Raw genomic sequence first — 1,125,757 nt, forward strand, 5'->3', positions numbered from 1 at the left:
TGGTCGATTTGCCTGTTTGCTGCTCAAAAAACTCGATTTCACGGGAGTCGAACTTGGATCTTTTGTTTGAATCAAGATGAATATATTCAAAGCTAAGGAATACAGCGCTTCAGCCAGTATCCCCAGACCTCTAGCTGTTGCCATCTTGGAGTAAAAATGGAAGGGGGACAGCCAACCTTCGTATATAAGATTAACAAGGGACAAAAGAAACTTTCTCTGGTTAATATAACGAGGCAGAACTACGAAAATTAGAATGCCACTGCAGCTAGAATAGTTTTATTTCTGATATAACTTTGTTTTCTTATTCTAGCTAAGCCTACATTTTATTAAAATGTCGACTGGAACGACGTAGACAGTGATGGTCATGCGTAACTCGTGCAGCCGCACCAGACCTATCCTTTTCATGAGACCTTATTGCAGTCAAATTATGGATGGATTTATTCTTATTAATTTAAAATGGAATAGAACCAAATTTTAATATATTCTATTATTTCTTTATCATCATTTAGTGTTCATTACTCATTAGAAATCAAATCCAAATTATTATATTACGGTTACCCATAATTTCTTACATATACCAATTTATTTATTATGTCTGTAAATTGCGTGTGTTCTCTGGTCGATTTGCCTGTGTTGCTGGACGGAAAAACCCCAGTTTCTTGGGGGGAACCTTGCAATCTACGCCTGAGATCGACTAACTCAGCCACGGAGTGAAAAATGCCCATTCATCAGAAATGAGTAGTTTACTATTATAAAACTGGTTAATTGGTAAATTTTATTATTCTATTTGTACAGCAGGTTAAGTAAATAGTATCACCGCCTCATAAAATTGCACTACTTAAGAAGTTTTTACTTTTGAAACAAGTTTCAAAGAAGTTTCCTCTAAGAAGTTTTTAATTTTGAAAATCTTGATGTCTTGAAAAGCTCTTACTATATGAGTTTATCGTATGGAAACTCAAACAATTTTCTCTATACAACGATCACTTTAGAAAGAACAACAAAAAATCATCGAAGATGGGTAAGGGAGTCATTAAATTGATTATAGTCTATGATCTTAATTTTGAATAAGAAACTTCCGGCTAAGACGCCCTCTTTTCAAACTTGACAACCTTAACGAAACATGAAGCATTTTGAAAAAAAAAACCGCTGTTAATACCTCACGTAAATGACAATAGATAGAACACTTTTTGATTACGTCATGTATATTGAGGAAGAATGCCACCTACCAACTTATTACTTTCCTGTGTGTATTGCTGGATCAGCTAAATGGACACCAAATGAGACTCTTCCCCTCCCACCTGTGACGATCGGAGCGTTTTGTCTGTTTCCTCGAATTTTTTGGTGTCTCTCATGTTTACACGCCCTTTGTGACTCTCATGTCGTCAGGTGTGCGCGCGCTTAACAACATAGCCTTGTGGTCATAGGCGGTCGTTTATTTAAAGGGTAGTTCGATCCTACATGAAACGTTTGTTCTCATTTTAACAGAGTCGGAACCATGACCCACTGTAAATGGTTAGACACTGTGATGGTGGTAGGGGTCCTCGCTCTCCACTTGTTGTACGTGTTTCCTTTCGCCGAAGCAGGTAAGTCATGCTCGTGTCACCGAATGACTGTGATTTTGAATATAAGAAACTTGCCAGTTGATATTTTTTCATCAATAAACTATGGTAGAGAACCTCAGAATGAATCTTACTCCTTAATAGGATATTAGATTTTATATAATCTTTTGTGAATCAGAAAGTTGCTAGGCCAATTCTGTCACAACTGTATCTCAATTAGAATATTTATTTGTTTGATTTGTGAAGTTTAGGTTTCATCTTTTTTTTTTTTAAACAGATATGCATAGGCATATAAACAAGTTGCCCTAATCTTAAAAAACCTCATCAAAAATCATTCATAGAATAATCATAGATAAACATCAATTATAAGTATTTCCTTTTCCTGCAGAATTTAAGTAAACCGATGCTTCGATCCCCTTACTGCTGACATATTTTTGTTGATTATTAGCTATTATAAGCTATATTATTTTCAGGGACTTATTACCTCTGTATAAGTTAGCAATTATTTCATTAACACTTGGATATCATGATGTGCCTATTCAAAGACAAAAGCGATAGTTCAATTCCATTTCTGACAGAAATTTAATATTCTGCTTGATCCATACATTGCCTGGCCACTTTATTACAGCCATAGAACTACGTATCCTTAGATAATCTATGAAAAAATATGTAAATCGAAGAGGTTATATGGTGTGTAACGTGTGCAAGAAAAAAGAAAGTCCTATAAAGTGAATAGTGTCCAAATCAGTTCATTAAAAATCAGGAATGGACATGATCTCGAATATTTCCGAAGAGGTTTGATTGCCGGTGCAGTCGAAGGATAACTGCACTTGTTGGGTGCTCAAAGACCAGTATCATTCATGTCTTTAACGAATGAAAAAACTCCCAGAAAATATTCGCTAACAGACGCAACTGCTTACAAAATATAAGGTGACGACGTGAGGTGCTCGATGTCTGCAACTAATTGTAATGATCATCAAACGACGGGACGATTAACCTCTGCTTTTAATGTTGGATTATCCCAGGCATCAGTTACCTACGCCGTGTGGAGAACTTTATAAAGAATGCGCGAGAAGCTTAATAAGACCTTCACGGAAGCAACTCATCTCAAACACCACAGATCTAGGATGCACTACTCGAGTACAATTGTCTGATTAAGGTTACCCGAGAACAACCTCATCCACCCATGTGTGTTATATTCATAAACTGCGTATGTTCTCTGATAGGTTTGCCTGCTTTGCTGGACGAAAAACTTGAGTTTTCGGGAGAAAAATTATGTATCATCGCCTGATACCGACTAACTCAGCTACAGAGTGAAGAAAGTCCATAAAAGTTCCCCGCATCATTAACGAGATTCGAAACCAGGCCTTTAACACCCGATATGGGGAGGATAGTGATCTAACCACCGCGCTACATGCAAGGATGCAAGGACAAGCACTACGGGTGTAGAAGACCATAAGCAACTCATCTCAAACACAATTGTTCTCCGACACCTACCGATAAATACGGCTTCTATGATGTCAGAAATGCAAGGGATGAATGCCGGAGGACTGAAGGCAAGTCAGGTGGTCCAGGAGTTTGATTTATGCTTTTCAGCACCGATCACCGATGGAAGAGTACACATATGGAGGAAATTACACGTCACTGGAACCATTTGGTTGTGTACTTATAGTAAGTATACAGGCTGCTTGGGGATGTTTAACGGTCTAGGATATGTTTTTGAGGGTCATACCCTTGGTCCTCTGATTCATCCACTGAGGGCTACCATAGGACACATCTGAGCATCGTTCGAAAACTGAACGACCCAGCTTCCATATCTCAACCCATCGAGCATCAGTGGGACGAACTAGAAAGACACATTCATCAGCAAAATCCGATGCCAACAGCAGCCAGGAATTGAAAACAGCTTTGTACAGGATGATAAATTTTCCTCGTGTCCTGACCCTATACAACTTTATATAACGACAATCTAAAGCACGACAATCTAAAGCACGCTCCTCGTTTCAGGAGGGCCAAATGTGAAAAAAAAAAAAAAAAAAGCCACGAGTTATGCACTGCTTGTTTCTTAATGCTTGTTTTGTACTCAATTGTAAAACAAATGTCACTTCTGTTTATGTCTTGTACCACTTATTCCTATTTATTTGTTTACGACACAATTAGTAAGCGTTCTCTTTTCTTTTTTTTTTATTATTATCAGCTGTAAAATGTGCTCTTACCCTTATTCCATGCAATTAAATCAGGTCCTAATTAAAGTAGCCAAATAGTATATAATTTATAAAGACTTTTTTCCAGTTTTCAGGAGACATCACTTAGTCAGATTACACGTAAACCCTTAAGAAATATAATCGAAGCATTATACAAAATGCCCTAATCCACTTAAAGTGATTTATTTTTAAAATTGATTGACATTCATATTTATAACTGCTAAACAATTGGTTGTGAAATTAGGACTGAGCAATCTGTCAAACTTTTCTCCACGTTGAGAAAACTCCACAAATGCGACTAAATTTGGCAATTAAAAATTTGTTTACTTTTTTTTTTTTTAGGAGAAAAGGAACGAGCTAAACTTGGTTCTCTACCAGGTGGGAAAAGTCTTTATTTTGCACTTCACAGTATTTTTGAAGTCACCTTAGCATGATTTTTCCGTTTTCTTGAAATCTTTATCCCCGTTTATCATCTGATCTTATACTTAATTTGATGTTTGCACTTTTTACACAGCCTTTGTCATTTTTGCAAGCGTTACTATGTGAATTTACGAAAGATTTAACAACTATCTTTAGACTTTATTTTATTAATGCATTCTATGTTTTGTTGTTTTGCATTTCTTTTGAAATTCACTTTTAGTGAAGAAACATATTGTATTTTATTTCCAAAAATATACCATTCCATCAACACGCTTAGGTAACAAGGAGTATGAGCAGCGTCTGTAAATGAGGACTTATTTAGTGTTGTATGTGCTAATAGTGTATTTTATCACTAGATTAATCCTGAAAAGTCCCTCGTGGTGGTATAGTGGTTTCGAACGCAGATCTCGTTTAGAGAAGTCCGGATTCTAGTCCCGTAGACGAGTGGAGGAATTTCTAAAGTCCTCATCAATTGAGGATGTAGTTAGTCGATTTCAGGTGGAGGGAGTAAGATTGTTGCTATTATTGAGTTTCAGGAGCATTAGCGACAAACGCCATATTGCTCTATATATATACTGTCTGTAAATTGTGTGATTTTTCTGTGGTCGATTTTCTGTTTACTGGACGAAAAACCTGCGTTTCCAGGAGAAAAAACCATGCTACCATTGCCTCAGACCGATTAACTCAGCCACGTTGTGAAAAATGACCATAAAAATTCCTCTCGTTATCGACGGGACTAGAACCCGAATCTTTTCCACCCGGTTTGAGGAGGATGGCGATTCTACCAACTATGCTACCCACGAGGGCGAGGGAGTAGGAGTTTTGCCGTTGAATTATTTCAGGTTTTTCAGCCCACGAAACGTGCAAATCGACCGTGAACACACACACTTGTACAGACAGGAACTATAAACCCAATTAGTTGTCTTGAAGTGGTTTTGGGGGTTGAAGGTCATTATAAGGGTCGTTTCACCTACTCTAGGATTATCTTTATTATCTTAACACCTTAACCGCCGTAATGTGGAATAAAAAATGCAATCATGGAATCACCAACGTTTTTTTGTTATTATGATGCACGCTCCTCGTTTCAGGAGGGCCAAATGTGAAAAAAAAAAAAAAAAAGCCACGAGTTATGCACTGCTTGTTTCTTAATGCTTGTTTTGTACTCAATTGTAAAACAAATGTCACTTCTGTTTATGTCTTGTACCACTTATTCCTATTTATTTGTTTACGACACAATTAGTAAGCGTTCTCTTTTCTTTTTTTTTTATTATTATCAGCTGTAAAATGTGCTCTTACCCTTATTCCATGCAATTTTTAAACACTGTATAATACTAAAAAAAATATATATAATACAAGGTGTCCACAAACCTCATTTGCGAAACTAAAATGTTATTGTGTGAATAAGGTATATGATAAAACCTGAAACTACGTCCAGGTGGTGATAGAGCATATCTTCAAGTTTTAATTGGAGGTGTTCCATGTGGTCACCTTTAGTTACTCTGCAGATGTTGCACCTATATCCAAGTCTTCCCATATTCGGCGTGTGCTTTGTCAATTCTGATTCTTTGACATTAAAAAATAAGGGAAGAAATATAGAGGAATTATGGAATGGCTTTTCAACGATAGAATTAAGTAGGGATTAACACAGAGTGGGAAGGTGTGGAAAACAATAGGCTGAGAGTACGCCAAAGACTGGTTTGGAAACGTCTCGACATGCTGTCAGCAGTTTGAGAAAAGAAAATTTGTAATCCTTGTTCTTACTCATTGTGCACGTAAACAAGAACCCAGTAAAGGGTTTTTAACGTGATGCTCATTTATTAAAATATTTATCATGGTGTATAGTGTTAGAATGGTTCATTTCGTGATGTGTATATGTGTATTAGTCGACAAAGCAACTAACGCTGTGAAGTATACTGTCTATAAATTGCATGGAAGATTTACCTCTTTGTTGGACGAAAAACTCGAGTTCTTAGAGAAAATACCATGATTCTCTCTCTCTCTGTCTCTCTCTCTCCTGAGACCGACTAACTTAGCCCCATGCGAAAGATTCCCATAAAAATTCATAGCGTTATCGACAAGACTCGAGCCCAGGCGTTTCCACCTGGTATATAGAAGACCGTAATTATATCAGTTCGGTACTCGCAAGGGTTCATTTCTCGATGGATATCACCAGAGAAGAAAACATCTCATTTAAAGACATGATTAAAGCCAAATACTTTGCCTTGTGACCCTTCGTAGCTCCACACTCAGGTTCTCTATAACTCGCTGGAAATGAGGTAACCCGTCGCCTCAAGATGAGACAGATCCTGTTAGTCAGTATTGTATGATTAAATGGTGGTTTATTCGGCTCAGTGGTCATCGTGATCATCTCTGAAGTTCCTTTTCTTCAGCACAATTGTCGACTTGGGATTATTTAGTTATTGAGTACTACCAGAACGCACAGACATTTTTTTTCGTGTGAATCAAATTCCGGACTATCCACTAACACTTTATAAGTCACAATATTTGAATATTTCATAGTCACGCACAGTTTCTTGCAGTGAGCATGATGTTCTGTGACTTTCGTCAGGACAGTTTATATTGAAATGAAAGGTACAAATGTTGCCTTGATACTGAATATCTGAATATTTTCTGTCTTATGAGAGTGATATAACAGATTTGATATCAAACTTGAAAGTTGAAACTCTGCAGAGAAGATGTGGTAAGGATGCAGCAGCTGACCACATTTCAGCTCCACATAAGATAGAAGAAAGAAGGTACGTTGTTATGCAGTAAAAGATGATAACTGGGTCGGATAGATTTAGAAGTTGTCTTATTACCCGAACAGGCAGAGTTTTTAGAAAATCTAGGTGAGAATGAAAGTTTAAAGCAGTTTAGTATCAAAGTGAATTCCAAGATCTCTAGAAAGAGAAATATGGATAAACTTACCTGGATCAGTTTGCACATCCAAAAGATTAAATTAATTAACTGAATTATTTTGCCCTGCCTCTTTCGGCTAAGTAGAGAAAGCGTAGATTTTTATGCCACTAGCGTAATCGAGCCATGAGTAATTCTTCTATGAGCAGATGGGGAGCAATTAAGACGAAGAAGAAAGAACTGAAAGAGTGCCACTGCGGAATTTACTGCTCGCTTTATTAAAAAGGAGAAAAAAAAATCCTTTCGACTGCAATAGGAGGGGTTCTGTGAGTAAGGATACCTGTATTAAAAAGAACGGATTATCTCTTAAGCCTTAAAACTGTTTCAGAAGTAAAAGAAGCATTTGGGTAAACCGCATCAAATGTGGTTCACCCATGATAAGTCGATATAAACCAGTTCAAGTGGCCTTTGCGGTTTATACGTCACACATACCTTTTAATGGTTAGTGGTGGTGGAGGCGCCCTTTCTTCCCACAGTCAATCTGGGAGAAAGACGAGACTGAATTTATTAAGCAAGAATAGGCGGAAGGGATCTTTGGAATGGTACAAGCGTCACGGAGAAATGACGATAAGCCTCCCATCTTTCAAGCATTTGAAGTTAGGAGGCCTTAAGAATAGGAATGATGGAGCAATCGCGACAGAATAGAGGGAAAATTTTCGATTTAAACGTCTGTTAAACAGCGAGAATAAAATATAAATGCTAGCCAACTTCATGACAAAGTTTTGATAAGAGATCAGGCCCGAAAACATCAGAGAGTCTAAAATCGGCTTCGAACAATCTCCCTACAATCGGTGCTCTGGGCGAACCACACAACTGGTGCCATCTCCTTCCAGTTCCAATACTGCTTTACTTTATCACAGTGGTTGTGCTGTGGTAAAGTAAAGCAGTATTAAGAGAAGGCTGTGCGAACGTCGCTATGTAGATTACAGTTATCGTCATTAGAAGCTTTGTTTTAGCATAAAGCATAAAGTTTTAGCATAGAGTAAAGGTAGCATATATTTCGTTATTCCACCAAAATTTGGAGTTGGACAACTCGTGAGAGAGAGAGAGAGAGAGAGAGAGAGAGAGAGAGAGAGAGAGAGAGAGAGAGAGAGAGAGAGAGAGAGAATGTTATTGTAGCTAGTCTGCGATTTTAAGTGTATCATTAGTTGAAATATGTCTGAATAGCTGTTAAGGAACCATAAATGTTTACATTTTGTAATTTGCACTTCTACTGAAATGGTTGTGCATGAAACATTGAGAGCTCTGCAACAGTAGTGCTCTTGCACCGCACCTGCTCGCTGCATGATCATTCATCGAAATAGTGCATTGTCACTTTACTTTAATAATGACCAAAAAGCACAACATTTGCTAATACTTGACTTTCCCAGCAACAGTAGCCGAACCGTGCCTACACTCCTCAGACTATAGCATGGTGGACTGGTATAAGAAGAACGTAGTGAAAGATCGAGACGGTCCTCATCTCGGAAGGTCCGACAGTTCGTATCCCCGCACTCGTACTTCTCTGTTATTAAACAGTAAGAACCACTAGAATAAACTTAGAATGGCATCCATTGATAGATATATAAAATTATAAGTATATAATATCCAAACTTTAAAATTCAGCCTCACCAATATCTATGAACGCATGGAATCTACAGAAGAAAAGTAAAAGGCTGTCTTATATGAGGGGTGATCATTTAATTCGCGGACTGGTTCAAGACTTTACCTTAATTGTCATCATCTTCTGTGGATTTCTCCTACTCAAAATACTCTCCCTTGAACTTTACACACTTTCGCCACCGTCATATCCAAGCATTAAATGCTTCTTGCAAGCCATTTTTCGAAAGACTGCGAAAAGCTTCCGTTGTGGCTCTGCGAGCATCGTTTGTCAGAAGCGAAACGCTTGCCTTTCAGAGCTTTCTTCAGACGTGGAAACAGAAAGAAATCACACGGGGCTAAGTCTGATGAATAAGGTGGATGTGGCAGAACCTCGGCACTTATGGCAGTGATCACTGCCTGCAAAATATTAGCCGTATGGGGCCCGGCATTGTCTTGATGGAGAAACAACTTCATATCTGAAAGTTTCGGTCACCATACGCAGTCCTACCAAGACACTCATTACCATACGCTTCATTCATCTCTTTAACTGTTTCCGATGCATTTAAGCCCCGTCTGACACAATAACAAATCACATATCGCTGTTCAATCTGTATGTCCGGCATGATACTTGCTTCAAAACGATCGTCAGTGACACGCGACTGAAAAAAAACTCTCTTCATGCAACACTAGCTCGACAAGTACAGGCATGTTCATACAGTCTGCTCAGTAGCGATCGGAAGAGCGCCTCTAACGGCAGTTATGGAAATTTCGCGCGATAAACATAAAATCTTTCACCAGTTTGCGAAATAAATGACCACCCCCTCGTATACATCGCACTTTCTCAATACTAAAGGAGTATATATTTATGTTTCTAACATATTTCTTCTGTATGGTGCCACGCATTCAGATATATTTGAATGATGAAGAAATTTTTGATGTGACTATTATGGATTCATTTAATTATATAGTTTTGTTTCTCCTCCTCTTCCTTCTTCTTAATCTTATTATTATTCCTTAAAACCAGAATCTCTACTGACTGCGAGCAAAAAACTCACTTTGTTGGTTGTTGCAGGGGTTTAGGGGCAACAGCGACTAAGGTCATATTGTTCCTTATATATATTGTCTGTAAATTGCGTGTGTTCTGTAGTCGATTTGCTATTTGCAGGACGAAAATCCTGAGTTTCTGCGAGAAAAAATCATGCTACCCTCGTCTCAGCCGCGTTGTGAAAAATACCAATAAAAATTCTCTAGGTTAATGACGGGATTCGAACTCAGGTTTTTTTTAACACCCGATGTGGAGAGGACAGTGATCATACCAATTGAGTGCCGCCTTTTCGAATATTTAAATATTCAATACAGAGAATTTATTGAATTAAATTATTAAATTATTGAATTATTAAATTGAATACGAATATTTAAATATTCAATACAGTTAATTGTGGAATAGTTTTAAGATTTCCTTTAAATGTAAATAAAGACGATGCTGAATATGAGTATAATATTTTCTCTTTACATTTAATCTTATTTTCTCTTTGCATTTAATTTAATTTGGCATCCAGATATCAAATGATGAACTGCATTACATTCCATTATTAAATTACTCTCTTTACAGTCGGTCCCACGTTGAACTTCAAACGGACGTCCACAAACCTCCTTTACAAAATTTACAAATTGTGTGAAAAGGATGCATGATACAAACCTGAAACCACTCCACCGTAATAGAGGATATCATCAAGTTTTTATTCACCGACTGGAAAATGTGCGCACTACAGTACATGGAAGTATAATCGCAAAACTGTTACTATAGTGGAATTTACCAATAAAATTTCATCCATTCTTTTTTCATCGATGGACAGCGTCTGTATGAGCTGTAACTTGAATGGGTTCGTCCTCACTTCATCCTGGCGATGTAACATTTCACATTGTTGGCCTAGACAAGTTAAGCTCATGACTGGCATGTGATATGGATTTCCCTACGCTTCGCGTAAAACTTCCTAAAACCAGCTCTACTGAATCCTCACTGACTTTTTTTTGGCCGGCACCTCGGCTGGAATGATTGAATTTTCAGCATTGCAAAACTGTGGATGTACGTTGTGGCTTCATTTTAAACTGTGTTTGATACGTATGCCAATGGTAGCAGAATGCAGCTCGTTGAAACGAAGTATGCAGTGTGCCTTCGCGGGGTTAGTAAATTCGGTCATGATTACAGTTTTGAGATTATGCTGCCACCTACTATAAGACTCACATTTTCCGGTTGGTAAAAAACTAGAAGTTATCCTCTATCACTTGGAAGTAGTTTCAATTTTTCATTATATACCCTATTCACATAATGTTTTCGTTCTGTAAAGGAGGTTTGTGGACATGCTAAAATGTTACTGAAATGATCCCTTCTCTTTAAATAAGAGAAGAGAAAGCGAAAGTACTTCTTGATGAAATTTAAAATGACTCCGAAAATAAAGTCAGAATATATATCAAACTCCGGAAGTCAGGCAGTTGTAAAAACTATTCTGTTTATACTCCGATACAATCACATAAGCTAGAGGATTTACAACTAATCAATTTTGACAAGAATACATTCTTGTCCTATTTGACAGTCACGTGAGATGACTAGAACCATGACTCGAAACGTTTTGTTTATACTCGGGCACTGCCTTCAGAAAAGTTTACAGCTAATCATTTTAACATTGAATGCAATTGTTAATCGCATTTATTAGACACGTCGGCTTGAACAACGGTCAGCTGAAACGCGTATAAACAGCCCTTTTTTTCTTGACCACTCGGCTACGGCGTGCAAAAATAAAGTATCGGTTCCACCTTAGTTACAACACTGCACCACTCATGTACACTGAAAGGACAGAATTCATAGGATACCTGGTTCCTGGGCAACTTGAAGCTGTCACCCCTCTTGCTAGTGAACGAACCCACCGCTTGGGAGGTATATAGGCACGCTGCATCACTGCATTGACCTAGAAAGTTATTCGATGTCAGTATGGATAAACGTCGTGAGTTAACCGACTTTGAAAGAGGGATAATAGTGGGTGCCCGACGCTTGGGTCACTCTGTCACGGAGGTGATAGAGTGTAAAGTAAAGTGTGTTAGATGTCTAACGGCACCAGGGGTTTCCCCATCTCTGCGTTCTTTACTCTGTTCGTGAAGCACAGTACTCTGTGGAGGCCAGAGATTTAAAAGTGTGTAGGACATGGTTACGTTGTGTAGTGTTATGTTCTGTTGTTTCTCTGACCATTTAGCCTTTGGACCCCTAGTGGAACCCACCGTTGCCCACACTTAGCCACGAGGAAGCAGGTCAGGTACACCCAGTAGATAGATTATTTTGGTACTCTGGCAGGCCGTGCCACCGCCACCTAGTTTCCGAAGATTTTAGTGGCAAGAGCCTTAAAAAAAAAAAAAAAAAAAACAGGGAGTGAACGCTGGAAGTCAGAAGAGGCTGAAATGGAATTTAAGCAAAGGCGAGATTAAATTTCTGGCTTTGACTAAATTATGCAACATTAAAATTGAGGCGTCCTCGGTCAGTTTAGTTAGAGGAATCGCGGAGGTGGTACATAAATTGCACTATTCTCGTTCGACAGTATCAAGCGTATATCGGGAACATGCCATTTCCGAAATAACATTTCATCGTGGACAGCGCTGTGAGCGGAGAAAGGTGGTGGATGAACGTGGCCGTCGATGACTGTCTCGCATTGTTTCAGCCAACCGGAGAGAGACAGTGGCCAAATCACCGCCGGCTTCAACGAGGGAGGCGCCAGAAACGTCTCCACCAAGACTATCAGGCGATCATTAGCCGCAATAGGTTATGGGAGCAGCCGACTCACCAGAGTCCCATTGCTAACACCACGACACAGAATTCTATGTCCCAACTGGGCGAAAAAATATCGGCTCTGAACCTTGGATGATTGGAAACAGGTCTCCTGGTCCGACGAGTCCCATTTCCAGTTATTTCGAGCGGACGAGAGGGTGAATATCTGGCGGAAACTGCGTGAAGCTGTGAACCCTCCGTCATGTCAACAAAGAACTGTTCAGGCAGGTGGACGATCAGTAATAGTCTCGGGCGTGTTCAACTGGCACATGTTGGGACCTCTGGTACGTCTAGATCTATACTTGAACGGTCCAGGTTACGTGTCCATCCTTGCATCAGACCATCTGCATCCCTTCATGGTCTCCGTGCACTCACATGGCAATGGACTCTTCCAGCAGAACAATGCGCCTCCCCACAGAGCCGTGGTGACTAGAACATGGTTCAAAGAGCATTCAGCAGATTTTACCACCATGGAATGGCCTCCCCGTTCACCGGACATGAACCTTGTGGAGCATCTTTGGGATACTGTGGAAAGGTCCGTTCGAACTTTGGATCCTCCACCCAGGACTGCGACAGAATTATGGACAGCAGTGCAGAAAGCGTGGATGGAAATACCTGTGGAACGCTTTCGTGAACCAATTTACTCAATGCCTCCCCGTGTGACTGCCCTTCTCCGGGCGAAAGGTGGGCCTACCCGTTACTAGGTAGGTATCTCATGATGATTTCTGTCCACTCAATGTACAATTTAAAGCCATTCGGACGCATCTAATTAGATTCTGTCTTTCCGTTCAATGCAATACATGTACAGACGTTCGGAACTTATGAGTATTGGCAGGATGGTGATCATGCTGTTGGAATCGCCAGAGTTAGTAGCCACAGGCCTTAATTGTGTCAAGGTAATATTTGAGTTACAGTATCCTTGGATGATCACCAGGAAGCTCTCTCTCTCTCTCTCTCTCTCTCTCTCTCTCTCTCTCTCTCTCTCTCTCTCTCTCTCTCTCACACACACACACACACACACACAACGTGCCTTGAAACTGTTGTGGCCGTTCAAGAAAAAGGGGAAAATCTATGAGAGTTGATCCATGGTTTGTTTTCACACCTCATCTCACAGGCTGTCTTCGTACAGATTTTGTTTAGACACAGAAATCTGTGTTTCCATAACGTAGTTGAGTTATTTTTCCTTTTTTATCGTTTTTGTGCCAAAGAAGTTAAAATCACGAAGCATCAGCATATTATGTCTATTGACGGATGTATTCTAAGGTTTGCTTTCTTGTTTTTCTGAATAAAAAACCGAAGTCCCAAGAATAAAAATTGTAAACTTCTTAGCTAAGATATCAAAAAAAAAAATAAATAAATAAATAAACCAGACAAAGTTCCTTTTCTAGACAATATTTAAACCATAGGTTTTTTTCACAGAGTATGAAAGTACAGTGATCGTAACAGCTGTTTGCTAAAAGGACAGTTGATTGGTCTCGGGAATGTATTGAAAACAATTTCCATCTAGAAACTAGAGATTTCTATCAATATATTGATTGCTTAGTTATTCATGGTAATGATAAATAATCATTTTAACTGAAGAATAAAGATTCAGTTTTGAAACAATCTAGACACGTTCTCATGTCTTGGACAAAAAAAAAAAAAAAAAAAAATTGGACTAAACACGTTCCTATAATCTTTAAGGAAGGCACGCCGACTGAAGTTAAAGGAACGGGATCCTTGAACCCTTTTTAGAAATTCCATAAACCACGAATTAATTTTTCATGGATGATAATGCTCTTCCATGTAGGATTCAGCTGGTCAACGAATTGGGTTAAAAGTGAGAATTTCTTCGAACAGAGGTCCAGTTAGGTCACTGGACCTCAATCAGATCAAGCAGAACTGTAGCTAGTTGTATGGCTACATCCGAGAACTGTCCACGCGCTAAAATTTACTCTTGTACAAGGGTTTGTTTCTATAAAGCTTTATCATCAACCTTGTGAATAGAATAAGAAATGAAACAACTCTCGTTTCGAGAGTTGTTTCATTTCAGGGATGACTGTACAGTACTTCTTATTAAACTCTTGAATTATGTAGGACTGGCCCTCAGTTTTGAAGGATTGTCCCTCGATTATAAATAATGAAAATGCGGACTTTTTTTTTTTTTAAACTTAATAACCGAGCCTTCTAATAACACTCTTCCACAAAATATTTCAGAGAATTCTATTGAATGTTTTCTTGATATCTCAGGTTTTATTGTTGTAACTTAACTTTTGGACACCAGTACAGACACTGAGAAATGCCTGATTCTAAACTATGCCTGTCATAGGCTGATTCATCTTTTAGTTTCTATTTAAGTGAATATATTTTAAACATTTGAATACTATTTTTAATGAATTTGAACTACATGGTCCAATGGTATAGATGGATATTTATTTCCATTATGGAGTAAAACTGCTTTCAAACTGACCTTGGATGAATCAATGAAGAGCCCCCTTGCTAGGAGATGTGCTCCCAGATGTAACTTTTTCATTAATTCCTGGACATTTTTACAATAAACCAAAGCACCATCCATTGTGTAATAGATCGTTATGTTAGATTGCCTCTTCCTATAGAAAAACGCCTTGACACCCTTTTCAAGAAGACTCCCATGCTGAAGCCGTGATCCTAGTAATTGAGACTTGATTTTGGAGAGGTCCAAATCTCTGACCAATTCGTTCAATTCTTCCTGAGTGATTAGATGCGGCTTTGCAGTATCAAGAGTTGAAAAGTCTGTATCTCTATCTGCTTCTTCTGGAAACTCCTTTTCTGATCTTGAATCAGAGTAAAGTATATGTTTCTGGTAGCTTTGGCACTGGCATTGTATCATTGTAAGTAACCGGCCTTAGAGCAGAAAGTACGTTGGGATACTCAACTTTATGCTTAGATTTTCCAGAGAAACAGAAATATTGGTCATGCAAAAGTAACAATCGTTTATGTGATCTCGAGGTTCCCTCCATATCAGCGGAACAGCAAAAGACATCGATTTATTACTACCTCTAAGCTAGCCAGTTAATTTCCTTGAACATGAGCTACAGTAAACCTTTAGAACCCGTTACTTTATCTTGATCTCGACCTTACATCCAAAATAGAGTTCATAGTCTTTTTTGATAAGTTGTTACAGTGCTTCCCTCTGTGATTTTAATACCACTTCTCCGCAAATGTAGCAAAAGCTGTCACTCTTATTTCCACAAGAACGCGACATATTTCATGTACGGTTGAGATACGCGTACATAAGAATATAATTAAAAATTGGAGATTTTTATTTCAAATTTAAACGCAGTTCACGATTTACACTTAAACACACAACACTTGTTTACGAACATTAATTCACTAGAACGCTTGTTCCCTTTATTCACCAGTCGCTCTCTGAAACACATACACTTTTTGAAATACGAAAATGCTTGCTTGGTGCCGAACACACTCGTATATACACCGGTAGAGAAGTTTCTAGAAGGCTCACAATGTTTCTAAAGAGCCCTATCGAAAGTTCTAGAACTTTCCATAAACATTACGACCCTTCTTCAGCATGTAACAATATTCTATAATAATAATATTATTATTCTTTAATATTCTTCAAACTCACATTTGGGAAGTGTCTCTCTCGAAACTCTGTAACCCCTGGAGCCTTGAACACAAAGAGGGAGTATTGCAAAGGTGTCTTCCTGGCAAAATCCAACCAATCGTGTTCCAGATGTTCAAGTAATCATGCTTAGATGAACACGGATGAAGGAATGCCTTTATTTTCCTCCCATTGGCTCTGTGGACTGTGATCTTGTATTGCAGGCTGGAGTGCAGATTTGGATGGCATGTAGATCTGGTGAGACTACAAGTTGGCCTACTTCAGCACCTAGAATTCTAAACCCTATAGTTTCTTGAGGTTGGTGGGAGGTGCGGCATACCAAATTTCCACGGCATAGGAGAGTACACTACCAAAAATATATTCTGTAGCAAAGACTGGCGAAACAAAACTAAAATATATCAGCCATGTGTTGATGTTGTAACTAGTCTGCTATCTGTTTTAAGGGTGTTAAAGGGTGCATGGTGTAGGGTATATTAAAAGGTGTATGCGAGTGACGTAAAGCTGATCAATGACTTAAAACATACACGAACTGATGACTTGGCAAAGTTTATATTTGACTGCACAGTAGTCCGTATAAATGTATTTTTTCCAGAATTCTTTAGGTCCACCCAGCAAGTGTTACCATGTTTCTTCCGTTCCGCAGTTGTAAAACCTTACATTTAGTAGTTTTAAACATTAGATGCTATTTTCAGCCATATTTGAACTGGTTCAACTTACTTTGAAGGAACATCGCTTGTATCTAGTTACTTACCATTCTCTTCAACCTTGAAATCATCACCAGCACATTTATACATGTATTTATCCATGTAAAAGCGTATTTCTTTCCATGTATTCTATCATCGATGTCATTAATAAAATCTAGAAACAATTGGGGTGGAGCAGCGCTCATCCCTGAAGGATTCACTAGCTACGATACTCCGATATAAAAAATGGAAGGAGCTTGAGACTACTGGATTTTTACTGGTAATCCTAGCTCCTTCCACTTTACACAATAACCTCTGGTCGAGGCACTTCATCGAATGCTTTACTAAGATCTAGACATATAATGTCATTCATGCTTGTTACTTATAGTATTAGCGAAGCCTGTTCAGTTTTAGCTTTGTTGTAATTAAAGCTAAAACATATGCAGCGCTCTGGGCTACAAAACTGGAGTTAATTGGTATTAGAAACCCAGATCTTGTTAAAAAGTATATCTTGAAATGTATACTTCCCAACCCTCTGTATGCTTCACAGATTTGATCCTCTGCCCCACCAAGCAACCTGAAATCTTTCCTTATTATTCAATACTGGCTCCTGAGATGGCTGAACAGGATCTCGAATCACCCATTTACTATCTCTAGAGCCATCCTACTTTCCAGTCTCAGTATTCCTCCCTGGAAACAGACAATCAACACAAGAAACATTTTCGCATTAGCCCAACTGCTAACAGGAAGATTACACACTTCCAGTATCGACGGCTTGTTTCACTCTCGTCGAGAAGCCACCAGAATTGCTGAAACAAGACATCCTCTTCAAAGCAACTTAAAAAACCTGGACAGCCTAAGTCGCTTTTTTCCAGCAAACACAATAGAAGTCTTCAATCAACTAAGAATTGAACTGGAAAAGCTCTGTAACGAAAAAGCCTACAGATTGCAAGTCTTCGCTGACTCCTATCGTCTCCTGTAACTGTAGTGCACAGCCACGGCTCAAAAACTGCATTTAATTTTGATCCCTTTTAAATATATATTCTTGGTATTCTAGATGCCAACCTAAGATGTTAAAATTTTAAATATTCTATAATGTTCAAAGATACCCAAAAAATGTAAATATTCTATTATAAAATCATAATTGCTCATGTATTCCAAAATTCTGTATTCAACCTTTCAGGGTGAACTTCCCTTGGACTTCGTAACCTTTTGCTCATGGGTCTGCTTCACACTTTAGAATGTAGCTCTCACCCTTCTAGCCAATGGCTGTCTCAGGGGTGTCTCTTCAACAGAGAAATAAATTGATAATAATAATAATAATAATAATAATAATAATAATAATAATAATAATAATAAAATGGTCAGTAAAATAATTTCTTTTCCTTAGAAGCATTTCTTCTCTAAATTTTAATTTATATTCTGTTAATATTACCAACTTACCAACCAAACGCTTCTCTTCACAATTTCAACCAGTTTCCAAAGCATCTATCGTATAATTATATTTTCTTTTTGTTTAGGCTTGTGCCAACAGTATGGACATTCATGCCTAGGAGGTAAGCATTTATGTGCAAATATCTGTATGTAAAGCTTTGTAAGTATTTTTACTTGAAAATATTCCCGTAAAATACTCCCTTACTAATATTCATTATTAAGCTTTACCTGTTTATTAACTATGATTTAAGCTACCAATAAGCTCAGTCTCATGAAATTAAAATCACAAAATCTCTTTCTGAAGAAGAGCGACAATTACTTTAACCTAATACCTGCGTGCAGTCACATCAGAGTACGAGGTATGGCTATTAAATAAGGATACTGCGCGCAAAGCCACTACACACCAAGCGCCACCTGTGAAACAGGGGCACAGCAGTTAGCGTTGTACCTTTTCCTAGTTGTCACGTTCCAGCACACTCAATCGCTTTGCAGCGAGACAGGTTTTCATTACCTTCTGTTTTCGCAGTTTGCCCGAAAAATTACAGACACATTGATCGAACAATGAATCATCTTCAAATATTAACAAAACTAAAGGAAACACCAACTGAAAGTTGTGAGTTGTTACGTAAATTTTATGGGGAGGATACTACGTAAAGAGCTCGCGTGTTTGAATAGCATAAAAGATTTTTGTAAGAGAGAGAGAGAGAGAGAGAGAGAGAGAGAGAGAGAGAGAGAGAGAAAGTGGAAGACAATGAACGACCAGGCCGTCCGATATCCACGAAAACAGATGAAAATGTAGACCGGATAAGGACATTGATCAGAAGTGATCGTCGTTTAAGCATTATAATGATTGCGTCAGAACTAATGGACAAAGAAACAGTTAGACAACTTTTAACTGAAAATTTAAGCATGAGAAAAGTGTACCAAAAATTTTGAATGAAGACAAAGAATGAGAACATTCTGAGTTTGTGAAGATGTTTCGAAAAAAATTTGAAGACGATCCAGACTTTCTAAGTAATGTAATTACGCTAAATGGACAGAAATCATGGGATACCTACCTAGTAATAGGTAGGCCCGCCTTTCGCCAGGATAAGGGCAGTCACACGGCGAGGCATTGAGTCCACTAGTTCACGAAAGCGTTCCACAGGTATTTCCATCCGCGCTTGCTGCACCGCTGTCCGTAATTCCCGTCGCATTCCTGGGTGGAGGATCCAAAGCTTGAACTGACCTTTCCACAGCATCCCAAAGGTGCTCCGCAGGGTTCATGTCCGCTGAAAATGCTCTTCGAACCATGTTCTAGGTACCACGGGTCTGTGGGGAGGTGCATTGGCCTGCTGGAAGAGTCCATTACCCTGTGAGTGCACGATGATCATGAAGGGAAGCAGATGGTCTGCAAGGATGGACATGTAACCTGGACCGTTCAGAGATGCGTCTAGACGTACCAGAGGTCCCAACGTGTGCCAGTTGAAAACGCCCCAGACCATTACCGACCGTCCACCTACTTGCACAGATTCTTGACATGACGTGTGCTTAGCTTCGTGCGGTTTCCGCCAGATACCCACTCTTCCGTCCCCTCGAAATAGCCGGAAATGGGACTCATTGGTCCAGGAGACCGGTCTCCAATCATCCAAGGTTCAGTGACGGAGTTCTTTCGCCCAGTTGAGGCGTAGAAACCTGTTTCGGGGTGTTAGCAATGGGACTCTGGTGGGTCGGCTGCTCCCATAACCTACTGCGACTAATGAACGTCTGATAGTCTTGATAGAGACGTTTCTGGCATCTCCCTCATCGAAGTCGGCGATGATTTGTGCCATTGTCGCTTTCCGGTTGGCCGAAACAATGCTAGAGAGACGTCGACGGTCACTTTCATCAACTACCTTTCTCCGCCCACATCGCTGTCCACGATGAGATATTCTTACGGAAATGGCGTATTCCCGATACACTCTTGTTACTCTCGTACGGGGATAGTGCAATTCTGTTGTACCTCCACGATAGAGTAACCAATGCGTAAGGCACCCACTATCATCCCTCTTTCAAAGACAGTTAACTCAAGACTTTTATCCATACTTACATCGAATTACCGTATACTCAGTGCAATGATGGAGTGTACCTGACAAGCGATGGGTTTGTCCACTAGAGGGGAAAGGTGACAGCGTCACGTTGCCCTGAAACCAGGTATCCTATGAATTCTGTACTTTCAGTGTACTTGTGATGAACGTTTGCTGTTCCAGTACTACTATTGTCTGTGCCGGTAGCACAGTGGTAACGTCACCGTCCTCCACACACCGGGTGGAAAAGGCCCTGGTTCGAATCCCGTCGATGACGTAAGGAACTTTGTGGGCTTTTTTCACTTCGTGGCTGAGTTAGTCGGTCTCAGGCGTAGATAGCAAGATTTTCTTCCCCAGAACTGGGGTTTTTTCGTCCAGCAAAACATGCAAATCGACCAGAGAACATGCGCAATTTACAGTCATAATACATATATGGGTATATGAAAGAGATCACTTCGTGGCTGAGTCAGTCGGCCAAAGCGGAGCAGCTGAAACGGAAACAGGCGAACTTACGATATCCAGAAAAGAGGACGAGTGCAAAAGGTTCTAGCAGAATTAGAGGGAATGAATCCCATAAAGACCCACGAAGCAGAAATCCAATAGAATCCTGAGACAAGTCACAAAATTCAAATTTATCAAATTATTATATTAGGGTCACCTATAATTCATTACATAAACCCAAATTTATGTCTGCAAATTGTGTGTTCTCTGGTTGATTTTCCTGCTTTTCTGGACGAAACCTCTCCCCCCAGTTTCTGGGGGAGAAACCTTATACTATCTACGCATTGAGACTGACTAATTCAGCAATGGAGTGAACAAAAGCCCACTAAAGTTCCTTGCTTCATCGACGTGAATCGAATCCCTGGTCTTTTCTATCCGGTTTGGGGAGAACGCTGACGATACCACTATGCTGTCCCCGCAGACAGAGAGAGCTCAGAGGAAAACAAACAATCGGATTTTCAGTTAAAACCAGATAGCCTTCTAGAGAAGCAGTGGACAAGAGGAGAAGAAGGGTATCGGGCCACTCGACCAGAAGACAAAGAAGGAGCTCTGGGGAAACCTATAGAGCAGTGAAATTAGACATAATGCCTGGGCCCTCAGAATAGACCTTAGAATGTATATAAAAAACAAGGACACGCAAGATATGGCAGAATGACAGATTCATGAGGAAAAAGTACAACAGGCAATCAAAAGTCCCAGAACTGGTGAGCCCCAGCAATAGACAACATACTCAACTATTGCCAGGATAGTTCAGCAGAAGCACACAAGCACTAAGCGGAGGAGTTCACCCGGATGATAAGGCATCCCGAGACGATTCAAGAGTGACTCAAGGAGTCACATACCTAAAGGCTAAAGCCAAAGATATCAAAAACCGGGGAAGTACAGGTCGATCGCCTGTCTCTCAACAATGTACGTACAAGATCCCGACCACATTCATAGCCTACAAGATATAGGACCACTTAGAGAGCCAGAACATCATGGCTGAACAACAGAAGGGATGAAAGTAGATGAACAAATGATGCAAGGAGCAATTTACCATCGCTACGGCAGTTATGGAGCAAGCCTATATCGACTATTGCAAGTCGACTCCATGCCATATGGCAGAGCAGCTGAATATCTACGAAGTCAACCCGACAGTGATACTTGCTAGAAGCAACCATGACGAAATGGAGGAACACTGTCTCAAGGTCGGGAACATCACAACCAAAAGGATCCTCATCAGGAGAATAATCTTCCAGGGAGATTCCCTGAGAGCATTGTGGTTCTGTTTAGCACTCAATCCGTTATTTACCATGCTTAATACCAGCAAGTAGATATACCCTTAAAGAAGAGAGGAAGAACTTGTACACCATCTCCCACCTGATATACGTGGACATCAAGCTCTACGCAGAATCTGAGAAGCAACTTCAACAGATTCTTCGAATCATGAAGAGTTCCGTACTGTCATCAGGGTGGAATTCGAACTAGAAAAATGCATATCTCACAAATTGAATCAGGAAAAACCGCCCTCAGAATCTGGTAACAGAAGGTTTTTCTAACGAAACTAAGAGGCGAAGACTAGTAAACAAAACTAAAACTCAAACTATTATATTAGGGCCACCCATAATTTCTTATATATGTCCATATATATATTATGTCTATAAAATGCATGTATTCTTTGGTCGATTTGCCTGCTTTTCTGGAGGAAAAATCACCAGTTTATGGGGTAAAAACCTTTCTATCTAAGCCTGAGACCGATAACTCAGCCACGAAGTGAAAAAAAGCCCATTAAATTTACTCGCATCATCGACAGGATTCAGACCCGGGCCTTTTCCACCCGGTGTGCAGATGACGGTAAGATACGACTGTGCTACCCACGCAGACAGACCAGTAAACAGATTGAAGCCATGGGAGGAAAAACTACAAGTATCTGAAGATAATGAGTATATCTAGATACTTGTAATTCTACAAATATCTAGAAGACAAGGAGATCAAGACCCGCCTGACCAAGAAATACCATCAGGGACTCGGAAGCCTGCTAAAAGTAAAGCTAAATGTAGGGAACACAATCGAAGCCATAAACACCTACACAGTTCCAGAACTAACTGACTCCTTCGGGATCATAGGTGACTGACCATAACCCCGAAAAAACGTTAGTTCAATTCCGCCACAGTTATTTGTGATGTTATTCAAACCTCTGCAAATGGCCAGAAATTAGTGTAGTTCTATGTTTGCGTATCCCCAAAAGAAGGAGGAAGGGAGTTTAGCAGCCCTGATCGAGCAACAGAACAAAGCGATTAAAAACCCGAAGAATTACTTCCAGAAAAGTACCCCACAAATCTACCAAGCATAAAAAAGATAGACAAACGGTACATCAACTCAACATGAATAATGAGACTCCAGACAAAATCAAATTATTATATTAGGGCCACCTATTATTTCTAATATATACCCATATATGTATTTTGTCTGTAAATTGCATGTGTTCTCTGGTCGATTTTCCTGTTTGCTGGACGAAAAAAACCCAGTTTCTGGGGAAAAACCTTGCTATTTACGCCTGAGAAAGACTAACTCAAAGAGGTTTTTTCTTGTGCTAGATTGATTGCAGCAGGGGGAGAGAGAGAGAGAGAGAGAGAGAGAGAGAGAGAGAGAGAGAGAGAGAGAGAGAGAGATGATATCGATTACAAGCTTCTGATGCTGCTCGGGATTCAAAGAGAGGATATCAGAAGGGCTATGATCCATGATTGATGACTGGAGAGAGGAGGTGAACAGCTCCCAATTGGCTTTACTGATGGCATAGAGGTTTGTGGGCGCCCGTTATTTATATATTTTTTAAATTTTATTTAATTATTATTTCTTTATCTTTATATTTAAAATATTTGTTGTTGTTGACTTCCACCCTACTGAAGTCATCACGGGCCGACACAAATCACAACTCATACTGCAATTCTCAGAAAATTCCAAATTCTAGGGTATGCAAAGTGGTGAGTTAGCAGAGCATTAACGACGACACAAAATTTACATAAATAACAAACTTTTAATGAACATTATATAACCACATTTACATAAATAACAAAATTTCCTTTAATGAGACTTATATAAAACAAACTACATATATGCATACCAATTTAATTTTTTTGAATTTTCATATATAGATATATGATACACTACAATCCACTATCTCACGCTCATCATCAACTGTTCTCAAGAAAGTGGCTTCTCTTCCTTTGCAAGTTTACACACATCACTTTAGATGACACATCAGTTGTTTCTTACTTACTCTAAATCACCAATGCCTATCAAATTATCTATCTACCAAAATCACCAATCAAATCTCCTATCAATTCAATTACTATTTCATCACTTACCTCAGTAGTACTTATTTCAAATCATTTCTTTCTATGAAATCACCTATATTCAACCCATAATCAAAACAATTTACTATTTCATCACCTTACATCAGTAAACTCACTGCAGATCACTTATTTCTATCTTAGTTACTCCCTTTTCTAAGACAGGGAAAGGTTTCCCTTTTCTCTCAAGGTCTCTGTATAAAAATAATTTTCTTTCTTCCCCTCACATATTGACTCATTACCTAGAATCTTATATGTTATGTTATCATCTGTTAACACATTGTCTAGAATAATAATACAGTGTAGGTTATCACATTCTCATCCTACTACGCCTTTGATTTATTTTTTATTATTAATTCCCTTACATCATTTTTTTTTCTTTCTTCTTTACCCCTTTAGTACCCTTAACATCATTTCATGGTCATTAACTTTATTTATAATCTAACTCAACTTTAGTAACTAAATTGTACATTACAAAAAAGGCATTCCGGTTCCTCCGTGGCAGACAGGTTGCTTGCATCAGTTTCAAATATTTCTGGCGGTCTATTTCTTCTTCGGGGGCTCGTGGACTGGACACTCCTCTCACGTAGACTTCTCTACTCATATCTGCATGCCTGGCTCACGGTCGTCAGGACCGTCTGCACGGGTAGCACAGTGGTATCGTCACCGTCCTCCCCACACTGGATGAAAAAGGCCCGGGTTCGAATCTCGTCGGTGACGCGAGGAACTTTAATGGACTTTTTTCACTCCGTGGCTGATTTAGTCGGTCTCAGGCGTAGATAGCTAGGTTTTTGCCCCAGAAAACTGGGGCTTTTCGTCCAGCAAACAGACAAATCGACCATAGAACACACGCAATTAACAGACATAAGACACAGCACGACAGATGAATTTAATTATTCGGGTGGCCTATAATAGTTTTTTTTTTTTTTTTTTTTTGTCGTCGGCACCGGATCAAGAAAGTATGTGCGGCTTGCTACGCGAGTTACTCTTCAGAATTACTACATGTGATTACATTACTAAGGTCGCCGATCTACCCATTGATGGCGAACTCCTATTGACGTCCTGGAGTGCTCATTCCATGCGGACCGGGCCTAAACACAAGTGCAGCTTCCTACGCAAGTCACTCTTCAAAATTGCAGCATGCGATATCGTTGTTAGACACGCCGATCAACCAACGACTGGTCTCTCTCTCTCTCTCTCTCTCTCTCTCTCTCTCTCTCTCTGTTCTACATAGATTCCTTTCCACACATCTGCATACCTGGCTCATTCTCGACGGGACCGGGTCCAGACGCTCTCTTAGTTTCTTACACATTCTTGACTTCGGAAAGACATTATGGGGGATTTCGTTGCTAGACATGCCGATCACACGACGACTGGACTCTCTCTCTCTCTCTCTTTCTCTCTCTCTCTTCCACGTTTACCTTAACCTTAAACTTTAAATGCACATGTTTACCACTCTTCCATGCTTCCAAAAAAAAAACATCATCGCTTTCAGTCCGCACGTACTCGCGTTCTTTCCGCCTCACTACACCTTTCTCTCTCTTTTTTTTTTTTTAATGTGTAAGAGCACATCCAAGATCACCTCCCATGATCCTTTGAGCGATCTCTCTGGTGAATCATAAACGGAAAAACGTTTAATGATTCGCCTCCTGATGGAAATATACAACCGCTTCAGTAATACAGACGGATACTGTAACACCTGCATTACATGCGCTTCAACTGGTAATCCGTTGCGATAGACGGAACTATTGTGCACACAGCCCTCAAGATATCCATTTCTCTGGTTACCAAAAGGTTTCTGCCACGTGTGGCAATAGTAAGCCCCGAATAATAAACCCCGAATCCAAAATCCGAAATCCAAATTCTGAATCCGAACCAAAGTCCCGAATCATAAACGTTTTTCCGCAACCAGCTGGTTTGTGCCAACTCTCCAAGATCAGTGCCCTCAAGATATTCATTTCTCTGGTTACCAAAAGGTTCTTCCACGGGTGGCAATAGTAAGGCCAAAGCCACTTAAGTGGTATGCCCCAAATCATAAACTTTTTTTCCGAACCAGCTGTTTCATGCCAGCTCTGAACACATCCAAGAGCAACTCTCATGATTCTTTGCGCGATCTCCTCAATCAATTTAGGTTTTCTTTGTTATGAAACGGAAATTACGCAATTTTACGTCATTTCGGATTCGCAAAATAGTGACAAATTGATTTTACTACCGTTGGAAATTTAGTAGGTGCTGCCAAAGATGTTTACAGATCAAAAACGCTGTCCCCGCCTGAGACCGATTAACTCAGCCACGTTGTGAAAAAGCCATAAAATTCCTCCTATCATCGACAGGATTTGAATTCAGGCCTTTTCCAGCCGGTGCGGGAGGACTACAATTTTACCAACTGTGCTACCCAAAAGGGCATGTAAGACAGAAAGATAGTCACTTGACCAACAGTAATAAATAATAATAGTTAGCGGACACAACCAACCTTCCCGTGCATTTGCTACGAGTACTCGCAATCACAGGGAGGAAAAAATCCCGTGAAGGAGAAAAGGTTATATAAGAAGAATAATTATAATAAATGGCTTAATATTATTAATTGCTGTATATGGAATTATCTAATAAATACTAGTATTATAAATTATTCTCTGTTATAAATCACTTTCTAAAGTTGAGAAACTATTGAACAATGAGAGAGTATAATTATCATATGACAATTGTATTTAAATTAATTGATTACAGTACTGTTTCTAGGTCCGTGTTTAAATTTGCAAACATTTAATATTACATGCTTGTTAATTTAAATTTACACACATATTTAAATTTACAAGCCTGTTAATTTAAAAATGTGTCCTTTTATTGCCAAAAGATTATTATTACAAAAGCACACTTTGGTTCCCTCGAGGCTTGCTGCCTGACTGTTCATCACGCAGTCTGTTTATTTGAATGGCTCTGTCCAAATATTATTATTACTGTTGCTACTCTTATATTATTTCTCCCTGATTGAGGGAATCCACTCCGTGATGGGTACTGCTACCACGTACACAGGGTGGTTGTAATGTCTGGTGTTACTGTTGGTCGAGAAACTCTCTGACTATCCTACAGGTGTTCAAGATTGCGACTTTCTGGAGTTCCTTGTAGGTGTCCTCTGGAAGACCTATTGCTGCATGGCTGCTATGTAGAGTCTTTGGCACCATATAGGTGGTTGACACGGTGATCGGGATGGTCGTTACTTCTTGCATATGCCACATCTTCTTGATCTCATGTCTCAGGTTCGTGTACTTCCTAGTTTTTTCCTCATGGGTTTTCTGAATATTGATAGTGTTAGGCACCGCTATGTCAATCAGGCAGGTAGTCTTTTCCATCTTGTCCACAAGGGTTATGTCCGGTCTGTTATGTGGATGGTCTTGTCCGTTATTATTGCGACGTCCCAGTACAGCTTGTCAGTTGGGGTCTCTAGTACTGCCTGGGATTCGTACTTGTAGTATGGTACACTTTCTTTGTTCAACTGGTAATTCCTCACAAGTTTCTGATGTATTATCCTGGCTACGTAGTCGTGTCTATGAGCGTACTCAGTCTGGGTGATCACCTTGCACCCTACAGTGATGTGTTGTATTGTTTCTGAGGCCAGGTGGCATCAACGACAAGTGTAATCTGTCATTTCGGGCTCTTTTGCGATGTATTTTTCTATAATTCCTGGTGTTGATTACCTGGTCTTGGATGGCCAGCATGAATCCTTCAGTCGCGGGAAAGAGCGTCCCGCTTGTGAGCCATGCATTGTAAGCAATGTTATCGATGTGACCTTGATGGATGTCATTGTAGTGTCTTCTCTGCCCATCTTTCTATCTTCGTTTGTGCCTCCTGGTTGGGGGGACTCGTTACTTAGGTTGAGTGGGGGTATACGTCTTGTCTATCTTCCTTAAGGCCTGCTGGAGTGCTCCTGTGTGTTTCTGAAAGTAATCCTTCAGGTTAACTATCGCTGTCTTCTGTTGTTCAAAGAGGCCTATCAGGGCCCTTCCTCCTTCTTTCCAGGCAATTTTCAGCCTCTCCACGGCAGATTTCGGGTGCTGTTTGCGGCTTTTGGTTATCATTGTCCTTGTCTTTCTCATGATAACCTCCAGCTCGGTGTTAGTCAAACCTACGATCCCGAAGGGGTATGTTAGCACTGGGACTGCATAGGTGTTTATGGCTTTAACTGTGTTCCCTTCGTTCTGCTTTGCTTTCAGCAGACTTCTGAGTATCTGATGGTATTTTCCGGTCAGGCAGACATAATTTCCTTGTGCTGTAACTGCTGAGCTTGCATCATCCACAAGTATTTCTAGGCTTCTCCCTCTGCCATGTCTTCGATCTCTTTACCAGGCTGCAGCTGGTAGTTTCGGTTGACTAATTTTCCCTGGTGCAATCCGTGGGTCTTTCATTTGTCTAGACCAATGACTCGAATGAGTATGAACAATTGTACAGAGAAATAGAGTGGGCTAGTAAATCGGAATGTCTTATAATGGGGGATTTCAACTTCCCAGATATTGACTGGAACTTGTGGGTTGGGTACTCACACACTAGTCAGACATTTGTGGATTTATTGGATGCTTGTTTTCTGCAGCAGCATGTTCGACAGGCAACCAGAGAAAGTAATACACTTGATCTGGTTATCAGCAGTGATCATTCATGTATTAGGAATTTGCAGATAAAAGAACCACTAGGTGGCAGTGATCACAGTGTACTGACTTGGGATTTACTTAAAGATTTAATTACCAGCAGGGGTAAAGGAAAGGGTTTTTGCTTCCGTAAAGGCGAGTACAGTGGTCTCCGACAGTTTTTAAATTCTGTACAGTGGAATCAACTGACGATGTTACCAACAGTAAATTCTAAGTGGGAAGCATTCAAGGAATTAATCGTGGATGCTACTAAAAGTTTCATACCTATTAAGAAATATTGTTCAAGGTATAGGCCTAAATGATTGTCAAATGAACTAATGAGACTCGTAACAGAGAAGAAAAATGCATGGGATGCATACAAATTAACACGTGACACAGAAGACTATGATAGCTACAAGTTGATCCGTAACCAAGTTACAAAGGAGGTTAGGCAGGCGAAGGCAGATTACGAGAAATCCTTGGCAAAAGATGCTAAGAAAAACAGCAAGGATTTCTTTACTTATATAAACTCTAAAAGGAAGGGGATGAATCTGATTCGTCCACTTGACATCGATGGTTCAACTGTTGATGATCCTGCTCAGATAGCAAACAAACTGAATGAGTATTTACATCTACATTCACACGTGAGGAATTATTAAGGTTTGAAAATGGCAGAAGGTTATCGAATTGTAGCAGGGTGCTTAATGATTTTGTAATAACTGAGAGCAAAATGGAAGAGAAACTGTTGAAGTTACACGTAAGAAAAGCACCTGGGGTGGATGGGATCTATCCAGTTACATTAAAGGAGGCGGCAAAGCAACTAAGCAAACCCTTAGCCATAATTATGAGAGCATCCTTGGACTCAGTGGAGGTTCCCACGGACTGGAGATGTGCAAATGTATCCCCAATTCACAAAGGAGGATCGAAGGGTGACACGAGTAATTACAGACCAGCTAGTTTAACTTCTGTTCCGGGTAAAATAATGGAGTCGCTGGTTAAAGATGCATTGCAGGATCATCTAGACAAGAACTGCAGCAATAATTCAGACACAGCATGGGTTTGTTAACGGAAAGTCTTGTCTGACAAATTTGATAGGATATTATGATGTGGTTACAAAGGAACTGGATGCAAAAAATAATTTTGATATCATATATTTGGATTTCAGGAAAGCTTTTGACACTGTTGCGCATGGAAGACTATTGTACAAATTGGAGCAGAATGGTATTAAGGGTAAGTTGCTACAATGGATAAAAGGATGGTTAAGTGGAAGAAGACAGAGGGTGGTAATCAATGGGTGCTGCTCTTCTTGGACTAATGTTATTAGTGGAGTCCCACAGGGTTCGGTGTTGGGTCCACTGTTGTTTTGTATATTTATCAATGATATTGATGAAGGTATATCAGGCTATGGTCGAAGTTTGCAGATGATACAAAGGTTGGCAGGGTTGTTAATAACAGTAATGGCAGTGTGCTACTGCAACAGGATCTAGATAATTTGGGCAGATGGGCTAAGAAGTGGCAACTGAAGTTTAACCTTGACAAATACAAAGTACTGCATATGGGTAGAAGTAACCCCAGAGAAACGTACCAACTGTGTGGTACTACACTTAAGGTGGTAGAAAATGAAAAAGACCTGGGAGTAATTGTGCAGGGAGATATGAAGTTTTCTGAGCAATGCAGACAGGCTGCCAGGGCAGGTCATGGGATTTTGTCAATGATATATAGGAATTTTGCTAGCAGGGAAAAGGAGGTGATTATCCCTCTGTATAAGGCAATGGTCAGGCCACGCCTTGAGTACTGCATACAGGTCTGGAGGCTCATTTTAGGAAGGATGTAGATTTACTTGAGCGTGTACAGAGAAGGGCAACAAGATTGGTGAGGGGAATGAAGGGATCCTCTTACCAAGAGAGGCTTAAGTTCTGCAAATTGCAGTGGCTGGAGACTAGGTACCTGCGCGGTGATCTGATTGAGGTGTGTAAGGCCTTGAATGGGTTCAGCACGCTGAATTCTGATGGGATCCTTCCACTTGTTCAGATTACGAACCTAAGGGGGCATAAATTCAAATTAAGAAAAGACAGATGTAGATTAGATGTGCGGAAATTTGCCTTTAGCCAGCGGGTGATTAATTGCTGGAACAAACTTCCATCTGTCGTTGTGGAAGTTGATAGGTTGAATAAATTTAAGGAGGAACTGGACAGGCATTTGGAGGGAATGGTGTGATTTTTTTTTTTTTTTTTTTTTTTGGCTGATGCTGCATAAGCTCATACATTTGCTTTCTTGCATCACATGCCACTACTACAACTACTACTACTACTACTACCAAATTACATCCTAATACCATTGCTGAATTCTTCGGTGATCTGGAGTAGTTGCTGGAGGTGCTTCTCGGTTCCCGGGTAGAGGTTGATGTCGTCCATGTACATCAGGTGGGAGAGGGTGTACTGGTTCTTGCTTTCTTCAATGAGGTTATATCCGTACTTGCCACTGTTGAGCATGGTAGATAGCGGGTTAAGTGCCAGACAGAACCACAATGGGCTCAGGGCATCACCCTGAAAGATTCCGCTCCTGATGGGGATTGGCCTGGTTGTGATGTTATTGTTATTATTATTGTTGGTATTAGGTATATGGTGCGAGAGAGAGAGAGAGAGAGAGAGAGAGAGAGAGAGAGAGAGAGAGAGAGAGAGAGAGAGAGAGAGAGAGAGAGAGAGAGAGAACAATGATGCAGCTCAGGACACTGGGTGTGCCAAGCCCATACTCACCAGATGTGAGCCCCTAGGGTTAATATCTAAATATATTTTAGTATAAAAGGAAAAGTACTTTAGATATTTGAACTCAAACTGAGACAGAAATTATTCACTAGTTAAAAAGCATTTTCTAATTATTACTTTCTCTTTTTCTTAGGTCATGGTAAACGCAGTAAAAGTGACGATAGCCATCAGCAAGAATGGGTAAATTCAATTCCAGAAAAACCTCTAAACAATCCATTACCTTATCTTTATAAGAATCAAGAACGGCTTGATCCTGTTTTAGAGTATGTACATTATCCGCTGTATCAAGACCAGAGTTATAGAGATCTTTCTGGAAGTAGAGCAGCGCAAAGAGGAATGAATGGAAAGGATTACCAGACACTCCTAAATTTAATTTTAACTAATGATTATGAACAGAAAAAGTGACAACTTTTGGAAACAGATCAAGATCAACCATTAAATCTATTGCCAATATTTCTATTATTATTTTGTTGGTGTATGGAATAAACTGTTAATATTTCATTTAATAAATGTTATATGTTTAATCACTCTTTCCTTGTCGTTTTCATTAATTTTATTGAATAACTGTTACTCGTTTAATATCTGTTTTCTTATCGTAACTGAAGAATTCTCATTTGATCCAGAGATAGTAATTATCCAAAAAGCACAGTAAAATTATAAAATCTTAACAGTATCTCAAATATGGTATCATTTTGGCATGCTCTTGTGGTAGAGAAATTCAATTTCGGTATTTGGTAAGAGTTTTTCCTCTGAACATTCACTTGAATAGTGTATGAACGTAATGCTGTAAAATTAATAACGAAATTATTTATAGATTTCGCAACAGTATCTAGAAAACTTACATAGGCCATTATGCCTTACTAATAAAACATTTTTCAGTAAAGGGATACTAATAAAACATTTTCAGTAAAGGGATACTAATAAAACATTTTCAGTAAAGGGATACTAATAAAACATTTTCAGTAAAGTGAAAATTAGTTTTTTTTTGTTAGTTGTTGGTGCATCGGCTTCTTTGGCAATAATTCACCTCCCAAGGTTTTTAGCATTAGCATTAGCATTAGTAGAGTTTCTTGCTTTCTTGCATATGATGCAAGAAAGCAAGAAAGCAAGTTTATGCAGCATCAGCCAAAAAAAAAAAAAAAAAAACACGCTCCCATTTCACCCCTCCGTTTGTTCCAAATACCTGTCCAGCTCAGTCTTAAATTTATTTAGGCTATCAACTTCCACAACAAAGAATGGAAGTCTGTTCACCAACCAACTACCCGCTGGCTAAAGGCAAACTTGCGCACATCTATCCAACATCTATCTTTCCTCAATTTGAATTGATGCCCTCTCAGGTGATTATTCTGAGCAAGAGGAAGAATCCCATCAGCGTTGAGCATGCTCAAACTATTCAAGGCCTAAAAATTAAGCCTTTCTTCATAAGAGCAACCCTTTGTTCCATTCACTAATCTTGTTACCCATCTCTGTACTCGTTCCAACAGCTCTACATCCTTCTTAAAATGAAGCCTCCAGACATGTATACAGTACTCAAGGTGTGGCCTGACCATTGCCTTATACAAGGGGATAATCACCTCCTTGTCCCTGCTAGAAAAATTCCTGTATACCATTGACAAGACACCATGAGCTACTCTTGCAGCCCGTCTGCACTGATCAGAAAACTTCATATCTGCCTGTACAATTTCCCCCAGGTCCTTTTCACTCTCTACCTGTCAGTGTAGTACCACAGAGTTGATACGTCACTCTGGGATTACTGTTTCCCATATGTAGTACTTTACATTTGTCAATGTTAAACTTCATTTGCCACCTCTCAGCCCATCTGCTCAACTTTTCTAGATTCTGTTGCAACAGTGTATTGTCATTAGTGTCCTTAACAATCCTGCCAACTTTCGTATCGCCTGCAAACTTGGACATTACGCTTGATACACCATCATTAATAATTATACATACAACAATGGACCCAACACTGAAATCTGAGGGAGTATACTAATAACATTAGTCCACGATGAGCAGTGTCCATTGATTACCACTCTCTGTCTTCTCCCACTCAACCATTCCTTTATCCATAACAGCAATTTGCCTCCAATGCCACAGTGCTCCAATTTGTGCAGCAGTCTTCCATGTGCAACAGTATCAAAAGCCTTTCTACGATCCAAATATATAATATCAAAGTTATTCCCTGCATCCAGTTCCTTTGTGACCACATCATAGTATCCAATCAAATTGGCCATGAAAGATTTTCCCTTAACAAAACCATGCTGTGTCCGAACTATAATTGAAGTCTTGTCTAGATGACCCTGCAGTGCTTCTTTGACCAGTGCCTCCATTAATTTCCCTAGAACAGAAGTTAAACTCACAGATCTATAATTACTTGTGTCGCCCTTTGATCCTCCCTTGTAAATTGGAGTCACATTTACGCATCTCCAGTCCATGGGTACCTCCGCTGAGTCCAAAGAAGCTCTCGTAATTATGGCTAAGGGTTTGCTTACTTCCTTCGCTGCCTCCTTTAATATAACTGGATAGATCCCGTCCACCCCAGGTGCCTATTTTATGTTTATCTTCATCAATTTCTCCTCCACTTTACTCTCAGTTACTACAAAATCTAGCTCACTGCCAGTGTTTACCTCACCTCTGGCATTCCCCTCCCTGAATAACTCATCATGGGTGAATGTAGATGCAAAATACTCACTTAGTTTGTTAGCCATCTGAGTAGGATCATCAACAGTTGAACCATCAATATCCAGTGTACCAATCTGATTCATCCGTTTCCTTCTAGAGTTTACATTGGTAAAGAACTCTTTGTTGTCTTCTTTGCATCCTTTGCCAAGTATTTCTCATAATCTTCCTTTTCCTCCTTAATCTCCTTTGTGACTTGGTTACAGAACAGCTTATATCTATCATAGACTTCCATGTCACCCATTAATTTGAATGGGTGACATGTACTTTACTCTAATGTACCGGTAAGTTTTCGTTTTTTTCCGTTTTAATTTCTGGAGGGTATCATACGGAAGTGTTCTACGCACTATATTGAGGTAAACTCTTCTTATTATTTTTACAAGTGTTATAATATTAAGGTTAGGTTACGAAAATTGGCTTAAGGAGATGCAATTCAGAAATTCACTACCAAATAAACTAGACTTTTACAGTTGCAGAGCAGATGTTAAGTGTAGCTTAACAGCTACACTTAACATCTGCTCTGCAACTTCTATACAGTCTCGTATTTAATCATCTTCTCAATCCACCTATCTAATCTTCCTAGATCTTGTTGCATTATGTATCCTGGTTACTATCATTAACCATCCTGCCAACCTTTGACCATTTGCAAACTTAGACATTAAGCCTGATATTCCTTCATCAATAATTATTGAAAATAACAATGGGCCCAGCATTGAATCCCGGGCTCTGTGAATAACATTAGTCCACGAAGAGCAGTGTTCAATAATAGCCACTCTGCTTTATTTAAGTTTAGCTTCAGTAATTTTTCTTTTACTTTCCTCTCAGTTATCAGAAAATCATTGACCTCCCACTTAGAATTTAATTTGATACACTTTTGGCATCTCCATCCGTAAAGAATTCTTTGCGTGCAAATATAGATGAAAAATATTGATTCAGTTTGTCAGCAGCCTAAGGAGGTTCATCAACGTATAAACCATTCATATTTAGCAGACCAATAAGATTCATACCCTTCCTTCTAGTGTTTACATACATAAAAGAAGTCTTTGCCAGAGATGTCTATCAATGTGTCTTAGGTTGTCTGACCTCTTTGTCACTTGATTGCAGAGTACTTCATACGTCAGCAGTGCGTAGCACACGCTTCTTGATTAGACCGGGGTTCGAGCCCGTCACCACCAAATACGGAGGATGCGGAAAGGTCAGGGAATGACCACCGCATATCCCGGAGCAATATGGCCTTAGTTGCTAATGCTCCTAAAAACCAAATAACAAACAAACAAACAAACAAACTTCATACGTAGCCCTTGTGGGTAGCATAGTTGGTAGGATTGCCATCTGCCCCACACCTGGTGGGATAGACCTGAGTTCAAGTCCCGTCAATGATGGGAAGAATTTTTATCGGCCTTTTTCACAATGTGGCTGAGTTAGTCGATCTCAGGAGAGGGTAGAATGGTTTTTTCTCCCGAAAATTGGGTTTTTAATCCAGCAAACAGAAAATCTACCTCAGAACACTCGCAATTTACAGACAATATGGCCTTAGTTGTTGATACTCCTAAAACCCTATAACAAAACTCAACTATTATCTTAGGGTCATCCGGTAAGTTATTACATATACCCTTGTGTATTTTGTGTGTGTGTGTGTTCTCTGGTCGATTTGCGTTTTGCTGGACGAAAAACCTCACTTTCTGGGTTAAATCTTGCTATCTATGCCTGAGACAAACTCAGCCACAGAGTGAAAAAAAAAAAAAAGTCTATAAAAGTTCCTAGCGACATCAAAGGGATTCAAATTCCTCGCTTTATTGATGGGATTCGAACTGGAGTATTTTCCACCTGGTGTGGAGAGGAGAGTGCCTATACCAATAAATATACTAATTAAATAAATAAATTTTCATTTATTGCAACTACAGCAAGCCCATCACAACACTAGGCTAGGGGCAGAAATTCAGTACAAAGGAGACAAATATATATATATAAAAAAATACATAGGATATTTTATATATACATTAACAACAAATATGAATTATAATGATCAAAAATATATATTGCAGAACATCACATTTGGCTCTCGGATTAGTTACTGGGTTGCAGGCAGGCAGTTGTTTGTATTTCTCATAATTTGTTTGGAAATGAGACTCCTGTAGGTTTCAGAGTTGAGCAACCTCTTACAATCAATGTTGTGATAATTTATGAGGTGAAGGGATGCATTGAGGAACATCCTGTCCATTTGTTTTAGTCTGGAGAGTTTGGATTTGAATTGTTGTTGGTTTCTTGAGTTTTCTCTGTTGGTGGGAGCTATTATGTTGGCTAGGTTTGGTGAATTGGTTGCAGAAGTAATTAACTTTGCAAGAAGCATGACTCCAGACTCGTTGATCATCTGTAGCAGAGGCTTTGTTTTTAAGTTTTTATAAAGCTGTTGCCTGGATATTGTACGGGGAAAACGAAGTTTATTGTTCAGCCATCTAAGAACCCAATACTCTAGGGCAAGGAATTTTTTGACAGTAACTTGAGGAGCGCTAGCCCAGATTTTGGAGGCATAAGACAGAATGGGAAAAATGCATCTCTGAACATGGTTTATGACTGTTTTTCTATCTTGAATCGCCGCTGTTTTTTGCTTGATCAGCCATTTTGATTTTTGAATTTTTTTGACAACATATACATAGTGAGAATTAAATGAAAGATTTTTTGTCAAAAACAACTGCTGTCTTTGTGAGCATATACGTTGGGAATTGAAACATTTGCAATTTTAATTTCTATGTGGTTTTTGTTGTTTCTGTAAGGAATAAGTCATTTGAGCAGATTTGTTTGTATTTATAGTCAGATTGAGATTCTTCAGATACTTGATGATTCCACACATCTGTAAATTTGCATCATGGCTAACCTTGGAAATGTCATTACAGGATTTAGAAATAATAAACACCTTTAAATAATTGGCATAAGCCAGCAGATTTGGATTTTCTTGTAGAAGTGGTTGTAGAGATGCTGAAAATATAACACTGGAGAGAGAACACCTCCTTGAGGAATGCCTGTTGTGGTGTGAAACGTCAACAATTGATCCCCACTGAATAAAATTAAAAATTGTATGGACCACTGCAGTTACCTTTATGAAAGGAAAAACCCTTCTTTTGATCTTAAGAGTAGTTACATCTTTAAGTAAATCCCACATGAATACAATGTGATCGCTGCCACCTAGTGGTTCTTTTATCTGTAGATTCTAAACGCATGAAGAGTCACTGCTGATAATCAGATCAAGAGTAATTCGTTCTCACATCATCTCTAATGTTGGCATTGAAAATAGTTATCCAATATATCCACAAGTCTTGCTACTGTGTAAGTTACCAACCCACTAGTTGCAGTCAAGGTCTGGAAAGTTAAAAATCTTCCGTTATAAGACTTTCTGGTTTAGTGGTCACTCTGTCTTTTTATCTGAATTGTTACTTGTTATTCTCATCACTGTCATTATGCTCCAAAACATTCCCGCTCATTTTTGTTTCCCAGTGCTTGTCACACCAAACTGTCTCTACATTGCAATTGTCTCCTGCCATGTCTCCAATATCTTTACAATGTCTGCATTTCATGAAAGTAGTTAAAATTCATGAAATATATTTTCTGTGCTCCTAGCATTAGTGTGCATGCAATATACATACACCCTTCTTCCTAGTTCCTAGGTTGCTGGATTTTCCAATAGCAGAGCAATAATCACTCAGACCGCTACATTTGACTGATGACATCCCCACGAAATGCAACATCTTTTTTTGGGTTTCTATGTTCTGTACACTGTTGTTATCCTTAATTGTTTGCAAATGTGTGATTACATTACATATCCTCACCACTTAAAATTGAAATATCATGCCTACATATTGTACACAATCAAAAGTGTACCTTTTTCAAATTTTAAAATACTGTATATGGAAAGCCTTGCGTTTATGTTTTCTGAAATTTTATGCTTTGTTTCTTTGGTATCTTAGTGATAGACATTGTTTTGCACCACACAAGTCTGATGAAATATGACACACCTATTATTGTACATTTCTATTTTTACATACCTATTATTGTACTATTATTCGACATATCTATTTGCAACATAGACTACCCAATGAAGAAATAAGCAAAAATTCATAAAATTTAAAAAAAAAAAATTTAAGTTTTATTTTTTATGAAAATAAAAAGATGGAGAAAAAAAAAGAGTTTTATTCAAAAGGATGGTGGTCCCTTGTCACCAAATATATTACAATGGTGAGATGGAGAAGGGTTAAATCGAGTAAAAAAGGATTCTCTGTCATAATCTGGTGAGATGGTAACTATGCACATACGCAATTATAATAGGCATATTACTTTAATTCTATTTGTATTTTCTTTCACAAAAGCGGCTTCACAATGTGATAACAATTCTAATTTGTTTGATAAACAGGATGGTTATAATTAAACTGCATCACTTCATCTGGCTGTAGGTGGAAACCTTTAATAACAGAAAGATGAAACTTGGAATAGACATTATCAACTGCTTGCATAAATGAAGAGTCTCAGCAAAAAATATTAGTTCCAGAAACTGCCACCATGGAATAATTATTGACATGTGAAACTGGAAGAGTAGTTTGGATGACCTAATGGGTAGGAAGATTGAGATGTTTGGCCTTTGTGGCGATCCATTATATGTTAGAAGTGCACTAGTAGTAGTAGTAATTGTAAAGGATGCAAGAAAGCAAACTTATATAGTATCAGCAAAAAAAAAAAAAAAAAAAAAAAAAAGCACAGTTTACCATCTGTAATTTTCAAGAATTTGCAGATAAAGGAACCATTAGGTGGCAGTGATCACAGAGTGCTGATGTGGGATTTACTCAAAGAGGTAACTACCATCATGGGTAAAGGAAAGGGTTTTTGCTTTCGTAAAGGTGACTACAGTGGTCTGCGAGTTTTTAAAATCTATATAGTGGGACCAACTGACGATGTTATCAACAGCAAATTCTAAATGGGAAGCATTCAAAGGATTAATCTTGGAAGCTACTAGGCTTTTTATTGTTATTATTAACCATATGGTTCAAGGAAGCCTGAGGCTTATGCTGCACTAGCCAAAAAAAAATTTTCTGAGTTACCCTGAGAAAGACAGAAGTAGAAGGAAATCACCAAAAAGAGAAGAATGATGATATCCAGCTCAGAGCCCAGGGAGTGCCAAGCTCATACTCACCAGATGTGAACCCCTGATTTTCATGCCAACTAAGAAATATTTTTCAAGTTTTAGGCCTAAATGGATGTCAGATGAACTAATGAGACATGTGGCAGAGAAGAAAAATGCACAGGATACATATAAATTAACAGGTGACACAGAAGCCACTGGTATGTAATCAAGTCATAAAGGAGGTTAGGCAGGCAAAAGCAGATTATGAGAAATCTTTGGCAAAGGATGCAAAGAAAAACAGCAAAGAGTTCTTTACTTATGTAAACATAAGAAGGAAAGGGATAACTTAGATTGGTCCACTTGATATCGATGGTTCAGCTGTTGATGATACTGCTCAGGTAGCTAACAAATTGAATGAGTATTTTGCATCTACATTTACACATGAGGAGTTATTCAGGGTAGGGAATGCCAGAGGTGTATTAAACTCTGGCAGGGAGCTAAATAATTTTGTAATAACTGAGAGCAAAGTAAAGCAGAAATTATGTTAAAAATAAACATAAGAAATGCACCTGGGGTGGATGGGATCTATCCAGGTATATTAAAGGAGGCAGCAAAGTAAGTAAGCAAACCCTTAGCCATAATTATGAGAGCTTCCTTGGACATGGGGAACGTATCCATGGAGAGATGTCCAAATGTGACCCCAATTCATAAAGGAGGATCAAAGGGTGACACAAGTAATTACAGACCTGTTAGTTTAACTTCTGTCCTGGGGAAATTAATGGAGGCACTGGTTTAAGAAGCACTGCAAGATCATCTAGACAAGACTTCAGTTATAATTCAGACACAGCATGGGTATGTTAAGGGAAAGTCTTGTCTGACCAATTTCATTGGATATTATCATGTGGTCACAAAGGAACTAGATGCAAAGAATAATTTTGATATCATATACCTGGATCTTAGTCTTTTGATTCTGTTGTACATGAAAACTGCTGTACAAATTGGAGTGGTGTGACATTGGAGGCAAATTGCTGCTATGGATAAAGGGATGGTTGTGTGGGAGAAGACAGAGAGTGGTAATCAATGGTCACTGCTCTTCATGGACTAATGTTATTAGTCGAGTCCCCCAGGGTTCACTGTTGGGTCCATTGTTGTTTGCTGTATTTATTGATGATTGAATATTAGGCTTAATATCTAAGTTTGCAGATGACATGAAGATTGGCAGGGTTGTCAATGGCAGTACGCTACTGCAACAGACTCTAGAAAAGTAGAGCAGATGGGCTGAGAAGTGGCCACTGAAGTTTAACATTGACAAATGTAACGTACGGCCTATGGGTAGCAGTAACCCCAGAGTAACATATCAACTGTGTGTACTACACTCAGGGTGGTAGAGAACAGAAAGTACCTTGGGGGTAAATGTGTAGTCAGATATGAAGTTTTCTGAGCAATGCAGACAGTCTGCAAGGGTAGCTCATTGTGTCTTGTCAATGATATACAGGAATTTTTCTAGTAGGGAAGAGGATGTGATTATCTCCTTGTATAAGGGTTACCTTGGGTACAGGCACTCTCCGACTTATGTAATATTCGACTTACGGAAAATTGACTTTTTACGTAAGTTTTTGCTGGTTGCTTCAAACTTAAAAAAAATCATGGAAACGTATTTTGCATTCGTAAGAACAGATGGAGGTGTCGTGAAAATATCGTATGTGAACCCAATAACAGATTGTTTTTTTTTGTTGGTAATTCGTTCCAAGACCTCGAAGTTGTTGAAATTTTTGCTATATAACTAAGCTATTTATCTCTCTAAAAGGTCATTTTTATAATGAAAACTGTGCTACACTCTTCTTGTTATAATATGTTCCGCTATAAGCATAAATTTTGAATGCCTTTGTGGGAGGTCCCTACCATAAAACAATAAAAACAATTTGTACTTTCTGGTTAATTGTGCTTTTCTCTTAGTGCATCTAATTATAAATGGGTAGTATTTATAATACTACCCATTTACTACCCAATAATAGGGATTATTGCATTTGCATACTACCCAATAATAGGGATTATTGCAAATGCAATAATCCCTATAACTGGAATTGTGTGGATTTTTACGTTATGGTGAAATGTGTTTCCCCTTCACTGAAATCTTCAATCATATAAAAAACATAAATCTTCTCTTCATTCCTATTTACATATTACAATGTTGAAGGGAAAGCGACCAATGGAAAGTGCAAGTGGTGGCAGTGCTAGGAAACCAAACAAAATTGACTAAGAAATGAAGATGAAAATTGGATGAAAGATGAAGCAGGACAAATTTTTTCCATCTATTGCACAGAAATTAGGTCTCACTGCTTCAACAGTGAATGCTGTTGAAGCAGTGAGTTGAATCAACTTCAACAGGCAATCAATGGACTGCTCATCGTGGACTAATGTTATTAGTGGAGTCCCTCAGAGTTCAGTGTTGGGTCCATTGTTGTTTTCTGTATATATAATTATTAACGCTGGTGTATCAAGCTTAATGTCCAAGTTTGCAGACGATACAAAGGTTGGCAGGGTTGTTAAGGATACTACCAATGCTATGCTGCTGCAACAGGATCTGGAAAGGTTGAGCAGATGGGCTGAGAGGTGGCAAATGAAGTTTAATATTGACAAATGTAAAGTACTACATATGGGAAACAGCAACGTATCAACTCTGTGGTACTACACTGACAGTGGTAGAGAATGAAAAGGACCTGGGGGTAATTGTGCAGGCAGATATGAAGTTCTCTGAGCAGTGCAGACAGGCAGCAAGAGTAGCTCATGGTGTCTTATCAATGATATACAGGAATTTTTCTAGTGATAAGCAGTGATAAGAAGGTGATTATTCCCTTGTATAAGGCAATGGTCAGGCCACACCTTGAGTACTGTATACAGGTCTGGAGGCCTCATTTCAAGAAGGATGTAGAGCTGCTGTAACGAGTACAGAGTAGGGCAACAAGATTAGTGAATGGAACAACGGGTTGCTCTTATGAAGAAAGACTTAAGTTTTGCAAATTACAGTGTCTCGAGACTATGCACTGGCGAGGTGATCTGATAGGGGTGTATAAAGCCTTGAATGGTTTGAGCATGCTCAATGCTGATGGGATTCTGCCTCTTGCTCAGAATAATCACCTGAGAGGGCATAAATTCAAATTGAGAAAAGACAGATGTGCGGAAATTTGCCTTTAGCCAGCGGGTAGTTGATTGGTGGAACAGACTTCGATCTCTTGTTGTGGAAGTTGATAGCCTAAATAAATTTAAGGCTCAGCTATTTCAAATGAACGGAGGGGTGAAGTGGAAGTTTTTTTTTTTTTTTTTGGCTGATGCTGCATAACCTTGCTTTCTTGCATCATATGCCTCTACTAATGCTATTTTAAAAGACAGTGAGCATATAAAAGAACATGTTAAAGGATCAATGCATTTAAGATCAACAGTGATCACAAAATAGCATTCAGGTGCTATATCGAAGATGGAAAATCTATTAATAATGTGGATATAAAATCAGATTCAGAAGCGAGTGCTTCTGAATCTGATTTTATCTAATGACCATTCAAGCAAGAGCAACAGGTATTTGTGAAGATATTAAGGATAAGTACAGTGAACCCCAAGCCAAGTTTGTGGCAAGCAATGGGTGGTTTAATAGCTTCAAGCATCGCACTAGTTTCCACATTAAAATGCAGTGAAGTCGCCAGTGATGATTTTGCAGCTGGAGAGAAATTTTGTGATGTGTTGGGAAAAAAAAAACATAAATCTCCACAGCAATCAACTTCTGCAGTGGCGTACTTATCAGCTGGAGAGTTATTTTGGCAATGATGCTCGAAAGGTAAAACTTACTGATGTTATTCCTATCTCCTCTCTCTTTTTGTAAACTTTTGTAATTTTTCCTGTGCATGAGATAAAAAAATTGAACAATTCTATTACATGTTCGTCGAACATTTCTTTTTTGCTTCAATCAAATTCAGTGCGTGTAGTTGCGAGTGCTGCATAAGCACTTAGGGAAATTCCAAATTACATAAAATTCGACTTACGTAGTGTTCGACGGAACGCTACCCTTACGTAAGTTGGAGAGTGGCTATATTGTATACAGGTCTGGAGGCCACATTTTAGGAAGGATGTAGGACTGCTGGAATGAGTACAGAGAAGGGCAACAAGATTAGTGAATGGCACAAAGGGTTGCTCTAACGAAGAAAGGCTTAAATTTTGCAAATTACAGTGTCTGGAGACTAGGCACCTGTGAGATGATCTGATTGAAGTGTATAAGGCCTTGAATGGTTTGAGCATGCTCAATGCTGATGGGATTCTTTCTCTTGCCCAGATTAATTGCCTTGAAGGGACATAAATTAAAATTGAGGAAAGACAGTTGTAGAATCAATGTGCGGAAATTTGCCTTTAGCCATCGGGTGGTTGATTGCTGGAAAAAACTTCTATTTTTCGTTGTAGAAGTTGACAGCTTAAATAAATTCAATGCAGAACTAGACAAACATTTGGAGTGAATGGATGGGTGAAATGGGAAGGGGTTTTTTTTTTTTTTTTTTTTTTTGGTCGATGCTGTATGAGCTTGCTTTCTTTTCATCATATGCCTCTGCTAATGCTGATTTGCTTAGTTCTCCCTTGAATTTATCCAATCCATCTTCTTCCACAACAGATGAAAGCCTGTTCCAACAATCGACCACCCGCTGGCTGAAGGCAAACTTCTGCGCATCTATCCTTCCTCAACTTAAATTCATGTCCACTTGTGTGTATGGTCTCAGCAAGTGGAAGAATACCATTAACATTCAGCCTACTCATTTCATTCAAGACCTCAAACACCTCAATCAAATATCACTGCAGGTGCCTAGTCTCGAGACACTGCAATTTGCAGAACTGAAGCCTTTCTAGGTAAGAGCACCACTGTTCCCTTCACCAATCTGGTTTCCCATCTCTGCACGCCGGTTCCAGCATATCTACATGCTTCATAAAGTGAGGTCTCCAGACATGTATACAGTACTCAAGATGAGGCCTAACCATGGCTTTATAGAAAGGGATAATCACCTCCTTATCCTTGCTAGCAAAGTTTCTGAATATAATTGACAAAACCCCATGAGCTGTCCTGGCAGCATGTCTGCACCATTTAGAGAATTTCACATCTGACTGCACAATTACTCCCAGGTCTTTTTAATTCTCTACTATCCTGAGTATAGTATCACACAGTTGATAAGTTACTCTGGGGTTACTGTTACCCATGTGCAGCACCTTGCATTTGTCAATGTTAAACTTCAATGCCATTTCTCAGCACATCTGTCCAACTTTCCTAGATCTTGTTGGAGTAGCTCACTCTGACGACTGTCTTTAACACCGTCAACCTTTATATCATCTGCAAACTTACACATTAGCATTAGTAGGTAGAGGCACATGATGCAAGAAAGCAAGCTTATATAGCATCGACCAAAAAAAAAAAAAGAAAACCATTCCCATTTTGCTGATTCATTCATTCCAAATGTTTGTCTAGTTCTACCTTGAATTTATTTAAGCTATCAATTTCCACAACAGATGGAAGTTTGTTCAAGCAATAAACTACCTGCTGGCTAAAGGTAAATTTCCGCACATTTATTCTACAACTGTCTTTATTCAGTTTGAATCTATGCCCCCTCACATTTGTAATCTGAGCAAGAGGAGGAATCCCATCAGCATAGAGCCTTTATACACCTCAATAAGATTGCCTCGCAGGTGCCTAGTCTCCAGAAGCTGCAACTTGCTGAACTTAAGCCTTTCTTCTTAAGAGCACTCCTTTCTCTTCAACAGTCTTGCTGCCCTTCTCTGTACTCGTTCTAGCAACTCTACATTGTTGCTAAAATGAGACTTCCAGACCTTTACGCAGTACCGAAATTGCTTCATACAAGGGGATAATCACCTGACCATTGCTTCATACAAGGGGATAATCACCTCTTTATCCCTACTTGAAAAATTCCTGTATATCATTGACAAGAACCCATGTCTTACTCTGGCAGCCTGTCTGCACTGCTCAGAAAACCTCATATCTGACTGTACAATTAACCCTAGGTCTCTTTTATTCTCCACTACCCTGAGTGTAACACCACATAGTTGGTACATTTCTCAGGGGTTACTGCTACCCATATGCAGTACTTTGCATTTGTCACTGTGAAACTTCAGTTGCACGTCTCAGCCCATCTACCCAACTTTTCCAGATACTGTTGCAGCAGCATACTATTATTACTGTTATTAACAACCCTGCCAATCTTTGTATCATCTGCAAACTTTGACATTAAGCTTGATATACCTTCATCAATATTATTGATAAATATACAAAACAGCAATGGGCCCAACACCAAACCTTGAGGGATATATTAATAACATTAGTGCACGTAGAGCAGTATCCATTGATCACCATTCTTTTCCCATTCAACCATCATTTTAACCATTGTAGCAACTTGCCTTTAATGCCATACTGCTCCAATTCGTACAGTAGTTCCATGTGCAACAGGAACTACTGTACAAAAGCTTTCCCGAAATCCAAGTATATGATATCAAAATTATTTTTTACATACAGTTCCTTTGTGACTACATCATAGTATCCAATGAAATTAGACAGACAAGATTTTCCTTGACAAACCCATGCTGTGTCTGAATTATTACTTCTGTCTTGTCTAGATGATTCTGCAATGTTTCTTTAATCAGTGACTCCATTATTTTCCTTGGAACAGAAGTCAAACTAACAGGTCTGTAATTACTCGTGTCACCCTTTATGAATTGGAGATACATTTGCACATTTCCAGTCCAAGGATGCTCTCATAATTATGGCCAAAGGTTTGTTTACTTCCTTTAATATAATTTGATAGATACCATCCACCCCAGATGCCTTTCTTATGTTTAACTTCAACAATACAAAATCATTTAATTCCCTGGTAGAGTTGGATAAACATCTAGCCCTCTCCTCCTTGAATAACTTCTCATGTGTGAGTGTTGATGCAAAATACTCATTTAGTTTGGCAGCTATCTGAGAATGATCATCTACAGTAAAACCATTGATATCAAGTGGACCAATCTGATTCATCCCTTTCCTACATGCCTTCATCAGTATCATTAATAAATACAGAAAACAACAATGGGCTTAGCATCGAGAACTGGGGACCTACATTAACATTAGTCCACAACGAGCAGTGTTCACTGATAACCACTCTTGGTCTTCTCTAACTCAGTCATCCCTTTATCCAAAGCAGTAACTTGCCCTCAATGCTACACTACACCAGTTTGTCGTGTCACCCTTTGTGAATTGGAGATACGTTTGCACATTTCCAGTCATTGGCAACTTCCCCTGAATCCAAGGATGCTCTCATAATTATGGCTAAGGGTTTGCTTACTTCCTTTAATATAATTGGATAGATCCCATCCACCGCAGATGCTTTTCTTATGTGCAACAGTATCAAAAGCCATCCCGAAATCCAAGTATATGAAGACAAAATTATTTTTTGCATTTAGTTCCTTGGTTAATGCATACAGTAACCTATCAGATTGGTTAGACAGGACTGCATCCATGAAAAATCCATGCTGATTTGCATGCAGAACCATTTGCCTGTCCAAATGGTTCAGAATTACTTCTTTAACTAGCGATTCCATTATTTTCCCTGGAACTATTAGGCTAGCAGGTCTGTAGTTACTCATATTGCCTTTTGATATTGCTTTATGAATTGGGGCTATATTTGCACATCTCCAGTCCATAGGGAACTCCCTTGAATCCAAGGATGCTCTCATAATTATGGCTAAGAGTTTGCTTACCTCCTTTGCTGCCTCCCTTAATATAACTGGATAGATTCCATCTGCCCCAGGTGCCTTTTCTGTCCATCCTCGGCAATTTCTCCTCCACTTTCCTTTCAGTTATCACAAAGTCAAGTACCTCCTCATTAGAGTTTCATGAACTTGTGTCATCCTGTTTAATTCCGTGTCATTCCCATGCTGCTTCCTTTAATATAACAGGATAGATCCCATCCACCCCAGGTGCCTTTCTTGTGTTTATCTTCAACAATTTCTCCTCCATTTTACTCTCAGTTATTACAAGATTATCTAGCTTACTGGCAGAGTTGAATACGCCTCTGGCATTCCCCTTGCTGAATAACATCTCATGTGTGAATGTCGATGCAAAATATTCATTTAGTTTGTTAGCTACCTGAGCAGGATCATCAACAGCTGAACCATCAATATCAAGTGGACCAATCTAAGTTATCCTTTTCCTTCTTATGTTTACATAAGTAAAGAACTCTTTGCTGTTGTAAAGAATTCCTCATGTGTGAATCTAGATGCACAATACCTATTCAAATTGTTTGCAACCTGAGCAAGGCATCAATTGTTAACCAATAGACATCAAGTGGCTCAAAGTGATTCAAACCAATCCTTCTATTGTTAATATAAGCATAAAAATCTTTGCTGTTTTTTTTTTTTTTGTATTCTTTGCCAGTCTTCTCATAATCTGCCTTAGCTTGCCTGACCTCCTTTGTGACTTGATTTCAGACTAATTTATATCTACCATAGGCTTCACTTGATAATTTATGCAACCCATGCACTTTTCTTCTCTATACCACGTGTCTCTGACATCCATTTAGTTCTAAGCCTTGAACATTATTTTTTTCTTTTTAAGAAAAGAGCTTCTTTGATTATTTCTCATTTAGAATTTGTTGTTGGCAACATAAGTTGGTTCTAGTGCACACAATTTAAGAACTGGATGCAAAGAAAAACAGCAAGGAGTTCTTTACTTATGTAAACCCTAGAAGGAAGGGGATGAATCAGATTGGTCCACTTGATATCGATGGTTCAACTGTTGATGATCCTGCTCAGGTAGCTAACAAACTAAATGAATATTTTGCATCGACATTCACACATGAGGAGTTATTCAGCGAGGGGAATGCCAGAGGTGTATTCAACTCTGGCAGTAAGCTAGATAATCTTGTAATAACTGAGAGTAAAGTGGAGGAGAAATTGTTGAAGATAAACACAAGAAAGGCACCTGGGGTGAATGGGATCTATCCAGTTATATTAAAAGAGGCAGCAAAGGAAGTAAGCAAACCCTTAGCCATAATTATGAGAGCTTCCTTGGACTCAGAGGAGGTACCCATAGACTGGAGATGTGCAAATGTGACCCCAATTCACAAAGGAGGATCATCAAAGGCTGACACAAGTAATTATAGACCTGTGAGTTTAACTTCTGTTCCAGGAAAATTAATGGAGGCACTGGTTAAAGAAGCACTGCAGGATCATCTAGACAAGACTTCAGTTATAGCTCGGACACAGCATGGTTTTCTTAAGGGGAAGTCTTGAATGACCAATTTGATTGGATACTATGATGTAGTCACAAAGGAATTGGATGCAGAGAATAACTTTGATATTATATATTTGGATCTTAGAAAGGCTTTTGATACTGTTGCACATGAAAGACAGCTGCACAAATTGGAGTAGTGTGGCATTGGAGGCAAATTGCTGCTATGGATAAAGGGGTGGTTGAGGGGGAGAAGACATAGAGTGGTAATCAATAGACACTGCTCATCGTGGACTAATGTTATTAGTGGAGTCCTCCAGGGTTCATTGTTGGGTCCATTATTGTTTTCTGTATTTATAAATAATATTGATGATGGTATATCAAGCTTAATGTCCAAGTTTGCAGATGATACAAAGGTTGGCAGGCTATGCTTGCTGCAACAGGATCTGGAAAGGTTGAGCAGATGGGCTGAGAGGTGGCAAATGAAGTTTAACATTGACAAATGTAAAGTACTACATACGGGAAACAGCAACCCCAGAGCAACGTATCAACTCTGTGGTACTACACTGACAGTGATAGAGAATGAAAAGGACCTGGGGGTAATTGTGCAGGCAGATATGAAGTTCTCTGAGCAGTGCAGACGGGTGGCAAGAGTAGCTCATGGTGTCTTATCAATGATATACAGGAATTTTTCTAGCAAGGATAAGGAGGTGATTATTCCCTTGTATAAGGCAATGGTTAGGCCACACCTTGAGTACTGTATACAGGTCTGGAGGCCTCATTTCAAGAAGGATGTAGTGCTGCTGGAAAGAGTACAGAGAAGGGCAACAAGATTAGTGAATGGAACAGTGTTGCTCTTACGAAGGCGGCTTAATGTTTTGCAAATTACAGTGTCTGGAGACTAGGCACCGGCGAGGTGATCTGATAGAGGTGTATAAAGCTTTGAATGGTTTGAGCATGCTCAATGCTGATGGGATTCTGCCTCTTGCTCAGAATAATCACCTGAGAGGGCATAAATTCAAATTGAGGAAAGACAGATGTAGGATAGATGTGTGGAAATTTGCCTTTAGCCAGTGGGTGGTTGGTTGGTGGAACAGATTTCCATCCCTTGTTGTGGAAGTTGATAGCCTAAATAAATTTAAGGCTCAGCCGGACAGGTATTTCGAACGAACAGAGGGGTGAAGCGGAAGTTTTTTTTTTTTTTTTGGCTGATGCTGCATAAGCTTGCATCATATGCCTTTACTAATGCTGAACCTCTGTAGTCACCCTTACAAAAGAAAAAGCCTTTCTCTTTACCTTTGACAGTAGTTATGCCTTTAATGGTGGTTGCTGAAAATTCTTAATGCATGAAGAATCACTGCTGATAACCAGATCAAGAGTATAGCTTCCTCTTCTGACATGCTATTGTAGAAAACAGTCATCCAAAAAAATCCACAAAAGTCTTGCTTTTGTGGATTTTTTTGGATGCCCAACTGACAAATTCCAGTCAACATCTGGAAAGTTTAAATCCTGCATTATGAGATATTCTGATTTGATGGCCCACTCTTTTTCCATGTATAGCTGTTTTTGGTATACTCATCAGAGTCTTTTAGGCCTATAACACACACACTCCTACTCTCAATTTTGTTTTCCTAGTGCTTATATCGCACCTCCTAACTGACTCAACACTGCCCCTATCACCCAAGTCAACTGAATGCACTGCCTTAGATTTAATATTCTTCTTAACTAAGAGAATAACCCCCCTTCCACCTCTCCTGTCTGTTCATCCTGTATGTATTGTACTCCCCATACTCAAATTCAGCATTACTAATGTCTGAGTGACACCATGTCTCCACTATTCCTACAATGTCTACATTTGATGACTTAATCAGTACTTGAAATTCATAAAATTTATTTACAATGCTCCTAACATTAGTGTACATGCAAATATACAAGCACATGTTCTTAATCTTAGTTACCCTAGCACAGCCCATTTATTCATTTCTCCCATGATGACCAATAGGAGGGCTTAAAATCCCAGACACCTTGCTTTCCAGACTGCTGCATGTATGGCAGTAACACCAATTATCTGTACACTTTATTACTGTTAATATGATTTATATAGTCTATTAGCATGTAAAGGTCATATTATGCTGTTTGTATTATGTGTGTACAAGTGGATGTTCATGGGCTGATTTGCACAGCTAAAAATTATGAAATAACTGAGGAAAAGTTTACTTCCTCTATCTAGTCAGTTACCTAAAGCCTTGATTGGAGAGATTTTTAAGCATTCCTCCAGTCTCTGACAGGATTCAAACCCAGACCTCTCTAAACAAGTGACAAAACCATTATACTGTCATTGTACACTTCCATCCTAGCCAGGAACTGAAAAGTAAAATCCAACATTTGTTGGGAACACTTGCAGCCAGTTGATGTGCAATGTGCACTGGTGTATTACTTTGCTAGACATTGCAGATAGTTGAATATGAAAGGCATTAGCATTAGTAGAAGCATTTGATGCAAGAAAGCAAGCTTATGCAGCATCAGCCAAAAAAAAAAATAAAGTAAAATAAATAAATAAAAAATAACCACTTCCACTTCACCCCTTTGTTCGTTAGAAATACCTGTCCAGCTGAGCCTTAAACTTATTTAGGCTATCAACTTCCACGACAAGGTATGGAAGTCTGTTCCACCTACCAACCACCCACTGGCTAAAGGCAAATTTCCGCACATCTATCCTACATCTGTCTTTCCTCAATTTGAATTTATGCCCTCTCAGGTGATTATTCTGAGCAAGAGGAAGAATCCCATCAGCACAGAGCATGCTCAAACCATTCGCAAAACTTAAGCCTTTCTTCGTAAGGGCACCCCTTTGTTCCATTCACTAATCTTGTTGCCCTTCTCTGTACTCGTTCCAGCAGCTCTACATCCTTCTTGAAATGAGGCCTCCAGGCCTGTATACAGTACTCTAGGTGTGGCCTGACCATTGCCTTATACAAGGAAATAATCACCTCCTTATCCCTGCTAGAAAAATTCCTATATATCATTGACAATACACCATGAGCTACTCTTGCAGCCCGTCTGCACTGCTCAGAGAACTTCATATCTGCCTGCACAACCACCCCCAGGTCCCTTTCATTCTCTACCACTGTCAGTGTAGTACCACAGAGTTGATACGTTGCTCTGGGGTTGCTGTTTCCCATATGTAGTACATTACATTTGTCAATGTTAAACTTCATTTGCCACCTCTCAGCCCATCTGCTCAACCTTTCCAGATCCTGTTGCAGCAGCATAGTGTCAGTAGTGTCCTTGACAACCCTGCCAACCTTCGTATCGTCTGCAAACTTGGACATTAAGCTTGATATACCATCATCAATATCATTTATAAATACAGAAAACAATAAAGGACCCAATACTGAACCCTGAGGGACTCCACTAATAACATTAGTCCATGATGAGCAGTGTCCATTGATTACCACTCTCTGTCTTCTCCCCCTCAACCACCCCTTTATACATAGCAGCAATTTGCCTCCAATGCCACACTGCTCCAATTTGTGCAGCAGTCTTCCATGTGCAACAGTATCAAAAGCCTTTCTAAGATCCAAGTATATAATATCAAAGTTATTCCCTGCATCCAGTTCTTTTGTGACTGCATCATAGTATCCAATCAAATTGGTCAGGCAAGACTTCCCCTTAACAAAACCATGCTGTGTCTGAGCTATAATTGAAATCTTGTCTAGATGATCCTGCAGTGCTTCTTTAACCAGTGCCTCCATTAATTTTCCGGGAACAGAAGTTAAACTCACAGGTCTATAATTACTTGTGTCAGCCTTTGATCCTCCCTTGTGAATTGGGTCACATTTGCACATCTCCAGTCCATGGGTACCTCCCCTGAGTCCAAGGAAGCTGTCATAATTATGGCTAAGGGTTTGCTTACTTCCTTTGCTGCCTCCTTTAATATAACTGGATAGATCCCATCCACCTCCAGGTGCCTTTCTTGTGTTTATCTTCAACAATTTCTCCTCCAGTTTAGTCTCAGTTATTACAAAATTCTCTAGCTTACTGCTAGAGTTGAATACACCTCTGGCATTCCCCTCTCTGAATAACTCCTCATGTGTGAATGTCGATGCAAAATATTCATTTAGTTTGTTAGCTACCTGAGCAGGGTCATCAACAGTTGACCCATCGATATCAAGTGGACGAATCTGATTCATCCCCTTCCTTCTAGAGTTTACATAAGTAAAGAACTCTTTGCTGTTTTTCTTCGCATACCTTGCCAAGGATCTCTCGTAATCTGCCTTCGTCTGCCTAACCTCCTTTGTAACTTGGTTACAGATCAACTTGTATCTATCATAGGCTTCTGTGTCACATGTTAATTTGTATGTATCCCATGCATTTTTCTTCTCTGCCATATGCCTCATTAGTTCATCTGACATCCATTTAGGCTTAAACCTTGAACAATATTTCTTAGTTGGTATGTAAAGCCTAGTAGCCTCCAAGATAAGTTCTTTGAATGCTTTCCATTTTGAATTTGCTGTTGGTAACATCATCAGTTGATCCCACTGTATAGAATTTGAATACTGTCTCAGTCCATCGTAGTCGCCTTTACGAAAGCAATACCCCTTCCCTTTACCCCTAATGGTAGTTACCTCTTTGAGTAACTCCCACTTCAGAACACTGTGATCACTGCCACCTAGTGGTTCCTGTATCTGCAGATTCTTAATGCATGAAGAATCACTACTGATAATCAAATCAAGAGTATTACTCCCTCTAGTTGCCTCCCAAACATGCTGATGTAGAAAACAATCATCCAATTAATCCACAAAAGCCTTGCTAGTGTGTGAATGACCAGCCCCCAAATTCCAGTCAATATCTGGGAAATTAAAATCCCCCATTATAAGACTCTCTGATTTACTGGCCCACTCTATTTTTCTGTACAGTTTCTTATTATACTCATCAGAGTCATTAGACCTATAGCACACTCCTACTCTCAATTTTGATCTCCCAATGCTTATGGCACACCAAACTGACTCGACACTGCACTGTCCAGCGATGTCGACTGGCTTCACTTCCTTGGATTTTATGTGTTTCTTAACTAATAGCATAACCCCTCCTCCCTTCCTATGCTTTCTGTAGACATTGTACTCCCCAAATTCCAGTTCTGCATTCCTTATATCTGTGTGACACCACAGATATAAGGAATGCAATATCTGCCTTTGATGTTTTGAGCAATACCTCAAATTCATCAAATTTATTTACTAAACTCCTAGCATTGGTGTACACGCAAGTATACATGCACCTGCTCTTCCTCTTAGCCAACCTAACACAACCCATGTGTTTACTTGTACCCCCATGATTCCCAGCAGTCTCTGAAATATCCTGCATCTTATTTTCCAGGCTGCTGCTGCTCATTCCAATAGAAGCAGTGCAAGAATCACTTTCTCCTCTGCCAGTGGCTACTGTTAATCTATTAGTCCTTGTATCACCCCAATCTAGCAGTTTTCCGACCCACCTAACACTGCCTCCATAGCATCAGCAAACATTCTTGCACCCTTTCTATTTAAGTGTATCCCATCCCTGTAGAAGCAGTCTCTCCTGTTAACAAGTACAGACCAGGCTGAAAAAATTCTACCCCTTGAGGCATGCACAATCTTTCCAGGGACAAATTGATCGACAGGGCTCTCATCATATACTCCCTCCTATCATGTCTGGGCAGAATTGCAGACACTTTCAAATTCAACCCTAATTCACGGCTTTTTTTTTCACCAGTGACCTGTACTTGTTAAGTAATTCCACCGGTCTCCTATTCTTAATATCATTAGTGCCAACGTGTACAACTATATCCCTTTTGTGCCCTTAAAAGATGATATCCGCTCTACGTCATCAACCTTTGTCCCTGGCAGACATACTCTTGTCCTGTTCCACCTATCCTTTTTACAAAGCATGTTTCCCTGACAATAGAGTCACCAAAACTACTAGTTCCTTTGGGACCAGCACATTCTGCCTTGGGGGTTGCCACTGTGTTGCGCGATGACCAAGTGCAAGCTCTGGCATTGGTGTGGGCAGCTGAGAGCTTGATGGGCCCCTCACTTGTAATCCTTCGAGGGCTCAGTTCTTTTCTTGGTCATTATGATAGGAAGTCTCATCAACAATGTCCTCTGCCAGGACAAACAGAAAAATTGTCCATCTTTTTAATCTTTTGTTTTATGTTGTTTAATCCATTTTGTGACAGATCTCTACTTCTTTATCTTTCCTTTTGTTAACATTTGTGATATGCATCCAAGGAGTTGCTAATTTTGTTATTTAAAGCTTAACCAGCAGAGCACAAAACCTCACTACAATGACAGTATAATGGTTTTGTCACTTGTTTGGAGAGGTCTGGGTTTGAATCCTGTCAGAGACTGGAGGAATGCTTAAAACAAGTCTACATATTCTTATAGCTCATCCAGATATATCAGAGCATAACTTTATGGTGGAACTTTATGGAGCTTCTCTTTTTATACAGTTGGGTGCAGTCCTTTCTGCACCCAACTGTTTTTGTAAAAGCCCCAGCTTTCTCGTACCACAATTTATACTACTGTCCACTATAAATTTTAGGTCTGTGCATTTTCTGCACAGACCTAAAATTTATAAAATTAGCTGCTTTTCCTTTGGAAGCCTTCAGGGTGAAGTACTTTAATTATAATCACCCTATACTATATACTGTTTATTTTCTGCTGTTATACTGAAATTAATTTATTGCACAGCCAAGTTTTGATTTTCTTATTTTTAATCTTTAGAATCTAGTTTCAAACTCGTGTGCACACACAAGAATTGGTTTGTAACAGTACATTCAGTATCCAGAACAATAGCTATATTTTAGTTTGAATCTTTTTGAAGTCTTTAAAAATATTACAAGTGATGTGACAATAAAAGAATCCCTATACTGCAGGGATTCTTTTGTCACCAATGCTGGCTTCTCAGAACAGAAATATGGAATTGCTGGGCAACCATTAAAACATAAAATCTGTGTCTTTTCTTGAAATTGCTTATTGTGGCAAAGTACATGTGATATGTATGTGGTGAATTACTGTAGTCATGCAGTAATTAATTCTGAATCAAATTTTATGTGATCAGTATAGATAAAAAATTTGTTTCTTCTTTGGAAGGAATGCTACATAAATTCTATATTTTTCATCAGATCAAATCAAAAACCTCAAATGAAAGGAGATAACCTAGAGAAGTAAACTTCCTTCAGAATCTCAAAAAAATTCAATACTTTGAAATCAACAAATTTAAAAAAGGCAGCTGAAACAAAAGCATCAAATTTAGCAATATCCATTCAACGTAAGTTGGATGGCTTAGTAGCAAACTTAGTGATCATTATTTGCACTACTGGGTTCAAAGCCAACTATGATTTCTTTTTTGTTTCTAATTTAATTTTCATAAAAAATCAAAGTGACAAATCAATGTAAAAATTTATTTTTCAAAAATATATGCTTAATCAAGAAAAATTTTTTCATCAAGTATTTCATTGTCAATGATTTTATGGTGTTTTCAATTTTCTTTAAAATTACACTCTTTTAATCATCTATTATCTTCAAAAATTCTTATTTTTCCATTATCAATATCTAAATTTTTATTTTGGTTACTGAGCAACCACAATTAGTGATTACTCACTGGCTAGGCTCTTTATTAGCCTCATATATCTACAGGTACTCTTAGTACTCTTTTTTTAAAAGAGAATGTACCTTTTTTGGTTATTTCTGTTGGTTGATTTTGTGCCAAGGCAAATAAGGATGTGAGAAATCAGTGTATATTCTATGGTTAATTTGCAAGAACGAAGGACATGAATTTCGAGGATGGAAGCCATGCAACTCTTGCCTGAGACCAACTAACTCAAACAAAGTGTGAAAAAGGCCATAAAAATTGTTTTGGCCAACACAGGAGTTGAGACAATGCCATCAATACATGGGGTGGATGGATGACAATAGAAACTTCTGTGAAATATTCTACAAACTTCCTGAAATGTTTTCCTCTCTTTCCAGTAACTAGGATATACCAGGATGCATGAAAATTTGCAATAAACTGCTAAACTTTATAAAATTAAATGCATGCCAAATGTATAGGGTCAGCAAGAAAATATACAATAATTCTGCATGCTTATATTTTTTGATGTATCGGACAGGTTTTGGTAAGTCTGGCATCATTAAACATGTAAAATATAGAAGTTTATTCAAGGGAAAAAAGATATTCAATACATGCATCCAAGACATTTGCAGACATCAACATCAGTTATTTCTGTATGCATCAGTTATCATCAGTTATTCTTGTATGCAGTAATCTCCCTAGAAAATAGTCACAGGGATTTGGATCTGGGTTATGATTGCCAAGTTCATCCAATCTCATATTGTTCAGGCATCCTCACAGATATCTTTCCATAAACAATACATTTTTCAATGTCTATCACAGAACCAATCAAACTTCTTTATAAATGTCATTTGTCAATCTTTCTGGAACTTTTATACAATAAAATTTTGCTTTAAATTCACACTATGCTGTAAAAAATCATCAATATGGGCAGTCCAAACTGTTCCATGTATGTTGGGAAAGATTACTCCACAAGCTGTTTTGAATTTGTGATAATGTGGTTTGTTGGTTGGTTGCTTTGGGTTTTATTGGCACATCAGCAACTAAGACTATAATGTACCAAAACCTGATCGATTTGTGATGTGATATTGGATATACATGCAGCTTCCTTATAACCTTACTCAGGGCAATGCATAGCTCTCTATAAATGACTGATATATTGACAAATGCAAAGTACTGCATATGGGTAGCAGTAACCTCAAAGAAATATTCCAACCGGGTGGTGTTACACTCAAGGTAGTGGAGAATGAAAGAGACCTGGGGGTAATTGTGCAGTCATATATGAAGTTTTCTGAGCAGTGCAGACAGACTGCCAGAGTAAGTCATGAGGTATTGTCAATGATATACAGGAATTTTGCAAGCAGGGATAAGGAAGTGATTATTCCCTTGCATAAGGCAATGGTCAGGCCATACCTTGAGTACTGCATACAGGTCTGGAAGCCTCATTTTAGGAAGGATGTAGAGTTGCTAGAACGAGTACAGATAAGGGCAACAAGGTTAGTGAGGGAAACGAAGGGATCCTCTTATTAAGAAAACCTTAAGTTCTGCAAATTTCAGCATCTGGAGACTAGGCACGTGCAAATTGATCTGATTGAGGTGTAACAGGCCTTGAATGGATTGAGCAGGCTCAGTGCTGATGGGATTCTTCCTCTTCCTCTTGCTCAGATTACAAACCTGAGGGGGCATAGATTCAAACTGAGGAAAGACAGTTGTAGAATAGATGTGCAGAAGTTTTCCTTTAGCCAGGTAGTTGATTGCTGGAACAAAATTCCATCTGTGGTGGAAGTTGATCGCTTAAAAAAATTCAAGGCAGAACTAGACAAAAATTTGGAATGAATGGATAAGTAAAATCGGAAGGTTTTTTTTTTTGGCCAATTCTGTATAAACTAGCTTTCTTGCATCATGTGCCTCTACTAATGCTAATATTGACAGATATTTGTATGGCCACAGTGTTTTCGGTAGATAAAATGCATGTACTATTCATTGTACAGTTTTTTGAACATGTTCCATAAGAGATATCAGCCAATATCTCTTATGAACCCCATGGGCTCAGATCTGGTGAGTATGGGCTTTGCACACCCAGGGTCCTGAGCTGGATATCATTATTATTCTGTTTCTTGATGATTCCTTTCTACTTCTGACTCGTGTTTCTCTCTCTCTCTCTCTCGGGGAAATTCAGAAATTTTTTTTTGGTGAAGCATAAGCCTCAGGCTTCCTTGCACTATATGGCTAATAATAATAATAATGATATTGGCTAACATCTCCAATGGTTCACTGAATAACATCCATCACAGTGGATTTCTGGAGATTCAGATGAGTAAGATCTGTATGTATAGAAATATTTCACAAAACTGCACTGAAAGCCTATATATTTTGATCCACAAGCCAAGCCATATTAGCTTCTACTGTATTGTTGCTGCACAGGTAGAATCACATGTGCACAAGGAGACATCTGGTATAATGTTTTTGGAGGAGCGTCCAAACACATTTAGTCATACAGTATATATAGTCACAAAGTCCCTGTTATATGAAATAATTTTTTTAGAGACAGTTTGGTGCATGCAACTTCACGATCTTCCATTCCTATTATCAGGTAAGTTTTGCTAAGAATATATCACTAATATATTGCACAACTAGATAAAATTGCAGCCAAAATGAACTGGGTGGCTGACTCCAGATGTGCTCAGTTGATTACAAATTAAAAAAAAACAAAAAAAAAACTGAAGTGAGTAATTCTATTAACAAGAAAAAGATATTCCTTATTAATGAATGCCAAACTTAAGTAATTAGAATGTTAATGTGTTCTGTTAATAATGACAATTTAAAGTAGACTCAAATCAAATGAAAACAAAACTGGTTATTTTTAATACTGTACAAATAACACTTCATACATATTCAGGCTTGCAAACTTAAATCTATATATCCTAAAATAACCATTAGGTTTTCTTTATCTTAATCTCTTCTTGCTCAGCAAAAACATTTCCTAACATGACTAGTTCAGATATTACTTTGGCAATCATTTTCTTTCAATTTGTTCTTTGCTCTCCCTCTGTCCCTACCTTTCCCAAGATATATAAATCAAAACATCTATTTTTCACTGTTCTTTGTTTTTCATTCAACATCCAGAATATTTTTATCTATGGATAGATTCTCTTTTAACAAAGCAATAAACTCCTTAGATGACTGTATTGTAAAATTTAAAAAGATAAAAATAATTCAACAGTACTGCTGGAACAAAACAGGAATATAACTAAAACCATATACAGACACTAGTTCAATGTGAATGAACAGCAATTATTGTTTTAATTATATCAAATATCATAAAATTTAATCTTGTCTGCATTCTAAATTTATTTTGTGTAATTGTATCTCAACTACATGAAAATTGCTACTAAAAATGATGTATAGGTATGCTGTTATTTCTTTTAAATATTTTAAAATTTTAAAAGTTATTAAAGAACATTTCAGTGCAAAAATGCATTATTAAATAAGACAATGAAATACATAAAAAAGAATCATCTTTTAATTATTTTACAGCTTCTGGGATTTAAAAAAAAATCAAAGCATTTCATTAATAATGTTCTTCATAACTTCCATGCTATAAAGGATCTTGGAATGTCTAAGCATTCTACAAAAATTTAAAATAAGTTACTGTGCATTTTCACAGATATGAACTTCACTTTTGGGGAAAAGTGAGGGGAGGAGGAAGAGGATGACATTTTCAGGTGATCATGAGTACAGTGTACTGTTCATAACATTTCTCAATACTGCATACTGAGAAATACCATATTTTCTCTAAGGTTTTATGCACAAAGATAATAAATTTAAAACCTCAATTTATTGATGAATTCTGCACTGCTAACACAGTGCAAAGAGATACACAAATACACATTTTATCTGTAATAACACGATTTTTAATTTAACCTCTAATGGCAAAATAAAGTTTTAATTACAAGAAAAAGGTCACATAAAGTACATATCTTCTATATAAAACAAGGAGATAAGCAAAGCACTTTTAATGGAATCAGCGATTACTACAGAAAATAATACAAAGGAGTCCATTTCAAAGTGATTTTTGAACTATGTATATGTAAACATAATTGTATATTTCTATATTCTTAACAGGGAACTATTTAACAGAAGTGAACCACTTGAAACATACTTTATGACAATTAAAAATATGTACAAAATAAATCTGTCATCACAATGTAAATCATTTACATTAAAAAAAAAAAAAATTATTTTTTCTTTCAATAAAGGTTACAGTTTCAAGTGGATCACTACACTTGAAGACAGAGACATTCTAGTATTCACAGGAGCACCTAACTGAGACAATTATTCAATTTAAATCCATCACTCGGTATTTATAAAACCTGGTAGCAGGTCTTGTCCAGAAAAAAGCCTTAGAGTCTAAAAGTGTAGAAATATTGCATGAATTGAGGAAAAATGACAATCTACAATGAACACACTGGCCCTTTCTAGTAAACAACATGTGAATATGGTCATTACGACTTGACTTGAGACCACTATAGTAGCTATGAAGTAACAAGCCACTGCATATAAATACAAATTACTTTAGTCACAAAGTCTGAGCTTCTCTGCTCATTTTTGCACAAAAAATTAAGCAAAAACTGCTATTATAAGACAATACATTTGTACAAGTAAAAAACAAAGCAAACAATCACAAAAACATGTCTGACAGGATGGACAGCATATGTCTAGTTGCTGCCACATAAGGCCCTTTTATTTCTCCACAGAGAATGTCTAAGAGATTAATCAGAGGCACTTCCTCTGTCAATGTCATCTTCTTCATTCATTAAGTGAGAGAACTTATTTGCTGAAGTGTAAACCTAAAAAAATGTAAAAGGTAAGCTTGAAATTACAAAAAAAAAAAAAAAAAAACAACAATAGCACAATTCTAAAAGATTAACGTATATTGAAAAATATATATCAAAAGCTTTTTTCCAAAATGTACAGTTTAAAATAGAACAATACAGTGTTTATAAAACCAAAAGAATTGTTATATACTGATGAAATGAGAATAGCAGTAGGTATTACAATAATAAAATGAACTGTGGATGTCTGTAAATCTTTAATGCAGGGCGGCTCCTGAATACAAGTCCATCTCTGCTAATAAAATGAACTTTTATTTATTTCACTGATATTTCAAGAATAATTGTATATTTGCATGCATTTTTATTTAGAGCTACATGCACCTGGACTTAGAATACCAAAAACTGATCAGCAGTTTCCATTAAGAATTTGTGATAAAATAAAGAATAAGGAAGATTTTACTGGACGCATGTTTTTCAGGAATTTTTTGATTTTTCTGGAATGATGAGGATCTGGGAATCAGAAAATTCAATATTGTAATCACTCATCATGAAACAGACTATACAAATGTATAGCTAACCGTCAAAATTGACTGTATAGTATGGTCTGTTTCATGACAAGTTGATTGGTTCATTCTTTGTAGAGTAGATTGAATTCCACGAGTTAGCTGGATGTGCCAGAGTTTGTATATATTCCACGAGTTAGCTGGATGTGCCAGAGCTGTAGTTCATCAGATCGTAGATCTAATGAACTACAGCCAGAAACCATTTTTATCCAAAAAGATGGTGCATCACCACCTCAAAGGGTTTTGTGTGTGTGCTTCACTCAACCACATATTCCCAAGCAAGAGATAACCCACTAATTATCATGCTTTTGGGAAGCAAAACTTTTTGAGTTTCTGTACACAATGGACCAATATCACAATTATTTAATTAGTGATTTTTATTTTGCAATATCAGTTGAATAAACTGATGTAATTTTGTGAAAAACACTTTATTTAATAGTATAAATAATGAAGTTAATGAAGTAAAAACTAAGCTGAGTAACTGTGCTCTCTATGTTTTTTACACAACTTTCTACTGTATACAGAAAAATTTTCATGATACAATCTAACAAGTTTTCACCAATTATTCTGATTTCTCATGGAATCTTCTTTATCTATGATATTTGGCAAAATTGGGATATCTCATCACGATCTCATCAACATCTCATATAGAAACAATTTTTCAGGGTTTTCAAGAATAAAAATTAAACATTTTCTAGAAATTTAGGCCACTGAAAGATTGGTTAAACCTCTTTATCTTACGATAAAAAAGGCAGTACTCGGTTTTAAAGGGAAGATAACTGGACTGAACCTTCCCCCCCCACCCCAACTACTGGAGATGTGGCAATCCCATTGAGCAAGCCAAAAAAACGAGAATGAAATGATGTGGTCACAACTCTTGTTTTATAGGCATGAATAATTTGCATAATGTGTGGTTCTGTAAGGTGGTAGATCAATTTCTACTGAATACTTGGAATTTGCATGCCTGGATGCCTATTATATCAAATAGTCACATTTGGAAACACTGGTAACAATAAAATATTCATGAAAAACATTTTGTTCTGTTAATTTTGTCAAGCAGTGTATTTGAAAGACTTTTTTGTGAAAAATAAAACAAGGTTTATTTCCAAAATCCTGTCTTATTTTCCACAAAAAACAGGGCTGCTGCAATTATACTCATCTTCAATGACAATTCAGATTTGTCCTAAATACAGGGTTTCCTTTCATTTATTCCCCCCCCCACATCATATTTCTTCTAAATAACTATTCACTTTGTGCGAATCTCAAATCCATCCTATCATGGAATTCCCACATCTGGGGTAGTGTCCCCAAAACTTCTCCCTGGCTTCTAGATTCTAATCAAAAGATTGCATCCAGGTTAATTAATGACCCATCTTTTACCCTTGAGTCTTTGCACTCTGTCCAATAGATATTTGGTTTTTTGCTGCATGCCTTTTCTATAGATACTTCTGTGGATACTGTTCTTCTGAATTGGCATCTGTAATTCCCCCATTCTCTTTCAAACCAATCTGAATCCCGCAAGCAGTCAGTATCCATTCGCTGTCTAACTCCAAACTCACAGAACCAACTTTCCCCCTAAAAAATATGTACTTTTGCAAAATTACAATCTACAGAAATTCAAGTATAACTCACGTCAACAAGTATCTTCTGTCTTATCGGCCTTCAATCCATGCACAGTGCTATGTGCTATAGGTTCTTATAATTTTTATGTTTGAGATTTTTCATAAAAAGAAATCGAAAAACAAACAAACTTTAAATTGTGGTTGCCAAATATATCAGTTGCGTCAGACCAACACTCTAGCCTATTTATCTTTTATTTCAGAGCCTGAGCTACAATATGAAGCAAATGTAAGTGCAATATTTGTATTATGAAATTTCACCTTTCAACTGGCAAGCAACTGGTTTCAAAATATAGTAAACTCTTTAAATCTGACACCTGTAAAATAACTTCTGGATTGGGAAGTTTTAGAGGAGGAACTCAATCACATCTGCAAACATTTATGATGACTATCTTGCCATATCATTTGTTTTTTTATGGGCAACAGGATTTAAACTGCATGGATAATACAATGGCCTTAATTCCCAAAGCAGAACAAACTCATTAGCATTAGTAGAGGCATATGATGCAAGAAAGAAAACTTATTCAGTATCAGACAAAAAAAAAAAAAGAACACGCACTGCCATTTCACCCTTCCGTTCGTTCGAAATACCTGTCCAGCTGAGCTTTAAATTTATTTAGGCTATCAACTTCCACAACAAGGGATGGAAGTCTGTTCCACCAACCAACTAGCTGATGGCTAAAGGCAAATTTCCGCACATCTATCGTACATCTGTCTTTCCTCAATCTGAATTTATGCCCTCTCAGGTGATTATTATGAGGAAGAGGAAGAATCCCATCGGCATTGAGCATGCTCAAACCATTCAAGGCTTTATACACCTCTAACAAATCACCTTGCCAGTGCCTAGTCTCCAGACACTGTAATTTGCAAACCTTAAGCCTTTCTTCATAAGAGCAACCATTTGTTCCATTCACTAATCTTGTTGCCCTTCTCTCTGTACTCGTTCCAGCAGCTCTACATCCTTCAAGGTGCTCAAGAGCTCAAGGTGTGGCCTGACCATTGCCCTATACAAGGGAATAATCACCTCCTTATTCCTGCTAGAAAAATTCCTGTATATAATTGACAAGACACCATGAGCTACCCTTGCAGCCTGTCTGCACTGTTCACAGAACTTCATATCTGCCTGCACAATTACCACCAGGTCCTTTTCATTCTCTACCACTGTCAGTGTAGTACCACACAGTTGGTACATTTACTTCTGGGGTTACTTCTACCCATATGCAGTACTTTGCATTTGTCAAGGTTAAACTTCATTTGCCACTTCTTAGCCCATCTGCCCAAATTATCTAGATCCTGTTGCAGTAGCACACTGCAACAATTTCTCCTCCAATTTATTCTCAGTTATTACAAGATTATCTAGTTTACTGCCAGAGTTGAATACACCTCTGGCATTCCCCTTGCTGAATAACTCCTCATGTGTGAATGTCGATGCAAAATATTCATTTAGTTTGTTAGCTACCTGAGCAGGATCATCAACACTTGACCCCTCAATATCAAGTGGACCAATCTGATTCATCCCCTTCCTTCTAGAGTTTACATACGTAAAGAACTCTTTGCTGTTTTTCTTTGCATCCCTTGCCAAGGATTTCTCGTAATCTGTCTTCGCCTGCCTAACCTCCTTTGTAACTTGGTTGCATATCAACTTGTATCTATCATAGGCTTCTGTGTCACATGTTAATTTATACGTATCCCATGCATTTTTCTTCTCTGCCATATGCCTCATTAGTTCATCTGACATCCATTTAGGCCTAAACCTGGAACAATATTTCTTTGTTGGCATGTAAAGCCATTAAAAATTGGTAACATCATCAGTTGGTCCCACTGTATACAATTTAAATACTGTCTCAGACCATCATAGTCGCCTTTATGAAAGCAACCTTTACCCCTGATGGTACTTACCTCTTTGAGTAAATCCCACTCAGCACACTGTGATCACTGCCCCCTAGTGGTTCCTTTATCTGCAGATTCTTAATGTATGAAGAATCACTACTGATAATCAGATCAAGAGTATTACTCCCTCTAGTTGCCTCCCGAACATGCTGATGTAGAAAACAATCATCCAATAAATCCACAAAAGCCTTGCTAGTGTGTGAGTGACCAACGCACAAATTCCAGTCAATATCTGGGAAAGAAATATCCTGCATCTATTTTTCCAGGCTGCTGCTCATTCCAGTAGAAGCAGTGAAGAATCACTTTCACCTCTGCCAGTGGCTACTGTTAATCTATTAGTCCTTGTATCCTCCCAAGCTAGCAGTTTTCCGACCCACCTAACACTGCCTCGATAGCATCAGCAAATATTCTTGCACCAGTTATAATGACTATCTTGTCATTTCATTTGTTTTTTATGGGCAACAGGATTTAAACTACATGGATAATACAATGGCCTTAATTCCCAAAGCAGAACAAACTCATTGCAAAGGAACGTTTGTACTGTTGTGTGAATTAAGACCATTGCATTATCTGTGCATTCCAGTTGGCCCGAAATATACATTAAAAGACAAGACAATCACAAAGGCATTTACAGAGAAAGAAATATTACTTTTTTTTTTTGCATGAATTCTTTAAAGACAAATGCAATTGTTCATATGGGTTCTGCATTGCCATCTTAATATTACTGGATTATAAAACAATTTTTTTTTTTTTTTCCAGATCTTCCATAATCCGCGGAAGATCTGCTGTGGCAGAACATTTTTGGGAGGAGCACCATCAAATCTCCCCAGAGGAAGCTGTTATCGTGAACTGGGCACATAGATTTTGGGACCGCAAGTGGCTTGAGAGCTTGCTGATTTGTTCCTCTGAGAACAATACCATTAATAGAGACAGGGGAATCCACATTCATCCCCTCTTTGAGGCAGTGGTTCTTGGATGGGATGAGCGGTTCAGCCTGGCACGCTCCCGAGCCATTTCCGGATCCAGTGCACATGGGGAGCGCGCTGCCCATGCTCCTGTGGAACCACGTGCTGAGAACCATGAGCCTGCTGATATTTAAGGATGTGCCATACGATAAGTCTCACTGTTGAAAAAGGAGGCGGAAGCCTCTGAAAGCTATGGTATTTTAGCACTTTTATCATCCTGTGTTTCATCTACATTGTTTTATTTTAAATAATTCTTTGTAGTTTAAATTCATATTATACTGTACAGTCAGTTTTTATTGGAATTTTTTTTATTTTATTTTATTTACAACATTATTTTAATAAACATAACACTATTTATAACATCGGTTGGTGTATTGTGCAAATTATTATGAATATGAATATTCCCAACCCTAGAGGCCTATTTGAAAAAAAAAAAAAAAAAAAAAAAAACTATAGTGGTCTCAGGGTTTTTAAATTATATACAGTGGGATGAACTGATGATATTAAAAACAGTGAATTCTAAATGAGAAACCTTCAAGGAATCTTGGAAGCTACTAGGTTTTTCATACCTATATTAAAGTTATATCCAGTTATATTAAAGGAGGCGGCAAAGGAAGTAAGGAAATCCTTAGCCATAATTATGAGAGCTTCCCTGGACTCAGGAGAGGTACCCATGGACTGGAGATGTGCAAATGTGACCCCAATCGACAAAGGAAGATCAAAGGGAGACACAGGTAATTACAGACCTGTTAGTTTAACTTCTGTTCCAGGGAAATTAATGGAGGCACTGGTTAAAGAAGCATTGCAGGATCATCTAGACAAGTCTTCAGTTATACAGCACTTGGACACAGCATGGGTTTGTTAAGGGGAAGTCTTGTCTGACTAATTTGACTGGATACTATGATGTAGTCACAAAAGAACTGGATGCAAAGAATAACTTTGATATATATTTGGATCTTAGAAAGGCTTTTGATACTGTTGCACACTGCTGAACAAATTGGAGCAATGTGGCATTGGAGGCAAATTGCTGCTATCGATAAAGGAATGGTTGGGTGGGAGAAGACAGAGAATGGTAATCAATGGACACTGCTCTTCGAGAACTAATGTTATTAGTGAAATCCTTCAGAGTTCAGTGTTGGGTCCATTGTTGTTTTCTGTATTTATAAATGATATTGATGATGGTAAATCAGGCTTAATGTCCAAGTTTGCAGACGATACGAAGGTTGGCAGGGTTGTTAATGACACTAATGACAGTACACTGCAAAAAGAAAAGTTTTAGAAAAGTTGAGCAGGTGGAAAATGAAGTTTAACTTTGCCAAATGTAGAGTACTACATATGGGAAGCAATAATCCCTGAGTAACGTATCAACTCTGTGGTACCACACTGACAGTGGTAGAGAATGAAAAGGACCTGGGGGTATTTGTGCAGGCATATATGAAGTTTTCTGAGCAGTGCAGACGGTCTGCAAGAGTAGCTCATGGTGTCTTATCAATGATATACAGGAATTTTTCTAGCAGGGATAAGGAGGTGATTATCTTCTTGTATAAGGCAATGGTCAGGCCACACCTTGAGTACTGTATACAGGTCTGCAGGCTTCATTTTAAGAAGGATGTAGAGCTGTTTGAACTACTACAGAGGGGGGCAACAAGATTAGCGAATGGAACAAAGGGTTGCTCTTATGAAGAAAGGCTTAAGTTTTGCAAATTACAGTGTCTTGAGACTAGGCAGCTGTGAGGTGATCTGATTGAGGGTATAAAGCCTTGAATAGTTTGAGCATGCTCAATGCTGATTCTAGGATAGACGGTTCTAGGATAGATGTGCAGAAGTTTGCCTTTAGCTAGCGGGTGGTTGATTGCTGGAACAAACTTCCATCTGTCGTTGTAGAATTTGATTGCTTAAATAGATTCAAGGCAGAACTTGATAAACATTTGGAGCGAGTGGATGGGTGAAATAAGGGTTTTTTTTTTTTTTTGGCTGATGCTATATAAGCTTCCTTTCTTGCATCATGTGCCGCCTTGCTTATGCTAATGCTAACTAAGAAATACTGTTCAAGATTTAGGCCTAAATAGATGTCAGATGAACTAATGAAGCTCGTGGCAGAGAAGAAAAATGTATGAGATGCATATAAATTAACAGGAAACACAAAAGCCTATGGCATATATAAGCTAGTCTGTAATCAAGTCACAAAGGAGGTTAGACAAGCGAAGGCTGATTACGAGGAATCCTTGGCAAAGGATGCAAAGAAAAATAGCAAAGAGTGCTTTACGTAAGTAAACTCTAGAAGGAAGGAGATGAATCAGATTGGTCTACTTGATGTTGGTGGTTCGACTGTTGACGATCCTGCTCAGATAGCTGACAAACTGAATGAGTATTTTGCATCTAATTCACACATGAGGAATTCTGTATGGAGGGAAGGACAGAAGTTTACTAAACTCTAACAGGGAGCTAAATAATTTTATAATAATGGAGAGCAAAGTGGAGGAGAAATTGTTGAAGTTAAACATAAAAAAGGCAGGGCAGATGGAATCTATCCAGTTATATTGAAGGAAGCAGCGAGAGATGTAAGCAAATCCTTAGTCTTAATTATGAGAGCATCCTTAGATTTAGGGGAGGTCCCCATGACCGAGAGATGTGCAAATGTATCCCCAATTCACAAAGGGCGATGGGGGTTCAAAGGTGACACAAATAACTATAGACTGTTAGTTTAACTTCTGTTCCGAGGAAAATAATGGAGTCAATCAATGGTTAAAGAAGTGATGCAGGATCACCTAGACAAGACTGCAATAATAGTTCAGACACAGCATGGGTTTGTTAAGGGAAGGTCTTGTCTGACCAAGTTGATCGGATACTACTATGTGGTCACAAAGGAACTGGATGCAAAAAATAATTTCGATATCATATACTTGGATTTCAGGAAAGCTTTTGATACTATTACTAAAGGGATGGTTGAGTGGGAGATGGCATAGAGTGGTAATAAATGGACACTGCTCTATGTGGACTAATGTTATTAGTGGAGTTGCTCAGTGTTCAGTGCTGGGGCCATTGTTGTTTTGTGTATTTATTAATGATATTGATGAAGGTATATCAGGCTGAATGTCCAAGTTTGATGTGATACAAAGGTTGACAGGGTTGTGAATGATAGTAAAGACAGTATGCTATTGCAACAGGATTTAGAAAAAAGTTAGTTAGATGGGCTGAGAAGTGGCAACTGAAGTTTAATATTAACAAATGCAAAGTACTGCTTATGTGTAGCGGTAACCCAAGAGAAAATTACCAACTGTGCATTAATACACTCAGGGTATTAGAGAATGAAAAAGACCCGGGGGTAATTGTGCAGTCAGATTTGAAGTTTCCTGAGCAGTGCAGACAGGCTGCCATAGCATATCATGGAGGTGATTAATTGTTTGTTTGTTATTTGGTTTTTAGGAGCATTAGCAACTAAGGCCATATTACTCCGGGTATGTGCGGTGGTCATTTCCTGACCTTTCCGCATATCCTCCTTATTTGGTTGTCACGGGCTTGAACCCTGGTCTAATCAAGAAGTGTGTGCTACGCACTGCTGCTCCTGCCCACCTGGCTACGGAGGTGCCAGGAGGTGATTATACCTTTGTATAAGGCAGGCCAGACCTCGAGTACTGTGTACAGGTCTGGAGGCTTCATTTTAGGAAGGATGTAGAGTTGCTAGAACGAGTACAGAGAAGGGCAACAAGTTTGGTGAAAGGAACAAAGGGGTGTGTGCTTATGAAGAAAGGCTTAAGTTCTGCAAGTTGCAGCATCTGGAGACTAGGCACCTGCAAGGTGATCTGCTTGATGTATACAAGGCTTTGATTAATTTGAGCAGGATCAATGATAGGATACTTCTGCTTGCTCTGTTTAAGAACCTGAGGGGGCATAGATTCAAACTGAGGAAAGAGAGTTGTAGAACAGATGTGCGGAAGTTTTCCTTTAGCCAGCAGGTATTTGATTGTTGGAACAGACTTCGATCTGTTGTTGTGGAAGTTGATAGCTTAAATAAATCTAAGGCTGAACTAGATAAACATTTGGAGAGACCGGATGGGGGAAATAAGGTTTTTTTTTCTTTTGGCTGATGCTTTATAAGCTTGCTTGCTTTCTTGCATTATATGCCTCAACTAATGGTAATCATACAGAGATTGTTATTTGGTTTATGGAGCATTAGCAACTAAGGTCATATTGCTCCGGAATATACAGTGATCATTCCCTGACCTTTCCGCATCCTCCATATTTGGGTAATAGGCTCGAACCCCAGTCTAATCAAGAAGTGCACCACCAAATATACAGTATTATACAGTAACGTTAGAAGTATCGTCAATAAAATGAGCGAATTCGAACTGCTGGTTAAAACAAGTAACATGGACATAACAGGGCTTACAGAGATGTGGTGCCACCCTGAAATTGGGGATGATGAGTTTCAGTACGGCTTGTATAATGTATTTAGGAAGGATAGAGTAGATAGAAGGGATGGTGGGGTAATGCTTCTTATCAGAAGCAGCCTGAGTGCGACGATAGCTTTCCCGGATTCAGACATTTCACATGCTAGTATAGAGTCTGTATGGTGTGAGATAGTTGGAAACAAAGGTATAATGCGAGTAGGAGTAATCTACAGACCAGTTGATTGTGAAGATTATGACAAAAGCCTCTCTACATGCAAATGGAATGGGCAAGTAAGCGTCAATGCCTTATTATGGGTGATTTCAATTTGCCTCTAATTGATTGGAGTAAATGGGAAGGAAACTCGACATGGGGAACAAAATTTTTAAATCAACTCGATGCCTGTTATTTGTATCAACATGTCAGGGAAAGTACTACAGAAAAGAATATCCTAGACCTCATCATCACACATGAATCAGATGACATAACAGGGCTGACAGTAGAGGAACCAGTAGCAGGAAGTGACCACGGAGTTCTACGGTGGATGATGACGAGAGAGGTAGCAGAAGTAAAAGGCAAAGGAATGGGTTTTAATTTCAGAAAAGGAAATTACGATGCCTTAAGGTACTACATGGCCTCTATTAACTGGGTAGATATAGCGCTGAGAATGAATACAATTAGCATTAGCATTAGCAGAGGCATTTGATGCAAGAAAGCAAGCTTATACAGCATTAGCAAAAAAAAAAAAAAAAAAAAAAACCACTTCCACTTCACCCCTCTGTTCGTTCAAAATACCTGTCCAGCTGAGCCTTAAACTTATTTAGGCTATCAACCTCCACCACAAGGGATGGAAGTCTGTTCCACCAACCAACCACCCACTGGCTAAAGGCAAATTTCCGCACGTCTATCCTACATCTGTCTTTCCTCAATTTGAATTTATGCCCTCTCAGGTGATTTTTCTGAGCTAGAGGAAGAATCCCATCAGCATTGAGCATGCTTAAACCATTCAAGGCTTTATACACCTCTATCAGATCACCTCGCTGGTGCCTAGTCTCCAGACACTGTAATTTGCAAAACTTAAGCCTTTCTTCGTAAGAGCACCCCTTTCACTTTCTTGTTGCCCTTCTCTGTACTCGTTCCAGCAGCTCTACATCCTTCTTGAAATGAGGCCTCCAGACCTGTATACAGTACTCTAGGTGTGGCCTGACCATCGCCTTATACAATGGAATAATCACCTCCTTATCCCCGCTGGAAAAATTCCTGTATATCATTGACAATACTCCATGAGCTACTCTTGCAGCCCGTCTGCACTGCTCAGAGAACTTCATATCTGCCTGCACAACCACCCCCAAGTCCCTTTCATTCTCTACCACTGTCAGTGTTGTACCACAGAGTTGATACGTTGCTCTGGGGTTGCTGTTTCCCATGTGTAGTACTTTACATTTGTCAATGTTAAACTTCATTTGCCACCTCTCAGCCCATCTGCTCAACCTTTCCAGATCCTGTTGCAGCAGCATAGTGTCAGTAGTGTCCTTGACAACCCTGCCAACCTTTGTATCGTCTGCAAACTTGGACATTAAGCCCGATATACCATCATCAATATCATTTATAAATACAGAAAACAATAATGGACCCAACACTGAGCCCTGAGGGACTCCACTAATAACATCAGTCCACGATGAGCAGTGTCCATTGATTACCACTCTCTGTCTTCTCCCCCTCAACCACCTCTTTATCCATAGCAGCAATTTGCCTCCAATGTCACACTGCTCCAATTTGTGTAGCAGTCTTCCATGTGCAACAGTATCAAAAGCCTTTCTAAGATCCAAGTATATAATATCAAAGTTATTCCCTGCATCCAGTTCTTTTGTGACTGCATCATAGTATCCAATCAAGTTGGTCAGGCAAGACTTCCCCTTAACAAAACCATGCTGTGTCTGAGCTATAACTGAAGTCTTGTCTAAATGATCCTGCAGTGCTTCTTTAACCAGTGCCTCCATTAATTTTCCTGGAACAGAAGTTAAGCTCACAGGTCTATAATTACTTGTGTCAGCCTTTGATCCTCCTTTGTGAATTGGCACATTTGCACATTTCCAGTCTATGGGTACCTCCCCCGAGTCCAAGGAAGCTCTCATAATTATGGCTAAGGGTTTGCTTACTTCCTTTGCTGCCTCCTTTAATATAACTGGATAGATCCCATCCACCCCGGGTGCCTTTCTTGTGTTTATCTTCAACAGTTTCTCCTCCACTTTACTCCCAGTTATTTCAAGATTCTGTAGCTTACTGCTAGAGTTGAATACACCTCTGGCATTCCCCTCTCTGAATAACTCCTCATGTGTGAATGTCGATGCAAAATATTCATTTAGTTTGTTAGCTACCTGAGCAGGATCATCAACACTTGACCCCTCAATATCAAGTGGACCAATCTGATTCATCCCCTTCCTTCTAGAGTTTACATAAGTAAAGAACTCTTTGCTGTTTTTCTTTGCATCCCTTGCCAAGGATTTCTCGTAATCTGCCTTCGCCTGCTTAACCTCCTTTGTAACTTGGTTGCATATCAACTTGTATCTATCATAGGCTTCTGTGTCATGTGTTAATTTGTATGTATCCCATGCATTTTCATCTCTGCCATATGCCTCATTAGTTCATCTGACATCCATTTTGGCCTAAACCTTGAACAATATTTCTTAGTTGGTATGTAAAGCCTAGTAGCTTCCAAGATAAGTTCTTTGAATGCTTCCCATTTTGAATTTGCTGTTGGTAACATCATCAGTTGGTCCCATGTATAGAATTTAAATACTGTCTCAGTCCATCGTAGTCGATGTGTCAATTGAACTGTGGTACGCTTTTAAAACATTAATAACAGATGCCTTGAATGCGTATATACCATTAAAAAAATACTCCTCGAGAAGGGTTCCAAGTTGGATGAATAGTGAAGTTGCCATATTACTTGAGCAGAAAAAGGTGGCATGGAAAGGTTACAGAGCAATAAAAAGTACTGAAGCCTATAACAGCTACAAGGTGATGCATAATAGAGCCACAGAAAAGGTTCGACAGGCAAAGGCAGTTTATGAGAAATCACTAGCAAACAGAGCAAAGAGGGGGGATAAAGAATTCTTCACATATATAAATGCCAAGAAGAGCAGGACAAACCAGATCGGACCTTTACGTAAGGGAAAGGGTATAGTAATAAATACACCAGCTGCCGTTGCAGATGAACTCAACAGTTATTTTGCATCGATATTTACAAATGAAAAGCCTTTTGTGGCAATGGGAAATTTTGGGAGCGAAGTTAAAAAATATGTAATTAATGATATTGAAATTTCGCAAGATTATTTAATGAAAAAACTTTTGAGCCTACAGACCAGTAAGGCTCCTGGAGTTGATGGAATATATCCTATAATCTTAAGAGAGGCGGCAAGCGAGTGCATTGAACCATTGCGGCTAATTATGCGAGCATCACTAGACTCTGGGGAGATTCCCTTGGATTGGAAAAGTGCAAATGTATCTCCCATACATAAGGGTGGCTCTAAAAGTGAAGTTGGAAATTATCAACCTGTCAGTCTAACTTCAGTAGTAGGGAAAATCATGGAGGCAATGATCAAGGGTGGAATTCAGGATCATTTGGATCAAACTGAAATTCTCAAGGATACTCAGCATGGTTTTGTAAAGGGAAAATCATGTTTAACAAATCTGGTTCGCTATTTCGAAAGGGTCACTCATGAGCTGGATTTAGGGAATAATTTCGACATTGTTTATTTAGATTTCAGCAAAGCTTTTGACTCAGTCCCACATGAGCGGTTGCTTTATAAGCTGGAACAGGTTGGAATCACTGGGAAAATCCTTAGATGGATAGAAGGATGGCTTCAGGGCAGGAGGCAGAGGGTTGTGATAAATGGCTATTCCTCAGATTGGGTTGATGTAAGAAGTGGGGTTCCCCAAGGATCAGTATTAGGACCACTGTTGTTTTTAATTTTCATAAACAACATTGATGAAGGGATAGAGGGCGTGATGTCTAAATTTGCAGTTGACGTTAAAATTGGTAGAGTAGTTAATGATCACTGTCAAGCTGAGCTTCTTCAGAGAGACCTAGATAGACTTCAAGAATGGTCAGAAAAATGGCAGCTGTGCTTTAATCCAACAAAGTGTAAGGTATTACAACTGGGAAACAGTAATCCCAAAAAAACTTATTCACTTGGTGGAGTTCAACTAAACCCAGTACTGGAGGAAAGGGACTTGGGTGTTACGACACTGTCAGACATGAAATTCTCTGAGCATTGTAAACAGGTTGCAAGGAAGGCCCATGGTGTCCTATCGATGATCTCTCAAACTTTTGCAAGTAGAGATAGGGACGTGATAATCCCATTATATAAGGCTTATGTTAGACCACACTTGGAATACTGTGTTCAAGTATGGAGACCGCACCTAAAGAAAGACATCGAGCTTCTTGAAAGGGTGCAAAGAAGGGTAACTCGCCTGGTGAGATCGGCAAAAGGGCGTCCTTATGAAGAAAGACTTCGAATATGTGGGTTGCAGAGTTTGGAAACTAGACACCTTAGAGGAGATTTGATTGAGGTGTTTAAGGCTCTGAGAGGCATCAGTAAAATGAATGAGGACAAAATTTTCAAGATTATAAATGATGCTAGAACTAGGGGACATAAATTCAAGTTACGGGGGGAAATGTTTAGATTGGACTGCAGGAAGTTTTATTTTAGCCAGCGAGTTATAAATTACTGGAATAAGTTGCCTTCATGAGTGGTAAAGGCCGACAGTTTGGGGAAATTCAAAGGTCATCTGGATAGTACTTTCGGGTAAGGGAAGCGCATAGGATGATAGGTTTAATTTCCTTTTTATTTATATTTTATTTTATTTATATATATATTTTTATTTTTTTTATTTATTTATTAATTATTATTATTTAGTTATTTATTTTATTTATTTATTTATTTTTTGTTTTTATCATTGTTTTGTTCGGATTTTTTTTTTTTTTTTTTGGCTGGTGCAGCATAAGCCACAGGCTTTCTTGCACCATGTGGCCGTTACTAATACTAATACTAAATATGGAGGATGCAGAAAGGTCAGGGAATGATCACCGCATATTCTGGAGCAATATGGCCTTAGTTGCTAATGCTCCTAAAATCCCAAATAACAAACAAACATACAATCAAGAAGCATGTGATATGCACTGCGGCTCCTGTCCACCTGGCTACAGAGGCACCAATATATAATACAGAGACAGACCTGTATTATTAATAATCTACAAAACAAATTGCTACGTTTACGAAGATTAAAAAAATCTCTGTTTGTTGCACAATTTTACTGAGATCTAAAGAACAGCTAAAAATTACATGGTCTTTACTTTGAATCAGACTGTTACACAAACATAAACAAGACTGTAACAACAAACACAAGTAACTTTCAGAATTAGCAAACATTTGACTCTGTTCCTTAAGAGGGGTTACTGTATAAGCTTGAACAGGTTGGGATTACTAGTAAGATTCGAAGATGGATTGCTCGGTGGCTGCAGGGCAGAAAGCAGAGGTTTGTGATTAATGGATATTCTTCAGATTGGTGTAATGTCAGGAGTGGGTCCCTCAAGGATTGGTTCTCGGACCACTGTTATTTTTCATTTTTATAAAAGACATTGAAGAAGAGATTGGTGCAATGTCAAATTTTGCAGATGACGTAGAGATTGGCAGTTATTAATAATCAGTGCTAAGCAGCACTACTTCAGGATGACTTGAACAGACTTCAAAGATGGTCAGAGAAGTGGCAGCTATGTTGTAATGCTGCTATATGCAAGGTCATACACTTGGGGAATAGCAACCCACAAACAAATTATACACTTTGTGGGGTTGAATTAAAAACAGTGGAGGATGAGAAAAGGCATCTGGATGTTGAAATACAGGCAGCCAAGAAAGCCTAAAGTGTTCTATCAAAGATTTATCAAACATTATCCTGCAGAGATAGCGAGGTCATAACCCCATTGTATAAGACAATTATAAGACCGCATTTGGAATACTGTATTCAAGTATGGAAACCTCATCTGAAAAAAGATATTGAGCAGTTGGCAGGACGACTGTATGAGAAAAGACTCCAATTATGTGCGCTATAGTGCTTGGCAATCAGGCACCTCAGAGGTGACTTGATTGAGATTTATAAGGTTCTGAGAGGGATTAGTAAAATGAACGAAGATAGAATAATCAATGTTATCAAGAATTCCAGAATTAGAGGTCATAAATTCATATTACAGGATATAGGTTTAGATTAGATAGTAGGAAGTTTTCTTTTAGTCAGTGAGTCATTGATTGTTGAAACAAGTTGCCCTCGCAGGTAGTTGCAGCTGACAGCTGAATAAATTCAGCTGTCAGCTTATGTGTGTGAGAAGGGAAGCATATAATTTGCATTGTCTTATCTACTTTTTTTTTGCCAGTGCAACAAAAGCCTGTGGCTTCCTTGCATTATACGCCGATTACTATTACTATAAGCATTAGTAGCTGCATATCATGCAAGAAAGCATGCTTATAGAGCATCAGCCAAAAAAAGAAGAGAAAAAATCCCCGTCCCATTTCACTGATCCATTCTTTTTTTTTTTTTTTTTTATGAAAACCCCAAGCATGAGAGGTATTAGAACCTATAGTACTTAGCACCGCGCTTGGGTTGGAGGTTGAGAAGATGAAAGAAGATATTTGTTGACATTAGACTTGAACTTCTGTAGACTGTAATTATCAGGAAATATGTATGAAGGAAGGTTGTTCCAGAAAATGGCAGCTGAATGAATAAACGAGGAAGATGAAAAGTTGGTTCTGTGAGTTTGAAGTTGGACAGTAAATGGATATTGCCTGGTGGCGGCTTGTGTTCAGACTGTTTTGAAAGAGAGAGAGGGAATTATAGAAGCCAATTCAGAAGAACAATGCCCATGGAAGTATCTGTAGAAAAGGCATGCAGCAGAAACCAGTACATCTATGAGATAGTGAGTGAGGAAACTAGGAGTAATTAATTAACCGAACTGCCCTCTTCTGAATGGAATCTTGAAGCCCGACAGAGATTTTCGCGGCACTGCCCCAGATGTGGGAACAATATTCCTTGGGAGGGCAGATTTGCGATTTGTACAGAGTGAACAGCTGTTTGGAAGAAAGGTAACGCTGAGAGTGAAAGAGAAAAGCAAGTTTTTTAGATGCAGAGGAGGCACTATTTGTAATGTGCTTGTGCCAAAAGAGATTAGAAGTCAGGGTAATCGCCGAAAGAGATAAATCATTTTGACTAGAAATTGGAGTGTCACTAAAGATAAACATAGGAGCAGAAGAATCCTTTTTGCGAGATAAGACAAGACTGAGATTTGGAAGGATTGACATCAACTAAGTTTTCTTTGCCCCACTAGAGAATTACCTAGAGATCAGCATTTAAGGAATTGGTAGTGGATATTCGAGAAGTTGAAGCTGATTGAGCAGGGCAAGATTTCTCAAAATTGAAAGTGGAATGCAATGTGCTATCATCGGTAAAACTATGGATAGGATTTCCAGTCAATGGAAGAATGTCATTAATACAGAAGAGGAAAAGAGTGGGGTAAAAGAACTGAACCTTGGGGGACACCAGCATTAGTGGAAAAGTTAGAAGACAGAGAGTCATCTGCCTCAGTGAGTGATCAGAGAGAAAACTGGATAACCAATTACAAAAAACAGTTGGCAAACCATTAGATGGAAGTTTGTTTAGGAGACCTTTATGACAAACATGATCGAAAGCCTTTGAGATGTCAAGAGCAACTGCTTGTGTTTCCCCGAACTTTTCCATTGAATTTGTCCAGAAATGGGTAACTTAAGCCAAAATATCACCAGTGGATCAACACTGACGGAATCTGTACTGGTGATCATTGATCAGATGGAAGGTTTCTAGGTAGTTTAAGAGTTGGCGGTTAATTGATTTTTCCATTACTTTAGAAAGAGTAGAAGTAATTGCAATGGGACGATAATTGGATGGGAGGGATTTGTCACCCTTTTTAGGAACTGGCTGGATATGAGCAAATTTCCAAGCTGAAGGAAAAACACCTTTGGAATAAGAAAGTGAAAAAAGGCAGCAAAGAACAAGATAAGTTCAGGAGCACAGGTTTTGAGAACATGTGGAGAAATACCATCAGGACCTTGAGCTTTCTTAGCATCAAGAATTGTCAAAATCCTTCTGACATCCTTTTGATGGAAGACTGTCAAAATTTTGTTACAAATGTTTGTATAGTTCTGCCTTTAATTTATTTAAGCTATCAACTTCCACAACAACAGATGGACGTTTGTTCCAGCAATCAACTACCCACTTGCTAAAGATAAATTTCTGCACATCTATTCTACAACTGTCTTTCCTCAGTTTGAATCTATGCCCCCTCAGGTTTGTAATCTGAGCAAGAGGAAGAGGAAGAATCCCATCAGCACTGAGCCTGCTCAATCCATTCAAGGCCTGTTACACCTCAATCAGATCACTTCGATGTGCCTAGTCTCCAGATGCTGAAATTTGCAGAACTTAAGGTTTACTTAGTAAGAGGATCCTTTCGTTTCCCTCACCAACCTTGTTGTTGCCCTTCTCTGTACTCATTCTAGCAAGTCTACATCATTCCTAATAAAATGAGGCTTCCAGACTATTGCCTTATACAAGGGAATAATCACTTCCTTATCCCTGCTTGCAAAATTCCTGTATATCATTGACAATACCTCATGACCTACTCTAGCAGTCTGTCTGCACTGCTCAGAAAACTTCATATCTGACTGCACAATTACCCCCAGGTTTTTTCATTCTCTACCACCCTGAGTGTAGTACCGCACAGTTCGTACATTTCTCTAGGGTGACTTTTACCCATATGGAATACTTTGCATTTGTCAATGTTAAACTTTAGTTGCCTCTTCTCAGGGCATCTGCCCAGCTTTTGTAGATCCTGTTGCAGTAACATACTGTCATTAACAACCCTGCCAACCTTTGTATCATCACAACCTTTGACATTAAGCTGGATATAACTTCTTCAAGATCATTGATAAATATACAAAACAACAATGGGCCCAACATCAAACCCTGAGGGATACCACTAATAACATTAGTCCACGTAGAGCAGTATTCATTGATCATCATTTTCTGTCTTCTCCCACTCAACAATCCTTTTATCCATTGTAGCAACTTGCCCTTAATGCCATACTGCTCCAATTCAAGTATATGATATCAAAATTATTTTTTGCATCAAGTTCCTTTGTGAAAACGTCCTAGTATCCAATCAAATTGGTCATACAAGACTTCCCCTTAATAAACCCATGCTGTGTTTGAATTATTATTGCTGTCTTGTCTAGATGATACTGAAACCAGTCACTCCATTATTTTCCCTGGAACAGAAGTTCAACTAACAGGTCTATAATTACTTGTGTCAGCCTTTGATTCCCCCCCCCCATTGTGAATTGGAGATACATTTGCACATCTTCAGTCTGTGGGGACTTCCCCTGAATCCAAGGGTGCTGTCATAATTATGGTTAAGGGTTTGCTTACTTCCTTTGCCACCTACTTTAATATAACTGGCTAGATCCCATCTACCCCAGGTGCCTTTCTGATGTTTAACTTCAACAATTTCTTCTCCACTTTGCTCTCAGTTATTAGAAAATCATTTAACTCCCTGTTAGTTTGATATACATCTGGCCCTCTCCTTGAATAACTCCTCATGTGTGAATGTAGATGCAAAATACTCATTTAGTTTGGCAGCTATCAGAGAGTGATCATCTACAGTCAAACCACTGATATCAAGTGGACCAATCTGAATCATCCCCTTCCGTTTAGAGTTTATAAGAGTAAAGAAGTCTTTGCTGTTTTTCTTTGCATCGTTTGCCAAAGATGCCTCATAATCTGTCTTCGCTTGCCTAACCTCCTTTGTGACTTGACTACAGACTATCTTGTATCTAACATAGGTTTATGCGTTGCCTTTTCTTTTCTGCCACGAGTCTCATTAGTTTATCTGACATCCATTTGGAAGCCTAAAACTAGAACAGTATTTCTTAGTTGGAACAAAAAGCCTAGTAGCTTCCAAAATTACTTCCTTGAATACTTCCGAATTTAGAATTTGCTTTTGGTGACATCATCAGTTGGTCCCATTGTATAGAGCTTAAAAATTCTGAAACCACTGCAGTCACCTTAAGAAAGCAAAAACCCTTCCCTTTACCCCTGATGATAGTTACATCTTTAAGAGTAAATCCCACATCAGTACACTGTGATCACTGCCACCTTTATCTGTAAATTCTTAATGCATCAATAATCACCACTGATAATCAGATCAATAGTGTTACTTCCTCTTGTTGCTTCTCTAACATGCTGCTGTAGAAAACAATCATCCAATAAATCCACAAAAGCCTTGCCAGTGTGCGAGTTACCAACCCACAAGTTCGAGCCTTTATCTGCAAAGTTAAAATCCCTCATTATAACACACACTGATTTACTGGCACACTCTATTGCTCGGTATAATTGTTCATTGTACTTATCAGAGTCATTAGGCCTATAACAAACTCCTACTCTCATTTTTGCTTTCCCAGTGCTTATGTCACACCAAATTGACTCAGCACTGCACTGACTATCTATGTCAACTGGATGCACTTCCTTAGATTTATCCTTTCTGTACACACTGTATTCCCCAAATTCCAATTCTGATCCTTATATCTGTGTGACACCACATCTTTGATATCCCAACAATATCTGCCTTGGATGGCTTAACCAGCATTTCAAATTCATCATATTTATTTAGTATACTCCTAGCATTAGTGTACATGCACCACTTCTTAATCTTAGTTACTCTAACACAGTCCATGTATTGTCTTGTTTCATGACTCCCAGCAGTTCTTGAAATCACCAGAAACTTGCTTTCCGGGCTACTGCTCATTCCAATAGAAGCAGTGCAAGAATCATTTCCACCTCTGCGGCCACTGTTAATCTACACTGATCAGCCAAAACATTATGACCACCTACCTAATATGATGTTGGTATTCCATGTGCAGCCAAAACAGCTTGTATGGGGAGGCAAGGACCCTACAAGATTTCTAAATGTGCCTTGTGGTATCAACACGTAACAAGAAGATCCTTTAACTTCTGCAAGGTCCGTGGTTGAGCCACCGCAGATTGGAGTTGCTGTTCCAACAGAAATCACAGATGCTCGATGGGATTGATGTCTGCGGAATTTAGAGGCCAGTGCAATACCTGAAGTCTTCCTCATTTTCTGCGAACCAGTCTGGAACAATCCGGGTGGTGTGGCATGGCGCATTATCCTGCTGAAAGACGGCACCGCCAGAGGGGAAGACCATTGTCATGAAAGGTTGCACCTCATCAGCAATGATGTTTAGGTAGGTCGTAGATGTCAGAGTTCCCAGCACATGGATGACTGGACTCAGGGTATCCCAGCAGCACATCGCCCAAAGCATGACACCGCCACAACCAGCTTGTTTTCGTCCCACGGTGCATCCAGGCACCATCACTTCTCCAGGTAAACGATACACACATACCCTGCCGTCCTGGTGCAACAGGGAACATGATTCATCAGACCAGACGACCTTCTTCCAATCACTCAAGGTCCAGTTTCAATGCTTGTGTGCCTATTGTAGGTGCTGTTGCCAGTGAACTGTGGTTAGGATGGGCACTCGGAGTGGCCAGCGGCTACGCAGCCCCATTTTCAGCAGGGTTTGATGTACTGTGTGTTGTGACACATTACTTCTGTTGCCAGCATTCCAATTACCGGCGAGTTACACCATAGTTGCCCTTCCGTTTCCACGTACCATCCGGGAGAGCCTTCACTCACCTCGTGCATCGATGAGCTGTGGTCATCCAACACCTCACCAGCGGTTTGTGCGTTTTCCCTCCTCGGACCACATTCAGTAGGTTCTAACCATGGCTGACCATGAGCACTCCACCAGCTGTGCCGTTTCGGATATGCTCTTACCCAGTTGTCTGACCATTACAATTTGGCCATTGTCAAACCACTTAAGTCTGCTGCCTTTCCTATCTGAAGAACAAGAGTAACACTGATTAACAGAGCTCGGCAACAGGTGTTTTTTATACCATGTCCCAACCCACGCACGTGTTGTAGTTCTCCTGCAATTGCTTTGATTTGCATAACGACTCGCTGGTCACAATGTTTTGGCTCATCAGTGTATTAGTCTATGAATCCTCCCAAGAACTCCTGTAGAAGCAATCTCTCCTGCTAACAAGCACACACACATCACACTGAGAAAAATTCTACCCCGTCAGCCTTCCCCAATCTCTCCAGAGCCGAACTGATTGACAAGGCTCTCATCATATACTCCTTCCTATCATGTCTAGGCAGGATTGCAGACACCACCTCAAATTTAACCCTAAGTTGCAACTTTTTTTCAACACTGACCTGTACTTGCTAAGTAAATCAGCAGATCTCCTACATTTAATTTCATTAGTGCCAACATGTTCAACGATATCACTTTTTGTGCCTTTAAAAGATATCTGCTCTACAATGTCATCAACTTTTGCCCTTGGTAGACATGTGGGCCAAGCACATTCTGCCCTGAAGATTGCTGCTGTGTTGCCTGGTGCACAAGAGTGAGCTCTTGAGTTGGGCAGCTGAGAGCTTGATGGACCCCCCCATTTTAAACTTCCTTCGAGGGCATCTACCAGACTCTTCAAACTCTCAAAGATACCCATTAGAATGCTGAGGTGGCACCTAATTTCTTCACATTCCTGCACCTAGCACACACAAAGACATCCTTTATGGCTAGATCATATCCTGTTCGAGAAAGATCTGCAAACGTCACATTTTGCACATTTTTTTTATTAATTATTATATTAAAAATTTTTTTAAACAAATTCTGTTCTTAATGAAATATTAAAATAATTAAAGAGCTGATTCAACACATAATGGAAACTTGAAAAAGCTGAAAATAACACAAGGCCTGTATAACCAGAGGAGGTTGAAACAATTGCAAACAATAATATCTTACTGGAGGTTTTGGCTCTTCATATGTTGGCATGCGAGGTGGTCTTTCTTTGGGATTATCAAACACTGGATTTTGACTGTTTCTTGACCTATTTCCTCCACTAGATCTTTCTACACGATGTACCTCGGTATTGTTCATGTGCTTCTTATTCTGGCATCTATCTACAGAATTATCTCTTGTATTTACACTAGTTCCATTGTTGCCATCTGAAATTTAATACACACATTATATACTTATATATGTTTTTTTTTTTTTTCTTTTTTGTTCATTTCGTTTAATCTTTATAAAGTAAATTAGTTGGTTAATGTTAACTATAGCAATGTAATTTAGTAGCAAATTATAAAATGGCATAACAACAGATTCGCTATTACATTGATATTGAGATTTGGACACACACTTTTCTGTAGATGTTTCTAAGAGTATTATTCTTCAGAATTTGTATCTGTATTTTCACCTCTTTCTTCCAAACCAGTCCAACTACAGTCACAAAACTAACTTTGCCACTTTCTCCTTATATGCTATAATACCATATATTACTGACCATCACCAGTTTCAATTGTTATTGCAAATAACACTCAAATATATAATTAATAATTATATTCTGAATGACATCCTACTTTTATTCTTTGAAACAACTTTCCTTTGTATGCATTTCCAAAAAGTACAATCTACACACATCATAATACAGTATGATACCAATAGGTTCCAATACCTTTCATATGAGAGGCCGAAATAAATAAATAAAGAAAAAACTCTATAGGAGCTTGCAGGAGATGAACTGGTCAACAGGCCTATATCCATATGATGAACAAAAAAAAAAAAAAAAATAATAATAATAAAAAAAATAATAAATAAATAAACAAACCTTGAAAATAAAAGAGATTAAGAGATTAATCTTTATTAATGTTTTATAAATTAGTACTAAATAAATAAAATATTGTAGATCCTAAACTGTCAGTTGTTGATAAAAAATTCTAACAGCACTTTTCCAAAAATTTAAACAACAACAAAATTTCTGAAGGGCTTATTATTCCCAAAGCACTGTTCTTTTTTTTTTTTTTTGGCAGTTGTAAATTGTACATAACCATAGAGAACTCTGTAGTTTCCCAATGTTTATCAAACTGTTGCTATGATATGATTGAACTGTTCATTGATAATCAAAAAATGATGCATATAACTTTTTGAAAGCTCCTACTAAGGAGACTTGTTTAATTATCTAAAAATTACTGACTTTTGTTATATATTTTTTAAAATTAGTAGTGCACTTGTTATACAAAGCTTATCTGATAGAGTTGGTTATTTTTTTCTTTACTTGATTTCCAAATTGGATAAAAAAAAAAACAAAAGTTGTAGTCTGCCATCGTTTACCATACTGATATAAGAACAAATATAAACACTGTTATAGTATCAGTATAAGAATGATATAGTATTAGTACTAAATAAATAAATACTGCATTAAATACTGTACAAATTAGACAGAAGGTAATATATATATATATATATATATATACACACATACACACACATACCAGTAGTGGCAAATTATCTAAGAAATCAAGCTTAAAAAAGTATCACCCAAAAGAAAAAACTTCCCACACTGCCTGTCCATTCTCTCTAATAGTTTGTCTAGTCCTTCCTTGAATTTATTCAAACTATTTATTTCAGTGACCGTAGATGGAAGTTTGTTACAACAATCAACCAGCAGCTGGCTGATGACTAACTTCTGCACATCTATCCTGCAATATCCTTCCTCAATTTGAATTTATGCCCTCATGTGTGTGTGTGTAGTCTGAGCAAAACTGAGAAAGCTCAATGCCATCATGAGCACTGAGCTTGCTCATCCCATTCAAAACACTCAAAAACCTCAATAAGAACACACAGGAAGTGCCTAGTCTCCAGATGCTACAGTCGATCAATTCGGCCCTGGAAGGACTGTGCAAGGCTCAAGGGGTGGAATTTTTTTCAGCCTGGCCTGTACTTGTTAACAGGAGAGACTGCTTCTACAGGGCTGGGATACACTTAAATAGAAAGGGTGCAAGAATATTTGCTGATGCTATTGAGGCAGTGTTAGATGAGTCGGTAAACTGATAGCTTGGGAGGATACAAGGACTAATAGATTAACAGTAGCCACTGGCAGAGGTGAAAGTTATTCTTGCACTGCTTCTATTGGAATGAGCAGCAGCCTGGAAAACAAAATGCAGGGTTTTTGGTTTGTTTTTTTTTTTTTTTTTTTTTAGGAGCATCAGCAACTAAGGCCATATTGCTCCGGGGATATGCGGTGGTCATTCCCTGACCTTTCCGCATCCTGTATATTTGGTGGTCATGGGCTCGAACCCCCGGTGTAATCAAGAAGAGTGCGCTACACACTGCTGCTCCTGCCTACCTGGCAAGATGCAGGGTATTTCAGAGACTGCTGGGAGTCATTGTGGTACAAGTAAACACATGGGTTGTGTTAGGGTAGCTAAGAATAGGAACAGGTGCATGTATACTTGCGTATACATGCACCTGTTTGCTAGCAGTTTGGTAAATAAATACAATGCTAGCAGTTTGGTAAATAAATTTGATGAATTTGAGGTATTGCTCAAAACATCAAATGTAGATATATTGTTGGGATATCAGAGACGTGGTGCCACACACACATATAAGGAATGCAGTACCGGAATTTGGGGAGTACAGTGTGTACAGAAAAGACAGACAGGCTAAGAAGGGTTATGCTATTAGTTAAGAAACACATAAAATCCAAGGAAATGAAGCCAGTTGACATCGATAGACAGTGCAGTGTCGAGTCAGTTTAGTGTGACATAAGCATTGGGAGATCAAAATTGAGAGTAGGAGTGTGTTATAGGCCTAATGACTTTGATGAGTATAATAAGAAACTGTACAGGAAAACAGAGTGGGCGAGTAAATTAGAGAGTCATATAATGGGGGATTTTAATTTCCGAGACATTGACTGGAATTTATGGGTTGGTCACTCACACACTAGCAAGGCCTTTGTGGATTTATTGGATGATTGTTTTCTTCATCAGCATGTTCGGGGGGCAACTAGAGGGAGTAATACTCTTGATCTGATTATCAGTAGTGATTATTCATGCATTAAGAATCTGCAGATAAAGAAACCACTAGGTGGCAGTGATTACAGTGTGCTGAAGTGGGATTTACTCAAAAAGGTAACTACCATCAGGGGTAAAGGGAAGGGTTTTTTCTTTTGTAAAGTTCACTACCTAGGTCTGAGACAGAATTTAAATTCTATACAGTGGAACCAACTGATGATATTACCAACTGCAAATTCAAAATGAGAAGCATTCAAAGAATTAATCTTGGAAGCTACTAGGTTTTACATACCAACTAAGAAATATTGTTCCAGGTTTAGGCCTAAATGGGTGTTAGATGAACTAATGAGACATATGGCAGAGAAGAAAAATGCATGGGATACATAAAAATTAATGGGTGACATAGAAGCTTGTGATAGATATAAGCTGGTCTGTAACCAAGTCATAAAGGAGATTAGGCAGGCAAAGGCAGATTATGAGAAATCTTTGGCAAAGGATGCAAAGAAAAATAGCAAAGAGTTCTTTACCTATGTAAACTCTAGAAGGAAAGGGATGAATCAGATTGGCACACTGGATATTGATAGTTCAACTGTTAATGATCCTCCTCAAGTGGCTAACAAATTAAATGAGTATTTTGCATCTACATTCACACATGAGGAGTTATTTAGGGAGGGGGAATGCCAGAGGAGAATTTAACTCTGGCAGTGAGCTAGATGATTTTGTACTAACTGAGAGGAAAGTGAAGGAGAAATTGTTGAAGATAAACATAAAAAAGGCACCCGGGGTAGACAGGATCTATCCAGTTATATTAAAGGAGGCAGCAAAGGAAGTAAGCAAACCCTTAGACTCCAATTCACAAAGGAGGATCAAAGGGAGACAAGTAATTATAGACCTGTTAGTTTTAACTTCTGTTCCAGGAAAATTAATGGAGGCAACAGTTAAAGACGCACTGCAGGATCATCTAGACAAGACTTCAGTTATAGCTCGGAACAGCATGGTTTTGTTAAGGCTGAGTCTTGCCTGACCAATCTGATTGGATGCTATGATGTGGTGTAACAAAGGAACTGGATGCAGGGAATAACTTTGATATCATATATTTGGATCTTAGAAAGGCTTTTGATACTGTTGCACATGGAAGACTGCTGAACAAATTGGAGCAGTGTGGCATTGGAGGCAAATTGCTGCTATTGATAAAGGGATGGTTGAGTGGGAGAAGACAGAGAGTGGGAATCAAAGGTCACTGCTCATTGCGGACTAATGTTATTAGTGGAGTCCTGCAGGGTTCAGTGTTAGGTCCATTGTTGTTTCTGTATTTATAAATGATATTGACGATGGTATATCCAGCTTAATGTCCAAGTTTGCAGACGATACAAAGGTTGGCAGGGTTGTTAAGGGCACTAATGACAGTAATTCAACAGGACCTAGAAATGACTGCAACAGGATCTAGAAAAGTTGAGCAGATGGTCTGAGAAGTGGCAAATGAAGTTTAACATTGACAAATGTAAAGTACTACATATGGGAAGCAGTTACTCCAGAGTAATGTATTAACTGTGTGGTACTACACTGACAGTGGTAGAGAACGAAAAGGACCTGGGGGTTACTGTGCAGGCAGACATGAGGTTATCTGAGCAGTGCAGAAGGTCCGCAAGAGTAGCTCATGGTGTCTTGAGCTACTCTTGCGGACTGAAGGAATTTTTCTAGCAGGGATAAGAAGGTGATTATCCCTTTGTATAAGGCAATGGTCAGGCCACACCTTGAGTACTGTATACAGGTCTGGAGGCCTCATCTTAAGAAGGATGTAGAGCGGTTGAAACGAGTACAGAGAAGCTTAGTGAATGGAACAAAGGGTTGCTCTTACGAAGAAAGGCTTAAGTTTTGCAAATTACAGTGTCTGGAGACTAGGCACCTGTGAGGCGATCTGATTGAGGTGTATAAAGCCTTGAATGGTTTTAGCATGCTCAATGCTGATGGGATTCTTCCTCTTGCTCAGAATAATCACCTGAGAGGGCATAAATTCAAATTGAGGAAAGAGAGATGTGCAGAAGTTTGCCTTTAGCCAGCAGGTAGTTGGTTGGTGGAACAGACTTCCATCCTTGGTTGTGGAAGTTGATAGTCTAAATAAATTTAAAGATAGGTTGGACAGGTATTTGGAACGAACGGAGGCGTGAAATAGGAGCTTTTTTTTTTTTTTTTTATTTCTTTTGGCTGATGCTGCATAAGTTTGCTTTCTTACATCATGTGCCTCTATTAATGCTGATGCTAATTTTTTTCTTTACTTGGTTTTCGAAATTGTTTAAAAAAACAAAAGTTTCATCTGCCATCGATTACCATACTGATATAAGAACAACTATAACCAACACTGTGATAGTATCAGTATAAGAATGGTATAGTATTAGTACTAAATAAATAAATACTGTACAAAATAGACAGAAGGTCATATATACAGGGTGATTCACTACCAGTGCGACAAACTTGCAGGAGGCATAGGAGGCACAAAGACAAATCGGAATCACATAGCATTGCAGGGTCCGAAATGCCTTTGTCACGCGGTAGAGGACGTTGAATGGGAGGTCGCGTGAACAGCGATCCTGCTGGAAGTCAGCATTTGTGAACCGGTTCCCGAGGCAGTAGGATGGACGCATATTCAAACATTGAACTGGCCGACATGCACCTCGCGTATGGAGCTGCGGACTGTAATGGCGTGCTGCTCTGCACTTGTACCAGGAACGTTTCACGCACAGGCGTGCTCCTCATTATACGATTTTCGCACGTGTGCACAGGTTACGTGAGACTGGTTGTTTCACAAGAAGTACCATGAATTGAGAGCGAACGACGAGGATGCCAGACAATGAGAATGTCCTACGTCTTGCAGAAGGCAATCCGAGTACGAGTACTCGAGCGATAGGCCAACGATTGGGTATTTCCCAATCCACTGTATGGGGGATACTGTCAACAAACCAAATGAGTTCATACCATCTGCAACGCGTCAAATCATTGGAGCCTGTGGATTATCCACTCCGGAGGACTTTTGCTACTTGGTTTCTTCAACAGAAACAGTTCGCAAATGCTGACTTCCAGCGGGATCGCTGTTCACGTCCTCTACCGCATGATGAAGGCATTTCGGACCCTGCAATGCTATGTGATTCCGATTTGTCTTTGTGCCCCCTACACCTCCTGCAAGTTTGTCGCACTGGTAGTGAATCACCTGTATATATATATATATATATATACACACACACACACACATACCGGTAGTGGCAAATTATGTAAAAATCAAGCTTAAGAAGTATCACCCAAAAGAAAAAACTTCCCACACTGCCTGTCCATTCTCTCTAATAGTTTGTCTAGTCCTTCCTTGAATTTATTCAAACTATTTATTTCAGTGACAGCAGATGGAAGTTTGTTACAACAATCAACCACCAGCTGGCTGATGACTAACTTTTGCACATCTATCCTGCAACTATCCTTCCTCAATTTGAATTTATGCCCTCACGTGTGTAGCCTGAGCAAACCCGAAAAAGCTCAATGCCATCATGAGCACTGAGTTTGCTCATGCCATTCAAAAGACTCAAAAACCTCAATCAGAACACACAGGGAGTGCCTAGTCTCCAGATACTACAATTTGAAGACTGAAGGATTCTTGGTAAGACTACCCTTTTGTTTCCTTCACGAATCTCGTCATTTTCTATACTCTTCCAAGCAGATCCACATATTTCCTAAAATAAGCATCCAGATCTGTATGCAATACTCAAAATGCAGCCCAACCCCTGACACATTCACCTCCTTATCCATTCTTGCAAACTTCCTGTATATCATTGACTAAATCTCACATTGCATGTGTGCACTGCATATCTGACTGCATGATTACTCTTAAGTCTTTTTTTTCATTTTCCACTACCCTGAATGTACTACCACACAGTTGGTATGTTGATCTGGAATTACTGCTATCTATATTCAGTACCTTTAAACTATGCAATTATAGTTTAACATTTGTTAATGTTAAACTATAACTGCCATTTCACAGTCCAGCTATCTAATTTTTCTAGACCTCGTTGCAGCAAAATACCTTGATTACTGTCACTAATCTCTCTCTCTTTCTCAACCTAAAACATCATTATCCTCTGCACATATTGCCAATGTTGGCATTTGTGGGCACAAACAAGAACTCCTGAGATGTATGCAAGTTACTTTGACTCATGTCATCAGAGAAGTGCATATCTATATTGCTCTCTCCATCCCTCCTATCTAGTAGTTTCCTAGAACCCTCAAAGAATTCTTAATGTTAATGGCAAAGAACCTTACACCATCATTATTCAAATATATTTGGTGTCTACAAAACAGGTTTCCTTCTACCTACGATTGTGGCCCACATACTGACAAAAATTTCACTCCAAAGGTGTTGAGTTAATCCCAAGGCTTTCAAGAACATAGTCCCTCCTATTGTATCTGAGTTTAATATCATTAGTCCCCAGATGATTATTAATGCTCTCTTTACTCTACACACCACAGCTATTTAAAAGCTGAGATTCTGTTAGCTATCACTTGTTGCTCATAACAGATACACCCAGGTTGTAGCCACACCTATCCTAAAAAAAAAAAAAAAAAATGCATGAAGACTCACTGCTGATAACCAAATCAAGAGTATTGCTTGCTCATGTTGCTGCTGTAGAAAACAGTCATCCAAGGAATCTATAAACGTTTTGCTAGTGTGTCAGTAACAACCCCACAAATTCTAGTCAACATCTGGAAATTTAAAATCCCCCATTAAAAAGACATTCTGATTTACTTGCCCACTCAATTTCTCTGTACAGCTGTTTGGTATACTCATCACAATCATTAGGCCTACAACACACTGCTACTCAATTTTGTTTTCCCAGTGCTTATATCACATCATGCTGACTCAACATTCACCCACTGGTCACCCATGTTGATTGGATGCACTGCCTTAGATTTAATATGCTTCTTAACTAAGAGCTTAATCTCTAAACCCCTCCTGTCCTGTCTGTTCTTACTTTATACACTGTACTCCCTATATACAAATTCAGCATCACTTATGTTTGAGCGACAACCGTGTCCCAGGGGCTCACAGCTGGTGAGTATGGGATTGGCACACCCAGGGTCCTGAGCTGGATATCATCATTTTTCTTTTTCTTGGTGATTTCCTTCTCTCTCAGGGTAACTCAGAATTTTTTTTTTTTTTTTTTGCCTGATGCAGCAAAAGCCTCAGACTTCCTTGCACCATAAGGCTGCTAATGATAATGATGATGATAATGATGTCTCCGTTATTCCTATAATGTCTGCATTTGATGACTTAATCAGTCATCAAATGCAGACATTATAGGTATAGTGGAGACATGGTTTCACTCAGATACATCAAATTTATTTACAATGCTCCTAGCATTAGTGTACATGTGCATGTTCTTACTCTTAGTTACACCCTTACACAGCACATGTATTGACTGATTCCATGATGACACAGCAGGGGCTGAAATCCCCAACACCTTGCTTTTCCGACTGCTGGATTTTTTCCAATAGAAGCAGTGCAAGAATCACCTCTGCCTGTGATTCTAGTTATGCTATTAGTCTATATATTTCCCCACATATCACTGCCTTGATAGCATTAGCAAATATTCTTACACCCCTTATAAATAGTCTCTCCTGTTTATAAGGGATGCAAGCACAGATCACACTGAGAAAAAATTCTACCCTATGAGCCTTACACATTCTTTCCAGGGCCGAACTGATTGACAATGCTCTCAATATGAACTGCTTCCTATCATGTCTGGGCAGAATTGCAGACACTTTACTAGGTATATTATTTAATGGGTATAAAGAAACATATACATATAACATTCAGGATATAAATAACATAATATACCTTATCAAATATCAACACGACTGTAACATATGCTATTTGGATCAAACAAAACTGCAAATACTAGAGCTTATTATCACAGAAATAGCGATCAACACAACTTAGCCAACATGCACAGTCACATAACCATAACACTCAAATAAATTCAGCAATAAGCATAATGAAATTAAATTCAAACCACAAACAATTATTATAAGAAGCTTTGGCCATCGAATCGTTCCATCTAAACTTCCGAAATGTGATTCTTAATATGAAATTACCAGCAACTTTTCTCCAATATGGCATTTAACACACATTAAATTTCCAACATGTGCTTTAGTTTTGCATCCTGGGAGTTAAGGAATTAAGTTTCATCTATAAAAACAAATACAACTTACTCTTCCTGACATAACCAACTGACTATGTTTTACGAAATTCTTTTGTTAAGACTGTTGGTTACTTGAATCATACTAAAATTTATTTTATTTAATTCTGCTCAATTACATTAATTATTAGTATTTGAATACTGAAAATACTTTTGTTCCAGGACCTTTACTGTTAAACATAAAGATGAGGAAGCCCCATAGGAATACAGCCACTCCCTGACTTATGTAAGGGTTGCATTCTGCAGAATGCTACATAAGTCGAATTTTATGTAAGTCGTAATTTCCCTAAAGGCTTATGCAGTACTCGCAACTATGCATGCTGAATTTGATTGAAGCAAAAATGAAATGTTTGACAAACATGAAAATAGCATTATTTATTAAATTTTTTTATCTCGTGCAGAAAAAATTTCAGAAGTGTACAAAATTACAAAAGTGTGTAATTACAAAAATTTTACTTGAACATTGAAACGAGCGCAATGCTTCATCATATTAAACCATCCACTGCTTGCCATGAACTTGTCAAGGGGTTCACTAGGGTTTGTACTTATTCTTAATATCTTAATTAAATAAATCTTGCTTTAGCTTGAATGGCCATTAGACTCAAGGACACTTATTTCTGAATCTGATTTTCCATCCATATTATTAATAGCTTTTCCATCTTCTGAATGTTGTTTTGTGATCACTGTTGGTCTTAAATGCATTGATCCCAGTGACGTGTTATCCTATAGGCAAAAAAGACACCTGCCTATAGGTGTCTTTTGGCCTTCCCTGATGGGGGGGGAAATCACTGTTTCAAAAACTCAATGCTATTTTTTACTAATATTTTTAAGTGATTTCTATCTGAAACTGAACTTTCTACCTGACAAGGTCAATGAACTTTACTTGAAGATTAATTTGAAAATTAATAAATTTTTTTCAAAAATGGTTTTACTGATTTCAATAAAATTTTATATTTAGTTCTTATGTCATATAATTTGTTTGTTTTGTTGTCACAATAAAATGAAATTGAAAATGTTCTTTATTAGTTTTTTTCTTTAGATGTGGCTCCCAAAGCCCATTTTGCCTTGGACCCTATGAAGGTATAACTTGTCACTGGTTGATCCATGTTCTTTTATACATGCACTGTCCTTTAAAATAGTATTCACTGTTGAAGCAGCAACACATAATTCCCATACAATAGATAAACTTTGTCCTGTGTCTTACTTAATCATTTTCATCTTCATTTCTATATCAATTTTGTTTCGTTTCCTAGCACTGCCACCATTTATACTTTCCGATTGTTGTTTTCCCCTTCGTCATTGTAATAAGTAAATGAGAATGAAGAGATTTTGAAAATTTATTTGTTTTTTATATGATTGAAGATTTCAGTGAAGGGGAAACACATTTCACCATAATAACATAAAAACCCACACAATTCCAGTTATCTGTATTATCGCAAATGCAAAGGAACATATTATAACGATGAAAGTGTAATGCATTCACTGACCAGACCGTGTACACCTTCCTCTCAGCCAATAGTAGCATTTGTAAACATGCTGGCCATGCGTTTTCTTTTTGCATCCTTTAGTTAAAAGACATTTTTAGGTTGTGCTTATTTGACATAAATTTATATAAAACTAATACAATTTCCATTATAAAAACTACCTTTCAAAGAAGTTAAATAGCTTAGTTATATTGCAAAATTTTCAACTTCTGAGGTCTTGGAATGAATTACCAAAAGAAAAAAAACAATGTGTTATTGGGTTTCCATTACAATACCGGTCAAAATCTTAATACTGGTATTTCGGTATTTTTAATTTATGAAACCGGGATACCTGTATTCCAAAAACAAACGTTTTTCTCAATAAATTTTAATGACAATTAGGTGCAATAAAGTAAGGAAAAAAACAAATACCGTAATTACTTGAATTCATGTTTTAAATAAACTTTTATTGCAATAATAAATATTCTGAAAAAAATCATTAAAATTCTAAGAACAAAAAAATACATATTGTTACTGCAAAGTTTAGTTATGTTTAAGCATCCACACTACCTGTCTGAATAAAGTGAGCTCTGAAGAAACATAAGCAATCAATAGTATGATCGCTTAAAATGGATCTAATTTTGGTACATACAGTATTTGATTAGCGGCAAAAAATGCCCTTTCAGATTCTATTCTGGTACTGAGATAATCGTAAACGATCTCAGTCCATATTTTCTAGGCTTTGAACTTTTTTAGAAAAAATAGTTAAAAGTATTTCATTAATTTCCGACTCAAGTTCATCTTTTAAAATCTCATTGGAGTCAGGAAATTTCTTATTTTGGAAATAATTTGCGGAACACTGATGTTCTGTTCCATTGGGCTTCCATTGTTGAATTATGTTCACAATTTTCTGAAGGAGAAAGATTTTATTAAGCGAAGCATAATTTTCACTATGGTATCTTTACTGAGACTGGGAGAATACAAAGAGTGGAGATAAAGAATAAAGAAGAGAGCAAAGAGTGCAGTTAAGGAATTCTTCACATATATAAATGCAAAGAACAGAAGGACAAACCAAATTGGACCCTTAAGTAATAGACGTGGGACAGTATTAGATACCATAGCTGAAGTTGCAGATGAACTCAACAGTTATTTTGCATCGATATTTACATAAAAAATAAAAGTCTGTGTCAATGAGATATTATGAAGTGAAGTTGAAAAAATGTAATTAATGATGCTGAAATTTCAAATGATTATTTAATCAGAAAACTTTCTCACCTACAGGCAAGTAAGGCTCCTGTGGTTGATGGCATATACCCTATAATCTTAAAGGAGGCGGCAAGTGAGTACATTGAACTATTAAAGCTAGTTATGACAGCATCACTGGACAGGAGAGATTCCGTTGTATTGGTGTAAAATGGAACATAAAGGTAGTTCTAGGAGTATACCGACCGGCCAGTCTAACTTTAGTAGTAGGGAAAATCATGGAGGCAATGATCAAGGGTGGAATTTGGGATCATTTAGATGGAAATGGAATTCTGTAGGATATACAGCATGGTTTTGTAAAGGAAAAATCATGTTCAACAAATCTGGTTAGCCATTTTGACAGGTCACTCGTGAGCTTGATTTAGGGAATAATTTCGACATTGTTTATTTGGATTTCAGCAAAGCATTTGACTCTGTCCCACATGAGTAGTTACTTTATACGCTGGAGCATGCTGGAATCATAGGGAAAATCCTTAGATGGATAGCACGATGGCTTGAGGGCACCAGGCAGAGGGTTGTGATAAAATGTTATTCCTCAGATTGGGTTAATGTAAGAAGTGGGGTTCCCCAAGGATCAGTATTGGGACCACTGTTGTTTTTGATTATCTTAAATGACATCTATGAAAGGATGGAGTGCGTGAGGTTTAAACTTGCAGATGATGTAAAGGTCAGTAGAGTAGTTAATGATCACTGCCAAGCAGAGCTTCTTCAGAGTGACCTAGATAGACTTCCAGGATGATCAGAAAAGTGGGCAGCTATGCTTCAATTCAGCAAAATGCAAGGTCTTACGCCTGGGGAACAGCAACCCCAAAATAACTTATACACTTAGTGGAGTTGAACTAAAGTCAGCGGCGCCTCCGTAGCCAGGCGGGAAGGAGCAACAGTGCGTAGCACACGCTTCTTGATTAGACCAGGGTTCGAGCCCGTCACCACCAAATACGGAGGATGCGGAAAGGTCAGGGAACGACCACCGCATATTCCTGGAGAAATATGGCCTTAGTTGCTAATGCTCCTAAAAACCAAACAACAACAACAACTCAAGTCTGTAGTGGAGGAACGGAAATTGGGAGTTAAATGATTTTCTAATAACTGAGAGCAAAGTGGACGAGAAATTGTTGAAGTTAAATATAAGGAAGGCACCTGGGTTGGACGGGATCTATCCAGTTATATTACAGGAAGCAGCAAAGGAAGTAAGCAAACCCTTAGCCATAATTATGAGAGCTTCCTTGGACTCAGGGGAGATTCCCATGGACTGCAGGTGTGTAAATGTATCACTAATTCACAAAGAGGTTCAAAAGGTGACACAAGAAACTATAGACCTGTTAGTTTAACTTATGTTCCAGGGAAAATAATGGAGTCACTGGTTAAAGAAGCATTGAAGGATCATCTAGACAAGACTACAGTAATAGTTAAGACACAGCTTGGATTTGTTAAAGGGAGGTCTTATCTAACCATTTTTATTGGATACTATGATGTGGTCACAAGGGAACTGAATGTAAAAAATAATTTTATTATTATAATTTTAATGTCAGCAGTCTGTGTACTTATAGTTGGATTTCAGGAATGCTTTTGATACTGTTGCACATGGAAGACTGCTGTACAAATTGGATAGGAATGGCATTAAGTGTAAGTTGCTACAATGTATAAAGGGATGGTTGAGTGGGAGACGACAGAGAGTGGTAATTAATGGACACTGCTCTTCGTGGACAAACGTTATTAGTGGAGTTCCCCAGGGTTTGGTGCTGGACCCATTGTTGTTTTGTGTATTCATCACTGATATTGATGAAGATATATAAGGATTAATGTCCAAGTTTGCAGATGATAAAAAGGTTGGTAGGGTTGTTAAAGACAGTTACGACAGTATGCTACTCCAACTGGATCTAGAAAAGCTGAGGAAATGAGCTGAGAAGTGGCAACTGAAGTTTAACATTGACAAATGCCAAGTACTACATATGAGTAGCAATAACCCAAGAGAAACATACCAACTGTGTGGTACTACACTCAGGGAAGTGGAAAGCAAAAAAACCTGGAGGTAATTGTGCAGTCAAATATGAAGTTTGCTGAGCAGTGCAGACTGGCTGCCAGGGCAGGTCATGGAGTCTTGTCAATGATATATAAGAATTTTGCCAGCAGGGACAGGAAGGTGATTATGCCGCTGTACAAGGCAATGGTCAGGCCACACCTAGAGTATTGTGTACATATCTGGAGGCTTCATTTTAGGAAGGATGTAGAGTTGCTAGGACGAGTACAAAGAAGAGCATCAAGATTAGTGAGGGGAACAAAGGGGGGGTGCTCTTACAAAGAAAGTCTTAAATTCTGTAAATTGCAGTGCCTGGAGAGTAGGCACCTACTCTCCAGGTGATTGAGTTTTATAAGGCTTGAATGGGTTGAGAAGGCTGAATGCTGATGGGATTCTTCCTGTTGCTCAGATTAAGAACCTGACGGGGCATAGATTCAAACTGAGGAAAGACAGTTGTAGAATGGATGTGCGGAAATTTTCCTTTAGCCAGGTGGTTGATTGGTAGAACAGACTTCCATCTTTTTTTGTGGAAGTTGATAGCCTAAATAAATTTAAGTCTGACCTGGACAAGCATTTGGAACGAATGGAGGGGTGAAATGGGAGGGTTTTTTTTTTCCCCTTTTGGCTGTTGCTGCATTTGCTTGCTTTCTGCATCACATGCCTCTACTAATGGTAATGCTAATATCATTAAACACTCGTGTGTGTGTGTGTGTGTGTGTGTGTGTGTGTGTGTGTGTGTGTGTGTGTGTGTGTGTGTGTGTGTGTGTGTGTGTGTGTGTGTTCTTTAACCAGGGTGGCTCCCAGGCATAAGCCCAACTCCACCTTGAAAACTTTTGAATGTGTAGTCTTTACAAAGCAGCCCGGTAAAAGTATGTTGAATTATTTATTTTATTTATTGTTTGTTTGTTTGGTTTTTAGGAGCATTAGCAACTAAAGCAGGCCTGGAAAAGTATGTTGAATTAACTGGGTTTGGTTTTACTGTAGCGCAATTCACACATGAAATTCTGCACCAAAAACTTACGCAAAAAGTCAAATTTACATAAGTCGGGTGTTTATGTAAATCGAGGAGTGGCTGTATACAGCATTAATGTGTGTAAAAAAGCAAAAATTATTAATTAATGCTATGTACAAAGACAATGATGAAACAACAGCATTAAAAGATAACAGTTTATTAAAAAATACATCTAATATAAACAATATGTGCTTGAGATAATCCTACCTTTTAGTACGAACATCATATTTTTTCTTGTCTTCTCAATACTTTACGTTGGAAATATGTTTCTACCGCTGTATATATGGTTAGAAGTATAATTTTTACTTGCCATGTACTAACTTAATTAACCAGTGGTGCAAACCACAAAATGCAAACAACTGCCTTCACTGACTTGTAAATACAGCGGAGCACAACAGTGTGTGCATTTCTGAACATTTGGAAATTTTTCCGTTGTACAGGTTTGAAATGAGAATTATAATACAAACAGATAAAATTTCAAGATATATTGTTTAATTTAATTTTCTTTATCATTCAAAAATAAATTATTTTTAATAAGTTACAGCAGGGGTTTCTGACCTTTAGAACTTGGGTATTAATACTGAATAAATTTTTACTTTTTTACTGAATAAATAAATTTTTTTAAAGTTTATTGTGAAAAGGACATTATATGCTTGTTCATCTAGATACAGATTAGAAGTAGTATGTATTAGCATTAGTAGAGGCATATGATGAAAGAAAGCAAGCTTATACAGCATCAGCCAAAAAAAAAAAAAAAAAAAAACCCAATTTCACACATCCATTTCGTCTAAAAGTTTGTCCAGTTCCTCCTTGAATTTATTTAAGCTGTGAACTTTCACAATGGCAGATGGAAGTTTGTTCCAGCAATCAAATACCTGCTGGCTAAAGGCAAATTTTTGTACATCTATTCTACAACTGTCTTTTCTCAATTTGAATTTATGTCCCTTCAGGTTTACAATCTGAGCAAGAAGAATCTCATTAGCACTGAGCCTGCCCAACCCGTTCAAGGCCTTATACCCCTCAATCAGATCACCTTGCAGGTACCTTGTCAATTATATGACAAGCATATAATGTCAATAGTAGATGCTGCAAATTGCAGAACTTTGGCCTTTCTTCATAAGAGGACCCCTTCGTTGCCCTCACCATCTTGTTGGTTTCTCTGTACTCATTCTAAAAACTCTACATCCGTCTTAAAATGAAGCCTCAGACCTATGCACAGTACTCAAAGCACTGCCTGACCATAGCCTTATACAAAGTAATCACCTCCTTATCTCTACTAGCAAAATTCCTGTACAGGCAACCCCCGTATAACATGGTACATCTACAACACGGTTTCGCTCCAAATTCAAATCCCGTCGATGAAGGGAGGAATTTTTATGGGACTTTTTCACAACATGGCTGAGTTAGTCGGGCTCCGGCAAGGAAAGCATGGTTTTTTCTCCCAGAAACTCAGGTTTTCATCCAACAAAACAGAAAATCGACCTCAGGACACATGCAATTTATAGAAAATACACATTGATAAATTGTGGCAATCCTCGCATAACAGGGTATTTTTGAACTTTTGTGTGGGGAAAACCCTGCTATTATGTTGGATGTAATTTTTCAACGTTTCGACTCTTTTTGAATTCCCCACTATTGACTTGCTAATCAAAAAAAAAAAAAAAAATTATTGAGAAATCCATGTATTTTATTTTGTTGGGAAATCCCTGTGTTAATTTCTGTGCTATTGAACTTGTGGAAAAATCTAGATTTCAAAGTTTTATTACTATTGGATAGCACACTAGGCCATCCAAAAGATTTAGTCATCCAAATGTTGAAGTTATGTTCCTACCACCACAGTACAACTGTTGTGGTAGGAACTCAGCCGTTAGATCAAGGCATTAAATCCAACTTTAAAACTCATTCCATCAGAAAATCGTTACAATGGATTTTGGAAAAAATTGATTCTGAATCTATTGAAGTAATGGAGCCATGGAAACATTTCTCAATTGTGGACTGTATCAGAATCATAGCTTTATCACTGAAAGAAGTAAAATCGTCAACGTTAAATGTGTGTGGAAAAATGTAAGGCCAGAGTAAGTTCATTCACAAAACATGATCGAACGGGCAGAAAATGGAATCGGTGCAATAGTAGAAATTGCTATGTTGGTAGGAGGGGAAGGTTTTGATGATATGACTACTGAAGCCCTCATGGGTAGCATATCTTATAGAATTGCCTTCCACCCCACACTGGCTGGAAAAGACCCAAATTCAAATCCCGTCGATGAAGGGAGGAATTTTTATGGGACTTTTTCACAACATGGCTGAGTTAGTCGGGCTCCGGCAAGGGAAGCATGGTTTTTTCTTGAAGAAACTCAGGTATTTCATCCAACAAAACAGAAAATCAACCTCAGGACACATGCAATTTATAGAAAATACACACAGAGTAACATGGCCTTAGTCACCGATGCTCCTAAAAAAAAAAAAAAAAAAAAAAAAAGACATGATTACTGAAGACGTTCAAGAATTACTGGTAGAAAAAGAAGCTGGCATAAAGGATTTGGTGAAAATGGCATCAGATGTAAAATCAAAGCAATACAGATGATGATATCGCAGATGAAAATCCTAAACTTCCAAATTTTACACTAAAAAGTATGGGAAGGCATAAAGTTAGCACAGCAATTAGAATTTTACTTTTTGAATGCAGATTCTTGAATGAAAGGAGCTCAAATTTCAAAAGGGAGTTTTAAAAATGCTTAGTAACATACGATGAAATTCACAAAGATTTATCAAGCAAAAGCAAACATACCAGATTAATGATTTTTTAAAGAGAGCAGAAGATACACGAAATCTAAAATGGTGTATTTTTGTTAGTTTTGTTAATATTTTGTTAAAGAAATAGCATATTTTTGTTAGCTTTTGGAAGTAACCCCCTTTTTGTACCTTTTCTTAGTTTGTATAACAGTTTCGCACAACACGACATTTTTACAGGAACCTAATAACTGTGTTATACGAGGATTACCTGTATATCATTGACAAGACCCCATGACCTGCTCTGGCAGGCTGTCTACGCTGTTCAGGAAACTTCAAATCTAACTGCACAATTACCACCAGGTCTTTTTCATTCTCTACCACCCCGAGTATAGTATCACACAGTTGGCGCATTACTCGGGGGTTACTTCTACCCATATAAAGCTTTTGCATTTGTTAATGTTAAACTTCAGGTGCCACTTCTAAGCCCATTTCCCCAACATTTCTAGATCCTGTTGCAGTATCATACTGTCAATAACTGTCATTAGCAACCCTGCCAACCTTTGTATCATCTACAAACTTGGATATTAAGTCTCATATACCTTCATCAATATCACTGATAAACATAAAAAACAACAATGGTCCCAACACCGAAAACTGGAGGGAATCCACTAATAACCATAGTCCATGAAGAGAAGAGTTCACTGATTACCACCCTCTGTCTTCTCCCACTCAACCACCCTTTTATCCATTGTAGCAACTTACCCTTAATACCATATTACTCCAACATCCAGCATCAAAAGCTTTCCTGAAATCAAAGTATACAATATCAAAATTATTTTCTGCCTCCAGTTCCCTTGTGACCACATAGTATCCAATCAAATTGGTCAAGTAAGTCTTCCCTTTAAAAAACCCATGCTGTGTCTGACTAATTACCGCAATGTTATCTAGATGATCCTGCAATGCTTCCTTAACAGGCGCCTTCGTAGCCAGGTGGGCAGAAGCAGCAGTGCGTAGCATACGCTTCTTGATTAAACTGGGGTTTGAGCCCGTGACCACCAAATACGGAGGATGTGGAAAGGTCAGGGAATGACCACCGCATATCCCCGGAGCAATATGGCCTTAGCAGCTAATGCTCCTAAAAAAAACAAAAAACAAATAACAATAACAACAACAGCTTCCTTAACCAGTGAATCCATTATTTTCCCTGGAACAGAAGATAAACTAACAGGTCTGTAATTACTCATGTCACCCTTTGATCGTCCTTTATGAATTGTAGATACATTTGTGAATCTCTAGTATGTGGAGATCTTTTTCCTGAGTCCAAGGATGCTCTCATAATTATGGCTAAGGGTTTACTTACTTCCTTTGCTGTCTCCTTTAATATAACTGGATAGATCTCATCCACACCAGGTGCCTTTCTTATGTTTAACTTCAACAATTTCTCCTCCAGTTTGCTCTCAGTTATTACAAAATTATTAAGCTCCCTGTTAGAATTTAATAAGCTTCTGTCCTCCACTTCCCTACAGAATTCCTCATGTATGAATGTAGATGCAAAATACTCGTTCATTTTCTCATCTATCTGAGCAGGATCATAAACAGTTGAACTATTAATATCAACTGGACCAACCTGATTCATCCCCTTCTATCTAGAGTTTATATAAGTAAAGAAGTCTTTTCTGTTTTTCTTTGCATCCTTTGCCAAAGATTTTTCTTTAATTGCCTTCACTTGCCTAACTTCCTGTATAACTTGATTACAGACTAGCTTATATCTACCATTGACTTCTGCATCACCTGATAATTTATATGCATAAAAAGCATTTTTCTTCTCTTCCATGAGTCCCATTAGGTCATCTGACATTCATTAACACCAAAACCGTGATAAGTATTTCTTAGTTGGTATAGAAAGCCTAGTAGCTTCCAAGATTAATTCCTTGAATGCTTCCCATTTAGAATTTGCTGTTGGCAACATCATCAGTTGGTCCCACATTATAGAATTTAAAAACAGAAGTGAGAGAAACATAATTTAAACCATGTGTAATTAAAACTAATTACCTTTAACTGTGCTAAACTTAAAGTTCTACAATACATAAACTATCCACCAAGCCTAAACATTGGGAAATCAAGAATTTTCACTAAATCCAAATTTTGATTAACAGATTATAATAGAATCCATTAAATAAATTAAATAATTTAAGTTTCAAGAGATTGAAACTTAAATTATTTAATTTATAATTTCAATTTGTGTAAGAAAAAGTTACACATATTGAAAGAATAGCAGAATGTGTCTAAGGCCTTTTCCAAACAATCCTCTTGCCTCACATGAATAAAATAAAATAATAGAATAACAGTTTAAGCAAATAAAATAAATAACATAATAAAGATAAAAATGAAAATCGAGATGAATTATAAAATAAAAATAGAAATAAAAAATAATAAAAGTAAATAAAACTAAAAAAAAAAAAAAAAATGAAATAAAGTAAAATTCTTAGCATTAGCATTAGTAGAAGCATATGATGCAAGAAAGCAAGCTTAGGCAGCATCAGCCAAAAACCCCTCCCATTTCACCCCTCCATTTGCTCAAAATGCCTGTCCAGCTCAGCCTTAAATTTATTTAGGCTTTCAACTTGCACAACAAAAGATGGAAGTCTGTTCCACTAATCAATTACCCGCTGGATAAAGGCAAATTTCCACATACCTATTCTACAACAGTCTCTCCTCAATTTGAATCTGTGCCCTCTCAGGTTCTTAATCTGAGCAAGAGGAAGAATCGCATCAGCATTCAGCTTGCTCAACCCATCAAGGCCTTATACACTTCAATCAGATAACCTTGCAGGTGCCTACTACTCTCCAGGCATTGCAATTTGTAGAACTTAAGAATTTCTTGGTAAGAGCACTGCTTTGTTCCCATTACCAATCTTGTTGCCCTTCTTTGTACTTGTTCTAGCAACTCTACATCCTTCCTAAAATGAGGCTTCCAGACCTGTACGCAGTACTCTAGGTGTGGCCTGACCATTGCCTTATATAATGGGATAATCACCTCCCTGTCCCTTCTAGCACAATTCCTATACATCATTGACAAGACTCCATGACCTGCCCTGGAAACTCATCTGCACTGCTCAGCAAATTTCATATTTGACTGCACAATTGCTACAGGGCTTTTTCACTTTCCACTTCCCTGAGTGTAGTACCACACAGTTGATACGTTTCTCTTTGGTTATTGCTACATATATGCAGTACTTTGCATTTGTCAATGTTAAACTTCAGATGCCACTTCTCACCCATTTGCCCAACTAATCTAGATCCAGTTGGAGCAGCATACTGTCTTTACTGTCATTAACAATCCTGTCAACCTTTGTATCATCTGCAAACTTGGACATTAAACCTGCTATACCTTCATCAATATCACTGATAAATATACAAAGCAACAATGGGGCCCAACACTGAACCCTGGGGAACTCCACTAACATTAGTCCACGATGAGCAGTGTCCATTGATTACCTCTCTCTCTCTCTCTCTCTGTCGTCTCTCACTCAACCATTCCTTTATCCATTGTAGGCAACTTACCCTTAATGTCATACCTCTCCGACTTGTGCAGCAGTCTTCCATGTGCAACAGTAGCTTTCCTGAGCGTTCCTGAAATCCAAGTATATGATTTCGAAAGTATTTTTGGCTTTCAGTTCCTTAGTGACCACATCATAGTATCCAATAAAAATGGTTAGACAAGACCTCCCTTTAACAAATCCATGCTGTTTCTTATTAACTGTTTCTTATATCATAAACAACAGCATCTAGACAAGATGATCCTGTAATGCTTCTTTAACCAGTTATTCCATTATTTATCCCAGAACACAAGTTAAACTAACAGGTCTACAGTTACTTGTGTCACCTTTTGAACCCCCCCTTTGTGAATTGGTGATACATTTGCACACCTCCAGTCCATGGGGACCTCCCCTGAGTCCAAGGAAGCTCTCATAATTATGGCTAAGGGTTTGCTTACTTCCTTTGCTACCCCCTTTAATATAACTGGATAGATCCCGTCCACCCCAGTTGCAATTTTTATGTTTAACTTCAACAATTTCTCCTCCACTTTGCTCTCAATTATTACAAAATCACTTAGCTCCCTGTTAGAGTTTGATAAACATCTGGCACTCCCCTTATTGAATAACTCCTCATGTGTGAATATAGATGCAAAATACTCATTCAGTTTATCAGCTACCTTTGCATGATCATCAATAATCAACCCATCTATGTCAAGTGGTCCAATCTGATTCATCCCTTTTCTTCTCGTGTTTACAGAAGTAAAAAACTCTTTACTGTCTTTCTTTGCATCCTTTGCCAAAGATTTCTCAAATCTGCCTTCGCCTGCCTAACCTCCTTCGGGACTGGATTACAGACTAGTTTATATCTGCCATAGGCTTCTGTGTCACCTGATACTTTACATGCATCCCATACATTTTTCTTTTCTGCCACGAGCCTCATTAGTTCACTGACCTCCATTTAGGCCTAAACCTTCAACAGTATTGCTTAGTTGGAATGAAAAGCCTAGTAGTCTCCAGAATTAAGTCCCTGAATGCTTCCCATTTAGAATTCAACGTTGGAAACATCATCAGTTGATCTCACTGTAACGAATTTAAAAACTGTTTGAAATCCCTGTAGTCACCTTTACGAAAGCCAAAGCCCTTCCCTTTAGCCCTGATGGTAGTTACATCTTTAAGTAATAACTCTATTAGTACATTGTGATCACTGTCACCCAGTGGTTCCTTTATCTGCAAATTCTTAATGCATGAATAATCACTGCTGATAATCAGAACAAAAGTATTACTCCCTCTGGTTTCCTCTCAAACATGTTGCTGTAGAAAACAGTCATCCAATAGTTTGTACCAGCAATCAACCACCCACTGGCCTTTAGCCAGCGTGTGGTTGATTGCTGGAACAAACTTCCATCTGTTGTAGATGGTGATAGCTTAAATAGATTCAAGGCAGAACTTGACAAACATTTGGAGCGAGGGGATGGGTGAAATAAGGGTTTTTTTTTGGCTGATGCTATATAAGCTTGCTTTCTTGCATCATGTGCCCATGCTAATGCTAATAAATCCATAAAAGTCTTGCTAGTGCGCGAGTGACCAATCCACAAATTCCTGTCAATATCTGGAAAGTTAAAATTCCCCATTATAAGACATTCTGATTTACTGGCCCATTCTATTTCTCTGCACAACTGCTCATTATACTCATCAGATTCATTAGGCCTATAATACACACCTAATCTCATTTTTCCTTTCCCAGTGCTTATGTCACACCAAACAGACTGAACATTGCATTGTCCCCCAACATCAATTCGATGCACTTCCTTTGATTTTGTGTGTTTCTTAACTAACAGCATAACCCCCCCTCCCTCTCTTCCTGTCCTGTCTATCCTTTCTGTACTCCCCAAATTCCAGTACTCCCCAAATTCCAGTTCTGCACTGCTTATATCTGTGTGACCACTTCTGTGATATCTCAACAATATCTGCCTTTGATGTCTTGATTAGCACTTCAAGCTCATCAAATTTATTAACTATACTCCTAGCACATTAATGTACATGCAAGTATACATGCACCTGTTTCTGCTCTTAGTTACCCCAACACAGCCTGTGTATTTATTTGTTCCACTATGACCTGGAAATCTCCATTGCCCTACTTTCCATGCTGCTGCTGCTGCTGCTCATTCCAATAGAAGCAGTGCAAGAATCACTTTTGCCTCTGCCTGTGGCCACTGTTAACCTTTTATTCTAGCAGTTTTCCGACCCACCTAACACCTCTATAGCATCAGCAAATATTCTTGCACCTTTTCTATTTAAGTGTACCCCATCCCTGTAGAAGCAGTCTCTCCTGTCAACAAGCACAGACCAAGGCTGAAAATAATTCTACCCCTTGAGCCTTTCACAATCTCTCCAGGGCCGAATTATTCAACAAGGCTCTCACCAAATACTCCCTCCTATCGTGTCTGGGCAGAATTGTAGACACTTTCATATTCAACCCTAAATTGCAACTTTTTTTCAACATTGACCTGTACTTGTTGGGTAAATCTGGAGACCTCTTACTCTTAATGTCATTAGTTCCAACATGTACAACAATATCACCTTTTGTGCCCTTAAAAGATGATATCTGCTCTACAACGTCATCAACATTTGCCCCTGGGAGACACACCCCGGTCCTGTTCCACCTAATCTTTTTGCATAGTATATTCCCCATCTCCCTGACAACAGAGTCACCAACAATAACTAGTTCCTTTGGGACCAGTGCATTCTGCCTTGGAGATTGCCTCTGTGTTGCCTGATGCACAGGAGTGAGCTCTGATGGGCTGGGCAGCTCCCAGCTTGAGAGGTTGCTCATCAATTTCTTCGAGGGCATTTACCCTACACCTCAAGCTCTCATAAATGCCCATCAGAACTCTGAGTTGGCACCTAATTTCTGGACAGTCTAGACACCTAACAAACACAAAGGCATCCTCCTTGGCTAGATCATAGTCGGCAAACATTTCGCACATTTTTTGAGAATGTGATGTGTTGGAGAATCGAACCCCTTTGTTTCTCCCTCGAGTCACAGCACTCTTGCTAGTCTGTGATCTTTGCTTCGCAGCTCTAGTCTGGGTCATGATTTCCATTTAAATACAATTATCATAAACAACAGCACATAGAATCTTTTCAAGAAGCCACAAGAAGGTTATGTTTTCTGGGCAAAGTATTTCTGTGGCCAGACAATTCAGTTTTATGGATTAATGGGAATTTAGCATATATTAATTTCAATAAAATTATATTATATTAGTAAACTTTTATATTTTGTTAAAGTTCAATGAAAAATGGACAAGACTACTATCTGAATAAGCCACATGCAAGCAAAAAATCAAGAGGATTACTTACTATTTTCGGATTGTCCACATACATGAAAAAAAAAAAAAAAAAAAAAAAAGACATCATAATGAAATAAATATTGCTCATACCAACAAAACACAGTGAAAATATGTAAAGTTTATTAAAAATTAATTAAGTACATGGACGCTGAAGATAAAATAAAATATAAAATAAATAAGCTGTGTACAAATTAAAAGCGAAATTACATACAGCCAATAAAAGTGATAAAGCATGCACAAAAATAAAAGCGATAAAACAAGCATACAGAAGCTTTCAAGGTAATGAGACTCTTTATCAACTTAAAAAAGATACATGATAACAAGTCCTTCTATTATGTAGAGGTACAGTCTTGTGCATGTGTTAACAACAACAGGCATGGATTGTGTGCAGCAAAAAGAAGGGTAAGGGGGAAAGGGAAGGGAAATAATGAAATACTCAACCGTCAGACTTCACGGATATGGTGCAGTGTATGATGGCCCATTTGTTAACTCACCATCTCTCATCATGATGTAAAATAACGGCCTCCATAATAGGATGTATGTGGGTCTTGACATTGCACTTAATGGTGGAACATGGCATGGCTATATGGAGGGATTCCATATAGCTGTGAAAGATTGAGAAAATCATGGGCATAGTGTAATATTTAAACACTGAGTTTCAGATTGTAATTGAAATGCTACTCACACCAATAATGCTCCGCTATTCACTGGGCTGATTTTGCAGACTAGGCCATCGCGGAGCATTATTGGTGTCAGCAACATTTCAATTACAAACCGCAACCAATGTTGAAATATTAGACCATGCAATGATTCTCTCTATCTTTCCTGGTTGGAATTATAGCTGTGGTGGGTCCTACCATTAATCGCAATGCTGGGACCCATATACATCCTATTATTGAGGACATTATTTTGCATCATGATTAGATATGGCAGGTTAACAACAAGGTTTTGTAATAACTGTGAGCAAAGTGGAGGTTGTTGAAGTTAAACATAAGGAAGGCACTTGGGGTGGATGGGATCTATCCAGTTATATTAAAGGAGGCAGCAAAGGAATTAAGCAAACCCTTAGCCATAATTATGAAAGCTTCCTTGGACTCAGGGAAGGTCCCCATGGACTGGAGGTGTGCAAATGTATCCCCAATTCACACAGGGGGATTCACAAAAGGTGACACAAGTAACTACAGACCTGTTAGTTTAACCTGTGTTCTGGGGAAAATAATGGGGTCTCATTAAAGAAGCATTGCAGGATCATCTAGATAAGACTGTACTAGTAGTTAAGACACAGCATGGATTTGTTAAAGGGAGGTCTTGTCTGACCAATCTGATTGGATACTATGACGTGGTTGACTATGATGATTTTTTTTTTTTTTGTAATTAGTTCCAAGTCCTTGGAAGTTGAAACTTTCGCTATATTACTAAGCTATTTATATCTCTAAAATGTCATATTTATAATGGAAATTGCACTACTCTTTCATCACTACCATATGTTCCGTTATAAGAATCAATTTTGAAAGCCTTTGTGATATTTTTCTAAAACACATTTCTGGAGGTCACTACCATAAAACAATTTGCAGTTTATTGGGCTTTTCTGTTAGCGCAATTGATTAAAAACGGGAAGTAAACCAAATCTTATTGCATTTGTGATCATACCGATAACTGCAATTGTGTGGGTTTTTACGCTATTAGGGTGAAATGTGTTCCCCTTTACTGAAATCTTCAATCATATAAAAAACAAATTTTCAGAAACTTTTCTTTGTTCCTATTTAAATATTACAATGATGGAGGGAAAGAGACCAACGAAAAGTGCAAGTGGTGGTAGTGCCAGGAAACGAAACAAATTTTATTTAGAAATGAAGATGAAATGATTAACAAGTACGAAGCAGGACAAAGTTTGTCATCTATTGCACGGAATTAGGTCTTGCTACTTCAACAGTGAATACTATTTTAAGGGACAGTGCGTGTTTAAAAGAACATGTTAAAGGATCAACGCATTTAAGATCAATAGTGATCACAAAACAGTGTTCAGGTGCTATATCGAAGATGGAACAGTTGTTAATAATATGGATGGAAAATCAGATTCAGAAGCGGGTGCCCCTGAGTCTAATGGCTATTTCAAGCAAAAGCAACAAGTATTTATAAAGATATTAAGGATAAGTACGGTGAACCCCAACCAAAGTTGGTGGAAAGTAACGGGTGGTTTAACAGGTTCAAGCATTGCACTGGTTTCCACAACATTAAAGTATGCGGTGAAGTCACCCGTGCCAATTCTGCAGCTGCAGAGAAATTTTGTGACATGTTGGAAAAAATTATTGATGAAGACGCTATTCAACGCAGCAAATTTTTGACATTGACAAGACTGCTCTGTATTGAAAAAAAAAAATGCCGAATCGAACATACTTTGTCAGGTTTCAATGTGTCAAAAGATAGGGGCATGCTCTTGCTTGGGGCTAATGCACCGGAAGATTACAGATTAAAACCACTGCTTGTGTACCATTCAGGAAATCCTCATTCATTTAAGGGCATCAATATAGCCTCCTTGCCTTTCCGATTGAACCAGAGAGCATGGATAACAATGTCTCTCTTTGAGGATTGGTTTAAATGCTGCTTCATTCCCAAGGTTGAAAAATATTGTAGACGACGTTCCTTTCAAGATTTTGCTTCTATTAGATAATGCTCCTGGACAACTGACACATCTAGATGATTTCAACTTGAACGGATGATTTCGACTTCACCCATCCAATCTATGGGTCAGGGTGTTATTTCGAATTTAAAAGCATACTATTTACACACAAGTTGCTCAGGCACTGTCTGCAGTAGACAATGAGAAAAACTTTACGTTAAGAGACTTTTAGAAATCTTACAATATTTACCACACCATCTTAATAACATTAATAAGGCGTGGGCGGAAATCACTAAATGTTATTTAAATAGCGCGTGGAAGAAAATATGCCCACGGCACGTAAAAGGCTTCGAAGGATTTAAAAAACACGAATCATATGAATAGGTTACAGATAAGATTGTAAAGGTTGCAGAGCTACTTCAGTTGCAGGTTGATGGCAAAGATGTGGAGGAGTTAACAGAGGAAGAAGAGAAGGAATTATGTAACGAACTTATTGACTTGTAGGCAGCGAAGAAGAAAATGCTGACGAAGCTCAAGATGAACCAAATGAGGAGCCGAGACGCTTCATCACCAGAGAGATGGCAATGGCATTTCGTGAATTGCATCAGCAATGGCGAGGTTTGAGAAGATTAAAAGTTAACAGAGGGGCGAATGACATGCTTGCTTGCTTGCTATAAAGAAATTATGATGAAAAGAAAAAAAGCCAACGTCCAGTCACCCATTAATATGTTCTTTCATAAGGTTGAGCGGTCGACCCATTCTAAATTTCTACAGCCCTTAACCTCCGCGGCGCCACTGTAGCCAGGAGCAGCAGTGCGTAGCACATGCTTCTTGATTAGACCTGGGTTCGAGCTCGTGAGCCACCAAATAGGGAGGATGCGGAAAGGTCAGGGAATGATCACTGCATATCCCCAGAGCAATATGGCCTTAGTTGCTAATGCTCCTAAAAACCAAATAACAACAAAAACAACTCAACTTCCGCAGTGGTTTACTTATCAGCTGAAGATGTCGATTCTGGCAATGATGCTCAAGAGGCAAAACTTACTGATGTTATGACTATCTCCTCTTTTATTTTGTAATTTTATAATTTTGAAAGTTGTTAAATTGCATGCTTTTTTAATTTTTTCTGCACATGATATAAAAAATTGAATAAATACAATAAATAACTCTATTTACATGTTCGTCGAAATTTCATTTTTTATTCAATCAATTCAGTGAGCACAGCTGCAAGTGCTGCACAAACATGGGGGAAATTCCGACTTAAGTAGTGTTCCGCGGAATGCAACCCTTACGTAAATCGGGGAGTTCCTGTACTTGGATTTCAGGAAAGCTTTTGATATGGCTGCACACGGAAGACTGCTGTACAAATTGGAAACGTTGAGTGGGAGACGACAAAGAGTGGTAATCAATGGATACTGCTCTACGTGGACTAATGTTATTAGTGAGTTCCAAAGGGTTCGGTGCTGAACCCATTGTTGTTTTGTGTATTCAACAATGATATTGATGAAGGTATAGCATGCTTAATGTCCACGTTTGTAGATGATACAAAGGTTAGCAGAGTTGTTAAGGACAGTAAAGACAGTATGCTATTGCAACTGGATCTAGATAAGTTGGGGAAATGGGCTGAGAAGTGGCAACTGAAGTTTAACATTGACAAATGCAAAGTACTGCATATGGGTAGCAGCAAACCAAGAGAAACGTACTAATTCGGTGGTACTACACTTAGGGAAATGGAGAGTGAAAAAGACCTGCGGGTAATTGTGCAGTCAGATATGAAGTTCGCTGAGCAGTGCAGATGGGATCCAGAGCAGGTCATGGAATCTTTTCAATGATAAAAAAATGAATTTTTCAAGCAAGGACAAGGAGGTGATTATCCTGCTGTACAAGGCAATGGTCACGCCACACCTTGAACACTGTGTACAGGTCTGGAGGCCTCATTTTAGGAAGGATTTAGAGTTGCTTGATATGAGTACAAAGAAGGGCAACAAAATTGGTGAGAGGAACAAAGGGATGCTCATATCAAAATAGGCTTAAGTTCTGCAAATTACAGTGCCTGGAGACTAGGCACATGCAAGGTGATCTGATTGAGGTGTATAAGGAATTGAATGGGTTGTGCAAGCTCAATGCTGATGGGATTCTTCCTCTTGCTCAGATTAAGAACCTAAGGGGGGGGCATAGATTGAAATTGAGGAAAGAAAGTTGTAGAATAGATGTGCAAAAATTTGAATTTAGCCAGTGATAGTTGATTGCTGGAACAGACTTCTGAGCTGGACAAGATATTTGGAGTGAATAGATGGGTGAAATGTGAGGTTTTTTTTTTCTTTTGGCTGATGCTGCATAAGCTTGCTTTCTTGCATCGTATGTCTCAACTAATGCTAAAGATCAGCTTATGCTACACCATTCCTGCAAAATCTGGCACTGAGCATTTCATTGTTTCCGTTCCCTTCCCTCTTTCCCTTCTTTATGCTGTTCATGATTCACAATCGTTAATGCATGTGCAAGACTTCTATTGTGTATCTGTTTAAGATGATAAAGAGGCTCAGAGCCTTCAAAGCTTCTTTTGCTTGTTTTATCGCTTTTATTATTTATTCACTGTATGTAATTTCGGTTTTAATTTGTGCACAGCGTATTTATTTTATATTTTATTTTATCTATCAGCACTCTGTGTACTTAATTTATTTTTAATAAACTTTACTTATTTTGACTGTATTTTGTCGATTGAAGTAATATTTATTTCATTACGACTATTCCTGATGCTTAAGACCTCTTCTCTAATCAGGCAGATCACGTTAGTGTCGACTGTTGTGTATGATAAGTTACGGGTGCCCACCCTGAATTTTGGTAATTGGTCTAGTCAATTAATTTTGATAAAAGGTACGAGACCGAATTAGATGTATAACCCATATACAAATATATGTATGATTTTATATACATAGCTAAAAAAAAATCACAACAACAATAATGAATGCAAAACAATGTTTGTGGACAATGAGGGGAAAAAACCCTTTGAAATTTGAAAATAAAGATATTGTTTTTGGAGGTTTTCAATTCATGCTAGTAGAAAGATCAATGTGATCAACTTGCTTTGTGCCAAAGCAAGTATATATAACAAACACATTGGCGTAACTGCAGACTTTGGAGTAGTCAGTTAATTAACTGTATAATACTGGAAATAAATGTTTAAATTATATTATCAAGTTTGATTTTGTTACCACTGATGGTGTTAATTCTGCATAAACTGCTTTTAACATAAAATTCAATAAGATTTTGATGAAAAATTTGAACAAATTTTGAATTGTTGTTTGCTGATTTATGATCAAGTTTTCTTAATGTGTGGATTTTTTGGGTAATACTGGAATCCCAGTAATTTAATTTAATTTAAAAAGTTTAATTTTAAATTTAAAACTAATAATTTAATTGACTATTACACACACTGGTGAGCACACGCTTCTTGATTAAACCGGGGTTTGAGCCCATCACCACCAAATACGAAGGATGCGGAAAGGTCAGGGAATGACCACTGCATATCCCCGGAGCAATATGGCCTTAGTTGCTAATGCTCCTAAAAAAAAACAAACAAATAATAACTGGTGTTCAAAGAAAGTGCATCACCACTTAAAATTGTAATTGTCTCCAAATAACGTAAGTATATGGCAATATTTCTTACAGATTGCATCAGATAAGATTGGCACGCGTAGGCGATGATGTAATATTGCATCAGCTGTTAGTTTCAGCTATATAAGCACGCTCTGCAATAGTTGCAGTCATTCCTTGTTTGTGTCAGGATGGCGAGTTATGTGCAATTGACGCTATGAAGAAAAAGTGCTATTGTTGCTTTACGCGAGGAAGGATGTTCTTATACAGTGTCTTGTAATCAAATTTCTTCATACAGTGTCTTGTAATCAGTCGACAGTGAGTAGATTTCTTACCAAACTCAAGAATACTGGTTCTGCTCATAGAAAAAAAAGAACCAGACGCAAACAAGTCCTTACACCAAAACAGGACCGCATTTTGAAATGCTTATGTCTTAAAAACCGTAATGCTTCTTTGTCTGAGTTGAAAAGAGAATTGGAAAAACATACAGGAGTGGTAGAAAGTGCAGTAGCAGTCAGAAGACTCCTCTTCAAAAATGGACTTGTAGCCCATAGTCCTAAGAAGAAGCCCCTCCTCAAACAAAAAATGAAAAAGGCCCGATTAATTTGGTGTAAGGAGCATGTCAAATGGACCCCGGAGCAGTGGAAGTCAGTTATTTTCTCAGATGAGAAGAAATTCAATCTGCATGGCTCCGATGGGAGACAAACGATTCGCCGTAGATGTGGTGAAGAATACCATCCAGACTGTATGATGTCTACAGAGAAATTCCCTACCAGCCAAATGATATGGGGGGTGCATTTCGTATTGCGGAGTAGTTCACCTGCAGTTTATAAAACGTTCTGTAAATTCCTATGGATACTTGGCTATACTGGAAGGCAAATTGCTGCCAACCATTAGAAACCATTTCAATCTGCTAAGTAACTGCATTTTTCAGGACCACTCTGCTCCTTGTCATCGGGCAAAAAGTGTAAGTAGGCACTTCTGTAGTTACTTTAGCTTCATTTCTGCATTAGAGGTTGAACAGTAATGTGTTTACATTTGTTACAGCTGAAAAAACGGTTGGAAGAACGGTCCATTATAACAGTTAGTTGGCCAGAAAACAGCCCAGACCTGAATCCTATAGAGAACTATTGGCATCGTGTGAAATCTGCACTTGCCAGAAAGACTCCAAAGAACCTTCGTGAACTTCAGGAAGCCATAATTTGTGTTTGGTACCACAACTATCAGCTGATTATCTTCAGAAATTGATCTTGTCAATGCCTCGACGGTGTGCTGCTGTCATCACGGCCAGAGGTGGTTCAACTAAATATTAGTTTGCGCCTGGTGAACTTTTCATTTTGTTTTCAATTTAAAATGATAAACTGAAGCAAATTGAGGGCTTCTGATAACATTTCAGCCATAATTGTCATATTTACCAAAACTGTTGTAAAAAGGTTGCAAATGCTCATTTTGGAATAGTTTAAGAGCACCTGTCAAATATTACTTAGCTCTGCTGTAACTATTAGTAAATATCTTTTGTTTATATTTCTGTTTGTGATGCTAGTCATCAATGTAACATACCATCGTGAAAAATGGTTAGAAATTTGAAATTCCTAGGTGATGCACTTTTTTTGAACACCAGTGTGTGTATATCTTATTTTAATTTAGCTTTTATATATATATATATATATATATATATATATATATATATATATATATACAGTGGAACTTCTTTATTACAAACTTCTATTTAATGAATTTCTCTATATTACGAATTTTTTCCCAAAACAGTGCACCTTTAAACGAAATTACATGTAAAATTAACTCCATATAGCAAAGTATTAGTCTCTCTATAAGGAATTTTTAAAAAAAATTAGTAAAAGCATTTTTGAAGATTTTCAAGCATTTACTGCTAAACAGCTGCTCAAATATATGGCCCCCTTCCCTCCGAATTGCGCATTAGCATCTGGAATTAATCATCCTTTTAGTGAATACTTGTGGCCATAGACACCCATAGGAGGGTCTTGGTTTCATTTCTGTTACAGTTATAAAACCAAATGGGTTTTCTTAAAAGTGGTCATAAACTTTACAATAAATAGGGTAGATTTGTAAATTGATGTTGGCTAAGAGGAAAACGAAATTTGCTGCAGTAAACCTTTAGCGTGCTGCGGCTGCAATACATAGAATGCTACCTCTTAATGAGGTAAACTCCTCTTATTATTTTACAAATATTAATATCAACGTAGAATGTACTGAGCATTACAGCTCTGATTCATACAATAGAATGCTACCATAGTTGGATTTTAGTAACGCCTACTGAGTGACATTCGCTTCTCACCTCAACCGTACCATGTGACCTTCCTGTCGATCATTATATTATATGTCCATTCTCATCTAACTGGACTTCCAGTAGATAGTTTTCATGAATTTTTATTATTTTTCTTAATTTCGTTCTTTTAGAACAATTTGTCATCAATCACATAGGTTATGCTGTATGGTTTTTTTTCCCTGAAAAGTAACATACAGCATACATTAACCATAAATTTTCTTTTTGTATATATGAATGAAAGCAGAATAAAAGAAATTCACAAAGTCGTATATTTCTTCAAAGTGATTGATAGGAAAGGTCACGTGATACTGTTGAATTGGCAAGCGAATGTCAGTGAGTAGGTGGTACTAACAATTCACTATATGGCCAGCGCAGCGAAGTTTGCTGTGTATGTATCAGCAAGAGCTGCAGTAGAGTAATTTTTACAGTTGCGGAAACAATGTCGAAGAGAAAGTGTTTAAGTATTAATGATAAAGTAAAGATTCTTCATGATATTGACCAGGGTTTTAAGAAAAAAGATGTTGTGGAGAAATATGGCATACATGCAAGCAGCTTATCTACGATTTTAAAAAATCGAGAGTCAATTTTAAATGCAATTGAAGGAGGAGCAGACAAGAAGTGAATTAAGTTGTGTATATACGAAGACGTTGATAAAGCTGTTCTAAAATGGATACAAATGATACATGAAAAGAATATTTTCAAGAAAAGAAAAAAGAAAAAAAAAAAGAAAATTTATTTTTTTTTTATTTTTTATTTTTTTTTGGCTGGTGCAGCATAAGCCATAGGCTTTCTTGCACCATGCGGCCGTTACTAATACTAATACTAATACTAATATACCAATATCGGATCCAATAATTAAACAACAAGCCCTGAAATTTGCACAGTCCCTTGGACATACACAATTTAATGCGAGCACTGGGTGGCTAAATAAATTTAAGAAGCACCACAGAATTGTTGAAAAGGTTATTTGTGGAGAAATTGTTAATGTAAGTGAAGAAGATTGCAACAGTTGGAGAAACAATACATTAAAGAAGATTTTGGAAGAATATGAACCTAAGGATGTTTTTAGTGCTGACGAAATGGGTTTATTCTTTAAATGTTTACCGAATAGAACACTTGCTTTTAAGGATGATAAATGCTTTGGCAGAAAACAAAGCAAAGAAAGAATCACTGTTAGTTGGAGCAAATATGACAGGAAGTGAAAAATTAAGACTTTTAGTCATTGGAAAATCAAAAAAACTCAAGATGTTTTAGAGGCACAAAATCTTTGGAAGTTGTCTACACCTTTAATAAAAAAGCATAGATGACAAGTGAAGACTGGATATTAAAGATATCTAGATGACTTTGAAGACTGGATATTAAAACTAAACAAGCGTATAACAAAAGAAAAAAGGAAAATCGTGTTGTTAACTGACAACTGTCCGGCACATCCTTCCAGTATTTCTGCCAAACTTAAAAGTATGAAGTTGTTTTTACTGCCAAACGTGACGTCAAAAATCCAGCCAATGGACCAAGGCATTATTAAAAATTTTAAATTTCATTATCGAAAGAGAATAATAATGAAGATTGTCAATGTGTTATCAGAAAATAGAAACTTGGGGGTTACAATTAACCTTTGAGATTGCATCTTTGAATTGGCAAAAGTTTGGACAAACAAAGTCACTGAATACACTATTCAAAATTGTTTTTCAAAAGTGGGATTTGCATTGAATACAGAAGTCGAACAACTACTGGATGAACAAGATGAATTGCCCCTTTCACAACTGAAAAACTTTTGGACATTATTAGAATCGTCTGGAAACATCGAAAATGAAATAACACTGGATAGTTATGTTTATGTAGATCAAGATCTGACTACAACAGAACATCCAAATGAAGATGAAATACTGCTGAACAGTGTTAGACACAACCATGATCACGAAGAAATTAATGATGATGCTGAAGGTGCACCAGAACAACCCGTAGAAAAGCCAACTCGTGAAAAATGATTCATGCTTTTAAAATGGTTCGTATAGGTCTACAGTTTTGTGAAAATGTTCCTGATAATGTTTTAAATGCTCTGAATAAATGTGAGGTTTTCTTTGAGAATCAGACATTTTTTAATTGTACTGTGCAAACGAAAATTACAGATTTTTAAAATTTTAATTTGTGATACTTATCGGCGAAAATTGTGTAAACGTAATCTAAATAAGTGTTTTTGAAATAAAATACATTAAAAATAAATGTAGATTCATTTTCATTTTCTAATTAAATAACAATTTCTAATAAAAAAGTTATTCTGTGTACAACAAAATTTCTCTATAACGAATTTTTTTGCTGGATTTATCGAATTTTATATATATTTATATATATATATATATATACAGGCAGGCCTCGTATAACACAAGTTCAATTAATGCGATTTTCAGTTAATGCTATTTGAAAAATTATACCACTTTTCACTTTAGACGATGCAAATTTCCAGTTAACGCGATCTTTTTTTTTTTTTTTAATGTGATAGTTGAAAAAGATTTGAATCGCATATTAAGCTTACCGCGAGTCGTACGGTCAATAAACAAACGTTTGCCTGCTGCCTGCCTCAGTGTGTTCCATCAACCATCGGAAGAAGACGTGTTACTTGTTTGTCTCCTGCTAATAAAGTCAATGCACACTTGCATAAAAATTCAAATTTTTAAATGAGCTAGATGAAAATGTTACCGCGAAGGATATAACGGTAAAAGAATTAGATGAAATCTTTCATATCGCAGAGAACCTCAAACAAAAGGTTTGAGATTTTCTGCGATATTTATTTTGCCAGGGCCCAGAGAAGATTGTTGTCGGCTATCGGAAATTGAATGATGAAAAGAGAAAGTCAACACTATTCAAATATTTCCGCAACAGTCATTTCTTCATTGTGTATTTTATGTCAAAGGTTCCCAAACTTTCTCGGTTCACGGCGTCCTTAGTGTCTCAGTAATTTTTTCAAGGCACACCCAGACCAAAAGAAATACCTAACAGTTCCGTTTAGTAGTTAGGTCCAAACAACTTAATAAGAAATGCTGAAACTGTGAACTACCTTGAGCTAGTAGTTCGTGCGGTGTCCGGCAGATGTCGAGTATCGCTGTGGTTCCCTCGAAAATTTAAAATATTCCACGGCACGCAGTTTGGGAACCGCTGTTTTATGCAATAAACATTTAATTCCATAATTATTTTCATTATCTTTTACAGTTAAAAAGTTATTTAAAAGGTATTTTTAAAATTCTTTATGGACATTCCAGAAGGTCAAGGACCAATTATAATTTTCCCTATTGATTGTTATATTCGAATAATGCGTTTCCATTTTGTGCGATGTGCTCGCGGGACGCGTTAATCGAGGCCAGCCTGTATATGTGTATATATATATATATATATATGAAGTTATGTAGAAGAATGAGGAATAGAAATAGAAAAAGAGTATCAGAACAGATTAATGTCATCAAATTAATGATTGAACATTATACCAGTCTGTATGTAACCTTATTTTTTAAATATAATATCAACTAGATAAATTGGAGAATTTAGAATATAAGTATTAGGGGGAAAACTATACCCATTAGGTCAAAGGGCGAAGTATTTAGGTAACCTAAGTTGGACTTCTTTGTTGTACTCTAGAAACAAACACATAGAATATAATAAAATAAAATAAAATAGTAAAATTAAAATAATGATGTAGCTAATTATATATATATGGATACATTGTTATATTCGAATAATGCGTTTCCATTTTGTGCGATGTGCTCGCGGGACGCGTTAATCGAGGCCAGCCTGTATATGTGTGTATATATATATATATATATGAAGTTATGTAGAAGAATGAGGAATAGAAATAGAAAAAGAGTATCAGAACAGATTAATGTCATCAAATTAATGATTGAACATTATACCAGTCTGTATGTAACCTTATTTTTTAAATATAATATCAACTAGATAAATTGGAGAATTTAGAATATAAGTATTAGGGGGAAAACTATACCCATTAGGTCAAAGGGCGAAGTATTTAGGTAATCTAAGTTGGACTTCTTTGTTGTACTCTAGAAACAAACACATAGAATATAATAAAATAAAATAAAATAGTAAAATTAAAATAATGATGTAGCTAATTATATATATATGGATACATTGAATGGAACGTTAACGAGGGCCAGCTCCACTCAATATATCCTATCAATAATTAGCTGAGGCTATCTATTTTCTCTACAACAGTTTGTCATTTGCCAGTTTTTCTATGTTCAAATATACTGAAGATTTACTGCGAATATATTATCAATTTAGTTTAATTTACATTAAATTTAGCAGAAAACTGGCAGAATAACCGCTAGCCCGACAGACAGCAGTGAAAATTAATAATATGTAATGGAAGTGAATCAATAATGAATGTGAGTATCAACTATTTATTTATGTAGTGCAAAGGAAAGGCTTATGCCTAAAATTAAGGCAAATAGAAAGCGGAATAAGGATAGTAATTGACCTCAAATCTATTACTACACATTCATTATTGATTCACTTCCATTATATATTATTAATTTTCACTGCTATCTGTCAAGCTAGTGGTTATTCTGCCAGTTTTCTGCTAAATTTAATGTAAATTAAAGTAATTAAACTAAATTGATAATATATTCGCAGTAAATTCTCAGTATATTTGAACATAGAAAAACTGGCAAATGGCAAACAGAAACAGATAGCCTCAGCTAATTATTGAAGTGGAGCTGGCACTCGTTAATGTTCCATTCGATGTACCCATATATCTATAGTTAGGAACATCGTCATTTTAATTTTACTATTTTTTTTTATTATGTTGTGTTTATTTAGAGGGCACAACAAAGAAGTCCAACTTAGGTTACCTAAATACTTTGCCCTTTGACCTAATGGGTATAGTTTTCACCCCTAATACTTATATTCTAAATTCTACAATTTATCCAGTTGGTATTATATTTAAAAAAATAAGGTTGTAACCTGTGCGGACGTAGCTTATTGCTGCTCCTGGAACAGAGAAGTTTTTTCTGATTTATTTTCTGTTTTATTAGCTTAAATTGGCATATTAACTTATTTTCTAGAGTAGCTTTATATTCCTAGTTATGATACTTAGTTTAAAGTTTAACTTAGATAGAGATTTTGTAGGTATTACTTAGTATCAGTAAGGGTATCAAATCCACGTGTTACAAGGTGCAGCTCCATTGAACGAGAAGTTTGTTTTTTTTTAACCATATTTAGCCTATTTATTAACCAATTGTTATATCAAATTATTTTCTGTTAAGTAGCTAGTCAGGATCCTTAGTTTATTCTGAATTGAGACAGCGAAATTTGGAAGTTAATCGATACTTAAGTGTCGGTAGATTTACCGTTCGAAAATTGCCGCCATTGTTACGCAATACAAAATATCTCGAACTAGATAGCATATGCTTAGTACAGTATAGTACATAATATAATATTGTCAATTAAATTGTACTTTTAACTATATACATATAATGACTTAGATTACGTAACAAATAATTAATACTTAACTTGATACGGAAGTTATATAAAGTGATTTCGTAGATAACACTCGATACTGAAACATAAATATAGCGTTATAACTGTGTTGGGATACAAGTTTAGGGTTTTAATTTTCTACTGAAATTGAAATTTTATTCAAATTAAATCGAAATCATGACTCAGACCAGTGCAGCAAAGCAAAAGGCTCAAGCTAATGGGAGTGCTGTGGCTCAGAGGGAGAACTGAGGGGGGCAGTTGCCCTCTGAATCATAGCCTTTTAAAATGCACTATTTGCTTGATGTTTGTGGATGAGCAGTCAGGTACGAGACATGATACTGCCATGGGGGATGTCTTTGTATGTGCGCGATGCAAGGAGTGTAAGGAAATCAGGCGACAACTCAGCGAGAGCTTGAAGGACAGGGTGGATGCCCTTGAAGGATTAAAAGTGAGGGGCCCTTCAAGCTCTCAGCTGCCCACACCAACGCCAGAGCTTGAACTCGGGCTTCACGCAACACAGCGGCAACCCCCAAGGCAGAATGCACTAGCCCAAAGGAACTAGTAGTTGTTGGTGACTCTATTGTCAGGAAAACGGGAAACATGCTTTGTAAAAAGGATAGGTGGAACAGGACCAGGGTATGTCTGCCAGGGGCAAAGGTTGATGACGTAGAGCGGATATAATCTTTTAAGGGCACAAAAGGTGATATAGTTCTACACGTTGGCACTAATGATATTAAGAGTAGGAGACCGGCGGAATTACTTAGCAAGTACAGGTCACTGTTGAAAAACAGCCGTGAATTAGGGTTGAATTTGAAAGTGTCTGCAATTCTGTCCAGACACGATAGGAGGGAGTATATGACGAGAGCCCTGTCGATCAATTCAGCGCTGGAAAGACTGTGCAAGGCTCAAGGGGTAGAATTTTTTTTCAGCCTGGTCTCTACTTGTTAACAGGAGAGACTGCTTCTACAGGATGGGACACACTTAAACAGAAAGGGTGCAAGAATGTTTGCTGATGCTATCGAGGCAGTGTTAGGTGGGTCGGAAAACTGCTAGATTGGGGGGATACAAGGAATAATAGATTAACAGTAGCCACTGGCAGAGGTGAAAGTGATTCTTGCACTGCTTCTACTGGAATGAGCAGCAGCTTGGAAAATAAGATGCAGGATATTTCAGAGACTGCTGGGAGTCATTGTGGTACAAGTAAACACATGGGTTGTGTTAGGGTAGCTAAGAAAAAGAACAGGTGCATGTATACTTGCGTGTACACCAATGCTAGGAGTTTAGTAAATAAATTTGATGAATTTGCAAGATTGCTCAAAACGCCAAAGGCAGATATTGTGGGGATTTCAGAGACGTGGTGTCACACAGATATAAGGAAGGCAGAACTGGAATTTGGGAAGTACAATGTCTGCAGAAAGGATAGACAGGATAGGAAGGGAGGAGGGGTTATGCTATTAGTTAAGAAATACATAAAATCCAAGGAAGTGAAGCCAGTTGACATCGCTGGACAGTGCAGTGTCGAGTCAGTTTGGTGTGACATAAGCATTGGGAGATCAAAATTGAGAGTAGGAGTGTGCTATAGGTCTAATGACTCTGATGAGTATAATAAGAAACTGTACAGAAAAATAGAGTGGGCCAGTAAATCAGAGAGTCTTATAACGGGGGATTTTAATTTCCCATATATTGACTGGAATTTGGGGGCTGGTCACTCACACACTAGCAAGGCTTTTGTGGATTAATTGGATGATTGTTTTAGCATTAGCATTAGCATTAGTAGAGGCATTTGATGCAAGAAAGCAAGCTTATGCAGCATCAGCCAAAAAAAAAAAAAAAAAACCCACTTCCACGTCACCCCTCTGTTCGTTCAAAATACCTGTCCAGCTGAGCCTTAAACTTATTTAGGCTATCAACCTCCACCACAAGGGATGGCAGTCTGTTCCACCAACCAACCACCCGCTGGCTAAAGGCAAATTTCCGCACGTCTATCCTACATCTGTCTTTCCTCAATTTGAATTTATGCCCTCTCAGGTGATTTTTCTGAGCTAGAGGAAGAATCCCATCAGCATTGAGCATGCTTAAACCATTCAAGGCTTTATACACCTCTATCAGATCACCTCGCTGGTGCCTAGTCTCCAGACACTGTAATTTGCAAAACTTAAGCCTTTCTTCGTAAGAGCACCCCTTTGTTCCATTCACTAATCTTGTTGCCCTTCTCTGTACTCGTTCCAGCAGCTCTACATCCTTCTTGAAATGAGGCCTCCAGACCTGTATACAGTACTCTAGGTGTGGCCTGACCATTGCCTTATACAATGGAATAATCACCTCCTTATCCCTGCTGGAAAAATTCCTGTATATCATTGACAATACTCCATGAGCTACTCTTGCAGCCCGTCTGCACTGCTCAGAGAACTTCATATCTGCCTGCACAATCACCCCCAAGTCCCTTTCATTCTCTACCACTGTCAGTGTAGTACCACAGAGTTGATACATTGCTCTGGGATTGCTGTTTCCCATGTGTAGTACTTTACATTTGTCAATGTTAAACTTCATTTGCCACCTCTCAGCCCATCTGCTCAACCTTTCCAGATCCTGTTGCAGCAGCATAGTGTCAGTAGTGTCCTTGACAACCCTGCCAACCTTTGTATCATCTGCAAACTTGGACATTAAGCTTGATATACCATCATCAATATCATTTATAAATACAGAAAACAATAGTGGACCCAACACTGAGCCCTGAGGGACTCCACTAATAACATTAGTCCACGATGAGCAGTGTCCATTGATTACCACTCTCTGTCTTCTCCCCCTCAACCACCCCTTTATCCATAGCAGCAATTTGCCTCCAATGTCACACTGCTCCAATTTGTGTAGCAGTCTTCCATGTGCAACAGTATCAAAAGCCTTTCTAAGATCCAAGTATATAATATCAAAGTTATTCCCTGCATCCAGGTCTTTTGTGACTGCATCATAGTATCCAATCAAGTTGGTCAGGCAAGACTTCCCCTTAACAAAACCATGCTGTGTCTGAGCTATAACTGAAGTCTTGTCTAAATGATCCTGCAGTGCTTCTTTAACCAGTGCCTCCATTAATTTTCCTGGAACAGAAGTTAAGCTCACAGGTCTATAATTACTTGTGTCAGCCTTTGATCCTCCTTTGTGAATTGGGGTCACATTTGCACATTTCCAGTCTATGGGTACCTCCCCTGAGTCCAAGGAAGCTCTCATAATTATGGCTAAGGGTTTGCTTACTTCCTTTGCTGCCTCCTTTAATATAACTGGATAGATCCCATCCACCCCGGGTGCCTTTCTTGTGTTTATCTTCAACAGTTTCTCCTCCACTTTACTCTCAGTTATTTCAAGATTCTGTAGCTTACTGCTAGAGTTGAATACACCTCTGGCATTCCCCTTGCTGAATAACTCCTCATGTGTGAATGTCGATGCAAAATATTCATTTAGTTTGTTAGCCACCTGAGCAGGATCATCAACAGTTGACCCATCAATATCAAGTGGACCAATCTGATTCATCCCCTTCCTTCTAGAGTTTACATAAGTAAAGAACTCTTTGCTGTTTTTGTTTGCATCCCTTGCCAAGGATTTCTCGTAATCTGCCTTCGCCTGCCTAACCTCCTTTGTAACTTGGTTGCATATCAACTTGTATCTATCATAGGCTTCTGTGTCATGTGTTAATTTGTAAGTATCCCATGCATTTTTCTTCTCTGCCATATGCCTCATTAGTTCATCTGACATCCATTTTGGCCTAAACCTTGAACAATATTTCTTAGTTGGTATGTAAAGCCTAGTAGCTTCCAAGATAAGTTCTTTGAATGCTTCCCATTTTGAATTTGCTGTTGGTAACATCATCAGTTGGTCCCACTGTATAGAATTTAAATACTGTCTCAGTCCATCGTAGTCGCCTTTACGGAAGCAATAACCCTTCCCTTTACCCCTAATGGTAGTTACCTCTTTCAGTAACTCCCACTTCAGCACACTGTGATCACTGCCACCTAGTGGTTCATTTATCTGCAGATTCTTAATGCATGAAGAATCACTGCTGATAATCAAATCAAGAGTATTACTCCCTCTAGTTGCCTCCCGAACATGCTGATGTAGAAAACAATCATCCAATAAATCCACAAAAGCCCTGCTAGTGTGTGAGTAACCAGCCCCCAAATTCCAGTCAATACAGTTTTCTACATCAGCATGTTCGGGAGGCAACTAGAGGGAGCAATACTCTTGATTTGACTATCAGTAGTAATTCTTCATGCATTAAGAATCTGCAGATATAGGAACCACTAGGTGGCAGTGATCACAGTGTGCTGAAGTGGGATTTACTCAAGGAGGTAACTACCATCAGGGGTAAAGGGAAGGGTTATTGCTTTCGTAAATGCGACTATGATGGTCTGAGACAGTATTTAAATTCTATACAGTGGGACCAACTGATGATGTTACCAACAGCAAACTCAAAATGGGAACCATTCAAAGAACTTATCTTAGAAGCTACTAGGTTTTACATACTAAGTAAGAAATATGGTTCAAAGTTTAGGCCTAAATGGATGTCAGATGAACTAAAGAGACATATGGCAGAGAAGTAAAATGCACGGGATACATATAAATTAACATGTGACACAGAAGCCTATGATAGATACAAGCTGGTCTGCAACCAAGTTACAAAGTAGGTTAGGCAGGAGAAGGCAGATTACAAGAAATTTTTGGCAAGGGATGCAAAGAAGAACAGCAAGGAGTTCTTTACTTATGTAAACTCTAGAAGGAAGGGGATGAATCAGATTGGTCCACTTGATATCGAAGGTTCAACTGTTCATGATCCTGCTCAGATAGCTAACAAACTAAATCAATATTTTGCATCTACATTCACAAATGAGGAGTTATTCAGGAAGGGGAATGCCATAGATGAAGTAAACACTGGCAGTGAGCTAGATGATCTTGTAATAATTGAGAGTAAAGTGGAGGAGAAATTGTTGAAGATAAATACAAGAAAGGCACTTGGGGTGGATGGGATCTATCCAATTATATTAAAGGAGGCAGCAAAGGAATTAATAATCCGTTAGCCATAATTATGAGAGCTTCCTTGGACTCGGGGGAGGTACCCACAGACTGGAGAAGTGCAAATGTAACCCCAATTCATAAAGGAGGATCAAAGGCTGACACAAGTAATTATAGACCTGTGAGTTTAACTTCTGTTCCAGGAAAATTAATGGAAGCACTGGTTAAAGAAGCACCGCAGGATCATCTTGACAAGAATTCAGTTATAGCTCAGACACAGCATGGTTTTGTTAAGGGAAAGTCTTGCCTGACCAATTTGATTGGATACTATGATGTAGTCACAAAAGAATTGGATGCAGGGAATAACTTTGATATTATATATTTGGATCTTTGAAAGGCTTTTGATACTGTTGCTCATGGAAGACTGCAACACAAATTGGAGCAGTGTAGCATTGGTGGCAAATTGTTGCTATGGATAAAGGGATGGTTTAGTGGCAGAAGACAGTGAGCGGTAATTAATGGACACTGCTCATCATGGACTAATGTTATTAGTGGAGTCCCTCAGGGTTCAGTGTTGGGTCCATTGTTGTTTTCTGTATTTATAAATAATATTGATCATGGTATATCAAGCTTAATGTCCAAGTTTGCAGACGATACAAAGGTTGGCAGTTTTGTTAAGGACGCTACTGACGCTATGCTGCTGCAACAGGATCTGGAAAGGTTGAGCCGATGGGCTGAGAGGTGGCAAATGAAGTTTAACATTGACAAATGTAAAGTACTACATATGGGAAACAGCAACCCCAGTGCAGCATATCAACTCTGTGGTACTACACTGACAGTGGTAGAGAATGAAAAGGACCTGGGGGTAATTGTGCAGGCAGATATGAAATTCTCTGAGCAGTGCAGATGGGGTGCAAGAGTAGCTCATGGTGTCTTATCAATGATATACAGGAATTTTTCTATCAGAAATAGGGAGGTGATTATTCCCTTGTATAAGGCAATGGTCAGGCCGCACCTTGAGTACTGTATAAAGGTCTGGAGGCCTCATTTCAAGAAGGATGTAGAGCTGCTGGAACGATTACAGAAAAGGGCAACAAGGTTAGTGACCGGAATGAAGGGTTGCTCTTACGAAGAAAGGCTTAAGTTTTGCAAATTACAGTGTCTGGAGACTAAGCTTGTTTTTGTTTTGGTTTTATTGGCGCATTAGCTACTAAGGCTATAATGCGCCCTGGAGACTAAGCACCGGCGAGGTAATCTGATAGAGGTGTATAAAGCCTTGAATGGTTTGAGCATGCTCAATGCTGATGGGATACTGCCTCTTGCTCATAATAATCACCTGAGAGGGCATAAATTCAAATTGAGGAAAGACAGATGTAGGATAGATGTGCAGAAATTTGCCTTTAGCCAGCGGGTAGTTGGTTGGTGGAACAAACTTCCATCCCTTGTTGTGGAAGTTGATAGCCTAAATAAATTTAAGGCTCAGCTGGACAGGTATTTCGAATGAACGTAGGGGTGAAGTGGAAGGGTTTTTTTTTTTTTTTTTTTCCGCTGATGCTGCATAAGCTTACTTTCTTGCATCATATGCCTCTACTAATGCTAATATTTATATAAAATTAAGTGAGAATAATGATTGAAAAAATGATTAAAAAAATAAATAAATAAAAATGCCAGCAGTATGGCAGGATTGAAGAGCGAAAATTGTAAAATTATACATAACGATCAAACCAACAGGGAGAGAAGCGAATAAAATTATTGCAGCAGAAAATCTCGAAGATAGGTTAGAAATCTAAATACAAAGATAATAAAATATAATCAATTAATTAATTAATTTATTTTTTAATTTATTTTAATTAAATAATTAATTTATTTTTTTATTTTTTAGTCATTTTTTTAATCATTATTCTCACTTAATTTTATATCTCAAAGGTCATATAGAGGAAAATGCTTTTTGCTGCCTCAGATGTATGCTTTATCCTCCCCCTTTTTTACGTAAGATTCAGTTTTCTATTATTTCAAACATTATTCAAATATAAATATATATATATATATATATATATATATATGATAATTAAAATAAATCTGATATTTAAAATAAAATAAAAAACATCAGCCAGTAGTAAGGCAAAAATGTAGAGCGAAACGAAACGTAAAATAATAATAGTGCTATTATAATAATAAAAATAATTGCCGTACTACTGGCTGATGTTTTTTATTTTATTTTAAATATCAGATTTATTTTAATTATCAGATATAATTAGGCTTCATGTGGAGGATGTGCATTTGCTGCCTCTAATGATAGCTTCATATTTATATTTATTTATTTTTATTACTTTTGCCTAACTTTTACATTTTATATATATATATATATAACCTTATTGCCTCCCTAAAATCCACTCATGCACACCATCTCAATGGTAAGCCCCGTTACATCACTTAGGTGACAACGAACATGTAGAGTGGTTCTCTTCAAGACGTCTGGTCAATGTGAAGAGACAAAGACCAAACCCTCCAGCACATGACAGCATGACGAAACAAATGGCCCTCAGTCCCCAGTGCCTTTCACTCACCCTCTTAAGGCAGCGAAAAGATCAGAGTGGAAGCACAGGGTGCTAAGAATCTCTGGTACGACTGGGCTGCCATGCATGGAAATTGAACTTGGCCTGTTCCAATGTAAGATCACTCATCGGTGAAGACAGGATATTAGAGCTGGAAAAGGAATTAGAAAATGTAAATTGGAATATCAGCGGTTTGGCTGAAACAACAAGAAGAAATGAATCACTTATAAGTTTATCAAGTGGAAATCTGCTGTACACCAATGGAAACAGTGAAAGGAACGAAGGTGGAGTTGGCTTTCTGGTCCATAAAAATATAAAAAAAAACAACATTTTGGAATTCAAAAGTACATCACCAAGGGTGTCAACAAGACTACTACTCAGGATTTCTAAGAGGTACAAGCTAAAGGTTATAATGATTTATACACCAACATTGAGGCATGATGATGAAGAGGCTGAAGAAATGTACACCAAAATTGAGTCTTCTAGATGAGCAGAAAACCCACTACACTATCATTATGGGGGGCTTCAAATAGCAGAAGACTACTATAGAGAATTATACAAGGAGCGAAGGAATGATGCCAGCAGTGGGGAAGATGGATCACAAATTAATAACACATACGGCATACCCGATATCCTTCCTGATGAGATAGAACATGCATTGAAGAAAATGAAAAATCAGAAAGCCCTGGGGAAAGATGAAGTTACTGTAGAGTAACTTCAAGAGTTAAAATTGGGAAGCAGAAACATGACACAAAAACTGGCCAGACTCTTCACAAAATGCATTAGAAAAGATGTGATGCCTAAGGAGTGGAATAATGCATCTTGTTATCCCACATCTACAAGTTCTTCACAAGGGTCATTACTAACAGATTAGAAAGAATACTTGATTAGAATCAAGTATTCTTTCTAATCAACAGAATCAACCGAAAGAGCAAGCTGGCTTTAGGACAGGATTCTCAACTATGGATCACCTTCGGGTAATATCACAGCTAATGGAGAAAGCAAATGAATATAAAACACTATTATGTCTGGCATTTGCGGATTATGAAAAGGCATTTGACTCCATACAGCATAAGGCAATGTTTTGGGCACTTGAAAGACAAGGCATAGATACCCCATATATTATGATTTTGAAGAAAATATATGAGAATGCTACCTCTTTTATTAGACTAGACAAAGGCAGTAGCAAATTTAAAATTGAGAAAGGAGTTCGACAAGGAGACACAATATCTCCAAAGTTCTTTACTGCTGCCACTGAGGAAGCTTTCAGAAGATTTGACTGGTCGCAGAAAGGAGTCAATGTGAATGGAGAGTACCTAAACCAAAAGTAATGATGAACAAGTATGCCACAGAAAGGGATATAATGATTGAAACAGTAATTGAAAAGGTGGAGTCATATACTTATCTGGAACAAGTCATTAGCTGTAAGAATGATAAATGGCTGGAAAAGAGAAGAATAAATTTTGGATGGATAGCATTCAGGAAATATAGTCGCATACTGAGGAGCAATATCCCGATTTGTCTGAAACTTAAAATAATGAACCAATGTATACTCCCCATCATGACTTATGGAAGTGACAATTGGGCACTCATCAAAAGAATGGAAGAGAAGTTGAGAACTACACAGCAAAGAATGAATGAATTATATTGGGAATTAGACTGTTAGTTAAGAAGAGAAACACATAGATTAGGCAGCAAACTCAAGTAAATGACATTCTTATCAAAACTAAAGAACTAAAATGGTCTTGGGCAGGACACAGCTCGAAGACGTGATGACAGTTGTTGTTGTTGTTTGTTTGGTTTTTCGGAACATTAGCAACTAAGGCCATATTGATCTGGGATATGCGGTGGTCATTCCCTCACCTTTCTGCATCCTCCGTATTTGGTGGTGACAGGCTCGAACCCTGGTCTAATTAAGAAGCATGTGCTACGCACTGCTGCTCCTTCCCACCTGGCTACGGTGGCGCCCCACACACACACACACACGCACACATGATGACAGATGGACTAAGAAAATAACAGAATGGTACCCAAGAGAAGCTAGAATAAAACCTGGAAGACAACGACGGAGATGGACAGATGAAATTCATGAGTTTGTGGGTAGTAAATGGATGGTCATTGCACAAAACAGAAGGAACTGGAAAGGCCTTCAACCTGCAGTGGATTGAAAATGGCTTATCATAATGATGATATATATAAAAGAGAACATTTCAGTTATTTTAATATCAATATAATGACTTCTAACATATTCATCATCATCATCATCAGCCAATTTCAATCCACTGTAGGATGAAGGACTCTAGCAACTTTTCTGTTCTTTCTGTTTTGTGCAATGGCCATCCATTTACTGCCCATGGACTCTTGAATTTCATCTGTCCATCTGTATTGTTGTCTTCCAGGTTTTCTTTTAGCTCCTCTTCATGACCATTCTATTATTTTCTTAGTTCATTTGTTATCATGTCTTTGACCTGCCCAAGTCCATTTCAGTTCTTTAGTTTTGATAAGAATGTCTTTTACTTGAGTTTGTTGCCCAGTCCATATGTTTCTCTTCTTATTCAATAGTCTCATTCCTAATATAATTCATTCCATTCCTCACTGTGTAGTTTTCAGCTTCTTTTCCATTCCATTAGTGAGTGTCCAAGTTTCACTTCCATAAGTAGTGGTGGGGAGTATACAATGGTTCGTTATTTTACGTTTCAGACAAATATTGCTCCTCAGTATGTGACTATATTTCCTAAATGCTATCCATCCAAAATTTTCTTCTCTTGACTTCCAGCAATTTATCATTATTACAGCTTATGACTTGTCCAAGATAAGTATATGAATCTGCCTTTTTAATTTCTGCTCCTTTAATGATTATATCCCTTCCTGTGGAATACTTGTTCATCAATAATTTTGTCTTAACCATATTCATCTTTAGTCCTAAATCCTTACTAACTCTGTATAACTTATTAAGATTTTCCTTTAATTCTTCGGAATCATGTCTTATGATAAAAAAAAAAAATAATTCTGCACTGTTTGTCTCGGTTAGGGGTCAGCGACATAGATGAAATGCTTGTCATTCCTGCATGTTGATATGCCCAGCCAAATTTTTAAAAGCTAGCTGGCCAGGCCTGATGTTCTTGGTTTTTTCTTTTGGTGTTTCCTTCACCAAACATCAATCGTATTTAGTAGTCACGGGCTTGAACCTCGGTCCACTCAAAGAGCACGTGCCACTGCACCCTCGCTCCTGCAGCACTTGGCTGTGTAATGACTTATGATGACAATGTCATCTGCATATCGTAAATGGGTTAGGTAGTCTTCATTCGCATTGACTCCTTTCTGTGACCAATCCAATCTTCTGAAAGCTTCATTGAGGGCAGCAGTAAACAAATTTTGAGATATTGTCTCCTTGTTGAACTCATTTCTGAATTTTAAATTTGCTATTGTCTTTGTCGAGTTTAATAAAGGAGGTAGCATTCTCATATATTTTCATCAAAATCATAATGTATGGGATGTCTATGCCTTGTCTTTCCAGTGCCCGAAACATTGCTGTATGGAGTCAAAAGCCTTTTCATAATCCACAAAACGCCAGGCATAATGGTGTTTTATATTCATTTGCTTTCTCCATTAGCTGTGATATTATGTGAAGGTGATCCATAGTTGAAAATCCTGCCCTAAAGCCAGCTTGCTCTTTCGGTTGATTCTCATCAAGTATTCTTTCTAATCTGTTAGTAATGACCCTTGTGAACAACTTGTAGATGTGGGAAAACAAGTTCATTGGTCTATAATTTCCAATTTCTGATTTATTTCCTTTCTTATACAGCAAAATTATGATTGCATTGTTCCACTGCTTAGGTGTCACACCTTTCCTAGTGTATTTTGAGAAGAATCCTGCCAGTTTCTGTGTCGTGTCTCTTCCTCCTAATATGACAACTCTACAGTAACTTCATTTTCGCCTGGGGCTTTTTGAAATGCTTATTCTACCTCATCAGGAAGGATATCGGGTATGTCGTATGTTTTGCTAATTTGAGATCCATCTTCTCCACTTCTGGCATCATTTGTTTGTTTCGGGATTTATTGGGCGCATCGGCAACTATGGCCATAGTGCGCCACCTGGCATCATTCCCTTGCTGCTTATATACTACTTTATAGTAGTCTTCTGCTATTTGAATTTTGTCTTCTCTGACATTTATAAGTACACTATCACTATTCTTCAGATTCGGTATCGTTTGTCTTTCTGTATTACTACTCATGACTGCTGATTTATGTCCTTTTGTTTTCCCTTTATGCTTGTTCTACTTTTCTTGTTTTGAATCTTCTTATGTCCTTTCTGAGTCTCTTTCTAATAGCTTTGTATAACTCAGTATACCTAATTTTGTCCCTTGTCCTTATCTTGCTCTCCATTTGTTGTGTTCGGTTCACCACGACAAGTGTTTCTTTACTAATTTTTTCTTCTTTGGATTTCTTTTTACCTATAAATTTCTTTGGCTTTCTCACTTTCAGAAAGTTGTTGTATTCCTCATCGATATTTTGGTCCTGAAAGGTCTGCAGAAGCTCAAACATGCTCTTAAGTTCCAGCACACACTGCTTTATCTCCTCTTCTGTATTATTTACTCGAGTCAGTTTTTTCTTTTCTTTTCTTACATCTATATCAAGAGTGCATATTACCATTCTGTGACAACTTCCAACATTTACCTTGTTCAGAACAGTAACATTGTTCACAATATATCTTCTGTTATTGAAGATGAACTGAATTTCATTAGTTGTTAATCCCTTTGGGCTTTTCCATGTCCACTTTCTGTTTATCCTTTTCTTGAAAAATTGTTCATTACTGACATTCCTGAAGATTCTCTAAATTCCACAAGCCTTTCACCTCTTTCATTTCTTTCACCAATTCCAAAGTTTCCTATAATTTCTATTTCTGTGCTGTTTTGTCTCTTTGCAACTTAAGCATTGAATCTCTCCCCCCCCCATAATGAGTTTTCTGTTCTTCAAGGAGTCCCTAAATTTCAGTATATTTTTTCAACTTCTTCATCATCCTAGCTCAACGTTTGTGTATATATCATTAGTACCTTTAGTTTGTACCTCTTAGTTTGTACCTGGGTCTTGACACCCTTGGTGATGTACTTTTGAATTCCAAAATGTTGTTTGTAATATTTTTATGGACCAGAAAGCCAACTTCACCTTCACTCTTTTCACTGTTTCCATTGGTGTACAGCAGATTTCCACTTTATAAACTTATAAGTGATTCATTTCTTCTTCTTGTTTTAGCCAAACCAATGATATTCCAATTCACATTTTCGAATTGCTTTTCCAGCTATAATATCTTATTTTCACCGATGAGCGATCTTACATTGTAACATATTAATTAGCTGTAAATTAATAATATTTGTTAATAAAATATATTAAAATAATTTATTATTTAATATACAGAAATGCTAGCATTAGTAGAGCATATGATGCAAGAAAGCAAGCTTATATAGAATCATAATCAAAAAAAAAAAAAATCAATCCTGATCTTCTTACCCATCCAGATGTTCAATTTATTTAAGTTGCTGACCTACACTACAACAGATTTAAGTTTGTTCCCACTACCAACCAACAGCTGGCTAAAGGTGAATTTCCACACATCTATTCTACAATTGTCTTGCCTCAATTTGAATTTATGCCCACTCAGGCAATTAATCTGAGCAAGAGGAAGAATCCAATTAGATCAACTCGCAGGTGCCTAGTCTCCAGGAGCTGCAATTTGCAAAACTTAAGCCTTTCTTGGCAACATCAAACCTTTGTTCCACTCACCAATCTCATTGCCCTTCTCTGTACTTGTTCAGTTCCAGCAGCTCTACATATTTCCTAAAATGAGGCCTCCAGCCCTGTATACAGTACTCAAGGTGTAGCCTGACCATTGCCTTATACAAGGGGACAATCACCCCCTTATCCCTGCTACCAAAATTCTTTTATCTCATTGACAAGACACCATGAGCTACTCTAGCAGCCTTTTTTCACAGTTCAGAAAACTTTATATCTGACTGCACAATTACCACCAGGTCCTTTTCGTTCTCCACTATCCTGAGTGTAGTACCACACAGTTGGTACATTACCCATCTGCAGTACTTTACATTTGTCAATGTTAAACTTCAGTTTCCACTGCTCAACTTTTCAAGATCCTGTTCCAGTAGCATACTATCGTTACTGTCATTAACAACCCTAACACAACCCTGCCAACATTTGTATCATCTGAAAACTTTGACATAAAGCTGGATATACCTTCATCAATATCATTGATAAATATACAAAACAACAATGGGCCCACCACCAAACCCTGAAGGACACTACTAATAACATTAGTCCACGTAGTGCAGTATCCATTGATCACCACTCTCTGTCTTCTCCCACTCAACCAACCTTTTATCCATTGTAGCAACTTGCTCAATGCCACACTACTCCAATTTATACAGTAGTCTTCCATGTGCCCCACTATCAGAAGCTTTCCTAAAATCCAAGTACATGATTCCAAAATTATTCTTTGCATCCAATTCCTTTATGAACACATCATAGTATACAATCAGATTTGTCAAACAAGATTTCCCATTAATAAACATATGCTGTGTCTGAGCTATAATTGCAGTCTTGTCTAGATGATCTTGCATCATTTCCTTAACTAGTGACTCCATTATTTTCCCTGGAAAAGAAGTTAGACTAACAGGTCTGTAATTACCCGTGTCATCCTTTGATTCTCCTTTATGAAGTGGGGACACAATTGCAAATCTCCAGTCCACGGGCACCTCCCCTATGTCCAAGGAAGCTTTCATAATTATGACTAAGGGTTTGCTGCCTCCTTTAATATAACTTGATAGATCCCTTCCACCCAAAGTGCCTTCCTCACGTTTAACTTCAACAATTTCTCCTTCACTTTGCTCTCAGTTATTACAAAATCACTTAGCTCCCTGTTAGAGTTTGATAAACACCTAGCCCTCACCTCCTTGAATAACTCCTCATGTGTGAATGCAGATACAAAATACTCATGTAGTTTGGCAGCTATCTGAGAATAATCTACAGTCAAACCATATCAATGGTTTGACTGAAGATGACCTTGGATTCAGGGGAGGTACCCATAGACTGGAGATGTGCAAATGTGACCCCAATTCACAAAGGAGGATCAAAGGCTGACACAATTAATTATAGACCTGTGAGTTTAACTTCTGTTCCAGGAAAATTAATGGAGGCACTGGTTAAAGAAGCACTGCAGGATCATCTAGACAAGACTTCAGTTACAGCTCGGACACAGCATGGTTTTGTTAAGGGGAAGTCTTGCCTGACCAATCTGATTGGATACTATGATGCAGTCACAAAAGAACTGGATGCAGGGAATAACTTTGATATTATATAGTTGGATCTTAGAAAGGCTTTTGATACTGTTGCAGATGGAAGACTGCTGCACAAATTGGAGCAGTGTGGCATTGGAGGCAAAGTACAGGTCACTGATGAAAAAAAGCCGTGAATTAGGGTTGAAATTGAAAGTGTCTGCAATTCTGCCCAGACACGATAGGAGGGAGTATATGATGAGAGCCCTGTCAATCAATTCGGCCCTGGAAAGATTGTGCAGGGCTCAAGGGGTAGAATTTTTTTCAGCCTGGTCTGTACTTGTTAACAGGAGAGCCTGCTTCTACAGGGATGGGATACACTTAAATAGAAAGGGTGCAAGAATGTTTGCTGATGCTATCGAGGCAATGTTAGGTGGGTCGGAAAACTGCTAGATTGGGGGGATACAAGGACTAATAGATTAACAGTAGCCACTGGCAGAGGTGAAAGTGATTCTTGCACTGCTTTTATTGGAATGAGCCGCAGCCTGGAAAATAAGATGCAGGATATTTCAGAGACTGCTGGGAATCATTGGGGTACAAGTAAACACATGGGTTGTGTTAGGGTAGCTAAGAAAAAGAACAGGTGCATGTATACTTGTGTGTACACCAATGCTAGGAGTTTAGTAAATAAATTTGATGAATTTGAGGTATTGCTCAAAACATCAAAGGCAGATATTGTGGGGATTTCAGAGACGTGGTGTCACACAGATATAAGAAATGCAGAACTGGAATTTGGGGAGTACAATGTCTACAGAAAGGATAGACAGGATAGGAAGGGAGGAGGGGTTATGCTATTAGTTAAAAAACACATAAAATCCAAGGAAGTGAAGCCAGTCGACATCGCTGGACAGTGCAGTGTCGAGTCAGTTTGGTGTGACATAAGCATTGGGAGATCAAAATTGAGAGTAGGAGTGTGCTATAGGCCTAATGACTCTGATGAGTATAATAAGAAACTGTTCGGAGAAATAGAGTGGGCCAGTAAATCAGAGAGTCTTATAATGGGGGATTTTAATTTCCCAGATATTGACTGGAATTTGGGGGCTGGTCACTCACACAGAAGCAAGGCTTTTGTGGATTTATTGGATGATTGTTTTCTACATCAGCATGTTCGGGAGGCAACTAGAGGGAGTAATACTCTTGATTTGATTATCAGTAGTGATTCTTCATGCATTAAGAATCTGCAGATAAATGAACCACTTGGTGGCAGTGATCACAGTGTGCTGAAGTGGGAGTTACTCAAAGAGGTAACTACCATTAGGGGTAAAGGGAAGGGGTATTGCTTTCGTAAAGGCGACTACAATGGACTGAGACAGTATTTAAATTCTATACAGTGGGATCAACTGATGATATTGCCAACAGCAAATTCAAAATGGGAAGCATTCAAAGAACTTATCGTGGAAGCTACTAGGCTTTACATACCAACTAAGAAATATTGTTCAAGGTTTAGGCCTAAATGGTTGTCAGATAAACTAATGAGGCATATGGCAGAGAAGAAAAATGCATGGGATACATACAAATTAACACGTGACACGGACACCTATGATAGATACAAGTTGATCTGTAACCAAGTTACAAAGGAGGTTAGGCAGGCGAAGGCAGATTACGAGAGATCCTTGGCAAGGGATGCGAAGAAAAACAGCAAAGAGTTCTTTACTTATGTAAACTCTAGAAGGAAGGGGATGAATCAGATTGGTCCACTTGAGATCGATGGGTCAACTGTTGATGACCCTGCTCGGGTAGCTAACAAACTAAATGAATATTTTGCATCGACATTCACACATGAGGAGTTATTCAGCGAGGGGAATGCCAGAGGTGTATTCAACTCTAGCAGTAAGCTAGAGAATCTTGTAATAACTGAGAGCAAAGTGGAGGAGAAATTGTTGAAGATAAACACAAGAAAGGCACCTGGGGTGGATGGGATCTATCCAGTTATATTAAAGGAGGCAGCAAAGGAGGTAAGCAAACCCTTAGCCATAATTATGAGAGCTTCCTTGGACTCAGGGGAGGTACCCATTGACTGGAGATGTGCAAATGTGACCCCAATTCACAAAGGGGGATCAAAGGCTGACACAAGTAATTATAGACCTGTGAGTTTAACTTCTGTTCCCGGAAAATTAATGGAGGCACTGGTGAAAGAAGCACTGCAGGATCATCTAGACAAGACTTCAGTTATAGCTAGGACACAGCATGGTTTTGTTAAGGGGAAGTCTTGCCTGACCAATTTGATTGGATACTATGATGCAGTCACAAAAGAACTGGATGCAGGGAATAACTTTGATATTATATACTTGGATCTTAGAAAGGCTTTTGATACTGTTGCACATGGAAGACTGCTGCACAAATTGGAGCAGTGTGGCATTGGAGGCAAGTTGCTGCTATGGATAAAGGGGTGGTTGAGGGGGAGAAGACAGAGAGTGGTAATCAATGGACACTGCTCATCGTGGACTAATGTTATTAGTGGAGTCCCTCAGGGTTCAGTATTGGGGCCTTTATTGTTTTCTGTATTTATAAATGATATTGATGATGGTATATCAGGCTTAATGTCCAAGTTTGCAGACGATACGAAGGTTGGCAGGGTTGTCAAGGACACTACTGACACTATGCTGCTGCAACAGGATTTGGAAAGGTTGAGCAGATGGGCTTCGAGGTGGCAAATGAAGTTTAACATTGACAAATGTAAAGTACTACATATGGGAAACAGCAACCCCAGAGCAACGTATCAACTCTGTGGTACTACACTGACAGTGGTAGAGAATGAAAGGAACCTGGGGGTGGTGGTGCAGGCAGATATGAAGTTCTCTGAGCAGTGCAGACGAGCTGCAAGAGTAGCTCATGGTGTATTGTCAATGATATATAGGAATTTTTCTAGCAGGGATAAGGAGGTGATTATTCCCTTGTATAAGGCAATGGTCAGGCCACACCTAGAGTACTGTATACAGGCCTGGAGGCCTCATTTCAGGAAGGATGTAGAGCTGCTGGAACGAGTACAGAGAAGGGCAACTAGATTGGTGAATGGGACAAAGGGGTTCTCTTACGAAGAAAGGCTTAAGTTTTGCAAATTACAGTGTCTGGAAACTAGGCACCAGCGGGGTGATCTGATAGAGGTGTACAAAGCCTTGAATGGTTTGAGCATGGTCAATGCTGATGGGATTCTTCCTCTAGCTCAGAAAAATCACCTGAGAGGGCATAAATTCAAATTGAGGAAAGACAGATGTAGGATAGATGTGCGGAAATTTGCCTTTAGCCAGCGGGTGGTTGGTGGGTGGAACAGACTTCCATCCCTTGTCGTGGAAGTTGATAGCCTAAATAAGTTTAAGGCTCAGCTGGACAGGTATTTCGAACGAACAGAGGGGTGAAGTGGAAGTGGTTATTTTTATTTATTTATGTTACTTTTTTTTTTTTTTTTTTTTTTTTTTTTTTGGCTGATGCTGCATAAGCTTGCTTTCTTGCATCAAATGCCTCTACTAATGCTAATGCTAATGCTAATGCTATGGATAAAGGGGTGGTTGAAGGGGAGAAGACAGTGAGTGGTAATCAATGGACACTGCTCATCATGGACTAATGTTATTAGTGGAGTCCCTCAAGGTTCAGTGTTGGGTCCATTATTGTTTTCTGTATTTATAAATAATATTGATGATGGTATATCAAGCTTAACAGTAGTAGTAGTAGTAGTGGCATGTGATGCAAGAAAGCAAATGTATGAGCTTATGCAGCATCAGCCAAAAAAAAAAAATCACACCATTCTCTCCAAATCCCTGTCCAGTTCCTCCTTACATTTATTCAACCTATCAACTTTATGCCCCCATAGGTTCGTAAACTCAACAAGTGGAAGGATCGCATCAGAATTCAGCGTGCTCAACCTATTCAAGGCCTTATACACCTCAATCAGATCACCGTGCAGGTGCCTAGTCTCCAGCCACTGCAATTTGCAGAACTTAAGCCTCTCTTGGTAAGAGGATTCCTTCATTCCCCTCACAAATCTTGTTGCCCTTCTCTGTACACGCTCAAGCAAATCGACATCCTTCCTAAAATGAGGCCTCGAGACCTGTAAGCAGTACTCAAGGCGTGGCCTGACCATTGCCTTATACAGAGGGGCAATCACCTCCTTTTCCCTGCTAGCAAAATTCCTATATATCATTGACAAAATTCCATGACCTGCTCTGGCAGCCTGTCTGCATTGGTCAGAAAACCTCATATCTGACTGCACAATTACTCCCAGGTCTTTTTCGTTTTCTACCACTTTAAGTGTAGTACCGCACAGTTGGTACTTTTCCTCTCGGCTTACTTCTACCCATATGCCGCTTTGCATTTGTCAAGGTTAAGCTTCAGTTGCCACTTCTTATCCTATCTGCTTAAATTATCTAGATCCTGTTGCAGTAGCACACTGCCATTACTGTCATTAACAACCATGCCAACCTTTGTATCATCTGCAAACTTCGACACTAAGCCTGATATACCTTCATCAATATCATTGATAAATATACAAAACAACAGTGGACCCAAAACCGAACCCTGTGGGACTCCACTAATAACATTAGTCCACGAAGAGCAGCACCCATTGATTACTACCCTCTGTCTTCTCTCACTTAAACATCCTTTTATCCACTGTAGCAACTTACCCTTAATACCATTCTGCTCCAATTTGTACAATAGTCTTCCATGCACAACAGTGTCAAAAGCTTTCCTGAAATCCAAATATATGATATCAAAATTATTTTTTGCATCAAGTTCCTTTGTAACCACATCATAATAACCAATCAAATATGTCACACAAGACTTTCCCTTAACAAACCCATGCTGTGTCTGAATTATTGCTGCAGTCTTGTCCAGATGATCCTGCAATGCATCTTTAACTAGTGACTCCATTATTTTACCCGGAACAGAAGTTAAACTAACTGGTCTGTAATTACTCGTGTCACCCTTCGATCCCCCTTTGTGAATTGGGGATACATTTGCACATCTCCAGTCCGTGGGAACCTCCCCTTAGTCCAAGGATGCTCTCATAATTATGGCTAAGGGTTTGCATAGTTGCTTTGCCGCCTCCTTTAATATAACTGGATAGATCCCATTCACCCCAGGTGCTTTTCTTATGTTTAACTTCAACAATTTCTCCTCCACTTTGCTCTCAGTTATTACAAAATCCTTAAGTACCCTGCTATAATTTGATAACCTTCTGTCATTTTCAAACCTTAATAATTCCTCATGTGTGAATGTAGATGCAAAATACTCATTCAGTTTGTTTGCTATCTGAGCAGGATCATCAACAGTCGAACTATTGATGTCAAGAGGACCAATCAGATTCATCATCTTCCCTTTAGAGTTTATATAAGTAAAGAAATCCTTGCTGTTTTTCTTAGCATCTTTTGCCAAGGATTTCTGCCTGACCTCCTTTGTGACTTAATTGCAGACTAGCTTATGTCTGCCACAGGCTTCTGTGTCAACTGATAATTTACATGCATTTTTCTTCTCTGCCATGAGCCGCACTAATTCATCTGATATCCATTTAGGCCTAAACCCTGAACAGTATTTCCTAATTGGTATGAAAAGCCTAGTATTCTTCAAGATTAAGTTCCCGAAGGGTTCACATTTAGAATTCACCGTTGGTAACATCATCAGTTGATCCCACTGTACAGAATTTATAAACTCTCTGAGACCACTGTAGTCACCTTTACGAAAGCAAAAACTCCCTTACTCCTAATGGTAGTTACATCTTTAAGTAAATTCCACATCAATACACTTTGATTACTGCCACCTAGTGGTACCTCTGCCCTGAAGGTTGCTGCTGTGTTGCCTGATGATCAAGTACATGCTCTAGCATTGATCTGGGCAGTTGAGAGCATTGATCTGGACTCTAGCATTGATCTGGGCAGTAATTTAAGTCCTTCGAGGGCATCTACCATGTTCTTTAAGCCCTCATAAAGGCCCATAACAATGCCAAGTTGGTGCCTAACTTCTTAACACTGCTTACATCGAGCATACACAAAGACACCCACCTTGGTAACATCATGTCTCATCCCAGAAAGGGATGAGACATGGTAGATGCCCTCCTTCGAGGGCATCTACCATGTTCTTTAAGCCCTCATAAAGGCCCATAACAATGCCAAGTTGGTGCCTAACTTCTTAACACTGCTTACATCGAGCATACACAAAGACACCCACCTTGGTAACATCATGTCTCATCCCAGAAAAACAGCAAACATTTCACAAGTTGCACATTTCTGTAGGCTGCAATGCATTTTAGAGAATTGCCCACTTTGGTTCTCCCCTGATCCACAACACTTCTGCCACTTTGTGCATCTTGCTTTGCTGCTCTAGTCTGGGGCATGATTTCTGTTAAAATATGGTTTAATTAAATAACAATGAAAATTAACAAGGTAACTTTGGTTCTCCCCTGATCTCCCCTGATAACTAAATTTAATTGATTAATGTTCTATACTATACTTGACTATAGAATACTATACTAAGCTAATGCAGTAATACGTATTCCACTTTATAGTTTTGCATCATATCTTAGCTATCAAATTCAAGATATATGTTGTCTTTGTTAAGACGATATGTAATCTGTAACTTTCTGTACAGTACAATTAAGTTTATTCAAAACTTAATTTAATGTGATTTCATTAGTATTTTCTTATGATATACACACGTTTCTTGTTTCAACAAATATTTTTGTAACAGACAAAAGGCTATTCAGTATTTCCATATGTACTACTTTGCAGCAGTATATAACCCACTAGTAATATGTACAGTTTGGGAAATGTCGAATTAAAAAAATTAAAAAATTAAAAAATTAAATTTAATTGTGATATAGCTTTTGTTAATAAACAGCAAACTTCTTTTTTTTAAATTTATGTAATTGCTAACAGACAGTTAAATTAGTAAACGCAGAATAAGATTCAGCTATTCATAAAGCTTTCTACTTTGACAACTATTGTTTATATCACCTCACCTGTCAAAAAGTTTAATTATAATCAGTAGTTAAAACTATTTAAGGGTTACCTCGCCACTGTCCTCCAGAAGGATGGTTTTCTCTGGGATTCCAATTTTCTCGATCACTGCCAGTACTACTGGTACTGTTTCGTCGTTGCCTTATCCTTGGTAGAGTATTATACTGTCGACTATCTGTGGGCAACTACCAGAAAGTAAGAGAGGAAAATGACCACTGAAATTGGAATTCTCCATTACTGAAAGTAAGTATAAAATAACTCAAAATTGACATAAAAAATGCATTTCCAGTATCAATAACACATTTTTAACAAGTATTATTTTACATCACGTCTTTTATATACTATGTTCATATATAAAAATTATTTGTAGAAGTTCAACCTCCAAAATTTCTGTACTCATAAAGAAGAAAAATATTAACACCTTACCTGTCTCGGTGCTGGTGGCCTTCCTGAAGGTACCGAGTCATCTTCTGAAAAGCTATCTCTAAAGGATGCAGCAGGACCTGATTCTGATGATCTTCTAGACCGACTGCTAAGTCCTGAACCTGTACTGTATCTCCGTGACTTAGGTTCTTCACTCCTAAATAAAAATATTTTTTAATAACTGTCTAATTTTTTATTTTTTTACTGGAAAAATCAGTACTTAAATTTAAATGCATAACATTAAGTATCTCAATAATTCAGAACATAATTACAACTTTGATCAGAAGACAGAGGCATGTTGGTAGCTATGTTTGAAAAGATCCTCTTCCAGGGAAACCAGAGTCTCCAATGTTTTGAAAACTAAATTAATAAATCTGATTTGTCATCTATGATGAGCATAAGTGCAGTGGACTCTTTTTTTTGCAAAAAATAAGATAAGCCTGCATTTTAGGACTGAAGTTACTAAGTTTTCTTTGCTCCAATGTAGAATTACTTGGCATTTAAGAAAATGGTAGTGGATATCTGAGAAGTTCAGGATGTTTATGCAGGGCAATGTTTCTCAAACTGGAAGGTAGAATGTAGTGTGCTTTCATTATCAAAACTATGGCTAGCATTTCCAGTCAGTAGAAGAAGGTCATTAATATACAAGAGAGGGAGAAAGAATTGAATATCAGCATCTGTTGAGAAGTCAGAAGACATTGAGCCATCTACCATCACTTGCAGTGAGCACTCAGAAAAAAAACTGGATATCCAATTGCAAAAAGCAGTCAGCAATCTATAAGACGAGAGCATTTTTAGAAAATTTTTATGCCACACATGATCAAATGACTTAGAAATGTCAAGAGCGACTGCCTGAGTTTTACCAAACCTTGCCATAAAATATCTCTAGTGGATCAGATCTGGTGGATATCACGAGTGGATTGAATCCATACTGGTGATCATTGATCGGATGAAAAATTTAGAGATAATTTAAGAGTTAGTGGTTGATAGATTTGTCACCCCATTGTACTTACCTGTATTCTTTTTGAAGTAATGGAGAAATCTATCAACCACTAACTCTTAAATTATCTCTAAATTTTTCATCCGATCAATGATCGGATGAAAAATATGCCTCATCCAGCCGGTTTTTCCAACCTTTTAAGGAACTGGCTGGATGAGGCATATTTCCAAACAGATGGAAAAACAACAGCAAAATAAGAGAGTATAAAAAGGCAAAAGGAACAGAAGGAAGCTCAGGAACACAGGTTTTGAACAGTGGAGAAATGTCATCAGGATCTGGAGTTATCTTTGCATCCAGATTTTTCATAATTCTTATAAAATCCTTCTGGCAGAAGACCATGGGAGGCACTGAGTGGATATTGGCTAAGGTAGGAGATAGTTTAGTAAGATAGCATATAAAAGAGTTAGAATATAAGTAGAATTCCAGTAAGTAAGCTTTGTCTGTAGCTGAGGATGCGATAAAAATATCAAATTGTAAGAGAGAGGTGGGAGTACAGAGAGACAGAAGTCACAATGGATAACTCTGGCAAGAAACAAGAATGCTCAGCTACTATTTTGACAATAAGAAAGTTCCTACTCTTAGGTTCAAAATCAAGCTTAGATTGATTAATAACTGTTTTATAATTGTGAGCTTTAGTATAGGCAGAAAATGAAGCTGAACATTTGGATATAAGTCAATTGCAATATGCCGTGTTCATATCTTGAACAGCCTTGGCATGTCTATCGGAAAACCAAGGTTTAGAGAGTGACAGGGTTTAAGGGTGGAATGCAGAATAAAGGATTTCTTCCCTACAGAATATTTAAAACAGCAAGCCAAAGAAAAGAAGAACAGCAGTCACATAGAACTTCTCGTTTTGTATTTTTACAATGCCGAATGACATGAGGTCAAGAATGGCCACAAGAGAAAGGCCTGTTAGAGAAGAGACTATTGGCAAGTTGTGACTTGAGATGACAAGGGCATCAATAATATTGTTCATGTGTTTTGAAGGTTGTTAGTGAAAAAAAGATCAAGGGTATTGGGTGTGTGGTTAGGACTGTCTAGTATTCTCATAAATAAATGAACTGGCTGTAGGTTGGTAAATGCAAAAGCTTCAGCATCTTGAACAGCTGGGCCAGTTTAATAGAAATCAACTGGAGTATTAGCCAGATTTAGTAGAGAACATTAAAATCACCAAGGAAAATTACTTCACTATCAGAAAAGTTAGACTGGAGAAAGTTGAAAAAGAATGTTTCAAAGAAGGGGAAGTCAAAGAGTTCCAAGTGATTAGTGGAGTTCAGAAAGCAATGGAGGCAACAGATGAAATTTATAGTAGTGGCTGAGACAACTGATGCATGGGAATCTCTCATAAAGAGTAACTGAGGTTTGGCAGATTGTAGATGAAAATGTATTTCACTGAGATTGAAACTGAGACATGTTTTTTGTGAAACGAATGAGGCAGTTCTTTTCTGGAAAGCAAAGCATGAGGGATTAGAAGTACTGCTGGGGATTTTTTTTTTTTTTTTTTTTATGAAAACCCCAAACACGAAAGGTATCAAAACCTATAGTACTTAGTACCGTGCATGGGTTGAAGGAGAAATATGGGGGGGGGGGAATACCGGAAACTTTGCTCTAGAGACTAAACATGGGTTTCACCACTTCAAGCCTCCAATAAGCAAAGTGGTGGTATTTCACCGGTCGATGAAAGTCATCTACCACCTGTATTCTCATGGGACAAGCAAATATATGGGTTGTTAGGGTTACCAAGAATAAAAACAGGCACATGCATATACATGCAAGTATACTAATGATGCAAGTATAGTAAATAAATTTGATTGAGTTGAAGTATTAGTTAAAGCAGCAAATGAAGAGATATCAAAAACATTGTTCCAATGTGACACAGTGGATGCAAAATTTGAATATGATAAGAACAAGGTACAGAAAGTGCAGACAAGATTTTGGGGTGGGAGTCATGCTCTTTATTAAGAAGCACATAGAATCTAAGACACTGCGCCTGGCTGACATAGACGGTCAGCATAATGCTGAATCAGTGAGTGGCAAGCATCGGGGAAAACAAAACTAAGATAAGGAGATGTTATTGACCAAATGACTGTGATGAGTATAATTAACAGCTGTACAAACAATTAGAGCAAGCAAATATATCAGAATGCTTTATAATGGGGGATTTTAACCCTGCAGGTATTGTGGGTTGATCATTTACACAGTAACATTTGATGTTGTAGAGCAGATATCATCTTTTAAGGGCACAAAAGGTGATATAGTTGTACACGTTGGCACTAATGATATTAAGAGTAGGAGACCGGCGGAATTACTTAACAAGTACAGGTCACTGTTGAAAAAAAGCCGTGAATTAGGGTTGAATTTGAAAGTATCTGTAATTCTGCCCAGACACGATAGGAGGGAGTATATGATGAGAGCCATGTCGATCAATTCGGCCCTGGAAAGATTGTGCAAGGCTCAAGGGGTAGAATTTTTTTTCAGCCTGGTCTGTACTTGAGCTTGTCACAGACATTCTCTCAGATAGGCCAGACAAGATGTACTTGCTACCTGGGAGTCTAAAACGCTGATGGAACTGATATTCGGGTGACACTCAAGTCAAGTAGACCCAATTTCGGTGAAGTGCGGACGGTCTGTAACAACCAAATACTCTGCTTGCACCTTCACGATGGTGGGACTGTCAGTAATCCTGGGTATAACCTCCATGCACAAGTACATGGTTGGTGACCACGTGAATGCTACCCCTCTATGTTACCAGGCAGTACTAGGTGGTAGATGACCCTCATCAATCAGTGAAATACCACCATTCTGCTTATTGGAGGCTTGAAGGGGTGGAACCCATGTTTAGTCTCTAGAGCTAAGTTCCGGTCAACCCTTCCCTATGTCTTCCATCATGCAGTATGATTGATGACTTTTGAGGTTATGATGAACGTCGTGGAGTGATCCAATATTCCTTACATTTCGAGGGCACAGCTCTAAAACGGCGATCGCAGGCCAGCCGCTAGCTAGTACACCGGACTGAACCTATTGGTAACTCTCTAGGAGGCTTCCGGATCAGCTAGTGTATAATCTTGCTATCTCTACTCTGCCAGATATTGACTGGAGGAAGTCCGAGTAGTGTGTATGCGGGGAGCATTGTCAAGGCCACATTATGTCAAGGATCTGGGTATATTCTTACCACATGTATGCCATATCCAAAAATTTCATTACTTCATACAGCATGTCCCACCCACTTTTTCTTACTATTGAATACACCATGAATTGTCAAACTAACAGAGCAAGCTTATCTGCGAAAAGATCTAAACCTCCGAAGCACTTCCTAATTCATTTCACAAATATACGTGGTCTCAATTCTAATCTTAACGATGTCCATTTCCACTTGCAGTCTGCCGAACCCCATGTACTTTTTCTGACAGAATCTCAGTTATCGGTTGATTCAACTACTGCTCATCACAGATGCCCAAATTATTTGTTGTATGATTCCTTTCGCCTCAAAGGTGGTACTTGTGCATATGTCCATTCTGATATTCCCTGTCAGAGACTTGGCAATTTGGAAACTCCTCTCTTTGATCTTCTCTGGCTTAAAATCTCTTTACCTCATTGTGCCAAATTCATCTGTTGTCTCCACCGTTCTCCCAACTCCACTAATCACTTGAGGTCTTTGACTTCCTCTCTTTGCAACTTGACTTTCTCCAGTCCAACTTTCCTAACAGTGAGGTAATTTTCCTTGGTGATTTTAATGTTCACAACTCCAGCTGGCTTCCGTTTTCTAGTCACACAGACACAGTAGGTCGAGATCCTGAGGCTTTTGCAATTACTAATGACCTAGCACAGATTGTTCATTTACCTACAAGAATACCGGATAATCCTAATCATACAGCCAATACGCTTGATCTTTTTCTCACAAACAACCCTTCTAAGTACACGGTCGAAGTGAGAGGTCCTTTAGGCACTTCAGATCACAACTTGGTGATTGTCTCTCTTCTACAATGGAACCTTTATCTCATGGCTATTCCCAACCTCGTGTTGATTGGCATAACAAGAATGCAAAATGGGATGACCTGTGAGACTTCTTTTCTTCTTTTCCTTGGTCGGATTACTGTTTCAAAACTTCTGATGTCAACGTTTGCTCAGATCGTGTAAGTGAAATCATTCTTGCAGGAATGGAATCCTTTATCCCACACTCCACTTTAAAATCTCGTCCTTTATCTAAACCTTGGTTTTCCAATAAATGTGCTAAGGCTGTTCAAGATAAGAATGTTGCATATCGTAATTGGCTTGTTTCTAATTCTTCAGATTCATTTTCTGCCTACACCAAAGCTCGCAACAATTGTAAAGCAGTTATTAATCAGTCCAAACTAGAGTTTGAACAGGCTAAGAGTAGAAAACTTGCTTCTTGCCCCAATGGTAGCTGAGCATTCTGGTCTCTTGCCAAAGCTATTGGCCGCAACTTTTGCCTATCTCTGCTCCCACCTCTGTCCAAACCAGATGGTTCTGTTGTCACTTCAGCCAAAAATAAAGCTGACCTGCTAGCATCCCATTTTTCTTCCAGCTCATGTATTAATGATCTTGGTAAAACACCTCCCACCATTCCCAACACACTCCATTCAATGCCCCCTGTGGTCTTCCGTCAAAAGGATATCAGAAGGATTTTGATGAATCTTGATGCTAAGAAAGCTCCAGGTCCTGATGGTATTTCTCCAATTGTTCTCAAAACCTGTGCTCCTGAACTTACTCCTATTTTTTGCCAGATTTTTTCACTTTCTTATTCCAAAGGTGTTTTTCCTTCTGCTTGGAAATTTGCTCATATCCAGCCAGTTCCTAAAAAGGGTGACAAATCCCTCCCATCCAATTATCGTCCCTTTGAAATTACTTCTACTCTTTCTAAAGTAATGGAGAAATCAGTTAACCGCCAACTCTTAAACTACCTAGAAACCTTACGTGTGATCAATGATCGCCAGTATGGATTCCGTCACTGTCGATCCACTTGTGATATTCTGGCTTATGTTACCCATTTATGGACAAATTCAATGGAAAGATTCGGTGAAACACAAGTAGTTGCTCTTGACATCTCAAAGGCTTTTGATCGTGTTTGGCACAAAGATCATCTAAACAAGCTTCCATCTTATGGTTTGCCAACTGATTTTAGTAATTGGTTATCCATTGATAACCAATTACTAAAACTAGTAATTGGTTATCCATTGATAACCAAACTGCTTCTATTGAAATGAGCAGCAGCTTGGAAAATAAGATGCAGGATATTTCAGAGACTGTTGGGAGTCACTGGGGTACAAGTAAACACATGGGTTGTGTTAGGGTAGCTAAGAAAAAGACCGGGTGCATGTATACTTGCGTGTACACCAATGCTAGGAGTTTGGTAAATAAAATTGATGGATTTCAGGTATTGCTCAAAGCATCAAAGACGGATATTGTTGAGATATCAGAGACATGGTGTCACACAGATATAAGTAATGCAGAACTGGAATTTCGGGAGTACAATGTCTACAGAAAGGATAGACAGGATAGGAAGGGAGGAGGGGTTATGCTATTAGTTAAGAAACATAAAATCCAAGGAAGTGAAGCCAGTTGACATTGCTGGACAGTGCAGTGTTGAGTCAGTTTGGTGTGACATAAGCATTGGGAGATCAAAATTGAGAGTAGGAGTGTGCTATAGGCCTAATGACTCTGATGAGTATAATAAGAAACTGTACAGGGAAATAGAGTGGGCCAGTAAATCAGAGGGTCTTATAATGGGGGATTTTAATTTCCCAGATATTGACTGGAATTTGAGGGCTGGTCACTCACACACTAGCAAGGCTTTTGTGGATTAATTGGATGACTGTTTTCTACATCAGCATGTTTGGGAGGCAACTAGAGGGAGTAATACTCTTGATTTGATTATCAGTAGTGATTCTTCATGCATTAACAGGAGAGACTACTTCTACAGGGATGGGATACACTTAAACAGAAAGGGTGCAAGAATATATGCTATCGAGACAGAGTTTGGTGGGTCGGAAAACTGCTAGCTTGGGGGGGGGATACATGGACCAATAGATTAACAGTAGCCACTGGCAGAGGTGAAAGTGATTCTTGCACTGCTTCTATTGGAATGAGCAGCAGCCTGGAAAAACAAGATGAAGGTTATTTTAGAGACTGCTGGGAGTCATTGCGGTACAAGTAAACACATGGGTTGTGTTAGGGTAGCTAAGAATAGGAACAGGTGCATGTATACTTGCGTATACACCAATGCTAGGAGTTTGGTAAATAAATTTGATGAATTTGAGGTATTGCTCAAAACATCAAATGTAGATATATTGTTAACTCCGCCATGGACAGTCCCAAGCCCGGCTGCGAAAGGAGGAGGAGGGTGGTCATCCTGCCGAAATGACCAGAACCGGGAAACCGGGGAAACTAGGCAAGAAACCGCATGAAATTCGGAACAAGCTCTTACAACAATGTTACTGCATCCGGGGTAGCCGATGCGCCAGCACTGGGGACCCAGGGTGCTGGTGTGAAGTGGACCACTGGCCACAGAACAAGCTCTTATAACAATGTTACCGCATCCGGGGTAGCCGATGCGCCAGCACTGGGGACCCGGGGTGCTGGTGTGAAGTGGACCACTGGCCACAGAACAAGCTCTTACAGCAATGTTACCGCATCCGGGGTAGCCGATGCGCCAGCACTGGGGACCCAGGTTACTGGTGTAAAGTGGACCACCGGCCATAGCAATAAGCTTACTACGCCAAAAAGGGCAGTTAACATTGGCGAATGGAATGTTCGAATGGGGCACCATGTTGGACAAAAGGAAATCATTGCCCAAGAACTACTTAGGTGCAAGGTATCAATCGCGGCATTATCCGAATTAAGGCTCACCGGGTCTGGAACAATGATCATCCAACCACCAGCACCTAACGAAGCGGTTATGCTATTCTACTCTGGTGGTGAGAAACGAGAAGCAGGAGTGGGCTTTATGGTCGATATTCAGGCCACCAGTAGTGTGATCGCTTTCCAACCAATATTGGACTGCCTGGCAGTCCTTACTGTCAAGGGCACCATCAAGACCCATATTATCTCCGCCTATGCACCAACTGAGACTAGCCTGGACCCGACCAAGAATGACTTCTACAACCAGCTCCAATATACGCTGGATTCAATTCCACAGACAGAAGTGATCATCCTCGCAGGGGACTTTAATGCCCACATTGGCGTGGACAGATCTGGTTGGGAAACAACAATGGGCAAGTTTGGCCATGGGAAGATCAATGACAATGGACTACGTTTGTTGTCCTTTGCCGCATCTAACAACCTGATCATCGGAAACAGTCAGTTCCAGCACCCTCAAAAACATCAACTTACATGGCGAAATCCATCTGGCAAGGACTCAGCAATCCTGGACTACATTCTGATCAACGCCCGATTTCGCTCATCACTCATGGATGTTCGTGCCATGAGGGGACCTGATTGCGGATCTGATCACTACCTCATCCAGGCTAAGGTGCAGCTCAAATTACGGCATGCAAAAAGGTCATCTCGGTCAGCCAAGCTGGACTGGAGGCAGCTAATGAATACTGCCAACAAAGGGACATATCAGATCGCCCTATCCAACCGCTTCGAGACGCTAGCCGTGCCCGAGGATATAAATGAAGAAGAAAAGCAGATCCCTGATGCCATCCTGGAATGTGCCAACCCCTATGTCCACCTGCCCGACGTCGAACGCAACCATGGATATCAGACGAGTGCCTCGATCTCGTGGACAAACGGAAGCAGGCAAAGTTGGTCGACTTTGAACGGTACCGGCAGCTAAACCGAGAAGTCCGACAGAGGATGACAGCGGAAAGAGAAGCATACTGGAATCAAGTGATAGACGATCTTGAAGTGGCGGCATCCAAGAACGAGTACTGCACTCTCTATCGCACCCTCAGATGTCTGAGTGGAAAGACCAAATTGACTAGTGACAACGTCAAGAATGCTGATGGGACCTTCGTGCGATCACCGTCCAAATGCTTGCAACGGTGGAGTGAATTCTTCAAAGCATTGTATAATCACGACCCACCTCAGGGACCGCCAGAAGCCGCACTATCGATTGATCCCCTGAAGTCTCCATGGTCGATGTTGAGCCTACAGTAGAAGAAGTGAAAGCAGCCATACAATCCCTAAAGAATGGCAGGGCACCAGGAGTGGCCCAAGTCACCACAGAAGCGATTAAAGCTGGGGGAGATGTACTGCTTCGCTGACTACACTCACTGCTCAAAACCATCTGGTGCACTGAACAAATTCCGCTAACATGGAGGAAAGCCATTATTGTACCTATCCACAAGAAAGGTGATAACCGGGATTACAAGAATTACCGTGGCATCAGCCTCCTTTCCATCATCGGAAAGGTCTTTATGAAGATCATCCAGTCAAGGCAGCAAAAACATCGCGAGCAAACCAGTCGAGAAGAACAGGCGGGATTTAGACCCGGGCGAGGATGCTGTGATCAAATCTTTGCCATCCGTCAGCTGATGGAGGAGAGGATCCGGTGTGGACAGTGAACCGTCATTGTTTTCATTGACTTTAAGTCTGCTTTCGACTGTGTCCATCGGCCTGCCTTATGGAAACTACTAGAGGTCGAACATGTACCTCGAAAAGTCATCACACTCCTCCAAACTGCATACAATGGTTTAACCAGCCAGGTGCGCATCCAGAACGATTTATCTGAGGAATTTACCATCCAAACTGGAGTCTGCCAAGGGGATGTAGCCTCCCCGTTGCTTTTCAACGTTGTGGCCGATGTCATTATGAGGCAAGCATTCAGAAACAGATGGGGCATACAATATGACAAGGATCACTATGTGACTGACCTGATGTTTGCCGATGATAGTGCTATCTTTGCTGGTAACGACTCTGAAGCCACGGACATCCTCTACGACATTGCCCGCATTGCCTGGCCATACTGTTTGAAGATCAATGCTGATAAGACAAAGGCCCTGACAACAGATGGGTTGCAAGCCACCATCTATCTCGAAGGCGTCCAGATCGAGCAAGTGCAGGACTTTAAATACCTTGGGTCGCTGGTCCAGGAGAAGAAAGTTGCATCCACCATGGAAATCCACAGCAGAATTGGAGAGGCGGCCACTGCGTTCGCCTCGCTCAAATGGTGTCTGTGGAAGAGGACCAACATTTCCTCAAAGACTAAAATCCGACTCTTCCGGACTTTGATCCTGCCCATTCTCCTTTACGGATCAGAAACATGGATTTGTCTCAAGCTAGATTTAAACAAACTTGAGGTATTCAAAATGCGATGCCTGCGGCAGATTTTGGGCATCTCACTTCGTGACCGCATCACTAATGATACCATCTGCGCCAGATGCCAACAGCAACCAACCATTGCCAACCAAATCCAGAAGCGAAGGCTTAGATGGTTTGGCCACGTATGTAGAATGGGCACGAACAGAATACCATCCACACTCCTTTGGAGACAACGACCCATCCAATGGAGCATCCAACGGACCGCGCCTAGGAAAATGTGGGCCAAGCAAGTGGAAAATGACTTGAAGAGCCGACGTCTCGACCTTAACCAGGCCAGGACTGACGCCATGGATCGTAAAGTATGGAAGAACATCACAGAGCAAGTCCGAAACCCTGCAGCACCTACAGCATCATACTGGTTGCGTGGCCAACCACCTCCCCCAGCTGCCAGCTAAGGACCAAGAAGAAGAAGAGATATATTGTTGGGATATCAGAGACATGGTGCCACACAGATATAAGGAATGCAGAACCGGAATTTGGGAAGTACAGTGTCTACAGAAAAGACAGACAGGCTAGGAAGGGAGGAGGGGTTATGCTGTTAGTTAAGAAACACACAAAATCCAAGGAAGTGAAGCCAGTCAATATCGCCGGACAGTGCAGTGTCGAGTCAGTTTGGTGTGACATAAGATTTGGGAGATCAAAATTGAGAGTAGGAGTGTGCTATAAGCCTAATGACTCTGATAAGTATAATAAGAAACTGTACAGGGAAATAGAGGGGGTCAGTAAATCAGAGAGTCTTATAATGGGTGATTTTAATTTCCCAGATATAGATTGAAATTTGTGGGTTGGTGACACACACTAGCAAGGCTTTTGGGGATTTATTGGATGATTGTTTTTCTACATCAGCATGTTCGGGAGGCAACAGAAGGGAGTAATGCTCGTAATCTGATTATCAGTAGTGATTCTTCATGCATTAAGAATCTGCAGATAAAAGAACAACTAGGTGGCAGTGATCAGAGTGTGCTGAAGTGGGATTTACTCAAAGAGGTAACTACCATCACGGGTAAAGGGAAGAGTTTTTGCTTTCGTAAGGGTGACTACGATGGTCTGAGACAGTATTTAAATTCTATACAGTGGGACCAACTGATGATGTTACCAACAGCAAATTCAAAATGGGAAGCATTCAAAGAACTTATCTTAGAAGTTACTAGGTTTTACAAACCAACTAAGAAATATGGTTCAAAGTTTAAGTCTAAATGGATGTCAGATGAACTAAAGACATATGGCAGAAAAGAAAAATGTACGGGATACATATAAATTAACATGTGACACAAAAGCCTATGATAGATATAAGCTGGTCTGCAACCAAGTTAAAAAGGAGGTTAGGCAGGCGAAGGCAGATTATGAGAAATCTTTGGCAAAGGATGCAAAGAAAAACAGCAAAGAGTTCTCTACTTGTGTAAACTCTAGCAGGAAAGGGATGAATCAGATTGGTCCACTTGATATCGATGATTCAACTGTTGATGATCCTGCTCAGGTAGCTAACAAACTAAATGAATATTTTGCATCGACATTCACACATGAGGAGTGATTCAGCGAGGGGAATGCCAGAGGTGTATTCAACTCTCGCAGTAAGCCAGATAATATTGTAATAACTGAGTAAAATGGAGGAGAAATTGTTGAAGATAAACACAAGAAAGGCACCTGGGGTGGATGGGATCTATCAAGTTATATTAAAGGAGGCAGCAAAGGAAGTAAGCAAACCCTTACCCATAATTATGAGAGCTTCCTTGGACTCAGGGGAGGTACCCATAGACTGGAGATGTGCAAATGTGATCCCAATTGACAAAGGAGGATCAAAGGGCGATACAAGTAATTATCGGTTTGCACTCCGGTTTAGCAAAGGCGACTACGGTGGTCTGAGACAGTATTTAAATTCTATATGTTGGGACCAACTGATGATGTTACCAACAGCAAATTAAAAATGGGAGGCATTCAAAGAATTTATCTTGGAAGCTAGTAGGCTTTACATACCAACTAAGAAATATTGTTCAAGGTTTATTAGGCCTAAATGGATGTCAGATGAATTAATGAGACATATGGAAGAGGAGAAAAATACATGGGTTACATATAAATTAATGGGTGACATGGAAGCCTATTCAGCAGAATGGTTGAAGGGGTAGAAGACAGAGAGTGGTAATCAACGGACACTGCTCATCGTGGACTAATGCTATTAGTGGAGTCCCGCAGCGTGTTCAGTGTTGGGTCCATTGTTGTTTTCTGTATTTATAAATGATATTGATGATATATCAAGCTTAATGTCCAAGTTTGCAGAAGACACAAAGGTTGGCAGGGTTATTAAGGACACTACTGACAGTACGCTGCTGCAACAGGATCTAGAAAAGTTGAGCAGATGAGCTGAAAGGTGGCAAGTGAAGTTTAACATTGACAAATGTAAAGTACTACATATGGGAAACAGTAACCCCAGAGTAACGAATCAACTATGTGGTACTACACTGACAGGGGTAGAGAACAAAAAGGACCTGGGGTTAATTTTGCAGGCAGATATGAAGTTTTCTGAGCAGTGCAGATGGTGTGCAAGAGTACCTCATGGTGTCTTGTCAATGATATACAGGAATTTTTCCATGGGCACTGTTCTGAAATGGCATCTGTATCTCCCCTACCCACTCTCTTCCAAACTAGTCCAAACATGTAGCCACAACTTTTCTTCTTCCTCATTTATCCCTTCAATCTTTTTTTTTTTTTTTGGAACAAACTTCCTTCAAATTACAGTTTTACAAAAATTCAAGTTGAGTGTCTACAGTTAATAGAAGTAACACAAGTAACCAGTTTTTTCCAACCTTCAACCCATGCATAGTAATAAGTACTATAGATTCTAATACCTTTCATGTTTAGGGTTTTCATAAAAAAAAAACTGAGGGTTGACTGAGCTTTCCTCTAAATCTAAATAATCTTCAGAACTTGCATCATCTTTCTGGAAATTTAAAATCTTTCAAAACTTGATTCCACAGAGAACAGCATTCCATTATTTGTCCATTACGTACTTTCTTTCTCAATGAAATTATTACTCTTATTAAATGAAAAATCACTTCTTTTAAGGTACAACAGCTGGTCCAAAACTAATGCTTCCAAATTTTTTATCCAGTCATGTAATGTTACATACAAAATGTAATGATGTCAGGTGGAAATTTAAACATTACCACCTGCAAGTCTCACCACTATGCACCAGTGAAAATAGATGGTGATGTTGATGTACATATGCAGCAGCAGTGGATTACTGAGTTCCCAAACACAGAGAATGTCATATCCACTGAGATTCAATAATTTTGAAAGATGTTTATGGAGGCATGGCATTTGATGTGCAGTGAGTTAGGTGTGTCAGTGATGTACCAATCACTGTTGATGAACACACCAAGGCAGAAAACAAGGAGCTAAAACCTAAGGAAATGTGAGAGCAGGAATATACTTTAATTATTGAAAACAATTCTGGACAATTTCAGATACAGGATATGTACCAGGTAGGTTCTATGAAGCCAAATTGCAAGGGGTAGAGAGTGTAGGATTGTGCCAATCAGTGGCAATTTTCTTATAGCATCATAACTGAAGATGAGATCTGGGTATACCATTATGAGCCAGAGTCAAGACAGTTTTTGGAGTGGTGACACAAGGATTCACTGATACAGGAGAAATTCAAGGCCCAGACATTTGCTGAAAAAAATTGTATGTTCCATTTTTTGGGGACAAAAGAGGAGTTACCTTTGTGGATTTTCTGGAATGGTGACACATACATATACACAATTAGTTTTTCTTGCTATGTGAAGACGTGGAAGAAGCTGAAGACAAATGCAAGAATGAGGTCAGAGAAAAAAGGAAATTTTTCCTTCAGCGCAACAGTGGCAAATCCCATACCGGCATCTGAAGATTACTACAGATCTTGACTGGTCTTTTTTGCTACATCTCCTACACAGTCCTGACATTTTTTCATCAGAACACCCTGTGATGATGATGATGATGCTGCCACTGAAGAAGTCAAGAAATAGCTTTTTTGGAGGCACTGAAAGCAACTTTTATGAGAGGGGAATCCAGACTATAGCTCAGAGTGAAGAAAACGTAGGTGCCTAAATACCTGAATTTTAAATTGGCATATCTGTGGTATCAAAGAAAAAAATTCTGAGGCATTAGTTTCAGTGACTGTCATACTGTAGATTACTTGCCACAGTTAGCACATATGACAAATTTTAAAATAAAATTTTAAACTAAAACAAATTTTAAAATAAAAAAAAATTATAAATCATCAATGGTAGTTTTATATGATATTCATAAGTGCACACTCCAATCCACTAAGAATTCTAATAAAATACTAGCATTAAAAATTCCTCAGCACTCCTGTACTCTATTCAATGAATAGAGTACAGGGGTGCTGAGGAATACTGAGGGTACTTATGCATCATCCACAGTAGGGCTTGCATAAAACGGAGAAATTTCAAAACAGAGTTTAACCGAAGTTTACTCTTAAAACCGGTTTTAAAACTGATTTTCTTAGACTTAGGGAAAATAATTAAAAGCTTATAACACAGGTATTTATTTTATTTTGGGTAGATTGTACAAATGGTAATCAAATCTTTTAAACAAAATCTATCACTTCTTATAGTAAAAAAAATAAAATGCTCCAAAAAAGTAACCAGCTTGAGATTATACAAAATTACAAATTGTATTGAAATCCTTTGAATAAAAACTATCTTCTCACATAGTAAACAAAAAAATAATAAGCCATATAATAATAATAATAAATAAATAAAAATAATGTGAAAAATAAACAGCTTGGGGAAATTACTTTACTATTTATTGCTCAGCTTTTTTCTGAAAATGATCCTTTAAAAACGCAGTATATTAAGCATTTTTCCTGATAGACTTGACCTTCTTTTTGTGTTAAAGAGACCAGTGATAGAAAACACTCTCTCAGATTGGACACTTGTTGGTTTAATGGTCAGCAGTGCTCTATAAACTTTCTCCAGCTTTTCACTTCTACTGCTAGTTGCCTCCAAAATTTTAAATTCTTTTCTGATTTCCAATTCACTCGGATATTTTGAAGGCTCTTCAGTTAATCTCTTTATTACACTATCATACTCTCGCATGAGTGTATCTCCAACCTCGGAACTAGATGAGTCTTTGTTTTCTTCTAAAAGAACAGTTCGTTTATTTTCAGTTTCTTCATTCAACGCTAAGACTCCTTCGGAATGTTTTGCAAATAATCTCTGATAAATCTCTTCAGCATGCTTTTTCAAAACTTGCTTACTTGGAAAATCAAAAGTTCTTGAACCTGAATCTTCTTTCCTAAACATCAATTTGGCAATTTTGTCTTGCATTGTAACGCTGCAAAAGGCTTTGGTGAAACTTTAAAGCAAATGGGTTTTCTGCTGTATCAAGCTTAGCAAGCAGAAATTCTATTGAAGACTCTGCTTTAAGTAAGTCTGTATCTTCCGAGGTTATAGCCTTCAGAATAATTTCAACTGGTCGCAGAAAAGTTTCACATAGCAATTCAAGTGTTTTCCAGTCATTGTCAGACACAGCTTCAGTTGACAGTACTGCACATAGAGCATTTGGAATGCAATTTTTCAATTTCAAAAATCTCTCAATCATATAGAATGTGCTATCCCATCTAGTCTTGCAATCTAATATAAGTTTATATTCTTTCCCATTAAATTTTGCTTTAACAAAATTTTGTAATATGTCATTTTTGGTAGGCGATTTTCGAAAAAGCTTGCAAATTTTTCTGACTTTGTTAATAGTTTGTGCAATATTGGCCATTGGATTGAAGAAATAAATGAGCTCATCGGTAAAGTCGGTTTGATAAAGCATGCCTTGCTGTCTTTCTTCAACTTCTTCATCATCACTACTTTCTTCATTATTTTCATTTTCTTCATTGTCTTTGGGAGACTCAGAGACTGTGGCACCATAATTGATTGATTTTTCATAAAGTACATCTATAACTGACAGATGCATACAGTGGGCTATACATTGTTGATGATTAGGCGTAATTTGCTTGCAAAACCTAATCATCATTGCTGCTCCATCGGTGGTGCAGGCAACAATATCCTCATCCAAGTTCAAACCAAATTCCTTCAAGTGTCCATTCACAGTTTGCTCAGTTCTTCTGCTATCAAGTGAACCATTAATCTCAATAAGACCTAACAACCAATGATTGTCTTTTGAATGCACATTTATATTCATATACCTTTTATTTTGTATAGACATATATTCATCTAGAGTCAGTGAATACCGTGCACCCAAAACCAATGAATTTTTGAAATGCTGAATGAGTTCTTCTTTCTTAGTTTTATAATAATTCAGAACCATATTTTTAATTTCATTCACTGAGGCTGGTGGTAATTTATCGTATTTATTTCTCTGAAGGTGACAGCTTGATTGTATAAACTCACTCTTGGCAATTGAATTAAAAGCAAATCCATCTAAAACAGCTAATTTTGAGATCTCTTCTTCCATAGATTTTTTAACGATAAAGTTTTCTAACGTTCTTACCATTTTTAAGGGAGGTTCACTGTTATCTTGTTTAATGTCAATCTGATGAATTTTCTTTAAATGCAACATCAAAGATGATGTAGATCCTGCAGACGACTTCATTATTTTCTGACATTTCGAACATTGTGCTTCATCTTTGCTTTTTCGAGCAAAATAATTCCATACTTAATATGTCTAAGATTTCATCTTAGACATATTAAGAGTAATAAATATTAATTAGTAGGAATTTATATCACCGACAATTTTAAATAAAAATATTGAATATAACAAAGGCACAATGCTATGCATTACTCCCGCAAGCACTGAATGAAAAGTCCAAACGAGGCAAGTTTCAAAATTTTCACGAAAGAAAATTTTAATTTATTTACTTGCAATTTTTTTTCCCCAATTAAATCTATTGTATTTTCAAAATTACATAAAAGCTAAATTTGGTGAAGCTGCTTTTTGGAGAACATTTGATCGCAAATTTAATAGGAATAAAAAAACAAAAAACTTTCTACGATTGAAATTTGATGCAATATTCAGCGAATCTGTTTCTAGTGGTTAACCATCAATAAGGCACATTCCATAACTTGCCTGGCGAACAAGATAGATGGAACGGAGAAATGTTGAGCATTTTCTTTTACGCTATCGCTCCGACTCACTCAGTCGTAAATGAGTACACCTGCATCGTGCCAGGATACAGGTAGGAAGATAAAAGGTACCCCTCCTAGATTTGGGCCACTTGCCCATGAGATTCGTACCTAAACATAAAATAAAATAAAATAAAAAGCATGTTTAAAACATAAAGCAGTTGAACGATCCAGACAAACGAACAAACAAAAGAAAATGTGCGTAACAAAAAACTATATTCGAGGGCTAACTAAGAAAATATTCGAATCTGGTTTTAGAAGCTCAGTTTCGGTTTTAACAACTCAATATGAAAACTGATTTAACCGGTTTTATAAAACCGGTTTGCAAGCCCTAGTCCATGGTCAGTGTGCTAACAAGCCAATTTTCACTTATTTTTATAAATGGCAGCATTATGCATTTTTTTTAGGATTTTCTTTAGTGTTTTTTGTTGAAGGGATGGTATTATTTGTGTGGAGAATTATTGAAGAGGCAATGATAAATCTTTTCCTTAATGTAATATAAGAAGGGTACTTTGAGATGGATGGTGACTGGAGCAGTCTGTCATGAAATGTATTGTATCTTAGTTTCCAAATCATTTTGTCCTCGATTAGATACTTAATTCAGAGAACTGCTTTTCATTTATGATCTAATTTCCAGTGAAATAAAATTAAAAACATAGCTGAACAACAACAAAAATAACTGCCCGCAAAGCAAAGAATAGTAACCTTGTGATAGTGCCACGATTAGCCATTATTATGAGACAAAGGTAGCATATCAAAATGAAATGTAAAAACTGAAATTAAATCAGAATAAGTACCTTTCTCTTTGGTCTTTCATTTGCAATTCTTCTCTCTCTCTTTCCTTAGCTAACCTCTCTTCAATTTCTCTTTCTCTAGCTGCTGTATCTACAGGTTTAGCACCACCAAATATTGCAGATGATGATGGAGTATTTGCAGATGTATTTTTAAAATCTAGAGGCACTGTTCTGGGTTTCAGCTGAAGCCTTGGTCGCTCTTTAGGAGTATCTAGTAAGAGATGTATCTCTTAACAGAAACAATTTAACAAATCTGTTAGTACTATAAAAGTAGAACAAGGACTGCTTAATAAAATATTAAAGTTGTAGGACATACAAAAGAAAACATTACAAAGTAAACAATTGATTTCAATAAAAAAATAAACCATAAAATATAATTATTATATTTAATATATCATGCTAATAATAGACATTATTAGTATGATATACGCTGTCATTATCAGAATTTTCCAAGGTATAAGAACAGGCAGAAAACTTTCCATAGTAATTTTTATATTACATAGTACAGAGAACAGAGTACAAAAAAATGGCATATGCAGCTCTGTACCTTTGAAAGTTCTCTGCTTGTAACATTTATAAAAATTTACATAAAATTTAATTTCAGAAAATGGTCAGTGATCCGCTGCGAGGGCATTGGATGTTCAAGATATTGTCATAAAAATATGCTTTATTAATTTTACTACATTTTCAAAGCAATTCTATTTGTGTCAATTACTATATAAAATGATTACAGTGACAGCAAAAAATCAGTCGAATGTACTGTTAAATATTTTCTCAACTTTGAAACTTGCAATGTCAGTGTTAACCACAGAATTTTTAATGTCATTGGTCATCTACCTGCAACTAACCCTACTGTATTTATCATGGAAGAACTTTAAGGTTTGTCCAACTTCTAACCATAAATAGACCAAGCAAAAATGAGAGTAGGAGTGTGCTATAGGCTTAATGAATATGATGAGTACAATGAACAACTGCACAGAGAAATAGAGTAGGCCAGTATATCAGAATAACTTATAATTAGAGATTTTAACTTTCCAGATATTGATCAGAACTTGTGGGCTGGTCACTTATAGACTAACAAGACTTTTGTGGATTTATTGGATGACTGTTTCCTACAGAAGCATGTTAGAAAGGCAACAAGATGGAGTAATATAATTGATCTGGTTATCAGCAGTGATTATTCATGCAGTAAAAATCTGTAGATAAAAGAACCACCACGAGGAAGTGATTGTAGTGAAATGATTTGTGATTTACTTAAAGATGTAACTACCATTAAGAGTAAAGGGAAGGGTTTTTGCTTTCATAAAGGTGACTGCAGTGGTCTCAGACAGTTTTAAATTCTATGAAGTAGGACCAAGTGATGCTGTACCCATCACTTGATGATGATCCTGCTGAGATTACTGATAAACTGAATGAGTATTTTACATCTACATTCACACATGAGGAATTCTTTAGGGAAGGGGATACCAGAAGTTTATCAAACTCTTAACAGACAGCTAAATGACTTAATAATAACTGAGAGGAAAGTGGAAAAGAAACTGTTGAAGTTAAACATAAGAAATCCACCTGGTGGATGAGATCTATCCAGTTATATTAAGGGAGGCAGCTAAGAAAGTAAGAAAACTCTTAGCCATATAATTTTGAGAGCATCTGTGAATTCAGAATAGGTCCCTATGGAATGGAGATTTGCAAATGTATCTCCAATTCACAAAGGGGTATCAAAGGTTGACATGAGTAGTTACAGAACTGTTAGTTCAACTTCTGCACTAGGAAAAATAATGGAGTTACTGGTAAAAGAAGTAATGTAGGATCATCTAGACAAGGTAGCATTAGCATTAGCATTAGTAGAGGCATTTGATGCAAGAAAGCAAGCTTATGCAGCATCAGCCAAAAAAAAAAAAAAAAAAAACCCACTTCCACTTCACCCCTCTGTTCGTTCAAAATACCTGTCCAGCTGAGCCTTAAACTTATTTAGGCTATCAACCTCCACCACAAGGGATGGCAGTCTGTTCCACCAACCAACCACCCGCTGGCTAAAGGCAAATTTCCGCACGTCTATCCTACATCTGTCTTTCCTCAATTTGAATTTATGCCCTCTCAGGTGATTTTTCTGAGCTAGAGGAAGAATCCCATCAGCATTGAGCATGCTTAAACCATTCAAGGCTTTATACACCTCTATCAGATCACCTCGCTGGTGCCTAGTCTCCAGACACTGTAATTTGCAAAACTTAAGCCTTTCTTCGTAAGAGCACCCCCCTTTGTTCCATTCACTAATCTTGTTGCCCTTCTCTGTACTCGTTCCAGCAGCTCTACATCCTTCTTGAAATGAGGCCTCCAGACCTGTATACAGTACTCTAGGTGTGGCCTGACCATTGCCTTATACAATGGAATAATCACCTCCTTATCTCTGCTGGAAAAATTCCTGTATATCATTGACAATACTCCATGAGCTACTCTTGCAGCCCGTCTGCACTGCTCAGAGAACTTCATATCTGCCTGCACAATCACCCCCAAGTCCCATTCATTCTCTACCACTGTCAGTGTAGTACCACAGAGTTGATACGTTGCTCTGGGGTTGCTGTTTCCCATGTGTAGTACTTTACATTTGTCAATGTTAAACTTCATTTGCCACCTCTCAGCCCATCTGCTCAACCTTTCCAGATCCTGTTGCAGCAGCATAGTGTCAGTAGTGTCCTTGACAACCCTGCCAACCTTTGTATCATCTGCAAACTTGGACATTAAGCTTGATATACCATCATCAATATCATTTATAAATACAGAAAACAACAATGGACCCAACACTGAGCCCTGAGGGACTCCACTAATAACATCAGTCCACGATGAGCAGTGTCCATTGATTACCACTCTCTGTCTTCTCCCCCTCAACCACCCCTTTATCCATAGCAGCAATTTGCCTCCAATGTCACACTGCTCCAATTTGTGTAGCAGTCTTCCATGTGCAACAGTATCAAAAGCCTTTCTAAGATCCAAGTATATAATATCAAAGTTATTCCCTGCATCCAGCTCTTTTGTGACTGCATCATAGTATCCAATCAAGTTGGTCAGGCAAGACTTCCCCTTAACAAAACCATGCTGTGTCTGAGCTATAACTGAAGTCTTGTCTAAATGATCCTGCAGTGCTTCTTTAACCAGTGCCTCCATTAATTTTCCTGGAACAGAGGTTAAGCTCACAGGTCTATAATTACTTGTTTCAGCCTTTGATCCTCCTTTGTGAATTGGGGTCACATTTGCACATTTCCAGTCCATGGGTACCTCCCCTGAGTCCAAGGAAGCTCTCATAACTATGGCTAAGGGTTTGCTTACTTCCTTTGCTGCCTCCTTTAATATAACTGGATAGATCCCATCCACCCCGGGTGCCTTTCTTGTGTTTATCTTCAACAGTTTCTCCTCCACTTTACTCCCAGTTATTTCAAGATTTTGTAGCTTACTGCTAGAGTTGAATACACCTCTGGCATTCCCCTTGCTGAATAACTCCTCATGTGTGAATGTCGATGCAAAATATTCATTTAGTTTGTTAGCTACCTGAGCAGGATCATCAACAGTTGACCCATCAATATCAAGTGGACCAATCTGATTCATCCCCTTCCTTCTAGAGTTTACATAAGTAAAGAACTCTTTGCTGTTTTTCTTTGCATCCCTTGCCAAGGATTTCTCGTAATCTGCCTTCGCCTGCCTAACCTCCTTTGTAACTTGGTTGCATATCAACTTGTATCTATCATAGGCTTCTGTGTCATGTGTTAATTTGTAAGTATCCCATGCATTTTTCTTCTCTGCCATATGCCTCATTAGTTCATCTGACATCCATTTTGGCCTAAACCTTGAACAATATTTCTTAGTTGGTATGTAAAGCCTAGTAGCTTCCAAGATAAGTTCTTTGAATGCTTCCCATTTTGAATTTGCTGTTGGTAACATCATCAGTTGGTCCCACTGTAGCAATTATACTTCAGACACAACATGGGTTCGTTAAGGGGAAATCTTGTCTGGCCAATTTGACGGGGTACTACGATGTGGTCACAAAGGAACCGGATGCAAAAAATAATTCTGATATCATACACTTGGATATTTCAGCAAGGTTTTTGATATTGTTGCACATAAAATAGTGCTGTACAAATTGGAGCAGTGTGACAATAAGGGCAAGTTGCTAGTATGGATAAAGGGTTGAGTGGGAAAAAACATAGCATGGTAATCAATGGACATTGCTTTTTGTGGACTAATGTTATTAGTGGAGAAATGGCAACTGAAGTTTAACATTGACAAATGCAAAGAGCTGCATATGGGTAGCAGTAACCCCAGACTAAAGCACCACTTACATTGATGGAAAAGGAAAAAGACCTGTGGATAATTGTGCTGTTAGATATGAAGTTTTCTGAGCAATGCAGACAGGCTGCCAGGACAGCTCATGAGATTTTGTCAATGATATAGAGGAATTTTGATAGTGGGTATAAGGAGGTGATTATCCCATTGTATAAGGAAATGGTCACACATCTTGAGTACTGTATACAGATCTGGAGGCCTCATTTTAGGAAGGATGTAGAGCTGCCGGAACAAGTGCAGAAAAGGGCAATGAGATTGGTGAGTTTAATAAAGGGATGCTCTTATGAAGAAAGGCTTCAGTTCTGTAAATGACAGCATCTGGAGACTACACACCTGTGAGGTGATCTAATTGAGGTGTTTATAGCTTAGAATGGACTGAGCAAGCTCAATGTTGATGGGATTCTTCCTCTTGCTCAGAGTACATGAGGGCAGAAATTCAAATTGAGGAAGGACGGTAGCAGAATAGATGTGCGGAAGTTTGCCATCAGCAAGTGGGTGGTTGATTGTTGGAATAAACTTCCATCTGTTGTTGTGGAAGTCAGTTTAAATAAATTCAACAATTATATAAACTAATGGAGGGAATGAATATGTGAAATGGGAAGTGTTGGTTTTTTTTCCTTTTTTTTGTATATCTCCCAAGTGTCATTCAATTTCATAATCAATAGCTTCTCAAAGTGTTCTGGTCAGATAATAAAAGATGAGATCCCTATTTAAATTAATCTTGGTAATGCCAAATAACAAAGAATACAAACAATAAGCTTGCAGTGAAAAATGATGCAGTGGATGGGAGGTAGGAAGTACAAAAACTATTTCATTCAGAGCTGGTATTGACCAATATCTATTCAAGAAGCAGCCAAGTTCTTGTTTCATCTATATTATCATAATGCATTAAGTAACAATAAAATGGGCCTTTTAGACAACTGGCCTATTGTATTTATGAATGTTTGCAATATCAAAAACTTGGCTTAATGATAAGCAGTTAATATCTTATAATTTCCAAGCACTATTCTTGCAATTATCATCTGAAACCTTGAACTATGAAAAGGTGTAGAGTAGGTCTCCTTCAGACAAAGAATTCTCGCTACAACAATCTATCAATTGAAGTTAATTTTCCCTCTATTCTGATGTCAATACTAGCCATACAACTGTTAGAGTTACCGTCATCTACTGGCAACTAGTCCCACTGTACTTATCATAAGAGAACTTGGATAGCATGAGAGTGCAAGCAGACCACGTTTCATGTTCAAGCCTACATGACTGTTGAATATGGTTATATGATTGTATTCATTGTCAAAATGGTAAACTTCTCTGATATAGTGGTCGCGTTGGAGTATACACAAGATTATTTAATTTTTTCAGTATATTAATAATGAAAAAAATAATTTTCTTCAGATATTTTAGTATCTTGAAGATTAATATTCCCCAATTTAGGTTCATAGCTCCCTGGTCTGCTATATGCTTATATGTTATAATTCTGATACATGTATAAGCATATTAAAAACCACATTCAATAATTGATTAATATAAGGGTACAATGGTTTTTGTGTCTAAAGCTTCCATAGCTGAGTGGTCAAGGCAAATATGCATGCGCACGCACGCACACTTTGAGTGATTGTGATTGAAGTCTGCATGACTGGCAAATATGGTGTTGTTTCTGGTATTCTCTATCTTGAACTCTTCTGACTGTGTGGTTCTCCTGGAGTAAAAACAGAAAATTTATTTATTTATTTATCAATGTATTACCATTTTAATCCAAGAGCAGTCCCAAACCTACCTGGATAAGAACATATATACTTATTACAGTGTGTAATAATAATCTTAAAAGAGGTTGTGTATGAGTTACAGTTGTCTATGTTAAACTGGGTAAAACTATCTTACCCTTTTACACAATTTATACAATTTTCAACACTCTTGATTCCATCTTATTCAAGTTTCGGGGCTAGAAAGTCCTTTCAAAACAAATGTTACTTTGAACCTTATTCCCCCAGACACAAACAATTTATCTCTATACATTTTGGTTAAAGTTAAGAACATATATTTAGTTAAGTTTTCTAAAGTTAACTTTATTCTTAAGTTCATTATAGTAACTGATATAAAATAATTTCTCTTCTAAATTTCCTGTGCTCTCTGTGAGTTTCTCTATTCATATTTGATGGGACCCCTAGTTCACGAAAAGTTGTGGTGTACATGAAAACAAAGCAAAATACTTACTTGAGTTTCTTCTTATGATCAGTCCTATGCACCAAGTTCCCTCCTTTACTTCCCCCTAAGAATGTCTCCCCTTGCTATTTGATGGTTGTTATGGTTCCTCATTCATTAAGCCAGGGGTCCCCAAACTATGGCCCGAAAAATAATTTTATCCGGCCTGCGGATATTTCAATTAGATCGTGAAATTACAGATTATTTTAACATTCGTCGGTTGATTATTAGTGTTGACGCCTCTGTGTTGTCAGCTTAGTGTTGTTACATATTAATTCTGTTATTTCCACTCAAAGATTTTCTTTAAAACATCGTTAAAATAATCCATTAATCTTTACCCTGTCATTAAATAGCAATAGGCATTAGAGACAGTAATTAAGGATTTCCTAATACCTTGCAAGCCTGCACACCAACCCTGATGTATGGATGTATAAGTATGGGAGCAACGGTCACTCCTGGCTTCTACCATACAAGAACCCCTGGTACCAGGATAAAAACATGACATATCCTATTGGTTAATGGAGCTAATCCCTCTACTATAAATTAACTGCTGGCAGCCTGTATGCACATAAAGTTTCTGGTAGCATTGGCAAGAGGAGGCTGTCGATAGGTATGAATTTAATCTCTTTGTATTACCTTATATTTCCTGTTTTCTATTGTAACAGCAATTCAAAACTTAATACTTTAGAATCATAATTTGCAAATTGTAATATTGGTAATTGCAATTGTATTACTGGTAATTGTAACTATAATATCCTAAAATATTCATTCCTTTCTGTTCTCTCCACAGCATGGTCTGATGATCAAGTTTATTAGGCAAACAGCCTAATAAAAGGAAAACTTTTGGATATAGGTTCAGTCATGTCAACTGTAATATCAACAGTAAATTTTAATTGCAAGACTGGTCTGAATCATCGGCAATTCAAAAATTTTCTTGAAACTATTGAGGTTGAATACGGTGATTTGCTGCGTTACGCTGAAGTACAATGGTTCAGTCACAGTAACTTGTTGAAGTGATTTTTTGAACTTAGGATTGAAATATCTCTATTTATGAATGAAAAATTGAAACCTTTTCCAGAATTATCAGATCTCAAATGATTGTGGAACCTTGCTTTTTTAACAGATATATGTGAACACCTGAATTTTCTTAATATGAAACTACAAGGATAAGACAAACTTGTCAATGACTCGTATTATAATGTCAAAACATTTGAAACAAAACTGGAGTTATTTAAAAGTCAACTACTTCGGAATAATTTTTCACATTTTCCACGTTGCGATAATTTATCTAAAAATATGCCTGGTTGTAACTTTTTCTACTGTAAATTTTGTTTAAAACATTAGTTTGTTGCAGTAAAATTTTGGGGATAAATTTTCTGATTTTAAAAATAATTCAAAGGTGTTTGAACTTTTTCAAAATCCGTTTGACATAACTCTCAATGATGCTGGTTAGAATTTACAATTAGAGTTGGTAGATCTTCAATCTAATGATGCACTGAAGACAATATTTAAAAATGACAATCTAATTTAATTTTATTCAACATTATCTGAGTCAGATTAAACAAAAAATTAAAAATTTTACAACAAAGGTTATATCAAAAATGAAATATGTAAAATATAAAATACGATCACGTCTAACTGACCCATATTTACATGACTTTTTAAGAATTGGAACTAGTACTTTATACTTTAAAACCTGATATTACGAAACTTAGCTGCACTGACATTCATCATATTGATTATAATTTTGTTGTATTACTAACTATATTTTTGTGATTAGTACAATAAATAAATAATAATTAATTTTGTTGTACTGCTGAGTGCATTTTTGTGATTAGTACAATAAAAAGCAATAATTAAATTTTGATATAAACAAACTGGTATTATTCATCGCATTGATTATAATTTTGTTGTATTACTGACTGCATTTTTGTGATTAGTACAATAAAAAACAATAATTAAATTTTGATATAAACAAACTGGTATATTTTATATTACATATCCATCGATTTGTTTTTGAATCTGTAGCTATAGGTAGATATAAAATTGTTACTCTGCATAACATTAAAGTTCTGCAGAGAACATAGTTTTCAGTAATTAGGAATTTTCTCCAGCCCCCAAATATTCCAAAAATTCATATGTGGCCCACTTCTCTAAAAGTTTGGGGACCTCTGCATTAAGCTATTCTGCTATGGTAGCCAGTACATTGGTTCTTCCAAGCTCCTTTGCAATATACATTCCCGTGGAACCCATTATTCCAGTCTGTTAATTTAAACTATTATAAATGGCTAAATTTAATATTATAATGGAAACAGTTCTGCATAACCAGTGTTCAGGTGAAGTGTCACAGAATTCTGTTTGGTCTTTATGATGCTAACTCTTAGTATAGTCAGATATGGTAGAGCTGCTTTAGCACTACTCATTCTAGACTAGGTATTTCCTAACCAAATTGCCTTATAACCATATAAGATACCATCAAAATTACCATTTCTAAACAACTCTGTTATACAACTCAACATAAATTTACTCTTGGCCAGATTTGCAACTACACGTGTTAGTGGCTTGCATCCCTTCTCACAAAAAATCCCCTAACTGATTTTTGTTTTAGGGCTATAGCCCCTTATTTGAAGAACAACAATATTAGAAAATTATATCTATGTACCCACTCCTTTAATTAAGAGGCCTTCTTTTCTTCATCATATAGATACTGGTTAGTATTATAGCGACTCTTTTACTGGAACTTTTTTATCATTCCTATATGGTAATTGCTATATTTTTGTGTATGCATGTTTGGACAAAAGCTACCATATCACTAATATCTTTGATATTAATTACCTTAGGTTCAAGTAGTGGTAGTAGTAGTAATGGAGGCATGTGATGCAAGAAAGCAAGTGTGTGACCTTATGTAGCATCAGCCAAAAAAAAAAAAAAAAAACAATTTCACATATCCATTTCCTCTAAATGTTTGTTCAGTTCATCCTTAAATTTATTTAAGCTATCAACTTCCACGACAGCAGGAAGTTTGTTCCAGCAATTAACCACCCACTGGCTAAAGGCAAATTTATGCACATCTATTCTACAGCTGTATTTCCTCAATTTGAATTTATGCCCCCACAGGTTCGTAATCTGAGCAAGCGGTAGAATCCAATCAGAATTCTGCATGCTCAACCCATTCAATGCCTTATACATCTCAAATAGATCACCTCAGAGGTGTCTAGTCTCCAGCTGCTGCAATTTGTAGAACTTAAGAAGCATTTCTTGGTAAGAGGACCCCTTCATTCCCCTCACCAATTTTGTTGCCCTTCTCTGTACATGCTCATGCAATTCTACATCCTTCCTAAAATGAGACAAGACGTGGCTTGACCACTGCCTTATACAAAGGTATAATCACCTCCTTTTCGAACTAGCAAAATTTCTGTATATCACTGACAATACTCCATGAGCTGCTCTGGAAGCCTGTCTGCACTGCTGAGAAAACTTTAAATCTGACTGCACAATTACTCCCAGGTCTTTTTCATTTTCTACCACACTAAGTGTAGTACCACACAGTTGGTATGTTTATCTGGGGTTACTTCTACCCATATACAGTACTTTGCATTTGTCAAGGCGTCTCTGTAGACAGGTGGGCAGGAGCGGCAGTGTGGAGCACGTGCTTCTTGATTAGACCGGGGTTCGAGCCTGTGACCACCAAATACGGAGGATGCAGAAAGGTCAGGGAATGACCACCGCATATCCCCGGAGCAATATGGCCTTAGTTGCTAATGCTCCTAAAAAAAAACCCAACAACAACATTTGTCAATGTTAAACTTCGGTTGCCACTTCTCAGCCCATCTGCCAAAATTTTCTAGATCTTGTTGCAGTAACACACTGCCATTACTGTCAATAACAACCCTGCCAACTTTTGTATCATCTGCAAACTTCAACATTAAGCCCAAAATACATTCATCAATATCATTGATAAATATACAAAACAACAGTGGGTTCAACACTGAACCCTGAAGGACTCCATTAACAACATTAGTCCACGAAGAGCAGCATCCATTGAAATTGTAGTAACTTGCCCTTAATACCATACTGCTCCAATTTGTACAGTAGTCTTCCATGCACAATAGTGTCAAAAGCTTTCCTGAAATCCAAGTATATAATATCAAATTTATTTTTTGCATCCAGTTCATTTTGTAACCACATCATAGTATCCAATCAAATTTGATAGACGAAACTTTCCCTTAACAAACCCATGCTGTGTCTGAATTATTACTGCAACCTTGCCTAGATGATCCTGCACTGCATATTTAACCAGTGACTCCATTATTTTCCCCGGAACAGAAGTTAAACTAACTGGTCTGTAATTACTCATGTCACCTCGAATCCCCTTTTGTGAACTGCAGATACATTTGCACATCTCCAGTCCTTGGGGACTTCCCCTGAGTCCAAGGATGCTCTCATAATTATGGCTAAGGGTTTCCTTACTTCCTTTGTAGCCTCCTTTAATATAATTGGATAGATCCCATCCACCCCAGGTGCCTTTCTTATGTTTAACCTCAACAATTTCTCCTCCTCTTTGCTCTCAGTCATTCAAAATCATTAAGCACTTTATTACAGTTTGATAAACTTCTGGCATTTTCTTTCCTCGATAACTCCTCATGTGTAGCTGTAGTTGCAAAATATTCATTCAGATTATCAGCTATCTGAGCAGGATCATTAATATTCAAACCATCGATATCAAGTGAACCAATCTGATTCATCCCCTTCCTTCTAGAGTTTATATAAATAAGGAAGTCCTTGATGATTTTCTTAGCATCCTTTGCCAAAGATGCCTCGTAATCTGCATTTGCTTGCCTAACCTCCTTTGTGACTTGATTACAGACTAGCTTATATCTGCCATAGGCTTCTGTGTCACCTGATAATTTCTATGCATCCCATGCATTTTTCTTCTCTGCCAAGAGTCTCATTTGTTCATCTGACATCCATTTAGCATTAGCAAATGCACATGATGCAAGAAAGCAAACTTATATAGCATCAGCCAAAAAAAAAAAAAAAAAAAAAATTCTTATTTCACCCATCCAGTCAAATGTTTGTCACGTTTTGCCTTGAATCTATTTAAGTAATCAACTTCTATGACATATGGAAATTTGTTCCAGCAATCAACCACCCGCTCGCTAAAGGCAAACTTCCACACATTTATCCTACAACCATCTTTCCTCAATTTGAATTTGTGCTCTCTTAGGTGATTATTCTGAGCAAGAGGAAGAATCCCAACAGTATTGAGCTTGCTCAAACCATTCAAGGTTTTATACACCTCTATCAGATCACCTCGCAGGTGCCTAGTCTCCAGACACTGTCATTTGCAAAACTTGAGCAATTCTTCGTAAGAGCAACCCTTTGTTCTATTCACTAATCTTGTTGCCCTTCTCTGTACTCATTCCAAATACTCTACATTCTTCTTAAAATGAGGCCTCCAGACCTGTATACAGTAATCAAGATGTGGTCTGACCACTGACTTATACAAGGGGATAATCACCTCCTTAGCCCTGCTAGAAAAATTCCTGTACATCATTGGGAAGACACCATGAGCTACTCTTTCAGACCGTCTGCACTGCTCACGTAACTTCATATCTGTCTGCACAATTACCCCCAGGTGTTTTTCATTCTCTAACTGTCAGTGTGGTACCACAGAGTTGATACGTTACTCTGGGATTACTGCTTCTCATATGTAGTACTTTACATTTGTCAATGTTAAACTTCATTTGCCACCTCTCAGCCCATCAGCTCAACTTTTCTAGATCCTACTGCAGCAGTGTACTGTCATTAGTGTCATTAACAACCATGCCAACCTTCGTATCGTCTGCAAACTTTGACATTAAGACTGATATACCACCATCAATATCATTTATAAATACAGAAAACAATAATGGACCCAACACTGCACTCTGAGGGACTCCACTAATAACATTAGTCCATTAGCAGTGTCCACTGATTACCACTCTCTGTCTTCTCCCATTCAACCATCCCTTTATCCATAGCAGTAATTTGCCTACAATGCCACACTGCTCCAATTTGTACAGCAGTCTTCCATGTGCAACAGTATCATAGGCTTTTCTAAGATCCAAATATATGATATCAAAGTTATTCTTTGCATCCAGTTCCTTTGTGACTACATCATAGTATCCAATCAAATTAGTCAGACAAGACTTCCCCTTAACAAAACCATGCTGTGTCCGTACTGTAACTGAAGTCTTGTCTAGATGATCCTGCAATGCTTCTTTAACCAGTGCCTCCATTAATTTCCCTAGAACAGAAGTTAAACTAACAGGTCTGTAATCACCTGTGTCCCGCTTTGATCCTATCCTTTAATATAACTGAATATATTCCATCCACCCCAGGTGCCTTTCTTGTGTTTATCTTCAACAATTTCTCCTCCACTTTATTCTCAGTTATTACAAGATTATCTAGCTTACTGCCAGAGCTGAATACACCTCTGGCATTCCCCTCCCTGAATAACTGCTCAAGTGTGAATGTTGATGCAGAATATTCATTTAGTTTGTTAGCTACTTGAGCAGGATCATCAACAGTTGAACCATCGATACCAAGTGGATCAATCTGATTCATCCCCTTCCTTCTAGAGTTTACATAAGTAAAGAGCTCTTTGCTGTTTTTCTTTACACCCTTTGCCTTGCTTTAACTTGGTTACAGACCAGCTTATATCTATCATAGGCTTCTGTGTCACAAGTCTAATTAGTTCATCTGACATCCATTTAAGCCTAAATCTTGACCAATATTTCTTTGTTGGTATGAAAAGCCTAATAGCCTCCAAGATTAATTCTTTGAATGCCTACCATTTTGAATTTGCTGTTGGTAACATCATCAGTTGGTTCCACCGTATAAAATTTAAATAATGTCTCAGACCACTGTAGTCTCCTTTATGAAAGCAAAAACCCTTCCCTTTACCCGTGATGGTAGTTACCTCTTTTAGTAAATCCCACTTCAGCACACTGTGATCACTGCCCCCTAGTGGTTCCTTTATCTGCAGATTCTTGATGGATGAAGAATCATTACTGATAATCAGATCAAGAGTATTACTCCTTCTAGTTGCCTCCCGAACATGCTGCTGTAGAAAACAATCATCCAACAAATCCACAAAAGCCTTGCTAGTGTGTGAGTAACCAACCTACAAATTCCAGTTAATATCTGGGAAATTAAAATCCCCCATTATAAGACACTCTAATTTAGTGACCCACTCTATTTCTCTGCACAATTGCTCTTTATACTCGTCAGATTCATTTAGGCCTAAACCTTGAACAATATTTCTTAATAGGTAAGAAAATTCTAGTAGCTTCCACAATTAGTTCCTTGAATGCTTCCCATTTAGAGTTTGCTGTTGGTAACATCATTAGTTGGTCCCACTGAACAGAATTTAAAAACTGTCTGAGACCACTATAGTCATCTTTACGGAAACAAAACCTCTACCCTTTACCCCTGATGGTAATTTTATATCTTTTATTAAATTCCAAATCGATACACTGTGATCAGTGCCACCTAGTGGTTCCTTTATCTGCAAATTCTTTATATACGAATAATCACTGGAGATAACCAGATGAAGAGTATCATCCTCTCTGGTTGCCTCTCGAACATGCTGCTGCAGAAAACAATCATCCAACAAATTCGCAAAAGTCTTGCTAGTGTGCGAGTGACCAACTCATAAATTCCAGTCAATATCTGGAAAGTTAAAATTCCCCATTATAACAGAATCTGATTTACTGGCCCATTATATTTTTCTGTACAATTTTTCATTGTACTCCTATAACACTCCTACTGTCATATTTGCATTCCCAGTGCTTATGTCACACTGAACTGACTCAACATTGCACGGTCCATCTATGTCGATTGGATGCACTTCCTTAGATTTTATGCTTTTCTTAATTAACAGCATAACCCCTCCTCCCTTCCTATCCTGGCCATCCTTTCTGTACACATTGTACTCCCCAAATTCCAATTCTGCACTGCTTATATCTGTGTGACACCATGTCTCTGATAGCCCAACAATATCTGCCTTTGATGTCTATTCTATAGCTAATGGAAAAAGAAATGTACTGAGGTGCTCTGATTCACAGCCCTCTTTTTTCTCTATATTTAGTTACTTGCTAAATTTTATTTTTGTTTATTTGAAGTGAAGATTACAATAACCAACATATTTTAAACTAATTTTCTGTACCTCCTCAGTTCACATTACTCTGGTATTTACTTTAGTACAATTTTTGTTTGTGCGTTTTTTTTTTTTTTTTTTTGTTTTCCCTATCTTGAGCTTTAAAATATATCATATTTTTTAATTTATAGCACAAAAAGGAACAGATGGTGACTTACAAGTCTACTTCAAAAGAAAATAATATAAAAACAGATACCCAACTCTTCCTACATTCTAACCCTCTCCTGGAAGAAAGAGGAGCAAGGCGACATATCGGTGTAAGAAAAATAGCACTAGACAGAGATATTCTTCTTCTCTGTCCAGAATAAGGGAGTATGCCAACCATACCAAATTGGACTACATGAAAACACAGCACACTGTTCTACATCTGAAAAAGCCAATTCTAACCTAAAATTTGCTGAAACTCTGTAGAAAACAAAACAAGAAGGAGAAAATATGTTAAACTTTTCCTCGTCTGATCAACGTCAAATAGTATAAAATGAAAGAAAGGGAAATTAAGCATTGCTCCCCACTGGCTAGCTCTGTTTTTTAATTCTACCATAAGGTACTTCATCTGCCCTTCCCCTAATTCTTTCCATCCCTCTCCCACAATAAATTTGACTGGGCAGAGCTTTATTTATTTATTTATTTTTTTTTTTCATTTACTTAGCTTCATTTTTTTTTTTTTTTTTTTTTTTTCATCACAGGGAATTTACTTTATTTTATTTTTTCTTATTTTTTTTTATTTATTTATTTCATATATTTTCTTTTTCACCACGGGGAATATATTTTGTTTTTATTTAATTTTTATTTATTATTTTTTATTTTATTTATTTATTTTTTTCCCCTCTGTGGAGTGGGCCCCCAGAGAAATCTGGCCCACCTTTTGGCAACATCAGGTGGTTCAGAGTCTCGTATCGAGACAGTACGTGCTCCATTGGGACTGGCCCACCTTCCCGTGGTGTGGACGAGTACCCAAAATCATCTGTTCAGGTGACTGATGCTTCTGGGTAGCCAAGAGGCCAGAACAGAACAACAGAACACACACATAATACATACAAACCGACGTCACACACATCTGGCCCATTTGTAATGACACTGTTCTTCACAGAGATACGAGGCGGAGTTGAACTCACGTTCTAGGAGCCGCCCTTTACAAAAACACATGTCCAACATGGGCAGAGCTTGTGCTCTCAGCATGGCCCATAATTAGCAACCAAAATAGGATATATATATATATATATATATATACAATGGGGAAGCCACCACTTCAGAGAGTATGTGGTATCACCAAATGTTTTAAGTGATGCCGCTTAGGCCACACTACATATACACATGCTCAGGCCATTTCTACCTGTGGCCATGGTGCCAAACAAGGGCACGACTTTAACTCCCGCCCAAATAAGTCCCCAGAGCCTGTCTGCGCCAATGTTAGGCCTGGCGGATTCAGCATAATCACTCGATCAGGGACAGTAAGTGTTCTGTCTATCTGAACTTTAAGAGCATACAACAAACCGCAACCGATTATGGGGATGTTGCCTAAACAGTTCAACGACAGAGTTAAAATTTTTCCAAGTAAATAAGCAGAGGGCTTGTGTAGTTGCGGAACAGATAAGAATAAAGGTGGATGAGGAGAAATGTGACATGATAATGTTGCAAAAACCCTATACCCATAACAAAAAGGTAAGGGGGATAACAAACAACAAAATGCCATCTTGGTGTGAAATCCGAACGTCACCGTCATGAGGATAGACCACCTCTGTACAGCCTGGGCTGCGTGTGTGCATCTGATCATCCCGTTCACGGAGCTCTACACCATTTCACTTTACTGCAGACCAGGAGACAACATTATGCCAGCAACTAGATACCTCCGAACAGCCCAGGTGGAACTCTAAAAACCCGAAGATTGTAATTTGTGCTGACCTAAACTGCCACTCTCAGTTATAGCACAGCAGCATGGATGACTGTTATGGGATTCATAATGGCTGATGTGTGTAGGCCACCATTGATGTTACCCTCGCCACTAGAACCCTAGCTGGCAACCTACTTGATTGGAAGTTCGAGAGGTGTGGACAACCTCTGACCACAGGGTGATTACCTTTCAGATGAGACACTCCATTTCGCACACCCCAATCCAAAGACAGTTCCTACACAGCTATCAATAAAGCAGTGCATATGCTATTAATAAAGCAGACTGGGCGCTATTCTGTGAAGTGCTGGTGGCCCACTCAAGCAGACTTCAACTGGAAAACCCAAGTCAGATAGGACCTGATCAGCATCAACGCGAAATCACAAACCTGATCACAGCCGCAAGTAACACAGCAATTAGGAAGAAGAACCCTATGCTAGGTGCTGTCCCTTGCCCGAAGTTGCAGGCACTTAGATGTAAGGTCAATCATAAAAGGAAGACATTCCAGCGGGCCCAAAGGACCTGCCCCGAGGCGGAGGTTGAGGTGCTCCGGCAACAATATAGACAAATGTGAAACGAATACACTGCTCTCATTTGGAAGAGAAAGAAGAAATCTTGGGAGGAACTTGTTTTCACAACAGGTAATATGGATCCCTGGGGCTCCAGCAACAATATAGACAAGTGTGAAATGAATACACTGCTCTTATTCGGAAGAGAAAGAAGAAATCTTGGGAGGACCTTGTTTTCACGACAGGCAATGTGGATCCCTTGGGGGGGGGATCTACAAAGTGACTACCAACAAACTCTGCAGGGGTGAACTAATCCCAACAACAAAATTAGCAGACAGCACAATGACAACCTGCGAAAGCACAATAAATAATATCCTCGACTCTCATTTCAAGCAGATGCCCACCCAGCTCCAAGTTCAGCTCTGCCATGAAAATGAAGCATACTCAACTCAACAGACTGAACCTCCCTTCATTCTGGAAGAAGTGACTTGCAACTGCCAAGATTAGTAATCACAAGATGACTGGACTTACTAGAGCCCGAAATAATAAAGAAGTGGTAGAATACATCCCAGATCACATACTACAACTGTTTAACACTGCCTACATACTGGCTGCTTCCCATCTGCCTGGATAGAAGCCAATTACGCCTCATTCTGAAAAAGCCGAACATGCCACAGTCCCAGCCAAACTCATATAGGACCATAGCACTTCTCTCAGTTTTTAGTAAACTTTTTGAGCACCTACTGCATAACAGGATAGTTTTTTTTTTTTTTAATGGAAACCCCAAACACGAAAGGTATCAAAACCTATAGTACTTAGTACCGTGCATGGGTTGAAAGAGAAGTATGGGGGGGAATGCCGGAAACTTTGCTCTAGAGACTAAACATGGGTTTCACCACTTCAAGCCTCCAATAAAAAAAAAAAAAAAGTAAAGTGCAGCCATTATCAACCCACTGCAGGATGGACGCCTCCTCAACAATTCATGTTGAGGGAAATGGACCATAATCTGCCACGCTGGTCCAGTGCGGGTTGGCAGATCGACCGTATTCAGCAGTCAGGGGCTTGAACCCCGGTCTACTCAAAGAGCGTGTGCTACTGCACTCCCGCTCCTGCCCACTCGGCTATGGAGGCCATCAAGCCTCCAATAAGCTGCCCACTATAACAATGCAGGTCTACAATCACCAATCCAATATGGATTTAAAGAGGGCTCCTCCACTGTGGATGCATTGGAAAGCATCTGCAGCTAGATCCCTAGCTGGCTACCTACTTGATTGGAAAGTTCAAGAGGTGTGGACAACCTCTGACCACAAGGTGATTACCTTTGTGATGAGAAACTCCATTCCGCACAGCTCTGTCAAGCCAACGAGGACTACCATACCCCCTCGGGTGTAGGAGCCTTTCATGCACCTTGAACTTCAAACAGCTGTAAGCAAAGTAAGAAACAGGAAAACCCCAGGAATAGATATGGTGGAGCCAGAAATGGTAAAGAAAGTGGCCGAATACACCCCTGACCTGCTCTTGGACCTGTATAATCACTGCCTCCATTCTGGCAAGTTGCCAGCATTAAATTAATACTGAAGAATCCCTTAAAGCAACCACATATACCAGAATCCTACTGCCCCATAGCACTTCTCTCCATCCTCAGCAAAATACTAGAACAACTACTAAGACAGAGGATTGAAGCACACTATATCGCTGCACATCTATCAGCAAACAACCAATTCGGCTTTAAGCTGGGAAGATCCACTCTTGATGCACTGGAACACATCCTGAACATGGCAGAGAACAGCGACCAAAAATATTTCCTCGTAATTTTGGTTGACTTTGCGGGGGCGTTTGATGCTGTATGGTGGCTGAGCGTCCTTGCAAGACTAAGAGTGGCCCAATTGCCGATAAACCTCTATGACTGTCTACAAAGCTACTTAAGCAACAGAAGGATCATGGTACAGGCCCCCTACTGTAAGGTTGAGCGCCAAGTACACCGGGGTTGCCCACAGGTCTTTGTACTTGGTCCCCTCTTATGGAATTATGTGCTCGACGAGTTTCTATGCATGGATCTTGGGGGCATGCAGTCATTAGCGTATGCCGATGACCTCTCCCTGGCCCCTGACTCCAGAGCGCAGCTGGAAATCCTAGCAAACAGAACACTTGGGACACTTCGGGACTGGTCTGAAGGACACCCTCTGACCATTTCATCAACAAAGATTCAATCCATTCTTCTCAAGGGCTATCTCACTCTGACCAGACCCCCGCAGATCAGAATATATGGCAGAACAATCAAACTAGTCACGGAACTTAAATACTTGGATGTTATCCTAGACAGAAACCGGTCATTTACACCTCACCTAAAATATATCCAGACAAGAATGCCATGCTTGCCAGAGTAACATGCCAGGACTGGGGGCTGAAGAGGTGCACTCTTGTGCTCCTCTACAAGACGGCCATCATCATTACAGCAGTCCCATTCGCTGATAACTTATTAGAAGGTCTACAGATTGGAGACGCTTCACCATTTTGGAAGATCCAACAACCGATTCTAAACATTTCTGTATTAGAAAAGGCGACAGCTTGCCAACAGGTCGTGTGGATAGGGAATGGATTATGAGATATGCTGGCATATCTGTAGTTTGTTTTTCTGTCTGTAGTCTCTTTGGACAATTCAAGTCATGCTCTGAATCAGAGTTCACATCTAGAGCCCGTGGGTTCTAGCAAAGTGCATCGCTGCTCCTTTTAGCCCTGGAAGAGGGAATTCCTTCTCCCAGGTTACCGCCACCGCCACGTGGAGGCAGGAGCGGTGCCAACCAGTGACCAAGCGATCAGCAGAAGAGGAGAGCAGTATGTTGCTAGCAGTGACGTTGCTCAGCGAGGGAAGCAGTAACATTGCGAGCGGCGGAAGGATTATTAAAGCACTAGTACTCGCCCTAGGAAAATCGCTAGAAAATCGCACTAGAAAGATCGCTTGGCACTCGGGGCCTAGAAAACATAGCAAGCAGGGCTCTTGTCACCCTTCAGGAATTGGCTGGACATAACTACCTACAGACCTCATCTGCATAAACAAACTCTCTACTACTGAAAGGGATGCTCCATCCCACAAGACCATCACAAATCAAGATACAGAACAGGACTATCTGACTGTCCTGTTCTGTATCTTGTCCTGTTCTGTTTCTATCCAATATAATGCTGACAAAACTTAAATACGTCGGCATTATATTGGATAGAAATCACTTCACTCTGCATCTGACCTACCTTACAAAGAAAATTCACAACTATGCTGCACTAGTAAATAAAATTTCACGAAGAGATTGAGGCCTGAAAAAGCATGTCCTCTCTCTTTACTATGGAGCTGTCTTTGTACCCATTATCAGCTATGGATCTGGGGTCTGGCTTCACAAAGCTATTACGGCTGTAAACAGGTGGAAACTAGAAACAATGTAACATGCCATCCTTCTTACCATTACAACCACCTGTTGCACTGTTAGCACACATGCTCTGCAGGTGCTGGATGGTGCACTTCTGATGGACTTGGAGGTTGTCAGACGTGGGCTGCTCTACAGCAGTCTTTCCAAGGAGAGATCCACCACATGCCTTGGATTCACAGCTGATCCTGCCAACAATACAAAGGCAGAGAAAAAGTGGCTGATACAACAATTAATGCAAACTTTTCAACACTTAATGATATTTCCTTTAGTAGAATTAGTCCATCTTGACTTGACAGAATTAGCTTATCAAGATAAGCTAATTCTACCAAAGGAAATACCACTAAAAAATTCAGCCCTGAAATTTCCAAAACCTACCCAGAGTCACCTTCTGTGGTCCTCCCCTGGCCTGTATGTCTCATTCCTACTTACTGGCCACAGATAAATCAGAGGAAAATTGGAAGCACTGGGTATCACTGATCACCCCCGTGCTGTTGCAGCTCCCCTGAAAACTGGGACCATTTTATGTACAATTGTGAAATCTATGAGGATATAAGATGCACTCCTCTCACAAGGATACACTATCTTTAAAAAAACCTTGAGAACCAAGTACTGGAAAACAAAGAAGACTATATTGTTGTCATCCACTTCGTCCAGGACCTGTTGGAGAAACGGAAAATCCTGTCTAAGACATAAACTTTTAACAATCAGGCAATCACTGGATCTAAAAATCTAAACATCACTTGGACAGGACTTTTGCAGTGCTCCAGAAACTGTGGAGCACCTGATCTTTGACTGTGTATCTTACGAAGACCTTAGATATAGGTTACAAATGTATATAACCGGAGTGATATGTTTAATTTTCTTGAAAATAGAGAAAATTACATGGCATTAGCAGAGTTTGCTGATAAATTATTCAGCAGAAGGAAGCATATTATACATGGTGATCTCAATGACCATGGTTTATTTTACTGGATGTCTTTGTTAATTGTGTTCTGTAAGTATTGTAATTTCTGGAAATGATGACTACTTGATTATAAGTATTTAATGAAATTACGTTGATAAAATGTGAAAATCATGGAAATGTTTATTGTGCAAATATTAATACTGTCAGTTTTTGGATTCAAGATTGGAATCCTTGATAGGATTTTACTGCTTGTGATCGGCTGATAAAGGCATGTTTAAGTTGGGAACTGAATTTTGACCTGCTTGTAAATAGGTTAAACAACAGATTTCATCTAGTGATGGTTCCTGACTGGGACTGGATGAAATGAAACAGGACCAGGGTATGTCTGGCAGGGGCAAAGGTTGATGACGTTGTAGAGCAGATATCATCTTTTAAGGGCACAAAAGGTGATATAGTTGTACACATTGGCACTAATGATATTAAGAGTAGGAGACCAACAGAATTACTTAACAAGTACAGGTCACTGTTGAAAAAAAGCCATGAATTAGGGTTGAATTTGAAAGTGTCTGCAATTCTGCCCAGACATGATAGGAGGGAGTATATGATGAGAGGCTTGTCGATCAATTCGGCCCTGGAAAGATTGTGCAAGGCTCAAGGGGTAGAAATTTTTTCAGCCTGGTCTGTACTTGTTAACAGAAGGGACTGCTTCTACAGGGATGGGATACACTTAAATAGGGTGCAAGAATATTTGCTGATGCTATTGAGGCAGTGTTGAGTCAGAAAACTGTTAGCTTGGGGGGGCGGGGATACAAGGACTAATAGATTAACAGTAGCCACTGGCAGAGGTGAAAATAATTCTTGCACTGCTTCTATTGGAATGAGCAGCAGCCTGGAAAACAAGATGCAGGATATTTCAGAGACCTGCTGGGAGTCATTGCGGTACAAGTAAGCACATGGGTTGTGTTAGGGTAGCTTAGAAAAAGAACAGGTGCATGTATACTTGCGTTTACACCAATGCTAGGAGTTTGGTAAATAAATTTGATGGATTTGAGGTATTGCGCAAAGCATCAAAGGCGGATATTGTTGGGATATCAGAGACGTGGTGTCACACAGATATAAGGAATGCAGAATTGGAATTTGGGGAGTACAGCGTCTACAGAAAGGATAGACAGGATAGGAAGGGAGGAGGGGTTATGCTATTAGTCAAGAAACACATAAAATCCAAGGAAGTGAAGCCAGTCAATATCGCCGGACAGTGCAGTGTCCAATCAGTTTGGTGTGACATAAGCACTGGGAGATCAAAATTGAGAGTAGGAGTGTGCTATAGGCCTAATAACTCTGATGAGTATAATAAGGAACTGTACAGGGAAATAGAGTGGGCCAGTAAATCAGAGAGTCTTATAATGAGGGATTTTAATTTCACAGATATTGACTGGAATTTGTGGGTTGGTCAGTCACACACTAGCAAGGCTTTTGTGGATTTATTGGATGATTGTTTTCTACATCAGCATGTTCGGGAGGCAACTAGAGGGAGTAATACTCTTGATTTGATTATCAGTAGTGATTCTTCATGCACTAAGAATCTGCAGATAGAGGAACCACTAGGTGGGGGTGATCACAGTGTGCTGAAGTGGGATTTACTCAAGGAGGTAACTACTATCAGGGGTAAAGGGAAGGGTTATTGCTTTCGTAAAGGCGACTACGATGGACTAAGACAGTATTTAAATTCTATACAGTGGGACCAACTGATGATGTTACCAACAGCAAATTCAAAATGGAAAGCATTCAAAGAACTTATCTTGGAAGCTACTAGGCTTTACATACCAACTAAGAAATACTGTTCAAGGTTTAGGCCTAAATGGATGTCAGATAAACTAATGAGACATATGGCAGAGAAGAAAAATGCATGGGATACATATAAATTAACATGTGACACAGAAGCCTATGATAGATATAAGCTGATCTGTAACCAAGTTACAAAGGAGGTTAGGCAGGCGAAAGCAGATTACGAGAAATCTTTGGCAAGGAATGCAAAGAAAAACAGCAAAGAGTTCTTTACTTATGTAAACTCTAGAAGGAAGGGGATGAATCAGATTGGTCCACTCAATATCGATGGTTCAACTGTTGATGATCCTGCTCAGGTAAACAAACTAAATGAATATTTTGCATCGACATTCACACATGAGGAGTTATTCAGTGAGGGGAATGCCAGAGGTGTATTCAACTCTGGAAGTAAGCTAGAGAATCTTGTAATAACTGAGAGTAAAGTGGAGGAGAAATTTTTGAAGATAAACACAAGAAAGGCACATGGGGTGGATGGGATCTATCCAGTTATATTAAAGGAGGCAGCAAAGGAAGTAAGCAAACCCTTAGCCATAATTATGAGAGCTTCCTTGACTCCGGGGAGTTATCCGTATACTGAAGATGTACAAATGTGATCCCAATTCACAAAAGAGGATCAAAGGCTGACAGAAGTAATTATAGACTTGTGAGTTTAACTTCTGTTCCAGGAAAATTAATGGAGTCACTGCAGGATCATCTAGACAAGACTTCAGTTATAGCTCGGACACAGCATGGTTTTGTTCAGGGGAAGCCTTGCCTGACCAATTTGATTCGATACTATGATGCAATCACAAAAGAACTGGATGCAGGGAATAACTTTGATATTATATACTTGGATCTTAGGAAGGCTTTTGATACTGTTGCACAAATGGGAGTAGTGTGGCATTGGAGGCAAATTGCTGCTATGGATAAAGGGGTGGATAAGGGGAAGAAGACAGAGAGTGGAAATCAATGGACACTGCTCATCGTGGACTAATGTTATTAGTGGAGTCCCTCAGGGTTCAGTGTTGGGTCCATTGTTGTTTTCTGTATTTATAAATAATATTGATGATGGTATATCAAGCTTAATGTCCAAGTTTGCAGTGATACAAAGGTTGGCGGGGTTGTTAAGGACACTACTGATGCTATGCTGCTGCTGCAACAGGATCTGGAAAGGTTGAGCAGATGGGCTGAGAGGTGGCAAATGAAGTTTAAAATTGACAAATGAAAAGTACTACATATGGGAAACAGCAACCCCAGAGCAACATATCAATTCTGTGGTACTACACTGACAGTGGTAGAGAATGAAAAGGACCTGGGGGTAATTGTGCAAGCAGATATGAAGTTCTCTGGGCAATGCAGAAGGGCTGCAAGAGTAGCTCTTGGTGTCTTATCAATGATATACAGGAATTTTTCTAGCAGGGATAAGGAGGTGCTTATTCCCTTGTATAAGGCAATGATCAGTCCACACCTTGAGTACTGTATACAGATCTGGAGACCTCATTTCAAGAAGGATGTAGAGTTGCTGGAACGAGTACAGAGAAGGGCAACAAGATTTGTGAATGGAACAAAGAGTTGCTCTTATGAAGAAAGGCTCAAGTTTTGCAAATTACAGTGTCTGGAGACTAGGTGCCGGCGAGGTTATCTGATAGAGGTGGATAAAGCCTTGAATGGTTTGAGCATGCTCAATGCTCATGGGATTCTGCGTCTTGCTCAGAATAATCACCTGAGAGGGCATAAATTCAAATTGAGGAAAGACGGATGCAGGATAGATGTGCGGAAATTTGCCTTTAGCCAGCGGGTAGTTGGTTGGTGGAAGAGACTTCCATCCCTTGTTGTTGAAGTTGACAGCCTAAATAAAGTTAAGGCTCAGCTGGACAGGTATTTCGAAAGAATGCAGGGGAGAAATGGAAGTGAAGTGGAAATTTTTTTTTTTTTTTTTTTGTGTGTGTGTTTTTTTTTTTTTTTTCCCTGAAGCTGCATAAGCTTGCTTTCTTGCATCATATGCCTCTACTAATGCTAATGCTAAATTCATTGAACTTCTGTCTTTATTTAACTGTCAGGGATTCCTAAACCTTGAACAGTATTTCGTAGTTGCAATGAAAAACCTAGTAGCATCCCGAATTAAGTTCCTGAAGGCTTCCCATTTAGAATTCAATGTTGGTAACTTCATCAGCTGATCCCACTGCCCAGAATTCAAAAACTGTCTGAGACCCCTGTAGTCACCTTTACGAAAGCAAAAGCCCTTCCTTTAGCCTTGATTGTAGTTACATTTTTAAGTAATTCCCACATCAGTATATTGTGATCACTGTCACCCAGTGGTTCCTTTACCTGCAAATTCTTAATGCATAAATAATCACTGCTGATAATGAGATCAAGAGTATTACTCCCTCTGGTTGCCTCTCGAACATGTTGCTGTAGAAAACAGTCATCCAATAAATCCACAAAAGTCTTGCTAGTGTGCGAGTAACCAACCCACAAGTTCCAGTCAATATCTGGAAAGTTAAAATCCCCCATTACAAGACATTCTGATTTACTGGCACACACTATTTCTCTGCACAATTGCTCATTATATTCATCAGATTCATTAGGCCTATAACACACACCCACTCTCATTTTTCCTTTCCCAGTGCTTATGTCACACCAAACAGACTCAACATTGCATTGTCAACCAACATCAAATGGATGCACTTCCTTAGATTTTATGTGTTTCTTAACTAACAGCATAACCCCTCCTCTCTTCCTGTACACATTGTACTCCCCAAATTCCAATTCAGCACTGCTTATGTCTGCGTGACACCACATCTCTGATATCCCAACAATATCTGCCTTTGATGTCTTGACTAGCACTTCAAGCTCATCAAATTTATTAACTATACTCCTAGCATTGGTGTACATGCAAGTATACATGCACCTGTTTCTACTCTTAGTTACCCTAACACAGACTATGTATTTTTTTGTTCCACTATGATTCCCAGCAGTTCTGGAAATCTCCATTATCTTGCTTTCCAGGCTGCTGCTCATTGTAATAGAAGCAGTGCAAGAATCACTTTTTGCCTCTGCCTGCAGCCACTGTTAACCTTTTAGTCTGTGTATCACCCCAAGCTAGCAGTTTTCCCATCCAACTAACACTGCCTCGACAGCATCAGCAAATATTCTTGCACTCTTTCTATTTAAGTGTATCCCATCCCTGCAGAAGCAGCCTCTCCTGTCAACTAGCACAGATCAGGCTGAAAAAAATTCTATCCCTTGAGCCTTGCACAATCTCTCCAGGGCTGAATTGATAGACAAGGCTCTCATCATATACTCCCTCCTATCGTGTCTGGGCAGAACTGCAGACACTTTCACATTCAACCCTAACTTGTGACTTTTTTTGTTCAACATTGACCTATACTTGTTGAATAAACTGCATATCTCTTACTCTTAATGTCATTAGTTTCAACGTGTACAACAATATCACCTTTTGTGCCCTTAAATTTAATTGAGGACCATGGAAAAAGTTGACAACAGAGGAGCTCCATGAATTAAAGCAGATGGGCAGAATGACAGTGTTGATGAGGAACACGAGGATGATGACCACGTAGCAACACGTCAAGAAATTAATCACGTTTGCTGGGTGGGACATTGTGAAGATGATAAAAAACCTAGATATTGAAACCTTTGAATTAATGACCTAGAAATTTGAAGATCAGGTGTTAAGTTATTTCAAGAAACTTCAGAGCAAGCACCAAAAGCAAACCACTTTGGACAGTTTTTATACCAAAAGAAGCAAGAGGCAGCAATCAGAAAGAACACCAGATCCTGAAGGTTGTTCTGACGGTAAAAGATTCTCTTCCAATTCCATTACCACACCACCACTGAAACACTTTTTCCAGTGTAAGTTAAATGAAAATTACCATTCTTGTTTTTTTAATGTTTATAATTATCAATTATCATTTTAAACAACACTATGGGGGGATAAGTAAAAATGTGCACCATCAGCAATTTTTATCTTTATTCTTTTTTTTTAAATTTGTATTGTGTTCTAATGTTTATTCCAGTGTATAAGATGCACCACAATTTTAGGCTACTTTTTTTAAATAAAAGGTGCATGGTATACACTGGAAAATATGGTATTCAGTATTCTGTATAAAACTAATACAATTTCCATTATAAAAATCACCTTTTAGAGAGACAGACAGCTTAGTTATATAGTGAAAATTTCAACTTCTGAGGACTTGGAACGAATTACCAAAAAACACTGTGTTATTGGGTTCACATTATGATATTTTCATGATACAATGGTGTCTCTGGAACAAATTAATATCATAAAGCAGAGGTTCACTGTATATACTATAAGATGTCCATTTCGTTATTGGTGAACTGGCTGGATTGGAACTGTTACTGTAGGTCAGATCTTGTGTTTTTTCATAGTCCTGGCTGTTATTCAGGTATTGGTCATACAATTACTGTCTCTATGATTTGTTGAATTATTTACTGGCAAGAGCTGATTTGTGTGTTTCTCCTAAAAGATTATTAATTATTAGTTGTCTAACAAACTAATCTATTGAACTGAGCCTGTTTATCATTTTAACACACACACACACACACACACACACACACACACACACACACACACACACACACACACACACTTGCACCTTGTCTGAATATTGGAAGTTTTGACTGTTGAGGGTTGAACTTCCCATAGTGTTTTGGGCCTCTGGTTTGGTGACCCAATACTTATGTTGTTAGTGCTTGGCAGGATAATCTCCCGAAATCTTATTGACTGTTATTGGTGATTGGCTGGCTCTTGATTAGCTGTAAAATGTATATGTGTTCTGGAAGTTATAGTGGTCTCCCTCTGAATTCAGAGGGAATTCATATGTTGTCTACACAGTGATATGTCATTGTTTATTTGTCACAGTGATTTGTGGTCGTATTATTAAGGTATATATTGTTTTCTGAATATTTATTTATAAACAGTTAAATAATTGTAAATAACCAATTTTTCTGTCCCTTACCAATTGTTTGGGCCAATGTGTTATGTAAATGGAAGACCTTTTGGAAATTTGCTCACTTGCTTTTAGTGGAGAGACTTTAAATTGTCCTTGTTTCTTCTCCTGAGTTCGGAGGGGGTTGGAATGATTTTAGTTGTGGAAATGTATTCTAATTTTGTTTTATTGTTTCTCACTGAACTTGTGGGTGGGTGTTGCTAACTCTATGAAAGTATTGAATTGTAATGGGCTTAAGATTTGACTTACCTTTTGTCTAGACATGATTTTTTTTTGTTTCCTGTTTTCCCAATGTTAGGATTCAGGAAATAGAACTGGGTAGTTAATATCATCCCACTTGTGTTATATTTTGGTATTGGTATGGGTGTTTAAGGGCACAAAAAGGCAGCTTTTGTGCCCTTTTGTGAACTCAAAATGTGCCAGTTTTTATATTGTCATTCTATAATTATATAATAATTTGGTTCAATTTGGCATCAGATCGATTGATATAAGCATATTTGTTTAAGGAAGGTATACAATTCAACTAGGCTAGCATTGTTTGCAATGATGTGGGTAAGTGATAGAGATTCTTGCAATCCTGACTGAGAGTGGAAAGTATTTTTTCTAAAAAGGTAAAAGTGCATACATTCTAAAAGTATATGTTTGCCTGTAAGTGGTGATGTACAATGCATACATTGTCTTGTGTTGTGGGAAGGTCTAAAGCTAGAACCAATGTACATTTGTTGTTATTGTTTATGGTTGACTGATATTTAGTCTTAAGTTTAGAATAAGTATCTGTTCACTAGTCTTTCTTAAATCTGTTATACCTTCTTACTCTACATTACTCGTTCTTCTAGGGGATGTCTTTTTCTTCTTCCTCTACTTTCCATCTCTATTCCTTCTTACCCCCTGCTCCCATACTTCTCATTCTATTACCCATTTCCTTTTTATAAAATACCTGAATACTTTATATTTTTTACTTTCTCTTCTTTCTTCTATTTCAGGGGATGTCTATTTCTTCTTCCCCTTATCTTCCAATTCTCATACTTCTCATTCTTATTTCCACTTCCTTTCCCTAAACATTGTGGGGCTCTCAGGCTTGCCTGATAGTCCCAGTAAGAGTAGTAGTAGTGGCATGTGATGCAAGAAAGCAAGTGTATGAGCTTATGCAGCATCAGCCAAAAAAAAAAAAAAAAATCACACCATTGCCTCCAAATGCCTGTCCAGTTCCTCCTTAAATTTATTCAACCTATCAACTTCCACAACGACAGATGGAAGTTTGTTCCAGCAATTAACCACCCACTGGCTAAAGGCAAATTTCCACACATCTATTCTACATCTGTCTTTTCTTAATTTGAATTTATGCCCCCTTAGGTTCGTAAACTCAACAAGTGGAAGGATCCCATCAGAATTCAGCGTGCTCAACCCATTCAAGGCCTTATAGACCTCAATCAGATCACCGCGCAGGTACCTAGTCTCCAGCCACGGCAATTTGCAGAACTTAAGCCTCTCTTGGTAAGAGGATCCCTTCATTCCCCTCACCAATCTTGTTGCCCTTCTTTGTACATGCTCAAGTAAATCTACACCCTTCCTAAAATGAGGCCTCCAGACCTGTACGCAGTACTGAAGGCGTGGCCTGACCACTGCCTTATACAGAGGGATAATCACCTCCTTTTCCCTGCTAGCAAAATTCCTATATATCATTGACAAAACCCAATGACCTGCCCTGGCAGCCTGTCTGCATTGCTCAGAAAACTTCATATCTGACTGCACAATTACTCCCAGGTCTTTTTCATTTTCTACCACCTTAAGTGTAGTACCACACAGTTGGTACGTTTCACTGGGGTTACTTCTACCCATATGCAGTACTTTGCATTTGTCATTACTGTCATTAACAGCCCTGCCAACCTTTGTATCATCTGCAAACTTCGACATTAAGCCTGATATACCTTCATCAATATCATTGATAAATATACAAAACAACAGTGGCCCTAACACCGAACCCTGTGGGACTCCACTAATAACATTAGTCCATGAAGAGCAGCACCCATTGATTACCACCCTCTGTCTTCTCCCACTTAACCATCCTTTTATCCATTGTAGCAACTTACCCTTAATACCATTCTGCTCCAATTTGTACCAATAGTTTCAGTTTCAAGAGTTTCAGTTAAAAAGCAGTCCCTGGTGCTTCTCCTCATGGCCAAGGTTGGGAGTCAGGGGGCAGAGAACCAGATGTTTCCTGCCTCTGGCTGTGAAGTTGCCAGGTGCTAGCACTCAACATAACAACACACATTCTTACACACACTACATACATACACTTGCCGGCCTGGCAAGTGTATGTATGTAGTATTATTCTCCTTATCTTCTATCCAACTTTCCCTTCCCTTCTAATTCTCATTCTTATCTCCACTTCCTTTCCCTAAACATCTTGGGGCTCTCAAGCTTGCCTGACAGTCCCAGTAAGAGTTTCAGTTAAAATGAAATCCCTGGTGCGTCTCCTTGTGGCCAAGGCTGGGAGTCAGGGGGCAGGGAACCAGATGTCCCCTGCCCCTGGCTGTGAAGTTGCCAGGTGCTAGCACTCAACATAACAACACACATACACTTGCCAGCCTGGCCTTTTCAGATGCTACTGTGGCATATAAGGGAAATCCTAGAGACTGCAATTAAAACAAACACACCTTGACCTTGCCCCCAGTACTATTAATCATAAGTTGACTACGCTGGGAATCATCAATAACCTCTACTATATATGTGGAAAAATTGAAGATTGGTACCATTGCCTTTATAACTGCCCAATTTATGATGATCTTCGAGGAATACTATACACCGGACTCCAACACATACCTCAAGGACAGGAACACCTGTTCACTGTTGATGAACAATACTACAAATTACTAATGGAGTATGCACAGAACCTCTTTGCTAGGCACAGGACTCTACAACCAACTCAAGTTAGGGATACAAATCCATGAGGGGCTTGACCAAATCGGAAATACAATCTCTACTTGACCTTTTTACCAACATCGACTTCCTAACCATGGAACATCCAAGGTAGGATTACCTGCTAACCCAGTCATATGGTTGGGTAGGTTCCAGTGGTCTATACCACTCCACTGCCAAATGTCGGTCACACTCAGCACTCTCGCTGAGTGGCTTTTTTATCCTTCCTGAGGTTATCTCCCTCCCTCTTTTTGCCTGGTGGGGCAAACACTCCACTGTCAACTTAAGGGATGCCTTCCCCTACATCCCTCTACCCTTATTTCCTCCCCCCTGCCTTCTTCCATACATCCTGTACTACCGCACTCTACCTTTTTTTTTTTTATTGGTCTCCATTCTGGAAGCTCAAGCAACCTTGATGGAGACCAGCCAGAGAATAATGGGTAGCCTGGCTACCTCCCAGTGGCCCTGCGACCAAATGCCAGGACACACAACATTATACTACACTTTACAGTATACTATACTGTATTTCTTCACAGTGTACATATGGTGCAGACATGGGAAACCACAGGTGGCACCTAACACTATACACACCATATGTCCAGTACCTCTAGGGGCCGCTTTACTCAATAAATGGAAAAAAAAAAAAAAAAAAAAAAAGGAGAGAAAAAAAAAAAAGCCTCCTGTACCTTATTTTTCAAGACACACTAGCCCCGCAATATTTCTACTTTTTCTGTATCTGGGTAGGCTTCTCAGCCCACGGAGATCCAACTCTTCAGTTCCTCCCTACCTCTCTCTGCCAGAGGATGCCTTCTCTCCTCGCCTTCTTACCCACTGTAACTCCCACTCTTTTACTATCACCCTCACTCACACTTTTTTTTTTTTTTTTTTACTTTGTCTCTGTCCAGGAAGCTCAGGCAACCCTTGCAGAGACCAGCAAGAGAAAACGGACTGCCAGGCTCACCTCCCAGTGGTAGTGGCGGGCAACGTAGAGTCCCACTAGGGGCCCTGTGGCCAAGTAACCATAAACACAACTCTAGCATAAACCACACTACACTCAATTCTGACTTTTACACAGCACTTATGGTACAGATGTGGGAAACCACCAGTGGTGCCTTACCCCAAACACTATATCTCCAGTACTGTTCATGCAAAACAAATGCCTGCTCACCAGCACTTAATGGAAAAATTGATCCTAATAGTCAGAAGGTCACAGAGGATAATATCACCTTAATTAAAGCAGCCAGGAAGCAGCACACAAGACGTAATTACTCTTTATCCTTGCCATTGGTATACTCAGTATGCAGTCAACTTTAATAACAGACATTCTCTGCTAATACTTGATTCATTTTACTATATTTTTGTGTTAAGTTTTTTACTTTAATATATAATTTACAGTTTATTTGTTTTGTGTTATTTATTAATTTTAGTTATCTCTTATTAAAAATTTCTTTTCAAGAAATGCACATCTTCCTTCATAATTATTAAAGCCTGCAATACTATGACTTTTGAAAAGCATATTAGACTAAAAGTTATATTCAACTGCACAGATTAATAAAATTTTGAAAATTTTTGTTTTGAGAAAGTTTAAGTTAGAGGTGAATAATGCTGTTGTACAAATAACTAACTCTAATTTATTCATATGTATCTACAAATTTTTTTTTGCTGTTTTAAACTACTGACTGAAAATGAATAAGATATTTGATCCAGTGGAGCTGGAACCTTCACCTGATATATGGGAGTAATAAAATCATAGCACATATTATTTCTGTCTGATGAGGTTATGACTGCTTTCAATTTTGCCTTGCAATTTAGTAGTACACTATTAAATTTGGAAAAACTTAATATGTTAACGCTATGGCACGGGCCAATAAATACACTATACTTGTATAACCAAAAGTATTTGGTTAACACACACACACACAGGTAAATGCAAAATGTGCCTTTAATTCAAAAGCCTAAAAGATAACAAGTCCATCTTCGGCTTGTATGACAGCCAGGGGTGAATTGGGCTGCTGGGACAACGGGAAAAATCCCAGTGGGTCAGTGACATTAAATATCACAACCAAAATGGAGTTTTACATTAAATTAACTTCATAACAGACAACTCTTTTTTGACGATATTATTATGCTGTTCATATATATTAATACTCTGTGCCAATTGTGAACAGAATATAGCCCACCATTTGGTCATGACCATTCATTCTTTTTGATGCATTTTTGCTTAGGTGGGGGTAAAACATCACCGTTCTTTTCCCAATTAACAAACTCAACTTGTTTGTTTTCAGACTCCTTGGGATGATCATCTTCTAAGAATTTAACAGGAACCTTTGATTCTTCTTAATGCACCTATTTCCCCATTAGCACTCTCCCTCAATTCAGATGTAGTCATTATATGAGAGATATGGTTGAAAGTTTTAATGAAAGAGCTATGAGCATGACTAATGGTTTGCTTCCAGAGAGTGTAAACACTCTCTGTAATTTCTGATATTTCATCAGAAATTCAGTTTCTCTTATGAGATTCTGGACTCTTTGGTCGAGAATGAGACATAAGAAGCCAGTGTTCAGTGTGAGTTTTCGAATAGTTTGGATGTGTTGAAAATTTTCTAATCTATCTCCTTTCTTTGATGTAGAGTTGTGTTCTCAGTGGAAAGAATTCTTTTAGCATTAGCATTAGTAGAGGCATATGATGCAAGAAAGCAAGCTTATGCAGCATCAGCCAAAAAAAAAAAAAAAAAACACTCCCATTTCACCCCTCAATTCACTCCAAATATCTGTCAGCTCAGCTTTAAATTTATTTAGGCTATCAACTTCCACAACAAAAGATGGAAGCGGGTTCCACCAATCAACTAAAGGCAAACATCCGCACATCTATCCTACAACTGTCTTTCCACAATTTGAATTTATGCTCTCTCAGGTGATTATTCTGAGCAAGAGAAAGAATCCCATCAGCATTGAGCATGCTCAAACCATTCAAGGCTTTATACACCTCAATCAGATCACCTCGCAGGTGCCTAGTCTCCAGACACTGTAATCTGCAAAACTTAAGCCTTTCTTCGTAAGAGCAACCCTGCGTTCCATTCACTAATCTTCTTACTCTTCTCTGTACTCGTTCCAACAGCTCTACATCCTTCTTAAAATGAGACCTCCAGACTTGTATACAGTACTCAAGGTGTGGCCCGAACACACCTTGAGTACTGTGGCTTTATACAAGGGGATAATCACCTCCTTATCCCTGCTAGAAAAATTCCTGTATATCATTGACAAAACACCATTAGCTACTCTTGCAGACCGTCTGCACTGCTCAGAAACCTTCATATCTGTCTGCGCAATTACCCCCAGGTCCTTTTCATTCTCTACCACTGTCAGTGTAGTACCACAGAGTTGATACGTTACTTTGGGGTTATTGCTTCCCATATGTAATACTTTACATTTGTCAATGTTAAACTTCATTTGCCACCTCTCAGCCCATCTGCTCAACTTTTCTAGATTCTGTTGCAGCAGCGTACTGTCATTAGTGTCCTTAATGGGCACCCTCATATGATCTGCAAACTTGGACATTAAGCCTGATATACCATCATCAATATCATTTATAAATACAGAAAACAATGGACCCAACACTGAACCCTGAGGGACTCCACTAATAACATTAGTCCCCAAAGAGCAGTATCCATTGATTACCACTCTCTGTTTGCTCCAACTCAACCGTCCCTTTATCCATAGCAGCAATTTGCTTCCAATGCCACACTGCTCAAATTTGTGCAGGAGTCTTCCAAGTGCAACAGTATCAAAAGCCTTTCTAAGATCCAAATATAGCGGAACGTCTCTATTACGAACTTCTATTTAACGAATTTCTCTATATTACAAATTTTTTTGCAAAACATTGCACCTTGATATGAAATTACAAGGGGATATAGCGAAGTGTTAGTCTCTCTCTATAACGAATTTTTAAAAAAATTAGTAAAAGCATTTTTGAAGATTTTCAAGCATTTACTGCTAAAAAAAAAAAAAAGTAAAGTGCAGCCATTAACAAACCACTGCAGGATGGAAGCCTCCTCAACAATTCACGTTGAGGGAAATGGACCATAATCTGCCACACTGGTCCAGTGCGGATTGGCAGATCGGCCGTATTCAGCTGTCAGGGGCTTGAACCCCGGTCTACTCAAAGAGCGTGTGCTACTGCACTCCCGCTCCTGACCACTCGGCTACGGAGGCCGGTTTTACTGCTAAACAGCCGCTCAAATATACTGCCTCCTTCCTTCTGAAATTGTGCATTAGCATCTGGAATTAAACTATCATCCTTTTAGTGAACACATGTGGCCACTGACACCCGTAGGAGGGTCTTTGTTTCATTTTTGAAAAACCAAATGGGTTTTCTTAAAAGTGGTTGTAAACTTTACAATAAATAGGGTAGATTTAGATTGTTTGTATAGCTTAGCTTAATTTTCTAGTTATTACATTACAGCACATAAGGACTCCTTAAAAAATCAATAGGGTAGATTTGTAAATTGATGTTGGCTAAGGAAGAAAATGAAATTTGCTGCAGCGGCAATACATAGAATGCTACCATAGTGGGTTTTTAGTAACGCCTACTGTGTGACATTCGCTTCTCACCTGAACTGTACCATGTGACTTTCCTGTCAGTCATTATATGATATGTCCGTTCTCATCTAACTGGACTCCCAATAGATGGTTTTCATGATTTTTTTTTTTTTTTTTTTTTAAATTTCGTTCATCATCAATCACATAGGCTATATGCTCTTGTATTTTTTTTATCTAAAAAGTAACATACACAATACATTAATCATAAATTTTCTTTCGTGTACATATGAATGAAAGTGGAATAAAATAAATTCACAAAGTCGTATATTTCTTCAAAGTGATTGATAGGAAAGGTCACGTGATACTGTTGAATTGGCAAACGAACATCATTGAGTAGGCGGTACTAACAATCCACTATATGACCAGTGCAGTGAAGTTTGCGGTGTATGTATCGGCAAGAGCTGCAGTAATTGCAGAAAGAACGTTAAAGAGAAAGTGTTTAAGTATTAATGATAAAGCAAAGATTGTTATGATACTGACCAGGGTTTTAAGAAAAAAGATGTTGCGGAGAAATATGGCATACGATATTTCTGCAAACAGTTTATCTACGATTTTAAAAAAATCGAGAATAAATTTTAAATGCAATTGAAGGAGGAGCAGACAAGAAGCGAATTAAGTTGTGTATATACGAAGATGTTTATAAAGCTGTTCTAAAATGGGTGCAAATGATACGTGAAAAGAATATACCAATATTGGGCCTAATAATTAAGCAACAAGCTCTGAAATTGGCACAAACCTTGGACATACAGAATTTAATGCGAGCACTGGGTGGCTAGATAAATTTAAGAAGCGCCACAGAATTGTGAAAAAGGTTATTTGTATAGAAAGTGTTAATGTAAGCGAAAAGGATTGCAACAGCTGGAGGAACAATACCTTGAAGATTTTGGAAGAATATGAATCTAAGGATGTTTTTAATGCTGATGAAATGGGTTTATTCTTTAAATGTTTACCGAATAGAACACTTGCTTTTAAGGATGATAAATGTTTTGGCGGAAAACAAAGCAAAGAAAGAATCACTGTGCTAGTTGGAGCAAATATGACAGGAAGTGAAAAATTAAGATTTTTAGTCATCGGAATATCAAAAAACACAAGATGTTTTAGAGGCACAAAATCTTTGGAAGTTGACTACACCTTTAATAAAAAAAGCATGGAAGACAAGTGATATTTTTGAAGAATGGATATTAAAACTAGACAAGCGTATAACAAAAGAAAAAAGGAAAATCGTGTTAGTAACTGACAGTTAGTATTAGTATTTCTGCCAAACTTAAAAGTGCAAAGTTGTTGTTTTTACCACCAAACGAAACGTCAAAACTCCAGCCAATGGACCAAGGCATTATTAAAAATTTTAAATTTCATTACCGAAAGAGAACAATAATGAAGATTGTCAATCGAAACTTGGGGTTACAATTAACGTTAGAGATTGCATCTCTGAACTGGCAAAAGTTTGGACAAAACGATATCACCAAAAACACTGTTCAAAATTGTTTTTTGAAAGCGGGATTTGCATTGAATACAGAAGTCGAACAACTACTGGACGAACAAGATGAATTGCCCCTTTCCCAACTGAAAAACTTTTCGACATTATTAGAATTGTCAGGAAACATCGAAAATGAAATAACACTGGATAGTTATGTTTATGTTGATCAAGATCTGACTACAACAGAACATCCAAATGAAGATGAAATACTGCTGAACAGTGTTAGACATGACCATGATCACGAAGAAATTAACGATGATGCTGAAGACGCATCAGAACAACCCATAGAAAAGCCAACTCGTGAAGAAATGATTAACGCTTTTAAAACGGTTCGTATGGGATTCCAGTTTTGTGAAAATGTTCCTGATAATGTTTTTAATGCTCTGAACAAATGTGAAGTTTTCTTTGAGAATCAGACATTTTTTAATTGTACTGTGCAAACGAAAATTAGTTCATTTTAATTTGTGATACTTACCGGCGAAAATTCTGTAAACGTAATTTAAATAAGTGTTTTTGAAATAAAATACATTAAAAATAAATGTAGATTCATTTTCATTTTCTAATTAGATAAAAATTTCTAATAAAAAAGATATTGCATGTATAAAAAATTTTTTCGCTGGATTTATCGAATTCATCATAGGGAAGTTTGACTGTATATGATATCAAAGTTATTCACTGCATCCAATTGCTTTGTGGCCACATCATAGTATCCAATCAAATTGGTCGCACAAGACTTGCCCTAACCAAACCATGCTGTGTCCGAACTATAACTGAAGTCTTGTCTAGATGATCCAGCAGTGCTTCTTTAACCAGTGCCTCCATTAATTTCCCAGGAACAGAAGTTAAACTAACAGGTTTATAATTATTTATGTCGACCTTTGATCCTTCTTTGTGAATTGGGGTCACATTTGCACATATCCAGCCCATGGGTATACCTCCCCAGAGTCCAAAGATGCTCTCATAATTATGGCTAAGGGTTTGCTTACTTCCTTTGTTGCCTATTTTAATATAACTGGATAGAACCTATCCACCCCAGGGGCCGTTTCTATGTTTATCTTCAACAATTTCTCCTCCACTTTCCTCTCAGTTATTACAAAATCATTTAGCTCACTGTCAGAGTTTAACTCACCTCTGGCATTCCCTTCTCTGAATAACTACTCATCTGTGAATGTAGATGAAAAATACTCATTTAGTTTATTAGCCACCCGAGCAGGATCATCAACAGTTGAACCATCAATATCAAGTGGACCAATCTGATTCATCCCTTTCCTTCTAGAGTTTACATTGGTAAAGAACTCTTTTCTGTTTTTCTTTGCATCCTTTGCCAAGGATTTCTGATAATCTGCCTTTGCCTGCCTAATCTCCTTTGTGACTTGTTACAGACCGGCTTATATATATCATAGGTTTCCATGTCACCCTTTAATTTATATGTATCCCATGCATTTTTTCTTCTCTGCCACACGTCCCATTAGTTCATCTGACATTCATTCAGGCCTAAACCTTGAACAATATTTCTTATTTGGTATGTAAAGCCTAGTAGCTTCCAAGAATGCCTCCCATTTTGAATTTGCTATTGGTAATATCATCAGTTGGTCCATATAGAATTTAAATACTGACTCAGATGACCGTAGTTGCCTTTACAAAAGCAACAACTCTTCCCTTTACCCTTGATGGTAGCTACCTCTTGGAGTAAATCCCACTTCAGCACACTGTGATCACTGCCACCTAGTGGTTCCTTTATCTGAAGATTCTTATTGCATGAAGAATCACTACTAATAATCAGATCAAGAGTATTACTCCCTCTAGTTGCTTCCCGAACATATTGATGTAGAAAACAATCATCCAATAAATCCACAAAAACCTTGCTAGTGTGTGAGTGACCAACCCACAAATTCCAGTCAATATCCGGGAAATTAAAATTTCTCAGATTTACTGGCCCCTCTATTTCCCTGTACAGTTTCTTATTATACTCATTAGGCCTATAACACACTCCTACTCTCAATTTTGATTTCACAGTGCTTATGTCACACCAAACTGTTTCTTAACTAATAGTGTAACCCCTCCTCCCTTCATATCCTGTTTAACCTTCCTGTACACTCTGTACTCCCCAAATTCCAGTTCTGCATTCCTTATATCTGTGTGACACCATGTCTCTGATATCCCAACATCTGCCTTTGATGTTTTGAGCAATACCTCAAATTTATCAAATTTATTTATCAAACTCCTAGCATTTCTGTATACACAAGTATACATGCACCTGTTCCTATTCTTAGCTACCCTAACACAACCCATGTGTTTACTTGTACCGCAACGACTCCCGGCAGTCTCTGAAATACCCTGCATCTTGTTTTCCAGGCTGCTGCTCATTCCAATAGAAGCAGTGCAGAAATCACTTTCACCTCTGCCAGTGGCTACTGTTAATCTACTAGTCTACCCCAAGCTAGCAGTTTTCCGACCCACCTAATACTGCCTCGATAGCATCAGCAAATATTCTTGCACCCTTTCTATTTAAGTGTATCCCATCCCTGTAGAAGCTGTCTCTCCTGTTAACAAGCACAGACCAGGCTAAGAAAAATTCTACCCCTTGAGCCTTGCACAATCTTTCCAGGGTCGAATTGATCAACAAGGCTCTCATCATATACTCCCTCCTATCGTGTCTGGGTAGAATTACAGACACTTTTAAATTCAACCCTAATTCACGGCTTTTTTTTCAACAGTGACTTGTACTTGTTAAGTAATTCCACCGGTCTCCTACTCTTAATATCATTAGTGGCAACGTGTACAACAATACTACCTTTTGTGACCTTAAAAGATATCTGCTCTACAACATCATCAACCTCTGCCCCTGGCAGACATCCCCGGGGGCTCACATCTGGTGAGTATGGGCTTGGCAAACCCAGGGTCCTGAGCTGGATATCATCATTCTTCTCTTTCTTGGTGATTCCTTTGTACTTCTCTCTCTCTCTCTCTCTCTCTCTCTCTCTTCTTTCTTTCTCAGGGGGTAACTCGGGATTTTTTTTTTTTTTTTTTTTTGGCTGGTGCAGTATAAGCCTCAAGCTTCCTTGTACCATATGGCTAATAATAATAATAATAATAATAATACCCTGGTCCTGTTCCACCTATCCTTTTTACACACCATGTTTCCTGTTTCCCTGACAATAGAGTCACCGACAACTATTAGTTCCTGTGGGACCAGTGCATTCTGCCTTGGGGGTTGCCACTGTGTTGTGTGATGATCAAGTGCAAGCTCTGGCATTGATGTGGGCAGCTGAGAGCTTGATGGGCCCCTCAATTTAGATCCTTTCAGGGCATCCATCCTGTCCTTCAAGCTCTCATATAGGCCCATAACAATGCTGAGTTTTCGCCTGATTTCCTCACACTCCTTACATCGTGCACACAGAAAGACATTCCCCTTGGCAATATCATGTGCTGAACCTGATTGCTCCAAAACATCAAAGAAGCAGTGCATTTTAAAAGACTGTGATTCAGAGGGGCAACTACCCCCTATTCTTCTGGCCATCTTTAACAATTTTTTTCAGGAAGGGGTTGTACCCGAAGGCTTTTTAAATGCCTATACTAATTTCATTCCGAAGCATGGACGGGATTTAACGAAAAGTGCTAACTGGAAACCTTTAACGTTGGCTAATTGTGACTACAAAATATTTGCAAAGATTTTGACAACTAAGCTAAAACGCGACGTAACCCAGGTAGTTAGAAGCACACAGTGCTACCGTATACCGGGGAGGCGGATAGAATATAACCTTTGCTATTAAAAGATATATTAGAATATCGGAAAAGAAAGAGTTACAATTTAGCGTTAGTGGCAATCGACCTAGAAAAGGCTTTCGATAGAATCGACCACGACTACCCTTTCTCTATAATTAAAGATACGAACATAGGATCTAAGTTGTTTACAGTCCTGAGAAATCTATATACACGTAGTAGCACACGACTTTTGATAAATGGAGAAATTTCAAAAAACATTAAAATTGATAGGGGAGTAAAACAAGGATGTGCACTTAGTCCTTTATTATTTACGTTAGCATTAGAACCACTACTGGGAAGAATAGACAGAACTGAGGCCATTCAGCGGATACCGCTGCCAAAGCCGGCAGAGCAGTGTAAATGTATAGTGTATGCGGATGATGTTACCGCCACTCTCACTACAAGTTATACTGTGGAAGAATTTATGTCAGTGGTTACTTCTTTTGGTAAGAAGTCGGGGTTAAACATAAACGAAGACAAGACTAGGATCAAACTGCTAGGGGAATGGGTACATCGGCCTTTACCACAACGAGAAGTGAAGTCGGATAAATCGATCCAAATATTGGGAGTTCCGTTTAGAGAGAGTCCCATGCTACCCGTAGGAGGGCTCACCACTAAAATACGGGAAAGTTTAAAAGAGTGGGAAGTGGGACAATTTTCTTTTGAGAACAAATCCATTATTGTCAGAACCGTAATCTTCCTATGATCTTATGCACGGTGTTTATAACAGGAATCACAGCTAGGACAATGAGATGATTTTACGTTCCAACATTTCAGTTTCTATGGGGAGGAAAATGGCAAGAGATAGCGCAGAAATTTTTATTTTTACCGTGGGAAGATGGGGGAATAAGTATTCCAAAAATTAATTTGAGGTGTAGCTGTAAGAGACTGCTGGATGTGGCTAATATGGTGCAATCTAACCATTTAGTAGCGGTACTGATAAAATATTTTATGGGATTTAATACAGCCTTAATTAAAGGCGGCAATTATCTAGGGCCAAAAGCAATTCCTATATATTAAAAAAAAATTCGGGATATGTGCACGCAGTTAAGGGAGAAAGATACAGATCCTTTAAGGGTGGTTTAAAACGACTCTATTTGACACCGTTTAACTCATAAAATCCAGAAAAGCCAAATTTAGGAAACCATAATGCGCAATTGTTTTTTAAAAATCTAAAAATTGGCAGAAATTGCCCATCGTGTATTGATTTTTTGTGGAGGGTTGGTTACGGAAATATACCAGTGAATGATATTACGTATAGATTTAGTCAGACAGGCAACAGATTATGCGAATTTTGTACCGAAATTGAAACAGTGTACCATTTATTTTATTACTGTCGATTCGTGCAGGAAGTTTGGAAAAGAATTTGTAGATTTTTGAGGATAAAACAGTTCACACTAGAGGAGGTAATTTACTTGCAATTCGATCATCCCTTGGGCAAGAAAAAAATGTTCACGATATTTTTAATTACAGAGGCAAAATAACATGTGTGGAAGCTTTGAAAACGGAAAAGGTTTGGGACCTTTAGGGGATATCTTTGGGACTTGAAACAAACAATGTCTGCTTCCATGCAAAGGTTTTTACAATTGGAAAAATGGTGTTTAGGGTCTGATAAGTTTCTGAAAAGGTGGGGAGAGCCACCTCTTCTGTGCAGTTTGGTTGGAGATGAGGTTCATCTTAAGTACTGGTTTTAGTTATATGGAGAAGAGAAAAAAAAACACGCATGTGTTTTTTTTCGTTTATTGCAAAATTCAGTTTTCTTGATAAAAATGTAGATCTCTTAGGCTCTCATCAAAACAGTTCCATGATATAGGTTTAAATTTTATAACTCATTTGTTTGGTTTAATAGACCTGGTCCAATGGATTATTTTTCACATTAAATTCACAAATAGCTTTGAAATGATCGTCTGAATTAAGATTTTTCATGATTTAGGTTTGGATTTTATAATTCATTTGTTTGATTTAATAGATCTGGTCCAATGGTTTTTTTTCACATTAAATTCACAATAGCCTTGAAACATGTCTGGGTGGTGGTGGTACTCATTGAGAATAAGTAACAATAGTCTTCTCTATTAGTGAAGTGTTACTTATTCGAGGTAGTGCAATATCATGGCAACTCGTCGTGAAGGCAGAGCACAATATGAGAAAGAGCAAATGATGCCTACAACAACTACTTTGTAGTTTCTTAAGAGTTGCCTATGGTGTGTATCTACACACCGATATTAAATTAGTTAAAAAAGTACAATTTAATTGCCAATGAAGTTTAACAAGATTAATAAATTTTACTGATTAATTGATAAATTATATACTATACTATACTATACTAAGCTAACATTATCTAGTACGTGATATAGCGTATCGTATAACAAGTTACGAATGGTAAATCTACGGACACTAAGTATTAATTAACTTCCAAAATCTCGCTATATAAATTCAGAATACTTCAAATAGACCTCTGGGGTTGGGTATATTCATACTATGATTTTTTAGTGTTTCTCACCAACCATTGAAGTAAAAAACGAAAGACGAAAAACCAAATTCTTAAAATTTTAATATTTACAATAAATTTATTTACAAACAAAACAAAATACCATATTACTGAAGATAGCAATTTTAAAATAAGACAACTGTGATATCCAGTAAATATACAAGGTGATAATACAAATACCGAATTTAAAATACAATAAAATATACTAGGTTAAAAGCGCTAAAATACTAACTGAAGCTTTCAAAGGCTTCTGCCTTCTTTCTCAACAGTGTACTTCTATTCTGCGGTGCATCATTAAATACTAGCAGGTTCGCGGTACGTCTCACGTAAACGTATACTGTTCCCGTCGGAACCGGAAGTGGCTCGGGAGCGTTTCAGGCAAAAACGTTCATCCCCTCCAAGGATTACCGCCTCAAAGAGGGGATGAATGCGTGTGCCCCTATCTCTATTTATATTATTCTCAATAGAACTAATTCGTAAGCTCTCGAGCCACTTGCGGTCCCAAAATCTATGCGCCCGATCAGTGATGACAGCTTCGTCTGGGGAGATTTGATGTTGCTTCTCCCGGAAATGTTCAGCTACAGCGGATTTACCATAGTCTGCATTTCTTATCGCATTTGTGTGCTCCCCCAGACGATCTTTGAGACGCCGTTTTGTTTCTCCCACATTTATTGTAAATATTAAAATTTTAAGAATTTGGTTTTTCGTCTTTCGTTTTTTACTTCAATGGTTGGTGAGAAACACTAAAAAATCATAGTATAAATTCAGAATAAACCAAGGAACTTGACTAGGTCTCTAACTATTTATACGAAATAATTTAATATAACAATTAAGTCAATAAAGCAGCTAAATATAGCTAAAAACTTTCCGTTCGCCGGAGCTGCAAGACTTGTAAAACACGTGGATTGGATACCCTTACCGATACTAAGTAATAACCTACAAATCTGTATCGAAGCTAAAAAATTAAATTAAGTATCGTAACCAGGAATTTAAAGCTATTCTAGAAAATAAGTTAATATGCCAATTTCAGTTAATAAAACAGAAAAAATTGTAAAAAAACTTCTATATTTGTCGGAGCCATAAAAATTTTGTGCGTGGATGTCTGAAAAGTCTCTTAGTAGAGCAGTGAAGCGAGTATGAAATGTGTTTGTCATTTCTACTCTAGTCCACTACAGTGATTTAATTCGTGGTCGTTTACCTCAGTGCAAAGTTTCCTTTAACTGCACCAAGTAAGTATCATTGTAATAGTGTTTGTAAAAGTAAGTAACAGTGTCAAGTAAGTATTGTTTTTTATTTAAATCTACATTTTTTTTTTTTTTTTTTTTTTTTTGGCTGATGCTACATAAGTTTGCTTTCTTGTATCACCCGCCTCTACTACTACTACTGCTATTTCATTAATTTAGACTTGGCAAACAATATACGTTTTTCCTGAGAAATTTTGTAAACTGATTTTTATAATAAATTTTGGTCAATGTACAGTATAAAACTATTTTTACAATAGATTCAACTTAAATCATTATTCTATTTTGTCATGTGCCTAATTTCTAATTATCGACATTGGTTTATGTAAATTACTTAACAAAAGGGACATTTATTCTCTCATTAGTGATCATATAGTAAAATTTGAATGAATCTCTTAGTTACATTGAAACATATTTCGGTGGTTTTACTTCAATATCCCCTTAGTCGAAATCTATTCAAATGTTCAATTATTTAACAATATATATTTAATGAAATATTTCGAAGTGTCTAATTTCTCCTGAAATACATATATGAAACTTTTAATAGAAAAATAATTACTTGAATGTTTACCCTTTGTAGATGGAAAAAAGACATAAAAGGAGAAGCAGAAAAAATATGTAAAAAGAGAAAGAAACTATTTCTCTCAGAAGAAAAAAAAGTGCTTAAGCTGACTGACATATTTAAATATAATGCTGTTGGATAGTCTGTGTTGGAACATCATCCAACAAATTGTGAAGTCAAGTCATAATTTTTTCTGAAAGCTCTTGTTTGCATGACTGTTCTGTAGTACAGGAATTGAAACATGATAATGAGGTCACATATGAGGAGAATGAATACCAGTCTGACAAGACAGACCAAACCTGTGGTTTCTGAATTGTTATTGTTTGTTATTTTTAGGGGCATTAGCAACTAAGGCCATATTGCTCCCAGAATATGCGGTGGTCATTCCCTGACCTTTCTGCATCCTCCGTATTTGGTGGTGATGGGCTCGAACCCCGATCTAATCAAGAAGCGTGTGTTACACACTGCTGCTCCTTCCCACCTGGCTACGGAGGCACCTGTGGTTTCTGAAAGAGAAATCAATAGAATAATTGAAAGTGATGCGCATCTATTTTCAAGGCGAGGGGTAAATAAGAGAGCATTTTTCTTCTTTCAATTACATCCAAGGCAATCACATAATGATGATTCTCTGCTGTTTTCACCAAAAACTGTATTAGGAGAAAGAATGGTTCCCATCGTTGTTGGTTATCTTAAAGTAAATCAAATAATGCACTCTACTAAAAGGCTTGCCTTGCATATAGTGAAGGACATGAAAGCAATTCTTTTACACTTAGTATGATATTTGGTTTATTTGGTTTTTAGGAGCATTAGCAACTAACGGCATATTGCTCCGGGGATATGTGGTGGTCATTCCCTGACCTTTCTGCATCCTCCATATTTGGTGGTCACGGGCTTGAACCCCGGTCTAATCAAGAAGCGTGTGCTATGCACTGCTGCTCCTGTCCACCCGGCTACGGAGGCAACCCCTTAGTATGAAAAACAGGAGGCAGATGAACTAAGGTATTAATGAACATGAATACAGCAAGCACCACAAGTATTGTGCAGAAGCCCATATTCTTACCATAAATCATAAGGGCATTGAACAACTACTACTTACAAATCAAAATCTTATGAGAAGAGAAGAAATCAAGAATAATAAACAGATGATGAGTTTCAGAGAAAGTTGTACAATACAAGCTGCCTATACACTTGATAATTCATTGATAGGCCATGGGAACTTTCTTATTTTACTAAGAAAATATGATCTATTATTATGCAGCCATTTAGAGAAAGTAGTTAAAAAACATCAGATGAAACTAAAATTACTGTAACTTAGAGTGAGAACGGATACAAAAATAGATTTTGACAAGTTTAATAATGGGAAATATACATATATTAGATTAGATACATACAAACAAAAAGCTTTTGATTGTTTTGTCAACCTTCCTCAGTTAAACTGACAGTTAACTAACTTGTGCCTGGACACACTTTAGCTCTTTAAATGAGAGGTGCACCGAAATTGTTAAAGTCAAGGCAGATCTCACGAGGTGTGGCTATCCCATCAATACCCTTGACAGGTGTGACCTACAGACACATGGCCACGTAACGACCAACAGAAACATCCAAGGTAATGACTCAGCCGCAAGCGCCTTTATCCCATACTACCCAAACCTATCACAACAGGTTTGTAGAGTCTTAAAATCACACGGGATAAAATGCGTACAACTCCCAGGCAGAAAATTACGATCCCTCATCTCTAAGGTAAAAACATCTGTCCCCACCTTACTAAATAGCGGATTGGTCTACCACATCTCTTTCCGTGACTGCACTAGCTGCTACATCGGGGAAACTGGGAGATGGCTCGAAAACGCCTTTCCAAATACAAAAGAGCAATTAGTTTAGCAAATGTGGAGCACTCAGCTATTGCCGAACACGTTTGGGCAACCCACCACGACATTGACCCACATAGCGATGTCGTGATTGTGGATAAATCCCGCCACTATCGCCGATGCGCCTGGATGGAATCGTTGAGCATCAAATGCCCCAATACCTCAGTCAACAGGAACAGTGGATTTCAAGTCCACCCTATCATCGAAACAGCAATCCTGACTATTGACAAACGCTGGCAACGTCTGCACGCATTACAGCCACAGGCTTCAACAACCAACAGTTAATCATGCACTTCATGTACAAGATTGGCAGTACACGCCCTCATGCTCCATTCTTAACTGTCAGTTAACTGAGGAAGGTTGACAAAACCACCGAAAGCTTTTTGTTTGTATGTATCTAATCTAATATATGTATATTTCCCATTATTAAACTTGTCAAAATCTATTTTTGTATCCATTTTCACTCTGCGTTACAGTAATTTTAGTTTCATAATGAATCCAGAGCGCACAGGCCTCTTTAATCATAATGTCAGGTGGCACATAAGTCTGGAAGTAAAGGTCATGATAGTTCTTTAACACTGATATCCAAAACGATGGTGAGCAATATTATAATTTATATTTCTTTGTTAATAACGAAGGTTATATATAGTTGATGAAGGCTGGTATGTTTTCAGTATGACTGGACACAGCACAGGATATATCAGTGAAAGGCAGATGTTCAGTTGTAATTCAGTATGTGGATAGTAAAGGCATTCAAAAGAGACTTCTAGCACTTGTGAATTGTACTGACTGTACAGAAAAGGGTTTATATGAACTTCTGAAAAAAGTGCTAAATGATAATAACCTAGATCTCAAAAACAAATAAATGTATTTCCAATGCAACAGATGGAGTAGCAAATATGCAAGGTATTTACAAAGGGGTTTCAACCTTTCAGCTGTGGGTCGCCAGAACAAATTCATGTCTGATGTTACAGTAATATATTAAATCTTGTAATTATCGATGCCACTCCAGCCACCTTATACTCTTCTCTTCTCTTTGTTGAATGGAACTGAAGTTTTTTTTTTGGGAGTTCTTAAAAGAACAAATGTGTGGTATAAGACAAGCAGTCAAAATTGTCTGCACCGCTTACAAACTATTGGTGATACATGTTGGTGGGCAAAAGATATCTCACAAACTAAAATATTTGGCTCTTGTGGAAATCCACAGAGTTCCCTATATGTAGATGTAATTCTCTACCACAATACTATTGCAGAAGCAGAAAATTTTTCTACTGAAATACAATCAAAAGATACGTCTTACAAGTTTTCTGTTTATACTGCAGCACGACAACCAAATCAGTAGAGTTTACAATAAATCGTCAATAGAAATATTTTATCATATTTAGCAGTCACGGGGTTGAACCCCGTCCACTCAAGGAACGCGTGCTATGCACTCTCGCTCCTGACCACTCAGGAGCGAGAGTGCATAGCATAGTGCATAGTAAAAGCTAGGCTACGTCAGGCCTAGCTTTTACTAAAATGTGAAACTGCAATGACAGCAATCATATATAATCAGATTTTTTCTCTAACAACTCCTTTATCTGCAGACTGTTGGTGTAAATAGATATGCTTAAAGCTCATCAGTTGATGGTGGATACTCGAGATTAACAGGTTAAAACTAAATGGAACTGTAAAGAGGTTTAAAAAAATGTAGATTTCAATGACTAGGTCACAGATGAACTTGAAAAAGAAGATAATGGAAGAGAAGCAGAATTCCTGTAGCAAACACAAGTGATGTCATGATTTCTAATGTTTATCAAGAATTTGAGTATCTGGGTATAATATAATATTAGATGGAACTATTGAAAACTTAAAGTCAAGATTTGAGTGGAAACACGCTTTATATAGGGAGCTGGATTTTCTGTCTCCTGCACAGTTTGGAGAAGTACAGATATACTTATCTCAACCTGCAATGTAGAAGCTAACTAACGTTATTTCTAAATTTGACGGCAATTTTAACTTTAGCAATCGAAAACTGAACTTGTGAGTTTTGAAAATAACTGGGATAGGCTTAAACATACACCAGCTGAGGAGTATACCCTGTATATGAATTTTCAAGACTCTGTTAGTAAGACAGATCTCAGAGTGAAGGCAAATTAGAACAAGATGACCAGAAATGTATCTGTGAGACCAGAAACGTTTCCACAAGTGTGCAGTTTGTGTGCATTTCACATTGAACAAATATTCAGCGAGACATACAAGAACACTAAGTTAGCATATAAACACTTGTTAACACTCTCTATTATTCAGGTGGCTTGTAAAAGAAGCTTTTCAAGTTTAAAATTCATCAAGAATAGGTTAAGAAGCAATTTAAATTCATACTATTTAGAGGCATTTGTTCTGATGTCAGTTGAAAAAGATATTCTCCATGATATAGACCATGACACTATCATTGATGATGTGTCAAAAAAAATTCCTAACTACAGAAAAATTTGTATTATCATTAATTTTCATTTATAATTATACATATATCTTGTATTTTTTTTTTTTTTTACTTATAAGTTTATCTTCAATGTGCCAATTATTGTGGAAGTATAAATAAATGTTTAAAAAGTTCAAATTTGTAACTTTTAAGCTTATGTACTTTCAAAAAAATATTTTTGGTTCATATTTTTAACTACCTATAAGAAGTATGCAATGTTTTACACATAGCATCATTGTGTTTATATTCTAATGACATTTTTAACCTTTGTTTTAGTATGCTAATTTTACAGGAAGTGCATAAAATGCACTTCCTGCAAAATTAACTATAGTATACTTTATTTATGATAAAAGTTTTTCTTTTAATCAAAGACAGCATTATTTGTATTATTTTGCAAAACATTATATTGGAATATTGATTCATGTAATTTCATTTTTCAACTTTTATTTATTTACAATTTTTAAATAAAGTTTTGGATTGTATATAAAATTGCATTCGAATGTAACTTAATGTACCACTTATGGATATTTGTCTGGTCAGTTTTATGCTCCTAATCCTCCCCTGATGACAGCTTCAACCTTCCTGGACATACTTTCTATCAGTTTCTGGTAGACACTGGCCAGAATTTTTCTGAACTCTTGCTGTAAAGCAGCTATCATGGCCAGTTTGAAGAAGACTGTTTTGGCTGCATTCTAATCTGGAACTTCATTCCCCAAGTGTTTAAAGGGATTAAGATTTTGGCTCTCAGCAATCTAGTCCAACTTTTTTGCTGTCACTGTTCACAAGTTTTCTGAAGTTTCACATTCGTATAAGGGCATTCCATCTAAGTTTATTACATCATCTTGGCAACTTTGGAATGGTGTGGAGGAGATAATTCAAAAGTTGGCCTTTGCTTTGGAGGAACAGAAGAAATTTTTCAACGACTTCGCTGCCAAAGACGTTGAGACGACTTCAAAGCTTAAGGAGGAGATTGCTTCTTTGCAGGTTGCAGCTACAGATAATATTTATTTGAAGGAACTATTAACATCAAAGGATTTCCAAATCACAGAACTTCGTACAAAACTTGCAACTGTGGAAGACTTCTTGACTAAATTTGAGGATGTTTCTGCCAGCTTGCTGGCTAAAGATAACCAATTGAAGGATATCCAAATAAAATTGGATACGCTGACGCAGCAATTGGATGAAATCTCCAAACCCTTGTCTGTTTCCTCAGACCCCTCGACAGCATCCACGTTTGCTACAGTAACTACTACTAATTTAAGACCTCAAACTGGTCCAGCTCTAGCCCCTCCACCTTCGGGTGCTCAATCGAAACACGTTCTCTTCGTCAAAGCTGGCGTAAACAGTACGGTAACGTCAAGCGAAGATGTAAAACAACTCCTTTCTTCGGATTTTAAGCAAGAGTTAAAGAAGGTTAAGATTAAATCAGTGCGAAAGCTAAGGGAGAAAGGGATAGTAATAGAGACTGCTACTGAGAATGATCTCCGTACTTTGGAGAATTGTGGTAAATTTGCGGACTGCGATCTTCACATAGAACATCCTAAGAAGTTAAACCCAACCTTGGTAGTTTTTGACATCCCTGGGGATTCCTCAGATGAGGACTTTTTGGATGACTTGTTTGAGAAAAATCTCTGTAATAAAATTGATAAAAAGGATTTTGAAACAAATACTAAAGTAAGATTCAGGTTTGGCTCGAAAAATAAAAATACTTGTCATTTAGTTTTCGAGGTTTCCCCGAAAATGAGACACTGCTTATTGAGTTCGGATTGTAGAGTTTTCTTGGGCTGGACAGCCCACAGTGTAAAGGACTTTACCATTGTTTCGCGCTGTTTTCGTTGTTTAGGATATGGTCATTCCGCAAAAACTTGTCAACAAACTGCTAATGTATGTGGTCACTGCGGTGATCAAGGTCACCAATTTGACAATTGTACTAAGAAAGACTCCCCCCCTTGCTGCGTTAACTGTAAGGTGAGGAGAAAGGATAGTAAACACTCTTATAGGGATCTTAGCTGCCCGGAATTTATTCGAGCACAGGAGCTGATTCGCTCAAAAACTAATTTTCAATAGAATCCTCCATTCTTCTTTTAGTCCTTCGCTAAAAGTTATACAACTCAATTGTCAGAGGTCAGCTTCGGTTACTAATGACTTAGCAAAAATTGCAATTGATAAAAAGATTTCGTTTATGGGTTTACAAGAATTATATTCAGTAAAGGGTTTGGTTAAAGGCTTTCCTTTTTCGTTTCGAATAGTCTCTTCTTATATACAGCATATTGGTACTGGGGGGAATGCCAGGGCTATGGTTTGGGCAGCCCTGGTGGTGGCTGACCCCTCATTGGTTGTTACTAAAATTAATACCTTGTGTTCTAATTTTGCTGCCTGCGCCTGCATAGAGGGTCCGTTTGAAAAGTTTTATGCTATATCATTGTACATGCGTTGTTCACAAGGTGTACAGCCAATTGAGCCTTTTTTAATCTATCTGGACCACGTATTATCGCATTTAGCTGGTGAAAAACTACTAATTATGACAGATTCTAATTCTTCTTCGTCGCTCTGGTCTTCTTTTCCTCCAAATCTTAAGGGTGAGTTGTTTGAGGAGTTAATTTTTTCTAAAGGTTTAACGGTTTGGAACATTCCGTATTCACCTCCAACTTTTGTTTCTGCTTCCGGACAGTCCAGTGTTGATGTAACTCTTACCAACAGAGCCTTTGGCAGTAACATTCATTCTTGGTCGGTTCAGCCCACGTGGTCCGGTAGTGACCATAATGCCATTGTATTCCACATTAAATTTAACGTTTCCTTGGGCCCTTCCAGACACACAGCTGATTTTCCCAGATATAGAACAGTTAATATAGATTGGTCACTTTTTGATGCAAAATTTTTGGATACTTTTACTCCTACCTGTATTGCTTTTCTGAATTCTCTGGACACTAATTCCCATCTTGAAGAATTTATGAAGTTATTCTCTTTTGTTTGTGACTCTACATTGCAGAAATGTTCTCGTTCCCCTTCTTCCGTCCCTTGGTGGACGTCTGAGCTCTCGAACCTGAGAAAAGCTTTTAGCTCTGCAAGGCGAAAATTTCAAAGGGCTAAGCGTTCACACAGACCCCAGGCGGAAATACAGACTTTTTACGAACAGTATAAAACATCAAGGAGAACTTATTTCAATACTATATATAAATGTAAGAGAAAAGCTTGGGATGATCTAATTTCAAAAAACTTAAATTCTGACCCTTGGGGTTTTGTGTTCAAACTGGTTACTGAGAAGATTCACCCTGGTCTGATCCATTCTTCAATCCTAAAACCAGATCTCACGGAAACTCTTTCTTGGAAGGAATCCATCACTCTCATTTTACAAGAAATAATAAAGGATGATATCACCGTTCCTGAGAGTCCTTTGCAGACTTCCTTAAGATTGAATCATCTTTGTTACTCTGCTTCAAGTGTTGAGGAACCTTTTTCCATTTTTGAAATCGACAACTCCATCAGTTCACTTAATTCGGGCAAATGTCCCGGTCTGGACTTGATGGAGGTGTCCATACTGAAGCGAATCTGGAAGCTTTGCCCGACTTGCATTAGTGACTTATTGAATTCTTGTTTGGCTGGTGGTTGTTTTCCTGATTCTTGGAAGGTAGCAAATTTGAAAATATTATTAAAACATCAAGACAAACCGGCAAATATGGTTACTTCATATAGGCCTATTGCTTTACTTCCTGCTTTAAGCAAAGTACTAGAAAAATTAATCTCACTTCGTTTTCAGATTTATTATAACAATCATTCTCTTTCGGCATGTAATCAATTTGGCTTTCGGAAAGGGTACTCAACGGTGGATGCCATTAATGCCACCCTTGATTTGACAGCTGCCTCTAATAGCAAATATGTCCTTGGTCTCTTTGTAGACTTCGAGGGGGCCTTTGACACCTTATGGTGGCAAAGTGTCCTCGCGAGGTTTCGGGAGGCCGAGGTTTCCATTCCTTTATACAGGTTAATATCAAGTTATTTCTCAAACCGTAACATTGTTGTCTCCTCTGGCTTTGAAGTTGTAAAGAGACAGGTTACTCGTGGCTGCCCCCAGGGCTCTGTTCTGGGACCAATTTGTTGGTCCGTTGTTCTGGATGGGTGGCTCACTCAAAATCTACCATATACACATAAAGTTGCTTACGCCGATGATTTGGTCGTTCTCATCCTTGGTAATTCCAGGTTGGAATTGGAGGAACGTGCCAATGAGGCACTCCTTGATCTTGACTGCTGGTGCCAACTGCATAAGCTCGAGGTCTCAGTCTCAAAGACAAAGCAGATGCTGTTGAAGGGGCGGCTAGCTGTTAACAGACCACCAACCGTAAAACTTAATGATAATTCTATTGGCCTTGTAACTTCTTTCAAATATTTAGGAGTCATGCTGGATAATAAGCTAAATTTCGTCCAGCATGCGAAATACTTGCTAAAGAAAATTAAAATCCTCACTGGCAAAATACTTCATATAGCAAGATGTACTTCTGGTTTAAAATCCAGTGTGCTTCGAACATATTACAGATGCATCTTTATCCCGATTATTGTCTATGCTGCTGGTGCTTGGGGCCGTAAATGTACTACAACTATGGTTGCAAAGTATCTTATACAAGCGCAACGTTTTTTCCTTTTAGCAACATCACGTGCTTGCAGAACCATTTCTACCCCAGCCCTGTTAGTTTTAACTGGGAAATTACCAATTCAATATGAGGTTATTCAAAATTTTCTTATGTTCCATAAAAGTCGAGGTATTCTTGTCCAATTGAACCAGTATTCTAACAATTTGGATCTTACCTATAAGGAGGAATGTAAAAGGTTGACAGCACTCTTTAAAGATTCCTGGCAACAGGATTGGAATCTTAATACAAAAGGAAGAGTAACTTATAGTTTTAAACCTACAGTAGAAATTTTTACTAGGGATAACTTTCCCTGGTTTACGCCAGGTCTATATCTCACCTTTCTTCTTTCTGGGCACGGTAGCATTAATTTTAAGCTTTTTCATTTCGGTCTTGCTAACTCTCCAAACTGTTTGTGTGGTGAATTGGAAACAGTTCCACACATAATATTAGACTGTCCTTTATATGTTGATTTACGGCTTCCTTTTCAATTAATAACAAACGTGTTTGATGTTTCTGAGTTTCCTCTTTTGGTTTCCTCTTTGGAATTGTTTGGGGCTTTTTCAACTTTTGCGGATAAGGTTTTCAAACGTCGGAAAATCTTAATGTCAGATAGTTCTTAGATAACATCGACACCATTAGGAATCTAACTCTTGTGTTTTAGGTATAATAATGCACAGTTTTTGTTTTGCCCTGGTTAGGGTGGAGTCTTTCTTCTTGTACTTCTGTTGTAAATGAGATGTCTTAGCTCGTAGTTAAATGTAAATATGTAACAAAGTTTTAACTCTTCTAGAACTTTTGTATTATATTGTAACTTACAGTTATTACCTGGTTTTGTTTTTGGGTTTTTGAGTCTGTTCTGTGTTTGTTTTCTAGTTTTGTATATATGTATATCTCTTCTCAGAAATTGAGATTTTGTAAATTTCAGCCCCATTCGGGCTGGTGGTTGATTCATTAAGTTAAATGGTAAATGTAATTATTTACTTAAGTGTTGTTCCAATAGTTGCTGAATTTTGTTGTAATAAGTTAATTGGTGTTATTGAATCAAATTTAACTTAACTGTAGTTGAATATACTTACTTATTTTTGCTTTCAATTGGAAGATTTTATATAACAAAATATAAATAATATTTTGTAATAGTAAGAGTTTTAAAGCAATATTTGTTGAAATGTTTTTAATTATTTGCCACTAGTGTTGAGGAAATTCTTTTTTCCTCTTCTGTTTCCTTTTCTAACCTATTTCTTCCGTTTCTTTCTTCTAACTATTTTCCTACTAAGTCCTTCCCATTTATTCTTGATGTTTTGCATCAGTATGAAGTATAGTTGTTCCTGGCTGCCTCCACGTGGCTAGGGACGGGAGTCTGGGGGTAGAAGGAAATTGCTTCTGCCCCCAGACTGCGAAATGCCAGGAGCCGGCACACAACATACAACAGAACACACACTTACACACAGTAACGGGTTCAAACATTTTATTAGTTGTTCTTTCCTTGAAAAGTTTTTTTTTTTTTTTTTTTTTTTTTTCTGCCGGCTCAGCGATATGCTTTTAGAGTACACTGCGGTGTATAGGGGAAACCCTGGATCCCGCCTAACAAACACAAATACTTGAATACTTGTCACTGTTCACAAACTGGTCCTGTAAGAATTACCTGTAGGACATGGAGCAATGTCATGCTGTTATTTACAAGATATTAGCATTAGTTGAGGCATACGATGCAAGAAAGCAAGCTTATGCAGCATCAGCCAAAGGAAAAAAAAAAAAAAAACATCCCATTTCAAACATTTATTCACTGCAAATGCTTGTCCTATATGATATAGCTGTACAACATGGAGAAATGTCATGCTGTTATTTACAGGATATTAGCATTAGTTGAGGCATACGATGCAAGAAAGCAAGCTTACGCAGCATCATCAAAGAAAAAGAAAAAAAAAAGTTCAGCCATTTATTTAAGCTATCAACATAACAAGAGATAGAAGTTTGTACCAGCAATCAACACCTGCTGGCTAAAGGCAAATTTCCACACATCTGTTCTTTTTTTTTTTTTGTTTAATTGTTGGAGCATCCGCTTCTGTGGCCATAATGCACCACCCAAAGTTTTTGCATTTACTCTGATCCAAGTCTGAGGCAGGATTCGAACCCACGACCTTTGGATTGCCAGGCAGGCACTTTACCCAACCTGGCTAGCCCAGTTGGTGACATCTATTCTACAACTGTCTTTCCTCAATTTGAATCTATGCCCCCCCCTCAGGTTCTTAATCTCAGCTAGAGGAAGAATCCCATCAGCATTGGGCTTGCTCAACCAGTTCAAGGCCTTATACACCTCAATCAGATCACCTTGCAAGTGATTGGTCTCCAGGCGCTACAATTTGCAGATGCTCAGCCTATCTTGGTACGAACACCCCCTTTGTTCCCCTCACCAATCTTGTTGCCCTTCTTTGCACTTATTCTAGAAACTCTACATCCTTCCTAAAATGTGGCCTCCAGACCTGTACACAGTATTCAAGGTGTGGCCTGACCAATGATATATAGGAATTTTGCTAGCAAAATTCCTATATATCATTGATATTTAGTAATATATCAATTCCCAGTGCTTATGTAACACCACACTGACTCAACATTGCACTGTCCACCAATGTCAATTGGATGCACTTCCTTAGATTTTGTGTGTTTCGTAACTAACAGTATAACCCCTGCTCCCTTACTGTCCTGTCTTGTCTATCCTTTCTGTACACATTGTAGTCCCCAAATTCCAATTCCACACTGCTTATATCTGTATGACACCACGTCTCTGATATCCCAACAATATCCACCTTTGATGTCTTGACCAGCACTTCAAACTCATCAAATTTATTAACTATACTTCTAGCAGTGGTGTACATGCAAATATACATGCACTTGTTCCTACTCTTAGTTAACCTACACAGCCCATGTATTTACTTTCCACTATGACTCCTAGCAGTCCGGGAAATCTCCAGCACCTTGCTTTCCAGTCTGCTGCTCATTCTAATAGAAGCAGTGCAAGAATTATTTTTGCCTCTGCCTGTGGCCACTATTAATCTTTAGTCTGTGTATCCCCCCCCCCCAAGCTAGCATTTTTCCAACCCACCTAATGCTGCCTCAATATCATCAGTAAATATTCTTCCACCCTTTCTATTTAAGTGTACCCCATATGTATCTATTATCTGTAGTACAGTCACAGCGTATGTAGTGCATAATTCTCCACAACATCCAAGTAGTCTATGGACTGTGGTTTCAGGCTGCACCACTTACAACAGACCAAATCTTAACCAGTGGCAACAACCTCATAACATTAAACCAGCAGTTCCCAACTTTTTTGACTCGTAAACCCCTAAGCCTATATTTACTGAAATCGTATAACAGTACAGTCAGTCCTCGTATAACATGAGTTTATATTACACGAATTCGATCATGCACGATTTATAAATAGGGGACCGATATCTTATTTAACACGAACCGAATTCGCTTATGCACGATTCGCCTTGGTGTTTACAAGAAATGGCAGTCGAACGCGGAATCACCCCAACTGAACGCGACACGATAGGAATGAAGAAAAGATTCTGAAAATGTATTTGTTTTTTCTATCTGTGAAGGGGAAACACATTTCACCATAATAATTTAAAAACCAACACAATTCCAGCTATCGGTATAATCACAAATGCAATTATATCGAGTTTACTACCAGTTTATAACAGATTCCACTAGCAGAAACGCAACTGGAAATTGTTTTTATTGTTTTATGGTAGTAATCCCTAGAAATGTTCTTTAGTAAAATGTGAGGTGTTAATAGTGTATCTCTGCCTTTACGGTGTTGTTTATTCAGTGGCTACACGCGTGCAGCTTTGTTTATGTGTATCAAGCGTGCCTCCTCATTTTGTAATTATGCTTTATTCCCTAAAAATGAGTAAAATACTTAAAAGGATGGTTAAGTGGGAGAAGACAGAGGGTGGTAATCAATGGGTGCTGCTCTTCTTGGACTAATGTTATTAGTGGAGTCCCACAGGGTTCGGTGTTAGGTCCACTGTTGTTTTGTATATTTATCAATGATATTGATGAAGGTATATCAGGCTTAATGTCGAAGTTTGCAGATGATACAAAGGTTGGCAGGGTTGTTAATGACAGTAATGGCAGTGTGCTACTGCAACAGGATCTAGATAATTTGGGCAGATGGACTAAGAAGTGGCAACTGAAGTTTAACCTTGACAAATGCAAAGTACTGCATATGGGTAGAAGTAACCCCAGAGAAACGTACCAACTGTGTGGTACTACACTTAAGGTGGTAGAAAATGAAAAAGACCTGGGAGTAATTGTGCAGTCAGATATGAAGTTCTCTGAGCAATGTAGACAGGCTGCCAGGGCAGGTCATGGGGTTTTGTCAATGATATATAGGAATTTTGCTAGCAGGGAAAAGGAGGTGATTATCCCTCTGTATAAGGCAATGGTCAGGCCACGCCTTGAGTACTGCGTACAGGTCTGGAGGCCTCATTTTAGGAAGGATGTAGATTTACTTGAGCGTGTACAGAGAAGGGCAACAAGATTGGTGAGGGGAATGAAGGGATCCTCTTACCAAGAGAGGCTTAAGTTCTGCAAATTGCAGTGGCTGGAGACTAGGCACCTGCGCGGTGATCTGATTGAGGTATATAAGGCCTTGAATGGGTTGAGCATGCTGAATTCTGATGGGATCCTTCCACTTGTTCAGATTACGAACCTAAGGGGGCATAAATTCAAATTAAGAAAAGACAGATGTAGAACAGATGTGCGGAAATTTGCCTTTAGCCAGCGGGTGGTTAATTGCTGGAACAAACTTCCATCTGTCGTTGTGGAAGTTGATAGGTTGAATAAATTTAAGGAGGAACTGGACAGGCATTTGGAGGGAATGGTGTGATTTTTTTTTTTTTTTTTTGGCTGATGCTGCATAAGCTCATACATTTGCTTTCTTGCATCACATGCCACTACTACTACTACTAGGTGTGAAAAGGAAGCGTCCTGGTGAAGACACTGCAGATTTAGAGAGAAAAACAAAAGCAATATCGATAAACAGAGGCGGACTGGATCAAAAATTCTTACCCGGGAAAATTTATAGTGGCCTCATACTATGGTTTATGGCCAAAATCACACCAGCCTCTGGCCCACCGGGGTTTCCCCGGTAAGGCTTATGGCCAGTCCACCTCTGTCGGTAGAGAAAAAATATGAAATTGTGAAACGCTTTGAGTGAAATGAAAGACCATGTGATATTGCACGTGCTACAGACCTAAATGAGGCAACACCGAGAATTACAAAGAATGCAGAGAAAATAAAAACAACTTTCATAGCAGGAACAACTCAAAGTGTAATTAAAATCCATTAGATTAAGACACAAAGAATTGGAAGAGATGGAACGGCTGTTATCTGTTTGGATAGAAAATCAAACAAAAAACAAGTTTGCTTATGATAGAAGCAAAAGCAGTAGCAATATTTTATTACGTAATAGTCGTAATAAAATACAAAAGTATTTTATTACGATTATTTATTGTGTTTGGTTACAAATGTGTATTCAATCTTGGGTGGTCGGCACCTAACCCTATTTTTCCCATAGAGCGTGTTGTTTATATTGCACGATTTTGCATTGCACGAGGGTTTCTAGGAACACAACTATCGTGCTATACGAGGTCTGACTGTACTGATTTTTTATTATAAAATATTCCGAGTTCTACGTTTTTATAAGTGATATTGCGTAATAATAAAAATTATTAAGTATTATTTATTTGTAAAGCAGTTATTAATCAGTACAAACTAGATTTTGAACAGGCTAAGAGTAGAAAACTTGTTTCTTGTCCAAATGGTAGCAGAGCATTCTTGTCTCTTTCAAGCTGTTGGAGGCAATTTTTGCCCATCTCTGTTCCCACCTCTGTCAAAACTAGATGGTTCTGTTGCCGCATTAGCCAAAGACAAGAATGAAAATAGCATCCTATTTTGATTCCAAAAATCAAAATAACATCCTATTTTGATTCCAACTCATGTATTGATAATCTTGGTAAATCACCTAAAACTGTTCCCAGTAACACTCCATTCAATGAATCCTGTGGTTTTCCGTCAAAAGTATGTTGATCATTTTAATGAATCTGATGCTACGAAAGCTCCAGATTCTGATGGTATTTCTCTACTTGTTCTCAAAATCTGTGTCCCTGAACTTACTCCTGTTTTGTGTCGTTCGTCTTGTTTCACTTTCTTATTTCAAAGGTGTTTTTCCTTCTGCTTGGAAATTTGCTCATATCCAGCCAGTCCCTAAAAACGGTGACAAATCCCTTCCATCCAATTATCATCCTATTGCGATTACTTCTATTCTTTCCAAAGTAATGAAAAAATCAGTTAACTACCAACTCTTAAAACAATATTCCATGAATCTTTCATCTGATCAACAATTGCCAGCATGGATTCCACCAGTGGCATTCCACTGGTGATATTCTGGCTTACATTATCCACCTATGGACAAATTCAATGGAAAAGTTTGGTGAAACTCAAGCCATTGCTCTTGCCATTTCAGGAGATTTTGATCTTGTTTGACATAGAGGTCTTCTAAATAAGCTTCCATCTTATGGTTTGCCAACTGTTCTTTGTAATTGGGTATCCAGTTTTCTCTCTGACCGCTCACTGTGAGTGACGGTAGACAGCTCCCTGTCTTCTAACTTCTCCATCAATGCTGGTGTTCCCCAAGGTTCAGTTCTTTCCCCAACTCTTTTCCTCTTGTATATTAATTGCCTTCTTCCATTGACCGGAAATTCTATCCATAGTTTTGCTGATGATAGCACATTGTTTTGAACCTTCCAGTTTGAGAAACCCTGCCCTGCTCAAACAGTTTAACTTCTCGAATATCCACTACCAATTCCTTAAATCAGGATCTCCACGTAATTCTTCAGTGGGGCAAAGAAAACTTAATTTCAATCCTTCTAAAAGTCAGCACTGTCTTATATCTTGCAAAAAAGATTCTTCTGTTCCTATGCTTATCTTCTATGACACTCTGATTTCTAGGCAAGATCTTGGGATTACTCTGACTTCTCATTCCTCTTGCCATAAAACACATTACAAATATTGCTTTCTCTGCATCTAAAAAACTGGGTTTTCTCTTTCGCTCTCGGCATTACTTTTCATCCAAACAATTGTTCACTCTGTATAAATCACAAACCTGCCCTACCATGGAATATTGTCCCCACATCTGGGGCGGTGCCCCCAAAATCTCTCTCAGGCTTCTAGATTCCATTCAAAAGAGGGCAGTTAGGTTAATTAATGTCTCATCTGTAACAGAGTCTCTCCACTCTGTATCACAGACGTTCTGTTTCTGTTGCATGCCTTTTCTATAGTTACTTGCATGGACATTGTTCTTTTGAATTGGCTTCTATAATTCCCGCTCTCTCTTTCAAAGCAGTCCAAACACGTGCCGCAACCAGTCAACATCCTTTTACTGTCGAAGTTCAATTCCACAGAACCAACTTTTCTTCTTCCTCATTTATTCATTCAACTTCTGTTTTCTAGAACAACCTTCCTTCATATGTATTTCCTGAAAATTATAATCTGCAGAAGTTCAAGTCTAATGTCAACAAGTATCTTCTTTCATCTTTTCAACCTATGCACGGTGCTAAGTATTATAGGTTCTACAAAAAAAAAAGTACCTATAATAACAATGATCCTTAAGAATGGAAAACATTTATTTAAAAAAGGTTGTTTAGGCATGGGTAATGCACTTCCATCGTTTCTACTACCCAGGTAGTATGCATACATCGTTTGATTATATCTCATATTGTGAATACCTTCACAATGAGTTGCTGAGGTATTGCATTACTTTGAATAAGTAACTTCACCAGTGGATAAGAGTAAAGTTACTTATTCTCGGTGGATACCTCCACCCAGATGGCACCGTTTCGAAGCTTGTTGGCTTACTCATTGGTGTTGGCTTACTCATCGGTGGGTGGTTGTTGTTGTTATTTAGGAGCATTAGCAACTAAGGCCATATTGCTCCGGGATATGCGGTGGTCATTCCCTGAATGACCTTTCCGCATACTCCGTATTTGGTGGTGACGGGCTCGAACCCCGGTCTAATCAAGAAGCGTGTGCTACGCACTGCTGCTCCTTCCCACCTGGCTACGGAGGCGCCTCGGTGGGTGGGCAGGTACCCCTTTGTTACAATAGTCACAACCCAGTTATGAAGTATAACTCCACAACATGAGAGATGCTTGATGGTTTGCATGGTTTAATATAAAAATATTTCTTGACTAAATATCTAAGAATATGAAAAAAAGTTGTTTATGTATGGGTAATACACTTCCATCATTTCTACTACCCAGGTAGTATGCATGCATCTTTTGATTATATCTCGCATCACCTATGCATAAACAACCTTTTTCATACTCTTAGACATTTAGTCAAGAAATAATTTTAGATATTTATTTAACGTGATATACTGTAAGATAGTAAAGTGATTATACGGAATTGTGGGAGATGTGGTTTCTTTCTTTGGCAATTTACTTTTTATTTAATTTTATTTTACTTTATTGTTTATTATTAGTTATATTTTGTAGTTTACAATAATATACCTATGTAAAGCTAAGCAGACACCATTACAGAATTTTTAGTGCGAACACCCGGTTGGGAACCGCTGGATTAAATCAACCTTCACCAAGCTTCATGGTGGAATCAAAACATTCTGACAGGGAGCACTCTCTGGGTAATCTCTACACCCAAACATGTCCAATGGAACAAAAAACAGTGTGTAGTGAGATTCTTCACTACTCAGCAGTTCTTGCTGAATTACAAGTATGTTGGGAATGGCACCACTTCATATGCTGTTTCACACCGGTGACTGTGATATTGGGCTTATGCACAGTTCCCTACACATGGTTAATGTACTAATGGGAACAAATATAGTGTCTACTGCTTCAGCTGCAATATCCAATTTATGGATAACTCATGAGATATGTATATATGGGGGGGGGAGAGAGAGAGAGAGAGAGAGAGAGAGAGAGAGAGAGAGAGAGAGAGAGAGAGAGAGAAATAACACTTGCTGGATTTCTATTGGCCCAATTTTAATGAAATTTGGAAGGACTAACAAATCGTTTTAAAAGAGCCAAATATAAAATTTTATAAAAGTCCATCCAAAAAGAGCTGTTAAATACAGATAGATAAATAAATAATAACTGGGAGATTTCTATTGGTAAATTTAAATGATATACGGGATGGATCAATAAGTAATGTCTCTAAGAGAGCTAAATATAAAATTTCATGAAAACTCATCCATTGGGAGTCAAGTTATTAGTTGCATACAGAGAGACAGGTAGGCAAAAACTTAATAATTGCCAGATTTCTAATGGTCTGATATTAATGAAACTGGGATGGCTCAACAAACTTTTCTAAAAGAGCCAAGTATAAATTTTATAAAAATGCACCCATTAGACTATACTATACATATATGCTAAAGTGCCTAAAAAAACAAGAGGTTGATACCTAATCATTCAATTATTACCCATGGAATTAAGGAGTTCAGAAAAATTCTATTTAAGAAAACTAATCTACTATGGATGATAACTAAAACACATTTCTACCTCATATTCCTAGAAGGGGAACTCCTCTAGGCAATGCTTTTCCAAAATATCAGGCAGTGTCCAAATCCCATTAACCAATCTGGAGAGATGTAGAAATTATTCTGATATTTGACTTTACGATTTTATTATTTTTATATTTGAAATTTCTGATGTTCATCTGAGGTTACTGTACAGGGTGGTATGAAAGGCTTGTTACCCCCACCTCCCTCAAAAGTACAAGACCATAACATGAATATAATAGGATAAGAGTCACCAATTAGTTTTCATCAAAATCAATAGTAGGAAAAAAATTGTAACATCATGCCAGGATCTCTTACTGGCATGCATAAAATTAATAAAACATCAAATAAATATTATAATAAGATATTTTTATCTCCTTTTATTGATTATTACAGAATATTTAGAAAGTAAAAAGTAAAGTGCAGCCATTATCAACCCACTGCAGGATGGAAGCCTCCTCAACAATTCATGCTGAGGGAAATGGACTGCCACGATGGTCCAGTGCGGGTTGGCAGATCGACTGTATTCAGCAGTCAGGGGCTTGAACCCCTGTCTACTCAAAGAGCGCGTGCTACTGCACTCCTGCACCTGACCATTGCAAATGTACCCATTAATGAAAAAAAATCAACAAATTTTTTTATATATTTCAAAATTATCATATCTATTGCCTGACTATGTTAGAATGGTATGATTAGTTCAAGAAGCATGTATCTCTTGCCATTTGCTAATAATTGCTTGTTAGATACAATGTTCTCTAATTAACCATATGTATATGTAATCCATTGCCAGTATTATCTCATACCCTGCTATGTAATTAGCACCTTCCTGGCACATTGCCATCCCAGGGTTAGGCGCCTCCGTAGCCAGGTGGGAAGGAGCAGCAGTGCGTAGCACATGCTTCTTGATTAGACCGGAGTTCGAGCCCATCACTACCAAATACGGAGGATGTGGAAAGGTCAGGGAATGACCACTGCATATCCCGGAGCAATATCGCCTTAGTTGCTAATGCTCCTAAAAACCAAATAACAAACAAACAAACATCCCAGGGTTTTTTTCTTTTGTGAAATAAATAGATGATAATAATAATAATAATATATGCACAGCTAGGCTGCAAAACTGGGCAACAGTATAAGTTACACTGTTCCCTCCAACAGTCATTCTTTAAATTACTAAGTTACATTATAAAATAAAATTACGTACTGTATTTTCCAGACCATAAGATACACTTTGTATTTTGTCTAAAATTCACCTAGTATGCATACAGTTTTTTTTTTTAAGATCGAACTGTATATTGCAGTTATGGTCAACCCTGCTGCACACATGCATGCACAGCTCTTATTAGTGGCACACACCTACTGATGTGAAAAAAAATAATAAAATAAAATAAATAATGCAAAAAGTCAGAAATTAATACAGAGTTTAAATTCCATTTTTATTGAATTATAACCCAGACTTTTCACTAAAATCTGGGTTATAATTTTTTCCCCAAATATTATAACCCATTTTTTGATGTGGCATGAACCTACAAATTCATGTTTACCCATTTTAGCACACTAATTTTTAATGCATATAAGCTATTTAGTGAGCTCCTCATGACACTGCTTCTTTAAGGATAAGCAATGTCATGAGGAGCATTTAATAAGTATTTATTAACTTAACCAATAACCTATACTAAGCTTATTTTATAAATTTAAAACTGTTTAATCAAAAATTATAAATGCTTCTAAATGCAGTAATTCCTTTACATAGTTAACAAAAACATTTGGTGGTGCAGTTCAGTAGTAAGGGAGGGGGCACTGATTCAACTAACTTATGGACATTCTCTCAAGTGATATGCAACACTTTCAACGTATGTAAAGGTTGGTCATCTCTGGTTACTGCTTAGCATATCCAATGAGATCTTACATGTCTCACTAGAACTTGTGCTTTATTTCCCTCCCAAAAAAAAAAAAAAAAAAAAAAAGGAACTTACATGTGCAACAATAACAAAGTGATCAGTCCAAATTGCCAGTATTAATAATCATTTGATTGACCTTTCCCAGAATATTAGAGAATTTGTTATTCCTTTCTATAAATCAATGAGCTACCAGTGGTGGTGATGGGGGGGGGGAAAGAGCTAACTCTTTAGTAACTTATGTTTCTGTGTTTAGTGCAGCATGTGATAATTTTAATTTATTATAAATTTAAATTTATAATTCTGATGATATCTGTAAAAGAATAAGAGAAATTTACCTCAATATGGTATGTAGAACACTTCCGTATGACACTCCAGAAATTAAAACAAATATAAAATTAATGCAAAATGATTACAGTAATAAATTAAAAATTAATTTAAAATTAATTTTCAAAGTTTAATGTAAATTTTGCAAAAATGACTTTTTTCCCTACTCCAAAGTAGGAAGGAAAGTTGTTTTTGCAAAATTTATGTTAAACTTTTTAAATTTTTACTGTAATCATTTTGCGTTAATTTTATATTTGTTTTACTTTCTGGAGAGTGTCATACAGAAGTGTTCTATGTACCATATTGAGATAAATTTCTCTTATTCTTCTACAAATATTGAAATACAATTTAGAACGTATTGAGCATTGTAGCTGTGTTTTATACTATCAAGTTCTGATGAGAGAATGCACATGTATTATACAAGGATCATACATCATGTTTTTCACATTTCATGTGTACAATAGAGTGCAGTTAACATTATTTATTTATTTATGAATTTGTATTTCAAATATATGCAATAAAATACATTTTCCAAAATTCTCCTAAAATCTGGGAGCATCATAAGGTCTGGAAAATATGCTATTGTCTATTTTTTAAATGCCACACATTAGGGGAATTTGCAAAAATGCAAAACTAAAATACTTACTTATGTACAAATTACTAGATTAGGTTCAGATCATGCACAGTCCACAAAAATCATTTGCAGTCCGCATGTAGACCACAACCTGTCAATTGGTGATCCTTGATAATGTAGGATCTAATATATCACGCAGAAAGGATCAAGATGTGCTTATAAGTGCTTTCTAAAAATAGTCATGCACGGAGCCTCTTCAAGAATCCAGAAGGTCAGTGTGACTTGGGCTTATGGGTTTATGATTTTTTTTGGTGCATTAGCAACACAGGCTATTATGTATCAAGACAACATTATAGAATGATAAAAACTGAAATATGTTAAGGGCTTTAGCCTCAGGCTGAGAGAGATTGACATTAGAATGTTAAAAATAAATTCTGGTAATCTTTGAAAGAGGTAACCTTGTCAAAAGGTTATATAAGTAAAAGGCAGTATATGAATTAAAAAATATTACTCAATATTTTATATAGGTGTATATAAATTAATATGTCGTAAAAATTTAAAAACAGATGACATGCTGTCATTGTCGGACAAAATCTGACTGAGTATATAAGGTTCAGGTCAGATGGTTAAAAGTGTGTAAAATGAATATTGTCAAAATCTGTAGAGTCAATTAAAATATGTCTAATAGATAAGAATCAAGAATCCACAACACACCTAGGATGTGTAATTGGCCCTCACCAAAAAAGAATGTGTCAAATGACTGTGTCCTGTGCAGAGCTGAGCAAGACGACTTTCTCTTTATGATTGCTGTGCTGATAGGGATTTATGGAATTCTGGGGAATAAATATATTTGTCAGAATTTCATAAATTTTGAGGAATTGACAAGTTTTATGTGTTGTAATTTATTTGTTGTCTGTCCATTCCACAAATTCTACCACTGGAATGAATCTTCTTGTCTATCATTTGCCTGCAGTCTATAATAAACGGTACTGACAGGCCATGGTGATTAGTAAGAATTAGTAAGCCAAATCATTTCCTCTAATCCAAATGTGGATAGGAATCCAGCAGATATCAAAATTATATTTACAGAGGAACATAATTTCTCTCTGTGAACATAACTTCTGCTGAACCCAAGACAGGACTGGAAGAGAACTGTATCGCCATGATAATAAAGCCTATAATACACTCAAGAAATTGGAATATATATAATAAACTGTTGGTATTGCCAAGATCTGATGTGATCCAATGATAACTATAGTCTGCAGCTCTGTAGTGTATATGCTGCATTCAGGGAGAATCTACTTCTAGGTGGTAGATGACTCTCATCAACCGGTGCAATACCACAACTTTGCTTATTGCAGGCTTGAAGTGGTGGAACCCATGTTTAGTTTCTAGAGCTAAGTTCCGGTCAACCCTTCCCTATCTCTTCCATCATGCAGTATGATTGATGACTTTTGAGGTTATGGTGAACATCGTGGCGAGATCCAATATTCCTTACATTTCGAGGGTACAGCTCTAAAACGGTGTTCGCAGGCTGGCCGCTAGTTAGTCCAACGGACCGAACATATTGGTAACTCTCTAGGAAGCTTCCGGATCAGCTAGTGTATAATCTTGCTACCTCTACTCTGCTAGATAGTGACTGGAGGGAGTCCGAGTAGTGTGTATGTGGGGAGCATTGTCAAGGCCACGTTATGTCAAGGATCTGGGTATATTCTTACCATGTGTACACGATATCCAACAATTTCATTACTTCATACAGCATGTCCCACCCACTTTTTCTTACTATTGAATACACCATGAATTGTCAAACTAACAGAGCAAGCTTATCTGCGAAAAGATCTAAACCTCCGAAGCACTTCCTAATTCATTTCACAAATATACGTGGTCTCAATTCTAATCTTAACGATGTCCATTTCCACTTGCAGTCTGCCGAACCCCATGTACTTTTTCTGACAGAATCTCAGTTATCGGTTGATTCAACTACTGCTCATCTCAGATGTCCAAATGATTTGCTGTATGATTCCTTTTGCCTCAAAGGTGATACTTATGCATATGTCTGTTCTGATATTCCCTGTCAGAGACTTGGCAATTTGGAATCTACTCTCTTTGATCTTCTCTGGCTTAAAATCTCTCTACCTCATTGTGTAAAATTCATCTTTTGTCTCTACTGTTCTCCCAACTCCACCAATCACTTGGAACTTTTTGACTTCCTCTCTTTGCAACTTGACTTTCTCCAGTCCAACTTTCCTAAAAGTGAGGTAATTTTCCTTGGTGATTTTAATGTTCACAACTCCAGCTGGCTTCCATTTTCTAGTTACACCGACCCAGCTGATCAAGATGCTGAGGCTTTTGCAATTACTAATGACCGTGCACAGATTGTTCATTTATCTACAAGAATACCGGACAATCCTAATCATACAGCCAACACGCTTGATCTTTTTCTCACAAACAACCCTTCTAGGTACACAGTCGAAGTGAGAGATCCTGTAGGCACTTCAGATCACAACTTGGTGATTGTCTCTTTTCTAATGGAGCCTATATCTCATAGTTATTCCCAACCTCATGTTGTTTGGTATTACAAGAATGCAAAATGGGATGACCTGCGAGATTTCTTTTCTTCTTTTCCTTAGTCGGATTATTGTTCCAAAACTTCTGATGTCAATGTTTGCTCAGATCGTGTCAGTGAAATTATTCTTGCAGGAATGGAATCCTTTATCCCACACTCCACTTTAAAATCTCGTCCTTTATCTAAACCTTGGTTTTCCAATAAATGTGCTAAGGCTGTTCAAGAGAAGAATACTGCATATCGTAATTAGCTTGTTTCTAATTCTTCGGTTTCATTTTCTGCCTACACCAAAGCTCGCAACAATTGTAAAGCAGTTATTAATGAGTCCAAACTAGAGTTTGAACAGGCTAAGAGTAGAAAACTTGATTCTTGCCCTAATGGTAGCTGAGCATTCTGGTCTCTTGCTAAAGCTATTGGCCGCAACTTTTGTCCATCTCTGCTCCCACCTATGTCCAAACTAGATGGTTCTGTTGTCACTTCAGCCAAGGATAAAGCTGACCTGCTAGCATCCCATTTTTCTTCCAACTCATGTATTAATGATCTTGGTAAAACACCTCCCACCATTAACAACACTCTCCATTCAATGCCTCCTGTGGTCTTCCGTCAAAAGGATGTCAGAAAGATTTTGACGAATCTTGATGCTAAGAAAGCTGCAGGTCCCAATGGTATTTCTCCACTGTTCTCAAAACCTGTGTTCCTGAACTTACTCCTATTCTTTGTCGCCTTTTTTCACTTACTTATTCCAAAGATGTTTTTCCTTTTGCTTGGAAATTTGCCCATATCCAGCCAGTTCCTAAAAAGGGTGACAAATCCCTCCCATCCAATTATCATCCCATTGAAATTACTTCTACTCTTTCTAAAGTAATGGAGAAATCAATTAACCGCCAACTCTTAAACTACCTAGAAACCTTCCGTCTGATCAACGATCGTGGATATGGATTCCGTCAATGTCAATCCACTGGTGATGTTCTGGCTTACGTTACCCATTTATGTACTAATTCAATGGAAAGGTTCAGTGAAACACAAGTAGTTGCTCTTGACATCCCAAAGGCTTTCGATTGTGTTTGGCATAAAGGTCTTCTAAACAAGCTTCCATCTTATGGTTTGCCAACTGTTTTTAGTAATTGGTTATCCAGTTTTCTCTCTGATTGCTCACTGAGGGTGATGGTAGATGGCTCTCTGTCTTCTAACTTCTCCACTGATGCCGGTGTCCCCCAAGGTTCAGTTCTTTCCCCCACTCTTTTCCTCTTGTATATTAATGACCTTCTTCCATTGACTGGAAATCCTATCCATAGTTTTGCCGATGATAGCACATTGCATTCCACTTTCCATTTTGAGAAACCTTGTCCTGTTCAATCAGCTTCAACTTCTCGAAAATCTGCTACCAATTCCTTAAATGCGGATCTTCAGGTAATTCTCCAGTGGGGCAAAGACAACTTAGTTGATTTCAACCCTTCTAAAACTCAGTCTTGTCTTATATCTCGCAAAAAGGATTCTTCTGCTCCTATGATTATCTTTAGTGACGCTCCGATTTCCAGGCAAAATGATATATCTCTTTTGGGAATTATCTTGACTTCTAATCTCTCTCTCTTGGCACAAGCACATTACAAATATTGCTTCCTCTGCATCTAAAAAACTTGGGTTTCTCTTTCGCTCTCGGCATTACTTTTCTTCCAAACAGCTGCTCACTCTGTATAAATTGCAAATCTGCCCTGCCATGGAATATTATTCCCACGTCTGGGGGTGGTGCCCCCAAAACCTCTCTCAGGCTTCTTGATTCCATTCAGAAGAGGGCAGTTAGGTTAATTAATGATTCATCTCTAACAGAGTCTCTACACTTGCTGTCTCATAGACGTACTGTTTCTGCTGCATGCCTCTTCTATAGATACTTTCATGGGCACTGATCTTCTGAATTGGCTTCTATAATTCCTGCTCTCTCTTTCAAAACAGTCCGAACACGTGCCGCCACCAGCCAACATCCATTTACTGTCCAACTTCAAACTCACAGAACCAACTTTTCATCGTCCTCGTTTTGTTTGTTTTGTTATTTGATTTTTAGGAGCATTAGCAACTTGGGCCATATTGCTCTTTCAATATGTGGTGGTCATTCCCTGACCTTTCCGCATCCTCTGTATTTGGTGGTCACGGGCTCGAACCCCGGTCTAATCAAGAAGCGTGTGCTACGCACTGCTGCTCCTTCCCACCTGGCTACGGAGGTGCCCTCTTCCTCGTTTATTCATTCAACTGCCGTTTTCTGGAACAATCTTCCTTCATAAGTATTTCCTGAAAATTACACTCTACAGAAGTTCAAGTCCAATGCCAACAAATATCTTCTTTTGTCTTCTCAACCTCCAGCCCAAGCATGGTACTAAGTGCTATAGGTTCTAATACCTCTCGTGTTTGGGGTTTACATAAAAAAAAAAAAAAAAACTTGGATAGAATAGTGTCTGGAAAGACATAAGTAGATTCTACACGATTCAACCTTCAAACCATCTATATAAACTGGCAAGAAGTCAGAATTTTCAGCTTGGTGTGCTTAATAGAGCTTCACGCAGACAGATGATGGAGCATCAGACTTTCCCCAGTTCTCAAGGGGAAAAAGTCCCATGCTGGAATGTTAGCATGCCAGTGCTAAGGTCGAAGTGTTTGCCTTGGTGTTTGGGCAACCTTGTCTACCATGATATGCAAATCTTGGAGCAGCTCTTGGACACGGATACCAAAAGGACGACTGGCAGTCTGAAGGGGCATTGTACGAATTTTCTCATCATGGCTGAGATGTCACCTCCTGATTTTTATTAAAAACTTTTTTAAATCTAATTGGTCTTTCCAAATTCTAAGGATGTCCATGTAGGATGGTCTAGCAGGGATTTCATTTTTAAAGCATACATTAAAGACAACTGTTTTAGTCAAAGCAATAACAGTGGTTTATTTGCTTCTACATATCGCCTCTGGCTATGAGGTATTCAAAATGCTCCAGTAGCAATTCTAGGGTCCAGCCATCGAAGTACACTATTTTTGGCCAATGTGTATACCTGGGACTCGTAATCTAGTTTATATTGCACAAGTACATGGTATATGCATAGTAAGGTGCATGAATCAGCACTCCAAGATGTAGAGGAGAGAGCACAGAGAATATTCAAGCCTCTCATGCATTTTGTATGGAGTTGACAAATGTGCTCAAGAAAGGACAACTTTTTATCAAATATGATTTCCAAGAATTTGGTGTGTACCATTACAGGAATTGCATTTTCTCTGAGTCTCAATTCATGTTCAGGATGAAGATTACACTTATGACAAAAATGTATGCAAATGGCCTTTTGCAGCAAGAACCTGAATACATTATCCAATGCCAGGAGTTAAGGTGATCAATGGCTTGTTACAGTTGTCTTTCAATAACCCTCATGTTACATGACTAAGAAAATATGCTAAATTCAAAACACAGAGGGCACTATTTATAGTTGGAGGAAGTTGTTCTGTAATGGAATTTACGTTGATGGTGAAAAACATAACACTTGAAACTGTTTCTTGTGGTACGCCCTCCTCTTGGTAAAATGGAAGAGAGGGGTTTCCTCCACGAACTTGGAAAGACCAATTAGATAAAGCTTTAAATAAAAATCAGGAGGTGACCTCTAAAACTGAGGCGATATAGGTCTTTTAAAATACCAAATCCTCGAGTTGTATCATATGCTTTTTCCATGTCAAAGAACACTGACACCAGATGTTCTCATTTTAGAAAAGCATCCTGGATGTCTCCAGTCTAATTAAATGGTCCAGAGTGGAGTTGTTTCTTCAGAAGCTGCACTGCACTTTGGAGAGAAGGTCATTTGATTATAAGTACCATATAAGATAAGCATTGACCATTCTCTTCAGGATTTTGCACAAAAGCTAGTCAGAGTGATAGGTTGATAGTTGGCAGGAATTCTAGGATCCCTTCTTGGCTCAGCAAAAGCAAGAACGGTTGCCTTGTGCCAGGCATCCAGAAACTGCTCTTGAATAAATGTTCTGTTATACAAAAAGAGCAATTGATCCATAGATTTTAAGAAAGATACTTAATCATTTCATAATGGATGCTAACTGGTCCAACAGCACTTGCCTTAGAGAGGGCTAGAACTCTTTTTAGCTCCTGCATAATGAACAGCCTGTTGTAGGATAAAGACCTTTTGATGTGAAATTATGTGCTAGTTTTTCACTTTTATGTTTCGATACCAGAAACTCTGTGGAATAAGACGATATCACAGAGTGTTATAAAATGTTTCCTCAAAGGCATTAACTACTGCAGTTGGCTCTGCAATTGTGCATCCATTATACTCTAGGATTGATGAAGGGTGAGATGCATATTTTCCCTTCATTTTTGGATTTTATCCCACACTGCCTTAGTACTGGTGGACAGGATAATAGATTATGTGAAATGGACTCATGATTCCTTTTGACTCTGACAGCAAATGTAGCATGCTTTGGCTTGTGCATGTTTCAAAGTTATTAGATCGCCCGTGGTAGGATATCATTGAAATATCCCCCAAGTTTTGTTTCGAGTCTTTTCTGCTGATGGGAATTCTGCATTCAACCATGGTTTGGTAGATGTTTTTGGAATGGCAATTGCAGCTGCATGAACAATATTTTCTGTGATATAGGTCACAGCATCATTGATAGGCTCCTGACTGACTGTGGCAATGTCAAACTCTGCCAGATGTTGAAAGGCATTCTGGTCAGACTGATCAATCTTCCACCGCAGTAACCTAAAAGACACAGTCTCCCACTAATTAGAGCAGTTATCACAGGGAGGTGATTACTTCCATAGGCGTTCTCCTCCACCTCCCAAATAAGTGAAGGGAAGCAGATAGAAAGATCAATGGCAGAAAATGTACAGGTAGACATGAGGAAGAAGGTGTTGGTTCCCACATTTAGAAGGGAGAGATTACTGTGACTGAGCATATGCTCTATGACATGTTTCCTTCCACTAATATCAGCATTACTCCACAGGGTGTTATATCCATTGAAATCCTTGAAAAGTAGAACAAGGAATGGCAGCTGGACAATGAGATCATTAACAACATGGCTGGTAATGAAAACCTTATGATAAAGCAAATTTCTACAGCTTCTTTTTTTTTTTTTTTTTTAGTTGGTGCATCGGCTTCTGTGGCCATAATGCACCTCCCAAAGTTTTTGCATTTTTACTCTGATGCAAGCCTGAGGTGGGATTCGAACCCACAACCTTTGGGTTGCCAGGCAGGCACTTTACGCTACAGCTTCTATGTTGGCAGAAAGCAGCACGGGTTGAAATGGGGCCTGGTTGCCCAAAAGGATAGCAAATCCTCCATGGGAAGGTCCATCCCCAGTTCTCTCCTTACATATGATATGTAAGGAGAGAACTGGGGATGGACCGGGGAGAACTTTCCATCAACAAATGCGGTACAAAACGGGAACAAATTTTTCTCTTACTCAGATCTTCTTTTAGAATTTCTTGACAGATTCCTTATTGCTACTGATTATCTCAGCAAGCAACCTCGTTGAAATTGATCTGTCTTCAGTCATAATTTTTCTAACCTTTGTAACAATCTCTGGTGTTGAAACAGAGATCAGTCAGCCAGGTTGGGGATCATCCTCTAACAACTCATGTCCTTTACGAAAATGAGAAAACCATTCAAACCTCTTGGTCGAGACAAACATTCATCAGAATAAACTTTTTTAAATCATCAAAAGTTTCCATAGCACTTTTTCCCAATTTACAATAAAATTTGCTAACTGCTCTTTGCTCCATTTTCGATTTTCTGATGACATGCACAAAACTACTATTACTCTTTCCATCATAAATCATGAACTACTGACCAGACAAGTTTCAACTTGTGCTCGCTGGAAAGAGCACACTCTAGCAGATCTAATCATGTACTATTTTGGCCCCTTACATTAATACTAAACGCAGAGTGCACGCAGTCTCATTATTTAATTGGTGCACTGTTATGAAGGTAGTAGTAGTAATCGTGGCACGTGATGAAAGAAAGCAAGTGTATGAGTTTATGCAGCATTAGCCAAAAAAAAAAAAAAATCACACCATTCCCTCCAAATGCCTGTCCAGTTCCTCCTTAAATTTATTTAACCTATCAACTTCCACAACGACAGATGGAAGTTTGTTCCAACAATTAACCGCTTGCTGGCTAAAGGCAAATTTCCGCACATCTATTCTACATCTGTCTTTTCTTCATTTGAATTTATGCCTCCTTAGGTTCGTAATCTGAACAAGTGGAAGGATCCCATCAGAATTCAGCATGCTCAACCCATTCAAGGCCTTATACACCTCAATCAGATCACCGTGCAAGTGCCTAGTCTCCAGTCACTGTAATTTGTAGAACTTAAGCCTCTCTTGTTGAGAAGGGCAACAATCTTGTTGCCCTTCTCTGTACACACTCAAGCAAATCCAAATCTACATCCTTCCTAAAATGAGGCCTCCAGACCTGTACGCAGTACTCAAGGCGTGGCCTGACCATTGCCTTATACAGAGGGATCATCACCTCCTTTTCCCTGCTAGCAAAATTCCTATATATCATTGACAAAACCCCATAACCTGCCCTGGCAGCCTGTCTGCACTGATCAGAAAACTTCATATCTGACTACATAATTACTCCCAGGTCTTTTTCATTTTCTACCACCTTAAGTGTAGTACCACACAGTTGGTACTACACTTAATACTACTATTTATTGATTGGAGATTTTCCACTATTTATTAGGTTTCTTAATTAGGTTTATTTATTAATGTTTACCATTATTTATTGATTAGATATGTTTTCTGGCCTCTTGATAAGAGATGTTCAGCTCTGTTTTTAAGTTTTTGAATTTAATTTTCTTCCTTTCACCACTGGCATGCTTGAGAGTATGCAGGATGGGCTCATTGGAAATTTATACAAATTGCCTTAAAAGCCAGGCATCCCTTGCTCTCATGGTCTTTAACACCACATCGAGCACAAGCAGGGGAGCCAGGCTGTTTGAGAGTGGCCATACTTTTGGCATTTAAAACACCCCAGTGGGTTCCAAATATAAATCTACACTAAGCAGTTTAAGTAGCCTGCCTTGATGGAATTTGGAAGCCATGGAGTGTTGAATGTTAGGTTGAGAACTTAGGTAGGAATGAAATTCCCATCCTTTTGACAACTATCATACCTTGACTTTTTAATTCAGAGCAGATCTCTTCTTCAGAGATATAAAGAAGATTCCACTCTGATATGACATCATGTGAACAGTTCAGAGTTTTATGAGGGATTACGATGAAAGGCATTTCCCCTATCAATGTGGCTTTTAGAAATTGCTATGGATGGTTTGGACTTGCAGCCTCAACTAGAATGTCTCCAGCACGACCCCACTGACAGATTTTGGAGATCCTGCCAACTCTACTAATCCTTCTTTGATGAAGAAGGGATCTTCTCAATTGCCTGCTTTCTGGTGGAATGGAAAATGAGGAAAAGTGGTGTCACTGATGGTGGTCTGTCCTCAGTTCTGGGTCTTTTTGAATTGGTGTTATTGGTCTTCTGATAAGTTAGGGAAGGGCCTTGTTGGGGGCCCGGAAGAAGAAGAAGAGGGATTTAAATTACTCATGGGAGTAAAATAAATATTTCTGATGCCCCAAGTACCTCACCCAACATGGAGCCCTATGAGGGCTCCATGTTGGGTGAGGTACTTGGGTACTTGCTCGTTCACAAGTGGTACTTGCTAGTTCACTTGAGGTACTTGCTAGTTCACAAGTGGACATCCACTTGTGAACTAGCAAGTACTGCATACACAAATGGGATGCAAAGTTGGCTTAGAGCATTATACCCACTTTCCAATAAGTATTGACCCCATCCTGGGATCTATTGGAATGCAGTTGACCCTAACAGTAAGAACTACCGAACTGATACTAGTTAAGCCAGTATGGTGAATTTCCACGGGAAATTCAGAAAGGGGGATCTTAGTGCATAGCTGCATACACTGGATTCCAATGATGTAACCCTGGAACCAAGGTATTGCCCCATTGGATACCAGTGATGCTAATCTGGAAGGTCAGCAGCATCACTGGGAGGTCCCATCACCAGGTGCCCACATTTAGGGGTTAGTGTACCAACCATCACCCTAACATTGACCCTAACAGTAAGAACTACCCAACTGATACTAGTCAAGCCAGTATGGGGGCCTCCCATCCTAACAGTCCAGCAAATTTACAGTAATAAATGCTGATGCAATATCTAAATACACAAGATCCATCTGACTTTTACATATGAATACTAATATTACATGAAAAATTTTTTCCATAATAATCATTTTCCATCTCTATGGACATTTCAGAGTTTCATCTCATTTTTTCTCATGCTGTCAGCTCAGAAAATTTGAGCTGACAGCATAACAAAAAATGTCTGTTATAAACCCTTTCAGACTCCATCTTCTAGAAGGTGCAGATCAGTTAGGCCTCTAATCTTTCAGATTAATAGGGATTAAAATTCTTTTACACTGGAAAAAATTTGTATACGTTCTAAATTGCCTGGTGATATACAGGACACTTATATGTTCAACACACATTATATGCTACCTTGATTTATAAGAGGTTGTTTTCATTACAATCATCCAAATTTTAGCATTATATATATGTATACAGGGTGTCTCAAAAATATTGGTACAAACGTTTAAGGGAGGTAGGTAACACCTAAAGGAATGTGAAGCTACTGCTTTCCCAAGATCATCCTGCATGTGTGGCTTTTGCACAATGGTTTCTCCAAGAAAGTGTTCAAGACTTGAATTTTCCAGCCTATGTTTTGTTTACAGATGAGGCTTATTTCACTCGGGAAGGCTTATTCAATCAGAACAATGCTCATGTGTCGGCTCATGACAACCCACACAGTGTGCACCCCCATGTGACACAACATCGCTTCGCAATAAATGTGTGGGCAGGTATGGTCGGTGAGTGCTTAGTCGGCTCATACCTGTTACCATCCCACATGAACTACACTAAATATCGGATCTTTCTTGAACAAGTTCTACCAGGGTTACTTGACGATGTTCCAGCAAATGTGAGACGCAACATTTTGTTTCAACATGACGGGGCGCCTGCCCATTATGGTCATGTGTGTTCATGACCATTTGAACAAGCGTTTTGGGCGTCGATGGATTGGCCGTGGTAGACCCATTGCCTGGCCCCCACGCTCACCTGATTTATCGAGCCTTGATTTCTTTCTGTGGGGGGCCCTCAAATCTATTGTGTATGAACTGCCTGTGGAGACGGAAATGGATCTCATGGCGAGACTTGTCTGCACTGATGCTACTGTCAAAGAAACTCCAGGTGTGTTTGACCGTGTCTGTCAATGCATGCTGCGTCGGTGTCACGCATGCATCGCGTCTCATGGTGGAATCTTCGAGCATCTGTTGTAACATCATGAAATGCACCCATCTCGTACTCCTTTGTTAATATTATGTCAAATAAATGTTTGCCACTAATTACTGTCTTGTGTCATTTCTGCTTCTTGCACCTCTGCTACTACTTTCCTGTGACATTTCCGGTTATGGGTTCCTATGCAATTCATATTCCTTTAGATGTTACCTACCTCCCCTAAACGTTTGTACCAATATTTTTGAGACACCCTGTATAAATACATATATATAATGCTGCTATACTTTTTATATATACAGGCAACTCTTGATTAATGAACAATCACTATAATGAATGTCACAATTCATTTAAAATTTCTTAAGGTTGCCAATAGATAGCGTTCCTTATAAAACGATATACCAAACGTTTAGTGAACATAATTGTAAGATTTAAATAAATAAACTTTTAAAAAATGTATTCATTACAATAATTATCAGAAAATTATTATATGATAATTATACTGAACTGTTCTTGGTTAATAAAACTAATCTAGCCAGTAAAAAAAAGTTTGCATGTCACACCGCGTAGAATGTTTTCTCTTGGGAGAAAATGGCTGCAGCTTTTAAATCAATTTCTGAGGAGTTGGCAATCTTTGAAGAAGAAGATGCAAATATGGAAAGAATTGCAAAAGTAAAAAGAGGCATTTTCAGTGAGACTGCATGCTACAGTGAAATTTTTGAAGAAAAAAAGGAAACTACCTGTGCAATCTTCTATAAAAACATATTTTAATAAAGTGGAAACCCAGCTGATTCTTCATTATCAGACACCCTTCCATCTACCTCATCTGAACCTAGTGTCACTTATATGGAAAATATTGAACTCTGATGAAGATATTGACGAGTCAAAGTTGAATACAGTACATATGTATGCATAGTACATATATTACACTAGTACTGTACTCATTTTCTTTATTTCTATTTTGCAACTCTATGTTCTTAATTAAAATTAATAAGTAAGATATCTTGTTTTTTCATTCTTTTCTTATTTTATTTTATGTTATGTATTAATGCTTTAAAATGGCTGCTAACGTACACAATACGTATCGTAAACACTCAGGAATGCAAGATACACATAACGAATGGAATGGAACTCGTTCGTAAATCGAGAGTTGCCGGTATAATATAAAAAGCAGAGCTGCATAGTGAAAATAGTAATATATTTAAAATTATTATTATTATTATTATTATTACTAGCCATATAGTGCAAGGAAGCCGAGGCTTATGCTGCACCAGCTAAAAAAAAAATTTCCAAGTTACCCAGAGAGAGAGAGAGAGAGAGAGAGAGAGAGAGAGAGAGAGAGAGAGAGAGAGAGAGAGAGAGAGAGAGAGAGAGACAGAGAGAGACAGAGAGAGAGAGAGAGAGAGAGAGTAGAAGGGAATCACCAAGAAGAGAAGAATGATGGTATCCAGCTCAGGACCCTGGGTGTGCCAAGCCCATACTCACCAGATGTGAGCCCCTGGGGTTGAATGAATGAGGAATTTGTCATATCACAATATGACAAATAATAAGTTTTGGAAAAAAACACAAAAAAGAAAAATTAAAAATTAATAGAATTTCATGATAATATTTACCAATATCCTGCCATCTTCTCTTAAAACTCCATCTTTAAAGTTTTTATGTCCATGAGCAATACAGTACTGCAAATATATTTAGTGTCTGATATACTTTTTAGAGATTATTCCACTGTGTTGCGTTTTGATGATTATTTAGTTTATTTATCAGATCATTTTTATTGGCATCTTCTTATGTGATGATAGAAGAATTGTGTTACCACAAATTACTCCTACCATCACTTTCTATTTTCTCCAGTCAACACTTTCAACTTTTTTCACTTTACCTTATATCCACCTCCCTTATGTTACCTAGATACCAGGATTGTTCTCTGCATACACACACACATGCACGCACACTCTCATTTCTAACCTTCAAAATCTCACTCACCATAGCCTCTGTTCCAATAATAATCCTTAGGATTCCTTCTTCTAGATATATCATCAAGAATATACAGTATCGTACTACAATATGCTCCTCAACTATGAATAGTAACAAGAATAATGCAAATAAGAACATATCCAATAAAAAGAAATAAATTTCGTTACATGCTTAACAATGCACAATTTTTTACCTCTTTCTGGAGGATCTCTGTCATCTTTCTTTTCATACAAATCCCTTCTTTCATAGTTATTTCTTCTATCATAATTGTCTCTCTTATCATAGCCAATCTTTTCTCGTTCTTCCCTCCATTTGTCAAAACCATCCTTAAATCCACTCCCGAAATCCCTTCTTCCCCCTCCTGCTCTACCTCCTCGTTCATAACCTAATCAAATTTTTTATTATGTAAATTACTCAATATTATTTGTATATTTTTAAACAATTAAGTTTCCAGAGAATTTTAATCACAAAAGTAATTAAAAGTAGAACTATGATTTATATGATAAAAAAGGTCTACAAATTTAAATTTGTTTAATAAGGCTTCTGTTACAATATGTTACTTCCTTAAGTTTACTATGCTGATTTTAGAATCAAACTACTTTTTACAAAATTATCAAATATCAAAGATTAAAAATTTCATAGCTAAAACAGTGTGAAAATTCTTAACTGAGAAATCACAAAGGAACTATATGAGAGTAATTGCATTTTAATGTATATAATATATATCTATAATGTACTTTAATGTATATGCTATAAAAGCACGGAAATCTTGCAAAGAATAAATTTCAAGAAAAAAAAAAAAAAAGCCTTATTTAACAAAACCTTATGGTATATTAATACAATACTGTATAAAGTAGTTAATTAAAATAAGCATCTATTCTTCAAGACTATTGTGGAAAACACACACAGACACAGGCAAATGCACATATAAATTATACCACAAAACTAATGCAGCAAATTAAAAAAATAAAGATAGGCAACCCAAAAGTATACTGTTTCTATAAGGAACATCAGCACTTGTGAATTTCAAAAGAATCATATTTTATTTGATGACAGCTAACTAACAAAATGTCATCAGATATCCCTATATAATTCAGATGCAAATAAAAAATAACAAACTAACTAAACTAAAAAATAACATTGGGGCATCGCCGCCATCCCCTGTATTTAAAAAAACACACGTAAAAAACCAAGTGCAAAAAAAAAAAAAAAAAACCACCAATGTGCTAACAGATGAGGTGTCACCATTTGTGTTATATTTGCCTTCCACTTTATGCTGCTGCTGCGATATTAAGATTCACCATTGACTGCCAATATTGCTACAGAAGGTAGGTACTCTTCATTTCATGTTTAATTATGATATAAAATGGTTTCTTATATTGACTGATTATTTATAATTATTTATTTATAGCTCAAGGGAAATCTGCTAATGCCATTATCAATGGAACATCTCATATTATGAATTCCTTCACAAAAGTTTGTCTAATTCATTATACTTGAAATAAGCATTAATTCTCAAGTAAGAATAAGCCACTATTGTTACTTATTCTCAGTTCGAATACTACTACCTAGACGTGCTTAGGGTACTTATCTGTTTACTGATGAGGATACAGTAAACAGGTAAGCACCCTAAGTGTAAGAGCTAATAGCACAGTTGTGGCTTGGCTCCACAATATGAATGATGCAAAAAACAGTACTTCCATAAAGTTTTAGAACACAAGGCTATGAGAATATAAGCATAGCTATAAAAATATATGCATATGAAGTTAATTTGCTTATATTTTTATAGCTATAGCTAGAAAAGTTATAGTTACAATATAGTTATAATGAAATTATAGTTATGATTGCATTGTCAGCTCTTCACAACAAGTTGCCCTACTCATTACACTCTGGACAAGCAATGCTTCCCAAGTAGAAAGGACTACTGTTGCTCATTATCAATTTCAGTGTGACTACTGAGATGATACCATTTCAGCAATCACCGTCTACTTTTTGGTGGGCAGGTAAATACCCTAAGTATATGAACTAATAATACAGTTGTAAATGACTTGACTCCACAACATGAGAGATGACCAAGGGTGTATTATATTCAGATTCTGTACAGTTATAGAGCACATAGTATAAGTAGTTATAGCTGTAGTTATATAGATAACATTTCACTGAAAGAAACTGACATGTTTAACATTGTGTAAGAAACAAGACTAATACATGAATATAATAAAATCATGATTCCACTGATATAATGCATTATAAATGAAGCAAAGAAGAGTAACTTTCATCCATGTTGCTTGATCCTAATTATGCCATGGTATAATAATGACCATTTCGATAAAAACTTAACTGTAAAAAAAAAAAAAAAAAAAATACAAATTAACCATTATATAAATCAAGGCAAATAAAAATTTAAGTGATAGTCAGTTTTCTTTCTTTCTTTTTTTTTTTTTTTTCTCAGTAGAATTTTTTGTATAACATCAGTGTGGTTGGCATTACAGAAATGCCATGGACAATGTTCTTGTTTATACTCCGGTACGATCACCAGGTTAGTGGAGTATATAACAAATCAATCAATACAAACATTAACCGTATTTAGCAGCCAGGGGCTTGAACCCCGGTTGACTCAAAGAGCATATGCTACTGCACTCATGCTCCTGACATTCATCTAATCTATTTAGCATGCTTTTTTTTTTTTTTTTTTAACAGACACCACATCATAATTCCTAGTTTTTTTTGTTTTTTTTAATTAAAATTTTTATTTATGTATTCTTCCAATTTAACTTTACATTAGCAAGGATTTTCTCTGCACAGTTTGATAAACTCTTTAATAAATACTTTGGACATGTTATAGCAATGCACAAAACTAGAGACAAAGCTTAATCTGCAAACAGCTGTAGTTTGCTTTCATAATAACAATATACACTGATGAGCCAAAACATTGTGATGCGAGTCATCAGCAGGTGAACTACGGCACACACTGAAAATGGGGCTGTGTAGCTGCAGGCCGAGTGCTCATGCTAACCATGGTTCACTAGCAACAGAGACTACAATGGGCACACGAGCATCGAAACTGGACCTCGAGCGACTGGAAGAAGTGTGTATGGTCTGACGAATCACGTTTCCTGTTGCACCATGTGGACAGCCGGGTATGTGTGCATTGTTTACTTGGGGAAGTGATGGCACCTGGATGCACTGTGGGATGAAAACAAACCTGTGGTGGCAATGTCATGCTTTGGGCGATGTTCTGCTGGAATACCCTGGGTCCAGTCATCCATGTGCCAGGCACTCTGACATCTGCCACCTACCTAAACATCATTGCTGACCAGGTACACCCTTTCATGGCAATGGTCTACCCCTCTGGTGGTGCTGTCTTTCAGCAGGATAATGTGTCATGCCACACCGCCTGGACTGTTCGAGATTGGTTCGCAGAACATGAGGAAGACTTCCAAGTACTGTCCTGGCCTCCAAATTCCCCAGACATCAATCCCATTGAGCATCTGTAGTTTATTTTGGAACAGCAACTCCGATTTGTGGCGTCTCAACCATGGACCTCACAGGAGTTAAATGATCTGCAGATTTCTGGCACCAGATACCACACGACACATTTAGAAATCTTGTAGCATCCATGCCTTGCTGGGTATGAGCTGCACGTGGAGGACCAACATCATATTAGGTAGGTGGTCATAATGTTTTGGCTCATCGGTGTAGGTTATTACTTTTTGACAGATTAGGAAATAGTCTCACCATTAATTAAACTAATCCAAATCAGACAGATACTGAAAATGAATACACCATGGAAAATAACAGCCAGTGAATTGTTTAATACCCTTCAGACTGCTATTAGATGTGCTAATGCAGGAAGAACTGAATGTAAACAAATTATATTTTTGAAGAAATCACAGAATCTTGCAGAAGAAAAAGAATATTTTTCAAACAGGAAAAAAAAAAAAAAAAAAAAGTAATTATTTTAAAGCTGCACAAGTGTGTACAGTGTAATGTGTAAAGCATAAATGCAAATCAATGTAACTTGCATTTTATACTGTAAATAAAGTGCATTTAAAACTGATTATCTAAAAAAATCTAACTATCCGAAATACCCATGTTCTCAACTATTTTGAATATATGAGATTTCTACTGTACTACCATGCATTTCTTCAGCACCATCTGCAACCGACATTTGTTACCTGCAGAGACATTTGTTAAACACTTTGCCCATTGATTTATGTGAGAAATGCACTTGGATGGATGTAATGTTTGTGTATTTTTTGGGAGTGGGAGAGAAATGTACTGGTCACAGATAATCAGCAGCAGAATATGTTTTTGGAATAATCTTTTTTTTGGGGGGGGGGTAAATAAAAACACAACACGAGTTGCTGTGGCTTATCCTTATCTATATAATGAAAGAACCTCTTTGGGAGTTGGCATGTTGTAAACAGACAAGGAAATCTTACATGCCATAGACAAATTTCTTGCAAATACCAATAAACTATTCTGCAAATGGAATTTCCTGATTTCCAGGGTATGGAAAAAAGGTTATGTAGATGGGACTCGTTATATTGAAAGTATGATCGCATTCCTTCAATATAATGTTGCTTTGCAGTCTGCACCTCAATGTTTCTTACCAATCTAGTTACCCCATTTGAACTATCTCTAGAAATTGTTTTTTTTTTTTAAGTTGCAGCTTCTATAACTATATAATATTCTTCCAAGTGCTATCTTACTACTTATTTCCATGGGAACCATTCTTCTAAATTATATCTCTGATTTCATGTCTTTCCTCCAAATGTGCATCAACTAGTCGACACCCATTCATAGTTCAACTAAAACTAAGCAAATAGTTTTGTCCCTTCTTTTTCTCCTGTTCTTTGGAATAACCTTCCTATGTATGTATTTAATTAAAATTTCAATCAATTACAAGTCCAATATCAATAAGTTTCTTCTCTGTTCTCAACCTTAAACCAACACAAAGTACTAGAGTAGTGCCGGTTCTAATACCTTTCATGTTTGGAGTAAACCTAATAAAAATAATAATAAAAATTGCAAATTTTGATAAATCATTCACAGGACGGCATGTTTACCACGTGCAATGCAAACACTACCTGTTTACATTGCATGATAAAGTTCATGTTCTGAACCACATTTAGCTCTCTGTCCCCCCCCCCCCCCCCACCAAGCCTATAAGGTTACTCCTGGGCTTGTCTCCAGATGCAAGATCTCATTCAGAAGTATTAAAACTTAGTTGCCATATCTGTAAAAATGTTAAAATTTTTTGAAGCAACATAGACTAGTTCTGGTCATTAACCGCTCTCCTTACCTATAAATAATCAGCAAACTCTGACAGCTTCCCTTGCAATCCATCATCAATATCATTAATCCTTTCACAAGTGAGTTTCCTGAACATGGGTGGGCTCCCTGTAGTCAGTTTCCAATAGGAGTGAGCTCTGTAGAGCGTTTCTTCATGAAATTTTTGTTTTGTAAAAATTAAAACTTTGTACGTAAATGCATTAAAATATTAATTACTCCTTATTTTTTACTTTACCTACCATTAGCGTAAAATTATTGTCAAAATCAAACCACAAATTAAAAAAAAATCATAAAAAATCGTATAAAAAATAAACTCATTATTAGTTTTTTTAAAGCAATAATATCCTCTATATTTCTTTATGTATCACTTAATCTGGACCTGAATTACAGAGAAGGGTTTCAATTTTGGCTTTTGAAGATTTGAATTGTATTTCGACAAGGGTAGTAACTCCATCTTGCTGAAAAATCAAATTTTCCTTGTGAAGTCTTCAATAAGTTGAGGCAATCTTGAGCATATCAAAGTAAATACAATAGACCGTCCATTATCCAGAATAACTGATGTCAGACCTCTTCCAGATAATCAAACAGGAAAATTCTCCAGATAATTTTTCCAGTAAGATTAAATTTATTTAATCTTACTGGATTAAATAACTTATTTAATTTAATCTAAGGTAAGATTAAATACATTTAATCTTACCTTTAAATTAAATTAAATAAGATTAATTAAATTTTAAAAAAATATAAACCAATCTCGGAAAACAGAAACATCCATCCAGGCATTTTTATGAATTTTATACAAAACAGGAAAATTAGAAAGATTTTTATATACTCTCAGTTTTTTCGATTTACTGATAATGAGCATGGACAATCTGTGCATCCCAGTGGCATTTGTACACAGCAATTGTAACTCGCTCTTTTCTCATCTTAAAACTTGGTGCAGGCATTTCTCTTTTAGTGGCTAGAGTTTTCCTCAGTAATGCTTTCTATAATAAGCTTGTCTCATTAACACTATAAATGTTTTCTTTCTCATAATTTGCTATAACTTAAAAAAACTTACTTTTCAAAGAACACCGCTGCCCATTTGTCTGCAGAAAGTTTCTCACCTTGAATATCTAGTTCATGTATACTGTGTCTCAGTTTCAAGTTTTTCAGCCAAACTGTGCTTGCCTTAAAATCTTTATTACCTATTAATTTTTGATTAAAATCCAATGCTTTTTCACACAAAATTGGGCTAGACACTGGTTCACCTAAACTTTGCTCTGAAGAAAACAAAAAAATAAAGTGAGTGCACTCTCTAAAGTGGCATTTTCAGGTTTCAACTTTTTCCTGCTAAATCCTCCTTCACTATCCGTAATCTACACAAATTCTGTTATAGCATTGGAATTTTTCGTAATGTCGTAAATTGTTGAAGACCCCCATTAAACTCTTTGGACAGATTTGCTAAATTTTCACCATTTCTAATTCTATTAAAAATTTCCATTTTCTGTTGCATTGTTAAAATGATGCATTTTCTTTTGTTCACATTTTACCGTTAAAAACTGAGTAAAATAATAAATCGCACAGTTTCGGGCTGATATTATCCTTACTGAATCTGGGGCTAAACTAATCTGAAATTCACTCATGGTTTCCAAGAAAATCCAGTAGTCTCTGTGATATTTTTCTAAAGCACGTTTCGGAAGGTTACATAGAATTCTAGAGGTCACAACCATAAAATAATAAAAACAATTTGCAGTTTTCAGTTTATTGGGCTTTTTTGTTTGTATAATCTGTTATAAACAGGTAGTAAACTCGATTTTCGCTTATTATAATCAAAATTCAATTTGCAAACATGACCACTATAACAAGAGCTTACTGTAGTACTGTTAATAAAAAAACAGAAGAAAGATCAGCCTTTCAAATTATTCTGGATAACTGACATTCTATCATAACATATCATAACTGACTTCCGGATAGTTGACGTTCTACTGTAATTCTGTTTACTTTTTTTTTCAATAAAGAAAAACAGGACTGTAAATCTGGCTAATCTGACATAACTATACAAAGACATTACAGGCACTAACTTATTTAATAAATAATAATAAAGTAGTAAATTCTCTGTAAGATGTAAGGAACATTACGTTTCAAAAATCAGTAATTTAGCTATGACTGGCAATTTTGAAAATAGTTACTTAATTCCATCCTCAGAGTAACTGGAAGAAATTCAGGGATGTAACTTGCTTTTATATTGTTATCATAATTAGAGTAACATCGCAGGTCCATCCAAGAAATATGATACAGAACACCAAGAATTCAGTATAAAAATAAAGCATGTTTTTAGAAATGTAAAAAAAACACTATGTTAGACGGAGAGAATAAAAAGTATAAAATGCGAAACATCAGACTTAAGATGGATGCTGTTGTTGTTATTTGGTTTTTTAGGAGCATTAGCAACTTAGGCCATATTGCTCCGGGGATATGCGGTGGTCATTCCCTGACCTTTCTGCATCCTCCGTATTTGGTGGTCATGGGCTCGAACCCCGGTCTAATTAAGAAGCGTGTGCTACGCACTGCTGCTCCTGTCCACCTGGCTACGGAGGTGCCGACTTGAGATGGAACTCTGGCATGAAACTGAAAAGAAACAACAGTGCTGGAAAACATTCAACATTCCATTTTGAGAGATAAATCACTAGTAGTTACTGCAGAAAGCCAACTTGTGCTAAGGGAAGGACAAATGGTATCAAAAAAACTGTAAAAATATGTAGTTTAGCTGATTTATCCCTTCCCAAATGGAATGCTGTATGTTTCTCAGCATCACTGTTCCCTTTGAATTTAATGTCATCACAGGTGCAGCCGAAATCTAATGTCATGCAGTTTGTACTTTTGTTAACCTCTTTTTAACAGAGCATTTTTTATATGTCTCTGAAAACATACTTGCTTATATTGAATTTTTGGCATTGTGTGTCGTAGTGTTTCTTGGGTGGAACTGTGATATCACTCTAATTAAGGTAAGAACATAATGTCACAATGCATCCTTATTTCCAAAATTGGGGAGTCCCTATATTCATATGCATCAATTAACCAGAAACAAATTCCAATAAAACAGAGAAATAAACCACAGAATAATGAAAAAAAGAGAAAACCCATCCCAACCTTATAATAACTCCTATTTGCAAGATCCTCCTCCTATTTCTTTCTTACACAAGTTTATTCATATATATATACTCCACATCCCCCCTCTTCTATCTTTCTTATACACCAATTATTCTATACTTTCTATAATTATTCTACACACACACACAATCCCATATTTAATTACCTCTGTCATATGAGTCATAATTTCTTTCTCCATATGTCCTCTCAGAACCACGATCTCTATCTCTATCACCAAAGCCTCGATCCCAGTCTCGATCACTGCTGTAACTTCTTTCTCCACGATCAAATCGTTCACTGTTATATCCTCTATCATTACGATTATATCTATCCCTCCCATAATTATCTCTGCTATAACCTGAATCTCTGTCATAATTTCGTCCCTGCCTATATGGTTCTCGGTCTGAGTAACCTCTATTCTGCTGACTTCCATCTGAAAGCCAAACAATAACCAAATAACATACATATGAATGTAGCCAAATTATCAATTAAATGCATTTATGTATTCAAAATTTCCTCTCATTCAGAAAAAAATATAAGAAAGAAATTACATTAATACAGTTTATCCAAAATATCGATAAGTAGAGAGTAAAATCTGGATACTACCTGTTATTTGGCAGATAGTTATGAATAAGAGTTCAGTTTCTATGATCACCCTCTTGTGAAATATAATAAAAATATTAGCTATCTGTTCATGCAACCAGCATATAAAAAAACCAAACCAGATATGTTGTGCTAATCTTATAACATAAACTGCATATTTATAGATTAGAAAAAAGTGAATGTCATAATGCACTTATGAAAGAGCATGATTTTGGCTTTTCAACAGTTTATGACATAAAAGCACAATCAGGATAACAAAGCAGTGGGAGTAGTAGTATTTTAAAAAATCAAGCCAAAGTACAGCATATACAATGGTGCTATTAAGAAGTTTAACTTAACACTTTTTGTATATAATGTAGGTATCCTTTCCCCAACCTCCACAGATGTTGGATAACTGGGTTTATACTGCATTTATGGGAAGGATTATTTGTCAGATATATTAATTATATTAAAATTGTTATCTAAGAGCACAGCCAATATCAATAATGCAAAAGCAACCGATCATGAAATATGAAATTGTATGCTTTCAACATAGAAACAGAGCACGGATGAAAATTTTTGTATATGTGGGACATATAGTAAGCATGATGGGCATCCTACAAAAATAAATGTTGTATATATTGGTAAATAAGTCAACTTCTATTGCTTGCTTTGAAAATTCATCTGAATCATATATTGCAGTATAAAGTTGATCCCCTTGTCCATTTTTTACAATTATATTTTGCATCTCGCATAGTGGTGTATAACAGTAACATCTGTATTAAGAACCACTGTTTACTTTTAGTTCAATTATCTCTGCTCTTTCTTTTAAAAGTTTATATTGTAATATTTTATTACTTTGCAAAGTCAACTATAAAGAAAGCTGTAAGTGAATAGAGTATTTCCTTACGTAGAAAGTGACAAAATCAAAATCGGGCACAGTGATGTGGTATCACTCTTACTGATGCCACATGTGTACAGGGAAAGCTCAGATTATGAAACCACATCATTCAATGTTGCTTGTTTAATGCTATACTAAAAACTGGTTCCTCTAAACAAAATACTTCAATATGGAAGTGCAACTGACGAAAGAAATCGACAATCCCAAAAGATTCCATTTTGAGTAAGCAAAAAACCAAATCCTAAAATATAACTCCCAATGAATTCTATGAATGTACTCTTGGGTTTTATGAGGTGAGAAACAACGTAGAATTGGTATTAACTTGTGCTTTTCTAACCCTAAATATGTGCCTTTAATTCAAAATGGATTTTATACTCAGCACATAAGCTGATCTTAAAAAATTGGTGATTTTTTTAGGGCTTCAATGGTGATGTCTATAAAAATAATAACTGTTGATTTGAAACAGGAGAAAAAGTCAATGATTAATACAAAATAGCATGGTCAATTCTTTAGGTGGGAACTGTGATGTACTCGAGTGCACTTTATCTGTGCATTTACATTTCCAATATATTAGAAGATGAAATGCAAAAGGCATAATTCCTTATGGGTTTAGGTAATAAACTATATAATATCGGCGTAGACACACCAGAGTTTACCCATAAATTTGAATTCCGAATGTAGTGTAAAAGGCATCGTTTTAATTGTATCTCATATTGTGGGTGCCTTCACAACGTGATAGCTGATATTGCATTTGGCATCTCTCATATTGTGGAAATAACTTCAGTGGTCCTACCACAAATATTGTGGATGGTCCACCTACGGTCTTCATGGATCGCTGTCCGAACTTTTGCAACATTTCCCAGGGTAGTGATCAATAACGGATGCCCAGGGCGACATCGTCATCAACCAACATTCGACTGTTTTTAAAATGGTTAAACAAGTAGTACGTATGTGTCTAGCTTAAAACATTGTCACCAAAAGCTTGTTTCAACTTCTTATAGATTTCTGCTGCTGTATCTAGTAAGTAAGTAGGTATGTTTTAGGATAGGGGGGGGGGTTCCAAGAATGTTAGTTCAACTTTGCCTTGTTTCACAAATAAATAAAATCTATTTAACAATAATGCTATTAGCATTAGCATTAGTAGAGGCATACAATGCAAGAAAGCAAGCTTATACAGCATCAGCAAAAAAAAAAAAAAAAAAAAAAAAACCCCTTCCTATTTCATCCATCCATTCGCTCCAAATGTTTGTCTAGTTCTGCCTTGAATTAATTTAAGCTGTCAACTACAACGACAGATGAAAGTTTGTTCCAGCAATCAACCACAAGCTGGCTAAAGGCAAATTTCTGCACATCTGTTCTACAATTGTCTTTCCTCAATTTGAATTTGTGTTGCTTCAGGTGATTAATATGAACAAGAGGAACAATCCCATCAGCATTGAGCTTGCACAAACCATTCAATGCCTTATCCTTATACACCTTAATCAGATCACCTCTTAGGTGCCTGGTCACCAGACACTGTAATTTGCAAATCTTAAGCCTTTCTTCGTAAGAGCAACCCTTTGTTTCATTCACTAATCTTGTTGCCCTTCGCTGTACTCGTTCTAGCAGCACTACATACCTCCTAAAATGAGGCCTCCAGACCTGTATACAGTACTCAAGGTTTAAATATAAGATTGATATCATACCTTTATTGTAGGAAATCTTGACACGACGATATTTTAATTACGGTTTTAATTCAATATAGTTTTAACACATTTTGACAATTGTCTTCTCTTTCTGGTCTACCAATGATAATGGGTTTAGTTTGGGGGTAAGTGGACGTACGTCGGCTGCGCTTGGCTCTTCCTTGGTGGCAGCTGGCAGACTATGTGAATTGAAGACAAGTTTAGTTTTTTTATATCATATCATATCATATCATATCATATCATATCATATCATATCATATCATATCATTCAACAATCCTTCGATAGGGATATGTTTGTGGTCTTAAAGATTTTAATACTTAATGATTTTATATTACATTAATTGGATTAGTTTGATGTGAGCGTCGGGTCAAGATTTCCTACAATAAAGGTGTGATATCAATCTTATATTTAAACAAGAATACTTAAAGTAGGAAAAACTGAGCTTCATTGCTCTTACATTTTGAAAGTACTCAAGGTGTTGCCTGACCATTGTCTTATACAAGGAGATAATCACCTCCTTATCCCTGCTAGAAAAATTCCTGTATATCATTGACAAGGAGCCACGAGCTACACTTGCAGACTGTCTGCACTGCTCAGAAAACTTCATATCTAACTGCACAATTATTCCCAGGTCCTTTTCATTCTCTACCACCTCGAGTATAGTATCACACAGTTGATATGTTACTCTGGGGTTACTGCTACCCATATGCAGTACTTTACATTTTTCAATGTTAAACTTCAGTTGCCACCTCTCAGCCCATCTGCTCAACGTTTCTAGATCCTCTTGCAGTAGCATACTGTCATTAACAACCCTGCCAACCTTCGTACTGTCTGAAAACTTAGACATTAATCCTGATATACATTCATCAATATCATTATTAATTCTGATATACCTTCATCAATATCATTAGTAAATACAGAAAACAACAATGGACCCAACACTGAACCCTGGGGGACTCTACTAATAACATTAGTCCACGAAGAGCAGTGTCCATCGATGATATTGATGAACACTGCTAAATGCCATAACATTTAGCAGTAACAATGACATAGTTATCAGCAGCAAATACTTAATCCCCAAAACAGAGGATAAAATTACAAAGTACTATTAACTAAACATTTTAAAGTTAACTTTAAAAAAAAAAAAGTTGTAACAACAAATTTAAATTTAACATTATTTACAACTTCATCAAAATTTACAAGTAGATACAAATAGATATATGACTACTAACAAAATGAGTGCTGAAATCAAAGCTACGTTTGATTTCAACAGTGTATCTAACTTTTATACAAATTTGAATACATAGTATCAATTGTACAATCACAAATGCCTACATCCTTTATATATCTAACTAGGCAGCTGAATTGAGTGCACAGGTACAAATGGTAAGATAAAATCATGAAATATATAGTTATTTACAAGAGGTAAAATCCACTTAAAGCTTATGATACAAAGTAACTTTATTACACCTCATTGCCCATACCAGTGTCATTTGTGTTGACCAAAAAATCACGCCTACCCTGGAAAACGTTCCCGGAAAAAATCTGCACTGACTGATAAGAGCCGGCATCCTGAATGAGTAGATATTCAAAACTGTTCGATGATGATCTGTTTATTGAGGATCTTAATTCCTCCCTAAAGTCGTCATACAAAGGACAATGATACAATATGTGCTTCCAGCTCTTGCTTTCTCCACAGCTACATAAGTCCACTCTAGAAAGTCTGAACTGAAAAAGTTTCTGGTTCAAGGATCAATGCCCTGTTATGATGTAAGACGAGTAGATGTCAAGAGAAAATCAACAATTCTGCTTCTTATTAATAAGAAAAGAAACCTCAGGAACAAATGTTCTTGTCACCAGCCCAGCTGTAGCAGTAGTATCACAATGGGTCTGCCAAATGTTCACACATTCATTCCAACAATAAGATCGTTCTTTTTAAATAACATTTGTAAATTTAACGTTATGCCCAAAAAAAGTTAGTAGGTATTCTCTTTTTGACACGGTAACAAAGACCCCTGTAAGCCACATAAAGATCTAGAGGCATTTGGCCAGCTATAACATGCAGAGCCACCGTAGAAACAGTTCTGCACATTCTCAACATAGATAATAGCATAATTCTCTGAAGGGAGACAAGTTTCTTCTGTAACTGAATAATTCTTATCCTATGAAACCATGCACTAGTTGCATAAGTTACCATAGGGAGAAAGACTGCATTATAATAGAGTTGCAAAGTTTTCCTTGAAAATTCCCAGTCAGTGTGTGTGTGTGTGTGTGTGTGTGTGTGTGTGTGTGTGTGTTACTCTCATCAAAGCTCCAGAAAACCTCCGATTTTTATCATTAAGTTTGTGACATGTGGAAGAAAAGAAAGATTACTGTCAATGATGACATCCAGAAGCTTAGTCTGAGCGACCAATGGAAGTCGGATGATCTTTACTTTTACTAACAGCAGTCTGTTAACGTTCAGCTTCGCTCCAAAAATCATCGTATTAGATTTTGTAGCACTAATCTTAAGTTTATTCTCTACCGTCCAATCAAAAAGTTCGGCCAGGAAAATATTAGCTTTTGATTCAAGTACCAAACAAGTATTTCCCGGAATAAGAATTGTTAGGTCATCAGTGTATGCAATAATTTTTACATTTTCAAATGGTCTTAAAATCCACTAATGCAATATATAGTTCCACTAATGCAATTGAGGACCTAATATAGAGCCTTGAGGGCAACCATGACAAAACCTTCCTTGTACTTGATTATAACTTGATTTTATAAAAATAGCTCGATTTGTAAAGTAACTTCTAAATAGAAGAAATAACTGCCTGGAGCAGCCAGTAAGTCTTAATCGATCAAGGGCACCCTCCCACCAAAGGGAGTCAAATGCTCCCTCGAAATCAACAAAGAAAGCAAGAGTATACTTACTGGATGAATTTGCAATGTTATAGAAAAAATCTACCAAAGCACCCTCAGCAGACTGTCCATGAGAGAATACATACTGAAGGAGAATGAAGAGACATTAGTGTCTCCAACAACTTTCCAAAGTTTGGCAATAGAGCAACTGGTTTAAATGAACAAGGATCAGAAGCAGGCTTATTCGGTTTAGGGATGAGTTTAACTAAAGCCGTTTTCCAGCAAGAAGGAAAAAGACCCTCCAGAAGACATCTGTACATTAAATGCAAAATCATTACAGGTTTAATTTAGCCATACGGATGATGAAGATGTTTTCAATTTGATCCAGGAAAGGCCATTTTTTCATGTTAATTTCCTTGAGAACTGAGAAAAGTTCAGATTCAGTAAAAAGATCAGTTACAGAAGCAGAGACATATACTGAGTTAGCATGGTGAATTCTTTTATGAATTTCAAAATCCTGGGATAAATCGTCATCTTGAAAAAGATTGTTTAATATAACATTTACTGTTTTTGCCCAGGAGGATTTTTTCACTAAGTTTTCTGTTACCGTTCCAAAGATTTCTGATGAAAAAGACTTTGTTTCTAGAGATCTTGTATAAAAGCGCCATGCATCAACATTTCCAGTTCCCTGAACAAAATCAATCCAGGTATTTCTTTTACAAGTTGCAATTTCTTTAACATAATGCCTTCTTATATCTCTAAATTGAGAATAAATTCAGAGGACCACCAAGGCCACATTCTTGTTGTTACACATTTTTTCAGGGAAACTTTATACGATGCTTTACATATCGCCTTCTGAATAATGTCAGCCAAAACAGAGGCATTTATATGAAGAGGTAAAGAACTCTGATGAGGAAAGTCAGCATTAATAGAGAAGTCAAATACAGGCCAATCAACATTTTTTATCGAGAAGAGGATGAAATCTGGTTGTAATGAAGTAGCTCTGGACTTGTACTGTTGAGAAATCGTAATGGATATTGCACAATGGTCACTTAACATATAAGAAGGCTGGAGAGATCTGCTAGAACAGGAGTTGGCAAAACTTGAATTTATCAGGGAGATATCAATATTTGTTTCACCTGAATGACTAGAAAAGGTGAAATAAGGTTGTGGTCTGTTTAAAATACTAAGGTTTTTACTTATATTAAAATCCCCAAGCAGATGACCCCAAGAGTCTGAAGAACTGTACCACATAGGTGATTTAGCATTGACATCAGAACAAATAAAAACATCTTCTGCACTTATAACATTTAATGCATGTTCCAAATAATTCAGTGAGTCCTCAAAGTCACTAAATAGTGGGAAGTACAAGGATATTAGAAAGAAGCTCAGTGACTTAAAAGTAATAATTAATAAGTGCAAACAAAGTATTTATAGCTCCGGATATAGAGAAGTTTTTTTTAACTTTTGCTGTTTTATTGATTTAAATTGGCATATTAATTTATTTTCTATTTTCTAGAGTAGCTTTATATTCCTAGTTACGATACTTAGTTTAATTTTTAACTTCGATAGAGATTTTGTAAGTTATTACTTAGTATCGGTGTATCCAATCGACATGTTTTACAAGGAAAACATGTGGATTGTACATCTTTTATAAGTAAAGCATTTCTTTACTTATATAAACTCTAAAAGGAAGGGGATGAATCTGACTGGTCCACTTGACCTCGATGGTTCGACTATTGATGATCCTGCTCAGATACTAAACAAACTGAATGAGTATTTTGCATCTACATTCACAAATGAGGAATTATTAAGGTTTGAAAATGGCAGAAGGTTATGAAATTGTAGCAGGATACTTAATGATTTTGTAATAACTGAGAGCAGAGTGGAGGAGAAATTGTTGAAGTTAAACATAAGAAAAGCACCTGGGGTGGATGGGATCTATCCAGTTATATTAAAGGAGGCAGAAAAAGCAACTAAGCAAACCCTTAGCCATAATTATGAGAGCATCCTTGGACTGAGGGGAGGTTCCCACGGACTGGAGATGTGCAAATGTATCCCCAATTCATAACGGGGGATCGAAGGGTGACAAGAGTAATTACAGACCAGTTAGTTTAACTTCTGTTCTGGGTAAAATAATGGAGTCACTGGTTAAAGATGCATTGCAGGATCATCTAGACAAGACTGCAGCAATAATTCAAACACAGCATGGGTTCTTTAAGGGAGAGCCTTGTCTGACAAATTTGATAGGATATTAAGACGTGGTTACAAAGGAACTGGATGCAAAAAATAATTTTGATATCATATATTTGGATTTCAGGAAAGCTTTTGACACTGTTGCGCATGGAAGACTATTGTACAAACTGGAGCAGAATGGTATTAAGGGTAAGTTGCTACAATGGATAAAAAGATGGTTAAGTGGGAGAAGACAGAAGGTGGTAATCAATAGGTGCTGCTCTTCGTGGACTAATCTTATTAGTGGAGTCCCACAGGGTTCGGTGTTGGGTCCACTGTTGTTTTGTATATTTATCAATGATATTGATGAAGGTATATCAGGCTTAATGTCGAAGTTTGCAGATGATACAAAGATTGGCAGCGTTGTTAATGACAGTAATGGCAGTGTGCTACTGCAACAGGATCTAGATAATTTGGGCAGATGGGCTAAGAAGTGCAAACTGAAGTTTAACCTTGACAAATGCAAAGTACTGCATATGGGTAGAAGTAAGCCGAGAGAAAAGTACCAACTGTGGGGTACTACACTTAAGGTGGTAGAAAATGAAAAAGACCTGGGAGTAATTGTGCAGTCAGATATGAAGTTTTCTGAGTAATGCAGACAGGCTGCCAGGGCAGGTCATGGGGTTTTGTCAATGATATATAGGAATTTTGCTAGCAGGGAAAAGGAGGTGATTGTCCCTCTGTATAAGGCAATGGTCAGGCCACGCCTTGAGTACTGTGCACAGGTCTGGAAGCCTCATTTTAGGAAGGATGTAGATTTACTTGAGCGTGTACAGAGAAGGGCAACAAGATTGCTGTGAGGGGAATGAAGGGATCTTCTTACCAAGAGAGGCTTCAGTTCTGCAAATTGCAGTAGCTGGAGACTAGGAACCTGCGCCATGATCTGATTGAGGTGTAAAAGGCCTTGAATGGGTTGAGCATGCTGAATTCTGATGGGATCCTTCCACTTGTTCAGATTACGAACTTAAGGGGGCATAAATCCAAATCAAGAAAGGACAGATGTAGAATAGATGTGCGGAAATTTGTCTTTATCCAGCGGGTGGTTAATTGCTGGAACAACTTCCATCTGTCATTGTGCAAGTTGATAGGTTTAATAAATTTAAGGAGGAACTGGACAGGCATTTGGAGGGAATGGTGTAATTTTTTTTTTTTGGCTGATGCTGCATAAGCTCATACACTTGCTTTCTTGCATCACATGCCACTACTACTACTACTACTACAAGTTTTGCAGCTCCACCGAATGCTAGGTTTTAGCTGTATTAGCCGCTTTATTGACTTAATTGTTGTATTAAATTATTTTTTATAAGAGTTTAGAGACCTAGTCAAGATCCTTGGTTTATTCTGAATTTAAAAAGTGAGATTTTGGAAGTTAATTAATATTTAGTGTCCATAGATTTACCATTCTTAACTTGCCGACATTGTTAAACAATACAACTTTACATCTTGTACTAGATAGCATTAGCTTAATATAGTATATAGTATCATTGATTAATCAGTAAAATTTATTAATCTTGTTAAGCTTCATTATCAATTAAATTGTACTTTTTTAACTAAATAACGACTTACATTTTACAAACGTAACATTATTCATTAATTAACTTGATACGGAGGTTATATAAAGAAACACGGAGATACAAGCACCAGGTGGTAGATGACTTTCATCAACCTGTGAAATACCACCACTCTGCTTATTGGAGGCTTGAAGTGGTGGAACCCTTCAAGTGAGGGGCCCATCAAGCTCTCAGCTGCCCACACCAATGCCAGAGCTTGCACTTGGTCATCGCGCAACACAGCGGCAACCCCCAAGGCAGAATGCGCTGGTCCCAAAGGAACTAGTAGTTGTTGGTGACTCTATTGTCAGGGAAACGGGAAACATGTTTTGTAAAAAGGATAAGTGGAACAGGACCAGGGTATGTCTGCCAGGGGCAAAGGTTGATGACGTTGTAGAGCGGATATCATCTTTTAAGGGCACAAAAGATGATATAGTTGTACACGTTGGCACTAATGATATTAAGAGTAGGAGACCGGCGGAATTACTTAACAAGTACAGGTCACTGATGAAAAAAGCCGTGAATTAGGGTTGAATTTGAAATTGTCTGCAATTCTGCCCAGACACGATAGGAGGGAGTATATGATGAGAGCACTGTCGATCAATTCGGCCCTGGAAAGATTCTGCAGAGCTCAAGAGGTAGAATTTTTTTCAGCCTGGTCTGTACTTGTTAACAGGAGAGACTGCTTCTACAGGGATGGGATATCTGAAAGGAGAAAGTAAAATGATCGAGGGCAAAAATTTTCAGTCATAAATGATTCCAAAATGAGGGAATCAGTGGAGAGAGGTTTATACTGGATTATAGGAAGCTATCTTTTACGTTGTTAATTACTAAAATAAGTTGTCTCCAGAGGTGGCGGATTTGAGAGCTTTGGAAAATTCAAAGGCCAGCTGAAAAGTACCTTTTTTTTTTTTTTTGTTGGTGAAGAAAAAGCTGGAGTTTCTGAGCACCAAATGGTTAATACTAAAAAAAACAAACAGTGTTTATAAATATAAGAGGTAAACTAATATTTACACCTGTAAATATGCAATACAAATATAAAAAGGTGTTTCATATATGAAACACTTACATGAGCCATTTCTTTGTCGGTCATCCCGTGAGAATGGCTCTTCTCTGGGTGCCGCCCTCCAGTCACCTGCTGTTCTATCAATCCTCTCATCTCTGCGGTCTCTGTCATTATCTGTAGTAAAAAATACTGATATTATACATATGAATGTGTAACAACATACATATTAAGATCTTTATCTCATACCTTAATTGTGAAGTGTAACTATAAAATAATGAGACAAAATTTGACTGCAGTTTATAGAAGCAGAGAAGAAGCAGGTCAGCCAGTCTAAAGTTAACAACTATGGTGATGTGAAAATAACTGTCTTTTATTTAAAGCTAGGGATTAAAGAAAAAAAAATTCATATTGAAGAATTAATATTAAATTCTGTGTGTAGATAAACAAGTTTATGAGTTAACATTTACGAGAAATTTATGGAATAGTATTAGCAGAGGTAAATGATGTAAAAAAAGCAAGCTTATACAGCATGAGTCAAAAAAAAAAAAAAAAACCTTCTCATTTCAATTATTCATTCCCTCCAATAGTTTGTCTAGTTCATTGAATTTATTTAAGCTATCAATCTTCCACATCAGATAAAAGTTTATCTGATGTAGAGGACTAAAGGCAAACCTCCTCATATCTATTCTGCAACCATCATTCCTCAATTTGGATTTGTGCCACCTCATCTGTGTAAACTGAGCAAGAGGAAGAATTCCATCAGCACTGAACTTATATCCATTCAAAGCCTAGAACACCTCAATCAGATCACTACACAGGTGCCTAGTCTCCAGGCACTGCAATTTGCAGAATGGAAGCCTTTTTTGGTAACAGCAACCCTTTGTTCCACTCACTAATCTCATTGCCCTTCTCTGTACTCATTCCAGCAGCTCCACATCCTTCCTAAAATGAGGCCTTCTGACCTGTATGCATTACTCAAGATGTGGCCTGACCACTGCCTTATACAGTGAGATAATCATAAATGTCATCTGCCATTTCTCAGCCCATCTGCCTAACTTTTCCAGATCCTCTTAAAGTGGCATACTGTCATTACAGTCATTAACCACCCTGCCAAACCTTGAATCATCTGCAAACTTCGACATTAAGCATAATATGCCTTCATCAATATCATCGATAAATATAGAAAACAACAATGGGCCCAACACTGAATCCTGAGAGACTCCACTATTAACATTAGTCCACAAAGAACAATGTCCACTGTCTTCTACCACTCAACCATCTCTTTATCCATAGAAGCAATTTGCCCTTAATACCATACTGCTCCAATTTTAACAGCAGTCTTTTATGTGCAACAGTATCAAAAATTTATTTTATGTAACTCCATTATTTTCCTCAGAACAGAAGTTAAACTAAGACTTCTGTAATTACTTGTCTCTCTCTCTCTCTTTAATCCCCATTTGTCAATTGGCAATACATTCGCAAATCTCCAGACCATGGGAACCTCCCCTGATGCCAAGGATGCTCTCATTATTATAGCTAAGAGTTTGCTTACTTCCTTTGCTGCCACCCTTAATATAACTGAATAGATCTCATCCACCCCCAGGTACTTTTCTTATGTTCAACTTCGATAATTTTACTTCCACTTTCCTCTCAGTTATTACAAAATCATTTAGTTCCCTGTTCAAGTTTGATAAACTTCTGGCATCCCCTTACCTCAGTGGTTTTCAACCATTTTTTAATAATGGCACCGCTAAGTAATTTATTTTATTTTGGGAAACCCTTACTCAATTTTCTGCCCGTTAGATCCGATTCTTTCCCTGTGTGTTTGTGTACATATATATATATATATGTTATATGATAATTATTACAATAATATAATTATAAAAATTACATTTCATAATACAAATTATATATATACAGTATATAATAATTTTATTCTTTATATAGAGGTAATAAGTAAACATCAATTATAGATCACCACAAAATTAAAAAGATACTGTACACCTTTTTATAATGAAATAAACATAAATTTAAAAAAAGATAACTTTAAGTAACTTAAACCCAAATTACGTGGCACCCCTGGAATGTTGTTCACTCTAAGGTGCCACGGCACCCTGGTTGAAAACCAATGCCTTACCTAAAGGATTCCTAATGTGTGAATGTAGAAGAATGCTGAAAAACTGAATGAACAATACTAATTCAGTTTTTCAGTAACCCGAGCAGGATTATCGACAGAAAATCAGCGATATTGAGTGGACCAATTTGAATCATCCCCTTCCTTTCTTCTAGTGTTAAATAGGTAAGAAGTCTTTGCTGTTTTTCTATGCATCCTTTGCCAAAGATTTCTCATAACCTGCCTTTACTTGCCTGACATCCTTTTTTAGTTGATTATAGGCTAGTTTATATCTACCACGGGCTGCTGTGATGCATGATAATTTATATGCATACAATGTATGTAAATTCATTGGACTTTCAACGGACAATTAAATTCATTCAACAGACTTCGTGAGTTCATCCGTACTTCATGTCTTGAGCAGAATTTCAAATTCATCAAATTTATTTACTATACTACTGGAGTTGGTAGACATGCAAGTATACATGCACCTGTCTTAGTTAGCCTGACACAGACCATGTATTTACTTGTTTAATGATAACTTACAAACCAGCTACAACAAATAGTTTCCTCTTCATAGGTTTGACACTAAGTTAACTGTTCTCTCTATTTCATGATGACTGCTTATAACAAGCAATGACAGATTATGAGAAATCTTGACAAAGGATGCAAAGACTTCTTTACTTATATAAACTCCAGAAGGAAGGGAATGAATCAGGTTGGTCCACTTGATATTGATGGTTTGACTGTTGATGATCCTGTTCAGACAGCTGATAAACTGAATAAGTATTTTGCATTTATATTCACACATGAGGAGTTATTTAGGGAGGGGAATGCCAAAAGTTTATTAAACTCTAACAAGGAGCGAAATGATTTTGTAATTAATGAGAGAAAAGTGGAAGAAAAATTGTTGAAGTTAAACATAAGAAAGGCACCAGGAGTGGATGGCATCTATCCAGTAATATTAAAGGAGGTGGCAAAGGAAGCAAATCCTTTGCCACCTTCTTTAATGAGAGCTCCTTGGACTCATGGGAGGATACCACAGACTGGAGATGTGCAAATGAATCCCAAATTCACAAAGGGAGATGAAAGGGTGACAAGAGTAATTACAGACCTGTTAGTTTAACTTCCATTCAAGGGGAAAATAATGGAGTCATTGGTTAAAGAAGCATTGCAGGATCATCTAGACCAGTGATCTCCAAACATTTTTGGTCATGCACCCTTATTTTACTAAAAACGACTGCAGAATAAAAAATTAAATATATAAGTTTAATATATATATATATATAATTTTTTTTTTATATAAATCATTTACATGGATTATATCTAAAATGAGATTTATAAAATCAAATATAATTTTGAAATATCACAAATAGAAAAATGAACTTGAACGTTTATGATCGATGGCATGATCAAATAAAGCTGCATATTGAAGTATTAAAAAAAACATTTATAATCTTTATTTTCAATTACTTTTCAAAAAACTAAAGTTTTCATAATTAATAAATATTCATTTATTGCGGATTATTTCGAACAAGCCACTTTGAAGAACACTGATCTAGACAAAATTGCAGTAATAATTCACACACAGCATGGGTTTGTTAAGGGTAAGTCTTGTCTGACAAATTTGATTGGATACTATGATGTGGTCACAAAACAACTGGATGCAACAAATAATTTTTATATCATATCTTGATATCATATACACCAGCTGCCGTTGCAGATGAACTCAACAGTTATTTTGCATCGATATTTACAGAAAAAAATCTTTTGTGGCAATGGGAAATTGTGGGAATGAAGTTGAAAAATATGTAATTAATGATATTGAAATTTTGCAAGATTATTTAATGAAAAAACTTTCGAGCCTACAGACCAGTAAGGCTCCTGGAGTTGATGGAATATACCCTATAATCTTAAGGGAGGAAGCAAGTGAGTGCATTGAACTATTGAGGCTAATTATGCGAGCATTACTAGACTCTGGGGAAATTCTCTTGGATTGGAAAAGTGCCAATGTATCTCCCATACATAAGGGTGGATCTAAGAGTGAAGTGGGAAATTATCGACCTGTCAGTCTGACTTCAGTGGTAGGGAAAATCATGGAGGCTTGTTTGTTTGTTTGTTATTTGGTTTTTAGGAGCATTAGCAACTAAGGCCATATTGCTCCAAGATATGCGGTGGTCATTTCCTGACCTTTCTGCATCCTCCCTATTTGGTGGTGATGGGCTCGAACCCCGGTCTAATCAAGAAGCGTGTGCTACGCACTGCTGCTCCTGCCCACCTGGCTACGGAGGCGCCAATCATGGAGGCAATGATCAAGGGTGGAATGCAGGATCATTTGGATAGAATTGAAATTCTCAAGGATACTCAGCATGGTTTTGTAAAGGGAAAATCATTTTTAACAAATCTGGTTCGCTATTTTGAAAGGGTCACTCACGAGCTGGATTTAGGGAATAATTTCGACATTGTTTATTTAGATTTCAGCAAAGTTTTTGCCTCAGTTCCACATGAGTGGTTGCTTTATAAGATGGAACAGGTTGGAATCATTGGGAAAATCCTTAGATGGATTGTGGGATGGCTTCAGGGCAGGAGGCAGAGGGTTGTGATAAATGGCTATTCCTCAGATCGTGTTGATGTAAGAAGTGGGATTCCCCAAGGATCAGCATTAGGACCACTGTTGTTTTTAATTTTCATAAACGACATTGATGAACGGATAGAGGGTGTGATGTCTAAATTTGCAGATGATGTTAAAATTGGTAGAGTAGTTAATGATCACTGTCAAGGTGAGCTTCTTCCGAGAGACCTGGATAGAGTTCAGGAATGGTCAGAAAAATGGCAGCTATGCTTTAATCTAACAAAGTGTAAGGTATTACACCTGGGAAACAGTAATCCCAAAATAACTTATTCACTTGTTGGAGTTCAACTAAACCCAGTACTGGAGGAAAGGGACTTGGGTGTTACAATATGGTCAGACATGAAATTTTCTGAGCATTGTAAACAGGTTGCAAGGAAGGCCCATGATGTCCTATCGATGATCTATCATACTTTTGAAAGTAGAGATAGGGACGCGATAATTCCATTATATAAGGCTTTTGTTAGACCACACTTGGAATACAGTGTTCAAGTATGGAGACCACACCTAAAGAAAGACATCGAGCTTCTTGAAAGGGTGCAAAGACGGGTAACTCGCTTGGTGAGATCAGCAAAAGGGCGTCCTTACAAAGAAAGACTTCGAATATGTGGGTTGCAGAGTTTGGAAACTAGACACCTTAGAGGAGATTTGATTGAGGTGTTTAAGGCTCTGAGAGGCATCAGTAAAATGAATGAGGACGAAATTTTCAAGATTGTAAATGATGCTAGAACTAGGGGACATAAATTCAAGTTACGGGGGGGGAAATGTTTAGATTGGACTGCAGGAAGCTTTATTTTAGCCAGTGAGTTATAAATTACTGGAATAAGTTGCCTACTTGGGTGGTAGAGGCTGACAGTTTGGGGAAATTCAAAGGTCATCTGGATAGTACCTTCGGGTGAGGGAAGATGATAGGTTTAATTTCCTTTTCTTTTATTAATTATTATTATTTATTTATTTATTGATTTATTCTATTTATTTTTTTTTATCATTGTTTTATTTGTGTTTTTTTTTTTTTTTTGGCTGGTGCAGCATAAGCCATAGGCTTTCTTGCACCATGCGGCCATTACTAATACTAATACTTAGATTCCAGGAAAGCTTTTGACACTGTTGCATATGAAAGACTGCTGTACAAATTGGAGTAGTATGGCATTATGGGAAAGTTGCTACAATGGATAAAGGGATGGTTGAATGGCAGGAGACTAAGAGAGAGAGAGAGGATAGACACTTATCTTCATGGACTAATGTTATTAGTGGAATCACAGGGTTCGGTGTTAGGCCTATTGTTGTTTTGTATATTTATGAATGATATTGATGCAAGTATATCAGGCTTAATGTCCAAGTTTGCAGATGATACAAAGGTTGGTAGGATTGTTAATGACAGTATGCTATTGCAACAGGATCTACAAAAGTTGGGTAGATCGGCTGAGAAGTGGCAACTGGAGTGTATCACTGACAAATGCAAAGTACTGCATATGAGTAATGGTAAGTAACCCCAGAGAAATGTACTAACTCTGTGGTACTACACTCAGAATGGTAAAGAATGTTTCTTGTTTGTTTTTTGGTTTTAAGGAGCATTAGCAGCTAAGACCATATTGCTCCAGGGGGATATGCGGTGGTCATTCCCTAACCTTTCTGCATCCTCCGTATTTGGTGGGCACAGGCTCGAACCCCGGTCTAATCAAGAAGCGTGTGATATGCTCTGCTGCTCCTGCCCACCTGGCTACGGAGGCGTCTGGTAGAGAATGAAAAAGACCTGTGAGTAATTGTGCAGTCAGATATGAAGTTTTCTCAGCAGTGAAGACAGGCTGCCAGAGCAGATCATGGGATCTTGTATATCATTGACTAATATATAAGTAATAAACCAATATATAAGGCAATGGCCATGTCAAGCCTTAAGTACTGCATACAGGTCTGCAGGCATAATTGTAGGAAGCATGTAGAAAGCTGGAAAGAGTACAGAGAAGGGTAACAAGTTTGGTGAGGGGAACGAAGGGATTCTCCTACCAAGAAAGGCTTAAGTGCTGCAAATTGTAGCATTTGGAGACTAGGCACCTGTGATGTGATCTGATTGAGGTGTACAAGGCCTTGAATGGTTTCAGCAGGCTCAATACTGATGGGATTTTTCCTCCTTCACAGATTACGAAACTGAGGCATAAATTAAATTGGGGAAAGACAATTGTAGAACAGATGTGCAGAAATTTGCCTTTAGCCAGCAGGTAGTTGACTGCTGGAATAAATTTCCATCTGTTGTGGAAGTTGATAGTTTAAATTCAAGGAAGAACTGGACAAACTTTAGAGTAAAAGGATGGGTGAAATGGGATTTTTTTTTTGACTGATGCTGTATAAGCTTGCTTTGTTGCATCATATGCCTATATTAATGCTAATGCATTCAAGGCTCCTCTTTTTCAAATAGAAGCAATGCCAGAATCACTTTCATCTCTGCCTGCAGCTCCTGTTAATCTAATAGTCTGAGTATCCCTCTCAAGGTAGCAGTTTTCTGATATAAAACTGCTATCAAGAAATATTCTTGCACCCTTTCTATTAAGTGCATATTATCTCTGTAGAAGCAGTCTCTCCTGTTAATAAGCAGAGACCATGTTGAGAAAATTCTACCCCATGAGTCTTGCACAATCTCTCCAGGGCTGAACTGATTGACAAGGCTCTCATCAAATACTCCCTCCTGTCATGTTCGGGCAGAATTGCAATACTGTACTTTTAAATTTAAATCTACCTTACGATTTTAAAGAAACACTTAGAGAAATATTTATTTAACTATATTTATTAACTATATATATTTATTAACTAAACAAATATTAACTAGATAAAGAAATATTAAAAGAAGGCAAGAACGATATCCACAATGCAAAAATAAATTGGACAGTCATCCACAAGGCCAATTAAAATGTTAAAAATATCAGAGGTTTGATTACAACAAAGACTAGAAAAGAAGGGGAAACATATATGGTATTGTCACTAGTGATGGGCATAATCAAATCAATCAATATATCATTTTATAATATTCATTCAATTATGGAAAATCATTCAATTTCTTTTATTATGACAAATCTTTTCATTATACTCATATAATCCAACTGATTAGTAGTCATAGTTGGGATGTGATACACTTAAATAGATGGGGTGCAAGAGCGTTTGCTGGTGCTATCAAGGCAGCATTAGGTGGGTCGGAAAACTGCTAGCTTGGGGGGAATTCACAGACTAAAAGGTTAAAGAAGCTGCAGGCATAGGTGAAAGTGATTCTTGCATTGCTTCTATTAGAATGAGCAGAGGCCTGGTGGGCAGTGTGCTGGGGGGTTTGAGAGACTGGTGGGAGGCATCATGAAACAAATAAATACATGGGCTATATTAGAGTAACAAAAAATAATAATAGGTGCATGTATACTTGCATGTACACCAATGCTAGAAGTACAGTAAATAAATTTGATGAATTTGAAGCGTTGGTCAAGACATCAAAGGCAGATATTGTTGGGATATCAGAGACGTTGGGTCACAGATATTAGGAATGCAGAATTGCAATTTGGGGAATACAATGTAAAGAGAAAGGATAAAGCACAGGATAGGAAGGGAGGAGGGGTTATGCTGTTAAGAAAAACATAAAATCTAAGGAAGTGCATCCAGTTGACATTGACGGTCACTGCAATGTTGAGTCAGTTTGGTGTGATATAAGCACTGGGAAAGCAAAAATGAGAGGAGGAGTGGGTTATAGGCCTAATGACTCTGATGAATACAATGAACAATTATACAGAGAAACAGAGTGGGCCAGTAAATCAAATCAGAGTGTGTTATAATGGGGGATTTTAACTTCCCAGATATAGGCTGGAACTTGTGAGTTGGTCACTCGCAAACTAGCAAGGCTTTTGTGGATTTATTGGATGATTGTTTTTCTATAGCAGCAGCAGCATGTAAGAGAGGCAACAAGAGGGAGTAACACCCTTGATCTGATCATCAGCAGTGATTATTCATGTATTAAGAATTTACAGATAAAGGAACCACATAAAGTCGGCAGTTATCACAGTGTATTGATGTGGGATTTACTTCATCAGGGGTAAAGGGAGGGGATTTTGCTTTTGTAAAGGTCACTGCAGTGGTCACACAGATTTTTTAAGTTATATACAGTGGGACCAACTGATGATGTTACCAACAGCAAATTCTAAATGGGAAGCATTCAAGGAAATAATTTTGGAAGCTACTAGGATTTTTGTTCCTACTAAGAAATACTGTTCTAGGTTTAGGCCCAAATGGATGTCAGAAGAACTAATGAGACTCGTAACAGAGAAGAAAAATACATGGGATGCACATAAATTGTCAGGCGACACAGAAGCCTATGGAAGATACAAGATAGTTTGTAAACAAGTCACAAACAATTTTAGGCAAGCAAAGGCAGATTATGAGAAATCTTGGCAAAGGATGCAAAGAAAAACAGCAAAGACTTCTTTACTAATATAAACTCTAAAAGGAAAGGGACAAATCAGATTGGTCCACTTGATATCAATGGTTTGACTATAGATTATCATTATTAGATAGCTGCCAAACTAAATGAGTATTTTGCATTTACATTCACAAGAGGATTCATTCAAGGAGAGGGCCAGATGTTTATCAAACTCTAACAGGGAGTTGAATGATTTTGTAATAATTGAGAGCAAAGTGGAGGAGAAATTGTTGAAGTTAAATATAAGAAAGTAGGCACTTGTGATGAAAATTCAACATCATACTCACCTGATGTTGAGAGACTCACTCAAGGAGTTCAGCAGCAAAAGTCACATTGATTCATACCTAATTGGATGTTTGTTATGTTTTTTCAGTATTAAAAAATAACATTTCAAAAAATAAATAAATATATATATTTTTAATAAAACACCTTCCCACTCTGTTGCATTTCTTAAAAACTTTCCCCCCCCTCCTCCTCTCAGCTTGAGCTGATGTGCAGTTCTTCGAATTATTATTATTTTTTTTTAATTAGATCAAAAATGCCTCTTCCCTCAAAAAAGGTTACTGACCCCTGCAGTATGGTATTAAGGGTAAGTTACTACAATGGATAAAAGGGTGGTTGAATGGGAGGAGACAGAGAGTGGTAATCAATGGATGCCACTCTTCGTGGACTAATGTTATTAGTGGAGCTCCCCCAGGATTCGGTGTTGGGCTCACTGTTGTTTTGTATATTTTTCAATGATATCGATGAAAGGTATATCAGGTTTAATGTCGAAATCTGCAGATGATATAAAGGTTGGCCGGGTTAGTAATAACAGTAATGGCAGTGCACAACTGCAGCTGGATCTAGAAAAGTTAGGCAGCTAGGCTGAGAAGTGGCAACTGCAGTTTAACATGGACAAATACAAAATACAGCATATAGGTAGCAAGGACCCCAGAGAAAGCACCAGCTATGTGGTACTACACTTAGGGTGCTAGAAAATGAAAAAGACCTTGGAGTAATTGTGCAGTCAGATATGAAGTTTTCTGAGTAATGCAGATAGGCTGCGCCAGAGCAGGTCATGGGGTGTTGTCAATGATATACAGGAATTTTGTTAGTAGGGAAAAGGAAATGATTATTCCTTTGTATAAGACAAAGGTTAGGCCACACCTTGAGTACTGCATAAAGGTCTGGAGGCCTCATTTTAGGAAGAACGTAGAGTTGTTAGAACCAGTACAGAGAAGGGCAACAAGATTGCTGAGAGGAACAAAGGGGTGTACCTACGAAGAAAGGCTTAAGTTCTGCAAGTTGCAGCATTGGCATTAGTAGAAGCATACAATGCAAGAAAGCAAGTTAATGCAGCATCAGCCAAAAAAAAAAACAAAAAAAAAACACACACACATCTTCCCATTTTAGCCCTCCATTCGTTCCAAATGCCAGTCCAGCTCAGCCTTAAATTCATTTAGGTTATCAATTTCCACAACAAAAGATGGAAGTCTGTTCCACCAATCAACTACCTGCTGGCTAAAGGCAAATTTCCGCACATCTATTCTACAAGTACTGCGCACAGGTCTGGAGGCCTCATTTTAGGAAGGATGTAGAGTTAATTGAGTGTGTAGAGGGAAGAGAAACAAGAAGGGGTCCTCTTACTAAGAAAGGCTTAAGTTCTTAAGTACTAAAGGCATGGCCTGATCATTGCCTTATACAAAGGGATAATCACCTCTTTTTCCCTACTAGCAAAATTCCTGTATATCATTGACAAGACCCCATTCACCTGCTCTGGCAGCCTGTCTGCTTTGCTCAGAAAATTTCGATTCTGACTGCACAATTACCCTCAGGTCTTTTTCATTCTCTACTACACTGAGTGTAGTGCCACACACAGTTGGTATGTTTTTCTGGGCTTACCTCTACCCATATGCAGTACTTTACATTTGTTAATGTTAAACTTCAGTTGCCACGTCTCAGCCCAACTTTACTAGATCCTATTGTACTATCATACTGTCATTAACAGCCCTGTCAACCTTTGCAACATCTGCAAACCTGGACATTAAGTCAAATATACCTGCATCAATATCACTGATAAATATAGAAAACAACTGGCCCAATACCGAAAACTGGGGGACTCCATTAATAACGTTAGTTCAGGAAGAGCAGTGTCAATTGATTACCACTCTCTGTCTTCTGCAACCCAACCAACTTTTATCCACAATAGCAACTTGCTCTTAATGCCATACTGCTCCAATTTGTACAGTAGTCTTCCATGTGCAACAGTAATAAAAGCATTCCTGAAATCCAAGTATATGATATCAAAATTATTTTTTGCATACAGTTCCGTTTTGACCACATCATAGGATCCAATCAAATTGGTGAAACAAGACTTCCCTTTAGCAAACCCATGTTGTGTCTGACTAATTACTGCAGTCTTGTCTAAATGATCCTGCAATGCTTCCCTAACCATTGTCTCCATTATTTTCCCCATAACAGAAGCTAAACTAACAGGTCTGTAATTACTGTTTTCACCCATTGATCTCTCTCTTTGTGGATTTGGGATACACTTGCACATCTTCAGTCCGTGGGCACCTCCCCTGAGTACAAAGATGCTCTCATAATTATGGCTAAGGGTTTGTTTACTTCCTTTGCCGCCTCATTTAATATAACTGGATAGATCTCGTCCATCCCGGGTGCCTTTCTTATGTTTAACTTCAACAATTTCTCCTCCACTTTGCTCTCATAAAATCATTTAGTTCTCTGTTGCAGTTAAATAAGCTGCTGTCCTCTACCTCCCTATAGAATTCCTCACGTGTGAATTTAGATGCAAAATACTCATTCAGTTTGTCAGTTGTCTGAGCAGCATCATTAACAGTCCAACCACAGATATTAAGTGGACTAACATGATTCATCCCATTCCTTCTAAGTTTATTTGAGTAAAGAAGTCTTTGCTCTTTTTTTTTTTGCATCCCTTGGAAAAAAATTTCTCTAACCTGCTTAATCTCATTTATGATTTGATTACAGACTAGCTTATATCTACCATAGGCTTCTGTGTCACCTGATAATTTATATGTATTCAATGCATTTTTCTTCTTTGCCAAGTCTCATTCTGTGATCAATTCAATTCGGAAATGAAATGAATTGATAAAAAAAAAAAAAAAAAATATATATATATATATATATATATATAGTCAAGAATAATGATATAGAGAAGCTATATGATATGGGAGGAAAATTAAGTTTGAAATTAGATAAGTCTGAATTACAATAACATAACTTATGGATCAGGGACACTGCTATAACAAAACGTACCCTACAGTCATAATGTGTAGATGTATATATAAAATATTTTAAGTATAAAATATTGTAGGTAGAACATGTTAATGAGCTTTATGTATAAAATTAAAACTGATGAACATACAGTATACCCTGGGAGCAATATATGTTGTGAAATAAAGGGGGGGGGGAAATTAACAGGAAAATAAAACGATAGGATTTGCACAGATTGAAACTACCAAATAAATTTTTTCAAAATTTTTCAAAAAATTTTTTCAAAATTTATTTGGTATTGTATACTGTATATTCGTCAGTTTTAATTTTATACATAAAGCTCGTTAACATGTTCTACCTACAATATTTTATACTTAAAATATTTTATATATACATATATATATATATATATAATTCTCTCCCTTGTCTAGAGATCTTCCCAATGATTGTTAGTATTTGTTACTCTTCAAGGTATCTTTTAATCACATAAATTTTTCATTTTACTCTGTGCATATCACATATAATATTACTAACAAAATACATATATATAACAGTGGTCAACACCATTAGTTTTCTCACATTCTGTGGTGTATATATATAAAATTCAGAAGAATGGTGCCCATGGAAGTATCTGTAGAAAAGGCATGCAGCAGAAACAGTACATCTATGAGACAGCGAGAGGAGGGACTCTGTTAGAGATAAGTCATTAATTAACCTAACTGCACTCTTCTGAATGGATTCTAGAAGCCTGAGAGAGGTTTTGGGGGTGCCACCCCCCCCAGACGTTGCAACAATATTCCATGGCAGGGTGGATTTGCGATTTGTACAGAGTGAACAGCTGTTTGGAAGAAAAGTAATGTCAAGAGCAAAACAGAAAACCAAGTTTTTTTAGATGCAGAGGAAGCAATATTTGTAAAATGAGCTTGTGCCAAGAGAGATTAGTAGTCAGAGTAATCTGCAAAAGAGATATATTATCTTGCTTAGAAATCGGAGTGTCATCAAAGATAAGCATAGGAGCAGAAGAATCCTTTTTCCCGAGATAAAAGGCAAGACTGGGTTTTAGAAGGATTGAGATCAACTAAGTTGTCTTTGCCCCACTGGAGAATTACCTGGAGATCGGCATTTAAGGAAATGGTAGCACATATTCGAGGAGTTGAAGCTGTTTGAACAGGGCAAGGTTTCTTGAACTGGATAGTGGAATGCAATGTGCTATCATCGGCAAAACTATGGATAGGATTTCCAGTCAATGGAAGAAGGTCATTAATATACAGGAGGAAAAGAGTGGGAGAAAGATCTGAACGTTGGAGTACACCAGAATTAGTGGAGAAGTTAGAAGACAGACAGCCATCTACCATCACCCTCAGTGATCGATCAGAGAGAAAACTGAATAACCAATTACAAAAAACAGTTGGCAAACCATAAGATGGTGGTTGTTGTTGTTGTTGTTGTTATTTGGTTTTTAGGAGCATTAGTAACTAAGGCCATATTGCTCCGGGAATATGTGGTGGTCATTCCCTTGACCTTTCCGCATCTTCCGTATTTGGTGGTGATGGGCTTGAACCCCGGTCTAATCAAGAATCATGTGCTATGCACTGCTGCTGCTCCTTCCCACCTGGCTACGGAGGCGCCGCCATAAGATGGAAGCTTGTTTAAAAGACCATTATGCCAAACACGATTGAGAGCCTTTGAGATGTCAAGAGCAACTGCTTGTGTTTCACCAAACTTTTCTATTGAATTCATCCGTAAATGGGTAACATAAGCCAAAATATCACCAATGGATCGACACTGGCGAAATCCATACTCGCGATCATTGATCAGACGGAAGGTGTCTAGGTAGTTTAAGAGTTGGCAGTTAATTGATTTCTCCATTTCTTTAGAAAGAGTAGAAGTAATTGCAATGGGACGATAACTGAATGGGATGGGTGTCACCATTTTTAGGAACTGGTTGGATATGGGCAAATTTCCAAGCAGAAGGAAAAACACCTTTGGAATAAGAAAGTGAAAAAAGGCTGCAGATAATAGGAGTAAGTTCAGGAGCAGAGGTTTTGAGAAAAAGTGGCAAAATACCATCAGGACCTGGAGCTTTCTTAGCATCAAGATTTGTCAAAATCCTTCTGACATCCTTTTGAAGGAAGACCACGGGAGGCATTGAATGGAGTGTGTTGGGAAGGGTGGGAAGTGTTTTACCAAGATCATTAATACATGAGTTGGAAGAAAAATGGGATGCTGGCACGTCAGCTTTATCCTTGGCTGAAGTGACAACAGAACCACCTGGGTTTTACAGAGTTGAGCAAAAGTTGCGGCCAATAGCTTTGGCATGAGAACAGAATGCTCGGTTACCATTGGGACAAGAAGCAGGTTTTCTACTCTTAGCGTGTTCAAAATCTTGTTTGGACTGATTAATAACTGCTTTACAATTATTAATTGTAAAGCTTTGATGTAGGCAAAAAATGAAACTGAAGAAATATGATACAAGCCAATTACGATATACAACATTCTTCTCTTGAACAGCCTTAGTACATTTATTGGAAAACCAAGGTTTAGATAAAGGATGAGATTTTAAGGTGAAGTGTGGAATAAAGGATTCCATTCCTACAAGAATAATTTCACTGACACGATCTGAGCAAACGTTGACATCAGGAGTTTTGAAACAGTAGTGCAACCAAGGAAAAGAAGAAAATAAATCTCGCAGGTCATCCCATTTTGCATTCTTGTAATGTTTGTTAGAAAAAGGTCAAGTGTGTTGGCTGTATGGTTAGGATTGTCCGGTATTCTGGTAGGTAAATGACCAATCTGTGCAAGGTCATTAGTAATTGCAAAAGCCTCAGCATCTTGACCAGCTCTGTCAGTGTGACTAGAAAACGGAAGCCAGCTGGAGTTCTGAATATTAAAATTACCTCACTGTTAGGAAAGTTGGACTGGAGAAAGTCAAGTTGCAAAGGGAGGAAGTCAAAAAGTTCCAAGTGATTAGTGGAGTTGGGAGAACAGTAGAGACAAAATATGAATTTTACCCAATGAGGTAGAGAGATTTTAAGCCAGAGAAGATCAAAGAGAGTAGATCCAAATTGCCAAGTCTCTGACGGAATATCAGAACAGACATATGCACAAGTACCACCTTTGAGGCAAAAGGAATCATACAGCAAATAATTTGTGCATCTGAGATGAGCAGTAGTTGAATCAACCAATAACTGAGATTCTGTCAGAAAAAGTACATGGGGTTCGGCAGACTGCAAGTGGAAATGGACATCGTTAAGATTAGAATTGAGACCAGGAAAATTGTGAAATGAATTAGGAAGTGCTTCGGAGGTTTAGATCTTTTCGCAGATAAGCTTGCTCTATTAGTTTGACAATTCATGGTGTATTCAATAGTAAGAAAAAGTGGGTGGGACATGCTGTATGAAGTAATGAAATTTTTGGATATGGTGTACATATGGTAAGAATATACCCAGATCCTTGACATAACGTGGCCTCGACAATGGCCCCCACATGCACACTACTCCGACTCCCTCCAGTCACTATCTGGCAGAGTAGAGGTTATACTCTAGCTGATCCGGAAGATTCCTAGAGAGTTACCAATAGGTTCGGTCCGGTGTACTAACTAGTGACCGGCCTGCGAACACCATTTTAGAGCTGTAACCTCGAAATGTAAGGAAGATTGGATTTCGATATGATGTCCATCATAACCTCAAAAGTCATTAGTCTTACTGCATGATGAAAGAGATGGGGAAGGGTTGACTGGAACTTAGCTCTGGAGACTAAAAATGTGTTTCACCACTTCAAGCCTCCAATAAGCAAAGTGATGGTATTGCGCTAGTTAATGAGAGTCATCTACCACCTTATAACAATACAGAGGAGCAGCATTCATGTGGTGTGGGCACCACACCTCGACTCCTGCTTACATGGGTTCACACCTGGGTGGTCACCCACAGTGTGCTTGTGCATGGGAGTTATACCCAGGAGTACTAACGGTCCTACCATCATGAAGGTGCAAGCAGAGGATTTAGCTCTCACAGAGGTTGTGCAAGAAGGATAGGTAGAACAGGACCAGGGTATGTGTGCCAGGGGTCAAAATCAGAAGATTTTCTAGAGCAGATATCATTTATAAGGGCAAAAAAGGTGATATTCTTGTACATAATGATATTAAGAGTAGATCTGAAGACATACTTAATATGTACAGCAAAACGGTGGAAAAAAGTCGCAAGTTACAATCGAATTTGGAAGGTCAGGAATACTTGGAAGCCAATCAAGATGGACAATATCATCAATGCATTCCTTGAGCTACTCGAACACAACGCGGGAGGATTCTATTTCTGTCTGAGGAAAAACACAATATGGAAGGATTCACATGATCTCCTAAGAACTGCCAGCAGACCTCCTCCACCATCTGCCCTGACAGTAGGCTGCAAGAGTAGCTCATTGTGTCTTATCAATGATATACAAGAATTTTGCTAGCAGGGTAAGGAGGCGATTATTCCATTTCATAAGGTCAGGCCACACCTTGAGTACTGTATACAGGTCTGGAGGCCTCATTTTAGGATGGATGTAAAGCTGCTGGAACGAGTACAGAGAAGGGCAATGAGATTTTTGAATGGAACAAAGGGTTGCTGTTACCAAGAAAGGCTTAAGCTCTGCAAATTGCAGTGTCTGCAGACTCGGCACCTGCCAAATTATCTGACTGATGTGTATAAGGTCTTGAATAGTTTTGAGCAGGCTCAATGCTGATGGAATTCTTCCTCTTGCTCAGATTAGTCACCTGAGGAAACATAAATTCAAATTGAGGAAAGACAGTTGTAGAACAGATGTGCGGAAATTTGTCTTTAACCATCGGATGGTTGATTGTTGGAAAAAACTTACATCTGCCAGAGTGGAGGTCAGCAACTTAAATAAGTTTTAGTGAATGGATGGGTGAAATGAGTTTTTTTTTTTTTTTTTTTTGCTGATGCTATATAAGCTTGCTTTCTTGCATCATATGCCTCTATTAATGCAAATGCTAATTACAGTGGGCACCAAGCATGATGGGTCCATGGACTTGTGTTGCTTGTGCCTCACATGAAGGCATCTATCAGCATGTTACACCAAGTATTTAGACTTATCTGACCAACACACTTGTTTTCAGTCCTCCAGTGTCCAAACAGCATGCTGTTGACACATCTGTTGTTGATGATGATTAACAGTAAGGAGAGGGTGTCTCTTGAGTCGTCTGCTGTGGAACGCCATATGCCTGAGTTTGAAGTGCATCATCATTCAGGGTATTGTTCTTGCATTCCCCATATTGTATTGTGATGTTAACTGTCGCATAGTGACCTGCTGTTCAGCCCATATGTGTTGTAACCTTCACTCACCACAAACATCCATCTTGTGCAATCTTTTACAGATCTGTTGGTGTGAGGTGGTTTTTTTTTTTTTTTTTTTATGAGAACCCCAAACACGAGAGGTATTAGAACCTATAGTACTTAGTACCGTGCTTGGGTTGGAGGTTGAGAAGACGAAAGAAGATATTTGTTGACATTGGACTTGAACTTCTGTAGATTGTAATTTTCAGGAAATACGTATGAAGGAAGGTTGTTCCAGAAAACGGCAGTTGAATGAATAAATGAGGAAGATGAAAAGTTGGTTCTGTGGGTTTGAAGTTGGACAGTAAATGGATGTTGGCTGGTGGCGGCACGTGTTCGGACTGTTTTAAAAGAGAGAGCGGGAATTATAGAAGCCAATTCAGAAGAACAGTGCCCATCGAAGTATCTGTAGAAGAGGCATGCAGCAGAAACAGTACGTCTATGAGAAAGCGAGTGGAGAGACTCTGTTAGAGATGAATCATTGATTAACCTAACTGCCCTCTTCTGAATGGAATCAAGAAGCCTGAGAGAGGTTTTGGGGGCACCACCCCAGATGTGGGAACAATATTCCATGGCAGGGTGGATTTGCGATTTATACAGAGTGAGCAGCTGTTTGGAAGAAAAGTAACGCCTAGAGCAAAAGAGAAAACCAAGTTTTTTAGATGCAGAGGAAGCAATATTTGTAATGTGCTTGTGCCAAGAGAGATTAAAAGTCAGGGTAATCCCCAAAAGAGATATATCATTTTGCCTAGAAATCGGAGTGTCACTAAAGATAAGCATAGGAGCAGAAGGAGCAGGTTTGACCCATTCTACTCCATTCTTTGTACACCTTAACCACAGTGGGCCATGAGCAACCAAGAAGAAGTTCCGTTTTCTATACAGAAGCGCCCAATGCACAAGCTCCCACAACCACGCCCTTTTGAAACTGCATGATATCTTTACTACCTCTCATAACTGCTATTTCATCACTTCGACTTGCATGACCCTGAAGAAAATTACAAAATTACCACTGCTGAAGCATATGAAGCTGTTTAGCTTTTTTATACTGCGAGCTATGTGGCACAGTCCATTATGGATGGGGTGGTCACAATTCACTGTGTGTGTGTGTGTGTGTGTGTGTAGTGATCACTGAGTGTGGTTGTATATGTATATATATAGTAAATAAAGAATAATTGTTTTAAGTGCTAATTAATATCGGGGAGGGATGTGCCTGTATGAGAAAGAGGGTTTGGTTGGTTGGTTTTTTTTTTTTAGGAGCATTAGCAGCTAAGGCCATATTGCTTCCGGAATATATGGTGGTCATTCCCTCGACCTTTCCACATCCTCCGTATTTGGTGGTGACGGGTTCGAACCCCAGTCTAATCAAGAAGCGTGTGCTACACACTGTGGCTACGGGGGCACCCACCTGGCTACGGGGCGCCACGAAAAAGAAGATAACATAGCTTATGGATCAGTGACACTACAGCCATAATGTGTATATATATATATATATATATATATATATATATAAAGTATATTGTATGTAGAAGATTTTGATTTAAACCTATTGAATATACGGTATACCCTGTGAGAAATATATGGTATGAAAAAGAAATAGACAGGAAATTAAAATAAGGATAAGAAGCGAAAAGGCGACCAAAATAAGATAACATTGCGGTGTCTTTCACAATCTCAGTGTCATCATCAGAGGTCATCTACGAAATTATGAAAAAGACAGCAATGTTCTTGATTCTGTTTCCGACATGTTCTGTATGCTGTGTTGCACGTGAGCGGTTGCCATGTGTTGAGAAAGAAATATTAAAATTTTTTTAAATTTTGCAGTAAGAGTCTAATAGATTGTGCCAATAAAAGTGGTTATGTTACGTGGTGCATATAGATCATGGGATGACCTTACAGAAGCAAGTGAAAAGAATCGAAAAAATTGAAAAAAACTAAAGTAATGAATATCGGAATAGGCAGGAAGAAAGGGACTTACCGTTACTATGTAAAACTGACCAAATGACCAAGATGGCGGAAACAGAAGCAAGAACACTGCTGTCTTTTTCATAATTCTGGTGGATGACCTCTGATGATAACACTGAGATTGTGAAAGACACCGCAATGTTATCTTATTTTGGTCTCTTTTCACTTCTTATCTTTATTTTAATTTTCTGTCTATTTATTCTTCTTTTTCATACCATATATCGCTCACAGTGTATACCATATAATCAATAGGTTTAAATCAAAATCTTCTACATACAATATACTTTATATATATATATATATATATGTATATATATATACACGCTAGTGTTCAAAGAAAGTGCATCATCCCTTAAAATTGTAATTGTCGTCCAAATAACATGTATATGGAAATATTTTTTACAGATTGCATCAGATAAGACTGACACGCGTAGGTGATGACATAATATTGCATAATATTACTTTCAGCTATATAAGCAAATGCTGCAAGAGTTGCAGGCATACCTTGTTTGTGTCAGGATGGCGGGTTACATGCAGTTGATGCCACGAAGAAAGAGTGCTATTGCTGCTTTATGTGAGGAAGGATGTTCTTCCCGTCATATTGCTTATAGAGTGTCTTGTAATCAGTTGACAGTGAGTAGATTTCTTTCCAAACTCAATACTGGTTCTGCTGATACGAAAAAAGGAACCGGACACAAACGACTTCATTACACCAAAACAGAATTGCATTTTGAAGCACTTATGCCTTAAAAACCGCAAAGCTTCTTCGTCTCAGCTGAAAAGAGAATGGGAAGAATGTACAGGAGTGGTAGCAACTGCAATAACAGACAGCAGACGCTTCTTCAAAAATGGACTTGCACCCTTCATCCTAAGAAGAAGCCACTCCTCACACAAAAGATTAGCATTAGCATTAGTAGAGGCATATGATGCAAGAAAGCAAGTTTATGCAGCATCAGCCAAAAAAAAAAAAAAAAAAAAAAAAAAACACTTCCGTTTCACCCCTCCGTTCGTTCAAAATACCTGTCCAGCTGAGCCTTAAATTTATTTAGGCTATCAACTTCCACAACAAGGGATGGAAGTCTGTGCCACCAACCAACTACCTGCTGGCTAAAGGCAAATTTCCGCACATCTATCCTATATCTGTCTTTTCTCAATCAGAATTTATGCCTTCTCAGGTGATATTTTGAGCAAGAGGAAGAATCCCATTGGCATTGAGCATGTTCAAACCATTCAAGGCTTTATACACCTCTATCAGATCACCCCGCCGGTGCCCAGTCTCCAGACACTGTAATTTACAAAACTTAAGCCTTTCTTCATAAGAGCAACCCTTTGTTCCATTCACTAATCTTGTTCCCCTTCTCTGTACTCGTTCCAGCAGCTCTACATCCTTCTTGAAATGAGGCCTCCAGACCTGTATACAGTACTCAAGGTGTAGACCTGTATACATTACTCAAGGTGCCATGCTAGAAAAATTTCTGTATATCATTGACAAGACACCATGAGCTACTCTTGCAGACTGTCTGCACTGCTCAGAGAACTTCATATCTACCTGCACAATTACCCCCAGTTCCTTTTCATTCTCTACTATTGTCAGTGTAGTACCACAGAATTGATATGTTGCCCTGGGGTTGCTGTTTCCCATATGTAGTACTTTACATTTGTCAATGTTAAACTTCATTTGCCATCTCTCGGCCCATCTGCTCAACCTTTCCAGATCCAGTTGCAGCAGCATAGCGTCAGTAGTATCCTTAACAACCCTGCCAACCTTTGTATTGTCTGCAAACTTGGACATTAAGCTTGATATACCATCATCAATATCATTTATAAATACAGAAAACAATAATGGACCCAACACTGAACCCTGAGGGACTCCACTAATAACATTAGTCCATGATGAGCAGTGTCCATTGATTACCACTTACTGTCTTCTCCCCCCTCAACCATCCCTTTATCCACAGCAGCAATTTGCCTCCACTGCACCAATTTGTGCAGCAGTCTTCCATGTGCAACAGTATCACAAGCCTTTCTAAGATCCAAATATATAATATCAAAGTTATTCCCTGCGTCCAGTTCTTTTTGTGACCGCATCACAGTATCCAATCAAACTGGTCGGGCAAGACTTTCCCTTAACAAAACCAGGCTGTGTCCGAGCTATAACTGAAGTCTTGTCAAGATGATCCTGCAGTGCTTCTTTAACGAGTGCTTCCATTAATTTTCCTGGAACAGAAGTTAAACTCACAAGTCTATAATTACTTGTGTCAGCCTTTGATCCTCCTTTGTGAATTGGGATCACATTTGCATATCTCAAGTCTATGGGTACACCACTAAGTCCAAAGAAGCTCACATAATTATGGTTAATGGTTTGCTTACTTCCTTTTCTGCCTCCTTTAATATACCTGGATAGATCCCATCCACCCCAGGTGCCTTTTTTATGTTTATCCTCAACAATTTCTCCTCTACTTTCCTCTCGTAATTACAAAATCATCTAGCTCACTGCCATAGTTTACTTCACTTCTGGCATTCCCCTTCCTGAATAACTCCTCATGTGTGAATGCAGATGCAAAATACTCGTTTAGTTTGTTAGCCACCTGAGCAGGATCCACAACTGTTGAACCATCAATATCCACTGGACCAATCTGATTCATCCCTTTCTTTCTAGAGTTTACATAGGTAAAGAACTTTTTTCTGTTTTTTTTTTGCATCCTTTGCCTGCTTAATTTCCTTTGTTACTTGGTTACAGACCAGCTTATATCTATCATATGCTTCCGTGTCACCCGTTAATTTATTTATATGTATCCCATGCATTTTGCTTCTCTGCCTTATGTCTCATCAGTTCATCTGACATCCAATTAGGCCTAAACTTTGAACAATATTTCTCAAGATAAGTAGCTTCCAAGATAAGTTCTTTGAATGCTTCCCATTTTGAATTTGCTGTTGGTAACATCTTTAGTTGGTCCCAGTGTATAGAATTTAAATACTGTCTCAGACCATCGTAGTCGCCTTTACGGAAGCAATAACCCTTCCCTTTACCCCTGATGGTAGTTACCTCTTTGAGTAAATTCCACTTCAGCACACTGTGATCACTCCCACCTAGTGGTTCATTTATCTGCAGATTCTTAATGCATGAAGAATCACTACTGGTAATCAGATCAAGATGTTTTCATCTTGATATGATTATCAGCGGATCATCATCAGCCATTTTCAATCCACTGCAGGATGAAGGCCTCTCCAGCAACTTTCCAGTTCCTTCTGTTTTGAGCACTGGCCATCCATTTACTACTCAAAGACTCATGAATTTCATCTATCCATCTCCGCCTTTGTCTTCCAGGTTTTCTTCTAGCTCCTCTTGGGTACCATTCTGTTATTTTCTTAGTCCATCTGTCATCATGTCTTCGAGCTATGTGTCCTGCCCAAGACCATTTTAGTTCTTTAGTTTTGATAAGAATGTCCTTTACTTGTGTTTGCTGCCTAATCCATGTGTTTCTCTTCTTATCTAACAGTCTGATTCCCAATATAATTCGTTCCATTCTTCGCTGTGTAGTTCTTAGCTTCTCTTCCATTCTTTTGGTGAGTGCCCAAGTTTCACTTCCATAAGTCATGGTAGGGAGTATACATTGGTTCATTATTTTACGTTTCAGACAAACTGGGATATTGCTCTTCAGTATGTGACTATATTTCCTGAATGCTATCCATCCAAAATTTATTCTTCTCTTGACTTCCAGCCATTTATCATTATTACAGCTAATAACTTATCCCAGATAAGTATATGACTCCACCTTTTCAATTACTGCTCCTTTAATCATTATTTCCCTTTCCGTGGCATACTTGTTCATCATTACTTTTGTTTTAGCCATATTCATCTTTAGTCCAAAATCCTTACTAACTGTGCATAATTGATTAAGATTTTCCTCTAATTCTTTGGGATCGTGGCTTATGACCACAATGTCATCTGCAAATCGTAAATGGTTTAGGTACTCTCCATTCACATTGACTCCTTTCTGCGACCAATCTAATCTTCTGAAAGCTTCCTCAAGGCCAGCAGTAAACAGCTTCGGAGATATTGTGTCTCCTTGTCGAACTCCTTTCTCGATTTTAAATTTGCTACTGTCTTTGTCTAGTCTAATAAAGGATGTAGCACTCTCATATATTTTCTTCAAAATCATAATATATGGAGTATCTATGCCTTGTCTTTCCAGTGCCCGAAACATTGCCTTATGCTGTATGGAGTCAAATGCCTTTTCATAATCCACAAATGCCAGGCATAATGGTGTTTTATATTCATTTGTTTTCTCCATTAGCTGTGATATTACGTGAAGGTGATCCATAGTTGAGAATCCTGTCCTAAAGCCAGCTTGCTCTTTCGGTTGATTCTCATCAAGTATTCTTTCTAATCTGTTAGTAATGACCCTTGTGAACAACTTGTAGATATGGGATAACAAGCTGATTGGTCTATAATTTCCAATTTCTGATTTATCTCCTTTCTTATGCAGCAAAACTATGATTGCATTATTCCACTGCTTAGGCATCGCACCTTTTCTAATGCACTTTGTGAAGAGCCTTGCCAGTTTTTGTGTTATGTCTCTTCCTCCCAATTTTAACAACTCTACAGTAACTTCATCTTCCCCCGGGGCTTTCTGATTCTTCATTTTCTTCAATGCATGTTCTACCTCATCAGGAAGAATATTGGGTATGTCGTATGTGTTGTTACTTTGCAATCCATCTTCCCCACTGCTGGTATCATTCCCTCACTCCTTGTATAATTCTCTATAGTAGTCTTCTGCTATTTGAATTATGCCTTCTCTGCTGTTTATGAGTACACCATCGCTATTCTTCAGTTTCAGCATCATTTGTCTTTCTGTATTACTGCTCATGGCTGCTGATTTAAATCCTTTGTTTTCCCTTAATGCTTGTTCTACTTTTCTTGTGTTAAATCTTCTTATGTCCTCTCTGAGTCTCTTTCTAATGGCTTTGCATAACTCAGTATACTCAATTTTCTCCCTGTCAGTGTTTTTCTTGCTCTTCATTTGTCGTCTTTGGTTCATCACGACAAGTGTTTCTTGACTAATTTTTTCTTCTTTGGATTTCTGTTTCCCTGTAGGTTTCTTGGGCTTTATCACTTTCAGAAAGTTGTAATATTCCTCGTCGATATCTTGGTCCTGAGCAGTCTGCAGAAGCTCAAACTTGTTCTTAAGTTCCAGTACATACTGCTTTTACTCCTCCTCTGTTATTTCAAAGACCTTTGTATTATTTACTCGAGTCAGTTTTTTCCTTTCCTTTCCTACATCTATATCAAGTGTACATCTTACCATTCTGTGATCACTTCCAACATTTACCTTATTCAGGATGGTAACATCATTCACAATATATCTTCTGTTAGTGAGGATGAAGTCGATTTCATTAGTTGTTAATCCATTTGGACTCTTCCATGTCCACTTTCTGTTCACCCTTTTCTTGAAAAAAGTGTTCATTACTGACAGTCCTTGAGATTCTGCAAATTCCACAAGTCTTTCACCTTTTTTATTTCTTTCACCAATTCCAAAATTTCCTATAGGTCCTCTTTCTGCGCTGCTTTGCCTTTTTCCAACCTTAGCATTGAAGTCCCCCATAATAATAGTGTAGTGGGTTTTCTGCTCATCTAGAAGACTCTCAATTTCAATGTACATTTCTTCAACCTCTTCATCATCATGGCTCGATGTTGGTGCATAAATCATTATAATCTTTAGCTTGTACAGCAAGAAATCTTGAATATTAGCCTTGTATCAGGGGATACAAGGACTAATAGATTAACAGTAGCCACTGGCAGAGGTGAAAGTGATCCTTGCACTGCTTCTATTGGAATGAGCAGAAGCCTGAAAAAGAAGATGCAGAATATTTCAGAGACTGCTGGGAGTCATTGCGGTTACTTTTTTTTTTTTTTTTTTTTTTTGATTTGGTAGTTGTTGGCGCATCGGCTTCTGTGGCCATATTGCACCTCCCAAGGTTTTTTGCAGTACTTTGATCCAAGCCCGAGGCGGGAATCGAACCCGCGACCTTTGGGTTGCCGGGCAGGTACTTTACCCACTCGGCTAGCCCGGTCGGCATTTGCGGTTACAAGTTGTTTGTTTGTTGTTTTGGGTTTTTTTTGGAGCATTAGCAACTAAGGCCTTATTGCTCCGGGATATGTGGTAGTCATTACCTGACCTTTCCACATCCTCCGTATTTGGTGGTGACGGGCTAGAACCCCGGTCTAATCAAGAAGCGTGTACTACGCACTGCTGCTCCTTCCCACCTGGCTACGGAGGCGCTCGGTACAAGTAAACACTTTGATTGTGTTAGGGTAGCTAAGAATAGAAACAGGTGCATGTATACTTGCGTATACACCAATGCTAGGAGTTTGGTAAATAAATTTGATGAATTTGCAAGATTGCTCAAAACGCCAAAGGCAGATATTGTTAGGATATCAGAGACGTGGTGTCACACAGATATAAGGAATGCAGAACTGGAATTTGGGGAGTACAACGTCTACAGAAAGAATAGACAGGATAGGAAGGGAGGAAGGGTTATGCTTTTAGTTAAGAAACACATAAAATTCAAGGAAGTGAAGCCAGTCAACATCGCTGGACAGTGCAGTGTCGAGTCAGTTTGGTGTGACAAACATTGGGAGATCAAAATTGAGATGAGGAGTGTGCTATAGGCCTAATGACTCTGATGAGTATAATAAAAAACTGTACAGGGAAATAGAGTGGGCCAGTAAATCAGAGTCTTATAATGGTGGATTTTAATTTCCCAGATATTGACTGGAATTTAGGGGCTGGTCACTCACACACTAGCAAGGCTTTTGTGGATTTATTGGATGATTGTTTTCTACATCAGCATGTTTGGGAGGCAACTAGAGGGAGTAATACTCTTGATCTGATTATCAGTAGTGATTCTTCATGCATTAAGAATCTGCAGATACAGGAACCACTAGGTGGCAGTGATCACAGTGTGCTGAAGTGGGATTTACTCAAGGAGGTAACTACCATCAGGGGTAAAGGGAAGGGTTATTGCTTTCGTAAAGGCGACTACGATGGTCTGAGAGAGTATTTAAGTTCTATACAGTGGGACCAACTGATGATGTTACCAACAGCAAACTCAAAATGGGAAGCATTCAAAGAACTTATCTTGGAAGCTACTAGGCTTTACACACCAAGTAAGAAATATTGTTCAAGGTTTAGGCCAAAATGGATGTCAGATGTACTAATGAGACATATGGCAGAGAATAAAAATGCATGGGATACATATAAATTAACACGTGACACAGAAGCCTATGATAGATACAAGTTGATCTGTAACTAAGTTACAAAGAATGTTAGGCAGGCGAAGGCAGATTACGAGAAATCTTTGTCAAGGGATGCAAAGAAAAACAGCAAAGAGTCCTTTACGTATGTAAACTCTAGAAGGAAGGGGATGAATCAGATTGGTCCACTTGATATCGATGGTTCAACGGTTGATGATCCTGCTCAGGTAGCTAACAAACTAAATGAATATTTTGCATCGACATTCACACATGAGGATTTATTCAGCGAGGGAATGCCATAAGTGTATTCAACTCTGGCAGTAAGCTAGATAATCTTGTAATAACTGAGAGTAAAATGGAGGAGATATTGTTGAAGATAAACACATGAAAGACACCTGGGGTGGATAGTTGGTTTTTGTTTTTTTTTTTTGTTTTTTAGGAGCATTAGCAACTAAGGCCATATTGCTCTAGGGATATGCGGTGGTCATTCCCTGACCTTTCCACATCCTCCGTATTTGGTGGTCACTGGCTCGAACCCTAGTCTAATTAAGAAGCCTGTGCTCTGCACTGCTGCTCCTGCCCACCTGGCTACGGAGGCACCTTGGGGTGGATGGGATCTATCCAGTTATATTAAAGGAGGCATCCAAGGAAGTAAGCAAACCCTTAGCCATAATTATGAGGGCTTCCCTGGCTCAGGGGAGGTACCCATAGACTGGAGATGTGCAAATGTGACCACAATTCACAAAGAAGGATCAAAGGCTGACACAAGTAATTATAGACCTGTGAGTTTAACTTCTGTGCCCGGAAAATTAATGGAGGCACTGGTGAAAGAAGCACTGCAGGATCATCTAGACAAGACTTCAGTAATAGCTCGGACACAGCATGGTTTGGTTAAGGGGAAGTCTTGCCTCACCAATTTGATTGGTTACTATGATGCAGTCACAACAGAACTGGATGCAGGAAATAACTTTGATATTATATATTTGGATCTTAGAAATGCTTTTGACACTGTTGCACATGGAAGACTGCTGGAGAAATTGGAGCAGTTTGGCATTGGAGGCAAATTGCTGCTATGGGTAAAGGGGTGGTTGAGTGGGAGAAGACAGAGAGTGGTAATCAATGGACACTGCTCATCGTGGACTAATGTTATTAGTGGAGTCCCTCAGGATTCAGTGTTGGGTCCATTATTGTTTTCTGTATTTATAAATAATACTGATGGCGGTATATCAAGCTTAATGTCCAAGTTTGCATATGATACAAAGGTTGGCAGTGTTGTTAAGGACACTACTGACGCTATGCTGCTGGAATAGGATCTGGAAAGGTTGAGCAGATGGGCTGAGAGGTGGCAAATGAAGTTTAACATTGACAAATATAAAGTACTACATATGGGAAACAGCAACCCCTGTGGTACTACACTGACAGTGGTAGAGAATGAAAAGGACCTGGGGGTAAATGTGCAGGCAGATATGAAGTTCTCTGAGCAGTGCAAACGGGCTGCAAAAGTAGCTCATGGTGTCTTGTCAATGATATACAGGAATTTTTCTAGCAGGGATAAGGAGGTGATTATTCCCTTGTATAAGGTAATGGTCAGACCACACCCTGAGTGCTGTATACAGGTCTGGAGGCCTCATTTCAAGAAGGATGTAGAGCTGCTGGAACGAGTACAGAGAAGGGCAACAAGATTAGTGAATGGAACAAAGGGTTGCTCTTATGAAGAAAGGCTTAAGTTTTGAAATTACAGTGTCTGGAGACTAGTCACCGGCGAGTGATAGAGGTATATAAAGCCTTGAATGGTTTGAGCATGCTCAATGCCGATGGGATACTTCCTCTTGCTCAGAATAATCACTTGAGAAGGCATAAATTCTGATTGAGAAAAGACAGATATAGGATAGATATGTGGAAATTTGCCTTTAGCCAGCAGGTAGTTGGTTGGTGGAACAGACTTCCATCCCTTGTTGTGGAAATTGATAGCCTAAATAAATTTAAGGCTCAGCTGGTCAGGTATTTCGAACAAACGGAGGGGTGAAGTGGAAAGTTTTTTTTTTTTTTTTTTTGGCTGATGCTGCATAAACTTGCTTTCTTGCATCATATGCCTTTACTAATGCTAATGCTAAAAAAGGCCCGATTAATTTGGTGTAAGGAGCATGTCAAATGGGCTCCGGAGCAGTGGAAGTCAGTTATTTTCTCAGATTAGAAGAAATTCAACCTGCATGGCTCTGATGGAAGACAAACGATTTGATGTAGACATGGTAATGAATACCATCCAGATTGTATGGTATCTACAGTGAAATTCCCTACCAGCCAAATGATATGGGGATGCATTTCATATCACAGACTAGGTCACCTGCAGTTTATAAAAGGTTCCATAAATGACAATGGATACCTGGCTATATTGGAAGGAAAATTGCTGCCAACCATTAGAGTTCATTTCAACCTGCCAAATAACTACATCTTTCAGGACAACTCTACTCCTTGTCATCAGGCGGAAAGCGTAAGTTGTCACTTCTGCTATTAGTGGAGTAGTTTCTTTAGCTTCATTTCTGCATTAGAAGTTAGACAGTAATGTGTTTATATTTGTTACAGGTGAAAAAATGGTTAGAATAATGGTCGATTACAGCTCCTAGCTGGCCAGGAAACAGCTCGGACCTGCATGCTATAGAGAACTGTTGGCATCGTGTGGAATCTGCAGTTGCCAGAAAGAAACCAAAGACCCTTTGTGAACTTCAGGAAGCCATACCTCGTGTTTGGAGCAATGAACTATCAGTTGATTATCTTCAGAAATTGACCTTGTCAATGCATCAACGGTGTGATGCTGTCATCAGGGCCAGAGGCAGTACAACTAAATATTAGTTGTGATCTGGTGAACTTTTCATTTTGTTTTCCATTTAAAATGATAAACTGTAGCAAACTGAGAGCTTCTGATAACATTTCAGCCATAATTGTCATGTTTACCAAAACTGTTGTATAAAGGTTTCAAATGCTCATTTTGGAATATTTTGAGAGCACCTGTCAAATATTACTTAGCTTTTCCTTAACTATTAATAAATATCTTTTGTTTATATTTTTATTTGTGATGCTAGTCATTAAAGTAACATACCATCCTGAAAAAGGGTTAAAAATGCGAAATTCTTAGGTGATGCACTGTTTTGGAACACCAGTTTGTTTATTTATATATATATATATAGTAAGAAAAAAATTTCTATTTCTACTACATGTGACCTTTGAGTTCAATGCATGCTGTCCATTTTAAGGGAAAAGAGGCAATACCTGAAAAAAAAAAGTCTGTTCTGGTCAAAAAAAGTAAAACATGTTAACTTCTTGGGATGGTCATCACTTGAAAACTGATGTCATGCAAGTATTTCTTCAGATTTTTTCTGAAGAGGAAATAATCACAGGGGGACTAGGTCAGGACTGTAGTGCATGTGGTTTAATTCATTGACTCTGTAATCTCTCGGGCAATTTCTTTATGGGATGTGTATGGGAGCACTGTCAGGAAGAAGCAGGATACCTTGTGTCAATTTTCCTCTTTTCTATTCCTTTATGGACTCTCTTAACTTTATGAGAGCAGCAGTACAGGCCTATCCAGTAATTGTTTTCTTATATGATTTAACAAAAGAATTCCTTTCATGTTTCAAAAAAGTGGTCACCATGATAGAATCCTGTTTTGTTTCTGAATCCAAGTTTCATCACCAATTATAATTATTGAAAGAAATCCTGGATCTGCACCATACACATTCAAAATTTCCTTACAAATTTGAACCCTGCACAGGTTCTAATGAGCTGTGAGCAGTGGCACCCAGCAAAAACTGACCTTTGACATGACAAGCATTCATGGAGGATGGTCAGCACTGACCACTCAGAAATATTACCTTCTCTAGTAGTCACAGACACTTTAATACATCTATCCTCAATAGCTAGAGCTTCAATTTATTGGCACATTTCTGGAATTGTCACTTCTGTTGGTCACCCCAAGCAGGGGTTATCTTCTGTGAATTCTCAACTCCATTTAAACTGCTTAGACCAAAATTAACTGGCATTGAGAAGGGACAGCATCATTAGATACAGATATCATGCAGTCGTGAATATTTTTTGTTACATTCTCTTCTTTTGTCAAAAATTTGATGATGGCTTGACTGAAATTTTGGGAAAACCATGTTTTCCTCTAGGTTGGATACTTTAAATCTCTTTTGTTCTTCTGTATTGAGGCAACCCACACAAATAAGATGCAAACATTTATGAGAGTATGATAAAACTGGCATGTTAATCACTCAACCAAGGCCAGCTTGGTCCAGTGTTTATTGTGGTTGGCAACTAGTAAGGAAGTTTTGGGTTCAAGCTCATATGCTACCACAAAAAATTAACAGCCAGTTGTGACTATGATGCTAAAAATCCAGATGCCATTAATAATTCAATATTTATGCAGTCATGCTGAATTTATAAACACCTCATGTCTTGCCCATGTAGAAAATAAAGAGAATTTTATTTATTTAATTACATCATGCATAATCATAATCAAGATAGATAACTTATTGAATGTTAATGCTCTATGTGTGATTGGATATCTTGAGCATCTTGTAAATGGCGCCTCTGTAGCCAGGTGGGAAGGAGCAGCAGCAGTGCTTAGCACACGCTTCTTGATTAGACCAGGGTTCGAGCCCGTCACCACCAATTACGGAAGATGGGAAAGGTCAAGGGAATGACCACCGCTTATTCCCGGAGTAATATGGCCTTAGTTGCTAATGCTCCTAAAACCAAATAACAAACAAACAAACAAGCATCTTGTAAAATTTCAACTGGAAGGAAGGGAGAGAAAAAGAAAGTGATATTTAAGTAATATTAAAATTTCAAAGTACATTATGTCAAAGTACACTATTACATAAGCAATGTAAGTAGTAGTACTGACATTGCACTATTATTACAAGTTATAGTGTCCTCTACTTAACACAAGACGGCTAATTAAAAACCTAATAGTTGATGAAAAAAAATTGCCCCAATAATATTAAACCGTGATAAGTAAAACTATTCATTTTTGAATAATATAAAATATTCTGCTTATACACAGCATGACCAATGAGTCAAAGAAGTTTATTGTTATTATTGACAATGAATACAATTATCAACCATATTTAGCTGTCACATAAGACTTGAACCATAGTCCACTCAGATGTACGTGCACTACTGCACTCTTATGCTTGACCATCCAGCTATGTGTAGAGAAGAAAAAAAAAAAAAAAAAAAAAAAAAATGGTGAAGGGAGAAGTAATATAGCTATAATTTAGCTATAGTCCATCGGGTTTGGGTAGAAGAAAGACAAAGAAATATTTTTATTTTTCTATTACTTTTTATTTTTTTTATTCTCTTATCATTATTTATCATTATTTTGCATCAACAAGTTACTTAATTTTTATGTGTATATTTATATCCAAATTAAATCAAATGTATATCAAAAACTAGGGAGCATTCCCAAAATCCTTGTATACAGCATGAGTAAGCTCTCTCTCTCTCTTGATTTTTTGCCTACATGAAGCTTCTCTGAATATAGTAACAATTTTTTTAATTCATGATACTGTCATTCAATTCAGTTGCACAGAAAATATTTAATATTTTCTGTGCAATTTAAGAATAAACAGGTAACCAAAAGAGGCAAATCATATTGTCTGGGCCATCAAAATACTTTGTTCTTCCATAAACCACTGGAATTCTATGGCTTCTTTAAAAGATGGTATGTGCAATGCTTTATATTTATTTTAGTCTATATAAATGGATATTATCACACACACACACACACACACACACACACACACACACACACACACACACACACACACACACACACACACACACACACACACACACACAGCATTCACAACTGCATGCATTAATACAAATAAATACATGCAAAATTCCTTTATTAACAAGTATTGGATGAGTAAAAGGGAAAGGTTTTTTTTTTTTTTTTTTTTTTTTTGTGGCTGATGCTGTATAAGATTACTTTCTTGTATCATGTCTCTACTAATGCTATTCCAATCATTATCATATATGTAAACTGCAAAATGGTTTTAGATCCCACATTCTTTAAATCCCACTGTGCAAGGCTCAAGGGATAGAATTTTTTTCAGCCTGGTCTGTACTTGTTAACAGGAGAGACTGCTTCTACAGGGAGGGGATACACTTAAATAGAAAGGGTGCAAGAATATTTGCTGATGCTATCGAGGCAGTGTTAGGTGTGTCAGAAAATTGCTAGCTTGGGGGGATACAAGGACTAATTGATTGACAGTAGCCACTGGCAGAGGTGAAAGTGATTCTTGCACTGCTTCTATTGGAATGAGCAGCAGCCTGGAAAACAAGATGCAGAATATTTCAGAGACTGCTAGGAGTCATTGCGGTACAAGTAAACATTTAGACCAAATACCTTTAGACCAAGTATACATGCACCTGTTCCTATTCTTATTGATTTCAATATCAATAAGAATAGGAACAGGTGCATGTATACTTGCGTGTACACCAATGCTAGAAGTTTGGCAAATAAATTTGATAAATTTGAGGTACTGCTCAAAGCATCAAAGGCGGATATTGTTGGGATATCAGAGACGTGGTGTCACACAGATATAAGGAATGCAGAACTGGAATTAGGGGAGTACAATATCTACAGAAAGGATAGAAAGGGAGGAGGGGTTATGCTATTAGTTAAGAAACACATAAAATCCAAGGAAGTGAAGCCAGTCGACACCGCTGGACAGTGCAGTGTCGAATCAGCTTGGTGTGACATAAGCACTGGGAGATCAAAATTGAGAATAGGAGTGTGCTATAGGCCCAATGACTCTGATGAGTATAATAAGAAACTGTATAGGGAAATACAGTGGGCCAGTAAATCAGAGAGTCTTGTAATGACAGATTTTAATTTCCCAGATATTGATTGGAATTTGTGGGTTGGTCACTCACACACTAGTAAGGCTTTTGTGGATTTATTGGATGATTGTTTTCTACATCAGCATGTTCGGGAGGCAACTAGAGGGAGTAATACTCTTGATCTGATTATCAGTAGTGATTCTTCATGCAATAAGAATCTGGGGATAAAGGAATCACTAGGTGGCAGTAATCACTGTGCTGAAGTGGGATTTACTCAAAGCGGTAACTACCATCAGGGGTAAAGGGAAGGGTTTTTGCTTTCGTAAAGGCGACTACGATGGTCTGAGACAGTATTTAAATTCTATACAGTGGGACCAACTGATGATGTTACCAACAGCAAATTCAAAATGGGAAGCATTCAAAGAACTTATCAAGGAAGCTACTAGGCTTTACATACTAAGTAAGAAATATGGTTCAAAGTTTAGGCCTAAATGGATGTCAGATGAACTAAAGAGACATATGGCAGAGAAGAAAAATGCACGGGATACATATAAATTAACAGGTGACACAGAAGCCTATGACAGATACAAGCTGGTCTGCAACCAAGTTATAAAGTAGGTTAGGCAGGAGAAGGCAGATTACAAGAAATTTTTGGCAAGGGATGCAAAGAAGAACAGCAAAGAGTTCTTTACTTATGTAAACTCTAGAAGGAAGGGGATGAATCAGATTGGTCCACTTGATATCGATGGGTCAACTGTCACTGATGGTGGTGGTGTATCCTCAGTCCTGGCTCTTTTTGCAGAGGTGTTATCTGCGTCATCATCTCGAATAGGTTGGGGCCTTGTTGGGGGCCCAGAAGAATTTGAATTTATAATACTCATAGGAGTAAAATAAAAATTTCGGATGCCCTAAGTACCTCACCCACCACGGAGCCCTACGAGGGGACGCCCACCCGTGAACTAGCAGGTTACGCAGTACCTGCTAGTTCACGGGTGGGATGCCAAGTTAGCTTAGAGGCACCATACCCATGTTTCCAATAAGCCTTGATCCCGTCCCAGGACCAAAGGGAGGGAGACTTATTGGAACGCAGTTGACCCTAGCAGTAAGAACAACCCGCCGATTGATCCCTGTCGAGCCGGTCCGGGACCACCCGTCTTGTCGAAGCAGGGGCCAAAGTGGTGTATTAAGGCTGGGCCCCTCAACCACCAGGATCTCCCTTTCCGAATTCCACGGGTCGCGGCGCACGGCTGCACACGCCGGATTCCAAAGATGTAACCCTGGAACCAAGGTATGGGCGTTAGATCCCAGTGATGCTAACCTGGAATTCCAGCAGAGTCACTGGGAGGTCCCCCTCACCACGTACAGGTGCTCACGTCGAGGAGCTGGCGAGGTGATCTGATAGAGGTGTATAAAGCCTTGAATGGTTTGAGCATGCTCAATGCCAATGGGATTCTTCCTCTTGCTCAGAATAATCATCTGAGAGGGCATAAATTCAGATTGAGGAAAGACAGAAGTAGGATAGATGTGCAGAAATTTGGCTTTAGCCAGCAGGTAGTTGGTTGGTGGAACAGACTTCCATCACTTGTTGTGGAAGTTGATAGCATAAATAAAATTAAGGCTCAGCTGGACAGGTATTTCGAATGAACGGAGGGGTGAAATGAAATGGAAGTGTTTTTTTTTTTTTTTTTTTTTGACTAATGCTGCATAAGCTTGCTTTCTTGCATCATATGCCTCTACTAATGCTAATGCTATTCAGTATACAGTGTCACAAATTAGCCATAACACATAGTACAGTCAAGAAATTCCTGGGCTGGCTGTGAAGTATGTTCAATAAAAGCAGCATCATTTACTATTTTGAAATGACCCAGCATCTACACATACAAAGTTCACATCATTCAACACATTATGTTTCTCCGTGTATTTAACAGTTGTCACCTCAAAAAAAACAAAAAAAAACAAGGCAGATGAGATCAAAGTGCTTATTGTATCATGATTTCTCTGAGAAATAATGATACAGAAACCCGAGAGAGTGAAAAATGTCAAATTTGGAAAATTGTGCAAATATCAACTTTTTCCAATGCTCGGGGACACTTTTGAAACACTGGAAGTGATGTGTCAGGTTTACAGAGAGGATTCTCCATCTTATACCACCATGTTTGGATGGCATCAGATAATAAAGAGGAAAGAGGCAAGTTTAGTAAAGAATGACTGTGCTGGAAGACATTAAATAGCTAGTACATCTGAAAAAACTGAAATATCAGGATAACTTGTACATCAGAACCTCTTTGTGGCTGCTGATAAATTTGCAGAAACTTTAAACATTTCACATGGAAGTTGTCAAATTTTAAGTGATGATTTGCACACGCATCAGGTTGCTAGAATATGATGCCTTGAATGCTTACTGAAGATCAATGCAATAAGAGCATGAAAATTTGCACTTATTGCATTGATCATAATATGCTTATATCATAATGGCATATGATAATGACCCATTGTTTCCAGTGTCTTTCACGATCCTGAATAAGACATTGTGTTTGTGTTTTGCCTATGACCCACAAAGTGTGAATCATCAACTTGAATATCATCATCTTTGCCACAATGAAAGAAAAAAAAAAAAAAAAAAAACAATTGGCAAGCTAGGTTGAAAGGGAAAGTGATATTAGAAGTGCTTTTTTAACCATCATGATACTGTGCATTATAAATTCATTTCTAAAGATGCCACTGTGAACAAGAAATGATACTTAGTGGTAGTGGAAAGCAATTCAGCAAGAGTGTCGAAATGGGGAACAGTGAATGACTGGAAGTCATTGCAAAAAAAAAAAAAAAAACACCAGCATGTTGCTCATTTCTCAAGCAACAAGGGCAAGCAAAACACAATTCTTGTGACAGCATCCCCACCCCAATTTACATTGCTTTTTTTAAAAATTTTCCCAAATATGAAATGTTTATGATCTGTCACTTCTGTAGCAAAGAAGAGGTTACTGATGTAATGAAGATGCTCTACACACTACACCAGTAAATTTGATGAATTTGAAGTACTGGTCAAGCCACCAATTCTATTAAGACAGCAAAGGAGGTAAGCAAACTCTTAGCCATAATATGAGCATATCTGGATTCGGGAGAGGTTCCTGTGGACTGGAGATGAGCAAATATATCCCCAGTCCACAAAGGGGAATCAAAGCATGATGATGAGGAAGTACTGACCTGTTAGCTTACATTCTGTTGTAGGGAAAATGATGAGTCACTGGTTAAAGAAGTAATACAGGACCATCTAGAGTGCAGTTATACTTCAGTCAAGGCTTCATTTTCACAGCAATTTGTTAAGGGGAGATCTTGTCTGACCAATTTGATTGGATACTATGATGCAGTCACAAAAGAACTGGATGCAAAATATAATTTTGATATATATACTTGGATTTCAGGAAAGCTTTTGATACTGTTGCACATTAAAGACTGCTGTACAAATTGGAGTAGTGGGGCATTAAGGGAAAGTTATTGCTATGGATAAAGGGATGATTGAATGGGAGAAGACAGAAAGTGGTTATCAATGGACACTGCTCTTCATGGACTAATGTTATTAGGAGAGTCCACAGGGGTTGTTGCTGGGTCCATTGTTGTTTTCTGAATTTATTAATGATGATGAGGTTATATCAGACTTATGTCAGCAGATGATACAAAGGTTAGCAGGGTGGTTAAAAAAAAATGACAGTAATGAAGGTAGTTGCTGCAACAGGACCTAGAAAAATTAGGCACATGGGCTGAGAAATGGCAATTTGACTTTTACAAATGCAAGGTACTATATGGGTAGCAGTCATCCCAGAGTAATGTGCCAATTGTGTGGTTTGTTTGTTTGTTTGTTTTAGAGTTTTATGGCGCATTAGCATCTAAGGCTATAATGCGCCAAGTCAAGCCAACTGTGTGGTACTCATTATAGTGGGATATGTAAAGGACCTGGGGGTAATTGTGGAGCCACACATGAAGTTCTCTGAACAGTGCAAACAGGCTGCCAGGACAGCATCATGGGTTTTTCTTAATGATATACAAGAATTTCACTAGCCAGGATAAGGAAGTGATTATCCCATTGTATAAGGCAAAGGTCAGGCTACATCTTGAGTACGGCATACAGGTCTGGAGACCTCATTTTAGGAAAGATGTAGATCTACTGGAACAGGTACAGAGAAGGGAGAGATTGGTGAAGGGAACAAAGGGGTGCTCTTACCAAGAAAGGCTTCATTTCTGCAAATTGCAGTGTCTGGAGACTAGGCACCTGCAAGGTGATCTGACTGAGGTGTTTAAGGACTTAATGGCTTGAGCAAACTCAATGCTGATGGAATTTTTCCAAAACTTCTAACAGAAATTGTAACAAAGTGGCAAAGGTGCATTACTGTTAAGCAGAGTACTTCTAGAGCAGCTATATCTAGGTTTAGTTATCTTTATTACACAAGTACAGAAACGTTGCTGTTGTACTGTATAAATGATTTCTTGCATCATACTAATGAAGAGTATTTATCAGAAATGGTGCATTTTTTTTTTTTTTTTTTTTTGTTTATCTAACATAAATATCTTATTAAACTTTAATTATGAAATGAAGCAGAGAATGAAGCACACAATAAAAATGTTATAAGAATATACCAGTTTTTATATAACACTTAGAACTTTTAGTTTTCTTTTAAGTAAAGGAAATTATCTTACCATGTTCCCCTGCTAAACTAACTTTGATTGTTCTATTTTTCAGAGTCTGAAATTTAAAAAAATCCAATTCGATCAATATATTAATTAGCAAATATACAAAGAAACAGATTAACAAACTTCAAAAGATGCTTTTGTTTTGTCTAAACAACTTATTCAATGTCAAAGAGCAGAGAATCCTCGATTAACAAAAGAAGAAAAATATGCGATGATTATAAAAAAAAGTGCTCCCCCAGATAGAATACAGTTAGTTCTGCTATAACATAGTTCCTAAAAATCTCCGCATTATGGTATTTCATGAATTAAAAACAACAGGCCTTATGGAAAAAATAGGGATAGGGGCAGAGCAGTAAAAAAAAAAAAATGTTCAGTCTGATAAGTAAAACAAAAAAACAAAAAAAAAAAAACACAATAAAATTGCTAAAATCGGTTTAAACGTCTTAAATTTCTAATAGATATATAAATATTACAGTAAACATAACACCTTCCATGGACACTGTTCTTCTGAATTGGCTTCTATAATTCCCGCTCTCTCTTTCAGAACAGACCGAACACGTGCCGCCACCAGCCAACATCCATTTACTGTCCAACTTCAAACTCACAGAACCAACTTTTCATCTTCCTCATTTATTCATTCAACTGCCGTTTTCTGGAACAACCTTCCTTCATACGTATTTCCTGAAAATTACAATCTACAGAAGTTCAAGTTCAATGTCAACAAATATCTTCTTTCGTCTTCTCAATCTCCAACCCAAGCACGGTACTAAGTACTATAGGTTCTAAAACCTCTCGTGTTTGGGGTTCACATAAAAAAAAAAAAAAAAAACCTTACCTTGACAAGATATGAAGTTTGTTTGTTTTAAGTGGGTGTGGTGAAGGGCTGAATTTATTAATGATGAGTTGGTGAGTTATAGCAAAGAGGTAGAAGGAGGGTTATCATTCTTAGGACGAAATGTTGTTATAGTTAAAATAGCTATCTAGCTTTTCCTGCCTCCTTCTTTCATACAGGAGCTGCCTTTATGGTTCCAAATGGAACTGAATGTCACCAAGCACTATCCTACTACATTCAGCATTACAATCATTATCTTCAATCCACTGTAAGTGCTTTCCAATTCCACCTAAAGCAGCTGTAACTCTGCTGTTTTAAGTTCTCGTGAGGCAGCCTGCTGGACTTCATTATCATTCTCATCTTGACTTTTCACTTGACTGGCTGCAACAAGTTGTTGCAAGCCTTCAGTAGATAGATCCCCATTGTGAGACTCTAGGAGCTCTTCTACATCTTCATTTTCTACTTCCTCGAAATCAACTTCTTTTGCAAGAGCAACACAACCTGCTCTGATTTGTTTTAGTTGCTCTGAAGGTTCAAAGCCTTCAAAATTGCGAATTAAATGAGGGATAAGTTTCCGCCAAACACGATTCATGCAGTCTTTTTTATCATCATTCCAGACTTCTACAATCATATCAATGGCAACTTTGATGTTAAATCTTTTCCAAAATTCTATAACAGTTTGTGCCTTGTCACCTTCAGTAGCAGCAATTAACATCTTGAATGTTCACATTAAATTGTAAGCCTTAAATGCTGCTATCACACCCTGGTCAAGGTGCTGTAGTAGAGAGGTTGTGTTCAGAGGTAAAAAGATGAATTTGATATTCGGAGAGAGTTCAGCAACTGTCTGAGGATGGATTGGTGCGTTATCAAGAATTATTAGAATTTTAAAAAAAACCTAAGTTCTTCTTGCAATAATTTTTGAAAGCATCATGGTAAGCTTCAACAAAAATATCAGTGAATATTTCCCCAGTCATCCAACCTTTCTTGCTAGACCACAGGCGGAGTACTGGGTTTAGTTGAACTCCACCAAGTGAATAAATTATTTTGGGATTACTGTTTTCCAGGTGTAATACCTTACACTTTGTTGGATTAAAGCATAGCTTCCATTTTTCTGACCATTCCTGAAGTCTCTCTAGGTTTCTCTGAAGAAACTCAGCTTGACAGTGATCATTAACTACTCTACCAATTTTAACGTCATCTGCAAATTTAGACATCACGCCCTCTATCCGTTCATCGATGTTGTTTATGAAAATTAAAAACAACGGTGGTCTAATACTGATCCTTGGGGAACCCCACTTCTTACATCAACCCAATCTGAAGAATAGCCATTTATCACAACCCTATGCCTCCTGCCCTGAAGCCTTCCTGATAGCCATCTAAGGATTTTCCCAGTGATTCCTGTTCCAGCTTATAAAGCAACCACTCATGTGGGACTGAGTCAAAAGCTTTGCTGAAATCTAAATAAACAATGTTGAAATTATTCCCTAAATCCAGCTCATGAGTGACCCTTTCAAAATAGCAAACCAGATTTGTTAAATATGATTTTCCCTTTACAAAACCATGCTGAGTATCCTTGAGAATTTCAATTCTATCCAAATGATCCTGAATTTTACCCTTGATCATTGCCTCCATGATTTTCCCTACCACCGAAGTCAGACTGACAGGTCGATAATTTCCCACTTCACTCTAAGAACCACCCTTATGTATGGGAGATCCATCGGCACTTTTCCAATCCAATGGAATCTCCCCAGATTCAAGTGATGCTCACATAATTAGCCTCAATGGTTCAATGCACTCACTTGCGGGCGCCTCCGTAGCCAGATGGGAAGGAGCAGGAGTGCATAGCACACGCTTCTTGATTAGACCGGGGTTCGAGCCTGTCACCATCAAATACGGAGGATGCGGAAAGGTCAAGGGAATGACCACCGCATATTCCCGGAGCAATATGGCCTTAGTTGCTAATGCTCCAAAATAACAAACTAACTTTGAACTTTGAACTTTGAGCACTCACTTGCCGCCTCCCTTAAGATTATAGGGTATATTCCATCAACTCCAGGAGCCTTACTGGCCTGTAGACTCGAAAGTTTTTTTAATTAAATAATCTTGTGAAATTTCAATATCATTAATTACATATTTTTCAACTTCGCTCCCAGAATTTCCCATTGCCATAAAAGGTTTTTTATCTGTAAATATCGATGCAAAATAACTGTTAAGTTCATCTGCAACGGCAGCTGGTGTATTTAATATCATCCTCTTTCCCTTACATAAAGGTCCGATCTGGTTTGTCCTGCTCTTCTTAGCGTTTATATATGTGAAGAATTCCTTACCCCCCCTTTGCTCTGTTTGCTAGCAATTTCTCATAAACTGCCTTTGCCTGGCTAACCTTTTCTGTGGCTCTATTACAGATAATCTTGTAGCTGTTATAGGCTTCAGTACTTTTTATTGCTCTGTAACTTTTCCATGCTACCTTTTTCTGCTCAAGTAATGTGGCAACTTCACTGTTCATCCAACTTGGAACCCTCCTCGCGGAATATTTTTTAATGGTAAATACGCATTCAAGGCATTCATACTACTCAGTTAATAGAGGCCATGTAGCACCTTAAGGAATCATAATTTCCTTTTCTGAAATTATAAACCATTCCTTTGCCTTTTACTACTGCTACCTCTCTCTACATCATCAACCGTAGAACTCCGTGATCACTTCCTGCTACTGGTTCCTCTACTCTCAGCCCTGTTATGTCATCTGATTCATGGGTGATGATGAGGTCTAGGATATTCTTTTCTCTAGTACTTTCCCTGACATGCTGATACAAATAATAGTCATCTAGTTGATTTAAAAATTTTGTCCCCCATGTTGAGTTTCCTTCCCATTTTCTCCAATCAATTAGAGGCAAATTGAGATCACCCATAATAAGACATTGATGCTTACTTGCCTCCATTTGCATGTAGAAACTTTCGTCATAATCTTCACAATCACCTGGTCTGTAGATTACTCCTACTCGCATTATACCTTTGTTTCCAACTATCTCACACCATACAGATTCTATACTAGCACGTGAAGAATCCGGGAAAGCTATCATCGCACACAGGCTGCTTTTTACCCCACCACCCCTTCTATCTGCCCTATCCTTCCTAAATACATTATACAAGCCATACTGAAACTCATCATCTCCTATTTCCGGGTGGCACCACGTTTCCGTAAGCCCTATTATGTCCGCATTACTTGTTTTAACCAGCAGTTCAAATTCGCTCATTTTATTGACGACACTTCTAAAATTACTATATAAACAATTAAGACTTACTGTTCTTGTATATTTAACAACCCTTGAAGTTTTTTAGGCTCTCTTTCCTGGCATTAGCTACCCGTTCACTTGAAACGTTTCTGCCCCCAGAACATCTAGATAATATGTCCAGTTGGGGAAACAGATAAGAACTCTTGAGGTATGTGCAAGAATTACTTTGACCAATATTATCAGATAAACACGTCAGTATTACCCACATTCCCCCCCTAACTAGCAGTTTCCCTGAACCTTTAAGGTATCCTCAATAATACTGGCAAAAACGTTTGCACCACCTTTGTTTAAGTGTATCCCGTCTCTACAAAACAAATTCCTTCTACTTACAAGTGTGGGCCAAGCTGACAGAAATTTCCCCCCAAAAACCTTGCAGAGTCCTTCAAGTCTTGAGTTAATCCACAAGGCTTTTAACATATAATCCTTCCTATCGTGTCTGGGCAGAATTGCAGATTGCACATTGTGGCCTAGCTCGTGGCATTTCCCCAGCATGGTCCTGTATTTTTTTCAACAAATCATCAGATCGTTTACGTTTAATGTCATTAGTCCCCACATGAATAATAATATTCTCTTTACCTCCCTTAAAATCTGACAATCTCTTGGTGACATCATTAATAGTTGTTCCTGGCAGACATACCCTGGTTCTACTCCACCTATCCTTATTACAAAAAATATTCCCCCTTTCCCTGGCAATAGAGTCTCCTAATAAAACAAAGTCCTTTTGAATCAGAGTAGTTTGCACTTGGTTTTTCTATTTTGAGGCTCGAATCGGGAGTGCATCACTTGGTAGATTGCTGGAGTCTTGAGTCCCTGACGAGTTCCCAGATGCATTATTCTCGAGAACAAGCACCCGTTTTTTTCAGTGACTCAAATTGTTCCATCAGTGCACCAAATTGTAATTTAAGATCAGTGCATTCCTTACATCGATCACAAAGAAAAGTATCCCCAGGTGAGCTATGATTAGTCACCAGGTCGACCTTGGAAAACATTCCACAGATTCTGCAACGGATTAAATCATGACTCACATGTAAATCGCCTTCGGCTATTTCCGTGTGAGTCACGATACCCTGTGATGTGTTTAAGGCAAATCTCGTAATTACCATTATAAAATTAGCTAAATATCAATGAAAATTAACTTTAAAATATTTAAAAGCAATAATCAACAGTAATCCAATCCACTAAACTGAACAGCCCTGCCTAAGCGGGTCCGCTCACCTCAAATGCAAACACTTGAATTTTCAGAGCTGTGCAGACAGGCTACCAGAACAGCTAATGAGGTATTGTCAATGATATACAGGAACTGTGCTAGTAGTGATAAGGAGGTTATTATCCCTTTGTATAAGGCAATGGCCAGGCCAGGCCACACCTTGAGCAATGCATATAAGTCTGGACGTCTCATTTTAGGAAGGATGTAGAGCTGTTGGAATGGGTACAGAGAAGGATAATGAGAAAATTGGGAGTGTAACAAATGGTTACCCTTACCAAGAAAGGCAAAATGAAGTGTGTGGAGACCAGGCACCTGCGAAGTGATCTGAGTGAGGTGTTTAAGGCTTTAAATGGTTTGTGTAAGTTCAATTCTAATGGAATTCTTCCTCTTGCTCAGAGTATGTACTTGAGGGGATGGGCATAAATTCAAATTGAGGAAAGTTGCAGAATAGATGTGCAGAAATTTGCCTTTAGTCAGAGAGTGGTTTATTGCTGGAATAAACTTCCATCTGTTGTTGTGAAAGTTGATAGCTTAAATAAATTCAAGGAAGAACTGGACAACCCTTTGGAGTGGATGGAGAGGTGAATGGGAAGTGGATTTTTCCTTTATTTTTTTTTTTATTTTATTTTTTTGCTGATGCAGTATAAGCTTGCTTTCTTGCATCAAATGCCACTATTTGTGCTAATGAGGTGTGAATGATACATGCAATTCAAAGATGGACGCAATAGTATTTGGGATAATGCGACATGTAAGAGACCTTGCATATTAACAAATAAATAATATAAATAAATGACAGATAAACTATGTAAAACACTTCATTATAAGTAATTAACATAAGAATTTGTTAAATTTTGAAAGCTGAAAAATTACGCTAAGAAACTTAAAAACATCCATTTTGATCTCTTCCCTGGGATTTCAGTAAGATTTCAATAAGAAATGACACCACAGCCTCTCAAGTTGGAATATATGATAGCCAAGCCATCGTATATGACATTTTAAACAATAAACAATCATGTAACTTCTTTTTCTCAAGTTTATAATAGCAGATATGATGGAAACTAGGGTTGAACTTGTTAAATTTGTTGTGAACATAGTTCACAATTTCACTGTTAATTTTAGGACCAAATGATAAAATATCACTCACCTGAATTAGAAGTGTCCCATGTCTCTCAAGAAGGAAAAAAAATTGGATTCACAGGTCTAAAGGTAAAGTTATGTAAAAATTATTTTTTTACTATAGAGGTATAATTCATTATGAATTTATAACAGGAGATCACAGTGTTAGTAAGACTATGTACTTAGAAATCATTAAGTGCTTGAGAGACACAATTAGAAGGGATCTGATTTATGAGCAAGGAAAAATGCAAAACTACTGCATGACCCTGCTTATCATAAAACAATAATTTCTGAATACTTTTCCAAACACTCTGTAACTAGTTTATACCAGATGAACTGATCCTTGCACCACATGATTTTATATTTTTTTCGAAGTAAAGAAATCGCTAAAGGGACAATTATTTTCTGCTCAAGTCAAAAGTATGGTGGCTATAACAGATATATTCAAGGAAGACTTCAAAGAAGCTTTTTTGTAATTATATAACAAATAGAAAAAATGTGCAAATAGTAAAGGTCATTATTTTGAAAAATGCAATATTTAAATGTCTGTAAATATTATATTTGCTTTTCAACACAACCTTTTAAGGCAGCCTTAGAAAAATCAACAAATAAGTCAATCATAAATATTATAAGTTTCAATGACAACTCATTAAAGATAAAACGGATCAAATGTCTTAAAGTATCATATAATTTTATAATTATATAGTACATTGGTGCAATGCAATGGTTCTGAAATCAAAATTTTATGATTTACCTCATTATCTAATGATAATGCTTCTATTAGAGACTGTCTATCTTCAAATTCAGCATAGCCAAAACCTCTAATTCGTCCTCTTTCTCCACCTTCTCGTGGAAGACGTACATTGGATACCTGCAACACAAGTTGTTCCTCAAATGAAACAATGATATTCAAATGGCAGTCTATTAAAAGAGTAATTAAGAGTATCCACAATAATATTTGGTGTGTCTTTTTGAAGTTAACAAAAGAAAAGAGGTTAAGATAAATATTCACACAAAATTAATCCAAAACAAAATGAAAGTAACATAATGCACTGTAAAAAGAATAGAAAAATAACCCATGACACAAGCCAAAAATGCTGAGAAGAATTTAAGAGGTCTGAGACAGTAAAGGATGTGCAAAGTAAACCATACAGAAAGCACTAAAAGAGAGAACAAAATGGTAGGAACTGTAAGAAGGAAAGAAGTGAAATTTTCAGTTAAATTAAAACTATTTATTATTATTGTTATAATTATATATTATACAAAAACTACTGTATATATCAAACAAAGCAAAATGATTTCAAGCAAAGATTCTGAAATGATCAACTGAGGTAAAAGTTTAAATAAAACAAAATTACTGATCTGTTTGTGAACAAGCTCAGATGAGTATTTCTTAATAAGCATTCAAGTCAGCAAACATGCTTGCATAGAACTGGATATGATGTTGCTAATTCTTTCATGTCCAACAGGAATTAGAGACAGAGAGAGAGAAGCTGAATATTAGTTTCTCCTCAATGATATTGTTCTGGAAAAATCTTAAGTGACATTATTTTTTCTATACGTGTAACAAATGGAGGCATAAATATTGAAGACTAATGGATAATTGTGTCTTGTAGAACTGTACTATTCTTAAACAGACAAAATTAGAGTTTACTTGTTTCTAAGTGTGTAGTCCAATTACTACAAAATAAATTCCAAATAACCAGTTAATCGTGCCCTAAATTTTATAATGTTTTGGAACCTCTTTGAGCTGCATCATCTAGAGAGAGAGAGAGAGAGAGAGAGAGAGAGAGAGAGGGAGGGAGGGAGGGAGGGAGGGAGGGAGAGAGAGAGAGAGAGAGAGGGAGGGAGGGAGGGAGAGATAAAATAAGTTTTAAAAAGCCAAATTGTTCCAGACATCCCCTGCTTAAGGAATGCCTATATCAAACTGGGGCTATAAAAACAGAGTTCTATGTGAAACTGTGTTAAGTGGGGGAGATTTGACCATAGGAATGTATATAATTTTAAATGGTTGGCCTGACTAGTTTTCTGGTCCACATGGGCCAGATTTTAAGGCAGCATTTCTCTATATAACAATAATAAATGTACCAGAAATATTAAAACCTTTAAATATAAACTTTAAATATAAATTTTTAAGAAAGTGCAAGAAAACTTACCTTAAAATTATGGAATTTTATATACTGTAATTACATTATTTACAACAGCAGCTTTCAATACTTTTAACTTTCAGATCCCTCAGTGAAATGTGGGGCAAGAGCTAGAATATAGTCAGGAATTACTAGAATTGGAGCCTTCTGACAAATTTACTTTCAAATCATCATAAAAACTGTCTTCTCTTGGATTATCTTAGAATTTAAGGGCATTTTATGCTGTGTACTGTCCTCTATACACAAATTTATCAATCTATTCATTCAATTATGATTGAATGTCTAGATGAATTTAATTTCAGTGCCCTTTCATTTTCACTGCTACCCTGTTGCATTCCAAGCGTTTTTCCTTATTCTTCATTATGGTTTTTATGGTGGACCCCAGTAAAACGAACATTTTGTATAGGTCAGTCTGGTGCTCTTTTGAATGGTCTTTTTAGAATGCCCAATTTAGTTTATAACAACAAGTTTTTCTGATGACTTTTAACCTTCTTCACATTATTAGCACTTGCTGGCTCACTCAATTGATTTGAGGCCAAAAAAAAAGAAAAAAAAGAGAAGTTGAAATTACCTGCACAGCAAACAAAAATCAATTAGCAGACACAAAATGCTCATAAACAAAGCAAACCAGAAGTTATTGTAAAACAAAACTAAACTCAACTCAACTGAATACAGCATTGCATCGTGTAGCTAACTATGCAGTGCGCAGCTAAACAACTCACTGTCAAGAATACAAAGTTCTTAAAGAGTTTTATAAACACTTCAATAAACTTCAGTTAATTAGAACTCCTGAGAAGGGATGTCCTTTCTCATAATATCCAGGTGGAAGAATGTATGAAGTCTATACAAGAAATGGTACACACGATAACTTTGATAAATTTTTTCCTTATTGCACAAAATTGGCACAAAACAAAACCACCCTTTGGGAAAATAAGAGCAGACACGTTCAAAGTTTCTCCTTGTCATAAATTGGAAGTGCTCTGCATCATTTCCAGTTTGGTTGGCAATCCAGCCATTTTTCCATTAATTACAGTATCAGTTAAAAGTCAGTTTTTAAAAGCAAAATCAATGAACACACCTTTGAAAGCATGCACTAAGGCTTCACTTTTCCGATGAACTATGAATTACAGTTGTCTGGAAAACTGGATTAAAGAACATTAAAAAGTTCTCAGGCACCCAAACATCATCTAATGGGTAACTCTTCTCAACAGGAGACTACATCCCCACTTATGATCAGAATAATGTGGATTAATGCAGATGATTAGAACTTAATGATTTTCCCAGAGCACTGCATTAGCCCATTCCATTAGAAAATACTAGGATGACCCCTGCCTTCTAAAGCATGCATTTAGAGTGAATAGCACTGTTCCAGGAGAGTACACCTCTTGGGGAAGAGTATAAAAAAAATATATAGAGCACTATAGTCAGGGATAACTGTACTTATTGTCAGTTGAGTGCCACCTCAAAGACAAACTTTTTCAGATATGATTGTCTCAACATCCCTACCTATCAATGAGGAAACAACCATCTCTGAAATGGTACCATGTGGGTGGCAGAATTCAACTAAGAACTTTACAAATGGTTGTAGGATTGTATATACTGCTGCCTATACATTTTTTGGACTATACATTTTTTGATGTGTGGTATTGCAACACTCACTAAAGCCAGGCTGAGTAAAAGCACAAAGTGTGCCACCTATTTGTAATCATTCTAGTCAGCTTGCTCAAGATTCCACCTTGGTGTTCCAAGGATAACAAGGCTTCAATAAGTTGCACATCACTGGGAAAGCAATTACCTCCCAAGAAGGTGTCACTTAAGTGAAGAGCTGTGTTACACTTTTTAAACAATGGAAGAAAACAGAGAAATCAGTGGCAGTAATCCAGCATGCACTCCATTATCTGACTACATTCTTCAAACTAGCCCTTTGGCAAGTTTATAGGTTACTGAAATGCTTGTTGTTTTGGTTGCCAATGCCTTTTAGTTCCTGATGAAATGGGGGACCTAACAAATGATATCCCTCTTTTTCCCACCATATTTTAGTATATTTTAATTTTATTCAATCTTTTGGAATTTTAGTTCACAAATCCAAAACACAAAACAGACAAGGTTGTTTGAGAAATCTGTGTGTAGTTCTGTATGATTCCAAAAAGAATTTTTTTCTATTTCAATAAAGAGCAGTGTTACTGAATAGACTAAAATCCACGTATAACTGTTCTCTTCGCTCACTCTCCTGAAACAGTCACACAATGCATTCTCACTTTTACAAATCAAAGTAGGTAATTTATGGCCTACTTTGATCTGTGAGCATAAATTGCCATGGAATATGTGAGCTGTGGGTCTTGGATTACCAAGCTTAGTCATTCCTACTATGAAAAGTTAATATTATTACTGAACAGGAGTGAAAAATCAAGATATATCCATGTGGCTCTGATATAAATTTTGTTATGAAAGTTTTCTAAACATTTTGAAAAAAATAACTACTGTCATCATGAACATTATATTTCAGTGAGAAACTTCTAACTGTGCCCACTTTACATTTGACTAAACAGATTATATAGAAAAAAAGAAAGATACAGCCATTTAATGTCAAGTAAATATTTAAAAAAAGGACAATGTTCAAAAGTTAAATTCAGGCGTGCGTGCATGCGAATTTAGTTATAATATCTATTAGTGATCCCTAATGTCATTGTTGTTATCAAATATTAAATGATCAATGTATATATTTTAATGCAAATGTGAAAAATACATTTCAATTCCATATTTAACATCTATACATCAGAATAATCCCAGCTAATATTACAGTGAAATGAGGAGAGCTGATACTGGTTAGTAATATCCAACTGAAATGCAGAAATTATGATTATTTTGAAATTTTATCTTATTTTTAGCTTATTTAGTATACACAGATTTGTATTACATTGTCATTATATATGTGTGTGTTTGATAGTGATTTTCTTTTTTTTTTTTTCCCCTTTGCTTTCCTTTATTACTTTCTTCATTACTTACTTAATGTTTATTTCTACATATATTTTATTTTTGAAGTGAAACGTCCTTGGGAACAACTCAACCAAGCAAATCTGATTGGTCACGAAGAATATGATGCAGACGTGATGTCACCTTCAGCTTCCATCAGTGGCAAATTATTGTAACTTGTATTGTTGCAATCATACTTCCCACAGCTGCCATTTGATTGTAGATGCTATCATTTGATTGCAGCCATTCAAATGGCTACAATCAAATGGATAATTACACCACTGGCCTGGATTTCACTAACCTCTTCCAAGCCAAGGATGTTTCACATAAAACCCTCTACTGCACGCACCACTTTTTTATACTGCTCAAGTAAAACCACATAAAAAATTAGGATATTGTAAGTTTCCATTAGAAATATTTCAGGACTTCAAAAGCTTTTTTTAATTCCTTTCAATTTATCTGATAATGATGAGAAAGATACTGAATCCTAATTTATCATCTTAAATAAACATTTTTTTTTAATAAGTTACAAAAATAATACAGAGCTTACCTTTAACTTTCGGAAGAATCTAATAATATCATCTTCAGCAACATCATATGGTAAATTACCCAGGAATGCAGTATATGGAGGTTTGATTGGAACTTTGCTAAGGTCGATGGCTGGCCCACGAACTGCTTTCGGAGCAGTAGGTAGTACAATTTTCTCATCTTTCTTATAATCAGAAGTGTATCTTTCTGCAAGAGAAAAAATTACACAATAAATGGGTGTAATGATCTGCCATTAAATTAGATCATTCAGCATTAATTTTTATAGTGAACCAGTCAAAAATTCACCTAGCATTTTTTAATCCCTTGACCGACTTTCCTTATTTAATTTTTAATTTCTTGACTGACTTTTAATCCCTTGACAGACCTACTCCAAACAGCATTCTTCTAGGGTAAGAATAACATAGTCAATGAATGGATGATAATAATATATACACCAGTGTTTAAAGAAAGTGCATCACCTAGGAATTTCACATTTCTAACCCTTTTTTGTAATAGTATGTTACATTAATGACCAGCATCACAAATAGAAATATAAACAAAAGATATTCATTAATAGTTAAGGCAAAGCTAAGTAATTAGCATTAGCATTAGTAGAGGCATATGATGCAAGAAAGAAAGCTTAGGCAGCATCAAACAAAAAAAAAAAAAAAAACACACTTCCACTTCACACCTCCGTTCGTTCAAAATACCTGTTCAGCTGAGCCGTAACAACTTCCACAACTAGGGATGGAAGTCTGTTCCACCAACCAATTACATGCTGGCTAAAGGCAAATTTCCGCACATCTATCCTACATTTGTCTTTCCTCAATTTGGATTTATGCCCTCTCAGGTGATTATTCTGAGCAAGAGAAAGAATCCCATCAGCATTGAGCATGTCAAAACATTGAAAGCTTTATACACCTCTATCAGATCGCCTCGCCAGTGCCTGGTCTCCAGACACTATAATTTGCAAAACTTAATCCTTTCTTCGTAAGAGCAACCCTTTGTTCCATTCATGAATCTTGTTGCCCTTCACTGTACTCGTTCCAGCAGCTCTACATCCTTCTTGAAATGAGGCCTCCGGACCTGTATACAGTACTCAAGGTGTGGCGTGACCATTGCCTTATACAAGGGAATAATCACCTCCTTATCCCTGCTAAAAAAATTTCTGTATATAATTGACAAGACACCATGAGCTACTCTTGCAGCCCGTCTGCACTGCTCAAAGAACTTCATATCTGCCTGCACAATTATCCCCAGGTAATTTTCATTCTCTACCACTGTCAGTATAGTACCACAGAGTTGATATGTTGCTCTGGGGTTGCTGTTTCCCATATGTAGTACTTAACATTTGTCAATGTTAAACTTCATTTGCCACCTCTCAGCCCATCTGCTCAACCTTTCCAGATCCTGTTGAAGCAGCATAACATCAGTAGTGTCCTTAACAACCCTGCCAACCTTTGTATCATCTGCAAACTTGGACATTAAGCTTGATATACCATCATCAATATTATTTATAAATACAGAAAACAATAATGGACCCAACACTGAACCTTGAGGGACTCCACTTATAACATTAGTCCACAATGAGCAGTGTTGTCCACTGATCACCACTCTCTGCTTCTCCCCCTCAACCAACCCTTTATCCATAGCAGCAATTTGCCTCCAATGCCACACTGCTCCAATTTGTGCAGCAGTCTTCCATGTGCAACAACATCAAAAGCCTTTCTAAGATACAAGTGTATAATATCAAAGTTATTCCCTGCATCCAGTTCTTTAGTGACTGCATCATTGTATCCAATCAAATTGGTCAGGCAAGACTTCCCCTTAACAAAACCACGCTATGTTCAAGCTATAACTGAAGTCTTGTCTAGATGATCCTGCAGTGCTTCTTTAACCAGTGCCTCCATTAATTTTCCCGGAACAGAAGTTAAACCCACAGGTTTATAATTACTTCTGTCAGCCTTTGATCCTCTTTGTGAATTGGGGTCACATTTGCACATCTCCAGTCTATGGGTACCTCCCCTGAGTCCAAGGAAGCTCTCATAATTATGGCTAAGGGTTTGCTTACTTCCTTTGCTGCCTCCTTTAATATAACTGGATAGATCCCATCCACCCCAGGTGCCTTTCTTGTGTTTATCTTCAACAATTTCTCCTCCACTTCACTCTCAGTTATTACAAGGTTATCTAGCTTACTGCCAGAGTTGAATACACCTCTGGCATTCCCCTTGCTGAATAACTCCTCATGTGTGAATTTCGATGCAAAATATTCATTCAGCTTGTTAGCTACCTGAGCAGGATCATCAACAGTTGACCCATCGATATCAAGTGGACCAATCTGATTCATCCCCTTCCTTCTAGAGTTTACATAAGTAAAGAACTCTTTGCTGTTTTTCTTTGCATCCCTTGCCAAAGATTTCTCGTAATCTGCCTTCGCCTGCCTAACCTCCTTTGTAACTTGGTTACAGATCAACTTGTATCTATCATAGGCTTCTGTGTCACATGTTAATTTGTATGTATCCCATGCATTTTTCTTCTTTGCCATATGTCTCATTAGTTCATCTGAAATCCACTTAGGCCTAAACCTTCAACAATATTTCTTAGTTGGTATGTAAAGCCTAGTAGCTTCCAAGATAAGTTCTTTGAATGCTTCCCATTTTGAATTTGCTGTTGGTAACATCATCAGTGGGTCCCACTGTATAGAATTTAAATACTGTCTCAGACAATCGTAATCCCCTTTACGAAAGCAATAACCCTTCTCTTTACCCCTGATGGTAGTTACCTCTTTGAATAAATCCCAATTTAGCACACTGTGATCACTGCCACCTAGTAGTTCCTTTATCTGCAGATTCTTAATGCATGAAGAATCACTACTGATAATCAAATCAAGAGTATTACTCCCTCTTGTTTCCTCCCGAACATGCTGATGTAGAAAACGATGATCCAATAAATACACAAAAGCCTTGCTAGTGTGTGAGTGACCAACCCACAAATTCCAATCAATATCTGGGAAATTAAAATCCCCCATTACAAGACTCTCTGATTTACTGGCCCATTGTATTTCCCTCTACAGTTTCTTATTATACTCATCAGAGTCATTAGGCCTAAAGCACACTCCTACTCTCAATTTTGATCTCCCAATGCTTATGTCACACCAAACTGATTCGACACTGTACTGTCCAGCGATGTCGACTGGCTTCACTTCCTTGGATTTTATGTGTTTCTTAACTAATAGCATAACCCCTCCTCCCTTCCTATCTAGTCTATCCTTTCTGTACACATTGTACTCCCCAAATTCCAGTTCTGCATTCCTTATATCTGTGTGACACCACGTCTCTGAAATCGCCACAATATTTGCCTTTGATGTTTTGAGCAATACCTCAAATTCATCAAATTTATTTACTAAACTCCTAGTATTGGTGCACACGCAAGTATACATGCACCTGTTCTTTTTCTTAGCTACCCTAACACAACCCATGTGTTATCTTGTACCGCAATGACTCCCAGCAGTCTCTGAAATATCCTGCATCTTGTTTTCCAGGCTTCTGCTCATTCCAATAGAAGCAGTGTAAGAATTACTTTCACCTCTGCCAGTGACTACTGTTAATATATTAGTCCTTGTATCCCTCGAAGATAGCAGTTTTGCGACCCACCTAACACTGCCTCAAGAGCATCAGCAAATATTCTTGCACCCCTTCTATTTAAGTATATCCCATCCCTGTAGAAGCAGTCTCTCCTGTTAACAAGTACAGACCAGGCTGAAAAAAATTCTACCCCTTGAGCCTTGCACAATCTGTCCAGGGCCAAATTGATCAACAAGGCTCTCATCATATACTCCCTCCAATCGTGTCTGGGCAGAATTGCAGACACTTTCAAATTCAACCCTAATTCACGGCTTTTTTTCAACAGTGACCTGTACTTGTTAAGTAATTCCGCCGGTCTCCTACTCTTAATATCATTAGTGCAAACGTGTACAACTATATCATCTTTTGTGCCCTTAAAAGATGATATCCGCTCTACAACGTCATCAACCTTTGCCCCTGGCAGACATAACCTGGTACTGTTCCACCTATTCTTTTTACAAAGCATGTTCTCCGTTTCCCTGAGAATAGTCACCAACAACTACTAGTTCCTTTGGGATCAGCGCATTCTGCATTGGGGGTTGCCGCTGTGTTGTGTGATGGCCAAGTGTAAGCTCTGGCATTGATGTGGGCATCTGAGAGTTTGATGGACCCCTCAATTTAGATCCTTCGAGGGCATACACACTGTCCTTCAAGCTCTCATATAGGCCCATAACAAAGCTGAGTTATCGCCTGATTCCGTTACACTCCTTGCATCACGCACGCACACACACAAAGACATACCCCATGGCAATATCATGTCCCATTTCCGATTGGTCCAAAAACATCATGCAAGCAGTGCATTTTAAAAGGCTGTGATTCAGAGGGCAACCGACCCCCCCCTCCAGTTCTCTGAGCCATGGCACTCCCATTAGCTTGAGCCTTTTGCTTTGCTGCTCTGGTCTGAGTCATGATTTCGATTTAATTTCAATAAAATTAATATTTGACATGTGCTCTCAGAATATTCCAAAATGAGCATTTGAAACCTTTATACAACAGTTTAGGTAAACACATCAATTATGGCTGAAATGTTATCAGAAACCCTCAATTTGCTTCAGTTTATCATTTTAAAACAAAATGAAAAGTTCATCAGGTGCAAACTAATATTTAGTTGAACTGCCTCTGGCCCTGATGACAGTAGCACAACATCGAGGCATTGACAAGATCAATTTCTGAATGTAATCAACTGAAAGTTCATTGTTCCAAACACGAGGTATGGCTTCCTGAAGTTCACAAAGGGTCTTTGGTTTCTTTCTGGCAACTGCAAATTCCACACGATGCCAACAGTTCTCTACATGATTCAGATCCGGGCACTTTCCTTGCCAGCAAACAGTTGTAATGGACAGTTCTTCGAACTGTCCATTACAACTGTAGTTACGTTAGTAGTTACTTCTGTAGTTACTTTAGCATCATTTCTGCATTAGAAATGCAGAAATGATGCTAAAGTAACTACAGAAGTGCTTACTTACACCTTTAACTCGATGACAAACAATTACAATTTTAAGGAGTAATGCACTTTCTTTGAACTATCATAAATCTTGAAATAAAATGCCCTAATGATAAAATGAAAGGTGAATATATACTATAATACATGAGGGGGCTTGAAGTGGAATTTCATAGGTAACAAGGTAACTCTTCTGATATCCAACAAATGTTTACTGTGCTGTTTAGCTGAAAATATGCCTTATTTGAATATTTAAGCTTTCTATTTCCCTCCAACAAGGACCTTTTTTTGTGGATCTGCTATTGTTAGTTGTGCACTTTTCTATGGATTTCATTGCACTACACTCGGTTGAACACAAAAACAGTTCACTGCAGAATGAAGAGCTGGCACATAAAGTGCTCCCCCAGTAACTGCTGTTTTCAGTACTATTTTCTCCAATAGGAACCTCCAAATCTGCTTGCTCTCCTCTAGCACAGAAGAGAGCTACCAGTTATTAGCTCTCCTGCAAAATGATAGAAAGTGTGTTAGATAACACTTGCAATTATTTTGCACAATTCAGTGAAAGAGGCCCACCTCATTCTTTTCTAGCAGCAATATTCAAGTACAGATATGACATTACTACTGTGATTGTAGTGATTTAATCATCAGAATATTAACTGTTACACAACTAGCTTCATCAGGTTATTCCAAAAAAAAAATTGTATGAACTTATCTGTCAATGTGTCCAACAAACTGTCTACTCATTAAAACTGTCCCTGCCAAAACAGAACATCAAAGAAAAATATTTTACTTTATTTTTATGACAAAATACAAATTTTGTCATAAAAATTTCTTATGCAAAGTTTGAGATTAACTTTTACAGTTATTGTTGTTCCCAACTGCACCAGATTTTCACTTGGCAATTGCGATGTACTTAATATTGTTATCCTATTATTTTTACAAGGCTTATATATGCAAGCAAACTAGACTTGCAATGGATGAATTGTTCAAAAAAAGTTCATGGTCATCATTAGCATTAAACTATTAGTGTATACAGTTGAAGATTGCTTTTTAATGGCAATATAGTCCTAGAAATCTATCATAAAGCAGAGGAAGCTGTATTCTCTATCCTGTTATTTAAGCCTGAGGCCATTTTCAGGTGCATTCTATGTTTGTTTTAACCTCTCCCACAAGTGTTATGATTTTGAAGGCTGTCTTTAGTTCCCATAATTGCATGGATTAAGTCATATGCAACCTTATATTTTTTTAAGCATGCAAAATATATATGAAGCATGAGAATTTTTTCCGATTTCACTAATTTTATATACTCAGCACATGTGAGAGTATATGTGTGGGTGCACATGCACCAAGTATGTTATGTCATGTTTAGAACAGACTAGTTCAAAAGTACAGTTTCTAAAATAGTCCTTATTTTATTTCCAGGGAAAAAATGCAGCAATTGGTTAATTTTTAAACAAACAATTAATGAGAAACAGCTACTAAAACCCACAGTATGAGTTGAAAAACATTATTTAGTAACTGACTAGTTTAACCAAGGCCAAAGTAAAAATTTTCTTTTTTTTTTACTTATATCAATTCTGCTGAAGCTGTCTCTAGCTATAATGATGTTCAGTCCCCTCCCACTATAATTTTCAGTCACATGGTGTGTTAAGTGGCCAGAAGAAGATTGAAATTTTTGGTGTACCTTACAATCTTAAGACCATTACTCTATGTAAAAATGAATGTGGCAGATTGTAACTACAGATCTTGTTGTGTTGTTGATCTGAAAATAATTTTAAATTTTCACGATAATATTAAATCATATACATTTACATGCACATAAGTAAATTTTAAAGTCATATCTTAAATATTATTATTTTAGGTTTTAAAAAAAGTCATGCCCACTAAAACTAATAATTTCAGATAACTGTGCAATAATGAAATATCATTTTTGAATGAACTATCTAGGAAGAAAATCCACAAGGATGTCATTGAGACATTACTCAATGACCGAAACGAAGCAGCCACATGCTTGCTTAAGGCTCGGAGTATGTCTTCCATCCTTGTTTAACTTACTGAACAAATGTAGATCAAGCAAACAATAAAAAAAAAATGATTTTATAAATATGATTTTAGATATAATGCTTTCCATGTAAATGATTCATAAATTTAAAAAAATATTAAACTTATATATTTAATTTTTTATTCCAGGTTGCACGCTAGTTCTTTTAAGTAAAATAAGGGTGCACGGTCTCCAAAAAAGTTTGGAGACCACTGGATTATACAACACAAAGGAACTAGGTTGGTGAATTTAAGGGGGGGGGGGGGGTCACAGAGCCACCAAGCAACTAGGTTGGTGAATTCAAAAGGGGGGGGGGGTCACAGAGCCACCAAGGATGAATGCAAGCCTGGAACACCCATTGCTGTGTTAAGCAGAAAACAGCAACATGTTTTTGGAAGACTGTTAGATTGGATCGGGTTATGATATATAGCAAAGACACTGAAAATAACCCGTGAACGAGTACATCACACTCTCCACAAAGAAACAAGCATGAAAAAAATTTCAGCAAACAGATGTCAAAAGAACCGAATGGACACAGAACATGGAGACAATGAATTGTGCAAATACAATTTTTGCAATATTTGCCCGGGATTCAAACAAGCTTGTCAATGAATGAGTAGTCTGTGGAGTAGCATCATGAAGATTTCCATCTTCATTAGAAGATGGAGATCCTTTTGCCCATCAATTATAAGGAATGAGTTTTTTGGAATAAAGGGATAGTATAATAATAGTATTTACCATATAGTGAAAGGAAGCCGCAGGCCTTTGTTGCTACACTAGGAAAAAAAAAAAAAAAATGAAGTAGATAAGAAAATACAAATTACACGCTTCCCTCCTGACACAGATAACTATGAAATTAACTTTGAATTTATTCAAACTGTCATCCTCGACTATCTGTGAGGGCAACTTGTTCCAGCAATCAACAACTCGCTGACTAAAAGAAAACTTCCTACAATCTAATCCAAACCTCAACCCCTATAATTTGAATTTATAACCCCTAGTTCTGGAATTAGCATTAGTAGAGGCATTTGATACAAGAAAGCAAGCTTATGCAGCATCAGCCAAAAAAAAAAAATAAATAAAATAAAATAAAATAAAATAAATAAATGAAAAATAACCACTTCCACTTTACCCCTCCGTTCGTTCGAAATACCTGTCCAGCTGAGCCTTAAACTTATTTAGGCTGTCAACTTCCACGACAAGGGATGGAAGTCTGTTCCACCAACCAACCACTCGCTGGCTAAACGCAAATTTCCGCACGTCTATCCTACATCTGTCTTTCCTCAATTTGAATTTATGCCCTCTCAGGTGATTATTCTGAGCAAGAGGAAGAATCCCATTAGCATTGAGCATGCTCAAACCATTCAAGGCTTTATACACCTCTATCAGATCACCTTGCTGGTGCCTAGTCTCCAGACACTGTAATTTGCAAAACTGAAGCCTTTCTTCATAAGAGCACCCCTTTGTTCCATTCACTAATCTTGTTGCCCTTCTCTGTACTCGTTCCAGCAGCTCTACATCCTTCTTGAAATGAGGCCTCCAGACCTGTATACAGTACTCTAAGTGTGGTCAGACCATTGCCTTATACAAGGGAATAATCACCTCCTTATCCCTGCTAGAAAAATTCCTCTTTATCATTGACAATACACCATGAGCTACTCTTGCAGCCCATCTGCACTGCTCAGAGAACTTCATATCTGCCTGCATAACCACCCCCGGGTCCCTTTCATTCTCTATCACTGTCAGTGTAGTACCACAGAATTGATACGTTGCTCTGGGGTCGCTGTTTCCCATATGTAGTACTTTACATTTGTCAATGTTAAACTTCATTTGCCACCTCTCAGCCCATCTGCTCAACCTTTCCAGATCCTGTTGCAGCAGCATAGTGTCAGTAATGTCCTTGACAACCCTGCAACCTTCGTATCGTCTGCAAACTTGGACATTAAGCTTGATATACCATCATCAATATCATTTATAAATACAGAAAACAATAATGGACCCAATACTGAACCCTGAGGAACTCCACTAATAACATTAGTCCACAATGAGCAGTGTCCATTGATTACCACTCTCTGTCTTCTCCCCCTCAACCACCCCTTTATCCACATCAGCAATTTGCCTCCAATGCCACACTGCTCCAATTTGTGCAGCAGTCTTCCAATTCTTTATAACAGTGAGAATTCCACCTTCATTCATTTTACTAACCTCTCAGAGCCTTATAAACTTCAATCGGGTTATCTCTGAGTGGCGAGTTGCCAAGCTCTGCAGCCCACATAATCATAGTCTTTCCTCATACGGTCAGTCATCCTTCCACAAATTTCACCATTCAAGTTGCCCATCTTTGGACCCTTTCAAGAAGCTCAATGTTTTTTTTTCAGATGAGGTCTCCATAATTGAACACAGTATTCCAAATCTGGTCTTATAATTGCCTTAGACAGTGGGATTATGAACTTCCCAGCTCTACAGGATAACATTCGATAAATCATCAATAGGACACCATGGGCTTTTATGGCTGCCTGTTCACTGTCCATAAAACTTCATATTTGCCTGTATTGTAACTCCCAGATCCCTTTCCTCCTCCACTGTTTTTAATTCAATCCCACCAAGTGCATAATTTATTTGTGGGTTGCTATTCCCCAAGTATAAGACCATGCATTTAATAGTATTAAAATGTAGCTGCCATTTCTCTGACCATCCCTGAAGTCCGTTCAAGTCATTCTGAAAGAGTGTTTCTTGGCACTGATCATTAACAACTCTGCCAATCTTTACAGCATCTGCAAATTTTGACATCGTGCCTTCTGTCCCTTCATTGATGTCATTTATGAAAATGAGAAACAATAGTAGTCCAAGGACCAATCCTTGAGGGACCCGAATCCTGACATTACACCAATCTGAAGAATATCCATTAATCCTACCCCTCTGCCTTCTGCCCTGCAGCCACCCAACAATCCATCTTAGAATCTTACCAGTAATCCCAACCTGTTCAAGCTTATACAGTAACCTCTTATAAGGGACTGAGTCAAATGCATTGCTAAAATCCAAATAAACTATGTTGAAATTGTTCCCTAAATCCAGCTCATGTAACTGTGTCAAAATAGCCTACTAAGTTAGTTAAAAAAGAATTTTTCTTAACAAAGCCATGTTGCATCTAAATGTCCCTGGACTGCACTTTTAATCACTGCCTCTAAGATTTTTCCTAACACTGAAGTAAGACAAACCAGTTTGTAGTTACCAATTTCACTCTTAGAACCACTTTTATGCATTGGTGATACACTGGCACTTCTTCAATCTAAAGGAATATTACCTGAGTCTAAAGATGTTCTCATAATTAACCTCAATGGTTCAATATACTCCCTTGTGCTCTCCCTCAAAACTACAGGGTATATGCCATCAACTCTGGGAGCCTTACTTGCTTTTATGCTCAGAAGTTTTTCTAATAAACAATCATCTGTAATTACGAAATCACTAATTTCATATGGCTCAGTCTTAACTGCACAAATTCTTCTAAGCACGAAGGGTCTTTTGTCAGAAAAAACCAATGTGAAGCACCTATTCAATTCATCGCAATGTCAGCTGGGTTATCTAAGATTTTCCTACATATTATGCACAAGGGTACGATTTGATTAGCTTTCTTCTTCATTGTATTCATATACATGGAAAATTCCTTGTCCACATTCTTTGCTCTCTTAGTGAATACTTTCCCATATGCAACCTTGGCTTTCCTGATCTTATTTATGGTACTCTTACAGATCAACTTCTACCTATTATAGCCTTCAGTATTTTTCATCACTCTGTCCAATGTTATCTTTTTCTGCTCTATCTGACCAGCCGGCTCTGCAGTCATCCATTTTGGCATCCAAAGCCTGCAATATTTTCTTAAAGGTATGTATGCATTGCTTGCTTGCTCATTCCATCTTCTGCATGTAAAGACTCTCATAATATTCTTCACAATCTTCTGGTATGTTGATTACTTCTACTCTCATTGTTGCTTTGTTTCCAATTAACTCACATCACACAGATTCTATGCAAGCAGACGTAACATTAGCATGGGCACGTGATGCAAGAAAGCAAGCTTATATAGCATCAGCCAAAAAAAAAAAAAAAACACTTCTGATTTCACCCATCCACTCGCTCCAAATGTTTGTCCAAATGTAACTTCAGACTCAGAAAAAGATATTTTTGCGCTCAGGCTGTTTTTGATAAAACGCATGATCCCTCCATCCCTTCTCTCTTCCTTATCTTTGCTAAATACATTATACGTATCAAAGTGAAACTCGTCATCATCAATTTTGGGTGGCACCATGTATCTGTTAGCCTTATTATATCAGCATTAGTTGTTCTAATCTAACAAAGAGTTCAAATTCAGCCATTTTATTGACAACACTGTAGACACAGTAATATCAGGAGTAATCTTCTATATTTACTACCCCTGACACACCCCTTGAAGTTATTTATTTATGTTTCTATCCCAAGCTTCAACTTTCCCCTCATTTGAAACATTGATATCTCAGAACATCTTATCAACATCGGCTGTTGTGGCAACAAATAAGAATTCATGAGGTGAGTGAAGGCATTACTTTGACCCTTATCATCAAATAAACACAGATATAAATTACCCTTCTCCCTCCCACTGGTTAAAGAAGCAATGCAGGATCATCTAGATAAGACTGCAGTTATAGTTCAGACAGCATGCATTTGTTAAGGGGAAGTCTTGTCTGACAAAAGGCAACGAGATTGATGAGTTGTTGTTTGTTGTTGTTTGGTTTTCATGAGCATTAGCAACTAAGGCCATATTGCTCCGGGAATATGCGGTGGTCATTCCCTGACCTTTCCGCATCCTCCGTGTTTGGTGGTGACGGGCTCGAACCTTGGTCTAATCAAGATGTGTGTGCTACGCATTGCTGCTCCTTCCCACCTGGCTACATAGGCGCCTCAGATTGATGAGTAAAACAAAGGGTTGCTGTTACCAAGAAAGGCTTAAGTTCTGCAAATTGCAGTGTCTGGATACTAGGCACCTGTGAGGCGATCTTATTGAATGGTTTGAGCAAGCTCAATGCAGATGGGATTCTTCCTCTTGCTCAGATTACGAAACTGGGGCACAAATTCAAATTGGGGAAAGACGTAAAATAGATGTGCAGAAATTTAGGCCTTTAGCCAGCAGATAGTCGATTGCTGGAACAAACTTCCATCTGAGGAAGCTGAGAGCTTAGCTTAAATAAATTCAAAGAGGAACTGAACAAACTTTTAGAGGGAATGAATGTATGAAATTTTTTTTTTTTTTTTTTTTTTGGCTGATGTTACATAAGCTTGCTTTCCTGCATTAGATGCCTCTACTACATACACATTCTGACCTAACTCACAGCATTTTTTCAGCATAGTCCTATATTTACCCAACAGATGGTCAAATTGTACATTTAATATTGTTATTCCTCACTTGAACAATAATTCTCACTTTACCTGTCATAAAATCTGTTGGTAACATCATCAATTATTGTTCCTGGCAAACACACACTGGTTTACCAGGAACAATTTGGATCACCTATCATTATTACAAAAAATGTTACCCATTTCCTTGACAATAGAGTTTCCCAATTAAACTAGATCACTTTCGACCAGAGCAGTCAGCACTTGACTATTCTTTTCTGGGACCCGAATTGGGGGTGCATCACTGGTCAGGTCAGGAGATACCTGGGTACCTAACGAGCTCCCAGTTACAATTATTTCTAGGCCAAGCACTCGTTCTTCAGTGACTCAAATTCTCGTGATGCACCAAGTTATAATTTGAGATGGGTACGCTTCTTACATCAGTTGTAAAGAAAAGAATCACCAGATGAGCTAGGTCTCTCTACTAGACCAGCCTTAGAATACATGCCACAGGCTATACAAATGCCAAAGCTGCAATTCACACTGGAAATGCCCACAGGCATTTCCGTTTGAGTCCCTAGACTTTGTATTGTAAGTGGATCTTGTAGCAACCAAAATTTAAGTAAAATTTGAACTTTAGAAAGATTATGAAATTTAAATTTACAATATATTACAGATTTATGTTAACAAAATATTGCAGAAATTAAACTGTTGACAAACTTAATTCACTGAAGGAGTTAAATTTAAGCTACCGAATGAAATTTACGAAATTCCTACCAAAATATCAATAACAAATCATGATTCGATTGTCTGCATGATTTGCATGCAGACAATCGAATCAGTTGCCTGAGTTATGAACTATTGTTACACCCACTCTATCCTCTAGTATGGACCTCTCTGGATTACTATATGTTTGCTGTTGTTATTTGTTATTTGGTTTTTTGGAGCATTAGCAACTAAGACCATATTGCTCTGGGGATATGCAGTGGTCATTTCCTGACCTTTCCACATCCTCCGTATTTGGTGGTCACGGGCTCAAACCCCAGTCTGATCAAGAAGCGTGTGCTACACACTGCTGCTCCTGCCCACCTGGCTACAGAGGCGCCATATATATGTTTGCTGCACTGAAAAAGCACTTACAAGAGCAACACTTTGGAGCAAATAATGATGTTATCCATGTGATTTAGGAATAGTTAGAGGATAAAGACAGTGGGTTCCGCATAAGGGGTTTAGAAAAGATGACGGACTGTTGCATCAACTGTGTAGCCTTTGGAAGTCATCAAAGTTAAGTAAAAGTTTATCAATTTCCAGATTACTTCATACTTTATATGAAGTAATCTAAGTCCTCTAAAAATTTTTCAATACTCTTTTGTACTGTGGATATGCAGACATACTATGTATGCACAGTATAATGTTTTTTATTTTTTATTTTTTTTGTAAAATTGGTGTTGCTACTACAATATTTTATTTTATTGTTAAACCTAGTACAGAAAACATTTTTCCTGATATTCATCATACATGGTACATTACCCTCCTTACAGTTGATCTCATCATGAATTTGTTTAGATAGGATAAAGATGAAATCAGAATCATATAAATCTAGATATTTGTAATTTGATCCACTGGAGAAAAAAACAAAAGAAACTACCACATATATGACTGCATGCACAAGGTCTTTTCTCATATCAGAAACTTTTGGGCCATAGTTTTTTTTACAGAATTTCACAATCAAGCAAATACTGCTCTAGTGCCCAGCCTTGAACCCATGTTGTTTAACTTTAGCCAAAATTCTGTTATATTTTTAGTTCATATCCATTAAAATTCATATTTCAAGAATATAGAATATCAACAGAATATTAGCTCACTACAACAATCTTAAATTCAACTTTAGCAATGCATGACTGTTCAAGTTCAATGATGGTGACATTAACTGCTAGGTTCACAACTGCTTTTGCAGATATAGGTAGTACAGAATTTTCCAAAATGACGCATAGGAAATGGCTATGAAAGTTCTAAACACTATAAACCATGAGAAGTAATCCAAACACTATAAACATGAGCAGTAATCCCCACACAAAGATAATAACAGAATTTCCTTTTTCTTTTTCCTGATTTCACTAAATCAGAGAAAAGAAAGAATTGCTCAGTATTTTCATTTGGTAGAGTTGTTAAAAACATTTTAATGGCTTTTTTTTTTTTTTTTTCACCAATGGTGCATATTACCAAAACTATGAGTAACATATATCCTAACCATCAACATCTTCATTTTCCATAACATCAGCCCAATCAGAACAGCGAACAACAGCAAACCCTGAAGGTGCATCTTGGTCTTCTCCTAGGAATGTATTTAGATCTAAAGTCTTTCCTTTTACTTTACGCTTACTTTTTCCTATGAAAAAGAGAAAAATTAAAATTATATATATATATATATATATAAAACCTTAAAACCTACAACTATACAAGCAAACCTACCATACTTTAAACCTATTCAAGCTTCAATTTTTAATTTACTTCCATTAAATATGCAAATGCAAGGAAAGTGCAAAAAAATTTTAAACTTAATTATACAATTTCTTGTTAGCATTAATTATCATGTTTTCTTTTCTTTGATTTTTGCATTAAAAAGCAAACTCAAAACAAGTAAAATATAAATAAATTACTTCCAAGTTATCATGTCATTACAAAATAAGCTCATTCTCTTTTCTTCATAGTTGACATGTTGTTGTTATTTGGTTTTTAGGAGCATTAGCAACTATGGCCATATTGCTCCGGGATATGCGGTGGTCATTCCCTGACCTTTCCGCATCCTCCGTATTTGGTGGTGACGGGCTCGAACCCCGGTCTAATCAAGAAGCGTGTGCTACGCACTGCTGCTCCTTCCCACCTGGCTACGGAGGCGCCCATAGTTGACATTTCCATCTAACTACAACCCAACAACTGGCACCTTTTTCTTTATCATCAGTCCTTTTTGGTCTACTACAGGACCACAAGATTTCTTCCATATAGCGAAGATACTGGTCATAGGCCATATAACATCATGCTGACTAAAAGGGCTTAGAACTGTAGTGTATGGCTGTACAAGTGTGTTTGCAAGTCATGTTACGTTTTCTACTATTTGAGCTCAGCTAACTCAGTCCTGATTGAAGAGGTTTTTAGAAATCCTCAGTTGATGGTATCTGAACCCAGACTGCTCAAAACAAGTGACAAGTTGCAAAAACACTATTACTATCATGAAGGACAACAATCAGAGGAATAGTTTTTAATTATGGATACTGAACAGACACATAGCAGATGTACATACAGGGTGACTTTTTATTCATCGTACTATTTATTTTCTTTGCAGTTTTGCAAGCTTCAAATTTCTCATACCAACAACATCATTACTCTGTAAAGAAAGACTTGGAGATACAGCTGGCAACAGTGAATACTCTCCAGTTGATATCCCAGAGTTCCTGGATAAAATTTTTGACAATACGATGCTAACTAGCCTGAGATGTATGGCAAAGAAATGGCGTGGCCTATAATGTCACCTGATTTAAACTTGTGATTTTTATCTCTATGGTTATCTCACAGGCAGAGTGTTTCAGAAGAATCCACAAACTATTCCTGTGCTAAATTAACCGAAGATGACATTTTATCTGCGTCACAAAAAAGTTTCAGTATATTCTTCACAACTTCCGACTCTTACAGCAACACTTTATTGATAAACAGGGAGAACACACTAAACATGTTGTGATATGAATTTCCCAACACTGCTAAATATATTTCAAGTGTTAATTTCTGTTTCTAAACAATATTTTATGTTCTTCATATGAATAAATGGGTATGATGAAAAAAAAAAAACCATGCTGTATGTGTGCATATGTACATGGATGGTGATTTACACTTGCATAAGCACTGAAGTTATCAAAAAGTGACATCTTTAGTGATCTTTCAGTGGCAAGCAGCAAAAGAAGAAGAATTAGCTAGCTTAGCTGATTCTTCTCCTGAATCATAAGGTCTTATGATGCATTTTAAATGTATTTTTTAAATCTTAAAATGTATTTTTTTTCTTTCTTCTAATAAATGTTCCATAACTGTAGAATATACTGTTCTATTCATTTAAAAATAAAAGATGTAGTGACAATATCTTAATGTTCCATTCAGTTTCAACGGTGATGTTGATATATTGCAAAACCTGAAATTCACACACTTCACTTTTCACTAGTCAAAGTTTGTACAATCAAAGGATTGCAGGGTGGGGAGTAAGAAATATTACCGAGGTATAGAATTAAATTTAATTACTCACTTTAGTTAAAATTTGGGTTTTCGTCTGGGTGTCACGACAATTTAATCTACTTTTATTAAATGGTGTATTTGCTATTATTACTGCTACTCACACACACGTGAGAGTAGGCTTAAAACAGTAATCTTACACTAAACTGCTAACTTGGCTATTTCAGGAAAAGGAAAATGAAACAGTAATGAGGAAAGAAAGCATTCATATTATATCCTAAAACTAGAAAATTATGACACACTTCTACAGGAGGTTAAAGATGTAAAAAGGCTGCTGAAAAGAAAACTTTTTTTTGTGGTATAAACAATAAAATGGATTGATTACTGAGTCCATAAACTCGATTCTACAAGTGCAAGCAATGAAGTTCATTACTACTTGCCTGTTGATTATATTTTCGATGTAATGGAATCATCGCATCCTGAGTTGGTCCTGAGGGGAGTCATGACAGATCAAAGATAGAAACTGCAAGAAAATAAGCCAATATAACAAAAGAAATGATTAAGCCATTCTTCAATGTGTGAGATGTGGAAAATTAAGAAAACAAAGAAAAGAAGAAAAGAGGATTAGTTTCAAGACCCATTTTACCTTCAGAAACAGCCAACTTCCAAGTTGACTTCACTGACATGCAGATATAAAGCATGGAAAAAAACAAGTATATATGCAGTGAAATAAATTTAAGACGAGCCTATTTAAAATTCTGCATTTCTATTTAAAAGTATTTCCCACCTAAGAAGTTCAATTTGGTCATTATATAACCAACATTTTCACTCACATAATACAGTAAACTTCCATGTAATGAAACTGAAGGTCTCAATTTTGCACCTTCTTCTGGCTGTTCTTCACAGAGCAGTTTTTCAAGATTCCACTCACTGAAAAGGCTTTTATCTGTTCAGTTTTTGCAACACAACAAATCTTCTGTTTGCCTATTACATGACAAGGCTGATATCAGCATACAGTAAACAGATCATATAATTCAAATTAAAGCCTTTAATATACATAGCACTGATACTTTTAAGAATTGGATAATAAATTGGTATTTTACTACCATTTATTACACATGAAACATGGAATGAATGAACAATAATTTAAGAAAAAATTACAAATTGAAATACCTGCTAAAACTTTGTTGCCATTCTATTATACATTTAATGCACCCAAAATGAAGATAAGAACCAAAGAGTAACATAGAGTAGAACATGATTAATTTAATGAGAAAATATTTCATACCAACTGCAAACACAAAACAAGAAATAGTATAAATGAAAAGTAATACTGGAAAGGCAAGCTGAATTTTCTACTGATACTAAGGTCTCCCCACCTCTTGCTCACATTCACTCACAAATGCATAGTTATACTTTTTGATACAAATGCACAGTCACAAATACTTTAAAAATGATCTGAGGATTATTTGTAAAGTATTTTTTTTTATTGTTCTCCACTGGAATTATTTCATTTCATTTGTTATTACTTCTACTTTCATAAACAGCTTTTGGTTGTTTAAAAAACAGCCAAGTTTGGGATATGTCTGATGTTGAGTAAAACCTTTAGGAGTATCTATTCCCTCTTCACTTCTTTTCTGGATGGTTTAGATGATTCATTTTCCTATTTACAGGGGAAATGAGAGAGGACCAACCTTTACAGGTTTGTTCTATTCAATTTTCTTCAGCCATTTTTGTCTGACTAGTACATAACTCACTCTCTGCTGTGACAGGCTTTAAATCTCATGTTTGAAACCTACAGCTGTGTTGCAGCTATTTTTGATAGCCTTCAACTTCAAAAGAAACATCACAAATAGCACTGTCTTGATCTTCTGGAGAAAATGGATTATATACACACATACGTGGAAACCACACACGAAATGAATTAGAACCTACAGTATTTAGTACTGTGCATGGAATGAAGACTGAAAAGTCATAAGATTTTTGAAGGATGGTTGTTTCAGAAAACAGAAGCAGAAGGAATAAATAAAGAAGGGAAAAAGTTGGCTCTGTGAATTTGAAGTTGGGCAGTAAATGGATGCTGACTAGTTGTGGCATGTGTTCAAGCTGTGTTGGAAGAGAGTAGGGGAATTACAGATTCCAATTCAGAAGAATGATACCCACCAAAGTATCTACAGAAAAGGCATGCAGTAGAATGGAACATTTATGAGACACAGAGTGGAGAGATTCAAGAGTAAGAAACAGGTTATTAATTAATCAGACTGCCACCTTTTGAATGAAGTCTAGAAGACTGAAAGAGGTTTTTGGGGAACCCACCACAGGTAGGGCAGATTTGAGATTTGAAAAGTGTGAGTAGTTATTCAAAAGAAATGTAATGGTAAGAATGAAAAAAAGAAAACCTAATTTTTTTTTGATCCAGAGGAGGAAATATTTGTGATGTGCTTATGCTAAGAGAGAGAGAGAGAGAGAGAGAGAGAGATTAGCATCTCTAGTAGAAATACGTTACCTTGTCTAGAAATCTGAGTGTCACTGAATGAGCATAGGAGCAGCAGACTTTTTTTGTGAAAAAAAGATTTCTCAATTTGTATATCATCGATACATCAATAATTTCTCAATTGATGTATTGAAGTAGAGAAGATTTCATCAAATGAGTATTGTGTACAAAAGTTGCAGCCAATCACTTTGGCAGGAGAGCACAATGCTCAAATATAATTTGGACAAGCAGCAAGTTTTCTACATAGCCTGTTCAAAACTGAGTTTGGACTGATTGATAACTGTTTTAAGCTTCAGAGCATACAGAAAAGGTAGTCGAGGATTATTTGGATAAAAACCAAATGCAATGTGCTATATTTTAACGCATTGCATTTGAGATAAAGCACATTCGTCACTGTATCACATTGACGAGAATATAGCACATTCGTCACTGTATCACATTTACTGGAAAACCAAGATTTAGAAAGTGAACGGGCATTTTACGGAGGAATGTGGAATCAAGGATTTCATCCTAATAAAAATAAATTTCCTGCCATGATCTGAGCAAACATTGGGATTGAAAGATTTAAAACAGCAATCCAACCAAGGAAAAAAAGAACAGAAATCTAGCATATCATCCCGTTTCACATTCTGGTAATGCCAATTTACACAAGTCTGAGAATGGCTGTGTGTGTGTGTGTGTGTGTGTGTGTGTGTGTGTGTGTGTGTGTGTGTGTGTGTGTGTGTGTGTGTGTGTGTGTGTGAGATAGAGTGAGAGTGAGAAAGAGAGAATTCACTGAAGAAGAAACCATCACCAAGTTGTGCTTAGAAAACCCCTAATACAGATAATGTACTTTGAAGGATTGTTTGTGAGAAAAACAAGAGTTTTTTAAGAATAAGAGTTGGGTGTGTGGTTAGGATTGTCTGATATTCTGGTAGGTAAATGGACGGGCTGTGCAATATCACTATAATTGCAAAAGCATCAGGACATCTACCATCAAGGAGTGTAACTACAAAACTGATTCCAATTGGAGCAGCAAACATTAAAATCAAAAAGGAAATCACTTCATTTAATTGAAATCATTTCACTTTTAGGAAAATTAAAGTCGAGAAAGTTCAGTTTGAAAAAAAAAAAAAAAAAAAAAAAAAAACTTGTCAAAGAGTTTCGATTAGTAGATTCAAAGAATGATAGAGGCAACAGATGAATTTAGCATTAGTAGATGCATATGATGCAAGAAAGCAAGCTTATACAGCATCAGCACCCCCCCCCCCAAATCCCTTTCCATTTTAGCCTTGTGCAGGCGAAGTTTTTACGGCTCATGAGTTAACATTTAAGTTAACAAAACAGAAAAAATGGGCCTTTGCAGGCCCATTTTTTCTGTTTTGTTAACTTATTTTCTAGAGTAGCTTTATATTCCTAGTTACGAAACTTAGTTTAAATTTCAAATTTGATAGAGATTTTGTAGATTATTACTTAGTATCGGTAAGGGTATCCAATCCACGTGTTTTACAAATTTTGCAGAGCTGACAAATGGGAAGTTTTTGAGCTATATTTAGCTGCTTTATTGACTAATTGTTACATTAAACTATTTTCTATAAGTAGCTTATAGATCTAGTCAAGATCCTTGGTTTATTCTGAATTGAGACAGCGAGATTTTGGAAGTTAATTTATACTTAAGTGTCCGTAGATTTACTGTTCGTAACTTGCCGCCATTGTTATATGACAACATTATATCCCGAACGAGATGGTGTTAGCTTACTATAGTATAGTATATAATATTATCAATTAATCAGTAAAATTTATTAATCTTGTTGAACTTCATTGAAAATTAAATTGTACTTTTTAACTAAATACATATAACGACTTAGATTTTACAAACTTAATATAAGGGCTCACATCTGGTGAGTATGGGCTTGGCACACCCAGGGTCCTGAGCTGGATATCATCATTCTTCTCTTTCTTGGTGATTCCCTTTTACTTCTCTCTCTCTCTCTCTCTCTCAGGGTATCTAGGGATTTTTTTTTTTTTTTTGGCTGTTGCAGCATAAGCCTCAGGCTTCCTTGCACCACATAGCTAATAATAATAATAATACATAACTTGACACGGAAGTTATATAAAGAAACTCGAAGATAATACTTGATACTGAAAAAATATATATAGATATATAGTATTACAACTGCGTTGGGATACAAGTTTAGGGTTATAATTTTGTACTGTAATTGAAATTTTATTGAAATTGAATCGAATTCATGACTCAGACCAGAGCAGCAAAGCAAAAGGCTCAAGCTAAATGGAGTGCTGTGGCTCAGGGTAGAACTGAGGGGGGGGGGGAGTTGCCCTCTGAATCACAGCCTTTTAAAATGCACTTCTTGCTTGATGTTTGTGGAGCAATAATGTATGGGACATGATATTGCCAGGGGGGGGGGATGTCTTTGTGTGTGCATGATGTAACAAATGTGAGGAAATGAGGCGACAACTCAGCATTGTTATGGGCCTATATGAGGGCTTGAAGGATCTAAATTGAGGGGCTCATCAAGCTCTCAGCTGCCCACATCAATGCCGGACCTTGCACTTGATCATCGTGCAACACAGCAGTAACTCCCAGGGCAGAATGCGCTGATCCCACAGGAACTAGTAGTTGTTGGTGACTCTATTGTCAGGGAACATGCTATGTAAAAAGGATAGGTGGAACAGGACCAGGGTATGTCTGCCATCATGACGTTGCAGAGCGAATATCATCTTTTAAGGGCATAAAAGGTGATATTGTTGAACACGTTGGCACTAATGATATTAAGAGTAGGAGACCGGCAGAATTACTGAACAAGTACAGGTCACTGTTGAAAAATAGCCGTGAATTAGGGTTGAATTTGAAAGAGTCTGAAATTCTGCTGGACTTTGCTACCAGGACTTTGCTGGTATTTATCCTCCAGAACTTACTCTGGAGAGAACTAATAACAATGACTATTCAGCTAATTACTTAGACCTGGACATTAATATCAACGGCCCTCAAACTGCAATTAACATATATAATAAAAGAGATGCTTTTAACTTCAATGTTGTCAGTTTCACACATTGACGCTCCTACATTTCAAAAAAAGGGCACTCAAATATAATACTTTCCCAATGCATCAGAACTGCCACTATTTGTAACAACAACATTCTCCTTTTAGACAATATTAAATTACTCCATAATAAACTGCTCAGTAACAGTTTCCCTTCAGCCTTCCTTTACCATCATTTTAGGAAAGCATTGAATATCATGAAATTTAAAAAACTTATTGATAACAATATTGATATTAACAATGTAATTGCTGGTTGATATCTTCTTTTTAAATTCAGGCATGTACATAATGTATAATCATATATCCCCTAGCCTCTGTCATATCTCACGGTACAGAAAGCCAGTGCCCAAGGATTGGCTAACTACAGGGGTATTATGTTTTGTTTGTCTCGTATTGCTAACCGTTTTGTCATCTTTATTTTTATTGTTCTTTTTAGACATTTTTCTGTCTCATATTTATAATAGCAATACATCACTGACTTAAACACAAGGCATATGGCCAGTCCTATTCCAAGATAATACTAATTGCGTAACCCTTACCTACTTTAGGTAAGGGTTACGCAATCCCAGCCTGGCTGAGCACCACTACATTCCTCTTATTCCAATTACTTTTTGCTGTTCTTATCACTACATTTTATATCTCGTGTGAAATTAGGCTGGACAAAAGCAATATTCGAGATACTATTTTTCTGCTATCACTTCTTTTTTATTCTACGACAAAGTTTAGAATTTTTCAAAGCTACTTTGTTAGTCTAGTTTACTCCCCTTTGCAGGCCCATTTGCCTCATTTGTTTAATTACCTACTCCCCCGTCACACATGTATGCTTCACTTTGACCAATTCACACCTTCTTCCCCCTATACTCGGGGTTACTTTAGCTGTTATAAATTCTCTGGGAACTATCGGCTTACTTCTTTGGTCTCTGTTACAGCCCTGTTATGTTCACTTCACTCAGTTCGACAGTAAGTTGTCATATCCTGACTATTTTCTTTCATTCTGATATTTCGGTTCCTTTGTTAAAATTCAGGTAGGGCTGTTTGCTATTCATTAATTTTTTCTTTAACTGGCATCAATTGGTTTTAATTTTAGCTTAATTTTGCATTTTATTTATTTCTTTTAGAATTCTTTGGTTTTGGTTGTTTTTTATTTCTTTTTCTTTTTGGTCTCTGTCATAATCTGATTTTATTTTTTCAGGCACTTTTAATTTTTTTTCATTGTAGCTACGCCTGTCAGGTCAGCACTCCTATCCATACACTTATCTAATCTATTTGCCTATATTTCATTATGGTTGCTGGGCATTTCTGCTATTACCAGCAGTGTTCCAGATCCATAATCCATTATTATATATTATTATTATTTTTTTGTTCTTTTTAGATGTTCTGTTTTATCACTACAACCTATTATTATTATTAATTATATACTATATATATACATTCAGTACACCAACAAATTTCATAGTGGAATTTGCTGGTGTACTGAATAGTGGAAACAGAAAGCATAAGATGTTTCTGGGAATGTGTTGCGGCCTCCATCCTGCAATGGATGATTGACAATGGCTGAAGATGATGATGATTATCATATATATATATATATATATACAGGTAACCCTCAAATAACACGGTATTTAGGATTCTATAAAATCTTGAGCTGTGCGAAATTGTACGGGACTAAGAACTAGTACAAAAATGGGGGTTATGTTCCAAAAGCTAACAAAAATACGCCATTTTTTTTATAACTATCGAAAACTTAATTTTTATTAAAAACAGTAGTAACTGAACAAATGCCTTACAAACTGTGATACATATATGTCAGATAATGTATATTCGATTGATTTTTTTCCTCTTCATCATTGCTAAGCACAACCAAACGAGAACATTTTCTCTGCTGCAGAATATCTCCACCTTCTGAACTTTATTCTGCAGCATCTAGATTTTGTGTATTTTCGAGAAGAAGATACACAAAATCTAGATGTGTTTAAAAAATGTCTTTAAAAAATCAGTAATCTGGATTTGTTTGCTTTAGTATTAGTATTAGTAACGGCTGCATGGTGCAAGAAAGCCTATGGCTTATGCTGCACCAGCCAAAAAAAATAAATAAATAAAATAAATAACTAAATAATAATAATTAATAAATAAAAAAATATATATATATAAATAAAATAAAATATAAATAAAAAGGAAATTAAACCTATCATCCTATGCGCTTCCCTTACCCGAAAGTACTATCCAGATGACCTTTGAATTTCCCCAAACTGTTGGCCTCTACCACCCATGAAGGTAACTTATTCCAGTAATTTATAACTCACTGGCTAAAATAAAGCTTCCTGCAGTCCAATCTAAACATTTCCCCCCCCGTAACTTGAATTTATGTCCCCTAGTTCTAGCATCATTTATAATCTTGAAAATTTCGTCCTCATTCATTTTACTGATGCCTCTCAATGTCGTTTATGAAAATTAAAAACAACAGTGGTCCTAATACTGATCCTTGGGGAACCCGACTTCTTACATCAACCCATCCATCACAACCCTCTGCCTCCTGCCCTGAAGCCATCCTTCTATCCATCTAAGGATTTTCCCAGTGATTCCAACCTGTTCCAGCTTATAAAGCAACCGCTCATGTGGGACTGAGTCAAAAGCTTTGCTGAAATCTAAATAAACAATGTCGAAATTATTCCCTAAATCCAGCTCGTGAGTGACCCTTTCGAAATAGCGAACCAAATTTGTTAAACATGATTTTCCTTTTACAAAACCATGCTGAGTATCCTTGAGAATTTCAATTCGATCCAAATGATCTTGAATTCCACCCTTGATCATTGCCTCCATGATTTTCCCTACTACTGAAGTCAGGCTGACAGGTCGATAATTTCCAACTTCACTTTTAGAGCCACCCTTATGTATGGGAGATACATTTGCACTTTTCCAATCCAAGGGAATCTCCCCAGAGTCTAGTGATGCTCGCATAATTAGCCTCAATGGTTCAATGCACTCGCTTGCCGCCTCTCTTAAGATTATAGGGTATATTCCATCAACTCCAGGAGCCTTACTGGTCTGTAGGCTCGAAAGTTTTTTCATTAAATAATCTTGCGAGATTTTAATATCATTAATTACATATTTTTTAACTTCGCTCCCACAATTTCCCATTGTCACAAAAGGCTTTTCATTTGTAAATATCAATGCAAAATAACTGTTGAGTTCATCTGCAACGGCAGCTGGTGTATTTATTACTATCCCCTTTCCCTTACGTAAAGGTCCGATCTGGTTTGTCCTGCTCTTCTTGGCATTTATATATGTGAAGAATTCTTTATCCCCCCTCTTTGCTCTGTTTGCTAGTGATTTCTCATAAACTGCCTTTGCCTGTCGAACCTTTTCTGTGGCTCTATTACTGATCACCTTGTAGCTGTTATAGGCTTCAGTACTTTTTATTGCTCTGTAACCTTTCCATGCCACCTTTTTCTGCTCAAGTAATGTGGCAACTTCACTATTCATCCAACTTGGAACCCTTCTCGTGGAGTATTTTTTTAATGGTATATACGCATTCAAGGCATCTGTGATTAATGTTTTAAAAGCGTACCACAGTTCAATTGTATTCATTCTCAGCGCAATATCTACCCAGTTAATAGAGGCCATGTAGTACCTTAAGGCATCGTAACTTCCTTTTCTGAAATTAAAACCCAAAACCTTTTGGGTTTTAATTTCAGAAAAGGAAATTACGATTCTGAAATTTAATTTCAGAAAAGGAAATTGAAATTAAAACCTTTTGCTTGATGGATCTTTGTAAATTTCATGGTATGGAGCTAAACGTTTTTGAAGCTCTCTTTTGAACTTTGTGCTCTTTTCAGTCGATCTGCATTCAAAAAATAAGATTATTATTGCTCAGCTAAGCTCAAAAAGCATATGGAAAGGCATATGGAGATATGCCTTTCCATATGCTTTTTAGTGTAAAATTTGGAACTTCAGAATTTTTATCTGCTCTATCATCCTCTGAATTTATTGCGCCATTTAAATTTAAACTTTCTTTTTGCAACGTATGATACCTTTTTCCCTTTTTTAAGACAATCCAAAATTTATATCTTTGATTCAAGAGAAATAAAATTTCTTTTGAGCGGTGCTTTTTCACTTTCCTTAGGCATAATTTAGGGCTGAATTTATTCACAACAAAGAAATTATTCCAATACGGTTCTTAAGGACGAAGTTTAGTAATACATATCGGAAAAAATTTATAAAAGATCAAATAAAAACCAAAATAGCTTTACAAAAACCTTGAAAGTCATGAACTACAAGCTTCGAAGTAAATTTTTTATGACCTCAAACAAGTGCAAGTTCAATAGCACAGAACGTAGCATGGAGATTTCCCAATAATTTTTTTTGCATAACAACTAGCGAGTCAACAGTGGGGATTCACAAAAAAGAATGGAAATGTTGAAAAATTACATTCAACATAACAGCTGGGGTCCCCAGCACAAAAGCTCAAAAATGTCACGTGAGGGTTACCGCAATTCTCCAACCATGTTAGAGCGAAATCATGTTATATAAGTACTGTGCCGTGATTGCCGCAATTTATCAGTCATGTTAGAGTGAAACCATGCTATAGAAGTACTGTGTTATACGGGGATTGCCAGTATAATGTATATGTATGGTTTATTTTATTTATTATTATTACTATTAGCCATATGGTGCAAGGAAGTCTGAGGCTTATGCTGCACTAGCCAAAAAAAAATATATTCTGAATTACCCAGAGAGAGAGAGAGAGAAGTAGAAGGGAATCACCAAGAAATCATTATTATTATTAATAGCCATATGATGCAAGGAAGCCTGAGGCTTATGCTGCACCAGGAAAAAAAAAAGTTCCCGAGTTACCGTGAGAGAGAGAGAGAGAGAGAGAGAGAGAGAGAGAGAGAGAGAGAGAGAGCCAAAAGTGAAGGGAATCACCAAGAAAGAGAAGAATGATGATATCCAGCTCAGGGACCCTGGGTGTGCCAAGCCCATACTCACCAGATGTGAGCCCCCGGGGTTGAATAGAATAATGATGATATCCAGCTCAGGACCCTGGATGTGTCAAGCCCATACTCATAAGATGTAAGCCTCTGGGGTTATAATGTATATATACAGTATATATATATATATATATATGATCTGACTATTATTGGCCTCGTGGTCCTCCGCCATGATGGGGCATAACGGTCATTCTATTTTATTTTAGTTTATTTTTGATAATAGAGAGCTATTAAGTGCTTGATAATTCCTATATTCCACATGGATCCATATACATACTCAGTTGGTATATAAAGCTACTATGCTTTAAATACCAACCATGAGTTGCTATTCAAGGTTTAGACCTAAATGGATGTCAGATGACACGACGAGACTAATTGCAGAGAAGAAAATGCATGGCATGCTCATTAATTATCTGGAGATACAGACACCTACAGTAGGTATAAACTAGTCTACAATCAAGTCACAAAGCAAGACAGGCAAACTAAGACAGATTATGAGCAGCTCTGGTAAAGAATTCAAAGACTTTTTTTATTTATGTACACATTAGAAGGAAATGGATGAATCACATTGGTCTGCTAGACATGAATGGCCTAACAGCTGATTGTCCTGTTCAGGGTGAATACAAACTAAAAGATTCAATTTTGCATGTAATTTACACGAGGAATTTTTTAGGGTGGGATATGCCAGAAGTACGAGGTGCTACCCAAATGTTCCTGAAATTTGAATGTTGTGCAAAAACTACGCCTAGAATGGACTTGTGGCACTAGGTAACACTGTATGCATCCTTTGTGAATCAGTGTGCCACATGGTGTTGAGCTTGATAGAGTCACTGAATATTTATGCACAGTTCTTTGGCGGTGTGTTTCGTGTAATTTGCGATTGGTGTGATGGGAGAGAGCAATGCTTGCATCAAGTTTTGTTCCTTCTTAACAATACAGAAGGAAAAACCCATAAGAAGTTGAAACAAGCTTTTGGTGATGATGCTTAAGGCCAGACGCAGACCTGCTACTGGTTTAACCATTTTAAAAATGGTTGAATGTCGGTTGATGACGATGATCGCTCTGGGTGCCAACATCATCGAGCACCACCCTGGAAAATGTTGCAAAAGTTCAGGGACGATCCACGACATTTGTGGCATTGTAGGAATATTGCACAGCACATGTCAGCAGATTTTGTCAGACGACACGACAAACATGAGAAGTTGAACATGAGAAGGATTACGGCCAAGTTCGTGCCACAGTTACTGAGTGAAGATCAAAAGCAGCATCAGACATAAGTTAGCAGAGATCTTCAAGAACAGGCCTGGAGTGATCAAATTCTTTTCTATGGTTGTCACTGGTGACAAGAGACCGATCATCCCAGTGAAAGAGCCCACCTTTATCCCCACCAAAGAAAGTCCGACAAGTGAGGAGCAATGTGAAGTCCACGCTAATCTGTTTTTTGGACACTGATGGGATTATCCAAAAGGAATTCGTCCCTTCTGGCCAGACCGTCAACCCAAAGTTCTACTGCGACATCCTGAGGCGGTTAGGGAAGCTGTCAGGAGGAAACGTTCAGAGAAGTGGCACACAAAGAACTAGGTCCTTCATCATGACAACGTGCTGGTCCACACATCTCTCGCTGTGGTGCAGTTTTTGGCATCCAACAACATGACAATCATCCCCTATCCCTCTTATTAGCCAGACTTAGCCCCCTGTGACTTCTTCCTCTTCCCAAGAATGAAAATCAAGCTGAATGGTCAATAATTTGACAGCATAGAGGATATCCAAACTGAATCGCAGGCAGTGCTGAACACTATGATGAAGGACTTTCAGGATGCATTCAAATCATAAGAGAAGCTCTGAGATCAGTGTTTACGCTCTCAAGGGAACTACTTCGATGGAGACGGTGGCAAATAAGATCCAGTGTGAGTCTAATTTATTTTATAAATACATTTTGGGAACTTTTGGGTAGCACCTGATATGTTAAATTACAGTGAGCTGATCTTGTTATAACTGACAATAAAGTGGAGTAGAAATTGCTGAAGCTAAATATAAATAAGTATTCAATTAGTATTTATAAATTAGTATTAAGTATTAAATAAGTATTCAATTAGTATTTATAAATAAATATAAATACTAATTGAATAAATCCCATGATGAATGGGATTTATTCAATTAGTATTAGTACTAGATGTGGCAAATGACGCAAGAAACTAAGTTTATAACAACATTAGCAAAAAAAAAACATATACCTTTCCAATGCTACCTGTCTGTCATCTTTAATAGTTTGTCCAGTTCTTCCTTGAATCTATTCAAACTATCCAATTTGCCAACAATAGATGGAAGTTTATTTGTAAAATCTTGCTGAAGGAAAATTTCTGCACATGTATCCTGCAGCCATCCTACCTCAAATTTGAATTTATGCCCTTTCATGCGTGTAGTCTGAGCAAGAGGAAAAATGCCATAGCAAGTGAGTTTACAAAATCAAACCCTTAATCAAACAAGTGAGTTTACAAAATCAAACCCTTCAAACCCTTAAGCACCTCAATCAGATCTCCTTGCAGGTGCCTGCCTAGTTGCCAGATGTTACAATTTTTGAGATCGGATTGAGGTGTTTAATAATAATTACACTGAGAAAGGCAGCAAAAAGAAATAAAAAAAACCTTTAGCCATAATTGTGACAACACCCTTGGATTCAATCTCCATGAATTGGAGATATGCAAAGGTATTTTCCATTCACAAAGGGTGACATAAGATTACAGATCTGTTAAGTTGATTTCAATTCCCAAGAATATATTGGAGTTACTGGTTAAAGAACTAATACAGGACCATCTACAAAAGAATGTGGTAAAATGGCAATACTGCATGGATTTGTTATGGGACAATCTTGTCTGATCAAACTGATTAGCTACTATGATGCAGTAACAAAAGAACTGGATGTAAAAAATAATTTTGTTATCATATACTTAGAGTTTAGAAAATATTTTGATACTGTTGAAGATGAAAAACTGCTGCACAAATTAGAGCAGGGTGGCATTAGGCACAAGTCGGTGCTATGGATAAAGGGATGGTTGCACGAGTGGTTATCAATGGGCACTGATCTTCTTGAACCAATGATATTAATGGAGTTCCTCAGGATTCTGTGATGGACCCATCGCTGCTTCAATATTTATTAACGATACTGATGGCAGCACATCAGGCTGTGTCTAAGTTTGTAGACATTGATGATGCAAAGATTGGCAGGATGGTTAATGACAGTAATCGGAATATATTACTGTAATAACAAGATCTAGTAGTAGGCAGATAGGCTTAGAAGTGGCAAATGAAATTTAACATTAACAAATGCAATGTATTACCCATATAGGTAGCAGTAATCCAAGAATAACATAGCAACTGTGTGGTACAACCCTGAGGATATTGGAGAATGAAAAAGACCTGGTGGTAATTCTGCAGTCAGGCAAGGCACGAAGTTTTCTGAACAGTGCAAATAGCCAGGGCAGTTCACGGAGTTTTGTCAATGACATACAGGAGTTTTGCAACAGAGATGGGGAAGTGGTTATCCTGTTGTATAAGACAATGGTTAGGCCACATCTTGAGTACTGTGAACAAGTCTGGAAGCCGCATTTTTGGAAAACTTTTAACGTATACAGAGAAGGGAAATGAGATTAGTGGGGAGAACAAAAGGATATTCTTACCAGGAAAGGATTCAGTTTTGCAAACTGCTGTTGCTGGAAACTAGGCACCTGCAAGGAGATGTGATTGTGACATTTAAGGGACTGAGTAAGGTAAATGCTAATGGCATTCTTCATCTTGCTCAGACAACACACATGAGGGACGTAGATGTAAACTCAGGAAGGATGGTTGTTGAACAAATGCAGTGAAATTGATTTCGGCCATTGAGCAGTTGATTGTTGGAACAACTTCCATCTGGTCCTATGGAAGTGGGTAGTTTTAATAAATTTAAGGAATAATTAGACAATTATTAGCAGTCAGACAGGTGATGTAGGATTTTTTTTTTATTTTTGGCTGATGCTTTATAAGATTGCTTTCTTGCATCATGCATTACTACCAACAGTAATACGTATATATATATTAAATATTTTTATACACAAACGAGAAATGTGCACATACACAATTCTAAAATTTTACATGCTTAGAGGTTTTACAAATTGTAAAATGGAAGAGACGAACATTTTTATGTTTACATTTTAATGTTTGTAACTTTTTTTCCCCCTATAGAAATATGTATATATACAGGGTGTCTTAAAAATATTGGTACAAACGTTTAGGAGAGGTAGGTAACATCTAAAGGAATGTGAATCGCATAGGAACCCATAACCGGAAACGTCACGGGAAAGTAGTAGCAGAGGCACAAGAAGCAGAAATGACACAAGACAGTAATTAGTGGCAAACATTTATTTGCCATAATATTAACAATGGAGTACGAGATGGATGCATTTCATGATGTTACAACAGATGCTCAAAGGTTCCACAATGAGATGCAATGCATGCGTGACACCGACGCAGCATGGATTGGCAGACACGGTTGAACACACCTGGAGTTTCTTTGACAGTAGCAGCAGCGCAGATGAGTCTCGCCACGAGATCCATTTCCGTCTCCACAGGTGATTCATACCCGATAGATTTGAGGGGGCCAGCCAACGGGTCCATCGATGCCCAAAACGCCTCTTCAAATGGTCACGAACACACCTTCCATAATAGGCAGGTGCCCCGTCATGTTGAAACCAAATGTTGCATCTCACATTTGCTGGAACATCGTCAAGTAACCCTGGTAAAACTTGTTCAAGAAAGATCCGATATTTAGCGAAGTTCATGCAGGATGGTAACAGGTATGGGCCGACTAAGCAGTCACCGCCCATACCTGCCCACACATTTATTGCGAAGCGATGTTGTGCCGCATGGGGGCGCACACAGTGTGGGCTGTCGTGAGCCCACACATGAGCATTGTGCTGATTGAATAAGCCTTCCTGAGTGAAATAAGTGTCATCCATGAACAAAACATAGGCTGGAAAATTCAAGTCTTGAACACTTTCTTGGAGAAACCACTATACAAAAGCCATACATTCAGGATGATCTGGGGGGGCAGTAACTGAACCCTTTGGAGATGAAAGGGGTGTAAGGAATCGTCATGCCAGACATGCTGTACACAGCAACAAAACACTCCTAAGGCAGAGGCAACAGCATGTGTGCTGGTAGTAGGATTATTCTGGACAGCATTCTACACACTTTTTTCCATGGCGGGAGTTCGCGTCGAACGTGGTCTACCTGCACTACTCCTGTTACTTCTAAATTACCCATAATTGCAAACGTGCAAACAAATGGTGGTCCAGTACATGTCTGTCTGGGAACCGTTTTCCATAAATTCGTTGTGCGGCTCGTCCATTGCCCTCTGCTAATCCATACACTAGGTGCATGTCTGCCAGCTCACAGTTCGTATATCGATGCATGCTCTTCGTGCGGCAACTACTGCTTGAATGAGTAAACCAGAAATTTTCTCTCTCACAAACTGATGAAGAGCGCCGTCTACCGACTTATAGTGACGTTTCCGGTTATGGGTTCCTATGCGATTCACATTCCTTTAGATGTTACCTACCTCCCCTAAACGTTTGTATCAATATTTTTGAGACACCCTGTAGAGGGGTTTCAACTAGGGGGCAACTAGTGAGTTTATCTTGGTTATCTTAAGGTTTATATTTGTTGTCTGGACCTTTTTTTGATATTTGGGCTGAAATTCTTCAATTTGTTATGAAAACTGAACTAAGTATTACCAATTATATTTTATGGTTTCTAAATTAAAATTCTTCTTACTCAACTGCTTTGTTCTTAATGATAAATTATTTCCCATCCTCAGTTTAGCCCATAAACATCATTGCTATCCTTCTGAAATTACTATAAACCAATTTTATTTGAAGAAAATCAAAAAACAAACACAAATATTGCACATTATTATTATTAGCTATATGGTGCAAGGAAGCCTGAGGCTTATGCTGCACCAGCCAAAAAAAAAAAAAAAAAAACCAGGTTTACCCTAAGAGAGGGAGGGAGTCAAAAGTAGAAGGGAATCACCAAGAAAGAGAAAAATGATGATATCCAGCTGAGGACCCTGGGTGTTCCAAGCCCATACTCACCAGATCTGAGCCCCAGTGTTTGCCATTGTTTTGGTTTTCAGATGATACAACCATCACATTATTATTACTTTTCATTTCTTCATATGCTCTCTTCGTGGAACTACATCGATAAAGACTAATTTGAAGACAGGTAACAACTTTCCCATTAAGTAAAAAGCAGTTTGTTATGCAAAATTTTAATTTACAAAACCGTAAATTCTAAATGATTAAACAGCATAATTTTAACATCAAATTAAAAAATTTCAGCCCAAATATAATAAAAAAAAAAGGTCTGAACAAAAAAACTGCCTTAATCTAAAAATAAGTTGTTGAAAAAAAGCCGTGATTTGGGGTTGAATTTGAAAGTGTCTGCAATTCTGCCCAGACATGATAGGAGGGAGTATATGATGAGAGCCCTGTCAATCAATTCGGCCCTGGAAAGATTGTGCAAGGCTCAAGGGGTAGAATTTTTTTTCAGCCTGGTCTGTACTTGTTAACAGGAGAGACTGCTTCTACAGGGATGGGATACACTTAAATAGAAAGGGTGCAAGAATGTTTGCTGATGCTATCGAGGCAGTGTTAGGTGGGTCGGAAAACTCCTAGATTGGGGGGATACAAGGACTAATAGATAAACAGTAGCCACTGGCAGAGGTGAAAGTGATTCTTGCACTGCTTCTATTGGAATGAGCAGCAAACTGGAAAATAAGATGCAGGATATTTCAGAGACTGCTGGGAATCATTGGGGTACAAGTAAACACATGGGTTGTGTTTGGGTAGCTAAGAAAAAGAACAGGTGATGTATACTTGCGTGTACACCAATGCTAGGAGTTTAGTAAATAAATTTGATGAATTTGAGGTATTGCTCAAAACATCAAAGGCAGATACTGTTGGGATTTCAGAGACGTGGTGTCACACAGATATAAGGAATGCAGAACTGGAATTTGGGGAGTACAATGTCTACAGAAAGCATAGACAGGATAGAAAGGGAGGAGGGGTTATGCTATTAGTTAAGAAACACATAAAATCCAAGGAAGTGAAGCCAGTCGACATCGCTGGACAGTGCAGTGTCGAGTCAGTTTGGTGTGACATAAGCATTGGGAGATCAAAATTGAGAGTAGGAGTGTGCTATAGGCCTAATGACTCTGATGAGTATAATAAGAAACTGTATAGGGAAATAGAGTGGGCCAGTAAATCAGAGAGTCTTATAATGGGGGATTTTAATTTCTCAGATATTGACTGGAATCTGGGGGCCTGTCACTCACACACTAGCAAGGCTTTTGTGGTTTTATTGGATGATTGTTTTCTACATCAGCATGTTCGGGAGGCAACTAGAGGGAGTAATACTCTTGATTTGATTATCAGCAGTGATTCTTCATGCATTAAGAATCTGCAGATAAATGAACCACTAGGTGGCAGTATCACAGTGTGCTGAAGTGGGATTTACTCAAAGAGGTAACTACCATTAAAGGTAAGGGTTATTCCTTTCGTAAAGGTGACTACGATGGACTGAGACAGTATTTAAATTCTATACAGTGGGACCAACTGATGATGTTACCAACAGCAAATTCAAAATGGGAAGAATTCAAAGAACTTATGGAAGCTACTAGGCTTTACATACCAACTAAGAAATAGTGTTCAAGGTTTAGGCCTAAATGGATGTCAGATGATCTAATGAGACATATGGCAGAGAAGAAAAATGCATGGGATACATACAAATTAACACGTGACACAGAAGCCTATGATCAACTTGTATCTATCATAACCACATCTGGAACCAGGTTACAAAGGAGGTTAGGCAGGCGAAGGCAGATTACGAGATATCTTTGGCAAGGGATGCAAAGAAAAACAGCAAAGAGTTCTTTACTTATGTAAACTCTAGAAGGAAGGGGATGAATCAGATTGGTCCACTTGATATCGATGGGTCAACTGTTGATGATCCTTCTCAGGTAGCTAACAAACTAAATGAATATTTTGCATCGACATTCACACATGAGGAGTTATTCAGCGAGAGGAATGCCAGAGGTGTATTCAACTCTGGTAGTAAGCTAGAGAATCTTGTAATAACTGAGAGTAAAGTGGAGGAGAAATTGTTGAAGATAAACACAAGAAAGGCACCTGGGGTGGATGGGATCTATCCAGTTATATTAACGGAGGCAGCAAAGGAAGTAAGCAAACCCTTAGCCATAATTATGAGAGCTTCCTTGGACTCAGGGGAGGTACCCATGGACTAGACATGTGCAAATGTGACCCCAATTCACAAATGAGGATCAAAGGGTGACACAAGTAATTACAGACCTATGAGTTTAACTTCTGTGCCCAGAAAATTAATGGAGGCACTGGTTAAAGAAGCACTGCAGGCTCATCTAGACAAGACTTCAGTTATAGCTCGGACACAGCATGGTTTTGTTAAGGGGAAGTGTCTTGCCTGACCAATTTTATTGGATACTATGATGCAGTCACAAAAGAACTGAATGCAGGGAATAACTTTGATATTATATACTTGGATCTTAGAAAGGCTTTTGATACTGTTGCACATGGAAGACTGCTGCACAAATTGGAGTAGTGTGGCATTGGAGGCAAATTGCTGCTATGGATAAAGGGGTGGTTGAGGGGGAAAAGAGAGAGTGCGGTAATCAATGGACACTGCTCATCGTGGACTAATGTTATTAGTGGAGTCCCTCAGGGTTCAGTATTGGGTCCATTATTGTTTTCTGTATTTATAAATGATATTGATCATCGTATATCAAGCTTAATGTCCAAGTTTGCAGACGATACGAAGGTTGGCAGGGTTGTCATGGATACTACTGACACTATGCTGCTGCAACAGGATCTGGAAAGGTTGAGCAGATGGGCTGAGAGGTGGCAAATGAAGTTTAACATTGACAAATGTAAAGTACTACATATGGGAAACAGCAACCCCAGAGCAACGTATCAACTCTGTGGTACTATACTGACAGTTGTAGAGAATGAAAATTACCTGGGGATAATTGTGCAGGCAGATATGAAGTTCTTTGAGCAGTGCAGACGGGCTGCAAGAGTAGCTCATGGTGTATTGTCAATGATACATAGGAGTTTTTATAGCAGGGATAAGGAGGTGATTATTCCCTTGTATAAGGCAATGGTCAGACCACACCTAGAGTACTGTATACAGGCCTGGAGGCCTCATTTCAAGAAGGATGTAGAGCTGCTGGAACGAGTACAGAGAAGGGCAAGAAGATTAGTGAATGGAACACAGGGGTGCTCTTATGAAGAAAGGCTTAAGTTTTGCAAATTACAGTGTCTGGAGACTAGGCACCAGCGAGGTGCTCTGGTAGAGGTGTATAAAGCCTTGAATGGTTTGAGCATGCTCAATGCTGATGGGATTCTTCCGCTAGCTCAGAATAATCACCTGAGAGGGCATAAATTCAAATTGAGGAAAGACAGATGTAGGATAGACGTGCGGAAATTTACCTTTAGCCAGCGGGTGGTTGTTTGGTGGAACAGACTTCCATCCCTTGTCGTGGAAATTGATAGCCTAAATAAGTTTAAGGCTCAGCTGGACAGGTATTTCGAACGAACAGAGGGGTGAAGTGGAAGTGGTTATTTTTTATTTATTTATTTTATTTTATTTATTTATTTTTTTTTGGCTGATGCTGCATAAGCTTGCTTTCTTGCATCAAATGCCTCTACTAATGCTAATGCTAAGTGAAACATACCCCAGTGCCTTTTAACTGAAAAATCCTGTATTTAGATGCCATCAGTTTCAGTTGTTCAGTGAACAAAATTTCAAAATGAAAAATAAATATATAAACTGAGGAATGTCTAAGGGTTGGTTAAATCTCTCTTTATGAGACTTCACCAAATTCACGAAAATATATATATATATTATTTTTTTTTTTGGAACAATGCTTACTGTGAGTTGTAGTGTGACTACTAAACAAAAAAAATTTCAAGGTGTTTATACCATACCACACATACAATTACATTTAGCAAAGTAGAAAACGTGTCAGTCATTAATCTGGAACCAAAAATGTGCACAAACATTCTTTTAGCATTAGCAGAGGTATATGATTCAAGAAAGCAAGCTTATGCAGCATCTTCCAAAAAAAAAAAAAACAAACAAAAAAAAAAAAAAAAAAAACACTTCCATTTCAACCCTCCGTTTGTTCGAAATACCTGTCCAGCTGAGCCTTAAATTTATTTAGACTATCAACTTCCACAACAAAGGATGGAAGTCTGTTCCACCAACCAACTACCTGCTGGCTAAAGGCGAACTTCTGTACATCTATCCTACATCTGTCTTTCCTCAATTTGACAGATGTAGGATAGCTGTGCGGAAGTTCGCCTTTAGCCAGCAGGTAGTTTTGGTGGAACAGACTTCCAGACAGCATTTTTCAGGTGCAGTGCAAACATTTATGTGGTAACCATCAAGTAGGTGCATCAAAAGAGATTTCATCAGCAGGTGCAATAGTGTACAAAGTTTACAATTCATTATGGGAGAAAGGGGAAGGCAAGGAATAGTTAAAAATTGCACACTTTGCAATGTCATCCATTATTTTGACAAAATACGAGTTACAATTATGAAAAAATATGGTATTTTTAATTGCAACAGTTCAACAGAACACTAATGATGACGGATCCATTTCATGGATCAGACATTTTTGCACAAACAGGCATACCAGTGTATATTACAAACCATTTAATGCATATATTTGAAAAAAATAATAAAGCAATTGTAAATAAGAGATAATTTGTGTTCCTTCATTATTTTGATATTTTTAAAATTTTCTCATGAGTACCGTCTTGAGTTACAACACAAGCATTGATGCAGACAGAAAGTGAAAACAATAATGAAGGAATATTAAAATCCATGTGGTAATTCCTTTAATAGAAATTTTTCTCATAAAGAAAAAACTTGCACTAAGACACTTTCTAGAACACCCTACACAGTTTAACTATTACCACTAATTGTAACTATGACATTTGCTAATGCTCTATAAAATCATTTAGTGGCCTATAAAAGCAATCATTTAAAATCGTTTAGTTTTTATAGAATGAGAACTTATATAAGAACTTATACAGCAATATTAAAGCCTTCTGAAGCTTTTTTTTCTGAAAAATCATTTGCACACCACTTATCTCAGGACTTCAGAATACAGCAAATACCATATTTTCCAGCCCATTAAATAAGGCCAACTTTTCTGCTAAATCTTTTCTAAGGCTTTTTATCAAATCCTAATCAAAATTGTCTTTGTTTGTAAATTTGAAATGAAAAAACAAGATACTCTCATCTTACTCACTATGAGGTAAACACAGTTATTCACAACATAAATGCTGTTGGAACGAGTACAGAGAAGGGCAACAAGATTAGTGAACAGAACAAAGGGTTACTCTTAAGAAGAAAGGCTTAAGTTTTGCAAATTACAGTGTCTGGAGACTAGGAACCTGCGAGGTGATCTGATTGAGGTGTATAAAGCCTTGAATGGTTTGAGCATGCTCAATGCTGATGGGATTCTTCCTCTTGCTCAGAATAATTGCCTAAGAGGGCATAAATTCAAATTGAGGAAAGACGGTTGTAGGATAGATGTGCAGAAGTTTGCCTTTAGCCAGCGGGTGGTTGATTGCTGGAACAAACTTCAATTTGTCGTTGTAGAAGTTGATGGCTTAAATAGATTCAAGGCAGAACTTGACAAACATTTGGAGCGAGGGGATGGGTGAAATAAGGGGTATTTTTTTTTTTTTTTGGATGATGCTATATAAGCTTGCTTTCTTGCATCATGTGCCTTTGCTAATGCTAATGCTAAAAAACAACACAGCCTGTTTCAGCTTTTGTCTCCATGATATACCCTCCACCTCTCAAAACCTGTCTCACTGAACTAGTGCTTAAAAACAAAGGCAGCTGTTCTCATTAAAAAAAAATATTGTTCAATCCCTATGACAAATTACATACCCAATGGCTTTGAAACTAATATTTAATCATCTTAATGAAAACGAAAGTGCATTTCGTTTTCAAAATATATTACTACCACACCCTTTTGGCATCTCTCATATTGTGGATATAACTTTGCAACTGTTATGGCTATTACCTGGGTACCTGCCCGCCCACTGATGATGAAGCCCAATAGCTTCGAAACGATCGTGTGGGTGGTGGTACCACTGAAAATAAATAACAATAGTCCTCTCACTAGAAAAGCGTTATTTATTCGAAGTAATGCAATAGCAGCTATCTCGTTGTGAAGGCAACCACAATATGAGATACAATTAAAACGATGCCCTCTACATAGAAGTTGTAGCTCATACGTAGCTCAAGTTTATGGGTTAACTATGGTGTATTTACACCGATACTATATAGTTAATTATCAAAACCCATAAGGATTATGCCTAGTGCATTTCGTTTTCAAAATGGAAGATTACTGTACAAATTGGAGCAGAATGGCATTAAGGGTAAGTTGCTACAATGGATAAAAGGATGGTTGAGTGGGAGAAGACAGAGGGTGGTAATCAATGGATGTTGCTCTTCGTGGACTAATGTTATTAGTGGAGTTCCACAGGGTTCGGTGTTGGGCCCACTGTTGTTTTGTATATTTATCAATGATATTGATGAAGGTATCTCAGGCTTAGTGTCGAAGTTTGCAGATGATATAAAGGTTGGCAGGGTTGTTAATGACAGTAACGGCAGTGTGCTACTGCAACGGCATTTAGATAATTTGGGCAGATGGACTAAGAAGTGACAAATGAAGTTTAACCTTGACAAATGCAAAGTACTGTATATGGGTAGAAGCAACTCCAGAGACAAGTACGAACTGTGTGGTACTACACTTAAGGTGGTAGAAAATGAAAAAGACCTGGGAGTAATTGTGCAGTCAGATATGAAGTTTTCTGAGCAGGTCATGGGGTTTTGTCAATGATATATAGGAATTTTGCTAGCAGGAAAAAGGAGGTGATTGTCCCTCTGTATAAGGCAATGGTCAGGCCATGCCTTGAGTACTGCGTACAGGTCTGGAGGCCTCATTTTAGGAAGGATGTAGATTTGCTTGAGCATGTACAGAGAAGGGCAACAAGATTGGTGAGGGGAATGAAGGGATCCTCTTACCAAGAGAGGATTATGTTCTGCAAATTGCAGTGGCTGGAGACTAGGCACCTGCACAGTGATCTGATTGAGGTGTATAAGGCCTTGAATGGGTTGAGCACCCTGAATTCTGATGGGATCCTTCCACTTGTTCAGATTACGAACCTAAGGGGACATAAATTCAAATTAAGAAAAGACAGATGTAGAATAGATGTGTGGAAATTTGCCTTTAGCCAGCGGGTGGTTAATTGCTGGAACAAACTTCCATCTGTCGTTGTGGAAGTTGATAGGTTGAATAAATTTAAGGAGGAACTGGACAGGCATTTGGAGGGAATGGTGTGATTTTTTTTTTTTTTTTTGGCTGATGCTGCATAAGCTCCATACACTTGCTTCCTTGCATCACATGCCACTACTACTACTAATAGCAGCTCTGCCATAAATTTTAGCTTTATGAAATTCTCGGCGAATTATTTTACAAGAAGCTGGATTGCTGAGACTTACAATAATTTTTGTGGCAGTAGTTTTATGTCTTCTAGTGCTAAAATCATTTTCAGTGTCTGCTTTGATTTTCTGATACAATGTCCTGCCAGATTTTGTTTTTCCATTCTTGGTGAATTTAATTAATGGTTAACAGAGCAGCAATGGCTCGATATGTTCTACGTTATAAGTAAATTAGTTTAGAAATAGAAGATTTATCCCTATGATGTCTTGTAGAACACTTCAGTGCTCATACTCTCCATAGTTGAATAATTATACAAATAGATGATACGTATTCCGCTCCCTCGTATACAAGATCAGCGATCCAATGCACCCCAGAATCGATGTATTTTAGGGTCGGGCTTGGGGTCCACGAGTCTCCGATTCTGGGGTGCATTGGATCACTGATCTTGTCTACGAGGGAGCGGAATACATGTAATCTATTTGTATAATTATTCAATTACAAAGATTATCAGCATTGACTTGGTCTACAGGACATCATAGAGGTAATCTTCCATTTCTAAAATAATTCCTGGTGAATGCAGAAATCAGTTTTTGACATAGTTGCTCTAGATACATTAAATAAATCAGCAGTTTTAGTTAATGTCCCTGCTAAACGTGCATCAACAATTTGACCTCTTTGGAATTCGGGCAGGTCGGTCATTTTATTCATGTACCTTTTTATAACACCTCTAAATTTCTTTCCTTCATAGCATCGCTGCAAGAAACAAAGAAACAAAAAGAAAAAAAAAATCATTGCTGCATGTCAGGCATAAATATGTCATACAGCCATTACAAATACTATTACTTTTACATCAGGTGTTTTCATTATTTTATCCCCCCCAATGGTGTAGTAGTAAAACAGTGTCAATAAAAACTGCTTCTCTGATAGTTGTCATAAAATAAGAATTCATATAAATAAACCTAGCAAAAATAGAAAAAAACATACTAGTTCAGAAAAACAGAGCTAAACAAATAAATTCCTCAAAAAAGTTAAACAAAACTAAAGAAACATTTAATGACATAAAATACCAATTTTATTCGGTTTTCACATTTGTGATCCAACGATAACTTAATTTAGAATTTAAAGTACAAAAAGAAGCACTTTCTGCAAAAATATTGTTTTTTAAAAAGAATTCATTCAATACAAAATTCATTGTTATGATTAATGTTATTCAGAAATGAATTCTGAATAACATTAAAATATATATCCATAAATAGCAATACAAGTGGTCCCACAGAATCCGACAGACCCAAGAATCAAATTGCATAATAATGACAAACAAATGCTTTGCTGGCTGTAGCAGTTTGTTTGATTTTTAGGAACATTAGCAACTAAGACCATATTGCTCCGGGAAATGCGGTGGTCATTCCCTGACCTTTCCGCATCTTCCGTATTTGGTGGTGACGGTCTAATCAAGAAGCGTGTGCACGCACTGCTGCTCCTTCCCACCTGGCTACGGAGGAGCCAAGGCTGTAGCAGCACTGCACATTATTTGACAGACTAAAAGTAGGGATAAAGGTATAAAAATAATGGAAATTGCAGCTTAATGCCACATGTGAGAAAAAAATAATTTAAGTTTTTGTTGTGTCCTAGTTTTTTTGGACCTGGGTGAACACTAAAAGGTTAAGACATCATGTATTACAGGAAATTGGTGGTGCTTCCCCAGTGTCCAAAGCGCCTCTTCCAAAGAAGTAGTAGCTCACTTTCATTGCATCCCAAATACCTCACCATTGATCAGATGCCTTTGAAAATGTATCTTTTAGGATCTATCACATCAAATATTCACAAAGAGACCAGATTACAACATTAGGCAATAGAAAAGGGTCCATAGTCACATGTCTAACACTGCTGAACCAAAAAAATCTTAAATCACTGTTGTGATATAACGATTTTATAATTTTAATTCTACTTTGTTCCTATAGCTATACAGTGGCCATTCCAGGTCGTTCCAGTGGCCATTCCAAACAGTACTGATCTTTTCCTCACTAACAATCCTACAAATTATATATGTAATGTATAACTGGTCCTCTAGGTAACCCCAGGTCACAACTTAATGACAGTTTCTTCTTCAATGGAGTCTTTATCCCATGGGCTCTCCCATCTTGTGCCATTTGGCATTGAAATAGTGCAAAATGGTATCACCTGAGTGATTTTTATTCCTCTTAGACTATTGTTTTTAATCTTCTCATCCTAATATTTACACAGATCATGTCTGTTTGTTTGTTTTAGAGTTTTATGGTGCATTAGCATCTAAGGCTATAATGCGCCATCATGTCTGTGATACTATTTTTGTAGGGATGATATCCTTCATTCTTCCTGTATTCATTTCCTTTACAGAATTTTCCAATAAATGTGCTTTCTTTTTAAAGATAAGAATATAGGATATTGCAATTGGCTTTTATCTAAATATCCATCTTCATATTCTGTCTAAGCCAAAACTCACAACAGTTATAACAAGGACATTAGCATTAGTAGAGGCATATGATGCAAGAAAGCAAGCTTATGCAGCATCAGCCAAAAAAGAAAACAAAATCAAAAATAAAAACTGAATGTTTGATTGGGCTAAGAATAGGAAACTTGTTTCTTGTCCAAACAGTAATTGAGGCATCTGGTCTCTGTTCAAAGCTACTTCTGTCTCTCCAAATATTCACCTCTGATAAAACTTAATGGTTCTGTTGTACCCTCAGCTAAAGATATTATTACTGTTATCTTTAGATAAGGTTATTAGAATCCTACTTTTCCTTTGATTCTTGCATTGATGACCATGTTAAATCACCTCCAACTCTACTAAACACCATTCAATACCTCTTATGGTTTTCTAACACAAGGACATTAGCATTCCGAATATTGATGCCAAGGCATTTCCAGGTCCTGATGGCATATCTTTACTTGTTTTTAATACCTGTGCTACAGAGTTTGCTTGTGATTTGTGTTGCCTTTTCATACTCTCTTATTAACAGTATTATTTCTCCCTTCTGCATGGAAAGTTACTCATATCCAGGCAGCTCCTAAAAAGGATGACAATTACAGGATCATAATTATCCCCTCCCTTCCAGTTACAGTCTCATAGTATTTAGCTCTTCTCTTTCTAAGTAATGGAAAAATCATCCATTAACTGCAAACTCTTGAAACCTTCAATCTGATCAATGATCACCCATGTGGATTCTGTCAATTTCAATCCAATGGTAATATCTTGGTTCATGATGGAAAAAGCTTATGGTTTATTGCTCATTTCCAAGGCTTTTGATTGTGATTGGTATAAAGATCTTCTAAATAAGCTTCTATCTTGCTTTCTGCAGAAAGAAAATCATTAAGATGGGGTGTGTGTGTCTCTCTCTCTCTCTCTCTGCCTTCTAATCTCTCAACTAATGTTGGTATTTTCCACATTACAGTTCTTTCTTCAACTGTTATCCTCTTGGACATTAATGATCTTCTTCTACTGACTAGAAATCCTATCCGTATGATTTGGCTAATAATAATACACTACATTCCACTTTTAAATTTTAGAAACCTTGCTGTGCACAAACAGTTTCAGCTTTTCAAATACCCTCTATCAACTTCAATGCCAATCTGCAGATTGGCATTGAAGTTGATAGAGGCAAAGAAAATTTAGTTAATTGCAATCTTTCAAAAACTCAGTTCTGTTTTATTTCTCAGAAAAAAAGTCTGTTGCACCCATCATCATATTTGATACTCAGATGTCTAGAAAAGATAACTTACTGTACTGGCACCACACTGACTTCTAATCTCTCTTGGCATAAATACATTACAAATGGTTGCTTCTTGACACCAAAAAAAAAAGAAAAAAGGTGGATTTCATTTTTCATTCCCACATTACTTTTCCTCTAGACAGATACTGTATAAATCTGAAATCTATCCTACTATGGAATATTGTTCCTATATCTGAGTTGGTGCTTCCAAAACTTCTCTCTAGCTTCTAGACTCTTATCAAAGAGCAGTCAGGTTAATTAACAGCCTCTCTTGCACTTTCTCTCTTTCCACTCTGTCATCAGATGTTCAGTTTCTGCTGCATGCCTTTTCTATAATATTTCCATGGACACTGTTCTTCTGAATTTACATTTGTAATTTCATTTCTCTCTTTGAATTCTTGATATTTTCCTCAACTAGTCAACATCCATGTAGTATATGATTCCCATATGATTTAAAACTCAGAAAACCAACTTTTCCTCTTTCTCATTTATATCTTCTATAGAAAAGATAAATGAGGCTAAATTCCAATAGATTGATTTAGGAGCCTGTTCCAAATCTATTGTGTGGAAAGTTACAATGACTGGCAGTGTTCTCCCCAGAAAATTTTTCCAGCTGGATGGCATTATGAAGTAGCTGGGTGGGGAAGTATAATACTTCGCATAGTATGTTCGAATTAATATTGATCGAGATCAGCGAGTAGTATCATACGGTACCACAAGAATTGTTTAAATTTTAGCCAGGCGGTCAGTTAAATTCACAGGGCAGTGTGCCCATTTGATAGGTCCTGGGGAGAACACTGGCTGGGAATTACTATGTTTGAAATAAACCCAGTGAATGTATAATTCTGGCTGTACTGAATCAACAGTGGAGTTTCTGTTTAGTCACTAGGATTGAGGATGCACAGCAAGCAAAAGAATCATGAGAACACATTTGGTAAATGGTATTAATGGTTACTACTACAAAATACTTTAAATGACACTTCTATGCCTGTTATCAGGAACCACTTTCAGGAAACAGATAAATTTATTTTCAAACATGACTGTCTTGTCACATTACAGATAACATAAGTACATTATCAAATCATTTCATGTAGTTTTCAGCAAGTTAATAGTTAACACTAAATTGTTTTATATTTAGGTGAAATTTTTCATGTGAGGCTCTTGTATTTGATGTTTAACATGGCCTGAAATTAGCCTGGATTTAAACTTTAACTAAAGACTACTCATTTGTAAGATGAGTGTGATTTTTTTAAAATAAAAGGTACATTTGAAGGTACTAAGAAGATTTTAACTTCAAATGACATCAGACTATGCCATTTACAATAATTTGTGGTGTAACACAAGTTATATGACGGACCGCGAAAGCGGGGCCTATCGATCCTTTTGATTTTAAGAATTTTAAGAGATATTTCCATGGGCACTGTTCTTCTGAATTGGCTTCTATAAATTGCCTCTCTTTCTCTCTCTCTTCCAAACCAGTCTGAACGTGTGTGCTGCAACCAGTCAATATTCTTATACTGTCCAATCTCAGCTCACAGAACCAACTTTTGTTCTTCCTCATTTATCCCTTCAACTTCCGTTTTCTGGAATAACGTCCCTTTATTTCCTGAAAATTGAAATCTACGGAAACTCAAGTCTAATGTCAACAAGTATCTTCTTAGCCTTCAACCCATGCATGTTACTAATTACTATAGCTTCTACTATCTTTCATGTTTGAGGTTTTCATTAAAACAAAAAAAAAAAACTGTTAATCAAAGATTAAAAATCTGAAATTTTTTTACCTTCCTAAATATAGTAAAATTTTATTGAAATAGATTCTGAAGTGATTTTATGGTTTTCATACAGAAACTGCATATGAGAACCTGTCAAGTTACTTGTACTGTCATAACTTCCCATATCGCCTATCCATTTTTTCCCTTGAATTTATTCAAGATATCCACTTCCACAACACCAGAAAGAAGTTTATCCCAACAATCAACTATTCAGTGGCCAAAAACAAATTTCCACACATTTGTCCTGAAAACATTCTTCCTCAATTTGAATTTATGCCTCCCCTCATGTGTAGTTTCAGCAAGAGGGAGGATTCTATTGGCATTCAGTTTACGTAATCCCATCAAAGCCATAAGCACCTCAATCAGATCTTGCAGATGGATGCCTAGTCTTCAGATGCTGCAATTTTCAAAAATAAAGCCTTTCCTCGATAAAGTACCCTTTTGTTCACCTCTAATCTTGTTGCTGTTCTCTGTACCCATTCCACACACTTTATTCGATATCCTCTCCAATTCTTCTGTGGGAAGGAAGATATCTAGTATCATATTCCCCACAATAGGAGCTGAATTGATGTTTGACTTGAATTCCTGGAAATTGTAACTTTCAGAAAATATGAAGGAAGGTGGTTGCAACAAATGGAAGCAGAAGTGAAAAGTGAGGAAGAGAGAGAAGAGTTATTTCAGTCAGTTAGAGTTAAACTGCGAGTGGCTGTTGACTAGTTGAGTCAAGCATTCATATGAACAGTGCCAGTAGAAATATCTACAAAAAAGCATATAGCTTTTTTCATGCAGTCTTTGTGTTCTTTTTATACTATGGAATTTATGAAATTTTCAGATATTAGCATTAGCAAAGGCACATGATGCAAGAAAGAAAGCTTATATAGCTTCAGCCAAAAAAACCACCCATATTTCACCTAAAGGCAAATTTCTGCACATCTATCCTACAACCGTCTTTCCTCAATTTCAATTTATGCCTTCTCAGGTGATTATTCTGAGCAAGAGGAAGAATCCCATCAGCATTCAGCATGCTCAAACCATTCAAGGCTTTATACATCTCAATCAGATCACCTCGCAGGTGCCTAGTCTCCAGACACTAATTTGCAAAACTTAAGCCGTTCTTTGTAAGAGCAACCCTTTGTTCCATTCACTAATCTTGTTGCCCTTCTCTGTACTCATTACGACAGCTCTACATCCTTCTTAAAATGATGCCTCTAGACCTGTACACAGTACTCAAGGTGTGGCCTGACCATTGCTTTATACAAGGGGATAATCACCTCTTTATCCCTGCTAGAAAAATTCCTGTATATCATTGACAAGACACCATGACCTACTCTTGCAGACCATCTCCACTGCTCAGAAAACTTCATATCTGCCTGCAAAATTACCCCCACGTCTTTTTCATTCTCTACCACTGTCAGTGTAATACCAAAGAGTTGATATGTTACTCTGGAATTACTGCTTCCCATATGTAGTACTTTACATTTGTCAATGTAAAACTTCATTTGCCACCTCTCAGCCCATCTGCTCAACTTTTTTAGAACCTGTTGCAGCAGTGTTGTACTGTCATTAATGTCATTAACAACCCTGCCAACCTTCGTATCGTCTGCAAACTTGGACATTAAACCTGATATACCATCATCATTATCATTTATAAATACAGAAAACAACAATGGACCCACACTGAACCCTGAGGGACTCCACTAATAACATTAGTCCACGAAGAGCAGTGTCCATTGATTACCACTCTCTTTGTCTACTCCCACCATCCTTTTATCCATAGCAGCAATTTGCCTCCAATGCCATCTGCTCCAATTTGAACAGCAGTCTTCCATGTGCAACAGTATCAAAGGCTTTTGATACTCAAATATGATATCTTTGATATCATATTTGATATATATGATATCAAAGTTATTCTTTGCATCCAATTCCTTTGTGACTACATCATAGTATCCAATAAAATTGGTCAGACAAGATTTTCCCTTAACAAACGCATGCTGTGTCCGAGCTATAACTGAAGTCTTGTCTAGATGATCCTGCAATGCTTCTTTAACCAGTGCCTCCTTTAATTTCCCTGGAACAGAAGTTAAACTAACAGGTTTGTAATTACCTGTCTCCCTTTGATCCTCCTTTGTGGATTGGGATCACATTTGCATATATCTCCAGTCCATGGATACCTCCCATGAGTTCAGGGAAGCTCTCATAATTATGGCTAAGGGTTTGCTTACTTCCTTTGCTGCCTCCTTTAATGTAACTGAATAGATTCCATCCACCCCAGGTGACTTTCTTAGGTTTATCTTTAACAATTTCTCCTCCATTTTACTCTTAGTTATTACAAGATTATCTAGCTTACTGCCAGAGTTGAATACACCACTGGCTCCCTGAATCCTCATTCTGGCACCCCTCCCTAAATAACTCCTCATGTGTGAATGTCGATGCAAAATATTCATTCAGTTTGTTAGCTACCTGAGCAGGATCAACAACAGTTGAAACATCGATATCAAGTGGACCAATCTGATTCATCCCTTTCCTTCTAGATTTTACATAAGTAAAGAACTCTTTGCTTGTTTTTCTTTGCATCATTTGCCAAAGATTTCTCGTAATCTGCCTTCGCCTGCCTAACCTCCTTTGTAACTTGGTTACAGACCAGCTTATATCTATCATAGGCTTCTGTGTCACATGTAATTTATATGATCCCATGCATTTTTCTTCTCTGTCACATGTCTAATTAGTTCATTTGACATCCATTTAGGCCTAAATCTTAAACAATATTTCTTTGTTGGTGTGAAAAGTCTAGGGGCTTCCAAGATTAATTCTTTGAATGCTTTCCATTTTGAATTTGCTGTTGGTAACATCATCAGTTGGTTCCACCGTATAGAATTTACGGTTCCTTTATCTGCAGATTCTTGATGCATGAAGAATCACTACTGATAATCAGATCAAGAGAATTACTCCCTCTAGTTGCCTCCCAAACATGCTGCTGTACAAAACAATCATCCAAGAAATCCACAAAAGCCTTGCCAATGTATGAGTGACCAATACACAAATTCCAGTCAATATCTGAGAAATTAAAATCCCCCATTATAAGACACTCTAATTTACTGGCCCACTCTATTTCTTTGCACAATTGCTCATTATACTTATTCATTAGGCCTATAACACACATCTACTCTTATTTTTCCTTTCCCAGTGCTTATGCCACACCAAACAGACTCAACATTGCATTGTCCACCAACATCAATTGGATGCATCTCCTTAGATTTTATGTGTTTCTTAACTAACAGCATAACCCCTTCTGTCCTGTCTATCCTTTCTGTACACATTGTACTCCCCAAATTCCAGTTCTGCACTTCTTATGTCTGTGTGACACCATGTCTCTGATATCCCAACAATATCTGCCTTTGACGTTTTGACTAGCACTTCAAGCTCATTGAATTTATTAACTATACTCCTGGCATTGGTGTACATGTAAGTATACATGCACCTTTTCTTAGTTACCCTAATACTGCCCAGATATTTGCTACCTGTTTCACTATGACTCCCAGCAGTCCTGGAATTCCCACTGCCTTGCTTTCCAGGCTGCTGCTCAATTGCATTTCAATAGAAGTAGTGCAAGGATCACTTTTACCTTTGTCAGCGGCTACTGTTAATCTATTAGTCCATGTATCCCCCCAAGCTGGCAGTTTTCCGACCCACCTAACTCTGTCTCGATAGCATCGGCAAATATTCTTGCACCCTTTCTAATTAAGTGTATCCCATGCCTGTAGAAGCAGTCTCTCCTGTTAACAAGCACAGACCAGGCTGAGAAAAATTCTACCCCTTGAGACTTGCACAATCTCTCCAGGGCCGAATTGATTGACAAGGCTCTCATCATATACTCCCTCCTATTGTGTCTGGGCAGAATTGCACACTTTCAAATTCAACCCTAACTCGAGGCTTTTATTCAGCATTGTCTTGTACTTGTTAAGTAATTCTGCCGGTCTCCTACTCTTAATATCGTTAGTGCCAACGTGTACAACAATATCACCCTTTGTGCCCTTAAAGGATGATATCTGCCCTACAACATCATCAACCTTTCCCCCCTGCAGACATACCCTGGTCCTTTTCCATCTATCCTTTTTGCACAATATGTTCCCCATATGACAGCACATGGCAAGAGGCTGCCAGATCCTAAAAATAATTGACAGTGTCTACACATGCATTACTGACTGACTCCCTCTGGTCACAGTAGAGGGAGCAAGATTATTATACACTAGCTGATTTTGATGCTTCCTAGAAATTGAAAAGCAATGTGTTTCAACAATTTTTGGTCCACAGAACACTTCTGTAAACTGAATTTTTTTGCAGAACCCTGATATCGACTAAGGCATATTAAGTTTAATGTCAAATTTTGCTGATGATACAAAAGTTGGCAGGGTGGTTAATAACATAAATCACAGCACTACTACTGCAACAAGAAATTCTTATAGGCTAAGAAGTAGCAATTGTGAAGTTTAACACTCGTAAATGTCAGATACTGCACTTGGTAGCAGTAATCCCACAATAACATACTAATTGGGTGATACCACATTTTGAGTGGTGGTGATGGGCAAAAAAAAACCTAGAGTTAATTGTACAGTCCAACCTGAAGTTCTCTGACAGTGCAGACAGGCTGCTAGGCCAGCTCATGGAAGTCTCTCAATGGTATACAAGGATTTTTCAGGAAGGAACAAGGAAATGATTATCTGGTTGCATAACGATATGGCCAGATCTCATCCTGAATACTGCATATAAGTCTGGGCACTTCATTTTAGGAAGGAAGTGAATGTTGGAAAGAGTGGAAAGAAGAGCAATATTAGTTAGAGACACAAAAGCATACTCTTACCATGAAAGACACTTGAGTTTTTTGTAAATTGCAGCATTTGGAAATTAGGCACCTGCAAGGAGACCTAATTGAAATGTTTATAATGTTTTAAATTGGATTGAATAAACTAAATGCTGATGGTATCTTTACTCTTTTCTGAACAACACACATAAGGGGCCATATATTTAAATTGAAAAAGGTTGGTTGTAGGAAAGATGTGTTTTCATCCAGAGAGTGATTGTTGGAATAAACTTCCATTTGGTGTTATGGAAGTGAGTAGGTTTTAATAAATCTAAGAAAGGATTTAGACAAATTATTTGAAGAGATGGGCAAATGATTTAGTTGTTTATTTTTTTTTTTGACTGATGCTATATAAGCTTACATCATTTGCTACTACTAATACATTTAAAAAATTAGGTTAACCAATTTCCAGTATGCATCCATTACTGCTCAAGAAGTGCTGCTTAAGTCCCACCTTGTGTCTACCCATAACATTGAAAAGCCAGGAGGTGTAATTTGTGCAGTAGTGTTTAAAAAACTCAAGAAGTTTTTTAAACACTACTTCACAAATTACACCTCCTGGCTTTTCAATGTTATGGGAAGACGCATACTATAAATGCATTACCTAACAACTTGTTTTCCTTTCTTCACCATGTTATCAAACCCTTACTTTACTTCTATTTCTGCTCCCACAACTCCTTATTTCCATTAGTGAATTTTTTTTTTTTAATCCTCTGCATCTACCCGATTTATCCTGAACCTCTTACCTTTTATTATTTAATTTTTCAATGTTTCTTTTAAACTCTTCATAACTACTACCTTTGCCCTACTACAATCCCTCATTTATATTTTTCAACTTTGAGTTTTCATTTTTTTGTTTTTGCTAACCACACAGTGAAAACTATTGCTACACTGTTCTGTGATTTTTCCATTCAGTTTGTCACCAAACTGAATGCATCTAAATTTTTATTAATTTACGTTCACACACGAAGAATTCTTCAGGGAAGGGGATGCCAGAAGTTAATCAAATTCTAATAGAGATCTATTAGAATAAATAAATAGAGCAATATGTCAAAAAAATGCAAGAATTTGTTTACATCTACTGAATTTGCTAACATTTAAAAGTACACAAGTTGCACTTTTAAACTACTTTCAAAAATGCATTTGTAAAGTCATCTGTATCATTAATTTAGTCCTTTGTTTATACAATAACTAAAATTCTATGCTCTAGAGCAGTGCTTGTCAATAATTTTTGATCAGTGATCTGATCAAAAATTATATACCTTCCTTCTAGCGTTTTTACTTAGAAAAAAGAAGGAAGAGGATGAATCATTGATCCACTAGATATCAATGATTTAACTGCTGATGATCCTGCACAGGTTGCTGAAAAACTGAATGCATCTAAATTTTGAATCTACATTCATACATGTGGAATTCTATAGGGAAGGGGATGCCAGAAGTTTATTGAATTCTAATTGAATTCTGCAATTCTGCCCAGACACGATAGGAGGGAGTATATGATGAGAGCCTTGTCGATCAATTCGGCCCTGGAAAGATTGTGCAAGGCTCAAGAGGTAGAATTTTTTTCAGCCTGGACTGTACTTGTTAACAGGAGAGATTGCTTCTACAGGGATGGGATACACTTAAATAGAAAGGGTGCAAGAATATTTGCTGATGCTATCGAGGCAGTGTTAGGTGGGTCGGAAAACTGCTAGCTTGGGGGGAGACAAAGACCAATAGATTGACAGTAGCCACTGGCAGAGGTGAAAGAGATTCTTGCACTGCTTCTATTAGAATGAGCAGAAGCCTGAAAAACAAGATGCATGGTATTTCAGAGACTGCTGGGAGCCACTGCGATACAAGTAAACACATGGGTTGTGTTAGGGTAGCTAAGAATAGAAACAGGTGCAGGTATACTTGCGTGTACACCAATGCTAGGAGTTTAGTAAATAAATTTGATGAATTTGAGGTATTGCTCAAAACATCGAAGGCAGATATTGTTGGGATATCAGAGACGTGGTGTCACACAGATATAAGGGATGCAGAACTGCAATTTGGGGAGTACAACGTCTACAGAAAGGATAGACAGGATAGGAAGGGAGGAAGGGTTATGTTATTAGTTAAGAAACACATAAAAACCAAGGAAGTGAAGCCAGTCGACATCGCTGGACAGTGCAGTGTGGAGTCAGTTTGGTGTGACATAAACATTGGGAGATCAAAATTGAGAGTAGGAGTGTGCTATAGGCCTAATGACTCTGATGAGTATAATAAGGAACTGTACAGGGAAATAGAGTGGGCCAGTAAATCAGAGTGTCTTATGATGGGAGATTTTAATTTCCCAGATATTGACTGGAATTTGGGGGCTGGTTACTCACACACTAGCAGGACTTTTGTGGATTTATTGGATGATTGTTTTCTACATCAGCATGTTCGGGAGGCAACTAGAGGGAGTAATACTCTTGATTTGATTATCAGCAGTGATTCTTCATGCATTAAGAATCTGCAGATAAATGAACCACTAGGTGGCAGTGATCACAGTGTGCTGAAGTGGGATTTACTCAAAGAGGTAACTACCATTAGGGGTAAAGGGAAGGGTTATTGCTTCCGTAAAGGCGACTACGATGGACTGAGACAGTATTTAAATTGTATACAGTGGGACCAACTGATGATGTTACCAACAGCAAATTCAAAATGGGAAGTATTCAAAGAACTTATCTTGGAAGCTACTAGGCTTTACATACCAACTAAGAAATATTGTTCAAGGTTTAGGCCAAAATGGATGTCAGATGAACTAATGAGGCATATGGCAGAGAAGAAAAATGCATGGGATACATACAAATTAACACATGACACAGAAGCCTATGATAGATACAAGTTGATATGCAACCAAGTTACAAAGGAGGTTAGGCAGGCGAAGGCAGATTACGAGAAATCCTTGGCAAGGGATGCAAAGAAAAACAGCAAAGAGTTCTTTACTTATGTAAACTCTAGAAGGAAGGGGATGAATCAGATTGGTCCACTTGATATTGATGGGTCAACTGTTGATGATCCTGCTCAGGTAGCTAACAAACTAAATGAATATTTTGCATCGACATTCACACATGAGGAGTTATTCAGCGAGGGGAATGCCAGAGGTGTATTCAACTCTAGCAGTAAGCTACAGAATCTTGAAATAACTGGGAGTAAAGTGGAGGAGAAACTGTTGAAGATAAACAAAAGAAAGGCACCCGGGGTAGATGGGATCTATCCAGTTATATTAAAGGAGGCAGCAAAGGAAGTAAGCAAACCCTTAGCCATAATTATGAGAGCTTCCTTGGACTCAGGGGAGGTACCCATAGACTAGAATTGTGCAAATGTGACCCCAATTCACAAAGGAGGATCAAAGACTGACACAAGTAATTATAGACCTGTGAGCTTAACTTCTGTTCCAGGAAAATTAATGGAGGCACTGGTTAAAGAAGCACTGCAGGATCATTTAGACAAGACTTCAGTTATAGCTCAGACACAGCATGGTTTTGTTAAGGGGAAGTCTTGCCTGACCAACTTGACTGGATACTATGATGCAGTCACAAAAGAACTGGATGCAGGGAATAACTTTGATATTATATACTTGGATCTTAGAAAGGCTTTTGATACTGTTGCACATGGAAGACTGCTACACAAATTGGAGCAGTGTGACATTGGAGGCAAATTGCTGCTATGGATAAAGGGGTGGTTGAGGGGGAGAAGACAGAGAGTGGTAATCAATGGACACTGCTTATCGTGGACTGATGTTATTAGTGGAGTCCCTCAGGGTTCAGTGTTGGGTCCATTATTGTTTTCTGTATTTATAAATGATATTGATGATGGTATATCGGGCTTAATGTCCAAGTTTGCAGACGATACAAAGGTTGGCAGGGTTGTCAAGGACACTACTGACACTATGCTGCTGCAACAGGATCTGGAAAGGTTGAGCAGATGGGCTGAGAGGTGGCAAATGAAGTTTAACATTGATAAATGTAAAGTACTACACATGGGAAACAGCAACCCCAACGCAACGTATCAACTCTGTGGTACTACACTGACAGTGGTAGAGAATGAAAGGGACTTGGGGGTGGTTGTGCAGGCAGATATGAAGTTCTCTGAGCAGTGCAGACGGACTGCAAGAGTAGCTCATGGAGTATTGTCAATGATATACAGGAATTTTTCCAGCAGGGATAAGGAGGTGATTATTCCATTGTATAAGGCGATGGTCAGGCCACACCTAGAGTACTGTATACAGGTCTGGAGACCTCATTTCAAGAAGGATGTAGAGCTGCTGGAACGAGTACAGAGAAGGGCAACAAGATTAGTGAATGGAACAAAGGGGTGCTCTTACGAAGAAAGGCTTAAGTTTTGCAAATTACAGTGTCTGGAGACTAGGCACCAGCAAGGTGATCTGATAGAGGTGTATAAAGCCTTGAATGGTTTAAGCATGCTCAATGCTGATGGGATTCTTCCTCTAGCTCAGAAAAATCACCTGAGAGGGCATAAATTCAAATTGAGGAAAGACAGATGTAGGATAGACGTGCGGAAATTTGCCTTTAGCCAGCGGGTGGTTGGTTGGTGGAACAGACTTCCATCCCTTGTGGTGGAGGTTGATAGCCTAAATAAGTTTAAGGCTCAGCTGGACAGGTATTTTGAACGAACAGAGGGGTGAAGTGGAAGTGGGTTTTTTTTTTTTTTTTGGCTGATGCTGCATAAGCTTGCTTTCTTGCATCAAATGCCTCTACTAATGCTAATGCTAATAGGGATCTAAATGATTTTGGTTAACTAAAGAGAAAGTGGAAAAGAAACTGGTGAAAAAGACCTGCAGATAATTGCACAGTCAGATATGTGTGAAGTTCTCTGAGCAATGCACACACAGGGTGCTCACTGGGTTTTGTCAATAATATACAGGAATTTTTCCAGCAGGGAATAAGGAGATGAATATCTCATTGTATAAGGCAATGGTTAGGCTGCATCTTGAGTATTGCACACACAGGTCTAAAGGTCTCATTTTAGGAAGGATATAGATCTGCTGGAATGGGTGTAGAGAAGGACAAGAAGATTGGTGAAGGGAACAAAATTGTGGTCTTACCAAGAAAGGCTTCCGTTCTGAAAACTACAGTATTCGGACACTAGACACTTGTGAGGTGATCTGACTGAGGTGTTTAAGGCTTCTAATAGATTGAGCAAGCTCAATGCTGATGGCATTCTTCCTCTTGCTCAGACTACACAAGTGAGGCAGCATAAATTCAAGTTGAGGAAGGATGGTTGTGGGGTAGATGTCAGACATTTGCCTTCAGCTAGCAGGTGGTTGATTGTTGTAACAAACTTCCATCTGTTGTTGTGGAAGTAGGTAGTTTGAATAAATTCAATGAACTACACAAATTATCGGAGGGGATGGACAGGTGATGTGGGAATTTTTTTTTTTTTGAAAGATGCTTTATAAGCTTGTTTTTTTTGCATCATTTGCCACTACTAATACTAAAGACTCAATTTAAATAATAACAGGATATAAAACAAGTCATGGAGCCAATTTACAAATTCTGAATGCATTGAACAATGCAATCTGAAATGTTTATCAGCATCAGCCATTTTCAATCCACTGGAGGATGAAGGTCTCTCCAGCAACTTTCCAGTTCCTTCTGTTTTGTGCAATGGCCATCCATTTACTACCCACACTCTTGAATTTCATCTGTCCATCTCCGTTGTTGTCTTCCAGGTTTTTTTCTAGCTCTTCTTGGGTACCATTCTGTTATTTTCTTAGTCCATCTGTTTTAATGTCTTCAAGCTGTGTCCTGCCCAAGTCCATTTCAGTTCTTTAGTCTTGATAAGAATGTCCTTTATTTGTGTTTGCTGCTTATTCACGTGTTTCTCTTCTTATCTAACAGTCTGCTTCTGAATATAATTTGTATATTGTAATTATGATATATTCATATATCCTAATATAATTAAGTTCATTGTATCAAACACTAAGTCATGAGATCTACCAATATTTTACTTTTTTTTTTTGTGTTATCACTATAGCTGAAACTCTATGATATAGAGATGTAATCACAGTTTAGAAAAATAAACGATTTGTAATGGGCTGTCACTTCTATATTATTTTATTAACATATATCAAAATTTTTCTCTGGCTCTCAGTGATTCTATCCAAATGTCAACAAGTAAAATTTAATACTGACACTAGTAAAAAGGCCTGGTCTTAGCTGATATGAATGTCATTCTATTAAAATTGGCACATTTTGCTTTCCTTAAGTACTATTACTATCTTATATTCCGTTACTTTTTCCTTCTTTCTTGTTCATATCTTATTTTGAATGAATATGCTAGACGTGATATTTGCATTATTGTTATCACATGATTCTATATTCTATCTTTGTAACCATACTTTATTTGTATTTATTCTGATATGTATTTTCTACTTTTTATGTTTTTATTTGCTTTATCTGAAGTGAAAGATATTCTATTTCCCTAGTGGCATACCATCATGAGCCCTGTGAAATGTAATATACTTATTTTATATACTTTTCTCATTTTTTTTTCTTTTCTAATCCCCCCCCCCAACCTCCCTAAAGTATAGGGTCCTAGTGCAATGCAACTGAATGACAGGATAATATGCCATAGCAATTGCAAGAAATTTATTTATTTATTTAATGTGCTGTCTACATCTCTAGATCCTGAATTATATATGGCTAGTTCTGTTCAATTCTGTGGAAATGATCAAAACTCATACGACTGTATAGATCAAAACTCATACGACTGTATATAGTTTATGGCTATATATTACACAAAACTATATAAGCTGTTTTAAACTCTCCAATTTGATAACTATAGAGTTCATATAATGAACTAATTTTCTGGGCAAACGAATCAATTCCTTAATGTGAAAATAGTTTAGAGGAATAGTTTAATGCTGTATCTCTGTTAACCATATTTCCATTTGTCTAACCGGGGCCCTTTTTTGGGAGTGGATGCCGTCTTCAACTAAACCACTATTTTTTGTTCTTTTTATTTAGTTATATCTGCTCATCAGGAAAAGGTGTCAACTTCAAACTAAGTGGGCACCAACTAAGCCATGCATCATTTATGCTGGTTTATCTTATTTATTTATTTACTTTTTCAAAAACATTATTTTGATCAACAATAACAAGCAAATTATATCTCTGATACCTTTTAAAAAGGTATGACAACTTTGCCAAACATGCTAGATGTTTATTCCCAACTCTTATACAAGAAAATAGTCTCCTTTAAATATTACCTAAAAACTTTATTTATTATCAGCTGGGCTAATTATTTAAAATATGTGTTAATAAATTTACCACTGGATAAATATATTCTTATAAACCTTTAAGGCCCTCTAAATTCTTCGCACTCTTCTTAATGTAAAATGGTATGTTTCGTCATTAAATGGATTTTTTCTATTTTAAAATATCAAGGACTGATTTAGGCATATGTATATGTTAAACGTAGTTATAATGAAAGCGATATATAAACCTAAATTAGTTTTATAAGAAGGAACCTGACATCCCACCTTACCTGAAGACGCCATCTTGAAGCAGACGCAATTATCAAAAATGACATAAATAATAAAAAAAAAGTGACTGTGATATAAAGTTTTGATAGTAAGTGTCTTATTGAATTAACATCTGTTTTGTTCGTAAGTTAGGCGAATCTCTGAATACCTGCTGTGTATCTTATTATTTTTTTTTCACCTTAATGCTTTCTGTAATTCAAAGTCATAACACACCAACACTTCTCTTACAGATTCAACCATATTGTAAGACTCTATCGCTAGATGGCACTACTTTAAAACGTATTGCTGTGATCATGGGTAGTTTATAGGTAGGATCTGTGGTATAGTCCTTTTCTGCGTAAACTAGTCTGCAGTAAAATTAAAATTAACGATATTTAGGAAGCAAACAGCAATGGATATGGAGGAAGATATTTGTGATGACAATGAAAATATAGGTTTAGGCTGTGCTCTTGATTTGTTTCGAGAGCATGAGGAAGTTTTAAATATTATTAATCGTTTAAAAGAAGTATACGATAATCAAACAGTGGCAGAAGATAGCTACGAGCGATTCATTTATATTCTTTCCCAGTATCAAGAGCAGCCTCATCTGCTTGATTCTCATTTAATCATTCTTTTGGAAAGTCTTCTCTCAATTGCCAGAGATGTTAGTACACCAGATAAATTACGACATGTGGCGTTTAAATTTCTTTGGGTTATCACCAAAGTGAGACATTACAAAATCATTGTAAGACATTTACCTCACGAAGTAAGTACACGTTTGTGGCAATATGTTTTTTTTTTCTTAATTTTCTTTTCTTTTGGTGAAATACTAAGCTACGTTTAAATTCGATAGCATTAATTATGATAAAAACTTTATTTCATTAACCACTTCCAAAACGCTTAATGAGAAGAAACAATTCATAGTTGTACATACATAAAAAGTTAGCAAAATCATGATTTAATCTTGCACAAAATGTAATTTAGTATAAAAAAGAAATGCATTTTTAAAATTTATGATCTTAAAAATGCATTGCAGGTGCCTAGTCTCGAGACACTGTAATTTGCAAAACTTAGGCCTTTCTTCGTAAGAGCACCCCCTTTATTCCATTCACTAATCTTGTTGTCCTTCTCTGTACTCTCTCTCTCCAACAACTCCTCATCCTTCTTAAAATGAGGCCTCCAGACCTGTATACAGTACTCAATGTGTGTGTCCTCACCATTGCCTTATAGAAGGGGATAATCTGCTAGAAAAATTCCTGTAAATCATTGACAATACACCATGAACTACTCTACTGCACTATATGTGCCAAGGGTCCTGAGCTGGATATCATCATTCTTATCTTGGTGATTCCCTTCTACTTCTGTCTCTTGCTCTCTCCTCTCTCTCTCTTAGGGCACCTAAGAAATTTTTTTTGATTGGTGCAACATAAGCTTCAGGCTTCCTTGCACTATATGACTAATAATAAATGTTGGAAGACAGCAAGTTTATAAAGCATCAAAAAAAAGAAAAAACTTGCCATGTCATCTGTCCATCCACTCCAATAAATATCAACTTCCATAACAACAGAAGTTTGTTCCAACAGTCACCCAACTGCTGGCTGAAGGCAAATTTTCGCACATCTATCCTGCAACCATCCTCCCCCAGTTTAAATTTATGCCCCCTCATGTGTAGCAAGAGGAATGATGCCCTCAGCACTGAGCTTGCTCAATCTATTTGAACCCTTAAACACCCTAATAAGATCAGCTTGCAGGTGCCTAGTCTCCAGATGCTTCAAATTCAGAACTGAAGCCTCTGCCTTTCTTGGTGAGACCACCCTTTCTTCCTTTCACTGTTCTCTGCACCATCCCAACAGATTCACATTCCACCTCAAATGAGGCCTTCAGGCCTGTATACAGTACTCAGAATGCAGCCTAACCATTTCCTTGTACAATGGGATAATCACCTTATCCTTGCTATCAAAATTCCTGTATATCATTGGCAAAACCCCATGAGCTGCCCTGACAGCCTGTCTGCACAATTATCTGCAGATCCTTTTCATTTTCCACTACTGCGTGTGTGTAGTAGAAAATGAAATACAAATCTCAGACTAACATACCACAAATGTGATACATTATTCCGAGGTTACTGCCTGCTACCCATTCCTTGCATTTTTAAATGTTAAATTTCAACTGCCATTTCTGAGTCCATATGTCTAATTTTTCTACAATGTTGCAGTAGCTTTTTTTTGATTACTGTCATTAACTTCACAAAGGGGGAGCGAAGGGTGACACGAGTAATTACAGACCAGTTAGTTTAACTTCTGTTCCGGGCAAAATAATGGAGTCGCTGGTTAAAGATGCATTGCAGGATCATCTAAACAAGACTGCAGCAATAATTCAGACACAGCATGGGTTTGTTAAGGGAAAGTCTTGTCTGACAAATTTGATAGGATATTATGATGTGGTTACAAAGGAACTGGATGCAAAAAATAATTTTGATATCATATATTTTGATTTCAGGAAAGCTTTTGACACTGTTGCGCATGGAAGACTATTGTACAAATTGGAGCAGAATGGTATTAAGGGTAAGTTGCTACAATGGATAAAAGGATGGTTAAGTGGGAGAAGACAGAGGGTGGTAATCAATGGGTGCTGCTCTTCGTGGACTAATGTTATTAGTGGAGTCCCACAGGGTTCGGTGTTGGGTCCACTGTTGTTTTGTATATTTATCAATGATATTGATGAAGGTATATCAGGCTTAGTGTCGAAGTTTGCAGATGATACAAAGGTTGGCAGGGTTGTTAATGACAGTAATGGCAGTGTGCTACTGCAACAGGATCTAGATAATTTGGGCAGATGGACTAAGAAGTGGCAACTGAAGTTTAACCTTGACAAATGCAAAGTACTGCATATGGGTAGAAGTAACCCCAGAGAAACGTGCCAACTGTGTGGTACTACACTTAAGGTGGTAGAAAATGAAAAAGACCTGGGAGTAATTGTGCAGTCAGATATGAAGTTTTCTGAGCAATGCAGACAGGCTGCCAGGGCAGGTCATGGGGTTTTGTCAATGATATATAGGAATTTTGCTAGCAGGGAAAAGGAGGTGATTATCCCTCTGTATAAGGCAATGCTCAGGCCACGCCTTGAGTACTGCGTACAGGTCTGGAGGCCTCATTTTAGAAAGGATGTAGATTTACTTGAGCGTGTACAGAGAAGGGCAACAAGATTGGTGAGGAGAATGAAGGGATCCTCTCATCAAGAGAGGCTTAAGTTCTGCAAATTGCAGTGGCTGGAGACTAGGCACCTGCGCGGTGATCTGATTGAGGTGTATAAGGCCTTAATGGGTTCAGCAAGCTGAATTCTGATGGGATCCTTCCACTTGTTCAGATTACAAACCTAAGGGGGCATAAATTCAGATTAAGAAAGGACAGATGTAGAATAGATGTGCGGAAATTTTCCTTTAGCCAGCGGGTAGTTAATTGCTGGAACAAACTTCCATCTGTCGTTGTGGAAGTTGATAGGTTGAATAAATTTAAGGAGGAACTGGACAGGCATTTGGAGGGAATGGTGTGATTTTTTTTTTTTTTTTTTTGGCTGATGCTGCATAAGCTCATACATTTGCTTTCTTGCATCACATGCCACTACTACTACTACTTGTCCACCTCCGTATCCAAACTTAGACATTAAGCCTGATATATCTTCATCAATATCATTAATAAATATTGAAAACAACAGGGGTGCCAGCACTGAACCAAAGGGGAATCCACTAATAACATTAGTCCATGAAGAGTAATCTCCTTTAATAACATTCTCTGCCTTCTCTTACTCAATCATTCCTTAATTCCACAATGCTCTAATTTATATAGCAGTCTTTTATGTGCAACAGGACTAAATGCTTTCCCTCAAGTCCAATATATGATATCAAAATTATTTTTTGCATCCATTTTGTTAATGCATCACAGTATCCAATCAAATTAGTCAGAGATGATTTCCAATTATTGAATCAGTCCATAGGGAACCTCCTTTGAATCAAATGATACTCTCATAATTATAGCTAAGGGTTTGGTTTTCTCCTTTGCTGTCTTCCTTAACATAATTGGATTGCTCCATAATCGCAGCTGCCTTTTTAGGCACATTTGCATATATATGTAATAAGCACGTATTGTCTTCAATACATTCATTCGTCTGTTCACAACCCAAGGAGATACACGGTCAACAGATTTTCATGAAATTTTGTATTCGAGCTTGTTAAAAAATATTTTTTGAACCGAACCACATATTTAACCCCAGGGGCTCACATCTGGTGAGTATGGGCTTGGCACACCTAGGGTTCTGAGCAGGATATCATCATTCTTTTTCTTGGTGATTCCTTTCTACTTCTGACTCTTTCTCTCTCTCTCTCTCTCAGGGTAACTCTGAAATTTTTTTGACTGGTGCATCATAAGCCTCAGGCTTCCTTGCACCATATGGCTAATAATATCATTAAAATATGGCAAATTGAAATCTAGCCATTATTATTTCTTTTTTCCATTACAGTTTGTGTGGAAATAAGATATTCATTGATTAAATGTGGGTTTTATGCGGTATTGTTAGTTTTAGACAGTCTGTGCATGCTTCATGTGTATTGTTTTGCAACACTCGTGAACATGATATCGATTTTGAAAAGATACATAAATACAGACTGAACATAAACGTGTAGAGTTTATTAACTGTTCTATAAAGTTATAATCTTAGTAATTAATTGATAAGGACAGAACGTATTTACTTTTCATTTCTATTAATCACTGAAAATTAAAAAATTATTTAATTTAAGAAAAAAAATCTGTATCTGAAATATAATGCACTACATATATTAACTATCTTGTTTATATTTAGCTTCAATAATTTGAGTAAGAACAGGTGCATGTATACTTGTATGTACACCAATTCTAGGAGTATAGTAAATAAATTTGTTGAATTTGAGGGGCTGGTCAAGACATTAAAGGTGGATAACGTTGTCATATATCATAGACCTGTCACACAAATAAAAGGCATAAAATTTGGGGAGTACAATGTGTTCAAAGAGGATAGACAGGACAGGATAGGAAGAGTGGAGGGGTATGCTCTTAGTTAAGAAACATAAAATCTAAGACATTTGCATCTAATGCATCAGGTTGACATGGTTAGACAGTGCAATGTTGAGTCAGTTTGGTATGACATAACCACTGGAAAAGCAACAACGAGAGTAGGAGTGTGCACTATAGGCATAATGACTCTGATGAGTATATTGAACAACTGTACAGAGAAATAGAGTGGGCAAGTAAATCAGATTGTCTTATAATGAGGAATTTTAACTTCCCAGATATTGACTGGAACTTATGGGTTGGTCACTTGCACACTTACAAGACTTTTTGCAGATTTATTGGATGATTATTTTCTACAACAGCAGCATGTTTGAGAGGAAAACAGAGGGACTAATATTCTTGATCTGATTATCAGCAGTGATTATCCATGCATTAAGAATTAGCAGATAAAGAGACCACTTGTTGGCAGTGATCACAGTATACCATTGTGGGATTTACTTAAAGATGTAACTACCATCATATGTAAAGGGAATGGTTTTTGCTTTAATAAAGGTGACTACAGTGGTCTCAGACAGTTTTTAAATTCTGTACAATGGGATCAACTGATGATGTTACCAGCGGTGAATTCTGAATTGGAAGCCTTCAAGAACTTAACCTTAAACTTAAGTATGAAAAGCCTAGTAGCTTTTCATACTTAACCTTGGATGCATATAAGTTATCAAGCGACACAAGCCTACAGCAGATATAAGCTAGTCTGTAATCAAGTCACAATGGAGGTTAGGCAGGCGATTACGAGAAATCTTTTGGGACCAACTGATGATGTAAATGGGAAGCATTCAAGGAAATAATGTTGAAAGCTACTAGGCTTTTCATACCAACTTAGAGATACTGTTCATAGTTTAGTCCTAAATGGATGTCAGATGAACTAATGAGACTGGTGGCAGAGAAGAAAAATTCATGGAATGCATATAAACTATCAGGTGACACAGAAGCCTATTGTATATTTAAGCTAGTCTGTAATCAAGTCACAAAGGAGATTGGGCAAGAGAAGGCAGATTGTGAGAAATCTTTGGCAAAGGATGCAAAGAAAAACAGCAAAAACTTTGTTACTTATGTCAACTCTAGAAGAAAGGGATGAATCAGATTGGTCTACTTGATATAGTGATGATCCTGCTCAGGTTGCTGAAAAACTGAATGCGTATTTTGCATCTACATTCATACATGAACAATTCTTAGGGAAGTGGAGGCCAGCAGATTATCAACCTCTAACAGGGAGCTAAATGATTTTGTAATAACTCAGAGCAAAGTGGAGGTGAAATTGTTGAAGTTAAACATAAGGAAAGCACCTAGGGTGAATAGAATCTATCCAGTTATATTAAAGGAGGTGGCAAAGGAAGTAAACAAACCCTTAGCCATAATTAAGAGAACATCCCTGGATTCAGGGGAGGTTCCCACAGACTGGAGATGTGCAAACGTATTATCAATTCACAAAGGAGGATCAAAGGGTGACATAAGTAATTACAGATCTGTTAGTTTAACTTCTGTTCTGATGAAAATAAAGGAGTCGCTTGTTAAAGAAACATTGCAGAATCACCTAGACAAGACTGCAGTTATAGTTCAGATGGGGCATGGGTTTGTTAAGGAGAAATCTTGCCTGACTAATTTGATTGGATCCAATGAAATGGTCACAAAGGAGCTGGGTGCAAAAAATAATTTGATATCATATTCTTGGATTTCCAGAAAGCTTTTGATACTATTGCACATGGAAGACTGCTGTACAAATTGGAGCAGTATGGCATTAAGGGCAGGTTGCTGCTATAGATAAAAGTATGGTTAAGTGGGAAAAGACAGAGAGTGATAATCAATGGACTCTGCTCTTAATGGAATATTGTTATTAGTAGTGTCCGCCTGGGTTCACTCATTGTTGTTTTGTGTATTTATAAATGATATTGATGAAGTTATACCAGGCTTAATGTCCAAGTTTGCAGATGATACAAAGGTTGGCAGGGTTGTTTATGGCAATAAAGATAGTATGCTACTGCAACAGGATCTAGAAAAGTTAGGCAGATGGCTGAGAAGTGGCAACTTAACATTGACAAATGCAAAGTACTAGATATGTGTATCAGTAACCCAAGAGAAACATACCAACTGTGTGGTACTACACTCGGGAAGGTGGTGAATGAAAAAGATCTGGGGGGTAATTGTGCATTCAGATATGAAGTTCTTTGAACAGTGCAGGCGGGCTGCCAGAGCAGGTCATGGAGTTTTGTTAATTATATATAGGAATTTTGCTAGCAGAGACAAGGTGGTGATTATCCCTTTGTATAAGGCAGTGGTCAGGCCATACCTTGGATACTGCATACAGGTCTGGTGGCCTAATTTTAGGAAGGATGTAGAGTTGCTAGAACAAGTACAGAGTAAGGCAACAAGACTGGTGAGAGGAACAAAGGGGTGTTCTTACGAAGAAAGGCTTAAGTTCTGCAAGTTGCTGCATCTGGAGACTAGGCACCTGTGATGTCATCTGATTGAGGTGTAAGAGGCCTTCAACTGTTTGAGCAGGTTCAGTGCTGACGAGATACTTCCATTTGCTTAGGTTAAGAACCTGAGGGAGCATAGATTCAAACGGAGGAAAGACAGTTGTAGAAAAGATGTGCGGAAGTTTGCCTTTAGCCAGTGGATAGTTGATTACTGGAACAGACTTCCATCTGTTGTGGAAGTTGATAGCTTAAATAAATTCAAGGCTGAAGTAGTCAAACATTTGGAGTGACCAGATGGGTGAAATGGGAAGGTTTTTTTTTTTTTTTTGGCTGATGCTGTCTAAGCTTGCTTTCTTGCATCCTATGCCTCAACTAATGCTAATGTGCTTTAGCTGCCTAACCTCCTTTTTTGACGAATTAACAAGGATGGCTTCCGTATCACCTGATAATTTGTGCATCCCATGAATTTTTCCTCTCTGTCCTTGAGACTTATTACTATATCTGATATCCATTTAGGTCTGAACCTTGAACAGTATTTACTAGTCTGTATGAAAAGCCTAGTAGCTTTTTGCAATTACTTCTCTGAATGTCGTGCTTAGAAAAGTTGCCATTGTTAATATCATCAGTTGGTCCCACTGTAAAGATTTTAATAACTGTCTTAGGCCACTGTAGTCACCTTTACAAAAGAAATCCCTTCCCTTTACTCTTGATGGTAGTTACATCTTTTAAGTAAATCCCACATCAATACACTGCGATGACTGCCACCTAATGGTTCTTTTATTTGCAGGTTCTTAATGTATGAAGAATCACTGCCAATAATCAGATCAATAATATTGCTTACTCTTGTTGCTTCTTCTTCTGGCCCCTCCGTAGCCAGGTGGGAAGGAGCAGCAGTGCGTAGCACACGCTTCTTGATTAGACCGGGGTTCGAGCCCATCACCACCACCAAATATGGAGGATACGGAAAGGTCAGGGAATGACCACCGCATATTCCCGGAGGAATATGGCCTTAGTTGCTAATGCTCCTAAAAACCAAATAACAAAAACAACTTGTTGCTTCTCTAACATGTTGCGGTAAAAAAAAGTCAACTAATAAATCCACATAAATCAATCTTATTGGTAGGTGAGTATCCAGCCTACAAGTTTCAATATCTGGAAAGCTAAAATCCCCATTATAAGACATTCTGATTTTCTGGACTACTCTGTCTGTGTAACAGTTGTTCATTATAGTCATGATGGTCGTTAGGCTTATCACGCACCCCTTCTCTCATTTTTTTGTTTTCCCAGTGCTTATGTCACACCAAACTGACTCAACATTGCACTGGCCACTCTATTGGATGTACTGCCTTAGATTTTTTGCTTCTTACGAGCATAACCCTTCCCCCTCTCTTGTCCTTTCTGTTTACATTGTACACCCCATATTCAAATTCTGCATGTCTTATGTCTTTTTTTTTTTTACTCCTGAACAGCCGAAGCCTTACAGAGGAGGAATATAACAGTAGCAATACAGTAATAATTCTATTTACCAGTCAGTATGCAATGTCAAATCTCAATATACAAGGTCAATACAGGGTGTTTCAAAAATATTGGTACAAATGTTTAGGGGAAGTAGGTAACATCTAACGGAATATGAATCGCATAGGAACCCATAACCGGAAATGTCACCGTAAGTTGGTATACGGTGTTGTTTGCGAGAGGTAAAATTTCTGGTTTACTCATTCAAGCAGTAGTAGCCGCACGAAGAGCATGCATCAATATATGAACTGTGAGCTGGCAGACATGCACCTAGTGTATGGACGAGTTGCTCAACGAATTTATGGAGAACGTGCCCCAGACAGACATGTACTGGACCACCGTTTGTTTGCATGTGTGCATCAAAATTTGTGCAATTATGGGTCATTTAGAGGTAACAGGAGTAGTGCGGGCAGACCACATTCGGCGCGAACTCCCACCATGCAAGAAAGTGTGTTGAATGCCATCCAGAATAATCCTACTACCAGCACACATGCCGTTGCCTCTGCCTTAGGAGTGTCTCGTTGCAGTATACAGCGTGTCTGGCACGACGATTCCTTACATCCCTTTCATCTCCAAAGGTTCAGTTACTGCTCTCCCAAGACCATCCTGCACGTGTGGCTTTTGCACAGTGGTTTCTCCAAGAAAGTGTTCAACAAGACTGGAATTTTCCGTTTTGTTCACGGATGAGGCTTATTTCACTCGGGAAGGCTTATTCAATCAGCGCAATGCTCATGTGTGGGCACACGACAACCCACATGGTGTGCACCCCCATGCAGCACAACATTGCTTCACAATAAATGTGTGGGCAGGTATGGTCGGTGACTGCTTAGTCGGCCCATACCTGTTACCATCCCGCATGAACTCCGCTAAATATCGGATCTTTCTTGAACAAGTTCTACCAGAGTTACTTGACGATGTTCCAGCAAATGTGAGATGCAACATTTGGTTTCAACATGACGGGGCACCTGTCCATTATGGAAGGTGTGTTCGTGACCATTTGAACAGGTTTTGGGCGTCAATGGATTGGCCGTGGTGGACCCGTTGCCTGGCCCCCACACTCACCTGATTTATCGAGCTTTGATTTCTTTCTGTGGGGGACCCTCAAATCTATCGTGTATGAATCGCCTGTGGAGACAGAAAGGGATCTCGTGGCGAGACTCATCTGCGCCGCTGCTGCTACTGTCAAAGAAACTCCAGGTGTGTTCGACCATGTCTGCCAATCCATGCTGTGTCAGTGTCATGCATGCATCACATCTCATGGTGGAACCTTTGGGCATCTGTTGTAACATTATGAAATGCATTCATCTCGTACTCCATTGTTAATATTATGTCAAATAAATGTTTGCCACTAATTACTGTCTTGTGTCATTTCTGCTTCTTGTGCTTCTGCTACTACTTTCCTGTGATGTTTCCGGTTATGGGTTCCTATGCGATTCATATTCCTTTAGCTGTTACATACCTCCCCTAAAACGTTTGTACCAATATTTTTGAGACACCCTGTATACAGCATATACTATGGAATATCTTATGTTACAGGCGATTTGCATTTAAGCAAAGCTGAGTGACAGAGATTTTTGTATTTCTAAACATCTTTGATATTATATTTTCTTGTTTGCTCACAATGAATAGTTATTGATTGAATTGTATTATTATTATTATTATAGTTATCCATTTTTTTTTGTATTTCTTATTATTATATTTATTATTTTCTTTGTTTATTGAAATATTTATAGTTAGTATATACCTATTTTTTGTTTTATTTTTACTATTATTATTAAATTAATCATTTATTCTCATTTTCTAAATCCTCGATTGTAGAACCGTTGCAACTCTTTTTTTGATATTGATGTCTTCAGCGAGAATGTCAATGTTGGATTCGTTTAGCAATTTTGCAGTTCTATTGAAATAGTGGAATTTAAGTTGATCAGTTCTGAATGGCTCTAATGCCAGCAGATTGTGTCTTCTCAAGGCTCTTGGAGGACAGCTAAAATTGATGAGGTAGAGCAGCTCGGGAGCATCCAGCTTTCCAGCCACCAGAGGAATCAGGAACTTGCAGTCTGCCACAGCCCTTCTTTGAGAGAGTGGTACCATCCGAAGTGAATGCACCATTCATAATAAGATTTTGTGTTCAATTCAAACCTCCACTTGTACACTAGGAAACTGACTATGGATTTCTGAATATGTTCCAGTTGTTTTATAAGAATTTTTGTGTGAGGATTCCAGATCTGTGAGGCATATTCTAGAATTGGGGTAACTATCATTATGCAAGCTGTTTTTATGAGCTGTATTTTGGTAAAGTCAAAGCAGATTCTTTTAAGCAGTCCAAGGGATTTGGAGGCCTTTGCTGTAGTCTTATTTACATGTATGTTGAAGTTTCCCTTGGCAGAAAACCATACCCCCAAATCTGAAACCTCTTGCACTCTCATTATCTCTTGATTATTGATTTTATAGGGATAATTAATCTTGTGTTTTTTGTGATAGTCTGCAGTAGAGATGGTGCAGCATTTGTCTAAGTTTAGTTCTAGGGCATTGTTTGTAATCCATCGTGTGATGGTGTCTAATCCATTTTCCAGTATTTCGCAGTCTTGTGTTGATTTGATGGTTTTGTATATTTTCAAGTCATCTGCATATGCGAGCACTTTGATGTCTACCTGTTGCATACAATCTTGTATGTCATTAATATATATTGCAAAAAATAGTGGTCCAAGAGGAGAACCCTGTGGGACTCCTCTTTGTATAGGAAAAGTGGAGGAGTAACTTCCTTCAAAAAGAACTCTGCTTTTCCTGTTGTAGAAAAAGTTTAACATAAGTGATAAGGCATTACTTGATATACCTATGTGCTTTAATTTGAGGCACAGCAAGGTTTTTTGTAGGTCCAGATATAAAATATCTATCTGATTGTTATTATCAAGGCTATCTTTGATGTCATGTTGTATGGAGAGTAGGTTGGTCACTGTTGACCTGCCCATAAGGAAGCCATGATGAATGTGGCTGAATTTGCTTTTCATAAAGCAGCAGAGCTGAGAGTATAAGATGTTCTCAATGACCTTGCTTAGGGGGTTAGCTTTGTGTATGGGTCGAAAGGAGGCAGGGCTGTCTTTTGCACCACTTTTTAAAAAGTGGGGTAATGGTGGTTTCCTTTAATCTTGCAGGGAGTGATCACTTTTTGAAAATGGAATTTATCTGATGTAGAAGTTGTTGTTGCAGGACAACAAAAGCAGTGTTTCCAGAGGGCCATGGGAAGATTGTTAGTGTTTGTGTCACAGCTTAATTTGAATTTATTGAGGGTATTCAATATCTGAGTGACACAAAGTCTCTGATATCCCTGCAATGTTTGCATTTGATGACTTGACCAACAATTTAAATTCATCAAATTTATTTATCATGCTCCTACCATTAGGGTTCATTTATGTATACATGCACCTGTTCTTATTCTTAGTTATCCTGAAATAGTTTGTATTGGAATAGATATTGTGCTTACAGGTCTGTAATTACTATGCCCTCTGATCCCTCCTCCCTGTGAATAAGAAAGACATTTGTATATTCTTAATCTGTAGAGATATATCCTCTATCCAAAGTTGCTCTTGTGATTAAGATAAAAGGTTGCTTTCCCATTATTCTGCTTCTTGTAATGTAATTGGAGTGGATTGATTCCTTGACCTTCCTCATTACTTTTAACTTCAACAATTTCCTTCCATTTTCTTCAGTTTACTCAAAGTCATTTACATTCAAGTTATAGCTTAGCATTAGCATTAGTAGAGGCATATGATGCAAGAAAGCAAGCTTATGCAGCATCAGCCAAAAAAAAAAAAAACCCGCTCCCATTTCACCTCTCCGTTTGTTCCAAATACCTGTCCAGCTCAGCCTTAAATTTATTTAGGCTATCAGCTTCCACAACAAAGGATGGAAGTCTGTTCCATCAACCAACTACCCGCTGGCTAAAGGCAAACTTCCGCACATCTATCCTACATCTGTCTTTCCTCAATTTGAATTTATGCCCTCTCAGGTGATTATTCTGAGCAAGAGGAAGAATCCCATCAGCATTGAGGGGACTTAGTGCACTTCTACAGTGGTGTACAAAAAAACTGCATCACTTGTGAATTTTGCAAATAATGGGTTGCGGAAACGTTCGAAATGCATTTGTTAGATGGGTTATATATCTCTGTGTATGAAATCCAATAAAAAGACTCAACCTGATATACCTAACTGCCATAAATATTTTCCCAAAGGGTAAAATATGTAGTTAATGGAAATATGAGAAATCATGTAAATTGCAATCATGACAACCAAACATACATTTTATTGCATTTATGTGTACAAACTGAAATGACAAGTTAACATAATATTATTGTGTACTGTAAATCAGTAAAACAAGTCCTCAATATTTTGTTGTTCCTCCTCGAGCTGCAATTACAGCCTTGCAACGATCTGGCATGGAGTTAATTAACTTCTGGATATACGGTTGCCCAATTTTGTGGTACAATGATCTTGTCGATCTTACTTCTGAGCAATTTTAGTCAACATTATGTACCAGCAATTTTCAATAGTATTCAAATATGGCAACTACAAAAAATCCCACTTGATCATGAAATAATCATGTTTGTAAACAATTTCTACAAAATACAAGAGCAATAGTAAAATTCAACAACTTTAAAATAGAGAAAGGAGTCAGGCAGGAATGCCCTTTATCTCCATACCTATTTAATATCTACCTAGAAGAACTAATGAAATTAATTGAAGAAAAAAGAGGCACAATATAAACGACATAAAATATGCAGATGATATTGTGATTTTAACAGAAACCAAAGAACAACTAAAAGAAATATTAACAAACATCGATAAAGGAAGCAACAATTATGGAATTAATATAAATAAAACCAAAGTAATGCAAATTGGAAAAAACATAGAAGACATAAACATAAATATCCAAATCAACAAATAGAACAAGTACAAAAATTTGTATACCTGGTCTCTCTAATAACCAGAAACCTAAGTAATATTGACCAAATTAATCACAGACTGAACATCAGATGGACAAACATGAACAAACTCAAAAACATATGGAAGAGCAATAAAATTTCAAATAGTCCAAAAATTAAACTATATAAAACTGTCATCATACCCACAGCAACTTATGGATCAGAGAATTGGAGAATAAATAAGAAAGAAAGGCAAAAAATAATGTCATCTGAAATGAGATGTCTAAGGAAAATCAATAAAACAAATTGGAGAGAACATAAAATTAATGAACAAGTAAGGATAGATCTAAATTTTGAATGCAGAATAATAGAGCAGATCTACAAAAAACAACTTCAGTGGTTTGGACATGTGAACTGGATGAAACAACACAGGCTGCCTAATGGAGTATTGACAGAAAGTATTGGAGATAAGAGACCACCAGGAAGACCTGGTGGTCTCATAAGCGTGTATCAACAAATGATGCAAGATTCAAGAGATCAACAACAATGGAGGACGATATCTAAATAGGGATTCAACCCATGCTGTTGTTTGTTTGTTTGTTATTTGGTTTTTAGGAGCATTAGCAACTAAGGCCATATTGCTCCGGGGATATGTGGTGGTCATTCCCTGACCTTTCCGCATCCTCAGTATTTGGTGGTCACAGGCTCGAACCCTGGTCTAATCAAGCAGCGTGTGCTACGCACTGCTGCTCCTGCCCACCTGGCTACGGAGGCACCCTCAACCCGTGCCAAACAGAAGAGTAGAATGATGATTCAAATGTGGACTGTTGCTGGGCCAGTCCAACACTGTAATGCCAGCATCATTTCTGAGGTATGACTGCACCTTAAGGAGAAAAACAAGGGAAAACATTGGTATAAGTCTGTTTTAAGCCTTGTGAGACCAGAAGGCAAACTCATCATTAAATCAAAATAGCATAAAACTAACCAATTTTGTGGCAAAGTGCTGAGTCCTGCTGAAAATGCAGTTTTGGACATCTGTGTGGTGATCCCTAATAACGGGTTTCAGGCACTCCTCCAAGATAGCAGTGCAGGTTTCTGCATTCACCGTTCTGTTGATAAACTTAATTTGCCCCATCCCTTTGCTTGTTAGGCATCTCCAGACCATCTGAGTCGCCTCCGTAGCCAGGTGGGAAGGAGCAGCAGTGCGTAGCACACATTTCTTGATTAGACCGGGGTTCGAGCCCATCACCACCAAATACGGAGGATGCGGAAAGGTCAGGGAATGACCACCGCATATCCCGGAACAATATGGCCTTAGTTGCTAATGCTCCTAAAAACCAAATAACACACAAACAACAACAGACCATCTGACCGGCAGGGAACTTTACAGTCTGTGTTATGCAGTGAGGATAGTATGCCTCCGATTTTCGTCTTCTGACCTATCGCTACCCATCCGAGCCTTTCAGGTTGAATTTCAATTTGTCAGAAAAGATGACAGTGTCCTATTGCTCTTTTGTCCCTGAAACATGAGTTTTAGCCAAAGCAAGTCACTTCTTCCTTGTTTGTTGGGTCATCAAAGGCTTCTTCTTGAGCCATCTTTGGATAGTTTGTGCACTTTTTTCAACACCAGAGGCCATCTCAAAGTTCAGTTTTAGATCAGGACACTAACATGGTGATTATGAAGGCATAGCCGTTTCAAATATCAGTCTTGGGAAGCTGTAATCACTCTCTTACGGCCTGATTCAGGTCTTCTCTTCACATCACCAGTTTCATGCTTTAATTTCAGCACCTGGGATACTAGCCTATTTTTATCAGCAATAGCACGCATAGAAAGCCCTTCCTGGGACAGAGCAACAGATACACTTTTTTTCTTGATGTCAACTGAACATATGGAGCAATATTTACCCCTCTTCAAAACAGGGTACTAATGAGCGTGTACATCCTTCCAATGCCGTATTTATAGAAAAGGCCGATGCAGCACCTTGCAATTACTATCAGATGCAATAGAAGCGTTATCTGATACAATGCCTTTGCTTTGTGACAAAAAAAATGACTGTAATCAAACATTATCTTATACGTTTCACTACAAATGTTACTTTTTTTTTAAGGTGATGCAGTTTTTGTCTGCCACAGCAGTTCCCTAAAAACTTCACTCATTAACATAGATGCAAAATATTTATTCAATTTTTATCTGTAATCTGAACAGGATCATTAATAGTAATGTCATTCATAACTAGTGGGCAAGTGTGGTTCATCTCTTTCATTACAGTATATTAACATACGCAAAGCATTGTTTACTACTTTCAATTTTTAGCCAAACATTTCTTAAACAAGCTAAGCTACCTTAGCTTGTTTAACTGCCCATTAGTGACTTATTGCAAACTAGTTTTTGGTATTTGTATTGCCTGGGAATTTATATTAGAATAGAACGTAATATAAGCTCATATTGGATACTCAAAAAAAAAAAAACCTTGGTTATTTAGCATTAGCATTAGCAAAGGCATGTGATGCAAGAAAGCAAGTTTATATAAAATCACCAAAAAAAAAACACACACACACCCTTCTTATTTCACCCATTCTTTCACTCCAAATGTTTGTCTAGTGCTTGAATCTATTTAAGCTATCAACTTCTACAACAACAGATAGAAGTTTGTTCCAGCAATCAACCACCTGCTGGTTAAAGGCAAACTTTCACACATCTATTCTACAATCGTACCATGGGTACCTCCCCTGAGTCCAAGGAAGCTCTCATAATTATGGCTAACGGTTTGCTTACTTCCTTTGCTGCCTCCTTTAATATAACTGGGTAGATTCCATCCACCCCAGATGCCTTCAACAATTTCTCCTCCACTTTATTCTCAGTTATTACAAGATTATCTAGCTTACTGCCAGAGTTTAATACACCTCTGGCATTTCCCTCCCTGAATAATTCCTCCCATGTGAATGTGGATGCAAAATATTCATTTAGTTTGTTAGCTACCTGAGCAGGATCATGAACAGTTGAACCATCGATATCCAGTGGACCTATATGATTACAAGTGATTACAGTTATTACAAGATTATCTAGCTTACTGCCAGAGTTTAATACACCTATGGCATTTCCCTCCCTGAATAACTCCTCCCGTGTGAATGTAGATGCAAAATATTCATTTAGTTTGTTAGCTACCTGAGCAGGATCATCAACAGTTGAACCATCGATATCCAGTGGACCTATCTGATTCTTCCCTTTCCTTATAGAGTTTAAGCACAGAGTTTAAGCACAAGAACTCTGTGCTGTTTTTCTTTGCATCCTTTGCCAAAGATTTCTCGTAATCTGCCTTTGCCTGCCTAACCTCCTTTTTGACTTGGTTACAGACCAGCTTATATCTATCATAGGCTTCTGTGTCACCTGTAAATTTATATGTATCCCATGCATTTTCTTCTCTGCCACATGTCTGATTAGTTCATCTGACATCCATTTAGGCTTAGATCTTGATCAATATTTCTTAGTTGGTATGAAAAGTCTAGTAGTTTCCAAGATTAATTCTTTGAATGCTTCCCATTTTGAATCTGCTGTTGGTCCCACTGTATAAAATTTAAATACTGTCTCAGACCACCGTAGTCACCTTTACAAAAACAAAAACCCTTCCCTCTACCTCTGATAATAGTTGCCTCTTTGAGTAAATCCCACTTCAGCACACTGTGATCACTGCCACCTAGTGGTTCCTTTATCTGCAGATTCTTAATGTATGAAGAATCACTACTGATAATCAGATCAAGAGTATTACTCTCTCTAGTTGCCTCCAGAACATGCTGCTGTAGAAAAACAATCTTCCAATAAATCCACAAAAGCCTGGCTAGTGTGTGATGTGAGTGACCAACCCACAAATTCCTGTCAATATCTGCGAAATTTCCCCCCCATTATAATATACTCTGATTTACTGGTCCACTCTATTTCTCTGTACAGTTGTTTATTATACTCATCAGAGTCATTAGGCCTATAACACACTTCTCTTAATTTTGCCTTCCCAGTGCTTATGTCCCACCAAACTGACTCAACACTGCACTGTCCAGGCATGTCGACTGGCTGTACTTCCTTGGATTTTGTGTTTCTTAACCAATAGGAAAACCCCTCCTCCCTTCCTATCCTGTCTATTCTTCCTGTACACATTGTACTCCCCTAATTCCAGTTCTGCATCCTTATATCTGTGTGACACCACATCTCTGTTATCCCAACAATATCTGCCTTTGAAATTTTGACCAACACCTCAAATTCATCAAATTTATTTACCAAACTCCTAGCATTGGTGTACACACAAGTATACATGCACCTGTTTCTGTTCTTAGCTACCCTAACACAGCCCATGTATTGCAATTGTTAACTCATTGTTTTAGATATATGCTGAGGTTTTCTAGTTATAAAATACGACATCCTAATGTATATTATTAATGTATATAAAATAAGTATATTATTTTGTATTTAACCTGTAAATAATATTTTATTCATCTTTATTTTATAAAAATATTGAGGACATATATCTCAAGTAGGATCCTTTTTAGTATGAACTCCTACACAGATTGTACAGTTCTCCAAACTGACTTTTTAGAGAACTAAGTTCTTCTATAAGATGCAGCTGAAGACTTCCTCTTTGTATTATCATATTTTTTTAGTAGAAAAGTGAATAATTAAATTATTTTTACTTACTGTATCCACAGAGAATCTTAATTCTGTTTCTGTGTATCTATCTTAGTATTATGAGCAGTTTTCTATTATATTTTAATATAATATAAAAAATAGAAGAAAATACTTCTTTTACAACTAATTCAAATACTTTGCCATTCAAGGTTTTCATACCAAATTAATTATTTTTTTTTTTTAACGCTCAAGCTTTTGGTCTAATCTGTTTATATAGCATGCTTATATTTTTTACCATTCATGTTTTTACTTATCAGTTGTAGCATTTTGTAAATGCCTTTGTGTCTAGTACAGTGGTTATGAGTGCTGTTTTTCCATGCTTTCTGGAAGAGACTGGTTCAAATCCTTTTGAGAAGGGAATAAGTGTGTAGTCTTTTTTTCAACCATTATTTAGTTAGCCTTGGCTATTGGTTTCAAAGTGTTTTACCAAGTAGCTCAGGTTTTTCATTGAAAAACATATAAATGAATAGTGAAATACATGAAATTAATGACACAACACATTGACACTTCATGGCCATACACAAACATTAAAGTGAACATTAGCTTATGTTTTCACATGCATAAGCAATGTGTTCAAAAATATATATATGTTGCTTAATTAATAACACTGGCTAACATGATATTTACCTGCACTATTAGCCATTTGCAGTCAATTTTTATGTGCAGATTTCAAAAATAATTCTTAAAAAGTTTCACATCATGTCAACTTCTACATGTACAGAATTTTCTGTTTACTCATAATACATACATCTTACTTCAATTTAGGGAATTAAATATAATACTGATCTATTGTATTATGCTCAAATAATAATGTCTATATGTGCTTATAGTGGTAGTAATATTGTCAATGTTGTCTGTCTGCTTTGTATCTCTCTCTCTCTCATTCATTCATTCATTCAGTAGCAGAAAGACCTTGTAGTGTGAGTTGTGTATAGTTTATTTTATTAATAACAAGATACACAAGTAACCATTAACAGTGTATCTGAGAGCAGAACAATAAGTAGAGCTGATAACAATAATAATAAATCTAACAGTAAGATAAACCATTGATATTATCTGCATATCTAGTACATATTGTTTGTTATTTCTTATTTTGCTTAGCATTGTATTGTTAAAATGTTTAAGCAGAAGCTAAGGAAGTATCTGAATCACCCTTCCAATTTCTCCTACATGTGTGAAAGGTTTACAACAGAAACTCAGAGGAAGAAAATCTACAGTATTAATAAATGGGCATATTCTTTGTACTTTGGTTTCAAGACTGCTGGTGATTAGGACAAAACTTTGGCTCTGCATACATGCTGTATTATCTGCACCACAAATCTGAGGATGGATATGGCTAACAGGAAATTACAATAAGCCTTTTGCTGCCCCTGTGCTGTGGCAAGAACTGCACAGCCCCATTGACCATTGCTATTTCTGCATGACAGAAATATCACAGATGGCCAGAAAAAGCAAGTATAGCATCAAATATCCTAGCATAATAAGCCCAATAAGGCTTATTGCACATAACAGATCTGCCAAAATCGTGGGATAAAGGAAGCAATGATGAATATAACAAAGATTCTTGTGTTGGAGACTTTGCTGGACCATCTGCTTCAACAGATTTGGACTACATAAGAAAATTATAACATACTGCACTTAATCGAGCAAAAGGAATTGAATGACTTAGTTTGTGATTTAAAGTTGTGTAAAAGAACAAGCAGAACTCCTTCGTTCTTGGTTACAACAGTGAAAGTTACCTGAAGCAGGAATTAAAATTGCAGTATATCAAAAATGTCACAAAGTGTTTTCACAATATTTCATTTTGGAAGACGGTAGGTTTTTCTCTAAACATATTAGTGATCTGAATGAATAGGGCATTACATTAATCACAGAAATCCTAATGAATGGCATATATTTATTGATGATTAAAAATTAAGTTTAAAAGGAGTTTTGCTGCACAATTGGAAATGCATTCCCATCAGTTTCTCTACTTCATGCTGCTATTGTCTTGAAAGAAACAGGAAAGTACTCCTAAGATCCTGAGTGCAGTAAGGTATGGTTTTGCTTGGAATGTCTGTGCTGATATTAAGAATTGGGATTACAGATTAGTGTACAGGAAGATTTCACAAAATACTATTGTTTTATACATTTTTGGGAGTGAATGTACAACAGAAAAACATTATATTGTGTGTAGCAGTAGGAAAAGAGGGAGGAATTTTTACCAGTGAGATTTAATATAAAATATTATCCATTGGTTGAACCAAAAAAGGTTCTTCTACCTTTGCATATGAAGCTTGTATTAATGAGCAATTTTATTAAGGACCTAGATAAACAAGAAAATGGATTCCTAAGGGCAGTATTTCCCAATTAATAAGGTGCAAAACTGAAAGAAGAATTTTTACTATGTTTCAAATAAAGAAATTTCTCAAAGATGATGCATTTAAAACAAAGCTACAGGATATTGAGGCGCCTCCGTACCAGGTGGGCAGGAGCAGCAGTGCGTAACACACGCTTCTTGATTAGACCGGGGTTCGAGCCCATGACCACCTAATACGGAGGATGCGGAAAGGTCGGAATGACCACCGCATATCCCCAGAGCAATATGGCCTTAGTTGCTAATGCTCCTAAATAACAAAACAAACAAACAAACAAACAAACAGGATATTGAACTGGCAGCTTGATAATCATTTAAACAAATTGTGATTGAATTTCTTGGAAGATTGAAAGAAGATAATTATGAATCTCAGGAGGAATCAAATTTACTGAAAATTTTATAAAGATATGGGCCTGCGAATTCTTTTGAAAATTGAAGTCTGAAAATTCTTTTTCTTCATTCCTATCTCAGTTATTTTTCTCAAAATTTGGGAGTTGCAAGTGAATTACCCTTAATGCCAACTTGCCCTTAATGCCATACTGCTCCAATTTGTACAGTAGTCTTTCATGTGCAACAGTATCAAAAGCTTTCCTGAAATCCAAGTATATCATATCAAAATTATTTTTTGCATCCACAACTGTGATGTGGTTCCTTCGTGACAACATCATAATATCCAATCAAATTGGTCACACAAGACTTCCCCTTATCAAATTCATGCTGCTGAATTATTACTGCTCTTTTTTTTTTTTTACCTTGTTTAGATGATCCTGCAATGCTTCGTTAAACAGTGACTCCATCATTTTCCCTGGAACAGAATTAAAACTAACAGGTCTGTAATTAGTTGTGCCAACCTTTGATTCTCCTTTGTGAATTGGAGATTTTTGCACCATCTCCAGTCTGTGGGGACTTCCCCTGAGTCCAAGAATGCTCTCATAATTATGGCTAAAGGGTTGCTTACTTCCTTTGCCACCTTCTTTAATATAACTGGATAGATCTCATCCACCCCAGATGCCTTTCTTATTTTTAACTTCAACAATTTCTCTTCCACTTTGCTCTCAGTTATTACAAAATCATTTATCTCCCTATTAGGCGCCTCCGTAGCCAGGTGGGCAGGAGCTGCAGTGCATAGCACACGCTTCTTGATTAGACTGGGGCTCGAGCCTGTGACCACCAAATACGGTGGATATGGAAAGGTCAGGAAATGACCACCGCATATCCCCAGAGCAATATGGCCTTAGTTGCTAATGCTCCTAAAAACCAAATAACTCCCTGTTAGAGTTTAATAAACATCTGGCCCTCTCCTCCTTGAATAACTCCTCATATTTGAATGTAGATGCAAAATACACATTTCGTTTGGCAGTTATCTGAGAATCATTATCTACAACCAAACCATTGATATTAAGTGAACAAATCTGATTCATCCCTTTCCTTTTAGAGTTTATATAACTAAAGACGTCTTTGTTGTTTTTCTTTGCATCCATTGCCAAAGATTTCTCATCTGCCTTTGCTTGCCTAACCTCCTTTGTGACTTGATTACAGACTAGCTTATATATCATAAGCTTCTGAGTTGCCTGATCATTTATATGCATCCCATGCATTTTTCTTCTCAGCCACAAGTCTAATTAGTTCATCTGACATCCATTTGGGCCTAAACCTAGAACAGAATTTCTTAGTTAAAACAAAAAGCCTAGTAGCTTCCAAGATTACTTCCTTGAATGCTTCCCATTTAGAATTATTTTCTGTTGGTAACATCATCAGTTGGTCCCACTGTATAGAACTTGAAAAATCTCTGAGACCACTGTTGTCACCTGTACAAAAGCCCTTCCCTTTACCCCTGATGGTAGTTACATCTTTGAGTAAATCCCACATCCGTACACTGTAATCACTGCTACCTAGTGTTGCTTTATCTGTAAATTCTTAATGCATGAATAATCACTGCTGATAATCAGATCAAGAGTGTTACTCCCTGTTGGTGCCTCTCCAATATGCTCCTGTGGAAAACAATCATCCAATTAATCCACAGAAGCCTTGCTAGTGTGCATGTGACTAACCCACAAGTTCCAGTCAGTATCTGGGAAGTTAAAATCCCCCATTATAAGACACTCTGATTTTCTGGCCCACTCTATTTCTCTGTATAATTGTTCATTGTACTCATCAGAGTTATTAGGCCTATAACAAACTACCTACTAACAAACTTCCTAATGCTTATGTCACACCAAACTGACTAAACATTGCACTGTCCATCTATATCAACTGGATGCACTTCTTTAGATTTTGTGTTTCTTAACTAAAAGCATAATCCCTCCTCCCCTTCCTATCCTGTCTATCCTTTCTGTACACATTGTACTCCCCAAATTCCAATTCTGCATTCCTATATGCATGTGATACCACGTCTCTGATATCCCAACAATATACACCTTTGGTGTCTTGACCAGCACTTCAAATTCATCAAATTTATTTACTATGCTCCTAGTATTGGTGTACATGCACTTGTATTGGTGTACATGCACTTGTATTGGTGTACATGCCATCAAGTTTTGCTATGCCATCATAATTAGCTATATCGTTAGCTAAATACAAAGACATATGCCCAAAAAGTGAAATATTTATTTATTTTGATTTATAATACTTATTTATTATGATTAAAACCCTACTATTCTTCTGTGCTATGATATTCCCACCAAAAACACCAATATGATAGCAGTACGAATAGTGAGTTGTAACATAAAGTCACTAGCTAAATTTAAAAAATATGCTAATGAATGCTACTAAGCCTATTTAATCTATTTGTAAAACACAAATTAATATATTAACTAATCAAAAGTATGATAAAATACTAAAGATATATGCTCAAAAGCTGATTAAACCTTCAAAATACATATTTATTACAATCTAAACCCTAATATTCTTCTGTGCTGATGATATTCCTGCCAAAACACCGGCATTGATAGTGGTATGAGTAGTGAGTTGTAACTTATAAATTCACTAGCTATATTTAAAAAATAAGCTAACACTACTAAGCCTATTTAATATATTTGTAAAAATACAAATTAATACGTTAACTAATCAAAAATACAATAAAATTTCAAGGAAAGCTTATCCATTTGCACCAGCTACAGAAGTCTACATTTTATTAACCCCCCCTTTAGCCCAAAAAATACTCAGTGTACTTGAAATATATCCAAAATATGTTTGAGTCATTGAATGTACTGAGTGAAGGGTTTGTAGCTGTCCCATTAAATTCACTAGACTAACTTTATTTATCATGGTCAATATAGTGCTTCTTTAATTAAAAAAAATAATAATAAATAATAATTCATAACACCACTCTGGTGCATTCCACTGGAAGACAGATTATATTAAAAGTTTCTTGGATTCTGATTTCTAAACGTTTACAAGTATGCAAAAGTTCCAGTTAATAGTAACATGAAGCAGATGATTCCTAAAGATTTTCATTTGCAGCCATCATCATTGGGGCATATACCTTAATAGCTATGGGTATCACCTAGGTAAATAAGTTTCATGTACATTTTCATCATTGCATGCTTTTCATTTCAACAGCCCTTACAGTTTAAAGTAGTGATGGCATAATCATATCATTTGTAATCAATTATTTCAATAATTAAATAATTATTATAACAGATTATGAAATAAAAAGCAAGAGTAAAAAAAAAAATAAATAAATGCTAGAGTATAGAATTGAACTAATGTTAACAAAACTAAAGCTAAAGCTTGGCATTAGTCAGTCCTCGTATAACATGATAGTTATGTTCCTAGAAACCTTCATGCAATGCAAAATCATGCAATGAAAACAACAGGCCCTATGGGGAAAATAGGGTTATAGGGTTGCCGACCACCCAAGATTGGACACACATTTGTAACCAAAACATTACCAAACACAATAAATAATCGTAATAAAACGCTTACACAGTTGAAAATGTAAAATTAATAATTTAATCATTTAAATTTAGATTCTTACCTTAAAAATAAATGAAGACAGCTTGAGGGAAAGGGCTTGAGAAAGGGTTGAAGCACCGGAATTATGGGGAAAGTGGCGGCAGGTTATCATCATTATCGGAACTGGGAGGTGGAGGAGATGCCGATGAGGACTTTGGACGAAATGTGGTCACGCCAGAACTACAGGGCTGTGGCTCATTTTCTGTCTCTTTCTTGGGTGTTTTCATAAAAAAAGACATCTAGTTTCTGTTGTTTCGCAGTCTTCCTTCTTTCACAAAGCAGCTGCTTATATGGCTCCAAAGTAGATTGAATTGTATTGAATGCAGAAAGAAGCAGAAGTGCTCTTCTGCTTCTTTCTGCATTATAATCGCTATCTTTCAGCCATTGCATACTTCTCTCAAATGAATTTAAAACTGAAGATAACTCTGAAGTAGAAAGCTGTTTTATGGTGGCGTTCAGGCATTCAACTTCATTGTCTTCCTCATCTTCCACCTGCCCTCCAACAACAAGTTGTTGCAGTTCTTCAGTTGAAAGTTCTTCATGAGACTGAAGCAACCCTTTTAAATCTTCTTCCTCCAATTCCTCAAAGCCAACCTGCTTTGCGAGGGCAACACAATGTGCTTTTAATTTAGGAAGCTTGTTTACAGGATCAAAGCCTTTAAAATTACATATAAAATCTGGTAAAAGAGGCCGCCAAACACCATGTAAGCATTCTTTTGTCACTTCCAAGCCTCCACAATTATGTAAATTGCATTCTTTATGTTGAATCATTTCCAGAAGTCTTTAACTGTTGGTGCATTTTTACCCTCTGTTTCTGCTATCAGCATCTTGTGTAATAGTGTTTAAAAGCAGCAATTACTCCTTGGTCAAGTGGCTGGATAAGAGATGTTGTGTTTGGTGGTAAAAACAGGATTTTAATGTTTGGTGACAGTTCAGCAAAGGTTGGAAGGTAACTTGGTGCATTGTCCAGAATAATTAAAATCTTAAAATCCAAATTTTTCTTTTTGCAGTAGCTTCGAAACACATCCTCAAACACATGTAGTAGAAGGTCAGTGAAGATCTGTCCTGTCATCCACCCTCTTCTGCTGTTCCTAAAGTAAACACCCAGGGTAGTCCTTACGATCCCTTTTAACGCTCGTGGATTGGCTGCATGATAAACAACAACAGGCTTCAGTTTCAAGTCGCCACTTGTATTTGCTCCTAACATAACGGTCAGTCTATCCTTAGCAGCCTTGAAGCCTGGAGCTCGTGCTTCCTCTCTTGAGATATATGTGCATGATGGCATTTTTTTCCAATACAGTCTGGTTTCATCAAAGTTGAAAATTTGCTGCAGTCTATAGCCCTCTTCCTCAATTAGGTTTTTCATTATCGGCAGAAATGCCTTTGCTGCTGCTTCATCTGCACTCGCAGCTTTACCTGATAATTTTACATTGTGGAAAGCGTGATGTTTCCTGAAATTATTGAACCAGCCACTGCTGGCAGTAAAGGGAGGCACTTCTTGAGGGTTTTCAGCTTTATTTCTGAGGTCTTCAAATATTGCCAATGCCTTTGCTTTTATCATGAGCAAACTTATTCCTGATCTCTTCTTTGTTTGATCTTCCATCCAAACAGATAAAAGACATTCCATCTCTTCCAATTCTTTGTGTCTTGATCTAATTGATTTTGTTACACTTTGTGTTGTTCCTGCTATGAAAGTTGCTTTTATTTTTTTCTGAATTCTTTCTAATTGTTCTCAGCATTCCCTCATTTAGGCCTGTATCACATACAATATCGCATGTTTCATTCTGCTCAAAGCTCTTCACAATTTCATATTTTTCTTCTATCGATATTGCTTTTCTTTTTCTCTCTGAAGTATTTTCACCAGAATGCTTCCTTTTCACACTTTTTTCAAGTATTTTACTCATTTTTCTTGAGAATAGAGCACAAGTATAAAAAGAACAAAAATGAGGAGGCAAGTTTGATATACATAAACGCACAGCGAACAAGTAGCAACTGAATAAACGATGCAGTGCCCGTGTAGAAACTGAATAAACAGTGCAGTAAAGGCAGAAACACCATTTTCACATATTACATGCTTACGTTTTACTAAAGCACATTTCTGGAGGTCACTACCATAAAAAATAAAAACAATTTGCAGTTTCTGGTTTATTTGGGGTTCCTGCTAGTGGAGTTTCTGTAGGTTTTTACGTTATTATGTGAAATGTGTTTTCCCTTCCACGAACTCATAAAAACAAAAAAAAAAATTTCAGAATCTTCTCTTCATTCCTACTGTGTTGTGTTCAGTTGGGGTGATTATGCCGCGTTCGGCTACCATTTCTTGTAAACACAGAGACGAATCATGCATAAGCAAATTACATTTGTGTTATATGCGACATTGTTCTCCTATTTATAAATCTTGTATGATCGAATTTGTGTAGCGTAAATGTGTTATACGAGGACTGACTGTACCTCATACTACATGTTCATTCTCACTCTTCCCCCCCCACACACACTCACTCACTCAGTGAAAACTGAATTACGACCACCCCACCTGTAATGAATTGTGCCCCATAACTCACTGTATAAAATGCTGATCAATTTGTACACTAGAGCAGCGGCAATTTGCATCAGGTTGTGCAAGTCAAAGTAGCAGTTATGGGATGTAGTAAAGATATCAAAGTTGTTTGTAAAGGGTATGATTGTGGAAGCTCATGCATTGGGTATTTCCATATCAGAAATGGCACATCTTGTCAGTTTCTGATAGTCCACTGTGGTTAAGATTTACAAACAAATGGTGTTGAACAGATCAAACCAACTCCGTTCAACAGAACTGTATAGAATTATGTGTATGTTCATGGTGAAAAAAAGGTGCATCACGTTAGAGGCTCAACGGCAGGTCAGTGTGTAGCAGTTGACATCACAATACAACATGGAAAAATGCAAGAACAATATCCCAAATGATGATGATGTGCAGCACACTCAGATGTATGGGGGATTCCACGGCAGATGACCCAAAAGATGCTCTCTCTCTCTCTCTCTCTCTCTCTCTCTCTCTCTCTCTCTCTCTCTCTCTCTCTCTCTCTCTCTCTCTCTCTCTCTCTCTCTCTCTCTCTCCTCACTGCTGATCATTATTGCCTGGTGCACAATGTCCAGGTAGGGGGTGGTTGCTTATTATTATGGTTGCCAGCCTGTTTTGCTGATAAGAGCTAGGACTCCTGGTGCATAGAGACCAACATTTCACTGGTGAGGTCTACCAGTAGCTCTTAGGAAGTAATGTGCACCCTGCCACATTGCATTTTTTCCAGACAGAAGCAAGATTTTCCATGATGATGATGCACTGTCATTGGGCTTGCACTATGCACAGATAGTTCGAGGAACACGGTGAAGTTATCACCCATCTTATTTGTTGTCCAAATTTTCCTGACCTCAATCTCTTGGAACAGAAAGTGAGACATATGTACACACCATCATCACCCACTGTGGAAAGCCTTGCAGGCAGCATGGCTGCAGATCTCTACAGATGTCTTCAGACATCTAGTGGAGTCATTGCCTAGGTGAATAACAGCTGTTATTTGTGTGAATAGTGGTGCAACATGGTATTAGGTAGGTGGTCATAATTCAGTGATCACTCACTGTGTGTGCACATGCATATATCTCTTCATTTATCAGAAATCAATAATGAGCAATATTAGATTATGCCGATTACTATTTTAAGGATTTGTGAGATTTGTTTGTATATTCTCTAAAAATTAATTGTATTCTAAAATACTTCTTACTGCCACTTGAATGTTATTAAGATGTTTTCTGCTTAATGCTAGGTGGCAGATCTTGAACCAGTTCTGACTTTACTAAATCAACAGGATCCCAAAGATCCAGAAACTTGGGAAAGCAGATACATGTTGTTGCTGTGGTTATCAATTGTAGTGATGATTCCTTTCCACATGACCAGACTTGATAACACAATTGATAATAGTGAACCAAAAAGGAAGCCTATAATGGAAAGGTGAGAATCCGTGTATAAGAATAATTTATTGTAAGGACTGTCATGTTGAGTTGTGAGTGTTAGAACTTCAAGATTCCAATCCCAACCTTTTTTTTTTTCTTTTATAAAGTAAAAAAAAGTTGTTAGTTGTATTACCTCAGGGGCTCAATGTTTGTACAAATCTGGAGTTCCTAGCTGAATTGAGTCTCTCTCTTTCTTCCAAGACATCGAAAGCTATCATAGCCTCTTTTTGAGGTCTGATCAAAAAATTTGGGAACTGATTCTGTATCTTGAAATCGCAGTAGGTTGCAACTTGTCACAACACATTCGTTGACCCATCTAGATATACAGGTGACCCCCCCACCGAGTGCGGGGGTTACATTCCGACCAACTTCTCCTCATAGTGATTCTGTGTTCGGCAGGGTATTGTTGTTATGGAAAAACCAGGGTTAGGTTCTGAAACTCAATGCCCCTGTTAATTTTTGTACTCCTAAAAAAGTCTGGATCTTCCTGCATAATCTTCTCCTTCAGGAACTTGGCTGCTTTTAGAATCTCTGGTATACCCTTGTTTGTTAGTTCAGGTTTCTTCTGCTCTTTCTTTTCTTCTTCTTCACAAACATCTTTATTGGAGTCCAGTAGTTCTTCTAACTCCTCATTTTTTAATTCCTCCTGATGGGAATGAATATGTTCTGAAATTTCTTCCTGCCCTATATCAATAAATCCCTCAACTCCAATAATGTTTGAAAGTTTTTTTAATAATTTTCTCAACTTCTGTCTGAATAATATTGAGGTCTTGTGAGTCACTTCCTGTTTCAGGGAGTTCTTCCACCAGTTCTTCATTTCAGTCCATGACTGTTAGATTATTTCAATACCTGTTAGTATTGCAAATTCAGCCCAACATTGGCACGCATTTTTATCTGGAAATTTTTCAATTTTATCAATAAGATTTTCCAAGCTTCTCCTCATATAATAAGATTTAAAAGTCGAAATGATCCCTTGGTTCAGGAGCTGTAAAATTGGCATTGTGTTCAAAGGAAGAAACACAAATTTTACATTTAGATTACAATCAAGAAGTGACACTGGGTGACAGAGCATTTTCTAAGATAAGGAGCACCTTGAATGATAAATTCTTATTTTTCAAATATCCTTCAACTTCAGGTACGAAACAATGCTCTATACCAGTGGTTCCCAAATGCTCTAAACCTGCAGTTCTATCTCACTAGGTATCCAAAATGCTAGCATTTGAGAAGATATTGTCACACAGTGACAATATTATCTCAAATTATTCCTTGAAGTGGATGAATGTGATTGTTGGTTTTTATCAAGATGCTACTAACATGTCACACATCTGCTGAAACCATGTCCTTTCTGTGAGAGCTCTTTAGTGAATGTCATATTTCCAGGAGGCTACGGCTCCTATTGTGATCTCCAGATTTTTCCTTCTAGGGGTGTTTAATAGGAATGGTCTGTGAGAATAACTTAACTTAACTTAAACTTAAATATAATAACTTAAACACACTGGATGAGCTGAAGACCTACGTTACAACAGTGATTGAAGATTCCCAGGTAGGGCTCTCACAAACCTTCCAGTGCTCTGTTCAAACCTGCAGAAACTCTCAACTTTCAAGCGGCACTTTCCCAACATCATAATCGGCGCACTGAGCTCAGCCGACATTGATTTTGATCTGTGGTCCAGTGATTTGGCATACAGGGAAAAAAAGAGAAAATCCATATTCACGTGCAGTCACCATTCCTGTAACTGGCATTTAAACTAAAACTGACTCCAAGATGTCTGGCAATTATCAAGAACTCAAAGCTCTTTAAGCTAATCTTATGTTGGAGAAGTGATATATTCGCTATGATTCATGTATTCTCTGAATGTTTTATGTATTTTATTGTTACTGAATGGCTGCAGTTTTTCTATTGCAATTTTCTATGTTTTATCAGCTCGTATGTAAATATAATTATTGTCTCCAATTAGATTGTTATATTCTTCTGAATGCCTGTAACGGGAATCGTATACTTGTAAAAAAATTTTGTGAATAAAGAATTTTATTATTATTATTATTATTATATTAGTCTTCTAATGCTGTGCAAGATGGCTTCAAACATAGGAAAAAAAAATAGTTGCATGCATTCACAAAAAATATGGCCATTTTCGATATAAGTGGTAATCACATTGAAATTATTTGTTGTTAATAAAATAAAGTAGGTTTTCCTGTGACTGCTTATGTGTACTTATGTTGTTGGTGTTACTTCAAAAATAAAGCTCTTTGATCTGGTTTGCATGACTTTTCAGTTACCCTTGATCCATTAATAAAAGGTAAAGCATTAGTATATATACTGCAAGCAGAATTAAAAAAAATAAATAAATAAAACTTTCCCCAGAAATAAAAAAGAAAGTTTGGTACTTAATCAGATTCCACATGGCCATTTTTTGTTATGATTTGGGATTCCATTACTCTTTGGTTAATTTTGGCACTATTTATACTGTATGAAGTTTAGTCAGCAGTCACTGTGGGTCATGATTAGACTTTGGATTATATGCAAATGCATATTATGGCCATTGTAGTCATGTAAATGCATATAACAAAATGCATTCAGCTTCAGCACATGTAAATACATATAACAAAAATATTATAAGCAGTACTTTATCATTTTTTTAAATATTGATCTCAGAAGTACATGGCAAGTCACTGTATTGCAATTAAGTTAATGTGGGATAATATTTCACTGAGTGTGGGAAAGTTTCTCAAAGCAGCATGGGAAATGTTTTTATGCTATTTTACTATTCATTTTCATGCTGTCGACTATATCAGATGAAACGTTTTTGTTAAACATAGCAAAAATTAAAGCTCTCACAAATTTTATATGGAAATTTCCACGGCATCACTTTTAACCAAGCCATATACTTCAAAAGAAGATAAAGTTGATTTTTCAAAGGATTTGTGGCTCACCTTAGTAATCAGCAATACCCCTTTCAATAAGTTAAACAATCAAGTCTTCCAGCAATTTCTTTTGAAAAAAATATTGTATAAATCAAAATATATTCCAGACAAAGCTACCTTGAGAAAGGATTATGGATACGTAACCTTAACATTAACCTTAATGGTTACCTTAATGTTATTTATGATGACATTATTCATGAAATTCTTCAAGATATTAGAGAAAATTCATTTGGATGTCTGTTAATGAAACGACAGATGTTTGTGGCTGTTATTTTGCACATTTTATATGTGGAAAATTAGATTAGCATTAGTATTAGCATTAGTAGAGGCATTTGATGCAAGAAAGCAAGCTTATGCAGCATCAGCCAAAAAAAAAAAAAAAAAAAAACCCACTTCCACTTCACCCCTCTGTTCGTTCAAAATACCTGTCCAGCTGAGCCTTAAACTTATTTAGGCTATCAACCTCCACCACAAGGGATGGAAGTCTGTTCCACCAACCAACCACCCGCTGGCTAAAGGCAAATTTCCGCACGTCTATCCTACATCTGTCTTTCCTCAATTTGAATTTATGCCCTCTCAGGTGATTTTTCTGAGCTAGAGGAAGAATCCCATCAGCATTGAGCATGCTTAAACCATTCAAGGCTTTATACACCTCTATCAGATCACCTTGCTGGTGCCTAGTCTCCAGACACTGTAATTTGCAAAACTTAAGCCTTTCTTCGTAAGAGCACCCCTTTGTTCCATTCACTAATCTTGTTGCCCTTCTCTGTACTCGTTCCAGCAGCTCTACATCCTTCTTGAAATGAGGCCTCCAGACCTGTATACAGTACTCTAGGTGTGGCCTACCATCGCCTTATACAATGGAATAATCACCTCCTTATCCCTACTAGAAAAATTCCTGTATATCATTGACAGTACTCCATGAGCTACTCTTGCAGCCCGTCTGCACTGCTCAGAGAACTTCATATCTGCCTGCACAACCACCCCCAAGTCCCTTTCATTCTCTACCACTGTCAGTGTAGTACCACAGAGTTGATACGTTGCTCTGGGGTTGCTGTTTCCCATGTGTAGTACTTTACATTTATCAATGTTAAACTTCATTTGCCACCTCTCAGCCCATCTGCTCAACCTTTCCAGATCCTGTTGCAGCAGCATAGTGTCAGTAGTGTCCTTGACAACCCTGCCAACCTTTGTATCGTCTGCAAACTTGGACATTAAGCCCGATATACCATCATCAATATCATTTATAAATACAGAAAACAATAATGGACCCAACACTGAGCCCTGAGGGACTCCACTAATAACATCAGTCCACGATGAGCAGTGTCCATTGATTACCACTCTCTGTCTTCTCCCCCTCAACCACCCCTTTATCCATAGCAGCAATTTGCCTCCAATGTCACACTGCTCCAATTTGTGTAGCAGTCTTCCATGTGCAACAGTATCAAAAGCCTTTCTAAGATCCAAGTATATAATATCAAAGTTATTCCCTGCATCCAGTTCTTTTGTGACTGCATCATAGTATCCAATCAAGTTGGTCAGGCAAGACTTCCCCTTAACAAAACCATGCTGTGTCTGAGCTATAACTGAAGTCTTGTCTAAATGATCCTGCAATGCTTCTTTAACCAGTGCCTCCATTAATTTTCCTGGAACAGAAGTTAAGCTCACAGGTCTATAATTACTTGTGTCAGCCTTTGATCCTCCTTTGTGAATTGGGGTCACATTTGCACATTTCCAGTCTATGGGTACCTCCCCTGAGTCCAAGGAAGCTCTCATAATTATGGCTAAGGGTTTGCTTACTTCCTTTGCTGCCTCCTTTAATATAACTGGATAGATCCCATCTACCCCGGGTGCCTTTCTTGTGTTTATCTTCAACAGTTTCTCCTCCACTTTACTCCCAGTTATTTCAAGATTCTGTAGCTTACTGCTAGAGTTGAATACACCTCTGGCATTCCCCTCGCTGAATAACTCCTCATGTGTGAATGTCGATGCAAAATATTCATTTAGTTTGTTAGCTACCTGAGCAGGATCATCAACACTTGACCCATCAATATCAAGTGGACCAATCTGATTCATCCCCTTCCTTCTAGAGTTTACATAAGTAAAGAACTCTTTGCTGTTTTTCTTTGCATCCCTTGCCAAGGATTTCTCGTAATCTGCCTTCGCCTGCCTAACCTCCTTTGTAACTTGGTTGCATATCAACTTGTATCTATCATAGGCTTCTGTGTCATGTGTTAATTTGTATGTATCCCATGCATTTTTCTTCTCTGCCATATGCCTCATTAGTTCATCTGACATCCATTTTGGCCTAAACCTTGAACAATATTTCTTAGTTGGTATGTAAAGCCTAGTAGCTTCCAAGATAAGTTCTTTGAATGCTTCCCATTTTGAATTTGCTGTTGGTAACATCATCAGTTGGTCCCACTGTATAGAATTTAAATACTGTCTCAGTCCATCGTAGTCGCCTTTACGGAAGCAATAACCCTTCCCTTTACCCCTAATGGTAGTTACCTCTTTGAGTAAATCCCACTTCAGCACACTGTGATCACTGCCACCTAGTGGTTCATTTATCTGCAGATTCTTAATGCATGAAGAATCACTGCTGATAATCAAATCAAGAGTATTACTCCCTCTAGTTGCCTCCCGAACATGCTGATGTAGAAAACAATCATCCAATAAATCCACAAAAGTCCTGCTAGTGTGTGAGTAACCAGCCCCCAAATTCCAGTCAATATCTGGGAAATTAAAATCTTCCATCATAAGACACTCTGATTTACTGGCCCACTCTATTTCCCTGTACAGTTCCTTATTATACTCATCAGAGTCATTAGGCCTATAGCACACTCCTACTCTCAATTTTGATCTCCCAATGTTTATGTCACACCAAACTGATTCCACACTGCACTGTCCAGCGATGTCGACTGGCTTCACTTCCTTGGTTTTTATGTGTTTCTTAACTAATAACATAACCCCTCCTCCCTTCCTATCCTGTCTATCCTTTCTGTAGACGTTGTACTCCCCAAATTGCAGTTCTGCATCCCTTATATCTGTGTGACACCACGTCTCTGATATCCCAACAATATCTGCCTTCGGTGTTTTGAGCAATACCTCAAATTCATCAAATTTATTTACTAAACTCCTAGCATTGGTGTGCACGCAAGTATACCTGCACCTGTTTCTATTCTTAGCTACCCTAACACAACCCATGTGTTTACTTGTACCGCAATGGCTCCCAGCAGTCTCTGAAATACCATGCATCTTGTTTTTCAGGCTTCTGCTCATTCTAATAGAAGCAGTGCAAGAATCTCTTTCACCTCTGCCAGTGGCTACTGTCAATCTATTGGTCTTTGTCTCCCCCCAAGCTAGCAGTTTTCCGACCCACCTAACACTGCCTCGATAGCATCAGCAAATATTCTTGCACCCTTTCTATTTAAGTGTAGAACCATTGCTTCCATATTTACTTGCTTGTAAGACCCTCGAAAAGGTGAATTACTCTACAATAGCACGATTTTTAATGATGCTTTGCAGTTATCGTGGCTAGAATCTACCCATATCGAAAGAGTGCATTTTTGTTAGTAATGCTCGATCTCATCCATGTTACTTTTGTAGCTCTTTTTTTTTTTTTTTTATGTGAACCCCAAACACGAGAGGCATTAGAACCTATAGTACTTAGTACCGTGCTTGGGTTGGAGACTGAGAAGACGAAAGAAGATATTTGTTGATATTGGACTTGAACTTCTGTAGATTGTAATTTTCAGGAAATACGTATGAAGGAAGGTTGTTCCAGAAAACGGCAGTTGAATGAATAAATGAGGAAGATGAAAAGTTGGTTCTGTGGGTTTGAAGTTGGACAGTAAATGGATGTTGGCTGGTGGCGGCACGTGTTCGGACTGTTTTGAAAGAGAGAGTGGGAATTATAGAAGCTAATTCAGAAGAACAGTGCCCATGGAAGTATCTGTAGAAGAGGCATGCAGCAGAAACAGTGCGTCTATGAGACAGCGAGTGGAGAGACTCTGTTAGAGATGAATCATTAATTAACCTAACTGCCCTCTTCTGAATGGAATCAAGAAGCCTGAGAGAGGTTTTGGGGGCACCACCCCAGATGTGGGAACAATATTCCATGGCAGGGCGGATTTGCGATTTATACAGAGTGAGCAGCTGTTTGGAAGAAAAGTAACAGTGAGAGTGAAAGAGAAAACCAAGTTTTTTAGATGCAGAGGAAGCAATATTTGTACCAAGAGAGATTAGAAGTCAGGGTAATCCCCAAAAGAGATATATCCTTTTGCCTAGAAATTGGAGTGTCACTAAAGATAAGCATAGGAGCAGAAGAATCCTTTTTGCGAGATATAAGACAAGACTGAGTTTTAGAAGGGTTGAAATCAACTAAGTTGTCTTTTCCCCACTGGAGAATTACCTGAAGATCGGCATTTAAGGAATTGGTAGCAGATTTTTGAGAAGTTGAAGCTGATTGAGCAGGACAAGGTTTCTCAAAATGGAAAGTTGAATGCAATGTGCTATCATCGGCAAAACTATGGATAGGATTTCCAGTCAATGGAAGAAGGTCATTGATATACAAGAGGAAAAGAGTGGGGGAAAGAACTGAACCTTGGGGGACACCGGCATTAGTGGAGAAGTTAGAAGACAGAGAGCCATCAACCATCACCCTCAGTGAGCGATCAGAGAGAAAACTGGATAATCAATTACTAAAAACAGTTCGCAAACCATAAGATGGAAGCTTGTTTAGAAGACCTTTATGCCAAACACGATCAAAAGCCTTTGAGATGTCAAGAGCAACTACTTGTGTTTCACCGAACCTTTCCAATGAATTAGTCCATAAATGGGTAACATAAGCCAGAATATCACCAGTGGATCGACACTGACGGAATCCATGCTGGTGATCGTTGATCAGACGGAAGGTTTCTAGATAGTTTAAGAGTTGGCGGTTAATTGATTTCTCCATTACTTTAGAAAGAGTAGAAGTAATTGCAATGGGACGATAATTGGATGGGAGGGATTTGTCACCCTTTTTAGGAACTGGCTGGATATGAGCAAATTTCCAAGCAGAAGGAAAAACACCTTTAGAATAAGAAAGTGAAAAAAAGCGGCAAAGAATAGGAGTAAGTTTAGGAGCACAGGTTTTGAGAACAGGTGGAGAAATACCATCAGGACCTGGAGCTTTCTTAGCATCGAGATTCATCAAAATCCTTCTGATATCCTTTTGACGGAAGATCACAGGAGGCATTGAATGGAGTGTGTTGGGAATGGTGGGAGGTGTTTTACCAAGATCATTAATACATGAGCTGGAAGAAAAATGGGATGCTAACAGGTCAGCTTTATCCTTGGCTGAAGTGACAACAGAACCATCTGGTTTGGACAGAGGTAGGAGCAGAAATGGGCAAAAGTTGCGGCCAATAGCTTTGGCAAGAGACCAGAATGCTCGGCTACCATTAGGGCAAGAAGCAAGTTTTCTACTCTTAGCCTGTTCAAACTTTAGTTTGGACTGATCAATAACTGCTCTATAATTGTTGCGAGCTTTGGTGTAGGCAGAAAATGAAACTGAAGAATTAGAAACAAGCCAATTACGATATGCAACATTCTTCTCTTGGACAGCCTTAGCACATTTATTGGAAAACCAAGGTTTAGATAAAGGACGAGATTTTAAAGTGGAGTGTGGGATAAAGGATTCCATTCCTGCAAGAATAATTTCACTGACACGATCTGAGCAAACGTTGACATCAGAAATTTTGAAACAGTAATCCGACCAAGGAAAAGAAGAAAAGAAGTCTCGCAGGTCATCCCATTTTGCATTCTTGTAATGCCAAACAACACGAGGTTGGGAATAGACATGAGATAAAGGTTCCATTGGAGAATAGACATGAGATAAAGGTTCCATTGGAGAATAGACATGAGATAAAGGTTCCATTGGAGAAGAGACAATCACCAAGTTGTGATCTGAAGTGCCTAAAGGAGCTCTCACTTTGACCGTGTACTTAGAAGGGTTGTTTGTGAGAAAAAGATCAAGCGTATTGGCTGTATGATTAGGATTGTCCGGTATTCTTGTAGGTAAAAGAACAATCTGTGCTAGGTCATTAGTAATTGCAAAAGCCTCAGCATCTCGACCTGCTGGGTCGGTGTGACTAGAAAACGGAAGCCAGCTGGGGTTGTGAACATTAAAATCACCAAGGAAAATTACCTCACTGTTAGGAGAGTTGGACTGGAGAAAGTCAAGTTGCAACGAGAGGAAGTCAAAGAGCTCTAAGTGATTAATCGAGTTGGGAGAACGGTAGAGACAACAGATGAATTTGACACAATGAGGTAGAGAGATTTTAAGCCAGAGAAGATCAAAGAGAGGAGATTCCAAATTGCCAAGTCTCTGACAGGGAATATCAGAACAGACATATGCACAAGTACCAGCTTTGAGGCGAAAGGAATCATACAGCGAATAATTTGGGCATCTGAGATGAACAGTAGTTGAATCAACCGATAACTGAGATTCTGTCAGTAAAAGTACATGAGGTTTGGCAGACTGCAAGTGGAAATGGACATCGTTGAGATTAGAATTGAGACCGCGTATATTTGTGAAATGAATTAGGAAGTCCTTGGGAGGTTTAGATCTTTTCGCAGATAAGCTTGCTCTATTAGTTTGACAATTCATGGTGTATTCAATAGTAAGAAAAAGTGGGTGGGACATGCTGTATGAAGTAATGAAATTTTTGGATATGGCGTACACATGGTAAGAATATACCCAGATCCTTGACATAACGTGGCCTCGACAATGCTCCCCGCATACACACTACTCGGACTCCCTCCAGTCACTATCTGGCAGAGTAGAGGTAGCAAGATTATACACTAGCTGATCCGGAAGCCTCCTAGAGAGTTACTAATAGGTCCGGTCAGGTGTACTAACTAGCGGCCGGCCTGCGAAAACCGTTTTAGAGCTGTACCCTCGAAATGTAAGGAATATTGGATCTCGTCACGACGTTCATCATAACCTCAAAAGTCATCAATCATACTGCATGATGGAAGAGATGGGGAAGGGTTGACCGGAACTTAGCTCTAGAGACTAAACATGGATTCCACCACTTCAAGCCTCGAATAAGCAAAGTGGTGGTATTTCACCGGTTGATGAGAGTCATCTTCCACCTAGTACTGCCTGGTAACATAGAGGGGCGGCGTTCCTCCATGTGTTGTGGGCGCCACACCTCGATCCCTGCTTACGTTGGTTCACACCTGGGTGGTCACCCACCATATACTTGTGCATGGGGGTTATACCCAGGATTACTAACAGTCCCACCATCGTGAAGGTGCAAGCAGAGGATTTGGCTGTCACAGACCGTCTGGACTTCGCCGAAATTGGGTCCACTTGACTTGAGTGTCACCCGAATATCAGTTCCATCAGCATTTTAGACTCCCAGGTAGCAAGTACAGCTTGTCTGGCATATCTGAGAGAATGTCTGTGACAACCTAAAGCCCATGCTTAATTGGTAGTGCAAATAACAATATTTGAAATTGTTAGGTTGGTAGAGCCAGTTGGGGAGAACTTTGGTGAGATTAACAAACTTATTTCTTCTTTTAAAAAAATTTTTTTTGTCAAAATTGCTCTCAAGTATTCTCCCTACTTTTCTTCTCTCACCTGATCATATTCTCACAAGATGGGGAACATGGTTATAAGTGGCATCGTTTTATGCTAAAAATTTTGATTCTGTAAAAGAATTTCTTGATACCTTGGGTACTGCACATTCATTCACTATTGTTAGTGCTAGGGCAATGCTTTCTGATTGTTTGGCTAGAAAACATTTATTGTTCATCCAGACTCATTTCAGCTGGTTACCTAGTTGTATAACCAAACTTGAAATGTGGGGACTTGCTTTGAGCAGTACAATTGGAGGGATGGAAAAAGTTGAATTGCAAATTTTAACTGTGCTTCTGATTCTGACGAGAAGAAATAAGAACATACAATAATGTTTTAGAAAAAAACTCAGGATTTCACATTTCAAGAGAGGCTTTAAAAGCTCACATTTCTAAATACTCCCTACAAGTAGAAAGGTTATTCTCTGCATACAAAATGATCTTAGATCAGTGGCATGCAAAATTATTTCACTCATGACTTCCTTTATTAAATATAAAAGTGAACCCCCCCAATGTAAACCCTGAAGTGGGATGACCAGATTTTTAAAAAACAAAAATGGCGTTTTATAAATTATATATATATAGCAGAATTTTTTTTTTCGAGTACTGAGAAAGGAATAAAAAATTTATTTTTTTTAAGTTATACATTAAAATAATTGTTTAATATTTTAACTGAATACAGTAAAAACAACAAATCAAATTCTTATTCTTCAATTAAAATTACAAAACAATTAATGAGAAGGATGAACCTGAATACCTGATAATATTTGGTCCATGTTTGGCTCAATATTTGAAATTGTTAATCTCATGTCATCTTCTGGATCAAGTCTGGAATGCTGTTTTGTTTTTATAGCTGTTAATTTTGAGAAATAAACCTCACATAAATATGTAGACCTGAAAGATAGCAATGTTTGTATCGCATTTTTGATAATTCTGGATACTTATTTCAAAGAGAAAGCCAAAATTTTTCACAAGTATTGCAGTCTTGAAACGAGCATGTAATTCTTCATCATCCGACAGGTTGAAAAGTTCTTTTGCTCAATGATAATTTCGGGACATGAAGAAACTTCAAAAGCAAGGGGATCACGAATCCAATACAACTATTTTTCTAGAAATATATTAAATCATTTGGAAAATTCTTAATATGCATTGTTAGGTGGGTGGCAATGATATGTCTAAATTGTAAAATGTCAATAGTGTAACAAAATCAGAAAAGCATGGGAACATTTCTGTGTTATTATGCTGAAGTTCACTTTTTCAAAGCTTAAGCTTCTTTTTGAAAGCTTCTATTTTTATTTGTTCCCTTTCCTTGAAGACTTAAATTTAAATCATTAAGTTTTTCAAATATATCAATAAGGTAGCTAAGTTTTCCAAGCCATTTTTGTTTGTAAACAAAGCAAGGTTCTGATTTATAAGACTGGAGAACTGCAAATGTATCCCCAATTCACAAAGGGGGATCGAAGGGTGACATGAGTAATTACAGACCATTTAAACTTCTGTTCCAGGTAAAATCATGGAGTCACTAGTTAAAGATGCATTGCAGGATCATCTAGACAAGACTGCAGCAGTAATTCAGATACAGCATGGGTTTGTTAAGGGGAAGTATTGTCTGACAAATTTGATTGGATATTATGATGCTGTTACAAAGGAACTAGATGCAAAAAATAATTTTGATATCATATACTTGAATTTCAGGAAAGCTTTTGACACTGTTGCACATGAAAGACTATTGTAAAAATTGGAGCAGAATGGTATTAAGGTTAAGTTGCTACAATGGATAAAAGGATGGTTAAGTGCGAGAAGACAGAGGGTGGTAATCAATGAGCACTGCTCTTCGTGGACTAATGTTATTAGTGGAGTCCCACAGGGCTCAGTGTTGGGTCTACTGTTGTTTTGTATATTTATCAATGATATTGATGAAGGTATATCAGGCTTAGTGTCGAAGTTTGCAGATGATACAAATATTGGCAGGGTTGTTAATGATAGTAATAGTGGTAGTGTGCTACTGCAACAGGATCTAGAAAATTTGGGAAGATGGGCTGAGAAGTGGCAACTGAAGTTTAACATTGACAAATGCAAAGTACTGCATATGGGTAGAAGTAACCCCAAAGGAATGTACCAACTGTGATACTACACTTCGGGTGGTAGAAAATGAAAAAGACCTGGGAGTAATTGTGCAGTCAGATATGAAGTTTTCTGAACAATGCAGACAGGCTGCAAGAGCGGGTCATGGGGTTTTGTCAATGATATATAGGAATTTTGCTAGCAGGGAAAAGGAGGTGATTGTCCCTCTGTGTAAGGCAATGGTCAGGCCTCACCTTGAGTACTGCGTACAGGTCTGGAGGCCTCGTTTTAGGAAGTTTGTAGATTTTCTTAAGCATGTACAACAAGATTGGTGAGGGGAATGAAGGGATCCTCTTACCAAGAGGTTTAAGTTCTGCAAATTGCGATGGCTGGAGACTAGGCACCTGCACGGTGATCTGATTGAGTTATATAAGGCCTTCAATGGGTTGAGCACCCAGAATTCTGATGGGATTCTTCCACTTGTTCAGATTATGAACCTAGGGGCCATAAATTCAAATTGAGGAAAGACAGCTGTAGAATAGATGTGTGGAAATTTCCCTTTAGCCAGTGGGTGGTTAATTGTTGGAACAAACTTCCATCTCATTGTGGAAGTTGATAGGTTAAATAAATTTAAGGAGGAACTGGGCAAACATTTAGAGGGGAATGGTTGTGTGGATTTTTTTTTTTTTTTGGCTGATGCTATATAAGCTCTTACAATTGCTTTCTTGCATCACATGCCACAATTACTATTTAGAGGGAATGGATGTGTGAATTTTTTTTTTTTTTTTTTGGCTGATAAGCTCATACGATTGCTTTCTTGCATCACATGTCACAATTACTATTACTATATCTGATAAAAACAATAATACTTCATGTTTGAGGTCAAAAAGATGTCGCAACACTTTACCACTGGACAACCACTCGAATTCATATATAAAAGAAGAGTTTCATAAGCAGATCCCATTTCATTACAATGTATAGTGAAAAGTCTGTTATTTAAGCTTCTACTTTCAATAAAGTTGCTCACACTGCATCTTTCAAAACTTTGTGAAATCAGTTTGCATTTCCTTCTCTACTAATGCATCTCTCTGTATAATGCAATGATTCAAAACTATATTTGGACCAATTTCCTTTACTTTGCCTTTTAAACCTTATTTTATCCTGTTAATGAAGCTGCACCATCAGTACAAATCGCAACATAGTTCTTCCACATCAAATTATTTGTTTGAAAGAAAATATTTATAACATTAAAAATCTTCTGGCCCATCGTCCTTCCTTCCAAAGCTTTGCAAAATAGAAAATCCTCCAAAATATCTCCCTCGTAGCAGGATCTGACATATACAATAAGTTTAGCATAGTGGAAATATCTGTGGATTCATCTAACTGTACAGTATTGCAAAAATTAGACTTTCTCTCAATCGATTTAATAAACTGAATTTTATGTTGCCCGCAATAACTGTAATACGCCACGAGACTGTCTCTCTGGATAGAGGAATGGTTTTTAAATCTTTGCTGTACTTTTCTCGATGCATCATTGAAATCATTTTTATTGCAGCAGGGAGAACAAGAGATTCTAGAATCTAGCAATCCTAGAGATTCAAGAGATTCTGAATCTAGCAATAGTATGCGATTTCAAATTTTTTCTTATTAAATACAAATCTTCTAATGATGCTCTTAAAGCTTTACAAGGAACTGCCGTATGTTTCTTCATGGGAGATTTCTGACCTTGTGTGGCGTTGGTGTGACTTTTGAAAAAGGATTCAATTTTTATTGTATTAGCTGTTTTATTAGCCTGCCTGGCAACCTAAAGATTGTGGGTTCGAATCCCTCCTCGGGCTTGGATCAGAGTAAATGCAAAAGCTTTGGGAGGTGCATTATGGCCACAGAAGCCGATGTGCAAACAACTAACAGAAAAAAAAAATAAAAAAATAGCTCTGGATGTTTCTTATGCAAGTGTCTTTTTAATTTAACAGGTTTCATGCTTTCGTTAGCCAGTTTTTCATAGCATATTATGCACACAGGACGTTTCTCATCATCAACAATGCTAAGTGAAGCTGCACTTCATATAAATTCCTCTTAATATGGAATATGATGGCTGTCTACCAGAAATTGATGGTTGCACTACACTTGAAATAATGTTAGGGTCCAAATTTTCATATGATGCAATATTTCTTACCTTATTAGTTTCTTAAATACCTGTAGCAATATTATTGTCATCACTCCTCGGCCTTTTTGTTCTGATTACCCAGTTGTCCACGGTAAAATATATATATTTTTTTCTTCTTAAAAACAACGATAATAATAATACGTGCAATAGAAAAGGCAGCAGAAGAATGAAAAATGCATCCAATTTGATATGAAAGCACCGATAAAGCGTTCCTACCCACTCATTGATGAGGGGCCAAATAGCACTGAAATAGCTGTGGGGTTGATGGTACCCACTGAGAATAAGTAACAGTAGTCTTCTCTACTGGAGAAGCATTACTTATTCAAAGTATAATGAGATAGACAACTCTTGAAGGAATTCACAATATGAGATGTTGTGTAATGATGATATTGCACTAACTTATATGACAGTAAACTGTTCTCGCAGTCTGAGGCTTTTAGTCCTAAATCCAGTATGTATCAAACTACACCCCACTTAGCATCTTTCATATTGTGAAATTAATTCACAGCATTAGGTTATCGGCTGTTATACCATTGGGATACCTATCCACTCATTGATGAGGTAGCAAATAGCCCTGAAACAGTGATGGTACCTACTGAGAATAAGTAACAATACTTTTTTCTACTGGGATAGCATTCCTTATTTGAGGTATAATGAAATAGGCAACTCGTAAAGGTTGTTGTTTTTGTAGGGGTTTGATGGCGCATAAGCTGCTTTGGCTATAATGCGCCACTCTTAAAGGATTTCACAGTATGAGATGTTATGTAATGATGAATGACGCTATGCAACTTAGCGGTTTACTATGTAAATAGTGCTATTGCACTAACTTATATGACACTTCTCACAGTCTGATGCTTTTTAAAATTCTTTATGTACAAAGCTTATTTATTAAATGCAATTTTATATTTTTTAATGAAGAATTTTTGAAAAAGTATTTTTATTTTTCTTATTTTCAATGAAACAAAACTTGTTAATTCTGTTTGGAAAAAAGAAACATTATAAACATGAAACTACAGCCTCTTTCATTTTCATATGTGTAAAACCATAATAAGCACAGCCATCAGAAATTATTTATTTTATTATTTTTTTTTTTTTTTTTGTTGTTGTGGCTGTATGAATTTTAATTGTGCTAAACAGATTTTTGTTGCAGTTATATTCATTAAAATGAAAAATTTTTGTATAAAAATACATAGTAAATTGGCAGAGAATGGGAAGTGATAAGTGATTTCGTTATAGTGAATATTTAATTAAATCTGGTGTTTGTTACACTGCCATTTTACCATATATGACAAACTGACAGAATAGAGAATTCGTATACTTAGGTCCTCTGTGACAATGTAATGGATTCACCACTTTTTGATCTTGTAGAGATCTGTGTTCATATTTTGTTAGAGATTGGATGAATTCTTATAGGGTTCTTCAGTCTGGGCTGTCTATAACTAAGTTAGTCTATAACTCAGTCCCCATAGGTTAGGCGCCTCCGTAGCCAGGTGGTAAGGAGCAGTAGTGCGTAGCACACGCTTCTTGATTAGACCGGGGTTCGAGCCCGTCACCACCAAATACGGAGGATGCGGAAAGGTCAGGAATGACCACCGCATATCCCTGAGCATGGGGATATATCGTGGGCACTGCAAAATGGAGTCAAGAGAAAAAAAAGGTGAGCTTGCCATTTGCTATTCCCATGGTGTGGCATGAGCCAGTAAGCCATGCCGAATGTTACTTTTGTGTATGTGATGTTAAAAAGGTTTAAAATATGGCTTTAGTTGCTAATGCTCCTGAAAACCAAATAACAAAATAACCCCATGGGTTATTTTAAGTTCATCTCACATAACATGCAAATATGCCTCTGAATTCATACTTGTAAGACATAATATATACAATAAAGACTGTAGGAACTGGCATTATATAAATCATATCATATAAATGGCAAACTATGACCAAAGTAGTTAATATATTAAAAAAAAAACGCAAAAAACAAGAATGGATTTGCACTTATTTACTTTACATGTGATGCTCCATAGTAGCAACAGATTACACTGGTTTACAGTGTATCTGGGGTTTGAGTAAAAGTATGTGGCAGTTATTTATGCATGTTTACTGATTACTAAACCGAAGTCTGTTTGTTTCTATCACGTAATGAATTGTGAAAAATCTTTAACAAATATTACCTAGGTATTATACGCAAATGTGTGCATAACTATAGTTTCTGCAATGGTCTACAAGTTTTATACCCCTATATTTGTAATCAGTATCAAATATTTGCCTCAAATACTGTGCATGTTTAACCTGTAATGCAGATTGTGCATGTTTAACCTGTAATCACACACACACACACACACATTGCAAGGTCATACTGCAAGGTAGCTGACCTTGACCCAGGGAGGTAGACAGCCTTCCCCCCCCACCTCGCTCTTCCGGCCCATCTGTGATTCCCAGAATTTTATTTTCTGAGTGGAGTCTGTGAGACTCCTGTGTGTAGTTACGGGTTAAACTTGTTTGAGCATGCACTCACTTGTTTGTACAGTCCACTCAACCATAGAGCCTATATAAGTGGCACATCCCTTATGTGGTCACAGTACTCCTGTAGAAACTGTCATGCGCTCTCATTGTGTGTTAGTTTTCTTTTAGTATGGCAACCAGAAAGTGTATAAACAGTCCCGACATATTTTGTTACATATGTGGTTGTTTTGTTCCTGTAAAGCAGAGGCGAAATATTACCGATTTTTTTAAAAAAATCGTATTATGCATACTTTGACATAAAACTAGGCAATCAGGATAAATCGTGGGCACCGCAAAATGGAGTCAAGGAAAAAAAAAAGGTGAGCTTGCCATTTGCTATTCCTATGGTGTGGCATGAGCCAGTAAGCCATGCCGAATGTTACTTTTATGTATGTGACGTTAAAAAGGTTTCAATTCAAAAAATAAAAAGGACATGAAATATCCAGATATACCGTCAGCCATAAGACCGGTTCTGCATGGACCTGATCTGCCTGTAAAACCTCCACCAGAAACTTTGGAGTGCACATCATCTTCCACCGAAGCAGAAGCTAAAGAGGTTAGTGAAGAGGAATGTTATCAACCAGAAAATATTTTAACGCCACAGCAATTCATGCAAGTCGAACTGAACAATTTAGTAAGGGACTTAGGTCTTCCGAAGTATGCGCTGAAATTCTGGGATCCAGACTTCAAGCAAAGAACTTACTTGCTCCAGGTACATCATTTTCCTGGTACAGAAATTGTGAAAAGGAGTTTGTGGTATTTTTCACAAGAAGGTCCTCTCGTATATTGCAGTGATATCGCTGGTTTAATAAGTGTCTTAGGAGCTCCATCATATGTTCCTAGTGAATGAAGACTATTTATAAGACTAGTTTAAAAGGTGTTCTCTTGTATAATGGAGGTAGTACACATCTGTGCACCAAATATGGAGGATGCAGAAAGGTCAGGGAATGACCACCGCATATCCCCGGAGCAATATGGCCTTGGTTGCTAATGCTCCTAAAAACCAAATAACAAACAACAAACACATCTGTGCCAGTTGCTCATTCAGTCTACTTAAAAGAAACTTATGACAATCTAAAGTTTCTTCTGGAGAAAATTAAATATCAAGATCACGAATGACAACTATGTGGAGACTTAAAAAGTGTTGTGTGTTGTTGGGGCAACAGGGTGGGTACACTAAAATGCAATGCTTTATTTGTGAATGGGATAGCAGAGCTAAAGCGCTGCATGGGACAAAGAAGCAATGGCCTTGGAGGCAAATCTTACACCAGAGTCAAAAAATATTGTGCACGAAAGTTTGGTGAAGCCAGATAAAATACTTTTACCTCCACTGCATATCAAGTTAGGTATAATGAAGCAATTTGTTAAAGCATTGAATAAGGATGGCAACTGCTTTAAGTATCTTTGCAGTAAATGTCCTGGTTTATCTGATGGAAAACTTGTATGTTCATTGGTCCCCAAATTAGAAAATTGGTTTTAGATAGTCAGTTTGAAACAACTATGACTGACGTTGAAAGGGAAGCGTGGATTGCTTTTAAAAGTGTAATGGAAATCATAAATCACAGGATTATGAGAAAATTGTACAAAATATGCTCGAAAAGCTTTGCAATTTAGGTTGCAATATGAGCATAAAAATTCACTTTTTTGCATGGCCATCTTGATTTTTTCCACAAAAACCTTGCACAGATAAGCGAAGAACAAGGGGAGAGATTCCATCAGGACATAAAGGAAATGGAGCAGAGGTACCAGGGAAGGTGGAATACAAGCATGATGGCTGACTACTGCTGGTGTTTAAAAAGAGAGAAACCTGGGGCTGTACATAAAAGAAAAACAATTAAACGTTCTTTTCAAACAGAGACAAAGGTCTGATTAATGAAAGTTTCAGAATTTTGATTAATACTTGTTAGTATTTATGTATTTTTTGATATGTGAAAATGCAATCCTATCAATCTGTCATTACTAAATACAATAAAGTTGTATATTTTTGTAAAAAACAATACTTTTTTTATTTCTTAAATTGTGATGTATCTGGATTTAATAGAAAAAAATCTTAAGTCATTTGAAATCACAGCAACATATTTCAGCAGTAGGACCTATTGAAATTCAAACCCCCAGTGAACAAATTTAAATTTGCAAACTAGTGTTATTAGTGGAAATTTGGGACTGATATTGAAAACTATTATAAAATATTAATTGCATTGTAGTAAAACAAGATAAATAGAAGTGTTGCAAATAAAGGACTGACTACATATACAGTTTTCTATTGCTGGAGGAAAATAAAATTGTCTCAAACATAATAAAGGCACATTTTACATTGAAAAATCATTAATACTTCTTTCATTTTTAAGAATATTTTAAATATTTAATACTTAGTACTATTTAAATGCTTGTAAGCAAGATACAGAATTAAAACGAAAATTAAAAATTATTAAATATGGCTTTTTTTTAACTCCAGTGCCATTGGTAAGTTTTTTTTTACCAGTGCAACTGGAGTAAGAGTTTAAGTTTATTGGATAGTTTTTTTTTTTTTTTTTAATAATGTGACATAATAGATATTAAACTTCATTTTTCATATTATTACTAGCTATTACAACTTACTTTGTCTTACTTTACGAATCTAATATTCTTTTATAGAATTATGGATGTAATCAAGCTATATCTAACAGTAATTGATAAAGCAAGAGATGCTGCAGCTGTATTGGCATCTCGTTTTGTCACCCGCCCAGATGCCAAGTCTTCCTATTTGCCTGAGTTTCTAGACTGGTCATTAAAGGTATGACATATAATTTGCTGTCTTTGAATATGTGAACTTCTTATTAAAAATCATACATGTCAAGGGTTTAGGCCAGTAATGGCCTGTTCCATTTCAGTAGTCAAGAAGTTAAGGATATTTTCTCTCAACATGTTTAATCCATTTTATCTAAAGTCCTTAATTTTTTATGACTGGTTCTACTTTCAGTTCTATCAAAATTTTGTTGTTCTTTATTTCTAGCACTGTATTGTTTGCTGTTCTCCTCATAATATCATTTCATTTCTGGAGATGGTAATCTTTCTGTTTTTATATATATTTAGAGTATATATTTAGCAAATGTACTTTAAAACTAGCATGCAGCTGTTCTCTCTATGACCATTTGTTCCCCATTATTCACATAGGTTTGGGATGCTAAAATGTGAATCAGTAAATAATATTATGATCAATAAACATTCAAATTTAATTTTAGTTTTCTTAATCAGCATTTAAATTTACAGAATAGAAAATATTTTCATTTACAAGAATAGTTTTCATATTTAAATTGCTACTGATGGTCACTGCAAACTAAAATTGCTCACTTCAGGATAACAAGTATATGTTACTTAGAAATAGTATTCTTAAGGTAAATCATTTTAATAATGAAATATCCTCTTAAATAATGTGTGTAACCATTACTGAGCATCTTTAGCATGCAAAATTAGTGAAATCAAAAATACAGAAAAGTGAAATATCTCTTTGAATGATGCTGGTAATCTTGGCTACTATTTCCCCTTTACATTTCAGCTAGTATTAACAATGGCCACATGGTGCAAGGAAGCCTATGGCACCAGCCAAAAAAAAAAAAAAAAAAAAAACATAATAAATAAAATAATGATAATAAGAAGAAAAAAAAAATTAATAAGAGAAAAGGAAATAGACAATGTATGTGTTTCCCTCCTCCCATATGTAAATATCCAGCTGACCGTTGAATTTCCCCAAACTGTCAGCCTCTACCATCCTGCTAATGCAGACATGTCATCACGGTTGCGAAGTTTATTCCACAATATGAGAGATGCCAAATGGTGAAGATAATGATAATATTTTGAAGACTAAATGCACAAAGCATAATATGGTTGTCAGATGAACTAATGAGACATATGGCAGGGAAAAAAAATGCATGGGATACATACAAATTAATGGGTGACATGGAAGCCTATGATATAAGTTGGTCTGTAAGGAAGTCACAAAGGAGATTAGGCAGGCAAAGGCAGATTATGAGAAATCCTTGGCAAAGGACGCAAAGAAAAACAGAAAAGAGTTCTTTACCTATTTAAACTCAAGAAGGAAAGGGAAGAATCAGATTGGTCCACTGGATGTTGATGGTTCAACAGTTGAGGATCCAGCTCAGGTGGCTAACAATCTAAACGAGTATTTTGCATCTACATTCACACATGAGGAGTTATTCAGGAAGGGGAATGTCGTAGGTGAAGTAAACATTGGCAGTGAGCTAGATTATTTTCTAATAACTGAGAGGAAAGTGGAGGAGAAATTGATGAGGATAAACATAAAAAAGGCACCCGGGGTGGATGGGATCTATCCAGTTATATTAAAGGAGGCAGCAAAGGAAGTAAGCAAATCCCTAGCCATAATTATGAGAGCTTCTTTGGACTCAGGGGAGGTACCCATGGACTGGAGATGTGCAAATGTAACCCCAATTCACAAAGGAGGATCAAAGGCTGACACAAGTAATTATAGACCTGTTAGTTTAACTTCGGTTCCAGGAAAATTAATGGAGGCACTGGTTAAAGAAGCACTGCAGGATCATCTGGACAAGAATTCAGTTATAGCTCAGACACAGCATGGTTTTGTTAAGGGCAGGTCTTGTCTGACCAATTTGATTGGATACTATAATGTAGTCACAAAAGAACTGGATGCAGGGAATAACTTTGATATTATATATTTGGATCTTAGAAAGGCTTTTGATACTGTTGCGCATGGAAGACTGCTGCACAAATTGGAGAAGTGTGGCATTGGAGGATAATTGCTGCTATGGATAAAGGGATGGTTGAGTGGCAGAAGACAGAGAGTGGTAATCAATGGACACTGCTCAACGTGAACTAATGTTATTAGTGGAGTTCCTCAGGGTTCAGTGTTGGGTCCATTGTTGTTTTCTGTATTTATAAATGATATTGATGATGGTGTATCAGGCTTAATGTCCAAGTTTGCAGACGATACCAAGGTTGGCAGGGTTGTTAAGGACACTACTGATACTATGCTGCTGCAACAGGATCTGGAAAGGTTGAGCAGATGGGCTGAGAGGTGGCAAATGAAGTTTAACATTGACAAATGTAAAGTACTACATATGGGAAACAGTAACCCCAGATCAACGTATCAACTCTGTGGTACTACGCTGACAGTGGTAGAGAATGAAAAGGACCTGGGGGTAATTGTGCAGGCAGATATGAAGTTCTCTGAGCAGTGCAGACGAGCTGCAAGAGTAGCTCATGGTGTCTTGTCAATGATATACAGGAATTTTTCTAGCAGGGACAGGGATGTGATTATTCCCTTGTATAAGGCATTGGTCAGGCACACCTTGAGTACTGTATACAGGTCTGGAGGCCTCATTTCAAGAAGGATGTAGAGCTGCTGGAACGAGTACAGAGAAGGGCAACAAGATTAGTGAATGGAACAAAGGGTTGCTCTTACGAAGAAAGGCTTAAATTTTGCAAATTACAGAGCCTGGAGACTAGGCATCGGCGAGGTGATCTGATAGAAGTGTATAAGGCTTTGAATGGCTTGAGCATGCTCAATGCCGATGGGATTCTTCCTCTTGCTCAGAATAATCACCTCAGAGGGCATAAATTCAAATTGAGGAAGGACGGATTCGGATAGATGTGTGGAAATTTGCCTTTAGCCAGCGGGCAGTTGGTTTGTGGAATAGACTCCCATCGCTTGTTGTTGAAGTTGATAGCCTAAACAAATTTAAGGCTCAGCTGGACAGGTATTTCGAACGAACGGAGGGGTGAAATGGGAGTAGTGGTTTTTTTTTTTTTTGGCTGATGCTGAATAAGCTTGCTTTCTTGCATCATATGCCTCTACTAATGCTAATGCTAATGTTATGGGTGAAATTAACTATATAATATCAGTGTAAATACACCATAATTTACCCATAAATTTAACTACCTAATTTAGTAGTGTAATGGCATCGTTTTATTTTATCTCATATCGTGGCTACCTTCACAATGAGATAACAGGTATTGCACTCTTTCAAATAAATAATGCTTCTCTAGTAGAGGAGACTACTGTTATTTATTTTCAGTGGTCTGGGTGGTGGTGCCCGCTGAGAATAAATAACACTAGTCTCGCTGAGAATAAATAACAGTATTCGAAGTAGTGCAATACCTGTTATCTCATTGTGAAGGTAGCCACAATATGAGATAAAATCAAACGATGCCATTACACTACTTATGTAGTTAAATTTATAGTAAACTATGGTGTATTTACACCAATATTATATAGTCATATTGATAGGTGGAACAGGACCAGGGTATGTCTGCCAGGGGCAAAGGTTGATGACGTTGTAGAGCGAATATCATCTTTTAAGGGCACAAAAGGTGATATAGTTGTACACGTTGGCACTAATAATATTAAGAGTAGGAGACCGGCAGAATTACTTAACAAGTACAGGTCACTGTTGAACAAAAGCCGAGAATTAGGGTTGAATTTGAAAGTGTCTGCAATTCTGCCCAGACACGATAGGAGGGAGTATATGATGAGAGCCTTGTCGATCAATTCGGTCCTGGAAAGATTGTGCAAGGCTCAAGGGGTAGAATTTTTTTCAGCCTGGACTGTACTTGTTAACAGGAGAGATTGCTTCTACAGGGATGGGATACACTTAAATAGAAAGGGTGCAAGAATATTTGCTGATGCTATCGAGGCAGTGTTAGGTGGGTCGGAAAACTGCTAGCTTGGGGGGAGACAAAGACCAATAGATTGACAGTAGCCACTGGCAGAGGTGAAAGAGATTCTTGCACTGCTTCTATTAGAATGAGCAGAAGCCTGAAAAACAAGATGCATGGTATTTCAGAGACTGCTGGGAGCCATTGCGGTACAAGTAAACACATGGGTTGTGTTAGGGTAGCTAAGAATAGAAACAGGTGCAGGTATATTTGCGTGTACACCAATGCTAGGAGTTTAGTAAATAAATTTGATGAATTTGAGGAATTGCTCAAAACATCGAAGGCAGATATTGTTGGGATATCAGAGACGTGGTGTCACACAGATATAAGGGATGCGGAACTGCAATTTGGAGAGTACAACATCTACAGAAAGGATAGACAGGATAGGAAGGGGGGGAGGTGTTATGCTATTAGTTAAGAAACACATAAAAACCAAGGAAGTGAAGCCAGTCGACATCGCTGGACAGTGCAGTGTGGAGTCAGTTTGGTGTGACATAAACATTGGGAGATCAAAATTGAGAGTAGGAGTGTGCTATAGGCCTAATGACTCTGATGAGTATAATAAGGAACTGTACAGGGAAATAGAGTGGGCCAGTAAATCAGAGTGTCTTATAATGGGAGATTTTAATTTCCCAGATATTGACTGGATTTTGGGGGCTGGTTACTCACACACTAGCAGGGCTTTTGTGGATTTATTGGATGATTGTTTTCTACATCAGCATGTTCGGGAGGCAACTAGAGGGAGTAATACTCTTGATTTGATTATCAGCAGTGATTCTTCATGCATTAAGAATCTGCAGATAAATGAACCACTAGGTGGCAGTGATCACAGTGTGCTGAAGTGGGATTTACTCAAAGAGGTAACTACCATTAGGGGTAAAGGGAAGGGTTATTGCTTCCGTAAAGGCGACTACGATGGACTGAGACAGTATTTAAATTCTATACAGTGGGACCAACTGATGATGTTACCAACAGCAAATTCAAAATGGGAAGCATTCAAAGAACTTATCTTGGAAGCTACTAGGCTTTACATACCAACTAAGAAATATTGTTCAAGGTTTAGGCCAAAATGGATGTCAGATGAACTAATGAGGCATATGGCAGAGAAGAAAAATGCATGGGATACATACAAATTAACACATGACACAGAAGCCTATGATAGATACAAGTTGATATGCAACAAGTTACAAAGGAGGTTAGGCAGGCGAAGGCAGATTACGAGAAATCCTTGGCAAGGGATGCAAAGAAAAACAGCAAAGAGTTCTTTACTTATGTAAACTCTAGAAGGAAGGGGATGAATCAGATTGGTCCACTTGATATTGATGGGTCAAGTGTTGATGATCCTGCTCAGGTAGCTAACAAACTAAATGAATATTTTGCATCGACATTCACACATGAGGAGTTATTCAGCGAGGGGAATGCCAGAGGTGTATTCAACTCTAGCAGTAAGCTTCAGAATCTTGAAATAACTGGGAGTAAAGTGGAGGAGAAACTGTTGAAGATAAACACAAGAAAGGCACCCGGGGTGGATGGGATCTATCCAGTTATATTAAAGGAGGCAGCAAAGGAAGTAAGCAAACCCTTAGCCATAATTATGAGAGCTTCCTTGGACTCAGGGGAGGTACCCATAAACTGGAAATGTGCAAATGTGACCCCAATTCACAACGGAGGATCAAAGGCTGACACAAGTAATTATAGACCTGTGAGCTTAACTTCTGTTCCAGGAAAATTAATGGAGGCACTGGTTAAAGAAGCACTGCAGGATCATTTAGACAAGACTTCAGTTATAGCTCAGACACAGCATGGTTTTGTTAAGGGGAAGTCTTGCCTGACCAACTTGATTGGATACTATGATGCAGTCACAAAAGAACTGGATGCAGGGAATAACTTTGATATTATATACTTGGATCTTAGAAAGGCTTTTGATACTGTTGCACATGGAAGACTGCTACACAAATTGGAGCAGTGTGACATTGGAGGCAAATTGCTGCTATGGATAAAGGGGTGGTTGAGGGGGAGAAGACAGAGAGTGGTAATCAATGGACACTGCTCATCGTGGACTGATGTTATTAGTGGAGTCCCTCAGGGCTCAGTGTTGGGTCCATTATTGTTTTCTGTATTTATAAATGATATTGATGATGGTATATCGGGCTTAATGTCCAAGTTTGCAGACGATACAAAGGTTGGCAGGGTTGTCAAGGACACTACTGACACTATGCTGCTGCAACAGGATCTGGAAAGGTTGAGCAGATGGGCTGAGAGGTGGCAAATGAAGTTTAACATTGACAAATGTAAAGTACTACACATGGGAAACAGCAACCCCAGAGCAACATATCAACTCTGTGGTACAACACTGACAGTGGTAGAGAATGAAAGGGACTTGGGGGTGGTTGTGCAGGCAGATATGAAGTTCTCTGAGCAGTGCAGACGGGCTGCAAGAGTAGCTCATGGAGTATTGTCAATGATATACAGGAATTTTTCCAGCAGGGATAAGGAGGTGATTATTCCATTGTATAAGGCGATGGTCAGGCCACACCTAGAGTACTGTATACAGGTCTGGAGGCCTCATTTCAAGAAGGATGTAGAGCTGCTGGAACGAGTACAGAGAAGGGCAACAAAATTAGTGAATTGAACAAAGGGGTGCTCTTATGAAGAAATGCTTAAGTTTTGCAAATTACAGTGTCTGGAGACTAGGCACCAGCGAGGTGATCTGATAGAGGTGTATAAAGCCTTGAATGGTTTAAGCATGCTCAATGCTGATGGGATTCTTCCTCTAGCTCAGAAAAATCACCTGAGAGGGCATAAATTCAAATTGAGGAAAGACGGATGTAGGATAGACGTGCAGAAATTTGCCTTTAGCCAGCGGGTGGTTGGTTGGTGGAACAGACTTCCATCCCTTGTGGTGGAGGTTGATAGCCTAAATAAGGTTAAGGCTCAGCTGGACAGGTATTTTGAACGAACAGAGGGGTGAAGTGGAAGTGGTTTTTTTTTTTTTTTTTTTTTTTTGGCTGATGCTGCATAAGCTTGCTTTCTTGCATCAAATGCCTCTACTAATGCTAAATGCTAATGCTAGTCAAAAAGGTATACTTTTGTATACCTTCTAGTCAAAATTGGAAGAGTAGGGATAGATGCTATTTTTCAGCTCAAGTCATGATTAGGAGCATCTGTCATTATTGTTCCACTTCATCTTATTTTTATTTGTTTGGCTTTTGTATACCAGATACCAGGATGCTCTCATAATTATGTCTTTGCTACCTCTGTTAATATAATTGTATAGATTCCATCCACCCCAGTTGCCTTTGTTATGTTTAACTTTCAAGAATTTCTCTTCTACTTTCCTCTCAGTTATTACAAAATCATTTAGCTCTCTGTTAGAGTTTGTTAAACTTCTGGCCGCCACTTCCCTAAAGAATTCATCATGTGTGAATGTAAATGCAGAATACTCATTCAGTTTGTCAGCAACCTGAGCTGAATCATCAACAGTCAAATCATCAGTATCAAGTAGTGGACCAATTTGATTCATCCCCTTTGCTTGCCTAATCTCCTTTGTGAATTGATTACAGACTAGCTTATATCTACCATAGACTTCTGTGTGTATTTTTCTTCTCTGCCATGAGCCTCATTGGCTCCATCCAACATCCATTTTGGCCTGTACCTTGAAGAGTATTTCTCAGTTGGTACTAAAAGCCTAGTATCTGCTATGTTTAATTCCTTGAATGCTTCCCATTTAGAATTTGCTGATGGTAACATCCTCAATTGGTTCCCCTGTAAAGAATTTAAAAACTGACTGAGCCCACTGTAGTCACATTTATGAAATCAGAAACCAGTGAACTGATCCCATATCAATTCACTGTGATCACTGCCACCTGGTGGTTCTTTTCTCTGCAGATTTGTAATGCATGAATAATAAGCTGATAATCAGATCAAGAGTATTACTCCATCTTGTTGCCTCTCTAACGTCCTGCCATAGAAAACGGCCATTAAATAAATTCACAAAAGTCTTGCTAGTGTGAGAGTGACCAATCTACAAGTTCCAGTCAATATCTGGAAAGTTAAAATCTCCATTATAAGAAATTCTGATTTACTAGCCCACTCTTACAACGGCCTCCGTAGCCGAGTAGGCAGGAGCGGGAGTGCAGTAGCACACGCTCTTTGAGTAGACCGGGGTTCAAGCCCCTGACTGCTGAATACGGTCGATCTGCCAACCCGCACTGGACCAGCGTGGCAGATTATGGTCCATTTCCCTCAGCATGAATTGTTGAGGAGGCTTCCACCCTGCAGTGGGTTGATAATGGCTGCACTTTACTTTTTTACTTTCTTACAGTCATTTGTTGTAGTTATCAGAGTGATTAGGCCTATAAAACACCCCTACTCTCATTTTTGCTTTCCCAGTGCTTATGTCACACCAAACTGATTCAAGCACTGCCCACCCATGTCAATTGGAAGCACTGCCTTATATTTTATGTGCTTTTTAACTAAGAGCATATCCCCTCCTATCCTTTCAGTGCTGTTCAGATTGGGCTAGGGATAGAAGTGGGATCTCTCACAAATTGGTGCTGGGTCTCCTGTTGTATTTGATTTTCTCAAATGACACAGGATACAGGCTAAAAAATGATACAGGTAGTACAATGTGTAATACACATTGTTACTACCCATATTGAAATTATGCATCCCTTATATCTCAGTGACACCGCATCTTTGATACCCCAACAATGTCCGATTTAATGTCTTGACCAGCAAATGCTACATTGATTGTACATCTACATTCTACTTCAGATTATACAGTGGGATTGTGATCTCCTTATCTCTACAAGTAAATGTTTGATAAATTACTGATAGGACCACCTTTCTTTCTGTACCCTTTTTTTTTTAATTCAGTCCTGCCAATTGTATTTTGGGGTTATTTCCCAAATGCCTTGCATTATGCTGCATTAAAACATAGTGCCGGACAAAAAAAACTGCATCACTTGTGAATTTTAAAAATAATCTGTTTTGTGCTGCATTGTGTTTTGCAGAAATGTTCAAAATGTATTTGTTAGATGGGATATATATCTCTGTGAACGAAATCCGATAAAAGACTCCACCTGATATATACCTAATTGCCATAAATATCTTCCCAAAGGGTAAAATGTGTAATTAATGGAAATATGAGAATCGTGCAAATGGCAATCATGACAACCAAACATACATTTTATTGCATTTATGTGTACAAACTGAAATGGCAAGTTAATGTAATAGTATTATGTACTGTAAATCAGCAAAATAAGTCCTCAATATTTTGTTGTTCCTCCTCGAGCTGCAGTTACAGCCTTGCAAACATCTGGCAAGTTAATCAACTTCTGGAAATACGGTTGCCCAAATTTGTGGCACCACACTCTTAGAGTGCTCTCCTGTAGCTGAATCTTACTTGTTGCCTTCTTCTGAGCAATTTTAGACGACAATCTGTACTGTTGCCAGGCCAGTCCAACACTGTAATGCCAGCATTTCTGAGGTATGATTGCACCTTAAGGGAGAAAAACAAGGGAAAACATTGGTATAAGTATGTTTTAAGCCTTGTGAGACAAGAAATCAAACTCATGATTAAATCTGAACAGCATAAAACCTACCAATTTTTCTGTGTGGTGATCCCTAATGACGGGTTTCAGGCACTACTCCAGCAGTGTAGGTTTCTGCATTCGCCGTTCCATTAATAAACTTAATTCGCCCCACCCCTTTGCTTGTCATGCATCCCCAGACTATCTGACTGGCAAGGAACTTTACAGTCGGTGGTATGCAGTGAGGATGTTATGCCTCCGATTTTCATCTTCTGACATATCGCTTCCCCATCCGAGCCATATAGGTTGAATTTCTATTTGTCAGAAAAGATGATGTTGTCCCATTGCCCTTTTGTTCATGAAACGTGTGTTTTTGCCCAAGCAAGTCACTTCTTTCTCATTTGTTGGGTCAACAAAGGCTTCTTCTTGGGCCGATAGGCATGCAGACCACATTCCAAAAGCTGTCTTCGGATAGTTTCTGCACTTGTTTCAACACCAGAGGCCATCTCAAAGTTCAATTTTAGATCAGGAGCACTAGCATGGTGATTATGAAGGCATAGCCATTTCAAATATCGATCTTGGGAATGCATAGTCATTCTCTTACGGCCTGATCCAGGTCTTCCCTTCACATCACCAATTTCATGCTTTAATTTCAGCACCCAGGATACTGTTGACTGGTGGCTGCCTATTTTATAAGCCATAGCATGCGTAGAAAGCCCTTCCTGAAATAGAGCAATAGCTACACTTTTTTTTCTTGGTGTCAACTGAACATATGGAGCCATGCTTACCCCTCTGCAAAACAGGATACTAACGAGCGTGTATACCCTTCCAATGCTGTATTTATAGAAATGGCTGATGCAATAGAAGCATTATCTGATACAATACCTTTGCTTTGCGACAAACAAAATGACTGTAATCAAACAATATCTTATATTTTTCACTACAAATGTTACTTTTTTTAAGGTGATGCAGTTTTTTTGTCTGAAGAGTAACCATTAATCAGGCTTCTGCTTCCTGTCCTTTTGGGATTTTTTTTTTTTTTTGTGTAGTCACTACTCACCCACGATAAATTTAGGATTTTCATCTAGGAAACTGGTACAGCATCCATAGAATATACACATTCTTTACAAACACTATGCCAATTTTCCATAGCTTTGGTTGCCTTATAAAAACTGAGAGAGAGTCTTGATTGTAACTGGTTAAAAGGTGAAATAGTGTTGCAAAGGCCAAGGGTTTACTGCTTGTCCTCTAAACACTTACAAGTTATTTAAGACTTAAATTTTTAAAATGTTATTAGAACTAATTGCGTGGGTAACTTTAATTTGGTAGGGTATCTTGTTATTGCTGGAAGAATGAGGTTGATCTTTATTTTATTATTTTTTAAAAATAATTTTATTTGTTATTATTTTTTGATTTATATTTTAACTCAAGTATTTTGCTTATTTCTGTATTTAATTTTTTTTAACTCAGTGTATTGTGGGTTCAGTTTAATTTTTATGGTTTTTAAATAAATTACATACATCTATTTTATTCTGAACATCATTATTTTATAATAGGTGTATGCATATTTAACTTTAATATTGTATTGTCTAATTTTGTTGTCTGGTTAGCAGCTGTTTATATGGCTGTTAGTAATTAATAAATAAATTATTATGAAAATTATATTTAATTTTAACATGGTTTAGTATTATTGACCATAAATGTCTATTCATAACTATGTCATATTTTTAATATTGATTATGCAAATCTCTCTCTTGATTCACATAAATTACAAGAGGTTTTTCTTTTATTGAAATAACTAGAAAGAAATAAAATGACAAAACACTTTATACATTGTATTATTTTCATTTTATTAAAATTGGTGTTTCATTAAAGTATATATATAGGTAACTTAGAAATATATAACTTATAGGCTCTATGGACCCCTGCATTTAAAAGGATCCAACATAGGCTGCCTAGTGCTTTTCTTTTTTTTCTTTTGCAAAATTTCTTTATAGTGCTGAAGTGTGCAGTTTCAACCTGTTTTCAGAGTGCTCGTGAAAAATTATTGTTGTGCTCCTTTTAGCATTAGCATTAGTAGAGGCATATGATGCAAGAAAGCAAGCTTATTCAGCATCAGCCAAAAAAAAAAAAAAAAAAAAACCCACTCCCATTTCACCCCTCCGTTCGTTCGAAATTCCTGTCCAGTTGAGCTTTAAATTTGTTTAGGCTATCAACTTCAACAACAAGTGATGGAAGTCGGTTCCACCAACCAACCACCCGCTGGCCAAAGGCAAATTTCCGTACATCTATCCGACATCCGTCCTTCCTCAATTTGAATTTATGCCCTCTGAGGTGATTATTCTGAGCAAGATGAAGAATCCCATTGGCATTGAGCATGCTCAAACCATTCAAAGCCTTATACACCTCTATCAGATCACCTCGCCGGTGCCTAGTCTCCAGACTCTGTAATTTGCAAAACTTAAGCCTTTCTTCGTAAGAGCAACCCTTTGTTCCATTTCCTAATCTTGTTGCCCTTCTCTGTACCCGTTCCAGCAGCTCTACATCCTTCTTGAAATGAGGCCTCCAGACCTGTATACAGTACTCAAGATGTGGCCTAACCATTGCCTTATACAAGGGAATAATCACCTCCTTATCCCTGCTAGAAAAATTCCTGTATATCATTGACAAGACACCATGAGCTACTCTTGCAGCTCGTCTGCACTGCTCAGAGAACTTCATATCTGCCTGCACAATTACCCCCAGGTCCTTTTCATTCTCCACCACTGTCAGTGTAGTACCGCAGAGTTGATACGTTGCTCTGGGGTTACTGTATCCCATATGTAGTACTTTACATTTGTCAATGTTAAACTTCATTTGCCACCTCTCAGCCCATCTGTTCAACCTTTCCAGATCCTGTTGCAGCAGCATAGCGTCAGTAGTGTCCTTAACGACCCTGCCAACCTTTGTATCATCTGCAAACTTGGACATTAAACTTGATATCCCATCATCAATATCATTCATAAACACCGAAAACAACAACGGACCCAACACTGAACCTTGAGGAACTCCACTAATAACATTAGTCCACGTTGAGCAGTGTCCATTGATTACCACTCTCTGTCTTCTGCCACTCAACCATCCCCTTATCCATAGCAGCAATTTGCCTCCAATGCCACACTGCTCCAATTTGTGCAGCAGTCTTCCATGTGCAACAGTATCGAAAGCCTTTCAAAGATCCAAATATATAATATCAAAGTTATTCCCTGCATCCAGTTCTTTTGTGACTTCATCATAGTATCCAATCAAATTGGTCAGGCAAGACCTGCCCTTAACAAAACCATGCTGCGTCTGAGCTATAACGGAATTCTTGTCTAGATGATCCTGCAGTGCTTCTTTAACCAGTGCCTCCATTAATTTACCTGGAACAGAAGTTAAACTAACAGGTCTATAATTACTTGTGTCAGCCTTTGATCCTCCTTTTGGGGTTACATTTGCACATCTCCAGTCTATGGGTACCTCCCCTGAGTCCAAAGAAGCTCTCATAATTATGGCTAGGGGTTTGCATACTTCCTTTGCTGCCTCCTTTAATATAACTGGATAGATCCCATCCACCCCAGGTGCCTTTTTTATGTTTATCCTCAACAATCTCTCCTCCACTTTCCTCTCAGTTATTACAAAATCATCCAGCTCACTGCCAATGTTTACTTTACCTACATCATTCTCCTTCCTGAATAACTCCTCATGCGTGAATGTAGATGCAAAATACTCGTTTAGATTGTTAGCCACCTGAGCAGGATCCTCAACTGTTGAACCATCAATATCCAGTGGACCAATCTGATTCATCCCTTTCCTTCTCAAGTTCAAGTATGTAAAGAACTCTTTTCTGTTTTTCTTTGCATCCTTTGCCAATGATTTTTCGTAGTCTGCCTTAACATTAGCATTATTAGCATTAGTAGAGGCATTTGATGCAAGAAAGCAAGCTTATGCAGCATCAGCCAAAAAAAAAAAAAAAAAAAGTAACATAAATAAATAAAAATAACCACTTCCACTTCACCCCTCTGTTCGTTCGAAATACCTGTCCAGCTGAGCCTTAAACTTATTTAGGCTATCAACTTCCACGACAAGGGATGGAAGTCTGTTCCACCCACCAACCACCCGCTGGCTAAAGGCAAATTTCCGCACATCTATCCTACATCTGTCTTTCCTCAATTTGAATTTATGCCCTCTCAGGTGATTTTTCTGAGCTAGAGGAAGAATCCCATCAGCATTGAGCATGCTCAAACCATTCAAGGCTTTGTACACCTCTATCAGATCACCCCGCTGGTGCCTAGTTTCCAGACACTGTAATTTGCAAAACTTAAGCCTTTCTTCGTAAGAGAACCCCTTTGTCCCATTCACCAATCTAGTTGCCCTTCTCTGTACTCGTTCCAGCAGCTCTACATCCTTCCTGAAATGAGGCCTCCAGGCCTGTATACAGTACTCTAGGTGTGGCCTGACCATTGCCTTATACAAGGGAATAATCACCTCCTTATCCCTGCTAGAAAAATTCCTATATATCATTGACAATACACCATGAGCTACTCTTGCAGCTCGTCTGCACTGCTCAGAGAACTTCATATCTGCCTGCACCACCACCCCCAGGTCCCTTTCATTCTCTACCACTGTCAGTGTAGTACCACAGAGTTGATACGTTGCTCTGGGGTTGCTGTTTCCCATATGTAGTACTTTACATTTGTCAATGTTAAACTTCATTTGCCACCTCGAAGCCCATCTGCTCAACCTTTCCAAATCCTGTTGCAGCAGCATAGTGTCAGTAGTGTCCTTGACAACCCTGCCAACCTTCGTATCGTCTGCAAACTTGGACCTTAAGCCTGATATACCATCATCAATATCATTTATAAATACAGAAAACAATAAAGGCCCCAATACTGAACCCTGAGGGACTCCACTAATAAAGATTAGGAGATTAGGCAGGCCTTTGCCTGCCTAATCTCCTTTGTGACTTGGTTACAGACCAACTTATATCTATCATAGGCTTCCATGTCACCCATTAATTTGTATGTATCCCATGCATTTTTCTTCTCTGCCACGTGTCTCATTAGTTCATCTGACAACCATTTAGGCCTAAACCTTGAACAATATTTCTTAGTTGGTATGTAAAGACTGGTAGCCTCCAAGATTAGTTCCTTGAATGCTTCCCATTTTGAGTTTGCTGTTGGTAACATCATCAGTTGGTCCCACTGCACAGAATTTAGATACTGTCTCAGACCATCATAGTCTCCTTTACGAAAACAAAAACCCTTCCCTTTACCTCTGATGGTAGTTACCTCCTTGAGTAAATCCCACTTCAACACACTGTGATCACTGCCACCTAGTGGTTCATTTATCTGCAGGTTCTTAATGCGTGAAGAATCACTACTGATAATCAGATCAAGAGTATTGCTCCCTCTTGTTGCCTCACGAACATGCTGATGTAGAAAACAGTCATCCAATAAATCCACAAAAGCCTTGCTAGTGTGTGAGTGACCAACCCACAAATTCCAGTCAATATCTGGGAAATTAAAATCCCCCATTATAAGACTCTCTGATTTACTGGCCCACTCTATTTCCCTGTACAATATCTTATTATACTCATCAGAGTCATTAGGCCTATAACACACTCCTACTCTGAATTTTGATTTCCCTATGCTTATGTCACACCAAACTGACTCGACACTGCCCTGTCCATCGATGTCGACTGGCTTCACTTCCTTGGACTTTATGTGTTTCTTAATTAATAGCATAACCCCTCCTCCCCTCCTGTCCTGTCTATCCTTTCTATACACATTGTATTCCCCAAATTCCAGTTCCGCATTACTTATATCTGTGTGACACCACGTCTCTGATATCCCAACAATATCTGCCTTTGATGTTTTGAGCAATACCTCAAATTCATCAAATTTATTTACCAAACTCCCAGCATTGGTGTACACGCAGGTATACATGCACCTGTTTCTATTCTTAGCTACCCTAACACAACCCATGTGTTTACTTGTACCGCGATGACTACCAGCAGTCTCTGAAATATCCTGCATCTTGTTTTTCAGACTTCTGCTCATTTCAATAGAAGCAGTGCAAGAATCTCTTTCACCTCTGCCAGTGGCTACTGTCAATCTATTGGTCTTTGTCTCCCCCCAAGCTAGCAGTTTTCCGACCCACCTAACACTGCCTCGACAGCATCAGCAAAAATTCTTGCACCCTTTCTATTTAAGTGTATCCCATCCCTGTAGAAGCAATCTCTCCTGTTAACAAGTACAGTCCAGGCTGAAAAAAATTCTACCCCTTGAGCCTTGCACAATCCCTCCAGGGCCGAATTGATCGACGAGGCTCTCATCATATACTCCCTCCTATCGTGTCTGAGGGAGTATATGATGAGAGCCTTGTCGATCAATTCAACATGTCGATCCTTCAACAAATTCATGTAAGATTGTGTAGTGAAAGTGCCTCATTAAAATGACTGATAGCTAAAATCCTCATGCACACAGATTCAGATTTTCTCAAATGCAACCTATAATTCTAACTCCTGCAGTTCATTGTTGGTAAGGGACTCACCATGGAAGGTAGCAACTCCTCTACTTTCATCCACACTAACTCCTTTAATTCTTGATATAGTTGTCATTTAGTGGTGTCTTTATTTGCATTGGGCAGCTTACCTTCAAAATCAGGAAATCCTGTATGATTGCTGGTGCAGTTACTACCAAACACCGTTCATATAAGATGGAGAGACCTCATTCCAGGCCTCATCAATGTTATGGATTGCTTTCATTATATGAAAATTTTTTCACCAGTCTCACATGATTTTCTATCCCGACCATTGTCACTACACATACAAAACTATGTATGTGCAGTAATTTTCCAATGGCTTCGTGGTACACAAACTTGACAGTGACAAAGAGGTGCTAATGATGAATCTGCACATAACAAGTGTACATACTTTAATTAAAGAATTTTGCCTTTTAATTTTTTTTTGAAATATAAACCATAAAAATTCACATGGGCTGGGGATGTGCTAAGCAGGTTTTTGGTTTGTTTTTTTTTTTTTTTTTTTTTTTAACGAGCATTAGCAACTGAGGCCATATTGCTCTGGGGATATGCGGTGCTCATTCCCTGACCTTTCCGCATCCTCCATATTTGGTGGTCATGGGTTCGAACCCCAGTCTAATCAAGAAGCGTGTGCTACGCACCGCGGCTCCTGCCCACCTGGCTACGGAGGCTAAGCAGGGTTACCTGTATTAACCCAGCACACGTCAATGAATCGAGAAGACTATTTTCTGCTAATTAATATTAAAACTATTTTCTGCAAATTAAAAATTAATTAATATTAATATTTTCTGTAAATTAATATTAATTATCTAATTATTTCTTTGGTATGAAGATCCTTCATACATCTGGGATTTTTTTTTTTTTTTTTCCTCTTTTTTTTTTTTAAGTTGTGTAAGGTATCTGTAATTCTTGAATGAAATTTTAGTTCTGTCAGAAATTTTAAACTACGATGATCTCAATTGCTATGTCTACCATCCAAGAAAAACAAAAAAGGTCCTAACATTATAGTCACAACTTTTAACTTCGACCATCCCTGAAGTCTATCTAGGTCACTCTAAAGCTTCTTCAGAGTGACCTAGATAGACATCAGGGATGGTCAAAAAAATGGCAGCTATGCTTTAATCCAGCTAAGTGTAAGGTATTACACCTGGAGAACAGTAACCCCAAAATAACTTATACACTTAGTGGAGTTGAACTAAAGCCAGTAGTGGAGGAAAGGGACTTGGGTATTGCGATACAGTCAGACATGACGTTCTCCAAGCATTGTAGACTGGTTGCAAGGAAGGCCTGTGGTGTCCTATCGATGATTTATTGAACAGTTGCTAGTAGAGATAAGGATGTCATAATCCTGTTGTATAAGTCTATTGTTAGACCACACTTGGAATACTGTGTTCAAGTATGAAGACTGCACCTAAAGAAAGACATTGTTCTTGAAAGGGTCCAAAGACAGGTAACTCCCCTGCTGAGATCAGCAAAAGGGCATCCATATGAGGAAAGACTTTGAATATGTGGGTTGCAGAGCTTGGAAACTAGGCACCTTAGAGGAGACTTGATTGAGGTGTTTAAGGCTCTGAGAGGCATAAGTAAAATGAATGAGGACAAAATTTGCATGGTTATAAATGGTTATAAATGATTCTAGAACTAGGAGCCATAATTTCAAGTTATGGGGGAAGATGTTTAGACTGCATTGCAAGAAGTTTTATTTTAGCCAGCAAGATATAAATTTCTGAATAAGTTATCTACATGAGCGATATAGGCTGGCAGTTTGGAGAAATTCAAAGATCAGCTGGATAATTACCTACGGAGGAGGTCAATGCATAGATTTTCTATTTCCGTTTCTCTTATTAATTATTTTTAAAAATTTTCTTCCCATTATTATTACAGTGGATTCTGGTTAATCGGGGTAGCCATTTATTTGGGGCAAATCTTAAAAAACAGAACGCAATCGAGAAAACAGCCAGAGTTTACTTCTCTTAATTGGAACAACATGCCGTTTAATCGGGGCAGGAGACTGCAGTGCTGGAGACAATCTCCATTGCTGCGGTCTGCCTACGATTGTCTCTGACCGTACCACTTGGTTTCGGTTGGATTTCTGGAGGTCACAACCATAAAACAGTTAGCAGTCACCTGTTTATTGGGTTTTTCTGTTAGTAGCATCTATCATAAATGGATAGTAAACTCGATCTTATTGAATTTGCGATAATACCGACAACTGGAATTCTGTGGGTTATTATGGTGAAATGTGTTTACACTTCCACGAAATCTTCAATCATATAAAAAAAATTACTTTTCAGAATCTTCTCTTCATTGCTATTTTTAAAGCTTCGTAACTTACTTTGTTCTCACTTGCACATATTGTGTTGCAATTTGTGTGTGTCGTGTTCTTTGTTATTGATTGCTTATCTTTTTACTGCTTTAAATTTTAACCCCCACCCATAGATGTCAGTGAACAGAAATGTCAACTAGTTAGTATGCCCATATTACAGTACATATTTATTATTCTGATTCGCTGTTTAATAGAATTAAAATTCAATTCACAAACATGATCACAATGACCGGCGCTTACTACACATCGTACAGTGAACAGTACTTTACTATGGTGAGTCCATCGTAATGTCATTTGATTGTACAGTGGACCAATTGTAAAGCAGGGGTCCATAGTATTTTTAACTATTTACGTGAAACTTCGGATAATTGGGGCAGCCGCTTAATCAGGCCAAAATGCACTAGTGCCCACCAAATACGGAGGATGCGGAAAGGTCAGGGAATGACCACAGCATATCCCCAGAGTAATATGGCCTTTGTTGCTAATGCTGATAAAAAAAAAAAAACCAAAAAAACCAAATCTTTCTGTTCAACCATTATCTAGTATAATTAATTTATGCGCAAATTTTATTTATAGTTTATATAAATAAATTTAGGACAATATATGTAAATCATATCACAGTATGTATATATTTTGTTTTATTTCAGATGTTAGTAACAAGTGATCCTAATGAAACATCTGGACTTAATGTACAGTCAGGAATGCTTAGTGCCCTAGCTTTAATCTTTAAAAATGGTAAGAGAGAAGATGTAAAGGATTTTGGTAAACCAGTCTTGCAAAAGATTGTGGAGTGTGGTTTTGAGAACAGCAAAAGCATAGTAGTACGCAAAATGTCACTGAAGCTCATTCATAGAATTGGTGAGATATTTTCCTTTGTTTTTAAATGTAAAATCAGCAAAAACAGTATTTGCTGATTTTTTGCAACAAATACATCTGGTAATAGCCAAACAGAATTATTTCCTACTTTTGGGCTTAATTTAAAGATACCATGTAAAATTTGAATATAATTTTTCCTAAAGATGTTGTCCAAGAATTTGATAAGCTTCTTGTTCTTTACCGTCATGTGGTGCTCCAACTGAGATTAATATTTGTATTAGCAACATGATGCAAGGAAGCAACACTTATATAGCACCAGAAAAAAAAAAAAAGAAGAAGAAAAAATAAGAAATTCATGTACCCTTTCCTTCCAATAATTTGTCTAAACTTTCCTTAAATTTGTTCAAAACTACTCACCTCCACAACACTAGGTGAAACTTTATTCCAACATCTGATTATTCTTTAGCTGAATGCAAATTTTTGCACATTTATTCTGCAACCATCCTTTTTTCAGTTTAAATTTACAGTGGTACCTTGGTTTGCGAGCATAATTCGTTCCGGAAACGTGCTCGTAATCCAAAGCACTCGTATATCAAAGCGAATTTCCCCATAAGAAATAATGGAAACCCAGATGATTTGTTCCAAAACTCAAAAATATTCATATACTGTAAAAATGATTAATACAAAATACATACCTTTTTATATTTTTAATATTTAAATTTAATATACATAAAGCAATCGAATTTATTAATTATTGGGTAGGACGACTTTCACTGTCTCTAACGGAATCACTGCTATCTGTTGATTTTTTCTTTTTGTGCGACTTTAACAAGGAATCTTTCCAATGACACTTGCTTTTGCCTCCTTTTGAGGATTTCACGGAAATCAGATTCATCGCTCGCACTATTACAAAACGAGGAGGCACGCTTGATACACATAAACAAAGCTGCACGCGTGTAGCTCGGTGGGCCGGAGGCCGGTGTGATTTTGGCCATAAACCGTAGTATGAGGCCACTATAAATTTTCCCGGGTAAGAATTTTTGACCCAGTCCGCCTCTGTTTATCGATATTGCTTTTTTTTTTTTTTTTCTCTCTCTGAATCTGCAGTGTCTTCGCCAGGATGCTTCCTTTTCACACCTTTTAATTATTTTACTCATTTTTAGGGAATAAAGCACAATTACAAAACGAGGAGGCATGCTTGATACACATAAACAAAGCTGTGCGCGTGTAGCAACTGAATAAACAACACCGTAAAGGCAGAGACAACTCTATTAACACCTCACATTTTACTAAAGCACATTTCTAGGGGTTACTACCATAAAACAATAAAAACAATTTCCAGTTGCGTTTCTGCGAGTGAATCTGTTATAAACTGGTAGTAAACTCGATCTAATTGCTTTTGCGATTATACCGATAGCTGGAATTGTGTTGGTTTTTACGTTATTATGGTGAAATGTGTTTCCCCTTCACTGATATAAAAAACCATAAATACATTTTCAAAATCTTCTCTTCATTCCTATCGGGTTGCGTTCGGTTGGGGTGATTCTGCGTTCGACTGCCATTTCTTGTAAACACAAAGGCTAATTGTGCATAAGCGAATTCGGTTTGTGTTATATAAGATATCGTTCCCCTATTTATAAATCGTGTATGATCGAATTCGTGTAGCGTAAACACGTGTTATACGAGGACTGACTGTACAGTACTCGTATTGCAAGACCTCGCTCGTTTATCAAGTTAAAATTTATTAAAAATTTTTGCTCGTCTTGCAAAACACTCGCATACCAAGTTACTCGTAATCCAAGGTACCACTGTATATCCCTTTGTATATATGTATGTATGTCATCTGAGGAAGAGCAAAGAGACTATCAGTATTTATTTCACTTAATCCTGTTAATTAAATCCATGTATACTCTAAATAGGTTACTATGCAGATTTCTTGTTTCCAGAGATTGCAGTTTATGGAATCCCTGTCTTGATAACAATATCCTTTTGCATCCCCAAAAGAATATTCTTGTTGCTCTTCTCTGTACCCTTTCAAACAGATCCACATTCTTCTTAAAAGTGAGGTTTCCAAACCTGCATTCAGTATTCCACATGGAGCCTAATCATTCCTTATACAATAGCATGATCACCTGTTTGTCCCTGCTGGAAAAAGTCCCACTATTTTGCACTGCTCACAGAATTTCATAGTCTACAATTACCCTAGATCTTTTTCATACTCCACTACCTTGAGTTTGGTACCATCCATTCTCCATTACCTCGAGGTAATAGAGTATGGATGATACTTATTATTATGTTATTCTGGGATTACTGCTACCAAAATGCAGTATCTTCCATTTATCACTGTTAAATCTCGATGTCATTTTACAACCCATCTTCTTAATTAATTTAGATTCTTTTGAAGTAGAATATCCTGATTACTTCATTAACCACCGTGCCCACCTTTGTATCATTTGCAAACTTAGACATTAAAGTTGAAATACCTACATCAATATCAGTAAATACTAAAAATAGTAAGGGACCCAACAGTGACTTCTGTGGAATCCCACTTATCACATTAACTCATGAAGAGCAGGGGCCATTTATTACCACCCTCTGTCCTACCACTGAACCATCCTTTTATCCATAGTATCAACTTGCCCATAATACACCGTGTGCACGTTTTCCTAAACCGGATAGGAATATATCATAAAATATAGTTATTTCATATTCACCATTAGAAAGACACAATTATCCTTCTAGCCCACTTGCTGTACAGGGGGTGAACCTTGTGTTAATAAACTGATAGTAAATAAAAATAAAAAAAATATGGCCCTAGCAGCCTATGTGTAATTAAACACAACAACAACCATGTGCATGCACGGGCGCGCGCGCGCGCGCCACACACACACACACACACACACACACACACACTCTTCCAATTTATACAACAGTCATACTTGTGGTATAGTATCAAAGGCTTTACTGAAATCTAAGTATGGGATGCCAAAATTCTTTGTTTCCAGTTCCTTTATGACAATAACATTATAACTAATCAGATTGGCGAGGCATGAACTCCATTTAAGAAATTCATGCTGCAATTGCTTTATAGTTTATTTAAATGCAATTTGTTTATTACCTAACTTGTTATTTATAATGTTAATCACATGCGAGGTGCTACCGAAAAGTTCCCAAAATCTAATTATAAAATAAATTAGACTCACCCCCGGGTCCTATTTGCCACCATCATTCGAAGTAGTCCCCTTGAGAGCGTGACTGATCCCAGTGCTTCTCCAGTGATTTGAATGCCTCCTGAAAGTTCTTCATCATAGTGTTCAGCACTGCCTGCGATTCGGTTTGGATATTCTCTATGCTGTCAAATCTTCAACCCTTCAGCTTGATTTTCATTCATGGGAAGAGAACTGCACCACAGCGAGAGATGTGTGGGCCGGCGCGTTGTCACGATGAAGGACCCAGTTCTTTGTGTGCCACTTTTCTGGACGGTTCCTCCTGATGCCTTCCCTTAACTGCCCCAGGTTGTCACAATAGAACTTTGCATTGATGGTCTGGTCGGGAGGGATGAATTCCTTATGGATAATCCCATCAATGTCCAAAAAACAGATCACATTACTCCTCACTTGTCTGGCGCCTCCGTAGCCAGGTGGGAAGGAGCAGCAGTGCGTAGCACACGCTTCTTGATTAGACCGGGGTTCGAGCCCGTCACCATCAAATACAGAGGATGCGGAAAGGTCAAGGAATGACCACCGCATTTCCCTGAGCAATATGGCCTTAGTTGCTAATGCTCCTAAAAAAAATAAAAAAAAAACCAAACCTCACTTGTCAGGATTTCTTTGGTCGGGGCGAAGATGGGCTCTTCCACTGGGATAATTGTTGCTTGGTTTCTGGGTCACACCCATATACCAACTCTCATCACCGGTGATGACTGTAGATAGGAAGTTTTGATCACTCCTGGCCCCTTCTTGAAGATCTCTACTAACTTCCATGCAATGCTGCTTTTGGCCTTCACTCAGTAACCATGGCACGAACTTTGCTGCAATTCTTCTTGTTTTCAACTCATCTGACAAAATCCATTGACACGTGCCATATGATAGTCCTGCAATGCCACAGATGTCATGGATGGTCCGCTTGTGGTCTTTACGGATCACTGCCTAAACCTTTGCGATATTTTCCAGGGTGGTTCTCGATGATGGACGCCCAGAGGAATCATCATCATCATCATCATAAACCGACAGTCGACCGTTTTTAAAACAGTTAAACCAGTAGTAGGTCTGTGACTGGCATAAGCATTGACACCAAAAGCTTGTTTCAGCTTCTTATAGGTTTCTGCTGCTGTATTGTTAAGAAGGAAACAAAGGTTTTGTTTCCTTCTTAATGTTGCTCTCTCACACATCAGCCAATGCAACAATCGCAAACTACACAAAACACACCGCTAAAGAACCGTGCATAAATTCAGTAACTTTATACAGGCTGATGGCACGCTAATTCAATTCAGAAAGGATGCATGCAGTGTTACCTAGCGCCACAAGTCCATACTTTGCTGAAGTCTCAGCTCATTCAGCTTATATTCCATCATTCCAAAGAATTAAAAACACTGCAGAACAGTGTTCTATTAACTTTCAAACTGCTTTTCTACATACTAGATCATTTCAAGTTCGCTACCAACATGACCTTTCTGCAACTTTCATTCAGGAAGAAGGTGTTCCACAGGGATCAGGGAGTGCCACTCTTTTTGCTCTTAAAATAGATTCCATCACTAAACAACTTCCAAATACTGTAGAGACGTATCTTTATGCAGATGACCTTTCCATCTCCTGTCATTCCCAAAACATGAGATCTGTTGAACAACAGCTGCAGATATCACTAAATAAAATACAGCAATGGGCCAGCATCAGTGGCTATTGATGCTGGCCCATTCGCAGCAGAAAACAGTTGCTATCCATTTTTGTAGACAGTGCAAGTTTCATCCGGATTCTGAACTTCAAATGTCTAATATCTCTATCCCAGTCACTAATAACATCAGATTTCTCGGATTAGTTATGGACAACAAGCTAAATTTCTTAGAGCATATTAAAAAAGTACGTACTGCCTGTCTAAATACTTAGAGCACTATCTGCCCTGACATGGGGTGCAGATCGTATCTCCCTACTTCGATTATACAGGGCATTAATCAGATCCCATCTTGATTATGGAGTTCCCATCTATGATTCTGCCAGAATGAGTGAATTACATTGCCTTGATCCAGTTCAACACAGTGCATTGAGGATTGCACTTGGTGTATTCATCGCCAGCACATAGCCTTTACATTGATGCTCATGAGCCCCCACTATCTTTATATAGGAAATCACTATTGCTAAAGTATGCTGTCAAGATACAAAGTTGTGCCTTGCACCCTATTCAGTCATACCTTTTCAATCCACCATTTAGAAACCCTCTACAGAAATAAACCTAGCATAGTAAAACCAGCTGGGCTGCACGTTCTTGAACTGATGCAGGTTTGGAATGCTTCCATCCATTCCGTACAACAGGTAGCAACTTGTACCTCAACCACGATGGGTTCCATCTCCTATATCGACCTGTGACACTTACCTCTGTCAATGGGGAAAGAATATTTTAAAGGCATCAAATGTCAGACAACTTCATGCAGCTCACATTCAATAACCCTGTTCCAGCATCAGACTATACACAAATCATTCATGATTCATGCCTATCAGAATGGACAACAATCTGGCACTCTCAAACTAATAATAAACTTTTTCAGTTTAAACAGGATCTGAAAATTTGGCGCTCCAATGTCCGTATATCAAGACAAGAAGTAGTCCTTTCAAGGGCAGGAATAGGTTATACTCATCTAACCCACCTTTATTTACCCACAGGAAACAATCCACCACAGTGTCCATATTGTTCTATAAATCTGACTGTTAAACACATTCTCATTGACTGCCCCTACTATAGACAAGACAGAACTTCAACCCTGATATCACTGGTAAATCTTGATAAACCAATAACTTTAGAGAATCTCATTGGTGACAAGGCAAATATTTCCGAATTTTTCAAGCACCTCAAGCAAACTTGAGGTACTTGAAAAACCAATTTTTCAAGTACCTCAAAAATCAGAAATTTTTAATAATTTCTGATTTTACAGAAATTTCTCATATCCTTATATTATGAATGAATAGGCGCATTATAGCAACAGCAGCTTATGTGCCGTCAAACCCCCATAACAACAACAACAACAACGAGTCCATACTAGATGTAGTTCCCGCGCAACATTCAAATTTTGGGAACATTTGGGTAGCACTTCGTATACACTTATGCATTTTTTAAACTGAAAAATTTTAGATATAAAAGTTATTTTAGATATAAAAGGTAACGTTTCTGCATTTACTTAAACTAAATTATAAACAGTGAAAAAATCCATATATTTACACTTTTCACTAATAGCATTTTGACTAGTAACACTTGTTAACATAAAGAGAACAAGAACATTATTTATAACTTATTGCTCTTAAAAAATTTGAAGATTTCAAAAAAATTCCTTTTTTATAAATAATTATCTTATAAATTTAATACAGAACTCTAAGGTAGATTTTTTTATTTTCAAAAAAAAAAAAAAAAAACAGATTTATAATAGTTTTATTTAATTAATTGTTTTATCAGGTTTAAGCTTTTTGAGAATTAAAATAGCTCCTTGGAGATACAGCAGAGGAAGTCGCTCATTAGCAGCTAATTTGGATGGTTCTAATTTTGGTCAACCTGAACAAGAAATTGAGGATGAAGAGTATGATATTCCAGATGAAACAGAAGATGTTATCGAACATCTTTTAGTTGGTTTGCGAGATAAAAATACAGTCATTAGGTGTGTAAACTTTCATTCTTTTAATGCTTTAAATCACGTGCCATATTTGTGTAATTTGTATGGAAGTGCATTCAAGTTACAAGGCTTCCTAATTTATTCAATTAGAAACAATAAACAGTCAGCGTTCTCTAAGAGGGAAGCTTATTTCGAAGACCTTTATGCCAAACATGATCAAAAGGGTTTGAAATGTCAAGCTCAACTACTTGAGTTTCAGCAAACATTTCCATTGAATTTGTCCATATATGGTAATATTTAAGCCTAAATATTACAGTGGATCGTCACTGATGGAATCCGTATTGGTGATCATTGATCAGATGTAAGGTTTCAAGATAGTTTAGGAGTTGGCTGTTAATGGATTTATCCATTACTGTAGAAAAACTATAAGTAAGGACAATGGGACGACACTTGGATGGGAGGGATATGAGCAAATTTCCAAGTACAGTCGGTCCTCGTATAGCACGATAGTTGTGTTCCTAGAAATCCTCGTGCAATGCAAAATCGTGCAATAAAAACAAGCCTTATGGGAAAAATAGGGTTAGGTGCCGACCACCCAAGATCAAACACACTTTTGTAACCAAAACATTACCAAACACAATAAGTTATCATAATAAAATACTTACATATTTTATTACTACTATTACGTAATAAAATATCACTAATGCTTTTGCTTCTATTGTAAGCAAGCTTGTTTTTTGTTTGATTTTCTATTGAAACAGATGACAGCCATTCCATCTCTTCCAATTCTTTGTGTCTTAATCTAATGGATTTTAATTACACTTTGAGTTGTTCCTGCTATAAAAGTTGTTTTTATTTTATCTGCATTCTTTGTAATTCTCGGCGTTGCCTCATTTTGGCCTGTAGCACGTGCAATATCACATGTTCTTTCATTTTGCTCAAAGCGTTTCACAATTTCATATTTTTTTCTCTATCGACAGAGGCGGACTGGCCATAAGCCTTACCGGGGAAACTCCGGTGGGCCGGAGGCCAGTGTGATTTTGGCCATAAACCATAGTATGAGGACACTACAAATTTTCCCAGGTAAGAATTTTTGGCCCAGTCTGCCTCTGTTTATCGATATTGCTTTTCTTTTTCTCTCTGAATCTGCAGTGTCTTCACCAGGACGCTTCCTTTTCACACCTTTTAAGTATTTTACTTATTTTTTGGGAATAAAGCACAATTACAAAATGAGTAATTGTGCTTTATTCCTTGATACACATAAACAAAGCTGCGCGCGTGTAGCAACTGAATAAACAACACCGTAAAGGCAGAGATACAGTATTAACACCTCACATTTTACTAAAGCACATTTCTGGGGGTTACTACCATAAAACAAAAACAATTTCCAGTTGCGTTTCTGCTAATGGAATCTGTTATAAACTGGTAGTAAACTCGATCTAATTGCATTTGCGATAATACCGATAGCTGGAATTGTGTGGGTTTTTACCTTATTATGGTGAAATGTGTTTCCCCTTCACTGATATAAAAAAAACATAAATACATTTTCAGAATCTTCTCTTCATTCCTATCGTTTTGCATTCAGTTGGGGCGATTCCGTGTTCGACTGCCATTTCTTGTAAACACAAAGGCGAATCGTGCATAAGCGAATTCGGTTCATGTTATACACGATATTGTTCCCCTATTTATAAATTATGTATGATCAAATTCGTGTAGTGTAAACACGTGTTATACGAGGACTGACTGGAGAAGGAAAAAAAAAATCAATGAAATAAGAAAGTATAAACAGGCAACACAGAACAGAATTATGCTCAGGAAAACTGTTTTTGAAAACAAGTGGAGAAATACCATCAGTAACTGGAGTTTTCTTGGCATCAAGATTATTTAAAATTTTTCAGATATTTTCTGATGTCCTTTTGATGGAAGACTATAGGATTCATTGAGTACTGTGTACTGGGATTTGTGGGAGATGGTTTACCCAGATGATAAATTCAAGAGTTAGAAGAAAAGTAGAATGCTAGGCAGGTCAGCTTTATCTCTAGCTTAGGTGGAGGTAGAACCATCAGGTTTTAACAGAGGGAATACAGATGGACAAAAGTTTTGGCAAGAGACCAGAATGCATGACCACTGTTTAGACAAGAAGCAAGTTTAATACTCTTAGCCTGTTCATATCTATTTTGGACTGATTAATAAATACTTTACAATCGTTGTGAGCTTTGGTGTAGACAGGAAATGAACATTTCTAAAAGAATAAGAGAAGTTTACCTTAATATGATGTGTAGAACACTTCTGTATGATTCTCCAGAAATTAAAATGGATAAAACATTAAAGCAAAATAATTAAAATAAATTGAAAATAGTTAAAAAATCAATTGAACACAATTAAAAAACACAGGAAACACGTGATCACAGGAATGAATTTTCATTCCTGTGATGATCATTACATACAGTCGAAAAGCATTGTCAGCTTCAGGAAGGAAAATCATTTTTCATATTTTGTTAAAACTTTCTGTAATTAATTTTTTATTTGTGTTCAATTAATTTTTCAATTGTTTTCAGTTTATTTTAATTATTTTGCATTAATGTTTTATTCATTTTAATTTCTGGAGAGTGTCATATGGAAGTGTTCTACGTATCATATTGAGATAAACTTCTCTTAATTCTTTTACAAATATTGAAATCAACGTAGAACATATTGAGCATCATAGCTCTGGTTTGTACCATCAAACAGAAAATGAACTTAGTTTTGGTTACAAGCCAGTTGCTATTTGCAAAATTCTTATCATAAAACATTCTTAGCACATTTATTGGGAACCCAAAGATTAGATATAGGATGAGGTTTAAAGGTGAAGTGTGGAATAAAGGATTTCATTCCAGCAAGAATAATTTTACTGACATGATCTGAGCAAACATTGACATCAGAAGATTTAAAACAGTAATCGAACCATGTAAAAAAAGAATAAAAATCTTGTAGATCATCCTATTTTGCATTCTTGTAATGCCAAACAATATGAGGCTGATAGTGGCCAGAGAGAACACACTCCTTCGGATTGGAGAAGAACCCATCACAAAGGTGTGAACTGAGGTACCTAGAGGACCACTCACCTCAACTGTGTACTTGGAAGAATGGTTCATAAGAAAAAGTTGAAGAGTGTTGTCTGTTGTTAGGTTATCTTGTTTTCTGATAGGTGAATGAACAATCTGTACAAGGTCATTAATAATAGCAAAATACTCAGCATCTCAACCAGCCAGGTCCATATGATTAGCAAACTGAAGCCAGCAACATTAAAATCGCCAAAGAAAATTACCTCACTGTTAAGAAAGTTGAGTTAAAGAAAGTCTAGTTTCAAATATAGGAAGTCAAAGAGTTCCAAGTGATTAGTGGAATTGGGAGATCGATAGAGGCAACAGATGAATTTGACAGAATGGGGTGGAGAGATTTGAAGCCAGAGTTCGAAAATAGGAGATTCCAAATTACCGAGTCTCTGACAGGAAATATCAGAGCAGACATATGCACAGGTACTACCTTCAAAGAATTGTACAGTGAATAATTAGGACAAACTGATATGAGCAGTGGTTTAATCAACTGATAATTGTAATTCTGCCAAAAAAAGTAAGTGTGACTTAGCAGACTAAGTGGAAATAGACATAATTGAGATTGGAACTGAGACCACATATTTTGTGAAAGGAACGAAGAAGTTTTTGGGAAGGAAGTTTGTTGCATTGGTTTGACCATCCGTGATGTTTTCAGTAATAAATAAAAGATGGTGGACATTTATGAAGTAATGAAATTTTTGGATATGGCATGCACACATCATGAATATACCTGCTTCTTGACAAAATGCAGCCTCAACTATGTCCCTCCCACTACACACTCCTGATTCCCTCTAGTCATTAAGACTTACCAGCAAGATCAGTCTGGTGGATCTCTACTGGCCCACCTGCAAACATCATATTAGAGCTGTAACCTTGAAATGTAAGGAAGATTGGATCTTGCCATGATGCCTGTCATAACCTCAAAAGACCTATCATGTGCAAGATGGAAGGTTGCTGGAGCTTTGATCTGGAAAGCAAGCATGTGTTTCACCACTTCAAGCCTCCAATAAGCAAAGTGGTGGTATTGCACCGGTTGAGAAGACTCAGCTACCACCTAGTAATGCTGGGTAACGCTGAGGAGTGGCTTTCTTCTGTGTGGTGTAGATGCACCTCAACTCCTGCTTACGTTGAGTTGTCACTTCCAGTTTACTAGGTGTCTTTGGGGTTGTACACAGGGTTACTAACTGTCCCAGTCCCACAATTGTGAAAGTGCAAGCAGAGGATTTGGTTGTCGTAGAACGACCAGACTTCACCAAAATTCAGTCACATGTGTGACTGAATTATGTATCTCCTTTACTTATCATCATAAGTGAAGTATCACCTTTACTTATTATCATCTGAATATCAGTCCTATCTGTTTTGTTGTTATTTGTTATTTGGTTTTTAGGAGCATTAGCAACTAAGACCATATTGCTCTGGGGATATGCGGTGGTCATTCCCTGACCTTTCCGCATCCTCCGTATTTGGTAGTCATGGGCTCGAACCCCGCCTGGCTACGGAGGTGCCCTGTCTGTTTTAGACTCCTAGATAGCAAGCCCTAACCTGTCATACATGCAGGAATGTCTGTGACAAACCTCATGGACCAGTGTGTTAAGGATTAAATATTCTTTTCTTTTTTAAGGCTATAATTATGTCATTAATTTAGACACTTGTCAACATTATTAATTGGCAAGTTATCTTCAAATGTGAACCTAGTTATGAATTACCTGAACATACAGTAGAAACAAGTTTACACATACAGTATGTTCCCTGTGTGAATATATGATTATATTTGAACAGTATTTTTTTTCAAAATTATGTCAAATTTCAGTTTCATTATCATAATTTATAATATTTTTGTACTCATAATTATTATGACTACTCGATTGTATAATCTGTTAATGAAAGAATTAATACATTAATTACTGGTATTTGGGTTGCAGAAATTTTCAGTTACTTTGTATATGTATTGAGATTCATTGATTGGTTTGTATATAATGGATACAGTTGTTATTGTTTCACTTTACCTTTCACAAGCAGTACTATTACAGATTCAGTTAAAGGTTTATTTTTTATGATGCATTTCTTTTAATTTTTGACTTTGGCATGCGTTAATTATTTGCATTTGTCTATCGGGCTGGTTCTTTATATACCATACTAAGTTCAAATGCAACTCCCAAATTAATGCTTTATTATTTATTGTTTATTATTTATTGGTATATAAAGAACAAACAGTAATTATTTATTCTTTTATGTATACTACCACCCTATATAAACTCTTGGCAATGCTCTAAGGTGACATTAATTGGTATAAATTGCAATTTTTTATTGCATGCACTCACACACTCACGCATGTCTGGCCTACCTGAAAGAAATCTTGTATCCTAGCAACTAACAGAATATTCACTCTAGATTAGGTATTTCCATGTCCCAACATTTCAGTTGTTAATCTTCTCACAATTGAGCTAGATTTATTTTTGTGTAACAAAAATTAGTCAAAGAAATTAGCAATATTATGTTTTGTCCTTAGTTATACAGTGCCAAAAAAAATAAATAAATAAAGAAGAGTTGGTGGTGGTATGTACCAAAAATGGTCCTCATATATACTTTTTGATGGAGATGATATACAGTAATACCCCGAAGTTACGCGATAGGTGGGTCCGACGAAAATCGCGTAAGTCGAATTCGCGTAAGTCGGGGTACAACTTTGCATATAAATACATATAAATTTTGCTTAATTGGGACCAAGGACTAACAAAAACACTAGTTTAGAAGAAAAATATTAATAAAATTGCAGTTCTTTATACATATTAATACAAAATATGTATTAAAAAAACAAATGACTTATTAAAAAGTTATTTCGATGTCGATGGCTTCATAAAATCTAACAAATTCGTCTGACGACACAGCGCGTTCTTTTTTTCACGCAGAATTTCTTAGTAGCAAGCTAATAATTTTTTTATTCCTTGCTTTGTAGCTATAACGCGTTCTTCGTTGGAGTCTATGTTTTCTAAAATTTTTAAGCCCTTTACAATTGAGCCCTTTTCAATTTTCAACCTGTCAAGTTTGCAATTGTCATGTGCTTTTCGCCGTTGCTTCATTTAGGCCTGTCATATCACATGGTCTTTCATTTCGCTCAAAGCGTTTCACAATTTCATATTTTTTCTCTATCGACAGAGGCGGACTGGCCATAAGCCTTACCGGGGAAACCCCGGTGGGCCAGTGTGATTTTGGCCATAAACCATAGTGTGAGGCCACTATAAATTTTCCCGGGTAAGAATTTTTGATCCAGTCCGCCTCTGTTTATCGATAATTGCTTTTCTTTTTCTCTCTGAATCTGCAGTGTCTTCACCAGGACACTTCCTTTTCACACCTTTTAATTAAGTATTTTACTCATTTTTAAGGAATAAAGCACAATTACACAACGAGGAGGCACGCTTGATACGCATAAACAAAGCTGCGCGCATGTAGCAACTGAATAAACAACACCATAAAGGCAGAGATACACTATTAACACCTCACATTTCTAGGGGTTACTACCATAAAACAATAAAAATCCAGTTGCGTTTCTGCTAGTGAAATCTGTTATAAACTGGTAGTAAACTCGATCTAATTGCATTTGCGATTATACCGATAGCTGGAATTGTGTTGGTTTTTACGTTATTATGGTGAAATGTGTTTCCCCTTCACTGATATAAAAAACAGAAAAGCAGCAAAGTTGAATTTTGTTCATCTTTCGCTCTCAATCTCCGCCGTCGCACCGCATATCGATAACATATGAAAAACGACCTTGAAGATAGTGGGCGGCAGCGTTGCCAAACGAAAAAATCAAGAACCGCGTAACTCCGAGTTCGCGTAAGTCGGGGTAGCGTAAGTCGGGGTATTACTGTATTTATATTGCAGATAGTAATCATGATATGTGTATAATTCATGGTAAGCAGCTTGATGGAGCAGATGATATTACTGCCTCCAAAGGAGCCTAATTTTTGGATCTTTTTGGCATCCAGGATGATTCTGTAGGCATGCTATGAACTTAGCTGGTATATTAGTGAAGACAGCCTCTGCAGTATTCCTCATGTGGAATTGGAAAGGACAAATGTGCAACTGCAGCACAAGCCCAGCCAAGGACCATTGATGTCTTATGCAAATTGCCATTACAAATAAGCAAGCTATGGCAGATGTTCTGACCTTAGAGAAAACCAAAAAATTCAAATTTATTCAAATGGGCTTTCTTTTTTTTCTAAGATGACATTTGTAACCAACTGAAGGTACATATTGCTGAAATGTTTTATCAAAAGTGGATTTACATGTTTTACAATTGGTCTAATTGAAGTCCATATACAAGTCAAAGTGAAAGGCACAGGAGAGTTCATTCTATTTAGAAGCACCACATAAGGAAGATCTCAAGATGGGTGAAAAGGGATTTACTGAACTTGAAAGAATGGAAGAGGGCAGCATGGGACAATTTAATGGTGGGAGACTCAGATTTGTATAATGATTGTAACTTGATTTGTAACAAAACCACAGATGGTGGTTGAGTAAGTGAAATCTGAGTATGAATTATGAAACTAGTCAATACTAGTCAAGACAGAAAAATCTGAGAACATGGAGTTTTATTTTTACATACTTTGAAGAGGGGAAGGAGTAAACCAGTTAGGACATTTGCATAATAGAAATAGGCCAATCATAGATAATCCAGCCAATGTGGCTAGTGAACTCAGTAGACATTTGTGTTGATGTTCAGATTGCAAAGTCCCTTTTTCGCTGGGGAATATTGTATTAGCATACTTTAGCTCTTCAAGATAAGTGATAGTGATATAATTGAAAAGGGCCTAACAGAAAAACTACTGAATAAATACCAATGGTATTTATTCAGTCGTGTTGAAGGAAACTGAATGAATGCATCTGATAGAGGGCGCTGACTCTCTTTAGAAAATACAGCTGCGAGTTACAGGCTCCGAAAAAAACGATAAGTGTTTGCTTTTTATTTACATAATTGTTATTTTATATTGTACTTAATACGTAGTCTTATAGTTATAATTACGCTGGTTATTTTTATTTTAATTTATATAAACAGTTTTTGTAGATATACATAATACTTTATAAAACCGTTATTTCGTTCGAATATTACAGGCATTGTTTTTGTATATAGTGATAGGGAATTCAAATTTTTAATTGAGGTAGCTAGGTAGCTCTAACGTATAATTATAGAAACAGTAATACGCTTCACTGTTTCTATTAGATAGCGTAGTATTGACATTTAATTAATTTAATTTATTGATCTTATTAATTTAAAATAACATGCCCCAAACTAGAGCAGCAAAGCAACGGGCACAAAGTGGCAGGAGTGCTGTGACTCGGGGGAGAACTGAGGGGGGCGATTCTCCAACGCATCACAGCCTAAAAAAATGTGCAGCTTGTGAAATGTTTGCCGAACTGTCTGGAACGGAACATGATATTGCCATGGGGGATGTCTTTGTCTGTGCGCGATGTAGTAAGGAAATCAGGCGACAACTCAGTGTTGTTATGGGCCTATATGAGAGTTTGAAGGACAGGGTGGATGCCCTCGAAAGATCTAAATTGGGGGGCCCATCAGGCTCTCAGCTGCCCACATCAACACCAGAGCTTGCACTTGGTCATCACGCAACACAGCGGCAACCCCCTAGGCAGAATGCGCTGGTCCCACAGGAACTAGTAGTTGTTGGTGACTCTATTGTCAGGGAAACGGGAAACATGCTTTGTAAAAAGGATAGGTGGAACAGGACCAGGGTATGTCTGCCAGGGACAAAGGTTGATGACGTAGAGCAGATATCATCTTTTAGGGGCACAAAAGGTGATATAGTTGTACACGTTGGCACTAATGATATTAAGAGTAGGAGACCGGCAGAATTACTTAACAAGTACAGATCACTGATGAAAAAAAGTCGTGAATTAGGGTTGAATTTGAAAGTGTCTGCAATTCTGCCCAGACACGATAGGAGGGAGTATATGATGAGAGCCTTGTCGATCAATTCGGCCCTGGAAAGATTGTGCAAGGCTTAAGGGATAGAATTTTTTTCAGCCTGGACTGTACTTGTTAACAGGAGAGACTGCTTCTACAGGGATGGGATACACTTAAATAGAAAGGGTGCAAGAATATTTGCTGATGCTATCGAGGCAGTGTTAGGTGGGTCGGAAAGCTTGGGGGGATACAAGGACTAATAGTTTAACAGTAGCCGTAGGCAGAGGTGAAGGTGATTCTTGCACAACTTCTATTAGAATAAGTAGCGACCTGGAGCGAGGGGTGTTGTGGATTTCAGGGACGGATGGCAGTCATCGTGAAACAGGTGGGTATATGGGATGTGTTAGAGTAACTAAGAATAAGAATAGGTGCATGTATACCAATGCTAGAAGTATAGTAAATAAATTTAATGAATTTGAAGTGTTGGTCAAGACATCAAAGGCGGATATTGTTGGGATATCGGAGACGTGGTGCCACTCAGATATAAGGAATGCCGAACTGGAATTTGGAGAGTACAATGTGTAGAGAAAGGATAGACAGGATAGGAAGGGAGGAGGTGTTATGCTGTTAATAAAGAAAAACATAAAATCAAAAGAAGTGCATCCAGTTGATATAGATGAACAGTGGACTGTTGAGTCAGTTTGGTGTGACATAAGCACTGTGAAAGGAAAAATAAGAGTAGGAGTGTGTTATAGGCCTAATGACTTGAACGAGTACAATGAACAATTGTACAGAGAAATAGAGTGGGCTAGTAAATCGGAATGTCTTATAATGGGGGATTTTAACTTCCCAGATATTGACTGGAACTTGTGGGTTGGGCACTCACACACTAGTCAGACTTTTGTGGATTTATTGGATGATTGTTTTCTGCAGCAGCATGTTCGAGAGGCAACCAGAGAAAGTAATACTCTTGATCTGGTTATCAGCAGTGATCATTCATGTATTAGGAATTTGCAGATAAAAGAACCACTAGGTGGCAGTGATCACAGTGTACTGACGTGGGATTTACTTAAAGATTTAATTACCATCAGGGATAAAGGAAAGGGTTTTCTTGCTTCCGTAAAGGCGAGTACAGTGGGATCAACTGTCGATGTTACCAACAGTAAATTCTAAGTGGGAAGCATTCAAGGAATTAATCGTGGAAGCTACTAAAAGTTTCATACCTATTAAGAAATATTGTTCAAGGTTTAGGCCTAAATTGTTGTCAAATGAACTAATGAGACTCGTAACAGAGAAGAAAAATGCATGGGATGCATATAAATTATCAAGCGACTCAGAAGCCTGTGGCAGATATAAGTTAATCTGTAATCAGGTCACAAAGAAGGTTCGGCAGGCGAAGGCAGATTACAAGAAATCCTTGGCAAGAGATGCTAAGAAAAACAGCAAGGATTTCTTTACTTATATAAACTCTAAAAGAAAGGGGATGAATCTGATTGGTTCACTTGACATCGATGGTTCGACTGTTGATGATCCTGCTCAGATAGCAAACAAACTGAATGAGTATTTTGCATCTACATTCACACGTGAGGAATTATTAAGGTTTGAAAATGGCAGAAGGTTATCAAATTGTAGCAAGATACTTAATGATTTTGTAATAACTGAGAGCAAAGTGGAAGAGAAATTGTTGAAGTTAAACGTAAGGAAAGCACCTGGGGTGGATGGGATCTATCCAGTTATATTAAAGGAGGTGGCAAAGCAACTAAGCAAACCCTTAGCCATAATTATGAGAGCATCCTTGGACTCAGGGGAGGTTTCCACGGACTGGAGATGTGCAAATGTATCCCCAATTCACAAAGGGGGATCGAAGGGTGACACGAGTAATTACAGACCAGTTAGTTTAACTTCTGTTCCGGGTAAAATAATGGAGTCGCTGGTTAAGGATGCATTGCAGGATCATCTAGACAGGACTGCAGCAATAATTCAGACATAGCATGGGTTTGTTAAGGGAAAGTCTTGTCTGACAAATTTGATAGGATATTATGATGTGGTTACAAAGGAACTGGATGCAAAAAATAATTTTGATATCATATATTTGGATTTCAGGAAAGCTTTTGACACTGTTGCGCATGGAAGACTATTGTACAAATTGGAGCAGAATGGTATTAAGGGTAAGTTGCTACAATGGATAAAAGGATGGTTAAGTGCGAGAAGACAGAGGGTGGTAATCAATGGGTGCTGCTCTTCTTGGACTAATGTTATTAGTGGAGTCCCACAGGGTTCGGTGTTAGGTCCACTGTTGTTTTGTATATTTATCAATGATATTGATGAAGGTATATCGGGCTTAATGTTGAAGTTTGCAGATGATACAAAGGTTGGCAGGGTTGTTAATGACAGTAATGGCAGTGTGCTACTGCAACAGGATCTAGATAATTTGGGCAGATGGGCTAAGAAGTGGCAACTGAAGTTTAACCTTGACAAATGCAAAGTACTGCATATGGGTAGAAGTAACCCCAGAGAAACGTACCAACTGTGTGGTACTACACTTAAGGTGGTAGAAAATGAAAAAGACCTGGGAGTAATTGTGCAGTCAGATATGAAGTTTTCTGAGCAATGCAGACAGGCTGCCAGGGCAGGTCATGAGGTTTTGTCAATGATATATAGGAATTTTGCTAGCAGGGAAAAGGAGGTTGATTATCCCTCTGTATAAGGCAATGGTCAGGCCACGCCTTGAGTACTGCGTACAGGTCTGGAGGCCTCATTTTAGGAAGGATGTAGATTTACTTCAGCGTGTACAGAGAAGGGCAACAAGATTGTTGAGGGGAATGAAGGGATCCTCTTATCAAGAGAGGCTTAAGTTCTGTAAATTGCAGTGGCTGGAGACTAGGCACCTGCGCGGTGATCTGATTGAGGTGTATAAGGCCTTGAATGAGTTCAGCACGCTGAATTCTGATGGGATCCTTCCACTTGTTCAGATTACGAACCTAAGGGGGCATAAATTCAAATTACGAAAGGACAGATATAGAATAGATGTGCGGAAATTTGCCTTTAGCCAACGGGTGGTTAATTGCTGGAACAAACTTCCATCTGTCGTTGTGAAAGTTGATAGGTTGAATAAATTTAAGGAGGAACTGGACAGGCATTTGGAGGGAATGGTGTGATTTTTTTTTTTTTTTTTTGGCTGATGCTGCATAAGCTCATGCATTTTGCTTTCTTGCATCAAGTGCCACTACTACTACTACTACTACCATTAGGGTTAAACATTGGGTCATTGTTGGACTTGAGAGATTCTCTTGAATTGGAGAAAGGCAAATGTCTCACCACAGAGAGGTAACAAAGGATAAGATCCTCACTGTAAATATCAGTTTGACCTCAGTGGCAGTGAGAAGTCCACAGAGTTTACGATGAAGAGTGCATTACAGAGATATGTAATGCACTCTTCGGTGGCTCGCGAGAGGTATGATATCTTAAATAGATCACAACATGGCTTTAGGAATATTTGCTTGATTAATCTGCTAAACTGCTGTGATGTAGTCACATGAGAATTGGATGCAATACTAGATTTTATTGCTGCATTATATACCAGATGTTTGTAAAATAAAACATTTAAGTATGTTCTACATAGGATGTTGTTGTACACGCTGGAGCATATGGAGATTATGGAAAAGAAAAGATTAAGGGGTGGTGATGGATATAACAGAGGATTGTTAGAAATGACTACCAGAGTGGATTAGTTGGGTCCCCTCAAGGTTTGGTGGCACTTTTGTTTCTAATTTTCTTGATTGGTATCTTGATAGAATAGATCAAAGAAGGTTGGGAGGGTTGTTCAAGAGGCATGGCAAGCATTAGCTTCTGCAGAATGATTTGAAAAGGCTGTGTGAATAAAAAGGTATGTAGTTGAAATGTTTGCTTTAGCATGCACATTTTCATATAACAGTCAAGGATAGGTTCCACAAATGCTATAAAATGTCAATACTTATCCCATTTTTGGACTTACTTTCATCAGTACTTATGTCATGATTAGTAAATAACATATTAATGCTTGGTTTGTTAAATAAAAATTTATTTAAATAACACATACACGAGCAGTATTGTTTAATTTTTTTATGGCTAATTTTTCTTTCAGAGGAAGTGAAGGGGAAGGAGACTACTTGGATTGGGCTGATTTTTTAAAGAATGTATGTAAGGGCATTTACCTAGCTTGCACTCTCTCTCACTTTTTTATTTTAAAATCTGTAACCAGTCATCAGTTTTGTCAATTATATATAGGAATTTTGTTAGCAGAGACAAGGAGGTGATTATACCTTTGTATAAGGCAATGATCAGGCCAACCTTGAGTACTGTGTACCGGTCTGGAGGCCCCATTTTAGGAAGGATGTAGAGTTGCTAGAATGAGTACGGAGAAGGGCAACAAGATTTGTGAGAGGAACAAAGGGGTTCTCTTACAAGGAGAGACTTGAATTCTGTAATTTGCAGCATCTGGAGACTAGGCACCTGCGAGGTGATCTGATTGAGGTGTACAAGGCCTTGAATGGTTTGAGCAGGCTCAATGCTGATGGAATACTTCCACTTGCTGAGATTAAGAACCCGAGGAGGCATAGAGTCAAATTGAGGAAAGACAGTTGTAGAACAGATGTGCGGAAGTTTGCCTTTAGCCAGGGGGTAGTTGATTGCTGGAACAGACTTTCATGTGTTGTTGTGGAAGTTAATAGCTTAAATAAATTTAAGGCTAAACTAGACAAACATTATTTAGACTGACTGGATGGGTGAAATGGGAAGGGTTTTTTTTTTTTTTTTTTTTTTGGCTGATGTCAAAAAACTTGCAGATGATACATTTTTGTAAATGTTAGAAACTTAATTTTTATTAAAAATAGTAATAACTGAATAAACATCTTCAAACAGTGATACATATGTGTCAGATAATGTACGTCATTTAATTTTCTTTCTTTCTTTCTTTTCATTGCTGCTAAGCACAATCAAACAAGAACATTTTCTTTGTTGCAGAATATCTTTGCCTTCTGAACTCTCTTCTGCAGCATCTAAATTTTGTGTATCTTCCGCTCTCTTTAAAAAATCACTAATCCAGATTTGTTTGCTTTTGCTTGATAAATCTTTATAAATTTCATGGAATGCAGCTAAGCGTTTTTGAAGCTCCCTTTTGTACTTTGTGCTCCTTTCAGTTGAAGACTCTGCATTCAAAATATAAGATTCTAATTGCATGGCTACGTTTATGCTTTCCCTTATGTTTTTTAGCGTAAAATTTGGAACTTCAGAATTTTCATCTGCGCTATCAGCCTCTGAATTGATTTGGTTCATCCAATGCCATTTCCACCAGATTTGCTTTTCCAGCCTCTTTTTCTACCAGTAATTTGTGAATGTTTTTCGGTAGTCATATCGTCAAAACCTTCCCCTCCTACCCACTTAGCAAGTTCTACTATCACAACAATTCTGTTTTCTGCTGGTTCAACCATATTTTCTGAATGAACTGACTCTGGGCATACATTTTTCCAACACACATTTAATGTTGACTGTTTTACTTCTTTGAGCAATAAAGCTATGGTTCTGTTACAGTCTACAGTTGAAAAATGTTTCCATGCCTCGATCACTTCAATAGATTTGGAATCAAATTTTTCAAAAATCCATTGTAACAATTTTCTGAGGTAATGAGTTTTAAAGGTAGATATAATGCCTTGAACGGCGTCCATAGCCGAGTGGTCAGGAGTGGGAGTGCAGTAGCACACATTCTTTGAGTAAACCAGGGTTCAAGCCCCTGTCTGCTGAATACGGTCGATCTGCCAACCCGCACTGGACCAGCGTGGCAGATTATGGTCCATTTCCCTCAGCATGAATTGTTGAGGAGGCTTCCATCCTGCAGTGGGTTGATAATGGCTGCACTTTACTTTTATAATGCCTTGATCTAATGACTGAATTAAAGAAGTTGTATTAGGTGGTAGGAACATTACATCAATGTTTGAATGACTTAATCTTTTGGATGGCCTGGCACATTATACAATAGTAATAAAACTTTGAAATCCCGATTTTTCCACTTTAAATAGTTTTCTACAGCTGGCACAAAACAATTTAGACTATACCAATATCCTAAATATTGGTATATTCTAAACATATTCTAGCATAGGTTTTATCATGTAATCTCCAGATGCTTTACTGCACATAAGTAACATTACATGATCTTTTGATGCCGTAAAACTTGGTGCAGTTTTCTCTTTTTTTAAAATAAACATTCTGGTGGCCATTTTTTTCTACCAAAGACTTTTTCCACCATCAGCTTTGAAAACTTAATGTGATGTGTATCTGTGCTCTTCAATAATTTTTTGAAATTCCTCTGCATTCTTCTCGGCAGCTTTATTATCAGCCAATGCACTTTCCACTTGAATTCTTATGTAATGAGAAGCTGTTTTTAAATCACGCAAGCCAACCTTTTCTGGCAACAAACTCTGGGTTAACAGAAGATTCTCAATTTTCTTTTAAATGGTTATAAGTTTTTAGTGCCTTTTGATTAACTACATAGCCGTCTAATGGGATCCATATTTTTACTGTTATTGTCAATCCAAATACTGAGTGCTTTTTCCATTTTCTCAATTATTGGCACTCTGCAGGGGTGAGCTGTCTTATTTGCAGAAATGAAGGATCCTTCAGCAACAACAGTTATTTTCTGTTCATTTTTCTTTATGGTTGGGATTGTTGCTTCATTGAAATTTAAACTTTTTGTGTGATACCTTCCCCCCTTTTTTGAGATGATCCAAAATTTTTATCTTTGATTCTAGAGAAATAGTTTCTTTTGAGCGGTGCTTTTTTACTTTCCTTAGGCATAATTTAGGACTGGAATTTAATTTACAACAAAGAAATTATTCCAATATAGTTCTTAAGAACAAAGTTTAGTAATACATACTCAGAAAAATGTATAAACAATGAAATAAAAACTAAAATAACCTTACAAAAACCTTAAAACTCACAAACTGCACACTTTGAAGTCAATTTTTTATGATCTCAAACAAGCTTAAGTTCAGTAGCACAGAACTTAACACTGGGCTTTCCCAACAAAATAAAATACTGGAATTTCCCAATAATTTTTTTTGCATAACACAACTAGCAAATCAACAGCGGGAAATTCGCAAAAAAGAATGGAACCGTTGAAAAATTACATCTAACATAATAGTAGAGTTCCCCTCACACACCACCAAATATGGAGGATGCAGAAAGATCAGGGAATGACCACCGCATATCCCGGAGCAATATGGCCTTAGTTGCTAATGCTCCTAAAAACCAAATAACAAACAAAACCCCCCACACACACAACAACTCAAAAATACTGTGTTATATGAGGTTTGCAGCAATTCTCTAACCGTGCTATATAAGTACCGTGTTGTGTGAGGATTGCTGTAATTTATCAATCGTGTTAGAGCGAAACTGTGTATTAGAAGTACCGTGTTATGTGGGATTGCCTGTATTTTAGTTTCAGACTTGGCATGTCATTCATGGCCTAGACTTGTCCATGCACTGCAAAAAATCAAACCAAACCAAATCAAATGAAGAAATTGCAGCATGTGACAGTGTTTACTGTAGGGTAATAAAAGGTTATGGCAATGGTTCTGAGTTCTTTCAAATGAAGAGTATGTGCCTGATGGCACCATAGTGGTAGTTATCTCAAGTCACTGAACAGTGAAAAATATATGCAGGACTTGGTGGCTCACAGTAATTCACTAGTCTTCTCCACTGCAGGGTAATAAAACTTGATAATAACTTATGCACTTGCTACTGGAGAAGAGGGTAACCTAGTGATGGATCTTGAGTTACTAATTAACCTCTGTACAGAAGTTACTGTTTGTGTTTAAGCCCTAATAATGCCAAGTGACTTTTAATACTTTTACGAAACTTTGACCTTAACTTGTCTGGAGATGCATGTGGCTGAAATCTAAACACCGTACCCTACAATAAAAAATGATTGATGACCATTTCAGATGAAAGAATTTCTTATGAAATGGGCGTAAAATTATCATGCAGTGTAGGGAGGTGATCAGGAAGGTGCAAAATGAATACCTTTGTTTCATTATACAAGTCAGTGATGAGACTGCATTCAGATTATTTCATTTGGGTTTGGAGGCTGCATCTATTGAGGTCCTTGAAGGTGTTCAAAAGACAAGTGAGTCATCAGATGAGAATAGGAACTAATGTTTGTATGTGTATATGAGGAGAGACAATGAAGATATGAATTACTGAGCTTGGAAACTAGACATCATGAGGCAGGAGGACAAAGTGAACAATGGTGGAGAGTCCACACTGAAATGGGATGCAAAAACCATGAGGCATAAATGTTGGAGGTAAAAAAGGTTGTTTGATCAACAAACAACTGTTTTGATAATTGTAATAAATAAAATAAACTGCTTCCCTCAGTAGTTGAGAGTGACAATCTGGTGAAATTTAAGAGGCAGTGGGAAGAGTATGACAAGTAAATTAGGCTGTATAGACTCTTTTTTTTTTAAATTGATGTAGCAAAAGTTGGTTTCCCTTGCATTTTTTTGGCCTCTAGTAATACTGGTCTTCCTTGCACATAAAAATGTTTATCATTTGACTTTTTTACTAATCGTATTGATTTGAAAAATTAGTACTAATATTTTAATTACTGTTAGTCACTAATTATTTACTTAATGGTGCAATAGATGTAGGACAGATTCCTGTTTGAGAATCAAAAACCTTGCTGAATTTTCTGGTTAATAAATAGTTTATTTACTGTGATACATATTTAAAATGTAATTATTGAAAAAATTTAAAACCTGCTGATATATTATTTGAAGCATAAAATTACATGAGTATGGTATTCCTCTAATAACTTATTATGTAATAGTTTTACAGATAGGGTCAGAGTTTGTAACTGTCTTGATAGATATCATGATATTAATATAGATTTTTTTTATTATTATTATTGTTAAATCCTGAATTGCAGATGGTCAGCTGCCAAAGGTATAGGAAGAATAACTGGAAGATTACCAAAGGAACTTGCTGATGAAGTTGTTACCTCTGTACTTCAACTATTTAGTTTTCGTGAAATTGATTGGGCATGGCATGGAGGATGTTTGGCTTTAGCAGAATTTGGTATGGCATGTAAACTTCAGTATTCCAAAGTGTTCAGTATTTTGCAAAATTGTAACAAAGCAAACAAAGCCTTTTTTTTTTTTTTTTTTTTTTCGCTTATTTTTATTTAAAATATTGATGCTTACAGAAATAGTTTTGGCATTAACTAGCTTCAGTATCATAAATGTTCTTTTGATAAGTGATTAGTTGCATCATTAAAAAGGAAACTGTCATTTTCATATAATATACAAAAAGAGTTGCTCAATCATATAAGTCTGTATAACGAATTATTAATTATACCATTAACACATTCGCTGTCAGAATGTAGCATCAAAACTGCAATTTTTGTGTCTTAATATAAATATGCCTCCATTCAATTGCACCCAGTAAGTGAGCACTATAAAAAGAAAGGCACATGAAATGAACAACTGAGTGATCAGCACAATAATTGAGAGTAACACACACTAATTGAATCGTGGGCTATTGCAGTGGTTTTCAACCTTTTTTTAATAACGGCACCCCTAAGTAATTTATTTTATTTTGCAGCACCCCTACTCAATTTTCTGTCTGTTTGATCCGATTCTCTCTTTGTGTGTGTGTAATATTAAAAAATATATATGTTATATGATATTTATTACAATAATATAATTATAAAAATTACATTTCATAATACAAATTATGTATATAATTTTATTCTTTATATAGAAGTACTAAGTAAACGTCAATTATAGATCACCACAAAATTAAAAAGATACTGTATACCATTTTATAATGAAATAAACATATAAATTAAAAAATAATAATGAATTTAAGTAACTTGAACCCAAATTACGTGGCACCCCTGGAATGTTGTTGCGGCACTCTAAGGTGCCATGGCACCCCGGTTGAAAACCACTGGGCTATTGTATTACAGATGGAATTTTACTTAGCATCAGTTTCACTGTCTGGAGAGTGCTATAAAAGCTTGTATACTGGTCACAGTTTCATATGTACTTTGCTTTTGTTGAAGGTATTTTATTTAGTTTAGTATTTTCCACAAGAAGAAAAGGTAAAAATTTTTGAAGATTATGCTTGATGAATTTTAATTCTTTAGTGTGTGAAAAACAAAACATCATCCTTATGTATATGTCTACTATTAAAATTGTGTAAAAAAGTGTTTTCCCATAAAATTTTACCCTACAGTGTTGTTTTAATGGATCCACAGTCTGGGATATTAGGACTGAAAAGGAACGGGGATCGGCAGTATTTTGAAGCTGATAACATTGAATCAGCTCTTTATAATGTGCATCTGATACTGAAATAGGATTCTATTCAAGTGATGCAGATTCTGAATCTTGTTGAAATGCATCTGTTGATGTTAGAATGCTACAAACAACAGATGCTGGCATTACTTGGAGTGATGATCCTTCACAGATGAAATGTGTTTATTAAAAAGCATTCCCCTACTTGTTCTACACCCTCCCCCCCCACAGGACACAAATATATGCAGCAGCAGATGTGTTAATCCAGATTAATCTGCCATATAAATTTAGTTACTTGTATTATGCATTTTAATTCATTTTATTGCAGTAAATCCTTTATTTAATTAACCTCAATTTAATAGACTGTGGAATTAACAGGAAAAAAAAAAAATCGACTAGCACTAGAGTTTATTTTAAGTTTGCTCAAGAGACAGGGAAAACCAGGAACTCCTGAGTCATGGCAGCCAGCAGAAAGTGTCCAAATCTGTTTATGGATATACTTGCTATCATATCATTGAGTGCTCATTTTTGCCACACCCCCCCCCTCATTTTTTTTACATATATATTACTATAAATATAAGAGCAGCTATGGCTCAATATATCCTCTTCTTTGGTAATATTTGAAAATTACAAAAGAGTTACCTCAATATTTCTTCATAGGATAACTTCTATCTTCAGTCGGGCCTGGAGAGTTGAACTCTCCAGGCCCAATTAAATTGATTTTAAACTTCTTTTAAAATTATTAAATGCATTCAACACTCTCAGAACATGAATTATGCAATGCCCCGGGATCATAGTCGAAAGCTCCAACTCAACCCTAGATTCATCAAACCCTCCATGAGTGATGGAGGGAAGGACAGAATGATTTTTAAATATGAAATAAAAGGGTAGTCCCAAAATTTTGAGAGGGTGGTGCCAAAATTCACTAAAGTTAATCTCAAGCAGAGAATTCCTGGTATAAACAGGCTAGCATATGCCACTTCACACAAAATAATAAAGCTAGTGCTAGAATCATGGATATCAGTAAAACAGAAATACTTCAGACAATTACAACAACTTCGAGACAAAATTAAAAGATAACCAACACAGAAACTTCATTTCGTATTGAAAAATCATTCCGTCCTTTCCTCCACTCCCTTAGAAATTCATGACCTGGTATATAGTATCACAGGTGGGGATTGTGATTCCTCTTATGTGGGATCGACAAGGTTTCTTTTCGACACGTGTCTAAAACAACATGCTGCGTCTGTTAGAGCATTACAAGCCATGGCGTCAGAATTGTCTTTCCATACCATAAATGAGAATCACTTTCCTGTTCAATAAGGCTGAGATTTTAAACATACAACACAATTACACAAAATTACTAATTGTGGAAACCTTAGAAATGAGACTATATAATAACTTGATCAAATATGACATCTGTTTCTTATTTTAGATTCATGGACTTTTACACGCATGCATACTAACGAGGAATCTCCTATAAATATCGTGAGGAATGCACGTCGCGCATTTGCATTCCAACCTGTGAACACGATGGAAGTCAAATAGCTTGGTCCCCTTAAGGAAGGAAAGTTTCATAATTTATTGTCATTGTCGCGGTTTTATTTAGTGGATTTTATTTTTATGATTCATTTTATCAACATCTATTTTTAAGTATCTAACTTAATGTTTTCAGTCACTCATGGAGGGTTTGATGAATCTATGATCCAAGAGTGTCAGATCATTCATGTTCTGAGAGTGTTGAACACATTTAATAATTTTAAAGAAGTTTTTATGCATTTTTAAACCATTCTTAAATCATTTTAATCTGGCCTGGAGATTAGAAGTTATCCTATGAAGAAATATTGAGGTAACTCTTTTGTAATTTTCAAATATTATATATATATATAGATGGGTATTCAATGTAACCCATTAAAGGTAATGTTTAAAGAGTTACATATGAAAAGAGTTCATTGAAGACAGGATTAATAAATCAGGTATGACAAATGCACCTAAAAGTGCAAATCATCGTTAAAGGATGCAAGAGTATATGTAAGTTATATTAATATATTGAATTAAGTATGCATAAATGGATGTGAAAGTTACACAACGTGCCAGTAACTAGAAGGGTGAGGAAAGTAGAAAAAGAAGTATAGTAGATCTATGAAAGGTGAAAGAATGTTAATGTCCTAGAGGTTATGATGAATTAAGAAAATTATGGGCTGAATTGTCAAGCCAATATAAAGTGGGGGAACTGTAAAGTAAAAGTAATACATCAAAATACTAATAAAATAATAAAATGGTGTAGCTGTCATTAGATATTGGGGGGGGAAACATTTTTAGTAAATGGTCTAATATAGGTAATGCAAAAATGCTTGATCTGATGTCAGCTGAAATAAATATTGATACATGATCAGGTATTTCATCAGGGGACTACACCTGACTATATATCAGGAACTGCATTTCTATATTTGTCCATAGTAGTAGAAGAAAAGTGAAAGGCCAAAAAAAGCAACGAAAATGAAGTTAGCACTTTCTAATGCAGTATGGACAAGGTAGTCCAAATGCAGTGTAATTTATATAGGTAAAAATAAGTATCGAGTTGGGATAAAAATGGTTAATATCAATATGTTTAATATAAATGTATAGAATTTAGTGTAGGTTTTAATTTTGTGTAGATAGGAAATCAATGTATTTTAAAAAATAATTTAGAACAAGCAAATGGTATAAGGATGGGGTATTAATTGAGGATGGGGAAGGGAAAAAGGAGTATTTTAAATAAATAAAGATGAAAAATAGCAATAGAAGTAGGATAGTAGGAACGTTCACGTCACCCTTGTATTACACTAATAGTTTAACGAACGGGAAGAACTTTAGAATTAGACAGCAGAAAGATAAAAAGCATAAAAAAAGTTATTAAATAACACTGGGGTTGTGAAGCCCAACCTTATAGTAAGTGCTCTGCCATTTGTAAGCATTAGTATAAAAGGGAGCTAATAGCAAATGCTTGTATTGAAAGGAAAAATATGTTTGTTGAAACATGCCGAGAAATGAATCTAAAATGAAACCAAAAGTATGATAAGACAGTGAAAGTGTACGATACCTGGAGTATAGTGTCATGGCCGTCATTTAGCGCAGCCACGATTTCTCGAGCTCCTGAATTTCGAATTATTTAATGTGTGTAAAGTGATTTCTTCCACTGGAAAAGTGTGCCAGCTGAAAGAACTAAGCAAGCGGATTACGTCGGTGAGAAAATTCTGTTATTAGCAGAGTTATCTTGTAAGAACTCTCTCGTTATCTGCCTAATCTCATTAGGCTTAGCATTTCTGCTGGCCGCGTTCTAACATGTTTTGCTGTAGTTACATGCGCATTGTCGATAATTAGGCTTAGCTGTTCACTACTGTATTTCTCTTTGGAAATAAGAATCCGGGGTTTGAAGGATATTGGCTCGTTCCCACTGGGAGTTTGCTTCTTAGTTTGAACATTAAGTATGAACTGTTTTTAGTGTCTGCAGAGTTTTCATGACAACCCTGCTAAGAAAATAGGAAGTTGGACAGTTTTAGTGTGTTTAATTTAATTAGAATCGAAGCGGTGAATATACCACCGTGGCCCCGTAACCACGCTGCTGTGTATTTTTAGTACTCTATCTTTAATTAAAAATTTGTGTGTTTAGTTGTCAAAGTATGATAAATTTTTGTATGGCCGTTCTCAGAATTTAATGAGCTCTTGGATGAACATGTTGTTTCTGCAATGAAGTTAAAAGGTAACTTTTTAAATATATTTTATAATTTTAATGCTGGCTACACCAAGTTTTAACGTACATGATGTATACTTATAAGCTTATACAAAGCAATAACTAAGGCCTTGAACAGAGTCGTTTGGTACCTACTCCAAGGTCGTTTTGGCAAAGTTAACTCCCTCAGAGACTTGAACCATAATCATAATTGTAAGTAGACGATTGTTTCCCTGCCTCAACAAATTTGACTGCCACATATAACAACATTAAAGCTATAGAAACTCGGAGACCAGGCCTTGTGTGATTGTCACGCAGAAATCGGCTTAGAAAAGCAACGAAAACTGAACTCAGCGTGTTTTGAGTTTTCTCGGGGAAAAAAGCTTTTTTTCATAACCGAGGATGAGGAGAAAAGAGACATGCCTGATCTGCAAGAATCAGGTAAAAAATACGCTTTCCTGTATAAGCTGCAAAATGGAATATTGTCTCAAATGTGCCTCAGTGGCGCATAGAACATTTAAGAAAATGAAGCAAAAAAAAAATGAATGGATTTGTGCTGGCTGTACTGCAACAGAGATAAACCGAACCAGGAAAATATCTGATAAAAAACGAAAAGAAGCGCGCTCTAAGATTATTGATGAATTATCAGATGATGAAGTCTCTTTTGAGAATTCAGAGATAAAAACCCTTGGATCCAAATTCACTCTACAAGATACCAATTGTACAGACACTCTACAGTTAATTAATCAAATTTGTTCAGAGCAAAACTCGTCAATAAATCGAAGCAACACAAATCATCATGACTTGAAATCCCATATAGATGAGTTACAAATCAGACTAGATACGGTCATTACCAACCAGGACCATTTAAAACAGCAAATCCGCATGATATTAACAACTCAACAAGAACTCAAAATGAGTTCTGAAAAAGAAAAACAACGGAAAAAAAAGCTCAGCGAACAAGTTACCACGATCTAGAATATGATGCGCACGTCAAGGAACAACCATGCTTCATTTTGCAATATGCATGGAATGGAACTTAAATCAAAAGGGGTAGACACAGTCAAGAGCAGACCATCTGAATATAACAACATGAATGAAAATTCTGATGTGAATAACATGGTCAGTATACAACTTTTGTCGCGAGATGTTCCATCTGATGTAATTTCAAAGAATCGTAATACCGCTAAATCGATCCTCCCTGCGGATACCCTCAATAACTGTCATAACGAAGCACCCAAGTTAATCAGTTGCAAAACGCCGGGGTGTATCAGGGGTGAGATAAGTTTTTCGTCGCAAAGCTTGTTGTAACCGCCGTGCAGCAATGACAAATTAACTGTTTCTCAGGCCCGGAGCAATAATAATGCAATAATCCAAACCGATATCTCTTTGCCAGGAACAGTGTCAACGGCCGCACTGTCCATACAGTACAACCCAAGGCCAGAAATCCAGAACGAGTCAATAAGTAAGTTTGTAGCAGATGAGTTGCAAAGAAATTTCATACCTGTGTTAATAGATAAACTGATGTCTGCTCTAAATGATCTGTATACCAATATGCAAATCAAAACCGGATGTTTAAAAATTCATAAGTTTTCCAAACAAAATGAACCAGCTAACAGAATCAATACTCAAATCACCGCCCAATCCGCAGAGAAAGATATTTTGACCTCACACAGTCCCGCCGAATTGGAATGTTGCCCAAATACTCAGGGAGACAATCACCTTTCAGAGGAACCTCAATTCCCTAATGTAGCAAGCAGCGAAGTCCCGGTCATGAATTTGTGTCAAGCAGCTGAACAGAGGTGCGATCCACAAGTGGAAGCCCACCAAATTAGCATCCTACTTCCAAAATTGATCTCAGTTTTACCATCTGTGCTGCTGCCTGAAAGCACCCATTGCTCATCAGTCATGAACAAACAATCTTGGGCAAAAATCGCAGCTACCCGTTCTATTTCATCTCAATTAACAGCTAATCAGAACCCTCATTTCCCCAGGACACCCTTTCAAATTAAGAGCCATCCTGCCAATATCAAGGAAAAATGTCAGATTAGGATTGGTACCTCCACGTCCTCTATTCTGAAATCGATGAGCATGCCTTCCACCTCCCAGCACAGAAGTCTTTTTATTTCCCGACTGGGGCCACTGACAACTGCTGAGGAAATTGAGGCTGCAATGAGTAAAGAACTGCATACCAAAGTATCTGCAAATTTACTCAAGAAAATGCAAAATTACTCGTCCTTTAGAGGTTTGCGAAATTCGGGCGTTCAGATCTGTTGCATCCACATCTGTATGGCCAGTTGGCACTTTAATCAGGCCTTTTTATGAACCGAAATACCCAAAACCATCCACTTCAACTTCATCTTATGAGCAAAACCGAAAGATGACACAGCTCCCCCCCTGCATGACTAACAAATTGTGAAACTACACTAGTGTCTCTCGACTGTCGAAAACCACTGCACCACATGTCCAGCTCCAATCACTTTCTTGCCCCAGCTACTGCTTATAAACATACCGATATGACACCACATAACCCTGCTTTTCAATCACTGTCAATCAACAGGATAAATTCCACAAAGCCTAATCTGTTGAGGTGTTCAAAACAATCTACAAATAGATCAGCACTTATAAAAATTCCCTTTCAACTCACCCTTCGAATTTTCTACCAAAATGTCCGGAGTCTCCGAAATAAGCTTGAAACCCTCGAACAACTCTTGTTGTCCAACAGCATGGATGTAATTTGTTTATCAGAAACATGGCTTGAACCTGACCAGGAGTCAATAGCCTATGCTCCGGCCGCTGGATTTTCATCGTTCTTCACGTCAAGATCTCAATCTAGAGGCGGCGGTGTTGCCATCTTCGTCAAAGATTCCAACTTGAAATTTGTGCACGTCACATCTAGCAACTCCTTATTTTATGAAGCAATACTCGTGACTGTGAAGTTTAATGCCTGTTTAATCGATTTATCGGCAATCTACATACCCCCAGCTCCAGATATTGCAGCAGTTGACGATGCTACCGGCTGGATAATGAGTAAGTTACACCCTTCTGCTACGCACATACTCTGCGGCGATTTTAATCTTCCATCCCACCTGAGCCCTCTCTTTCAACGACTAATGAACAATCTTTCTCCATGAAAGTTGACGATTATCAATGAGGAGCCAACGAGAGGCACCAATCGCCTTGACTTGATTCTATGTTCTGGAATTTGCAGAGTCGACATTCCACCAGAAACGTCCTTCAATTCAGATCACAACCCAATTGCATTACTTCTTGTTCTGCCTATGCCCAACTTCAATTGCCATAATACTGTTGAAAAGAAAATCATATTCTCTCCGAATTTTCTGGATCTAAAAAAGTGCCTCGAGGCAGCGCAGTCTATTCCATGGCATGTGCTTGATGGATGTGACCCAATCCTCGCAGTTGATCTAATCACTAGATGGATAAATACAGTCACCCTCTATGCGTCAGCTAAAACCGTGCACATTTCTCCAAGAACTAGAGCTTGGTGGACCAAAGATCTAGCGTGCAGTTTCCACAACAAACAGTACCTTCACAGGCAGTGGAAAATCTCTGGCACAACCCAAGATCGAATCCTATACTCCAGAGCAAGAGCTATGTTCAACAGGCTCAAGGCATCAGCATTAAAGAGATACACTGATGCTACCTTGTCTAAAGGAAAAGCGCCATACTCATCAAGACACAGTCGCATTAATTCAAATCTTGATCTAGATAACTGGATGGACTACATTTCAAGATTCAAAACCAATTCCGCCTCTGCTGAAATTCCTCTCCAAAACTCCCAATTTGCTCCTACTGATGACCTTTCCATAATTTCCATCACAAGACAGCAACTGATATATGCTATTAACTCCCTGCGACCATCTAGTACCGCAGGCCGTGATAAGATACCTCATTTCATAATTAAATGCCTTAGCCCCTATATCCTAGATGCATTACTCTCAATCTACAACTCTATTCTTTCCACACGAGTTTTCCCTACTCAGTGGAATGAATACTCTGTGAGACCACTGCCTAAGGTCAAAGCACCAACAAGCCTAAAAGATTTCAGACCAATCTCAACTTCTTCCACCCTCCTGAAACTTCTAGAAAAGGTGCTCCTTCCAGCATTAAACAAACAGCTGATGCCACAGAAGCCGAAACAGTACCATTTCGCAGTCGAAAATAGATCCACCATAACAAACCTCATGGCCACACAGACATCAATTCTTCAAGCCTTCGAAACTAAATCTGAATTAGCTATAGTGTACGCTGACATTGAAGCTGCTTTTGACAGCCTAGACGTCACAGCCCTTCTCAGACTTCTACAATTCTTCTTCAGGATTAATGGAGACCTACTAGCTTTCCTCACCGCCTTATTGAAGAATAGAAGTGTCCACCTCACTTTGAAGAAAACCTACTTTACAAGAAAAATTAATGCAGGAGTCCCACAAGGTGGTGTCCTGTCTGGCCTTCTCTTCTCAGCGATTCTGATTCCTTTCATGAGTCCTCGTGATGATGCTCTAATATATGCCGACGATATAAAGTTTCTTACCTTAATTCCACCATCTGCAAACCCAATGGCAATTATATCTTCCATCACAGAGAACTTGACCACTCTTTCAACTTACTTGAAGATGTTTGGATTAAACCTTAACCCGTCAAAATCTGCAATAATGACTTACTCATTAAAACAGCAACCAACAATAATTCAACCTTCAGTTTTAGGTACTCTAATTCCAGTGGTTACCTGCCATAAAGATCTCGGGGTCTATTTTGATCCGAAGCTGAAATTTAATGATCACACAGAATACCTCCGGAAGCGTTTTAACACCCTACGCTGGAAAGCGAAACAACACTTACTTCATTCCAACGATGCCGCTACCACTACCAGATATCTTCAAGCCACTGTTTATCCGGCTATTTTATACGCTGCTGAAATTTGGGCATCTGCGTCGCCTTCACTTCAAAAACCCGGTGTTCTCGTGTGAATACTGGACCCTGAAATGGGCCACAAATAAGCATCGCCGACCCCCTCAATTGAGAACAACTGACATGGCTGAGCAGCCAAATGTACCCAGGCTCCCGAGGTTAATTGACAGCAGGCGTTTAATGACTTCAGTAAAAATGTACACAGGAGTAATAAACGCCCCAAACATCTGGGATTTCTGTCAGTGGCACAATCCTACGCCATCCTTGAGGTCAGAGCCCACACTAATCCTCAAATACAACCGGTTGAAACTCTGTAGTCGGTTCCTACCTGCCCAAGCACTCCCCAAAATTCAGGCACTGCTCCGTCTTGGAGTCGACCTTCAGAAATTAGCTACCGACTACAAATACCGTCACATGCTCCTCGAGTGGATTCCATCTGTGGAACTGGGATAATTTCCTCCATATGACGTTTAGTCCTCATTTTTCATTATTATAATTTACATGTTTGTAACTCAATTTCCATGTAATGGTATTTTTTTCCTTTTTGCCAATTAATTTCATTTATAATGTAAAACTCCTGGCCATGTCGCCGTGTTGAGTATTTCTAGTACATGTCCTGTACTTATTAGCAATAAAGAATTTATTTATTTCAAGAAATGTGAAGCAAAAATAAGCTGGTTGGAAAAAATACACTTCTTTTTCTACTTTCCTAATCCTTCTAGTTACTGGCACTTTGTGTAACTTTCACATCCATTTATGCCTACTTAATTCAATATATTAATATAACTTATATATACAGGGTGATTCACTACCAGTGCGACAAACTTGCAGGAGGTATAGGGGGCACAAAGACGAATCGGAATCACATAGCATTGCAGGGTTTGAAATGCCTTCATCATGCGGTAGAGGACGTTGAACGGGAGGTTGTGTGAACAGCGATCCCGCTGGAAGTCAGCATTTGCGAATCAGTTCCTGAGGCAGTAGGATGGACGAGTATTCAAACGTTGAACTGGCCGATATGCACCTCGCGTATGGAGCTGCAGACTGTAATGGGCACGCCGCTCTGCGCTTGTACCCAGGAACGTTTCCCGCACAGGCATGCTCCTCATCATACGATTTTCGCACGTGTGCACAGAAGGTTACGGGAGACTGGTTGTTTCACGAGAGGTACCATGAATCAAGAGCGAATGATGAGGACACCAGACAATGAGGAGAATGTCCTACGTCTTGCAGAAGGCATGGCAAGACAGAAGAGCGAAAATAGTCAAAATTAAACATAACGATCAAACCAACAGGGTGGGAAGAGAAGAGTAACAAGAGAAAATATTGCAGCAGAAACTCTCCAAGATAATTTAGAACATCTAAATGCAAAGATAATAAAATAATAATCAATTAAATTTTGAATGCCAATTAAATAAAAATTTAACGGCACTCCCCCCCCCCCTGACGGGCACGAAGTCCAAATTTATGTGATATATCACCAATAGAGATGTAAACCAACTGCAATAAAATAAAATAAAACAAAAGTAAACCAAAAACATACTGACCATTATGCCCCATCTCAACAGAGGACCACAAGGCCAATAATGGTCAGAGAATTGCTGCATTTCGATCACTAGACAAATCACCGCAAAGGCGAGTCAATCAAAAGATCAGTCCACCACCTGATCCCCCAGATCGAACCGTCAGTGCAGAGAACTTAATAGCGGTGATCCTGATACAGTGAAAATTAAAAATAGGACAGATACACGCACTCCAATGCAAAGCCACACCACTGAAAAAAGTAATCTTAACCAGATTATATAGACAAATAATGAACTATGGATGGCAGCATTAGCAAATCCTCCCACTACTGTCGTGATATAATTATACATATATTTGAAAACTGAATTTTTCATAATAAAAAATAAAATGGTAAAGCAAACATCAGAAGCAGCAAAAAGCATATTCCTCTACATGATGCTTGAAATATAAAAATAAATTAGAATGAGGATTAAAAAATAAAAATGATGCCAGCAGCGTGGCAAGACAGAAGAACGAAAATAGTCAAATGTGACCACAATTCACAAAGAAGGATCAAAGGGTGACTAAGAACCTGAGGGGGCACAGTTTAAAATTGAGGAAAGATAGTTGTAGAATAGATGTGTGGAAATTTGCCTTTAGCCAACAGGTAGTTGATTGGTGGAACAGGCTTCCATCTTTTGTTGTGGAAGCTAATAGCCTAAATAAATTTAAGGCTGAGCTGGACAGGCATTTGGAACGAACAGAGGGACGAAATGGAACGTTTTTTTTTTTTTTTTGGCTGATGCTGCATAAGCTTCCTTTCTTGCATCGTATACCTCTGCTAATGCTAATAACGTTCAAACCAACAGGGAGGGAAAAGAAGGGTAACAAGAGTAGAAATTTTTTTTTATTGCCATTAAAAATTTAATTGGTTATTATTTTGTTATCTTTGCATTTAATTGATTATTATTTTATTATCTTTGCATTTAATTGATTATTATTTTATTATCTCTGCATTTAGAGTTCTAAATTGTCTTGGAGAGTTTCTGCTGCGATATATTTACTCTTGTTACCCTTCTCTTCCCTCCCTGTTTGATCGTTATGTTTAATTTTGACTATTTTCGCTCTTCTGTCTTGCCATGCTGCTGGCATCATTTTTATTTTTTAATCCTCATTCTAATTTATTTTTATATTATATATATATATATATATATATATATATATATATATATATAGTAGTAATATAAAACTTTAAAGCAGCAAAATAAGCAGAACAAGGAAAATAACAAAAGTTATTGTATGTCTAATGCTCCAAAACGCGCAGTGCAGCAGTAAAGGAAGCAAAAGGATATAAATAATGTGTGGTTTGTAAAATAAATAGTGTCTGTGAAAATGGAAATGAAAAGTACACATGGTGCCTGAACTAAGAGAAGTTTAAGGGATAGTCGAAAGTGGAAGAGTGAAGTAGTGGTAAAACAGGTGAAAGAATTTGGAAAACCTAGTACAAAAATGAACTGGGACTGAGGAAGCAAGCAATATACAAAATATACACAAAAATTTGTACAAAAAATAAAAATAATAAATAAAGAAATAAGTAAAAAGCACTGTATTCAGATATGGGAGGGCAATTCGACCTCTTGCTAAAATTGCCTTCCCCAATCTGAATACAGTGTTATTTATTATTTTTATTTTTTGTACAAATTTTTGTGCATATTTTGTATATTGCCTGCTTCCTCAGTCCCAGTTCATTTTTGTACTAGGTTTTTCAAATTCTTTCACCTGTTTTACCACTACTTCACTTCCACTTTCGATTATCCCTTAAACTTCTCTTAGTTCAGGCACCGCGTGTACTTTTCATATCCATTTTCACAGACACTTTATTTATTTTACAAACCACACATTTTATATATATATATATATATATATATATATATATATATATATATATTAAATCTTCACAGCCCTAAGAAAACTGGTGAAAAGAGATGGCACGTATATCTGAGTATGAACAGAAATTGAAACCGAGAAGTTAGGTGTGTGTGTGTGTGTGTGTGTGTGTGTGTGTGTGTGTGTGTGTGTGTGTGTGTGTGTGTGTGTGTTTCCTGCATCTACAGGAATATGGCATGGAAAAAAACTATCAGATATTATAAAAAGGCAAGGTGAACTTAACGAGTCTCACTCTGGATATTTGTCAGTATCTGAATTTTGGCTTCTTGTCTTTGATTCTGAATAAAAGTTTTTCCAGCACCACTGTACAGTCACGATAAAATATCTTCTACTAACTATACTGCTTATTAAATTAACAGAAGATGTAGAAAATGCGGTGTAACTTGTGCAGCTTGCAATGAAGTGAGACAAAATTTGGTATGGGGGTGTAACATATAATAATGATGAAATGGGGAGACAGCAAAAAACTTCGGACAGGTATAAGGGACATTTATAGGGGTTGTATAAGGATTTCCAAAAAGGTCACATTGCAGAAGTTGATACAAGATGCTTGCTTGAAAATATAATCACATAACATCAGTACAGCATATAATTCCCTCCAAAGGATAAACAGAGGTGTATTAAAATATGGTAGTGAGTTAAGTGATTTTTTAATAACTGAGAGCAAAGTAGAGGAGAAATTGTTGAAGATAAACATAAAAAAAAGAACCTGAGATGGATGGGTCTATCCAGTTATATTAAAGGAGGCAGCAAAGGAAGTAAGCAAACCCTTAGCCATAATTATGAGAGCTTCCGTGTACTGGAGAAGTGCAAATGTGACTACAATTTACAAAGAAGGATCAAAGGGTGACACAAGTAATTACAGACCAGTTAGTTTAACTTCTGTTCCAGGGAAATTAATGGAGGCACTGGTTAAAGAAGCACTGCAGGATCATCTAGACAACACTTTGGTTGTAGTTTGGACACAGAATGGGTTTGTTAAGGGGAAGTCTTGTCTGAGAAATTTGATTATGATGTGGTCACAAAGGAGCTGGATGCAAATTACTGCACTGGATAAAGGGATGGCTGAGTGGGAGATGGCAAAAATTGGTAATAAATGGACACTGCTCTATGTGGATTAATGTTATTAGCGGAGTCCCCCAGGGTTCGGTGCTCCACCCATTGTTGTTCTGTGCATTTATGATATCGATAAAGGTATATCAGTCTTAATGTCCAAGTTTGCAGATGATACAAAGGTTGGCAGGGATTTTAATGACAGTAAAGACAGTATTATACTGAAACAGGATCTAGAAAAGTTAGGCAGATAGGCCGAGAAGTGGCAACTGAAGTTTAACATGCACAAATGCAAAGTACTCTTTATGGGTAGCAGTAACCCAAGAAAAACGTACCAACAGTGTGGTGCTACATGCAGGGAGGTGGAGAATGAAAACGTCCTGAGGATAATTGTGCAGTCAGATATGAAGTTCTCTGAGCAGTTTGTTGTTTGTTTGTTTTGTTGGTTTTTAGGAGCATTAGCAACTAAGGCCATATTGTTCCGGGATATGCGGTGGTCATTCCTTGACCTTTCCGCATCCTCCGTATTTGGTGGTGACGGGCTCGAACCCCGGTCTAATCAAGAAGCGTGTGCTGCGCTCTGCTGCTCCTTCCCACCTGGCTACGGAGGCGCCTCTCTGAGCAGTGCAGACAAGCTGCCAGAGCAGGTCATGGAGTTTTGTCAGTGATATACAGAAATATTATTTGCTAGCAGAGACAAGGAGGTGATTATCCCTTTGTAGGTCAGGCCACACCTAAGTATTGTACACAGGTCTCGAGGTCTCATTTTAGGAAGGATGTAGAGTTGCGGGAACAAATACAGAGAAGTGCAACAAGACTGGTGAGAGGAACAAAGAGGTGTGTGCTTACGAAGAAAGACTTAAGTTCTTCAAGTTGCAGCATCTGGAGACTAGGCACCTGTGATGTGATCTGATCGAGGTGTATAAGGCCTTGAATGGTTTTGATTAGGCTCAATGCTGACGGGATACTTCCATTTGCTCAGATTAAGAACCTGAGGGGTCATAGATTCAAATTGAGGAAAGACAGTTGTAGAATAGATATTCGGATGTTTGCATTTAGCCAGCAGGTAGTTGATTGCTGGAACAGACTTTCATCTGGTGAAAGTTGATAGCTTAAATAAATTTAAGGCTGAACTAGATAAACATTTGGCATGGCCGGATGGGTGAAATGGAAAGGGTTTTTTTTTTTTTTTGGCTGATGCTGTATAAGCTTGCTTTCTTGCATCGCATGCCTCAACTAATGCTAATACTAATATTTAAAAGAAGGGTTAACATTTGTCCACTACTTTGATATGCTGAATAGAAATTACTTAAAAAATTAAACTAGTTTTATGTTGTGGTGGCCAACATAGTATTAGCATTAGCAAGGGCACATGATGCAAGAAAGCAAGCTTATATAGCATCTGCCAAAAAAAAAACCCCACCCTTATTTCACCCATCCCCTCGCTCCAAATGTTTGTCAAGTTCTGCCTTGAATCTATTTAAGCTATCAACTTCTACAATGACAGATGGAAGTTTATTCCAGCAATCAACCACCCACTGGCTAGTATATAAAACAACCTATGATTTATGTGAAAGTGCATGTTTTTTAAATTGACAGTATTCCTTTGCATGCATCTAAAGTTGATTATGAACTTTTTAATTATGTTGTTATCTCTGTTATTTCTGTTATTTGCCATTTAATGTTGACACAAACCATAATGGATCTAGATATCTGAAACATGTAATGTATTGGGAACCCGCAGCTATAAATAGAACAGTTTGTACTGATTAAGCTGTTCTTTCGAATACACTGAAAATTCTCTGATTATTGAACTGAACTTTGATGTCTTTAATGAAGTGTTTCTTTCAGGATCTTGAGCCTGGTTCTCAACCTGTGGGTCGTGACCCCCAAGGGGGTTGCAGAGTGTTTCCTGGGGGTGGGGGTTGTCTCCAGTCATACGCCACAGTTACTTTTAGTTGCAATTATTTTTATAGGAAATTTCACCATGAAGGTTTTCAATACTTCTTTATTTCAATATGGCATATGACTGCACTGCATTATTCTACTAGTGGTTGTAACACTGATTTTTGATAAATGAAAAGAAGTGACTTAAGGTCCACCACAGCGGATACTTAAAAAATATTAAAAGCCTGCCATGTTCATACATATTAAACATTTTATATTATTTTAATTATTTGCTATGGTGGACCTTTAAATTTTTTTCAGATTTCTGCTGCGGTGGACCTTGATTCACTCCCTAAAAATAAAATATACAAATGCAATGTTATCATTAGAATAAAATTCAATGTTACAAATAGTAACATTAAATTTTACATTGGACCGTCAAATAAAGGTGAGTTGCTCTCTTAACGCAATTGAAGATCACCCCATATGTTTTGCTGAAGCTGCCATGTTTGCAATGATGTAATTCAATAATGTCCGGGATGGGCCGTCTAATGTATAGTGTGTTTGTGTCTAATGGCACCAGTGGTTTCTCATATCTCCACGTAATATATGTTGTCACATGAAAGAATACACTATTGAGGCCAGAGATTTAAAAGTATAATGTTGTACTTTTAAAAGTAGGTATAATGTTGTACTGGTTGTTCATCTGGCCATTTAGTCGTTGGGACCCTAGATTGCTATATAGCATTTGTCAGTGGAGCTGCCAGTGTTCCTAGTCCTGCTGGAGTTCCGGGTTAGCTACTGCTTGCACTTTCTAAAATCTAAAGAGCATCAGTAGGTCGTCATCAGTCCGTGCTGTCAGTGCTGAATCCATACCCATGGAGAAAAAAACATAAAAGACTATCTAAAATTTAGTTTTACCACCTTGATCAGCAATGGCATAGAGAAGCCACTATGTGTTTTGTTCAATGTCGTTCTCAGTGCTGAATCTATAAAACCTTCAAAATTGAAACGTCACTTAGAGACAAAGAATTCAGAACATACTAAAAAGGATTTGGAGTTCTTTCGACACCATTAAACTGGTCTCAGACGTCAGAGACTTGATCCTACAGGAAGGTTTCAGCAGCAGTGCAAGCATCGTATGAAGTCGCATTGTAAATTGCCAAACAAAAAAAAAACAAAAACCTTACATGGTTGGAGACATGGTCATCAAACCCTGCATGTTGACGATGGTGAAGTTAATTCTTGGGGAAGCCAGCGAGATGAAGATGCAACAAATATCTCTTCCAATAACACTATTCAGAGGTGCATTTCAGATATGTCTGTAGATGTGAAAGAGCTAGTTTTGAATGAAATCAAAGCTTCTCCGTTGTTTTATTTTCAAGTTGATGAATCAACAGACATAAGTTCATGTTCCCAGTTGCTTGTCTTCATGAAATATATTCATTCAGATGACATTAAAGAAGAGTTCCAGTTTTGTCGTGCACTTGAAACTATTACAAAAGGTGAAGATATTATGGAGAAGACAAATACTTTTTTTGAAACTGGAAGACTACAGTGGAAAATCATCTGTGGGGTTTGTACAGATGGAGCACCAGCTATTCTATGGTCAAAGTCGGGCTTTCAGGCAAAAGTGAAAGAACTTGCTCCCCAACAAAGGGCATTCACTTCATGATTCACCAATATGCCCTTCCCAGTAAGACTCTTCCAGCTCCTTTGCAAGAGGTACTTGATTCTCTGATCAAAATTGTGAATTACATCAAATCTGAAGCCCTCAACACCCATCTGTTTAAAGAACTATGTAAAGACATGAATTCTGATCGTGTGGTTCTTCTTTTCTACACTGCTGTACGCTGGTTGTCAAAAGGAAACGTTGTCAATTGTGTCTTTGAGTTGAAAAATGAAATCAAGTTGTTCCTGGAAGTGTAAAGGAAACATGACCTTGTGGCTTACTTTAATGATGAAGCTTGGAAGAAAAGAGTTACTTACTTAGCAGACATTTTAGACCAGCTAAATATGCTGAACCTGAAACTTCAGGAAGGGAAACACACATTATCCAATTTCAAGACAATCTTCAGGCATTTGTATCCAAGCTGTAAAACTGGCATCAGAAAGTAAATCTTGGAAACATTGCCATGTTTGAAAAACTGCAGTGTGGTAGAGGAATCTGAAGGTGAACTGGATGAGAATCTGAAGGAGGAGGTTACTGAACACCTTGAATCCCTTGAAAAGGAATTTCAGTGGTACTTCCCTGAGCTTACAGAAGAAGCTGCTGCACTGGTACAAAACCCATTCTCTGCTTCCCTGAATGTAGCCAGCATTCCCAATGAAGTACAGGATGAATTCTTGGATCTGCGGAACGATTCCTCAGCATTGCTGACGCGATTCTGGTGTGCTATGTATCAGTCATATCCAAATGTCACCATTCTTGTCTTTCAAGTTTTACTTCCATTTGCCTCTGCAAGAGTGTATTTTCAACGCATCTTCATATCAAAACAAAGGCAAGAAACAGACAGACAATGTTAAGGATGACATGAGGTTGGCTATAACAAACACTCAGCTTCAAATTTTGAAGCTGGTTGCCCAAATTACTTGGCTATTATAAAAGGGGGTCGTGACTTGAAAAAGGTTGGGGAAACACTGATCTTGAGCATACCTCACTGTAGTGCTTACTGAATGCACCTGTCAAATGATTCATAATAATTGGTCGGGTTGATCACAAAGGAGGGCTCAACATTTGCATTAAGACATGCAGAGGTACCCAATTGCACTTATTGATAAATATAATGTATCTACATATTTGAAAAATCTAAAAAAATAATAATATTCCAATTTTGACTAAAATCTCTAAGAAAAGAACACTTTCAGGAAAACTATAAAAGGCATTTGTGTACTGATTTTAGGGAGGAATAAGAGAAAGAAAATAGGAAAGAGAAAAAGTACCACCTTTAGGGATGCAGATGGAAATAGGTTTTTATTACGTTTGGAAATGTCAATTTGCTTGAGCATGTACAGAGAAGGGCAACAAGATTGGTGAGGGGAATGAAGGGATCCTCTTACCAAGAGAGGCTTAAGTTCTGCAAATTGCAATGGCTGGAGACTAGGCACCTGCACGGTGATCTGATTGAGGTGTATAAGGCCTTGAATGGGTTGAGCATGCTGAATTCTGATGGGATCCTTCCACTTGTTTAGGTAGATTACGAACCTAAGGGGGCATAAATACAAATTAAGAAAAGACAGATGTAGAATAGATGTGCAGAAATTTGCCTTTAGCCAGTGGGTGGTTAATTGCTGGAACAAACTTCCATCTGTTGTGGAAATTGATAGGTTGAATAAATTTAAGGAAGAACTGGACAGGCATTTGGAGGGAATGGTGTGTGTTTTTTTTTTTTTTTTGGCTGATACTGCATAAGCTCATACACTTGCTTTCTTGCATCACATGCCACTACTACTACAACTACTACAAATGTTAATCCTCACATTATGTTACACTTCAGCCATGTTAGTAGTCAGCAATAATTTAATAAGACCAAAAGGCAACTTTTTTGTTTTCTTTTTTTTTTTTTTTCATAAACCAGAAACACCTGTTTCTGTGCAACTGCCATATTGCCCATTTATTCCTCGAATTAGGGCATTGCAATAAACACTATCTATTGCTTCAGTTACGATATGCAATATATGAAAAAACAAAATAAGAATTACTGGATTTCGATTGGTTTAGTTCTTATGAAATTTTGGATAGATTGACAAAACATTCTAAAAGAACCAAACAAAAACTTTCATGAAAATCCATCCATTAGGAGTCAAGTTATTACATGTGGATGCGTGTCCAAAGAAATAATAATTTCCAGATTTCTGTTAGTTTGGATGTCTCACCAAACACCAAATATTTCTAGGTAGTGTGCACTATGACCAAAAGTAATCACTGCCAAGTAATCCCAAACAAGTCTTTTTTTATGAAAGCATTAATCTCTAATGTTGTACCAGCACTGCAAGAGAGAGAGAGAGAGAGAGAGAGAGAGAGAGATACTGAAGTGATCAGTTTGTGAGAAACACTCTAAAGCAACCAAGTCGGAGACATTTGTAGTAGTTGTAGTAGTAGTGGCATGTGATGCAAGAAAGCAAGTGTATGAGCTTATGCAGGATCAGCCAAAAAAAAAAAAAAAACACACACACACCATTCCCTCCAAATGCCTGTCCAGTTCTTCCTTAAATTTATTCAACCTATCAACTTCCACAACGACAGATGGAAGTTTGTTCCAGCAATTAACCATCCACTGGCTAAAGGCAAATTTCTGCACATCTATTCTACATCTGTCTTTTCTTAATTTGTATTTATGCCCCCTTAGGTTCGTAATCTACCTAAAGAAGTGGAAGGATCCCATCAGAATTCAGCATGCTCAACCCATTCAAGGCCTTATACACCTCAATCAGATCACCGTGCAGGTGCCTAGTCTCCAGCCATTCCAATTTGCAGAACTTAAGCCTCTCTTGGTAAGAGGATCCCTTCATTCCCCTCACCAATCTTGTTGCCCTTCTCTGTACACGCTCAAGCAAATTGACATCCTTCCTAAAATGAGGCCTCCAGACCTGTACGTAGTACTCAAGGCATGGCCTGACCATTGCCTTATGCAGAGAGAGAGACAATCACCTCCTTTTCCCTGCTAGCAAAATTCCTATATATCATTGACAACACCCCATGACCTGCCCTGGCAGCCTGTCTGCATTGCTCAGAAAACGTCATATCTGGCTGCACAATTACTCCCAGGTCTTTTTCATTTTTTACCACCTTAAGTGTAGTGCCACACAGTTGGTACATTCCTTTGGAGTTACTTCTACCCATATGCAGTACTTTGCATTTGTCAAGGTTAAATTTCAGTTGCCACTTCTTAGCCCATCTGCCCAAATTATCTAGATCCTGTTGCAGTAGCACACTGCCATTACTGTCATTAACAACCCTGCCAACCTTTGTATCATCTGCAAACATCGACACTAAGCCTGATATACCTTCATCAATATCATTGATAAATATACAAAACAACAGTGGACCCAACACCGAACCCTGTGGGACTCCACCAATAACATTAGTCCACGAAGAGCAGCGCCCATTGATTACCACCCTCTGTCTTCTCCCACTTAACCATCCTTTTATCCATTGTAGCAACTTACCCTTAATACCATTCTGCTCCAATTTGTACAATAGTCTTCCATGCGCAACAGTGTCAAAAGCTTTCATGAAATCCAAATATATGATATCAAAATTATTTTTTGCATCCAGTTCCTTTGTAACCACATCATTGTGTTGCATACTTGGTTTTCTTTCATAATGTACACTACCTTATACCACAATAGAGTGTGCATGTACGTTCTAAAAACATTTTCATGACAGTTTAATGGTTAGCCTGTCTTCTAAACTTCACATCAAGAGATTACTGACTTGGACTGTCTGAAACCATTCATCTATTGTGGTGGATCCATTGCAGTTCCAGAGTTTCAAATTAGGAACACAGTACCTGCTACATGGGTTCACATAATATTTTAATGCATTAAGATATTAAATATCAGGGTTTGCTGATGTCATTGATCCTCTTTCTAATAACTTTTAGCCACACTGAAGTTGTTAGGTTCCACTGTTCCACATGTCCAACTAGGTGTTAATACAAATAACTTTAATACGAGTGGGACAAAGACTAGGAAATACAAGAATACATAAACTGGATGGTTACAACCCTTTTGCTTGAAGGCAAACTGCAGGTTACAACTGATTTTATAAATAATTTATAATCAAAAACTAAATGCATCTAGGATAATATCATAAGAACTTGAAATTATCTATTCAATATCGGTATCTATGGTGTATTTACACGGATATTAAATATATAAATAATTTAGAACTAAATAAATGCACACAGACCATAGTAAGAGGTGTAACAGTGGCAGTAATGACTGTTTGTGGTTAGTTTTCCTCTATTTAGTTTTAAAGAATTTAAAGATTTGTTATACCTGCATTTGGGTTTCAGCAAGGATGGACTCTGTGTCGCTCTCATGTTTTCTCGTATTCACATTTGCTGTACTGGAGTCACTGGCCAATCATTGTAACTTTGCCAGAATTGCTGTTTTCTCCATTCTTCATCCCACTAGGGCTCCAATTACTTCTTTTAACTTTGTGTTGGATGAATAAAATAGCCAGGAGTAACATTAGCATTAGCAGAGGCATATGATGCAAGAAAGCAAGCATGTACAGCATCAGCCAAAAAAAAAAAAAAAAAAAAAAAAAAAAAAACCCCACTTCCACTTCACCCCTCCGTTTGTTCGAAATACCTATCCAGCTGAGCTTTAAATTTATTTAGGCTATCAACTTCCACGACAAGGGAGGGAAGTCTGTTCCACCAACCAACTATTCGCTGGCTAAAGGTAAATTTCCGCACGTCTATCCTACATCTGTCTTTCCTCAATTTGAATTTATGCCCTCTCAGGTGATTATTCTGAGCAAGAGGAAGAATCCCACCAGCATTGAGCATGTTCAAACCATTCAAGGCTTTATACACCTCTATCAGATCACCTCGCTGGTGCCTAGTCTCCAGACACTGTAATTTGCAAAACTTAAGCCTTTCTTCATAAGAGTAACCCTTTGTTCCATTCGCTAATCTTGTTACCCTTCTCTGTACTCGTTCCAGCAGCTCTACATCCATCTTGAAATGAGGCCTCCAGACCTGTATACAGTACTCAAGGTGTGGCCTGACCATTGCCTTATACAAGGGCATAATCACCTCCTTATCCTTCCTAGAAAAATTCCTGTATATCATTGACAAGACACCATGAGCTACTCTTGCAGCCCATCTGCATTGCTCAGCTTCATATCTGCCTGCTCAATTACCCCCAGGTCCTTTTCATTCTCTACCACTGTCAGTATAGTACCACAGAATTGATACGTTGCTCTGGGGTTGCTGTTTCCCATATGTAGTACTTTACATTTGTCAATGTTAAACTTCATTTGCCACCTCTCAGCCCATCTGCTCAAACTTTCCAGATCCTGTTGCAGCAGCAGCATAGTGTCAGTAGTGTCCTTGACAACCCTGCCAACCTTTGTATTGTCTGCAAACTTGGATATTAAGCTTGATATACCATCATCAATAACATTTATAAATACAGAAAACAATAATGGACCCAACACTGAACCCTGAGGAACTCTACTAATAACATTAGTCCACGATGAGCAGTGTCCATTGATTACCACTCTGTCTTCTTCCCCTCAACCACCCCTTTACCCATAGCAGCAATTTGCCTCCAGTGCACCAATTTGTGCAGCAGTCTTCCATGTGCAACAGTATCAAAAGCCTTTCTAAGATCCAAGTATATAATATCAGAGTTATTCCCTGTATCCAGTTCTTTTGTAACTGCATCATAGTATCCAATCAAATTGGTCAGGCAAGACTACCCCTTAACAAAACCATGCCGTGTCTAAGCTGTAACTGAAATCTTGTCTAGATGATCTTGCAGTGCTTCTTTAACCAGTGCCTAAATTAATTTTCGTGGAACAGAAGTTAAACTCACAGTTCTATAATTACTTGTATCAGCCTTTGATCCTCTTTGTGAATTGAGGTCACATTTGCACATCTCCAGTCTGTGGGTATTTCCCCTGAGTCCAAGGAAGCTGTCATAATTATGGCTAAGGTTTTGCTTACTTCCTTTCTGCCTCCTTTAATATAACTGGATAGATCATATCCACCTCCAGGTGCCTTTCTTGTGTTTATCTTCAACAAGTACAGGTCACTGTTGAAAAAAAGCCGTGAATTAGGGTTGAACTTGAAAGTGTCTGCAATTCTGCCCAGACACGATAGGAGGGAGTATATGATGAGAGCCTTGTCGATCAATTCGGCCCTGGAGGGATTGTGCAAGGCTCAAGGGGTAGAATTTTTTTCAGCCTGGACTGTACTTGTTAACAGGAGAGATTGCTTCTACAGGGATGGGATACACTTAAATAGAAAGGGTGCAAGAATTTTTGCTGATGCTGTCGAGGCAGTGTTAGGTGGGTCGGAAAACTGCTAGTTGGGGGGGATACAAGGACTAATAGATTAACAGTAGCCAGTGGCAGAGGTGGAAGTGATTCTTGCACTGCTTCTATTGAAATGAGCAGAAGTCTGAAAAACAGGGTGCAGGATATTTCAGAGACTGCTGGTAGTCATTGCGGTAAAAGTAAACACATGGGTTGTGTTAGGGTAGCTAAGAATAGAAACAGGTGCATGTATACCTGCGTGTACACCAATGCTAGGAGTTTGGTAAATAAATTTGATGAATTTGAGGTATTGCTCAAAACATCAAAGGCAGATATTGTTGGGATATCAGAGACGTGGTGTCACACAGATATAAGTAATGCGGAACTGGAATTTGGGGAATACAATGTGTATAGAAAGGATAGACAGGACAGGAGGGGAGGAGGGGTTATGCTATTAATTAAGAAACACATAAAGTCCAAGGAAGTGAAGCCAGTCGACATCGATGGACAGGGCAGCGTCGAGTCAGTTTGGTGTGACATAAGCATAGGGAAATCAAAATTGAGAGTAGGAATGTGCTATAGGCCTAATGACTCTGATGAGTATAATAAGATATTGTACAGGGAAATAGAGTGGGCCAGTAAATCAGAGAGTCTTATAATGGGGGACTTTAATTTCCCAGATATTGACTGGAATTTGTGGGTTGGTCACTCGCACACTAGCAAGGCTTTTGTGGATTTATTGGATGATTGTTTTCTACATCAGCATGTTCGTGAGGCAACAAGAGGGAGCAATACTCTTGATCTGATTATCAGTAGTGATTCCTCATGCATTAAGAACCTGCAGATAAATGAACCACTAGGTGGCAGTGATCACAGTGTGTTGAAGTGGGATTTACTCAAGGAGGTAACTACCATCAGAGGTAAAGGGAAGGGTTTTTGTTTTCGTAAAGGCGACTATGATGGTCTGAGACAGTATTTAAATTCTATACAGTGGGACCAACTGATGATGTTACCAACAGCAAACTCAAAATGGGAAGCATTCAAGGAACTAATCTTGGAGGCTACCAGGCTTTACATACCAACTAAGAAATATTGTTCAAGGTTTAGGCCTAAATGGTTGTCAGATGAACTAATGAGACATGTGGCAGAGAAGAAAAATGCATGGGATACATACAAATTAATGGGTGACATGGAAGCCTATGATAGATATAAGTTGGTCTGTAACCAAGTCACAAAGGAGATTAGGCAGGCAAAGGCAGACTATGAAAAATCCTTGGCAAAGGATGCAAAGAGAAACAGAAAAGAGTTCTTTACATACTTGAACTCGAAAAGGAAAGGGATGAATCAGATTGGTCCACTGGATATTGATGGTTCAACAGTTGAGGATCCTGCTCAGGTGGCTAACAATCTAAACGAGTATTTTGCATCTACATTCACGCATGAGGAGTTATTCAGGAAGGAGAATGATATAGGTAAAGTAAACATTGGCAGTGAGCTGGATGATTTTGTAATAACTGAGAGGAAAGTGGAGGAGAGATTGTTGGGGATAAACATAAAAAAGGCACCTGGGGTGGATGGGATCTATCCAGTTATATTAAAGGAGGCAGCAAAGGAAGTAAGCAAACCCTTAGCCATAATTATGAGAGCTTCCTTGAACTCAGGGGAGGTACCTATGGACTGGAGATGTGCAAATGTGACCCCAATTCACAAAGGAGGTTCAAAGGCTGACACAAGTAATTATAGACCTGTTAGTTTAACTTCTGTTCCAGGTAAATTAATGGAGGCACTGGTTAAAGAAGCACTGCAGGATCATCTAGACAAGAATTCAGTTATAGCTCAGACGCAGCATGGTTTTGTTAAGGGCAGGTCTTGCCTGACCAATTTGATTGGATACTATGATGTAGTCACAAAAGAACTGGATGCAGGGAATAACTTTGATATTATATATTTGGATCTTAGAAAGGCTTTTGATACTGTTGCACATGGAAGACTGCTGCACAAATTGGAGCAGTGTGGCATTGGAGGCAAATTGCTGCTATGGATAAGGGGATGGTTGAGTGGCAGAAGACAGAGAGTGGTAATCAATGGACACTGCTCAACGTGGACTAATGTTATTAGTGGAGTTCCTCAAGGTTCAGTGTTGGGTCCGTTGTTGTTTTCGGTGTTTATGAATGATATTGATGATGGGATATCAAGTTTAATGTCCAAGTTTGCAGATGATACAAAGGTTGGCAGGGTCGTTAAGGACAATACTGACGCTATGCTGCTGCAACAGGATCTGGACAGGTTGAACAGATGGGCTGAGAGGTGGCAAATGAGGTTTAACATCGACAAATGTAAAGTGCTGCATATGGGAAACAGTAACCCCAGAGCAACGTATCAACTCTGCGGTACTACGCTGACAGTGGTGGAGAATGAAAAGGACCTGGGGGTAATTGTGCAGGCAGATATGAAGTTCTCTGAGCAGTGCAGACGAGCTGCAAGAGTAGCTCATGGTGTCTTGTCAATGATATACAGGAATTTTTCTAGCAGGGATAAGGAGGTGATTATTCCCTTGTATAAGGCAATGGTAAGGCCACATCTTGAGTACTGTATACAGGTCTGGAGGCCTCATTTCAAGAAGGATGTAGAGCTGCTGGAACGGGTACAGAGAAGGGCAACAGGATTAGTAAATGGAGCAAAGGGTTGCTCTTACGAAGAAAGGCTTAAGTTTTGCAAATTACAGAGTCTGGAGACTAGGCACCGGCGAGGTGATCTGATAGAGGTGTATAAGGCTTTGAATGGTTTGAGCATGCTCAATGCCAATGGGATTCTTCATCTTTCTCAGAATAATCACCTCAGAGGGCATAAATTCAAATTGAGGAAGGACGGATGTCGGATAGATGTGCGGAAATTTGCCTTTGGCCAGCGGGTGGTTGGTTGGTGGAACCGACTTCCATCACTGGTTGTTGAAGTTGATAGCCTAAACAAATTTAAAGCTCAACTGGACAGGTATTTCGAACGAACGGAGGGGTGAAATGGGAGTGGGTTTTTTTTTTTTTTTGTTTTTTTTGGCTGATACTGAATAAGCTTGCTTTCTTGCATCATATGCCTCTGCTAATGCTAATGCTAATACTTTCTTCTCCACTTTACTCTCAGTTATTACAAGATTCTCTAGCTTACTGCCAGAGTTGGATACACCGCTAGCATTCCCCTTGCTGAATAACTCCTCATGTGTGAATGTCGATGCAAAATATTCATTTGGTTTGTTAGCTACCTGAGCAGGATCATCAACAGTTGACCCATCAATATCAAGTGGACCAATCTGATTCATCCCCTTCCTTCTAGAGTTTACATAAATAAAGAACTCTTTGCTGTTTTTCTGTGCATCCCTTGCAAAAGATTTCTCGTAATCTGCCTTTGCCTGCCTTAATTTCCTTTGTAACTTGGTTACAGATCAACTTGTATCTATCATAGGCTTCTGTGTCACGTGTTAATTTGTATGTATCCCATGCATTTTTCTTCTCTGTCATATATCTCATTAGTTCATCTGACATCCATTTAGGCCTAAACCTTGAACAATATTTCTTAGTTGGTATGTAAAGCCTAGTAGCTTCCAAGATTAATTCTTTGAATGCTTCCCATTTTGAATTTGCTGTTGGTAACATCTTCAGTTAGTCCCACTGTATAGAATTTAAATACTGTCTCAGACCATCGTAGTCGCCTTTACGAAAGCAATAACCCTTCCCTTTACCCCTGATGATAGTTACCTCTTTGAGTAAATTCCACTTCAGCACACTGTGATCTCTGCCACCTAGTGGTTCCTTTATCTGCAGATTCTTAATGCATGAAGAATCACTACTTATAATCAGATCAAGAGTATTACTCCCTCTAGTTGCGTCCCGAACATGCTGATGTAGAAAACAATCATCCAATAAATCCACAAAAGCCTTTGCTAGTGTGTGAGTGACCAGACCACAAATTCCAGTCAATATCTGGTAAATTAAAATCCCCCATTATAAGACTCTTTGAAGTACTGGCCCACTCTATTTCCCTGTACAGTTTCTTATTATACTCATCAGAGTCATTGGGCCTATAGCACACTCCTACTCTCAATTTTGATCTCCTAATACTTATGTCACACCAAACTGACTTGACACTGCACTGTCCAGTGATATCGACTTGCTTCACTTCCTTGGATTTTATGTGTTTCTTAACTAATAGCATAACCACTAATCCCTGTCTATCCTTTCTGTAGATGTTGTACCCCCTAAATTCCAGTTCTACATCCCTTATATCTGTGTGACACCACGTCTCTGATATCCCAATAACAACCCGCCTTTGATGCTTTGAGCAATACCTCAAATTCATCAAATTTATTTACCAAACTCCTAGTATTGGTGTACACGCAAGTATACATGCACCTGTTCTTTTTCTTAGCTACCCTAACACAACCCATGTGTTTACTTGTACCGCAATGACTCCCAGCAGTCTCTGAAATATCCTGCATCTTGTTTTTCCGGCTTCTGCTCATTCCAGTAGAAGCAGTGCAAGAATCACTTTCTCCTCTGCCAGTGGCTACTGTTAATCTATTAGTCTTTGTATCCCCCCGAAGCTAGCAGTTTTCCGACCCACCTAACACTGCCTTGATAGCATCAGCAAATATTCTTGCACCCTTTCTACTTAAGTGTATCCTATCCCTGTAAAAGCAGTCTCTCCTGTTAACAAGTACAGTTCAGGCTGAAAAAAAATCTACCCTTAGCCTTGCACAATCTTTCCAGGGCCAAATTGATTGACAAGGCTCTCATCATATACCCCCTCCTATCGTGTATGGGCAGAATTGCAGACACTTTCAAATTCAGCCCTTTGGCTAATGCTTATGCAGCATCAGCCAAAAAAAAAAACGTTCATTTAACCCTTCCATTCGTTCCACGTTCCTGTCCATCTCAGCCTTAAATTTATTTAGGATATCATCTTCCAGAACAAAGGATGGACGTCTGTTCCACCAACCAACCACACGCTGGCTAAAGGCAAACTTCCGCACATCTATCCTGCATCTGTCTTTCCTCAATTTGAATTTATACTTTCTCAAATGAATATTCTGAGCAAGAGGAAGAATTCTATCAGCATTGAGCATGCTCAAACCATTCAAGGCTTTATACACCTCAATCAAATCACCTCGCAGGTGCCTAGTTTCCAGACACGATAATTCGCAAAATTTAAGCCTTTCTTCGTAAGAGCAAACCTTTGTGCCATTCACTAATCGTGTTGCCCTTCTCTGTACCCGTACCAACAGCTCTACATCCTTCTTAAAACGAGGCCTCCAGACCTGTATACAGTACTCAACGTGCGGCCTGACTATTGCCTTATATAAGGGGATAATCACCTCCTTATCCCTGCTAAAAAAATTCCTATATATCATTGACAAGACACTGTGAGCTACTCTTGCAGACCGTCTGCACTGCTCAGAAAACTTCATATCTACCTGCACAATTACCCCCAGGTCCTTTTTGTTCTCTACCACTGTCAGTGTAGTACCAGAGTGTTGATACGTCACTCTGGGGTTGCTGCTTCCCATATGAAGTACGATATATTTGTCAATGTTAAACTTCATTTGCCACCGCTCAGCCAATCTGCTGAACTTTTCTAGATCCTGTCGCAGCAGCATATGTCATTAGTGTCCTTAACAACCCTGCCAACCTTAGTATCGTCTGCAAACTTGGACATTAAGATTGATATACCATCATCAATATCATTTATAAATACAGAAAACAACAATGGACCCAATATGGAAACCTGACGGACTCCACTAATAACATTAGTCCACAATGAGCGGTGTCCATTGATTACCACTCTGTCTTCTCCCACTCAACCATCCCTTTATCCATAGCAGTAATTTGCCTCCAGTGCTACACTGCTTCAATTTCTGCAGCAGTCTTCCATGTGCAACTGTATCAAAAGCCTTTCTATGATCCAAATATATGGTATCAAAGTTATTCCCTGCATCCAGTTCCTTTGTGACCACATCATGGTATCCAGTCAAATTGGTCAGGCAAGACATTCCCTTAACAAAACCATGCTATGTCCGAGCTATAACTGAAATCTAGATGATTGTGTAGTGTTTCTTTAACCAGTGCCTCCATCAATTTTCCTCAAACAGAAGTTAAACTAACAGGTCTATAATTACTTGTGTTGCCCTTTGATCCTCCTTTGTGAATTGGGGTCACATTTGCACATCTCCAGTCCACGAGTACTTCCCCTGAGTCCAAAGAAGCTCTCATTATTATGGCTAAAGGTTTGCTTACTTCCTTTGCTGCCTCTAATTTAACTGGTTAGATCCCGTCCACCCCGGTTGCCTTTTTTATCTTCAACAATTTCTCCCCCACTTTCCTCTCAGTTATTACAAAATCATCCAGCTCATTGCCAGAGTTAAACTCACCTCTGGCATTCCCCTCCTTGAATAACTCCTCATGGGTGAATCTAGATGCAAAATACTCATTTAGTTTGTTAGCCACCTGAGCAGGATCATCAACAGTTGAACCATCAATATCCAGTGGACCAATCAGATTAATCCCTTTCCTTCTAGAGTTTACATATGTAAAGAACTCTTTGTTTTTCTTTGCATCCTTTGCCAAGGATTTCTCATAATCTGCCTTGGCTTGCCTAATCTCCTTTGTGACTTGGTTACAGACCAGCTTATATCTATCATAGGCTTCCACATCACCCATTAATTTATATGTATCCCATGCATTTTTCTTCTCTGCCACATATCTCATTAGTTCATCTGACATCCATCTAGGCTTAAACCTTGAACAATATTTCTTAGTTGGTATATAAAACCTAGTAGCTTCCAAGATAAATTCTTTGAATGCTTCCCATTTTGAATTTGCTGTTGGTAACATCATCAGTTGGTCCCACCATATAGAATTTAAATACTGTCTCAGACCAAATTCCAGTTCTGCATTCCTTATAACTGGGTGACACCACATCCGTGGATGAGGGCTGATGATCCTCCTATGTGCGAGTCCTGTGGCACAATTTTATCAATTAGACACATTTTAGGAATATCCGTTTTACCTCTTTTAATCATCTGACTGAGCCTTATACACTCAGTCAGATTTTATCCAACAATGACAATGTGTCTGCTTTTTTTTAGCTATTTTAAATCAATAAAGGTTTTTACTTCTATTTAAAATTTACATGTTATTGTTATTTCTTTATTGATTTATCTTTTCTACATTTTATACCTTCATATCTTATATCTTTTTTTACATTTTATATTTTATATCTTGACATGGTGACCTAAGTAATTAGGTCAGCAAAATTTAAATTTTTATATATCACCTGGTTTCGGCGCATTATAGCCTTAATTGCTAATGCGCCAATCAAACCCAACAATATCTGCCTTTGATGTTCTGAGCAATACCTCAAATTCATCAAATTTATTTACCAAACTCCTAGCATTGGTGTACATGCAAGTATACATGCACCTTTTCCTATTCTTAGCTACCTTAACACAACCCATGTGTTTACTTGTACCGCAATGACTCCCAACAGTCTCTGGAATACCCTGCATCTTGTTTTCCAGGCTGCTGCTCATTCCAATAGAAGCAGTGTAAGAATCACTTTCACCTCTGCCAGTAGCTATGTTAATCTGTTAGTCCTTGTATCCCCCCAAGCTAGCAGTTTTCTAACCCACCTAACATATTTTCTATTGACCTTGATAATATGGTTACTTGGAGGGTTGATGATTTCACTTACCAAAACGTTGATATCATATGAAACTCTATTGTTCCATTCATTCATTGTGATAATGAGAATCTGTATTATAATAATTCTCAAAACAAGTATGGAGGATGCGGAAAGGTCAGGGAATGACCACTGCACCGGAGCAATATGGCCTTAGTTGCTAATGCTCCTAAAAAAAAAAACAATTAAAAATAACAAATCAAAACAAGTTTTTGTATCCATACATATTTAATGTATTGACAGCCTTCAGCCATTAAGAACTTATATCATTTAAAGAGTTCTGTTTGTTTTTGTTTTCTTTATCCATTTTTAAAGACTATGGTGACATTGAAAAGTATATTTATAGGAGTTCAGGACTAATAGTCATACATCCTATATAATATTTATTATATTGGATGTATGGCAACTCCTTCACAATTCCTGTGTTTCTTCTGGCCATACCATTTTGAATGGAAGCACAGAATTTTTCTTTCCTTGGACAAATAGTTTATAGACACAGTGTAATGCATCATTGCCTTAGTTACCTCAAACTTACTGTTAAAAAACAAACCTAATATGTTGCAGTAATTGTCATCATGCATAGTTTTCTGTCAGTAGTACAGTTCAATGTTTTGGAGAAGTAGGGAACTTCTGGTTGTTCATGATGAAGGCATGAGTAAGTTCTAAAACACTTCGAGGTAGCAAGAAAATCCATTTGTATCTTGATCTTTAGGAGAAGGGGAATAAGAAGTCTATTGATTTTTTTAACATTTAATCTGATTTTTCTGCTGTCGAGATGCTGTCATGGTTGCAGCAAAAACTAAGTGGTTTGCATTTATGTGTGGAACTGTGATATCCAGTTTTCATTTTACCTTAAGTTTTGGTATCAGGTAAGTCATTCAGAAATTGTATGGAAGTTGTCTTCAACAAAGTAAATATACTATTGTCTTTAAATATTGCCATTTTTTTTTTGCATCATTCATATTGCCCTTTTCATTCCAGAAATGAAAAAAAATTTGTAACCAGTTTTGATTCATTAGGAAGAAGAGGACTGATTCTTCCTCAGCACTTTGATAAGGTGGTACCTGTTGTTCTTAGAGCTCTGGTTTATGATGAGCCAAGGGGTACTTTCTCAGTTGGGGCTCATATCCGAGATGCTGCATGCTACGTGTGTTGGTCTTTTGCAAGGGCATATGATCCACAGGTGATGAAACCATATGTAAATGTTATTGCTAGTGCTCTTGTAATCACTGCAGTGTTTGATAGGTTTGTATCCTATTTTAAGTTCTTTATTAATTCATCTGATGATGTAATGTAAGGAAATCTCTTTGCTTATTGACTACTCACTGCAGTTTAGATGTAAAAATATGCAGGTATTAAAAAAAATCCATTGCCAGAAAAATATATTTATAGTTTAATGCTTTTTTTTTTTTTCCTTCTCGCTTTTTCCCATTATATATGGGGGTCAGTGTTTTATTGTTTTAGCATGCAATTTTTATGGCTGGATGCCCTTCCTGATGCCAACCCTCACCCTTTATCTGGGCTGGGGATATGCGGTGGTCATTCCGTGACCTTCCGTATCCTCCGTATTTGGTGGTTACGGGCTTGAACCCCAGTCTAATCAAGAAGCGTGTGCTACGCACTACTGCTCCTGCCCACCTGGCTATGGAGGCGCCTTATAGTTTAATACTAACTAACAGTATTTACATTATAGTTTAATACTAACTAACAGTATTTACATTATATGTTTGAACTTCATTTCTTTAAGTTTGTTTGCAAGAAATTTTCCTGAAGTTTCATTGCTAATTTTTATGATTTGTTTTTCTGGGGCCTGTTTTATTTAAGAGCTGAAGAATAAAATTTAATTCTTTTTGTTATTGCTATTCTACAGATAGTTCTACAAATTGTGTCATTTCAAACTACACATAATTTGCAGGGATAAAATTTGTGTGCCTTTTTGGCATTCATTGAAGAGATCTTTTAACTAACTACTGCCTCTTGAGAAAGTTTTTGTACATATTAATGTGTGTTTCAGATATCTGAATAAAACAGCTGAAACATTTGCTGCTCCTGTGTATGTTCTAGGATGTACGAAGTGAAGCTTCTTGCACGTTGTTCAGCCAGACTTCAATATCCTTCACCCTTAGCCAAACATGTAGTGTAGAAATCAGTCCCACTACTTTGTTACATTGTTCTTGCCTGACAAAAAAAAAAAAAAAGAAGTTGAATCTATGAGAAACTTTTGTCCACCTTTCAGTTAGAGTATGTAATTTATGTTTATAGAACTTTTTGATCATCTCTATAGCTCCAACCTTTCCTCCTGGCAACTGCCATTTGTCTGATTCTCTTAAAAACAACAGTGTGATGCCAAGTGTTTTTATGATAATACAAAAATGATGTCAATGGTTATTATGACAACATTCTGGTGGTAGCTGTTGGCAGAGCAGTAGCTTTAGAAAAGTGGTTATAATTACTGACATCTTTCCTGCATTAGGTTTCGAGAATTTGATAAAGCAAGGAACAAATACATAAATATTTTGGGAAATTATGTTGAAAATAAATGTATATTCAGGTATATCTCCTGTTTCTTTGTGTGTGTGAAAATCAATTCATGATAGCTAATCCAACAAAACTATATAAGATTTCACAACAAACTAAACTTAACATCAAGGTCCAGTGCTGTCACTGCATCTTCCTATATAATGTATGGGTAATATACACAGATCACTGATTATTATAAAATTTTTATATGGCATCGAACTTTTGTAGTACCACACATATACTCCTTAATATTAATATACACACTGAGTGAACAGAAATCATGGGATACCCACCTAGTAACAGGTAGGCCCACCTTTTGCCCAGATAAGGGCAGTCACATGCCAAGGCATTGAGTCCACTAGTTCACAAAAGCATTCCACAGGTAAATATTTCCTTCCATGCTTGCTGCACCATTGTCCATAATTCCTGGGTGGAGGATTCAAAGCTCATACAAACCTTCCAACTGTGGTAAAATCTGTGGAATGGTCTTTAAACCATTTTATAGTCACCATGGCTCTGTGGAGAGGCACGTTGTCCTGTTGGAAGAGTCCATTGCCCTGTAGGTGCACGATGATCATGAAGGGATGCAGATGGTCTGCAAGTAACCTGGACCATTCAGAGATGTGTCTGGACATGCCAGAGGTCTCAACGTGTGCCAGTTGAACACTCCCCAGACCATTATCGACCATCCACCTGCCTGAACAGTTCCTTGTTGACAAGTGTACAGCTTTGTGTGGTTTCCACCAGATACACACCTGATTGAAATAACTGTAAGTGGGACTCATCGGACCAGGAGACCCATTTCGCACCACTGTCACTCTCCGGTTGGCTGAAACAATGTGAGACAGATGTCAATGGCTACATTGATCCACCACCTTTCTCTGCCCACTACACTGTCCACGATGAGATGTTATTCTGGAAATAGCGTATTCCCAATAAACTCTTGATACTGTCAAATGGGGATAGTGCAATTTCTGTACCACCTCCGATAGAGTGACCTATGCATCGGGCACCCACTATCATCCCTCTTTCAAAGTTGATTAACTCATGACGTTTATCCGTACTGACATTGAATTACCGTCCACACGAATACAGATACCTATATACCTGCCAAGTGGTGGGTTCGTCCACTAACGAGAGGGATGACAGCATCGCGTTTCCCAGGAACCAGGTATCCCACGAATTCTGTCCTTTCATTGTACTCTTTAATGCTATTAACTAAAATGCACTTATCTTCCACATATATTTATCCACCTCCATATACTACTCATATTAGTCTAGGAATGATGTAGATAATATATACAAATTGTATTACCATTAAATGGTTAAATGGCAGTTTGAACACAATTATACATATATTGCTATTAAATTATTGTAGTTAAAATTTTTGATATTTATCCATTTTAAAACCCTTCCCTATCTCTTCCATCATGCAGTATGATTAATGACTTTTGAGGTTATGATGAACGTCGTGGCGAGATCCAATATTCCTTACATTTTGAGGGTACAGCTCTAAAACAGTTTTCGCAGGCCGGCCGCTAGTTAGTACACCGGACCGGACCTATTGGTAACTCTCTAGGAGGCTTCCGGATCAGCTAGTGTATAATCTTGCTACCTCTACTCTGCCAGATAGTGACTGGAGAGAGTCCGAGTAGTATGTATGTGGGGAGCATTGTCGAGGCCACGTTATGTCAAGGATCTGGGTATATTCTTACCACATGTACGCCATATCCAAAAATTTCATTACTTCATACAGCATGTCCCACCCACTTTTTCTTACTATTGAATACACCATGAATTGTCAAACTAATAGAGCAAGCTTATCTGCGAAAAGATCTAAACCTCCCAAGGACTTCCTAATTCATTTCACAAATATACGTGGTCTCAATTCTAATCTCAACGATGTCCATTTCCACTTGCAGTGTGCCAAACCTCATCTACTTTTTCTGACAGAATCTCAGTTATCGGTTGATTCAACTACTACTCATCTCAGATACCCAAATTATTCGCTGTATGATTCCTTTCGCCTCAAAGGTGGTACTTGTGCATATGTCCGTTCTGATATTCCCTGTCAGAGACTTGGTAATTTGGAATCTCCTCTCTTTGATCTTCTCTGGCTTAAAATCTCTCTACCTCATTGTGTCAAATTCATCTGTTGTCTCTACCGTTCTCCCAACTCGACTAATCACTTGGAGCTCTTTCACTTCCTCTCGTTGCAACTTGACTTTCTCCAGTCCAACTCTCCTAACAGTGAGGTCATTTTCTTGGTGATTTTAATGTTCACAACCCCAGCTGGCTTCCGTTTTCTAGTCACACCGACCCAGCAGGTCGAGATGCTGAGGCTTTTGCAATTACTAATGACCTAGCACAGATTGTTCATTTACCTACAAGAATACCGGACAATCCTAATCATACAGCCAATATGCTTGATCTTTTTCTCACAAACAACCCTTCTAAGTACACGGTCGAAGTGAGAGCTCCTTTAGGCACTTCAGATCACAACTTGGTGATTGTCTCTTCTCCAATGGAACCTTTATCTCATGGCTATTCCCAACCTCGTGTTGTTTGGCATTACAAGAATGCAAAATGGGATGACCTGCGAGACTTCTTTTCTTCTTTTCCTTGGTCGGATTACTGTTTCAAAAGTTCTGATGTCAACGTTTGCTCAGATCGTGTCAGTGAAAATATTCTTGCAGGAATGGATTCCTTTATCCCACACTCCACTTTAAAATCTCGTCCTTTATCTAAACCTTGGTTTTCCAATAAATGTGCTAAGGCTGTCGAAGAGAAGAATGTTGCATATCGTAATTGGCTTGTTTCTAATTCTTCAGTTTCATTTTCTGCCTACACAAAAGCTCGCAACAATTGTAAAGCAGTTATTAATCAGTCCAAACTAAAGTTTGAACAGGCTAAGAGTAAAAAACTTGCTTCTTGCCCTAATGGTAGCCGAGCATTCTGGTCTCTTGCCAAAGCTATTGGCCGCAACTTTTGCACATCTCTGCTCCCACCTCTGTCCAAATCAAATGGTTCTGTTGTCACTTCAGCCAAGGATAAAGCTGACCTGCTAGCATCCCATTTTTCTTCCAGCTCATGTATTAATGATCTTGGTAAAACTCCTCCCACCATTCCCAACACACTCCATTCAATGCCTCCTGTGGTCTTCCGTCAAAAGGATATCAGAAGGATTTTGATGAATCTCGATGCTAAGAAAGCTCCAGGTCCTGATGGTATTTCTCCACTTGTTCTCAAAACCTGTGCTCCTGAACTTACTCCTATTCTTTGCTGCCTTTTTTTCACTTTCTTATTCTAAAGGTGTTTTTCCTTCTGCTTGGAAATTTGCTCATATCCAGCCAGTTCCTAAAAAGGGTGACAAATCCCTCCCATCCAATTATCGTCCCATTGCAATTACTTCTACTCTTTCTAAAGTAATGGAGAAATCAATTAACCGCCAACTCTTAATCTCCGCCAACTTGTGATCGTTGATCAGACGGAAACCTTCCGTCTGATCAACGATCACCAGCATGGATTCCGTCAGTGTCGATCCACTGGTGATATTCTGGCTTATGTTACCCATTTATGGACTAATTCATTGGAAAGGTTCGGTGAAACACAAGTAGTTGCTCTTGACATCTCAAAGGCTTTTGATCGTGTTTGGCATAAAGGTCTTCTAAACAAGCTTCCATCTTATGGTTTGCGAACTGTTTTTAGTAATTGATTATCCAGTTTTCTCTCTGATCGCTCACTGAGGGTGATGGTTGATGGCTCTCTGTCTTCTAACTTCTCCACTAATGCCGGTGTCCCCCAAGGTTCAGTTCTTTCCCCCACTCTTTTCCTCTTGTATATCAATGACCTTCTTCCATTGACTGGAAATCCTATCCATAGTTTTGCCGATGATAGCACATTGCATTCAACTTTCCATTTTGAGAAATCTTGTCCTGCTCAATCAGCTTTAACTTCTCGAAAATCTGCTACCAATTCCTTAAATGCCGATCTTCAGTTAATTCTCCAGTGGGGCAAAGACAACTTAGTTGATTTCAACCCTTCTAAAACTCAGTCTTGTCTTATATCTCGCAAAAAGGATTCTTCTGCTCCTATGCTTATCTTTAGTGACACTCCAATTTCTAGGCAAAAGGATATATCTCTTTTGGGGATTACCCTGACTTCTAATCTCTCTTGGCACAAGCACATTACAAATATTGCTTCCTCTGCATCTAAAAAACTTGGTTTTCTCTTTCGCTCTCGGTATTACTTTTCTTCCAAACAGCTGCTCACTCTGTATAAATCGCTAATCCGCCCTGCCATGGAATATTGTTCCCACATCTGGGGTGGTGCCCCCAAAACCTCTCTCAGGCTTCTTGATTCCATTCAGAAGAGGGCAGTTAGGTTAATTAATGATTCATCTCTAACAGAGTCTCTCCACTCGCTGTCTCATAGACGCACTGTTTCTGCTGCATGCCTCTTCTACAGATACTTCCATGGGCACTGTTCTTCTGAATTAGCTTCTATAATTCCCGCTCTCTCTCTTTCAAAACAGTCCGAACACGTGCCGCCACCAGCCAGCATCCATTTACTGTCCAACTTCCAACCCACAGAACCAACTTTTCATCTTCCTCATTTATTCATTCAACTGCCGTTTTCTGGAACAACCTTCCTTCATATGTATTTCCTGAAAATTACAATCTACAGATGTTCAAGTCCAATGTCAACAAATATCTTCTTTCGTCTTCTCAGTCTCCAACCCAAGCACGGTACTAAGTACTATAGGTTCTAATACCTCTCGTGTTTGGGGTTCACATAAAAAAAAAAAAAAAAAAAAAAATTGAGTTACAGGTATATTTATTATATACAAAATAGTATATTTTAATTAAGTGGCTATAAACTTCAGAAAAATACACTAACTATGACCACCTACCTAATACCATATCTGGCCACTGTTTGCACAGATAACAGCCACTATTTGCGTAGGCATTTACTTCACTAGATGTCTGGAAATATCCATAGGAATCTGCCGTGCTGCCTGCAAGTCTTTCCACAGTGTCGGAGTGGATGATGGTTGCATGTCCATACATCTCATTTCCTGTTCCAAAACATCCCACAGGTGTTCAATTGGATTGAGGTCAGGTGAATTTGGAGGCCAGTCAAGAAGGGTGATATCTTCACTGTGTTCCTTGAGTCACTTGTGCACAGAGTCAGGGCCAATGATCCAGCTCATTATTGTCTTGGAAGAAGATCCCATTTTTGCCCAGGAAAAAATGCAACATGGCAGGGTGCACATGGTCTCCTAAGAGCTACTGATAGACCTTACTAGTAAAACTCTGGTCCATACACACCAGGGGTACTAGTTCGCCAGAAAAATATGTTCCATATTCAGCAACCACCGCCACCTTCCTGGATAGTGGGCACCATGGACATTGAGTCTGTGGACTTGTGTTGCTTGCACTACACATGAAGGCATCTGTTGGTGTATTACACCAAGTATTTGAACTCAACTCACCAGCACATTCATTCCCAGTTCTCCAGTGTCCAGCCAGCATGTTATTGACACCACAGCATTCACAGTTTACAATAATCAGTGGTGAGGAGTAAATGTCTCTTGGGTCATTTGCCATGGAACCCTATACATCTGAATGTGCAGTGCATCATCATTTGGGATATTGTTCTTGCAGTCCCCATGTTGTATTGCATTGTTCAGCCCGTACAGTGCGCTGCACCCTTTACTTACCATGAAAATCCATCTTGTGTATTCCTTTACAATTCTGTCAGCAGGAAATAGTTTGGCCCATTCGACACCCTTTGTACACCTTAACCGCATTGAGCTGTGAGCTGTCAAGACATGCCATGGAAGCATGTCTTGACAGCTGACAGCTCAGCCCAGTGCGTGAGCTCCACAATCATGCCCTTTGGAAACTCCGTGATAGCTTTGCTACTTTCCATAATTGCCACTTTATCACTTTGACTTGCACGACCAGCTGCAAATTACCACTGCTCTAGTGTAGGAAGCCCTTCAACTTTTTTATACTGCAAGATATGCAGCATAGTCCATTAGAGATGGAGTGGTCATAATTCAGCGATCACTGAGTGTATTTTGCCCCAAAGCATCATAGGCCTTATAGTGGTATACCTGCAGCTAAGAATTTGCTATTGTTCTAGTAATACAGCTTTCTCAGTGATGACCAACCTTATTAAAAGAACTGCATTGATTTTCTGTGCCTGCTCTTTGGAAACTAAATTTTTTTCATGGCTTATCTTTCCTTAAGATCTGATATTTTCTGTTCCAAATTTCAGCTTATTGAAAATAATTATTTTCTGTCTGCAAGTCTCTAAATATTATGTATTTAATTATAGTTATCCTTAAATAGTAACACTAGTTGTAATTTATCTATTAGATTTTGAAGAAAATTATCTACTGTTTGGATGAATCAAGTTTAACATCCCCCCATTTCTTTAAAGGGAAGTACCATGTCGCCGAGCAGCCTCTGCTGCATTTCAGGAGAACGTTGGAAGACAAGGAACTTTTCCTCATGGTATTGACATTGTGACAACTGCAGATTATTTTGCTGTCGGAAACAGACAAAATGCATTTCTCAATATTAGGTTAGTCCAGTTTTAAATAACATCATAATTTTATTTTAAAATTACTTCTGTTGATCTGCCTTTGTTACTGTTAACTTCACAGGTCAAAAATAATAAATTATTCTGTATTTATTTGGATCATTCATACAATTCTTTAATAAGGTTTATTGGGTTTGTAAATGAAAGATTCATTTTTATGTTTTTGCTAAAAACAAACTGAAGTACAAAAGTTTTTTTTTTTTTTTTTACTAGATAAGCCAATTCTTATGTTGTAAATATTTTAGAGTGCGTGTGTGAAAAAACTATTTCCATATGTCTATTTGTTACTAAAAATGTCAGCCATAGTTACCTCATCCTTAATTATTTGAATATGGTCCATGAAAAAAAAAATTGGAATGTTGCTGATAATTTCTTTCTGCAAGTCTCTAAATATTATGTATTTTATTATAGTTATCCTTAAATAGTAACACTAGTTGTAATTTATCTATTAGATTTTGAAGAAAATTATCTAATGTTTGGATGAATCAAGTTTAACATCCCCCCAGCAAAGTAGAATTTTCATATTAAATTTCATAGCTAAATAATATCTTGAGCCTCTACATTTGCTATTATATATTTAGAAACGGTTGCCTCCTGGACTATTTCTTAACTGTAAGCAGTGGTGAGCTATAGGGCGGTTCGCGAGAGCCCATTGTTATTTTTTTGAGAATTTGCGATGATTGTTTATTTTACAAATTATATCCTGAATGCAATTATTGAGTATCCAGAGCGGAAACTATGGTGGGGCGAGCGGGGCTCCATTCCCGGCATTTTAATGGCATGATCGATCAGTTATGTATTTTAAAATTCTTCATTTTTGATTTAATTACAGTTGGACCTCTGTTTAACGAACTTCTTTATAGCAAATTTTTTTGATTCACCTTGGTACTCGTAATTACATTTAAAATAGTTTTCATTGAAAGAAGAAAATTTCCATGTAACGAATGGATTAGGAAAGACTACTGTGTATGCATTGTTCTCACCTCTGGCCTTTATGCAATTTAGGTAATTAGAAAGTGCAAATTAAGGGTGAAAGGGATTACCATTTCACAATGTTAGTGGTGTCCGTAAAACCTATGCAGTCACATACCGAGAAGTCGCAGTAGTCAATATGCTTTCCACAGCCAGTCAGAGGATTAAGAAGATTCTCGACACGCATTATAGCTCTGGTCAACCTGTGCTGTGGTTCCCCTTTACTCCGACAAACGGGCATATGTTTTTTGGAGAAGTGAGTGATCCATGCCTTCCAGTAAATTTCTCCTGTCTATGTTTAATGGTCACAGTAGCTGAATATCCATGTGATTCCAACATTTTGCACCGTATTCAAAGAACTAGTGAGAGTAGCAAAGCAGAGGGGGGAGGGGGATCGAGGCAACTAAGATATTATATAAACTTTACGAAGATGAAATGTTGGCAGATTTTGAAACTTTGTCGAGCCTTTCACTGTGTAGAAAATGTTCTAAAATATAATGGCATATGAGCAATAATTTTAAAAAAAACTATCACCAATCTCCAAAAAACTAGTGCAAATTAAGGATGATTGTTAAAGAACTTGGTGTGAAAACTGTAAAGATCGGTCGTCTGTTCAGGCCACGATGAGCAGCTTGTAGCTTGCAGATGGCAATGGTGGGTTGGAGGAATTATCCCGCTTTGTACAAACATTTTGAATCAGAAGTGAAATATTCTGGATTATTAAATCAACTTTTAAATTTGGAATTTCTAATGATTGACATTCTGCAGGAGCTCTCTTACCTTTCAGAAGCTTTACAGAATTACAATGGCAAAAGCATATAAATTAATTATTACAACTATCAATGCTATTGCTAATTTAAAAAATTCCGAAGGAAATTATGAAGATAAAATTGAGAACATGTTGAAGTGGAAAGAATTTGAAGGAATCAAAATCGAAAGTAAAAAAATTACCTCGTGACAAGTTATTAAATGCATTGTTTTATCCTTAAAGGATAAGTTATTAATGCAACAGAGTGATTTTAAACATATGCTACCTGAAATTGTGAAATGTGAAAGAACTTTTGTCTCGGAGGCAAGACGGTGAAAACTGAATAAGAAATTTAAGTTTTCTGATAAAATATGAAATAAAGATTAATGATTTTAGAGATTTTTTTCGATGACAGTTTATCTTTAAAATCGAGTGAAATTACCTTTTCAATTAATAAAGCCAGAAAATATATTTGAAACCATTGCGATTAGCAGTGCTGAAGCTGAATGAGCTTTCAGCATAATGAATAATATTGTGACAATTAAACACCTTGCAGATTATGATGACATCTGAATGGAAAACCATTGCTTCAATTTGATCCGGATCGTTACATCAAATCATTCCTCTGTAATCATTGCTCAGCTATTGAGCAAACCAGAAGATCAACAACAAATATTAATAAAGTACATTCTATATGGAAATTTTTAGAATAAACTTTTCTTGAATATTTGTGAAATAATTTTTTTTAATGTAATTGTGATTTTTTTGTGTACTTTTTTTTGAAAGTTTATTTTTTAAGTAATATTTGTTTTTATATTGTGGAATGCTCTGTGATAGTTTTTATATTATTTTTGATATGGGAAATATTTCATGTTATTTTTTATTCGCAATATTAAAATTTTATCATGAAATAAATGTATCCATCATATTTCTCTAGTTGTTAAAAAATATATGAATAAAAAAGTTGCACGTGTGGCAAGCACACACAGTAGATGGTTTATGCGAAACATCCTTCATGTTTCTTTTAGGTATTTTGATTTGTATTTATCGATTACGAAATAAAAGAGCTTTTTTATTGTAAACATTTTGTTGATCATTCACAGATTTTCATAATTTCTGGAAGACAAGATACAATGGATTTATGATAACTAAAGTAAGAGATGTATACTTGCAAGTGGAACATATCTCTGTAAAATTAAATATCTCTGTAAAATAGCACTGATTGATGTACCAAATTTTGTAGTTGAAGCAACATACGCAGCTGTTAGGGGATCCTAACAATGGAATGTAACAAAAATGCGAGACGAAAAAAGAAATTGTTGACAAATATTTGTCCTGTTGCAATGATGACCAGGTTTTAAAGGTTTTTTTTTTTTTTTTTTTTTAGATAGACCTAGGGACGTTTTACACATTCACTTATACACATGGTTAAGGGGTAATAAGCCGCATCTGTCTACCCCCCCTAAATCCGGCCCTGACTCGAGATATCATACTGGTCATGAAAAATGCGTCATGCACTCTAATCACACTACTAGTAGTGCAAGCGTGGGAAGCACCTCTAGTGGAAGCCGCAGATTGCGTCACTTCCGTGACCAATCAAATTTACTCGGTAGAAATTCAGAAAAATTGTGAGCCTATTGTTAAAATATTCACAGCTTCTGTGAATATTTTAACAATAGGCTCGTCACTTACAGCCACTGATTGTAAGTATGTAAATTAAACGTTGAATTGATATAAAAATTAAACGTTGAATTGATTAATTATTGCACTTAAATTGAAGCACAGTTAACTATTGCATTAAATGTACGTTGAGTACATTATGGTCAGATTAACTATTTCACTTAAATCAAAACAAGTCATGTTACAATGAACAGGATTTTTATAGTATCATTAGCTTCTTATCTACAAGCTTTACAGAACCACGTCTGTGACGTCATGACACTTTCTTATCACCAATTTTAAACACACACACCAACCGTTTATGACTGATTGAATAGTGAAATAAAAATAAATAAAATGATAGAAAAGACTGTAAAATAATATTTGCAAAAAACTTTTAATTATTTACAAAAAACTAAACTATAACAAAAGTAAAAAAGTTAAAATGCATTAAAATATAAATATAAAAGCGATAAAAAAGACGATAAAAACACTACTAGAGCTTTCGGAGGTGTCTTCCTCCTTCCTCAGTAATAGTGAGACTTAAACGACACATCCTTAAATACCAGGTTCATAAACGGTTGGTGTGTGTGTTTAAAATTGGTGGTATGAATAATCCCAACCTCAGAGGCCTTATTGCAGAGACACTTTCTTAGATGACAAAGATGCATGGGGGACATAAATTTAAATTAGAAATGGATGATTGAAGCACATATGTTGGAAATTTACTTTCAACTAAATTGTTGGAATAAACTACTTTTACCTGATGTTGTGTAAGTGGGTAGTGTTTGGACAAATATTACAAGGGACGGGCAAATGAAGCAGCAACCTTTTTTTTTTTTCGTTTGTTTTTTTTTTTAATATGAACGTTATGGTATTTGATGACTGCTCATCATACTAAAGAAATAATTTGGGCTGCTGTTTTTGGTACAGCAGGAGACATCACTGCTTATTATTATGTCTTGAAGGAAGAATGCTTTGTTATGTTCTAACAAGATATTCTTCTTTTAATTTTAGAGATAGCTATATACAAAGATTAAACAGGTAGCTGTATGCAAAGAAAACTATATATTTTTATGAGTGATTCAAATAAATTTGAAAGTCTTGAATTGAAGTGATTTGAAATGCAGCGATTTTCAAATTACTGTGTATTATTTTGAAATCAATGCTTACCATGGTAAATTTTCTTTAATGAATCAGTCATTTTTAAGAACTCAAAGTGAAGCACTGTAACAGATGCATTACCATTACAATATGCAGGATATGAGTACACTCAACACTAGCATTTATACTTTGCAGATATTATGTATATAACATTTAAACATGTACCTACATAATAGTATACTCATATCCTCAAATAAGAAACATGAAACCTCTACAACTTTCTTTTCTGTTTATATTATTAGGAAGATTTCTACAAAATTATTACTTTCATAGATATTAAATGGTTTACTATTAAAGAGCTTGGAAAGCATTAGATTTAATAATAAATCTAATCATTTTTTTTTTAGTACCAAATAAACTCATGACTATGTATTTAGAAAATCATGATATTTTCTAGATAGCAAAAACATACAGTACAGATATTTCAAGTTATGCACTTTTGCATATACACAAATTTGTGTCTTTCAGAACATTTTTTAGAATTCATAGTGCGTTTCAATTTATTGCAAATTTGTAATTGATTTGCAACTAGGATGTTTTATAGCATTGGTATCCGCATAAAAATTAGCATTAGCAAGGGCACATGATGCAAGAAAGCAAGCTTATATAGCATCAGTCAAAAAAAAAAACACACACTCACCCTTCTCATTTCACCCATCCAGTCGCTTCAAATGTTTGTCTAGTTCTGCCTTGAATCCGTTTAGCTATCAACTTCTACAATGACAGATGGAAGTTTGTTCCAGCAATCAACCACCCACTTACTAAAGGCAAACTTCCACACATCTATCTTACAACTGTCTTTTCTCAATTTGAATTTATTCCCTCTCAGGCTATCATTAGCATTAATAGAGGCATACGATGCAAGAAAGGAAGCTTATGCAGCATCAGCCAGAAAAAAAAAAAAACCTCCCGTTTCATCACTCCATTCGTTCCAAATGCTTGTCCAGTTCAGTCTTAAATTTTTTTAGGCTATTAACTTACACAACAAAACATGGAAGCCTGTTCCATCAATCAACTACCTGCTGGCTAAAGGCAAATTTTCGCACATATATTCTACAACTATCTTTCCTCAGTTTGAAACTGTGCCCCCTCAGGTTCTTAGTCTGAGCAAGAGGAAGAATCCCATCAACATTCAGCTTGCTCAACCCATTCAAGGTCTTATACACCTCAATCAGATCACCTCGCAGGTGTTCCAATTTGCAGAGCTTAAGCCTTTCTTGGTAAGAGCATCCCTATGTTCCCCTCACCAATCTTGTTGCCCTTCTTTGTACTCGTTCTAGCAACTCTACATCCTTCCTAAAATGAAGCCTCCAGACCTTATTCTGAGCAAGAGGAAAAATCCCATCAGCATTGAGCAAGCTCAAACCATTTAAAGCTTTGTCTAGAGACTAGGCATCTGCAAGGTGCCTAGTCTCCAGACACTGTAACTTGCAAAACTCAAGCCTTTCTTCGTAAGAGCAACCCTTTGTTCCATTCACTAATCTTGTTGCCCTTTTCTGTAAAATGAGGCCTCCAGACCTTATACAAGGAAATAATCACCTCCTTATCCCTGCTAGAAAAATTCCTGTATATCATTGACAAGACAATATGAGCTACTCTTGCAGACAATCTGCACTGCTCAAAAAACTTCATATCTGCCTACACAATTACCCCCAGGTTCTTTTCACTCTCTACCACTGTCAGTGTGGTACCACACAGTTGATACGTTACCCTGGGATTACTGCTTACCCTATGCAGTACTTTACATTTGTCAATGTTAACTTTCAGTTGTCACCTCTCAGCCCATCTGCTCAACTTTTCTAGATCCTGTAGCAGCAATGTACAGTCATTAGTGTCACCCTGGTGACCATCATCAATATGATTAATGAATACAGAAAACAATGGACCCAACACTGAACCCTGGGGGACTCCACTAATAACATTAGTCCACGAAGAGCAATGTCCATTGATTACCACTCTGTCTTCTCCCGCTCAACCATCCCTTTATCCATAGCAGCAGTCTTCCATGTGCAACAGTATCAAAAGCCTTTCTAAGATCCAAATATATGATATCAAAATTATTCTTCGCATCCTGTTCCTTTGTGATTACATCATAGTATCCAATCAAATTGGTCAGACAAGACTTCCCCTTAATAAACCCATGCTGTGTCAAAACTATAACTGAAGTCTTGTCTAGATGATCCTGCAATGCTCTTTTAACCAGTGTCTCCATTAATTTCCCTGAAACGGATGTTAAACTAACAGGTCAGTAATTACCTGTCTCCCTTTGATCCTTCTTTGTGGATTAGTGTCACATTTGCACATCTCAAGTCCAGAGGTACCTCCACTGAGTCCAAGAAAGCTCTCATAATTATGGCTAAGATTTTGCTTACTTCCTTTGCTGCCTCCTTTAATATGACTGGATAGATTCCATCCACCCCAGGTACCTTATGTTTATCTTCAACAATTTCTCCTGCACTTTACTCTCAGTTATTACAAGGTTATCTAGCTTGATATGCCAGAGTTTAATACACCTCTGCCATTCCCCTCCCTGATAACTCCTCATGTGTGAATGTAGATGCAAAATATTCATTTAGTTTGTTAGCTACTTGAGCAGGATCATCAACAGTTGAACCATCAATATCAAGTGGACCAATCCGATTCATCCCCTACCTTCTAGAATTTACATAAGTAAAGAACTCTTTGCTGTTTTTCTTTGCATCCTTTGCCAAATATTTCTTGTAATCCGCCTTTGCCTGCCTAACCTCTTTTGTGACTTGGTTACAGATCAGCTTATGTCTGTCACAGGCTTCAGTGTCACCTGTTAATTTATATGTATCCCATGCATTTTTATTCTCTGCCACATGTCTAATTAGTTCCTCTGACATCCATTTAGGCCTAAATCTTGAACAATATTTCTTATTGGTATGAAAAGTCTAGTAGCTTCCAAGATTAATTCTTTGAATGCTTCCCATTTTGAATTTGCTGTTGGTAACATCATCAGTTGATCCCACCGTATAGAATTTAAATACTGTCTCGGACCACCGTAGTCACCTTTACAAAAGCAAAAACCCTTCCCTTTTCCCCCAGATGGTAGTTACCTCTTTGAGTTAATTCCCACTTCAGCACACTGTGATCACTGCCACCTAGTGGTTCCTTTATCTGCAGATTCTTAATGCATGAAGAATCACTACTGATAATCAGATCAAGAGTATTATTCCCTCTAGTTGCCTCCCAAAAATGCTGCTTAGAAAACAATCATCCAATAAATCCACAAAAGCAAGGCTTTTGTGGATTTATTGGATGATTGTTTTTGGATGATTGGATTTATTGGATAATTGTTTTCTACAGCAACCCACAAATACCAGTCAATATCTTGAAAATTAAAATCCTCCTTTATAAGACACTCTGATTTACTAGTCCACTCTTTCTCTGCACAATTGCTCATTCTACTCATCAGATTAATTAGGCCTATAACACATCCCTCCTCTCATTTTTCCTTTCCCAGTGCTTATGTCACACCAAACAGACTGAATATTGCATTGTCCCCCAACATCAATTGGATCCACTTAGATTTTATGTGTTTCTTAACTAACAGCATAACTCCTCCTCCATTCCTGTCCTGTCTATCTTTTCTTTATACATTGTTCTCCCCAAATTCCAATTCTGCACTGCTTATTGTCTGTGTGACACCATGTCTCTGATATCCCAACAATATCTGCCCTTGATGTCTTAACCAGCACTTCAAGCTCATTAAATTTATTAACTACATTGCTAGCATTGGTGTATATGCAAGTATACATGCACCTGTTTCTGCTCTTAGTTACCCTAATTTAGCCCATGTATTTACTTGTTCCACTATGACTCCCAGCAGTCCTGGGCGTCATAGGAAAATGATGCAAAGCTAATGTGGTATCTGCCAGTTAAAAAATAAATAAATATAATAAATATGAAATAAAATGCCTCCTAAGTTTTATAATTTATTTACCTATTCCAAATTTATCTAATCTATTGTTAAATCTACAGAAGTTGTCTGTTTCTACTAATATAAGATAACCTGTTTCAGTACTTGGTTACTCTTTGATTAAAGGCAAGTTTTCTTATATCCAGTCTACAATTATCTTTCCTTTATTTGAATAAATGTTCATTGTTTATATTTCCCTATAAAGGCAAAACATAGCTGATCATTAAGTTTCTCAACCTTTTAAGGCCTTAAACACCTCATTCAGATCCTTGTGCAGATATTTAGTTTCCAAATTTTATATTTTGCAAAACTGGAGTCTCTTCCTGTAAAATGTATCTTTACTCTTCAACTATTCATGTGGAAATAAAGATATTTTGTGCCCTCCTTTATAATCTGTCAAGAAAACTGATAAGTTTCTTGAAATATGTGGAGTAGATTAATTATCCCTTTAGCTCCATGGGCAAAATTTCTTTTTGTGTCATTGACATTATCCTATATGCTGGCCTAGCAGCCATACTGTCAAGAGACTATTAGATACAGGTCTTTTTTTATGGTCAACAGAGATGATTGTGCCTTTCCTCCACCAGTTTTTAATTTAACTTTTTTTTTTGTCATTGAAAGTGCAGCAGCAACAAAGTCCAGAGACAAACAGATTGTGTCTCCAGGTGAAACACTTTAATTGATGGCCAGAGAGTTGTTCAAGGACTATCTCCTCTTAGCTGCCAAGCATGCTGGCTGTCTTAGAGTGAGGGAGGCTCTGATGTCAGAACTGGATGCCTGTAGTAGTTTGCCAATTTGCTTGTTTTTTTTTTAATGGCTTTTTAGTGACTAAACTCCAGGCTTTAATTATTACTCACTTTAATAAAGAATGGTATGTACATAATAGATATTAATGATTTTCTGTGTAATTGAAATCACATTCTGATTAGAAATGCTAAAAATTCTATTATTATGATCCAGACCACAACCCAGCTTTATTACATTATTTTTTATGAGAATATAATTTCCAGGATATGCATTTTTGTATTATGTCACAATTTCTAGAAATGCATTGATCACATAACTTGAAGAACTAATTTCATAATTATGAAATCAAATTTTTGACATTTTACTATTTATTTTTTAGTGTGTATATTGCACAGTTTCCAGAATATACTCTTCCACTAATAGACCATCTAGTTGACCTGAAAGTTAACCACTGGGATGTAGTTATTCGAGAGTTGGCAGCTAAAGCATTGCATAACCTTACACCTACTGATCCCGATTATGTGATCAAAACTGTCCTTCCACGACTTATTCCTTTAACTACAGGAATAGATTTATATACAAGACATGGCTCAATTATTGCAGTGGCTGAGGTGATTTATGCATTATCTCTTCTGGGAGTCAAAGAAGGAAAAAAGATTGAAGATTTCCTTGGTGAGTTTAAATTATAAACCATAATAATACAAGAAAATTGTACTTGTAAATGAAAAAAATCACTGTTTATTTACCATTTTAAATGTAAATGGTATAAATATATATAGCAATACTGATATTATTTTTAGTGGTATGTGTTACTATTGTTTCATTGTCAAGTGCATATTAGATACATTTAACAAGACATTTGAATTTTAATTACCATTCTTCTTAACCTGTCAACTTGTAAATGGTTTTAAGTTAGAAAAAAAATTTTTAACAAGATGAAGATAAACGAAAAACAAAGTATAAACAAAAAAAATAAAAAATAAACAAAAAAAGTAAAAAGATAAACATAAAGTATAAACATAGAAATACAATTTCTATGTTTATCCTCCTCAGCCTCCCCAGCCACATCTGTGCAGCACTATTCTTGTTTTCTAAACATTTCTTGAACAGCAGTGGAAGTCCTTGGGAAATGCTGCCTTAAATTACTGTTTTGTGTTCTTCTAAATGTCTGCTAAGTCCTCAAATCGTTTTCCTTCAAGATGGATTTTAATTTTTGGAAACAGAAAAGAGTCGAATGGCACCAGATCTTGCAAATAAGGCAGGTGCTCCAATGTTGTGATCTTGGTTTTCATTAAAAAAAAAACTCTCTCGCTGCGACAGAGGAATGATATGGCACATTATCATGGTGCAAAAACCATTTGTCTAGCCATAAATTGGGCAGTATCTTTAAAATTTTTTCAAAACGTCTTCAGGACACGCATAACCATTTGCATGCACACTTTTCTCAAGTTCATCTCCTGTTAATCACTGAATCCAAAAAGTCGGGAGTTTCATGGTTTTTTCCAAATATGCACTACAAGTTTCCACATATTTCTGCTTCTGATTGTTTATCAGGACACAACCCTTTGCATGCACGCTTTTCTCATGCCCAACCACTCTGTCAAAATTATTGTTACTGTTTTATGTAACTGTTCTGTGATCAGTCAAATGCTCATCTGATAGTGTATTAGTATTAGTAACGGCCGTATGGTGCAAGAAAGCCTATGGCTTATGCTGCACCAGCCAGAAAAAAAAAAAAAAAAAAATCCGAACAAAACAATGATAAAAACAAAAATTAAATAAATAAATAATAATAATAATTAATAAATAAATAAAAATAATAAAATGAAATTAAAAATTAAATAAAAAGGAAATTAATCCTATCATCCTATGCGCTTCCCTTACCCGAAAGTACTATCCAGATGACCTTTGAATTTCCCCAAACTGTCGGCCTCTACTACCCATGAAGGCAACTTATTCCAGTAATTTATAACTCGCTGGCTAAAATAAAACTTCCTGCAGTCCAATCTAAACATTTCCCCCCCGTAACTTGAATTTATGTCCCCTAGTTCTAGCATCATTTATAATCTTGAAAATTTTGTCCTCATTCATTTTACTGATGCCTCTCAGAGCCTTAAACACCTCAATCAAATCTCCTCTAAGGTGTCTAGTTTCCAAACTCTGCAACCCACATATTCGAAGTCTTTCTTCATAAGGACGCCCTTTTGCCGATCTCACCAGGCGAGTTACCCTTCTTTGCACCCTTTCAAGAAGCTCGATGTCTTTCTTTAGGTGCGGTCTCCATACTTGAACACAGTATTCCAAGTGTGGTCTAACATAGGCCTTATATAATGGGATTATCACGTCCCTATCTCTACTTGCAAAAGTTCGATAGATCATCGATAGGACACCATGGGCCTTCCTTGCAACCTGTTTACAATGCTCAGAGAATTTCATGTCTGACCGTATCGTAACACCCAAGTCCCTTTCCTCCAGTACTGGGTTTAGTTGAACTCCACCAAGTGAATAAGTTATTTTGGGATTACTGTTTCCCAGGTGTAATACCTTACACTTTGTTGGATTAAAGCACAGCTGCCATTTTCCTGACCATTCTTGAAGTCTATCTAGGTCTCTCTGAAGAAGCTCAGCTGCAGTGATCATTAACTACTCTACCAATTTTAACATCATCTACAAATTTAGACATCACGCCCTCTATCCCTTCATCAATGTCGTTTATGAAAATTAAAAACAACAGTGGTCCTAATACTGATCCTTGGGGAACCCCACTTCTTACATCAACCCAATCTGAGGAATAGCCATTTATCACAACCCTCTGCCTCCTGCCCTGAAGCCATCCTTCTATCCATCTAAGGATTTTCCCAGTGATTCCAACCTGTTCCAGCTTATAAAGCAACCGCTCATGTGGGACTGAGTCAAAAGCTTTGCTGAAATCTAAATAAACAATGTCGAAATTATTCCCTAAATCCAGCTCGTGAGTGACCCTTTCGAAATAGCGAACCAGATTTGTTAAACATGATTTTCCCTTTACAAAACCATGCTGAGTATCCTTGAGAATTTCAATTCGATCCAAATGATCCTGAATTCCACCCTTGATCAATGCCTCCATGATTTTCCCTACTACTGAAGTCAGACTGACAGGTCGATAATTTCCCACTTCACTTTTAGAGCCACCCTTATGTATGGGAGATACATTTGCACTTTTCCAATCCAAGGGAATCTCCCCAGAGTCTAGTGATGCTCGCATAACCAGCCTCAGTGGTTCAATGCACTCGCTTGCCGCCTCTCTCAAGATTATAGGGTATATTCCATCAACTCCAGGAGCCTTACTAGTCTGTAGGCTTGAAAATTTTTTCATTAAATAATCTTGCGAAATTTCAATATCATTAATTACATATTTTTTAACTTCGCTCCCACAATTTCCCTTTGCCACAAAAGGCTTTTCATTTGTAAATATCGATGCAAAATAACTGTTGAGTTCATCTGCAACGGCAGCTGGTGTATTTATTACTATCCCCTTTCCCTTACGTAAAGGTCCGATCTGGTTTGTCCTGCTCTTCTTGGCATTTATATATGTGAAGAATTCTTTATCCCCCCTCTTTGCTCTGTTTGCTAGTGATTTCTCATAAACTGCCCTTGCCTGTCGAACCTTTTCTGTGGCTCTATTACACATCACCTTGTAGCTGTTATAGGCTTCAGTACTTTTTATTGCTCTGTAACGTTTCCATGCCACCTTTTTTTGCTCAAGTAATGCGGCAACTTCACTATTCATCCAACTTGGAACCCTTCTCGTGGAGTATTTTTTTAATGGTATATACGCATTCAAAGCATCTGTGATTAATGTTTTAAAAGCGTACCACAGTTCAATTGTATTCATTCTCTGCGCGATATCTACCCAGTTAATAGAGGCCATCTAGTACCTTAAGGCATCGTAATTTCCTTTTCTGAAATTAAAACCCATTCCTTTGCCTTTTACTTCTGCTACCTCTCTCGTCATCATCCACCGTAGAACTCCGTGATCACTTCCTGCTACTGGTTCCTCTACTGTCAGCCCTGTTATGTCATCTGATTCATGTGTGATGATGAGGTCTAGGATATTCTTTTCTCTAGTACTTTCCCTGACATGTTGATACAAATAACAGTCATCTAGTTGATTTAAAAATTTTGTTCCCCATGTCGAGTTTCCTTCCCATTTACTCCAATCAATTAGAGGCAAATTGAAATCACCCATAATAAGGCATTGACGCTTACTTGCCCATTCCATTTGCATGTAGAGGCTTTTGTCATAGTCTTCACAATCACCTGGTCTATAGATTACTCCTACTCGCATTGTACCTTTGTTTCCAACTATCTCACACCATACAGACTCTATACTAGCATGTGAAACGTCTGAATCCGGGAAAGCTATCGTCGCACTCAGGCTGCTTCTGATAAGAAGCATTACCCCACCACCTCTTCTATCTACTCTATCCTTCCTAAATACATTATACAAGCTGTACTGAAACTCATCATCCCCAATTTCCGGGTGGCACCACGTCTCTGTAAGCCCTATTATGTCCGCGTTACTTGTTTTAACCAGCAGTTCGAATTCGCTCATTTTATTGACGACACTTCTAACGTTACTGTATAAACAATTAAGATTTACTGTTCTTGTATATTTAACAACCCTAACACAACCCTTGAAGTTTTTTAGGCTCTCTTCCCTGATATTAACTACCTGCTCACGTGAAACGTCTTTGCCCCCAGAACATCTAGATAATACGTCCAGTTGGGGTAACAGATAAGAACTCTTAAGGTATGTGCAAGAGTTACATTGACCAATATTATCAGATAAACGCGTGTCAGTATTACCCACATCCCCCCTAACTAGCAGTTTCCCTGAGCCTTTAAGGTATCCTCAATAATACTGGCAAAAACTTTTGCACCACCTTTGTTTAAGTGTATCCCGTCTCTACAAAACAAATTCCTTCTACCTACAAGTGTGGGCATGCTGATAGAAATTTACCCCCTAAAGCCTTGCAGATTCCTTCAAGTCTTGAGTTAATCCACAAGGCTCTTAACATATAATCCCTCCTATCGTGTCTGGGCAGAATTGCAGACACATAGACATTATGGCCTAGCTCGCGACATTTCCTCAGCATGGTCCTGTATTTTTCCAACAAATCGTCAGATCGTGTACGTTTAATATCGTTTGTCCCCACATGAATAATAATATTTTCTTTACCCCCTTTAAAATCTGACAGTCTGTTGGTGACATCATCAATAGTTGCTCCTGGCAGACATACCCTGGTTCTGCTCCACCTATCTTTATTACAAAAAATATTCCCCGTTTCCCTGACAATGGAGTCTCCTAATAAAACAATGTCCTTTCTAACCAGGGTAGTTTGCACTTGGTTTTTCTGTTTTGAGGCTCGAATCGGGTGTGCATCACTTGGTAGATTGCTGGAGTTTTGAGTCCCTGACGAGCTCCCAGAAGCATTATTTTCGAGGGCAAGCACTCGTTTTTTCAGGGACTCAAATTGTTCCATCAGTGCACCAAATTGTAATTTAAGATCGGTGCACTCCTTACATCGATCACAAAGAAAAGAATCCCCAGGTGAGGTAGGATTAGTCACCAGGTCGACCTTGGAAAACATTCCACAGGTTCCACAACGGATTAAATCATGACTCACCCGTAAATCGCCATCTGCTATTTCCGTGTGACTCACGATACCCTGTGACGTGTTTAAGGCAGATCTCGTAACAACCATTATAAAATTAAATAAATATCAATGAAAGTAACTTTAAAAAATTATATCTATAATATTATTAAAATCAAACAGTTACAGGAAAACCTATAACAAAATAATCCAACAATATTTAAATAAATCAAATATTTAAAAGCACTATCCAAAAGTAAACCACTTAACTGAGGAGCCCTGTCTAAGCGCGTCCGCTCACCTCGAATGCCAACGTACATGGAGTGTTGGTACATGATCTCGAATTTTTTCAACATTCTCATCTGTCATTCGAGTTGATGATCTTCCCATCCCTCTCTGAACCATTTGTGCCATTCATATACATGTGGTTGACTCATGGTTTCATCACTGTACACTTTCTGTAATATCTCCAATGTTTCTGCACCATTTTTACAGTTTTTCCACTAAAAATTTAATAACAATTCTTTGCTCTAAAAAATTATGATCATTCAAATTTCCACCAAAGGATTAAAACACTGATTCACTTCAAGAGGCAGAGTTCAATCAAAACTTAGCCGATTGCAATAAAACAAAAACTGATCTGTATAGGAAAAAACAAGCTACAGCATGATATGAATGTTGTTGACATGTGCAGTAGTAAGGCTTTGGTAAGCAGCAATTCTCATTTCATTTTAGCTACACCTTGTATTATGCAAGGAAGCAAAGCAAGCTTATTAAAAAAAAAAAAAAACCTTGCCATATCACCTGTTCATTCCCTTAAATAATTTATCTAGTTCTTCTTTGAATTTATTCAAATTACCCACTTCCATAACAATGGATGGGACAATCAGTCATCCTTCCTCAGTTTGAATTTTATGACCCCCTCATGTATGTAGTCTGATCAGAGGGAGAATGCCATCAGCATTGAGCTTGCTTAATCCATTTAAACACCTCAATCAGATCACCTTGCAGGTGCCTAGTCTCCATCTGTACACATTTTTGAAGCCCTATTTGAAAATACTATGAATAATTTCACAATAATTTCATTCACTCATCAACTAGTTATATTCGCATCATTAGGATGTAAATATAATAATTATAATAATAATGGTGATATGAGATTATATATATATGAAATGAATACACCGATGAGCCAAAACATTATGACCAGTGAGTCGTTATGCAAATCTAAGCAACTGCAAGTGAACTACGGTGCATGCGTGGATCAGGGCATGGTATAAAAAACACCTGATACTGAACTCCGTTAATCAGTGCTACTCTTGTTCTTCAGGTGGGAAAGGCAGCGGACTTAAATGAGTTTGACAAAGGCCATATTGTAATGGCCAGACGACTGGGACAGAGCATATCTGAAATGGCACAGCTGGTGGGATGCCCACAGTCAGCCGTGGATAGTACCTACTGAAAGTGGTCCGAGGAGGGGGAACCCATGAACCGTCGGCAAGGTGTTGGATCATTGATGCTCGAGGTGAGCGAAGGCTCTCCCAGATGGTGCCTGGCCTTCAAATTCCCCAGACATCAATCCCATCGAGCATCTGTAGTTTGTTTCAGAACAGCAACTCCGACCTGTGGCATCTCAACCTTACAGGAGTTAAAGGATCTGCTGGTTATGTATTTGTACCAGATACCACAAGACACATTTAGAAATCTTGTAGCATCCATGCCTCGCCTGGTACGAGCTGTTTTTGCTGCACATGGAGGACCAACATCATATTAGGTAGGTGGTCACAATGTTTTGCCTCATCGGTGTATATTGGGTTAAAAAGTGGCAACGGAGAGATTAAAAATAAAGATGATATGACAAATGCACCTGAACGCACAAAGCAGCAGCAAAGGATACAAAGGTTTATGTGTGCCAGGTGCAGTTAATAGGTCTGTTTAAAGGAGTGTTTCCATTTACAATGGGTTTCCTCAGCCTTCAAGTTATTTTTTGGCAGGAATTTTTTCTTGCCATAAAGTGCAGTTCAAGATGTCTTGGTCAGTTAAACCTCAGGCTGTCATGCACTCCTGTACTCCATCCATCCATGTCCTCCTAGGTCTTCCTCTTCTCCTTCTTCCAGGATAGCCTTTGGATATCAGGTTTCTTGCATCCGCTTTATATGTCCATACCCATGTTAAATGCTTTTCTTTGATAGTGTCAATACTATTCTTTTTCACTTCCATTTTCTCTCTTATGTCTTCGTTTCATTTTCTGTCTCTTCTAGAAGTTCTTGCTGAGCATCTCCAAAAATCCATTTCTGTGTAGAGCAATTTGTTTTTTCCTCGCCTGTTCAACATCCAGGTTTCCGCTCCATACAATCGAAGACTTTGTACAATCGTTTTAAATATAAGTTTATTTGTTTTATTTAGAATATTTCTGCTCATTAGAACAGAATATAACATTCCGATAACCTTTCTGCCACCTGAAATTCTCTTATTGATCTCTGCTTGGGATGATCCATCACTTTGTAAGATTGATCCCAAATATTTGAATTTATCGACTTGTCTTACTAAAATTGATTTTTAGACCCCATCGTTTATATTCCTCAAACAATTTACGACATGCATAGGCCGCATCTTCTAAGTCTTGTACTATCACCACCTGATTGTCTGCAAAAAGTAAATTGTGAATATAGATGTTCTTATTGATTGGCAATCCCGTTTTATTGCATTTTTTTGACCAGGATCTTAGGCAGATGTCGATATAAATTTTAAAAGGTGCTGGTGACATGCAACAGCTTTGTAAGAAGCGTTTTGAAGTGTGGAATTCAGATGACAAAGCTGATCCCACTTTAATTCTGCTCCAGTTATTCCTGTAAATTGTCTTAATAGTGTTAATCAATTGTCCACCAATATTTGCCTCTTTCAGAGCTTCCCATAAGAATTCTTGAAGCACTGTCATATGCCTTTTGAAGGTCAATGAAAATTCTAAAGATTTCTTTTTCTTTCTATTGGCATTTTTTAAGGATCTGTCGTACTGTTGAGATATGTCTATATGTTACCTTGCTGAAAAACCACTTTGTTCTTCTGATGCCTCGAATGGCATTTTTAAAGATTCATTTTCCAAGAATCTTTAACAGTGGGTTCAGGATGCATATTCCTCTGTAATTTGAACAGCTTTTCCAATTGCCCTTCTTATAAATTGATGTAATATGCCCTGTTGTCATTTCTTTCGGTATTTCTTCTCCTCTCAGTATACCATTTAACAGTTTTTGTATAAAAACAGCCATTCCTCTTCCTCCGTGTTTCAGAAGTTCCATACAGACTCTTCCAGGTCCAGGTGATTTGCCATTTCTTCCCTCCTTTAGTAAGAGTTCCACTTCCCTAACAGAAGTTTTCAAGCCTGAGTCTTCCACACAAAAATCCTCCATCATCTTGAACTCTTCCCGGTCCTCTTTTAAAATTCCTTCATAGTACTTCGTCCAATCTTTCAAAGGTATTAATTGCAAACCAGCGTTGTTTATTCAGTTTTCTCAAGTCGTTACGCACCTTCCATGATTCCGCTTATCGCTTGAAGCCCAATTTGCTACTAATAGTATTAATTGAGGCATATTATGCGAGAAACCAACTTATGCAGCATCAGCCAGGAAAAAAAAAAAAAAAAAACCTCCTATAGCACCCCTCCATTCTTTCCAAATACCTGTCCAGCTCAGCCTTAAATTTATTTAGGCTATCAACTTCCACAACAAAGAATGGAAGTCTGTTCCACAAATCAACTACCTGTTGGCTAAAGGCAAACTGCCGCACATCTATCCTACAAATGTCTTTCCTCAATTTGAATTTATGCCCTCTCAGATGATTATTCTGAGCACAAGGAAGAATCCTATCAGCATTGAGCATGCTTAAACAATTCAAAGCTTTATACACCTCAATCAGATCACCTCATAGGTGCCTAGTCCTCAGACACTGTAATTTCCAAAACTTAAGCCTTTGTAAGAGCAACCCTTTGTTCCATTCACTAATCTTGTTGCCCTTCTCTGTACTCGTTCCAGCAGCTCTACATCCATCTTGAAATGAGGCCTCCAGACCTGTATACAGTACTCAAGGTGTGGCCTGACCATTGCCTTATACAAGGGGATAATCGCCTCCTTATCCCTGCTAGAAAAATTCCTGTATAACATTGACAAGACTCTTGGAGACCGTCTGCACTGCTCAGAAAACTTCATATCTGCCTGCAGAATTACCCCAGGTACTTTTCATTCTCTACACTGTCAGTGTAGTACCACAGAGTTGATATGTTACTCTGGGATTACTGCTTCCCATATGTAGTACTTTATATTTGTCAATGTTAAACTTCATTTGCCACCTCTCAGCCCATCTGCTCAACTTTTCTAGATCCTGTTGCAGCAGTGTACTGTCATTAATGTCATTAACAACCCTGCAAACCTTTGTATCGTCTGCAAACTTGGACATTAAGCCTGATATACCATCATCAGTGTCATTTATAAATACAGAAAACAACAATGCACCAACACTGAACCCTGAGGGACTCCACTAATAATATTAGTCCACGATGAGCAGTGTCCATTGATTACCACTCTCTGTCTTCCCCCACTCAACCATCCCTTTATCCATAGCAGCAATTTGCCTCCAGTGCTACACTGCACCAATTTGTGCAGCAGTCTTCCATGTGCAACAGTATCAAAGGTTTTTTCATATCCAAATATATGATATCAGAGTTATTCTTTGCATTCAGTTCCTTTGTGACTATATCATAGTATCCAATCAAATTAGTCAGGCAAGACTTTCCCTTAACAAACCCATGCTGTGGCTGAGCTATAATTGAAGTCTTGTCTAGATGATCCTGCAATGCTTCTTTAACCAGTGCCTCCATTAATTTCCCTGGAACAGAAGTTAAACTAACAGGTCTGTAATTATCTGTGTCTCCCTTTGATCCTCCTTTGTGGATTGGGGTCACATTTGCACATCTCCAGTCCATGGGTACCTCCCCTGAGTCCAGCGAAGCTCTCATAATTATGGCTAAGGATTTGCTTACTTCCTTTGCCGCCTAATTTAATATAACTGGATAGATTCCATCCACCCCAGGTTGCCTTTCTTGTGTTTATCTTCAACAATTTATCCTCCACTTTACTCTCAGTTATTACAAGATTATCTAGCTTACTGCCAGAGTTGAATACATATCTGGCATTCCCCTCCCTGAATAACTCCTCATGTGTGAATGTCGATGCAAAATATTCATTTAGTTTGTTAGCTACCTAAGCAGGATCATCAACAATTGAACCATCGATATCAAATGGACCAATCTGATTCATCCCCTTCCTTCTAGAGTTTACATAAGTAAAGAACTCTTTGCTGTTTTTCTTTGCATTCTTTGCTAAAGATTTCTCATAATCTGCCTTTGCCTGCCTAACCGCCTTTGTAACTTATTTACAGACCAGCTTATATCTATGTCACAGACCGGCTTCTGTGTCACATGTTAATTTATATGTATCCCATGCATTTTTCGTCTCTGTCACATGTCTAATTAGTTCATCTGACAACCATTTAGGCCTAAATGTTGAACAATATTTCTTTGTCGGTATGAAAAGCCTAGTGGCTTCTAAGATTAATTCTTTGAATGCTTCCCATTTTGAATTTGCTGTTGGTAACATCAGTTGATTCCACTGTATTGAATTTAAATACTGTCTCGGACCACCGTAGTCACCTTTACGAAAGCAAAAACCCTTCCCTTTACCCTTGATGGTAGTTACCACTTTGAGTAAATCCCTCTTCAGCACACTGTGATCACTGCCACCTAGTGGTTCCTTTATCTGCAGATTCTTGATGCATGAAGAATCACTACTGATAATCAGATCAAGAGTATTACTCCCTCTAGTTGCCTCCCAAACATGCCGCTGTAGAAAACAATCATCCAATAAATTCACAAAAGCCTTGCTAGTGTGTGAGTGACCGACCCACAAATTCCAGTCAATCTCTGGGAAATTAAAATCCCACATTATAAGACACTCTGATTTACTGGCCCACTCTGTTTCTCTGCACAATTGCTCATTATACTCATCAGATTCATCAGGCGTATAAAACACACCTAGTCTCATTTTTCCTTTCCCAGTGCTTATGTTCCACCAAACAGACTCGACACTGCACTGTCCAGCGATGTCGATTGGCTTCACTTCCTTGGATTTTATGTGTTTCTTAACTAACAGCATAACCTCTCCTCCCTTCCTGTCCTGTCTATCCTTTCTGTACACATTGTACTCCCCAAATTACTGTTCTGCACTTCTTATGTCTATGTGACACCTTGTCTCTGATATCCCAACAATATCTGCCTTTGATGTCTTGACTAGCACTTCAAGCTCATCGAATTTATTAACTATACTCTTAGCATTGGTGTACATGGAAGTATACATGCACCTGTTTCTACTCTTAGTTACCCTAGATAATTTGGGCAGATGGGCTAAGAAGTGGCAACTGAAGTTTAACCTTGACAAATGCAAAGTACTGCATATGGGTAGAAGTAACCCCAGAGAAACGTACCAACTGTGTGGTACTACACTTAATGTGGTAGAAAATGAAAAAGACCTGGGAGTAATTGTGCAGTCAGATATGAAGTTTTCTGAGCAGTGCAGACAGGCTGCCATGGCAGGTTATGGGGTTTTGTCAATGATATATAGGAATTTTGCTAGCAGGGAGAAGGAGGTGATTGTCCCTCTGTATAAGGCAATGGTCAGGCCACGCCTTGAGTACTACATACAGGTCTGGAGGCCTCATTTTAGGAAGGATGTAGATTTACTTGAGCATGTACAGAGAAGGGCAACAAGATTGGTGAGGGGAATGAAGGGATCCTCTTACCAAGAGAGGCTTAAGTTCTGCAAATTGCAGTGGCTGGAGACTAAGCACCTGCGCGGTGATCTGATTGAGGGGTACAAGGCCTTGAATGGGTTGAGCATGTTGAATTCTGATGGGATCCTTCCACTTGTTCAGATTACGAACCTGAGGGGCCATAAATTCAAATTAAGAAAAGACAGATGTAGAATAGATGTGTGGAAATTTGCCTTTAGCCAGCGGGTGGTTAATTGCTGGAACAAACTTCCATCTGTCATGGAAGTTGACAGGTTCAATAAATTTAAGGAGGAACTGGACAGCCATTTGGAGGGAATGGTGTGTTTTTTTTTTTTTTTTTTTTTTTTTTTAGCTGATGCTGCATAAGCTCATACACTTGCTTTCTTGCATCACATGCCACCACTACTACTACTACCCTAACACAGCCCATGTATTTACTTGTTCCATTATGACTTCCAGCAGTCCAGGAATTTCCATTGCCTTACTTTCCAGGCTGCTGCTCAATTGCATTTAAATAGAAGTAGTGCAAGGATCACTTTTACCTCTGCTAGCGACTACTGTTAGTCTATTAGTCTTTGTATCCCCCCCCAAGCTAGCAGTTTTCTGACCCACCTAACTCTGCCTCGATAGCTTCAGCAAATATTCTTGCACCCTTTCTATTTAAGTGTATCCCATCCCTGTAGAAGCAGTCTCTCCTGTTAACAAGCACAGACCAGGCTGAGAAAAATTCTACCCCTTGAGCCTTGCACAATCTCTCCAGGGCCAAATTGATTGACAAGGCTTTCATCATATATTCCCTCCTATCGTGTCTGGGCAGATTTGCAGACACTTCAAATTCAACCCTAACTCACAGCTTTTTTTTTCAGCATTGTCTTATACTTGTTAAGTAATTCTGCCGGTCTCCTACTCTTAATATCATTAGTGCGAACGTGTACAACAATATCACCCTTTGGCCCTTAATGGATGATATCTGCCCTACAACCTCATTAACCTTTGCCCCTGGGAGACATACCCTGATCCTGTTCCATCTATCCTTTTTGCACAATATGTTCCCCGTTTCCCTGACAATAGAGGTGCCTCCGTAGCCAGGTGGGAAGGAGCAGCAGTGCGTAGCACACGCTTCTTGATTAGACAGGGGTTCAAGCCCGTCAATACCAAATACGGAGGACGTGGGAAGGTCAGGGAATGACCACCACACCGGAGCAATATGGCCTTAGTTGCTAATGCTCCTAAAAAAAAACCCAACATCCCTGACAATAGAGTCACCTACAACAACTAGTTCATTTGGGAATCACGCATTCTGCCTTGGGGGTTGCTGCTGTGCTGCGTAATATTCAAGTGCAAGCTCTGGCATTGATGTGGGCAGCTGAGAGCTTGATGGGCCACTCAATTTAAATCCTTTGAGGGCATTCACCCTGTCCTTCAAGCTCTCATATAAGCCCATAACAATGCCGAGATGGTGCCTCATTTCCTTGCACTCCTTACATCTTGCACACACAAAGACATTCCACATCACAATATCATGTCCCTGTCCTGATTGATCCACAAACATCAAACAAGCAGTGTATTTCGATAGACTTTAATTCAGAGGACAACTGTCCCCCTTAGTTCTTCCCTGAGCCACAGCACTTCTGCTAGTTTGAGCATTTTGCTTTGCTGTTCTGGTCTGGGTCATGATTTCTATTCAAGTTCAATAAAATTCCAATACAAAATATAACCCTAAATCTATATCCCAATGCAGTTATAACACTATATATATATATATATATGTATTTCAGTATCGAATATTATAATATAATATAATAATATTATAAGTTACGTTATATGACTTTCTTATCCCCAGTCAACTTATATGTATTAATTTATGATGTTACGTTTATAATAACTAGGTAGCTATATTTATTTAGTTAAAAAAGTACAATTCGATTTACAGTGAAATTTAATAAGATTAATAAATTTTACTGATTAATTGATACTACTGTACTTGCTATCTAGTTTTCCGTTAAACCTTACGCTAGCACACGTATCTTATAACAATGGCAGCAAGTTACGAATGGTTAATCTACAAACACGAGGTATTATTTACTTTCCAAATCATGCTATCTAAATTCAGAATAAACCACGGAGCTTCACTAGGTCTATAAGCTACTTATAGAAAATAATTTAATCTTACAATTAAGTCAATAAAGTGGCTAAGTATAATTAAAAACTTTTCGTTTGTGGGAGCTGCAAAACCTGTCCACACTTGGATTTGATACCCTTAACGATGCCAAGTAATAACCTAAAAAACTATCTAAATTCAATTTAAACTAAAGTATTGTTACTAGGAATATAAAGCAACTCTAAAAATTAAATTAATATTCCAATTTAAGTCAGTAAAAAAGAAAAACTTCTCAATTTGCTGCAGCCGTTAAAACTTCGCCTGTTCACATGTACTCTCGCACCCACTCTTGCCCTTTGCATCCTTTGCCAAAGATTTCTCATAATCAGCCCTTGCCTGCCTAATCTCCTTTGTGACTTGGTTACAGACCAGCTTATATCTATCATAGGCTTACATTTCACCCATTAATTTATATGTATCCCATGCATTTTTCTTCTCTGCCATAAGTCTCATTAGTTCAGCTGACATCCACTTAGGCCTAAATGTTGAACAATATTTCTTAGTTGGTATGTAAAGCCTAGTAGCTCCCAAGATAAATTCTTTGAATGCTTCCCATTTTGAATTTGCTGTTGGTAACATCATCAGTTGGTCCCACCATATAGAATTTAAATACTGTCTCAGACCATCGTAGTCGCCTTTACGAAAGCAATAACCCTTCCCTTTACCCCTAATGGTAGTTACCTCTTTGAGTAAATCCCACTTCAGCACACTGTGATTACTGCCACCTAGCGGTTCCTTTATCTGCAGATTCTTAATGCATGATGAATCGCTGCTAATAATCAGATCAAGAGTATTGCTCCCTCTAGTTGCCTCCCGAACATGCTGATTTAGAAAACAATCATCTAATAAATCCACAAAAGCCTTGCTAGTGTGTGAGTGACCAACCCACAACTTCCAGTCAATATCTGGGAAATTAAAATCCCCCATTATAAGACTCTCTGATTTACTGGCCCACTCTATTTCCCTGTACAGTGTTTTATTATACTCATCAGAGTCATTAGGCCTATAGCACACTCCTACTCTCAATTTTGATCTCCCAATGCTTATGTCACACCAGACTGACTCGACACTGCACTGTCCAGCAATGTCGACTGGCTTCACTTCCTTGGATTTTGTGTGTTTCTTAACTAATAGCATAACCCCTCCTCCCTTCCTGTCTGTCCTTCCTGTACACATTGTACTCCCCCAATTCCAGTTCTGCATTCCTTATATCTGTGTGACACCACATCTCTGATATCCCAATAATATCTGCCTTTGATGTTTTGAGCAATACCTCAAATTTATTTACCGAACTCCTAGCATTAGTGTACATACAAGTATACATGCACCTGTTCCTATTCTTAGCTACCCTAACACAACCCATGTGTTCACTTGTACCACAATGACTCCCAGCAGTCTCTGAAAAACCCCGAATCTTGTTTTCCAGGCTGGTGCTCATTCCAATAGAAGCAGTGCAAGAATCACTTTCACCTCTGCCAGTGGCTACTGTTAATCTATTAGTCGTATCCCCCCAACCTAGCAGTTTTCTGACTCACCTAACACTGCCTCGATAGCATCAGCAAATATTCTTGCACCCTTTCTATTTAAGTGTATCCCATCCCTGTAGAAGCAGTCTCTCCTGTTAACAAGTACAGACCAGGCTGAAAAAAATCTACCCCTTGAGCCTTGTACAATCTTTCCAGGGCCGAATTGATCGACAAGGCTCTCATCATATACTCCCTCCTATCTTATCTGGGCAGAATTGCAGACACTTTCAAATTCAACCCTAATTCATTGCTTACTTAACAAGTACAGTGACCTGTACTTGTTAAGTAATTCCGACGGTCTCCTACTCTTAATATCATTAGTGCCAACGTGTACAACAATATTATCTTTTGATATAGTCATGCACTTCCTTTCCCATTCTTCTTCTTTTGCTTCTATTACCAACAGATTGGCTATTTTCTTCTTTTCAACATAAATGTTCCTATTTGCATCATTCCCTTTCACCCAGCCATTTATGATATGCAAGTTTCTTTTCCTCTACAGCAGCTCTTACTTTCTTTGTAATCCAAGTCTTTTTTGGTTCTTGTCTCTTCTTTTTGCGTAGGATTTCATGAGCTATTATTTTTACAATATTTTTTAAATATATGTTAATTTCTTCAGTATTACCTTTTATTTCTGTGTTAATTACAGCATCCAATCTCTGGGTGAAGTTGTTTGAGAATATAATTTCCAAGATATGCATTTTTGTATTATGTGACAATGTCTAGAAATGCATTGATCACATAACTTGAAAAGATACTTTTTATTTATTTTTGAAGAACTAATTTCATAATTATGAAATCAAATTTTTACATTTTACTATTTCTTTTTTATTGTGTATATTTGCTGTCATCTTGAAGTAGTTCAACTTTAAATTGATCCACTTGTAGCATTTCTCCTTCCCTGCATAGTTGGTTGACTGCTCTAATTTTCTTATTCCAGTTCCACCTTGGTGCTGTTTTAACAAGAAAATGGTCAGATCCACATCGGCTCCTCTTTAAACTACTCTATAATACGTATGTCCCTGAATGTTTTGAATTAATGTAATCTATAACTGATCTAATTTGTCTTGTCTCCTGTGACCAAATATATTTATGGATATCCTTGTGTTGAAAAAATGTGTTGTTTATTCTCAAGTCGAACTGTTCACAAAGATTGAATAGTCTATCTCCATTGTTGTTCCTGTCTTTCTCCGAATCTTCCAATAACTTTGCTATTTTGTTCAGTTCCTACTCTTGCATTGAAATCACCCCTTAAAAATATCTCTTTGTTCTTAGGGATTTTTTCTATTAGTTCTCTCAGATCCTCCCAAAATTCATCCTTCTAGGTATCAGCGGTGTCATTAGTCGGGGCATATATTCCCAAAAATTATCTTCTATAAGTAGATTATAGACCTAGGCAGGATCCTTAGTTTAGTCTAAATTGAGATAGCGAGATTTCGAAGCTAATCAATACTTACGAGTCCGTAGAAATACCGTTCGTGAATTCCCGCCATTTTTACACGATAGCATAAGCTTAGTGTAGTATACTGCATAATATAATATTGTCAATTAATCAGTAAATCTATTAATCTTGATAAACTTTATTGTCAATTAAATTGTATTTTTAACTCTATAAATATATATAACAACTTAATCGTAACAAATAATTAATACATAACTATAGTGGTACACGTGATACGGAAGTTGTATAAAGGGAACACTAGATACCGAAAAAAAAAAAAAATATATATATATATATATATATATATATATATATATAACATAACTGTTTTGGGATATAACTTAAGGATTTAATTTTTGTTTTAAATTTTATTGAATTAAATTGGAATCATGACTCTGACCAGAGCAGCAAAGCAAAAGGCTCAAGCTAATGGGAGTGCTGTGGTTCAGGGGAGAACTGAGGGGGGCAGTTGCCCTCTGAATCACAGTCTATTAAAATGCACTGTTTGCTTGATGTTTGCGGAGCAGTCGGGTACGGGACATGATACTGCCAAGGGGGATGTCTTTGTGTGTGCACGATGTAAGGAGTGCAAGGAAATCAGGCGACAACTCAGCGTTGTTATGGGCCTTTATGAGACCTTGAAGGACAGGGTGGATGCCCTCGAAGGAAATAAATTGAGGGGCCCATCAAGCTCTCAGCTGCCCACATCAACGCCAGAGCTTGCACTTGGTCATCAGGCAACACAGGGGCAGCCCCCTAGGCAGAATGCGCCTGTCCCACAGGAACTAGTAGTTATTGGTGACTCTATTGTCAGGGAAACGGGGAACATACTTTGTAAAAAGGATAGGTGGAATAGGACCAGGGTATGTCTGCCAGGGGCAAAGGTTGATGACGTTGTAGAGCGGATATCATCTTTTAAGGGCACAAAGGGTGATATAGTTGTACACGTTGGCACTAATGATATTAAGAGTAGGAGACCGGCGGAATTACTTAGCAAGTACAGGTCACTGTTGAAAAAAAGCCGTGAATTAGGGTTGAACTTGAAAGTGTCTGCAATTCTGCCCAGACACGATAGGAGGGAGTATATGATGAGAGCCTTGTCGATCAATTCGGCCCTGGAGGGATTGTGCAAGGCTCAAGGGGTAGAATTTTTTTCAGCCTGGACTGTACTTGTTAACAGGAGAGATTGCTTCTACAGGGATGGGATACACTTAAATAGAAAGGGTGCAAGAATTTTTGCTGATGCTGTCGGGGCAGTGTTAGGTGGGTCGGAAAACTGCTAGTTGGGGGGGATACAAGGACTAATAGATTAACAGTAGCCACTGGCAGAGGTGGAAGTGATTCTTGCACTGCTTCTATTCAAATGAGCAGAAGTCTGAAAAACAAGATGCAGGATATTTCAGAGACTGCTGGGAGTCATTGCGTTACAAGTAAACACATGGGTTGTGTTAGGGTAGCTAAGAATAGAAACAGGTGCATGTATACCTGTGTGTACACCAATGCTAGGAGTTTGGTAAATAAATTTGATGAATTTGAGGTATTGCTCAAAACATCAAAGGCAGATATTGTTGGGATATCAGAGACGTGGTGTCACACAGATATAAGTAATGCGGAACTGGAATTTGGGGAATACAATGTATATAGAAAGGATAGACAGGACAGGAGGGGAGGAGGGGTTATGCTATTAATTAAGAAACACATAAAGTCAAAGGAAGTGAAGCCAGTTGACATCGATGGACAGGGCAGTGTCGAGTCAGTTTGGTGTGACATAAGCATAGGGAAATCAAAATTGAGAGTAGGAGTGTGCTATAGGCCTAATGACTCTGATGAGTATAATAATATATTGTACAGGGAAATAGAGTGGGCCAGTAAATCAGAGAGTCTTATAATGGGGGATTTTAATTTCCCACATATTGACTGGAATTTGTGGGTTGGTCACTCGCACACTAGCAAGGCTTTTGTGGATTTATTGGATGATTGTTTTCTACATCAGCATGTTCGTGAGGCAACAAGAGGGAGCAATACTCTTGATCTGATTATCAGTAGTGATTCTTCATGCATTAAGAACCTGCAGATAAATGAACCACTAGGTGGCAGTGATCACAGTGTGTTGAAGTGGGATTTACTCAAGGAGGTAACTACCATCAGAGGTAAAGGGAAGGGTTTTTGTTTTCGTAAAGGCGACTATGATGGTCTGAGACAGTATTTAAATTCTATACAGTGGGACCAACTGATGATGTTACCAACAGCAAACTCAAAATGGGAAGCATTCAAGGAACTAATCTTGGTGGCTACCAGGCTTTACATACCAACTAAGAAATATTGTTCAAGGTTTAGGCCTAAATGGTTGTCAGATGAACTAATGAGACATGTGGCAGAGAAGAAAAATGCATGGGATACATACAAATTAATGGGTGACATGGAAGCCTATGATAGATATAAGTTGGTCTGTAACCAAGTCACAAAGGAGATTAGGCAGGCAAAGGCAGACTACGAAAAATCCTTGGCAAAGGATGCAAAGAAAAACAGAAAGGAGTTCTTTACATACTTGAACTCGAGAAGGAAAGGGATGAATCAGATTGGTCCACTGGATATTGATGGTTCAACAGTTGAGGATCCTGCTCAGGTGGCTAACAATCTAAACGAGTATTTTGCATCTACATTCACGCATGAGGAGTTATTCAGGAAGGAGAATGATGTAGGTAAAGTAAACATTGGCAGTGAGCTGGATGATTTTGTAATAACTGAGAGGAAAGTGGAGGAGAGATTGTTGAGGATAAACATAAAAAAGGCACCTGGGGTGGATGGGATCTATCCAGTTATATTAAAGGAGGCAGCAAAGGAAGTATGCAAACCCCTAGCCATAATTATGAGAGCTTCTTTGGACTCAGGGAAGGTACCCATAGACTGGAGATGTGCAAATGTAACCCCAATTCACAAAGGAGGATCAAAGGCTAACACAAGTAATTATAGACCTGTTAGTTTAACTTCTGTTCCAGGTAAATTAATGGAGGCACTGGTTAAAGAAGCACTGCAGGATCATCTAGACAAGAATTCAGTTATAGCTCAGACGCAGCATGGTTTTGTTAAGGGCAGGTCTTGCCTGACCAATTTGATTGGATACTATGATGTAGTCACAAAAGAACTGGATGCAGGGAATAACTTTGATATTATATATTTGGATCTTAGAAAGGCTTTTGATACTGTTGCACATGGAAGACTGCTGCACAAATTGGAGCAGTGTGGCATTGGAGGCAAATTGCTGCTATGGATAAGGGGATGGTTGAGTGGCAGAAGACAGAGAGTGGTAATCAATGGACACTGCTCAACGTGGACTAATGTTATTAGTGGAGTTCCTCAAGGTTCAGTGTTGGGTCCATTGTTGTTTTCGGTGTTTATGAATGATATTGATGATGGGATATCAAGTTTAATGTCTAAGTTTGCAGATGATACAAAGGTTGGCAGGGTCGTTAAGGACACTACTGACGCTATGCTGCTGCAACAGGATCTGGAAAGGTTGAACAGATGGGCTGAGAGGTGGCAAATGAAGTTTAACATTGACAAATGTAAAGTACTACATATGGGTAACAGTAACCCCAGAGCAATGTATCAACTCTGCGGTACTACACTGACGGTGGTGGAGAATGAAAAGGACCTGGGGGTAATTGTGCAGGCAGATATGAAGTTCTCTGAGCAGTGCAGACGAGCTGCAAGAGTAGCTCATGGTGTCTTGTCAATGATATACAGGAATTTTTCTAGCAGGGATAAGGAGGTGATTATTCCCTTGTATAAGGCAATGGTTAGGCCACATCTTGAGTACTGTATACAGGTCTGGAGGCCTCATTTCAAGAAGGATGTAGAGCTGCTGGAACGGGTACAGAGAAGGGCAACAAGATTAGTAAATGGAACAAAGGGTTGCTCTTACGAAGAAAGGCTTAAGTTTTGCAAATTACAGAGTCTGGAGACTAGGCACCGGCGAGGTGATCTGATAGAGGTGTATAAGGCTTTGAATGGTTTGAGCATGCTCAATGCCAATGGGATTCTTCATCTTTCTCAGAATAATCACCTCAGAGGGCATAAATTCAAATTGAGGAAGGACGGATGTCGGATAGATGTGCGGAAATTTGCCTTTGGCCAGCGGGTGGTTGGTTGGTGGAACCGACTTCCATCACTTGTTGTTGAAGTTGATAGCCTAAACAAATTTAAAGCTCAACTGGACAGGTATTTCGAACGAACGGAGGGGTGAAATGGGAGAGGGTTTTTTTTTTTTTTTTTTTGGCTGATGCTGAATAAGCTTGCTTTCTTGCATCATATGCCTCTACTAATGCTAATGCTAATGCTAAAATACATATTTCTCTCCCAGTGAGATCATTCTTCCATTAATAAATTGCCAGTTTTTGATGTTATGTCTCAATTTCTTTTTAACAGCAATAGAAACTCCTGCTCTTACTCTTTTACTCTTATTGAAAACACTCCAAAAACCGTAGTATTCTCCCATTATTTCCTCTCCACATCCCTTTTTCTTTGTCTCCAATAACACAACAATGTCTAAATTGAATTTTTGCAGTTCATCTGGAAGAAAGTTTCTTTTAGTTGAAAGTCCTTCAATATTCCAGCATCCCAAAATCATTGTCCTTTTTCGTTTGCCAAGTCATTTCCAAAAGTGCCATCCGTTTTCATTTCCACTTTTAGGTCATTTAGCATTTGTGTATTTTTTACACTGAATGAGGAGAGCTAGCCCGTTGCAGCAACCCCCAACTTGGAGGACCAGGGTATCTCTCTTAGTTTTGCCCCTACCCTTTGATCTGTCCCACCACCACAACAAATTGGAGAATACCATCGGGGGAGCTGTAGCATCTGAAAAGGCAAAAGGCCAATGCTGGCAAGTGTGTGTATGTTGGTGTGTGAGTATGTGTTTTGTTTTGTTGAGTTCCGGCACCTGGCAACTTTGCAGGCAGGGGACACCAGGTTATCTGTCCCCCCTGACTTCCAACCTTGGTCACGAGTAGCCGTGCCAGGGTCCACAATCCACCTGAGACACTTATTGAGAGCTCTGAATTTTCAAGTAAAGGAAAACAGGAATAGTATGGGAAATGGTAAGGTAGGAAAGTGGATAGAAAGCAAGGGGATGAAAGGAAGAGGCATCCCCAAAAAGAAGAAAATAGAAGTAGAGATACAAAAAAATTTAAAGAAAAGGAGAGGGAAGATAGCAAGAGAAGTAGGGGGAATGGTTAGGGAGGAAAGGAATAGAAGTAGGGGAAGAAGAGGGAGATATCCCCTGAAAAATAAGTGAGAAGATTATAACAGCTAATTGAGTATAGAGAAAGAAATATAGTGGAGATAATCAGCAAATAAATAATATTTTCCATCTGCAAGATTAGCAGCATGTGGAAAGAAATAAAAAAAGTTACGCTCATAAGAAGGAGATCAGGAAACAAACTAAACCCAAATCTCAAATAACAATTCAGTTGAAAATGGTAGCAGTTAAACAAAACCCATTTATAAGAAGTTAAAAGTTGCCATAAAGATTTAAATCAATCAATCAAAAAAAATATAAAAAAAATAGACAGCCAGAAAACGGGTCACTGTTACTGGCTTAACAAACAAACAGAACTAAGTCTAGTAAAACACTGTGCATTTTAAAACTCCTGCTCAAAATTACCTAATGGGGAAGAGGCAAACAGTATGACAGTAGAGGGTAAAGGTGACCCGACACCAGAACCCGCAAGCAGAACGTTAATATTAAAATTAAAACAAGATCAATTAAACCTTCAAAATGTGAAGATGATAAATGGGAGCATCTTCTCACATTTGAGATGCCAAAATATTTGCATTTTCTCACAGTAAAAAAAAAAAAAAAAAAAAAAACGTTATTACAAAATAAACAAGTCACTAAATACGTGCACTTGATTAAAAGAACCAAGTGTAAATTTATTGCCCTTGAAAACAACTCTGTTAACAATTCACTACAAAAACATCCTGCAACCAATCAAACAAAAATCCCTTTTAAAGCTGTGCATTTACAATATGTTTTCACCTACGAAACACTTGGCAAAGTCTGAGAAAAAACAAAGTTCTCTTTTGAGACTACAAAACTTGAGAAGTCACTAATACTATAGACATTTATTGTGATTTGTAGTTTATTTCTCAAATCTAGATAGTAGTTATAGTCTAAGTTAATATGCTCCACTGTCTCACTGTTCCACTCAGACAGGGGGGGGGGGATAAACCAAATTTATGCAGTTTTGAGTTGATATTCCCATGGCCAGTTAGCAAAAATAGTACATTAAGTCCCAAACCGAGCCAATTACTTTGTCTATCATGTACAGATTCATTTGGAAGAAAACTATTAAGTTACTCTGCCCAATGGAGAATTATTCCATTGTGTTTGCCAGTCCCTCAGAAATTCCAATTTCAATCTTGCTACATCATCCTTTTCCAACAAGTCAAAATTTATGTTATAATTATCCAAGTTTGCTGGAAGTTGTTTTCTTCAGTAATACAGCAAAAATGTAGAATAACTTCATAATACCCTGGGAGTCGTCCGTTAAGGACCTGCAGGGCAACTAATAGAAACAGTTCTAAAGGTCCTGGAAATTGCTAGTAGAAAGAAATTTTGAGATTGAGACAAGTATTTCCTTAAGTTTACATTACCTACTCTGTAGCCCCAATCACCTGCCGTATGTAGATAGTAAGTAAAAGATAACTTACTATCTATAATAACTCCTAAGTATTTATAAATTCTTTCTTGTTTAATACTTTGGTTATTGAGTTTTATAACTATAGGTCTCTTTACACTTAAATTTCCCTTTAAGAGGACTTGTTTGGTCTTTGCAACCGAAATTACAAGCTTGTTCACAACACACCAGTCGTTTATGTCTTCTAAGATGGTATTCGATTTCTGTTCCAATTCAGATATAGAGTTACCAGGAATCAGAAGGTCCAGGTTGTCTGCATAAGCAATTTATATACATCTGCATGATTAAAAGCTAGCCACCCATCAAGAACCACATTCCAACAGATTGGACCTAGTACTGATCCTTGAGGGCAGCCACAGGCTACATGTCTCATAACCGAGCGTGAGCCCAAATAGGCAACAAGGTACCTATTATTGAAGTAATCAATAATTAACCAACCTGTAAAGAGGAGCAGAAACTGCAGTTTCTGCCCCTTTGCCTCTCTGGTGGCAAAGGGGTGTCAAAGGCCCCTTTGAAGTCCACAAAGAGGCCTAGGACATATCTGTAATTTAAGGAGAGTTTACTATGTTCATAACCAAACTTATTGCATCTGCAGTGCACCTGCCCTTTTTAAAACCAAACTGTGACGAAACAAACAAGTCTTTGGAGGCATGGTAATCTTTGAATCTCACTGCAATGAGTTTTTCCAGCACCTTCCCTAATGCAAGGAGAAATGTGATAGGTCTGTATGATGTAGTCTTGTTTGCTGGTGTGCCCAGAATTTTTAATAGAATTTTTAAGTTGGCATGCTTGCAAGAGTGTGGGAAGCAGCCAGCTTTAATACATGAGTTCATTAACATGATAATTAGTGGCTGTTTGAGATGCCAGACCCTCTTGAGAACTGATATCTCAAACAAGTCCAGCCCAGGGCATTTACCATCCCTAAGAGAAGCCACAGCATCGTGCACTTCTATCTGCATGAAAGGCTCTTTGCTAGCCAGGCCTGAATAAGTCAAATGCTCCATGCGCAGGTTGGTTTGAAGCATACCCTCAGGAGACGGGAAATCCTGTTGGAGGCCTAGGACATATCTGTAATTTAAGGAGAGTTTACTGTGTTCATAACCAAACTTATTGCATCTGCAGTGCACCTGCCCTTTTTAAAACCAAACTGTGACGAAACAAACAAGTCTTTGGAGGCATGGTAATCTTTGAATCTCACTGCAATGAGTTTTTCCAGCACCTTCCCTAATGCAAGGAGAAATGTGATAGGTCTGTATGATGTAGTCTTGTTTGCTGGTGTGCCCAGAATTTTTAATAGAATTTTTAAGTTGGCATGCTTGCAAGAGTGTGGGAAGCAGCCAGCTTTAATACATGAGTTCATTAACATGATAATTAGTGGCTGTTTGAGATGCCAGACCCTCTTGAGAACTGATATCTCAAACAAGTCCAGCCCAGGGCATTTACCATCCCTAAGAGAAGCCACAGCATCGTGCACTTCTATCTGCATGAAAGGCTCTTTGCTAGCCAGGCCTGAATAAGTCAAATGCTCCATGCGCAGGTTGGTTTGAAGCATACCCTCAGGAGACGGGAAATCCTGTTGGAGGATCTCGTCCAAAATGGCATTAATAGTTTCCTTCCAGGACAGTCTCCGGGAAGTTGTTTTTCAAAACTGAGGTATAAGTTTCTGCTGGGTGTAGCTTTTCAGTGATTACCTTATATGGTAAACATTTATATGGTTTTCCATTGTTTTCTTTACCATTCTATCTCACGCAAGACACTTTTCTTTTTGAATTGAGTTAAAATATCTTCTCCTGGCAGCTTTGTATAGTTCTGCAAGCCGAGCAGTCTCCTCTTCATTTCTATTGTTTCTTTGGAAATGCTGAAAGTCTCTTCTAGCCGATTTGAGTTCAGTTCTCAACTCTGTTAGCTGTGTGGTCCACAATGGGATTGTATTTAGTCTCCTTTTCTTCTTAGCAAAGCTGGCATTACAGCCCCAGTTGCTTCCTCCACCTGCTACTTGACATAAAAATCAACAAGGTCAACAATGAATTGTTCAGTTACAACTGACCTAAGTTCCTGATCAAATTTGGTCCAGTTTTCATCTTTTATCTTGGAAAGTTGTGGACATTTCTAGTATATAGAGAATCAGAGCCAAGCAGTATGTCAAAAGTGATTGCATTGTGGTCATTACATGACCATGATGTGTGTACTTTCTAATTTTGAATATTTCTACCAAAAGAACTATTGGTCAGAGTCAAATCTGTAAAAGATTATCCAGTAGAACTAACAAAAGTAGGAGAATGTACCTGAGTATTCCAAATAGTTAAATCTTTAGTATAGATAAATTCTTCAAGTAGCTCCCCCTTACTGTTTGAACACAGACTATTCCAAAGGGGAGAGGCTGCATTTTCATCAGTAAGAATGGCGCCTCTGTAGCCAGGTGGGCAGGAGCAGCAGTGCGTAGCACACACTTCTTGGTTAGACTGGGGTTTGAGCCCGTGACCACCAAATACGGAGGATGCGGAAAAGTCAGGGAATGACCACCGTATATCCCCGGAGCAATATGGCTTTAGTTGCTAATGCTCCTAAAAATCAAAATAACAAACAATCAGTAAGAATAATAACTGGTTTACCTACCAATCTGATTAATAAAATTTTCTGAGTAGTTTAAATAAGGTTCTATTGGTTGATTATCCTTAATATACAAAGAAACAAAAAATATTTGACCGAACAAACCTTCCAAGCTGGCACAAACAGCAAATTTTGAACACAAACTATTTATTTTAGTTACGCAAGGATCTGCTATGACCAAGGCTGCCCAGACCCTAGCCACACACCATTCCCATCAGAACCTGCAGTCTCAGTTTCTGACTATTATTTTGCAATTAAAAGGCAAGCCCTTGAGGGCCCCTTTATATGAATATGGTTCCTGCAGACCCAGGATTTTAATTTTTTGATCTGTTATTATTTATTCATGACTGCGAGAGCTCTGTGGCAATTAAGCTGAAGAACCCTTAGACCTGCACTAAACCTATTTTCCGTTTGATGTGTACTATTCATAATTGGTTCTGGATTTTATTTGATCCTGGGCTCTGAGGTATTCGGGACTTGTTGAGTCCCTGTATGAATGATTGGATTTGCATTTCCTTAGCTTACAGTTTGGGCACTTTACTGGGGAGCTCTTGTTTGGACAATCCTGGTATTGGTGTCCCTGGGCACCGCAGTGCCCACACATATTTTCTGTCTGTCTGCAGTTCCTTGATGATTAGCCGTATTCGAAGCATCTGATATCTACCACAAAATCTTTAACCCTGTTCACAGACTATCCTATATACATTTTATTGTTCGACTGAATTAGGACCTTCCTAACTAGGCCAGGCACCTCAATGACCCAACCCTTGTTTTTTTGGCATTTATCTTAAATCTTACCTTAATTTTATCTTTTAACTCTTCTGTTGAAAAACTATGTTCAATCAAGTTTTTGTGTAGAAGGTCATGTATAAATTCATCTTCGGTAATTTCTTTGTTTGTAGTGGGATTCAATTTGCCTGGTATCATTTTTTTTAAGAGAGTCAACATCCGATTTATTTATTTGCCATTTAAATCAATATGCCTCTATCTCTCACTTTGCTAACTGATTTGGCCTCTGTTTGTTTAAATTCAGTCTTAAACTGTTTCGTTATTTCCTTTTTAACTTATTCACTTGTCTTTAATTCTGACTTTTCGCCAGCTCCAACTATTACAGTGTGCTTGGGTTGCAAAGATGAAAAACCAGTGACTTGTTTGCCCATACCCTTGGCAGCCACACTAGCATAGGTGACTGACGGAGCAACAACAGGCGAAGTTTGATTTTCTAGCGAAAATTTAAGTCTTTCATTCTGCGAACTTAACTCTAAAACTAATCTTTCTAGAGAATTAAAAATTTTGATAGCCTCTGTTATCATTGTGGGGGTGGCCTTTTCATCCCCTTTTAATATATCTAACAATTTGTTCCTTAACGCAAACATAAAATCAGTGGTTATGGTTTCAACCTTATGAGCAGAACCAGAATGGTTCAGCTCATTCTGAACTGGATTTGAAGGTGGGTTTAAAGCTGGAAAATGTTCCCGTATATCCAGTAACTTTACAAAAGGTTCCAATTCTTTTAATCCTGCCTCCAAGACCTCAGGAGACTGAGGTCTTGAAGGTGGTAGAGAAGCCTGAGGAATCACCATCAGGAAACAATATTAATTAGAGAAAGCTGAACTGCGTGGACAAAAACCAGAAATCTGAAACTCAACTATCCAGGTTCCAAGGAGCATTGAGGAGTTCAGCACAGAGGTCAACCTGAAATCATAGGTGCATAGAAGTTCACTTCAAAACACTGTCTGGTCAACTGGATGAAAAGTTGATCACCAGCCCAGAGAACAGGTCTATGTGGGTAGTGACAGCTTAAAAACACTGTATACTCACTACCAGCATGGTGGGCAAGAAATTATATAACAAAAACATTATAATAATATCGTTAAAGATCATGTTAACAAAGTTAAAAACATATTTTCAAAAGTAATTTAATCACAACTTTGAGAATTTTTAATTCTGTCCAATTAAGCCAGGGGTGCTGTAAAAATTCTGAAAAATAAATAAATTAATTTTCTATCTACATAGTTAATTTCAGAAATTTACAACCAATAGAAATCTGGGAAAATCAGTTTGACTATGAAGTTAAAGTTAGCCAAAAAGTGCTCAAAACATATTTGGACAAAACACTAAATATGAAAAATATCCATAACAACCTTAAAATATCAGGTCAGCGAGGACCCCAGCCCTCCCAAGATAAAAATACACAACTTTCCACAATATTAGGATCAGATATGCAGAAATAAACATATATCAAAGCGACATAAAGCGACACCAATACATTTGATATATAGTAGACATTAGTAACATACGAGTGTAGACATTAGTAACATACGATATTACCATAATGGCAGCCCCCGGTTATGTGTATCTACCATAATTAAAATCTAACCTCCAATCAGAACACAGCTTGCTTCAAATAGTAAGATCCAAAACAGTAATTTCACCTATTACTTTTCACTACCTATATTTATGCAGTTAATGTCATCACGTCAAGATGGCAGCTTCTGTAAGCCACCTTCCCTCCAAAATGTCACACAGTTACTGCTATGATACCCTAGAATAGAGGGAGACAAGATGGCAGACCAAACATAGAGAAAACATTATGCTTAGCAAGAGCCAACAGTGTCAACAAAATAACTTCTGTTTACCAAATGGTGGACAAAAGAATATAAAAATATTACCCCTTCCACCAGTAGCCATCCTGCTGCCCAAAACAAGTCTCCAAACAAATGTCCAACCCAGTTAATGGGAAAGGACAAAGAATCTGGATAAAAGTGACAAGCTGAGAGTTAAAAAGCAACGGGCAACATAGGCAGCCATTATGCCATCGCTAACGTTTAGAAGGTAAATGGCCACAGCCAAAAAGAAATCAGTTTTTATCTTCATGGTTAACACACATATTTTCAAGCAGGGGGATATACAAAAGACACTAAAACCAAAGTAAAATCCATGAGCTAAATTCCGCTACACAATAAGCACTTGATAGTTCCACATCTCTAAGATAAGGATAGCAGAAAAAGGAAGTATTGAAAAAGAGAAATGTGATTATCAGTAGTGATTCTTCATGCATTAAGAATATGCAGATAAAGGAACCACTAGGTGGCAATGATCACAGTGTGCTGAAGTGGGATTTACTCAAAGAGGTAACTACCATCAGGGGTAAAGGAAAGGGTTTTTGCTTCCATAAAGGTGAGTGGTCTCAGACAGTTTTTAAATTCTGTACAGTGGGATCAACTGGATGATGTTACCAACGTTGAATTCTAAATGTGAAGCTTTCAGGGACTTAATTTTGGAGGCTACTAGGCTTTTCATTCCAACTGAGAAATACTGTTCAAGGTTTAGACCTAAATGGATGTTAGATGAACTAATGAGGCTCGTGGCAGAGAAGAGAAATGTATGGGATGCATATAAAGTATCAGCTGACACAGAAGCCTATGGCAGTGTACCTGCCATAGGCTTCTGTTTCACCTGATATAGTGAACCTGCTTTCCTAAATAGCATTATTACTGGGGACAAGAGTTGGTACTTCTTTGTCTTAGTTTTGGTATGTTCCTGAAACTAAAAGACAAAGTGCAGAATGGTGATCACAAAGTTTGCCAAAACCAAAAAAAAGTTCATTTCTAGAAATTATATATCAAACCATACTTATTGCATTCTTCAATCACAAAGGGATAATCTGTAAGGAATTCATTCTAGAAGGTACAGACTAAGTAATTGCTGGTAAAATTTTTACCACCAATTACTGCTTAGAGATATTGAAATATTTTTTGATGAGAATCAAGTGCATGTGGCCACATTTGACCACATGCACTTGATTCTCACAGAGCAATCAGTGTGCAAACATTTCTGGCTCACAAGCAGGTTGTAGTGCTCAACCACCCTCCTTAACTAACTTAGCTCTAGCAGACTTTTTTTCTGTTTCCTAAGTTGAAATTGAGATTGAAAGGACTGATTTGATAGTGTTTATGACATTGAGAAGAATGTGGCAGTACGACTAAATACCATCACAGCAGACAAGAATTTAAACACTGTAAGCAGTGTATTCAGTCCCATGACTATAAATGCTGTAATAACATTAAGGGAGACAAGTAAGAAAATAATTCCATTGTCTATGTTTTTCCTTATTTGAATTCAGTCTCATTATTTTTTTGCTGCACTGTACATGTACAAAACTATATATGTGTGCGCCTCTAATCAACCATGATGAATTGGGACACATCTGATTTGGGTAATTATACCCTTCAGTTTATTTATTAAAACAAGTACCTGCATATGGATCTTAGTTGCTGTATATGCATTAGTCTTCCACTGCTACAGTAAACATCTTACATATAGTTGAATGTATCTCCTTTTACTAATTCAGACAATTACATAAATACCATTCAGATTACATATCAAATTTCAAATACTTACTCTTTAAGTTTTATGATATTGTTAAATTATATGAACACCATTTGCATATATATCACATTTTGATTTTAGACGAAGCCATTCTTCAGGGAATCAGGAGTATTGTGCCACTTCTGAATGAGAAGCAGCTATTTAAGGGCATTGGAGGATTATTAATGAAGATGGCAGTCTGTTGGCTAATAGAGAAAGCATCATTAGCTATACTACCATTTCATGAGGATAAAGAAATCATAGGTAATGAAATATAAATATCTTTTTATTTTTGATTATATGTACAAAACTATATATGTGTGCCTTTAATCATCCATACATTCCTTTCCTCATTAATAATAAAACAAAATTTTAGTCATTCTAGTATAAAAATTTTGTGGTAGTTTTAGTATCAGCCATCAGTTCATAGGTTTATAATTTTAATATAATTTTCATTAAGTATGAATCAAATGTATAAATTTTTTCTTAGCTGCAAGTTAAAAATTTTGTAACAGTATTATGCTTCATATGCTTTAATGAATTTTTTAAAGTATATGAAGCATTTACTGTATTAAGGTTAGTATGAATCAGATTTATTCTCCCAGAATAAAAATGTTATACAGGTGACCCCTGCTTAACGCTGATAATTCGTTCCAGAAAAACAGAGCACTAAGTGAATCCACGCTAAGCGAGCGCCGCATTCCCACAAGGTAACATATGTATTTGGGAGTTGCGGTCGGTGTCATAGGATATTTCCTAATCAATAACAAACGGTAGTGAAAAGATGCACAAATGTTGGTCAAAATATTTAATATTTAAATATTTGAACATATAAAATATTCTGCATTACATACATATATAATTATGTGGTAACTACTTAAATATCAAAATTAAACTTAAAATTCCAATTAAAATCATGAATTAAATTGATTTTAATTGATTTAATTTAATTGATGAAAATGAAAAATGTGTCGATTTTGGGTTGAACTTTGGCCCTCTTCCAAATAAACTAAAAGGGGTATTAATTTTAAACCTCCTGCAGCGTTACCACCCAATAATAAAGTCACCCGATCCTTCGCTGCTTTGAAACCTGGCATGTTTTTTTCTTCTTTCAATATGAAACTTCTTTTAGGCATTCGTTTCCACAAAAGTCCTGCTTCATCTATGTTAAAAACTTGTTGAGAAGTATAACGCATAATTTCCCTCTTAAATAATTTTAACAAGTTCTTTTTTGAAAGTTTCGGCTCCTTCATCTGCACTTGCAGCTTCTCCCTGGATTTTAAATCTATTCAACCAGCCCTTACCAGTTTTAAATGGATCCACATTTTTTTTTTTTTTTTAGGTGAGTTTTCTTCAGATCATCATATTGGCTAGTCTCTCTCTTTCTCTTTTATAATATTTAACTTAACTGAATTTTGCATTGGATATTATCTTCAATAAAATTAGTTAAAGTCTTTCCATTTCAATCCTAATAGTCGGCTAGCCCTAGTTGCTTGAAGTGGAACAGCTATCTTTCCTGCTGCTAAAATTAATTCTTTATTTTTTTATAATTGTTCTTACAGTTAAACTTGCAAGACCTAAATTATGGAACACATCCGCTTGTCGTTGACCGGAATTGATTTGCTTCAAAACGTCTAATTTAATTTTCAAATTCAGTATTTTTCTTACATTTATAGCCTTCGTACTGTGCCATTATTAACTCTTCGAAAATGCAACTGCATTGGTTGCATTAATTATGATACAATGTTCAAGTAAACTGTCCGTTACGCACGATGTCTAATACTGTACTGAGTGATGATTAGTCTTTGGATAAATGCATATAACGCAAATATTACAAGCAATATACTTGATAATTTATTAAAATGTTGATCTCGGAACTACGTAAAAAGTCACTGTAATGCAATTAAATTAGCATGCGAGAAAATTTCACTGAGCGTGGGAAAATTTCTCAAGTCAGCCTGGGAAACATTTTAATGCTGTTTTGCAATTCATTTTCAAGCTATCGACTCCATCAAATGAAACGATTTCGTTAAATATGCCAAAAGTGCAATCTGCAAAAGAGCATTATAGTCAGATACGGGTTATAATATAAGAACAGCGTTATAGCAAATCAGCGTAAAGCGAACTGCGTTATAACGGGGGCCTGCTGTACTGAACTCCGTGACTTTTTTCTTTCTCAATTTTATAATTTTCACTTTTCTTATGTATTCAGTAATATGATTAAATTTCATGGTGATACCTATTTAAGTTTCAGTCATATGTCTAATTCTTCATAAATATACAATATGTATATCAGTTTATTATAGCACCACTCTTAGTTAATTACTAAATAAATGCCTACATCTTCAATTGGTGTGTGTTATTTTATAATTTAAAGTGGTTGCATGTTCAAAAAACACATAACAGATGCTGATTAAGATGTGTGATTATTGCTTCTATACATTTTAAATAAAATTAGATAGATTCCATTAGTTCCTGGTGCCTTGTTCTTTTAGTTGTAATAGCATTAGCATTAGTAGAGGCATTTGATGCAAGAAAGCAAGCTTATGCAGCATCAGCCAAAAAAAACAATAAATAAATAAATAAAAAATAACCACTTCCACTTCACCCCTCTGTTCGTTCGAAATACCTGTCCAGCTGAGCCTTAAACTTATTAAGGCTAGCTATCAACTTCCACGACAAGGGATGGAAGTGTGTTCCACCAACCAACCACCCGCTGGCTAAAGGCAAATTTCCTCTCGCCTATCCTACATCTGTCTTTCCTCAATTTGAATTTATGCCCTCTCAGGTGATTATTCTGAGCAAGAGGAAGAATCCCATCAGCATTGAACATGCTCAAACCATTCAAGGCTTTATACACCTCTATCAGATCACCTCGCTGGTGCCTAGTCTCCAGAAACTAGTCTCCTAGTTTCCTAATCCAAATTTGCAAAACTTAAGCCTTTCTTTGTAAGAGCACCCCTTTGTTCCATTCACTAATCTTGTTGCCCTTCTCTGTACTTGTTCCAGCATCTATATATCCTTCTTGAAATGAGGCCTCCAGACCGGTATACAGTACTCTAGGTGTGGCCTGACCATTGCCTTATACAAGGGAATAATCACCTCCTTATCCCTGCTAGAAAAATTCCTATTTAACATCGACAATACACCATGAGCTACTCTTGCAGCCCGTCTTCACTGCTCAGAAAACTTCATATCTGCCTGCACAACCACCCCCAGGTCCCTTTCATTCTCTACCACTGTCAGTGTAGTACCACAGAGTTGATACATTGCTCTGGGGTTGCTGTTTCCCATATGCAGTATTTTATATTTGTCAATGTTAAACTTCATTTGCCACCTCTCAGCCCATCTTCTCAACCTTTCCAGGATCCTGTAGCAGTAGCATAGTGTCAGTAGTGCCCTTGACAACCCTGCCAACCTTCGTACGTATCGTCTGCAAACTTGGACATTAAGCTTGATATACCATCATCAATATCATTTATAAATACAGAAAACAATAATGGACCCAATACTGAACCCTGAGGGACTCCACTAATAACATTAGTCCACAATGAGCAGTGTCCATTGATTACCACTCTCTGTCTTCTCCGCCTCAACCACCCCTTTATCCATAGCAGCAATTTGCCTCCAATGCCACACTGCTCCAATTTGTGCAGCAGTCTTCCATGTGCAACAGTATCAAAAGCCTTTCTAAGATCCAAGTATATAATATCAAAGTTATTCCCTGCATCCAGTTCTTTTGTGACTGCATCATAGTATCCAATCAAATTGGTCAGGCAAGACTTCCCCTTAACAAAACCATGCTGTGTCTGAGCTATAACTGAAGTCTTGTCTAGATGATCCTTCAGTGCTTCTTTAACCAGTGCCTCCATTAATTTTCCGGGAACAGAATTTAAACTAACAGGTCTATAAGTACTTGTGTCGCCCTTTGATCCTCCTTTGTGAATTGGGGTCACATTTGCACATCTCCAGTCCATGGGTACTTCCGTTGAGTCCAAGGAAGCTCTCATAATTATGGCTAAGGGTTTGTTTACTTCCTTTGCTGCCTCCTTTAATATAACTGGATAGATCCCATCCACCCCAGGTGCCTTTCTTGTATTTATCTTCAGCAATTTCTCCTCCACTTTACTCTCAGTTATTACAAGATTCTCTAGCTTACTGCCAGAGTTGAATACACCTCTGGAATTCCCCTCGCTGAATAACTCCTCATGTGTGAATGTCGATGCAAAATGTTCATTTAGTTTGTTAGCTACCTGAGCACGATCATCAACAGTTGACCCATTTGTATCAAGTGGACCAATCTGATTCATCCCCTTCTTTCTAGAGTTTACATAAGTAAAGAACTCTTTGCTGTTTTTCTTTGCATCCCTTGCCAAAGATTTCTCGTAATCTGCCTTCGCCTGCCTAACCTCCTTTGTAACTTGGTTACAGATCAACTTGTGTCTATCATAGGCTTCTGTGTCACATGTTAATTTGTATGTATCCCATGCATTTTTCTTCTCTGCATATGTCTAATTAGTTCATCTGACATCCACTTAGGCCTAAACCTTGAACAATATTTCTAGATGGTATGTAAAGCCTAGTAGCTTCAGATGGTATGTAAAGCCTAGTAGCCTAGTAGCTAGTAGCCTTACTCGGGAAACCCCACTGGGGTTTCCCGAGTAAGGCTTACGGCCAGTCCGCCTCTGTCGATAGAGAAAAAATATGAAATTGTGAAACGCTTTGAGCGAAATGAAAGACCATGTGATATTGCACGTGCTACAGGCCTAAATGAGGCAACGCCGAGAATTAGAAAGAACGCAGAGAAAATAAAAACACCTTTCATAGCAGGAACAACTCAAAGTTTAATTAAAACCCATTAGATTAAGCAAAGAATTGGAAGAGATGGAACGGCTGTCATCTGTTTGGATAGAAAATCAAACAAAAAACAAGTTTGCTTACAATAAAAGCAAAAGCATTAGCAATATTTTATTACGTAATAGTCGTAATAAAATACTTACGTATTTTATTACAATTATTTATTGTGTTTGGTAATGTTTTGGTTACAAATGTGTGTTCAATCTTGGGTGGTCGGCACATAACCATATTTTTCCCATAGAGCTTGTTGTTTATATTGCACGAGGGTTTCTTGGAACACAACTATCGTGCTATACGAGGACTGACTGTACTTATATGTATTTTTTCCTATGGTTTCAACTGCTGGTTCCTTAGACTATACTTTACCTCACATTCTTTGTCTATATAATTTATTATCTACATTCCTTCTAGTTGCTGGGTTCTTTCTACTATTAATGTAGTAACCTAGAGCTATAATCCTTTGCATATCTCAATTTAAAACTCCCCCACTACTTTTGATAAGATTGTATGTACATATGCCTTCTTAAATCCTTCGTCATATTTCTTACTAAAGGAAAGAAATTGCCTAATCAAATTTATTGATATTTTTTAATAAGTTTAGTAAGTTATCGGTGATATGTAACATTTCACTCTGAACATTCTGCATGGTTTATGCAGCATAGGCTAAAACACCTGATGGCCAGTTTATTAACTAGCAACAAACAATGAAATTGTAAGCACAGATTTACAGCATTATTTTAAAAATTTCTAATTTAATGTGAAGCTGTAGTTAGTTTTTTTGTTGTTTTTTTTTTTTTTTTGTGAAAAAACTGGAGAAGTACTATGTTAGGATGGTGAGCAGGTGAAGGGGTCAAAAACATTTAAGTCTCCCTCATAAATCTGAAAACTGACAGCTAATACATGGAAAATCTTTTGTATCTCTTATGGAATCCACAAAAAAAAGGCGGCAAACCATCTTTGTTTGTGGATCATATACAAAATGCTGTGATTCATCACCTTTTATTGTTGAATCAACACCTTGAATGAACTCTTCATATGTTTCATGTTTGAGCAGCTTTATCAATCTTTCAAATACCGAGGAACCTGCCACAGATCTTCTGTTTTCCTAAATCTTCTATCAGAATTGCACAAATTGTTTCTCTGTTAATGTTAAGTTGCTCTTTCATCATTTGAAGAGTAATTTAATGATCAGACACCATTGAACATGCTTGCCTTTTCAGCCACCTCTGCTTTAAAGTGTATGTCGTTGAACCTACAGATTACAGACCTGGGGGGGGCATAAATTCAAATTGAGGAAAGACAGTTGTAGAACAGATGTGCGGAAATTTGCCTTTAGCCAGCTGGTAGTTGATTGCTGGAACAAATCTGTTGTTGTGGAAGTTGATAGTTTAAATAAATTCAAGGAGGAACTGGGACAAACGTTTAGAGGGAATTGGTGTGTGAAATTGGCTTTTTTTTTTTTTTTTTTTTGGTTGATGGTACACAAGCTCATGTGCTTGCTTTCTTGCATCATATGCCTCTACTACTACTACATCCACATCACTCTCATCTTCCAGATTATCAGAGCCATCCCAAAATCTTGCAAATCAATGAAAAACAGGCAAGCAAAATGAATAGTACATCACTACCAATTCATAGATTTCAGTCCCTTTCCCCAAACTTGAAACAAAATTTAATGTTTGCACTTGGTTCTATCACTTTATCTAATGACAGTGTCTTAAACAGTAATAGTCCTAGCTTTGAGTTACAACATTAAAATGACCTTGTAGAGGAAAGCAGTCACATACATAATAGGTCATGCTTTGACATATGTGCAGTGGACTCAAATCTCAAACTTAATTGCCATTCCTCGTATAAATAACTGGATCACTTGACTGAAGAATGCTCTGAAGACAGCACCTGTTATTGATAACAGAGGACATAACAGAGCACATTCAGCTATTGTGGTATTTAACAATGTTAAAGAGTAGAAATATGTATGTCATCATATTTATTCATTATGAAAAGATTTATTTTAAAAAATTCTGACAGGTATGATTTCATTGCCATACCTGGATGGGAGAAGGGAGATACAGGCAAGTGCCAAACTACAAAAAGGGATGGAGAATCCATTACACCCAATGTTCAAACAACAACCTTCTGTTGAAACACTTAAATCAAAAAATATGAATTTCTCACAACAGCAAAAATTGCTTACTACACCATCCTTGGCCCACACTGCCAGATGGAAAACTAGAAGTGAACAAACTCCAGATTGGATGACCCCACAAGAAAAATTACCCCTGGACATCATATGAAAAGTTTGGCAATCACTCAACTGCTTAGAACTGGCGTGGCTAGATCCAGTAACAATTTGAAGAAATGGGGTGTCCAACCTCAAATTTCAACTCTGTGAATGTGGAGCTGAACAAACAACAAAACATCTCATCAGCTGCCCCCTTGCTCCTACAACTTGCAACGGGTTTGATCTCATGGAGGCAACAGAGGACACTATTAAAGTGGCCCACTTCTGGGCAGAAATAGCGTAAAGAAGTATATCCAGACATTTTATTTTATGTGTTGCTATATATGTTTATGCTATTTAGCTTTTCGTTTATTGGATTCTTTTTTTTTTGTTTTGTTTGCTTTGCTTTGATTATACACCGAACAACAAATTTTGGGTTATATCTTGTTACGGGCATGAAAATACAGCCACTCCCCGACTTACATAAGGGCTGCATTCCCTGGAATGCTACACAAGTCGAAATTTCTCTAAATGCTTATGCAGCACTCACAACTATGCGTGCTGAATTTTATTGAAGCAAAAAATAAATGTTCGATGAACATGTAAATAGAATTATTCATTAAATTTTTTTATCTCATGCGCAGGAAAAATTACAAAAGTGTACAAAATTACAAAAATTTCAAAATTATAAAATTACAAAAAGAGAGGAGACAGGAATAACGTCAGCAAGTTTTAGCTTTCGACTATCGTTGCCAGATTTAACTCTCCAGCTGATAAGCACACTGATGCAGAAGTTGAGGGCTGTGGAGATTTCGAAGGGGTTTTTTTTTCCCAACACATCACAAAATTTCTCTGCAGCTTCAGAATTGGCACTGGCGACTTCACTGCATACCTCAATGTTTTGGAAACCAGTGTGATGCTTGAACCTATTAAACCACCCGTTGCTTGCCACAAACTTGGCTTGGGGTTTGTGTACTTATCCTTAATATCTTCATAAATACTTCTTGCTTTTGCTTGAATGGCCATTGGACTCAGAGGCACTAGCTTCTGAATCTGTTTTTCCATCCATATTATTAATAGCTTTTCCATCTTCGATATAACACCTGAATGCTGTTTTGTGATCACTGTTGATCCTAAATGCGTTGATCCTTTGGTATGTTCTTTTATATGTGCACTGTCCCTTAAAATAGTATTCACTGTTGAAGCAGCGAGACCTAATTCCGTGCAGTAGATGACAAACTTTGTCCTGCTTCGTACTTAATCATTTTCATCTTCATTTCTAAATCAATTTTGTTTCATTTCCTAGCACTGCCAGCACTTGCACTTTCCATTGGTCCCTTTCCCTTCACCATCCTAATAATTAATAGGAATGAAGAGAAGGTTCTGAAAATTTATTTATGTTTTTATTATGATTGAAGATTTCAGTGAAGCAGAACTCATTTCATCATAATACCATAATGTAAAAACTCAAAGAATTCCAGTTATCAGTATTATTGCAAATGTAATAAGATCGAGTTTACTACCCATTTATAATACAGGTGACCCCCGCTTAACGCTGATAATTTGTTCCGGAAAAACAGAGCGTTCAGTGAATCCACACTAAGCGAGCACCGCATTCCCATAAGGTAACATATGTATTTGTGAGTTGCGGTCGGTGCCATAGGATATTTCCTAATCATTAATAAATGGTAGTGAAAAGATGCACAAATGTTGGTCAAAATATTTAATATTCAAATATTTGTACATATAAAATATTCTGCATTACATACGTATACAATTATGTGGTAACTACTTACTTATCAAAATTTAACTTAAAATTCCAATTAAAATAATGAATTTAATTGATTTAATTTAATTTATGAATTTAATCATGAAAAATCTGTCGATTTTCGGTTGAACTTTGTCCCTCTTCTAAATAAACTAAAAGGGGTATTAATTTTAAATCCCCCGCAGCATTACCACCCAACAATAAAGTCAACCGATCCTTCACCGCTTTGAAACCTGGCATGTTTTTTTTCTTCTTTCAATATGAAACTTCTTTTAGGTATTCGTTTCCACAAAAGTCCTGCTTCATCTATGTTAAAAACTTGTTGAGAAGTATAACACACAATACCCCTCTTCAATAATTTTAACAAGTTCTTTTTTTTGAAAGTTTCGGCTCCTTGATCTGCACTAGTGGCTTCTCCCTGGATTTTAAATCTATTCAACCAGTCCTTACTAGTTTTAAATGGTTCCAATTTTTTTTAGGTGAGTTTTCTGCAGATCAACATATAGGCTAATCTCTCTCTCTTTTTTATTATTTATAATATTTAACTTAACTGAATTCTGCACTGGATATTATCTTCAATAAAATTAGTTAGTCTTTCGATTTCAATCCTAATAGCCGGCCTAGCCCTAGTTGCTTGCAGTGGAACAGCTATCTTTCCCGCTGCTAAAATTAATTCTTTATTTTTTTTATAATTGTTCTTACAGTTAAACTTGCAAGTCCTAAATTATGGCACACATCCGCTTGTCTTTGACCAGAATCGATTCGCCTCAAAACGTCTAATTTAATTTTCAAATTCAGTCTTTTTCTTACATTTATAGTCTTTGTACTACGCCCAGACATTGTTGCTCTTTCATTCTTATCGGCCATTATTAACTCTTCGAAAATGTAACTGCGTTGGTTGCATTAATTATGATACAATGTTCAAGTAAACTGTCCGTTACTCATGATGTCTAATACGGTACTGAGTGATGACTAGACTTCGGATAAATGCATATATTACAAGCAATATACTGGATCATTTTTTAAAATGTTGATCTCAGAACTGCAATTAAATTAGCGCGTGAGAGAATTTCACTGAGCGTGGGAATATTTCTCAAGTCGGCGTGGGAAACGTTTTAACCGTATTTTTATATTCATTTTCAAGCTACAACTCCATCAAATGCAACAATTTCGTTAAATATGCCAAAAATGCAATCTGTAAAAGAGCGTTATAGTGATATTGTGACAGCGTTATAGTCAGATACTGGTTTTAATATAAGAACAACGTTATAGCGAATCAGCGTAAAGCGAACCGCGTTATAACGGGAGCCTGCTGTATTGTGCTAACAGAAAAGCCCAATAAACCGGAAAGTGCAAATTGTTTTGATTGTTTTATGGTAGTAACCTACAGGAATATGTTTTAGAAATATATCACGAAGGCATTCAAAATTGATTCTTATAATGAAACATATGATAACGATGAAAGTGTAGTGCAATTTCCATTATAAAAATGACCGTTTAGAGAGATAAATAGCTTGGTTATATAGCGAAATTTTCAACATCCGAGGTCTTGGAATGAATTACCAAAAAACAACAATGTGTTATTGGGTTCACATTGTGATATTTTCTGGATACCTTCATTTATTCCTATGGGATGCAAAATATGTTTCCACAATTTTTTAAATTTTGCACCAGCCAGCAAAAACTTATGTAAAGTTGAATTTCCATAAGTCAAGTATTACATAAGCCAGGGAGTGCCTGTAGTTTACTTTTATTTTATAGATTTTGGGGTGCTAAACATGGAAATAGTGCTTAAAATGGCAGATTAGCTCTTGTTTTTGAAAAAAAAATTTTATATTAATACAAGGTATTTTTTATTTATATGGTAAGATGTAGCTACGAACACACCTGTATCAAACACCTTTTCGACTTTTTGCGTTTTTTGTAAGAAGTAATGTGATCTTCCACAAGCTACCTGTAGTTGCCAGCTTTATTATTTCCTAGAAAACCAGCTGTAACATTTCGAAAGGCTTCCCACACTGATTTCTTGCTATCACTATGGATACATTTGAACTGTTTGTCTTTGAAAAGTTGCCTTATTTGTGGACCAATGAAAATGCCTGCCTTAATCTTCTCTGTACTAAGTCTTGGAAATTTCTCTTGCAAGTATGTGAATGCAGGACTATGCACTTCCAAAGCCTTCATTTAATTTTTCACGAACCCAAGTTTGATGTGGAGTGGTGGAAGCAAAACTTTATTTGGTTCTACTATAGGTTCAAATGCTATGTTCTTCATTCCTGTTGTTAATGATTTTCATTGAGGCCAACTCCTCTTCTCGTAGTGCATATCCTTGGCACAACTATCCCACTCGCAGGGAAAGCAACAATACTTAGTGTAACTCTTTTGTAGTACAGTCAGTCCTCGTATAACACGTGTTTACATTACACAAATTCGATCCTACACGATTTATAAATAGGGGAACGATATCTTATATAACACGAACCGAATTCGCTTATGCACGATTCGCCTTTGTGTTTACAAGAAATGGCAGTCGAACGCAGAATCACCCCAACCGAACGCAACACGATAAGAATGAAGAGAAGATTCTGAAAATGTATTTGTTTTTTATATCAGTGAAGGGGAAACACATTTCACCATAATAACGTAAAAACCAACACAATTCCAGCTATCGGTATAATTGCAAATGCAATTAGATCGAGTTTACTACCAATTTATAACAGATTCCACTAGCAGAAAGGCAACTGGAAATTGTTTTTATTGTTTTATGGTAGTAACCCCCAGAAATGTGCTTTAGTAAAATGTGAGGTGTTAATAGTGTATCTCTGCCTTTACGGTATTGTTTATTTAGTTGCTACATGCGCACAGCTTTGTTTATGTGTATCAAGCGTGCCTCCTCATTTTGTAATTGTGCTTTATTCCCTAAAAATGAGTAAAATACTAAAAGGTGTGAAAAGGAAGCATCCTGGTGAAGACACTGCAGATTCAGAGAGAAAAAGAAAAGCAATATCGATAAACAGAGGCGGACTGGGTCAAAAATTCTTACCCGGGAAAATTTATAGTGGCCTTATACTATAGTTTATGGCCAAAATCACACTGGCCTCTGGCCCACCGGGGTTTCCCCGGTAAGGCTTTTGGCCAGTCCGCCTCTGTCGATAGAGAAAAAATATGAAATTGTGAAACGCTTTGAGCGAAATGAAAGACCATGTGATATTGCACATGCTACAGACCTAAATGAGGCAACGCCGAGAATTACAAAGAATGCAGAGAAAATAAAAACAACTTTCATAGCACGAACAACTATCATTAGATTAAGACACAAGAATTGGAAGAGATGGAACGGCTGTCATCTGTTCGGATAGAAAATCAAACAAAAAACAAGTTTGCTTACGATAGAAGCAAAAGCATTAGCAATATTTTATTACGTAATAGTCGTAATAAAATACGTAAGTATTTTATTATGATTATTTATTGTGTTTGGTAATGTTTTGGTTACAAATGTGTGTTCAGTCTTGGGTGGTCGGCACCTAACCCTATTTTTCCCATAGGGCCTGTTGTTCGTATTGCACGATTTTGCATTGCACGAGTATTTCTAGGAACACAACTATCGTGCTATATGAGGACTGACTGTACTAATAAAATGATGATTACCTTTAAATCACAACATACTTCTGATAGTGTTACACCTAAGAGGATGTTTGTACATGTTTTTATTTTTTTGTGGATGGCCTGTTTGTTTGTTATTTGGTTTTTAGGAGCATTAGCAAGGCCATATTGCTCCTTGTGGATGGCATGCACAAGAGGTATTGAAGGCAGCATATTTCCATTGTGTAATAACACAACCTTGAGGCTAACCTTAGAAGCATCTATAAATAGTCGTCATTCTTTGGGAACGTGCCTCATGTTCATTGCTGTCATTAGACCATCAACATCCTCCTTACAAACAATGATTTCACCTTCTGTTTGATAGAATTTCTCATAGTCTTTATTTCGAGTATGAAATGTTGTCACTTTCATAAAATGATCTAGAAGGTTCCATCGTTGTAGCATCGAGACCAAAAGGCCTTATTCTTCAGCAGTTCGAGATCCCTAATGAAGTAATTAAGTTCACTTTCTGTGATCTTACGTGGTTCAGAAGGATAAAGGTTTAGACAAAATGGTGGATCCCTTGACGTAGACAGCTGTGAACATCAAGTTGATGTTCATCAGTATCTTCATCTGAGTGTACAGAAAAATGGTCAGATGGTTCAGGAATAGGTAGTACTTCAGCCGTTAGACACAGGAAGAAATGCAGATGATATATTTCGGTTCGTCACTGTCCACTTTTTCTTCATTGTCATCCCTTTTCTAATAGGAGGCACCATACAGAAGTAACAGTCTGTAACATGATTTGTTGGCTTCCTCCATATCATGGGCACTGCAAAAGGCATAAAATATCCCTTTTGATTCACTCACTCATTGAGTTTTGATGAACAGGTATTGTAGCATATGTGTGGAGCCCAGTTCCTGTCCTGGTCACCTATTTTACACCCAAAGTACAAGAGTTGGCCTTTTTTTGTGGCTCGAGTTAAGTAATGCTTTCTTGAAGCTAACGTGACTTCTTCACATACATAACAGAAGTCATCCAGACTATTAACACAATTACGGGGCATATTAATCTTACCATGACACAAATACTGCACAAAAAGTAGGAATCTCACTGAGAACAAATCACTGAATACCTAGCTGTACTCGAGGATTAATGCAACAGAGGTGAAGAGGCATTTGAGGTGACAACTTATCACTTGATGCAGAGAGAGATGACAGTTGCCGATTACGTGATAAGAGCATGGTGGTACTGAAACTGTGGTGTTGCCATGTGTTTTGCCAAGAGCTGTAGTTGATAATACAGAGTAACTCACTAATATGAGACCCCAACTGTATCAAAAACAAGAGCCAATCGACAAATTTTAATACGAATTTCATGTTCAGCAGCATAAAATTAGTCAAGATTGGGTATTTTCGTTTTCAAAAAATTTGTGTGTATGTTACCTAATATTTGAATGTTTCTATATTTTCTTCCTTGTATCTTCTGACATAAAATAAAAAAATTGCCATACCTCTTTCAACATGTCGGATGACTTCTGCCCATTTTGCCAGTCCAGAAAAAAAAATAATAATAATAAAAGTCTCAATATCCCATGTCAAAAATGAAAAGTACTTCAAGTAGGAAATATAAATACTTTACAGTAACATAAAAATTCACAGAACTGAAAACATGACTAAAAAGTTGTGCTAAATTGCTCAATTTTGGGGTGCACTTTTAACTTTTTACCACTTCAGCACTTTTTGCCAAAAACTGATCATATTAATAGAATTCCCCCACACACAAGAGGCACTGATCATGTAATATGATAGCCAAATTCATTTAAAACTTGGTTTTGAGGTTTTATGACATCTGTTATAAATATTAATTAATTAGGCATGACATCCTGTCATGCCCAGTTAATCAATAACTCAGACAAAATACAAAGTGCCAGTGATTAAAAGCAGCTAAATTATGTTAATTTACTTTTCATTTCCTGACCTTCTCTAGATAATCTATCATAACCACATTTATCATCATTTATGTTGCACATAGAAATAATAATAAAAATAGATATCTAGCTTAAGTAACTGTCTAGAAACTAATCCTGATTTATTTATTTTATTTTATTTTATTGAATCTGTGCTGTTAGTATATAGTATGATGTAGCTTCATTACTTTTCCTACCAGAACAGTGGCAAAATGTGTTAGATATGTGTCTACGCCATGTAGAAGAAAACATGCGAGCAGCAGCTGTTACTGCACTCTTCCCTTTCTGTCTGCAGTATTATCCAGAAGAGGATCCTCATCATTCAGATGTATTAAATAAGTTCTTAATGCAACTTCAAAGTAGTCAACAAGAAATATGTTGTGGTTATGCTTTGGCTATAGGTGAATATTATAAAAGTTTTTATTTATAATATATATGCATTGGAAACAAAACGTCAGGATAAATCAACCAATATCAGCTATAGTCCTATTAAACAGTTTTCTTTAGTAGTTCCCTCTCATTTTAAGGATGCATATAAGACAGTGTCAACAATTTGGGTTTTGTCATTTATACAGATTGATTCAGGTGGAATAGTAAATATTTTGGGAGGTTATAGTATCGATTTTGCTGAGTAAAAAACTTCGTTCAAACATTTCAATGGATACGGAGATACAGCTGTTTGAAACTGGCGTGCACAAAGCCATTATGAGGGGCATTAAAGAACGATAAATGACTTGTTTATATTTATTTACTTTTTGAATAATACAGTGCAATTTGCAACTCTTTTGAAAAAAATGGAAAAATCAATGCAATTTGCAACTCTTGTGGTAATATGATGTGTTGTTTTTCTGAGGTTGTCGTGGCATTCCTTTATGAAAGCAGTATCCAAAATGCGAGCGAGCAATTTGTCTCTTGTATTCACCTTCTCTTTGTATACTGTGCTTTTCATCCATCCCACAAACAATAATCTAATGGAGGTCTGGAGACCTTGCTGGCCAATGAACAGGACCATCACAGCCGATCCATCGTTCAGGGAAAGTTCGATTTAGATATTGTATCACCAGACGGGTATAATGTGCAGGAGCTCTGTCATGCTGAAAGTACATACCAATCCTTGTAGCCAAGAGAACATCCTGCAATAGTAGTGGAAATTCGTTTTGCAGAAATTCTAGGTAAATGGGCCCTGTAAGACGATTTTGTAACATAACAAGCCCAATCAATGATTGTCGATGATACTACACCACACATTTACAGAGAAGTGATGTTGAAAATTTTTTTCTACAGTGGCATATGGATTTTTGTCTGGTCCTATCAGAGTTACAGGTGTTGTTCATACTGTCACGGGTGAAAGTAGCTTCATTGCTGCACAGTATTAATGGAATTAATCACCGATTAGCATTTACCCACCAACAAAATTTCAATCGCTGGGCATAGTCTCCTGGTTGAAGGTGTTGCATCTGCTGTATGTGAAATGGATACGAGCCGTGCTCATGTATTGTTCGCGAAATTGTAGAACACCAATACGCGTAGAAATTCTTTGTGTGCTAATAGTAGGACTACATTCTACCGACTGAAGAATGTGTTCTATTTCATCCACATTTTGTTCATTTGCACATTTAGAAGAAATATGAGTGCTGGAACTGTACCATTCTCACACAGTTCTGAGTGTACAATAAATATTTACTGTACACTCAGATGAAGATACTGATGAACATCGAGTTGATGTTCATCAACCATCTATATCAAGGGATTCACCATTTTGTCAAAGCTCTTGAATCTGCTATTCTGCAGTTAGGAAACCATCAAAGGTATTCTCTACAAGCAGCAGTAGACAAACACCATATCAGCATATTCAGCATGTGTGAAGATGTGAGGCATTCTTAACAAAACTTCTAACACCAAACAGCATCAGGTTATAACTGCTTCTTGGTCGCATCTGATTCAGGGAACCGTGCACGTCAGTTTCAAATAGCTGTATCTCTGTATCCATTGAGAATTGGAAAGAAAGAATCTTTATTTGTCCTACCAAATATAAATATAGTAGTACATTAGTAAGAGACAAATTCCCTTTGGGGAAGAAAATGCCAGTGGATTAACATAAAATGAAATATAAAAGAATAGCTAAAATATAACAGACACATATTTATATGAACGTTTTTACTCAGAATAATTGATACTGTAACCTCCCAAAATATGTACTATTCCTCCTGAATCACCCTGTATATTTGTGCATCACATCACATACATAAATAAGGTATATTTTCTTGGGTTTTTTTTTTTTTTCCCCCGAGTTGTCCTGACTTTGTTTCATCTTGTATAATAATATTGCACTTTATTAGAAAAAATAAAAAACTTAGAAACTTTAACATCTTTTTTTATAAGAATCGTACTAATATTTTCTTTAGAATAGGACAAAGTCCTATTCGAAGGGCCTCTAAAATTGCAATGCAATTACCAGATGTTGTCTTGGTATACACTAAGAATAAACATCTCTCTTCTTTTAAGACATGCTAATTATTCAAGGGCTAAGCATAAAAAAATGAAAAGAAACCACGAAATCGTAATATTCTTTCAGTGTATTTGCTTCCTTAGCTTACCCTAAAAATCTCTGAAGTTGGCTAAGGCAACATACGATGAATTCATTACTGTGTGAGTGATTAGTTCCTCTAGCATATGTATCCCACATGACAGCCTTTCATCAGTAAGTTGATGGTATTTCTGGCATGATTATAAAATTTAGTGGTGACAGTTGAAAATATATAATAATAATTTAAAAAAAAGATTATTATTAAAAAAATATATATATCTTATTATTTATAAGAACAATGCAATGACATCAATGAACCTTAACAGTAGTCAATTTGCTGTTATATTTTGTATAGTTCTCTTATTTTGACCATTGTAATTTTATCTTTCATTATTGAGTACCATTCTTGTGAAACATTATTTGGTAGTAAAATTCACTCTACACAATATAAGAGAAAGCTCAGCTGATATTACTGCATGCCACTGCTATAAGTCGTATCAGTAGGATGCCCTGTGATGAATTCTATCAGCTATCTCTCTAAAAGCCAAAACCAAGCTACCTATTAGTTGAACAGAAGTTGTCATACTGAAGGGCCTCTCAGGCTGTGATAATTTTGAGAATTACTCCCAAATTAGTATTTTAATGATACTAAGAAAATTACAGATAGGCTTTGCCCAGTATAGCTAAGTGGTCAACATAGGAGTGCAGTATCACACATTTGAGTTGATTGTGGTTTAAACTTATATGACCCCCAAATACAGTTAGCCATTGTATTTTTGTCAAAAAAAATTATTAGTTTTATAAACTTCTCTGATCTCTGCGGTTATGCTGGAGTATAAAACTGAATTATAGAATTTGCAATGTGTCAGCTGTTTTAGCCAAATGTGGAAGAGCCTATATCAATCTCTCCAGGTCTACATGGAGGGTGCTTAAAAGGCATAAATTTCATTATTACAAATTGTTTAGTTTTGAAGGCAGATATCATTATACAGAATTATACATAAATACAGAATCCATTTGCTCCAATGATGAAGTGTTCTTATTTGAATTGAACTGTTTTCAGGTACAATTACTGGTACTTACTGCAGTAATACGCCTCCCCACTGGCTGTAAGATGCTCATTGTAAAACCAATCTACATTATGTATATTGTATGGAGGTCATTCATGTGCAGATTATTTCAGATTCTTATTCCTTTTATGAATGTATTATAATAGTGATGTGTCTGTCTAATAGGCATAAGGTCTCGTGGAAAATTAAATCAATAAAATGAATGCCTCAATAATTAAACAAAGATGACAGATATTCAGGTCCAACAAGACAGCACACCTTTCATTTAATCTGTTTTGGCATAGACTAGTTCAATAGCAACATCATGCACAGTACATAAAACATCAGTGGTGCTGTTTGTTGGCTTCTGAAGCCTCGATTTATCACTCCATGATTTCTTTCTATGGGGATATTTGAAATCAGTTTTGTACCAAAATGGACTTCGAATAACCAATCAGCCAATTGAAAGATAGTAATAGAGGCACGTGATGCAAGAAAGCAAGCATATGAAATTATGTAGCATCAGCCAAAAAAAAAAAAAAATCACACAACCATTCCCTCAAAAAGTTTGTCCAGTTCCTCCTTGAATTTATTTAAGCTATCAACTTCCACAACGACAGATGGAAGTTTGTTCCAGCAATTAACCACCTGCTGGCTAAAAGCAAATTTCTGCACATCTATTCTACAACTGTCTTTAATCAATTTGAATTTATGCCCCCTTAGGTTCGTAATCTGAGCAAGTGGAAGAATCCTATTAGAATTCGGCGTGCTCAACCCATTCAAGGCCTTATATACTTCAATCAGACCACCATACAGGTGCCTAGTCTCCAGCCATTGCAATTTGCAGAACTTAAACCTCTCTTGGTAAGAGGATCCCTCCATTCCACTCACCAATCTTGTTGCCCTTCTCTGTACATGCTCAAGCAAATCTACACCATTCCTAAAATAAGGCCTCCAGACCTGTACGCACTACTCAAGACGTGGCCTGACCATTGCCTTATACAGAGGGATAATCACCTCCTTTTTTCTGCCAGCAAAATTCCTGTTATCATTGACAAAACCCCATGACCTGCTCTTGCAGCCTGTCTGCATTGCTCAGAAAATTTAATTACTCCCAGGTCTTTTTCATTTTCTACCATCCTAAGTGTAGTACCACACAGTTGGTACGTTCCTCTGGGGTTACTTCAACTCATATGCAGTACTTTTTATTTGTCAATGTTACATTTCAGTTACCACTTCTCAGCCCATCTGCCTAAATTTTCTAGATCCTGCTGTAGTAGCACACTGCCATTACTGTCATTAACAACCCTGCCAACCTTTGTATCATCTGCAAACTTCGACACTAAGCCTGATATACCTTCATCAATATCATTGATAAATATACAAAACAACAGGCCCAACACCGAACCCTGTGGCACTCCACTAATAACAGTAGTCCACGAAGAGCAGTGTCCATTGATTACCACTCTGTCTTCTCCCATTCAACCACCCTTTTATCCATTATAGCAACTTACTCTTGTTACCCTTAATACCATTCTGCTCCAATTTGTACAGCAGTCTTTCATGCACAACAGTGTCAAAAGCTTTCCTGAAATCCAAGTATATGATATCAAAATTATTTTTTGGATCCAGTTCCTTTGTAACCACATCATAGTATCCAATCAAATTTGTCAGACAAGATTTTCTCTTAACAAACCCATGCTGTGTCTAAATTATTGCTGCAGTCTTGTCTAGATGATCCTGTAATGCATCTTTGACCAGTGACTCCATTATTTTCCCGGAATGGAAGTTAAACTAACTAATTACTCGTGTCACCTTTCGATCCCCCTTTGTGAATTGGGGATGCATTTGCATATCTCCAGTTCATGGGGACTTCCCCTGAGTTCAAGGATGCTCTAATAATTATGGCTAAGGGTTTGCTTAGTTCTTTTGCCACCTCCTTTAATATAACTGGATAGATCCTATCCACACCAGGTGCCTTTCTTATGTTTAACTTCAACAATTTCGCCTCCACTTTGCTCTAGTTATTACAAAGTCATTAAGCATCCTGTTAAAATTTGATAAACTTCTGGCATTTTCCTTCCTTAATAACTCCTCATATGTGTGTGAATGTAGATACAAAATACTCATTCAGTTTGTCTGCATCTGAGCAGGATCATCAACAGTTGAACCATCGATATGAAGTGGACCAATCTGATTCATCCCCTTCCTTTTAGAGTTTATATACGTAAAGAAATCCTTGCTGTTTTTCTTAGCATCTCTTGCCAAAGATTTCTCGTAATCTGCCTTCGCTTGCCTAACCTCCTTTGTAACTTGGTTACAGACCAGCTTATATCTATCATAGGCTTCTGTGTCACATGTTAATTCATATGCATCCCATGCATTTTTCTTCTCTACCACGAGTGTCATTAGTTCATTTGACAACCATTTAGGCCTTGAACAATATTTCTTAATAGGTATGAAAATTTAGTAGCTTCCATTATTAATTCCTTGAATGCTTCCCACTTAGAATTTGCTTTTGGTAACATCATCAGTTGGTCTCACTGTACAGAATTTAAAAACTGTGTGAGACCACTGTAGTCACCTTTATGGAAGCAAAAATCCTTTCCTTTTCCCCTGATGGTAATTATATCTTTAAGTAAATCCCACATCAGTACACTGTGATCACTGCCACCTAGTGGTTCCTTTGTCTGCAACTTCTTAATACACGAATTATCACTGCTGATAACCAGATCAAGAGTATTGCCCTCTTTGGTTGCCTCTCGAACATGCCGCTGCAGAAAACAGTCATCCAATATATCCACAAAAGTCTTGCTAGTGTGTGAGTGACCAACCCACAAGTTCCAGTCAATATCTGGGAAGTTAAAATCCCCCATTATAAGACATTCTGATTTACTTGCCCACTCTATTTCTCTGTACTTATTCATTGTACTTATTCGGGTCATTAGGCCTATAACACACTCCTACTCTTATTTTTGCTTTCTCAGTGCTTATGTCACACCAAACTGACTCAACATTCCTCTGTCCATCTATGTCAACTGTATGTACTTCCTTCCTGAATGCTCTGTCCATATATGTCAGCTGGATGCCCTGGGTGCCAAGCAATTTCAGTGAGTTCCTCAAAGTTTTATCTCTAAAGAGCTTTTCAGTGAATAGATTCTATTTTGTTACTGGCTTCTTTAATTATATATTTGAGGAGCTCTTTTGAACTGCAAGAAGTAGACAGAGGCCCAGAAAGGGAAAATCCATCTTTCTGTTTCTTTTTCTAACAATACTAAACTAATTTGCTAATTAACTAACTCAGCCATTTGGTCATCTTGTGGCAATGCTTCTGCTTCTCCATGTTGGGGGGGGGGGTGTAAACCTTGTTGATCAAGCTTATCTCTAGAGCCAAAAGGAGCAAACCATGGACTGTGACAACCTTCCAAGGACTTAAGACTGCCAGGATTTAAGACTGCAAATCCATCTTCCATAGATTTGCATCAACCTGATGTCCTAACCAACCCAAAGCGACTGAAGACAGATGCTCCCTGAGTAGAACATCCAAGTTTCTTGATTCTGCTTTGTTTAATAAACCAGTCCATAGGCAATATATCACTGTTCCTCATACACAGAAATGTCTTGAAACATAGCTGATTCCATGAAATGGTGCTCAGACTTAAATCTAGCGACCTGCTGGTTGAAACCACTGGCCACGAACACTCTTGAGTCTCTTCTCAAACTTACCTCATTTGGAGGAATTCCAGTTAAGGTGCCTCCACATGCCACTCAGTGCCATTACACTCAATACCTCATACAATGTAATTAGGAATGGGACCTAAAGAATGTCTCAGAGATGAAAATTTTCCAGGAACTAGAACAGAAGGTCACATAGAAGGTGGGCCAGAGACCATTGGGAATACACCTTGATCTGCTCACTGTTGACCAGTGCGACTTGTAGCTATCCGACCACCTGTCCGATGTACGGAGGTATGCTGGACAGTTGGTCAGATAGGTTTTACTAGGTACCACTAAATTATAGAAAGGTAATCCCTTTAGCTCTTTTAATTCACTCAACAGCACTAATTGCCTGAAGGCCAGAAATGCGAACAGTGCATACAGAGTTAATTCTCTCCTAATCTGTTCGCTATATGAAAATTTTCTTGCTCAATGGAAACTACTTTAAATGTAACTTCCAAGGGGAATTCAAAATAATTAAACAAAGGTCCGACTGAGCAATTTAGAATTATAAAAATGGTTATACAGTTTTATATAGAAAATATCTTAACAATAAACAGTGAAAAATGTAAATTTAGTTAAATAATTTTAAGCTTATTTGAATAGTAGATAAACAGGTAAAAAAAATTTACGGAATATTACAAATTTCGAAGTGCACTGCATACAAATGTCACACGTCACTGTTAATATAGGTACCGGTACGCCGTACCATTGCGTACGATCACAAAAAAAACACTGGTTATAATCAAATGGTGGGAGAAAAAAGGTGAGACACCATTGCACCTGTCTCAGGATAAACAACCAAAGGAATGCAGTCAGGTCTCAGTAAGTAGTATGTTTAGGAAGAAAATTAGATATCACTAACATTTTAAAATTTGCTGTATAATTCTTAAATTCTATTATTGTTTTGATAATACTACTTAATCCATCTGAAATAATTATCAGACCTTGTATATTTTAGTAACACAAATTTATTTGTGTCACAACAGTGGCAATTATTTTTATTTAATTTTAATATAGAAAATTTTCTTAGAATCAGTTCAGAAGCTGAAAAGTATTAGCAGTTTACAAAATTAAGAGCACTATATGAGGAATTTTCAAAAATATGCTGGTCAATCAGTCATGTTAGACTTCATTTCTCTTAACAAAAGTATTTTGAGTAAATAAACTATGAACAGACACAATTTGGCCTCAGTAGCTCTTGTATCATTAGGCCCAATACCAACAACAATTGTTATACCACATTAAAGGAATTGTTGCAACTGCAACAAGTAATGCGTAAGGGATGATGTCGGTGATCTTTATTTGAGTGAAAATTAAAAATGAAGTTATCAAATAAAATTAAAAATATTAAAGAGCATACACTCACCTTGGCAAGCACAGAAGCATGATCTCTGGCCTAAAGAATGTGCAACTGTTGCCAGAAACAAACATAAAAATGTCCCACTGCACCAATTCCAATGGGCAAATTCAGACCCACACTTGAGAGAGAGAAAACAGGAATGTTTAGGGAATTGCAGTGACCACTTCAGTGAAGCATTAGCCCTGTGGAAATTCTCACATTTGCATTTTCTCTCATGGCCTGCTAATAGCAAAAGAACCATGGATTCCCCATGAGTGTGATTTGAGACACACAGAAATTATTATTTTAGTTTTTTTTTATGAAAACACCAAACACAAAAGGTATTAGAACCTATGGTACATAGTACCATGCATGGACTAAGGGTTGAGAAGATGGAAGAAGATATTTGATGACATTAGACTTCAATCTCTGTAGATTGTAATTTTCAGGAAATACATAGGAAGGAAGATTGTTTCAGAAAACAGAAGTTGAATTAATAAATTAAAAAGAAGAAAAATTGGCCAGTAAAAGGATGTTGACTGGTTGTGGCACGTGTTCGGACTGCTATGGAAGAGAGAGTGGGAATTATAGCAGCCACGTCAGAAGAACATCACCCATGAAAGTATCTAAAAAAAAGCATGCAACAGAAGCAGAACATCTATGAGACAGAGAATGGATAGATTCTGTTAGAGAGAAATCATTAACTGTGAGAGAGGTTTGGGAGCACCACCACAGATTTGGGAACAATATTCTATGGTGGGGGGGGGGGATTTGCATAGAATGAACAGCTGTTTGGAAGGAAAGTAATGCCAAGAGTGAAAGAGAAAACCTATTTTTTATTGAGGCAAAACATTATGACCCCTACCTAATATGATGTTAGTCCTCCACGTGCAGCCAAAACAGCTTGTACCTGGCGAGGCATGGAAAGCCTCGCCAGGTACAAGCTGTTTCCCATTCTGAATGTGGCTTGTGGTATCTGGTACCAACACGTAACCAGCAGATCCTTTAACTCCTGTCAGGTCTGTGGTTGCAGATTGGAGTTTGCTGTTCCAACACAAACCACAGATGCTCGATGGGGTTGATGTCTAGGGAATTTGGAGGACAGGGCAATACCTGGAAGTCTTCCTCGTGTTCCCCGAACCAATCTCGAACAATCTAGGCAGTGTGGCGAGGCACATTATCCAGCTGAAAGACGGCACCACTAGAGGGGAAGGCCATTGCCATGAAAGGGTGTACCTGGTCAGCAATGATGTTTAGGTGGGTGGTAGACGTCAAAATTCCCAGCACATGGATGACTGCACCCAGAGTATCCCATTGTCAAACTCGCTTCTCAAGTCCGCTGCCTTTCATCTGAAGAACAAGCGTAACACTGATTAACCGAGCTCAGTATCAGTGTTTTTTATACCGTGTCCCGACCCGTGCATGCGCTGTAGTTCACCTGCAGCTGCTTCGATTTGCATAATGACTCACTGGTCATAATGTTTTGGCTCATCGGTGTATGATCTTGCCTAGAAATCAGTGTAATCACAGATAAGCATGGGAGCAGAAGAATCTTTTTTGCAAGATATAAGACAGGACTAAGTTTTGGAAGGATTGAAAGTGACTAAGTTATCTTTATCCCACTGAAGAATTACCTGGAGATCAGCATATAAGGAATTGGGATTGGGTATTCAAGAAGTTGGAGCTGTTTGTGCAGGGCAAGGTTTCTTAAACTGGAAGGTGGAATGCAATATGCTATCATCAGCAAAACTATGGATAGGATTTCTGGTCAGTGGAAAAAGGTCATTAATATACAAGAGGAAAAGAGTGGGAGAAAGAACTGAACCATGGGGAATAATTGCAGTTAGCAGTCAGAGAGAAAACTGGATACCCAATTACAAAAAAACAGTTGTCATACCATCAGATGGAGCTTATTCAGAAGACCTGTATGCCAAATACGATCAAACACGTTTGAAATTGCAAGAGTAACTGCTTGAATTTCACCAAACCCTTTCCATTGAATTTTACCATAGACAGGTAGCATAAGCCAGAATATCAGCAGTGGATCGTCACTGATTGAATCCATACTGGTGATTGTTCATCAGATGGAATGTTTGTAGATCGCACTAGCCATCATGATTTTTACCTGCAAGAACTTAAATGTTGTTTTTAACCAATTTTTATGCATAATTTCGAAAATCACAATGATAGTTTCACATCACATCACAGTTATTAAAGATAGAGGGAGTAACGTTTTACCAAAATGGTAAAATGTTACTCCCTCTAGTTACTAGATTATACAAAATTGATATTTTACCAAAATATCAATTTTGCATAATCTAGCCGGTGATGTATGACATACTGATTTATTTTAACAGATATAAGCTAATTCTCTTAATTTTAGCAATGTATTCTGGTGTTGGTTTTCCTGTGATAAACATAATCAGACTTCTACTTATGGTTCTTAGGTTCAAAATCTGATGCAGCAATTTTCAATTTGAAGAGAGCACACTTAGTGTTTTCGATATGGATTTTTGTAGGCAGTGCCAGGGTTTTCCGAGTATTAACTGATCGTGACATGTTATCAGAGTTGTAAATCTATTCTTCAAACATATAATAGAACATATAATATTTTTTACACTTGTATTACAAACTTGAATTATACGTATATATCCCTTTATTTTTACATTAAACATTGGTACATCTTTTGATGTAGATGTGATAGAGACTTTGTTCTGGTGATGTTTGGAATCAGCATGTTTATTTCTCCCAGAATCACATAGTTTCATTGTTGGAGGTATGAAAAAAAAACAATTTTTTTGTTGGCTAGTGTACTTTGAGAGTTGGCAGTTAATTGATTTCTCCATTACTTTAGAAAGAGTAGGAGTAAGTGCAATGGGACGATAATGGGATTGGAGGGATTTGTCACTTTTTTGGAACTGCCTGGATATAAGCCAAGTTCCAAGCAGAAGGAAGAACACTTTTGGAATATGAAAGTGAAAAAAGATGACACAGAAGAGGAGTAAGTTTGGGAGCACAGGTTTTGAGAACAAGTGAAGAAATACCAACAGCACCTGGAGCTTGCTTAGCATCAAGATTGTTCAAAATCCTTCTGACATTCTTTTGATGGAAGACTGCAGGAGGCATTGAATGGAGACTACTGGGAATGGTAGGAGGTGGTTTACCAAAATCATCAATACATGAGTTGGAAGAAAGTAGGATGCTAGCAGATCAGTTTTATCTTTGACTGAAGTGGCAATAGAACCATCTGGTTTTGACATAGGTGGGAATAGAGATGAACTAAAGTTGCAGCCAGTAGCATTGGCAAGAGACCAGAATACTTGACTACCATTTGGACAAGAAGCAAGTTTTCCACTCTTAACCTGTTTGATATCTAGTTTGGACTGATTAATAACTGCTTTACAATTGTTGGAAGCCTTGGTGTAGGCAGAAAATGAACCTGGAGATTTGGATACAAGCCATTTGTGGCATGCAACATTCTTCTCTTGAACAGCCTTAGCACATTTATTGAAAAACCAAGGTTTAGATAAGGGACGAGATTTTAAGGTGGAGTGTGGAATAAAGGATTCCATTCCTGCAAGAATAATTTCACTGACACGATCTGAGCAAACGTTAACATCAGAAAATTTGAAACAGTAATCTGACCAAGGAAAAAAAGAAAAATCTTGCAGATCATCCTATCTATTTTGTATTCTTGTAATGCCAAACAACGCGAAGTTGAAAATGACCATGAGAGAAAGGATCCATTGGAGAAGAGACCATCACCAATGGATCCTTTTTCTCATGGAATTCACATGTGTGTTTAGAATTGTCTGGTTTTGAATGAACAATATACGCAAGTAAGTGCAAAAGCCTCAGCATCTTGACCAGCTGGGTCCATGTGACTAGAAAATGGAAGCCAGCTGGAGTTGTGAACATTACCTCGCTGTTAGGAAAGCTGGACTGGAGAAGGTAAATTTTAAAAGAGAGGAAATCAAAGAATTCCAAGTGATTAGTAGATTTAGGAGAATGATAGAGACAACAGATGTATTGACAGAATGTGGTAGAGAAACTTTAAGCCAGAGAAGGTCGAAAAGCAGCCATTCCAAATTACTTCTCTGACATGGAATATTGGAGCTGACATGTGCACAAGTGCCACCTTTGGAGCAAATGGAATCATACAGTAAATAATTAGGACAACTGAGATGAGCCGTGGTTGAATCAACTGATAACTGGATTTCTCTTAGAAAAAGTATGTGGGATTTGGCATACTGTATGAGGAAATGGACATTATTGAGATTGGAACTGAGACCACAAAAAAATTGTGAAATGAATGAGGAAGTGTTTGTGAGTTTAGATCTTTTTGCAGATAAGTTTGTTCTATTAGTTTGACTATTCATAATGTATTTAGTAGTAAGAAAAGGTGAGGGAGGACATTTTGTATGAAGTAATGAAATTTTTGAATATGGTATACACATGGCAAGAATGTATCTAGCTCCTTGACATAATTTGGTTTTGACAGTGCCCCTCCCATGCACACACTACTCAGACTCCTTCCAGTCACTATTTGACAGATTATAGTCAGCAAGGTTATACACTAGCAGATCTGGAAGCCTCCTAAAGAGTTGCCAATAGATTTGGTCTGATGGACTATCTAGCAACTGGCCTGCAAACACCCTTTTGGAGCTGTGCTCTCAAAATGTAAGGAAGATTGGATCGTGCCATGATGTTCACCTTAACCTGTAAAGACATCGATCATACTGCATGATGGAAGAGATGGGGGTTACTGGAGCTCTGGAGATTAACCATGGATTCCACAACTTCAAGCCTCCAATAAGCAAAATTGTGGTATTGCACTGGTTGATATGAGTCATTTTCCACATAGTATTACCTGGTAATATAGAAGGTCAGCTTCCTCTGTGTGGTGTGGTTACCACACCTCACCTCCTGCTTACATTAGCTCGCACTTGGATGGTCACCTCCAGTATGCTAGATGCTGTATTTCAGAACTTGCAGATGGGTTTATACCCAGGGTTACTAAGTCCCACCATCATAAAGGGGCAGTTAATTAATTGTCTCAAATATGATTAACCTGATATAACTATCAGTTATTCCTTTGTGCTGTGAAATATTTTCCAGGAAGCAACTCGTAAAAAAAGTTGCTTCCTAAATATTTAGCTAACTATATTTAAGGACTTTCTTTCTGTTGTGTCTGTCATGATTGCTCACATAGGGGCACCCATGGTTCTTTTTCTATTAGCAGCCATGACAAGTGTGAGTGCTTTGTGAATTTCCACAAGGCAAGTGCCACCTTGGAAAAATGATTATTGTGGTTCTAAACTTTCCTGTGTTTTTTTTCTTAAGTAGGGGTCTGTATTTGCCCATTGGGTTTTGTGGAGTGGGCGGAGGAGGAGAATTTCTTGCTTGCTTAAATGCCAGATACTTCAATTGCTTCACTCTTTAAGCAGGTAACCATACCTCTCTGCTTACAAGGACAGGTTTTGGTCCTTGCTTATCTGTTCAATACTTTTAATTTTTGCTCAGTTGACGGTGGCAGGTTGCAATTTTTCACCATTACTTGTTGCAGTTTGCAACAGTTCCTTTAACATAAATAGTGTTTAATTTTGTAAATCATTATTTGATCACACCATGTTTAATTTACATTTTTCTGAAAACGTATCTCATGCATACCTCTTGTTTATATAACTGGTTTCAGAGATTGTATACAAATAATATCTGTTATTATTTTTTAAGGCTCTCTTCCCAGTTACATTTTTGCTGGACACCTGACACATACCCTTCAAGCACTTGAAAAAAGGGCACAACTTACTGACCAGTTTGCAGCCTGGGCTGAAGTACGTAGAGATGCAATTAAAGCATTGACGAGTGTTTGCAGTACCGTTGGTATAACATGTGAAAATAATCCAGATACTGCAATTTGCAAGGTTAATTTACAGCACCTTTATGATTGTTTCTTAACAGCACTCGATGATTATACACTTGACAGTAGAGGCGATGTTGGTTCCATTGTACGAGAAGCTGCTATGATAGCGCTAAAGGTAGGACCATTTCTGTAATTGCATAATCTTATATAATATATTATGCAAGAGGTATATAAGTTGGTTACTGTAAACATCTTATTTAAAAAAACACCCATTTTTATAACAGAAAGCATTTATGGTAGAATACGTTCATTCAAACTAAGAGCAGTAACCCATTGGGGACTGTACAAGTAGATTTCCACCCTAATGATTTTTTTGCATGATTAATATGAAAAATATACTTTTACTTTTCTAATTGTCTGCTGAGACTCTCTGTACTCTCAAAAATAATTTTGAGATATTCATTCAACCATAGTCACATTTGTTTAACTGCATTGACAGTGCAGCAAATGTGATCAAATATTATATTTTGACTTCTTGAACTTCTTCAAGAGATGATATTATTATTTTGTGTAATGGAGTTTTTTTTATGAAAATCCCAAACACAAAAAAGTACTACAGGTATCAAACCTATAGTACTTTGTACCATGCATGGGTTGAAGGAGTGGGGGTGAGGGAGGGGGGTGCCAGAAACTTTGCTCTGGAGACTAAACATAGGTTTCACCATTTGAAGCTTCCAATAAGTAAAGTGGTGATATTATTATTATTAGCCATATGGTGCAAGGAAGCCTGAGGCTTATGCTGCACCAGCCAAAAAAAAAAAAAAAAAATTCACGAGTTACCCTGAGAGTGAGTGAGTGAGAGAGAGAGAGAGAGAGAGAGAGAGAATCAGAAGTAGAAAGGAATCACCAAGAAAGAAGAATGATGATATCCAGCTCAGGGCCCTGGGTGTGCCAAGCCCATACTCATCAGATGTGAGCTCCTGTATTGCACAGGTTGTGAGAGTCATCCACCACCTAGTATTAGTATCAGTCTAATTTAAACTCTGTAGCTGGACTTTGATAAGAATCGAAGTGATCAAAATTAGAATTTTCATAAGCAAAAATATGTGTGCATGGGCAATTCTGAAATTGAGTTTTTAACAATTTTATCAACTTTTAAATGGAAATACCTAATAATTAATGTTTAACTTAGCAGGTAGTTCAAGCTGACAGTTTGAAGAAATTTGTGTAGGTAACTGGATAGTTACCTACACAAAGAGGAAGTAGTATAATTTATATTTTCTTTTCTCTCTCTCTCTCTCTCTCTCTCTCTCTCTCTCTCTCTCTCTCTCTCTCTCTCTGTTGGCTGGTGCAGCAAAAGCCTGCTGTTTCCTTGCACTGTATGGCTAATACTAATGACAATAATAATCCTTTATTTGCAAATATTATTAGTTACATAAAATATATAGTTTATATACTAAAAGAATATTTGTGCCAAGGAAAGGAAGGGTTGGGTTTACATGAATGAAAAACCCCTGCTAAAAATATTATGCAAGTTTTTAATTTTGTTATTATTGCATAACACTAAAAAAAAAAACTGCATAGTGGAACTGTAACATATGTACAGCACTTTTAAAATTAAGTTTCATTAGCTGTATGCATTAAAGGTCCAACAAATAATTAAATATGCCATTATGCTGTGTGGTTACTGCACATGTTGATGCTTTTCATGGTTTCTCAGAGCATGTACCTTGAAAAATAAACCAAATAAAATGGGGATGATGCTAGAACTAAAATAAAAAAAATAGCCAAAAATATTAAAAGGATAGAGGGAAGTGAGAAAAATAGAAAAATGCTAAAAGGACAGATGGAGGGGAGAAATGAAACTGAAGAAATCTCTTGGCTGTTTAAAGACAAAAATAATCTGAAATTGCAAAAAACAACATTTTTGAGAGTCTTTAAGTTCTCTGCCCTCAGACAGGTTCAGGGCTCCATTGATGATATGCTTCTCTATCTTGTGCTTTCCTTTTAATTCCTGCATAATTTCCTCATCCCATCCAGTCCACCATTCCAATTCTCCTTCTCTCAACAGCTCTCTTCCCACATATCTTCCCCTCAATCACTTTCCTCAACATGCTTTCTCTTCTCAATACATGTCCTATAAAATTCTTTTCTCTTCTTCTTAGTTCTTTTACTAATATTCTCTCTTCTCTTACTTTCCTCATTACTCACTCTGTCCACCCATTTCACCCTTTCCATTTTCCTCCACACCCCTACATTTCGAAAGCTTTTAGCCATCTAATCTTCTCTCTTCCCAGTGTCCGTCTTTGAGCCATATAGTACCACAGTCCATATTAATGTTTTCACCATTTGCTTTCTTAATTCCTTCTTGAAATTTCTTCTCAATAGTTCTTTTCTATTACTAAATACCTCTTTGCCCATTGCAATTCTTGTTTTTATTTCCTGAATGCTTTTTCCATTTTCTGTCATGTATCTGTCCGCTTGTTTCAATATTATGCCATCTAATGTTACATTGATTCTTCTTCCTGGCCACTTTTAAATTAACATTATCTTGGTTTTCTTGTTGTTAATCTTGATATTGTACTCCTTTACTTTGCTATTCAAGATATCCAAGGAACTCTGTAATTCTTACTCATTATTAGTACTCAATACCTGGTCATCTGCAAATCTTATCTTTATCTTCTCCCTTCCTACTTTTACACCTTCTTTTGGCTCTTCTTTGTACTCTTTCATCAATGTTTCTGTATATAAACTAAATAGTAAAAGGACATGGAACTCTTTGCCTTACACCCCTACCAAAGTCTACTTCTGATTCTCTCCATGAATCTGAACCACAGCTGTCTGTACCATGTAAAGTTCCTAAATTAGTTTTAGGTCTCTTTTGTCTAAGCCAATCTTACCTAGGACTTCCAACGGCTTAACCCAATTCACTCTGTCAAACGCCTTTTCAAGATGAACAAATCAGATTGCCAGATCTATTCCTGTTTCCATTCTTCTTTCTGCTAATGTTCTTAATATTCCTGTTGCCTCTGTAGTTCCACCTCCTTCTCTGAACCCGAACTGATCTTCTACAAATTCACAATCCTTTGCTTTTGCTTTAATTCATTCTGAGAGAATTTTTAGTAATATTTTTGAGGGGTGGAAAATTAAACTGATTGTCCTATAATCTGTACAACTTATTGCATTCTTCCTCTTTTCTAATGGGATAATTATGGATTTTAGAAAGTCTTTGGGCAAGTTTCCATATTCATAGATTTTCCTGCAAATCTTGAACAATTCTTTCTTTGCCTCTTCAAGTCCTTTTATAATTTCTGCTATATCATCCAGTCCAACTGCCTTCCCTCTTTTTAATGAGGCCACTGCCTTTTCAAATTCTTCTCTGATTAATTTTGGTCCTAAGGTCTTCATCATTTGCTGTCACAGGCCAGACTTTTGGTTTATTTGTTTTATCATGTAGCTCTTCTGTATATTTCTCCCATCTTCTCCTTGTGTGTTCTTTGTCATATAGAATTTTTCCATTCTTGTCTTTTATCTTTCTGCTAGTCTTATTCTCCTGTTTGTTAAGCTCTTGACTTTTTCATACATTAGATCACTTCTACCTCTTCTTGCCATTTCCTCTAATTCTCTGCAGTGTTCTTCCCACCATTTTTCTCTTGCTTCATCTGTTGCCCTTCTAAGTTCATTTTTCATACTCCTATATTTAATCTTTGCCTCTTCTGAATTTTAGTGCTTCCATTTTCTTCTTTTCTCCATTTTGTCTCATTTCTTCTGTGATCCATGGTTTCCATAACCTTTTCTGATCTACTATACCTAATTTTCATTCTGCTACTACAATCTTTTTAAACCTTTCTTATCTCTTCTCCACTTCTTCTATTCCTCTCCATCCATTATCTCCCTGTCAGTTGCCTCTCTGAAATCTCCTGCTAGTGTGGTCTTTAGTACATTTAAATTCAATTTCCTTTTTTTCTTGAAACTCTTATTCTCTTGAGCATATAATCTTCATTTTTATTGCTACCAATTTGTGGTCAGAATCAGCATACTTCGCAGCATTCCTATACCTTTTGTTGACTAAAATATAGTTGATTTGGTACCTGCTATGAAGAAGAAGAATGTCAACATCCCATGGTCTTCTCCAAGTGTATCTTATTTTCTTCTCTTTAAACCATGTGTTTGATGTAAACATCTCTCTTCTTTTGCAAAATTATAACGTTTTCTTGCCCCTCTCATTCCTTGTCCCGAGTCCACAGTCCCCAACCTCATCTCCTTCCCTTTCTTTACTGAAGACAGCTTTCCAATCTCCCATCACAATGATCATCATATGTCACTCCCTGGTTCTTCTTCCATTATTTCCTCTGCCAGTTCATATACCTCATCTACTTCATTCTCAGTATTGCTGCTTGTTTGTAAATATACTTGCATAATCAATAAATCTATTGGCTTAGCCTTTAATCTTACAGCTATCATTCTGTCACCGACTTGCAACACTTTCTTGAAGCTTTCTGTGCATTTTTATCTAGAATTATAACTACTTGCTGCTGTCATTCCCTCCTTTGTATATTACCCTTATCTTCACTTATGAAGTTCTCATCTTTCCATCTAGTCTCTGCTACCTAATATATTCCACCTGTTTTTCTTCATTTCTCTCTTCATATTTTCAAGTTTCCCTTTCCTTGACATTGTTCTTACATTCCATTGTTCTTACATTGTTCTTACATTATTACAAGGATTTCTCTGGTTTACAACCTGAGAAGCCTCGTTTCTTCTCCTGCCGAAAACGACACTCATAGCTTCTGCCTGCTGAGTCCTGTTTCTACTAATATTTGATTCAGACATCATGAAGCTACTAGAGATAGATGTATAAGGTTGTTTCCTGTTGCCTTCCTTGCCAGCAATGGGGTTGGGTGCACCAGCTGTTTCTCAGACTTCTTATCCTCTGCCTGTCACTTTTCCATTCCACCATTGTCACTTCTGTGATCTTCCGCTGGTCAGGAAGAATTCTGTTGCTGTCCCAACATCCATCTTTTTGAGATTATTCATGTCTTTTTAGGTGACAGATTTCTCTTTAATTTCATCACTCCTCCATCAAGCCTACTAAGTATATTTTCATAAACATATGAAGCTTATTACTTATTTACACAATGAAAGTTACATTTGATATGTATCGCTGTGTATTTTACAATTCTACTTCAGCAGTTTCTGTTAATGAATGACTGGCACATTTGTGTGTACAAATGTGCCAATCATTCACGTGCCAGTGCAACTTAGCCTTCATAGGCTAAATACAGATATAAACTGAAGGGGAGAAACATGCCCAAAAAGACAAGACAGAAGCAAGTGCACTGCATATCGTGTTATAATATTAGTAACCTTGAAAAACCCTAATGTATGGGGAATGGTAGGTATAAAATAAAAATTTGAATTAAATATTGGTATTAACAGCACCCAAGCATGCACTCATAACCATCTGTGCATTATTTTGTCAGAATTGTGTGTTCATGGGCTGGTGTGTGTGTGTTAAGGATTTTGAGGCATTAGTTACATATGATGCAAAACAGCAAGCTTATACAGCATCAGCCAAAAAAAAACCTTCCCATTTTACCCATCCAGTCACTCCAAATGTTTGTCTAGTTCAGCCTTAAATTTATTTAAGCAAAAAACTTCCACAACAATAGGTGGAAGTCTGTTCCAGCAATACTCTACCCGCTTGCTAAAGGCAAACTTTCACACCTCTGTTCTACAACTCTCTTTCCTCAATTTGAATCTATGACCCCTCAAGTTCTTAATCTGAGCAAGCGGAAATATCCCCCATCAACATTGAGCCTGCTCAAACCATTCAAGGCCTTATACACCTCAAACAGATCACATTGCAGGTGCCTAGTCTCCAGATGCTGCAACTTGCAGAACTTAAGCCTTTCTTCATAAGCACACCCCTTTGTTCCTTTCACTGGTCTTGTTGCCCTTCTCTGTACTTGTTCTAGCAACTCTACATCCTTCCTAAAATTAGGATAATCACCTCTCTGTCTCTGCTAGCAAAATTCCTATATATCATTGACAAGACTCCATGACCTGCCTTGGCATCCCATCTGCACTGCTCAGCAAACTTCATATTTAACTGCACAATTACCCCCAGGTATTTTTCACTTTCCACTTCCCTGAGTGTAGTACCACACAGTTGGTACATTTCTCTTGGGTTGCTGCATCTATATGCAGTACTTTGCATTTGTCTATGTTAAACATCAGTTGCCACTTCTCAGCCCATCTGCCTAACTTTTCTAGATCCTGTTTCAGTAGCATACTGTCTTTACTGTCATTAACAATCTTTGTATCCCTGCCAACCTTTGTATCATTTGCAAACTTGGACATTAAGCCTGATATACCTTCGTCGATATCATTGATAAATACACAAAATAACAATAGGCCCAGCACTAAACTGTGGGGACTCCACCAATAACATTAGTCTACGTAGAACAGTGTCCATTAATTACCACTCTCTGCTGTCTCCCACTCAACCATCCCTTTCTTCCATTGCAGCAACTTGCCCTTGATGCCATACTGCTCCAATTTGTACAGCAATCTTCCATGTTCAACAGTATTAAAAGCTTTCCTGAAATCCAAGTATGTGATACCAAAATTATTTTTTGCATCCAGTTCCTTTGGGACCACATTGCAGTATCCAATCATACTACCTTGCTTAACAGGAATGAAGGCTATCAAACACAGAAGATTAAATATATAAACCAGTGATCTAAAAAGATAATGAAGACATTAGAAAGTAGTGTTAGTCAATTATTGTGTGCATGTGTGGTTAACGCAAAAGAAAACTGATTTTCTTTTACAATCCACAATAACTTATTATGGCACCCCAACCCATGAACTCTCCAGATATATTTCCAAACTTATCTCTTATTAGTAATATCTGTTATATAATCCAAAGCAGTACTGAATTTATTTAATATAATTGAAGGCTTTATTATTTACAAAGATGGTATAGTGTCATATGAAGTGGTCTCTCCCAGTCACATTTATTCCTATGGCACACACTACTGAATGCGTTTAGAGATTTAGTAAGCAAGGATGCCATGCCAAGTGTAAGAATACCTTCACCATTAACTCATTTATGTGCCCAAATACTTTGATCTATATTTTTCATGAGTGAGCTCTGGTAAATATGTAATGGTAATAGTAATGGAGGCATGTGATGCAAGAAAGCAAGTGTATGAGCTTATGTAGTATCAGCCAATAAAAAAAAAAAAAAATGCACACAACCATTCCTTCTAAAAGTTAGTCCAGTTCCTCCTTGAATTTATTTAAGCTATCAACTTCCACAACGGCAGTTAGAAGTTTGCTCCAGCAATTAACCACCCACTGGCTAAAGGCAAATTTCTGCACATCTATTCTACAACTGTCTTTCCTCAATTTGAAATTTATGTCCCCTTAGGTTTGTAATCTTAACAAGCGGAAGAATCCCATCAGAATTCAGCGTGCTGAACCCATTCAAGGCCTCATACACCTCAATCAGATCACTTTGCAGGTGCTTGGTCTTCAGCCACTGCAATTTGCAGAATGTGTGTAGATTGTCTTGAAGATCACTTCAATGTGTCCATTAGTGCATGAATTGTCTTGAAAATTTTCCAGTACATGTTTCATATCTCCTCTGTATTTCCATCTAATTGTTGATTTATGATTACTTATAGATGGAAGCACAAAATCATACCTGTTAACATCAGTCATGCAATTTTGGATTACAAAAGTTAAAACTGAAGAAATCTCTGTAATTATTTCACAAGTTGATAAAAACTAAATAAAGTTATACTCAGATGTAAAGGATATTATTTATATACAGAATTTTTTGACAATTTGCTGAGCTGAGCCTCTGCTTTTGGAAAATAACTACCCCAATCCCAAACATGGAAAACGTGTCCATGAAAGGGTTAATGATCCTTCAACTTTTACACAAGTTTTTTTTTTTTTTTTTTTTGTTTTGTTTTGTTTTTTTGTGCAATTACAGCATACCACTATAGGTGCCCCTGTCAGTTTCATTATGGCTAGCATAATGATGAAGATCCTGGTGACCAACATTTTTCAGGTTCTGGAGATTCAAACTCTGCACTCAAACCAGTACTCAAGTTGTGGCTTGTCCTTTTCCTTATCCAAGGGGACAATCACCTCCTTATCCCTGCTACCAAAATATCCTGTTTATCATTGACATGACACTTTGAGCTACTCTTGCAGCCTGTCTGCACTGCTCAGAATATCTGGATGCACAATTACTCCCAGATCCTTTTCATTCTCCACTACCCTGAGTGTAGTACCACCCAGTTGATATGTTACTCTAGGGTTACTGCTACCCATTTGCTATATTGATGACTTATTTGCCCTGTCCTTACTCCTTGGGAATCGTAGCTGTTGCTCCTACAGTCTCAGTAGTCTGAGTTTTTACAGTCTACTATTTGATATGGCAACTACAAAAATTCAGTCTACAAGAAACCTGATTGTGTTGGTCACTTTGCTAACCATGGCTCCACATATGCTCCTGAACACTTGAATGATACTGCTAATGCCCTATTTTAGGTTGAAGCTGGTATCATTCTGACTCTTAGACAGATAGCATACACTTGGGAAATAAACAATAAAATAAAATAAAAATGCAGGTATCTAAATCCAGTGAGTATGAAAGATGAAGGGACACAGTGAGAGACTACGTCAAGGAGCTTACTCAAACCATTCAAAGCCTTATACACCTCAATTAGATCACTTCGCAGGTACCTAGCCTCCAATTTATGCTGCAATTTGCAGAACTTTAGTCTTTCTTGGTAAAAGCATCCTTTGTTCCACTCACCAATCACGTTGCCCTTCTCTCTGCTTGTTCCAGCAGCTCTACATCCTTCCTAAAATCTCCGGGCCTGTATGCAGTACTCAAGTTGTGGCTTGTCCTTTTCCTTATCCAAGGGGACAATCACCTCCTTATCCCTGCTACCAAAATATCCTGTTTATCATTGACATGACACTTTGAGCTACTCTTGCAGCCTGTCTGCACTGCTCAGAATATCTGGCTGCACAATTACTCCCAGATCCTTTTCATTCTCCACTACCCTGAGTGTAGTACCACCCAGTTGATATCTTACTCTGGGGTTACTGCTACCCATTTGCAATCAATGTTAAACTTCGGTTGCCACCTCTCAGCCTATCTGCTCAACTTTTCCAGATCCTCTTGCAGTAGCTTACTGTCATTAACAACCATGCCAACCTTCAACCTTCGTATCGTCTGCACTCTTAAACATTAACTCTGATATACCTTCATCAATATCATTGATAAATACTGAAAACAGCAATGGGCCCAGCACTGAACCCTGACAGAATTCATTGATAACCACTCTGTCTTCTCCCACTCAGCAGTCTTCCATATGAAACAGCATCAAAGGCTTTCCTGAAATCCAAGTACAGTTGGTCATCGACTTACGACCGACTTCTGTTCTGACCGACTTCCTGACTGACAGGTCCTAAGTCGATCTGGTCGTATGTCGGCCATATATTTATTAACAGTATTTTTTAACCTTTCTAATCTTTTTATCATCTTTATAATTTATTTTTATAATCTTTTAAATTTTTATCATCTTTAATTTTTCATTTTAAATACAGTAATGTTTTCATCTTTTATTTAGCAATACTGTACATACCTTCGTTTCTACGCCTAGGCCAATTAAAATGTTCTCTACATTTTAATTGGTTTATTATTCATACTGTTTATAAAAAAACAAAACTACAATCTATAATTATATTGTGCATAATGTGAAAAATAATACTGTACATAATGTACTGTTAACACAAAAATACAATCTAAAATTAATATAAAAATTAATACAAATGAAATTTACAAAATCAATTTTTAATCTTTGCTTGTGCTGGGTTGTGCATCGTCAGGGTCATGTTCTTGGGTTGAGGTAGGAGTTGTTTATTTATAAGAGACATTATGCAAAGCAAATCTTTTTTAAAAATGCTTAAACCACCCAGTACTAGCCTGAAAATCTTCTGCGTAATCGTCTCCGGCGCATGATTTTAAACTCTGAAACAAACTTCTAGCCTTTGCTTGCACTGTGTGAAGACTCATGGTTGTATTTTTTTGTATTAAATCTTCCATCCACACAAACAACAATGTCTCCATTTCATGGATGGGTTCCTGTTGTTGTTTGTTAAAATTGTAGACTTAATAGGTGCAGAACCTTTCACAGCTTCCCGAATTCTTTCTTTGTCCTTAAGTATCGTCGATACCGTGGAATGTGATAACGTCAAGTCACGTGCTATCGTATTCACTTTCTTTTCGCCTTCATACTGCTGGATAATTTTCATTTTACACTCTAAATCAATAGTTTTCCTTGACTTCTTAGCTGGCGTATGTGTAGATGAAGGCATTTTCCTTTTACTAAACATTTTATGCGTATTTCAGTAGAATTTTAATTAATACACCACACACAACAGATGCTTGAAAGCGACTGGGTGTATGTGAGAGAGAGCGACTGATGTATGTGCCTGGTGCTGTCCTCAGGCCTCCCGTCATCGATGTGCCTCCTCACCTGGGTTATGGGTGTCCTCAGTAGTGACTTCCTGATTTATTATTAATTAATTTATTATTATAATTTTTTTTTTGTGGTCGTAAGTGCGGCCGGTCGAAAGTCGCATAGGTCGTAAGTCGACGACGAAGTGTATATGATATCAAAATTATTTTTTGCATCCAGTTCCTTTGTGACCATGTCATAGTATCCAATCAAATTTATCAGACAAGACTTCCCCTTAACAAACCCATGCTGTTTCTGAACTATAACTGCAGTCTTGTCTAGATGATCCTGCATCGCTTCCTTAATCAGTGACCCCATCCTGGAACAGAAGTTAGACTAAGTCTGTAATTAATCTGGTCACCCTTTGATCCCCTTTTTGAATTGGGCACACATTTGCACATCTCCAATCCATGGGGATCTCTGCTAAGACCATGGAAGTTTTCATAATTATGGCTAAGGGTTTGCTGCTTCCTTTAATATAACTGGATAAATCCCATCCACCCCAGGTGTCTTTCTTATGTTCAATTTCAACAATTTCTCCTGCACTTTACTCTGTTATTACAAAATCATTTAGCTCCCTGCCAGAGTTTCATAAGCTTCTGGCCTTTTGTGTAAATGCAAATGCAAAATACTCATTTAGTTTGTCAGCTAGCTCAGCAGGTTCAACAATCGAACCGTCAATGTCAAGTGGATCAGTCTGATTCATTCCCTTTCTTCTAGAGTTTACATAAGAAGTGTTTACTATTTTTCTTTGCATTGTTTGCCAACGATTTCTCATAATCTGCCTTTGCTTCCCTAATGTTCTTTGTGACTTGATTACAGACTATCTTATATCTACCATAGGCATCTGTGTCTCCTGTTAATTTATATGCATCCCATTCATTTTTCTTCTCTGCCACGAGTCTAATTAGGTCATCTGAAATCCATTTAGGACTAAACCTTGAACATTATTTCTTAGTTGGTATGAAAAACCTAGTAGTTTCCAAGATAAATTCCTTGAATGCTTCCCTATTTAGCTGGACTTGGCACATCATGGACTTAGTCACCCATGTGCCAGGAAAACCAAAACCAAACCAAATATCTTTCGACTTGACCAAAAAAACTTCCCATTTAGAATTTGCTGTTGGTAACATCATCAGTTGGTCCTTCTGTATAAAATTTAAAAAATCTCTGAGACCACTAGTCAACTTTACGAAAGCAAAACTCTTCCCTTTACCATTGATGGTAGTTACTTCTTTAAGTAAATCCCACATCAGACACTTTGTGGTCACTGCCACTTAGTGGCTCCTTTATCTGCAGATTCTTAATGCATGAAGAATCGCTGCTGATAATCAGATCAAGTGTATTGCTCCTTCTCGTTGACTCTCGAACATGCTGCTGTTGACAACAATCATTCAGTAAATCCACAAAAGTCTTGCTATTGGTTGTGACCAACCCATAAGTTCCTGTCTATATCTTGGAGGTTAAAATCCTCCATTCTAAGACTGTGTGATTTATTGGCCCACTCCTCTATTTCCCTGTACAGTTGTTCATTCTACTCATCAGAGTCATTAGGCCTATAACACACTCCTACTCTCAACTTGGTTTTCCCAGTGATTATGTCACCCCAAAGTGACTCATCACTGCACTGTCTACCCATGTCAACTGGATCTACTTCCTTAGATTTTATGTGTTTCTTAACTCGCAGCATCACCCCTCCTCCCCTTCTATCCTGTATATCCTTTCTGTACACATTGTACTCCTCAAATTCCAATTCTGCATTCCTTATCTCTGTGTGGCGCCATGTCTCTGATATCCCAACAACATCAGCCTTTGATGTCTTCACCGGCACCTCAAATGCATCAAATTTATATTATATACTATACTCCTAGCATTGGTGTACATAAAACTATACTTGTGCCTATTCTTATTCTTTGTTACCCTAACATTTAGCTCTCCATTAGAGGAGAGCCCACTTAAGTGTGCAAATAATTATTTTTTTTTATTATATAACAATTAATTATTATTATGCAAATTATATTTTATTTTTTATCTATATAATATTGTTGACTATCAAAAAAAAAAAAAAAAATTGGCAAGAAATATTCAAAAATTGTGCATTTCTGCTAACATTGTAACTTTTAGGTGAAAATCTTTATCTTTACAGGTTATATCCATTTTGCTATCATCTTTTTTATATCAGAAGTCAGCAATGATTAAGCACTTGAGTATTTGCACTGAAATATTGTAGATTAATTTAAAGATTTGTAAGAAAGAATATCCGAAATGTCTCTTCATAATTGTGGCATCTTCTCACATATGTAAATAAGTTATTAAAAAATAGCCTTTAAAATTCATTATACACTAATAAGTAGTACATCTTTCTATATTGATAGTTTTAAATTAAAACTTACATCTTAATAAATTGTATGTTTAATAACATACAGAATTTTTTTTTTTTTTTTTTATGACAATCCCAAACAAAAGGTAATAGAACTTATAGTTCTTAGTACTCTGCATAGGTTGAAAGTTGAGAAGACAGAAGAATATACTTGTTAACATTAGACTTGATTTATGTAGATTGTAATTTTCTGGAAGTACATGGAGACAGAAAACAGAAGAAAAGTTCATTCTTTGAGTTCGAAGTTGGACAGCAAGTGGATGTTGACTGATTACAGCACATTTGAACTGGTTTGAAAAAGAGAGGGGGGGAGAATTACAGAAGCCAATTCAGAAGAATAGTGCACATGGAAGAAGTACCTGTAAAAAAAAAGATGATTAAAATATGATCAAAAGCCTTAGAAATGTCAAGAGCAACTGCTTGAGTTTCACCAAACTTTTCCATGGGATTTGTCCATAGATGGGTAACATAAGCCATCTTCAGTGGATCAACACTGATGTAATCCATATTAGCAACCAGATCAGATTAAAGGTTTCAAGATATTTTAGGAGTTTGAGAGTAAACTGTTTCTCCAATACTTTGGAATGAATAAGAGGTAAGTACAATGGGGCAATAAGGATAGGAGGGATTTCTCACCCTTTTTTGAGGAACTGCTGTACCGTAGTGCCATTTAGTTCATTTAATAAGACATGGTTATTGTATTTCACCTAGAAAAAACAGACCTGCTCCCTTGTCCCAACAGCCAATAGAATTTTGTCATTAGATCACGTTTTCCCATCCTTCCTTCAGGCTTATTAATCAGCCTTAATATCCATCTCACATTATTCTACTTCGATTAAAAATATAAGAATAAATTATAAAACTTATTCTCTCTTCATGGCTTCTATAGTGTTGTAGTATCGTGATTATAGGTAGTTATTGATAGTTCATAGAATGTCTGTACACTGGTAAATGCAATTTTGCTATATATTAATCAGATCAAATTGTATACATGCATTTATTTTGGGAATGATTGTTAATATTATTTGATCATGTGAACCTCTCTGGCCTCAGCTGACAAGTTAGGTATGCGTGGAGTGCATGCACTGCCATTGTAATATTTTTTTGTACCAATAAATGGACTATTTATTTATATACAGGGTGTCTGAAAAGTCTGGAACCAATGGTAAAAATATGTTTTTTCTTTACAGGTGAAAAATGGCATTAACAATGGATGAAAGGGTGGAGATAGTCCTTCTTTAGTGGTCGTCAGTGATGGACCTAGAGGGAAGTGGCAGATAGGTTTAATGCTACACATCCTGAAAGGAATCCAAGAGCACACAGTGCAGTTGGGAAACTGGTGAAGAAATTTAAAGAGACTGGATCTGTTGCTGACTAGCCTCGATGTGGTCACCCTTCTGTAAGTGAAGACACTCAAATTGGAGTAATTGCTGAGTTTCATGCCAGCCCACAGAAATCCGTCAGATGGACCAGTGCTGAAACGAAGTGGCCAAGAGCGCACGGTGCATGACATTCTGAAAAAAGAAAAGTTTCATCTGTACAAACTTTGATTCAATGACATGTTTCCTCATTGATGGATTGGGAAGGGAGGACCAGTAGAGTGGGCACCATTATCACCTGACCTTAACCTGCTAGACTTTGCATTTTGGGGATTCCTGAAGGCACAGGTGTATGCTGTAAAAATCCAAATCATTATCTTAGGGAGAGGCTTGTGCTGCTGTCGGTCCGAGAAGAATCTAAACAAACGTGGTACACTGGCTGAGAAAATGCATGGAGAGTCAAAGTGGACATGTTGAACACATATTGTAAATGAGAATAAGCATATGTAGTGTAAATTGGTCCCATTGGTTGCAGGCTTTTTGGACACCCTGTTGAATATGACACGGTCATTTTCCATTTTTTTTTTATTTAATCTTCTTTCCATATAAATTTCTCTTGCAATGAATTATTAAATATTTTGGGGTACCATGATAGCATATTTTTTAATCTCTTGATTTCAACATTCAAGATCTAGTAATTTTCTAATCTTCATATTTTGATATAATATTGAAGCCTAATCAGTTCTTCAGTCTGTATATGTATGTACAGTATGTGCATGACAATGATGAAGATATCAATTTTGTTTTTCAGAAAGACATTTGCGAAATATTTATTAAAATAGATTTTGATTATAATAGTCACACTCTTCATTGTTAAAACTTCACATATTTTATTATACTTTTTTCACAATAAAAATTAAAATTAATTGTTAAATGTTATGTAATCAATTTCTGATATAATTTACAGGAAGTAACTCAGTTGGTAGTAAAGAAGGATTTGGAATTGATTTCTCCAGTAGTGGTACAAAGGATTTTTTGTGCTCTTCTTCAGCAATGTTTGGAGAAAATCGACCGAACCAGACTTGTAGCAGGAAATGCATTTGCAAGCCTATTACATAAGTATAGTTTATTTTTCTAACTAATAATTTTTTATAAGACCTACAACTTTATTAGGACCTTCCCGGTAGTAAAGTGCATCTGACCATTCAGAATGAAGGACGCTACAGAGAAAAATTCAGTTCATACAGTGATATTAAATACTATTTTATTTATCATACTGACAACTGCTAATAGTAGAAATATGAATATCATAAATAATTCAACAGTATAGTTTGGTGCATGTCTAGTCATCACTTCACTTGCTAAAGTAATACTATTTATTTTTAATTAAAGATTATCATGTAAAAGTGCAGAAGCAATTTCAGCTCTTCAGATGTATGTATAATATTTTTAGAGGATGGTGTTAATAAAAAAATGGGCTGAGTTAAACTCTTTTTCATTAACACTAGTATTTTTGCATCGGATGGTATTTTGAAGCATGATAGGGTATCTAAAATTGTTTGTTCATTCTCACTATTATTTGCAATACTGCAGAATGTTAGTATATTTTCAGTCTTGTCTATTATGTGTATCAGATTTTTAATACAAATTTCCTGAAAAATGTGAAATGAAGGCTACTGCTTCCTTAAAGTGTTTCACATGATGAGCAGTTACAGGACATGGGAGATATATGGACTAATAGATTAACAGTAGGAGCTGGCAGAGGTGAAACTGCTTCTATTGAAATGCAATTGAGCAACAGCCTGGAAAGCAAGGCAATGACGATTTCCAGGACTACTGGGATTCATAGTGGAACAAGTAAACACATGGGCTGTGTTAGGGTAACTGAGAGTAGAAACAGGTGCATGTATACTTGCACGTACACCAATGCTAGGAGTATAGTTAATAAATTTGATGAGCTTTAAGTGCTAGTCAAGACGTCAAAGGCAGACATTGTTGGGATACCAGAGACTTGGTGTCACACAGATATAAGCAGTGCAGAATTGGAATCTGGGGAGTAAAATGTGTACAGAAAGGATAGACAGGAAGGGAGGAGGGGTTATGTTGTTAGTTAAGAAACACAAAATCTAAGGAAGTGCATCCAGTTGATGTTGGTGGACAGTGAAATGTCTGTTTGGGGTGACATAAGCACTGGGAAAGGAAAAATGAGAGTAGGTGTGTGTTATAGGCCTAATGAATTTGATGAGTATAATGAGCAATTGTGCAGAGAAATAGAGTGGGCCAGTAAATCAGAGTATCTTATAATGGAGAATTTTAATTTCCCTTAGATTGACTGGAATTTGTGGGTTGGTTACTCACACTAGCAAGGTTTTTGTAGATTTATTGGATGATTGTTTTCTACTGCAGCATGTTCAGGAGGCAACTAGAGGGAGTAATACTCTTGATCTGATTATCAGTAGTGATTCTTCATGTATTAAGAATCTGCAGATAAAGGAACCACTTCAGCACACAGTGATCACAGTGTGCTGAAGTGGGATTTACTCAAAGAGGTAACTACCATTAGGGGTAAAGGGAAGGATTTTTGCTTTCGTAAAGGTGACTATGGTGGTCAGAGACAGTATTTAAATTCTATACAGTGGGACCAACTGATGATGTAACCAACAGCAAATTCAAAATGGGAAACATTCAAAGAATTAATCTTGGAAGCTACCAGTCTTTTCATACCAACTAAGAAATATTGTTCAAGATTTAGGCCTAAATGGATGTCAGATGAACTAATTAGACATGTGGCAGAGAAGAAAAATGCATTGGATACATATAAATTAACAGGTGACACAGAAGCCTATGATAGATATAAGCTGATTTGTAACCAAGTCACAAAGGAGTACCCATCCACGGTTCACCAGCGACAGCAGCTATAATGGGCATACCAGCATCAAATCTGAACCTTGAGTGATTGGAAGAAGGTTATCTGGTCCAATGAATCATGTTTACCGTTGAACCATGTGGATGGCCGGGTACGTGTGTGTCATTTACCTGTGTCCAGGGAAGTGATTGTGTCTGGATGCACTGTGGAACGAAAACGAGCCAGTGCCAGCAGTGTCATGATTTGGACAATGTTCTGCTAGGATACCGTGGGTACAGTCATCCATGTGCCAGGCACTTTGACATCTACCACCTACTTAAACATCATTGCTGACCAAGTACACCCTTTCATGGCAACGGTCTTCCCCTCTGGCATGGTGGTACCTTCTTTCAGCAGGATAATGTGCCATGCCACACCACCCGGTTTGTGCGAGACTTGTTCCCAGAACATGAGAAAGACTTCCAGGCATTGCCCTGGCCTCCAAATTCCCCAGACATCAATTCCATCGAGCATCTGTGGTTTGTGTTGGAATAGCAACTCCGATCTACGGTGTCTCAATCACGGACCTTACAGGAGTTAAAGGATCTGCTGGTTACGTCTTGGAACCAGATACCACAAGACACATTTAGAAATCTTGTAGCATCCATGCTTCACCAAGTATGAGCTGTTTCGGCTGCACGGAGATGACCAGCATCATATTAAGTAGGTGGTTATAGTGTTTTGGCTCATCAGTGTATATTAACATTAGTTATTAGTTGAGGCATGTGATGCAAGAAAGCAAGCTTATACAGCATCAGGCAAAAAAAACATAAAAGGAAAAAAAACCTTCCCATTTCGCCCAACCGGTCACTCCAAATGTTTGTCTAGTTCAGCCTTAAATTTATTTAAGCTATCAGCTTTCACAACAAATGGAAGTCTGTTCCAGCAATCAACTACCCGCTGGCTAAAGGCTTTTGTCATTTTTGTCACCTGAGGGGGCATAGATTCAGTTTGAAAATATGCCTCCTCAGGTGCTTAATCTGAGCAAGCAGAAGTATCCCATAAGCATTGATCCTGCTCAAACCATTCAAAGCCTTGTACACCTCAATCAGATCACCTCGCAGATGCCTAGCATCCAGATGCTGCAACTTGCAGAACTTAAGCCTTTTTTGTAAGCACACCCCTTTGTTCCTCTCACCAATCTTGTTGCCCTTCTCTGTACTCATTCTAGCAACTCTGCATCCTTCCTAAAATGAGTCCTCCAGATCTGTATACAGTACTCAAGGTGTGGCCTGACCATTACCTTATACAAAGGGATGATCACCTCCTTGTCTCTGCTAGCAAAATTCCTATATATCGTTGACAAAACTCCGTGACCTGCTCTGGCAGCCCGTCTGCACTGGTCAGAGAACTTCATATCTGACTGCACAATTACCCCCAGGTCTCTTTCATTCTCCACCTCTCTGAGTGTAGTACCACATAGTTGGTATGTTTCTCTTGGGTTACTGCTACCCATGTGGAGTACTTTGCATTTGTCCACGTTAAACTTGAGTTGCCACTTCTCAGCCCATCTGCCTGACTTTTCTAGATCCTGTTTCGGTAAAATATTGTCTTTACTGTCATTAAAATCCCTGCCAACCTTTGTATCATCTGCAAACTTGGTCATTAAGCCTGATATACCTTCATCGATATTTTTGATAAATACACAAAACAACAATGGGTCCAGCACCGAACCCTGGGGGCCTCCACTAATAACATTAATCCATGTAGAGCAGTTTCCATTTATTACCACTCTGCCATCTCCCACTCAACCATCCCTTTATCCATTGCAATAACTTACCCTTGATGCCATACCGCTACAATTTGCATAGCAGTCTTCCATGTGCAAAAGCTTTCCTGAAATCCAAGTACAGGTAGCCCTCGTTTTGCACTGGTCCCATTTGCGCAAATTCCCAATAGTGCCAATCACTAACCACAGCACCATTTTTATTTTTATTTTTTTTTTTTTTTATTTTTTTTTGCAAATTTGTTTGCAATTTTTTTTTATAAATTGAAAGTTTAAAATCGTCAGACAAAATTTATCGGCATCATAGTGTGCTATGTATCATGCACTGTTCACGTGATTTAGGACAATCTGAGCCAATCAACAATTAGCGCATTCGTATCAGAGATGTGAGAAAGATTCCCACCCTCAAAGTAACCACTCGTGGATGCAGGTAGTAAAGGTCCATGCGGTGAAGCATTCAGTTGGTTGTAAATAATGTTGTTTACGCTATTTACATGTGTTGTAAATTTATTAAGCTAACATTATTTTATTAATTGTGCTATTAATAAATTAAATAATAATAATAATAGTGATAGCTGTGTGCAGTTTTTTCCAAAATATGTTATAAATTTTTAATTTAATAGAATTTATCACGACATGTCTGGTAAAAGTAGTTAATTGAATTCTAGTGCAATATTCAGAGGATAAAATCTGATGAAAGCCACCCTAATGTGTGTAGGGCTATGAATATGCCTCCGTCGACTATTACTACAACTGTGAAGAATGCTATTAAAATAAAACAATCGATGCAAAGTAGTAGGTAAAATTTTTGGTGCCTGAAACCTAACCCTATGATTTCTGATTGATTCCATTATATAAAGGGTTCCATTTGCACCATCCCCCCCCCCAGGTAACCCGTCTAACCCTGATGTAAATCAAGGGCTACCTGTATATGATATCAAAATTATTTTTTGCATTGCCTTCCTTTGTGACCACATCATAGTATCCAATCACATTGATCAGACAAGGCTTCCGCTTAACAAAACCATGCTGTGTCTGAGCTATTACTGCTGTCTTGTCTAGGTGATCCTGTATCACCTGTTTAAACAGTGACTCCATTATTTTTCCCGGAACGGAAGTTAAACTAACAGGTCTATAATTATTTGTGTCACCCTTTGAATCCCCCCCCACTTGTGAATTGGGGATACATTTGCAAATCTCCAGCCCATGGGGACCTCCCCTGACTCTAAAGATGCTCTCATAATTATGGCTAAGGGTTTGTTAACTTCCCTTGCTGGTGCACTATGGTCGTAGTTGCCGATGCGCCCAATAAATCTCGAAACAAACAAACTTCCCTTGCTGCCTCCTTTATTATAACTAGATAGGTTACATCTGCCCCAGGTGCCTTTTTTATGTTTAACTTCAACAACAATTTCTCCTCCCCTTTGCTCTCAGTTATTACAAAATCATTTAGTTCCCTGTTAGAGTTTGATGAACTTCTGGCATTCCCCTCTTTGAATAACTTCTCGTATGTGAATGTAGATGCAAAATACTCATTCAGTTTGTCAGCTATCTGAGCAGGATCATCAACAGTCAAACCACAAACATCAAGTGGACCAATATGATTCGTCCGCTTCCTTCTAGAGTTTACATAAGTAAAGAAGTCTTTGTTGTTTTTCTTTGCATCCTTTGCCAAGGATTTCTTTTAATCAGCCTTTGTGACTTGATTACAGACTAGCTTATATCTGCCATAAGCTTCTATGTCACCTGATAATTTATATGCATCCCATGCATTTTTATTCTCTGCCGCAAGCCTCATTAGTTCATCTTACCTCCATTAGGTCTGAATCTTGAACAGTATTTCTTAGTTAGCATGAAAAGCCTAGTAGCTTCCAAGATTAATTCCTTGAAGGTTTGCCATTTAGAATTCCCTGGTTTTAACATCATCAGTTGAACCCACTATATAGAATTCAAAAACTGTCTGAGATTACTGTAGTCACCTTTATGAAAACGAAAACCCTTCCTTTTACCCTTGATGGTAGCTCCATCGTTTAAGTAAATCCCACATCAGTACACTGTGATCACTGTCACCTAGTGGTTCATTTATCTGCAGATTCTTAAATCATGAATTATCACTGCTGATAATCAGATCAAGATTATTACTTCCTGCGGTTGCCCCTCGAACATATTGCTCTAGATAACAATCCTCCAATAAATTCACAAAAAAATCTTGCTAGCATGCAAGTGACCAACCCACAAGTTTCAGTCAATATCTGGAAACTAAAATCACCCATTACAAGACATTGGGATTTAATGGGCCACTCTTATTTCTCTGCACAACTGTTCATTGTACTCATCTGAGTCATTAGGCCTATAACATACTCCTACTCCCATTTTCCCTTTCCCACAGTTTTTATGTCACACCAAACACTCAACATTGCACTGCCCACCTGTGTCAACTGGATGCACTTCCTTAGATTTTGTTTCCTAACTAACAGCACAACTAACTCCCTCCTCCTTCCCACCCTGTCTGTCCTTTCTGTGCACATTTTACTCCCCAAATTCCAATTCTGCACTGCTTATATCTGTGTGACACCATGTCTCTGATATCCAAGCAGTATCTACCTTTGATGTCTTGATCTGCACTTCAAATTCATCAAGTTTATTTACTATACTTCTAGCATTAGTATACATGCACTTGTTCTCACTCTTAATTACCCTTTTTTTTTTTTTTTTTTTTATGTGAACCCCGAACACGAGAGGTATTAGAACCTATAGTACTTAGTACCGTGCTTGGGTTTGAGGTTAAGAAGACGAAAGAAGATATTTGTTGACATTGGACTTGAACTTCTGTAGATTGTAATTTTCAGGAAATACGTATGAAGGAAGGTTGTTCCAGAAAACGGCAGTTGAATGAATAAATGAGGAAGCTGAAAAGGTGGTTCTGTGGGTTTAAAGTTGGACAATAAATGGATGTTGGCTAGTGGCGGCACGAGTTCGGACTGTTTTGAAAGAGAGAGCAGGAATTATAGAAGCCAATTCAGAAGCACAGTGCCCATGGAAGTATCTGTAGAAGAGGCATGCAGCAGAAACACTGCGTCTATGAGAAAGCGAGTGGAGAGATTCTGAGAGAGATGAATCATTAATTAACCTAACTGCCCTCTTCTGGATGGAATCAAGAAGCCTGAGAGAGGTTTTGGGGGCACCTCCCCAGATGTGGGAACAATATTCCATGGCAGGGCGGATTTGCGATTTATACAGAGTGAGCAGCTGTTTGGAAGAAAAGTAACAGTGAGAGCGAAAGAGAAAACCAAGTTTTTTAGATGCAGAGGAAGCAATATTTGTAATGTGCTTGTGCCAAGAGAGATTAGAAGTCAGGGTAATCCCCAAAAGAGATATATCATTTTGCCTAGAAATCAGAGTATCACTAAAGATAAGCATAGGAGCAGGAGAATCCTTTTTGCGAGATATAAGACAAGACTGAGTTTTAGAAGGGTTGAAATCAACTAAGTTGTCTTTGCCCCACTGGAGAATTACCTGAAGATCGGCATTTAAGGAATTGGTAGCACATTTCCGAGAAGTTGAAGCTGATTGAGCAGGACAAGGTTTCTCAAAATGGAAAGTTGAATGCAATGTGCTATCATCGGCAAAACTATGGATAGGATTTCCAGTCAATGGAAGAAGGTCATTGATATACAAGAGGAAAAGAGTGGGTGAAAGAACTGAACCTTGGGGAACACCGGCATTAGTGGAGAAGTTAGAAGACAGAGAGCCATCTACCATCACCCTCAGTGAGCGATCAGAGAGAAAACTGGATAACCAATTACTAAAAACAGTTGGCAAACCATAAGATGGAAGCTTGTTTAGAAGACCTTTATGCTAAACACGATCAAAAGCCTTTGAGATGTCAAGAGCAACTACTTGTGTTTCACCGAACCTTTCCATTGAATTAGTCCATAAATGGGTAACATAAGCCAGAATATCTCCAGTGGATCGACACTGACGGAATCCATACTGGTGATCGTTGATCAGACGGAAGGTTTCTAGGTAGTTTAAGAGTTGGCGGTTAATTGATTTCTCCATTACGTTAGAAAGAGTAGAAGTAATTGCAGTGGGATGATAATTGGATGGGATGGGATTTGTCACCCTTTTTAGGAAATGGCTGGATATGAGCAAATTTCCAAGCAGAAGGAAAAACACCTTTGGAATAAGAAAGTGAAAAAAGGCGGCAAAGAATAGGAGTAAGTTCAGGAGCACAGGTTTTGAGAACAAGTGGAGAAATACCATCAGGACCTGGAGCTTTCTTAGCATCAAGATTCATCAAAATCCTTCTGATATCCTTTTGACGAAAGACCACCGGAGGCATTGAATGGAGCGTGTTGGGAATGGTGGGAGGTGTTTTACCAAGATCATTAATACATGAGCTGGAAGAAAAATGGGATGCTAGCAGGTCAGCTTTATCCTTGGCTGAAGTGGCAACAGAACCATCTGGTTTGGACAGAGGTGGGAGCAAAGATGGGCAAAAGTTGCGGCCAATAGCTTTGGCAAGAGACCAGAATGCTCGGCTACCATTAGGGCAAGAAGCAAGTTTTCTACTCTTAGCCTGTTCAAACTCTAGTTTGGACTGATTAATAACTGCTTTACAACTGTTGCGAGCTTTGGTGTAGGCAGAAAATGAAACTGAAGAATTAGAAACAAGCCAATTACGGTATGCAACATTCTTCTCTTGGACAGCCTTAGCACATTTATTGGAAAACCAAGGTTTAGATAAAGGACGAGATTTTAAAGTGGAGTGTGGGATAAGGGATTCCATTCCTGCAAGAATAATTTCACTGACACGATCTGAGCAAACGTTGACATCAGAAGTTTTGAAACAGTAATCCGACCAAGGAAAAGAAGAAAAGAAGTCAGGCAGGTCATCCCATTTTGCATTCTTGTAATGCCAAACAACACGTGGTTGGGAATAGCCATGAGATAAAGGTTCCATTGGAGAAGAGACAATCACCAAGTTGTGATCTGAAGTGCCTAAAGGACCTCTCACTTCGACCGTGTACTTAGAAGGGTTGTTTGTGAGAAAAAGATCAAGCGTATTGGCTGTATGATTAGGATTGTCCGGTATTCTTGTAGGTAAATGAACAATCTGTGCTAGTTCATTAGTAATTGCAAAAGCCTAAGCATCTCGACCTGCTGGGTCGGTGTGACTAGAAAACGGAAGCCAGCTGGAGTTGTGAACGTTAAAATCACCAAGGAAAATTACTTCACTGCTAGGAAAGTTGGACTGGAGAAAGTCAAGTTGCAAAGAGAGGAAGTCAAAGAGCTCCAAGTCATTAGTGGAGTTGGGAGAACGGTAGAGACAACAGATGAATTTGACACAATGAGGTAGAGAGATTTTAAGCCAGAGGAGATTCCAAATTGCCAAGTCTCTGACAGGGAACATCAGAACGGACATATGCACAAGTGCCACTTGTGCATATGTCCGTTTGAGGCGAAAGGAATCATACAGCGAATAATTTGGGCATCTGAGATGAGCAGTAGATGAATCAACTGATAACTGAGATTCTGTCAGAAAAAGTACATGGGGTTTGGCAGACTGCAAGTGGAAATGGACATCGTTGAGATTAGAATTGAGACCACGTATATTTGTGAAATGAATTAGGAAGTCCTTGGGAGGTTTAGATCTTTTCGCAGATAAGCTTGCTCTATTAGTTTGACAATTCATGGTGTATTCAATAGTAAGAAAAAGTAGGTGGGACATGCTGTATGAAGTAATGAAATTTTTGGATATGGCGTATCCAAAAATAGTGGTAAGAATATACCCAGATCCTTGACATAACGTGGCCTCGACAATGCTCCCCGCATACACTACTCGGACTCCCTCCAGTCACTATCTGGCAGAGTAGAGGTAGCAAGATTATACACTAGCTGATCCGGAAGCTTCCTAGAGAGTTACCAATAGGTTCAGTCCAGTGTACTAACTAGCGGCCGGCCTGCGAACACCGTTTTGGAGCTGTACCCTCGAAATGTAAGGAATATTGGATCTCTTCCACGACGTTCATCATAACCTCAAAAGTCATCAAGCATACTGCATGATGGAAGAGATAGGGAAGGGTTGAGCGGAACTTAGCTCTAGAGACTAAACATGGGTTCCACCACTTCAAGCCTCGAATAAGCAAAGTGGTGGTATTTCACCGGTTGATGAGAGTCATCTACCACCTAGTACTGCCTGGTAATATAGAGGGGTGGCATTCCTCCATGTGGTGTGGGCGCCACACCTCTACCCCTTCTTATGTTGGTTCACACCTGGGTGGTCACCCACCATGTACTTGTGCATGGAGGTTATACCCAGGATTACTAACAGTCCCACCATCGTGAAGGTGCAAGCAGAGGATTTGGCTGTCACAGACCGTCCGGACTTCGCCGAAATTGGGTCCACTTGACTTGAGTGTCACCCGAATATCAGTTCCATCAGCGTTTTAGACTCCCATGTAGCAAGTACAGCTTGTCTGGCATATCTTTGAGAATGTCTGTGACAACCTCAAGAACCCTAAGACAACCCATGTATTTACTTTTTCCATGATGCCTCCCAGCAGCTCTTGAAGTCCCCAGCAACTTGCTCTCTAGGCTTACAATAGAGGCAGTGCAAGAATCACTTTCGCTTCTGCCTGCGGCTACCATTAATCTTTTAGTCTGTGAAGCCCCCAAAAATTGCAGTTTTCCGACCCACCTAACACTGTCTCAATAATATTAGCAAATATTCTTACACCCTTTCTATTTAAGTGTATCCCATCCCTGTAGAAGTAGTCTCTCCTGTTAGCAAGGCCAGACCATGTGGAAAAAATTCTATCCCATGAGCCTTGCACAGTCTCTCCAGGGCCGAATTGATTGACAAGGCTCTCATCATATACTCACTCCTATCATGTCTGAGCAGAATTGCAGACACTTTCAAGTTTAACCCTAACCTGTGACTTTTTTCCAGCATTGACCTATACTTGTTAGGTAAATCTGCAGATCTCTTACTCTTAAGGTCATTAGTGCCAATGTGTACAATAATATCACCTTTTGTGCCCTTAAAAGATGATATCTGCCCTACAATATCATCAACTTTTGCCACTGGCAGACATAATCCATATTCACTGCTTACCTGGTCAAATGAACCTAGTTTCAAAGAAGAAGACCAGTATCTCTTTGTTTATGGATCACATTAGAAACACCATGACTCATCACCTGTTATGATCAAATTGAGCAAGAAAGGATCATCATTATCAGCTCAAATGAGCTCTTCACATGCTTCAAGTCTGAACAGTTTTTGTTCATTCGTCAAATAGTCCACAATAATTCTAGCAGAGATCTTCTATGGTTAAAAAGGCCTATGTGCTCCGGTTTCATATTAATAAAATAAAATTACGGCTTTTTCAGAGCGAATTGTAACAGGTTTAATAAATATACATAGAAACATACAAAGCTTTCGGTTGGTTAGACAACCTTCTTCAGTTGAAACAAAACATAAAATGACAGTTAGAATGGAGGCATGTACTGCCAATCTGGTACGTGAAGCGCGTGGCTAATTGTTTGAGGTTGAAGCCTGCGGCTGTGACGTATGTGGACATGGCCAGCGCTTGTCAATGGACAGGACTATTGCTTCGGTGATAGGGTGGACTTGACAACCACTGTTCCTGTTCCACACCGCGATGTCGTGATTGTAGATAAGTCCCACCATTATCTGCGCCGCGCCTGGTTGGAATCGTTAAACATCAAATGCTCCAGTACCTCAATGAATAGGAACAGTGGTTGTCACGTCCACCCTATCACCGAAGCAATAGTCCTGTCCATTGACAAGCGCTGGCCACGTCCACATACGTCACAGCCACAAGCTTCAACCTCAAACAATTAGCCACGTGCTTCACGTACCAGATTGGCAGTACACGTCTCCATTCTAACTGTCATTTTATGTTTTGTTTCAACTGAAGAAGGTTGTCTAACCAACCGAAAGCTTTGTATGTTTCTATGTATATCTATTAAACCTGTTACAATTCGCTCTGAGAAAGCCGTAATTTTATTTTACTAGAGGTCTTCTGTTTGTCCAACTTCTATCAGAATTGCACAGGTTGTTTTTCTGTTAATGTGAAATTGTTCTTCCATCATTCAAAAAGTCATTCAGTGATAAAAAGCAATTAATGTGCAAACTTTCTTTTTCAGCCATTTCTAGGGTTCAAAGCATTGTTTAATGTCTGTAGTGCCTGTTGTTTTCCAAATTTTGTGGCCTAATTGAAATCTTGCAAATTGGAAACACATGAGTGTGACAGAACATCAACACTTGTTTTAACAATTCATAATTTCAGTTCTGTGTTTCAGTTGCACTTTTTCCCAGTTTGAAACAAAACAACAACACTTCAGGCCACGCCTTGAATGGTGTGTGGAGGGAATGGTGTGATTTTTTTTTTTGGCTGATGCTGCAAAAGCTCATACATTTGCTTTCTTGCATCACATGCCACTACTACTACTACTTTAAGTGGCACAATAGCCATAACTATAACTACTGTGTGCAAATGCCCTTATGGAGGGAAGCAGTTATGTAGGTTAGCTGTCATCCATTGCATCATGGTCCTACATGCAGTGCTCAGTCCTGGAACTTGATTGCCAAACCTTGTAAATTCCTAAACATGTTATAACAAATTATTCAAAAATAACAAAATTTACTTTGCAGAATGTGATTTAGAGAGAGAGAGAGAGGGAGGGGGGTTGAGATATGTCATAGGGACAAAATTATTTCTTTAATTGTGGTACTTTTTTTATATTTAAAAAAAAAAAAAAAAAAAAACACCTTTTTGTAAAATTTCACTTTTTTTTCTTTGTAATTATAGTCAGCCAAAAATTCCTTACATTCCCCACCATCAAGAATTGAAAGAAGTCTTTACAGAAGACATTTGTCAGAATCTTAACTGGAAGTCTGCTGGAGACACTTTCCCTTTGTTTGTGAAACTATTGTTCCTTCCTACATATAAATACAACTTGCTTCTAGGTCTTACTGTTAGTGTTGGTGGCCTAACAGAATCTCTGGTAAGTTTGCATATATTGATTATTACTTTCGTGTCAAAGATTCAATAAAAAAGGTAATAACCCAATTGATAAAATACAAAGGACATCTGAATAAATAATGTTTAAAGTTTTTTTTTTTTATTAACTTTTGATAATATACTAGCCAGTTTTTGATACTGATTTTCATGAATAAAAATCTAATTAAGGAATAATTTCTGAATTAGATTCACAAACATGGATTAATCATTATAGCCCAGAAATGATTTAGAGATATATTGATAAAGCTTGTACTGTACAGAAATCACTAGTTGGGAATAGAAAGCTCAGCATGAAAGCATATAGATTTTTTGGTAATATTTTGATAATTTCTTTAAGTAACCTTAGTTTAATGACTTGGCGTTATAGTGAAAAAAAAAAAAAAAAACATATACACACACACACCGATGAGCCAAAACATTATGACCAGTGAGTCATTATGCAAATCGAAGCAACTGAAGGTGAACTACGACACCTGCGGAGGTCAGGACATGATATAAAAAACACCTGGTACTGAGCTCCATTAATCAGTGTTACTCTTGTTCTTCAGATGGGAAAGGCAGCAGACTTAAGTTAGTTTGACAAAACCCAAATTGTAATGGCCAGACGACTGGGTCAGAGCATATCCGAAATGGCATGCTGGGATGCCCACAGTCCGCTGTGGATAGTACCTACCAAAAGTGGTCCGAGGAGGGGGAACTCACGAACCACCGGCGAGGTGTTGGACGACCACAGCTCATCGATGCTTGAAGTGCGTAAAGGCTCTCCCGGATGTTACGTGGTAACAGAAGGGTGACTGTGGCGCAACTCGCCAGAAATTGGAATGCTGCTGACAGCAGTAATGTGTTAAAACACACACAATATATCGAACCCTGCTGAAAATGGGGCTGCGTAGCCACAGGCCGCTCCGAGTGCCCATGCTAACCACTGTTCACCAGTGACAGTGCCTACAATGGGCACACAAGCATCAAAATTGGACCTTGAGTGATTGGAAGAAGGTCGTCTGGTCCGATAAATCATGATTCCTGTTGCACCATGTGGACGACCAGGTACATGTGCATAGTTTACCTGGGGAAGTGATGGCTCCTGGATGCACTGTGGGACGAAAACAAACCGGTGGTGGCAGTGTCATGTGTTGGGCAATGTTCTGCTGGGATACCCTGGGTCCAGTCATCCATGAGTGGGCACTCTGACATCTACCACCTACCTGAACATCATTGCTGACTGCTACACCTTTTCATGGCAACGGTCTTCCCCTCTGGCACTGCTGCCTTTCAGCAGGATAATGCACCATGCCACACTGCCCAGATTGTTCGAGACTGGTTCGCGAAACATGAGGAAGACTTCCAGGTATTACTCTGGCCTCCAAATTCCCGAGACATCAATCTCATTGAGCATCTGTGGTTTGTGTTGGAACAGCAACTCCAATCTGTGTCGTCTCAACCACAGACATTACAGGAGTTAAAGGATCTGCTGGTTATGTGTTGGTACCAGATACAACAAGACACATTTAGAAATCTTGTAGCATGCATGCTTTACCAGGTACAAGCTGTTTTGGCTGCATGTGGAGAACCAACATCATATTAGGTAGGTGGTCATAATGTTTTGGATTATCGGTGTATATGCACATTTGATACTTTGTTTTCAGTAGGTTCCTATATATCTTTCTTGTTCCATTACTTAACACAACAACAACACGTTAAGCAGCACAATAGCCATAACACTACTGAGTGCAAATACTCTTACGAATGGAAGCAGTTACAATTAACTTTCATGCATTGCGTCATGGGTTTTAAAAGAGCATGCTAATAAAACTGTTGTATCCTTTTTAAGTAACTTGTTCTTATATCCTTATTCACATAACAATAATTTAATGGATTTTATCCATTCATTTATTTATTTGGAAAGTTTCACTTCAAAATAGCTAAAATTGTAGATCAGCATATAAAATGGAGAACTATGCAGCGATGCTAAACTGCTCTTATCTCTAGGGAAATAAACTTCTAACGTTTTATACACACTACAATAAATATTTTAATAACTGAGCATCACATTACAAACCCTATACTAGGTTCTTGTTCACATACATAATAAGTAAGAAAATGGGGTACAAATTTGCTTTCTCTCAAACTGCCAATATCATGCCATAAGCGATGTCTCTAATTGACTGTCTGGCATATTCTCAAAGCTTGTACACAAAACTACATTGCTCTTTACTTAGCCTTACTGTTGAGAAGCCCATTTCATAGTTTCCCCTATGTTTTACCCTCTTTTTTTTCTGTTTAAAGTAACTTGCCTTTAAACAGAAATAAGGAACATGATCCAGAAGAAAATATCTCACTTAAAGATGTGATTTGATTAAATGCTCTTATATGGTTGTACACTAGGTTGTAGATCACTCTCATCAACTAGTGCAATACCACCACTTTGCTTAGTGGAGGCTTGAAGTGTTGGAACCCATGTTTTGTCTCCAGAGCTAAGTTCCGGTCAACCCTTCCCCATCTCTTCCATCATGCAGTCATACTGCATGTGGAAGAGATGCAGTCATACTGCATGATGACTTTTGAGGTTATGATGAACATCATGGCGAGATTCAATCTTCCTTACATTTCAAGGGTACAGCTCTAAAACTGTGTTCGCAGGCCGGCCGCTAGTTAATACACCAGACCGAACCTATTGGTAACTCTTTAGGAGGCTTCCAAATCAGCTAGTGTATAATCTTGCTGCCTCTACTCTGCCAGATAGTGACTGGAGAGAGTCTGAGTAGTGTGTATGCAGGAGGCATTGTCGAGGCCATGTTATGTCAAGGATCCGGATATATTCTTACCATGTGTACGCCATATCCAAAAATTTCATTACTTCATGCAGCATGTCCCCTCCCCACTTTTTCTTACTATTGACTACACCATGAATTTTCAGACTAATAGAGTAAGCTTATCTGCGAAAAGAACTAAACCTCCCAAACACTTTGTAGTTTATTTCACAAATATACTTGGTCCCAATTCAAATCTCAACAATGTCCATTTCCACTTGCAGTCTGCCAAACCCAAATTATTCACTGTATATATGATTCCTTTCGCCTCAAAGGTGGTACTTGTGCATATGTCCATTCCAATATTCCCTGTCTTGGTAATTTGGAATTTCAAAATGAGATAACCTGCGAGATTTCTTTTTCTTGGTTGACATCAGAATATTACTGTTTCAAATATTCTGATGTCAACGTTTGCCCAGATCGTGTCAGTGAAATTATTCTTGTAGGAATGGAATCCTTTATTCCACACTCCACTTCAAAATCTCGTCCTTTATGTAAACCTTGGTTTTCCAATAAATGTGCTAAGGCTGTTCAAGAGAAGAACGTTGTATATCGTAATTGGCTTTTTTCCAATTCTTCAGTTTCATTTTCTGCCTACACCAAAGCTCGCAACAATTGTAAAGCCGTTATTAATCAGTCCAAACTAGATTTTGAACAGACTAAGAGTAGAAAACTTGCTTCTTGCCCTAATGGCAGCCAAGCATTCTAGTCTTCCCAAAGCTATTGGCTGCAACTTTTGCCCATCTCTGCTCCCACTTCTGTCAAAACAGATGTTTCTGTTGTCACTTCAGCCAAGGATAAAGCTGATCTGCTAGCATCCCAATTTTCTTCCAACTCATGTATTAATGATCTTGATAAAACACCTCCCACCATTCCCAACACGCTCCATTCAATGCTTCCTGTGGTCTTCCATCAAAAGGATGTCAGAAGGATTTTGACGAATTTTGATGCTAAGAAAGCATCCAAGTCCTGATGGTATTTCTCCACTTGTTCTCAAAACCTGTGCTCCTGAACTTACTCCTGTTCTTTGCCGCCTTTTTTTGCTTTCTTATTCCAAAGGTGTTTTTCCTTCTGCTTGGAAATTTGCTCATATCCAGCCATTTCCTAAAAAGGGTGACAAATCCCTCCCATCCAGTTATCGACCCATTGCAGTTACTTCTACTCTTTCTAGAGTGATGGAGAAATCAATTAACTGCTGACTTCTCTACCTAGAATCCTTCCGTCCAATCAACAATCTCCAGTATGGATTTCATCAGTTTTGATCCACTGGTGGTATTCTGGCTTATGTTACCCATTTATGGACAAATTCAATGGAAAAGTTTGAAACACAAGCAGTTGCTCTTGACATGTTTGGCATAAAGGTCTTCTAAACAAGCTTCCATCTTATGGTTTGTCAACTGTTTTTTGTAATTGGTTATCCAGTTTTCTCTCTGATCGCTCACTAATGGTGATGGTAGATGGCTTTCTGTCTGCTAACTTCTCCACTAATTCTGGTGTCCCCCAAGGTTCAGTTCTTTCCTCCCACTCTTTTCCTCTTGTATATTAATGACTTCCTTCCATTGACTGGAAATCCTATCCATAATTTTGCCAATGATAGCACATTGCATTCCAGTTTCGATTTGAGAAACCTTGCTCTGGTCAATCAGCTTAAATTTCTCGAATATCCGCTACCAATTCCTTAAGTGCCGATCTCCAGATAATTCTCCAGTGGGGCAAAGACAACTTAGTTGATTTCAATCCTTCTAAAACTTGCAAAAAGGATTCTTCTGCTCCTGTGCTTATCTTTGGTGACACTCTGATTTCTAGACAAAATGCTATATCTCTTTTGGGATTACCCTGACTTCTAATCTCTCTTGGAACAAGCACATTACAAATATTGCTTCCTCTTCATCTAAAGAACTTGGTTTTCTCTTTCGCTCTCGATGTTACTTTTCTTCCAAACAGCTGTTCACACTGTACAAATCGCAAATCTGCCCTACCATGGAATATTGTTCCCACATATGCCCCAAAACCTCTCTCAGGCTTCTTGATTCCATTCAGAAGAGGGCAGTTAGGTTAATTAAAATGACTCATCTCTAACAGAGTTTCTCCACTCGCTGTCTCATAGACGTACTGTTTCTGCTGCATACCTTTTCTACAGATACTTCCACGGGCACTGTTCTTCTGAATTGGCTTCTGTAATTCCCGCTCTCTCTTTCAAAACAGTCTGAATATGTGCTGCCACTAGCCAACATCCATTTACTGTCCAACGTCAAACTCACAGAACCAAATTTTCATCTTCCTCATTTATTCACACAACTGCCATTTTCTGGAACAAGCTTCCTTCGTATGTATTTTCTGAAAATTGCAGTCTACATAAGTTCAAGTCTAATGTCAACAAATAACTTCTTTCCTCTTCTGAACCTCCAACCCAAACATGGTACTAAGTACTGTAGGTTCTAATACCTCTTTTGTTTGGTTTTTTTCATAAAAAAAAAAAAAAAAAAAAACAACACTATGCAGTTTTCTTTTGTAAATTGTAACTGTTTTTTATTAATATGAAATTGTAACTATATTTTTCTGCAATGTTACATTAAAATATACAATTGTCTATTGATTTAATCTTTCCTTTGGTTTGACAAAACAAGATAAGCATAAAGGAGAACATGAAATAAAAAACAATGAAAGATAGTATGAAAATATAAACTTTTTAACTACAAAATCTGGTAATCAAATAAAAAAATACAAGATATTGACTGTTCTTATGTCACTTCATTCTGTACTTGATCAATATGCATTTAACAAACTTGATATAGGAAGTCTCTAATGTTCTGAATTATTTTATTTTAACATAATGTTTTTAAATTTCAAATTCTAATTTTTAAAAATTTTTACTTCTCTCCCTTTGTCAATAATTATTGTAACGAAAAAAATCTAAGCAAGACTTTCCATTGACTTCTGACAATGCACTTTCCCATCCTCGTGATTTTGTATACCTAAATGGTAACACAGTTATTTTCATACTAATGGATTATCTCTTTGTTGCAACCAGTGTGCCAAAAGGCTATCTGCAACATTGAAAATGTATCAGATAGCCTTTTGTTATCTCTGATATACTATGTGACTACCGATCACCTAGAAAAATTTCACTTGAGCCCATCATTCTGAAAACAAAATCACTTCCCTTTATCATTGGCAATAGTTATTTCTCTGAACAAATTGCACAATCGTATGCTTGATTCTTTGGTTGATTGGGGATTTATTTTGGTGCATCAGCATCTATGACCATAGTGCACCTCGTATGCTTGAAAAGCACATTCTATAGTTTCCTATATTCATCCCCTTATTTCTATTTAATGCCAGCGGCCTCACATTAAACAGAAATAAGGAAGGTAATCTGGAAGGAAACTTGTCATTTAGGGACTTGATTAAATTCTTTTATATGGTTGTACATTGTTAAGCTAGGTTCGCTCTTGCATGGTGGTTGCTTTACGTGAAGATTCGTAATATGTAACAAATCACTGCTGATAATCAGATCAAGGATTTTGCTCTCTTTTGTTGCCTCTCTAACATTAGCAATAGCACTAGTTGAAGCATATGATGCTTATTCAACATTGGCCAAAAAAAAAAACCCTTCCCATTTCACCCATCTGATAATTCCAAATGTTTGTCTAGTTCAGTCTTAAATTTATTTAAGCTATCAACTTCCACAACAGCAGATGGAAGTCTGTTCCAGCAAAAAACCACCCACTGGCTAAAGGCAAACTTCTGCACATCTATTCTGCAACTGTCTTTCCTCAATTTGAATTGATGCCCCCTCAGGTTCTTAATCTGAGCCAAGCAGAAACATCCCCATCAGCATTGAGTCTACTCAAACCATTCAGAACCTTATACACCATCAGATCACCTCGCAGGTGCCTAGTCTCCAGATGCTGCAACTTGTAGAACATAAGCCTGTCTTGGTAAGAGCACCCCTTTGTTCCTCTCATCAATCTTGTTGCTCTTCTCTGTACTCATTCTAGCAATTCTACATCCTTCCTAAAATGAGGCTTTCAGACCTGTATGCAGTACTCAAGGTGTGGCTTGACCATTGCCTTATACAAAGGGATAATCACCTCCTTGTCTCTGCTAGCAAAATTCCTGTATATCATTGACAAAACTCCATGACCTACTCTGGCAGCCTGTCTATACTGCTCAGGGAACTTCATATCCGACTGCACAGTTACCCCCAAGTCTTTTTCATTCTCCACCTCCCTGAGTGTAGTACCACACAGTTGGTATGTTTCTCTTGTGTTACTGCGACCCATATGCAGTACTTTGCATTTGTCAATGTTAAACTTCAGTTGCCACTTTTCAGTCCATCTGCCTAACTTTTCTAGATCCTGTTGCAATAGCATACTGTCTTTACTGTCATTAAAAATCTTGCCAACCTTGGTATCATTTGCAAACTTAGACATTAAACCTGATATACCTTCATCGATTTCATTAATAAATGCACAAAACAACAATGGGCCCTGCACCAAACCCTGGGGGACTCTACTGATAACATTAGTCCATGTAGAGCAGTGTCCATTTATTACCACTCTCTGCTGCCTTCCACTCAACCATCCCTTAATTCATTGCAGCAACTTGCCCTTAATGTCATACTGCTCCAATTTGTACAACAGTCTTCCATGTTCAACAGTATCAAAAGCTTTCCTGATATCAAAATTATTTTTTGCATCCAGTTCCGTTGTGACCACATCATAGTATCCATTCAAATTGGTCAGACAAGATTTCCCTTTAACAAACCCATGCTGTGTCTGAACTATTACTGCAGTCTTGTCTATGTGATCCTGAATCACTTTTTAATCAGTGACTCCATTATTTTCCCCAGAACAGAAGTTAAACTAACAGGTCTATAATTATTTGTGTCACACTTTGAATCCCCTTTGTGAAATGGGAATACATTTGTACATCTCCAGTCCATGGGGACCTACCATGAATCTAAGGATGCTCTCATAATTATGGCTGTGGGTTTGCTTACTTCCCACTCTGCCTCCTTCAGTATAACTGGATAGGTTCCATCCACCCCGGGTGCCTTTTTTATGGTTAACTTCAACAATTTCTCCTTCACTTTACTCTCTGTTATTACAAAATCGTTTAGCTCTCTGTTAGAGTTCAGTAAACTTCTGTACTCCTCGTCCTTACAGAATTCCTCATGTGTGAATGCAGATGCAAAATTGCCATTCAGTTTGTCAGCTATCTAAGCAGGATCATCAACAGTTTGAACACAAACATCAAGTGGACTAATCTGATTCATCCCCTTCCTTCTAGAGTTTACATATGTAAAGAAGTCTTTGTTGTTTTTCTTTGCATCCTTTGCCAAGGATTTCTCTTAATTAGCCTTCGCTTTCCTAACCTCTTTTGTGACTTGATTACAGACTAGCTTTTACCTGCCATAGGCTTCTGTTTCACCTGATAATTTATATGTATCCCACACATTTTTCTTCTGTGCCAGGAGCCTCATTAGTTCATCTGACATCCATTAGGTCTAAATCTTGAACAGCATTTCTTAGTTGGTATGAAAAGTTTTCCCTGAATATGTATTTCTTAGTTGGTATGAAAGGTTTTCCCTGGATATGGGAAAAGCATACCAAAAGAACCTCGCGAGGTACAGAAATGATGAAGGAAAAAACACCAACACAAACAGAAACAAAACGGTACAGAGGGACTTTATTCAAAATTGGCAACATAGCACTGGCTGCCATGATACAGATGCATCACTGCCAAAAAGGAACAAAGGGAAGAGGTGGTCCTCAGGCAGAGATATGGCCACCCCTAATGTCAATAGTAGTTGTAGTAGTTGCATGTGATGCAAGAAAGCAAATGTATGAGCTTATGCAGCATCACCAAAAAAAAAAAAAAAAAAAAAAATTACAAAACAATCCCCTGTAAATGTTTGTCCAGTTCCTCCATAAATTTATTTAACCTATCAACTTCCACAACGACAGATGGAAGTTTGTTCCAGCAATTAACCACCCGCTGACTAAAGGCAAATTTCCGCACCTCTATTCTACCTCTGTCATTCCTCAATTTGAATTTATGCCCCCTTAGGTTCATAATCTCAACAAGTGGAAGAATCCCATCAGAATTCAGTGTGCTCAACCCATTCAAGGCCTTATACACCTCAATCAGATCACCTCGCAGGTGCCTAGTCTCCAGCTGCTGCAATTACAGAACTTAAGCCTCACCTGCTAAGAGGATCTCTTCATTCCCCTCACCAATCTTGTTGCCCTTCTCTGTACATGTTCAAGCAAATCTACATCCTTCCTAAAATGAGGCCTCCAGACCTGCACGACTCAAGGTGTGGCCTGATAAGTTCTTGCGGTAACATCATCTATTCCTCTGTTAGCACCATCTTCAGCTGGTGAACATTTTCTGGTGGGTGTAGACGTGCCGCTAGGCATCTCCCCAGAGTGTCACATATGTGTTCAGTGGGATTTAGAGCAGAGAACAGGCAGGCCAATCCATACAAACAATGTCCTCACTTTCCAAAAGCATATCACTGCTGCAGTGCAATGGGATGTGGCGTTATCATCCATAAACACGAACTCAGTGGCACCTCGGAACAGGCGCACATGAGGAAGGATTACCTCAGTATAGTAGCGTGCACCGGTTACAGTACCGCCTTCCAGTGTCTGGAGTTGCGCACATCCATTCAAGATAATGCCTCCCTAGACAAGAACACCTCGCCGCCATATCGATCCCTTTCAGTGATGTTTGCGTGGTGATACCGTGTGCCATCCTCTCGCCAGATTACCTGACTTCCAGAATTGCTGCTGAGACTGAATCTACTCTTAAGTAAAGATTTTGTGGTTGTAACTTTTAGAAATAGCGTTGGTTCTTAAGTTTTGCACACCAGTGTAGCTTCCAAGATTAATTCCTTGAAGGCTTCCCATTTAGAATTCCCTGTTTTTAACATCATCAGTTGAACCCACTATATAGAATTTAAAAACTGTCTGAGACCACTGTAGTCACCTTTACGAAAACAAAAACCCTTCCATACAAACAATGTCCTCACCTTCCTAAAGCATATCACAGCTGCAGTGCTGTGATATGCTTTTGGAAGTATTAAGTAGTATTAAGTAAATCCCACATCAGTACATGGCAATCACTGTCACCTAGTGGTTCCTTTATCTGCAAATTCTTAATGCATGAATAATCACTGCTGGTAATCAGATCAAGATTATTACCGGTTGCCCCTCAAACATGTTGCTGTAGATAACAATCCTCCATTAAATTCACAAAAAAATCTTGCTAGCATGACCAACCCACAAGTTCCAGTCAATATCTGGAAAGTTAAAATCAATCCACCATTACAAGATATTCTGGTTTACTGGCCCACTATTATTTCTCTGCACAATTGTTTGTTGTCTCACCAGAGTCATTAGGCTATAATACACTCCTACTCTCATTTTCTCTTTCCCAGTGTTTATGTTACACCAAACTGACTCAGCATTGCGCTGTCCACCCATGTCAACTGGATGCACTTCCTTAGATTTTGTGTGTTTCTTGACTAACAGCATAACCCCTCCTCCCTTCATTGGTATAGAAATCAGACATCTAATAAATCCAGAAATATTCTGCTACCAAATGAGCTGCCAATCCAGAAGTTCTAATCGGTGCCTGAAAATTCTCTATATTTTTGTTCTGATTTTGTTTCATTGGAGTAACTCGGTATTACATTGGCAACCTGTAATCTACAGCTTGTACTGTTTTAGAATCTGTTTGCTTTAACCCAACAGTATTATGGCTCCCTTTTATAATACAAGAGGTTATGGTGTTGCCTGAGAGGGGTTGAATTTTAAACTTAAGTTTTAAGAAAAGTATTTAGTACTTTGAATTTGGCTTATATTATACTAAAGCTTGATTTTTTTATCAATAGATTGCAATACTTAATAAGTTTATTATTTGTTATTGCTGGCAAATGCTGTGCTTTTTTGCCACTAGAAATACTCATTAGTTTTAATGAAACAAAGTTTAATTATGCTTAGTTCGAAAAATATGGTGGTGATACTATTAATCACTGCCATATTTAAATTTATAAAGATGTTTATTGCACAAAAGTTTTTCACTATTCCATCACTACAATTTAATCCGAAAACACCTTGAAATTAAAATTTTTCAAACAAAATAATTAAATTATTATTATTTATTCCCGTCTTTAACTAAAATATGAACTTGAAATAATTAAATTACATCATCCATCCTATTCTTTTAAATGGTTCCTGTGACATTTACTGCATTAAAATTAGTTATTATTCGTACAATATTTGTATAATAATAAATGGAAGATCCAGTTTATTGTAATAATTGAAACATAAAACTGAAAATATGTAACTTATCATTGTGACAAAAGAATGTATTCCACTAAGGATGAACTGTATATGGCCAGCCATATAGATTAAAAATTAAAATAAAGAGTATGATGGCCTCAGAGAGAGAGAGAGAATTAGTTTATACAAGGTGAACAGTAACTTAAATTAATGCTGCAAATACAAGAGACTAAAGACACTGATAGGAAGGTATACAAAGTAACAACTGCTAATCCCCACCAGTGAGTCACCAGCAATAAATATTTTTCCACTGGCCCCGTGAGGGGGACAGGATGCTACTTCTGGTTTAAGCAGCATGTAGATTAGCACAAAAGCGTATACCTTTCCAAAAGAGATAGGAAAGGTATACTGTTGGTTAAAACTAAGAACATGACTCCTTGTCCCTCTCCTCCCACTTTTGTCCTTTCTGTGCACATTGTACTCACTGTTTTCAAATTCTGCATTCCCACTATATTATATTGCTATAGCCAATACAGGTGGTGCCTCGCAATTCGGCATACCACTATTCGACAGTCAGATTTCGCGGGCCAGCGAAAACGCTACATGATATTGCACGATAGAATTCTTTGCTGGACTAAGTAACTGTGTTTAACGTTACTAAATAGCACTAAATAGTGACGGCTGCTTCATACATTTTAACCAATGGTATTAAAGAGCGAGAGTAACATTTAACCAGTGATAGATAAAGCGGGAATAGATCCCTCAATCGTTCAGCTACGTTAGCCGCCCTCAAAGATAGCTACAGGTATGCCGTCAGTTCTTCCTCAGTTATGAGACAACATTATCTTGTTAATAATCGTAGTCTGAGTTCACGTTTGCTCTAGTTGTTTGTGCTAATTTATAATTCTGCATTTCTCATAAAGTAAAAAATTTTGTGCTTTGGCAGTTATTTATTTTTTGAGTGAAATTTGATAATGGGTCCAAAGAGAAGTGAACAGTGGAATAATTCAGGAAAGAAACACACTTGGTTGAGCATAGAAAAGAAGAAAAATTATAGAAAAAGTGCAGAAAGGTAGAACAATTACAAATGTAGCTCAAGAGTATGGTGTCCCTAGGTCAACCGTGGCAACTTTTTGGCAACAAAGAGACAAGATTATAGATGCTAGGGTGTTCGCTGGAGCAATGAAAATTTCTGACAGAAACAGATCTTTAATCAATGAAGAAATGGAAAAGCTGCTTCTTACCTGGATTAGAGAAAGACAGATGAAAGGAGATCCAGTAACTCGGCCAATGATCTGTGAGAAGGCTAGGTTAATTTTTGAAGAATTGCAGAAGAAAATTTCAGGACGTATCTCAGATCAAACTGATGAATTCAAGGCAAATCGTGGGTGGTTTCACAGATTCAAAGGTAGAACAGGTATCCATAGTGTTCTCAGACACTGGGAAGCAGCTAGTGCAGATAAAAAGGCTGCAGAAGAGTTGGTGAAAAAATTTGAAGATTTAATCATGAAGGAAGGCTACTTACCGCAGCAAATTTTTAACGGGGATGAAACTGAGTTATTTTGGAAGCGCTTACCAAATCGAACATACATCACGCAAGAAGAAGTGACGCTCCCAGGACATAAGCCTATGAAAGATAGGCTTACCTTGTTATTGGCAGCAAATGCAAGCGGAGACTTTAAAGTAAAGCCACTTCTCGTTTACCACTCTAAAAATCCTCGCTGCTTTGGGAAGAAAATCATCAAGTCCAAACTGCCAGTGATGTGGAGATCCAATGCAAAAGCCTAGGTAGACCAGAAAGTCTTCAAAGATTGTATTTTTGAGGAGTTTGCCCCGAGCATAAAAAAATTCCTCATTGACAACAATTTACCTTTGAAAGCACTGCTGATTCTTGACAATGCTAGTGCCCACCCCCAAGACTTGGCAAACATTCTTGAAATTGACTTTGATTTCATCAAAGTCCAGTTTTTGCCTCCAAACACCACATCACTGATCCAACCCATGGATCAAGAAGTAATTGCCTGTTTTAAAAAACTTTACACCAAGGCTTTGTTTTCACAGCTTTTTGAAGTGACTCATTCTTCTGATAAGACACTGAAGGAGTTCTGGAAGACTGAGTTCAATACAGTATTCTTCACTCCATTTCCTTTATTAAAACTGCCTGGGAGGGAGTGACACAGAGGACCCTTCGTGCATCATGGAAGAAACTCGTTTCTTCCTTTTTTCTGGATGACAACAATGCAGTCCAAGCCGCTGAAGAATCAGAAGCAGCTGCGGCCATGCGAGAAGTTGATGAGGCTGATGTGGAAGAGCTTGTGGAGGATCACGATGACGAACCAACCGTGGAAGAACTCAAAACACTCAGCGAACAGGAAGCAAAAGAGAGAGAAAAGGAAATTTCACTTGAAGAAGAAGAAGAAGACAGGGAAAAAGGCCAACAGCTGCCATTAAAGAAATTTTATTCCATTGGGAGAAGGTGCAGTCTGCTTGTTTAAAATGGCACCCCAACACTGCTGTTGTAACTAGAATGACAGACTTGTTTAACAACACTACTATGCATCACTTCAAGGCTATCTTGAAAAAGAGGGAGAGACACTCCACCCTTGATCAATTCCTCATCCCCATTCAAGCCAAGAGGAGAAGAGAAAGGGTAGAACAAGATAAATAAAACATCCTTCCAACATCTAAGGCTCAATGAAATGTATGTACTCATTATGTATTTTTTAATTTCGTTTATTATATGGTAGAATATAGTAAAGTCAATAATACTGTGTATTTCTCTCCAACAACGAATTAATCAATTTTCCATAAACTTATATGGAAAATATTGACCCGCAATTCGACTCTAATTCGGCGACGGATTATAGTCAAATTGCGAGGCACCACTGTACTTCATATTCATTAAATTTATTTACTATGTATGGTATATAAGCAAATGTGTGCTTGTTTTATGTTTTTAGTAATTCTTACACAGTCTTACACCAGTAACAGGCCTTGTGATCCCCTCCCACCGTGCTTTCCAGGTCACCAGAATTAATACAAATATCAGTTCCATTTTTGCTTAATGCTGTCTAAATGGTGTCAGCAAATCTTCTTATGCTCCTTCTGTTCAAGCGTAAACTGACTGGATAAAAAATATAACTTCTTTTAACAACAGGCACTGATCAGGCTAGGAAGTTTTTTATCTCATGAGCTTTGCACAGTCTCTCCAGGGCTCATTTGATTAACAAGGCTCATCATGGATTCTCTCAAATAATGCCTTAACAAAATTCCAAAACTTTCAAATTCAGGCCTAACCCACAGCTTTTTCTCAAGAATCACCTCATAATTGTTATGTAAATTAGCATTAGCAGAGGTATAAATGCAAGAAAGCAAGCTTATACAGCATCAGCCAAAAAAAAAAAAAAAAATCCCATTTCACACATTCATTTGCTCTAACAGTTTGTCCACAATTTTATTTAAGCTTTCAACTTCCACAACAGTGGAAGTTTGTTCCAGCAATCAACTACCCACTGGCTAAAGGCAAATTTCCACACATCTATTCTACAACTGTCTATTCTCAATTTGTCTCCTCAGGTTTATAATCTGGGCAAGAGGAAGTATCCCATCAGCATTGAGCCTGCTCAAACCATTCAAGGCCTTATACACCTCAGTCAGATCACCTCGCAGGTGCCTAGTCTCCAGATTCTGCAATTTGCAGAACTTAAGCCTTTCTTGGTAAGAAGATCCCTTCATTCCCCTCACCAATCTTGTTGCCCTTCTCAGTGCTCATTCTAGTAACTCTACATCTTTCCTAAAATGAGGCCTCCAGACCTGTACACAGTACTCAAGGCACAGCCTGACCTTTGCTTTATACAAAGGGAGAATCACCTCATCCCTACTAGCAAAATTCCTGTAAACTTCATTTCTGACTGCACAATTACACCCAGGTCTTTTTCATTCTCTACCACCCTGAGTGTAGTTGGTACATTTCTCTGAGGTTACTTCTACTCATATGCAGTACTTTGCATATGTCAATGTTAAACTTCAGTTGCCACTTCTCAGCCCATCTGCCCAGAATTTCTAGATCTTTTGTAGTAGCATTCTGTCATTACTGCCATTAAAAACCCTGCCATTCTTTGTATCATCTGCTGACTTCGACATTAAGCGTGATATACCTTTATCAATATCATTGATAAATATACAAAACAACAATGGACCCAATGCCGAACCATGGGTGACTCCACTAATTCTCAGATTTCCTATGCTTAACATCATTAGTATTGGCATGTAAAACCATCTTACCTTTTGTGCCCTTAAAATATAATTGTATAATACAGTATCACTAGCTTTTGTTCCTGGAATATGTACTGTGGTTGAATTCCACCAACTCTTATTAATTAAATATTCCCTATTTATCTGACAATAGTTGCCAAGAAGACTCAGCATCTTCCGCTCTTAACAATCATGGCAATCCACCAGTTAAAAATGGTATGCTCTAGCCCCCAATTTGCTTGATGGTCACCTTGTATTTCATGAGCACCCTGATTTTTTTCTCTTAAGGGCAGTGACAAATTTGTGCATGAAACTGTTAAATTTTCACTTTATTTTCTCACTCTCTCTGTACCTCTCACACAAAAAGGCATCTACTTTAGCATTCATGCCACCTACAATACAAGCAGTAGAGCCTTGATTTATAGAAGTGCCAATGCCTTTAGCAATCTTCCCCTTTCACATGTTAACGCATCTTCTCTGCCAAGACTATGTTCTTTGCCACGCTTGGGATAATTTCATTAAAAAATTAGACGTGCAGGTCTACTCAGTACTGCACTACTACAACAGTAGCATTGTGTCAGATGCAAATATAATAGTGACATGCTACTGTCAGCAGATATAGTAATTAACCTATATATATATTATGTGAAATTTATAAGTACTTATAATATTAATTATACACCTACCCAATCATAAAAGAAAATATTCAAGAATTATACTTATCCTCATCTTATACTTATCTTACTGTTTTAGAATGTTTCCTTCTTCTGTGGTTGAATGTAACTGAACTCTTGAGCTGTTACGTATAAAGTTTCCTCCACACTTGTGGTTGTAACTCAATGTATATTGAGCTGCTGCCACCAGTAAGTTTGAGGCAGTCTGGTAATATTTAGATAAATTCGGAATTAAACAAACCTTCATAATTAAGGTAATTAAAACTATTTATTCATTTAGTATAAATTACAAATGCTGTTAAGCAATAAACCTCAAAATTATCACAAAAAATGTCTTTGCTTGATGGTCACCTTGTAAGCTCCCAAGTAAATTTCATAATTAATACCAGTCCAGCACAAAAGAACAAGGATGCTCTAACAAAAATAGCAGAAGAGAACTGAAATATATATTAAAAATGTACATGACAATTTGAGTGCAGACAAAATTTTAAAAAGTTTGCAGTAACTTTATTTAGAGAAAAAATGTGTCACACTCTGTGGGTACAGTCTCAGTCTGCTGAGAGATATGCCTGGGCACTGTAATCAAGACAAGTAATCCAACAGCCCTGAAAAACTTTGAAGGAGATTCTAGTGCTCATAAAGAATCCAGATAGTTCAGCCTCAAATGTTTTTGAACTCTCTTTAACTTTGTATGGAGAGTAAAAACTACAATGTATTCATTCTCACCACTCAGACAACCACTGACAAGATACTATGATTCTATGCTTACCAAAAAAGAGGACTGTCTTAGATTAACGTAAGTTGCTAGACCATCCCCACTATTTCCTTCTACAGCAAGAAATTTGTGTTGGGTCAAGTAGACCACTACATAAGACAGCACTGAACACCTGTTAATAACGTATTGTCTTCCACTGACTTCAGAATTGAGCAACCACCCTCCCCTTTCCTACCTGAACACAGTCTGATAATTACTGGCTGGTGTAATTCATCCTATAGAAGTAATTCTAATAAATAGAAATGAATGTTTGAAAGTCTGTGAGTTCATTTAAGCACCATGTCTTAAAAATTCATTATAATGTAAATTTTGTTCTCCATTGTAAATATGCATGACAAGAATGAAGAGTCCGGGCTCAATTCCCATTGATGACTGAGAGAATTTCTAAAGTCTTGATTTGAATCTGTAGTTAATCATTCTCAGGCAGAGGGAGAAGGGTTTTTCTCTGAGCTAATCTGGATTTTTCACCGTGCAAATTCAGCCTGTGAACACACTTCTACTTATAAATACACATATGGATATGAGTAATAAGTCCTGCTGCCATTAAAATAATTTGAATTTTGAGGTTGTAATGTAAATTGTAGAAAAATATTAAAGAAGAAATTATAGAAGAAATTGTAGAAGAATTTTAAAGAGAATATAAACTATGTTCTCTTTAAAAATCATCATACTGGATATCAGCAGATCTTCTTGCTTGTTAAATGACTTCTACTAAAACAAAAATTAGCTTTGAATGTACCGTGTCTTAAAATTCATTGTAATATAAACTGTATTCTGTTTAAATATCACTACACTGGATGTTAGCAGTGGCTCATGAAAATTCCATGCCTTTCCTTGCTTTTTGCTTGCTAAAGATAAATAGGAATTTAATAAGCCATAATATCATAAAATTGGTTGAATGACCACATAAATATATTGTTTTCAATACGGTAGTACCTTTTTACATGAAAGAAGCCAGCCACCTTTGCTGATTTTGTAACATAAAATTATAAACAAATATATATTTCATATAGATATTTTAAAATTAATTTTAGTTAATTAAAATTTATATCAATTATATATTTTTTCAAATGATATTTGAAGATCGTAATGTGTTATGAATATCTGAATTAAGTTTAGTTCCAGGCAAATAAAATATTTTAACTAAATATTCAAAATGAAAGTGTTTTTGGCAAAAGTTTTAATTATCTGATAAATAGTCACCATTTGATTGTAATTTTGTTGCTATTTATTGAAATATTTTCAAATTAACAGCACTCCCCAAATTGAGGAATATACTCTTTCTTCTGAAGGAGCACACTTCATGGTTTGGGGAGACTATTTACTTGAAAGTATTTAAGTAAGCAGTAACTCATCAATAGCTGATTACAGAACTAAAAGCTATTATAAAAAGACATTTGCCTTTTTTCATATGCTTTAAATAGTAAAATAGGATGGAATATGTCTCATATTCTTTTTGAATTTATGTAGTGTATTATATAAGTAATGATAATTAATTAATGACTTTACTATTTACATATGATTACAGATTACATAATTGCTAGTAAAAATTATGAAAATCATTTGTTTGTGTTGGTATGTACATACTGGCCAAAACATTAGTGATCTCTGTTCTGACATGCATTCTGGCATTGTGAAAAGCAAGTATGATTGTGAATGTCTCTTGGTGCTCTATATATACCTCACTCTTGGCATTTCATATGAATATAGTTCCAAGGTAGAGGGAAGAAAGATATGACCTAACTCTGGAATGGAGCTAATCATTGGTTAATGCTGTATGGAACAACAGTTTTTGTTAATTATATCAATTGCTTTAACCGCAGACACTGTAGAATGTCAGCCATTTATAACAACAACAATTTCATTGGGATGCTGCTTGACTGTCATCTTTCAATGACGATAAGCAAAGATATTCCCACATCCAGCTAAACCATAAAAAAGGAGCTGTAGGAACTGTGAAACGATTGTGGAGGCAGGATATGCAGATGTCAGTATCTCAACAAAAGCCAACATGCTTAAGTGCTCCCAACCTGTGTTGTCACAAGTCTACCGTAACAGGTTCAACAGGAATCAAACCACCAGCCATAGGTCACATGCGAGACAGCCACATATGGTTGATGCCCTTGGTGAGTGTCACGAGTCTCATCTCATAATACAGCAGCAACACAGCACAGTGGCCCAGCTAACCCCCAAGCACAATGTAGAAATAGCAAGACCAATATTCATGTGGAATATGTGTCAGCTCATATAGGCTGTGGCCGTCAACAGCTGTTACTGGTATACATGCTCAGTTCGAGACACAAGGAACTGTCTTGCATGGGCATGTCAACAACTGGATCACTATATAGAACACTGGATCACTGTATAGAAATCTATTGCCTGGTCTGATGAATTCCATTTCCAACTCTACCGTGAAGATGGGCGTATCTCTTTTTGAAGAAAGCAAGGTAAATTGCACCTGAATGTAATGTTGGTGTTTAGCACGATTAGAGGCAGTGGTGATATAGTTTGGAACTTTTTTGTGGTTTGGGTCCTCTGATCACCATTAATCAACAGCCTGATGGGAACACTTACCTTTCTGTCAGCACCGACCAAGTACATCCCTTCACGATGACAGTGTATCCAGACAACTCCAGCCAGCGGCTTAGCTACAAACTTTTGCACCCAGGGTGGATCCTTCTGGTATCACCCCTTAAATAATGTTATCAACTTGGAAAAAAAGTCTCAAAACTAAATTGATTTTAAGAAATCATAGAAAACTAAGGAACATTTTGCAAGGAATGTTAAAAATTCAGTGAATTAAGTATAGTGTATTTACATAATATTTAATATAATAACAAAAAGAGATATACAAAATGCGAAAATCAATAACAGAAGAAATTTAATTTCCATTTTTGTGTCTTCATTCCATCAAATTTATTGATAACGTCATAAAAATTTATTTTACTGGCATATTCATTTTCAATAGTAATATAGCTAGATTTGATTTTTTTTTTATGTAAACCCAAAACACGAGAGGTATTAGAACCTATAGTACTTAGTACCATGCTTGGGTTGGAGGTTGAGAAGATGAAAGAAGATATTTGTTGACATTGGACTTGAACTTCTGTAGACTGTAATTTTCAGGAAATACGTATGAAGGAAGGTTGTTCCAGAAAACAGCAGTTGAATGAATAAACGAGGAAGATGAAAAGTTAGTTTTGTGAGTTTGAAGTTGGGCAGTAAATGGATGTTGGCTAGTGGCGGCACGTGTTCGGACTGTTTTGAAAGAGAGAGCGGGAATTATAGAAGCCAATTCAGAAGAACAGTGCCCATGGTAGTATCTGTAGAAGAGGCATGCAGCAGAAACAGTGCATCTAAGAGACAGTGAGTGGAGAGACTTTGTTAAAGATGAATCATTAATTAGCCTAACTGCCCTCTTCTGAATGGAATCAAGAAGCCTGAGAGAGGTTTTGGGGGCACTACCCCAGATGAGGAAACAATATTCCATGGCACGGCAGATTTGCGATTTATACAGAGTGAGTAGCTGTTTGGAAGAAAAGTATTGGTGATAGCGAAAGAGAAAACCAAGTTTTTTAGATGCAGAGGAAGCAATATTTGTAATGTGCTTGTGCCAAGAGAGATTAGAAGTCAGGGTAATCCCAAAAGAGATATATCATTTTGCCTAGAAATCGGAGTGTCACTAAAAATAAGCATAGGAGCAGAAGAATCCTTTTTGCGAGATATTTTTTTTTTTATGAAAACCCCAAACACGAAAGGTATCAAAACCTATAGTACTTAGTACCGTGCATGGGTTGAAGGAGAAGTATGGGGGGAGGGGAATGCCGGAAACTTTGCTCTAGAGACTAAACATGGGTTTCACCACTTCAAGCCTCCAATAAGCAAAGTGGTGGTATTTCACCGGTTGATAATATAAGACAAGACTGAGTTTTAGAAGGGTTGAAATCAACTAAGTTGTCTTTGCCCCATTGGAGAATTACCTGAAGATTGGCATTTAAGGAATCGGTAGCAGATTTTCGAGAAGTTGAAACTGATTGAGCAGGACAAGGTTTCTCAAAATGGAAAGTGGAATGCAATGTGCTATCATTGGCAAAACTATGGATAGGATTTCCAGTCAGTGGAAGAAGGTCATTAATATACAAGAAGAAAAGAGTGGGGGAAAGAACTGAACCTTGGGGGACACTGGCATTAGTGGAGAAGTTAGAAGACAGAGAGCCATCTACCATCACCCTCAGTGAGCGATCAGAGAGAAAACTGGATAACCAATTACTTAAAACAGTTGGCAAACCATAAGATGGAAGCTTGTTTAGAAGACCTTTATGCCAAACACGATCGAAAGCCTTTGAGATGTCAAGAGCAACTACTTGTGTTTCACCGAACCTTTCCATTGAATTAGTCCATAAATGGGTAACATAAGCCAGAATATCACCAGTGGATTGACACTGACGGAATCCATACTGGCGATTGTTGATCATATGGAAGGTTTCTAGGTAGTTTAAGAGTTGGCGGTTAATTGATTTCTCCATTACTTTAGAAAGAGTAGAAGTAATTGCAATGGGAGGGATTTGTCACCCTTTTTAGGAACTGGCTGGATATGATCAAATTTCCATGCAGAAGGAAAAACACCTTTAGAATAAGAAAGTGAAAAAAAGCGGCAAAGAATAGGAGAAAGTTCAGGAGCACAGGTTTTGAGAACAAGCGGAGAAATATCATCAGGACCTGGAGCTTTCTTAGCATCAAGATTCGTCAAAATCCTTCTGACATCCTTTTGACGGAAGACCAGAGGAGGCATTGAATGGAGCATGTTGGGAATGGTGGGAGGTGTTTTACAAGATCATTAATACATGAGTTGGAAGAAAAATGGGATGCTAGCAGGTCGGCTTTATCCTTGGCTGAAGTGACAACAGAACCATCTGGTTTGGACAGAGGTGGGAGCAGAGATGGGCAAAAGTTGCGGCCAATAGCTTTGGCAAGAGACCAGAATGCTCAGCTACCATTAGGGCAAGAAGCAAGTTTTCTACTGTTAGCCTGTTGTTGTTATTTGGTTTTTTAGGAGCATTAGCAACTAAGGCCATATTGCTCCGGTGCGGTGGTCATTCCCTGACCTTTCTGCATGTTCCGTATTTGGTGGTGACGGGCTCGAACCCCGGTCTAATCAAGAAGGGTGTGCTACGCACTGCTGCTCCTTCCCACCTGGCTACGGAGGCGCCTGTTAGCCTGTTCAAACTCTAGTTTGTACTGATTAATAACAGCTTTACAATTGTTGCGACCAAAGCTCGCATAAAATGAAACTGAAGAATTAGAAACAAGCCAATTACGATATGCAACATTCTTCTCTTGAACAGCCTTAGCACATTTATTGGAAATCCAAGGTTTAGATAAAGAACGAGATTTTAAAGGTGAGTGTGGGATAAAGGATTCCATTCCTGCAAGAATAATTTCATTGACACGATCTGAGCAAACGTTGACATCAAAAGTTTTGAAACAGTAATCCGACCAAGGAAAAGAAGAAAAGAAGTGTCGCAGGTCATCCCATTTTGCATTCTTGTAATGCCAAACAACACAAGGTTGGGAATAGCCATGAGATAAAGGTTCCATTGGAGAAGAGCCAATCACCAAATTGTGATCTGAAGTGCCTAAAGGTCCTCTCACTTTGACCATGTAGTTAGAAGGGTTGTTTGTGTTTGTGATAAACTAGTCTAACCTATTGATGAGTGGAAGTAATTTTTAATTAATTTTAATTTGGAAAAGCTTCTTTCGCAGAAACTATAGATACACATACCATTAAAAAGAATCTTAAACATAATAATAAATTTGGCAGCGATTCCAAAAAATCACACTTTCTAATAAAACTCTATAAACTGCAAAGCTGTTTACTGTTTTGCTTCCTCAGCAGTTATTTTTACAGCTTGTAAGTGACGTCTTAGTCAATTCATGTTCTTCTTTCTTTTCAACAACAAAATTATACAGTTGAATAATGGCAAATGTTGAAAGAATTTCATCCATCATTTTCGAATGAACCTACAATTCTTGACAAAACCTATCCAGGCATTCATACATCACCCTTTTTAACTGTTCTTGGAGTGACAATTCAGCATCCTTCATCATTTCTCCTGGCATTTGTTTTTTTATCCTCACTGCTCATGTGTATTTTCACTAGATTCTTCTTCACTAGTGGATGAATAACTTTCTCTGTTAGATCATCTTGAGAAGGTGACTCTTGTACTTGCTCTTCTGATTTATCATGCTAAATATCTACTGCACTAGATGTTGAAGGTGTAACATACTACATACTTTAACAATGGTCCAGACATTGCTTTCTTTGCTTTTCTCTGTTTAAATCCACTGGGTCAATTTTGCTTAATTTTGTTCTTATACTTAGGGACCTGTATAAAGAAGTTCATTAAAAAACAGAAAATATCTGTGAAATGTAAAATAAGTAGAAACCAAAATGAAAAATGAGTTTTCAGGAAATACAAAGGCTCACCTGTATACTTTGTAAAAATGTGTTCACCAAAAATGTGGTTAAACTAAACACACTTGTAAAGGCAGAATATTGTTTTGATTCCCAGTTTTATGTACCTTAATAACATACTAAAAATTTAAACGCAGATATTAGTCGCAGTCAGTTAATATAAAAATCAAAGTATCTTGTCATTAATTAAATTGAGCCAAATATAAATTTTAATTAACAACTGTAAATTTAAGTGGAGAAAGATAAATTAAAAAAAAAAAGGTTTTCAACCTTTTGAAAGAAGATATTTGTTGACATTGGACACTTACTGTTTGTAAGTGGTGGCACCCCTTTCTGGCTGGCGTCCCCCCCTGCTACGCCACTGACTCCAGCATCTATCAACAAAATAAAGTACCATGACACAAGGCCCATCAGGTTGCTAATTTCAGAAACAATGAATTCTCCATCCTTCCAGGGCTGCCCAGATTCGCCCGATCTCAACCCAATTGAGATCAGCCGAATTTGGGGCCTACTAGGAAAGGACATTCGATACTACAACCATCTACCTGACAATATGTGGGCATTACTGGATGCATTGTGCAATGCATGGATAGCACTACCATAGGACACCCGGCAACACCTTGTGGAGTCCATGCTAAGATGTGTCAGACTGTATTACAGGCAAAAGGTGTCTCCACAAGGTATTAGTTAGGTTTGCTAATGCAAAGCAAAGCTAATTCAGTGTATTTTCACTATGACATTGAATGTGTTTGCAAATTTGCTGTTCCTTGTTCTGAATGTATTTATTTCAAATGGTTTAAGGAACATGAGTGATATGCCGATTTTATGGTATGTCTTTGAACGTAGTATGTATCCAGTTGTAGATACACGCCATAGTTTGATTTGATGTGATTCAAAGTAAAGAATTACTTTGAATCACATTGAATCTTATAGCTGTATTGCAGCAAGAATGTAATAACATCTGTCACGACACCTCTCAATGCCTGGTGTAATTCATGTTTCAATATATGAAGACTATCGTTAGAATATGAAAAATAGGATTTTTCATATTTTGGCCAGTATGTATATATAATTTCTTTTATTTCCCTAATTTTTTTTCCCTCCCTAATCATCTTTCTTTGGCTTTAGGTGAAGCATTCTCAGTCCTCTTTCCTTGCTTATCTGACATCCATCCAGTCAGATGAAGAGGAGCTAAAATCTGTCTGTGATACTCTTCTTCAAATACTCAATAACCACCTAAAAGATGTGAGAGTTATTCTTCCATTTTTTCGAATGTCTGATTATCTTTTAGCATCTGGCATAATTCAGATTCCTGAAGAATCTCAAGGAGATTCTTTTCCAGAACAGTTACTTGAACTTTGTTGGCAAATTTCATCTAAATCCAAGGATCCTCAAAAATTAATGGCAGCCGTTGATGTACTGTGTGGATTGCTGCAGTTTCCTGTCAGTTGCCAAAGGAAAGCACTTACATATCTTGCTATATTTCTGTGCCATAGATTTCCACGTGTTCGAAAAGTGACTGCTAATAAAATGTATGAATCAATCTTATCATATAGTGATGTTATTGCTACAGATTACTTAGATGATGTTATGACCATCCTTTGTGAGACTGATTGGAATGCATCTCTAGATGTTCTCCGCCCAGTCAGGAACAATATCTGTGAATTACTTAAAATTCCTCCTCCAAGGCTTATAAGCAACCCTAAGACACCTTAGATTAGATAGAATCCCATCAGATAGAATGAAAGCACCTTTTAAATTAACTTCGCTTTCTCCACAGGAGCATGTCTTAATCTGTGTATATACTTTATTAAACTGTTGAAAAGCAAAGCATATTTTGAAATGCAGCAATGAGAGTAAACTTTTTATTTGTGATCATTGTTCAGATTAAGCAATATATTTCTCTATGGTTGATTGAAATAGAAGCATGTTAATATTTTTAAGGTAAATGCATTCCAATGTGAATATTTTTTTTAAATTTTGCATCTTTTTTATATTTATCGCTTTTCAATTTTCAGCGCAGATGTCATCTGCTTTCATACTGTGAAGAAACTAATTCATTTTTAAAATGACACACTGTACCATCCAACAACTTAAAACAATGATGTATATTTAATATCTGTGTAACAAAAGTCTGTATAACAATTTAAGGATTTAAATGCCTGATGTCCATATTTCAATATTGCTTTCCATAGTGTTAAACTGAAATTGATTATTGTTTATCAAATAACTATTAATATTCCCCTTCAGATTTAAGGCTTTATAGAAATTTTCTTTATTTATGAGCCTTAATAAGTATGCATTTTAGTAAAGTATTTCAAACCTTATAGTGTGGAAGAATTCTACTCTAAAAATTAAAATTTTTAAGATTCATTTGGATATAGGCAAAAATAAATGTTCAGTGAGCTATCATATTACAAGGAAATAGATTTTGTTCTAGTATTCGCATATTTGTAATTTGAAAACAAAAATTAGAGAAATAATGAATTTTCACAACTGATTTTTGAAGAACTGAAAACTTTCTACTTATCCTTTTCTTTTTCATGCCAAATGCCCATGGCATCCTTTGAAATGTCTCATCTATTTGCATATAATAGTCCCTTAATTTTTATTATTTACATATGATTACAAATTACATAAGTGAAATATGCCATGAAAGCAGTTGCCAAATGCCGCCTTTACCACACTGTGTTGCCTGCCTTGATATTTCACTTTTTGTAATTGAACTATAGAAATGATAGTTCAATTATGGACTATCATCAGTTAATATTCATACATGTACATGAATATTTACTGATAAGAATGGCATATTCATCAAAACTTGAGTTTTTCATGTCATAAATATTTTTTTATATGTGTGTGAATTTAAAATTAACTACAGGCTAACTACTGTCATTGACAGAAAAACAAAATTTAGTGTCTTATAGTTGGAATAATGAAAATTGAATGCCCAGCAATTATTAGTGAAAAATTTTGACTACTCATCCTGAATTGCAGATTGTATATGATTTTCATATGTTGTGTGAAATACATACATGATATTATTAGTAATATAACGAAATGAGTATGCTAACTTGCAAAATTTTTGGCTAATTAAGTTTATTAAACCTTAATGGTACAGAAAATTACATGTAGGCAAGGCCCTAAACCAAGTCAGTCAAATCTAAAGTCAACATTTCAGAACCAACTTAGGTATCATTCTGTTATTAGTATTAGTAATGGCCGCATCGTGCAAGCAAGCCTATGGCTTATGCTGCACCAGCCAAAAAAAAAAAAAAAAAATATCCGAACAAAACAATGATAAAAACAAAAAAAAATAAATAAAATAAATAAATAATAATTATTAATAAAAAAAAGGAAATTAAACCTATCATCCTATGCGCTTCCCTTACCCGAAGGTACTATCCAGATGACCTTTGAATTTCCCCAAACTGTTGGCCTCTACCACCCATGAAGGCAACTTATTCCAGTAATTTATAACTCGCTGGCTAAAATAAAACTTCCTGCAGTCCAATCTAAACATTTCCCCCTGTAACTTGAATTTATGTCCCCTAGTTCTAGCATCATTTATAATCTTGAAAATTTCGTCCTCATTCATTTTACTGATGCCTCTCAGAGCCTTAAACACCTCAATCAAATCTCCTCTAAGGTGTCTAGTTTCCAAACTCTGCAACGCACATATTCAGTCTTTCTTCATAAGGACGCCCTTTTGCCAATCTCACCAGGCGAGTTACCCGTCTTTGCACCCTTTCAAGAAGCTCGATGTCTTTCTTTAGGTGCGGTCTCCATACTTGAACACAGTATTCCAAGTGTGGTCTAACATAAGCCTTATATAATGGGATTATCACGTCCCTATCTCTACTTGCAAAAGTTCGATAGATCATCGATAGGACACCATGGGCCTTCCTTGCAACCTGTTTACAATGCTCAGAGAATTTCATGTCTGACCGTATTGTAACACTCAAGTCCCTTTCCTCCAGTACTGGGTTTAGTTGAACTCCACCAAGTGAATAAGTTATTTTGGGATTACTGTTTCCCAGGTGTAATACCTTACACTCTGTTGGATTAAAGCACAGCTGCCATTTTTCTGACCATTCTTGAAGTCTATCTAGGTCTCTTTGAAGAAGCTCAGCTTGACAGTGATCATTAACTACTCTACCAATTTTAACGTCATCTGCAAATTTAGACATCACGCCCTCTATCCCTTCATCAATGTCGTTTATGAAAATTAAAAACAACAGTGGTCCTAATACTGATCCTTGGGGAACCCGACTTCTTACATCAACCCATCCATCACAACCCTCTGCCTCCTGCCCTGAAGCCATCCTTCTATCCATCTAAGGATTTTCCCAGTGATTCCAACCTGTTCCAGCTTATAAAGCAACCGCTCATGTGGGACTGAGTCAAAAGCTTTGCTGAAATCTAAATAAACAATGTCGAAATTATTCCCTAAATCCAGCTCGTGAGTGACCCTTTCGAAATAGCGAACCAAATTTGTTAAACATGATTTTCCTTTTACAAAACCATGCTGAGTATCCTTGAGAATTTCAATTCGATCCAAATGATCCTGAATTCCACCCTTGATCATTGCCTCCATGATTTTCCCTACTACTGAAGTCAGACTGACAGGTCGATAATTTCCAACTTCACTTTTAGAGCCACCCTTATGTATGGGAGATACATTTGCACTTTTCCAATCCAAGGGAATCTCCCCAGAGTCTAGTGATGCTCGCATAATTAGCCGCAATGGTTCAATGCACTCGCTTGCCGCCTCTCTTAAGATTATAGGATATATTCCATCAACTCCAGGAGCCTTACTGGTCTGTAGGCTCGAAAGTTTTTTCATTAAATAATCTTGCGAAATTTCAGTATCATTAATTACATATTTTTTAACTTCGCTCCCACAATTTCCCATTGGTACAGAAGGTTTTTCATTTGTAAATATCGATGCAAAATAACTGTTGAGTTCATCTGCAACGGCAGCTGGTGTATTTAATACTATCCCCTTTCCCTTACATAATGTTGAGAGAGAGATTAAGGTAAGCTATTAGTTGGCAAAAATTTAATGAAGTAATTGAGAAAACAGTTAAATGTCCTGGTAAATTAAATTAAGCAGTGGAATCAATTAAAGCCATCATATATGAAAAGAATAATAAAAAAATTTGACATAAATTCATATCTTTATAAATAAAGTTAAGGAATAGTTTAAAAGGAAGAAACATAGAGCAAGTACTTACAGAAAGCTGATAACAGAAAAGCTTAAAGTTAAAGAAAGATCATGATCATGTTTATACTTTGGTTGAACAGATTCTGGTGGGTTTATTCATAGGGGATCAATATGGGGAGTGAGGTGAAAAATAAACTAGGATATTAATTGATTCAAAACATGTTACAGGGAATAATATTATAAGATATAATTATAAATATCTTATAATATTATCTTAATAAAATATATATAAATATCTTAATAAATAATATTAAGGTGCACTGAATTAAGTTAGAGAAAATAAAATAAAACCGGTTACAATAAGAATTACCGAGTTCCATCTCACTTACAGCTGACCATAATAACTGGCACTGTACATGGATGTTTATGCTTTGACATCTGAGGAAATATCTGTCTTCTCTCTGTGACATGTTGCCTGATATTCTGATCTTTCTTCTCAGTAAGCTCTAATCTTGCTTTAGGCATATGGTATGTATTTGGCTGATCTTGGATAAGATCTGGTATTTTCGAGGTAGTTTTTATCAGATACTACCTCCAAAATTTCTGTGGAAAGAATGGATGCAAAGTCAAAATTCTGAGTTTCATTCTAGACAATGAAAGGAGGGTCCGATTTATTTACTTGCCCTTGTTGTATGTCTTTGAAATATCCTTTTAGTCTAGAAGAGGATCTGTAAGATTCTCCTATTCAATAAAAGGACTATAGGGTCCAGTGCTTTGAAGTTGGCAATTTTAAATATAAGAAGGCAGTACTTACAGTCAAAACATCAGAAGGGAGACCCGTCTACTGCAAATGTGACAATATGGAAATGCACTGCCAATTTCAAACAAGACACCAAAAAACAAATGTTTAAATATATATATATTAAAAATATTTAATATTTTAAATATTTTATTATTTAATTTTAATTTTTGTTTTAAATAATTTTTTTAAATTTGTTGGTGCTGCATATGCATATTTTCACATTTGCAGCAAATTGGCTCCCTTTCATTGTTTTGACTGGGAGTGAGGCATGTAACTTGTTTCCTGAGTGCTAAATTTCATGATTGTAAGTAATTTTATTTAGTGTGTGTGTGTGGTCCACAAGGGGGGGGAAGTATATATCTTCTTAGATTTTAATATATTCTCTATATAAACTCCTCTGCATTTTCCTTCTAGGGTTATAGAAATCAACCCCATCTTTCTTTAAAATGCTTTTCAGAGAATGAGGTCATAAGTGAAAGGTGGTATAGTGTTGAAAGACTATACTATTTTTGTTATTGTTTGATTTACAGAAATGGGCAGTATTGGTGATTGTATTCTTAATTGTTTGGTTTCAGGAGCTTTTTGTAAAGCTTTCTATGGCCATCTTGACAACATTGTTGAGATAACTATTCTTAAGTGCTGGCTGTTAGAAGTTATAATTGTGACAAATATTTAGTACTCTAAGAACACAGAAGTGGATAATCCCTATTTTTGTAGAATAGGGTTGAGGTGTTTGGTAACAGGATAAATTCCAGAATCTATAGGTTTTCTGTAAATCTTGGTAACGGATCTGTTCCATTCTCTGTAGGACTGCATCTAGGAAGGGGAGTTTGTTGTTTACTGCCATTACCATTTTAAATTTTATATTAGGATGGCTTCAGTTAATGTTATATTAATATTTTAGTTCATCATCTTCTCTTTAATCTGTATACCTTTCTCAGAATTTGGGGCATATGTCTGTTGAGTCAGGAAATTTTATTTCATATTTTATCCATTAAGAGGTCTGCTAGAAGGGATGGAGAAGGGAATTACCCTTACTAATTCTGATGCTCTATAAAAGGATTCCAAAAGTAAAGTATGATTTTCACATAGGTAATTAAGGTCCAGTATGTCTTGGACTGTAAATGGTTTATGGAATTTTAGGTTTGTCTTTTTCTTCAGGAGGTTTTGGCATTTTCCAGTGGGATCAGTGTGACTACTAAATCTACATCAAATGAAACTAACCAATTCAGGGCAAAATTCGATTGTTGAAAGTTTTTCCAGGTTTTCTGGAAAAACTTTCAACAAAGGTAAGGTTGTTGAAAGGTAAGGTTGTTGAAAGTTTTTCCAGGTTTTCTGGAAAAACTTTCAACAACCTTACCTTTATCTGTATTGTTAGTTTCCTTAAAAAAAATACCCAAAATGGTCCAAAAACTTTCTGCATATAGGTTTGACTGATTTGTTAGAACCATACTGATGTGGTTTATTGCCTTGTTTAGGCATAATTTATTTCTATTTTAAATTTCAATAAACTTATTAATTAGCCAACTATGTGAGTTGTGTGCTTTATTTATATCAGAAATAACCTTAATTAACAAGGGGAAAAAAATAAAAACTTATTAAGTTCCTTGTGTTGTCACTGTTTCTGTTTATTATTATAATCATTTTATTATGATAAAAATTTCAGTTGTTGAAGAGGGAAAAAAAAGTCATTATCTTTAATTTTGAAAGTTCCAGAATCCTATAACTTAGTAAAAATAAGATATTTGCATAAATAAACATCACAACATACCCATAAAGTGTTTGGGTGTGACTGTCAATAGCAGAATCAGACCATTAGCAGAAACTATGCCAGTCAAATGTTTCCATTTAAAAAAAAATAATAATAAACTTTCTCCTCTCTTGAAACATTGGCTTTGGCTAAGATGAACTAATCTCACGAAAGTCTTGAGAAAAACTCATATTTTGTTTGTATTTCTATGTTATTCGCACAAAGCTCTTGAAGAAACTGGACAAACTTTGAACATACATTATGGGAATATTTTTGAGCTTGCAGAATCAACTTTCACAATGCCAACTTTCCAGCTAATTTTATGTACAAACTTCCAATAACTTGCTACAACTTGGGCAATAATTCTCACTGCTTGTTTCACACTTGTGCATATTCAGGGTCTTTATTACTAATTAGCTTTCACTGATTCTGCTGATATCAACTTCTCCAAAGATCTGAGAACCATCATGCTTGATTGCAGTCTTTGTTGGATTCCAATATACATCTCAGTTATTAAGTTCAGCACATAGAGAAGCACTAATTCTGCTTTATCTTAGGATCTTAGTCATTGAGCTTCACATTACTGAACCAGTGTGGTTGAGATGGGGTGAATTTAAAATGTCTTTGTATAAGCTTTTGTAGTTCATATTTTGCATGATTAGTCCCTAAATTACATAACTGTGAACAGTAATCTCTGGTCATCACACAGTTAACTGTTATTTTCAGTCTTCTTATGGATAAAAAAAATAGTTGCAAGATGAGAATTTTAGTGCATTATTAGATTATGCCACATAGCAAAATAAGGATTTATGTAATGGCAATCACATGTTTTAAATGTGGTCTTGGTTTCTGTATAATAAAAACAATTTTTATAACAAAATAAACAAAAATTCATATTTCTTATTTAAAAAAAAAGCTTAGAAAAAAAAATTGTTTGCCACATTTTAGCTTTAAATGTTGGTTGTTGAAAAAGAATTGTTTATCAAAAAGAAAGAAGAAATATTTTTGGTTGACTTTTTTTAAAAATATTTTGATATTGTTAAACCATCTATAAATGCACTAGAAAACAGAGTTTTGTCTCTCTGTTCTATGGTGATACTGTCCTTAGCTGAAGTCAAAAGTTATGTGGCAATTTTATTACATTGTTTTTTGTTATTACAGAGACATAATTTCTCTTTAACAGAGGACCAATCAGGATGAAGTCCATCACTCATTCATCTAGTCTACCTTAGAATGCTACAAAAGAGAGTTGTCATCATGATGTGTTTATTTTGTCACCTGATCCCAGTGTTTAGACAAAGTAGACTGCTCTTCATATATTTTTTGCTTTTTGACCTGTAAAAAGTGTTTATGTAAATTATCTCATGTTTCCTTTTGATGTAAACAACTGATTTCTTTTATAATATCTGCTGTGCATTGGCTGCTATGATAAGGTTGAAGATTACAACTTTTGTATGGTATGTGGATAAAAAAAAATGGTTGCAAGATGAGTTTCAAGAGAGGAGAAAGGGTTTTTTTTTATTATTATTTTTTTTTTTAATGGAAACATTTGACTGGCATAGTTTCTGCTAATTCTGCTATTAACAGTCATACCCAAACACTTCATGGATGTGTTGTGGTAATTATTTATGCAAATATCTTATTTTTACTAAGTTATAGGATTCTGTAGTTAACAGGACCTTTGGTTTTATCTCCAGGATTAATAATGCATTCCATTACATACAAGGGAAAAAAATACTTTGTCATTCATGAGCTAATTTTAGAAATAATATTGTTGCAAAATCCTTCACCTGTATGAATTTGAAGGAGGAAGTATATATGTTGTTGAATAGATAAATATCAATTCAATGTCTATAACATCTATAATCTATAACAACTAAAGAAAGGATGAGATTCATAATGGTTTTTAAATGACTGTTGCCACTATTGAAGATGGTATTTTATTTTTAATGAGCCTTGTATTGTTATTGAGCAGGGGAAAAAATTGAGAAAATAATGATTGTAGCCACATTATAAGCTTACCAATAACTTGCTACAACTTGGGCAAAAATTCTCACTGCTTGTTTCACACTTGTGCATATTCAGGGTCTTTATTGCTAATTAGCTTTCACTGATTCTGCTGATATCAACTTCTCCAAAGATCTGAGAACCTATAAACATATCTGTTGTGAAAATTAAGTATTTTTAAAAAAAGTACTGACAGTGTTGTTGACCAGAATTTAAAAAAAAAAAAAATCAACATGATATTTCTGTGACCGTGTTATAATCTCCTAATGTTTAATCAGCAGTTGCATCCACAAGTTACAATAATTTTTAAAAACTGTTTCCATTATGCATATGAAATCTCATTTATAGGTTGCTAATGGTTGTTGTCTGGTTAAAAACAATTGATGAAAAATGTTCATAAATGGCTCTGCTATAAGCATTTTATTTTGGAGTCCACTCAACATAAAAAAAAAAAAAGAATGCATCCATTGACAGATTAATTTAAATTAATATGATGTGGCAACCTGTGCAGATCACAACAGTCATGCTTCGTTGAGTAAACAGTTGCTAAAAGATAATGCTTTTAATTGAATGTAAAAGTTTTTAAGAAACTGTTTTGTGTATTGTACATATTATGACCAGTTGAGGAGGGAAAAGATTTTATTCTTTTGTTTGGCTACTTAATTTATTCTAATTCATTCATTAATTCCTATAAACATTATATCATACTTAAATGTTTGTGAGAAGATATGTTAATAAAATGATTGTTTTATGTATATAGTCAAACATAATCTTACCTTGAGTTATAATATCATATATAACTATCAGTTTTATTTTTATGTTTATTAACAGTTGTTTTTGATAGGCATATATGGCAACATAGCATGAATAACTAAAAGAAGCCTTTATTGTTATTGCATTAATAAATTAATTTCTATTAGTAAGTTTAATAATAAAAAACTAAGATTAAATATACAAAATTCTATTAAATACATGCCACTTTCTTTAGAATTGTTTTATGAATTATCAAAAAAAAAAAGCTGACTTTTATCATAGTACTGTGGCATTTCTTAAATAGGGCTGCTGTTAAATCCATTGTGATATTCCTCTTCAGTTGCAACTTCTCATATAATTTTTGAAGGACAAAAATAGATTCAATGAGTTCATATAGGCTTTACCAATGAACTGAAGTGAAGTGAATGAACTCATCTATGTAAATCCTAAATTTCATCTTAGAATGCAACATAGAATTACAAGCATTGCTTAAAGTTACTTGGCTTGGCATGACACACCCGTTATTTCAGAAGGTTAGGGGAGTAAAGCAGCATTATAATGTTAATTTTTCCTGTTATCATTGGTAAATAATGATCCATTAAATCAGAATTTATAGCATTGGTACTGTGTATGCGTGAATGAGTTTTTTTATTATTATAATGTTTTTTTTATTAAACTTGTTGCATTTATTTATTTATTTTTTTTTTTTTGTTTTATATTTCACTTCTAACTTTTTTAATATTTTATAATTTTTACACTTGACACTTATTTTTTTTATATTTATTTCATATATCTTTAAGACTTTCATATGGTAGATTATCTTTCATAACATAGAGTGCCCTTCAAGTATACAGATTAAAATCTCATAGTAACAGTAATATTATTTTTTTTTTATTATTATTTTTTACAACAGAAGAATAAAAATTACATTACAGAATCTGTATTGGTCCCTTCAATACTTGCATTGTTGGACACAATAATATTATCAGTGGAATGGACTGGAAAAAAAACATCATTAGTGGGAAAACATGCTAACTAAAATTCTCATGAAAGTTATAAAACATATTTATTTAACAAACATTTTTTTTTTTTTTTTTATTTAAATCTAGAGTGCTTTGTTTCTTGTTGTTCTGGACTAATTTGCAAATAATCATGTCAATTTTTGACAACTGATTAATGACATCCTCATCAATAAAAATTAAAAAAAAAAAACCTGCAATTATAATGCCTGCACAGTGTTCATGGCTTCTGTGGCTTTCAGCAGCACCGGATCTTGTCTCTTATTGAATCTTTCTATCCAGCCATTTAACACCTTAAAATCATCTGGTGTCCTCTTTTGGGATGAATTGGCTGCCTTTCACTAAACTATGCTTCCATCCATTAGTATGTTTGATGTGCATGACTGCTTGAACCAATTCATCAACACTACCTTAAGCTCTGGATGTTGTTGTTGTCCTTCTTGCATGCAATTTCTCTTGCTACTTACTCCATCCTTGAACACAATTTCAGTTTTATCCAATTTGCACACTTATTCTATTGAGGGTAGGTAGAGGAATGTTCAGCATCTGCATGATATCCACACAATTTTTTATGATTTTCAGTTTTTCGGCAGTGTAATTTGTCTGTACTTCATTATGAAAACTGTGAAGCTAAATAGGGATAGTTGCCTCTCCATGCCCTTAAAACATTGCACAGAACCAAAAGGAACAATTCTAGCAACTGGCTTAGAACAGGAAGTTAGATTGCAAGCCAAAAAAGACTCTTCCTTCAATGCATTTGTTTGAAAAATAAACTTTAGCATGCTAGACTTATTGCTATAAAATGCCTAAGTGATAACCAGCTCTAGCACCCACTGGATGTTGGTGCGACTGCTGAGAATCTCTGCTCACAGGCTTGCTAATGTGATGTCTCAGATTCTTTGCTCATGTGCTTTAGCAAGAAGACATTGTTAACCTTTAGGCACCGTGGTTAGCTAAAACAAAATCCCAACCCAGAGGAAATTTTAAGAATCCTAAGCAAGAATCATAAAGGTGGTAAACAGGATCTCTGTACATACAGTTAATAGGAATGGGAACAGGACTTCTGAAAATTATCGTACTATACAAGAAAACATGCTACATGTGAATTAGTAGTGGAAAATGATGCAAGAAAGCAAGCCTATACAGCATCAGCCAGAAAAAAGAAAAAAAAAACAACCTACACACCTCATCTGTACATCTCACAAACAGCATGTGCTGTATATCTTTTCTAACAGTTTATCTAATCCTTCCTTAAATATATTGAAAGGACCCATCTTCCTAGATTGAAGTTTGTTCCAATAATCAGTCTTTAGCTAAAAGTAATCTTCTGCACATTTGTCTTGTACCTATCCTTTTTCAATTTAAATTAAGTCCCTTTATGTGTATTGTTGAGAAAGAATTAGGACGTCATCAGCATTCCAGGTGCAGAAATTTTCAGAACTGCTCTTTCTTGATAAGAGTGCCCATTTGTGTTCATGACAAATTTGATAGCGCTTCTCTGCATCCATTCCAACAGATCCACATCCTTCCTAAAATGAGGCTTACAGACCCATATGTAGTACTCAATGGGTGCAGCCTACCAACTTCCTTGTCCTGCTGGCAATATTCCTGTATATCACTGACAGAACCCCATGAGCTGGCCTAGCAATCTGTCTGTACTTCTCAGAGAACTTCATGTTGGACTGTACAGTTACATATAGGTTCTTTTTTTTTACATTACCTTGACTGTGGTACCACCCAATGCTGGGATTACTGCTACCCATATACCTTGCATTTATCTATGTTAAACTGCAATGCATAGTTGTCATCATGCCATATATCACACATATATGCAAATATAATTAACAAGGGATTGCCTCCTTAGCTTTTGTTCAGGCTCCACTCAACTTCAGCATAGTGGTTGTAGATTTACCTTCAAATAGAATTGCTTAGATTATTAATATATTACAGTTAATAAATGTTGATTATGACAAATATTTCTCTAAAAGTTATTTGACATAATCACCATCTGTTAATCATGATATGTATTACTATATAGAATATACTAATACAGTAGGATGATCTCCAAGCACATGATGATTAAGTTCCTGGTACCCCCCATGTAAGTGGGAATTCAGGTATATTGAAGTTCTCTATATAGAAAACTAGTTGTTGTTGTTGTTATTTGGTTTTTAGGAGCATTAGCAACTAAGGCCATATTGCTCCGGTGCGGTGGTCATTCCCTGACCTTTCCGCATCCTCCGTTTTTGGTGGTGACGGGCTCGAACCCCGGTCTAATCAAGAAGCGTGTGCTACGCACTGCTGCTCCTTCCCACCTGGCTACGGAGGCGCCTAGAAAACTAGTATTAAACTAGATGATGTCCTATAAGCCAAGTATGGGTGTATATAAACTTTGTGGAAATTTAATATACATAAATCTTAGAGTACAGTCAGGAAAGAGTCCATCCTTATAAAGGGTGCACCTTTAGGTGAGCCATGTTTTGGACAAGTTATAACTACTATGAGTCATGAGCATAATGATGAATTGGAGATCAGCTGCAAATGAGCAGGGTCACATACTCTGAGTTTGTATGCTTTGAGACCCTTCTGTATAGCAGTATAAAAAAAAAATTTTTTAAAAATTAAAAAGCTGAGTTGTGGTGGTGTTATCATGTAGGTGATTAATAATAGTATGAATAAGCTGCAATCATTGATCATTTTTCTTTTATTCCAATAGTGAGCAGAGGTGAATGTGACCAAGGGATTAGTATGGATCCATAACTTGATGTTTATTCTTGTGTTGTTAATTCTTTATAGAGTAAAATTAGTTGAGTTATTACTCATGTTATTTTAGCCTTTATGAATTTGGTATACACAGGACACCATTCATTTAAGAATGTGCATAAAGAAATTTTGTCCCATGTCCCATCACACACCCAGATGCTACCAACACACTGACTTGATGCATAGCACTGACTAGAATTTAAAATTTTTGATTTATCCCCCCCACCCTTTCAGAAAAAATTCTGGTAATGCCCACATGATTTAGCTCAGTTAAGTTTTAATATTAAATAGTTTTAATGTATTTTAAATAATATTTATTTTAGAAATTAGTAACATTTTAAAAATAATATCTTACAAAGGGCTTCGCCCCCTGCTTGTTGTTGTTAGCTTCTTTTGATAAAATAAAATACTTACGACACTGTCTTTCTCTTCGGGAGCTATAAATACATTACATATGGAAATCAAGAATGGTACCACATGGTCATTCTAGATAAACAAAGCACGAGCACAAGGTTCATCTAGCATGATTACGCTAAAACAGAAGCTTGTTTTACCACAGTTAACAAGCTTCTGTTACGTATTACCACGTAACCCGCATCCCTCTTCTCCAATTGGCTGAATAAATATCACTAGGAGGAAAATTATTTTAATGCATAGAAAGATATATGAAAATTATTTTTATTTTTCTAAATTAATTCTTAATTCAGAAATGTGCTTAAGAATTTACATTAATAAAATATGTATATCCTGTGTAAAAATAAAACTCAAAGATCTCCAATATTTTCCAAGAAATTATGTGGAAAAGAAGGTTAAGCATGTGAAGTCTGATATGTGCTTAGATGGGGGAAAAGTGGAAGCTATTTATTGTATGTTAAGTAAAATTTGTTATTTTCCATCTAATGTTGAATTGTGTGTTATACACTGACATTATGTAGAATAAAATATGGTTCTAACCTGTTAACGTATGAACTATTATTATAAAATGTGTTTTTTTTTAATTATCTGCTTCATTGTTGATAACTGTTTTATTTAATTTTGTTAAATTGATGGAATTAATGATTTTGGTGTGCCAGGAACTTTAGGGGGTTTTTTCGTACTTGAATGGCACACTCTAGAGATCTTTAAACAAACCCTGAGGTCTCCTTCTAATTTACTGCAGTTGGCTAGTAGAGCAAATAATTTAAATGGAGTAATAAAAATGCATGCTTATTTTATGCTAATTCCTCAATATGATGTTATTAAACTGTGTTTTGGTTATCTGCAGCCTTTATTGGGAGTCATTGCATAATATTTATTATTTATTATTTTTTTTTTTTTCCTTTTTTAAATTCATTACTCTGATTTGAAAAAAGTTATATTTCTTTTATGATATTGTTTATTTTTAATTTATCATTGTTTTTGATGTACATTTTTAAAATTACTTTGCAGAAACATGTAACATGTTAGCTTTAAAATTTACAGATTAGGCGATTTTTTTTTTATATATATATATATATATAAAATTTGATGTCTGCTGTTTAATATTTTGAGTACTGCATGTATTTGTCTATAGGAGTCACTTGATTTATTTAAAAAATATGGTCCAAAAATTGTCTATAAAACTGTAAAAATATCAAATTTTTAAATTTTGGATGTTTATAAAATAATTCACAGTGTAATTAAGAAGCAGCATATGTGCTATTTCAACCCTGGCTATTAAATAGTTCTGTAAGGTAATGCTCTTCTGCTTTAGGTTTACCATGAACACTCTTGTGCCTTCCATCCAGTGACAGTGCTTCAACTAGATTCTTTAGAAGAGACTGCATTTGTCCATGTAGTTAATCTAAAGTAAATAATGTCATTTTAAATCAGATAACGTAACCCAGTAGGCAAATCAGCTTCTTAATTAGATTATAATATTGGGCTCATACAATCTATTCAATTTACTGTCACAAATTTTGCTATTTACAAAAGATAATTAAAAATTATCTTTTGTAAATAGACTGATAATAGTACAAAACAGTTAAGAGTACACACAAGACAAAAAACAAAATAAGAAACTCTTACATTCACAAAATGATATTAATATGAGACTTTTAGCCACAATCACTGTAATTATCTGACTTTTGGATAGTAGTTTTATTTATCAGAAACCAGAGGGGATTCCATCGGCCTTTTACAAGGAAAAGTCAATATATAATGAAAAAGTAGAGTAAGAGTTGCTTGATGCTGTCACCAAGAAAATTTTTGTTATGATACGATTTGTAAAGATCCTTTTCCTGTATTACATTCTACAAATCCATAGTTGTAACCAAGAGCTGAGCAAAATTACACAAGGAAGGAGGATTACTTAACAATGGCCATATATATATATATATATATATGAAGTCTATCTTGTAACCTTTCCTTAAATTTACAGATTGCTTAGCTTATGATGTTGGATTGGCACTAAAACAGTAGTATGTGGGATTTTCCATTGGAATTTTCAAAAAATCAAGTGTATCACTTATGCCAGCAGTCATTTTGATAGGCTGAGTTAGATAATATCAATCCTCTCCTTTCATGTAATGGGAAAGCTATATATCATGCCGTTCAGTGCAAACATCTATTCTTATATTAAAAAGATGCTGAAAAAGTGATCTCATGATGAAATCATTAAGCATTTATTATCTGCCTACAGTGCACATACCTTATTCTTATTGAATAACTATAGGATTAATTCCAGTTATCTTGATTGTTATCTGTTCTTATAGTGCAGCACTGGCTGATATCAATTCAGCTGATATAAGCAGGTATCAAGTATACATATACCTGACTATATGCAGTAGTCATGGTTATATATAGTTTTCGCCACTATTAAAATTAAAATGTATCTAGATGTAAAGTAAAATCTGTATCAGAACTATTTTTAGCTTTTAAGTTTTCATTTACTTTTCATTTGTATTAGCATGCTAGTGATGAAGCCAATTAAAATACACTGAAAACAAAAACATAAAAGGTTTTTGATTGCAGTGTATTTATCAAAATTGGTAATAATAATTTAAAATTCAGTTAAAGACAAGTGCTTAACTACAACTTGTCCCAAACTGAGAATGAATTTTCAAATTTATATAATAAGGTTAGATTTAATAGAATTCTTCACATTGAGTTTTAATGTCAATAAGAGATACTTAAGGGCAGAGTGATATGAATCCACAATTAATTTGAAAAAGTAATTTATCAAATGGGCCATTGCATAGTTACAAGATATACAATATTTGTAACAATTTGTCTTTAAAATTAAAAAAGCACTGCCAGTTGTTCTGTAAATTCTCATTGCTTGTTTTTAATTGTCAAAGTGTTATGATTCATCTAAATCAGTCAGAAATGCAATATATGCTGAAAGATGACTAAATTACTCCTAAATTGATATGTATGTCTTTTAAAAAAGGCCATAGACCATATAATGGCCTTACTCTGTAAATTAAATTTCATGTGAAATATTCTATTATTTCTAAAATTAGTATTTACATTTCTCAACTTATTTATTGCAAAGTACCCTAACTTTGGTTAAGTACCCTAACACCAGCCTCCGTAGCTGAGTGGGCAGGAGCGAGAGTGCAGTGGCACACGCTCTTTGAGTAGACCGGGGTTCAAGCCCCTGACTGCTGAATACGGTCGATCTGCCAACCCGCACTGGACCAGCGTGGCAGATTGCAGTCCATTTCCCTCAGCATGAATTGTTGAGGAGGCTTCCATCCTGCAGTGGGTTGATAATGGCTGCACTTTACTTTTACCCTAACTTCCGAAGATTTTTCTTGTAATTTGGTGCCAATTTTTGTTAAGAAGCATAATATGGTGTTATGTTTTTTGTTTTTTTTTAATTCATTTTTGATATGAATAAATCATTTATCACAAGATAAATACTTTTAGTCCATATTTCATTTTTTCTATGTTATTACAAACCAGTATTCTGTGTGTGAAAAAGCAGGATAATGCACTGTACTGCCATTTTTTAAAAGCTGACACGCATAACTACTTTCAAAAGTGAGTTTGCAACTATTTTCATCCTATCTGTAGTTTGTATGTAGATCTGTATTTTAAAGTGTGCTTCAAATAATAAGTTCCTTTAATGTATGAAATATCTTATTAATTTTTGTATTACCTGCTGCCATCTCTTACCTCTGTTTCCAACTAATTGTAGACAGTTTATAATAGATAGCAGTGTGAAAATAGCTATGAAAATTGGAGAAGAAAATTTTGATCTTTGATCACTTTTGACTTTCTTTGTCCATTTGGCAAAATATATTGAATTTCTATGGAATTCAGACCTTCAATTATAAAACAAAAATATAATACATAATTACTGGGTGGTTATAAAATAAGTTTCCTTATTCAGGAGATCTAGTGTAAAAACGGTTATAGTTAGCGCTGTGAAAATTGGTGGTTATGTCATTTAGGATATGGGGAAGCAATTTGTAGAAGAAAGAAAATAGGTTTAAATTTCTGCCACCATGGGAAAACGATAACACAGAAATCTATGGCAGATATAAGCTAGCCTGTAATCAAGTCACAAAGGAGATTAGGCAGATTATGAGAAATCTTTGGCAAAGGATACTAAGAAAACAGCAAGGACTTCTTTAATTATAAAACAAAAATATTATAATACATAATTACTGGGTGGTTATAAAATAAGTTTCCTTATTCAGGAGACCTAGTGTAAAAACGGTTATAGTTAGCATTGTGAAAATCGGTGGTTATGTCATTTAGGGTATGGGGAAGCAATTTAGAAGGAATGGGATGAATCCAATTGGTCCACTTGATATCGATATCAAGTCCACTTGATGTCGATATCAAGTGGACTATCTAGATTCACACATGAGGAGTTATTAAGGGAGAAAAATGCCGGACGTTTATCAAACAAAAGGGTGCTTAATGATTTTGTAATAACTGAGAATTATTAGAGCATCCTTGGACTCAGGGGAAGTCCACGCAGAATGGAGATGTGCAAATGTATCTCCAATTCACAAAGGAGGATCTAAGGTTACACGAGTAAGTAGAGACCAGTTAGTTTAACTTCTCATCCCGGGAAAATAATGGAGTCACTGGTTAAATGTGCATTGCACAATCATCTAGACAAGACTAGTAATAATTCAGACACAGCATGGGTTTGTGAAGGGGACGTCTTGTCTGACAAATTTGATTGGGTACTACAATGAGGTTACAAAGAAACAAGATGCAAAAAATAATTTTGATATCATATACTTTGATTTCAGGAAAGCTTTTAACACTGTTGCACATGGAGACTACTGCACAAATTGGAGCGGTATGATATGAAGAGTAACTTGCTACAATGGATAAAAGGGTGGTTGAGTGGGAGAAGACAGAGTGGTAATCAATAGACGCTACTCTTCGTGGACTAATGTTATTAGTGGAGACCTCCCAGGGCTTTGTATTGGGCCCACTGCTGTTTTGTATATTTATCAATGATATTGATGAAGGTATATCAGGCTTAATGTCGAAATTTACAGATGGTACAAAGGTTGCTGGGGTTGTTAATGACAGAAATGGCAGTGTGCTACTGCAACATGATCTAGAAAATTTGGGCAGATGGGCTGATAAGTGGCAACTGAAGTTGACAAATGCAAAACACTGCATATGGATAGCAGTAACCTCAAACATACCAACTGTGTGTTACTACACTTAGGGTGGTAGAAAATGAAAAAGATCTGGGAGTAATTATTCAGTTAGATATGAAGTTTTCTGAGCAATTCAGACAGGCTGCCAGAGCAGGTAATGGGGTATTGTCAATGATATACAGGAATTTTGCTATTGGGGAAAATGAGGTCATTATCTCTTTGTATAAGGCAATGGTCAGGCCATGCCTTGAGTGAGGCCTCCAGACCTGCATACAGGTCTGGAGGCCTCATTTTAGAAAGGATATAGAGTTGCTGGAACAAGTACAGAGAAGCGCAACAAGACTAGTGATGGGAACAAAGTGGTGCTCTTACGAAGAAAGGCTTAAGTTCTGCAAATTGCAGTGGCTGGAGACTAGACACCTGCGAGGTGATCTGATTGAGGTGTATAAGGCCTGGAATGGGTTCATGAATGAATTCTGATAGGATTGACTGGAATGAATTCTGATAGGATTCTGCTTGCTCAGATTATGAACCTGAGGGGCATAAATTCAAATTGAGGAAAGACAGTTGTAGAATAGATGTGCGGGAATTTGCCTTTAGTCAGCGGGTGATTAATTGCTGGAACAAACTTCAATCTGTAATTGTGGAGGTTGATATCTTAAATAAATTCAAGGATGTACTAGCGAAACTCTTAGAGGGAATGGATGGGTGAAATTGTTTTTTTTTTTTTTTTTTTTGTGTGCTGATGTTACATAAACTTGTACACTTGCTCTCTTGCATCACATTCCTCCATTGCTACTACTACCAAAAAAAGACAATCAAATTTACACAGTTTCTATACATTATTATCTATTTGTAGAAGAATTAGAGAAAATTACCTCAATATGATACGTGGAACATTTCCATATTATACTCTCCAGAAATTAAAATGAATAAAAGAGTAATGCAAAATGATTACAGTAAAAAATCAATGGAAAACAATTCAAAAATTAATTAAAAAGTTATTGTAAATTTTGAAAAACGATTTTGGCCATCTTATTTATAAGGCAGTGCATGTGTTAGTTCAGTTTCATTGCCGATAACAAACCTTCATTGTTTTGCTCCGAAAAAATCACCCCCTTCCTCACATTGCTATCGCATTTGTCTGATAGACCATGTTTTTGAATAATATTCTCTCCAAAATGTTCTCTTTCCACTTTGCTGCAAATTGTCCACTACTATGTTGCAGATCAAGTATCTGAGGCAAGGCTTTCTATGCTCTCTTGAAGTTATAATGCCTTGATTTGGTGGCCACATAAAACGTGATATTGGAAGGCATAAACAACAGTTGTATATTCGTCAACTTAAAAGCATCCCAGCAGAATATGCTGTGCAACAATTCGGAATCATCAAAATGTTCCTTTTTTTTTTCTTTTTTTTTTTTTTTGTGAAGCCATTCATCAGTCCACTTTTCATAGCCAAGAATGAAAAATTTTCACCAAAAGCTAAGCACTTCTGTTGGCCTCATAATCACACGGAAATTGGTTAACTTCTTTAAAACAACCTGGTTTGGAATATTTGCTGATCGCATATGAACATAGTTTGTATTTTCTGCATAATAAAACTGATTCTTTGTGTGCCTAATTTTCCACCATTACATGACTCCTTGTCAAAATTAAAAATATCCCTTTACCTCATTTTTCAAAAATGGAACTTACAGAACACAACCAGTCTGCAGCCTTTTCTTTGCCAACTAATCCAGCCTCACCACAAACATTTTGTGATAAAAAGTTATTTGCATCCTTAAATCTTTGGAGGTAGCCTGATTCCATGTTGCCGAGATAGACAATTTGTGTTTGTTTCCACAGAAGCTACTTGTCAGTAACTATATTGTCAGGCAACCGGGAAATATATTATGCAAAAAAAAGGATAAGTTGTATAGGACCAGGGTGTGTCAAAAGTTGATGTAGAGAAGAAAACATTTAATGATACAAAAGCTGATATTTTTGTACACATTAAGGGTAGGATATCTGCAGACTTTCTTAATAAGTACAGAACAATGTTAAAAAAAGTCGCAAGTTAGGGTTAAATTTGAAAGTGTGCAGGGGCTTACATCTGGTGTATAGCTTTACACACCCAGGGTCCTGAGCTGGATATCATTCTTCTCTTTCTTGGTGATTCAATTCTACTTCCCTCTATCTCTCTCAGGGTAATTCAGAAATTTTTTTTTTTGCCTAGTGCAGCATAAGCCTCTGGCTTCCTTGCACCATATAGCTAATAATAATAAATTCTGCCCAGACATAATGTGGAGTACATATATGATAAGAACATTTTAAACAATTTGGACCTTGAGAGATTGAACAAGGCTCATGGGGTAGACTTTTTTTCAACATGGTCTGCTTGTTAACAGGAGAGACTGCTTCTATAGGGATGGGATACACTTAAACAGAAAGGGATAAGAATATTTGTTGATGTTGTCGATGGATCCAGTGTCAGGTGGGTCGGAAAACTGCTAGCTTAATAAGGGATACACAGACTATTATATTAGCAGCAGCCATGGACAGAAGTGAAAGTGATTCTTGCACTGCTTCTGTTGGAATGAGCAGCAGCCTAAAAAGCAAGGTCGGAATTTTCAAAGACTGCTGAGAGACACCATAGAACGAATAAATACGTGGGCTGCGTTAGGGTGACTAGGGGTAGGAATAGGTGCATGTAAGAATAGGCCCCTGCCAGGAGGTGTGCTGGGTTCTACTATCATCTAGCTGAGTGTCCCTGAGAGGTTTAGGGGGAAGTAAGGAAGAGTGATAGAAAGGGCACAAATCCAAGAGTAGGACCACCCTAAGAAAAAGTGATGAGAGTTTTAGTCTCTTGCTCAGAGTGGTGAGAGAGAGAGGGAAAAGTTTGTTATCTTTGGTCAAGGTTGGTAGTTATTTGTCAAATCCAGTTGGCCTCTCTTCTCTTAGAGGCCTTAGTCGTGAAGGTGTTGGATGCCTTGAAATTGTCCTCGCTTTTTGTGAATTTTGCAATGTCAATTGGTGGTAAGTGTAAAGTGTATTGATGTCTAAACGCACCAGGGGTTTCCCCCATCTCCGTGTTGCATTCATTGTAGGTCTACCAGTTCACAGAAAGGCCAGAGATTTAAAAGTGTGGATTTTGTATATGTGTAGTGTTGTGTATCGTTCATCTGGCCGTTTAGCTGCTGAGGCCCAATGTTGCCCACACTTGGCCTCATGGAGGCAGACCAGGTACACAATGAAATTTTACCCTGGCAGGCTCTGCCATCTAGTTTCCTGAGATTTCAGTGACTAGGACCTAAATAAAAAACTCGGTAAGGGAATTAGAAAAGCTAATTGAGATTTATGCGGTTTTTGTAGTTTGTGTCGGGTTATACACTGGTGTATTAGGCAGAGTTGGGGGGGAGACAAGTATGTGGACAATAGAGAAGGCAGGCCTGTGCCCCACCAGGGGAAGAATAAGGGTTGGGAGAGGAGACAAGACTGTCCCGGTGCAGATCGCCATCAGGCATTGGCAGTAGAGAGCATGTGAAGAATCCAAATGATCTGAACCGGATCTTTGCTGGTGATCATTTTCAATGTAGGAGTCAAGTCCTGTGTCAATTTGCCTAGTTCAGACGTAGGTCTTCCTGGTTGTTAGTTCCCTCGTGAACAAGGCTAGATGATGGTCATGTTCGTGGTTGTAGGTTATTTTGGTACAGTTTTCTTGTGTTTTCCAGTTTCCTCCAGTCCTAGTTTTGTGATTCATCATCAGCTTCTGGGTGCTCTGCATGGTTGTTTGCTATAAGTGCTTGCCTTCTAGCAAAGAGTTCTGTGCAAAGATGGTAAGGGCTTTGTATTCATGTTCTGAGTCGAGAAGATGCTGTTCCATGTTCTGCGGGAAGTAGGTGATAGCAGCGGTGAGTATGCATCGCAGGTCCTCATAGTAGTCACAGTCATACATGAAATGTTGCCATGGCCCCAGAAGAAACGGGGATCCTCAGTGATTCGGAAGCTGGACAGTTTTGCATTAAATGGCTCGTGCCTGGTGAGCAGAAAGGTGACGTGGAGCCCGGTTGGAAAGAACTCGGGGGGTTTTGGAAAGACTTTACACTTGGGAGGAACTTGGTGATTTCTCCTTTAGTGGACTCTGTCCACCGATCCTACCATTCCTGTCAGAGGTGGTCGAGCAGTCTGGTTTTTTCAAGCTTCCTCTTGTTGAAGAGATCCGATGTGTAGTTCAGGACAGTACACGGTATTTCTTTTGCCATATTATATGTCAGGGGGCATCTAATGATTTTCAAGTCCAGTGGGAGGACTCCCGCCAGAACCCGAAGTGCGTGCGTCCTGTCGAGACAGCTCCTGTGATTTTCAGAATTATTGACCGCTGGATACTGTCCAAGGTTCTTCTATTTACCATTGTGATTACCTTTTTGTATCAAACTGGTGAAGCATATGTGATGACCTGGATGAAGGTAGATTTCTAGTAAAGGGACAGGGTCTGCTTGTTTAGCCCCCAGTCCCTCCTGGTCACTTGCAACCAATGCAGAATATTTCTATATCTTTTGTTTAATGTACTTTAGATGGGGCTGGAAAGGCAGATTTGTAAATGATAATTCCGAAATATTTGATTTCTGTAGAAAATCCAAGGCACCATAACAAGTTTTGTTATGGTCCCTTGGATTTTCACTTGCAGTGGTCTGGCAAGGTCGATTCTGCCCTACAGAACTACCGAACAGGTCTTACTTGACAAATTCCGCAGGCAATGGATTGTAGCCCAGTTATGAAAATTCCTATCGCTTGGTTGGCTTTTTCTTCAATCTGCGCTTGTGAGTCAGCAGCAACAGTTAGTATCAAATCATTGGCAAAGGCCTGGGCGCCGACTTCGCTAATATCAAGGGCCAAGAATTCATCTAAAATCATATTCCATAACAGGCGTCCTAGGACAGCCCTGTGGGCACCCCCCCCCCCCCGTGGATTTGTCTGGTTAGCTTCCTATACAGTGCATGTTCTTCGATCGTCCTCTGTTTTAGGTAACTCGTGATTGTGTTATACAGGTTTAGTCTCGCTCCAGTTTAGTTTAGTCCAGCCTAAGTCTCGCTCGGATGCTCGGCCACCAGATGGTGTCAAATGCCCCCACGAAGTCGATACTGATAAGAAAATATTTGGTAGTACAGGCTTCTACTTTATCCAGCAGTGTTGAGAGCTTCGATCGTGGATAGGCCTGGTTTGAATCCAAATTGCATTGTGTTTGTTAGGTTTGCCCCTTCGTAATAGTAGGGGAGCCTCTTGTGCAGCATTCTCTCGAATAGTTTGCTTACAACTGGGAGGTCATTGGATGGTGAGACTGGTTTTTCTGGCTGCTTTGATGGATTTTTCAATTTAAGTTTGATGTTGGCAATTTTCCAGTCATTAGGTAAAGGTTTATTCTTGTCGGCAGGTGTTATATATCGTGAGCAAGAGGTCTGGGGTGTATTCCACCATTTTCTTCACACTTTCCAGTTCAATTAAGTCTGGGCCAGGGCATTTTTTTGCTTCTGATTTGCATGGTGGACACATGCAGCTGATCCACAGTGAAGTGTGTTTCTAGTTGGTCAGTGAAGAATGAGTCATTTTCTTGACGTCTGAAGTTGTTCCGAGAGGGTACGAGTTACCTGTTCCAGGAAGATTGTGTTTAGGATATTGGTCACTGAATCATCCCATGTATTGGTCAGGGAACCCAGTGGGGACATTGTTGCTTCTGCGACTTCTCTGGGGTGTCTGTGACTACTTTATTGACCACTCCCCAGGGGTCAGCTTTCCCTGCTGTGGAAACAATATTTTCCCAAGTTTTGTGCTTGGTGTCCTTTATTAATTTGGTGTATCGATTCCTTGCGTCTTTATACCTGTCCCTCATGGTCGTGGCCGGTCAAGATCGCCAGGCCCGTTGGAAGTCTTTTCGTCATCTCATTTCTTCTCTTCTCTTCTCAGGTTTTCAATGTCGAGGGTCCATCAGGGCATGACTCCTGGCTTTGTGGGTTTTCCTTTTCATTGCCTGTTCGTTAGCTTTTGTGATGATTTCAGTTACTTTTCTTTGCAGGTCATTTGCCTCTCTGGGTCGGCTCGTAGTGCTCCCCAACTTCAGCAGTGAGTTTTTCTTTGAAAGTTTCCCAATTTGCATTAACTGCGAAGCTGTTTAGTGATGTTTTTGTCATCGAGATTCTACTGAGTTGGTTCTGTATCTGGTATGAAATCACTCTGTGGTCCAGGGGTCTTGGACTGTCCAGTGTTTAATGTATCGGGCAACGTTCGCAGTTGCGAGTGATGCATCTATTGTGGCCTCCCACAGAGTGTTACAGAAAGTTGGCAGTTGGTGTGGGGTTGAGGATCTCAAATGTAATTTTTCAAGTGATCTTCCAAAATCTGGCCATTTCTTGTGGTTCTCCTATCTGGGGTCATGCTGTGCCAGGCCGGGGAGCAGCAGTTTACATCTGCCCTTATTATAATTCTCCAATTAGGCACTGTGTCCAAGAGGATCTGGAGATATCTAATTGCGAGGGTTATATACTCCCCTGGCCTGCAGTACAGGGACACCACAAAGAAAGTGCCCAATTGGGAGATAATATGGACACTAGCAGCCCAGGCCATGCATAGTTGAGATATTTGCGTTACCGTAATGGCTGGGTTTTGGATAATGATGGCCGCCCAGGCGGGTGACTTCGTCAGTTTGGACGATCTTGTAATTGGCTGGATAACCTCGTACTTCTTTAACATCCGTGTATGGTTCCTTGAAGGATCAGTATGTGTGTGTTTTTCTCGTTGGCTTTCTTTCGAAGTTGCTCAACAACTGCTTGAGCTTGATGTGCATTGACTTGCATGATTTTTAGCAGGGATGTATTGTAATGTATAGGCCTACTTGTCAATTCATGGTGTAGACATGTATAGTATCTTCTGTATAGCGGCTCCAGGAACATACATTCATCTCCCTGCTATTCTGTGATGATACAAAACTGTAGAGCGGCCAGAAACTTGTAGTGTTGTTTGTGTATATTATATGTTTAGTTGTTTCTGGCTTCTTTGCCACTGGGTAAACAATATCCTGGAAAGCGTGCCCGATGCCCGTCTACACCGCGAGGAGGTGGGCCACAACTAGATATGTCCTTAGCCAAGTGGAGATAGACCATTACAATCTTTGTGCCCTGAAGAGGGCGAAGTCCTGCACCCACTGGAGATAGTGCTATATCAGTGGGTGCCAGCAAATCCTGTACCCACAGCTACCCAAACTTTAGGGTACCAGCATAGAGGAAAAAATTAATAAAATCATAATTTAAAAAAAAAAAGTTAAGTAAACAAAAACGTAAAATAAAATAAACAGATAAAAATTTATAGGAGAGTAGGAAAAAAATAAATAGAAAAATGAAAAAAATAAAACTGTTTAAAAAAATGAAAATAAAATAAAACTTTAAAAAAATGAAAATAAAATAAAACTGTTTAAAAAATGAAAATAAAACTATTAAAAATGAAAATAAAAAAACTATTTAAAAAAAGTAAAATAAAATAAAGAAATATATATAGATAAAAAGAAAAGAAAAAAAAGGAAATTGCTAATAAAATAAATGAAATGGTGAAGTAAAATTATATAAAATAAGATAAATAAAGAAAACAGTTTCCCAGACTTTCTTCTATTTTCTCTAGCCGGTATGACTAAAGAAAATAGAAGAAAAGAAAAAAAAATACGCAAAAGTAAAATAAAATATATTAAAAAATAAAAAAAAAGAAAAGAGAAAAAATATATATAAATAAATTTAAACGAAAAAAAATAGATAGAACAAAATTAAAGTGAATTGTCTAAGATTGGACAAATCCCGCACCCACTGAAGGTAGTGCAATACCAGCGGGTGCCAGCATCCTCGGGGTGCCCAGGCCTGAAAGTAAAAAAATAAAAAAACTGGATCTATGTGATCTAAGAGCTATTCAAGGTGACAATATTTTATCTTTGAAAGACACCGCTCACTGTTGAGGCTGACTTTATTGAAAATGCTGGAGACATCATAGGAGGTGAAGCTGAAGGATTGGCCAACAGAAGTTTTCTTCTAGCAAATAAATCAGAAGCAAATTTTTGTAGGATTCTAAGGTGTGAGGCAGATTCTACTAGATGTTTTTCGTTGCCAGGTGAGATGGTGTTTATACAGTCTTGTAGAGATTTCCATAGGTCAGCATAAAGAGGGCAGTGATAAAGCAGGTGGTTCCAGTCCCCCAGTTGGAGACAAAGGCAAGAATCGGTGTTGCTTATTCTGAACTGGAAAAGTTTGAAGTTGAAAGAACCATGTCCAGTTATGATAAATGATGTGTAGAGGTTTGGAGAGAATCAAAGGCAATTTTTCTTGTTGGCAGTAAAGGAGACATCTGGTATAAATTTATATGTAGTTCTGCCTTTAGGGGTTGTATTCCAATGATCTTTCCAAATTTTTGTTAAAGCAGACCAAATCCGGGTTTTTTCAGAAGGCACGATGTAAAATGTGCAAGTGCAGAGGTAATACTACAGCCTGCAGAGCATCAGTTGAGACAGTTCTGCAGGCACAGCATTGTAAGAATCACAGATCTTTGCAAGGAGAGTAGTTTTGATTTCAGTTTGACGTTCTTAATTCTATCATACTAAACCGGAGCAGCATAGGTTGCAATAGGTATGAATACTGCCTTGTAATGTAAGAGAAGAACTCTGCATCCAAGCCCACAGTCGGCTCTCATAATCGGAACAATAGCCATAGTAAATTTCTTGATTTTATCTATTAGGTGATTTATGTGGAGAGTAAAATTGAGCCTGTCATCAATGATCACACCAAGATGTTTTAGGTTCTTGACATATGGTATTTGCTTGTTAGCTATTTTCAAGATAGGAGGACGATGGATATTTAGTTGACCTTTAAAGATCATGAGCTGGGTTTTGGATGGAGATATTTTAAGCTTGTTGACAGTTGCCCATTTAATGAGATCCTTTAAGACCAGAGAAGCTCTTTCTTGAATTTGTTGCCTGAAAAGACAATGACAAGGTCATCAGCATATGCGAATGGAGTAGCAAAATCGAACTGTCTGGTTAGCTACGTATTTAGTGTAATGTTCCAGAAGAGCAGCCCCAGAACAGAGCCCTGAGGACATCCTCTATTGACAGCTCATGTTATGCTGCAGGTTTTGAAGTAACTTGTATAGATCTGTGATCAAAGTATGCCCGGATAGCTTGGTACAACTGAGAGGAGCATGAGATGTTCCGAAGGCTTGTGAGGGCACTCTCCCTCACAAGGAGGGAGAGTGCGGAATTCTGGATGTAATTTTTTAACGCAAGAAGTGCATCTTCACAAAACTTGCCCTTAGCGAATCCATACTGGTGAGGTGAAAAGGTATCTTGAGCTTTGAAAAGATCATAGATTCTTGGGGCGAGTAATCATTCGTAGAGTTTTCCCAAATTTCGTAGAAAAGAAATTGGACGGAAGGCTCTGGGGTCTGATGGGAGCTTGTTGGGCTTTTTTAGTAATTTGACTAGTGCATTCTTCCAGAGACGGCGGAAAGTACCACAGAGAAGACATTTGTTGAAGAGATTTAACAGGATGTTAGGATAAATTTCTTCGAATTTCTTAATGACAGTATTCTCCAGCAAGTCAGGTCCAGGACATTTTTAGACATTGATTTTATTTAAAGCTGTTTTAAGCTCTTGTTTAATAAACAGGTCAGTGTCCACAGTGGAGGAGTGTTGAAGATTGAGGGTTCTTGTTATGGATTGAATGGGAGAGTGTGTTGACTGATCATCCTGAGGGAAACGTTTATCCAGGATCATTGCGACAGTATCATGCCAAGTCGTGGTTTCAGAGTCATTGGTCACTATGGAGTTGTAAATATCATTGGTTGGCACTTTGTCTCTGCTAAGTTTACAGGGTAGTCCCATGGGTTCGAGTTGCCCACAGTGGAGACGAAAGACTGCCAGATAGCGATTTTTTGCATTGAGATTTCGAGATTATACTGATGTTTTATGGTTCTGTATTCATTTCTGAGTCTTTGTACTTCATTGGAAGGCCAAGAGCGTCGTCTTTGATATAGTTTCCTTGCCCTGTGAACACGTCTTCTTAAAACTGTTAGATGGGGATTCCACTAAGGAACAGATGATTTTTTTGGTGCTATTCTCTTGGTCGAGCATTCAGTTGCTTGTAGTAAGGCAGTTTGGATATAGAAGGCTTGTTCTTCGGCATTAAGCTGACTAAATGAAACTAAAATTTCATCACAGAAGTCAGGTTTAACTGATTCCGAGAACAGTGGCCATTTTATATGCTTTATAGCAAATCTTCTCAAGTCCTGAGGAGGTAACTTCCGATTCTGTAAATCTGTGGCTAGTTTAAATGAAATTGCACGGTGGTCGCTACATGTTAGATCCTCAATCACAGCCCAGTTTGATATTTTGTTAGTGATGTTTGCAGTTGTGAGAGTCAGGTCGATGTTAGACTCACCATTTATTGTGAAGAAGGTACTGGGTGGGTTGATTGGATTTATTTAGGATGTGCAGGTTATGTGCCTGTATGAAGTTCTCCAGTTGTCGTCCTCTGTCGTCAGTGGAGGTACTAAACCATAATGGAGACTTGGCATTGAGTCTGTAGCTATAATGATTGGTGATGGGCATAGTTTTTCAATGACAGATACAAACCTTCAGATGGAGGACAGTAGAGTGATACCAAATAGAGTATGAGAAAGTGACAAGATTTGTACACATGTGGCATTTGGTCTACACAGGAAAGAAATAGCTTTTATATCAAGTGAGGTATTAAATGCCACTACTGCAGATTTTGGATGTTCTGCATCAACATGTGTGATCCGGGCAGAGATTGGGAAACCCATTAATTTTGAGCTGTGTCCATGGAGACTTCTGGAAAAATATGGTTCTTGTAAGCAGAGCAAATCATAGGAATTCTCAGTGATGGCAACTCGGACTTCATCTGTGACATTCTTGGAGCGATGAGCATTCAGTTGCAGTATGGTAATATCCTGATGGTTAGGGAAAGTTGCATTAAGGGCAGAGATCTGGTTGATGTTACTCATTAATGGTTCTTGTTTTAGCCTGTTCCAGTGCTCTAATGTATTCTGAACATGAAGTGTCCTTTACAGAGTGATCGTAATCCTTATGACGCCTCTTGCAGTTGATGCATTTTGGTGTATCCTGTTTTTGAGAACAGTCTGCATATACATGTCCTCCCATGGCGCAATGACTACATGACACTACTTTTTGATTACAGTTGTGGGATGAATGAACAAAAGCCAGGCATCTAAAGCACTTGTTCACTAGTTTAAACCGACGGTACTTATGGGCTTGATACCCAAGATAAAGTCTGTCCTGTTCAAAAAGACATTTTAGAAATTTTGCAGGGAAGCCAATGACCCAATTTATTAAGTTGGCTTAAATCCTGTATTAAACCTGAGATTTATGAATTCTTTGACTTCATCAAATTTGAAGCCAAAATTCTGTAGGTTCTTATGGTATATGTCAGATATGACATAATCTTTTGATAATTCTTTGGGAACATCATACACAAGTATCGTGGGATCATTCATCTTCGGCTTGGCTGTAGAGAGACCTTGTTTTATAATTGTCTCAGAAGATGCAATTTTGTCTAGATCATCAGAGCTAGTGGTTTCCAGAACAATGCCTTTATTCTTGATTGTGCGTGAAGATGTAATTTTAACATTTCTTTACTCTTCTCTCAGTATTTTTGCAACTGTGTTTTTAATTTCATTACTTGTTTCCATTTTGCAATTATTTGTGGCACGTATGTGATCAATACATTTTGTTTTGGAGTTGTCTGGGAAGTTTGATGCTGTTCATTTGATCTAGGTTGTCTTAGAATATAGTTGACTTCTGCAAGTTGTGGTGAAACAACAGAGTTAGAGTAACTTTTGCACTTCACAATGTTCAATCCTTGTTGCAATGTGGTGGCATAAGTCTTCTTAGAGGAGTCCGATGGGACTTGAAAATGGCATTCTTGGTAGAGAACTTGTTTTCTAAGTTCTTCTGCTCTTACTTTTAATTTCTCATTTTCTATGATGAGAGTTGTTGTTATGGCTTCAATTTCAGTCCATTTATCCATAATAAAGTTTATGGCAGACATTGTTATGTTATTTGCCTCATGGGTGATATAGGCCACCATGTCATGTTTAATCTGTGATGTGGCTTCATTTATAGATATTAGGGAGTCAGTTATATCCTCTTTATTATTGTAATTGTTATTTTTCGTTATTGTATCTTCTGCTTTGCTACTGCAGGTGTGCACCTGGCTGGAGTCATCAATAGCACACAGATACTGTTCTGGCAGTTGTGAGCATTTTTGTGTTTCATTTGCTGGTGGGGGATGGTTTGCCTCTCTTTCTTGATTAATAATTTCCCTCAGCTCTTCTAGTTCTGGGAATTCCTGATGGTCTAACCTGTCAACCTGCACCACCGGTCTTCCCTTATCTGAAGTTGCACTGTTTGTGGGCCTATTGCCAGGGGCCCTGAACTTTGGGTGTTCCGTTTTGTTTTTATTGTAGGTGTGGTTTTCAGAAGAGAGTTGAATAATGGTTGGACCAATTGCTTACTTTTAAGGCTGGGGTGTTTGGTTTTTGTTGTATGTTCTTTGAAGGTCCTCAAGAGGGGATGAAAACTGATGTGGTTTGAGGGATAAGTCTTTTTTATTATTATCAATTTTGATGGTGTGGTTATAGAAGGGTATAGATAGTCTTGATGGAAAAATGAGATCAAGCTGATCCTAGGAGGTCTTAATTCTTATCCAGAAAAGTAGTTGGTTGAAGGTGAGGGGTAAACTAAGACTCCTCTTGGAGGTGGTTGCTTCAACATAGATACTGACACATTTTGCCTCCAATTTTTGTAAATAAATTTGTTTCAAAGGAAAATGGGTTCCTTTCAGAGGTAACAAATGATGCTGATTCTTTTGAGACCTGTCCTAAGTCTGTGGTGGTGTAGTTACAGAGAATCACCTGTTGTAGATGACACTCATCCACATGAGAGTAGTGTGGCAGTTTGGTGTGACAAATCTTTTTGACAGGAAATTCAATGAAAAGTCTCTTGGGTGCATATAAGACACTGGGAAGGTACACTTATATGCTGCTGATCCTGTTGGGATGGTTATTTCTTTCCCAGCAGATCCTGGTGGAAAGCTATAGTTCAGTTAATATGTGGAACGCCCTTTTTCCAGGGTAGTGATTAGGCAGGAGTTATCCATGGTAGAATTTTGAGAGTAAGACAAATTGGTACAAATAAGGATGACTTTATCTTAAGGGAAGTCCTGATGAGTGTGTGTTGTGAGGTGTTTATTGTTGGAATCCGTTAAGTAATTGATTAGTTATGGGAGTTTGAAGTTGATTACTAACCTCCATAGACTTAGCATAGGGGCGGGGGAGACAGAATGTTTTGGGAATACTGATGATTCCGATTCAGAGAAGCGATTTCTGATCGATGCTGGTTTCGCTCGTGTTCAGTGATGATTTACCTTGATGGGATGTACTTGCCTTTGTTCTCTGCCAATATAGCAGAGAACATAGGCAAGTACATCGTCAGGGGTATGTCTCAAGAAATACTGTCAAAATAATTTCTGAAAATAGTCTCAAGAGAAAGTTCACAGTCTTTTTAGTCAAGGAGAGTCCACAGTCCAGTAAATAAATCCGGAAATTCAAAGCGGCAGATGATCAAGAGTGACGATACAGCCTCTCTAATGTCAATCGTATGACTGACCATTGGTCACTGCCATAGGAACAACGTTAGATTCGATCTAGGAATTTCCAGCCTTCCCCATGAAATAGACACTTGAAATTTTACTTACATGTACTTCAAATAATTCTATATCAGATACACTTCCTGGCGCTATCTGGAAACTCGATGGATGGTGGTGTGGAGTCTACTAAGGAGGAGAGCTCCTGCCTCAGATCCTGGTAATAATGACAATCATTGAGTATATGGTCTTTTTTTTTTTTTGCAGGCTTTGTGGAATGACCATGAGGCGGGATTGTTGCACTCACTAGTAAGAAGTATTCTCCTAGTTGGTGCATGTTTTTTTTTTTACCCACCAGTAAGTCTTGCACACTTACTGGTGGGTGCGGGATCTAGGTGCAATATGCACCGCCAGAGTTAGTAGACCCAGGCTTAACTCCTTGTGCCAGGGATGGGCACCAGGTGGTAAGTGCCCAATGGACTATCACCTGGTGGCAGAGTAGCCTGTTTCACTTTACAACACATTACACACACTTGTACACACACTTACACTAACAGGCCATTATGAGAACATGGTATTATATGCTAAATTGGTGGAAATGGATGTATGTCCGGTGCCACCCTTCGACAGTTAAATACATACATAAATACATTGAGTATATGGTCAGCAGTTTCAGGCTCGCCGTAGTACACCTTGTGATGTCTCTGTTAGGTCCAGTTCGTGTAGTTTGGCTTTTATACTGCCATGGCGCTTCATTAGGAAGGAGGCATATAGGCCTAGCACTGACCATAATTTTATCTTCTTGATTGGCTCTTCACGTTAGGGATGTATTGTCTTGTTGTTCCTCCCTTTTCCGTGGTTGTCCAGGGAAAAGGGAGGAACAACAAGACATTGTTGTTCCTCCATTTCTCCCTCATCACATTCCTTATTCTTGCTATTTCTGTTTTCTTTTCAGCCTGCAGGTCAACAGTGATGTCATCACTAGTCGTGGACATTCCTTTGTTTATTCTGTACTTCAGGTATCTGAATTGTTCCTCTAGATTTCTTGAAGTTGTTCAGCATGCCCTTAACATGGTTAAGAGCACCAATCTTTGTTCCTGTTCCAGATGTTTGGTTATTTTCACCTTGTTTGCTCTATATCCCCACGCACCCGTTCCGTAAGTAAGAATAGAAAAGAAAACACAGTTATAATATAACCATAGCGTATGGGCTTTTAGGCCCCATTCTCTTCTGGTTATTTGCTTGAGGACCATCAGGAAGGTCTTGGTCTTCTCTTTTAAGTATTTCATATGTGGGAGAATCTGCCTCACACCTTTGAATCTTACAAAATTTGCTTCTGATTTATTTGCTATAAGAAAACTTCTGTTGGCCAATCCCGCTTCAGCATCACCTCCTACGGTACCTCCAGCACCTTCAATAATGTCAGCCTCAACAGTGAGCAGTATCTTGCAAAAATAAAATATTGTCACATTGAATAGCTCTTAGAAGATCACATAGATCCAGTTTTTTTTTTTTTTTTACTTTTATCCCCTCAGGCCTGGGCAACCTGAGGATTGCTGGCACCCACTGGTATTGCACTGCCTAAAGTGGTTGCGGGATTTGTCCAATCTTAGACAATTCACTTTTATTTTTTTTTAATCTTTTCTTTTCTTTTAACTTTATATATATATATATATATATTTTTTTTTTTTTTTAATTTAATTTTATTTATTTATTTATTTTAATATATTTTATTTATTTTTTTTCCTTCTATTTTCTTTAGCCGGCTAGAGAAAATAGAAAAAAGTCTAGGCAACTGGGTTTTTTTTTGTTATTTATCTTATTTTCTTTTATTTTATATTTACAATCATTACTTACTTATTTATTTATTTATTATTATTTTTCTTCTTCTTACTTTTATTTATAATTTTTGTTTTATTATTTTTTTATTTTATATAATTTTACTTCGCCTTCATTTTATTTATTTGTTTATTTATTTTATTAGTAATTTCCTTTTTTTACTTTGTATCTATATATATATTTTTTATTTTTTTTTATTTTATTTTACTTTTTTTTTAATACTGTTTTATTTTATTTTTATTTTATTTAAATTTTTTTTTCTACTCTTATCTATAAATTTTCTTCTCTTTCTTTCTTGGTGATTCCTTTCTACTTCTCTCTCTCTCTCTCTCTCTCTCTCTCTCTCTCTCTCTCTCTCTGTCAGTGTAACGCCATTTTTTTTTTTTTTTTGGCTAGTGCAGCATAAGCCTCAGGCTTCCTTGCACCATATGGCTAATAATAATAATAATAATAATAATAATAATAATAATAATTTTTATCTTAGTTTATTTTATTTACCTTTTTTTTAACTAACTTATTTATTATTATTTTTTTTTAATTATGATTTTATTTATTTATGTTTTTTTTTTCTACGCTGGTACCCTAAGTTTGGGTAGCTGTGGGTACGGGATTTGCTGGCACCCACGGGTATAGCACTATCTCCAGTGGGTGCGGGACTTCGCCCTCTTCAGGGCAGACAAAGATTGTTATGGTCTATCTCCACTTGGCTAAGGACATGTCTAGTTTTAGCCCACCTCTTCGTGTTGTAGACGGGCACCTAACACGCATTCCAGGAGATCGCCTGCCCGGTGGCAAAGAGGCCAGAAAGAACTAAACAACACAACAACACATAATATACACAAACATAACACTACACGTTTCTTGCCGCTCTACAGAGTTTTCTATCATCACACAGTAACATGGCAGAGATGAACTTATATTCCTGGAGCCGCTGTACAGGAGATACTATACATGTCTACGTGTGGGAGGAAGCTGAGTGTTCCATCCAATACGACACTTAGGTATCTAGTTGTTTGTGTATATTTGAACCTTTGATCTTTGTATTTGATGAATGGTGGGTGCTCTCTAACGAGTTTCCTCTTTAGCTTTAGCATTAGCATTAGTACAGGCATATGATGCAAGAAAGCAAGCTTATGCAGCATCAGCCAAAAAAAAAAAAAAAACTTCCACTTCACCCCTCCGTTGGTTCGAAATACCTGTCCAGCTGAGCCTTAAATTTATTTAAGCTATCAACTTCCACAACAAGGGATGGAAGTCTGTTCCACCAACCAACTACCCGCTGGCTAAAGGCCAATTTCCGCACATCTATCCTACATTTCTCTTTCCTCAATTTCAATTAATGCCATCTCAGGTGATTATTCTGAGCAAGAGGAAGAATCCCATTGGCATCGAGCATGCTCAAACCATTCAAGGCTTTATACACCTCTATCAGATCACCTCGCCGGTGCCTAGTCTCCAGACACTGTAATCTGCAGAACTTAAGCCTTTCTTCGTAAGAGCAACCTTTTGTTCCATTCACTAATCTTGTGGCCCTTCTCTGTACTCGTTCCAGCAGCTCTACATCCTTCTTGAAATGAGCCTCCAGACCTGTATACAGTACACAAGGTGTGGTCTGACCATTGCCTTATACAAGGGAATAATCATCTCCTTATCCCTGCTAGAAAAATTCCTGTATATCATTGACAAACCCCCATGAGCTACTCTTGCACCCGTCTGCACTGCTCAGAAAACTTCTTATCTGCCTGCACAATTACTTCCAGGTCCTTTTCATTCTCGACCACTGTCAGTGTGGTACCACAGAGTTGATACGTTGCTCTGGGGTTGCTGTTTCCCATATGTAGTACTTTACATTGTCAATGTTAAACTTCATTTACCACCTCTCAGCCAATCTACTCAACCTTTCCAGATCCTGTTGCAGCAGCATAGCGTCAGTAGTGTCCTTAACAACCTTGCTGACCTTTGTATTGTCTGCAAACGTGGACATTAAGCTTGATATACCATCATCAATATTATTTATAAATACAGAAAACAATAATGGACCCAACACTGAACCCTGAGGGACTCCACTAATAACATTAGTCCACGATGAGCAGTGTCCATTGATTACCACTCTCTGTCTTCTCCCCCTCAACCACCCTTTATCCATAGCAGCAATTTGCCTCCAATGCCACACTGCTCCAATTTTTCAGCAGTCTTCCATGTGCAACAGTATCAAAAGCCTTTCTAAGATCCAAGTATATAATATCAAAGTTATTCCTGCATCCACTTCTTTTGTGGCTGCATCATAGTATCCAATCAAATTGGTGAGGCAAAACTTCCCCTTAACAAAACTATGCTGTGTCCGAGCTATTACTGACGTCTTGTCTAGATGATCCTGCAGTGCTTCTTTAACCAGTGCCTCCATTAATTTTCCTGGAACAGAAGTTAAACTCACAGGTCTATAATTACTTGTGTCAGCCTTTGATCCTCCTTTCTGAATTGGGATCACATTTGCACATCTCCAGTCTATGGGTACCTCCTCTGAGTCCAAGGTAGCTCTTATAATTATGGCTAAGGGTTTGCTTACTTCCTTTGCCGCCTCCTTTAATATAACTGGATAGATTCCATCCACCCCAGGTGCCTTTCGTATGTTTATCTTCATAATGTTTAGTGTTTTTTTGACAAGCGGCACCGGTGCTTTCGCACAACTCCGCATTTGAATCTCTTGTGAAGTAAGACAGTACAGTACTGTCTTACTTCACAAGCGGACAGTCAAGGCCAGATAGCATATGTTAGTGTACGTTCATGTTTGCTTAGTGCGGGTTATGTTGTTCATCTGGCCGCTTAGCCTAGGGTCCGTGGAACACCACAGACCGCTAGTTACCGTCACTGGCACTGGGAGCCGGACCAGGTATGTGGGAAGAGAACTCTGGCTGGCCGACCCTGGGGTTAGCCTGAGCTTCCCATGGAGAGCCAAAAAAAAAAAAAAAATAAATAAATAAATAAATAAATAAATAATAAAATAAAATAAAAAATATAATAATAATAATAACAAAAAAATAAAGAAAAAATATATAATAAAAATAAATAAATAAAATAAAAAAAAACAAATTAAAAAAATAATAAAAATAATAAAAAAATAAAAATAAATATATATAAAATAAAAATAAAAATAATAACTAAAAAAATTATCTTCAATAATTTCTCCTCCACTTTACTCTCAATTATTACAAGATTATCTAGCTTACTGCCAAAGTTGAATACACCTCTGGCATTCCCCTCGCTGAATAACTCCTCATGTGTGAATGTCGATGCAAAATATTCATTTAGTTTGTTAGCTACCTGAGCAAGATCATCAACAGTTGACCCATCGATATCAAGTGGACCAATCTGATTCATCCCCTTCCTTCTAGAGTTTCCATAAGTAAAGAACTCTTTGCTGTTTTTCTTTGCATCCTTTGCCAAAGATTTCTCGTAATCTGCCTTCGTCTGCCTAACCTCCTTTGTAACTTGGTTACAGATCAACTTATATCTATCGTAGGCTTCTGTGCCACGTGTTAATTTATATGTATCCCATGCATCTTTAGTTCATCTGTTCATCTGACATCCGTTTAGGCGTAAACCTTGAATAATATTTCTTAGTTAGTATATAAAGCCTAGTAGCTTTCAAGATAAGTTCTTTGAATGCTTCCCATTTTGAATTTGCTGTTGGTAACATCATCAGTTGGTCCCACTATAGAATTTAAATACTGTCTCAGACCATCGTAGTCGCCTTTACGAAAGCAAAAACCCTTCCCTTTACCCCTAATGGTAGTTACCTCTTTGAGTAAATCACACTTCAGCACACTGTGATCACTGCCACCTAGTGGTTCCTTTATCTGCAGATTCTTAATGCATGAAGAATCACTACTGATAATCAAATCAAGAGTATTACTCCCTCTAGTTGCCTCCCGAACATGCTGATGTAGAAAACAATCATCCAATAAATCCACAAAAGCTTTGCTAGTGTGTGAGTGACCAACCCACAAATTCCAGTCTATATCTGGAAAATTAAAATCTCCCATTATAAGACTCTCTGATTTACTGGCCCACTCTATTTCCCTGTACAGTGTTTTATTATACTCATCAGAGTCATTAGGCCTATAGCACACTCCTACTCTCAATTTTGACCTCCCAATGCTTATGTCACACCAAACTCGCTCGACACTGCACTGTCCAGCGATGTCGACTGGCTTCACTTCCTTGGATTTTATGTGTTTCTTAACTAATAGTTTAACCCATCCTCCATTCCTATCCTGTATATCCTTTCTGTACACATTATACTCCCTAAATTCCAGTTCTGTATTCCTTATATCTGTGTGACACCACGTGTCTGATATCCCAACAATATCTGCTTTTGATGTTTTGAGCAATCCATCAAATTCATCAAATTTATTTACCAAACTCCTAGCATTGGTGTACACGCAAGTATACATGAACCTGTTCGTATTCTTAGCTACCCTTACACAAATCATATATTTACTTGTACCGCAATGACTCCCAGCAGTCTTTGAAATATCCTGCATCTTGTTTTCCAGGCTTCTGCTCATTCCAATAGAAGCAGTGCAAGAATCACTTTCACCTCTGCCAGTGGCTACTGTTAATCTATTAGTCCTTGTATCCCCCCCAAGCTAGCAGTTTTCCGATCCACCTCTTGATCAGCATTTGCGTCGTGTTTTGTGGATACTTTCAATTTTTGTTTATCTGCCCAGATTTCAAGCTCTTCTAAGATTTGATTTGCATTATTTTCTATCTCCCTCTTGGAGTTGCAATAGTGAGGTCGTCTGCGTAAGCTATTAATATTGTTGATTGGAAGGTCTTATGTAACCAGGTGTCGAAACCAAGGTTCCAACGGAGTGGGCCCAAGACTGAGCCGTGTGGCCACCCCTTGTGATTTTTCTTCTGATTTTCTGATTTTCTGAACACTGCTCTGAACCATCACCTTCCGTTCACAAAAGTAATCAAAAAGCAAGGAAAAAAGCGGAGCAGAAATGGCAGCTTCCCTGAACCTCTAAAGTGCACTGTGCCACCAGAATGTGTCAATGGCCCCGAAAAATCCACAAAGATGACTAGGAGGTACTAACTGTTAGAGTTATCTCTTGTGGCAATCAATTCCGAGATGGCATCTTCTGTGCTGCGCCCGAGGGTGAAACCATATTGCTTTGATGGCTGTAGACTCCATCTCCAAGGCGTCATGCCCTGGGCATTTCCCATTCCTCATAGTGGCTATGACTTGGCCTATCTCTTCCAACGTGAGTGAGAGTCCTGTGTGGGATCCTTGGTATGCTCTGTTTTGTTGTCTCATTTCTTTTTGGTGTGAAGTCTCTTCATGTTCCAGGTCTTGATAGGTGATCGTGTCCAGGATCACATTGATGGTTTCTGCACAGTCATTTTTGGAGGTATTACTCTGGACGTCCATGGCAGCATATATTTCCTCTGAGGGTATCTTGCTGTTGAGCAGTTTATAGACTAGACTCCATGGATCTGTTTCCTTTTGTTTGGATTAGCCTTTCCTAGGCTCCTTTTTTCTGTTATATGGTTTGATGGTAGTGTCTTCTCACCTGTCTGTACCTGTCCTGCAAGTTATTGAGTTCTTCTTGTGGCCTAATTGGTACTTGTTGAGCTCTTTGATACTCCCTTCTTGTTGTTCTGCATTATTGTTTCAATTCAGTGAGGGTCAACGTCCACCAAGGGACGTGATACTTTTTTCTTTTTCTCATCTTCATTAATGCTTTGGGGATATTTTCTTGTAGTTCCAGTATGTGTTGTTCTGTGTTCAGAGTCTGTAGGGCAGCTACTTATTCCTCTGTTAATTCCTCCTTTAGGGAGGTAGTATCCAGTTTCTCCCAGTTTCTGTTTTTGTTTGAAATCTGTATTGATCCGTGTGGTCTGTTCTGTACGCCTTGTCTGCTGAAGTACAGAGAATGTTATGGCATTGTGGTCGCTTGTTGAGATGGCGGTTCTACCTTATTGTTTTGAACCTTCTGTCTCACAGCTGGTGTAGCTAAGGAGACATTAATGTATGAGGTACCATGCGGTGTGACACAGGTTGGGGGATGTCCTTGCGTATTGAGTACCTGCAGTTTGTGCGTGAGAATGATTTCTTCTATAGTCCGATCTTTTTCATCCGTTTGCAGACTGTTCCAGACGGTACAGTTAGCGTTGAGATCAGCAATGATAAGCACGCTTTTGTTCCTAAGTTTGTTCAGCGCTACCTCCAATAGTCAGCGTATGGCTGTATTGGATTAGCTGATTGTGAGCACTGGCAGTAGAGGGATATGAAAAAGAGCTGGCCAAAACTACCCTCCAAACAGGCACAAGCAGCATGAATTGTGCACAGCGAGGTGACCTTGGTTACTGTGATGGTGCGATCTGCTATGACAATGGCAGCCCAGATCCTTCTTCTAGTGTCTATTTTTTTTTTTTTTTATGTGAACCCCAAACACGAGAGGTATTAGAACCTATAGTACTTAGCACCGCGCTTGGGTTGGAGGTTGAGAAGAAGAAACAAGATATTTGTTGACATTGGACTTGAACTTCTGTAGATTGTAATTTTCAGGAAATACGTATGAAGGAAGGTTGTTCCTGAAAACGGCAGTTGAATGAATAAATGAGGAAGATGAAAAGTTGTTCTGTGGGTAGAAGTTGGAAAGTAAATGGATGTTGGCTGGTGGCGGCACGTGTTCGGACTGTTTTGAAAGAGAGAGCGGGAATTATAGAAGCCAATTCAGAAGAACTGTGCCCATGGAAGTATCTGTAGAAGAGGCATGCAGAAGAAACATAACGTCTATGAGATAGCGAGTGGAGAGACTCTGTTAGAGATGAATCATTAATTAACCTAACTGCCCTCTTCTGAATTGAATCAAGTAGCCTAAGAGAGCTTTTTGGGGCACCACCCCAGATGTGGAAACAATGTTCCATGGTAGGGAAGATTTGCGATTTATACAGAGTGAGCATCTGTTTGGAAGAAAAGTAACGCCGAGAGCGAAAGAGAAAACCAAGTTTTTTAGATGCAGAGGAAGCAATATTTGTAATGTGCTTGTGCCAAGAGAGATTAGAAGTCAGGGTAACCCCCAAAAGAGATATATCATTTTGCTTAGAAATCGGAGTGTCACTAAAGATAAACATAGGAGCAGAAGAATCCTTTTTGCGAGATATAAGACAAGACTGAGTTTTAGAAGGGTTGAAATCAACAAAGTTGTCTTTGCCCCATTGCAGAATTACCTGAAGATCGGCATTTAAGGAATTGGTAGCAGATTTTCGAGAAGTTGAAGCTGATTCAGCAGGACAAGGTTTGTCAAAATGGAAAGTGGAATGCAATGTGCTATCATCGGCAAAACTATGGATAGGATTTCCAGTCAATGGAAGAAGGTCATTAATATACAAGAGGAAAAGAGTGGGGGAAAGAATTGAACCTTGGGGGACACCGGCATTAGTGGAGAAGTTAGAAGACAGAGAGCCATCTACCATCACTCTCAGTGAGCGATCAGAGAGAAAACTGGATAACCAATCACTAAAAACAGTTGGCAAACCATAAGATGGAAGCTTGTTTAGAAGACCTTTATGCCAAACACAATCGAAAGCCTTTGAGATGTCTAGAGGAACTGCTTGTATTTCACCGAACCTTTCCATTGAATTAGTCCATAAATGGGTAACATAAGCCAGAATATCACCAGTGGATCAACATTGACGGAATCCATACTGGCGATCGTTGATCAGACAGAAGGTTTCTAGGTAGTTTAAGAGTTGGCGGTTAATTGATTTTTCCATTACTTTAGAAAGAGTAGAAGTAATTGCAATGGGACGATAATTGGATGGGAGTGATTTGACACCCTTTTTAGGAACTGGCTGTATATGAGCAAATTTCCAAGCAGAAGGAAAAACACCTTTGGAATAAGAAAGTGAAAAAAGGCGGCAAAGAATAGGAGAAAGTTCAGGAGCACAGGTTTTGAGAACAAGCGGAGAAATATCATCAGGACCTGAAGCTTTCTTAGCATCAAGATTCATCAAAATCCTTCTGATATCCTTTTGACGGAAGACCAGAGGAGGCATTGAATGGAACGTGTTGGGAATGGTTGGAGATGTTTTACCAAGATCATTAATACATGAGTTGGAAGAAAAATGGGATGCTAGCAGGTCGGCTTTATCCTTGGCTGAAGTGACAACAGAACCATCTGGTTTGGACAGAAGTGGGAGCAGAGATGGGCAAAAGTTGCGGCCAATAGCTTTGGCAAGAGACCAGAATGCTCGGCTACCATTAGGGCAAGAAGCAAGTTTTCTACTCTTAGCCTGTTCAAACTCTAGTTTGAACTGATTAATAACTGCTTCACAATTGTTCCGAGCTTTGGTGTAGGCAGAAAATGAAACTGAAGAATTGGAAAAAAGCCAATTACGATATACAACGTTCTTCTCTTGAACAAGCCTTAGCACATTTGTTGGAAAACCAAGGTTTAGATAAAGGACGAGATTTTAAAGTGGAATGTGGGATAAAGGATTCCATTCCTGCAAGAATAATTTCACTGACACGATCTGAGCAAACGTTGACATCAGAAGTTTTGAAACAGTAATCCGACCAAGGAAAAGAAGAAAAGAAGTGTCGCAGGTCATCCCATTTTGCATTCTTGTAATGCCAAACAACACGAGGTTAGGAATAGTCATGAAATAAAGGTTCCATTGGAGAAGAGACAATCACCAAGTTGTGATCTGAAGTGCTTAAAGGACCTTTCACTTCGTCCGTGTACTTAGAAGGGTTGTTTGTAAGAAAAAGATCAAGCGTATTGGCTGTATGATTAGGATTGTCCGGTATTCTAGTAGGTAAATGAACAATATGTGCTTGGTCATTAGTAATTGCAAAAGCCTCAGCATCTCGACCTGCTGGGTCGGTGTGACTAGAAAACGGAAGCCAGCTGGAGTTGTGAACATTAAAATCACCAAGGAAAATTACCTCACTGTTAGGAAAGTTGGACTGGAGAAAGTCGAGTTGCAAAGAGAGGAAGTCAAAGAGCTCCAAGTGATTAATGGAATTCGGAGAACGGTAGAGACATCAGATGAATTTGACACAATGAGGTAGAGAAATTTTAAGCCAGAGAAGATCAAAGAGAGGAGATTCCAAATTGCCAAGTCTCTGACAGGGAACATCAGAACGGACATATGCACATGTACCACCTTTGTGGCGAAATGAATCATAAAGCGAATAATTTGGGCATCTGAGTTGAGCAATATTTGAATCAACCGATAACTGAGATTCTGTCAGGAAAACGTACATGGAGTTTGGCAGACTGCAAGTGGAAATGGACATCGTTGAGATTAGAATTGAGACCACATATATTTGTGAAATGAATTAGGAAGTCCTTGGGAGGTTCAGATCTTTTCGCAGATAAGCTTGCTCTATTAGTTTGACAATTCATGGTGTATTGAATAGTAAGAAAAAGTGGGTGGGACATGCTGTATGAAGTAATGAAATTTTTGGATATGGCGTACACGTGATAAGGATATACCCAGATCTTTGACATAACGTGGCCTCGACAATGCTTCCCGCATACACACTACTCGGACTCCCTCCAGTCACTATCTGGCAGAGTAGAGGTAGCAAGATTATACACTAGCTGATCCGGAACCCTCCTAGAGAGAGTTACCAATAGGTTATGTCCGGTGTACTAACTAGCGGCTAGCCTGCGAACACCGTTTTAGAGCTGTACCCTCGAAATGTAAGGAATATTGGATCTCGCCACGATGTTCATCATAACCTCAGAAGTTATCAATCATACTGCATGATGGAAGAGATAGGGAAGGGTTGAGCGGCACTTAGCTCTAGAGACTAAACATGGGTTCCACCACTTCAAGCCTCGAATAAGCAAAGTGGTGGTATTTCACCGGTTGATGAGAGTCATCTACCACCTAGTACTGCCTAGTAACAAAGAGGGGCGGCATTCCTCCATGTGGTATGGGCGTCACTCCTCGACCCCTGCTTACGTTGGTTCACACCTGGGTTTTCACCCACCATGTACTTGTGCGTGGAGGTTATACACAGGATTACTAAATTGTTGAAGTTAAACGTAAGAAAAGCACCTGGGGTGGATGGGATCTGTCCAGTTATATTAAAGGAGGCGGCAAAGCAACTAAGCAAACCCTTAGCCATAATTATGAGAGCATCCTTGGACTCAGGGGAGGTTCCCACGGACTGGAGATGTTCAAATGTATCCCCAATTCACAAAGGGGGGATCGAAGGGTGACACGAGTAATTACAGACCAGTTAGTTTAACTTCTGTTCCTGGTAAAATAATGGAGTCGCTGGTTAAAGATGCATTGCAGGATCATCTAGACAAGACTGCAGCAATAATTCAGACACAGCATGGGTTTGTTAAGGGAAAGTCTTGTCTGACAAATTTGATAGGATATTATGATGTGGTTACAAAGGAACTGGATGCAAAAAATAATTTTGATATCATATATTTTGATTTCAGGAAAGCTTTTGACACTGTTGCGCATGGAAGACTATTGTACAAATTGGAGCAGAATGGTATTAAGGGTAAGTTGCTACAATGGATAAAAGGATGGTTAAGTGGGAGAAGACAGAGGATGGTAATGAATGGGTGCTGCTCTTCTTGGACTAATGTTATTAGTGGAGTCCCACAGGGTTCGGTGTTAGGTCCACTGTTGTTTTGTATATTTATCAATGATATTGATGAAGGTATATCAGGCTTAATGTCGAAGTTTGCAGATGATACAAATGTTGGCAGGGTTGTTAATGACAGTAATGGCAGTGTGCTACTGCAACAGGATCTAGATAATTTGGGCAGATGGGCTAAGAAGTGGCAACTGAAGTTTAACCTTGACAAATGCAAAGTACTGCATATGGGTAGAAGTAACCCCAGAGAAACGTACCAACTGTGTGGTACTACACTTAAGGTGGTAGAAAATGAAAAAGACCTGGGAGTAATTGTGCAGTCAGATATGAAGTTCTCTGAGCAATGTAGACAGGCTGCCAGGGCAGGTCAGGGGGTTTTGTCAATGATATATAGCAATTTTGCTAGCAGGGAAAAGGAAGTGATTATCCCTCTGTATAAGGCAATGGTCAGGCCACGACTTGAGTACTGCGTACAGGTCTGGAGGCCTCATTTTAGGAAGGATGTAGATTTACTTGAGCGTGCACAGAGAAGGGCAACATGATTGGTGAGGGGAATGAAGGGATCCTCTTACCAAGAGAGGCTTAAGTTCTGCAAATTGCAGTGGATGGAGACTAGGAACCTGCGCGGTGATCTGATTGAGGTATATAAGGCCTTGAATGGGTTGAGCACGCTGAATTCTGATGGGATCCTTCCACTTGTTCAGATTACGAACCTAAGGGGGTATAAATTCAAATTAAGAAAAGACAGATGTAGAATAGATATGCGGAAATTTGCCTTTAGCCAGTGGTTAATTTCTGGAACAAACTTCTATCTGTCCTTGTGGAAGTGGATAGTTTGAATAAATTTAAGGAGGAACTGGACAGGCATTTGGAGGGAATGGTGCGACTTTTTTTTTTTTTTTTTTTGGCTGATGCTGCATAAGCTCATACATTTGCTTTCTTGCATCACATGCCACTACTACTACTACTACTACTACTACTAACAGTCCCACCATTGTGAAGGTGCAAGCAGAGGATTTGGCTGTCACAGACCGTCCGGACCTTGCCGAAATTGGGTCCTCTTGACTTGAGTGTCACCCGAATATCAGTTCCATCAGCGTTTTAGACTCCCAGGTAGCACGTACAGCTTGTCTATTGCCGTCATGTCCCACTCTTATTGGTTTCGATTGGATTAGTCGATATGACAGGGGGTATCCCCTTGACCAGGCCAGTGTATGGCTGTTGGATTGCTGCAATGTGTATGGTTTGCTATATGATGGTTTTTGTTAGATCATTGGTCACAGCTATTGAGCGCTGGCAGTTTAGTTGAAGAATTTTTAGGTTTTTGAGATAGCTTTGGTTTCCTCTTCTTTTGTTATTCTTATTAATTGGCGTGTTATTCATAATCGGTTTTTGATCTGATGAATTCAACTGGTTTGGTATATTTTGGGCATTTGGGATCTTTAAAATGATTTTTATTATTTCATTTCCTTTTAGTGCAGCTGAGACAGCTTGGTGGCTTTTCTTTGTTGGGACGGTCCTGGGTTCTTTGTCCCTCCTGCACACAATGGCCATATTTGCGGGATTCCAGAATACACTGTGCTACATGATGACCATATCCCAGGCAGTTAAAGCAACGTGGGACCACAGTGCAGTCTTTAACCGCATGGGCTGTTCAGCCAATGTAAACCATCTTGGCGTTTGTGAGTAACTTCTTTTTTCCCCTGTTACTTGGAAGATCCAGTTACTTTTGTTTGCTTTTCCTTGGGCCTAGTAGAAAAGCGAAGTTTAATTTGCAGCTTGACTTCCTCCTCTGTGTATCCATGATCCTTTAGGTTTTTGTGGTACAGATCACTTATTATTTGCTCACATTTTATATCTTTACGAATGTTATAGATGGCCACTGTAGGGCCAAGTTTTTTAGGAACCTTTGCTTGTAGCCCTGCCTGGTGCAGCTCCGAGCATCCTTTGACCTTGCTTAACTCTTCCTTGTTAGGCGCCTCTATGATCACCCCATTCGCTCTTATTTTTCTGATTGTAGTGATTTTCAAGTCTCTTAGTACTGAGACTAATTTAGTTTTAACTTCTTTTATCTCTTCACTTGTTGCATTTCTTCCTTCCGTAGCTTTGATGATGAAACAGCATGTCATCATCATCAAAGCTTCCTACCGTAGCTTTGATGATGATGACATGCTGTTTGCTTTGTCTTGGCAGGGTAATGTTAGGTCTTTGCAGCATTGTGTTTCTTTTGGGCTTGTATGTGTCAGTTTTTTGGGCATAAGATGCCTGAGTTCGGCTGTTTCCATCTTTTTGGTTTAACTTCGGCCAGTGGTGTGCTGGCCGAAGTTAAACCTGTGCTCCTGTGGTAACTCCGGGAGGCTTTTTTTCTCTTTTTCCTCTACTTCCTTTTCCGCTCAGGGTCGGGTTGTGGGATATATGCATGTTTTTTCCTTCCTTTGGGATTGTGTTTCTGCCCATGTTACATCCAAATCAGAATGGGACCTTGTTCCAGTTAGATGCTGTAGGGTGGATGGCGTGGAGCAAGTTTGCTTTCTCCGTTTCTTCCTCTTTCTTTTTATAGCTCTTTGCAGTTTCCTTATCATGTTTTTCTTTTCAATTAGGCTTGAGTTGATTTTTTCTCTGTCCAGAGTCGTTTCGTATATCAGTTTCTCCAACTGAGCCCACGTCCTTTGTGCTTCGTTGAATGTTTTTTCAGTGATGTGTGCCCATTTGGAGGGTTTCCAGCCAAGTGGCTCTCAAAGATTGTATAGTGATTATAATCGATGAATCTAGTTCTGTTTGGTCATCTTCTTGGGTCATATTGTCTTTTGTTTGGAGGGAGTTGGGACCGTCATCAGAATTCTGTTCATAGGGTACCTGTTCTGAAATGAGGTCTGCAAGTTTTGCAGAGGGATCTTGTATTTCCACCAGTGCTTCCTCTATGGCCTCTTGGGTTGTAGAGACCTCAAGGACTTCTGCTAGATTCATGTCTGGGGTACAAACCACTTATGGTCCCTGGTCATAATTGCTTCTGTTATTGTTCATTGTTGTTTCCGTTTGCTGCCTTGCAGGCTTAGGAGCCTCTAGGCGGGGGTCTCTGTCATGCCGGTTGTCCTCTTCTTCCGAGGCGTGTGGTGCATCATATTACTGTTGGGTTGTTTTGGCTAGTATCAGATAGTTTCTTTAATGTTAATGCAAAAGACTCTAACTGGCTACGTTGCTCCTCCCGAAGCACAGATAAACGAGGCAGACTTCCAGAAAAATAAGTGCACAAGCTTTCTAGAGTTCCAAAGTACAACCGACTGGAAACATTGCAATTTACTGAGTCACCAAAGATGAGATTTAAATTATGAGCGCAGCAATGCGTATAAAGTGCATGCAGGGGCAATTTTTTTACTCTTGTTTAAAGACCTGATATTTGACCAGACATGGTGCTGGCTCCATCGTATGCCTGGCCATAACACATTGTGATTGATAGCCCTAGCTCGTTTAAAGCAGCAAGAACAACACTGAATGAATCTAGAGCACTTTCCCTAGGCAGTTCAAGAAATCGAACAAAGCGCTCCACAATATTACCTGTTTCTCTCACAAATCGAAGTGATAAAGAAAACTGAACAGTCCTGCTTACATCAATGGTTGAGTCAACTATAACAGAAAAGTATTTGGCAACTTGGACTTTATTCCCTATCAGTTTTGTGAGCTCAGATGCCAGAGTGAGTATTAAATCATTTTGAATATATGGGCTCAATTTTTGCGTTTCGTTTACTTTATAACATATACTGACTAAGTGATGTGTTATGTTTAGCTAGTAGCTTGATGAGTTCTAAGAAATTCCCCTCGTTTGCACTTGGGCAACCTAAGCCTCTGTATTCGCGATGACCCCGAAACGATAAGCCTTGTTTTGTCAAAAACAGAACTGCATCAATGATACCTGTTAAAATCAGTCTGTTCTTTTCTATTTCTTTCTTCTCTGCTGTCATGAGATTGGCAAAGACAGTTTGATCACGAAAAAAGCGAAATTTTGTTAGAAAGAAATCCTTTTCTGCTTTTCTGTGCTTATCACTTAGTTCATGTTTTTCAATTTTGTGTACTCCCGTGGAAAAATTTTTACAACCAACTTTTGGGTTACCCCAAGGTTCCAACCTATTTGAGGAGTTTGTAAACAACCAGCAATAAAAGCAAAACATAGCATTGGCTCTTGATGAATAGATAAGCCACTGCCTGGCACTTTCACGACCACTTTTCTCATGCTTTTTTTGATACCACTGTAGTACGAAATGGCGACCAGCTGCATCCTTTGGAAAATTTTGAAAATTGTCCTTGAGACCTGGCTGGCAAGTACCTGCATTTAAACTGCTCTAACAAGAGACGGTGTGATTGGTTTATCACAAAACAAACGAGGGTCTGTCGGATAATCTAATTCAATATTAATAAGTTCAGAAAAGACTGAAATTTTTGCTTGATGCCATGCATAATGAATATCAATTTCGGCTATTGATAGCCTTACATCTGTTTCATTTTTTTTATCACTTCTTACCAGAGTATAATCCTGAAAATCGACACTGTTACTGTCATTTTTAACACTAGAATTTGTTGACATACTTTCATCAATGCGATTGGCTTCATCTGCAGTTTGTATATCTTTCTCCTCTTCATTCCTATTGATTTCTTCTTCCGTGACTTTAGTAGGGCGAAAGAAGGTGTCAAGCGCTGACATTTAGCTGCTACTTTTTCAATTTTTTCCTGCTCCTTTAGCTTCATTCTATCCCATCCAGATAGCTTTTTTTTATTACTCATCTTGTAAATTCTTGTTTAAAATTTTATCCCATAAAAATTAAAATTTCGATAGCTTAAAAACTTTTTTGGACACAATTTCAGCGGCTCACACAGACAACTAATTTTTTTATAACATTCATGCTCAAGTTTGTTTCGAAAAAACTTTTACCGATTTCAGAAATTAAATCAAAGCCATCTGTTGGAATATTTTTAAACAAAAGTTTAAATCAATTTTTGTGTGACATTTCGAAGAGTATATAAATACAGGTAATCCTCTACTTGCGAACTTTTTAGGGTTCAATTCAAAGCTCAAGCAAATCTACATAACATCAAGGTAACTCTGGTGAAGCGCCGACGGCATGGCTGCTGAAGAATTTCTGATAACACTCGCTTATATCATTGACGCTGGGGGTTACCAGCCACAACAGATATAGAATCTGGACAAAACAGAGGTCTTTTGGAAAAAGATGACAGAGTTTCAACTTACGAACAGGGTCGGCTCGTCGGTAGGTGAAACTGCAGTGCTCCATCTTTTAAAATCTAAGTATACAGTCAAAGGAATAATAGGGAATTTTGTGAAAAACAATGCAACGCAATGAATATTTTTATTAATAGGTATTAAACAGCCTGGGCCATTCGGGGCCAACCATAGCCTAAGGCCTGTTGCAGCAGTATAATATCATTACTGTCAATAACAACCCTACAAACCTTCTTATCGTATGCAAACTTAGAATTAACAATGATATACCTTCATCATTTAGAAAGAGACTCAGAGAGGACATAAGAAGATTTAATACAAGAAAAGTAGAACAAGCATTAAGGGAAAACAAAGGATTTAAATCAGCAGCCATGAGCAGTAATACAGAAAGACAAATGATACTGAAACTGAAGAATAGCGATGGTGTACTTATAAACAGCAGAGAAGGCATAATTCAAATAGCAGAAGACTACTATAGAGAATTATACAAGGAGCGAGGGAATGATACCAGCAGTGGGGAAGATGGATTGCAAAGTAACAACACATACGACATACCCAATATTCTTCCTGATGAGGTAGAACATGCATTGAAGAAAATGAAGAATCAGAAAGCCCCGGGGGAAGATGAAGTTACTGTAGAGTTGTTAAAATTGGGAGGAAGAGACATAACACAAAAACTGGCAAGGCTCTTCACAAAGTGCATTAGAAAAGGTGCGATGCCTAAGCAGTGGAATAATGCAATCATAGTTTTGCTGCATAAGAAAGGAGATAAATCAGAAATTGGAAATTATAGACCAATTAGCTTGTTATCCCATATCTACAAGTTGTTCACAAGGGTCATTACTAACAGATTAGAAAGAATACTTGACGAGAATCAACCGAAAGAGCAAGCTGGCTTTAGGACAGGATTCTCAACTATGGATCACCTTCACGTAATATCACAGCTAATGGAGAAAGCAAATGAATATAAAACACCATTATGCCTGGCATTTGTGGATTATGAAAAGGCATTTGACTCCATACAGCATAAGGCAATGTTTCGGGCACTGGAAAGACAAGGCATAGATACTCCATATATTATGATTTTGAATAAAATATATGAGAGTGCTACATCCTTTATTAGACTAGACAAAGACAGTAGCAAATTTAAAATCGAGAAAGGAGTTCGACAACGAGACACAATATCTCCGAAGCTGTTTACTGCTGCCCTTGAGGAAGCTTTCAGAAAATTAGACTGGTCGCAGAAAGGAGTCAATGTGAACGGAGAGTACCTAAACCATTTACGATTTGCAGATGACATTGTGGTCATAAGCCACGATCCCCAAGAATTAGAGGAAAATCTTAATCAGTTATGCACAGTTAGTAAGGATTTTGGACTAAAGATGAATATGGCTAAAACAAAAGTAATGATGAACAAGTATGCCACGGAAAGGGAAATAATGATTGAAGGAGCAGTAATTGAAAAGGTGGAGTCATATACTTATCTGGGACAAGTTATTAGCTGTAATAATGATAAATGGCTGGAAGTCAAGAGAAGAATAAATTTTGGATGGATAGCATTCAGGAAACATAGTCACATACTGAAGAGCAATATCCCAGTTTGTCTGAAACGTAAAATAATGAACCAATGTATACTCCCCACCATGACTTATGGAAGTGAAACTTGGGCACTCACCAAAAGAATGGAAGAGAAGTTAAGAACTACACAGCGAAGAATGGAACGAATTATATTGGGAATCAGACTGTTAGATAAGAAGAGAAACACATGGATTAGGCAGCAACCTCAAGTAAAGGACATTCTTATCAAAACTAAAGAACTAAAATGGTCTTGGCAGGACACATAGCTCGAAGACATGATGACAGATGGACTAAGAAAATAACAGAATGGTACCCAAGAGGAGCTAGAAGAAAACCCGGATGACAAAGGCGGACATGGATAGATGAAATTCATGAGTTTTTGAGTAGTAAATGGATGGCCAGTGCTCAAAACAGAAGGAACTGGAAAGTTGCTGGGGAGGCCTTCATCCTGCAGTGGATTGAAAATGGCTGATGATGATTATGATGATGATGACCTTCATCAATATCATTGATAAATACAGAAAACAACACTGAGCCTAACACAGATTCCTTGGGGACTCCGCTAATAACATTAGTCCACGAAGAGCAGTGTCCATTGATTACTACTCTCTGCCTTCTCCCACTCAACCATTCTTTTATCCATTGCAGCAACTTGCCATTAATGCCATACTGCTCCTATTTTTAGTGTAGTCTTCCATGTGACACAGTATCAAAAGCTTCCCTAAAATCCACGTATATGATATCAAAATTATTTTTTGCATCCAGTTCTTTTGTAACCACATCATAATATCAAATCAAATATGTCAGACAAAGCTTACCCTTAACAAATCCATGCTGTGTCTGAATTATAACTGTAGTCTTCTCTAGATGATCTGCAGTGCTTCTTTAACCACTGACTCCATTATTTTCCTTGGAACAAAAGTTAAATTAACAGGTCTGTAATTATTAGTGTCACCCTTTGACCCCATCTGTGAATTGAGGATACATTTGCACATGTTCAGTCCATGGGGACCTCCCCTGAGTCCAAGGAAGCTTTCATAATTATGGTTATGGGTATGCTTACTTCCTTTGCTGTCTCCTTTAATATAATTGGATAGATCCCGTCCCGACCGTTGATGATCCTGCTCAGATAGAAAACAAACTGAATGAGTATTTTGATCTACATTCACACATGAGGAATTATTAAGGTTTGAAAATGGGAGAAGGTTATCAAATTGTAGCAGGATACTTAATGATTTTGTAATAACTGAGAGCAAAGTGGAAGAGAAACTGTTGAAGTTAAACGTAAGAAAAGCACCTGGGGTGGATGGGATCTATCCAGTTATATTAAAGGAGGCGGCAAAGCAACTGAGCAAACCCTTAGCCATAATTATGAGAGCATCCTTGGACTCAGGGGAGGTTCCCACTGACTGGAGATGTGCAAATGTATCCCCAATTCACAAAGGGAGATCGAAGGGTGACACGAGTAATTACAGACCAGTTAGTTTAACTTCTGTTCCGGGTAAAATAATGGAGTCGCTGGTTAAAGATGCATTACAGAATCATCTAGACAAGACTGCAGCAATAATTCAGACACAGCATGGGTTTGTTAAGGGAAAGTCTTGTCTGGCAAATTTGATAGGATATTATGATGTGGTTACAAAGGAACTGGATGCAAAAAATAATTTTGATATCATATATTTGGATTTCAGGAAAGCCTTTGACATTGTTGCGCATGGAAGACTATTGTACAAATTGGAGCAGAATGGTATTAAGGGTAAGTTGCTACAATGGATAAAAGAATGGTTAAGTGGGAGAAGACAGAGGGTGGTAAACAATGGGTGCTGCTCTTCTTGGACTAATGTTATTAGTGGAGTCCCACAGGGTTCGGTGTTGGGTCCACTGTTGTTTTGTATATTTATCAATGATATTGATGAAGGTATATCAGGCTTAGTGTCGAAGTTTGCAGATGATACAAATGTTGGCAGGGTTGTTAATGACAGTAATGGCAGTGTGCTACTGCAACAGGATCTAGATAATTTGGGCAGATGGGCTAAGAAGTGGCAACTGAAGTTTAACCTTGACAAATGCAAAGTACTGCATATGGGTAGAAGTAACCCCAGAGAAACGTACCAACTGTGTGGTACTACACTTAAGGTGGTAGAAAATGAAAAAGACCTAGAAGTAATTGTGCAGTCAGATATGAAGTTTTCTGAGCAATGCAGACAGGCTGCTAGGGCAAGTCATGGGGTTTTGTCAATGATATATAGCAATTTTGCTAGCAGGGAAAAAGGAGGTGATTATCCCTCTGTATAAGGCAATGGTCAGGCCACGCCTTGAGTACTGCGTACAGGTCTGGAGGCCTCGTTTTAGGAAGGATGTAGATTTTCTTGAGCGTGTACAGAGAAGGGCAACAAGATTGGTGAGGGGAATGAAGGGATCCTCTTATCAAGAGAGGCTTAAGTTCTGCAAATTGCAGTGGCTGGAGACTAGGCACCTGCGCGGTGATCTGATTGAGGTGTATAAGGCCTTGAATGGGTTCAGCATGCTGAATTCTGATGGGATCCTTCCATTTGTTCAGATTACGAACCTAAGGGGGCATAAATTCAAATTAAAAAAGGACAGATGTAGAATAGATGTGCGGAAATTTGCCTTTAGCCAGCGGGTGGTTAATTGCTGGAACAAAGTTCCATCTGTCGTTGTGGAAGTTGATAGGTTGAATAAATTTAAGGAGGAACTGGACAGGCATTTGGAGGGAATGGTGTGATTTTTTTTTTTTTTTTTTTTGGCTGATGCAGCATAAGCTCATACATTTGCTTTCTTGCATCACATGCCCCTATTACTACTACTACTACTACTACTACTACTACTACTACTACTACTACCACCCCCGGTACCTTTTTTATGTTCAATTTCAACAATTTCTCCTCCACTTTACTCTCAGTTATTATAAAATCATTTAGTTTCCTGCTAGAGTGTGATAATTTTCCGGCCTCCACTTCCCTACAGACTTCCTCATGTGTGAATGTATATTCAAAATATTCATTCAGTTTGTCAGCTACCTCAGCAGGTTCATCAACAATCGAACCGTCGATATCAAGTGGACCAATCTGATCGATCCCTCTTCCTTCTAAAATTTACCTAAGGAAAGAAGTACTTGTTGTTTTTATTTGCATCCTTTGCCAAAGTTTTTTCATAATCTGCCTTCGCTTGCCTAACCTCCTCTGTGACTTGATTACATACATTTGTATCTATCATAATCTTCTGTGTCACCTGATAATTTATATGCATCTCATGCATTTTTCTTTTCAGCCAGGTCTCATTAGTTCATCTACCGTCCATTTAGACCTAAACCTTGAACAGTATTACTTAGTTGGGACAAAAAGCCTAATTGTTTCCAAGATTACTTCCTTGAATGCTCCTCGTTTAGAATTTGCTGTTGGTAACATCATCAGTTGATCCTATTGTATAGAATTTAAAAACTGTCTGAGACCACTGTAGTCGCCGTTACGAAAGCAAAAATCCTTCCCTTTACCTCTGATGGTAATTATATCTTTAAGTAAATCCCACATCAGCACATTGTGGTTACTGCCACCTAATGGTTCCTTTATCTGCAGATTCTTAATGCATGAAGAATCACTATTGATAATCAGATCAAGATTATAAATCCCTCTAGTTGCCGAACATGCTGATGTAGAAAACAATCATGCAATAAATCCACAAAAGCCTTGCTAGTGTGGGAGTGACCAACCCACAAATTCTAGTCAATATCTGGGAAATTAAAAGCCCCCATTATAAGACAATCTGATTTACTGGTCAACTCTAGTTCTCTATACAGTTGTTTATTATACTCATCTGAGTCATTAGGCCTATAACACACTCCTACTCTCGATTTTGCTTTCCCACTGCTTATGTCACATCCAACTGACTCAACATTGCACTGTCCACCCATGTCTGGATGCATTTCCTTAGATTTTATGTGTTTCTTAACTGCTGGTATAATTATATCAGCTTTGATTTAGGCTTATAGTTAATATATAAAAAATTATTTTTAAATAGTAATTAATATAACCCTGTACATGTTATCATTTATTTATTTATATATTTGAAATAATTGTATCATTTATTTATTTATTATTATTTTATATAATGATAGATGTGAGAATAATTTTTGCATTTTTCAGTCTCGCGTCACGCACGCGTGCTCGTAACAGATTTGGTCAACTTCCACTATATATCAGAATGCATTTTAATTTTTCTTTACTCTTCTGGGACACTGTATACGCATATATATGTATATACGTATCTCTTTTTATGTATATATTCAAAATCCTATAAGAGTTACAAGAGAAAAGTCAGTTAATTTGTTTTCTGTAAAACAGAAGGGATAAATTTGAAATGACAAGAACGGGAAGGCAAATTTGAAATGTAAGTAGGCTAATCACATTTTATTATTATTATAAAAATAAACTTTTTCTTCTTTATTGGAATTTTTACGCGCATTAAGGGATATTGGGACCAAGTGCATGGGGTGGTTGGTTGTGTCGGGTTGCTATTATTATTATTACTGTTGTTCAAGGTACCTCACAATTCATAAGCTCTAACTAAAATTTAATGACGAAAACAACGGTACTATAAGTCCTTGCTATAAATAATACAGTAATAGTAGTAGTGGCATGTGATGCAAGAAAGCAAGTGTATAAGCTTATGCAGCATCAGCCAAAAAAAAAAAAAAAAAATCACACCATTCCCTCCAAATGCCTGTCCAGTTCCTCCTTAAATTTATTCAACCTATCAACTTCCACAACGACAGATGGAACTTTGTTCCAGCAATTAACCACCCGCTGGCTAAAGGCAAATTTCCGCACATCTATTCTACATCTGTCTTTTCTTAATTTGAATTTATGCCCCCTTAGGTTCGTAATCTGAACAAATGGAAGGATCCCATCAGAATTCAGCATGCTGAACCCATTCAAGGCCTTATACACCTCAATCAGATCACCGCGCAGGTGCCTAGTCTCCAGCCACTGCAATTTGCAGAACTTAAGCCTCTCTTGATAAGAGGATCCCTTCATTCCCCTCACCAATCTTGTTGCCCTTCTCTGTACACGCTCAAGAAAATCTACATCCTTCCTAAAACGAGGCCTCCAGACCTGTACGCAGTACTCAAGGCGTGGCCTGACCATTGCCTTATACAGAGGGATAATCACCTCCTTTTTCCCTGCTAGCAAAATTGCTATATATCATTGACAAAACCCCATGACTTGCCCTAGCAGCCTGTCTGCATTGCTCAGAAAACTTCATATCTGACTGCACAATTACTTCTAGGTCTTTTTCATTTTCTACCACCTTAAGTGTAGTACCACACAGTTGGTACGTTTCTCTGGGGTTACTTCTACCCATATGCAGTACTTTGCATTTGTCAAGGTTAAACTTCAGTTGCCACTTCTTAGCCCATCTGCCCAAATTATCTAGATCCTGTTGCAGTAGCACACTGCCATTACTGTCATTAACAACCCTGCCAACATTTGTATCATCTGCAAACTTCGACACTAAGCCTGATATACCTTCATCAATATCATTGATAAATATACAAAACAATAGTGGACCCAACATCGAACCCTGTGGGACTCCACTAAGAATATTAGTCCACGAAGAGCAGCACCCATTGATTACTACCCTCTGTCTTCTCCCACTTAACCACCCTTTTATCCATTGTAGCAACTTACCCTTAATACCATTCTGCTCCAATTTGTACAATAGTCTTCCATGCGCAACAATGTCAAAGGCTTTCCTGAAATCCAAATATATGATATCAAAATTATTTTTTGCATCCAGTTCCTTTGTAACCACATCATAATATCCTATCAAATTTGCCAGACAAGACTTTCCCTTAACAAACCCATGCTGTGTCTGAATTATTGCTGCAGTCTTGTCTAGATGATTCTGTAATGCATCTTTAACCAGCGACTCCATTATTTTACCCGGAACAGAAGTTAAACTAACTGGTCTGTAATTACTCGTGTCACCCTTCGATCTCCCTTTGTGAATTGGGGATACATTTGCACATCTCCAGTCAGTGGGAACCTCCCCTGAGTCCAAGGATGCTCTCATAATTATGGCTAAGGGTTTGCTCAGTTACTTTGCCGCCTCCTTTAATATAACTGGATAGATCCCATCCACCCCAGGTGCTTTTCTTACGTTTAACTTCAACAGTTTCTCTTCCACTTTGCTCTCAGTTATTACAAAATCATTAAGTATCCTGCTACAATTTGATAACCTTCTGCCATTTTCAAACCGTAATGATCGAGGGACTCTCTTACTGTCTACAAGTGTTCAGGATCGCGGCTTTCTGGAATTCCATGTAAGATTTCTCTGGAGGGGGGGCGGGGCTATTGCTACTAGGTTCTTATGGAGCCTCGTTGGCAACATGCCGGTGGTTACACGGTAATCAGGATGGTCATTTCTTGTTCCGTACTCCACATATCTTTGATTTCCTGTCTTAGGTTAGAGTACCTCCTGATATTTTCCTCGTACGTTTTCTGGATGTTGCAGGTGTTGGGCACCACTATGCCGATCAAGTAGGTGGCCATTTCCTTCTTGTGGATGAGGGTTATGTTTGGTCTATTGCGTGGGATTCTTGTCCGTTATTATGTCATGGTCTCAGATTAGTCTGTGAGTAGAGGTCTCTAATGTAGGCTGAGGATCATTCTTGTAATACTGTACACTTTCTTTGATCAGCTGGTAATTTTGCGCTAGCTTCTGATGTGTTATCCTTGTCACTGGTCGTGGCTGTGATTGTACTTCGCCAGAAACAATCCAGCATATGGCCGCCGTAGCCGAGTGGTCCAGCGCTGGTGTATAAGTACACGTGCCTTGAATGACCCAGGTTCAAACCCGTGGCTGCTGAATACGGTGCTGTTTCTTGTATTATCTCTACCTTGTGAACTCCTCTGATCGTGTGGTCATCCCGGAGTATAAACAGAAAATTTATTTATTTATTTATATCACCCTTCATCCTGCGGTGATATGTTGCATTGTTTCTGTGGCCAGGCTGCATCGTTGACATGTGCCATCTGTCACTCCGGGGTCCTTGGCGATGTACACTGAATGGACAGAAATCACGGGTACCTATTAACTGGTAAGACCAGCTTTCGCCCAGAGAATGGCAGTCACACAGCGAAGCACTGAGTCCACTAGTTCACGAAAGCGTTTCCACAGGTATTTCCATCCATGCTTGCTGCACCCTGTCCATAATTTTGTCACATTCCCGGTTGGAGGATCTAAAGCTCGAATGGACTTTCCACAGCATCCCAAGGATGATCCACAGGGTTCATGTCCGGTGAGCAGGAAGGCCATTCCATGGTGGTAAAATCGGTGGAATACTCTTCGAACCATGTTATAGTCACCACGGCTCTGTGGGGAGGCGAATTGGCATGCGGGAAGAGTCCATTGCCCTGTGGGTGCTCGATCACCATGAAGGGTGCAGATGGTCTGCAAGGATGGACACGTAACCTGGACCGTTCAGAGATGCGTCTAGACGTACAAGAGGCCCCAATGTGTTTTTACACGCCCCAAACCATTACCGACCGTCCACCAGCCTGAACAGGCCTTTGTTGACATGATAGGTGCATTGCTTCGTGCGATTTCCGCCAGATACACACACCCCATCAGTTCGAAATAACTGTAAACGGGACTCATCGGACCAGGAGATCCGTCTCCAATCATCCAAGGTCCAGTGCCGATATTCTTCGCTCAGTTGAGGCATAGAGGCCTCTGTTGTGATGTTAGCAATGGAACTCTAGTGGGTCGGCGACTCTCATAACCTATTGTGGGTAATGATCACCTAATGGTCTTGGCAGAGACATTTCTAGCACCTCCCTGGTTCAAGTCAGCGGTGATTTGTGCTACTGTCGCTCTCCAGTTGGCTGAAACAATGCGAGACAGACGTCGACATTCATCCACTATTTTTCTCCTCTCATAGGGCTGTCCGCGATGAAGTGTTATCCCGGAAATGACATATTCCCGATACACTCTTGATACTGTCAAACGGGGATAGTGCAATTTCTGTACCACCTCCGCAAAAGAGTGACCTATGTGTCGGGCACCCACTATCATCCCTCTTTCAAAGTCGGTTAACTCACGACGTTTATCCATACTTTCATTGAATCGATACGTGAATGCAGTGTACCTATATACCTGCGAAGCGGTGGGTTCGTCCACTACAGAGAGGGGTGATAGCGTCGTGTTGCCCAGGAACCAGGTATCCAATGAATTCTGTCCTTTCAGTGTGTCTCCTGCAGTTCCTGGCGTCTGCGCAGCTAACACTGTGGTCTCGTCACCATCCTCCCCACAGCGGGTGGAAAAGACCCGAGTTCGAATTCCGTCCAATACGTTAGGAACTATGATGGGCTTTTTCACTCCGTGGCTGAGTTATTCGGTCTCAGGCGTTGTTAGCAAGAATTCCCCCCCCCCCCCGAAACTGGGGTTTTGCTGGACCGAAATCGACTAGAGAACACACTCAACTTACAGACATAATACATATATGGGCATATATAAGAAATTATGGCTGACCCTAATATTTTATTTATTTTTTTTTGTAGCTCTGGTCATTCGAAGGAAGAAAATACACTATATTTGGTTGAGTTTGTTTGCGAAAGTTATCCTTTCCACCCTGTGGAACCACAGGGGCCCCATAAGAAGTAACTAGAAGGAATACAGCTGCATACATGAGGTTGAGAGTACGGTCTCTGAGCCCCATTCTGTCCGGGTCACCCATGCAAGCATGGCTATGAATTTCTTGCCCTTGATATGGTTCAGGTACGGCATAAAAGTACTTTTGTGGTCGAAGAGCTATTTCACTGTGGTACTGAGTTTCAGGGATTTACCCTGAATGTAGATTACAGGAGGTATTTTGATGATCTTCTGATGATCTAAAGTACCCTTAAAATCGGAGCATCTTGGTGTTGGTAGGGGAGACAGTCAGCTTGTATTTCGGCCCAATTTGAGAGTGCACTCAGGACATAATTGGTCGGCAACTCAAGAGCTGCCCGGAAGGATCCCTCTCGAGAATGACCAGATCATCCGCATAAGCAAACATGGTGGTTTGCTGGAAGGAGTTGAAAGCCATTTGTCCAGCACCATGTTCCATTCAGATGGGCCCAGGATGAAATAGATAGGTAATATGGGAGCGAATAGATAAAAAAAATGGGAAGTTTTTTTAAATTAATTTTTGGCTGATGCTTGCTTTCTTGTATCATATGCCACTACTAATGCTAATTCGCCCAAGTTATTTGTCATTAAATCATTTTAAGTGATTTAATATTAAAGTAATTAAAATTATTTAAATAATTAAAAAGCGAAATCCTTATTTGAAAATACCCCATAAAAATGTTTCTGATGCCATTCACAGAATTCAAACCCAGGAGTTTTCCACAGTTGTTGTTGTAACGGTTTCGGCTCTTCAACAGCTTGGGCCATATTGTGCCGTACATAATACGTCTGTAAATTGCGTTTTCTGTGGTCAATTTGATGTTTTCTGAACGAAAAACCAGAGTTTCCGGGATAAAAAAAAAGCCATGCTTCCCTCGTCTGAGACCGATAACCCAACCACGTTGTGAAAAAGACCAATAAAAATTTCTCGCATCATTGACGGGATTCGAATTCAAGTCTTTTTTGCCTGGTGTGGGCAGAACGGTAATTATACCAACTGGGTTACCCAAGAGGGCGTTTTCTACAGAGGAAGCATAGTGATTACAACCAATTTACTACCTGCAAGGATTTCGGAACAGAAAATCACACGATATCAGCTGTTGCTGTTTGCTCTTGAACATTCCCTTTTAAAATTGACCACTTGTTTTAGACAGGTGGCTTTATTTCTTTCATTCAACTGTACTCACACATCTCAACCTCCAAGTAGATCTTTCAGTTTTTAATGTTATCTATACAACAAAATGACAGCTTGGCTCAGAGATGTTATTTCTTTGGTTCAACCTTCTCTGAATTCCAAAAAGATTTTTTGTTGAATTTTTGGCACTTTCCTGAACTGCTCAGCGAGCATTTTGAAGTGGTTCTGCTCTACAGATGGCTGCAAACTTTTCATTTGCATTAAGAAACATATTTCTTCCTTATTGAATTCAAACATTTTACAGTTTAATATAATTACGCGTTATAAATAATTATTATTAATTAGTCATCTATACAGATCTCAGACATATTATATTAGTGAATTGAGTTTATTGAAAATTACGGTGATTTTTCACCTTGTTTTCGCAGAGGAAGCATAGTGATAATACAAAGTGAAAAATCACCGTAATTTTCAATAAAAGAGAGAGAGAGAGAGAGAGAGACGCTTCTTTTTATGTTCAATATCCTTAACGTACTTTTGTATTAAATTGTCCTTTCGATTATCATATAGGAATAATAACAATGGAACCCCATCTGAACAAAACACTTAATATATATTTTTATTTTTGTGAAGTTTATATTTTGATTTTAATCTTTCAGGTGCTGAGCGGGAGATACTGCAGGAATAATGGAAAAACTAACAGAAATCAACATAGACGAGTGCATGGCTGTCTGTCCTCCTTGGAATCCTCAAGGGTATGGCTACTGGCTAAAGAACAAGAAGAAGTACTGTTTCTTGCATATTTTTCATTAACTCTTGAAAATGATATGTTATTCATTTTGGGAATCGTAGTATTTTAAGTTGTTTAGAATAACGGATACAAAGAATTAGCAGTTCTCCTGTCCCTTAAATTTCTCCCTCTCACAAACTTAAGTTTGTGAGAGGGAGAAATCATGAGAACAAAAATCATGTTGGCACTGATTATGAATCTCAACTTCTGGTCCATGAAGAAGTTTTATTGGTTGGTGAAACTTTTATTGCCATAAAAAAAAGAAAAAAAAAATATGGATGATCATTTAATTCACTGACTGGTACATTAAATTAAATTGTTATATTAGGGTTGCCCGTAATTTAATACATTAACCCGTATTCGTGTCTGTAAATTGCGTGTGTTCTCTTGTCGATTTGCCTGTTTTGCTGGACGAAAAAAACCCAGTTTCTGGGGGGAAAACCTTACTATCTACGCCTGAGATCGACTAACTCAGCCACGGAGTGAATAAATCCGGCTAAAGTTCCTCGCGTCATCGACGGAATTCGAACCCAGGCCTTTTCTACTCGGTGTGGGAAGTACGGTGATGATACCATTGTGCTACCCGCGCAGACTCACGGACTGGTACAAGATCTTATCTTAATTTTCATCATCATCTGAATCTTTTTGTGGATTTCTCCTTCTCGAAATACTCTCCCTTGAACTTTATACAATTTCGCAACTGTCTTACCCACACGTTAAATGCTTCTTGCGGGCCATTTTCGAAAGATTGAAAAGTACTTCCGTTGTGGCTCTGCGAACATCTTTGTCGGACGCGCTTGCCTTTCAGAGATTTCTTCAGACGTGGAAACAGGAATAAATGACACGGGACTAAGTCCGATGAATAATGGGAATGTGGCAGAACCTTGGCACCTATGGCAGTGATCATTGGCTGCACAATATTAGCCGTTCGGGCCTTTCATTGTCCTGATGGAGAAACAACTTCACATGGGAAAGTTCTTGACGTTTCTCACGAGAGGCGCGGCGAAGTTTGATGCTGAGGATCTCAGAGTATGCTTCCTTGTTCATAGTTGTTCCATGAGGCACAAAATGTTTAACAAGAATGACTTTATGTCAAAAAACGCAAGGACCATTTGTTTTTCAGCCGAACGAGAAGTTCGAAATTTCTTAGCTCTTAATGAATCCAGAATGCTTCCACTTACTTGATTGTTGTTTTGTCTCTGGGTCATAGTGAAAAATTCAAGTTTCATTACAAGTCACTATTCGAATTAAGAAGTTTTGTTTTGACCCTGTGTTTCAAACAATCAAGGATTTCTTTGCGCATATCTACTCTTTGATGTTTTTGTTCTGGAGTCAAATTATGTGGAATCCAGCGGGAACATATTCCCGACATTTTCGGGGAATATTTCACAATATTCTGAGCACTACCGTATGAAATGGACATTCTGACAGTTCATTGATGAAGTGTAATTCGTCTGTTTTTATCCAAGGTTTCTGGACTTTTACGATTTACTCAGGAGTTGTTGAGGATGAAGGCTGACCAGGTCTTGGTTCATCTGCAACAGACTCACGGCCTTCACTGAATCGCTTGTGCCATTTAAATATGGCCGTCCTAACAAGACACTCGTTACCATACGCTTTGTTAACCTCTGACTGTTTCTGGCCTCGTCTGACACAATAACCAGTGACATATCGCTGTTCAATCTGTATTGCGAATGACACTTGTTTCAAAACTGCTGCAACAAGATCTAAAACGTTAGGCGAATGGGCTGAGAAATGACAGTTGAAGTTTAGCCTTGACAAATGGAAGGTACTGCATTCGAGCAGCAGAAATCCCAGATTAACGTAACAAATGCGTGATACTACACTTATGATAATGGAAATTACAAGGACTTGGAGGAGGATATTGTGCAGTCAGATATGAAGTTCTCTGAGCAGTACAAACAGGCTTCCAGAACAGCTCATTTGGTTTTGTCAATGATATACAGGAACTTTGTTAGCAGGGATAAAGAGGTAATTATTCCATTGTACAAGAAGATGGTCAGGACACACTCTGAGTACTGCATACAGGTTTGGAGGGCTCATATTAGTAAGAATGTAGATTTGCTGGAACGGATGCAAAGAAAAGCAACGAGATTGGTGAACGGAAAAAAAGGGTGATCTTACCAAGAAAGGCTTCAGTTTTGCAAACTGCAGCGTCTGGAGACTAGCCACCACCTGCTAGGTGATCTGACTGACGTGTTTAAGGCTTTAAATGGAGAGAGCAAGCTCAATGCTGATGCCATTCATCCTCGTACTCAGACTACACACACACACACACACACACACACACACACACACACACACACACAACACACACACACACACACACGCGCGCGCGCGCGCGCGCGAGGGGGCATAAATTAAAATTGATGAATTGATTGCAGAACAGATGTGCAGAAGTTTGTCTTCAGTCAGTGGATGATGGGAACAAACTTCTATCTGTTGTGGAAGTGGGTAGGTTGAATAAATTCCATGAAGAACTTGGCAAATTATTGGAAGGGAAGACAGGTGATGTGGAATGTTTTTGGGAGAGGGGAGTTGATGGCACTAGGAGTACTAATACTGATACTAATTATATATACTTGTTTCATTCGTAGGTTAAAATTCGGTGTTCCTCTTGAATTTATGTGCTACAGGAATCGAATTGTTCCAGTTCTGAAGGTAAGTAGTTTAGTAATACACAATTTGACAGCTCTTTCACAAGTATCGTTTGCTGACTCAAGATCAATTTTATTTTTGGTATAGAAGTAATGACATAGATCTGAAATTTACAAGGGCATGTCGGGTCTTTGACTAGAGTGTAGACGCTTTGTCCGCTCCAGTCAAAACTACATTTAATAACAATACCCTATAAGACACTAGTAAATTTAATTTACTATATTACCAGCCCTCCTCCTACGGTTTCTATACAAATATTTTGGTAGGCATAGTATTGGTGTAATTAGTGATGTAAGATTCTACGTCTCCAGGAATATTCTCGGAGAATGATATTCAGCGAATACTATTCTCCAGCTAATAATGGATATTCTCAAGAATATCCATTATTAGCTGCAACTACATTCGTGGATTACAATAAATAAATTTTCTCTTTATACTCCGGGACAACCACATGATCAGAGAAGTTCCAGCACCGTATTTAGAGTCATGGGCTTGAATCCCAGTCTCTCGAAGCGCAAGTACTTATGCACCCCAGCGGCTGACCACTCGGCAGCTTTCGTTTATTTTTTAAAACGTTTGAAAGACATACGATAATAACATTAGACTAAATTTTCGGCATGATGTGTGTTCCAAGAAACCTCTGCACCTGTTTTTAATGGCCTTGCGCAAACAGGTTAGAAAAGTTTCAATCTAGCTTTATAGAAAGCTTTGGCTCTTTGATTTTCGTTGGTAACGGTTACATCATACGTCACCTAAGTCGATATATCGCTTAAAGACTGTCCCCTCCAAATGTGTCAATATTCGTCGAGATGTGTTGGCACCACATCTCGACCCCCTGCTGGTTGGTTCACACCTGGGTGGTCACTCACAGTGTGCTGACACATGGGGGTTATACCCAGAATTACTAACAGTCCCACCATCATGAAGGTGCAAGCAGAGGATTTGGCTGTCACAGACGATCTGGACTTTGCCGGAATTAGGTCCACTTGACTTGAGTGTCACCTGAATATCAGTTCCATCGCATTTTAGACTCCCAGGTAGCTCTAGAATGTTCCAGAATATTCTTGAATGTTGTAAAAAAAAAAAAAAAATAATAATAAATAGATAAAGTGGATGGAAAAGATGATTAAACCAACAATATGGCACTTGGTTTTCAGTCATTAACATACAGTATTTGAAAACTGAGGGTGATGAGAACTTTTTAAGCACATATACTAGTTTTTGAACATATTTCCTATGAGAATCTGTGGAAATTATTTCAGGGAGGAAATTGGTGCCGACCAGTGTTATTAGATCACTTACAGGTTTTAATCTATATTCACTATTTATGCTTACATAGAATTATTTTAATGCAATAGGATACAACCTACCCCTACCACTTCCCATTTGTAACAGGTCAAATTGCTCCCATTTTAAATTTCTTTGACCCTGCTGCAAACAGGAAGAATATTTCACTTCTTAAAAAAATTAATACACAATCAGTATAATGCAAAGAAAAATTTCAACCAGTATTCCAGAGGGGAAACCTGTATACATGCATGCATGAACAAACCTCAATAAGCCTTTATATGCAGCTACTTAAATGACTGTCATTTCTCATTGACAAGTGAGAGTGCTCTCTGAGGCAGTTAGGAAAGTAATGTCATGCATCACATAGCTTTTTTATCAAGTTATATTTCAACACAGAAATTTCCTATGGGCTACCGGTCAAAACTGAAAAGGATTCCGAGTGACTCTACTAATAACATTTGTCCAAGACAAGCACTGCCCATTACAAACCACCCTCTGTCTTCTACCACTCAACCATCCCTGGATCCACAGCAGTAATTTGCTCCTAATGCTGCATTGCTCCAGTTTGTAGCAGTCTTTCATGTCAAAAACTTTACTGAAATCTAAGTATATGATGTCAAAGTTATTTTTTACATCATTTTTATTTTTTGTTACTTTATCATTAGCATTGGCTCTAGCCAAAAACAAATTTTTGCACATCTGTCTTAGCCCCTGGTTCCCAACCTGTGGGTCACAACCTCCAAGGGGGTCACAAAGTGTTTTCTGGGGGTTCGGCACAGTTAGTTTTAGTTGCAATTATTTTTATAGGAAATTTCACCACGAAGTTTTTCAACACTTATTTATTTCAATATGGCTACACTGCAATATTCTACTAGTGGTCGTAACACTGATTTTTGAAAAGTAAGTGACTTAAGGTCCACCGCAGCGGATACTTAAAAAATATTAAAAGCCCGCCACATTCATACATATTAAACATTTTATATTATTTTAATTATTTGCTATGGCAGGCCTTTAATAATTTTTCGAATTTCCGCCACAGCAGACCTTGTTTCACTCCCTAAAAATAAAAAATACAAATGCAGTGTTATCATTAGAATAAAATTCTATGTTACAAATAGTAAACTGAAAAAAAATATTCACTATGATGCAAAATTCAATATCAAAATTCATTTTTAATCGGTGTCTCGATGTTTGAATAACAGACTGTCGAATACGGAATATCGAATAAAGGTGAGTTGCTCTCCTAATGCAGTTGAAGATCACCCCACGTTTTGCTGATGCTGCCACGTTTGGAATGATGTAATTCAATAATGTCCGCGATGGGCCATCTAATACAAACTGGTGCAAACTCAGTTCGCCAATAGTCAACCGCATTTAGTTGGCGCCATGATAGAAACCAGCCACTCGCTGTTGAGTGCAGGTTAGCTACTGCTTGCACAGCGTCATAAACAGCGTCATCTAAACAGCGTCAGTAGGTCGTTATTTTGCGAAAAATAATTAATTTTTATTTATATTTTCAGAAATCCATACCCATGGAGAAAAAACAAATACTGTATTCAGAAGACTATCTAAAATTTGGCTTTACCACATTGATCAGCAATGGCATAGAAAAGTCACGATGCATTTTGTGCAATGTCGTTCTCAATGCTGAATCTATGAAACCTTCAAAACTGAAATGTCACTTAGAGACAAAGAATTCAGAACATACTAAAAAGGATTTGGAGTTCTTTCAACGCCAAGAAATGAAACTGGTCTCAGAGGTCAGAGACTTGATCCCACAGGAAGATTTCAGCAACAGAGCACAGCAGCGGTGCAAGCATCATATGAAGTCGCATTGGAAATTGCCAAACAAAAAAAACCTTACATGATCAGAGAAACAGTCATCAAACCCTGCATGTTGAAGATGGTAAAGTTAATTCTTGGGGAAGCCAGCAAGATAAAAATGTGACAAAGGGGCTCACATCTTGTGAATATGGGCTTGGTACACCCAGGGTCCTGAGCTGGATATCATCATTCTTCTCTTTCTTGGTGATTTCCTTCTATTTCTGATTCTCTCTCTCTCTCTCATGAGTAACTCAATTTTTTTTTGGCTGGTGCAGCAAAAGCCTCGGGCTTCCTTGCACCATAAGGCTAATTATAATAATAATAATAATAATAATAATAATATTTTGTGGACATTGACACATTTTTTTAGTATTTCATAACACTTGGATCTTTCATTCCTTGCAAGTGCTTGTAAATGCTCTTGTGTTAATATATTATGATGAGATATAGGAGTAACATTGACCAATGCATTCATTGTCTCTTAGTCAATGCTCGAGTTTCTATATACCGAGGGAACTAAGAAGATGTACTTGTTTGGAGTAACTCCTGATGTGAAAATGTGCAAGAAACTGAAAAACAAAATTTCATCTGGAGGCAAAGTGAAATGGCACAAACAAAGTGTTTATACCGTTGCAGCTGTGTTAAAGGTAAGCATACGTGCGATTTGTGGTATCCTTTTACTGTATTAAACAATGAAAATATTTATGATGTGATTTTGTAATATTATTGAAAACCACGTTGGATATGTTTGATCCACCAATTTTACAGGGTAGAACAAGTAGATGCTTATTTTACGACATATAGTTTCATTTATTTAGTCTATTTTTATCTTGTCTGTAATTGTATGTATTCTTCTGCCTATTTGCTGGATTATAAACTGAAATTTTCCCATTTGCCGCACTGTAAACTGCAATTCTAAAAGATAAAAGACTACGTTGCCTCGATGAGGCAGAAAACGTCGGCCATGTTGTAAACAGAGTCAATAAAAGTTCCTCCCGCCGGGATTCGAACTCGCACCTTTTGATCAAAACAAGCAAATCGACAAATCGGCAAAGCAGAAAACATGCACTGTACCCTTATGATAAACTGACGCCTCATAACCTTAGTGTCTTTGCTGCTAGAATGACATAAATCTCCCCAGCAGGACTCAACTACTGGAAGGCAACTGCGGAGTTGAGACATTTCCTGAATAGAGTCGCAGTAGGATTCCAACTTGAATCTTATTGAACATGTATGGATGCTCTAGCACCCAAATTATGAATCGTCAATCAACATTGTCAGACCCTTATATGAGTCACGAGCCTTATATGAGTCACGTTATGGACATTGCCAATAAAAGTTTCTCCCGCTGAGACGGATTCGAATTTAGACTTTTTCCACGCTTTGTGATCAAAACAAGCAAACCGACCATAGGATCCATGCACTTTACCTTTATATTACTCTGACGCCTCATAATCTTAGTTTCTTGGTTGCAAGAATGAAATAAATCTCCCTAGCAGAGCGCAACTACTGGAAGACTTACCGCGGAAGTGAGACAGTTCCCGAATGGAGTCGCCACAGACTCTACACCTGAATCCTATTGAACATGTATGGGATGCTTTACGAAGCCGAGTTATGTGTCATCAACCAACATTGTCTTATCTTTATATGAGTCACCAACTGCAACTGCCCTTTAACCACAATGCCAAACACCAATTTTCTGAGTCTCCTAACCGCGGCTCTCCACGGTGGTGGATCTGGGATATGGAAGTATGGAACATTCTTGTTAATAGCCAAGATGTTGTTGTGAGTGTTGTTTGGTCATCAGGGGCATGATCACCCTTAATAAAGGGTCATCATGCCCTTTATTAAGGCTACATCCTCTTCTAGATACTCATTTTCAAATACGTATTAGCTAATTTTCATATGTAAGAAAATATGGTTTACTCATAAATTCATGCAGCAGCACTTTTGCATCATAATATAATATATGTCTATATCAAATTTCACTGATTTGAATCAGTTTTTCATACTATTGCACTTTTATAATTTATATCATAACTTTCGCCCACAAGGCTATAGTTATAACAAGTAACAAATTTTCGAAAAGATCCGTCTATATGCATTTTTTTGGTGTTTATGAATTTGGTTACGCTGATTCTGAATATCACTTTAGTTATTGTATAGACCAGAGAAAACAAACAATTTATGGAAATATACGTGGGTGGATGAGGTTTGTTCAAATTTTTAGTAAATGTTTGAAATGGAAGGAGACTAACTAACTGGTAAATGTTTAGGGAAAGTACTACTGCTTCATGCAGTATGATCGGAGGTTTTAAATTCATTTAGAGAGCTTAACTTTAAATTTAAATTTGCATACGAGTACGCGAATCTCTCTCTTTGGGGAGAGACTTTGTAGTGGAGGATGATTAAGTAAAATAATCTTAAGGTGTCTTCCAGAAAGCAGCTGGTGCCGCATTTGCACTAGTCACACAGGTTGCCGACTCCTGCTGTTATATATAATTTTTGAAAAGGCTTTGGTTGATTTATGAAGTTTCACCATTTCATTGTCATTTTAGAACTTCCTCCAGAAGTTGCCAGACTGTTTACTATGCAGTGAACTGTACGAGAGATGGATGAAAACTGGAATGGATAGCAGGAGCCGACAGGACAGAGAAGCTGCAAAAATGTAAGTGCATTCTTAATTGATTTCAAGAAAGTTGTATAGTCCACATTGCTAAGTTAATGAAAGGATATAGAACGAAAAGAACAGTAAAGCTCCAATATATGAGGGAAGATTTAGAAAATTTTGAGCGAGGAGATATCGCGTAAAGTGTTCTGAATAATGTATAAAAAATAGGAAGAGTTCGTAACCACCACCACCAGACCATTGTCCTGAACCAGAGGTTCCCAAACTTTAATAACTTGCACCTCCCTTAAAATGTTTCATAAATTTTACGCCCCTTCCAGAACATGTACAAATAAACAGGTTTGGCATAAAATTTATCTATGCATATACATTTAACTAAACTACATCAAGTATTAACTAAGCAAGGCATTTAAAAAAAAAAGTTTGTTGTTTTATGCATACAACATGCGCTCCCCAGAAAACCAAGTGCGCCCCTAGGGGTCTCTCCCCATACTCGGGGAATATCTGCCCTAAGCCAAGTTCTAATGCAACTTTTATCGATATTATGGGCAATTTACTAACTAAAAATCAGAAAAATAAAGACTTATTTAAATAAGTTTTGTTACAAACTACTGTATTAGCACAGTATTTCTGGAATATTTAAAAGTATTACTTGAATTGCCACAAAAGACTCTTTGGCTGCTTGAAATCCAAAACGACCTTTGTTTAAAATGTACTTAAGAGGCTTATCATAAGCTTTCAGTACAAACTGGATTATCAGCATTGAAAACTCCTTTTGACGTGTGTCGGTAATCCTCGGGGAAAGCTTTTAGTGTCTCTAAAAATGCTGCAGCTGCATCTTGATCAGTTTTGAGCGAAGACTAATACTGACAATATCAATCCAAGTAATATTTTTTTCATAATGAAGTTCTTAGCGCTTGAAGACATTTTTTTTTCTTTTTGCTCTTGCTTTAATCGATCACAGATATTCTCCCCTTTTGACCTTGAAGGTGTTAGCTTCCGCTAATTTGAATTCTAAAAATTCTAATTATTATTTTTAATGGTGTCGGACCTTATTGCTTATATCCTTTGTGCGTTTATTTTGCCTGCAGACGTGTGTCTTCGCTAACGAATTTGCACGTTGTGTGAGCTGATAAACCCGAATAAAATCCTGCTCCCTCCACCTGAGATTGGTTAACGAAAGACACAGTTGAAGAGGAGCTTAGAAATTTTTCGTCGTCGACGGAATCTAACCCAAGCAGATTAAACGAATGGCAGTCGGCGACGTATAGACATTTGTTTATTGTCTTCAATGCAATGAATTCTCCTATGAAAATGGAAACTTCATTAGGGAAGTATCCATTTTTATTATAATTAATTGTTTTTGTACTTTTACATCTTAGCCAGTGGGACCTCTTCTCTTATCACTGCAATCCTTGTTCGTTATTAGCCTTCAGTTGACTCGTTGATGCCACCTTAAAAGCTGGTGCACCTGGATCTTTTCAAATACGCTTGATTATCCTAAGTTTAACTTACAGTCATTTTATTCCCTTTTATTCAGTTACATTCTATTCCCTTTTTATTTCAGATTTTTTTTTTTTTCCGGAGGTAACTTTTTTTGTGGACACTGTGTTGAACAAACTGTGTTTTTTTCATCACCACAGTTAAACACACTATCATACATATATAAAAATGTCACAAATAAAAGCTAATTGCATACCTAACAAAACAACCGCTGTAGCCGAGTGGTCAACCGCGGGTGCGTAAGTACACGTGCCTTGAGTGATCGGGGTTCAAGTCTGTGACTGCTAAATACGGTGCTGTTTCTTGTATTCTGTCTATCTTGTGAACTCCTCTGACCGTTTAGTCGTCCCGGCGTATAAACAGAAAATTTATTTTAGCCTTGAGGATTGAGCTGAGTAACAAATGTCTGTATCGTAGGTAGCTGATGCACGTTATCCAGTAAATAGTTGCTTGCAGCAGACGGGGAGCAGCTGGAAGAAAAGTAAAACAATGGAGAAATAGTAAATAAACATTAATGTATAAATGTTCCTTTACATCGATCTCCTACAAGTCCGTAGCTTATTGCAGGTATTTGTTCTTACACATTATACGAATGTATACGCGCATCAATTTTGAAAAGGGCTGCACGGCCCCAAATGTAATCAAGGGTTGGCAATTTAATGGCTTTATACACTTTTCATAGTAGAATGTTTTGTACCTGTTGGGTTTTGCTGAAGGCACTAAGCAAAAGGAGCGAGATTGCGAAAACTTCAATAATGCCATTCTACTAAAATTAATCATCTAATTTTATGACTTACCCGATGTTTTTCAAAAGACTACTGTGTTTTAACTCAGTGGGTAACGTGTTGGTGTGGCAAGAATAATGTGACACTGATGTCCACCCTGAACTCCTATCTGATTGCAATAAAACCACTGGAATTAACTGGAAAGACATAAAATATACTAACTAAAAAGCATCGATGACTCCCGGGACAAGTTCAGGGCGTCTAATATCACTTATCTATTAAAAAATTGTTTCGTGGGAGGAGGGAAAAATATATCGTTCCACGACTTTCATGTGTTATAAATTAGTGGAAGGTGTTCCTTCACTTTCCATCAGTCTATCGCTTTTGCTTAATTGTGAATATTAATTTGAATATTCACTTAGATAACAGGATTATCTATCTGTCTATATATATATATATATATATATATATATATATATGTAAAGAATGTATTATTAGTTTTATGATTTATACATTATTTTTTATTTAATAATCTGTTTTTCCTTTCTGACTAGGATTGCAAATTGCATTCCTCCTGACTACACAGTAGTTCTCGTTTATCTCCTAGTAGTGGTTCGTCGGATTTGTCGCACTGCTCCGCTGACTCTCACCACTCCCATCATGGCTGGTTGGTTCCTTGGACCTTACTTAATGTGGGCTGCTAAAACCGGATTTATTGCTAATCCTTTTCCAGAAAAACGCTACAAGATGGCGTTAGTTGTAAAGATGCTTCTGATTCATCTCGATTACATTTTTGGTCAGCAAGTTGATGAGGTAATAATAATGTTTAATGAAGAATTAGGTTTTATGTATTTAATGCAGAATGACAACTGTAATCATTGAATATCATGCCCATTAAATAATTGCAGAAGATATTTTTTTATACTTATGCCACAAAATGTTTTTATTACATTATATTTTTATATTTTGATTATTCGATTATTCCATTATGCAATATGTATTCCATTCATATAAAATAATTCCACATAGCAAGGCACATAACAAGCATCATGCTTTGTTTTAGTCTTAGCACTAAAGACTAAAACAAAGTCCCTCCTCCCTAAAATATGTATTCCACATAACAAGATGTGTAAAAGGCATCGTGGTCTTTAGTACCAGCGCACCCTCCTCCCCTTCCCTAGAATATGGATAGCATAATACTTGCAACTTAGATGGCTTAATAAAACAAATCAAGAGCCACATGCTTTAATACGCTGCTCCATATAAACATCAACCTGGAACTTTGGAAGCTTTGTCATTCAGAAATGCAGCCTAACCATCTTTAGAAGTCCTTTGAACTTCTGGCAGCATTTCTGAGGCAACAGAGAATATCATTGTAAGCTCTCCAAAGAAATGGCTTTAGACGGAAGGTGCCCACTCTCGAAGAAAACTGCTCAACGAAAAACTGGAAATAGTGGCCATGTGAGAATAATACTTATGACAAAGAAATAATTTACACTGATAAGACATGCACATGCCATCCGTATAGCAGGCTAGTAAATTGTAGCTTTACAGAAACCATAGTTATTTATTATTCACGCTGAAGGAGATCAGGAATTTTAAAAACGAAACGTTTACAGTATTAATTTTTAAATCAAGGCAAAAGACTGGAGACTCAAAACGATATGAACTTTTGAAATTTTTCGAATTGTCAGAAAAAAACTTCTGTCGAATCTTTCAACAAATTGTGAAATTGTAAAGGATAACGCTAGCTTTTATTTATTTTCAACGAAATAAATAAAAAAAAAACTACTTTAGCATCACTGAAAAAAAGATATATGAAATATATATATATTGCAGTAAAAAACACCATTGTTTGATTGACGTAGCGGTACCTGCGCTGGCAACCTGCAGAAAACTCATGGGGAAAAATCAAGAGGTACACGAACCTAAGACAGGAGATCAAAGAGATGTGGCATATACAACAAGTAACGACCATCCCGTTCATCGTTTCAACCACAGGTGCCAAAGACCCTACATAATAGCCCAGCAGCAATAGGTCTCCCAGCAAGCACCTACAAGGAACTCAAGAAAGTCGCAATTCTGAACGCCTGTAGAATAGTCAGAGTTATTTTTTGTTATTTGGTTTTTTTTTTTAGGAGCATTAGCAACTAAGGCCATATTGCTCCGGGATATGCGGTGGTCATTGCCTGACCTTTCCGCATCCTCCGTATTTGGTGGTGACGGGCTCGAACCCCGGTCTAATCAAGGAGCGTGTGCTACTCACTGCTGCTCCTGCCCACCTGGCTACGGAGACGCCAATAGTCAGAGAGTTCCTCAACCATCAGTAAAACCAGACACCACAACAACAACCACCCTGTGTACTTGGTAGCAATACCCGTCACGAGGTGGAACCCCCAACTAGGGAGAAATAATAATAATAGCAACAGGACATAAACAACCATCCACGCACTTGGAACGAGTACCTGTTACTTGATATAAAAAAATCCCATGAAAGGAGTAAAAGTTTTTGTAATAATAATTGGGAAAATTAAATTATCAAAATATTTGATAGAATCATAAGTACAAGGCAAGATGCACTGTTTTCTGATGCTATTAGAATCGACTGTTGAACTGAAATGTCTTGCATGATATAATCTTTATCTCATATTGTGAATGCTTTCACAACGAGATGCCGTGATGTTGTACTACCTCGAATAAGCAACGCTTTGCCAGTTGAGAAGACTAACGTTACTTATTCTCGGCAGATGCCACCACCCAGACGGCACCGTCCGAAGCTTGTTGGACTGTCATCGGTGGGTGGGTAGGTTCCCCGGTGATACAATGAGTGACAACCTTCGGGTTATGAAGTGTAATTCCACAATATGAGCGATGCCAGACAGTGTGCGATTATAAAAACTAAAACAGGTTTTAGGGCTGAAAGCCTCAGATTACGGGTAAAATGATGCTTTGCACTAACTTGTTCGTTTAGTAGATTTCCCAGTAGTGAAATCTAAAAAGGGTTTAGGGCTTTCAGCCCTAAATCCTTTTTAGTCTTTATCTTTCATTAGTATTAATTTTTATGCAGTTTTTCGCTTATAGGTAATAATGTCTTAACGTTGTTTATTCTGTAAATATTATTTTGTTTATGAATACCTCAAATAAATTTTTATTTAATGTTTTAATGAGTAAATGTCTATAATTAGGAGGTTTGATAAGGTTAAATAATCTCAAATTATTATTTTAACGGCATTCGAGCTTGTAGTTCATATCCGTATTATTATTATCTCTCTATACATTAATGGGAGAAGAGGGCGAGGCAATTAGGTCACTACGAATGCAATTAATTTTTGACAACTTCTTCTATAACTTTCACCAAGCTCTTGCACGTGCTTCACTGTCTAACATTTGACGTGCCATTGTAACGTTTTTTTGTATATTAATGAATATTGTGTATTTGTAAATATTGTGGTTTTAGTATTTTGTAAATATTGTGGTTTTAGTATTTTGTAAATATTTGCATAGTTTATAAATATTTCAGTTAAATATTTTAGTCCTACTCTTTCGGATGCAGCAATATTCCTCATGCATTATGGAACACAAAGCAAAAGTCCTTTGGCAAAAATCTATTATTTGGGCACCACTTGTCTCTTAGCAGTGGCAGTAGAACGGAGTGATTGCACGGTCGAGTTCTGTGATTGGGTGATTATTGTGAATGCATTTTGTTTCGGAAAACGAATCCCCGATTTTAAAACAGTGGCAGGTGGGGGGATAAACATGTCAACCTAGGAGGAAAAGGGATAGGGCTAAACAGTGAGTGGCGACTGCCAATCACTGCCTTCTTACTGACTTTTAGTAGAAGTATGGAGTGGTGCCCAAGATCTGAATTTTTACCAGCCCTTTTCCTAAGTGACCTATGTAAACGCAGTTAAATAATTATATAGGGATATTTATTCGACCTTGAGAATACCGCGCACTACAATTCCACAGGTAAATAATTATACAGGTGATTTCCTGATTCGATATAGATCAGTGCGTTTCGACAGATGTGTCTTTAACGTAGAAAATATTTGACTTTACTCCGTCGTACATATTACGTAGGAAAGCGTGCGCGGGGATTCGCGAGCAGGAGAAAGAGCTCCATAGTTATTATTATTATTATTATTATTATTATTATTATTATTATTGTTGTTGCTCTTATATTATTTCTCCCTGATTGAGGGATTCCACTCTGTGACGGATACTGCTACCAAGTACACAGAGTGGTTGTAATGTCTGGTATTACTGTCCGTCGAGGAAATCTCTGACTATCCTACACGTGTTCAGGATTGCGACTTTCTGGAGTTCCTTGTAGGTGTTCTCTGGGAGACCTATTGCTGCTCGGCTGCTATGAAGAGTCTTTGGTACCATACCGGTAGTTGACACGATGATCGGGATGGTCGATACTTCTTGCTTATGCCACATCTCCTTGACCTCATGTCTCAGGTTCGTGTACTTCCTATTTTTTTCCCCGTGGGTTTTCTGGATATTGCTAGTGTTGGGCACCGCTATGTCAATCAGGTAGGTAGTCTTTTCCATCTTGTCCACAAGGGTTATGTCCGGTTTGTTGTGCGGGATGGTCTTATCCGTTATTATGGCGCGCTCCCAGTACAGCTTGTGGGTTTGGGTCTCTAGTACTGTCTGGGGGTTCGTACTTGTAGTATGGCACACTTTGTTTGGTCAACTGGTATTTCCTCGCTAGTATCGGATGTATTATCCTGGCTACCTTGTCGTGTCTATGAGTGTACTTAGTCTGAGTGAACACCTTGCACCCCTCGGTGATGTGTTGAATCGTGTCTGAGGTCAAGTGGTATCGTCGACATGTGTCATCTGACATTCCGGGCTCTTTTGCGATGTATTTTCTATAGTTTCTGGTGTTGATTACCTGGTCTTGGATGGCCAGCATGAATCCTTCAGTCTCGGGGAAGAGCGTGCCCCTTGTGAGCCATGCATTGGAAGCAATATTATCGATGTGATCTTGATAGAGGTCATTGTAGTGTCTGCCATGGAGTTTCTTCTTTTCTAATCTTTCTAACTTCGTTTCTTGTACTGTCTGGGCGGGAGGGGGTTCCTTGCTTAGGTTGAATCAGGTATACCACTTATCTATCTTCCTTATGGCCTGGTGGAGTGGTGCTGTGTTGTTCTCGAAGTAATCCTTCAGGTTAACTATCGCTGTTTTCTGTTGCTTTATCAGGTCTATCAGGCCCCTTCCTCCCTCTTTCCGAGCTATTGTTAGTCTCTCCACTGCTGATTTTAGGTGGTGTTGGCAGCTCTTGGTCATCATTGTCCTTGTCTTTCTCATGATATCTTCTAGCTCGGTGTTAGTCCAATATGACCCCGAAGGTGTATGTTAGTACTTGAGCTGCATAGGTGTTTATGGCTTTAACTCTGTTCCCTCCGTTAAATTTTGCTTTTAGCAGGCTTCTGAGTTTCTGATGATATTTTTCGGTCAGGCACTTCTTGATTTCCTTGTGCTCTAACCGCTGAGTCTGCATCATCCCTAGGTATTTGTAGGTCTCTTCTTCTGTCATAGCCTCTATCTCTTTACCAGTCAGCAGCTGGTAGTTTCGGCCAACTACTTTTCACTGTTGTCTAGACTAAATTCCATCCTGATGTCCTTGCTGAATTCTTCGGTGATCCGGAGTAGTTGCTGGAAGTGCTTCTCGGTTGCCGCATAGAGCTTGATGTCATCCACGTACATCAGGTGGGTGAAAGAAGAGTGTACAGGTTCTTTCTTCCTTCTTTGAGGTTATATCCATACTTGCTACCGTTAAGCATGGTGGATAGTGGGTTGAGTGCTAGACAGAATCACAGTGGGCTTAGAGCATCTCCTTGAAAGATTCCTCTTCTAATGGGGATTGGCCTGGTTGTGATGTTCTCGACCTTAATGGTGGTACTCCATTTCGCCATTGTTGCTCCTAGGAAGTTTGTCACTATCGGATATTATTATTATCATCAGTTTAGCTTAGTTGTTCAGTTGTTGGTCAATTGTGTGTAGAAGCTTTTGTTCTTAGACCGCTTTCAATGTTGTGTGCTAATAAACCTGGCAACTTATGGCAAAAACTCTACTCTCATCCTCTAAGATCAGCTAAATGCAGCCTCGATTGAAAAGGACTTTAGAAATTCCTCCGGTCTCCGACAGGAATCGAATTCAGGCCTCTTCAGATGAGTGGCAGACTGCATGAATTGTGCCGTCTAATCTAGGAGTAGTTTAATAATGTTAACAAAAAAAAAAAAAACTTTCATATTAGGATCGCTCGAGAATTACCTCATCTGTATGTGTGTATTATTCTGTAAATTGCATGTTTTCTCTGGACGACTTTCCTGTTTTGCTGAAAAAAAAATCTGAGCCTGGGGAGGGGGGGGAATTTCACGGTCCTCTCCTGAGATCGACTGATAGCAACGCAGTGAAAAAGTCACAAAAGTTTCTCTGAAGGTTATAGCAAAAATTAGACCTTAAGAATTTTACTCCTTTGTGTTTCCTCCTCTCTCTTTGTTTTTACATAACTTCCCCTCTTCGGTCGAGTTCACTTCACCCCCTGATCAAACGAAGGCTACTTTTCAAGTTGTCTAGTAATAGCTTGCTCTTTCATTAAAATTGTAAATGAAGACACCTATTTGGCTTTAATGCTTATAACAGAGGTCAGCAATCTTTCAAAGCTAGTTCGAATTAGCTCTAGTGTGGGAATTTAGGATGCGGGTCCATTCGTCTGTGGGTCAGTGGTAAATTTTTCAAATGGGGGGGGTGAATTTGTGCATACAGAAATTACTAGCTGTTAATTTGCAGAAATGGACATACAAGGTGACTGGGTTTTAAGATCTACGTACGGGACTTCATGTTAAAATTAAATTGCAACACAGTAACACTTGTCTCAAACTCAAACTATTATATTAGGGCCACCCATAATTTTTTATATTTGCTCATATATGTATTATGTCTGTAAATTGCGTGTGTTCTGTAGTCGATTTGCCTGTTTTGCTGAACGAAAAAACCCTAGTTTCTGGGGGAAAAAAACCTTGCTGTCTACGCCCGCGACCGACTAACTCAGTAACTCCTGTGTGCTTTTGGTGGTGATTTTCGGAACAGTGTGTTGTTGTGGTGAGTAAATGAAATCTAGTGGTGTTATTAGGATTGTCTCTGGTGCCGCCTTTGACATCAGCACATAGAGTTGCTGATCTCTGGCTTATAATACAGGGTCATTATAAAGTCCTTGTGCAGCTTTGAATTTTCATAACTTCCGTTCTATACATGATAAAATCAATCTGCAAAAAGGCTAAGGGAAATAATTTATTACAGTGTTACATACATTTATTCTTGGGATTGTTAATCCTCAACATATCCACCGTCATTGCGTATACAAACTGAGATACTATTCTGAAGTTCTACAAGTACGTTTTGCAGTTGATTTTCAGTAATACCCTGAATCACATTAGTTATCCTCGTCCGAAAATCGTCTAAAGAGCGAGGTTTTGTTGAATAAACAATAGTCTTAACTTGTCCCCATAGAAAAAAATCCAATGGACTGAAATCTGTGAACGTGGTGGCCAAGAGATCAGTGAACCTCTTTCAATCGTCATCTGTTAGGAAAATTTTCATTCAGAAACTGCCTAACACTGAGAGCAAATTACAAAGTGCCCCATCGTGCTGAAACCACTATCACCTATAAGTCCTAAACGTGTTAGTTCAGGAATAAAGGAATTCTGCAGCATTTCCAAATAACTCTCACTATTAACAGCCCGTCCTTGGCCTTCCAGATCGTGGTCTAACATTGATGGAACCTGTTTCTTTAAACTTTTTCATATAGTTAATTATGAAATTCCTGTGTGGTGCATCTTTGTTGTAATGGGTTCTAAATCTTTTTTGCACTGCGATTAACTCGGCCAACCACAGCATACAATTTACTTTCTCTTCTATTGAAGCCATTTGGTCAAGCCTAATTCTGCAAAAAAAAAAAAAATAATAAATAAATAAAACTTTTGCTAAACTACAATAAAATAAATGAATCACTCTTAGTACATACTAAACTTCACTAAATTACATTTCTAACGATTGTTACAGATTGATTTTATCATGTGTAGAACGGGAAGTTATAAAAATTTAAAACTGCACAAGGACTTTATAATGACTCTGTATGTATACTACTGAACAATTTTTAAAATATATTTTTATTAAAACTCTTTTTAAGATATTTTAAAAGTTTTTGTTTTTATAGCCTATTCGGTTGAATTAATTCTTTCTGGTTTTCAGTTTCTGTTTCCATCATGTCGAGAACTCCTTGATCCCCTCAGCCAACCGAATCTTCACAATTTAACTTTCATGACTAAGAGTCCTGAAACGTATGTTCGATCGCTGGAAGATACAAAGAGATTAGAAAGAACCTGGTCGCTCCTTGAAACAAAGAAATCCAAGGTACAGTTTTATGGTTACGTCAAGTGCTTAAATCCAGAAGATGGTCAAGTGACCGTTACCAAACTGAGAACGACAAGCGACAGCGGACTTTCCATTCCTAACTGCCAAGCTATGAACCGTTACCAAAGTCGAGGAAGCTCAGCATTTGCCATTTCCTCAACTTCTCATTTGTTAGATGAAACTCCCTTTTCAGAAAATTCTGATGGTGCAGGACCTTCCAACCAGGGGCTATTGAGGAGCGAAGACTCAAATTTGGAAATACCTTTCTGGGTTAATTCTGTGAGAGGATGGAATTTGCTAAGCGATAAGCTTCCAAATTGGATCGTGGACTCCAACTTTACCATGGACCTAAACGACCTCTGCTGGAAAACAGATGTAAGTATATGGAGAAATGACTGTGGTTAATTATACATTAGTCTATTAAGAAATCTGTAAGATGAGTTCGTCACAATCCAAGAACCGAAATTATGGTTAGCTCTCTCTCTCTCTCTTTCCTTTAATATACTAGACACTCATGTGGAATGCTTGTTTGGCATATTACTTCAAAATTTTTTTAACAGTAAAACATTTTCCTACATAACTTATCAGTTCAAGAACACCTTTTTACCTTTAAACTTGAATATCGTTCTCTGATTTTATTTACTTTTTTCTGATTTTTAAGTTAAATGCATAATCCTTGCATTTACGCTGCAGAGAATATTGTTTTACATAGAGAAATATAATTATTTCATAAAATTTCTAGTAACAACTGTTGTTATACGGTTATGGGAGATATTCATTGCTAATTACAGACGTGCTGAGGGCATGTTCAGGAAGGGAGAGAGTTAAGGAATGATTATGTTCTGGGATTCCAGAACGTTTTAGAATTCCATTTCGTGTTGGATTAGGTTTGGTTGTTTATAAAATTAATGTCAAGAACATATATAGTTCCTATATAGTCTATATCAGACTGTATCGGTTATACAGGGTATTTCATAAATGATGGTCAATAATTTAAAGATGAAAAGTACAAAAAAAAAAAATTATTATATTAGGGTTACCCGTAAATGATTACATTAACCCGTATTCGTGTCTGTAAATTGCGTGTGTTCTCTGGTCGATTTGCCTGTTTTGCTGGAAAAAACGCCCCAGAACCTGAGACCGACTAACTCACCACGGAGTGAAAAAAGCCCACTAAAGTTCCTCGGGTCATCGACGGGATTCGAACCCGGGCCTTTTCCACCCGGTGTGGGGAGGACGGTGACGATACCACTGTGCTACACGCGCAGATAGGTGAAAAGTACAAAATGAAATAAGCAAAAATAGTCCCAGTGAACATCGGGCCGCAAATGAATCGTTTTGAAGATAATGCACATTTTCTGTTAAGATCCGCCACTGACTATGGGAACACTCTCGGAGGGTAGTCTGTATTGCTGAAACCTTGTACACGCTGGATATGGTAGGGGTACAGTAATTGCCGATGTAAAATTCGTCACACACTGCTATGACTCAGTACACGCTCTTGCAGAGCAACCCTCCTTGTCGAAATTCCTGGATTTTGTTCTATTCTTTCTAACCTTTACAGTGAACTGTTACACCCACAATGAAAGCAACGCGGAGATGGGGGAAACCCCTGGTGCCGTTAGACACCAACACACTATACGCTATATTCTTTCTAATATGTCTGCGCGGTTAGTACAGTGGTATCGTCACCGTCCTCCCCACACCGGATGGAAAAGACCAGGGGTTCGAATCCCGTCGATGACGCGAGGAACTTTAATGGGTTTTTTTCACTCCGGAGCTGAGTTAGTCGGTCTCAGGTGTAGATAGCAAGGTTTTTTCCCCAGAAACTGGGGTTTTTCTCCAGCAAATAGACCATAGAACATACGCGACATAAGACACAGCACGGCAGATGAATTTAACTATTCGGGTGGCCTAAATATAATAGTTTCGTTTTTTTTTTTTTTTTTCATTCTTTCTAACACCCCTTCCTCGGCATCAGGTGTTATGCTTCTGGTCCTACCTGCTCGTACTCCATGTGCGAAGCGCCCATGTTCTCTAAGGTGTTGATGTACCCTGATGAACGTGAGCCTGTTGGACTGTCTTCGGCGGGGAAATGCTTCTTTGGTACAAACGTGCAGCCTCGAGTGCACTGCCGTTGGTTTTACCATATATGAAGTGCATGTCCGCATACTCTTCGTTGCTGCAACCTCTTTCTGTATTGACTATCCTTTGACAAGTACTAGTATGTCTGCTACGTCTCAGAGCATTCAGAAAGAGAAAAGGAGACAATGAGCATAATCAAACAAGTCAGTGGTGAATCCCAACTAAAAATGTGCAATATTTCGCAAACGATTCACTTAAGGAGCCATGTTTACTAGGCTTTTTTTGCATATTGTAGGCTGTACAGTTCACCTTTAAATTATTGAACATCACTTTTGAAACACCCTGTATAGACTACACGGAACTATATATGTTAATAACAAACGTAATATATAGGTTGTAAATGGCATTAGTGTATCAAGCCTGTAATTTGTGTCCTGAAATTCAGGATTTTCCCTGAGAAAAATGACTTTTCTAAGATCATTTAATTGATAAAGTAAATATCCTGTAAAATTCTTAGCTGCTGTTATTATTTAACAATCGTTTTTGCAGCCATTGGAATAATGCACTATAAATAATTAATCAGTACTTTACATTTCAAGAGACTGCAGCCTTATTAAGGAGTAATTTCATCTGGCCACAAATCTCTACAAAAAATAAGGTTGCTGAAATAATGCATTTAGTGGAATCCCAATAATGAATTGGGATTCCATTTCGTGTTGGATTGGGTTTTGTTGTTTATAAGCAACTAATGTCAAGAAGCGTCAAAATATATAATCTTCGGAGACAAAAGGGGAAAAAAATGTCATATTAAGGCTACTCGAGAACTAACTGCCCATGTGTAATATGTCCATAGAGGGCATGTGTTCTGTGGTCTATTTGTTTATTCCACTGCATGAAAAACCCAGTTTTCCGATGGTAAAACCTTGCTGTTCATGCCTGGACAGATAACCTAGCAAAAAAAGCCCATAAAAGTTCTTCGCGTCATTGGCAGAATTCGAACCTGGGACTTTCCATCCGTTGTGAGGAGGTCGGTGATTATAACTACTGTACTACGGAGCAGACCCTCGCTCGAGACAATAACTGCCATATTAGGTACAACCAAGAGCCAACTCATCTCCCCATGTAATATATCCATAAGTTGAGGTATTCTGTAGTCGATTTTCTTGTTTTGCCGGACGAAAAACTCCAGTTTCGGAGAGAATGCTTTGCTGTCCTCGCCTGAGACCGACTAACTGGTCGGTCTCAGGTGAGGGTCACAAAATGAAAAAAGTCCATAGAAGTTCCTTATGTCATTGACGGGATTTGAACTCGGGCTTATCCACCCAGTGTTGGGAGGACAATGATTATAACTTCTCTGCTACCCTCGAGGACTCCTCGCTCGAGACAAAGGAAACCTACCTGTTTCATGTACTATGGACCAAGGTAACGCTTACACAGACCTTTCTCATGGCCGACTTCCATCCAACCTACGCCACACCATATAAGGTGTAATAGGCAGCAATAGGTGATAGTGGTGCCATTCACTGTGGACCGTCTGAAAGGATAAAAATGTTTCCTATTCACTTCAGATGAATGGCTTGGCACGGATTTGAAATGTGAAAAGACTGTTGCACCGTCTTCGAGAGTATGTAATCGAGATGTGTTTGCGATCTGAAAATAACCAAATGCACGGAAAGAGGCAGTGAAATACACTGAGTGATCACTGAATAATGACCACCCCTATGAAAACTGAATGCGATCCATTGACCGTGTTAGGTACGAGAGTGCGCAGTTAGTCGGCCTACGTAGCATAGATAAGGTGTCAGTGGTTCAGTAGGTAGTAAAATTCCGAGAGCATGATGGGCAAAGGGAAGGATTTATCGGACTTTGCTAAAGGACAGATTGTGGGTGCTCGACGAGCTGGTGCCTCGATTTCCCAAACGGCTGAACTGGTGGGGTGTGTTCGAGGGCCGCCGCAGTTAAAGTGTACTGGCGTCAAAATGGTCAAAAAACCACCCGACGGCAAAACTGCAAAGGTCAGTGAAAGGTTGATGTTAAAGGTGAGCGCCGGATCCGACGACTCGTACAGGTGAACAGGCGCACACTGTTGAAGAGTTGACAACCCAATACAACATGGGCCAACCCGGAACAATATCTGGTACGACCATGCGTCGCGCGCTCGCACGTATGGGCTATACCAGCAGACGACCACTACGGCATCCTCTCCTAACCAAGGTTCATCGGCGTAAAAGACTCGCCTGGTGCAAAGAGCATGCAAGTTGGACGTTAGAAGACTGGAAGAAGGTGTGCTGGTCAGATGAGTCACGTTATTTACTCCACCCCGTGGATGGTCGTGTACGGATTTGGCGTCAACAACATGAGGTCTTTGATCCATCATGCATGGTATCAAAAGTGCAGGCCGGTGGAGGCGGTTGTATGGTATGGGGAATGTTTCACTGCCAGGAACTTGGACCCCTGGTGCATGTGGAACAACGTGTCAGTGGTCTCTGCTATCATAAACTGCTTGCTGACTGTGTACACTCCGCTATGTTACACTTTTTCCCGAATGGCGATGGTGTCTTTTAAGATGACAATGCGCCGAGCCATCGGGCATTTGTGCAGGAATGGTTTGAGGAACACAGTTCTGACTTCCAGCATATCGATTGGCCTCCGAACTCCACCGATATCAATCGCATAGAGCACTTGTGGGACACTATGGAAAGGCATATCAGGGGTCTCGATACACTACTCACCTCCATTGCTAGCTGCATTACACACAGCTTGGTTTGCCATACCTCCCGAACGCTTCCGACATCTTGTTGAATCAATGCCACGTCGGATAGCTGCTGTATTGGGGGCAAAAGGAGGACTTACGAAGTTTTATGTAGGTGGTCATAATTCAGTGATCACTCAGTGTAAGTGCTCAGTTCATCAGCAGATATAGGTCACTGAGAAAAACTTAAGTAACTGTAAGAGAAAGTATCGCGGTAATGAAAAGTTATAAAATAAACCTCACGTTACTATACAGATACCAGGAGTGTTTTCAACAAAAAGAGTGAATATCAGTATATTGTGTTGCTCAGGTAAACTAACGCTGATATTTCAGGGCTAATTGAGATATGGTCCCATCCAGAGTTAAAGAACAAAGGATTTCACAATGGTAAACACAGTGTAAAAAGATACGTGGATGGAAACGAGTGCGATTATGCATATGAAAAGCTACTCGAAAGCGATCAGATAATTTCCTGAATCTGATGAAGCCAAGTGAAAGAAGAGTGCGTGTTGTGCGGAATCACTAATAGAACAAAACAGGAAAGATGATAGTTTGGGTGTTGTATTTCGGGCCATTCGACTGCGAAGGGTGTGATAAAAATCTGTTTAGGCAAGTTGAATGAGCAAACAAGCATGATTGCCTCATTATGGGTAACCTTTAAATTAACATACAGTGTCATAAAATAGGTAATGTACCAAAGAACTCTCGGTCCTCAAAGGAAAGGCTGAAGGCTTCAGTTTCAGGCATGTGGGGGAGGTAAGAAGCTATATCAGGCTGACGTACCTTTTTTGGGTTCTGTTAACTGGAAAGAGGTGTATGGGATGGGATGCAAATTGGTTATAGGAAGCGTTTAAGGGATCCTGGGAACCCAAAAGACTTCATTCCGGTGAAAAAATCCGTCTATTTTGGCATCATAAAACAGATGCCAAAATAGACGGCGAGCGAACTGAAAGATTTAGTTAAGAAAAAGAAAACATAAGTTAGATTCAAACTGTCATTAGTCACCATTTCATATGACAATTATAAGCATATTTGCAAAACAACCACTAACGGGATAAGGTGGGGGGATGGGGGCGGATTTCCCGATTGCAAGAAATCCGTGACAAAGATAAGAAAGGGGACAAGGAGTTTTCTTATGGGAATACAAGAAGAGAGAAAGTAAATCAGATAAACCCCTTAAAAAACAATAGCCGTAGCATCATAGAGAACCCAGACGATGTGGCAGATGAGTGTACAAGTTATTATGCAATAATTTTTACAAATGAAAGCGCATTTGAATCATGAATAAACTGGAGAGAGAGAGAGAGTGAGCATGATAGAAAATTAGCGAGATAACGATCTCTGTGAAGTGTCCGTCAGTAAAGTTACTGGAGCCGAGTTAGGGCAGGTCCCAAGGGTAGACTATATGTATCCAGTTATGCTAAGAATGGAGGCATATGAGGTAATGAGATAATCATTAGATTCTGGAACAATCCCTCAGACTCAAGGAGCCCCATAGAAGAGGACATAGAAAAATAAACTGCCATAATAGGGCCACCCGTGAACCAACTCATCTGCCCATGTGTATATAGAATTGCGTGCATTCTCCGGTCGATTTGACTGTTTTGCTGTTCGAAAAAATCTGACTTTTAGAGGGCGGGAGAAACTTGCTATCTATGCCTGAACCGAGTAACTCAGCCACGGATTGAAATAAGTCCATAAAAGTTCCTTGCGTCATCGATGGCATTCGAACCCCAGCCTTTACCACCCGATGTGAGGAGAATGGTGATTATAACCACTGTGCTACCGCGCAGGCGGAGGGACCTTAAAGAGGGCATTGAGAATTATTGTCCATTGAGTTTAATTTCTGTAGTGGGTAAGATCAAGGAATTTATGTTTATTGGTAAAATACAAGGGCACCTCGATAGGACTGAAATTCTAAAGGGACCACAAGATGTTTGTGAAAGGATCTGTTTAACTGTAAAAAAAAATTAATTTTAAAAACCTAGACTTCAGTAAAAGTTTTGACATAGTTTCCACAGGAGGTTGTTGCGTAACTTTGAGAAAATTGATATTCAATTTATATCGGAATATAGAGAGAATTGTTAGGGGGATTAAAGTGGAAAGGGGGATAAGTATACTAGGCCGGAGTTGTCATTAAAGGCATTTTTGTCAAGAAAAGTCATCTTGTTGACAACGTCTTACCCATTGCTTATGCACATCATTTTCGTTTGACTAAATATTTTTTGTTCTTGAATATCTGTTGTAAATGCAGAACAGAAGCAGTCAATAGTTTAAAAGCTGCGGTAGGTCATAACGATTTTCGGGAGGGGGCTGAAGTCTGCTTGCATCTTTTGATTTCTAAAGGCGCTAAACTGAAGTAACAGAAAAGTGCTTTGCAATGTTTAATGTGGCAGTACAGTAAACCTGTCATGATGAGTTATTCAAAACTCCACTTGTGCGACTTTGACTTAAATGTGCAGCCTATTTATTGCTTTCCGCATAGAACAATGGATGCCTTTTTATGTAGTTAGGTATCAAACGAATTTATCGATCCACATGTGGATACATTGCAGCATATTATGTTGACAATGGAGAAAAAACATAATTCAAGTTGTAATATGTCCGCACATGTGCTATTTCTACGCTATTTTGAATGACATGGTCCGTTTAAGTGAGAAATAGTTCCCGTCTTAAAAGGAGGAATTTTCAACGGTTTTTCCATACTGTGGCCGAATTAGTGAGCCTCAGGTAAGGGTTGTATGGATTTTCTTCAGAAATTCTAGTTTGTTTGTTTGTTTGTTTTTTATCCCAACATAAGTCAATTTCAGTTTCTCAAAAATAAATAAAAAAAGTCATATTAGGACAACTCGAGAATAACCTCATCTACTCGTGTGCATTATGACTGTAAATTTTGTGTTCTCTGGTGGGTTTGCCTGTTTTAGTGAACGAAAACTCGAATTTCCGGAGGAAGAAACCTTGCTACCCTCACCTGAAACCGACTAACTCAGATACGAAGCGAAAAAAGCCCATAAAAGTTCATCATTGCCAGGATTCGAACTCGGGCTTTTTCCACCTGTTGTAGGGAGGACAATGATTATAACCATGGCGATTCTACCAACTTAAGAAGTTAAGAAGTGAATACACTAAAATTTCACTATAACGAACAGTTAAAAATATTCGGAAAAACACCCGCCTTTATTGTTCCTGCTTCGATATGCTACCTTGCATATGAATCAGTTGCTTGTTTATGTTGATATAACCCAGGGAATTGTATTTGAACTACAGCCGATAGGCTGTAGTTCAAATGGATGAGATGAAGTTTCATCCCATCCTAATCCGAATTAATGGAAGTTCTTGAGGTAATTGAGGAGTTTGATAGCGAGACAGATGCATCTGTCCATAATAAAGCTGCATACATTAAAGAATTAAACATAGCTGAGCGATACACTCGTAAGAGTGTATCGCTCAGCTATGTATTAAGAAAAATAAAAGAATAAAACAGCGTAGGACACAATGCAAATAGCAACAGGTGAAATAAAGATTCGCATGAACCTTCATTTCACCTCGCTTTTATCTTTACTGATAAGCAAGAGGCGTATTTGCAAAAACCTGTAAGAAAATTATCAGCCGAGATTAAAGCACTCATTACAGTGAAGTGATTTTTAATCGAAAGCTTCTCCATAATAGAGGAATTTTTTTTATTTAAAATAACGTTTAAGATTAAAATTGTGATGTTTAGCAAACAATGCTTGCATTTTTAAAACAAATTTACAAAACCTCTCTAAATGCGCGCACACGCAGACCTGTTATTTTTTACTTACATTTTTATTCTATCTTAATATTTCGAAAGTAATTAATTAATATTTTTTTCCTGTGTCTTGCAGATGAAAGCACGTCTTGCTCGGGAACTGTGTCTGTCGAGAAAACGGTGCCTGAAAACGGTACCGTATTCTTTTACAGACCTATGTAAAATTGTAGATACTCAGTTTTGATGAAATTGTGAGCCATTGGGCCAGATCTGTATAAATTATATTTCGTATAATTTTTTAAGGATGTCCTACTATTCCAATCACTTAACACGATCAGTTTGTATTTGATATATTTCGTTCTACTGTTTCTTTGATAGCATTAAAACCATGAAAATAAAGAATAAATTTCTTTCACAGAAAAGTTGTGCTTTTAGTAATTTTATCGTGTACTTCAAACAAACGTCCATTATTAAATTTGTTTCATAAAATATATCAGAAATCTAAAAGTGAGAGTTACAGTGCATTGTATTACAATGCAGTGTATTGTATTACAATAGTAATACAATACACTGCAGCAAAAAAAATTCTAAGATATCTCAAGAATGGCCTTATTCTGAAACAAATCGATATTGATTCGCTTCAAAATTTAAATTATCCTAATTTTCAGTTTATATGGTAGACACGAAGGTGGATCCGTAGTATGATGTGAGATTTCCTGCCACCGATGGAAAATTTCTTACTTTTGTGATATTAAGCCAATCGGGTTTCTCAAGGAATATCTAGAGATCCTTGACCACTCTTCGCTAAATAAGTTCTCCTCATTCTCACATAAATGATGTACACAGGTAATGTTGTTGTAGGGTTCTAGGCACATCAGCGTCTTAGGCCAGATTGCGCTGTATATATTATGTAAATTGCGTGTGTGTGTTCTGTGACCAATTTGCTGTTTGCTAGACGAAAACCCGAGTTGCCTGGAGTGAAAAACATGCTACCTTCGTCTGGGATCGACTAACTCAGCCATTTTGTGAAAAATGGCCAGTAAAAATTCTTCCCGTCATCGATGGGAGTTGAACTGAGGTCTTTTCCACACGGTGTGGAGATGGCGATTCTACCATCTAGCTGTGCTACCGCGAGGGCCACACAGGTGATAAATAAACCAGTGAAGAGAATAAAGCTTGATTAAAAATAGATAAAAATACACATTAAGAGCGATAAAAATAGCAGAGGGTGCTTTCGAGGGTTCAGCTTCGTCAGTCAAGTGAAATAAGTAAACAGGCAGCATGCTGAAGTAACTGAACATGATACGTATATTCAAAGACTGCATTACAAGCGAACGCATATGAACGCTACATATAGGACGCTTGTTGTTCAGTGTAATAACCCTCTCATTAGCGGGATATATCATGGCAATAATGATGTGACAAAGCCGTGCAATCCAAATTGGTTGTATGAGTGGCTATTTTTCCATTTTATTTCACCTGTATAATCTACTTACTTGTAGCAGGACTCTGGATGGACCGGTTCGTCACGCTCATCGGTAATGCCATGTATATACTTGATTATGAAAACTAAGATATTTTAGTTTTGAACTCTTTATTGTATGCAATAAAGAGTTCTTCTTTATTAACGAATGTTCCGGTTAGTAAAATTTTCCATTTCTCCCTTTGCGTGGTAGTTTACTCCACTCGCAATGTTCTTAAGATCACTCTGTAATAACGCTCTGCCCGTATTATTTTTTTGCACTGGAGTGTGATCCTATTATAATGGGTTAATTTGCTTACGTGCACCAACTTCCTGTGCACCAGTAGTCGTCAATATTTTTTGTTGTCGTACCCCTTTAAAATTTTCTCGAAGGAATTGTAACCTCACTATATTTTTTCTACAATATCTGTAGAAAAAAACTGCACATTTTCCAGATAATACCTGTTAATAATGCCGATGACGGATAATTATTAGATTTATAGGTATTTTTCAATAAAGCCAGTTTCGCTGGCATACGAAATGAATGTACTCCAATGAGCAGTGGAGACTTACCGGAATTTTGGATTGTTTGGTCCGCTGTTGGGAGTTTTTTTTTTTTTTTTTTGCACATCTCCTACGTAGGTCATATGTGTCAGTTCATGTGTATGTTTGTTCAAATGGTTATTTTCTTATATTATGTCTGCACTAATGAGTCTTCGCGGGCTGGTTTGAGCGTTGTGCGGATTGAACTCACAGAGGAAATTCTCAATCCCACACCTAAAATCAACTAACTACAACCTCGACCGAAATGGCCTTTACGAATATTTCAGTCTCGTTGGGATTTGAGCGTAGCCTGTCTTCGAAGAAGTGACCATCTGCGAATTCATAGTCACGGAGGACATTCAGCCAACTTCGTCATAGCCAGTATTACAGACTGGATGATCTCCGGATCAAGAAAGCCAACTTTACTATCACGACGAAACTGCCGGAATATGGCAGTTTCGTCGTGATATTAAACGGTAGTATGGGGACAGACATGAATTATACGATAATATGTGGACAGACATTATTATACTTGAATATAATGTCCTAGACGAAGGTGTCAAAGTGTTGTAAAAAGTATCTTCGCCAATGACAAAGGTATCCAGCAGTTGTAGATGATTGCCTCAACGTTTTCCCAACGTTACTCTATATATGTATATATATTTTTGTTTATACTCCGGCACGACCACCAGGTCAGTGAAGTTACTCTTGCTAATGGCAAGAGTAACGTTGGGAGAATGTTACCTTAGCTTGATGCTCTCTAATGTAGGATGAGCGACTCCATCTCCCTGTATTTTATTTCTCGACACGAATGTGCCCGTCTTTGGTTTCCAACAGAATCAGTATTATTCAATTGACAAAGACCATGTGAGGTCTGAAATATGAGTATATCTGTTTATTCACTACCAAATATACTTAACATCTCTCATCTTATTGAAATATAATTAATGGTAGGCATGACGATCTATACCTTGGAGACTACGATAGGTGCTCGATTTTTTAAGTTTCAGATAATCTTAGGAAGTACTGTAGATGGGAATAGTAGATTATCCACATAAAGAAGGAGTAAGAACAGAGGAAGAATGAAATGAAAAAAAAAATGACAAAGATAGGAGGACAACCTCTTAAGTTATAGTAGGAAATAATGGCACTAGCTTGACAGGAGTAAAGAAACAGAAAAATACAAAAAGTAGAGGGCAATCGGAGAATAAGTACTATTCTCCGATTATTCTCCAATAAGTACTACAAAGAAATTTTATTTGGATGAAAGTTGATTTTTGTAACAAGGGTTCGTGTTTTTAAATAAAGTAAACTACTTATTCATAATTGAAATGAAAATCTTTATTAATTATAAACAGTGATGGATACATGCGATTGTCATTCGCCGATATTGCTTGTTTTTAAGCACAAGCATCATAAACATCCAGCGGCAGACAGATCTGAAAGAGCACGCTATCTACAGTGACACACACACACACACACACACACACACACACACACACACACACACACACACACACACATAGTGATTTTACAGTCTATATTTTACCAATGTAAAATTCATAGTGAATGCCCATTTCCAAGCTGCCTGCACTTGGTCTACTAAAGTGATACAAGTCTGCTGTACTTTAAGAATTTCCCTTTATTACATTTATTATGAACCTAAATATTACACAACCCACAAAATTTGAATAGAGATAATAGTATAATAGTTGGATTTTATTAAATAGTATTTGGAAACTTTTAACAGAATTTTATATAGCAAAACCTCCACAGTTTCATGTTGTAGAAGTCACTATTCGCAATTTACTGTTTAATTTTTATGTATTGAATTCATTAATAGCAGTTAGATTAAAAACACTTTTAGAAATATTTCATATTTCTCTTCTATCCTTCGTCATTTCTTGCGGAGCTAACTCCTCGGAGTACGTAGAATGTCTCATGCGGATAGGTAATAAAAAATGCCTCAATAATGAACAGAAACCAAACTGTCAAGTAAAAATGAGAATAAAATTAAGTGGATAGGATAATGAATTTAGTCTGAGTAAAGGCAGACATTCTAGAGGGGAATAATCTGATCATCCAATGAATGAAATGCAAAATCGCGAAAGGATACGTGTAATAAAATACAGTATATACATATTGACATTAGATGAAGGTAGAATAAAAAAATAATTGAGGAGAGAGAGTAAATGAAGAAGAAAATAGAAAAAAAAACAAGATATCAGTAGAATATTTACATTTCTTAAAAGAAACTGAACCATTCAATAATTCTTATGGTTCATTCCATTTATGTCATAAACTATTCCTAATAGAACTATTCCATGAATTTTAATTAGGTCAAAGAAAGCATGATAAATTCAAGGAGAAAAATACGAAAAGGTAGTGAAACGGTAATGGGAATTGAACTATTTTCACATTTGGACTGTCTCTGTTACTGTATCACACATCAGCAATCTCACTAGTGCAGCGCGTATTTTTATCTACATAATTCCTTTGAAACATAAAACCTAATAAATATATAAAGTAAATATAACGTAATAAAAATGTAAGTATGCTTATAAATATATAAGAATATTTACATTTTACAAACACAGTAATTAGATCATTGCTCGTTTCATAATTAAAGTAACTTAACTAATTTAAATTCTCAGATTACTTTGAGATTGCTGAAGCGAATACTTCACGCTACTACAGAGATCCTCGACGTGACTCTGCAGCAGTCCTTCAAAATATAAAAGGAACTTAGGATCTGCTATTTTGCAAGTTTTTCGTCGTTTTATAATCATTCTAACTTTAGGATTTTTTACAAAAAGTGTGTCCTCGAAAAAAAAAAAATTAGGCTTAGACTACTTAAATAATTAAGCTTGAGCTTTAAATATTGTCATAATACCAGGATTACGTTTAATCATTTAGTGTCAACTTCTCGGTTTCTTATTATTTTTTTCTCTCGAAATTGCATTATATTCTAACCACATGATTTTTATTCACAAAATGTCTCTCCACTGATGATTTTTTTTTATATGGAAACTTTATTTGCTTTCTGCTTTCAGATTCCAGTTTTAAAGATGGCACTTAATATTTTCATGATACCATTTTGCAAATCTTTGTGCTCGTAACTTTGGAATAGTTCTCCGGATAGTATAATCTATGAGTTCTTACAGTGCCTCAATTTCCTTTTTTTTAACTCTTTCTTTATATTCGTTCTTAGTAGCAGTTTTATTTTAGCTTGACGAATTTTGGATAGAGGTCACAAATCTTTCTTGTTTGTGGATATATTTTTGCTTGTTTGGAATAATTTAAAAATATATTCTATTTTTCCTTAAAAATCGAATGTGTTTAACTTAACCATAGTTGTCTAAAAATCAAATTTTACTTTTAAAAAATCCAACTTTATTGGCAATATAAACACAAAATTCGAGATCGTTAGAGCAGTTGATGGCTTGATAACTTCGCTTTGTATTAGAACCATAAAATTTATGTTTTTCGAAGATATATAAAATTCGGATAATAGGGATTATTGCATAAATCTACCAATAATCCGTAATTTATCGATGCGTGTATATATATCATATACTTATCTCCGCCTTGTTATATTTGCTAATGGGAGATCCTCCAAAATGCAGCAGATTTGTATGAACTATGTAAATAAACTTGAAAGCCAAATACAATACATTTCCAATAGAAAAATAAATAAATCGACTTTAACGAAAGATTTAAGCGAGAGAAATGAATTATTTATGAATATATATTGACCGATGACTTTTACCTAGGTAAAATTTTACCTAATAAACTTGAGTTGAAATTTCTTTAAATTATTGTCACCATTTTCTTCTAATTAAAAGTCATGAATACTTTATCACCGAGCTGGTTTTCACTTTTTTTCCCCATTTAGTTCTCAGTTTAAATGTCTTTGGAGCGATAACTGCTTGATTCTTCATTGCGCCTTGATTTCCACACTTGATCAAAGTGTGTGTGCATTCTTTGGGACCGTGATCTTCAATATAAAAAGAGCGTTGCAGTAAGTCAGTAGGCTTCATTCACTGAGTTGCTTAAATTGCTACTCTTTGAATACCCATACTGAGCCATCAGAAGAATCAACTCCTTCAGTAGTGAAATAAGGAGACGTAAACTTGGTTTTCTTAGGTTTTATTATTACTGGTGAAGAACTTATAAATTCTTCTTTAGTACCCATCTTATCCAATTGATTTCTGTTCTTCTTCGTAGCAACCAAGAGGTAGATTTGTTGATTTTCATTTCCAGAATCGATACCTTTTTCATCGCTGTTCGTTTCTGCTATAGAAAATTCACCACCTTCCGAAGATGGCCCGGGTACCATCACGGGAATTGACATGCGACTTCCCGATGCCTTAAAGTTGTCTGTGAAACTTAGTTCCGTTTGAGAAGAGGAAGAGGAAGAGGAAGAAGAAGGTTGTTGCGTCTCGTCATCTTCCTGGCTACCCTCTTCAATTACCATGATTGTTGGGTAACTGTCAGATTGTTGGTAATCAAGTAAAGACTGGACAACGTTCATTGAATGGGGCATTGAACTAGATGTTTGAATGCTGGGCTTTGCTGGACGCGAGAACGACATACTGTTGAAATGAATTCTCGATGGTTGGGAACTGTACGCCGAACTCGTTGATGGACGAAATGATGGCATTGAAGACATTGGTGGGCTAATAATCACTGCAGTTGGTGATGAGGGCAACTGAGGTAGCAGAGTAATTGCAGGTGTTGTAGCAGATATCTGAGGGATGAACTTTGAACTAGGTTGCCCGAAATTCTGCGGAATTGGCATGAATCTGGCAGGAGGAGGGGTAACAAAAGGGCCTGTTATAGTGGACGAAGGTCTTAATGGATGGTAGACAGGAGTAAAAGGAGGTGGAAGTATTTTCGAAGGGACGTGTCTTTGGGCAGATGCTCGTAATGGATCACGCATGAATGAAAGAAGAGGACGCCAAGGGTTTAGGAAAAACTGGGGCCGAGAAGCTAATCTAAACCTCTGATGCACTAAAGGCGAGCTCTCTGTAAGCAGGACGATAACCAGCAGGCCGGTGACCTGAAAAGAGAGAAAACACCATTCAGTGAATGAAATAACTGTTTACTATATGTATAATGCAATTTTATCCATTAGAATAGGAAATTCAGTCATTCCGTTATTTTCGTGTGCCTTGACATATGCTCAGATACTTTTGATATTCTGTTCGAAGAGTCGTTTATTGCCTGTATATCAGTATAGTAGTAATTTGTCGGAATGCGAGTTTTAAGAATGCGTTGCTTTGTCCCACGGCCTGTGCACCAATGTTGCGTAAACCAACCGGTAATGTAAGTGGTTGTTCTTTACGGTATGCCTCCCCAGTACGAAAACTGACATTGACATCCATCGCTTTCGTTATTTTGGAAGCGTAACATGCAAACTTATCAACTTTCTTTACAATTGTCTCATCGTTAATTATAGCAGATCTAGGGCGGACTGGCTCTCTTCTTGTATTTTTATAAATAAATTTTCTGTGTATACTCCTGGACGACCACACGGTCAGAGGGGTTCAGAAGACAGTGAGAATTCAAAAAATAGCACTGTATTCAGCACCACGGGCTTGAACTCCGATCACTCAAGCACATGTACTTATGGACCTTCGCACCTGGCCGCTCGGCTACTGTGGCAATCTTATACCAATTATATACCGTTGCATTCACAAGATAGTTTCTCCTTTAAACAACTTGCATGTGACGAAAAAGTTCATCTGCAGATGCTTCGTCTCTCAGCAGAAACTTCTTCACAGCATGCTACGCTGATTTGGACAACTCCATTATCACACATCACGCATTCTTATACTTTGTTTTGGACATAGTTCACATTAAGTGTTCTTTTATTGTCCTGACTAGAAGCACATCCAAAAATTTAGCCTGTGGTGGGGGAGGGAATCATACATTCCACACTGGTAACTTTTACAAGCACAAACGCGTAACAAAACATAGTACAAGCAATTATATAATTGTACTGACACATGAAAATATAATTATATAATAAAAAAACAAAATTATGATTTAAAGGAAATTAAAAGCACTGTTACACCACGTGATAGAGTTTTAAATGTTTCAAAAATGTGGAAATTTCCCGTAAAATATTCTTTGTAATTTTGTAAGGAAATTAAGTTAAACTATTTTGTCTTAATGCCAATGTTGCATTAAAATTCACTAATGCAACTTCATAATGCAATCTTATTGTAGTCCTACGATTGCTACGTTTGCTGTTTGATTTTTTTCCCATGTTTTAACCTTCCTCCATAGGCCTGATGACGGGGGTTTAGTTGAACCTCGAAACGTCGCCAAAGTATTAAGTGTAAATTGATGTGCTTCACTTCAATAAGTGTAAATTGATGTGCTTCACTTCGATAAGTGTAAACATTTAAACCTTTATCAAGTGGTGTCATAAATCATGGGATTTAGCTAAAATGCCACAGACTGCCTTTAAAACCATAATTAATAATTCATAAATCATAAATCATAGTGATTGGCTAACCACTTAATGTTCCCTCCCCCTTTTCACACAATAAAACAAAATGTTCTTGGGGACTTTAGCCCCTTAGCTCCCCTATGGGTGCACCTATACCAGTCACATCCATTAATTTTATTTAGACTGATTGCACTTAAGATAGTTTGATATAGGCGGGTTAAGGTCAATCATTACCTATTCCGCGGCCCATTCATACTACAATTCCACCCCTTTAATCAATAAATTTTGGACCTAAGAAATGCACTGCGTATGTTAGCATTTAGTACCACGAATTATGTGGGGGAAAGGTATACAGAATGACAGAGAAGAAGGTAGCTAACGAATGAGGCTCAGCTTCCTATAGAATTTCTCTCCACTATAGTTCCCTGAATCTTTAAGGCCTCCTCCCGACCTCGATGATACCAGCAAAGACCTCTTGACTATCTTTGTTCAAATATTTTCCATCTCGACAAAACAAAATACTTCTACCTACTGGGGAGGACTGGTTTTTATCAGTAAAAACTCTCTCCTCCCCCAAAGCTTTTTCTTGCGGAGTCTCTCAGGTCTTGAGTTAATCCAATAGGCTTTTTAATATATAGTCTTGCCTATCGTGCCTGAGCAGGATTACAGACACCAGTACTGTTTTAAAATGAGGTCTCGTGCTTGCATTAACAGATCTGAGGGCACTCGTTTCATATCTGTTAATGGTAAAAAAAAGTCTGAAAATTCAAAGCTATATATACTGTAATTTAAGAAATACCAAAGATATCAAGACACTGTTAAGAAATCTATTTTTATGCTTTCCAAAACTAGGTAGAATAATTATACCTATTTGAAGAATGCAAAGCACTGATTAATTACTATTCAATTCAATTTTTATCCACGAAGATCGATGTGATGAGAACGGAAATCCACTGAACCGATTTCCAGTTGTTTAAAATAAACTTGTCTAGCCACTAAATTAAGCCGTTTGATTCGTCTTTGTTCAGGTAGCCTACAAATCACTCACCCGATAATTCTGAACGCAGATTTTTGAAATGCTGTTTGTCGGAAGGTATGTAAGAAGCTAAGTTAAATGGTTTTTCGGTCATGCCGAAAATCGGCCCAGTTTTATAGCTGACCGACAAATGCAGCAAAGGGAAGATAAAGTTCCAGTTAAATTCGAACTTCTTTGTAATAATAATTAGGATTCAGATCAGCTAGTTTTGTTAGCCTTGTAATTAAGGACAGCAGTTAAGCCAAATAAGGAAGAATTGTGGAAAGGTGATTATGAAAAATTAATAATCTTCTTTTTTTTTTTTTTTTTTTTTTTTGTAAAGTATATCATTCTTTCGTAGCCGAGTGGTCAGGAGCTGGAGTACAGTAGCACAAGCTCCTTGTGCAGACCTGCGTTCAAGCCCCCGACTGCTAAATACGGTCGAGCTGCCAACCCGCACTGGACCAGCGTGGCAAATTATGGTCCATTTCCCTCAACATGAATTGTTAAGGAGACTTCCATCCTACAGTGGGTTGATAATGGCTGAAGTTTACCTTTATATCATTCTTTCGCATCATTTGACCATTTATGCAGGCAATTTATGATTAACCTAAAACTGTATCTCAGAGTGGAACCATTTCAACATACTGAATACATCAGAATACATGAACACATGCTGAATATCATTCCAGACACGCCTAGTTCGTAGGATGTAGTGTTTATTGGATTTTGTAAATGTTTAATGTTTGCGACCACATGGTCGGCAAACATTAAACGGGCCACTTTGTCATCTGACTGGGGGGGGGGGGGATCCGAGAGAAACTGTTCTTTTGCGAGCGAATATATATTTATTATCAATTAAAACACTTGTACAGAAAGATGATATTATCTTCAGTGGGACAGTTTTATTGTTTCGTTAATGAATCCTTTATCAAGGCTATAATCAAGAGTAAATTACTGAAGGCGGATACATTGATTGTATTCATTAGAGAAGCTACGACTTGCACTGTTTTTAATAGATTATTTGACTTAGATTCACAAGAACACAAAGCCACATTAGACTGCCATTTTTTTCAGAGTCAGTTACTAAAATGTTGTGAATACCTATGCGAAGACACTATGCTATGTGTCATACCTGCGAATTGCTCATTTCTTTTAGGCAGGAATGAGCAAGCTGAACCTTTTACTGGAACAGGAAGAATTTTTATGAGTTTTTATTTTTCATACCGTGGCCAAGTTAGTCGGTCTAGGACGAAGGTTTGTGGGTGGGATAAATGCTAATGCTTACTGTCCTTAGTTTTCTTGAACACCGTTGTAGCCAACCTAACATTTTAGTGGATGACTTTGTAAAAAATTTGATAATCGTTTGAATTTTGTAATACAATTCACGAAGTTTTTCGATTCCTTTCTGATCGTAAAGCAGTGTTTGTCAAAGGTTCTCTGATGCAGTATTCCAATTTACACGCGCCTAAATGCTTACTCATTCCTCTATACCCAATTCCGTCATTCCGTGTGGTCATTCAGTTTTATCTTAGTAAAATTCATGGCTCGTCGAATGTCGAAGTTCTGTGCGTAACTCCATGGCGAACTGATCGCTACATCGCCGCTTACATTCTACCAAACGCTGTTATTAACGCAGCTACCAGTCTGTTGCTCAGGTGTAACATGCGGACGAAATTTTTCCGCAAACGGCGTAGTATCGTGTTGTTGAGGTCAAAATACTGCTTTGTTAATGATCTGAAGCAGCGTTGGATAGAGCCGTGATCATAGGTTGCACGATCAGATGAAAACGTTCGGTGTTCATACATTTCAAACAGCTGAACCGAATTCCAACAACTTCAGTTTGTTTCAGAGGCAAAAATAACAAATGTCCCGAAATATCAAATGCTTATGCTTTGCTTCAGAAAATTGCTATTCAGTTTTTTTTTTTTTTTTTTTAATATTAACTTATGCGGTCATGGATGCATTGCATTGCAGTATAACCTATTCACGCTTCAATTCCTTGCTCCAGTTTAAATTGCTTATACTTACACGTTGGACTTAGAACTAGCTTATTCAACTTCTAAGTTCACATCCTGCATAAAAATAAATGTGGGATGAAATTCAGTTGTTGAAATAATTACCTCGGTACACGAGGTAACTATGGAACCTAAGGACCACTAAGTAGTAGAAATTCTCCATACCAGGCTTATTTCTTAACCAATAGTCATGATATGGAGAAAATAAAATTCTTAAAAGGAATTGTAACAAGTCTTCAATTTTTTTTTTTTTACTACAGACTGTTATTTTAAAGTAGAATCTAATGGAATTAATTCTTTGGATTAAACCTCTCATAGGAAATTGAGGGATAAAACTTTGTGGGCGAGTCATATTCATCATAGGAAACATGCTACAGGCATTTAAGTTTGAATACTTACCAGTAATGCATACCTAGATGAGCATATATGTAAAAATATTAAGTACAGATAAGAATGGCAGATGAAAGTGAATATAGAAACAGCAAGTTATGCAGTTTTTTTTTAATTGATATTTTTCAACACCTATAAAAATTCAAATTGTAACTTAAATATATTTATCCTTATTTAAAATTAAGGATATCGCTACTGCATTTCTTGTTCCTAAGACATAAAAGCTGATAAATTCATCAGATTAGGAGAATTTCAGAACAAGTGAGCCATCTTATTTAGTTGGTTGAACTTAGGTTAATATTAAGAGAAGATTCCAATATCTATTAGAAGCAAGCAAATTTTTCCACAGTGGCCCACCTGATAAACGTCCTGTCCCTCGTAGGTAGTGTCCCCAAAGAAAAGTCGATATATTTGATTGACTTGAACTAATTTTTCCAAAGGAGCCTCAAGGTTTCTCAGTAGTGGTGACCTAATATCGGATAAAGGGAGACCCTGTTTAGAAGGATCGTAGAGAAGCCACCTGGCAAATATTTGGGAATCAAAGTTAACCGTTAGGAGGTGTCTCAAAAATAGGCCTTATCCTTATCTTCCTCTTGGGCAAGCTCATCATAGGCTAGGTAGCAAGTAAAACTGTTTAAGCTACCCGAGAACGAACTCATCAGCCATTGTGCAATAGCGTGTGTTCTCTGGTCGATTTGCCTGTTTTGCTGGACAAAAATCGGGGGAGAGAAGTTTGTTGTCCACGACTGATACCGATATAAAAGTTCCTCCCAGCTTGGATAGAAAAAACTGGGACGTATGTAGTTATTAGTGTTTGATATGAGTTCTGTTTGATTAACTGTATTGCTTTTGCCATTCCAACGCGTAAGAATTAATAACGTATCCTAGCTAGCACAGGATGGAATAAACAAGATTATTCAGAATGGAAAATTCGATCCGAGTGTGATCTGTCCTATTTTTATTTCGAGCCTTTTTCTTCACTTAACCATCAAGTTATTTCGAACTCCCTATGCATTTAGAATCAGAAAGTATCGAACTGATTTCTTCGTGTAGCATGGATGATGGGAGTTGACTCGTAACTGAGGTGTTGAGGAAAGCGACAATAACTCTTATGACAATGACTATTCTGTTGTTACAAGAGGAAGCATCTTTCCTCAAGTGCCATTAAAATTGCCAGTGTGAGTTTAATATAATTAAAGGAGTTAATTTCATTTCGATTACGCTGAGAGAGTCGCGCCTACTGATTTCCTCGAAAGAGGATATACTGTAAGCTATACAAAATCATTTATTGCCCAAAATATTAATTGCAAAAAAAAGCTACTCTAATATATTACAACAGAAAGTTTTGTATATAGGATCAAACTCACGTTTAACAATCACTAAAATTCAAAAAACTTCCCAAAGAAAACATAATAAAATGTCCATCAAATCCAGTGACTGTCCAATTACAGGCAACTATCATGCAACTAATTGAAAACCCGTGTTTGGGTATCAAGAACAACCGAGACAACGCACCTACTCGCTCACCCAGCCACAATTCCACAGTTGCAGTGGTTTCCATAAAATATCAAGTGACTTCAACTTGTTTCTAAAGTTGGAAAAACGCAGAGTATGTGCAGTATTCTGATTACCAGAACGTGATGTGTTGTGAGTAATTGGTTGTCTTTTAATTGCAAGTTGTAATAAAAAATTTCGGAATTTTTGAAACAGACGCTAAAGAATGATATATCAAGTGCGCATCTTCGTGTCTATACATGTGGGGATATGGACTGTGTCAGGGCATTTTAAGGGTCTGATGCAAACAAGAAATTGTCGCCTTTCTTATTACATGAAAAAAGCCCCATTAATACTATATTCATATTGCCACACCCCACTATATGAAAAGATCCATTGATACTATCCGTTCTGCCACCGTTGGGAGCTAGCAATTGGATGCGGTTTCCTTCTGGCTTCCGTCGTAACATGGCCCTGCTATGTAGTTGAGCATTCTAGAAACCCATTCACGTTCAGTCAGTTTTATGACAGTAAATGTAGATGGGTGCGCACGCACTCTTTGTTGAAGCAGGTTGTTTTTTCACTGTAATACCAAGATTTCGTAATTTTAACAACGAATGAGCGTCATGTTTGACGTACATCTGGAAAATATCACGAATCTTTCCCAAAACTTGATGTTTGGTTGTTGTTGAACTTAAAAATTCCTGGTACTTAGTAACTACGGAAAACAACTCACTTGGACGAAGAGTGCACACACAAGTCGACCTTTTCCTCAGCTTCCACAAACTGACGAATTGCACAAATCTGAAGTAATCACTGACTAAATATATACATAGATATCCCAGTATGCGATGATGTGAAAGTGCACACAAGCATTGTGTCCTTTTGTAGATGTTACAAAAGTAAAAAGTCTATTCTGTGTTTACGGTGCAAGATCATTTCACTACAACCAAACCAGCTTGTGACTTTTAGTATCTAACAGATAGTTGAAGTTAAATAAGTCAATTGATTGCGCTATCTCATCATAGATGGTTTAACTATCTTCCCTCAGTTTTTTTTTTTTTTTTTTTTCACAAAAAAAAATCGTCCAACTTAGCGCAAAGAGTCATTGACCATTTCTTTATCGACTTAAAGAACAGCAGATAGGTTAATTCAACAAAAATATGGCCGAAAGCATCAACGAATATCTCTAATAATTGGAAACATGCTGAATGATTATTTGCAAATGGGACAGTTTTTCATTGACCATATTCTTAACAAGGTCAAAGGAAGCTAAATTTTTTTAGCACCCTATTCAAACTTAGGACAAAGGTCATATAAACTTTCTTGATATCTAATAGGGTATAATGAATTCTGTTATATCTTATTATCAGCAAAAAGCTAAACATCTCACGTTGTCACACAAACAAGCGAATGTACATTATGGGGTGAATGGGACCCATATTACGACCTTTATTGCTCTTTTCTTTAAGTTGCTGAATAAAACGTTGATAAGAGCTTCATTTCACGAGCTGGTTTATGAACCTTATAACAGCGCCGCAGTTTGAGAGGTCAATGCCTTGGAGGAGCAGATGTTCTTGCATTTCTACAACCCAAGAAGCTGAGTTCTTCCATGGCACTGACCTCTCAAACTACGTCTTTGAAATATGTCATATAAGTAGTGCAAATTCCGCGTTTACGAACGTGGCTGTAATAATTTTCCAAAAGGAGTAAACATATAATATTGTGCAGTGGACCATCAAAAGTTTCTTCACTCCTGTACTTTAAATAAACAGCACTTATCTGTAAAATGAAGTACTGTATATTGCTATTTACTTGTAGTTACTCCTACCCAGACGGACTATTTCAGGTTTATAATCCCTACATCGGCAGTGAACTTTGTCAAAATTTAGTCACACAAGGCAACTCGCGATGCTATTATATTCACAACATGAGAGATTTTATGTTTTTATGACTAACTTGCTATTATGTCTGCATACGTACATACATTCATAATGCATTTGCATTAACTTAATAATTTATTTATTCATTCAGTTTAATTATGTAAGCACCCCGATACAGTCAAAGTACTAGATAAGTATATCTGTTATATAATATATACAGAATTATAATATATTTTAAATTAATTTAAATATTTAAATTTATTCAACATTCCAGTATATTTACTGACAAATTGTGCAGGGTATCTACAAACCTTCTTATTGTCTAGAGTACATGTTACCAGCCCGAAATCACTTCCAGGTGATAGAGGATATCTTCAGATTTTTGTTCACCAACCAGAAAATGTTTCCGCTCTGCAAATTCAACTGTCACAGGCATAATTTATATAGACATGTTGCAGAACTCCTAATACCCCCAACTGCAGATTTACGATGATGGCGATTTGATATTCCATCAAGACGGAGCTCTACCACATTACTACAAAGAAATTCATGCATATCTGAACACAGTATTTTCTGGAAAGTATATTGGAAAAAGAAGAAGAAGGTCTCACGATTTCCTCTTTTGAATTCTTTAGATTTTACTCTCTGGAGATTCATGAAGGATAGGTGTTGTTTCACCTATACTATTATGGAATTAAAATAATGCATTTATGAAGCAGTCGGTCTCGTTGTCAAAGATATGTTATGGCAAATATGGGGGAATTAGATTGTAGATGGAACATCAGTAGAGAAATTAAATGTGCCCACATCGAACATCTGTAATTAAAACTTGAGGATGTTTTCTATCCTCAAACTTGAGGTCCTGGACATGGTTATATATACAGTATATATATATTTTTTTTTAAAATTCTAAGATGATTTTTATGTACATGAGATCTTTGTTCCTTTCATGAGCTTCCCTTTTTTTTTTTTTTTTGTCTGATTAACTTTTAGCTTATGTCTTCATCTCTTTCTGTCTGTGCACAGATAATATTTGAGCATTATCGATAGACCATTTTTCATGCCTTCTGGTATTTATATGCCGTATTTTTTTAAAATTTTTATAGTGTTTATTTTCACGGACTTCTGAATTTTTTACGGGATGGGATGATTGCCAACCCTTGAGACTTGTCTTAAGGACCTTTGCTCGTATCGCCAAATTGGGTATTAATAGTACAGGATTAATTACCATATTTTCCGACCATATCAAGGGCACTGCTGATTATACATTTCTTGAAAGACATGGCAATTTACTCATGTTTCCCTAACCTCCATTTTGCCCATTCGCACACTCGAGAAATGGTTGGTCGCTTCATTTATCTTGTCGATGTGAAATCGTGATGTGATGCCTCCATCCGTCTGGTCCAATTCTCACATGTGAAAGGTTAAATGGGTTGGGATGTCCAATGACTGCAGCTGGCTAAGGTCTCGTGGAATTATAGCTAAATCAGTGTTTAATTCAGCATCAGTCCGTTTTGTTGCCTTTGTTACATGTGATATTAAATGATCACACAATGAAAGAGCTAGCTTTTTTGGGAACACCATGGCGTTTTGACTATACTGTTTCTAGCCACCCCTGAAGATAGAAGCATCATTGGGTATGCCTAATATATGACCGGACCATAAGACAGAGGGAAATTTTAGGTACAATTTTCCAGGAAAAATTCATTTAGTTATGATTTTTTATAAATAAATAAATCCAGTAAAGTTTTTGTTACACGACAGTGGCCTGCTTCCTCGTGGCAGGGATTGGAACCAGCAATCAGACTTCCTTGGATTCGGCGCTTCTTGATTGCAAACTGGCAAGTCAAATACAACTCCAACGCAACACGGCACCGCACAATTCAATTCAATTTGACTTAGCTTCATCCAAGATGCCATTCCAGAAACACCGCCAATATGCCTCTTTAACTTTATCGATGTCTTAAATCTAAGAAGCTGTAAGTAGACAGTTGCAAAACAGCATTAAAATAAGTAAACAATTAATTCAAAATTTTAAAAATCAAAGTTAATCAAACTAGAAACTCAAATATAGTTTGAGATTTGAGATTGGCATCATCACAAACTCAAACTGATTGAGTTGGAGAGCACGGCCATTTACCCTAGGGCAGGGAGGAGGGCACAGGAAACGCGCGGGGTAGGCCTCTGCTATCCAGATGCTCTCCTATTGACTAACTTTACAGATTTGCAAAAGTAGCCAAAATTTCTTTGGCATGTCAAAAGTTCACGTAAAACGAGGGTTTCTCTTTCCAACTGAGCTCGATATTTGCATAATTCGAGCAGCGCAACATTAAATGGAGGGCGGTCCCCGGTTTTCCACATACTCACAGTCCAGAGGCTACAAGCCACAGCTGACCACCGCCTGGACTTCAGGCCATGTTCCGTCGAAACAGGCATGGAGCTCGAACTGCAACCAAGGTCTCCGTCTTTGGTTAACAATATGAATCGAGGACAGAAAAGCCAAAGTCTGTCTTCCCTTCACAGGATTAAGCTATTGAACCATAATGATATTAACTCATCATTGATGCGTCTCTAGTCGGGTAATAAATCAAACGGGCCGTCAGGAGTTCACTCAATGGAGCATAACCGGACGCCCAAAATCTCAATAGGTGCTACACATAACAGAAACACGCCACACACTACTGGCATGCAAAGATGTTTTATCACAGATATACAAGATGTATTTGAGCTAATGCTTTGGGGTCACCAGTCGGCGCCTCCGTAGCTAGGTGGGAAGGAGCAGCAGTGCGTAGCACACGCTTCTTGATTAAACCGGGGTTCGAGCCCGTCACCACCAAATACAGAGGATGCGGAAAGGTCAGGGAATGACCACCGCATATCCCGGAGCAATATGGCCTTAGTTGCTAATGCTCCTAAAAACTTACTAATTGGGGTCGCCATGACAGAGACACACGCACATATATACGTGCCCTATCCCCAATATATAAATAAACATTATAAATTAACAATAAATAGATAAATTATATACATATACAACTATATAAATTATATAATTATAATTATTAGAATTATTAGTTATCCAATTGTATCATGCACGAACTAAAAACATTTTGTTTCTGCCCATTCGCCATATTGTGGATGCACTAATGGAATCAGCGCATAGCAACAAACATAATGTTCAGTGCTTCAACTACAATTATTCAGTATATGGATAACTTATGTCATTTGCATAAAAAAAGAAATACTAATTACCAGATTTCTATTAGTTGGAATTTAATGAAATTTTGGAAGGCTCGACAAAACATTCTAAATGAGTCAAAACGAAAGAAAAAAAAAAAAGAGAAAATCCATCCACTGAGAGCCAAGTTATTACATGAGGACGGTTTAAAAAAAATAATAATTGCTGGATTTCTATTGGTCCAATTTTAGTGATATTTGGGATGGCTTGACGAATTATTCTAAAGAATTCAAATATAGAATTTTATGAAAATTCATCTACTAGGAGTCGAGTTATTAAATGTGAACGGACATGCAGACAAAGAGCCAGACGGCGGACATGACGAAGACAATTAAATGATTACAAACGTTTTTTGTAATCATTTAGCTAATCACTTGACATTAAGTCTAAATTTTAAATTTAATACATACAATCAGATCGCTTACTAGATGGGGCGTCCCATGAGTAGGTAGGCAGTAGTAGGGTTTTAGGAGCATTAGAGACTAAGGCCATATTTCTTCGTGTATATTGTCTGTAAACTGCGTGTTCTGAGTTCGATCGATTTTTTGTTTTGCTAGACGAAAAACCCGAGTTTTCGGCAGAAAAAAACTATGCTACCCTCACCTGAGACCGACTAACTCAAACATGTTGTGAAAAAAAAGCCCATAAAAATTCGTCACGTCATTCACGACACTCGAACTCAAGTCTTTTCACCCGGTGTTGGGAGAACGATGATCCTACCAACCGTGATACTCACGAGGGCTCGCCACTAGAGGAATTCCAGTGTATAATTCCTTGTGCAATTCCACTGTAGATGTTAATTTATATCTTGATTTGTGTAATTCAGTTGTGAAGTTCTGTTGTTTGCGGATTTATTAGCATTTTAATTTGATTTTTTTGAATATGAAAACGTCGTCTCAGGGTGCTGCAGTAATATGAGGGTGAGTTCAAATAAAACGAGATGTTGATTTTTCCAAAGGATTAATTAATTTTGTAGGTGTTTACTATTCAATTCGGAGTTTACCGTTGGCTATCGTAGTATCCAAATAGCATCGTTTACAACAGGGTAGAGTGATTATTGTTGAGGCATTTTTTATATTCAGTTTATTTATTATTATTATTATTATTATTATTATTATTATTATTATTATTTTCTCCTAAGAGACACCCGCCTACAGCTATTAACCAGGGGGTCCACATTCATATGTACAAATATAAGTTATATACATAATTATCTATTTATAATTTATACAAATCATCGTTTTCATAAATTATACAAATTATACATAGTCTAAATTATGCAAATTATACATTTTCTAAATTATGCAAATTATATATTTTCTAAATTATACATTGTCTAATTAATTATATTATGCATATCATTGCCTTATTTTACATGACAGGCAGATAGAAAGAGAGCACAAGCATAATTTGCAATTTTACAAGGAATTAGAGTGTGTTCACATCTACACCACTATTTATAGCGAGATAACAGACAGACAAGACGTCCAATATAAACATAACAGGAGCACCAGTGCGGAGCAAAAACAGTCCCGACCAGTTCATTCTTCATTTCCTGCATTCTCTTCTGTGGGCATCACTCAACATTTATAGGCTGAGTAATGCATTCTGAAACATTTCAGTCCTGTACCTCTTCTCTGTGCAACGCTTTTCTGGGTCTGCTTGAAGATCGTTGTAGATCTTAACACCATCCCCTCCAATCAGTAGAGTGGAGCGCGCTACTGATTGGAGGGGATGGTGTTCTATTCGCCCACCTTTGCGTCATGCGGGGCCGAGTCAGCAGGTAGTCAGTTTTCGGCGAGTCGAGTCTCCCGGTCAGCAGTTTTGCAAGCGTGAGAATGTTCTTGGTGACAATTATGTGAGACCAAGGCGTGACATCCAAGTTGGCATATAAGATGGCTCTTGAGATTGTAAATGGCTGTGTAGTGATCCTGTTTAACCATCTCAGCATCCAGTACTCTAAACCCAGGAAAGCCTTGATGTTAGCATCTGGGGCAGAAGACCAAATCTGAGATGCGTAGAGAGGGATGAGGATGACGCATCTTAAAATATATTGTTTAACAAGGTCAGGGTTCCTGATACCTACCAGTTCTTGTGTGGAGGTCCATAGCGCTGCGTAAGTTTTCTTCTTTACATGTCCGAAATGGGGTGTGAAGTTTAGGTTTTCGTCCCATTTCAGACCAAGATCAATATGTGTCCTGACTTTTTTGACCGCGCTGCCATTTACGCGTATTGATATGTGGTTCTTTAATTCGTCACGTCTGCTTATTGGTGAAAACCATTTGTGCTGTCTTGTGTTCATTTAGTCGGAGTCCCATGCAATTAAGATATTCTTGCAACTCGGCGATTTTGGAGTTTGCTTCTTTGTTGCATTGTAAAGATGTGTTTTGGTCATTCGAGATGATGAAAAATTTCAAGTCGTCTGCATATACGACAAATTGTTTTTGATTTTGGGTCAGGAAGGGATGCAGTGCTGTTGCAAAGAGAATAGCAGAGAGGACACCACCTTGTGGGACTCCCCTGTTGACCTGGAAGGTCTCTTTGGAAATTCCGTTTATGGCAGTAATGTGTCTCTCCCTCAAAGAACTCGTTATTATAGCTAAGACGTTCCCAGTTATATGGAAATATTCCTCCAAGATGACAGTAATAGCCGAGATGGATATACTGTCGAAAGCGGATGCAACGACTAAGAAGACAATATCTAATTGCTGTCTGAAGTTAAGGGCGTGTTGGATTCGAAATAGAGTCTCCATGAGATTGGTGGTAGTAGATCTTTGTGGGATCACTGAATGAAAGTACTCCGGTCTATGCCCGAAGCAGTGATGGTTGATGGTATTTAAAATGGATTTCTCAAATATTTTTTGAAACCAACTGATCTTAATCATGAAGAGCGGGAATTTATCAGGCCCAATTGTGGCTTTATTCCTGAGGCTATTCATAGCGGCTTTAATGTCATCTCCAACGATGTTGATTTGAGACAGTTTAGCATAGAACCTCTGTCTTCAGTTTGCTGATCGCTTCACGGATTTTCTCTGTGTTGGCTTCACTGTCAACTTGATTTTCTGCCAGAGGAGTTCCAAAGGTGGCTTGGGTCCATTCCATTTAGTAATCTGTGTACTACAATAACAGTTACTATTAAATATACCAATCTTTTTATGATTATCTCATATATGTGCCAACACATATAATTCCAGTAGCTTCATCGTATCAGATTTTTATCTGATACGATGATCATCTATCTGATCTGATAGATGATCATCGTATCAGATAATGCGTTGGTGGCAGTAGCTTAATCGTATCAGATAAAAATAAACATTTTGGGATGTACCAGAATTTACCTTATGATTTGAATGTCCACATAAGATGAATGGGCTATTAATTTATTTCATTAATTTTTACAAAAAAAACAACCATTAATGTGATTAACAGCCTTTACATAATTAATTTTCACCAAGTGGCATAAATCCACCTCGATCTTACACTGAATTAGACAGATATCTAAAGTATATATCAGCTTAAATTAAAGAGTATAATGGAAATATATCGTCTTCATTATCAAGATCTGTGCTGATGGTTACCCACGTACGCAGGAATGGTAATCCTAGAAGCGGCCACGTAGACAATACTATTGCTGTTTACTAAAAAAGTACGAAAAAAATTCGGCCTTCGAATGCTCTATTCGTATCAGCCATCGAAAATTGTTAACATTGGATTCAAAGGAAAACACACATGACGGTTTCTGCTAGTTGAACGTGTTTGGGATTCACGTCTTCATACTTTTAAGAAAATCTTCGTATCGTATCAGTCGTGAACTTAAGTTACTTAGCCAATTTATGAATTTTGCTTAAGATAATGAACTATCTTGCAGACGATGATCCATTCCATTCCATTGTACAGTGCTGCTTTGTACCATGCCAACTGGTATGGTTGTTAACACTCGTGTAATGTAAAACCGTTTGCAAATGCTGATCAGCTCATAGTTATCCACCGATGAAGGATCCTTGAAACAGCCATCTGAGTAATGGCACTTATTATTCATTACAAATGCATAAAGATATACTTTGCCTTAGAGAGCAGTGCTCTTTATAGGATTACTGATTCATTTTTAGCAAACTTAATTCTTTTATTCGCAACGAAAAATTAGTTTTGACATTATTACCTAACTGTTGCATTATATGTATGTTTAAAATAAAACAGTTATGAACGACGATTAATAATAATATTCTTCTTTATTGTAATTAAGGGATATATTTAAGCGTTCTTAGCAAGGAGTAATGCGATACCACATAAGTTTGAATCATTTCCTCTAAAGAATCAAGACGAGGACAATTTGATCCCAGTTGAAGATCGATATCCGGCGGTTAGCAGCTGAACATTATAATAGCAATGCCTCAGCTAAAACTTTATTTCAGTGCACGGGTATCAAGAAGAAGACGCAGAAGAGACTGTTAAGTACAACGACCGTATTTGGTGCTCTTCCTTCTGCCTCTCAAATACTAGAGGGAATGGTTACTTTGGAACCGTGACTGTCTACAAATTTAGCCTTCAGTAGAACTCTGCTCATTTTCCAATGTGGAAAGAAAGATGAACACGAACTACTCCCTCAAACACAGTTGAAAAAGACGCTTTTAAAAATCAAATTATCGTAGTCGAATAGAAATTTCTGTAAATGGAGACATAGGCACATAGTGATTGTTCATGGGCGGATGCCACTAGAGGAATATGTTCTCTATTGTTAGTTTTTAATTCGTCAGAGCACTATTTAAAACCAGTTGTTCATGTCTACGCGGGTAGGACAGTGGTATCGTCACCGTCCTCCCCACACTGGATGGAAAAGGCCCGGGTTCGAATCCCGTCAATGACGCGAGGAACTTTAATGGGCTTTTTTCATGCTATCCTCGCCTGAGATCGACCAACTTAGACACGTTGTGAAAGAGGCCCATAAATATTCCTCACGTCATCGACGGGACTCGAACTCAGGTCTTTTTCACCCGGTGTGTGGGAGACGGCGATTCTACCAACTGTGCTACCTACGAGGCCACAAAACACTATTCTCAGACGAAGAAGGGAACTAAAGCTTTATTTGAACATTTGGGGGGAGTGGGATGAATCGCAGAACGTTAGGGATTCTCATTCACCAAAGAAGCGATCGCTAAAGTGAAAAACACTATCATAGATATTATGTGAGATATCTTAGGGAGATATATTCCTTCTCCCCAAATCCTTCCAGGAACACAGAACTATCCTATTATAAAAGTGGTCCTTTTCCTAAAAAATTAGCCATCGTCGATGTCGTTTATGAAAATCAGAAACAACGGCGGTTCACGAACCGATCCCTGAGGGATCACCTACTTCTGACGTTACACTAATGTGAAGAATATCCATTAATCACAATCCTCTGCCTTTTGCCCCCTGCAGCTACCCAGCAATCGATGTTAGAGTCCTTCCAGTAATCCCAACATATTCATTATTGGTTGGTTGATAGGTTAAATTTAAACTTCTTTCCACTAGTTAAGCAATTCTCTGATTTCACAGGCAATTTTTTCACTGAAATACAGATGAAAACGCGTGTGTAGTACACGTTATATTTCTTTACATGATTACCACATAAAAACATTGAATTACGAATATTGTAGAGTTGCAATCTTGAGAGTCCTTTTACTGTTGCTGTGTAACCAAAATAATGAGTGCTTTATGTACTGTAATGACAATTCAGTTATCTATATCCGGTCTATTTCTAATTCTAAAAAACTAATTTCATTAAGAATAACATTATTAGTAGTATTATAATGGCTAAAGGATGTAAGGAAGCGGACGTTTTTTGCATCTTCCATAAACAACAGGAATGTAATTTTCTATCCTTCATGCCTTTCCGTAAATAAAAAGTGGCTATGTAACATTAAAACATGAAAATAAAATCTAAAAGTTAACAAATAGACAAATATTATTCCTAGATTGAGTAATAAACAAAAAGATATAGAAAAATTAAAAATCACTGCTTTTAAAACACTTATGTTTGATTAAATTTAATATTGTTATTTATCCATTCGGAGATCACTTTATTCGTTTCTACCAGATGGGGTCCATTAAAATCATTATACAGTACTTTTATTTTGTATTATGTAATAGAGCGCACTAAAGATCGCTGGGAGAGAGAGAGAGAGAGAGAGAGAGAGAGAGAGAGAGAGAGAGAGAGAGAGAGAGAGAGAGAGAGGTTAAGTACTGGACAGTTGCCGATATCAGATTCCGTCGTGAATCAAAAACATCGATATGGGATAACGAACACCATAAAAAGCTGCTCATGTGGCAACGTGACCTTGCTTCCTCTGTTATCTCGCAGACGCAATAGAAAACACGATTGCGTTTTTAGCGAGTATCAAAGATAAAAGAACCATAACTATTCCGAAATTTCTTACTGGTTAGTGAGTACCGGTTTTATATCGAGGAAATGAAAACAACAAACAATTTCCAATTTACATACCCAAAAATTTGAACATGTCCAGAAACGCCTTCCTGTTGAGTTTCTGAAAATCTCATAGTCAAATTGAAAGCACTTATTTCTTTCATTTATTTATTTCATTTTTTACAGTAAAATTATAATTACTCCAAATATCAACATTTAACCTCTTAATTACGAAAACTTTCCCGAAAAATGGCAATTGTTGTAGGCGATGAAGAACCTCTTGAGTAGCACGATTAATACACAAAAATAACTCCTCTGGAGTGAGCATATTCATTCTATATACCAGTTATTTTTGGTGTACAATGGAACTAGGTCTGGAAAAACACGCCGGAGGAGCTGATAACTGTTCACAAAATGCATAGAGAAACCTAAGGCCATGTAGTTTCATTTATACTATCTGTAAATTGCATGTATTCTTCGTTTTAAATGATGAAAACCCTAGACTTCAGAGATGAAAACCGTAGACAGTCGTTGAGACCAGCTAACTCGGCCACGATGTGAAAAGAGGCAATAGCAGGTCCTCCCTTCCTAAGGAAGAAGTATTTCTCAATTTCAGTCAGCGATAAGAGAGAGAGAGAGAGAGAGAGATGAGAGAGAGAGAGAGAGAGAGAGAGAGAGAGAGAGAGAGAGAGAGAGAGAGAGGCGATGTTATCCCTTGCGCAACCGCAGGCGGTAAGAGGATAAAAAGTGCAACTTCATCTCATACGCAGCTGATTTCATCATTGTGATAACCACTTGTTCATCGACGTGAAGCACATCGGAGGTGAATACAATGAAAAAACTACCAAGAGGCTTCAACTGAGCAAGAAAAAGTTTCACTGTCACTTTTTTTTTGTATTACTTAAAAACTTCATAATTGGTCTTAATCAGTCACGATTAGAATCACTTTGTGTATACTCTCTACGGTTTAACTTGCGTCACCAAAATTTTGACAATTGTTGTTAGCCAGTCTCGTTCAAGATAGCAAACGAATGTGTGAGACAAACCAAAAAAATAAATAAAATAATAATAATAAACAAAATAACGTCAAAAATTGTTTCCAATACATCGATTGTTTTTTTTTTTTTTTTTCAGATAACGCTTACAAACAAACAGAATAAAATTTACTTAGGAACATAGGGTTTTAGGATATACAAATATCTCTGAAGTTATAAAGTAATCCCTAGTCAAAGATAGAAAATTCCTCTTAACAGAAGAAGTTCACGCAGGATAATAGATATGGGTTAGATAGTTGAATTATGTCCTCGCATTTTAAATGACAAGGGCCTCTACAGACCCAAACCTGAGTTGTATGTCGATTTTAATCCTAAGTTGAAATCGGTTTAATCCATTCTTTTTCAGTCAAAGGCTTCTTATTCAAAAGAACTACACAAAAATTTTTAATCTCTGTACTGCGAATAGTCAAACAGTCCACATCAGCAAGGATTGATCTGCCAGTCCCTCTCCTGGAGACATACGAACTCAATGAAAGGTACATTTCATCCTAATAACTCTTTATAAAAGGAATTAATCGCCAGCGAAATCACCTACCTTTCTCAAGAATTGGTAAGCAGAAGACCAAGATGCCATGGTTACCGCAGCAGCAAGCAGCGGAGAAACACAAGAATTATCACCAGTATCGTACTCCCCCTTATATCAACTAAGGCACCTTCCCGGCCCTGCAGATAACAAAGGCAGAAAAATCAAGCATGGACTCTATAAGACCCTTTTATGCCACGTGTAGAACGAGAGCACGCCCTTATTGGTTGAAACTGAGCGGACAGCATTCGATTTTTGGGGACAGTCGTTTCGCCACCTTCTAGGTTTAGGAGAATGGCGTCCAACCATTCACAGTGTTGCGCGCTTCCTTCTGATTCTCTTGACCTTGTTTCCAATTCATCCAAGAGTGTAGCAAGGAATTCCCCCCTGCCCCCAACTACCATCTACTACTGTTCCACGAGATAGTGTCATAAATAAGACTAGTCCAGTAACCTGTACTTCCTAACGGCAGTTCGACCTAGTGATGGTTTCAAGCAGGAATTCATGCGTGAAACTATCGAGCGCTTTGCTTTGGTGACTACGTTCGAGAAGATTGTTTGCTACGCCGTTTACTACGAAGCTTCAGTAGTGGTATGAACGGTGAATGTCATATGGCACAGTCTGTTTCCTAACTCAAACAGATGTCGTTCCTGTTTTTATTTATTTTTTCCCCCTCTGTATAAGAAAGAGAGAGAGAGAGAGAGAGAGAGAGAGAGAGAGAGAGAGAGAGAGAGAGAGATGATGATTTGGACTATTTTTCTGCAAAGATCAATCGGAGACCTATAAACCTGGTTTGCATATCGCTTATTTCCAGAAGGCCTTTTATGTTGCCATTTTATTGCCACCAAAGTTTTTCTATTCTTGGCGGAATAATATACCGTCATTTCGCTTAATGAGAAAAAGTTACAGTCTATTTCTGGGAGTATTATAGTAGTTAATATTCAAATGGCGTTTTTTTTTTTTTAAGACTGCCAGCTACTTTCTATTATGAGCTCCGTTGGCGAAAATAACTGTAGGCTATAGACGTGTCATTGGGTCTGCCCAAACCTAGAACCATGCAGGGCGAAATTTAGGAAATTTATTTTTATAATGGAGACCAGTTATCGTTCATACTAATGATAGATTGACTGATGGTTCTGTGTCGAGAAGTCGGCACCACACCGGGTAGAAAAGACTTGAGTTCGAATGTTCTCTCCACACCGGGTAGAAAAGACTTGAGTTCGAATCTCGTCGAAGACGTGAAGAATTTTTATGGACCTTTATCACAGCGTGGCTGAGTTAGCCGGTCTCAAGCGATGGTAGCATGGTTTTTTTCTCCCGGAACTCGGGTTTTTCGTCCATCAAACAGAAAATCGGCCACACAGAACACACGCAATTTACAGCCAGTATACACGGAGCAATACGGCCTTATTCGCTGACACTCCTAAAATCCTACTGCTACTAGAGAAGTTGTCAAATAAGAAAAATGCGTTGCCTGTTGCAATGTATTTTTTTTTAAATTTGGTATTCCATGGCGTCAATAATAGGAAGCATAATTAGTTCGCTTCGATGGCGTATCAAAAATTTTATTAGTAGGCAAGCGCATGGCTCAATTTGGGCATCAGCACTTTTTTAAAATAAATAAGTTTAACTTTATTGACTTTGTAATTCTTTATTTTAAAATTGATATATGCAACTAGAGTTTGCACAGTAACACAGTGGTTATAATCACCGTCCTTCCTACAGTGCATCGTAAAGGTCCAGGTTCGAATCCCGACAATGACGCGAGGAACTTAAATGGGCTTGTTTCACTCCCTTGCTGATATGGCCTCATTCCAGTTTCTGTGGGCCTTCCCCCCCCCTCCCCGAAAACTTGGGGTTTTCGTCCAGCAAAACAGGAAATTTTTGGACATAATACACATCGGTGGATAAAAGCGTTCTTTGATGGTTCCTAGAACCCTAGTATTTTTTTTTTTTTTTTTTGTTAGTTGTTGGCGCATTGGCTTCTGTGACTATAATGCACCTCCCAAGGTTTTTGCACTACTCTGCCGAGGCGGGATTCGAACCCGCGACCTTTGGAGAACCCTAATATGGCAGTTTTGTTATATGTATATATATACTAGGAATGGTATACGTTTTTCAAATGCAAGAATACGAGGGAAGTTCAAAAAAGATTTGTATTTACCCAGAAGCAGTTGTAATGGAAAGGTGATTTTTGCGTTTGTTTGATACCTGGAAATCTTTATAGCAACCACACAATTTCGATCTAATATTTTTTTTCTTTGCACCGCTGAATGAAGTGAAGTGTAACAATGGATGAAGTGGAATACAGATCAGTGATTCGGTTCCTCTTTCAGCAAGGGGAAAAGCCAAAACAGTCCACGTAGAAATGGTCTCTGTTTATGGAGAAGACTGCCAAGTTACAGTTTCGTTTCACATTTGGTATAAAAAATTCAAATATGGCAGAACCTCAGTGCATGATGAAGAAATCCCAGGACGCCAACAACTGCGGAAATGGAAGAGACTATTGAAAAAATTGAGGCATTGATCTGGTAGATCACCGTATTAGCGTCAAAGAACTAGCTGCAGAGCTCCAAAGTAGTGTAGAATTTGTGGAAAACATCATCCATCAACTGTTGCATATGAGTAAAGTGTCTGCTAGATGGATTCCCAGACTTCTGACCTCTTACCAGAAGAAGGAAAGGACCCAATGTGCACACGAAATGTTGTTGATGTGTCAGGAAAAGCTGAAATATTGCCATACCCTCCTTATTCTCTCCCCTAGACCTTGCACAGAAAATTTCTTCCTCTTTCCTGCTCTAAAGTCTTTTCTTCGTGGAAAGAAATTTGCTGCTGATAATGAGGTGATTTCTTCTGCCGAGTCGTATTTGAAGGACAGTTCAGAAGACTTCTACAAAACCGGCCTGCGGAATGTATTGAGAGGTGGCAGAAGTGTGCCATTTTGTCTGGTGACTATATTGAAAAAAGTGTAATACATGGTGTTTGTTTCAACCTTCTATCATAACTACTTCTGGGTGAATACAAATCTTTTTTTTATGACTCCCCCCCACTATACAGAGTAATCCAAAATTCATGTAACTAATATCATAAGTGCTAATTTATCATTGAACTTGATGAAATTTGATTCCAGTTGCTACGATAGCGGAACTAGTCATTCCAGGTGTCCAACAGTTCATTAATGTATTAATGAAGGCGTATCACGCTTAATGTCTAAGTTGAGGAGAACAGAAGGGTTCTCTTACCAAGAAAGACTTCGATTTTGCAAATTGAAGCTTCTGGAAACTAGAAACCTGCAAGTAGATCTGATTGAGGTATTTAAAGTTATGAATGGATTTAATAAGCTAAATACTGATGGCAGCCTTACTCTTGCTCAGAAAACGCATATGAGGGGATGTTACATAAATTGAGGAAGGATAGTTGCAGGATAGATGCGTGGAAATTATCTTTCATTACCGGGCAGATTTTTGGAACAAATTTCTATCTGGTGTTGGGGAAGTGGGTAGTTTGAAGAAATTTTAGTAAAAACTACAAAAACTACACGAATTATTAGAGGGTATGTATAGGTGATATGGGAAGTGTTTTTTTTTTTTTTTTGGCTGCTGCATAAACTTAATTTCTTGCCTCATCTTTCTCTGCTAATACTAAAACCAGGGACACTTTCATTGCTGGAAGGCAGACACCTTTCCGTGATCTCAGCCGCGATACGGAGTTATGCGCACCACGTGTTAGCATCCATGTGATGCTACAAATTATGTTAATCTTCTTCTTGTATTCGATGTCGTACAAACTTCTCGAATCTCATGTGGGTGGTCACCCTGAGTATGAACAGAAAATTAATTAATTTATTTATATCAACTCGCACTGCACGATGGGAGCTAAGTGAAATGAATGTAAGCGGCTGCAATGCAGTTTATAAGCCTCTTACATTTCAACCATAGGTGCTGATTACAGATTCAAACAGTCATATCCCGTGGTTCGCTAACTGGGAGTCAAAATTACTGTTTCAGCGATAGGGGTTAGTCGAGCCGTTGAGAAAGGTAATGTGGTCCGATGAATCCGTGCCGCACTTTTTTGATCGCCGGTAGACACTTATGGTTGCGAAGGAAGTGACATAAAGGAAAGGAGCTGGAGTAAATCTGATCCTCTGCGCAGGCAGGCGGCAGTGATCCGGGGAAGGGAGAATGGATCGAAGAGCAATTGGAATACATGCGACAACTTCCTATGTTTTTCCAATTTGAATCCAATCGAGAACCTGTGAAATTTGTAACAATGCATCACAGAGCCGCAACATACTGTTATAGGAATGAGCATCGCCCAAAGTGTACACAAGGATACTTATATATATATATATATACCTTGTATAATCACTGCCGGCAACAACTGATACAATGAAGTACCAAATAAAGGAGAGTCAACTGAACATTAAATGCATTCTATAATATTTTGGTAGAGCAGGGGGTAATATTGTCCTCTTTCTTTTTTTTTTTTCTGCCTACCTAGTATTAGTTTGGTTTCAGTTAATCGAATCAAAACTGTAAGAAAAAAGATGTATAAGATGCAATCAATAAAAAAAGAACAGCTCGAAAACAGAGAATACAAAATATTAAGTAGTACAACGAAGTAAAAAAACAAGTTCAAGAGGAAAGTTCAGCAAAAAAATGAAGCAAAAGAAAAAGAAATTAGATATAAGGAACAGATGACGAATGTACAAGGCTACGAATAGGTGATTTCAATAGCAAGATGCGAATAATGACAATAATTCTGACATTAGGAAAATACTTTTTAAAACGGATCATTACATCCATTCATTTACTGAATCCAGACAGTTCAACTACTTCATACTTTCAACTAGACATCAAATTACTATTTAGTTAAGTGTCCACAGTAATTTATGCTCTACTGGATATTATCGTTCCACTTCAGAGCCAAAGAGAAGGTTTGGCGAAACGAGAGTTGCTCTGTAATATGACAGAATGTCACACAGATATAATTATTTCAATGCCTGCCAATACGCTTTAAGAAAAGAAAATCAGATGCACATTTCCCTGTAAGCTTTCTTTTCTTCGATGAAAAATGGATGAGGAACAACCCATAAGAATATCAGAGGAAGAAATGGTGACGAATTTATCACAGGCGTCTAATACAGGTTCTTTAGAAGCTAAGGACGAGTGGGTTGGTGATATTTTATTACTGAAAGTAGGTCATTAGTAAAATTAGACAGAACAGTTCAAATGTATTAGGAGATGTGTTTATCGAGTGAAAAAGTAGAGTCGTGTGAGGGAATGAGAGATGGCCTACTTCCTTCTCTACTGTCACGTAGTTAATTAATCCTTCAACTGTCCTTAGAAATGAAATGATCCTGTTTTTTAAGGAAAAATCCCTAAATTTGAATATATCCATCCCATTGTCAAAGTCCCGTTCATTCTGTACCGATTATAAGAGCGGTCAACCGAAATAAATATCGCTCGAAGACAACACTTTTTAACCAGTCTTTATTTCGTGGCCCTGCAGCTGATTTCGTGCGAGTTGAACTCCATCGGCCGTTCAGCTTGGTGAGCACGAGACAAAAGGTTATCTGCGTCCCGAAGCAAAGGAAGAAACAAAGGGAGAAGGGATGTGGAATTGAGTTTAATTAGTTTTTATGAAGATATGTTACCAAGTAAAGGGATTCAAATATCAGAAAGATTGTCAAGTGAAATGATTAGAAGTCCTGGTAAATTTAGATCAAAGGTTACTTCGTACGAGGACAATGAAACATTAATGTACATGAGTTGGTAAAGCTTCGTTTGTGATGTCGCTGAAGAAACCTGAGTTTTCTATACATTGAACCTTTCTGCTGGGAGACAGTACTGAGATCGTAGTGCCTCACGGACAGCACACAAAGGCAGCAATATGTATACTGAGAATCCTAAACCTTTTTATAGTTGTCCCGATAAAGTGATGCCTCGTGGCGATAGTTGCCCTCGACGAAAAATAACAAAAACTCATTTTCAAGTAGGGCTGAGTTAGATAGTCTAGGGCAATGGTCTAAGATTTTTTGGAATAAAAGAAATTTATAGTTAAAACACTACCACCTGCTAGGGTCCCCTTGAAAGCTCATATGAGAGGCCAGCACTAGAAAACGATAAGGCAGTCCAGGAATAGTCAAAGCAATAATCATTCGGGTAATTAAAGCCAAGAGCTTTCAATATATCTGATCAGTTTGCTGTGATTTTTTTGGGATGTGAAACCATATAACACTTTCCACACTACTTAGATTATAAAAGTCCTGTTTTATGGGAATCGAACCGACTGGAAATACAGCCATGATGCCAAAAGACAGCGGCCATAGCTGATCCTAGTACGGTATTAAAATAATGAGTTTGTAATTTTCCTTTGTGTGACACATCTCATAAATTAATCCATGTATCTCCCCAGTTTTTGTGATTTTATATCACCTACGTCACACATTGTCACAAAATCGTAGAACACTATCCTCTTTCCCATAAAATTACATCACAAATCGAAAATCCTTCTTTTACCCTCAACCACTATTTACAGTTCTAAAAGAGTCCTTGAAGAATTTCATTATATGTTTACGAATGTATTGTTTTGAATTGTATGAGTGGTGTATCAAAATTTCTTGCATGGAAATTTTGAGAAACATTCAGGAAAAACCCAACATTTTCAATATATCATGACCATAATTTGAGAAAAACGAGAACTATATTTAAATTTAAAAAAATGCTAATTTTGAAATTCGAATTCGAATTCGAATTGGGCAAAAAAAAAAAAAAAAAAACATGTGCGAATTACCTGAAATTAGGATATAATACATTACTTAAAATATAATATTTTAATAATTTATTTATTTACATTATATTTTGATTAATCACTAATTAAATATTTTGATTAATCACTGATTAAATATTTTAATTGATCACTAATTAGATATATTAAAATATGCACATACATTAAAATACATTATTATAGCATTATTTTTTGCATTTATTGTCATAATAAATTTAATGTAAAATACATGGAATACATCGTGTATTTTACAGCCGAATTTAAGCTCGAAAACCATTTTTTAAAATTCTTTCGAGCATTCGAGATTTTTTAACCGATATGAATACTCTGACCTTTAAGTTTAGCAGATGACCGTACAAAGTTCTCTGTCTGTAGTCCTCAGACATAATTGAAGGAGACTGTATAGCAAATGTAAGATCTCTGCGATTAGCATTTCTGAAGAAATAAAAAAAAATACTTACCGAGTAATCGCCAGCAAGTGATCCTCGAAAGTTAAGCTAATTATTTTGTCTATCCATTTATATGGTTAAATTATCGTTATAAAATAAAAACATTAAAATGATTTATTTAACTTATCGTTTTTAGCTATAAATTACTAGAAATCCCAGCCTGTTACGTAGGCAAACTGGTGTATACAGTACATAAATTAATTTTTGGCCTGCTCTGTCTGGGAATAATCATTAATTTGGACAAGGAAAAGCATTTTGCTGATAAACCTTCTGGCGAACTGTTGTTATAATTACACAAATAAAGCGGTTAATTCTAATAATTTACAATTTATTACAAACCTCTCTAAGAATCAAGGGCTGATTGGAACACCGGAAAATTTTCCACCGAGTCTTCCCTTCCATAGCAGACTCGAACAGCACCATCTATTGAATATACTCGCACAAATTGTAAATGTTATCTCGTCTCTTTCTTAAATTTATGAAAGAATAATGTCTACAAAATTTAAACACGACCTTCTTTACTCTGTTGTGGTCTATGGAAATTTTGACACTGCTGTGTGATTTTTTTACGCCATCACTGTTCATAGCTATTGCATAAAAGTGATTAGTAATGATGGAAATCCATACCTACTTTGGAAATCCTTTTCTTTTGCACTCAACAAAAGCTTAGAATTATAACCTCTTTCGCCATGAGCTTCTATATGCAAGGCCTTTTAATAAGGCCCAAGCTTAAAAGGAGCCTCACATAGTTTTTCATATAGATTTTCCTCAATAATATAGGACATGTATACAAAATTAAAAAAATACATTTAAATTATGTCGCTTCTTTTGTTTTAATGTATTTTAGCTTTTTATTATAGCTAGGGTTCACAAGAACCTCTGAGAGGTCTCTTTCTTGGTGCAATACGCATTAAATCGACAGTTGAGCTCTTCCATAAACAACGATTTACTGACTCGCATAAACAATAGATTTTATTCCACATACCAAGGTTTTTGTACCATCGTTATCACCAGTCATACAATACGGTGAGAGAGAGAGAGAGAGAGAGAGAATCTTTATTGCAACCTGAAATTAAGATGGCCCCAGTATACTTATGTTGCAACCTACCTGTTCTGGCACGCAGGCCAGAGATTAACATACTAAGAAACAATGAGAGGAAATTAGATACAAAGTAAACGGTATTTACAAATAAAAAATTTAAGTTAATAACAAACAGTGAGAGACACATCTTCAGTTTGTAATTCACATCACAGTTAACTGTGTTTGGGAATCATCATCACAATACAAAAATCAAAACCAGATATGTGTGCAAGTCTGACAAGAGAAAAGACGCGAATATGCTTAGTCCAACTGTTGTCATTGCATGGATAAGACTTCCTTTCTATAGTTTTTGTCACACGCAAATTTGTGAATGTCAGCATCAAGTTTATAGGTCTGAGACAGCATCTGAAAATGGAGGAAACGATCTGTCAAGGAAAAGTCTCGTATTCTGGACGGGGTGGGGGGGGGTTCTTGGTGCAGACTGCAAGCCTGGGACAGGAATTCTCCAGCAGCATGAATCTCATATGGATGGTTTAGAAATAAGTCCCGCAACCATTTTGACCGTGATAACCTCCGAGAATCAATAAGCTTGAAGAGGCGGGAACCCCCTTGCATTTGCTAATGTTGCCATTCCGTTTTGTGGCTGCAGATTGCACTTCCAACTGACCCACTTCAGTAGCCAATATGCAGATGCAATGAGAGGCTTTTTGGTCGTTAGGGTGGCGAACCTCATACTTCCGACGGGTACAATAGCGGTGAGTAAACAATCGTTCTGATGTATTACTTAATGGTTCCAGGATCTTTAATATGCAGCAGATTTTGTTTTGTTGCCCAACGCAGACTCGAGGTTCGTGAGGCGAGTTTATACAGCTGAGTATTAAAACGGAATTTAGATCGAACATTAGACCTAAGTCGGAATGCATAATTGCAACAGGAATTTGGGTGTTACCAAAAAAGTGGGATTCACTTTTTTGGTAACACCCAAATTGTGGGATTCATCTTCCGAGAGAATATCATCACCTTGGCCTTCTCGGAGTCGATCGTCAGGCCAAAGTGCTGAAGGAAGGAAGTAATTTTCATTAGACTATTAATAATGTCGTTAGTGTTCAGGATAACACTGGGACTGGGCGCAAGTGGGGTAAGAATCTTAAGGTCATCAGCGTATGAGATGAGATGTTGGTTATTCCGTACCAATGGGGCTATAACAGATTAGAATAGAATCTTTAATTGCAGTATGAGCTACATACAATTAATCCTGTCACGGCATGGTGGCACCAAGGAATTACAATACATTACATCCACATCCACATTCAGACATAAGAAATAGTTATATACAATGTATTACATAATATACGTCCATACATGTATGCGTACGAATACATAAATAATTAAATCATTATATTAACCGTAACCACATAAATTAGCAATGAGTTATTAATTAAGTGGCCGAGTGGCGAACTGGACAAGCGTGGTTGACCGGGGTCACATGTGCAGGCGGCGTTTAGCACATCGAGGATGCATCTGTGGTGGTCACGGGTGTCACTATTGGAAAACAAAAGCGCAGTTATAAATTTTTAAAATAGCGAGGATTCCCTTTCTGTATTTTTGTTGTTTACCACTTCTTGGAGGTCACCGTCGATCGCTTTCAGTGAGGGCAGCATTTGCTTTGGCAGGAATCTGTAGGTAAGTACTAGCCGGTTATGGTCTGCTAGCAGCTGTGCTGAAGACCGGAGATAAGGTGGAGGAATGTGCCAAGCAGAGATTCTAGAAATTCGGTTCTGAAATTTCACCCGTGGCCATCTTGATCGTGAATAACGTGCCAAGCAAAGATTCCAGAAATTCGGTTCTGAAATTTTACCCGTGGCCATCTTGATCGTGAATAACAGCCTTCTTTCTCCGATGTAGAATCGGGGCCTGTGCAGTTGAAGGACATCTGCTGTGTTGCTCTGAGATAATTTCAGTGAATAACAATCCAGAGAGGACGCCACCCTGGGGAATCCAGCGGTAACAATTCCTCAAATAGCATCTTCCTTCTATGTCAAGTTGCAACAACCTTTTTCCAAGGAGAGCAGAGAGAAAGCACAGAATTTCTTCTTTAATGCGATAATATGATTCTAAAAGGCACAATAGAAAAGGGAGATTCGCAGCATCAAATGCAGCCTCTATATCTAAGTTAGGCTAATTCCTGATTGTTCGCGAATGCTGATAATATGGCATTTGTGGTTGCGAGTAGGTTTGTTGTCGTCAATCACTCTGAGAGAGACATAATGAATCTGTAGAGGCTTATCTGCGAGAATCTGTTTGGTGAGGACTGGTAACAGCATTTTTTCAAATAATTTCAGAAGTGTGGAGGATTTAGAGATGGGGGTAACGTTAATTAGCGATATATTACGATCTTGGGTATAGGCCTAGCGCTATGTTCCACTCAATTAGAAACAAGACAGCAGCGGTTGAATAATAAAAGGGCTCAGGCACTTAACGATGAATTGGGGAACATTATCAGCTCCTGCGACAGCAGTGGGAGACAGTGAATCGATAGCGTTTATAAGTTTGAAAATTTAACAGTGAAGGATATCCAGATGGGACGTGTGATCTGGCACGTCTAGGTTTGAGGGCAGTACATTTGACGATTGAAATCACGGGATGTGGTCCAACCATTAGTCAAGATAAACAAGGATTTGATTGCTAAGGCACCACGGCAAGGAATATTTTCCATATTAAGCTGAGAGTCGAAGAAATTAGCAATCGCTGATGATTATTAAAGTGGGCCGTGCAATTAAGAAACAAAATAAAATTTTATTTGCCTTTCGTGCGCAAAACGACAAGACAGCTCGAAAGAATCAACTTTTTTGATAAACGCGGTTGAAGACATTCAAACCACAGAGCAAATTTTGTCTGAAGTAACGGAAACTCCCCTCTCTTTCCGCAAGGTTGCGGACCAAAACAACTCCCTCATACTCTAAGACTCAATTCAAGACATTCTTGGTTGTGATGTTTGCCCAGAAAATTGCGGGCATGGAATACTGACGTCTCCCACAAGGCAGCAAGCTGAAACATCACCTCTAGTTACAGTTGCTAAAAATAAGCTTAAAAAGATGCTCAGCGAGTCCTATCGAAACCTATCTTACAGCAGTTTAGTGCTGAGATCTCTGCAAACTTCTCTGACTAACTACTTCCCATCTATAAACTCATATACGCCCTGCAAGAAGAAAACAACTTGCTTAAAGAGCAAAATCTCAAAATCCTACACAGTGTAAAATGACTGGTGGAGAAGATGGATAACCTGGAAAGTCACACCTGCATGAAGAACAAGGGCTACAGGCCCCCCTTCTTCCCCTCAGTCATCCAGTGACCAACCAGGTGTAAAGATTATCAAAGCAGTCGATTGCTCTCTGCATCGAGGTCAACTACACCCTCGCCACTCATAACAAAGCCAGTTGTCAGTCCAGGGGTTAGGCAAGTTCAAGTACCTCTCTGAATATACAGGAAGATGGAGCGGGCAACTGTCAGAGCTCTGCTGCTTTTGAGGCTCAGTCCCTCTCATGTCCGGAGATTCCTCATGCCTCATCATATCCTCCTCAACCTGCTTTTATTTCAATCACTGCTGAGAAAATCATCAGCGAAAACTTAAGAGAGAACAACAAGACAGAAAAAGTATCCCACAGACTACAGGACCACAGTTCCAATAGTATTTCGCATTCGCCTTTGCCAGAAACAAGTGGCAACACCTTGAATGGGACCACACACCTGGTAATAATGTCTGGTAGTGAACAGCAGCTTACTTTTTTTTATCGTAAGGGTCCTGGTACTGTTCGTAGTACATTCAACCGAGATTTGAATAGGCTGACCAAATATAATATTACAACCGTTCCTACTTTATCTCCAGATTAGGCCCTATAACACAGCCCAGTAACATCAAATACATGTGTAAAACTGAGTTTGGATTAACAGTAGAAGTTAAACAATTAAAAACGAGGCATCCTGCTTACGCCTCATTTGTTGTCATGTGCCCAATGGGACAGTCCTCATTGCTACTGAATTTTCAGGACTGGCTGGCAGGGTCGCTGATCAAACCATACAGAAATAGATGAATGATAAAATCAAGATCAAATAGCCCTTCTGAAACATCACAGTAGCAAACAAATCCTCCTCCTCCTTCTCTGAGACAGGGGATTGGCAGGGCGCAGTGTTTTTTCCAGTACGTTCGAAGCATTTCCAACAAGCTTCCCGCGCTACAAACCTGCATGATGATGGCTGACTTTAACTATATTTGCCTTGTTGAATCGTGGTTACGCAATAACAGACAACTAAACGTTCTCGCTAATCCGCTTGGATACAAATGTGTTGGCACTGGAAGAACTGAAAAACGGGGTGGAGGAACCATGATCTTGTATAAAGATGAATATCAGTCTACAAAGGAACACCTCTCCAAATCAGATAATTTTGAAGCCACCTGTGCTAGGTTTTTTCAATGGGAAAAGAAAATTACAAATGTGTCTTGTATACCTGCCTCCTGTGCACACCAGGGATTCAAGAAATGAACTCTTTGCATGGCTTACCGTTAATCTCAATCCAGCTGTAGATACGATCCTGTTAGGAGACGTTAACATGCCAATTCCAAAACATCCCGACGCAAAAAGAAATATTGACTCTCTTCTTGCACAACTTAATCTGAAACAGCTGGTTACTCCAGCTACTAGAGGGAATCAACGGTTAGATGTTGTCTTTTACAATACACTTAGCATTAGATTAGCAGGCAACTTGTTTCGCTTTAAGTCAGACCACAATGCCATAGCTGTAGAGACCACATTCAATGTTGCTGCAACCAATCAGAGGGACAGCGGAAATTTTAATGGCATGCACACAAAAAAAAAAAAAAAAAATTATGATATTAGGGTTCCCTGTAAATGATTACATCTACCTATATTTATTTGGTCTGCAAATTGCGTGTTCTCTGGTCGATTTGCCTGTTTTCTGGAAGAAAAATCCTTGCTATCTACGCCTGAGACCGACTAACTCAGCCACGGAGTGAAAAAAGCCCATAAAGTTCCTTGCGTCATCGACGGGATTCGAACCAAGGCCTTTCTCCATCCGGTGTGGACAGGACGGTGACGATACCACTGTGCTACCCACGCAGACTAATGGCATGCACCGAACGACCTTGACTTTTTCTTTAAAGTATATCTAGTCAAACATCATCAAAGAACTTCGAGAATACAAATGGCAAGAACTAAACACGAAGCCGGCAGAGGAAGCTCTCCAACTACTGTCACTAAAGTTCAAAACAATTGCCTATGAAGAAGCATCAAGGGTCATAAGGATAACCAGGAAATTCAAAAACTGGTTTAATTCATAGTTAAAATATATCTTTCATATAAAGCAAATTTTACAGCAAGTGGCTGAAGACAAGACATCCTAATGATTACATTTTGTACAAAAAACGAGAGTGCTCACTTCATAAAGCTGAAAAGACAAGCACATTACCCAGCTGTATTATCAAAGCTCAAACAGGGGAAAAGGTTCGTTGGTAATAACAGAAAAAAAGGTCTCATGACTGCCGAGGTCTTTACCGAATGGTCCAAGAAGACATTTGGACAATCTCCCGCGCCCAACCAATTAGCAACCGAAGAAAACAGGAAGAGAATAACTGACCTCCTTCACTGAATCGCAGTAAAAGAAGAATTCATCTCAAACTTACTCAGTAAGACACCTCTAACAATCATCACAATTACCAAAGAAAACCTCATGAAAGACATAAATGAACTTCCTAATAAAGCAACCGTTGGTTCTAATAACTTCCCTCTTTTCATGGAAAAAATCAGCAGCGCTTACATTATTGAGGTGTTGCATCACACCTTCAATGAAATCATTCAAAAAGGTACTCTCGCCTGTATATGGAACAGCTACATAGTCAGGCCCATTCCCAAAATAAAGAAACCAAAAACGCCAAAGACTATAGCCCCATAGCCATAAGTTGCACTATCTTGAAAATTTTTGAGAAAACTATTCTCTCACCCTTCACCCAACACTGCTTCGGACATCGTCCTTTGCACCTACACTCCGTCTTATCTGGAAGATCAACTGTCACAAATCCCCTTGAGACCCTTTTTGGATGCAACAAGCTCTCAACAATAAGGAACAGCTCGATATTATCTTCCTAGACATATCCGCAGCTTTTGACAATATCTCGATAACGGCTCTGGAACAAATTTTATCTTTCTGCTTCAAAATACAAGGCAATCTCCTGAAGATTTTATGTAACGTTCTGAAGAAAAGGCGCCTCGTAATCTGTAATGACGATTTTATTGCCCATTACTGCATTTCGCAAGGGGTGCCACAAGGAGGCGTTCTCTCCTCACTTTTATTTGCTGCCGCTCTGGAACCATTTTTTGCATCCCATAAAGACAACTTTATTACATATGTTGATGATCTGAAATTCTTCGTCAAATCTAAAGATCTACAACAAGTTAAGCAAACAAATCAAGAATCCAATAACACAATAAAAGAACTGGAAAGAAGTACACAAGACGCCCAGATGACAATTACAAAGAAAAAGAGCAGGTACAATATCTCTATGCTGGTAAGCGAATGCGAAGTTCTAGTGGTTAAATCGCACGGAGACCTTGGCCTAAAATGGGATGAGGAACTAACATTCTCCGAGCACTTTAATTACATCAAAGCAAAAACATATGCAGCGCTCTGGGCTGCCAAGCAGGAGTTAATTGGCATTAGAAACCCAGATCTTGTTAAAAAGTATATCTTGAAATGTATATACTTCCCATCCTACTGTATGCTTCACAGATTTGGTCCTCTGCCCCAGCGAGCGACCTGAAAGCTTTCCTTAGTATTGAATACTGAGATGATTGAACAGGATCTCGAATCACCATTTACTATATGTAGAGCCATCCTACTTTCCAATCTCAGTATTCCTTCCTGGAAACAGACAATTAACGCAAGAAACATTTTCACATTAGCCCAACTGCTAACAGGAAGATTAGACGCTCCCAGTATTGGCGGCTTGTTTCACTCTCGTCGAGAAGCCACCAGGAATGCAAAAACAAGGCATCCTCTTCAAAGCAACTTAAAAAACCTGGACAGCCTAAGTCGCTTTTTCCAGCAAACACAATATAACCCTTCAATCAACTAAGAATTGAACCGCAAAAGCTCTGTAACGAAAAAGCCTACAGATTGAAAGTCTTTGCCGACCCCTATCGTCTTGTGCAACTGTAGTGCACAAGAGGCCACTCGGCTCAAAAACTGCATTTAATTTTGATCCCTTTTAACTATATATCTCAGTATTCTAGATGTCAACCTAAGATGTCAAAATTTTAAATATTCTGTGATGTCAAAGATGCTAAAATTTTAAATATTCTCTTATAAAATCATAATTGCATGTGTATTTCAAAATTCTGTATTCAACCTTTCAGGGTGAACGTCCCATGGACTTTGTAACCTTTTGCTCATGGGCTTCACACCTTAGAATATAACTCACACCCTTCTAGCCAATGGCTGTCCCAGGGATGTCTCCTCAATAGAGAAATAAATTGATAATAATAATAATAATAATCGATAAAAAATATCATTTGTCTTCTTCCAAATTTTATGAAGTTGTTGTTTCAGTTGACAAATTTAACCGTCTTGGAGTCCGGAAAAGTTTGCAACAGTATTAATCCAGTTCGTAAGAATGTTTGATGCAAACGTGACTTCACACCTTTCTTGGATATGCCAAGGAATGAGTGTAGCTGCCATAAGGCATTTTTCACTATTTAGAAAATTTTGGGAGTTTTACTCGGCTTATGAACAGTTTCACATGACTTGTGAATAGTGTCTTTGTATGGTGGCAATGAAATTTCGGAAACAAGTAGGTCATGATCGGAGTTAAAAGATGTTTTGGGGGGAGGGGGTCATACATTGTGCATTGTGTGGGTGAGAACATAAGGTCAAGTGATTATTTCCTCTAGTGTGGACATAGTGGACATAGTGTTTTTTTTGTTATGCGGTTCCCGTGGTTTCCCACAAATCCGCGTTAAATACTCTGTTAACATAGCAAAGCCAAGTCAGTGCGGGTTATGTGTGAGTAGTGTGTTGTTTGTGTTGTTTGACTGGCCTCTTCGTTACTGGGAGGCGCGATCACCAGGAAGGAGCCTCCCAGCATCCGTCCACTGGCACGAGGAGCCGGACCAGGGAGTAAAAGACATCTGACGGGCCGTCCACACTCTTGCAGGAGCGAGAGTGGGGAGGGCCAAGGAAAGAGCGGAGAATAGACAGGAAAGTGGAAGACAGACAAGACAGCGAGGATGACAGAGCGTAGGCATCCTCCCAGGCGAAACGGAGCAGGAAGAGTGCTAGGTGCAGTTGTGGGAGTCCTGGAGAAAGACTGTGGGTAGGAAGAAGAGAATAGGTAAAGTTCAAATTAAAGAGTCCAGGATTGTCACAATGGAGAATCACGGAGCGGCGTTGACAGGGCTGTCCGCCATTTGCAGTTTCATGTCTGGAAGTTTCCGGTGCTGGGTATCAGTTACTGTCTAGAGGAGGTTATCCAGGAGTAGTGTTCGGGAGTTGCAGGTGATGCCAGCGACGACGAAAGACCTCGTTGGCATAACTGGTCAGTGCACGGAAGGCATCATTAGATTCCAATAACTTGGTTTCTGGCCGAAGTGATGTAGTGTGGAGGTCTAGGAGTAGTTGGTTTCTTAGATCTAAGTATACGTTGCATGAGTGCATCACGTGATCCCAGTCTTCAGGTTCTCCGCAGGTACAGAGGGCATCCTCGACTAGGCCGAACTCTAGAAGGCGTCTCTTGAAGGACCCGTGGCCAGTTAATAGGAAGGAAGCATAGACGTTAGGGAAGAACCAAGTGGAACGTTGCTTGTTGATGTAGGTTACCTCAGGAAGGAAAAGTTTAGTAGTTGCACCAGTTGTGGAGTTATTCCAGCGGGTTTGCCATAAGTTTATGAATTGTAGCCACACACGTTTATGTTCCTTTTTGATGTCGGTATCAGTACGGGTTTGAATAGTGAGGAATTCAGCTTCCTTATTCTTCTTGATGGCATGAGAAAGTCCGATAAAAGCGACGTGGAGGTCCAAAGGGAGGCGGCCTGTTAGTAGCTGTAGGGCGGCAGTTGATGTCGTTCTACATGCGCGGGTCATTTGTAGTAGCATAAGTCGTTGAATTTGCTGAATTTTACGTTGAACATGCACTAAGGTCATTCGGTGGTACCATACTGCAGCTCCATATGTGACAATTGGTATAAATACTGCTGAGTATAAAAGGCGTTGAGTTGGTCCTTTAAGACCCCAGTCCTTGCGGGTAAAGCGTGCTAACATAGTGATGTAATTTTTTATCTTTTCTTTGATAGCTTGGATATGAGGAATGAAAGTTCTCCTGTCGTCCAAAATTACTCCCAGGTACTTCACCGATCGGTAGTTTTTCAGTGGGCGGCCATTAAAACGTATGGTAGGAGGTCTGGAGAAGTCCAGTTTGCCTTTTAATAGGAGGGTTTTGCTCTTCTCAGTGGAGACTGAGAGTTTATTTTCCGTGGCCCATACGGACAGAGCAGCGAGAACAACCGTAGCCTGGGTTTCTGTGGTGGCGCGGGTGGGGCCCTCAATGATGATAACCATGTCGTCGGCATAAGAAAGCTGAGTAGTGTGTGGGTAGTCCCTCAGGAGCCAGTCGTCTAGTATCATATTCCAGACAGCTGGCCCCAGGATGGAGCCCTGGGGACAGCCTCGGGTTAGATGTCGGGTGATGCAGTGATATTTTGTTTTGATGCTGACCTTGCGGTTAGAGAAGTAACTTTTGAGGCAGTGGTAGAAACTCCAAGTACAGTTAGAGACTCTGGCCCTCTGAAGAACGCCCGGCCACCACACTGTGTCAAAAGCTCCTTTGAAGTCAATGAAGATTGCCAGTACATAAGTTGCATCCGACTGTTCTGCAACATTGAGGGTTTTAGATAGAGCATCAATTGTGGAGCACCCTTGTTTGAATCCAAATTGAAGCGAGGATGCCAAACCACTGGCTTCATATCGGGGTTGGAAGCGGGAGAGCAGCAGTCTCTCAAAAACCTTGCCGAGAATGGGAAGCAGCGCAATCGGGCGATATGCCTTGGAGGTACCTGTGGGATCCTTAGGTAAGAGCCTCAGGTTAGCGTGCTTCCAACATGATGGAAAGTTACCCTCATTCAGACAGGTGTTGAAGAGCTGAAGAAGTATCATTGGAGCTATGATTAGTTCCTCTAGCTGGCCTGTCATTGACGAGGAGGATTTGAGTAGATTTCATATATTCAATCCTAGAAAATCACTCTAAGTTGGAAAGTTGAAGTCGCCAATCACAACATGAACTGTGGATGGATGGAGGTGATTTAAGATCCAATTAGACACTTCAGTAATAACATTCCAAGTGAGCATTGGTGGAACATAAACTGTGCAGATATCTATAATGGCTTTATTGTGAGCGAGAGTTAATATCAGTGCTTCAAAATTGGTGGACTCACTTGACTTCTTATTTATTAAATGAAACTTTGACTAATTAAAAAAAGTTGCGACTACACCACCCCGGCTAAACCCTCTAGAGTCTAGAGGGTTTAGCCGGGGTAGTAGCGTCTAGAGGGTAAACTCAACTTGAAAACCTGCAAGCGGAGCAGACAATGCACTCCTGATCAGGTTCTGACCAGGTCTCTGTAATAGATGCATGAGTGAAGTAGAGAGAAAATAAACAGGCAGCTCAAAGTCACTCATTCAGCTCCCCACTACGTACTAATATTGCCCTCTGTTTTTTTCTCTGTGATAGTTATAATTCGGGTAAAAGGAAACAGCGATCTTTATTATTACATGCGAGAAATTGATTGAATTTCTTCACGGTACACTATTGAAATCAAAATGGCGGGTGAAAAGATCGATAAGAATTGCCTGTTATAATAATTATTCCTTACGAAGAGTAGATTTTTTTTTTTTCTTATTCTCCATTGCGAAAGTTTTTTTTTTTTTTTCTAAAGCACATTCCATTGATATTCTGACAGCATCTGTTGTGACAACTTTTATTGCCATTTGTTCACATTTAACATTTGTTGTTCATATTTTAACCACTTTTTTTACTATCTTTTTAAATGAATATAAACTTTTATAGGTGAAAATAAGTTCGGTTGCTAATGACTAAAATTTACTGAAATGTTTTTCTTCAAAACTGCTCCACCAATAGGTATACCTCTCTAAAATTCAGACAATTTTTATTGAAATCCGACATCTTTCAGTGCCCGAAGTGCCCGATTTTAAAGAGTTTTTTTATTGCATTTATTGCGTTAAGCCACACATCGCGACTTTTTTCATAAAGCGACTTTCATGGAGATTTGGAGCATTATCAATGCCAGCTAAAATATAAATAAATAAATAAAAATTATGAGTTTCGGAGTGAATGCAATCAAGATATCGTATCACGGGTAAATTATGGTAGGAGTACGACCGAGGTAACAAATAAATAAATGCCCGTAAAAAAAAATTATAGACAGAAATTAGTATACAGTTTCATAAGTATATACATATGAAAAGTATTCAGTTTCATTGAGATCTGTAGTATTATCAATGACAGCTGAAATGTAAATAAATATATTTTAGTTGGCGTACCAAGATAGCATTTGGCGAGTAAATTATGTTACAAGTATGATGGAGGGAATAAATAAATAAATGTACTTTAAAGAATAAAAAAATACAGATAACAAAAAAATATATTTTTATTTTATAGTTGTTTGTTTTGGCTACGTTAGCGATGATTTCATTATAATTAAGTTTTCGATTTAAAGTGGATTTTTTTTTGTTTTTTTAGGTGCTGTGCTTGTTTTTTTTTTTTTTCAATCGCTGTTGGTTTACACATCTTAAAGAACAGATCTATGGGAGAACGGAGTACTTGATAATTGATTGTAATAGCACGTGTGAATTTAAAACCCTAGAAACTGTTGTGGTATGGAGTGTAACCTTCGACTTTAGACTTTACAAGGACAGCATGTACGCAAGGTTATGTGAAATACTGATGGTGGAAACGAAAGACACAACCGATTAAGGCGGGTGAGGCAGCTCTTTCAGGACCCACGTTACTGGAGAATCACATGATTCCGTAATTTGTTTTTGCATTTTCAAATACTTTTTAAGACATTTATTGAGGTATGTAACATTATGCAATAGAAAGCACATATTTTTGCACTACTTTTCCACATAGTCACCGAGTTGGTGTGAATGCTTCTCGGAACGTGTTCGATTTCCTGATAATAGAAATCACTCCTTGGTCATTCAGCCACCGTCGAACTGCTGTTTGCACCTGCTCATCGTTTGCAAATCATTGTCCCCCTAGATGTTCTTTCAGCTTGCCGAAGATGTGATAGTCACAAGGCTAAAGATCGGGCTGTACGGCAGATGTTGCCATACCTCCCATCCAAAACCATTGCATTGTGTGGCGTTGTCCTGAAATGCCCCTCGTACATTTCCTTACCATTAATATCCGGACACCTCCCGTTAGACAAAAAAATAGCTTTTATTGTGCCATTTAATATTTTGTGCTGAAACCTTTTGCTTTTATGACGGCCTTCAATGTTCGCGGCATACTCTCAACTAGCTTTTTATAAGTGTCAGGTGATATGTTCCTCCACTGGCCTTTAATGCAGCTACCAGTTCGGCCTTGTTCTTTGGGCGATCTCGACGTGCACGTACCTGACGATCCAATACATCTCAAAGATGCTAGATAGGGTCAGATCAGTACACTGGGCTGGCCAATCCAACTTTTCCACACCCATATCTTCAAACCACACTGTTACGACCCGAGCAGTATAGCATTGCGCGTTGTCTTGCTGATATAGGTATGAGCCTTCCCCAAAGTATTGCCATAATGTTGGAAGTGCATAATTGTCCAGGCTGTCCTGGTATTGCACAGCATTCGTGGTTTTGTCGATAACGACTAATGGGCCCAAGGCAAACCATGAAAGGAGCCCCCATACCATGACACTGCCTCTGCCAAACTTCATTATTGGGAGGATACAATTAGGAAGGAACTGTTCCCCTGGCATTCGCAACACCCAGGAACTGCCATCAGACTGGTAGAATGCGAACCTTGACTCGTCTGTCCATAGGACTGTTTTCCACTGCTCTACAGTCCAGGATTCGCGCTCCTTACACTATGTTAATCAGCGTCTAGAATTTGTTAAGGTGATAAATTCTGTTGAACTGTTGAGGTAATTCTGTTGAACGTGTCATCTTGCATGCCCGCTTTTTCAATTGTCTGTTCGAATCCCAGAGTGCACATTTATAGCAAGTTCTGTGATGCGTTGCATGCATAGGATCTGTTTTCCCATTCATGAAGGGCTGTCCGGATATTAATGGTAGGGCAGTCTGTATGTTGTTGATACATTATGGAACTGATATAGTTGAAAATTTTTAATTTCAAATGGGGAGTGTGAGTGTGCTGGATGCTGGGATGGAGAAGGATGATTAGTGGTCGTGAGTGATGCCTAAAGGTGACTCACCTTTCAATCCCTTAATGCGGAACAGCTGGATTCTTATCATGTTGAAGAAACCCGTATTTTAAATGAATAGTGGCAGTGTTGGAATGCGATGTCGATACTTAATAGCCTCCCCCGCAGAATCCACTAGAAGCTGGATAGACCTGTGAATCCGCGTTGCTGCAAAATGAATTTGTCTGGGTAGGCAATTAGCAAGTAGTGAGAGAGTGAAATTATTGAAAATGAGCCATTTAATAACAAGAAAACGTTTAATTTATATAAACACAAGAAAAAATACAAAGTGGGCAAACAAGATATCCGAAAAATACAAATGATTAACACAGGAACAATAATTCATGCCCTATAGGCTTGTTGAGCTCTTGAGATCTGCTGATAGTTTTTTCAACGATTCTGCCATCTGGAGGTAGTTAAGAGGGCTGCCAGGGAGGGGGGGTCTTCCCTTCAGGTGTCTGACCAAAGAGTTGACTGACACTTGTCCCTCACGCTCTCTTTCTTGACTTTTTTCATGTGGAAGTCTTTCAGGTTCAGTTGTAGATGACTGGGTTGATGGTAAGCCCGCTGTGAACGGGGTAGGCAGTCATGCAGGGATACTGGCAAACATTGATTTAGGTGGGACGGTGTCGCGACTGTGTAAATGGCGATCATAAGATAGCAGTTTTCTTAGTCACAGAATGATAATCGCTAAGAGAAGATACAAGTTACTATGTGACTTGTATCTTCTTGCACTGTCTCCAGTTGATAAACTGGAGACAGTGTAAGTAAACAGTGTAATTTTTGACTTGTTTTGTACAAAAAAAGCATGTGAAAAGCAAAATGAAGGAAAGTCTTGTCGTCGATACGGAAGGATAGTTTTAAAATAAGGGAGGGTGACAGAAAACTCTCTAAACAGGTGAATAATTTAGCTAGGGGGAAGATAGTTTCTATGTTGCAAGCCTCTCAGTTGTCAATGAAATATGTCTGAGAGGTCAGGGGATTGACGGGATGAAGGCCGTTTGTCCAGGCAGTTACTTATCTTATGGAGATGTCTAAATCACTAATTGTTTGTTATTAATTAGTGATTTAGACATCTCCATAAGATAAGTAACTGCCTGGAAGGGTCTGAATTAGAATGTCTTAGCGGGATGGTTACTAACTGATATTTATTCTGACCTCTTGGATTGTTAATCAGTTATGTAAGTTGCAGCTGCGGTATACCTTTCTGAAAAGGGCATCCGTTGCAATGCCATATGGTCGAGGCGCACCATAGACTTATTCGTTTTGCGCCAAAAAAATCCAAATCCTATCCTATCCTATCCTGCTAAACTATGTACGTCCTTTGTTAAGGACTTGTGCATTATTTGCGCAGCTGTCCTGTAAGACGGCCGGTGGCGTAATGGTGCAACCATCTGACTCCCGATCAGAAGGTCATGCGTTCGAGTCGTGTCCCGCTCACAACGCAATATTTTAACCCCAGGGACTCACATCTGGAGAGTATGGGATTGGCATAGATGGGGTCTCCCCTAAGCTAGAATCATCATTCTTCTTTTTTTTTAGTGATTCACTTCTGTTTCTGACGCTTTTTTTTTTTTCTCTCTCTCTCTCTCAGCGTAACTCAGAAATTTTTTTGGCTAATGCAGCGAAAGCCTCAGGTATCCTTGCACCATATGGCTAATGATAATAATAATAAATAACGAGTTGTGGTCGTAGTGGCTTATCCGCTAGGAGAAGTTTTTTCGTCCGCTTGGTCATCAGGGCAGTCAGTTGGTAGTAACTGATTCACTGATATTTTGTCGATCTCTTAAATACGTGAGATAGGTGTAGGTGAATGCATGAGATTTATCCTATACCTTAGAGGAGTCTGATTTCTTTAGTCAGGAACGAAAAAAAAAAAGAGCATAGGGTGTCGAGGGCGTTTCAACATAAATATTCTCAATTATTGGAAAACATTTCAGTTTTGCAATAGTTGACAAATGAAATGTGTTTTATCATTTTGAAACGGACAAAAAACGGTTTATAAATATAAAAATACTAAACATCAAATGAACCGTGACTAATTAGAGGTACAGGTTCAACTAAAACATACGATTTTCTTAAAATAGAAATCATAAAATACTGCATTGTGAGCCGAACGTGACTCGAACACGCAACCTTCTGATCTGGAGTCAGACGCGCTACCATTGCGCCACCGGCCCACTCTAAATTCTTCACATCTTATAATATATCAATTGAAACGTATCATTTCTCCTTGATTGGAGGATTCCCTTGCGTGATGGGTACTACTGCCATGTACACAGGGTAGTTGTAATGTCTGTTGTTACTGTCGGTCGAGGAAATCTCTGACTATCCTACAGGTGTTCAGGACTGCGACTTTCTGGAGTTCCTTGTAAGCGTTCTCTGGGAGACCTATTGCTGCTGGGCTGCTATGTAGGTCTTTGGAACCATATCGGTAGTTGACATGATGATTGGGATGGTTGATACTTCTTGCATATGCCACATCTCCTTGATCTCATGTCTCAGGTTAGTGTACTTCCTAATTTTTTCCTCATGGGTTTCTGGACATTGCTAGTGTTCGGCACCGCTATGTCAATCAGGTAGGTAGCCTTTTCCCTCTTGTCCACAAGGGTTATGTCCGGTCTGTTGTGCGGGATGGTCTTATCCGTTATACAGTTTGTGGGTTCGGGTCTCTAGTACTGCCTGGGGTTCGTACTTCTAGTATGGTACACTTTCTTTGGTTCCTTTGGTCAACTGGTATTTCCTCGCTAGCTTCTGATGTATTATCCTGGCTACCTGGTCGTGTCTATGAGTGTACTCAGTCTGGGTGATCACCTTACACCCCGCGGTGATGTGTTGGATCGTTTCTGACGCCAGGTGGCATCGTCGACATGTGTCATCTGACATTCCGGGCTTCCTTTGCGATGTATTTTCTATAGTTTATGGTGTTGATTACCTGGTCTTGGATGGCCAGCATGAATCCTTCAGTCTCGGGGAAGAGCTTCCCGCTTGTGATGGGCATCCATTCCATGCATTGGAATGGATGCCCATTCATTCCAATGCATGGAAGCAGTGTTATCGATGTGATCTTCGTGGAGGACATTGTAGTGTCTGCCGTGGAGTGTCTTCTTTGCCCATCTTTCTAACTTCGTTTCTTGTGCCGTCTGGGCGGGAGGGGGTTCCTCGCTTAGGTTCAGTATACCACTTATCTATCTTCCTTATGGCCTGGTGGAGTGGTGCTGTGTTGTTCTCGAAGTAATCCTTTAGGTTAACTATCGCTGTTTTCTGTTGCTCTATCAAGTCTATCATGCCCCTTCCTCCCTCTTTCCGAACTATTGTTAGTCTCTCCACTGGTGACTTCAGGTGGTGTTGGCGGCGGATTGATTACTTGAACACAATTTACCACTCTGCTCAATTGAGACATACATACATCAGGCAATGGATAAACATACTCTCGCTCCAAAGGTATAAAATTTTTTTCAGATGTGTATTTTGATTGATTTTAAGGAGAGGAAACTAAGGTCACGAAAACATCAGTGTATTTTATGGCCTGTTTGTCAGTGTTTGTCAAAATGCTGGTTTGTATTACTGTTGTTTGCTCAGAGAACCGCTTAATCTCTTCCAATGTCTTGACAAAATTCTCCTTGTTGTGAGAAAATATCTGCAGTTCACTGAAGCGAAACGGAACTGTTTAGAAATTCTATACACTCACAAATACTTTGTTTCGCCTCGGAGTAATTGTCTTAGTTGTTAAAATAAGCATAAATCTATAGCTAAACCAAATGAGAACTAAAAATGTCTAACAGATGCATCAAGCTACAGCCGTAGTAAAATGCGATTATAATCCTCTTGTTGATCAAATAAAAAAAAAAAAAAAAACAGTCGGCACTTTTACTACGTTATAGGCGTTAAATATAATAAACTAGGAATACTCAGAAAATACCCAAAAACGAATATGTTGCATGCGTGATAAAATGTAATGCATCATGTTCACCAATTTTCTATTAACTTTAATTTTTCCCTTTTTTTGTGCTTTACTCTTTCTCTCAAAGGCGAGAGTAAAATCCTTAGTGTACTATCCATGTTGTCCAATCTTTCTGTACAGTTCCATTTCGTCATCTCTCATTGGGAGGTCGCATTAGATATTGCAATACAGAAAAGGATACTTAATAGCGTTTATTTCTGCCTCGAAACCTTGAAGGGTTGATAATTAAGGTTAATCTTGCCGAAAAACATGTTCATTCCATTCTATAAATAGCTGCAACCTACATAGTCCCTAATCTAAAAGTAAATCAAAAACATCACGATTTAAAAATTGTGTTTAGAGAATTAGATCTCCAACGTGCTTCGGGTTCATGAAAATATCATAATCACATAATAGATGCTGAATCACTATGATTCAGCAGAATCGCTACAAAGATCTCAGGGTCTCCCAAGTGAAATTTTATGACTGAACTTCTTATTCTATAAACAAGTTAAGCCTTCACAGAGAGAGATGTAGGGTGATTATGAAACCTCTGTTATTTAAACGTGACTTTTCAAAACAAATCATATGTACTTCTCAATAGTTTGTCTATCATTCTTTCTACTTTAACTAAATGTCCCAGAGATATAAGACTAGATATATATAAGACTTCGTTTAAAATTTCCATATATTTATCGCATGTAGTTATGATGCTTAAATATTCTCATACTGTAGTTATATCCTATTAAAACTTCAACAATTATTATGCCTCATAATATCATAAATAGTCGAAACGATAACAAGAAAATGATCGTATGCGAGAGTTATACGCTGGCCCAACTGTATTTACCTACTGTAGTAGTAGTTAAATGTTGTTGTAGGGTCTTCGGAGCATCAGCAACTAAGGCCATATTGCTCCGTATATGCTGTCTGTTGCGTGTGTTCTGTGGTCGATTTTCCGTTTTCTGGACAAAAATCTCGAGTTTACTGGAGAAAAACCATGCTACCATCGCCTGAGACAGACTAACTCAGCCACGTTGTGATAAAGATCCATAAAATATCCTCACGTTATCGACGGGACTCGAACTCAGGTCTTTTCCACCCAGTGTGGGGAGGACAGCGATTCTACCAACTGTGCTACCTACGATGGCACTGAATTCTGTAGAATTTCAACTTTATTCATGATTGTAAAGTGTTCACTATTGTCATTGTTTGGCCTTTCTTGGTTAGTTTGAATGTCATATTTAAGAATAAATAATCTAAAATCAGTACACAACTCAATGGTTAAGCATTGCTGGTGCTTCCATGTCGGACCGGACCGTCCGGAAGTGGTCCGTTGTGACAATAGACTGATGCTTGTTAATGTCCCTTTTTAATTAGTTAGAAAACATTTACAAAACTAACACATAATTGTGAAAATCGTAAGCATCATAGACAAAAACAATTAAGTGAAACACAAGGAGTGTATAATAAGAAGGTATAATAGAGAGTGATTATAAGAAGGTATAATGGAGAGTGATTATAAAAAGGTATAATAGAGAGTGATTATAAGACGGTATAATAATCACCCAAAAGTACTATGTGTTGTTGCTACTACACCTTACGATCGCGTGGTTAAGAATAAGATGTAGGAAAATTGAGATGCCTGTGTGGTATTCGTCCAAAGCTTTTTCAAAGTAGTAAATAAATGGCTTGACGACCGTATCTAATGGGTATGCAACGTCTGGAATTATTAAGGTGGGTTGGGTAGATAATCTTTTACCAAATCCATGCTGGTTATTGCTAATCAAGTTATTTGTTTCTGTACAATGGTGATCGGGCTATCAAACGCACATTTTATTAACTATTACTAATCTTGATTATGTACTACCTTTAGTAAAGTAAAACGTTTAAAAGCTCATTAACAATACGTTTAATAAGCAGTTGTCCAGGACAGTCAAAAAGGCCAGGGACTGATAATTCAGAGAACATTAAAAAAATAATATAACAAAAATAAGAAATAGAGGAAAACACTGAAGGAAGAAGTAAGTTTTATGGGATTTTTTTGCACTGATCGAGTCAGTGTGGTCTGGGATGAGGATTTCATGGATTTTACCTTCTCTAAACTGGTGTTTCATCGAAAAACAGGCAAACAGACCACGCAATTTACAGGCATTATATATTGACGCCTAATGATCTTGCTTGCTTCGGCGTAATCCCATAAACCAAAGAACCCAACTTCTCCTTCTTAGCAGTATGGATCGAGTTAGTCAGTCTCGAGCGAAGGTCGCAAGGCCTCCTCCGGAAACGCAGGTCTAAAAGTCCAAAAACTATACTTTTAGTTACAAACACATGGAAAATTGTGCTTAAATACTCAACTTGATGAAAAGTATGACAACTCTATGATTAAGTTGGGTTACGTATGAGTGTTAAGCACAAAAACAACTATGAGGAATCAGTATATATGTCTGAAATTGCTTATATTCTTCGGTCGGTTTGCTGTGAAACCTTCTCCTGAAACCGACTAACTTAGAAGTTACGTTGTGAAAAGAGCCCTCAAATTTCGAGATCCTCTGAATGAACGAGGAAATTGTTCACAAACTTTTCTAGAAACTGCATGCCTCTTTCTTATTCATAGACTACAATTACGTGGGCTTTATGAATGTGCAGGTTCTTTTAGGAGGAAAACTGATCTGGTTGCATTGAACTTGCTGTACAGTTATGATTCCATTTTCAGCATGGATGGGTTAGACACATCGAAAAAGTGGCGAGGAACTTCAAAAAAATCCAGCTTAATTTCGTTTGTGCCATCATTATGTTGGATACATTCCAAGAAGGAAAAAAAAGGATTCAACACTTGAAACATCCGATATAAGCATTTTTTTTCCAGCTTTCGACTACTCTGAGCTGTGTTCACGCGTTTTCTCTGAAACTGGAATAACCCACAAAAAATTTGCAATATCTACAGCTGTAGAATAAGAGTTGATAAATCATCGGGTCATATAATCAAAAAAATCATATTTTTATAACTTAATAGTTTTGTTTTAGTTGTAGTAGAATTTTAGGAGCGTCAGCGATTAAGGCCATATTGCTCCTTGTATAATGACCGTAAATTGCGTATGTTCTGAGGTCGATTTTCTGTTTGCTGGAAGAAAAACCAGAGTTTCTGGGAGGAAAAACCATGCTACTTTCGCCTGGGACCGACTAACTCAGCCACGTTGTGAAAAAGTTCGATAAAAATTCCCCATTTCATCGACCGGACTCGAACTCAGGTCTTTTCCACCCAGTGTGGAGAGGACGGCAATCCTATCACCTGTTGTTGCTCAGTCCTGCGATGGAACTGCAGTAACGGTCAGTCAAACGAATGAAATAATATTTAAATTACCAATAATTGCAATCGGGGTCTGAATTTATCCAATTTATCCATTTCTGCAGTTATATGGTAAATTAACATTGAAAGTTTTCATTATTGTACTAGAACACATCATAATTTTCAACCAACATATTTCCAAATGCTGACGAACCTGGGTTTATTCTTAACAAGTAGTCTTATAGCACTCATGAATGATGGAGTTTGTATTCAAGAAATGCCCCACCACATTTAAATATGTTTGTCTTGCTTGATTTATACAATTAAAGAAAACAAAGTTCCCCTCCGAAGGATTCGTTGGAATACCTATACAAGCGTACCCTTTGGAATAGCGCACAAGAGAAGTTCTTACTGATTTCAAAAATATTTCCTGTTATTCATGTTCTTTCATGGTGATCTTTTCGTCTTTACGAATAACAGCAGGATATTTTGAACCGTACCCACATAGAGCAATCTTTTATGAGCAACAGTATAAAAAGCTTTCCATACACTTAGATTTCCAGAAAGTTTTTCATACTTTTGCATATAAAAGACTGCTGTATAAACTGGAACAGTATGGCATTAAGGGCAAGCTACTGCTATGGATAAAGGATCTTTTCTAGCAGGAAGACCTGGAATACTCATTTTAGGAACCTACTGGATCTGTTGGAACGAGTGCAGTGAAGGGAACAAAAGGTCTTATCAAGAAAGGCTTCAGTTCCGCAAATTGCAGTAAATTGCGAACTTTTGCATATAAAACACCGCAATCAGATCACCCTCGCAGGTGTCTACCTGCGAGGTGATTCATTTTTGGCTTATGATTTATCAGCTTGCTTTCTTGCATCATTTGTCACTACAAATCCTAACACTCTAAACTATAGGAGACGAAATTTTAAAATGTAAGCCGAACGCTGTAAAATTGACAAATGAGAGCAAGGGAATGCACAAGTACAAGCAGTTTCTTACAATTAATTCTTTAATAATATTATCGTGCAAAGGAAAGAAATATTTGGTTCTTTGGATGATTCGGAGCTTACGTCCGTAATCGAGTCATCTAAATGCGAATCTTAAAAAAAACGATGCTTCATTCACTCATCATTTTGTCTTTGGATATTAAAACAAACAAACAAACAAAATAACCTGCGTTACAACAGTAGTTATTTAGCGAATTCATATGTGCTAAATACCAATTCTCGTGATTTCTGTATTGTAGGTTCCTATTTGAAAATTTTGTTCCACTAATAAAGGGTTAGCTCAGTAACACATTCATCACAGTGTCCCTCACAACTAGGCCAATTGTTAGACAGTTGACCACATTATTTTCCATATTTTTTTCTGATAGACTTTTATAACACCCGTCTTTTGATAGTATACGCAACCCCCAAAAAGAGTCTGGACACACATTGGTTTCGCATTGGCGTCACTGTCACTCACTTAAATTGCGTGTCATCTCTCTTTGCCCGCTGTAGCACATTCCATCCTCCTGGATAGGCACCAACCAACACGGTAGACTGCAGTGGGTATAGCGATCCATTCCTCCTGCAAAACAGTGACCATTTGAGTTACCATCGTGGGATGTATTAGTATGGAACGTCTTCTGATGTTCCAGTTTGTCATATAGGTGGTCTATGGCATTCGCTAACAATCAATAAGCCACACTAAAATGCAAATATGCACATAATATCCTTCTTCAGTAAAAAGCGTTAATTCTCAATATTAAGAATAATAAATTAAGATTATCAGTTATAACACTATTCACTGTAAGCTATAATAATATTTTTAGTTATACACAATTTGAAAAGCAAATTAATTGCACCTAAAAATGCCAGTTTAAGAAAATCCCGGATAACGCATCATCCGCTAGTAATGATAGGAACAAGAGGTGTGATAAACACCGCAAGTGACTATATTATACACATATTTTGAATATAAAAGTTGGTACAAATCTTATACAGCCTATTTTAATTTATTATTTACAAGTATTGAATGCGACCTCCATTTTCTTGATGGTAGATCTCTCTCTGCTGATGTGTGAGATTTTTTGACAGTAACTGCAAGATTTATTTTGTAATGTTATCAATCAAATGGCTTGTTTTTCCTTCAGTTCGGTCAATGTTTTCAGGTTATTAGTGTAGTCTACGTCTTTCAGATATTCCCACAGATAAAAATCCGATGGCGTGAGGTTTGGCGAATGAGGAGGGCAAAGGCCTTTGCTGATAATTCGATCTCCAAAGAATTGCTGAAAATGAGCCATAGTCGCGTAGCTCTATGCGCTGCGACTATGGCTCATGCTGAAACCATGCTTCGATTTCCCACTCTGCCAAATTTGTTAATAAAGCTGGAGTACATGACCAACGTTATCATACCTTCAAAGAGCGTGAAACAAATGCTGGCCGGACACATGGTAGCCCAAATTCCGATTATGCTTGAGTGCAATAGAATTAAATAATACAGATATGGATTTTCTGATGCCCAGTATCAGTTATTTGCTTAAACCGAAAATTTAAATCAGGTTTCATTGTTCCAAAAGCACGTTTCAAAGAATATATCGTTATCCTAACTGACAGTCAGCAACTATTCGCAGAAAATTACTTGAATTTGTTGATCACGATCTCAGAATGATAAATGGCCTTTATCATATAGAGATAAAGTTTTCCACTGTTTTGAGTAATGTCGTGCATTTATTTGAATGATATTGGCTTAGTGCGAGGTACTTTGGAGAAACCTTGATGAAGAACAGCTTTGACTTTTAACCCCAGCAGTTTTTCCTTCAGAAAGCGACCGTCTTCAGAAGGTTTCCACTCATAGACAGAACTGGATTCTTTAAATTTATCGATCAGTCGTTTAATAATTAACGGTAGGAAAATCCAAAGTTAGGGGCTCCTTTGCATCTGAATAGATTTCTGTTTTTGGGGTAATTGTGAAAATCTGTGACTCTTTTTGAAATACGTATCTGTTCGTCATTGTCAGAAGTTGAATTAAAAGTCTAAAATGAAATCAAAAATGCAAAACATTATTATCACTTATATTATGTTACGTTCCGTGTATAATTTAAATTAACTTTTGAACTATGTTCGAATTAAAACAATGATCAGTTTAATAAAATGCCAATGTGATCATAATAATAAAAGTATAATTGTAATACTAACAAAAATTTAAAAGAGTAATAGATCAAAAAACATTAAAATTGAGTAGAAAATGGTCCTTGTACATTGGCACACACACACACTTTGTTTAATGAGACTTAGATAACTGGACGAAGTAATTTTCCTTGAACTACTCTATAATTCACGCAAAATTACGTTACTGAAAGTAATAGTTGATCCTCACGTCTTATTATAGAAAGTCGCAGTGTTTTCATCGGAGGTTCAATATCCAGATTCCTGGTATTTAAATTAATGTTTGCCTTCACTCCAGTGGGCATTCATTCCGTGCTGACGTTCATTAGCAGATCATCCTCAGTCATCTGTAACGACATGTTATTACTGAACGTTATCTTGTAGCAGAGCTGTTTTTAAGTGCTACACGAGTGTTTTCGAGATCCTTAAGAAGGCATGTGAGCATTAGTTCCAGCTGACCGATTGTATGACTGTTCTTCAACTTCTGTTCTTTGCGAAGTCTGTGATGTCGAACATAAACAAGTCATAACCTCAGGTGACACACCTATCTTGAATCATGTTCTACGTGTACTCCAAAGCTATACCAATATAACAATTTTAGAAAGTTGTAAGACAATTGATGGCTTCAGTCATTTATAAACAGATTTGTCTTTGCTTTTGTAACTAAGTGAATATGTTTTCACTTACAGAACCTCGAGTCATACATCCGATGTCAAGTTTATCTTTAAAACTTTTTTGTTATGTTGTTCTTGCTGTTTACTTCTTAAGTAGTTTGCTATGTTAAGTTTCTTCGGAAAACCAAGCGAAGTTTAAAGATTTTAATTTTTTATTCTTATGTCTGGAAGAGAAACAGAAAAAAAGCGTATGTCTTGATTTATTCTTTTTACTTCGAAAAAAAAGTTCGAAACGTGGTCCATGTCTTCATACTTTTAGCATTTTCAAGAGTTATCTTTATCTACAGTTGTTGTTATTTGGTTTTTAGGAGCATTAGCAACTAAGGTCATATTGCTCCGGGATATGCGGTGGTCATTCCCTGAATGACCTTTCCACATCCTCCGTATTTGGTGGTGACGGGCTCGAACCCCGGTCTAATCAAGAAGCGTGTGCTACGCACTGCTGCTCCTTCCCACCTGGCTACGGAGGCGCACTTATCTACAGTAGCGAATAAAAGCCTTGAATACAACTCAACTCAATTTTTTTCATATTTTCACTATTTCTTAAAATATTTAATAATGATTCTAACTCAAACAGTTATCAAAATCTACAGAAGGCCTACTGTCGCTCTACAGTTTAGCAAGATCTGCAGTAGGCAATATGCTAATTTAGTAACAATTTTAGTTTGAATATATAAGGAGAACTCGATCTCAAAATTTGAAGGAAAAAATAAACTGTTCTGGAAACCTAATAAATTAGCATAATTAATAATTTTAATGCCTGGTCGAATATCCTTTTAGACGAAAATTAAAAGTGTGGTTTAGAATAAGAACCCACATACATAATGCTCTGAATCATACTTTTGATTTTTTTACCAAAAATAAAAAGTATGGTTTAGAATAATAAGGGTCATTATATCATATTTGTAAATGTGTGTATTCTATGGTTGTGGTAAGTTTGAAGAATGAAAATCCGACTTTTCAGGACAACACCATGCAAACCGTTTGACAAGAGTACAAAAAAAAATCTCGCAAAAGTCTCTCCGGTTCCGAGGCGAATTGAATCGAAGCCTTTTCCACAAACTGTGGAAGAACAAAGGCAGGACGCTGTGGTAGTAGCGAAGATGCAGCTATCGACAAGTTTCTCGCTTTGTGTATGATGAATTCCTTGAACAACAGCGCACTTTTTTAACACTTCGGATTTCCTGCTAGATTAAAAAAAATTCGAAATGGATTCGCCCATTCCATTACTATTTCTTGGAAATGTTAAGATTAATTTTTTACATCAGTGTTATTTACTATGTTGGCCGCATGATTCCTTTCTCTCCTGCTATTGGTTTATTGGGGTTTTAGGGAGCATCTACTACTTTGGTTATAGAGCGCCAGTTATTTTTATTTTATTCATATTGCACGCTATGGTTTTTAGTGGAATATATGTGTACAAGTTGAAGGGACGATTTGAATGTTGTGTGAACTGGAATAACTCATGGGAAAAAACCTTACTCCAAAGGCCTTCTGTAGTTAGCCTGAGATCGGTTAAGTACTGTTAATACTAAAGAGGCCCTTATTATAAGTGACCTTGTCAGCAGAAACAAAGAAGTGATTATTATATTGTAGAAGCAATGATTAGGCCAGATCTGGAATATTGCATACAAATGTTTCATTTTAGGAAGGACATTAACCTGTTGGAAATTAATCAGGGACACAGAAGAATATTCTTAATAAGAAAGACTGGTTCTGTAAATCACAATTTCTGGAAATTAGACATCTGCAGGGAGACTTAATTGAAGTTTTCAAGCCATTAAAAGGATTAAGTAAACTAAATACCGATACCATCTTTATTCTTTCTCAGAAGAGACACACAAGGGGGCATACATTTAAATTGAAAAAGGATAGTTGTAGAATAGATGTTGAGGAAATTTGCGTTCAGCCAAAGAGTAATTGATCTTTGGAATAAATTTTCCCGTGTTGTGAATGAGGGTAATTTGAATAAATTTAAGGAAGGTCTGAACAAATTATTGGCAAGAATAGGTAAATAAAGTATTTACAATATTATTTATGCTTGGCTAGTTCTGTATAAGCGTTGCCTCGTGTATCCTGTTACCAATACTAACTCCACTCGCTAATGAGGCTTATTAGTATTAGCCATGTAATGCAAAGAAGCCACAAGCTTTTGCTGCACTGGCCAAAGAAACAAACAAAAAAAAAATGTAAAAAGTAGATAAGAAAATAGACAAATATGTGCTTTCTTCCACACTAACTGTACAATTTTTATGTCAACAGATATAAAATGCCTTACGTTTTTCAGTAAAGAATGTTATTCTTTCGATATACTGGGCGACTTATTACAGTTTAATGGAGAACTTTCGGATTGAATAATTAAAGAGGAATCAATAATAAACCTTATGTATGTATTGAGTGCAAAGCAGTTGAGCGTCCAACACAGCAGCCACGGACTTTTCAGCCCGCACAATACTCAAATCGGCTTGTGAATACACGCTTGTACAGACATAATATACAATTGTAGAATAATGGGCTAAGTCCCTGATGCGTCTAAACAAGGCCGTCCTCTGAATTTGTGTACCCTGATCAAGAATTACTTGCTGGGCTCTGGGGTCCTGTGAAAAGATAAATACAGGGTATTTTTGTAATAGTGATTTTTAAATTTTTTTTTACCAATTTTACAGTTTTCAAATTTTACAGCCCTTGGAGTGACGATAATGTGTGTAACTAGACATTAAGACGGTGGTAGGCTTGTTGATATAAATGTTGAAAAGACGCGGTTGATATTATTATTTAGACCATTTGAACGCGGGGCTCTGTTCGACAGAACGTATTGAACATGCTTGTAGCCGGCGCTGCGTCTAAAATCCAGCAACAACAACCAACTAGACAGGGAGACATTATGGACCCCAAACGTTTGTTAAGTTTCTTTAACATGTATGGAAAAAAATTAAAGTGACACTACATCATAGGAAACGTTTTGTTGTGGACATGATGCATACTGAATCAATACCTCAAAGAACACTTCATTTCTGGTTATTACCAGAAGTGAAGTACTCTCATAAGTCCACAGTGAAGTGACTCTGAATGATTCGATATTATTTGGAATCCATATTATTTTTTCCCTATTAGTGTAATTTTAGTATATTTTTGCTTATTTTGTATTTATTCATATTATTTTATGTTAGCGTTGGTTTTTATTGTCTTTATCTATATTATATCCTTATCTGTTTTGTAATGAGAAACCTTGACTTGTGGCCATAAAGGAATTTGTATACTGGTATGTACCAGGCATTCATGCGTGCACAACAAAGTGTTATTCAAATTATTCTAATTTTATTTTGGCTGCTCAATTTCACCCACGATAGCACCCTGCAGGCAATTTTCCTATTTTCCACTCTGTTATTTTCATGGTTTCGCTTTTGTCTGTTTAGTCGAACTTAGCGACCATGCTAATCAGGCTTCTTTTTTTTTTTTTTTTTTTTTAAACAGGGCGTCCTCTCCTCAACGTTATTTGCTGCTGCACTGTAACCCTTTCTGTCGGTTAACCAAGATTTCCTGTCCTATGCTGATGATTTGATACTATTCATCACTTCAGGAGATCCCAACTCCTCCCATTTAATCTCTGATGAAGTAAAACAGAAATTTGCATTCCTTGAAGAGTACCTACATTCCATTAATTTACAAATAAATAAAGACAAATCAACGCAAGTCACTTTCACAAAAAAAAAAAGAAAATGAAGAACGAAATTCCTGCCATCATCAATGGTTACGAAATCAGGAAGGTTTCTCATCACAAAGATCTTGGATTAGCATGGTACCAAAACCTTACTATCCTCCCTCACTTCATGAACTCCAGAAGCAAGTACTTCTCTGCCATGTGGGCAATACGGCAAGAGCTCACCGGTTTTTGTAATGCAAGTGTAATCGTCCCAATTATTATGTACGCATCGGTGATTTGGTCATCTGTCCCGCCAACCTACCTGAAATGCCATCTTGGATTATACACATTATTTATCTCTTGAGTCTTATAATAATTATTGTAATGACTTGGTAACTAAGGTAAACCCCGCTAGCACCTTGCTGTCCAGGGATTGAATGATTATGATCTCATCTCCAACTGAATAAATAAAATGTCCGATATAAACAAGAAACAGTTATTGTGTGTATTTAAAAGAATAGAGACCACATCGAAAGAAACCTCGAGTAACGTGTTTAATATTAACAGGTTCACTAAGCATAAGTTTACTAGCTCATAGTTGAACTGTAACAAAATAGCAATGCGTGGCGTAAACTGTGTGAAAAGTTTAAGGGCGTGGTTTTCCCCCCCCCATAGATTTAATGATTTGCCGGAGTAAATTCGTCCTATTTCCACTTTTCGATGAGATAGTCATTGACGAGACAATGTCAGTGTCAATGTCACTTGTAGTTTTATAGGGGAAGTTGTTGATCATCCCCTTAACTCGACTATCTCAAGCATGAAGTTGCTCATCGTGTCATTAAGCGATGTAATGGATCATGTTTTAAGGAGTCATTCAACTCAGTTGAATCAGATTTCTTTGCGTTTAGTTCATTAATGCTGTTAGTATTGGATAAATACTGTAGCTTCCTGAACTTTGGCCTTGAGCATTTTTAAATTGCTATTTTAATAGCATATTTTATATGATAAACAAATAATAAGACGAATTTTAAGTACTGATACTTTCAATAATAGATAATTGAAGCAAGAAACATTTCGCTGTGTCAATTTCTGGATGGCTGTCACATGTGCGGGAGAACCTTATACAGTAGTGCTAAATTCGCTTGTTTGAATAATTATGAATTACAAATCACATTTCCATTTGCAAGCTACAAATAGCAAATATACGTAGGTTGTTGTTTTGATTTTACCCCAGAGCAACTAAGGATATGAGGACTGTCAATATATACAAAGATACAGACATAATCTCTCTCTCTCTCTCTAGCTTATCTATCTATTTATTCGCGCGTATTCTACGGTCGCTATTTTTTTTTTTTTTTTTTATGGATGTAAAGCCCAAATTCATTGGGAAATGGAGTGTACATTCAGCTCTCTCTCTCCCGGGAACGACTAATTCGGCATGTATGAACAAAGGCATAGTGACGTAGGCGTCTGATTTCTAGCTTCCCAGTCCGCAAAACTGGAGTACTCTTCTATAAGGTTATCCATTTTTACTTACACTCAGCCATTCTGTCCTCCTTATAATCTTTTCAGCAAGTGAATACCTTTCCTGAAATAAGATTATATATATACAATAAAGATTAGACCCTTCACAGCAGCAATGCCAGGGGTTTTACATTGGCTGGTGGACAATAGCCTTGGGGAGACGGAGCCCATATCGAAGTTCGGGCTCATCCCCCAGAGCCAACAATAAAATAGAATCAGTATCAGATTATTTACAGGATATATGCTTTTGACAGTATTTACAATGAAATAATAAAAATATTCATATTTCCATTATGTTATATTAATATTTATATTCATAAAGATATTCTTCACTTTATTTACAACACATTCATAAAGACATCGTGCTTTGAACATTATTTACAATATATTGGGCATTTTTATGCTGCCCATATCAATGTGCAGTTCGCCTGTACCGAAGACAGATCCTTAAGAGGATCTGTCTTCGGTACCTCCGATCCTTCACAAACCTACAGAGGTCGCCGTCAATTGAAAGGATTGTGGGGAGCATCTCCCTGGGGAGAAAGCGGTCACTGAGCGCTAGTCTGTTATAGTGAGCTGTGAGCGTGGGAGCTGACTTCAGTCCGGGTAGAAGATCCTCCAGCCACGCAGTTCCCAGATGCTTGGCTCCGAGACCATTCCGATTGTCATCTTGACAGCGAGAACAAGGCGTTTTTCAAATACAAGATCTGGAAGTCGGGCAAAATGAAGTGACGTCGCCATCGCCGTTGTCCTTTGCTGGGGTGGACGACGATGTTTTTGCGTGATCCAACGAAGGAGCCAGTATTCGGCGGAGTACACGCGCTTGATGTTGGTAGGGGCCGCGGACCCCCAATTCCGAGGCATACAGTAGGACGAAGTATACTGAGGTGTATATGTATCGACGAGTCGCATCCAGATCCCTAACGTGGAGCAGTTGTTGTTTTGTGGTCCAGCGCATTTGACAGAATTTTGCTGTGAGCTTGTCAATGTGAATGCAGCATTGAACATGTACGACAATCGATGGGTACAACTAGATAATTAGCTCTTTATTTTTACTGAAAAAATTCCTACAAATCATTAACCGAATCACATGTCCTGTCCTAGTCCTACTGCATTACTAAGAGAATTTCTGGCTCTGTGTTACAACTTCTAGATTCTTTTCCTTTCCCAATGTATCGAATGTAATTTCGTACCCCCTCCGGACATTAATAACCTAGGATTCTGGAACGGATTCGGTGTTAACGCCACTTGTATAATCTATTTAAGATTTGTTGTAGCAATATACCCTGGATTGTATAATAAACAACCCTGCCTAGCTTCATTTGGAACTTTGTCAAGAGCCTTTTTGAAATCCAAATCTGTTATGTCAAAGTTATTCCTTGCATGCAGTTTCTTTGTGACTGCCCTCATACAGAGGTTACGATTGTTGTCCTTCCATATTGTAAGAGGCTTGGGGATCGTCAGGATGGGATTCGACAGGATTCCGACTCTTTTCCACAAAATCGCATTTCATTACAAAATACACGAGATTGGCTACAATTAATTTTTTTTCACTTTTAGTTTAAGTTTAAACAAAATATACTCTATACACATAGTTAAAAAAATACATTATACTTTTTTTAAAAAGACACAGTTGGTACGATCGCCGTCCTCCCCACACCAGGTGGAAAAGACCTAAGTTCAAGTCCCGTTGGGCGCTTTCGTAACCAGGTGAGCAGGAGCAGCAGGGCGTAGCACACGCTTCTTGATTAGACTGGGGTTCGAGCCCGTGACCACCAAATACGGAGGATGCGGAAAGGTCAGGGAATGACCACCGCATATCCCCGGAGCAATATGGCCTTGGTTGCTAATGCTCCTAAAAACCAAATAACAAACAAACATCAAGTCCCGTCGATGACGGAGGAAATTTTATGAGCTTTTTCATAGCGTGGTTAGTCAGTCTCAAGCTAGGGTAGTACGGTTTATTCTCCAGGGAACTCGGGTTTTTTGTCCAGCAATATGGCCTTAGTCGCTGATGCTCCTGAGAAAAAACAAACCAAATACAACAACATGTCTAATTTTAAAATGCTACGCGGTTGATTTCTTTTGAACTGCTTCGTTCGGAATGTCTCTGTACAACATCCAACATCATCCAATAGCGCCTGAGCATTTCAGCGTAGGAGAACTGTGGCGGATTCGAATAAAAGCCGAGAATTAGGGTTGAATTTGAAAGTGTCTGCAATTCTGTCCAGACACGATAGGAGGGAGTATATGATGAGAGCCTTGTCGATCAATTCGGCCCTGGAAAGATTGTGCAAGGCTCAAGGGGTAGAATTTTTTTCAGCCTGGACTGTACTTGTTAACAGGAGAGATTGCTTCTACAAGGATGGGATACACTTAAATAGAAAGGGTGCAAGAATATTTGCTGATGATATCGAGGCAGTGTTAGGTGGGTCGGAAAACTCCTAGCTTGGGGGGAGACAAAGACCAATAGATTGACAGTAGCCACTGGCAGAGGTGAAAGAGATTCTTGCACTGCTTCTATTAGAATGAGCAGAAGCCTGGAAAACAAGATGCAGGGTATTTCAGAGACTGCTGGGAGCCATTGCGGTACAAGTAAACACATGGGTTGTGTTAGGGTAGCTAAGAATAGAAACAGGTGCAGGTATACTTGCGTGTACACCAATGCTAGGAGTTTCGTAAATAAATTTGATGAATTTGAGGTATTGCTCAAAACATCAAAGGCAGATATTGTTGGGATATCAGAGACGTGGTGTCACACAGATATAAGGGATGCAGAACTGCAATTTGGGGAGTACAACGTCTACAGAAAGGATAGACAGGATAGGAAGGGGGGAGGGGTTATGCTATTAGTTAAGAAACATATAAAAACCAAGGAAGTGAAGCCAGTCGACATCGCCGGACAGTGCAGTGTTGAGTCAGTTTGGTGTGACATAAGCATTGGGAGATCAAAATTGAGAGTAGGAGTGTGCTATAGGCCTAAAGACTCTGATGAGTATAATAAGGAACTGTACAGGGAAATAGAGTGGGCCAGTAAATCAGAGAGTCTTATAATGGGAGATTTTAATTTCCCAGATATTGACTGGAATTTGGGGGCTGGTTACTCACACACTAGCAGGGCTTTTGTGGATTTATTGGATGATTGTTTTCTACATCAGCATGTTCGGGAGGCAACTAGAGGGAGTAATACTCTTGATTTGATTATCAGCAGTGATTCTTCATGCATTAAGAATCTGCAGATAAACGAACCACTAGGTGGCAGTGATCACAGTGTGCTGAAGTGGGATTTACTCAAAGAGGTAACTACCATTAGGGGTAAAGGGAAGGGTTTTTGCTTTCGTAAAGGCGACTACGATGGTCTGAGACAGTATTTAAATTCTATACAGTGGGACCAACTGATGATGTTACCAACAGCAAATTCAAAATGGGAAGCATTCAAAGAACTTATCTTGGAAGCTACTAGGCTTTACATACCAACTAAGAAATATTGTTCAAGGTTTAGGCCAAAATGGATGTCAGATGAACTAATGAGGCGTATGGCAGAGAAGAAAAATGCATGGGATACTTACAAATTAACACATGACACAGAAGCCTATGATAGATACAAGTTGATATACAACCAAGTTACAATGGAGGTTAGGCAGGCAAAGGCAGATTACGAGAAACCCTTGGCAAGGGATGCAAAGAAAAACAGCAAAGAGTTCTTTACTTATGTTAACTCTAGAAGGAAGGGGATGAATCAGATTGGTCCACTTGATATTGATGGATCAACTGTTGATGATCCTGCTCAGGATCATCAACAGTTGATCCATCAACAGTTGATCCACTTGATATTGATGGATCAACTGTTGATGATCCTGCTCAGGTAGCTAACAAACTAAATGAATATTTTGCATCGACATTCACACATGAGGAGTTATTCAGCAAGGGGAATGCCAGAGGTGAATGATAGATATAAGTTGATCTGTAACCAAGTTACAAAGGAGGTTAGGCAGGCGAAGGCAGATTACGAGAAATCTTTGGCAAAGGATGCAAAGAAAAACAGCAGTTCTTTACTTTACTTATGTAAACTCTAGAAGAAGTGAGTTCTTTACTTATGTAAACTCTAGAAGAAAGGGGATGGTCCACTTGATATCGATGGTTCAACTGTTGATGATCCTGCTTAGGTAGCTAACAAACTAAATGAATATTTTGCATCGACATTCACACATGAGGAGTTATTCAGTGAGGGGAATGCCAGAGGTGTAGTCAACTCTGTCAGTAAACTAGATAATCTTGTAATAACTGAGAGTAAAGTGGAGGAGAAATTGTTGAAGATAAACACGAGAAAGGCACCCGGGGTGGATGGGATCCATCCAGTTATATTAAAGGAGGCAGCAAAGGAAGTAAGCAAACCCTTAGCCATAATTATGAGAGCTTCCTTGGACTCAGGGGAGGTACCCATAGACTGGAAATGTGCAAATGTGACCCCAATATACAAAGGAGGATCAAAGGCTGACACAAGTAATTATAGACCTGTGAGCTTAACTTCTGTTCCAGGAAAATTAATGGAGGCACTGGTTAAAGAAGCACTGCAGGATCATTTAGACAAGACTTCAGTTATAGCTCAGACACAGCATGGTTTTGTTAAGGGGAAGTCTTGCCTGACCAACTTGATTGGATATTATGATGCAGTCACAAAAGAACTGGATGCAGGGAATAACTTTGATATTATATACTTGGATCTTAGAAAGGCTTTTGATACTGTTGCACATGGAAGACTGCTACACAAATTGGAGCAGTGTGACATTGGAGGCAAATTGCTGCTATGGATAAAGGGGTGGTTGAGGGGGAGAAGACAGAGAGTGGTAATCAATGGACACTGCTCATCGTGGACTAATGTTATTAGTGGAGTCCCTCAGGGCTCAGTGTTGGGTCCATTATTGTTTTCTGTATTTATAAATGATATTGATGATGGTATATCAAGCTTAATGTCCAAGTTTGCAGATGATACAAAGGTTGGCAGGGTTGTCAAGGACACCACTGACACTATGCTGCTGCAACAGGATCTGGAAAGGTTGAGCAGATGGGCTGAGAGCTGGCAAATGAAGTTTAACATTGACAAATGTAAAGTACTACACATGGGAAACAGCAACCACAGAGCAACGTATCAACTCTGTGGTACTACACTGACAGTGGTAGAGAATGAAAGGGACTTGGGGGTGGTTGTGCAGGCAGATATGAAGTTCTCTGAGCAGTGCAGATGGGCTGCAAGAGTAGCTCATGGAGTATTGTCAATGATATACAGGAATTTTTCCAGCAGGGATAAGGAGGTGATTATTCCATTGTATAAGGCGATGGTCAGGCCACACCTAGAGTACTGTATACAGGTCTGGAGGCCTCATTTCAAGAAGGATGTAGAGCTGCTGGAACGAGTACAGAGAAGGGAAACAAGATTAGTGAATGGAACAAAGGGGTGCTCTTACGAAAAAAGGCTTAAGTTTTGCAAATTACAGTGTCTGGAGACTAGGCACCAGCGAGGTGATCTGATAGAGGTGTATAAAGCCTTGAATGGTTTAAGCATTCTCAATGCTGATGGGATTCTTCCTCTAGCTCAGAAAAATCACCTGAGAGGGCATAAATTCAAATTGAGGAAAGACAGATGTAGGATAGACGTGAGGAAATTTGCCTTTAGCCAGCGGGTGGTTGGTTGGTGGAACAGACTTCCATCCCTTGTGGTGGAGGTTGATAGCCTAAATAAGTTTAAGGCTCAGCTAGACAGGTATTTGGAACGAACAGAGGGGTGAAGTGGAAGTGGGTTTTTTTTTTTTTTTTTTTTTGGCTGATGCTGCATAAGCTTGCTTTCTTGCATCAAATGCCTCTACTAATGCTAATGCTAAAATGCTAATGCTAATGCTTGCATTAGGTGACCTGCAGTCAACTTCGACGGAGTAGCCTGCTGGCGACGGAGGTGGGGAAGGGGAGACGCTATCCCTAGCCTTTGATTTTGTGGCATTCACTTTGTGCCCACGGCATGTAGCACATTGCCTTCGTGATCGCCTCCGGGCTGAAGCGCGAGCTAAGTTTTTTAAAAGACAACAGGTCTCACAAAAAACAAGCCTACAGGGGCCACTGCACTTGATCCAGAAAGAATAAAAGTTTAGAAAACAGTACTTACTTTATGACGTATGCTGAAAGACAATTTACCCTACGGGGAGATTATCACCCCTTCCTGACCTTGACAGTGGTCTTAGACGGTAAAGACGGCAATGAGTAAGCAAATTTATCCAAGCTGTAGGAATGGCGAGCTTCCGCAGCAGAAAGGTACCTGCTTCGATTTAACTAACAGGATTGTTGGAAGCGTTAGAAGGTACAGAACATGAAGATTTTGACCTCGGGAGGACATAAAAACACTTGGCGGTTGCCCTAGTACATTTTTAACTATTAGAGATGCCTAATGGTGTGCATTAGTATAAACTAAGATAGATATTTGCTGACGCATGAGACTATGAATTGAAAATTCGTTAATAAACGGGTCAGTGTAACGAATTTTCAATTCATAGTCTTATGAATTACAACGAACCTACCCACCCACCGATGAAAGGTCAACAAACCTTGAAACGGTACCGTCTGGATGGTGGTATTTACTGAAAATAAGTAACATTAGTCTTCTCCATTGGTGAAGACTAATTATTGAAGACTAATTACTTATTGGAGGTAATGCAGTATCATAACAACTCGTAGTGAAGGTGGTCGCAATATGAGATATAATTAAATCGATGCCATTCCAACTACTTCTGAGTTTACTACGAACAAAATATGATGTATTTACACTGACCGTTCATTAGTATACGGCAAGAATATACCCACCTCCTTGGCACAGCGTGGCCTCGACGATGCCCCCGCATGTACACTACTCGGACTCCTTCCAGTCACTATCTAGCACAGTAGATGCAGCGAAATTAACACTAGCTGATCAGGTACTCTCCTAGAGAGTTACCAATCGGTTCAGTAAGGTGGAATATCTAGCTTCCGGCCTGTGAACACCATTTTAGAGCTGTACCCTCGAAATGTCAGGAAGATTGGATCTCGCCACGATGCCCATCATAACTTCAAAAGACATCAATCATACTGCACGATAGAAGAGATGGCAGAGGATAGAGGCAGCGAGAGCTTTGCTCTAGAGACTAAACGTGGGTTCCACCACTTAAAGTCTTCAATAAGCAAAGTGGTGGTATTGCACCGTTGATGAGAGTCATCTACTACCTAGTATTGCCTGGTAACACAGAGGAGTAGCATTCCTCCATATGGTGTAGGCGCCATACCTGAACCCCTGCTTACATTGGTTCGCAGCTGGGTGGTCACCTCCAGTATACTAGGTGCCGTTTATCAGGACTTGCGTATGGTGGTATACTCAAGGTTACTAACCGTCCCACCAACGTGAAGTTAAAAGCAGAGCATTTGACAGTCATAGACCGACCGGACTTCGCCGAAATTCGGTCGACTTGACTTGAGTGTCAACTGAATATCAGTTCCATCAGCGTTTTAGACTTCCAGGTAGCAAGCACAGTTTGACATATCTGGAAGAATGTGTGTGTGACAGCCTCAAGTACTGTCCATCCATTTGAACAACCAGTACAAATATCACGTGGTTATGGTGCCCAAATATCATGTGGTTATGTTAATTATCGTGCCTTTATTTTGGTCACCTCCTAGAGGAAATAAACAAAACAAAAACTGTAATATTAGGGTTAGCCGAGAAAAACCTTATCCACCCATGTATATTATGTCCATAAATTGCGCGTGTCTTGTAGGTTTGTCTGTTTTTCTGAAGAAAAACCCGAGTTACCGAAAGAATGCGTTGCTATCCTTGCCTGAAAGTGACTAACTCAAACAGGTAGTAAAGAAAAACCATAAAAGTTGCTCGCATCATTGACGGGATTCGAACCCGGTCCTTTTCCATCCAGTATGTGTTTCGGTGATTCATCGGATCTTTCCTGAAACAATTTATAATCAAAAAATGATTAAATTATGAAAAACAAGAATATACAAATACATTCAAACAGTTATGTAAATACAAATATATAAACAGTAATAATAAATAAATAATTATGCTCATGAAAGTGAATGGTATAATCAATCTCATTATATTCGTGTAATCGGTATAATCACAAAAACCAATCATATTAGAGGTAAACCGATAACAGATTTGCAGCGTCCAAAGATAAAGTACACAATGACTGTTTTTTGTATGGTCCTACTAGCAGTCCGTTTAGATAATTTCATTAATAATGTAAATTATTATTAAAGTAAATTTGTTTCTATAAAACATTAAATTAATTTAAGGGAAAATCTTTTTTTATGAGAAATGTAGGCGATAAACCTAAATCGATCGTGTGACGTAGTAATATTAAGCTGGAAAAATACTAACATCCCTGAAATTTAATGTGAAATATTCCGATATAATTTATATATAATCGTAACTAGGTTACATACTCCAAATACGATTTATTATTTGACAATTGTAACAAAAAGCAAACAACCTATTTCAATAATAAAATTAAAATAACAGTAATAATCATTGTAGCTGGAGCGAAACCTGAAAGGTTTTCGTGTAAGGCTTTCTTTGAAATCAATAGATTGTCACGCGTGATACAATACAGTAGGTCACGAAAGCTATAGTTTTCCTCATGACTCATCCGGTCCATCACAAGAACGCAGCTTCCGTGGTGACATAAGAAATAGGATCATAAATTGTCAATAAAATTGTTCAATGGTGTGCATACGTGTATACACTCCCGCCTAAAACTTTGAAATCACGTTTCATTTTCTTAATTATCATGAAAACATTTTGTTCTGTTAATTTTGTCGAGCAGTGTACAAATTGAGGAGCAAGCGCTGTATCTGATAATGTCGAGCACCTGTCATTCAGAATGAGTGTTTGGCAAGAAATAAGGAAGTGTTATTATAATTCTATATAAAGAAAGTTATGAGAAATATTGGTAAAAAAAAAAACCAGGTGTTTAATTTAAAGGAGTACAAACTACCATTCAACGATTCAAGGAGATTGGCAATTTGAAGGACAAACGACGATCAGGACGACCTCGCGTAAGAACGGAAGCACAAGATAAGACCATAACATCGATTTCTAAACTACGTGGACGACTTACTGCACCTGAAATGCGAGCTGAGTTCAAGAGAAACTCCCGTATCTACTTCCACCATAAAATTTTGTCTTAAACAAGCAGGACTTCATCGTCGTGTTAAGGTCCGAAAACCCATATTAAAACTGGAAAATCGAAAAAGAATTGGTTGGCTTGGGCTAAGAGCCATCAACATTGGCCAATTGAAGAAGGGAAAAAAGTACAGCGTGTGGATGGATGAATCTAAATCTGAAATTTTTGGATTCAGCGTAGAGTTTATGTGAGACGATGAACTGAAGAAAAAAATGGTGCCACATTGTTTAGTACCTACCGTAAATCACGGTGTCCATCATGACCTAGGGTTGCTTCTGTTTTTCTGGAGTGGGTGACATATTCAAAATTGAAGGAATTTTAAGAAAAGAAAGATAAAAAACATTCTTGGACATATTCTCTTTGGGGAAAAATTTTTATATTACAACAAGACAATGACGAATTACAGCTCCAATCGCCTGACTTAAACTCAATAGAACTTTTATGGGATGATCTAGATTGTCGCGTCCGTGAAGTCTGACCGTCTTCACAAATTGTATGGGAATCCTGCAGACCGCTTGGTACAAAGTTAGTCAAGACTATTATGAAAGCAACTGCCAGAATGCTTCGCCTGTCTGAGGCAGTGATAAAATTTCGTGGAGGATATTTTGACGAAAAATCACTATAGCTGTAAATATTAATCATTTCAATATTCTGTCAATTTTTCAATGCTTAATCAAAAATCTTAAAATACTTTGTAGTGTGTTTTTTATATATGTACAAATATTAAACCATACATGTCATAAAATTTCGTCTTAAACAAATAGGGCTTCATCGTCGTACAAAGGTCCGAAAACCCATATTACAGCTAATTAAGAAATTAACGAAAACTGTTGTCATACTTTTAGGCGGAAGTGTATGTAATAAACGAGTAAGTACTTTGAAGAGTGAACTATCAAAACAAACACATGCAAGAAATTTTCAATAGAGAAATCTTTCTGGATTTGAATTCCCATTATTGCTATTTTGTCATTGTTAATTTGCCTGCAGAATATTCGCGATTTTTCAATTATACTTGTAGTAGTGCAGACGGGACCAAATAATATCGCTGCTGATGATTGTGAGAAGGTCCTAGCAAGGCCCCAACAAGTTCGCAAACAGTTTGGATGGCGAAAGAATATAAGTAGGTAGACGCTTAATTTTTCCTCGCCTTCCGTCGCAGTTAATTCGATGGGCAACGCATTAGCAAACCCTTGATTCGAAGAGTGAGACTCGCAAGCAATGTAATCCAGCTCACGATGATACTTGGATATTACTAATAAACCGTCTCTTTAAGCTGGTTTCTGTTTATCTAGGAGGACAGTGATTACTGAAGTTTCATACGAAAATGTAGATTGGCTACGAATATATTTCTCCATGTTTCAAGTTTCACCCCTAAAAAGCCAATCAGCTAGAGGGTATATATTCTAACAAATAGCAATATATACAAGTTATACATAATTTACAAATACAGTACATAACATAGGGTGAAATTTAGAAGTAATTTTTATTCTAAAATAAATTCAGATGAATTTTGCAATTCCGGAACTGTTCATAGATCAGCCCGCACGGTTTCGCTGGTTAATGCACAGACAAATGAACAATGGCACTTCACGACACTATAGTCAGGAGTGGTCGGGTACCATGTGGTGAGCAGGAACAGTATGAATAGGTCCTAACATCTCCGCATAACACCAAAGCAATCAGATATTTCCCCTATGGGTCAGAAAGGTAAAAAATGTTAAGTTCCCAGATTCCAGGCAGGATCCTTTAAGAAGAAGAAGAAGATGGTTTTCTTGTTTGCTGCTTCCATGGTACTGTATTCAACTTCACATGGAGAATGATCCTCGTGGGTAGGACAGGTGATAGAATTGCCGTCCTCCTCACAACGGGTGAAAAAGACCTGAATTCGAGTCCTGTCGATGATGAGGAATTTTATGGGCATTTTTCACAAGGTGGCTGACTTAGTCGGTCTCAGGAGAGGGTAGTATGGCTTTTTCTCGGAAAGTCGAGTTTTTCGTCCAGCAAACAGAAAATCGACCACAGAACAAACACAATTTACATACAGTATATACGGAGCAATATAGCCTTAGTTGTAGATGCTCCTAAACACTACAACAACACCAAGATGGAGAATGGAAAGTGGGATAATGAACGGTTTGCTAACCCTATTTACCAAACGATGAATCCAATATCCAATCCCGTACGTATGTGTCGGGGACGAGAACCAGTCGGAATGGGCACTATGCACCTCTGTATGTACTGTGCAAAGATATTAGGGTAATAATATCAGAAAAGCTCCTGATTTATGGCCCTGCTGTGTTTAAAATGATGTTAGAAGATCAATTCTCCATCCAACACTGGGCGAAGATCAAGATGATGGTCAATAGGTTCTAATTTGCCAACAACATTAGCATTTTCCGGTTTGGTGTTTTAGATTTCGAGGAAGATTATCTGATTTCACATTATTTAGTTCCAGGCCAATGAATGGATTGCAGACCTTCTTCACAGCATTGGATTTAGCTACTACTGAAGATAATCACCTAGGGGTTTGCGTTCCTCTAAGGTCACGAATAGCTTAATGCCACCTGCGTGAAGTTTACAGATGAGGCGAGAAAGGGCTCCAAGGCGATGTCATAACGATGGAATGCAGAGAGTGCTTCTCCTTGTTATATACCTCTGGAAATTACCTGCTCTCGAAGAAGACTTTTATGAATTATGAGCTCTTCTAACAAAGAATTCTTCTTCATAAAATCTTTTATAACATATTCCTTATCTTTTAAAGGACAAGTTGCTAGCCGCGAGACCCATTTTCAGTAAAGATTTGCCCGGAGACTTCATTTTGCACTGTTGTAAATGCAATGACTATCACCTTTTTAAGTATTTTTGCATCTCCCAATCAAAGTAAATTCAACTCTAAACTGAACACAATATAAATTCATAAAATAACTTAGGTAAAATTTAAATTATGATTTTAGTTAGTCGTTAGGGGTCGCTGTTAAAGATAAAAAAAATAACATTTGTATGCTTAACTCATCAAACGTAATTTGAAATTTATTCCAGTAGTTATGCTCAGTGTTCAAATTCTGAAAGAATGAACTGAAACGTCTTTCCTGTTAAGAAGTTTACTTTAAAAAAAAAATCCGGTTGTTAAACTTCATACAAAAAGTTTTTCCAAAGTTTTAAGATGGCCAATGCCAATTTCAGAATCAATGAGAACTGGTAGGTAACGTTTTCATGCTTTCGATAAAGTTTTGAGAAAAAATACATATTTCATCTTGCTGTTGTTGTCAAATATACTTTTCCGGTTGTTAATATTCTCAAATTAAGGTAGAAGTTACCTCCAACGGTCACTTGAAATAACACAGGTAATAAATAATACTTAAAAATAAAGGCCTCCCCACTCATTTCCAACGCTACTTCCCAATAACAATAGCCTTACTATTCTGTCCACAATTTTCACACTCGGGTAACCATAATACTCTGACCATGACAATTATGCAATTCCTCCTGCTTCCCGGATATCTTCTCCCCACATTCGCGCGGTTGTGTGCCCAAGGCGTACATTGCTTGGTATCATGCAATGTTAGTTTTATCTTCATTCTTCAAGTAGCAGCACTTAGTTATAGCATAATTTTTTTAAAAAATCTGGTTTTTTTGGTATTGTTTTCAAAATCATTGTCAGAAATTGGAGCGCTTTCCTTAAAAAGAATGAAAATTGTTTTTCTTTTCCTTTTTTGAGTTTGTAACACAATTTTAAAATTTTTATTCTAAGCTCCGGGTCAGTCCAAGAAAACAAATTATAATATACAGCACGTGAATGTAAACTGTATATTTCTAAGAAGCAGTATAATTTTAGCTGATGATAATGAAACAAAAAGTACTATACGTATAATTACACCCGGGACATCGTCATCCTCACTAAACTTATAACGATAAGACGTGATGCTATAGACATCCAGACTCATCAAGCATCCCAAGACTAGCAGAAGAATTACAGACCAATCGAGAGCGAAGATATTTCCCTCCCTCCCTTGTTCAGCTGGGCTGTTTGGGTTACATGTTCCCAGATAATTTTAGCTGATGATAATGAAACAAAAAGTACTATAAGTATAATTGCACCCGGAACATCGTCATCCTCGCTAAACTTATTAAAGGAAGACGTGATGCTCTAGACATCCATACTCACCAAGCAACTCAACTAACAGAAGAATTACAGACCAATCGAGGGCGCATTTCCCTCCCCCCTTGTTCAGCTGGGTTGTTTGGGTTACATGTTCCCAGATAACACATTCAGATTTGTCAAAGACATGGATATGCTCCGGAGAATATGCTTCACAGAGATTACAGAAAGACGAATTTTTGAGAAACCTACGCTTTGCTACAGTTCTAAAGCAACCATTGCCTAATGAATTTATATGCTACGTTTCGTATGCGGTAAAATAATAAATTTAATAGATATCCAACATTTTATGTTGCGCGGCCTGAAAAAGCCGGATAGCCACATAGGAAACTCCTCACTTCCTAAGATCGACTAACCAGGACCTCAGATGAAGAGGCCTTTAAGAATTCCTCCAGTCTCTGACGGGATTTGAACCTGGACCTCCCCGCATGAGTGACAAGTGGCAAAAGTGCTATACTGTCACAGAGAACACATTGACTTCTCCATTAATATGATAAAGCGTTCATATCACCTCACTCCACCAATATTGAGATTTTTTAAAACTCTGGAATTTACTATAGATTTTAATTTATCTGAAAAAACAAAATCCGTTTTTGACCCTACCAATTATTTCACTCTTCCTGACGGTAAGACTTTAAGTAGAGCTAGAGAATGTGAGCTTCGAGCAGCTGATGCATGAGCCAGAGAGCAATCACTAACAGTTGTCAATCTCTTGTCGTTACATTGTCATTAAGTGCCGAATACGCCGTTCTGGTTCACAGAACACCCTAGCAATGGAAGAAACTGCCGATGGCTGGTTCTAATATTCTTATCAACCGTAACTGGGACAGGTTTGTCTCCAGTGAACAAGGTCACAACGTTTTTGTTTGTTATATTTCTTGTATTGCTTTTACAATACTCCAGGCAGCAACACGATACGTTACACGAAGCACATTACTGTTATAATTAATTTATTAGCTGAATTCTTGACCTTCCCTCAATTTTATCAAAGCCTAATGTGCTTAAACACTGCAGCTGAAATGACCATCTCTCATACGCTTGATATACATAGTTGGAGTCGTAATTGCATATTCTGAGCTCCCGAGAGGTTTTCGAACCTTTCTCACGTGACCATTAAGAACTATGTCATATCAGCTGTAGTAACTCCTTTCCCGGCAGTGGCCAACATGGCGGTTTGATAGTTTCGCAACTTCATGCCATCTATTTGCTGTGCTGAAATAATATTAATAAAAAAAAAAAAACTGCAGCCATTATCAACCCACTGCAGGATGGAAGTCTCCTCAACAATTCATTCTGAGGGAAATGGAACATAATCTGGTCACGCTGGTCTACAGATCGACGCTATTTAGCAGTCAGGGGCCTTGAACCCCGGTCTACTCGGAAAGCGTGTGCTACTGCACTCCTTAAATCTAAAAGGCCTCCGTAGCCTGACCACTCGGCTACGGAGGCCTTTTAGATTAATAATAATTTACAATATTAATAATTCTAGAATTTATCAATTTCCCTACTTCCCTTTTTGGTTTTTAAACGCTCTATATAAATTTTATCACTTCTGCTAAGCCAGGACTTAAACAAATGGTTGCTGGTTTATCATTTCAGATCCTGGTCCATATAAAACATTCGCTATAACTATCATTTAAGATTTTCAACACTGAAATTCTGACTAAGAATTAGCCAGTTGACACTTCAAAGCTTTCACATTATTTAGAGGATGCTGCTTTTAATGCTTTTTGAACTTGCATCAAAACAACTAATGTTATAACGCCTTGTATTTTGTTTGTAAACTGCGTGCAGTCTATGGTCAGTTTGCTATTTGGTGGATGAAAATCCCAGTTTCTGAGGTTAAACAGTGTTTAAAAGACACATAAAAGTTCCATCCGTCTAGACCGGACTGCAATTTTTTGATACATCAGCCAAGTGCAACCAATACGTGCATCTTAACATAAAGCTAGACTAGGCACTACTGTTAACGATATCGGTTATTTATGAGTTAAAATTAATGATCCATTACCTGGACTGAAACGACTCGTCTTAAAATGCGTTGTTCCAGTAAGAACAATACAACTTGCCGCATTTTTTTGGCAATTTACATTAATCTATAAGCTTTAAGGGAAACCAGGTTAAAATAACTGAATTACTTACAAAAGCATTAAACATTACAATACCGTCGATTTTAAGGTAAAATTAATTACAGTACTATCTACTAAAAAAAAGACAGGTATTGATAAAATAATATCATTATTAGACAGTGAAACAGTGTGCCCTTTATTTATTTCCGTGCCTTTACCATAACATAAGTTTTTCACCTTAGGATAGCTTAAATTTAGGATAACAATGCATGATTTCACTTTTCCATGAAACTTTACATTTTGAACCCAGTAAATGAGCATCGCTAATTCCTATGATAAACATGTAAGACATCTAAAAGATTGTATTTTGGAGGCATACAGACCAGCCATTAAGATTACAAGAGCAATTTATTTTATTCTTGACAATCAGCCAATAATACCCGTTTAATGGCGGATTCATGGACACCACCGATTAACTACTCCCATTCTGGTCAGTGGGTTGAAACTAGGCGGAAAATTTTCCACAATCAATAATTCTTTTTTTTGCTGACTCTCATACAGCTCTTAATACCATGGTGATTTGTTTTCACATTGGAAATATGCCAAATCCATTTCAAGTAGGTTAAGAGGAATTTTTGTTATGCTGGTTTGAGAAAGAAAAAATTAATTATTTTTCTCACCTGCCAATTAACTTTAGTTATTGCGATATGACTGTCAATCAGAAGAACTTGTCAAGCGTACAATTTGATCAGAATATGGAGAAATTGAAGAAAACAGCGTAAATCACGATGACAAAAAAATAAAAGTGAAACCACTAAAAAAGGTAACACCATACTATGGTTTAGTACTAAGGTGGGATGATGAGAATCTAAAGTTTTAAAACCATTATGTAAATACTAAGGCAAAAAAAGAAAACTACGCTACGCTGTGGTCAGTAAGGCAAGAATTATTAGGAATAAGGAATCCATGAGCAATATTACAATGAATACTCAATACGCCCCCTAAATAAGGTAGCAGTAAATAACGAGCTCGATAATAGCCCGAAACCTGATAATCCCATGTCAGTTAACCACGGACATTTTGAATGCTTCCCCAACAACACTTTCGAAAGTGTTGTTGCCAAATAGGATGAGAAGAAGAAGAACAGCAAACAAAACAAAAGTAAAAAGTATGTCCTCAACACAAATGGGCAAAGACATTTACACACACACAAAGATTTTCCACTTAATTGAAAATGCAATGCCCCAGATTTTTAAACAAGAAAAGTGTAATTTACGATTCATTAGGACGAACTACATGCTATCCAGTATTGGTATTTCCAGGCCAAACACAGAGGAACCTTGATGAAGAACTCTAATGGATGATACTTATCAAATCAAATATACTGTGTATACTTGTATAAAAATGCATTGCATTGTAATAGAAATTGTAAACCAGTTTTAAAACCGGCTAATGTAACATGTGCTCTACTAGCTTGCTGACTGTTCTGGAGCGAAGTTTGAACAAACTTATTCAATAATGCTAATAGACAAAGCCGTCTTAGAATATCCACATAGTTTCAGATAGAGGATAAGAATCAGAATTTCTCTTTTTCTTAAGCAGGGAACCTTATAACGAACTCAGTAAAAGGAAACGATCAATCGCGTATTATGAAAATAATCTTGTAATTATTTTGATGAGTGATAACGAAATCTTTCTTAACAGCCTCAAGGTTTAATTAAGATTATAATCGTGGGATAACGTCAGGAACAATAACGTACAAAAACGATTGAAGCGAATGTAGATGTAATCGAAGTCGAAGCTTATAAATGGGATAGCGACGTATTCAATGTATTTTAAGCTGTCACACCACTGACTCACATAAATCGCTGCTCGACAAGCAGGAAACTGCTCCACTATTACCAGCTTAAAAAAAAATAAATAAATCGTTCAAGCATATTTTCCTGCAACTAGTACATCCGCCTCCCTTCTTCCATCCGCACGCAACCATGAAATGCTGGTTTTTAGATGGAGAATTGTGAGTTGTTTGTCGATCAAGTTTGGAAAGAATATGCAGAAAAGCTTTTGTTTTTATAATGTAACTTCTTTTTTTATTTTATCGAAGCACGCACACTCCACATTAGCAATTAATTCAATATTCTAAGGATTCAATCTTCTAACCTTCGTTTTTCTTTCTTTTTTTCACATGTGGCTTTCCTTTACAATGGCAGCATTGGTTTTTGCGAAACTGTAGTCGAGGTACTTCTCAAGATTACCTAAAAATTATGAGAAGGATTCTCGCATTTTTTTCAGACAAGCCTCGCGGGAAAAACGATTGGAACAACAATATTTATTGGTTGTGGTATTAAAATAGAATTTGTATCAACTTTTATGATTTAATATTGTTGAATCATACTCGGGAAATTACAGGGCAGACTATATGCATAACATAAGGTTTTTCATCCTGCATATGAGAAATCTAACACACAATACGCGCAGTTTAAAGAATTGGTTTTTCCAGAAAAGTGGCAAACCGGCCGAAGAACACACGCAATCGTAAACACTGATGCCACATGGCGTTAGTTGCTTTGGCGTTTAACATACAGTTAACCTAATCTAATCTAACCATATAGTGTAATTAGAATTCATCCTGCCTTAGGCGCTTGAAAATGATTACCTAAGTTAAATAAAATTCCTTATTATACGAATATGAGTAGAAATGCTGAAAACGCTGTCCAAGTAGTTAGCATTCTAAAGCCACTCATGTGATTATTTTCTTTTTCATTGACTTCTTTTCCGTTACTGCGTTGTTTGTAATGTTAAAGTAGTTTTGTGTATCGTGCACAAGCTCAAATAATAACAGTTTTATTTTGGTTGAGCAGCACTCGCATCAGGAAGTACCAATTTCGGATTATGTATTTGACCCTTCAGAAATAAGACCGTTTAGACAATGAAAGCCTTGACTTCCATTCTTGATAGAAAGGCCATTTCCCTTGCACTCCCTCAGTTTCATAGATGATTCCTGATATGGTACTTCGAAACGTGGCTCTTATCTGAATTACTGGCATTGCACAATGATGGTGACAGCACCGGTCAAGGTGACGTAACGCACCGAAGAACTTCTCTGCAGCCGAAAGATGTTGGGTTACAATTCCACTGTAAGATGATCTTTGTAAATAATATCATCTTCTTCAAATATGTCATAAAAATTCATCAGAAGAGAGAAGAAAATGTTATATACTATTCAAGCTGGTTTCATAAGGAACTATTAACTTCCATCTGGCTGTCTCTGTCTGCCACATATAACAGGAGCACTTTTATGTAGGACTGTCGTTGTAGTTACTTATCTATTTATGAGAAAACGTATTATTACTTAATCAACCTGCCTAAAATTCTAAATTTATTTACAACATTTAAAAAAATTCAAATTATTTTCAAGCAAACATCATATGATTGCAAAACGCACAACAGGTCCTCTCAAGTGTCAAGAGCAAGTTAATCGTGAATTTTGACATTGATTGGATCGTTCATCAAGAATTTGTTCCACTGAGCCAAACTGTCCATCGACATTTCTTTAAAGTTTTACAGGGAATGCTGAATATTGTGCTATAAAATGCCTGAAAAACAGCAATCTGATTTTTGAATTTCTTTTAGCAGAAATAACATGAACGTGATTTCCTCCACCCCCTTATTTTTTCTGGTCAAGCTCCTTATTATTTCTCTTCTCCTTATTTTTTATTTTTTGAGTGAGTGCATAATCTTTGCACTCACTCAAAAAATAAAATTTTCATGACATTTCAGAGATCCAGAAAAAAAAAACTGTCTGACGTAGATCATAAATACAGCGGGTTCTGTCACTATTAGAAAATAATTCCTAATAGTGGCAGAATCACTGGACAGCGTTTTCAGCATTTGTGCTTATTTTTCTCTTTTTTATGAAATCCGGGAATTTTTATGTATTTTTCAATAAATTAATATTACACAAATTAACAATTAAATTTTTACATAAGACAGGAGAGGTCCTAGATCTGAAGGGACCCGAATACAAGAATTAAAGTTTGATCTATCTCATCCTTTTTTTTTTCTAAGACTAAAGATCATCCCATTTTTTTCTGGATGTAGGTCCTTTTCAATCGGGAACCCGAGTGAATTGAGTCCTCTGCATTCTTCTAAGGACTAGATAATATACTTTTCTCCGGTCCTTAGGAAAACTAAAAAGGGAATAATATTTTTTTTATTTAGTTGATTGCTATTTACAATCGCCCCTTGAACAGCATGCAAGCTGGAGGGGAATATTAACAATTTAACAAATATATTTACAATAGTATTTACAGTTTTGAGAGAAAAGACAAATTTGTATAAATAAATGAGAAATGAGTTGTTCTTCGTTGTTGGTTGACTTCGAAGGGAAGCATCCGCATCCATTCTCAATACACGCTGAGCAATCAGGGTTTGAGGAACATAACTACGTCCCAAGGCTGTAAACATCCTACACGACATCCTCAACCACGATTGACAACTTGGAGAGGACTGCACATGGGAACCCTTCCAATAGTAGGCCTGCCTTCCAGCTCAGTTTTTGTTTGCACTGCAAGCAAAGGACTGTGTTCCATTTAGTACTGTTGGGACTCAGTTGTTTGTTGGAAGATCGTCATTCTGACTTGGTATCGGTTTAGGATTTCCATTGTATTCAGTGGGAATTTCTTGTTGGTACATTTTAAGGAAATGAGACTGGAGCGGAGTGTCCTCTTTTGCAGATTGAATGTTTGCCTCTAACTATGTGGATGTGAGATGGTGCCTGATACTACTGGCGCGTCGTATCTACCTGTCAGTAGCTTGGTCAGGATATGAATATTAGTCCTTATGACAATAAACATCCATATGTCCACTCCATATTCGCATACAGATTGCCTCTTTATACGGTGAAGGGGAATTTGAAGATCTTGTTTAACCACCTAAGGAGCCAATAATCAATGCTTAGGAAGGCTTTAAAGTAAGTTTCTAGGGCCGAAGACCAAATGACTGAAGCATGTAAGGCGACCGGGGCCACACACACACACACACACAATAATGTATTCTTTCACCAGTTGAGAGAATAAACCCCTGTAAATTCCTGTCTTGAGCGCCAGATGGCGGCTAGGGTTTTCTTCTTTGAGGTAATGAAATGTTGGGTGAAAGATAACTTGTTATCCCAGATCCTTATGAAATTCGATTTTCTGGACGGGATGTCCATTTAATGGAATGGTGATGTTCTGTTTATTATACTTTCTAGAGAAGGATATCGGAGCTGGTTTTAGAGGATTTATTACCAGTCCGATCGAAGCTAGGAAGTTGGCCAGGTTAGTAACCTGCTGGAATTGTAGAGCAACTTTATGCTCACAATCATTATTGCTTGATGGAAAGAACATTTTCAGGTCGTCCGCGTAGGCTAGGTATTATTTCAGGTTGAGAGGAAGGGATCAAGGGCTGCAGCGAAAAGTGTCGCGGAAAGTACTCCTCCTTGGGGAACTCCTCTATTTAGCGTGTAATTCTTTTTCTACATTTTACAAAGCACAACTATATGTAAATATATAAAGTTCAAAATTCACTAGAAACATCCATACTTTTAAAATTAAAAGAATTAACTTTTCTAGTGAATCTAATTTGTCACAAGAGATACTGTATCACATAGAAACGCTCGGTCAAAGGTCAATGTGATGCATTGTCAATTTTCCCTTTGTTTTCGGTGGAACTAAAAAAAAATTAAATTACATAAAAAATGAAGAATTTTTGGAACCGCACGTTAAAAAATGGCATGAGATTTTTCTCTGGTAAATTTCGATATTTTGTGAAATCGGTAAGAACTCACCAAAGTCATTCTGCTTTCATTTACCACTAGACTAGAAGAAATTTAATTGAAAACTCAACTATTTATTAATAATTTTACATTACGTCTTTCTAATCTAAACTTAGATAAATCAACATTAGATGATGTATTTTTATATCTATTCAAGCATTAGTTGCTCATATATCCACGAAAACGTTCACTAGTAATATCTTCGTTTGTAAAATTTCCAGTTCTTTTCGTATACTTTACTTTTAAAAAAAAATTCCTCCCTATACCAACAGAGATAAGATGAGATCATTAACTGGAATATTATTAAAATAGAACCTAAAGTGTTTACGCAGTCAGAACTGCTTGAGGCAAAGCTGCTGTTATTAAGTAGTACACACAGACAATTTTTTTCTACATATGACGTCAGAATGGTCACGGTCGGAGGTTGTCAAGCCACTTTCGCCGTTGTTTGATGACGACATTTAGCCACGGAAGGAGGAGTTCAAGATGCCATCGCGAGCGTTTTCTTCTACGAGCTTTATTGCCTTCCTCTTGTCATGCAGTATCCAGTGGAGAAAGTAATCAAGATGAGAATCATAAATTCACAATCACTATTTCCGTGCAGGATGATGAATCCGTGGAATTCAGTCTGCCCACTTTATGTTGTTATTATATTGGTAAGTAGGCTGAGTGAGAGTAAGAACTTTCAGGTAATAATTCCAAAATGATTGTCTTTATTTAGGACCGATTTGTAGGTACGAGCGTGTGTGTGTGTGTGGACTACTACACTGTCCTCCAAAGTATTGGGTGAACGATGTAGACTGCTTCGTCACAATGCATACGAATGCGCAGAGTAAATGAGGCGAGTTGGGAATATGAAAAAAAAAGGACAAGTATAAGAGTGGGCTCGAAACACCAGAGTAATAAAAAGTGTTTGTCAGAAGCACTTATGGACAGTTCTGACATCTACAGTTCCGATGTCAGAGTTTTAAAGATATGCCTTTGGAGTTGATATAACCATTCTCTCCCTATTTTGTGATCTTTGCCTAGTAGATTAGAGTTTAACTGTTGTATCATCCTCGATCTTCAATCCGATCTTTTCTCAACATTGGCCGCTGTTCATACAGTCTACTGGATCATGTTGAATACTGTAAACATGTATCCACAGACTGGCTGCTCCCTTAGAACTTAATTGAAACCAAAATGCGAAAACATTTATCATCGGACCATTGTATTTTGATTTAGTCAAATAGAATTTCAATAAGTTCGATTTTTTAACTCTAATAAAATTAATAATTGTATTAGTGTGCATACGAGTACTTCGGAGTATACTAGCCTGATTATATAAACTACTTTAAGAAAGCAAACTGTGCTAATATTTAATAAAATATTTCATATATAATTTTGTTCATATGTTAAACTACTATGCAGTTATACAAATCACTGTTTTCGCTTACATTGTGAATGTGGTACCCCATAATGAAGTTTTAATTAAGAAATATATAAATTTTTTCATAGAAAAGTCATAAATTTAAATTTTGTTGTACAGTAGCTTACATTGCAGAATACAGTAGTTACATTGCAGTATACGAGGGGGTTTTGATAAGTTTCCGGCTTCAGAAAGGAAACATGGCGCTAGTGGCAAATGAATGTCATTTTATTCAACATAGTTCCCTTCCAGGTTGATACACTTGGCGCAACGTTTCTGCAGCAATTCTATTCCATGGTAACAGAAGTCTTTGTCTTTGTCTGCAAACCCCCCTCTACTGCTGATATAACGTCTCTTGTGTCCCTAAATGTAGAACCTTTGAGGTGCATTTTGAGGTTGGGGAACAGATAATAGCCCAAGGGGGCAAGGTCTGTAGAATAAGGGGGATGTTCAATGATTTCATACTGCAAGTCATGAATTTTCTCCATTGCAATTCTGGCCTTGTGGAAGGGAGCATTGTCTTGGAGGAAAAGGATGCGTTTTGGAGGAAAATGATGAGCATTGTCTTGGAGGAAAGGGATGCGAAAATCCCTTTCCTATGGAAACAGCAACTACACGCACGCACGCACCCATAATCAGTAATTTTAAGTTACTTTTCGATTATCATGTTTCTTGCTCTGATATAGAATACTTTTCTTTATAACAGCGATTATTAATTCATAGGTGGTGCAGACTTCTCTTGCATTGAGCAGCGATACAAAATCCTCTCCCGTTTTTGAATATTTTAATGGTTCTAAGCTAATAAATGCGACTGCTCCCAGTGAGGAATTTCAATTTCAAGTTCCGTTTTCCCGGTCCAACAAAATTCTCTTGAAGTTTATTATGATAGATGGAAAAACAGATAAAGTTAATTTCTCAGAGTCTCCGATGGAAAATATTACGACAGACAACCTCCTGCAAGGTGATTCTGTTCAAGTAGAGCCTTCTCCACTATTCAACGAAACTGGGTCATCTCTTGGAAGCAGCCGTGAAACAAATGAGACTTCAGAGGATTCTGATGATAGTGAAGAAAAATTAATATTTCCATATTTAGCCAGAGGAAGCTTGCGAGGCTGGAGCTTCTCTTCGAGACACTATCAAGACAAAGAGATTCACGTAGGTCTGGAAAAGTTTAATGGGAAAGAGAATAACATTTATAAGGGCGTCGAAGTTCTCCAACAACTACCTCACTGCACCAATGATGTGTTGGGTTACTGTTCACATCTGGAGGATTATCCAAGGTAAGTTCAAGTTTTACTAAGAGCTCGATTGAACTATTTTAAAGAATTTTATTATTATTAACTATGTGATTATCGTCTCCACCAAGCATTATAGGTTTATCTGGCTGCTGCCAGGGAATCAAACTTAAATTCCATAATAATGCTTCTAAGCTCGTGCGGTAGATACAGTTTATACGATTACTGTGTGCTGGAATTTCTGCTCTCGGCAGCTCCTAGCGCTGCTGGCTTTCCAACAAACTGCGAACAGATGCAGATCTTTCCAATGAAGTTTGGACTTTGTTTGAAATTTAATTATATTTATATTTATTTTTTATGTAATTTGATTATTTTTCAGTTTGTTCATATCAATCTTTTTGGTCATGGCAGGTTTTTTCTCTCTCTGTACTTGGGCAAACAGGAGGGGGAGTATATAAGAGTACTGCTAAATTATGTGTAACTCACAGCGGGGTTACCATTGGTTGGTTGGGACCGCTTTAAGTAATAAATATCAATCAATATACCGCATAGAAAAGCCCTGGTTCGGATCCAGTGCCGAGGAGAGTAACTTTTATCGGCATTTTTTATATTTTTTTAACAATATGGTTGAGTTAGTTGGCTTCAAGCGAGGACTACAAGACGTTACCAGTGGTGGGTTACTGAAACTCAAATCTCAGGCGATATTTTTCGAAGGGTGAAGTGCAAAATTTTTCTACCTGCTTTAATGTAAGGAAATAAAACAAATTATCTTCCTAAGAGTAGATTAGATACATATTTACAGATCAGAAGATAACCAAATAGCCATAGTAAGACAAAATCGTTGTTACAAAAAATTTCAAGTTAGGCGTATGGAAATATCTATAGAAAAGGTATGCAGAAGATTGAACGTCTGTGTGATAGAATAAAATCAAATAAAACCAGGAAGCCTTAGTTGCCTTGGAGTACTTTGTGTGTGTATTCTATGGCATGTTTCTTTTTTATAGCCTGAAAAAAAAAACGAGTTTCGTGAGGGGAAACCTTGCAAACCTCGTTTGAGAGCGACCAATTCGACCACGTTATTAAAAAAAAATCAGTCAAAATTCCTCTCTACAGAATTCGACCCGAAATTTTTTCCACACAGTATTTAAGATTGATCATGGCCATCTTTATGAATACCTAAGCTAAGCACATTATATTTGAGCATTACCTCCATGCAGTTTCAGCTTCTTTATTAGCTTTATTAACCTCGCATAAAACAAAGCTTAGAACTGGTATAATTATGGTGGAAAATTTCCTGTGAATAATGTACTTGTTCTACACTCATGCTCTGTACACTTTATGTGTGTCATCCCAAATTAAAGATTTAATGTCTTTGAAGCACTCACGATTATTCCTTGACCTTCTTTGATGCTAAGCTCTTAAACTGATCACGATGGTTCAAATACGTAATCTCTAAAGCTGGTAGGATGAAGGCCTCGCTTCTCACGATGTTCATTATACATCAAATAGGCAGCGTTCTAATGAATGGATAATGGATAATGGACAAGTCAAGTAAATAAATAGTTTATATTCTCAGTGGCATAACTATAGGTAGAAGAGACCATGGCAAAATTTTACTAATGCCACCCCTGCTCCCCAGCAATCTGAAGTTGGATGCAAAGGCCAAGGTCGCGTAAGCTCTACTGTGAAAGTGTAATTTTTGTAGTTGTAGGACTATTTCCTCTTAAATAGAATTTTATTTAAATAAACCATATATAGTCATAAAGAAATTAATATTTTTCTTGATAAAACGAAAAGTGTTATGGGATCATGCATATAAATTTAGTTTATTTATTTTTATAAAAACTACACAGGGCCCCCCACGCAGACCCCGAAGGAAAACGAAACAGTTTTCCTTCAGGGTCTGCGTGGGGATACCTGAAGGAAACTGAAGGATACCTGAAACAGAGGTCTACCAAGTAAGTGATGAGTACGAGGGACAGGCAGTGAGAAATTAGTTCTATAACGAGAATTCAAACAGGGTACAGTGAAAGATATTTGTTCAAGAAGAGATGGAGAATCGTTAACAGAGTTTATGATATTGTAGACAAAAAGAGACCCGTGGAATTATCGTCTGGAGTGAAGAGGAACGATTCTGAAGCGATCACAAAGAGCTCCATAATTTCGATGGTGGAAGGCAAGGCGATTTCGATAGTATAAGAATTTAATGAATTTAATTTGAATTCTCTGTAAGAAAGATATTCCTGTTGCTGGGACCAAATAATATCACAATAATCAAAAACGGGAAGTATAAGCTGCTTGTAAAGAAGAATAATAACTTTGTCACTCTTGAAAATAGAGGAAGAACGCTTGATTAATCCAAGAAATTTAAAAGTCTGAGATGCTACATGATCAATGTGGGAAGAGGGATGAAGGTCAGATCCACATAGGACACTTAAGTCCTAGAACGTATCAGTACTTTCAATTAAAGAGTTTCCAATATAGTAATGAGTAAGGAAGGAGGATCTAACTACACGATTCGAGCGAAAGAGACATAATTTACATTTTAGTGGATTCAGAAACAATTTATTTTTATTGAGCCAGAGTGAGAGGGAATTAAGATAGAACTGGAGTTCATCTGTGTCAGTTGAAGAACAAATAACTTTATAAAGTTTAATATCATCTGCATAGAGTTTCCACTCAACATTAACGGACTGAAATAAGGTTAACAGATCATTAGTATAAACAATAAAGAAGGGCGGACCCAATGGTGAGCCTTGAGGAACACCTTGCGAAACAGTAAACGGAATTGATGAAGTACCACCAATTATTACGGATAGTTTACGATTTCTAAGCAGTGAATTTAAGCAGCTAATATTTTCTGTTAATCCTTTCAACCAGTATTTTTCTAATGTATTGGAAAAATGCTGGTTGGGAGGATTAACAAAACATATTTTACAGTTTTAAGACTTTTCAGGAATAACAGTTAGCAGCAGTAAACAATCAAGTTCTTTTGTATTTTTGATATTGTTGAACAGCCAATTGCATACATTAGGAAATCTTTGTGGCACATTGAAATATGGCCATTCACGGCCACAAAGCCAGCGGTTAACGCCATAAATGTTGATAACTTAAGGACAGGGGTTCACACATCTAAATAAGGGAAGTAAAAAAAAAGTAAAGTGCAGCCATTATCAACCCACTGCAGGATGGAAGCCTCCTCAACAATTCATGCTGAGGGAAATGGACCATAATCTGCCACGCTGGTCCAGTGCGGGTTGGCAGATCGACCGTATTCAGCAGTCAGGGGCTTGAACCCCGGTCTACTCAAAGAGCGTGTGCTACTGCACTCCCGCTCCTGCCCACTCGGCTACATGAGAAGTTATTAAGCTAAATTATAAAATAAATTTGACATATGAACTATAACGTATATAAATATTGTATAGAGCATTACTTAAGCTCAAATACACGGGCACCAGTCGTCAACGGGAATAAGGAAAACAGGAGCACAGAAAATGCTCAGATTATTGAGCTCACTCTTGCGATCCAGTAATCCGGGTGGAGCATGTACAAGTTTTTTTAGTTTCGGTGTAGGCATGACAACATAAAAGTTGGAGGCATCGTTTATCAACCGTTCTAAAAGCAACAGTGGCCGTCGCTGGTTTGGCCACGTTGATTTTGTGAAAATCCTGCATAGTCTATTTTATGTAGGGCCTTCACCAAACCGACGGCTTGCATAAGAGAAGCAAGTAGGTTCTTACAGAGTTTTCAAAGACAAGAGAAACAAAGAGAACTGAGATATTTTAGAGCAGTGCTTCACAAAGTAATCTTATTCACCACCACCTTAAAATTACGATCATGAATCTGCAGCAATGAGTAACAACCACTGTGTCAGAGTGTATAAACAACTCATCACGAAAAGTGATAAGCGAATGAACGCACCAAATTTCAGAGAAACGATTAGTACACAAAATATAGAATTTAATGCTTCACGTCTGCCCGATAGTATCCTGAAATTGATATTCAGACTGCAGCAGCTCGGTATTATTTTCAGAATGCAGTGCATATATTAAAAGTCCAGACTACGTCACGCATTTTACTCTGAAATTCTCTATACGGACAACTTCATTAAAAAAATATTTCAATCCAAAATTACTCCTGTTTGTCATTTTCATACGTGTATTTCCACAATTTTAACCTAAAGATTAAAACTAATTATTCTACAATATTGACGTTGATGGGTACAAATACTCAATATGCATTTGAAGAACATAATCATAATTCTATATACAATCGCTTTCATTTTGTCAAATTATTCGTTCACAGTTAGAGCATCGAACTTTGCATCTGTATGTAAATGAATTTCCCATATTTCAGGAATACATGCGACCTGTTGACAAATCAGCACTATAAAAAGCTCCAAATATTGCTGGAAAGTTTACATACCGGATCCACCGAACGTTTGGATTACAGCTCTGAAGAACATACCGAAAAACGCCTTGGAACGTATATTTGTGCTTCTAAAGTAGAGGTTTTGCAGCCTGGTTGGGCCAAAAATGTATCCGGACAGTGGGTTGCTGTCTTCAATTCCAAACGAGTTAACCAGAAAGTCGTCATTGAATCTTGCAAGTAAGTCGGGGCATAACAATATTACCAGAATTTTCAATTGTGTGTTTTTTCTTTTGTGAGAGAAACTCATTTTTGTTTTATCTTCAATAAAATATCATTAACTGCTTCAGTTCACATGAATTCAATTTAAAGGTTCCTCCCTCAAAGTACTGAAGGGAATTATATCAGGATTATCTTTCTGCAGCAAAAATTTGATGTATAATATAATATAATACACTGGTGTGCAAAACGTAAGGACCAACACTATTTCTAAAGGTTACAACCACAAAATCTTTACTTAAGGTACTCTTTACTGATGAGAGTAGAATCAGTCCCAGCAGCGATTCTGGACGTCAGCTAATCTGGCGAGAGGTTGGCACACGGTATCACCCCGCAAACATCACTGAAAGGGATCGATATGACGGTCGAGGTGTACTCTTCTGGGAAGGCGTTATCTTGGATGGACGTACACAACTCCAGATACTGGAAGGCGGTACTGTAACCGGTGCACGCTACTGTACTGAGGTAATCCTTCCCCATGTTCGTCTGTTCCGAGGTGCCATTGGCCCCGAGTTCGTGTTTATGGATGATAACACCACACCCTATCGCACTGCAGCTGTTTATATGCTTTTGGAAAGTGGGGACATTGTTCGTATGGATTGGCCTGCTCATAACACCGATCTAAATCCCATCGAACACATATGGGACGCTCTGGGGAGACGCCTAGCGGCACATCCCCACCCACCAGAAAATGTTCACCAGCTGAAGATGGCGCTGACAGAGAAATGGACGATGTTACCGCAAGAACCTATCAACAACATTGTTCTAAGTATGGACAGGCGGTGCATAGCCTGCATCGACATTAGGGGTGGCCATATTTCCTACTGGAGACCACCTCTTCCCTTTGTTCCATTTTTGGCAGTGATGCATCTGTAGCATGGCAGCCAGTGCTATGTTGCCATTTTTGAATAAAGTCCCTCTGTACCGTTTTGTTTCCGTTGTTGTGTCGATGTTGTTTCTTCATCATTTCTGTACCTCACGAGGTTCTTTTGGTATGGTTTTCCCATATCCAGGCCACTCCTATGAGAAGCTACAGGTTTAAACCTGACTGGTTCTTAAATTTTGCACACCAGTGTATAAAATAATATTAACAAGATGAATCGTAGATTGAAATAACTAAGATGAATCGTTGCTGTTTTCCAAGTGTAGAACTTTCACTTGCAAAACAGCAACCATTCATTTCACCATGAGTGGGCAAAATATGATTTATGCTCACTGGACGGCACCTTGCAGTTCGTGTAGAATGAATGGCAATGATTCTTCATATATTAGATGACCCTTTCTACTTCATCCCACACATGCTTCATGAATTTGAAGAATTGGGACCATGAATAAAACAAAATCAAAAGTCGAATTATTACTGCACCGGAGCTTGTCGTTTGTATCCATATCTTGTATTTATCAGTAGAAGTGAGTATCGACGGTGGTTATTTTGGGGTTTTAGGAGCATCAGCGACTAAAGCCATACTGCTCCGTGTATGTTGTCTTTAAACTGTGTGTCGATTTTCTGTTCTGTTGGACGAAAAACCTGAGTTTCTGGGAGAAAAACCATACTACCATCACCTGAGACCAACTAACTCAGCCACGTTGTGAAAAAGACCAATAAAACTTCTTCCGTAAAGAGCTGAGTTCGACAAGACTCGAACTCAGCTCTTTTATACCCGGTGTGGGCAGTGAGGAGGACGATGGCGATCCTACCAATTTTGCTGCCCACGAGGAGGGTGTCCACGGATCGATTTGTATGTAGCACTGGCTAAAAAAACGGAATAACTCACGAAGGAACCGTACTCCTTCTGCTTGAAATCGGCTAACTGCAGCTTCGAGGTCTTCACAAAAATTCTTCCAGTCATCGACGGGAATCGAACCCAGACCTCTATCTAAACGAATGGCAGGCGATAATGTGTCGTGCATCCTAAACTGCCACGGTATAGAAAAAACCGATTCTAGGCTGTATTACTCGCAAAGTAATGTCCATTCTTATGCTTCATAGCCCATTTTAAATGTTTCTTCGTACAGTTAAGATGTACGAAGAGAGAGAGTTATAAATTGTACTATATACCATTTTAAATAAGTATTTTTTGGGCATCGACCCCAACAACATATCTGAAACAGTATATCGGGCTGGAGTACTGGATACTAGGATACTACGATTGCTTAACAGAATAGCTGGAACCCACCCCCCATCTCCAAGACAGCCTTAGTCTCACTCCTGGAAAGAACCCCATGAATGCTTATAATTGCCATCTGGAACATCGGCTAAACTTATAATAGGAAGGCTTGATGCTCCAAACATCCTAGTTTCATCAAGCAACTTAAGAATAACATAAGGCTTACAGACCAGCAAATATCATAAATGTCTCCCGACTTGACCAGCTCACCTGTTTGAGTAAGATGTTGCCGGCTAACACACACAAATTTGTCAGCGACATGGACATTGATCTTCGGAGGAATTGAGAAGATAGAGGTTGCAGAAAGATTGTTTTTGAAGAAACCTACGGTACTACAATTCTGAAACAACCAACTCTGAATGAATTTACACGCTAACATTTGTACACAGTAAAAGAATAAGTTAATAGAGAACTAATTATTAAGTGTTACGTGGAACCCGCACTATAAAGTGATAGGTTTAACAATATCTTTGTTTTGAATACATTTATGCTCTGCTGTAACTTTCTTTATTGCCTTCCTTGGACATAAATGCCGTGTCGGGGCAAATGTAACCTATTCGTTTATTGAATAAATAATAATAATAATTTATGACATCTGACATTTGAATAAACGTACAGTCCTCTAATACTCAATATTTTTATCTTTTGCAGGGGCGACGATCTCTCCTGTTCCTTCGTAGTACCAGGTCAAAAATCCTCATGTCGTCAGCGTTTCTCCTATCATCATCTGGTATCTTTTGATCCCTTTAAACCGGAAAGTGGACCATTCGTTGGACTTTTCGCTTTTCCCTCCTCCTGTGCTTGCTGGATAGAAGGGGCCACTTGATGTCATTTCAAAAAGGAAAGAAAGACATTGATCAACGAATGAATTCACATAAAATTTCAAAGAAGGGGTTTCATCGTAATCACTAAACTTGAAGCTTTCCATATGCCTAAACTGATATCTGGTCACTTTCGATTCTCCAAATAAAAGCTTGACCATATGAAGAACTTCAATTTTAAGAGATTATAAAAAGACTGATGATTTCTCCATGATACGTGTTTCATTTATTAATTAACTTCCCAGAAAAATAAGCTAATTAAAAAAAAAGAACTTAGCGATTTCAATTTTTTCTTCTTCAACTTCAATACCCTTCAGAAGATTTCATTTTCCATCTGGATTGCAGCGTCACGACATGGAAGGAGGAGCAGACGAAGCACTTGCTCCAAGAAGAAAAAAATATGGATATAATACTACTAAATTGCCCCTACTAATATAAATAACATGCCCAAATACAAAGTACTAATACAAATGATAATTGCCCCTACTAATACATGTAATAAAAATGTAGAGCATTCTGTAACTGAAGAGAGAGCCCGAGTTTAATATTTTGCCACGGGTTCAAAAATAGTAGTTCTTACGCTGCTAGATTTCATAATAATGTTGCCTTCATCCAGGTAATTGGCAAATTCGTTCTCTCTAGAGCCGTTTGTTCATATGCGCAACATCAAAGTTGCTAAATAAATAGTTGAACAATGTAATGATAAAGGAAATATAGACTGTGTAATTAGCGTGACAAATCTAAATATTCAATTATAAGTGAAAATTTCCGCAACTATTCATTTTTAATAGAAAGCTTATTAAAACTTATTTCTAATATTTCTATTAAAAATTAATTAATTAAAATCTATTAACTATTAATATATTATATTAATGTTACATAACTTGATTTACTAATGTAATGTGGCAAAAAAGTAATGAGACCGAATTCAAATATAAAAGCAAAATATGGATAAGAAAAGTATTTTCTCATTCGTCTCCTTCAAAAGAAACCTCCAAGGGACCGAATGCACTTGTCATAGAGTTCACACAAGATTTAGAAACACTGAAACCCTTCTGGTGCTGTGGTGGTATTTAGTTCTGCTCTCGCATTCTTTTGATGTAATAAATTATTAAATTGTCATCCTCTGGTTTCAGAAATCACACTGGAAGCACCAACCCTCGTCCTCAGTAATAATTCTATTTAGGAAAACAGATTCGCTATTAGCTATTTGAAATCACTGTAAGCATCCAATAGTCTGAGTGTTTCTTCATCACGCAAACAGTGTGGAAAAAACTTCGCACATTTTTTTTATTTTTCCCAAGTCTGTTGTAATTATAGACTTTACCAATTCCTTATTCACATTTCACCCTCTTGATAGTATTCTCAGTGTTAATCAGCTGTGACTTGCTAGCCAATTGCGCACTTTGCCCACTGATTCAGGACTACAGGCAGTTTTCGGTCGTCCACTTCGAAGATCGGCTGCTACATCTTCTCTGCCCTCTTTAAAACCCTTAAGCAATCGAAATGTTTGCGCTCGAAATAAAGGCTCATCCCCATCAGCTGTTGGTGACATTTTGCCACTGCTTTACGCAAAACGTGATGTTCATCGTTTCCATTCTTTGATTTCTGTTGTTGTAATAGGGTTTTAGGAGCATCAACGACTAAGCTCCGTGTATATAGTCTGCAAATTGCGTATATTCTGAGGTCGATTTTCTGTTAGCTGGACGAAAAACCCGAGTTTCCAAGAGAAAATATCATACTACCCACACCTGAGACCGACTAACTCAGTCAGGTTGTGAAAAATACCCATAAAAATTCCTCCCGTCATCGACGGTTCTCGAACTCAGGTCTTTTCCACCCGGTGTGGTGAAGACAAATCCTACTAACTATGCTACCCACGATGGCTTTGGTTTCTGAGGGTGACGTTAAACACGATACAAGAAGAACATCCGTATTAAAAAAAAAGACACTTAAGGCCAACTGGTTTGATTTGGAGAGACTGCCATGGTCGCACTTCTATGCATTCTATGCATATTTATCGCCCTCTAACGGAGCCATATTTTTCATTCGGCAAAACAGAAAAACTAATCAGAATGCATGTTCACCGACTATACTGGGACCGTGCCGTAATATCGGACAAGACGATCCCGTACAACAGAACAGATGAAAACGGCTACCTACCTGATCGACATAGCGGTGCCCAACACCAGCAACCTCCAGAAAACCTACGAAGCAAAGATCAGGAGGTACACAGACTAAGACAGGAAGTAAAGAAATGTTGCGTGTGGAACAAGTAATGACCATTCCGATCACCGTGTCAACCATCCAATGCCAAAGAGCCTCCATAAGAACCGAACAGCAATAGGTCTCCCAAAGAAATCTTACATGGAACTCTAGAAGCCGTCATCCTGAACACCTGTAGGACAGTAAGAGAGTTCCTTGACCAACAGTAATAATAACAATAATAATACTAACCAGCCACAACCAACCACCCCACGCGCTTGATACCGGTATCCGTCATGGGGTGGAAAAAATCTCATAATGAAAAAAAAAACGTTAATAATAATAATAAGTTGCTGCAATATTTTATTGTAACTTCTGCAAAAAGCACGAACCTTAAAAAAAAACTGATGGGAATTTAAGACTGAAAAACATTTCTGAAAACAGGTATTAAAATATTGCAGATGCAAGTTACACTGATCGATGTGGCAATCCTAGGAGACAGCAGAACTGAAGTCGAACTCATTGACCAATAGTTATCCAACTCCACCACTGGGAGACATAAGCATTTCTCTGGTCCAAACTGATCTTCCTGGAGTCTAATGACTCTCTTATTAACGTTCCCAACGATTTGGTACTCTCACATGCAGCGTTTTTAATTTTAATATAACTGAATATACAATATATCCTCCTACCCTGGTGATTTGTCCTCCTTTAATCTCAGTAACCTTTCTAAAAAACGCTTCTCCGTGATCATCGTATCACATTATTATGCTTTTCCTTGAGCTTTAACAAAGCACATTCAAAGTTGTTTGCCTCATCCTACAAAGCTCATGTTGAAAAACAGAAAAACTTTTTTTCGCAACACTGTCTGCATGGAGGCTCCACATTAATAAAATATTGTCCAATGATGTAATAAAATATGGCATAATAATTTGTTTGCAGAGTACATTTTTAATACAATTAATTCGTAACTTTAATAACTTTTTTGGCTTGATCAATATCTCATTGTCTGCCTGTGTAATTCAAAAATACGTCACTTATAAAATAGTAAATTTATTCAATTCTGGTGGTAAGCAAATACTTTTCTATCAAGGCTCTACACTCAAGGGAGTGCTGCCAATTTGTTAACAACGGTCTCGCTCGAGATGAATTTCAGCCGAGGGTTATCCCCACGGTTAAACTCTCTATTATATTTTATGAAAATAATTTTTTTTTTTAAGAAGACGATCGGATAATTGTCAAAAATTTAACAAGGGGCGCGCGAGAGGCCCCATCGAGCTCGCCCTCCGGTTCACGATTGTACTTATGGCATGTTGCCAACCGAATGTTGGATTGCTGTTAAAATCTCCCTCTTTGTCTCTCTCTGTCTAAAATCTCTTTCTCCGTTTGTCTTTTTCTCAATAGTTTAGCTTATATCTGCACATCGGATAACAAAAAAGTTAAATCTAAACTCAGTGCACGGACATCACTCATCGCTATTTGTGGTCACGTTTTACACGTATAGAAATATATCTTATTGTTATTCATGCTGCAATATAGGTAATAAGTCTTCATTATTTCTGTACGCACCATTGCATGATTCATGTACCCTTAATACACATATCGAAACCCAGGGTTTCGATATGTGTATTAAGAAATTAAGTCGGCATGTTTACAGCTCAGTTTCTTAAAACCTCTTCTAAGATAATCGTGTTTGGAAACGCCCATCCGTCTCTTATTTAACTTTTAGAATGGAAAGGCCAACGATGTACATCGGTTTGCTAATTTTAATAAACTTAACGGTTGGTTATTTTCGGACAGGTAATCGTGCGAAACTTGGAAGTCTATTTGCATCATTAATAATAATACTTTGGATTCGGTTAGATTGTTCTGAGTTAGTTCCAAAACAACTGATCCCATGAGGCGTCAGTATATCTTTCCCAGGGAAGGAAAAACCATACGCCATCGCCTAAGAAAACGTCGAACTCAGCTCGCTTGAAAGGGTCTCAATAAATTCTTAGAGTTATCTACAGGTTTCAAACTGGAATCCACTATTCTTCCAAAGAGCATATTTGTGGAAGCAAAATGTTCTGTTATATATAATCTTCTATAATGCATATACAGAGGGTGGTCAAAATAAATAGATAACTTTGTTTTCGCCTATAAAAAGGAGACATCTAACATCCATTGTCATTTCAAGGTTGTCATAGGTAATTCGATGATTTCACTTGCAAATGACATCACGCAACAACGTGGGTAAATAAGTAACATCCTAGGAGAATGTTCTCAGAGAACGATAATAATAAAATCTACATTCTACGAGATTATAATATTCTCCAAAAGATTACTCTCTACTACTGTCCATCATTAATCACTTTGAATGCCTTTCCAGCGTCTTCTGCGAGAGTATAGTGGGTTCATCACTTGTCACCTGTTGGAGAGGCTTTGTTCATCCCATCGGAGATAAGGGTTACTCTTAAAAGCCTCTTCAGTCGATCTCAGCAGGAGGAAGTAAAGTTTACCCTGTGAGTTATTCCAGCTTTGTAGACCTATTTCAAGTACACTTCAAACAATATCAAGTACAGAACCATAAAAAATGTGGCCTTTGGGTCATAGGGCACCAGTTCCTATGATATTGAAATACTTGTAGGTGGTTGGCATTTTGCGAATTGTAATCCGGCAACCAGTTCCAAGGACTCCCATGGATTTAAAAATTAGCTCTCGTTTTAATTAGTTTAATTAAAATTAGCTTTTCTAAATTAGCTTTCCGAGACCCCGCACTGACATCAGAGGTAATAAGAGGAATTTTTTTCCTTTTATGATGTAATTATCATAATTATTTTATTATTGGTCTAACGTTTTTCCTTTGTTATGAACTTATAAATAATGATAAAGCGTATTTCTGCGAAATTTATTTTGATTTCATGAGCGTTATTTTAATTTTGTCCGCTAGCGTACAACCGCTTGACCTGTGCGGTCTGTTTTTCTGGGATCAATGAAAAAGAGTGAGTTATGCAACTGTCAGACAAATCAATTGTAAACTACAGCTGAATTAAAATTTAAAAATTCAATTATAAGCGTCTTTGGAACTATTCTCACTTGCCATTATAGTTTAAAACATATTAAATATTAAGTTTAAACAACTAGAGTTAGTATCTAACCGATTTCAAAGGCATTGGCTTCAGAAAAATATTCATTAAAACGGTTATGTGAACTCTGAACTGTGACCTCCAAAATGCTTTAGAAAATATCTTCTGACGTCGTGTCCTTCGCTTCCTTTAGAACTGAATGTTCTCTACTTGTTAATCTAATCAGAAGCGAAGAAAAGTGCATCATGTGATAAAATGCGAGCAAAAAAGAAAGAAAAAAAAACTTCGCAGTAAGCGATAAAATCATCCTTCAATATGCATCTGTACAAAAGAGGGAGGTGAGACCGGAAGACACGTGGTCTGCATTTGTCCATTAACCTAAAGCTAAACAGTGTGCTGACCTCACTTTACGTATAATAGTGGCACATACAGCAGAGCGATGGCAACATTAGGCGCAAGGATACCTTCCGATCCCGAAATGAACAACATTGTGGAACAAAACAATATTCATCATCTACATCGACATGATGGACTTCGCGAACATCATGGTGTGGGTGAAAACTTTTTGTTTACCTCAGAGTCTGTCGGCGAAGGGCATTCAGGTAAATTCTTGATTTCTCTGTATATCTATATATTAATGATAATCATTAAAAATCCATCTGTCCTTAATGCCTTTTATTTTTAAATACAGTTCCCGTTAAGCTTTAAAACCCATTATCTATTGTTCACCCAAAAAAAAGCAGGAATTCTCAAACTGTATTACCTCAATCCACTGACAGAGGTACACTAATATATCAATATCAAAAACGAAAAGGATAATAAATAATTAAGGAAAACTTTCCAATTCAAGAAAGAAAACGTAATTTTGGGGGGTAAAAAGAATTACGTTTCTGAAATGGAATTTTCAAATACAAAAACTAAATTGCAACTTGAATGAGACCTGCGCATAAAATTCACTAAGATTACTTTGAGTGTATCAAGGCAGTTTTAATAAAATGACTTATTCTTCGTATTGAAGTTTTAGTTTTACTGTAAGTATACTTATTATATTATTTACTCAATAACCATATAATTCGTGTGATAATTGCTGTTAATGCCCTTAACGTGTTCTGTTAAGGGCATTAACAGAACATTGGTAGATCGATTATGAAAGTTTCACACGATATATTCATGTTATGTGCCAACTTAAAGCACCACTAAAGGTTCTGATTCCTTCGGTATCGCTTATATGACTATGGTCACATATCTCTCATATACATATACTACAGAATCACGAAGCCAATATATTCAGTGGATATGTATACTTATAAAATTAATTCTTATTATGATTAAATTAGAAAAATTCTTTATTATAAATTTTTTGACATATTGATATATCATAAATTTTTACGATGTTCAATTTAATCGCGTTATTTACACCTCATTAGATCGATTGATTTGTTGATTTAATGATGTTTGTCGCAAGTTTTAATATTTCGTTGCTATGATGCTAGCTATTACTATTGCCTTTTCTTACACTTAAGTAACCAGTTGGGGGAGGCTGATAATCTTTGATTCAATATGGTTTATGATTTCGGTATATCTTGTACACTTGGTAGACGATCTTCCTAGATCGACTCTTCTCAGTCTTCCTTATTGATGCAAATAAAAACGTTGTTCTTTCTCGTGGTTTGTGGTTGCGATGAACTTTCTGTAATCGTATGAATCTAGAAGAATAATTAACTGGTATTCATTCATTTATTATTATGTCTGTATCTGTATGTGTTCCTGAACTCGTATCAATCACTAACTACAGAGTTGATTCAAAGAGCCTTTTAAGAATTTTTTCAGTCTACTACAAAATAGGAATTCATACCAGTCCAAAGATTAAAATGTAGGAAACCCGCTATATGTCTCACAGGGCAGCTTACTTATTAAATAATCTGTATTCCATATAAACTGCACATATCATTATAACGCAGGAAATACCGTCATTCATAAATTCCTCATTTAGTAATCTTGTTGTTTTTATAGTAGAATTTTAGGAACATCGACAACTAAATCCATATTCTCCGTGTATACTGTCTGTAAATTGCATTTGTTCTGAGGTCGATTTTCTGTTGGCTGTACAAAAAACCAGAGTTTCTGGAAGAGGAAAAAAACCATGCTATCTCGCCTAACACCGACTAACTCAGCCACGTTGTGAAAAAGACCCATAAAATTCCTCATGTCATCGACGGGACTTGAAATCAGGTCTTTTCCACTGGTGTGGGGAAGACGGCGAATTTACCAACTGGGCTACCCACGAGGACCTCATTTCGTAATCACCAAGTTGCTTGCAGGAAGTGGATAGTGTTCAGGAATGGAGGCTCTAGCAGAAGGAAACCTTTCCACTCACAGGCAGGATCGCTATTTATTCTTAAAAAATACAAAGAAACCTCAAATGAACTTACAATTTAAGGAGAAAGTTTGGAACATTTAAGCTACACTGCTCGACAAAATTAACAGAACACGTAGAAAACGTGTTCTGTTAATGGTGTAACTCGTGCAGCTTGCAATGAAGCGGAACAGTATTTGATATGCTGGTGTACCATAGCATAGCGACGAAATGAGCAGTCAGCGAGAAACTTCGCTGACTGCTCACAATTCAGCTAAAAGGGACATTTATAGAGATTCTGTAAAAATGACCAAAAAGGTCACATTACAGAAGTCGATACAAGATTTTCGAAAATATGGTCACATGACACCAGTACGGCGTATGATCCCCTCTAACGGTTAAACAGGCCTGACACCGGTGAAACATGCTCGATATAAGGGTGTCTATAAGATTCTGTGGTAACACATCCCATTTTTCCACTAGCTCAGACCTTAGCTCACCAAGTGACCGAGAAGTTGGCTATCAGAGTGCAATGTGACACCCAATGGCGTCCCACACATGTTCCATCGGATTTAAGCCTAGTAATCGTGCTGGCCACGACAGTCGTTGGATATATTCAGTTTCAAGATATTCCTCCACCACTTAAGCTCTATGGGCAGTGGCGTTGCCGTGCATGAAAAGAAAATCTGGGCCAACCGCACCCCTGAAAAGTGTCACATAGGATCGAGGATCTGTTTTCTGTACCTCTGCGCAGTTACCGTATCACTATCAAAAACATGAAGAGAGTTGCGACCGTTGATCATTGTTCGCCCACACACGACAACACCATACCCACCGTAAGTGTCCCTTTCTCTGCTGTTGAAGGGATATTACCGCATTCCTCTTTGTTTCCAGATTCTGTTTGTAGGCTAAAACGGGACAAATCACAGAACTGTACCCCATTTGTCAGGGCTCCAAATCACGTGTTGATGACACCAGTTTCGACGAATTCTGCTGTGATTTGAGGTTTGTATATATAAGATGTATATAGCGGATTTGCCAGTTTCTGGCTAGGGGCCGCTTGTTAATAAAAATGTAAAACATGTGGTTTTGGGCTAATGGGATTCAAAAAATTCAAATTCAAATTATTATATTAGCCGTAATTTCTTACATATACCCATTTATATATTATGTCTGTAAATCGCATATGTTCTCTGATCGATTTGCCTGTTTTGATGGACGAAAACCACTAGTTTCTGGGGGGAAAAAATCTTGCTATCTACGCCCGAGACGGACCAACTCAGTCACAGAGTGAAAAAAGCCCATTACAGTTCCTCGCGTCATCGACGGGCTTCGAACCCGGGCAGATGGGGTTAATGGAATACAAACCACTGACTTCCTTGCGTAGAATCCTCTTGAATTGAGACTTCTTAACCGTCCAGTTGGAAATACTTTCACCTGTGGCCGCAACAACCTCAAGCGACAGTTGATGACAGGACATCGTAGGGTTCCTTGCTGTTAAAGCCAGATAGGGACCAGTTCTAGTTGACGTAGCCCTCGGGCGACCTTGGCCAGCTCTTCTTGTAATGATTTAATGTGCTATGCAGTGTCGAGCCGACACTGCGTAACACATTAAACCAAAGTGCCACCTCCGCCTACTACCCAGCTTCAAGTCGCCCAACGGCCCACATCTCAAAGAATCATCTAAACAACGATGACTTGCTATCCTGATTACTGGAGATGTGGCTATTCCAATGAGAAAGCCAAAAAACGGGAATGAAGTGATATGGTCGCAACCCGTGTTTTTATAGGCATGAATAATTTGTATAATGTGTGGCTCTGCAAGATGGCAGATTAATTTCTATTGGATACTCGGAATTTGCATGCCAGGATGCCTATAATATCAAATATTCCCATTCGGCAGACCCTGTTCACAATTCATGAAAAATATTTTGGTCTGTTAATTTTGTCGAGCAGTGTATTATCGGTATGCTTTCAGTTTCCTAGTTTACAAAGCCAGTTAGTCATTTACGAAAACTGATCAGTTTATTTCGTATTTAAAATTAATTAATAAAATTCTGGTTAATATCATAAACTAGATTTTCATGACACTTTCGAATAATATATGATGTATCTGAGTAGATGAAAGGCCAATATTGTGAACAAATATATTAGTGGTGGCAAACAATTCATATATTCAAGAACGATTTTGATAATTGTATAATAGATTGGTCGTGGTCTGATATTACATAATTATAAAGTTGTGTATAGCGAGCAAGTCATGCTCCCAGTACAACCATCAACCCAACAAATATTACAAAACATTCACATCCATAGCAATGTCGAAATACATTCCGAAAACAACATTACAAAATCACCGCATTGCACAATGTTTACAATTCTAGAATAATACTATAACTGACATCAAAGAGTCCAAGGTCGGTTAGCAAAAAACCAGCGAAAACAACTTAGCAAAATATCTTCAAGTCGAAAGAAATTATGCAGCAAAAATACACTTTACGAGGGAGTCTTCACAAAAGTTTTTATCCTAGAGATTATGCAGAGAAGGAAAGGTTTAGTACGAAGAGATACACTAGATTAAAGCTTCAAAATATTAGTACCAATGGATGTATATCGGATGAAACCGGTTATATCCTATTCTACAGGGTGTCCCCAAGTCCCAGGACGCTCGATGCAATGCAATTCCAATACATTATATTTTTTTAGTTTATTGTAAGGTAATCAAAAACATCGGATGCAGACCATGATTTTCACAGCCCACCTCCATGTGCAGTGCACCATGCAGCGTAATATGTAATGGTTAATAACATAATTAGTATCTGATAACGTTCGATTATTAATACCTCACAATTCCTGAGTGCACATCTTGAGTTCTGCAATTAGAGCTATATGGCGTTTGGCAAGTTTTTCATTTAGCGTCCTGGAACTTGAGACAAAAAAAAACAAAAAAAAAACATTTATTCCAATTGAGATGCACTGAGTATCGTCACACTTACAAGGCATTCGTAGAAGTCAGAAGTGAGTCGCTGATGTGGCACATTGGAAATCCCGTTGAGTCTTAAAAGTGCTCAAGTGAACTTTTAAGAAAAGACCGAATTGAAATTTTCACAAGAATTAGACACACGTGATTGTACAGGCATTATGGATGGCTACAGGAATAATTCACTAGATTTTACATTTCAGTTGAGTGACTCCTTTTAAATTTAAACGTTTGCAGTGTAATAGTATCCATATTTCAATGTTCAGTTCAAGGCAAAGAATAGAGTTTTTATTTATTCGAAATGCTTATCCTACTAGAACACAATGAATTTCATAAAAATGCTGAAACAATTCTGGGTGGAAAGTGAAGGCTGTGTCAGTTCAGTTGGAAACATTTTCACCTGTTGCCGCAACAACCTCGAGGTCAGTTGATGACAAGACATCGTAGGGGTCTGTCTTGTTGTTAAAGCTAAATAGCAGTCTGTTCTAGATTACCGTGACTCGGCAGTGTCCATAGTGTGTGTTTAGGGTCAAACGGCACCAAGGGTTACCCCCGTGTCCATAGTGCCGAGAGACACTGCGTGACACATTAAACCAATATGCCACCTCCGGCTGCGGCTGCCCAGCTTCAAGTCGTCCAACGTCCGCCATCTCAAAGAATGATCTAAACCAGTGCTTCCCAAAGTGTGGTCCTCGAACTGTTTGTTACCGGTCCGCAACGAATTGGAAATTCGTCGCAGACGTTACCGGTGGACCACGATTCGTCCGGTCCGTGACGGACTGGAAATAAAAGAAACTGGTCCTTCACTAGAGATAGTTAGCATTAGCATTAACATTAGCATTAGTAGAGGCATATGATGCGAGAAAGCAAGCTTATGCAGCATCAGCCAAAAAAAAAAAAAAACCCACTCCCATTTCACCCCTTTGTTCGTTCGAAATACCTGTCCAGCTGAGCCTTAAATTAATTTAGGCTATCAACTTCAACAACAAGGGATGGAAGTCTGTTCCACCAACCAACTGCCCACTGCCTAAAGGCAAATTTCAACACATCTGTCCTACATCTGTCTTTCCTCAATTTGAATTTATGCCCTCTCAGGTGATTATTCTGAGCAAGACGAAGAATCACATCGGCATTGAGCAAGCTCAACCCATTCAAGGCTTTATACACCTCTATCAGATCACCTCGCCGGTGCCTAGTCTCCAGACACTGTAATTTGCAAAACTTAAGCCTTTCTTCGTAAGAGCAACCCTTTGTTCCATTCACTAATCTTGTTGCCCTTCTCTGTACTCGTTCCAGCAGCTCTACATCCTTCTTGAAATGAGGCCTCCAGACCTGTATACAGTACTCAAGGTGTGGCTTGACCATTGCCTTATACAAGGGAATAATCACCTCCTTATCCCTGCTAGAAAAATTCCTGTATATCATTGACAAGACACCATGAGTTTGAGAAGCAATGATCTAAACAACGACGATTTGCCATCCTGAGTACTGACGATCTGGTTATCCCACTGAGCAAGCCAAAAAACGGGAATGAAGTTAAGCCGCAACCCGTGTTTTCATAGGCATGAATAATTCGCATAATTATTCATGCTCTGTAAGGTGATAGATTGATTTCTATTGGATACTTGGAATTTGAATGCCAGCATGCCTGTTGTATCAAATATTCGCCTTCGAAGGCACTGCTCACAATAAAATATTCATGAAAAACATTTTGTTCTGTTAATTTTATCGAGCAGTGCTTTTTCCACTAGTAATTTGTTTATTCTTTCATAAAAATGAAAAGTGCATCCCAGAACTGTTTTAAACTTTTTGGAAACCAGTGTGAACTTTAGATTTTCAGTTTGCAACGGAAATTATTGTTTCTCATTTTGAAAAAGTAATTCAAGTTGTCGCTAGTAATGTTTAGCCGTCCAATGATGCCCAGCTGCTCGCTCTCTCTCTCTCTCTCTCTCTCTCTCTCTCTCTCTAAAGACAATACTGCTTTAGCCATCTAATGAGAGAGCACAGTGCTACTCAGATTGCTTGGTAACAGTGCCAAAATTTATCCGAAATATCTCCAGAAATATTTCGAATGGCTTTGCTACTTCAGAATGAAGGATTTGGATCTGTTGGAACAGGTGCAGAGAAGAGCAACAAAATTAATTAGGATACTCTTATCAAGAAAAACTAGAGTTCTGTAAATTTCAGCGTCTGGAAATTAGGCACCTGAGAGGACACCTAATTGACGTGTTTGAGGCTTTAATATATTGAGTAAACTAAATAGTACAGACATAATAGAGGAAACTGTGCAACCCTTACTGAGCCTGAATAACTCGGCCGCGCCATGCTGTTGTAAAGTTTTTGGCGCATCACGATATACCTATTGAGCTGTATATATTATGTCTGTAAAGTGCGCGTGTTCTGTGGTAAGTCGGTTTGGTGTACGAAAAGCTGAATTTCCAGGAACCATGCCTTTTCCATACTAAAATTTCATTTCAGTGTGGAAAACGCACAGTGAAATGAAATTTTCCGCAATGAAATGAAGCTTTTCCACACTGAAATGAAATTTTCCACACTAAATGAAATTTCGCAATAACATTATTGTTTATTACTGGCTATTATCTGCGTATTATTTGAAAAATAAAGGTCTATGTATTTTCTAAAAATTACTTTTTATTTGTTCCAGACAAACTGTGTGATCAAATTAGTGATGCCATTTTAGATGCCCATCTTAAACAAGATCCAGATGCCAAGGTAGCCTGTGGTAAGCATAATCTCATATTCTACTAATAATCTTTAGGATTTTTATCATTATCTTCCTCAATTTAAATTTTTTTTCATAAATTGAAATTTAACATTTTTCAAGATTCGTCTCACTTCATATGAGAACTGGAAAATTCATTAACTTTATCAAGTAAATGATTTAAATTAAAAAAAAATACAAAAAAAAACGATTCTTTCAAAACTAATCATCCCATATTTCAGTTTTAGTTTATAAATCTATTATATCAAAAGGATGTTATCATCAAATAACTTCCCACTTCATCAAAATAATTTTATAGCGTTGCCAAAAAGCTGCGTCATCGGCATATGGAAAGTTTCTCAAAGTAAAGCAAAATTCATGAGCACTTTTTAGTCTTTGCATGTGATCAGCTGATTCAGCATCTACTATCACTTCTGGCAGTGACTGCTAAGCAAAATAAACGGCAAAAAAAAAAAAAAAAAAAAAAAATCCATGAAGCTCTCTTAGATCAAAATTTAAATAAGCAAAACTTTTTTCTTGCACTCACCGCCATTCAAAAATATAATATTAATAAGACTAATAATAATATTTTTATAATAGTTATTATTATAAAACTAATAATAATTATTATTTTATTATAATACTAATAACACAGAAATATGGGTGAAGAAAACACTCCAAGGCAGACATTACTATGACATCCATCAAGATTATATAGATAATGGAAAGCTGTTCTCTGAGATCGAAGGATTAATTATTTCCAGCCAAGATCAAGTAATCAACGTAATGAACACCATGAACTACACGAAATACATGGCTAAGGACCTCGGAGTAACAGATGACACATGTCGACGATGTCACCTGGCCCCAGAAACAATCCAGCACATTACTGAAGGATGCAGAGTGATCACCCAGATGGAGTACACTCACAGACGACCGGGTGGAGAGGATAGCACATCATAAACTAGCGCAAAAATATGAGTTTGATCAAAGAAAATATACAGCGTTACTAGTATGAATCCCAAGGCCGTACTAGAGACTCCTACTCACAAACTATACTAGGACCGTGCATTAATCGCGGAAAAGATGACCCCGTACAACAGACTGGACATAATCCTCATTGACAAGAAGGAAAAGGCGTCTTGCCTGATCGATATAGCGGTGCCCAACATCAGCAACCTTCTAAAAAAAAAAAAAACTACGAGGAAAAGATCAGCAGATACACAGACCTAGAACAGAAAGTAAAAGATATGTGTCATATGGAATAATCAATAGCTATCATGATCACTGTGTCAACCAGTGACATGGTGACAAAGAGCCTCCATAAGAACCTAGCAGCAATAGGTCTCCCAGAGAACACTTACATGGAACTCCAGAGAGCCACAATCCTGAAAACCTGCAGGATAATAAGAGAGTTTCCAACCAACAGTAATAATAATAATAATAGTAACCGGACACAACCAACCACCCCATGCATTTAGTACCAGTACACGTCACGGAACGGGAAAAAAATCCCACAAAGGAGAAAAAGTGTTATAATAATAATGTAGTAAAAGAGGAACTGTGTTATTCGAAATGGATAACTATTCTAGGACGATCTGAACACAAAATTATTGTTTTACATTTTGGTAGTCAAGCACGGTTCCAATTTTGGGACCATGTTATTGTTTTGTTTTGTTTTTTTCTCACACAAATCATCAAAATTTCAATTAATTAAAGTTCATTTCTTTTACTTATTTAAAATATTTATGAAGTTGTTTTTTTTTTTTAAGTCATATTCTGTTCTTTTCACTCTAGTCCTAACGAAATGTGAAGATAAATTCATTAAGTTACTTAATTTCTTCGTGATAATTCCAACCGTCGAAACAAATTGGAATCTACAGCAAGAATCTATAGACATTTTTGTAGAAGTAATTTTCAGGAAACAGAGGAAGGAGGATTGTTCTAAATAAACAGAAGTTGAAGGGATGAATCTGAAGTTGAAATATGAACAGATGTTGGCTTCTTGATGCATATGAATGGATGCTGACTTCTTGATGCATATGAATGGATGTTGACTTCTTGATGCATAGGACGAACCTGTTTGAAAAAAAGATGTCGAATTGTAGTCGTTAATTCTGAAGAACAATGCCCATCTGTAAAATAGATATGAAGCAGAAACTGAACTGCTATATGATGAGGCGCAGAATAAGTTTGCAAAAAAGTTAACTAATTAACTTTACTGCTATTTTCTGGATAGATTCGATGAATTTTAATAGAACATGCTCCCCGCCTTTGATGTGAGAATAATGTTCCATATCTGGACATTTTGTTATTTGTAGATAATAGCTGTATAGAATAAAAATAATCGCTATAGTGAAAGAGGAAATCCAATATTTTCAGCAGAAGAAGAAATTTTAATAACCTTATGCTAAGAAAACTTAAACGCCAAGGGGTGCTCCCAGCAAAGAAGTGTTCGTGTATAGAAATCTGAGTGTTGCTAACAGCAAGAGTTCTGGGAGAAGATTTGATTTTTTTTCTGTTGTGGGGGGGGGGGAAATAACATGGGATTGGATTTTAAAAGGATTGAAATTAACTAAGTTTGTTTTCTTCCCGCAATCGGAAATTATGTGGTCAGCACTTGTAGAGGACATTCAAAAGGGTGTAGTTATTAATGCAAAGAAAAGTTTGTTGAATTGGAAGGTGAAATGTAATTTACTATCGTCAGAAAAACGGGTAGGATTCTTAGTGAACAGAAGACGGTCATTAATATTCAGTATGAAAAGAAGGGAGGAGAGATGAAAACCTTGAGGAACTCCAGAATAAATAACGGTCAGAGAGAAAAGTGTTCTGTATCCTGTTATAAAAAGCTTACAGGACTGTAGATGAAAATGGACATTACTAAGATGAGAACTTAAGGAACTGAATGGGAAATTTTTGAAAAGTTAACTCTTTATCGCAGATAAGTTTGTTCAATTTATTTCACTATTCATAATGCGCTGACGTAAAGGGATAAACGTTTTTTGGGAGGTGTTTTATAAAAACTTTATTAAACTTTTTATGAATTTTTTTTGATACGCAGTCCACCCAACTCTTTGACATAGAGTGCCTCGAGTAGTTCATCGACATACTGGGATGCCATCCAGTGATAGTTGTTGCAATTGAAGTAGCGAGATTATTGACTACTTGATCCGGATGCCTTTTACCAATGGGTTCGATCCGGTAGCCCACCTAGAGGCCGACCTGCGAAAACCGTTTTAAAATTGTGTCCCTCGAAAGTAATGAACATTGGATCTCACGATGATGGTCATCATGGCCTCAAAAGGCATGATCCATACTGCAAAACAGAAAGAGATGCTGGAACTTTTCTCTGGAAACAAATATGGTTTTGGCCACTTCAGCCCTCCGTTGCGGCGTACACCACACCTCAACGCCTGTTTTCCTTGGTCCACTCTTGAGTAATCGCTTCCAGTATGCTAGGCATTTATAATATTTTTTTGGCTCAGGCTGCCACACACAATATGGAGGAATGGCCGTAAGCGAGTCGTGCATAGGTCAAGAATAACAACAAGACTTTGCCAAAATTCATCCATGGGATTCATAGATGTGATCTGATTACCAGGTCCGTCAAGTATTTTAGATTTCGAAGTGTCAACCCTAGCTCTCATCACTGTAAACATGCTCATGTAGCTATAAGCATCATGTAGGTGGAGAACTTCTCATTCACATTATATTAAATTGCCTAATTTAATATAATCGGCTAAATGTTGTTGCTCTTTAATAATTTTACTAGTAATATCCAGCTCTGCGATGAAAAATTACACAACTAACAATGTTTTTTCCCCTTCTTTTTTACTCTAGAAACAGTTACCAAAGGAGGTAAGGTGCTCGTTTGTGGAGAAATCACTTCAACCGCCAATGTGAACCACGAGCAAGTTGTGAGAGATACTATAAAATATGTGGGATATGACGATAAAGACAAAGGTTCGTTTTAATTGCTATGCCATCTTTAATACGCTGATTAACAATGATTTTGTATTTGAAATTCATACCTTTCAAGTGATATCGATATGCTGATTTCAAAAATGCAGCTGAAAATTTTCCATCGCGCCCAGATTTTTACAACAACAAAAAAAAAATCTTTCTGGAGGATATTCTCAATTTACTCAACTCTGCTGTTTTCTTGTTAGCTTTGATTTTCACTAGTTTACTATATTTAATATAGTTTTTCTTTTTTTTTTATTTAGATTCAAGCTACGCATCAAAAGAGGACAGATGAATAACATGGACAACGCTCGGCCAGTAGTTATAATTAATTCAATTGCTCAAATATTCGAAGCACCAACGCATGTTCAAATCGTCATCTTATTTTTCTGTTTTCGCTGAAAGGAGCAGCATGAGCTTTGTACGTAAATCGACCACAACAGCCTTGACTCCTTTCTGGAAATGTCAATAATGCGGTAGTCAGAGATTTGTTGGCTAGATTTAAGAATTTGTGCTTCATCAAAAGAAAAGAAAACTTCTCTGTTCAGAAGATACAACAAATGAGCTTCTACTTTTCTTGAAATGCAAGATACAATTTGTGTGTGTACGAATATATTTGATCATATGAAGGAATTAGACTTTCAGCACTACCTAGTGAATACAGTCAGTCCACTTATTCCCTCAAAATTCTATTTGGAACCAGTTTTTCGAAAAAAAAAAAGATCTTCAGATTCTTTCAGCGCAGGTTGTCGGCGTAAAAGAAACTTATAAAGTATCATAAAATAGGGCAAACTCCCTCAATGTTGTTGGATACAAGGACAATGTCTTAGAACGCTTTTTTGGCAATTTAGAAATCACTGGCTTTCTTCTTTTTCATAGTTATAGTGCTGGGGTGAACTGGGCTGCTTGAATAAGCGACAAGGCCACTACTGCACATTATATTGCGTTAGTAAATTAAGCATATTCAGTGGGAAATTTGTCTGTTTTAAGGGATGAAAAACCCATCTGTTTGGAGAAAACACAAAAAACTTACACCTCTGCCCGAGGCTGATAAACCAGGACACCGGTGAAAAGCTCTTTACAAATTCATACTGCTTTGACGGGAAAAAATACTCCAGTGTAAAGACTGGAATATAACTACTCCGCTTGCCACAGAAAGATTGGTTTATTAGATGGGTTTTACAGAATGATTTCTGTTTAATTTACCACAAAACTCAGGGGCATTATTAGGGAAACAACGTTCGGGTGGAAAATAATTTATTATTGGAGAAAAATATAACGCAGGCTCAAATTAACTCTCAATGCAATGGAATCGGTCACTAGGTAAGCTAAGTGGGCACTCTATCAGGCACAGACCCACATTTGTCATGAAATGGAGCACTCTTTCACTAATAGCATCACGTGTTCATAAGTGAAATACAAAGCAAATGAGCAGCTAAGTAGGAACACTGAATGTGTGCAATTCAGTACGAGAATGAGCAAGACAAACGATTTAAGCGACTTTGAACGTGGCACTTTAATCGGTCCCAAGTATAGATATCTCGGAAACTGCAATCCTGTTGAGGTTTTCAAGAACTATTATGTCTCAGGTGTATCAAGAATGGTTCAATAACCCAACGACATCAAGCCAACAGCGATCCCGTTATCAGAACAACTCGTCCCACAAGAGCATCGCTATTGTTGGATGTTATCAGGCTGGAGGGAGGGAAGGTGGAATGCTGAAAAGACATTCAGGATAACCCAGCACAGCACAACAATGGTAACCAAGAAGGCATTTCACAACTCACGACTCATCGTACTTTGTCACGGACGGGGTATCGGATCCTACTGCTGAGCCGAATCTGTCCTGTCCTGTCCACACCGGGTGGTAAAAACTCAAGTTCAAATCCTGTCAATAGCATGAGGAATTTTTATGGGTCTTTTAGCAACATGGCATGGCTGAGTTAGTCGATCTCAGGCGAGGATAGAACTGTTTTTCTCCTAGAAACTCGGGTTTTTCGCCCAGAAAATCGACCACAGAACACACTCAATTTACTGACATATTACATATGGCACAATATGGGCTAAGTTGCTCATGTATATAAAACCTTACAACAACCAACTGACTGAGCTGGGTTCAATCCCTCAGCAAAAACCAAAAGTTACGGTTACAGTTGGATCAAAACACTAACACCGCACATGTGAAAATTGGAAAAACGTTGCATTGTCTGACAGTCACTGTTCCTAGTGTTCCACTCTGATGGAAGGAAAAAATATGGCAAAAGTAGCAGGAGTCTATGGACCCGTCCTGTCAAATGTCAGCAATGCAGGCTGATGGTGGCAGTGTAATAGTGTGGAGAAGTGTTTTCGTGGTGCACACTAGGCTCCTGGATACAACCAACTGGAAGGAAATTTCGATGCTGTGGGTTATTTTGAAATAGTTTCAGACCAGGCGCATTCCTTAATGGCTGCAGTATATCCATCTGCAAATAGAGTCTTCCGATAGGATAATGCGCAATATTACAAAGCCAAAAGTTATGCTGAGATTGTGAGAAATTCACTCTCATATTCCTAGAATATGAGAATTCTGCGGTGGTCTCCCTAGCACAAGACCGTAATTCGATTGAGCACCTGTGGGAGTGGAACGGAGATTCGGAGATTCAGAACAGAGATTCTAAACATCCAGTTTGAAAAAATTGTGGAAAGCAGTTAAGTCCACGTGGACGAGTATCCCTATAGCATGATTTTTACATCTCATTGAGTCCATGTCACGAAGAATTCCGACTGTTTTCGGGGCTAAAGGGGGTTACAATAAACATTTTTGTATTTACATCGATTTGTTTTTTGTATTTACATCGATGTTACAATAAACAGTTAGGCTAGGAAGAAGGCAGCTGAGCAATTTACAGGTTGATTTTTCCAAAAACTAGCATTTTAATACTGTAATTTCACATATCATTTATGACTTGCCTTTGAGTTTATAGAAGTGGGGACATTTATTTTCATTACTATCACTGATATTATTATTGGAAACATATATACCGGCTTCCTATAATTACAATTATATGTAAGCAGTTACATTGTATCAGTCTCATCCGGTAAAGCGAATGATTAGAGGCCTTGGGGCCGAAACGACCTCAACCTATTCTCAAACTTTAAATGGGTTAGAAGTCCGGCTTGCTTGACTCGAAGCCCGGACGAAAGGATGTGAGTGCCCAGTGGGCCACTTTTGGTAAGCAGAACTGGCGCTGTGGGATGAACCAAAAGCCAGGTTACGGCGCCTGATGCGAGACCTTTTAAATGATAACGGCTTAATAAAAAGCTCAGACTTGATTAAGAAGTTTTGAACTGCATTTTTGGAATTAGGATTTCGTATCAAGATTCAGAAAAAAATTAATTTTTGTTGACTAGTGGAATTACTAGACATTGATGAAAATAGATTGGGGCATTTATAATTTGCACCATAAGAAATCATTAATGTAATGAGGAATCAATGTGTCGTGACTATGAATTGCGTGCATTTTAGTGTGGGCTTTGGCTGCTTTGCCAGTTGGAAAATCTATTTCCGGGATCCTCGCCAGAAACCAAGTAACTTGCGGGATTATGGAAAAGGATCGTAAGAGTTCCTCTCATCCAAAAACTGTGTTTCTTAACCAGATCGCCCGTGAGGTGAATTCAGGTCTGTTTCCTATGATATGAGAAGAGAAAAGTGACGCTATTAACTGCATTACTGTCATGGACATTTGATCGAAATAGGATTTCAATATTGAACTTCAAGAAATGCAATATCAGAATACCACAACTATAAAATGCTGGAGAGTAAGCAATAGTATTGTCTTACTCATAGTCGTCAGAAGAATGCAGACTTACATTTTGTTTTCTTTCTGTTAGCCATAAAGCAGAAAGGTTATTATAATGTAACGTACTAAGGGGACTATGGAAAGTTGGGAAGACAGAGGATACTTGTTTACATTGGACTTTAATTTCTGCAGACTGTCATTTTCAGTAAAAACATGAAGTACAAAAATTCCTTCCAAAACATTGAAGGAATAAATGAGGAAGAGAAAAAAAGAGTTAGTTCTTTGAGTTTGGGGGTTGAAGAGTGGACGTTGACACACCTGTTCTGACTGGTTTGGAAAGAGAGAGAGAGAGAAAGTGGAATTACAAATGCAAATTCAGAAAAACAATGCCTAGAGATCTATGTGACAGAGAGTGTAGAGTGTTTCAAATAGACGGGTCATTATATAACCTCATTACTGTTATTTATTTATTTGTAGAGTCTAGGAGCTCGAGAAGAGTTTTGGAGAAACATCACGGTTGTGGGAACAATATTCCGTAGTAGGGCAGAAAAATTAAAAAACATTTTTTTTTATGCAGAGCATAAAAAATAAGTGTATTTTCGTTTTCGCCGTTTTAACTGTTTTGTTCGCTCTACTGAATTACCCGAAGATTGGCATTTAAGGGAGTGATGGGGTGTATTTGAGCACAGTAGGGTTTATTAAACTGGAAGATGGAATACGATTATGGAAGAAGATAAGTAATATGCAGGAGACTGTATGAAAAGCAGAACGGGAAACTTCAACTCAACTATTTGAGAAATAAAAGGATAGACGTCTACTATCAGAAGAAGTGGGCTGCCAGAGAGGATACTGGTAACCAATTGCAAAAATTAGAATGCAGATCAAAAGATGGAAGTTTATTTAGAAGGTTTCCTAAAAAATGTCAAGAGCAACTGCTTGAATTTCTTCAAACTTTCCATATAATTTGTTCATAGATAAGAAAAAATTAAGAAGCAAATATATCTCCAAAGTAATAGAGAATCGACCAACTTACTGTAACCCTTTGGAAGGTGGTTAGGTTATATGCGTGAGTACGTGTGCGTGCGTTAAGCAGCTAAGGCTATGAGATCAGTATATTGCGATCGGCACTGAAAGTGACACTTGAATATCCTCCAACGGTGTGTTAGATTTCTTTTAGTCTCTTACATTCATTACTGGGAAGAATATCCACACAAACCTCAGTGATGAAAGTCAAAGTAGTATTGGATCGCGTGTAAAGTATGGGAAATTAGGTGATCAGGTATATTCGCTAATTAAACGTGTCTATTGAGCTAATCGGGCAGGGGCTAATCAGATATTGAGTTTTCTAACAGGAAAACTCAAATTTTATTTTTCATCCCTTAAAATAGACAAGTCATTATTTAAAATACCCTCAATTTACAGACATTGGTCCCAGAAAACAATAGTATACATACATCAGTAAAGAGGAAGTAATTATTTTCTTCAGAATCTCCCGATGCTGATCAAGTTGGCCCAAGATATACAACATAAAATTCTGAGGGAAGAAGTTGTTTTAGATTTTTGAAGGGGGAGGGGGCAAAAATCGCAGTATGACTCTGCAAAGATGTGCCCTGAACTACATTTGCGCTAATCCAAAGTAACGGAAACAAGACAGGAGTGTGAATGCCTCGTTTCATAAATAATAGTAAGGTGGTTTATATATCCCAAAACTTGTTATTGAGTTTTTCACCATTAATTAGTCAGCACTTTCGAAGGCAGCAGAGGCGCCTCTGGTGGATACTATAGTTTATTATTTTTTAATAATAATAAAAAAGGTTTAGAATGAGCGAAAACGTTCAATATTTAGGAATAGCTAAGCATAATGACATAATAATGAATTACAAATTCCAAAAAAAGTATTTATTGCGTAATAACTTAAAACTTATTTAAAATCGAAAGTATAAAAATCTGCACAGTTTATGCTATAAGCTAATAACATATAAACAAATTTTGCCAGATTTATTTAATGCTAAATCGGCTATAATTTCACTATAGTCCAATTTTCTAGTAATGTCGTTTTTAATCCACATAATAGCCAAATTGGAGCATCGTGGACTGCATGTAACTTTTATGTTTTAGATTCGTCGATAAAGTGAGAGGAAAAGTCAGAAGAATTCTAAAAGCAAAATGAACACCTCCCATATAACATTCACTGGACAAAAAAATTAGAAACCTTTTGCAACTGGAGCAACAGATAATCAAATGTAAAGTATGCAAATGTTAATTGTCACATGATATGATCATACAAATTACTTGGCATCAGGTAAATATTGTGCCTTCTTAGTCGATCATGTCCCAATTTTCGGAAAGGTGTTATTGTTGGAGAACGTCTAGCAGGAGCTACAATTAAGAAAACAAAAGAAATCACTGGGGCGTCAAAAGCAAGCATCTCAAAAGTAAATGCGATGAAATAAAGATGAAAGGAGTTAGCAACATTTAAAAGAAGAAATGCGCAGAAAGTCGGTACTCCAAGAACGAAACCGTAAGCATTTAAAGTGAATTGTGAGTCCAGTGTTCAGAATGGAAGGTCCAATGTGAGGCAAATGACCGAAAAATTAACTTTAGGCAAAGAAAAGCCCGTTTCCAAACGAACTATACAGAGGGAGTTGAAGGATCTGATTTTTGGTAGTCGTGTACCTATACGAAAGCCACTTCTTTTCTGTAAAATTCGAACGATTCGACTGGAGTGGTGCAGCTAACACCAAGACTCGACTGTGGAACCAGCCAACGAATGATTCAGACTGTCTCAAGTCCACAACTCAAGCGGCTGGAGGTGATGTTATGGTATGGGATATGTTCTGTAGGTACGATCTATTGGTATGTTTTGTTGGTACGATGGGGTATGATATCGTTTGAAGTTCTCGAATAAATATATTTCTGTCTTATCGGATCAAGTTCAACTGCATAGCTTCGTTTTTATCGGAATTTAATGGGTTCTTTCAATGCGACAGCACAACTGTCCACTGTGTACAAAAATTGCATCTGACTAGTTCGAGGTATATTCGCAAGATTTCTAATATATACCCTGGCCACCTAATTCTCTAGTTCTGTATCCAGTTGAGAATGTGTGGGACATGTTGAAAAGAGCAATTCGGCTTCGCAGTTCTTTACGCATTACAGTACAGATGCTGACAAATATCTTGATGGAAAAATGGTCAAATCTGAAGCGGGACTTCATCCGACCCATAGTGGAATCCATGCCTCTGCGTGCACGGACTGTAATTTAGGGCAAAAGGTGATTGAATAAAGGTTTCTAATTTTTTGGCCAGTGAGTGAAGCAAACAGTTAGGGCCCACGTATGGTAAATATGCATTTCCTTCACAACACAATTACTGTACATAGCTGAGTAGGCTCTAAGCTGTACCAGCTAGAATTGTCGAGCGTGTGAATTTTTTTTGTTAAAAGTTAAGCGTTATGATTCGATTAATATCTTAAATAATTTAGAGATAAAAAAGAAGAAATTTACCGGACTCATTTCTAATCATTTTAATGTTGCCATTTATTTTACAGAATGCTCTCAATAAATATTACTTTAAAATGATTTCTCATGATTTATCAGCTAAGTAAATTTCTGAAACAAGCTCCCATTTCGAAGTCAATCTTCCTGACTCAAGTAAAATATCTTAAAGTTCATACACGCAAATTTAAGGAAACTGTACTTCAATAAATTTATGAAACCGTACTTCAACTGGTGCATTTTAAGACCGCTTTATTAGTCACTATTTACATTTAGCTTGTTACATTTATTCTATCTGTGTTGATGCGTATATTGTATTTTATTTTTATATATTTCTAACATTTTATGATGTATTTATTATATTTCTAAATTATTTTTAAATTATTCAGTAAAAATATTATTACATAATACTGCAGTTCGGCATAGCATGCTTGCTTTCATATATATATACATAATGAAATAAATATATCGATGCTTTTATGTGAACATTTTTTTAGAGTTCGAAAACCAAAATTCAGTACGCTTAATAACCCACCCTGCTCAAAAGGTCCCCTATCACAAATCGCAAACCTTAATATATAGTATTCAGCAGCATTCACAAAGTGTATAAGCATGCTATAGAAGGAAATTCCATATGAAAAATGCTATAGGAAAGCAATGTTGCCAAAAATCATTTATAATTATAGACCTACAGAATGCTCTCAATAAATATATTTCTAAAAATAAACGCAAGGAACGATTATAGTATATAAAATAAAGTGATTTATTAGTAGTTTTTTGTGAACAGCATAAACTGGCCAAAGTGTGTGGTTGATGTTGGACCCTGACTGAGGTGATTATTCGCATCTCCACAATTCTGAAAGTTTCACTGTGCTTGAAAAAGAGACAATAGGCGAAAAAACGTTTTTTTGGGTTCGGTTCAGGAAAAACCCTTTAAAAAATCTAACATGTATGAAATGGCTTTTAACTTATGATTCAGATGGATGTGTATACATTTATATGTTTATCCCATTTTATTTAACTAAATTTTGTGCTCATTATGAGTTAACTGTTCCAATTTAGTGGGAATTTCATATTATGGGCCTTTGAAAGAAAGGCAGAGTTACAGTGAACAGAATTATATTTAATTATGAATATAATAAGAAAAGAAAAAAACATATATAGTCATATTTATTGATAAATCTAAATCTAAATGAAAGTAACTGACTGACTGAACATAAACGATATCAGGCTAATAGGTTCATATCTTCTTCAACTTATAGAAGGTGGTTATTATGGGATTGTCTTCATTGATGAAAAACTTTTAACACTAGAGACGATGATCTACAATTCCTCATTTCAAAATGCTTCGCATTTTGATGAAAGCATTATTACTTGATTTCAATATATATCACTTTGATTCTTCTAGTTCAGTAATAAATGAAACAATGAGTTTCATTCGTTTGTGTAGCAGATAACGAAACAGATATTTTCTGTCAAGACTGTAAGCTCACGAAGAAATTTATTGTAGGGAATATCGGGAAAAATTAAAACTTAGAAATTAGTTCCTAAACTCTGCACTCATAAAGTTTAATAATTTATCAGGACTTGACTATAAGAACTGCAAAGTAGAGGTGGCAATCGAAGAACAACATCTAGAAATTGCTAGTGGAGTGCATCATAACAAGAATGAAGAGAACCTAGGAGCAGGTGATCAGGTAAGTGTACAAAAAATTTATTTATTTAAAGTTCAGTAGTTTACAATTTGACCTATTCAACAAGTATCCTACTTGATTAATTGGTATTTCTTTTGGAGATATCAATAGCACGATACTCCCATTTATTGATTTATGTATGAACAATTAATAAACGCAATTTTCTTCATAAGTGAAGTAATGTTGGATGCATTCCGTTCCCCCCCTCTCTCTCTGCACCCACTGTTATACGTGATTAAAAGTGTTTTTGAGCTCTTATTTTGAAATAATAAATATTTTCTTATATCCCTGCATGTAAGAACAAGATGAACGTGTTTGCACGTAAGGAATGTAAAGATGTTCATCCTATTCTTACATGCAAGAGACTTTGATCGATGCCCTTCACTTTGATCGAGTCTCTTTCCCCAAAAGAGACTCGATCAAAGTGAAAAGCAAAACAGCTGAGGCAAGAACAAGAATTTTCTCTTGATCAAAAGAGCGTCGCTGATTCTCAGCAACTGCCCCTCCTCCTTCCACTTCTTCCGCAAATTAAACTCCAGGATGTGCTATTGACACTGCTCTAATTCAGAAAAATTGTTCCATTTTGGTGGAATAATTTTACACATCTTTCATTACTGTAAAACTATATTGAATTTGGAAAGTTAGCTGTATAGTCAAATTAGTGTAACTAATTCTTGCAACAAAATTATCTAATATTTCAGGGACTGATGTTTGGTTATGCTACTGATGAGACAGAAGAAAGTATGCCGTTAACTGTGATTTTAGCTCACAGGCTGAATGAAAAACTATCTGCGCTAAGAAGAAATGGAACGTTTTGGTGGGCAAGGCCAGATTCAAAGAGTCAGGTGAGTGGAGGAATCATAAACTCATGAATTGCTTTATAATATTACTTAGTTGTATATGTTATGAGGATCAAGATTATGGTGTGAATTGTCTGAAGAGGCAATTTTATTAGGTTTCTTAACTAGAGAAATTTAATTTTATCATATGCAGAACTTACAATTTGAGTTGTGATTGCAAATGGATATAAAACAGTAATGTTAACACGATTACTGTGTAGCTAATGTTAGTAATATTTTTTAGGTAACCTGTGAATATTACTTTGATCATGGTGCTGCAATTCCTCTTAGAGTCCATACCATTGTGATGTCTACACAACATTCAGAACAGATAAGTGTAGATGATGTACGAAAAGAAGTGATGGAGCATGTTATAATGACCGTAATTCCAAACAAATATCTTGATGATGATACAATATATCATCTTAATCCTTGTGGTTCCTTCACTGCTGGTGGGCCTAGTGTGAGTGTTAATTTTTTTTTTCATTATATATAAAAATACTGTGATCACTTGAACGAATAATGAAAATCTGTCTAGGGCAAATAAATTTTAATATGTACCGTGCCATTCTTATGGTGCAGAGACAAAAAGTTATATAATAATATCATTAACTGTTTATTTTTTACTGTGGTAAAATTGGTTCTAAATTTTGACAAGATGTTATAATCTTTGAAAATCATAATATAATTTATGGCTGCACAATACATAAAAAATAATTATATCATATTCTATTAAATAATCAAGCATTTCGCTATTGGAGCTATACATATGCATCAATATTTATTCCACACCATACGAAGGCTTCCTTCATTACCGTTTTGTGAGACTTTAGTCGCAGCACTAAGTTAGGTGCATTTTTAGATGCTTGCTCCCTTCACATAATAGCTCCAGCACTTCTTAGAACTGTTTAAATAATCGTTTAATTTTATAGAATAATTACATCAAACAATACCATTACACATGAAGGATATCAAAAATAATTTTTGAAAAACTGTGTATAATTGATTCTGAAATCTGTAATGATGAAAATTTTCAGTGTTGCCACTCTAGGTTAGGTTGGGTACGTGTCAAGTGCCAAAGCAACCAAGGCTACAAGGCATCAGTATATTGTGTCCATAATTGTGTATGACCTTTTTTAGACGATTTTCTGGATGAAAAACCAATTTATAGGATAAAAAGCCATAACCCCTTGTCTAAGACTGTCTAATGCTACCACGTAAACAAGGCTTGTAAAAATTATTCAAGGGTGGCTGAATTCAGTGGACGTCTGAGCCAAATTTCATATTGCTCACAAACAGCTTCCATTCATTTGATGAATTTTTTTTTTCAGTGACTGAGAAATATAATATAATATAAAAATGAAGATAAAATAGACACAAAATACTACTACTAGAAAACAACCTCCAGTAACAATTATATTTATCACTTTTTGTCCTAAAGATTATGTTTATGTAGTACTGTAAGTTTTTATTCTCCGGCCCATTTCAGTTGCAAACCATGCTTTTTATCCTGTAAATTGACAAATGCAAAGTACTGCATATGGGTAGCAATAACCCAGGAGTACCGTACCAACTTTGTGGTCTACACTCAGGGAAGTGGAAAGTGAAAAAGACCTGGGATAATTGTGCAGTCAAATATGAAGTTTGCTGAGCAGTGCAGACAGGCTGCCAGGGCAGGTCATGCAGTCTTGTCAATGATATATAGCAATTTTGGTAGTAGGGAGAGGGAGGTGATTATTCCTTTGTATAAGGCAATGGTCAGGCCACACCTCGAGTACTGCGTGCAGGTCTGGAGGCCTCATTTTAGGAAGGATATAACGAGTTGCTAGAACGAGTACAAAGAAGGGCAACAAGATTGGTGAGTGGGACAAAGGGTGCTCTTACCAAGAAAGGCTTAAGTTCTGCAAATTGCAGCACCAAGAGTAGGCACCTGCGAGGTGATCTGATTGGGGTGTATAAGGCCTTGAATGGGTTGAGCAAGCGGAATGCTGATGGGATTTATCCTCTTTCTTGGATTAAGAACCTGAGGGGGCATAGAGGAAAGACGGTTGTAGAATGGATGTGTGGAAGTTTGCCTTTAGCCAGTGGGTGGTTGATTGGTGGAACAGACTTCCATCTTTTGTTGTGGAAGTTGATAGCTTAAATAAATTTAAGATTGAGCTGGACAGGCATTTGGAACGAATGAGGGGTGAAATGGGAGGTTTTTTTTTTTTTTTTTTTTTTTTGGCTGATGCTGCATAAGCTTGCTTTCTTGCATCGTATGCCTCTACTAATGCTAATGCTAATTAGTTCTTCATCCAGAAAATCGACCAAAGGTCACACAATTATGGACACAATACACTGATGCCTTATAACCTTGGTTGATTTGGCACTTGACATGTACCTAACCTAGCGTAGAGCGGCAGCATTGAAAATTTCCATCATTACAGATTTCAGAAGCAATTATACACAATTTGCTGGTCCTCAACTACCATGGGGTAAAACATCAGCAGTTTTTTTTTTTTTTTCTTACCTTCTGCATAACAAAGAGTCATGCCACTCCATTTTAAGACTTTAAACAATATGCATTTTTCTTTTGGGTAAGTTGAGTGGTGGTGTATTTACTTTTGGGATCAGCAGTGATCTCACTATAATAGCTATGTTAATTTTAATATTAAAAAAAAGACTTGTAGCAGAATCAGTGAATGGATACCATCAGAGAGAGAGAGAGAGAGAATGTAAGATATGGAAACCCTCGGTGATAACTGACAAGAATAAGCGTGAAAATGAAGATGGAATTAGCAATAAAGTGCACATGACGATGCTGGACTTGAAAGGTGACAAATTTAATGAAAATAATGCTTAATGTGGTTACTATTACAGTTGTAACAGATACATTATTTAGCAAGTAACTGAGTTTCTGTAATTGGGTACTGGCATTTAGACAATAGCACGCACTATACACCGATGAGCCAAAACCTGACGTAGCCCAGTGGTCAGGAGTGAGAGTGCATAGCACGTTCCTTGAGTGGACCGGGGTTCAAGCCCGTGACTACTAAATACGATAAATATTTGTATTGACGATTTATTGTAAACTCCACTGACTTGGTTGTCGTGCCGGAGTATAAACAGAAAATTATGACCAGCGAGTCGCTATGCAAATCGAAGCAACTGCAGGTAGATTACGGCGCGTGCGAGGGTCGGGACATGGTCTAAAAAACACCTGATACTGAGCTCCGTTAATCAGTATTTACTCTTGTTCTTCGGATGGGAAAGGCAGCGGTCTTAAGTGCCGTGCTGTTTCATATCTGAAACAGCACGGCTAGTGGGGTGCTCACGGTCAGCCGCAGTTAGTACCTACCGAAAGTGGTCCAAGGAGGAGGAACCCACGAATCGCCAGCGAAGTGATGGACGACCACGGCTCATCGATGCTCGAGGTGAGCGAAGGCTCTCCCGGATGGTACGTGGCAACAGAAGGGCAATTGTGGTGCAACTCGCCGGTAATTGGAACGTTGGTGACGGGAGTAATGTGTCACAACACACAGTACATCGAACCGTGCTGATAATGGGGCTGTGTAGCCACAGGCTGCTCCAAATGCCCATGATAACCATGGTTCACCGGCGACCGCGCCTACAATGGGCACGCGAGCATCGAAACTGGACCTTTAGTGATTGGAAGAAGGTCATCTGGTCTGATGAATCATGTTTCCTGTTGCACCATCTGGATAGCCGGTTACGTGTGCATCGTTTACCTGGAGAAGTGATGGCACCTGAATGCACTGTGAAAACAAGCCGGTGGCAGTGGTGTCATGCTTTGGGTAATGTTCTGCTGAGATACCCTAGGTCCAGTCATCCATGTGCCGGGCACTCTGACGTTTACCACCTACCTAAACATCATTGCTGACCAGGTACACCCTTTCAATGCAACGGTCTTCCCCTCTGGCGGTGCCGTCTTTCAGCAGGATAATGCGCCATGCCACAACACCCAGATTGTTCGAGACTAGTTCACAGAACACGAGGAAGACTTTCAGGTATTGCCCTGCCCTCCAAATTCCCCAGACATCAATCACATCGATCTGTGGTTTATTTTGGAACAGCAACTCCAATCTGCGGCATCTCAACCACAGACCATACAGGAGTTAAAATATCAGCTGGTTACGTGTTGGTACTAGATACCACAAGACATTTAGAAATCTTGTAGTGTCCATGCCTCACCGGGTATGAGCTGTTTCGGCTGCATGTGGAGGACCAACATCATATTAGGTAGGTGGTCATAATGTTTTGGCTCATCAGTGTATGCTATAGGACTTGCAAAAGTTTCATTATACATCTAAATACACAATTTTTTTTAACAGTAGGTGTCCCAAAATTTTGCGTCACCTTTGAGAGCCTCCAGCTGATCTAAATGCATTTCTGTACCTGAGGAAGAAATTTGAACATGTCACTGAATCTGAATTTTCTAAAACATTTAATTTCTGACATATTATTATTAATGCTTGTGAATTACAAAATTATTAATGTTTGTGAATTAAAAAATTATTAATGCTTGTGAATTGAAATTACAAAATGTTTAAATCGTGTGCCCTGATTGCATGTCACTTATGAGGACTTCAATTAATACAAATCTTGAGTTTTCAAATACCCATATCAGTTGTTTTTTTTAAATAAATAATTTTATATAACTTTTATCAAATAGAAATATCAGCTGTTCTATGTCAGTAAGTATTTTTCTTTTTTTTATTTTTCTTTTTATGAAAACCCCAAGCACAAGAGGTATATAACCTATAGCACTTAGTACCATGCACGAGTTGAAGGTTGATAAGATGAAAGAAGAAAATATATAAATAGCATAAATGAAAATATAAATAGCATCAAAGATGCAGAAACTTGAATTTCTGATTCAAAACCTTTTTTTTTTTACTTTAGTGTATTATGAATATTATTTTAAGGTGAATATTTCTTACGGTTAATATTCCCATGTTAGTACCAAAACACATTTTGTGCTGTGGCCATATCCAGAAAATTTCTGTATATATTTTTGATGTTTTAAAATTGAGGCCATTCTTGAATCCACAAGAATATGGGACCAAGAGTAGTTGCATTGCATCAAATAAGGATGGTGGTTGAGGGTTATCAAATGAGCAGGAATTACAAGAATTATTTGCCTACACAGAACTTTTACACATATCCTTTTCTTGTTTAGATGCAGCAGTGAGATCTCCTCCTGGTTGGATAGCCTCTGTCCATTCATAACCCCGAATAAAAATACTTAACATATGAATTGAAGATCCACCAAGCTCCCAATGTGTTCTTTTACCACTGAAGCCTTTCCAAAAGTTATTTAACTTTGCATTTTTTTCCTTTGCTTGGCATCAGCATTATCCCTACTTGCTATTGTGGGGAATTTTTGTTGAAATTTTATATTAATCATGATATTTGCTTAAAAGAGAATAAGAGTGATTTTGAATATATAAAAAAATTACAGAATGGAAGCCTCCTCAATGATTCATGTTGAGGGAAAGTTCATAATATGCTCCGCTGGCCCAGCGTGGGTTGGCAGATTATGGTCCCTTCCCTTAACATGAATCATTCAGGAGGCTTCCATCCTGCAGTGGACTGATAATGGCTGCAGTTTACTTTTAGTTTTGAATATATACTTGTACATTTTATTATCACCCACTAATAAAACTAACCAGTCTATTGCCAAGACAATGGTAATTACATCAAGGATCTTATCATCAGGGTAGGATTACAATCAGTTTACCAATAAACTTTTTTTTTTATGGATGGTGGGGCAACAAATTTTCTTTCACACATCAGCTTCCACAAATTTTGCAGCAATCATCAATTCCTTATACAAGTAATTTTGTTTCTATGTTATGTTCCTTCTATTTTCAGTTCTAATATTTTCTCATTTTGGAATTAGTAAAATGATAAAAATTTTACTCTGATGCATAATTTCCAGATATATATATATATATATAGGCATTAGCATTAGCAAGGGCACATGATGCAAGAAAGCAAGCTTATATAGCATAACACAGACCAATCTCATTTCACCCATCCACTCGCTCCAAATATTTGTCTAGTTCTGTCTTGAATCTGTTTAAGCTATCAACTTCTACAACGACAGATGGAAGTTTGTTCCTGCAATCAACCACCTGCTGGCTAAAGGCAAACTTCCACACATCTATCCTATAGCTGTCTTTCCTCAATTTGAATTTATGCCCTCTCAGGCAATTATTCTGAGCAAGAGGAAGAATCCCATCAGTACTGAGCATTCTCAAACCATTCAAGGCTTTATAAACCTCGATCAGATCACCTCGCAGGTGCCTAGTCTCCAGACACTGTAATTTGCAAAACTTAAGCCTTTTTTCGTAAGAGCAACCCCTTTGTTCCATTCACTAATCTTGTGACCCTTCTCTGTACTCGTTCCAAATGAGGCCTCCAGACCTGTATATAGTACTTAAGGTGTGGCCTGACCATGGCCTTATACAAGGGGATAATCACCTCCTTGTCCCTACTAGAAAAATTCCTGAATATCATTGACAAGACACCAAGACACCACTCTTGCAGACCATCTGTACTGCTCAGAAAACTTCATATCTGCTTGCACAATTACCCCCAGGTCCTTTTCATTCTCTACCACTGTCAGTGTGGTACCACAGAGTTGATATGTTACTCTGGGGGTTACTTCTTCCCATATGCAATACTTTACATTTGTCAATGTTAAACTTCAGTTGCCATCTCTCAGCCCATCTGCTCAACTTTTCTAGATTCTGTTGCAGCAGCAGTATACTGTCATTAGTGTCATTAACAATCCTGCCAAGCTTTGTATCGTCTGCAAACCTGGACATTAAGCCTGATATACCATCATCAATATCATTGATGAATACAGAAAACAACAATGGACCCAACACTGAACCCTGGGGGACCCCACTAATAACATTAGTCCACGAAGAGCAGTGTCCATTGATTATCACTCTCTGTCTTCTCCCATTCAACCATCCCTCCATAGCAGCAATTTGCCTCCAATGCCACACTTTGTGCAGCAGTCTTCCATGTGCAACAGTATTAAAAGCCTTTCTAAGATCCAAATATATGATATCAAAATTATTCTTTGCTTCCAGTTCCTTTGTGACTACATCATAGTATCCAATCAAATTGGTCAGACAAGACTTCGCCTTAACAAACCCGTGCTGTGTCCGAGCTATAACTGAAGTCCTGTCTAGATGATCCTGCAATGCATTTTTAACCAGTGCCTCCATTAATTTCCCTGGAACAGAAGTTAAAACTAACAGGTCTGAAATTATCTGTCTCCCCTTGATCCTCCTTTGTGGATTGAAGTCACATTTGCACCTCCAGTCCATGGGTACCTCCCCTGAATCCAAAGAAGCTCTCATAATTATGGCTAAGGATTTGCTTACTTTCTTTGTTGCCTCCTTTAATATAACTGGATAGATTCCATTCGCCCAGGGTGCCTTTCTTATGTTTATCTTCAACAATTTCTCCTCCACTTTCCTCTCAGTTATTACAAGATTATCTAGCGATTGCTAGATAATCTTGTAATAACTGAGAGGTAATAAAATTACGCTATTGCTACTATTTATTAAAGATTATCTAGCTTACTTACAGAGTTTAATACACCTGTGGCATTCCCCTCCCTGAATAACTCCTCATGTCTGAATGTAGATGAAAAATATTCATTTAGTAGGATCATCAACAGTTGAACCATCGATATCAAGTGGATCAATCTGAGTCATCCCTTTCCTTCTACAGTTTACATAAGTAAAGAACTCTTTGCTGTTTTTCTTTGCATCCTTTGATATGTTTTCCACATCTCAAGAACATGACATTTGACAGCGTTGTGGTGTTGGACTTGAAATTTCTTTCTAACATGTTGTCTGGTAGTTTCAAATTGACCTCGAGTTACAGCAAGTGTGAACTGTTGTGTGAAGTGTTTCTGGATCATAACGGCTGATCCAACCTCATCACTAGTCACTATGGGTCCAAGAACTTCTTTGCTATCTCGCTTAAACTATGTTAGCATTTATCTACATTCACACCAGGTTTCTGACCAGGTTTCAAATGGTGTGGAATCCAGTGAGCAGATTCATGACATTTTAGGGGTGTTCTGTAACAACTGCATCTGAACTGTCATATGATATTGATATTCTACTAATTAGCTGATGTGAAATTCTCTTGTCTTTATCCAGAATCTTCTGATCCTTTGCAGTTTGCTCTGGAGTGGTGAAATAAAAGCATAGGCTCTTGTCTTTGTAAAACACTGACATTTCTTTAAGTCTCCAGCACTCAAAGCACATTGAACACAACATATAATAATAAGATGGGCTAAGGAAAGAAAGCCAACACGAGAACCACAGGAAACTTTTAGTGGTCAAAAGCGTTTCACGGTACCTCAGCTTCTCCCTGCATTCTCGGTAAACAGATGGTGCGTGTTATCGGTAATGGCAGTAGAAGTCGATAACGATGTATTGATTAGTTTTTTCTTATAATCAAAAGCAGGTTATCGGAGTTCAAGAGTGGGCTGAAATTTACTTATGGGTACACCCTCCAGACAGTCTTAGGGTGTTTAGCCCCCTTCCCACTGCTTTAACCCGATATGAAAACGACTTCTATAGACGTGCGTGTTATAGGTAGTTGCAGTAGAAGTTGTTTTCCTATAGGGTTAAAACAGCGGGAAAGGGAGATAACCCACCCTAATAACCGAGGCAGTCTGGAGAGTGTATCCGTAAGTAAATTTCAGCTGCGAAGGCTTACACTCATGAACTCCAATAATCTGCTTTTAATAATGAGAAAAAACTAATCAATACATCGTTATCGACTTCTACTGCCACTACCGATAATACGCACCATCTGTTTACCGAGAATGTAGGGAGAAGCTGCAGTACCGAGAAATGCTTTTGACCGGTAAAACGTTTCCCGAAGTTTGCCATGGTTCTTGTGTAAGCTTTCTTTACCTTCGCCTTAAGATGTTTCTTCAGAGCTTAGTCTTCAAATTTTCCATTATGCAACTCACAAAACAGTTCATGCTTACAGCATGTAACTTAAGGTCACTTTGAAACTATTAGAAAATTGAACTTGCAACTGTCAATGTATCTACGTACACTTTCCTGCCACCTACTGGCAGTTTGCTGAAACCTGAGTGGTTGTATGATGGCACTGCAATTTTGCAAATTAAATGATCAATCTGTGTGTGTGTGTGTGTGTGTGTGTGTGTGTATATATATATATATATATATATATATATATATATATATATATATAATCGTTCCTAATGAATAGTATATTACTCTATCTCACTAAGAAAACATTTATAAGATTAATTATGTATGATTAATTAGGCAGATGCTGGACTAACAGGGAGAAAAATCATTGTGGATACCTATGGAGGCTGGGGAGCACATGGAGGTGGAGCATTTTCTGGTAAAGATCCTACCAAAGTAGACAGATCAGCAGCATATGCTGCAAGATGGGTTGCAATGTCTTTGGTGAGAGCTGGTCTCTGCAAGAGATGTTTAATACAGGTTAAGTGTTTTATTGTTTAACGTGTTACTTTTTGGTCATAAATTAATTCATAATGAAATATTTAGTATTTGAGCAGCATTTATTTTTTGAGTAAAAATACTGAACAATTGAGTAATATTGGTATTTGGTGGGGGGGGGGGGTTGTAGCCATCATCAGTACTCGCGAAAATTTGCCTACCTTTCAAGGGGCAGTAAAATGATGGGGCTAGTTTGATTGTAATTTTTTTTTTGGGCACTAGCAATGAAGGCTATAAACAAGGCAAAACTAAAAAACAAAAGTTAGGAGAAATTAAAAAAATTCTATTTACAAGGTGACAGCCAGGATCAAACGTTTGTTTTGTGCCTTTTAGTAATGTTTAGAGAATTTAACTTTAACAAATGATCCATCATGAAAAGTACTCTCAAATTCTTTTAAAAAACGGCATTCACTTATATTCTGATGTAACAGCTTAAAGGAAACAGCTTAAAAGAAAGTGAAAATATTCTTATAGTTTGTGGATTTGGGAAGTGTTTATTGCAATAATCAAACAAATAAAATTAGGATAACTAAATTAACAAAACAAAATGGAAGTAGGTGTTACCATACCGAAGAACACGAAGTAGAAAGAAATAACACTGGGAATTCAGAACAGCTGATAGCTCCTTGATTACTATAGTTCCTCCAAACTTTTTTTTGTACTTTTATCTATTGTTAATCTATTAGTCTTGAGTATCCTCCCAAGTTAGCAGTTTTCAACCCACCGAGCACTGCCTCGATAGCATCAGCAAATACTCTTGCACCCCTTCTATTTAAGTGTATCTCATTCCTGTAAAAACAGTCTCTCCTGTTAACAAGCACAGACCACGCTGAGACAATTCTACTCCATGAGTCTTGCACAGCCACTCCATGGCCGAATTGATTGACAAGGCTCTCAACATGTTCTCCCTCCTATCGATGCAACTTCAGTTGCGATTAAAAATGCAGTTGCTAGTAAAGATCAAATTTAATCTTTACTTGCAACTTGTTCCCAACATTGCTGTGTAATTGTTAATTTAATCCTCAGATCTCTTACTTTTAATACCATGTGTGCAACAATATCACTTTTCATGCCCTTAAAAGATACCTGCTCTACGTCATCTACTTTTGCCTCTGGTGGCAGACATAAATAGGTCGAGCCTTCAGGCCTCCAAATATTAGCAAACTGATGCAAGAAAGTAAATTTATATAACATGAAAAAAAATAAATAAAAAAATTCACCTGCTTCATTAATTTGCCCAATTCTCTTTTAAATTTATTCGAGCACCCTTTTCTACAACACTACCAGGACATTTATTCCAACAATTACTCTCTAGCCAAAGACAAATTTCTATACATCTATTGTGCAATCTTTTTTGCATACTTTTCAATTTAAATTTATGTTGCCTTGTGTCATCTAAGAAAGAATAAAGATCTGATCCAAAACTTATTCACTCAACTTATTTAAAACCTCAAAGTGAGACTTAAGATATCAATTACATCACCATACAGATGCCTAGTTTCCAGATGTGCAGTTTAAAAAATTAGTCTTTCGTGGTAAAATATCCTCAACTAAACCTACCCTCTCTACATCCCTTCCAACAGACCTATGTCCTTCCTAAAAAGAAGTTTTCAGACTGTTATGCATATTCAAGATCTGGTGTAACCATTGCTTCATACATTGGGATAATCATCTCTTTGTCCTGCTGGCAAATTTCCTGTATATCACTACTGATAACAATCCCATGCTATTTCTAGCAGCCAGTATGCACTGCTCAGAGAACTTAATGTTGGACGGTACAATTACCAATGTCTTTTTTTTGTTTTCATTATCAGTTGTAGTGAGATTACTATAGTATATAAATACCACATATGTGTGCAAATGTAAAATTTTTTGGTTGGAATAGGAAGATGTAATTTGATTGCACACCTTTAATTTATCTAATTTTCATTATTTTTATATCAAAATTGTACTGTGAAAGTCTTTCTTGAACAACATCCTTATATAAAATAAAATTTCTATTCATGTAATTTTATTAATACCTCAAAAATTTTTACCATTTGTTTAAGGCAAACTGCATTTTTAAGTACCTATTTCATAACTATTGTACAGGTAGTGCTAAAACATCATTTTACATGTAGCCACAAATAAAGCAGAGTCTGCATCAAAGGAATCATTATTTACCATCGCATTGTAAATTCCTTCACGAGTTTCTCTACACGTGCAAGTTGAATAAATAGTACTTTCCCAAGATGGGAAGTAAATTGCCATTTATTCTCAGATGAGGGCCACCACTCAGAGATTGCCTATTCACTGGGGTGAGCGGGTACCCCAATTATAAGGGTTGACAATCTATTTGCGACTTGACCTTATAATATGTGAGATACCAAAAGATGTAAAGTTTAAGGATATTACTTGATTGGATGGTGGCACTCAACTAAAAATAAAGCAGTATACTCCTCCTTCTGGAGAAGCATTCCATATTCAATGTGCATGAGTAGGATACTTTATTGTGAGGGGATTCACAATAATTACTTTATTTATGGGCACTATACTTATTAATAAAGTAAATATTACTTTATTTATTTATTATTGAGGGGATTTATGTCTATGTATAAAATGATGCTATTGCACTAGCTGTACAATAGTTTTAAACATTTCCATAGCCTGAAGCTTCAAACTGTAAATCTCTCATGGTACTTGTTTCTCTTTTCATAACAGCTGTCGTATGCTATTGGAATTGCTAAACCCTTGTCCATAGCCATCTTTTCCTATGGAACTTCAACAAGAACTCAAAAAGAATTACTACAGATTGTAAAGAACAACTTCGATCTTAGACCAGGAAAAATAATTAAGTAAGTTATATTTCTGATGGGTACTAATAATAATGCATAATCATTACATAAGTATTTTATTAATAGTGGAACTGACAATCCATACACTTGGGATCAAACATTAAATTACTAGACCAAGTAGTAGTAGTGGAATGTGATGCAAGAAAGCAAGTGTATGAGCTTATGCAGCATCAGCCAAAAAAAAAAAAAAAAAATTACAAAACAATCCCCTCTAAATATTTGTCCAGTTCCTCCTTAAATTTATTTAACCTATCAAGATCCACAACGACAGATGGAAGTTTGTTCCAGCAATTAACCACCCGCTGCCTAAAGGCAAATTTCCGCACATCTATTCTATATCTGTCCTTCCTCAATTTCAATTTATGCCCCCTTAGGTTCGTAATCTGAACAAGTGGAAGAATCCCATTAGAATTCAGCGTGCTCAGCCCATTCAAGGCCTTATACACCTCAATCAGATCACCTCGCAGGTGCCTAGTCTCCAGCTGCTGCAATTTGCAGAACTCAAGCCACTCCTGGTAAGAGGATCCCTTCATTTCCCTTACAAATCTTGTTGCCCTTCTCTGTACACGCTCAAGCAAATCTACATCCTTCCTAAAATGAGGCCTCCACGCATTACTCAAGGCGTGGCCTGACCATTGCCTTATACAGATGGACAATCACCTCCTTTTCCCTGCTAACAAAATTCCAGTATATCATTGACAACACCCCATGACCTGCCCTGGGGCAGCCTGTCTGCATTGCTCAGAAAACTTCATATCTGACTGCACAATTATCCCAGGTCTTTTTTCATTTTCTACCTCCTTAAGTGTAGTACCACAGAGTTGGTACGTTTCTCTGGGGTTGCTTCTACCCATATGCAGTACTTTGCATTTTTCAATGTTAAACTTCAGTTGCCACTTCACAGCCCATTCGCCCAAATTTCCTAGATCCTGTTGCAGTAACACACTGCCATTACTGTCATTAACAACCCTGCCAACCTTTGTATCATCTGCAAACTTCGATACTAAGCCTGATATACTTTCATCAATATCATTGATAAATATACAAAACAACAGTGGACCCAACACCGAACCCTGTGGGACTCCACTAATAACATTAGTCCACGAAGAGCAGCACCTATTGATTACCACCCTCTGTCTTCTCCCACTTAACCATCCTTTTATCCATTGTAGCAACTTACCCTTAATACCATTCTGCTCCAATTTGTACAATAGTCTTCCATGCGCAACAGTGTCAAAAGCTTTCCTGAAATCCAAATATATGATATCAAAATTATTTTTTGCATCCAGTTCCTTTGTAACCACATCATAATATCCTATCAAATTTGTCTGACAAGACTTTCCCTTAAGAAACCCATGCTGTGTCTGAATTATTGCTGCAGTCTTGTCTAGATTATCTTGTAATGCATCTTTAACCAGTGACTCCATTATTTTACCCAGAACAGAAGTTAAACTAACTGGTCTGTAATTACTCGTGTCACCCTTCGATCCCCTTTGTGAATTGGGGATACATTTGCACGTCTTCACTCCGTGGGGACATCCCCTGAATCCAAGGATGGTCTCATAATTATGGCTAAGGGTTTGCTTAGTTCCATTGCCACCTCCTTTAATATAACTGGATAGATCCCATCCACCTCAGGTGCCTTTCTTATGTTTAACTTCAACAATTTCTCCTCCACTTTGCTCTCAGTTATTACAAAATCATTAAGCACCCTGCTACAATTTGATAACCTTCTGTCATTTTCAAACCTTAATAACTCCTCATGTGTGAATGCAGATGCAATACTCATTCAGTTTGTTTGCTATCTGAGCAGGATCATCAACAGTCGAACTATCGATATCAAGTGGACCAATTAAATTCATCCCTTTCTTTTTAGAGTTTATATAAGTAAAGAAATCCTTGCTGTTTTTCTTAGCATCCTTTACAAAAGATTTCTCGCAATCTGCCTTCGCCTGCCTAACCTCCTTTGTGACTTGATTACAGACTGGCTTATATATATCATAGGCTTCTGTGTCGCCTGATAATTTATATGCATCCCATGTATTTTCCTCCTCTGCCACGAGTCTCATTAGTTCATTTGACAACCATTTAGGCCTAAACCTTGAAGAATATTTCTTAATAAGTATGAAACGTTTAGTAGCTTCCACTATTAATTCCTTGAATGCTTCCCACTTAGAATTTTCTGTTGGTAACATCATCAGTTGGTCCCACTGTACAGAATTTAAAAACTGTCTGAGACCACTGTAGTCACCTTTACGGAAACAAAAAACCCTTCCATTTACCCCTGATGGTAATTATATCTTTAAGTAAATCCCACATCAGTACATTGTGATCACTGCCACGTAATGGTTCCTTTATCTGCAAATTCTTAATACACGAATGATCATTGCTGATAACCTTCTCTCGTTGCCTCTCGAACATGCTGCTGCAGAAAACAATCATCCAATAAATCCACAAAAGTCTTGCTAGTGTGCGAGTGACCAACCCATAAGTTCCAGTCTATATCTGGGAAGTTAAAATCCCCCATTATAAGACATTCTGATTTACTGTCCCACTCCATTTCTCTGTACAATTGTTCATTGTACTCATTCGAGTCATTTGGCCTATAACACATTCCTACTCTTATTTTCGCTTTCTCAATGCTTATGTCACACCAAACTGACTCAACAATGCACTGTTCATCTATATCAACTAGATGCACTTTTGATTTTGTTTTTCTTAATTAACAACATAACATCTCCTCCCTTTCTATCCTGTCTATCCTTTCTGTACACATTGTACTCCCCAAATTCCAGTTCTGCATTCCTTATATCTGTGTGACACCACGTCTCTGCTATCCCAACAATATCCGCCTTTGATGTCTTGACCAACACTTCAAATTCTTCAAATTTATTTACTATACTTCTAGCATTGGTATACATGCAAGTATACATGTATATATTCTTATTATAAGTTACCCTAACACATCCCATATACCCACCTGTTACACGATGACTGCCATCAGTCCCTGAAACCCCCAAGACCCTTCGCTCCACGCCGATGCTTATTCTAATAGAAGTAGCGCAAGAATCACCTTCACCTCTGCCTGCAGCTACTTTTAACCTTTTAGTCTGTGAATCCCCCCCTCAAGCTAGCAGTTTTCCGACTCACCTAACACTGCCTCGATAGCATCAGCAAATATTCTTGCACCCTTTCTATTTAAGTGTATCCCATCCCTGTAGAAGCAGTCTCTCCTGTTAACAAGCACAGACCAGGCTGAAAAAAATTTTACCCCTTGAGCCTTGCACATTTCCTCCTGGGCCGAATTGATTGACAAGGCTCTCATCGTGTCTGGGCAGAATTGCAGACACTTTCAAATTTAACCATAATCACGACTTTTTTGCAACATTGACCTGTACTTGTTAAGTAAATCTGCAGATCTCCTACTCTTAATGTCATTGGTGCCAACGTGTACAACAATATCACTCTTTGTGCCCTTAAAAGATAATATATGCTTTACAACGTCATTAACTTTTTCCCTGGCAGACATACCCTGGTCCTATTCCATCTATCCTTTTTACACAATATGTTCCCCGTCTCCCTGACAATAGTCACCGACGATAACTAACTCCTGTGGGAACAGCGCATTCTGCCTTGGAGGTTGTCGCTGTGTTGCCTGTTGCCCAGGAGTTAGCTCTGGCGTTGAGTTGGGCAGCTGAGAGCTTGGCGGGCCCCTCATATTAATTTCTTCGAAGGCATCTACCCTACACTTCAAGCTCTCATAGGCGCCCATCAGAACGCTGAGCTGACGCCTAATTTCTAGACATTCTCTGCACCTGGCGCACACAAAGACATCCTCCTTGGTTAGATCATATTCCGTTCCAGAGGGTTCGGCAAACATTTCACAAGTTGCGCATTTTTTTAGACTGTGATGCGTTGGAGAATCGTCCCCCCTCAGTTTCCCCCCCGTCACAGCGCTCTTGCCACTTTGTATACAAGGAATTTAAAAATTCCTTGTATACAAAGTGGCAGGAGTTTAAAAACAAGGAGTTTTTAAATTCCTTGTTTTTATACAATATCAGCATACATGGTTGTAATTATTACACACAATATACGTTACTTAGACATGTTACCGACTCAATGATTTCCTTTTATACTCCAGATTGCTTTCCCGTTTAAAGAACCAACAGTAATCTCCCATCATGGCAGAGTCCCAGCAACCTTGGTATTATTTTTCCATTGCAGATACGTCCTGGTGAAAGCGCTCTCCTTGTTCATCACTGACATCTGCTAAGTTTTCAGGAAAGAAATCCAGATGGAAATGACAGAAACGCATTTTCAATGACAATCGGCACTTCATGTTCTTGTAACATTTCAGCAAGTTTGTCACGAGTTGCTCATAGTTCTCTTCTTTTCTCTTTCCGAGGAATTCGTGTACCACAGCACTGAAAGATCTCCGTGCAGCCAATTCAACATCATTCAAGGTTCTTTGAAATTCTTCATCTTTTAGGAGCTTTCTTATTTGAGGATCTATGAAAATTCCTTCCTTCAGCTTTGCATGAGATAAATTTGGAAACATTTTCAGTAAATATGCAAATCCTCTGCTTTCTTTATCCAGTGCCTTAATGAAATTCTTAATCAGTCCAAACTTGGTGTGTAAATGGGAAGAAAAACGTTTTGCGGATCAACCAATGGAACAGACCTTACATTGCTTTTGCCCGGAATATATTCATCTCTCTTGTCCCAGTGTTGTACAACAAACACTATCTGTTGACAGACAAGCACTGTCTGTCAACCGACAGTGTTTGGCTGTTGTACAACTGTCCCACAAACACAGGAAACAACAGTATTTAGTGAAACCTACTTGCAACCCAACAAGCAGTCCAATAACTTTGAGATCACCACAAATATTCCAACCATATTCATTGTAACGTATAGTAGCTAAAATCTGGGACCTACTATCATTAAGTCTCAGGCCAACAGCATGAACAAGAGGAATTGATGTAAAGTATTTCCATTATGAAGCAATACTGCTTTCAAACTTAGCTTTGATGCATCAATGAACAAACGCCGTTCAGAGGTAGTGTGATGAATGTTCAGCTTGTGCATAAGACCAACGACGTCTTTGCAGACACACATGTTGTTTTACAATGCAAAATATCTTGAAAACTCTTCATTTTGCTTACGGTATATTGTAATGTTTGTACCTTTGGTGAGTAAGTTCCAGTGTTGTAGTCTGGATCTGAGTAATTGAGCCTTCTCTTTGGGTAAGCCCAAGTCTCTGATCAAGTCGCTTAATTCTTCTTGTTCAATGTAGTGTGGGGCCTTTTCTTTTTCTGGCTCGTAGTCCAAATCATGTGAAGTACATGGTTCAGCGACATCTGGTAAAACTTTTCTTCTGTACCTTCATCACTATTTCCAATACCCCAAGACTTTGGTGGCACAGGTACTGGCCTAATTGCTGATGGGATATTTGATGCAGTGCTTGCTCTTTTTGGAAATACCTTTTATTTTTGTCATGCAGAAATAGCATGATTCTTGGGCTCGCGCCACACCGTTGGGACGGCAAAGGTAATGCTCTCAGCTTGCCATATAATCACAGCCTTAAGTTCGTTGTACAAGTAATTCAACAGATATGTGGAGCCCAATTTTTTTTTTTTTTGGTCACTGATCTTGCAGCCGAAGTACAGTGAATATGTAACTTTTGTGACGTATATTTTCTTCCCCTTAGTTTTTGGGATTAAGTGTCCACAAACATAGCAGACGTTGTCTGGGTGATTGACGCAAGTTCTCTGCTTTGTCTTCTCCATTTTAACAATGCATTAACCTAAAAACAGTAAAAGCAATTGGCAAATTTGAACAGAAGGTGAATTCTTGTAGCGTAGTTTATCTTACACTATATATTGAACAGTTGAATGGTGTAATAAAATTAATAAAAATACTGACTTGTCTGGAAAAGTGCATCAAAGTGAAAATATACTATATTGAAAGAACAGTAATGTTGTACTTGCTTAAATTTAGCCCAATAAACAAAACCAATCAAAAGTTAATAAGTTTAAAAATTGTATTTCAAACAGTAATGATATATTTGTACAGAATCCAGTTATCTGTTTATATCTTAACAGTGAGACATGATAGGAAATTTTTATGATTGATTTTAAATTCTATACATAAAACGTGACCAGAAACAACCATTGATTTGCTGGAAGTAAAAATCATGTTGGGTAGCGTAATTTGTCCAAACTTTCCTTAAAAAATTACTCGTTGGCTGACTATAAATTTCCACACGTCTGTTCTGCAGCATTCAATTTCCAATTTAATTTTATGCCCTCCCTTGAGTGTTTCATCTGATAAAGCATAAAAATGACATCAGCATTTGTTTTACTTAATTCTCCATGCAGATGCCTAGTTTCTAGAGACTGCAATTTACAGAGCCAGTCTACCCTTGTAAGAATATTCTTTTGTGTCTCCAACTAATAACCTTATTAGAGGGACTGTAAAGTAGAAGGACCTGCAAGAAAATGAAAATTTGACCCATCATAGTTCAAATTTCTATTTACACTGAAAACCCATCATAGTTCAAATTTCTATTTACAGCAGTCAACTTAACTTTTATATTTAACTTTCTAAATATTCAAAAAAATAAAACTAAAAAACCCACAGAAATAAACAAAATGCAGAAAAAAGCTGCTTAAGACTATTCACTTTTACTATAGATTAAAACATTTGCTAAGTAAGAACCTCCCAGTTATCACACACAAAAAAAAAAAAAAATGTTCTGGATTTAGAATCAAGATAACAACCGCCTGCCTTGTTTCCATTAATTGTGGGATAATATGAAATATTAAACTTAGAGGTGAGGCCCAGGTAAGAAATGCATTATTACTATAAATCTGGGTATTTCCAAAGGTATAGTGAAGTAAATTCTTTTTTGCAGGAGAAAAGATAGGATTAAGTTTTAGAAAGATTGAAATTAAGTAAGTTCTCTGCACTGGAGAATGATTTGAGGTCAGTTGCTGACTTCAGATCAATTTCCAGAGTAGTGTTAGATGTGTTGCTAATAACATGACTGACTGATTGAACTCTTATTTAGGACAACTAATGTTGACATAATAGGGCTAATGAAAACTTTGTTCCAGCTAGAAACAGGGAACGAGTTTTGCCATGACACGTACAGAATATTTAGGAAGAATAAACAAGACAGAGAGAGAGGAGGGTGGGAATCTTATAGACACAATAAATTGACTACTTATCAACATATAGAGGTTTCTGAGGAAATAGAAGCAAAAGACACTAACAAAGCTGATCAATTTCCACAAGGAGGAATTAAGTAATCAAGATCTTAAACCAGGACTTCTCAAGAAGCTGAAAAGAGAAGAAAAACCTCAATAAAACATGGCTGAAGTCACCTAGAACTCTAGGAGAGCCCTAATCACCTAAGACAGCAAAGAAAGGGGGTTCAAGGAATATTTCATGTATGTGAATACAATGAAGTAGAAAGCAAATCTGATCAGATGCTTGTGTACTGGATGTGGGAAAGTCTTAGAAAACCCAGCTGATGAATTGAATATGTACTTTGCATCAGTCTTTACTGACGAAAGACCCTTCACACTGAGAAGAGGCGATGCAAGTGAGGCTGAGCCATATGAAATTAGTGATTTCGAAATTGCAAATGATTTATTAAAAAAACTTTCGAGCATAAAGGCAATTAAGGTTCCAGAAGTTAATGGCATATACCCAGTAATTTTGAGGAGGGCAGCCAGACAGTGTATCGAACAACTGGAGTTAATTATGAGGGCATCTTCGGACTTGGGAAATATTACTTTGGCCTGGAGAAGTGGCAACGTATTGCCAATGCAGAAAGGCAGTTTTAAGAGTGAAGTTGGTAACTACAGACCAGTTAGTCTTATTTCAGTGATAGGTAAACTCTTAGAGGCAATGATTAAGAATGCAATCCAGGGACATTTAGATAGAAATGGTATTCTGAAAAACACACAACATGGTTTTGTTAAGGGAAGATCGTGTATAACTAACCTAGTAAGCTATTTTGACACAATTATTCATGAGTTGGATGTAGGGAATAATTTTGACAGTTTATTTAGATTTTAGCAAAGCATTTGACTCAGTCCTTGTGCGAGGTTACTGTATAAGCCGGTACATGTTGGGATTACTGGAAGATGGATTGCTAGGTGGCTGCAGGGCAGAAGGCAGAGATTTATGTTAAGGAATATTCTTCTAATTGGTGAAACGTCAGAAGTTGGATCGCCCAAGGATACTTGGTACTTGGACCAGTGTTGTTTCTGATTTTCATAAATAATGTCAAAGAAGGGATAGGTGTGATGCCAAAATTTGCAGACAATGTAAACATTGGTAGGGTCAATGATTATTGCTGAGCAGCACTACTTCAGGATGCCTTGAACAGGCCTCAAGAATGGTCAGAGAAGTGGCAGCTAAGTTTTAATGCAGCAAAATGCATGGTCTTACACTTCAGGAAATAGCAACCCCAAAATCAATTATACACTTGGTGGGGGTTGATGAAAACACAATAGAGGAAGAAAAGAATTTGTAAGTTACAATATGGGCAGATATGACGATTTTTGAGCAGTGTAAACAGGCGGCAAGCAAAGCCCATGGGGTTCTATCGATGATTTATCAAACCTTATCCTCTAGAGATTGAATATAAAAATTATTTTTATATTCAATGAAATTTTTAGATTTTTATATCATAAAGTAAATTTAACATTAGAGTAATATTATACTGAATGGTAATTCGATTTAATACGTTTATCTTATTATTCTGCTTTTGCATGTGAATGTTTTTCATCCCACACCACCGGCACAGCACAACAGATAAGATGATAAGTCTGATTTGGAATTGAGTAGTCTTCTTTTTCAAACTTTGTCAGCTTGCTAAAAGGTGTTTTGCATTAACATCTAAAGCTACATTGTGTGTGTATATTGTATTTGTAAATCCAGAATAACTCATAGGGGGGGGGAACCCTACTCCATATGCCCGAGACTAGCAGACTACAGCCCTGATTGAGGAGGTCTTAAAGAATTCCTTTAGAACCAACGTGGTTCAAATCCAGATATTTCCAAGCCAGAAAGAAGCAGCAAAACCACTATACTCTCATGGAGTACATTTGTTTTGCTGTCATATATATCATCCAATGGGATTAATTCAACATAGTGCAAAAATTACAGCAAAGTCATGATACTAATATGCTTTGTTACTGTACAAAATAATACTGATATCATATCACAATAATAAACTCTTACACCAACCGTTTAAACTGAATTAAGAATATTTTAATACTGTACGTGATATGGGTTTTCCCAACCTCAGAGGCCTATTTCAGGATAATACTGATATCGGCATGTACTTCATATTTTTTGTAACATTTCATAACTAAAATTATATTATTTTAAACTTATGCAGCTAGGTTTATCAGCCATTAACAAAACTACCAGTTTTAACTTTCACCTGAAGATTTGTAGTTGAATCCTAGTTAATGCTCAAATTATATGTTTATTATTTAATATTTTATTATTTTATTTTTTTTGTTCCAGGGAATTAAAGCTGAAGAATTCAATTTACCAAAAGACTAGTGTTTATGGTCACTTTGGAAGACCGGAATTTCCATGGGAGCAACCTAAATTGTTGGTATTTTGACAACAGCAACATAAATTTTATGTAAAAAAACAAATCACACTATGATAGTGAATTTTCATAGACTTTTCCTAGCTGTCATAAGAAATGACAATGAAATGTAGAGCAAACATTCATCTTCACACAAACAGATTACAATAAACATGTTACCTGAAAAACCTGCTCAGAATGCCAATGTTGACAGCCAATAAAGTATTAATTCTTTTCTGCATTCTCATTCCTGACTTACAGAAACCATTTGCTGTCTAGAGCAAAAAATTATTATTTTATTAACTTACTAGTGTAAAGAAGGGCCAAAGAGTGATGTACCCAGAAAACTAAGTTTAAACTACCCATTTCCCAAAAGTATTGTGGAAGTGGGTAGGTAGTCTGAACAAATTTAAAGAACTGGCAATTTATCACAAGAAATAGGTAGAGGAACTGTGTAGAAAGGCTTTTTCATTATTATTATTAACTGATGCTGTATCATTTTGCTAACACTAATTTTCTTGAGAACACATGCACAAAAGAAGAGCTTATTACAATAATATACAATTAATGGGGTATGACACCATTTACATACTTGTCCTCTGACCATAACTTTCTTTTCCTGCAGATCAATAAGACAAACAAGATAAAAATTTTACAATTCTCATTTTATATAATGCATGTTTCAATTTGCACGTTTTTATTAGTCCCAGAGAAAATCACAAAGGCAATGACATATTTTCCTTGAAATTGCAATTCTAAATACTTTATTTTTCCTTAATTCTGCATTTATTTGTTTCTCCACTTCTGAAGTAAAAGTGGTGACAACAAAGCATTAATTTTTGGCACAATCAGTAGTCAGTTCAGTTATAACATGGTACTTGTTTTCCTAAAAATCTCTGCGTTATGGTACTTCATGCATAATATAAAGTGTTTAGGGTTAAAGCCTCAAGCTATGAAAAAGTCTAGACTATGTATAAGTTAAGTGCGATAGCATCATTAATACATAGCCAAATCTGAATTAACAGACAATTTGCAAGGCAGCATCGTTTCAAGTTATATCTGACTCGGACCAGAGCAGCAAAACAAAAGGCTCAAGCTAATGGGAGTGCTGTGGCTCAGAGGAGGCAGTTGCCCTCTGAATCACAGCCTTTTAAAATGCACTGATTGCATGATGTTTGTGGAGCAATCGGGTACTGGACATGATATTGCCTCGGGGGATGTCATTGTGTGTGCGCTATGTAAGGAGTCTAACGAAATGAGGCGACAACTCAGCATTGTTATGGGCCTATATGAGAGCTTGAAGAACAGGGTGGATGCCCTCGAAGGATCTAAATTGAGGGGCCCATAAAGCTCTCAGCTGCTTAGATCAATGCCAGAGCTTGCACTTGGTCATCACGCAACACAGCGGCAATCCCCAAGACAGAATGCACTGGTCCCACAGGCACTAGTAGCTGTTGGTGACTCTATTGTCAGGGAAACGGGGAACATGCTTTGTAAAAAGGATAGGCGGAACAGGACCAGGATATATCTGCCAGGGACAAAGGTTGATGACGTTGTAGGGATATCATCTTTTAAGGGCACAAAAGGTGATATAGTTGTACACGTTGGCACTAATGATATTAAGAGTAGGAGACCGGCAGAATTACTTAACAAGTACAAGTAACTTGAAAAAAAAGCCGTGAATTAGGGTTGAATTTGAAAGTGTCTGCAATTTTGCCCAGACACAACAGGAGGGAGTATATGATGAGAGCCTTGTCGGTCAATTCGGCCCTGGAAAGATTGTGCAAGACTCAAGGGGTAGAATTTTTTTCTGCCTGGTTTGTACTTGTTAACAGGAGAGACTGCTTCTACAGGGATAGGATACACTTAAATAGAAAGAATGCAAGAATATTTGCTGATGCTAAGCAGGGTTAGGTGGGTCGGAAAACTGCTAGCTTGGGAGGAAACAAGGACTAATAGATTAACAGTAGCCACTGGCAGAGGTGAAAGTGATTCTTGCATTGCTTCTATTGGAATGAACAGAAGCCTGGAAAACAAGATGCAGGATGTTTCAGACTGTTGGGAGTCATTGCAGTACAAGTAAACACATGGGTTGTGTTAGGGTAGCTAAGAATAGGAACAGGTGCATGTATACTTGCGTGTACACCAATGCTAGGAGTTTGGTAAATAAATTTGATGAATTGCTCAAAGCATCAAAGGCGGATATTGTTGGGATATCATAGACGTGGTGTCCCACAGATATGAGGAATGCAGAACTGGAATTTGGGGAGTACATCTACAGAAAGGATAGAAAGGGAGGAGTGGGTTATGCTATTAGTTAAGAAACACACAAAATCCAAGGAAATGAAGCCAGTCAACATCGCTGGACAGTGCAGTGTCGAGTCAGTTTGGTGTGACATAAGCATTGGGAGATCAAAACTGAGAGTAGGAGTGTGCTATAGGCCTAATGACTCTGATGAGTATAATAAGAAACTGTACAGGGAAATAGAGGGGGCCAGTAAATCAGAGAGTCTTATAATGGGTTATTTTAGTTTCCCAGATTTTGACTAGAATTTGTGGGTTAGCCACCCACACACTAGCAAGGCTTTTGTGGATTTATTGGACGATTGTTTTCTACATCAGCATGTTCGGAAGGCAACTAGAGGGAGTATCTTGATTTGATTATCAGTAGTGATTCTTCATGCATTACGAATCTGCAGATAAAGGAACCACTAGGTGGCAGTGATTACAGTGTGCTGAAGTGGGATTTACTCAGAGGTAACTACCATCAGGGGTAAAGGGTAGGGTTATTGCTTTCGTTACTGTCTGAAACAGTATTTAAATTCTATACAGTGGGACCAACTGATGATGTTACCAACAGCAAATTCAAAATGGGAAGCATTCAAAGAACTTATCTTGGAAGCTACTAGGCTTTACATACCAACTAAGAAATATTGTTCAAGGTTTAGGCCTAAATGGATGTCAGATGAAATAATGAGACATATGGCAGAAAAGAAAAATACATGGGATACATATAAATTAATACGTGACACAGAAGTCTATGATAGATATAAGCTTTTCATAAACAAATTACTTTTCATAAACAAATGTAGATAATTCAGCAGCAATAAAATCTATTTACATGTGAGTAAAGCAACAACAAAAATGAGTTGATAATTATTAAATAAACAATATGCACTACACTGTAAAAATATAAATGCCACTTTATTAAATATGTTATGTCATGTTTCATTCATGTTACCCATCAGTTTCATCAATGCATGATGTTGATTGGGTAAAGTGGCAGACCCATAACATGTCTCTTTTTTTTTTTTTTATAACACACAGTCAATGTTGTTTATTTAATAGATGGATGTAAAGATAAAAAGAATCGCCTAATTATCCTCTATTTCATAATACAACAAAGATGCTATTATAACTCATTAGATAAAAGAAACTGTTAATTTAGTACCAACTGGAATAACTGCATATTGAAAGCATAAAAGCATAAAATGAATAAAAGAATCATAAAAGAAATGCTAAAAGAATAAAAGAAAGCATAAAAGAATCATGTGAACAATATTTGTGTAGACTGAAAATTTTAGAAATTTTCAAACTGCACAATTCAATAACATTAATCAGAAATCTAAAGTGAAGAGTTCAGGAAATGAACTCTTGACTGCTAGCTATAAGATTTTTCACAATATTCCATTTTGAAGATTAAAACTTGAAGCAGTGTATTAAAGAAAGAAATGCTCACAACTAAAGGACTACACATCAGTGGAATTAAGGATTTTCAAAGGTATATATTTCACCTGATTATTTTTAGGCACTAATAAATAGAACAAATTTTTATTTAAATGAACAAGCCCCAAATATAAATTATGGAAGGTCAGAGAAGCTGTAAAATCTTGTCTTAAAACACTATTTCATTAGAATAGCCAATGAAATCTTAACAATTAGCCAACTTATTTAGGGGAATGTTAAACTTAGGAGAAATGAATATTTGAATTTCATTATGCATTGTTCTTGTCATTAGCATTATATTAGCATCATACTGGTGGCAGCAGGTCACCTGACAGGTGACCCTCAAAAATAACAGTCACACATTAACCTGCAAATCAATGATTAAATATCTGAAATTTTTTTACCTTCCCAATCACAGTCAAACTTTTATCACAATAGTTTCTGAAGTGATTTTCTTAGGGGGTTTTCCCATGGAAACTGTGTGCAAGAACCTATTGGGTAACATGCCTATCACTGTCTTTGTAACTATTTGGACTTTTGCATATAGAGTAGCACACCCAGTACCAGTGCGGTGTTTGTTTAGTTTAAAGTTAGTTGTTTTGCTTCTCCCTCTAGTTCAATAAACACCTGAAGTCTTCTTACCCTAATTGTTTTTGAAAATTTTATTGTTTTCATATAGCTAAGACAAGAACATGAAACTCAATACACTCTCAAGATGGCTGCTGCTATACTGCAAGCAGCAACATTATTAGTTAGTTACTTCAGTTCCGAAAATGGAAGTAATTAACAGTACTGAATATACATAATAAACAGAAATATATGTGCATATGCATGTTGCCATTAAGTGTGCAATTTTGCATACTTAATGGCTTTCAAACTGGAAAAGAATAAAAAACTGGTTTCTATTTTTATGTCTAAACCATGTTTTGCAATTTTAGCAAAATTATTATTTATTATTTTTTGAAAATAAAAGGTGTAAAACACAGCATGTTCAAAAATAAATTTTTTACTAAAAGTTAAAGCACATACAATAAGTACTGCAATTCGTTAAGAAAAGGTAAAATAATCACACTGTTCAAACATAATTCAAAAAAACTCAAAACATTTCCAGAAATTAAAAAAGTTGAGCACCAGTCTGGTTATCTGTTACAACTGAGTGCCATCACCACTGGGTTAAATATTTGAGCAAAATTATCACAATGATTTCTGTGTGTGTGATGTTAGTTTAAAAGCTGATATGACACAGAAGCTTAGCATTAGTAGAGGCATATTACAATGCAAGAAAGCAAGCTTATATCATCAGCCAAAAAAAAAAAAAAAAAAAAAAACACCCTTCCCATTTCACCTATCCATTTGCTCCAGATGTTTGTCTGTTCTGTCTTGAATTTATTTAACAATCAACCACCTGCTGACTAAAGGCAAATTTCTGTACATCTATTCTACAACTGTCTTTCCTCAATTTCCCCTCAGGCAATTAATCTGGGCAAGAGGAGGGATCCCATCAGCTTGCTCAAACCATTCAAGGCCTTATACGCCTCAATCAGATCACCTCGCAGGTGCCTAGTCTCCAGACACTGTAATTTGCAGAACTTAACTATTACAATTTCCTAGTACTAATGAAAGCTCTATGACTATAAAAGCAAATTTTAATGCAAAATCTCTATTTTCTATTATATTAGAAATGTTGGAACGTGATAGATCAAACATGACCACTTAAAGTTAAGAAAGATTCTATTTTATTATTTAATAATAATCATTGCAAACATGCTATTTACATTTAGAGTGAATATAGCATCATTGACCAGGGTTAAAAAAAACATAATAAATAAATTATAAAATTTATATACAGTCTATATATTTCTACTAACAGAGGCAATAATACAGGTTAGCATTAGTCATTAAATCTATAATTATATTTTACTGAGGTTATGTCAAAATAACCTCAGTAAGCCATAATCCTAGGTTTAATCACATATTTCTATCAATAGATAAAGATAGTCTTAAAAAATAATCTGTGTAAAAAATTATTAAACATGACAGAAAACTGAAAAATAAACAGTCTAGCTGCAAAATCAGTTCACAATACACTAAACAAATCTAGAAGGCTCTCAACACAGTGAATAATATCACATAAACCCAACAAGTAGGTTATCAAAGAAGGATGGATAATACACATTCTTTGAAAATTACATTTACATATTACATCATATATAGCAAGCAAAGCAGAATTACAATGTATACAGGCAGTCTGTCTTAAATTTTGACTACTGGTCATTTTAAAAGACAAAAACCTAGTATTTCAAGAGCTGTGAAGTTTTTATTTTACAAAATTCAAAAAATTTTAATAAGCAAAACATGTTTCATGTTTTGGTTTCAGATGCTAATATTTTCATAACCTTCTATATCTTAATTTTAAGGTTCATTACTGATAGTACCAAGATTCAGTACAAATGTATGGGTTAGCCATATAATCTGTGGTTCTCGCTGCTCTCCTTGAATAGGCATTATGATGTTAACAAAATCATGCTTCATTCTGACTGCTACCTACACAAGATAAAAGAAAACTTAAAAATGATATATGAACAATATCTTTGAAAATTTTATGTAGAAATTATATGCTAATGAAAATACAGCAAAAATAATCAAATAAAGCATGATAATATAAAAAAAAAAATCACTGAATCATACCAAAGTAAAATTCTTAATTTTGTAAATAGTTTTAATTCTAATTCACAGTAGTCGTCACCAACTAACATTTTTTGTTAGTTTACTTTTTCTGTTATGTTAGCATTTTAAGTCGCACATAATTAAGAAAAATTTATAAAGACGAATTAAAATAATGATGAATATCATTAAAAATAAAATGATGAATTTAATAATTCATCATTTTATTACATTAATGATATTCATATTTTATTTCATTTTATTAATTTTAAAGAGAACACAAACTCTGTTTTCCATTGAAAAAAATCCTATCTAACTTTCTAAGCCTAGAAATTTATAGGGGAAAAATACAGCTTCACCAATTTCCCATTTGAGACAAAGACTGCTGCATGATTATAAATCAACATCCTGTAAACTAAAAAAAAAAAATGTGCATATGTCTGTAAGATATGCACAAAGGGAACTATCTATTCACACATTTTCTTATTCAAATCTCTTTAATTTACTTTCATTCTTAACGTTCAAAGGGATATGGCCAAAATATCCATATTTTTATTAATAATATTTTATTATAAATATTGGTAATCTTCTTATCATTATTATAAATGTACTGAAATAGCATAAATAAATAAATGTACTGAAATATGGAAGAAACTAATGAAATGATGCAGCTGAAAACTGTTGGTAAAACAGAAGAAACTGTGGATTACCATAGTGACTAAAAGTCAATGTGTAAGAATGGACTATTATTCAACAACATATTAATATGCATTTTTTTTTTCAACAACTTTAAAATATAGCTATCAAAAATTTGAGTGGAACTGGGAGTTCAGTTGACCAAATCAGAATATTTTCATTTCCTCACCTAAGAGCTAAGAAAGATATATAACAAGAAAAAGAAAAGATATAAGATACACACACAATTTTTCACACATTCATATTTTAAATTATGTCTAAATTAAGAATCTAAAGTTGTTAAAAGAAAAGTTAAATGTTACTTTTCTAAGGGTAACTTGCCTTAATATCCTTTTCTTGCTGAGGAATCACCGAGATGAGAAAGCCAATCTTATTTGATTTACGGAAGGTTATAACTCTGAAACAGCAAGTAAATTTTTTTATTAAGCATTTGCTGCTAAATTTTGTATATAAAGAGTTAATTTATGAGACTTAAATTAAGTTTTAATGTTATTACATTCTATAACACATGATGATAGGTGACTAATAGAAATTAGCATGTGCAAGTAAGATATAAATGTATGGATTAGCTACATGATAAAAACACCTTTCACCATTCTCAGAAAGAATACACGTAATTCTGTTTTTACACGATAGATACGTTCCTGAAAAATACGTGTAAAAAAAATTTGTGTAAAAAAAGACATTGTATTTATGGAAGAAAAGGCGATTGGTTTCGGATCTAAATAATCAGTAAAAATAATTTAAAAAAAACACATAAAAATATTCGTTTTAAGCTTATTATTTTATTTCAACAAAATACACATGTAATAATATGTAATGAAAATGTATTAAAGTAAATTTGTATGTATATAAAATGAAAAAAATTCTTCATGAAAAAAAAAAAAAAATCTGTTTTACACATAACAAGATTTTATTCATTTTCACTTTCTGATAATAAACGGCGCATATGTTTGCGTACGACTGGAATATCACTAGAAATGTTGTGGACATGGTCTTCTTCCTCTATTATGAAATTCTTTCTGTGATCTCTTGAGCAAAATCAGCACGAGTCTCCACTGGTGCTGATGTTTCACCGTTTTTTACGAACGAATTCAGTTATTAATCATTGTGTTCGTGTTTTGGTTAGGCCGTTATATAATTCTCTGTAAGAGGCTGTCAACAACTTCAGTTCACGTTGAAACTTCCCAGCGCGTTCTTCATTAGGGTCATGTTTGACAAAATGATTACCTAATTTTCTGGCCAGTTCCAGACCTTCTTTTATTAAATCTGCATTTAGAACAGGATAATTTTCTTCATTATCACTACGTTCTGTGGAATAAGGAGTCCCAAGGACAACCTCTAACAATTCATCAATATCTTCAAACGATAGCTCATCGAATCCTTCTCCACCAATTTTGTGTGCCATTGTAATGATGATGGGATCTTTGCTTTTTACACATTGTGGCCAAACCTCTTTCCAACACGCATTTAAAGTTGCTGGTTTTAATTCAGTTAACGCTAATCCAACTTGATTGATACAATCCATAATTGAGAATTTCTTCCACACATTAATGACTGTTAGTGTTTCATCATTCAGTTTGTCCAAAACGTGTTGGAATGTTCGTTTTACGTAGTATGTTTTAATTGTTGCAATTATACCTTGGTCTAGCGGTTGTATCAAAGATGTAGTATTAGGTGGCAGAAATAAAATTTGTACGTTTGGGTGTTCCAAGACAGGATGGCCGGGTGCATTGTCAAGAAATCAGAAGAACTTTAAATTCGAGACCTTTCAAATTCATATAACATCTGACTTCTGGGGCGAAACATTTGTTGAACCATTCTGTAAAGATAGCAGTGGTCACCCAGGCCTTCTTGTTTGACATCCACTGAACAGGCAGTTTATTGATATCTACACCTTTCATTGAACGTGGGTTTAGGGCTCAATTTACCAGCAGTGGTTTCAACATACGATCTCCTGAAGCGTTGGAGGAAAATAACAAGGTCACACGATCCTTAGCTACCTTAAAACCACCAGCAGTTTTCTGCGATTTGGCTACATACGTTTTGTTCGTCATTCATTTCCAGAAGAAACCAGTTTCATCTGCATTCCACACTTGATCAGGAGTGTATCCTCCATCTTCAATAATTTTTGCAAGTTCCTGCGGGAATACTTTAGTGGCCGATTCATCTGCAGATGCAGTTTCACCTTTAATTTTTATATTAGGAAGAGCATTCCTTTTAAGAAACCCTATCATCCAACCTGTACTCGCAGAAAATTCATACTTTCTGTTTAACTGAGATGAAGTGCTTGGCTCCTTTTCTTTGATCTGTCTGTAAATTCTTAGTGCTGTTTGCTTGATGGCATTTCCATCTACTGGTACTCTTTTTTGTGACTGATCTTCTATCCATATTACCAGAGCCTTTTCCATTTTTTCCTTGACAATATCTCTTGTATATGATGATGAATTAACACTTACTTTTGTTCCAGAACATACCGACTTCCTAATTGCAGCTTCATTTTTCTTAATAGTTCTTACGGTAGCTTCATGTACACCAAAATGCTTTCCTACAGACGTAGCCCCATGTCCAGTTGGAAGACGATCTAAAATTTGAATTTTAAGTTCCAAAGAAATCGCTTTCCTTTTCATTTTGATAATAGGCGAATTATTCGACATTATATAAGGGCTACCGAAAAATATCTCAGTTATAATTAATAAAAAAAGTATGAAAAATTTGTAAACTTACAATTTATTGACTATAGGCAAAATTAATAAATTTATATGTGCACAAATTTCACTAAAGATTCTTTCACTTTGAAATAGAGCTTACTACTAAATGTGTTTCGAAGATACAATGCACGAATACCTTAGATGTGCACCAAATTCAATAAAAACGTTGATGATTCATATATACGTAGACGTACACATTGGTAAACAAAAGCACGCATTTCAAAACGCACACACTAGCTAATCTATCACACTAATAAATAGCTGATAATCAAACTAATCTATTGGTGCGTGTAATATAGAAATGATACTAATATGCCACAAATAAAAAAAAATTTCTTAGAATTTAGGCAAAAAAAATTCATAGAAATCGTGTTAAATCAAAATGATTCGCGTAAAAAGAGAATGAAATATTTATTTTGAATTCGTGTTAAATCAAATTCGTGTAAAAAAAGTTCGTGCAAAAACAGAATTAGGTGTATACTAATGAATCAAAGAAATATTTCAATGATCAATTGTAGATCTGTCATAGTTCAACATAATCCTCCCCTTTTTATTTTCCAACATTATAATTGCCATTAAACAGAATGAATTAGGTCAAAGATTAGTTAAAGTAATGAGAATGTCGATTGTTTTTCATTTTATCATCAATATGAATTTATAATAAAGTTTGAAGAAACAGAAATACCATACAACTATCATGCTAGTAGTCAATAGCATCATTTAAGCAGGTAGCTTTATAAATAAAAGCAAGAAAAAGTTGCATAAAAGGCAACATTATAATACAAAACATACTGAAACCCTTCATAACAAATTACCTACTTGTACACTTTTTCACTTCAAATAAATAGCAATAAAGTATCAGAAAGCTGACAACTGGGTTTTCAGCGCTTTCGTATTTTTGGAGCTTATCCACTCACCAATGAAGAGAGAAATATCTCTGAAGCAAGGTACTCTGGATAGTGGCATTGAAATGAAAATAAACAGTAGTATATTTCTTTTACAGAAGGTCGTACTTATTTGAAGTGTAAGAGTACGGAACTTATTGTACAGGGATTCACAATATGAAATTAATAATAATTCATTTATACAGCTCTATAACTAAATGATGCTACTGCACTGCTAGTATATTTTTAGCATGAAATGCTAAAAAAAACAAAAAAAAAACAACATGATTATTAGCATATGATGCAAGAAAGCAAGCTCTTACAGCATCAGCCAAAAACAAAAAAATCCCATTTTACACATCCAAATGCTCTAAAAGTTTGCCCAGTTCTTCCTTGAATTTATTTAAGCTATCAACTTCCACAACAACAGACAAAAGTTTGTTTCAGCAATGAACTACCCACTGGCAAAAAGCCAAATTTCCGCACATCTATTCTACAACTGTCTTTCCTCAGTTTGAATCTATGCCCACTTGGGTTTGTAATCTGAGCAAGAGGAAGAATCCCATCAGCATTGAGCCTGCTCAACCCATTTAAGGTCTTATATACCTCAATCAGATCACCTAGCAAGTGCTTAATCTCCAAATGATGCAATTTGCAAAACTTAAGCCTTTTTTGGTAAAAGGACCCCTTTGTTCCCCTCACCAATCTTGTTGCCCTTCTCTGTACTCGTTGTTGTAGTTGTTATTTGGTTTTTTAGGAGCATTAGCAACTAAGACCATATTGCTCCGGGGATATACAGTGGTCATTCCCTGACCTTTCCACATCCTCCGTATTTGGTGGTCAAGGACTCGAACCTCAGTCTAATCAAGAAGCATGTGCTACGCACTGCTTCTCCTGCCCACCTGGCTACGGAGGTGCCCTGTACTCTTTCTAGCAGATCTACATCCTTCCTAAAATGAGGGCTCCAGGCGTGTATACAATTATTCAAGGCGTGCCATCACCTCCTTATCCCTACTAGCAAAATTCCTATATATCATTGACAAGACACCATTATCTGCTATGGCAGCCTGTCTGCACTGTCAGAAATTTCAAATCTGACCGCACAATTACTTACAGGTCTTTTTCATTCTCTACCACCCTGAGTGTAGTACCAAACAGTTGGCACATTTCTCTGGGGTTACTTCTACCCATATGCAGTACTTTGCATTTGTCAATGTTAAACTTCAGTTGCCACTTCTCAGCCCATCTGTCCAACTTTTCTAGATCCTGTTGCAGTAGCAACCTGTCATTAACAACCTTGCCAACCTGTGTATCATCTGCAAACTTGGACATTAAGCATGACATACCTTCATCAATATCACTGATAAATATGTAAAACGACAATGGGCCCAAAACCGAACCCTGGGGAACTACTAATAACATTAGTCCATGAAGAGCAGTATCCATTGATTACCACTCTCTGTCTTCTCCCACTCAACCATCCTTTTATCCATTGTAGCAAGTTGCCCTTAATGCAATACTGCTCCAATTTGTATAGTAGTCTTTCATGTGCAACACCATCAAAAGCTTTCCCAAAATCCAAGTATATGATATCAAAATTATTTTTTGCATCCAGTTCCTTTGTGACCACATCATAGTATCCAATCAAATTGGTCAGACAAGACTTCTCTTTAACAAGCCCATGCTGAGTCATTACTGTAGTCTTGTCTAGATGATCCTGCAATGCTTCCTTAACCAGTGACTCCATTATTATCCCTGGAACAGAAGTTAAACTAACAGGTCTGTAATTACTTGTGTTAACCATTGATCCTCCTTTGTGAATTAGGGATACATTTTCATATCTGCAGTCTGTGGGTAGGTAGGTTCCCACAGACTGGAAAATTCCCCAGAATTCCTCTGTGTGAATGTAGATGAAAAATAGTCATTCAATTTGTCAGCTATCTGAGCAGGATCATCAACAGTTGAACCATCAATATCAAGTGGACCAACCTGATTTATCTACTTCCTTCTAGAGTTTATATAAGTAAAGTCTTTACATCCTTTTTCAAAGATTCCTCGTAATATGCCTTCACTTGCCTAACCTCCTTTGTTTACAGACTAGCTTATATCTACCATAGGCTTCTGTGTCACCTGACAATTTATATGCATCCAATGCATTTTTCTTCTCTGCCACGAGTCTGATTGGTTCATCTGACATCAATTTAGGCCTGCTGAGTGGTCAGGAGCAAGAGTGCATAGCACATGTTCTTTGAGTGGACCGGGGTTCAAGCCCATGACTACTAAATACAATAAATATTTGTATGGACGATTTATTGTAAACTCTACTGACTTGGTTGTCATGCCGGAGTATAAACAGAAAATTTATTTATTTAGTCCTAAACCCTGAACAGTATTTCTTAGTTGGTATGAAAAGCCTAGTAGCTTCCAAGATTAATTCCTTGAATCCTTCCCATTTAGAATTTGCTCTTAGTAACATCATCATCAGTTGGTCCCACTGAATAGAATTTAAAAACTGTCAGTTATGATATGGACATGAGAAACTTCAGAAACACCCTTGGTATCATTGACTGATAGATATTTCTTATAGTTACTTCTCACTACACAATTAGCACACATCATAATGGCAGCAGCCTCATCAGTTGTAAAGTGATTAGGTCACAAAACAAAAGCTTTCTCAGTTTATCTTCAACAACTCTCACAGTATATTTAGTTCTTTTATCTAATTTTATATCATCAATCAACACCTATAATTGTAACATATAGTAATTTACAGGGACATGGTTAGACAACAATTCTTGAAGATGAAATCATTTTACCTAACCTCTCTATTTACAGAGGAGGTTTAGTCCTATGTTGTTGTTGTAGCACCTATTAATTCCAACAAAATAATTTATTTGTTTGAAACAATTTTCAGTGATTTTCACTAGAACAAAATTTTGATACAATGAAATTATTCCTGCAATGACTAACAGTTTATTATAAATGAATTTTATTATATTAGCCACAAAATGCAAGGAAACCAAAAGGTTTTTGCCGCACCTGCCAAAAAATAAATTAATTAATAAATAATAGTATAAAAATAAAATAAACAACCTATGTGTTTCTCCTCTTCATGCGGGTAACTATCCAATTGACTTCTGAACTTCGCTGAGTTGTAAGCTCACTTCCTCATAGAAGTCACTTATTCCAGTAATTGGCAACTTGTGAGTTTAAAGAAAGTATCCTACAATCCAGTTTAAAAAATTCACTGCTTCTGACACAAATAAGCATGAAACAGCACTCAAGTGCTGTGCTGTAACAGATATGGGCAGCCTTTCTTAAGTAGTAAATAAACAAGCACTGTGAAAGTAAAGGTAAAATGTAAAGGTACAAATATTGTACCTTTACTTTCACAAAATATTAATAACTGCTCAATTCTGTCAGCACACTGACTGAAGTCTGGACTATTAGCAATAATGCTTGGTTTTTGTTTATAGTTTGGCAGAAGTTTTATTTCTATTTTTCTTGTTTTTAGGTTAGTTTATATACTGAATAAACTTCGGATTAACAACTTAATGCAAAAAGTAAATGTTTGCTTTTAGTTATGAATTCCAGACTTTTACTTTTCAACCATTATTTACAAATTTTCAGAATGCTGAGGATTTTGGGATGTTGTTGTTTCTCGACATTTCAGCAATTATTGCACATTGAATGCACCCTCTCAAATACAGGTGGATGTGAATGTGTTAAACCTCTTCCATCATAATTTGAAGTTATGGTCTCTAGAATCATTCATAACAGTGAGAAAATTTCACCTGGATTCATTTTACTATCCCCTCTCTTACAGGCCTCAATCAGGTCTGTAATGTGCCTAGTTACCAAGCTCTGTAACTCATGCATTTGATGTCTTTCCTTAATATGGACACTATTCTGCAGATCTCACCAAGAGGGTTTCCCATCTTTGGATTCCTTTAAGAAGCTTCTCTTTTTTTTTTTTAAGTGTGATATGGTGATACTTAGACATAGTATTACAAGTGCAGTCTTATAAATGCCCTACACAGTGGCATTATGATCTCCTCTATCCCTACAAGAAACTTTTTGATAAATCATCAACAGGAAACCATGAGCCCTCCTTGCTGCCTATCTACAGGGACAACTTCATATCTACCTATATCATAATCCAAAGATCCTTATTCCCTCATTGTTTTTAATTCCACTCCACCAGTGTAAAAGTTATTTTGGGGTTGCTACTCCCTGAGTATAAGATCTTGCATTTTGGTAAACTGATAAACATTTTTGAGCACCATCCTTGAAACCTATCCAAGTCATCCTGAAGGAGTGCTGCTTGGCACTGATCATTAATCACTCTCCCAAACTTGCCATTACGCCCTTTATCTCATTTTTTTGATGTCATTTAAGAAAATCAGAAACACTGGTCTCAGAAATGATCCTTGGTGAAGCCCACTTCTAACATTAGCCCTACATGAACAGTAAATATTATTTACCATCCTTTGCCTCCTGCCCTGCAGCCACCTGTGATCCATCTAAGAATCTTACCTATGATCCCATCATGTTCCAGCACATACAATAACCTCTTGTGCAAGACGGAGTCAAATGCTTTGCTAAATACAAATAAACAATGTTGAAATTATTTCCTACATCCAGTTCATAAGTGACCATTTCAAAAAGTACTTTAACCTTCTTAAGATTACAATTTGTTGCATTCATCATCTAAGCAAAATTCCCTCATTTTTTTGGCTATACAAGAGAGATGAACAGTTGATGTTTGCTGAGATAATAATGGGCTTAATTTTTATTTTGATTGTAAAGATATTATGGATAGCACTTGGACAGGCTTAAAATTAGTAGGTAATAACAACCTTGCCTGACTAAAATAATTGTTTCTATGAATTTCTGAATGACTAAAGTATTTATAAAAATCATCCCTTAAATTTCAGCAAAACTTAAAATTTCACAAAACAGAAATCTTAAATAGGAACTAAAAAAAAAAAAAAAAAAAAAAACTTACTGTGGGTCATCTTTATATATTTGATTGTCACATATGTCATCAAATTCTGCTGTGTCATCTCTTGCTGGCAAAACAAGCTCATCATTTGGTACCATGACCTAGAAAATAAATTACACTAATAAGTGTAAATGCACATGCACACTTATCTCAACTATACTATCATAAAGATAAATTGACCCAAAAACAAAGACCCACTCTTCTCAATGGAAGTCTGTCTTCTGCAAGGCCCAAAAAAAGCAAGACAATTAAATGTAAAGATCATGCTTTATAGGCAAAAAAGTGGGCATAAGGGAATTGGCATTTGCATCATCGTTCCATAGGAACCAAAGTATTCTGTGCTGGTTTATCCATTTCTGTGGCTGGATTTGGTAAAATGTAACCTGACACAACATCACACACTTGAATCTCTGAGAAGTCCTCTAGATCAAATTTGATCCGGGGCATAAACTTGCTTTCTCAGAGACTGAAGCATGCCAAACAGTGATGAGTTTTTAATTCAGTTTGTTGCATTCCTATTGTCTTGCACAAAGAAATTACTCCCCATCAGCTAATAAAATCTCATTATATATGCAACAATAAAAAAAGAGCTGCTGCAACTTACAGAATCATCACTAGCAATTCTGTCATAACATCATTTGACATGTTATGCATAACTTTTCTAGGTGGATTCAGCATCTCCTTTAAATAAAATTTAAAACTATAAAATATCCTACTAAAATTCAAAAGAACATTGATTACTTTATTTTTATATACATATATATGGAATAAGTTAAGTTCTGTTACAAGGGCTTATCTACAACTTACAAAGTTACTGCCAAATTTACAAATTTAAGCTGTAACTTCTTTTTATATTCTTATTTAAGAACAAAAAAATTAGCTGCCTATTCAATATCTTATCTGTTATAAATGGAATAACATTAAATATATTATAAAACCAACAAAATCAATGCATAAACTGTTCCTATGTGAGTTGCTATACTTTTTTTTAGCAAACACAAAATAAAAAGGAGTTACTTATCAAGCACACCTATGATCAAGGAAGAGATTCTCTGTATATTTTGTATTCTTAATGCAAAACAACAGGAGGCTGAAAATGACTTCTTGAAAGAAGAGACGTTATCTAGAGAAAATAATATTTGCTAGTATACTTATGGAGTAAAAGGTCAAGAGTATAAGGACAGTGATCATGATTAGCTGATATTCTAATAAGTAAACTATGGGTTAGACCATCTGTTATAAATAAATGTTTCTTCATCTCCACTAACTGAGCCAGGAAAGAAAACCACTAACTTTCAAATACAGTAATACCCCGACTTACGCAAACTTGGAGTTACGCGGTTCTTGATTTTTTCGTTTGGTGTATATCTAAAATTAGCTTACCAGTGATTTGGAAGTCTTGGTTTGGTTTGGTTTGGTTTGGTTTTTAATGGCGCATTGGCAGCTAAGGCCATAATGCGCCAAGACAAGATTTGGAAGTCAAATCATAAAGCTTGGGTGACAGCTTCCGTTTTTGAGGACTGGTTTGGTCACCACTTCATACCCGAAGTCAAACGTTATTGCAAGTCTAAACAGATTTCATTTAAAGTGATGCTTCTTATTGACAATGCACCCGGTCACCCTCCTGCCACCCTAATTAATTTCGACCCACGTGTGAAAGTTGTGTTTTTGCCTCCAAACACAAGCAGCTTGCTTCAACCGATGGACCAGGGAGTCATCAAAACATTCAAAGCTTATTACACGAGGCATTCGTTTGCACGTCTGAATGAAGCTATGAGACAAAATAGTGAGATATCTGTTAAAGACTTTTGGAAACAATTCAATGTTTTAGATGCCGTAAGAATCATTGAAGAATCTTGGGATTAAATTCACAAAAAAACATTGAATGGTGTCTGGAAGAAACTGTCCATTTTTTTTTCAAAAACGAGACGAAAACAACACCAGAAACTGATCACGTCACTCATGTTATAGAAGAAGTTATTAATCTTGCAGGCAATTAGATTTGGAAGTCAATGGTGATGATGTCAACGAGCTGTTGGATTCACATAGTCAGGAGCTGACAATGAATGAGCTCATAGAGATGCGTGGGCAAAACGTCACTGAAGTATCCGACACTTCAGACCCAGTTCCACCAGAAAAGCACATGGCAATTGCAAGCTTGACAGAAGGTCTCAGCTCAATTGAAAAGGGCTTAAAAATTTTAGAAAACACAGACTCCAACGAAGAATGCACTATAGCTACAAAGCAAGGAATAAAAAAATTAAGCTTGCTATGAAGAAATTCTGCGTAAAAAAAAAAGGCGCTGTGTCGTCAGACGAATTTGTTAGATTTTATGAAGCCATCGACATCGAAATAACTTTTTTACGTAACTCATTTATTTTTTAATACATATTTTGTATTAATATGTATAAAGAACTGCAATTTTATTAAATATTTTTCTTCTGAACTAGTGTTTTTATTAGTCCTTGGTCACAATTAAACAAAATTTATATGTATTTATGTGCAAAGTTGTACCCACCTATCGCGTAACTTCGGGGTATTACTGTATCGTCATTAAGGACAAGTGAATTAACTGTTAGGGAAGTTTGATGTGGAAAACAAATTAAAATCAAGAAAGAATGGTTTTCAGAGTTAGAAGAATGATAAAGACAACAAATGAACTGGAAGAACGAAGCACAGAGATTTTGAATTAAATTAGGTCAAAGGAGATTTTAGATTAGTCAGTCTTGGAAAGTGAATATCAGAGCAAATACATATGCACAAACATTACCTTTAAAATGTAAATAATTGGGCATAATTAAATTAGGTGAGATTAGTGATGGCTGAAGAAATTGCAAGCTGAAATTCAATAAAAAAAAAAAAAAAAGAAGTCAAGTCACAATTAAAAAGTAAATAGAGTTAAGGTTTTCTTAAATGTTGTACAAAAGAAAAACAATACCTGCTTGCAGTATTACATACCTTAGCTGTTACACAATTTAAGACCTGCTGATCTTCTACAGGTAGTAATGATATATGGACTGCATGAGGAGATGGATTACATACAGTTAATTCAACTTTGCATTCCTGGATAAAATTAACAAGAGTTATACATACAAGAAATACAATCTTCACATAATCTGATTGTAACCAAATCCTTTGACATGATCTCACTAATTCTCTGTCATATATTTATGTTAAACCTACAGTACTTGAGTATTGTAGATGGGTTGTAAAGTTAGGAAGGGCACCTGTTTCCTTTTGACTTGAATTTCTAGAGAATGCAATTTTCAGGAAATATATAGAAAGAATAGTTATTCAAAAGAAATACTGAAGAAGATAAAGTGCCTACAAAAGAAAGGGAAATAGCTCTGCAAGGATATCATTAATAACAATAGAGGCCTGACGTAGCCCAGTGGTCAGGAGCGAGAGTGCATAGCATGCGTTCCTTGAGTAGACCGGGGTTCAAGCCCATGACTACTAAATATGATAAATATTTGTATTGATGATTTATTGTAAACTCTACTGACTTGGTTGTTGTGCCGGAGTATAAACAGAACATTTTTTTTTTATAGGTGAGTATGGGACTTTTTTTTTTTTTTTACATACTGTCACCTACTTTTTTGAGATTAATATTAACAGGTAATGTTCGTGCAATTTTAACTCTTATCTTGCATTTCACAAGCCTTTCATACAGAGAGGTGTCTGAAATTATGTTTACAGAAGAGCAAAAACAGAATAAGTGACACTGTTTCTAAGTATCTGTGGCTCTATTGGGAGGATCCAATCAATTTTCTCAAATAAGAAGCAGAGAAATATACTTTGCTGCCACTTTATTAGGTGCACCCCTGCTGTGCACACAAATGGCTTGTCCCACAACGTTGCAAGTCATATGACCACAGTTGTGGATATAAATGCAACAGAACAACCTTTCTAATATCAGTTAAGCGTGCAAACTGCATCAAGAATGGAGAAAATGAGTGATCTAACAGACTTCGAATGTGGCATGGTAGTAGGTGCAAGACGTGCTGAACAAAGCATCTCTGAAACGGCAGTTCTCCTGAACTTTTCGCGGACCACAGTTTCAAGGGTGTATCGAGAATGGTACAACGAACAGAAAACATTGTCTCAACGGCACTCCTGTGGAAGAAAATCGCTTGTTGACGAGAGAGGTCAGAGGGGGATGGCTAGAATTGTGCAAGCAAACAGATGGGCCACAATGTCGCACATCACGCCAGAATACAGCCTTGGTATGCAGAACAAAATATCGCAATGGACCACTAGTCGTATTTTGTCACGAATGGGCTACAACAGCCGGCGCCCACATCACGTACCTTTGTTATCAATGAAGAACAAGAGTTGTTGTTATTTGGTTTTTAGGAGCATTAGCAACTAAGGCCATATTGCTCCGGGGATATGCGGTGGTCATTCCCTGACCTTTCCGCATCCTCCGTATTTGGTGGTCACGGGCTCGAACCCCGGTCTAATCAAGAAACGTGTGCTACGCACTACTCCTCCTGCCCACCTGGCTACGGAGGCGCCAAGAACAAGAGGGTACGCCTCCCGTGGGCAAAGCAACACCAGCACTGGACTATCGAGGATTGAAAAACAGTTGCTTGGTCTGACGAGTCAAAGTTCCTGCAGTATCATGTTGATGGAAGGCTCAGAATTTGGCGAAAACAACATGAATCCATGGACACGTCATGTCTGACGACCTTTGTGCAAGGTGGTGGGAATAGTGTTATTGTGTTTGGAATGTTTTCTTAGCACATGTTGGGTCCATTGATGCCCATAGATTCACGTCTGAATGTCACATCATACCTAAACATCGTTGCAGACCAAGTGCATCCATTCATGTTGACAGTTTATCCTCAGTCAGATAGTTACTTCCAGCAGGATAATGCACAGGTGCACAAAGCCCAAATCAATATGGAATGTTTCCAGAAATATGACAATGCCTTTTCTTTGCTGCAGTGGCTCGATCAGTCTGCAGATCTCAATCCTATTGAACATCTTTAGGATGAGCTGGAAAGGGCTGTTCGCTGCAGGCCTACACCTCCGTCGAATCTCAAGAAACTGTGTGACACACTCATGTCTGCATGGTACTCCGTTCCTGCACAAACGTTTTCAGCATCTTGTTCAATCCATGCCTAGACAAATTCAGGCTGTTTTGAAGGCTAAAGGAGGCTCAACACACTACTAGGTAGGTGTACCTAATAAAGTGGCAGTACAGTGTAAGTATAAACACATAGTAGTTCATCTTGACTCCATAAATTTTGAAATAGTAACAGGCAAGGTAATAATCTAAATTTTTTGGGATTCTAAGGAACACATTATCATAGGAGCATGTTCTACTAAGCAAGGGCATAAACTGAGGAAGGCTATTAAAAAGAAAGGTGCAGAAAGGATGCTTCATTATAAAAATGCAATGCAAGAGCAAATTGACTGGCAGCTGTGAAAGAAGCAATCCAACAAGGTAGCTTCAAACCACATCCTGAAGATAAATTATTACTTCCAAAGGTAGTGCGCTTTCCCACAGTTCAGGTGATAACGGCCATATCACCATTCCATGTGATAGCACGGAATACTGAAATGACATTAAAAAAAAAAAGGATTCCTTTATTCAGGGATTCAAGTACTAGAGAAATGGACTGTGTGCTCTTCTTCAGTGAGATTACCACGAAAAATAAAAAATATTTAACTATAAGTTTCTGTTTGAGGATATAAATAAATGTTTCAAATATTACCCCTCCTAAATGATACAGATGTAATGAGACTCTTAATGGACTGAAATATATTGGTAACCTATGCTATATCTCTTACTGCCTTAGTAGCATCTGCATTTTGTGAGTGCTTTATTATGAAAAAAAAAAAAAAAAAAAAAACACCATTTGTTTTATTTTTGCTTATGGTATCACTTGTTCTATTTACTGTCATGTGCTTTAAACAAGTGTTTTGAACTAGTTTAAAATACATTTTTTTACCCTGAAGAATCCAGGTATTAAAGTTAAACTATGAGCAGCTGCAATTAATTTAATTCATGGATGAACAATAATTGTTTTAATCCACATGTGACAATTTTACTAGTTAAACAAACCTGTATTGTGTCCTTCAAAATTTATACATATAAAAATATAGATTTTACAAAAAAAAAAAAATTTTACAAAAAAAAAGAGTTGTGAAATGCCTTACTTTCTGAGGATGCAATGACGGTACATTCTTGATACGTATTTCGGGAATATGATAACTAAAAATAAGAGTGGGGAGGAGAAAAAAACATTAACCAAGAAAACTGATATAAATTTTTATTTCATAGTAAGGCTATGACTATGACTCACGAACAATTATCATATAATGTACAAGAAAGCTTACTCACAAAGCTGCCAACTGTATTTTAAACTTAATTGAAGAAGGATTGTATTCTGGTTTGCTGAGATTATGCTCACATTTCTGAAATGTAATATTTTTGAAAGGTTAGACGATCAAATTCTAAAATTAAACTTTTACTGAACAATTAATAACAAAAATATGAATATGAGTATTTCATAACCTGTGATACATGCAACCCTTGGGGTAATTGTTTAAAAAAGGAAAATGTAAGTTTTAAGTGGCAATACTATAATTCAGAATTTCAGAAGAAAGCAGTAATTGGCATGTAGTTCAAAAATGTTGAGAAACAATAAACTAGAGTATGATTTACAAACACTACTTAAATGAGAGCATTCAATAAAAATTTCATTCATGTGCATATACCATGCTAATAAAAAATTTAAATATATTTTTTTAATTGTATACACAGGATGTTTCATAACATGTGGCAGTACTTTCGGGATCAATTCAGAACCTGAAAACAAAAAGTAGCAAATATAATTTTTAAAAAAACCAAACAAACATGTACCCAGTATGGATTTTACTAGGTACTTGTCTTCTCAATTTTATTTATACTATATTTACTTTTATTATTTTTTTAAAATTGAAAACTCCATAGCCATTTATTAAAATTGAAATAATCATAGTTCTATAACCATTCAGAATCAGATACAAGTTTATATACACTTCTTTCATTGTTTTCGAGTACTCAACCAATCCTGCAAGTATAGCCCACATGTTACGAAACACCCTATATAATCATAATTCTACAACTGCTTAGTTACACTAAGTAGTTATAGTAGAATTGGTATCAGTGATTCAGCCTGAATATTGTATTTTGTAACTAGCAGCATTGTGCATAGTAGAGGAATTGTAGTATTTTAATTATGGTAAATAATTAACTGGAAAGTTGTAATCAAGCAGGTTGGCATATTTCTTAATTTTGTTTTTAATTAAGAAATTTTATTTCTAGTAAGGCTATGACTAATTTAAAACTATGAATGCAAAGAGGCATAATATTATAAATAAAACAAACTTGATAGCATAATATACATATAATAACTTAACTTGTTAGCATATGTAATATTGCTACATAACCTGTGAATAGAGTAGAATTATTACTACATTTAGGTATTAAGAGTTTAGTGCAGTATTCTCAAATTAAACTAAATTTAAACAAAAATCATGCCTCAGACTACAGCAGCAAAGCAACAAGCTCAAAGTAGTGGGAATGCTGTGACAACTCGGGGAAGAACTGAAGGGCTAGTTCTCCTACAAATCACAGCCTTACAAAATGTGCTACTCCAATGTCAATGGACTATCTGGAATAAGACGTGATACAGCCAAGGGGGATGTCTTCGAGTGTGTTTAGTGCAAAGTGTGAGGAAATTAGGTGGAAACTCAGCATTCTGATGAGCATTTATGAAATGCTTGAGGAATAGGGTGTACCCTTGAAGGAATCAAAATGGAGCCCATCAAGCTCTCAGCTGCCCAACTCAATACCAGTGCTTACACTTGTGCATCATGCAACAAAGTGAAAAAACCCAAAGCAGAATGATTGTGCTCACAGGAGGCAGTTATTGTCAGGAAAATGGGAAATAATATTGTGCAAAAAGGATAGGTGGAATAGGACTAGGGTATGTTTGCCAGGGCCAAAATTAGATGATGTTTTAGAGCAGATATCTTTAAAGGACATGAAAGGTGACACCATTGTACACATTAAGGAGATTTGAGGACTTACTTAAGAAGTACAAGGCATCCCACACAACAGACTGGACATAACCCTTGTGGATAAGAAGGAAAAGGCTACCTATCTGATTGACATAGCGGTACCCAACACTGGCAACCTGAAGAAAACCCATGGGAAAAAAAAAAAAAAAAAATCAGGAAGTATACAAACTAAGACCAAAGAGATGTGGCATATGCAACAACTAATGACCATCTCAATCATTGTGTCAACCACAGGTATGGTGCTAAAGACCCTACATAACAGCCGGGCAGCAATAGGTCTCCCAGCGAACACCTACAAGGAACTCCAGAAAGTCGCAATCCTGAACACCTGTAGGATAGTCAGAGAGTTCCTCGACCAACAGTAACACCATGGAATATGACTAGGGTATGTTTACCAGGGCCAAAATTAGGTGATGTTTTAGAGCAGATATCTTTTAAGGGCTGAAGGGTGACACTATTGTACACATTAAGGAGATCTCAGGACTTACTTAAGCAGTACAATGCAATGGGAAAATGTCATGGGTTAGGTTTAAATTTGAAAGTGTCTGCAATTTTGCCCAAACACAATAGGACAGAGTACTTGTCAAGAGCCTTGCCAATCAATTTGGCCCCGAAAGGACTGTGCAAGACCCATGGGGTAGAATTTTTTTCAGCATGGTCTGTGCTTGTTAACAGGAGAGACAGTTTTTACAGTGTGAATGGGATACACTAAAATAGAAGAGGTGCAAGGATATTTGCTGATGCTATTGAGACAGTGTTAGGTGGGTTGGAAAACTGATTGTTTTTTTTTTGGGGGGGGGTACAGACTAACAGACTAGAGGCGGAGGCAAAAGTAATTCTTGAACTGCTTCTACTGGAAAATGCAGCAGCCTGGAAAGCAAGGTGTCGGTCGGGGATTTCAAGCTTTGCTGTGGGTCATCACGAAACAAATAAATACATGTGTTAGGGTAACAAGAGTAAGAACAGGTGCATGTATACTTGCATTTACACTAATGCTAGAAGCATAGTAAGTAAATTTGAAGTACTGATTAAGTCATCAAATACAGATATTGTGATACATGCAACCCATTCTGTGTCCCTAATGTTTGAGTGACAGCATATCTCTGATATCATTCATCAAATGGAGATATCAGAGATATGCTATCACTCAAACATTAGGGACACAGAATGTATCTTTCACAACGAGGAAGAATCGCAGGGGAGGTGATGTTGCAATCATATAGAAAGCAGATAACTTTTCCTTTGTTAAGCAGTCAAATGAAACTGAAACATTTGAAGTGATTTGCATGCCTTTGACAATTAATAAACAACTACTTGATATGATTAATATTTATATTCCCCCTGTGCCAGATGCAACCATCATCACAGAAACCACTAAATGGCTCTCTGACAAAATGCATCTGAATGAGACTTATCATATGTGGTGATTTTAACCTGCCACCACAATTATGCTACCTTCAAAATTTGCTTAGGCAATCACTTGCAACAGCAGGTCTTGATATTGCTAATGATCTCCCGACCACAGGGCTGAACCATCTCGATCTGGTGTTCGTGTCTATATCAATCACCATGCTTGCATCCCCAGAGACAGTCCTTCCTTCTGACAATCTTCCTATTGTTTTTCTCCACCCCATCACCCTGCACAACTTTAATCTGCCTCTCAAACCTCAAAATAAAGTGATCACTGGACCAGCACATTTAAATATTCAAAAAGCGATTCACTGCCTCATGGGATACCTTCAATGACTATGGTCTCAACTTCTCCACTGATCTGCTTACTCAAAAAAAAGGGTTGAATCTAGTTGCCAGGACTTGAGATCCAAGGAAGGATGCACAAGGGGATGTACTTGTGTGCTTTTCATTGCACGGAATGACAAGAAATTAAGTGCCAATTTAGCATTCTGAGGAACAGGGTTGCTACCGTTGAAGGAATAAAAGAGAAGCACCATCAAGCACAATGTTGAACAAGAGACACAATGACATTTTGCTGGTTCCACAGAAAGTAACTACTGTCAACGACTATACTGTCAGGGAAATGGGAAATATATTTTGTAAAAAGGATAGGAGGAATAGGATCAGTGTCTCCCAGGTGCAGAAGTTTGTGACATTGTAGAGCAGGTATCATCTTTTAAGAGCACTAAAAATGATACTGTTGTATGTGTTGGTACTCATGATATTAAGAGTAGAAGACCTGAGGATTTATTTTACAAGTATAGGGATTTTGAGAAAAGTCACAAATTAAGAATAATTTGAAGGCATTTGCAATGCTGCCCAGACAAAATAATAGGGAGTACATATGAGAGCCTTGTCAATAAATTTGGCCCTAGATGGGATAGTATTTTTCTCAGCATGGTTTGTACTTCAAAACAGGAGAGATGGTTTATATAGGGATGGGATACACTTGAATAGAATGATGCAAGGATATCTACTGATGCTAACTTTAAAACTATGTGGGCCAGTAAATCAAAATGTCTTATAATTAGGGATTTTAACCTTCCAGATATTGAATTGAACTTATGGCTGGTCACTCACACGGTAATAAGACTTTTCTGGATTTATTGGATGACTGTTTTCCACATCAGCATGTCAGAGGCAATGAGAGAAAACAATAGTCTTCATCTGATTATCAACAGTGACTCTCCATACATCCAGGTAAATGAACCACTAGGGGGTGGCCATGATCATTATGATGTACTGATGTTGTGGAGATGGGTAGTGAGAAGGGATTTTTTTATTTTGTTTTTTTTTTTTTTTTTGGCTGATGCCATATATGCTTTCTTCCCTGCATCATTTGCCATTACTAAGTTGGGTAAGAAAAAGACTGATTCTCCATCATAAATCTGGAGAGTTGTCAGTTTTAAAATAATAAAAATAAAAATGCAAAATATATGAAAAATAACACAGGTAGGTAGTTTTTGTGTAACTATCCAACTAACCTTTGTAAATTTCCCCAACCTATCAACCTCAACTACCCACAGTAATAACTTATTCTTTTAATTGGCGAGTAGTAATTAACAACCTGCTAGCTAAAATAAATCATACCTAGTTCAGTGAAATCATATTTTATAAGAATGAAAATTTCACTGTCCTCTCACAGAGCTTTATACACCTCAATCAAGTCCCCCTCTAAGGTGGCTCATTACCAAGCTTTGTAAGCCCACATATTCAAACTCCTTCCTCGTAAGGGCACCCCCCCTTTATAGATCTCAGAAGCAGGTTACCCATCTCTGGACCCTTTCAAGAATCTCAATGTCTTTTTTTAGATGTGGTCTCCATACTTGGATTGTGCTTCAAGTGCAGACTTAAAATTGCCTTATATAGTGGGATGACCTCCCTATCTCTACAAGTAAATATTCAATAAATATCTGATAGGACACCAAGGACCTTTCCTTGTCACCTGTCTATACTGCTCAAAGAATTTAACATCTGACAATGTCCTAGCTCTCAACTTCCTTTTTTCCTCCACTGTTTCCAATTCAACACCACCACATGTATAAGTTATTACAGCATTAAAACACAGTTGCGACTTTTCTGACCATCCTTGGGGCCTATCCAAGTCATCAAGCACTGCTAGATGCTGATCATTAATCACCTCCCCAATCATCACATCATCTGCAAATTTTGACATTGCACCCTCTATCCATTTATAAATATAATTTATGAAAATCAGAAGCACAGGTTCCAAAATCGATCCATGGTGGAGCTACTTCTAACATTAGACCAATCTGAAAAGTAACCAGAACAGTTCAGAATATCTCAACTATTCAACACAAGTATGGCAAACTTTGTATGAAGCCCATGGTTTATTTAGTCACTAAGTTTCATTCTGAATTATACATACTAAATCTTTTTAACAAATTCTGTAAATGTTTTTTCTTCCCTTTCTTACAACAAACTACCAAAAACAGAAAAATTGCATCAGATTTAATTATACAGTCTGTTTCCACACTTCAACAATGCTTAAAATACAAAAATGAATGCTTTTTTACTTGTACTGTTCTGTATGGACTGAAATAGTAATAGAGAATGATGCTTTCTAATAGTATGCTGTCCACTTATATACTCACACCATCTTGTACTGTACATCCTCACTTCTTAATGGTTCTGAAGTTTTGATTATATTAAAAATATTGGTAAACCATTTGTTTTTTATTATTGCAAAATATTGCCAACTTTGCAATAATAAAAAAAATGCAATATCATTATTGCATTTTTAATTATCATTACATTGCATATTTAATTAAATTTTGTTATTCTTGCATATAATGTAATAAATTCAAAAATATTTAATTATCATTAAAATTTATCATTATTGCATATTTAATTCAAAAACAAAAAGGGCACAGCAATTTCCAAAAAAAATCATTTGTGACTGAGGAAAAATAGATGTCATTTTTAAACTTGGTATACACTAATTACTAGTGGGGAACACAATTAAACAGATCTCAAAATAACTGTAAGCCTGTATTATAAGTGATTATCTGGAAAAACAAAACAATTAACTTACTCTGCAGCGCTGAGATCTCTTGATAAGCAGATGTTTACGGCGAGGAAACATCTCACTGGAATGAGTTGGCTGGAATTCTGGGTGTATCAATCTTTGACTCAGTGAACAAACTATAATAAATTTCAAAAAAAAAAAAAAAATTTCTAAACTGGTTTGGAGGTATTTATACACATAAAATTAACTGTTATACCTGGAACGTCCTTGATATATGTTATATAATTTTTTTTTTTAAATGCAACTCTATTCAAAACTATGCTGTGGTTTTTGCTATTTTTGCTCATTTGTTATGTATAACTTACCTAACATTTAATCTCAAGACTGCGCTCTGAATTAACCCAGTTCAATTGCCTCTAAAATAAACCCTCTAAAATAAAGGGGGAACAGAAACAGCCACTATACAGACATCATTTTCAGAATGTTGTGACATTATACAGATGAAAAATTAGCCTACACACATTTAAAAAAAACTTGCCTAAAGCTGACCCAGCCTTATCAGCAGATAAACTGGAAAATTTAGAAATAATAAATTAGGTATCAAGAGTGGCCATCAGGTGTAGCCCAATAACCCTTTCTACCGGAATGCACTGAAAATGCTGTTCCAGCACAGAAAAAAAGTCAAATATTCCAGTTAATTTATGTTTCTTCTGCGAAAGATTTATTATTCTAAGTAAAGAAAGAACTTTCATTAGCATCAGCATTAGTAGAGGCATATGATGCAAGAAAACAAGCATCAGCAAAAAAAAACAAAAAAAAAACCCCTTCCACTTCACCCCTCCGTTCGTAATACCTGTCCAGCTGAGCCTTAAATTTATTTAGGCTATCAACTTCCACAAGGGATGGAAGTCTGTTCCACCAACCAACTACCCGCTGGCTAAAGACAAATTTCCACACATCTATCCTACATCTGTCTTTCCTCAATTTGAATTTATGCCCTCTCAGGTGATTATTCTGAGCAAGAGGCAGTATCCCATCAGCATTGAGCATGCTCAAACCAGTCAAGGCTTTGTACACCTCTATCAGATCACCTCACCGGTGCCTAGTCTCCAGACACTGTAATTTGCAAAACTTAAGCCTTTTTTCATAAGAGCAACCCTTCATTCCATTCACTAACCTTGTTGCCCTTCTCTGTACTTGTTCCAGCAGCTCTACATCCTTCTTGAAATGAGACCTCCCGACCTGTATACAGTACTCAAGATGTGGCTTGACCCATTGCCTTATACAAGGGAATAATCACCCCCTTATCCCTGCTAGAAAAATTCCTGTATATCATTGACAAGACACCATGAGCTACTCTTGCAGCCCTTCTGCACTGCTCAGAGAACTTCATATCTGCCTGCACAATAACCCCCAGGTCCTTTTCATTCTCTACCACTGTCAGTGTAGTACCACAGAGTTGATACGTTGCTCTGGGGTTGCTGTTTCCCATATGTAGTACTTTACATTTGTCAATGTTAAACTTCATTTGCCACCTCTCAGCCCATCTGCTCAACCTTTCCAGATCCTGTTGCAGCAGCATAGTGTCCTTAACAACCCTGCCAACCTTTGTATCGTCTGCAAATTTGGACAGTAAGCTTGATATACCATCATCAATATTATTTATAAATACAGAAAACAATAATGGACCCAACACTGAACCCTGAGGGAGTCCACTAATAACTTTAGTCCACGATGAGCAGTGTCCATTGGTTACCACTCTCTGTCTTCTCCCCCTCAACCACCTCTTTATCCATAGCAGCAATTTGCCTCCAATGCCACACTGCTCCAATTTGTGCAGTAGTCTTCGATGTGCAACAGTATCAAAAGCCTTTCTAAGATCCAAGTATATAATATCAAAGTTATTCCCTACATCCAGCTCTTTTGTGACTGCATCATAGTATCCAATCAAATTGGTCAGGCAAGACTTCCCCTTAACAAAACCATGCTGTGTCTGAGGTATAACTGAAGTCTTGTCTAGATGATCATGCAGTGCTTCTTTAACCAGTGCCTCCATTAATTTTTCTGGGACAGAAGTTAAACTCACAGGTCTATAATTACTTGTGTCAGCCTTTGATCCTCCTTTGTGAATTGGGATCACATTTGCACATCTCCAGTCTATGGGTACCTCCCCTGAGTCCAAAGAAGCTCTCATAATTATGGCTATGGGTTTGCTTACTTCCTTTGCTGCCTCCTTTAATATAACTCTATAGATCCCATCCACCCCAGGTGCCTTTCTTGTGTTTATCTTCAACAATTTCTCCTCCACTTTACTCTCAGTTATTACAAGATTATCTAGTTTACTGACAGAGTTGAATACACCTCTGGCATTCCCCTCACTGAATAACTCCTCATGTGTGAATGTCGATGCAAAATATTCATTTAGTTTGTTAGCTACCTAAGCAGGATCATCAACAGTTGAACCATCGATATCAAGTGGACCATCCCCTTTCTTCTAGAGTTTACATAAGTAAAGAACTCACTTCTTCTAGAGTTTACATAAGTAAAGTAAAGAACTGCTGTTTTTCTTTACATCCTTTGCCAAAGATTTCTCGTAATCTGCCTTCGCCTGCCTAACCTCCTTTGTAACTTGGTTACAGATCAACTTGGATCTATCATAGGCTTCTGTGTCACGTGTTAATTTGTATGTATCCCATGCATTTTTCTTCTCTGCCATATGTCTCATTAGTTCATCTGACATCCACTTAGGCCTAAACCTTGAACATTATTTCTTAATTAGTATGTAAAGCCTAGTAGCTTCCAAGATAAGTTCTTTGAATGCTTCCCATTTTGAATTTGCTGTTGGTAACATCATCAGTTGGTCCCACTGTATAGAATTTAAATACTGTCTCAGTCCTTCGTAGTCGCCTTTACGAAAGCAATAACCCTTCCCTTTACCCCTAATGGTAGTTACCTCTTTGAGTAAATCCCACTTCAGCACACTGTGATCACTGCCACCTAGTGGTTCATTTACCTGCAGATTCTTAATGCATGAAGAATCACTACTGATAATCAAATCAAGAGTATTACTCCCTCTCGTTGCCTCCCAAACATGCTGAGGTAGAAAACAGTAATCCAATAAATCCACAAAAGCCTTGCTAGTGTGTGAGTGACCAACCCACAAATTCCAGTCAATATCTGGGAAATTAAAATCCCCCATTATAAGACTCTCTGATTTACTGGCCCACTCTATTTCCCTATACATTTTCTTATTATACTCATCAGAGTCATTAGGCCTATAGCACACTCCTACTCTCAATTTTGATCTCCCAATGCTTATGTCACACCAAACTGACTCGACACTGCACTGTCCAGCAATGTCGACTGGCTTCACTTCCTTGGATTTTATGTGTTTCTTAACTAATAGCATAACCCCTCCTCCCTTTCTATCCTTTCTGTATATGTTGTACTCCCCAAATTCCAGTTCTGCATTCCTTATATCTGTGTGACACCACGTCTCTGATATCCCAACAATATCTGCCTTTGATGCTTTGAGCAATACCTCAAATTCATCAAATTTATTTACCAAACTCCTAGCATTGGTGTACACGCAAGTATACATGCACCTGTTCCTATTCTTAGCTACCCTAACACAACCCATGTGTTTACTTGTACTGCAATGACTCCCAACAGTCTCTGAAACATCCTGCATCTTGTTTTCCAGGCTTTTGCTCATTCCAATAGAAGCAGTGCAAGAATCACTTTCACCTCTGCCAGTGGCTACTGTTAATCTATTAGTCCTTGTTTCCCCCCAAGCTAGCAGTTTTCCGACCCACCTAACCCTGCTTCGATAGCATCAGCAAATATTCTTGCACCCTTTCTATTTAAGTGTATCCCATCCCTGTAGAAGAAGTCTCTCCTGTTAACAAGTACAAACCAGGCAGAAAAAAATTCTACCCCTTGAGCCTTGCACAATCTTTCCAGGGCCGAATTGATTGACAAGGCTCTTATCATATATTCCCTCCTATCGTGTCTGGGCAGAATTGCAGACAATTTCAAATTCAACCCTAATTCATGGCTTTTTTTTTTTCTTAGTTATTTTGATACTCCTTAAAAAGAAGGGTATGAAGATACAGTTAAAACTTGGAGCTATAATTATTGCCTAATTCTTTATGGAAGGAAAAACTGCTAAGTTAAAACATACTATACACACACCACTGTGTATAGCAACATCAGAATTTTTACATGGAGATGTTCAAGTTTAAAAGTAAAGTAGCCTCCAAAATTTCAAAGGCTACTTTGCCTTCTTCTGGGCTCGGATGCTTGGCACAGGCTTACAAAGCATGACCTGCATGAGGTGTACAATTAAAGAGGTTGCACCTGAGTCTTTGGTACAACCAAAGACACCTAGGTTGTATAACTCATGTAGATCAACTGGATTATGTTTTATAGGCCTGTATCAGGCTTTCCAGTCCAGAAGAAGAGGGCAAAGTAGCTTTACAAGCATCAGCGTTAATTCCCCTCCCCAAACTTAATTATCTTACTTATTTTTACCTCACAGCTTTGGCTCAATTTTAATCTTACTTTAAATCTGTAAATTCCACTGTGTGCTCGCTTACTATCTTAAAAGCTGCATAACCTCTAACTATGCCATTAAATGAGTATTATATGAACAAAACTGTCTAGCTTACCTACTGGAATTCTTTAAAATCCATTAAATTATAATTAGATATTATAATTTAATATAACAGAAATTATATTATTTATAAATTGCAAATAATTTATAATTTCGAAATACTATAATTTTAGGAAATGATGGTAGTGGTCATTTTGAGAAAAAAAAAAAGAAAAAAGGTTCATATAAACATAGGCTCAATTTTGAATGGCTATGAAGCTTCATTTTACTAGGTGTGTGTCTAGTTATTCTTACCTATTATTTTTTACCACCCAATGCTCAATAATAATTTTTTAAAATTCAAAAGACCATAGCTCTACAACTACACAGAATCACAGATATCTATATGAACTGTTTTTCTCAAAAGAACTGCTGCCATCAGATCCCAAAGTTATGACCTTTCTACCTCCATCACTCTGTATATATATTAAGTAACATGCTTATTAACATTAATTTGTGCACCATACATGTTGTATTTGTTTTCTTGTAATGGCTAGTCTACACTAATTTTGTTACACTGTTGGTAGCAGTGCTGCGCAGGCAGCATAAGGAGGGCAAATTATGAAATACAATATTCAAAATAGGGGAATTATGAAATACATTTAAAGGAGTAATCACTGAAGTCATAAATGAAAGATGTCAAGATGAATAAGGAACTGGACAGTTTAATAAAGCAAAAGAAAAGATGAGGCCTAAACTAGCCAAAATTTGATTTGTAACAGTATCACAGAAAGAGTAAGGCTGGCAAAGGATGATTGTGAGGAATCATTAACTAAGAGAACACATTTTTACAGTGGAATTACAACTGCCCTATTTCTACAAACAAATTTTCAATAAATCATAGATTGAACAGCATGAGCCTTCCTTACCACCTGTCTACACCACTTGGAAAACTTATGTCTAACTGTATCTTAACTTCCAACTAACTTTCTTCTTCTACTGTTTTTAATTCAACCCCACCAAGTGGGCAAGTTATTTTGGGGTTGCTATTTCCCCACATGTAAGATCTTGCATCTTATTGCATTAAAAGATAGCTGCTGCACTGCAGACCACCTCTGAAGTCTAAGTCATCCTGAAGAGGCTGTGCTTGGCACTAATCATTAACTACTGATTTTGATATCAGCTGCAAAGGACATCATGCCCTCTATCCAGTGTTCTCCCCCAGGACCTATTGAATGGGTACACCGCCCATTGAATTTAACTGACCACCCAGCTAAAATTTAAGTGATTCTTGCAGTACCGTATGGTACTTCTCACCGATCTCAATCAATATTAATTCAAACATACTATGTGATCGAGATCAATGGGACAGGAGCATATAATGTTAAATTATGCAATTAATATTTGCTCTGAATCACTTAAGTCACATTTATAAATAACAGAAAATTTTATAATATTGCGAAGTATTACACTTCCCCATCTGGCTTTTTCATAATGCCACCCAGCTGGCAAAATTTTCTGGGGAGAACACTGCTATTCACTGATTGATGTCCTTTAAGAAAATCAAAAACAAGAGTGATTCCGGTACCAATCCTTGGAGAACCACTTCTTGCATTAGTCCAATCTGAAGAATAACCACTAATCACAATCCTCTCCTCCTGTCTTGCAGACATACCACAATCCATCTAAGGAATTTCCCTGTGATTCACATTTTCCAGCTTATACAGTAGTATAGTAGCAAACCTTTCATGCAGGACTAAGTCAAATTCTTTGCTGAAATCTAAGTAAACAATGGAAAATTTATTTCCTACATCCAGCTCCTGAGTGATTATCAAAATAGCTAACACAGTGGTTAAATATAATTTTCCCTTTATAAAATCATGCTGCGTTTCCTTCGGAATTCTGTTTGATCCTATAATGCACTCTTTATCTCTGCCTCCACCATTTTCCCCAACTACTGAAGTCGGGCTGACTGGTTGTAAATTACCCTCTTCACTCTTAGAACCACTTTTATGTACTGGTGCTACACCAGCTCTTCTCCAATCCACCAGAATAACTCCTGAGTCTGATGACCACGTCATAATTAATCCAATTGTTCAATGCACTGATTATATGCCAAGAGCCTTACTTGCCTCTAGGTTTGAAAGTTTTTCTAATAAATAATCATCTGAAAATTCAATATCGCTAATTTCATGTTTTCCAGCTTCACTTGTACAGTTTCTTCACACCACGAAGTCTTTCTTCTGTAAATATCGATGCAGAGTAGCATTTCAATTCATCTGTAACGTCAGCAGAGTTATCTAAAACTTTTCTGCATCCATTATGCAAGGGTTCAATCTGATTCTTCTTTTTTCTTCTTAGTACTCATGTATGAGAAAAACTACTTGACCCTTCTTTGCTCTGTTAGCCAGCAATTTCTCATAATCTGCCTTTGCCAGTCTAACTTTTTCTGTGGCATTGTTACACATCAATTTGTAGCTGTTATAATTACTAAAGGGTTTTGGTACTTTTATCGCTCTGTATTTTTCCATGCCATCTTCTCTGTATTAAACTTAATTGATCACTCCCAGCTAATGGGTCCTGTACTGTCAGCCCTATCACATCATCCAATTCGTGAGAGATGATCAGGAATATTTTTTCCCTTAGTAGTTGTCCTAACACGCTCATTGAAATAACAGCCATTTAGTTGATTTAAAAATTTTGTTCACCATGGTGGGTTTTCCTCCAACTTGCTCCAATCAATTAGAGGAAAATTGCAAGCAACCATAATTAGACATTCACACTTGTTCACCTATTTAATTTGTATGTAGAGGTTCTCATCATAATCTTCTGAACTGTAGATTATACCTATTCTCATTTTCCTTTGCTTCCAGCTAACTCACACCAGACAGATTCTATACTAGCATGCACAACTTAATCTGGGACAGCGTCTGTTGCTCTCAGGATGATTTTGATAAGAAGAATCACCCCACTAGCTTTTCTATTTTCCTTCCTAAATACATTGCAAATACCATAGTGAAATTCTTATCGCTTATTTCTGGGTAGCTTCACATTTCCATTAGCCCCATTATGTCAGCATCAGTTGTCCTAACCACAAGTTCAAATTCACTCATTTTATTGACAACACTTCTGATATTACCATATACACAGCTAAGACTATGTGTTCTTGTATAGTTTACTACCCTGACCAGGGCCGCCGAAAGTGGGTAGGTGAGGTAAGCGTCACTTACCTTGCCGGCAGCAGTTCAGGATTGTTTGTTTGTTTGTTTGTTTATTTGGTTTTTAGGAGCATTAGCAACCAAGGCCATTTTGCTCTGGGATATGCAGTGGTCATTCTCTGACCTTTCCACATCCTCCGTATTTGGTGACGGGCTCAAACTCCGGTCTAATCAAGAAGCGTGTGCTACGCACTGCTGCTCCTTCCCATCTGGCTACGGAGGCACCTGCAGTTCAGGAGGGCACCAAAATTTTTTTTGACACATATAAGTCAGACCTCTGTCAAACAAACTTCTAAATAGCAAAATTTTCTATTTAGTGATTTCTTTTTTTTTTCAATTTCCCCTTAGTAATTATATTTAATAAATATTGACTGAAATATATCATTATAAACTGATCGAGATAATTAGCCAGAAAAGCTGACAATGAAACACGATTATTTGATTCAAAATTACAACTCAAATTAAAATCAGAGAATATCCTTCTGATTAAAGTCAAAGAAAATTTTCAGATGTTTATTATAAGAAAATTCTGAAAAAAAAGGAGGAAAAGGTCAAAGGTTACTTTATTCTTTATAGCAAAATTCTGTAATTTGCTTTTGTTGCAAGATATTTGGTGATAGTAAAAACCAACTAAGTAATCAATTTGGATTCAGTAAACAGAGAAATTTATCTGCTATTTTAGGTAAGCATGAAACAAGTGCAGTACACATTAAAAATCATAAAAAAATGGTTAGATCTGGCACAGTCACTAAAGACAAACATTACAATCGACGATTTTTTTCTATATCATATGATTATATGATATAGTAAAAAAGCTATTGGTATTTGGTAATTAAAAGAATAATATACTGTATATGGTACTATTTTTAGCAAGGCAGTGTATAGCATTCGGGGGATCTTCAAAAGATTTATATGAAAATAACAATGATAACTTTTTAAAACTTACTGAAACAATCGCTAAATTTGATTCATTTATGGCAGAACATATTAGATGTATTCAGAAATCTGAATCGAAATATATCAGCATTATTTGGGTGATCAAATACAAAATGAAATTATTGCAATAATTTCACAAAATATTATAGATAAAATACAAGTATTTTGCTACGATTTTGGATACAACGTCTGATAAGTAATGTTCTGCAGATGACTGTGATACTTAGATTTGTATTTAGAGACATAAGCACTATGAAAGTTTAAATAAGAATAAGCGAACATTTTCTTGGATTTTGTCCTGCACGTGATTCTACCAGACAGGGATTGTTTGAATAAATATCAAATCTACTTATTGAGTAAATCTAAATATTCAGAATTTACGTGGCTAGGGTTGGAATGTGCGCGGAAAACACAAAAAGGTTTACAAAAAAAAAAAAGAAAAAAAATTACTTGAAGTTAATTCCAGAGCATTTTTAATTCCATATGCCACATTCCTAAATCTTGTTGTAAACAATGCCACCGAGACTTCTTTTAAAATAGTTGATTTTTTTTTGGAATTGTTCAGGAATTATGTTTTTTGTTCTCAATATCAATCAACCCATCATTGGAACGTACTTCAAAAATATATAACTAATTTAACACTTACACCTGGATGGGAAAGTAGAATAGAGGCCAAAACTGCTGAGAAACCAAATAGAAGAAATTTACGATGCTTTACTTGAAATCACTGAAGAAGAAAATTGATATAGATACAAGGAATCATGCTAAATCAATAAATAGCCTTAAAAATAACATCTTATGTTTCTTTATTCGATTATAATTTTGGCATGATATTTTAAATAAAATTAAAATTAAAATTAAAATTAAATAAAGTTAAAATTAAAATAAAAGTAAAATGCTCTAAAAAAGGAATTTTGATACACATGAAGCTTCTGAATGTCTACAAAATATTACGGAATATTTAAAAAAAAAATAGAATAGAGGAAGCATTCCAAAAAATTCTCAATTTGGCTAATAATATGGCTACTATCATTGGCATCAATGCCAAACAAGATTTCAACATTAATTTTTTCTTTCAAATTATGGACAAAAACAATTTTCTCATTAACTGGAAGGTTTAAAAATATGAAAGCCATGTAGAAATATTTACATATTAAATTAAGTGACATTGATTGCAGTGAGTCTGATATGGATGATTTAGCATTATTTGAATAATTACATTTAAATTTATATTAAAGACAATATTACTCCATTTGAAGTATTACAATATATTTTTAAAAACGATTTTACAGATACTTGTCCAAATGTAGCAGTAGCATAAAGCATTTTTTTTAGCTTTACCAGTTTCAGTTGCCTCAGGTGAACGGAGTTTTTAAAAATTAAAATTAATCGAAAATTATTTACGATCGAAATGTGCCAACAACAAATCTTGAATTTGGCAATAATTTCAATAGAAAATGATCTTTTGGAACATATAAACATAAATTAAATAATTAATAAATTCGCATTTCTTAAAGCAAGAAAACAATTTTGTATAATTTTTTTAATGTTATAATTTTTCTTTTATTTTATTGTTGTGATAGAGTATGAATACTGTAATTTAGAATTTAAAGTTTATTTCCAGAATTTCAGAATGATTTTGTTATTTTTGTTTGTTGTTTTATTATTTTATATGTGAGATATGTTGTAATTCTTTTCTTTTTAAATAAATGAATAAAAATTATTTATGCCGTATTTTATTTTTTAATTTAAATATTTCGGGGCAGCAAATTTGATTTCACTTACATGCAGCACATAGGGTTGCAGCAGCCCTGACACACCCCTCAAAGTTATTTAAGGTTAACCTTCTGCTCATTTGAAATGACACTATCCTCTGAACATCTTGCGAATATAAGCCATTGTGACAACAAACAAAAAATTCTTCAGATATGTGCAAGTATTACTTTGACCCATATCATCAGATAAATGCATATCTATATTACTCCTTTCCTCCCTACCTAGCAGGTTCCCTGAACCCTTAAGGTATCCTCAATGATACTAGCAAAAAACAATTCACCACCTCTGTTCAGGTATATCCCCTCCCAACAAAACAGATTACTTTCATCAATAAATGCAGACCATACAGATAAAACTTTCACCCCAAAAACCTTTCAGAATCCTTTAAGTCTTGACTTAATACAAAAGTCTTTCAGCATATGGTCCCTTCTATCATGCCTGGGCAGGATTACGCACGCACGCACGCACACACACACACACACACTCTGATCTAACTAGCAGCATTTTTTAACATGTTCTTATATTTTTACAAAATATAAGAACATGTTATTTTGCCAGATTGCATTTAATATTAGTCCCCCACATGAATTATAATGCTCTCTTTACCCCCTGTAAAATCTGACAATCTATTAGTGACATCATTAATTGTTGCTACCTGAAAAACACAAATGGAATCTCCCATTAGAATTAAATCCTTTTGAATCGGGGCATTTTGTATTTGATTATTCTGTTCTGGGACCTGAATTTGGGGTGCGTCACTTGGCAGATTACTAGAACCTTGAGTCCCTCCCTAAAAAACTCCCAATTGCACTTTCCTCCTTTTTTTCTATTTCTTCTGTGACTCAAATTTTTATAGCAACACACTGAGTTTTAATTTTAGATTGGTATACTACTTGCAACAGGAACAAAGAAAAGAATCATCAATTGAGTTATAGTTAGCAACTAGATCAACCACTGAATACATCCCCAGGCAATGCAAGCAATGATGTCAACTTTGCATGGGAATCAACATGTGGGCATTTTCAGTTAAGTCACGATAACCTCTAACAAGGTACTCAACATTGATCTTATAATAATCGTTATTAAATTTATAAAATATTTCAGAATGTAACTTTTATAGAAACTAAATTTCAAAATATCATAGAAAATAGCTTTTATCAAACTTAAATTTATAATACATTAAAGAAAGTAAGTAAAAACAAAAATTAATTTAAATCAAAACTTTATTCAACCCAGATTTCCTCCTGGTGGGACATGACCATGCCCCACTGACTTATAATGGGGTTGTCTCCTCTAATTGACCCCATTTCTTCTGTTCTCCCAGTCTTTAGTCTCCTCTCCCTCTCTATCTGCATGCCAGTGTATACCCCACAGGAATATCTGATACAAACCTATCGTCCTTTAATCAGCACCTAGATAGAAGCAAGTTGAGTCCAATGACTCCAGCAAGTAAGGCTCCTGAAGTTGAGTCCAGTATCAACTTCAGGAGCTTTACTGCCTCTAGGTTTGAAAGTTTTTCTAATATTCTGAAATTTCAACATTGCTAATTTCATGCTTCCTAGCTTCACCCATATGGTTTATCCTTGCAACAAAGGGTCTTTGTCTGTAATTTTATAAATATTGATGCAAAGTACCTATTCAATTAATCTGCAATATCAGCTAGGTTATCTAAGACTTTCCCTCGCCTATTACACATGGGTTTGGTCTGATTTGCTCTTCTCTTCTTTGTATTTGCTTTTGTGAAAAGCTCCTTATTCCCATTCTTTGCACTCTTAGCCAATGATTTATCATAATTTGCCTAATCTTTTTTGTGGTACTACTACAGATCAATGTAGTTGTTATAGGCTTCAGTACTTTTCACCACTCTGTCAGCCCTATGACATTGTTTTTTTCTATTCTGTTAAACTGGCCAGCTCATTATTCATCCATCTTGGCATCTTCCTTGTGTTGTATTTTCTTAATGGTGTGTGTGTGTGTGTGTTGTGCGCGCGCATTTATGGCTTCTGTAACTATATCTTCGAAGGTGGTCTACACGAGACATGGGGGCACTTGATATACGACTGCCCACTGTACGAGGATCTCTGCTGCCGATTTATAACCACCAACCAAATAATGCTACAAGACCAGGAATATCTGATACTAACTGAAAGAGATACCTATAGCGCCTTCACTCAATATGCACAAGACCTCTTCACAAGAAGATGGACTCTCCCTGCATCCACCACACAACAGTAACAACCACCAAATGAATAACCTACCAGTGTAAACTTTGGCCAAATTGCATATAAAAGTCACAACCCCACCTTCACCAGCCTCAAGAATTCACAGTAACCAAGTGCCAATGACAGCAAACAATACAAACCAACAACTAACTGCCTCAGAGAGAGCAAAAAAAAAAAAACCCCAACATAAGAGAATCACACAAACCAGATCTAACCCATGAAAGGTGCACACCCGATATGTGGACCCAGTGACTTTCTATTCAGCTGAATTCCAACCAGCCCAATGAGACCACAGAGCTTTCTGCATATGCCAGCCATAATGACAATAGGTGCCGGCGCTCTTGATGGGCTCATCATTCTTTCCCTCTCCATTAGCGGTAGGGAAGGAGGCAGTCCCTCCTTCCTCCTCTCCAACCCAGATTTCTTCCTGGTGGGGCATGGGCATGCCCCACTGACTTATAATGGGGTTTTCTTCTCAATTGATCCCATTCCTTCTGTCTTTTCTGGCTCATCTTTCTTTCTCCCTCCATTAGAGGTAGGGAAGGAGGCAGTCCCTCCTCGCCAACCCAGATTTCCTCCTGGTGAGACATGGGCATGCCCCACTGATTTATAATGGGGTTGTCTCCTCAATTGATCCCATTCCTTCTCCCCCCCCCTCTTCAGCCTCCTCTCCCTCTCTATCTGCATGCCAGCGTATACCCCACAGGTCAAAATTTAATATCGCTCAAATTAAATTCACCCACATTTCGGTCTTTCAATCTAGCGTTCAACTCACGCAAACAATTTTTTTTTTTTTTTTTTTTAAAAAGGTCCTAGCCATTGAAATCTCAGGAAACTAGGTGACAGGACCTGCCAGAGTAAACTACAACTACTGAGTACCTGGTCTGCCTCTACGGGACGAAGTGTGTGGGCAACGTCAGACCTCAGCAGGTGTCTGGCGGCTAAATGGCCAATGGTACAGGACATCACACACCTCAAGATCCATATACTTTCAAATCTCTGGCCTTTACAGCAAACTGTATCACACCACAATGTAAACTACGTGGAGATGGGGGAAACCCCTGGTGCTGTCTGACCCTAAACACACTTTATATCTTTGAGAGTACTATTTAAGGTACCATAATTCTTATGTATTCATGCACTGTACTATTTCCCCATTTGACAGAGGCCATGCAGCACCTTAAGCTGTCATAATCTCTTTTCCAGAAATTAGAACTCGTGCCTCTACTCATTAACAACTGATATCCCCCTCTTTCTCACTACCCCCATCATCCAATTTAGTACTCCATGATCACACTCCCTGCTAATGGTTCCAGTACCATAAACCCCAAGATGCCATCCGGTTCATGGGTGGTGATCAGGTCTAGAACATTCTTTCCTCAAAACTTCTTATGAACTTTGATATCATTTCTTTGTTCTAAATAACAGGCAGTCATTTTTATGCAGAACATCAATATTTTCACAGTGATGTGAAACAACATGCACTTTATTCAACATGGCCACTGAATAATCTCTAAAGTCCCACGGCAAAGGAAACATGCACCTACTATGATCACTCCTCTCTGCTTGAATATATACAAGAAATTCAGCCACAATACTTTCTCAATTAGGGTTTTTTTGAACTGTTCCTTCTGCCACTTGGCAATATATCTAGTTATAATAAACTAAGCTGGAAATTTTAATTAAAATCCCAAAAATCTGATATGCAAAAAATGTGGCATCAAACACCTAATGAATATATTATTTATTTTATTTATTTATTTATTTTTTGTTAGTTATTAGCACATTGGCTTCTGTGGCCATAATGCACCTGCCAAAGTTTTTGCAAGTCCGAGGTGGGATTCGAACCCACGACCTTTGGGTTGCCAGGCAGGCACTTTACCCACCCGGTCGGCCACTATTTATATAGACATGTTGATATGTGAATTAGCATTCATTATTAGAGGCATATGATGCAAGAAAGCAAGCTTGTATAGCATCAGCAACCCCCCCCCCCTTCATTCACTCCAAATGTTTGTCTAGTTCTGCCTTGAACTTATTTAAGTTGTTACCCTCCACTACAGCAGATGGAAGTTTGTTCCAACTATCAACCACCTGCTGGATAAAAGCAAATTTCCGTACATCTATTCTACAATTGTCTTTTCTCAATTTGAATTTATTTGAATTTAAATTAAGCTTCTTCAATTACATGACTAAGTTTGGTTTAACAAGTATTCCAAAGTTTCCAATAAACAAAATCTAAAGTGCAGGATATCAGATTTCTGTTAAATGTTTAGATATTAATAAGCATCATAAACGTACTACCTCTGCTTAAATTTAAAGGTTGATCCAAGTATTCATCAAGAAGACAGTTCACTTCTTCTGTTGGTTCAGAGGAATTCTCTTCAGCAACTCTGCAGTCCTCTTCTTTAGACCTAAAATTTACAAACAAATAATGCAAAGAAGTCAAGAAATTTAAAATTTGTTACTTTTTAAGAAAACTACCACTATAACTATTAGAGGTTTTTTTTTCATAAAAATGAATAAATTAGGAAATTAAATTAAAGTATGCAAAATTAAATATCTAAAACAGGAACACACTTTATGCTATCACATTTTACCATATAAAAAAATATTCTATATGTAAAATAAAAAGGCATTCTATATGCAATATTATTATTATAACTAACTTACTGAGGGTTAAGAATATCAAGAAATGTATGCTAGGAGCAAATATAATGATAAGGCTTTTAGACTGACTGACTACTAGACTGATAGAGCACTGCACCTACTCTTCAAAAGTTATTATATTATGTGGACTTCTTATGTATCACTAATAATCTCTCAACTAGAATATCCCTCAGTCATCTTGTCACCCAGTTAAAAATTGTAACACTGATTTCACTAAAAAAAAAAAAAAAAAGTGAAAATAGTGGGATCAATACAAATATTCATACACAGTGAAATTAACAAGTCAAACTGTTAATAAAGTAGTAATAATGGCAAATGATGCTACAATTATGCAGCATCATTTGCTGTAATTATGCAATTACATCAGGGGACATCAATTTATGTTCCCTGATGTGTGTTGTCCAAGAAAAAATATCGTCATCAAGTTTACTCAATACATTTAAAGCCTTAAACACTTCAATCAGGTCTTCTCACAAGTGTCTAGTTTCCAGACTAAGACCCTATGGATAAGAGATCATAATCATCATCATCAAATTACCTGCTCCAGAGAGCTCCCCCAAGGGGGTGTTCTCTCTGCCACCCTCTTTGCCGCATCGTTAGAACCATTCCTTGCAAATCATGTAACTTAACCACATATGCCAATATGAGATGCTACACAAGCTCATACGCTTGCTTTCTTGCATCACATGTGCCATGATTACTATTACTATATAAAGTTCTTTGCTGTTGCAAAATGCCACCAGTTTCTCCAGTCTACCACAGTGATCTCCAACCGACAGTTACAACAACTTGAAAATTACCTTAACGCGATTGGGCTCTTCATTAACAACAAAAAAACTGCTCAACTTACTATAACCAAGAGAAATATAAACAATGTGAACATCATGATTGGCAACTCCCTAGTTAAAAAAAGTCACCCAGCACAAAGATTTGGGCCTCACCTGGGACAAAGACCTTACGTTCTTGCCTCATTTTAATGCCACTCGGAAAAAAACATTTTGCTATATGGGCAGTGAAACAGGAGATCTCCAACTTCCATAACCCACATCTTTGTTATATTATTTTTCTGTTCTCTAACGGATTAATTATTACTTGTTTTACCGGTAACTTAACTTAATACAATCCTCTTTTGTACATATGCTTTTATTGTTTGAATCTATATCAATGTTTATCGTCCTGTAGGATTTCACATTATTGTTATTATGTTTATTGATCTGATCTCAGATACACTGTTAATGGTTACCTGTTGTGTATCTTGTTATTAATAAAATAAAAAATAAAAAAAATAAAATTATGATTAATTATATTCTCCATTGCATAACCCCAATTCCATTGTATGCCTCAATGATATGGTACTCGGCACCTCCATCTTACCAGGATTCCTATCCTGGAATACTGGATTTTAAAATGGCTAAATAAGGTCACATGCCTATCACCTACAATCTCAAAATCTGTCATGCTCTCTAAATATGCTACCTTGGAAGTATCATATAATCTCCAGGAACCTCGTGATCTTCGCCCAGCTTCTTTCTGGAAAATTAAGCTCACCTGATATCTGGGATATCATTGCTAGATCGTAATAGAATTCCTACCAGTGCACTGCCATTCAGGTCCAAGCTGCACAGCATGACCTCCCTGGTTAACATGTTTCCATTTAATTCCATGGAAATATTTAACACGTTATCCATTGACTGTCAGAAGCTCTGCAAGGACAAAATATACAGATCTGCCTCTCTGGCAGATATGTATGCCCTGGTCAAACTGTAGGTGATATAACTTCTGGGATGCTATATTATTCACTTATTGTTGTATTTATATATCTACGATTATGTATTTATGTTGTATTTATGTAATCAGATGCTGTTTTAAGGCCATGTATTGTATCAATTCATTTGAGTACTCTGTACATAGATTGTAAATAGTATGGCAATTTTTATTTATTCATTATTATCATGTAACCCATGTCCTCTAGCTGGATAGCTGTAAAGGGACATTTCTTTGGAAATAAACTGATATTAACAATAATAATAATAAGGGCAGCAATTTGCAGAACTGAAGCCTTTTGTGGTAAGAATACCCCTTTGTGTTCTTGACTAATCTGGTTGCTCTTCTCTGCACCCATCCAAGAGATACACATTTCTTAAAATGGGGCTTCCAGACCTATATGCAGTACTCAAAATGCAACCTAAACATTGCATTATATGAGGGGTAATCATTTGATTTGTGGACTGGTGCAAGGTCTTATCTTAATTGTCATCATCTGAATTTTCCATGGATTTCTCCTTCTCGAGATACTCTCCTTGAAATTTACACACTATCGCCAATGTCATAACAGAGCATTAAATGCTTCATGCAAGCCATTTTTTGAAAGACTGAAGTGCTTCCATTGTAGCTCTGGGAGCATCATTGTTGGAAGTGAAATGCTTGCCTTTCAGAGCTTTCTTCAGACGTGGAAACAGGAAGAAATCACGCGAGTCTAATTTAAGTCCAATAAATAATGGGGATGTGGCAGAATCTCGGCACCAATGGCAGTGATCACTGCCTGCACAACATTAGCCATATGGGGCCTGGAATTGTCTTAATGGAGAAACCACTTCATACTGGAAAGTTCGGTAACACCAGAATATGGCCATCCTACCAAGACACTCATTACCATATGCTTCATTCATCTCTTTTAACTGTTTCCAATGCATTTAAGCCCCACCTGACACAATAACAAATCACATATCGCTGTTCTATCTATATGTCCAATGCAATACTTGCTTCAAAGTGATCATCAGTGACACATGGCTAAAAAAAAATTCTTCGTACAACACTAGCTTGATAAGTACTGGCATGTGCAAACAGAGTCTGCTCAGTAGTGATCAGAGATAGAGTGGCTCTAGCGGCAGTTATGGAAAGTTTACACAGTTAACAAAATCTTGCCCCAGTCTGTGAATTAAATGATCACCTCTAGTACAATGGGATATTCACCTCCTTATTCCTACAGGCAAAATTCCTGTATATCATTCAAAGAACCCTGCTGGGTTAGCAGCCTGTCTGTACTGCTCAGAGAAACTCATATTGGACTGTACAATTACCCCTAGGTCTTTTTCATTCTCCACCACTAACTGGTATGCTATTTTGGAATTACTGTTACCCATATGCAGTACCTTGAATTTATCAATGTTATAACTTAAATTCCACTTCTCGGTTCATCTACTTAATTTTTCTAGGTCTTGTTGCAGTAGTATGCATTCATTCCTGTCATTAATTACCTTGTTAACTTTTATAAACATAAAGGTGATGTATACCATCTGCAAACTTAGACAATAAGCTTGATTTGCTTTCATCAACATCATTAATAAATACCGTAAACAGTAAGGGCCCAGCAGTGAACCTTGAGGGACTCTATTTTAACATTATTCCAAGAGGAGCAGTACCCATTTTATAAGAAAAAGGAATAGTTGAGTGGCAGAAGACAAAGGGTGGTTATAAATAGGTAATTTGGCCTACCACATGCACCAATTTGCATAGCAGTCTTCTGTGTGGAAAGCATCAAAAGCTTTGGTGAAATCTAAATACAGGCAGTTCTCACTTTAAGAGTTTTCGCTTTATGAGTAACCGGTTTTTTTTTTTTTATCAAGTATCAACAAAATCGAAAATATGAACATTAATTGCAAAAAACGAATGTTAAACATTCATAAATACCACATTCCAAACCATGTGTGTAGCTATACAATACAGTGTACCCCGTTTTACAATATTAAATCAGTTCCAGAGACACCATCGTATCGTTAAAATATCGTAATGTGAACCCACTAACTCATTGTTTTTTGGTAATTCGTTTCAAGATCACAGAAGTTGAAATTTTCGTTGTATAACTAGGCGATTTCTCTCTCTAAAATGTCATTTTTAAGGTCACGAGCATGACCTTAAGGCCATATAAAAGGTCGTGAGCGTGGTTTGTAAGTTGTATTAGTTACCAATTCAAATCATTAAAATGCACCACACTTTTCATCGTTATCATATGTTCTGTTATGAGAACCAATTTTGAATGCCTATATTTTAATGTACCTGTACCATACTTAGCAGCAATAAAAGAAGTTTAAACTTGAATCTTCTTGCATTTGCAAAAAATACCGATAGTTGGAATTGTGTGGATTTTTACGTTATTATGGTGAAATGTGTTTCCCCTTTACTGAAATCTTCAAATCGTATAAAAAACAAATAAATTTTCAGAATTTTCTCTTCATTCCTTTTTTTTAAGCTTCGTAAACTTGTTACGCGAATCGTGTTAGTTGCAATTTGTGTGTGCCGTTAAAAAATGAAATTTGAAATTAAAAGAGAAGATTATCTTGGAAACAAACGCCTCTTAAAGCATTTATGAAGAAGACGACTCCTTGTGCAACAAACCAACGAGTGCCGAGCCAATAATGAGTGATCAACAAGTGTGCATTTAGTCGATGATAATGATGAAGAATAAACATTCTTTAACATTTGTTAGTCGTAAATAATTTCCCTATTATTATAATTTGCTTGATTTTACAGGCTATGTTTTCATTTCTTTCGATAAATCAATCATTGTTTAAACAAACTAATTAGATAACTAATTTCATTGTTGAGAACGTAACCCCTATTTTTTAACTTAGATCTATGGGAAATAAATTCCCGCTTCATGAGTTTTCGCTTTACGAGCATGCACTATGAATGAATTAACTCGTAAAGTCGAGAACTACTTGTATATGTTGTGATAATTATTGTTTACAGTGCCAATTCCTTTGTTACTGCATCACAGTAGCTAATCAGATTGGTCGGATAGGATCCCCTTTAACAAAACCATCCTCTGATTTCCATATAATCCCATTCCTGTTAAACTCTTTTTGCAATACCTCTATAACCACTGACTCCATTATTTTCCCTGGAACAGAAGTCAAGCTTACAGGCCTATAATTGCTCATGTACCCCTTTGATCCCCTCTGTGAACAAGAAAGATAACTGCACACCTCCAAATCTATAGGAACCACTAAAAGTAATATCTCATAATTAGGGCCAAAGGTTTGCTTATCTGTTTTGTTGCTTCTTTTAATATAACTGGATAGATCCCACAGCCTAGAGTGCCTTATTTACTTTTAGCTTTTGTAATTTCTTTTCCACTTTTTTCTCAGTTAAGACAAAATAATTTAGCTCCTAGTTATAACTTGGCGCACTTCTGGCGTTCGCTATAAACTTCTTCATATATAAACATAGATGCAAAATATTTATTTAGTTTGTCAGAAACCTGAATAGGATTATCAAGTTATGCCCTTCATATCTAGTGAGCCAGCGCTGCTCATCCATTTCCATCTAGTGTTAACATGAGCAAAGAATTATTTACTATTTTTCGTTGCATTCTTAGCCGAGGACTTCTCATAATCTTCCTTAGCTTGCCTAATCTCCTTAGTGACCAGACTGTAGACTAATTTGCAATTACTTTAGGTTTTCATGTCACCTGCTAATTTATAATCATTCCATGCACTTTTTCTTCTCTGCCACTGGTCTCATCTGACATCCATTTAGGTCTCGACCTTGAACAATGTCTCTTTGTTAGTATAAAAAACTTTATAGCTTCTATGATTACTTCTCAGAATGCCTCCATTCAGAATTTGCAGTTGGTAACATCAGTTGGTCCCACTGAAAGGTATTTAAAAACTGTCTAAAACACTTTAGTCCCCTTTATGAAAGAAAAATCCCTTCTCTTTACCCTTCATGACAGTTATATCTTTAAAGTAGATCCCACATCAATATATTATAATCACTGGCACCTAGTGGTTCCTTTATCTGAATATTCTTAATGCATGAAGAGTCACTACTGATAACCAGATCGAGGTACTGCTTTCTTCTGTTTCCCCCTCTAATGTGATGCTGTAGAAAAGAGTCAATCAATAAATCCAGAAAATGTCTGCTACTGACCAACTGTCAAGTTGCAGTGAAAAGATGCAGTAAGTGGTGAGTGTATAATTAGTCACAATAACAGTAGATGTACATTTATTCAGATAAAAATTGCAAATCGGAGAGAAGACAGTCTAAGCCAATGACAGGTATTGAAATGTCAAAACAGCAGAGCATTAAAATTATTCAGCAAGTTCTGAAAAGCTAATGAAGGTGTCAAACAATAGACAGAATAAATAGGAATGTATGGTCTCGAAATTATATGAGAAGTCAAAACAGTGTCCTAATTTTGTTAAAAAAGCTAGTTTACATGAAATTGGATTGAGTAGTTATTGATGGAAGCAGCTGAGATTTCTGTCTGTTAATTTCATCTGGCAAAGACCTGCAATTTTTTAAAACTTGTCTTGTCCAAAAATATTTGGACCTGACCAGGGGCATAAATACTAGCAGAAAGACCAAGCTGCTCCCATAAGTTATTGTAAAAGGGCATGTATAGAACGCATGAGAACCATCCTCTAAGGCAGGGGTGTCAAACTCATTCGGGCCGTGGGCCATTTCCCGTATTAGTATACCTCACACGGGCCACACATGACCTACAAACCTTGCCATTTCTATGCCTAAAGATGCTTTTTAATTGCTCAGTTGCTGTTTGATAATCACAGCCGAAAATGCACTAATAACTAATTGAAAGGAAATAAAAGTCTGAATAAACAATAGAATGAATAATGAAAAGCAAGTTTATTCCAGATAATACAATACAATATGAAAGCTGCCGTAAAACTGTCAGCACGCAAAACGATCACTTAAATAAGCAATGGAAAATTTTGGAAATTGCATGATCACAGAAAACAGTAGACAGCAGTGGAAAGCAGTAGAAATGCATTTTAGAAACACCATTATTTTCCATGGAGGCAGCGGGGCAGCAAAAAAACCCATCACAGACCGCCAGTTTAACATCCCTGCTCTAAGGCTACAAGAACATAAATCTATAGTTGAAAGGTTGAACTGCACCAACTTGACATTTAGTAATCTATATCCAGTTAAAATAAAATTAGTAAAAAAACCCAGGAGTAAATCAAATATGTGTGGTTTTGTTAAGAAAGGTAACCTTGGGGATAAAAATCTTGATGACGGTGCCTTATGTGCCCTTCCCCATCTCTTCCATCATGCAGTATGATTGATGACTTTTGAGGTTATGATGAACATCGTGGCGAGATCCAATCTTCCTTACATTTCAAGGGTACAGCTCTAAAACAGTGTTCGCAGGCTGGCCACTAAAGTACACCATACCGACCCTATTGGTAACTCCCTAGGAGGCTTCCAGATCAGCTAGTGTATAATCTTGCTACCTCTACTCTGCCAGATAGTGACTGGAGGGAGTCCGAGTAGTGTGTATGCGGGAGGCATTGTCGAGGCCACGTTATGTCAAGGATCTGGGTATATTCTTACATGTACGCCATATCCAAAAATTTCATTACTTCATACGGCATGTTCCCACCCCAACATCAATATAGTGCTATTTGCTACTTTAACCAATGGCTGAAGAGGATACCATTAACCAGAAGGTTATGCTTCGCCCACATAAACAGACTTTCCAGTTAACAGGTAATGAAGACTCAGAGGGGGCATATCCCATTACTAGGAACAGACTTCAGATGAATAGACAGTCTACACTCACACAAAACGACCAGGATGCTATTGCGATTGATAACTCTCCTGGCGAAAACGATGACGATTGCGAGGAGAATGGAGAGCGGGGTCTCCCGTCCACATCCAGAAAGAAAGCACTTGTCAAGAAAAGAGGGTTAAAGAAGTCAGAAACCTCTGCTCTTCCCCCCTCTAAGCAGAGGGAGGGTAATGATGAAGGAGAGGATGAGCCTAGCTTATTAAGCAAGGAAATTCCAAACCTAGAATTATCCAGACTCTGCAGAGTAAAATGGAGAGCTGTCTTTACAGTGATAATAGTGGAGTTTCCAGTGCTGAGTGTTTGCGTATTACACACACTGCTGGGGCTCATTGGAAAAGATGTTGTATGAAGCAATAATTGAAAATGAGCAACTGAAATCAATGAACGAGCAGTTGCGACAAATGAATGTGACCCTCAAGATGACAACTATAACCAACCCAGCTTTCAAGGCCTTGAAACACCATTGCCTCTACTATGCAGGCCCGGGTCCCTTTTGAAGGGACTCCTCAGACTTCGTCATATGCAGCTGCCATCAAAATGCCCAAGATTCCTCCCCCAGAACAGAAGCATATGCTCATTATCAAGGCAGCAGATGGTTGTGATATCGTAGACAGCGATGGCATAAAAGAAAGTCTTGAAAATCTTAAAACCAAAGTTGGAAAACATAAAAATCAAGTGTCCAAAAGATCCGCGACACAGGCATAATCCTGGAAGCAGCCCCCAAATCAGATCTAGAGCAATTACAAACGTGGAAAAGCTGAAAACTTGAGCCTCACCTTTGAAACCACGAAACTTAAGAGGGTCAAGCATTATCATCTTCAATGTTGAAGTCTCACTCCATAAGGAAGAGCTCTTGGAAGAGATTTTCAATAGAAATCTCTTTGGACACGTAGACAGGGAGGAGGCAGCCAAAGAAACGAAGATTTGGTTCTCAACGACTACCAGGTCACGGGACAAGCTCAACTGGATTTTCCAGGTATCTCCCAGGATTAGAAAATTTCTGCACAATCAAGAAAGGATCTTTTTGGGCTGGTCATCACACCGTTTCCGGGACTTTGTACCAGTTATGAAATGTTACAATTGCCTAGGATATGGCCATACCTCAAAGAAGTGTCTCAAGAAGCAGCCAATCTGCTGGCATTGTGCAGAGGCAGGACACCTTTACAAGAACTGTCCAAATAAATCCTCCTCACCAACCTGTGCCAACTGCAAAGCTATTAATAAACCCAGCAATCACTCCGTTCGGGATGGAGCATGCCTTGTATATAAGAGCAGCTGAAATAATCCATAACAATACAAATTATGGATAATAGGCCATCTAACCAGACAACATCCAGACTTCGTATCGTCCAAATAAATGGACAAAAATCAATCTCTGTGGCTTCTCAGCTCCATCCCATCCAGGAACCCTACTATGTTTGCAGTAGAGTCTCTGGATATCCACTTACATACCGGAAGATACAGACTACAAACCAGCTATGCCTTGCAGCCATCATAATCCGCAACCCGGACCTAGTTGTGACCAGACTTGATACCTTATGCACCTCCCACATGGCTGCTGCTACTGTGGAAGGCTGCTTTGGCCGCATCTCAGTCCTTACGTCCTACTTTCAGTTTGGCACTGACATCCACCCGCATATTGCCACCCTGGAACGGGCTCTTGACCTGCTTGATGATTCACATGCTATCATCGCAGCCAACTCCAATGCACACTCTACTAGTTGGTACAATGCCACCACTGATGCTAGAGGTGATTTACTTGATGAATTTATTGCTGCCCACAGATTGGAGATCGCTAATCTACCAGGGAATCCAACTTGGATGTTACCCTTATAACTCCTTCCCTCAGCAATTTCTCCAACAATGGCACGTGCATGAATATGTGACCACCAGTGATCACCGCCTTATTACATACTGTATTACTGATCAAGTTACTCCTCGCCAAATCTACATGCATGATACTTCCAGGTTCTCTATAAGATCGGCTAACTGGGACATTTTGATGAGATCGCTCGGGAAGCCATCTGCAGCCCCTCTGCCCTCAATAAGTATCACTCCATGAATAGTACGCAAAAAACAGATTTTGTTCAATCAATGCTCCTGAAAGCCTCACAAGCATCGATGAAGATATGTTCTAAAAGTCCAAGGTCCGTCCCCTGGTGGTCGTAGGATCTTACTAACCTACGGAATGATCTCAAGCATGCACGTAGAGCATACCAGCATAAACACAGAACTGAGTCTCCCCACATTACTGATCAATACAAAGAAAGATTCAGAGCCCTTTGCAGAGAATATTGCAATAGGATTTACCATGCCAAACAAAACTCATGGCGCACACTGGTAGAGACAGAAGGGAAGAGGAACCCTTGGGGCCTGGTGCATAAACTTGTCAAGAACAAAATCAGATCTACAGACATCAATTCCATATGTAATAATGGCTCTCCTGAGACAACAAATTGGCTGGACACAATGAACAAAATTCTGGATGACTTGATTTACCAAGATGATGCTGCCCTAAACACAGACTTCCATAATTAAGTCACTATCGACAACCAAAAATTCGAACCTACCGCTATTAAAGATCCTTTTACTGAAGAGGAAGTGGCCATGGCCATCAACAAGATCAAGAATGGCAAGGCTCCACGTCTGGACCTCATCGAGGGGGAATCTGTCAAACGTCTTTGGACTGTCGCTCCTGCTATCCTCATCCAGCTTTTCAACACCTGCCTGAAAGATGGCATATTTCCATCATGCTGGAAGCTTGAAAACCTGAGACTTCTACCAAAAGATCCCACTGGCAGGACATCAGCTTATTGTCCTATAGCACTTTTACCAATACTGGGTAAAGTGTTTGAGAGACTCCTGCTATTTCGCCTCCAACCTGCATACGAAGCTAAAGGTCTTGCAGCTCCCCTCCAATTCGAGTTCAGGCTGAGTTGTTCTACAATTGATGCTCTGACCATGATTCTGAAACTTGCAAAATATTCTGAGGCCAGCTATATCTTTGCAATTTTTATAGGTTTTAAAGGCACCTTTGACACCGTTTGGTGGCCGGCCATCCTACAGAGGGTCAGGGCCACTGATTGCTCAGAATCTCAGAATCTGTTCAACTGCTTCAAGAGCTACTTCTCTAACTGACATCTCACCATCAAAACACAATTCCATTCCATCATCCAGAAATTTACCAGAGGCTGTCCCCAAAGCTCCATCCTTGGTCCAGCAGTGTGAAATATGATCCTGGATGACTGGCTTCTGAGGATATATCCCAACGTCACACCAACTTCTTATGCCGATGACCTTGTCATCATCATTGAAGGACCTACGAGAGCTACAAAAGAAATTAGGTGCAGTACTGTCTGCCCTTTCCGAGTGGGCTGAAAACAACAAATTTTCAGTCTCTACTGAAAAGAGCAAAACCCTTCTACTGAAAGGAAAGTTAGATGTGAGGAGGCCTCCAACCATCCGTTATAAAGGGCACTGACTCGTGCATGTTGGACCACATTAACCGCTGCACTACAAGTTCTTACTGGATGCTTACCCCTAGATCTCCATGTCATATACTTCGGCCTCTCTCATGCCATCAAGAAGAATAAAGAGGTTGAAATACTCACCATTAAAACATGTACAGACACTAACATCAAACATGAGATGACTCGTGTGTGGACTGAATTGGTTTCCCTAAGGCAGACATGATGGAATAACTCATCAACAGGTGAAATTACTAAACTCTTTATCCCAGATGTCACCTTCCTCAACAAACGATGTTGCAACTGGTTTAAATGATCTATGGCCAGTCAAAAGAAAGGACGTCTACACGTCCTTTCTTTTGACTGGCCATAGATCATTTAAAAGGCGTCTTCTCGACTTTGGTCTGGCTGAGGATGCTTTTTGCATCTGTGGAGAGTCAGAGGACTGGAACCACGTGATGCATTCCTGTCCGATCTATCTCGACCACCGCAACCAGCTTCTGGCCCTCAATGCACCGACAATCCATCCAGAGGCTAGGGTATTGGAATCAGAAGAAGCCTACAAAGCATTCTCCACCTATGCCACCGCAGTCTTCAACAGATTGCTGCTATCACTCACGGCGCCTCTGTAGCCAGGTGGGCAGGAGCAGCAGTGCGTAGCACACGCTTCTTGATTTAGACCGGGGTTCGAGCCCATGACCACCAAATACGGAGGATGCAGAAAGGTCAGGGAATGACCACTGCATATCCCCAGAGCAATATGGCCTTAGTTGCTAATGCTCCTAAAAACCAAATAACAACAGCTTATCACTCACAACCACCAACTGGTACGCCTATGATTACCGTAGCTCGTTCCGTCGACTAGCTACCCCACTGCCAGTCACACCAGAAATTAAATAACTGTCAGCCATAAGGATATACCAAACCCAATAATGATTCTCTACTTCACAGGATGCACCATTGCTATCACGTCAAAAAGTTTCTATTATGTGGCCACTCGAGAGCTGTCTCTTATTTTATTCTTCCTGTCCATCCACAGTAACTTCATCCTCCCCTGCAATGCTCCAACATGTTCTCTGCTGCTCCTAGAAGACTTCACCGGGTGATTCTCAACTTCCCTTGACAAAGCTTCCACCAGAGATTCTTGCGGACGTCGACACTTCTCTCTGCAGGGGATAAACTAATGGGATTCCTGCCGTCATCTCTTCTCCATGAAACTCCTTTGCTAACGCCGCCTCTCCATCGGCATGGGAGTAGATGCTTTCGGGCTCTTTTGGTGGCCTGGGACACTCCCCAGGCAGGATTTTAACAACCCTCAATGAATCTTCATCAAAGGGTTTCTGCTGACACTGGTCAACTGACAGGCGTGAGATCATCTGCCCGTTTGGCCATCTGCTGGGGTAGCATTCCGCTCTGCCCACCCTTGTTTCCTTCCCCTTATATTACCTTTCCTGTCCAACTCGCTCCATTCCTCTAACTTTGCCTCTCTCCTTTCTTGCTTTGCAAGTGGGGAGAGAGCCCATCAGGCATTCCTACCTTCCTGGCCCAGCTCCTCGTGCCGGTGGATGGATGCTGAGAGGCTCCTACCATGGTGATCGAGCCTCCCGGTAACTAAGAGGCCAGTCAAACAACACAAACAACACACTACTCACACATAACTCACACTGACTGGCCTTGCAATGTTGTCCTACATCACACAGTACTCAAAGCGGATTTGTGGGAAACCACAGGAACCGCTTGACGAAAGCACAATGTCCACAGCATGTCCCACCCACTTTTTCTTAATATTGAATACACCATGAATTGTCAAACTAATAGAGTAAGCTTATCTGCGAAAAGATCAAAACCTCCCAAACACTTCCTAATTCGTTTCACAAATATATGTGAAACGAATTAATTCTAATCTCAACGATGTCCATTTCCGATTACAGACTGCCAAACCCCATGTACTTTTTCTGACAGAATCTCAGTCAGTTATTGGTTGATTCAACTACTGCTCAACTCAGTTGCCCAAATTATTCGCTGTATGATTCCTTTTGCATCAAAGGTGGTACTTGTGCATATTTCCGTTCCGATATTCCCTGTAAGAGACTTGGTAATTTGGAATCTCCTCTTTTCGATCTTCTCTGGCTTAAAATCTCTCTACCTCATTGTGTAAAATTCATCTGTTGTCTCTACCATTCTCCCAACTCCACTAATCACTTGGAGCTCTTTGACTTCCTCTCTTTGCAACTTGACCTTCTCCAGTCCAACTTTCCTAACAGTGAGATAATTTTCCTTGGTGATTTTAAATGTTCACAACTCCAGCTAGCTTCCATTTTCTAATCGCACCAACCCAAATGGTCAAGATGCTGAGGCTTTTGCAATTACTAATGACCTTGCACAGATTGTTCATTTACCTACAAGAATACCAGACAATCCTAACCATACAGCCAACACTTGATCTTTTTCTCACAAACAGCCCTTCTAAGTACACGGTCGAAGTGAGAGGGCCTTTAGGCACATCAGATCACAACTTGGTTGTCTCTTCTTCGATGGAGCCTTTATCTATCTCATGGCTATTCCCAACCTCGTATTGTTTGGCATTACAAGAATGCAAAATGGGATGACCTGAGAGATTTCTTTTCCTTGGTTGGATTACTGTTTCAAAACTTTTGATGTCAATGTTTGCTCAGATAGTGTGAGTGAAATTATTCTTGCAGGAATGTTTCCCAAATCTTGTCTTTTAAGTTATACATTATTAGTTTGATCAGAAGCAATATAAGCATTAAAATCACCAAGGTAGATAATTCTGTTGTTATGAGGTAATATTAAAGAAAGTCAAAGGTTTAATCACCTGTACAGTTAAGAGATTGATACACCTACCAAATGAGTAAAAGTTAAAACAGGAAAAAAATTACATTCTAGGTTAGGAAATTTCTGACTAAGAATATCAGAGTGGACAAATGCATACATACCACATTCAAAAAGAAATCTTGGATGGAGAAATAATAGCTGAGGAATCTAAGAGTTCACAATGAAAGGAAAATTAAGTGGGGTTACAGTTAGTAATTTTAAAGAATTCCTTTATTTCATGATTTAACTTAGCAGTGAAGAAAAAAATCTTTATTGAAGAAACTGCTGCTTGCATTTTAGAAAACTTCCAAAGGAATCCTGCATAAAAAAACTCAGATAGTATGCATTTAATGAAATTCAAATGACTCATGCACTGACATAGAAGCAATGTTAATTCTCTTCTCTTACAACTTAAAAAATTAGCTTAGTGCATGAACTTTTAAAAGACAACTACCAACTTCAATACTTGACAACTTCAGATATTATAAAAGTTGACATCTGATGAGGAAAGCCAAGAGAACAAATTTTTAATCGGAACAAACTAAATGCTCATCAAAATATACTTTAATTACCTTAGTATATTTTGATAAAACATTTCCAACAAATTAATTGAACAGAAAGATCCAACCATTTGCCACAGATATACAGTTGATATGTATGGGCTTTCTAATTGGAGAGATCTAAATTTAAATCATGCAAATGATGCAAAGAATTTTTCATAAGGCTGGATAAAAAAAGGCTTCTACTTTTCCATTTTATCCAGTTAGTGCTGAACCTATCATGGTTATAAAAACAATGACATCATCAGAATAAGACTATCAGGCATTTCATGCCAACTAAGAAGTACTCTTCACAGTATAGGGCTAAATGGACATCAGACGAAGTGATGAAACTCGTGGCAGAGAAGAAAACCCGAGTTGGATGCATATAAATTATGAGGTGACACAGAAGCCTATGGTAGATATAAACTAGTCTGTTATAAAGTCACAAAAAATATCAGGCAAGCAAAGAAAAACAGCAAAGACTTCTTTACTTACGTAAATACTAGAAGGAAGGGGGATGAATCAAATTGGTCCACTTGATATCAATTATTTGGTAGACTTGGCACATGGAAGACTGCTACACAAATTGGAGCAGTGTGACATTGGAGGCAAATTACTGCTATGGATAAAGGGGTGGTTGAGGGGGAGAAGACAGAGAGTGGTAATCAATGGACACTGCTCATCGTGGACTGATGTTATTAGTGGAGTCCCTCAGGGCTCAGTGTTGGGTCCATTATTGTTTTCTGTATTTATAAATGATATTGATGATGGTATATCGGGATTAATGTCCAAGTTTGCAGACGATACAAAGGTTGGCAGGGTTGTCAAGGACACTACTGACACTATGCTGCTGCAACAGGATCTGGAAAGGTTGAGCAGATGGGCTGAGAGGTGGCAAATGAAGTTTAACATTGACAAATGTAAAGTACTACACATGGGAAACAGCAACCCCAGAGCAACATATCAACTCTGTGGTACAACACTGACAGTGGTAGAGAATGAAAGGGACTTGGGGGTGGTTGTGCAGGCAGATATGAAGTTCTCTGAGCAGTGCAGACGGGCTGCAAGAGTAGCTCATGGAGTATTGTCAATGATATACAGGAATTTTTCCAGCAGGGATAAGGAGGTGATTATTCCATTGTATAAGGCGATGGTCAGGCCACACCTAGAGTACTGTATACAGGTCTGGAGGCCTCATTTCAAGAAGGATGTAGAGCTGCTGGAACGAGTACAGAGAAGGGCAACAAGATTAGTGAATGGAACAAAGGGGTGCTCTTACGAAGAACGGCTTAAGTTTTGCAAATTACAGTGTCTGGAGACTAGGCACCAGCGAGGTGATCTGATAGAGGTGTATAAAGCCTTGAATGGTTTAAGCATGCTCAATGCTGATGGGATTCTTCCTCTAGCTCAGAATAATCACCTGAGAGGGCATAAATTCAAATTGAGGAAAGAGAGATGTAGGATAGACGTGCAGAAATTTGCCTTTAGCCAGCGGGTGGTTGGTTGGTGGAACAGACTTCCATCCCTTGTGGTGGAGGTTGATAGCCTAAATAAGTTTAAGGCTCAGCTGGACAGGTATTTTGAACGAACGGAGGGGTGAAGTGGAAGTGGGTTTTTTTTTTTTTTTTTTTTTTGGCTGATGCTGCATAAGCTTGCTTTCTTGCATCAAATGCCTCTACTAATGCTAATGCTAATTTGACTATTGATGATCCTTCTCAGGTTGCTGACAAACTGAATGATCATTTTAGGAAAGGGAATGCTGGAAGTTTATGAAACTTTCACAGGTAGCTAAATTATTTTGTAATAATTGAGAGAAACATGAAATTGAAGCTGTTGAAGTTAAACATAAGAATGGCACCTGGGGTGGATGGGATCTGTCCAGTTATATTAACAGAAGCACTGAAAGAAGTAAGTAAACCCTTAGCCATAATTATGAGTGCATCCTTTGATTCTGGGGAGTTCCCATGGACTGGAGATCTGTGAATGTATTCCCAATTCACAAAGGGAGATCTAAGGGTGACATGGGTAATTACAGACCTGTTAGTTTAACTATGTTGCAGCAAAAAATAATGAAGTCACCGGTAAAAGAAGTAATGCAGAATCATCTAGACAAGAATGCAATTATATTTCAGACACAGCATGGGTTTGTTAATGGAAAATCTTGTTTGACCAATTCGATTGGATAATATGTGGTCACAAAAGAACTGAATGAGAAAAATAATTTTGATATCATATACTTGGACTTCAGGAAAGCTTTTGATGCTGTTGCACATAAAAAACTGTTGTACAAATTGGAACAGCGTAGCAGTAAGGTCAAGTTGCTGGAATGGATAAAGGGATGGTTGAGTGGGAGAAGACAGAGAGTGGTAATCAATGGACACTGCTCTTCGTGGACTAATGTTATTAGTGGAGTCCCCGTCCCCCCGGGTTCGGTGTTGCACCCATTGTTGTTTTCTGTATTTATCAATGATATTGATGAAGGTATATCAGGCTTAGTGTCCAAGTTTGCAGAAGATACGATGGTTGGCAGGGTTGTTAATGACAGTATGCTACTGCAACAGGATCTAGAAAAGTTGAGCAGATGAGCTGAGAGGTGGCAACTGAAGTTTTCAACTGGGGATATTGCTAACCATACTGTGTATGGGTAGCAATATCCCCAGAGTAACATACCAATTGTGCAGTACTACACTCAGGGAAGTGAAGAATGAAAAGGACCTGGAGGTAACTGTGCAGTCAGATATGAAGTTTTCTGAGCACTGCAGACAGGCTGTAAGAATAGCTCATGGGGTTTTATAATAAATGATATACAGGAATTTTGCTAGCAGGGATAAGGAGGTGATTATCCCATTGTATAATGTAATGGTCAGGCCGCACATTGAGTACTGCATACAGATCTGGAGGTGTCATTTTAGGAAGTATGTGGAGCTGCTGGAACGAGTACAGAGAAGGGTAATGAGACTGGTTAGCAGAATGAAAAGGTGCTCTTACCAAGAATGGCTTTATTTCTGCAAACTGCAGTGTTTGGAGACTAGGCATCTGCAAGGTGATCTGATTGAGGTGTTTAAGGCTTTGAATGGATTGGGCTCAATGCTGATGAGATTCTTCCTCTTGCTCAGAGCACCCACATGAGGGGACACAAATTCAAATTGAGGAAAGATGGTTACAGAATAAATTTGCAGAAAGTTGACTTTAGCCAGCAGGTGATCGAATGCTGAAACAAACTTCCATATGTCATTGTAGAAAAGTTGATAGCTTAAATAAATTCAAGAAAGAACTAGACAATCTATTGGAGGGAATGAATAGGTGAAATGGGAGGAGTCTTTTTTTTTTTCCCTTGCTGATACTGTATAAAGCTTGCTTTCTTGTATCATTTGCCACTTTTAAAGCTGAAGACTATTTCTAAACAAACTTTTAGTTATGCATTTAATTGGGAGGAAGGGAGCATCTTCCATTATAAATATCTCTTACACATTTCAATTTTAGGAAAGGGCATGTTCTTTTTAAGAATAATAGTTTGCAATCACAATTTTCTGCATGGCTATCTACAATATCTAGAAAGATATGTCTATATGAAAACTTGATTTTATTTGGTATTTTAATTAATAGATAACAGAGCAGCAAAGGCTCAATACGTTCTACGTTATAAATCAATTAGTTAAGAAATGGAGAAATTACCCGTATGATGTCTTGTATAACACTTCAGTGCTGATACTCTCCGTTGTTGGATAACTATACAAATATTTTACATGTATTCCACACCCTCATAGACAAAATCAATGATCCAATGCACCACAGAATCGGAGGCTCGCTGACCCCAAAATACATTGATTCACCAACCCTAATCTTTCAGTGAGAGAATACAATATGTCCATAGTTTAAAAAGAATTTAAATGCTTTTAAAACCAAATAAATAATGAATCCATACTTTTAACACTTTAAAAACTAATATTAAAACATTAAGACTCCTCTGAAACATTAAGAAACTAAAGAATTTTGTTACTTCCCTGAAGCAGACAGGGCTTTTTGACCAGGGGTCATGATCACAGGATCTGTGGTGCACTGGATCATTGATTTTGTCTACGAGGGTGTGGAATACATGTAAACTATTTGTATAGTCATCCAACAACGGAGAGTATCAGCACTGAAGTGTTCTACAAGACATCATAGAGGCAATTCCTCCATTTCTTAACTAATTAGTATTTCAATATAAAACTCACAAATTAAATGAAGTTCTGCTGAATCTGAGGTCTTTACAAGAGCTACATTTTACATCTGAAAATACCAAGAATCTTAAAAGAAATAAAAATTACCTAGAATTTCAAAAGAAATAATGATATCTGCTTACCCAAGAGAGCTTGGTGACATTCCAGCCAATTTTCGTGCAACAACTGCAGAGATACCATATTTATCCTGATAATATAATAAAAGGCTTATATTAGAAATAAATATTGTTAATCAACTAACCGTTGTGAACTTTGAAATGATAAAACATTTGCATATAATACAGTTTTCTGCCTTTTATGCACAGTTTTGAAGCAGTCGGTGCAAAAAAAAAAAAAAAAAAAAACTTGCATATTATTCCAAAATACAAATTCTCTTGGCATAAGCACATTACAAATATTGCCTCCTATGCATCTAAAAAACTGGGTTTTCTCTTTCGGTCTCAGTGTTCATTTCCCTCCAAACAGCTATTGACTGTACAAATCACAAATCCACCCCACCATGGAATACTCTTCCATGGTGGGGTGTATATCTGGGACAGTGTTTCCAAAACACTCTCTGAGGCTTCTTGATTTCATTCAAAAGAGGGCATTTAGGTTATTAGTGAGCCATCTCTATCAGTCTGTTCACTTTGTCATGGGCCTTTTCTATAGATACTTTCATAGCACTGTTCTTCTGAATTGGCTTTTATAATTCTCTCTCTCTCTCCCTCTCCCCCCCCCAAAGCAGTCTAAACACGTGCCAAAACCAGTCAGCATCCCAATGTCAAACTCATGGAACCAACTTTTCTTCTTCCTCATTTATTCATTCAACTCACCCTCAGCAGTGAGGATTCACTGCTGTGAGTAATTCATTCAACCCTCAGCAGTGAGGGTTCACTGCTGGGTCCCCCTTACTGTTTACAATATTTATTAACAATATTGATGAAGGCATATCAAGCTTACTGTCTCCCTAAGTTTGCAGCATCATTAACCTCCTTGTTGGAAGGAGGTTAATGATGCTGCAAACGTCAGAAGGGAAGTTAATGAGAGCAATAAAGGCATACTACTGAAGCAAGAACTAAAAAATTAGGCAGATGGGCTTAGAAGTGGAAATTGAGGTTTAACAGTGATAAATACAAGGTAAGGAAATTACCTTGTATTACCACGGGGGACAGCAGTAATCCCGGAATAACATACTAGTTAGGTAGTGAAGAACAAAAGAGATCCGGGGTTATCTGTACAGTACAACATGAAGTTCTGTGTATAGTGTAGACAGGCTGGTAGAATAGCTCATGGAGGTTCTGTCAATGACACAGCAACTTTGCCAGCTGGAACAAGGAGATGATTATCCCATTGTATAAGGCAATGGTTAGGCTGCAGCTTAGTACTACTGCATACAAGTCTAGAAGCCTCATTTTAAGAAAAATGTGGAATAGATGCAGAGAAGAGAAATCAGATTAATCAAGAATACAAAGTGCACTTACCACAAAATACTTCAATTCTTCAAACTGAAGTGCTTGGAAACTATACACTTGAGCAGAGATGACACACACACACACACACACACACACACACACACACACACACACACACACACACACACACACACACACACACACACACAAAAAGGGTCGTACACTTAAAATGACAAAGGATCGCTGCAGAATATGTGTGGGAAAATTTGCTTTTAAGTCAGCAAGTAATTGATTGCTGGAACAAACTACTGCTGGGTGATAGTTTGTTAAAGCAATCAATTACTTGCTTTTTTGAGGAAGTGGCTAGTATGAAGAAATTTAAGGAAACATTAGCCATATTATTAAAAGGTGATAGCCAAATGAAGCATGCAGGGTTTCTTTTTTCTTTGTTTTAAGCTTGCTTTCATGAATCATTTACCACTACTACTAACTCCAAAGCCATTTTTTTAAAATTCAGACAACCTAACTTCTTAGCTGTTTGGAACCGGGCACGTGTTTAGACACTTTTTTTCACTGTTGTCAGGTCCTGAATTAAACCTGAAAGTACAGCCCACATGCTGTGAAACAGTGCATGTAGAGTGTAACAAGAGGGAGTAATACTCTTGATATGATTATCAGCAGTGATTTTTCATGCGTTAACAATCTGCAGATAAAAGAACCACTAATTGGCAGTGATCACAGTGTCTTGACTTTGGAATTTACTTAAAGATGTAACTGCCACCAAGGGTAACAGTAGGAGTTTTGCTTTTGTAAAGGTGACAACAGTGGTCTCAAACAATTTTTAAATTCTGTACAGTAGGACCAACTGATGATGTTACCATGATCAAATTCTAAATGGGAAGCAATCAAAGAATTAAACATAGAAGCTCTAGACCAGTGGTGTCCAACCAACAGCCTGAAAATAATTTTTATATGGGCTGCGCAGGAAGTTAACTAAAACAGAATCTTAAATATTTTGTTAAGTATTTCAAGAACTGTGTGCATTCAATACTAAAATAAGTTGAAACAAACAAATTTAAAAGACTATGGCACTCGTTGCGGCGAATATGTGCGAGTGTTGAAGTAACAAAGCCATGTGTTGGTATCATGAATTCTGTTTCTTTTATATATTTTTTGTATCAAATATGCCCAGGCCCAACCAGAAGCATCTGTATATACAAGGTGCTATCAAAATGTTCCCGGACTTTAATTATGAAGCACCCTTTGCTTGGTGGCTGCGCAAAAGTGTATGTGCAGTACCATCATTGAAAATGTAACACACTAATTTTTCTCAAATCACTCAGTGTGGCCCATGAAACAAATCTAACTCTGAATGTGGCCCCTGTATGGGGAAGGTTGGGACACAACTGCTCTAGACTGTTAATACCAACTAAGAAATATTCTTCAAGGTATAGGTCTCAACAAATGTTAGATGAAACTTGTGGCAGAAAAGAAATGTGCATGAGATGATGCACATAAATTATCAGGTGACACAGAAGCCTATGGTAGACACAAACTAGTCTGTAATCAAGCAGGGGAGGTCAGGCAAGCGAAGGCATATTACAAGAAATCTTTGGTGAAGGATGCAAAGAAAAACAACAAAGATTTCTTTACTCATGTAAACACTAGAAGGAAGGCGAATCAAATTGGTCCACTCGATATCGATAGTTTGACTGTTGATGATTCTGCTCAGGTTGCTGACAAACTGAATGAGTATTTTGCATCTATATTCACACACGAAAAATTCTTTAGGGAAGGGGATGCCAGAAGTTTATCAAACTCTAACAAAGAGCTAAATTACTTTGTAATAACTGAGAGGAAATTGGAAAAGAAATTGGTGAAGCTAATTGGTGAAACATAAGAAAAGCACCTCAGGTGGATGGGATCTATCCAATTATATTAAGGGAGGCAGCAAAGGAAGTAAGCAAACCCTTAGCCATAATTACAAGAACATCCTTGATTTGGGGAAGGTCCCTGCAGGCTGGAGAGCTGCAAATGTATACTCAAATCACAAAGGGCAATCAAAGGGTGACACAAGTAATTACAGACCTGTTAGTTTAACTTCTGTTCCAGGGAAAATAATGGAGACACTTGTTAAAGAAGTAATGCAGAATTATATAGACAAGACTGCAATTATACTTCAAACACAGAATGGGTTTGTTAAGGGGAAATCTTGTTTCACCAATTTGATTGGTTACTACGATGTGGTCACAAATGAACTGGATACAAAAAAAATAATTTTGATATCATATACTTGGATTTCGGGAAAGCTTTTAATACTGTTGCACATAAAAGACTGCTGTACAAACTGGAGCATTTTGGCAGTAAGGGCAAGTTGCTGTTATATAAAGGGATGGTTGATGTTGTTGTTGTTATTTGGTTTTTAGGAGTATTAGCAACTAAGGCCATATTGCTCCGGGATATGTGGTGGTCATTCATTGAACCCTTCCGCATCCTCCGTATTTGGTGGTGATGGGCTCGAACCCCGGTCTAATCAAGAAGCGTGTGCTATGCACTGCTGCTCCTTCCCACCTGGCTATGGAGGCGCCTAGGGATGGTTGCGTGGGAGAACGCAGAGAGTGGTATTCAATGGGCATTGCTCTTCATGAACTAATATTATTAGTGGAGTTCCTCTGAGTTCGATGTTTGGCTAATTATTGTTTTCTTATTCATCAATGATGATGAAGGAATATCAAGCTTAATGTCCAAGTTTGCAGATGATACAAAGGTAGGCAAGGTGATTAATGACAGATGGTGCTGCAACAGGATTTAGAAAAGTTAGGCAGATGGGCTGAGAAATGGCAATTGAAGTTTAACGTTGATAAATGTAAAGTACTACATGAGGGTAGTAGTAACCTCAGGGTAATGTAACAACTGGATTTACGTAACAATGTACCACTACTCCGAGTGTAGTACCATGTTGTTACGTAACAACATGGTACTACACTCAGAGTAGTGGAAAATGAAAAAGACCAGGGGTATTTGTGCAGTCAGATATGAATGGGAAACAGTAACCCCAGAGCAACTTATTACTCTGTGGTACTACACTGACAGTGGTAGAGAATGAAAAGGACCTGGGATAATTGTGCAGGCAGATATGAAGTTCTCTGAGCAGTGCAGATGGGTTGCAAGAGTAGCTCATGGTGTCTTGTCAATGATATACAGGAATTTTTCTAGCAGGGATAAGGGGGTGATTATTCCCTTGTATAAGGAAGTGGTCAGGCCACACCTTGAGTACGGTATACAGATCTGGAGGCCTCATTTCAAGAAGGATGTAGAGCTGCTGGAACAAGTACAGAGAAGGGCAAGATTAGTGAATGGAACAAAGGGTTGCACTTACGAAAAAAGGCTTAAGTTTTGCAAATTACAGTGTCTGGAGACTAGGCACCGGCGAGGTAATCTGATAGAAGTATATAAAGCCTTGAATGGTTTGAGCATGCTCAATGCCGATGGGATTCTTCCTCTTGCTCAGAATAATCACCTGAGAGGACATAAATTCAAATTGAGGAAAGACAGATGTAGGATAGATGTGCGGAAATTTTCTTTTAGTCAGCGGGTAGTTGGTTGATTTTTTTTTTTTTTTTTTTTTTTTTTTTGATTTGGTAGTTGTTGGCACATCGGCTTCTGTGACCATATTGCACCTCCAAAGGTTTTTGCAGTACTTTGATCCAAGCCCGAGGCGGGAATTGAACCCGCGACCTTTGGGTTGCCGGGCAGGTACTTTACCCACTCGGCTAGCCCGGTCGGCGGGTAGTTGGTTGGTGGAACAGACTTCCATCACTTGTTGTGGAAGTTGATAGCCTAAATAAATTTAAGGCTCAGCTAGACACGTATTTCGAACGAACAGAGGGGTGAAATGGGAGTGGTTTTTTTTTTTTTTTTTTTTGGCTAATGCTGCATAAGCTTGCTTTCTTGCATCATATGCCTCTACTAATGCTAATGAAGTTTTCTGAGTAATGCAGACAGGCTGCTATGCTAGGACAGCTCATGGAGTTTTGTCAATGATATACAGGAATTTTGATAGCAGGGATAAGGAGGTCATTATCCCATTGCATAAGGCAATTGTCAGACCACATCTTGAGTACTGCATAAAGGTCTGGGCACTTCATTTTAGGAAGGATGTGCAGCTGCTGGAATGAGTACAGAGAAGGGCAACGAAATTGATGAGCAGAACAAAGGAAAGGCTTCAGTTCTGCAAATTGCAGTGTTTGGAGACTAGGCACCTGTGAGATGAATCTGATTGAGGTGTTTAAGGCTTGAATAGATTGGGCAAGCTAAATACTGATGGGATTCTTCTTGCTCAGACTACACACAGGGGGACGTACATTCAAATTGAGGTTGGACAGTTGCAAAATAGATGTGTGGACGTTTGCGGAAGAACTAGATAAACTATTGGAAGAAATGAATAAGTGAACTGGGAGGTTTTTTTTTTTTTTTTTTTTGGCTGATGCTAAATAAGCTTGATTTCTTATATCGTTTGCCACTGCCTATGCTAATGGAAAGAAAACCAGTATTTAGTGGGTTTGATTTTTCTTCTTTATTAATGGTAGTACTTGAGACAAATGTTTATTATTCTGTGAGAGTATTTCTGTCTGTTTTTTTTATGTCATATATCTGGTGACGTGTGTTGGATTAAGATTAATGGGTTATCTTGGAAACCATGAGTGATAGTTTAGTCATTCGCTTCCATGTGACCCAATTTCCATGATATATTTTGTTCTCTTAATTTCATATTATGTTTAGTTTAGCTCCTGATTTGATAAGAATAATATCAGCCTGAAACTGTTACTGTTATTTAGAAAGTTGTTACTGAGAAAAATTTATTATTTTTCTTAGTGTTTTTATGGTAAAATGTCAGCAAAAATAAACATCGCTGAAATGGGTAGAAAACCAGGAAGAATGTGATATAACCAAAATTAATATTATTAAGTGCCTTGAGATATTTTGCAGCAAATACAAAAGGTCACAACAAACGGGGAGGGGGGGGGGGAGGGGAATGATCAAACATTAATTTTAAAAAATTACTTTAAATTTTTTTCCACAAAATTTGCAGTAAAATTTTTATGTATTAATTATTATTGTTTTTAAATTAAATAAATTCAGTTTTTTCACGCTATTTAAAGTCCTTTTCTTTTACCTTAATACATTATAACAGAAATAATTTAATTTTATCTTACATTTGATTATCTGGAAAATTTTGCTATCCGGAAGATGTCTGACATTAATTATTCCGGATAACTGATGCTCTACTGTATATATAAAAACTAAGGAAAATATAAATGGCAACTGACATTTACACTTTAATTTTTTACTTTCTTTTTGTACTTTTGACATTATCATAGGTATGTCAAGTCAGTTCAGTTCCCTGCATTGCCATGTTGATGGAATAATTATGAAACACCAGGGGAAGGGGGATATATTTTGGAATATATTTTGTGTTTTTTTTTTTTTTTTTGATTTGGTAGTTGTTGGCGCATCGGCTTCTGTGGCCATATTGCACCTCCCAAGGTTTTTGCAGTACTTTGATCCAAGCCCGAGGCGGGAATCGAACCCGCGACCTTTGGGTTGCCAAGCAGGTACTTTACCCACTCGGCTAGCCCGGTCGGCTATATTTTGTGTGCAAAAAATTCTAAAATAAGTCATTCCAATCTTGTTTTTAAAATATGGGCTATAAGATTTTTAAAAAAAAATAGCATCACTCCCTTCCCTTTTGGAACATGGGCTAAAAATAAGTAGCTTCACAAGTTTTGTCCCCATATTTTTGACACAATGACTAAGACTGTTTAGAATAAGTGGATTCAAAATATAGTCAATAATTAACTTTTTTTCCTACAAATTTTATTCCTAATCATCACTGTTTTGTCCACATTTTTTTTTTTTTTTTATCTATTTCACTAATAAACAGGCAAATAAATACATATATATATATGTGAATCATGTTTGTAAATATGTATTTACCTTTGCTTTAAATTAACTCAAATTCAAAGAATGAACTCAAAGTGACAAACGCAGCATTGAATCAAATGAAAAGAATTTTTTTTTTGTGTGTGCTGACAGAAGAGCAGTTATGTCTCAGTAGTTTTACTGAATATAAAGGGAAGATTTGTTTCCCTTTATATTCAGTTCAAAGCAGGGCATGTCACTATCAGTTCATAAGTAGTCTCTCTCTCTCTCTCTCTCTCTACACAAGAGGATGGTTCCAGTGCCTTGTGTGATTTCCTCTTTATGTGCATTCTTCTGTCAGTGCTGAAAAGCATAAATTGGGATTAACTGGACCACATGATTCGCCTCAGTCCTTGTGTGTTCCTGGCCAAAGCCACATTTTCCAGCTGTCCAAAATAAATACCTTCCATAAAGGTCTCCTATTTCTATGGTGCATTCGTTGTAGGAGTCTTCATGTGGTGAGGGTAATGATGTCTTCTAATGTTCTTGCATTAAATGCAGAGGTTAAATGATCTGACAATTTAGAAACAATTACACTTGAAAATCTGCTACAGATGAGCACTTCAGTCTATCACCTTATATTTTAGGCTGCTGTTGCATCTCTTTGAAGTTGTTTTGCAGCAACAATTTTTTTGTTAGCTATTAAAAACCTGAATGATATTAGTCTTTGAATGTTCAACAGGTGAAGTTGTCCTCACTGTTGCAGCACCTGTTAAACATGCACCAATAATCACGCCTCTTTGGAAGTCCATGAGTTATTGGATGATTGTTTTCTGCAGCAGCATGTTCGAGAGGCAACCAGAGAAAGTAACACTCTTGATCTGGTTATCAGCAGTGATCATTCGTGTATTAAGAATTTGCAGATAAAGGAACCACTAGGTGGCAGTGATCACAGTGTGCTGAAGTGGGATTTACTCAAAGAGGTAACTACCGTCAGGGGTAAAGGAAAGGGTTTTTGCTTCCGTAAAGGGGAGTACAGTGGTCTCAGACAGTTTTTAAATTCTGTACAGTGGGATCAACTGACGATGTTACAAACAGTAAATTCTAAGTGGGAAGCATTCAAAGAATTAATCGTGGAAGCTACTAGACTTTATATACCGATTAAGAAATATCGTTCAAGGTTTAGGCCTAAATGGTTATCAAATGAACTAATGAGACTCGTGACAGAGAAGAAAAATGCATGGGATGCATATAAATTATCAGGTGACGCAGAAGCCTGTGGCAGATATAAGCTAGTCTGTAATCAGGTCACAAAGGAGGTTCGGCAGGCGAAGGCGGATTACGAGAAATCTTTGGCAAAAGATGCTAAGAAAAACAGCAAGGATTTCTTTACTTATATAAACTCTAAAAGGAAGGGGATGAATATGATTGGTCCACTTGACATCGATGGTTCGACTGTTGATGATCCTGCTCATATAGCAAACAAACTGAATGAGTATTTTGCATCTACATTCACACATGAGGAATTATTACAATTTGAAAATGGAAGAAGGTTATCAAATTGTAGTAGTGAGCTTAATGATTTTGTAATAACTGAGAGCAAAGTGGAGGAGAAATTGTTGAAGTTAAACATAAGAAAGGCACCTGGGGTGGATGGGATCTATCCAGTTATTTTAAAGGAGGCGGCAAAGCAACTAAGCAAACCCTTAGCCATAATTATGAGAGCATCCTTGGACTCAGGGGAGGTTCCCACGGACTGGAGATGTGCAAATGTGTCCCCAATTCACAAAGGTGGATCGAAGGGTGACACGAGTAATTACAGACCAGTTAGTTTAACTTCTGTTCCGGGTAAAATAATGGAGTCGCTGGTTAAAGATGCATTGCAGGATCATCTAGACAAGACTGCAGCAATAATTCAAACACAGCATGGGTTTGTTAAGGGAAAGTCTTGTCTGACAAATTTGATTGGTTATTATGATGTGGTCACAAAGGAACTGGATGCAAAAAATAATTTTGATATCATATACTTGGATTTCAGGAAAGCTTTTGACACTGTTGCGCATGGAAGACTACTGTACAAATTGGAGCAGAATGGTATTAAGGGTAAGTTGCTACAATGGATAAAAGGATGGTTAAGTGGGAGAAGACAGAGGGTGGTAATCAATGGGTGCTGCTCTTCGTGGACTAATGTTATTAGTGGAGTCCCACAGGGTTCGGTGTTGGGTCCACTGTTGTTTTGTGTATTTATCAATGATATTGATGAAGGTATATCAGGCTTAATGTCGAAGTTTGCAGATGACACAAAGGTTGGCAGGGTTGTTAATGACAGTAATGGCAGTGTGCTACTGCAACAGGATCTAGATAATTTGGGCAGATGGGCTAAGAAGTGGCAACTGAAATTCAACCTTGACAAATGCAAAGTACTGCATATGGGTAGAAGTAACCCCAGAGAAACGTACCAACTGTGTGGTACTACACTTAAGGTGGTAGAAAATGAAAAAGACCTGGGAGTAATTGTGCAGTCAGATATGAAGTTTTCTGAGCAGTGCAGACAGGCTGCTAGGGCGGGTCATGGGGTTTTGTCAATGATATATAGGAATTTTGCTAGCAGGGAAAAGGAGGTGATTGTCCCTCTGTATAAGGCAATGGTCAGGCCACGCCTTGAGTACTGCGTACAGGTCTGGAGGCCTCATTTTAGGAAGGATGTAGATTTGCTTGAGCGTGTACAGAGAAGAGCAACACGATTGGTGAGGGGAATGAAGGGATTCTCTTACCAAGAGAGGCTTAAGTTCTGCAAATTGCAGTGGCTGGAGACTAGGCACCTGCGTGGTGATCTGATTGAGGTCTATAAGGCCTTGAATGGGTTGAGCACGCTGAATTCTGATGGGATCCTTCCACTTGTTCAGATTACCAACCTACGGGGACATAAGTTCAAATTAAGAAAGGACAGATGTAGAATAGATGTGCGGAAATTTGCCTTTAGCCAGCGGGTGGTTAATTGCTGGAACAAACTTCCATCTGTCGTTGTAGAAGTTGATAGGTTAAATAAATTTAAGGAGGAACTGGACAGGCATTTGGAGGGAATGGTGTGATTTTTTTTTTTTTTGGCTGATGCTGCATAAGCTCCTACACTTGCTTTCTTGCATCATGTGCCACTACTACTACTACTAGATCCTGTCTTTTTCCTAGTGCTGGAGAACTCATTTGGACACTAGTTGGATCACATGGCTAAGTGCTTTATTCTATATATCACATGACCTCTTTGATTTATATCTCTGTATTAATTTCTACATATAGTCCAAACCTCTATGTTTCTAATAAAACAGTCAGGCAGTATAGTATATAAATAAAACACTGTTTTTAATAAATAATACTAATAATTTTTTTCTCTGTTTATTTCTGTTAACTTCAGGTGTTTGACAATTTCTTCTGATCAGCTATAAGGCTTTCCCATTTATGAAAGTTTGAAATGTGAATGTGAAGCTATTAACTGGCCACTTTATTAGGAGACCACGAGTTGACATTGTGTTGGATCCCCACTGCCCGAATCACATAAATTTATTGTTTTTGTCACATTTAAGATTTTTTCTTTCATTCTGCAGATTGTCTGAGATTTCAATCATCCAGGCAAATTTATTTCCAAATCACCCCTCAGATTATCAGGAAGGTACAATTGCAGTCAGGTAAACCAAGACTAAAAAGAGAATGTCATTATTTTCCTTTTTCAACAAAATATGTAATTCTATTCATATGTTATGCTCCAAGGAAGTAGTTTCTCCTCATTCCTCCTATTAACTGCTAAAGGCTTCATGCATCAGATACCATAAGAATAGTTATAAAATACATATTTACTGCTAGAATACACTTATAATAATACCATAGTTAATATTTATTGAAAGTTTTAAATTATCAATTTATTTTCCCTCTCAGTATGCAAATATTCTAACTGATATTTTATACTTAAAATATGATCAAATAAACTTGGAAAATTAAATGAAAACAAACACAATAGCAGTTGTTCTCATTAGATTTTAAATTGAACTGCTAAAGAAAGATTACTTACAGAGAAATGCAGATAACCACAACGCTGGCTGAGCTTTTTGCGTTCCTTCTCTAATTTCTCCTTCTGTGCAAGTGAACGGTAGTATTCAAAGAGGGCATTAATCTGATGAGAATCCAAATAAAAATAATACTGTTAATCATCATGTCATACAGTTTTTTTTTCTTTCTTTCTTAAATGAATATCTTTTTCCCTGAAGTTAAAAAATTCAAAACAATTTTTATTTTTAAATATCCATTATTCATAATGTGTGTAGCAAGCAATATGTATCTGTACAGAAAGGTATAAAAATATAGCAGTCTCAATTACTCAAGGGCCAATTAACTAGGGCATCTATGGCTCATGGTATCTTTTTATTACCTTACAGATTGTAAGATAACAAAAATAAATGTTGGGATCCATTACACATGTTGTTTGCTTACATTTTGTATGTAACTTTAACATTGTTCTCAGTTTTTTTAAATTCAAACATTTGTTGCTCATTGATAATTATGTAAAAATGCTAGTGTCAGATTTAATAATGAGCTTCTACTGGACTGCATGGAATAACAAGGATAGGCCATTCTCACCGACAAGCTGCTTTGAAATTTACATAAATGTTTTTATTAAACCTCACACTGTAGTATACTTTAAGTATGAATAAAACTATGGATGAAAAAAATTTAGTTTTATTCAGTTTAAATTCAGTTTTTTTTTTTAATTTTTCTGAGGATTTGATTATCCAAAAAAATCTATTTCCCAATCACCCGAATAATCAGAAGTCCACTGCAATTCACTTCATAAAAATAAGTCATTACTATCTATTCACAGGTTAAAAAAAAAATCTAAACCTGACATCAAATCATGACAAACAGTGAATGAAATTTAGCAGGATGAAAACAAATGTGCAGTAGGTAACAAAACTTAAACTTCAAATTATTAACTTGGAATTTAAATTAGAGTTACATAAAGGTTTACGTTACAGCACCTTCTTCAGGGACTAAAATAGCTATTATGTTCAAAAGAATAGGAATGTTGCACAATATAAGGCAAAAATACTTTTTACATATTTTACATATTTTCACAAATATGTAAAAATACTTATGACCAGTGGAAGCAGGTAGCAGTGTCTACAATTCTTAACACTTGCAAGGAAAGACCACAGGTGCTCACTAAGTACGTGAACAAAAGAAAGGGATCTCACCATCCAGTTGTTCAATGGGAATTTTTGACAGGATAGGGTCCTGAACATTTTATGTTTAGCACTTCTGTAGCTTAGTGGTTCCGGAAGCTTCTGTGGCACAAATGGACTGGTGACAGAGATGATGGGCAGGAAAACGGCTGAATAGGATGTGCTGACTATACTTTTTTTTTTTTTTTTTTAAGATATGATTGGTGTGGATCCCATCTCAGAAAGTTCATAAGGACTGTTACAAAAAACAAGAGCCACTTGAACCAGTTCCTAGTTCATTTCACAAATATGTGGTCTCAATTCTAATCTCAACGATGTCCATTTCCACTTGCAGTCTGCCAAACCCCATGTATTTTTCTTGACAGAATCTCAATTATTGGTTGATTCAACTACTGCTCATCTCAGTTGCCCAAATTATTCGCTGTATGATTCCTTTTCCCTCAAAGGTGGTACTTGTGCATATGTCTGTTCTGATATTCCTTGTCAGAGACTTGGTAATTTGGAATCTCCTCTTTTCGATCTTCTCTCTACCTCATTCTGTCAAATTCATCTGTTGTCTCTACTGTTCTCCCAACTCCACTAATTCCTTAGAGTTCTTTGACTTCCTCTATTTGCAACTTGACTTTCTCCAGTCCAACTTTCCTAACAGTGAGGTAATTTTCCTTGGTGATTTTAATGTTCACAACTCCAGATGACTTCCGTTTTCGAGTCACACCGACCCAGCTGGTCGAGATGCTGTATTTTGTAATTTCTAATGACTTTGCACAGAGAGTTCATTTACTTACAAGAATACCAGACAATCCTAACCATACAGCCAATACACTTGATCTTTATCTCACAAACAACCCTTCTAAGTATACAGTTGAAGTGAGTGGTCCTTTAGGCACCTAAGATCACAACTTGGTGATTGTCTCTTCTCCAATGGAGCCTTTATCTCATGGCTATTCCCAACCTCATATTGTTTGGCATTACAAGAATGCAAAATGGGATGACCTGCGAGATTTCTTTTCTTCTTTTCCTTTTTTTTTTGTTAGTTGTTGGCACATCGGCTTCTGCGGCCATAATGCACCTCCCAAAGTTTTTGCATTTTACTCTGATCCAAGCCCGAGGTGGGTGGGATTTGAATCCGCGACCTTTGGGTTGCCAGGCAGGCACTTTACCCACCTGGCTAGTCCGGTCGGCTTCTTTTCCTCGGTCGGATTACTGTTTCAAAACTTCCAATGTCAATGTTTGCTCAGATCGTGTCAGTGAAATTATTCTTGTAGGAATGGAATCCATTATTCCACACTCCACTTTAAAATCTCGTCCTTTATCTAAACCTTGATTTTCTAATAAATGTGCTAAGGCTGTTCAAGAGAAGAACGTTGCATATCGTAATTGGCTTTTTTCCAATTTTTCAGTTTCATTTTCTGCCTACACCAAAGCTCGCAACAATTGTAAAGCAGTCATTAATCAGTCCAAATTAGATTTAGAACAGGCTAAGAGTAGAAAACTTGCTTTTGCCCCAATGGTAGCCGAGCATTCTGGTCTCTTGCCAAAGCTATTGGCCGCAACTTTTGCTCATCTCTGCTCCCACCTCTGTCAAAACCATACGGTTCTGTTGTCACTTCAGCCAAGGATAAAGCTGACCTGCTAGCATCCCATTTTTCTTCCAACTCATGTATTAATGATCTTGGTAAAAACACCTCCCTCCATTCCCAACACGCTCCATTCAATGCTTCCTATGGTCTTCTGTCAAAAGGATGTCAGAAGGATTTTGAAGAATCTCGATGCTAAAAAAGCTCCAGGTCTTGATGGTATTTCTCCACTTGTTCTCAAAACTTGTGCTCCTGAACTTACTCCTGTTCTTTGCTGCCTTTTTTCACTTTCTTATTCCAAAAGTGTTTTTCCATTTGCTTGGAAATTTGCTCATATCCAGCCAGTTCCTAAAAAGGGTAACAAGTCCCTCCCATCATTATCGTCCCATTGCAATTACTTCTACTCTTTCTAAAGTAATGGAGAAATTAATTAACTGCCAACTCTTAAACTGCCTAGAAACCTTCTGCCTGATCAACGATCGTCATTATGTTTTCCATTGAATTTGTCCATAAATGGACAAATTCAATGGAAAAGTTTGGTGAAACAAGCAGTTGCTCTTGACATCTCAAAGGCTTTCGATTGTGTTTGGCATCTTATGGTTTGCCAACTGTTTTTTGTAATTGGTTATCCAGTTTTCTCTCTAATTGCTCACTGAAGGTGATGGTAGATGGCTCTCTGTCTTCTAACTTCTCCACTAATGCTGGTGAACCTCCAAGGTTCAGTTCTTTCCCTACTCTTTTCCTCTTGTATATTAATGACTGTCTTCCACTGACTTGAAATCCTGTTCAGTTTTGCCGATGATAGCACATTGCATTCCACCTTCCATTTTGAAAAACTTTGCCCTGCTCAATCAGCTTCAAGTTCCTTAAATGCCGATCTCCAGGTAATTCTCCAGTGGGGCAAAGACAACTTAGTTGATTTCAATCCTTCTAAAACTCAGTCTTGTCTTATATCTCACAAAAAGGATTCTTTTGCTCCTATGCTTATGTTTGGTGACACTCTGATTTCTAGGCAAAATGATATATCTCTTTTGGGGATTACCCTGACTTCTAATCTCTCTTGGCACAAGCACATTACAAATATTGCTTCCTCTGCATCTAAAAAACATGGTTTTCTATTTCGTTCTCTGCATTACTTTTCTTCCAAACAGCTGTTCACTCTGTACAAATCGCAGATCTGCACTACCATGGAATATTGTTCCCGCATCTGGGGCAGTGCCCCCAAAAAACCTCTCTCAGGCTCCTAGATTCCATTCAGAAGAGGGCAGTTATATTAATTAATGACTCCTCTCTAATAGTCTCTCCACACTGTCTCATAGACGTACTGTTTCTGCTGCATGTCTTTTCTATAGATACTTCCATGGGCACTGTTCTTCTGAATTGGCTTCTATAATTCCCGCTCCCTCTTTCAAAACAGTCTGAACACGTGCTGCCACCAGTCAACATCCATTTACTGTCCAACTTCAAACTTACAGAACCAGCTTCTCTTCTGCCTCGTTTATTCATTCAACTGCCATTTTCTGGAACAACCTTCCTTCATACGTATTTCCTGAAAATTACAGTCTACTAAAGTTCAAGTCTAATGTTAACAAATATCTTCTTTCATCTTCTCAACCTCCAACCCAAGCACGGTACTAAGTACTGTAGGTTCTAATACCTCTCGCATTTGGGGTTTTCATAAAAAATAATAAAAAAAAAAAAAAGTCTAGTAATATAAGCCAGAAGTTCCTTGTGTGGTCCACAAAAAATCACCATCACCTCATCTTTACAGATGCATGATTTTGTATATTTGTGGGGGTGTGTGTTTGTTTTTTACTGGATACTAGTGTTCCAGGTTTCATAATACAAACAGCAGCATGTTCAGCATTCCATTTCAACAAAGTAAACTTCAAGAACCAAGCATCTACAACAGACATACTTAGCATGAAGAATCCAGGGCCCTAGCCAATTAAGAAATCTCAACTAACAACATGACAATGAAATTGGATTGAAACAGGGGAAAGACACACTCCACTAGCACAAAAAAATAAATAAAACTAATAAATTTCAAAATGTAAAAAAAAGACACAGAATCCATGTATATTTGCAGATTATGGAATTTCTTTCTCATTAACCATTAGAGGATTTCCTACATACAGATTTAGTCAATTAACTAAATAAAATTTCAATTGAATTTGATGATTCAAATCTATCTTTGGTATTTCATTATCAAGGTAAGTTACTATACTACAGGCAACCTCCGTATAACACGGTACTTCTACAACATGGTTTTGCTCTAACACAATTGATAAATTGTGGCAATCCTTGCACAGCACGGTACTTATATAACACGGTTTGAGAATTACAGGAAATCTTGCATAACACGGTATTTTTGAGTTTTGTGTGGGAAAAACTCTGCTATTATGTTAGATGTAATTTTCAACATTTCCATTCCTTTTTGTGAATCCCTGCTGTTGACCCGCTAGTCGTTATAGCCTTTGTGATATTTTTCCAAAGCACACTTCTGGAGGTCACTACCATAAAACAATAAAAAAAAAAAATCTGTTGCAGTTTCCAGTTTACTGGTCTTTTCTGTTAGTGTAATCAATTATAAACAGGTAGTTTTTTTTGGTAGTTGTTGGTGCATCGGCATCTGTGGCCATAATGCACCTCCCAAGGTTTTTGCAGTACTTTGATCCAAGCCCGAGGCGGGATTTGAACCCGCAACCTTTGGGTTGCCCAGGTAGGCACTTTACCCACCCGGCTAGCCTGGTCGGCATAAACAGGTAGTAAACTCGAACTAGCATTTGTTATAGTACCGATAGCTGGAATTGTGTGGTTTTCACGCTATTATGGTGAAATGCGTTTCCCCTTCCATGAAATATTCAATCATATAAAAAACAAATTTTCAGAAACTCATTACTCCGTATCTCATTTGTGTGTACTGTGTTTGTTGCAACTTGACTTGCGCATGCAGTGTTCTTTGTTATTAATTGCTTATCTTTTATACTGTTTTAAATTTTATAACAAAAAAAAAAGTCAGTGAACAGAAATATCAATTAGTTAGTACATACATATTACAGTAAGTATTAATTAAGCTATGTGCGTAAGCACAAATTTATTTTTATTTTGCTAACAGGAAAATGTTCTTCCAATTTTCACATATCATTTAACTTTGTTAATTGATAGGTAAGGTCATAAAGTTAAATTTGTGCTTTATATCTTTAAAGTGTGGGTCCACTGTATTTTGTTGGGAGATCCCTGGGTTAGGTTCTGTGCTATTGAACTTGTCCTTGTTTGAGACCATAAAAAATTGTGACTTCAAAGCATGCAATTTGTGACTTTTAAAGAGAGCAGAAGGTACACGAAATCTAGATGCTGCAGAAGAGACTGTGCTTAGCGGCGATGAAGAGGAAGAAAATTAAATGAACATACATTATCTGACATATAAATATAACAGTTTGTTCAGTTATTACTATTTAAGTTGCTACTATTATAAAAATTAAGTTTCTGATAGTTATTAAAAAAAAAAAAAAAAAAAAATATATATATATATATATATATATATATATGGTGTATTTTTGTTAGTTTTTGGAACATAACCCCACCCCCTCCTTTTTGTACTGGTTCTTTAGTCCCATATAACATGGTTTTACATTACATGAGATTTTGTAGGAACCAAACTACTGTGTTATACAAGGGTTACCTGTATAGAGATAACTTGACTCTTCCAAGGCAGGTTGTAAACCTAAGTTTATATTTATGTAGTATTTTTTGTCCATTTTAAAAACCTGTCTCGGAAGAGTCCAGTCATCTCTGCTGTACAGCAACTTGTCTTGAGCACAGTATCCCAAAGCAAATCCAAAACATTCAAATACATTTTTACTGAAATTTTAGTTAGCTGCATTAAAAACTGTTTTTGTGTAATAAGTTATCTTTTCTATTTCTGGTTAATATTCAATAAAATATTTAATTTTCAAATATACATGGAGTCTGTGCTGTTACCTTTTGAAATTTAATTATTATTTTTCATGCAATGCCTTTCACAGAACACATATATAATAATATAAATAAAATTCTGCACTCATATCTCTGTACATAAGAACTGATAGTAACATATTTTTTGGATGCAAAGAGAATCTTTATTAGCTATTTACATAAAGGAACCATGATATATGATTATTATAATGCTAAGTTAATATTTTTACTATATGAAGCGATCAAGTCAAAAATATGAAGGTTATAAAAGGTATTCTCCTTCTCAGGGGGTTTCTCAAAACTTTGTGTACTATGACCACGATAATGAATTTGTGCAACCCACATCTAACGAATCAAATCAAGTAATAATTTGATTTGTTAGTTTTGGCAAGAAATAAATATAAAAATACACAAAATAATTTGCAAGTATTTCATAGAACTCTAGGGCCTCTGCTAAGAAAAGTAAACAAGTAAAATACAGATTTGGAATCTTAATAATACTCAAAAAAACTAAGCTTGACTACCACATCTAAGGCCAAATTTAAACAATTTTTATGATCCTACCCTCTTAGTTGCCTGTCCATGTGTAGGGGGACAGGCAACTAATAGCATACAAACTATTAGTTGCAACCCATAGTATACAAACTCCTGCTCTAGTGCATAAAAAAAAAAAAAAAATCTGCTACCAGCGAAAACAGCAAACTACTCATTTTACACTACAGATCTTACACTCAGTAAGAATTACTTCATTCAAATGTTTGAAATCTTTGTTGAAAACATTTTGTTCATAATAAAATGTCAAAACTGGGGAGGAGCAGCTGGGAATTTTTTTTTTTTTTTCCTTTTTTTAAGGATCAACCGCTTAAAAGATCAGCAAAACTTTATGCTGAAAAATAAAAATGCATTTCAGCTGTGACTCAACCAAAGGGGAGGTGTGCGTCATTTACCTGCAAAACTTTTTAAATGTTCACATTCTGAAAGTGAAATTATGGCTAAAATTAGAGAAAACACTTATGCTGAGACTATAATCCCCTTCCCCCATTTAGTTTCCTGTTATATTACATCCAAGTATTTTCTAAAATAAAATCTTGAAAGAAAAAAAAGCAGTACTTTTTTTTGCGATTCTAAAGAACTGGGGAGAGAGGGCAGCTTTAGCTACATGTAGTAGTGTCTATAATAATATATATACTTAAGATTATGGGAAGGGTGAAATGAAGAAGCTGTTTAATGTAAAATAACCACTGAGTTACTTATTTTTGTTTTCTTACAATTTTCTATCACAAGATAAGCCAATACTGTAAATACACCGATGAGCCAAAACATTATGACCAGCGAGTTGTTATACACATCAAAGCAACTGCAGGTGAACTACGGCGCATGTGGGGACACGGTATAAAAAACACCTGATACTGAGCTCCATTAATTAGTGTTACTCTTGTTCTTCAGATGGAAAAGGCAGCAGACTTAAGTGAGTTTGACAAAGGCTAAATTGTAATGGCCAGACGCCTTGGTCAGAGAATATCCGAAATGGCATGGCTGGTGGGGTGCTCACAGTCAGCCGTGGTTAATACCTATCGAATGTGGTAAGAGGAGGGGGAACCCATGAACTGCCAGTGAGGTATTGGACCACCATTGCTCATCGACGCTTGAGGTGAGCGAAGGCTCTCCCGGATGGTACGTGGCAACAGAAGGGCGACTGTGGCGCAACTAGCCAGTAATTGGAATGCTGGTGATGAGAGTAATGTGTCACAACACACAATACATCAAACCCTACTGAAAATGGGGCTGTGTAGCCACAGGCCACTCTGAGTGCCCATGCTAACCACGGTTCACCGGTGACAGTGCCTACAATGGGCATGCGAGCATCGAAACTGTACTTTGAGTGACTGGAAGAAGGTCGTCTGGTCCAATGAATCATGTTTCCTGTTGCACCATATGGATGGTTGGGTACGTGTGTCGTTTACCTGGGGAAGTGATGGCACCTGGATGCACTGTGGGACGAAAACAAGCCAGTGGCGGCAGTGTCATGCTTTGGGCAATGTTCTGCTGTGATACCCTGGTTGTTGTTGTTATTATTTAGTTTTTAGGAGCATTAGCAACTAAGGCCATATTGCTCCGAGGATATGCGGTGGCCATTCCCTGACCTTTCTGCATCCTCCGTATTTGGTGGTCACAGGCTCGAACCCGTGATACCTTGGATCCAGTGATCCATGTGCCAGGCAATCTGACATCTACCACCTACCTAAACATCATCTTGGGGAGGCGGTAACCCAAGCATTTGCGGATGATTTAATTCTCACTGTGACGGCAGATAATAGGGCACAACTTGAGACTCGAGCAAATCAAGCTCTGTATACTCTACAGCGGTGGGCTACAGAGAACTTTCTACAGATCTCGCCTGCCAAAACGACTTCCATCTTGCTTAAGGGAACATTGGACATAAGGAGGCCACCGCAAATTAAAATAAATCGTGCTACAATCAAATTCGCCCAACAAATGAAATACCTCTGGATCATTTTTGACAGCAAGCTCACATTCCAACCGCATCTCAGACAACTCAGGACCAAGATTAGGAACTACTCAAGCCTGATTGCGTGAGACTCGCGCAGAGACTGGGGGGCTGAGTAAACAAACCATGTTGCTGTACTACAAGACCACTTTTCTTCCAGCGATCATATACGGTGCACCAATATGGTACCATAGAACCAGACTGACCACCAACAAAAGAATACTGGACTTGACACAACGAACAATATTGCTCAAAACCACCCGATCCTGCAATACTGTGAGCACGGAGGCGCTCCAGGTTCTTACAGGATCCTTACCACTGGATTTCGAAGTGGTCAGATGCGAACTAGCATACTACGTATCAAAAGGAATCTCTGTGACCTACTTGGGCTTCACGATTGAACCCACAAACAATATAAAAATGGAAAAAGCTCAGCTCTTGGTATACTTAAAACAGGAATGGCAAAACAGGTGGACAGACTCAACCAAAAGGGAGGTCACACGACGCTTCATACCTGATGTAGACAGGGTTTTCCCGAAACTACCTGTATGGTTCCAGGCCTATATGCCACCTACTTATTGACGGGTCACGGCCCCTTCAACGAGAAACTAACATCTCTAGGCCTCCTCCAAGACCCCAACTGTTCACGGGGTGACCCGGAAAGCTGGACCCACCTCATGCACAAATGTACAAACTACGAAGACCTACGTGGAAACCTAATAACAAGATTGACCTACCTGCCGCGAGACCAGGAGCATCATCTCTTGGACACAAGCGAAGAATATAAGAACCTCACCAGATTCGCACAGGAACTCTTTGCCAGAAGAAGAACCTGTTCTGCAATCTGGAACTAAGGGCACAGTATGCCTTTAAGCAGACATTAAACTTCAACAACAACTGGACTATGAGCAAATACACCAGCACTGAAACCCAAATTGTCTGACCCAACCAGCCTACTTGAATAGGACGCACACCACAGAAACGATGGGCTCACTAGATGGAAAAGGCACTGGACCGCCCTCCTTGATGACGGAAACAGGATCAATGAAACAGACCCCTCCGGGATGCAAAAGAGACACTACCCTGGTCGGGTATATAACCCATAAACGTGACTGACCTCAACCTACCTGGATGGACACGTGGCCCATGAATGACATGGGGGCACTGGTTCCAACTGCTTCGTTGGACAAAGAAAGTACACTCTTGATCTGGTTATCAGCAGTGATCATTCGTGTATTAAGAATTTGCAGATAAAGGAACCACTAGGTGGCAGTGATCACAGTGTGCTGAAGTGGGATTTGCTCAAAGAGGTAACTACCGTCAGGGGTAAAGAAAAGGATTTTTGCTTCCGTAAAGGGGAGTACAGTGGTCTCAGACAGTTTTTAAATTCTGCACAGTGGGATCAACTGACGATGTTACAAACAGTAAATTCTAAGTGGGAAGCATTCAAAGAATTAATCGTGAAAGCTACTAGACTTTATATACCGATTAAGAAATATCGTTCAAGGTTTAGGCCTAAATGGTTATCAAATGAACTAATGAGACTCGTGACAGAGAAGAAAAATGCATGGGATGCATATAAATTATCAGGTGACGCAGAAGCCTGTGGCAGATATAAGCTAGTCTGTAAACAGGTCACAAAGGAGGTTCGGCAGGCGAAGGCGGATTACGAGAAATCTTTGGCAAAAGATGCTAAGAAAAACAGCAAGGATTTCTTTACTTATATAAACTCTAAAAGGAAGGGGATGAATATGATTGGTCCACTTGACATCGATGGTTCGACTGTTGATGATCCTGCTCAGATAGCAAACAAACTGAATGAGTATTTTGCATCTACATTCACACGTGAGGAATTATTACAATTTGAAAATGGAAGAAGGTTATCAAATTGTAGCAGTGTGCTTAATGATTTTGTAATAACTGAGAGCAAAGTGGAGGAGAAATTGTTGAAGTTAAACATAAGAAAGGCACCTGGGGTGGATGGGATCTATCCAGTTATTTTAAAGGAGGCGGCAAAGCAACTAAGCAAACCCTTAGCCATAATTATGAGAGCATCCTTGGACTCAGGGGAGGTTCCCACGGACCTGGAGATGTGCAAATGTGTCCCCAATTCACAAAGGTGGATCGAAGGGTGACACGAGTAATTACAGACCAGTTAGTTTAACTTCTGTTCTGGGTAAAATAATGGAGTCGCTGGTTAAAGATGCATTGCAGGATCATCTAGACAAGACTGCAGCAATAATTCAAACACAGCATGGGTTTGTTAAGGGAAAGTCTTGTCTGACAAATTTGATTGGTTATTATGATGTGGTCACAAAGGAACTGGATGCAAAAAATAATTTTGATATCATATACTTGGATTTCAGGAAAGCTTTTGACACTGTTGCGCATGGAAGACTACTGTACAAATTGGAGCAGAATGGTATTAAGGGTAAGTTGCTACAATGGATAAAAGGATGGTTAAGTGGGAGAAGACAGAGGGTAGTAATCAATGGGTGCTGCTCTTCGTGGACTAATGTTATTAGTGGAGTCCCACAGGGTTCGGTGTTGGGTCCACTGTTGTTTTGTGTATTTATCAATGATATTGATGAAGGTATATCAGGCTTAATGTCGAAGTTTGCAGATGACACAAAGGTTGGCAGGGTTGTTAATGACAGTAATGGCAGTGTGCTACTGCAACAGGATCTAGATAATTTGGGCAGATGGGCTAAGAAGTGGCAACTGAAGTTCAACCTTGACAAATGCAAAGTACTGCATATGGGTAGAAGTAACCCCAGAGAAACGTACCAACTGTGTGGTACTACACTTAAGGTGGTAGAAAATGAAAAAGACCTGGGAGTAATTGTGCAGTCAGATATGAAGTTTTCTGAGCAGTGCAGACAGGCTGCTAGTGCGGGTCTTGGGGTTTTGTCAATGATATATAGGAATTTTGCTAGCAGGGAAAAGGAGGTGATTGTCCCTCTGTATAAGGCAATGGTCAGGCCACGCCTTGAGTACTGCGTACAGGTCTGGAGATCTCATTTTAGGAAGGATGTAGATTTGCTTGAGCGTGTACAGAGAAGAGCAACACGATTGGTGAGGGGAATGAAGGGATTCTCTTACCAAGAGAGGCTTAAGTTCTGCAAATTACAGTGGCTGGAGACTAGGCACCTGCGTGGTGATCTGATTGAGGTCTATAAGGCCTTGAATGGGTTGAGCACGCTGAATTCTGATGGGATCCTTCCACTTGTTCAGATTACCAACCTACGGGGACATAAGTTCAAATTAAGAAAGGACAGATGTAGAATAGATGTGCGGAAATTTGCCTTTAGCCAGCGGGTGGTTAATTGCTGGAACAAACTTCCATCTGTCGTTGTGGAAGTTGATAGGTTAAATAAATTTAAGGAGGAACTGGACAGGCATTTGGAGGGAATGGTGTGATTTTTTTTTTTTTTTTTTTTTTTTGGCTGATGCTGCATAAGCTCCTACACTTGCTTTCTTGCATCATGTGCCACTACTACCCATATGCCGACCGGGCTAGCCGAGTAGGTAAAGTACCTGCCCGGCAACCCAAAGGTCGCGGGTTCGATTCCCGCCTCGGGCTTGGATCCAAGTACTGCAAAAAAAACCTTGGGAGGTGCAATATGGCCACAGAAGCTGATGCGCTACCAAATCAAAAAAAAAAAAAAAAAAAACTACCCATATCTTTTCCCCACCTTGAACAGCAGATTTGCTGCCAGTGTGCCAATTGGCACCGAGCTGGGCATTCTTTCCTGGCTTTCTTTCCACTCCACTTCCCTGGCGGGGGGGGGGGGGTGACTGTCCTCTTGTCTCCTCCCCTTCTCGCCACCCCCATTTTTCCTTCTGGTGGGGCATGGGCATGCCCAACTGACACCTATTGACTCCATATTTTTGTCTCTCTCCCCACTCTTCAGTCTCCCTCCCCTACTCTATCTGTACACAAGTGATTGCCCTACACGTCCAAATTTAATCATGTCCAAATTACTGTTTGGCAATAGTTTCGGCCTTTCAAATCCTAAGTGCTCTTATCCCCCCACGCGAAAGAAAAAAAAAAAAAATTTTTTTTTTTTTTGATTAGGTCCTAGCCACTGAAACTCAGGAAATTAGGTGGCAGGACCTGCCACAGTAAATAATTATAATGCTGGTATACCTGGCCTGCCTCCACGGGGCTGAGTGCAGACAACGTTAGGCCTCAGCAGGAGTCCAGCGGCTAAATGGCCAGAAGAACAACAGTACATAACACTATACGTATACAACATCCACACACTTAAATCTCTGGTCTTTCCAGTGAACTGGCACACCTACAATGAAAGCAACGCGGAGATTGGGGAACCACTGGCGCCGCTTGACACTAAATACACTCTACATTCTACCTAAACATCATTGCTGACCAGGCACATCCTTTCATGGCAACAGTCTTACCCTCTGGCAGTGCCGTCTTTCAGCAGGATTGTTCAAGACTGGTTTGCGGAACATGAGGAAGACTTTCAGGTATTGCAGCCTCTACATTCCCCAGACATCAATTCTATCGAGCATCTGTGGTTTGTGTTGGGACAGCAACTTTGATCCATGGACAGGAACGGACCTTAAAGGATCTGTTGATACCAGATACAACAAGACATTTAAAAATCTTGTAGCATCCATGCCTCAATGAGTACGAGCTGTTTTGGCTGCACGTGGATGACTAACATCATATTAGATAGGTGGTCATAATGTTTTGGCTTATCAGTGCATGAAAGTAAGGTAATGAAGGTAAACAAATTTCTATATGTTTACTGTATATTTATTTTTATTTTTTTTTTTTTGTTACCCCACATTCATTATTACAATATTCAATTTCAGTAATTTTATCACTCACCCGTTTGCTATCAGAATTTTCTGGTTCTTGCCATCCACCACTTGCTGTATGACAAAGGAAAAATACGATTAATATTTGCAAAAATTCACTTAATAATATAAATGAAATGTAAAAAAGGAAAGTGTCACAATAACGTATCAACTGCCTTCAAAAACCAAGTAAATTAATACAGATAAAATGGGACAATGGTAATCAGTTATATGAAACTCTTCTATACTAGATGGAAGCACAAATTTCAAGGAAAATTGGTTGCTGGTTAGTGGAAATAAGAAAACTTTATAAAGTAGCAAAGGGTGCAAAGTTATATTTCAACTTTGGCATTTCAAAATTTTATACATTTCTATGTTCAATTTCTGTACTGGAGACACTTTGACCAACAATGACAGAAACTAATAGATAACTGTGATATTAGCACCTTATGTTGATTAGCAGATAACTCTGTCATGATATGTGATGCATAAGGCCAACTGTTCAATGTGACAGCTGCTTCAAGCCTTACTAATCTCTCATCAGATGACTGGTAGCTGCTGTTAGCAGACTTAGGCTGATCAGCAAATAATGTATAGAACTTAAGTGAGCAGCCAAGAGGTGTAGGGAAGAAAAATTTACAATTACACACTTTATCACAACAATCCTGTATAGATCTTTAAAGAAGAGAAAACTGATCTAATTATGGCACTAGGATCTCAGTGTTCAAGCTTGCTGTGTGGATCTGATCTGCTTATTTCCAAGACCCCCTTAAAGGAAACTAATAGTTAGATCCTGGTTGTGTTTGAAATGCTAGTGGCTAAGGTGTCAACTCTGAAAGTGTTGTTTATTTTATTTATTTTTACAGAGTTGATGGGCACTAAACTTTGTAATACTTTTCATCTGTAAGCCGTATTGTGTGCATATACCAGATTTCCTTCATTTTATGTATCTTTACTTTGGCAAGTGAGTGAGCGAGAGCGCACATGTATATTCCTGTATTTTCTTTTGTGAGTGCAGGTTAGTTTAATATTAAACGAAGTGGCTTAGTGTTAGTTGATTATGTTTATAAAATATTTTCCAAGCTCAATGCTTTCTCAAACAAAGCAATCTGTTCTTAAGAACAGCTATTTCTTTAGAATAGCCAATATGCCAAAATTTCACAAATGAAAATCTTATTTTTAATGTATTATTGGGCTACTAGAGCATTTTGTTTTTTTTAATGGCCACACCTTAATTCAAAATGTTTCGTGTCTCTCAAAATTAACAGTCACACATTTGAGTAATAGGATTTCAAACCTGAAAATTTTTCACTTTTCACAAGATAAAGTTTCACAGCATTTCCACTTGTCTTTTTCCCAATTTGCAAATAACTAATGCTGATGGATATTGTTTGATTGATTGATTTTGTAGTTGTTGGCGCATCGGCTTCTGTGGCCATATTGCACCTCCCAAGGTTTTTGCAGTACTTTGATCCAAGCCCGAGGCGGGAATCGAACCCGCGACCGTTGGGTTGCCGGGCAGGTACTTTACCCACTCGGCTAGCCCGGTCGGCTATGGATATTGTGTGTGGGGGGGGAAGTCAAATACAATTTATAATCTTACCCACAGTTTGGTCCGAAATGCCAACATCTCTGGAAGTCCAACGACAAAATCCACAAACAAGATAATACACTTTTTTTGGCACAGTTTTATTAGGATCATCAGCACTAGGTATCTGAATACTAGTTGCACGTGTTGATAATGTATGCATACAACTTGGGCAATCAAAGCAATTTGCACACCTGCAAAGATAATGTCTAATTCAGCATTCTATCAAAGTACTCAAATCAATAAATACATATAACATAAAGTAAAAATTATTGAAACATGCTAAAACAATAGTTTAAACCCTATTATTGCACACACACACCCGAATTATGCTTCTCAATTTGGGAAGTCCTAATATCCTGAATGATGCAATGTCTATTCATATAAAAACATCGATGTGCACAGACAAATGGATAAGAATGTTTTTAAATTGTTAGTTTTTGCTCCATAATGAACTTATGTTATAAATAAATTTGTTGCATGGCCAGGAGTCAAATGACAAACTGGAATGCTTGTTTATATAATATCTAATTTTTGATACAAATATCTACATGGCAATACCAAAGCACGTGATGAAAAGGAATAGCATTCCGATGAATGTCAGTTAATTTCCAGCCCTGAAGTTCTGTAATGCACTCTTTGGAATTCAACAGGAATGAAATCGTTAGGAAAAGTTTTGCTTATTTTTTTTTTATAGACACCTTCTGATAGAAAAAATTTGTGTTAATGATTTCTTTTATAATCCTCACAGTTAACATAACAAATAAAGTTAACAAAACAAATAACATAGATTGTTGTCAAAAAATGTTATCACATATACTCAAAAATTTACTATGAGTGTTGAACATGCTGCACTAGACAGCTCAGAGATAACTACAAATTACAGTTCACTCAAGGCATAGACCAGAGCAGCAAAGCAAAAGGCTCAAACTAAGGGAGTACTGTGGCTCAGGGGAGAACTGAGAGGGGCAGTTGGACTCTGAATCACATTTTGAAATTCACTGCTTGTTTGATGTTTGTGGAGCTATAAGGAATGGGACATGACATTGCCAAGGGGCATGATATTTTCAGGGCCAAATAGCCCTGAAACAGTGCCGTCTGGGTGGTGGTATCCACTGAGAATAAGTAACAGTCTTCTCCTTTGGGTGAAGCATTACTTATTCAAAGTAGTGCAATGTCATGGCAACTCGTCGTGAAGGTATTCACAATTTGAGATGCAACTTAAACGATGCCACTATTGCAAATTTGCTAATTTATATTTAGCTGTGTATAAATGATGCAATTGCACTAAAATACACATAGTCAACAGCAAATTCTAAGTGGGAAACATTCAGGGAAGTAATCATAAAAGCTACTAAGCATTTCAATATGAAAAGCAACACTGAATTTGAATATCTATTAAAAAATAATGTTCAAGGTTTAGATCTAAATGGAATGTCAGATGAAATGATCAGACAGGTGGCAGAGGGGAAAACTGAGTGGGATGCATATAAATTATCAGGTAATAGAGAAGCCTATAGTTAACTATATAATATCGATGTAGATACATAGTTCAAATTTATGGGTAAACTATGGTGTATGTAGCATGAAAGGCATCTTTTTAATTGTATCTGATATTGTGGGTGCCTTCACAATGAGATAGCTGGTATTGCACTACTTCAAATAAATAACGCTTCTCTAGTAGAGAAGACTACTGTTAATTTCAGGGCATACCACCACCCTGACGATCATTTCGAAGATTTTTGGCTTTGCCATCATCAGTGAGTGTGCAGGTACCCTGGTAATGCAACATGCCATCACAGTTGCAAAGTTATTTCAACAATATGAGAGATGCCGAATGGTGTATAAATAATAATCTATTAGAAGATGAAATGCACAAGGCATAATTTCTTATTTGTTTAGGTAATTAACTGTATAATATCGGTGTAGATACACGATAGTTTACCCATAAATTTGAACTGCTTATGTAGTGTGAAAGGCATCGTTTTAATTGTATCTCATATTGAGAAGGCACCCAAAATGAGATACAATTAAAACAATGCCTTTCACACTACATAAGCAGTTCAAATTTATGGGTAAACTATCGTGTATCTACACCGATATTATACAGTTAATTACCTAAACAAATAAGAAATTATGCCTTGTGCATTTCATCTTCTAATAGATTATTATTTATACACCATTTGGCATCTCTCATATTGTTGAAATAACTTCGCAACTGTGATGGCATGTTGCATTACCAGGGTACCTGCCTACTCATTGATGATGAAGCCAAAAAGCTTCAAAACGATCATCTGGCAGGTGGTATCCCCTGAAATTAACAGTAGTCTTCTCTACTAGAGAAGCGTTATTTATTTGAAGTAGTGCAATACCAGCTATCTCATTGTGAAGGCACCCACAATATGAGATACAATTAAAAAGATGCGTTTCACACTACATACGTAGTTCAAATTTATGGGTAAACTATGTTGTATCTACACTGATATTATATAGTTAATTATCTAAACCCATAAGAAATTATGCCTTGTGCATCTTCTAATAGAAGCCTATAGCATATAAATTAGTCTGTAATCAAGTCACAAAGAAGGTTAGGCAAGCTAAGACATTATGAGAAGTCTCTGGCAATAATGCAAAAAAAAAACAGCAGCAAAGACTTTTAGGCTTATATTAACAATAGAAAGAAGGGTTTTAATCATACTGGGACACTTGATGTCTTAACTGATAATGGGTTAACTGTTGAGGACCCTGCTCAGATTGCTGACAAACTTAACAGGTATTTTCTTTCTACATTCACATATGAGGAATACTTTAGGGAAAGGGATGCCAGACATTCATCAAACTAACGGGGAGCCAAATGATTTTGTGATAACTGAAAGAGAAATTGTTGAAGCTAAACATAAAAAAGGCACCTGGAATGGATGTAATCTCTCCAATTATATTAAAGACAGCACCAAAGTCAGTGAGCAAACCCTTAGCTATAATTATAGGAGCATCCTTGGATTCAGAGGAGATCTCTATGGACTGGAGATGTGCGAATATATCCCCAATTCTGTTCCCGGGAAAATAATGGAGTCACTGTTTAAAGAAGTAATACAGGACTGTCTAGACAGGAATGCAATTATACTGTAATCACAGCATTGATTTGTTGAGGGGTGGTCTCATTTGGCCAATCTGATTGGATACTATAATGCAGTGACTAAGGAACTGGATGCAAAAAATAATTTTGATATCATATACTTGGATTTCAGGAAGCCTTTTCATAGTGTTGCACAGAAAAGACTGCTGTACAAATTGAAGCAGGGTGGCATTAAGGGCATACTGCTATGGATAAAGGGATGATTGTGGAAAAAGACAGTGGTTATCAATGGGCACTACTCTTCATGGACTAATGTCATTAGTGAAGTCCCCCAAAGGTTAAGGCCGGGCTCATTGTTATTTTCAGTATTTATTAATAATACTGATGAATGTATATCAGGAGGGCCTAACCTTTCAGCGACTACTTCCCAATACTATTATTATTATTTTATTTTTATTTTTTTTTTTAAGTCCTAGCCACTGAAATCTCAGAAAATTAGGTGGAAGGACCTGCCAGAGTGAAAACTTAAAATTACTGGGTATCTGGTCTGTTTCCATGAGGCATAGTGTGGGCAACATGGCCCCAGCAGGGATCTAACAGCTAAATGGCCAGAAGAACAACAATACATTACAAAATCCATACACTTTTAAATCTCTGGCCTTTACAGTGAACTTTACACCTACAATGAAAGCAATGCAGAGATGGGGGAAACTCCTGGTGCCATTAGACATGAACACCATCATAAGAGCAGATTGTGATATATGACAATTGCACGTGCCAGAAAATTCACAGCAATGTCAATAATTTAGCCATGGCATAGCAAAAGTTATGGCACCTATTTTACATAAACCTTCTAGTCCTGTTACATTTTGGAGAAGTTAAGTGGATAATGTGTTTGTGATTATTCCAGCATGATTGATGACAGCAGTTGATGACACTCCAATATATTTATAGTTTTTTGTCACATCAATTTACATATTTCCTGGAAGTGGAATGAATCCTTGTTTATTGAATTACTTCATGCCTTTTAACAAGTGCATTGAAAGCGATATGTGCAGAGTCTAATTCATCACTAATTTCATTCATCATGTGGAGCAACACATTCAGCATTGTTAGCACATCTAGGCAAAATATTATTTCAGAGGGAATGGTTCCATTGCACTGTGGATGCCTGCTATAGGGGCCACTGTCAGAGCCAATAGGTATGATGTGGCTTTCCCAAAGGTGTGCTCAAGAAATGTGTGATCAGCAGGTTAATAACAGAATAGTCTCACCCCCAACACCTGTCATTTCACTGCTATCTGTGTGCTATCTAGGAACCTCTGATAGCTACTGTAAGGATTCTGCATAACTAATATATGCAACTTCCTGGCAATAAGCTACAAAATACCACCTTGTAGATAAAAACACCTATTCCACACTATCAAAGTTGGGTGTTTATTGTATTTCTCTTAGATTGGTGTAGCTTACATAGCAGAATCTAAAATCCATTTTTGAGACAAGCTGACTGACCAGACATAGTTCTGCTATTCATTATGCAAACTGCACATTTGGCAGCTCAGCATTTCTAGGACTACCATAAATAATATTGTGCTGATATTGCACTTATTCTGGACAGCTCTCTTAATTTTTTTATTGCAGATGACTGTTGGAAGCATTAATTATAAGAATAAAACTTAGAAATATTAGTAGAGATCAGGGAATGCCTATGCATTCTCTGATCTCTGTTCTGTGGGAAAAAAATCCCACAGAAAATAGGAAGTTAAGGGAAAAAACAATAAATATGGTGATAAAATATATAATAGATGGCTATCCATCTGGTATTTGAGTTGATAGTGGTGGGTGGTGTGGATGGACCCAATGAATTTCTCTTCCCAATATCCATCCCCTTTTGACTACCAGTGATGCATATCTCTTTTCCTTTTTGCATCCTATCAGTCCTATCCCTCTCCCCTTTCCTTCCCCTGATTTTCCTCCAATTACAGTACTTCCTTTTGTTCATTGTTTTAATTTTTTTTTTTTCATGCCTACTCCTATTTCTACAATGTCTCCACTGACCTTAATACATTCCTGTCATATATCTTGGCTTCCTTTATAACACCATATACTTACAAATTTTTAAGTTAAACAGTACTCAAAAGGTTTCTAAAGTGGTTATAATTAATTTTAATGTGATTTTATCTTCATATAGTTTTCATTTATACATATCATTTGATTTTAAACATAGTTAAGTACACTTGATGGCTCTAGTAAATTATCATTTATGATACTTATCCAACTAACATGGACACAAAGTATGGATACTTTTTTCCAAATGCTGTCAAGTAGGTAATAATAATGCAGTTTTTATAAATATTTTAGAAATTATCTTTATTGTTAGTGCTCTTTGTAAGGGTATGTTGGACAAGTATGAATGTTCTGAACATAAAATGCAAAACACTCATACTTGCCTATCATACCCATACAAATTTGTGAATACTCATTAAACATAAGAGCAAAAATAATAGTACCTATTTTTCTTCAATCTTGCTTCAGGTGAGGGCATATATTCCAAACAGTTTGGACAATAGTGTGAATCAACCTAAAATAAAAAATTTTTAAAAAATATGCGAAAATCAGGACAGTAATTCTTAAAAATGACATATTCTATGGTTCTAATCATAATAACGAACACATAAAATTATGCTCTTCTTGAATAACAGGACCAGATATCTCAATTTTTTTTTTTTCTCCATGCTGGTCAGCATACTATAAAACAAAATAATTTTCATATTTTCAGAAGCTATTTTTCAAAAAATAGCAACTTCCAAACCAAAGTAGCTGTTTCAGAGATTTTTATACCACAACTTCAAAAGCCTAAAATGCAGCCGGCAGTACAGTAATCCCTCACCAATTGCAAGGGATATGTTCCTGAAAAGTACTGTGCTTGGTAAAACTGCAGTTGGCAAGGACTAAAATCCCACAGAAAATAGGAAGTTAAGGGAAAAAACAATAAATATGGTGATAAAATATATGAAAAAATGCAGTAAGCTTCATTTTCCATATCTACAACACAGAAATGATGATAAGGTTGATAATACAATAAAAAAAAAAAAAGGTGATGGAACAAGGTATGCATACATACACAAAATTTCAATTGTCCTCTTCGGTTGCACTTACATTTCATACAAAGATACAAGGTAATCCATAAAGCATTACGAAAACAAATCCAAAACACATCCAACAAAAATGAACATGTTAGTCAGAAACACAAAAACTGTGGAGAGGCTGCAAAATGCATGCTCACACAGAACACTTTATATGGTACTGGAAAGTGTGTCACTGCAGTGGGTCCTAACCTGTGTCCAAACACCTTGGTCTTATGCAGCCTTCTTCAAATGTATTACAAGAGTAGGAAAAACTCCATTCAGTTCAAGTGTAATCAATCTTTAGATGTGCCATCTTTTAATTCCAAGTGTGACTTGAGTGAACAGTTTGGGAACCCCAAGGGTAAAGAATAAATCTCCTCCCTCTCCACTGCCCACTAGATCTGTTCCCATGATCTCTAGAAGGCATGAATAATAACAGTCATATTCTTTTGTTTTGAGAAGACTGGACTGAACTACATGTATTTAAAAATAAAACAGATTGTAAATTATAAATCCATATTATCTCAAATCTACAATCAACAAACATGCAGTTGGGGAGAGATTATTATAGATACTTTTTTGTTGAATGACTTTTTTTTTCTTTTTTTTTTTTTGGTCAGTAATACTATGGGCACAAATCCTGGGTATATGATTATGACCATAAAACAAAGGACAATCCTCTTACTGGAAGACTCCATCTTCTCCATGATCCAAAAGAGTAAGACAATCTTGATTGAATGTGAAGATCATGCTTATCATATTTTTTGACTCACAAGGTATGTTTTATGAATTTTTTCCCACATGGTCAAACAATGAACCAGGAATACTAGAACACAGTTATACACTAATTGCAGAACAGTTTTCAGAGAAATGACCAGAAAATTGGGCTTCAGAGAACTGACACTTGCATCATGACAGTGCCTTTGCACTTTACATCGAAGAACTTTTTGAAAAGCATTTCATCACATTAGCCACCTGCCATCCTGCCATCCAAATTTGCCCGATTTAACTCCCTTTGATTTTTGCTCTTTGTTTTCCAAGCTTAAAGCCTCCTTGAAAGGTCACAAATCTGCAATATTTCAGGAAATTATTTGGAATGGAATTCAACACAGTAACTATTATTAATTCCAAAAGAAGCACATCAGGAATGTTTCCAGAAGATACAGAAGTGTTGGAATCAGAGTAATCCAGTGTCAAGGACACTACTTGAAAGGAGACCCATATAGCTGGTATCATTTCCCATATATCAGTTTAGTCCCAAAACTTCTTGATCATACTTCATATGTAACATTAACTCACATATAACTGACAGTCTTGTCCAGGAGGTTTGCTTTATATATCTGTTTGACATGTGGGAGAGCAGACAATGAAAGAACAATCTAGCAACTGACCACTGCAGCAACATGTAGGAAACTTCTCACTCCAGAACTTCTCAATTGGCAGTCCAGCTAATAGGAACCAAAATATAAGTATGTGAAAAATTAATATACGAGGGTGCTAGGAAAAATATAAGTCCACATTCATAATCAGTGATAAAAAATACACAAAGTCCAAAAAAAAAAAAAAAATATGTTTCACTAATTAATCATGAAAAAATGTAATTAAATATTTAATAATCAGTAATTAATCATTGAACCCAAAGTCAAAACCAATTAGAACTGGTGTAATATTCATACATCTTGGATCAACTTTTGCCAAAAACATTAATCTTGTCAAGTTCTGGCTATAAGAAGCATGACTAACCGATCCATATGCTGTAAAACAATTCTGAGATCAGAAAAGTTGAATGACAGAAAATTTCTGATTAGTTGTGCATTCTTTTAACTTCTAGCATTATTATTATTTTATTTTTTCGCTGTGGCTGGCTAGCTTTGGTTAACAGACCAAGTCTATCCACTGTCATTTACTAAGGAAGAAATAACAAGGTACAAAATAACAGATACACATTTTTGATTCATGGATAGATATCATATTAACAGTGAAAAGTGGTAATGGGAAAGTAAAACTGTAACCCTCCCCAAACGATTTGCAGTGATTTGACATTCTCTCTATCTCAAGGATATTTTTAGAAAGATAACGCTCCTAGCCTTTCAAGAAATATTGAAAATGGAAGATTTTTTTTTTTTTTGATTAAGTGCTTCTTAAATAACAACTCTGCCCATCAATAGATTATTAAAACAGAAAACAATATCGTATATTGCAAAAGTTGATACTCCTTTTCTCCTTTTCGGCGCAATCCACCATCTGCCGCATTACAGTGGTACATATGGTTATGCCTGTACACTTGCACTAGTACGATGGTTTGCTGATCCTGAAGTCTTCGTTAGCCTTTCGAAACGCTCGTGAAATAAAGGCATGACTTTTATGAATAATCAAATGGTATCGTGGCCTGGGGTTGCGTACGTGGCGCCAATTAAGAAATCGAACCTGTACCATACACAACCCATTGATAACTATTGGTGTTTGTATACTGGCTGTCAAAACACTTACAAAAAGTTGCTGTTTAACCTTTGGAGTAAATAAGATATAAATAACTAAAAGAATATTAGTGGGAGGAGGAAGGGAGGATGCCTACACCATAAACCAGTTTCCATCGGAGATACAGCACGATACTAAAGACGCAACTATCCAGAATGGCAGTGAGTGGCCGAATCAAGCACTAAAAGTTGGACCTCGTATTATTTTATATTCTTACCTCATGTGAAACGCAGTCACCACATCTCAGCTCTGAACAATGTCGACAGAAGTATATTCTTGTTATTGGCCTCATAGATCCGCAAGTGCAAACATATTTTACTCTATCACGCATAAATACAATATTACTAGTATCGGCCATTTTATAGCTTATATGAAGGCCTATACAAGAACACAAAAATATGTCAGTTACATGACATATAACTATTTGATGGTTGCCAAAATAGCACAAACAAACAGTAACGCCGATATTCACATGAGAGCAGGTAGCTGACTCACACAACAAAATTGCGAACTGCAACCAGGGTACGTTATACACCGTGGACCGAATCAACACTACCCCCACGCGTTTAATTCACGAATCAACAGTGAAGTCATCCATCTGAAAAGGGTGTAGTCACAGACTCTGTGGGTGTGCTGTAATGTATCTTTTAATAACTGGATAGTCAATTAATAAGTTTAAATTTAAAAAAAATAAAAGGGCAGCATTTGACTTGCGCATAACATTTATTTTTCAACATAATCACCAAAATCATTAGTAGTGGCAAATGAAACAAGCCAACACGACGTCACCAAAAAAAAAAAAAAAACATTTCCCACATCACCTGTTCAACCCTCTAATAATTGGTATAATTCTTCCTTTAAATTATTCAAAGTACCCACTTACACAAAACCAAATGGAAATTTTCCAACAATCAAATATTCTCTGGCTTATAGCAAATTTCGACACATCTATCCTGCTACCATCCTTTCTCATTTTAAACTTATATTCCCCTTAAGTGCGTTGACTGAGCGAGAGTAAAGTTGCCATTAACATTGCCCTCGTGGTTGTTGTTATTGTTGCTCCGTGTATACTGTCTGTAAATTATGTGTGTTCTGTGGTAAATTTTCTGTTTCTGGGCGAAAAATCCGAGTTTCCGGAAGATCAAAACCATGCTACCCATGCCTGAGACCGACGAACTCAGTCAAGGTGTGAAAAAGAATCAGAAAAATTCCTCCCGTCATCGACGGGTTCGAATTCTCGTCTTTTGCATCCGGGGATGGATGGAGATAGTACCAACTGTGCTACCTACGATGGCTCCCGGAAACTCGAGTTTTTCGTTCAGAAAATCGACTACAGAACACACATAATTTGCTGATTTATTAGTCTGCGCGGGTAGTAGCACAGTAGTATCGTTACCGTCCTCTCCACACCGGGTGGAAAAGGCCCGAGTTCGAATCCCGTCGATGACTCGAGGAACTTTAATGGGCTTTTTTCACTCCGTAGCTGAGTCGGTCTCAGGCATAGAAACTGAGGTTTATCGTCCAGCAAAACAGACAAATCGACCATAGAACACACGCAATTAGCACACATAAGACACAGTGCATGGGAGAAGAATTGAATTATTCAGGTGGCCTAAAAATAATATAGTTTTTTTTTTTGTTTTTTTTTTATGATGATTTATTATATATGGCAAAATATGGCCTAGGTTGTTGATGCACCTAATACCATACAACAAACAACCATTAACATTTAGTTACTCAACCTATTCAAAGCCTTAACACCTCAATAAATCAATCAGATATCCTCTCAGGTACGTAGTCTCTAGAGTCTAGACCCTGCAATTTGCTGAACTGAAGTCTTTCTTGGTACGAGTGACCTCATTCGCTCTTAACAAGATCCGTATTCTTCTTTAAATGAAGCTACAAGACCCGAATGCAGTTCTGAAGATACTTGACTATTGTCTTAACAGAGGAATAATTTCCTCCTTATCCTTTCTTGAAAATTTCCTGTATATCATTAACAAAATCCCACGGGCTGTCCTAGCGGACTGTCTTCGTTTCTGAGAGAACTTCATCTCTGAGTGCACAATTATCACCAGGTCTGTTTTCTTCTTTACTACTTTGAGTGTAGTACCACATAGTTTCTAGGTTATACGGTTTACTATCCGTTTTGTATATCATTCGGTTTGTATGTTCTACGGATTATTGCTACCTTTATGGAGTTCACAGCATTTGTCAATGGTAAACTTCATTTGCCACTTCTCAGCCCATCTGTTTAATTTTTCTAGATCTAGTTACAGTAGCATACCCTGATTACTGTCGTTACCACCATGCCGACCATTGTATCAGGCTATGAACTATTAGAGATTAAGCCCGGTATTTCTTCATTAATAAATAGTGAAAACAAAAATGAGCCAAGCAGTGAACCCTAGAAGCTCCATTATAACACTAGAATAAAAAGAGTAGTGCTCACTGATAATCGTTTGTCATCTCCACATTCAACCGTCCCTTTATTCATAGCAGCAATCTCTCTCTAATCCACATTGCTCAAATTTGTTCAGTTCAGTTCAACATGTATCAAAATTTGTTCAAATTTTGATACAGGTTGAACAGTATCAAAAGCTTTTCGGGAATTGAAGTACATATACGGTTCAAAATTATTTTTTTGTAACAAGTTCCTTTGTTTTCAGATCACAGTATCAGATCACACGATCTGATTTATGCTTTGATTTCAATAACTGCATTCCTGTATGGTCTTTAACCAGTGATTACATTATTTTTCCTAGAACATAAGTCAAGCTTACAGGAACTTACATTTCTCATGGCACATTTTTCCCTCCCCCCATTTGTAAATTCCTGAATTTGTGAATTAATAGTATTAGCAGTGGCAAATGACGCAAGTTTATACAGCATCATCCATTAAAAAAAAAAAACTATTCCTTCCTACATAACCTCTCCACCCTCTCTAAAAGTTTGTCTACTTCATTCTTGTATTTATTCAAACTACCTACAGTGCAGGACAAAAAAACTGCATCATTGTAAATTTTGCGCTGTACTGTGGGTTGCAGCAATGTTCGAAATGTATTTGTTAGATGTGATATATACCTCTGTGAATGAAATCGAATAAAAAGACTCCAGCTCATATACATAATTGCCACAGATATCTTCCCAAAGGGTAAAATGCGTAATGAAAATAGGAGAAATCATACAAATGTCAATCATGACAACCTAACATACATTTTACTGCATTTACGTACAAATTGAAATGACAAGTTGACGTAATAGTTTTATGTACTGTAAATCAGCAAAATAAGTCCTCAATATTTCGTTGTTCTTCCTCGAGCTGCAAGTACAGCCTTGCAACGAGCTGGCATAGATCTATGGATAGAGTTAAACTCTGGATATAAGGTTGCCCAATTTCGTGGTACCACACCCTTACAATACTCTCCTGCACCTGAATCTTATTTGTTCAGAAATTTTAGATGACATAATGTACCAGCAATTTTCAATAGGATTTAAATCCTATCTGAGGTATGACTGCACCTTAAGGGAGAAAAATGAAGGAAAACATTGGTGTAAGTATGTTTTAAGCGTTGTGAGACAAAAAGACAAACTCATCATTAAATCTAAATAGCATAAAACTTACCAATTTTGCTGTGTGGCAAGATGTTGAGTCCTGTTGAAAAATGCAGTTTTGGACGTCTGTGGGGTGATCCCTAATAACGGGTTTCAGGCACTCTTCCAAGATAGCAGTGTAGGTTTCTGCATTCATCGTTCCGTTAATAAACTTAATCACCCCACCCCTTTGCTTGTTATTCGTCCCCAGACCATCTGACCGTCGGGGAACTTTACAGTCGGTGTTATGAAGTCAGGATGGTATGCCTCCGATTTTCGTCTTCTGATATATCGCTTCCCATCCGAGCCATGCAAGTTACACTTTTCTGGCTCATCCTTTATCAAGACTCTTTACAACTAGATCCTTCCTCCACTCAGTGAAACCACCAACCAGTGACTTCTGATACAACTCCAGATTAACAGAACAGATTTATATCTAGATCTTGTTCCAGCATTGCAGATCTCGTTTTTGGATGACATTACAAATGTTGTTTGACTGTACAACTTTTCTCCTTGTGGACTACTTTGCACTTTGGCAGCACTGAATAGAGAAGTGAACAAAGGCATTTAAATTTTATTTAAATTTTTTTTAACTTAATGCTATATATACTTCTTTATTTCTTCGTCTTATGCTGTCCTGTCTCCTGAAATGATTGTGTGTGCGTGCGTGTGTAAAGTGTAAAGTGTGTTTAGGGTCAAGCGGCACCAGGGGTTTCCCCCATCTCCGCGTAGTTTACATTGTGGGTGAACCAGTTGACTGGAAAAGCCAGAGATTTAAAAGTGTATGGACTTTGTATATATTTGATGCCTTGTACCGTTGTTCTTCTGGTCATTTAGCCGCCAGATCCCTACTGAGGCCCGACGTTGTCCCACTTTAGCCCCGTGGAGGCAGACCAGGTACTCACTAGTATATAGTTCACTCTGGCAGGTCCTGCCACCTAATTTCCTAAGATTTCAGTGGCTAGGACCTTAAAAAAAAAAATCGCGTACGCGTCGCGGGGAGCGCTAGAAGTCCAAAATGTTGGGCAAAATTAATTTAGATTGGTGATTTTAGATTGTGTGGGGCGTGTTCACGTTGCTATCAGATAGAGTGGGGGTGAAGGCTGAAGACTGGGGGGCAAATAGACAGAAATATGGAGCCGAAAGGGAAGGCAACTCCAGTTTACAGTGGGCATGCCCATGCCCCACCAGAGGGAAGAAATAGGGTGGCAGGGGGGGGAGGGGACAGATTACTGTCCCCTCCCTACCTGCCAGGAAGAGGTGAGACAGTGAGCCAGACAAGAGAGCTGGCTCAGGTTGCCAATGTGGCCTGTGTGCATGGTTGGGAGCAAACCAGACCGCAGGGTCAGGTCCGCACCATCCAGAAAAACTTGAGGCCCAGCAGAGGCGATCCAATGTTGGTTTGGCTGAACAGGTTGTGCAAAATGTCACAGTTGGGAGTCATTCATGGGACTGTTGTCCCGTCCGGTAGTCAATGTTCTGGGAAGTGGAGTTTCTCACTTCTCATAAAAGTTCCAGTTTTGTCTTGCATGAAGGATCAAGCAGTCAAACCTGACATCTGGTTGGGGGTCTCTGAGAAGCTTTGTTTGACACATCTATTCGAAGTTTGCAGGCAGAGGAATGGTCAAGCGTCTAGCATACAGGTTCTGGGCAAACTTGGTGAACGCTATATATGAGGCTTCATCTTTCAGTAAATAGTGTTCCCGGTTTTTGGGATTAAGGCGCACTTGGATGATTAATTCAACACGAAGATCTTCATAAAATTCGCAGTCATACATCTGGTGTCCCCAGGTCTCCACAGAGCCACATGCACACATTGGGTTGTTTTCGAGTCCGAGAAGGTGTGTGTGTGTGTGTGTGTGTGTGTGTGTGTGTGTGTGTGTGTGTGTGTGTGTGTGTGTGTGTGTGTGTGTGTGTGTGTGTGTGTGTGTGTGTGTGTGTGTGTGTGTGTGTGTGTGTGTGCCTGCGCGCCGCGCTGTTGCCAGCTTCTGGCAAGGAGGATCTTTTGAATGATTCCAAGCTCGCTTTGGCCATTCAGCGCATGACTGTTGAGGTTGGCCGTGGTACATGCATAGTTGTGGCCTACCTCCCTGTGGTGTAGACGGCTATTGGGCAGGCTTTCCAGGTGTTCGCCTGGCTGGTGACAAAACGGCCAGAAACAATTAAACATATAATTACACACATTTCTGGCCCCTTACAGAGCTCTGTAATCATCACGCTATACAAAGACGGAGTTGAACTTTCTTTCAAGTGCCATCCTACATAAGATATTATACATGTCTATGTGTCATGCAAATTTAATTTCGATTCGTCAGAAAAGATGACGGTGTCCCATTGCTCTTTTGTCCATGAAACATGCGGTTTAGCGAAAGAAAGTCGCTTCTTCCTCATTTGTTGGGTCAAAAAAGGGCTTCTTCTTGGGCCGGCATGCAGACCACATTCCGAAAGCCGTCTTTGAATAGTTCGTGCACTTGTTTCAACACCAGAGGCCATCTCAAAGTCCAGTTTTAGATCAAGAGCGCTAGCATGACGATTACGAAGGCATAGCCGTTTCAGATATCGATCTTCAGAAGGCGTAGTCATTCTCTTACAGCCTGATTCAGGTTTTCTTTTCACATCACGAATTTGAGATTCTTACAATGCTCCGTGCCTGCAGGACTGTCTCAACTTATGCCCTGCAGGTCATAGTTGGATTATTACCTCTGGACTTGCCTTTGTCTTCAACTGGAAGACTGGAACCACCTGCTCTATCACTGCCCTCTTTATGCTGACCTACCGAAATCGCTACAAGCCCGTATAAACACCTTCTCACCTGGCAACGAAAAACATCCAGTAGAATCTGCTTCACAACTTGGAATCCTACAACAATTTGCTTCTAATTTATTTGCTAGAAGAAAACCTCTGTTGGCCAATCCCAGTTCAGCTTCACCTCCTAATCTGACTCCAGCACCTTCAATAATGTCAGACTCAACAGGGAGCGGTGTCTTGCAAAAATAAAATATTGTCACCTTGAATAGCTCTTAGAAGATCACATTGATCCAGTTTTTTTTTGTTTTTTTTTTTGTTTTTTTTTTCTTTAAATTTTATCCCCCTCAGGCCTGGGCAACCCGAGTATTGCATCCAGTGGGAGCGGGATTTGCCCAATCTTAGACAATTCACTTTTATTTATTTTTTTAATTTAATTTTTCTTTTAATTTTATTTATATATTTTTTTCATTATTTTTATTTAATTTTTATTTATTTATTTATATTTGATATATCTTATTTATTTTTTTTTTGTTATAATTTTTTTCTCTTCTATTTTCTTTAGCGTACCGCTAAAGAAAACAGAAGAAAGTCTGAGCAACTGTGGGTTTTTGATTCTTTTTCATTTTATTTATCTTTTTGTGTTATTTTATTCTATATTTACAATCATTACTTATTCTTTTTTCTTACTTTTATTTTAAATTTTTTATTTATTTTATATAATATTACTTCACCTATATTTTATTTATTAATTTATTTTATTAGTAATTTTTTTACATTGTGTCTATATATATATTTTTATTATTTTCTTTTATTTTACTTCTTTTCTTTTTTTTCATCCTATTTTATTTTATTTTATTTTTTTTTTTTTTCTGCTCTTATCTTAGTTTATTTTATTTTACTTTTTATTTTATTATTTTTTTAAATTATGACTTTTATTTATTTATTTTTTCTCTATGCTGGTACCCTAATTTTGGGTAGCTGTGGGTATGGGATTTGATGGCACCCACTGGTGTAGCACTATCTCCGTTGGGTGCGGAACTTCGCCCTCTTCAGGGAAGACAAAGATTGTAATGGTCTATCTCCACTTGGCTAAGGACATATCTAGTAGTGGCCCACCTCTTCGTGGTGTAAACGAGCAGGTGCACGCTTTCCAGGAGATCGCCCGGTGGCAAAGAGGGTAGAAACAACTAAACACAACACATAATATACGCAAACATAACCCTACACGTTTCTGGCAGCTCTACAGAGTTTTGTATCATCACAGCGTAACATGGCGGAGATGAACGTCTGTTCGTGTACCGCTGTACAGAAGATACTCTACATGTACACCTCACTGATTTCACGCTTTAATTTCAGCACCTGGGACACTGTTGACCGGTGGCAGCCTATTTTATCAGTGACAGCAAGCAGAAATCCTTTCTTGAAACACAGCAACAGCGAGCTACAGTTTTTTTCTTGGTGCCAACTGAACACATGGAGCCATGCATACATCTCTGCAAAACAGCAGGTTAATGAGCATGTATACCCTTCTAACGCAGAATCATTTAACAAGTACACGTCAATGTTGAGAAAAAGCCGTACATTAGGGTTGAATTTGAAAGTGCCTGCAATTCTGGCCAAACATGATACGAGGGAGTATCTGATGAGAGCCTTGTCGACCAATTTGGCCCTGGACAGATTGTGCAAGGCTCAAGGGGTTGAATTTTTCTCAACCTGGTCTGCAATGAGAAACAGGAGAGACTGCTCATACAGGGATGGGATACACTTAAACAGAAAGGGTGCAAGAATATTTGCTGATGCTATCGAGGCAGTGTTAGGTGGGACGGAAAACTGCTAGCTTGGGGGATACAAGGAATAATAGATTAACAGTAGCCACTGGTAGAGGTGAAAGTGATTCTTGCACTGCTTCTATTAGAATGAGCAGCAGCCTGGCAAACAAGACACGGGATATTTCAGAGACTGCTGGGAATCATTGGGGTACAAGTAAACACATGGGTTGTGTTAGGGTAGCTAAGAAAAAGAACAGGTGCATGTATACTTGTGTGTACACCAATGCTAGGAGTTTAGTAAATAAATTTGATGAATTTGAGGTATTGCTCAAAACATCAAAGGCAGATATTGTGGGGATTTCAGAGACGTGGTGTCACACAGATATAAGAAATGCAGAACTGGAATTTGGGGAGTACAATGTCTACAGAAAGGATAGACAGGATAGGAAGGGAGGAGGGGTTATGCTATTAGTTAAAAAACACATAAAATCCAAGGAAGTGAAGCCAGTCGACATCGCTGGACAGTGCAGTGTCGAGTCAGTTTGGTGTGACATAAGCATTGGGAGATCAAAATTGAGAGTAGGAGTGTGCTATAGGCCTAATGACTCTGATGAGTATAATAAGAAACTGTTCGGAGAAATAGAGTGGGCCAGTAAATCAGAGAGTCTTATAATGGGGGATTTTAATTTCCCAGATATTGACTGGAATTTGGGGGCTGGTCACTCACACAGTAGCAAGGCTTTTGTGGATTTATTGGATGATTGTTTTCTACATCAGCATGTTCGGGAGGCAACTAGAGGGAGTAATACTCTTGATTTGATTATCAGTAGTGATTCTTCATGCATTAATAATCTGCAGATAAATGAACCACTTGGTGGCAGTGATCACAGTGTGCTGAAGTGGGAGTTACTGAAAGAGGTAACTACCATTAGGGGTAAGGGGAAGGGGTATTGCTTTCCTAAAGGCGACTACAATGGACTGAGACAGTATTTAAATTCTATACAGTGGGATCAACTGATGATACTGCCAACAGCAAATTCAAAATGGGAAGCATTCAAAGAACTTATCGTGGAAGCTACTAGGCTTTACATACCAACTAAGAAATATTGTTCAAGGTTTAGGCCTAAATGGTTGTCAGATGAACTAATGAGGCATATGGCAGAGAAGAAAAATGCATGGGATACATACAAATTAACACGTGACACGGACGCCTATGATAGATACAAGTTGATCTGTAACCAAGTTACAAAGGAGGTTAGGCAAGCGAAGGCAGATTACGAGAGATCCTTGGCAAGGGATGCGAAGAAAAACAGCAAAGAGTTCTTTACTTATGTAAACTCTAGAAGGAAGGGGATGAATCAGATTGGTCCACTTGAGATCGATGGGTCAACTGTTGATGACCCTGCTAGGGTAGCTAACAAACTAAATGAATATTTTGCATCGACATTCACACATGAGGAGTTATTCAGCGAGGGGAATGCCAGAGGTGTATTCAACTCTAGCAGTAAGCTAGAGAATCTTGTAATAACTGACAGCAAAGTGGAGGAGAAATTGTTGAAGATAAACACAAGAAAGGCACCTGGGGTGGATGGGATCTATCCAGTTATATTAAAGGAGGCAGCAAAGGAGGTAAGCAAACCCTTAGCCATAATTATGAGAGCTTCCTTGGACTCAGGGGAGGTACCCATTGACTGGAGATGTGCAAATGTGACCCCAATTCACAAAGGGGGATCAAAGGCTGACACAAGTAATTATAGACCTGTGAGTTTAACTTCTGTTCCCGGAAAATTAATGGAGGCACTGGTGAAAGAAGCACTGCAGGATCATCTAGACAAGACTTCAGTTATAGCTAGGACACAGCATGGTTTTGTTAAGGGGAAGTCTTGCCTGACCAATTTGATTGGATACTATGATGCAGTCACAAAAGAACTGGATGCAGGGAATAACTTTGATATTATATACTTGGATCTTAGAAAGGCTTTTGATACTGTTGCACATGGAAGACTGCTGCACAAATTGGAGCAGTGTGGCATTGGAGGCAAGTTGCTGCTATGGATAAAGGGGTGGTTGAGGGGGAGAAGACAGAGAGTGGTAATCAATGGACACTGCTCATCGTGGACTAATGTTATTAGTGGAGTCCCTCAGGGTTCAGTATTGGGGCCTTTATTGTTTTCTGTATTTATAAATGATATTGATGATGGTATATCAGGCTTAATGTCGAAATTTGCAGACGATACGAAGGTTGGCAGGGTTGTCAAGGACACTACTGACACTATGCTGCTGCAACAGGATTTGGAAAGGTTGAGCAGATGGGCTTCGAGGTGGCAAATGAAGTTTAACATTGACAAATGTAAAGTACTACATATGGGAAACAGCAACCCCAGAGCAACGTATCAACTCTGTGGTACTACACTGACAGTGGCAGAGAATGAAAGGGACCTGGGGGTGGTGGTGCAGGCAGATATGAAGTTCTCTGAGCAGTGCAGACGAGCTGCAAGAGTAGCTCATGGTGTATTGTCAATGATATATAGGAATTTTTCTAGCAGGGATAAGGAGGTGATTATTCCCTTGTATAAGGCAATGGTCAGGCCACACCTAGAGTACTGTATACAGGCCTGGAGGCCTCATTTCAGGAAGGATGTAGAGCTGCTGGAACGAGTACAGAGAAGGGCAACTAGATTGGTGAATGGGACAAAGGGGTTCTCTTACGAAGAAAGGCTTAAGTTTTGCAAATTACAGTGTCTGGAAACTAGGCACCAGCGGGGTGATCTGATAGAGGTGTACAAAGCCTTGAATGGTTTGAGCATGCTCAATGCTGATGGGATTCTTCCTCTAGCTCAGAAAAATCACCTGAGAGGGCATAAATTCAAATTGAGGAAAGACAGATGTAGGATAGATGTGCGGAAATTTGCCTTTAGCCAGCGGGTGGTTGGTGGGTGGAACAGACTTCCATCCCTTGTCGTGGAAGTTGATAGCCTAAATAAGTTTAAGGCTCAGCTGGACAGGTATTTCGAACGAACAGAGGGGTGAAGTGGAAGTGGTTATTTTTATTTATTTATGTTACTTTTTTTTTTTTTTGGCTGATGCTGCATAAGCTTGCTTTCTTGCATCAAATGCCTCTACTAATGCTAATGCTAATGCTAATGCTAAAGGCAAACTTCCGCACATCTATCCTACAACCGTCTTTCCTCAATTTGAATTTATGCCCTCTATGAGATCACCTAGGCACCTGTGCGGTGATCTGATTGAGGTATATAAGGCCTTGAATGGGCTGAGCACGCTGAATTCTGATGGGATCCTTCCACTTGTTCAGATTACGAACCTAAGGGGGCATAAATTCAAATTAAGAAAAGACAGATGTAGAATAGATGTGCGGAAGTTTGCCTTTAGCCAGCAGGTGGTTAATTTCTGGAACAAACTTCCATCTGTCGTTGTGGAAGTTGATAGGTTGAATAAATTTAAGAAGAAACTGGACAGGCATTTGGAGGGAATGGTGTGATTTTTTTTTGGCTGATGCTGCATAAGCTCATACACTTGCTTTCTTGCATCACATGCCACTACTACTACTACTACTACCTAACTGGTGTCTAGTCTCCAGACACTGTAATTTGCAAAAGTTAAGCCTTTCTTCGTAAGTGCAACCCTTTGTTCCATTCACTAATCTTGTTGCCCTTCTCTGTTCTCGTTCCAATAATACTACATCCTTCTTAAAATTAGGCCTCCAGACCTGAATACAGAACTGAAGGTGTGGCCTGATCATTGCCTTATACAAGAGGATAATTAACTCCTTATTCCTGATAGAAAAATTCCTGCATATCATTGACAAGACACAATGAGCTACTCTTGCAGACCCTTCTGCACTGCACAGAATACTTCATATCTGCCTGCACTATTACCCCAGGTTCTTTTCATTTTCTACCACTGTCACTGTGGTACCACAGAGTTGATACGTTACTCTGGGATTGCTGCTTCCCGTAGGTTAAATCTGCTCAATTTTTCTAGATCCTGTTGAAGCCGTGTACTGTAATTAGTGCCATTAACAACTCTGCCAACCATCGTATCGTCTGGAAACTTGGACATTAAGCCTGATACACCATAATCAATATCATTTATAAATGCAGAAAAGAAAAACGGACCCAACACTGAACCCTGAGGGATTCCACTAATAACATTAGTCCACGAAGAGCAGTGTCCATTGATTACCACTCTGCGTCTTCTTGCACTCAACCATCCATTTATCCAAAAGCAGCAATTTGCCTCCAATGCCACACTGCTCCAATTTGTGCAGCAGTCAGTCATATGCAACATTATAATAGGCTTTTCTAAGATTCAAATATATGGTATATGGTATTAAAGTTATTCTTTGCATCCAGTTGCTTTGTGACTACATCATAAAATGCAATCAAATTAGTCAGACAAGACTTCCACAACAAACGCGTGTTCTGTCCGAGCTAGAGCTGAAGTCATGTCTAGATGATCCTGCAATGCTTCTTTAACTAGTACCTCCATTAATTTCCGTGGAAAATAAGTTAAACTAACAGGTCAGTAATTACCTGTGTCTCCCTTTGATCCTCCTTTGTGGATTGGGATAATATTTGAACAACTCCAGTCCATGGGTACCTCCACTGAGTCCAGGGAAGCTCTCATAATTATGGCAAAAGTTTTGATTACTTCCTTTGCCGCCTCCTTTAATATAACTGGATAGATTCCATCCACTCCAGGTGCCTTTCTTATGTTTATATTCAAAAATTTCTCCTCCATTTTACTCTCAGTTAATACAAGATTATCTAGCTTACTGCCAGAGTTGAATACACCTCTGGCATTCCCCTCCCTGAATAACTCCTCCTGTGTGAATGTAGATCCAAAATATTCATTTAGTTTGTTAGCTACCTGAGCAGGATCATCAACAGTGGAACTACCGATATCAATTGGACCAATCTGATTCATCCCTTTCCTTCTAGAGTATAGAGTTTACATAAGTAAAGAACTCTTTGCTGTTTTTCTTTGCATCCTTTGCAAAAGATTTGTCGTACTCTGCCTTCGCCTGTCTAACTATCTTTGTGACTTGGTTACAGACCAGCTTTTATCTCTCATAGGCTTCTGTGTCACCTCTGAATTTATATGTATCCAATGTATTTTTATTGTCTGTCACATGTCTAATTACTTCATCTGACATCCAGTTAGGCCTAAATCTTGAACAATATTTCTTTGTTGGTATGAAAAACCTAGTAGCTTCCAAGATTAACTCTTTGAATGCTTCCCATTTTGAATTTGCTGTTTGTAACATTATCAGTTGGTTCCACCGTATAGAATTTAAATACTGTCTGAGACCACCGTAGTCATCTTTACAAAAGCAAAAACCCTTCCCTTTACCATTGATGGTAGTTTTCTTTTTGAGTAAATCCCATTTCCGCACACTGTGATCGCTGCCAAATAGTGGTTCCTTTATCTGCAGATTCTTGATGCATGAAGAATCATTACTGATAATCAGATCAAGAGTATTTATCCCACTAGTTGCCTCCACAACATACTGCTGTAGAAAATAATCATCCAATGAATCCACAAAAGCCTTGCCAGTGTGTAAGTGACAAAACCACAAATTCCAGTCAATATCCTGGAAATTAAAATCCCCCATTATAAGACACTCTAATTTACTGACCTACTCTATTTCTCTGCACAATTGCTCATTATACCCATCAGATTATTAAGCCTATAACACACACCTACTCTCATTTTTCCTTTCCCAGTGCTTATGTCACACCAAACAGACTCAGCATTGCATTGTCCACCAACATCAATTGGATGCACTTCCTTAGATTTCATGTGTTTCTAAACTAACAGCATAACCCCTCCTTCCTTCCTATCCTGTCTATACTTCCTGTACACATTGTACTCCCCAAAATTTCAGTTCTGAACTGCTTATGTCTGTGTGATACCATTTGTCCGAGATCGCAAAAATATCTTTTTCTTTTTTTTTTTTTTATGTAAACCCCAAACACGAGAGGTATTAGAACCTATAATACTCAGTACCGTGCTTGGGTTGGAAGTTCAGAAGACGAAAAAAAGATATTTGTTCACATTGGACTTGAACTTCTGTAGAATGTAATTTTCAGGAAATACATATGAAGGAAGGTTTCTCCAGGAAATGGCAGTTTAATGAATAAACGAGGAAGATGAAAATTGGTTCTGTGGGTGAATTTGGACAGTAAATGGACATTGGTTGGTGGCTGCACGAGTCCTGACTGTTTTTAAAGACAGAGTGGGAATTATAGAAGCCAATTCAGAAGAACAGTGTCCATGGAAGTATCTGGAGAAGAGGCATGCAGCAGAAACAGTATGTCTATGAGACAGCGAGTGGGGAGAGACTCTGTTAGAGATGAATCATTAATTGACCTAACTGCCCTCTTCTGAATGAAATCAAGAAGCCTGAGTGAGGTTTTGGGGGCACCACCCCAGATGTGGGAACAATATTCCATGGTAGGGTGGGTCGTTGTTGTTATTTGGTTTTTAGGAGCATTAGCAACTAAGGCCATATTGCTCCGGTGCGGTGGTCATTCCCTGACCTTTCCGCATGCTCCGTATTTGGTGGTGACGGGCTCGAACCCCGGTCTAATCAAGAAGCGTGTGCTACCACTGCTGCTCCTTCCCACCTGGCTACGGAGGCGCGGTAGGGTGGGTATGCGATTTATACAGAGTGAGCAGCTGTTTTGAAGAAAAGTAACACCGAGAGCGAAAGTGAAAATCAAGTTTTTTAGATGTGGAGGAAGCAATATTTGTAATGTGCTTGTGCCAAGAGAGATTAGATGTCAGGGTAATCCCCAAAAGAGATATATCATTTTGCTTAGAAATCGAAGTGTCACCAAAGATAAGCATAGGAGCAGAAGAATCCTTTTTGCGATAAATAAGAGAAGACTGAGTTTTAGAAGGATTGAAATCAAATAAGTTGTCTTTGCCCCATTGGAGAATTACCTGAAGAACGGCATTTAAGGAATTGGTAGCAGATTTTCGAGAGGTTAAAAGTGATTGAGCAGGCAAGGTTTCTCAATATGGAAAGTGGAATGCAATGTGTAATCATCTAGAAAACTATGGATAGGATTTCCAATCAATGGAAGAATGTTATTAATACACAAGAGGAAAGGAATGGGGGAAAGAACTGAACCTTGGGGTACACCGGTATTAGTGGCGAAGTTAGAAGACAGAGAGCCATCTACCATCACCCTCAGTGAGCGACCAGAGAGAAAACTGGATAACCAATTACTAAAAACAGTTGGCAAACTATAAGATGGAAGCTTGTTTAGAAGACCGTTATGCCAAACACGATAGAAAGCCTTTGAGATGTCAAGAGCAACAATTGTGTTTCACCGAATCTTTCCATTGAATTAGTCCATAAATACGTAACATAAGCCAGAATATCACCAGTGGATCGTCACTGATTGAATCGATGCTGGCGATCATTGATCAGACGGAAGGTTTCTAGGTAGTTTAAGGGTTCGTGGTTAATTGATTTCTCCATTACTTTAGAAAGAGTAGATGTAATTGCAATGGGACGATAATTGGATGGGAGGGAGTTGCCACCCCTTTTAGGAACTGGCTGGATATGTGCAAATTTCCAAGCAGAAGGAAAAACACCTTTGGAATAGAAAGGGAACAATGACGGCAAAAAATAGGATGAAGTTCAGGAGCACAGATTTTGAGAACAAGTGCAGTAATACCGTCGGGACCTGGAGCTTTCTTAGCATCAAGATTCGTCTAAATCCTTCTGACATCCTTTTGACGGAAGACCACAGGACCCATTAAATGGAGCGTGTTGGGAATTGTGGGAGGTGTTTTACCAAGATCATTAGTACACGAGTAGGAAGAAAAATAGGAAGCTAGCAAGACAGTTTTATCCTTGGCTGAAGTGACAACAGAACCATCTGGTTTGGACAGACGTCGGAGCCGAGATGGGCAAAAGTTGCGGCCAATAGCTTAGGCAAGAGACCAGAATGCTCGGCTACCATTAATGCAAGAAACAAGTTTTCTACTCTTAGGTTGTTCAAACTCTAGTTTACACTGATTAATAACTGCTTTTTCAATTGTTGCGATCTTTGGAGTAGGCAGAAAATGAAACTGAAGAATTAGATACAAACCAATTACGACATGCAACGTTCCTTAGCACATTTATTGGAAAACCGAGGTTTAGAAAAAGGACGATATTTTAAAGTGGAGTGTGGGATAAAGGATTCCATTCCTGCAAGAATAATTTCACTGACATGATCTGAGCAAGTGTTAAAGTCAGAAGTTTTGAAACAGTAATCCGACCGAGGAAAAGAAGAAACGAAATCTCGCATGTCATCCCGTTTTGCATTCTTGTAATGCCAAACAACACCAGGTTGGGAATAGCCAAGAGATAGAGGCTCCATTGGAGAAGAAACAATCACCAATTTGTGATCTGAAGTGCGTAAAGGACCTCTCCCTTCGACCGTGTACTTAGAAGGGTTGTTTGTGAGAAACAGATCAAGCGTGTTGGCTGTATGTTTAGGATTGTCCGGTATTCTTGTTGGTAAATGAAAAATCTGTGCAAGGTCTTTAGTAACTGCAAAAGCTTCAGCATCTCGACCAGCTGGGTAGGTGTGACTAGAAAAGGGAAGTCAGCTGGAATTGTGAACATTAAAATCACCAAGGAAAATTACCTCACTGTTAGAAAAGTTGGACTGGAGAAAGTCCAATTGCAAAGAGAGGAAGTCAAAGAGCTCCAAATAATTGGTGGAGTTGGGAGAACGGTAGAGACAACATGTGAATTTGACACAATGCGGTTGAGAGATTTTAAACCAGAGTAGATCGAAGTGAGGAGATTCCAAATTGCGAAGTCAGGGAATATCAGAACGGACATATGCACAATTAAATGGACATCGTTGAGTTTAGAATTGAGACCACGTATATTTGTGAAATGAATTAGGATGTGTTTGGGAGGTTTAGATCTTTTTGCAGATAAGCTTTCTCTATTAGTTTGACAATTCATGGTGTATTCAATAGTTAGAAAAAGTTGGGGGGAGACATGCTGTATGAAATAATGAAATTTTTGGATATGGCGTACATGTTAAGAATATACCCATATCTGTGACATAAAGTGGCTTCAACAAATGCCCCCCGCATACAACAATGTACTGATTTCCTCACACTCCTTACATCACGCACACACAAAGACATTCCTCTTGGTAATAGAACTCTTGTAATGAGCCAGATGATTTTGTAATAACTGAAAGCAAATGGGAGGAGATATTGTTGAAGATAAAAATAAGAAAATACTTGGGGTGGATGGTATCAATTGAGTTATATTAAACGAGGCAGCAAAGGTAGTAATCAAACCCTTAGCCATAATTATGAGACCTTCCCTAGACTCACAGATTGGAGATGTGCAAATGTGACCAAAATTCACAATGGAAATTCAAATGGTGACACATATAATGACACACCTGTTATTTTTACTTCGGTCTGGGGAAATTAATGGAAACATTGGTTAAAGGAGCATTTCAAGCTCATCTAGAGAAGGCTTCAATTATAGCTCGGATACAGCATGGGTTTGTTAAGGGGAAATCTTGTCTGACCAATTTGACTGGATACTATGATGTGGTCACAAAGCAACTGGATCCAAAGAATAATTTTTTGATATCATATACTCGTTTTCATATCTTAGAAAGGCTTTCGATACTATTGCACATGGAAGACTGCTGCACAAATTGGAGTAGTGGGGCATTTGAAGCAAATTGCCTAAGGATAAACGATGGTTGAGTGTGAGTAGACAGTGCACTTCGTGGAGTAATGTTATTAATGGAGTCCCTAGGGTTCAATGTTTGGTTAATTGTTATTTTCTATATTTATTAATGATATTGATGACTACATATCAGGCTTAATATCCAAGTTTGCAGATGATACGAAGATTGGCAAAGTTGTTAATGACACTAATGATGGCACGCTGCTGCAACAGGATCTAGAAAAGTTGAGCAGTGGGCTGAGAAGTGGCAACTGAAGTTTAACTTTGACAAATGTAAAGTACTGCGTATGGATTAATGTATTAACTGTGTGAGACTATACTGACAATAAAAAAAAAATCTCAAACTATTATATTAGGGCCATCCATTATTTCTAATATTTGCCCCTGTATGTATTTTGTCTGTAAATTGCAGGTGTTCTCTGGTCGATTTGCCTGTTTTGCTGAAAGAAAAAAAATCTTACTATGTATGCCTGAGGCCTACTAACTCAGTCACGGAGTGAAAAACGCCCATTAAAGTTCCTCGCGTCATCGACGGGATTCGAACCCGGACCTTTTTTCCACCTGGTGTGGGGTGGAAAAAAGGAAAAAAGGTGGAAAAAAATTATAAGCCAACAACATTAATAAAACTGTGTATAGATAAAACTTCTTGATCCTATACTGTCTATAGTATGAAAAAACATTTTCATTTTTAGTTTTTTTTTTGCCCTTAAGAGGTATTCAGTACCTCAAGATGCCCTTTACTTTTGCCACAGCCCTATATACTTAAGCGTCACTACGACGGACCTTAAACTTTTACTTTTGTTTTAAATCACCCCAGGGGTGCGGTCGCCGTAATACTACACTACAATGACGTCACCTGTTCTCCTGTGAGCGGACAAGAGCGTCGATCACACAAGGTCCTAAGAACGGAGTAGATTGTTATACGAGTAGAAATTAGCAGGACAAGACACAGCTCATCCTGTGTAACGAGACCTTTATAAACATATTAGCTGTCACTTCGACACTCCGTGCATGGTACAATATCCATTTATTTCCCCCCCCCATATAGTTGACTCGTGAGATCAGAACAATTCTTAGGGAGCTCAGAGAGGGGATGCGGCGTATATATATATATATTGGAGAGGGGAAAGAACGAATAATAAGTTCATGGGTGAGAGCAGTGAGAGTCTTGGCCGATTTTTGTCATTGTGTGAAGAAGAAGTAAAATAATAATTACTAGGAAAAGATGAGAAAAGAACCATATTGACGTCTGATACAAATTCCCCCCCCCCACCGAGGCAGTGCAGAATATTTTACCCAGACAATTGTATCATTTTCTTAGTACTTAGTTTTAATAGATAATGCGACTTGTTAATCTAGTTGTCCAAATACTAATTACACTAGTAAGTTAATATAGTACCCTGTCTAGTATTGGAACAGTTATGTGCATTGACAAACACCAATCATTTTGTACTTGCTAGAGAATTAGTGGAAAAGCCACATGAAGAACATTACATAACTATAATATTGCTAACAGCAAGATAATGCTTGTATTCAGTCAATTTACCTAACAATCACATACCATTTAATTCAAACTATGTACCAGCTCTATTGTGCTCATTTGTATACTTATATGTTTAATAAACCTTGTTTTGTTTGTTACTATTTTGCATCCTGACCATTCCTTCTAGTTACATGCAATTTACTGAACAAACTTGTAGAAGAACCATTAATTGCGGTCACTCCGGAGCCCCCTTATCTAAGAGGTTCTCTGGGTGAAAATTACAGCGCGTCTAGATGTTGAAATTTGCTCTTTACTTCTGAGAGTAAATTTAGAACACTAGATTTTTGTCCTAATTTAACTGATAGAAGATCATTTGAAACCCAGGGTTTTCTGGATTCACATGGTAAAGTGCGGTCTTGCTGGAAGCCGAGTGATTCACGTGTACGTTGATAGGCAAGCGCATAATACGACGGAAAGCGCTGTGGAACAATAGGATCAAGAGGTTATTGTTGATATATAAGGTTTTTACAAGGGCTATTGTGACCATATTGTGCCTTTCAAGTTATTAATATAAAAGTTTTTAAGATTTCGATGAATAGAGATGTGAGATATTCCATATCTTCATTAGAATTCATCTTGGTTTAATTAATTCCCAAGTTATGCTTCATCGTTATAGGTTTTTCTAAACTTCAAAGAGATAAGAATATTCTAACAACAACTTCTTTACTTCTCATTAACAAGGACAGCTTATTGAAATATCATTTACTGGAAGAACAGCATGGCAGTTAGTATATCGTGAAAAGACTTAATTTTTGAAAGTTAAGATGAGTTACATGAGTGTAACCGATGCATGATATTAGCATTAGTAGAGGCATAGGACGCAACAAGGTAAGTTTATACAGCATGTAAAAAGAACTGCTTCTTTTCATACTTACTCGGTGATGGAAGTCCTTAAGGACGTTTGAGTCTTAATTTCCATAAGTTTGTTATTGTTATATTATTCCCATTTATTTGCCACTGAGAGCAGGCTTTTCGTACAATAGTGTTATGATTCTTCACCATTGATCTTCATATATATAACTTTTAATGGCTCGTGCAGCATAAGCTTCTGGCTTCCTTGCACCATATAGCTAACAATAATAATAATAATAATAATAATCACCCAGACTGAGTACACTCATAGACACGACCAGCTAGCCAGGATAATACATCAAAAGCCAGCAAGGAGATACCAATTGATCGAAGAAAGTGTACCGTACTACAAGTACGAACCCCAGGCAGTACTAGAGACCCCAACCCACAAGCTGTACTGGGACCACGTCATAATAACGGATAGGGCTATCCCCCACAACAGACCGGACATAACCCATGTGGACAAGATGGAAAAGGCTACCTACCTGATTGACATAGCGGTGCCAACACTAGCAATGTCCAGCATGAGGAAAAATTAGTAAGTACACGAATATGAGGACATGAGTTCAAGGAGATGTGGCATATGCAAGAAGTATCGACCATCCCGATCATCGTGTCAACGACCGGTATGGTACCAAAGACTCTACATAGAAGCCTAGCAGCAATAGGTCTCCCAGAACACCTACAAGGAACTCCAGAAAGTGGTAATCCTGAACACCTGCAGGATAGTCACAGATTTCCTCGACCAACAGTAACACCAGACATTACAACCACCCTGTGTACTTGGTAGCTGTACCCATCACGGAGTTGAACCCCCAATCAGGGAGAAATAATATAAGAGCAACAACAATAATAATAATAAATGCAAAATTCAAGGATAATGATGACGAAGAGCCGCCAACACCACCCGAAGTCAGTAGTGGAGAGACTAACAATAGCTCGGAAAGAGGGCGGAAGAGGCCTGATAGAGCAACAGAAAACAGCGGTAGTCAACCTGAAGGATTACTTCGAGAACAACACAGCACCAATTCACCAGGCCATAAGGAAGATAGATAAGTGGTATACCCCCTTCAACCTGAGCGAAGGCCCCCTCCTGCCCAGACGGTACAAGAAACGAAGTTAGAAAGATGGGAAAGAAGACACTACAATGACCTCCATCAAGATCATATCGATAACATTGCTTCCAATGCATGGCTCACAAGCGGGACATTGTTCCTCGAGACTGAAGGATTCATGCTGGCCATCCCAGATCATGTAATCAATACCAGAAACTGTAGAAAGCACATCGCAAAGGAGCTTGGAATGTCAGATGTCCCATGTCGACGATGCCACCTGGCCTCAGAAAGGATCCAGCACATCACCGCGGGGTGCAAGGTGATCACCTAGACTGAGTACTTTCATAGACACGACCAGGTAGCCAGAATAATACATCAGAAGCTAGCTAGGAATTACCAGTTGACCAAAGAAATTGTACCATACTACAAGTACGAACCGCAGGCAGTACTAGAGACCCGAACCCACAAGCTGCACTGGGACCTCGCCATAAATACGGATAGGACCATCCCGCACAACAGACCGGACATAACCGTTGTGGACAAGATGGAAAAGGCTACCTACCTGATTGACATAGTGGTGCCCAACACTAGCAATGTCCAGAAAACCCATGAGGAAAAAATCAGGAAGTACAAGAACCTGAGACATGAGGTCAAGGAGATGTGGCATATGCAAGAAGTATCGACCATCCCCATCATTGTATCAACCACCGGTATGGTACCAAAGACTCTATATAGCAGCCTAGCAGCAATAGGTCTCCCAGAGAACACCTACAAGGAACTCCAGAAAGTCGCAATCCTTAACACCTATACGATAGTCAGAGATTTCCTTGACCAATAGTAACACCAGACATTACAAACACCCTGTGTACTTGGTAGCAGTACCCGTCACAGAGTGGAATTCCCCAATCAGGGAGAAATAATATAAGAGCAACAATAATAATAATAATAACAACATTTGAAATTATTTGTTGTTTTGTTACCCGATCTGCGTTTTCATTTCCCAGATTGAGTTTGGATCCAGTAGAAAACCACAGTATGGTGTTTGTCTTTGTAGTGCACCAATTTCGATCTGACAGCATTTACTGCTTTGTTTGATTTCGAGCCAGCGTAAGACAGAAAAAAAAATAATAATAAATAATAAATAAATAAAATTAATATTCATCTTGTACAAACAGTGCGCATGCTCAGCTGTTATCACTTTAGTTTCGTTTTCTTCCGCTGTTTTTTACTTTAGCGTTTGCGTCTGTATTGCGTAGCTTAACGAACTGTGGTATTTTAGTATTATTATGTATAGCACTGTTTATGATTATTTGTAGAACAAAAATTTGTTACGTATTACAAATAATGTCCGTATACTTTCGTGTAGTTTATTGTAGTGCCGTATTATTTAATTAAAGTAATCGCGAACAACGTTTTCTTGACATGAACGTTTCAAAGTTAGTTGCCGGTAAGCAATTCACTGGTGTGTTGATAATGAGAATCAATACGTTACTTCAGAAGTAATGTTAAAAAAAAATAATAATAAATAAATTAGCCATTACTGGTACAAATTAAGCAAAATAGTGGCAGGTTGGAATTTTATAACAATATCTAATTGCTCGTCACCAGTTTCCTATTTATGCATTAATATCACTTCGTCAAAGCATGTATAGGAAACTGGTGATGAAGCACAGAAGCTTGTTATTAGCAGTCCACAGAAATTAGTTACACAAAACGGGTTATGAAACACTAATATAGTGAAATAGACCTCTGGAACAAGTTACCCAACAAATTGAAATTGACAAAATCATAAGCACAATCAAATTATGGATTTCCATCCTTAATGAAATAAACCATTACACGAGTTGAAAATTTTCTGTGTACAGAAATTGTCTTCTTTTAAAATAACACTGAGGAGAAGGGGTAAAAAATGTATTACAGAACTGAAATAACTCAAAATCAGTACTTTTATATATATATATATATATATATATATATATGTATATATAAAATCCCCAGTAAAGGAATGAGTGACCCATTAATTGCAATCTGTAGTTACGACTATAGCTTATAATACGGTCAAAATCTTAATACCGGTATTTCGGTATTTTTAATTTATGATACCGGTATTCCAAAAACAAACGTTTTTTTTCAATAAATTTTGATGACAGTTAATAAAGTAAGGAAAAAACAAGTACTGCAATTATTTGAATTCAAGTTTCAAATAAACATTTATTGCAATAATAAATATTCTGAAAAAAATCAAAAATACAGTTATTCTAAAAACAAAAAATACATATTGTTACTGCAAAGTTTAGTTATGTTTAAGCACCCACACTACCTGTCTGAATAAAGTGAGGCCTTAAGAAACAAGCAATCAGTATTGATTGTTTAAATTGGATCTAATTTTAGTACATACAGTATTTGATTAGTGGCAGAAAACGCCCTTTCGGGTTCTATTCTGGTACTATTCTATTGAGATAATTGTAGACAATCTCAGTCCATATTTTCAGGCTTTGAGCTTTTTTAGCAAAAATAGTTAAAAGTATTTCATTAATTTCCGACTCAAGTTCATCTTTTAAAATCTCATTGGAGTCGGGCAATTTCTTATTTTGGAAAGAATTTGCGGAACACCGATGTTCTGTTCCATGTTGGTCTTCCCTGACTGAATTATGTTCATCATTTTCTGAAGGAGAAAGATGTTTTATTAAGCGAAGTATAATTTTCACTATAGTATCTTTACTGAGTCTGGGAGAGAGCAAAGAAGTTGAAAAAATTGTAATTAATGATGTTGAAATTTCACATGTTGATTTAATGAGAAAACTTTTGTGCCCACAGGCCAATAAGGCTCCTGTGGTTGATGGCATATACCCTATAATTTTAAAGGAGGTGGCAAGTGAGTGCATTGAACCATTAAGGCTAGTTATGAGAGCATCACTGGACTCAGGAGAGATTCCGTTGGATTGGTGTAAATTGGAATATAAGGCGGTTCTAGGTGTGTAACAGGAAATTACCGACTGGCGGGTCTAACTTCAGTAGTAGGAAAATCATAGAGGCAGTGATCAGGAGTGGAATTCAGGATCATTTAGATGGAAATGGAATTCTGTAGGATACACAGCATGGTTTTGTAAAGGGAAAATATTGTTTAACAAATCTGGTTAGCCATTTTGACAGGTCACTCGTGAGCTGGATTTAGAGAATAATTTCCATTCGATATTGTTTTTTTAGATATCAGTAAAACATTTGACTCAGTCCCACATGAGCAATTACTTTATAAGTTGGAGCAGACTGGAATCATAGGGAAAATCCTTAGATGGATAGCACGATGGCTTGAGGGCACCAGGCAGGGGATTGTGATAAATGGTTATTCCTCAGATTGGGTTAATGTAAGAAGTGGGGTTCCCCAAAGATCGGTATTGGGATCACTGTTGTTTTTGATTATCTTAAATGACATCTGTGAAGGGATGGAGGGCATAAGGTCTAAACTTGTAGATGATGTAAAGATCAGTAGAGTGGTTAATGATCGCCGCCAAGCAGAGCTTCTTCAGAGTGACCTAGATAGACTTCTGGGATGGTCAGAAAAGTGTCAGCTATATACTTTAATTCATCAAAGTGCAAGGTCTTACACCTGGGGAACAGCAACCCCAAAATAACTTATTATTATTATGATTAGCCAATATGGTGCAAGGAAGCCCGAGGCTTATGCTGCACCGGCCAAAAAAAAATTTCCAAGTTACCCTGAGAGAGAGAGAGATGTAGAAAGGGATCACCAAGAAAGAGAAAAATGATGATATCCAGCTCAGGATCCTGGCTGTGCCAAGCCCATACTCACCACATGTGGTGGAGTTGAACTAAAGTCAGTAATGAGGAACGGGAATTGAGAGTTACAATACGTTCAGACATGAAGTTGTCCGAGAATTGTGGACAGGTTGCATGGTGTCCTATCAATGATTTATCAAACATTTGCTAGTAGAAATAAGGATGTCGTAATCACATAAATGTGATTTTATAACCTTTTTATGATTAAATTATAAACTTTTCTTTTTTAAATTAGTATCCAAAAACCGGTATTGTTGTATCAATACTGGTATTTGAATACTGGGAAAAAATGACTGGGATCCCTGGATTTCGGTATTGTAAGCCCTAATTATGACTTATTAGCAGGAATAGTGAGAAATGATGCAAGAAATTAAGCTTATGCAGCATCAGCCAAAAAAAAAAAAAAAAAAAAATCTAGTTCTTGAATTTATTAACACAACCAACTTCATGCAACACAAGATGAAAGTTTGTTATAGGCATAATCGATTGATTAGTAATTGACAGATTTCAATAATTGAAATAGACCTTCATTAAAATTGTTAGGTTATATTTCAAGTTTGCTGATGATTACAGAGGAAATCATCAGTGATGAGCATGGTGGTTAATGATAGTAATCAGGATATGCTATTTGCAGGTGGACTTATTATTATTTTGAATAATCAGTTACCACTTTGAAAAGTGGTAACTGATATCAAAGTGGTAACTAATATTAATAAATGCATGGTATATTGCATTTGAGTAGTAGTAATCTCAGAGTTACATGCCATTTGAGTAGCACTGAATTCAAGGTAATTGAGAAAGAAATAGTCTGAGCAGTGCAAATAGGCTTCTAGAACAGAGGTAATTGAAAGGAAAAAAGACTAGACTTAGAGGTAATTGTAGGTCTTTTATATTGTACTGCTAGAACAGCCCATGTAGTTTTGTCAGTGATATACAGGAACTTTTCCAGCAGAGACAAGAAGGCGATCATCCCATTGTTTAAGGCAATGCTTAGACCACGTCTATAATAGCATATACTATTATGCTATTGGAAGCTTTATTTTAGGAAGGACATAGATCTGTTTAAAATGGTATAGAGAGGAGCAACATGATTAATTGAAGCTATAAAAAGTATCTTACGAAAGACTGGGATTCTGTAAATTGCCATTTCTGGAACCCAGGCAGTTGTGACCTAATTCAATGTGTATAAGGCTTTAAAAGGGTTAATTAAACTAAACAATGCCATCTTTACTTACATAGATGACACACACACATACACAATGGGACATAAATTTAAATTGAAAAGGATGGGTGCAGAAATATGCATTCATACATTACCCCAGGGGGGGCTCACATCTGGTGAGTATGGGCTTGACAAACCCAGGCTCCTGAGCTGGATATCATCATTCTTCTCTTTCTTGCTTTCTTGGTGATTCCCTTCTACTTTCTCTCTCTCTCTCTCTCTCTCTCTCGGTAATGTGGGATTTTTTTTTGGTTAGTCCAGCATAAGCCTCAGGCTTCCTTGCACCCTATGGTTATTAATAATAATAATAATAATAGAAGAGCGATTGTTGGAATAAACTTCTACCTAGTGGGTAGTTTGAATAATTTTAAAAATGGTTTGGGTAAATTGTCAGGAACAGGTTAAGTGAAGTGGTTAATTTTTTTGGCTGGTGCTGTATAAGTTTTGCTTCTTCACATCGTATTTCCAATACTAAGTCCATTCAAAATTCGAATGATAGCAAAGAAACACCATATATATAAATATTTTTGAAAGGGGTTAGATAAGTTATAAGTGAAAAAATTGAAGGTAAGTAAAGAAACAAATTTTTATGATAATTAATGCATCATTAAAATCTACAAAAAAAAAGTGCAAAAAGTTTCTCTCTCTCTCCAAGCAACATTATTTCTTTCCAGATAGATTTCTTCTTACAAACATTTATATATTATTTTTCCAAAGAGTAATATTTAATTTTGTAATTTGCATTTTTATGAAAACAAAGCCTGAAATTTCACAGAAACTGTGGGTGGTCAAAAATATTCTCTCATTTGAAATCAGCATGAAACAAGTAAGGTAATGTATGCCTTGATTTACATTTGAGGTGCATTTGATTATCAAATAAAAGAAGTAACAATTAAAACTTCTGTATTGTACTCAAAAATTATTTACCAGCTATCCATCATGTTTGCATGATGGATAGCCATGATGTTAGATTTGTGTAGTAGTAGTTCTTTTTAAGGCACCAAATGCAGCCATTGCAGGGCTATCAGAGATATGGTGCCACTAAGGGATGTGGAATGTGAATATGGTGAGTACAGTGTGTACAGGAAGGAGGGAGGGAGCAAGTTATCCTCTTGGTTATGAAGCACATAGAATCTAAGGCAGTGCATTCAGTGGGTGGCCAGTTCAATATTGAGTCAGTCTGGTGTGACATAAGTACTGGGAAAACAAAAAGGAGGGTAGGAGTGTGTTATAATCTAAATGGCTGTGATTATAACTAAAAATATAAGAGCGGCAGCAAAATAAGCAAGCAAATCTTTAGCTTTAATTATGAAAGTATCCCTGGATTCAGGAGAGATTCCTATGGATTGGAAATATGTAAATACGAGCTGACTTCCAATCACAAGGAAGGGAGAAAAAAAAGTTGAAATGGATGATTCTGATTTCTGTTCCAGGGAAAATAATGAGGTTACTGGTTAAAGAAATAATGCAGATCATTTAGACAGGAATGAGGTTATATGGAACTCACAGCACTTACATTTGGACCTTGAGGTTGTCACAGACATTCTCTCTGATATGCCAGACAAGCTGTACTTGCTACATGGGAGTCTGAAAAGCTGATGGAACTGATATTCGGGTTTAAACTCAAGTCAAGTGGACCCAGTTTCGGCAAAGTCCGGACAGTCTGTGACAGCCAAATCCTCTGCTTGCACCTTCACAATGGTGGGACTGTTAGTAATCCTGGGTATAACCCCATGCACAAGCACACTGTGGGTGACCATCCAGGTGTGAACCAACGTAAGCAGGGGGCAAGGTGTGGAGCCCACACCACATGGAGGAATGCCGCTCCTCTGTGTTACCAGGCATTACTAGGTGGTGGATGACTCTCATCAACTGTGCAATACCATCACTTTGCTTACTGGAGGCTTGAAGTGGTGGAACCCATGTTTAGTCTGTACAGCTAAGTTCCGGTCAACCCTTCCCCATCTCTTCCATCATGCAGTATGACTGATGACTTTTGAGATTATGATGGACATCATGGAGAGATCGAGTCTTCCTTACATTTTGAGTGTATAGCTCTAAAACGGTGTTTGTAGGCAGGCCGCTAGTTAGTACACTGGACCAAACCTATTGGTAACTCTCTAGGAGGCTTCTGGATCAGCTAGTGTATAATCTTGCTACCTCTACTCTGCTAGATAGTGACTGGAGGGAGTCGAGTAGTGTGTATGCGGGGTCGGGCATTGTTGAGGCCACATTATGTCAAGGATTTGGGTATATTCTTACCATGTGTATGCCATATCCAAAAATTTCATTACTTCATACAGCATGTCTCCCCCCCCCCCACTTTTTCTTGCTATTGAATGCACCAGGAATTGTCAAACTAATAGAGCAAGCTTATCTGCAAAAAGATCCAAATCACCCAAACACTTCCTAGTTCATTTTACAAATATATGTGGTCTCAGTTCTAATCACAGCAATGTTCATTTCCACTTGCAGTCTACCAAACCCTATGTACTTTTTCTGACAGAATCTCAGTTATTGGTTGATTCAACTACTGCTCATCTCACTTACCCAAATTATTCGCTTTATGATTCCTTTCACCTCAAAGGTGATACTTGTGTATATGTCTGTTCCGATATTCCATGTCAGAGACTTGGTAAATTGGAATCTCCTCTTTTCCACCTTCTCTGGCTTAAATTACCATGTTCTGTAAAATTCATCTGTTGTCTCTGCCGTTCTACCAACTCCACTAATCACTTGGAGCTCTTTGACTTCCTCTCTTTACAACTTGACTTTCTCCAGTCCAACTTTCCTAACAGTGAGGTAATTTTCCTTGGTGATTTTAATGTTCACAACTCGAGCTGACTTCCGTTTTCTAGTCACACCTACCCAGCTGGTTGAGATGCTAAGGCTTTTGCAATTACTAAAGACCTTGCACAGATTGTTCATTTACCTACAAGAATACCGGACAATCCTAAATATACAGCCAATACGCTTGATCTGTTTCTCACAAACAACCTTTTAGGGACTTCAGATCCCAAATTGGTGATTGTCTCCTCTCCAATGGAGCCTCTATCTCTGGGCTATTCCCAACCTGGTGCTGCTTGGCATTACAAGAATGCAAAATGGGATGACCTGCAAGATTTCTTTTCTTCTTTTCCTTGGTCGGATTACTGTTTCAAAACTTCTGATGTCAGTGTTTGCTCAGATCGTGTCAGTGAAATTATTCTTGTTGGAATGGAATCCTTTATCCCACACTCTACTTATAAAATCTCGTCCTTTATCTAAACCTTGGTTTTCCAATAAATTTGCCAAGGCTGTTCAAGAGAAGAATGTTGCATATCGTAATTGGCTTGTTTCCAATTTTTCAGTTTCATTTTCTGCCTACACCAAAGCCTCCAAAAATAGTAAAGTAGTTATTAATTAGTCCAAACTAGATTTTGAACAGGTTAAGAGTAGAAAACTTGCTTCTTGCCCTAATGGTAGCCAAGCATTCTGGTCTCTTGCCAAAACTATCGGCCGCAACTTTTGCCCATCTCCCACCTCTGTCAAAACCAGATGGTTCTTTTGTCACTTCAGCCAAGGATAAAGCTGACCTGCTAGCATCCCATTTTTCTTCCAACTCATGTATTAATGATCTTGGTAAAACACCTCCCACCATTCCCAACACTCTCCATTCAATGCCTCCTGTGGTCTTCTGTCAAAAGGATGTCAGAAGGATTTTGACTAATCTTGATGCTAAGAAAGCTCCAGGTCCTGATGGTACTTCTCCACTTGTGCTCAAAACCTGTGCTCCTGAACTTACTCCTGTTCTTTGCTGCTTTTTTTAATTTTCTTATTCCAAAGGTGTTTTTCCTTCTGCTTGGAAATTTGCTCATATCAGGCCAGTTCCTAAAAGGGGCGACAAATCCATCCCATCCAATTATCGTCCCATCGCAGTTACTCCTATACTTTGATTTCAGGCTTCTACTCTTTCTAAAGTAATGGAGAAATCAATTAACTGCCAACTCTTAAACTATCTAGACACTGTACATCTGATCAACAATTACCAGTATGGATTCCATCAGTGTCAATTCACTGGTGATATTAGCATTACCATTAGTAGAGGCATATGATGCAAGAAAGCAAGCTTATGCAGTATCAGCCAAAAAAAAAAAAAAAAATCCCACTCCCATTTCACCCCTTTGTTTGTTCGAAATACCTGTCCAGCTGAGCCTTAAATTTATTTAGGCTATCAACTTCAACAACAAGGGATGGAAGTCTGTTCCACCAACCAACTGCCCACTGCCTAAAGGCAAATTTACACTCATCTATCCTACATCTGTCTCTCCTCAATTTGAATTTATGCCCTCTCAGGTGATTATTCTGAGCAAGAGGAAGAATCCCATCGGCATTGAGCATGCTCAAACCATTCAAGGCTTTATATACCTCTGTCAGATCACCTCGCTGGTGCCTAGTCTCCAGACATTGTAATTTGCAAAACTTAAGCCTTTCTTCGTAAGAGCAACCCTTTGTTCCATTCACTAATCTTGTTGCCTTTCTCTATACTCGTTCCAGCAGCTCTACATCCTTCTTGAAATGAGGCCTCCAAACCTGTATACAGTACTCAAGGTATGGCCTGACCATTGCATTATACAAGGGAATAATCACTTCCTTATCCCTGCTAAAAAAATTCCTGTATATCATTGACAAGACAGCATGAGCTACTCTTGCAGCCCATTAGCACTGCTCAGAAAACTTCATATCTGCCTGCACAATTACCCCCAGGTCCTATTCATTCTCTACCACTGTCAGTGTAGTACCACAGAGTTGATACGTTGCTCTGGAGTTACTGTTTCCCATATGTAGTACTTTACATTTGTCAATGTTAAACTTCATTTGCCACCTCTCAGCCCATCTGCTCAACCTTTCCAGATCCTGTTGCAGCAGCATAGCATCAGTAGTGCCCTTAACAACCCTGCCAACCTTTGTATCGTCTGAAAACTTGGACATTAAGCTTGATATGCCATCAACAATATCATTTATAAATACAGAAAACAACAATGGACCCAACACTGAACCCTGAGGGACTCCACTAATAACATTAGCATGAATATATCAATGTTGTTGTTATTTTGTTTTTAGGAGCATTAGCAACTAAGGCCATATTGCTCCGGGGATATGCGGTAGTCATTCCCTGACCTTTCCGCATCCTCCGTATTTGGTGATCATGGGCTCGAACCCCGATCTAATCAAGAAGCGTGTGCTACGTACTGCTGCTCCTGCCCACCTGGCTATGGAGCCGCCTAATATATCAATGATTCCAAAGTTTATTAATATAAATTATCATCATAATTAATTCAGCTATCAACTGTAGTTTGAATTGAAGTCCAAAGCATACTTATATATTTTTGTATAATAGTTGTTAATTTTTTAGGCATTGGGATGGACTGTTTGAAATTAAGAGCTGGATATCAAATGGTTACTAATCAATTATGGAGGAATATCACTGCACAACTAAGTACAAACGTTGAACACAAGGTAATTATGAGATTTTCATTATATTTTTATAAAAAAAAACCTGACTTTGTTCATCAGTATCATTAATATTGCTTTTAATTCCCTATAGGAAATTGATTCCTTTGATGTTTTTGAGAAAAAGCTAATTGGTTAAAAAGTTTTATTATATGTTTTTATTAAATTTTTTTTTCTACTTTGTATGTTTAAAATGATATTCATTCTAGTTTGCGTAAAATATAAGATATTTTTTTCTTTGAGTTACAATTTCTAAAATTAACCTAATTTTTTAAGAAATTTTTCTATACACAAGAGAATTTATGTAATATTCTGCAATGTGTTTTGTTATGTTCAGGGACTGAACTATGTATGGGAAATGATGATGCTTACCTTCTGTTTGAATGGCTCTCCTTTCAGATAGTTTCCGTGGCACTGCATGTACCAAATCCAGAATTGTGACCTGGAAGTATTCCTGATTGGCTTCTTTTGGAATTGCTGATAGTGATATTCTGAATAATTTTCTCTGTCATTGCAAATATTATCTTTTTAAGAGGCTTTCAGCTTGGGGGGGAATCTCAGGGATCTATATCTTTTGAATATGGTGGATGGGGAACTACAGTGATGGAGTGCTCTGTACGAAATCCTTGAATGGAAAGTGCCAAGCGTGCAGGTGTGCAGTCATGGTGCAAGGGCCAATTACCCAAAGTTCAGAGCCATAGAACTATTTGTAGTATTTTTGGTTTTTTGTGTGACCATGCGGGACAAATTAATGATGAACAATGCCCTGTGAGTCAAAATATGTGATAAGCATGATCTTCACATTTGACTGAGATTGCCTTGCAAAAGCAAGAAGATAGTCTTCTGTTTAGTAGACTGGGCCTTCTTTTCTGGGTCATTTCTCCATGATTCATCACCACTAACGATGATGTGGATCAGCAGCAGCATGTCATCTTTTTTTCCTGACACATGAAAACTTTCCATCCTGTATGATCATCAGTGAGGCTGATAAGAAACAACTTAGGTGAAATGTTGCTTTCCTAAATCTTGTGTTAAAATTGATTGACATGTTCCATAAGAAATATCGATTTCACATATAATTAAACAAAATTTACTCCTGATCAGATCACAAACATGAGTGATTGAATTTGTATTTTTTGATGCTCACCTTCAGTATCAAAAACTGCTAATTCAATCAATCATGTTTGTGATCTGATCAGGAGTGAATTTTGTTTAATTATATGTGAAATTGATATTTCTTATGGAACATGTCAATCAATTTTAACATAAGATTTAGGAATGCAATATTTCACCTAAGTTTTTTCTTAACAGTCTCTCTGATGATCACACAGAGTGGCAAGTTCTCGTGTGTCAGGAAAACAGATGACATGCTGCTGACCCACATTTTGCTTTTTCCATCATTAATGGTGATGAATCATGGAGCAATGACCCAGAAACAAAGGCCCAGGCCACTAAATGGAAGACTCTGTCTTCTTGCTTTTGCAAGGCAATCTCAATCAAATGTGAAGATCATGCTTATCACATATTTTGACTCATGGGGCATTGTTCATCATTAATGTGTCCCACATGTTCACACAAAAAACCAAAAATACTACAAATAGTTCTATGGTTCTAGACTTTGGGGAATTGGCCCTTGCACCCTCGGCACTTTCCACTCAAGGATTTCATACAGAATACTCCATCACCATAGTTTTCCATCATATTCAAAAGATATAGATTCCTGAGATTCCCCACCCCCAAGTGGCAAACCCCTTAAAAAGATAACATTTACAATGACAGAGAAAATTATTCAGAATATCACTATCAGCAATTCCAAAAGATGATGATGGACAAGTGGCCCTCTTTAAACTTTGTGAATTACTGAAAAGTTTTCAAACAACACATAGGATCTTCTCTGAAAGCTATTTTTAGCTTTTCACAAGTATATGCTGCACATTTCCCTAAAATGTTATGCAAATTTGCTGCTCAATAAAATCACTCATTTTAAAATAAAACCGTTAAAGCACCTTCTATTCCAGTGGTTTTCAACCAGGGTGCCACATAATTTGGGATTAAGTAATTTCAACATTTTTTTTTTAAAAATTTATATGTTTATTTCATTATAAAAAGGTGTACGGTATCTTTTTAATTTTGTGGTGATCTATAATTGATGTTTACTTAGTAACTCTAAATAAAGAATAAATTTATTTTATATATAAGACCCCTGTATTGATGGGGGATACGTTCCAAGACCTACCGTGAATGGCTGAAACCATGGATATTAGCATTAGTAGAGGCTATGATGCACGAAAGCAAGCTTATGCAGCATCAGCCAAAAAAAAAAAAAAAAAAAAAAAAAATGCTCCCATTTCACCCCTCCGTTCGTTCCAAGTACCTGTCCAGCTCAGCCTTAAATTTATTTAGGCTATCAACTTCCACAACAAACAATGGAAGCCTGTTCCACCAACCAACTACCCACTGGCTAAAGGCAAACTATTGCACATCTATCCTACATCTGTCTTTCCTCAATTTAAATTTATGCCCTCTCAGATGATTATTCTGACCAAGAGGAAGAATTCCATCAGCATTGAGCATGCTCAAACCATTCAAGACTTTATACACCTCAATCAGATCACCTCGCAGGTGCCTAGTTTCCAGACACTGTAATTTGCAAAACTTAAGCCTTCCTTCGTAAGAGCAACCCTTCTTTCCATTCACTAATCTTGTTACCCTTCTCTGTTCTCGTTCCAACAGCACTACATCCTTCTTAAAATGAGGCCTCCAGACCTGTATACTCAAGGTGTGGCCAGATCATTGCCTTATACAAGGGGATAATCACCTCCTTATCACTGCTAGAAAAATTCCTGTATATCATTGACAAGACACTATGAGCTACCCTTGTAGATCATCTGCACTGCCCAGAAAACTTCATATCTGCCTGCACAATTACCCCCAGGTCCTTTTCTTCGTTCTCAACCCCTGTCAGTGTAGTACCACAGAGTTGATACGTCACTCTGGAGTTGCTGCTTCCCATATGCAGTACTTTACATTTGTCAATGTTAAACTTCATTTGCCACCTCTCAACCCATTGCTCAACTTTTCTAGATCCTGTTGCAGTAGCGTACTGCCATTAGGCTTGTCAATCATTAAGCTTGATATACTATCGTCAATATCATTTATAAATACAGAAAACAACAATGGATCCAACACTGAACCCTGAGGGACTCCACTAATAACATTTGTCACGATGAGCAGTGTCCATTGATTACCACTCTCTGTCTTCTCCCACTTAACCATCCCTTTATCCATAGCAGCAATTTGTCTCCAATGCCACACTGCTCCAATTTGTGCAGCAGTCTTCCATGTGCAACAGTATCAAAAGCTTTTCTAAGATCCAAATATATGATATCAAAGTTATTCCCTGCATCTAGTTCCTTTGTGACCACATCATAGTATCCAATGAAATTGGTCAGGTAAGACTTTCCCTTAACAAAAACATGCTATGTCTGAGCTATAACTGAAGTATTGTCTAGATGATCCTGCAGTACTTCTTTAACTAGTGCCTCCATTAATTTTCCTGAAACAGAAGTTAAACTAACAGGTCTATAATTACTTGTGTCACCCTTTGATCCTCCTTTTTGAATTGGGGTCACATTTGCATACCTCCAGTCCATGGGTACCTCCCCTTAGTTCAAAGAAGCTCTCATAATTATGGCTAAGGGTTTGCTTATTTCCTTTGCTGCCTCCTTTAATATAACTGGGTGCCGTTCTTTTCTTCGTTCTCGGGTGCCGTTCTTATGTTTATCTTCAACAATTTCTCCTCCATTTTCCTCTCAGTTATTACAAAATCATCTAGCTCACTGCCAGAGTTTAACTCACCTCTGGCATTCCCCTCCCTGAATAACTTCTCATGGGTGAATGTAGATGCAAAATACTCATTTAGTTTGTTAGCCACCTGAGCAGGATCATCAACAGTTGAACCATCAATATCCCGTGGACCAATCTGATTCATCCCTTTCCTTCTAGAGTTTACATAGGTAAAGAACTCTTTTCTGTTTTTCTTTGCATCCTTTGCCAAGGATTTCTCATAATCTGCCTTTGCCTGCCTAATCTCCTTTGTGACTAGGTTACAGACCAGCTTATATCTATCATAGGCTTCCATGTCACCATTTAATTTATATGTAACCCATGCATTTTTCTTCTCTGCCATATGTCTCATTAGTTCATCTGACATCCATTTAGGCCTAAATCCTGAACAATATTTCTTAGTTGGTATGTAAAGCCTAGTAGCTTCCAAGATAAATTTTTTGAATGCTTCCCATTTTGAATTTGCTGTTGGTAACATCATCAGTTGGTTCTACTGTATACAATTTAAATACTGTCTCAGACCATCGTAGTCACCTTTATGAAAGCAAAAACCCTTCCCTTTATCCCTGATGGTAGTTACCTCTTTGAGTAAATTCCACTTCAGCACACTGTGATCACTGCCACCTAGTGGTTCCTTTATCTACAGATTCTTAATGCATGAAGAATCACTACTGATAATCAGATCAAAGGTATTACTCCCGCTAGTTGCCTCCTGAACATGCTGATGTAGAAAACAATCATCCAATAAATCCACAAAAGCCTTGCTAGTGTGTGAGTGACCAACCCACAAATTCCAGTCAATATCTGGGTAATTAAGGTCCCCCATTATAAGACCCTCTGATTTACTGGTCCACTCTATTTCTCTGTACTGTTTCTTATTATACTCATCAGAGTTATTAGGCCTATAACACACTCCTCCTCTCAATTTTGATGTCCCAATTGTTATGTCACACCAAACTGACTCAACACTGCACTGTCCAGCGGTGTCGACTGGCTTCACTTCCTTGGCTTTTACGTGTTTCTTAACTAATAGCATAACCCCCCCCCTCCCTTCCTATCCTGTCTATCCTTTCTGTACACATTGTATTCCCCAAATTCCAGTTCTGCATTCCTTACATCTGTGTGACACCATGACTCTGATATCCCAACAATATCTGCCTTTGATGTTCTGAGCAATATCTCAAATTCATAAAATCTATTAACAAACTCCTAGCATTCATGTGCATGCAAGTATACATGCACCTGTTCCTATTCTTAGCTACCCTAACACAACCCATGTGTTTACTTGTACTGCAATGACTCTCAGCAGTCTCTGAAGTACCCTGCATCTTGTTTTCCAGGCTGCTGCTCATTACAACAGAAGCAGTTCAAGAATCACTTTCACCTCTGCCAGTGGCTACTGTTAATCTCTTAGTCCTTGTTTCCCCCCCAGCTAGCAGTTTTCCGACCCACTTAACACTGCCTCAATAGCATCAGCAAATATTCTTGCACCCTATCTTTTAACTGTATCCCACGTGTTTCTTAACTAATAGCATAACCCCCCCTCCCTACCTATCCTGTCTATCCTTTCTGTACACATTGTATTCCCCAAATTCCAGTTCTGCATTCCTTACATCTGTGTTACACCATGACTCTGATATCCCAATAATATCTGCCTTTGATGTTCTGAGCAATATCTCAAATTCATAAAATCTATTAACAAACTCCTAGCATTCATGTACATGTAAGTATACATGCACCTGTTCCTATTCTTAGCTACCCGAACACAACCCATGTGTTTACTTGTACCGCAATGACTCCTAGCAGTCTCTGAAGTACCCTGCATCTTGTTTTCCAGGCTGCTGCTCATTCAAGAATCACTTTCACCGCTGCCAGTGGCTACTGTTAATGTATTAGTCCTTGTATTCCCCCCCCCAAGCTAGCAGTTTTCCGACCCACCTAACACTGCCTCAATAGCATTAGCAAATATTCTTGCACCCTATCTATTTAAGTGTATCCCATCCCTGTAGAAGCACTCTCTTCTGTTAACAAGTACAGACCAGGCTGAAAAAAATTCTACCCCTTGAATTTTTTTCAGCGTGGTATAAGCGAACACTTGCTGACCCCATATATAACATGATTTTCTTGTACGTATAATAAAGTATAATACATATAATAAAGTTTAATTGATAAATGAAACACACAGTAAGACATTACCAACATTAAATCCGGTAATAATAAAAGTACAGCAGACTCTCAATTTACTGGGATTGGATTAACCAGGACACCTCAAGATTCCAAATTTAAAAAAAAAAAAAAATCAACCAGAAATCATAAAATTTAAGTAATAGCTAGAATCGGTATAAACAGATATTTTGCAAGTCGTAAATAAGCGACAAGAACCGGCATTATAAGTCGTTATCGCGATTTAGTGCTGTCTTCACACCTACTGCTCAAAACAAAAAAAAAAAAAAAAGAGACGAAATGTTTAGTTAATTTAGTGCGTCACGTCGATTGTTGTGTTTCGTTGTACTGTAAAAGCACAAATTTTGTTTCGTTATTTATGTCAGGGATGTCAGAATTTTTTTTTTTTTAAAGTAACTTTTTAAAATTTTTTTTTAATCGCGAAAATGATGGGCAAATGCAAGAGTTTTACGCTTAAATTAAACAAAAACTTGAAATTATTCAAAAGTTTGAAAATGGTGCATTTGTTAAATCTCTAAAGAACAATTATAATGTTGGCGACCAAACCATATGCAACATTGTAAAAAATAAAGGGAAGCTATTCGATTTAAAATCGACATCGTTAAAAATAAAGGGAAACATCGTAGTATTTGACATGCGAGTAGTACATATTATGTTTTTTTGTTTTTTTCCGTGGTTAACTGCGGGTAACTGAATTAATGGATACCGAATCAGCAGATATGGGGGCACAACTGTATATATAATTTGTATTATGAATCATAATTTTGTTTATAGTTATATTATTGTAATAACTATCATATAACATATATTTTTTTTAAATATTAGATATATATTTTGAAGCCTAAATGTGCAAGGCATATGTTATGGGTTGAAATTAACTATATAATATTGGTGTAAATACACCACAGTTTATCCATAAGTTTAACTACATAAGTAGTGTAAAGGCATCGTTTGATTTTATCTCAAATTGTGGTTACCTTCACAACGAGATACTAGGTATTGTACTACTTCGAATAAACAATGCTTCTCTAATAGAGGAGACTATTGTTATTTATTCTCAGTGGGCACCACCACCCAGACGGCACTGTTTTGGAGCTTGTTGGCTTACTAATCGGCGGGTAGGCAGGTACCGTGGTAATACAAACATGTCATCACAGTTGTGAAGTTAATTCCCACAATATGAGAGATGCTATATTATGTCTTGTGTATTTAGTCTTCAAAATATTATTATTACCTACACCATTTGGCATCTCTCATATTGTGGAATTAACTTCGCAACCGTGATGGCATGTCTGCATTACTAAGGTACCTGCCCACCCATTGATGAGTGAACCAACAAGCTCCGAAATGGTGCTGTCTGGGTGGTGGTGGTGCCCACTGAGAATAAATAACAGTAGTCTCCTCTATTAGAGAAGCATTGTTTATTCGAAGTAATGCAATACCTGATATCTCATTGTGAAGGTAATCACAATATGAGATAAAATCAAATGATGCCTTTACACTACTTGTGTAGTTAAACTTATGGGTAAACTATGGTGTATTTACAACAATATTATATATATAAACAGAAAGAGAGAGAATTGGATTTAACAGGTAGAAAATTGAGTAGGGGTGCTACAAAATAAAATAAATTACTTAAGGGTGCTGTTATTAAAAAAAGGTTGAAAACCACTGTTCTATTCATTGGGCACTGAATATTTGGCAAGTCCCAACTGCTGTGATGTCATAATTTCAAGATACAAATTCAGTCTCTGAACTTTTTGATCTCATTTCATATTAGTATAGCTGCAACTCTCTGGATTTATGACTCAATTTGACTCCTCACTGTCATAATATAATTGATGGCAAAGAGTTTTTCCATTTTTTTTTGCAAAAACTCATTTTTTTTCCTCCATGTTTTTTTTTTATCATAAAAAAAAAAAAAAAACATGGAGGAAAAAAATGAGTTTTTGCAAAAAAATGTAAAAACTAAAAAAAAATAAAACTATGTTAAAATTATAACTTTTTTTTAAATTTTGCAAATTTCTGCTTATTTTCATTAACAAATTGGCCATCACATTTACTCTGGTAATCTGTGTTACAAAATAGAAACACAAAATAATAGTGTTGTTCTCTGTTATGTACAGTCATTTCATAGCACTTGTGTAATGCAAAGCTAATTATAGCAATGTTTTTCACTATTATTCCGAAGAAATACAAATGTAAAATTTCAGAAGATGAAGATTTTCCATGTATTGTGAAATCTGAAAAAGATATAACATTTGCCTTTTATACTGTAAATAGGTGTGCTTTTTAAATTTCAAGCAGTGGGAAACACAATGTAATTACACATTTGCAAACAAATAAGCTTAAGGACAGCATGTAGTGCATAGAAAGAAAAACAAAAATAGATATAACGTTTTGTAGTGATGATGTTGTCATGCATGCTGAATGTTTGTTTACATCTTTTCTCATAGAACATAACACTAGCCAACACGATTTTTACCTCCAAGAACTTAAATGCTGTTTTTAACCAATTTTTATGCTTAGATTTCGAAAATCACCATGACAGTTTTACATCACATCACATCACATCACATCACAGTTATTAAATATAAAGGGAGTTATGTTTTACCAAAATATGCCAATTTCACATAATCTAGCCAGTAATGTATGACGTACTGATTTATTTTTAACAGATATAAGCTAATTCTCTTAATTTTAGCAATCGATTCTGGCCTTGGTTTTCTTGTGATAAACATAATCAGACTTCTACCTTTGGTTGAACTCTGATTATTTCGGAATTTGAACCTATGCTTCTTAGGTTCAATTTCCTATGCAACAATTTACAATTTGAAGAGAGCGCACTTAGCATTTTTGGTGAGGATTTTTGTAGGCTGTGCCAAGGTTTTCCAAGTACAGTCTGTCCTCGTATAGCACGATAGTTGTGTTCCTAGAAACCCTCGTGCAATGCAAAATCATGCAATATAAACAACAGGCCCTATGGGAAAAGTGGGGTTATGTGCCGACCACCCAAGATTGAACACACATTTGGAACCAAAACATTACCAAACACAATAAATAATCGGGTAATTTTAATTGTTACAACATACTTACGTATTTTATAACGATTAAAATACGTAATAAAAAATATAATATATATTTTTTATTATAATATAATAAATAATAAAAATAAATATTTTTTATTATTTATTATATTATAATAAAATATTATAATACGAATAAAATACGTATTTTATTCGTAAAAAATTTATTATATTAAATAAAATAGTCGTAAATTACGTATTTTATTACGACTATTATGTAATAAAATATTGCTAATGCTTTTGCTTCTATCGTAAGCAAACTTGTTTTTTGTTTGATTTTCTATCCAAACAGTCGACAGCCGTTGCATCTCTTCCAATTCTTTATGGATTTTAATTACACTTTGAGTTGTTCCTGCTATCAAAGTTGTTTTTATTTTCTTTGCATTGTTTGTAATTCTCGGCGTTGCCTCATTTAGGTCTGCAGCACGTGCAATATCACATGATCCTTCATTTCGCTCAAAGCGTTTCACAGTTTCATATTTTTTCGCTATCGAAAGTGGCGGACTGGCCATAAGCCTTACCGGGGAAACCCCGGTGGGCCGGAGGCCGGTGTGATTTTGGCCATAAACCATAGTATGAGGCCACTATAAATTTTCCCGGGTACGAATTTTTGACACAGTCCGCCTCTGTTTATCGTTATTGCTTTTTTTTTTTCTCTCTCTCAATGTGCAGTGTCTTCGCCAGGACGCTTCCTTTTCACACCTTTTAAGTATTTTACTCATTTTTAGGGAATAAAGCACAATTACAAAACGAGGAGGCACGCTTGATACACATAAACAAAGCTGTGCACGTGTAACAACTGAATAAACAACACCATAAGGGCAGAGATACACTATTAACACCTCACATTTTGCTAAAGCACATTTCTGGGGGTTACTACCATAAAACAATAAAAACAATTTCCAGTTGCGTTCCTGCTAGTGGAATCTGTTATAAACTGGTAGTAAACTCCATCTAATTGCATTTGCGATTATATCGATAGCTGGAATTGTGTTGGTTTTTACGTTATTATGGTGAAATATGTTTCCCCTTCACTGATATAAAACACAAATACATTTTCAGAATCTTCTTCATTCCTATCGTGTTGCGTTCAGTTGGGGTGATTCCGCGTTCGACTGCCATTTCTTGTAAACACAAAGGCGAATCGTGCATAAGCGAATTCGGTTCGTGTTATATAAGATAACGTTCCCCTATTTATAAATCGTGTATGATCGAATTCGTGTAATGTAAACACGTGTTATATGAGGACCGACTGTATTAACTCATCATGATGTCTCAGGGTTGTAAAAATATCCTTCAAACATAAACAGCCTCTCAAGAGTAGGAGGGTGCGGTCTGCAACCCTTGCGGTAGGAAAAGTTTTCGAAATATCTTGCTATGGAGGACATTGTGTTTTTGCAAAGACATTATTGGACTTCCGAAAGAACTCAGTGTCATGCATAAGTGAGATGAATGGCGTTTATTCATAGATGCCTCAAAATTAAGTTTAAAAGCAGTTTTGCTTCCTAATGGCAACGAATTTCCATCAGTTCCTGTGTTTCATTTAGTTGTACTTAAAGAAAGTCATGAAAGCAAGTCTAAGATTCTATATGCTATAAAATACGAGGATTATGGTTGGAACATATGCAGTGATCTTAAGGTTATTGGTTTGCTGGTTGGTTTGCAGGGAGGTTTCACAAAATGTTGTTTTTCTTGTTTGCGGGACAGTCATGCGACAGAAGAGCACTATGTTGTGCAACATTGGGACAAGCGGGACCAGTTCATACCAGGACAATGTAATGTAAAATATATTGCTTTAATGCAATCAAACAAGGTTCTTCTTCTTCCACCCCTGCACATCAAACTTGGATTGATGAAAAATTTCATGAAGGGACTAGATAAAGAAGGTAACAGATTTGCATACTTGAAAAGCGGGTTTCCTAATTTAATGTATACCAAACTTAAGGAAGAAATTTTCATAGGACCCCAGATTAGAAAACTCCTGAAAGATGATAGGTTTGAAACCCAGTTAAAGGAGGTTGAATTGGCAGCTTGGTGATCATTTAAGGTAGTAGTATATGGTTTCTTGATTAATAGGAAAGAAGAAAACTATGAAACATTGGTGTCTTATTTACTCGAGTGCTACAAAAACATGGGCTATCAAATGTCGTTGAAAATTCATATTCTCCATTCCCATCTCAAATTTTTCTCCAAAATTCTGGGAGATGTGTGACGAACAATGGGAGCATCAAGATATTTTCATCTTGATGCTCCCCTTCATCAAGATATTTCCATGATGGAAATATCTTGATGAAGGTATTTCCATGATGGAAAAGCTGTACCAAAGTTGCTGGGATCCTGTAATGATGGGAGATTACTGCTAGTTTCTTGTGAGGGAGAGAAAGAAGCAGGAATACAAGAGAAAATCCCTTAGTAGCAAACATTTTTAAGGACAATTACAAGTATGTAATTACAAGTAGATTGAGAAAAGACAGATTTATTATTATTATTATTATTATTAGCCATATGGTGCAAGGAAGCCTGAGGTTTATGCTGCACCAGGCAAAAAAAAAAAAAAAATTCCCTATTACCCTGAGAGAGAGAGAGAGAGAGAGAGAGAGAGAGAGAGAGAGAGAGAGAGAGAGAGAGAGAGAGTAGAAAGGAATCACCAAGAAAGAGAAGAATGATGATATCCAGCTCAGGACCCTGGGTGTGCCAAGCCCATACTCACCAGATGTAGGATAGATGTGCGGAATATAAATTTTTAGTAGTTTACACCAACGTTGCGTTGAAATAATAAAACAAAAAACAAAATTAATAGTTTAATAACTGGTATTACTAATTTACAATCAATTACTATTTACAATAAGTATATATAAAAAGAATACCATAAAATACAATAAAATATACAGAATTAAAAGCCCTAAAATCTGAAGCTTTAGAAGGCTCTGCCTTCGAAAGCTTCAGATTCTACCTCATAGCAGGTCCTTGCTCTTAAATACTTAATAGTCTATATCACTACGCACCATCAGGCATTTCTCATATTGTGAAGTTATACTTCATAACTGGGTTGTCACTATTGCAACACCAGGGTACCTGCCCACCCACCCACCAAAGAAAGGCCGGATAAACATTCTTCTTTCGGATAATCGCCTGACGAGGTTCTGCTGCTTCAAGGTCCTTCTAGATATTGTAAGTTCTAACATTAAGTTTTTTTTGCTGACCCTGCGAAAGTTTCTAGGGTGGGATTAGTGCCTGTGGGCACGGCCGTTGTTACATTTTTTTTTTTTTTTTCTTTTCTCCAAAATGAGTTTTTATATACTTGAGAGGACCTTGGAATTCACTCTGGATGCAAAGTACGAACTGAGACAAGTAATTGAGGGTTTAGCGAAAAGTGTAAATTTATCCAGATTACAGGGGTTCACCTCCTGCCCTTGAGGAAATACCAGATAGTTTGTAAAGACTGCGTGACAAGAGACACATTGCTGAGGGGCTTCCCTTTTGAAAACCAAGTGATACACCCCCCATTTGGTGGGTAGTATCAGGAAATATATCACCATAGAGCGTTACCCAATTGAAATTCCGAACACATATCTAAAAACTGCATTAGAAGCATACGGAAAAGTCTCGAGAATAGAAATGCACGCGTGGGAGGGCTTTCCAGAGCTGTATACGGGAAAAGTAACAGTGCAAATGGAAATGAGAAAGCCAGTTCCAAACATCATCTGTGTAATGGGGAATCGACTACTTCTGAATTACAGAGGTGTAGAGAAGAAGTGCTTAAAATGTGGTAGCTTGGATCATTTAGGCACGAATTGCACAAAAGGGCGTTGTTTCAATTGCAAAGAAGTGGGGCATATCAGTAGTGACTTCCCCAATGCATGCAACAAATGTGGGGAGACAAGCCACAAAGCAGGAAGCTGCTCAGTTAGGTCATATGCAGATGCCATCAGAGGAGGGGAAGGAAAAGTAGGGAAAGAAAATTCGGAAAAGGGTAACATGGTCATTTTAAGGCCACAGGGAGTTATAAAAAAGATACTGTCAGCTGAACCAGTGAATCTAATTACAGGAACAGGGGAAGAAAAAGGGGTTATTGACATAAGTCAAGACACCCCCACTTTAATGGAAACGGTGGAAATAACAAGAGGTATGAAGAGGGGGGGACAACAAAGACGAAGAAAGTCTAGAGGGAGAAGGAAAAAGAAAGAGGCAAATTGTAGAAAAAGGAAAGGACACAATACAAAATCTGAATGAGCTAAGTTCAGATGACTCCGAAACAGAAGGGACATTAGGCGAGGGTAGTGACAAATTACTGGGGGGTGGAGCATTTAAAAAAATACGTGCCAGTAGGATCGGAAACATTAACTGTTAAATTAGAAGAATGGGAGCAGCAGCTAGGGAAGCCGAGAATAGTGTTAGAGCATGCTCAAGGAGACAAAGTAAACAACATCTAATTCGTGTGGAGAGACATATTCTTTGGAAACTTAGTAGGACAGATGTTACTGGGAATAGTGCAGGATCTAAACAATTCCCGAATTTCATGGTTATTAGGACATGAGCAAGAGTTAGGCAGGACCCTGTATGCTCTAAGCATATCTCTGACACAATAGATCAGATTTCTAAGGGAACACGAATTGTATCTACATGGTAATCATTGGTACTTGGAACATAAAGGGCTTTGCTCAAGGGCATGCTCAGCATCATGTGTGGAGAAGCATGTTGTTACTAGGGGTAAGAATTTTATTCATCCAAGAAAGTCACTTTTTTAACAGTGTCCAAGTGCGAAAATTCCAGAACAGATACAAAAGTCTAAGCTTCTTGAGTTTTTTTCCAAAACTCCAGAAGCTTGGGGGTAGGCATCATAGTCTTACCACCAGTTATAGGAAAATTCTGCAATCTTCAAAGGGACATAGAAGGGAGAATAGTCTGCATTGACTGGAGAATAGGGTCGAACACAATAAGACTGATGAATATATATGCACCAAACACCACTCCAGAGCGGAGGCGGATATTTAGTAGTTTACATCTTTTTATGGTGGGGGCCCAATTGATTTATACTAGGAGGAGACTGGAATTGCGTGTTAGACCCAGTTAAAGATATGACAGGTACAGGGGATCTAACAAGAGGCACAGGGGACTCCTTGGAGCTCAACAGCTTGTGCTTAAAACACAACCTGATAGATATATGGAGAAAGAAATATCCCATAAGTCACGGAGCAACCTGGTCTAGGGGAACGGTAGGGACCCGCATTGACCGGTTCTGTGTCCCAAGCAAGATAGCAGACAAAATAAATCGGGTAAGACATATCAACATTTCAGGACCCCGCGCAATAACAGATCACAAATTAGTTATAATGGACTTTCCATTAAGCCTAACTGTAGAACAGGGGAAGGGCACCTGGAGGTTAAAACCGGTGCTCTTGCAAGGTGACCCGCAGGATATTAAAAGACTAACACAGCTTTTGAGAAATCCCAATCACTGGACAGAAAGGAGCTGGGCACATTACAAAAATGCAATAAAAACAGCTTTTCAAAAAGGGAACAAGGGAAAAGTACCTGGAAAGCAGGAGAGAGCTAAGGCATCTCTATGAAGTTCGGAGACTCCTAAAGTCTTGTCAGAATGATCTGGGAGAAAGGGAAAAAATACAAAAAGAAATCCTGTCGCTATTAGAGAGGCAGGCAGAAAACGAAGCTATCCAAATGCGCATATGTTACAGGAAAGCTGATAAGTCGTCTGCTTTCTTTTTCAAGCAATTCAACAGATCACACAGAGACAGCAGTTTAATCCATCAGATACAGGTAGGCCCACACCAATACCAGAACACTAGTGACATCGTTAAGTGTTTTGCACATGTTTACAAGGAAATGTATACAGCATTTAAAGGACCAGCTTTACTAGAGAGCTGGGAATTACCATGGTTCTTGGCAGTTCATAGACATGAACAGGATCAACCTATCTCCCTGAGTGAACTATCATTAGCATTGAAAGATATGAAAGGAGGTAAAGCACCAGGTCCAGATGGGCTAACAGTGGAATTTTATAAGAGGCACTGGGAGGAAATTGGGCCAGTCTTGGCCGTCATTTTCTCCAAATTCTTCTCGGAAGGGGCTGTCCCTGAAGAATTTATAGAAGCCCAAACCATATTTCTCAAAAAACAGGATAAAATGGGGAAAGAAGTGGGTGAATGGAGGCCAATATCACTACTTAATACAGATTATAAGTTGTATGCCAAAGTATTAAACGCCTGACTCAAAAGGCATTTAGGGCACATCATAGGTCCCAATCAAACATGTGCAATTCCAACAAGATCTGTGATGGCAAATCTGTCATTTCTAAAAGATTTGCAAGGATACTGTAAGCAGAAACAATACAGTGTAGTGGTGGCTGTACTGGATTTGGCAAAGGCCTTTATAAGCTTTCCCATGAGTACCTTAAAAATCTGCTGCATACAGTCCGAATGGGTTCTTTGCTAAGAACAGCCATTATAAGTCTGTACAAAGGGGCACAAACCACTCTTTTGATTAATAGCTACAGCTCGGAGAAAATAAAACAGGAACGGGGAGTTAGACAGGGGTGCCCACTAAGCCCTGCACTGTTCTCGTTGGCATTAGAACCCATATTAAGGAAATTAGCTATTTCTAAAAATATTAGCGGGGTTCATCTTCCTGGCCCACACTCTGATTGCACATGCGGATGACGCATGTAGCACATGCGGATGATGTGATCCTAACTTTGGCGGATAGCAGTTCTCTACAAAGAGCTCTGGAAACCTTCAGTCATTTCAGCTTATCCAGTGGCCTATGCCTAAACAAAAGCAAGACCAAATGTCAACAGTGGGGAACTGAGGCTCCAGTACAATTGCTAGCAGGCCTCACATTCTCGACAGCACCTATAACCATCCTAGGGGTTCCTTTTGTGAAATATCCAGTAGTATCGTCCCGGCAATTACTAGACCCTTGGGGGGGACGCTCTGTCAGAGTGGAATCTGGGGATGCTATCTTTCTCCGGAAGGGTGTGTATTATGTGGATGATTCTGATACCGATGCTGATGAATACTGTGTCAATCACATCATTTAATTACTGCATGCAGAAAAAGCTAACTCGAAGACTATTTTAGTTCTTCTGGAACAGCAGACAGCAAGAAGTGATGCAGCAGAGGCTATACTGCAGGGGGTGTGAGGGCAGTACCATGGTTAAAGTGGTTAAGGTGGGCATATGTGTTAAAGCACATTTGGACTGCCCTACGGGGAGCCCATGCAGCGGCTGCCTTAGTAAAGTACAATATGGGAAGGTTTACTAAACTACTAGGAGAGGAGCACACTGGTCCAACAGTAGAAATAATAACACCCTTTTACAAATTGGTAATCAAGCACTTACAAGAGTTATCTGCAGGGGGTTTGCACATGGGAACCAAGCTTAAGATTTCGGAAATATACTGGAAGTTATCCGACATGAATATACCGCCAGTACCGGTGCCATGCAGTTGGCTGAGACTGGACGTGACTCAGATGTTGGGCAACCTACACCATCATATAGGTTATGAGTCACGGAAAGACCTGGCATGGAGAATAATACATGGACACCTGCCAGTGGAGAAGAACAAAGCCAAATTTCGAGGGCACATGAATGTTGAGTGTTTTTACTGTAAGGCGTGTGAAACAGTGGAATATGCATTCTTCTCTTGTCCGGTTATTCAGTGCATCTGGCTTAGTGTACACAAAACAATGGGAATACCATGCTTGACAAGGGAACAAGTACTATTCTTACAGTTCCCGGCCCCGATTTCCAGAGCACCACGCATCCTGATATACTTCTTAAATGAAGGTAAATATCAGGCTTGGAAAATCAGGAAAAGAAAAGAAGAAGGCTCTGCAGAGGAGGTGTCAAAATGCACCCTTTGAATGATGCATGGTGCAATAAGATTTTTGCTACTAGAATTACTACAACTTGGTAAGCAAAGATTCTTACAATTATGGTGTTTCCCGACACCTTTATGTCGGCTAATAGATGACAATATATATGTGCAGCTTAGATGGTAATGATCACTCTAGGCTAGGGAAGCATATGTACCAAACAGATTAGTTTAGTTATTAGAGGAAAGGGACCAAGTCAGCTGCAGGCATTTGGTCTCTCTCCCAGATGAACGGCAGCCGAGCTTTGAAGGCTGCATGAAGTAACAGGAGTGTGGAAGAGGGGGATGACCCTAGAACCCATGTAGGGCAAGCCAACTCCAGGCGGCCGCCAACCAGGTGGTCACATGGACTGGGCCTTCCTCGGAGTGTGTCAGTGGGAGATTGAGCAGCCCAATCGGGTTGAGGTGTAAAGATATGAGTGGATAAGGGTGTCTGCTCATTACAGGGAGTTTTTTTTTTTTTTTCAGCCATACAGGCCGTTAGGTAGTCCCAAAGCAGGATCCATATAGGGTTCTTGAAGGTAAATTCCATATAAATATCTGGAAACTGGAAAACATGTCTGGTCTAACCAGCAAGCCTACCTACTCACTGATGAAGGCCAAATAGCCAGAAATGGCACCGGGGGATCAATTTAACCATCCTTATAGGACTCCTATTGGGTAATAATAGTCCCCGTCAGGGGAACGCATTGCCCATTCGGGGCATGGAGTTTTGAGTTCAGGTGAATCACAATTAAAAAATCCCTTTCATTCTTCTACGGTATCTTTTCCTCTCCCTCTCTTTCTGTCACTTTCCTACCTCTTTTTTCTTTGCTCAGTCTAATAGGGATATTGAGGATAACAGACATCTTTATCCAATACTATTTTCAAAAACGGTGCCATCTGGGTAGTGGTATCCACTGAGAATAAATAACAATAGTCTTCTCCACTGGTGAAGTGTTATTTATTCGAGGTAGTACAATACCATGGCAACTCGTTGTGAAGGCAGTCACAATATGAGATATGATCAAAACGATGCCAATTTAATTAATTAATTTAACTACTTTGGTAGATAGCTATGTTAAAATGATGCATTTAACCTACATATTAGTCACTCTGAACTTTGATTACTTTACTAGTGGAGCAATTAACTAGAACAAATACAGTGATTAGCCTGAAGAAGCTGAATTTTCACATTGGATGTAGTGGAATGTTTGCTTATGTAATTTTTTTTATACTAAAAATAATCTATTTTCTGTAGGAGGAATAAGTTATTTTTGCCTTTTTTTCTTAGCCTTGTTAAGAATAAATCAACCATATTCTTTATCTGGTTTATATTAAAATCATTATTTGTAATATATGTATTGGAACCTTATTATATTCCTAATATAATAAATTATTATATTAGGAATAATATAATAATTTATTGATTTTATTAAAAAATTGCTTTTATTAAAGAATAATAATCTGTTTCTGTTGTCAGCTTGTATAATGGACAGGACTGCTATTCATAATAAATATGATGTAATATTACTGATACAAACTCTAATTATGAATTCAGTTGTATTTTTCTGTAGACTGCAGTTAGGTTTGCCTGTATTAGTTTAAATTGAATGAAAGTTTTTACAGAATATTTTTCTGCTTCTCTCTCTTTTATCTATGTTTTATTTTTAAATTAAAAATCTATTAGTGCTGAAAGTTGCTAAGTTTAAAAAAATTCTGTTATAATTTCACTATTTGAAGTTGGAATATTTTTGATAAAGAAATATTAAGAATTTATACAAAATATGGCGGTGAAGTGTCAAATGCAGGAATTCAAATGTACCATATGCTGTGTCGGTCTTTGAAAGAATGTTTTGGAAAGCACTGAAGAAAATACATGTTCACTAAGACTACCTGGTCTTCCTTGCATCTAGCACATCTAAAGAGTATGAAAATTTGAAATAAAGATAAAATTAAAAAAAAATGCTAACAGTAAGTTCTGCAAACTTGTCTTGACAAGTTTGCAGCACAAGTTTTTTATTGTCTTAACAAGTTGGTCTTGCTTTTCTTTTGCCAGTAAAGATCCTGATTTTGTTTCATTATTTTCTTTAAATAAAATTAGTTTACATTCATTTCAGAAGTACACCGTTGAAGTTTTTAAACTATATCAAGGATGGGCAACAACTTTCCCTTGAAATAAAAAGCAGTTGATTATGCAAAAATTTAATTTAGAAAGCTTAGTAATATGTAGTCCGTTATGACATCAAATTCAAAATTTCAGCCCAAATATGACAAAAAAAAAAGCTTAAAATAGAAATAATCTAGAAACACCTGGTGCCTTTTAATTGAACATCCTGTATAAGCAGAAATATGTGCACGTGTATAATTTTTTGTTTTGCATAAGTAGTGGTTTTGTAAACTTAAATGGATTGACTAATATTATCTGATATATATACAGGGTGTTTCAGTTAAACGTTTCAGAACTTCTAAGAGGGGTAGGGTACATCCTGACAACTCGAAATCATATAGCAATGTGGGGTCGAAATGCTTTCCTGAAGCGGTGTTGTACACAGAAAGCACCATAAAAAGAAAGAGACCGTAAGTGAGAAATCGTTTTAATAATACATGAAAAGAAGCAAAAGGTACATGGATTTAAAGTAAGTTCGAAGTTTCTTCCACGGGCTACAATGCACGCCTCACATCTCCGACGCATGGACATCCGAACATTCCTGGAATACTCCAGGCGAATTTCGAATTTCTTCGGCAGCTACTGCGATTCTTGCAACCAGCTCCTCAGCATTGTCAACAGGGGTGTCATAAACTAGCGATTTCATATGACCCAGAAATAAAAATCAAGACATGATAGGTCGGGTGACCGAGCAGGCCAACGCACGGGACCACCACGTCCGATCCACTGTTGACCAATGTGACATCCAGGTAGTTACGAACATCTCCGCTATAATGGGCAGGGGCTCCATCGTGTTGGAACCACATTGTCTGTTGCGTCGATGCAGAAATCCGTTCATCTCTCAAAAGCTGTGGCAAATACTTTGCTGCAGAAAGATCAAGTAGATAGGTCCGGTTAGACGACACGGTAACAGGTAAGGTCCGATGAGGTGATCTCCCATAATACCGGCCTATACATTGACCGAAAATCGAATCTGTGCTGCACGACGTCGTATTGCATGCGGGTTCTCGACCGCCCAGATATGGTCGTTATGCGTGTTGAAAATTCCTTCCCTTGTGAAGGATGCCTCATCGGAAAACAACACTTCAACAGGAAAAAGGGGATTTGTAGCACATTTTCCAAGGTACCACTGTGCGCAAAGCAATACGAGGTGCATAATCCTCCGGTTGCTGTGTCTGGACACGCTGCCTGGAGTATTCCAGAATGTTTCGGATGTCCATGCGTCGGAGATGTGAGGCGTGCATTGTAGCCCGTGAAGAAACTTCGAACACTTACTTTAATCCATGTACCTTTTGCTTCTTTTCACGTATTATTAAAACGATTTCTCACTTACGGTCTGTTTTCTTTATGGTGCTTCTGTGTATAACACCGCTTCAGGAAAGCATTTCCGACCCCCACATTGCTATATGATTTCGAGTTGTCAGGATGTACCCTACCCCTCTTAGAAGTTCTGAAACGTTTAACTGAAACACCCTGTATATATTTGTGTGTGTTATATATACAGTATATAAGTGGAAATGTGTGTGCATATGTACATTTTTGCTTATATAGGTATACTGTACAATCCCTTATACATCACACATAAAGGATTGTGCAGTAAAATTGTGTGTTTGAAATTTTGTACACAAGTTTTAAATTGAAAAATGGAAGTGACTAATACTTTAATAGTTATATTTTGTTTATTCCATTCCTATTTTTTTAAGTAGAATTAATAAAAATTTTGTTCAACTGAAAATACATTTAAAACCATTTTAAAAATTTTAAGTTTAAAATTTTTAAAATTAAAATTTAAAATTGTTTTCAATTTAGCAATTTTTATTAAAAAATTGAAAATAATAATTTATACAAACCATTACTAAAAAGTCAAACATTGGTACTCCAAATAGGGTTAAAAAAAAACTTTTTTTTCAGAAATAAAAAAGAATTTAAGCACCTGTTATGTGTAGTGCAACAACCATTGGATTAATTTTTGTATATCCTAGAACTGCATTTCCCAAACTGGGTTCTGTGGACCCCTGGGATTCATAGACCAGTTTCCGGGTGGGAGGGAGCATGAAACGGTGGTCGACCATATATATATATTATATATATATATGCATAATAACATAAGCATATGTTATATGTAGGGGTATGCAAACTTTTTTTTGATTTGTCAAAGGGTCCGTAAATCTCAGTAGGAATCACTGTTTTAGAAAAAAACACTATGTATTATTCTGTAGCCTGTTGGCATTGCTGATGAGAGAACTTGATTTCAGAATGTACAATTGCTCCTGTCTTTTTTGTTATCAGCTATCTCTGAGTTTCTTGCTTCCCAAGTAATGAGTCATAAGAGCAGTAGTATTCTTACCCGTATGCAGAACTTTGTTTACATGAACTGCCCCCCCCCCCCCCCCCCCCCCCCAGAACAGCTAAATTATTTTATTTAGCTGTTCTGGGGTTTTGTAATTCTTGGGGGGGGGGGGTATTTATAGTTACCCTGGTTACTATATTATTACCACTCTCCCAGTGTTCATATACCCTTGCCAAAATGAAAATATTTCACTAAAATGCAAAATAGTTTTGTTTTTGTGTTTGTATGCATCTCCACCAGTGTTTAAAGAATCACTCACACACACAGTTCTTCATAGAAATTTGGTTTTTCATATGCAGTCTTTTGTCAACTATATAATTTTTGCTATTAATTTTTTATTAGCATCATCAATATTTTTTGCTGTTAATTCAGTTTCATTAAATGCGTAAAATTACTGCTGCTTTTCTGAGTTACTTTTTTCTGTATGAGGTTGTGTATTTTTCTGTTTCATATAGGATAACCTTGTAGAGGCAACAATAAAGCAAAAACTTAACAGAGAATTTCAGGTGAGAGAAACTTTAGTAAAAAAAAAAAAAAAAAAAAATTCCCTTTCATTAATTTTGTAATTAATTTGTTTTAATGCATGCTCTTTACAGTGTTACTATTTCTCAGCCTTATAACAGCAAAAATTAAACATCCTTTAATTTTACTCGATCTCATAATGATTACTTTCCCATTTGTATTGACCAAATTTTTATTTATTATTTTTATATACTGTCCTTAATTTTTCTGTCGTGTGCATTATATAATATATTATGAAATCACATCTAATATTTACTATTGCACAATTTCTAAATTCATGGAGATACATGCATGTATACTGATAATGATATTATGGAAAGATTTCAGTGGAATTAGAATAGTAATTTTGTAAATTTCATGCATTTAATTTTGTAAATTAAATAGTAATTTTGTAAATTTCATGCATTTAATTTCTCATTATTTAATGTGTTGAGAGATGAAGTAAAGGCTTCAGTGCAATTAACATAGAACCTATCCTTGCTTTATTTTTCTTGCCAAGAACGCTATTAAAATATACATAGAGAAAGAAATGAAAAGTACTTAATTTTTAATAATCTAAAATAATTTTTTTTGTAAAAAAAATGAAAAATATCTCAGTTGGTAATCAGCTGTCACAGCAAAACATTAATAATGGATTTTCTGTTGTATACATTATTTATATCCTAAAAAAAAAAATCTTGAATTGTCTTGCCTAATGTGTAATTATAACCGAAATTGTGTGTTAGGAAATACAATCACATTAAGATTGCATTGTTAGGAAATGTTAGGATTGTGTGTTAGGAAATACAATTACAAAAAAAAAAAATAATAAATAAATAAAAAATAGCCATTTATAGCAGTTTTTAAGCCAATTTTAAGTGGAGCATAGAGCTGGGGATAAAAAAGTAAAGGAATGAATCAATTAGAATCTTCAGAAAGAGAGATTTAAGAAAAATAAATGAAATAATAGATGGAAGCAATGGCAAGGCTATATTACAAACGAGGAAATAAGAAAAAATCTTAGTATCAGAATTAGTAGTGGCAAATGATGCAAGAAAGCAAACTTATAAATCATCAGCCAAAAAAAAAAAAAAAAAAAAAAAAATATACAGACTTCACTCTTCTGTACCCTCCAAGAATTTGTCTAGTTCTTCCTTGAATTTGTTTAAAAACCACCCGTTTCCACAACAACAAATGGAAGCTTGTTCCAATAGTCAACCACTTGCTGGCTGAAGGTAAACTTCCACACATCTGTCCTGCAACCATCCTTCCTCAACTTGAATGTATATACCCCTCATGTGTGTAGTCTCAGAAAGATGAAGAATGCCATCAACATTTAGCTTACTCAATCCATTTAAGGCTTTAATACCTCAATCAGATCTCTCCATAGGCATCTAGTCTCTAGACATTGCAATTTGCAGAACTGAAGTCTTTTTTGGAAAGAGAATCTCATTGCCCTTTTTTGCACCCATTCCAGCAGGATTTACACCCTTCCTAAAATGACACGTCCAGGCCTGTATGCAGTACTCGAGATGTGGCCTAACCATGGCCTTGTACAAAGGGATAACCTCCTTATACCTGCTAGAAAAGTTTATGTATATCATTGACAAAATTCCATGAACTGTCCTGGCAGCCTGTCTGAATTGCTCAGACAATTTCATATCTGACTGCACAGTTAGTCCCAAGTCTTTTTTTCATTTTCCACTTCCTAGATTGCAGTACCACACAGTTGGTTTGTTAATCTAGGATTACTGCTATCCACATGCAGTACCTTCAAGGCAGTTCACATTTAACATTTGTCAATGTTAAACTTGAACTGCCATTTCTCAACCCATCAACCTAATTTTCCTAGATCTTATTGCAGTAGCTCACCCTGATTACTGTCAACCAACCATTGTATAATCTGCAAACTTAGACATTAAGCCTGATATACCTTCATCACTATCATTAATAAATATTGAAAACAACAATGAGCCCAACACTGAACCCTGGGGACTCCACTGATAACATTAGTCCACAAAGAGCAATGCTCATTGATAACCACCCTCTGTTTTTTCCCACTCAACCATCCCTTTATCCATATCAGTAACTTTCCCTTAATGTCACATTGGTACAGTTTGTACAGCAGTCTTTTTTAAGTACAACAATATTAAAGATCTTTCTGAAATCCAAGCATATATAATATCAGAATTATTTTTGGAATTTTTTATTTATTTTTGTCTTGTCTGGAAATCTGAGTGTCATCGAAAATGAGCATAAGAGTAGAAGAATCCTTTTTGCAAGATATGACTGAATTTTAGAAGGATTGAAATCAGCTAAGTTATCTTTGCCCCACTGGAGAATTACCTGAAGATCAGCATTTAAGAGGGGAACAGAGGGGGCGTAGAGGGGAACAGGTATCCTGTGTGTTATCAGACACTCAGCCTAAAACACTGATGGATCCAATATCTCTCTATTACAGAAGATTTAGGAGAAGTCCGGTTGGCCTGCCTCCCTAAAATCCACTCATGCACACCTTCTCGATGGTAAGCCCTGTTATGTCACTTAGGTGGCAACGAACGTGTAGAGTGGTTCTCTTCAAGATGCCTGGTCAGTGAGAAGAGGAAAAGACCAAACCCTCCAGCATATGAGAGCACAACAATACAAATGGCCCTCAGTCCCCAGCAGCTTTCACTCTCCCTCTTACGGCAGCGAGAGGGTCAGAGTGGAAGCAGAGGGTGCTAAGAATCTCTGGGTACGACCAGGCTGCCATGCACGGAAACTGAACTTGGCCTGTTATAACGTACGATCACTCGTCGGTGAAGACAGGATATTAGAGCCGGAAAAGGAATTAGAAAATGTGAATTGGAATATCATCGGTTTGGCTGAAACAAGAAGAAGAAATTAATCATTTATAAGTTTATCAAGTGGAAATCTGCTGTACACCGATGGAAACAGTGAAAGGAGTGAAGGTGGAGTTGGGTTTCTGGTCCATAAAGATTTTAAAAACAACATTTTGGAATTCAAAAGTACATCACCAAGGGTGTCAAGACTAATACTCAAGATTTCTAAGAGGTACAAGCTAAAGATTATAATGATTTATGCACCAACATCAAGCCATGATGATGAAGAGGTTGAAGAAATGTACATCGAAATTGAGAGTCTTCTAGATGAGCAGAAAACCCACTACACTATTATTATGGGGGACTTCAATGCTAAGGTTGGAAAAAGGCAAAACAGGCAGAAAGAGGAACTATAGGAAATTTTGGAATTGGTGAAAGAAATAAAAGAGGTGAAAGACTTGTGGAATTTGCAGAATCTCAAGGACTGTCAGTAATGAACACTTTTTTCAAGAAAAGGGTGAACAGAAAGTGGACATGGAAGAGTTCAAATGGATTAACAACTAATGAAATCGACTTCATCCTCACTAACAGAAGATATATTGTGAATGATGTTACCGTCCTGAATAAGGTAAATGTTGGAAGTGATCACAGAATGGTAAGATGTACACTTGATATAGATGTAGGAAAGGAAAGGAAAAAACTGACTCGAGTAAATAATAGAAAGGTCTTTGAGATAACAGAGGAGGAGAAAAAGCAGTATGTACTGGAACTTAAAAACAAGTTTGAGCTTCTGCAGACTGCTGAGGACCAAGATATCGACGAGGAATATTACAACTTTCTGAAAGTGATAAAGCCCAAGAAACCTATAGGGAAACAGAAATCCAAAGAAGAAAAATTTAGTCAAGAAACACTTGTCATGATGAACGAAAGACGACAAATGAAGAGCAAGAAAAACACTGACAGGGAGAAAATTGAGTATACTGAGTTATGCAAAGCCATTAGAAAGAGACTCAGAGAGGACATAAGAAGATTTAACACAAGAAAAGATTTAACACTTATAAACAGCAGAGAAGGCATAATTCAAATAGCAGAAGACTACTATAGAGAATTATACAAGGAGCGAGGGAATGATACCAGCAGTGGGGAAGATGGATTGCAAAGTAGCAACACATACGGCATACCCGATATTCTTCCTGATGAGGTAGAACATGCATTGAAGAAAATAAAGAATCGGAAAGCCCCGGGGGAAGATGAAGTTACTGTAGAGTTGTTAAAATTGTGAGGAAGAGACATAACACAAAAACTGGCAAGGCTCTTCACAAAGTGCATTAGAAAAGGTGTGACGCCTAAGCAGTGGAATAATGCAATCATAATTTTGCTGCATAAGAAAGGAGATAAATCAGAAATTGGAAATTATAGACCAATTAGCTTGTTATCCTACATCTACAAGTTGTTCACAAGAGTCATTACTAACAGATTAGAAAGAATACTTGATGAGAATCAACCGAAAGAGCAAGCTGGCTTTAGGACAGGATTCTCAACTATGGATCACCTTCATGTAATATCACAGCTAATGGAGAAAGCAAATGAATATAAAACACCATTATGTGTGGCATTTGTGGATTATGAAAAGGCATTTGACTCCATACAGCATAAGGCAATGTTTCGGGCACTGCAAAGACAAGGCATAGATACCCCATATATTATGATTTTGAAGAAAATATATGAGAGTGCTACCTCCTTTATTAGACTAGACAAAGACAGTAGCAAATTTAAAATCGAGAAAGGAGTTCAACAAGGAGACACAATATCTCGGAAGCTGTTTACTGCTGCCCTTGAGGAAGCTTTCAGAAGATTAGACTGGTCGCAGGAAGGAGTCAATGTGAACAGAGAATACCTAAACCATTTACAATTTGCAGATGACATTGTGGTTATAAGCTACGATCCCAAAGAATTAGAGGAAAATCTTACTCAGTTATGCACAGTTAGTAAGGATTTTGGACTAAAGATGAATTTGGCTAAAACAAAAGTAATGATGAACAAGTATACCACGGAAAGCGAAATAATGATTGAAGGAGCAGTAATTGAAAAGGTGGAGTCATATACTTATATGGGACAAGTTATTAGCTGTAATAATGATAAATGGCTGGAAGTCAAGAGAAGAATAAATTTTGGGTGGATAGCATTCAGGAAATATAGTCACATACTGAAGAGCAATATCCCAGTTTGTCTGAAACGTAAAATAATGAACCAATGTATACTCCCCACCATGACTTATGGAAGTGAAACTTGGGCACTCACCAAAAGAATGGAAGAGAAGCTGAGAACTACACAGTGAAGAATGGAACAAATTATATTGGGAATCAGACTGTTAGATAAGAAGAGAAACACATGGATTAGGCAGCAAACTCAAGTAAAGGACATTCTTATCAAAACTAAAGAACTAAAATGGTCTTGGGCAGGACACATAGCTCGAAGACATGATGACAGATGGACTAAGAAAATAACAGAATGGTACCCAAGAGGAGCTAGAAGAAAACCTGGAAGACAAAGGCAGAGATGGATAGATGAAATTCATGAGTTTTTGTAAATGGATGGTCAGTGCTCAAAACAGAAAGAACTGGAAAGTTGCTGGAGAGGCCTTCATCCTGCAGTGGATTGAAAATGGCCGATGATGATGATGATTGGATATTCAGGAAGTTGAAGTGGTTTGTGCAATGCGATGTGCTACCATCAGTAAAGCTATGGATAAAATTTCTGGTCAATGGAAGGTCATTAATATACAAGTGAAAATGAGTGGGAGTAAGACCCAAACCTTTCTTCCAGCGAAGTTAGAAGACAGAGAGCACTCTACCATCACCTGTAGTGAGCAGTCAGAGAGAAAACCAGATATCCAATTACAAAAAATGTTGGAAACCATAAGATGGAAGCATATTTAGAAGACTTTTATGACAAACATGATCAAAAGCGTTTAAATTGTTAAGAGCAACTACCTGAGTATCACCAAACTCTTCTATTGAATTTGTCCATAGATGGGTAACACAAGCCAGTGTATCATTAGCATTAGCATGATTTCATTTGATATTAATGCAAGAAATAATCAATTAAAAAATTAAGTAAAAGTAATCTTGATATGGTATAGGCGTGTAAATAGGATAGGAGATTAGTTAAAAAGATATTCAAAGCAAAACTGAATTGTAATAGACAAGGACAGTGGATTGATGTTACCAAGCAAGCACTGGTGGGTAGGGGTTTCACTATAAGGGCTAATGAACTAATGGATAATAGGATAGTATAGTGGAAAATAATCAGTGGACGGCTGTTCAGAAGGAATGATTTGTAATATCACAGTACTTGTACATTCACTCTGTATAACAGATTTGGATGTTGATGATGAAGATAGTTATTAATGTTTGCTTTTATTGCAAGTTTATTATCTAATGTTTTGATAAAGATTATTTCTTTTTCTTTTAGAGCTTTTGAGACAGATTTGCTATAAATATTATACTGTTCACTATTGGCAGCCTACATACATATTTATATACTACTGCAATTTTCCTTCTCATGAGTAAAAAGCATCTTGTATTTAAATAGTTTGGAGGGCTTTAAAATGAACATGTTTTAGATTTTTTTTTTTTTTTTTTTTTTTTCCCTTTGTACCAGTTGTGTATACATGGTATTCTATTTATGTGACATTTCTTAGAATCAGCTTCTCTGTCAAAAAGAAAAACGTTTTTGTCAATGAACCCTTGGGGGACTCCACTAATAATATTAGTCCATGAAGAGAAATGCCCATCTCTTTTATTTACTTTTTAAATCAAAACAGATGTAATATAACATAAGCAGTCTCTTTTAATTAAGCTTTCTGAAACCCTGCCAAAACAACTGTGGCAAAAGCCTCTGACTTCCATTTTTTAACTTTCATTTTCCACTACCCTGAATGTAGGTAGTGAAAAATGAGTACCACACAGTTGATAAATAATTCTGAAATTACTGCTATCCATATGCAGTACCTTGCATATGTCAATGTTAAACTTCACCTGCCATTTCTCAGCCCATTGACCTATTATTTTCCTAGATCTTGTTGCAGTAGCTCACCCTCATTGCTGTCGTTAGCCACCCTGCTACCATTGTGTCATCTACAAACTTAGATATTAAACCTGATGTACCTTCATCAATATCATTAATAAATATTGAAAACAACAATGGGCCTAGCACTGACCCCTGGGGCTACTCCACTAATAATATTAGTCCACGAAGAGAAATGCCCATTAATAACCACTCTCTGTCTTCTGCCACTTAACCGGCCCTTTATCCATAGCAGTAACGTTCCCTTAATGTTACTTTGCTCCAGTTTGTTCAGCAGTCTTTTATATGCAACACTATCAAAAGCTTTCTGAAATCCAAGTATATGGTATTAAAATTGCCCTGCATTACTTCTTTAACCAGTGATTCCATTATAACAAGTCTGCATTCATGTGTCTATTATGTATTCCTTACACTATATGGCCAATACTAATAGTGATAAAATGAAATGATTTAATTCTTATTCTGAATTTGTTAACATTTTGATGAAAATTTTATTTCATTTATGGGATAGAATATTATGCAACATCACATTAATTACATGATTGATGAAATGTAAACATTTATATGATTTTGGATAAAGCTAAGGGAAATTTCACTACATTTCAATGGCTTTATACAAAAAATTTTTTTTTTTTTTTTTTTTTATAAGTGTGTGATGCATAAAAATAGTGATGCCAGAAAAGAAGGCCAAATGTGTCATTGTTTGCAGAATCAAAATCTGTAATTACATGCATTGAATTTATTGCTGTTAATACGGAAAGAATCCTTCCTCCAAATAAAGTATCAGGAGATGGGTTCAGAATTTTCAAACAACAGGAAGCATGATTGATCTGCCTCAAATTGGATGTCCACACGTCTCAAGGAAACCATTGAAAATGTCCAAGCAACATTTCAGTGCAGTCCTCAGAAGTTGATTTGTTGTTGTGCTTTTTTTGAACTGTATTTACCACAATCTACAATCCATAAAGTTTTGCATAAGCAATTACATCTTTATGCATACAAAATACAATTTGCTCAAGCTCTGCAGCACATGCCACTACTACTACTACCTTCCTCAGTGCTGTACATTTGTTTGTTCCATACTGGCTTCAATGGATGAAGGCAACGAATACCTACTTAAAGAAGGTACTTTTCTGAGATGAGCCACTTTCTGTGTACCTGTACATGTGAATTGCAACAACATTCAGATATGGCATTCCAAAAACTTGTATGGCATTTGTGAACACATTCATGATAACCCCAAGTTAAACATTTGGTGTAGGTGCATGCATGATAGGGTGCTAAGTCCATATTTTTTTTATGAGAAGAGCATCACAGGAAACCTTTATCTTGACATACTGCAGCACTTTGTGATCCCTCAGCTGAAAGTGTTGCAGCCATTCATAATTTTTCAACTGGATGGCATATATCTATACTGGAATGCAAATGGTCATCATTTTCTGGATGAAACCCTTCTTGGTAGATGAATGGGCGGTGATGGACAAGTCACCTGGCCTCCATGCTCCCCTGACATCATACCCTTATACTTCCTCCTTTGAGGGTACCTCAAGGATTTTGTGTACAGAACACCAGTTACTCACATTGAAACTCTTCATGAAATCAAAACTGTGTGTGTTGATATGCTGACCCATACATGGCAAGAAGTGGAATTTTGCCTTTATGTTCTAAGGGTGCACTTGTTGAGGTGTATTGAATGGCATATTGAAGAAAATAAAGTTTTGGAGTTTCATAATAATTTGCATAAGACTGCATTGCTCTGCCTTTTGGTTGTGACATAATTAAATTTTAAAATAGGAACAGGACTTTATGGACATGGCTTCCCATGTGTAATAAAATCATGACTCTGCTTGTACAAAGCATTATGAATGAATCAAAGAATGATAAATTTCATCCGTCACTTGTATATAATGCCAACTACATTGACACTGTGCATGAGAACTTCATTTTTTATTTAAAAAAAAGGCTGCAAATTCATTATTGCATGAATTACTTCAAATGTATGGAAGGGGATGAATCTGATTGGTCCACTTGATATCGATGGTTCGACTGTTGATGATCCTGCTCAGATAGCAAACAAACTGAATGAGTATTTTGCATCTACATTCACACATGAAGAGTTGTTAAGGTTTGAAAATGGCAGAAGGTTATCAAATTGTAGCAGGGTGCTTAATGATTTTGTAATAACTGAGAGCAAAGTGGAGGAAAAATTGTTGAAGTCAAACTTAAGAAAGGCACCTGGGGTGGATGGGATCTGTCCAGTTATATTAAACAAGGCGGCAAAGCAACTAAGCAAACCCTTAGCTATAATTATGAGAGCATCCTTGGACTCAGGGTAGGTTTCCACAGACTGGAGATGTGCAAATGTATCCCCAATTCACAAAGGGGGATCGAAGGGTGACACGAGTAATTACAGACTAGTTAGTTTAACTTCTGTTCCGGGTAAAATAATGGAGTCACTGCTTAAAGATGCATTGCAGGATCGTCTAGACAAGACTGCAGCAATAATTCAGACACAGCATGGATTTGTTAAGGGAAAGTCTTGTCTAACAAATTTGATAGGATATTATGATGTGGTTACAAAGGAACTGGATGCAAAAAATAATTTTGATATCATATATTTGGATTTCGGGAAAGTTTTTGACACTGTTACGCATGGAAGACTATTGTACAAATTGGAGCAGAATGGTATTAAGGGTAAATTGCTACAATGGATAAAAGGATGGTTGAGTGGGAGAAGACAGAGGGTGGTAATTAATGGGTGTTGCTCTTCGTGGACTAATGTTATTAGTGGAGTCCCACAGGGTTTGGTGTTGGGTCCTCTGTTGTTTTGTATATTTATCAATGATATTGATGAAGGTATATCAGGCTTAGTGTCGAAGTTTGCAGATGAAACAAAGGTTGGCAGGGTTGTTAATGACAGTAATGGCAGTGTGCTACTGCAACAGGATCTAGATAATTTAGGAGATGGGCTAAGAAGTGGCAACTGAAGTTTAACCTTGACAAATGCAAAGTACTGCATATGGGTAGAAGTAACCCCAGAGAAATGTACCAACTGTGTGGTACTACACTTAAGGTGGTAGAAAATGAAAAATACCTGGGAGTAATTGTGTAGTCAGATATGAAGTTTTCTGAGCAATGCAGACAGGCTGCCAGGGCAAGTCATGGGGTTTTGTCAATGATATATAGGAATTTTGCTAGCAGGGAAAAGGAGGTGATTGTCCCTCTGTATAAGGCAATGGTCAGACCACGCCTTGAGTACTGCGTACAGGTCTGGAGGCCTCATTTTAGGAAGGATGTAGATTTACTTGAGCGTATACAGAGAAGGGCAACAAGATTGGTGAGGGGAATGAATTGATCCTCTTACCAAGAGAGGCTTAACTTCTGCAAATTGCAGTGGCTGGAGACTAGGCACCTGCACGGTGATCTGATTGAGGTGTATAAGGCCTTGAATGGGTTGAGCACGCTGAATTCTGATGGGATCCTTCCACTTGTTCAGATTACAAACCTATGGGGGCATAAATTGAAATTAAGAAAAGACATGTAGAATAGATGTGCGGAAATTTGCCTTTAGCCAGCGGGTGGTTAATTGCTGGAACAAACTTCCATCTGTCGTTGTGGAAGTTGATAAGTTAAATAAATTTAAGGAGGAACTTGACAGACATTTGGAGGGAATAGTGTGTTTTTTTTTTTTTTTTTTTGGGCTGATGCTGCATAAGCTCATACACTTGCTTTCTTGCATCACATGCTACTACTACTACTATATTTTGTTGCAGTAGAATTTACATGCAGGTGTGTTTGTTGTTATATAGACATGGCATGAATAATCTACCTAGCCTACTTGTTTTTTTTTTTTTTTTTTTTTTTGCAGACACTTCAAACTTTTCAGCCTTTTTTTATATACTTTGTTCTTTAAATATTTATTTGTATGTTTCCCCATTTTAATTTTCCATAAACAGGAGATTTTTTTGTGCAGTTCATTGTAATAAATACTTTGGACATTTTTAATACCAGTGCTCCATTGAGACAAAGAACATGAACTGCAGATTAGTTAAAAGTTATTTTTGTAACAATCCAGGTTAAAATTTTTTTACAAATGTGGAAATAGTTTCATGATTAAACAGCCACCGTGGATGGGGGACCATAGAGATGGAGTGCTTCATAAAAAAATCTTGAATAGAGAGCATGAAGTGTGCAGAGGCATTGTCATGATACAAATGCCAATTCCCTGAAGCCCACATTTCTGACTAATTTCTCTGATGAGTATCATGTAAAGATGGGGTTGATGGCATAATACCCTATAATTTTAAGGGAGGCGGAAAGTGAGTGCATTGAACCATTGAGGCTAATTATGAGAGCATCACTGGACTCATGAGAAATTCCATTGGATTAGAAAATTGCCAATGTATATCCAGCACATAAGGGTGGTAGTGGTAAATTGCTGATTGGTCAATCTAAGTTTAGTTGTAGGAAAAATCGTGGAGGCAATGATCAAGAGTAGAATTCAGGATCATTTAATTATAAATTGAATTCTGAAGGATACACAGCATGGTTTTGTGAAAGGGAAATCGTGTTTCACAAATTTGGTTAGTTATTTTGACAGGGTCACTCTTGAACTGGATTTAGGGAATAATTTCGACATTGTTTAGCATTAGCATTAGTACAGGCATATGATGCAAGAAAGTAAGCTTATACAGCATCAGCCAAAAAAAAAAAAAAACCCTTCCTATTTTGCCTATCCCTTCGCTCCAAATGTTTGTTTAGTTCTGCCTCTAATTTATTTAAGCTGTCAACTTCTACGACGACAGATAGAAGTTTGTTCCAGCAATCAAATGCCTGCTGGCTAAAGGCAAATTTCTGCACTTCTATTCTATAACTGTTTTTCCTCAATTTGAATTCATGTCCCCTCAGGTGATTAATCTGGGTAAGAGGAAGAATCCCATCAGCATTGAGCTTGCTCAAACCATTCAAGGCCTTATACACCTCAATCAAATCACCTCGCAGGTGCCTAGTCTCCAGACACTAAAGTTGCAAAACCACTATACTATCACAGATGGACAGAAAGTGATTTAACACATCACTGTGAGTGCCTCTTTTGCTGCTGCACAGTTATTGTGCACAGCTTTCTTAATGTGTAGGTTTATAAAACAGACATCAGTATTATATTAACTAATAAATAATGCACTCTTTATTTCTACAAATCACCTTATTTTACAAAGAGTCTTTCTTGCATTAAAGTGTTCTGTTTCACAATGGATTTCTTTATAATTTTGATATCTGGTTACATTAACTCATTAGAAGTTGTTCCCAAAACCTTTAATTTCATTACTCATGCTGAGTTGATTTGGCTCCATTTTTAAATACTTATAGCTGAACCATTTATGAACATTTCTCACTGTTTTTTTTTTTTTTTAACCTATGGTCTGTTCTATTTATTTTTCTGTTCTTGGATTGTACCATTGAGCAAAAAGTTACCCTAATTCACTTGTTCTCAACAACATGTCACATGCTCATATTGTAGTTTGTAATATTAAAAGGTTATTTTCATAATAGCAGTAGTTATTTTAAAAAAAAGGCCAATTTTCAATCACTGTTAGCATATTTTTTTTGTTGTTGCTTTCTTGTAATGCATTTGTTTGTTGTATTTGGCTTTCTTTGATTTTCTTATACTATTGGTTAGCCGTATACATGAGTGATTCATGTAACCTTCAGTGTGAGAGTGTCACATTTTTATAAAGAGCTGCAGAGAGACTTCCTAAAAAGACATTACAATTGCATTATGATCAAATAAATTCAGTAAATTTACTGAATTTTTATACATCAAACATAATTACAGTATAACAAATAAATTGAATGGATTTTTCTGAAAGATCTGGTAGTTTCTTGATTGTTTGGTTATTATTCATGCATAATTACATTAAAACAGTTAAGCTGACTTCTAACAGTTAGGCTTGCAATGTTTCACACTTGCTTTTGCATTTTTGGCCCTTTTTTTTTAATAATAGAGATTTTGAATTCAGTAAAGAAATCAAAAAAAAAAAAAATGTTTTCTTGAAAGAGCATTTCAGCTGGGTGGACAGTGGTTGAGCAGCATAAAAAGAGCTAAAAATTTCTGGGATTTGATTTACCTTTCTTTGTCTAGTTTTTGGATTAAGACAGATATTGAATATGTGGCTGGTTGCTAAATTAGTTCCTGTTATAAATTTATAATTTTAATTTTTAAAGATTGCTTTGCATTGAGTACATGTGATAATATAGTTGGCAAACTATATTTAAATTAAGTAGAGAATTTCCATTTTAATAGTTTAATGAATAAAGGTTTAATTTGATTTGTTATTGACATTTCTCTTGCCAAAGGATATGCAAGAAAGAAGTTTCACCACCACCACCATGATGAAAAAATCATCTAGAAATGAGCAATCTTCATGTCATCATCATCAAGAATTGAGTGTGTCAGTAATAGGATCAGGAAATTGGGGAAGTGTTATAGCAAGAATTATTGGTTCTAATGTTAGGACAAAAAAAGGTTTCAAGGAAACTGTAAAAATTTATGTTCATGAAAGAGATTGTAATAATCAGAGACTATCTGATGTTATCAATAATACACATGAAAATATCAAATATCTTCCAGGCTTCAAATTACCAACAAATGTGATTGCATTTTCCAATCTCCATGAGGCATCAGCTGCCTCTGATATACTACTTTTTGTTATTCCTCATGAGTTTGTTAGAGAAACTTGTTTACGCCTGGTAGGACAAATAAAACCATCTGCAGTTGCACTTTCTCTTTCAAAGGGATTTGAAGTAATGGCAGATGGAGAAATAATGTTAATGACGCAGATCATTAGCCAGTCACTACACATAAATGCTGGTGTACTGATGGGAGCCAATTTGGCTATTGAAGTTGCTAGTAAAGAATTTTCAGAAGCAACATTGGGTTTTAGTGATGAGAAAATGGGAAAAATTTTAAAAGGATTGTTTGAAACTGACTATTTTCATGTAACTTTATCTGATGATATTCCTACTATTGAATTATGTGGAGCACTCAAAAATATTGTTGCACTGGGAGCTGGATTTGTTGATGGACTAGGTTGTGGTAACAATACTAAGGCAGCTGTTATACGATTAGGTATGAAGGAGATAATCAGATTTATAAATCTTTTTTATCCTTCTTCAAAACTCAGTACTTTTTTAGAAAGTTGTGGGATTGCTGATATTATCACTAGTTGTTATGGAGGAAGAAACAGAAAAGTAGCTGAAGCTATGGTTCGCACTACAAGAAATATGATTGATCTGGAGTCAGAGCTACTTCAAGGGCAAAAGCTTCAAGGTCCACAGACAGCACAGGCAGTTTACACACTCCTTAAAAAGTATAATATTGAAGATCAGTTCCCATTATTTTATACTGTTCATAAAATCTGCATTAGAGATCTTTCGCCCGATCAGTTGATAAAAACACTACAGCGTTGTCCCGTAGTATTATAAGCATTATGTAGAATAATTTATAATTTCATTAGAAATTAAAATTGATATAAAAATGCATTTAGCAGCCTTCTAAGAATGTAACTTTCTGTTGGATACTGTTTGTTTTGTCAGGAGATTTACTCTTTCAGTCATTATAATGTAAGATATTCAAGAGTTCCACATTTTTTAAAATTCTGATTAAGTTTTTATTATTTTTAAATATTTTAACCTGTAATAGTTTTATGTTGCTTTTCTAATCAATGGAAAGTATTCATAAAATGATATCCCATGGCACATATGCCACTGATGTGAGGGGAAAATATCTCATGTGTCACTATGCACAATCCACTAATATGCTCTTACAACCTATCTGCAAAATTTTTACCTGCATTACCAAAGTCTTCTCTTTGCTTCAGTGAACCAAGTGCTAGATTGTAAGTTTTTTTCTTTTTTAGAAATTTGAACCATAAATATAAATTTTGTTTTGTATCTTGAAAAGTGTGTATGTGCTATAAAACTCTGAAATTGGAGAATTTATTTGCTCTGAATTTTTTATTATTATTATTTTTTTGGCTTAGACCAGTGTTTTTTAAACTGAACGGTGTTGAACTGTGTCATAAGATTTATTCAAAAATATGTTAATAAGAAAATTTTAATTAAAAATATAATTTCAAATTTAAAAGCAAAATACTCAGTGTTTTGTAGAGTATACAACACGACTGAATGACAGTGACTTAGTTGTATACAACATGACTGAATTTTATTAAACTATATTCTTAGTTGTATATATTTACCATCCACTACAGCAGTGGCTTTCAACTGCGGTGCCATGGTGTTTTATTGTAATAACTATCGTATAACATATTTTTTAAAATATTATCTTAGGGCGCCATGTGATTTGGGTTTAAGTTACTTAAACTTTTTTTTTTTTTTTTTTTTTAAATTTATATATTTATTTCATTATAAAAAGGTGTACGGTATATTTTTAATTTTATTTTGTGGTAATCTATAATTGATGTTTATTTAGTGCCTCTATATAAAGAATAAAATTATATATATATAATTTTTTGTCCTATTATCTTTACTTTCCCTTCCCTGTTTGTTTATTTTATATTATTTTGCGTTTCGTTTCGCTCTGCTTTATTGCCGTACTACTGGCTGATGTTTTTATTTTAAATATCATTTATTTTAATTATCAGATATAATTAGGCATCATGTGGAGGATGTGCATTTGCTGCCTCTAATGATAGCTACATAGCCATATTTATTTATTTTTATTACTTTTGCCTAACTTTTACCTCACTTAATATAAATTAGTGGTAGTAGTGGGTTGATATGCTAAATAAGCAGCGCCTGTGCCGCCATCTATTCTTTTCCTTTCTATTATATAAGCTGGTTAAGCTTGCATTATGTCAGTGGTGTGGCTCTGATCTAGAGTGCTGTCTGTTCTATAGATTATTTTTCGCTGCATAAGGACCACCGCCATGCAAATCCTCTGCATTGGTTGATCTATCGGAGAATGGAGGGATGGTTTGGTTCTTCGATATTTCTGCCTTTGCGATGATTTGTATGACGATTGAAATGCAGCGATTCCATGACCATTATTGGCCTCGTGGTCCTCTGTCGATATGGGGCATGATGGTCAGTCTATCATTTTGATATTTTAGTTTTTTGGTAGTTTCTTTAACCCTTTTTTAGTGATATTTCACGTCTTTTGGAACTGGTACCTTCGAGGGGGGTACTGCTAAATTATTTATAATTGGCATTATTTTAAATTTACATCATTTTATTAATTGGGTTTAATGACTTAATTGACTAAATTATACAGGGGATTATCGACTACCTTTTTGTCCTATTATCTTTACTTTCCCTTCCTTGTTTGTTTATTTTATATTATTTTGCGTTTCGTTTCGCTCTGCTTTATTGCCGTACTACTGGCTGATGTTTTTATTTTAAATATCATTTATTTTAATTATCAGATATAATTAGGCATCATGTGGAGGATGTGCATTTGCTGCCTCTAATGATAGCTATATAGCCATATTTATTTATTTTTATTACTTTTGCCTAACTTTTACCTCACTTAATATATATATAATTTTATATATATATATAAAATTATATATATATATATAATTTGTATTATAAATTGTAATTTTGTTTATAGTTATTTTATTGTAATAACTATCATATAACATATTTTTTTAATATTACACACACACACACACACACATACAGAATCAGATCTAACAGGCAGAAAATTGAGTAGGGGTGCGACAAAATAAAATAAATTACTCAGGGGTGCCATTATTAAAAAAGGTCGAAAACCACTGCATTACAGTATTACAGATATTGTGTTTACTTGTTTCTTCACTGTGTAAGAAATGTACAGAGGCATAGTCGTGGTGCATGGTATGTTTTTCCTTTTTTCTTGTATTTTTTGTTTATGATGCCTCTTAAAATATTAGAATAATATTATACAGCGATACGTGTCAGTTATGTCAGTTGGTCTCCGTAGCTGAGTGGTCAGGAGCAGGAGTGCAGTAGCACACGCTCCTTGAGTAGACTGGGGTTCAAGCCCCTGACTGCTTAATACGGTCGATCTGTCAACCTGCACTGGCCCAGTGTGGCAGATTATAGTCCATTTCCCTCAACATGAATTGTTGAGTAGCTATTATCAACCCACTTCCATCCTGCAGTGGGTTGATAATGGCTGCAGTTTACCTTTTTTTTTTTTTTTTTACGTGTCAGTTATATGTTGTTTATTGAGTATTTGTTGTGTATTGAGAGCCTCCTAGAGTATGGTTTATTGTGTACACTTTATTTTATTCAGAAAATCACTTATTATAACTGAGAGAATCTTCCTTAAGAGTTGCTTTTGTGGTGCAAGTTTCAGTGGCAGTTTTTTCCCAGGGAAAGCACAAAATTTAATGCTAGCTTATTGTCTGAACATTCACATCCATAATGGATATTGTAATCCATGTGCACTCAATAGCTGTTCCCCAAGAACTCAACTGAGTTGAGCATGCTGGTAATTGCATCATAGGTAAGTACATCACATGACAGAAGTGCAGGATTCTTCATGGGACTATTTATTGAGCATTGCAGAGAAATCATCAGTTATTACTTTCTGATTGCTCCACATAATTTAAAATACAGTCTGTGATGTTGAAAGTGAATCTCTAGTTATGCTCACATTCTGCATTCATATAAAATTACTTAAAAAAGAGCCAGATTTCAAAGTTGCAAGACTGTTTTCAAAGCAGTATTTTATTTAGAAAAAAATATAGCATTAGAGGCTGTTTATATATAAGAGGATTTTTGTTTCTTAAATGATCATTTGAGATGAAATATTTTTTTTTATAAAAAGTCTTAGTCCCTGCAGTGTTCTGCATAGTTATTACTTAGTTCAAGCACTTCTTTTACTGAAGCAAACAGGAATATTTGCTTGGTGGCTAAGATTTAGCATTAATTTTTTCTTTTAACTCCTTAGCTGAAGAAGATTTACAAAAAACTGCTCATGATAGGATTTGAATTTGCAGCTTTCTGGTTAGAGCCTAGTTAAAAGTATTTATTATATTCATTGGTTATGCATAGTGTATAAATTGTTACTGCTCCATTTTTTATTGTGGACTTTAACAACTCTCAGTTTAGCTCTCTACAATTAATTTATTGATTTTGCGTTCTGTGATTTAAGTGAATTTTTATTTCTGTGATATGAATTAGTGATTTCTTATCTTTTGATTGAAATACCTATTTTCTTTAATTTGAAATGCACATATATTGAATACAGTTAGTTGGAAACATATTAATTGTGTAGTTCTCATTTTAAAAACTATAAACTATATATATAGAGGGTTGTTAAAATCAAAGTATCCCTATGTAGAGGGTTCTGGAGCGAATTCTAAGGCTTGTACTGAAGAGAAATTTGGACAACAGGTACAATAAAGAATGCGCTCGCCATTTATTGGAAAAAAAAAAAAAAAAATTAGTTACAAAATTTGTCACTATATGGCGCTGTGGCAATACAAATCACTTGAACAGCGCTACAATTGTTCAATGTGTCCTCCATTTTGGTCAACAACAGTTTCCATTCGAAGAACAACATTTTCTACAGCAGAACATGAACATGTCAACTGGAATAGCCAGTACATGATGTCTAATGCTGTCCTTCAGATCTGCCAGAGTTTGACATCCTTCCTGATACACCTGATTCTTCAAAAAATCCCACAACCAGAAGTCACATAGGGTGAGATCTGGTGATTGGTGTGGCCAAAGATGTCTGGAAACAATGGCTAATGACCAGTTCGTCTGTAAAGTGTTAGCATTAGCATTAGTAAAGGCATATGATAAAGCAAGCTTATGCAGCATCAGCCAAAAAAAAACCACTCCCATTTCACCCCTCCGTTCGTTCGAAATACTTGTCCAGCTGAGCCTTAAATTTATTTAGGCTATCAACTTCTACAACAGGGGATGGAAGTCTGTTCCACCAACCAACTACCCGCTTTTTCTTTGTATCAGAGGCTAAAGGCAAATTTCTGCACATCTATCCTACATCTGTCTTTCCTCAATTTGAATTTATGCCCTCTCAGGTGATTATTCTGAGCAAGAGGAAGAATCCCATTGGCATTGAGCATGCTCAAACCATTCAAGGCTTTATACACCTCTACCAGATCACCTCGCCGGTGCCTAGTCTCCAGACACTAATTTGCAAAACTTAAGCCTTTCTTCGTAAGAGCAACCCTTTGTTCCATTCACTAATCTTGTGCACACACACTCAAGCCTGTACACAGTACTCAAGGTGTGGCCTGACCATTGCCTTATACAAGGGAATAATCACCTCCTTATCCCTGCTAGAAATATTCCTGTATATCATTGACAAGATACCATGAGCTACTCTTGCAGCCCGTCTGCACTGCCCAGAGAACTTCATATCTGCCTGCACAATTACCACCAGGTCATTTTCATTCTCTACCACTGTTAGTGTAGTATCACAGAGTTGATACGTTGCTCTGGGGTTACTGTTTCCCATATGTAGTACTTTACATTTGTCAATGTTAAACTTCATTTGCCACCTCTCAGCCCATCTGCTCAACCTTTCCAGATCCTGTTGCAGCAGCATAGCATCAGTAGTGTCCTTAACAACTCTGTCAACCTTTGTATCATCTGCAAATTTGGACATTAAGCTTGATATACCATCATCAATATCGTTTATAAATACAGAAAACAATAATGGACATAACACTGAACCCTGAGGAACTCCACTAATAACATTAGTCCATGATGAGCAGTGTCCATTGGTTACCACTTTATCAACCATCCCTTTATCCATAGCAGCAATTTGCCTCCAATTTGTGCAGCAGTCTTTCATGTACAACAGTATCAAAAGCCTTTCTAAGATCCAAATATATAATATCAAAGTTATTCCCTGCATCCAGTTCTTTTGTGACTGCATCATAGTATCCAATCAAATTGGTCAGGCAAGACTTTCCCTTAATAAACCCATGCTGTGTCCGAGCTATAACTGAAGTCTTGTCTAGATGATCCTGCAGTGCTTCTTTAACCAGTGGATCCATTAATTTTCTTGGAACAGAAGTTAAACTCATAGGTCTTTAATTACTTGTGTCAGCCTTTGATCCTCCTTTGTGAATTGGGGTCACATTTGCACATCTCCAGTCTATGGGTACCTCCCCTGAGTCCAAAGAAGCTCTCATAATTATGGCTAAGGGTTTGCTTATTTCCTTTGCTGCTTCCTTTAATATAAGTGGATAGATCCCATCCACCCCGGGTGCCTTTTTTATGTTTATCCTCAACAATTTCTCCTCCACTTTCCTCTCAATTATTACAAAATCATCCAGCTCACTGCCAGAGTTTACTTCACCTCTGGCATCCCCCTTCCTGCATAACTCCTCATGTGTGAATGTAGATGCAAAATACTCATTTAGTTTGTTAGCCACCTGAGCAGGATCCTCAACTGTTGAACCATCAATATCCAGTGGACCAATCTGATTCATCCCTTTCCTCCTAGAGTTTACATAGGTAAAGAACTCTTTGTTGTATTTCTTTGCATCCTTTGCCAAGTATTTTTCCTCCCCTGAGTCCAAGGAAGCTCTCGTAATTATGGCTAAGGGTTTGCTTACTTCCTTTGCTGCCTCCTTTATTATAACTGGATAGATTCCATCCACCCCAGGTGCCTTTCTTGTGTTTATCTTCAACAATTACTCCTCCACTTTACTGTTAGTTATTATAAGATTATCTAGCTTACTGCCAGAGTTGAATACACCTCTGGCATTCTCCTCGCAGAATAACTCCTCATGTGTGAATGTCGATGTAAAATATTCATTTAGTTTGTTAGCTTCCTGAGCAGGATCATCAACAGTTGAACCATCGATATCAAGTGGACCAATCTGATTCATCTCCTTCCTTCTAGAGTTTACATAAGTAAAGAACTCTTTGCTGTTTTTCTTTGCATCCCTTGCCAAAGTTTTCTCGTAATCTGCCTTCGCCTGCCTAACCTCTTTGTAACTTGGTTACAGATCAACTTATATCTATCATAGGCTTCTGTGTCACGTATTAATTTATATGTATCCCATGCATTTTTCTTTTCTTCCATATGTCTCATTAGTTCATCTGACATCCATTTAGGCCTAAACCTTGAACAATATTTCTTAGTTGGTATGTAAAGCCTAGTAGCTTCCAAGATAAGTTCTTTGAATGCTTCCCATTTTGAATTTGCTGTTGGTAACATCATCAGTTTGGTCCCACTGTATAGAATTTAAATACTGTCTCAGACCATCGTAGTCGCCTTTACGAAAACAAAAACCCTTCCCTTTACTCCTGATGGTAGTTACCTCTTTGAGTAAATCCCACTTCAGCACACTGTGATCACTGCCACCTAGTGGTTCCTTTATCTGCAGATTCTTAATGTATGAAGAATCAGTACTGATAATCAGATCAAGAGTATTACTCCCTCTAGTTGCCTCCTGAACATGCTGATGTAGAAAACAATCATCCAATAAATCTACAAAAGCCTTGCTAGTGTGTGAGTGACCAACCCACAAATTCCAGTCAATATCGGGGAAATTAAAATCTCCCATTATAAGACACTCTGATTTACTGGCCCACTCTTTTTATTTCCCTGTACAGTTTCTTATTATACTCATCAGAGTCATTATGCCTATAGCACACTCCTACTCTCAGTTTTGATCTCCTAATGCTTATGATACACCAAACTGACTCGACACTGCACTGTCCAGCGATGTCGACTGGCTTCACTTCCTTGGATTTTAAGTGTTTCTTAACTAATAGCATAATCCCTCCTCCCTTCCTATCCAGTCTGTACGTCCGGTACACATTGTACTCTCCAAATTCCAATTCTGCATTCTTTATATCTGTGTGACACCACGTCTCTGATATCTCAACAATATCTGCCTTTGATGTTTTGAGAAATACCTCAAATTCATCAAATTTATTTACCAAACTCCTAGCATTCATGTACATGCAAGTATACATGCACCTGTTACTATTCTTAGCTACCCTAACACAACCCATGTGTTTACTTGTACCGCAATGACCCCCAGTAGTCTCTGAAATATCCTGCATCTTGTTTTCCAGGCTGCTGCTCATTCCAATAAAAGCAGTGCAAGAATCACTTTCACCTCTGCCTGTGGCTACTGTTAATCTATTAGTCCTTATATCCCCCCAAGCTAGCATTTTTCCAACCCACCTAACACTGCCTCGATAGCATCAGCAAATATTCTTGCGCCCTTTCTGTTTAAGTGTATCCCATCCCTGTAGAAGCAGTCTCTCCTGTTAACAAGTACAGACCAGGCTGAAAAAAATTCTACCCCTTGAGCCTTGCATAATCTTTCCAGGGCCGAAAGGTTGGTCTAGCAATCTTTGGACACAACGGTGGATGTGGGGTGGCACACCATCTTGCACAAATATGGTATCCTGAAGGCACCCACATTGTTGCTGCTCTGGTATTACAAAATTTGCCAACATTTCATAATATCACTGTCCGGTGATGGAACAAGTGCGGGGTCCAGTCAGTGTTACCCTGTTCAAAAAAATATGGCCCAATCATGAGTGTGGCCGTAAATCCACACCGCACTGTCACTTTTGGAGAATGACACGGGATCTCTTGGATAACTTGAGGGTTTTCTGTTGCCCAAATGTGACAGTTGTGTGTATTCACTTGTTCATTTAAGCAGAAGTGGGCTTCATCATTCCATAGGATGTTCCATGGCCGAGTAATATCCACTGCCATTCTTGCCAGAAACTGAAGTGCATATGTGAAAATGAATATCTGCATCACCGTGCTTTCGCTGTTGTAGCATGTGCATCTTGTAAGGATAGTACTGCAACACCTGACGCATTACTAGCCTTACAGTGGAATATGGCATGTCCACTTCACGAGAAACAACTGGCACACTTGTGGTACCACATGGTGATTGACTTGATAAATCCACTACAGTCATAGACACATCTTCAACACAAGAGGAGTCCACTCATTTTCAACCTCTACCTGGTTGAATACCAAGATGTCCTGTCCCTTCAAATTTCGCAATTATTTTGCAGACAGCACAAACAGTCATAGTTCCACGCCTTAGCACTTCTGATGCCAGAACTCTCTGATAGCTGCATTGTTGCTGTTCTGACAGTACAGCTTCACTAATAGTGCCTTTTCCTGCAACGTTGTTGGCATTGCTGCTGTAGTGCAGGCAAACATCTACTTTATGATTTTGAAGAGACTGCTTTGCTTTTATACAGTACAGTAGCGCTGTGGCAATAACTTACGATTATGCAAATAACAAGTTATTTGCATAATCGTAACTAAGATAGTTATGTGCCATACTGTGACAAATTTTGTAATTAATTTTTTTTTCCAATAAATGGCGAGCGCATTCTTTATTGTACCTGTTGTCTAAATTCTCTTCAGTATGAGCCTTGGAATTCGCTCCAGAGCCCTCTACATAGGAATACTTTAATTTTAACAACCCTGTATATATATATATATATATTTTTTTTTTTTTTATTTAGTTTAAGGAAAATCTCTAGCAGAAATGTAGAAAAGTTACCAGTTTTTGCATATACACTGGTATTATTCCTATTGATGTCTTGTTGTTGTTTAGATTTATGACTTATTGTGCTTCTAATATGTAGCTATAAAGTGATGCCATGTTTTTTTTGACTTGGTTTAATTTGATTTAATCTAGTATTAGACTAGAATTTAGTAGAAGTAGACAGTGAAATAGAATTTTGAAATCTCAGAATGTTATGGTTACATAAAGGCCTGAGATAACAGGCTCATGTTGAAGATGTTTTATTACTGTAGTTCATATATGAATCTCCATTTTTAACTGTCTTTTATACTTCAGGTGCTTGTAAAAAGTAGTGGTATCTTTCAAAAAAAAAAAAAAAAAAAAAAAAAGTTGCATTTGCATTTCTTTGTCTTAAAAAAAATATTTTTTATCTATATAGTCACTTAGTCACTCTGATCCTGTATTTTTATTTTATTAACAGACACATTGCCATGATGCAGAGCATCCTAATCCAGCCTTTTTTCTTTTAGGACTTCAAGAACAGAAACTGAAAAATTTTATAACTGCACTTTTGATTATTAAAAACCTAAATAAATTAACTCTGCACAGATTTCAATGAAATTTTGTGACACAAGTGTCATGCAGGGATAGATTTCTATCCAAAAATTTAAATATAACTGTTTAGATGTTTTTGAATATTTTTCATTAACTAATTTTTTCTAGGTATCTACCGATACTCCAAAACTAAAATGTCATATGATTAACATTAATACACTTAACACTTAGTTACTGTACATCCGACAATACGTATATTCCATATTGATATATGTACATATATTGGACAGTGAGAGAAAAAAGGAAAGGAAAGTGGAGCAGAAATTGTTGAAGGTGGACATAAAAAAGGCACTTGGGGTTGATGGAATATATCTAATTATATTAAGGGAGACAGCAAAGGAGGCAAGAAAACCCATAGCCTTAATTATGAGAGCATCTTTGGATTATATGGTAGAGTGGATTTGTGATTCGTATAGAGTGAATATTTGTTTGGAAGCAAAGTAACGTAGAGAATGAAAGAGAAAACCCAATTTTTTAGATTCAGAGGCAGCAATATTTGTGATGTACTTATGCCAAGAAAGATTAGAAGTCAGGATAATCCTTAATAGAGATATGTGATCTTGTCTAGAATTCTGAGTGTCATTGAGGATAAGCATAGGGACAAAAGAATTCTTTTTGCAAGATATAAGACTGGCCTGAGTTATGGAAAGATTGAAATTAAATAAGTTATCTTTGCCCCACTGGAGGATTATCTGGAGATCAGCATTTAAGGAATTGGTAGCGGATATTTAAGAAGTCGAAATTGTTTGAGCAAGACAAGGTTTCTCAAACTGGAAGGTTTGTTTGTTTGTTATTTGGTTTTTAGGAGCATTAGCCACTAAGGCCATATTGCTCCGGGGATATGCGGTGGTCATTCCCTGACCTTTCTGCATCCTCCGTATTTGGTGGGCACAGGCTCGAACCCCAGTCTAATCAAGAAGCATGTGCTACGCACTGCTGCTCCTGCCCACCTGGCTACAGAGGCACTCACTGGAAGGTGGAATGCAATGTGCTATCATCAGCAAAACTCTGGATAGGATTTCTGAACAATGGAAAAAGGTCATTAATATACAAGAGGAAAAGAGTGGGAGAAAGAACTCAACCTTGCCCCACTTTTTAGGAACTGGCTGGATATGAGCAAATTTTCAAGCAGAAGGGTGACACAGGTTTTGAAAAAAAGTGGAGAAATACCAACAGGACCTGGCATTTTTTGGCATCAAGACTATCCAAAATTCTTATCACATCCTTGATGGAAGACCAGAGTTGACATTGAATGGAGTGTACTGGGAATGGTAGGAGGGGTTTACCAAGGTCATCAGTACACAAGTTAGAAGAAAAGTAGGATGCTAGCAGGTCAGCTTTATGTTTGGCTGAAGTGACAAAAGAACCATCTGGTTTTGCAGAACACCTGCATTAGTGGAGAAGTTAGAAGACAGAGATCCATTTACCATCACCCGTGTAAGCAGTCAGAGAGAAAACTGGATACCCAATTACAAAAAGCAGTTGGCAAACCATAAGATGAAAGCTTATTTAGAAGACCTGTATGCCAAACATGATTGAAAGCCTTTGAAAAGTCAAGAGCAACTGCTTGAGTTTCACCAAATTTTCCATTGAATTTGACCATAATTGTAACATAAGCCAGAATATCACTAGTGGATCGACACTTATGGAATCCATACATTGATCAGATGAAAGATTTCTAGATAGTTTTAAGATTTGGCAGTTAGTAGAGTTCTCCATTAGTTTAGAAAGAAAATTTCTAGATAGTTTAAGAGTTCGCAGTTAATAGATTTCTCCATTAGTTTGAAAGTAGGTTTATAGATAGTTTAAGAGTTGGTGATTAATAGATTTCTCCATTGCTTTAGAAAGAGTAGAAGTGCAATGAGATGATAATTGGATGGGATGGATTTGTCACCCACTTTTTAGGAACTGGAAGTGGTAAAGGAACTAAGCAAACCCTTAGCCATAATTATGAGAGCATCCTTGAACTCAGGGGAACTCCCCACAGACTGGAGATGTGCAAATGTATCCCCAATTCACAAAGGGGGAATCTAAGGGTGACATAAGTAATTACAGACCAGTTAGTTTAACTTCTGTTACGGGTAAATAATGGAGTCACTGGTTAAAGATGCATTGCAGGATCATCTAGACAAGACTGCAGCAATAATTCAGACACAGCATGGGTTGTTAAGGGAAAGTCTTGTCTGACAAATTTGATTGGATACTATGATGTAGTTACTAAGGAACTAGATGCAAAAAATAATTTTGCTATCATATAATTGGATTTCAGAAAAGCTTTTTACACTGTTGCACATGAAAGATTACTTTACAAATTTGAGCAATATGGTATTAAGGGTAAGTTGCTACAACGGATAAAAGGGTGGTTGTGGGAGAAGACAAAGTGGTAATTAATGGATGCTGCGCTTCAAGGATTAATGTTATTACTGGAGTCCCACTGTTGTTTTTGTATATTTATTAATGTTATTGTTGATTAATGTTATTACTGGAGTCCCACTGTTGTTTTGTATATTTATCGCCGACCGGGCTAGCCGGATGGGTAAAGTGCCTGCCTGGCAACACAACGGTCGCGGGTTCGAATCCCCCCTCAGGCTTGGATCAAAGTACTGCAAAAACCTTGGGAGGTGCATTATGGCCACAGAAGCCAATGCGCCAACAACTACCAAAAAAAAATTTTTTTTTTTTTTTTTTTTGTATATTTATCATTGATATTGATGAAGGTATATCAGGCTTAGTGTCGAAGTTTGCAGATGATACAAAGGTTGGTAGGGTTGTTAATGACAGTAATGGCAGTGTGCTACTGCAACAGGATCTAGAAAATTTGGGTATATGGGCTGAGAAGTGGCAACTGAAGTTTAACATTGATAAATGAAAAGTACTGCATATGGGTAGAAGTAACCCCAGAGAAACGTACCAACTGTGTGGTACTACACTTAAGGTGGTAGAAAATGAAAAAGACCTGGGAGTAATTGTGCAGTCAGATATGAAGTTTTCTGAGCAATGCAGACAGCCTGCCAGAGCAGGTCATGGGGTATACAATGATATACAGCAATTTTGCTAGCAGGGAAAAGGAGATAATTATCCCTTTGTATAAGGCAATGGTCAGGCCACACCTTGAGTACAGGTCTGGAGGCCTCATTTTAAGAAGGACGTAGAGTTGCTTGAGAGTGTGCAGGGAAGGGCAACAAGATTGGTGAGAGGAACGAAAGAGGGTCCTCTTACCAAGAGAGGCTTAAGTTCTGCAAATTGCAGCAGCTGGAGACTAGGCACCTGTGAGGTGATCTGATTAAGGTGTATATGGCCTTGAATGGGTTGAGCATGCTGAATTCTGATGGGATCCTTCTGCTTGCTCAGATTGCAAACCTGAGGGGGGGGGTATAAATTCGAATTGAGGAAAGACTGTTGTAGAATAGATGTGCAGAAATTTGCCTTTAGCCAGTGGGTGGTTAATTGCTGGAACAAACTTCCATCTGTCGTTGTGGAAGTTTGATAGCTTTAATAAATTCAAGGAGGAACAGAACAAACTTAGAGGGATTGGTTGTGTGAAATTTTTTTTTTTTTTTTTTTTTTTAGCTGATTCTGCATAAGCTTATACGCTTGCTTTCTTGCATCACATGCCTCTATTATTACTACTACTATTATATTCTCTAAAACACTGTATTTCCTATTGTGTGAATGAGTTTGCTGTTAAATGTTATTTTTGTGGCTTTGGAAAGTTGTTTTTTTCCTCACATTTCTTGCCTGTCTAATGAGGATGAAATTTCATGGTTATAAATGATTCTAGAACTAGGGTCCATAAATTCAAGTTATGGGGAGAGAAGTTTAGAGTGGATTGCAGGAAGTTTGATTTTAGCCAGTGCATTATAAATTACTGAAATAAGTTACCTACATGGGCGGTAGAGGCTAACAGTTTGGGGAAATTCAAAAGTCAGCTGGATAGTTGATGGGAGGAGGGAAATGCATAGATTGTCTATTTCCTTTTCTTTTATTAATTGTTTATTTTTTAAAATTTTTCTCTTATTATTTTTTATTATTTTTTTTTGGCTGGTGTAGCATAAGCCATAGGCTTCCTTGCACCATGATGGCCTTGCTAATACTAATATTAATACTAGTGGTTGTCATTATCAGAATAATTGGATGGAACTTGCCATTCAGATCAGTTATGACAAGATCAGACTGAGTAGAATGGTTTTGTCCTCTTAAGCAACAGCATATTGTTTGTTGTTGCTTTTAGTGAATATGCATTCCATTCTGTATAAGTCAGGAATGTCAAACTGGCAGGCAAACATCCAGTTCTCTCATGCTTGCTATGCAGTCCCCCAAGAGTTGTCAATTTTCGCAGGTTCACTGCATTATATCTATGTGAAATAATGGTAAATGGTAATACTTAAAGGGGATATGTGACTATAAACGTAGATATTTTATTTATGAATTTTATTTGAATGTGTTGGTCATGAGACTGTGTATTTTTGTACATTCATGAAAATATCTTTCAGTAATGCCACATTGTGCTGTGTGAATTCTAATGCAGCCTATGAGACCCCAAAGTGCACTTGGTGTGGCTCAAGAGCCCTAAGACCATTGCTACAGCCCACAAACACTTGTGAGTTTGACATCCCTTGTGCAGTTAGCTTTTCAAATAAAATATATATTTTTATTAGCCCATCCTGCTATTTATTGTTTGAGGACTAATTCCCTCTATTTAATCCCATACCAGGAATGAATACATAAGCACTTTCCAGGAATGAATACATAAGCACTGTGTGGGCCCTAAAGAGTAAGTTTTTTCAAAATTTTTTGGAATTTTGAAAATTCATAATAATGAAAACTTTGGGCATAAATGCTCAGAAATATTAATTTCCTCTTATTTTGGCTTGGTTGCCAGTATTAGAATGAAATAATTTCAAAAATCAGGACAGAATTTAAAAAAAAAGATAAAAAAATTGCAAAAGAATTATAAAAATTCATAAACTCGTTATTACTTATTTTTTTGTTGAAATACTATCTTCTACATCTGTTTCTTTATCACTTGATTCAATTTCCTCAGTTTAACTTCTGGATCTGAATTCCAGAGAATTTTGGCTTTTGTAAGCTAAAATAAGACAACATTGGCTGACAGGCATGATCTTCTGATTTTAAAATATCTTTTTGTGCTCCATCTATCAACCGTGTCTATATTTACTCAGAAAAAAAGAGATGACAGCACTTAGAAGATTTGTAACACACTTTGAAATTACTAGAAAAACTTATCTAGGTCTCTCTCACTTGTTTTTTGGTTTACGTTATTTTTGTCTGGACCTTTTTTGTCATATTTGAACTGAAATTTTTGAATTTATTAATATTGGACTAAGTACAAGTTTTACAATTTCTACAATAAAATTTTGCCTAATCAATGGCTTTTTTTCCTCATTCTGAAAGCTGTTCCCCATCCTTGGTTTAGAAAACATCATCAGTGTACTTCTAAAACGAATACAAACAAATTTTTAATAAAAAAAAAATACTAATAAAAATAAACACAACAGCTGTATAAATAATATAAATTTGTGTTTATACTCCAGGACAACCATGCAGTAAGAGGAGTTCATGAGATAGAATACATGAAATGTAATGTTTGCTCTTCGGGATGTGTATTTGACAAACACTGTTTAAAATGGCTTGCTGGCTGTGTGAATAAAGTTTTTTCATGTCACTTCTCCTCACACTACAATCATTATATTTGCTTTTTTAGGTGCATTAGCATATATGTATGCAGTGCCTGTTGTCTTTACTCTGTCTGTCCATTTGCATGTAATAACTCAGCTTCTAGTGGATGGATTTTCACAAAATCCATCTGCCTCTCTTCTCTAATAGTTTGTGTAATTCATCCTTAAATTTATTCAAATGATCACCTTTCACAACAGCAGGTGGAAGTTGGTTCCAACAATCTAATTAATTACTCTAGCCGAAAACAAATTTCTGCAACCATATATTTTTTTTTTTCAATTTAAATTTATGTTTCCTTATGTGTGTTGTCCAAGCAAGAGTTAGGATTCCATCTGCATTTAATTTACTCCATTCATTTAATATTGGACACTTAAACACTTTAATCAGGACTGCTCACAGGTGCCTATTTCCAAATGCTGCAATTTTCAGAACTGAAATCTTTCTTGGTAAGGGCTTTTGTGTCCCTTACTAATCTTGCTGCTCCTCTCTTCACCCATTCCAATAGATCCCTATCTTTCCTAAAAGGAGGCTTCCAGACCTGTATGCAGAGCACATGATGTAGCCTAACCATTGCCTTATCAACTGAACAATCACCTCCTTGTCCCTGCTGGCAAAATTCCTGTATATCAGATAGATGTGCGGAAATTTGCCTTTAGCCAGCGGGTGGTTGGTGGGTGGAACAGACTTCCATCCCTTGTCGTGGAAGTTGATAGCCTAAATAAGTTTAAGGCTCAGCTGGACAGGTATTTCGAACGAACAGAGGGGTGAAGTGGAAGTGGTTATTTTTATTTATTTATGTTACTTTTTTTTTTTTTTTTTTTTTTTTGCTGATGCTGCATAAGCTTGCTTTCTTGCATCAAATGCCTCTACTAATGCTAATGCTAATGCTAATCACTGACAGAACCACCATGAGCTGTTCTAGCAGCCTGTTTTAATGCCCAGAGAACTTCATGTTGAACTGTGTAATTATCCCCCAGGTCTTTTTCTTTCTTGACTATCTTGAGTGCAGTACCACCTAACTGGTATGTTATTTTGAGATAACTGCTTCCCATAGTAGCACTTTACATTTTTCAATGTTAAACCTCAATTTCCACTTCTCAGCCCATCTCACTAATATTTCAAGGTCTTGTTGCAGCATCATAGCCTATAATTAATCACCCTACTAACCTTTATATCATTTTGTAAACTTTGACATTTAAACTTGATATGTCTTCATCAGTATTGTTAATAAATATTGAAACTGGTGAAGATCCCAGCACTGAACCCCCAAGGTCTCCACAAATAACATTAGTCCAAGAAAAGCAGTGACCATTAATAACTAACTCTCTGCCTTGTATAGCAGCCATGCAGAAGAGCATGAAAAGCTTTGATGAAATCTAAGTATACGATGTCAAAATTATTTTTGCATCCAGTTCCTTCATTACTATGTCCTCGTAGTCATTAGATTAGTCAGACAAGATCTTGCCTTAGCAAATTTGTGCTGTGATTGCTGCACTCTGTCAGTTTGGTTCTGCTTTACTTGTTTTGATCACTGACCCCATAATTTTTTCTGGAACAGATCTAGGGGCTTGATGCTCACAGATCTATAGTTACTCACTTCTCCCTTTGATATCCCCCTATGAATAGGGGAGATATTTACATGTCTGAAATAACTGGGAGGTAATTCTTGCATCCTTGGACCCCAAGTCCAAGGATGCTTTCATAATTTGGCTAAAGGTTTACTTATTTATTTTTCTGCTGCTTTTAATACAGTTAGATAGGTTTCACAAATTTCAGTTGCCTTATTTATTTTTAGCCTTAACAATTTCTCTTCTACTTTCTCCTCAGTTATCACAAAATCATTTATCTTCCAGTTATTGGTATACTTATGGTATGCCCATTCCTAAACACTTTTAATGTATAGATGTAGATGCAGAATATTTATTCAGCTGGTTAGAAACCAGAACAGGATAATCAATAATTATGTGGTTGATATTTAGTGGACCAGTGTGGTTCATTCCTTTTCTTGTCATGTTAACGTAAGCAAAGAACTCTTTGCTACTTTTCTTCACTTTCTCAGCTGATGACTTCTCATAATCTTCCTTAACCCCTTTGTGAGGAAGTGATTATCTTGTTGTATGAAGTAGTGGTTAGGTCACATCTTGGGTACTGTATACCAGTCTGGAAGCCTCATTTTAGGAATTATGTGAATCTGTTTGAGTGGGTGCAGAGAAGAGCAACAATATCAGTGAAGGGAACAAAAAAGCTGCTCTTTCCAGGAAATGCTCCAATTTTTTCAAATTAGTATTAGTAGTGGCAAATGATGCAAGAAAGTAATTTATTCAAAATACCCACTTCTGCAACAATAGATGGTAATTTATTCTAACAATCAACCATCTGCTAGCTGAAGGCAAACTTCTGCACATTTATCCTGCAACTAACTTTCCTCAAGGCACCTCCATAGCCAGGTGGGCAGGAGCAGCAGTGCATAGCACACGCTTCTTGATTAGACCGGGGTTCGAGCCCGTGACCACCAAATACAGAGGATGTGGAAAGGTCAGGGAATGACCACCGCATATCCCTGGAGCAATATGGCCTTAGTTGCTGATGCTCCTCAAAATCAAATAACAAACAAACAACAAACATATCCTTCCTCAATTTGAATTTGTCTCCTCATTTGTGCAGTCTGAGCAAGAGAAAAATTTAGCGTCTGGTGACTAGACACCTGCAAGAAGATCTGATCGAGGTGTTTAAGGTTCTGAATGGATTGAGTAAGCTCAGTGCCAGTGGAATCCTTTCTCTTGCTTAGACTATACACATGAGAGCACATAAATTCAAGGATGGTTGTAGGATAGATGTGTGGAACTTTTCCTTCAGCCAAGGAGTTAGTTGATTGTTGGAACAGACTTCCATCTAGTGTTGTAGAAGTGGGTAGTTTGAATAAATTCAAGGAAGAACTTCTTCTTCTTCTTGGTCCTTAGCTGGCAGCTGGGGGAGGCGGTTGGCCACGCAACCAGTATGCTGCTGTAGGTGCCGCAGGGTTTCGGACTTGCTCTGTGATGTTCTTCCATACTTTACGATCCATGGCGTCAGTCCTGGCCTGGTTAAGGTCGAGACGTCGGCTCTTCAAGTCATTTTCCACTTGCTTGGCCCACGTTTTCCTAGGCGCGGTCCGTTGGATGCTCCATTGGGTGGGTCGCTGTCTCCAAAGGAGTGTGGATGGTATTCTGTTCGTGCCCATTCTACATACGTGGCCAAACCATCTAAGCCTTCGCTTCTGGATTTGGTCGGCAATGGTTGGTTGCTGTTGGCATCTGGTGCGGATGGTATCATTAGTGATGCGGTCACGAAGTGAGATGCCAAAATCTGCCGCAGGCATCGCATTTGGAATACCTCAAGTTTGTTTAAATCTAGCTTGAGACAAATCCATGTTTCTGATCCGTAAAAGAGAATGGGAAGGATCAAAGTCCGGAAGAGTCGGATTTTAGTCTTTGAGGAAATGTTGATCCTCTTTCACAGACACCATTTGAGCGAGGCGAACACAGTGGCCGCCTGTCCAATTCTGCTGTGGATTTCCATGGTGGATGCAACTTTCTTCTCCTGGACCAGTGACCCAAGGTATTTAAAGTCCTGCACTTGCTCGATCTGGATGCCTTCGAGATAGATGGTGGCTTGCGACCCATCTGTTGTCAGGGCCTTTGTCTTATCAGCATTGATCTTAAAACCGTATGGCCGGGCAATGCGGGCAATGTTGTAGAGGATGTCCACGGCTTCAGAGTCGTTACCAGCAAAGATAGCACTATCATCGGCAAACATCAGGTCAGTCACATAGTGATCCTTGTCATATTGTATGCCCTGTCTGTTTCTGAATGCTTGCCTCATAATGGCATCAACCACAATGTTGAAAAGCAACGGGGAGGCTACATTCCCTTGGCGGACTCCAGTTTGGATGGTAAATTCCTCAGATAAATCGTTCTGGATGCGCACCTGGCTGGTTAAACCGTTGTATGCAGTTTGAAGGAGTGTGATGACTTTTCGAGGTACATGTTCGACCTCTAGTAGTTTCCATAAGGCAGGCCGATGGACACAGTCGAAAGTAGATAGACAGTTAAAGCAGATAGACAGGTGTGGGAAGTTTTTTTTTTTTTTTGGCTGATGCTGTGTAAGTTTGCTTTCTTGCATCATTTGCCACTGCCAATACTAAATTTGTTAGTTTGAGGAGACTGTATTTGTGGTATGGCTAAAACCGTTGTCCTTGAATAGTTCCATATTGTTCTGGAAGTTGAGGTTGTTAGTTATGCTTCCATTTAATTGGGAAAACAGATTGAACAGTGTTCTCCCCAGGACCTATCGAAAGGGCACACTGCCCGGTGAATTTAACTGACCGCCCAGCTAAAATTTAAGCGATTCTCGCAGTACCATATGGTACTGCTCGCTGATCTCGATCAATATTAATTCGAACATACTATGCGATCGAGGTCAATACAACAGGAGCATATAATGTTAAATTATGCAATTAATTTTTTCTCTGGATCACTTAAGTTACATTTATAAATAACAGAAAATTTTATAATATTGCAAAGTATTACACTTCCTCACCCAGCTACTTCATAATGCCACCCGGCTGGCAAAATGTTCTGGGGAGAACACTATTGAATATACCTTTTATTGGGATGGCTCATTTCAATATAAGGTACTCAAAAGTTAATAAATTGCTGAGAGTCTTTATGCCCTCGTTATTATCATTCCCTTTTGCAACTGGTTGCTTATTTATTATTTTATTTAAATTTTTTGAATAATCTCATGATAAATTTTTTGAACTTTTAATAACAATTTGATAGGGCTGGCTGTTGTCCTGGATTTCATCTGTGATCAACAGTAGCAATCCCAGGATTTTCTGAAGGGAAAGTGCTAAAGCAGTGTTTGAGAAATCATTGAGCCTAATCATCAATCAAGTAGCAGTAAAAAAAATTGCATTATTTATTATGGGGGTAGGGATGCTTTAGCACCTGTATAGGACTGCTGCTGTTGGTGACTCAGCGATATGCATATTGTGAGATAAAATTCATGACATATGACAAACTCTGTTGGTCCATTGTAAATTATATTATAGTTATACTGTTGTGCCATATAGAAAACAATATGAAAAGAAATTTATTACACCAAAATCCTGCTGCAGTGAATAAATTTCTGAGAGTCTTTATGCAAAAAATTCACTATAATGAAAATTTTCCCACTCCCAACTGACTTCCCTAATAAGTTGTCTGGGACCAGGATCAGTTATTGCATTATTAGCAAACACTTTGCCATTCTCATTTGAGCAAAATAGATCTGTTGAAATATTCTGTACAATGAATTATTTTCAAAGTCCATATAAGCCTAAAATATATTATGTTGACCATGTGGAAATTACAGTCTGGAAATGACTGTTAGTAGCCCTCATATTGTAAATATTGATATGAGTGGTTTTGATTGAAGGGGGGAAAAGTTTAAAAATGTGTGGCAAAAGAATTCAATTTCATACCCTATATTTAAGCCTTCCTGTTGCACTGTTATTTGGTTTTTAGGAGCATTAGCAACTAAGGCCATATTGCTCCGGGATAATGCATACCTTTCCGCATCCTCCGTATTTGGTGGTGACGGGCTCGAACCCTTAAGCCTTCCACTTTTTTTGAATGATTACATTCAAATTCGATTTGGTACAGTGTACTAGTATATTTTCATCCCATTAGCACCCACCATATTGTCCATTCATTCCTTCAATCAGTATATGGCAACAAACATAATGTCCACTGCCAAAAAAAAAAAGCAGATGTGATCTGTAAGGAGATGAATTTGCATAATTGCTTACTTTTATTATGCAAATTTGCATGTATATGCGTAAGCACGTATTATCTTCATCATATCATCCAGTCAAATTATCTTCATCATATCATATCATCCATCATATCAAACATAACATCCAGTGCTTCAGCTATAGCTGAAGCACTGGATGTTATGTTTGTTGTTATATGCTGATTATAGGAATGAAATGTTTTCAGTTCTTGATATGTATTTTTGATTTCATTAAAGTTGTTCTTGTATTAATTTGTGAAAAAAAAAAGTCTTAAGTATTAAAAACAAAAATAGACATTAATATGTGCAAAGTTATGAAGTTACATTTACTGTACCATATTTCTGGAAGAGTTATTAAAATTTTATGGTACAGTATTATAAATACAATACACTTTCAAAACAGTGATATCTGAATGAAATTTCTGTCCTTGTCCTTCTGTTTCATTGTCCTTGATTTAGTATTGATTTTGATGTCAATATATATATTAGGAAAAAATGCAGAAAAATTTATATGAATAAATAATGGTTCTTTTGAAACAATTTTCAGCAGTATTCATTAGAATGAAATTTCAATATGATGAAATGATTCATGCACCCTAGAAATTCATGCACCCTAGAAATTCATTTTGTAACAGGATATGGCTGAATTCTTTTTCATAATTAAAATATTAGTTCATTATAATAGGAGCAAGAAGTAAATGAAGCCTTATTGATAAAATTATAATAATTTGTACAAGTTCTAGACTTTTATTTCAAGCCTAGTTGTAGAATTATGCTTAGTTACTTGTAACTGTGAAAAACAAGGGTTACCACCACCTTGTTTGCAATAGTCATTGCATATGTATAATACCATTATTGTCATTATAAAATACTTCCATTTTATTGTTTGAAATCAGCATTAATTTACTAGAGACTTATTCATGAAAATAATTTTAAAACTTCATTAATTGTTTAACTTCAATGAAAATTATTGAAGTTAAACATTTACCTGAAAACAGTTATGCCATTTTGCAGTGAGAATAGCACTTTAAAGAATAATATCAAATTTCATCATGCAGTGATTATCAGTGTGCTGAAAATATTTTGGCACAGTTAAGTTACCTGTTCTTTTGTTCTTTTTATGCTTAAAGAATGTAAAATACTTTTAAGATAATTTATTTATTTAAAAAACTAAGCATGAAATTTCTTGTTTCAGTATCTAGAAGTAAAGTTTTTAAAATAATTTTTAATTATTTAAGAATAGCACAAAACTTTACTCAGATTTAAGTTTGTATTTGCACACCCCTATATTATAAGTATTTGTGTTTTTCCATGTTGCTCTGATATTTACTTTATAAAAAATGTAAAATTATTAATTAGCATTGCATAACATAGCATTGAATTACCTAGCATGAATTACCATTACCTAGCATTGGAAATTAAAATAATATTTAATCAAACCACCAGGATTATGTGATAATTGGATTTAATTTAATTTACTTAAATTTTTTTTTTATATACATTTGATGTTCTTTCTTTTCTTCTTGTGCAAGTTATCAAGACTTTCACTGTATTTTTATAACAGCCTATTATGTAATGAACCTATTACTTATTATGTAATGAACTATAAATGATTATAATCAACTAAATACTGTATACTTAAAATATATAATGAGTAATAAATACTGTGTTTAATCAGGTGATTATCATTCTTGTTCTTTTTTTTTTTTTTTTTGTTATTTTAATAAATTGGTTCCAATAAATGTTCATCTTTTCACAATTTTCTTTACTCCATTAATAATAATTGAGCCTGTCTTGAATGACATGTAGACCAAAGGGACATATATCAGATACAAAGAATTATTACAATATTTTTCTGGTTTGTTTAGCTTAAGATTTACATATCATGCAATCATTAAAAATATTTACATAAATATTACAGACTATTGTTAGTTGGGCAGAATCCGAAAGGATTACTATTAGAAGTCACACAGATTAATACATACTACTATAGTCAGAAGACACAGATGAAAATATATATAGTAAACAAGGCTGAAGAGTTATTTCATGTAAATTCATGTTAATCTTTGCTTATTGTGCTCACCATAGACATCTTGAAGAAAAGGTTTTCAATGTATAGAAGTAGTTTTATTTTTAGTTTTATTGAAATAGCTTTATATTTGGAGAATTAACTTGATTGCATTGTTCAGGTTTTCATTGTCCTTGAGCAAAGGGCAAAGAAAACCATGCAGGGTTAAGCTTGAGGTCACCACATGGCAACTTCAAGTTTAATCCTAATGCTACACCAAATTTTTCCAGCAGGGATAAGGAGGTGATTATTCCATTGTATAAGGCAATGGTCAGGCCACACCTAGAGTACTGTATACAGGTCTGGAGGCCTCATTTCAAGAAGGATGTAGAGCTGCTGGAACGAGTACAGAGAAGGGCAACAAGATTAGTGAATGGAACAAAGGGGTACTCTTACGAAGAAAGGCTTAAGTTTTGCAAATTACAGTGTCTGGAGACTAGGCACCAGCGAGGTGATCTGATAGAGGTGTATAAAGCCTTGAATGGTTTAAGCATGCTCAATGCTGATGGGATTCTTCCTCTAGCTCAGAAAAATCACCTGAGAGGGCATAAATTCAAATTGAGGAAAGACAGATGTAGGATGTTTTTTTTTTTTTTTTTTTTTTTTTTGATTTGGTAGTTATTGGCGCATCGGCTTCTGTGGCCATATTGCACCTCCCAAGGTTTTTGCAGTACTTTGATCCAAGCCCGAGGCGGGAATCGAACCCGCAACCTTTGGGTTGCCGGGCAGGTACTTTACCCACTCGGCTAGCCCGGTCGGCACAGATGTAGGATAGACGTGCGGAAATTTGCCTTTAGCCAGCGGGTGGTTGGTTGGTGGAACAGACTGCCATCCCTTGTGGTGGAGGTTGATAGCCTAAATAAGTTTAAGGCTCAGCTGGACAGGTATTTTGAACGAACAGAGGGGTGAAGTGGAAATGGGTTTTTTTTTTTTTTTTGGCTGATGCTGCATAAGCTTGCTTTCTTGCATCAAATGCCTCTACTAATGCTAATCACCACTTTTTGTATAACATTCATTTAAAATGGTAGTATCAGTTTGTCCATGGAATATTTTCCTTTTTTTTTTTTTTTTTTTTTTTGGTAAATATTCCAATATTCTAAAATATTGGAATGCTTTTTGTTAAAAGTTATTGTATTTGCAATAAAAGTGGCTGTTGCAAGTCATCAGTATGAATAAAACTGAAAGATACGTGAGAAAAATGAAATTCAGTAATCAAAAACTAGGAAAATTTTATATGAAGTGATAGATTCTCGTATATTTAGCATGGAAAGCACTTCTAACACTTTGACTGCCAAAGCCATCTAATCTCAAATTATTGCTACTAGTCTGTCTGACACCACCAAATCAAGTTTCTGCTGATAATCTGTCTCAGGTGGTATCAAGTTTCTGCTGATAATCTGTCTCAGGCTGTATTTGGAAAAATAATGAGAAGTTTGTGAGGGCTTCTTGGCCTTGCCAAGGCCATTGGTATACTTATCCATGAATCCATATGAAAATATTTTTATTTTCTTTGGGAGCATTTTCTCTCTGGTTTGTTAGTTGACTGACACTTTCAAATGGCAGTGTTTGCAAATTTAATATATTGGAGGGATCAGATTGAACTGAGAAGATACCAAGGGAAGTCTTTGGGAATCTAAGGCCATTGATATACTTACTCATAGATCAAATTAAAATAATTTTATTTCCTGGCAGACTTTTCTGTTCAGTGTTTGACCTTTCTCTTAATCTGCTGACACTGCCAAATCGTGGCTTCAGCAGTTGGCTTTATTATTCTGATATCTATTCTGTAAACTTGTTGGCATTGTAGGTATGCTACATAATATACTCAGTAAGGAAAGTATTAAGAGCACAAGATAAAGATTAAAGTTATTTATCAGATTAATTTATGGGATAGGAAAGAACCTAACCAAAGAGATAATTCTACACAAATGAATATTTGAGTATTTGGTCCTAATATTTTTTTAGGAATGTGACTGCATTATGCAAGTCTTGTGAGCAGAAAGCATGATTAAGCTGCTAAGCTGGACTTGATCATATGACTATTTGCAGAGTTACACAAAATGAAGAACTTTCATGGCAGATGAAATTTTTGTTATCTTGTTCAATTTATACATTTGCTGAGGTAGAATGCACTCATATCTGGTGTATAAAGTGTAAACAGTAAGGTTATTGAAATGATAAACAGTAAGGTTATTTAAATAAAGTGTAAACAGTGAGGTATTGAAATGATTGATTTACAGGCAACCATAAAAGACAATAAATGATCAATAGGTGGATGTAACAGGCTAAAACTAAACTAATTGGCAGAGTGATCAGATCTAGAAGATGTGTGAGAAAAATGAAATTTGGTAATCAAGAACTAGTAGACTTTATATGAAGTCAGCTTCAATAATATATTCTCTTTTATTTTGCATGGAAAGCATTTCTAGCACTGACTGCCAAAGCCATCTTACACCATCTGACACCACCAAATGGTACTATCAAGTTTCTGCTTGATAGTAATCTGGCTCAGGATGTACTTGGGAAGATAATGAGAAGTTTGTGAGGACTTCTTGGCCTTGCCAAGGCCATTGGCATACTTACCCATAGATCTGTATGAAAATAGTTTTATTTTATCCTGGAGCCTTTTCTTTCTGGTGTTAATTGACTGAAACTTTCAAAATGGCAGTGTTTGCAAATATTGAAGGGAACTGATTTGACTGAGAAGATACCAAGGGAAGTCTTTCGGGATCTTGGCATAATGATAAGTTTGTTAGGGCTTCTTTGCCTTTCCAAGGAGCCCTCACAGTTGTTAGTTTGGTATTTTGTTGGTTGAGAGCAACCCTGCAGGCACTGAAGAAGCACAGGTGATTTTTAGACTATTAATGGTAAATATATTCTAAGCTCTACACAGGTTTGTTTGTTTGTTTGTTATTTGGTTTTTAGGAGCATTAGCAACTAAGGCCATATTGCTCTGGGAATATGTGGTGGTCATTCCCTGACCTCTCCGTATTTGGTGGTTATGGGATCGAGCCCCGGTCTAATCAAGGAGCATGTGTTACGCACTGCTGCTCCTTCCCACCTGGCTACGGAGGCACCTCTCTACACAGGTGAAAGTGCCTTCATTTCAAGAAATTTGATTAGTTTAATCTGTGCAACATGCTGTTTAAAACATATTGTTTTTATGTTCTCTTCACTATCCTATACATCCTTTGAAAGTATGAAAGTTAGTTTGCCCTATTAGCTTCTCCTTCATTTAAAACATCATTGCCCTCAGCGCAACTTGAAATATTGGCCCTCTGGCTTTTGAGACCTCATGCAGAACTCTTGAAATGTGATTATTAGAAGAAAGCACTGCTTTGACCTTATCAGAGAAATGTGTATCTGTGTTAACACTAGCCTTCCTAATCAGCAGAACCCTTAAGATCTTCTCAGTAATATTGACACAAACCCTTGTAATACCTTTGTTCAAATGTATTGTAAAAAAACAATGTATTATTTTTAAAAAAATAGAATTTTTTTCTAAAAAAAAATTCTAAACAATAGAAAATAGAAAAAAGAAAAGTTAAAAAAAATTAGAAGAAAGCACTGCTTTGACCTTATCAGAGAAATGTGTATCTATGTTAACACTAGCCTTCCTAATCAGCAGAACCCTTAAGATCTCAGTAATATTGACACAAATCCTTGTAATACCTTTGTTCAAATGTAATGTAAAAAAACAATGTATTATTTAAAAAAAAAATAGAATACATTGAATACATTTAATATATTCTATTAAAAAAAAGCTTCCTTCTTCCAAGTGAGGACCATACTGATAAAAATTTCTTCCCAAAATCCTTGCAGAATCCCTCTAACCATGAGGCTTTCAGAATAGATTTCTTTTTGTCATGCCTAGACAAAATAGCAGATATAAATATGTTCTTACCTAACTTGCAACATTTTTTCAGCATGGTCCTATATTTATCCAACCCATCATCAGTTTACATGCAATTAATGCATTAGTTTCCATATGAATAATTATGTTCCTTTAACCACCCCTTCCCCCTAAAAACTGATCACCTGTTGGTAATATGGGGAGTACGACATCTACAGAAAGGATACACAGGATAGGAAGGGAGGAGGGGTTATGCTATTAGTTAAGAAACACATAAAATCCAAGGAAGTGAAGCCAGTCGACATCACTGGACAGTGCAGTGTCGAGTCAGTTTGGTGTGACATAAGCATTGGGAGATCAAAATTGAGAGTAGGAGTGTGCTATAGGCCTAATAACTCTGATGAGTATAATAAGAAACTGTACAGGGAAATAGAGTGGGCCAGTACATCAGAGAGACTTATAATGGAGGATTTTAATTTCCCAGATATTGACTGGAATTTGTGGGTTGGTCACTCACACACTAGCAAGGCTTTTGTGGATTTATTGAATGATTGTTTTCTACATCAGCATGTTCGGGAGGCAACTAGAGGGAGTAATACTCTTGATTTGATTATCAGTAGTGATTCTTCATGCATTAAGAATCTGCAGATAAAGGAACCACTAGGTGGCAGTGATCACAGTGTGCTGAAGTGGGATTTACTCAAAGAGGTAACTACCATCAGGGGTAAAGGGAAGGGCGACTACGATGGTCTGAGACAGTATTTAAATTCTATACAGTGGGACCAACTTAAGATGTTACCAACAGCAAATTCAAAATGGGAAGCATTCAAAGAACTTATCTTGGAAGCTACTAGGCTTTACATACCAACTAAGAAATATTGTTCAAGGTTTGGGCCTAAATGGATGTCAGATGAACTAATGAGACATATGACAGAGAAGAAAAATGCATGGGATACACAGTGCGCCTCCGTAGCCAGGTGGGAAGGAGCAGCAGTGCGTAGCACATGCTTCTTGATTAGACCGGGGTTCGAGCCCATCACCACCAAATACGGAGTATGCGGAAAGGTCAAGGAATGACCACCGCATATCCCGGAGCAATATGGCCTTAGTTGCTAATGCTCCTAAAAACCAAATAACAACAACAGCATGGGATACATATAAATTAACACGTGACACAGAAGCCTATGATAGATACAAGTTGATCTGTAACCAAGTTACAAAGGAGGTTAGGTAGGCAAAGGCAGATTACGAGAAGTCTTTGGCAAGGGATGCAAAGAAAAACAGCAAAGAGTTCTTTACTTATGTAAACTCTAGAAGGAAGAGGATGAATCAGATTGGTCCACTTGATATCGATGGGTCAACTGTTGATGATCCTGCTCAGGTAGCTAACAAACTAAATGAATATTTTTCATTGACATTCACACATGAGGAGTTATTCAGGGATGGGAATGCCAGAGGTGTATCCAACTCTGGCAGTAAGCTAGAGAATCTTGTAATAACAGAGAGTAAAGTGGAGGAGAAATTGTTGAAGATAAACATAAGAATGGCACCCGGGTAGATGGGATCTATCCAGTTATATTAAAGGAGGCAGCAAAGGAAGTAAGCAAACCCTTAGCCATAATTATGAGAGCTTCCTTGGACTCAGGAGAGGTACCCACAGACTGGAGATGTGCAAATGTGACCCCAATTCACAAAGGAGAATCAAAGGCCGACACAAATAATTATAGACCTGTGAGTTTAACTTCTGTTCCAGGAAAATTAATGGAGGTACTAGTTAAAGAAGCACTGCAGGATCATCTAGACAAGACTTCAGTTATAGCTCGGACACAGCATGGTTTTGTTAAGGGGAAGTCTTGCCTGACCAATTTGATTGGATACTATGATGCAGTCACAAAAGAACTGGATGCAGGGAATAACTTTGATATTATATACTTGGATCTTAGAAAGGCTTTTGATGCTGTTGCATATGGAAGACTGCTGCACAAATTGGAGGCAAATTGCTGCTATGGATAAAGGGGTGGTGGATAGAGGGGGAGAAGACAGAGAGTGGTAATCAATGGACACTGCTCATCGTGGACTAATGTTATTAGTGGAGTCCCTCAGGGTTCAGTGTTGGGTCCATTGTTGTTTTTTGTATTTATAAATGCTATTGATGGTATATCAAGCTTAATCTCCAAGTTTGCAGACGATACAAAGGTTGGCAGGGTTGTCAAGGACAGTACTGACACTATGCTGCTGCAACAGGATCTGGAAAGGTTGAGCAGATGGCAAATGAAATTTAACATTGACAAATGTAAAGTACTACATATGGGAAACAGCAACCCCAGAGCAACGTATCAACCCTGTGGTACTACACTGACAGTGGTAGGGAATGAAAAGGACCTGGGGGTAATTGTGCAGGCAGATATGAAGTTCTCTGAGCAGTGCAGATGGGCTGCAAGTGTAGCTCATGGTGTCTTGTCAATGATATACAGGAATTTTTCTAGCAGGGATAAGGAGGTGATTATTCCCTTGTATAAGGCAATGGTCAGGCCACACCTTGAGTACTGTATATAGGTCTGGAGGCCTCATTTCAAGAAGGATGTAGAACTGCTGGAACGAGTATAGAGAAGTGCAACAAGATTAGTGAATGCAACAAAGGGGTGCTCTTACAAAGAAAGGCTTAAGTTTTGCAAATTAGTGTCTGGAGACTAGGCACCAGCGAGGTGATCTGAAAAAGGTGTATAAAACCTTGAATGGTTTTAGCATGCTCAGTGCTGATGGGATTCTTTCTCTTGCTCAGAATAATCACCTGAGAGGGCATAAATTCAAATTGAGGAAAGACAGATGTAGGATAGACATGCGGAAATTTGCCTTTAGCCAGCGGGTAGTTTTGGTTGGTGGAACAGACTTCCATCCCTTGTTGTGGAAGTTGATAGCCTAAATAAATTTAAGGCTCAGCTGGACAGGTATTTCGAACGAACAGAGGGGTGAAGTGGAAGTGGTTTGTTTTTTTTTTTTTTTGGCTGATGCTGCATAAGCTTGCTTTCTTGCATCATATGCCTCTACTAATGTTAATATCTTCAATTTTTGCTTGTGGCAGACACCTTGGTTTTAGTCCACCTAACCCTATTACAAAAAATGTTTCTTATTTCCCTGACAATAGAGCCGCCCAATAAAACTAAGACCTTTTGAACTTGGGCAGTCCACACCTGATTGTTCCCCTTTGATTCCTGAATCAAGTGTCTAGTTATTCAAGTGTTTAGTAACCTTGCAGGTTACTACTAGATACTTGATTTTTTGACAGGTCCCCAGTTTTATTTGTTGTTTGGGCATCGACCTGTTTTCTCAGTGATTCAGTTTCAATTCAGTTTTAGTTTTAGATTGGTACACTCCTTGCACCTGGCACACAGAAGAGAATTATCAGTTGAACTATAATTATCAATTTGATAGTATATAACAGAGCTATGATGTACATTCACCATTATAATAATACAACTATAATTATCTATAAGAGTGATCTTGGAATTCATGCTTGAGACTGTACAAACAATGAACCGAGACCAAGATGCACACTTGAATTGTCTATGGCTATTCCCATTGAAGCCATCATATTCTCAGATGAAGTATTCAAATTTGATTTCATAACAACCATTATTAACTTAAAAAAAGTATTACAAAAATTACAGTAATTAAACATGACAAATTATTTTAGTTTATTACTAAAACTTAATCATATAAACTTTTGAGCATAAAGGCAAGTAAGGCTGCTGGAATTGATGGCATATACCCTGTAGATTTGAGGGAGAATGCAAGGGAGTGTATTGGACTTTGAGGTAAATTATGAGGGCATATTTGGACTCGGGAGATTCCTTTGGATTTGAGAAGTGCCAATGTATCGCCAGTACATAAGAGTGGTTCTAAGATTGAAGTTGGTTAATACAGACGGGTTAGTCTGACTTCATTATAGGAAAACTCTTAGAGGCAATAATTAAGAGCACAAAATATTTAGATAGCTATGGCATTCTGAAGGAAGCACAACGTAGTTTTGTTAAGGATAAATCATGCTTACCTAACTTTTAGGTTATTTTGGCACAGTTACTCATGTGCTGGATTTAGGGAACAATTTCTACATAGTTTATTTGGATTTTAGCGAAGCATTTGACTCTTTCCCTCATGAGAGGTTACTGTATAAGCTTGAGCAGGTTTTGATTACTGGTAAGATTTAAGTGGCTGCAGGGCAGACAACAGAAGGTTGTGATTAATGGATATTCATCAGATTGGTGCAACATCAAGAGTGGGGTCCTTCAAGGATCGATTCTTGGACCACTGTTATTTCTCATTTGAATAAATGACATCAACGAAGGAATAGAAGGTGTGATGTCAAAATTTGCAAATGGTGTAAAGATTGGCTGAGTTGTTAATGATCAGTTCCAAGCAGCGCTTCTTCAGAATGACTTGAACGGACCTCAGAGAAGTGGCAGCTAGGTTTTAATGTTGTTAAATGCAAGGTCTTAGACTTGGAGAATTGAAACCCCCAAATAAATTATACTCTTGGTGGTGTTGAATTAAAAACTGTGGCAAAGGAAAGGTATCTGGGTGTTACGATATGGGTAGATATTAAGTTTTCTGAACAGTGTAAGTGGGCAGCCAGGAAAGCCCATGCTGTTCTGTCGATTTATCGAACATTATCCTGTAGAGATAGGGAGGTCATAATCTCACTGTATAAGATATTTGTATGACGATATTTGGAATACTGTGTTCAAGTATGGAGATATCATCTGAAAAAAGACATTGAACTTCTTGTAAGGTCCAAAGGTCAGCAACTTGAATGGTGAAATCAGCAGAAAGCTGACTGTATGAGGACAGTCCCCAATTTTGTGAGCTACAGAGCTTGGCAACCAGGCACCTCAGAGGCAACCTGATTGAGGTTTATAAGGCTCTGAGAGGGATTAGTAAAATGAATAAAGGTGGAATTCTCACTGTTATGAAGAATTCTAGAGCTGGGGCTAAAAATTCAAATTACAGGGGTTGAGGTTTAGATTTGATTGTAGGAAGTTTTTGTTTATTCCTAATAACTGCAGTGTAATACACCAACCATATAAGTGAGACTTTATTAAAATAGAACTAATATTATATTATAAGACTGATCCAAATTAAAATGATAAAATAAAATATACTGATTATACAATAAAAGCAGTAAAATAATAAATGAAATACAAAAATATAAAATATGAAGAATAGCAATTATACTATATGGAATAAAAGTGATAAAAACAACCGTAGCTTTCAGAGGCGATCGTCTCTTTTATCTAAAGTAAGACTTAATTTGTCACAGTACATCCTTAAATAACTGCAGGATCATGGCTTGCAGCATGTGTTGTCATAGGAGCATGGGCTGTATCACAGCACGATAACACTTCCTGTGAGCCATGACCTGCAGTTATTTAAGGATGTACCATGACAAGTCTTACTATTGATAAAGGAGGCGGTCACCTCTGAAAGCTATGGTTGTTGTTATCACTTTTATTCTATATAGTGTTAATTCTAGGTGGTAGATGACTTTCATCAACCGGTGAAATACCACCACTTTGCTTATTGGAGGCTTGAAGTAGTGAAACCTATGTTTAGTCTCTAGAGCAAAGTTTCCGGCATCCCCCTTCCCCCATACTTCTCCTTCAACCCATGCACAGTACTAAGTACTATAGGTTTTTGATACCTTTCGTGTTTGGGGTTTTCATAAAAAAAAAAAAAAAAAAAATTGCTATTCTTTATATTTTATATTTTATTTATTATTTTACTGCTTTCATTGTACATAAAGTTCTGAGCAGTACAGTCAGTATATTTTCTTTTATCATTTTAATTTGATCCAGTCTTATATTACAATATTATTTCTATTCTAATAAAATCTCAGTTATACTGTTGGTATATCACATTTCAGTTATTATGAATCAGAACTTTCTCAATCCCAGAGGCCTATTTGAAGAATAAGTTTTCTCTTAGCCACCAAGTTGTTGATTATTGGACCAAGTTGCCCTTGCAGGTAGTTGAGGCTGACAGTTTGAATAAATTCAAAGGTCAACTGGAATGTTACCTATGTGAGAAGGAAAATATAATTTGTATTTTTTTATCTACTTGGTTTTTTTTTTTGAGAGTGCAGCAAAAAATTTCATTTCTGTATTTATTAATGATATTGATGATGGTATATCAGGCTTAATGTCTAAGTTTGCAGATGATACAAAGGTTGGCAGGGTTGTTAATGACACTAATGACAGTAGGCTGCTGCAACAGGATCTAGAAAACTTGAGCAGATGGGCTGAGAGGTGGCAACTGAAGTTTAACATTGGCAAAGATAAAGTACTGCATGTGGAAGGCAGCAACCCCAGAGTAATATATCAACTGTGTGGTACTACACTGACAATGGTAGGGAATGAAAAGGACCTGGGCGTAATTGTGCAGGCAGATGTGAAGTTTCTGAGCAGTACAGACGGTCTGCAAGAGTAGCTCATGGTGTCTTGTCAATGATATACAGCAATTTTTCTAGCAGGGATAAGGCAATGGTCAGGCCACACCTTGAGTACTGTATACAGGTCTGGAGGCCTCATTTTAAGAAGGATGTAGAGCTGCTGGAACAAGATTAGTAAATGGAACAAAGAGGTTGCTTTTACAAAGAAAGGCTTAAGTTTTGCAAATTACAGTGTCTGGAGACTAGGCACCTGTGAGTCTGATTGAGGTGTATAAAGCCTTGAATGGTTTGAGCATGCTCAGTGCTGATGGAATTCTTCCTCTTGCTCAGAATTGCTTGAGAAGGCATAAATTCAAATTGAGGAAAGACAGTTGTAGGATAGATGTGGAAATTTGCCTTTTAGCCAGTGGGTGGTTGATTGCTGGAACAAACTGCCATCTGTCATTGTAGAAGTTGATATCTTAAATAGATTCAAGGTAGAACTAGACAAACATTTGGAGTGACTGGATGGGTGAAATGAGAAGGTGTTTTTTTTTTTTTTTTTTTTGGCTGATGCTATATAAGCTTGCTTTCTTGCATCATATGCCTCAACTAATGCTAATGCTAAAAGCCTGTGGCTTCCTTGCACTATACAGCAAATACTGTTACTACTAATACAAAATACCAGAAGAAAAAAAATAATAACTTACAGGAATTAGCTTTATATTAGAGAAGAATAAAATTTACAAAATATAATTTAAAAAGATTGGAAATTAAATTTTCAAGATTATAAAAATTTGTCACTACCTTAACAACTTACTTAACAGCTAAAGTTTAGTAAATCCAGGGGTGTTGATAGAGATTCCTTATCACTTTGACTTCCAGCTAATGTTTAGTTGTCATTTGTTCAGTGTAACTAGTTTTTATTTACAACTTTAAAATAATCCTTTATTAATTAACCCACCTGTTGCTTGCTGATTTTAATGAGGGATGCTATGGCTAATAAGAATGACAACCCTAGTATTTGTTATGTGTGTGTTGGTTCAGATGAAACTTTGCAGCTAAAAAGTTTTAATCAAAAATTTTCCATTTTTAAAAAAATAAAATTGTAATGGAATATTTTTTAGGAGAAACATGACAGGTAGAAATATGCAGTAAAATCATTAAGATATGGAAAGAGGCTTAACAATACCAAAAAAAAGAGAGACTGATCACGGTTTAAAAGTTGTGATTCAGAACCAAAAAGATGTTAAAAAATATATACTGTATATATATATATATATATATATATATATACACACACAGTAAAATGAGAAGGTGTTTTTTTGCACAAATATATATATATATATATATATATATTTGTGCTCTTCTGGTACTATACAATAAATCTATAATCTAATTCTAAGACCAGGAATGTCAAACTGCAGGCAAATATTGTGAACTATAATAGGTTAACTGTTAAACTTATATGAAATTAATGGTTAATCAGTGATACTGAAAGATAAAAGGTACACCAATATAAAATTTAAATAAACTTTTTAGATATTTATAAATTAAAGAATTATGGGAAGTTTGGCAACAGTATTCATACTAATTTCAAATAAAATCTATTGCAACATGTGTATGAAGTTTTATTTTGTGTTTAGTCACCTTGAATACTTTACACAGAACCTTGGTGCAGTGACTTAAAAGCAGGGCAAAGGCTTCACCAAGACATCACGTAATGAAAAAAAAAAAGCAGTATAAAAGAAGCAGTGGTGGCAGACTACTGTTGTTTGAAGGGATTCATGTGATGAGCACAAGAGTTTCAAAACAGCACAGATTCATCCATTGGCAACAAAACTGAATCACTAAATAAATTATAAATTTAGCAAGGTGATTGTACCTGTATACATTTCTTTCTTTGTTTCATATGGAAACTATTTGCTGAACAAAATGCATATATATTTTGTAATAGATATTAAGCGTTTTATTCTTCACTTTGTCATAAAAACTGGTATGATCAAGTAAAACCTACAATTTGGAATCTGTACTTAAAATTCTATAAGTTCATCTATTTGCATTTAAAAAAATGATACTAGTATTCTCATTGATGTGTCAGAGGACATTATACTGATTTATGGTGCCAAGTTGTAACTTTTCACTGGATTATTTGGAGGGTAATTATCACAGTAGGAAAAAGTCTGAGATGCTTATTCTGAATGGCAATAGAATTGTTTCACTCCTGAAATTGTGATCGACTTAAAGTAATAAGGAGTTTTATAAGGAGATGTAGGTAAGGTAGTTGTAAGGTGTTTTATTTTGAAGTCCTGTAAGCTGTGAATCGATTGGATAGGACTGTTGCATATGAATGATATCCCAAAGATGTGGAAATAAAAAAAAAAAAAAAAAAAAGGTTTTGTTTAAAAATGTGATACTGGGGTTGAAAATGATGCCGTATGCTGTCATGGTTAATCAAATTGAACAAGATGTAGGCACAGGCATTGTCTCCACATTAATGCCATATTGACTCATAACATGTGCATTCTTAACCATTGATGCATAAGCATTTTAGCATAAGTAGCTGTATCAAGGTTCTTACATTAACTTTATTATTGCCAAATGTACAAACATTGTACAACAGATTCTTAACGAAGATTATATTACTCAGTCAATAAATGACCATCTTAATATATCAAAAATAAATTACAAGATAAATATAAAAAGATAAAATGCACAGTTTGCAAGAAATAAAACATAATTCAAAATATGCCATCCTCCATGACAGCCTAGTGGTTTTGCCACTTGTCACTCATTTGGAGGGATCTGTGTTCAATTCCCATCTATGATTGGAGGAATTTCTAAAGTCGTTTTCAACCGAGACTAGTTTGTCATTCAGAGGAAGTAGGGTTTCTTAAGCTGCACACATGCATATTGGCCCATGAACATACACTTATACAGACATAAGGCTTGATGGCACAATATGATCTAAATCAGCAAATAAATATGCCCATTCTGTAGGAATTAGAATAACATTAAGATTGTAATAACAGTTCTAGTAAGTTACATCAGGTGATAAAAAGCCTATGGTTGATATAAATTAGTCTGTAATCAAGTCACAAAAGAGTTTAGGCAAGCTAAGGCAGATTATGAGAAGTCTCTGTCAAAGAATGCAAAGAAAAACAGCAAAGACTTCTATGCTGATATTAACCGTAGAAGGAAGGGGTTGAATCATATTGGACCACTTGATGTGTATGGGTTAACTGTTGATGACTCTGCTTAGGTTGCAGACAAATTGAATAGGTATTTTGCATCTACTTTCACACATGAGGAATGCTTTAGGAAGGGGATGCCAGAAGTTTATCAAACCCTAATGAGGAGCTAAATGACTTTGTGATAACTGAAAGGAAAGTGGAGGAGAAATTGTTGAGGATGAACATATAAAAAGCACCTGGGCCGGATGGAATCTATCCAATTATATTAAGGGAGGCAGCAAAGGAGGTAAGCAAACCCTTAGCCATAATTATGAGAGCATCCTTTGATTCAGGGTGGTCCCTATGGACTGGAAAAGTGTGAATATCTCCCCAATACATAAAGGGGATCAAAAGGTGACGCGAGTAATTACAGTCCTGTTAGTCCAAAATAATGGAATCACTGGTTAAAGAAGTAATGCTGAACCATGTGGACAGGCATGCAGTTATACTGCAATCACGGCACAGATTTGTTAAGAGGCAGTCTTGTATAACCAGTCTGATAGGTTGCTATGATGCAGTAACCAAGGAAGTGGAAGCAAAAAATAATTTTGACATCATATACTTGGATTTCAGGAAGGCTTCTTTTGATACTGTTGCACATAAAAGCCTGCTGGACAAACTGGAACAATGTGGCATTAAGAGAAAATTACTATTATGGATAAAGGGATGGTTAACCCATTAGTTCCTGGCGTACTCGTATGGGAACGCTGATTCAAAATATTATTATTTTGAAACTCGCAATTCCATGAAATATTTCTCTATATTGTTTATCTATAAATATCAGGAAATGATTCATATACCGCCGTCAGTGCCAGATATCTTCAGTACCAATCTTGTAACCATTGCAAGAGGCCGATTTATTTTTCTAGTGACTCACTGAAGTTATCATCAAATTTTTTTGTAATACAGAGCGTTTTTTAATTGTCTTTGATAGTAAAATTGTTTTTTACTATCAAATTTAGAGACACAATATATATGCTGTAAGTATGAACAAAATTTCATTTATTACATTTTTTCTAGTTATTTTTTTTTGTTTATAACTTACCGTCCTCAAACGGGTACGTTAGGCTTTACTGTATATAAGTTTTATTTTTGTTTAAAGTGAATCATAAACTGGGTGATAATGGAACTGAAGATTTTTTATGGCAAGAAGAAATATACCAGACTCAAGGAAGCTATTGAAGACGTTGCAAATCAAGAATCTAATAATAATAAGGTTTTTGAAATTTGCATATTACCTCCAAATTTGGATGAGTTGACAGATTGTGAAGAGTTCGATGAAGGTGTTTTACAGGGCATTAATTCATTTCCAAAAGAAATTCCTGGTTCTATGGAAATTTCATTTGAAAATACCAATGAAGATGTTTTACCCCCAGAAGAAGAAGAAGGTGATGTTCCAGAAGATAAAAGTGGTAGTGATTTAACGGTATATCTTGATTTTGAAAAAGCAAAATGGTTGAAGAGACATCCAGAATATGCACCTTTCGGAACAAATGAACTTTGTTTTATAAGTGAGTTAGATGCTGTGAAAAATGACTTAAAAGATTTGTTCCTATACTATAAGAACCTTATTTTTACCAATTATGATTTTGTTGAACCATTATGTGAAATTGTAGACCATATATGAGAACAAATGATAATATATGCTCGACAAAAAAAAAAAAAAAAAACAATCGTGGATTTATTATTGCCAACAAAGAAATGAGAAGTTTTATTGCAATATTGCTTTTGACAGGATATCAGAACCTTTGTCAAGAAAGAATGTATTGGTCGCCTGGATGAGGACTTGGGTGGCTCATGCATTTATAATGCCATGTCAAGAGATCGATATCTAGAAATAAAGAGATTTGTACATCTGGCCAATAATCATGAAATTGGAAATTGTCAAGATTGAATGTACAAAGTTAGGCCAATAATGAATATACTCATAAAACAATTTTGCCAGTGGGTTTTTTTTCACAAGGATCTGTCAGTGGTGAAGTATTTTGGACATAATCCAGCCAAACAGTTTAACAAGGGGGGGAACCAGTGAGGTTCAGTTACAAAATTTGGATGGTAAGTAGTTGTTCTGGGTATTGCTATGCTTTTGACATCTATTGCGGAAAACCAACCAAAGAAACCAAAAATGTGAAGAATATATACCTGTAGGTGCAAGAGTGGTTATTGATTTATTGGAACATGTGCCGGATCCATCAAACCACGTAGTTTCTTCGACATTTATTTTACAATGTACTCGTTGATGATATTTTTGAAAAAGAAGAAAATAAGAGGGACAATTGAGTTCAACGCTGTCCTATTATGGTGTCTAAAGAAATGAAAAAAATGGAAAGAGGTACTTATGACTATAGATTTGATGTTGTCAACTGTGCATATTATGTATAAAATGGAAAGATAACAACGTATATTCTATTTTTACCAATTATGATTTTGTTAAACCATTACAATACATAAAACATTGGTCAAAAACTGCAAAAGCTAAGGTGAACATAGAACAACCCGCATCATATCTTTATACAGGATAGCAATAAGAGGCAAGAAATGGTGGTGGGTCCTGTTTACATACATGTTAGATATGACCATCACTAATGCGTGGAAGTTGCACCATATGACAGCAGAGATAAAAATGAATCAATTAGATTTTCATTGAAACATCGTACGAAGTTATTTCAAAGATGCTGCATCAACAAGAAGCAGTAAGAAGTGAAAAGCTAGAAGTTCCATGAAAATTAATGAAAGCCATTGCTTTCCAGGAAAAATTGATAGACAATTATTTTAATTGTCTATCAAAATGTTGTATTTGTCATATGAAAACTAGGTGTAACAGTCATATAAAAGCTAGACAATGTGCATTGAAAAAGGCTGCTTTGAAAAATGCCACTTATCTGCCTAATGTTCCCATTTGAGGATGCCTATTTTTCTAAAAAAATAAATATATTTTCTTTGAAATTTTGGTATTGTTTGTTTCCTTGACTTATAATCTCACCATAATATTGAGCAAAATGAGTTTTGATAGGTAGCTTTTTCATAGGTGTTAATGGGTTAAGAGGAAGAAGACAGTGGTTATCAATGGACATTGCTCTTTGTGGAATATTGTTATTAGTGGAGTTCTCCAGGGTTCAGTGCTGGGTCCATTGTTGTTTTCAATATTTATTAATGATATTAATGAAGGTGCAAACACATCATTTCTACTACCAAGATAGTTTTAATTATATATCATATTGTGATCAGAATGAGTTGCCATGGTATTGCACTACCTCGAATAAGTAACGCTTCACCTATGGAGAAGACTAACATTACTTATTCTCGGCAGATGCTACCACCTAGACGGCAGAAGCTTATAATTGCCCACCCACCGATGAGAAGCCAATAAGCTTCGAAACAGTGCCATCTGGGTGGTGGTATCTGCCGAGAATAAGTAACATTAATCTTCTCCATAGGTGAAGTGTTACTTATTCGAGATAGTGCAATACCATGGCAACTCATTGTGAACGTATTCACAATATGAGATATAATTAAAACTACCTTGGTAGTAGAAATTATGTGTATGTGTGCGTTACCCATGCGTAAGTAAACTCCTTCATACTATTAGGCATTTAGTCAAGAAATATTTTTAGATTAAACCATGCACACCATCAGGCATCTCACATATTGTGGAGTTATACTTCATAACTAGGTTGTCAGTATTGCAACACTAGGGTACCTGCCCACCCACCGATGATAGGCCTATAAACTTTGAAACGGTGCTGTCTGGGGGGGGGGTAGTCCTGATGGTCTTCTCCATTGGTGAAGTGTTACTTATTCGAGGTAGTGCAATACCATGGCAACTCATTGTGAAGGTATTCATGAGATGGGATGTGTTCAACAAACTTTAACCTTAAAGAGGACTTCACACCTCATGCATGTCATTTGTGAAAACATCACAGAGCAAGTCAAAGAGGCTATCTTCTGCAAGGAGCTGAGCCTTTGGTTCAGTAGTAGGGGTAGCTGCTCATACAACCAATATCACAATCGACAAAGTGAAATGACATTTGCAATGTCATTTCACTTTGTCGATTATATATCATATTGTGACACTGTTTACTGTCCAAGGATATCAGCACGTGAACAGTCAGTTCATGTGCTGATATCCTTGGACAGTAAACAGTTACAGAATGTGCTATGGTATGAAAGTCTTGTTATGTAGTTTCATTCTGTTAAATGCACTGGAGATTCTCTGCACTTCATTGGAACTGTAAAATTTGATGGGATTGTTTCAGCTGCCTTGGACTTGGTATGTCATTGGTAATGCCTGAAACCAGTGAAGTTCATGGTGTACTTGGACATTGTGGACAATTATGCACTATTGGTCAAGTCTTATTTATATTCCAGCACCACCAGGTCAGTAGAGTTTACATCAATACAAACGTTAACTGTATATCAGTCATGGGCTTGAACCCCAGTTCACTCAAAGAGCGCGTGCTACTGCACTCTCGCTCCTGACCACTCGGAGGGCCATAGGGAGTGCTGTATTGTAAAATTAGCAGAAGGTATACTCTGTGAATGTTATGTATGCAGAGAGTATAGATCATATACCCATCTATATATATATATATATATATATATATATATTATATATGGCATATATATTAAAAATAAATAAAACTATAATTATTGCCAAAGAATCAAATTCTAATAAATTTATTTTTTAATTTTAAGTAAATATTTTAATAATATTTTTTTCAAGTCTTTCAAAATCCAGAAGGTATATGCTATTCACCTAAAAAAATCCAGAGGGTATACAACGTATACCTTCCACTACAGCCCCGGTCATAGGATTGATGGCTCATAGCTTGGACTTCAATTCTATTGAACACACTGGGGATGAATTTAAGTGCTGGATTAATGGGAAAAACTGCTCCTTCCAAACTGGCTCTGGCAGCTGTTTAGAGGAGGATAGAGGTAATTTGACATGTGAATACAACTGAAATGGGTCGTCAAATGAGTGATGAAAATCCAGAAGTATTTCAGAAACTACAATCTACCTGCAGGATTGGCACAATGATTTTGCAAAATCAGTTAAGGCTGCCTGTAATATATAAGGAACAGTCAGTTCGTTTATATCAATACTCAGTCTGTCAATACTGGAACAATGTGGCATTAAGAGATTCACATTGGTTGTTTAAGTTGTAATCATTATCAATTTCACTTCCATGGTTTGCCACAATCCTATGAAACAATATGTTATGTTTACAACTTAAACAACCAATGTGAAGATCTGTCATTGTAATTTCACCTGATTACTGTTGGATTAAACACTCTCAAACAAGTTCAGCTACACATCTCCAATCAAATAGGCAAAAGGAATCTGCTCATATACGGGCTCAAGAAGAGGCCAGTGATCGTGTATCTCTTATGATTGCATGTGAACTTTTCCTATTTCAGTGCTAGTGCGGAATCTACAGTTCTTGTAACATGGTGGAAAGGCATTTCTAAAACTGAAATCTTTAAGGATGTTTCAGTTTCTAAACTTGTTTAGCTTGCACTGCTCCTGCAATTTTCTGTTAGTTCTACTTCACTTGAAAGAATAATTATGAACTTTGCAACAATATACATCAAACTCTGGAATTGTTTAGATGTCTAAAAATGTGTGAAGTTAGTAATGTTCTGCGTGCTGCAAGGTATTTCTGAGCCAGATTATTAGAAATAATTATCATATTAACATTTATAACTGTCATTAGCATATCGGTTTACAGAAACAATTACAGTGATGTCGTCAACTAGGCTAATTGCTTAGAATTAAATAAAAAAAAATAAAAAAAAAATTGAGCTTGGTTACTTTTTCTTATTTCATTGATTTTACATAATTTTGAAAATACCAGTACATTCTGGCTAGCCTGGAGCAGTTGGTGAATAGTTAGTTTTTCTTAGTTACATGATATGTGCACTGTTTTAACCCTTAAGTAGGCATACCAAATTTGTAATAAACTGATGACCAATAAAAGGTTAAAGAAGAAATGGTCCAATTATTAGAAGGAATGGGCAAAATAATGTTACCCTAACATAATATAAATAAATTTTATCCACTGTTTTGAGCATTCCTTCTAATAATTATTTATTCCTGAATAAAGCTTTTGGGGGTCTCTTAAACTTGCCCTGCACTAGTGTCTCAATATTTAATTATTACTTTTTATAAGTAACACTGGTAAACACTAAAATGTTATGAAAATGAAAGTACCCAATCTTGACAAATTTTATGCTGCTGAACACTTTCTGTTCAGCAGCATAAAATTTGTCAATTGGCTCTTTTTTTTTGAATTACAGTTGAGGTCTCATATTAGCAAATTACTCTACGTTATCAGCTATGGCTCTTGGCAAAATGCATGGCAACGCCACAGTTTCAGTACCACCATGCTCTTATCACCTGATCAGCAACTGTCGCCTTACTCTGCGTCACATGATAAGTTGTCGCCTCAAATGCATCTTCAACTCTGTTGTATGACTAGGTGATTTGTTCTCAGTTAATGGTTGTTCTCTATGAGAGTCCTACATTTTGCACAGTATTTGTGTCATGTAAGATTAATATACCCCATAATTGTGTGAATAGTCCTATTACGTATGTGAAGAAGTCGCGTTAGCTTCAAGAAAGCATCCCTTAACGTGAGCCATAAAAAAGGCATAATTCTTGTACTTTGGGTGTAAAGTAGTAGTAGTGGCATGTGATGCAAGAAAGCAAGTATATGAGCTTATGCAGCATCAGCCCGAAAAAAAAAAAAAAAAAATCACACCATTCCCTCCAAATGCCTGTCCAGTTCCTCCTTAAATTTATTTAACCTATCAACTTCCACAACGACAGATGGAAGTTTGTTCCAGCAATTAACCACCCGCTGGCTAAAAGCAAATTTCCGCACATCTATTCTACATCTGTCTTTTCTTAATTTGAATTTATGCCCCCTTAGGTTCGTAATCTGAACAAGTGGAAGAATCCCATCAGAATTCAGTGTGCTCAACCCATTCAAGGCCTTATATACCTCAATCAGACCACAGGGCTCAAGAAGAGGCCAGTGCAGGTGCCTAGTCTCCAGCCACTGCAATTTGCAGAACTTAAGCCTCTCTTGGTAAGAGGATCCCTTCATTCCTCTCACCAATCTTGTTGCCCTTCTCTGTACACGCTCAAGCAAATCTACATCCTTCCTAAAATGAGGCCTCCAGATCTGTATGCAGTACTCAAGGCGTGGCCTGACCATTGCCTTATACAGAGGGACAATCACCTCCTTTTACCTGCTAGCAAAATTCCTATATATCATTGACAAACCCCATTACCTGCCTGGCAGCCTGTCTGCATTGCTCAGAAAACTTCATATCTGACTGCACAATTACTCCCAGGTCTTTTTCATTTTCTACCACCTTAAGTGTAGTACCACACAGTTGGTACATTTCTCTGGGATTACTTTTACCCATATGCAGTACTTTGCATTTGTCAAGGTTAAAATTCAGTTGCCACTTCTTAGCCCATCTGTCCAAATTATCTAGATCCTGTTGCAGTAGCACACTGCCATTACTGTCATTAACAACCCTGCCAACCTTTGTATCATCTGCAAACTTCAATACTAAGCCTGATATACCTTCATCAATATCATTGATAAATATACAAAACAACAGAGGACCCAACACTGAACCTTGTGGGACTTCACTAATAGCATTAGTCCACGAAGAGCAGCACCCATTAATTACCACAAGACCTGGGCTCCACACATATGCTGCAGTACCTGTTCATCAAAACTCAACGTGTGGGTGAATCAAAAGGGACATTTTATGCCTTTCAAGGTGCCCATGATATAGAGGTAGCCAACAGGTCATGTCACAGATTGTTACTTCTGTATGGTGCCTCCTATTAAAAAAGGGATGACAATGAAGTAAAAGTGAACAGTGTCATACCCAAATATACCATCTGCAATTTGTCCCGTGCTTCACGGTGAAGTACTACCTATTTCTGAACCTCCCGACCATTTTTCTGTACGCTCAGATGAAGATGACATGTACATCAACATGATATACACAAAGAAGTACAGTAGCCATCTACGTCAAGGGATTCACCATTTTGTCCAAACCTTTATCCTTCTGAAACACATAAGATCATAGAAAGTGAGCTTAATGACCTCATCAGAGATTTCGAACTGGTGAAGAATAAGGCAGAGCTTTTGGCCTCGAGGTTACAATAGTGGAATCTTCTAGATCATTCTGTGAAAGTGACAGCATTTCATACTCGAAATAAAGACTATGATAAATTCTCTCAAATAGAACTCACTGTGTATAAGGATGTTGATGGTCTAATGGTAGCAATAAACATGAGACATGTTCCCGAAGAATGACAACTATTTATAGACGCTTCTAAGGTTAGCCTTAGGGCTGTGTTATTACACAATGGAAATTTGCTACCTTCGATACCTCTTGCATATGCCATCCACAAAAATGAAACGTGCAAACATGGAGAACAACCTTTTAGGTGTTCACTATCAGAAGTATAAGTGGCAGATATGTGGTGATTTAAAGGTAATTGCCATTTTATTAGGACTACAAAAGGTTACACTAAGTATTGCTTTCCCTGCAAGTGTGATAGTTGTGCCAAGAATATGCACTATGAGAAGAGGAGTTGGCTTCAACAAAAATCATTAACACCTGGAATGAAGAACGTAGCATTCGAACCTCTGGTAGATCCAAATAACAATTTGCTTCCACCACTCCACATCAAACTGGAGCTCATGAAAAATTTTGTGAATGATCCTGCATTCACATACTTGCAAGAGAAATTCTCAAGACAGTATAGAGAAGATTAAGGTGGAGTTTTCATTGGTCTACAAATAAGAACTTTTCAAAGACAAACAGTTCGAATGTGTCCTTACTGATAGTGAGAAATCAGTGTGCAAAGCCTTTTGAAAATTTTCAACTGGTTTTCTAGGAAATGTTAAAGCCAGCAACTACAGGCAGTTTGTGGAAGATCTCATTACTTCTTACAAAAAACTGTGGTGCAACAAGTAATTGAAAATGCATTTCTTGCACTCACACCTGGATTTCTTCCCACTAAACTGTGGTGCCATCAGCGATGAACATGGTGAGTGCTTCCATCAAGACATTGCAGCAATGGAACAAATATACAAAAGCAAAAGGAGTACCACCATGTTAGCCAATTATTGTTGGATGTTGAAAAGGGATGCTGTCAAAGCTGAATACAAACAAAAGGCAAAAGGGTGCCCTGTTTAATACTGGTATGTTCATAGCTACAGCTTATTGCCATATAAATAAAAAATACCTTGTATAAATATAAAAAAACTACTTTTTTCGAAAACAAGAGTCAATCTGTCATTTTAAGCACCATTTCCGTGTTTAGTACCCCAAAATCTATAAAATAAACTTACTTTCATGCCCGTAACAAGATATGACCCAAAATTTGTTCATATCCTACCAAAAACCTTTTTTTATGTCTCAATGCCAATACTGATTATAATTTATGCAGTACATGGCTGTACAAATGTGACTGATAAAGCATTAACATTTGTTAATATTATTTGTTGTTTTTATGTATTTTTTAAATTTAATTTTCATAATTTCAGCTTATAGTTCTTACAAAGATAGTTTGAAATGAGTTGATTACAGTTATTAAAAAGAATTTTATACTTCATTAGTTGAATAATACAAAGTGTCCGAAGAAGAACTAAATGAATTCCTTAATAACTCTATTATTATAAAATATGAAAAAATTAAACCTACAATAAAATTAAGTCCCATGCATGAACTTTAATGCTGAAAGTAGTATGGTTTTTATCTGAAAAACAACAAAAAATATTAAAGGATAAATGTGTTTGCCCCTTTTGTGACTGCCTAGATAATACATGAAATACATGAAAATTGAATAAAATTTTCAGTACAGTACAGTACATTTTTTATATTTTTCAGCCCCACTTCCTTGATGTCAGCAATGAGAGTTTTATGCATAATGTACCTAAAGGTAAATAATACATATAAAAAAGTTTAAAAATTTAGAGGAAAGAAATAACATGTTACAGAGAAAATTTGAAAACTGTGAATAAAAATATTATTTTTATAAATATATAAAACAAGTCAACCTAACCTGGTATACCATTTAAAGTACTGCCTTGTAATGACGATGTAGTTTGGAATAAATGTTTTTGAAAAGTTGATTGAATTCAGAGAAGTTTGCAAATGCATGTTATAAATGTTGAGAGTTAGAACTATGATTACACAAATATATTTCTGCGATACATATGCAAAGTAGCTAGAGGTTTGCTGGATTCTGACTGACTTGTCTATGATATTTGCGAGTCAAGTGAATCACAGATGCTGTTAGTTTATTTAATCAGTAAATTTCTTTTAGGATTTTATATCTCTCATTTATATCACTTCATTAAACCTTTCTACTAAAAGAGTCCAGGAATAGTTAGAAAAAAACAAACAAACTCTAAATCGATATTTCATCACATTATACTCAAAGGAATAACAGCACACTAAATTCTTTTATCTGTTGCATTACTGGTTCAATTGTTATTGTTGTGCTTATAATAATTTATAATGTCTATTAGCCATTTGTGCTAATGCATCAATTACTTAATTTCATATCTAAAAATGAACTCGTTAAATTCTGGTAAACTTGATCCCTGGTTGAGATTTTTCGAATGCTGTATGGTTTCGCTTTGCAAAACTAGAGCCAAATATCACGAACAAATACATATTCAAGAACAGTTTTGATAATGTATAATAGATTCTGGAATGATTAAATTAAGAGAAATAGTATTCTATATTTAGGAAAAATAAGCATTTAATATTGATTAATGGTGGGAAAATAGAGAAAAAGAGGTGAATTATATAGCAGAATGAGTTGTAAGGATGCAGGATAAAACAAGTTTGTGACTGTGCTGAACCCTGATTTTGAGAGACATAAATCTATATATAGTTGAGCTTCCATTCTGAATCACTAATAAACAACACTGATGATTATAATTACCCTGGTAATTCCTTTGATGTACTTACTGAGGTCTGGCTTATTCCTGATCAAATTGCTCTTGTAAACTATAATTCCTATCATATTGAATTTCTTGACAAGATTGGAGATGGTACCTATATCATTCCCTAAGGAAAGTTCAGAACAGAGGATCTGAATACTTATCATGGTCATATGATAATGTACACATGAAAATATGCACACTGCAATATTGAGCCATACGCTTTCACAAAACATGGGCAGTCTATTGATAACTGTTATTAGCATATTGGCTGTAAGAAACAGTTACAGTGATGATGTCAACTCCTCTAGCCACCTCTGGGCTGTATCAGAGCGCCTCCGTAGCCAGGTGGGAAGGAGCAGTGCGTAGCACACGCTTCTCGATTAGACCGGGGTTCGAGCCCGTCACCACCAAATACGGAGTATGCGGAAAGGTCAGGGAATGACCACCGCATATCATGGAGCAATATGGCCTTAGTTGCTAATGCTCCTAAAAACCAAATAACAACAACAACAGCTGTATCAGAATACAAAAAGATTTTGTTTTATTTTTTTGAATAATTTTGAAATTCTTTCATCATGATAAAGAATAAATAACTGAATAACATTGCCATCTACCACTCTCTGCAACTTGGATGTTTTAAGTGAACCTAATATCAACAAATTTGACTCATCATGTAATAATATCAAGAAACTTTAAACCTCTTTCTTCACTCTGTGAAAAATTAAAAAGCTCACTGATTAGCACTCTTCAGTCAGTTGATCTTTATATTCTTTCGACTCCAGACACAAGGGGAGAAATCAGAGCTGTGACCTTTTTTTTGCTAAATGTAATTGTTGAACAATTAAATTAGCAAAAAAACGTGCAAAATCAAGCTTCACTTGATGTTGAACATTAGTTTCCATTTAAATCTGACTATATGTCAATAATAATTGCTATCTGCCATCTTCATCCATTAATTTCACAAAATAATTAAAATATAAGGTGTGATCAGAAAGTTTGGAGGCTGACTATGTCTTGAAATTGCAGTGTTATAGTGAGTTGTGACTTGTCGTAACATGTTCAGTGACTCCTCTAAAAGTAGTAATGACTAATCACCCATTTATTAGCAGCCATTCTGAATTAGCATATTTTAATAGATGGTATTTTATGTATTTCATTGCATTTTATAATGATTGATTTTTAGTGAGCAGTGAATTAGCATCAAATTTTGTTTAAAATTAGGGAATAGTGCAAGAGAAACTCACAAAATGTTAAAAAGCAGTTTGCAAAGAATATATAATGAAAAATTCAAAGATGTTTCGGTGTTTTGAGGACTTTAAAAAGAGCCACTTGCTTGTTGAAAGTCGTCCTCATTCTGTCGCCTTTCAACTTCAGAAACCAGTGATTCAGTCACTCATGTTCATGATCTGATCAGGAATGATTGATGTTTAAATATCTGTGAAGTTGCTAGTGAAATTGGTATTTTTGATCACTTTAACACAACATGGAAATGTGGTGCATTTTAGTCAAGTTTGTACTTCGCACATTGAAACTTACACCAACAGTCACAGAGAGTCACAGAGAATAGTGAGTTTTCTCATGTCAGGATCTCTCAATCACTATGCTGCCGACCCATATTTTGTTTTGTTTGTTATTTACTGTCTGATTCAGATCTTACAGGGACATTCATTGGCACTTTGCTGGATAGTGGTCAATGACTGAAATACAATTATTTTTTGGAGTTCACAAGTGCTGCTGTCCCCTCGAACCGGTAGTTCTTTCTTTTTTTATTCACTTAGAAAAAGTGGTTTTCATTCTTTGTTGAGAGTGGACATGCATCTCCTTGGGCTGGGAGGCATGCATTTGCATTGTTGGAGATGGGTGTTACTTTGTTTTGTCTTCCTTATTTTATTTTTTTAACTTTAGCACTTAGTACTTAGAAACAGAAACACACTTTGCCAAGTTTAGCCTTTTAAAGGACAGCAAGAATTTGCTATATCTGTAATGCGGTTTAGTGTTACCTCCTTTTGTAAGTTTTAGTAATATTACCACATCAGTCCCTATTGCAAAATATAATGACATTAAATAGAACTATTATTCTATTATGCAGTGATAAAAGCTATACCATGAAGTTATCTGTGATTATTCCATAGCAGTGCTCACAGCTTTACTTGATCATCCTTCATCTCTTTGAAACCATAACCAAAAAATAGAATACAGCAAGCTGAATGCTGATGACATTCTTCTTCCTTCTCAGACTACACACATGAGGGTTCAAATTAAGGAAATATGGTTACAGGATACATGTGTAGGTTGTCTCCACAAATCTATCCTGTTGTTGTTAGAATGCGGTTGATTGTTGGAACAAACTTCCATCGGTTTTGTGGAAGTGGGAAGTTTGAATAAATTCAATGAAGAACTAGACAGAATATTGGAGGGTACGGATAAATGATTTGGGAAGGTTTTTTTTGGCCAGTACTAAAAGCTTGCTTTCTTGCATCATATGCTACTGCTACTACTAATAATAATTTCTTATGCAGATGATATGAAACTATTCTTTGTATCATCTGCATAAATGACCAGTAGTCTTTTTTACTTAATCACAAAGGGCTGATCAAAGGGTGACAAAGTAATTACAGACCCATTAGATTAACTTCTGTTTTGGAAAAATAAGGGAGAAATTATCTGCTATATTTCTAGTGACGAGGGAGACATTGATGGTCGCTTCCCATCTCAGATTACAAAATGTTGGCCTGTTTAGTACAGCAATGGAAATGCTCGTCGCAACGAACTCCTCCAATTGCTGTCCATTACTGGTGCTCTGCCTGTCAGGTGTGTGGCTGTACCAGGCCGGGGATCTGCAATTAACATCAGCTCCGATGATAATTTTTTCTCCATGGAGCATGTTGGTGGCATGGTCCAGGTATCTGGCGGCTGTAGTAATGTCTTCTCCAGGCCTGCAGTACAGAGATATTATGTAGAAGGCGCCGATTGCAGTTATAACGTGGGTGCAGACTGCCCAAGCTGTGCATAGATGGGAGACTTTGATGATGTTATATCCGGGTTTCTTATGAGAAATGCAGCATATAGAGTTGTTTCCTCTGTCTGTATTATTTTGTATTTTAGGGGATATTCTGTGACCAGTTTGGAGTGGGTATATGGTTCCTGTAGGATGATGATGATGTCAGAATTTACTTTGTCAACTTTGAGCCTGATTTGGTCTGTTACGGCCCTTGCCCTTTATGTGTTGTGTTGGAAGAATTTGACAATCGCGGTGTTGTATTGCTTTGGGTGTGCTGCCATAGTCGATTCTGGATTGGTTCACTCTTGATTTTTATGTAGATGGGACATTTGTTATCTGATGTAGATGGGACATTTGATGGGACATAAGTGCACTGCGTCGAGTTTTTGGCCTTTGCAGTTGGCACATATTGGTTGTTCATCTTTCTTAGGGCAGTTCTTGTAGTCATGGCCTTTTTCAGTACAGTGGCCACATGTCTGGATTGTTTGGCTGCAAGTATGGGTGGTGTGGCCAAACTTGCAGCACCTATAATATTTGAAGACCACACTGTGTTTGTGAACTCTGTGGCTGCTCCAGTTTACAAAGATCCTTGTTTGCTTGGCAAGGACTTGCCATGCCACAGGCTAAGTTCCACGGCCCAGTTGTTGGAGTTTCCTGTCATGTGTTTAATCGCATATCTCAGTGTGACCAGTTCTTTCGTGTTGGTATTTGGGAGGGACGTTTGCAGGTTTCTGAAGTATATCTCAGGGGTCAGTTCTTCTGGCACAATGTTGCTGTTCAGGTCATGGATTTTGATGAAGGGTCCTTTTTTTCTTCAGTGCTTCCGCCTTCAATCCTATAGTTGTTATTTTGGGGTTAGTCATAATCTGGCTGGCTTCTTTGATGGTGTTTCCATCTCTATGATGATTCCCGGACTCCTCGTTTTTCTGATTGTTTTTATTCTTGCCGATTTCAGAGATCATCATGTAGTTCTTGTATAGTGGGTTTTTATACTTTCACTGGAGGTGCTGTCATCAGGGGTGAGTGGTCTCAGCACAACAGTATCGGGAGTTGGCAGAAGAGTTTTTCTTTTGGCAGGTTGTTTTTTGATTTGTATATTGTCAGGTACATTGGAGAAATTCCTCAATGTTTCTGCATATGTGGGCACACGCTGTTGCATTTGTTTCGCCCCACATTCAATATATGCGTGGAGCTTGGCTGTTGCTTGTTGCTCTTTCACTCTCAATGTACGTTTTGGTTAAGAGTGTGTCTAGATTGTTCCAGAGGTAGACAATTTGCCCTCTGAGAGCTGTAGTTACACTGTTGGTCTGTTCCTTGAACAGGGTTTCAAGGGCAGCCTTGAGGAACATCGCCTTCTTGGGAACAGTTCCCTCCAGCAAGGAGTGGTCCAGAGGGGGTTCTAGTTGTTTATCATCACTGGCATCTCTCAGGCTTGGCTGGTTATCATGGATTTTTTTTGGTTCAGTTTGTGAGCGCATCTCCCACTCTGCCTTGGGCACTGTTGGCTTTCTATTTTCCTCTTGCCAGACTGCGGGGCTCTAGTGCAGGGGTCTGCTGCTCCATGTTGGTTTTCTATGATGATGGGGTCATCATTGGGATTCAGGTATGTAAAATCCTGGGTGTTTTCTGGCTTTCCCTTCGTGTTGAGTAAAATCTGGATTTTCGAGACTGTCCGGTTTAGCGAGGTTTCGTGGGTTCCCCGTTATAGAGCCAGTAGGTTGGTGGAGATTGACACCTGTCGGGTATTTCTAAGTGAAATAGGGGCTGAGCAGTCCATCAGCAAAAATTTGGGCTGACCTCCACAGTGTTCAGTTGGGGGGGAAACAGCCAACAGTTAAAATTCACCTAGAGGAGTGGGACTAATTCCCTCTGATGTTTCTGGGCATAGCAAAAAAACGATGGTGATGTCTAATATGTTGTATTGTACACTGGGGAAAAGTTTGCATAATACCACGGAAAGTTTATGGTGGAGAGGGGGGGAGAAACACAAACATCGTCATTACTTGGCAGTTTTGCACTTAGATCAGTGAAAAATGGGACTCTGACTTGGTCCAAGGTTACTCACAGTTCAGAAGCACCCCAGTCAAGATCCAGACTTAGCGCGACAGCCAAGTTATATCAGTGCACTTCACTATGTCGTCATTGTGAGCCTCATGGTGACTATACAGTCTCACAAACAAAGGAATCAGAGAAAAACACTGAAATCTGGCAAATACCCCAGGAATTTCACAAAACTATGCTCACCACAATGTTCCACATGTTGATAACTTGCTGTGTGCAGAAAACTCTAGCTGTAGACTGGAAAAAATACATATTTTAGAACTGAAAATCAGGAGCACAAAATAACTTGTCCACACATAACAGCGGCCATATTGGTGTCATGGTAATTCAGATAATGAGCATTTTATTCAAGGCTATAGAGTGGCTTGATTCGGTAACATTCATCGTTACAGAGGAATGTTGATATGCCAGTCCTATAGTTTATAGGTTGTCAATAATTTTTGTAATGGATTATATTTGTCTTGTGAATGCAGTGATAAAGATCCTCAAATGGTATGCTAAATCTGTACAGTCTTACAAAATAGAATTTTTTTCTCTTTTATATGATAAATATGTATAAAATGTACTCATGTACATCTTATACATATTTATCTGTACTTCTGTTTATTTCAAGTACATGTTTAAACATATTTTTAAACAGGGTCTGAAACACATTTTCGTGTTACTGTAGTGTCCGAAAAGTTTACGGATAAATCTCTGTTGAAAGTAAGTTTTAATTTTTAAAATATTTTGCTTTCAAATGATTTTGTAATTAAATGTTAAATATTTATATAAAGAAAATGTTTCTTTATATAAATATTTAATTATATTTATAATTTGTTTATTTTAAATTATAAATATTCTAGCTGTACACGTTGCAAAAATTTCGCAATTGTTAGCAGAGTTTTTCTCTAGCTGTCCTAAAGAAATGTAGTCCGTGTTTTGTCATGAGCAGGTAAGCCAGTATATGTGGAATTCTTTCTCATTTCTTGTATCTGAGGAAACTTATAAATTTTCTTTAATTTCACCATTTTTCCAATATAAGAAGTATAATACTTCTTTGAAAACAACATTTTTTTATATTCTTTTGCCCTTCTGGTAACCTTATCTTAACGTGCTGGAATGATCTGACCCAAAAAATTGCTACGTACAATTGGCCATGACTAAATACAGGGTTAGTAAGCGAAATTCCGACTCTATCAAATGTTTGCCCTTGACTTTTATTTATAGTCATTGCAAAAGCCAGCCAAACAGAAAACTGCCGTCTCTTAAATGAGAATGGCAAAGTCGAATCAGATGGAGTCAAATCTACACGCAGTTACTTTAGCATCTCCTGTTATTATTTCTAGGTCCAAACAATTCTGATGCATAACTTTGACTATAAGTCACATACCATTGATCAATCCTTTGGAAATTGCCATATTCCGCAGTAAAATAAAACGATCCCCTACCTTTTTCACACTTAAAATGTAAGGCTTGACAATGAACATACCTTTCACTAATTAAGCCGATACTGTGACATTAAATATTTTGGATCCTTAAATGCACATTTCAGACCGATCCTGGATACATTTGCAGGAGCATGAAAATGTGTGTTTCTTCTTTGCCGCAAGGTACATTCAACACGACCAGTCAGAGTAGCCCGGCGGCGTAGCAGGGCTAAGGTAGGCAGCCTAGTAGACAAAACTGGCCCATTTCATAAAATAAAACTATTCGGAATTTTTATATTTTCCGGCACACCTAGGAAGAAATATCTTCAATTTGACAGCACTTAGCCCAATCTGTTTCGGCCTATTGTTCACAATAGCCTCAAGAAAACGGCCTCCGTATTAATATATAGATAACTAGCTGTAAGCCAAGTTTCATGTTGCCCTGAAAATAAGGAACTGATAGAAAGATGGATATCTCCAAAAATCTGAAATGTGTAAGTCCCACAACCAGATGGCAGTTTCACATTTGCTCTGAAAGAAACAAAAGAGAAAGCATTATTGCATTGCCTGATATTTTCATAAAAATTTTTAGACAATTCATTGTCATCTGTATATAAAGGACTTATGTAAGCAAGCATTTCACTTGCTGGCAATGAAACTTTACTGTTTTGAAAACATGTTGAAAATTGATCCCCAACTTTTTCACACTTAAAATGTAAGGCTTGGCAATGAACACACCTTTCACTAAGAAAGCCAATACTGTGACATATTAAAACTTTTGGATCCTTAAATGCACATTTCAGACTGATCATGATTTCATTTTTATAAACGTACGAGTTTTGTTGCAAAGTACCTAATGTAATTTTATAGTGTAGTTATGTGCTGTTGTTGCACCTGGGAATAGTGTAGTGTAGTATAATGTAGTGTTGTTATTGTACTTTTGAATCTCCTAGTGTACTATGATATTATTACTTTAAATTTAAGTTAAATTATGCCTGAGACTAGAGCAGCAAAGCAAAGAGCTCAGAGTAGGGGGAATGCTCTGGCTTTGGGTGGGGGAACAACTGCCTTTGGCAGTTGTCCTACAAATCAAGGTTTTATATTGTGAATAACTTGTATGTTTTGAAGCTGTTTGTAACTGGACATGATATAGCCAAAAAGTGTGGTTTTTTTGTGTGTTTTTATTGCCAAGTATGTGAGGTTTTTTTTTTTTTTTTTTTCAGCTAAAGCACAAATTCAGAAGTCTGATAGGCAAATATGGCAGCTTGAAGAATAGGGTTGATGCACTCAAAGAAATTAGAATAAGTTCCAGCATCCAGCTCAATGCTGGAACTTATTCTAATTTCTTTGAGTGCATCAACCCTGTTCTTCAAGCTGCCATTGCCTATCAGACTTCTGAATTTGTGCTTTAGCTGAAAAAAAAAAAAAAAAACCTCACATACTTTGCAATAAAAACACACAAAAAACCACACTTTTTGGCTATATCATGTCCTGTTACAAATAGCTTCAAAACATACAAGTTACTCACAATAGGTGCAATCAAGGGGTAAAATTTTTCTCTGCATGTTCTGTGCTTGTTAAAAAAAGTTACTGTTTTTACCAGGGATGAGATATACTTAAATAGAGGGGCCCAGTGGGATGCTGATGCTATCAGGATAGTGTTAGGTTGGTTGGGAAAACTGCTAGTTTGTTGGGAGAAGGGAATACACAGACTAATAATTAAACAGCAGATACAATCAGAAGTGAAATTGATTCTTGCACTCCTTGTATTGAGGTGTGCAGCATCCTGGAAAACAAGGTGCAGTGGATTACAAGGCAAGGTGTCTTCATGGGACGAGAAGATACATGGGCTGTGTTAGGGTAACTAAGAACAAAAACAGCACACCTACACACCAAGTTGGCTTTGCATTAGCAATACATATCCATTGCTTGTATTACAGCCCATGCACATAACACCACCACCACCACCACCACCACCACCACCTGCAGCCTGCTGATGATAGAAAGGTAGGTCCTCCCATCAAGCCAGTGATTGAAGAACCCAGGCATGCCATAAAAATTTCCCAAACCAATAACACCACTGCCTCCAACCTGCTGATCATCAATGCATCCAGATGTCATGGCCTTGTGTTATATTCTCCCAATGCAGATATGTCCATCAGCATGATGGAGTTGGAAACAGGATTAACCAGACTAGGATACAAATTTCTATACTTTGATGGTCCAGTGTTGGTGCTAACGTGCCCATGCAAGGCTCAGTTTCTTTTATCTAGCAGTGAGCATGGGTACCGATGATGGCTTCCAATTGCCATAGCCTATACAAGCTGACATCCAGCACATAGTTCATGTGGACAGTGGTCTTGCTATATTTAAATTGTGCTGGGTGGTTAGCTGGGCCACCATACTGTGTCACTGCTGTGTTATGAGACGACACACACTATGCTCACCATGGACATCAACCACATGCGGCTGTCCCACATGATGGCTTAGGATGGTTGTTTAATTGCTGTTGAGCCAGTCACAGTAGACTCATGCCCCTATAGAATGGGAATGCTTAACCATGTTGGCTGTTATTGAGATACTGGCAGTTGCACATCTTCTCTCCACAATTATTTTGGGGAGAAGATGACTTCTCCACACAAAACAGATTACCGTGTGTTTACTACTATATCAGCTGTTCCTGACTTTGAGCCTTCACCAGCATCACAGACCACCCCATTCTTCTGCACATTCCTACATTGCTGACGCTATCAGCCAAAAAATTTGGTGAAAAATCTATATGCAGCTTATAGATTTTTCACATATTATGATATTTTCTGCCTCTGTTTCACCATAATGCAGTTATCCCCAAATGTAACAAAATAGACGGCACCTCCATAGCCAGGTGGGCAGAAGCAGCAGTGCATAGCACACGCTTCTTGATTAGACCGGGGTTCGAGCCCGTGACCACCAAATACGGAGGATGTGGAAAGGTCAGGGCATGACCACCGCATATCCCCGGAGCAATATGGCCTTAGTTGCTAATGCTCCTAAAAAAAAAAAAAAAACAACAACAACAACAAAATAGACTGGGTTGTTCACACAACTGTTGAGTTGCTAGCAGCAAAGACAGAATATGAAAATCATGTTAGAAGTAAATACTAGTTAGAACAACTGCACCATAAAACAACTGATTTTGGAAGAAACACTTAGCAGGTTTATATAACTACCTGACTTGCTGGCCTTGGCACGTCCAAACATGTCTGGATGTATCTATATCTATCACTTTAAAAAAAAGTTATGCATGATAGATAAAAACAGTTTGGAATTTTAGAATTAGCACTAAAAGTACACCCAGAATCACCATAATTTCTGGAAATATCAAAATCTATGCAGAACAGTGCTATTTACATAATTTATTAAATTAAAAATTTTTACTAATGACAGAAGTGTAGCTGAAAAAGAATGAAATGAAAGAAATGAATGAATGAAATAAATTAGTGAATGATTTCCATTGAAATCATAATGCTGAAATTGCATTTTATGTTAAAAAATCACTAGAAACTTAAACTCTGTATTATTCATGTTCTCTATAAGGTATGAGTATTGAAAACTAATTTCATATTTATTAAACTGTTTTTTTTTTTTTTTTTATTCACTGTAAAGTTGGTGTTATTTTTTATTCACTGGTTCACTATTTATTCTTTGTAATTAATAATTATTTATACTCATATACTACCTCTAAACTAATGTAATTTATTATAGATACACCAAATGGTTAATGATGTTTTAACAGATGAATTAAAAGGTCCTGTTCATGCACTCGCAATTGAGGTAAGAATATTAATATTCTAATATCAAGATCAGTGATGATAAAAACTGTGCCATGGGGGGGGGAGATACTAGATAATATATAAGATTCTGTTAAGAAATACACAAGAAAATCTCTTTTTTTTTTTTTTTTTTTATTTATTTATTTTTTTTTCCTTTCTGACTGAGTCTGCATAGACCATCATATGATTTATTGTCTTTGTTTTTTTCACCCTAATCTTTATAACAACTCGCAACCAAGGCTATCTGAGTGCAGAACTTCATTTCCAGTGAGACTTCTGTGTATTTTTCACAATGGAATTTTATATTGCAAGAAGCATTGAGACTTAGTTAATTAGTCACCACATAATGAATAGACAGTTAAATTGACCTCCCTCCCTACCATCAAACCAAATCCAACAGTAACTTCCAATATATACACTGCCCAACTTGTGAATACTCCTCTACCAATCAGAAACCAGCAGATTGGAAGGGAAAAAGAAAAAAAAAATCTTATATGCCATTATGTTGAAAACTGCTAACAGATTTTTCACTGACAAGCACCATCGTAATAAACTCTATGTTTTACGTTTTTTTAAATTCTAAATTAATTACTGCAAGTTAAATATTTAAATAAATATAGGCATTTCAAACTGTACCATTGGCCCTGTCTATTTCAGTGATTCCCAACCTTTCTAGGATGCCACTCTTTTCATAGCCTGTTGAATTTTACAATTCAATACAATTTCTTATAAATTTACAAAAATACTGGTATCTAAAATTAATTAATAATAAACAAGAGAAAAACTTCAGTTATTTATAACCAGACAGTTCAAAAGCTTATGGAATGAATATCAATTGCAGCATCACCACAGCATGAAGGAGATAAGATGGGCCTCTCTGAAATATTATTTCTCTGTGAAGGACATAAGCTATTTTATTTTATTTTTGCTTGTAGCAGGTTAAAAATCTGATAACAATATGCAAGAAAATAATCTATAAAATTTATTACCATATAAGCCTAAATATTTGTATCATGGACTGTGCCAACTTATTGCAACAGTAGGGCCTTGCTCATCTTTAGTGTTAGTTTGCTACAGTTCAATCATGTTATGGCATCATAGTATTCGGTGTTCGAAGAGTGCCTTGCGATATGTGAAGCACTTGCTTATGTAGCATTACTCGATACAGTGGTTTCACCGTAAGTTTTATCATGAAGATAATGTACATGGTGCTTTTTATATTATTAAAAAGAATCTTCATACTTCTTCATACTGTGGTTTTGAATATACCACAGGTATATCCAAAACCACAGGTATGTCTCCCAAAATGAATTATGAAAAAAATGGTGTGTTCAAAGAACTAGCAATTTCATATTGGAAAGTGGAAAAAGTGAATACTGTATATACTTGTATTTACTGTATATCCTACTACTATATTTCCAAGAGAGGAAATTGGCTAAAAATTGGCAGTATATTTGCTTTGATATATTCAGTTGCAGAGTAATTTATGTAAACAACAACTTATTCCAGTAATTTATAACTCACTGGCTAAAATAAAACTTCCTGCAGTCCAGTCTAAACATCTCCCTCCGTAACTTGAAATCATGGCCCCTTGTTCTAGAATCATTTATAACCATGAAAATTTCATCCTCATTCACTTTGCTTATGCCTCTCAGAGCCTTAAACACCTTCAGAAGCTTTAAATGTGTCATCATCATTTCCACCACGTAGCTTATGAAATTTAAATGCCTATATACTTTCAAAATTACCTCCTTTATCAGTACTTCTTCACTACACTTCTGTACAAACTACTTATTTAAGCATTGGCACACATCACTGTTTTCACAAAGTCTAGTTTTCTTTCTTTGGAGGCCTACTTCATCTTCTATGAAATCTATGAATGAATGCAATTTTTCTTCCTCTTTCATCCAACAGCAGATCATTCCTCCAGGAATTCCACACTTGCAAAATATGCTACATTTTGTTTCGCCACTCTTAACTCTTTCAATAATCAATAACTTCAACCGTATAATTTTGGTGGCCACTACCTCCAGTCCTATTGATATACTAATTTTGCCATGTATTTATTTCTGATGCCCTAGAATTTACTATGTTTTGAGAAAACTAAATCAAAATCAAACTGTCCAGCTTATCACAGTGCTGAAGTGAAATCATATGATTTCTCCATAAATCACTTGTCAGTTCATGTATATTTTTGTCTAGTTTAACCCTTAGTAGATTATTTTCTACACCGAAATTGAGAGTCTTCTAGATGAGCAGAAAACCCACTACACTATTATTATGGGAGACTTCAATGCTAAGGTTGGAAAAAGACAAAACAGCCCAGAAAGGGGAACTATAGGAAATTTTGGAATTGGTGAAAGAAATGAAAGAGGTGAAAGACTTGTGGAATTTGCAGAATCTCAAGGACTGTCAGTAATGAACACTTTTTTCAAGAAAAGGGTGAACAGAAAGTGGACATGGAAGAGTCCAAATGGATTAACTACTAATGAAATCGACTTCATCCTCACTAACAGAAGATATATTGTGAATGATGTTACCGTCCTGAATAAGGTAAATGTTGGAAGTGATCACAGAATGGTAAGATGTACACTTGATATAGATGTAGGAAAGGAAAGGAAAAAACTGACTCGAGTAAATAATACAAAGGTCTTTGAGATAACAGAAGAGGAGAAAAAGCAGTATGTACTGGAACTTAAGAACAAGTTTGAGCTTCTGCAGACTGCTGAGGACCAAGATATCGACGAGGAATATTACAACTTTTTGAAAGTGATAAAGCCCAAGAAACCTATAGGGAAAAAGAAATCCAAAGAAGAAAAAATTAGTCAAGAAACACTTGTCATGATGAACCGAAGACGACAAATGAAAAGCAAGAAAAACACTGACAGGGAGAAAATTGAGTATACTGAGTTATGCAAAGCCATTAGAAAGAGACTCAGAGAGGACATAAGAAGATTTAACACAAGAAAAGTAGAACAAGCATTAATGGAAAACAAAGGATTTAAATCAGCAGCCATGAGCAGTAATACAGAAAGACAAATGATACTGAAACTGAAGAATAGCGATGGTGTACTTATAAACGGCAGAGAAGGCATAATTCAAATAGCAGAAGACTACTATAGAGAATTATACAAGGAGCAGGGGAATGATGCCAGCAGTGGGGAAGATGGATTGCAAAGTAGCAACACATACGACATACCCAATATTCTTCCTGATGAGGTAGAACATGCATTGAAGAAAATGAAGAATCAGAAAGCCCCGGGGGAAGATGAAGTTACTGTAGAGTTGTTAAAATTTGGAGGAAGAGACATAACACAAAAACTGGCAAGGCTCTTCACAAAGTGCATTAGAAAAGGTGTGACGCCTAAGCAGTGGAATAATGCAATCATAATTTTGCTGCATAAGAAAGGAGATAAATCAGAAATTGGAAATTATAGACCAATTAGCTTGTTATCCCACATCTACAAGTTGTTTACAAGGGTTATTACTAACAGATTAGAAAGAATACTTGATGAGAATCAACCGAAAGAGCAAGCTGGCTTTAGGACAGGATTCTCAACTATGGATCACCTTCATGTAATATCACAGCTAATGGAGAAAGCAAATGAATATAACACACCATTATGCCTGGCATTTGTGGATTATGAAAAGGCATTTGACTCCATACAGCATAAGGCAATGTTTCGGGCACTGGAAAGACAAGGCATTGATACCCCATATATTATGATTTTGAAGAAAATATACAAGAGTGCTACCTCATTTATTAGACTAGACAAAGACAGTAGGAAATTTAAAATTGAGAAAGGAGTTCGACAAGGAGACAATATCTCCGAAGCTGTTTACTGCTGCCCTTGAGGAAGCTTTCAGAAGATTAGACTGGTCGCAGAAAGGAGTCAATGTGAACGGAGAGTACCTAAACCATTTACGATTTGCAGATGACATTGTGGTCATAAGCCACGATCCCAAAGAATTATAGGAAAATCTTAATCAGTTATGCACAGCTAGTAAGGATTTTGGACTAAAGATGAATATGGCTAAAACAAAAGTAATGATGAACAAGTATGCCACAGAAAGGGAAATAATGATTGAAGGAGCAGTAATTGAAAAGGTGGAGTCATATACTTATCTGGGACAAGTTATTAGCTGTAATAATGATAAATGGCTGGAAGTCAAGAGAAGAATAAATTTTGGATGGATAGCATTCAGGAAATATAGTCACATACTGAAGAGCAATATCCCAGTTTGTCTGAAACGTAAAATAATGAACCAATGTATACTCCCCACCATGACTTTTGGAAGTGAAACTTGGGCACTCACCAAAAGAATGGAAGAGAAGCTGAGAACTACACAGCGAAGAATGGAACAAATCATATTGGGAATCAGACTGTTAGATAAGAAGAGAAACACATGGATTAGGCAACAAACTCAAGTAAAGGACATTCTTATCAAAACTAAAGAACTAAAATGGTCTTGGGCAGGACACATAGCTCGAAGACATGATGACAGATGGACTAAGAAAATAACAGAATGGTATCCAAGCAGAGCTAGAAGAAAACCTGGAAGACAAAGGCGGAGATGGATAGATGAAATTCATGAGTTTGTGGGTAGTAAATGGATGTCCAGTGCTCAAAACAGAAGGAACTGGAAAGTTGCTGGAGAGGCCTTCATCCTGCAGTGGATTGAAAATGGCTGATGATGATGATGATGAGATTATTTTCTATCCTAAGTGTAACTTCTATTCGAAGAAAGGATGTCATGTGCTGTTGTTTACAAAAATTTACTTTGTAACTAATATAATACACTTGATGAATGATAGCCATACTCCTCTCCAGAGGAGAGGCAGCTGTTTGTAATTAGTATCCCACTGATATATTCTTTTATTGCATCTTTAGTTAAAGGGGAAAACTGGGTGTCTACAATAATTAGTCTCTGAGGAGTCCTACCTACATGGGTGGTAGAAGCTGACAGTTTGGGGAAACTCAAAGGTCAGCTGGATTACCTATGGGAGGAGGGAAATGCATAGGTTGTCTGTTTCCTTTTCTCTTATTAATTATTATTATTTTTATTAATATTTCCTTTTATTTTCTTCTTATTATTATTATTATTATTTTTTTTTTTGGCTATAAAAAAGCCATAGGCTTCCTTGCACCATGTAGCCACTGCTAATATTAATACTAATATTAAGGGTGGGAGATGGAAGGCTTGTCATGGGATATCCTAGCTTAGTCTTATAGGAGAATCTGCATTTGGTGACATTACAGCAGTAGAAGTGTTTCCTGAATTTCTGTATAATGTGATTCAAGATGGTGAATTCACAGATGAACAGTTGTACAACTGTAAAGAAATAGTATTGTACTGTAAACTTCTCCCCAAAAAGTCACTGGTTATTAAAAGGCACCCAACAAAGTGGGCATGAAAACTAATTCCTGTTACTGTATGCAAACAAGATTGGAAATCACAATCTGAAGCCATTGTGCATCGAGTTAAAAGTTGAAGTCCGTGGTGTTTTAAGCGTGTATTCATGAAATCTCTACCTGTAATCTATAAAAATTTATATTATTATATTAATACATTTTATAAAAAAAATTTATATCATTATATTATTTATGGCGCCTCCGTAGCCAGGTGGGAAGGAGCAGCAGTGCGTAGCACACGCTTCTTGATCAGACCGGGGTTCGAGCCCATCACCACCAAATGCGGAAGATGCGAAAAGGTCAAGGGAATGGCCACTGCATATTCCCGGAGCAATATGGCCTTAGTCGCTAATGCTTCTAAAAACCAAATAACAATAAATAACAAATATTGTTTATATTAATAAAATTTTATTAATAAATTTAAAAAATATATATTAGTATATTATTTATATAAATAAATTTTATAATTTTTTAAATTAATAAATTAAAAAAATTATATTATTATATTATTAAACTCCAATTTATGAATATTGGAGTTTGTACCATTAGTGAGATTCCACTGGTTTTTTTATAAAAAACTTGAAGAAAAGGTTATGTTACTGTTGGATCAATCCCAAAATCATCCTCTGGCTGATTTCCTAAAATTAAAAGATGTGTTTCTGCTAAGAAACTCCACTGCACTAATTCATCCCATGGATCAGGGCATTATTTGAGCCTTCCATGCCCCTATCGTGGTGAGCTACTTGCTGGTGTTGTGAACTCAGAAATTCAAGTTCAAGAATTTCTGAAAACATTAATACTGAAAGACATTGCATACAATATTGGATTAGCAGAGGAGAAAGTAAGCTCAACAGCAATTGAAAACTGTTGGAAAAAATGTATTGGAAAAAATGAGATCACTAATAATAATGTTGAATTAGCAGCATTTTCAGAACAAGAAGCCATGCTTATAACGTACTCTTTGGCAGTTTTGGAGCAAATAACCTGCTACTTGGATTGATATGGGTACAGAAATCTCCAAAATACTTAGTGCACCAACAGTGATTTCTCACTTAGAATTTTAATGTCCAGTTGAGCATTACCTGAACAAGAAATTGCAGCCTCTGTGAACAATGGGAAGATAATCGACAAACAGAAGGCCAGTGACATAGGGAGTGACTCAAAAGATAATGTGGATCACTCATGTAAGGAAAAAGCACCAGAAATGAACAAAGTGCTTGAAAATATTAATGAGGTGATAGCATGGTTAGAACATCAAAGTGATAGGGAACACCTTCATTTATTGCATATGACTACTATTAAGAATTACGTACTAAAAACATGCTGTCATGATTTCTGGCACACTAAAGTACAGAACGAATGTGTAAAATGTAAGTCCATAACAGCATTTATTTAAGTATTTATTTACTAAGTAAAGAGTATTTGTGTTGAACAACTGGAAAATAAATAGTAATTTTTTTTTTACTATAATATGCTAGTTAGTTATTAGTTAGTTAGTTATTTGGGTTTTAGGAGCATTAGCAACTAAGGCCATATTGCTCCGGGGATATGCGGTGGTTCATTCCCTGACCTTTCCACATCCTCCGTATTTGGTGGGCATGGGCTCGAACCCTGGTCTAATCAAGAAGTGTGTGCTATGCACTGCTGCTCCTGCCTACTTGGCTATGGAGGCGCCCTATAATATGCTTTGCTTATAATGTGGGTATTAATGTTGTCACCTGACACTTGCAATATATTGAGCTGTGTTAGTATTTGATTGTTTATATGTTGATATTTATCAGCATATTTCTATAGTTTTGTTAATGAATTTTTTTTTTCCTTTTCAGACAGTAATTTTAAGGCTTTTTTTCTGAACTAATGTTAAATCCAAGACCTTTGCATTATAAAAATTTCAAAGAAAACAGTACTTGCACTAACCCTGTATTATTTGCTTCAATGGGTGCAAAAATTTATGGTGTACATGGCATAGGACAGTATTATTTTAATGTTACGTTTATCACTGAACCGGCGCCTCCGTAGCCAGGTGGGAAGGAGCAGCAGTGCGTAGCACATGTTTCTTGATTAGACCGGGGTTCGAGCCCGTCACCACCAAATACGGAGGATGCGGAAAGGTCAGGAAATGACCACCGCATATCCCGGAGCAATATGGCCTTAGTTGCTAATGCTCCTAAAAACCAAATAACAACAACAACAACAAATCACTGAACCTCTCATCTTCGTCTATTGGGAAGCTGTTAATGCCTGTGTCTTAGATTGCCATATAGCCTATGGTATGATGGATTTACATACTAATTTTTTCTGTCATTACATGATGGGGTGTGTACATTCATAGAACAGTATAATGATTGATTTACAATATAAAATAATAAAACAGTAAAGTGTTAACAAAATATAAATTTAAATAATTATTAATTTTAAAAAAATTTATACAAAATTATAGTTATAAATTTTACCAATGGGTGATATGTTTTGCAAAGATTTGAAAATTCAGTGATAAAAATTGAACCAAGATTTTTTCATCAGTTTAATTCAGCAAAAAGTAAATAGGACTTGATTTTCCATAATTTTTCCAATATTTAAAAAAAAGTTTTAAAGAAGTTTTTAAAGAATTAAACAAGGCTACTTTTAATGTTATATAAGAATATAATTAGAACAGTATGAATGAATAAACCTGCAAACCTATGAATAAACACTGTACTCTGTAACTAATAATATTCAGTGGTGAAGAGGTTTTAATTGATACTGGTTCTTATTTAAATATGAAATATAATTGTTTCTATGATAGGTAAGTATGCAGTCTTGCTGCTAGGGAAACCAAATCCTTCTAGGTTGAAGTTAGTAAATTTTGTTTATATGAAGGGTGGAATAGATGTAGCCTATAATGGACATTAAAATTCTAAGTGAGAAATCACTGTTGGTGCACTAAGTATTTTGGAGATTTTTATTATTTATTTATTTATTTATAATACATATGGTTCCAGCCCTTCATGGCAAAACTGGAGTGTAATGTCTAGATATCATACTAGATAAAACTAGTTGGTGAACTAGTATCTATGTACCATAGTGTAATGTGTTATGTTTTTCATGTTGAGTGATTCGCCACTTATCCCAGACAGTAGCAGAAAACTGGTGCCAGTGTCTGGTGCCATTCCTGTCCTGTGGAGGTGGGTCAGTTTGGTCAGTATTATTGTGAGCAGTTACATACTATAGAGTAAAAGAAATCGCAGCCTGTGAGACAGAGTAAAAGAAATTGCAGCCTGTGAGACCACAGTACAGGATCAGCTATGGAAAGGGAAGGGAATGAAAGGAAATGAACATCACCTGGTAATTAAAGCTCTACAATAAGGAATAATCCAATTATGCGCTGAAGAAAATCCTTTGAGGGAAAGCCATGTAATCCACAGTATGAACAGCCCAGCTTGAAAGATGCTGACTCCCTGCTGCAGTCCACTCAGCAGGGAGAGTCAGCAGCCAGGAGAGTATGATTGCTGACTGTCTTGATTTATAATGAAATCTGTGTGAATAAAGAAAGGATAGTTTATAAAAAAATAACTCATAAATCTTGTATTAGTATTAGCATTAGCATTAATTGAGGCATATGATGCAAGAAAGCAAGCTTATAAAGCATCAGCCAAGAAAACAAAAAAAAAACTTTCCATTTCACCCATCCGGTCACTCCAAATGTTTGTCTAGTTCAGTCTTAAATTTATTTCAGCTATCAACTTCCACAACGACAGATGGAAGTTTATTCCAGCAATCAACTACCTGCTGGTAAAGGCAAACTTCTGCACATCTGTTCAACAAATGTCTTTCCTCAATTTAAATCTATGCCCCCTCAGGTTTTTAATCTGAGCAAGCGGAAGTATCCCGTCAGCATTGAGCCTGCTCAAACCATTCAAGGCCTCATACACCTCAATCAGATCACCCTGCAGGTACCTAGTCTCCAGATGCTGCAACTTGCAAAACATAAGCCTTTCTTTGTAAGCGCACCCCTTTGTTCCTCTCACCAATCTTGCTGCCCTTTGTACTCATTCTAGCAACTTTACGTCCTTCTTAAAATGCGGCCTCCAGACCTGTACGCAATACTCAAGGTGTGGCCCCTTATACAAAGGGATAATTACCTCCTTGTCTCTGCTAGCAAAATTCCTATATATCATTGACAAAACTCTATGACCTGCTCTGGCAGCCCATCTGCACTGCTCAAAGAACTTCATATCTGACTGCACAATTACCCAGGATCTGTTTCATTGTCCACCTCCCTGAGTACTGCTACCCATATGCCCTACTTTGCATTTGTCAATGATAAACTTCAGTTGCCACCTCTCAGCCCATCTGCCTAACTTTTCTAGATCCTGTTGCAGTAGCATACTGTCTTTACTGTTATTAACAACCCTGCCAACCTTTGTATCATCTGCAAACTTGAATATTAAGCCTGCTATTGATAAGCCTTCATCAATATCATTCATAAATACACAAAACAACAATGGGCCCAGCACCAAACCCTGGGGGACTCCACTAATAACATTAGTCCATATAGAGCAGTGTCCATTTATTACCACTCTCTACCATCTCCCACTCAACCATCCCTTTATCCATTGCAGCAACTTGCTCTTAATGCCATACGACTCCAATTTGTATAGCAGTCTTTTGTGTGCAACAGTTTCAAAAGCTTTCCTGAAATCCAAGTATATGATATCAAAATTATTTTTGCATCCAGTTCCTTTGTTATCACATCGTAGTATCCAATCAAATTGGTCAGACAAGACTTTGCTTTAACAGACCCATGCTGTGTCTGAACTATTACTGTAGCCTTGTCTAGGTGATCCTGTATCACCTCTTTAACCGGTGACTCCATTATTTTCCCCGGAAGAGAAGTTAAACTAACAGGTCTATAATTATTTGTGTCACCATTTGCATCCCCTTTGTGAATTAGTGATACATTTGTGCATCTACAATCCATGGGGACCTCCCCTGGCTCTAAGGATGCTCCCATAATTATGGCTAAGGGTTTGCTTACTTCCCTTGCCGCCGCCGCCTTCAATATAAGTGGATAAATTCCATCTGCCCCAGGTGCCTTTTTTATGTTTAACTTCAACAATTTCTTCTCCACTTTGCTCTCAGTTATTACAAAATCACTTAGCTTCCTGTTGGAGTTTGATAAACTTCTGGCATTCCCCTCCTTGAATAACTCCTCCTGTGTAAATGTAGATGCAAAATATTCATTCAGTTTATCAGCTACCTGAGCATGATCATCAATAGTCAACCGATCTATATTAAGTGGTCCAATATGATTCGTCTCTTTCCTTCTAGAGTTTACATAAGTAAAGAACTCTGCTGTTTTTCTTTGCATCCTTTGCCAAAGAATTCTCATAATCTGCCTTTGCCTGCCTAACCCCTTTGTGATTTGTATACAGACTAGCTTATATCTTCTGTAGGCTTCTGTGTTGCCTGATAATTTATATGCATCCCATGCATTTTTCTTCTCTACCATGAGCCTCATTAATTCATCTGACATCCATTTAGACCTGTTCCTTGAACAGTATTTTTTAGTTGGTATGAAGAGCCTAGTAGCCTTCAAGATTAAGTCCCTGAAGGCTTCCCATTTAGAATTCTCCATTGGTAGCATCATCAGTTGATCCCACTGTATAGAATTTAAAATCTGTCTGAGAAAACTGTAGTCAACTTTATGAAAACAAATACCCTTGATGGTACTTTAAGTAAATCCCACATCAGTACACTGTGATCATTGTCACCTAGTGGTTCCTTTATCTGAAAATTCTTTATGCATGAATAATCACTGCTGATAATCAGATCAAGAGCAGTGCAGACGAGCTGCAAGAGTAGCTCATGGTGTCTTGTCAATGATATACAGGAATTTTTCTAGCAGGGACAGGGATGTGATTATTCCCTTGTATAAGGCATTGGTCAGGCCACACCTTGAGTACTGTATACAGGTCTGGAGGCCTCATTTCAAGAAGGATGTAGAGCTGCTGGAACGAGTACAGAGAAGGGCAACAAGATTAGTGAATGGAACAAAGGGTTGCTCTTACGAAGAAAGGCTTAAGTTTTGCAAATTACAGAGCCTGGAGACTAGGCATCACCGAGGTGATCTGATAGAGGTGTACAAGGCTTTGAATGGCTTGAGCATGCTCAATGCCGATGGAATTCTTCCTCTTGCTCAGAATAATCACCTGAGAGGGCATAAATTCAAATTGAGGAAGGACGGATGTCGGATAGATGTGCGGAAATTCGCCTTTAGCCAGCGGGCAGTTGGTTTGTGGAATAGACTTCCATCGCTTGTTGTTGAAGTTGATAGCCTAAACAAATTTAAGGCTCAGCTGGACAGGTATTTCGAACGAATTGAGGGGTGAAATGGGAGTAGTGGTTGTTTTTTTTTTTTTTTTTTTTTTTTGGCTGATGCTGAATAAGCTTGCTTTCTTGCATCATATGCCTCTACTAATGCTAATGCTAATGCTAAAAAGAGTATTACTCCCTCTGGTTGTCCCTTGAACATGTTGCTGTAGAAAACAATCCTCCAATAAATCCACAAAAGTCTTGCTAGCGTGTGAATGACCAACCTACAAGTTCCAGTTAATATCTGGAAAGTTAAAATCCCCCATTAGAAGACATTCTATTTACTGGTCCACTCTATTTCTCTGTATAACTATTCATTGTACTCATCAGAGTCATTAGGCCTATAATACACTCCTACTCTCATTTTCTAAGGATAAAATCTAAGGAAGTTCATCCAGTTGACATGGGTGGATATTTCACTGTCCACCCATGTCAACTGGATGCACTTCCTTAGATTTTATGTGTTTCTTAACTAACAACATAACCCCTCCTCCCTTCCTACTCTGTCTATCCTTTCTGTTCACATTGTACTCCCCAAATTCCAATTCTGCACTGCTTATATCTGTGTGACACCATGTCCCTGATATCCCAATAATATCTGCCTTTGATGCCTTGATCAGGACTTTAAATTCATCAGATTTATTTACTATACTTCTAGCATTGGTGTACATGCAAGTATACATGCACCTGTTCTTACTCTTAGTTACCCTAACACAACCAATGTATTTGCTTGTTCCATGATAACCCCCAGCAGCTCTCGAAATCCCCAGAAACTTGCTCTCTAGGCTGCTGCTCATTACAATAAAAGCAGTGAAAAAATCACTTTTGTCTCTGCCTGTGGCTACTGTTAACCTTTTACTTTGTGAACCCCCCCCCCAAGCTAGCAGTTTTCTGACCCACCTAATACTGCCTCGATAGCATCAACAAATATTCTTGCACCCTTTCTATTTAAGTGTATCCCATCCTTGTAGACGCAGTCTATCCTGTTAGCAAGCACAGACCACACTGAAAAAAATTCTACCCCGTGAGCCTTGCACAATCCTTCCAGGGCCGAATTGATTGACAAGGCTCTCATCATATACTGTCTCCTATCGTGTTGGCTCTCATCATATACTACCTTCTACAGTATATGATGACAAGGCTCTCATCATATACTTCCTCCTATCGATTAAATTTGAAAGCGTCTGCAGAATTGCAGACACTTTCAAATTTAATCCTAACTTGTGACTTTTTTTCAGCATTGACCTCTACTTGTTGAGTAAATCTGCAGATCTCTTACTCTTAAGGTTATTAGTGCCAATGTGTACAACAATATCACCTTTTGTTCTCTTAAAAGGTGGTATCTGCCCTACAAACGTCATCAACTTTCACCCCTGGCAGACATACCTCGGTCCTGTTCTGCCTATCCTTTTTGCATAATATATTCCCCATCTCCCTGACAATAGAGTCACAAACAATACTTCCTGTGGGCCCAGCGCTAGATTGCCACTGTGTTGCCTGATGCACAGGAATGAGCTCTGGCATTGAGTTGTGCAGCTGAGAGCTTGATGAGCCCCTCATATTAATTTCTTCAAGGGCATCTACCCAACACCTCAAACTCTCATAGACACCCATCAGAACACTGAGTTGGTCCCTAATTTCTTCATAGTCTCTGCGCCTACCACACACAAAAACATCCTTCTTGGCTAGATCATGTTCTATTCTTGACAGGTCTGCAAACATTTCACATTTCGCACATTTTTTTAGACTGTGATGCACTGGAGAATCGCCCATTTGGTTCTCCGATGGGCGATTCTCCGGTGCATCACAGTGGAGAATCGCCCATTCGTTTGTTAACTGATTATTGCCCTTATTTACACCTTTGTTTTCAGCATCACATTTTAAAACCCTGCTGATTTCTAGGTCACATGCTCCACTAATGGTACATGTGACCAAGTAAATAGTATACGACCAAAGAATGGGAAGAGGTTTCAAATGTGATGCTGATAACAAAGGCAGTTGTTACTGTAGTTAATTCTTAACGGTAGTAAACCACACACAATAAACAACCCATTTAAAATTATATTTCATTAGTCATTTTGCAGATATTTTCTTTAAGTTACCAAATCACCTTATATAAAGGTAATTCAATATCCATATAGGATGGACTTATTGCTATATTCCTTTAAATTCATTTAAATAATACTGATTAGAACGTCACTTTGGTATTCTGTTTAGTATTTTTTTTTTAACTGTAACAACATTAGTTTGTGAATGCTATTGGGAAAAGAAAGTATTTCTCAATAAGTATGAAATCTGAGATAATTTTATATAATCCCATTTATTTTAAAATGGTCCTGAAGGATATTTATTGTTTTATAAATCATTCAACAAATATTAGCAAATTGAGAAATAATGAGTATACAGCAGATTGGTAACAGCTGATTAGACGTTACTTTAAAAACTTTTGACATACATTTAAGCTGTTTTATTTATATTATTTTTTTTCTTATTTTATTTTTAGGCATTTTCCCCAAGTCAGTGGAAGAAATCAGGTCATACAAAAAATAAATCCCCACCTTGTAGGGGTGGAATGGGACTTTAATTAAAGATCTAAATTGGCTAACCCTTTAATTTTTTTTTTTATCAGTGTTTGATACAGATAAGTATGGAAGTCAAAAAGTATGGTACAAGCATTAGTTGATGTCTTCACTAATAGTCATCTAGAAATCCTACATAAAAAAAAAAAAAAGAAAAAAGCAGGGTCTGTATACAAATTATATCTAGAAATGCTGAATCATACTTTTCTTTTAATATGCCTGGATGAAATTTCTTGGAAAACACATTCTTGTCATTACATATTATTTTCAGGTTTTGTTTTTAACACTTGAAAATCCATTTACTTTTAATTCTGTGAACCACTTCAACAGTTTCAAACTGTGTGAACCACTGTATCATTTTAAAACTGAGTAACATTCATAAAAAATCAGTACTCAGAAAAATGCAATAAAAGTAACCTTCAAGCGATTGTGCTTGCTTGCTTTTTTATGTGATTCTTTTAATTCACTAAAGCTGGAAATCTGAACATGTGACCCACCTCTGAATTATTCTTTGAAGGGTAATATCAATGAAATCATCTGAACATGGTTCATGCTCAGATTATTTTTAAAATGTATTCAGTTTATCCCATTTATAAATTGTTAAATTCCAGATACACTGGTATGGGAGGAGATATGATAGAAATTGTCAGCATTAGCAGTGGCAAATTATGCAAGAAAGCAAGCTTATATAAATGTGATTCGGTAAAGATCACTATTCACTTAGAACTCTAGTGCCAAAATGTTGTTATCCAACACATTTATTAATCTTTTGCTGCATAACCACCAGCCATAGTTTTGCCATGTCATTTAATGAATAAACTTCTGAAATCCATTTTTTCAGACAACCGGTTGTTCTTGAAACTATGACTCAGTCTCAGATTATTACTATGTGCCATTAGAAAAATGTTTTCATACAAAAAGAACTGAAATGGAAAGAGGAAGAAATTTGAAAAGACAAAATCAGAATATTTTGCTAGATGTAGTATAATTTCTGTCATATTCATTTGAATGTATGTGCAAGCAGCTTGGGGTATGTGTAAAGGGAGATTGTTGTGAAGTAACATCACACCTTTACTGTTTATCCTTGCAGATGCATGTAAATGATATAGAATGTTGGGGTGTAGTATTTCCCAGTAATCGTTATGCTATTTTGAGGATGCCAAGTATCATACCATAGTGGTCTTAGAAAATTCACCCTAACAGAAGTGGGTGCAAGAAAATTAGCTAATACAATCAAGACAAAGTTAGGTTCAGAAGAGTTCTAGTTTTTGGTGGGGGATAAACAAACTAATACCTTAATGGCCTACTGGGCTAGCCAGGTGGGTAAAGTGCCTGCCTGGCAACCCAAAGGTTGCAGGTTCGAATCCCGCCTCGGGCTTGGATCAAAGTACTGTAAAAACCTTGGGAGGTGCATTATGGCCACAGAAGCCAATGCTCCAACAACTACCAAAAAAAAAAAAAAAAAAAAAATACATTAATGACAGCCATAAGTAAAGATGGCATTGATTCTTACATTGCTTCTGTTGGGACAAGCAGTAATCTGGGATTACTACTACTACCTATGTGCAGTACCTTACGTTTGTCGATGTTGAACTTCAATTACCACTTCTCAGCCCGTCTGCCTGAATTTTCTAGATACTGTTGCAGTAAAATATCTTGATTATTGTCATTAACCACCCCGCCAACCTTTGTGCCATCTGCAAATTTAGACATTAAGCCTTCATCAATATCATTAATAAATACAGAAAACAAAAATGGGCTTGTCTGCCTCTGATTACATTACTAGCATGTGACCTTCAAAATAGATTATGAAATTTGAAAATAGATCATGAGGTGAAACTGTAATAATAAAAAATAATAATAATGATGAGAGATTCTATAGTCAGCTTATTATAGCTCACATTTTAGTGCACATTTGTTATTCAAGTTTGTCTAGATAAAGAAAAATAAATTACTCCCCTACCCATTATTTAAAAAGAAATACTCCAATTCGATTCATACTTATTTGCATAAAATTCATGAATCCCTCCCAAAAGGCATGCCAACATTCTCTTTGATCCCACCTTGTCCTTCAAAATCCCAACAACGTTAATAATTATTAATTCTCTAGAAGTTAAATTATTAAGTGAAATGCACTTATCAGTACAGGCAGTTAGCAGTCTGCGATTGATGTCATTTCTACATAACGTTTTTAATTTAAAAATTTAAAATTCTTAATTTAAGGGCTTTGTTTGTGCCTTAACCTCGTCAAGAAGTATTGTATGGAACAAAATAACAGGACCTGCTTGGTTGTTTTTGACAACATGCTTGGCCATTTTTTTAACATTGAAGACTTTTGATGGCAACGCAAGTCCTTTTCATGACAACTTATAATCTCTTTATTCCAACTGATTGACTAACAGGTAACAGCAACACAGACAAACTGCCATCACGGGAGGAAGTAAGTCACTCGAGCTACGATAAGGAAGAATATATGGCAGTAGTGTTCACAGTGCTCAAGAACTTTCTGCTGTCTCCAAAATTTAGTTATAGGCTGGAATTAGCTTCGTGGTGGCAACGCCGGGCTGCACTATGCTGAGTTGACCTAATGAAGACTTGACTGAGTTAGAGCATCAGAGAACAAGAGTGTAGTAGGAAGGGGAAATACCACCAACAGCAATTAAAACAGCTCACAACAGTGGTTCACTGATGTGGACTGCGAGCGGAGGAATCTGCCCCGGGTGACAGCCTGGAGGGAGGGATGCCATCGGGAGAGGCGAAATACCAGTACATGTTTTCAAACCAAATGAAAAATTCTCCAAACTAAGAAAAAAAATTTAATCCTCAAGTCGGCTCTCGCCTTTGTTAGTAACATTACTGGGCGCTCGGTATATTTTGTCCACGATGCATTTTCAAAATATAACTCTTGTGTTTGGTTTATTGATTATTGGTTTAAAAATTATTGGTTCACATTTTTCAAAATGATATTTTATTTCCTTTAGTGATAGCTCACAGTGGTAATTCTTATTAAACATGTATTGAATTCTGATTAAGTATAATTCATTATTATAACACATTTTTTACTATCCGCTAAAAAAAATTACCATTATTAATCAAAGTGCTCTCTTCAGAATTCGATTAAAACATCACTATGATTTTTCTTGCAAGAAAATTGAATATAAGAATGGCATTTAATAGTGCAGATCGATGAATTGCAATGGTGGAAAGAGTTTGTGAAATGCGAAGAGTTCTGTGAGGAGTGAATCTAGAATACAGAGGTTTTTAATGTATATATGTATACAAGTGTTTCTACCTAAGTATGTATTCTTGAAAAATCATTGTTTGTGCTTGTAATAATGTTTATAGGAGCCATGCCGATACTACATACCTCTAAATATCAAAATCAAAATATATATATAATGAATTTATTTTTCAGATAACATCCATAGGAAGCAAAATCGACCCACTGGACTCCAACAACGAAACATGAAGAAGATAACAGGTGGCTCAGGCAATGTTTGGATCAATTTTGAAGCATGTGATGCTGTCAATATCAAGCGCAATAGGAGAAAGTCCTGAAGATGTTCAGCCTGGTGAGTCTGAAGGGCAAATACAAGAAGCGTCTTCACAACGATCAAATTAGAGAGAGAGAGCAAGGATTGGAGGATAGAGAAGAAACTGATGAAGACGAAGGAGATTCCAGCAGAAGTCCACACCATTAGGAGGAAGACTGATGAAGAAGAGGAGACTGCTAGATTTTCAATTTATTCTGATGTTGCTTCTTGGCCAATTCCGGTTCCATGTGACTTGAAAGTTGATCCTGTTAAGAGGGGAAGTGAAGCCTTACAAAATAGGGATTTACCTTTCAGTGCAGTTCAAAGACAAGGAGATAAAGCCAAAGGAAATAGTTCACAGCTGATAACTGCATGGTTCTATAAGGCTCTGCCAAATGGCAAGAAAGTTCTGAGGATATGGATGGTTTACTCTCAACCAAAAGAAAGTTTTTTGTTTTTCTGCAGACTATTTGCTCTTGATGAAAAACCAATTGGTACATCCAGCTTTGTCACTGACTTTTCAAGATAGTGAAAGCTAAACCCAAAGGTGTCTGACCATGAGTCTGAGCAGCATCTGTCATACCTGCAGAAATGGAAGACCTTGGGAGCAGGTTTAAAACTACAAAGAACCATTGATCAAGTCCAAGTAGCAATGGACAAGGAGAGAAAGAAATTGAGTGATATTTTACATTGCCTCTTGACCGTAACCTTGTTTCTGGTGAGCCAGAATCATCATTTCCGTGGTCACAGAGAACACAGCAAAGGAAACCATGGAATTGATAGAGTCGCTCTCAAATAATGATCCAGCTTTGAAAAAAATTAGCCATTAGCATTACTAGAGGCATACGATGCAAGAAAGCAAGCCTATGGAGCATCAGTAAAAAAAAAAGAAAAAAAAAAAAAAAACCTCCCATTTCACCCCTCCATTCGTTCGAAATGCCTGTTCAGCTCAGCCTTAAATTTATTTAGGCTGTCAACTTCCAAAACAAAAGATGGAAGTTAGGCTATCAACTTCCAGAACAAAAGATGGAAGTTAGGCTATCAACTTCCAAAACAAAAGATGGAAGTGGGTAGTTGATGGAAGTCTGTACATCCATCAACTACCCACTGGCTGAAGGCAAATTTCTGCACATCTATTCTACAACTGCCTTTCCTCAATTTGAATCTGTTTTCCCCCAGGTTCTTAATCTGAACAAGAGGAAGAATGACATCAGCATTCAGCTTGCTCAATCCATTCAAAGCTTTATACACTTCAATCAGATCACCTCGCATGTGCCTACTCTCCAGGTGCTGCAATTTGCAGAACTTAAGCCTTTCTTAGTAAGAGCACCCTTTTTTTGCCCTTCTTTGTACTCATTATAGCAACTCTACATCCTTCCTCAAATCAGGCTTCTAGACCTGTACACAGTACTCTGGTTGTGGCTCAGCGAACTTCTTATTTGACTGCACAATTACCCCCAGGTCTTTTTCACTTTCCGCTTCCCTGAGTGTAGTACCACACGGTACGTTTCTCTTCAGTTATTGCTACCCACATGCAGTACTTTGCATTTGTAAATGTTAAACTCTTTACTGTCATAAATAACCCTGCCAACCTTTGTATCATCTGCAAACTTGGACATTAAACCTAGTATACCTTCATCAATATGATTGATAAATATACAAAACAACAATGGGCCCAACACCGAACCCTGGCGAACTCCACTAATAACATCAGTCCACGAAGAGCAGTGTTCATTGATTACTACTCTCTGTCGTCTCCCACTCAACCATCCCTTTATCCATTGTAGCAACTTACCCTTAATGCCATACCTCTCCAATTTGTACAGCAGTTTCCATGTACAACAGTATCAAAAGAAATCTAAGTATATGATATCAAAATTATTTTTGGCATTCAGTTCCTTTGTGACCACATCATAGTATTCAATTATATTGGTCAGACAAGACCTCCCTTTAACACACCCATGCTGTGTCTTAACTATTATTGCAGACTTGTCTAGATGATCCTGCAATGCTTCTTTAACCAGTGATTCCATTATTTTCCCTGGAACTCTAGTTAAACTTACAGGCCTATAGTTATTCGTGCCAACTTTTGAACTCCCTTTGTTAATTGGTGATACATTTTCACACCTCCAGTCCATGGGGACCTCCCCCGATTCCAAGGAAGCTCTCATAATTATGTGTTTGCTTACTTCCTTTGCTGCCTCCTTTAATATAACTGGATTGATTTCATTCACCCCAGGTGCATTCTTTATGTTTAACTGCAACAATTTCTCCTCCACTTTGCTCTCAGTGATTACAAAATCACTTAGCTCCCTGTTAGAGAGAATTTGATAAACTTCTGGCATTCCCCTCATTGAATAACTCCTCCTGTGTGGATGTAGATGCAAATTATTCATTCATTTTATCAGCTACCTGAGCCATCAATTGTCAACCCATCTATGTTAAGTGGTCCAATCTGATTCATCCCTTTCCTTCTAGAGTTTACATAAGTAAAGAACTCTTTGCTGTTTTCCTTTGCATCCTTTGCCAAAGATTTCTCATAATCTGCCTTTGCCTGCCTAATCTCCTTTGTGACTTGGTTACAGACCAGCTTATATCTATTAGGCTTCCATTTCACCCATTAATTTATATGTATCCCATGCATTTTTCTTCTCTCCCACATGGCTCATTAGTTCATCTGACATCCGTTTAGGCTTAAACCTTGAATAATATTTCTTAGTTGGTATGTAAAGCCTAGTAGCTTCCAAGATTAATTCTTTGAATGCCTCCCATTTTGAATTTGCTGTTGGTAACATCATCAGTTGGTCCCACCCTATAGAATTTAAATACTGGCTCAGACCGCCATAGTCACCTTTACGAAAGCAAAACCCTTCCCTTTACCCCTGATGGTAATTATCTCTGAGTAAATCCCACTTCAGCACACTGTGATCACTGTCACCCAGTGGTTCCTTTATCCACAAGTTCCAGTCAATATCTGGAAACTTGAAATCCCCCATTATAAGATTTTCATTCATCTTTTCTTTTCATTGATTAATGACATTAATTTTTTCATTAATAAATAATTCTGATTTATTAATGATAATCCTTACATTTGGTAAGGATTAAGCATCCTCTTCCAACTGAGAGGAGGGTGGCTACGTATTTATCGTTAAAGATTTAGAATGAGCTCATTTGTCTTTTGGGGAATTACCTTAAAGAGAACAGTGGCTGATATCAAGAAACAAAGTATTTTGGGATTCATTTTTGATAGCACTCCTGATGTGCCCCACACTGATCAGATATTATTATTATTGTTGTTGCTCTTATATTATTTCGCCCTGATTGGGAGATTCCACTCTGTGACAGGTACTGATACCAAGTACACAGGGTGTTTGTAATGTCTAGTGTTACTGTTGATCGAGGAAATCTCTGACTATCCTACAGGAGTGCGACTTTCTGGAGTTCCTTGTAGGTGTTCTTTGGAAGACCTATTGCTGCTAGGCTGCTATGTGGAGTCTTTCGTACCTTACCGGTGGTTGACAAGATGATCGGGATGGTCGATACTTCGTACATATGCCACATCTCCCTGACCTCGTGTCTCAGGTTCGTGTACTTTCTGATTTTTTCTTCATGGGTTTTCTGGACATTTCTAGTGTTGGGCACCGCTATGTCAATCAGGTAGTTAGCCTTTTCCATCTTGTCCACAAGGGTTATGTCCAGTCTGTTGTCTGGGAAGATCTTATCGGTTATTATGGCGCGGTCCCAGTACAGCTTGTGGGTTCGGGTCTCTAGTACTGCCTGTGGTTTGTACTTGTAGTATGGTACACTTTCTTTGGTCAACTGGTATTTCCTCCCTAGCTTTTTATGTATTATCCTGGCTACCTGGTCGTGTCTATGAGTGTACTCAGTCTGGGTGATCACCTTCCACCCCACGGCGATGTGTTGGATCGTTTCTGAGGCCAGGTGGCATCGTCGACATGTGTCATCTGACATTCCAGGCTCCTTTGCGATGTATTTTCTATAGTTTCTGGTGTTGATTACCTGGTCTTGGATGGCCAGCATGAATCCTTCAGTCTCGGGGGAAGAGCGGCCCGTTCGTGAGCCATGCATTGAAAGCAATGTCATCAATGTGATCTTGATGAAGGTCATTGTAGTGTCATGGAGTGTCCTTGCCCATCTTTCTAACTTCGTTTCTTGTACCGTCTAGGCGGGAGGGGCTTCCTTGCTTAGGTTCAGTGGGGTATACCACTTATCTATCTATCTTCCTTATGGCCTGGTGGAGTGCTGCTGTGTTGTTCTCGAAGTAATCATTCAGGTTAACTATCGCTGTTTTCTGTTTCTCTATAAGGCCCCTTCCTCCCTCTTTCCGAGCTATTGTTAGTCTCTCCACTGCTGACTTCGAGTGGAGTTCGCGGCTCTTGGTCATCATTGTCCTTGTCTTTCGCATGATATCTTCTAGCTCGGTGTTAGTCCAATCTATGACCCCGAAGGTGTATATTAGTACTGGAGCTGCATAGGTGTTTATGGCTTTAACTCTGTTCCCTCCATTCAATTTTGCTTTCAGAAGGCTTCTGTGTTTCTGATGATATTTTTCGGTCAGGCACTTCTTGATTTCCTTGTGCTCTAACTGCTCAATCTGGATCATCCCTAAGTATTTGTAGGTCTCTCCTTCTGTCATAGCTTCTATCTCTTTACCAGTCAGCAGCTGATAGTTTCGGCCAACTAATTTTTCCTGGTGCAGTGTGTGGGTCTTGCATTTGTCTAGACCAAATTCCTCCCTGATGTCCTTGCTGAATTCTTCAGTGATCCGGAGCAGTTGCTGAAGTTGCTTCTCGGTTGCCACGTAGAGCTTGATGTCATCTATGTATATCAGGTGGGTGAAGATGTACAGGTTCTTTCTTCTTTCTTTGAAGTTATATCCATACTTGCTGCCGTTAAGCATGGTGGATAGCGGGTTGAGAGCAAGATAGAACCACAGTGGGCTCAGAGCATCTCCCTGAAAGATTCCTATTCCAATGGGGATTGGCCTGGTTGTGATGTTCTCTACCTTAATGGTGGTGCTCCATTTCACCATTGTTGCTCCTAGAAAGTTTGTCACTATCCTTGTAGATCTTCAGGCTCTATTAGCCAGCTATGAGGTACGGAGTCAAATGCCTTGCGGTAATCGATGTGGGCCGTGTATAGGTTTCGGTGGTTCTTGTAAGCTTGCTCCATAACTGCGGCATCTATGGATAATTGCTCCTTGCATCCTTTGCTTCTCCGCTTGCATCCTTTCCGCTGTTCGGCCATTGTGTTTGACTCTCTAAGTGGTCTGAGATCTTGGTTATGCAGCTGGTCAGGATCTTGTACATCGTTGGGAGGCAGGTGATTGGCCTGTATTTCGCCAGGTTTCTTGTATCTTAGTCTTTAGGCTTTAGATATGTGACTACTTCTGTGAGAAACTTCAGGATTGTCTCCAGGTGCCTTATCATTCGAGTAAACTGCTCTGCTAGGTGGTTGTGTGTGTCAGGTGAGCTTATTGTACCAGTAGTTGTGGATGTTATCAATTCCTGGGGTTCGCCAGTTGTGGGTGTTCCTGATGGACTGTTTTACTTCTTCTCGAATCTCCCACACTCTCATCTCTTGCATATCCTTGGTTTTCTTTCGTTGTACTTCTATCCAGGGTGCTCTGCTCTTATGTCTTACTTCACTGCTCCAGAATTTTCCCCAGAACTCCTCGATCGTCTTCTATTATTATTAGCCATATGGTGCAAGGTAGCCTGAGGCTTATGCTGCACCAGCCAAAAAGAAATTCTCGAATTATCCTGAGAGAGAGGGGAATCATCAAGAAGAGAAGAATGATGATATACAGCTCAGGACCCTAGGTGTGCCAAGCCCATACTCACCAGATATGATATACGTCCATATCGAATGTGTTAAAGTTGAAGTAAATGAATCATTCTTGGTCTTCTTCCCTATTGCCGGTAGGACTTCTGCTGAGCTCACCTAGGATATCTTTAGAGAGATGGACTGAAAAAAACCTGTGCCGTGGTTAAGGATACGACAACGCTGCAACTACGGCTTGGATTCATGGTGGTCAATCAAACATCAGATATTAATCCCAAGTTTTCATTTGTATCTTGCGCAAATCATTCTCTGAACCTTTATTTATTTATTTATTATTTTTTTTTGGACTCATTTTTACATGTGTGACTTCTTGGAACCTTGGAGAGAGTATATTAAGTATGTAAATAAGACATGCTTATGTATCCAGTATAACGCAAATGCCTATATGTTTTTTTTTTTTTTTTGCTTTCCTGTTTTAATACACATGTTTTTAATTTTTGCTTTCATTAAGTAGTTAAGTGAAGCTTAAATTAAGTTGGGGTGTCTAAAAAATTTGACCACGGAAACGCATCTGTCCTTTATAACGTATGAAAATTGGCATATGCAAATGAAAATTTCCGAGTTAGTTTGTTTCGATATACGTCGCCGTTCATAGGAACACGTCCCCAATTAACATTGGGGACGAAATTTAATTCCATGTGGTAGAAACAGGATTAAAAATTATTTCAATGAATAACTGCTTTCTCTTTTTATTTATTTTATTTTACCATAAGAAATACAAAACTATTAAAAATGTGATGTTCACAAAATAGAACACAAAATAAATTGAACTCGATTAATGAAATATCCATAATCATTGGGCAATAATATTATTTAAAAAAGCTTAACCTCATTTTTAAAACGAATTGATTATTAAAAATATTTAAGTCATATAAATAAATCATATGAACTCATATTAATATATTATATATTATACAAATATATATATATATATATATATATATATATATATATATATATATATATATATATACACACTGTATGTGGCAGCACATCAGCTGTGAGTGCAATAGTGCACCAATAAAAGTAGTCACAGCAAATGTTAGAATATCAATGGAAGTGCGTCAGGGAAAAATACTTATTGGAGAATAAGAAAAAAATTGTAACTATATTTGAGGAATAATTATTATAACCAGATAATCTTTATCAGTTTACTTTTTATATTTTGCTTTTAAAATGCAGTCTCTAATATGGCTTGTTCAAACAACCCAGATTTTAAATGAGAACTCGATGCGGATCACGAGTGAGAATGCGTGGGAAAAAATTGGCGCTCACTTGCCTTATGCCAAAATCCTCAGCATGGGGAAAGTGAACGTCAAGTGGTAATTGACATTTTTAATATTTCGGGATGTTGGTGTGAGACCGCTGCTTTCTTCGTCCTCAAAGGAAAATTTCCCTGACGAAACTTTTGAAACCACTTGAAAACCGTTTTTATTTTTTCGCAATAGCATTATATCTGTAAAACTGTAACGAGCATTTCATATGTTTCTGTGGCTGACTTTCCAAGTTTACAGAAAAATTTAACGTTGGTATCATTTCAGATTTGTTCATTTTCGCTACACTAGACAAATGAGAAAAAAAGAAATGTTTACTCAAAGCAGTTTTCATCTGGAATGGCACGTAATAAGTTAAAACTTGGGTTGCGCAAGCTCAAATGACGTTGCAAGTCTCACTTTCACGTGCTTAAGATCATTCACTGAACTTTTTAATCAAATCTTATATATAAATAAATAATATTATTAGTTGTTTATATATCACTGAGCTACATGCATCTCGCCTCTACCATTTGTTTTATGCCTAATGGTGTCACTCTACCATTTACTTTTAAAACTAAAATGACAACCGATTCTATTCATCACTGGAACATTATTGTGTTGCTAGTATAGCAATTTTAAGCTACTTTACAGGGTGTCTCAAAAATATTGGTACAAACGTTTAGGGGAGGTAGGTAACATCTAAAGGAATGTGAATCGCAATGGAACCCATAACCGGAAACGTCACGGGAAAGTAGTAGCAGAGGCACAAGAAGCAGAAATGACACAAGACATTAATTAGTGGCAAACATTTATTTGACATAATATTAACAATGGAGTACGAGATGGATGCATTTCATGATGTTACAACAGATGCTCGAAGGTTCCACCATGAGACGCGATGCATGCGTGACACCGCAGCATGGATTGGCGGACACGGTCGAACACACCTGGAGTTTCTTTGACAGTAGCAGCAGCGCAGACGAGTCTCGCCACGAGATCCATTTCCGTCTCCACAGGTGATTCATACACGATAGATTTGAGCCCCCTCCCCCCCACAGAAAGAAACCAAGGCTCGATAAATCAGGTGAGCGTGGGAGCCAGGCAATGGGTCCACCACGGCCAATCCATCGACTCACAGTACGCCTGTTCACGAACACGCCTTCCATAATGGGCAGGCGCCCGTCATGTTGAAACCAAATGTTGCGTCTCACATTTGCTGGAACATCGTCAAGTAACCCTGGTAGAACCTGTTCAAGAAAGATCCGATATTTAGCGGAGTTCATGCGGGATGGTAACAGGTATGGGCCGACTAAGCAGTCACCGACCATCCATACCTGCTCACACATTTATTGCGAAGCGATGTTGTGCCGCATGGGGGCACACACCGTGTGGGTTGTCGTGAGCCCACACATGAGCATTGTGCTGATTGAATAAGCCTTTCCGAGTGAAATAAGCCTCATCCGTTAACAAAACCTAGGCTGGAAAATTCAAGTCTTGAACACTTTCTTGGAGAAACCACTGCGCAAAAGTCACACGTGCAGGATGATCTTGGGGGAGCAGTAACTGAACCCTTTGGAGATGAAAGGGGTGTAAGAAATCGTCGTGCCAGACACGCTGTACACTTAACGAGACACTCCTAAGGCAGAGGCAACGGCACGTGTGCTGGTAGTAGGATTATTCTGGACGGCATTCAACACACTTTCTTCCATGGCGGGAGTTCGCGTCGAACGTGGTCTGCCCGCACTACTCCTGTTACCTCTAAATGACCCATAATCGCACAAATTTTGATGCACATGCGCAATCAAACGGTGGTCCGGTACATGTCTGTCTGGGAAGCGTTCTCCATAAATTCGTTGAGCGACTCGTCCATTGCCCTCTGCTAATCCATACACTAGGTGTATGGAGCAGCAGTGCGTAGCACACGCTTCTTGATTAGACCGGGGTTCGAGCCCGTCACCACCAAATACAGAGGATGCGGAAAGGTCAGGGAATGACCACCGCGCATATCCCGGAGCAATATGGCCTTAGTTGCTAATGCTCCTAAAAACCAAAATAACAATAACAAATAACACTAGGTGCATGCCTGCCAGCTCACAGTTCGTATATCGATGCATGCACTTCGTGCGGCGACTACTGCTTGAATGAGTAAACCAGAAATTTTCCCTCTCGCGAACTGATGAACAGCGCCGTCTACCGACTTACTGTGACGTTTCCGGTTATGGGTTCCTATGCGATTCACATTCCTTTAGATGTTACCTACCTCCCCGCCGAGTGGGTAAAGTACCTGCCCGGCAACCCAAAGGTCGCGGGTTCGATTCCCGCCTCGGGCTTGGATCAAAGTACTGCAAAAACCTTGGGAGGTGCAATATGGCCACAGAAGCCGATGCGCCAACAACTACCAAATCAAAAAAAAAAAAAAAACCTACCTCCCCTAAACGTTTGTACCAATATTTTTGAGACACCCCGTATATCCTTTACATTGCTGATATATAGAGAATTAAAAGTGTCAAGTATTTATTGGATATTCTTGTGTGTAAATAATAATTCATCAGTCCTAGTTTTGTCAGAAGTAAAGTTGCAGAGGCTTTTCTTAAAATTATGGAGCTCAAATGATATGCTAGCATTCCGTTAAATATGTTGCTGACTAATTTACAGTACTTTGTACTGAATATAATTATGTGCTTTATTTATTTGTATAACTTAATTTGACTTGGCGCATTATAGCCTTAGATGCTAATGCGCCATAAAACTCTAAAACAAACAAACAAACAAACAAGTATAACTTAAGTGAAGGCTCATTCTTGAAACTGCCCAACTTATTTTGATAAATAGCTAATGAGTAAACCTAATAAATAAAGGTGCACCCCGTATTACTTTAAATGTTGAAAAGTACCGTCGCAGGTTTCGTAAGCAATAATGGCTAACCCAAGAGGGTGGTTGGAAAAAAACTTTGGTTAGTAAAGAGCTATGCTGCAGATTAGGGTATATTTTCTTACTAGTGGGTTTATTAGTTACTTTAAAAATGTTTAATGAGGGTCCTAATTGGACCTAGTAAAAACATTATATTTACAGAAATCAGGAGAATAAAAATATATAAACTTCAGCATACATCTTTCTTACTCACTGTTCATTAACGAAATAAAAGAAAAAAATTACTAACACGAAGTCAACCGTAATATTATGGTTAAAGAACTGTAAAACGAAAGCGGTCTTGAGTAAATTTTCCATTAGTTCACATTTTTTTTAGTTCACAAGATACAAAAGTAATATCTTGTGTATTGTATTTAGAATATTGTATTTACTGTATTTAGAATATTGTATTTACTGTATTTAGTGGTAAATACAAGAATATTGTATTTACTGTATTTAGTGGTCAAAATGCGTGTATTAGCAAGAGAGGCTTCAGTTCTGCAAATTGTAGCATCTGGACACTAGCCGACCGGGCTAGCCGGTTGGGTAAAGTGTCTCCCTGGCAACCCAAGGGTCGCGGGTTCGATTCCCGCCTCGAGCTTGGATAAAAGTACTGCAAAAACCTTGGGAGGTGCATTATGGCCACAGAAGCCTACGCGCCAACAACTACCAAAAAAAAAAAAAAAAAATCTGGACACTATGCACCTGGGAGGTGATCTCATTGAGGTGTTTAGCTTTTGAATGCCTTGAGCAAACTCAATGCTGATGGCATTCTTCTTCTTGCTGAGACTATGTAGATGAGGGGGCATAAATTCAAATTAGACAAGAATGGATATGCAGAAGTTTGACTTCTGCCAGTGGGTAGTTGATTGCTGAAAAAAACTTCCATCCATTGTTGTGGAAGTGGATAGTTTGATTAATCCCGGGGGCTCACATCTGGTGAGTATGGGCTTGGCACACCCAGGGTCCTGAGCTGGATATCATCATTCTTCTCTTTCTTGGTGGTTCCCTTCTACTTTTGTCTCTCTCTCTCTCTCTCTCAGCGTAACTCCGGAACTTTTTTTTTTCCTGGCGCAGCATAAGCCTCAGGCTTCCTTGCACCATATGGCTATTAATAATCATAATAATAATATAATAATAATAAATTCAAGGAAGAACTAGACAGATTGCAGCGCTGGAGTCTAGGCACCCGCGAGGTGATCTGATTGAGGTGTATAACGACTTGAATGGGTTGAGCACCCTGAATTCTGATGGGATTCTTCCGCTTGCTCAGATTACGAACCTGAGGGGACATAAATTCAAATTGAGGAAAGACAGTTGTAGATAGAATAGATGTGCGGAATTTGCCTTTAGCCAGCGGGTGGTGAATTGCTGGAATGAACTTCCATCTGTCGTTGTAGAAGTTGATAGCTTAAATAAATTCAAGGAGGAACTGGACAAACTTTTCGAGGGAATGGATGTGTGAAATTGTTGATTTTTTTTTTTTTTTTTTTAATATGGCTGATGCTATATAAGCTCATACACTTGCTTTTTTTGCATCACATGCTTCCATTACTACTACTACAAACTATTGGAGGGAATGGTTAGGTTAAATGCTTTTTTTTTGGCCGATTCTGTATAAGCTTGCTTTCTTGCATTATTTGCAACTACACGTATTAATACTAATACTAATTACTGTACTCATTCGTTTACCACTCAACTACATCGGTCTTCAAATTAGAGTTCATTATAATACATAATGTTAAAGCAAGCACAGAATTTGGAATTTGACAATGGAACCAGTAAGTTAACTTTACCTTCTTCAAATTACATTCTGAGAATTGACACAAAGGAGGAAGAGATGCGATTTTATGAGGAGTACACTATAAATTACTGATGTTACTAGTAAGGAATTACAACATTTGGGGAGAAACCATGCCTTCCCTTGTAGTCAAACGTAGCAGTGATAAAGGCATACGTTTTACAGGATGCTGCAAGTCTTAATATTCGATGACTGAACCAAATAGATTGAATGTCACATGTGAGCAGTTACCCGATCTCTGCATGCTAATGGGACGACGGCCCCGCAGAAATTCACCAGCAATTTCGAGCTGTCTGATCTCAGAGTCATATCAAAGAAATGATTTTTTTTTTTTTTTTTGTGCAGTCAGTTCAAACAAGGCACAGCACGACTTGCAGATAAACCTCAATAGTTAATATAGGTACGGATGGGACACAGCCTTGACCTTGCCTCTGTTGATTTTCATACCTTCGAGCCTTGATGGACCAATACATAAAATAAATAATAAATAAATAAAAGGGTGCTATCGTGCCCTTTTATTTATTACTTATTATTACTATAATTATTAAAAAATATTAATATTATTATCTTCTTTTTTCTCCTTTATGGGATTTTTTTCCACCCCGTGAAGGGTACTAGTACCAACTGCAAGGGATGATTGGTTATGTCCGGCTGCAAATATTATTGTTACTGTTGGTCGAGGAACTCTCTTATTATTCTATAGGCGCTCAGGATCGCGACTTTCTGGAGTTCCATGTAAGTGTTCTTTGGGAGGCCTATTACTGCTAGATTCTTATGGATGCTCTTTGGCACCATGCCGGTAGGTGACACGGTGATCGGAATGGTCATTACATCTTCCATATGCCACACATCTTTGACTTCCTGTCTTAGGTCTGAGTACTTCCTGATCTTCTCCTCTTATATTTTCTGGAGGTTGCTGGTGTGGGCAGCGCTGTGTCAATGAGGTAAGTAGCAAGTTCTTTCTTATCGATAAGGGTTATGTGGTGTTTGTTATTATGCCACGGTCCCAGTATAGTCTCTGGAGAGAAGTCTCTAGCACGGCCTGAGGCTTACACTTGTAATATAGTATAGTAATCTTTCTTTGATCAGTTGGCATTTTTGCGCTATCTTTGATGTATTATTCTGGACACCTGGTCGTGTCTGTGAGTGTACTCCGTCTGAGTGATCACCCTGCATCCTGTGGTGATGTGCTGGATTGATTCTGAGGTCAAGTAGCATCGACGTCCTCTGTTTGTTTGTTTGTTATTTGGTTTTTAGGAGCATTAGCAACTAAAGCCATATTGCTCCGGGATATATGCGGCGATCATTCCCTGACCTTTCCGCATCCTCCGTATTTGGTGGTCACGGGCTCGAACCCCGGTCTAATCAAGAAGCGTGTGCTACGCATTGCTGCTCCTTCCCACCTGGCTACGGAGGCGCCGACGTCCTCTGTTAATCCAAAGTCTTTAGTGATGTATTTCCTATACTTTCTGGTGTAGATTACCTGGTCATGGATGACGAGCATAAATCCTTCGGTCTCGGGGACGAGCCTTCCGTTCGTAAGCCATGCTTTGGAAGCCATCTTAACTACATAGTTTTGATGGAGGTCATTGTAGTGCCTGCCATGGAATGTCTTCTTCGCCCATCTTTCTGTCTTTGTTTTCACTGTCTGTGTGCGCGGTCTCCTTGTTATCGTTGAGCGTTGTGTAACGTTTGTCTTTTTTTATGACTTGGTAGATTCGTGATGTGTTTTCCTGGAAATAATGAGAGCGAGAGAGAGAGAGAGAGCGATAATCTTCAATGCCCTTCACGGCCAAAAAGCCAGGGGTTTACATTTTTACAGTCTCCCGAAACTTCCGGGAAAATAGAACAATTAATTTACAAAAACAGGTAATTTTACAAAAGAAAACATATTTTGATACAAAGGAGAGAACTCCTTACTAGAGTTAGTTCTGATTGAGCTGGCTTAACATCGAGATAAGAACACCAGCTCAATCAGACAGGAACAGATGCAAGGTACACATGTCATTGCTGATTAGTTCTACTAGACATAATTTTTTTCCTGTAAGTCCAGTCAACAGCGAATTTGTTCAGGTCGGCGTCAAGTGCCTGGGTTTGCTTGAACATCTGCTGAGGGAGGAACCTGTCCGAGAGATGGAGTCGCGCTGAATGCGAGTAGAGCTCGGGATTGGCCCTAAGGACAGCAGGGGGAATCCTCCAGCCACAGGTATCCCAGAATGAAGGTGTTGCGATTATGCCTGTTATCATCTTGACTGTTGCTAGGAGGGTTGGTCGTCGACTAAGGTGGGAAGCCGTGGAATCCCGAGAGAGTTGGCAAGCTGCGTGGTACGAATCAGAGCTGGAAGGTTGTGCTTCCTGTTGGCCCACTTTAGGAGCCAGAATTCTGTGGCAAAGAGTGGTTTCTCAGATTTCAGGCGATTAAATTGAGCCCGTGCCCTTGAATAAACGACGCGATCATTGACATTTTGCGACTGTTTCCATGTGCGATGGCGCTGTTGCTTCAGCTGGAAACTCATTTTGAGTTCTGAATTCCACCAAAGTCTTGTATATGGACTGATTGTGATTTTCTTAGAGGCGTCATATTTGGCAACCGTGTTGATCCAGTTTGTGAGAATGTTCACAGCTAGTTCTGGGTCACAAGTCTCTAAGATCACCCAGGGAATGAGAGAGGCGGCTCCGATGCACTTATCTACATATCAGCAGTCAAGTAAGTTGGGACTAGTGATGTCAACCTTTTTTTGTTGTCCTTCTGGTTTCTAATTTGGGGGCTGGAAGATATGCAGTCACATGTATTGGGTCACATGTATAATCCTGCAGGTTCTCAATTTCCGTATTCTCTTGTTTAATGAGGTCAGTCAATCCCCTTCCTCCTTCTTTACGGGCTATGGTTAGTCTCTCGACGGCCGATTTCAGGTGGTATTGGCGGGTCTTGGTCATCATTATCCTGGTCAATCTCATAATTTCCTCCAGCTCGGTGTCGGCCCAATCTATGATCCCGAAGGAGTATGTTATTGAGTATGGTGGACATTGGGTTGAGCGCTAGAGAGGACCATAGCGGGCACAGTGCATCTCCCTGGCGATTTCTCTTCCGATGAGTATCGGTCTGGTCGTGGCGTTGTCGACTTTGATATCTTTTCTCCATTTTGCCATTGTAGCTTCTAGGAAGCGTGCCAGTGTCGGGTTGACTTTAGAGATCTTCAATGTCTTTATCAGCAAACTATTGGACACGGAGTCGAAGGCATTGCAGTAACCTGTGTGTGCATGAATGTCTTGTAGCAGTAGTTGTGGATGTTATATTTTATTTTTATTTTTATTTTATTTTTATTTTATTTTATTTTTTATTTAAAATAAAAATAAAATAAAAATAAAATAAAAATAAAAAAAACATGTGTACCTTGCATCTGTTCCTGTCTGATTGAGCTGGTGCTCTTATCTCGATGTTAAGCCAGCTCAATCAGAACTAACTCTAGTAAGGAGTTCTCTCCTTTGTATCAAAATATGTTTTCTTTTGTAAAATTACCTGTTTTTGTAAATTAATTGTTCTATTTTCCCGGAAGTTTCGGGAGACTGTAAAAATGTAAACCCCTGGCTTTTTGGCCGTGAAGTAAACGACAACGCCACGACCAGACCGATGAGTATCGGTCTGGTCGTGGCGTTGTCGACTTTGATATCTTTTCTCCATTTTGCCATTGTAGCTTCTAGGAAGCGTGCCAGTGTCGGGTTGACTTTAGAGATCTTCAATGTCTTTATCAGCAAACTATTGGACACGGAGTCGAAGGCATTGCAGTAACCTGTGTGTGCATGAATGTCTTGTAGCAGTAGTTGTGGATGTTATATATTCCTGTGGTTCGCCAGTGTGGAACTTCCTGATGGACTAATGTACAGTGGCGAACAAAAAAACTGCATCACCTTAAAAAAAGTAGTGAAACGTATAGGATTAACGCAAAGGATTAACGCAAACGTATAGGATTAACGCAATAGGATTAACGCAAACGTATAACGCAAAGCAAAGGTATTGCGTCAGATAACGCTTCTATTGCATCAGACAGCAATTGCAAGGTATTGCATCAGCCGTTTCTATAAATATGCCGTTGGAAGGGTATACACGCTCACTCAGTATTCTGTTTTGTGGAGGCGTACGCATGGCTCCATACGTTCAGTTGACACCAAGAAAATAAAAGTGTAGCTGTTGCTCTGTCCCAGGAAGGGCTTTCTACTCGTGATATCTCTGATAAAATAGACTGCCAGCAGTCAACAGTATCCCAGGTGCTGAAATTAAAGCGTGAAACCGGTGATATGAAGAGAAGACCTGGATTAGGCTGTAAGAGATTGACTACGCCTTCCCAAGATCGATATTTAAAACGGCTATGCCCTTGTAATCGCCATGTTAGTGCTCCTAATCTAAAACTGCACTTTGAGATCGCCTCTGGTGTTGAAACAGCTGCACGAACTATCCAAAGACGGCTTTCGGATTGTGGTCTGCATGCCTATCGGCCCAAGAAGCCCATTGTTGACCCAACAATGAGGAAGAAGCGACTTGCTTGGGCTAAAACGCATGTTTCATGGACAAAAGAGCAATGGGACACTGTCATCTTTTCTGACCAATCGAAATTCAACCTGCATGGGTTGGATGGGGCGCGATATGTCAGAAGACGAAAATCAGAGGTATACCATCCTGACTTCATAACACCGACTGTAAAGTTCCCCGCCGGTCAGATGGTCTGGGGATACCTAACAAGAAAAGAGGTGGGGCGAATTAATTTTATTAACGGAACGATGAATGCAGAAACCTACGCTGCTCTCTTGGAGAAGTGCCTGAACCCCGTTAATAGAGATCACCACACAGACGTCCAAAACTGCATTTTTCAACAGACTCAACACCTTGCCACACACAGCAAAACTGGTAAGTTTTTGGTAAATTGGTATGTTATTTAGATTTAATTATGAGTTTGTCTTCTTGTCTCACAAGGTTAAACATACTTACGCCGATATTTTCCTTGTTTTTTCCCCTTAAGGTGCAGTCATACCTCAGAAATGCTGGCATTACTGTATTGGATTGGCAGGCAACAGTCAGAGTAGATTTGAAACCTATTGAAAATTGCTCGTACATAGTGTCGTCTAAAATTGCTCAGAAGAAGCCAACAAGTAAGATTGAGTTTCAGGAGAGCATTTTAAGGGTGTGGTACCACAAAATTGGGCAACCGTATATCCAGACGTTGATTAACTGTATGTTAATCAACGTCTGATCGTTGATTAACATACAGTTAATCAACGATGATTAACTGTATGATTACAACGATGTTAATCAACTGTATGATTAACATACAGTTAATCAACGATGATTAACTGTATGATTACAACGATGTTAATTAACTGTATGATTAACATACAGTTAATCATACAGTTGATTAACATACAGTTAATCATACAGTTGATTAACATACAGTTAATCATACAGTTGATTAACATACAGTTAATCAACGATGCCAGATCGTTGCAAGGCTGCAATTGCAACTCGAGGGGAAACAACAAAATATCGAAGATTTGTTTTGCTGATTTACTGTACATAATACTATCACGTTAACTTGTCATTTCAGTTTGTTCACGTAAATGCAATAAAATGTATTTTTGGTTGTCATGATTGCCATTTGCATGATTTCCATTAATTACGCATTTTTCCCTTTGGGAAGATATTTATGGCAATTAGGTATATCGGGGGGGGGGGGTCTTTTTATTGAGATATATATCCCATCTAACAAATGCATTTCGAACATTTCTGCAACGCACAATGCAGCGCAAAACCCATTATTTGCAAAATTCACAACTGATGCAGTTTTTTTTTTTTTTTTTGCGCCACTGTACTTCTTCCTCCCGAATCTTCCATTCTATCATTTCTTTTACGTGCTTTTTTTTTTTTTTTTTTTTCTTTCTTTCTTTCTTTCTAGATATATCCAGGAGGTACGGCGTTTATGGCTAACTGCACTGCTCTACAGGTTTCCCCAAAATTCCTCAAGTACCTTCCTTTTTGGGAATCTGTTGCCTTCCGTCTCCTGTTATACGATTTTCCTTTAGAAGGGTTTTAGTTTTCACCAAATATGGGCACTCTCCCTGTGACGACGAAGTCTCTTGTTGAATGCTAGGAGTTTTTGCTTGTGAGTGTAAAGTGTGTGAGTGGTGATTGTGACTTCCCACAGTATTCTGTTGGATCTCTGCTTCAGTATGATGTGGTCTTTGTGGGATCAATTCCTTGGAATTCTGCTAGGGCTTTCTTTCACTCTTCTTCTATCCTAGATATCGCAATGTCGTTTATTTCTACTTCTGCTGATCCGGGTTGTAGCTCTTGTACTTGCTGTTCCGTTGTGTCCGTATGCGTTGTTTTTTGTACTTGGTCGCTCACATCATGTTTGTTGTTTTCCAAGATTACAGGAACTGGCCGGTTCTTCTTGACGATGGTCCCTCTCTGGTCTGCTAATCGCCGTTCGTTGACCTAAACATTCAGGAACCGTTCCAACCACTTTGTGTGTAGTTTCATCCTGTATGTTGTTATATCTGTCTCTAGCTTCGTTACTTCGTAATATTTTCGCATGATGAATGCATTCATTTCGATGCTCCCCTTGATACAGTGGATTCTTCCTTCCTGGGTAGTCACTAGCCCAGTTGCGCACGAAGCACTTCCAATTGTTTGGGCCGTCTGATCGTGCCCTTCAGTTGTGGGAGCCATTCGGGAGAAAGCGCCACTAGCTCCATTATTGTCTTCCTGCAGGAGACTGTCTCCGACTTTTCGAACCGATCCCTTTGCCTAAGGCCTGAACCGCGAGCAAATTTATCCTACGCCGCACGCGATATAGTATGTTTAATATTTCTGCTTCTGATCTTCATTCAGCTTTGGAGACCACACCTGTTTAGTTTTAAATAAATAAATAAATTTTTTGTTTATACTCCGAGACGACCAAACGGTCAGAGGAGTTCACAAGATAGACAGAATACAAGAAACAGCACCGTATTCAGCAGTCAAGGGCTTGAATGCCGGTCACTCAAGTCATGTGTACTTATGCACCCGCGCAACTGAGCACTCGGCTACGGCGGCCATTTAGGAGCGGCACCAAATGAGACCATTCTGTGCCTCACCATCAGGTAGGGAATGTAGGTCTGATGAGATGAGCGATTTTATTTTTCTTCGTGGCGAGTTTCTAGCCCAGGTCCATGATATTGTTGGTCCGGCGTCATACCCACTGAAGCAACAGCGCCCATTTTATTATTATTATTATTATTATTATTATTATTATTATTATTATTATTATTATTATAACAAATTTGTACAAAACCTGTAAAGGAAGAATTACAACTTGTTGTCAAGAAATTTACTTTTCTTAACAAGTTCATTTATTGTAAACGAATTCTCTTGATAAATAAAATTGTATTGTATTGTATTGTATTGTATTATTATTGTTGCTCTTATATTATTCTCTCTGATTGTGGGATTCCACTCTGTGACGGGTACTGCTACCAAGTAGACAGACCTTTGCGATGTATTTTCTGTAGTTTCAAGTGTTGATTATTCATGTTGGACATCCTGGACTTGGATGGCCAGCATGAATCCTTCAGTCTCGGCGAAGAGTACCCCATTTGTGAGCCATCCATTGGAAGCAGTGTTATCGATGTGATCTTGATGGAGGTCATTGTAGTGTCTGCCACGGAGTGTCTCCTTTGCCCATCTTTCTAGCTTCGTTTCTTGTACCGTCTAGGCTGGAGGGGGTTCCTCACTTAGGTTGAGTAGGGTATACCACTTGTCTGTCTTCCTTATGGTCTGGTAGAGTGGTGCTGTGTTGTTCTCGAAGTAATCCTTCAGGTTGACTATCGCTGTTTTCTGTTGCTTTATCAGATCTATCAGGTCCCTTCATCTCCCTTTCCGAGCTATCGTTAGTTGGCGTTGGCGGCTCTTGGTCATCATTGTCCTTGTCTTTCGCATGATATCCTCTACCTCGGTGTTAGTCCAATCTATGACCACCCCAAAGGAGTATGTTGCTCCAGGTCCTGGCAGGCTTCCTTCCCTTGGACCTGGAGATTGTGCGCTGTGGGCTGCTACACCAACATTCGAAAGGAAGAACCACAACTTATCTAGGTTACACAACAGATCCACAAAAAAGCAAATCCTCAGAAAATAAGAGGTTAACGGAACACCTGCAATCTATCTGGCAAAATAGATGGAATCTTACCACAAAAGGGCAAGTCACCAAAAAAATTATACCCGATGTCAGCAGGGTATATCCTATTTCCCCGTCCTGGTTTTTCCCCTGGCTTGCACACCACCTTCCTTCTTACGGGACATGGCTCCTTCAGAGGAAAACTCCACGAGCTGGGAATCTCTGACAACCCGAGCTGTAACTGCGGTCAGGAGGAAACATGGGAACATCTTATCCATGACTGTGACAACTACGAGGACCTCAGATGTCAGCTATATACACGCATCAACTCCTTGCTAAAAAACCGAGAAGAAATAATATTGCAAGAAGAAGATAATTACCGGGCTTTCACCGTCTTTGCCCGCGAACTCTTTGAAAGACAAAGATCCCTGCCACATATCACTAACCTATGAAAGACAGCGAAACTCTGAACTAGTGACCACCTGAGGCAGATACAACACATGAGCGTGACGAACTGGACCTGACTTCTGGACTTGGACCACCACTGAACCAATGCAAAGACAAAGATTGCAACTTGGACTCGGACCTTGAAGATTACATCTTATGATGCCATACAGCCATAGTGCCCTGGCTCTGTCTAGCCTGCTTTTTACTCCTCTTTCCCTAGCAAGGGGGGAGGGGACGGCCTGCTGTCTCCTCCCCCTCCTGCCACCCCTCTTTCTCCTCTGGTGGGGCATGGGTATGCCCCACTATTTCAACAGGGGTCATCTTCCCTATAGACCCCTTACTTCCAATTTCCAACCCCCCAGTCTTCCACCTCCCCTCCCATCTTTCTCTTTACAACAGCGCTTGCCCCACACGTACAAATTTAAAACACCAAAATTCATGCCCGACCCATTAGGAAATATTATTACCTCCAGCGCTTATCCCGTATAGCCCCTCTAAGTTGCGTATAATGTACCATCTGTGCCCAAAAGAAAAGAATTATTATTTTAATGTTTTTTTTTTTTTTTTTTATTATTATTATTTTATCTTCTATTTTTTTTTTTTTTATTTATTTTTTTTTTATTATTATTA

The 1,125,757-nt window shown here is 37.6% G+C and overlaps 6 protein-coding genes and 1 non-coding gene across 10 annotated transcripts; 4 read left to right on the forward strand and 3 right to left on the reverse strand.

Annotated features, from left to right (window-relative positions):
• Nucleotides 1–60,683: 60,683 nt before the first annotated feature.
• LOC150089761 (eukaryotic translation initiation factor 4B-like) lies at nucleotides 60,684–371,653 on the reverse strand. Of its 3 annotated transcripts, none has more exons than XM_090368790.1 (13): nucleotides 371,594–371,653; nucleotides 327,604–327,741; nucleotides 312,906–313,090; nucleotides 307,990–308,106; nucleotides 300,794–300,839; nucleotides 262,337–262,447; nucleotides 251,639–251,905; nucleotides 243,239–243,430; nucleotides 162,510–162,705; nucleotides 144,298–144,451; nucleotides 143,924–144,056; nucleotides 83,348–83,550; nucleotides 60,684–60,968 (listed from the first exon to the last, which is right to left on the reverse strand). In XM_090368790.1, the coding sequence occupies exons 1-13, from the start codon at nucleotides 371,604–371,606 to the stop codon at nucleotides 60,891–60,893; spliced, it is 1,833 nt and encodes a 610-aa protein (XP_090224916.1). In that variant the 5' UTR covers nucleotides 371,607–371,653; the 3' UTR covers nucleotides 60,684–60,890. The 3 variants fall into 3 exon arrangements, with proteins under 3 accessions (XP_090224916.1, XP_090224915.1, XP_090224914.1); XM_090368789.1 differs by having other exon boundaries at nucleotides 162,510–162,717; XM_090368788.1 differs by having other exon boundaries at nucleotides 162,510–162,735.
• A 297-nt stretch (nucleotides 371,654–371,950) lies between these two features.
• Tbcd (tubulin folding cofactor D) lies at nucleotides 371,951–628,158 on the forward strand. Its single transcript, XM_090389645.1, has 15 exons — nucleotides 371,951–372,336; nucleotides 400,309–400,493; nucleotides 420,414–420,552; nucleotides 439,541–439,751; nucleotides 446,367–446,565; nucleotides 464,495–464,643; nucleotides 497,638–497,863; nucleotides 505,589–505,732; nucleotides 515,363–515,655; nucleotides 546,366–546,527; nucleotides 560,865–561,065; nucleotides 575,033–575,337; nucleotides 590,382–590,533; nucleotides 602,886–603,081; nucleotides 627,512–628,158. The coding sequence occupies exons 1-15, from the start codon at nucleotides 371,983–371,985 to the stop codon at nucleotides 628,097–628,099; spliced, it is 3,504 nt and encodes a 1,167-aa protein (XP_090245771.1). The 5' UTR covers nucleotides 371,951–371,982; the 3' UTR covers nucleotides 628,100–628,158.
• A 139,697-nt stretch (nucleotides 628,159–767,855) lies between these two features.
• TRNAW-CCA (transfer RNA tryptophan (anticodon CCA)) lies at nucleotides 767,856–767,927 on the reverse strand. The gene has a single exon. It is a non-coding gene; the product is annotated as a tRNA-Trp (tRNA).
• A 35,857-nt stretch (nucleotides 767,928–803,784) lies between these two features.
• On the forward strand, nucleotides 803,785–813,743 carry LOC150089764 (uncharacterized). The gene is made up of 4 exons (XM_090368791.1): nucleotides 803,785–803,892; nucleotides 805,368–805,924; nucleotides 810,236–810,487; nucleotides 813,346–813,743. The coding sequence occupies exons 1-4, from the start codon at nucleotides 803,803–803,805 to the stop codon at nucleotides 813,518–813,520; spliced, it is 1,074 nt and encodes a 357-aa protein (XP_090224917.1). The 5' UTR covers nucleotides 803,785–803,802; the 3' UTR covers nucleotides 813,521–813,743.
• Nucleotides 813,744–819,215: 5,472 nt separating this feature from the next.
• On the forward strand, nucleotides 819,216–862,671 carry LOC150089765 (S-adenosylmethionine synthase-like). Its single transcript, XM_090368793.1, has 9 exons — nucleotides 819,216–819,390; nucleotides 826,790–826,867; nucleotides 830,687–830,809; nucleotides 839,669–839,781; nucleotides 840,480–840,623; nucleotides 840,862–841,080; nucleotides 849,962–850,144; nucleotides 852,863–852,996; nucleotides 862,546–862,671. Exons 1-9 carry the CDS (start codon nucleotides 819,228–819,230, stop codon nucleotides 862,646–862,648), a joined length of 1,260 nt encoding a protein of 419 aa, XP_090224919.1. The 5' UTR covers nucleotides 819,216–819,227; the 3' UTR covers nucleotides 862,649–862,671.
• A 5,719-nt stretch (nucleotides 862,672–868,390) lies between these two features.
• On the reverse strand, nucleotides 868,391–961,175 carry DCTN4-p62 (dynactin subunit 4). Of its 2 annotated transcripts, XM_090368794.1 has the most exons (14): nucleotides 960,803–961,175; nucleotides 957,490–957,560; nucleotides 951,919–952,097; nucleotides 950,347–950,390; nucleotides 936,278–936,379; nucleotides 925,021–925,085; nucleotides 905,869–905,978; nucleotides 890,885–890,994; nucleotides 884,654–884,727; nucleotides 884,470–884,524; nucleotides 881,260–881,364; nucleotides 878,305–878,402; nucleotides 870,023–870,098; nucleotides 868,391–868,885 (listed from the first exon to the last, which is right to left on the reverse strand). In XM_090368794.1, the coding sequence occupies exons 1-14, from the start codon at nucleotides 960,941–960,943 to the stop codon at nucleotides 868,754–868,756; spliced, it is 1,362 nt and encodes a 453-aa protein (XP_090224920.1). In that variant the 5' UTR covers nucleotides 960,944–961,175; the 3' UTR covers nucleotides 868,391–868,753. The 2 variants fall into 2 exon arrangements, with proteins under 2 accessions (XP_090224920.1, XP_090224921.1); XM_090368795.1 differs by lacking the exon at nucleotides 957,490–957,560 and having other exon boundaries at nucleotides 960,803–960,871.
• Nucleotides 961,176–983,166: 21,991 nt separating this feature from the next.
• LOC150089767 (uncharacterized) lies at nucleotides 983,167–1,101,197 on the forward strand. The gene is made up of 7 exons (XM_090368796.1): nucleotides 983,167–983,347; nucleotides 992,316–992,419; nucleotides 1,014,376–1,014,426; nucleotides 1,075,475–1,075,526; nucleotides 1,082,244–1,082,308; nucleotides 1,086,757–1,086,825; nucleotides 1,101,096–1,101,197. The coding sequence occupies exons 1-7, from the start codon at nucleotides 983,323–983,325 to the stop codon at nucleotides 1,101,174–1,101,176; spliced, it is 447 nt and encodes a 148-aa protein (XP_090224922.1). The 5' UTR covers nucleotides 983,167–983,322; the 3' UTR covers nucleotides 1,101,177–1,101,197.
• Nucleotides 1,101,198–1,125,757: the final 24,560 nt, after the last annotated feature.

This window comes from Mastigoproctus giganteus, chromosome 2 (assembly GCF_048544385.1).
Source record: "Mastigoproctus giganteus isolate SK-2022 chromosome 2, ASM4854438v1, whole genome shotgun sequence".
In the NCBI taxonomy this organism is placed as follows: domain Eukaryota; kingdom Metazoa; phylum Arthropoda; class Arachnida; order Uropygi; family Thelyphonidae; genus Mastigoproctus; species Mastigoproctus giganteus.

Coding starts and splice junctions, on each gene's coding strand:
- Tbcd (XM_090389645.1), top strand. CDS start 371,983: ATGGATATGGAGGAAGATATTTGTGATGACAATGAAAATATAGGTTTA. Junction 439,752..446,366: donor GAAGCTCATTCATAGAATTG/GTGAGATATTTT, acceptor TTGTTTTATCAG/GTTTAAGCTTTTTGAGAATT. Junction 590,534..602,885: donor TTTGCAAGCCTATTACATAA/GTATAGTTTATT, acceptor TTGTAATTATAG/TCAGCCAAAAATTCCTTACA.
- LOC150089765 (XM_090368793.1), top strand. CDS start 819,228: ATGGCAACATTAGGCGCAAGGATACCTTCCGATCCCGAAATGAACAAC. Junction 830,810..839,668: donor ATATGACGATAAAGACAAAG/GTTCGTTTTAAT, acceptor ATAATTTATCAG/GACTTGACTATAAGAACTGC. Junction 839,782..840,479: donor ACCTAGGAGCAGGTGATCAG/GTAAGTGTACAA, acceptor CTAATATTTCAG/GGACTGATGTTTGGTTATGC.
- LOC150089767 (XM_090368796.1), top strand. CDS start 983,323: ATGAACGTTTCAAAGTTAGTTGCCG. Junction 992,420..1,014,375: donor GTACAAACGTTGAACACAAG/GTAATTATGAGA, acceptor TGTTTCATATAG/GATAACCTTGTAGAGGCAAC. Junction 1,086,826..1,101,095: donor TTCATGCACTCGCAATTGAG/GTAAGAATATTA, acceptor TTTTATTTTTAG/GCATTTTCCCCAAGTCAGTG.
- DCTN4-p62 (XM_090368794.1), bottom strand. CDS start 960,943: ATGGCCGATACTAGTAATATTGTATTTATGCGTGATAGAGTAAAATAT. Junction 952,098..957,489: donor GCAAGATTGAAGAAAAATAG/GTACTATTATTT, acceptor TTATCTTTGCAG/GTGTGCAAATTGCTTTGATT. Junction 905,979..925,020: donor ATGTCACCAAGCTCTCTTGG/GTAAGCAGATAT, acceptor TGTAAATTTTAG/GTCTAAAGAAGAGGACTGCA.
- LOC150089764 (XM_090368791.1), top strand. CDS start 803,803: ATGAGAATCATAAATTCACAATCACTATTTCCGTGCAGGATGATGAAT. Junction 803,893..805,367: donor TTTATGTTGTTATTATATTG/GTAAGTAGGCTG, acceptor ATTAATTCATAG/GTGGTGCAGACTTCTCTTGC. Junction 810,488..813,345: donor GTCGTCATTGAATCTTGCAA/GTAAGTCGGGGC, acceptor TATCTTTTGCAG/GGGCGACGATCTCTCCTGTT.
- LOC150089761 (XM_090368788.1), bottom strand. Junction 144,452..162,509: donor ATGAAAGACCAAAGAGAAAG/GTACTTATTCTG, acceptor ATTTTTATTTAG/GAGTGAAGAACCTAAGTCAC. Junction 60,969..83,347: donor ATGAAGAGCCAAAACCTCCA/GTAAGATATTAT, acceptor ACATTTTTTTAG/GTTTACACTTCAGCAAATAA.